Source organism: Euleptes europaea, chromosome 3 (assembly GCF_029931775.1).
Source record: "Euleptes europaea isolate rEulEur1 chromosome 3, rEulEur1.hap1, whole genome shotgun sequence".
NCBI lineage: Eukaryota > Metazoa > Chordata > Lepidosauria > Squamata > Sphaerodactylidae > Euleptes > Euleptes europaea.
The window spans coordinates 29,254,409-30,386,835 of record NC_079314.1 but is presented as its reverse complement, the minus strand read 5'-3'; the positions used below and the strand labels follow the sequence as shown (position 1 = coordinate 30,386,835).

Here is a 1,132,427-nt window from a genome sequence, read left to right as displayed (position 1 = left end):
AGACTAACAGAGGTGGCCTTCCTCAGCATAGCGACCCTGGCATTCCTTGGTGGTCTCCCATCCAATTACTAGTCAGTTCCAACCCTGCTTAGCTTCTGAGATCTGACAAGATCAGGCTAGCCTGGGGCTATCCGAGTGAGGGCAGGCATCTCTTACTCAGAGCAGCTTGGAGCTTATCTCTAGGCAGAAATAAGAGCCAAGCAGCTCTCTCTAATTAAGCTGGCAAAATTAAACAGGACTTCAAGTGGCACCTTAAAAACTAAAATCAGCATAAGCTTTCATGAGTCAGAGTTCACTTCCTTAGATGCACAAAGTGCACCTCCATTGAAAAGAAAGATTTATACTTACTGCTTTTAAAAAAAGCCCCAAAGGCAGGGCGGGAGCAGGTGGAGACAATTACTAAGTCAGGCCAAAAAATAATCAGTGCAAGAGCGGGTGAGGACCCCTACCCCCAATGGCAAAGCAAGGTTTTTAAAAAATCAAATCAGTCTTAAAGAGCTGCTGAAGTTATACTACAACTAGCATAGCTATCCGTTCAGAATTAAGTAGGCAGAGGATTTATGCAAAACTGGGCTCGCCCTAAGACCCCTTCTTCCTTTTTCCCGCCAGCCAATCTGTTATCGCAACTCTTTCCGCTTTTGAATCTGAAACTCCTTCCGAAGACCACACCCCTCCCGCTAGTCCCGCCCCTTCGCAATTCTGAACGCTGGGAGGTCGTAATTCCAGCTTTATTCTGTCCTCTCCACGGTCCGTTGCTGACGTTTACCCAATCACTACGCAAAAGCAACAGCGACCCGCCTTCCCCACCGCCGGCCAATCAAAAGGGACGGGAAGACGTGGGGGGGCCAAATTCCAACCAACGGTAAGCCGGAGAGAGTGAATGGCAGCGACAGAAGTGGGGGGAGGGGAATGTAAGAGCCCAACCGCCACTCCTCCTCACGACCCCCCCTCCCTCGCTTTCACGCCTTCGTCAACTCACCGGCGTAATTAGCGTCCGTGACTCCTGCCGCGCTTTGGCGGCCTCAGCCCCCGGGGTACCGGGGCGCCAGCCCCAGCCGGCGCGCGCTCCCGGCCGAAACGAGGGGGGCGGGGATGTGACGGACGGAGCGAACACGAAGCAGCGGTGAAACAAGATGGCGGCGGGCTGAGACTGAGACGTCGAGTAAGCCCCGCCCCCTCACTCTCCCTCCTCCTCCTCCTCATCGTCCTCTTTACGCGCCCGATTTCTTTCACGTCCCGGTCTAGGTCACTGCGCAGGCGCGAAGACGCAAGCGGTTCCCCGTTAGTAACGGAGTCTCCACGCGACATCGCGAGACTTCAGAAAAAAGCATGACTTTGGCTCTTGGGGCTTACCGTAGATGCCCCTATGGAGTCACGGGAATAGTAGTTTTCGCCTGGGCGCTAAGGGAGTTGCATTGTTAAAGCTGATTCCTTGAGAGGAGGCGTCGAAGAGGTAGCCAGGATTGTGACAGTCGCCACCCTCTTGCTAAGGCTGCAATCCTGTGATTGCCGCAAGGGATTCCACTGTAATCGTATATTTGTATTTTATTAATTTACATCGGCATCCGAGGTTGCTTACGATATCATCATAATAGTATACAAAATAAACAAAGTGAGATCAATGCAAGAACGAAAATCTGAAAAACAGTGAATTAACAAGCACCATTCCAAGCACATACAAAAGTGCAGTTATGCATGTTAGATGTCATAAAGTTTCTAAAAGCAAGGGCAACAAACTATTCTAAAATGCAAGAGTGAGCAGCACCGGAAGAATGGTATAAAAATAATCACAAGAAGTGTACAAGGGAGATAGAGTGAGTGAATGACTGTGTGTCTAAAAAAACAAGCAAACGAGAGAGAGAGAGAGAGAGAGAAACTCCAGCCAAGTGCATTGACCTGACACCAAAACTCTGAGACTCAGCATGGGGCAAATTAGAATCCAACAGGAAGCTTGACAGTAGGGTTGTCATCTTTGCCGTGGGAAAACCCTGGAAATTTGGGAGTGCAGCTGGGGAAAGGGAGAGTTTGGGAAAGAGAGCGAACTCAGCAGGGATGTGATGCCATAGACTTCACCCTCCAAAGCTACCACTTTCTCCAGGGGATCTGAGCGCTGCAGCCTGGAGGTCAGTTTGAATTCTAGGAGAACTCCAGGTGCCACCTGGAGGCTGGCAGCCCTAGTCATTAGGTTTCCATCAGCACAAAGAGCAGCTCCCTGGGGCCATTTCAGGTTACGAAAACGGTATGGGTGGTAGTGGGGGGGGGGGAGGCTTAATCTGATCAGGCCCTGTGCACCAGGGATTTGATCTATCTCTTATCAGTAACATATAAGGTCATCAGTAGTTAAGACCGCTTCTGGAAGTTAATGGGTTGGAAGGAACCCATCAGCTTTTCCTCCTTGGTCTGGCCCTTTCCCCATCCTTACTGCAGCCCCCACCCCCAGTTTTTTGTTCCTGCAAGTCTCATGATCCCTTTTTGATAGTTAAAGATTCCTCCTCTTTTCCCGTAGAAAAAATCATTGGGGTCTGATACACCCCAATGTTGTTGTTTCACACTAACAGCTGTCTAATTTAGTTCCATTAACAGCAAAAGTATCAGATCTAAGGATCCTGTTCTTGTTGTAATAAGCTTAGTGCAGTAAAAGTGTTTGACCATTCTTTGACTTCAATTGATTAACTTTTTTCTGACTGGTCAGACGCCAAATCCTGATGCGATGCCCTTTTTCATGCTGGAGAGAATGAGTGACTCATGGGGGAGGGAGAAAGCTATCTTTCAGTCTAGCTATTGAGACTACCTCCTAGATGCTGAACGAACTCTGTTAATCAAACAAGTACACTCGCTATTATTTTGTTTTAATAACTGTATTACTGAAAGGTCTATTGACCGTATAATAAAGCAGCGCCTGTTGTTGTTGTTGTCCATGCTACTGTGAACCGCAACTGTACGGCACACTGTCTGTTTCCCAGGCAACCTGACCTATCACTTCTTTCACTGGTTGCTAGCAGTCCAGTAGGCTAACACAGGTCATGACATCTTAGTAGGGTTACCGGGTCCCTGTTCACAACCAGCAGGAGGTTTTTTGGGTGGAGCTTGAGGAGGGCAAGGTTTGGGGGAGGGGAGGGACTTCATTGCCATAGAGTCCAATTGCCAAAGCAGCCATTGTCTCCAGGTGAACTGATCTCTATCAGCTGGAAGTCAGTTGTAATAGCAGGAGATCTCCAGCTAGTACCTGGATGTTGGCAACCCTGCATCTCAGCCAGTGGCAAAATAGGTTCATATAGCAAATTTTAGGTTATTCTTTTCAAGCCGTAAAAATGTTTAATAGGGATTATATTCTGCAAGTTTTATTCTTGTATGTAAATTATCTGCCTTGGTTTTCTTATAAAACCTATATATTTACAGTAATACTTGGAAGCAATGATGTCTGTCTGAGATAGTGTATATTAATAAATGAATTAGAGGAAGGACATCCATTTTACTCTTTAAAAAACCCCACTAGAGTTTTGGAATAAAGAGCTCCTTTATTACTGGTTCCTAATAAATATAATCACCCTGATATGGATGGTCCTGCCTAGCCGGATCTTGAGCTAAGCAGGATTGGACTTGGTTGGTTCTTGGATGGGAGACCACCAAGGAAGTCCAGGGTTGCTACACAGAGGCAGACAATGGCAAACCACCTCTCTTCATCTCTTGCCTTGAAAACTCAATGGGGTCACTGTAAGTTGGCTGGGGCAGCACTTTCCACCACCACCAATAAATGTTATCAGCCCATTTTTTTCTATTGCTTGGCACTTCTTCATTTCTGTGGCTGACATTTCAATTCCTCCGAAACTAAACTACTTAGGTGATCAAGAGTTTCATTCTGAACTCCACCTTTGTAAGCTCTTCATTTCCACACGAGCCTCCTTTAGGGTCCTTGCTGACTGGCACCAATGTGGAAATGTGCTTACAGATGTTGAGGGATGCACAAACCTTCTACCCATTGTATAGCCAACATCTGGTGAGCCTGCTGAATGAGCTCCCCAGTGTACTTCCAGATCAAACTGGCACTTTATTTCAAGCCAGGTGGCTTGAAAACCCTTCTGCCCCTCTTTTTGTGTTTTGTTTTTTTGAACTGTATTCTCTCTTACTCATCAAGCGATGCTCCATTTCCTACCCAAGAGCCTCTTCATCAGAAAACCAAGGCGTCATCGCTCAGAACGACCAGCTTGCAGTATGGGGGAAAAATGTCCCCTTTTGCAAATCCAGGTCTCTGTGTGCCAGCCAGGCTGGTTGCAACTTGCAGAACTGTGGTGGCACTGACGTTTTTTGTGTGCATTCTTGGCAGAATGGACCCCTGGAAGTGAAACCTGAAAGAAAATGTTTTCACCCTTCTCTCTCAGCTTCAGATGGAGCTACGTCTGCTATCCATGGCGATTCTGCTGTTTTGCCAGCCACTTCCTGGGGTGTATTTGCTGAGCCATCAACTTGTCAGCATCTTATTATTTGACCAAACAGCTCTCTTCAACAGCTTTCTGCTACATCTAACTTCAGTAATTGCACACCACATTAGAGGAGTCCGAGCTTTTCAGGAAAACCGAGTCCCTACACCCCCACAAAACACATACTAAGAAACCTTTTCTCTTCTAGAATTACCTTGTCAAACAGTATTGGCAGCTGATAAGATCTTTCTCTCCATTTATATCCCATCCTTCCTCCAAGGAATTCCAGTCAATGTACATGGACCACATCCCATTTTATCCTCACAACAACCCTGTGAAGTAGGCTGAGGGAGACTGCCCAACCCCAGTAAGCTTCAAAGTAGAGGTGGAATTTAGACTGTAAATACCTCAGACACTTCCTGTTTGCTTACACTACACCATGTGAAGTGGTTGGAAGGAAGGAAGGCAGCATGGTATTGCTAGATCTTGGAAGCTAAGCACGGTTGGTATCATAGAATCATAGAGTTGGAAGAGACCACCAGAGTCATCTAGTCCAACCCCCTGCACAATGCAGGAAATACACAACTACCTCCCTCCCCCCACACACCCAGTGACCCCTACTTCATGCCCAGAAGATGGCTAAGATGCCCTCCCTCTCATGATCTGCCTAAGGTCATAGAATCAGCATTGCTGACAGATGGCCATCTAAACTCTTCTAAAAAACCTCCTGGGAAGGAGCACTTACCACCTCCCGAGGACGCCTGTTCCACTGAGGAACCGCTCTAACTGTTAGAAAATTCTTCCTAATATCTAGACGGAAACTCTTTTGATTTAATTTCAACCCGTTAGTTCTGGTCCGACCTACTGGGGCAACAGAAAACAACTCGGCACCCTCCTCTATATGACAGCCCTTGGATGGGAGATCTCCCCTGCACATCTTCCCATACAAAGGTGATTAGTAAGCTTTCCAAAGATTGCATTTGGTGGGGGGGAGCAAACTGAAGCAGGATGAATGAAGGATTATGACACATGACTGCTCCAAAAACTGCATTGCCAGAAGGAAGCCAAGGAGGAGCAAAATCTGGTGGAAACAACCCAGTCCAGCCTTCTCTGGACTGAGGGACAAACTAGATGATACCATGTCCCCGAGTCTGCCACAGGGATGCATTGCCATTTTAAAGCCTAGATTTTTACTTTTCAAAATGCAGTGAAGCCCTACCCTTCTGGAGACTGTGGCATGGGGGGGGGGGGACGAGGGGCTCTTTCTCCCCCTCACACAATTTTCCCAAGCTGAAATGGCAGCCATTTTGGTTCTTGAAAATGTTGTGGGGGAACGCCTCCCCCCTTCCCCCCATGCTGCGGTTCCCTGCAGGGCTCCTGTGGTGTTATGAAGTAAAAACTCAGGCTCTAAACCAGAAGTGCGTCCCTATGATGGAATTGGGGATGTGAGTTTTTTAGATTGGGCCAGAAGTTCTGTTATTGGCTCTCTGTCATGTCAGCTGTCTGGGATATCTCCAGATTCCAGTGGTCAACCAGGGTTCGACCGGAGCATTGGCCCATGTCAGCAGAAAGCCCTCCATTGGTCGTTAGGAATCTACCCTGATCTATGCAAGTCTTTGTGTGTCCCCTACCCCTGCAGTGTTTTTAAGAGTTCATAAGCCAAAATTTCAGCAGGTATCAGCCAATCCATGAAAAGGGGGCCATGGAAGTTTCTCCCACCACCAAACTATGGTGGTTTCCACATAGGCTTAGGCTTGTGTGGTTTCGCCATTCCTGCTGCGGCTGCTGATACACTGCTGCAGCAATGCAGTTTGCACAGGGCAGGTTTCCTCACACTTTCCCTGCCCCAGTCCCTCAGCAGTGGCCATTCCTGGTGTATCAGGGCTTTTCTCAATTTTTTAAAATAAATTTGCAATTGAATATTGTTATATTGACAGAATAATGTGCGTATCGTGTTCTCTGAATTTCCAGCTTTCGTTACAAAAGAGTAAGTCTTTTTAAAGGAACTGCTGCGGCTGCTTCAAAGGAGGCAACTGGAAGCAAGATACTGAGCATGATCCCTTGCCGTCTCTTGGCAAGCACTCTGCTCCACCTTCCATTGTGGAGATACGCCTTTCCTTTTATATCTCCACAATGAAAGGGGCTAGAGACTTAATTGGAAAAAAAGCTTTGAATCAGAACTGAAGCCCCAAGTGAAAGCATGACCTGTGTGGGACACAAGAACAATGTTTGGGGACAGCCTCATGGACATCATGGAAGCCATGCAGTTCAGAGTCACACCAGCATGACCTCCCGAGAGGACTCATGCCTTCCATAATATAAACATCCTGCAGGTTAAGTTCCTGAAAATTAAGTGTGAATTTGGACATGCTGTACTTCACTGCATATTGTATCTTGCACAAAGGATTAAGGATTTGGGGACTTCATGGTGCTGCCGCAAGGCATGAACATTCGGGCAACAAGGGCAGGGCGGGTGGGGGGAAATCTGCAAAGGCTGCAATACCACGAAATGCCTCCAGGTGGGGGTAGAGAACAGGCATTAGCATCCTTCGAGCTGTTACCTTGCAAAAATAAGGTTCTCATGTGTTGCAAAGTCAAGCCCACTCAAAAAATGCCAGATGCAAAGCTGGGGCAGCTGCCACTGTTATTTCCCCTGCCCGCGCACACACAAAAAAATAACTGGTGTGTGACTGAACAGAGCAGCTGCTTGGAAAAGGCTTGTTAAGGTAATCTGTCCTTGCTGCAAGACCAACTAACTTTCACCGGCACCCCCCATGGAGATCTCCCCAGAACAGAGAAAGTGTTTCCTGGGTTTGTGTGTATTCGGTGCAGCACAGTTGTTTGAGAAAGGGCGAGTCAGGTCACACACAACCTGTTCCATTGCCTGTTTAACAGCTGAAGTTGTCGTTGATTGATCTACTAAATTAACCATCCTCTTTTTGGGGGGAAGAAAGGGGAGAACAGGATATACCTGCAACAGCATTCAAGACAGAGAAGCTCTTTCCGCTGGGAAAAATGTTACCTACCTCTCTGGGACGTAAGGCTTGGTTTCTAGGATGTCAGGATTGTTTTCTTTCATTCGTTTGTTCTTTTGTTCTTTTCCTTTTGCAGAAAAGGGTGATCTTTCAGGAGGAGTATAAAGTCTCCTTGTGGGGGGATCTTTTGCTGAAAAAATACCACCCCTCCTCAGCTCCAAGCAGAGTGCTTGCCAAGAGAAAGCAAGGGGTCACACTCAGCATCTTGCTTCCAGTTGCCTCCTTTGAAGCAGCCACAGCAGTTCCTTTATTATTATTATTTTATAATATAGGATACAGAAAAGAAAAAGGGAATAAAGACAGATGGGGAAGTTTTACATTTGTGCTTTGCCCGCGCCCAAGGTAACCCGACCGTCCATCTTAAGCCCACAACAAAGACCCTCATAGTAATTCTGTTTCGCAAGCCCTGGAAAGGTCACTGGAGCAATAGGCCACCTTCACCAGGAGCAAAATGGAGGAGACCCCTGCTTTTGGCCCAGCTCTATCAGGAAGAAGAGTTGGTTTTTATATGCCGACTTTCTCTACCAGTAAGGAAGAATCAAACTGGCTTACAATCACCTTCCCCTCCCCACAACAGACACCCTGTGAGGTAGGTGGGGCTGAGAGAGCTCTAACAGAGCTATGACCAGCCCAAGGTCACCCAGCTAGCTTCGTATGTAGGAGTGGGGGAACAAATCCAGTTCACCAGATTAGCATCCACCGCTCGTGTAGAGGAGTGGGGAATCAAACCCGGTTCTCCAGATTGGAATCCACTGCTCCTGTCAACCACTCTTAACCACTACACCCCGCTGGAAAGGATATACATTTAATGCCGATTCTGGATGGCCCAGGCTAGCCCAATCTCATCGGATCTCAGAATCTAAGGAGGGTGGGAGACCACCGAGGAAGGCCAGGGTTGCTTTGCAGAGGTAGGCAATGGGAAAACGGCTGTTTGCCTCATTCCTTGAACACCCTACAGGGCCACCATAAGTCAGCTGCAACTTGACAGCACTTTCCACCACTAGACATTTAAAATAAATGCTTACATACGGAATAGTCCCGCTCAAGTAGCACTTTTGCCACATGCATCACCAGCTTTTCTAGGGCTCCTGCCCAGATCACAGCTTGCTGATAAGCTCTGCGGGGCACACCCTTAAATCCTCTTAAGAAGTGTCTCCAGAGGCTAATCCAGTTAAAGTCATGCCTTGTCCTTTGCAGAAAGCCAGAATTCCCAGAGAAAGTGGCCAAGATTCAGCATCTCAGAGGGGCTAAATGTCTTAAAAGAATTATTAGAATCCAAAAGAAGGAAAAGAAGTCTCGGTCAGATGAGACTTTGCTTGGTTTTACTATTCAAAATAGGTTTTCTGCTTTTTTTAGTACCATTTTTAAAGAGAAGTCATAATCTTTTGAAGACAGGTTTTTAAATATTTAAAATCAAACAAAGCAGAAACTCACTAGAACTGAATGGAGGTTAAAGAGTTAAACATCCTCTCTGTGATGCATGGCCCTGAGGCAAACTGAGGCTTGTTAAGGTCACAGCACAGCCTAGGTAATAAATATTTCCCAGAGTGTCCACTATAAACCACAGTGCAGGTGTACTGACAAAAATGACAACAAGAGGTAGAACTCATAATGAAGGAAACAGAAGAAAAAGAGCACCTAATATATGCCAAATATATTAGGTGCTGTGGAACACAGGCAGGATGGTGCTGCTGCAGTCGTCTTGTTTGGGGGCTTCCTAGAGGCACCTGGTTGGCCACTGTGTGAACAGACTGCTGGACTTGATAGGCCTCGGTCTGATCCAGCAAGGCTTTTCTTTTTTTTTTTTTATATAGATTTTATTGGATTTTATACTAAAAATTTTCCATTGCATTAAACAACATCTATGACAATATAAAATTTCAATTCTAACCTAAAGTTGTTATAGTTCCATAACATATAATAAAGAAAAAAAAGAAAAAAAAAGAAATGGAAAATTTTGACTTCCCCTTCACCTCTATCTTCCTCTTAATAAACAGTTCATCTCGTCGTAGTTAATCTAATCTTAATAAACTATCAATATCCTGTATAAAAAAACCCATAATCTGTTAGTAAATATAATTATGCTTATTCATTATAAAAAAAACCAAAAATAATCCTCTGGGTCAGATTAGAAAATATTCTTCCATTCTTCCCAATTTTAACTCATATTCACAATAATGCATCCACGCCTCCCATTCCCCCAGAAACCGAACGTCATTTTCTTCATTTAGAATAGCTGTGAGTTTTGCCATTTCTGCCACTTCAAACATTTTAACAATCCAGTCTTTTTTTCTCAAGAATTTCTAGCCCTTTATTCCCAAAATGATGTCTTAATCTTAATTCCACTACATCATTAATAGCCATGCCACCCGTCCACACTATCAAAGCCTTTGGATCCAGCAATCATGTTTAAATCAATCCTTTAACCATGGTCTAATACTTCCTTCTGTAACTGAAATAGGCCAGTCAGGTATGGGAACAGGATTTCTTTGTTCTCTCTCATTTCCTCAGACAGGATACGTATCCAAAAATAACTCTTTCTGGGCTTCATCTCCATCGTGGCTTCAATCTGTATTCCTTGACCTGCTCTCTTCTTCCTTATATCCACACGTCGTTCCATGACTTTTTTAAATGAAAAGTCTATTTCTTGTATGTCTGATCTCTTTATTGCCGGCTGGTTGCTTTCTTGAACTTCTGTCTTCTTCTTTGTATCCTTGTATTCTTCCATGACTTTTTGGGCAGAAGAGTCCATTGCTTGTATGTCTGTATTTGTGGTCATCGTTTGAAATTTCAAGACTTTTATGTCTTCTATAACCAGATCCAACTTCTGATTGCCTACCTGTACTGATTGGTCAAGAGTCGTCATCATTGAAATCAGTTGAGCCATCTGTGTTGAAATCTGTTTTAATTGTTTAATTGTCGCCTCAGAATGTTTAGCAAGCATGTCCTGTATTTTTTTTTCCATGTTTGAATTCTGTAAAATTCCCTTTGATTTCATAGGAGCAGGGCTATGTATTAAGCCAAAAGAAGCTGGTAAAATACATGTCCACAGACAGGGCCTTTAAAGTTCTAATTAAAAGATAATAATTCAAACATCAGCCTTATAATTTTTTCGGGTTGAAAAGAGTCGAAATTGGCTCTAGAATTGCGTTTTAAAGTTTTGAAATACCAGTGAGTTTTTTTCGGTCGCTCTAGGTCGGGCTGATCAGGAAGTATACAGGAAGTTGCTAGTGCCGTGGACCTTCTACCGCCTCTTCTCGATGGTTGTTCCTTCAGGAATGATTTCCAAGTAACTCGAGTGCGACGCGTAATCGGTCCTACAACTACTTCCTGTTATTTTAGTTCCGATGATAGATAGGTTGTTATAGAGGGTCTTCCGTTCCAGGCGCTCCCTTACTGCAAACGTGGCAGGATATTCTTCGCCGGAAAATCAGGAAGAAAAATCACCCTCCCCTTCCCTTGGACCCATTGGTGATAGTTCTTGTCAATCAAAAGGTATCCTTCCGACTCTTTATTATGGTTTAGGCTGATCGGATTGATAAGGCTCCTGTCGCTAATCCCGATGGCTAACTCAGATCAAACTTTTTCAGTTCGGATTAAGGAGGAATGGGGGTCCCAGAAATATTCTTATCAGCCCCCCGTCTGTTCAAGTTTCCAGTAAGTAGACGAAGAGTTCTTTTGTACTCACTTGGGTGTCAAGAGGTGAGGTTCTTTTCTTTATGTAGTCCTTATGTTGGTATTAAGGTGGTGGAGGGTGGAGCTTGATGCCTAAGTTGCGTTTTGGCGATGTCCTTCCCTAGTGCCCTCGCAGGACCGGCGTCCAGGACTCCGAGGGGCTTAAAAAGCCCCCTCAGAGTACCTAGGAGGTCAAACCGCGTTTGCGGGCTGCAGGGAGTTCCTGCTTTCCAACCCACTTGCAAGGGTCGGATTGGGGTATCTATGTACCCCAGAAATAACGCAAACTTGGATTTCTCCCAGGACAACCTGGGGAAATGGAGTGCTCTCCCCAGCAGCACCACCGGAAGTCCCAGCAAGGCTTTTCTTATGTTCTATGTTCTTATGTTCTAAGAGTTGGTTTTTATAACCTGCTTTTCTCTAGCTTTTTAAGGCGTCTCGAAGCAGCTTGCAATCACCTTCCCCTCCTCACAACAAACACCTTGTCAGGTAGGTGGGGCTGAGAGAGAGTTCTGAGGGAACTGACTGGCAAGGTCACCCAAGGCCCAAGGTCCCCAGCAGGCTTCATAGAGACCCAGCCCAAATCGGCAACTCTGCGTCGAGTTCACCCATCCTGATAGGTAACTTTCCCAACTCCACATCCTCGCCTGCCACTGTGGGGGGGAGAAACCTGTCATGACATCCCACCATGTCCCAGTGCAAAGTGGGAGAGGAGGGGAAATTATATGTGGTTGCATTTAATTCGACCCACTGGGCTGGATCCAGGGTGAGGGGAAAGGAAAATCTGCAGTTCCCCTTGCTGTGAGCAGCAGCACATTGTGCTTTAATGTTGTATTGAACAAAACAGCAGTGTGCAGCTGGAATGCGCATCAGACGGCCTGCGTGATTTTATTTTATTTAGTTTAGAAATTGAATCTAAAGAAACGCCTTGTGGTACGTTGTGCACTCATGGAAAAATTAATGGGGGCACACCTACTTTCACTTAGCGCAACCAGACAAGGTGTAATGTCAGCGCTTCGGCTTGCTCAGGGACTGTTGCGCATGTAGAAGCGTGTGATATCCAATCTCAGGTTAGTTCCATTGAGGGGCGCACGATCCCTCCTCTGACTGTCCTCAGGATGTGTACCTGCCTCGGCAGCGTGTGACGGCAACCCAATGCTAGCTCCCATGCTTGCTTATCATGTCGTCTTGTGCTCGTGCAGTGTCAGAGAGACACCTGGTCGCCAGCGAGCGGCAGAAGAGGTTGCAGGGGCAACGGCAACTGGAGGGAAAGAGCGAGGGCGGACTCAGGGAGGTCCAGAGAAAACGTAGCCTGCCCTTAGGAAATGGCTGTTTAGCGGCCGCGCCACTCGAACTTGGAGCCTTCTGCCTCGAGTGCAGGTGCTGCCCCAGTTTCAAACCATGAAGGAAAAGTGGTAGAATTCTCATTGATGGAACCTGGCTATTAGGGTTACCCTCCGCCGGGGCTTTTTTGTTTGTTTTGTTATGGTGCTGTCTAGCACTGAGTACCTGCACCTCTTTGGGGGCTCTTCCCAGTCCTGAGGGAAGCAATCGCTGGAAATCAATGGCCATCTGTCAGCAATGCTGATTCTATGACCTTAGGCAGTTCATGAGAGGGAGGGCACCTTGGCCATCTTCTGGGCATGGAAGTCACTCGGGGTGTTGGGGGGGGGTAGTTTGGAATTTCCTGCATTGTTACAAGGGGTTGGACTAGATGACCTTGGTGGTCCCTTCCAATTCTATGATTTTTATTGGACCCATAAAATCCCAGGTGACTGGCTGCTTGAATGGCTGCAAAAGGTTCCAGGTCAGGCCTGGGCAGTTCCTAGGTTTGATTTTAACTGGCTGGTTCACTTTCCTCTAGCCTGTTTGTCTCCCTCAATCTCACTTCCGGGTTCTGAGTTCAAGCTCAGAGCCTTTGGGGTACTTCCCTTATCGCACAGTGCTTTGACCTTCTGGCAGGCTGCTTCTGGACCTACTGAACAATGCTGCCCTTGGATCCCAATAGCAGTCGGTCCAGATCCGCTTTGCCTACCTGCAAGCTGACACAGATGCCAGCTGCATCTTCTTACAGGAGCTCCCTCACCCACTCTAGGCATGGACCTCTTTGGCCCATGTTCTACCGGAACACTTCCGCCTCCTCCAAGGGTGCTTTGAAGCCAATCTTTGCAGGGATGCTTGGGCAAAAAAGTTAAGTTGGTGTGGAAAATTGACCTGGATTTTGCAGACGAGAGCCGACTGGGAAGCAATATCTTGCTCAGGCATCATTCCATGGCAACAGAGGGTACACTCCAGCAAGCAAAGGATTACACAGTGTGGATTTCTGGTCCATGCAGGAAGGGCAGAAGAGTGGTCTGGCCGGAATTCAGGGATTTGCAGTTAGGCCAGCTGTGGGGAATTAATTAATTAATCCCCGGTCACATTGTGGCCAGGATGCTCTGGCCAAAGCTGAAAGATGTCCAGCTGCACATTCCAGACACCATCCCTTCTTTTGAGCCAGAGAGTTTTAGGTTTTTTTTAACAGGACTGATCAGAACCCCCAAGAAGAAGAAGAAGAAGAAGTGTTGTTTTTTTATATATGCCGACTTTCTCTACCGCTTAAGGCAGAATCAAACCGGCTTACAATCACCTTCCCTTCCCCTCCCCACAACAGACACCCTGTGAGGTAGGTGAGGTTGAGAGCTGTGACTAGCCCAAGGTCACCCAGCTGGCTTCATATGAAGGAGTGGGGGAAACCAATCCAGTTCACCAGATTAGCCTTCGCCGCTCATGTGGAGGAGTGGGGAATCAAACCCGGTTCTCCAGATTAGACTCCACTGCTCCAAACCACTGTTCTTAACCACTACACCACGCTGGCTCTCCAAGTTAACAAACAAGTTAACTGTGCTAGTTTCACCCTCTCAAATGTTTCCAACTATCAGCTTAGATCCCACTGAGAATTTCCATGGGCATAAAGGGGGAGTGATTTTTGGTGATCCCCCACCACCCTCCCGCAGTACCCCCAAATGCCTCCTGAATGGCTGCGGGGAGGAGGGAGATGCTCTGGAACAGCTCGTAAGGGGAAATCACAAGTTTCCTGTGGGAAGGGGGAATTGGTGAAAATCCCCCCACACATCCCCATAGAAATTCCAGGCAGGATACAAGTTGGATTGCCACCTGGCCTGGAGAAAAAAAAACGTGTTCTACCCCTTTAATAGGTGAAAATGGGCAGGTGAGGCTTTTCATGGCATGGAGGCAAATAATAATAATGACAGCTTGTTGGGGGTAAAGTGTAGATGACTGAGGAAGGCAATAGCAAACCACCCCATAAACATTGTCTGCCTAGTAAACCTCGTGATGTGACTTTACCCCATGGGTCAGGAATGACCCGGTGCTTGCACAGGGGACTACCTTTACCTTTTAGGGACACGACAATTTTCTGCAGGCCTGTTGGCAACCCGAGCCACTAGCTTAGATGGCTTTATGAGGGGGTACGCAAATCAAAGGACAGATCTATCAGTGACAATTAGCCATGAGCTTACTGGACTAGGATCTGAGAAAACCCAGGTCTGAATCCCCACCCTTCCATGGATACACACTGGGTAACCTTGGGCCAGTTACACACTCTCAGCCTAACCTACCTCACAGGATCGTTGTGAGGGTCAAATGGTGAAGTGGAGAATGTTGTAAGCCACTTTGGGTCTCCACGGGGGAGAAAAACAGTATAAATGGTGCAAATAAATAAACACACCTCAGTGTTCTGAGGTCGAGAAGTTTTGAACACCAGTTCTGGCAGGGGAAGAAGAAGAAGAGTTGGTTTTTATATGCCGACTTTCTCTACCACTTAAGGGAGATTCAAACCGACTTACAATCACCTTCCCTTCCCCTCCCCACAACAGACACCCTGTGAGGTAGGTTGGGCTGAGAGAGCTCTAACAGAGCTGTAGCTTCCCCAAGGTCACCCAGCTGGCTTCGTGTGTGGGAGTGGGGAAACAAATCCAGTTCACCAGATTAGCCTCCGCCACTCAAGTAGACGAGTGGGGAATCAAACCCAGTTCTCCAGATCAGACTCCACCACTCCAAACCACTGCTCTTAACCACTACACCACGCTGGCTCTCCAACTACAGGGGTCAACTCTCTTTGCCATTGTATGAAACAGGATGGAGGACTGGTTGGACCTGGGTCTGATCCAGCAGGGTTGCTGTTACAGCCTCAGCTTCCCTTGCTGACTGGTGTAAGAGCGTGCCCGGAGGATGGAGTTTTTCTTGGCCAGTTGGCCATCCTGGTTTCTATATTAGGAAAGCAGAATAAAATGACCATTAGTTTGGAAAGGAACGGCTTGATGGATTGGAACTGTAAATTTCAGGATCTCGATCAGTGTTCTCTGCGCTTGCTACAGCAGCCAGCTGGCAACTCCAGGACACATATAATGAGCTAATTTTGTTTTCGCAAATTGTCCCACATTGAGGGTTGCCAACCAGCCGGGCAGGGGGAAAAGCCCTGCCCGTTCCATAGAATCTCAATGTCTGGAAATGGGCAGCTGAAGCTTTTCGGGCACAGAAGTCGATCCCATCACCTGGTGGATAACATTCCATGCATAAGGGACAGAGCCTTGCTCTCCAGGCCTGTTGGCAACCCTGCCACCCACCCCCACAGAACAGGGCCATTCATTTCCCAGGGGTCAAGAACCGATGTGGAGTGGCCCAGCGTTTGAACATAAGAAAGGCCCTGCTGAATCAGACCAAGGCCTATCAAGTCCAGCAGTCTGTTCACACAGTGGCCAACCAGGAGCCTCTAGTACAGGGCCGGTGCCAATCATTTTTGGGCCCAAGCTAGGCTAACTACTTGTGCCCCCCCCCCATTGCTAACCAATATTCAAAAACAGATGTCTTGTAGAAAAAAATAAAAGCACAACACTTTTTTATAAGATGTTATAATTAATTATATTCCGTAGCACTGTTGTGGTTCTTACCTTAAAATAAAAAAATATAAATTGTCAGATGCATTTTTTTCAAGAAACTAATCTGTTTAAAACTGTGCCCCTCGGGCCAGTTCTGTGCCCCTCTGAGGTCTGTGCCCTAGGCGACCGCCTAGTTCGCCTCATGGTAGCACCGGCCCTGCTCTAGGAAGCCCCCAAACAACTGCAGCAGCATTGTCCTGCCTGTGTTCCACAGCACCTAATATAATAGGCATGCTCCTCTGATCCTGGAGAGAACAGATATGCATCATGATGACTAGCATCCATGTTGACTAGTAGCCTTAAATACCCCTCTCCTCCATGAACACATCCACGCCCCTCTTAAAGCCTTCCAAGCCATCACCACATCCTGGGGCAGGGAGTTCTGCGATTGTGGAAGGGTATGGTATAGCCCGGTCTCATCAGCTCTTGGAAGCTAAGCAGGTCGGTACTTGGATGGGAGATCCCTGAGGATGGCTCTGCAGAGGAAGGTAATGGCCAGCTGCTTCTGCATGTCACTTGCCTTGAGAGCCGCTTGCTGAGCTTGCCATAAGCCAGGGGCAACTTGACAGCACATAGGAACACAGGGTTACAGCAGGGCCTCTGGGGAACTTTGTTCAGTCGCTCCTTCTTTCCTGGGATTAAAACTGTGCCCCTCCGGCCAGTTCTGTGCCCCTCTGAGGTCTGCGCCCAAGGCGGCCGCCTCGTTCGCTTAGCGGTAGCACCGGCCCTGCTGTAGGAAGCCCACAAACGAGACAACGGCAGCAGCAGTGTCCTGCCTGTGTCCCACAGCACCTAACAGAATAGGCATGCTCTTCTGAGCCTGGAGAGAAGAGGCATGCATCATGACTAGGATCCATTTTGGCTAGTAGCCATGAATAGCCTTCTCCTCCATGAACATGTCCCCTCTTCAAGCCTTCCAAGTTTGGATCCGGTCCTCCAGCCCGAGGGGCTCCCGCGCCGAGGAAAAGGGGGCGGGAGGCATGCCTTTGGGTGGGGACGGAGCGGCTTCCTCCTCTTCTGAGCTGCGGCGGCTGCCCCTTCCTCGGCGCAGCTCCCCCGCCGCCCTCGCCGCGACCGCCAGGGGGGGATGCTGAGCAGCGGCCGCTGACTTCCCCCGAGGCAGGGACCCGCCCGCTGCATCCCTCCCAGCATCTCTCCCCGGCGACCAGGGAAAGCGGCGAGAGGCAGGTGGATGCATGCAGGAGACGAGGAGGACCACCCCTTCGCCGGTGGCGGAGGAGACCGGCGGGGAGGTGAGTAGGCAGGGCTGCCTCGGGCCGGGGGGAAGGGTGCAGCTGCCCCGGAGAGGGGGAGATGCTCCTTTGGGATGCAGCATCCAAGGATGTCCCTTGGAGATGGGAGGGGCCGTGGCTCAGTGGGAGAGCATCTGCTTGGCACGCAGAAGGTCCCAGGTTCAGTCCCGGGCATCTCCAGTTAAAGGGACTAGGCAAGTAGGTGATGGGGAAGACCTCGGCCCGAGACCCTGGAGAGCCGCTGCCAGGCTGAGTAGACACTAGACAATACTGACTTTGATGGACCTAAGGTCTGATTCAGTAGAAGGCAGTTTCATGTATTCACGTGAGCTAGGTTAGCAGACCCTTGGTCTGATCTAGCAAGGCTCTTTTATGGGGCCGCGGCTCAGTGGTAGAGCATCTGATTGGCATGCAGAGGGTCCCATGTTCAGTCTCCCGCATTTCCAGTTAAAGGGACTAGGCAAGGAGGTGATGTGCAAGACCCCTGCCTGAGACCCTGGAGAGCCGCTGCCGGTCTAAGTAGACAATACTGACTTTGATGGACCGAGGGTCTGATTCGGTATAAGGCAGCTTCATGTGTGTCGTGTGAATGTGATGTCCCCTGGGAACAGTGCAGGGGTTTGCAGACTCCGGGGCGAGGTGCGAAAGGGGCCAGCCCAGCCTAGACAAACGGGGGATAGGTCAAAATTGGTTGTTGTGCTCTGGAATGGATGGGTATCTTTTACGGGGTGTTTCTTTCCAGACGCTCTTGTCTGTCATCCATTTTACAGATTTCTGTTTTCCCCCCCCCTTCAAGATGCTGAAGGGGGGCATTTCTGGCTTTTTCCTGAAGTTCTGGCAAGGCTGCCCCCCATTTTAAAAAACTGCCCCCTCTCCTGGGTCTCTGCCAAGCAGCCCAGCATGCAAAATAAACCAATAAATAGAGCAGCCCCGTTTTAAAAACTCTTCCTCTCTGCTCCTGTGTGCTCCTGTGTCTCTACAAGTAACCTAGCATTCCCCCCCTCCCCAAAAATGGAGCAGCCGAAGCTTTGACTGGCATAGAGCAAAAGTTTGGGGGATGCTCCAGCTGTCTGTGTTTCAAATTTCCATGTAAGGCAGAGGAGCAGGGCCAATTTAAAAAGGTGGCCATCTTAACCCATAGTGGCCAAATCTCAAAGGAGGATATAGCACTATTGCATTTTTTTAATGTCTACATTTCCCCATACCCTAGGGTTGCCAACCTCCAGGTAGTAGCTGGAGATCTCCTGCTGTTACAACTGATCTCCAGGCGACAAAGATCAGTTCACCTGGAGAAAATGGCTGCTTTGGCAATTGGACAATATGGCATTGAAGTCCCTCCCCAAACTCCTCCCTCCTCAGGCTCCACCCCCAAAATCTCCCACTGGTGGCTAAAAGGGACCTGACAACCCTCCCCTCCCCCAATAATCTAAGTATATATAATCATGGTATATTCAATTCCACACCATTCTAAATAACATAAGTAGGATATGTTCACTCTGCTTTTCTCATAGATAGCAGATGATCATAAGTAATTGGCTGTTAGGGTTGCCAACAGGCCTGGAGAAATGTGTCCTGCCCCTTTAGTTGAGGCACAGTGTCTGGAAATGGGCAGCTGAAACTATTATTTATTTTACTTTTTGTTTCACAAAAATTTATACCCCACTTTTCTGTCCTCACAAGGGTCACCAACACAGCTAATATGTTAAAACCTACATAATAAAATCACATTTTAAAACCAACTGAACAATAGCAACACATCGTTAAAGAAATTAAAACCAGAACTAAAAACATGCAAAGATATAACAAGAACAATTAAAACACTTAAAACAATTTTCACCCTTTTACCTCATCTGGTAAATAACATCCCATTTAGCATCTGTTAGAGGGGTAGGCCATTTTTTTCTCTCCAGGCGGTTGGCAATCCACCTTGTAAAAATTAGGGGTGTGAGCCTAATTTCAGACTGATTTTAGGAACCCACTCCCTTTTAGTCTGAAGGCTTACTTCTGAGTAATCAGGCTTAGGAGTTGGCTGTCTATGTTTTCACTATAAATGAATACCCGGAAACATGGGCATTTGCTGATTTGTTTCCTGAGTTGCCATGTTCCTTGCCACTCCTGCTCCTGTGCCTAATATAGAAGTTTGCGCTGAGCAAGTGATTGGGCTTCTCTCCATGCTGTGCCCAGCACCACCCGCTCAGGCCCAACCTCTGTTAAAAGGCCCAAGATCGGGTCAGTTGGCAAGCCTGGCCCCAATCCCGACAGTTATGACTTACGGAATGCAGTGGAGCACCTCCGTCAAGCTGTGTGGCTAACAGTGGGATGCGTGTTCCCATCTCAGACATTTATTTGCACACAAGCCCTTAATTTGAGTGTATAGCTAGGAAAGTGAAGCGAGAGATTGCAGCATTAACTTTGTCTGGATTGGGACCAATGTACCTAATACGGCCCTGGGGAAGTTCAGTCAGGGACCGGGTTGCCAGCAGGCCTGGAGAAAAAAACATCCTGTCCCTTTAATACAGGTTCATTGAATTGATTTCCAGCAGAACACCCTGGGTTGTATTCAGACTAGGGGTTTATGTTAGGTGATCTTTGATTACAGCTGCAACGTTTCGATGCTGAACGGGTGGGAATAATGGATTAAAATTTTTTCAGTTGATTAAAATAGGTGCCCCCAATATCGGAAAGCAGATTTTTTTTTAAATGCAGAAAATTAGTAGTAGATATTATGAAATACGAGTCGACATTATCGTGTGCTTTAGAAGGTGTTTTACTGAATGGCTTTGTACACCCACTTTGGGCAGCCATTGTTGAAAAGGGGATTTGAAGTTTGGTAGCTAAATAAGTCAAATTAATCTATTCTGACTTGTATCATTAATCAGCTAAGCTGCTGTTAATTGGGAGAGAGCCCTTTCTAATGCTGATAACTGCAGAGGATGCGGGATGCTTCTCCTCCATCCTTGTTAACACACACACACACCCTTCAATTGCGTTGTTGCTGCTGTTGTGTCTGCAAAGGCTTATGCCACCTTTAAAAGGCAAAGGGTATTTCAGGACTGCTCTAGGTGCCCAAGGCTGTTTCCCTTCCTGGCAGGATTGCCAGCTAACCCAGCATATAGCTGACTTGCTCTTGTGGTTCTAACAGCAGTTCCGTATCAGCAGAGAAAATGCTTTTTCATCGGGCGCTCATCTACTCTTGCGGGCTGTTCAAGCTGTTGTTAAAGGCTGAGAAACAAGGGCCCTTCTTGCCACCTCTTGTCTTATTCCTCCCCCCCCCTTCCTTTTCTGGAATTGCAACCTGAAGATTGCCAACCTCAAGGTGGGACCTAGAGATCTTCAGAATCACAACTGATCTCCAGATTATAAAGATCAGTTCCGCGGGAGAAAATTGCTGCTTTGGAGGATGGATTTGATGGCACTATGACCCACCGAGGTCCCTGCCCCTCCCCCAGCTACAAATCTTCAGGAATTTCCCAACCTGGCAGCTGGCAACCCCACGAGTCAGATCCTGTGCCTGTTTATCCTAAAAATAGCGTTGCCAATAGGTAGGGTTGTCAGCCTGAGGGTGGAGCCTGAGGAGGGCAGGGTTTGGGGAGGGGAGGGACTTCAATGCCATAGAGTCCAATCGCCACAGCTGCCATTTTCTCCAGGTGAACTGATCTCTTATCGGCTGGAGATCAGTTGTAATAGCAGATCTCCAGCTGGTACCTGGAAGTTGGCAACCTTACACATCCAGCATCTTGTTTAAATGGAGCCACCAGGTATTAGCATGCAAGCATAATGTTGGCCCAGTCTACGGCTCCCTGCTGGGTCAACATCACACAGGCGATAGTGGCTATGGGCCCAATTTCAAAAAGATTCTGGGAGCATTCCAGGTCTTTCAGTTCTGCCATCAAGTTGCCAATTGGCTGGATAGAGACAAATTCCCGTCCCTTTAACTGAGGTTTCATGAGAGGTTCTTGACAAAGTAATGTGATTTAACTTCCCCTAAAAATCTCCTCACACTGAGCCTTTATTAGAAAGAGAGGACATTTTTTTTCTCCACACCTGTTTTGCTACTCTTTGCATGAACCAGGCCTCAGCCAGTGATTCAAGAGCTGATATCAGAGAGCTGATCGCTCTCCCACAGAGGACAATGGGACTGCCACGTTCATGCTTTCAGCTGGATCTTCTGGCTTGCTTGCTTTTCCTATTCTGCATTGACACCCCCTCCTCGGGGTGGGGATAATTCACCTGCTGAATGTCTGCTTGTCGTCCAGCTGTTGTTGACACAGGAGCCCAGTTAGGAAAATGAAGTCAGCAACCGTTACTTTTTGTCTCCTTGTGTCAGCCCTGGAATATATGATATTGTGTCAGCCCCTGAGCATGTGCAGAGTGCCACCAGATACCACCACCGGTCTCCACAGATCAGGGAGCAGATCTTCCAGGTGACTTCCAAACACCCATGGCCTCCAAGGTCTGTCTTCCTGGAAATGAATCACTGGCTGAAATTTAGGGTTGCCAGCCTTCAGGTATTAGCTGGAGATCTCCTGCTCTTACAAATGATCTCCAGCCAATAGAGATCAGTTCACCTGGAGAAAATGGCTGCTTTGGCAACTGGACCTCCATGGCATTGAAGTCCCTCCCCTCCCCAAACCCGCCCTCCTCAGGCTCCACCCCAAAAACCTCCCACCGGTGGGGAAGAGGGACCTGGCAACCCTACTGAAATTCCAGTGGGATAGCCTCTGCTGACCAGCCATTTGTCTGCACCCCTCCCCTCCGCTCGGCCCCTTCATAAGTGATCAGCCAAGCAGGGGTTAACGTTTTGCCTCCAAAGGCTTCAAGCTCTCTTCCAATTAGTTTTAATAAGACCGCAGCAGTTCCTTCAGGGAAATGTGGCCAGGCTAATTGGTGGCAAGCAGAAACAGAATGCAACCCTGATAATGTGGACTGGGGGGCAGAATGCATGAGTGAAAATGAGAGGCAGCGATGCCCCCTGGCCTAGGGGAGGCAACTTCTTTCCTTAGCAGGGCTTCCATGGCTTTCAAAGTGCAGCAGGGAGAAATTCAACAGGCGAAGCACCCCTTCCCCACATCTCTGACAAAGGAATGGTGCACTTGTGGAACTTCTGTCTGCCACTCAACAAAAGACTGCTAGGCAATGTTCCCAGTGGTTAGTTTCTTTAAAAAGCAGAGCTGGAAGCCCCGTTGGCTACACACGTGGGGATGGACTGTGGTGTGGGAGAGGCTGTGGCTCAGTTTGTAGAGCATCTGCTTGGCATGCAGAAGGTCCCAGGTTCAATCCCCGGCATCTCCAGTTAAAGGGACTAGGCAAGTAGGTGATGCGAAAGACCTCTGCCTGAGACCCTGGAGAGCCGCTGCCTGTCTGAGTAGACAATACTGACTTTGATGGACCAAGGGTCTGATTCAGTAGAAGGCGGCTTCATGTGCTCCGCAGAAAGAGGAAAGCAGTCTGCCCATTCTCAGGAGCTCCCTCAGTTGCAGTCTGGATCTTCCAAAGCAGAGCTGTGGTCTGAAAAAGCATGTTAGTGCTACGACCAGATGTTTACCAGCTCAATATTTACCTGGGGCCCCATCCATAGAAGTGCTTACTTGACACAGGCAGAATAGCTGTCATTTCCCCACGGAGGGCCCCTATCTGTACAGGAGACAACGCCACACACACATCCATCTTTCAGATGCCCAGAGGACACTCAGAAAGCAAACCCAATCACTCCAGATTCATGGCACTGTTGATCTGGGTGGACCTTTGTATTACGAACAATTTCAGATTTTGATGACTTCTAGGTGGGTACATTCTTCACCCTCCCAAGAGTGTAAGGATGTGGGTGACCTTAATGGATACCGTAAAGTGCAAATTCGTGATTTTGAAAGGGATAGTGCTGGAATGAGAAGATTTTCCTTCCTAGTTTTCTTTATTTTCAAATGCATCGGGAGCCTGCATAGTAATGGTCTAAATCATTAACCGGAACAGGATGGTTGAAGGAAAGATGCTAAAACACTTCTTAGTTTTTTTGCTTCTCAGTCGAGGAGGCATTTAGAGGGATCTTTCAAGGCTGTGCTAAACAAGCAATTAGCCCTGTGCTAGATTACATCACCCGGCGCACCGAGAGTATCTTGTGGGTAGAGAGTGGTTGATTTCATTAGCGCCACGCCAGGGCCGATATTGTTTGAGTCTCTGGCTTACACACCTCTCCTCCTGAACAGGGTATCTGATGTGCCCACCACCCCCATTCCAGAGAGAAAACAGCAGTCTCAAATAGCCAGAGTGGTGGTTAGACAGTCCAAAGGGGAGGCCTGGGTTCAAATCCCCACTTGGCCAAAGGAGCTCACTGCGTGACCTGGGTAAGGTTGCCATCCTACAGGAATTCTCCCAGAATTAAAAGCGATCTCCAGACTATAGGGATCAGTTCCTCTGGAGGAAATGTGCAGCTTCAGAGGGCAGACTGTGTGGCATCACATCGCTACTGAGCTCCCTTTGCTCCTCAAACTCTGCCCTCCCCAGAGTCTGCTTCCAAATCTCCAGAAATTTCCCAAGTCAGAGTTGGCAACCCTAGACCTGGGGCTAAGTAATTCCCCCTCAGGGTTGCCAGGTCCCCTCTGGCCACCAGCGGGGGATGGGGGGTAGGGTTGCCAAATCCAGGTTGGAGAACTCCTGGACGTTCGGGGATGGAGTCTGGGGAGGACAGTGACCTCAGTGGGGTATAATGCCACAGATTCTACCCTTCAAAGCATCCATTTCCTCCAGGGGAACTGATCTCTGTAGTCTGGAGATGAGCTGTAATTCCGGGGGATCCCCAGGTCCCACTGGAGGCTGGCATTAGGGTTGCTAGGTCCCTCTTAGCCACCAGCAGGAGATTTTTGGGGTGGAGCCTGAGGAGGGCGGGGTTTGGAGAGGGAAGGGACTTCAATGCCATAGAGTTCAATTGTCAAAGCGGCCATTTTTCTCCAGGTGATCTGATCTCTATCGGCTGGAGATCAGTTGAATTAGCAGGAGATCTCCTGATACTACCTGGCAGTTGGCAACTCTAGCTGGCATCCCGACCCACAGTATAACCTACCTCGTAAGAGTTGTCACGAGAATAAAAGGGAGGCACCACATCTCTTCCCTGAGCTCCTTTGAAATGATCAGCGTGCTTCAGAGCACTTTAGAGACGAACACATGAAGCTGCCTTATACTGAATCAGACCCTTGGTCCATCAACGTCAGTATTGTCTACTCAGACCGGCAGCGGCTCTCCAGGGTCTCAGGCTGAGGTCTTTCACATCACCTACTCGCCTGGTCCCTTTAACTGGAGATGCCGGGGATTGAACCTGGGACCTTCTGCATGCAAAGCAGAGGCTCTACCACTGAGCCACGGCCCCTCCCCTTTGAAGAAGAGCAGGATCAATATGAAATTAATCAATTGCATGAGGTACCTAGAATTCAAAAAAGACCAGCCTCTTAAAGACCTTTGATTGTAATGTTGGAAATTTGGTAGGTGATGCTGACTGGCTAAACAAGCAAACAAACAAAAATCAGAAATAATCACACTGGAAGCTACCTTATACCCAGTCACGCCATTGGTCCAGCTAGCCCAGTTCGGTCTGCTCTGATTGGCAGTGTCTTCCCAGGGTCCCTGATAGAGAACAGCCTCTACTGAAACCTGCTACTCCAGAACCAATAACTCAAGAGGTGTGGAGAGCCACTGCCAGTTTGAATAGACAATACTCGCCTTGATGGACCAAGGGGCTGATTCAGTGTAAAGCAGTGTTACGTGTTTGTGTGTCTACAGCAATTTGTCTATCGTGTTTGCTTTATTCCCAGGTTTCGTTGTTAAAAAATCTATCATTGCAGAAATATAAGGAGAAAGGCAACAAAAGGGGCTAGAGATTTAATTTGTTTTTAAAAAAGAAAAGAAAGAAAGGTGGAGAATCAGAGAACCTAACAGAGAACCTAATGGACAGATTGTTATAACATTATAACAATATGATAATTGCCGAGGTTCTCCATATTCTGCTTTGCTGCAGAAAGATCATAGCAAACCTGAATGAGCACTAGGGTTGCCAACCTCCAGGTACTAGGTGGAGATCTCCTGCTGTTACGACTCATCTCCAGCCAATAGAGATCAGTGCACCTGGAGAAAATGGCCGCTTTGGCAATTGGACTCTATGGCATTGAAGTCCCTCCTCTCCCCAAACCCTGCCCTCTTCAGGATCCGCCCCCAAAACCTCCCGCCAGTTGAGTAGAGGGACCTGGCAACCCTACTGGCAACCCTAGCTTCCCCAGAGTCCTGGTTTCCCTTGAAGGGATTCTGCAAACACAGTCCCTGAAACTGAGTTTTTAAAATGTGCACAACATGATATTATTATGGCAACTCTGGTGCTCACCCTTGGCCAAACATCCTTTCCTTATTTTCCAAGGTGTTGGAGACATTTTGTGATGAGGACAGATCCCTTAAAGCACTATAAGGAGGACAGGATCGTGAATCTTTTCTCTGAGACAGTGGTAGGATTTTGTATGCGAAACAGCCGTGTACCAATTTAAACAATACAATGTGGAGATTTTTTGAAAAGGGCAGGCTTGGACAGCGTGGATTTTCCTTTGCAGTCTTGTTCTTTGTTGTCTGGAAAGGCAGCAGAGCCCTCCCATCCGGTGGCAAGAAAGGGGAGGGGGGAATGAAAGGCTACGAGGAAGTAGAAGCAGCAGTGCTCCAGCCTAATGAATGAATGAATTTGAAATGGCCTGGCTTAGGAAGCCGCTTTCAGGAAGGCACCGCCAGAAATCAAGGCAAGGTGCGCAGATCTGCATTAGAGACGGTCAGGCTCCCTGGCTCTGGTGCGGAAATGATCACAGCCTGCTGGATTATTGTGCTGCGTATCTGGAAGTCATCTGGGCGGGAGCGTCTTTGCGAGTCTCGAGCCGAAGGCCTGGTGATATTTCAAAACAGGTTGATGTCACGGGCCTGCGTCAATATGCCAGGCCTGGATCTAGCGAAGCCACAGGAGGAGGCAGGTGGGGAGAGGGGAGGAAAGCTGTGAGTGAAGGCAGACATTGTGAAGTGGGGCTGAAGGAGCCTGAACGCCCACTTGCGGCCCTGAAAACAGCAGCCCTGGATGCAATTAGGGTTGGCAGGCCCCTCTTCGCCACTGGCGGGAGGTTTTTGGGATGGAGCCTGAGGAGGGCGGGGTTTGGGGAGGGGAGGGACTTCAATGCCATAGAGTCCAATTGCCAAAGCGGCCATTTTCTCCAGGGGAACTGATCTCTATTGGCTGGAGATCAGTTGTCATAGCAGGGGATCTCCAGCTAGTACCTGGAGGTTGGCAACCCTAGCTGCAACATATGTGCCTACTTAAAATAAGAACATAAGTAGGCCCTGCTGGATCGGACTGGGGGTTAGGGAGACTAGGTTGCTTGCCAGGGTGGGCAACCTCCTGCTCCCAGGCTCCTGCTGCTGCTTGGTGGAACAGTGGGTTTTTTGGGCAAAGCCCGAAGAGGGCGGCTTTTGGGGAGGGACTTCAGTGCCATGGAGTCCAATGGCCAAAACAGCCATTTCCTCCAGAGGAACTGATCTCTGTCGGCTGGAGATCAGTTGTAATAGCAGGGGATCTCCAGCTAGAACCTGGAGGTTGGCAACCTTAACTCAGGGCCATGTGCGCCAGGGAAGCACAGAACTCCCAGCCTGTGGGTTGGATCCAGTGCAGTGTTTCCCCAGGCACAAGCTCTTCTGCTTGCACAGCATGACTTTCACAGCCTTGCCCTCCTGGGCAGCCCAAAATCCTGGTGGTGGTGGTGGTGGGGTGTCCCCTCTTCCCCAGAAGCAGGATCTCAGGAGGCATGCAAGACTTCCACAGGAGGTGGGAGCTGCAAAAGCCACATTCCACAGGTGGACGTAAGTCCTTTCGCCCACGGAAGTGTTGTACTGGATCCCACCCCATGGTTGATCCAGATTGGGTGCATCCGTGGGGGGAAAATGTATCATGTAATTAGGCCCTGAGGCGCAGAAGTCCTTTGCATCACTGACCACTGGATCTTTCTAACTGGCAATACCGGGGATTGAACTCAAGACCTTGTGCATGCAGAACAGATGCCCTGTTTATTTATTTAGAACATTTCAATGCCGCCTTTCCACCCAATCAGGGTTCCCAAGGCAGCGAACATAAAAACAATTCAAACACAGTTAAAAATATAAAATTCAATTAAAACACATACACAAACAACACCAGAAGGAGGGGCAATAACCATTATTGGGGGGGGGTGCTAGACAAAACAAAAAAGTCTTCACCTGCTGGCAAAAGACTCCGATGGAGACAAACGAATCTCCATGGGGAGGGAGTTTCAAAGGTTTGGTGCCACTACAGAGAAGGCCCTTGCTCAGGTTGCCGCCTGTCTAGCCTCAGATGGTGGGGGAAATCGAAGCAGGACCTCCAAGGATGACTGGAGTGAGTGGGTAGGTTTGTATGGGAGAAGGCGGTCGTCAAGGTATGTTGGTCCCAGGCCGTACAGGGCTTTAAAGGTTCATGCCAGCCCCTTGAATTGAGCCCAGAAGCACATTGAAAGCGTAGGTAGAACAAGATTGAAGTGATATGGTCCCTACAACACTCTGGCTGGAGTCTTCAACACCCCATCTGAGACTTCCACTAGCTCAGATAGGAAGACAGTTGGGCAGGAAGGGAGGCAGTACTCCGCTTCCAGTCTTCAAAGGCAGTCCCACATAGAGCATGGATGTTGAAGCCCCCCAAGACAACCAGCCTAGGAGTCTTCAAGAGACCACTTCCACTAGCTCAGGTAGGGAGACAGTTGGGCAGGAGGGGAGGCAGTACACCTACAGACTCCCAATCCTGTCTCGCACCCCCACCACTAGACGCACACTCTCATACCCACCAGAGTCCCAGACAGAGTATCGAGCCAGGGGGATGGAGCCCCAATAGGCTATAGCAATACTCGCCCCCCCCCTCACTAGGCCTGTCTTGATGCATCACTGGGTACCCTGGGGACCACCCTCAGGAAAGGTTAACACCTCCTCCAACCAGGTCTCTGTGATACATGCCAGGTCAGCCCTCTCATCTGGAATGAAGCCCTGGATGGCTGCCACTTTATATGTTACTGCCCTTGCATTTAAAAGCAAGGTATTAATGCCCAGCAGGATGTTGATACGGTCACCAGCATCACCCTGGCTGGAAGAAGAACAAGAAGGGGCAACAGCATGCAAATGTCTCTTGTCCCTTCCCCTTGCCTGGCCTGTTCTTTCCCACCACCATATCTCCCCCTACCCCACATTCTATTGATCTTGGCATCCCCTTCCCCATTCCGCTCCTCCAGACAGCTCCCCAGACAGCAGGTGAGACAAGACAGACCAACTTAACGAACCCACATATATATCTTATATATCTGGTCCTTTATTGATTGTGGCTGTGGGCTTGGCAAGATGCTTGAAAGGGGTCCTGGGTAACGTAAGGAAGGTATTACTTATTGCTGGAAAGCGTTTCTGTGAAGTAATAGCCCCTAAATTTCAAAGTGACCCATCTTATTTAAGTCATACAGTTCCAAGACAGCAACAGACAGAGACAGTTTGGGTTGGCCAGAGGATGATGGTAGTTTTTGTGTGGCTTCTCACTGATTTCTCGTGCATTTCTTGGAAGCCCCTCCAAGCAATAGAAGGCTTGGCACCTCTAAGTACTTTGGGGGAGGGCACCACACCTGCAACAAACCTTTCCTAGGCTAACCATTTTTCCAGGCTATCCCCACTCAAACTTGCCCCAGCCTTCCCTGCTTCCAAAAGGTAGATTTTTTTTCCCTTCAGGGAATTACCCCCCCCCCCCCCACACACACGCACACTGTCCCAGGGAGAGTCTCACTTTTGTTTGCGGTAAGCATTTTCTTCTTCAAGGCTTGCTGCCAACCTTTTGGAGTTCTCCCGAAGGGAAGATTAAGTTTTGTTGTCGATGAGGTTGCAGCGCCTTAATGAAGCTCAGGCATTTTACTTTGCAAAAGAAAAGAAAGAAAAAAGAAAGAAAGGAAAAGAAAAAAGCAGCCACAAGTCAAAGCATCACATTAAAAACACACACACACACACACCCCCTCATAAAGAGAGGAGTCAGCAACCAGAAGCCCTTGGGTCCAATACAGGCCCCCTGAGGGATACTGTCTGGTCCAGAGTTGCTAACCTCAGGGCAGAAAGACGCATTTAGGTCATTTATGCATGGGAGTTTTTTACCTGAGGTTCGTTGCTGGCCGGACCCACACTTTCCAGTTGGGAATCTCTGCACCAGCAGTCTCCAAGCTCAAATCAAGTCCCCGCCCCTTTAAATGCTGCTTTGTAATTGGCTTACTTGGCGGTGCTTACTGTGAGAAAAAATCCCCCCCAAAAAACCCAATTGCCGCATAAAAAAGCATTTTAAGAACAAAAAGCAAAAAATGGAGCAGTCTGAAAGAAAGGGGGAGGGGAGAAATCCAAGCCTCGGAGGAAGCAGGAAATATTTGACTCCCCGCCTGTTTTCACGCTGCTTTGTGATTGGCTGTGAGAGAAACCAGCTTCTGTGTCTAGTGCTTTGCCTACTGCACAGAGATTTCAGCTGGGCTGAGCTCAGGGGAGAGGGAAGAGTCGGGTTAACAGAGGAATGGGATGACCCGGACATTGTGAGGGCTGGCAGCGAGGTCATTTCTAATGGACGGGAAACTCGTACAGAACTCCAAGGAACAACCGAGTCAGACAGGGGGTGAATGTGAGTCCAAGTACCCATGCATAAAGGACCATGGAGGAAGTTTCCTTCATAGCAAAACTACTGTCCATGGGCCTGTTTCAGAGAAGGGGCTTAGCCCTCCACTCTGACTACATTGTCAAAGCTAACTTGGGTTGTAAAGGGAATGTTCAAGTCAGCATCAGCTGATGTCCAAGTCAGGCTCCATCACCCCATTACAAAGCCCCCATGTTTGCTGGGTGACAACACAAGGACTCTGCTTCACACTTTGTGTCATGCGCACAATGAGAGGTTTGTGCCTCTTTTCTGTTTGTGACCAAAGCAAGCAGGGAGAAGCAGCTGTAGCCCACACTCGCACTGTTTTTTTGGGGGGAGGTTGCATCCTCAAACAGTCCCATGGTTCCATTGTGAAACTTATATGTAATGTAATGTAATTACATTATATGTAATGTAATGTAATGTAATATGTAATGTAATTTGATTTTTTTACAATGGAGCCAATAGCGGTGTTAGGGTTGCCAACCTCCAGGTACTAGCTGGAGATCTGCTATTACAACTGATCTCCAGCCGATAGAGATCAGTTCCTTTGGAGAAAAGAGATCAGTTGGAGATCAGTTCCCTTGGAGAAAAGAGCTGCTTTGGCAATTGGACTCTATGGCATTGAAGTCCTCTCCCCAAACCCTGCCCTCCTCAGGCTCTGCCCCAAAAACCTCCCGCTGGTGGCGAAGTGGGAGCTAGCAACCCTAAGCAGTGTGCATCTTGTGGCTGTGGAAAGTGCTGTCAATCATAGAATCATAGAGTTGGAGGGGACCACCAGGGTCATCTAGTCCAACCCCCTGCACAATGCAAGAATTTCACAGCTGACCTATGGGGATCCCAGAGGGTTTTCAAGGCACGGAGGTGGTTTGCCATTGCCTGCTTATGTGCAGTGACCTCGGACTTCCTGGGCAATCTGCCATGCAAGTACTAATCAGGGCTGACCCTACTTAGCTTCCAAGATCTGACCAGTTCTGTCTGGCCTGGGCTGTCTAGGTCAGGGCAAGGCTGTTTTACCTGGAAGAATTACATTGATAGAGAACACTGGATGCAATTGATCTCTGACCTGCAGCACCATAAAGAGAAAAGGCACAATCAATACAATTCTAGCCAAATTTCAGGATGTTTGAACACATACATGAACACATGAAGCTGCCTTCTACTGAATCAGACCCTTGATCCATCAAAGTCAGTATTGTCTACTCAGACTGGCAGCGGCTCTCCAGCGTCTCAGGCTGAGGTCTTTCACATCACCTATTTGCCTAGTCCCTTTAACTGCAGATGCCAGGGATTGAACCTGGGACCTTCTGCATGCCAAGCAGATGTTGTACCACTGTGGCACAACCCCACCATAGTTTCTACACTATGGGTAAAGTGATTTAACAGGCACTCCCTCTCCCAAGGTTACACTGAGGAATGTCGCTCTGTGAGTATATAATGGGCTGTGGCTCAGTGGCAGATTCCTGGAGATTTGGGGCTGGTGCCTGTGAAGGGGCACACTTGGATTTCCCTTAGCACCTATGCTATACCATGGAGTCTGCTCTCCAGAGCTCCCATTTTTTCCTGGGGACCTGATCTCTGTAGTCTGGAGGTCAGCTGTAATCCTGGGAGAATTCCAGGCCCCACCTGGAGGTTGGCAAGCCAAGTAGCAGAGCATCTGCTTTGCATGCAGAAGGTCCCAGGTTTGATCCCCAGCACTTCCAGTTAAAGGCTCTCAGCATGTTGGCGAAAGACCTTTCTCAGCTTGCGAACAGAGAGAATAGTGGTCTACGTTTCCCAGGGTTCTTTGGGGAAAGCTATTGCAGATCAACCAGGTGGAGACCAATCTTAATTTACTGTGTAAGTGCACCCTTAAATGAACAGAACCACTGTCTTGGCAACCTTCAACCAGAGACAGCCAACGAAGCTGTTCAAACTTGCCCATCTCTTGCGTACACTTGCCGCACCTTACAAAGTTGTGTTTGGACGGAGCAGGGTGGGCAGATGGAAGGAAATGAAAAAAAAAAACTTCCATTCTTTTCAAGAATCAAATGGAGCTGCAGTAGCCAGCCAAAGAGCAAGACAGCAACCCCTTCCCCAGAGGAAATTGTACTATGAATTATTGATAGGAGTCTCACACACGCTCAGAGAAAGCCTCTCGGATTTTAAGAGCTGCATTGCAGAAGTCAGGAGTCTGTGATGGGGGATGAAGTCTGCAAACTTGATCCCGGTGACGCCATTTCCTCTGAGCATCTAGTCCCCAGCTGGGTTAAAAACGAATCCCGCTTGTTCCAGTAGCTGTCAGGTCAGACCTTACGGAAACCCCATTGCAGGAAATAATCCTCTGCTTCGGATGAGTAATTAGTAACTAGTCTTACTAGTTACAAGTTTTCCTCCTGACAGCTCCAAAATGTCGCTTGTCTCCATTGGGTGTTTGGGATGAGGACCAAGAGGGGGAAATTGACAACCACCTTGCTATGAGCTACTTGGGAAAGATGTTGCTCTAATGATCTTGAGGACTAGTGGCTGTGAGCTACCTAACCAAACAAGACTGCCCATGCCAAAGGGAAACTGGAAGGCAAAGGGGATGTATTTGTATGGATTCGTGTGAACAGCAGTTTGTTATTCTGGCAGTGTCTTCCCTGTCCATTCTGTGGCCTATTTCTAGGCACCTTTCAAAACAAAGTATTTTACTGCTGAAGTTATGGATTAGGGTTGCCAGCTACAGGTTGGGAAATACCTGAAGAAGAAGAAGAGTTGGTTTTTATATGCCGACTTTCTCTACCACTTAAGGTAGAGAAAGTCGGCATACAATCACATTCCCTTCCCCATAACAGACACCCTGTGAGGTGGGTGGGGCTGAGAGAGCTCTAAGCGAGCTGTGACTAGCCCAAGGTCACCCAGCTGGCTTCATGTGTAGAAGTGGGGAAACAAATCCAGTTCACCAGATTAGCCTCCGCTGCTCATGTGGAGGAGTGGGGAATCAAACCCGGTTCTCCAGATCAGAGTCCACTGCTCCAAACCACTGCTCTTAACCACTACACCATGCTGGCTGTCAATTTTTGGGGCAGAGCCTGAGGAGAGCGGGGTTAGGGAGGGAGGGACTTCAATGCCTTAGAGTCCAATTGCCAAAGCGGCCATTTCCCCCAGGTGAACTGATCTCTCACCTGGAGATCAGTCATAATAGCAGGAGATCTCCAGCTAGTACCTGGAGGTTGGCAACCCTAGTTATGGATGGAGTGCAGGTCTGCTGTTTGCAAGGACTGCAGCAAAAGCGTCCTGACTTAGACAGCAAGCTGTGGGGCTCTGAGTGCATGAGGGGTTTACATGGGGGGCCTTTGGGGGTCTAGCACTGCCCCCTTGCTCTCCTATCCATGCTCCACTTGTCTATTTGATATTACATGATAATTACGATCGATAATAGAATGCTTGGAAATCTCTGGTCCTCTTTCCTCACCCTTGGAAAGGCTGGCTCCCGAAAAATCCTACTTCTCAGGGCAGCAGAGAGCGCAAATTGATCACGACTGGGCTCGGGTTTTAGCAGTTTTTACCTTGGTAATTAGCTAACTGGGAGCATCACACATTTGGCATGCCTGAAAGCAGCTCAGGAGGGGGGCAGGAAAAGCTCTTCTGTGCTGCAGTCAATAAGCATCATGTTCTCCAGCAATTCTTTGCAGACCCTTTGGGTCTGATTGCTTATCGATCCAAAGGGCGGCAGCTTCCGTGCAATCTAATTTCGTCAGTTTCTGGCCTTGTTTTATCACTCTGAGCATGGCAAGTGTCACGGCTCATCTCTGATAATCCTGGAAAGTGTAGTTTGCTGAAGGCATAGAGGTGCTCTGTTTGGGATCCCTAACTCCTTTGCAGAACTGCATTTCCCACCATTCCCTAGGGGGAAAGGAACGACCAGCCATCTTGTTAAAATCCATCATTTCCATCTCGCAAAGATGTGCCAGTCCACTTTCTGTCCGTATGGGTTCCTTCATTCTCTCCTCTCTTTGTATCTTTCTGTGCTGTGATTTTGATTGTAAACTCTTTGGGAGCAGAGACCTATTCAATAGCCATTCACAGGAATGACCAAAAATTGGAAAGGCCCTTCATCTCCACCGATCAAGCCCACTCAAACAAGTCCTTCGTTTGAGACCCATGTCTTGGCAGAACCGTCCTGGCCACAGCTCTGCTACTGGACTACCCCTTGTCCCTGTAATGTAGACTGAAAAACTTCTGCAATCCCCATAGAATGTCTATTGGGGGAAAATACACCTAGGAGGAGCTGTGGAAAGAGAAAGTACATCTGGATTTAGATCCATCTCCAACATCTCTTGGGTTTCTGCTGCTGCTTGTCAGGAGCTGGCATGGTTGGGCATCTGTTGCTCAGATCATGCCCACTGCCAACTGGATGGGGCATCCAAAATAGCCATTGTAGCCTGGAACAGCAGGATGGGCTAGAAGGAAAGCAGAAGTAGGGTTGCCAACTCCAGGTTGGGAAATTCCTGGAGATTTGAGGGTGGAGCCTGGGGAGGGTGGGATTTGGGGGGAGGGTCCTCAGTGGGGTGAAATGCCACCCAAAGTAGCAGTTTTCTCCAGGGGAACTGATCACTGTTGTCTGGGGATCAATGGTAATGCTTGAAGATCTCCAGGTCCTACCTGGAGGTTGGTAACCCTAAGCAGAGGGCAGCTGTTCTTCCTTACTGCTCACCTCCCTCTGTATGGTGGATATGGGAATCGGGCCCGGAGGGCGAGGATGAGCAAGTGGGGACAGCGGGGAGGAGATGAAGGGCTCCAGTGGCTTCGTGGGGGGCCCTTTCCTGGGGCACAGGCTCCAGAAGTCACCATGCTGTCTTGGAGATGCAAGCCCCTCTGCGAAAACAGAAGCCCCAGGTGAGAGGGTGAGCAAGGGGAATGGACAGCCAGTAAGGTATAGTGGTTAGAGCACTGGAGAAGGATCTGGTTTCCAGTCCCCACTCTGCTGTGAAGCTGTCTGAATAACTTCCGGCCTGCCACTGGCTCTCAGCCTAACCAACATCACAAGGTTGTCATGAGGGTCAGATGGGGGAAGCAAGGAGAACCAAAGACAGTGGAAGGGGAAGGGTGGGATAAAAATGGGATGGAGAGAGAGACTGCAGTAGTCCAAAGTATGGAAGTCAGACGAAAGTGCCTTTCCTGAGGGTCCCCCAAGCTCAGGAGCCGCGCTTGTCTTCTTGACTACCTTTTGGTATTGGATCCACTCATGATTGGTGTCCCATCATTATTACAAGATCCCATAGCTCTGTTAAAAAGGGTCTTCTGCAATTCCATTATTCAAATGATACTGGAGCCAAGGGGGATATAGTCCCAGGGAAATGACATCCACATCTTCCCAGTGACACATCTGTTGGTCTCTGCAGTGGCACAATCTGATGTGACAATCGTAGCCGAGCAGCCTGCTGCAGGGTCTCTCTCTCCTTTCTCCCACACATCTGGAAATTTGGGATTTGCATCCCGGGCCTGTAAGAAGTTGCCGTCATTTGCATGCTTCACCGTGATTGGGCAGTAGACACTGCAAGGGACTGCAGGCCACCCAGTGAGAATGCTGTCATGCAAATTTCAGCCTCGGCTCCTGTTACTATGTCAGGAATCTGATTCAGGCAGATCAGATCAGCTCCGATCTATCCCCCCTCCCCTTGGTGATGTCAGGTGAAGGGTGGCGTCATTTTGGGTCAGGTGCAGAGGTGCATACTGATAGTTAAAACGGGTGAAATGCAGAATTTTGGTCAAAACCCTTTAGGTGAAAGAGATGCAGAATCCTAAAAGGTAAAGGTCCCCTGTGCAAGCACCGGGTCATTCCTGACCCATGGGGTGACGTCACATCCCGACGTTTCCTAGGCAGACTTTGTTTACGGGGTGGTTTGCAAGTGCCTTCCCCAGTCATCTTCCCTTTACCCCCAGCAAGCTGGGTACTCATTTGACCGACCTCAGAAGGATGGAAGGCTGAGTCGACCTCGAGCTGGCTACCTGAAACCGACTTCCGTCGGGATCGAACTCAGGTCGTTAGCAGAGCTTGGACTGCAGTACTGCAGCTTACCACTCTGCGCCACGGGGCTCCTATGCAGAATCCTACTTTGGGATATTTAGGGGAAGGAGATCATTCACCCAAACTTTACATGAATGTAAAAGTCCAGCTGGGCAGTCTCTTTCCCATAAATACCCCAAGATAGGATTCTATTCCCATTTGGTATTCTGCCTTTTCATCTGAGAGACAGAAAGAGAATGGACCGAGGATTGCATGTTTGGCCCGTACGGACAAATCTCGATAAGGACACAATCGTCACACCTCTATGGCAATGTGGTTGGTCCTAATTTAATTCGTCTGATGCTGAAGTTTTATTCTTCTCTTTAGAGAACGACTCTCAGATAGGACTGCTTCCCTTGCCTCAGGATGTCTTAGGAGACCAGGTGTGGTTCAGCATGCACGGCCAAAGGCAAGGAGCAGGGTCAGGATCGAGCCCCATGTATTGGATGCTGAGCAAGCAGCCTGAAGTGCCAGGGAGCAGAGGCACAAAGCAGAATCCCAAGCACGCAGGGCTGAAGACCAGCCTAGATGCGACAGCGTCCTCGTGTCCACCACGGGGACTCTGCTGCCCTTTTAAAATAATTTTAAAATGCTGCAATGGATAAGGCCAACAGCATGGCAGGCTGAGGCACTAGCCCCCCCCGCCCCCGTGTCTTTCCAAGTTCCAAAACAGCCATGTGTGTGTATGTGGGGGGGGGGGGCAGCCATTTTGGGAGTTGAAGCTGAAGAAGAGTTGGTTTTTGTACCCCGCTTTTCTCTGCCTTTAAGGCGGTTCAAAGTGGCTGACAATCCAAGGCGCCCTTAATCCATACATGATAACACAAAGCCATAGCGGGAACCAAATCAGCCAATCTCAAGGCAATCGATCAGAAAGCGGCATCCAGAGGTGGAAAATAACCTCCCATTTCTTCTTACCAGTACTATTGCAGCACCCCTACCAATCCCTCAATGCCAAAATGGATCCCTGTGTAAGATCTAAAGCTTCTACCTCTTCCAATGACATGAGCCACATAGAAATCAACATACGGAGATGGGAAGAGGGCACAGCTGTCCCAGTCATGCCCCCTCTGACAGGTGGCCACTGGCTCATGAGCACAGTATAAATGAGCAACACACTTTCTCCCCAGGACCAGGAACATTGGGGGGGGGCACTGCCCCCCATCACAAGGATGGCTCCTACACCTGTACACTTTGTACATGAGTGGATGCCATGCTCACCAGCTAGTGACTCTGTGGAGGTGGACGGCAAGGCCGGTGTGCTCATGCCTCCCCCTCAATGGGCACTGATTTGAAAAGGGCTGGGGAGAGGTAAGAACTGAAAACCAATGGGGTAGAGCATTTTTTGCCTTACAGACTGAGAACGTAAAAGTGAACTTAATTAAAACTTATCGATCGGTTCACTGCTGTTAAAGCTAATCTATTTTGTACGTTTTTTGCGGAATTGGGTTGGCCGCTTCCTTACTGGTACACCGTTCCAGCTTATTTTTGGCCCGTCACAGAACTGCCAAGAACCCTTCAGGACCCTAAACAAAGATTATTTGGGGGGACCCCCTACATCACCCAGGCCTACCCCCAAAATCGAAAAGCACATCCCATGACTGGCCTCACTCCATGCTTCCACCACTGCCCTGTCTGGTCAGCACTTTGGTTCCACCAGATTCCCCGGATCAGGAGGATTCTGGCTTACTGTGTCAGAGTCACATCTGGAACTGCCTGGAGTTACCTCCTCTGACAGGCAGCCCTGGGGGCACAGGGAACATAAACTGCTGCCTGCCCTGCTGGGCTCCTAGCTTGATCCCCAAGGTGCCTGGCACAGCGCCCAGGGGAGGTGTGAGAAGTAAACACGGTTGAAAAATAAGCAACATTCAAACCACCAAGGCAAACCTCCCAATCCCTAAAGGGAGTGAGCCAGCTCGTATAGTGGTTAAGAGCAGTGGACTCATAAACATTATCCATGGGATCCCACAAATCTGTTCCAGCCAGCGTGGTGTAGTGGTTAAGAGAGGTGGACTCTGATCTGGAGGACCGGGTTGGACCCCACTCCTCCACATGAGCAGCGGACGCTAATCTGGTGAACTGGGTTGGTTTCCCCACTCCTACACATGAAGCCAGCTGGGTGACCTTGGGCAAGTCACAGCTCTCTTAGAGCTCTGTCAGACCCACTTACCCAACAGGGTGTCTGTTGTGGGGAGGGGAAGGGAAGGTGATTGTAAGCTGGTTTGATTCTCCCTTAAGTGGTAGAGAAAGTCGGCATATATAAAAAACCAACTGTACTAAATCAGATCTGCTCAGCTCGTGTGGGCATGGCATGGCTTATTTCTGCTGAGCCATGCCTCGTTCAATCCCCCATTTTTCTGTGGCGGTTGGCGGATGGGCCCCAATGCCAATTTCCTGGCACACGCTGTGCAGAGACCGCTCTCTGCTCTGCCTCTCCTTCTGTTGGGAATTGGATTAGGCAACTTAATCAGGCATCGCATAGCGGTCTCACTCCTTCCTGCTCGTTGGATTAAAGCAACTACTGCCTGAGCTGTTAGCTACTTTTTGCAACATGATAATTGCTTTTGCACCGACAAGATTATTCCCCACACCCGCTGCTCTTTCTGGCTTCCTTGCATTGGGAACAGCTTTACTTTGGGGAGGGGGGAGAGACAAGGGGGTTTATGGGGTGGCATTGTGGGCTCTCTTGTCCTCTAAGGTGTAGAGACCCTTTCATTCCCCCAAAAAGGGAGGGAGCAAGGGGCTATTCACACAAGCATGGTCATAACTTCATACCTACAACCTCAAAGGCTTGACTCCTGTAACCCAATTCCATATGCTCACTAGACTCTGTCGTGACATGTGCATCTTCTTGCGCTAGCATTCCCATTTGCGCAAATGGAAGAGCTAGTGCAAGAGGACATGTGAGCCACAGCCGATGGTTTGTGTGTAGCCGTGTTGGTCTGCAGTAGAAGAGCGGGATTCGCATCTAGTAGCACCTTAAAGAGCAAACAAGATTTCCAGGGTATAAGCTTTTGAGAGTCGTCTGATGTTTCTGATGAAGGGAGATTTGACTCTCAAAATTTTTATACCCTAGAAATCTTGCTGCTGTTTAAGGTGCTACCGGATGCGAATCATGCTCCAGAGCAGAGACGAGCGCTCACAAGATCTGAGGCAAAGAGGCAAGGATAGAAACAGTCTGGACATGCTTTTTCCTGGAGTCAGCAGAGACCCAGTTTACACGTGCAACAGAAAAGGGGGCAAACTAGGTTCATGGATCTCCTGAGTTGTTGTATTGGTAAATAGCAGCTGTGGGTGGCCCTGGTTTAGATGGGGGGGGGGCTGCAGTGCAAGGAGAGGGGGGGGGTTAACCCTTCCCCCACCCACATTGTTTGATTCCCCACTCCTCCACATGAGTGGTGGAGGCTAATCTGGTGAACTGGGTCGGTTTCCCCACTCCTACGCACGAAGCCAGCTGGGTGACCTTGGGCTGGTCACACTCTCTCAGCCTCACCTCTACCTCACAGGGTGTCTGTTGTGGGGAGGGGAAGGGAAGGTGATTGTAAAGCCAGTTTGATTCTTCCTTAAGCAGTAGAGAAAGTTGGCATATAAAAACCCAACTCCTCCTCCTCCTCCTTTTCAAGTTGCTGCCCAGAACAGCCCTGGCCTCATGGCCAACCTGCATTCTGTTTATGTATTTACTTTATTCATAGCCCCCCTTCCTTGCTGAGATTCAGGGAAAGTTGCACAATGTAAAACAGTGTGGTCAAATAGCATAAGACATCCCAGCAGCAATGTGACAGGGCTTTTCATGGAGGAGAGATCTTATCAGTGGCTACTAAAGGGAGCCTCCACATTCAGAGGCAGTAAGGCTCTGAATCCCAGTACCAGGAAGCAACATCAGGGGAAGGCCTTGGCCTGTGTGTCCTGTTGTTGGCCTTCCTGAGGAATTGGTTGGCCACTGTGTGAGTCAGGGTGCTGGACCAGATGGATCACTGGCCTGATCCAGCAGGACTCTTTTTCTGTTCTTATGACTAGGATGATGAAATTGAGAAACAATGCAAACAAAGTATGAGTTGGCAGCTCTAGGGTAGCAGGAAGGGATCCTTAGCCCACTTTAGTGTTGCCAACCTCCAGGTGGTGCCTGGAGATCCCTTGCTATTACAACCGATCTCCAGCCGATAGAGATCATAGAATCATAGAGTTGGCAGGGACCACCTGGGTCATCTAGTCCAACCCCCTGCACAATGTGGGAAGTTCACAACTACCTCCCCCCCCACACCCCCAGTGACCCCTACTCCTTGCCCAGAAGATGGCACACACACACAAAAAAAACCCCCTCCAGTTCCCCTGGAGAAAATGGCCACTTTTTCTCCAGGTAATTAGACTCTATGGCATTGACGCCCCTCCCCTCTCTAAACCATGCCCTCCTCAGGCTCCACTCCCACAGTATTTCCCAGCCCAGTCCTGGTAACCCTAGCCCATTTCCTCCCCCCCCCCCCACACACACACCATGGCCCTCATTCAAATCAGGATCCCCTACAGCTGCTATTTATCAGTAAAAGCCACTTCGGAGATGGATTTGCCAGGGTCTCAAATATTTTAGTTATTTATTTGCATAATTTATACTCAGCTTACATCATTCTCCTCCCTTCCATTTTATCCTCACAACAACCCTATGAGGTAGGTTAGGCTGAGAGCATATGTCTGGCCCAAGGGCACCCTGTAATCTTCCATGGCAGAGTGGGGACTTGAAATTGCATCCCTCTGACCCTAGTCTGACTCTCTAGCCGCTACACCACACTGGCTGTAAACTAGTTTGGACCGAGGAAAGTTGGAAATGCTGGGGATTGAACCTGGAACCTTCTGCATACAAAGTAGGTGCTCTACCACTATGAGCCATGGCTATGATTCATGGGATTTGTTCAAACCGCTGAGCATTTATAGTTTGCCACAGTTTTTGGTTCCCTTGTTTGGGTTAACAATGCACAGCAGTGCATGCGCACACTGATTAAAACAGTGCTCAAAAAGAATCTCAGTGCAATTTGGTATCCTTTTTGTGCTGTGATTTCAACACTACCCACAGGCACGACCACAGTGCAAAAAGGAATCCTGATGTGATAGTTCTATTGCACCAAGATCCTTTTGTGTGTATGTAGCGTTTTAATCAATGTGCCAATGTGTTCCTGCACATCAGTAATCTGTGGGTGGGGGAGAGACAAACTCAAATGCGTGGCAAGCTGTGCACCGGCCAAAGTTCATTTGAGAAGCTTTGCTCGCCTCTAACAAATCACACTGGAGATATACTAAAGGAAGAAGAGTTGGTTTTTATATGCCGACTTCCTTTACCACTTAAGGAAGAATCAAACCAGTCTACAATCACCTTCACTTCCCCTCCCCACAACAGACACCCTTTGAGGTATGTGGGGCTGAGAGAGCTCTAAGAGAACTGTGACTAGACCAAGGTCACCCAGCTGGCTTCATGTGCAGGAGTGGGGAAACCAACCCAGTTCACCAGATTAGCCTCCGCCGTCCATGTGGAGGAGAGGGGAATCAAACCCGGTTCTCCAGATTAGAATCCACCCCCTCCAAACCACCACTCTTAACCACTACACCATGCTGGCTCTCCAGGAACATGACATTTCCATGCAGTGTCCAGTTCATATCCCTAACTGATGCAGTAGTCACGTCAAGATACACATGCATGTGTGAACCGGCCCTATGGTGGCAGGCAGATTCGGAGCAGCCTCATGTTGCAAGAGACAGGGAAAATGTTAATGGTTAGACTCAGATCCAGGAGAGAGGAATGCAGGCCTGGTACACTTGGACCCTCTAGGACTTTTCCATGAGCACTGTGAGCGTGCCACTATTTATTTATTTATTATTTCAATTTAATACCCTGATCTCCCCGGCTGAGACCGGGCTCAGAGCTCCTTACGGAGAATAATAATCCATTTATCAATAAATCCATTAAAACAACATTTAAAATAGCCCTAATATTATGTAAACCAACTATCCTAAAACTACTTAGGCACCTCTAAGTGTAAAAAGTTGCAACTAGGCGAGCAGATGGACTAAATGCAACAGCGGTGAGGGCTAGGGAGGCCAGCAATCATATATAGGAAACTGTAGCTGGCTTCAACCATAAGCCTGGCAGAATAGCTCTGTTTTACAGGCCCTGCGAAACTCTTTAAGGTCCCGCCAGGGCCCTGGTCTCACTCGAGAGGCTGTTCCACCAGGTGGGGGCCAGGTCTAGGCTTACCAGGTCTCTTCACTCCACCAGCGGGAGCTCTTCAGCAGCTCTTCACAGTCATTCCCACACAAGATTTATCAAGATAGCAGCCCGTCAGGGAGCTCCACTTTAATCCTAGGAATAGTAATATTAAGACTTTTGGTAGGTTGCACGTTTATGCATATTGTAGTTTAACATAGAGGTTCTTTTGTATTTTTGTAATTTTGTATTATTGTGTGTATATATCTTTAAATCAGGCTGATGAAGCTACTTTTGTAGTAAAAACGCTGGAAGAGCGGCTTTACCATCTGTATCTCCGTTGCCTGAAGACACATTGACATTTAAATTGACTAAAATATGACTCTATGTCTTACATGAACTTTTTTGCACTCATTATCAGCAACTCCAGCTGATTTTTTTCTTGATGTTGTTATTTCCTTGCTTTGTAACCCTTGTTGCTTAGCTTCATTTGTATATTAATTTCTTTGTAATATAGTTACAGCCTTGGCTGTTTTGCTGCCTGCTATCCATTGCCTATTGCCTCATTCAATTTTGCCCACTACTGTTTTATTTGCATCACCACCAGGCACTTGGCAACCCTAGCCAGGTCCGAAAAAGCCCTGGCCCTAGTCGAGGCGAGCCGGACATTCCTCGGGCCGGGGACCACCACAAGATTGGTATTAGTTGAATGAAGAGTCCTCTGGAGAACACTACCAGCCTCACACCTGTCTATGCTGATGAGAGGGTCAGGCCTGGTGAAAATAGCCAAAATGTACGGAGCAATGTCACCAAAATGTTGGAAATGTCAAGAAGAAGTTGGTTCTTTTCACCATATTTGGTGGCTTTGTGAAAAGGCTAAAAAAATTTGGGATATGATTTACAGAGAGGGTCAGGCCTGGTATTGGTCCCATGTCAGCAGTACCCTGGCAGTAGTGTTGCCAGGTCCCTCTTCACCACCGGCGGGAGATTTTGGGGTGGAGCCTGAGGAGGGCGGGGTTTGGGGAGGGAAGGGCCCTCAGTGCCATAGAGTCCAATAGCCAAAGCAGCCATTTCCTCCAGGGGAACTGATCTCCATTGGCAGGAGATCAGTTGTAACAGCAGGAGATCTCCAGCTAGTACCTGGAGGTTGGCAACCCTACCTGGCAGCTAGACACATGAGCTCCATAGGGTGGTCCTTCGGCACATTGGCCTCGTAGGGACAGAGAGAGATTATCCTTGCCTGGTGTTGTTTTCCTGTGACGCTAATGCCAGTGGAGATGTGGCTTAACTGGGGAAGAGAAAAGACCCTTTCCCTCTTCAACACCCTCCCCCCAATTTCGAAGGGGATAAATAATGGCAGAGGCGACACGTCACTTCTGAATTTCTTCTTATTCCTCCCTTTTCCTTCTCTCCCCCCCCCCACCCGCCCGTTTTGGCTGTGAGGAGAATTGGGTCAGTGAGGTAACCATGGCAATGCTTAAGCAAAGAGAGTCTACAATCCAGGCCCCCCACCCTCTGTTTCTCTCTTGGTCTCTTTCTCCCCAGAAACCTTTACATTACAGATTAACTAGCTTCTCATTCTGGGCCATGAGATTTGGGGTCTGAATCACTTCCATTGGGGGAGGGGGCAAAATTATACGTATCTATTTTTGGAGGGGAGATGTGTGTTTTTGGGGGGGGAGCTGGCACAGAGGGCGGTTGGGGAAACGGCTTCCTCAATCCCTTTCACATTTGGATGCAATAGGATCGTCTCTAGGTAAGGAGTCTCTTTTCTTTAGCATTGCTATTTATTTCCTTACAATGTATGAATGGGAGAGCGAGCGCAGGGGAAGGTGTGGTATCTCTTTCGGTGTCACCCTTGGCAACGATAATTCTGGGTTACAGGCATGAAAAATTAAAAGTGCAATGAGGAATTAACCCACCGACCCCCCCCCCCCCGTGTTGAATCTGTGCATCATGTTCTCCTGCCACAGCTTGTGGCGGGAAGAGAGAGAGAGAGAGAGATCTGTATGTCTTTGCATGCATCTCTGTTCAAAGAACCTCCAAGCAACCATACTATCCGTCTTCCCTTCGATATTCTCTTTGAGCTTTGTTCTCCCAAGATGAGTCGCAGCCACAATCACCAATCAGGAATGTCAGATTATTTGTTAGTGAACTTTCTTTCTTCCCCAGATGTGCAATATTGGTTTAAGCACCCTATCAGAGCTCTGAATATCTCTCTGCTTTGGGTGTCTCCCTTTCACCTCGCCCTCCCTCCCTTTTCTAGAAATAAGCCTCTAATAATTTGGGGACGGGCTATCAAGGTGCGCAGAGAGGGAACGCTTCTTCAAGAGAGCCAGGAAAGGATCTAGCCTTTTCTCGTTCACTTTCCCCCTACCCTGCCCTTTTTTGGTACCCGGCTAGAAGTGATGGGAAAGCCATCACTTGGTTTAGGGGTGCTGAGGTGAAAGAGGGGGGCCAGACGTTGCTGTGTTTTGTGCACTTTTGGTAGCCATTCAGTGGCCTTTAGCTCCTTAGGCAGGGCATCCCTCTATTTTGGTTTCCCCACGGAGCTGATGTCAGCCCCAGAGGCATAAAGAGCTTGGGGGGGGGGGTGGAAATTAAAAGTAAAAGGCTGAAGAAAAAGCAACAAATGCTTCTTTCTTGGCTCCAAAAGGCCAAAGCCCCCTCCCCCTTCGCCTCAGCATCTCCTCCATGTGCTACACTGCCAGAGATCTTATTAGTGTTGTGATATCATGATCTCATTTGTACCCACTACGGTTCGGCGCATCTCAGCAGCAGTAGCAGATAAAGAACTGGGTGGAACGGGCACCCTTTTGTACCGTCAGAGGAATCCTGAGCGGGCGCTTTGCTCTCATACAATCCCCACTGTTATTTGCCAGTGGAAGTGATCCACTTCACCCCTTAAGAACATAAGAAAGGCCATGCTGGATCAGACCAAAGCCCATCAAGTCCAAGGCCATGCTGGATCAGACCAAGGCCCATCAAGTCCAGCAGTCTGTTCACACTGGGGCCAACCAGTTGCCTCTAGGAAGCCCCCAAACAAGACAACTGCAGCAGCACCATCCTGCCTGTGTCCCACAGCACCTAATATATTTGGCATGCTCCTCTGATCCTGGAGAGAATAGGTATGCATCATGACTAGGCTCCATTTTGACTAGTAGCCATGAATACCTCTCTTCTCAATGAACATGTCCACTGCCCTCTTAAAGCCTTCCAAGTTGGCAGCCATCACCACATCCTGGGGCAGGGAGTTCCACAATTTAACTATGCGTTAACCTTCCCTGATGCACAGAGACCCCTTCTTCTGAGGCAGAGCCAATTTCATGCTGGAGTGGGCAACCCATCTGGTAGTTCAATGGTCCTCGCAGTTAGTTGCACCGGTTGGTTTGAGGTGGAGGAAGAGAGGAGATTAAACACACTGTGACTGGTAGCTAGCCAAAATACTGGAAGGAATCAATTTCAGGTCAAAGATTAGGGTTGCCACACCTCAGGGTTTGACCCAGTGCTGGGGTTTGAGCCGCTTCCTCAGCATCTCCAAGGGAAGGAAGAAAATCTCCAGAAGAGAAGGTTTTTATACGGGGGAAGGCAATGGCAAACCACCCCGTAAACATAGTCTGCCTAGTAAACGTCGGGATGTGACGTCACCCCATGGGTCTGGAATGACCTGGTGCTTGCACAGGGGACTACCTTTACCTTTAAAAAACCTTTTCTCTACTTTAAAGAGTCTCAAAGCAGCTTACAATCACATTCCCTTACCCACAACAGACACCTTGTGAGGTAGGTGGGGCTGAGAGAGTTCTGAAAGACCCGCTACTGGCTCAAAATCGCCCAGCAGGCTTCATGTGGAGGAGTGGAGAATCAAACCCGGTTCTCCAGGTTAGAGTCTGCTGCTCTTAACCACTATACCATGTAGTATCTCTGGTGCGGTGGCCACAATCAAGCGGGCAAGCTGGCTGGCTTGAGAGCTTCTGCCATTCACTGTTCCTTCCAACCCCCACCCCCCACTGTCAGTCAGGTGTCTCCACAGGCAGGTCTTGATCAGTCAGGGGCAATCCTCTGCTACTCCCAGGAATGACAAGGGTTTCAGCCATATCCCACCCGATCTGCCAATACCACCCTGGCTCCCCATAGCTGCTCCTCTGAATCTCAGGATCTGAACCTCGGGAGACCTGGAGCCCATACAGATGGAGGTCACATAACCTCTCAACCACAACTGAAAGCATTTGCAACAGCTCTTCCCAGAAAACATCTTGGGGTCCTGATCCGCAACATTTAGCAGGCGTTGAAAATGCTGCAGCTTCCCCGGCAATGGAAATCCAACCCTAGGCTAGGTGATCAAACAATTTGTGTATGGGGGGGAGGGCGTATTTTTATCTGTGAGCTGTTGCAGAGGTACAAATGGAATTCAAATCGCAGCCACTATGGCTAAAGATCCTTATATGACTTATATATGTATATAACGACATATAATTACATATAGAATTGTGATAACTTTAATCCTAGCATCTAACTAATCTAAAACACCATATACAGACACATTGTGATTGCTGTATATGGTGTTTTAGATTAGTTAGATGCTAGGATTAATGTTATCGCAATTCTATATGTAATTATATGTTAATTAATATATGCTTGAATACATGTGGTTGCAATGAATTTGGAACCTGATGTAGTTATATACATATAAGTCATATAAGGATCTTTAGCCATAGTGGCTGCGATTTGAATGCTAGTTTCACGAGTGCTGCTCGAGTTTTGTTAGTTTGAGGTACAAATGGAAGCAAGACTCTTCCAGCTGACAGGCAGGTACAGCATAGTAAGAACCCTCACTAAGGCAGGAAAGTCTTGTGAGAAAATTACCCCTACCTGGTTTAGGCACCGCAAAGCTTTGTGAGGGGGATGGATGGGTTTAATGGACTCGGGAGTAAGCCAAGCCATACAAAAAGCATCCAGTCTTTCAGAAAGATAATTGTGAGGATTCGGCCTGGCCAGACCAAGGGTATTTGCACCCTTGGTGAATGATTTTGCCACTCCCATTCTGGGAGCTGCTGCCCCTCACGCTGCCCTCACTGGGACCAGAGCTGTGGCTTTCAGTGGTGTTGCATTCCTAGGGTTGCCAACCTCTAGGTAATAGCTGGAGATCTCCTGCTATTACAAGTGATCTCCAGCCGAAAGAGATCAGTTCCCCAGGAGAAAATGGCTGCTTTGGCAATTGGACTCTATGGCATTGAAGTCCCTCCCATCTCCAAACCCTGCCCTCCTCAGGCTCTGCCCCAAAAATCTCCAGGTATTTCCCAGCCCGGAGCTGGCAACCCTATGCACTCCCCAGCAGGGGTGGATTGGGAGGCAAGATGGCTCTGGAAAAGGGGCCCACCCCTGAAGGAGGATGAGAGGGAAGGAGGAAGAGGGCCTGCCACCGTCCACTGCCGAAGGGACATGAAGGCGCCTCTTTGGGTTGCCGCTTGCCACAGCAGATCCTGATGCCATGGGCGGGCAAGGTGCCAATAGAGCTGGTTAGGGGACCCCTCTGCTCTTGGCACCCTAGGCAATTGCCTTGGTACACCTAATGGATGGCCCGGCCTTGGGATGAGGAGCAGCTCGCGTGAATCCTGTTGGGTTACTGTGATCAAACTTTTGTTGGAATGAATGTGGCTTCCTGCCACATTTTTGCCAGGCTTGGAGGCCCACCCAGGTTCCTGTGGTGTGACCCCTGCTCATCTGCAGGCCCCTTAATGGTGTAACACACACTCCCTCTTGACAAGGAACTCTGGGAATTATTCAGTGAGCAGACTTGGGAATGCTGACGAGAAAATTCTCAGTGAGCTGCAGTTGACTGAATGCTTTGTGACAGGAAGCAGCACAAATGAAAGTCGTATGAAATGACTTTAGGCATCCCTTTCAAGGCTCTGAAATCTTTCAAGGCTTGCTTCTGAGGAACTTTTTGTGCATGAAATGGCAAACTCAAGTGAGCCAACAAGTATTCACTCAGCGGTGAATAATGCGCAGCAAATTTCGGTCACATTCCCATCATCAATTTTTGTGCGTGCAATAAACCCATGGGATCCCATAAATCCGTTCCAGCCAGCGTGATGTGGTGGTTAAGAGCGGTGGACTCTGATCTGGAGGACCAGGTTTGATTCCCCCCTCTTCCACATGAGTGGCGGACGCTAATCTGGTGAAGCCAGCTAGGTGACCTTGGACTAGTCGCAGCTCTCTTAGAGCTCTCTCAGCCCCAACTACCTCACAGGGTGTCTGTTGTGGGGAGGGGAAGGGAAGGTGATTGTAAGCTGGTTTGATTCTCCCTTAAGTGGGAGAGAAAGTCGGCATATAAAAACCAACTCTTCCTCTTCCTCCTCCTCGTCCTGCAAAGGTGTTTTTTTCTGGCAGAAGGGATCCTTCTCCTGACGTGACAGAAAAGCAACTTACATCAGGGGTTGGCTCTTTTTGCCAGAGGAAAGCACCTTTGCCAACTCAGTGGATAGGGTTACCACCCACCAGGTAGTAGCTGGAGATCTCCTGCTATTACAACTGATCTCCAGCTGACAGAGATCAGTTCCCCTGGAGAAAAATGGCCGCTTTGGCCATTGGATTCTATGGCATTGAAGTCCCTCCTCTCCCCAAACCCCTCCCTCATCAGTGTCCGCCCCCAAAATCTCCCACCAGTGGCACAGAGGGACCTGGCAACCCTATCAATGGATCCACAGGATCCAACCCAACGCGTAAAGTAGCTGTGAGAACTCCCAATTAAATACACAAGAAACCTGGTTATTTCTCTCTATAGAAGAAAAAGTTCAGGGCCTCATTATTTTGACTATTACATTACTCTTTAATTTTTACCACTGTGTTAAGTATTGCTTTGGCATTTATGGTCGGCTTGGGGAAAGGCTCCCCTGCTTCGCTCGCTGCAGAGAACAGAAAAGCGAGCCTCTAACCCTCTTTGTTACCAGTGGCTGGTTAAAGCTCTTGAGAGGCAGCCAAATCTTTTATTGAAAGGTTGATGAGAGAGGTCTATTTATCTAAATTTCCTGGGGAACGGTTGATTTACAGGGCTAATTGAGGGCCAGGGTGGCATTTGCAATGATCTAAATTTGACGTATAACTCCTGTTTCAAAAGAAAACCCGGTGACTTTACAAAGAAGGTAGTTGGCTGACAGCAGAATACCCAGTGCCGTTGACATTCTGCAGGACAAAGAAAACCGACGTTCTGCACCCAAATTCAGTATCGTTCTGCACACTGAATGGGTGAAGCAAATTGAGAGATACAATGTGCTATGCAATAGAGTTGCCAACCTCCAGGTACTAGCTGGAGGTCTCCCGCTATTACAACTGATCTCCAGCCTATAGAGATCAGTTCCCCTGGAGAAAATGGGCGCTTTGGCAATTAATGGCATTGAGGTCCCTCCCCTCCCCAAACCCCACCCTCCTCAGGTTCCACCCCATAAACCTCCGGCCGGTGTCAAAGAGGGATCTGGCAACCCTAGCTATGCAAAGAACGCCAGTCCCTTCGATGTTGTGCTCTTCAGCTTAGTGGATTCATACATTTCATTAGTTCTGAAGCATAAAGTTGTAGTCAGAAAGGCTAGAAAGTTGCTTTTTTAGCAAAAGGAAAGAAAGAAATCTGATATTCTCAAGATGCCAAGTTTTTTTCCACTTGATGCAAACGTCCCCTTTTGGCCTCGAATTGCCCAGCTAGCCCCAAAGCCCATGATTAAAATCATTTCAAGGGGCACCACCTATGCCTGCTCCATCGCACTCAGGGTTGCCAATCTCAAAGTGGAGCCTGGAGATTTCCCACAATTGCAGCTGAACTCCAGAGGATGGAGATCAGTTCCCTGCTGCAGGAAGCGGCACTTTTTTTTTTTTTTGCAACATACACATAGCCATCAGAGAAGAGTGACATTTGCACTGCCTCCATCCCTGCAATGAGAACAGTAAGTACAGCCCTGCTACAGATCAGAACTTCAAGGAAACAGCAGCATGGTCCATATAACGGTGCACAAATCAAGAGCAAACACCACAGATATGCACTCTTTGGCAATGAAATTGGCATTTAGAAGAGGGAGAAGAGTTGGTTTTTACATGTCGACTTTCTCTGCCACTTAAGGGAGAATCAAACCGGCTTACAATCGCCTTCCCTTCCCCTCCCCACCCCACAACAGACACCCTGTGAGGTAGATGGGTCTGAGAGAGCTCTAAGAGAGCTGTGACTAGCCCAAGGTCACCCAGCTGGCTTCATGTGGAGGAATGGGGAAACAAATCCAGTTCACCAGATTAGCCTCCGTCGCTCGTGGTGGAGTGGGGAATCAAACCCGGTTCTCCGGATCAGAGCCCACCGCTCCAAACCACCACTCTTAACCACTACTCCACACTGTTACATGTTCATGCAAGGGGGGTGGTAAAAGGTTGGGATGGAAGACATACAGTGCAGCTGAAGCCAAGCCATTTTGACACTGGCCACTGAGTAGATGGGAGACCTCTTGGGAACTAGGGATGCCATGAACCTTGCAGAAAACAGGTTCTGCAAGTGAACCTACCACGTTCCTCAGCTCAGACCACCCATGAGCTGAGCCTCGGATGTCCTTGCCTGGCCACCATCCACCTTAAGAAGCCGCTGAGCAGCTTCGCGGCTGAGCAATAGAGGCCGTGTTTGAGTTTCATCTCCTTCTCCTCACAAGCAGCTTTTGCGTCTGATTTCCCAGTGGGCTTTTATTGCATTTGGGGTCCTTTTGTTGTTGTTGTTCAAGATCCTAATGGGGCTACTTTAAACAGGGTACCTCTTTGAAAAGGAATGGCTAAATGTTCGACACCTTGAGCACTAAAACAGGTCTCCTACCCTCCCAGCCTGGGCCTGATTAAGCCTGGGAGGGATGCCTTATATGTCACTTGATCCCCCACCCCCCCGTGAATTCTTTGTTGCAGTGGTGTAGCCCTGATAGGATCTGAGGAGAGGAGACCACTTCAGGTAGGGTGTTCTGCACACCGTTGAGAAAGGGCAGATCCAACCAACAGGTCTAGAAAGACACAAACCTTATTGAAACCCAGCTGTTTCAGTGGGGCTTGCACAGGAGAACTTCCTGGTGGATTGTGCCCCATTTTGATCAGCACCTTATGGGTCTCTCTGGTTTGCCTAACCCAGCACCCCCCACCCCCAGCCAACTTCTTGGGGTCACTCTTTCTGATGAAACGGAGTTAAATCTCAATGCACGTGCTAGGAGACGGACGTCACGTGAGCTGGTAGGAAGACGATGCACAAAATTGCTTAGGAAGAAAAAGAAAGGTCAGTGATTTTTTTGCTTCCGTCAGCTCACCAAGCCTGCAATGCACAGCTTCCAGCTCCCCCCCATCCCATCCCCCCCAATTCATCCAAGCTCCGCAGATTTTTCTGGGGTGCATCCATCTCAAGAAATGTCCCCTGCACCCCTTGTCCCTCCGAAGGCTCACTCGTATTCAATTTTTGCTGTCTTCCATCTCTAGTGGTTTCCTTGCAAAGACAAATGTTATTTCGTTTTTCCCAGGCACCACCACCAACTCCCTCTGTTCTTATGGCACCGCATTAATTATTTAGCTTCCTCGGGAAGATAGAGGCATCCATCACATGGGAGGGTTTAATTATTCATCACGAGGCAAAAGGAATAGCAAGCGAGTGATCTGGTGGGCATGTCACACCTTCCTAAGAGGTCCCAAATCACACACTGGCAGCTTGTGACCAAGCCCCAGCATGGGACACCAGGCAGAAGTATTGAGGGTGGGGAGGCACCTCACCTTTAGAATCACCTCTTCCTTGAAGTAACAAGGAGGAAACAAAGGCAAGCAGAGTATCTGATACAACCCTAAGTAATACACGCTTACAGAGACCACACAAGAGCCAGCATGGTGTAGTGGTTAACAGCAGTGGTTTGGAGTGGTGGACTCTGATCTGAAGAACCAGGTTTGATTCCCCACTCCTCCACATGAGTGGCGGAGGCTAATCTGGTGAACCGGGTTGGTTCCCCCCACTCCTTCATGTGAAGCCAGCTGGGTGACCTTGGGCTAGTCACAGCTCTCTCAACCTCACCTACCTCACAGGGTGTCTGTTGGGAGTAGGGGAAGGGAAGGTGATTGTAAGCCAGTTTGAGTCTTCCTTAGAGAAAGTCAGCATATAAAAACCAACTCTTCTTCTCCTTCTCCTCCTTCTTCTTGAAAGAGGGAAACAACAGCTCTCAAAGTGAACCATAGTCTTTTCGCAGGTCATGTCTGAAAACAATATAGCTGCCGCTAAGGTCAACACAGAAGCCATCTCTTCATCCCCTCAGTCACTCTCATGTTTTCTTTTCTCTTCCACTGCAGCCCTACCCAACTGGCCAGGAGCTTCTGAGAGCACCTCCAGAGGCCATGTTTAATGGGGAAACGAGCTCCTCTTCGGCTAGGAACGTGGTCCGGAGCTCCAGCATCAGTGGGGAGATGTACAACATTGAGAAGAGCAATGGGGGCAACCCAGACTCAGCTAGTCTCTCGTCCAACAAGAAGAGGCGATCCAGCCTCGGGGCCAAGATGGTGGCCATCGTGGGGCTGTCCCAGTGGAGCAAAAGTACAATGCAGCTCAACCATCCCGGTAAGAAGGCCCTCTTGTTCTGGGACGTCAAGGCAGGAATGGTGATTTTTACAGCCTTGGAAAATTGAGGCCTGACCTTAGGTTGCCAGGTCCCTCTTCATCACTGGCGGGAGGTTTTTGTGGTGGAGCCTGAGGAGGGCGGGGTTTGGGGAGGGGAGTCCAAATGCCAAAGCGGCCATTTTCTCCAGGTGAACTGATCTCTATTGGCTGGAAATGTTGTAATAGCAGGAGATCTCCAGCTACTACCTGAAGGTTGGCAACCTTACCCGACCTGGATAGCCAAGGCTAGCCTCGTATGGTCAGATCTTGGAGGTTAAGCAGGGTGGGCCCTGGTTAGTACTTGGATGGGAGACCACCAAGGCAGTCCAGGGTTGCTACGCAGAGGCAGGCAATGACCAAAGACCTCTGCTCATCTCTTGCCTTGACAGCTCCCGTTCATTGCCCTTCACTCACCTACCAGTGTCTTTTGCCTTTCTTCCCCTCTCCCCCCCACATGGCACATCTCACTCAATCTCGTGCCTCAGTCGTCAGATAGCTTGTGCCTCCTTGCTTTGGATTCAGCTGCTGCTTGCTGGCACCGTGCTTGCTAAGCCGTCACTTTGTGCCCAGGAGTTGGCGCACGACGGCAGTTCGCACCAGCTCCGCCACCTGCCTTTCCCCTTCCTTTTTCTTGCGAGAGCTGTGAATGAATTAGAAATCATTTAATTGGGGGGGGGGGAGAATCCCATTCTTCTCTGCCCTCTGTCTTCTACTGCCTCTCTTTCTCATCAGGATATTCTCTATTCTCCCCGGATTCAGAGGAGCATGCCTATTATATTAGGTGCTGTGGAACACAGGCAGGATAATGCTGCTGCAGTCATCTTGTTTGTGGGCTTCCTAGAGGCACCTGGTTGGCCACTGTGTGAACAGACTGCTGGACTTGATGGGCCTTGGTCTGATCCAGCATGGCTCTTCCAATGTTTTTATGATCTTATGATAGTAAGTCTCAGGCGCAAACCAGGTAGCGTCTTGGAGTCAGAGCAGAAGATGCATGCCTGTCCTTTTCTTCTCAGGGGCAGAAAATCAAGGTGTAGCCCACCAGCCAGGAACATCCATTCAGCTAGGATCCAACTGTGTAAGCCACCCATGGCCAATAGGAACAAAATGACAGCATGAAAAAAAGCCCCCCTGGCCCTTTATTGCTGACAACAAGTGGGGGGAATAGAGAATGTCTCTGGCCCTTTTCCTTAAGAAGGAGGGTGCTTTATGTGTGGGCCAGATGTTGCCTCCTTGGTTCAGGAACAACCATAGCTGCTCCTGTCTTCCAAGATTCTGAGCCAGGATGATTGACAAGCAAGATATAGCTTCATGGGAGTAAAGCTGCACAGTCCCTACATTTCCCTCCCCTCCTCTCCAGTTGTCCTTTTATTTGTAGCAAAAGGTCACTGAGCCATGAGCAGTCAGGAAGGTTGCCAGTTCTGGTGTGGGAAATTCAGGGTACATGTTCCATCAGCAAGAAGGGCAGGCCCCTGCCCTGAGGACCTCCCAATGTCCACGGGAGAAGAAAGAGTCAAAATGCAAAAATGAGAAAGATGGAAGGCAGCAGCAGCACAGGAAGCAAATGGTTACAGAGAACTAGTCTTTGCTCTGGTCTGGGATGAGAAGTAAGATGAGAGCCAGTGTGGTGTAGTGGTTAAGAGCAGCGATTTGGAGCGGTGGACTCTGATCTGGAGAACCGGGCTAGATTCCCCACTCCTCCACATGAGCGGCGGAGGCTAATCTGGTGAGCCGGGTTGGTCTCCCCACTCCTCCACATGAAGCCAGCTGGGTGACCTTGGGCTAGTCACAGTTCTTTTAGAGCTCTCTCAGCCTCACCTACCTCATAGGGTGTCTGTTGTGGAGAGGGGAAGGGAAGGTGATTGTAAGCCAGTTGGTTTCCCCATTCCTCCACACAAAGCAAGCTGGGTGACCATGGGCTAATCTGGTGAGCCGGGTTGGTCTCCCCACTCCTCCACATGAAGCCAGCTGGGTGACCTTGGGCTAGTCACAGCTCTCTTGAGAGCTCTCTCAGCCCCACCTACCTCACTAGGTGTCTGTTGTGGAGAGGGGAAGGGAAGGTGATTGTAAGCTGGTTTGATTCTTCCTTAACAGTAGAGAAAATTGGCATATAAAAACCAGCTGCTGCTGCCCCTCCTCCTCTTCTTCTTCCTCTTCTTGTCAGACTGAAGGAAAGTTGAGTTTTGAACAGGGATTTGAAGACTGAGGCACTTTGGTGCAGCTGCAGAGTGCTGCATTTAGGCTAGCAAGAATGGGGGCCTCTCAATGATTACAGCTTCAGGAACTTTGTATGTGCCTAAAATAGATATTTTCTGGGAAAGCCCAAGAAAATATGAAGCGCTCATTATAATCTTGGCATTTTCTAAAAGCCACCCCTTTGCATTATTATAGTTTTGGTCCTTGCTGCAATTTCATGGTTCAGCTGCTCTTTGAAGATAGGGAGCTTCTTTGGCACCTCGAAGACTTGCGTTTCTGAGATTTATCCAAAGGGCTGTAATTACCCCCAGAAAAGCTAAGAAAGAAAATAGCAAAGGGGGGTGTTGGAAGTGAATGGTAGAAAACATCTCTTGGTCATGATGGAACCCAGAATAAGATCCTCAAGCACAGTGGAACGTTATGGAAACATTCCAGGGCAAAAATTGGCCAGGAGACAGTTTTGATACAAATGGAACATTCTGCCCTGTGTCTTCAGGAAGTTTGAGGTGGGTGATGTTAAGAAAGGCTTATGTTAAGAAAGATGCAGGCTTATGTTAAGAAAGAGCGACAAGCCTCTTTTTGACATATAAGTAACAGTTTTGCTACACAGCCGTCACTTCTGCATTGAAAAAAGTCATGGTTCTACTCGCTTTAGTGACAATTCACCCATGTTTCTATGTGGCAGGAAGCTTTCCAGGTAGTGCTGTTAAGTCACAACCCACTTACAGCAACCCCAGCCAAGGGGTTTTTGAAGGAAGTGAGAAGCAGAGGTGGTTTGCCATTGCCTTCCTCTGCAGAGCCTTCCTTGGTGGTCTCCCATCCACATACCGACCCTGCTTAGCTTCCACAGGCTGACAAGATCGGGCTATACCATATCATTCCACACACATACCCTTCCAGGTAACACAGAGCCTGATCAACAGGAGAAGAAGAAGAGACGGTTTTTATGCCCCGCTTTTCTCTACTGAAAGGAGTCTCGAAATGGCTTCCATTCACCTTCCCCTCCCCTGCAACAGGCACCTAATGAGGTAGGTGGGGCTGAGAGTTCTGAGAGAGCTGTGACTAGCCCAAAGTCACCTGGCAGGCTGCATTTGGAGGAGTGGGGAATCTAATCTGGTTCTCCAGTTTAGAGTCTGTGGCTCATGTGGTGGAATCAAACCGGTTCTCCAGATTAGAGTCCGCCACTCTTAACCACTACACCATGTTTACTGGAGTTGTGTGTGGTTTTCTAATGGGAATTGACTCATAGACCCTGGCTAACTCAGGCAAAAGTCCCAGAGAATCCCTTCACAGTAAATCTCAGATTTGGTTTTTTGTTCTGCATTTGATGTATTTAGAGAGGGGGGTGCCCCATGCTCCTTTTTTGATCACCTCTTAATGATAATAATAGATCAAAAGGCATTGTCTGGATGCTGAAATCGTTTCTGCATACATTATCTCAGTAACCTTTTATACTAGAGCTGTAAATTAAATCACCATTCTTAGCCCCACCATTTGGGAAATTCCAAGGGAATTGTGAGGGGGAGAAACAGGAAACTATTGCTCAGGTTTATGTTTGCCAAACTCTGACTCATTACACGAAGGGGGATTTAACCCTCTTCTTATGCTGTATGAGAAAGATCAGGGAGGAGCTGAATTCTGGGGATGTGTGCCAATTTCCACCTAAGGATCACTTAAGCTGTTAGGATACCTCCCCATTTGCCATTCCAATAGTCCCTTGCAGGGGTTAATTTGGATCGGAGCAAGGTTTTTCCTTCTCTCCAACCACCTCTCCACTTTAAACTATTTACTTTGGTGGCGATGGCTCTCCCTTGCGGAAGGTCTTCAGGACAACTGGACAGCTCCTGTTTTCCTACATTGAGTACAAGGTTAGACTAGATGGCCTTTCCAACACTTAAGATTCCCTAACAGCTTAAAGGATTGTGGGGGTGGGTGGGTGGTGAGAACAGCATGTAACCCCTGGTGCCAGTTTCTCTTCTCCCAATAGGCCCAAGGCACAAAGGAAAGAGGTCCCCTGACTCCTTCTCTTCTACATAACTGCTCCTCCCTCTGCTAGGGTTACATGGCAGAAGGAAGAACTACACAGGCATCATTCTTGGTCATCTTTTTTTGTGGGGGATTCTGTTGTTAATTCAACATATATGGAGTGCCTCTACACCCTCCCGGGTTTGCAAGAAACACTCCCCTTAAGAACATAAGAACATAAGAAAGGCCCTGCTGGATCAGACCAAGGCCCATCAAGTCCAGCAGTCTGTTCACACAATGGCCAACCAGGTGCCTCTAGGAAGCCCCCAAACAAGACGACTGCGGCAACACCATCCTGCCTGTGTTCCACAGCACCTAAGATAACAGGCATGTTCCTCTGATACTAGAGAGAATAGGCATGCACAATGACTAGTATCCATTTTGACTAATAGCCATGAATACCCTTTTCCTCCATGAATATGTCCATTCCCCTCTTAAAGCCTTCCAAGTTGGCAGCCATCACCACATCCTGGGGCAGGGAGTTCCACAATTTAACTATGCGTTGTGTGAAAAAATACTTCCTTTTATCTGTTTTGAATCTGTCACCCTCCAGCTTCAACAGATGACCTCCCATTCTAGTATTATGGTAGTGAAGGGAAGGCACATAGCAAGTGCCTTGATAGAAGACACAACACTGTCTTGTCTTTCTGAGGATTGTCCTCTCCCATATTGAACAATCCCTGTTTTATTAGGCATCAGACAATAAATACCAAAGTTAATGAATAACAAAACAATAAGGTTCACGACAGGGTTTACGGGAAAGCACTCTCAGGTAAAAAGGATTAGCAGGCAAGGCAGTGAATGTTTTACAACACTACATGTGAGCTGTGACCAGTTCAAGAGGTGAACTTTGGCCAGGAGCATTTTAGAGACCCAGAATTTGGTTGTGGACCAATATTCCAATAAAGGCATGCCCAGTATCCAAAAGTGGACTTTGACCGGGAGCCTTTTAGAGGTAAGATTGCAGAGAGCGGACACAGGCAACGCCCACGTGATCTGAGCATGCCCACCAATCACACGTTGCCTGTGAGAACTTCCTACATCTCACCTTTTTCTTTTTTATATTTCGAAAGCAATTTATATGCATATGGAAGATGGTCTCTGGTCAGGTATAGGATTTTTGGAGCAGGAAAAAATAGCTGCTTGCCTTGCAGTCTTAAGGATCCTTATTTGGGGTACCAAGGACACTGCTCCCCCACTTCTCAGACCAGCTGAGAAATCTGTGAGCAGGAAGCTCAATTCTTCCCTATACCTCCGCTGTACAGCTGCGTCCGTTATGCAGCAGACAGGAGGAGCTCATACTTACCTGGGATTCTGTAAACAGAATGAAGGGGTGCACCTCGAAGCCCTCACCTGGTGTGGTAAGCAGGCTGGGATCCGGTCCCTGTTCGCAGGGCGCCAGATGAAGGGAAGGCACATAGCAAGTGCCTTGATCGAAGTCACAACGCTGTCTTGTCTTTTTGAGGATTGTCCTCTCCCATATTGAACAATCCCCATTTTATTAGGCATCAGATAATAAATACCAAAGTTAATGAAGAACAAAACAATAAGGTTCACGACAGGGTTTACGGGAAAGCACTCTCAGGTAAAAAGGATTAGCAGGCAAGGCAGTGAATGATTTACAACACTACGTGTGAGCTGTGACCAGTTCAAGAGATGAACTTTGGCCAGGAGCATTTCAGAGACCCAGAATTTGGTTGTGGACCAATAATCCAAAAAGGGCATGCCCAGTATCCAAAAGTGGACTTTGACCGGGAGCCTTTTAGAGGTAAGATTGCAGAGAGCGGTCACAGGCAACGCCCACGTGATCTGGGCATGCCCACCAATCACACGTTGCCTGTGAGAACTTTCTACATGGGAGGGGGAGAAAAACTTCTCCCTGTCCACTCTCTCCAAACCATGCATAATTTTATAGACCTCTATCATGTCACCCCTTACTGCCTTCTTTCCTGGATGGCTCTGTTTTGCTGACATGCTGGTGCACACAGAAAACGCTGCTTTGGTGTTAAAGGGAAGGATTTTGCAAATGGGGTTCAGAGGCCAAGAGAGGAAGCAGCAGCCAGGCTTAAACTTGGGCTTTCTTGACAGACAGCTGAGCCGCTGAAGAGGGGAGGGCATCTAGCTCAGTGGGCTGAGCGCATTGTTTAAATGCTTGGCTCAGGTCCAGTCCCTGCATCCTCCAGTTAAAAGGATCTCAGACTGCACAGCTGAGGAAGACCCATCCTGGGGACCTTGGAAAGGAGGTTCCAGTCTGGGCAGATGCTAATACTGGGGGCTACCAAGATCCATTCTCTGACTCAGTATCAGGCAGTTCATTTCCTTGTAGAGTCACTAGGCCACGCCATCTCCGAGTCCTCAATCCACTCTAAACCCCTTCTGTCCAGTCATGGGAGATTAAGGTCTCTCCCACTACCCAAATGCTTCAGCGCAAGAAAGCAGACCAAGGACAAATCTATACCACAGTCCATGGACAAACTATAACACAGTTTAATTATCTCAGCCAGCCTTGAGGGTCATTTATAGCCTTACCTTTCTCTTGCTTCATGACATAGCTTGCCAGAGTACAGCATAAGGGGTGTTGATGAACACATGAACACATGAAGGTGCCTTATACTGAGTCAGACCCTTGGTCCATCAAAGTCAGTACTGTCTACTCAGACCGGCAGCAGCTCTGCAGGGTCTCAGGCAGAGGTCTTCCACATCACCTACTTGCCTGGTCCCTTTAACTGGAGATGCCGGGGATTGAACCTGGGACCTTCTGAATGCCAAGCAGAGGCTCTACGACTGAGCCACGGCTAAAATACCAGAAAAGAATGAGTGTCTGAACAAAGTTTCCTAGAGACTGTGCTGTAACCCTGTGTTCCTATGTGCTGTTGAGTTGCAACTGGCTTATGGCAAGCTTAGCAAGCGGCTCTCAAGGCAAGTGACAAGCAGAGGTGACTTGCCATTACCTTCCTCTGCACAGCCTTCCTCAGTGATCTCCCATTCAAGTACCGACTCTGCTTAGGTTCCAAGAGCTGATAAGACCAGGCTATACCATACCATTCCCCAGTTGCAGAACTCCCTGCCCCAGGATGTGGTGATGGCTTGGAAGGCTTTAAGAGGGGAGTGGACGTGTTCATGGAGGAGAGGGGCATTCAAGGATACTAGTAAAGATGGATACTAGTCAAGATGCAGACCTATTCTCTCCAGGATCAGAGGAGCATACATATTATATTAGGTGCTGTAGAACACAGGTAGGACGATGCTGCTGCAGTCGTCTTGTTTGTGAGCTTCCTGGAGGCGCCTGCCTGACCACTGTGTGAACGGACTGCTGGACTTGATGGGCCTTGGTCTGATCCAGCAGGGCCTTTCTTATGTTCTTATTCTGCTGTAACCCTACACCATAACAATCTCACTGAGGAAGCCAGTAATATCAGGCATTTACACCATGGCCTAAGAGATCTACTTTCCACCCTTCTATCTTTTTAAACCATGTAACATCAGGAGGGACAAAACATCCAGGTGGGCTTGAAAGCTCGCACAGTGTTTTGTGCTAATTTCATTGGTCCAGAAGAAGGTATTTCCTGGGTTTTTTAATTTTTGTTTTGGGTGCATTAACAAAGCAAGACAGAGTCGGTATTAAACCCTGTGGCGGGTGCCCCTTGACAGCAAGGGACCTGTCTGATACATTTCAGCACCAAGGACAGAGCTGGTGGCTTTTTGCAAAATGAGTGGGTGGTGAGACTAGGGAGGGAGACCAATTTCTTCTGAGAACATTTTGGTCCATTCTGCTGTTTCACGGTGTGTTTTTTTTAATTCACTCTTTATCATAATCATTATGCATTCAGATTTTTTTGTTGCTTGTTTATTTTGGTTTCCAGGGAAACCTATTTCTGCCCTAATGGTTGTTATTTTCTGCCCAGCGGGTTGAGTTGGCTAGGGATTCACCTGATGGATACCTCTTACCAAACGTCAGGCTGATTGGAGAAAGCATCCCTATGAACACACATGAATCTGCCTTATACTGAACCAGACCCTTTGTCCATCAAAGTCAGTATTGTCTACTCAGACCGGCAGTTACTCTCCAGGGTCTCAGGCTGAGAGGTCTTTCACATCACCTACCTGCCCGTTCTCTTTAACTGGAGATTCCAGGTATTGAACCTGGGACCTTCTGCATGTCAAGTAGATGCTCTACCACTGAGCCATGGCCCCTCCCCATTCCATAGGCAGTGAAAGTTCTCACTTGCAGTGTCTTTTTTCCTCCTTTTCTGGAGTCATCAAGTGGGGAAAGAGTATGCGTGGGGTATGTGTGTCTATTTTTAAACAAAAAACAGATCTTGTAGGTAAGGGAAGCCATTCACTCCCCACCCCGCCTTCCCTTGCTGAACACTGGTGCTCACATCTGGACTCCAACCCTGGAAGTTAACTCAGCTAGGAGGAAAATGTTTTAAGCATAGCAGGGGACAGGGTTTAGTACTCCTCGCCCACAGGCTCCAGTTTTGTTTAAAAATAGACCCCCCACCCAGCCTACCCACTTGCTGTACATGCAATGGGGAAGTTAGCTTTCTCTTTTCTTTAATTCTTTAAATTCCACTTTAAAGTAATTCCAACTGCAGGCAGGTGGGGACAGACCATTTGCATGCAGGAAAGCCTGCTTTTAGATGAAATGAAAGACGACGAGAGGTCTCAGGTCCTAAACCAGCAGTTCGTTTGGGCAGAGGAAGAGGATCTGATCCTTCCTCATCCACGTGGAGGTCTCATGTCTCATCTGACCTCTGCCTTTATGTGCACACCCTCAGCAGGAGCCTCTGCTTCTGTTCCCCAAACCCCAGCAGGACCAGACTGGCCTTTCACCTTAACAGGAAGTTCCTGCTGGGCTAAGGGCAACCACAAGCCTACCTAGGCTGTTTCCCCACCGAGACGTTTTGCTCTGCTTTGGCTTCCTTACAGCAGTGCTGTTTTGGGGGGGGGGGTATCCATAAGATGTTATCCTCTATCCATCCTGTTTCAGTGTCGTCATCCCCCCGCCCCCCAGCTTTGCTGTGTTATTTTCCAGACCTGGTGTGACATGACTTTTTTGGAAAGATTGCAGTCAACGTGTTTAATTGTGAAACTCCCTGCCCCAGGATGTGGTGATGGCTGCCAACTTAGAAGGCTTTAAGAGGGGAGTGGAGATGTTCATGGAAGAGAAGGCTATTCATGGCTGCTGGATGTTGCTGCTGCAGTCGTCTTGTTTGTGTGCTTCCTAGAGGTATCTGGTTGGCCACTGTGTGAACAGACTGCTGGACTTGATGGGCCTTGGTCTGATCCAGCATGGCTTTTCTTATGTTCTTATGTCTTGGGATGCCATGTGGACAGGAAGAGGTGCATTTTTTCAGGTCCTGTCCACTTAGGTGCTATTTTCTTTATGACAGTCCCTGTGGTGGCAATTCCCGCTCCAAACCAGAGGCCTTATAGGGGCTTTAAAAATGGTAATAGCTATATCACTATAGCACTATAACATTATAAAAATTATTGTGACAATGTATACATTACCAGCTTTCTTTTTTAAAAAAGTACATTTCCAGCCATTTTAATTTCAGAGTTACAAGGAGAAAGGTACTGGCTGCACCTTTCTCCTTATAACTCTGCATACAAAAGGACCAGAGTCTTACTCTGTCAAAAATTAAAGCTGGGAAATAGTACATAATTCATTCATTCATTCATTCATTCATTCATTCATTCATTCATTCATATTCACATTTATAGTCCACCCTCATTCCCAGTCAAAATAGGCTCAGAGCGGGTTACAGCCTTTAAAACCAACAGGATCATAAAACATTAAAATATCAATATTAATACACAACAAACATGGCAATTTAAAACAAGATCGCATTAACACAGTAGTAATTGCTGTGAATCGGATAGCAGGAGAGCCCCCACATATTACAAGTGGAGGGGGAAAGGGATGGAAAGGGATGGGGAGGCCAGTAACGATGGATAGCTTAAGGTAGCTTGTGGCTGCCCTCATAGGCCTGGTGGAATAGCTCCATTTTGCAGGCCCTGTGGAATTATTTCTGGTCCTGCAGGGCCCGAATGTTACTAGGGAGGCTATTCCACCAGGCTCTATGAGCAACAACCTGCTGGTGGTCCCCAACCCAAAGCATGTGTGGTTGTCCTCAATGAGTGCCAGGGCTTTGTCGGCCCTGACTAGGGTTGCTAACCTCCAGGTACTAGCTGGAGATCTCCTGCTATTACAACTGATCTCCAGCCGATAGAGATCAGTTCACCTGGAGAAAGTGGCCGCGTTGGCCATTGGACTGTATGGCATTGAAGTCCCTCCCCTCCCCAAACTCCGCCCCAAAAACCTCCTGCCAGTGGCAAAGAGGGACCTGGCAACCCTATTTCCAAGGCAAGAGATGTTTAGAGGTTATTTGCATTGCCTGCCTCTGTGTAATGACCCTGGTATTCCTTGGTGGTCTCCCATCCAAGTACTAACCAGAGCTGACCCTGCTTAGCTTCTGAGATCTGACAAGATCAGGCTAGCCTGGGCCATCCAGGTCAGGGTGGTCCACGATGTACAAGATGCCATTGCAGCAAAATTATATTCAGTATGTAAAACGGATTCTGTTTAACCTACTTAAGGAAGCGCATATCTAATATCTGCAACAAACATACGTTCGCCCACTCAAGCAGCCACACATCCAATATGTTCGATAAGCAGATCCAATATGTTCAGGCAACATAAGACCATGAAATTTGAGCTACAGTACGTCCAGTTTACAAAAGCAACACAGAAGGAGGAGGAGGAGGAGAAAAAGAAGGAGAAGAAGAAAGTAAAAAATGGATATTAGTAAAAATGAATATTAGTCATGATACATACCTATTCTCTCCAGGATCAGAGGAGCATGACTAATATATTAGGTGCTGTGGAACACAGGCAGGATGGTGCTGCTGCAGTCGTCTTGTTTTGTGGGCTTCCTCGAGGCACCAGGTTGGGCCACTGTGTGAACAGACTGCTGGACTTGATGGGCCTTGGTCTGATCCAGCATGGCTTTTCTTACGTTCTTAAGAGTTGGTTTTTATATACCGACTTTCTCTACCACTTAAGGAAGAATCAAACTGGCTTACAATCACCTTCCCTTCCCCTCCCCACATCTGTGAGTTAGGTGGGGCTGAGAGAGCTCTAAGAGAACTGTGACTAGCCCAAGGTCACCCAGCTGGCTTCATGTGTAGGAGTGGGGAAACCAACCTGGTTCACCAGATTAGTGTCCACCACTCATGTGGAGGAATGGGGAATCAAACCTGGTTCTCCAGATCAGAGTCCACTGCTCTAAACTTCCACTTTTAACCACTACACCACACTGGCTGCCAGCCAACCTGTAGTACTACCAAACAAAGAGAAGAAGCAGGCAGGTAAGGGAAGCTAAATCCTGCACTCCCCTTATCTTACACGGGGGCTTGAAACGTTCATCTTATAGCCCTGTTAACTTCTGAGATTTGAGCCTGGCTAGGAGAAAAAAATGGCCCCAGCATTAAGAAAGAAAGGAGGAAGGTTTGGTTTCCTTCACCCATGTGCTCTGTTTTCTTTATAGAAACCTCCCCCAACCCCCATCCACCTTGAGGATCCTAGAAAAGGAGGGAGAAGTGGCTCAATTCCTGCTTCTGGGTCCAAGCAAGGATTTCTAAAGGCTTCTAGAAAACAGCAACACGCCCACCTATTCTCCCCCTCCCCAAATCTTGCAGGGAGTGTGCCTTGGGTGAGGGAACTTATCCCTGAGAATTTCATCCAAACTGGATAGAAAACAAATAAACAAAAATGGTTACAGACAGGAATTTAAGTTTCCCCATTGAAAATAAAATGAAGAGAAAAGAGAATCCAAACTCCAGTGATTATTACATGAAAGGAAGCAAACAGAAAATATGAAATGAGTGAGAAATGATCTGTGTTGATCTGGTACCCCAATGGCAGCTGTGACCCCTGAAGGATGCAGCTCTTGAGCTTAGATGTAGGTCTTCATGGGGTTGCGGGGTGACTTACACTGTGGTCCCAGTGAGCTCCCATCAAAGTACTGGCCACTCGGCATTGCTACAGCAGTGGGGACCCTGGCCATTCCTGGTGCCTCTACTGAATGTCAGGTGTTTAAGCTCCTGTGAGGCCACATGTCTGGATTATGCGGCTGCAGGTGGGAGCTAGTTTCTCCATCTAGGGAGGAATTCCTCAGGATGAGGGTACACCCACAAACCAGCCTCACATGCCTGCCCACTGGCATTCCTTTAGCTGGCAATGATTCAGGGGCAGCTGGTATTCAAGCCGTGCTCTGCGGAGATGAGTCACCACATGGCGGGACCAGGAGAGCTGCCATATCCGATCAGAACCACTGGCCGGTCTCATTCCCTGCCCACGACAGCCTTCCGCTTCAGAAGGAAAGGAAGCAGCTGCCCTTCCCACCCCCGCTCCCCGCTCCCACGATGCCCTTTGGTCCAGCACTGTGTTACAGGAGCGATGGATGTAAGCTGGTCCCCTTCTGACCTTCAAAGCGATAGACTTGCGCCCTGCAGAGAAGTCGGGCTTAGTTTCCCCACAAGTGCAAAGCCAAGCCGTCTGGCAACCATGAAAGGGAAAGACGCCAACACCATTTGGGGCCAAGAAGAAATCAGGGCTCGGTTATTCTCTAGTGAAGGGTTTCCCAATGCTTATCCGTAACCCCACAGCTGTGCCATTCTGTGTAACTGAATGCTAGGCGGCGAAGTCTCCCTTCTAGGTTTTCTATACAGCCGATGGGAAACCGCAGAGAATTCCTGAATGGGCACTTAGAGCTGCTCCTTGAGTATAGCCATCTTGGAATATACACTGTGGTATCGGGGGAAGGCTTGGGGGCGGCCGAAGGAAGTTTTATTTGACAGCGTTGCCCGCAAGGAGAACCTTCCCCATCACTGTTGTTTCTTAGATAGCAAATATAACCATTTTAATTTGACTGGGCCTTTGATTAATCAGCCAGCTGCATATTCTGTTGTTACACTGCTCTTCTGCTTCAGTTGGTTTTTTAATTGTTGCTTTGGATTTTATTGTAGAGTGTTGTTTGGTTTTTTTTTCCTTTTTGCTGTTACGATTTGAAGAAGGATGCAGTTTTGTAAGGCATTTGGTGGTCAGCTGGATTAGACTTTCCTGGTATAGATTTTGCTTCAGCACTATCCTTGTGTTCCTGCCCCTATAGTATGTCCTTGATCTGTATATTTTAGTAACAAGCAGATGTTTATGAAGATAATACACTGAGGGACAAAGTATGCTGAGGGAGAATCAGCATGGCTTCTGCAAAGGGGAGTTCTTTGAGCAGGTTTAACAAGCATGTGGTTAGGCTCTCTTACAATGACCTGCTGATTATTCAGAATTTCCACTTCTCTATGTGGGATTTGTATATTGAAGGCGATCACATCCAGCAGATTGATTTATTCAATGCATCTTTATCCTGCCTTCCTCAGGTAACTCCCAGGAGCATACATGGTTCTTCTCAACTCCACTTTATCCTCACAACAACCCTGTGAGGTAGGTTAGGCCAACTGAGAAATTACCAGCCCAAAGTCACCCAGAAAATTTCATGGCAAGCAGGGATTTGAACCCGTGTCTCCCTGATCCTAGTCCAATGTCCTGACCACAACAGCACACTGCAACTGTACTTGTAGGATGTAACTTTTTACCAATGCCAAAAAAGCTTTCTTGGGTTTTCAGGCCACGCCCTCTATGTATTAACTTGGAAAATAGTCTAAAATACCCGCTTTTGTATTAGTAGCCAAAGAGAAGTTGAAGACATCCTAAATTGTTGCCAAAGTCAGATTTTTGAAAGATGTTCTTGGGTATCTATCCTTGATTGAGTGACGCAAACAAGATCAAGCTCTGTGATCGTAACAAATACATTACTCATAGAGAATCTCTGTTTGTTTTGGCACCTTATAAGATTAGTCATTATTGTTGTTCTCTGTTGTAGAGATCATTTAATATAGCTGATGCTGTGGAGTAAATATAAATCTAATCATTTTCAGCTCTAATGCTGTTAATGTTTTCTGTCAGATATTTGGCGTTCATCTGTTTTGTCTGCTGCCAGTCATATGGCAATTTGTGATAAATCATAGACTTTGGATGCCTAAAAATGACTGACTGACTGACTGACTGACTGGGTACTTTTCATGATAGTAATTGAAGGTTTTCAGATCACCATCTAATCCTGTTTGCTAGCCAAGGATTGGTTGGATGTTAAGTAGTCAAAACTTGACCCAAAAGTGTCCCGTTCTTTCATATTGTTATAACAACAAGTCTGAGTTGAAAAATTAGCGACAGTCAGTAATATTTGAAAACCTGAAGATTGTTCTATGACTTGGAGAAGCTGGGGAGAGGGAAGGATGAGGAGAGACTGAGTCAGTAGATATGTAAGTGACAGGGATGTTTACCAATCAGCAGAGCTGCATGCTGATTTTGCCACTGAAGAGGATTGATCAGGGCTGTCTTTACAAAACATTGTTTATGCCAACCATTTTTCCAGGCTTTGGGAATGCTTTCCCTTTCACTCCATTTCTGTGTTTATTCCCCCTTTTTTATTTCTCCTGAGGGCCAGACCCAGAGACCCGGGGGTAGGAGCAAAGAGACAGCGTGTGGATGATTGGGGGTGGAGCCCACTGGTACCTGCTGGGTGAAGGGAAGGGTCCAGCGATGACTGGTGGATCCTAATGGACACTGAGGGCGGGGTAGCCCAGTGGAAAACATCTGGCCCCCTTGGCTTCGATCTCTCACCCAGTCAGTTACGCAGAAGAGCAAAGGTGTGGCTCGTTCCCACTTCCTCACAGCCGTTAAAAACCGGGAAGCCTCATCTTCCACTGACCATTCTAGCTTCAGTCTCCTTGGAGGAGGGCCTTTTGCCCTCTGTTCTTGGGGAAGGGGCCCAGGCTCAGGGGCAGAGCATCTGCTTGGCTCACAGAAAGTCCCAAGTTCAATCCCCAGCATCTCCAGTTGAAAGGACTGGGCAGTAGGTGATGTGACCTCTATCTGAAATCCTAGAGGACTGCTGCCAGTCTGCGTAGACAATACTGACCTTGATGGACCAATGGCCTGATTCAGTATAAGGCAGCTTCATGTGTTCATCCCCCCCATCTTAGCCATTCAATATTAATCACGATACTTAGCATATATATAAAAAACTTTATGTACTTTATGCATACTCTTTCGCAAATCCTTACAACATTCTTTTAAGGTAGGCCTGTAATAATGCTGAGCGCAAGAAGCATATTTTAGTTGAAACCACTTACTGAATCACAGGAGAGGTGAGAATTACACTGGCGACTTCCTGCATTCCCTGTTTAGGGTTAAGCCCTCTGCTCAGACTCAGAGGCACTCTGTTATAAAATTGAGGGGAGGATAAATTTACAGAGGGTCGATCTGAACATTCGTTTATCTGCCTGGTTATTTAATGACTGTGTTCCCCAATGTTTTAAAAATTATTTCTTGAATCTTGCAATGAAATGGTTAATGGGGGAAAAAACCTGGCATTCCAGAGGGCTGAACCTTGGAAACAAGCCACATTTCTTTGCGATTGCTGAAGGGACTAGAGAACATATTAAGGGCACATTTTTTCCTTTCATAAAAAGGTTGCATAAATACCTATGCATCATTTATCAAAATGCCCATGAGTGGCATAGGCTGGGAAGACGGGGATCAGAAGCCCAGTGTCGAGCGTGCTCCGCATGGAGCCGTTTCTCTTTCATCTGTTTTAAAGCCTCCTCAAACACCACCACCGATTCTTCTCCTGCCGGACCACGGGGGACTGCAGGGCAGGGATTGTTTCCCAATGGTTTGGTTAGTCAGACTCTCTAATGTCCCCAGGAAAGGAAAAGGTCGCTTGTAAAGAGCAGGTAGAAAGCATCTCTGAAGCACAGAGCAGAACGTCGCTTTGGTGAGTCATCAGCAGGGGAAGCGAGTCGTTCGCAACTCTCGGAGAGTTATGCACGTATGGGCCGTCGAGCCTCGACCGATTTCTGGCAACCCTAGCAAAAGGCTTTCAAGGCAAGGGAGAAGCAGGGGCGCTTTGCCATTGCCTTCTTCTGCAGCGCTTTCTTTGGTGGTCCTCCGTCCAAGTGCCGACCCTGCTTAGCTTCACAAGATCTGACAAGTTCAGACTATACCATGCCACCTTCTTTCCCCTCAAAGAGCTACAGCCTGTGATGGTGGGGGGGAGTTCCCCCACGTCTCCTGCTTCATTTTACCTCAGATAATTGAGACGCCAGAGGCTTTGTTCAGTTCAACAATAAAATGACAGAATTTGATTATACTTCACAGGGAAAGATATTGGAGGAAAAGCTAGTATTAAGGAAAGGTACAAATTGTCTAGATAAATAATGAGTTGCTCAACAAGTACAGTACAGATGTTATTTTGCTGAACTCACGTCTCCAATTCTTTAAGGCAGCTGGACTTCCGGTACAGCGCTGGGCCAAGCAAGATATCTCTCAGGATTTTCCCTGAGAGACTCCAAGATACGTTCGAATAGGGGTGAAATTAAACACCCCACCCCAGATCCAATTAGGGGACTGGGGAGCAGGATTTCCTCTGCAGCCATGAAGAGTGGTTTTTGACTCCCATATTCTCCCTCCAGGAGATATGGATGTTGTCCCACGGGCATTTGAGAGGACTACCATCGCCATGAACATTTTCTTGGCTTGAGGCTTCGACCTCCTTTATCTGTCCAATTCTTTAAGGCAGCTAAATCCCAGAACCTGCATACAGAGGTTCGGGTGTATACTCTGGTGCCTAAAACTAGGAAGTATGGAGATTCTCCTTTCCTCCTTCCTTTTTCTCTCTGTGGAATTATTTCACAGCGCTTAAAGCCATTCTCTCACAATACCTAGGCCAGGAATACCTCTTTCCTCAGAGACTATTCCTCCCCCCTGACTAAAGTGGGGACTGTTTTTCCCTCCCAAACTCTCTCTCTCTCGTCACCGTTCTGGTTTCTGGGCACACAACCCGTCACACCAGAACCCAGAGTGAAACAAAAACCCTTTTTTCCCAGCAGTTCAGAGTCCTCTCTCTTAAGCTCTGCCCACTCCCTGTATGTCCCTCTCACATACAGTCACTGACAGACATTAACCCTTGGTCCGTTACACAGCCACAGTAATGGTTGTGTTTTCAAAACTGGGGCAGAAGTATACGTGAATTCATGAAGCCTTCTTCTGCTGAGCCAGGCGGAGGCCTGAAAGAGATGATACGTTTGTGCTTGAGTTAGGTCGGGATTCTCCTGACTTTTCTCCCCAACAGCCAGATTCCAGCTGTAGGGAAATCCTTCCTCTGTGTGTAGGGTTGCCAGGTGCTTGGTGGTGGCGGGCAAACCCCCGGCAATTCGCCCTTCTGCCCGCCAACCACCTGAGGGTCGGCGGGCAAACATGCATGTGCACGTACACACCAATGACTCATGTATATAAGGCCGCCTTGCAAGGGGCCTTATATCACTCAAACTCTTAGTTTGAGTGGTAAAGGGCCACTTTACCACTCAAACTAAGAGGTATAAGGCCCCTCGCAAGGTTATCAGGCACTTACGATTATAAACCGGACCTCAGCCCCATAGCCTCCCGCCGGAAGAGAGGGGGGACCTGGCAGCCCTATCTATGTGCCACTGGTAGGATTTTCAGTCTGCAGGTGGTGGCTGGAGATCTCCCGGTATTATAACTGATCTCCAGGCGACAGAGATCAGTTCCCCTGGAGAAAATGGCTGCTTTGGAGGGTGGACCTTAGGGCATTATACCCCAATGAGGTCCCTCCACTCCCCAAACCCTGCCCTCCTCAGGCCTCACCAAGGAACCAAGCTGCTTTATCAGCCTCTGGGCTGCCCTCCTGCCAAATGTAGCGTGTTGTTTTCTGTCTTTCCAGATGGCGGCCCAAAGAAACTTCGCAGCAACATCCGCCGAAGTACAGAGACTGGGATCGCTGTGGAGATGAGAAATAGGGTGACACGGCAAGGCAGCCGGGAGTCAACCGATGGTAGTACCAACAGCAACAGCTCCGATGGCGCGTAAGAGCTGGTGATGGTTAATGCCACTTTTCTGTGTGGGGCAGATTACCCCCCCCCCACACACACACACACATCTAAGCATGGGGGGAGGGAAACAATCAGTGTGGGTTTTCCTTGGCTTAGAGATTAAAAAAAAATAGTTTCTGCTTTAGATGGCTCATGTATATTGCAAAGGCCCTAGAGGAACAGGGAGCCTTAAGGGCCCCATGCTTCCTGTCCCTTCAGTTCTGTGCACCATCCAAACCAGAATGTTTGCACCTTCCACAAAGAATGTTTCCAAAACCTCTTCCCATCACAGGGCAGTTCAGAAAGGTGGCCAAACGTGAAATGCATTTGCATCTCCTGTTCTTTCCTTTCTCTGTTGTCTCCAAAATGATACTGTGACTTGGAGTGGGAACAGAATGAAGCGGCAAGAGAGGCAGAAACAGTACCCTCTTCCTGTTTTCTGGATGAGAGCCAGCGTGGTGTAGTTGTTAAGAGCGGCGGACTCTAATCTGGAGAACCGGAGTTGATTCCCCGCTCCTCCACATGAGCGGCAGTCTAATCTGGTGAACTGGGTCAGTTTCCCCACTCCTCCACATGAAGGCTGCTGGGTGACCTTTGGCTAGTCACAGTTCTCTCTGAACTCTCTCAGCCCCACCTGCCTCACAAGGTGTCTGTTGTGGGGAGGGGAGGGGAAGGCGACTGCAAACTGCTTTGAGACTCCTTAAAGGTAGAGAAAGAGGGGTATAAAAGCCAACTCTACTTCATCATCTTCTCCAAAGGTGGGGAGCATGCTCTCACTAGGGGAGGGGGAAGTAACTTAAATTTCTTACCATTGCTGTCTTTCTGCTTTGACCTGGATGGCCCAGGCTAGCCTGACGACAGCACTGTCCACCACCACTCTCTCTCTGAGAGGCTCCAAAGCACAAGATGGAAGCTACCACTTCTGACACTTTTTAGCAGTACTTTTACTGGCTTGGGCTCATCTAGAGAGCCAGCGTGGTGTAGTGGTTAAGAGCTGTGGTTTGGAGCGGTGGACTCTGATCTGGAGAACCGAGTTTGATTCCCCACTCTTCCACATGAGCAGCGGAGGCTAAGCTGGTGAACTGGATTGGTTTCCCCACTCCTACGCACGAAGCCAGCTGGGTGACCTTGGGCTAGTCACACTCTCTCAGCCTCACCTGCCTCACAGGGTGTCTGTTGTGGAGAGGGGCTGGGAAGGTGATTGTAAGTCGGTTTGATTCTTCCTTAAGTGGTAGAGAAAATTGGCATATAAAAACCAACTCTTCTTCCTCCTCTTCCTCTTCCTCCTCCTCCATCACCACCACCACCTTTCTTGCTTCTCCTTGCTTTGGACAAAACCCAGAAGTGCGGGGGAAGACGTTTGCCCACCTTTTACAATTACTTATTTGAATGCTCCAATCATCTCTCAGACAGGACTTTTGTGCCGATGAAACTCCCTTTTCTGTTGCCTTTTTCCTTTAGGTTTATTTTCCCTACAACCCGGCTGGGAGCCGAAAGCCAGTTCAGTGACTTCTTAGATGGGCTGGGGCCAGCACAAATCGTGGGACGGCAGACATTAGCTACTCCGCCAATAGGTGAGTCTTTAAACCCTCAGTACCTATCCTCACACCCTGACCTGGATGGCCCAGGCAAGCCTGATCTCATCTCGTCAGATCTCAGAAGCTAAGCAGGGTCGGCCCTGGTTAGTACTTGGATGGGACACCACTGAGGAATACCAAAGTTGCTATGCAGAGGAAGGCAATGGGAAACCACCTCGGTTAGTCTCTTGCCCTAAAAACACTACCAGGTCTCCTTAAGTCAGCTGCGCCTTGACATTACTTTACACACACCCCTATCTTCACAGAACTCCACCATGCTACTGACATTCTGCCAAGGACAGCCCTAGCTAAGCAAGGCAAGGAACAGGGAGGTTTTATCCAGAGTTGTGGCCAAACTGGCAACAGCTAGCGCCTGTTAGTCCCCTCCCTTCATTAGTTGGGATGTGGGAATCCCAGGGTGATGTCCTCATTCTGTTCTGAAATTCGTGAACACGGGAAGCTGCCTTATTCTGATTCAGACCCTTGGTCCATCAAAATCAGTCTTGCCCACTCTAACAGCTCCCCAAGGTCTCAGGTAGAGGTCTGTCACATCACCTGCTACCTGCTCTTTTCAACTGAAGGTGCTGAGGATTGAACCTGGGACTTTCTGCATGCTGAGCAGATGCTCTACCCCTGAACCACAAGCCCTCCTCTAGTGTTTGAGTGGCTACTGTTATAGTTAAAATGGGCTTACATATATGCAAAGGACACAGATCTCTCTCCTTTGTTTTATATTTTTATAAAGAATGTTGTGAGTGTGCAAGAAAAAGTGTTTGTCCTTGTTGTGAACCCTATCAGGATTCTTACAAAGTATGTTTTTAAGAAGTTGTAGCAAATGCCCTTCAAAGACACCACAGATTGTGTCCAACCTACTTCACCTTGCTACTGCAGTCTGCTGTCTACCTCCAAATTTTGCTTGTGGGGGGTCAGCCCACCTTCAGGAACAGTATCAGGGCTAAAGTGGTGTGTGTGTCTGTGTGTTTGTGCAGTCAGAAGAGGGGATCAGCAGAAATCGCTGCCCCTCTTCTGAAGACAGAAATGCCCTTCAGTCTTTGGAACGGTGTGGTCCCCACTTTTTTGCAGTTCAGTCCTGACAGTATTTCAGTCTTCCTTTTTGTCTTCTTGCCCTGGCCTGGATGGCCCTGGCTAGCCTGATCTCATCAGAGCTTGGAAGCTAAGCATGGTTAGTACTTGTATGGGAGACCGCCAAAGAAGTCCAGGGTGGCTGCCCAGAGGCAGAAAATGGCAAACCACCTCTGGTTGTCTTTTGCCTTGAAAACCCGATGGGGCTGCCATAAGTCAGATGCAACCTGAAGATCCACCTCCAACATGTATCTTCTCTCTCCTTCTCCTCCTAATCTAAGGTGGAGTCTTTGGGGTTTAACGCATGGCCAATTTGTCTCACCTTTGTGCCTTAAAAGTAGTGAATTCCCGTGATCTAAACGCATGACTGTCAAGGGCTGCACATCGGACCCACCTTAGGCGCAAATTAAGCAAAAACAAACAAACGAAAAAAACCGGGTTAAGCAATCCCTGGTTTCTAGCGATCTTTTCGGTACTTTTTAAAATTTCGCTACATTACCGGAATGCCGGCGTGTGTGTAATCACACGACTAGCCCCGCTACTAACCTCCTTTCGTTCAAGCTCCCAGCCCCGACAAACAGCTGAGCTGCGGGTGAGCAAGGGCGGGGCAGGTGCAAGCCGAGCTGCTGGCTAGGAAGGGAAGTGACGCGATGGGGAAGGAGAGCTCCTTTTATGGACTTCCGGGGGGAGGGCAGAGGGTGGAAAGGGCGGAGCTTCTCTGGCCTGAAGAGTATAAAAGGCCAGAGGAGAGCTGTAGCCAGGGAGGAAGCAGGCTGTGACCCAGGCTGGCTGAGCATAGAGCCACCCGGGTAGCCTCCGAGGGAGAGGAAAGCTCAGACTCTCCCTCGAACTGGTCTGAGGCTGAAGAGGCGCATCAAGCCCCGACCCTCTCCAGGCCAGACGGACCCCAGCCCCGACCAGCCCTGTAGGGGGGGTGCTTCACACCATCATGCTGGTGTCCCAAGAAAAAAGGGGGGGAGAATTGGCCTTTGATTGGATAACCCCTCAGCCAATCCTTGGGCAATGACACGGCGGTCACTCCCCTACTATCCCACATTATATGGGTGGCTCAAACGCACGGGAGCCTCCAGCAGCTACATGCTTTGAACTTATAGCGGGATGGACTAGCGTCATGCATTTGACTATCCAGTCTCGGATTAAAATATTGTGAGATAAGGGAGGAGCGAACCAAGAACATTCTGCCCATGCGTTAATCCCTTTTATCGAGCGGTTTATCAGTGCATGGATTGGCCATTTCCAGTCCAATTTCTGGGGTTGCTGTGAATGTGTTTTACATAAGGAAGCGAGGGCAAGGCATTCTGTACATGCTCAGAGGCTTATGCACCTCTCTCCTCCACATTCCACCGCTGAGCCCTGGTGCACATCCTGTCTTGCCTTCACTGAGTATTATTTTGGTCCTCTTAGTGGGGAGAGGGACAGTTTCTGCTCACTCCTGCCTGTGAGGGGGGCAATTTCTTTGGCACACAGCAAGCTCTTGGTACCAAGACTCCCTCCAGGGCAGCATTCATGGTTTGAGAGTAGCTTTGTTACAAGAAGGGCTCATTTTTGTTTTTATTGCTTTGTGTGTAGGTGTGTTTCCCCCCACCCCCCTTTGTCGTTATACTAAATCTTGCTGTTCTGTGGTTTCATTGGACTGGATACTGCCGCCCCCTGCTGGTAAACAGTAGTGTTGACAGATAACTTCCCTCTTTTCTTTCACAAACGCCCAAACTAGGGATCTACACCTCCTTTCTCCCTCCTCTTTGCACATATAGCAACAGAAAATATTGTGCCTCTTCTGCTCTCTCCTGATTAAAAACAGAAATTACATTTGTTCTTGAGCTGTATTCACGGGAACTTTAAGCCCTTTCTGGGCTGTACTGTTCAAACAATAGCCACCTAGAGAAGTTCACAGACCATGTAAGCAAGAACATAGTGAAGTACAGAATTACCGTCACCTTTTTTTTCTCTGGGAGGTAAGGTTGCCAATTCTGGTTTGGGAAATTCGGGGATGGAACATGAGGAGGGCAGGGTTTAAGGAGGGGAAGGACCTCAGTGAAGTCCACCCTCCAAAGCAGCCTTTTCCCCTCCAGGGGAACTGATCTCTGTCATCTGGAGATCAGTTGTAATTCCGGGAGATCGCCAGGCCCCACCTGGAGGTTGGCAACCCGGAACAGAAACAAAACAGGTGCTGTATGAGAAGGGCCGGTGAGGGACTTATTTTGTTGAGGTTCACAGAAATAAATCGGTTTGGTGAAAGGGGTGTTTACTCAATTTCCATTCTCTGCATGGCAAGAAAGCCTGCTTCAGAAGCAGGGTTGCCATTCTCCAGGTGGTGACTGGAGATCTCCTGCTATTACAACTAATCTCTAGCCGGTAGAGGTCAGTTCATCTGGAGAAAATTGGTAATTGGACTCTATGGCATTGAAGTCCCTCCCCTCCCCAAACCCTGCCCTCTTAAGGCTCCGCCCAAAGAACCTCCAGGTATTTCGCAACCTGGAGATGGCAACACTATTCAGAAGTGACCCTATAGAGTATGGCTGCTAAATGGGTTACGACTTAACTCCATGGAGCTCTTAGTATGAAGTGGCACCTCCAGCAGCTTTGGGGGATTTTTAACCACACAAAACTCTATGAAAAGCAGGGCGCTAATTGGTGTAGTTAACCTTGCCTGAACTATGGAGGAGCCACTGCATACAAATAGCTTCCCACACAGCTACGTAGTCACATAGTACCTGGTTTTGGAAGCTCTGGGAACATCTGAAATGGGCTCTCAGACAAGATGAGTAAACCAGGGGAACCCATACCAGACCTGAGCCAGACCTGAGGTTAACCAAGTTGCCTCTGAAAGCTCAAAGCAGAGCATGAAGGCTACACTCATTGGAAGTCTAATGAATAATACTTAGCTTTCATTTATACGGAATTTTAATTCCAGAGGGGGTAGTAAGATTAAACAGGAGTCCAGCGCCACATTTTCATATCCTCAGATGCATTTTTAATGCTCAAAACTCTTCACATGGCTGACCTCAATATTCCTGACAACAACCCAGTTTTATCTTTATATTGCAGGAGGCTGGCTGAAGCAGGCAGGCAGAAAGAGAGACAGAGAACAGCCGAACGAGACGATGCAGCTAATTTGTGGTTGCTGCGGGGATTTGCGGCAAATGACATTCCCCGGGGCCATTTCAGCTCAGAAACATGGCACGGGGAGAGGCTGAAGCCTCCCCACCCCTCGCACCACAGTCCCAGTCTGAATTGGACCTCTGCTGTGGAGCATCAGGGCTGAGTTCCCCTAGGGAACTCGCAGCTGGTGTGTGACTATCACAAGTCCCTGAGGTGGCCCCAAGATAGATGTAACACCACATTTGGCTCAGCCGACAGAGAGACGCTATCCAGTGAGTTCATGATTGATTGGTTACATTTGTATGCAGCCTCTCCGGACCTGCTCAAGCCAGCGGATGACAACGAAACAAAACAGGCGATAAAGACAAACAAATCATACCATTAAAAACATACGAATAAAACAATCCAAGTGGATTAAAAATGCCAATAAAAACAGACAGTAAAAGAAAGCCAGAGCACAAAAGCTTAAAATAGGGTTGCCAGCTCCGGGTTGGGAAATACCTGGAGATTTTTGGGGTGCAGCCTAAGGAGGGCAGGGTTTGGAGAGGGGAGGGACTTTAATGCCAGAGTCCAATTGCCAAAGCAGTCATTTTCTCCAGGGGAATTGATCTCTATCGGCTGGAGATCAGTTGTAATAGCAGGAGATCTCCAGCTAGCACCTGGAGGTTGGCAACCCTAGCCCAAAATGATATTGAGCAAGCCATAAAACAGTTTAAATAAGATGAAGTCCTTAGTTGAAAAGCTTTAGTTAAAGAGAGATGTTGTAGCCTGGTGCTTAAAGGCCTGGTGAGCCTCAAGAGGACCTCCCACTTCAAGAGCTTAGCCATACATGATAAGGTAACTGGTTATGTACGGGAGGGATTCTGGCTCTGTGCTTTGCATGGAGGAAGTCCCAGGTCCAGTCCCAGGCATCTCCAGTTAAATAGGGTTGCCAGGTGCCCGCTGGTGGCGGGCAAACCCCTGGTAATTTACCCCTCTGCCCGCCGACCACCTGAGGGTTGGCAGGCAAACATGCATGTGCGCGTACATACCGCGCGCACGTCACTTCTGGTTTAGAACCGGAAGTGCCGCCTTGTGAGGGGCCTTATATCACTCAAACTCTTAGTTTGAGTGGTAAAAGGCCGCTTTACCACTCAAACGAAGAGGTATAAGGCCCCTCATGAGGCGGCACTTCCGGTTGTAAACTGGAAGTGACTCGTGTGTGTCAGCGCACACGCACGCACATTCCCGATAGCAGCCAAATAGCCTCCTGCCGGAGGAGAGGTGGGACCTGGCAACCCTACCAGTTAAAGGATCGTGTCCCGAAAGTCCTGGGAAAGGCCTTTTGCTGCCTGAGACCCTGGGGAGCAGCTGCCAGTCAAAGCAGACCATATTGAACTAGATGGTTAATAATCAGTGTTGGTATAAGGCAGTTTCACACTCTCCGATCTCTGCTGTCTGCCTTCTCCTTGGCTACCTTGAACCTACTGCCAATCAACCTCACTGGGTGACTCCAGATTTTGAGGAAATAGTTCTTCTGCTCTCATCCTCAGCCTTTTTGGGAAGCTTAAGTCTCACAACAAGTAGGGATACCAGCCTCCAGGTGGGACTTGGGGATCCCCTGGAATTACAGCTCATCTTCAGTCTACAGAGATCAGTTCCCCAGGAGAAAATGGATGCTTTGGATCGTGGACTCTATGGCATTGTACCCCACTGAGGTCCCTGTCCTCCCTAGACTCCACCTCCAAATCTCCAGCAGTTTCCCAACCTGAATCTGGCAGCCCTACACCCCTCATCTTCTGCCAGCAGCCAGGGGGGCCCTGGCAACCCTAACAACTGGTTATGTAGATCTTCACACCATTGGCCCTCTAAACCCTCTAATAGATTTCTGCCTGTACCTCTTTCAGCACTGTCATATTCTTATTAAATTTTAAATTGATTATACTTGATTGTATTTGTTTTACTTTATTGTAATTATGATGTTTTATATGATGTTAGCCGCCCTGAGGCTGGTTTGATGGGAGAGGGCAGGATACAAATAAAATGTATCATCATAATCAATAATAATAATAATAATAGCCATTTTCAGATGTTGCATCCATGTGCACCTGAAGCCGTCTCAACTACTCTTAGCCTTATTCTATATGCGCGGTCACTGTGTTATGTGAACAGGGCCAACGTGCATACTTTGCTTGTTAGTACAGGTTCATCACATGCGCCTCAACCACTGTTGCATGGATCACATGACTACGTTCCTCACATGCTTTGCTCTGGCTGCAGCACAACTCATGTCTTTTGCTGGTGGTACTTCCGCAGCTTCCTTGAAAGCCATTAATCTTGAGCCAAGGGAAGTCCTAGTGGCAGAGGAAGCTGAGCTCCTCCGCTGTTGGAGTGAAAGTGCATGTGAAATGCAGTCATTGCATCCAGGCCTATATTCCCGATGGTTCTTGTTCATACACACGGAAGCTGCAGATGCATGCAAAATCCATGTGCTGCCCCTGTTTGTGCCACATGGCAACTATGCAAATCATGAACCTTGCAGGAAGCACACCTGCATTTGCACAGCTCCTGTGGTGTGTACAGGTAACATCCAGAAAGGTCCTATGGAAGCTCCAGTATGGTATTCTGCACCTGTCCATGGAGTATCACAATGAGAGAAGGTAAGTTGCAACTTTGCACTGTTCAGGGGTCAACGATGCCCACTGTCTCCTCTTCCCTCTCCCAGGTGATGTCCACATTGGGATGATTGACAGAAACGGGCAGCTGGAGGTGGAAGTGATCGAGGCCCGCGGCCTCACTCCAAAGCTAGGCTCCAAGTCTATTCCTGGTGAGTAGCTCCATCAGAAACCTCCAGGGGAGAAGGAAGACTGGGAATCAGGTCTTAAAGTAGGGAAACTAGCAAAGAGGAGCTTGCCGCCACCCAGTGTATCACTTCTCTCATTCTGGTGCCAGATACGGAAGCATTGTAAATTTGACAGCAAACCGCTCCAGATTCCAAAGTCTGACCTTTTCTGTATCACACACCATGACGGAGTTCCAGCTTTCTACATTGCTCTGTCTGATATGGAATCCCTGCACATGGCCAGAAATTTTGGGGTGCCGTCTCATTTTGCACCATTTTGCTGGTGATTCTTCTTTAGGGTTGCCAGGCCCCTCTTTGCCACCAGCGGGAGGTTTTTGGGGCAGAGCATGAAGAGGGTGGGGTTTGGGGGAGGGGAGGGACTTCAGTGCCATAGAATCCAATCGCCAAAGCAGCCATTTTCTCCAGGTGAACTGATCTCTGTCTGCTGGAGATCAGTTGTAATAGCAGGAGATCTCCAGCTAGTACTTGGAGGTTGGCAACCTTATTCTTCTTGGACCTAACCGCTGCTCTGCATAACCTGGAGGGGCACTATAAAATGCAAACCAATTGCCCCTGAAGCTGCACACCCCAGGGACCACCTGGAGGTTGGCAACCTCACCTGGCTAGCCAGCTCTTGTCAGATCTCGTAAGCTAAGCAGGTTCGGCCCTGCTTAGTACTTGGATGGGAAATCACCAAGGCAGTCCAGGGTTGCTACACAGAGACAGGCAATGGCCAACCACTTCTGTTCGCCTCTTGCCTTGAAACCCCCATGGGGTCACCATAAATTGGTTACAACTTGATGACACTTAATTCTTATTAATAGGAACATTATGAAACATATTAGAAACAGTGGGATAAGATTGTTTTGCAAAGGCAGAAAACAATGCAACCAACATAGTATGAGAAATTCAAAAACCGGATTATAGAAATTAGAAAAGCAATGCAGTAAACACAAGAAATGAAGACAATCGATTGCCGTAAGCTACCGCCCTTCTCTTTATTAACCCATCCTCTTGAGCAGGAAAATCACATTTAACCGTGCCATCCCGCTGACTAATTTAAAATATTCAAGTATTGTTTCCCCTTTCCCCGCGAATATGCATGCATACAGGGGCCCCAGTGTCATGCATCTGCGGGACACCCTCAAACATCAGCACCAAGATTTGGCTACTATTTCTCAGCTGGTTATCCAGCAAATCTACCCAAGTGAGTGCTAGGGCCAGCGTAATGAGTGGGGAGCTCTGCTCACGCCCCTCCACCAGCAACATAGGAGGGGACTGGCATCCTTTCTTGGGCCTGCATCTAGGTTTAACAGCCTCCAGGCTCCTGGACTTACAACTGATCTCCAGGCTACAGAGATCAGATCCCAATGGCTGTTTTGGAGGGTGGACTATGTGGCACTTGACTCTGCTGAGCCCCCTTCCCTCCCCAAACCCTGCTCTTCTCAGGCTCCACCCCCAAATCTACAAGAATTTCTCAACCCAGAGTTAATAACCCTACCCATGCTACCCTAATCCCGGTTCAAACTGAAGCAGCAGCAGCATGGGCCCAGCTAGGGTTGCCAGGTCCTTCTTTGCCACCGGCAGGAGGTATTGTGGGTGGAGCCTGAGGAGGGCAGGGTTTGGGGAGGGAAGAGACTTCAATGCTATAAAATCCAATTCCCAAAGCGGTAATTTTCTCCGGGGGAACTGATCTCTGTCGGATGGAGATCAGTTGTATTAGCAGGAGATCTCTAGCTAATACCTGGAGGTGGGCAACCCTAGGCCCAGGAGGGAATAGGTTGCCAACTCTGGGTTCCGAAATACCTGGAGGTTTGAGGATGGAGCCTGGAATTTAGGGAGGGGAAGGATGTTGGTAGGGTGTAATGCAGTCCATCTTTCAAAGCAGCCATTTTCTTCAGGAGCAGTGGAATAAATGGTTCAGATAGACAGACAGACAGACAGACAGATGATAGACAGACGACAGACAGATAAACAGATAGGTAGTGATTTATATAGTCTGGAGATCAGTTGTAATTTTGGGAGACCTCCAGCCCCCACATAGTGGTTGGCAACCCTGGGGTGGGCATATCTTGTTTGGGGCAACGAAATGCCTTGGACCGGTCCTGTTGCGTCTGTAATTGGGGTCTTGCATTTCTGTCTCTCTGCCAATGCAGCCACCTATGTCAAGGTTTACCTCTTGGAAAATGGGGCCTGCCTGGCCAAGAAGAAAACAAAGACGGCCAAGAAGACCTGCGACCCCCTCTACCAGCAGGCCCTGCTCTTCGACGAGGGTCCTCAGGGCAAGGTGCTACAGGTGAATGCTTTCCTCCTCTGTAAAGGGTAAGAGGATTACCGCTGCTGCCCGTGTAGCCCGGTAGTTCTGAGGCCCGATCCAGATGGTAGAATCTTCCATCTGCCCTCCAAGCGAACTGATCCCAGGTTGCCCGTTGTGGAGGGGATGTTCTAGCAATCCAGGGCTGGGACCGTGAGCCCACCGCTGAATATCTTCTGAGGTGAAAGGCCTCTGAGTGAGGGGCTTTATAAGCCAAGAGGCAAATGGAAAGCTATAAATGTTTCACAGCTCCCCCCAAATACCATATCTTTAAAAATAATTCTGAGGGAAGAAAAGGCATTACTCAAACGTGAAGACTGATACAGAAAACTGAAGCTGTAACTGGATGCACGTTTCAGGCTGCAAGTGCGGAATATCACTTTTCATTGTTAGGGTTGCCAACCTCCAGGTAATAGCTGGAGATCTCCCGCTGTTACAACTGATCTCCAGCCGATAGAGATCAGTTCCCCTGGAGTGAATGGCCGCTTTGGCAATTAGACTCTATGGCGTTGAAGTCCCTCCCCTCCCTAAACCCTGCCCTCCTCAGGCTCCACCCTGAAAATCTCCAGGTATTTCCCTACCCGGAGCTGGCAACCCTATTCATTGTGCCTCTGTTAAGTATTCCTTGTAAACAGAAAACCAACGTGGCATCCCAAAGGCTCAGTTAGAATCACCCAATCTGCTACTTTTCTATTTGCTGGGATTTTTTTTTACTTGGGAGAGTAGTCAAAACTAGTATTCTCCCCTGGGAATTTGAATGGGTGCAGTTCATACTACACCTCATTCCATGGCATCACCAATCCTACTTTTAGCCTGGTTCACACATGCAGGGGAATTAGGCAGCTGGAAGCAATGTGCCACTTTGGACTAGGCTTGCCAACTTCCAGGTAGGGCCTGGAGAGCTCCTGATCTCCAAACTAAAGCCATCAATTCACCCTGGAGAAAATGCTGCTTTGGAGGGTGGACTCTAGGGCATTATACCTGTTGGGGTCTCCCTCCTCCCCAAACCCTGACCTCCCCAATCCCCACCCTTGAAATCTCCAGGAATTTCAAAACCTGGAGTTGGCAAAGCTACTTCAGATCTTTCCCCCTCTGGCTCAAGGTAGCATTTCTGGTAGCATAGGAAAGCAGGTATAAAGCACACTGGCCAAACCTATTAAGACATTATAAATAATTTTAAAAAGAAAACAGAAAATAAGACTATTTTTTACCGACTGTTGTTTTTACTGAGAGCCAGCATGGTGTAGTGGTTAAGAAAGGCAGATTCTAATCTGGAGAACCAGATTCGATTCCCCATCCTGCCACATGAAGCCTGCTGGGTGACCTTGGGCTAGTCACAGTTCTCAGAACTCTCTCAGCTCACATTTCGTTGCTGTCTCTTAATGAATTAAATTAGCGCAGACTAAAGAATGAAACTAGCAGCCTGATAGCACAGCCTAGCCTGATCTCATCAAATGCTTGGAAGTTAAGTAGGGTGGGCCGTGGTTAGTACTTGGATGGGAGACCACCAAGGAAGCCAGAGGCAGACAATGGCAAATGACCTCTGAACTCCGCTTGCCTTGAAACCCCATGGGGTCACTATAAGTAAGCTGTGACTTGACGGCACTTTACACACAAATTGTTTTTACTGAAGATAATATTACTGGCTTAGATCCCTTAGGATTTCTACAGGAGGAAGGAGGACGGGGTGATTTCCATCTTTTCCTGCCTCCCATAGCAGCCCCACTTATCCTGGTTCTAAGGTATGGGGGACCTCCAGGAACAGTTTGAGTGGGGATCACTGGTCTCCCATGGGAGGTGGGAAATAGATGAAAATTGCCCCCTCCCATGCCTGCGGAAATTCTAGGCAATAATTTTCTGAAGTGTTTTAAATTTTAAATCAGGTTGGGAAATTCCTTTTGGCCTTACAAGGAAGACCTTCATTCTCAGGCAGGTTCCTTTGAGACAAGACATTCCTTTAGGTGCCCTCCTAGTGGCAGACCATTTAGAGGTCAAAGCCAGAATCCTCAATTGTGCCTGGAAACAACCTAGCAACCAAGAAAGTTCTTTCATTATTGGAGTGATAGAATACCTGTGGTGTGATCAAGGAGACCACTGTATTCTGAACCATTCAAAAACCACGCTTCAAAGGCAACTTCATGTACAATGCATTTCATCAGTCAAGCCTGGATGTGATCAAAACATAGGTAATCTGTGGCCAGGTCACCTTGCAGAAATCATTGTAGTATAGAGCCAGTGAGTTGGTTAGTATCATAGATGCTCCTGAGGATTAGTCACACAGGGTCTAAAAACACAAGGGAAGGGGGGGGGGCAACAGTCTCCTCCACCATCCTTTCTTTGGCACCCTTGGCAGCCCCTCCCCTCCCCACCCCCTTCCCCTCACAGGTTCTGCTAGATGTTCAGCTCCTTCTTCTCCATTATTTAGGTAATCGTCTGGGGAGATTACGGCCGCATGGACCACAAATGCTTCATGGGAATGGCACAGATAGTTCTGGAAGAGCTGGACTTGTCCAGTGTGGTGACAGGCTGGTACAAGCTCTTCCCCACCTCCTCATTGGCAGACTCCACGATTGGACCCCTGACGCGACGTCTTTCCCAGTCGTCTCTAGAGAGTTCAACAAGTCCCTCTTGTTCTTAAGGACGGCAAGAGAGAGAAAGGGAAAGGAAGATGGAAGAAACAAAGAAAGAATGCCATTGCCTTTACCACCACTCTGGTAGCATGGTTTGTAAATATCCCATGCCTTTCCTTCTCCCACCACCCATCCTCTTCCTTCTTCTTCAAGAAGAGAAACCTGCTTCCCACGATTGTAGATGTGCCCCTTGCTCACTCTCAAGGCACGTGATGTCGGAAGAGGAAATTGCAGAATGTGGTGGGAGAGGAATTAAATGGGGAAGAAAAGGAACAAGCTCTACGGGGGAATGGAAACAACACCACCTTGCGACTGATTCCCACCTCTGAGATAGTTCCGTCACCTCAACTCAAACGGCCTTTGACGAAGAGTCATTTTTCATCTTTAACATGTTGGGGGAACACCTCCAACCCGACTCACTGAAGTTTCACTGCAAGTAGCATGATAACTCAATAGGTTTCTTTTCTGGGATCAGTATTTTATTTCTTTGAAGGGGGAGGCAGAGCTTTTCTCCGATGTTTTTTTTCCTGTTTTTGTATTTAAAAAAAAGGAAAAATTTCAACACTAAGTTTTTTTAAGGAATGTAGCATCTTCAGACATTATGTAGCCTGCCATGTGCTCACAGATCTCTCTCTTTCTGCAATATCCACGTGGACATCTTCCCTCCTGACAGGAAGTGCCCACTAGCTGCTGCTTCCTGTTTCGTTTGAGCAAGCAATTTTATTGATTACTTTTTGACATGCACGGCGTACGGGCCGGGGACAAGGAGGGAAATGGCAATTTCGCCAAAATTGTAGAGGAAAGAAACCATAAATGGTGCATTTGACACGACTGTTAAGTTTTAAACATATTTAAAGGTTTGTGTTTTGCTTTCTCACCCTTTAAGCGATTTCACTTGTGCAGCTTCTCTAACCAAGGCATCAGGCAGCTGTCTCATATGTTCTGTCATATATGTTCATATATCTTTTGCTGTCTCATATGTTCATGTGTCTCCAAGCATAATCTAGTCTCCTGCTTAAGACCCATTAAAACAAGTAGGAATTGGGCAAGGGCCTGAGCTGTGCCACCTTGCATCAGTTGGGCACACCCAACAGACGGCTGCACCACATTTGCCTGTATGTGACAGTTTCATGCTCGCATGTGCCGACTTTGGCTTGGGGCTGAACTTCCCGTCTGAGAGGCAGGATGCTGAACTGTTTGAATTTAAACAGACGGAAGGTAAAAAGTTACAAATATACCAACACAGTGCAAGTATACCGAAAGGTTAGGGCAAGGTTGACCCTACCTCTGAAAATAATCCCCCTGGGTTTACAGGGGAAGATATCTCAGTAGCTTTGCTTCGATTTCTCACAACGGTGAGAGATCTACTCAATCTACTACTCGTTTCAAATTTAATACTTTATGGCTGCAATCCTATGCATGTTTACTTAGGGTAAGCCCCACTACACACACTGGGGCTCACCTGCACGTAAACCTGCATACGATCAGGCTGATAGTTGTGTGTGCGTGCGTGTGTGTTTTTAAGTAGCAATCTGGCCCCCCAAAAGGCGAGGGCCAGTTCTTGTAGCAAAACTGAAAGTTATAGAAGCTTTTAATGAAGGTGCCTACTGAATTTTTCTGAAAATACTCAGGGGAGATATTGTTGGAAATTGTGATTTTTTTTTTTCTCAAAGGAAAAAAAAGGCTCTAAGTTGACTGTACTGTAGGAACAGTAAATGAGAAGAACCACTGGCTATTGTAGAAGCAGGATGGTTGGAGTGACTTCGGTCCGTTTGGATACTCCGTTATTAGCCCACTGCTGCTGGAATTGAGGTTATGTGTTTATTATGATACTTATGGGCATGACTACCATTTTCACAGTGTACAAAGCAGCATCACGTAGACGAGTTACGCTCTTACTTCCGCTGAGATAGTGGGGACATATTACCACCTCAAAAGGAGGACTTACTCAAAGGAAAAGGTCAAAAACTCGCAACAAAAATGAATACCCTTTGGAAAGCGGATTGTAAGGGATGATCCCTTCTGGGGACCCTGCCTCTGCCCTCAGAGACCCAGCCAGCTGCTCCACAAACCCAGTTCCATCTGCTGATGCCCCTTCTCTTTGTTTGGATTTGCCAGTTCCATGCTGTGAACGTAAGATATTGGGTCTGGAACTTCAGTAAACTATCAACGGAAGTCAAAGATGGGGCTAACTGAAGGCCTCTCGGTATTCCTCTCATGCTTCCGTCCCAGTACTGGCGCTGTTATGGATGGCATCTTACGAATGGACAGCAATAAGTGGGGTATCCAAGGCCCTCTCACACTAGCTCGCTGCTCTGTTCATATTCGAAAGCCTTCAGCAGAAGCCTGATGAACTTTTCCATGTTAGTCGAATCATTCGCTGTGTTGTCTCTGCTTCAAATGCGTGCCTGCGTCCAAGTTGCAGAAGATGACGGTCTGGCTGAAGGGGAGCTCCAGATTGTCCTCTGCTCTGCCCATGCAGTTTTGACTGTCAACCCATCTGTCATCTGATTCGCAGAAAGGAGAGCAGATCTTGGCAGAAGGGCCAGTTCCGTCCTATCGTGGAAACCATGCAAGTATTCTGCTTATTGGTTCGTTCCCTCTCCAACCCATTATGTTGTCTTATTGGGCTAATACTGGAGCTGCACAACACATTGACATTCTTCTTGAAGGTCTTTGATGATATTTTGCTGTCCTGGGCATCGCTTAGCACAAAATGTGTTTGGGATCCAAGCGGAATAGATAATTAAAAACTTCTCTGAAAACCTGGCCATTGGGTGTCCAACTTCATATTTCACTTAGATTAATGAGCAAATGATTGTTGGAAATGTATTCGTGGCAACATGGAACATCTAATGCCGGAGATGAGCCAGGCTTCCGTGAAATCGTAGGCTTTCTTGATGATGCTGATAATCTCGGAAGGACAAGAGTGGGAAGGAAGAAAACCAGACGTTTCATCGCGCATCTCATCCAAGTTTCTCTTCACTTGAAATTGCTGTTGGGCTGTGGGGGGGGGGGAAATACCCAAATAGCAAAAGGAGAAGGACCCTTCTTCATCCCACCAGCAACTGTATGTACATGGAGAAGCCAAGGCACTGGAGATTCCAAAAAGGTCAAAGGACAAAGTTATCATGCTCTGGTTGATTGGCTTGATGTCACAGTCGGCCATGGGTTGGAAACTGTCATGGGACCGCTGTACTGTGGATGGTATAGCCCACAAAGAGACAACCATGTTTAATGTGCAAGGACCAGGTATCGGCGATGTATTTCAAGCAAGGTAAAAAGGCAATGGGTCACCCCGCTGCAACATGGGAATGCGTAATCCACATATTGGAATATGGGTTTGGGATGTGTCAGCTGGCTAATAATGAAACTCCAGCAAAAGACTTATTGACTTTTCTCACCATCGTAACCCCCATATTTACTAGGGGGGGTGGGAGTTAAAAGTTAGACTGCTTCTTATCTGAAAGTTGCTCACAATCTTCAATGCGTTTGGCCTGCCTCCGAAGACCCAGTAACTATTCCTCACACCCGGGAGGTGGGGGGTGGGGTTTAAGTTTCTGTTTCTCAAATAGCACTCAGTTTCCTCCTCTGGTGGGAATTTGGCTGTTCTGAGCAGGGAACAAGGTAACAACACAATTTTGTATGTTCCCAAACTCACAAATGGAAACATGTCTTTGGACACTGGCCATTTTGTTCCACTTGTGACCTCAAGTTTTTTTTTCTATGCATGAAGCATATCATCAGCTCTTTCCTTAAGTGGTAAAAGATCTCTCTGTTGAACTATTTTCCTAAAGCTTCCGAAAAGAGAGGGGCCCCTTCCCCTGGGGGTCACAGTTTGGTCTGAAGGGGTACAGACCAAAGGACAGCAGCTGTTACATTGGCTGTGTTTTTCTGTTGAGGGATGGCACTGACACATTCTTCAGTTTGTGGTCTGTTGTTATTCCCCTCCTCTACAAAAGCACTGATGAGAAATGAATGACAAAGGACATGATAGTAAGTGAGGGGTAAGTAGGGTTGCCAAATTCCAGGTGGTAGATGGAGATCTCCTGCTGTTACAACTTATCTCCAGCTGATAAGAGATCAGTTCACCTGGAGAAAATGGCCGCTTTGCCAATTGGACTCTATGGCGTTGAAGTCCTGCTCCTCCCCAAACCCCGCCCTCCTCAGGCTCTGCCCCCAAAACCTCCCACTGGTGGCAAAGAGGGACCTGGCAACCCTAGGGGTAAGCAAGAGGGTAGCTTCTGTTTCCAGGTCAAATTTTGGTTCTTTGGCCATGATCAAACAGGAGATTCCTGTGAGTAACCCCCCAATGAATTGAAAGCCGTTAGAGAAAGATGCTGCTCCACCATGATAAGAAGTAGATGTTATCAGTAGGCCTTGTATCAATTTCACAGCTTTTTTTGGGAAGAGAACTTTTTTGTTGGTTGACGCGGGAAAGGCGTGTGTGTATTTGTTTGGATTGTGTTGTTCTTTTCAGTAGCTTGTCTGTTTGAATTTGGGGGGGGGGACGCGGGAGGGCAGGGGATTCAAAAGAGATACTTTCCTTGACTAGACATTCCAGGAAGTTGGTGGGATGGAGAATCGAGTCCTGCTCTTCTTGTAGCAAGGGCCTCGGAGCAATGCTTTTCCTGATGCTGGAGACGACGCCCTGGTCTCTCTGGACCTAGGTGCAATAGCGCGTCCCGAGGCTGAGCGGCCGGTTCGAACCTAGCCGTGAACGCCTTCGGGAATGTCAGCACTTTGATTGGTGGCCTTGATTTTGTGGAGTTTTTCCTCTAAGAAAAAAAAAGGGCTTCTCTTTTCGTGTTGTTTCAAAAAAAAACAAACCGCCGGTCACTAGAATGAAAAACCCTTCAACCTCCCCCTCAGCTTGTGTTCCCCACACCCAAGAAGCAAAGAGCCCGCCCAAACCTCTCCCTGCATAGCACATGGCTCAGTGTAAAGGGGCCACAAGCGCCTAGAAATGGAAATGGGAAGGAAGTCTACCTCTGTGTCCTCTTTCGGCCTACAGCAACGATGGAACTGGACTGCTGAGCTGGTCCCAGATTCTCTAAAACCTGATTTAGAAACTGAACTCACTGCCACTGCTTTGACAGCAGCCTCCCACTTGGAAGAAGTCAGCGGGGTGATGTTTTTGCTAGGGCTCCTTCCCTAGCTGGTATCACTGCCCACGTCTCCTAGAGCCAGCGTAGTATAGTGGTTAAGAGCTGTGGACTCTGATCTGGAGAACTGGGTTTGATTCCCCGCTCCTCCACATGAGCGGTGGAGGCTAATCTGGTGAACTGGATTTGTTTCCCCACTCCTACACACGAAGCCAGCTGGGTGACCTTGGGCTAGTCACACTCTCTCAGCCCCACCTACCTCACAGGATGTCTGTTGTGGGGGTGGGAAGGTGATTGTAAGCCGGTTTGATTCTTCCTTAAGTGGTAGAAAAAGTTGGCATATAAAAACCAACTCCTCTTCTTCTTCTAGGGAGAGCCAATACAGGCCAAGGGCAGTAACCACAATCACAAGTGTGTACTTCTGACAGACAATAATGGCTGAGATTAGGATCCTCTTTTTAGAAGCAACCCCTTTGCCACCTGGGTAACCTATAGATGGTTTGTGATCTAGAGCAGGGCTTAAGCACTAGAAATGTAGTGTGGCAATGAAAGGAGCGACATTAAAAAAAAGAAAAAGTTGGGGTCAGGAACTGATTTGCAGGTGCCTTTTTTTTGCCGTCGAGTCACAGCTGACTTATGGCAAACCCTGGTGGGGTTTTCAAGGCAAGAGGTGGTTTGCCATTGCCTGCCTCCCCATCACGACCCTAGCATTCCTTGGAGGTCTCCCATCCAAATACTTGCCAGGGCCAACCCTGCTTAGCTTCTGAGATCTGACGAGATTGGGCTAGCCTGGGGCTATACGACGGGGGAATCTTGACAAGAGCACAATGTTTTCTAAATCAGGTTTTCGAGGATTTTTTAGTCCGCCAACGTCATTCTCAAACTGCCTTCAAATCCAACCTGTAATTCCACTGTTTGCAGTCAGCTTTGCTTTAAAGGGCAGATTTACTGCAAGGTCTGAAAACAAAAGGGAAACCCATTCAACTAATTGCAAACAAGTTATGATTTAATAATCCCCCCCCCCCCCAGCCACACTGAGCACCAGAAGGGGATGGGCTCGCGATGGGCAGTGGAGAGAATGGTTACAAACGAACCAAGGGAAAAAACACACACACAGCAATTTTATACCTGCTCTCTGTAACGTTTTCTAAGTGGTGTGGTCTTTCCTAAATGTAAAACTCTTGTATTTTTTTTCTGTGGTTTATATTGCAGCAGGACTGACAGCTCGGGAGGGTTGCACACTCAGTTTTGTAAAATATTCTTGCCAGGTTTTTTCCCTCTTTCCAAAAGACAAGATGGATTTTCCAAAAAAAAAAAAAAAAATGTTAATGTTTCTCCACTTGGCTTGTTAACTGCATGTACAGTATTTGGGCAGCAAGATAATTAAAATCAGTTTCAAAAAGTGCTTTGGCTGCAAGTTGGTTTTGCAAGTGTTCCGGTCTCATAGAATCAGAGTTGGAAGGGACCACCAGGGTCATCTAGTCCAACCCTCTGCACAATGCAGGAAATTCACAACTACCTCCCACCCACACCCCCAGTGACCCCTACTCCATGCCCAGAAGATGGCCAAGGTGCCCTCCCTCTCAAGATCTGCCTAAGATCATAGAATCAGCACTGCTGACAGATGGCCATCTAGCCTCTGCTTAAAAACCTCCAGGAAAGGAGAGCTTACCACCTCCCTAGGAAGCCTGTTCCACTGAGGAACCACTCTGTTAAAAAAATTCTTCCTAATGTCTAGATGGAAACTCTTTTGATTTAATTTCAACCCGTTGGTTCTGAGCAATAGAAAACAACTTGGCACCATCCTCTAAATGACAGCCCTTCAAGTACTTGAAGATGGTTATCTCCATCTGCGGCATTTCATACAGCACAATACATGGCCCTTCTCTGTCCCTACACCTTAGGGGCATATCCTCCTCAATGAAATGTTTTGCGGTTCCCTTCTGCTGTCCTCCAGAACTCCAGGGGAAACTGCTCTGCAACCTTCTCGGTAAAGGCCAGCAGTGCAGTGGAATGCCACTATGATTCAAGAGGAAGTCATCTCTCTTGTAAAAGGCCACCTTGGTCCGAAATATTCCTCAGGGCCTGACATTTTCTCCTGACTTCACGATCGCATTGCATCGAGACTCGGAAACTCTGCCTACGTAGCTTGCCCTGCACCACTGAGCAGGCAGCGTTTCCTGCTAACAGAACCTTGGGACACGTTAGCCAAGGACTTACACGGGTTTTTAGCACTTGACAACTATATTTCTGAACACCTGAAGTCCTGGCTCTGTCTCAGCAATACTATCATCCTGTCTTAAAAGGGTAGGACATCCATCACTGTTGCACAAAGTAGTCAAGTAGCTGCAAGGTCACCACATCCATCCAGAAACCCACCTCTAGATTTCTCACAAACCCACCTCTAGATTTCTCACTATAGGTTTGCTTGGGATAAGGAGCCCTCCCACAAGAGGCGATACCCTCAAGAGGTATTCTCGGGGCAAGCAGCTATCAGAGCGAGCGTGATGTAGAGGTTAAGAATGGTGGTTTGGAGTGGTGGACTCTGATCTGGTGACCTGGATTTGTTTCCCCACTCCCACACATGAAGCCAACTGGGTGACCTTGGGCTAGTCACAGTCTCTCAGCCCCACCTACCTGACAGTAGGGCTGTGCATTTGGTAAAAACCAAACCAAAAAAATACTGAAAAAATGCCATTTCGGTAAATTTCTAGTTCGGGTTTACCAAGTCCGCAAAATCCGGGAGGTTGGCAAAGCCAAATTTGCTGTTCCCGAAAAAGCCGGATAAAAACTTGGGAATGGCTTTCCGCAGCTACAGCATTTTTGCAGGTAGAGGTCCCAAATTTTCAGGGTAGCCAGAAGGGACTCTCCTTGCAAGAACCCCCAAGTTTGGTAAAGATTGGGTCAGGGGGTCTGGAGTTAAGGGATCGCTCCCATCCTCCTCCATAGAAAAGATATAGGAAAGTGGCTGTGTTCAGATTCTTTAGTGTAAGCTTCGCAATGTATCTCAATGGAGGAGCCGGGCTTTAAACAGTGGGAAAGTTCACCCGGCTCCTCCATAGAGATACAATATATCCAGCTGCGGAAAGCCCTATAGGCTTTATTGGACCTGAATTTTTTGGGAAACCCAGAAAAAAGATGAATTCCCATATTTACCGGTATGGATAATTCGGCTTTTCAGATTTCCCCCCAAAATCGGGACCAATAAACTCTAGCCCGAATTTTAACAAAAATTTTTTTGCACAGCCCTACTTTACAGGGTGTCTGTTGTGGGGAGGGGGAAGGGAAGGTGATTGTAAGCCGGTTTGATTCTCCCTTAAGTGGTAGAGAAAGTAGGCATATAAAAACCAACTCTTCTTCTCAGTTCATTGCCTCAAAAAACAGGTCTCGGGTACAAGATTTCCTCTCTCATCCTTAGTATATCCTCCTGCTCCAAATTCCTTGTCCTCCCCAACATAGAACAGGTCCCATTCTCATGCCAATGGTTTCTACCACAACACTGAAAGGACAGGCCATTCCTGCATCTCTCATCTTCTCCGGTTCAGGCAAACTCATTCCCTACCAGCCAGTGGGTTGAGGGCACTGGAAAGCACAGGCAAAAAACTTCTGCCAGGAAGGCAGGGGTAGGTGATGCAATAAACATGCGGGCAGGTAATGCAGCATACATGCCTGCTGGCTCTCCTAAAGAACCCATTCGGTATAAACACCTGACCAACACAGCGATGGAAAACACACCCAAAAATTTAACACCTGGAGAAACCGGGTTAATGTTTCACTGCAATAGTTTTATTAAGGAATTTATATATACACAAGGTAGACAGAAGATGCCTGTTTTTTGTTTTTGTTTATGCTCACAAAGTCTTTCAAAGAGGCAGGTTGGATTCTCCCCCTCCCCTAAGTGGCTGAACGGGGAGCAAACACCGAGGGGGGAAAAGCCAGACACCCCACCCCAAGCCCTCGGTCAGCCATAGGAAGCTGGCAAATTATCTGCAGTTCTGTGTGTTTGTGATGGGGGGGGGAGGGATAACACAGGACCAAAAAAAAAAGTGCAAACAGGAAGCGTTAAGTCAATGCTTGCTGTGGGATCTTGCCCCTCAATTCATTTGGTCATGACATTTTCAAGAAAAACCCAGAGAGGGTTAAGGTAATGCGTGTGTTTAGGGGGAGGTGTACCGAGAGGAGAGAACAGGGGGGTTGTTTAAATATATCGACACCACAGGTTAGGTAAGAAGCAGCAGGTGCTTTTGGAAGGAGTGCAAATATTACCTGCTTGCACAAGCCCAGTAAGAGGACAGCAGTCGTGCTCGAGGGCCTTGTGGAACTTCCGCTAGATCCAGGGAAGAGAGAAGGTTCAGGCTCATGGAAGGCAGGACTAGCTTTGGAGAATTCCACAGGAAGAAAAAAATGGATGGAATGTGTCAGATAAAAGGCTGGGGAGGTGAGTGGGCTGGAAGAAATAGAATTTAGGGATGAGGGGAGAGAGGAAGAAGAGAAAATAAACCCAATCGACAGATGTCTGCCGTTCAGTTCTTGTAGAGGCGACTGTGACCAAATGCATAGGGGCTGGAGTCCCTTCAGCCGTCGGCGGCTCCCCCTTCCGGCCTGGTCGGTCTCGCTAAGTCCCAAGCATGTCACCCCCTCCCTCCTTATACCTCCTTCCCTCCGAGAAGCGCACATGGCCTTTGACGCTCTTTGACGAGGGGCAGGAGAGAGGCAAAGAGGGGGCCTCTGCTGCCCAGAAGAAAGGTCTGGCGGAGACCCACCAGAAAAAGAAAAACTTTTAAAAAATAATCGGGGGGGCGTTTTTTAATGCTGGAACAAAACAAAACAAAAACCATCGAAGCAGAACAAAAGAAGAAGGAGAGAGAGAGGAATGGTCCGAGTCCCAGTGTATCATTTCCACACTTGGGAGCTGAGTGTTTGGTTGGCCCCTTGGGCCCCTCCACGGCCCAGCGACTGTCCATACCCCACCATCCCATTCGTGCCGTAGAAGTTCATCCCGGCCATCTGCTGAGTCACCTAATTGGAGAGAGGACCAAGAAACGGGTCAGAAAGCAATGCGCTGCGCCCACACGAGCGTTCTGAATGAGCAGAAGTCAGATGTTTCCCCCCTCCCTCCCCCCTGGAAAGAAAAAGAATTGGCTTGCACATAGTTTGGGCAGGATTTGCTGCCAGTACCGATAAAGAGGATGCTCTCTCCGATATGCAGCCAGAAACCAGCTTTCATCAGATGGCAAATCTATGGGGGGATGTGTCCCGCAGTAGGGAGGCTCTTGCGTGCTTTCCCCATCACCACAGGACAAGCTGCTTCACCCTCCCCACCACACACACACACACGCACACACACACACTGGCTTGTGTCCCAGCAGCATAGGGACAGGGCCACTTCGGCTCAGCGTTGGGCGGCAGTGACCTGGCAAAGATCCTTCAGGTCGATTTCAGGACTTATTTTGGAGCAGAGGATGAGAAAGACGGGCATAAATTTTAGCACATACTCCTCAGCCTTTCGGACCATTAATCCTACCCCCAATTAGCCCCCCAACACAGTCCTTGCAATTCCAGTTCCTCTCTAAAAAGTTCCCCCCAATTAAAAGCAACGACAAACACAGCCGAACGCCGTTCATACCCCAAAATCGAGATTAACTGAGCACAGAAAGAGTTTTAAGTTTGCCTCCGCTAATTATAAAATTGTTTTGGCCATCTATTTATGCTACTCTGAAGGATACGTGGCAGAAAAGCAGCTTAGATTAAAACATGCTCCTACTGATAATTCGAGTGAACTGCTCAAAACTTGCAAGACGTTGGCACGGTTCTGCCGCTTCTGTAATCCCAACCACAATAACCTAACGTGGTTCTTTGGGATGGGGATGAGTTAAGATGTCCAAATTGAAGCTTTCGCATTATCTGTAGAAACAAAGAGCCTCTTCCCAAGAGGGTGGCCAGAAAAAAATTCATCCCACGGCCAGGTGTGCTTCGAAGCGTTACTGGGTTGCAGGGGGGGGGGGGAAGTAACTCTTTCACCTGAGCAATGTTCCACTGCAACTGCTGGGCAGGTTGCACGCCGTACACTGGCGGTGGGACCGGCGCCATGCCGGCCACGTACCCGGCTTGCTGCGTCGCCATCATTCCGTTGGGGACCCCTATGACGGCCGTCTGCATGCCGCCGACGTAGCCCGCCGGGATCGCCATGGGGGCCACCATGCCGGCGGTGCCCGGCTGCGGCATCATCCCAACTGGCGGTGCCATCATGCCCCCCATCATGTTGCTGGGCGCTGCCATGCCTGGAAAGCTGGTGTACGCTGCGGGGTACCCCATTTGGGCCGGGGCTATGAACACAGCTCCTGCAGAGGACAGGAAGGGAGTTAGGGCTGAAGTACAGAAGAAGTCACGGTTCACCTCCTTCAATTTTACCCTTTAAAAAAAATCTGGCTACGCACAAGCCAGGTCTCAAACTACTCCGCCATGCTCAGTGCAACCATGAAACTTGTTCTGGGTATTCAGGGGAGATGGTTAAGAAGCAGAAGAGTTGGTTTTTATATGCCGACTTTCTCTACCACTTAAGGGAGAATCAAACCGGCTTACAATCACCTTCCCTCACAACGGACACCCTTGTGAGGTAGGTGGGGCTGACAGAGCTCTAAGAGAGCTGTGACTAGCTCCAGGTCACCCAGCTGGCTTCATGTGGAGGAGTGGGGAAACCAACCCAGTTCACCAGATTCACCTCTGCTGCTCATGTGGAGGAGTGGGGAATCAAACTTGTTCCTCCAGATCAGGGTCCGCCACTCCAAACCACTGCTCTTAACCACTACGCCACGCTGGCAGTTCAAAGATGAATGGTGTTTTTGTCCACTCAACTGGGGTTTTGCATACTCCTGACCGGCCAGCCAGGAAAGGCTGGGAAAGAGTGGAATGAAGGGAGGCGGCTGGGCAGTGGGGAGGGGGAGAGAGAGACCGTAGATTAACTGAGCACCAGAGATGTCCCATCATCCTTCAGCGCCACTTGTGAAATGACACTGCTCTTCCCTTAGTGATGCAAGCAGGTTATTTTGGGACACTGCCTCAAGAACTGCATGGTCCTGAGGTGGCGCATAACAAACATTTGGAAAGTTTGAATAGGCAGCCGCGTACAACTTCAAAATCCATTTATCAACTGCACAAAGCCTGCTGGATTCGCTTTCGGGTTCTAGAAGCAGCCTTTCGAGTGTCTCCCCCCACCCCCCAGCACTATACAAGGCAAACCGTGATGAGGCTGAACCGCATCACTGCTCTGTCATCTAAGGCCCGTCAATCGAGCCTGCCAGATCACAGCTGCAGCCCTGGAACCTGGTCAAAACATGCAGAACAGTTCACAGCTTGTTTCTCCAGCGACACGGGAGGCAGCAGGAGCGAGATTTTCAAAGTCAGTAATGAGAGCTGGAGCAGTGTAGTGTCAGACTAGGATCTAGGAGACCCAGGTTTCAGTCTCCACTCCGCTGTGGAAGCCTGCAGAGGGACTTTGGGCCAGCCACACGCATTCAGCCTAATGCACTCAGCCTAATCTACCTTGCAGGGCTGTTGTTGGGATAAAATATGTCACTTTGGGACCTTAAAAGATAAAGGTAAAAGCAGTCCCCTGTGCAAGTACCGGGTCATTCCTGACCCATGGGGTGACGTCACATCCCGACGTTTACTAGGCAGACTTTGTTTACAGGGTGGTTTGCTATTGCCTTCCCCAGTCGTCTACACTTTACCCCCAGCAAGCTGGGTACTCATTTTACCGACCTCGGAAGGATGGTAGGCTGAGTCATCCTTGAGCCTGCTACCTGAAACCGACTTCCGTCGGGATCGAACTCAGGTCGTGAGCAGAGCTTTTGACTGCAGTACTGCAGCTTACCACTCTGGGACCTTACTGGGGAGAAAAGTGGAGCATAAATCAAAGCGGAGTATAAATTTAAATAAATAAAATAGGAGTTTGAAAACATCTTCGCAACGATCTACTCAGTTGGGCTGTACAAATCTTCTCCAAGACGTTGCTCGGAACACCACCGTTCGGTTACCAACTTCTTTTGCGCAGCCAGCCAATGGCAAAACTGCTCCACACATACACCCCCCTTCCTGCCCCCAGGAATTCTCATTCACAAGTTTGAGGAAGAGGCTGGTGCGAGAGAAAGGAATGGAAAGAGGAAAACGTCAGCTGTCGCTAGCTCTGCTGCCCGGGCACTGGACCACCCTTCCCCACTCTGGGTACCTTGTGTGGGCATCGGCGGGGTCTGGGAGCTGTATAAGGAGAGGATGGAGTCTTTGGAGAGCTGCTTCTTCCCCGTATCTTCCCCTTTGCTCCCAGGATCAGGGAAAAGGTTCAGGTTTTCAGGAACAGATCCCGCACAGCCAGCTGTGGGCATAGAGCCTACGACCTGATGAGAGAGAACACATGTGCCATTTCCAGACCCAAAGGGGGAGATGGACAGAGAGGCCAATGCATTTCATGCACCTCAACTAGATATTCTCCACCCCCCTTTACAATTCTCACAACCACCCTACAGGTGGGCCAGTAATTAAAGGCAACCCGCTGGCAAGAATCAGAGGCTAAGAGCCAGCTTTCTGAAGGTCACTTGCATGCCTTGCAGCTGAGATGGGAACTGAACCGGGGAAAGTGTGGTCCATCATGGGAGGGGAGGGGCTGTGGCTCAGTGGCAGAGCACCTGCTTGGCATGCAGAAGGTCCCAGGTTCAATCCCTGGCATCTCCAGTTAAAGGGACCAGGCAAGTAGGTGATGTGAAAGACCCCTGCCTGAGACCCCGGAGAGCCGCTGCCGGTCTGGACAGAGAATACCAACTTCGATGGATCAAGGGTCTGATTCAGATTAAGGCAGCTCAATGTGTTCATGTGTGGGCTTGTTCCCTTACTCTCCTTACCTCAGCCAATGCTGCTCATTCGAGTCCCACTGTGGGAACTGCAACTGCAACTGCATGCTTGCCGACAGCTTTCTGCAAACTACTTGCCTAAAGCGGCAGCATTGTAAAATTTGCCACCCTTTTTCCTTTGCATGGGAATACCCACTTCTTCACCACCTATGGAGGGGGGGAAGGCATGCATTGTGCCGGGGTAGAGCAGTGGACAGCCATGAGCAGGATGAAAATCCCAGCTCAGCCAGAGGCTGACCAGGTGGCCCTTGGCGAGTCTCTCCAACACCCCATTCAGCCCCCTAATTTGTGACGGTAGCTCTGCTCATGGGGAGGACCACAAGAGAGAAGGAGAGGAGGGTGCATGGCTGTTTTCGCCTTGGCCTTTTGTGGTACACTGCCTGAGCAACTCACTCCGACAGATGCTGATTTGTCTCCAGCTGACTGGCAGCTGAATCCAAAAGCAAGTTCACTGACAAGCAGCGAGTGAGAGAAACTGCGTTAGTCATTAAGTCGAGAGCAGCCACATGGGATCTAGGCTCTGATTGATGAGCATTCTGGAGAGCTGGAGGCAGAGAACAGGAAGGGGCTGCCTGGAAGATGTTTTACCTTTCCCCCTCTCTTAAAAAAGGTAAAGGTAGTAGTCCCCTGTGCAAGCACTGGGTCATTACTAACCCATGGGGTGTCATCACATCCCAACGTTTACTAGGCAGACTATGTTTACGGGATGATTTGCCAGTGCCTTCCCAGCAAGCTGGGTACTCATTTTACTGACCTCGGAAGGATGGAAGGCTGAGTCAACCTTGAGTCGGCTACCTGAAATCGACTTCCATCGGGATCGAACTCAGGTAGTGAGCAGAGCTTGGACTGCAGTACTGCAGCTTAGCACTCTGCGCCACGGGGCTTTCTTTTCCCTCTCTTAACAGTTAGATTTCCGAAGGGGGGGGTATGCACAAAGTGAAGTGAGGACAGTCAGCTGCTGAGGAAAATACGAACTGAAGTGAGGAAGAAGGCGGGAAGAGGCTTCACAATCCCTTCGAGCTTTCTCGGCTTATCTGCGAGCCGCTTCCACTGTCGGAGCCTGGCTACTACTTTTTACACACATCTAATGTGTGGTCAGGAGCTCTCCTGGACAGTACGCGAGCCAGTGTGGCGTACTAGTTTGGGTTTCAGACTAGGATCTAGGAGAGCCAAGTTCGAATCCCCCACTACGCCACGGGAGCTCAATGGGTGAGCTTGGGCCAGTCGCTCTCCCCCAGCCCAACCAACTTTGGAGTTGTGAGGATAAAATGGAGCAGAAAAGGACAAGGTTAACCCACTCTGGCTCCCCATTGGAAAGAAAAGCGGGATCTGAATAAATATATTGTGCTGAACTATTCATGTGTGGCCGCTTGACCATTTCACACAGGAGAGCAACCAGCAATGTCTGAACATGCCCGTGTAAACCAAAGTTCATTGCATCAATACAAGCGAGACTCGGTCATCCAGCAAATGCCTTTAGAAGCGGCGTGACAACGGTCAGCGCTGACTTCCCTCCCCGTCCATGGAGCGCCGCCTCGCCTGCCGTCTTCTCACCTTCCTTTCGGACCCCATGGAACCGAAGAGGTCCAAGTCCTTCTCTAGACAACTGGTGGATCTGCCATTGGGAAGGGTGGCCGAAACAGGAACGTCTGGGAGAGGAGAGGGAGGCGTTAGAAGAGTGGTCACGGAGCGAGGCAGCCCATGGAGTCAAGAGGTCCCAGCCCAGGAGGCAAACAGCCCACAATTTGCCAGCAGAGAAATCCCCTGTCAACCCACCACTTCCCCACTCTGTACCACAACAGTGTCATGGCCTGTGTGAATTACAACTGGTTTCCCTGGTTTTGTGTGAGATGTCCTGCTTTGGTCTTTCTTGACCAAGGGGATAGGCGCCCTGCTGCCCGACAAACACGCCACTGCCTCTTTAGGCTTGCGATACACCACCAGCAATGCTCATACGCTTCAAAAGTACACCTTCACAGCCATTGAGAGTCGAGAGGTTGCTTTTTAGGAAGGAAAAAAAAAGGGAGAGGTACTCTGGGAAAGTGGATTTTGCTTCCCAATGCTGCATTTGGGGCAAGACTGCAGAGAGAGGGAAGACTGCCAGGAATAGTCTTAAAGCACTATTCATGTGTCCCAAGGTCAATCTCTCCTTCCTTTGGGTGGGGGAAAGTCTTCAGCCTCAGCCAGCTATACTAGCAGCAGAATGGGTGTATGTGTGTGTGTGTGGGGGTACTTGAACCCCTGGGCCTTTCCCTGCCCGACGCTGACCACTGACCCTTGCCCTAAAACCCTTCTCACTTGCACAGTGCGCCAGATAGGCCCCCGGAAGCCTTCTGCCTCTGGGCTCATGTGGCGCTTCAACCCAGCTTTGCTTCAGAGGGGAGAGAGAACTGCTGTGCGCTTGTCCAATCCTGCAGCAGCATGCTCCACTGCAGAGCTCCGGCTGCAGCGGCAGCTCAGAGAAGAGCAGACCCAGGTCATTTCTGCTGCAGAGCAGAGGCAGTGAACATCCCCCCCCCCGCTCCCCCTCTCCAAAAGGATCCACCCGTGCAGCTCCCTCTTCTGATCAGCTCACTTGCAAGGGCAAGCAAAGTGCTTTGGATTTGATAAGGAGATAGCAAAAGAGCATCACTCACAGCCCCTTTGTCAAAAATCTGGTGCAAAAAAAAAAAAAAAACCTCCCAAAAGAATCTGACGCAGGGCTGCTGAGACCACGGAGTGAGTTTTGTGTGAGGCTCACGCATTCTGGTTCTCACGAGAATGCCGATCTCTTTTCAAAAGAACAGTAGCCAAGCTGACCCGTGCGAAGACAGAAGAGAACATGTTACAACTCCATCCCTCGAGGGGACACTCAGGAGAAGTGGCCACCTATGGCGCTCCTTGCACGAAGAAGAAAGAGTTGGTTTTATATGCCGACTTTCTCTACCACTTAAGGGAGACTCAAACTGGCTTACAATCACCTTCCCTTCCCCTCCCCACAACAGACACCCTTGTGAGGTAGGTGGGGCCGAGAGAGCTCTAAGAGAGCTGTGACTAGCCCAAGGTCTCCCAGCTGGCTTCATGTGTAGGAGTGGGGAAACCAACACAGTTCACCAGATTAGCCTCCACCACTCATGTGGAGGAGTGGGGAATCAAACTCGTTCCTCCAGATCAGAGTCCTCCACTCCAAACCACCGCTCTTAACCACTACACCACGCTGGCTCCCACCACAAAGGGGCTGTGCGCACCTCCGGCTGAGGTTATCGGTCAATCCGGTTGGGTTTTGCCTGCTCTGACCAGCAGTGGCTCTCTGGGACTCAAGCAGAGGAAGGTCTCTGCCCATATTCTTTCCTTGCTGACAGTGTGTGCTCTCGGGCAGAGCAGAGACCCGACGTGACCCTGGGATGGAAGTGACTGGCTGGGCCTGCAGAGAGCAAGATTGGAATCCCCACTCTTCCTTGGAAGCTTGGTGACCTTAGACCAGTCTCATTCTCTCATCCATCCTACCTCACAGCATAAAAATGAGGCAGGGAGAAATGTGTACGCCGCTCCCCCGGGCCTGTCTGAATGTCCAACTCAACGCGTACAGCCCTGCCCACATACAAGTTACTCAGCTGACCCAAATTTAACAGATTAAAGTACTCCCAGAGTGTGGTTCTCTGCCGTCGTGGTCTCACGTAGATTCTCTACCCTGGTGCGTAGACGCTCATGTGCCAAAACAGGCCCTGAGAGGCTGGCTTCCTGCTGAAAGGGGAACCGAGAGCCTCTTGCCAACGGAATGAAACATTTTGCGCAAGGTGCGCCTGGCCTCAAAGAGCTGGCTTCGGAGGTTGCGCACTGCACTTTGCTCTGCTAACCCTCGCCTGATAACCAACTTGGCCTCCCCACTGAGGTCGCCTGCAAAAAACCTTGAGCAAACTCATTTGGCACCTTGCTCTGGGAGCCCTCTTTGGCCACAACTCCTGCTTCAAACATCTGTGGGATCGTGTCCGTGCTGAGAACGGAAGAGCAGGTGTAGCACAGGGAGCTCGAGCGTCAGGATTAGGTCCAGAGGCCCTGCTCTGCCGTGGAAGCTTGCTGGGTGACCCTGGGCCAGTCACATACTCTCACCCTAACCTACCTCCCAGGGTTGTTGTGAAAACAGAACAGAGGACAGAAGAACAATAAATAAAAATAAGACTGCAGTGCAGAGCCGCCAGGGATGCTGAAGATCAGGGACCAGAAAATCTTTTTGGTGGCCCGAGCACTGGAAAAACTGAAATATGAAGATGCTAATGTGCTGACAAAATTGGTGGCGGCAGGGTGGGGGGGAGAGAGAAAGGGTTCTACTGGGCCAGACACACTTGGGGAGGGGCTGTGGCTCAGTGGTAGAGCATCTGCTTGGCAGGCAGAAAGTCCCAGGTTCAATCCCCGGCATCTCCAGTTAAAGGGACTAGGCAGGTAGGTGATGTGAAGGACCCCTGCCTGAGACCCTGGAGAGCCGCTGACAGTCTGAGTAGACAATACTGACTTTGATGGACCAGGGGTCTGATTCAGGATAAGGCAGCTTCATGTGTTCAAGCCATGGCCCAGCAGCATTCCAACATCTCAGGGATCGGCCTCAGACTCTGCTGGTGGCTGCACAGGTCTCGAAGGCAATGACAGCCCTCAGCCAGGCCTTCTCCTGCACTGCTGGCCCCAGCAGCTCAGGTAGAGAACTGGCCCTGAGAACCAAGCGAAACGGTCTGGCATGCTGCTGTCAGCACATGTGAAGGGGGACCCCCCGCCCCGCTGTAGATCATTCTGGGGAATGTTCTAGTTCAAAGCAGCCTTAAATGCTCCCAAGACTTGGTACGCCCAGCACGCAGGACCCGGAGGGCGGCAAAACAAGTGAAGCCGTGCGAATTCCGGAGTCATGTACCAGGAGTGACAGGTCCAAAGGTTAGGACAGTAGGCAACAGACCGAGAGTTGGGGACAGGAAATACAAGCCGAATGCCAGGAAGTGGACACTCAGGTGGAACAAGCCAAGGGTCACAGCCATGGAGAAATCCCTCTTCAGCACTGAGTGATCTTGTTGCCCTGCTGCTCTTTGCTGAGAGGCAGGGTGCCTGGTGCCCCCCCCCCCAACTCTCTATGCACAGGTGCTATAGCCATAGGTCCATCCAAAAAGGCAACAAGGAAATGACAGCTCCATATGGGCTCATGGTCCAGCAGGTCAGACCCTGCAATCCATTCACTGTTCTCGGGGGGTGCCACCCCCACGGTTGGCATAGGAGCAATAGCTAGGACTAGCTGTACTTACATCGCCCTTTGTAACCAAGGCATGCCTAACACCACACAAAGAGACCTCCTGACATCTAACACTGCCGGGGAAAATGGACAGTGTCATTCAGGGAAGTGTTTCTCGTACCCGGAATGAGTATCGACACTATCAGCTTAGGGGGGAACCCAAAGGCTCCTTCCTGAGCACAATCTGAAAACTGCAGACCTCAGTTTCAGAGCTGCTGGCTGATTTGGTGACGACATGCCAGGAACTCCCCAACAGCCTGTTCTTCCTTGATTTCTTATAGGTCAAGTATAGTATTTACTCAAATACAGAACTAGTCCCCCTCCCCAATATACCACCAACAAAGAGGGGGGTCATAAGAACATAAGAAAGGCCATGCTGGATCAGACCAAGGCCCATCAAGTCCAGCAGTCCGTTCACACAGTGGCCAACCAGGTGCCTCTAGGAATCCTCCAAACAAGACAACTGCAGCAGCATTGCCCTGCCTGTGTTTCACAGCACCTAATAGAACAGGCATGTTCCTCTCATCCTGGAGAGAATAGGTATGCATCATGACTAGTATCCGTTTTTACTAGTAGCCATGGATAGCCCTCTCCTCCATGGACATGTCCACTCCCCTCTTAAAGCCTTCCAAGTTGGCAGTCATCACCGCATCCTGGGGCAAGGAGTTCCACAATTTAAATACGCCATCTTACATTTGCACACAAGTAACAGTTACATCCAGTAATAACAAAAAATAGGTGTAACGTTTTTTAGGGCAGTTGTCTTACATTCCAGGTTGTCTTCCTTTTGTGCAAACATGGCACCTTCCCTCACCATTCTGGACAGATGCACCTTCTTATACACATTAATATTAGTCACACAACTGGCGCGCCTGACACAGTGCACAGAACTCCTCCCCATTCTTCGTTCCAGAAGCATTTTGGACAAAAAAAGAATTTAAAAGAAGATGCTCTTACCGAGTCCCAGCAAGTCCATGACGGGCTCGGAAGATTTGGAAGGACTTTTCCTGGAGTGGCTGTCATCTTTCTTCTGAGGCTGAGCCAAAAGAAATTAAAAAAACTTGAGCGTCGGAAGAACCTTCCACGGCTGCTCTGATGAAAGCTGCCGGTTTCAGACGTTGGGGGGATTTTTCAAGGCATCTCTGCGTTCGTGCAAAAGAGTCTGGGGTGCTTGCCTCAGATGCCATGTACTGGTCCCCGGTTTCATTTGCAAAGTGAATGTGCATAGGGGCTCTTTGTTACAAACAAGGACATGCACGTGCATGTGCAGGCTGCATATGTATTCACCATAACTTGTGAACAGGGCTACTATGATGTAGTACTGAGTTCCTGGGACTTTGTCATTCCAGACGTTAGGAGGAGGAGGAAGAGTTGGGTTTTTATACCCCAATATTCCCTACCTTTTAAAGGAGAATCAAATCATCTTACAACTGCCTTCCCTTCCTCTCCCCATAACAGGCATCTTGTAAGGTAGGTGGGGCTGAGAGAGTTCGGAGAGAACTGTGACTAGCCCAAGGTCACCCAGGAGGTTTCATGTGTAGGAGTGGAGAAACCAACCCGGCTCTCCAGATTAGAGCCTGCCACTCATGTGGCAGAGTGGAGAATCAAACCCGGTTCTCCAGATTAAGAGTCCGCCACTCATGTGGAGGAGTGGGGAAACCAACCCGGTTCACTAGATTAGAGCCTGCCACTCATGTGAAGGAATGGGGAATCAAACCTGGTTCTCCAGATTAGAGCCCACCGCTCATGTGAAGGATTGGGGAATCAAACCCGGTTCTCCAGATTAGAGTCCACCACTCCTAACCACTGACCATGCCGGAGTTCCATATCTGAATGCTCTTTCGTGTTTATAAAGAAACCCTGCATGGGACCTGGCACGTTAGGAAGAAAACACTAAAGGCACAATCCTGGGGTATCTGCTTTGCTTTCTCCTGCGTGATGCAACAGCGTCTGGCAGTGCGCATCCCTATCTGCAGACTGCCAGCTCCAGCACTTCCAGCTCACCACATACGTCTCTAGCAGTTCCTTTCTGCTAATCACAAAGGACACACTCAGCCTTCCCACATCCGGTCCGCCATCTCGACAAGGCAGCTTGTGCCAGAAATTCAGAAGAAGCTACGAGCCACGGCGAGAAGGCCCCCCCCCCTTACCATTTTCACCTTCTCAAAGACGATTGGCTCCAGTTTCCGCTCCGAGGCTGCCTCTCTTTTCCATTTGTCGTCTTTTTCTTTCTGCACACACAATCAAACTAAACGGTGAGAGGGTGCGGAAACTAGCCGGATGTCACCTTTGCCTCTGGCAAGCGGTTTTCCCGAGCTGGTGGGAAACGTCCTGTAGCAAGGCGCACACAGGCGTGGACCCAGTTGGCTTGTTCCCCTCCCCTCCCAAAGAGTCGCGGCCCTGGGGCTGTTTCAACTAAGGGGAAAACATTACCTAGAAAATAAGCCAGTGTACATTCCCTTAAAACTGGGAGGGCCTGTGGCTCTATTGGTAGAGCATCTGCTTGGCATGCAGAAGGTCCCAGGTTCAATCCCCACCACTGCCGGTTAAAGGGATCAGGTAGTGGGTAATGTGAAAGCCTTCCGAGACCTGGGAGAGCCACTGCCAAACTTACACAAATTGTGAACTCAAACATAAGGACATAAGAAAAGCCATGTTAGATCAGACCAAGGCCCATCAAGTCCAGCAGTCTGTTCACACGGTGGCCAACCAGGTGCCTCTAGGAAGCCCACAATCAAGACGGCTGCAGCAGCACCGTCTTGCCTGTGTTCCACAGAACCTAATATATTCAGCATGTCCCTCTGATCAAGGAGAGAATAGGTATGCAGCATGACTAGCATCCATTTTAACTAGTAGCCATGAATACCCCTCTCCTCCATGTCCACTCCCCTCTTGAAGCCTTCCAAGTTGGCAGCAATCACCACATCCTGGGGCAGGGAGTTCCACAATTCAACTATGCGATGGACCAATGGTCCGATGATTCAGTATAAGGCAGCTTCATTTATTCCCCAGGTCAAATATCCGCAGCTGGCAGCCATTGGCAAGAAGCCATCTCAACCAGGCTGTTACTCTATCAGTAGTTTACTACTTAACAGCCGCTTTGAAGATAACGCCAAAAGTTATGATCGAGTTAATGCCTAAATGCTCCTTTGCAATACAGACACTCTTTTTGCACTGGAACTGGGATTTCAACTCCAGTCCAATCAACCTTTATTGGCATATAACCGGAAACATAATATTACCAGTGCACAAAATTCACTGCCCATTCCTTTTCACTTTAAATACAGTTTAAACTTTGGTCCTAGTTTTGACAACTTCCATTCAGAAATCCCGCCACCTTTAAAGTGACTTCAGGAATAGAATCGTCCAATAAAAACTGGCATACAGAGGATTCTTGGCTAGATTTCATGTTATCAATTATTAGGGTAGAATTATTTTCTTACGGGGGCCATCGTGCAGATGACAATTTATGATTATATGCCGTAGCGTGTCATATTGACTCAAGCCACATACACATATTCTTTTCTTGAAGGGAAAATTTTTAAATCTACCATTTAGTACCTCCAAATGAAGGTACTCTGGCCTGTGAATGGTTTTGTTGCTGTCTCTTAATGAATTAAATTAGTGCATACTAAAGAATGAAGGCAGCCTGATAGCCCAGCCTAGCCTGATCTTGTCAAAACTTAGAAGCTAAGTAGGGTTGGCCATGGTTAGTACTTGGATGGGACACCACCCAGGAAAACGGGGGCTGCTCTGCAGAGGCAGGCAATGGCAAATTACCACTGCCCGTGTCTTGCCTTGAAACCCCCATGGTCCTGGGATCATCACAGGTTCACTGGGACTCGACAGCACACAATTATTAACCCTGACCTGTATGGCCCAGGCTAGTCTGATCTCATCAGATCTCAGGAGCTACGAGGGGTAAGCCCTGATTAGTACTTGGATGGGAGACCACCAAGGAAAGGATTGCCACGCAGAGGAAGGCAATGGCGAACCACCTCTGCCTCTTGTCTTAAATACCGTAGGGGGTTGCCATAAATTGGCTATGACTTGACAGCACTTCGCCGCCGCAGAAGAATTAAAAATTGATGGGCCAATGAACACGGCATCACTCAACAGCAGGACACACATTTCGCACGAGCAAGGTCCAATCCCTGGAAGGATCTCAGCTAACAAAAAAGGGGGGGGGGAATAAACTGCCCATGGCAACCGCTCCCCAAGACTCATCAGAGCAGAAAAACACCAGACTAGGTAGAAGGGACAATCTTGTCTCTGGATTTATGAAACTGCCTCATACATTCGTTAAGGGGGCGGGAAGAGAGGGAAACATTTCGAAACATTTAAGACCAACCCGCAAGATGTTGATGTCCAGACTTCGGTCCAGGTACTTCTTCTTTTCGTACTTGTCTCTGATGAAGCCCTCAACTGCTCTGTGTGGAAGACGGTTAAGGACAAACGAGACAGCGGAACGTGGTACAACGAGCGCACAAATTTTTCAGGGAGAAGAAGTAGAAGAGTTGGTTTTTATATGCCAACTTTCTCTACCACTTAAGGCAGACTTAAACCAGCTTACAATCACCTTCCTTTCCCCTCCCCACAACAGACACCCTGAGAGGTAGGTGGGGATGAGAGAGTGTGACTAGGCCAAGGTCACCCAGCTGGCTTCGTGTGTAGGGGTGGGGAAACAAATCCAGTTCTGCCGCTCATGTAGAGGAGTGGGGAATCAAACCTGATTCTCCAGATCAGAATCCACCGCTCCAAACCACCGCTCTTAACCACTACACCACGCTGCTCCCCACAACAGCAACAACAGAGCCTATACCTGTGTGATAGGGCTCCCACTTTGGGCTGAAATGCAGCCTTTGCTTCCACTGCCCTTGTTTGCAAGCATAGAGGGGTGCTGATACCAGGCGAGGCCAAGCTCAAAGTTAGCCACAACTAAAGAATGGGTGCATAGCTTGAGCGCATGCTGCATTGTGTACGCAACTCTCACCCGTGCCTTATGGTGGTGCAGGAATCAGGGCAGCAAACAAGATTGCAGGCCTCAAGCTATGCCACTGCTGGACCAGGACCACCACAAGCTGACCCCTGCTCAGTGGGGCAGGGTCTGGCGGAATAGGACTCCAAAGGGCTCTATGGTACTGCCACCGACTGCAGCAATTTTGTTTATTCTGCATTCGTTCAGAAGCTTTTTTAAAAACAGCGAGTTTCAAAAGGGAGAAAAGGGAAAGAGGCGAGATGGTCATTCTAGGCACAGCATGGAGAAGGAAGGAAGCGGCGGTTGAACTACAAGGACTGACTGCACAGAGGGGAGGTATTGAAGGGGGGGGGAAGCGCCCCACAATAAAGAAGATATTAAAAGCAACAGCCCAGTCTGATGCCGTGTTTAGTCAAAAGCAAATTCCACCAAGGCCAATGGGGTTGGCTTGAAGGGGCTGTGGCTCAGGTGCAGAACATCTGCTTGGTATGCAGCAGGTCCCAGGTTCAATCCCCGGCATCTCCAGTTCAAGGGACTAGGCAAGTAGGTGATGTGAAAGACCTCTGCCTGAGACCCTGAAGAACCGCTGCCGGTCTGAGTAGACAATACTGACTTCGATGGATCAAGGGTCTGATTCAGTAGAAGGCAGCTTCATGTGTGGAAGCATACACAGGATTTCACTGTGGAAAGGACCAAGGCATTGTCACAGCAGTGGAGAAAATCTATGACCCACCCCAAGGGTTTCATTGTTCTACCAGGGCAGAATTTAAGATTTCACATTATAACCTGAGAAAGAGAACTCCCAACCCTCCCCACCCCCGCTTTTAAAAGTGTATGGTTCTGCATGATTTCTTGGAACCAACCTCCCTCTGCCAGTCAAGTCTTACAGGTCCTTTTAAAACCTGAGCTAGCCTGAGGGTTGAAGCCTAGAGGTGGGCGAAAGATCAACTGGCAGACAGAAAGACCTGCCCTGCGCACAGAAACCTTCTCCCCCCAGTTTTTTGCTGGTGAACAGTACATTGTGTTTTTGTATTGTAAGCTGCTTTGGAACCCCATTGGGGATAAAAGCTGCATATAAATTCTTAAATGGATGAATAAACAAGTTACCAAGAAGGTGCCTAATGACAGGTAAAAAGATAAAGATAGTCCCCTCTGCAAGCACCGGGTCATTAACCCTGGGGTGATGTCACATCATGATGTTTACTAGGCAGACTATGTTTACGGGGTGGTTTGCCAGTGCCTTCCCCAGTCATCTTCCCTTTACCCCCAGCAAGCTCAGTATTCATTTTACTGACCTCGGAAGGATGATGGAAGGCTGAGTCAACCTTGAGCTGGCTACTTGAAACCAACTTCCGTCAGGACCGAACTCAGGCTGTGAGCACAGCTTTTGACTGCAGCACTACAGCTTACCACTCTGTGCCACGGTAGACCCCATCAAATGCAAACCCTCTGGAAAGCAGCTGCACGTATACAACGCAAAGCATTCTGTTCCGGCGCAGTTGACAGCACTCATGCAGAGATCAGCAGGGACACCCCCTCCCTCCTAGCAGAGGTCCACATCAGCACCAAAAAGCTTTGGAAAGAAAGGATGCTGGTCCATCTGAGGTCGCCTGAAGTTCTCTGGGAGGTAGGCTTCATAGAGACGATTTGCTTTGCCGTTCCCCATCTCCTGCATGCACTGGAAGAGAAGGAAACACCTGAGGCTCAATTTGGGCAAGGACTTAACCCTGGAATACGGAGGGAGGAACAGAGTAATGCCAAGTGAGCAGGTATCTAGTACAGATACTGAAAGTGGGGCTGGCTCTGTATGTGACCAGCATTAGTCAGGCTTTGAGTGCTGAGGGTTTCTAAGGATGCCCCACAGACAGGCCAAGAAAGCCAGAGGGGGATCAGAGGCCACGGGGATGTAGAAGCAGCTGGCGGTCTTCCTCCACTGTTTATTTAGCAGCTACAGGCAGAAGCTCCCTGTCCTGGACAGCCCCAGGCTAGCCTGATCTTGATAGATCTCAGAAGCTAAGCAGGGTCAGCCCTGGTTAGTATTTGGAAGGGAGATCTCCACGGACTACCAGGGTCGTGATGCGGAGGCAGGCGATGGTGCACCACCTCTGAATGTCTCTTGCCTTGAAAATCCTACAGGGTCGCCATAATTCAGCTGTCACTTGATGGCAAAAATAATAATAATGGGTAGAAGCAAAGGAAATGAGATGCTAAAGGAGACAGACTGTCTGCATCAACAACGGAGGCAGCCAGGGGCTCCTGCCTCCTTGGCCTAGGATCCCTTCCAGACTCCTTGGCTTGAATTTGGGGAAGCTTCAGAATTCACAACCCGGGGCTTGCTTTTGACGTACACTATGTCACCAGGCTGTGAGTTGACTACAAGAGGATCCCTGCAATGTCAACTCACGGAGTGTGCGGCTGTCCTCGACGAGGGCCCGGCTTTTTTGGCCCTGGCTCCAGCCTGGTGGAACAGTCTCCCAAGTAGCATCAGGGCCCTGGGGGGACCTCAGTGAGTTCTGCAGGGCCTGCAAAACAGAGCTGTTCTGCCCGGCCTTCACCTGAGGGCAGCCGCAAGTTTTCCTCCATTACTACCGTTGCTGGTTTCCCCATCCTCCCCACCAACGCCCACTGCCTGGCCAGGTTTCTCCAGTGCCTGGGATGGTACCCTTTATTAGTGCCACCTTCCTTTATTGTATTTATTGTGTTGGTGTGGAGCTTATAATTTTAAAGTATGTTTTGCAGTACGTTTCAACTGATGTTTTCCTGAATTTTAATGTTGTGACCCGCTCTGAGCCCGGCTTGCTGGGAATGAGGACGGGCCATTAATGCAATAAATAAATAAAGAAATAGGTTCTTGTAGGTTATCCGGGCTGTGTGAACGTCACACAGCCTGGATAACCTACAAGGACCAATGAACTCTGACCGTGAAAGCCTTCGAAAATAAATAAATGTTGGAGGAGGGAGGGGAGAGAGCTTCCAGATCGGAGTGCAACGTTTTCCAGAAAAAAACAACAGCACCAACATGTTCTGCCGGTGACAGAAACCCTCACAGCCTTGGGAGCATCGGAGGCAGCGAGTGCAACCAGGCCCACACCAGCTCAGCTTCGGCAATGGGACAGGTCCCCAAGCCCATTCAGGCAGCCGGGCCACCATTCTGCTGAGGTCTGCCCAGCCTCAGAATGCCTGGAGCAAAAGCCCGGAGCTTGCTCTGCCCAGATGAAGCGTGAATCTCAAAGCCTGCCTGAGCATGCTGGTCTGCATGAAAGCAACATTAAACAGTGACTCAGCAATCTACTTGTGGCCACGGTTTGACAGATCAGCAGAAAACAGCTGCGTTTTGTAACTTCCAGAGAGCAACGGCGATCCACTGTTCACCCATGTTCGGCAAAGAACATGTTTTGCAGTTAGGAAGCAGTCCGTTTATTGAAGCTTTTCTCCATTTTGCAGCCTCAGTGTCACATAGCGCATGCACCTTGCCCATTCACAACTGCCTGGCGCAGTCTATTCTGCTGATCAGCATCGTCCTGGCTCTTGTGCGGGGTTCTCCCAAGATTATCAAAACAGTTATTCTGTTAAAAGAAGGCAAGACACAAAATATCTTATGGATGCATTTATAACCCTGCAAGCCCTTCTGGAGGGAGAAGCCCATCTCCAATCCACTGATGATTTAGTTAACCCTCTCGTGAAAGGCATCTGATGATTTAGTTAACCCTCTTGTGAAAGCTGCATCCTAAGGGCATGCCATCAGGACGATGAAACTCCCACGTTCAATGCAGAAGGGAGGGACCGTGGCTCAGTGGCGGAGCATCCACTTGGCATGCAGAAGGTCCCAGGTTCAGCCCTCGGTATCTCCAGTTAAAGGGACTAGGCAAGTAGGTGATGTGAGAGACCTCTGCCTGAAACCATGGCGAGCTGCTGCTTCATGTGTTCAAGGGCAGCTTCATGTGTTCAAGGGCAACTTCTTTGGGCCAAAGGTTGGTTTTTTACTTTTTGCACAAAAGTGCATCTAAGAAAACCAAATACATTTGTGGCCACGAGTGTCACCTGCGTTGTATAAAAGCATTGGCGTGTGTGCTGCCATGTGGAGAACATGCTTGCAATGTATGCCGAACACCTGCATGGGCACGCTTAAGGTACTCTGGACGGGCAGTTCAGGCTATCGTCTGCTCCTTCCTTTCCAACCTGATTAAGGTGTCAGACTCTGTTCCCTGCGAGGTCCCCATTAGCTCCTGGCTGACAGATCACAGCATCTCAGGCTGCTTCCAGACCACTCAACTGTGCAATGAGAAAACCACTTGACAATCAGCACAGAAACTGGGTAAGGGGAAGGCTGAAGGGCCGAGGGAAAACTTCAGCCAGAGCATAAGAAAGGAGGTGCCACATATTGATTGTGGTGTGTGGCGATGGTGGGGAGAAAGAGCGCTTCTTCTGTGCAAAAGAACTACCTTGAATCCTGGAGATAAGGCAGGATATGCATCGAAATACGGACCTTTCCAGAAGTATAATATGGCCTAGTTTTTGCAAAGAGATGGCGACACTGTAAAGGCTAATTCAGTTTCTGGCTACAGGTGTGTGTCTGGGGAGACAGAAGTACACATATAACCTGCAAATAATAAACTGGGTTTCTACGTGCAGGGATTTAGGGGACGGGAGTATATGGATGAGCTTTCAACTGCATCACTCCCCCACCTACAGTAAGGAGAGGTACCCGCTAGGCCCAAGTTCCCCTCTTTAATATACCACAATGCAGGAGAGAAAGCCAACTTGAATGACCCAATACCCCCTCCCAAAAATCCTACAAGGGAGATACCTTTCTCTTCAGAGCTGTCCTCTAAGCACTCCTCGGCTACTCACCTGTATTTGCTCTTGCGTCCACTGGTCGAGATTGACTGATTTGACCCGGGATATGTGGACACCCAGGTTCCTGTGGATTCCGGCACAGCGGATGCAGATGAAAACGCCAATGTTCCATGATGCCCATCTCGGCCCTGGGAGGGGGATAAAAGGAAGCTGTCACAAATGTGCTTTGGGGCACCAGGTGGGCTGTATTGAATGACCTCCAGCCCAAAAGACACCGCGAGCCAGGCTGGAACCGGAAGAGCTTCCGTCTAAAATATGAGCTGGGTTTTTAAACTTTCACCGCTGGGGAACCTGACCATGGGAGAATGCTGGCCAACGAGAGGGAGGGGACCCATCTATCCCCGCTCTCTGCTACGTCTGCAGGCACAAAGCAGGAGGGGGGGAGGCTGGAAAACAAGGGGGCAGGCAGGAAGAGGCAGTGACTTGCTTCTTTAAGCGACTGCTCCAGAAACCTCCCCACACACAACACCCCCCCGCAACAGTTAAAACCTGAGGAAAGGCAGGATTTTTAGACCACTGGTTTAGAACAAGAGGAAGGAGTCCTTGGTAAAGTAAAAGATTTCCCTTCGTGAGAAAGTCTCTGTTGCAGAGGTGCAGAGCCACAAGCTGAAGAAACAACATGTTACCTATGACATTTTTGGCCCGGCCTTCCTTCAAAAGCTCGGGTGGTGTGTACATGCTTATTCCACACCCCCCATGCTATGTTTCTGACTATATGCCAATAAAGACTGATCGACTGATTATTCCCCCCCTGCCCGTTTTTACCAGTCAGTCCTGTGAGGTAAGTTAGGCCAGTCGCAATTTCACAGTGACCTTCTGTCAGAGTAGGGATTTGAACCAGGCTCTCCCCGGCCCTTGTGGTACATTAATTACTATACCAGCTGCCACGCTGCAGCCTTTTGGAGCTTGGCACCAGTTTGCAAGGGGCTGCCCCCGGCACTGCCGCAGCGTTGTACCCGCCTGAAGAACCCAATGAAAACAGAGCTCTCGTTTCAGAAAACACTTTACAAGCTTCCGCTCGTTTGAGCCCTCAAACTCTGCTATGAGCCCATCCAGTATTTCCTCATTTTAGCAAATGGGGAAAACAAGGGCGACTCGGCAAAAAAAGCCCCCAGCAAATGAGGCACAGCAGGAGTCTGAACTGGGCTTCTGCAGGGCCTCACACAGGGGAGCAACGGAGCTCCTCCGGCCTTAGGTGTCTCAGAGCTCGCTGCCAGAGCCTTCCATGCCAGCGGCTTGAACTCCCTCCAAAGCCTGAGAAACGTGTAGCACCAAGGCCACCCGTCGTCAGTTTTAGCAGATAAGACCTGACCGATGGTGTCTAGGAAACGTGAAATGTTTCTCCAGCCGTGAATTTGGGAAAGGCCAGCTCCCAGCACAGGTACATTTTTATTCCCCCACCACCACATTTCCCCCACAGCTCCACACATAAAGCATCAATTAAGACAGCAGTCCTAATGTGTGTGTGTGGGTCATCACATTTTCATGAAAATAATTTTTTTATGAAAAACCTTCTTCGCTCAACATGCAGCTGATGATGCAGGAGAAGAGGAAATTTCCCTAGGAATTGAAGGCAGAACAGGAAAGAATTCAATTTCATCCACAGTAAGACCTATCCGGTCTCTCTCCCACACAAGCCAGGAAATAGTATTGCGAAAGCAGAAGAGGAACGGCCATGTAAGGTCACAGGGTGTGGTTTGCTTTGCTCCTGAAACAGAACCACCTGATGCTTTGAGTGCAGCCGGCACAGACAGAAGGGTTTCCGGGCGCTCGTCTGCATGGCTCCACAGCGTGAGGGCCAACCCTCTGCTCAGGGGTCAGCCCCAAACAGCACATGAGAAAAGCCCAGGGTGCTCCAATACCCAGGCGCCCTAGAGCAGATGGCTCAAACCAGCAAAGCACACGACTTCCTTGGGAAAGCAGAACCTTCCAAGGGTCATGGGAAAAGTCCCGCCTACGGGTGGGAGAGTGAGACACCTTGGACTGGAACCTGCTCCTTTGGCAAAGTCTCTCACATTTTACCGGGGCGCGCAAAGCCCAGCCCAGACACCATCTGCAGATGCTGAAGTTCGGACACTCCTTGGGTCTCAGCTCGTACTGTCGAAGTAGGGCAGGCAAATTTTTTCATCCCGATGGATGGCCACATCTTGGTCTCTTTCAGCTTTGGGGGGCTGCCGAGTCGGATGCGAGCTCTTCCCATTTCCCGTACCTGCAACCACCAGCATCCTCTCTCACATCTGTAAACACAGCTCCATGAACCTAACGCTTTCTGAGTGTGCGGCAAGGACCCGGCCCTGTGGGACCTAGCTCACTTCTTCAGGGCCTGTAAGATAGAGATGTTCCACCAGGCCTACAGTTGAGGACAGCAACGGTCCGTAGATAAGCTGGCCTCCCTCCCCTTTTTTCCTTTCCTTTTGCCCCCTTTTTTCTGTCTCTTGTCCCTTCCCAATCCTCTTTTTCCCTTTTCCCTCTTCTTTCTCCCCCCTGCTTTGGACCCACGAACAAACCAATAAATACAGCCCTGGTTGTTCATTTTTGTGTCTCCCATCTTTGTCCCTTCTGCAATCTACATTGGACAATATTGGGGCACCATACATTTTATGGCAAGAAGGAACAAAATTCTAGAATTTTAATTGGACTGATTTCATATCAATGAAAAGAGATTTTATTATTATGGATTGTAGTATGTTGGAGGCCACCCTGAGCCTGGCTTCGTGGGGGGGCGGGGAGACAGAGTACAAACTGAATAATAAAAAATAAGAATTCACAGAGTGTTTTTACACAACGCAAAATGCTTCACTTACATCCTGCTCTACAGGGCCACCATCAATTTCAAGCACTGTGTCTCTGTAATGAAAACCCTCCTCTGGGACAATCTCAGCACCTGTCTTCTCTAACATAATAATAATAATTGTGTGCTGTCAAGTCGCAACTGATTCATGGCAACCCCAGGACCACAGGGGGTTTTCAAGGCAAGAAATTGTTTGCCGTCAGCTTCCTTTGCATAGATACCCCTGCGTTCCTTACAAGTGGTTTCCCATCCAGGTCATAACCGTGGCCAACCTGCTTAGCTACCGACCGCTGTTGAAATCGGGATAGCGAGGCCTATTCAAGCTGCTCTTTTAAAAAAATATATTTATGCGCAATTCATTACTCTGGGCTGTTTCACTTTACAACCCTCGCAGGATGCCAGCTAGGTAACTTCTGGAAGGGTAAGTCAAACAAACTAGGTAACTTCTGGAAGGGTAAGTCAAAACGTGACACTGGAAGTCCTCGGCTGAAATTCCAGAAGCATCATTTAGCTCAGTAACCAATGAGTGAGAGAGACAGAATGCATGAGCAACAAAATGACTCAGGGCCCAATTAAACAAGACGTGGGAAGATACGTGAACAATCCCAATTTTGAAAACGCATACACGCTGAAAAGCAACTTAGGGTGGCTGCCAGTTCCAGCAAAGGAACGATGTGGCGATGGGGGTGGAGAATGGAAGCTTAATCCTACTCCAAGACATTGGTCTGCTCAAAGAGTGCCCCTTAAGCTCTCTGCGGGTTAAAAAAGACACTTGGCTCTTTAAACCTATAGGTAAGACAGTGGCTTAGAAACAAGAAGGCCGAGTGTCTGCTCCCAGTCACAGCTGCTGGTACGGCTTTTGGTTAAGATACATATGCATGGTGGTTGTTCACTTGTCTGCTGCATAAAATCTGTGGCTGGAATTAGATTCCAGCTGAATGATTCCCTCTCCAAAGTGAAGCACCGAGGTGGAAGTTTATTGGGGGTGGGGAGGGGGGAAGAGCAAGAAGTGAACAATGAAGCCCGCCATTTGTCAGGGGAGGAGGAAAGTGGGGAAAGAGATGGAGGGACCCAGCAGTGAGTTTGGAAAGTAGCTAAGTTAAGGGTGTCTCTTTGGAGTTCTGAGGTGCAGTCCTACATGAATAACCCCATAAAGCTCAAGGGCACTTATTCTCAGTAGGCATATTTAAGATGGTGGCCTTCGCCACACCGGAACTGGTAATGCCACCTGCAGCTGGCAAAGTGACAAAGTGCTGGAGTTAAACATGTGCGTGTGTGTAAAGTGCCGTCAAGTCACAGCCGACTTATGGCGACCCCTTTTTTGTGGGTTTTCATGGCAAGAGACTAACAGAGGTGGTTTGCCAGTGCCTTCCTCTGCACAGTAACCCTGGTATTCCTTGGTGGTCTCCCATCCAAATATTAACCAGGGCTGACCCTGCTTAGCTTCTGAGATCTGACGAGATCAGGCTAGCCTGGGCCATCCAGGTCAGGGTGGAGTTAAACATACACAGCAGTTAAGCCAATTCTTTGGTTTAACAGAATTTGCCTGTGCCCCAGACATAGGAGATCCTTGGCTCATCCCTCCTGTAAGCAGTCGGACCCCTCCTCCCATTAAGGGGTGCCCTGGAGGCATGGGGGCCAAAGACTGGCATAAGTGCAAGATGCTGCTCCCCACAAAATGGATGCCCCTTTGAGTTTTGGGATCCATCTTGTGTGTCAAGCCTGGGCAGGAAGGTGGTTGGCCGCTGAACTTTTCCCCTGTGCTGGGCTGGACAATGGGATCAACTATTCCCCACTGTGTCACCCTAAGGCGATTTAATCAGTGTTCTGAGCAGACCATTATTTACCCTATCGGCACCCATCCCACCAATCAATCAGATAGCAAGAGAATAGCCGAGGCATTTTCTTGGGTCCTGACGACTTATCAAACCTCTCCTATCTTGTTGCTGGAACCCCGGAAAAGCAATCAATTCTTTGTCTCTGGCTTTCCTGCCAGCTTACCTCACACCGCCTCAGGACCCATTTGGGGTATAAATATTGGTTCTTTGGCCATTCATCGTGTGTGTGTTCTAGATCCGTGCACATACCCCCACTTGTGTGTAAGCCTTTCTCCTTTGCTCCTGGAAACGCTGTTTTTTTTTCTTCAACATTGCTTTCCCTGGACGTCCCTTCAAAACTGGCAACTATTACCCTTCCATGAAACCTTATCCATCTTCCTACCTTTTCTTAGCCAGCTCTTACTTGAAATATATGTACTGTTTTCATTATCTTTATTCTTTAATAAAACCTGTTTCTATTATATAACTGCCTGATCAGTTTAAGAGTTGTCACAAGGGACGATCCTCGCATACATACATAGGTATATGCTCCCAGTTACACGCATTCTCTCTCTCTGTCTCCAGCTAATTCCCCCAATTTAAGAGGAGACTGCCTGCTTCAGTTAACACTCCCACCATATCTGTAGCATGGGAATAGCAATGGCCTTTTCCAGATAAACCAAAGGATATTCAAGTTATGTTTCTCCATATACTAACAGTTGCTAGAACAAATCTTGCGAGATATTGGAAAAGCAATAAATTCCCTGATTTAAATAATTGGTTTGATAAGGTTAAAGAAACCTATGCTTTAATTAAGTTGATGTAATTTAATAACGACAAAAATACGGAAGAACTGGATGCTTGCTGGAATTTAACAATTTCAAGGATGGAAAAACACTCCAATGTGTAAATCACAGAGAGGTAGTGATGTAATAATCATGTGGATTTTAGATAAATAGAGTATTGCTTGGTTCACTGTTATGGGTATTTTAGTTATATTAGCAGCACGGTTTTAGTTTCTTTCCAAGAATTTGTGTTATGAGTATTTTAGTAATGTTATATTTCCATTTTCTTTTATTGTTATATTCTCATTTTCTCTTAATAAATTCTCTTTTTAAAAAAGGGACTAGCTATAGCCTACTTTACAAAGATTACATCAGTACTATGCTGTGCACTTTGGAGTCAAACAAGACTTGGTAGAGTAGCGGAAATATGTTTCTACAGGGATGATGCAAGGAACCAGAGGGTCATGAGTGAGAGAAAGCACGGCACCTGGCAAGATCACCTGCCCGAGAACAGGAAGAACTAGGGCAGAGGAGCACAGGCTTCAACGCACAGGGAACGGCGGCGGGGGGGGGGGGAGAAAAGGGAGAAGAACTGCAGTATAAATAAAACATTAACAACTGTCAGAACCCAAGCGACTGCCTGCCGACTCCACAGCAAGGACAGCTTAAAAAATGCATAAATGAAGCAAGCAGCGGAACTGGGAGCCTTTTTTGGCTGGCGAGTGGCATTAAAATACATGCGCATCTGGGTCGGTTGGTGGGGAAGGGAAGAATAAGGCGACATTTGACCTGTAGTTTGTGTGCAATGAAAGAGAGATCAGCTCTTGCTGGAAAGAGGATAAGAATACCTCAAAGCTCAGGAAGTTGCAGATGTTAGCTGCCCGGCCATGCAACAGCACTGAAGCCCAACGGCTCTGAGAGGCTTGTGAATGGAACCGTGTCGGCCTGTGGCCCTGATCGCCGAGGACTTCTCCACTGCGCCCAAGACACAGCGGTGGAGAAGAAAGGCCTCTTTTCCAACCAAGAACCTCCAGACTTACAAGCACCAAGGCTGCTGAAGGAGACACGAATGAACTCTTCTCCTCTCACACAAGTTCCAGCCACTCTTGAAAACACAAGGTTCCAAAAATACGCAAAATATTAGAAAGCTATTAATATTCTTTTTTAAAGCCTGCGTGTGGAGCCCATGGACATGTTGCTGAAAGTGGTCTCTCCTGCTGATGCAAGAGACCTCAAGTATCAGTGAAAGGCCTCACCCTTTGCAGAAATGGTTCCACAGGATCCAAGCCAAGGTACAAAAGCCTTCGAGTGAATCTCTTCCATCTCCAGTTATGTCAGCCACTGTGCTATGAAGTCAGACTCGCCGGTAACAAAAGAAGTCTTGATCAGATATCAAGAGCAGGTACTCACTAGATGGCCTTTCACACTATATCACTGGCCTACTTTACAGGGTTGCTCTGCGTTACCGAGACTACGGACGAGATGAGTCTCGAACTCCTAAAAATGCACCTATGTAAATGCAAAAGGATTAAATGCAATGAGATATAAATAATCTGTCAATGTAAACTAACTATTTCCCAAAAAAACTGGGTAGTAACAACCAAAGCATGTCTTCTTTGTGAGCATTTATATTTTACAATCCAAAAAACTTGGGTCAGGCAGCCTTTATGGTTTTTAGCCCTGCAGGACTTGTCTCCAAGCAGATACAGACTGAGGCAAGGGCGCTAAGCAAAATCATTTGCTTGAAAGCGGAGGCTGCAGTTCTAGGCACTACGATTTACAGATAAATCCATTTTAAGCAAGTTTCTTCGCAAATGTGCGTAAAACTATGTCAAGAGCCGGCCCAGAAGTGAGTGCTGGGTGTCACAGTGCAGTCGGGTTTCTCAATGAGGTAGAAAAAGACCGTTTGAGTGATACTGTTGTGTTTATAAACTGTGCCCTGATCTGGATGGCCCCAGGCTGGCCAATCTCATAAAAACTAAGCAGGGTTGGATGGGAGACCACCGAGGAAGTCCGGGGTTGCTACACAGAGGCAGGCAATGGCCAACCATCTTTGAACATCTCTTGCTTGGAAAACCCTTCAGGATCACCATAAACCGGCTGTGACTTGACAGCACTTTCCACCCACCATTTATAATTTAACAACATGAACGTTCAGAAACATGTGTGTGTGTGGGGAAGAATTAGGAATATTGCTGCCATTCCAATGGAATTACATCAAAAAAGGGCGGCACCCGGCTTCTCCATGCTTGGCTCCCAGGACATGACAAGATCTCTTATTCAGTTCAGAAAGGGCTAAAGCAACCAACTCCCCATGCAACTGTGATTCCTAATTCACCAATGGGGGAAGCCGCTGTTGCCTTTTTGATGATGTTGTGAACTGCTTTGAGGACTTTATGGTGAAATGTTGGATCGATACAGATACATAAAATCATTTTATGGACTCCAGGGTTCCTGGGATGACATGCTAGTTCCTGAGATTAAGAGGAAACCCACCATAAATGAAAATTCACAGTCGAGGTAAACCATTAAGTGGCTCCCCTATTTTCTCTCTTTTTTAAAAAAACACTCAAAAAAGGATACTAACTCTGGGCAGGATTCATTTTTAGGAAATTAGTAGACTCTAGCCTTTTTTGTATTAAATTCAGATTTGCTTTTAATTCAGAATTTGTTTGTTTTTATTTATTTGTAGCCAGGGAGGGGCGGGACAGAAGTCTAATAAAATAAAGAATTTATATAAGTTGTGTGACTGAATTAATTTACAACACATGCTGCCATGTTAAAAAAAATCTGACAATGTCAATATGAAAAAAAGCATGAATGACACAAACCTGTCTGGATTAGGACAGACAAGTACAAATTGAACAGTGCGGTCCCACACAATTAGGTATGATACTTTCATGAAATGTCGTTTTACTTACAAAGTCCACAATTGCAGACAACTAAATTATGCTTTGCAGCTTGGCAACACAAGCAAGAAAACTAAGTTGGCTCTGGACATCGTTTTTTAAAAAGTCATTTAAAGTGGTCCATTTTTAGAATTGAATCATCCATTTTTATCTATACTGCTCCAAGAACCGTGGAGTAGGTTAGCCCAAAAGCCAATATAAATGATCAGGCTCAAAAAGCATTTTGTACTTGCTGTCTAGAAGACTAATGATTCTTAAGGCTTCCGGACTGCATTGTAATTGACAAAGAGATTTGAGAAAATGGAATACACTGAGAGGGAAAGCTAAGAGGGAACACCTGTATAATGGTTCTGCGCTATCTTTAGGATAACTTGGTTGCAGATAATGAATAAGCAGAGGTTGACCTGTGACAACAGCTGGTTGGGGAGCAGGGAAGGGTAGAAGAGAATCACTGTTTCTAGTGCATGGGTCCCTAAAATTCTCATGTCTGTTGGCCTACTGAAGAATTCTGTCTGTGTGCAATGGAAACCCTAAGCACCATGTGTTGTGTGTGCTAAGTGCTATCAAGTCACTTCTGATTCAAGGTGACCCTATGAGTCAATGTCCTCCAAAATGTCCTATCTTTGACAGCCTTGCTCAGATCTTTCAAATTGTGGGCTGTGGCTTCCTTTATTGAGTCAATCCATCTCTTGTTGGGTCTTCCTCTTTTCCTGCTGCCCTGAACTGTTCCTAAGCACTGTAGGGTTTCAGTTTTCTTTATCCCCACTTTTCTCACCAATGGGATCCTAATGTGACTTACATCACAATTCTCCCCTCCCTATTTTACCCTCACAATAGCAACCCTGTGCGGTAGGGTAGGCTGAGAATGTGTGATTGGCCCAAGGCACCCAGCGAGCTTCCATGGCAGAACTGGGATTTGAATCTGGGTCCCAGTGGTAGAGCATCTGCTTGGCATACAGGTCCCAGGTTCAATCCCTGGCATCTCCAGTTAAAGGGACTAGGCAAGAAGGTGATGTGAAAGTCCCCTGCCTGAGACCCTGGAGAGCCACTGCCGGTCTGAGTAGACAATACTGACTTTGATGGACCGAGGGTCTGATTCAGTAGAAGGCAGCTGCATATGTTCATATGTACACTCTAACCACTACACCAGACTGGCCTTAGAGCACGTTCTAAGGCGCACACTCAGTTCATGGGGGCGGGGGCTATCCAGCACTGATTATTTCCCCATCAAAAAAATGTGCTTGAGAGCACACCCACTCTACTGGGGATGTGCATTTCTGGAAAAGAAGAGTTGGTTTTTATATGCCAGCTTTCTCTACCATTTAAGGGAGACTCAAACCGGCTTACAATCACCTTCCCTTCCCCTCCCCACAACAGACACTCTGTGATGTAGGTGGGGCCGAGAGAGTGTGACTAGCCCAAGGTTACCCAGCTGGCTTCATGTGTAGGAGTGGGGAAACCAATCCAGTTCACCAGATTAGCCTCCACCGCTCATGTGGAGGAGTGGGGACTCAAACCCGGTTCTCCAGATCAGACTCCTCCGCTCCAAATCACTGCTCTTAACCACTACACCACGCTGGCTCTCAGTAGATCAGAAGATCGGTAGAAGCAGGCAAGCTCTTTCATAGGAAGCCCATTTATCATGGCTGTTCTTCTCATTAAGCAGCCTCCGGGTTCAAACGGTATTCTGCAGAAACATTGACACAGAGCATTCTCAGTGTGCTTACCAATCAAAAACCTGCTCCTCCGACCACCTTTTTTTTTTTTGAGGAACACCATAGCAAATTATGGAAACCAGTTGTCATCAGTGTGGGTTCCAACGATTCTATCACCCATGCTTTTCAATCTTTCTGTAAATCCCTTAGGACAAATCGTTCATAGTTCTGGAGAGGGTTGTCATCAACACCCTGAAAATACTCAGTGGAATCAGCTACCTAGGGAGGTGGTGAGCTCCCCCTCACTAGCAAGCACTTGTCAGGGTTTCTCTAGGCTGATCCTGCTTTGGGCAGGGGGTTGGACTGGATGGCCCACTTCCAACTCTATGATTCTATGACAACAGCCATAGTGGGATGCTCACGAGACAAGGACAGAGCCAAGAAGGTCGAGAATGAGGCCCCTCTGGAATAACCTGGTTTTCCGAGGAATAGTGCAGCTCTGCTTATACTTCACTATCTAGCACACTTCATATTTTGAAGATGAGCAGAGGCAATAACTCAAGTTTATTAACGTTCTGCCGAAAAAGAAGTCAAACATCACCGTAATCCCAAATGCCCAGGACTATTACGGTGGTCATGTTTTCTAGGGCAAGCAGGGGGGAAAATACCAGCTGCAGTTAAGCCTTCTAGATGAACATATCCCAGGGGCATTTTGCAGCAAGAAGTCACGTAGGCTGAGCAAGACGGAGTATTACAAGGACTCTGCAACGAGGTGCATTTCCCCCCCCCCATCTTTGCCTCTTCAACTGCAAGATGAGTATTATTTATATACATCATAACTTCTTTCGCTTCTCAGGATGGCCGACGAGCCACAACGGTTGTTCTGGATTTCAAATTACTGAAACAGGAGCCAGGAAATTTTCCACCTACGGCACCAGTGAACAAACTCCCAACCCCTTACCCAGAAGATGTTCTCCTTAACATCTTCAATAGACACACAGGATCCGTAAAGCGGGAAGCATTTCTCAACTGTCCATCTGGAACGAGGAATTGTTTAGCAATAAAATGAACAAGGGTCTGGTGGCACCTTAAAGACAGATAAGAATTTACTCCAGCGTAAACCTGTGGGGATCAGAACCTCAGATGAAGGGGACTCGATAACCTGCCAAAATGTAGGCTGCAATAATATCTAGGTTTTTTTAAAAAGTACCATAAGACTCCTGTTCATTTTTGTGGCAGCAGACTAACACCTGCTTTGGGTACTCCTGCCACATGAGGCTAGATTATTGGTGGCAACCCAAGACAGGGCCTTCTTGGTCATGGCACCAAAGCTTTGGAACTCCCTCCCCAGGGAGATTCAGGAGAGGGAGGGCATCTTGGGCATCTTCTGGGCCTGGAGTAGGGGTCACTGGGTGTGTGTGCGTGGGAGGTAGTTGTGAATTTCCTGCATTGTACAGGGGGTTGGACTAGATGACCCTGGTGGTCCCTTCCAACTCTATGATTCTATGTCTCCCCCATCAGTGTCGTCTACCAGTGGGTGAAGACTTTTTTGCTTTGTTTGGCAAACCCCCAATAAACTCCCTCCCTGGTTGGGTTAACGTGTGTTTACATGTCCATATGTTTTACTGTATTGTTTTAATATTTTATACATACTTTATTTTAAATGCCCTGTTAATGTTTTAAAATGTTTTAATGTTTGCTGCCTTGGGGACCCTTATCTGGGTGGAAAGGTGGCATACAAATGCTTTAAATGAATAAATAAACAGCATGGCTGCCACCGCTCTGGAACTGTTACCAGAGTTTCCAAGCTGTGCTTCAGGGAACCCTACGGTTCTTCAGAGACAAGCTGCCTTTAAAAGAAAAGGGCCCCACCATTACAGACCATCCCCTGAAGTGTGCTGCAGGGCGCAAGCTGTTTTCATGAGGCAAGAGCAAGTCCCAACTGGTTAATATTCTGTATGAACCTAAAATCCTTCCCATGAACCGAGGTTCTGTGGCAGATACATTGATATGGAAAGTTTGAACACACATATGAACACATGAAGCTGCCTTATACTGAACCAGACACTTGGTCCATCAAAGTCAGTATTGTCTACTCAGACCAGCAGCAGCTCTCCAGGGGCTCAGGCAGAGGTCTTTTACATCACCTTCCTGCCAGGTCCCTTTAACTGGAGATGCCGGGAATTGAACCTGGGACCTTCTGCATGCCAAGCAGATGCTCTGCTACTGAGCCACGGCCCCTCTCCTTCCAAGTAGGTGAAGTATGAGAAAAAAACCCAGTGGTATTCTGTCAATCTCCAAATTCTCTACTCTTATGGAAGCTGCGCCCTAATCCATTCATCCAATCAGGATCCCCTGCATATCAGCTATCACCCCATACACACACACACACTGCAAAAGACTCTGGAACATTTCCTAGGACAAACTCACAGTTCAAATGTGGCTCTCACCTCTAGCCTAGAGAAACACAGCACTCACTACGACACTCAGTCCCTCTCCTGCAGCTGTACATTGGTAGCAGTAGACAAGTTGACCATTGGAGTCATTCATCTGCCATTCTTCTCATCCAGAAAGCACAAATGAGCTACCAAAGAACTTCCCAACATGCCCTGGAATGATCTGAAAAGTGCTATTTTAGATCTAAAACCTAACAATCCAACACTTTGCAAAAGGGATAACTGAGATTTTCCAGTATCACAGCTGTTCTGTTCATGTTTACTTCTATCATCTCTTTCGTCAAGGGAGAGTTTGCTCTCATTGTCCAATGCCGGATTGTGGAAACACCTCTTGTGCTTCCATCAGTACCTCTACACAGAAACTCCACCAAACCACAAGCATGCAAGCAGTATTCACACATGAGAAAGACATGTGGGTTTTTATGAAGGCGGTTTGACATCTCTCAAAAAGCATTTCTTCCGGCCGTCACTATGGCAACCATCCACAGTTTTTGCGTGTGTGGTTTTTTTTTTTTTTTTGTTCACTTGAAAACTGAAAAGTTCAGCATTCTACAGAAAAGCTGAAATGGTCTCGCAAATGGCAGGCTGCCTATTGCTTTCTGAACAGCGTCTGGACCCATGTCACAAATTCAAACATGTATGCACAATTTCCACCATTTGCAATGGGATGATTCAGGGCTGCCACCATTTTGTAAATGGTAAAGGCCGACAAACATCAAACAGCTTTTTTCCACCCTGTTAGGAGGAAAGGCTCAACACCGGTACTGGATCCAGCCAACTTCTGTCAGCCTATTAGAAGGGCTGCACACCCTTTCAAACTTCAGAGCTATGTGGGATAGTACTGACCTCAAGCTGACGTATTTAGAAAGTGGTCCAGCTGGGAAACTGACCAGGCAAGACTGCCAAAGGACTCACTACCCCCAACACCGTTCTCACTTTGCGCAGATCACCCAGCAAGATTAGTGGCAGAGAGAAAATTCTTTTGTTTACATGCCCCCTAAACCTGTTTTAGGTGGAGGGAACCCAGTGAGAATGGCTTGTTCAGAGCCCCAACCCCTCCAATCAAAAAAAGAGTGGGGGCCAACTCCCTAGGTCAGTGGTTCCCAACCTTTTTTTTGACCAGGGACCACTAGGACTTTTTTGTTCAATGCAGGGACCCCAAGGTTCAAAATAAAATTCTGAGAATTTGAAAATAAACTTTAATCATAACTGTTAAACATTAAACTTAGAATAATATTTGAATATATATATTTTATAATAGAGAACTTTTAATTGAAAATATTAATTTATTATGGGTTTATAACTTTGTTTCGCGGACCTTAATTTAGTTCTTGTGGACCCCTGGGGGTCCCCGGACCCCCGGTTGGGAACCAGTGCCCTAGGTGGAAGTCACCACAATAACCTGGCTTTATCATAAAAAAAACCTGTGCTCTTTTTAAGGGTTACTGCTCCAAGGTTAGATACAGAGGGTAGTCATGTTGGTCTGCAGGAGAAGACCGAGACTCAAGTCCAGTTGCTACTTAAGAGACCAACAAGATTTTCAGGGCATGAGCTTCCAAGAACCATAGCTCCCTTTGTCAGAAACTCCATTTTGACAATTAAAGCTCTGTCCACCCATTAAGTGTGACTCCGCAGCCTTTCACAGGTTTGTCCAGCACTTCTTGCAATTCTTAACATTCTGGAGAAATTAAAGTTGACTGGACCCTTCTATGCTAATTGAAGGCCTGTAAATAGCGGCTCGCCAGTTAGAACCTCACTTGACAACAAGGAAAGGAAGCTATTGTAACATATAAACACATGAAGCTTCCTTATACCAAACCAGACCCTCGGTCCATCAAAGTCAGTATTATCTACTCAGACCAGCAGCAGCTCTCCAGGGTCTCAGGTAAATGTCTTTCACATCACCTACTTGCCTAGTCCCTTTAACTGGAGATTCTGGGGATTGAACCTGGGACCTTCTATATGCCAAGCAGATGCTCTACCACTGAGCCACAGCCCCTCCCCATACATATTTGCTTGTTATAAAGGGGCTGGTTCTCAACTCCCACCCACAACCACTTTAGGCCTTTGATGTGTCACTGTTGAGTAATATCAGCTGTGGGTATCAAGCTTAGTCGAAGGATTTACAAGGCCCTGCAGCAAACTGAAGCTGTTAAATCCCCACCCCCCCAAGACCAAATATTGCATGCAACTGCTGTGCAAGTAGATACAAATGCAAGAATCAGAAATATGCTGATAGCTAGGACATGGTTCTAAACCAGGGAGGGAAGACTTTTCAGCCTAAGGGCCGCCCCTGGGACTCTGCTCACCTTTGAGATCTCCAGTTAGGTTTGATCGCTGACTTATTGGGTGTTTTATCTCACCTGCCTTGCATTCCAGGTATTTGGGACAAAGGAGGCCATATAAATATTCTGAATAAATAAATGTCATGAAGGTCCAGTTTCATAAGCTTTACACCTCCTGCCTCTTAAAGTCACTAGATTTCCCTTCCTGTTCTCATAACTTGCCATAGTATTAGCAAGAGCTCTGAGAGCTGTGACTGGCCCAAGGCCACCCAGCTGGCTTCATGTGTAGGAGTGGAGAAACCAACCTGGTTCACCAGATTAGAGTCCACCACTCATGTGGAGGAGTGGGGAATCAAAACTGTTTCTCCAGATTAGAGTCCGCCTGTCTTAACCACTACACCACGCTGGCTCTCAACAAGCCGACTGGAGCTCTGAGCACTTAACAGGGGAGGAGGGAGATAATTATGTCCTTGGAGCCACACGCAGTTTGCCGGCGCCTTCCATCCAGCCCTCAAGCTGCTTCACAGCATGGTGGGTGCAATGACCTGAAAAATAGTTTCAGAAGGTAGCTGTGCAGATCTGCAGTAGAATAGCTAGAGTTCAGTAGCCCCTTAGAGGCCAACAAGATTTTTTAGGGGTATAAATTTTTGAGAGTTAAAGCTGACGAAGGAAAGCTTATAGCCTGAAAATCTTGTTGGTCTCTTAAGGCTACTGGACTGGAATCTTCCTGGAAAACTGTTAAGCAGCCTGAGGGCCGTCACGAGAAGCAGAGTGGGTGAAGGGCTATACCTCTGACGACAGCCACTTCAAGGGCTCTGAGTTGGATCCCGGATCTTCCCGTGCCCAACTCTGAGACCTCAAATGTAATTTATGCACGGGAGGTTTTGCCTTGGATTTGCCGCTCTCTAGATGCACATTTTCCCCATCTGAATTCTCAAACCTCTGCATGGGGGCTCATTTTTGAGTTTTGAGAATGTGGATGGGGAAAATATGCATCCAGAGAGCAGCAAATCCAAGGCAAAACCTCCCGTGCATAAATGGCACAAAGCAGCTCCCAGATGTGGCCCTCAAGATCAGAGATTTACTCACCCTGGTTCAGGTCTCATCCAAGAGCATACACAAACAAGCATCTGTTCGAATCCGTTCACTTTTATTTGCATCCCAGGCAGGGTTAGAAAACGATCAGGCTTGTAGAAATCTGAAGCTGGCATCTAAGCGTTCTGAATTATTTATTCAGGTCTATGCAGGGCCAGAGCCAAAAGGCCTGGTGTTAAGTCCCAGGGAGGGGGTGGGATTAAAGCAATGCTTGTGTTTAAGAACTGGAAACATTCTTCCAGCCCAGTCCATGGGAATCATTCAATATTAAAAATGGGATGGTATAAAATATTTATATCGAACCTTTCCATAATATGTATTCCGGGCACCTCAGAATAAGAGAAGGGCTAAAGGCCGTCACATTTTGGGATAAACTGGCGAAAGTGAATTTTACAAGTATAGTTAATGAATTACAGATAAAATGTAATGTTTTTTATAATAATAATCGTATAAGATAATTTTAAATACTGTCAAAACACTTCTCCGGAAGTCTATTGGTGGTGGGACACACTGTTAAGGTGGGTGGTGGGTATTAGAGCACCGTGTATTTTACAATTTATATTATATGGTGTAATTCTGACTGTTATATAAGTGCTCTTTTTGTATTTTTGTATCTTTTATGTTTTTTGTCTGTTTTCTTTTTTATGATTTTTATAATTTGTTTTGTTTTTCTTATTATAAAAATAATAAAAAATTATATATAAAAAAAAGAATAAGAGAAGGGCAATTGCGGCGGTTAAATACCACAAGCTCTGCACCACCACAAGGTTCAAGGCAGGGTGAGGCATTCACATTTACTTGGCAATAGTGCTGAAGAGGGACACATTTCAGAGGAGGAATTCTCACAACACGCCAAGGGTGAGAAGGGGAGGGGTGGCAGAATGAGATGCCCGGAGGAACCAAAGGAGGAAGTCATAGGGGGAAACCTTAAACTGACGAGCAGGCCCAGCGGAACTCGCAATAGTGACCGTCAGCTGGAGAAGCTCCACTTTTGGGAAGAACCTGCAGCTCTTGACACCAGTGGTTCTGGATCCAAAGGAACCTGTGGGAAAGACTGGGGAGGTGCATCTGGAAGAGTAGAGGGGGGAGAGTTTGGGAGAGGGGAAAGAGTCAGATAAAGTATGTCTCCACTGTGCAATGAGTTCAGCGTTAAGGACTTCTAAACGATGAAATTATGTACATGCGTGAGACTTACGATGCCAGCTTGATAAAAGCATTCTCAGGATCTATAGTGTGCAACAGCGTTACTCCAGAACTGTAACGGCAGGTCACTCCCTAAGAATTTGGCCAGTCACTGCGCATGTGCTAACAAGGCCAATGGAAGTCACGCCACAAGCTTTGATTTTTGCATGAGAATGCCAACCAAGCAGCAGTCCTGAACACACACACACACCCTGGGATGCCCATACAGACCGTAAGGTGCTTGTGAAATATCAAAAGGAAACGTGGCAGCCAGGAGGGAAATGCCAACAGTCCCAGGAGCAACAGAGAAGAATGAGGCAGAAAAAGTAATGAGGAGGGCTTGGTAGGCCAAAAATTTGGTTGGGCATCCTGCTAAGGATAGGATTCTTGCACTGAGGCTACGATAGCCAGCCAAGGACACTGCAAAGCCAGCCAGAGACAGGACACTGTATGGCCATTAACAATAGAAGAAGAGTTGGTTTTTATATGCCGACTTTCTCTACCACTTAAGGAAGAATTAAACCAGCTTTCCCTTCCCCTCCCCATAACAGACACCCTGTGAGGTAGGTGGGGCTGAGAGACTGTGACTAGCCCAAGGTCACCCAGCTGGCTTCATGTGTAGGAGTGGGGAAACTAACCTGGTTCACCAGACTAGCATCCGACGCTCATGTGGAGGAACGGGGAATCATAGCAACTATATTGGTTAAAGACTGATTGTTCAACTGACTTCAGCTCTTCAACTCAAAAGGTTCTTATGGTGGCTCACAGAGGATAAAATACCCAAGATTTTAACTGTGACCTACTCCCCGAATCATTAGACAAAACAAAAAAAATCACCGCGACAGGCATCTAGCCCAGTTGCTGACTCCTGAAACAGTGGCAAAAAACAGAAATTAAAAGGCAAACGAATGGGATTATTCAGAGTAGTTTTAACACAACAAAATATTCAAGGAATATAAAAGGAAGGAAAGCCAGACAAACACATGATCTGGAGTTCCATGCATCAGAACACATTTATTTATTTAATTTATCCCCGCCTTTCTGCCCAATGGGGCTCATATCCAAAACGGCTCATATTGTTCTCCTCCCTTCCATTTTATAACCAGGCTGAGACACACACAGAGAGATTGTCCCAAGGTCACATAGCAAGCTCCCAGGGCAGGGATTTGAACCTGGTTCTCCCACATCCTAGTCTGAACCTTTAACTACTACACCACTCTGGCTCTCCATTTTGTGTTTTTCTTTAACTGCAAGCTGATCCTTATTTTGGAGAATGTGGCTAATAAGTTTTTGAAATTATCATAATTTTCAACCTTATCCTCCCAGCCAGCAAGAAACTCAATATATTTGTTACTGCTGAGATACTTCAGGAAGCGGAATTCTTTACTTTGTACTGAAACCTACGTTCTTCCTGGGCTGTGGAGAAATTGTGGCACAAAGCCCGGCAATTTAAGCAGCTTTATGATACAATTTCACAGTGCAACCTTTGGGCAGAAAGTCTGCACCAAATTAATATTCCAGCCCTCAAAATACAACAAAAATAAATTCAGCACGTGTGCACGCACGCACACACTCCCTCCCTTTTCAAACATGTACCAAGCAGCATGACTCAGTTTTTACCATCAGGTACTCAGAATGATAAAAGGGTAAACAATTTCATCATCTTTTTTTTGCCTTCTGTAGTCACAGGATGTTAACGCAACAGGATCTTTGGAGGAAGATAGCACAGACTGCAGCCAGTTGGAGGGATTCTTCAGATATACCTCCTTAGTAACACACAGGAAGCTAGTTCAGGCTGACGTTCTAGGCGGCTTCTGCAAAGCTTTGCGGTCAGAAACCTACACTCCCTCGACCCTCCGTTTGTCTTTCCCTCTCTCCCTCCTCCACCCCAAGCATAAATAGCTGCTATTATCTTTCAATATGCTTGTGTGCATGTGGATTTCTCACTTTGTTGACAGTGGCTTCCTTTTTGAGCTTCAACTGTAATAAGCATACCACCTTTGTCTGCGAACGATCCCTCCTTCCTGTCCACCAGCGCAACTACTAGAGAGACCAGGAACGGTTTTATTTATTTGTTAAGATTTTTATGCCACCCATTCCTGACCAGGTCAGGCTCAGAGCGGCTCACAAACACTGAGATACAGTTAAAATAACCATAATTTCCAACTGAAAGGACCAGTGGGAAGTAATTTTAAAAAATCACAGTTCTATGTCAACATAACAAATCAGTGGGTTATAGAACAAATCAAGCCTGAACTGACTCTAGAAGCTAAAATGACTAAACTGAGGCTACCGTACTTTGGTCACATTATGAGAAGACGAGAGTCACTGGAGAAGACAATCATGATAGTAAAAGTTGAGGGCAGCAGGAAAAGAGGAAGACCCAACAAGAGATGGATTGTCTCTACATAGGAAGCCACGGCCCTCAATTTGCAAGATCTGAGCAAGGCTGTCAAAGATAGGACATTTTGGAGGACATTGATTCATAAGGTTGCCAGGAGTCAGAGGCGATTTGACAGCACTTAACACACACACACACACACACACACACACACACACACGCGTCAACATTATGGCCATGTTGTGCAGCAGGCTTACCAGGAAACAAGTTCCATTGCCCACAGCGGGACTTACTTCCAAGTACTCACACCAAGCAACACAGCTGTTCCTGGGAAAATTCCGTCAATATTGAAAAGAACTTGCTTTTAATCACCCACGTTTAGGATCGGGAAGGGGAAGGCTGATGCCAGAGGACAAGATACACACAGCAATTCCCGAAAGGCAAGAGCTGTGTCGCAACTGCAGTACAGGACATTCAGCATGTAACATGTCTGGCAATGAATCGATGCTCTCTAACGCAATAGTGATGGTTTTTTTCAGCTCAGATTATTTCAGCATGCCATGCAGGTCGAAGGGAGAGTGCATCATATTTGCTTAAAATAGCTTAATTAGAGGAAGTCAAAAGGACATATAAGTGCACACCCTACATGCAGGATCCACTCACGTTACACACAACCTGAATAATTTTTTTCTTTCTTTCAGCATATGATCCTTCATCCATTTTTCACAGCTTCAGCCTATGCTCCTTCTTAGAGATACGAGCCGCTGCTTCGCCTACAGCCACCCTGGTTGCAACTTTTACTTCCAAGGTGGCTGCAGTACCCTTCGTAATGAGGCATCTGCTGCAATAAGCTTAGGCTGCCCTCATGTTTTTAAGCCATGTTGCGAACAGGACCTCCCCAATCTGGTCTCTGTCCTGTCTTTCAACTAGAAAACTATTTTAAAACAGCCTTAAGCACCAAAATTGCTGTGGACAGCAAGCAACCCCCCCCCCATGTTCCTCTGCATACTTTGAAAGTCCCCTAAATGTGCAGAAGATAATTCTTTTTCCATGGGAAGCCCTGTTTCATAGGGCCATAAAATTCGCATGATAGCAGAGGTGTGTAAGAAGATGTTTGCTACTCCACCCCATCTTTGAATGTTGTTTTGAAGGCCCCTCTAATACCCAGACATTTTGCAACGTAACCAAATACATAATCAAATATAAGCAAATACAAACAAATATTTGGACTTTAAGAAGCACTCAGAGCTTGGGAGGGTAGCTTTTCATCTAGCCATTTTATCTCCCCACCCCCTTTAAGGGGTTTTTTAGCTTAGTTTTTGTTGGACACTTTGCTCTGAGCAATTGCCACCACCAAACATTCAGGATTTCGCAAATTAAACAAGTTCCTTCAGGGCCCATATTCCATACATAGAATTTGGGTTTCCTGAAGCAGGTTCCTAACTCACACCCCTGGTTACACAAGTTTCTAGACAGAACTGGGGATGCCCCGGAGGCCATCTAACCTGACCCCCTTCCCAACAGCAGCTGTCCCACTAACCCTCCACCATGCCTGCCTAGGAGTTACTCCCCATAACCCAATTGTGATAAGGCTGGCTTTAAGGAGTAAGCACTGGGCATATTCACACAAGTGGTGTCTTACCATGTTTGAAGGCAGAACTTTGGCTTTGGAATACACCAATTGGTGGATGAGACCAAAAAGTCCTCCAATTTAGCATCCCGTTTCCAACGGATGGTCTCTGAGAAGACCATATGCTGAGCATGAAGGCAGCAGGTCACGTCCTCTCTGCCACCAGCATCTGAAGCTAAGATAACTGTCTCCAAATACAGAGGTTTCACTTAGCTATTGTGTCGTTGATAAGCCTACACACCCAGTTTCTACCACAACAGGCTCTGAGATCTAACCCTGGAAATATCACACATTTTTACTCAGAGACATTACCATCTACGGTTCTGTACTTGCAGATTTACTGTCCCTCCAAGACCCTCCATGAGTACAGAGGGTGCAAACCTGACCACAAAATATATCACAGGCAGAGAACGTATGTACTTTGGAGAGGGGGGGGGGGAGAGAACCCAATATATCCAGATTACTGAAGGATGCTAATCAAGTGGAAATTAGCCATTCCTCTTATTGGCTGAAGGATAATTCTTTCTTGAACCCAGCTACAGCAAGCAAGTGGCTATTGATTAGAAAAATCCTATCTACCAAATCAATGCCCAGGGAAATTTAGTTCAAGAACTATCTCTGCACATCTACAATCTCTTATGGTCAATTCAACTGGCCTGGAGACATTTCAATGTCAAAACAAGGCCCTGGAGATTGTTCCTTTAAAAAAAAAAATTACTCATTTCCAATGATATTTCATTAGGAGAGTCCATACTGCTTTTGTTTCCCCTCATATTCCCCCAAGCACTGTCACCCTCATGAGGCCCTATCGACAGCTCCAGTCTGACTTTCTGCCCTTTGGACTCGTAGTTTGCTTGTCAAGGTCTGTAAGCCCAACAGTTAAATGTTTATGGGCTAAATATACACATAACCCCACCCATGCAGATTTTAAACTTAAACAACATATCTGCAAACTTCCTTCCTTCAGGGACTCCTCTTTACATAAGTGTCTCTGCCAAGATATATATATGTGTGCGTGTGAACTGCCATCAACCCTTCTGACTTTGAGCAACCCTATGAATCCACAACCTCCAAAACATCCTCTTGCTAACAGTCTTGCTCAGGTCTGGCAAACTGAAGGCCGCAGCTTCCTTTATCGAGTCAATCCAACTCATGCTGGTTCTTGGAGAAAACATGAGGTTCACATGGGACACTGGATAATCCGTTCTGGACTTCACTCCCTAGGAAGGAAAACACTGCCAATGGGCTGTAGAATGCACTCAAGATTGTATGGAAAATTTGTAGGCCCGTTGAAGGCTCGCTGGGAATGATGGCAGGCTATAAATATAAGGAAATAAAGTACTGAATGGATTGTTGTGGGTCTGCTACAAAGGGCAGGGTTCAAAATATAAAAACTACAGCTGAACACGGACACCAAACAATACTTTTCTTGCACCACTACGCCTGCTTTTTTCTTTTAAATACTTTTTCACTCTCACCTGTGCTTTTAATTACCACTCTCCATTCTTCTGGACACTTCAGTAGCTTGGATGTTAATTTCTGACTGCATGGTTTATTGCTGTGTGTGTTTTTTACTGGCATGAAGCATACCACCAATACAGCTTTCTGTTTTTAACAGGATACTCAAGAAGCAGAGCGTCTGCAGGAAGGACTTTCAAGGGAGCTTTTTAGTAACAAGCTTTAGCCAAGCGGCACAAACATCAAGACTATCAATCTTGGGCTTCTCAGGGAATCCCTATGGACCTGTCACCCAACACTCAGCCATGGGGAAGGTGGCATAGGGAGGTGGAAGTCATAAGAACATAGGAAAGGCCATGCTGGATCAGACCAAGGTCCATCAAGTCCAGCAGTCTGTTCACACAGTTGCTAACCAGGTGCCTCTAGGAAGCCCACAAACAAGACAGCTGCAGCAGCATTGTCCTGCCTGCGTTCCAAAGCACCTAATATCATAGGCATGCTTCTCTGATCCTGGAGAGAATAGGTATGTATCAAGACTAGCATCCATTTTAACTAGTAGCCATGAATAGCCCTCTCCTCCACGAACATGTCCACTCCCCTCTTAAAGCCTTCCAAGTTGGCAGCCATCACCACATTCTGGGGCAGAGAGTTCCACAATTTAACTATGTGTTGTGTGAATACTTCCTTTTATCTGTTTTGAATCTCCCACAAGTCAGGGGTTATTAGCACAGAGACATCATTCAGTGAAGAAATGGAACATCCAGGTGAGGGGCCTTTTCAGGACAACAGGAAATGGACAGAATCGGCAGGCAGAGATACCATTAAGAAGCTAAGATGAAGCCTTCCTTCGTATTCTTTTTGTGAATCTCCCCATTTCTCAACACTCACCCTTTCAGAAGCAAGGAGGTATTGAATATGAGTTCTCAAAAGCTAACACAAGACAAAAGCTAACCTTGCACGTCAAGAGAGTTTTTTTTTTTTTTAAAAAAAAACTCAGCCCATACTGGATAAAAACCAGGAGTCTGTCTAGCCATGCATGCTGCCTCCAACGGGATGCCTCTTGAGAGCTCCAAAGCAGAATGAGTTAGAGGCAGTAATTTCCTGGTGCTTACTCCTGGGAACTCTTAGGCACAATGTTTCCGAAAATGGCAAGTGCATTTATCAGGGCAGGCGTCATCGCTAATAGATTGATCCTTGATGCATTTGCTAAAGTGGTCTTCACCACCTCTTGGTGGCGATGAATTTTATATATTACATGCTTTGGGGAAATTACGCTTCCCCCCTGCGCAGAGCCAACAGCCAGTTGGTTTCACTGAATGACCTGACTTCTACTATGGACAGAATATCCACGCCTCTGCTTGGAAGCTGAGCAGGATAAGCCGCCAAGGAAGACTAGGGTTGCTAGGCTGAGGAAGGCAATGGCCTTCCTCTGCACATCTGTTCCTTTGAAAAACCCATGAGGTGTAACTTCATGGGGCTGCCATAAGTTGCTTGTGACTTGACGGCACTAAATTGTTACATCACGCCCTGCACTGTTTTCTTCCTGGACTCAGAAACACAAGCAATTCTGTGCATTTGTGTTTCCAGAACTGAACGTGCATGGCTACAATCTTGTATTTTGTATCAGTCTACTGCACTACACCCTCCACCCTACGGCTATTGCCACTGGGTGTCTGAATTCACTCTACTTAAGGACAGATGGACTCACATTCTAGCTGTATCTGAAGAAGTGAGCTCATACCCTGCCAGAAATTTTGTTAGTCTTTAAAGTGCTACTGGACTCTTGCTCTTTTTTGCTGCTACAGACTAACTCGGCTACCCATCGTGATCTATCCCCGTCCCTTCCAACCTCCTTTTTTTGGCTCCCTGCTCATGATTAGGAGATGTGGGGGCCTTCGCTCACAATTATGCACCACTCTGTACCACAGCACCTGATGCAACCGCACAGTTCCCTCCAAAAAAACAGTCGGGGAGGACTCACAAATGCCAGTCCTTCTCCCGCATGGCTCAACTAACACAGTCCTCAACACAGGCACGCCTGCGAGCAACTTTTGGGCCTTGTAAGGTTGCTTTGGCCTCCATAAAAGCAAGCAGAGGCTGTCAAGGGGTTAAATATCCCACATCAAGGGAGCTTTAAGCATGTGCCTCATCTACACTGCTCAATACATGCTTTCTCACAGCAGATACTATAAACAGGTGACATAAGTCATAACACATAGTGGGTAATAGAGAAATACAAATAAGAGTGCTCTTAATTCACAGAGCTTGGTTCAGGGGCAAAGGAGGAAAGCCTGTCCAGAGCCTTTACCCCCTCTGATGGCTGGAGTATTCATTGTTAGCTGAAGGTAACCAATGGGAGCTTGGTACAGGTACCATAAAAAAACTTTTTAACCTACCAACATGCCACACAGACGACTGACATGGCACGTGTGGAGAGGTGAGCAAGTCAATTCTGCATAACTGCCCCAAGGTAGCAATGCAAAATACTCCCTACTCCCCTGAAGAACTGGAAAAGGACACATATAACAAGCTTTGAAAAACAACAGGGTGAAAGGTTGAAGCCTAAGTCCCCCATTACTCCAGGCAATTTCAAAGTTCCAGGCACACAAACCCCAACCTGAGCTTCTACTGTCTAGATAACCCACTTTGTGCAGAATTATTTTCCCAGAAGGGGAAACGGATGGCGATTTAGTGTGAGATAGGCTGTCAATCACAGCTCACCTTTTGTGTGTATGTGTTTTCAAGATGGGAGCAGACTCCAGAATTGTTGAAATGTCTCTAGCTCTACAGGGCCCTCAACTTTACAATGCTGTTTATTTATACTTGCATTTCTCAAACAGGAGGGTCAGCAAAAGTACTCCAGTGGCCACAAGCCCTTTGTGAGGCCACAGGAGTGAGTCCCACTCATTTCCATATTGATAACATGAAAACTTGTATCCCCTTTTCTAGAAATGGGGCAGAGACTCTGTCTCATGGGAAGGGGGTGGAATCTGCCAGCATGGTGTAGTGGTTAAGAGTGACGGACTCTAATCTGGTGAACCAGGTTTGATTCCCCACTCCTCCACATGCAGCCTGCTGGGTGACCTTGGGCTAGTCACAGTTCTCTCAGAACTCTCTCAGTCCCACCTACCTCACAAGGTCTCTGTTGTGGGGAGGGGAAGAAGATTGCAAGCTGCTTCAAGGCAGAGAAAATCAGGGTATAAAAACCAGCTCGTCGTCTTCTTCCTGCTTCAAAGGGCAGGAACCTATGGTTCTGCCGCCTTCCAGATGACCGCCAAACGCTAGCCATAAATATGCTGATTGGTTGCTGGAATCCAACAGCTCAACACAAGGAACTCTAACTGGCTGAGAGGCACCAAGGAAGTACAGTCCTAACATAGTCCTCACACATACTTCAGGTATAAAAGTAAACTGTGTTTCACTCTGTTGTCCAATTCAAAGGCTTTCAGCAGAGAGAGAGAGAGAGAGAGAGATGCCACTCAGCATCTGCAGCAGTAAATGCAATGGTGATTTCGAACTGAATACAGAAGTTCTGGTTTTGTGACATGCCAACCTTCTTCTATTTCTATGGGCAGCTGCTGAACTTTCCCCAGGCCCCTTCCTACCCCTGTCCAGCTGGCCACAAGCTAGAAGTTATTAATCAATAAGGAAGATTCCTTCTCAATCAAGGGGAGAGATGGGTTAAACTTGGGTCTGGGCCTTTTGAGCTGAGGCCCTTATAGAATCAGCTACTCTCTGAGATTTGACCTTGGAAAGCCACGTACAGACAATAAAAGCATCCCCCCATTAAAACGTGCTTTTAAAGGCCTCACTGAATCGTTTTGAGGATGTGACAGGACGGAATCCACAACAGGGCTTAAGGCACATGCTTTGAAAGAGGGCCACATAATATGTGCTGGCAAGAGAGGAAGGGACAGCCTATGAAAAACATTCAACCAAAATGGTGTCCTCAGGCTGCTGCTAAAGGGTGAAAACTGCTGTCTTAGATGAATCTTCCCCTAAATCGTTACTCCTAACCTGAGAATTGTGAAGTTGTCAAAAGGGCACCCTGTCCTGAGTTTGAGGAAGTTGTCTGGACGATCAACACACGCAGAAAGTAGATGTGCCTTGTAAAGAGGCCTACAAAGTAAAGCTGTTCTTGACAAGCCCAAGCAAGAGGTCATGCAGTGTACTAGAAGAGGAAAAGAGCTTCCGAGAACAGAAAGGGAAGTTAACCATCTTCTCAACCCATATAAGTAGATTAGCCTGACCAGAAGTAAAACACTAGGGGGATCTTGTATCAGCCTCCCTGATAACATTTCATACACATCTTGTAAACCACAAGTATTCTGGAAAAGGGGTGGAGGTGCACAGAATAGCAGCTTCCATCCTAGTTTTCTCATTCTGACTATTCGGTGATCCCTTTCCAAGTTGTCTGCAACAGCGAAAGCTAGAAATTTGCAGCATACCTAAACAAGAAGTTGGGACACCCAGATTAAAAAAAACACACACACACACCCCAACCTGTAAGGATATATAGAACTACATTTCAGGAGATGTATCACAAAATACATGTCAAAGTTCATCTTCCCCTTTCCCCTATTTAGACACAGACCTGCCTTATCAGCATGCAAACAGAATTTGTTTCCAATAAGCCTGCAGCACTAACACGTACAGTCAGTGCTTTCGGTGTGCCTACTTGATGATGCCATTATATAACCAACCGCATGTAGTCAAGGCACCCCCCAAGTTATTCATGATTTTCTCACACACACACACACACACACACACACACACACACACGCATATCCAACAAGTGCCAATGACAATCCAGTGACCTTTCCCCCCCATTCTCCCAGTTTGATTCCCCCCCTCCCACCATTCACCACCTGTTCAACCCCTCTTGCTTGCCTGATCCGGGAGACCCTGCACAACCACACACAGACAGAGCGGCAAGCATTTCTGACAGAAGAATCCGCAATATGTACCACTGCATAAGAGACCTTTCCTATTACCGCACACAGCCCGAAGCCCACAGCACTCTCAAGATGAAGCGGTCCGCTTGCTTCAGTAACACACAAAGGCTGGGTATTTGTTTTGGCCAAACCCCCTCCCCCAAATGTATCGGCATCCTCCTCTGCAGACACCCAGATACCCCCCTCCCTCCACTTCATCAACCCCAGCAGCAGGACTGAGAACCAAGTAACATCCCCTCCGCAACCCGTGCATTCAAAGGCACCCCATGTTACCTTTGGCCTGGCAGTCAGCACAGTATTTGTTCTCTTCTTCTAGCAGCAGACTGGCAAGCACCGCCTGATATCTGTCCACATCCCTGACCGATTTGCCCGTCATTGCAGATAAGGAATGGCTCCACAGGAATGTGAGAAATTAAAGGGGGGGAGAACACCCTTTCCTTCCTTGGCTCTGCCAAGCAGGCCCCCCTAGGCTTCCTTGCCTTACACCTCTGAAGAAGCAGCACCCTGCCCTGAAGTTTTAACTCGCACGCGACCCTGCTCTAGAGAGATTGCCACTCCCAGAGATGTAACTTCCTCCTTGCGTGAAAAGGCCTTTCCCACACATACAGTAGGGGCACATCTAACTGCCACGCTGCTTTTATCCTGCCGAGGACTTTCCCTCTATAGTCATACCTTGGAAACACGATGACACACCACACGCTACAGAGGTTTACGCCAGAAGCCTCTGGCCAGTTCCCTCTCCCTCCAGCATCTCTCCCACGCACCTCAGGGGTGAAGTCCACCCACCACCTTTGCCAAGCCACGTGGGCTTCCAGCCAGCACCCCCAACAGCCTGGCCTCACAGTACCCTCAGCACCTCCCGCCTCCCCCACAACCAGGGGCCCAAAGCACCCCCTGAAGGGTCTGATTTCCCTCCCTTCCAAGCAGACACACCAGCCAGACACCCTGAAGCTAACCCACCCGTAGTTTCCACAAGGAGCTGTCCATCCACCCCCCACTCAAGGTGACCAAAGAAGCAGGAAAAGACCAATTCAGGGCTCCTTAGAGAACCCCCCCACCACCAATAAATCCTTAAATGGGCGATCCTGGTAAAACTAAAGACCCCCCCCCCAAAAAAAAAAAAACCCCACACGGGCCTAAATAATGGCCAACCCAACCTACAGCTTCAGGAAGCTCAGACCCCTCCCCTTCACACTACCCCCCCCCCAAGCCCCCATCAAGGGCTAAGCCCACTTAGGGTATTTCCAGCCCCCTCCCCTTCAGTCTCTAGCTCTAAGGGGGGGAGGGGAGAGGCCGGAGACCTCCCTCAGCTACCGGGGGGAGGAGGGGGGGACGGAGAGAGCGCGCCGCCGTCTCCAGGTAGCAGCTGAGCCGCTGCTATGGACACAGCCGACACCTCCTGGCAGCGCGCCGCCGCTTCCTGTTTCCGGTTCCTAGAGAGAGGGAAGGAGGGCGCAGGAGAGGCGGGGCTTCCGGGCAGGCCGCGCCCCCCGCGCCGCTTGAGCTTGGCCTCTCTCTCTCTCTCTCTCCATCGATTCGTCGATGCAGCCTACCGGTGTAGCGCAGGGAGCCAATCAGAGACTCGAAGGGCAGGAGGGCGGGAGGGGATTGGATGGGACGCAGCCTAGCGTCATAAATGGGAAGGTGTGAATTGGCGATGAGTCTAGGTGGGTGAGGGGAGAAGAGAATTATAAGGGGCTTTTTTTTTGTGAATGGAGGAGATCACGTTCTTTGCATTTAAACGAGGCGGGAGTCCAGCGACGCCCCAGAGGTTAACCAATTTTATTTCGGCAGAAGCTTTCCTGAGTGAGAGCTCGCCTCAGCAGATGCATTAGAGTTAGCTTTGCCAATCTCTAGTTCATTAACGAAACAATTGATACCTGTGCTGGACAACGTTAGTTAGGAACAATAAACAGCACCGCAGCTCAACTTCAATATAAAGAATAATTTTAGTAATAATAAACAAAATAGGTTAAGTCTCAAGAAACATTGCATCACCAATGCAGAAATTCTTCAATATAAAGAATAATTTTAGTAATAATAAACAAAATAGGTTGTCTCAAGAAACCTTGCATCACCAATGCAGAAATTCTTCAATATAAAGAATAATTTTAGTAATAATAAACAACATAGGTTAAGTCTCAAGAAACCTTGCATCACCAATGCAGAAATTCTTCAATATAAAGAATAATTTTAGTAATAATAAACAAAATAGGTTAAGTCTCAAGAAACCTTGCATCACCAATGCAGAAATTCTTCAATATAAAGAATAATTTTAGTAATAATAAACAACATAGGTTAAGTCTCAAGAAACATTGCATCACCAATGCAGAAATTCTTCAATATAAAGAATAATTTTAGTAATAATAAACAACATAGGTTAAGTCTCAAGAAACATTGCATCACCAATGCAGAAATTCTTCAATATAAAGAATAATTTTAGTAATAATAAACAACATAGGTTAAGTCTCAAGAAACCTTGCATCACCAATGCAGAATTGCATCACCAATTGCATTGGTGATGCAACGTTTCTTGAGACTTAACTTATTTTGTTTATTATTACTAAAATTATTCTTTATATGGAAGATGCGGTGCTGTTTATTGTTCCTAATCTCTAGTTCATGCCTGGAGATCAGGTATTATGACAACTGATCTCCAGACTACAGAGATCAGTTTTCCTGAAGAAAATGGCTGCCTGGAAGGGTGGACCCTCTTGTATTGCACCCTGCTTGGGCTGCCAGGTCCCTCTTCGCCACTGGCGGGAGGTTTTTGGGGCGGAGCCTGAGGAGGGCGGGGTTTGGGGAGGGGAGAGACTACAATTCCATACAGTCCAATGGCCAAAGCGGCCATTTTCTCAGGGGGGAACTGATCTCTATCAGCTTGAGACATTGGACTGTTATAGCAGGAGATCTCCAGCTACTACCTGGAGGTTGGCAACCCTAGCTACAGGGGAGACTGGGGTGGGCTTGGGAAAGTTAATATAAGACACTTCCAAGGAGGGATGTAGTAGTCAGGGTTGGCAGGCCACAGTTGGCACATGTTCCTCCACCCCATTTCCTTCCATCAGCACCTTATGGTAGAATTTTTGCACCATGCTAGAACGTCCACCATGTCACTTCTGGTTTTTACCAGAAGGAGTGACATGGGTGTGATGCCAGCACATGTTGCTCCCCCCCCCGCCCAATTTCCTTGGGTGCTGGTGGGAAATGAGATGGGATGCTGGGGGCCTCCCAATAAAGTGGGAGGCCTGGCATCCCTAGGCCTCCCAGTAGTTGGCTGGCAGAGAGGCTGCTATCAGTGGGAGATGATTCCTTGGCAAATGTTGGGAGATTTAGGGGGATAGTGTCTGGAGAGGGCAGAGTTTGGGGAGAATGTGATGTCACTTTAGGGATGTCGGCTTCCAGGAACGTATTTCCTGGAAATACAGCTCATCTCCAGACTACAGAGATCAGTTCCCCTGGACAAAATGGATGCTTTGGAGGGTGGACTCTGTGTCATTGTGGCGCACTGGGGTCCCTGCCCTCCTCAGGATCCATCCCCAAATATCCTGGGGTTTCCCAACCTGGATCTGGCAGCTCTACTCCCCACCATTTCCCACCGGTGGCCAGGGGGGACCTAGCAACCCTACCTCACTTCTGGGTAATGCTGAAGGTTGCCTCTCCTAGTTTATATGGTCTTTACCATAGAGACTGGGGACATTCCTAGAATGTCACTATGTGAGGTCATTTCCCCCCCTCCTGCTTGTCATTTCCTCAGGGGCAGGAAAATGGGGCTGGGGGAGAGTAATTCTCTGCCCTGGGGTGGTAAATAGGTGGCCAAAGGGTGGGATTGACCCTGGAAGGAGCAGGCATGGATAATAATAACCTGTTTGGTTATTTCCTATTTTTGTTTAATAAGCCAGGTTTTTTTAACGTTATATGCACCCTAACCTGGATAGCCCAGGCTAGCCTGATCTTATCAGATCTCAGAAGCTAAGCAGGGTCGACCCTGGCAAGTATTTGGATGGGAGACCTCCAAGGAGTACCAGGGTCATGACGTAGAGGCAGGAAATGGCAAACCACCACGTGAAACCCCTACGGAGTCACCATACGTCAGCTATGACTTGATGGCAAAAAGGGGTCTCCAGGCATTATACCCCATTGAAGTCCCTCCAGGTATTTCCCAACCTGGAGCTGGCAACCCTACGTAGCTGGTGGGGTGCACTGATGTTACTTCTGGTGAAAACTGAGATATCATGGATGCTCTAGGATTTAGAAAAACTCTATGGTCTTGCATGCCAGTCCTCACCCCCTGGTTGCTCCCAGGGGTTGCTGGCTGTGGTGAGGGAAGGGGGGGGGAGAGGGATACCATGGGTCCACTCTACTTGGGATCCTCCTAGACCAGAGTGATGGCAGCCAGGGAAGACCTTTGACTGCTTTTGGGAGCAAGACAAAGGAGGAGCATGTGAAGGGTGGAGAATTCCCTGGAAGGGACACCGCAGCCTCGGCAAACTGGCACACAACCCTGTTTTTTGTGACTGTGGCTTAGCTGAGTGTGTGTGACTGGCCCAAGGTCACCCAGCAAGCTTCCATGGTAGAGTAAGAATCCAAACCGGGGTCTCCCAGATCCTAGTACAACACTCTAACCTCTACACACATTGCCTCTCAACATAATTAACCTATGGAATTCACTGTCACATGATGGTAGCCATAGGTTTAGACCAGCGGTTCCCAAAGTGGGCAGTACCACCCCCTGGGGGCCGGTAGGATTACCTACGGTGGCACTAAGAGGCAAGGAGGCAGCATGGGGCGCTAGAGGTGGGCCCCTTCAACTGTATTGTTGGATAGGGTGGGGGTGCTGGGGTTGAGTTTGTGGAACCAAGTGAGGGGGTGTCCCGAAAAGTTTGGGAACCACTGGTTTAGACATTCGTTGAGAGCCTACCTGGAGTCATAGTTAAAGTGCTTGACTGGGATCCAGCAGACCCAGGTTCAAATTTGCCATGAAGTTTGCTGGGTGACCTAGCTCTCTCGTCCTACCCTACCTCACAGGGTTGTTGTGAGGATAAAATGGAGGAGGAGAGAACAGTGTATGTTGACTACAGCTCTTTGAAGTCAGAGCAGGATTACAAGAAATGTACTGAAGAAATAGGTCTATCCACAACTATTAGCTAACTAAACAGAACTTCCAGGTTCAAGAGCAGTGTACCCCCAAAGACCAACTAATAGGGTGAGAAATAACGGGGAAGGGTGGTCTACCTTCATATTCTTTCGAAGGGATTTCTGGGGGGCTTGTAGTTGAAACTGAATGAACAGGGCTTTTCTTACATTTTTAAGGTAACAAAATTTCAAGTCCAACCTGCATGATGCTTAAAAAAAAGGATGTGTGAATAAGCTTTCCAGATCCAAGAGGTGCTAATTGGAGTAATTAAGAAACAACATTACAGGGAAGTGAGTATCACAGAGGCAAAGTGAGAAAAAAAACCCCATGGAGTTCCAGAAAACATATTCACTGAGTTTAAATACTGGGGCAGGGACAAATGTCATCTTCTTGTATTGTTTCCAGATGTAAATGTTGAGATAGCTCCTATACTTTAAAGAAAAATAAGATTATTATTTTTTACCAGAAACAGATGTATCAGATTAAATCCTCTCTCCTGTGCAAGACTTTGAGCTCTCGTAGGATGTGGTTGAGGCAAACCAGAGGCAATGACCTCAAATTTTCACTTGTTCCTCGTAAAACAATTCTACAATTGCAGGTAGTTTCATTAGAATGAACTGTAGATGTTGTGGACACAAATATATCAGAACCTAAACCCAAGGTAACATATTTCCCCAATCAAAAACAGGCTGAGCAAGTTTGTATTTCAAAATATCTACAATTTTTCTTTGTTTCAGGTATACATATTTCTATATACTGTTTTCTTCAGAACCCATCCCTACCATCTTATTGCAAATGGGAACCAGTCTAGAAATTCTCAAGAGAGAAATGAACAGCGTAATCCTTTGCAGAGTTACTCTAATCTAAAACCATAGAAATAAGTAGAGGGTTGCCAGCCTCCAGGTGGGACCTTGAGTTCTGAAATTACAACTGATCTCCAGATCAGTTCCCCTGGAAGAAACGGCATCTTCGGAGGGTGAACTCTGTGGTATACCACAGAGAAGGAGAAACTGAAGCCCTAGAGTGATGTCACATTCTCACTGACTTGCCTGCTTCCCTAAACTGCCCTCTCCAGGCATTTTCCAAACCTGAGTTGTCAACCCCACCTGTGGCCCAGGTACACACTTTACCAGGACTCAGAGATCTGTAGAGAAGTACAACTTGAGCTGCAAGTTTTGCTATTATATGTTTTATGACATTTCATAAATAGACTTTTTTTCCTTTCATGAGTCATGTTTGTGTGTATAGGATAGACTGAGGAAAGAGGGTGGTATTTATTATTTGTGTTACTATATTTTGCCTCTTTTTTTCCTCCAAAGAAGGAGCTCCAAAAGCCACCTATAATAGCCTCTTCTCCATTTTATATCCACAACAACCCTGTGAGGTAGTGTAGGTTGAAAGAGTGTAATTGGCCCAAGGTCACCTCCCAGGGACTCAAACTTGGGTCTCGTAGTCTGGCACTCTGCTACACCAAACTTCCTTGAGGTACATGTTTTCCCAGGCCCCAAGAAATGCCGTTTGGGGCATTTTTTTTTCTGTCTGCGTGTGTTGCGGAGCATCTTTCTCATGGCCTAAGAGGATGCCAGAGGGCTAGATGCCCGGAATAAAGGTCTCTCCGCCCGGACCATGAATCGAATCCTTTAGCAAAGTCCCTCTGGTCTCATGTGTCAGTGGGGAGGGAGAGAAGTTCCCAGCCAACTCCTTTCCTCTCTCCCACCCCCTTTCCCCCTAAATGCTGCATATTAATGACCACCCTCCCCTCTGCCTCCCTCTTTCTCTGCTCTTGTCGGATCTGCAGATTTGTTCAGTCAAGGGCTAGCTGGGTTTCCGCGGGGCTTCAGCGAGGAGGCGGAAAGCTGCCCCCGCCTCACTTTTCATCCTATAACCAGCCCAAAACCCCCACTATGGCTACAGTTTTGGGTAGCCTGAAATTCTGCTTTCTCCTCCAAACCATCTGCTTCTCGTTGGCACAGATTGTAAGTTCTTTTATTGAATATTATCCCACTGGAAAAGGGTTGGGGTTAGGAGAGGTTCACGAAAGGGTCTTACTAATCCAGAAGGGGTCGGAGGTGGGCTTCTGCATGGCTTGGGGGGGTGTCTCCTGATCTTAATGGGGGATCTAGAAATGAGAAGTAATCACTGAAAAATGTGTTGATTTAAAAAATATATCCAGAAGTTGTTTGGCAAAGTTTGATTCTTGTAGGACTGAATATTTTCAGAAATCTTTCTGGGGAGGGTCAGTTTTATCTTTCATTCTGCGGTAGGCCTGCACACTTTTGGGCGGCATGTGTACTGCTTTGAAAACTTCTCAGAAATTGGCCACTGGATTGTATGGAAATGTCAGACAAGAATCACACTATATTCTTGAAGGATATCTAAGCAAGAAATGCAACTGAGGAATTTCAGAGGCCAAAATGGGATCTCTGTGTTTCACCTGGGAGGCTGGCAAAGGGTTTCTTGCAGCAAAGCAGACCCTAATGGGGCCATTTTTCACCTGGGGAACATCTTTGGTATGAAATTAAAAGGTGCCCTTTTCTATGTTGGGGAGGGGATATTTTATTGTGATATTTGATCAGGATGTGTCCAGGAGGGACTTGTCATCTGCATATCCCCTTCTGTTTGCCATGGAAAGCAGGCAAGAATATTGGGCAGGTGGTGAAACATATATATTAAGTTTGATTTTTGGAAAAAACAAACCTTTCTAGGCAATGAGCAATAAAGAAGCTGGAAGGTTGTTTTGGGAGGGGTGAGGAGAATCCTGGGGGAAAGCCTTCCTTTTACTTCAGACTGGGAGAAAGCCCCCTGAAAGATCACAACATGTACGAGGCACAGCAACCCTCTTGGACATAGGCATGCTAGTTTGGAAAAAGCACTCAGGATCTTTAAAACAGAGAAACTTTGAGCTGCTGTTTTCTAAGGCACAAAGGTGACTATTCATTCATGTGATGCCTGCAGGAAGCCCGCTCTCCACAGTGACTGGAAAGCTGGTATTTTACACGTTTAATCCTATGGTTTTATAAATTTTTACTCCCAGAACCAAAATGTCATCTTAAAGGTAAACACAAATGGAAACAGAGCCTGTACTGTTGGATAATATGAGAGCCCTTTAGTTTCAAGACCTGCTGGAATTTGTCTCTGTTTTAAGATTGGTTGTATATGCATACATCACATGAAGGAGAAGGGATTCATGATTTGAGAGCCTTAGTAATTAAACGACGTAATGTGGCTTTAGGTAAACTGCTTCATTTTATTCCAAAGTCTCTGACGTTGTATAGGTTTACAGTCTCCTGTGGTCTGCAAAGACTACTACTTTGGACCTTATCCAAATCTGAGCACCTTGAAACTGGCATCGAGTTCTATAGGAGAGAGTTCTGCGTGCAGAATTTATCCAGGTTAATCTTCTTAGATGCAGTAACTCTCCGTAAGGTTGTGTTGCCATTCTCTGTCTGAAAACAAAAGGGTCGGAGAGGCTGAACTTCGGCTATGTCCTTTGCATTTTAAATAGTGCTTCTCACAAGTTATCTGAGTAATTCTCACAACAACCCTGTAAGGTTGGCCAGTATGATTCCTATATTGTAGGTGTAGCTGTTGAGGCAGAAAGGTAATCAAGTGAGTTTGTGGCAGAGGAGAGATTTGAACTCGGTCTCTTATCTGTTACACTAAGGAGTCAATTCCTACAACAACCCTTGAAGGTGGGCCACAATTTTTCCTTGATTGAAGATGAAGGTTGAGAGAGATTTTGAGTCACCTGGAATAACTAACAATTAACTTCTGTTTTCAAAGTAGCTTCTAGTTTAGCAGAGGGTCGTTAATGTAGGCTGGTGTAGCATGGTCTGCATATAAAACTATTCAGTTATAGGGTGGAAAAGAAAACAGATCTTCAATAGTGGACTTTTCTGGAGAATTTCAAAGGAGTTTGGGCACTCATTTAAACTGTATTAGTTTAAAGGGCTGAGAACATTTATTTCTTTTTTATCCCGCCTTTCCTGTAAGGAGCTCAGGGCAGAGTATATTGTCCTCTGCTCCTCCATTCTATCCTCACAACAACCCTGTGAGGTAGGTTAGGCTGAGAAACAGACAACTGGCCCGAGATCCTCCAGTGAGTGGATATTTGAACTTGAGTGAATTTTACCGCATTTTATTCTTGCAAGAATTCTGAGAGAGAGAGAGAGAGAGGCCAGGCGGAGACATAATTACTGTCCCAACCTCACCCAGGGAGAATTCGAAGTCTAAGCCCTTCGAAGTCTATCTATTATGTGAATTAGAAGTCTATCTATTATGTGATACTGACCCTCAGTTGCAGTGATAGCAAAAAGATTTGGCTCTCTCTTCCCAGCGCCTCGAACGCCTTATCACTCCGTGCCACTCCTGCCAGAAGCTCTCTGGGAAGGGAACTGGCAGCAACGGGGCCGAGGGTTTCAGATAGAGGCTAGCGCTGGGCCAGGTGTGTGATGCGACTTCCAGCAAAACTCAGGTTCGCCGGCCCTTGGCTTGCTGCTTTTTCCTTCCTCCGCCAGGTGACTGTGCTCCTCTTTTTGGCTCTCCCTCTAGCAAGGTCCACCAGGAGAACCCGGACCGAGGGGCCCCCCAGGTCCGCCCGGAGTACCAGGAGCTGATGGCATTGATGTAAGTACACCGCTGAGTTCTGGAACCTGAGCGGAAGGGAAGGAGGGTTTTGGGTACAAAGGAGGGCATTGTATACAGGAGGAGAGGCGCAGTGCCCGTCTTAGGGGCCTAGAGGGAGCCGGTGAGTTTACTGTATGCATTTCCACATCTGGCAGCTGTATTGCAAACTTCTCTAATATAGATACAGACTCTTGAGCAGTTCTGTTGAGCGGCCTGCAAAACATGGACATTTCTTATTACATCGGTGTATTTGTGGCGAGCACTGAGTTGCTAGTGGCCCTCAGAAGAGATGCTCGTATGTGGACTTTAAGCATTAAAGTTTCCTTAAGTGGCACGGGTGGAGGGGGCAGGGAAGGTGGGCAGAGATGAGGGGGAGGGGTGGCTGATAAGGAGGAGCATTGGTTATATGATGTCATGCTCCCATGGGCTTGAGGAGGGATGTAACCCAACCCCTTCTCTTTTTGCTTGCCCAGCCTTGGCACACCTTTGCTAAATGTGATTTTAACTAGGATGTCACAGGATAGGAGTACAAACTCAAAGCAGGATACCTGCAGTGTAAATGGGGAATGCAACATCATTTGGGTTTAATTCCCCCCCCCCAAGAGTAGGGTTGCCAGGTCCCTCTTCACCACCGGTGGGAGGTTTTTGGGGCGGAGCCTGAGGAGGGCAGGGTTTGAAGGGGAGGGACTTCAATTCCATAGAGTCCAATTGCCAAAGCGGCCATTTTCTCCAGGTGAACTGATCTCTGTAGTATGGAGAGCAGTTGTAATAGCAGGAGATCTCCATACTAGTACCTTGAGGTTGGCAACCCTACCAAAGAACTTGGCTGAATTCACCATGTGCCATTTAAAGCCCCTTTCCTACTGTAAGTTAAGTGAGCACAAGTACAAGAAAATATAGACCCGTGTTGGCGAACCTATGGCACGCGTGCCGGACTTGGCACGCCGAGCCCTCCCTGTGGGCACACGCGGGTAAGTTGAGCAGCCGTCGCGTCTGCCTTCCCTGGACTCCCCGCCACTCAGCTTAGGGGCTTTGAACAAACATTAATTGTTCAAAAGCATGCCAAATGCAAACTTTTACCTTTCAATACAAAGTTGTTTGTATCATTGAAAGCTCTGTTATTGTATTTTTCTTTTAAGGCAAAAGATGTTAATGAATGTGTTGTTTTTTCTAAACTAAAACCTCAATATTCAGGTTAAATTGCCGTGCTGGCACTTTGAGATAAATAAGTGGGTTTTGGGTTGCAGTTTGGGCACTAGGTCTCTAAAAGGTTCGCCATCACTGATATAGACAGACAGATAGATAGGCAGTACTAAATGTGCTTGTACCTTTGTTTTTGATCGCCACACAAGAAAGGTTGAATTACAGTCACATCTGAACTTTCATGTACTTTACAGTGCATGCATGATTTTGGTCCAAGTTTCTAGTCCATACGGCTACAGAAAAGAGCGTGGAAAAAATCGTGTTGGAGGAAAGCCTCCAAAGACAGGGACCCAAGAGGTACAATGGGCACGCCTTTGACTCCCTACCATGACTACCATTTGAGGGCTCTTCCCCTCCCCTCCAGTTCTCCAATACTTTCATGGCAGGTAGCCACAAGTTACTAGGGTTGCCAGGTCCCCCTTGGCAACCGGCGGGAGGTTTTAGGGGTGGAGCCTGAGGAGGGCGGGGTTTGGGGAGGGACTTCAGTGCCATAGAGTCCAACTGCCAAAGCGGCCCTTTTCTCCAGGGGAGCTGATCTCTGTCGCCTGGAGATCAGTTGTAATAGTGGGAGATCTCCAGCTAGTACCTGGAGGTTAGTAAATAACAAAGCAAAAACCTATGCTGCAATAGCAATGCTGAAGAAAAGAAGGCAGCACGGAGGCTCAAACTAAACACAGTTATTCTCTATTGTCCTACTATGAATCTAAACCACCATAGTGCAAACATATAAAGGTAAAAAGGTAAAGGTCCCCTGTGCAAGCACCGGGTCATTCCTGACCCATGGGGTGACCTCACATTCCGACGTTTACTAGGCAGACTTTGTTTACGGGGTGGTTTGCCAGGGCCTTCCCCAGTCGTCTTCCCTTTACCCCCAGCAAGCTGGTACATGTACAATATAACAAACAAACAGACTGACATAAACTAGTAGTTTATGTCAGGCTGTTTGTTTATTATATTGTATATGTTTGCACTATGATGGTTTAGATTCATAGTAGGACAATAGAGAATAATTGTGTATAGTTTGAGCCTCCGTGCTGCCTTCTTTTCTTCAGTACCTGGAGGTTGGCAACCCTACAAGTTACACAGCTCTGTGATTTCCAGAAACCAAGCATGAACGTAATTGAAGGGCAGTGGCAAATGAAGGACAAGGAAGTTTGAAATGTGGGTTGCTTGCAGTGGCTAAGCAGTAGTAATGAAAGAGGAGGAATTTGGTTGATCCATAACATCTCTCTTAGCTAATTCTGTCCTGGTTTTATGCGCTTCTTTGTGTAATTCCCCCCTCTTGTGTTGGACATGAGCAGTGACAGCAACTGAGGAAAGGCATGCGGTATAATAGCTCCTATCTACATCCAAAATCTGTTATGGATTTGCTGCGGTTTAACTTTTCCTCAAATGAATCCTGGGAATTGTCGTTGACAAGGGTTTTGAGATCCCTAGCCTCTTGGGCAGAACTACAGTTCCCAGTGTTCCCTGGGAAGCAGGAATTATTGTAAACCTCTTTTATGTATGAAGGGGTGTTACAACCTTGCAGCTTGATGTCCAATGCACATTTGTGTATGATTACATTGTATTCAGCGGGAATTTCTCCCAGGTGAGTGGGCGCTGGATTTCAGCCTATGGAGGAGAATGAGGTGAATGAGGTGAATGAGGAGAATGAGGTGAATGAGGTGAACATGCAGCAGAATGAGGTGGGAGATACCAGTTTGAACAGTTTCCCACATAAAAAGCTCCCTGCAATCAGAACATTAGTACATCAGACAGGTGCTAACTAAGATTCTCACCTGCTGCTTTGGTTTTCTATTTGCAGGGAACTTTTAAAGTAGGAATTTCATTAAAATATGCTATGCTCCACCTACACACTGAAACAATAAAATCCCTTTCACCTTTACTGCCTCATTCCACTGCATGTACAGACGAAGAGTAAGAATCATCTCTAGGGTTGCCAACCTCCCGGTGGGACCTGGTGATCTCTCAGAATTACAACTACTGTCCAGACTACAGGGATCAGTTCCCCTGGAGAACATGGCCGTTTTGGAGGGCGGAATGTATGGCATTGCATCCCCTCTGAGCTCTTTCCCCTCCCCAAAGCCCACCCTCACCAAGCTCCTCCCACAGATCTCCAGGAATTTCCCAACCTGGATTTAGCAACCCTGTGCATCACGGCTAACAAGGGACAGTTTTAAAAACAGGGTTGAAGGAAGAAAGTCTGTGCCCTTTAGAAGGAGAGAGGGAAAGCGGGGTATGGGTAGGGTTGCCAGCTCAGTGTTGGGAAATACCTGGAGATTTTGAGGATGGAGGGCAGGGTTTGGGGAGTTCAGTGGGGCTTAATGCCATAGATTCCACCTTCCAAAGTGGCCATTTTTTCCAGGTGAACTGATCTCTGTCACCTGGAGATCAGTAGTAATAGTGGGAGATTTCTAGCTACCACCTGGAGGTTGGCAACCATAGGTACAGGTTACCAGAACCCTGGCTACTGTGACACGTATCAGGAAGTCTTGTATCATGTACAAGCCCTCAGCACTGATATTATGAGGGCTAGAAACTTGCTTTTAAAATACACATGCTGGTTAATATTTCCTGAAGCTGTTTTTAAGAAGGGAGGTTGAATGTTTCAGCAGCCACTTCATAGGGATCCGGGAAACAGAAGGCACTTACTGAAATCTCCATGGACCTTTGTTTTATTAAAGCACTTTTCTTCCTTCCTCTGCAGGGTGAAAAAGGCCCCCCGGGTGCAGCAGGAAGCCCAGTGAGTATCCCAGAAGCAAAGCTCCATGTGGGAGACTTGTTTAGATTTCTTGGACCTGGTTTCGAGACTGGGTTCCTAGTCCCCAGGGTGGAATTGCACATTATGTGTCGTTCCATAATGCTTTCCCTAAGGGTTGAAAGCAGCTGTGGATGGTTGAGTGAAATAGGGTGGGGGGAGGAGAGGAAGGGGCTGTTTCATTTTTCATTTCCAGTCATTTGTCCCCCTTCTTCCCAGCTGCCTTTCTCTCCAAGTGCTAAAAGAATCAGATGTGCCTTAGAACATTGTTGGGGGGGGAGGGGGAAGAGATGTGGTTGTGCAATGATTCCAGGTGAAAACTGGAACATGCTTCCCTCCCCCCCATACCAAGCATCACTCCACTATCACATATGGGGCTTCATTCAGCCGTAATGTGAAACCATGGTTTTTTAACCATGGTTAGCTTGTGAAACCAGGATTCAGCTTGCAGAGGAATCGCTCGAACCTTGCTTTGCTTTGCCAAATGCTGGTTTCATCACTGTGAATGGGGAGGTTAGTGCTGGGAAACAAGCCAGGATGTCCACATTCACACATCCTGCAAAACCAAAGGTAAGAGTAACTGTAGTTACTAAACCGACTTCAAACCAACATGGTTTCAGATCACAGTGTGATGTCCCCTAACAAACCTTATTTAGTGCCATGGCCCATGTGTCAAAGATGGGGGTTTCCAACCCACCACGCCCTTGCAAGGACAATTTGATTCTCCTGTTTCCAAACCTGGAACCCTGGAATAAGTGTGGGTTTGGACTCCTACAAACACAGTATAACACACCAGTAAAAGCAACAGGGCTTTATTCCTCGGCCAGTGTCTTTTCTACTCTTATTTCTACAGTGTCCCCTTTACCAACTGCCCCACCCACCAATTAACTACACCTGGTTTCCCTGAAGTCCCTCCTCCAGGTTGTCCCCCTTGATCTCCATCTTGTACTCCAGAGGAGACTCCTTTCTGTCCCTGTTCTCTTCTATTCTCATCCTTGCCTTGGGTTGCCTGTTCCCCTGGACTTAACCTCCTGTTCCTTCCTTCCTTTCGTTCTGTTCCTCTTCTCTGCCTCCACTTTGTTTCCCCTGCTGTTCCTCCTGTTCTCTGCTCTTCTCCAATCCCCACCCCACCACCGAGTAGCAGACCCGCCCGGGTTCTCTTCCTCCTGAGAAGTGCCAGGAGTGGCACAAGTAGTTAAAAAGGTAGGTAAAGGTCCCCTGTGCAAGCACCGGGTCATTCCTGACTCATGGGGTGACATCACATCCCGACGTTTACTAGGCAGACTTTGTTTACGGGGTGGTTTGCCAGTGCCTTCCCCAGTCATCTTCCCTTTACCCCCAGCAAGCTGGGTACTCATTTTTCCGACCTCAGAAGGATGGAAGGCTGAGTCGACCTTGAGCCGGCTACCTGAAACCAACTTCCGTCGGGATTGAACTCAGGTCGTGAGCAGAGCTTGTACTGCAGTTTACCACTCTGTGCCATGGGGCTTATAGCAGTAGTTACCCTGGATTAATTTAACAGATTGCAAGGTCTGTGATCTTATGTGACACACATATTGTAAATTTGAATTTATAGCCAACTTTATTGCAAAGGGCAGAAATTAGCATTAGTGCTACAGCTATTTAACGTTTATTTACCACTGAATGACATACATTAGAACTCATCAGTCCCATTTAAATCCCATTAAACAGCATCAAAACATAGCAAATGTGCATAGCTTAACCCGTCTCTAAATACAGCTGTTAATCATTAATATTATGAATAACAGCATTCATAGAGCATGTTTCAAGGATTCAGAGTGCTTTGATGCACACCAGCAATGCCAGAATAGGCACAGTGGTAGTAATCCTGTGGGTCAGGATTAAGCTGCTGCTGAATCCTTATAACAGCCCTGGGGAAGAGGGATGCTGAATGAGAACGGATGGGCTGGGCCCCATCCATTGTCTGACTGTGCCTGCCCAATTCCTTTCAAAGTTGTTTTTCTCTGGATGGGGCACCTAAAGTTACTAACAGTTTTTTTTGGGGGGTGGTGGTGGTGGAACAAGCAGGTAGAAGAGTTTGGCACCTTCCTCGTCTGTTTGTGTATTTAGGTTACCTCTTCTAGCTGGGACCTGGAAATGCTCTGGAATTATAACTGATCTCCAGACTGCAGAGATCATTTCCCCTGGAGGAAGTGGCTGCGCAGCAAAGTGGACTCTGTGGTATCACATCTATGCTGTGGGTCCTCCACTCCCCAACCCCAACCTCCCCTGGGCCCACCCCCAAATCTCCAGGAATTTTCCAACCTCGAGTTGGCAACCCTATAAGAGTCATGTTACATTATAAATCCCACCCCCACCAAAATCCATCGCCCTGTATTGTAGGGATCCAACTGGATTTGGATTGAGTTGCATAGAGGTTTCAGCCTAACTGGTCCTTATAACAGCCCTATAAGGTAGGCCGTGACATGAAGGAACAACTACTGTCATAGGAACCTGCCCAACTGTTTCCTCACAGGGCCTGCTTTGTGTACCCCCTTCACACCTTTGGAAGTGCAGTGGGTGTCAGAAGTAGGGCCTTCTTTGCAACAGCCCCTCATTTATGAAAGCCTCTTCCCTGGTTCCTTTTCTTGTCATGTTCAGGGGAAAACATTTTTGCACCAGGCGTCTCCTGGCCAATTAGCTATTTTTTTTGCCCCCTTCTTTTTAACTGTGGTGTTCTTGCAGCTGTTGTGCTGTGAGGTTTGATTTGTACATTTTGTTTTCACGACGTCTCTCATTTTGCTTTTAATTGGTGTTTTATTGTATTCTAAAATTGTGGAAGGTACCTTGGGGTTGCCAAGTTCAGGATGGGAAATACCTGGAGATTTTGGGGGTGGAACCAGGGGAGGGACATCTGTGAGGTATAACGCCATAGAGTTTACCCTCCATAACAGCCGTTTGTTGGGGATTCAATGCGAGTTCCATTTCTATCAAGGCAGTTAAAGGGTTAACTTGTTTATATCAATAGTTTAGATAGTCTTAAGATGATGATGAAATAACAGATGTCAGTAGTCTATTGGCTAGCAAATAGCCATTGCAAACTTGCAGAATGTCACGGAGTTAGAATTGTCTTTATTGCCCTGTTTCTTTGTTAAGGTTGTAAAAGTTTAGGGCAGGATGGCCAGTTGCTTTTTGAATCTCACAGATGCAAGATGCCTGTTTCAGCTCTCTTGAGCTGGGACACAGACAAAGAGATTTAAGCCATAGTACCTGCTAGAATCTCTAGCAAGTTTCATAGGGAACTAGATAGAAAGATTGTTATTTGTTTTCATCCCATGTAACCTACCCTGTTTAGGAAAGTAAAGGATTTTTGTTTGATTAAGAGAAAGTCTTTGACTCTGTTTTATTGTGTGCTCTGACCTGACACTTTCTAACCACAATCACGATCCATGGGCCCTCAATATCTAACACCGTTTTCTCCCTGTCGTCTGGAGATCATTTGTAATTCCAGGAGATTTCCAGGACCCACCTGGAGGTTGGCATCCCTACTACAATACACTACAACACCTTTATTGGCATCTTGAAATAGTAAAACACGCCGTGCAGCCGGCATAAAAGAACAGGATAAAATCATCATCGTTATTCATTAAAAAGATAGTTTATCAATTGGAGTTAAAAGTTTGTGGTGCGTTTGAGCTCTCTTGAATCGAAAGATCGTTGGAGATTCTCTCAGTGAGGGCTGTAGCCAAAAAGGAGGCTACTGAAGCAGTGAGATTCCTGACCTGGTCTGCTGCTTCGAGAATCTGGCATTAAATCTAATGTTTAATGGCTAAACATTAAATGGTGAGATCCGCTGTGGAATGAGCAGTCCAATAGGATGTGATCCACCTAGTCGGGGACTCCAGCATCACAGGCAAGTAATCGGGCATTGTGTGGAGTGTGAAGAAACCTGCCATGAGTCACCGCAGATGGGAAGGCATTTAATCTGGCCAGCCCTACTTGAGAATCTTAGTCCTGTTATCATGGAGGATCTGCATCATGTTGGCAATTTGACACTTGCTATGCTTCTGGAAAGCACTCAGGTTTCCAGCACCTAGGGTTGCTAACCTCCAGGTGGGCCTGAAGATCTCCTTGAATTACTAATGATCTTCAGACTACAGAGGCTGCTTTGGAGGGTGGACTCTATAGTGTTATACCCCACTGAGGTGCCTCCCCTTCTCAAACCCCATCCACCCCAGGTTCCACCCCCAAATCTCCAGGAATTTCCAATCCAGACTTGGCAACCCTACCAATACCCCCAAAGAAAGGCAGGATCACCCCCCCCCCACTGTTACTCATTGTGCAGCTATGGTCCTCTTTCTTTCTGGATTTAATTTTCCACCTGCTTCTTCTCAATAGGGCATCAAAGGAGAACCAGGCCTTCCAGGTCCGGACGGCTCTCCGGGGAAACCTGGCATTGATGTAAGTAACAAAAGCCCTTAGTTGCAGTGGTTTGTGTGTCTTGTTGCACTCTGTTTTCATCCTGATTTCTTGGACTCTCTGCCTCACTGCTGCCTCTGAGGCCTGATCCTCACAACTGGTTTTGATACCTTTACTTCATCAGCTGCCGCCAATGGGCAGGTCTAGACCAACCACTCATAAACCGCTCTGGACTGTACCACTTTAGCAGAGTTGTCAGGTCTGCAGCATCCCTCTGCTTTGTCTACCAGCGCCTCTGACACCTCGGCAGGAGGAAATGGGGGTGTGCATAGAGTTTTTGTAAATGTCAGAGCATCTAAAGATGTCGCTTCCAGTTTCTAACGGAAGTGACGTCAGTATACTGGTTTGATGCTGGTGCATCAGGGCCCACCCCCAAGTATCTACCGAGGGTTGCCAGCTGTGGCCTGGCAACCACAGAATAGAATCATAGAGTTGGAAGGGGCTACCAGGGTCATCTAGTCCCCTGCACAATGCTGGAAATTCACAACTACCTCCCCCCCCACACACACCCAGTGACCCCTACTCCATGCCCAGAAGATGACCAAGATGCCCTCCCTCTCATGTTCTGCCTAAGGGCATAGAATCAGTATTGCTGACAGATGGCCATCTAGCCTCTGCTCAAAAACCTCCAGGGAAGGAGGTTTTTAATCTACACATTAGATTGGTGTGTGTGTGTTCATTGGGTGTGTGACTGAAGACAACTAGGCTGTCGATATAAGCACCGTTCATAAATTACAGTGAAAACATACGCAATCTGTGTACAGTGTAAACTTGATTTGTCTTTAACATGCACAGAGTAATTCTCATGTTACGTTCCACATATGTACAGCTCGACATGTGATTGAAACCTTACATTTATTCAGGTACTTGTCTCCGGTTTCATTTCTAAAGCAAACGCGTGTTGGCTTTTTCTTACAAACAGATGTACATATGTACCGGCAGGATGTACGTGCATTCACTGTAACATGTGAACAGGGCTTTAAATATCCAGAGAAAGGGGAAATGAGGTGACCCAGGTTGTAGACAGAGAAGAGCCTGACTGGGCTGGAGACCAGTTCAAACTTGAGAAAGGTCAGGTTCTGCGTTAAGAAGCAGGAAGAGTTAATGGGATTGGTGTTGGGTTTTTTTTAACATTTTTTATTATTTTTATTTTTAACACATAACAAAATACACAACACACATACTTGATACAACACTGAAACAAGACCGTATTCTGCCCTTATTTGGGGCAAGTCATGACCATCTACAGTCATCCTAGCTTCTATTGTTTTTAAAGCTTTTTACACATATTGTATAAAATATAGGTAAGCCATAGGGGGAGGGAAGGGGAAGTCTGAATATGTATTCAAAGTTATCAGTAACAGATTACATTATCTATTATCTATTACCTTATCTATTATCTGTTATATTATCTGTTGTGATATAATATTGCATATATATCATAGGCATTGTATTAAAATACCATACAACACTTAATTGTATTCCCTATATTATACTATTATGCTGTATTATCAAAGTTATAACTTTATTATTGTACTTAGTCTATTCCAGTACTACCATTACAGCAAACTAACTTAAAGTATATATATATTGGAATACTAAACAAATGTTGTGAGTTAATGGGATTCTTGTCCTACTGTGACCAAAAAACGTTTTGCTACAGACTCCCAAATTGCAGGTTTTTCTCACCTCATGGGTGCCAGTTCCCCAGTGAAAAAGCCAGTGTCTCAAATCAAATTAGCGATCGTCAAAACATTGCCGGAAGGACTGGAAATGTCCCATGGGATTCCATACTCCCTCTTTCCTTCTCCAACGCCAATTTTCTATTTAGCTGAGATGTCCTACTCGAGCGAATGAGATAATGGTTCGGCTCCTATGAACAAGAGCTGTGCACGCTTGATAGGTGCCATGGAGCACATTTATTCTTCTGCTAAAACTTCTGTTTGCGTGGGATCAGTGTTTTCCAGGGGGCCGTTGCGCAAAGAGAAGTTTTAGCAGAAGAGGAAGCATGCTCCGCAGCGGAGTCTAGGGTTGTTTATGCATGGGAGTTTTACCTGAGGTTCGTTTTTCGCTGGACCCACACGTTCCTGTTGGGAGTCTATGTACCACTAGTCTCCAAGCTCAAATCAGGAAGTATTTGAATCCCTGCCCCTTGAAACTCTGCTTCGTAATTAGCTGTAGTGAGATAAAAGTTCCCTCCCCTCCAAACCCAATTGCCACATAAAAAAGCATTTTAAGAACAAAAAACAAAAAACAGAACAATCTGAAAAGAAGGGGGGGGGGAGAAATCCAAGCCTCGTTTTAAAAAGAGCTCTGAGGAATCAGGAAGCATTTGAATCCCAGCCTCTTTACATGCTGCTTTGTAATTGGCTGTGAGAGAAACCAAGCTTCCATGTCCCGCGCTTTGCCTTATGCTTGGGGGTTTCACCCAGACTGATCTCAAGGGAGAGGGAAGAATCGGGTTAACAGAGAAACGGGAAGGTCCAGGATTTGCGAGGGCTGGCAGTGAGGTTATCACTAGTGGAGGGGAAACTCATGCATAACTCCAAGGAACAACCGAGACAGATGAGGAGGGGTTAACGTGAGTGAAAGTACCCATGCATAAACGACCTATCTGTGTGCCTTTCTGTTCATACATGTTTTCAAGAATGTGCAGAAACTCTCCCCCCCACATCCCATCAGAGATTTAACCTCTAGAGATACTGGAGGGGAGGAGAGGGATGAAATGTGAAGAAAGGTAATTCAAGCTCTTATCGTAATTTTAAAGACAAATTAGGGAGAGTATCTGAACAGTGGTAAAATATACTGGTCAACAGAGATCATTGGGTCGTATTAATCACATGATTGCCAGTTGTAAAAAAGGAATTTTTCTTTTGATTTTGCAATGAAAGCTCCACACATGCACTATTTCTCTGTCTTTTAGTATGCTATGCTCAATTTCCTAAACAATTCATTTTTTTTTTAACCTGTAGTTTCTTTGGTATCCCTTTCTCGGATTTCCACAACTTTAGCAGAGGTCATTAATTTGAGCTCTCAGCTCTGTTCGTTTTTTCATTGTCTGATTCCTCCGACAAATGCCAGGTGACATCCCTCAAGTGGACTGAATGGTAGTAACGGGCTTTTCTCTTTTTTTACAGGGCCTGACAGGAGCAAAGGGGGAACCAGGCCCTGCTGGGAGACCTGGCCCCAAAGTAAGTGGCCCTTTCCTGCTGGGATTTATCTGCAGAACTCGGGAGACCTGGAGCTGCTTGGTGCTGAGGTCATAGAATCATAGAGTTGGAAGGGACCACCAGGGTCATCTAGTCCAACCCCCTGCACAATGCAGGAAATTCACAAATACCTCCCTCCACACACACCCAGTGACCCCTACTCCATGCCCAGAAGATGCCCAAGATGCCGTCATTGTTGTAACATCAGCCCATTGCAGTCTTTGAAGCAAGGGATACAAACCCACAACTTGGGATGGAATGCTTTGGGCAGATTTCATGTGTGGATGTCCAATAAACTTATAATGATGTCAGGGATGTCAAAATTCCGGGGCCTTGTTTCTAACTGGTGGTGGTGGATTCAGCAACATTAAAACAGTATAAGGCTGGGTCTGTAAACAAAAAGAGGCAGATTTTGAGCTGTGTCCTTTGAGCCTGTTGAGGATCTGCCCCATGACGCCTATTGGCGTTCAGCCAGGTCGGCGTTCTGTGCACTCTGGCATAATGAATGCCAACCTCCAGGTGGGGCCTGGAGACCTCCCAGTATTGCTGCTGAGCTCCAGTCGACAGAGGTCAGTTCCCGTGGAGAAAATGACTGCTTTGGAGGGCGGACTCGATGGCATTATATCCCACTTTGCTCCCTCCCCCCCAAAATCCCCTGGAATTTTCCAACCCAGTGTCGGCCACCCTAATAATGAATCACCCTTTTGTTGACACAGGGCCAGACTGGACTTGTAGGTCCTCCAGGACTCCCAGTAAGTATCTTTCCATTATTAAACCTGTCTGTACAGAAAGGGCAGCATGGAGAGTGTGCCCCATTGTGCGTTTATTTGAGTGGTCAGCCTGCCGTGGTCAAGCGTGGAGTCTTCTCGGGAGGGAATCCGTTCTCCCTCTTCAAAGCAGAAGCTGCTCTGTAGAGCACTGATCGGCTGGGATCGAATGATGGCACCAACCTGTTCCCTCCCCTTCCTCCTCCGAGCCGTTTCCCAACATTTTAAGCAATCACTTTAAAAATTAAGAATAGAAAAGGAGTGGGGGCGTAAAAGGGAATTTTGCAATGTGCCCACAGGGCTTTAAAGGTAGAGAAAATAAAGGCAGGTAGCCTGTCTACGGTGGAGTGGTCAAGGCAAACTACTGAATCAATCTTTGGTTTGGCGGCTGGGATGTCTGCCAAAAGGGTAGCGGAGACCAGAGGGAAGCTGAGATCATGCTGGGGGTGGGGGGAGGAGAAAAAACACAGCTGCTCCTGCTTTTTACCTGTACAGTCGCATGAAATTTAAGGCTGCAGTTGTCAATACTTATTTGGATATAACGCCTGAGTGAAATGTGATTAGGATCGGGCTATCAATAGTTCTGGAGCTTCTCTCATTCACTGTGTTGTAATGCCAAGAGCTGGAGAGGGTGAAGGAGTCCCATTTTCGGGAAAGCAAACGCTGGGTATCAGAACTTCTCTGAGGTTTCTGTGCCTGAATTCGCTTACTCAGCTTTTGATTTTTCATCAAAGATTTATAATCCATTGAAGCGTTCTTCTCCTTTCAGGGTCCCGGGCTGTCTGGATCTCCCGTAAGTGTCCTTCAAGCTAGGATGGAGGGTGGGGGGTTACAGTGAGAGACAATGTGCTTGATTTGTGATGTGGAGTTGTGTATGTGTAAGTGTAGGAGGGCCTTGTCCGGCAGACTTGTGAGCAGGGCAGAAGGGGTCTGGTGAAAGGGCTCTTATGAACTGTGGGGTTTCACTGAGTGGGCCAAACACCTCCAGCCATGGCCTGGAGCAAGGCCATTCACAAATCTTGCCAGTTGTTCAGCGATGCGTAAACCTGAACCAAATTTGACTCTCTCGCCTGGCAGCTAGAATTAGAAAACACAAAGCCATAAGACATTCCGGCATAATGAATAGGGTTGCCAACCTCCAGGTGGGGCCTGGAGACCTCCCCGCCTTGCTGTCAGTGGATGCACTTTGCATTCTCCTAGTGCGTGTGCTAAAGGGTTGTGGGAAGGCATAGCTGCCCTTTCACCCATGCTAGTTCACCATTCACTCAAGAGTACCTGTCATCGGCCCTTCTTCGCTCGATAAGTAGCAATGCGGACATTTTCCCACAAGGAAGGCACTGCACACCACAGCACTGTTGAAATACCTTAAAGGTGACAGGTCAAACAAAACAAACACAAAATGCTGGGAAGTGAATCCTCACAACCTCAGGGTAATGAGCCACCATTTGTCCCTCCAGCCAGAGACCAAGGGACAGAGTCTCTAGCCTTATTAAAAGAAATGTTCAGGAATATACAAATATACAGATACAAGAGCAGTGAACAGCAAGGAGAAAATATTAAAATCTAAGTAGCTAACCTAAAATACTTATACAATCTGTGGTTCTGTAATCCAGATGTTACTTGATCAGACTGAGACACAGAGAACAGGCAAAGTTTCACCGTCCAAGAGCAAGTGTTCCAGCCACACATCAAAAGGTGTCCAAATTAGTAGGTGCAAAACTAGAATTATTTATCTTTCTTTATGCCAAACTGCCAGCAGTTGGCCTGAGTCTAGTTGACCAATCAAATGTGTTGCTAGCCAGGTGTCCTAACCAATCAGGTGTGTTGCTAGACATGACCAAATACTCTGCTGCTGCACATAGGCACAATTAAGCAATCCAATTTCTCCATCCAAGGTTCCCTGTGCTAATGGAATGGAATGTGGGTTGCCAATCTCCAGGTACTAGCTGGAGATCTCCCGCTATTACAGCTGATCTCCAGCCGATAAAGATCAGTTCACCTGGAGAAAATGGCTGCTTTGGCAATTGGACTCTATGGCATTGAAGTCCCTCCCCTCCCCAAACCCCACCCTCCTCAAGCTCCTCCCCAAAAACCTCCCTCCAGTGGTGAAGAGGGACCTGGCAACCCTATGTGGAGGCGAGCTTCTAGGCCTTAGTGATCTCTGTTCACCTGTGCCTAACTTCCATCGCTAATCTCTCTCTGAAACTGCAAAATCATTAAGTTCCCAGGGAGAGGCCCTCTATGATTTTACTAGCCCCAAAGCCTGAACCAAAGTTTCTGAAAAACCAAGGAAGTGCTAGGCCCAAAGCCAGTTTCTTGACACATGCGTCTGTCTCTGGAAATGAAATCAGTGTTGTGCCCAATGTATCACAATGTGTTTTCCTTTAATGTGCAATGTGAATGACTTGTCTCTGTTTCTTTTTCTAAGGGACTTCCTGGCCCAGTTGGGCTCCCTGGAGAAATTGGAGCACTGGGGCCAAAGGTGAGAGATCCATCAGACGTGGGAATATTCCATGGGTCATATTGATTTACTGAGTTCTGCTCTCAGTGTCAGTCATACATAGGCTTACCAGGTCCCTTTGCTCCACCGGCAGGAGCTCTTCAGCAGCGCGCAACGCACACGTGCAACCTGTGCATTGCGCATGTGCGATGCACCTACGTCACTTCCGGGTTTACTTGGAAGCGACGCAGACGTTCTATCAATCTCTGCCGGAACGCTATGGTTTCTATAGAGTTTCGGCGGAGGTTGCTAGAGCGTCCGCGTCACCTCCGAGTAAAACCGGAAGTGACGTGGATGTGTCGCGCATGCGCTCATTGCCCACCGGCCCTCAGGTGGTTGGTGGGCAGCCTGGTGAATTGGCAGGATTTTACCCGCCACCACTGGGCACTTGGCAACCCCAGTCATACATGAAAAGCACCCCCCCCAGCTGCTTTGAATATGAACCATTAGGTCAACTCCCCCCTTCCCCATAGTGGCTATGGAAGGAGAGTCCACATGGAGAAAGAAGTGTCTCTTTTAGTTGAATCAAATCTAGTCTACTTTTAATCCAGTTTAAAGGGAAAGCTCTGAGTTGTGCTCAGAATGAGCACGCTGTCCTGTGATTGTGCCTCCATGTGTATTATGTGCTTTCAAGTCACTTCTGACTTATGAAGCCTCTGTGAATTAATGACCTCCAAAACTTGATATCATTAATAGCCTTGCTCAGGTCTTGCTAACTGAAGGCCGTAACTTCATTTATAAAAGGGTTGTTCCCCTACAGCAGGGGTGGGGAACGTCAGGCCCGGGGGCCGTATAAGGCCCGTGAAATCATTTGGTCTGGCCCTTCGTGGATCCTGGCAGATCTCTAGCTCAGAATGATCTAATACTGGTGATCCCCCCCTCCCGCAGACAGGAATAGCCTCTATTCAAGGTGGATGTGAGTTTGTTTTGCCGAGAAAAGGAACCTTTTCCCCCCTTGCAGAAGAGTCATTAGCTATAGAGCTGCTAGGACCGACCAAGAAACTGTGTTAACCCTTTCCCACCCGGGCCGCGAAGAAACCTTGTGGCAGACACTCGGAGCCCTCTCCGGTCGTGCCTCTTGGTTAAATGTTTGACCAAATATAGCAGGCTAATTTTTAAGATGATAATTTTGTAGGGCCCACGAATGATGTTATAAATATCCAAATGGCCCTTGGCAGAAAAAAGGTTCCCCACCCCTGCCCTACAGTGTAGTATAGAATCCCCATGAGGAAATGACCTAAGGCTTCCTCAGGCCATTTATGGCTGGCTGTTTCCTCGCGATCACCCCGCTGACTTTTGGGGGGCTTTGCTTTGATTATGCTTGCCTTTTCCGACTGCCAGAGGTCTCTTTGCTCTTCCCACACATTTCTACACATTTTGCCTGCATTTTCTGGATCCGTGTTTTGCCAGCATCCAGAAAACAATGGGAAAACGCACAGAAATGCGAAGGGAGAGCGAGGAGACCTCTCTGACGGTTGGAAAATGAAAGCATAATGAAAGCAAAGCCCTGAAGTAGTTGGCAGGATGACCGCGAGGAAACAGCCAGGCATAAATGGACTCAGAGTTTCTGAATCCTCTATAGTCAGAGAGATAGGCTTGCTTCCTTACTGTCCTATTTAAAATACAAATGGGCTTGTATCTGGAATTCTAGGTATTCCCCCCACCCATTGCTAGAAGCAGTAGGCTCTGTCTCCTGGAAATGTTCATGAAGAAACTATCTATTCAGAGCTATCGTTGCCACTTCACTGCTAACTGTTGAAAGACCTTTGTGGACAGATATGTTTGTGGTTGCTGTTTTTCAGGGGGAACGTGGACCGGACGGGCCACGAGGGCCTCCGGGGGCCCCTGGGAAACCTGTAAGTTTTTTTTGTGTTCCCATTTCTGATCTTTTACCTAGAATTGAAGGATGAACTGGTAGCAGAGTTGAGAAGAATACCTGAGGGTGCAGCTAACAAGTGTAGACTACAAAGCCCCTGATGCAGTGTAACCGCAGCCATAAGAATAAGAAATTATGGAGTAATTAGAGGGAGTTTTTTCCTTACGCTTGCTGATCCACTTCCGAGACAGCTGATTGTGCATACACATTCTTTTGTCCTGCTCTGGGCTATGAGGCTTGCTTGTCACAAGGGTCTAGGCCTTCCCTCAGGCTCTTCTTTGTTTCAAATAAAATTGCAGTTCACAGCCTACTCTTCCTTGGGCTGTAAAACATGGCGGTTTCCACATGGGGGTGGGCTGGTGTCGTTTCTCTGTTGCGGGTGCTGTGGCTGATAAAGCGCAGGAGGAGTGGGGCTTCCACATGGCAGGTTTTCCCAGTCCTCCAATAGAGTCAACACCCCGGACCTACTGGGGTTTTTGCATTCTTAAAATTTGGCACTAGAATATTATTGATGTAAAATTGTAACAATATTCTGAATTCTCAGCATCAGATTAAAAAAGTAAGCCTCTATCCCCTTCCATAGCAGAGATTTAAAGGGAAAGGCATGCCTCTGCAATAGAAAGGGCTAGAGGCTTACCTTTTTGTTTAGTGGAAGCTGATAATTTAGAATATTGTTACAACAGTAGATCTTACATTTTAATAGTCATGTGTGGTCCAATCTGCGGATATCTAAATCTGCAGATTGGGGCCACATGGACACAAAATAGATTTTCCTGCAAACTTAAGGGGACACCCCAGGTTTGCAGAAAAACCTGAAAACACTGCAAAAATACATTGGGGGGTTTAACCCCCCCCCCCAATGCACCGACTTCCTCCATTGATGCGGGACTCACAGCAGCCCCTCCTCATTGCCGCCGGGTCAACCTCTCCCTCACTATTGCCGGAGCCGCTGCCAAAGCCAGGCAGCCCTCCACAGCGGCTCTGCCCACCACAGCTCCTGGCCTCCTCGCCACCAGGTCATCTCCCCCACATCCAGCCCTGCTCATTGCCTGGCCCACCTCTTTCCCAACATTGCCAGAGCCTCCAACCAAACCAGACAGTCTTCCATGGCTGCCAGGCCCTCTGTGGGTCCCAGCCTCCTCACTGCCTCCCCCTAAACATTGCTGCCAGGCTCCTGCCCCACTCCCCCATTGTTGCTGCCCCCTGCCTAGGGTTGCCAGGTCCCTCTTTGCCACTGGCGGGAGGTTTTTGGGGCAGAGCCTGAGGAGCGCGGGGTTTGGGGAGGGGAGGGACTTCAATGTGGCTTCCTTGTTTGTGGGCTTCCTAGAGGCTGATGAAGTGCAAAAAAGTTGATCAAGCTAGCAGCCCGTTTGGGAGCTCCATATTTATCCTAGGAATAGTATTATTAAGCCTTTTTTGGCTGATGAAGCTATTTTTGTAGTGAAAACGCTGGACTACATCCGGAGCCGCGTTACCATCTGCATCTCCGTCGGCTGAAGACACATTTATATGACTAGAACGTGACTCTATGTCTTACATGAACTTTTTTGCACTTCAACAGCTTTTTTTAGCTGGTCGTTTTCCTTTCTCATGTTGTTACGTTTCAGCTTTGTAACCTTGGTTGCTTAGCCTCGTTGTATAATATTTCTATTGTTATGCATTGCAATTACAGCTTTGGCTGTTTTGTCGTTTGCTACTTATTGTCTGTCGTTTGATTTATTTTTCACCTACTACTGTCTATTTGCATCAATACTTTTTACAGTAGGGTGCGTTTTTGTTTAATTAGCCTCCAGGTACTAGCTGGAGATTAGATCCTGCCATTACAACGGATCTCCAGCTGATAGAGATCAGTTCCCCTGGAGAAAATGGCCGCTTTGCCAATTGGACTAAATGGCATTGAAGCCCCTCCCCGAACCCCCCTCCTCAGGCTCTGCCCCCAAAACCTCCCGCTGGTGGCGAAGAGGGACCAGCCAACCCTACCGCTGGTGGCGAGGGGAGGAAAAGGCTACTGTGGATACAGGGTCAGGAAAAATGGCTGCCGTGTGGATGGGAAAATCCCTACAGTGCCCATCCAGTCTGCACTGTGATCGCTCCCAAAACTTCAGAGCAAAGCAGCTTTGAGAAAGATCAGAGAAAAACCAGGGAAACCTTTGGAAGTATATGAATGTACTGTGATGCTCTGGGGAAGCAAGACCCCCCCCCCCAACACACACACACACACACTTCCCAACAACTTCATACCCACAGCAGATAACCCATCTGGAAGCTACTTAAGTTATATATGGCTACTTGATTGTTCCTCTTTTCTTCTCAAGGGCCCTGTCGGGCACATCCAAGGAGTTGAAGGCAGTGCAGACTTCTTGGTAAGGAGAGCGGCGATTATATCTACTGTGACCCCTTTTCTTGTGTTACTACCTGGAAAAGGGTAGAATGCAAAGACAGCCAATACGTTTGTGATTTTGCACAGGATCTCTCTGTTGAAATTCTTGCTGTTTGCCTGAGCCTTTAACAGCAATTAAGACTGACCTGCTCTTATTTATTGGTTTGGACTTTTTGGCTGGGTTGTTTGCTTTGTTGGAGTTTTAAAAAAAATTCTTCAGAATTTTATATTGCTTTAAATTATAACTCTCCTGAAGATCTAAAACAATAGAAATGAGAGATAAATCGTAGCATCGGAAAGGTCCTTGCTGGCCATCTAGTCCATCCCCCTCTTTGATGCAGGAAATCAACCTCTGCTTGAAAGACTTCCTGCAAGGGAGAGCTCCACCATTCCTTAATTGGCATTTATCTAGAGGGGAGAGCCCTCCCTAGCTAAATGGCATGTAAGTATTTTAATTACATAAATGAATTCAGCTGTCAAAGTCTAATATGCAACAGGTAAATTTGCAGTATGCTTTGTTTCAAACAAAGTATTCTATATCAGTCTTGCGCTTTTTTAAAAAGTCGTTTCCACTGGCCAGAGCTTCAAGGACAGGGATGTAGAGAAGGGGACGTGGCTTTGTGTGCATCATAACATCATTCTGGGGAACCCAGAAGTGACATTAGGTAGCTCTAGGAATCACCAGAAACTCTACGGTAAAGCCATAGAGTTTCTGGGGATTCCTAGATCTACCTGACATCGCTTCCAGGTTTTCCCCAAAAATGATGCTGTGGCACACATTATGAGGACTTTTTAATTTTATTTCTCTCCACCACTGCTTGGAGTGGCAGTGGTCAACAAGGGCTGATGGCAGGAGGCCTCCCACCAAAGCAGGAGGTCTGGAAATCCCATTTCCTTTTTTTGGCTTTTGTTGAACAGGTGTGTTTTAAATATAAGTAGATCTCATATTTTTAAGGCTGCTCTATTAGCTCTGAAGGCCTTTTCTACACATTATGTGGCAGCGGAATCTGGGTTTGTCACTGAATGTACAATTCCCAAGGAGTTACCGCCACACCATGCTCTCTGATGAACATGCCTGCATGATAAATACGTTTCCAAGTGTGAGTTTGTTCCATTCACGCCTCCACTTCTTAGGTATACATCTAAAAACTGTGATGTATGATCCAGCGATACAAGACTGATTTGGAAAAGGTCTTACTAAAAACAAGTCCTGCTTTGTTCTCAGCTGCTATGTTGCACCTTGGTTGAAACAGATCTCTAATAATCTCTCCCCAACAGTGTCCAACCAACTGCCCCCCTGGACTTAAGGGCCCCCAAGGATTGCAGGGCTTGAAGGTAAATAAGGACTTGAATTATGTTTTCTTGGCATAGGTAAAGATAACAGTAACTTTCAAGTAGTTTACAATCCTGAAATGCCTACTTGGGACAAAGCCCCACTGGATATACCTGATTCTGAGTAGACCTGCTTAGGGTTAGTTTCTTAGAGCATCAGGAAACTGTTCAAGGATGTCTAAACAATCAATACTTTTATTCTGGCTTAAGGTTTTATTAGCTAGCATCCACTTTGTGAGATATTCTCGGATAGTTGCTCAAACCGCTTTGTTAAGAGTGCATATCTTTGTGCACCCAATTAGGTCTGGATTTGCTGTTGTGTTCTGCTGTCGAAGTTTGGGCCCAGTAGCACCTTAAAGACCAACAACATTTTCCAGGGTGTTAGCTTTCATGAGTCAAAGCTCACTGTATAATACTCCTTGAGTCTCAGTAAGAAAGGTGGGATAGAAATAACATAAATGAAATAAAATAAATTTATCAGACAAAATGAGCTTTGATGCAAGAAAGCTTATACCCTGGATAATTTTCTTGGTCTTTAAGTTATTAGTGGACTCAGGTTTTGCTCTACTACTGCAGACTATCTCGGCTACCCCCTTGAAACTATGTCCTGCTGTCTCAATCACTTAACGTCCTTATTGTTTGAGCATTCACAGAAAGGCCTGGTTCACACCGTCGCTTTCCTCAACCACAGGCCTTGTGGAACATCTCAGTCTTACAGCTTGAATCTGGCAAGCTGCTGTTTTCCAGGCTAATCTACTTTGCAGGGCTGTTGTGTGGCAAAAATACTGTTTTGAGCTCTTGGGAGGATGGGTGGGATGCAAATTCAATATATTAGGTCAGCCCAAGTGCTTATTGCACTTCTTTCTCTCACACCTAGGCCCACACAGAACCTGTGTCACTCTGTCCTTTGTGTGGCGTGCTGGACCATCCTGTATTTATGGTTCCTAGGGAACACCCCTGGAGGTCCCTTCTGTAATGATTCCTAATAGGGTTACTAATCTCCAGGTGGTGTCTGGACATCTCCTGGAATTACAATTGATCTCTAGACTACAGAGATCAGTTTCCCTGGAGATAGGGGGTTTATGAAAAAACTGTAAATCAAAAAGGGGTTTCCTAGGTTGGTAAAGTTTGGGTCCACTGGTGTAGAAATTTGAAATTGCCAGAGATCTATAGCGCCGCCACCACAGAAACCCAGCCAACTTACAGGAAACACTGAAAAAAAACTGGGATACTTAGCAGGAGGAAGAAAAAAGAAGAAAAGACTGGTTTTAATTTTGGTTGTGTCACCTGGAAGTTTGAGTCTGTACACATATTTTTCCTTCATTGATTTTCCACCCTTCTTTGCTAAATAGGGCAAGTTTGTACTTTAAGCAGAATTTGGGAGGGTTTACCAGAGAGCCTGTGGGTTAGAAGTAGAAGCCCCCTGTTAGAAGGAGAAGCCCGTGGGCCGTAGGCACCACGTTTTTCTCCCTTTCACACACACCCATTCCCTTTCCATTGACCAATTTAGGATGCATAATCTCTTTCCTCATCTGGAGTTGGTCGGAGAAGGTGGTGCTATATATCGTTTGCAGGGTATAAATATTTTATGTGAATGAACAGGTAATTTCGTGCCAGCAAATGGCTGCATTCCTTCACTGTTCCAGTGGCAAATTCAGCTGCTGTTGGTTGGAGAAGCGGCATCCTTGAGGATAAAATAATCTATGAGAGACCTGCACAACAATTGGCTTTTTTCCCCTTTTAGGGTCACAAAGGCCGCCCCGGAGTCCTGGGAGAGCCTGGCAGGCAGGGCAAGCCGGTAAGTACACACATGTTCCACTCCCAGTGTATTCCTTACTGGATCTGTGAGTTAACTCGAAGAAAAGAGTGTTACAGATAAAAGGAAGTATTTTTTCATACAACGCATAGTTAAATTGTGGAACTCCCTGCCCCACGATGTGGTGATGGCTGCCAACTTGGAAGGCTTTAAGAGGGGAGTGGACATATTCATGGAGGAAAGGGGTATTCATGGCTATTAGTTAGAATGGATACTAGTCATGCTGCATACCTATTCTCTCTAGTATCAGAGGGGCATGCCTATTATATTGGGTGCGGTGGAACACAGGCAGGATGCTTGTTTGTGGCTTCCTAGAGGCACCTGGTTGGCCACTGTGTGAACAGACTGCTGGACTTGATGGGCCTTGGTCTGATCCAGCAGGGCCTTTCTTATGTTCTTATGTTACCTGTGGAGGGCCTTTTCACACATTACAGATGAGTGAATCTGGGTTTGCCGCTGGAGGTTTACTTGGCAGGGGACTGGAGCCAGTCCTGGCTTTCTCAAGAGTTGGTACAGATGACATGCATACATGGAGAAATCTGTTCCTGCTTGTTCACCCTTTACACTTTCACAAGTGTACACCTTGTGTGTAAACCTAACAATGTAAGGCATGGATGAGCCCATAATTGAGTTCTGAGAAGTTCTGTGGTCTTCATATCAAGAACATCCTTTGCATATTTGAATGGTAGATGATGGAAATGGGAGCAGCAGAGTAAGTTTGAGATGGAGAAGGGGGAAGGGGACAAAAGTGGTAGAAGGAAAAGAAGACTTTGAAAAATAGTATAGTGCAAGACTTGACAAATCCCAGGTGCCATGGCGCCTAGAAATTTCGTTGTGGCGCCTAGTATTTTCAGCAGTCGTTTACTGTAAATGCGTCATGGTGATTCCCGGTAGAAGTTCAAAGCTCATTTAGTGGAGGGATATAGGTTAGCTCTTCGTTGTGACAACAAACAGTGCTACTTCATATTTATGTATGCACTGCAACACTTTTATTACTGCTTTAAAAAAATGACAAGAAACTGTGAAGAGTTTAGGACTGGGTTTTGTGGTAGCAATAATGAGAAAATACGGTCATTAAAATACAATGGCTGAAAAATAAGCCTGGCTCCTAAATTTATAGGGTAGCTCATAAAGCTGAAGAAAATTTGTAGCAGCCTGACATAGCGAAGCAAATGGGCAAGGAAAAAAAGAGAGGCCTGCATGACCTAAAGATGGTAGATGAAATCTAGGAGTGTTGATTTGATCTAGCTGCCATGAGTGGTTCAGACTGGATACCTTTATGTGCTGCAGGTCCCCGGTTCAATCCACACTGATTCCCATTCAAGAAGATAGTAGGCTGCATGTTTGGGAAAAGTCTCTCTGCTTGAGTCCCTGTCAGTCAGAACAGAGGACACTCCACTGCTCAGATCAATGGGCTGACTCAGAGAGCCAGTGTAGTGTAGTGGTTAAGAGCAGTGGTTTGGAGCGTTGGAGTCTGATCTGGAGAACCGGGTTTGATTCCCCACTCCTCCACATAAGCAGCGGAGGCTAATCTGGTGAACTGGATTCATTTCCCTCTCCTACACATGAAGCCAGCCAGCCTCACCTACCTCACAGGGTGTCTGTTGTAGGGAAGGGAAGGTGATTGTAAGCCCGTTTGAGTCTGCCTTAAGTGGGTGAGAAAGTCGGCATATAAAAAACCAACTCTTCTTCTAATGCTACTTATAGTGAGAGCCTGTTGGCTGAGTAGACAGGCTGTCAGGTTGCATGAAGAAGGTCCCCTGTTTGATCTTCTGCATCAACACTTAAAGGATCTCAGGTTGCAGCTGTGGGGAAAGACTCTTTCCCCATCTCAAAACCTGAGAAGCTGTAGCCAGCTGGAACACATGGTGCTGGGCTATCTGGACCAGTGGTAGGAGGCTTGTATGTTACCGGTAGGGCGAAATGTCGATTTTCTGGATTCCATTGGTCCACTACATAGTTTTAATTCAAAATCTATTTCCTGTCTTTCAAAACCAGTTTGTTGACTGACATCTTTCTTTAACTTGTCCAGGGCCCGAAGGGAAACGTTGGCTTATCTGGAGAACAGGGAATACCTGGCCCTCCCGTAACGTATTTATTTATTTCTGTTTCTTAATTTTACTCTTCCTGTTTTGCACTGTCTCTTAGTCCCCTGTTGTAAGATCTGACACAGGCTCAGTTCTTATCGCTCCCCGGTCAAATCCCTTGAACACTTCCCCTGAGTTATGGTATGGAAAAACTGAAAATGTTGGGGAAACGGGTCAGGGAGGGAGATGGACTCTGATGAAACATTTTCTCTTTCAGAATGATCAGTGAGATTACACTGCATTTGTTCATTTATTAAAACATTTATACCCCACCTTTCCTCGAGGTTCACAGCAGCTTACAATAAAAAAAAATCTAACTAAAACCAGAATAAATAAACTCCAAATCTCTCCCTCTCTGCCTACCATTCAAACCCATCTCAAAATCCCTGGCCAACAAACCAGCCTTGTAGCACCTCCTGAAGATGCAGAGAGAGGATCTGTTGGGCCAGCGTGGTGTTGTGGTTAAGAGCAGTGGACTCTAATCTGGAGAACCAGGTTTCATTCCCCACTCCTCCGCGTGAAGCCTGCTGGGTGATCTTGGGCCAGTCACAGTTCTCTTCGAACTCTCTCAGCCCCATCTACCTCACAAGATGTCTGTTGTAGGGAGAGGAAGGGAAGGCAATTGTAAGCAGCTTTGAGACTCTTTAAAAAGGTAGAGAAAATCGGGTATAAAAACCAACTCTTCTTTTTTGTTTCTTCACATCCCAGCCCCTAAGGAAAATTATCTCTTAAGGTGAAATAATCTAAGCAGAGGTATCCAGCAGAGGGATGGCGGTAGAGTTGCCAACCTCCAGATAATAGCTGGAGAACTCCTGCTGTTACAACTGATCTCCAGCCAATGGAGATCAGCTCACCTGGAGAAAATTGCAAACAAAGGAACAGTACCCAAATATTGGCTACCAAAAAGTGCTATATTACAAGAGTGAAGTTACAAAATCAGTGCAAACATGAAAAACATACAAAACACCTACATGGTACAAACAAACAAATGAATCAAACCTTGTAAGTATCTAAGCAAACAGTTAACAAGGAACGTCAATGAACGTCAATTTCAATTCATAAGGGAAATGCCCTTAGAGCAGTCCATGGAGATGTAATGCTGTTCAGTTGAAAGAAGTAGATCCAGGGTTGATATCATAGAAATCTTTGGTACGTGTTATCTAGATCAATTTGGCACGTTTTGCTTTTGGCTTCATCAGCCTGAAAATAGGTATATGCAAGACCATAAGCCAAAATTAAACAAATCACAGTAGATAACACGGACCGAAGATTTACGTCTGCATGGACTGCTCTAAGGGCATTTGCCTTATGAATTGAAAGTGACGTTCATTTACGTTCCTTGTTAACTGCTTAGATACTTACCAGGTTTGATTCGTTTGTTTGTTTGTACCATGTAAGCATTTTGTATGTTTTTCATGTTTGCACTGATTTTGTAACTTTACTCTTGTAATATAGCACTTTTTTGTAGCCAATATGTGGGTACTGTTCCTTTGTTTGCAATTACCCTACTGTACCCCGCCCGTCTCTTGTTTGGTCACCTGGAGAAAATGGCCGCTTTGGCAATTGGCCTCTATGGTGTTGAAGTCCCTCCCCTCTCCAGACCCCACCCCCTCAGGCCCCCAAAAACCTCCCGCCGGTGGCGAAGAGGAACCTCGCAACCCTAGATGGCGGAAAGGCATGACTCTGCCATCCCCTCCAGCTTTCTATGCTGAAGTCCAGGGGCAGTTTCAGAATTCTTAACAATCATAGTGGCTTAACATGGTAGCTAACTTTCAAATGATCAATGTAGGCTTTAAGTGATAAGGGAACCTCTGAAGGTGACATTTAGCAACATGGGGGTTGGCCGGGCAGGGCGGGGGGGTTCTATTTTAGCCAGTCCACGCCAGTTTGCCCCATTCCTACCAAGGCATTCTCCTCTCAGCCTCTACAAAGAACGCACTCCCAAGGGGAATTCATTAATTATTTCAGCTTTTATGAAAAGAATTAATTAACCAGCAGGAAAATTTTTTTCTAACCTGGTGACAATTTTTCTTTGCCTGAGCAACTGCTTTGGGGGTTTTTTTTTGTTTTGTTTTTTAGCTAATGTTATAAAATGGATGTCCTGAATGGGGTTGCAGGAAGGAAATACCTGCAAGAGATGATAAGTGAGTTGGAGGGGGGGTGGGAAATCTGGTGACTAATTTTGTGTGTGTGTGTGTGGGGAGAGAATAACGATTTTTTGCACTTCACCCATGGATGGATATTTTTCTAGGTGACAGCCTGGGGGGAAGTGGTTTGAACTGCTTTAGCCGCAAGATATGACTTCAACCAGCTGCAAGGTAATTAATCCAGAACTTTGTTTGCTTTTCTTCCCCAGGGTCCTCAAGGTCTCCGGGGATACCCTGGAATGGCAGGGCCTAAAGGAGAGATGGTAGGTGCACCAGGTGGAAGGGAAATGGTTAATGTTCTGCTGATGTCATCGTGATGCGCATGGATCATCCCATCACTTGGGGTGATGGCCTTTCTCCATGAGACTCATGGGCGCATGGCAGAAAATGGACCTCTCTTGTGCTTGCGCCCCAAAGGATGTGCTCCTGGTGCTGTCTTTATCAACTTGTAAGCACCAGGGAAAGTCTGTCTTGCCTTCCTTGGTTAAAGTTTTGTCTTTTGTTGTTGTGTTGGGGAGAGGCCGTGGCTCACTGGCAGAGCATCTGCTTGGTGTTCAGAAGGTCCCAGGTTCAACCCCCGGCATCTCCAGTTAAAGGGACCAGGCAAGTAGGTGATGTGAAAGACCTCTGCCTGAGACCCTGGACAGCCACTACCAGTCTGAGTAGACAATAATGACTTGGATGGACCAAGGGTCTGATTCAGTAGAAGGCAGCTTCATGTGTTTTGTTTTTAATTGTTCTTGGAATAGTGGCTTCTGTGGTTTGGGGTGTTTATTGCTGCTATGTCATGGCACTTTAAAAATTTTAATAAAGTTTTACAAGCTGGTGCAGGGAGAACAATGTGGAAACCCCCCACCCCATTCCCAGTATCTCCACCTCCAAGATTCTGTAAACTCTCAGGGGCTGGAATAGGCCCCTCTTCCCTTTTAGCCTCTTTATCTGACCGTCTGGTGCTCCAGCATTCTGTGCTTCCTGGAGCATGCTCAGTCCTTATCAGTAGGGTTGCCAACCTCCAGGTACTAGCTGGAGATCTCCTGCTATTACAACTGATCTCCAGCCGATAGAGATCACCCGGAGAAAATGGCTGCTTTAGCAACTGGACTCTATGGCATTGAAGTCCCTCCCCTCCCCAAACCCACTCTCCTCAGGCTCCACCCCCAAAACCTCCCACCGGTGGCCAAGAGGGACCTGCCAAACCTACTTATCAGGCTTTTGGGTTTTTTTTCTTTTCCCTTTTTGGTTAATTTACAGAGTCATATTACTTTTCTGTATACCTGGGAAGACCCCTGAGTGAGTAGAGACTTTGTGGGTGGCCAGGATTGCTGTTTTCATGCTTAGCCTAGGGAGAGGGGCAGTCACTTGGAGCTTAGGTATAGTGATGATATTGTTGTATATGGGTTTTGCTTTCATCAAGTCCCCATTAACATACAACAAAAGGCTCAATATAATTCAAACGGTATCAAATATATTCAAGTGACAACACGCTACACACCAAGACTGTGCAAAGAGACAACAGAACTGAACAAAAAGTGCATACTATATACAATATATACAACAATTATCATGAGTAGTCACCACCAGAAAAATATATACAGCCAAATAGCTTATAGGAAAGGATGTCCGTAAGCTCAAAGAAGTACACCCAGCTTCGTCGGTGTCTTGAAATTCCCTTAAAAGGGTAATGCCAATTGTCCGGTGGGGACCATCAAAAAGTGTTCAGAACTGGATCAAAAAGAAGGAACACAGATCCATGGTATTCAATGCGTTTCACCTAAGGCTTCATCAGTCTCAAAGAGTTTCTCTAGCTGCCCAATATACTCCAATGAGTATTTGAAAAGTTTGAAGAGAGCTCAAAAAGAGCTAAGTGAGTTTTCCAAGGCTTAGGTGAAACGCATTGAATACCATGGATCTGTGTTCCTTCTTTTTGATCCAGTTCTGAACACTTTTTGATGGTCCCCACCGGACAATTGGCATTACCCTTTCAAGGGAATTTCAAGACACCAACGAAGCCGGTTGTACTTCTTTGAGCTTACGGACATCCTTTCCTATAAGCTATTTGGCTGTATATTTTCTGGTGGTGACTGCTCATGGTAATTGTTGTATATATTGTATATAGTATGCACTTTTTGTTCAGTTCTGTTGTCTCTTTGCACAGTCTTGGTGTGTAGTGTGTTGTCACTTGCATATATTTGATATTGTTCGAATTATATTGAGCCTTTTGTTGTATGTTAATTTGAACTATTCAACACAATTGAGAGTAACTTTGTTTTGGTTCGTCAAGTCCCCGGCAGTGTTTCTGTGTGCCCCCTTCCCTGGATCCCATACCATTAATACGATCTCATGAGTCATGAAAGAAAAGGAGCAATTTCCGTCAGAGGAAAGGTGGACTCTATGGCATTATACCCCCTTGAAGTCCCTCCCCTCACCAAGCCAGGCCCTCCTCAGGCTCCACCCCCCAAATCTCCAGGTATTTCTCAACCAGGAGCTGGTAACCCTAGCTGAGCTACCTGCCCAAACTCGGCCCTCCCCAGACATCACCCCACCCCCAGTGCAGGAATTTCCCAAACTGGAGCTGGCAACTCTAAGAAGGTCCTGTGATCCTCTTAGAAGACTTTTTTTTTGGGAACGAGAGGAACCCTTTGTAATTTTTCCTGCTATGATGTTTTCTTGGCTGCTGGGTGAAGATTTTCCAGTGTGGGTCGAAGCTGCTCGGGCGGTATTTTTCCACTGGGGAAACTGTCATGGGAAGAAGGTTTAAAAGCCTCCCCCTCACAAAAACTGTCAGAGTAGAAGTTGACGTGTTTTCTCCCTCATTATCCCATCCACGGAAGATGATACTTCACGGGTCACCTTCCCAGTTGTGTATTCATATGGGTCCCTTTTGGCCGGGAAAGCATTTCGCTTCATGTCCTGTGATGCCCCGCCACAATATGGTGGTGTGAGGAACGATCTAATTGATAACTAATTTAGGTAGGTTAAATTATAATAAAGCTAAGCAAGAGGTGCTCTTGGAATACATTCTGATAACACTCACTAATTTCTCAAAGCAAAATTATAAGGTTAAATTTGACACTTGTTTGGGATTAGAAAGTGTGATACATCTACAATTTCTTCAACTACACTAGTCAATTGTCAGATCGGAAGGCAGTCCTGTACTTTTCCTGACCAGCTGAAAGCTACAGGGCTTATGAAAGCTACATAAGAGTACAGATGGTTGCCACTATATGATCATTACTCACGTGCTCTAAACCTTTCTGTTCTTTAGTGTGCAAATTAGAGGAGTGTCAAATTAATAAATTAATAATCAACATTAGAAACCTGTAGTCTTAGTTTAATTAATGATGAAATGTTTGTGTATTATACTCAAGCTTGGACAAAGTTATATATCTTTTCTTACTTCCCCTTCCCCCCTTTTTTTCTTTTTCTGTACCCCTTTATATAAAAAAAATTAAAAAAAAAGAGTACAGATGGTTAACACTGTGATGAAATTCACTGGTTTGCAACAGGGGTGGAGGTGAAAGTGCAGGCGGGAGCGATTGAAGTTGTGGGAGGGAACGCAGACATTCCTTTTGCTGCAGTGGCCTGTTCTACGGGACATTTCTCTCTCTTTATGCTGTGTTTTGTAGGGCCCCCGAGGTTATAAAGGAATGATCGGAACCATTGGAGCAGCAGGACCGCCGGTAACTCTCTTTTTCTTTATGTTTGCTTTGGTTTCGCTGTGCAAGCGGGGCAGGTTCACCCCAAGCAGCTGCTTCTGGCCCTAAATCAGCGGAGGGTAGCATGTGGAAGGAGACAATGGGTGTGGCCCTCGTTTGTCGTTGATCTATGCCGCTGCCGCTGCTTGCGTCCAAAGCTGGCCACAGAGCCTGTCTTGTAGCAAGCACAATAGGAAGCGAAATACGCTGAGCTGACCCAGTGTACAAGCTCCCCACAGCCTCATGATCAACCTTTGTGTCATCTGACATTGGATAGATGTGTGGTGTAAAGTGCCGTCGAGTCGCAGCCAACTTACGGCGACCTGGAACGTTTGACTCCATACCAAGAGACCTTCCGTGGGAGAAACTTTTGAGGATGGAGATGGAGAAAAGACAACTTTATTTAATCAAAAGTCTCTATTCGTCCACAAGCTGCCAAGTTAAATTCACCCCGCAGGGAAATTTAACGCCTAGAATCCCTGTTAACAAAGGGGTGAAACAGGGTTGCGTATGAGACCCCTTTTTTGTTTAGTCTGTTCTTAAAAGATCTTGTCCCATTTCTGCATGTCCAAGATGGGCACAGTCCGAGATTGGGGAGGGGGCACATTCCGCTGCTCTTATATGCAATTGATATGGCGCGACTCGCACACTCACAAGTAGGCTTAAAATGATTATTGCTACGATTTTTGGAGTACTTATGGCAACCCCTTATGGGGTTTTCAAGGCAAGAGGCAAACAGGTGCTTTGCCATTGCCTTCCTCTGCATAGCGACCCTGGTATTCCTTGGCGGTCTCCCAGGGCTGACCCTGCTTAGCTTCTGAGATCTGACGAGATCGGGCTGTACCATGCTGCCTTCCCTATTGGATAGGGAGAGGGATTTTTTTAAAAAAGTATCAGCCAAATGGTGGGAAGAGGAGAATGAAACCACAGAGATTCTCTTGATACCAGCAAGGCTGTTTCTTTGCTTGCAGCGGCCCAGTGAAGAGGGGGCTGACACTTTGTAGGGGGCTTGGCTGGCTTCCTGCTTCAGGGTGGCCCCTTTGCCCTGGAAAATATTTTGGGCGAGATTTCTAACAGCTCACAAACATTGACACTCAGTCACAATGTTGCCTCTTCACACTAATGTCACGTGCCAAATATAAAAATCATTTTGAGCATCTCTTGTGCAAGCAGACTTGTAGCTGAAAGGATTTTCCTAGCAATTTCTTGCTCTCTGAGTCAGACTGAAGGGACTTTTGAAGGACCGCTGCTGGATTTTTTATTGCCTGGAAATGGTTCTTTGCAACGCTTGGAGGGACTCTGTCTCATGGTCTTTTTAAACTAAAACGTTTTCCCCCTCTAGGGTGAAGAAGGCCCAAGGGGTCCCCCAGGCCAAGCTGGTGAGAAGGGAGATCTTGTAAGTAAAATGCTTCATGGAACCATTTAACTAAAATGCTTCATGGAAGCCACCTCCTAGCAGCACCCTAATTAGGGGAACGGTGTATGTGTGTGTGCACGCTACAGAACGAGCCATCTCTTCTGTGCAATTGAGCCTCCCCCACCTCAAGCCTCCACCCCCTCTTTGCCCACTGCCCGAGTCACCTGCGTCCCCTTTCCCCCCTCCCCTAGATCCAGCCCTGCATTTAAGAAATCTTTAAGAGGGAAACAGCTCCATGCTGGTGGTACCCCCTTTACAGTATTTATTCATTTTAATCCATTTTGTAACCCACCTCATCCCAGGGGCACAGAATGGTGTACAATATCAAATTCATACTGGTTGCATTGCTTAAAACCATTTTTGCCCAGTTCTTGGCTCCCCCAAAACCAATTTAAATACAATCTGCTCCCAGAAGACACCCAGATTTGAGCATTGTCAAGTCTTGACATTGAAGAAGGAGATTCCAGAGTAAAGGGTTTTCCTTTGTGGGTCCTTATTTGGCAGGCTTCAGAAGGTATTCTTGGCCAGCCTTAAAGATGTGGGGAGGGGCCACAGCTCAGTGGGAGAACATCTGCTTGGCATGCAGAAGTTCCCAGGTTCAATCCCTAGCACCTCCAGTTAAAAGGACCAGGCCATAGGTGATGTGAAAGACCTTACCCTGAAACCCTGGAGAACCGCTGCCGGTCTGAGTAGACAATACTGACTTTGATGGACCCAGGGTCTGATAACTTTTAAGGTAGCTTCATGTGTTCTAAGCCCATAAACTCAAAGTTGATGGGCTTAGAAGAGTGTAACTGTATCTAAGATGTGCTGAGAGCCAGCATGGTGTAGTGGTTAAGTGCGTTGGTTTGGATCAGTGGACTCTACTTTGGAGAACCAGGTTTAATTCCCCACTCCTCCACTTGAGCAATTAAGGCTAATCTGGTAAACTGGGTTTGATTCCTCACTCCTACACATGAAGCCAGCTGGGTGACCCTGGGCTAGTCACAGCTCTCTTAGAGCTCTCTAAGCCCCACCTACCTCACAGGGTGTCTGTTGTGGGGAGGGGAAGGGAAGGTGATTGCAAGCCAGTTTGATTCTTCCTTAAGTGGTAGAGAAAGTCAACATATAAAAATCAACTCCACTTCTTCATCATCATCAGCAGCACCTTCCATTAAACCCAGAACTCTTGCACCAGCACTGGTGCACGTGTAGCATGCGCTCCTGACACCCATTTCTGTTGCAAGGCAGGTCGCTGCATTTTGCAACAGTTGAAAGAGCCCAGCAACAATCGAAGGCAGCCCTCTGTCAGGACCATGGTGTCAGATGCACTCCTGCCAGCGTAGGGGTTTTCTGCTAAGAAGTCCTTGTTAGATTTGCCTTTGGCATGTGAACGGCATGCAGCCCTCCACAGGCTTGATAATTTATTTATTTTTGCTTCCTGCCTGGGATGGCAAAACAAAGGGAACTGCTACGCACCTGGTAGTTGCATTCATCACGCATTGTGCAGTTCTGAGATGTGCAGCTTTCCTTCATGTCTTTCCAGAAACATGTCTTGCCAGGTCCTACCTCTCCTCCAGTGGGAGACTTTTAAGGCACATCTCGGGATTGCGCGGCAATGTGTGGACGCGCTGACGCGCGTGCGTGTCACTTCCCGCCTCGCGAGAGGCCTTATGCCACTCAAACTCTTAGTTGTAAACCAGACGTGACCTGCAGCGGCGTGTACGCGCATGCACGTTTGCCCGCCGAGCAGGCAAAGGGGCAAATTGCCAGGGGTTTGCCCGCCACCACCGGGCACCTGGCAACCCTACGTGAGGGGGATATGGAAGTTCACCTGAAACAAGGCTTGGTAGGGCGGGCTACGACTCAGCGTTTAGCGATGCAGGCCTCACATTTCTGTCTGTTCCTCCCCAGCTGTGTTTGCAGCTCTCCTCTCTGATCCCTTCCCCCACATTGTGGGCATCTTCAAAGAATGCCATTCTCCCCCCCTCCACTTCATTTCGTTGGCGCCAACAGCAGTGCCCTCTACCGTGCCCATCACCTCGCTCCGCCTCCTCATTAACTTGATCATCATCAAAGCCGAGACGTGTTTTGACTTGGATGCCGTACAAATTGGATTAGAGGATTCCAGCCCCCTGCTGCTGTCGGGGAGGGAGGAGGAACTGTTGTGGCGAAACATTATAAATGGGGCTTCAGAGGTTTATATGCTTGTGTCTCTCCCCCCCCCTCCATCCCTTGAGCAGAAAGAAGCCAGACAATTGGGGGGGGGGGGGGGCAAGAGTCTTTGGATCAACCTCAGAAGTGACATTCATAATGCCTGTGATTTCTGGGTTGGATGTTTCCAAACAATCTTGTACAGCCTAAGAACGGCCTGGCTGGGTCAGACCAAACCCCCTCCAGTCTTGCGTTCTGTTTCCAGCTGTGCCAGCCAGAGGCCTCTAGAAGTTCAGAAGCAGGGCATGAAGGTAACTGCCTTCCCTTGTTTTATGTCCCTGGCTTCTGCCATTTGGAGGTACGCTGCCTGTGAACATGGAGGCTCCCTTTTAGCTATCAGGGCTTGTAGCCGTTAATGATGTCAGAGGTGCCCTGCTGGATCAGACCAGAAGTCCAGCTTCCTTTTTCACACAGCAGCCAACCATGTGCCCTGGAGGGCTAACAGGCAAGGCATGTTTATTCTCTTTTGCTGGCAATCGCTGTATCAGTAAACTGAACCATCCTTCAGTTTCTATACAGTCTGAATTCTTTCCTTTGTCCCTTAGAAGCTCCTTAATCCATTGATCTTGAGCAGCATGGTTTTGAATCTAATGTTTGGGGGATATAAGGACTGAGATAAATTTTGCCACTGCCAATGTAGCCTTGGAATCCCTACCACTTAATAAAAAAGGCACTATATCAGACACAGAGGCACTGGATTTGTGTATTAAAAGAGGAGAGAGATATCGTGCTCTAAGGTCCTCATAGAATCCTGTAGATGCCACTGGAGACTGATGGAGCCCCGCCCCCTTCCTGCCTCTACCAATCAAGAGCCATCCTTGGATTTCCATCCAATCAGATGTAGAAACCATAGCCATGTGCTGTGTTGGTACTTACTCAGTTTTTACCTTCATTCCTTTTTCGTTCCTTTCTAGGGTGCTCGTGGCATCAGAGGCCCCCAGGGAGTAATGGGACCCAAAGGGGGAAATGTAAGTATTGCCTCTTTCTGAGTTCCATTTCACAGCCCCACAGGATTCTGGCAAAAACATGTTGGGGGGGGGGTGGAGTTTGCTTGGTTTCCTGCCTGAAGAAACCCCCAAACTTTCTGAAACATGGCCAACACCCAAAAACATGATTTATCCTCTCCCCTTTCTTTTGTAGGGTCTTCCTGGGATTGATGGCAAAGACGGCACTCCGGGTATCCCTGGGTTGAAGGTAAGAAGGCATCTGCTTAAAGTACGAGAGGAAGAAGTGTGAAAAAACGTGTTCTTGCCAATTCAGCCCACGGCATCATTCAGATTTGTTTCTTGTGCAAATCTGTGCTTCCAACTGTGCAAAACCAGCATGGTGTACTGGTTAAGAGAGATGGTTTGGAGCAGTGGAGTCTGATCTGGAGAACCGGGTTTGAGTCCCCACTCCTCCACATGAGCAGCAGAAACTAATCTGGTGAACTGGATTTGTTTCCCCACTCCTATACATGAAGCCAGCTGGGTGACCTTGGGCTAGTCACAGGTCTCTTAGAGCTCTCTCAGCCCTGGGTTTCTATTGTGGGGAGGGGAAGGGAAGGTGATTGTAAGCCGCTTTGATTCTTCCTTAAGTGGTAGAGAAAGTCAGCATATAAAAAACCAACTCTTCTTCTTCTTCATGGCAACCCCAAGACAAATGTTGAGCAGAGGTTATTTTCCCTCTGCGCAGCAGCCACACTCTGCGACTGCTAGGCAACACCAAAAATATCTAGGGCCTGCTCCTGTGGGTAGGCACTAGTCCTCCAAGAGGGCTGTAGCATTCTGTCCTCCTTTGGTGGCCGTGCTGTGGCTACAAAGAGGCTTTGGTATGCTCCGTTCCTACTTTGTTGCTTGGTCAGATAGCAAGCTGGGAGCCTCATCCTTGCACGAACTTCTACAGTGATGCCTCCGTTCCACCAGGAGGTCTGAGGCTCACTTCCTGCTGACCATCCTGTACATGTTTAGGATTACAAGCCTCCAGGTGGGGCCTGGAGATTTCCTGGAATTATGCTGAGAGCCAGCATGGCGTAGTGGTTAGGAGCGGTGGACTATAATCTGGAGAACCAGGTTTGATTCCCCGCTCCTCCACAAGAGTAGCGGACTCTAATCTGGTGAACCTTCCCTTGGCACGAGGTGCTCAGAAGAGCATCTTATATCACGAGTAGGCATCTTCCACAGGAGGCAAGTGCCTCCACTGGTGGAATGGATCTGTACACCAGTGTGGTGCAGTGGTTAAGAGTGGTGGTTTGGAGCGGAGGACTCTAAGTTGGAGAACAGGATTTGATTCCCCCCTCCTCCACGTGAGCGGCGGAGGCTGATCTGGTGAACTGGATTTGTTTGAACTCCTCCACATGAAGCCAACTAGGTGAACTTGGGCCAGTCACTCTCTCTCAGCCCCACCTACCTCACAAGGTGTCTGTTGTGGGGAGGGCAAGGGAAAGTGATTCTAAGCCGGTTTGAGACTCCTGAAGGAAGAGAAAGCAGGGTATAAAAACCAACTCTCCTTCTCTCCACACCACCAAGATCAGTTCCCCTGGAGAAAATGGCTTCTTTGGAAAGTGGATTTTATGGCATTATACCGCACTGAGGTCCCTCCCCTTCCTATACCCTGCCTTCCCTAGGCTACACCCCCAAATCTCCAAGAATTTCCCAACTTGTAGTTAGCAACCCTATGCAACAGCATGCCTTTGGATTGTTAGGAAGCCTTTCCTTGCTCCATAATTTGCTGTCTTCCACTGAGTTAGAGCGGATCGTCCGTGGAACAGGCTGCCTTGAGAGGTGGTGGGCTCTTCTTCTTAGGAGGTATTTTTTAGCAGAGACTAGATGGCCATATGACAGCAATGATGAATCTGTGGACTTAGCCAGACTATGAGAGGGGGGACAGGAAGGGTTGTGTCAATGCTAGGCTCTTGTGGCCCTTTCTTACATGTCCAGGGAAATGCCAATCGCCACTTTGGGGTCAGGAAGCAATCCAGGGATCCTGGATGATTGTTTATGGCCATCTTCTGGGCGTGGAGTAGGTGTCACTGGGGGTGTGAGTGGCGGAAGGCAGTTGTGAATTTCCTTTATTGTGCAGGGGGTTGGACTAGATGACCCTGGTGGTTCTTTTTAATTCTATGATTCTGTGATTCTAACGGCTTTCCTTGTTCTGACTTGCAGGGGAGTGCCGGGCAGCCAGGCCTTCCCGGGCCACCTGGTCACCGAGGATTAGCCGTAAGTATTATGTTCTTCCCAATCAGAGCCCATCATGAAATTGTTTGCTACTTTCTATGTTTCCAAATCCATAGGGTTGCCAACCTCCAGGTACTAGCTGGAGATCTGCTATTACACCATGTGGTTTAAGTGTCAGACAAAGCCCCAGGAGACCTGAGTTCAAATCCCCACCTGCCATGAAGCTCAAAGGGTGACCTTGGTCCTGTCGGACTGCCAGTCTAATCTACCTCATAGGGTTGTGGCTATGATAAAATGGAGGCGGAGGAAACTGGCCTACATGGCTCTTAACTTCTTCAAGGAAGGGTGGGACAAAAATGTAATTGGTAAATAAAATGCCACGCAGAGCTTAACCAAGCGGTCCCTCTAGCACCGGATCCCTATCACTAGCCATTAAGTGGAGGTAAAGCATTGTCAGCCTTCTGTGAGAAGGAACGTTCATTCCAAGACTGCATCTTGCCCAAAGCCCTTCCCAAACCAGAACAGAAATAGATGGCTCATACACACAACCAATGTCTGGGACCTTCGTATACCCCCCAGAGGACATTACGTTCCACGGATACCAATCTGTTGGTGGTCCCCTGCCTTAGAAGTGTGCAGCTGTCCTCAACAAGAGCCAGGGCTTCTTTGGCCCTGGCTCCGGCCTGGTGAAACGCTCTTCCTAGAAATATCAGGGCCCTGCGGGACCTGACAGACTTCCGCAGGGCCTGCAAAACAGGGTTATTCCACCAGGCCTACAGTTGAGAGCAGCCGCGGATGCCATCACTGATGGCCTCCCTACCCCTTCCTTATCTGTATTTGTTTATTTATGAGGTAAGAGTCTGCCGGCTGTGCTCTCAGCGGGTACTGTGTTTTTAGCGCCATCCGATGTTTTAGATTATGTTTTAGACCAGGGGTGTCGAACTCATTTGTTACAAGGGCCGGATATGACACAAATGTCACTTGGTCGGGCCGGGCCATGCCTCACCAGCCCAGATCGGGACAGGGGGTGGTGGCGGCTGCCTCAGCTGGTTTGCGGGCTGGATAAGAGTTCTCAAGGGGCCGAGTCCGGCCCTCAGCCCATATGTTTGACACACCTGTTTTAGACTGTTGAGAGCTGTATAGTTTTTTTAAAAAAAAAATTTTTAGAAGTTTTATGATCTGTACGTTGATTTTAATGTTGTTACTCGCTCTGAGGGCAGGTTAGAAATTGAAATAACAAACAAACAAACAAACACAAAAATAAATAAATAATATGTGTTGGGTTTTTCCTGTTTCCCTTTAGGGTTTGCCAGGCACACCTGGAACCAAAGGTGGCCCAGGACAGAAGGTAAAACAGCCTTTTTGAGTTTAAGTATCCTGTTTCCTTTTGCCTGTAAAACATAGAGGCTGGTCGCCACAGGTATGGGACTGTTAAATGCACTGAATTGGTCCCTCTCTTTCCCCACTCCCCCACCCCTTTACAGGGTGAACCAGGAGGGCGTGGTCTGCCAGGTTCCTCTGGGCTACCTGGGAAAATGGTAAGTATAAGTGGCTCCCTTCCCTTTATTGCATTGTATTTTAACTGACATGGTCCTTTCTCAGACGTTATATTACAGTCTCTGGGAGGGGCATGGCTGTGTCTTGACTTCATATGTACGCATGCCAGGCAAGCCATTTGCCAGCTTCTGGAGGGCTTTTCCCACGCACTGGGCCCTTCTACCCATCCTTGGCTCTGGGCTGGCAGGTGAAACAGTGAGGGAAGGTGCTGGGGTGGGACTGATGTCGCACTTCTTGCTCCCGTCACGTCTGGGCAAAAACCCGAACGCTCCCTCAGCGCAGCAACCCAGATGTGACATCGACACATTGTGTGATGTCATGTCTGGCACCCGCCCCGCCCCCAAAGCTCACAGGGGTGCCAGGCGATAACCTGGTATCCCTAATTCAGACTGTGGGGATCAGTGTAGTAGCATGCTCTGCTTCAGAAGCCAGCATGGGACAGGCTGTCGTGGAAGAAATGTACAGCAGGGGTGGGCGGTGCATTGGGGCATTAAAACAGCCCAATTTGAGTGGGCGCTAACAGCTTCCTCGATTGGAAGCTACTCGGCTGCAACCAAACGAGGCAGGCTGGCCCTGCTCTCTGCCCTTGAACTTGAATTCTTGTTGTCTTTATTTAGTGACTGCAAATTAATCAATTACCAATGGATGTGAATTATAAAAAGCGGGTAGGGGATACCGTAAGTAAGAATCCCTTTTAATGCCTGCGGTGTCCTTTTTGGGCCTGCAGGAGGCAGCATTGAGCTGTGAAGTCCTCGAGTCACAAAGCACACACTGTCCCACGGCATCTCAAAGAATTAACACGTTTAATGAATTTCACACCATACATTTGTTAATCACCTCCTAGGCCACAGAGCTCTTTGTTGTTCTGGCTACTGCAGACTGACAAAGCTACTTTGTGGGGGGGGATTTGTCCCTTTACAATGAGATCTCTGCATTTCTCCCTGTAGGGTGAGCCTGGACCACGTGGGGAAGTCGGCCCTCAAGGGGTCCCTGGTGTGAAGGTCAGTCTTGAATAATCGCCTCTAAGGCCGGGGTCATGTTGATTTCCTAGGGAGGGCGCCATTTTCTTTAAAAACGGGCGCACAAATAATTCCAGCGGTTTTTTTGTAAAAGCTTCTGGGTTGAGCTGCATTTTTGCTTTCACCGCAGAGAGCACAGTCTTCCATTTCAGGGACCGGAACATGTATTGGGTGCCGCCTCCAACAGGAATGCTGACTTGAGGAATCCTTGGGACCGGGGCCTCGGGAGGGTAGAGTTTGGGCAAGGGAGGGAGCTTTGTGTGGGATGTGAAGACAATGAAGTCCACCCTCTGAAGCTGCCGTTCCCTCCAGCGGAACTGATCTCTGTCGCCTGGAGATGAGTTGAAAGTCTACGAGAACTCCAAGCCCCACCTGGAGGTTGGCAAGCCTAATTTCCTCAGCAGCACGCCCGTAAGAGCCGTTGATATAAGTGGCCCAGGAAGAGCCGGGTATCTTGACCTGCTCACCCTTCCTTTTTTGCAGGGAGATCGGGGAGAGAGGGGCCCGGTGGGTATTCCGGGGCCGCAGGGGAAAGTGGTGAGTATATGTGGATCTGGAGTTCTTTCATCCAGAGGGACCACTATTCCTTTTTCACCCTTCCCCGATCCTCATTTATTATTCTGTAGTTTCTCAACATGTTATTCTGCCTTCCCATCACCTTCCTTCTCCCTACGGTTTCCCCGGTTGACAAGAGTCCTAAAATTGGGGCTTTGCCACAGTTCTACCACATGCAGTTAGACGTCCAGCATCCAGATTCTGGGGAGAAACTTGGTCCTCTGAATATAACCGAGCCTGCAAGGCTCTCTTCCTGAAGGCCTATGTTTCCTGAACTTCTCCGAGGATGACTTTTCAGATGGCTGAGCGAAGAGAGATGACAAGACAAAGGGCATGTGCCCTCAGTATTATGAAGCACTCAAAACAATGCTGGGGAGGGACCCGAGTTCAAACCCTCCTTCTGCCCTGACACTCACTGGGTGACCGTGAGCCGGTCACTCTTTCTGCCTATCCTACCTCACAGGATCGTTGTGAGGATAAAATGGAGAAGAGGGGAAGCATGTATGCTGCCCTCTTCTCTATCCATTTGGTGCAGGGAGGCTTCCTCGCTGATCTCGTTGTCAAGCCCTCTCTTTGGTGGCTCTCACACGGAATCCCTTCCTGAAATCTCTCCGGCTGCCGGTTTGAGGCTTGCTGTGGATTTCGGTTCTACTTTGCTGAATGTTTGTAAACCATGGACAAGTGCATAGATATCCCATCACATGGTATAATCTAACATGCAACGAGCTGGCACATAACCAGTGAACAACCTTAGGGAGGCTTGCGAAGGTGATAGTTTTGAATGAATCCATCTTCGTGGTTCGCTTTCCTTGGCTTTACTTATCTGAAGGATTCCTGCCTGGGTTCCTCTTCTTCCTCAGGAGCGTTCTCTTTCTCTTTCTCAGTTCAGTTCTTTATTATTACAGTCCATGACCTGTAGGTAAATAAAGGAAACATTAATTGCAGAAAGAATAAAAGTTATATACAAATGATCTTGATAAACACAGGATAGTCCTAATAGATACCAGCTAAAACTACACATATCTTTCAACAATTTTACACTTGGACATTCTCCTGGGCAAATACTAGCGATTAAGTCATTTCAGGAACTAAAGTCTCTGCCACTCTTCAGGATTAAAGGCCCTTCTAAATTTTTCTTTCTTTTTTTTAAATATATTTTTTAGAAATTTTAAACACAAACAAACAAATAAACATAACATTCTCAATTGTTCACATACATACAGTGTAAGCAGTCTTTCGGGGAGTTCGTTTTGAATTGATCATTCATGTCGTACTGGACATTTATTTAATCAATAATCTATCTAAATCCTTTATCCATGTTTCTACTACTTTTCAGGCTATCTATCGAAGCAATACTTAATACTTGATACTTAATATAATTCATATTTCCCATTCCATACTTTACTTTTATTCTTTGTCTGCTGCACTAAACTATTTCATATACACCATAAATCTACTGCCTTAATATTGGTATTCTTTTATTTATTAATATTCCACCACCCTTCTTTACTAAGTCATTGTTTCTACTTTATATAATCAAAATAAAACACCCATTTCTTCTGAAATTCTTCCATTGTTCTGCCATTCACCAAGTTGGATAGTTTTGCCATCACTGCATATTCTGCCATTTTATCTTGCCATTTTTCCAGTTCTGGAGTTTCTTCTTGTTGCCAGTACTAGTCTCGCTGCTGTGATCCTATAGTTGAACAAGTCTCTATGATTCTTATCTATCTTTTCCGGCAGCATTCCCAACGGCATTGCTTCTGCCCTTCTCAATTTTTTCTGTGTAACTTTCTCTTTCTCCTTTTATTTGCAGGGCGCGAAAGGGGAGCAGGGCCCACCGGGAATCCCAGGCCCACAAGGTCTTCCTGGAGTCAAAGGTGACAAGGTACCATCTCACTATGATTGACCCGAATACAATGACATTCAGTGACATGAAGGGGAAAAAACCAGTATGGCTGGCAAGTCCAAGAATCTTAAAAAAAAGGAAACAAATCCGCAACTTGGACAGGTTTGCAGAAATAGGCGTCCTTTGCATAAAGATGATTAACCGTCATGAACATATGAAGCTGCCTTCTACTGAATCAGACCCTTGGTCTATCAAAGTCAGTACTGCCTACTCAGACCGGCAGCGGCTCTCCAGGGTCTCAGGCGGAGGTCTTTCACATCACCTACTTGCCTAGTCCCTTTAACTGGAGATACCAGGGATTGAACCTGGGACCTTCTGCATGCCAAGCAGAGGCTCTTCCACTGAGCCACAGCCTTACACCTCCTTCATGTAGCACTGTGTAGAAGGTACTAGTGCAGGATCAGGAAATTCAGAGGGGAGGAGAGAGGTTTGATTCATAGGGAATTAATGGCCAAAGTCAGGGTTGTATATTTTCCATTGCTCACAATATTAAAACTCTGTGCCTGAGCAATCCAGGCTATGCACCAAGTAGATATGAATACTGTCCCCTGTATAAATTATGTATGTGAGCAAAGGTCCCTGGATATTTTACGCTGCTACACTATTGTCAGATCTGGGAAGCTAAGCAGGGTCGGCCTTCGTAAGGATTTATATGGGAGACCGCAAGGAAGGTCAAGGTCACTATGCAGAGGCAGGCAATGGGAAACCACCTCTGAACATCTTTTGCCTTGAAAACCCCATGGGTCATTGTTAGTCAGTTGTGACTGATTGCAAAAAAAGAAAGAAAGAAAAAGACATACTATGGCCTTCTATGCAGGGATGTTTCCCCACGGTCATCCCCGCCGACTGCTTCGGGGCTTCCTTTTGATTATGCATGCCTTTTCCACCCGTCAGAGGTCGCCTCGCTCTCCCTGCGTGTTTTGCCCACATTTTCCAGATTCTGGCTTTGCTCACCTGCCGTTTGCTGGGCAGAAGAGCACTTCCTGGTGTTGCAGTGTGCCTGCTCCCACGGCGTTTGCACACTGGGCAGCAAATGTCGATCTTTGCGGTACTGATGACCGGGTTGTCCTTGCTATCATGGGCTTGACAAAACGGCCTTGTAGAAACGTCTGTACAATCTTGTAGTACGTTCTGCTCCTCCTAAATCACCACATCTTTTTGCTCGGTTCTCTAGGGCTTCCCAGGGAAAATTGGGTCCAAAGGGGACATTGTAAGTATCTGTACTTGTTCTTTTTAAATAACAACCCTTTTACTGCTTTCTTTTTGAAGTCAGCTTGGCTAGGGCCGTCAGAGAATTACCAGCTGCTCTGAGCACTGTTTGTCCAACCCTACCACTGTACTTTGCATTCCAGTGGCTCAGTAGGGGGCATTGCATGCTAAGCAGGTATCCACCTGATCAGCATCTGGATGAGGCCCTTGGGAGATCAGTGAAAGCTCAGAAGGAAAAGGCTGGGGTGGAGGAATTTTTGCAGATCCTAGAAGCCAGCAAGAGTTTCTATGAGCCAGATGGAGTACCATTCAGCAACCCAAGTACCAGTTGTTGGGCACAATTTTTAGACCCCATTTGTTATTGGGAACCTGGATAGGGGTGTAATGAATAATATTTTATTTATTCACTCACAATATTTCCAGGCCACCTTTCAACACATTTCCCCCCAAGGTGATTTACAATATAAATCTGAAACTATCAGGCTATACAAAATGCTGGCATTCACCTTGAAAGCCCAATGGGATCTGAGGCCAGCAGATCCGTGAATCCTTCCTCCCCTGGAACCGGCCTGTCTCTTGAAGCCCATCCCTGCTCCTGAGCTTTGGAGCCAAGCTTTGGGGCAGTGAGCTTTGGGGCCAAGTCCCTTGCCAAAATGCTTGACAGGGAGAAAGAGACTCTTCTGTAGTAGTTTAGGACAAATCTTTATGCCAGACATGTGGGAATGGAGCAGTGAGGCAGAGGAGGAAGGGGAGTCTGGCTCGATGAGGCAGACTTTTTTTTGACGTTCTCTTCTTTCCTCACAGGGAGATCCTGGTGTCGAAGGCCTGTCTGGGGAGAAGGGGGAGAAGGTAAGGGGGATTCTGCTTGCCTTGCAGATGCCAGACTGGGCCGGTGGGTTGCATTCAGTGGGTGAAAAGCACTCAGCTGAGCCAAATCCAGGGAGGTGCCGGCTCCTCGGTCCTTTTCCCTCCCCAGAACAAGCGGCTGCTCAGGTTGTGCAGAATGAAGAGAAATCTCTGGCCATTTATGCAGGGTGGATTCTGCTCCTCACTCAGTGCTGAGGAGAAAGTCAAACAAATTCCACCACCCCCACTCGCCTGCTCCTTCGTTCCTTCTTTGCACAGCTAACCTAATGTTTGCATAGATAAGCCGCGGCTGTGATTTTTCATGGTTCCTTCAGTAAATGCTTCTGTGCGGGGGCAGAGCAAATACAAAAGGTCGCGTTAAAGGGGCTCTTAAGAAATGCGAAGCAGGTATGTGCCAGCTTCGCAGTGAATCTGGAATGATGGTTCAGCATGAAGAAATTAAAAAAAAAATGCGGGGCACTTCAACCTGGAATGCGCTACTAATTACCAAGCATAAACAGCCTCTGCCATGATCTCAGTGGAGGCTGGGCAAATGCCAGGATCAGGATTCACCTGTACCATTACAATGCCCCTCCCCCAATACACAGCCATTAATTTACATAAGAACATAAGAAAGGCCATGCTGGATCAGACCAAGGCCCATCAAGTCCAGCAGTCTGTTCACACAGTGGCCAACCACTGTGCCTCTAGGAAGCCCTCAAACAAGACAACTGCAGCAGCATTGTCCTTCCTGTGTTCCACAGCACCTAATGTAATAGGCATGCTCATCTGATCCTGGAGAGAATAGGCTGGGCGGGGGAGATTAACTTGCCACTGACAACCTTAGTGTCTCAGGACTGTTGCTCTTAATTCCTCTTTGTCAGTTTTCAGTACATAAAAACATAATGGAACCCATAAAATTGCCCCTTTTCCCATCTGGAGGGCCTCCCCGTTAATGCTGTTTCTTGGGTGTACTTAATTTGAATGTTGTGGCCTTGTGTTGCCAACCTCCAGGTGGTGGCTGGAGAGCTTCAGGGAGTACAACTGTGCTCCAGACGACAGAGATCAGTTCCCCTGGAGGAAATAGCTGCTTTGGAAGGTGGACTTTAGGGCACTGCATCCCCTCTAAGCTCCCTCCTGTCCCCAGGCGCCATGCCCAAATCTTGTGGATTCCCCAGCATGGAACTGGCAACCTTAGTTGTTACCTTGGGTTTTGTTAGAGGGGCCATCTATGTTTGATCCAACAAGAGGACGAGGCATCCAAAAAAGTGGACAATGAGGGGGATTGTACACAGTTTGCCTATCCTAATTTACATTCATAGATGCAAATTTACACATTTATCATTTAAATAGAAATACAGCTCAGTATACATTTACACATGTATCATCGAAGAAGAAATAAAATGCACCCTGGTGGCAGCTTTGCCTTGAGCTAACTGTGCATGGTAGGGTTGCTAGGCCCCTCCTTGCCACCTGCGGGAGATTTTTGGGGCAGAGCCTGAGGAAGGAGAGGTTTGGGAAGGGGAGGGACTTCAATATCATAGAGTCCAGTGGCCAAAACAGCCGTTTTCTCCAGAGGAACGGATCTCTATTGGCTGGAGATCAGTTGTAATAGCAGGAGATCTCCAGCTACTACCTGGAGGTTGGCAACCCTAGTGGATGGGGAACTTCTGAAGATGCCTCCTGTTTTCCCTCTGGTCTTAAGGCTCCGCATCTTTGAGTCACCCCAAAACAACTTAGTCTAATTTGAGCTGCTGCCTACACTTGGGAGTATCCTACGGGAACTAGTGAGCAATCTTTATGAGAAGTTAATTAAGCTTAGATATCTATTTGGAAATGGGGCTGAAGAAATCTTGAAACGGCCGTCCCCCACCCATCATGCTTAATGAAGAATTCTTAACTATTTCTACAAGTACCTGATGGACTTTTAAAATATTCATCTATATACTGAGAAGATTCCACTATTTATAGACTATACTATTTATAGATTGTACTACAAGTCTTGTATATTTTGTACATATTATTTTTGTCACTTGTTGTAGTCTTGTGTACTTGTTAAGATGTTTTGAAACACAATACACACATTTTTTGTATTATTGTACTACTCTTTTCCTGTGCCAGTTTCCTAACCTTACGGTACTAGCACGGAGGTGCTTTTTTTCTTGTCTTACTACCTGGAGGTTGGCAACCCTAGTGGATGGGGAACTTCTGAAGATGCCTCCTGTTTTCCCTCTGGTCTTAAGGCTCCGCATCTTTCAGTCACCCCAGAACAACTTAGTCTAATTTGAGCAGCCATTCTTCCAGTGGCGCATAGTTAGGGGTGCCCTTATGGCTGCTCAGGAATTGAGCCTCTTCACCACCACGTCGGCTGGTTTGACTAGACAGAAGTAGATTCCAGAGCTTTCAGAAAAGAGGCCTTCAACAAAAAAAATAGGACACCTGGCCACCCTCAGTTTTGTGCCTTCTGCCACTTGCCTTTGATGCCAAAGTTTACAGGCATGGAAAAACACAGCTGGTTGGTTCAAAATAGTACAGAAAATCCAGCTCTCTCTCTCCCTCCTCCAACTTCACTAGCTTTCTCATCCACCGAGCAAGTTTCCTCACAACTCTTCAGCCTTCGGAGCTCCTTTGTCCTTCCTGTCACCTTTACCTTATTTAAAGTCCCACCCACTCCCCCCCAGCCAAACTTTAAAACTTGCCTCAGAAATGATGCACCGCTAATCAGTGCGCTGGCACCGTCCATCTGAGCAGTTAGGATGTTTGTGAACGCTCCGTGGTGCCCGAGCTGCTCCGCCAAGAGCTACCCTTGGGTCAGGCACAAATCAGGCAGCCAATGACTGATGAGAAACGTGTCCCTGTTTCTTTCTTCCTTGAGGAAGATCACGACTGTCTTGTTTCCTAGAGAAAAGTAAACATTTGTGTACATGACCCAGCCTCGAGGTATGCGCGATCCTTTCTTTTTCTTCTATTGATACAATGATGGTAGGGACGCACATAGTTTTCCCCTGGATACTCAAAAGTCTACTAACGGTGGGGCTGCTCTTAGCTTGCTTTCTGTTTTTCGTTCCTAGGGTGAATCCGGAGAGCCAGGACCCAAGGGACAGGTGATTATTTGCAAAACAGAATGTAAATATGCGCTGACTTCAGCACGGCAAGCTGGGAAGGGAACAAATCTTTATGTAAACAAAAGGCTTAATTTAATTCTTCTGATGATCTGTGAAGAAAAGCGCAATGATGTCGGGGAGGGGTTAGCGTAGAAAAACAAGTCTCTCTGAGGAATACATGAGAAATTTCTATAATGATGTGGGTAAAATTGTGCATGGAGTGAATGAATAAAACGGCAACATTTTCGCTCACGTGGACTGCAAATGCTCCACAAAAGCCGGCAGGTGAAAGGCAGTCTTGCTTTGCACAGTGATTCAGTGACCTTGGAACACATGGCTAAAAGATGTTGCAGTGGCCGCCTGCATAAACATGGCGTAGTGGTTAAGAGCGGTGGACTCTAATCTGGAGAACGGGGTTTGATTCCCCACTCCTCCACATGAAGCCTGCTGGATGACCTTGGGCCAATCTCAGTTCACTCCGAACTCTCTCAGCCCCACCTACCTCACAAGGTCTCTGTTGTGGGGAAGGGAAGGCGACTGTAAGCCGCTTTGAGACTCCTTAAAGGTAGAGAAAAGCAGGGTATAAAAACCAACTGTAGTGGTTAAGAACGTTGGGTTGGAGTGGTAGCCTCTAATCTGGAGAACTGGGTTTGATTCCCCACTCCTCCACATGAGCGGCGGATGCTAATCTGGTGATCCGGATTGGTTTCCTCACTCCTCCACATGAAGCCAGCTGGGTGACCTGGGGCTAGTCACAGCTGTCTTCAAGCTCTCTCGGCCCCACCTACCTCACAGGGTGTCTGTTGTGGGAGGTGAAAGGAAGGAGATGGTAAACCAGTTTGATTCTTCCTTAAGTGGTAGAGAAAGTTGGCATATAAAAACCTACTACTACTACTACTATCTTCTTTCTTCATTATTATTAGATGGGTATATGGAAGATAGTGTTTATTAGCCATGATAATAAAAAATGAAAACCCTTGATCACATTATGAGCTACCTTATATTGAGGATTAGTAGGGATCAATGGGTTTTAACGCTTGTGCCCCCTGTTTTTTTAAACCCTCTGTGGTACCTGCCAGGCTGTTGTAACATTGAATGTAGAGCTGGATGTATGATTGGTCGTAACCAACGGGGCAATACAGATTCTATTGTTCCAACACATAAAGGACTCTCTGAGAGGGTCTTCTCATGATGCAGTAGACCTCCGAAGCCCAAAGGGAATGCAGGATACTTGGAAAGATACCTCTTCTTACTAGCATCTCTTGTTTCACAGCAAGGTGTCCGCGGAGAGTCTGGTTTTCCTGGACCTACTGGGGACGCAGGGGCACCTGGTGTCAGAGGGTTCCCTGGACCCCCCGGCCCTCGGGGGCTTGGTGGGGAGCGTGGCGTGCCTGGAATGCCTGGGCCTCAGGGCGCCCCAGTAAGTAAATCTCATACTCTGCTCTGGTTAGACCTCAAATATTGTGTTCAGTTTGGGGCACCGCAATTTAAGAAGGTTGTAGACAAGCTGGAACGTGTCCAGAGGAGGGCAACAAAGATGATGGAGGGGTCTGGAGACCAAGTCCTATGAGGAAAGGTTGAAGGAGCTGGGTATGTTTAGCCTGAAGAGGAAAAGACTGAGAGGGGATATGATAACCATCTTCAGGTACTTGAAGGGCTGTCATATAGAGGAGGGTGCCGAGTTGTTTTCTGTTGCCCCAGAAGGTCGGACCAGAACCAGCAGGTTGAAATTAAATCAAAAGAGTTTCTGTCTAGACATTAGGAAAAAAAATTTGTAACAGAGCGGTTCCTCAGTGGAACAGGCTTCCTTGGGAGGTGGTAAGCTCTCCTTCCCTGGAGGCTTTTAAGCAGAGGCTAGATGGCCATCTGTCAGCAATGCTGATTCTATGACCTTAGGCAGATCATGAGAGGGAGGGCATCTTGGCCATCTTCTGGGCATGAAGTAGGGGTCACTGGGTGTGTGTGTGTGGGGGGGAGGTAGTTGTGTATTTCCTGCATTGTGCAGGGGGTTGGACGATGACCCTGGTGGTCTCTTTCGATTCTATAATTCTAGTCTATAAAGCTCCACTCTGTCCCAATGAAAATGGCACCTAGGGTGAGAAAACCAGTCTGCTTCGTCATCTAGAATGCTAGCAACCATCTATTAATTTCTCTAGTTTCACTCCTGTCTGGGAAACAGAGTTAGTCCTCTGTGATTCTGAGTCCACAACCATCCCTGTGGAAATGGTCAGAAGAAGGTTCAGGTTCTTCCCCGTTTCATGGGAGGGGAGATTCTTGATGCCAGTCTGAGACCCAGCTCTCCGTAGAGTCCATGCACAAAAGGAATAAAAAGGACTTCCCTTGACTGCCCTCGCCTTGCTGCTCCCACGTAGGGAGTAACTGTGATTACAGTGCCACCTTCCAAAAATACTATTCCGCAGACCAGGCAGAAAGTTCCCCTTAAAAACCACTGCTCACGTTCAACAGGGCTGGACAAAGGGCTGGTGCGGCGGGGACCTGGGTTCAAATCCTTGCTGAGCCATATAGCATCCTAGACAAGATAGGAAAAATCCCATTAGGATCAGAGCTAAGGGTCGTCTTAATGCATGGGTGCACTGGGCAGTTGCCCGGGGCCCCCCACGAGCGTAGGAGCCCCATTCTAATCTATGTATGTTGTGACTTGCCTATTTAGCATGTGCTTTGCTAAAGATAATGAACAATATTAATGTTCATTTGGGTTTGGATTAAGAATAAATACTGAAGTAGAATGTAAGAAAAGACTTGTTCATTATGGAAGCACCAATAAATATATATTTAATTTTATTGTCAAATTACATTTTTATTCCTGTGAGTGGTTTGTGCTTTGCCCAGGGGCCTATAATGCCGTTAAGACAGCACCCAAGGAGCTATTTATTTATTTATTTTCATATTTCTAGCCCGCCCTCCCCCGACCAGGCCGGGCTCAGGGCGGGTTACAACAATTAAAATTTCCAATATAACAATAAAACAGTAAAATATATAAAACCATAAACCAGAAAACAACCCAGTTAATTTAAAAGATGGACACCGTATATATGTGCTTACTGTGGCCGGTAATGGAAGAGAAGGTGGAGGAAAGGGTTAAACACTCTCCCTTCAGCAACCTTTCTGTACTCTTAGTAGCCCTAGAATTATAAAAAACAAAACCCCAAATAGAGGGTATTTTTTCTTTCTTTCCAGGACTGATAAGAACAGAGGAGTCAATTTTGAATGGTGAAACTGTGTGGGGGCAGAAGGGTTAAATTCCTTCCCCTTGTACTGTGGCCCCAGTTCAGAGTGGGTTCTTGCACATCAGCGATTCGCTTTTTTAAGAGACTGTAAGATCCCATCACAGACCACTGAAGCCTTCCCCTTTCTGACATTTTGGACATTATAAATAAGGTGACACCACCCCCTAATGGGCTGTGCCAAGTACTGCAAAAAAATAATCAAAGTTTAAGAAATGCATAAAATCAACTGGATTCTTCCATTTCCCTTCATCTTCCCAGAAGACCAAAGGTGTAACAGGGTAACAGTTCCACTCAGCACTGCAGGATGTAGACAGTAGGTCTTAGAACGAGAGGTTAGATTTTTGCCTGACCCTGTAAATTGTGGAGTGGTTTACCAGCTCGAGCCACCTTTTTGTGCGGTGCGCTGTTATTTGTCCCCACTTAAAATGCTGCAGTTTAATTCATGCGCCCATAAGCAGGGAAGAGAGAAGCCGCAAGCGAGATTCCACTCGGGGAGAAGTCCCATCCCACCCTTCTCTAACTCTGAAGGCTTACGGATGCCCCTTGGAGATGTGCCTTTTTTCCAGGAGATCTGGACGCCCGACTGTTTATGGGGCAGACAGATAGACAGATTCCCACAGCTGGCATAAGGAGCACCAACTGCCAGCTGGTTTCCCAGTCTCAGGCAAACATTTCTGACTGAAAATGCAATTTTTTTAAAAAAAGAGCAGCTGCAGATAGCCATGTTGTTTTCTTGGATTCAGCTACGCTAATTCATATGAGCCATGAAATTAGTTTCAAGTGGATAACTGCAGTAGGGAGAGCAAGATTCCAATAGCACCTTAAAGGCCAACAAGATTTCCAGGGTATCAGCTTTGAAAAGTCAGAGCTCTGATGCAGTCGCCAAAGGAAAAGAAAGCCATCTTAGATACAATAAAAGTGGTACTCTCACCGGGGACAATTCTAGCTGTAGAGCAAGAAGGTGACAAACTAGATGAAACAAGAGCTTTTAATATGTATATTTCAACATGGATCAGCTGAAGATTACTTCAATCAATATCAACGGACTGAATTCGCCCTTAAAGAGAAAGAACATTTTTCATAAAACTATCTAAATTCTCATATAATTTGTCTCCAGGAAACTCACATAAAAAGGAAATTTGGGAAAACTTCTTAAAGCAAACAAACTTGGCAACCTTTACACATCTCTGTCAGAATCAAAGAAAAGAGGACTAGCGACATATATTAATAGAAACAAGCTGGTTGGCCTTCAGAAAGTGAAGGTGAAGATGGAAGATTTCTGATTCTGTGGGTTCAAGGTTCAAATGGAATGAAATTAACAATTGCCAACATTTAAGTTCCCAATAATGCAAAAGAAATTTTTTGGGGAAATTTTTTCAATGTTTTACAAGACTTTCCACCAAGGAGAAATTGTGATTCTTGGAGATATGAATGGGGTTATGAATATACAGTTAGACTAGTCTAGGAGTGTATCTTATGAAGGGAGCTTTGATTTTCAAAAGCTCACACTCTGGAAACCTTGCTGGGCTTCACGGTGCTACTGAACTCCAATCTCAGCCATGAGGATCTTTATTTGCCTCTTTCCAGTCCTACTTGGGAAGGTGGGCAAGGTGTAGCCCGATCTGGTCGGATCTCAGAAGCTCAGCAGAGCCAGTACCCTAAATGTAGGCTGTGGTATCTGATGCAGCAGTCAGCACACTGAAAACCTTTGCTTTATTTTGAGGCGTGTGTGTTTTAAACTTAAGTTTCTAGACCTCATGAATGCCAAAAATAAGCTAAATATATTGTTTGGGAAAGCCAAGGGGGCAAATATAAAGCCCACTCTTCAGTGTTCTTGCGTATCTCTTTGTCTCTTCCTGTGCCTAGCTGAAGCAAAAAGTATTTTGGAAAATAAGTAAATCACATGCACAGTGGGTTTTAGGTAGGAAGTGGTGGTCTTTTGGGTTGCCAAGTCTGGCCTTCCCCCCCCCCCCAGTGTGCAAAGTCACAGTTATCACCACAATTCATCATTTTGCTGATCTGTCCGTTTCCAAATGACTGAGATGATCGGGCTAATTATATTGCTGCCCCGGCTATTCCCCTCTTTCCCCTGGGCCACTGAGAAGACCAGCATGGCAGGGCTAGAGGGTTGGTGGGAAGGGAGCCAGGAGCCCAGTGCTACATGTCGAAGGGCGAGGGAAGCATCCTCTATTTACTGCTATGTTTGTATCAATTTTTGGAAGCCGTTTTGGGGACTGAAAAGTGGGTAGAAATGACTAAATACAATGACAGTGATACATGAACGAGGGCCTCTCTTCTTGCCTCTTTGCAGGGCAGGGATACAGGAGATCAGCACATTATCGACGTGGTCCTGAAAATGTTGCAAGGTAGGGTCCCCAAAGACTGTTAAAAGACCAGTTGGATCAGACCAAGGGCCTTTCTTGGCTCGTGCATCGAATATGACAGAGTAGAGCTCCTTGAATCTTCTCCTTCTGTGCTCTCTGTTTAATGGTAAGGGTAGTCCCCTGTGCAAGCACCGGGTCATTCCTGACCCATGGGGTGACGTCACATCCTGAGGTTTACTAGGCAGACCATGTTTACGGGGTGGTTTCCCAGTGCCTTCCCCAGTCGTCTTCCCTTTACCTCCAGCAAGCTCGTTACCTGGAGTTTAAAGCACATTCCCATATTCTAGTGATAGTTTATATTCCCCCTGTTTAAAACAAAATGCTCTTAAGCCAGGTTTGGTGCTTGCTAGAGGATTTATTAGACAGATTGATCAACCTCTACCCTAGGGCAAAGATTCTGATGGCAGGGGACTTTAATGCTCGTATTGGGAAGAAGGATGAAATATGGCTGGCCTCAGCGGGACTCACCGAAAGCGAAGCAAAAGATTTGAGTTACTTCTATGAAAGATCCTCCAAGGGTGATAAAATTAATCCTGCGGGTTTGAAACTTCCGTCTAGCACATCCTGTTTGGCAGCGCTCAGAGAAGCTCTTGAGTGGGATGTTGGGGCAACAGCCCCCCCCCCCTCCGTTGGTCCACCCCCCAGTGCCTGAGGTTCAGAGGTGGAGTACCTCGGGAAATGGGAAGTTCCATTTAGCTTTTGTAGGTGATGGCCTTTGATGGCTTGGGGAGGGTGCACAGTCCCCTTGGAGAGCCTTCTAAGGTTCAATCAATGCATCCCACGGGATCGAGCAGAATGGTTTTCCTTGGGAATCAGGCTGCTGGTGGAGACTGCCAGGACTTCCACTCTGAGAGCCAGTGTGGTGTAGTGGTTAAGAGTGGTGAGAGCCAACGTGGTGTAGTGGTTAAGAGCAGTGAGAGCCAGCGTGGTGTAGCAGTTAAGAGGTGTGGTTTGGGACGGTGGAGTCTCATCTGGAGAACCGGGTTTGATTCCCCACTCCTCCACATGAGCGACAGAGGCTTAATCTGATGAACTGGATTTGTTTCCCCACTCCTATTCATGAAGCCAGCTGGGTGACCTTGGGGTAGTCACAGCTCTCTTAGAGCTCTCTGAGCCCCACCTATCTCACAGGCTGTCTGTTGTGGGGAGGGGAAGGGTGATTGTAAGACAGTTTGATTCTTCCTTAAGTGGTAGAGAAAGTCAGCATATAAAAACCAGCTCTTCTTCTCCTTCCATAACCAGCCTGAAAACCATCTTCCCACATGCTTAATGCTAACTTGTTAGGAGAAGGGTTCAGCCTCTCCTTCTCCCTGCTATGCTCTCTTTCTGTGCGCAGGGTGTTTGTTCATGAGGAAGCATTTGGAACATTCATGTGATTCTCTTCACCCGCAACTCTGGAGTCTCTTCCGGGCAAAACTTTACCACTTGATTTTGTTTGAACGTATAAAATGTCCCTTCACCAGTCTCCATCAACACATCTTATGGCAGGGAATTCCAGTGGTTAACTGTGTACCAGGCACAAAAAGTATTTTGTCTGTCTTGAATCTGGAAGGGTGTATGTCTTCCAACTTCTCCCTTTCTCTGCCATTCAGAGCAACTGGCTGAATTAGCTGTGAGTGCCAAAAGAGCCTCTCTGGGTGGGGCAGGTGTGATGGGACCTCCTGGACCTCCCGGCCCCCCTGGGTCTCCTGGTCACCAAGGGCCCCATGGACACACTGGCCCTCGCGGCATCCCAGGCATCATCGGGGGAGTGGGGCAGATTGGTAACACTGGACCCAAAGGTAAGCCTGCTTCCCTGTATGGAAAGCTTTCTAGACCTCTACGGAGTTCCAACGGTTCTTCCAACCTAGGGAGTCCCCCACACACACACTGGAGTCCCCTCACCCTTCTGTTATCCAGAAAGCGTGGGATGGGAATGGGAACGCAGCTACAATTTTATGTCTGGCTCAATTTAAAGTGTTGAGTTTGCTAGATTCTGTGCTGCTGCAGTTGACATACAACGGAGGAGGGGCTGTGCTAACCAGCAGTCTTGAAAATGAAGGCAAACATATTATATGTGCTCTCCTTTCTTACCAAGTGGTTCATTCATTATACTAACAAATGAACCAGCATGTTTTATTCAGATGTTTTTTTAGACGACTGTAAATTGGTAACTTACCTGTTTTACTTGTGCTGGTCATTGACTGTAATAAAATTTCTATTCTAAGTGTTGGGTTTTGCGTTTAAAGTCATTTATGGTTTGGAGGGGTGGGGGAGGTAGGGTGGCATGGTATAGCCTGATTGTGTCAGCGGTCGGTACTTGGCTGGGGGACTGCCAAGGCAGGCTCTGCAGAAGAAGGCAGTAGCAAGCCACCTCTGCTTCCTACTTGCTTTGAGAACACCTTGCTGGGGTCACTGTAAGTCAGTTGCGACTTGACAGCACTTATGTGTGTATGGTTTAGGATGGGGATCTCTCTGGGACCACTGGTTCCCTTGTGATCCTGCTGGTTACATAAAATCACTCTGGTTACCCTTTTTCAAGTGTCCTGAGAGCCAGCGTGGTGTAGTGGTTAAGAGTGATGGTTTGGAGCAGTGGACTCCGATCTGGGGAACTGTGTTTGATTCCCCACTCCTCCACATGAGCGGCGGAGGCTAATCTGGTGAACTGGATTTGTTCCCCCACTCCTAAACGTGAAGCCAGCTGGGTGACCTTGGGCTAGTCACAGCTTCCTTAGAGCTCTCTCAGCTTTTAGGTGTTGTGGGGAGGGGAAGGGAAGGTGATTGTAAGCCGGTTTGAGTCTTCCTTAAGTGGTAGAGAAAGTTGGTATATAAAAACCAACTCCTACTCCTTCTTCTTGTTAGGTGGGTGGCTGTCATAGATGGAGCCACATTTTATTGAGAAGGTACCCCAATTGCAGAACCTCTTCCCCAAGGTATTCACCAGGCAGTCTATCGACTGAATTTTAGACACCTGCTGAAACCTCTTTTATCTGCCTGAGGATTTTACTGATGGACTGGCTCCTTGCTGCTTTACACCTGTTGCTATTACTATTGATTTTGAGCTCCTGCTTTACTGCTTGATGTGTTTGCTTTCGTGAGGTTCTGTATTTACTGATTACCGGAAGCCAGCTTGGAAACAATGTCACTGGAAGCGGGGGGTGGAAATATCTGAAATAAAGCAGTAGCCAAAGCATCCTTCCTGCAGCATATTGAGTATGTAGTGGTCAAACTCTCTCTGGCTTTTCTCCCTTCCAAACTTCTAGGGAAGAGGGGTGAGAAAGGAGAGCAAGGAGAACCCGGGCGTGGACATCAAGGCATGCCAGGGCCACCAGGTATCCCAGGTAAGATTCCTGCCGCGGTGGACTAAAGTTAAAGAGGGACAGAGATGCCACAGGGTGTTTTCCTGTATGCAAACTGTGATTGTTCCTCACAGATCCCTGTTAGTCAGTGTGGTGTTGTGGTTAGGAGCAGTGGACTCTAATCTGGAGAACCAGGATTGATTCCCCACTTCTCCATGTGAGTGGCGGACTTTAATCTGGAGAACCAGGTTCAATTCCACAGTCCTCCACAAGAAGCCTGCTGGGTGATCTTGGGCCAGTCACAGTTCTGTCAGAACTCGCTCAGCCCCACCTACCTCGCAAGGTGTCTGTGGTGGGGAGAGGAGGAAGGGAAGGCGATTGTAAGCTGCTTTGAGACTCCTTAACGGTAGAGAAAAAGTGGGGTATCAAAACAACTATTCTTCTAGTCAGTTGTCTCTTGAATATTGTTGGCAAGGGCATAGCCTACTGCACTGTGGGGACATGGCCACAAACAAGAGGGGGGGTTGTATGGCACAGTGCCTGTATTATTATTATTTTGGTCAGGATGCCTCATTCAAGGGGGATCATTGCCAGAAAAGACATGGGTAGCTGTGGCCGTTCGTGAAGCCTACAGTGGTTCACCCTCTGGGCTTGAAGATCCTTAAAGGGAGCCCCAAAGAGCATGTGGCTGTCCTCAACAAGGGCAGGGCTTTTTAGTCCCTGGCCCCAGCCTGGTGGAATAGTCTTCTAGTGCTATCAGGGCCCTGCAAGACCTTAAGGGGTTCCTCAGGGCCTGTAAAACGGAGCTATTCCGCCAGGCCTACAACTGAGGGCTGCCACAAATTTATCCATCATTACTGGCCTCCCCATCCCCCCCCCCACTCTTGACATCTGTGGGGGTTTGACCTGCCGTAACCCAGTTACGCTGTGGCGTCTGAGTTGTTTTAAGGCCATCTGGTTTGCGGTTTTAATATGTGGTTTTAGATTATTATTCTATGGTTTTATGTATTTTAAAGGTTGTTGCCCGCCCTGAACCTGGCCTTGGCTGGGAATGAGGGCAGGCTATAAATTTGAATTAATCAATCAGAAATACTATCAGTCTAGTTGACATGCTGGGACTTATGAGCCAAGGATACTTGGGTATCTCTGTGTTGACTTACTGAATCAATTTATACTCCACCTTTCTCACCGAGGCTCAAGACGGACTACAGAATTGGAAAGCAATGCAGTATAAACAGTGTAATACAGGTCCCAGCTATGTGATGGGCTGTCCCTTCTTTGTTTTCCAAGGTGGTGGATCACGTGACTGGGAGCTTCTTCATCGAATCAGTTCATATTAAAATGTTCTATATGCACTGGCACAGGCTGAGATGCCAAAGAAAGGCCCCTGGCATTCCAGCTGCTATAGAACGTATATGCTGGAGATGGCACGTGGGCCCGTTGGGTGATGGTGAACTGACTCCCATCTTCCAAACATGCTGTGGCTTCCACAGGAAGTGACATCATAATGCAAGGTGCTCAAACTCTTGAAGGTGGTGGATGAAATGGCTAGAGAGAGAGCTAATCCATTCCTGAGGGCACACAAGCACAGAGGAAAAGTAGCAGCTTAAAGACTAATAACATTTCTGGCAGGGTATGAGCTTTCGTGAGGCACAGCTCACTTCTTCAGATACAGCTAGAGTGTGAGTCCATCTATCCTTAAATAGAGACGAGTGAATTAGACATACAATGGCAATGTAAATGTCAAAAAGCAAGTAAATGACATTAGCAGGCGTGATTGGAATTAGGTGTGGTGTGCAGAGGGGTAGAAGGCAAGAGAAATTAGCATTGGTAATGAGACAGGAATCCCTAATCTCTATATAATCCAGGAGAATGCATTATCTTGAGCTTCATTATTAGTTGTAAACCAGCAATCTCTCTTTCTAATCCTCTTTCTAATCTAAGCACAGAGGTCTCATCCATTTTGTTTTCCTAGGTCTCCCCGGTCACCCTGGCCAAGCCATCAACGGCAAAGACGGTGAACGAGGTCCTCCGGGCGTCTCAGGAGAACCCGGACGGCCTGGCTTACCGGGGCCTTCTGGACTTCCCGGATTCTGTGAGGCCGCCGCCTGCTTAGGTGCCTCTGCGTATGCCTCGGCCCGCTTGACTGAACCAGGCGCCGTCAAAGGACCTTCTTACTAAATCTGAGTCGAGGGAATACTCCCTCGCAAACTGAAGTCAGCGAAACCTCCACTGCTGACCTTAAAGGACCAGGGCTGTGGACCAAGGAAATGGAGAACCAACCAAAATAAATCCTCCATGGGGATGAGGATCCTCTGCCTGATTGGGCATCCACCTGTCCGTTCATTCTGCGTTGGCAAAAAGACGACACTTGGCAGCTACAAGTAGCTCAGATTGCGGGGAATGGGAATCCAATGAAAATTTTTAAACGTGTGCAGAGTTCATACCTTGGGTCGAAAGCAAGGCTGGAACCTCATCCCTTAAGAGACTGCTGTTCCTTTACAGGGATAATATACAGGGAGTCACTGACCTCTTCACGTCACCAGGAAAGGACGCCTGGATTTTACCCAATTCTGAGAGAGGAGAGAGCATTTTGGCTTTTATCTTTGGGCCGAATTCACATTATGGTACTGTAGAGTCCTCACACGACATAATTGGCTATGTTCTTGTCAGGTGGAGAGGTGTTTGTGTGAAGTAGAACCGTGTGGGGAAAAGTCCCGAATTACCACATGAAAGAAAACCTGTGAAAAGCAAGGGTTTTGTTCAATATGCTGACTTCAGATTCCCCCCCCTCCCTCGAGGGCTACTTCACACAACTGCCTTGTAGTGTGAAAATAACATAGTAAACCTGTTATGGGAAGACTTTTACTGCATGGAAAAACCATCTTATGAATTGGTCCTCGGGTAATTCATTAACTATCTCATTGATCTGCGCTCTCCTATTTCAGCCCATTTTCTAGCAAATCTATTGACATTTTCTTGTTACTTTACTTTGTGTTTGTATGGAAAGATTAATTCACCCAAACATTTTCCTGATTTTTTTTGTGTGCATTATTGTTTTGGGGATTTTTTTCCTAGCAGACAATTGGTAGTTGATTCTTTAACAGAGTACACCAGAGCCAGCCCGTCATTTCCCCAAAGCTGTAAATCTTTGTAAAATAAGGTTATTTTATAAATACTAATAATTGAAAATCAAAAATTTTTCTTCTACCAAAATAGCTACTCAAACCAGACAATAAAATGAAGAATGAATGCCAAACAACTTACCTGACATGTGCACTTCTCTGGATTTGATAGACTTATAAAAAAAATGTTTTTCTTTCGTTTGTGTGAGCTTCGATTGTTTTTCTTGGTGGGGTGGTTAATCAACCTCACAATTAATTTGGTGACTCTTGCTGCTGTTAAAGGGATTGACTGAATTACTTTCATGGTTTCCTTTTGGCTCAGAGATCATTTAGGATCTGTTGGCCACATTTTGTGGTAGAGAATAAGGAAGGCAACGAACAGTTGCAGAAGAGTTGAAATGCATCTCACTTTCCAGATTGAATCTAATTTTGTGTGTGTGTGTAGGGTGTGTGTGTGACATAGCTTTGAGAGCCAGCATGGTGTAGTGGTTAAGAGCGGTGGTTTAGAGGGGTGGACTCTGATCTGGAGAACCGGGTTTGATTCCCCACTCCTCCACATGAGCGGCGGAGGCCAATCTGGTGAACCGGGTTGGTTTCCCCACTCCTCCACACGAATCCAGCTGGGTGACCTTGGGCAAGTTACAGCTCTCTTAGAGCTCTCTTAGCCCCACCTATCTATCAAGGTGTCTGTTGTGAGGAGGGAAACGGAAGGTGATTGTAAGCCGGTTTGATTCTCCCTTAAGTGGTAGAGAAAGTCAGCATATAAAAACCAACTCTTCTTCTTCTTTGTCATTAATTCCAAAGGGTCAGCCAAAGAGTTTTGCGGCACCTCCAAGGCATTCAGATTTCTTCTGGCCAATGCTTTTGTGAACTAGAGTCACATTTGTCAGATGCACGGAATTGGAAAATAAAAAGGAAAAAAACGTTTCTTTATAATTTTAATAATATCAGACAATGAAGGGTAATGCTTAGTGAAGCGGGCGCGGATCCACAAAAGCTTCTGCCCCAATAAATTGATTAGTTTTTAAAACGCCGCAGAGCCCTCTGTTATGGAAATTGAGTCAAATTTTGAAAGCCAAGACACCAAACTCTGAAGCCTTGTGATGTTCTAATTTGAGGACTGGAAGCTTGCTCTTAAAAAAAACACACAATAATTGTAATACCTTTGAACCTGAAATTTTAAGATGTGGTTCTGGATGAAAGATGTGGTTGTGGATGAAATGGGGGAAAGAACTCCATAGAACTCTCCAAGGTCTTGAACAAGAGCTCACTCCAGGAGAAATCTCTAGCGGTTTGCAGTGCGAACTCCACGCTCTTCTTGAATTTTAAGGCTGGGTATTACACTGCAGTCAACGTACTGAGCGGCCTTTAACAAAAAGTATAACTGGCAAGGCCGTTTTGGTTAGGCAGGAAGGAGTTTTTTTGTTTCCTTTAAAATGAACAGCAGCATAAGAAAGTGTGCCTTCAAAAAAGGAAAAAAAACACACTCTATATATAAAAAAACCCCTAAAATTCTCATCTATATAAAGAACACTGCACTGTGAATCCATGCAACCATTCCCGAGTGCCACAAGGACTGGGCTCTGAAGGGAACTGGAGCCGGCACGAGGGGCGAGAAGATCTGTGGGGAAGCCATGGGTGAATACCCTGCAGGGTGCCTCCCGAGAAAGAACAGGTATATCCCAGATCCTGGGTAAGCGGGTGTCCTCTTGTGGGGGCATTGCACTTTAAGGACCATGGGAAGAAGAACAGGCTGGTGCATTTGTTGGAGCCGAGCATCACTTCCCTAGCACCAGCAGTGGGATTTGCGTAGCGGCGTGAGAGGCATCGCGGACTTTGATAGTAGTACAGTAGGAATTCATCATAGCACCATTGCTTTGCTTGTCTCTGGCAGAGTGCGTCTCTTTATCTAACGCCAGTCCAGCACTTGAATCAGTGAGAAGGCTAATGAGAAAAAGATGACTTGGACCCTGTCCCCAGCCAGGGTAGGAACTGGGGTTTACCGTTGCCAGTAGGTCCAGCCAGGCGAAGGACCACTTCTCCCTCTCGTGATTCTCAGCCCCCCTTCCCTCTTTGGGCAAAAAAGGTGGAAGTTAATTTCCAATATTCTATTTGTAAGACGAAATTTAATCAAGAAATTAAGCCGCTTGCATACTAACGAGCCTCGGCGATGCGTCTGACAAATATGAACAAAACCTCTCCTTTTCTCCCTCTCTCACCCCCCCCCCGCCCGCACTCCATCTTCTTGATTAAGGCCTTCATAAATATTCATTGTATAAATAGAAGATTGGATGCCATTAAAGCGACAGGGGAAAGAGATTGAAATCAGAGGATTTCTGCCGAAATGAAAGGCCAGGCGAGGGTCCAAGCTTCGCCCCAAATAACAATAAATCATCGCTGCGCAGACGCTAAGAAACCAACCTGTCACGGCGGCGTCATCTCCGTCTTCAGGGTAAATTGGAAGAGAGTTAGCCAAATGTTTTCAAATAAAGGCCTGCTGGTGCTTTAATTGTAATGGACTTTTGGAATGAATGCCTATGAATATTAATTTGGACAGCCGGAGAGGAGAAGACGCGGAAATATCGCCCAAGTCGAGCTTGTCCACCTGCATCCAAAGACTTCTCCGATTTAAGTGTAAATTGACCTTAATAAATTACACCTTTTGTTGTTAATTTTTCTGTATAGCACCATTAAGGTAGAAGTGTACTTTGCAAAGGAAATGTTAAGGAACCAGGGATTCTGTTAGCTAGATCAAAGCATCTTTTTCTTCATGTCAAAGAGTAGCTCACCAGAAGAGGGTGCTCCTGCCCTATCTGCAGTGTGCCTGAATGGTACCAACTAAGTGGAGAGTTAGGTGACTCAAAGCAGCCAGTGGAGATCCTCTTGGGACTCTACAGGCTCAGATCCTGGCCTTGGCTGTGCATCTCTGAAAAAAACACTGAAGTGCTGGGAGGCAGGCTGCTTCTGCTTGCCTGGGGTACTAGTAGTAGTAGTCTAGTACCTATCCCACCTCCAGGCACCCTGCCCTGGTAGCAACAGAAGCTGAGTACTTACGCTAAAGGAACTTAGTATCAAAATTTAGACACTGGGGAAAAGACGAGGGAGGAAGAGACAACCAATAGTTATCTCTTAGACTCTATCATGCTTTCTCTTGCTCCTTCTGGGTTCCCTTTCCCCCGTCTTCTGAGCTGCCTTTCTCTTCCTTGACCTTTTCCTCTTCCCATTCCTGAACAACAGGGGAAGCAGACGTGTCCCAACGTCTGAGTCCTCAGCTCCAGAGGCCAGAGAACATCGCTGCCCTGGTTTGCCAGCCCAGAAAAGAAACCTCAAATTAGCAAACTTGTGCATCAAGGGTTGCTTCCCTGGTTTGCGAACTAAAGCGTTTTCCCCCTTTCTAGCACTAGGGGGCACTGTTTGCTTTCCAAAGACAGGTTGCATTTGTATGGCTTCTATCTGCCTTTTTGGGCGTGTGTGCGCACGGGCAAAAAATAGATAAATATCAAAGCAATTGAGCTAAGGGAGCAGAAGTGAAATGGGAAGAAGGCAGTAGTTAGGGAAAGGGGGGCCTTCCTGAACGTTTGGACTATAGAATTTATGAAATTGTTACTCAAAGATTCTCAGATCTCAAGTGAATGTAAAGTTGCCAACTCTGGCTTGGAAAATACCTAGGGATAAGAAGGCAGTGCCGGAGGAGGGCAGAATTTGGAAAATGCGAAGAGTTCAGCAGGGACGTGAGGCCTCAGAGTCCACTAGGTTTGCCAACACCAGGTTGGGAAATTCTTGGAGATTAAGGCGGTGGAGCTTGGGGAGGGTGGGGTTTGGAGAGGGGATGGACCCTAGCAGGGTATAAAGCCCTAAAGTTCACCCTCCAAGGCAGCCATTTCTTCCAGGGGACCTGATAGGGATGCCAGCCCCCAGGTGAGACCTGGGGATCCCCCAGAATTACAGCTCATCTCCAGACTACAGAGACCAGTTCTTCTGGAGGAAATGGATGCTTTGGAATGTGGACTCTATGGCATTGTTCCCTGCTGAGGTCCCTGTCCTCCCCAGGCTCCATCTCCAAATCTCCAGGAGTTTCCCAGCCTGAATCTGGCATCCCCAGCTCCCCCACCCCCAAATCCCCTGCTGGTGGCCAGGGGGAACCTGGCAACCTTAGGAGCTGATGTCTTTGTATGGAAATCAGTTGTAATCTCAGGAATACTCCAGGCCCAATGTGGAGGGGTTGTGGCTCAGTGGTAGAGCTTCTGCTTAGCATGCAGAAGGTCCCAGGTTCAATCCCCGGCATCTCCAGTTAAAGGGACTAGGCAAGTAGGTGATGGGAAAGACCTCCGCCTGAGACCCTGGAGAGCCGCTGCCGATCAGAGTAGACGGTCCTGACTTTGATGGATCAAGGGTCTGGTTCAGTAGAAGGCAGCTTCATGTGTAATTCATGTGAAATTGAAAAGTTTAATACAGTCTCAGGCCAACAATAAAAAACATTTACATAATAAAAATAGTATCTATATACACCAATACATCAATAAATATATAATCAAACATTCGTAGGGGAACTATTAAAAACATAAGCGTAACTAGAACACAGTTAAAACTCATTCATTGGGTTCGACCCATGCTCGTGTAGCCATCCAAATTTGGCCATTTTAAAAGTTAGCTCGGTGTCTTTAACTGAGAGCAAGTTAGAAAGGCGAGTCGCTCTAATGCTCCCTGAGTGGTCAGCTATTACAAGGGAAATGTGTAATCTGTATGTGAATTTCCTAAATGTCTCAAAATCTAAGGCCAGTTTACAACACTAGGATCTACAAGCAGGAAATGTGGTTTTTAAAATGGTCCAACAAAATGAACGTAGGAGCTAACTGCCTAGACAAAACCAGAGATCCATATAATGCAACGTTCTATTTCTGATCTGATGAAGTGAGCATTGACTCATGAAAGTTTATATCCTGGAAGTATTGTTAGTATTATATCCTGGAAAGTATTGTTTACATCCTGGAAAGTATTGTTAGCTGTGGGACTCAGATTTTATTCTGTTTCTCAGACAGCCTTGTCAGTTGCCCCCAGGAGTTCACAAGGAGATATTGTGAGGAAGGGGTAATCGTCCCTTGTCCACAGTGCTTGGTAATCAGAGAGGCCATTGGAGATTCCATTTCCAGTTTCCGAAGCACCCGCATAGATCTGAACACCCATATCTTACTGGCCTCCTATGCCAGAGCAGTCCAGACTATCCCAATCCTGTCAGATCTCAGAAGCTAAGCAGGGTCAGCACCTGGAAGAGAGACCACCAAGGAAGACTGGGGTTGGTATGCAGAGGAAGGAAATGGCAAAAATCACCTTTGCTCATCTCTTGCCTTGAAAATCCCACAACGTAGAACTTCATGGGGTCACCATGAATCAAGTGCAACTCTATGACATACTCTGGTCGTTTATGCATGGGCGTTTTACCTGAGGTTCGTTGCTCGCTGGACCCATACTTTCCTGTTGGGAGTCTAGGCACCAGCAGTCTCCAAGCTCGAATCAGGAAGCATTTGAATCCCCGCCCCTTGAAATGCTGCTTCGTAATTGGCTGTAGTGAGAGAAAAGTTCCCTCCCCCAAAACCCAATTTCTGCATAAGAAAGCATTTTAAGCACAAAAAAACAAAAAACGGAGCAATCTGAAAGGGGGGGGGGAGAAATCCAAGCCTCTGTTTTTAAAAGCCTTTCTTCTGCTCAGAAAGAGCTCCCAGGAAGCAGGAAGTATTTGAATCCCCACCTCTGGACATCCTGCTTTATAACTGGCTGAGAGTGAAACTAAGCTTGGATGTCTCGCACTTTGCCTTTTGCACAGAGATTCCACCTGGGCTGAGCTCAGGGGAGAGGGAAGAATCGGGTTAACAGAGGAATGGGAAGTCCCAGGATTTGTGAGGGCTGGCAGCAAGGTCTTCTCTAATGGAAAGAAAACTCATGCATAACTTCAAGGAACAACCAAAGCAGACAGAGGGTGAAGGTGAGTGAAGGTACCCATGCATAAACAACCTCTATCTACCTTTGCCACACCTCGATGACGGTGCAACGGCTCTGAGCTCAGAATATTCCAAGTTCAACCCATTTAAAGGATTCAGAGAGCACGGTTAAGACCCTCCACTTCTTCTGATCTTGGAGACCCACTGTGACAGGGCTGGATTTCAGGGTGGGCCTCATCTCCCTTTTTACTTGTTAGGTTAGCAGAAAACAATATAAATATTGTAGAAAAAATAAATGAATGATAATACGAACAAGATGCCAAAAAGAGAGATTCCTCCCCCCCAGCCCTTCAGGGGCTAATCTCCGCCAGCTCGAACCAAGGAAATTAGAACTGGATTTCTTTGCAACGGCTGGAAAGGCAGCGGCTGGTAAGGACACTGCTTGAACAGATTAAGAGAGATTACATTTTAATTAAAGCAGTCTGCCCAAGTCTGGGTGTCTCTCTTCCTTTTCTTCATCAGTGATCAGCTGTGATTTGTTGGATTCGCTCCACTGACGCAGCACAAAGGGAAACACCTGTAACTTCGAATGGGTAATAGCTCCCAGGGCTCAGAAAGGCCAGGGCAGAGGACAGTCCGCGTGCCTGCCATTGCTCATGAGCTGAGATCAGCTTGTCTTTTGAGGTTGGCCGTGGCTGCTGGTCATGGCGGCCAAGATTTATTTACTTCATTCATTTATTTCGTTCGTCGTCTGCCTTTCTTGGATTGAAAAGTATATATTTTTTAAAAAATTCAATCAGACCACGTAAGACATCCAGGAACAGCTCCGTAGGACTACGATTACAGAATTATACAACAGTGCAGAAAAAAATCTAAAGCATACCATAATACAGAGAGTAGATTACTAAGATAGAAAGCAAGGCAATAAAACCAAATTTAATTCAGCACAGAGCTGAAATTTTGCACGTCGCCCCTCAAACCTTATAAAAGAGATTCAATAAGTTTCAGATCAGGGAGGGCCATCGCCTGTCTTCACTGCATTCATTTGAACCTGGCTTGAATGGAAAAGGGCAGGGTAAAAATTGAATAAAATAAAACCATAATTTTTTTATTTTATTGAAAATATGAAAATATTTGCATTCTGAACTCTCTACATAGCATTTTTTTAAACTTCATTAACAATTATGAAACTGGCAATAAATAAAACAACAAAAGCATCTAAGCAATTCAGCAAAGTGCCAGTATTGAAATGCATCAACAAATGGGCAATAGTCAAGTGTTTCAAATGGTTGAAAACATTGAACCTGAGGGGAAAAGCGCAAAAATCGGCATTAAAACAGTATTAAAATAAGTGTGTTCGATAATAACTGAAGCAAAATCAAAGGCTCAGGGGTGGGGGTGGGGGTGGGGGAGAATTGTCAAGAATATACAAGCATGCTGTATTATTTTGACAGGACAGCTGAGAAGGAGCTGTCAGTAAGAGAATAGATCCACTTAATCTTGCTGATGCAAGGTGTAGTAATGACTTGCCCCAGCAGAGTGGACTGGAGAGAACTGGATGGAACCGGTAGTATGATGCAATACCTACAGTGGCCAGGCAATTAACTATGCATGAGATATGTATATAATGAGCACAGCCTCTAGGGTTTAGTGTTGGGCTGGATATACTGACTAAGCCAGGGGCTATGCTAAATTTGTATATAGAGCATTTGAACTGCACTGTGAATAAACTAGCACTTTTGTAGAAGCAATCGTCTGGTGAAGTTTCTTGGAGCATCTGATTAAAGCCGCTGAACTCGTGATAGGGTTATGGGCCCAGCGGGAACCGCTGTACCGCAGGTGTGAGTGTGGTAGCAGCACTACAGAGTCCAAGACGTCCAGAGGCCACAGTTGCAGGAGCTGAGCCAGGAAAATGGCACAGACACAGATGTTCTTCCCGGTGGAAAAGCTCACAGGTTTCCCCAGCACCATCTAGTTGGCAACCTTAGAAAAAAAACAGAACCCCAAATCTGTGATGTTCACAAAAGCTTTCCTCTCTGGTCCCCCACAGTGGAAACAAAACGATCAAGAGGTTGGAGGAAGTCATTTGGGGGCTGTTTTGTTTCAAAGAAAGAGGACAAAGGGAGGACAATGGATCACGGGGTGGAGAAAGCAGAACAAGCGAAGGTCTTCTTTCTCCCCTAATACTAGAACTCAAGCTCACCCTTTAAAATTGGTGAGCAATTCATTTGTGGCTCTCAATGCTGCAAGACCCAGGGATTCTCCTAACACATGAAGGACAGATCTGTCTGCAGCTAAAGGCAGCTGAATGGAGCCTCCATTTTCAAAAGCAGCAAACCTCTGAATACCAATTGCTTGGAAGAGGGACCCACAGTTTTTCTTTGGAGGAAATGGCAGCTTTGGAGGGTGGAGTCTGTCATCATACTCTGCTGAGGTCTCTCCCCAGGCTCCACCCCCAAATCTCTGGGAATATCCAGACCCAGAGTTGGCAACCCTAGGCACAGGCCCAAGAGGGGGTGGGTATACCTTGCTTGAGGTCACAATGTACCTTCAACAGACCAGTACTTAAGGAGCCAGCAGAGCAGGGAGCTAGAAGTGGAGTTTCAAAGAAATAACCCAGGTATAATGGCAGGAGATCTCCTGCTACTACCTGGAGGTTACAAAAAAGGAGCCACATCTGTGTTCAGTTTGATACTATTAACTGAAGTCAACACAGACAGGCAAAGATACCAACTCTGCCTATATTGTGACAATATTTTTAACAATAGTTATTAAGACAAAATATCTCTATGTTATAACAATGGAAATTAATAGCACATCAAAGAATCTCCACACCTCTTACAGTACAACCATAACAAATAAAAGAGCTGCTTGCTCAAAATTCCATGGAGTGTATACTCCTCACAGTTCATATAATATTTCTTGTTCTTTTTCTTTTCAGGAGAGTACTCAGGAGAATCTGGAAGACGGCTTTTCTCGAGACAATTCTGTTCCGTATTTCTTCTTCAGTTCCACATCACATCTCTCCTTCATAAACCAACAACTCATTAATGTAGACTCTTTCATATCATAATCCATTCTCAATACAATAACATTAAATATTTAATTCCATTATGCTACAGTGGAGAGCCAGCGTGGTGTAGTGGTTAAGAGCAGTGGTTTGGGACGGTGGAGTCTGATCTGGAGAACCGGGTTTGATCCCCCACTCCTCCAAATGAGCAGCGGAGGCTAATCTGGTGAACTGGATTTGTTTCCCCACTCCTCCACACGAAGCCAGCTGGGTGACCTTGGGCAAGTCACTCTCTCTCAGCCTCACCTACCTCACAGGGTGTCTGTTGTGGGGAGGGGAAGGGAAGGTAATTGTAAGCCGGTTTGAGTCTCCCTTAAGTGATAGAGAAAGTCGGCATATAAAAACCAACTCTTCTTCTTCTTGTACAATAATCCTTGAATGCTAGCTATTGGGCATCAGCCGCAGTGGAAGATGATACTGGCAGAGAATCTTCCATAGACAATGGCAGTAGCCAACCCTGGTCAGTGCTGTGAGGAGAAGGCAATGGTAAACCACTTCTGATCATCTCTTACCTTGGAAACCCTATGATGTGACAATCTAAAACTAAAAAAGATACAGTGCAGGAAGACAAGGCCCCCAGGTTGGATGGCACTCAATAAGCTACTGGGGAAGAGCTGAAGGCAAGTACAAGTAGCACCATTCTTAATAACACACCTGACTACAGCTGAAAGGACATTCAGTTGTTGATGTGAATGGATGCAAAAGGAAAGTCCAAAGCTGTTTGACACATATTATAGGAACACAGAGTGTGAGAAGTATGAATCAAGGTAAACTCTAAATCTATGAGTGACTCATAGCATTCTGTGAAAACAACAATTTGATCATTGCAGCAAACATGTTTCAGGCAACCAAACAGACGACGGTATATGTGGACATCACCGGATGGCCAATAGAGAAATCAAATAGATTACATAATTAAAAGCAAAACATGGAGCAGCTCTGTTCTCTCTGATAAAACAAGACCAGGAGCTGACTGTGGTACAGGCCATGAATTTTTAATATCAAAAATTAGAACAAAGCTAAAGAAAAACACCAAAACATTAATAGTGCTAAAATACAATCTAAACAACATTCCCAAAGAGTTTAAAGACTATGTAAAGAACAGATATGCATTACTAAGTTCAAGTGAAAAATGAACCAAAAGAACTATGGGTTAAAATCAGATATATTATCAGGAAGAATGTGCAAAGACTATGCCTATAGCCCCCCCCCCCCAAATGAAAAGTCTCAATGGATGATTGCTGAAACTCTTAAAATTGTTAAAGATAGACAAGAAACCAAAGTAAAAGGTGACAAATAAAACCAGAAGTCTAAAATCAGCTTGTGTTTCATAGATTATAGCAAAGCTTTTGACTGTGGATCTTGAAAAGTTATGGTTGGTTTTAAAAGAAGCAGGTGTGCCACAACATCTGATTGTTTTTATGCACAACCTGTACTCTGGACAAGAAGTTACTGTTAGGAAAGATTATGGAGAAACAGAATGGTTTCCGATTGGCAAAGGTGTCAGACAAGGATGTATTTTATCTCCCTATCTCTTCAATGTATATGCAGAACAAATAATAAGGAAAGCTGTGTTAGATTTAAATGAAGGTGGAGTGAAAACTGGTGGAAGGGACATTAAAAATTTGAGATATACAGATGACACCACACTACTGGCAGAAAACAGTGAATTCTTGAAACGGCTACTGATGAAGGTTAAAGCAGAAAGTGCCAAAGCAGGATTACAGATGAACAACAGGAAGACAAAAGTAATGACTACTGGGGAATTACACAACTTTAAGGTTGATGATGAAGAAATGGAAATTGTTCAAGAGTTTCTATTCCTTGGCTATATCATCAACCAAAAGGGAGACTGCAGCCAAGAAATTAGGCGATTGAGACTGGAAAGGGCAGCCATGAAGGAGGTAGAAGAGATCTTAAGGGTAAGAATGTGTCACTGGCAACCAAGTTTAAGATCATTCATGCCATAGTAATCCCTATTACTATGTATGGGTGTGAAAGTTGGACAATGAAGAAAAATGACAGGAAGAAAGATTCATTTGAAATGTTGGGTTGGAAGAGTTTTACAGATACCGTGGACCACCAAAAAGACAAACAAGTGAGTTATAGATCCAATCAAGCCAGGACTCTCCCTAGTCACTAAGATGACTAAACTGAAGCAGTCATACTTTGGTCACATTATGAGAAGACAAGAGTCACTGGAAAAGGCAATAACGCCAGGAAAAGTTGAAGGCAGCAGGAAAAGACGAAGACCCAACATGAGATGGATTGATCCAGTCAGAGAAGCCACGGCCCTCGGTTTGCAAGACCTGTTAAGGATGGGATGTTTTGGAGGTCATTGATTTCATAAGGTCGCCATAAGCTGGAAGTGACTTGACAGCGCTTAACACGCACACGGACTGCCCACCCTGGTGTGAGCTCAACAGATCTCAGAGCAGGGTCCGCCCTGGTTAGTACTTGGATGGGAGACCACCAAGGAAGTCCAGGGTTGCTAATCAGAAGCAGGAAATGGCAAAACACCTTTGTTAATCTCTTGCCTTGAAAAAGCAGATAACCCTACCTAAAACCATAAGCCAGCTGTCACATGACGACACTTTCCATGGCCATAAATGAAACAGAAGCTCAAAGGGTCTGTTCCATATTTTTCTGCAGACCGCCAGGATTAGGCTTTTTTTTTTTTTTTTTTTTTTAATGTAGACAGAAAATCTTCAGATATCAAGATTCAATGCTGGGTTTTGAACTGATGGCCCTTGGGAAAAAATAGCCCTGTTGAGAAGCCTGTTAAGCAGCCCAAAAGTAGTTCACAACTGAGTATGCTTCTTTTTAAAGATGTCCTGGAGGCCACACCACAGCTGGGTTTGGCTCATCTTGTTCTCTCCGGTTGTTTATGCATGGGTACTTTCACTCATGTTCCCCCCACCCATCTGTCTCGGTTGTTCCTTGGCGTTATGCATGAGTTTTCCCTCCATTAGAGATGACCTCGTGCCCAGCCAGCACAATGTCCTGACTCTTTCCTCTCTCCTGAGCAAAGCCCGGGTGAAATCCCTGTGCAGAAGGCAAAGCGCGGGACACACAAGCTTGGGTTCGCTCACAGCCAATTACAACCCAGGGTGTTCAGAGGCGGGGACTGAGATACTTCCTGGGAGCTCTTTCTGAGCACAAGAAAGGCTTTTTAAAACCAAGGCTTGGATTTCGCCCCCTCCTTTCAAATGGCTCTGTTTTTTTTTTTTTGTTCTTAAAATGCTTGTTTATGGGGCAATTGGGGTTGGGGGGGTTTTCTCTCACTGTAAGCACTACAAGTAAGCCAATTACAAAGCACCATTTAAAGGGGCAGGACTTGATTTGAGCTTGGAGACTGCTGGTGCAGAGATTCCCAACAGGAAAGTGTGGGTCGAGCCAGCAACGAACCTCAGGTAAAATTCCCAGGCGTAAATGACCTCTGTTCTATAGCATTCATTCAGGAATGTTTTGCTGCGCGGGATTGCCATTTGCTTCCAATTTCTTTTTTAAAAATGTTATTAATCCATTCTATTCTCTCTCTGTCTCTCAAAAACCAAAGGACCTGGGATGCTGAAGGGCTCTGCAATTAAAAAGCCTGCAATTGCTAGCATTTACCAGCAAGGGTTGTCACAGGAGTGGGCACTTGGAGAAGCGCCATTCTATGCCCTCCAAGTCTGGGCATGAGCTCCAATTTGATCTGAATGGTTGTTGATGCTACAGAAGGATGCCCTTCAGGGGGGTGCCAAGCAAGCTCATTGCCTGCTCCTCCCCACACAGAACATGAAAAGCCATCCTCCTCTCCTTTTTTGGAATCGCGAAAAAGGGAAAAGCATCCCGCCGTTTCTGCAGTGGGCAGTAAGGGCACAGGGAGAGCAAATCACTTCCAAAGTGCAGTTCATGTATTCAGTAGCATTGTGAGAAAAACTGGCTGCAATTCTGGAGTGACGGTGCTTCTTGTGTGCAAATGTTCTTCCATTCGGGTTGCCAAACTCCAGGGGGGCCCTGGAGAGCTCCCAGAATTACAGTTGATCTCTAGACCCGGAGGTCAGTGTCCTTGGACAAAATGGCAGCTCTGGAGTGTGGACTCTCTAGCATTATGTCCCGCTGACCTCCCTCCCCAAACCCTGCTCTCCCCAGGCACCCCCACCAAATCTCCATGAATTTTGGAGTTGGCGACCCTGTCCTCCATAAATGGGAGGGAAGGCGGCATGGTATAGTCTGATCTTGTCAGGGCTCAGAAGCTAAGCAGGATTGGTACTTGGGTGGGCAGCCATCAAGGAAGGATCTGCAGAGGGAGGCAATGGCAAACCACCTCTGCTTCTCGCTTGCCTTGAAAGCCCGTTGCTGGGCTTGCCTTCAGTCGGTTGTGACTTGATGGCACTTCCGTATGTAGGTGTGTGTGTGTAAAGTGTGTAGGTGTGTGGAGAGCCAGCATGGTGTAGTGGTTAAGAGCAGTGGTTTGGAGTGGTGGACTCTGATCTGGAGACCCGGGTTTGATTCCCCACTCCACATGAGCGGTGGAGGCTAAACTGGTGAACCGGGTTGGTTTCCCCCCTCCTACACATGAAGCCAGCTGGGTGACCTGGGGCTAGTCACAGATCTCTTAGAGCTCTCTCAGCCCCACCTACCTCACAAAGTGTCTGTTGTGGAGAGGGGAAGGGAAGGTGATTGTAAGCCGGTTTGATTCTTCCTTAAGTGGTAGAGAAAACTGGCATATAAAAACCAACTCTTCTTCTCCTCCTCCTTCTCCTACAAGTCACAGCTGACTTATAGTGACTCCTTATGGGGTTTTCAAGGCAAGAGACTAACAGAGGTGGTTTGCCAGTGCCTTCCTCTGCATAGCAATTTGGATGTGAGAGCGATCTGGCTGCAACAGCTGTCGCCCCATTGATCGCCAGGGTTGATTCGGCTGATCTGGCTGGCTAGGCAGGTGTCCCTCCCCTCCCTCCCTCCCCGCTCCATGCGTGTCCCTTCTGAAGCTGCACGCTCGGTGGAAGAGGACGACCATCCCAGATAGAAGGAGTGTACCATTCTTCGGTCAAGGGTATATGATAGCTGCACTCCCCTGCATAGCAATTTGGTGGTCTCCCATCCAAATACTAACCGGGGCTGACCCTGCTTGGCTTCTGAGATCTGATGAGATTGGGCAATAGCATGATGCCTTCCCTCCCCTGCATGTAGGTATCCTCCATAAAGTCACTCTCTGTATGTACAAAATGAAAACCTCAGGGAGAAGGCTTCATTCCAGATTTCTCCGTGACATGCAAGCTTTCCGTGTTCAAGAAATTTCCTTTAATGCAGAGCACTCAATCTCTCCATCTGCAGTCTGGAACGGAGCAAGACCATGAAAAGCTTTATTGACCAATTCAATTGCCCGTACGAATTGACTCTGAAAGAGGGCCAGGAAAGGAAAGCCCAGAGGCCCAAAACAGCCACTGACTCCAGTGCCAGACATTTTTGCAGTAACCACTAGACTATACATTCAGGTGAAAGATAGCCAACAAGTATAAATCCAAGGGAAAAAATCAATGTACTCCATAGTATGAAGGCAGATATCTAATTTAGGATCTTACATAGAGTACTTTTAAATATATATATATTTATTCTGGCTAATTCTCTCCATAACGTCCTTTTATTAAGCCCCAGAAAACTCCCTTTTGAAAATTTAAATGACTATTAGCTGATTTTATTGCAGACAGCACACACCGCCTTCGCACCAAGTCGTCTGCTCCACTCAATTTAGGAGTGGCTTGTCTTCCCTCTCTCTTTCTATAATGAGTTAGGGGGAAAAATTAGATCCTCACATCTCAGTTGCTCAAATTGGAAATGCATTTTAAAATGACATCCTTCCTTCCTTCCTTCCACCCCTCCACACACCAGCGGTGTCTTGTATTATTCAGCTCAAATGGTCAGTGGAGCTTGCTTTCAGTCCTGGGTTCAATCTGGGAATGATTCTCAGCCTCACGGGTCAGATGCTGGGAGTGTGGTTTTCGAAAATCTTGAAGGATTAGCAAAGGGCAAGTTTTGGGGCGCCTCAGGGAACCCAGGGCCCCCTCCTCTGCTCACTCCAGAAGAAGAATTGGCTTTTATACTCTGCTTTTTCTCTACTTAAAAGTAGTCTCAAAGCAGCTTACAATCGCCTTCCCTTCTCCTACCCACAACGGACACCTTGTGAGGTAGGTGAGGCTGAGAGAGTTCTGAGAGAACGGTGACTAGCCCAAGATCACCCAACAGACTTCATGTGGAGGAGAAGGGAATCAAACCCAATTCACCGGATTAGAGTCCGCCCCTCATGTGGAGGAGTGGGGAATCAAGCCTGGATCTCCAGATCAGAGTTCACCACTCTTAACCACGACACCACGCTGGCTCTCAAGACCCTCCTCCCTCACCCTCCCTCTTTCCCACCCATCCACATACCTCCAACTTTCATGTGTGTTAGGGTTGCCAGGTCCCTCTTCACCACCGGCGGGAGGTTTTGGGGGCGGAGCCTGAGGAGGGCAAGGTTTGGGGGGGACTTCAATGCCATAGAGTCCAATTGCCAACGTGGCCATTTTCTCCAGGGGAACTGATCTCTATTGGCGGGAGATTAACGTAGTTAAAGAAAATGGTGGCACGGAGGCTCAAATATATGACACCACACTGGAATAAGGTCAAGAATAATCAAATTAATTGAAGCACAAATTCATGCAGGCAATTAAACAAACATCACCCAAGCGCTTCTTAACGTACAACATAAAGTCATCACAAAAATCATAAAGAACAGATATATCGTCAAGTTGGGAAATAAATTAAAGCATTGAGTCATGCGAGCAATACAGGTGAAAATCACCAAAGCACTTCTTGGCGTGCAACATCAAATAATACAAAACAAATAAGTCCTCAAGTTGGGCAGAAGTCTCCCGTCCAATGTAGCAAAGTCCAAATAAATAAATTAGCAAGCAAGGTCCAAAGTGTATACAACCGAAGGAGAGAAATGAAAGGGAGTACGTGTGGCTAGTTGTTGTATCACGTTTCAAAGTCTTTCTTCAGCTCCAAGTGTTTTCTAAATAAAAATAGTCATTGTCCATTAGCCCGTGGGCTTTGATAACATCACACAAAATCAATCGGTTGTTCTGGTGACCGTCAGCTGTGAAATAAACAAAAGTCATATATGTCACACATGATATTCATTGTTTTAGAAGAAGGGGATAGTGAAATAGCGCTTGGGTGATGTTTGTTTAATTGCCTGCATGAATTTGTGCTTCAATTAATTTGATTATTCTTGACCTTATTCCTGTGTGGTGTCATATATTTGAGCCTCCGTGCCACCACCTGGAGGTTAGTAATCAAACACTGGCTACAAGTACAAAATAGGAGAGTAGGAAATCAAAAGTCTGCACTTGTGTAAAGCTCAATAAAGCACATACAAAGCACTTTGTAAATTTACATCAGGTAAGTGTATATATACAACAAAATCAGGTGCACAAAAATTGACAATCCAGAATGGTAATGTCCATAATGTCCATGGACATTACCATTCTGGATTGTCAATTTTTGTGCACCTGATTTTGTTGTATATATACACTTACCTGATGTAAATTTATCGCATTATAACAAGTTCCTGCTCTGTATTTATATCCTTGGGATATTGTTTTGGTGAGGCTCCACCTCACAATATAACTGCTTGCAAAGTGCTTTGTATGTGCTTTATTGAGCTTTACACAAGTGCAGACTTTTGATTTCCTACCACCTGGAGGTTAGCAACCTTAAGTACTGGAGAATGATGAAATCTGCTTTGGGTCTCCGTTAGGGGGAAAGATGGAGTATAAATGAAGTCAAAAAAATAACTTGGGTGGCTCAGTCTGAGAAACTGCTCTGGCGAGGACCAGGGCTGCAGCCCAAAGCTTTCCGTGACAGAAGGTCTGATGCAGGGCTGCCAGCCTCCAGGCAGAGCCTGGAGTTCTCCCAGAATTACAACAGATCTTTAGACAGCTGAGTTCACCTCCCCTGGAGAACATGGCAGCTTTGGAGGGCAGACTCTGTGGTGTACCACAGATTCTAAGTGGAAATCCTTTCCCAAATTCCCCTAATCCACAGGCACTCCTCCAAATCTCCAGGAATCCCCCTGCACAGAGTCGGCCACCCTAGTTTGGAGGAAGAATTTGAAGGAAAAGAAAGAGGGGTATCACATAATTTTTTTTGGTGGGGGGAGGAGGGCAGTCAAGGTATAAGAGGCACCAAAGAAATTTCAGAGAGTCAGAGGCTTCAGGGCATCGAGTGGCAGCAGGGAAGTCTCTCTCACAGCCGCATAAACCACAAGTAGGTTTACCAACCTCCAGGTACTAGCTGGAGATCTCCTGCTATTGCAAATAATCTCCAGCCGATAGATCAGTTCACCTGGAGGAAATGGCTGCTTTGGCAATTGGACTCTATGGCATTGAAGTCCCTCCCCTCCACAAATCCCGCCCTCCTCAGGCTCTGCCCCAAAAACCTCCCACTGGTGGCAAAGAGGGACCTGGCAACCCTAGCCACAAGCAGCTCTGGCATCGATGAGGGCAGACGGAGTGGCTTTCGGGTCAGCGGTTGTGGCCTCTTGCCACTCTATGTCTTGTCGCTTCTCACGTCGGAATTGAAAGCGTGGGCAGGCTGTGGCAGAGGCTCTGGCCGCCAGCAGAAAACAATTTGGAGGTCAGGAGGAGCGAATAAGACATTCCTAGGGTTTCGAAATGCCGGGCAGGAGAGAAAGGTTAACCGTGGCAGCATGTCAATCTACCTGGGGCAGGAGATTGGCAGGAGCATCATCACGCCAGTTGAGGGAATGAAATCTCCCCAGGATCCCATAAGAGTTTTTCTTTCCTCACATCTCCTTTTCACTTTCTGGACATCCAGGCAGGGGCAACCCTCTGACGTTCCTCCGACTCTGCTTGGCAATTCTTCTCCCCGTCCCACTTTCCTGGCCTGCTGTGTTCAATCTCATCCTCCCTTCTGCTTCCTCTGTCCCCTGGGGCTTAAACCAAGACAGGGTTTAGATTTGATGGCGGGAAGAATTTTACAAGATAGTCTTTGAAATCTCTGTCCTCTTGGGGGCTGCCATCAATTGAGAGAAAGGGACCGGGGTGGGGATGGAGGGAAAAAATCAGCAAACCCTTTTTAAACATCCCACACAATTGTTTCAGGTTGGTGGTGTGCCTCGTTCACTGCAGCTCTGATAATGAACTCAGATTCCCTTGGCCAGCCATTCACCTCATTTCTCTTTTCATACTTTCCTTTGCCATTAATTGTTGTTTTTACCTCTTTGTGGGTTATACAAGCAGGTAGTTTCGAGACACTTTTCTGGAAAAGATCACCTTTGCAGGAAAAACAACCACAGCACCCTCTGTCGAATCTAATTCAGATTCATTAGTTCCTGAGAAGTAGCAGAGGATACTTGGGGATTGTCATGAAAATTAAACTTTCAGCAACATTAGGTATAATTGCACTCTTACAGTTCTTCTGAACAGAGCACAGTAAATAGTCAGGACATGTTGAGGAGGCAGACAGCAAAACAAGTCTCTCTCCCCTCTCCTTGACTTTTGGTTGCCTGGCAAAAGCTGTCCCAAAGTCACGTTGCTCAGTAGGATCAGATCAAAGATCTATCTAGTGTAGCATAGAATCATAGAGTTGGAAGGGACCACCAGGGTCATCTAGTCCAACCCCCTGCACACTGCAGGAAATTCACAACTATCTCCCGCCCCCACATCCCCAGGACCCCCTACTCCACTCCCTACTCCATGCCCAGAAGATGGCCAAGATGCCCTCCCTCTCATGAACTGCCTAAGGTCATAGAATCAGCATTGCTGACAGATGGCCATCTAACCTCTTCTTTAAAACCTCTAGGGAAGGAGAGCTTACCACCTCCCGAGGAAGCCTGTTCCACTGAGGAGCCGCTCTAACTGTTAGAAAATTCTTCCTAATGTCTAGACAGAAACTCTTTTGATTTAATTTCAACTCGTTGGTTCTGGTTTCTGGCATTTGGTTTCCGGCTTCAGCAACCAGCTGCCTCTAGACGATCACAAGGAGGACATTGAAAAATGAAGGCCACCCCCTGCTGTTTGTCCCGAACAGGTATTATTTGAAGGTAGACTTCCTCTGTTCATGGAAGTTGGATAGAGCCTTCACGATGAAGAGTCAGTAATAGAACAATCATTTTCCCATAGCTGACTTTCTGAGTGATTTTCCATAAAGCACTTCACAGCTCTGGCACTTTGACAGATTTACTCATTTGCAACACAGATGTTGCATGAAAAACAGGGTAGATAGAGATGAGGCGCCGTGAATGTTGAGGCGAACATCTTTGACAGTTGAACATACTGTGTTCAGCAGTAGCGGTCAGAGATGAGTCTCTTCGGTTCGGTGCCAAATAATCCGAACCCCCGCTGAACAGGTTTGCACTGGATTTTTGCTATACTGCACTTGTGGTGGTGGTGGTGGGGGAAATCCTGCCAATCCAAAAGATTGTCAGCCACTGATATTGCTAAATACTGCTTGGAGGTGCACAGAGCAGTAGGGTTTTTTTTTTTTAAGTTCTTATTTATGACGGATGGATGTGATTTGTGACTGATTTAACAGATAATTTAAACCATAACTTGCCAAGAGGAAGAGCAGCAAAGTAGGTGGGGGCAAAAAAGAACGGCATCAGTCTGTGTGAGAACTTGCATGCGCGGCAAGCCAATTGTGTAGTGGTGTAGTGGTTAAGAGCGGTGGACTCTAATCTGGAGAACCGGGTTTGATTTCCCCACTCCTCCACATGCAGCCTGCTGAATGACCTTGGGCTAGCCACAGTGCGCTCCGAACTCTTTCAGCCCCACCTATGTCACAAAGTTACTGTTGTGGGGGGAGGAAGGGAAGGTGATTATAAGCCGGTTTGATTCTCCTTAAAAGGTAGAGAAAATCGGCATATACAAACCAACTCTTCTTCTTCTTGATAATGTACTGGTAGGAAGGATTAGCTGATATAACTAAACAGCCTCAAATGGCTTGATGAACAAGCAGTTGTTTGACCAATCCGCTTCCTTTTCACAACCAGTAGCACTTGGGTGGGACCCTGACCGTGGCAGCAGTGACAGGATTGGGCAAGCCTGTACTCACTCTCAGCAGCCTGAACAGCCCAGGTTAGCCTGAACTCACCAGATAGGGTTGACAGCTCCGGGTTGGTAAATACCTGGATATTTTGGAGGTGGAGCCTAAGGAGGGCAGGATTTGGGGAGGGGAGGAACTTCAATGCCATAGAGTCCTATGGACAAAGCGGCCATTTTCTCCAGGTGAACTGATCTCTGTCGGCTGGAGATCAGTTGTAATAGCAGGAGATCTCCAGCCACCACCTGGAGGTTGGCAACCCTATCCCCAAAGCTTGGAAGCTAAGCAGGGTCGGGTCCTGGTTAGTACTTGGACAGGAGACCACCAAAGAAGATCAGGAGATGCAGAGGAAGGTCATGGCAAACCACCTCTGAACGTCTCTAGCCTTGAAAAATCCATGAGGGGTTGCCACAAATCAATTGCAACATGATTGCACCGTTATAATAATTATTATACCCACTGTCACCATTATAGTTAATTTGTGGATGGCTGCCAACTCAGAAGGCTTGAAGAGGGGAGTGGACATGTTCATGGAGGAGAGGGGTATTCATGGCTACTAGTTAAAATGGATACCAGTCATGATGCATACGTAATCTCTCCAGGATCAGAGGAGCATGCCTATGATATTAGGTGCATTGGAACACAGGCAGGACGATGCTGCTGCAGTCATCTTGTTTGGGGGCTTCCTAGAGGCACCTGGTTGGCCACTGTGTGAACAGACTGTTGGACTTGATGGGCCTTAGTCTGATCCAGCATGGCCTTTTCTTATGTTCTTATAATTTGAGGCCAAGCCAAGCAGCGCCTCCTGCAGTGGCTATTGGGCTCAGCTTATTCTTGGCCACCAGTATCCCTCCAGGGCAGCGACCCACCGGGGCAAATTAGAGGGCCAGTCCACTCCCTATGCAAAAGTTCAAACCCTTTATTGCTCAGTGAAAGCATCGGCAACTCCTGACCCCCGACGAGCAGCACCCTTCTCCTGTTTCATCCCCTGCAGAGAAATGACCCTGGGCGAGGGGACTCTTTAGAGCATGCGCATCCCCTCTCGGAAGAGGTCCCCCCTAACGTGTGCTTCCCTCAAGGCGAGGAAAAGGGGGAGGGTGCGGAAAGGGTGCGGAAAGCGCGGCAAAAAAAAAAGCGGCTGTCTTAATTATGGGAATCGTTCTGATTACAGCCTGCAAACACTGTTATCTTGTAATTATTGCCAAGAAACCGCCATTAGTACATGATTAAACACAAAGGCTTGTGGGCCGCCAGCTGATTGTCTGATGCCTTATGAACGTAATTAGTTTGCACAGATAGGAAGTGGCTGGGAAGAGGGGAACAGGGTTGCAAATCGGGAGGGGGCGCTGGGAGTTACTTCAAGGGGAACCAGGCGGGGGGCTCCCATATCTTCCTAACAGAGACCTCTTCCTGCCAATTAATCCGATTCCCTTTTATCTAAGGGTGAAAGATTCCTTCTTCATCTCTGCTGATGTAGACGACCCCTCGCTTGCTTGCTGTGCTCTGGGCAAGTCGGGTCAGTTCCAGGCTCCATCTAGCGCAGCTTTCTGTTTGCAACATAGGGTTGCCAACCTCCAGGTACTGTGGAGAAAACAAAGGCTCAGTGCTGTAGAAGTATTGGAGAACCAAAACAGCACAGAAACAATATATGCAATGCTTAATTTTATAAGTGAATAAAGTGCAAAAGTGACAATAAATATATACAATATAATACAACAAGATACAGGTAAGTAATATATCTCAATCCAGCATATTCAGGACTTGGAAACCTCTCAAGTCCATTCAGATGTAAGTCCAATATGTCCAGTAGTTATATAGGAAGAATATTTCCTTTGTGGGAATCAGTTGTATGTCTTTTCAGACTATATTTCAGTATGTTAAAAGTCAAGCAAACAGCCACAATGAAGGATGACAGATATTTCAGTATGCTGGAAGTCAAGCAACAGCCACAATGAAGGATGACAGGACGTGTTGTCTTGATCATAATCAATCACGTTTCGCATATGGCTTCGTCAGCTACATGTATCCAAGAGTATAACTTCAAAACACCTTAGTAGGTAGCATCTCATTAGGGACCAGCAGCAATCTCTATTCAGGCCTCCCCTTATAGCCTTCCCTTGCCGATTTTCTCCAGCATCTGGAATTCACAGGTAGGCTGTCTCCAAACCTGGAAGCTTTCTCTAGCAGCTAGGGCTAATATTTCCAATCCTCACGAATTTGTGTAACCCCCCCTCCTTTTAAAGTCATCCAATTCAGTTGCCATCCTCATTTTACGCTAGGTACCTGTGAGGAGGGTGGTGTAAATAGCTGCTCATCTCCTCCCTGCTGTCCTTGCTAGGTTTGCCAGGCCTCTTCACCACCAGCAGGAGGTTTTTGGGGCAGAGCCTGAGGAGGGCGAGGTTTGGGGAGGGGAGGGATTCAATGCCATAGAATCCAATTGCCCAAGCAGCCATTTATTTGCATCCATTTGCAATAAACGACATTGTCTCAATCATTGATATACACATATAGATTATACTTAATATCTAAATTATGTTATACTTATTGTAGTTATTACTGCTGATTCAAAATGTTAATTTCTATTCTATTTTTCCTCGATAAAAAGTAATCATGTATATTTTTGTGCATAATAAGCAGCCGGTAATATTACTAAGATAATATTTAAGATAAACCGTGGTCAATTTCTCTAAAAATAGTCATCTTTAAAGTATGTATACACATAAGTAATTTTTACTAACACGAAAAGGAGAAAAATTATGTTAGAGTTAAATGTTTGAAGATATATAGGTATACCATGGAAACCATTTCTCACTAAATTGCTCAACATTTTGTGTGTCATTGTAAGGTCTGAGTTCACCTGTTGAATCCCAATCACCAGACGTCCAGAGAGAGTCATCTAAGAAGCAGTTCATTTGGGAAGCATAAGGTATATCGCAGCAACTTACAGGAAAAGGTACGAGGACTCTAATGGGGGGGGGGGAAGTGGGCAGGTTGGAACATATACATCACAAAGGCACAGTTGGATACCAGGCCGAGCCTGGTTCCCATGATAGATTACAGTTATCACGCAAATGGAGCGCAAGCAGTCATAACAAACTTCTGAGCAACTTAACCTTGGCGCCAGCTGGGCTCCCAAGCCTGGAGCTCACAGTCGTCTAAATTCATAAAATAAGTCATTTTAGCCATATTTGCATATTCCAGCATCTTTTCTTTCCATTCATCTATTTCTGGTAGAGCCACTTGTTTCCACCTCTTTGCAAGAACAACTCTTGCAGCCGTTGTGGCATATTTAAGCAAGTCTTTATATTTTTCTGGTAAATCTAATGGTACTATGCTCAGTAGGAAAGTTTTTGGATGCAGGCTGAGTTTTAAATTAAACATTGTCTGAATCTCACCGCGGATCTTTCCCCAATACACTTGTAGTTTGGGGCACGTCCACCATACATGAAAGAAGGAGCCATCTGTTTCTCTACATTTCCAACATGCCTCTTCTTTTTTATTAATTTGTTGCATGTGTGAGATCATGTTGGGGGTGATATACCATCTATAATACATCTTGTACCAAGGCCCCCTCCTCCTGTTAAAAGGATTCATGGAAGCAAGGAAGCAAGACTGGCATCAGAGCAGTGCACTGCACCCCCAAAATGGATGCCCCTCAGAGATTGGGAACCATTATGTTTCAAGCCTGGGCAGGAAGAGATTGGCAGCTGCCCTCCCCCCCCAGAGTAGATGTGTGCCTTGCTTAACAATGGGACCGGCTAGATCCCATTGTGACCTTACGGTGATTCAATCAGTGCTTCGAGCAGACCATTACTCACCCTATCTGCACCCATCCCTCTAATCAATCAGCACTTAAGGAAACGGTCCAGGCATTCCATTGGGACTGCAACCTATCAGCCGAACGGTTAACAAACCATTAAACTTCTCCTATCCTTTCTCAAAACCCTGGAAAAACCATCAATTCTTTGTTTTCTGGCATTTCTGCCAGAATACCTCCTACCGCCTCAGGACCCATTTTTGTGTATAAAAGCAGACCCTTTGGCCCCCATTATGTGTGTGTGTGTTCTTGGATCCATCGTACACCCCCACTCTGTTCCATGGACTTCCTCTCTTCAGCTGTGTTTTCTTGGATGTCTTCTTCAGGACTGGTAAATATCACCCCCTCTCCTAAAGCTTTTCCCACTCTCCCTTATAACCTTCATTAGCTCTTGTATGCATTTATGTGTGTTTGCCACTCTGTCCTTTTCTCAAAGAAAGTTTTTCCGGTTGAACCTCAGCCTGGTTTATTAGAGCGTACCGCAGGGACAATCTCTGTAAACATTGGTCTGTCGGTCTCAGTTACCCCCTCTCACACAATCTCTTTGTCATGGGTCAGCCTGCTGAGGCTTCCTCGGGAGTAGAAGATCTGGAAAGTGCTGCCAGTGACAGGGAGGACCCAGCACAGGTGCAGGCAGATGACTGTGCTCCAGGCCTACAACCACCCAGGACACTCACCTGGGCCCAGCAGCAGTCCACCCCCACCGCTGCAGCAGCGATGCCAAAGGGGCAGACCCCCTCCTCCTCCAGCTTAGAAGTGCCAGATTACAAGCACTATGTAGAACCCTGCCAGCTGACAGCGATGAGAATGACGAGCTCCCTCAGGCAAGGACTCCTGAGTCAGAGGAACCAGCAACAGCTGGGTCCTCTTAGGATTATTTAAACAAACATAGTGTTTTTTCACTCTGTGCTACCTGTGAGGCACTTGTTGGGAAACCTTTGTGGATCATGGACTTTGGACGATTCTTTTGCACTGCATTTGCCTGCTTCTGACCCTTGGCTTTGAACTCGCTCTTGACCACGCTCCTCTGCCTCTGGCCTGGAACCTGACACTCTTGCTCAGTTTCCAAGCTGATTTCCCCAACTCTCAAGGAGACTGCCTATTTAGGGTAACAAGGCTGGGCGGGTCCCCGACCACCCAAAGCCTGACCCCGCTCCCCCGACGGAGGGGAAAAGAAAAGGACAAGCCAGCGGCTCCACAGTCTGCCCACTCCCTCAGAGATGTGGGTAGTGGCTGGCCAGCACAGCAGCAGCTGTCTTGCGCATGAACTCGTTCTCTCCCTTAGGGGGTTGTGCAACAGGAAGCTTGGTGGCCACCAAGCCCACTGGCATGCTTGCCTTTCACAGGGCAGGGGCTGCCCTTTGAAGAAGAGTTGTTTTTTATATGCCGACTTTCTCTACCACTTAAGGCAGAATCAAACTGGCTTACAATCACCTTCCCTTCCCCTACCCTCAACAGACACCCTGTGAGGTAGGTGGGGCTGAGACAGTGTGACTAGCCCAAGATCACCCAGCTGGCTGCATGTGGAGGAGTGGGGAAACCAACCCGGTCCACCAGATTAGCCTCCGCCGTTCATGTGGAGGAGTGGGGAATCAAACCTGGTTCTCCAGATCAGAGTCCACTGCTCCAAACCACCGCTCTTCACCACTACACAATGCTGGCTTGATACAGAGGTGGCCCAGGTGAGTGCTGATGGTAGAGGCAGCCTGGACTTTTGCCCAGAATCACTAAGAACACCCCTGGGCTTTGGCTCGGCTGGTTTTGGCATGGGCCTAGGAGAGGATGGCCTTGCTGCAAAACCAGACCTGGGTACTGGGGGCAAGGGGGAAGTGTTTGAGGCATACAACAGGGCAAAGGACAATATTCTTCAAACAACTTTCCCTTCCCTCCACCTTTCTCCTCCTCTTCGAAGTTTTATCCTCCAGTTTCCGAAGCCAGCAAAATTCACGGTTGCTTCCTGCACGGAGAGGCCCATCAGCCTTTCTCAAGCGCTGCCAAGTCTGACCCTTCGGTGCAACAAGGTCTCGCAAACTCATCCTGACGTTTCATTAGCCGAGCTAATTTGCGGTCCATTGCAAAAGCCACCCACTTCCAAGACGGCGGGCCCATCTGTCAAACAAAAATGCTGGGTTGGCTAAGACTCTCCCGGTCCCTAAATGTGTTACGGTTGGGTGATGTAGCCCTGGATATGCAAAGAACCAAAAAAAAAAAAAAAGGAAGAAGTTATTTCAGCTAAGATTGTTCTTGTCTTCCGGTGGAGATCTATGCAGTCAGAAGAAAATGAAGCTGTTATCTGAATCGACGCAAGCTGCTTTTCTTTAGAGCCACAGGGTTCGGCAGAAGATCAGTTGGATTAATTAGAAATCTTTCAAGGGATTGAAAAGGTGCTCCCTGATTAATTGAGCAGCTGATTTTTTTCACTGTTACCATTTTTTAATTGCGAGGGTTTTTCAAAATGGTGGTAGCGCCACTTTAAAAGAGGAGTTTCCCCTCCTCTTACAGGGCAACCATCTTCTTGAAAACAGAAAACATATGCCTTTTCCTCTTTTTTGGATTTTACTCCTAAACAAATTTTTGGATTTTACTCCTAAACAAATTAACGTAGATTTGATCAATTGACATCCATTAAAATTCAAGGAAAATTTTCTTTTAATGGGGCAAAAAGCCCTGCTTTCTTGGCACTAGGGTTGCCAGGTCCCTCTTCGCCACTGGCAGGAAGCTTTGGGGGCGGAGCCTGAGGAGGGCGGGGTTTAGGGAGGGGAGGGACTTCGATGCCATAGAGTCCAATGGCCAAAGCGGTCATTTTCTCCGGTGAACTGATCTCTATCAGCTGGAGATCAGTTGCAATAGCAGGAGATCTCCAGCTAGTACCTGGAGGTTGGCAACCCTACTTGGCACCCATCCTGGATACCTTTCAGATGGCTTTCTGTATTTCAGAGTTTTGTTGAGGAAAGCTTTGAATTTTAAAATTTGAGTAAATTTGAATTTTTAAAAAGACAACTAAAACCATTAATTGTTATCGGTTACGAATGCCAAACTTTTCTTTTTCCTGGTGGGGTCCCTATGCCTTTCATAGTAGAAATTCAACAGAAGAAACTTTTCCTGGGATGGTAAAACAATGATGGAGAAAATCTGAAGAACTGCTGCTGCTAAAGCTACAGAGGGCTAGCCAGGAAAAAAGGTAGCAGCGCTCATAGTAATTAACAAGTGCACTGCAATGTGACTCAGATTGAGGTGACAGGAGATGACATTCTAAGACTATTTCAAAAACTGAAAAAATAAATAAATCTGCAGGTCCAGATGGCATCCACCTGAGGGTTCTTCAAGAACTCAAATGTGAAATTGTTGATCTGCTAACAAGTATATGCAACTTGTCTCTAAAATCTGATTCTGTGCTGGATGACTGGAAAATAGCTAATGTTGTGTCAGGTTTTTAAAAAAGGTGTCCAGAGGGAATCCCAGAAATTACAGGCCAGTTAACCTAACATCTATAGGATTGCCAGGTCCCTCTTCATCACCAGCGGGAAGTTTTTGGGGTGGAGCCTGAGGAAAACAGAATTTGGGGATTGGAGGGACTTCAGTACCATAGAGTCCAATTGCCATTTACACCTTCTATTATGAAGATCCAGTGATTATTCATACATGTACCTGATGGACTTTTTAAAATGAGAATTCCTACAAATATATTAAGAAAACTATATTGCATTGAGACTGCATCGAACATTGATTGTATATTTTGTATATATTTGTTATAAGTGCTACTTGTGTGTATTCCCACGTGCTTGTTTTTGCATGTTTAAACACAATACAGTTGTTGTCATTTTGTACTATACTGTTCCTGTGCTATTTTCCAAACCTTGCAGTATTGGCACGGAAGTGCTTTGATTTTGGGTTACTATCTAGAGGTTGGCAGCCCTAAACATCTATCCAAGGTAGGGTTGCTAGTCTGCGCTTGGTAACTGGTGAGAGGGCTTGGGAGGAGGGCATGGGAGTGGAAACAATGCAACCGATGTAGCTGCATCACTTCTGGGTACAATGTGGAAGTCACAAAGGGTAGCTCTAGGAATCGTGGAAACTCCGTACGGTATGGCCACCTGAGCCATAGGGGGGGGTGCTGGCCTCTGGCTGTTTCTGTCCCACATTCCTGCTGCCCTGGGACTCCCTGTTGGACTTCACTGTTGATGGCCACGAGCATAGAGTTCAAAGTGGGTAGACACATTCATGGAAGAAGAGTTGGTTTTTATATGCCGACTTTCTCTACCACTTAAGGAAGAATCAAACCAGCTGACAATCACCTTCCTTCCCCACATCAGACACCCTGTGAGGTAGGTGGGTCTGAGAGAGTGTGACTAGCTGGCTTCACCCAGCTGGCTTCATGTGGAGGAGTGGGGAAACAAATCCAGTTCACCAGATTAGCGTCCGCTGCTCGTGTAGAGGGGTGGGAAGTCAGACTCTGTTCTCCCGATCAGAGTCCACCATTCCAAAGCATCGCTCTTAACCACTACATCATGCTGGCTCCACACTGGCAGAGAATGCTAAAAGCAGCTGGCAACCCTCTTCTAAACACCAAGCAGGCAGGTGGTAGTTACTACAACTGAATCCTTTTCGTTCATTCTGTAGATTCCATAGAGGTTTCTTTAGCCTGTGTGTCTGCATATCAATGTGTGTGCAATCCACATCAGGGGATTAAATACTTATAAGTCATTTTAAATTCACAATTTTCATATTTTATTCATGGTTAATTTAGCAAGCTTGGGCTAAGTTAATCTCCCAATTTCTCCCTCTTTTCCCTCCCCACAGTACTAAATTCACCCTCTCTTACATAAACCCATAGAGACATATAAGTATCTCTGAACTGGCCTTTCGTTGAGGCAACAGTGGAATGGAATTGAGGTGGCATCTTGTGACTGGGCTGAGAAATCTTGTACCTCATCCTGAATTGTGGGGGAGGTCATTGTTATTGGGGTACCTAGAGTTGCCAACTCCAGCTTGGGAAATTCCTGGAAATTTGGGAGGGGAACCTGGGGAGGGCAGGGTTTGGGGAGAGGAGGGACCTCAGTGGAATGTAATACCATAGTGTTCACTTGCCAGAGCTGCCACATTTTCCAGGGAAACTGATCTCTGTAGTCTGGAAATTAGTTTTAATTCTGGGAAATCTCCAGGTCCTACCTGGAGGTTGGCAATCCTAGCAGATCTTCTCAGGATACCAATAGATGCCCATTATAAAGCTGCTGTCTGCTGAGGCTGTCGGCATTGAAATCAGGAGCTTCATGGGCATATATTAGAAGACCTCTTCAAACGTTACGTCTCAGACATCCCAGGAGCCTGCATGCTATACATGATCCTTCCAATAGCCACAATCACCGTGTTTCCTGAAAGAGGCAACAGGTGGGTTTTGCATGCACGGACAAAAAGTCTACATCTGAAACCCTGATTTTCCAAGATTCTGATCCACATGCCCAAATCCTATATGTTGCTCCTTTCAGACAACATGGCGACCACATGTATCAGTAGGATCCATGCAGGGTTGGCAGCCTCCTAGTGTTCACAATCATATCATCTGGAAAAGGCCACAGTTAGAGCATCAAAAATAATCCTCTCTAAGCCTAGCTCCTAAGGTCCCCAGAGTAGGGTTGCCAACCTCTAGGTAATAGCAGAAGATCTGCTATTACGACTGATCTCCAGCTGATAGAGATCTGTTCACCTGGAGAAAATGGCTGCTTTGGCAATTGGATTCTATGGCATTGAAGTCTCTCTCCTCCCCAAACCCTGCCCTCCTCAGGCTCCGCCCAAAAAACCTCCCACCGGTGGTGAAGAGGGACCTGGCAACCCTATCCCAGAGACAGACAAAGAAAGGTGCTCTTAGAAAACACTAGGGAATAGGAGTTCCTGGCTACCTTTCGCATCAACCCCAAGTCTACCTCTTGATTGGTGAATAATGTCCCTCGCTCTTAGTCTTCTCAACTCCAAGGGGAAATTAGCCTGTACACTAAAAAACAAGTGGAGAGAAATGACTGACTGATGGAGAAAGGTAGTCAGGGCCTCTACGGTCTCTTTATCTCCCTTGTCTGAAGATGTCTAGAATCCTCAACAGTGAGAATTTTTCTTATCTGATTTTAACAGGAGGACTGTGATGTGTTGCCAGGCTCCCAGATTTGTGAGCTATCTGGGACTGTGTGTTACTGATCACATCAACTCTGCATCACATGGTGCCTTCTATGGGATCAGACCCTTGGTCTATTAAGGTGAGTCTTGTCTCCTCTGACATCTCTTCAGAGGCTCAAACAGAGGTCTTCTACATCACCTGCAAACTGGTGATTGTCTGGAGATGCTGGGGATTGAACCTGCAACCTTCAGCATTTAAAGCAGATGCTCTCTCCCTCCCCCCCGATCTCAGTCCCTCTACCACTGAGCCACAGCCCCTCAGAGCCCCACAGAGATCAACAGATCCCTGACAGATGTAAGAAAGCACAGGAGAATGAGTCCTACTCCTGCAAAGATCTGGGTACAAGGCCACAGAACTATTCACTGTCACCCTTATTGCTGCCCCAAATATCGGAACAACCAGACTTACGTAATGGAGCCCACTTGGTGGTTACAGTTAATCATCTTCATCTGAATTTTATGAGTCCTTGTTTTTTCTTAACATGAAACCAATGCCCCTAAAATTCCTTTGCCAAAAGCTGGAGGCCGGGGCAGGTCCACAGATCCTGCTATCCTATCGTCTTAAAATCTTGACGAGCCAGCACGGTGTAGTGTTGCGTTAGGGTCTGAAAGACCTGGATTCGAATCCTCACTCTGCCATAGAAACTTGCTGGGTGACCTTGAGCCAGTCCAACCCTCTACCTCACAGGGCTGTTGTGAGGATAAAATGCAGGAGAGGAGAATGAAGTAAGCCACTTTAGGTCACCATTGGAAGAAAGGTGGGGTATAAATGAAGTAAGTAAGTAACTGCCTATCATCGCCTATCCTACTTTGGAGAGGGTGTCTCTCACACTGTGCTCTATTTTACTTTTCTTTTCTTTTTCTTCCTTTATTTGGGGGGAGGGAGGAAAGTGCAGCACAATTCTTAATAATGTACGGGTATACAAAGTCTCTAAACAGAAAAGCCATTGATGGACGCGTGCCTTGATGGAAGTTGACGCCAAAAGCTACTGGGGCCCTGAGTACAACATGACAGGCAGTCAATTGTCCTCTGGTGTGGATATGATGACTCCCTTGGAGCAGCGTTCAGTAATTTGTCCTTTAAGAGGAGATGTCACTCCTATGGAATCGGCCGCGGTGAGGAAGACAAAGGGCTAGCGTCGGAGGTCGTGGCATGAACATCGCACCTCTTTGGAATCAAGCTGGCGCTCTGCGGTGAAGCGCTTGTTGCATGGAGGAAGCTGGCCGTAGAAGGATGCGAAATAGCCTTGCGTACCTTTCCACACTGGGCAGGGGAGAGAGACCACCTACATGTTCACACTTCAGCATAGTGCTATAAGGCTGTCCAGCCTGTCTGAGGAATGCTTCACATATGATTCCCCTCTTCAACTAGGGTTGCCAGGTCCCTCTTTGCCACCGGAGGGAGGATTTTTGGGCAAAGCCTGAAGAGGGCGGGGGCTTGGGGAGGGGAGGGATTCAATGCCATAGAGTCCAATTGCCAAAGCGGCCATTTTCTCCAGGTGAACTGATCTGTATCAGATGGAGATCAGTTGTAATAGCTGGAGATCTCTACCTATCTTCAACATAGGTAACTTATGCAGGGGTACTTTCACTCAGTTTCACCCCCTGGTCTGAATCATTTGCTCCTTGGAGATATGCATGAGTTTTCCATCCATTAGAGATTACCTCGTGTCCAACCCGTGCAATGTCCGGGTCTTCCCATTCCTCTGTTAACCCGACTCTTCCATCTTCCCTGAGCAAAGCCCGGGTGAAATCCCCATGCATAAGGCAAAGTGCAGGACACGCAAGCTTGGTTTCACTCACAGCCAATTACAAAGCAGCTTGTGCAGAGGCAGGGACTGAAATACTTCCTGCTTCCTGGGAGCTCTTTCTGAGCAGAAGAAAAGCTTTTTAAAACCGAGGGTTGGATTTCTCCCCCCTCCCTCCTTTCAGATTGCTCCTTTTTGTTGTTGTTGTTGCTCTTAAAATGCTTTTCTATGTGGCAATTGGGTTGGGGGGGATTTTCTCTCACAGTAAGCTCTACAAAGTAAGCCAATTACAAAGCCGCATTTAAAGGGGTGGGGGCTTGATTTGAGCTTGGAGACTGCTGGTGCATCGATTCCCAACAGGAAGGAAAGTGTGGGTCCAGCGAGCAACGAACCCCAGGTAAAACTCCCATGCATAAATGACCATAGTCTTCTGAAAGCAGAAACAAAACCCCCATTGCTTTATGCCTGCCAAGATTAAGTGGGACTTGAATTAGGAGTCTATCTGAGTGATTCGCCTCTAGGCAGTGAACCACTCAAGGCTGAAGACTGAAACAAGAAGGGACAATATTGGTCCTTCAATGACACCACGTGTCACCACCCTTCCAAACAGCTCCATGCTTTATCCTGATAATCTGGATACTTCCAGGTGAGGGTTGGGCAGCAGCCAGTCGGCAGTCTATCTCCAGGTTTCTCTGTCGGTCTGATGCTTCCTCCCTTTGCTAGGATTATTTAAATCCTTATTTTAGTGCCTTTTGGGAACTCTGTGAACATCCTTGGTGTTATGTAAGTACACTCAAGATGACTTTGCTATTTCCCTCCAGGTTCCTTCGTCCTTATTTTTCATTGGACCATGAACTCTAGCTGCCCAATCACAGACTTGGGGGCATGGCTCCAGGTGGCTGGGATTGGCATATAAGCTGGTTGTTGAGCATTGGCAGTTCAGTTCAGTCCGAGGTTGTTGATAAAGTGGTTGGGACCCCGTCTTGTGTATCACCCACACATATATAATACTTACTATAGAATGTGTAAGTGGATTTTTATCTCACTAAGGTTGTTGAAAAGGAGCCTCCAGAAAAAAGGATATTGGCCAGGCATGGTCCTATTACATTCCTGATATTTTATTTGGTGGGCCTTTTGTGAATGCCAAAGGGTATAACAAACTCATTGTGTTTAAGATCCCTGTGTATGGTTTTTATGCACGTCTCACATAGGAATCAACTGTATTGTGTTATTTCGTAAATCAGACCAGGGATGAAGATGAGTGGTCAAAGGGCCACTGGTCTTTTATCTGTTGATAATAGGAGTTGATAATATCTGTTGATAATAGGAGTTTTTGAACACGCTATTATTTTGTGACTTTTTGTATATTAAAGGAAATTTATTGTGTTCAGAATTACTCGATTTTAGAAAGAGCTGGTTTGTTTTCATGCATACCCCTTTTACCCCTTTTTGACTTGTCTGATTTTTGGGTTGGTTGCACTCGTAGGTTATCTCCCCCCCCCTCCTTTTTTGAGACCATCTTAAAAAAGCAAGTGTCTGTACATCTTTAAAGCTGCAGATTGCTTGTGCATTACCTTTGTTATGTTTCATTTCAATTTTTCTCATTATTGTGAGTGTACCTAGCAGCCCCTCGGCAACTTAGTAACTAAGGAAACATTTGTCTAAAAAGAAATGCTGCTTCTAATGTTTTTGCCGATGTCTTTTAATTGTCTTTGCTGTCTGTTCTTACGGGAGGTGCCAGGCTGAAAGGGCTTTCCAAATAGATGTAAATCATCGAGGGCAACAACCGAAACAAAATTAAGTCTCAGTATGGTACTGTATGGTTTCACAGCAGGGCAATGGATGCTCCTTTGGGGCTGTTTTTGATCAGAAAAATGGCATGGATGGAGGGAACTTAAAGGCCCTCTCCCTTTATCTTGTGATGGAAATCCAAATCGGGTCCTGATGCTCCTGGTAAGTGAGTTTCAAAAAACACCAGGATCTCTGTACACAAAACTCTGACCAGCTGCCTGTAACTGACTCAACTGCTGTTCCTTTCCAGAAGAAGAGTTGGTTTTTATATCCTGCTTCTCTGCTTTTAAAGAGTCTCAAAGAGTTGACTCTCTCAACCCCATCTACCTCACAAGGTGTCTGTTGTGGGGAAGGGAAGGTGATTGTAAGCTGACACCTTGTGAGGTAGACGGGGTTGAGAGAGTTCTGAGAGAACTGTGACTAGCCCAAGGTCACCCAGCAGGCTTCATGTGGAGGGGTGGGGAAACAAACCCGGTTCACCAGATTAGAGTCTGCCGCGCATGTGGAGAAGTGGGGAATCCAACCCGGTTCTCCAGATTAGAGTCCACTGCTCCTAACCACTACACCATGCTGGATACATCTACCATTGCCTTCTTCAGGTAATCCTTTGCTCTGGGTCCATCTCTGCCTCCCTCCAACACCTAAATCCCTGCCTCAGCACACCAAAGGTTCTCAGCTTGCCCGGAATAGAAAGCAACTTGGCATGCATGATTTCTGTAGCATTCTCCAGTGCGTGGTAATCAGCAGTCTTACAACCTGGAGCGCTATTTCACCTGACTGCGCCACCGTGCAAAATTGAAAGGCTTGTGGAAGAAGGGCAATGCCTCATAGTGACTTATCCATTCCCATAATGGCTGCATGAACGGCCCATAACTCACGTGCCCATTCATGCCAGTTCTTTGTGGATATTGAGAAAGACAATTGCTTTGGACTCTTAGTTGACTGATGTATTGGCAACATACTGCATCATTTGGAAAAGGGAGGGGGGTGAAAACAGGGGAAAGGACACCTTGGTCCAGAAACAGCAAAGCAGTATGGTATAAACTTCTCCCTTTTCATCACAAAAACCCTATGATGTAGGTCAGTGTTCTTCAGGTAGGCTTGCCATTTTGCCTGCTGGTAGAGGGCAGTCCCCTCCCTACTCTGCCCTCAACAATTTTAGCAGGAGGAAAAAAAGTGGCGGGGGGATGCTGACAATCTGGGAATTTCCCATAGTCTCGGTGGAATTTACAATAGCAATGAGTGGAAATTTCTAAAGCATCACCCATAAGTGATGTCACTTCTTCCTGAAACTCCACCCTCTCCAGGCACCGTTCTGAAAACCTCCTAGCACTTGCTAGTGCAGGGCTGGGGATCCAGTCTTCAGGTGGGGAGAGTGATGCAGATAGGGTTGCCAACCTCCAGGTATTTTGCACCATCAGGTAGCTTCATGGGAAGAAAGTTGATGTTTAGCAGATTCCAAGGGAGGCCCCTGTAGAGTTGCCAACCACCAGGTAGGGTAGGGTTGCCAACCTCGAGGTACTAGCTGGAGATCTCCCGCTATTACAACTGATCTCCAGTTCATAGAGATCAGTTCACCTGGAGAAAATGGCCGCTTTGGCAATTGGACTCTATGGCATTGAAGTCCCTCCGTTCCCCAAACCCCACCCCTCAGGCTCCGCCCCCAAAACCTCCTGCCGATGGTGAAGAGGGACTTGGCAACCCTAGATGCAGATGATAACTTGCATAACCGCAACCAGTGAGCCTACAGATGAATCAAGGCAAACTTGGAGTCTTAAAAACATGATCTCCTACACAAACCCCATTCACATGAACAGGAATTCCCTGGGAGCATGTGGGCTTGTGTAGGAGAACTTCCCATGGCTCACATTTTTGGTCTCTGATTCTCTTTGGATAGCTCTGCTGTATTAATTTGGCATCTGTCACCCCTATACAACGTTCTGTCCACCATAAACCTCTCTGCCGCTTCGTCCCAGGATTTTAAAACAAACAGCTTCCTACTATGCAGAGAAATGTGCAAAGAAAAGAAAATCCCCAGAAGATCTGCTACCGTTTAGAGTCATGTTGAACAGGAACAAATCAATACAACATACCGCAGAATGATATTCTCGGGTCTGCCGAAACATTTTCACCCAATTATCTGTCATATTTGAATCCGCAGGAGAACCAGGTCTGAGATGGAACCAAAATGTTTGTTTGCATGTGTTAATTACACCTCTAGATTTTCTCTTGCTTTTTTTCTTCGCCAGTTTGTATTACCAAAGTCCTCTGGCTTCAGAGAGCTTCGACTACCTGATGCAAGGGATCATCTCAGGACTTTAAACAAGCAAACAAACAAGCAAGCAAACCAAAAATACCCGCTCTGCTTATTTGGCCAGTAATACTAGAGAGTGAGGAAGTAGGTATTTCATCTGTCATTTATTAAAGTTTTTTAAGCAGCAACCTAAACTTAAAAGCAAAGGGCTTCCTCATCCATTACGGTTTATAAAAAGCCCCCAAAGCCACAAAACATTGCAGATCTTATCTCGTATTGCCTCAAATCATATTATACATCAATGGAGAAAAAGGTAAGACACGTGTTCAATGTGGTAGCTATCTCCTATGCAGATATCAATCTCTATTTAGATGAGGGCGGATGAGAGACGCCCTTGTTCTCAAAAAAATTATAGGAACCTCAAATCTGCATTATTGTGAGGTATCCTGATCTAGTGTGGTGCAGGGGCTAAGAGTGGTGGTTTGGAGCGATGGACTCTGATCTGGAGAACCGGGTTTGATTCCCCACTCCTCCACATGAGCGGCGGAGGCTAATCTGGTGAACTGGGTTGATTTCCCCACTCCTACACATGAAGCCAGCTGGGTGACCTTGGGCTAGTCACAGCTCTCTTAGAGCTCTCTCAGCCCCATCTACCTCAGAGGGTGGCTGTTGTGGGGATGGGAAAGGAAGGTGATTGTAAGCTGCTTTGAAACTCTTTAAAGGTAGAGAAGCGGGGTATACATACTAGCTCTTCTGGAAAGGAACAGCGGTTGAGTCAGTTACAGGCAGCTGGTCAGAGTTGTGGGGAGGGGAACTGAAGGTGACTGCAAGCCAGTTTGATTCTTCTTTAAGTGGTAGAGAAAGTAAGCATATAAAAAACCAACTCTTCTTCTTCTAAATTGTCGATTTTGTTTCTTTACCAAGATCCCAGAGAACCAGTGGAATTTAGTAGAATGCCTATACCCTTGCAGCTACAATTTAATAATAATAATAATTCTTTTCAGGTAAACTCTAGGGCTGATTTTGTCCACAGTTTTTAAAAGGGGAAGTGGAAGACTGTAGCCAGAGCAGCTTGGTAATGTGTCCGCATCCCCCTCCCTACAATGACTGCTGCAATGACTGCTGTAAGCCCAGCCCTGGCAACCTCTGAACAGCAGCAGCTAAGCGTGATGGGCTGGTTCCGGTAACTGCTGGCAACACAGCCGATGGTATAGCCAGGGACGCCAGACTAAGGCCAGGCTACTGATAGGTTGCCAGGGATGCAGGAAGGACTCTGTTGCCTACCAAGAAGGGTCGGATATGCCGTTCCATTTTGTGTATGATACTAAATGAATTGTGGAAACATTTGGGATGTTTTGTAAAGTGCACATTGTTCTTCATGCTTTATAATGTAATAAATTATGAAGCCTGCTGGGTGACCTTGGGCTAGTCACAGCTCTCTCAGAGGACAGCGGGGCGGGGCGGGGCTGTGGCTCAGTGGTAGAGCATCTGCTTGGCATGCAGAAGGTCCCAGGTTCGATCCCCGGCATCTCCAGTTAGAGGGACTAGGCAAGGAGGTGATGTGAAAGACCTCTGCCTGAGACCCCGGAGAGCCACTGCCCATCTGAGTAGACAATACTGACTTTGATGGACCAAGGGTCTGACTCAGTATAAGGCAGCTTCATGTGTTCATGTGTTCAACTCTCTCAGTCCCACTTACTTCACAATATGTTTGTTGTGGGGAGGAGAAGGGAAGGCGATTGTAAGCTGCTTTGGGACTCCTTAAAAGGAAGAGAAAAGTGGGGCATACAAACCAACTCTTCTTCTTCTACTACTAAATTATGCCCCCACAGTAGGGTTGCCAACTTCCAGGAAGGGTCTGGAGTTCTCCTAGAATTACAACTGATCTCCAGCTTACAGACATCAATTCCCCTGGAGAAAATGGCTCCCTTGGAGGGTGGATTCTATGGCATTATGCCCCACTGAAACCCCTCCCCAGACCCCATGCTCTCCAGGCTCCACCCCCAACTCTCCCGGAATTTCCCAACCTGGAGTTGGCAACCCTTCCCTGGAACACACAGGACACAACCATAGGAGTTGCAGGTCCTCCTCAGATCCTGCACAGGCTGTGTCCACTTTGAACTGTGACTGCAGAGCATGTGGAAAAGAGGTTTCAGCCTTCCCTGCTGCCATTTTCCTGACTTACAAGGTCCCCAAGATTGAACTATTTGACCCTCTGGGAAAACCCACATGTACATTCATGGATTTCCCCAACAGGCCAAATTAGCCCCCTCGCCTGGATTTGTATAATTCCCTTGATTTTACTGTTGTCAGCCATTTCCCTCAAGCTTGACACAATGGCAAACGGCTTCCTAAGCCCTTCTTCCTCCGTTGCCAACAGCAATAGAGGCTCTGTACAGGTTCTCAACTTGCACACCTCACCTACTCACATCGGGTTGCCAGGTCCAGGTTGGGAAATACCTGGAGATTTTGGGGGTGGAGCTTGAGAAGGGCAGGGTTTGGGGAAAGGAGGGACCTCAATGCCATAGAGTCTATCTTTCTCCCGGTGAACTGATCTCTGTCGCCCGGAGATGAGTTGTAATAGCGGGAGATCTCCAGGCCACCACCTGGAGGTTATAGAATCATCAATATCGTGCTGGAACGAAACTGTGCAAACAAAATGAAACAGCACAGTGGCCAAATAGATTAATGCGCTACACAACAGTTACAATTAACCGTGTTGTCTTAATAAGAAACTGGAAGCATGAATTCAAGCAGACTGTTGTGTAGTGCATTAATCTATTTGGCCCCAGTGCTGTTTCGTTTTGTTTGCTCACCACCTGGAGGTTGGCAACCGTGTGCTCACACCTGCATTGCAAACCCAAGCAGCTGAGATGCTTGGAGGGAAGGGAGACTCCAAAGGTGCTGTTGCTGCTCCTCGGGAAGAGCAGGAGTTAAAGAACTCTCATGCTCTCCTTGCACTGCTTTTGCTGTGCTCAAAGGGCTCTTCGCTTCCGTCTCCCTTCCTGCATTGCCTTGGCTCGGTTCTCATTATGCCTCTGTTCAAAATGAGTTGCCATCCAAAGCATTATGATGGAATCCCATCTACAGGTGGTGGATTGAGCTATAGATTTTCATCAGCCAGGGAAATCAATGCACGCACCGAACGAGCAGCTGTTTCTTCTTGTTTGACATGCTTAGCAAGCTTACCCAGTAGGGGTGGGGAACAGGCTTAATTCCCCCCTTTTGTCCTCTCCTATGTGTCTGCCTGGCAGTGAGTGAACTAAAGAGGCCATTATGGAAATAGCCCCAGATCAGACAAAAACAGATGAAAGAACCTTCTATTATCATATCTATTCTGCTATCTCCCTAAGTGACTCTGGGTGTTAAAGACTAATTCCTCCAACCATCAATCCTCCATGTCCTGGCTGTGCTTTTCAAAAACCCGTAAAGGGCCTGGGTTTGGGATTAAATAATGGGAGCTATTGTCAATAAAGGGGAAGCTTGTTAGCATCTGGCAGACCTATTGATGGCGGCTTAGAGAGCTGCCATCTGCTGAAATCCACCCAGAAGAGGGTTGTACAGACAATTAGTTGCCTCCAATTAATCATTCCGGTTGCCAGCAATGGGTTGGGAAACACCTGGAATTTGGGGGGGGGTGGAGCTTGAGGAAGACGGGGTTTGGAGAGGGGAGGGACTTCAGTGGGGCTGCAATGGCGAGGGAATACCTTTCGGAGCCCTACAAGTTTCTTATGTTCTTAACACTATCCTGACAAAATTAAAATTAAGCACTTATGAGTTGCAGTCCACAAGTCTGCTGAACTACTGGGCCTAGGGTTGCCAGCCTCCAGGTACTAGCTGGAGAGCTCCTGCTATTACAACTGATCTCCAGCCAATAGAGATCAGTTCACCTGGAGAAAATGGCTGCTTTGGCAATTGGACTCTATGGCATTGAAGTCCCTCCCCTCCCCAAACCCCGCCCTCCTCAGGCTCTGCCCCAAAAACCTCCCGCCGGTGGCAACCCTAACTGGGCCATGAAGGAGTCGGTCTGGCTGGACCTCTCTTTAGTGACCCAGAAGCTCCTCTCTTGCCCTCCGACGGGCATCCAGAGTGAGCACTTTTTTTCCCACCGGGGCGACATCCTCAGCCTATATTGCTCATTCCTGGAAGCTTGCCTCTGTTCAACTTCCCAGTTCTCTGGACTTTGGGGGTGACTGAGGTGAGCACATGCTTGTGCCTGCATCCCCTCGGGGTCTGTCTTGGGAAGTTTGGGTGAAACTCTCTTCCCATAATAAAAAGTCAAAATTAGAAAGAAGTGGCAGGTCAGATTTCCAATTTGATTGGCGGTCCCCCTCTCCAACCCCTAATGCCACCCCGAACCCGCCAACATGCACACCGAAGCCTCCATTGACCCATAGTGGCCGTGCAGCACAGGGGAATGTTGAAGGTGGTTCTCGGCTCACTCAGCCCCTTGGACGTGCACCCCAAACCAACTTTGCATGTTGAGACTAATGCAGCGGCACCAAAACTGTTCTGCTTCTCTTCAGAGATGAAAGGGACACAGTAAGATAGGGGCTAGCATTTTCAACGTGACACAGCAGAAGCCAACGGAGAGGCTACAACAATAATGAAGCTATTTAAGTGTTTTCCCCTAACTTTCTTCTTTGCAGGGGTGGAAGGTGGGAAGAGGAGAGCCAGTGATGATGAAAGGCTGCCGCAGCCCCAAAATTTCCACCTCATGGGCTGTGATGGTTTGCGAGACTGCAGAGAGAGGAGGATCTGGGTGCATAAGGAACCCCCTCCCTCTCACTTTCTGAGGCCTTCCTTCCAAGGGAAAATTGTGGGTCTGTATCTTTGTCGCATGCCTGGTTGTTGGGTTTTGCCCCGTGTGTGGCTTGGCACTACATCTGGGCTGGCAGCAGTGCCCCCAGACCTCCAGCTACCTGGCATTGTGTGGCTGGATATGTGTTTTTGTTGGGCGTGTGCCACCAGAGCGTGCCTGGGATCTGGTGTTTGGCCTCCTCCCTGTGCGTAGTGTAGGGCTGTGGTTTCGTATGGGATGGCAAAAGTGCACCCACTTTTGATTTTCTTGTGGTGTTTTGTGTTTCAGGTTTTTTTTGTAAAGAGTCTCGGCTCTATTAGACTTCTCTGTGCGGTTTGTTGTGCTGCTGGACTGAGTTGTTGTCTGGTTGTGCAGGGCTTGCGTGAGCTCTTGGGGAGGGAGGCATCGGCCTGTGGTTACTCACAGGCCTCTCCGCTTTTCCACTAGAACTTTCTCATCATTAGTGTCTATTGGGCCCATGTAAAGCAATAGACCTGTCATTCCATTGCTTTGCCTGGGCCCATTGAAACCCATGATGAGAAAGTTGGCTTGGCAATTCCCAGCACAAAATCATCATTGTGAAATAGGGCCACTGCAGTCTATGGTGATTTTTTTAAAGCTCCTGTGGGGGCATTTTTGGAGGTAGACTTCCCAAATTTCCAGGATAGCTTCAAGGGACACTCCTTGCACAGACCCCGAAGTTTGGTGAAGATTGGGTCAAGGGGGTCTAATTTTATGGGCCCCCAAAGGGGCAGCCCCCATTCTCCATAGGAAAACATTGTGAAGTTTGCCATACAACAAACATTCTGATGTGAAATGATAAATAAGCTTTGTACTTCTGAGGTTCATCAAGAGGCACTACAATAAAATCATTGCTGAAAATACTAGACACCACAATGCAGTTTCTGGGTGCCGTGCTGCCCTGGCGTTTGGATTTATCTAGAACACCTCCAAAACCTGTTGAACCAGACAAGAGAGTGACAAAATAAATTTGTATATGCACTGACAGGAAAAAAAATGCTTTTACTTCTTCTTATGCATCTCTAAAAACATTTTCTAATGCATCTCAGCGTAAGTGGGGTTGCATTTGACTCCCCCTGGAATGACCAATGATATTCCCCTCGTGTTAGATATCCAAACAACTAAGGCTGTTTTATTCCCCTGCTCCCTTTTATGCCTCATTGACGGCTTTTAGACTTTGCTTTTCCAGGAAGCGTGAAGGGAAGGGTTAAAACAAAAGGAACAATCAATCTTCATTTTTGCAGCTACTTATCATTTTAATAGCCACTGGTGCATTAAGTTTTTTAAAAAAGTCTTTTTCAGTAAATGACTTGCAGAATCTAAAAGACTGGAGCCTGGAGGGGAGGTATGGCTTGCAATGATCATTTTCGGCAAAGGGTCATTTACATGATTGATTGGTTTTCTTTCCTTGTATTTTCAATTCACATCCAGCCACATAATTAAAAAACAGACTAATAGAAGCTAATATCAACCCAATCCTGCAAAATTCAATCAACATCATACAATAAAACCAACTAAAGATACATAATGACAGCCAGTCCCTCCTCTCCTGACCCACCAGTAATTTATTCTTTATACTCTGCTTTTCTCCCAACGGGAACCAAAAGCTGCTTACAAGATTGGTCTCCCCTGCTATGTTGTATCCCCACAACAACCCTCTAAGGTAGGTTAGGCTGAGAGAGAGAGTGACTGAAGAAGAAGAGTTGATTTTTATATTTGCCGACTTTCTCTACCACTTAAGGAAAAAACAAACTGGCTTACAATCACCTTCCCTTCCCCTCCCCACAACAAACACCCTGTGAGGTAGACGGGGCTGAGAGAGTGTGACTAGCCCAAGATCACCCAGCTGGCTTCATGTGTAGGAGTGGGGAAACAAATCCAGTTCACCAGATTAGCCTCCGCCGCTCATGTGGAGGAGTGGGGAATCAAACCCGGTTCTTCAGATCAGAGTCCACTGTTCCAAACCACCGCTCTTAACCACTACACCACGCTGGCTCCCACCACTGGCCACTTCTGTAGTGGAGTGGAGACTTATACCTGGTTCTTTCAGATCCTCGTCTAACAGTGCAATCGACTTTGGGGTCCGAAAGTGCTGAGCAGATAGTGTGACCCCGGCGCTGGCGTAAATGCCACATGTGCCAGTTTAAGGGGCTTTTACACCAGTGCTGGGGTACTTACACTGGTGCTGTGGAGTGGCACAGCAGCACCACGCATGGGCGCCGGTGCAGCCATGTGTGGCAGTGCACGCCAGTGCACCTCTGGCTCAGGGGCTTGCACCAAAGGGGGCATGCCCAGGGGCAGGGCTGGCATTAGTCAGCTCCGTGAGCCCTTTCAGCACGGGACCAGCCACATTTGCTGGCGTGAAGTTACACGGGCAAAAATGTAGGTACTGTAGGGCGGGGTGTGTGGAAATTAATTCAATCCCTTCTGTGAGGCAATATCCCAGTACTCACTTGGTGCAGGATATTCCACCTGTTTCAAGTAGCAGAGTTCAAAACAGCCAATATTGTAAATGTGGAGGAATACGAGCAGCACACGTATTAAAATAGAAGAAAACTGTTTTTAATAAATGTTTATAAAGTCTTTTAAAATAAACAACATTTTCCTTTAGAGGTTTCTATAACATTTACCCCATCTTAACTGAAACAATGTTACATCTTGAGAGAGAGTGAGGCAGAGAATGACAGTTGGCAGCGTCAGTTGGTTATAAGTAACTGTCACCAGAAGGGAGAGGCTGATTCTAGAGGAGCACAGAACCCTCTGCATATCAAATTAGGCTCCAGCATTTAATCTAACAGGTACAGCCCATGAAGCTGCATACAGCGGTTCCATGGAGGTTGGCGGAGCGTGCCTGTCAGGTTGCTGCCCCCAGCACAGCAAGCTGCTTAGGAGGTGGCTCGGCTGTGTCATGATTGTGCCATCCCCAGCCGTGGCACAGCTATCCCCCCCCCCCCGGATTGCACAGTAACTCTTTAACATCACGCTCAGTAAAGGGATGCCTGAAAAAAAAAGGAGGCCTTAGGTTATCACCATTACAGAACTTTCGAATGTGGCTTGAATGTGGCCTCGCCTTTAAGAGAAGTCTGATGGTGGTGGAAAGTACCATCAAGTCAGAGCCAACTTATGGCGATCCCGTAGGGTTTTCAAGGCAAGCGACAAACAGTGGTTTGCCATTGCCTGCCTCTGTGCCACAACCCTTGACTTCCTTGGTCGCCTTCCATCCAACCAGGGCCGACCCTGCTTAGCTTCTGAGATCTGACAAGGCTGGGCTCGCCAGGGCTGCAGTCTGGTTCAACCAGCCATTTAGAACGGGTAAAGTTTGTCTGGCAACTCCAGCATGTCAGTCTCCTGGCATCACTGCCATGTCTGAGTGCCCATGCATGCCTCGGGATCGGTCATTGAACCTATCTTTGTATATTGCACATGAATAGTTGCCATTGGAGGCTAGTTAGCCCTGTGTGCTTGGACTGTTTTTCCCCTCCCCTGTTTTTTCGGTCAGAGTTCTTTGTATATAGACCTTGTCCCGCTGTGCTTGTTTGCACTACCTTACTTATTGTATATCTTATCACACTGTTTGTGAAGTACTCTTTGTTTGTTTGTTATAAATGTGACATTGTTTGATTATTTTGTGATTATTGGCCGCGTACTGATTTTTCAAGCAGTCTCCAGTTGAAGGCACAAGAGCAAGGCTGCAATAGGATGGTGGAAACCATTGTTCTCCTCCCGTTACCTGCTCCATCACCCAGCTAAATCTGTAGGCAGCAAATTATGGAGGAAGGTTGACAATCTAGGTGCTGTCTACCCATTGACTTTAACAGCTGCCTGCGGTGCAGAAATTTTGTACATGAAGCTTCCTGTTATGTAGCAAACCGTGGATGCATCAAGGCATGAAAGGAGAGTCCATTTGTGCAAAGGAATAGTGGGGATGACTGGGATTTCTTTAACATTTCCATAACTGTCTTGCACAAGGCGGTCTTTTTATTTTGCACTGCCTTTGGAATTGGCAAACGATCATCGCAAGCTAGAATTTGACATAGCCATCCAACACTCTTCCTTCTCCTACTCAACAGACCATAACTCCTAATTTATGGCTTCTGCTCCAATGGCAGGTTTATAGCAATCTTCCTCTGGCACCCTCCAATTTGTATATTTTGCTCCCTGTGAATGTTCATGAAGTCCATTGTATCTAGTGTTGCCAATCTCCAGGTACTAGCTGGAGAGCTCCTGCTATTACAACTGATCTCCAGCCGATAGAGATCAGTTCCCCTGGAGAAAATGGCCACTTTGGCAATTGGACTCAATGGCATTGAAGTCCCTCCCCTCCCCAAACCTCGCTCTCCTCAGGCTCCGCCCCAGAAATCTCCAGCCGATAGCGAAGAGGGACCTGGCAACCCTAACTACCGTATTTTTCTGTTTATAAGACACCCCCCGTGTATAAGACGCCCATATTTCCCCATGTATAAGACACCCCCAAAGCGGGCGGGGAAGAGAGCGGGGACCATTGGAAGGCTAGACACCGGCCAGCCAGGGCGACTGGGCAATTCCCTGTCCGCTCTCTTCCCCACCCATCAGCTGACGGGCAGGGAAGACAGCGGGGGTGTCGGAAAACCAGTCGCCAGCCAGCTAGGGCGACTGGGCTCTTCCCCGCCTGCTCTCTTCCCCGCCCAATTTTTTTCTAAATTTTTAAAGAAAAAAACATTGTCTTATACACGGAAAAATATGGTATATCCCCTGTCCTCTCTTGTTTTTTGAGATTTTGTGACAGCCTTCACCCTCTCCTCCATGACAGCATTCATACCTTTCACAAAACACCCTTCATGTCAGGATGGTATTGTGTTTTTTAGTTGGGGTTGTTTGTAACTCTTCACCTCCTGTAGTTTTGGGGAGTGACCGAAGTAGGTGGAGTTCCTTGGTTTGGGTGTTGGTTGTGCTCTGAGACAATGAAATATCTATTTATTTATTTACTTCATTTATGCCCCACCTTTCCTCCCAATGGGGACTAGAATTGCCAGGTCCCACTGACCACCAGTGGTGGATGGATGGGGGATAGGGTTGCCAGGTCCCAGGGAGGTTTTGGGGGCGGAGCCTGAGGAGGGCGTGGTTTGGAAAGGGGAGGGACTTCAATGCCATAGAGTCCAATTGCCAAAGCGGCCATTTTCTCCCAGCGAACTAATCTCTTTCAGCTGGAGATCTCCAGCTAGTACCTGGAGGATGGCAGCTCTAACCGGAGGGGGGGTAGGGTTGTCAGATCCAGGTTGGGAAACCCCTGGAAATTTGGAAATGGAGCCTGGGGAGGAGAGGGACCTCAGTGGAGTACATTGCTATAAGAGTCCACCCTCCAAAGCATCCATTTTCTCCAGACAAATTGATCTCTGTAGTCTGGAGATTAACTGTAATTCCGGGGGATCCCCAGCTAGTACCTGGAGGCTGGCATCCCTAGAAATACATAGAATCCAATCTACCTAGAATGCTAACTTGAAAACTGGTCCGATGGGAGAGGGTGTTGACAGCTGTTGTGGATAGGTTCAGGTTGATCTTTCTGAGGGATGCTGCTGACAGGGATTTTCAAGGTTATGAAAGCTGCCACTTGTAAATTGGTTCCTCGTCCCTTGTGGCTTGTAAGATCTTGCCCGGCGGAGACAGTTGGAGCTCTGCTCACTAAAATAGCGAACTGATCCATACATTTTCCTTGCCCTTAACATACATACTGTTTTCGGAGAGGCCCACTCCATCTATGGAAGATTCAAATAACTACAGGCTAGTTTCAGACTTGCCAGTTCAGGAGAAACAAATGGAACGGCAAGTGGGTGAGTTTGGAGCAAGAGCTGACATTCATTGCCATAGTCTACAGATGGAGAGGGGCAGTGAGCACAATTGTAAGCACACCTACTCAGATGCAAGTCCAGTTTTATTCAATGGGGCTTACTCCCAGGAAGGTGTTCTTAGCAGTGCACCCAATGTTTCCTTGCTGATGACCACTTCTGATACAGTGGGCTGCCATGGTTACCAGGCCTCTGTCAGGGTGGGAAATGCCCTACCCCCTGCTCCCATTGCCTGCCACTGCTCTGAGCAGCAACAGGAGAATTTTTTAAAAAAACCATAGAGTCCGGTGATTCCTAGAGTTACCTATGTCACTTCTGGGGTTGTTGTTTTTTTAGCAGAAATAACACTGCAGCTGGTGTTGCTGCCACCCCATATCCCTGACACAACCCTCCTGCCAGTTGCCAGTCAATCCTATGGGCTTCTCTACTTTGTTAAATGATCAGGAGAATGAGATGGGTGTGACCAGGAGAGGGAGATGGGTGTGACAACTTCCAAGAGACTGAGACTGGCAACTGTGCCAACAGACCTACTGGGGTGGGGAGGCGGCTCACCTGTGACATCATGATGGCACTGCCAATGTAGTAACATCACTTCTGGTAGTTTAATCATAGAGTTTTGGCCGAATGCTGGAGTCCTGCCCAATGCAATGATGCCACATCTGGGACTCATGAGAAGTGACGGTGTGGTTTTGGCCCAACATCAATCGACAACCCCCCCCCCCCAATTTCACCCAGCATTTCCTCTACTGATTAGTTGAGCAGCAGCAGAGGGGAGAACCAGTGGAAGGATGGGAGGTCTCCTGCCAAAGCGGGAGACCAGCCTCCCTAGTGACAAGTAGGGTTGCCAGCTCCTGGAGATTTGGGGGCAGCAGCTGTGGGGCAGAGTTTGAGGGCGGGAGCTCAGTGGGGATGGGATCCTACTGTAACTCTTCCAACTATGTAGAGGGAAAAAATCTGGGTGGCCAACAATCTGGAGGGGAAAAATATCCTGTCCCCTTAATACAGTGATGCTATTTACCAGGTGATGTTATTTGCCTCCCAGCCATTGGAAAGCTTCAACTACTCAAATCCACATATGCCCCTATTAAAGGGGCAGTCGTTTTTTCTCCAGGCTGTTGGCATCCCTAATGTCATACCATAAGGTCTGCCTTCTGAAGCTGCCGTTTCCTCCAGCGGAACTGATCTCTGTAGCCTGGAGATCCGTTGTGATTCTGGGAGAACTCCAGGGCCCTCCTGTAGGTTGGCAAACCTAGCGACAGGAGTGGCATTCAGAGGGTTTCTGTCATGTGGGATCTTTGGGACGCAATTCAGTTATTGTTGAAAAAGGTGACTCAGCTCCCTGGGAGTTTACAAGACCGGGCCCCAAGGGTCCGTCTTATCCAGAATGTTTACTATTAGGGTTGCCAGCTCCAGGTTGGAAAATACTTGGAGATTTTGGGGGTGGAGCCTGAGGAGGGCAGGGTTTGGGGAGAGACTTCAATGCCATAGAATCCTATTGCCAGCATGGTGTATTGGTTAAGAGCGGGGGTTTGGAGCAGTGGACTCTAACCTGGAAAACCGAGTTTGATTCCCATCTCCTCCAAGTGAGCAATGGATGCTAATCTGGTGAACCAGCTTGGTTTCCCCACTCCTACACACGAAACTAGCTGGGTGACTTTGTGCTAGTCACAGTTTGCCCCGAACTCTCTCAGTCCCACCTACCTCACAGGGTGTCTGTTGTGGGGAGGGGAAGGGGATTGTAAGCCGGTTTGATTTTTCCTTAAGTAGTAGAGAAAGTTGGCATATAAAAACCAACTCTTCTTATTCTTCATCAGTGTGGCCATTTTCTCAAGGGGAGCTGATCTCTGTTGCCTGGAGATCAGTTGTAACAGCGGGAGATCTCCAGCCACCACCTGGAGGTTGTAGAAAAAATAGTGGCACTGGTGACTAAATGGATACAACAATCAAAACTGCATATATACAGTAATATCATAAAGCAATTATATCCCAACACACTACACACTATGAATAACTATATGTATATTAAAAAATCTTTGCAGAATTATATAGTCAGCGTGCATATGTATTGCAATACGCATAAGAGCATCCAAACCAATTCATAAATGCACATGGACAAATCATCTCAAAATCATCAATAAGACATCATGGAGACATCCAAAGCAAATAGTTGTCGCCCAATCGTTTGAAGAAATTTGTCTTTGAAATGGGAGTTTTACTAGATTCCCCTCTTGCCATTCGCTGAACTATTTGCTTTTCAGGTATTTATCAGAAAATCAGTGGAGGGGTACTGATCTACTCTGCTGTTAAGCAGATTGTATATGATGGTTCTGGTTAGGTCAAGAGGGACGTTAGTATACAAGGATACAACGTCAACTGTAGCTAGCATGCAGTTAGTAGGGATGTCTAAGTTCTCTATGTACCTAGTCCCTCCCCTCCCCAAACCCCACCCTCCTCAGGCTCCAACCCAAAAACCTCCCGTCGGTGGCGAAGAAAGACCTGGCAACCCTAGTCCCAAGCCATGTAGGGCTTTAAAGGACAAAACCAACTCCTTGAATTGAGCTTGGGAGTGGATCAGTAGCCAGTGTAATTGCTGTAGTATTGGGGCCACGTGCTTCTGATAGCTGACCCCAACTAGCAGTCTAGCCACAGCATTTGGCACTAGCAGCAGCTTACAAACACTCTTCAAGGGTAGCCCCAAGTAGCATGCATTGCAGTAGTCCAGTCTAGATATAGCTAAGGCATGGGTCACTGGTTAGAACTGGCTGGACCAGGAACAAATGCTGCTGAAACACCAGCCGAAGCTGGGAAAAGCATTCTGAAACACACAGCCACCTGATTTTCTAAACTGTCTGCTGTGTCAAGGAGCTCTCCCAAACTGTGAGCCTGGCTTTTCAAGGAGAGTCTACCCCCTCCCAGACAGGGAGAGCTCTCAAGTCCCTGATCTGCCTTTCTACTAACCCAGAGAACATTTGTTTTGTCAGGATTACGTTTCAACTTGTTCACCTTCATCCATCCCATGACTTCCTGGTCCTAATCCAGCATTCTAGCCCATTGTATCCTGCTTGCTCCATTTCATGGCATGCGGTGTGGGAATTGGATTGGCATGCCTGTAACCTGACGAATCAGGCTCCTTCTCACTCTGCTTGCTGTCCCTGAGCGCCAGACAAATTTGCCCCTCCTGTTGTAGATCCAACTCTTCTTCACTTAGGGATGCACATGGAATATCCATGAGTTTTAAGTTTCTCATTGAGTCAATCTCGGGTAATTACTGTTTTGGTGTACTTCGGGCACGCTATTACCAAGTTCAAGCTGTCTAGCTGGCGTGGAAGGACCATAAACATACTGTGGGGGGTGCTTCATGTTCCTTTTTTGACAGAGCAACATGTGGAACATTCCCTCTTTGAGATGGTTCAGTAATCAAGGTGTCCTGGACAACATGAGTGCCAAATTTCAGGGTTTGAGGCGGCATGGTACAGGTGCGGTATTTAGTCTCAAATCACCCCTCCCCTCTTTCTTAGCTGAGATTCTGGAAGAGATTCATAAATGGATTATCTCAGTGAGTTTTTTTAAAGGTAAATTGCCACTGGGTGTGAAGTTTGCTCAGGGCAATATTGCTAGGGGAGGGGGCTTAACCCTCCCAGGTCCCTCTTTGCCAACGGCGGGAGGTTTTTGGGGAGGATCCTGAGGAAGGTGGGGTTTGTGAAGGGAAGGGACTTCAATTCCATAGAGTGCAACTGCCAAAGCATCCATTTTCTCCAGGGGAACTGATCTCTATTGGCTGGAGGTCAGTTGTAATAGCAGGAGAGTGCCTGCCACCACCTGGAGGTTGGCAACCCTACCCCAACCCCTTCCAAAACTCGGAGAGGTATTACATTCCAAAAGCTGCAAAGGAACTCCCAGCTATCAAGAGACTGTCTCCTTGTCATTGGCTCCCTGTGAGTAAATGGCAACCATTCACCATAGACCTGGAGTGTTACCAGCCATCGGGCTAACCAAGGATGGTCTTTCAGCATCTGGGATGATATTTTGCACTAAGCTTTTGCACACTTAGGGAAGTCAGTTCACATATCCATAGGGTTGCCAGGTCCCTCTTCACCACCAGTAGGAGGTTTTTGGGATGGAGCCTGAGGAGGGCGGGGTTTGGGGGGAGGGACTTCAATGCCATAGAGTCCAGTTGCCAAAGCAGCCATTTTCTCCAGTTGAACTGATCTCCATCAGCTAGAGATCAGTTGTAATAGTAGATCTCCAGCTAGTATCTGGAGGTTGGCAACCCTACATATCCAACTGCTACTTATCCAAGACTGGCTCATACCTGAAATGTACATCACTTGATTTCTTGGTTGTACATTTGACCAGCAGCTAAATGTATGTTCCCAATTCCACCACAAAGCATAAGGTTACCAGCTCCAGGTTGGGAAATACCTGGAGATTTTGGGGGGTGGAGCCTGAGGAGGGCAGGGTTTGGAGAGGGGAGGGACTTCAATGCCATAGAGTCCAATAGCCAAAGCAGCCATTTTCTCCAGGGGAATTGATCTCTGTCGCCTGGAGATCAGTTGTAATAGCAGATCTCCAGCCATCACCTGGAGGTTGGCAATCCTAGCAACGCATCATGCTTGAAGTAATATGAATTGCCCTGTCTGATGTTTGATCTGGCAGGTCCTGATGCCTGGGTGAGTCTTGTCTGTAAATGAAAAAAGGGATCCCCCCCAGTTGGAAATGCCTTCTCCCCATGCCTTTGCTGTGCCTTTAAACACTTTAGAAAACATGCACGGCCAATGGCATCGTCTATGAACATCCTTTTATGCTAGTTTGCTTATATAAGCATGACACGCAATGCTGATGCATTACCGGTTCTATTTCTCTTGACCGCTCATTGTACATTTGTCTAAAAGATCATTCCAGCAACATATAATTTGGTGCTTGGAGGAATGATGTGTAAGGGGGATGTTTTGCCAGCCCCCAAGTTTTCCTGTGCACATCTGCACAACAAATTATATATTCCCGGCCGTATACAGGGTGCTATTAAGGTGTTCTTACCATTTCATCTGACGCAGAAGCAGATCTGCTGTTTTGTTGGAAGATGGGTTACCTCAGTTACCATTTCTTTCCTCCCTTAAATTGTGAGTTTGGCACACAGAAAGAGCTGACAGCTCGATTGGTTTTGATTTATTTCTGTACAACCCTGGAATAAGTATTATAGCAGGGAACTGGCATTATACACCTCCCAAGAAATGGGCCTATGACCCATGAGCACCTATTCGGAAAAAAACCTTCCATTTTTCAGTTAAATTGTGGTAACAACCTTCAATTTTAAAAGATGAGTTTCTGGCCCTCATTGTCTTACAGATGCATTTGAAAATCAAATTATGTCCAGGGAGAGAGGAGAGCAGAGGAAGGGAGAAAAGAGTAAACAGGTCTTCATACTAAATGGCCTCCCGACACTGAGGACTAGTAAACCGCAGCCGGACAATCTGGGTTGAAAGATTGATTTAGTATATTTTTATCCTGCTTTTGTTCCCAATGGGGACCCAAAGCGGTTTACAAAACAAAATCTTTAAAAAATAAATTTATGTAAAACCCAGTATTGAAAAAACCCTCCAAAAAGTAGAAAAGATATTCCGGTAGGGCTTGATATCAGACCACATCAAGCCCATATTTCAGTAAAATTCAAATGGGGCTTTGAGCAAGACATTCCCCTCAGCATGACAATAGGGAAGCAGCTCGAATACTCCTAAGGCGCTTCCTAACATAACAAAAGAGAAACAGCCCAAATAGGAGTTAAGTGAATTAGTCCTTCCTCCACCCAAAAATGCAAGCGATGTCTCAATGATTAGCTATGATAAAACACCCTTAATGCGCGGAAGGATCAAGTTGGCAATCGCCCCTGAGTTAAACCACCACTCAAACAAACAGCAATAATAACAAACCTTTAAAAAACATACATTAAAAATGTAAAGGTAAAGTTCCCCTGTGCAAGCACCGGGTCATTCCTGACTCATGGGGTGACGTCACATCCCGACGTTTTCTAGGCAGACTTTGTTTACGGGGTGGTTTGCCAGTGCCTTCCCCAATCATCTTCCCTCTACCCCCAGCAAGCTGGGTACTTGTTTGACCAACCTCGGAAGGATGGAAGGCTGAGTCAGCCGGCTATCTGAAACCTACTTCTGTTGGGATCGAACTCAGGTCGTGAGCAGAGCTTGGACTGCAGTACTGCAGCTTACCATTCTGTGCCATGGGACTCTTAAAACATACATAGAAACAATATAATAAACAGATTGATACATAAAGTTGAATCAGATTATTGACAGAGGGCTTAGCATTTAACACTTTTTCCAATTTATCTTACAATTACAGTTTAGAGGAATTCATTGATGGCATTAGGTTTTTTTTTTTTTAAAAAACCTATATATTTTGGACTTAACCCCTTTCCATAATCATAGGAAGGGCTTAGATAGAAGCTGAGTACCTTTTTGATTTGTGTATGAAATAAAATCATGCCACATTTCATAGAGATCTGACATTTTAGCTTTATCTTTGACTACTCTAAGTTGATGTGACAATTTTTCTGCCATAGCTATTTGCCACAGTTCGGAACACCAAGAATGTAGCCTTAAATGTTCTGCGGTTTCCCAACATTTTGCTATTAACCTATGGGCTGCCATCACCATAAACACTATTAATCCCTTGGATGCTGCTTTAGCATTGTTCCCCCCAGATTGTCAACAGAGCCAATGCCAGTGTAGCATGGATGTCTTGATGCGTAATATTTGTCATTTCTAGAAACATTTTTCCCAAAATTGTGACTGTACAGGGCATGGCCACCACATATGGATATATTTGCCTTGCTGGTTGCAGTTTCTCCAACATTTTGTGTTATTTGTATTGCTTATTCTTGCAACACCGGAGTAATATATCATTGGTGTAGTAGTCTCAAAGAATTCTCCCTTAGGACTGCTGATATAGTTTACTCTGGTTTCTCTTCAGATCGTAGAAATCTTTCACTTTCTACTATTTACCCCTGTTCCTAATCTAGGGTTGCCAGGTCTCTTTTCGCCACCAGCGGGAGGTTTTTGGGGTGGAGCCTGACAAGGGTGGGGTTTGTGGAAGGGAGGGACTTCAATGCAATAGATTCCAATTGCCAAAGCGGCCATTTTTCTCCCGGAGATCTGATCTCTCTTGGCTGGAGATCAGTTGTATTAGCAGGAGATCTGCAGCTACTACCTGGAAGTTAGCAAACCTAATCACACATTTAGGACTAAAGGCTTGGGTGCAATGAGGGAACTCCGAATACACAAGGGAGGCAAGAGAAGATTTGTTTTCCGTTTCTCCACAATATCAGGATGTATGGACCAGTGACAGCTCTTTGTATCTGATACTTAGGTATTTATGTCCAAGAGAGAGAGAGAGAGAGAATGAATGAAACATGTTTTATAAGCTGATTTTTTTTTTTTACGAGTGACGTTTCTCCTGATGTGCTCACTGTACATAGCTCTCTTGGCAGCTATTTCCAAGAGCTCTTAATCAATATGTGATTTATGCCACTTCGGTACAAAAAGAATCGAAAGCAGGCTGGTTCAGGAATCAGATCATGTCTAGGGCTGTTTCACCCCACCTGCGAGAAGCTATAGGATAATCTCCTACAGCCCTGGAGGTTGCGGCAGCTGCGCAGTTCCTACTGAAACCAGAACACAGAATGAACTTTCCCCAAATAAATTATGTAGTTGGTGGCATTTTCCATTCTAAAAAAAAATAGTGCAGATTTCCCTACCAAGGGAACATGTTCAAGTCAGAGGAGAGGACCACCCAAAGAGAAAGCCAGTGGGAGAAGAAAGGGGGAGGTAAAGGACATTTTCCTAGACCTACAACTAAACTAGAGTTGCCAGCTCTGGCTTGGGAAATTCTTAGAAATCTGGGGATGGAACCTGGTGAGAGCAGAGTTTGGGGAGGGGAAAGACCTCAGCAGGGTGCTATAATGCCATAGAGTCCACCCTCCAAAGCAGTAATTTCCTCCAGGGGAACTGATCGCTGTTGTCTGGCGTCCTTGAGCATTTAGAAAGGATGGATCTGATCACTAAGAGCCAGCACGGGTTTCTCAAGAATAAGTCATGTCAGACTAATCTTATCTCCTTTTTTGAGAAAGTTACTACCTTGCTGGATTAGGGGAATGCTGTAGACATAGTTTATCTAGATTTCAGGAAGGCTTTTGATAAGGTTCCACATAGTATTCTAGTTGACAAATTGGGAAAATGTGGGTTAGATCCTATTATTGTTAGATGGATCTGCAACTGGTTGACAGATCGTACCCAAAGAGTGCTAGTTAATGGTTCCTCGTCCACTTGGAGAGAAGTGACTAGTGGAGTTCCTCATGGATCTGTGCTGGGCCCTGTGTTGTTCAACCTCTTTATAAATGATTTGGATGAAGGAATAGAGGGGATGCTTATTAAATTTGCAGATGATACTAAAATTGGGAGGGGTAGCAAATACGGTGGAAGACAGAGCCAAGATGCAGGATGATCTTGACAGGCTGGAGAAATGGGCTAGAACTAATAAAATGCACTTCAACAAAGACAAATGTAAAGTTCTGCATTTAGGTAGGAAAAATCAAATGCATAATTATAGGATGGGGGAGACTTGTTTGAGCAGTAGTGTGTGTGAAAAGGATCTTGGGGTCTTAGTAGACCAAACACTGAACATGAATCAGCAGTGTGATGCTGTAACTAAAAAGGCAAACACAGTCTTGGGCTGCATCAACAGAAATATAGTGTCCAGATCACGCGAAGTGATGGTATCGCTTTACTCTGCTCTGGTTAGACCTCAACTAGAATACTGTGTTCAGTTTTGGGCACCACAATTTAAGAAAGATGTAGACAAGCTGGAACGTGTCCAGAGAAGGGCAACAAAGATGGTGAGGGGTCTGGAGACCAAGTCCTATGAGGAAAGGTTGAAGGAGCTGGGTATGTTTAGCCTGAAGAGGAGAAGACTGAGAAGGGATATGATAACCATGTTCAAGTACTTGAAGTGCTGTTATATAGAGGAGGGTGCCAAGTTGTTTTCGTTGCTCAAGAAGGTCGGACCAGAACCAACAGGTTGAAATTAAATCAAAAGAGTTTCCGTTTAGACATTAGGAAGAATTTTCTAACAGTTAGAGCGGTTCCTCAGTGGAACAGGATTCCTGGGGAGGTGGTAAGCTCTCCTTCCCTGGAGGTTTTTAAGAAGAGGTTAGATGGCCATCTGTCAGCAATGCTGATTCTGTGACCTTAGGCAGATGATGAGAGGGAGGGCATCTTGGCCATCTTCTGGTCACTAGGGGTGTGGAGGGGGGAGGTAGTTGTGAATTTCCTGCATTGTGCAGGGGGTTGGACTTGATGGCCCTGGTGGTCCCTTCCAACTCTATGATTCTATGGAGTGCTGCTGTAATTCTGGGAGATCTCTAGGCCCCATCTGGAGGTTGGCAACCCAAAAATAAGCTACAGAAATAGAATCCACAGGGTAGTATCATAGGCCCAACCTGTGAACTCTATCACAGTCATATGTGATTTCTGTGTTCTGCTCTATCTCCAGGGTTCCCAACCGCCAGGTATTAGCTGGAGATCTCCTGCTATTACAACTGATCTCCAGCCGATAGAGATCAGTTCACCTGGAGAAAATGGCCGCTTTGGTAATTGGACTCTGTGGCTTTGAAGTCCCTCCCCTCCCCAAACCCCACCTACCTCAGGCTCTGCCCCAAAAACCTCCTGCCGGTGGTGAAGAGGGACCTGACATCCCTATCTATCTCCCCAAGCATTGTTCCTACTCTGGACTGCACATATACCCTTTCTGGCTAGAGCTGGTCTGAGATCTAAATTGGTGGGGTTGCCAGCTCAAGACTGGGAAATACCTGGAGAGTTTTGGGGTGGAGCCTAGGGTTGCCAACCTCCAGGTACCAGCTGGAGATCTCCTGCTATTACAACTGATCTCCAGCTGATAGAGCTCAGTTCACCTGGACAAAATGGCCTTCTTGGCAATTGGACTCTATGGCATTGAAGTCCCTCCCCTCCCCAAACCCCACCCTCTTCAGGCTCCACCCCAAAAATCTCCCGTCATTGGCAAAGAGGGACCTGGCAACCCTAGCGGAGCCTGAGGAGGGCAGGGTTTGGGGAGGGACTTCAATGCCATAGAATCCAAATGCCAAAGCGGCCATGTTCTCTAGGTGAACTGATCTCTATTGGCTGGAAATCAGTTGTAATAGCAGGAGATCTGCTGCTAGTACCTGGAGGTTGGCAACCCTGAAATGCGGCATTTTGGGCTGGACACATTCTCACTTTGAACAGGTAACACCTTGTGAAGTACATTGCAGTAATTCAATTTACAAGTGCTCTGATTCATCTAATGCATTAATCAGGAAGGAGAGACTGTAATTTGGAGAAGGTTCCCTCAGCGCCAGTGTTCGGCTTAACCTCGGCTTGCTTCCAAGGGACCCATTCCTGAGCAAATGAGGCCACGCCTCCCAGAGCATTGAAGCGCTTTGGAAAAGACTCTGCAAAGTTGTTTACGTCCCAGAGGGACAATCTGAAGTAATCTCATCCCCAAAACTCTTTCAGCAGCTGTGGCTTTGTGCGCCATCTCAATCCCTGGCGGAGTCTCTCTCCTTTCCAGAAACCCACAGTCCATGGAAATATAATAAATACCCAAGGACTCACTTATCACACACCTGTTCAATTATAATTTTGCAGCTGGAAAAAAAAGGAAGCATCACCGACCACCTGCCTCACGGCCCTGCAACTTTTGAAACATCCTTTGGGAGAGAAAGTCTCTGGGGAAAAAAGATAGAAATCAAAAACTCCTCATGCTTTTGCACAGAATACAAGGCCGATGTCTCAAACAGGGTTGGGGGGGTGTAATGCAAAGAGGGGGCCTGGTACAAACTAAACAAAAGAACTCTGTGGCACTTTAAAGACTAACAAATTCTGAGTTGCCAAGCACCTGCTTGGAACCCTGGGAGACTCTGGGGGGGGGCATGGGGGAACAGACATTGTGCAATGCATGCTGACTCTTTTGGGTGATGTCACCATGTTGAGTGACCTTCTAGGAATCCCACCAACTTCTACCATTCTTACCATAGAGATTAGGGGGATTCCCAAAGTGTCACATGATGTTGTACTCTGTGCAATGTCTCCCCAACCATTCCCTCCTTGCTGCTTCGCTGAATATAGGTAGGTTGCCAACCTCCAGGTACTAGCGGCAGATCTCCTGCTATTTCAACTCATCTCCAGCCGATAGAGATCAGTTCCCCTGGAGAAAAATAGCCGCTTTGGCAATTGGAATCTATGGCATTGAAGTCCCTCCCCTCCCCAAACCCCGCCCTTCTCAGGCTCCACACCAAAAACCTCCCGCCGGTGGTGAAGAGGGACCTGGCAACCCTAAGTATAGGAAGGGGACGGAGCACAGTCAGGAGGTTGTCTGCTATAAGCGAACAACTGGCCAGCCTAACCAGAGCCCAGTTCATCAGGTGCAGGAAGTGTGTCATCCTGCTGCCAGTGACATTTATACCCCCATCTACAAATAGCAAAGGGAGTGAGTAATTGCAAAAAGAAGGCAGGAGTAAAGTTGCCAACCGCCAGGTGGGGCCTGGAGATCTCCTGGAATGTCAGCTGATCTCCAGACTACAAAGATCAGTTCCCCTGGAGAAAAGGGTTGCTTTGGAGGGTGGACTGCAGGGTATTATACCCTGCTAATAGGGTTGCCAACCTCCAGGTACTAGCTGGAGATCTCCGGCTACTAAAACTGATCTCCAGCCAATAGAGATCAATTCATCTGGAGAAAATGGCTGCTTTGGCAATTGAAGTCCCTCCCCTCCCCAAACCCCACCCTCCTCAGGCTCCACCCCAAAAACCTCCAACCGGTGGTGAAGAGGGACCTGGCAACCCTACCTGCTAAGGTCCCTCTCCAGCTCCACCCCCAAATCTCCAGGAATTTCCCAACCTGAAGATGGCAACCCTAGGAAGAAGGCCTAATTTCCTGAGGTAGGGTTAGTTACATTACACTGCAGAGTACAAGAGAAAACTAGATTCATTCAAGAGCTGCTGGTGTGCCAAGCAAATGACCCCTTAGGATCAAAACTTCTGTCTGTCCTAGCCTTTCCGTCATAGCTCCATCTGTTCCCCCTTTGAATTCACCTTCAAAGGCCTTGCTAATGTTGTAAGTAAAGGCCCTTGTGCTGTCTTTTAGTCTCAGACTTCAGAGGGGGATTATAGAGAGAAAGGGATGGATAGGTCAAGACTCTGAACATCCATCCTTTCTACTGCTCTGATGCTATCCCTTTGATTTGTGGATTGCTACTCTCAGGGAATCTTCCTTCCTTCCAGTCTTCTCTCTACAGTCTTCTCCATCTTGGCACCATGAGTAAGGTTGCCAGATACCAGGTAATGGCGGACAATTGCCCCCCATTTAAGGGGGCTGGTGGGTAGAAGCAGGCCAGCTGAAGGGGTGTGTGTGATTAATGTCACTTTGGTTTTACCCGGGAAGTGATGGGGATGCTCTAGCACATTCCTCCAAAAACTCAATGGAAACCATAGAGTTTTTGGAGGAGCATCCCTGTCACTTCTGTGTTTACCCCGGAGGTGATGTTATTTCACCAATCACCCCCCCAACCATAGCTCCTGCCAGTGGCGAAGGGGGACCTGGCAACTTTAACCATGAGGGTAGGACATGGCTCCTGTATCTAGATTAGGGTTGCCAGGTTGCTTGAAAGCGTGTGTGCATGCGCGCGCGCCCCAATGCACATGCGTCACTTCTGGTTTAGAACCAGAAGTGCTGCCTCGCAAGGGGGCTTATACCTTTACGTTTGAGTGCTGAAGCGGCCCTTTACCACTCAAACTAAGAGGTATTAGGCCCCTTGCGATGCGGAACTTCCGGTTCTAAACCAGAAGCGACACATGTGCTATGCATGCGCACGTGCACATTTGCCTGCCGACCCTCAGGTGTTCAAATTGCCGGGGGTTTGCCCGCCACCAGTGGGCACCTGGCAACCCTAATCTACATCCATCTTAGTTAGTTAGACCAGATTAGAATCCTGCCTCTTCTCTATCCTGTCTAGAATGGAGTTCCTTACAATAAATAGCATTGCCAACCACCAGGTACTAGCTGGAGATCTCCTGCTTAGGGCTGTTGAAAACAAAAAATTCGGTTTAATTCAGTTTTGGGTTTAAATGGCCTTTTTTATTCGGGAAAACCTGAATGCCGAATTCCCCTATACCAGTATAGGTGGGAATTCGGCTTTAAATTCGGGATTCCCGAATAATTTGGCCATTTAAACACATTAAATGCATTTCGCAGCTTTTTGCTGCTGCTATGTGGGCATATTTGCAGGTAGAGGTCCCAAAGTTTCAGGGTAGCTAGAAGGGACTCTCCTTGCAAGAACCCCCAAGTTTGGTAAAGATTGGGTGGGGGGGTCCGGAGTTATGGTGTCTGGAAGGGGTCACCCCCATCCTCCTCCATTCAAATGCATTAGCAAAGTGGCTGTGTTCAGACTTTTTAATGTGATGTTTGCAATGTATCTGAAAGCTGGGCTTTAAACGGTGGGTGAGTTCACCCCACACCTCCATAGAGACAAAGTGTATCAGATTGTATCTCTATGAAGGCACTGGGCGAACTTTCCCACCCACCGTTTAAAGCCCAGCTTCTCCATTCAGATTCATTGGTAAGATCATATTAAAGAGTCTGCCAATACATTTGAATGGAGGAGGATGGAGGTTACCCCTTCCAGACCACATAACTCTGGACCCCCTGACCCAATCTTTACCAGTCTTGGGGATTCTTGCAAGGAGAGTCCCTTCTAGCTACCCTGAAAATTTGGGATCTCTACCTGTAAAAATGCCCCTGCAGGAGCTGCAGTAAGCCGGATATTCGGGAATGGCAAATTCAGCTTTGCCAACCTCCTGGATTTTGTGGACTTGGTAAACCCAAACTAGAAATTTACCGTATTTGCATTAATTCAGTATTTTTCCGGTTTGGTTTTTACCGCATCAACAGCCCTACTCCTGCTATTAGAACTGAACTCCAGCCGATAGAGATCAGTTCAGCTGGAGAAAATGGCTGCTTTGGCAATTGGAGTTTATGGCATTGAAGTCCCTCTCCTCCCCAAACCCTGCCCTCCTCAGGCTCTGCCCCGAAACCTCCCATTGGTGGCAAAGAGAGACCTGGCATCCCTAACAAGAAAGGAGTCATATCAGTTTTGCAAAGATAAAGAGGCTCCGTGTGTAACGTTTGTGTCTTAACAGCACACACACACCATATGGACTCTGCTGCATTATGTGCCTTGAGCACTCTGGTAACCTAATGTTCCTTCAGCAACAAGGTGTCCCTCTGACCCACACCAATGCTTCCTGTTTATTGGGACTTTATCCTGTTATGGCATAGCAATTATGATATACTTCCATTTGTAAAAGCTGACAAATTTGAGATGGTTTTCTAGACACCAGCTGTTCCCAGAAGGGGAAATATGGTTTATGACATCATCATTATTTATTTATTTTATCAATCTTCTACCACACCCTCCCCAGCCAAGGCCGGGCTCAGGGAAGCTTACACCATATGATAAAAATAAAGTTAGTATAAAACCCCTTTAAATAGGGTTGCCAACCTCCAGGTACTAGCTGGACATCTCCTGCTATTACAAATGATCTCCAGCCGATGGAGATCATTTCCCCTGAGAAAAATGGCCACTTTGGCAATTGGACTGTATGGCATTAAAGTCCCTCCCCTCCCCAAACCCTGCCCTCCTCAGGCTCTGCCCCCAAAACCTCCCACCAGTGGTGAAGAGGGATCTGACAACCCTACTGTAAAAACATATCCTAGCTACAGTTGCCAACTCTGGGTAGGCAAACTCCTGGAGATTTGGAAGTGAAGTCTGGGTAGGGTGGAGTCTAGGGAGGGGAGGGGCCTTAGCAGGGTATAGCGCCATAGTGTCCACCCTCCGAGACTGCCGTTTTCTGCAGGGGTTAATCTCTGTGGTTTGGAGATCAGTCATAATTTGAGAACTGCAGGCTCCACCTAGAGGTTGGCAACCCTAATCCTAGCCCTATCCCCTTCTCACTACATTGCAGCCCCCCAGATCTCTCCTTCATTATCAGTAAATCAGGGGGGTTTTTTTGGGGGGGGAAAGCTATTTTAACTGTCAAATTAACATACAAATATAAAAATGAAAGGACCGCCCCACGTCTCAGCTAGAGTGACATAAATATGGAAGAGGAAAAAATAACAGAGCATTAATGCTAATTGAAACAGTGCGGCTTCCACTTATGCAATCTGAATATGCATCAATTGAACTGGGAATTAATAGAACTTTCCCTTTTCATACAAAACCCTGCTTTCCATCTCCCCCACCTGTACCAGCCCTAACACTGGCAAAATGTTTTAATTTGGGGAGTAAGTGCCTGATTGGGAAATGAAAATTAACCCCTATGTCCCCCAGTATGCCACACATTAAACCTTTTCCAATTTGTGCGAACAGTGCCTCTAGGCACTGCAACAATGAGCCAACAGATTGACTTGTGAGATTGTTCAACAGAACATTTAAAAAAAGAGAGAGAGAAAAACAGGCTGTCATTGAACCTTGCTGTCAAGAACCTTACAGGTGCGCTGTTTATCCTAGGCCAGCTTAACCTAGCGGTTCCTTCAGGAAACCATGTCAGTTAATTGTGTCTGAACAACCAGTTTGAATCCTGTGGGCGATGTCTGGCCTTTATTTTTGGAGAGCCAGCGTGGTATAGTGATTAAGAGCAGTGGTTTGGAGTGGTGGACTCTGATCTGGAGAACCGGGTTCGATTCCCCACTCCTCCACATGAGCGGCGGACACTAATCTGGTGAACCTGGTTGGTTTCCCCGCTCCTCCACATGAAGCCAGCTGGGCGACCTTGGGCTACTCACAGCTCTCTTAGAGCTCCCTCAGCCCCTCCTATCTCCCAGGGTGTCTGTTGTGGGGAGGGGAAGGGAAGGTGATCGTAAGCCGGTTTGATTCTTCCTTAAGTGGCAGAGAAAGTCGGCATATAAAAACCAACTCTTCTTCTGCTGCTGCTCAGGCTTAAGCATAGCATTGATCCTAATGCAAGACTTATTTTCCGTGGAGGTACACCTGGACAGATACATGGTCTGCATGCAAAATTCACATTGACGTTACAGGAAAGTCAGAGACTGGATTCCCAATGCTGTCTTAATCACAATTTATCCACTCTCTGCCATATATTGTAATGGTCCCTGACTAGGGTGGCAAACTCCAGGTTGGGAAATTCCTGGAGATTTGGGGGGTGGGGCCAGGAGAGGGCAGGGTTTCAGGAAGAAGAAACCAAAGCAGCTGTTTGCTCCAGGGGAACTGATCTCTATAATTTAGAGATCAGTTGTAATTCTGGGAGATCTCCAGTCCCCACCTGGAGCTTGGAAACCATATCTTTTACACAGCCACACTATATTAAATCTGATCACATATGCAATTGAACTACAAAAAAAAAAAATCATGGGGGGATATAGATGAGGACCATTCCTCGTTCCCCCCCTCCGGGTCCCCCCCCCTCTGGGTGCCACATCAAAATGCCACATCTTCATGCTGTTTTAAACAACAGAAGGGAACAAAGAGCCTTGACCTGGGTGACCATCCCCTTCCCCAGTATTGTGGCCCTGCTTCCCCTAGAGGTGTTTTCTGCAGTTGAATTCTGCACTGGGGGTCTAATAATGGATTCCCAGCCCATTGCTATCAAAAATATTCTTGTTCAAATAAATCACTGGTACTTTGTGGGTTTTAGGGTTGTCTTTTAAAAATAGGGTTGCCAGGTCCCTTTTCGCCCCCAACAGGAGGAATTTGGGGCAGAGCCTGAGGAGGACAGGGTTTGGGGAGGGATTCAATGCCATAGAGTCCAATGGCCAAAGTGGCCATTTTCTCCAGGTGAACTGATCTCTATTGGCTGGAGATCAGTTGTAATAGCAGGAGATCTCCAGCTAGTACCTGGAGGTTGGCAACCCTATTTAAAAATGTATGCACTGAACTGCAGTCCATTTGGCCAAGGGGTGAGGGTGTCAGGCTATGATCTGGGTGAGCCACATTCGAATTTTCACTCTGACATGGAAGCTCACTGGGTGACCTTGGGCCAGTCATCCTCTGAGCCTCATCTACCTACTTGTTGTGGGAATGAAATGGAGGAGGGGAGAGCCATATAGGCGAGCTTGAAGGGCTCAGCTACACATTACCCTGTTTATGGGTCTCCCCCAGGTTCTGCCAACCAAATTTGAGCTGGGAGTTCTGTGCAGGAACTTAATTCCCAGGAGCATGGGGACCTCATTCAGACTGAGGCCATGGTGTATGGGGAGAGGGGGCTTAACCTCTCCCCACAACTTTTGCCCTGCTGGGAAACCTATGTGTAGACCTTCCCTACACAAATTCCCTGACAGATCACATACGTTTCCCCAGTGGGACAAACAGTGGCTTCCCAAGGTCATTTCTGGTTGGGAAAATGGCCTGGAATGGCTTAAGCCCCCTCTCTTCTGTTGCCAGTCTAGATCCCCAAAATAATGACAGCTCTTGGGGGTCGAACCCGTGAAAAACAGCTTCATGTGCATTGTGACATCACTTCCGGAGAAAACCTGAAAGTGACTTCGCAGCCACAATGCATGGTGGCTGAAATGGCACGTCCAGGTTTTTGCAAGACGTGTCATCGTGACACATGCAGTGCTTGGAGAAGAGCAGTAGGAGGGCAATGGTGAAAGGGAAATAATGCCCTCAGAAGCCAGATAAATGGCATCCCTTCTCCCTGGATGCTGTAGCCGTGATTGGCTGGTTTTACCAGAGAGTTTCTGGCAATTCCTAGAACTGCCCTATGTTGCTTCCAGTTTTCCCCGTAAGCGATGTTGCTTGTCCCCCATTTCCCCACCCCCAGTCCTCTTGTTGGTTGGCAGGCTCAGTCTGGCAACCTGACATTAAGAATATAATAAATAGTAAATTCCAATAGCCAGAAACCAAAATTCCACACAGTCCAAGTTCTACAGGCCCAATGGAGCTTTAGGGTTTGTGCTTCTCACAGGGCATGAAGCTTAAACAAACTATTCTTGAAATTGAGAGACCTTTCATCCAAAGCAATTTGTGATATGGTTGAAGAGTTTGCTGCTGAAAGGAAAAAAAGCCAAAAGTCTTCTGGGAATTTAAAATATTATATTTTCCATCTTTCTCCCTCTTATTAAAAATAGACATGTGTCTTATTAAAAATGGACATTTTTTTGGGGGGTGTAGTATTTAATTTCAAATAAAAAACGAGGACATTAAACATGTATAAAGTTTCAGTTGCAGTATTTGTTTATGCGCTTATGAGGTTTACAGCGTGCTTTTCAACATAAAGCAGGTTTACAACCCAGAATATAAACATGCAAATGATAAAAATAAAAACCAGAATTGCTGTATAAAGGAGGAGAGGACTCACTTGGCCTCTTGCCTAAGGTCCAAACAACACAATCCAATTGGACATGATAAATTTGGAAAACCCACCCGGACTAGCATTTTCTACAGCCACACAGCAGGTGCAGGGAGCTTATTGCCAAGTGCATTTCAGACTTTCTTCTAAATAGGGTTGCCAGGTCCCTCTTTGCCACCAGCGGGAGGTTTTTGGGGCGGAGTGTGAAGAGGGCGGGGTTTGGGGAGGGGAGGGACTTTAATGCCATAGAGTCCAATTGCCAAAGCTGCCATTTTCTCCAGGTGAACTGATCTCTGTTGGCTGGAGATCAGTTGTAATAGCAGGAGATCTCCAGCTAATACCTGGTGGTTGGCAACTCTACTTCCAAACCCCCTTAAAAGTGCTTGTGGGGACTTAGCTGTATTCAGACTTGCAACCTAGAATTGTGTCCTGAATGTGCATACCGAATTCCTTCTTGGTTTCAAGAGAGATGTCATGTTGCTAGCCAGCAAACCGACCCTGAACGCCCCACTGCCAGGTTAAAAAGGCCTCATTCTGTTCAGCCGGCTACCATATTTTTGGGGCTCTTTGCCTTTAAATATCTGATGGGTCTTGTGACCCATTCGGCATCTGCTCTTTCTCATGATTTTGTCAGATGGCCTCCCATGACCCTGAGGCTTGAGTGCTCAATTTAAAAAAATTGCTGGAGAAATTATCACCGGCTGCTAAAGGAGATGGAACGTATTGAGCTGGGTTTCTAAAAGCATCAGTTGGCAGGGTTCAAATGGCTTCCTTAGAGGCGTCGAAGTACTTGTCAGGATCTGAAGTGTAGGTCATAATTAAGATTTAAGCACCTTTGCATGGGGGGGTGGGGAGAGGGAAGCTGATTAAAAAAAAAAGAACAAGCAATGCTTCGATGAACAAAATGGAGTTGAAAAGCACTAATTAAATTAAGGGGTCAAAGAGAACATATTTAATCTTGATGTGTTCTACTCCACAGAGGACCCCTGGAATTCTTTTGGAGGACTGCGCGGGCTTGCACAGGGGTCCTCTTGACTTGTCATGACCTTCCTTCAAGTAGGTGCAGAATAAAACAGCGAAAATGGCGTGGTTGAAACTGTTCCTCAAGTCCTGTGAACCCCCACGCTTGGGGGTCAAGGGAAGTTGTGGGTGAAGCAGAAACAAATTTGCTACTAGGAGCCCTTTTCAGAATTTCAGCTGATGGCAATGGATGCTTGAGCTGGCGCGTTGTTGAGCAGGGCCTGAGGTCTTGGGTTCAAATCCCCCTGCTTGGCCATGAAGCGTATCTGTGACCATAACCATTGAGGGTGAGAGAGTCACTGGGAATGTCTCAGTAGCTGCTTTTTAAACCCTGTGGATAGTTACAAAGGGTGGACTCACAGGGACTTGTGGAGAATAGAGATAATCCTATAACTTCCCCTAGCCCTGATTTGTTTCCAGGGGAGAGGAATCCCACTCCTTGCATTTACTGCCCCCCCTCACTTTGTCCTTCGCATCAGAAAACATCATATATTCCAAACTTGACCCAGAGTAGGGTTGCCAGCCTCCAGGTACTAGCTGGAGATCTCCTGCTATTATGACTGATCTCCAGCCGATAGAGATTAGTTCACCTGGAGAAAGTGGCCGCTTTGGCAATTGGAGTCTATGGCATTGAAGTCCCTCCCCTCCCCAACCCCTGCCCTCCTCAGGCTCTGCCCCCAAAGCCTCCCACAGGTGGCGAAGAGGGACCTGGCAACCCTAGGTTGTTGTCAGGATAAAATGGAGTAGAGGAGAATGATGCCAGCTCCTTTGGGTCCCCAATGATCAAAAAGGCGGAGTATAAATTAAATTAATAACAATAACAATAATAATAGTTGTTGTTGTTAAAATTCCCAATGATGGGTCATAATGACTTCATTCAGTTCTCTATTTGCCTTTTCTGGGTAATTCCAGAATTATTCACATATTCTTAGGCTGTTCTCCTCTAACATATAGTCATAGTGGATATCTGCAGAGCCTTCGGGATGGATTAGTAAGTCCTCTTCTGTCTTCCGCAGATTGGCTGTGTCCGTCCAGTTCTACAGAGAATTTCTCTGTTTTGAGAACTGAGCTGTATGCAGTTTGCCCTCAGTTTGCTATTTCCTCCGTTCATCGGTTTTGGTTTTTGCCCTTGGGATAAGCCATTGTAGCACAAGCAGTCATGTGCATTAAAGTTGCACTGTTCTCTTTTCCCTTTGAGCATGGGCTCGTGCACATGATCGCCCCATCAGTTCCTCAGCCACTTCCATTTTTTGCCATATCGTCCCATTGACCGTCTTGCTAGGGCTCGCCTACGTTCCCGTTTGATGCCCTCTTTGGATTGCTGGTCCAATGTTTTCCAAAGACATGTGTCAAAGCACCCCCCTCCCTTGAGTCAGTTTCATAGGGTTATCAGGGCAGATGATGCAAACGGACTGGGAGAAGTTGGTACACTTGCAAGGTGTCGGCAGCGATGGAGGGGAGATGATGCTTAACTCAGACCAACAGAGCGTACTGCCTCCCCATCGCATCATGTTAGCATTAACACTTCTGGGGAAGGACAAAATAAGCCAAGTGACATCAACGCTTTTCAAGTTACCTTGTTTTTCTCTGATGGGCAGCCTCTGCCTTCTGCGCCCACCTCCTTTTCTTGTCTCTAGCCGCCGCCTGTTCCCGCAAGGAAGGCACACTCTCAAGGGCCTCTTTGGAAAAGCATCTGCCCGTTCGTAGAACCCCAAGCAGGTGTTTCAACCTGGAGAGGTCCAAAAAGGGAGTAACTGGGAGAGCAGAGGAACAGGGGAGATTGACTCAAGAGCTGTTTGGAATGCGCTCGGCAACCCAGATGGTGTTTATCAATTAGGACTTATCCCAAGCCCAGTTTACGCTACAGAATTTTAATAACTTGATTTGATGCACTTTTTCAAGCAAGACTGGGGGGAAAAAATTCTGAACATGTCTAGGAATGGGAAATGGAGCCAGAAGGATTAGTGCTAATCTTAATTGATTTATCAGAACTGGGGGTCTTTGGCATATGGTGTGATACCGCCTAAGGTGGTCCCTGGTTCAAATCTCCAGCCAGCCAAAGAACTCCAAAAGTGTTTTGGGTCAAGCTGTGACTCCTCAGGCTAACTTACTGCTTAGAGTTGAATTGGACGTTACAAGAAACACTTTTAAGTATGTGATTTTAAACAATGTTATTGTGTTTTATTTTCCCTTTCCCCTGCCTTTTCAGGTGTTTGATTTTTGGCACTCAAGCTATTCATAGAAGCAGCTTATCACTCACTTGATCCTCCTGATATGCACTCTCACCATTTTGTGAATGGGCCAATGCGTGAATTTTTCATGTGTAGACAAGCTTTGGTACGCTTGAATGTTTTCACTCAATAATTTGGAGTTCCCTTTGCTTGTGTGGAAAGTATAAATTCCTGGAAAATTCACACGTCAGCCTGCTGACACAAAGTGGTGGTTGCATGTATTGCCATAGAGTCCAGTTGCCAAAACAGCCATTTTCTCCAGGAGAACTGATCTCTATCGGCTGGAGATCAGTTGTAATAGCAGGAGATCTCCAGCTAGTACCCACAGGTTGGCAACCCTAAGTGAAGCAAATGCTTTGCCTGCAGGAGATCCTGAGTTTTTTCACAGACATACACACACATGTGCGCGTGCGCACATTCTTCCCTGTCCTAAAGGCAGGACCATTTCTTAAGCATCTTTTTCAAAGGTAGCTGATATCTGAAGCTATTTAAGAGTCCTTTACAAATGCAGCCATTTTTGCCTCCTTGAGTTGGTGCTTCCTTCTCTGGGAAATAACAGCAACTCTGTACCTTTTGACCAGAGGGCAGTTTTTGCTTCATTGCAGATTCAAGGCAGAACAGGAAAGAGAGAGAGAGAGAGAGAGAGAGAGAGAAAGCCACCCAACTGACATCAAGAAGGTGTGATTTTTATTTTGCACAGCTTGCTGCTTCAGCCTCTTCCAAGTGTGCTTAAAGTGGGCCTCCAGGGGACGGTGGCTAGCAACACGGCATGTGACCTGGAGGCCAGTTTGGTCCGGTGACATTCTGTATACCCAAAACACTGAGGTGAGATCGCCACAGCCATGCCCGGCTTGTAAATTTTCCAAGCGCACTGCATCAAAATGCTGCCTCTCTGCAGCAGGCAAAGATCTCTGTCTTGCACAGAGATTCGATGATTTCTGAACTAAGGGTGTGTGCATCAATGCTGCGGTTCAAGCCACTGCTGTCTCGAACCCATGCCCCATTGGAGCAAAGGTGGTCTGGGGCCTACCCTCAATTCAAATTGGATCCATATTGGTCTCAATCAGCACACCCTCCTGGCCACTTTCCACCATCAGGCAGCTTCATGGGAAGAAAGTCGATGTTTAGCAGATTCCAAGGGAGGCCCCTGTAGAGCTGCCAACCGCCAGGTGGGGTAGTGTTGCCAACCTCCAGGTTCTAGCTGGAGGTCTGCATGAGGATAAAATGGCAGAGGGGAGAATGATGCAAGCCCCATTGCAGAGAAAAGTGGGGTACAAAGGAAGTAAATAAATAAATAAATGCAAAATAAATTACAATGAACTTAAAAATGACAAAATAATAGAAATCTAAACCATTAATAAGCAAATCACCACGAAACACTGGAACATAACACCAAAAGCTACAGTTGGAAAAACCAAGTGGATATTTCAGGCTAAATGCTGCATGAAACAGAACTACCTTTGGGTGCAATACTAAGATGAGTTTCCTGGGAGCAAGCCCCATTGAAAAAAATGGGGCTTACTTCTGAGTAGACCTGCTAATGATTGCTCTCTTTGCCTGTTTGAGACCTAGGGTCTCAGCGATTTCCCTTGGGGTGGGATTTCCATACTTATGGTCGCCACTGTTGAATAAAATGTGATTCAGACTGGGGAATTCATGGCAGATTATGTTGCATTTTCTATGATGCCTCCACTTCTGCTAAGGGAAAACCCCTGCCTCTGGAATGCGACAGGCTGTGTCTATGACTGTGATGCTATCTGTGCAATGTTAGCATCATTTGCAACGTGGTGATTTTAGAAGAGCATCAACAACAAATTAAATGGGCGCTTACAGAAAAGCTCAAAGTCAAATTTTATGAAGAGTTTATAAATAACTTGCTGTCACCCTCTCACTAGCAAAGATGCTAGACTACTAACAGCGCAATCCTATGCAGACTTACTCCAGTCTGAGCCTTTTGAAATGCATGTGCTTAGACTGGAGTAACTCTCCTTAGGATTGTACTGTAAGCTATAAAAATTGAATTACGGCACCAATATGCCTTTTTGCAGTTTTACTGGCTGCTAGTAAGACTAATAAAACAGAATGCCAGATTAAAAATGGTACACGGCAGTTGAAAGAGTTGGAGCAGATCATTGTGGCTTGAGAAATATTTGTAAGGGGAAGGAAGATGGTCACCTAGACATGGAAGAAATACTTCCTCACCAAATATCTAAAAACACTTCACAGTATGGATGATGGAACCCTGACCTAAATTGTCCAGGCTAGTCTTATCTTGTCAGGTCTCAGAAGCCCAGAAGGGTCGACCTCCAGTTAGTACTTGCATGGGAGACCGCCAAGGAAGTCCAGGGTTGCTACTCAGAGGCAGGCAATGGCAAACCACCTCTGTTCATTTCTTGCCTTGAAAACCCTACGAGGTTGCCGTAAACTGGCTTCAACTTGATGGTACTTTCCACCATCACAGATGAAGGACTATGACTATTCCCTGGCAAAACAGTATTTGCAAATATACAAGAGATGATCCCTGAAATTACATCCTAATATAATTATTTACTCACCAATTGCTCAGACAGCTACTGTTGGATAATTACATGAATGAATTATACACTGTATTATATTTTATTTTTCTGTATGATTTTGACAGTATTTAAGAACATTTGGCAATTGACATTCAATAGCAGTCAGTATCTTGACAGTATTGGGAAATGGGCATGCAATGGTATGTAGCAGGTAACAACTCACATTTGGTGTCAGTCAAAATGACCACATCAACCAGTCTAAAAACATTTGAGAGAGCTCAGAGGCCAAATTCCACCTTCAAAATGCAGTTGCAGATTTCCCTTACAATTTTTCAAATGCCAAGCCTGGAGAAGTCAGCAGACTTCAACCTCTTTTGTGGTGTAGGGAGTATTCATTTCGGTACCCTATTACTGTTAAGAATTACCATTATTATAGAAGATGGGATTGTTAATACAGACTGCAGGATGGAGTCAAAAAATTCACAAGATCGAATTTCATTAATGTGAAGGATTGTGCCAAGGAGATTGCTGTAGTGGTGGATCTCCTGCCTCCTCGGGCAAAAAGACAAGTGGTTTTGCACAAGAGTAAGCCAGTGACCTTTTTTCTTTTTTAAAAAAGCACTTGGGGAGTTAAACAATCTTCTCGCACCAAGGGAGAGAGAAACAGACAAAAGCTGGTTTATGAACTTAGCTTAGTCATACATCACTGTCAATAGCAATCTGCACCAGGCCACCGACTTCTCAGAGACCTTTTCCTGGCTGGATGGGGCTGTGTCTCCCCCTGCCCATATATTACTGGTGCCTGCCAAGGGAGGGAGGGGTGGCATTTTGCAGAAGCAAGTGTACCCATCTCTTTCCATGGCACATACTTGATGCTCGAGGCGGGGTGTATCCCATTTTTCTTTCTTTGGCGCATTCCTTTACTTTCAAAGGTCTGCCTCCCTGTTTGAAATAGGCATCCAGGTGAGTGCAAGTCATTCAAAGTCATGGCATTTGTGTGTGTGTGGGGGGGGGAATCAAATTGCAGCCACTGAAGAGGTATAAAGAGACTGGGGAAAATCACTTCCGAATGTTAGCCCAAGAAACATGATACAAAGCTTGATTTACAATACCTCAAAAGAATTCTCATGACATCTATGGTGGTTAACAATAGGGGTGTGCAAAAAAATTTTGGGGTAATTTTCAGGTTCGGGTTTATTGGGCTCGTTTTTTTTCAGGAAAACTGAAATAAGCTGAATACCCATACTGGTACCGTATTTTTCGCTCCATAAGATGCACTTTTTTCCTCCTCAAAAGTGAGGGGAAATGTCCGTGCGTCTTATGGAGCGAATGCCGGCTGGGCATGTGCGCGTTGGGATGGCGCGAGCCGGCGTTCCCCTCCCCAAGGGCCAGCTGGGAGGCGGACAGGGCCACACAGAGCGAGCCGGCGCACGTGCCCAGCCAGCTCTGTGCGGCCCCGGCCTCCTCCCAGCTGGCCGTTGGGGCGGGGAACGCCTGCTTGCGCCGTCCTGACGCGCACGCGCCCAGCCGGCTCTGTGCACCCTGCCCGCCTCCCAGCTGGTGGGGTGTACAGAGCTGGCTGGGCGCGTGCGCGTCAGGACGGCGCAAGCCGGCGTTCCCCGCCCCGACGGCCAGCTGGGAGGCGGGCGGGGCCGCACAGAGCCAGCTGGGCGCTTGCGCCGGCTTGTTCTGTGCGGCCCCGCCCGCCTCCCAGCTGGCCGTTGGGGCGGGGAACGCCGGCTCGCACCGTCCCGACGGGCACGCGCCCAGCCGGCATTCGCTCCATAAGACAAGTTTTTAGAGGAGGAAAACAAGATTTTTTTCTTGTTTTCCTCCTCTAAAAACTAGGTGCGTCTTATGGAAAGGTGCGTCCTATGGAGCGAAAAATACAGTAAATATGGGCATTCAGTTTATTTTCGGGTTTCCTGAAAAAATGTAGCCCTGGGGGGTGTCATTTTTTGAGGTAGAGCCCCCAAATTCACAGCGTAGCTTGAAGGGACTCTCCTTGCATGACCCCCAATGTTTGGTGAAGATTGGGTCAGGGGATCCAATATTATTTAGTCCGGCAGAGGTCACCTCCCTCCTCCATAGAGAAATATTATGAAGTTTGCAATGATTCTCTATGGGGGGTGGGGGTGACCCATTCTGGACCCCATAAAATCAGTACAGTTTCCCCCCCAGCCCGGGTAAATTTGATCCTGGCTGAAACGGGGAATAAAGTGGGTTAAGGGATGTATACTGAATCAGACCTTTCCCCTGCTGTCTCAGGGACCATGCGTTTTTGGACTGTGTCTCTCTCTTGCTTATACTAAAAAAAAAACCATGCACACTTATTAGACTTCTGCATGGTTATAGATTTTGCAATTCACAAAACTGCAGGCACTAATCAGCAGTTCAAAACCCCAGCAAGCATTTCATTAACTGCTTCCCTGAACTTGGCTTTTATGGAAGGCATTGCATGGATTTCCCTCCCTCCCCCCCCAATCCTTAACTAAGAGGCTGGGTGCGTCTGTCTGCCCTCCTTCTGTCGTCATGAGAGCATCTCTTTGTAAGCGTTTCAATCAAGGGCTGGTGCCTGGGCAGAGTGTATCGATCCCAACTGTCGGCTAGTTGCCGATGGGCATAAACTCTGTCTTGGCTTGGCAGTCAATTATTATGGCAGACGCCTTTAAGGAGTCCCGTTCGAAGAGGCCGATCAATAGGCCCAGCTGAGCCAACAGCAGCTCCCCTTAACTGGCACTGCTACAGCAGAGCAGCTACTGATATGAAGGGTCTGGGCCCTGACGGGAATATCAGGGGATTTGAACTGAAGACCCCGTGGTGTGGTGCTCTACTGACCCATGTGTAGGGTTGCCAGGTCCCTCTTCGCCACTGGCGCAAGGTTTTTTGGGCGGAACCTGAGGAGGGTGGGGTTTGGCGAGAGGGATGTCCATACCATAGAGTCCAATTGCCAAAGCGGCCATTTTCTCCAGGTGAACTGATCTCTATCGGCTGGAGATTAGTTGTAATAGCAGGAGATCTCCAGCTAGTACCTGGAGGTTGGCAAGCCTACTCCTTCTGCTACTAATTTACACTTTTCTTAGAGTGATTTTTCCTACTGATGTGACAGAGGTGTAGACTCCTCAGTTTCCAAGAGGGAGCCCAGGACTGAGTCTGTCCTGGACCCATTCTTAGTTAACTATATGGAATTATTTCAATATGAAATTATTTGTATTTCCAAAAACCACCTGCCTTCAACAATTAATCACGTGGGTTAAACCCCCCCCCACTCATAATAGTCTGAATCTCAATCAAAGAAACAGGACTCTGTAAGGTGAGGGGAACGATGTCATGAACTCTTTCACTGCGAGAATTAGAGTAAATATTTCATTGGTGAATTAAATGAGATACTTCCTCCCTGTCTCTCTTTTCCTTACACCTCTACCTTATGAAGTAAGTTAGGCTGACAGTATGGGACCGGCCCAACCAGCACAATCATCTAAAATGGCAAGTTCTTGCATAAACTCTGGCAGTTTCTATTTGCTGAGTGCGGAGGGGCTGTGTGGCTCAGTGGCAGAGCATCTGCTCAACATGCAGAAGATCCCAAGGTCAGTCCCCAGCGGCTCCAGTTTAAATGCATCAGCTACTGGTGATGTGAAGAGCCAGAGTGTTTGGCGTGTTGGACTAGGATCTACGAGACCTTGGTTCGAAGCCCCACTCTGCCATGGAAGCTTGTGGGTGATCTTGGGCCAGTTATACATTCTCAGCCTGACCTACCTCACAGGGTTGTTGTGAGGGTAAAATGGAGGAGAGGATAAATTATGTAAGCCAGGGGTTTCCACCGTGGTGCCCATGGGCATCATGTCACCCACTGACACCTCTCCTGGCAGCTGCCAAGTGTTTTTAGAAAGTGGTGGGGCCAGCCACTGGAGATTTGATTGGCAGTGGAGATTTTTTTTAAACATTGCTTTGGCAGTAGCTGCCACCACAGCACAAGGGTCTTCGCTGTGTGACTGAAGGTAAGCCACGGCAGCCATTTTGTGGTTAGCTTCACCTCCTGTGGCAGCCACTTTGTGGCAGCCATTTATTTTTTTTGCTTGCACCCACCAAATTGTGTCAGAATTCCAAATGTGCCCATAGGCTCAAAAAGGTCGATGTAAACCATGTTGGGGTATACATGGAGTGAAAATGTGAAAGGTATTCACCTGTGACCTTGGAGAGCCACTGTCAGTCAGAGTACGCAAGACTGACCTTGATGGACTGTTGGCCTGACTTGGTTTAAGGCTAGGGTGGCCAACCTCTAGGTACTAGCTGGAGATCTCCCGCTCGATCTCCAGCCGATCGAGATCAGTTCACCTGGAGGAAATGGCTGCTTTGGCCATCAGACTCCATGGCATTGAAGGCCCTCTCCTCCCCAAACCCCGCTCTCCTCTGGCTCTGGCCCAAATACCTCCCGCCGGTGGCAAAGAGGGACCTGGTAACCAGATATAAAGCAGCTTTATGTGTTCATGCGAGTCACTCTCTTCCACTGCTGCCTGGGGCTAGGGCTGTCAATTCGGTTCGGCCCGAACTGAAAATCAGCCGAATTTCCCCTGATTCGGTGTTTTTTAGTTCGGGAGGAACCGAACTCAAAACTGACGGGCAACCGGGGGGGCCGAATTCAGCAAGTTCGGGAGTTCGCGAATAAATTCGGCAAATTCGGCCGTTAGTAAGCAGCATAACTGTCAGTAAGCAGCATTCTCCTCCCCCGGCCAATCGGTGGGCAAGCTGGGTCTTCTTCTGGCCAATCAGTCAGGATTGAGTACTGGAGGAATCAGCTGATGTGCGGCCCGGCCAGGGAGAGAGAGAGAGAGAGCGAAATCCTCGTGTGTGTGTGTGGGGGTGCTTGTGCACATTCGCTCCTTTCTGTGGCTGCAGGGGGCGTATTTTTTGGGGTACAGACACAAAACTTTCACTGGAGCTTCAGATGAAGCTTCTTAAGGTACCCCCCAAGTTTTGTAAACATTGGGTCAGGGGGTCCCGAGATATGGGCTCCCCCCTTTTTCTTTCCATGGCTGCAGGGGGTGCATTTTTGGGGGTACAGATCCCAAACTTTGAGCGGAGTTTCAGACCAGTGTTCTTAAGATACCCCCCAAGTTTTGTGAACATTGGGTCAGGGGGTCCCGAGATATGGGCTTTCCCCTTTCCCCTTTCCCCTTTCCCCTTTTCCCTATTGGGATGAATGGATCAGATCCTGTGCATCTTCTCCAGAGCAAAACGTTCCGTGCCTAATTGGAATCATCTTGGATTACAAGTCCTCTCTTCAGCCCCTCTTGATGGAACAGAAGACAGCCACAGTAAGACCCCTTTGGGGGCTTTAATCTATAATTTTTCTCCTGTGTATGTGTGTGTGTGGGGGGGAAAGCAGAGTCTGTGTGTGTGTGGGGAGGGAGCAGTTTCTGTGGGTGGGGGGGAAGCCAAAGGGGGCTTTCGTCGGTTCTGCCTGGGGTGTGTGTTCCCCCTCGAGTCTCTCGCTCCCTGGTCTGAGGGGGGAGGTTTCAGTTGTGTGTTGCAAAGGTGTTGTTTAACAAGGTTGTGTTTGCAGTTGTTTTGCTAATTTCTCCGCTGTTGTCGGGGCTGGGAGCTTTGTGCATGGGCGGCAAGCTCTGCTGAGAGATGCACATTAAGGGTGGGGGGACCCCTTTCAGGGCCCATATCTCAGCCCCCCCCTGACCCAATCTTTACAAAACTTGGGGAGTCTTTCAATAAACGTCCTTTGAAGCTCTGCCAAAAGTTTGGGACCTCTAACCCCAAAAATGCCCCCCCAGAGCCGCGGAAAGGCGCAATTGTGTTTTAATGGCTTTATTCGGCTGAATTTTTTCCCGAACTTTGAATTCCCGCCGAATTGAACGGATCCGAAGTGGGGGAGTTCGGACTTCGGCACGTACCGAACCCACAAGGGCCAAATTCGTCCGAATCCGAACTGTACCGAATTTTTTTTTTTGACAGCCCTACCTGGGGCTCTACTAAGCTAGGTGGTGCAATAACGGAGTGAAAGTTTCCAAAGTTTCCAAACATGACCATGTTAATTTTTCAGATGAGATGATATTAATGAATGGGGCAGAGTTTCCGATTTTGAGGAACAAATCTCCCAGTGGACATCCCTACTAAAAAATAGTTGTCAGGCCAGGTTTCTATGCTGGGGGGGAGGAGCAACAGGCTTCTTTATGGATTGGCCGTGGCCTTTCTGTCTATCTTTGCCGAGTGACCAAGTCTGACATGCTATCACTCCCGTCCGAAGACTGGTTGAGGGAATCTTCCCCCAAACGCAGGATGCTCCGGCTAAAGTTTTATGGTGTGTCAAAATCTGGGGAGTTAGGATTTTTCTTGCCCGTGTGCACTTAGTCACCAGTTCTCTTTAGGGCCAGGACTGGAAGAGAGTTATTCTCCTCGCAGGCTGGGCTCCGGGCTGCTCAATCATTCCTTGCCAAGAAGGAGCAGACGCAGAGCCGTGATCCTCGGAGAAAGATCATCAATACTGTACTAGTAATATAACCTTCAGCTTTCTCTAAGCCTCCAGTCAATCACCTGTGAGTGAAACCCATTTATCCAGCGAAGCAAAAAGCGGGAGGGGGCAGGGCAAGGGGGGGATTGTGATTTCTTATTAACTTCCAGAACTCTTCATGTCTTCCGTTATGCAATGTTCAGTTTTTCAGCTGAGCCTGCTCTGCATTTTTTACCTTTGCCTTTAATGCTAAATGGTCACCCACAGGCCGGCGCCTGATTAGGGTTGCCAGTTCCGGGTTGGGAAATACCTGGAGATTTTGGGGGCGGAGCCTGAGGAGGGCAGGGTTTGGAGAGGGGAGGGACTTCAATGTCATCGAGTCCAATTGCCAAAGCCTCCATTTTCTCCAGGGGAACTGATCTCTTGTCACCTGTAGATTAGTTGTAATAGCGGGAGATCTCCAGCCACCATCTGGAGGTTGGCAACCCTGTGCATGATTCTTTTGGCAGCCCAGGAAAATCCCACTACTTCCACCCCCAGTTGCAAGTGTCCAGCTGATGCAAGTGTCCAGCTGATGTCATTTGGGCATCTGACTTCTCACCCTTAAAAGTGCTTTGGCTCAGTGGTAGAGTATCTGCTTGGAATGCAGAAGCTCAATCCTGGTTCAATCCCTCTCATCTCCAGTTAAAGATCAGATAGTACACATGAACACATGAAGCTGCCTTATACTGAATCAGACCCTCGTTCCATCAGAGTCAGTATTGTCTACTCAGACTGGCAGTGGCTCTCCAGGGTCTCAAGCAGAGATCTTTCCCATCACCTACTTGCCTAGTCCCTTTAAGTGGAGATACCAAGGTTGGAACCTGGGACCTTCTGCATGCCAAGCAGATGTTCTACAAACTAGCAAGGGATGCAAAAGACCTCTCCCTGATGTCCTGGAGAGCCTCAGCCAGTCTGGGTAGACAGTACTGACTTTGATGGACCAAGGGTCTGATTCAGGATAAAGCAGCTTCATGTGTGTTCACCCAGCTGCTAACAGGGCTCACCCCAAACCCCTCAGTGTCCAGGAGAAGAATTAGAACAGGGGTGGGGAACGTCAGGCCCGGGGGCCGTATAAGGCCCATAAAGTCATTTGGTCTGGCCCTTCATGGGAACTGGCAGATCTCTAGCTCAGAAGGATCTAAGACTGGCGATCCGCCCCCTCCCGCAGACAGGCATAGCCTCTGTTCAAGGCGGATGTGAGTTTGTTTTGCCAAGAAAAGGAACCTTATTTCCCCCTTGCAGAAGAGTCGTTAGCTATGGAGCTGCTAGGAACGCCCAAGAAACTGTGTTAACCCTTTCCCACCTGGGCTGTGGAGAAACGTATTCCCTCTGTACTACAAGAGGGCCGGGGGCAGAAGTGGTGACAATGGAGGGGTTAAAGGGGGCAGGGCCAGAATGCACGGGGGGGGGGGGAGTTCTTAGCCAGTGTGTCCTCATTTCATCCCTGCAGGCAGAGGTAGCAGGAGCCGGCTGTAGAATCCGGCCCCGACCATGCGGAGCAGGAGCACCTCCAGCGTGTGGCTGGACGGCTATGCCCGGCTGGTGCAACAGACCATCCTGTGCCACCAGGTGGATGAGTGCACCACCGGTTGGATGCCTGCCTGCTTCCCCACGCCAGGGGGGTCATCTGGGCAGCTGCCTTCTTGGGGCTTGGTCGGTACCACCTCTCCCTTCTCGTTCTTTCCCTTCTAAGTCCTGCAAAAGATGCGTAGAGAGGGAAAGTGCCGGATTGGGACGTTACTGGACCGGGCTCCTTCACCTACAAGCCCTGAGCGGCTTGTCGCTCACTCCGTCTTGTGTTCGCTGCCCTGCCTGAATCTCTTGGGCCCAGCTGTGGACAGCAGAGCTTAAAAGCAAGCAGCTCTACGTGGCAGACACTCGGAAACGTCTCCGGTCGTACCTCTTGGCTAAATGTTTGACCAAATATAGCAGGCTAATTTTTAAGTTGATAATTTTGTATGGCCCACGAATGATGCTATAAATATCCAAATGGCCCTTGGCAGAAAAAAGGTTCCCCACCCCTGAATTAGAAGATGCTTCCTCTGTAGAGAGAGGAATACGTATCTGGGTAATCGACCAGCAAACCTCTGTGGGACTACATCCTCTTTTTTCCCTTTTAAAACGTAGCAGTCGAGAGACAGCTAACTTTGATGGACTTTGATGATATATTCAAAACAACAGTTAAGATCGACCAGGAAAAGCAAACAATAAAATAGGAGCAATTAAAAACAGCCGCAGCAAAACAGTGTTGAAAACACAACAAATATAAATCAGAGAGCAGTGAAGAAAAAGAACGCTGGCTCCAAATGATCTTGCCGTCATCTCTGCTGTTTTGTGACCCACAACTGTTTGAAGAACCAGGGAACTACATGGGTGGTGATGTGCAGAAGGAAGCACTGGCAAGCAAGCGTTTCCCCCACCCTGGTCTTTTTCCCATCACAGAGGTGGACCAGGGCTTCAGTAGAGCTGCCAGCCAATCCAGTCAGACACTACCTTGGAGCCAGTTGGATCCACCAGTCTTCGAGGGTGGAGTTTTTTCTTCTTCAAATAACTCTTCCACTCATGCAGAGGTTTTGGTATCCACCACGGCTAACCGTGTTTGGGAGGGAAGGCAGCCTGGTACAGCCCGATCTCGTCCGATCTTGGAAGCTAAGCAGGGTCAGTACTTGGAAGGGGGACCTCCAAGGAAGACTCTGCAGAAGAAGGCAATGGCAAACCACCCCTGCTTCTCACTTGCCTTGAAAGCCCCTTGCTTGGTCTCCGTAAGTCAGTTGTGACCTGACGGCACTTTACATGCATGGCTAACCACCACAGCTCATGAAGAAAGAGTTATTTCAGTCTTCAGCAGCTGGGCACCTCTTCCTTTACTGACAAGAAACACAGGTCAAGCGCATGTTCTACCGCACAAGTCTGGGGCCAGGTCGGACCACTAAAAATAATGTCCCTTTAACGTTTGCAGAAGGTTAGGAGTTTGGAGTCCAGGTCTCCCCATAGGAAATAATTGGCCTTTAAAATGTAAAGGTTGCATGTGCCACCCAACAGCTGTTCACTGGTGTGCTTCATAAGAACGTATGCCCTGCTTGATCAGACCAGTGGTCCATCTAGTCCAGCATCCTGTTTCACACAGAAGCCAACCAGATGCCCTGGAGGGCCAAACAAACAGGGCACAGAGCTCGAGCCCCTTCCCTGCTTGCTGCAGCCTCCTAGCATCGGCTTTCAAAGGTTTGCTGCCTCTGTATATGAAGGCTCCCTTTGGGCACCATGGCTGGTAGCCATGGATGGATCTCTCCTCCTTGAATCTAATCCCCCTTTAAAGCTAGCTATGCTTGTGATCACTACTTCCACCAGCAGTGATTCCCACAGCTTTCTCTTCCTTGCTTCCTCCCTGCTCCTTTCTCTCCCAAATTCTGAAACACTCCTGAAATTTTCGGAGATATATTCATTGATCCTGAAATTTCAGGAGGTTTTTTTGGTGTCGTTTTGGATATCTCCAAGCAGACTCGAAACAGCTAATTTCAGATTTAAATGTTGGTTCGGCTGTATCCAAATGCACATCCCCCTATTTAATAAGGTTGCCAACCTCCAGGTACTAGCTGGAGATCTCCTGCTATTACAACTGATCTCCAGCCAATAGAGATCAGTTCCCCTGGAGAAAATGGCCGCTTTGGCCATTGGACTCTATGGCATTAAAGTCCCTCCCCTCCCCAAATCCTGCCCTCCTCAGGCTCTGCCCCAAAAACCTCCCCCTGGTGGGGAAGAGGGACCTGGTAACCCTACTATTTAAACATATACTTCTAGAATCTGAGTCGCAATACTTGAAACAGGGTAAGCACTGAAGCCCCAGTCACATTCTAGCCAGCTTGGTATAGTGGTTAGGAGCAGTGGACTCTAATCTGGAGAACCGGGTTTGATTCCCCACTCCTCCACAAAAGTGGCGGACTCTAATGTGGTGAACCGGGTTGGTTTCTCCACTCCTGCACATGAAGCCAGCTGGGTGACCTTGGGCTAGTCACAGTCTCTCAGCCCCACCTACCTCACAGGGTGTCTGTTGTGGGAGGGGAAGGGAAGGTGCTTGTAAGCTGGTTTGAGTCTCCTTAAAAAGTAGAGAAAACCGGGGTATAAAACCAACCCCTCCTCTTCCTCCTCCTCTTCTCCTTCTCCTCCTCCTCCTTGCAGTTTAAGCCCTTGCAGAAACCTGTCCATCTTCGTGGCATCTGCGGCTCGCACACGGTGTGTGTGTGTAAAAGGATTCTCCATCTTCCCTTCCCCCCATGAACATCCTGCCAAGTTACGTTTGCATTCAATTTTTCTGCTTTGTGCCCATGTATCCTCAGCCCCAACTGCCTCGTAATTTCCCTTTGGCATCTGGAAAATTACCAAGGGTCACCCGGGGAGCCCAGCTCACATTTCAGAGAGAGGCCTCGACTAGGCAGGCAGGTGTCCTGGAGGAGAGATGTATTTTAGAGTGACTTGGTGCAATCGGAGTCTCAGCAGGGGTAGGCGAGAACCAGCGGGGGGCAGCGAAGGACAGTGATGCGGTGTGTGCCTTGCCCTCCAAATGCACAATGCCTCATCTCTCCCCCACCCCATGCCATTAGCAGACAAATGTCATTCCTGAGGAAAACCCAACAGCTTCAATCCATCACCTGCTTTGACTCGGGTTTGTAATAAATTGGATTGGAAAAAGGGCCTGCATAGACCCTTCTGTACCAATTCAGGAATCCTGGCTGGCACCCGTCAGGTTTTGGGAGATGCGTTGGGGAGGGGGCAGAGGAGAACATGCTTTTTCCTGTGTCAGAAACGTTGGGGAGAGCCATTTGCCAGTGGTAGACGGACAAACTGCCGGTTGGAGGGTGGTGTAGGGGTTAGCGTGTTGGACTGGGATCGGAGAGACTCCGATTCGAATCCCCGCTCTGCCCTGGAAACTCGTTTGGGCCAGTACGACTTTGGGCCGGCCACTCTCTCTCAGCCTAGGCTACCTCACAGGGTTGTTGTGAAGAGAAAATGGAAACGAAATGCTGCATCTGCAACACTCTAGGAATTTCTTTATTCCTTTTGCATAGAGATTCGGGACATTCCTAGAGAATTGCGCAACTCAGTGACGTCACTTCCAAGTCTTCAGAAGTGATTTCATGCAACACTCCTCTTTTTTCTGTGCCCTGCCCCCAAATGCTCCTGGGATTGCCAGGCTGAGGCAGTCTCCCTGCTGGCAAGAAGTCCTATTGCCCACTGCTGCTTGGAATAGGGTTGCCAACCTCCAGGTTGCTTGCCGACTCTCCGTGAGCTTGTGCGCAGGCTGCGTTTGGTTGCCTGCCCTGCCTGGCCCCGTGCCTTGTTGCAGACTTTGGACTCTGGCGGCTATTAGGTTGCATCTTGGTTTTCAGGTGTCTTGTCCTTGTGCTTTATTGTATCACATTTGTATTTGATTATATGTATTGTGTAATTTGTATATTATACTGAATATTTTGAGCCTAGTGCTGTGGTTTTTGCTTGGTGCTTCCCACATCAGCACTTATCTTTCTTTTGTTGGTAACCTCCAGGAACTAACTGGAGATCTCCTGCTATTACAGCTGATCTCCAGCCAATAGAGATCAGTTCACCTGGAGAAAATGGCCACTTTGGCAATTGGACTCTATGGCATTGAAGTCCCTCCCCTCCACTTGACCTCCTCAGACTCTGCCCCAAAAAACGGCTGCCGGTAGCGAAGAGTGACCTGGCAACCCTAGCTAGGAATGGCAGTGAGAGAAAAATGAAATAAAAAACAGTGATGTCACTGACATAACTGAAAGTGACTTAGGGTAGCTCTAGGAATCACCAGAATGTCTGTGGTAAAACCCTAGTCACTTCCAGTTTTTATCTGGAAGTGACATTGTGATGTCACTGACATCACATGCACGACCCCTTGTCCCCGCTCTCAGCCCTCCCGCCACTTGCCAGGCTTAGCCTGGAGACCCTACCTCAACTACTGCCATGGTCCTTGATCTGAAGTGCCCCTTCCCCTCTCCACAGCTTCTTTTATGGTCAAAATAGGTTGGAGAGATCCAGGCCCACATCTTCAGTGAGTAGCTTGGTCCTTGGTAAGAAACAGGATCCTCAGAAGAAGCTAAAATCATGAAACTTCTGTGCAAGCAGAAGAAGAGTTGGTTTTTGTATATCAACTTTCTCTACCACTTAAGGAAGAATCAAACCGGCTTACAATCGCCTCCCCACAACAGGTGGGGCTGAGAGAGTGTGACTAGGGGTAGGTGGGGCTGAGAGAGTGTGACTAGCCCAAGGTCACCCAGCTGGCTTCAGGTGGAGGAGTGGGGAAACAAATCCAGTTCACCAGATTAGCCTCCGACGCTCATATGGAGGAGTGGGGAATCAAACCCGGTTCTCCAGATCAGAATCAACTGGGCCGAATCACCCCTCTTAACCGCTACATCACGCGGGCTCTGCAAGGCAGACACCTGCTATAAAGATAACAGCAGAGCTAAATATGGGGAAATAAATGGGAAGGGATGCGTCAGACAGCAGCACTGGATGGGGAAACAAAAGGATGACTGAATTATCCTCAACGCCCTCCCTGTCTGAGAAGGGCACTGGGGAGGGGAAAATGGGATCCGGCAAAGTGAGCTTTGAAAGCAAGCCGTTTGATGGGCAGGGAAGCAAAGGTCTCTGGGTAACTTTGCATATCTAATTGGTCTCAGTTCAGGGTCCAGCCGTCAAAAGCCTGCGCCCGTCTTGCTTTTTAATGAGACATTTTCATACTTTAACACTTCATTACGTCCACAGCCAAGGAAATTCGAGGCCAATTTTAAAATGCATATGTCAGGCCACCCTCTGCTCTCGCCCCCTCACCTGAGGGTTACCAGGCATCCGAATGAGGGTTGCTGGCCATCTCCCCAGGAAACAGACTTAGAAAAGCAGAACCCACGAGTGGGGTCTGTGGAGAACGTACACCACCCTGTCCCGTCACCCGCGGAGGGTTATGCAAATACCACCTGTACAGAAGCCCAGTTAGCGTCTGTCTCAGCCTATCCTTAGCCTAGATGGGCAATCCAAATGATGGATGATTTCTGCCTGAACCTTTAAATACTTGTAGATTGGTTTATTATAAATAGCTGGCTGGAGGTGACACTTTGACACACTGTAGGGGGTAAGAAACGCCCAGGGGACACAAAGGCTGAGGAGCCAGGTGGGACAGAGATGCGGAGTTGGGTTTTTGGGACTTGCAGTCCAAAAGGAAACATTTTGATGGCTCGGTTGCTTTCTAACTTGATGTCTATCTCAACTTTCTGCAAATGAGATCTTGTTCCCCATCTTCATACCAACAGCATTCCTATCAGGTAGGTTTCGGTAGAAGAGAGTGTGTGACTGAATCAAGGTCACCCACTGAGATTAAAGGCAGAGCAAGAATTTTAAATCCAGGCCTCTCCCAACACTCTAACCACTACACCACACTGCAGGGTTACCAAGCTGAGCCTGGCAACTGTCAGGAACAGGGGTGGGGTTTGGGGAGGGGAGGGACTTCAATGCCATAGAGTCCAATGTCCAAAGTGGCCATTTTTTCCAGGTGTACTGATCTCTATCGGCTGGAGATCAGTTGTAATAGCAGGAGATCTCTAGCTACTACCTGGAGGTTGGCAACCCTATTCCGAGCAGCAGTGGGCAGTAGGGCTTCTTGCCAGCAGGCAATCTTCTTGCCTGAGCCTAGCAATCCCAGGAGCATTTGGGGAAATGGCACAGAAAGGAGAAGTGTTGCATGAAACCACTTCTGAAGACTTGGAAGTGACGTCACTGAGTTGTGCAATTCTCTAGGAATTTCCCGAATCTAAAGGAATAAAGAAATTCCTAGAGTGTTGCAGATGCAGCAACCAGAAGTGACATCACCGTTCTTGTGGTGTCATTTCTCCTGCTCCTGTTGGAGCAATTCAGGCATATGAGCCTCACCTGTAGCCTTAAGTGGTATAGTTTAGAAGAAATTCTGGAGTTATCTCTTGAGGGAAGTCTCAGAAGGGGTTGAATGGAACAAACTGAAGGAATAAACTTTTTTTGGGCATCCCTTGGATCAGAATTCCCCCTGAGCTCCAAGGCACAGCCAGGCCCCACCACTAAGCTACTTAGTGCAATTCCTGCCAAGCTCTATTAGCTCCCCCCATTTCCCCAGTTTCTTTTGATTGAGGCTCCATCCTTCAGCTGCTAGGCTTCATCCCCTGAGACAGAGATGGGGCACTTGCCAACCCTGCCCATCCAACTACGGGTTGATCCAGCTAATATTTATTTACTTCATTTATAGCGCCTGTCTCCATGTGTGTGTGTGTGTGTGTGTGTGTGTGTTAAGTGATGTCAAGTCACTTCCGACTCATGGCAACCCTATGAATCAATATCCACCAAAACGTCCTATCCTTAACAGCCTTGCTCAGATCTTGCAAACTGAGTGCCGTGGCTTCCTTTATACAGTCAATCCATCTCTTGTTGGGTCTTCCTCTTTTCCTCCTGCCTTCCCCTTTTCCTAGCATGTCTGTCTTTTCCAGTGACTTTTGTCTTCTCATAATGTGACCAAAGTACGACAGCCTCAGTTTAGACATTTTAGCTTCTAGGGTCAGTTCAGGCTTGATTTGATCTATAACCCACTGATTTTTTTGGCAGTCCACGGTATCCATAACACTCTCCTCCAACACCACATTTCAAAGGAGTCTACTTTCTGTCCAGCTTTCACACCCATACATAGTAAAAGGGAATACGATGGCATGAATTAACTTGATCTTGGTTGCCAGTGACACATCCTTACACTTCAGAATCTTTTCTAGCTCCTTCATGGCTTCCCGTCCCAATCTCAATCTCCTGATTTCTTGGCTGCAGTCTCCCTTTTGGTTGATGATGGAGCCAAGGAATAGAAAGCCTTGAACAATTTCAGTTTCCTCATTGCCAGTCTTAAAGTTGAGTAATTCTCCTGTAGGGGACCCATAGTTCTCTTCTCCTCCATTTTATCCTCACAACAACTGCCCTGTGAGGTTGGTTAGGTTGAAAGTGTGTGACTGGCCCAACACTACCCATCAAGATTCCATGGCAGAGCAGAGTTTTGAACCTAGGTGGTCCTAGATTCTAGTCCCACACTCTAAGCACTACACATCACTGTGGTATTGCCTCCCAGTTTCCCATTGTCCTCATTGTTCCATTTGGTCAGGGTTCAGAAATGGGACCGTGCTTTCTGGCAATGGCGATGCTTTTTAGATTCCCCACCTCCTCTGAGTAAGTATTCTTCCCTTACTGTGTTGTCACTGCCTGCCCATATGTTCACAGATGGACATAGAATGGGGGGGGGGTTTGCTGGAGGTTTAAGCAGAATCTTCCAGCACTGTTCCTTTATTGTTTTGGAAATTATGTCTGTGTTTTATTTTCACTCTTCCTAAATTCTAGCTTAAAGAGAATTCTGGCTGGCTCCTTTTAGACCAATTGAAGGTGTGGGATAGGTTTCAAAGACAGCCCTCATAAAACTCATCACAGCAAAGTTACCTAAGAGGCTCACTTACTTAATCTTGTGTGCAGAATGTTTGTGAACATTCCATATCATCCATTTTTGTAATGAATTCTAGGATCAGAATGTGGACTTCCTGAGTCTGAAATCTGGATTTTCATGTATGCAGAGCTTTGAAAAACCACCGCAAATGGCAAGGGAGGCATTGTTTTTGGAACGGTACGTTGGGCCATTAGTTCCCCTGCTCCCCCTCCCCAGAATAGATTTTGTGTATAGATTGATCCTTTCTATTGTTAATGGAAAAATAAATGAAAGGGGCCATCTCCTGGCTTGTGGGTTTCTTAATGCTCTGCTTCCCCGGCAGAAGAATGGCACATTGGATTTTAGGAAGCACAATAAAATGTGCTGTGAAATGTTTCCTTGTAAATATTCGATACGGTTGAACAGGTGAAGAGAACTGAAGGCTCCGCATTGAGTCTCCTGATGAGAAATGCATTCACGGCTGTTAGACTGAGGGATGGGGTGGTCCTGGCCCTTTTGCCTCTCCAATGAGGCATGCAATTTGATTGGCAGGGCTGGTAAGTATCCAAACAGTGGCGAGGGGGAGAAGCCTTTAAAAGTGAGCTTGGCCTCTCCAACGCAAGCCTTGCCCACGTGCTGCCAACCCATCCACTTCCTAGGGTTGCCAGGTCTCTCTTTGCCACCAGCAGAAGGTTTTTGGGGTGGAGCCTGAGGAGGGTGGGGTTTGGGGAAGGGAGGGACTTCAGTGCCACTGAGTCCGATTGCCAAAGCAGCCATTTCCACCAGGGGAACTATCTCTATCTGCTGGAGATCAGTTGTAATAGCAGGAGATTGTACCTGGAGGTTGGCAACCCTACCACTTTCCCATGGGGCCTCATGGTATTAGCGGGTCACATTGGGGCTGAGCAGGAATGTTTGGGTTCCTGATGGGGGACCATTTTCACCTACTTCCTGATGTTTCAGGGTATGCCATAATTAGGCCTTGTCTTTGACTGCTTAGGCCATAAATAGTTTGGCAGGAATAGGGCAGGTTGCTCAGGATAGTTAGGGATAATTAGTACACATCCTGAGGCATCAGGCACAGTGGAAGGACATTCCCCTTACATCTAAGGTTGCCATCCTCCAGGTACTAGCCGAAGATCTCCTGCTATTACAACTGGTCTCCAACCAATAGAGATCAGATCACCTGGAGAAAAGTGGCCGCTTTGGCAATTGGACTCTATGGCACTGAAGTCCCTCCCCTCCCCAAACCCCACCCTCCTCAGGCTCCTCCTCAAAAATCTCCCTCCAGTGGCAAAGAGGGACCTGGCAACCCTACGAACAGCCCTTCATTTGTTCTACAGAGGGGTGGATTGTGCGTTAGGTTGCTAACCTTCAGGTGGGACCTGGAGATCTTCCAGAATTGCAGAAATCAGTTCCCCTGCAGAAAATGGCTGCCTTGGAGGGTGAACTCCTATAGCATTATACCCTGCTGAAGTTCTTCCCCAGGCCCCACCCCCAAAACCACTGCCAAACCCTAGTCCTACCAGATAGGATGTGGGGAAAACCAATCATGGAAAATTCAGCTTCTCCTTCTTTCAGCTTCACAGTAACCGCTTGGGGTTGCATGGGGTTCCTGGCATGTGCCATTTTAAATAAGTGGCATTATTTCCTTCTTGTCCGGTTTTCCTGATCTAGGGGCTGTTTCCAGGTGCTGTGAACTCCATGTGGGGAAAAGTAGACAGGACATTTAAATTTACTCTCCCTCACAGGTATTAACAGTTTCAGTTGATGGTGGAGGGGCTGATATAAGAGAAATGGTGTTGCATATAAGGTTGTCAACAATCTGGAGGGGGGGGGAAGTCTTGCCCCTTGCCAGCGTGGTGTAGTGGTTAAGAGCAGTGGACTGTAATCTGGAGAACCGGGTTTGATTCCCCATCCCCACTCCTCCACATAAAGCCTGCTGGGTGACCTTGGGCTAGTCACAGTTCTCTCTGAACTCTCTTAGCCCCACCTACCTCACAAAAGGTAGCTGGTTAAAACAAAAACAGACTGTGAAGAGCTCCAAAAGGATCTCTCCAAACTAGAGGAGTGGACGTTAAAATGGCAAATGCAATTCAGTGTGAGCAAGTGTAAAGTGATGTATATTGGGGCAAAAAATCCCAACTTCACATATACACTGATGTGATCTGTGCTGGCCATGGCAGACCAAGAAAAGGATCTTGGAGTGGTAGTGGATAGCTCAATGAAGATGTCAACCCAGTGTGCGGCTGCTGTGAAAAAGGCAAATTTCATGCTGGCCATAATTAAAGGAATAGGGAATAAAACTGCTGCTATCACACTGGTCTGATCCATTAGGCCTCCTCTTATCTTCTTATGTCCTCCTTCACAAGATCATTCCCGTTTTCATTTGTGAAATGGTGCAGGCTGTGCAGAGCTCATCCACTTCACTCAAGGCCATGTACGTGGTTTTCCCTTCACAATTTTACCCTTGCAACAACCGGTGAGATAGGTTAGGCTGAGAGATTGTGTCTGGGCCAGAATCACCCAGCAAGCTTCATGTGCAAGTGGGGCTTTGAATTAGGGTTGCCAGGACCCCCCTGGCTCCCAGTGGGGGTGGGGAGTGGGTAAGGTTGCCATCTCCAGGTTTGGAAACTCCTGGAGATTTGGAGATGGGGCCTCGGGAGAACAAAGGACTCAGTGAGGTAAAATGTCAGAGAGTCCACCCTTCAAACCATCCATTTGGAGTGATGGACTCTGATCTGGAGAACCGGGTTTGATTCCCCACTCCTCCACATGAGTGGCGGAGGCTAATCTGGTGAACTGGATTTGTTTCCCCACTCCTACATACAAAGCCAGCTGGGTGACCTTGGGCAAGTCGCACTCTCTATGCCTCACCTACCTCACAGGGTGTCTGTTGTGGGGAGGGGAAGGGAAGTTGATTGTAAGCCGGTTTGAGCCTCCCTTAAGTGGCAGAGAAAGTTGGCATATAAAACCAACTCTTCTTCTTCTTCTTCTTCTCCTCCTCCTCCTCCTCCTCTTCCTCTCCAGGGTAACTGATCTCTGTAGTCTGGAGATGAGCTGGAATTTTAGGAGATCCCTAGGCCCTACCTGTAGGCTGGCATCGCTACTCTGAACTGAGGCACCCCAGATCTAACCACTACACCAAACTGACTGTTGCCTGTAATGCAATTAATAGTTGTGTGCCATCAGTTTGCAACCAACTCATGGCAACCCCTCATGGGTAGGTTTGCCAGCTCTGGGTTGGGAAATACCGTACCTAGAGATTTTGGGGGTGGAGCCTGTGGAGGGTGGGGTTTGGGAGGGGAGGGTCTTCAATGGCATGATAGAGTCCACCTTCCAAAGTGGCCATTTTCTCCAGGTGGACTGATCTTTGTTGCTTGGAGTGCAGTTGTAATAGCGGGAAATCTCCAGCCAACACCTGGAGGTTGGCAACCCTAGTTCAGACTCATCTTTCCCTCTCTCCATCTTTTTTTGGGGGGGAGGGGGTCACAAAGTGGAAGTTAATAAACCCGGCTACCTTTTATCGCACAATTCCAAATGGAGATTGCAGATCCTTCTGCTTGTAAAACCAAGTCAAGAAATATTATTACCACAGGCAAGTGAGTTATTTAGAGCTCTGATTCAATTAACTTCTCTCTCACTTACCAGGTAGAAGGTGTAAAAATACTTTCCCTTGGCATTAACAAGACAAGTGAAAATGGAATTTTACAAGTGCAATTTGGACAAGAAAGAGAGCTGAGAATTGTGCAGGGTGTTTTGTATTGTATTCTTCAGAAATGCAAGGGTTAAAAAACACATCGACTAGGTCATAAATTTGTTGGAGTTCACATGTTCCGCCATTTTCTTTAGGGGAACTGATCTCTGTCATCAGGAGATCAGATGTAATTATAGGAGATCTCCAGGCCCAAAATGGAGGTTGGCAACCCTACTGTCATCCAGCATCATTTTTGTAACCTGAACTGGCTTCAAGGTCTTGTTGTGGATACCTGTGTGTACCCTATCAATTCACATGGATCCCCCAATGGGACAAATAGCCATTTCAAGTTGGGAAAATGGGTGGGGAGGCATAAGCCATAAGAACATAAGAAAAGCCATGCTGGATCAGACCAAGGTCCATAAAGTCCAGCAGTCTGTTCACACAGTGGCCAGGTGCCTCTAGGAAGCCCACAAACAAGACGACTGCAGCAGCACCATCCTGCCTGTGTTCCACAGCACCTAATATAATAGACATGCTCCTCTGATCCTGGAGAGAATAGGTTTGCATCATGACTAGTATCCATGGATAGCCTTATCCTCCATGAACATGTCCACTCCCCTCTTAGCATGGTGTAGTGGTTAAGAGTGGTGGTTTGGAGTGGAGGATTCTGATCTGGAGAACCAGGTTTGATTCCCTACTCCTCCCCATGAGCGGCGGATGCTAATCTGGTTTACTGGATTTGTTTCCCCACTCCTACACATGCAGCCAGCTGGGTGACCTTGGGCTAGTCTCAGCTCTCTCAGCCCTACCTACCTCCCAGGGTGTCTGTTGTGGGGAGAGGAAGGGAAGGTGATTGTAAGCCGGTCTGATTCTTCCTTTAAGTGGTAGAGAAAGTCGGCATATAAAAACCAACTCTCCTCCTCCTCCTCCTCCTCCTTCTTGTTCTTCTTGTCTTCCAAGTTGGCAGCCATCACCACATACTGGATCAGGCAGTTACACAATTTAACTAAGCCCTTTCTCCCTGTGCATTATAGCCTTGATCCAAACTGGCCTCCTTCTACCTAGAAATTGGATTCCCAGCAGGGTAACTCCCAAGGGCATGCCTGGTCACACAGAAACAACAAGTACCAAAGGAAAGCGTAAAATGGACTTAGGCACTATATAATCCAACCTGTAGTTGTCATAACTGAATCCTTGGACAAGCCACGGTGACGAAGAGCTATTTCCTTGATTCTGTCTCCTCACTATTGAGCCCTGGGCAGACCCTGTGCTGGGAAAGAGGACATTTCAGATCATTTCCTGTCAGCCAGGCACTAGCCTCAGGCCTGATTCTGGGGTAGGGTTGCCAGGTCCCTCTTAACCACTGGTGGAAGGTTTTTGGGGTGGAGCCTGAGGAAGGCGGGGTTTGAGGAGGGGACTTCAATGCCATAGAGTCCAATTGCCAAAGTGACCATTTTCTCCAGGTGAACTGATCTCTATTGGCAGGAGATCAGTTGTAATAGTGGGAGATCTCCAGCTACTACTTGGAGGTTGGCAACCCTATTCTGGGGACTGGTTGTGGGCTTGCCCCCTGAGGCTGAGTCCCGCCAGCATGCTCCCTGCCACCAGAGTACCATAGTGACCAAAATCCTGAGTTGTCATAAATGAATCTGGAAACTTGCTCTCCTCTGCCATGAACATACTGGATGGCCATAAGCAACCTCCTACCTCTGGCTTCAGCTCCCCGTCTGTACTGTGGGGGTAATGATCTATTTTGGAAGGCGATTGTAAATAAAGATGAGAGAGCGCATGCAATACATACTGCTCAGTGCCATAGGAGACTGAACCTTCAGCCAGGTTGGAAAACACCGCAGCGATGGGAGCTGATTTATATTCAACTCTGATGATAACCTGGATTATACCAAGGAAACAACATGGTTTGCGAAAGGACTTGCTTTTGATTTTTCAGCGAATGCTGTTTCTCTCCCCCTCCCCGCCCCGCTGCCTTCAATTATGCATGCATCTCTTTTTGGTAGCCAGCATATTTTGCATAATGTGTATTTTGTACCAATTGTTTCCTTTTGGACACGAATATGTTGAATGTTTGTCTGCGTGGCGCCTGACAGGGTCGTACCAATGGAACGGTATGTACCGCCAAGGAAGAAACAAAGAAAGAAGCTGCCTTGCTTAAGTACATCTAATCTTGCCTTCCATGTTCCCCATTAAGCATGGGAGGGAGGGGAGAAAATGTATTCCTAGGGAACTATTGGTCTTCCACTGAATCCAGCATAATTTTTTGTTGTTGTTTGTCTCCTTTTAGTAAATGTTTGGGGACAATGAATACCAAGTAACAAAGGCTTACATTTTCACTGCAATCCATTGCAAGGACAGCTTTTTTCCCCTGGTGGTTAAATGCAAATTGTTTGCTCTGACTTTGTTATCCCCAAAAAAGTTCACACAAAAAAAATGCTGGCAGAATCCCTTTGCTCTGAATTGTAAAACATGAAGCAACTATTTTGGTGCAATTTGCAGATAGAGGTTTAATATGGAATCCTGGTTCAATAGGTAAGGCTAAGGTGGAGATCAGTAAATCTTGGGTGGAGCCTGTTCTGGAATATTATGGTGGCATCTAGAGGAGAAAAGTGGGATATAAATGAAACAAACAAATAGATAAATCACTTGTGGAGCCAGGGCAGAATCTTTTAAACTCACAACCAGAAGTTTGTTTTTCTGACCCTTGGAGAGGGGCTGTGGCTCAGTAGCAGAGCATCTTCTTGGCATCCCAGAAAACCCCAGGTTCAATACCCAGCATCTGCAGTTAAAAAGATGTGAGAGAACTTAACCTGAGACCTTGGCGAGCTGTTGCCAGTCTGAGGAGACAGCACTAACCAGTATGGGGGGGCGATGGTTTGATTCATGGGTGACCACAATACTAGATGTATCATAGTTTTACTTATGAGCAAAGGAAAACTGGTCTGAAGCCAGGGGTTTTATAATCCACAAAATTTCTGCAGTCCAAGCTCTGCAACCCCTTCATCAGGAAGTAATAGAAGAAGAGGAGTTTGTTTTTAAACCTTGCTTTTCTCTACCTTAAGGAGTCTCAAAGTGGCTTACAATCACCTCCTCCCCCCACCCACAACAGGCAACTTGTGAGGTAGGTTGGGTTGAGAGAGTTCTGAGAGAACTGAGACTAGCCCAAGGTCACCCAGCAGGCTTCATGTGGGGGAGCGAGGAATCAAACCTGGTTCTCCAAATTAGAGTCCGCCGCTCAACCACTACACTTGGGGATGCCAGCCTCCAGGTGGGACCTGGGGATCCCCCGGAATTACAGCCCATCACCAGACTAGATATCATTTCCTCTGGAGAAAATGGATGCTTTAGAGCAGTGGTGGGGAACCTTTTTTCTGCCAAGGGCCATTTGGATATTTATAGCATCATTCGTGGGCCATACAAAATTATCAACATAAAAATTAGCCTGCTATATTTGGTCAAACATTTAGCCAAGAGGTACGACCAGAGACGGCTCCGAGTATCTGACACGTAGAGCAACTCGCTTTTGAGCTCTGCTGTCCACAGCTAGGCCCAAGAGATTCAGGCAGGGCAGCAAACACAAGACGGAGTGAGCGACAAGCCGCTCGGGGCTTGTAGGCGAAGGAGCCCGGTCCAGTAACATCCCAATCCGGCACTTTCCCTCTCTACGCATCTTTTGCAGGACTTAGAAGGGAAAGAACGAGAAGGGAGAGGTGGTACCGACCAAACCCCAAGAAGGCAGCTGCCCAGATGACCCCCCTGGCGTGGGGAAGCAGGCAGGCATCCAACCGGTGGTGTACTCATCCACCTGGTGGCACAGGATGGTTGCACCAGCCAAGTGTAGCCATCCAGCCGCACGCCAGAGTTGCTCCTGCTCTGCATGGCTGGGGCCAGATTCTACAGCCGCCTCCTGCTACCTCTGCCCACAGGGATGAAATGAGGACACACTGGCTAAGAACTCACACCCCCCCATGCATTCTGGCCCTGCCCCCTTTAACCCCTCCATTGTCACCACTTCTGCCCCCAGCCCTCTTGTAGTACAGAGGGAATACGTTTCTCCACGGCCCAGGTGGGAAAGGGTTAACACAGTTTCCTGGGCGGTCCTAGCAACTCCATAGCTAATGACTCTTCTGCAAGGGGGAAAAAAGGTTCCTTTTCTTGGCAAAACAAACTCACATCTGCCTTGAACAGAGGCTATTCCTGTCTGCGGGAGGGAGGGGGCAGATCGCCAGTCTTAGATCCTTCTGAGCTAGAGATCTGCCAGGACCCATGAAGGGCCAGACCAAATGACTTTATGGGCCTTATACGGCCTTATTCCCCACCCCTGCTTTAGAGGGTAGACTCTATGGAATTGTACCCCTCTAAGGTCCCTCTCCTCTACCCCAAATCTCCAGGAGTTTCCTAACCTGGAGCTGGCAACCTTACAACCAGTGGAAGATGGTGGGGATCAGTCAAAAAACGGTTTCATACAATGCCTCAATGTTACTTGCAGGCATGTACCCAGAAGTGATGTCATCATGTCATGCAAGTGATATCATCATGTCCCTCCTCCTTTTTTGCTCCTGCTGCTCATTCAAACAGTGGTGTGGGCCAGAGATCAGCAGTGGGAAATTAGCCTAGTTGTAATCCATCCCATAATCAGAAATTTTATAGCGAGGAGGCATAAATAGAGTTGCCAGCATAAAAATGGGGATTATGAGGGCAGTACCTGGGGAGGCTTGAATTTGGGGAGAATGGGATGGATCTTCCAGGTAATCCTCTAGGAATTTCCTTTATTTTCTGTGGTTGATAGAGACTGGGAAATTCCTTGAGTGTCACTATGGAACCCATTTTCCAGCCATTTTTTCTCCCACGCCTCAATTTTTCGAGGGTCGGGGATTGGGACCGAGTGGGGCTTTAGCAGTTGTGGACAGACATGAGTATAGTGAGGGGAGACTTGTATTAAGCTCCCCACAACTAAATGAGACCACAAATGTTTGTGAGTTTATGTGTGTGGATCTTTGGGAGCTGGATTCAAGCCCCCAGTTTTCCTAACTTAAGCATGAAACCCTTTGGAACTTTTCCCCTTAACCCTCATTAGATTGCCTTTATACCCTCTTCTTGGACATCTGGAATGTTGTAATCCCAGATTTCTTTGGGGAAATTGAATCTTGCAAGCACCTGGTGATTCTGAACTACCATCTGGGACACTGTTTAGAAGCAATTCTAAAAGCCGCTGTCTGAATTTCGTGCAGTCTTGTAAAAAGAGAGACATTGACTGGGAGGCCCGTTTAGATCGGTTACGCGTCTGATCTTCTGCTCCAAATAAAAAATCTAAATTGCTCTAGAATCTTGTAAGATACTTCAGAAGAAGCCTTCTTGTTGAAGGGGAAAAGCTCCGCCATTAGTGGAATGGGTCTGCAGTAGCCAATGCCCAACATTTTGTTGCATTACTCGTGAAAAACTTCCTGTTCCAAGGCAGGATTTTACCTTTCAGGCATTTTCCCTTACAAATCTCCCCATTGCATCCAAAGACCCTGTAATTAGGGTTGCCAGGTCCATCTTCGCCACTGGCAGGTGGTTTTTTGGGTAGAGCCTGAGGTGGGCAGGGTTTGGGAGCAGAGGGACTTCAATGCCATGGAGTCCAATTGCCAAAGCGGCCATTTTTCTCCAGGAGAACTGATCTCTAGCAGCCGGAGATCAGTTGTAATAGCAGGAGATATCCAGCTAGCACCTGGAGGTTGGCAACCCTACCTGTAATTCCTGCATGTTCTTTGGAGGAGTTTTTGTCAGAAAAGTTTGTGGGCTGGTGCCTCCAACACAGCATTTCAGATGGTTGTCAAATTGCCTGTTTTAGAAAACTTGTGTTCTCCCTTGAGAAGACAGAAAGTTGCCTCTCCTCTGAAGCGCTCCAGTTCTCCACCACCTGAAAACCAAGTGGCCTCATTATTATTATCTTCATCTGCTGAACTGGAGCCGGCTTGTCAGCACAATGCACATGGGTAATTGAAGTTCTGGGTTCCCATAGCAGAAAGCAGTCGCTCCTCATTAAAATGGGATTATCTGAATGGGGGTGGGTTTTCTGCCTCCCCTATGTTGAAAGGGTGAAGGAATAAAAAACGAAGGGATGGTAGATCATTGCCTGCAATCCAGTGGGTGAACACAAAAACTGGATCTATAAACAGAATATCTGAGTCGTGTTGTGCGTGTTTAAAGTTTTCTGGAACTGTTTACATATGCAAATAAATTCATGGAGGATAAGCTGATCAATGGCAACTAATCGTAATGGAGACATAGTTCTTCCATATTCAAGGGGTAGCATTCATCAAAATATCAGAAACATTAGTAACTAATAAGGAAGGCCTGTTGACTTAATGTTTTGCTTGTGGGCTTCTGAGATGTGTCTGGCTGGATACTGTTTAAAATTGGTTGACTACTTGACGGACTTTGGAGGGAAGGCAGCTTGGTATAGAAGAAGAAGAGTTGGTTTTTATATGTCGACTTTCTGTACCACTTAAGGGAGACTCAAACCGGCTTACAATCACCTTCCCTTCCCCTTCCCACAACAGACCCCCTGTGAGGTAGGTGGGGCTGAGAGAGCTCTAACAGAGCTGTAACTTGCCCAAGGTCACCCAGCTGGCTTCGTGTGTAGGAGTGGGGAAACAAATCCAGTTCACCAGATTAGCCTCCGCTGCTCACGTGGAGGAGTGGGGAATCAAACCCGGTTCTCCAGATCAGACTCCACCACTCCAAACCACCACTCTTAACCACTACAGCATGCTGGCTCTCATATAGCCCATGTCAGATCTCGGAAACTAAGTAGGGTCAGTACTTGGAAGGGAGACCACCAAGGAAGACTTTGCAGTGGAAGGCAATTTCAAACCACCTTTGCTTCTCACTTGCTTTGAAAGCCCCTTGCTGGGATTGTCTTAAATTAGTTGCAGCTTGACATCACATACGTACTTGATGGACATTTGTTCTTGTGAAGCAGGGGCTCTTTTTACATATATTCCCCATGGTTGTTCTTCTCACATTTCCCCTTTGCTTTCAGGAGGGGAAAGAAATCACAACCAGGCAAGGAGATTTTTTTTGTCATTGGACTAGCTTGGGGATGCAGCTTTTTACCTTTCACAGAATTCTTCATCGGGTACCGTTCTGTATAATTTAAAAACCTGCATGCTCACCAATCCATAAAAGAAAGTTGTGCCTTGTCTTCCATATCTTTATTCTCTAAACTGACACCGGCAGAACCGATTAAGTGCCCTGCCATGGTTCCTGCATCAATGTATTCATACATTGGGGAAATGTATTCAGATGAAGAGGTAAAACTCATACTGGACTAGATGTACCACTGTGTTTAAAAGGTTTTTGGAGATGAGCTCAAAGGAGTGAGGCAATGTGGGTGGCCCCCCTGGTTGGTAGCAATTTCTAGACTAAAAATTACCCCCAAGCTTCAGAGAGAATGGAGGGGGGGAGAGAAATAGATTCTACAGAAAATAGATTTATGTTGGGGGACTTTTAGCACCAGCGGCAACTGTGATCACCAGCAGATTTCTCCTCCCCAACAAAGACTTTCCTCTTTTCATCTTTTATATTAGGTCCATTCCAAGAGCTGACATATAGAATAAACAGCCCTGAGCTAGACCAGAGATGTGTCAGACAAAAACTTGCAATATCTAAGCTTCCTGCCACCTCCTCTGATTAAGGGACAACCCTGCTGACGTGAGCCGCACGCTTTATTTCTCCCACTATTATACCTGGAAGAGTTTGCTTGTAGAGAATAAGACGGTTGGAATTACCCGTCCTCAGAGAACACTCCCTACCCCCATGTTCCTATGTGAATGAGTAGATCTCCTACATCTCGAGCGTTAGGATGATTGAATCGCCCCCGGTGCCGACACACAACAGACCCCTCCCCCCAGATTAGAAGGAGACAAGAGGGGGCCATGAAACTTTCAGACATGGAGCCAAGCTAGATGAGATGCCATCCCTGGGTTTGCTGCCAGGGATGTGCCTCCATTTGGAGAGCCAGAGTGGCGAAGTGGTTAAGAGCGGTGGTTTGGAGTGGTGGACTCTGATCTGGAGAACCGGGTTCAATCCCCCACTCCTCCACATGAGCGGCGGAGGCTAATCTGGTGAACTAGATTTGTTTCCCCACTCCTACACACAAAGCCAGCTGGGTGACCTTGGGCCAGTCACAGCTCTCAGTCCCACCTACCTCACAGGATGTCTGTTGTGGGGAGGGAAAGGGAAGGTGACTGTAAGCCGGGTTGATTCTTCCTTAAGTGGTAAAGTTGGCAAATAAAAACCAACTCTACTTCCATTTTGTAGAGTCCTGGAATGCCTTTTACGAGTGCCGTAAGGGGCTGATTCTTGTTGATACCGGCATGGCACAGGGAGAGGAAGGGTTCCTGTCTTTCCCCTCTGCCATTTTTCCAACCAGAAACAGTGGCCCCAGCAGAGCTCTTGAAAGGATTTTCAGGACTCTGCAAAACAGAGGTGCATCCCCTGAGTGGACTTGGAAACAGCATCTTGTCTAGTCGGGCCCACAGAGGCAGTCCCCTCCATGAATGGGCCAGAGCTATGAAAAACTGAGACACTGTATATAGTTCTGGTCACCACACCTAAAAAAGGATATTACAGAGCTTGAGAAGGTGTAGAAAAGGGCAACCAAAATGATTAGGGGACTAGAGCAACTGTCCTATGGGGAGCGGTTAAGACGCTTAGGGCTGTTTAGCTTGGAAAGAAGGCAGCTAAGGGGAGACATGATAGAGGTCTATAAAATTATGCATGGTTTGGAGACAGTGGACAGGGAGAAGTTTTTCTCCCTCTCCCATAATACTAGAATGGGAGGTCATCTGTTGAAGCTGGAGGGTGAGAGATTCAAAACAGATAAAAGGAAGTATTTTTCCACACATCACATAGTTAAATTGTGGAACTCCCTGCCCCAGGATGATGGTTGCCAACTTGAAAGGCTTTAAGAGGGGAGTGGACATAGTCATGGAGGAAAGGGGTATTCATGGCTATTAGTTAAAATGGATACTAGTTATGCTGCATACCTATTCTCTCGAGGGTCAGAGGAGCATGCCTATTATATTAGGTGCTTTGGTGCTGCTGCAGTAGTCTTGTTTGTGGGCTTCCTAGAAGCACCTGGTTGGCCACTGTGTGAACAGACTGCTGGACTTGATGGGTCTTGGTCTGATCCAGCAGGGCCTTTCTTATGTTCCTATGTTCTTAGCAATGTGCACATACCATATGCAATGGCCACGATCCCTCACGAGTCAAACCTCTGATCTGTCTATCTCTAAAGGTTGTCGAACAGCTTCACAGCTGTGCAGCAGCTAATGGTGGAGTTTCATTTTCTTGGGGGGGGGAGGGTTATTCCCTTGCCTTGTGGAGGATTTTATATCTAATGGGAGGAGTGATCAGGGCCTCCAAGCACAGGGGTACCTCAGCCGTTCTTGCCTCACTGGCATGGCAGAAAAGAAAGCGATTATGTCAAATGCGCTTGAATCAGATTTGCCTAAATGATGAGATCACAGAGGGCAAGTGAGAGCGTGGGAGAGTGAGGGTATTTTAATCCAAATTGTGACCTTTCCCCCCCTCCAAAGGAGTGCTGAAATTCAATGAAAAGGGGACAATGCTTTTTTATGTAGAGACTGTTTTTATAAAACAGCAGAGAGCTGATTATTTTTTATTTTAAATACAACCTAGCCTTTGTTTCGAAGGAGCTGATGTACACTGATGCCTTTGTACAACTGCAATCAATAAGGTGGGGAATGCAAGGAGATGAAGGGCGCGGACCACAAGGGACCTCATTAGTTTTTATGACAATAATAACTCATGGTGCAGACCTGGCTCTCTTTAATAAAAAGAAAGCTTTGTATCCGAGATAATTCTTTCTCTCTTAAAAACCTAGAGACAGAAAAGGTGGCGCTTAGAGGATAATGTGCTAAGCAAAGGCCTTGCTAGTTTTGGAACAGAATATGGAGACGGTTTTAAAGGGAAGAGATGCTTTACCTTATCTACCTAGACAGAAGGAAGGAGTCAAGGCCCCTAAAGTCCTCGAAAAGAGGACCTCTTAGGGCTGCTTTGGAAGGTGGATCCTGTGACATCATACCCCACCAAGGTCCCTTCCGCTTCACTCCCAAATCTCCAGGAATTTCCCAATCCAGAGTTGGCAGCCCTATGAGACGACACCTCCCCAACATACCAAGCCTTGAATATTTGGTTTTGCTTAGCTCTAGTCTGATAAGAGCGGTAGTTTGGAACAGGGGTCAAGAGCGGTGGTTTGGAGTGGTGGACTTTGATCTGGAGAACCGGGTTTGATTCCCCCCCTCTACACATGAAGCCAGCTGGGTGAGCTTGGGCTAGTCAGCTCTCTCAGCCCCACCTGCCTCCCAGGGTGTCTGTTGTGGGGAGGGGAAGGGAAGGTGATTGTAAGCCGGTTTGATTCTTCCTTAAATGGAAGCTACTTGGAACGTCAGGGGTGTGGCCGCAGCAATGGGGGGTGGCACTTATATATCATATCATATCATCCTTTATTGGCCATGGGGGGTGGCACTTGTTTTTTGCCGCTCTGTGGTGGCCTATGGGTTGCACCGCCTTTTTTCTTGGTGACACTTTACGCCTCTGTCGGGGGGCATTCCTGGGCTTAAAGGCATTAGGGGGCAGACTGACTCCAGTCATGCCCCAAGACCCGCCCACAATGGCGCCCTGAGTTGCAGTGGCAAGCGTAAGGGTCAGTCGGCTCCCTAACCCCACCTACCCCAGATTGAGTTGTGAGATTCAGAACATTAACTTCATGATTTACATTAAGACCACAGCCCTTCTTGGGTCAGGCACATGCCACACAGTTTTGTGGGGGGAAATTAGTCCATACTAGGCTGGGCATTACTGGCAGAAAATAGCGAAGACTTGATACAGCTACTGCTGTAAGTTAAAGGAGAAAGTGCCAAAGCACGACTGCAGCTGGTCATCAAGAAGAGAAAAGTAATGACTACAGGAGAATTACTCAACTTTAAGGTTGACAAGGAGGAAATTGAAATTGTTCGAGACTTTCTATTCCTTGGCTCCATCATCAACCAAAAGGGAGATGGCAGCCAAAAATCAGAGGGTGATTGAGGCTGGGAAGGGCAGCCATGAAGGTGGTAGAAAAGATTCTTAAGTGTATGGATGTGTCACTGGCAATCAAAATCAAGTTAATTCATGCCATAGTATTCCCTGATATTATGTATGGGTGTGAAAGCAGGACAGTGAAGAAAGCTGACTGGAAGAAAGTAGATTCCTTTGAAATGTGGTGTTGGATGAGAGTGTTATGAATACCGTGGACTGCCAAAAAAACAAATCTGTGGGTTCTAGATCAAATCAAGCCTGAACTGACCCTAGAAGCTAAAATGACTAAACTGAGGCTATCATACTTTGGTCACATTATGAGAAGACAAGAGTCACTGGAAAAGACAACCATGCTAGGAAAAGTTGAAGGCAGCAGGAAAAGAGGAAGACCCAACAAGAGATGGATTGGCTCCATAAAGGAAGCCCCGGCCCTCAATTTGCAATACCTGAGCAAGGCTGTTAGCTATAGGACATTTTGGAGGACATTGATTCATAGCGTCACCGTGAGTCGGAAGCGACTTGATGGCACTTAACACACACAGGCTGGGCATTGATGCAGCCACAGTGATGCCCACAATTCTGTATATGTGTGTGCGTGTATTTTTATATGTAGTGAAAAATCTGCCCTGATCTAGACATTCAGCAGAACGAAGTGACGGACTGGACTGTGCCACTTCAGTCTTCAGAAGAGGGATAACATTTTTGTTTCCAAATTCCCTTACAGTAATAATGCCTTGTAAGTTTAAAAGTCGCACAACATGTGAAGGGCTAGGTTAGAACCTTTCTTCCTGACATGCTCAGTTTTTAATTACCGACAGTTTTTACCTGGCAGAGTACTAGGAATATTATTTATTTGTCTTCTGTCTATCCATCATCTTCATGTATACCCCAACTTTCTCCTCAATGTGGACCCAAAACAGCTTACATTGTTTTCCTGTCCTCCATTTTTTCCTCATTGCAACCGTGTGAGGTGGGTTAGGCAGAGAGTTTGTGACTGGCCTGAGATCACTCAGAATGGGGGTTTGAACCCCAATCTCTCAGATCCTAGTCTAACCACTCTAACCACTGCACCGTAGCAGCTCTCCCCACCTGCAGTCTTACATGGTATGTTTATTATTTTCCCCAAAGTCAATAAAGGCTGGAGACAGATCCCCAAAGAGCTGAAGAGGATAAGAAGGAGGCCTGATTTCCTATCATGTGTATACTCACGAGGGTATGAAAAGAGCCCTGCTGGATGGGAACCAAGGCCCATCTAGACCACCGTTCCATTTCCTGCGGCAACCAGCCAGATGCTTCTGGGAAGTTTACAAAGCAGGGAGATAAACAGCAGCCCTCCCCTGTCGGTTGGGATGTGGTATTCAGAGAAACACGGAGCTTCCATTAAGCTATCATGGCTAATAGCCATTGATGGAATACCCTCCACTGCAAATGTATCTGATCTCTTTTAAAAGCCTTCTAATCTAATGCTTGTCACTATATTTTGAGGCAACGCGTTCCATAAGTTAATCATGAAGAAATGCTTCCCTTCCTTTTCCTCCCTCCCCCCCGTCTCAAGCCAATCAATTTCTCACTGGTAAACAGCTTTTGCAAGACTTTGTAGTGTTTCAAAAACCTGTTTGACTACAGAGAGAAGGGACAAAGTGCATGATTGTGTATCTTGAAGGCAAGAGTGACTCTGTTATTTCCCTTCATGGAAATATAGATATTCTGCTATAAAGGTACTGCTGCTGCTGAAAACAGCAGTCATGTGTCTGGCTCCATAATGTTTAGCTGAATGTAACCACCCCTCTCCAATTTCCCCATGTCTTACCCACATCAGTGGCTGCTGCTTGGCAAGGGGAGGAAATGTGGATGTCTGTGATGGTCATGTTTAACTTGGTGAAGAAAAGGGGGAGAAAAAACTGGACACGCACCTTCTGTTTTGCTGGCAACTGTGCGTTCAGTTGAACATCTAATTTTCCATGTTCATTTCTACAAGCTTTATTCTCAGCTCTTTTTCTACTAGACAAACACCCAGCTGCATGACTCCTCCCTGATCCATCAGCATACACTCCAGAACTTTTTCTGACCAAAAGGAAGGAAAGAAAACTTACTGACGACATAAGGGAGGGAGGGAAGAAGAAGAAGAAGAATCTGACATTAAAAACCACAACACTCAAAATCCTGTGGGAGAAAAGAATCATCATCATCATCATCATCAAACTGGCTTACAATCACCTTCCCTTCCCCTCCCCACAACAGGCACCCAGTGAGGTAGGTGGGGCTGAGAGAGCTCTAAGGGAACTGTGACTTGCCCAAGGTCACCCAGCTGGCTTCATGCGTAGGAGTGGGGAAACAAATCCAGTTAGCCAGATTAGCCTCCGCTGCTCATGTGGAGGAGTGGGGAATCAAACCCAGTTCTCCAGATCAGAGTCCACCGCTCCAAACCACTGCTCTTAACCACTACATGACGCTGGGAGACAAGGGACAGGATTAAAAAAAAAAGGAAATCATAGCAAACAGGAAAGACGAAGAAAAGAAAAAAAATGACAGAGAACATTATTTCCCCGTTTCTCCCCCTCTGCTCTCATCTGGGTAAGAAACCCCCTAAGGCCTAGCTCTTCATTGAACCCTTTGTGCATGTAATGAGCTGTCCATGGTGCTAGATCTTTTAGCACTGCTCTGAGCGGGGAGGCAGAAACAACGAGAAACAAAGCAGGCGCTTGAGGTTCCTGCGGCACTTAATATTTACGGCCCAGTGGCGGTGCCTGCTCCCAGACTCCTGCATTCATGAGGTTTTTGCAACCCCGGTGCCCCCATTAAAGAGCCCAGGTAGCAGGAAAGCCTTCCCGTGTCAATATGCCATAATTCCTCGGAGAAGTCCAGTCAGCATCTTTTAATTAAAGAGCCATCTGGAACAGACGATGGCCTCCGCTGAGCACAGAGGCACTGCCGCACAACAAATAAGTCTGCAAAACCAAAACAACCCCCCCCAAAAAAAACAGATCATGTTGTTAATCCAGTTCAACAGTAAGACCGAGACACGTTTCTGAGTTTCCCGTCACGTTGCGGCTGTCGCAAAGCAAAATGAGCAGGAGAGAGAAAGTTTTTCAGGATGTTATCGGAAAGGTCCTCCCGCCCTCCTGTGCGTGGGTGCAGCTGGATCAACAATAGCGTCCAAACATGGTGGAATCCATGGGAATGTGGTGTACCAGCTAGAAGACTGGAGAGTTCGCGTGGCAAGGGGGATAGAGTTTTGGACTAGGATTTGGGAGTTCGGGTTCGAATCCCTGCTCTGCCATTACAGTTCACTGGGTGACCTTAGGCCAGACACATGCTCTCAGCCTAAGCCCCCTCACAGGGTTGACATTATGAGAATAAAATGGAGGCGGGGAGAACGATATTTGTTGTAAGCTCCTTGAAGTCCCACCTGGGGAGAAAAACGGGGCGTAAATACAGAAAATCACCGGGTTGGTGAGGTTGACGGCGGAGATCCCGGTTTGTGGGTTTAGTCTGTTTCATTCTGCTGGTAATCTTGATTGATTGTTTTATTTTGTATTTTATTGTATTTTGTGCGTTTTCCTTTTGATCTGCCTTGAGGGATTATACCGAAAAGCAGGATAAACAATTTAAATAATGATAATAATGTTAACGTATTTGTTTTTGTTACTAAAGGCTTTCCCGCAAAATTGGATCCAGCGTTTAACTGCTCATATCTTCTGTTATTTCAATTCCTTTTGCCTGTAGAATTTTAGAATATGTTTTAAGGGTGTTTTTTTTAAAATATATATGTGTGTGTGTATATATATATATATATATATATATATATATATATATATATATATATATATATATATATATATAAAAGTTTTATTTGTACATCCCTACAGGATATTTTTTTATGAAAAGAATGGAAAAGCAACAAATACATTCATAAATAACACTAGTGATCATGTGGCCCTTGTCATGTAACTTTATCTATATATCTAATACTGTGGTGTGCCTTCTGCCTGTGGATACTTAAATCTGCAGATAGGGCACACACTCACCCCAAATACATGTTTCTTCAAACTTGGGGTACTCCCCAAGTTTGCGGGTAAATCTGAAATTAAAAAAAAAACCTGGGGATTTTAAATCCCCTGATTTTTTTTTTAAAAAAAACATTGTCTGTGCATGTGCAGACAACATAAAAACTTACTTCCTTGCCAGCCTGGGAGCAGCAGCAGCAACCATTGGGGAGGAGGGAGGAGCTGCAGAGGGCCCAGCTACAGAGGGGGGAAATTCATCCCCCCAAACAAGAGGTTTGTCTGCACCTGCCTTGTTGGGGGAGGGAAACTGCCAGGAGACTCGCCGCTGTTGGCGTGTATAGGAGGAGAACAGGAGGGGGGGATAGGGTTGCCAGGTCCCCCTTCTCAATCGGTGGGAGGTTTTAGGTAGTGGGGCTGGGGCAGCACACCCATGATGACATTGCTTCCAGGTTTACCCCCGGAAGCACCACATCACCGTGGCCGCTTTGGCCCTCAAACTGCCCACCTGGTAACCCTAGGGGGGATGCTGCTGAACAGGCGGCCAGGAAAGTCACCACTGCTATTCATTTGCATGGAGAGCGGAAACTGAGGGAAGCTGCTATGGGGCCAGGTGGCTGAAAGAGTTATCGCCGCCACTGATGAGCGTGTGTGTGTGTGTGGGGAGGTAGGCTTGCCAACCTCCAGGTACTAGCTGGAGATCTCCTGCTATTATAACTGATCTGCAGCTGATAGAGATCAGTTCACCTGAAGGAAATGCTCGCTTTGGCAATTGAACTCTATGGCGTTGAAGTCCCTCCCCTCCCCAAACCCCGCCCTCCTCAGGCTCCGCCCCTTAAAACCTCCCACTGGTGGCGAGGAGGGACCTGGCAACCCTAGTGGGGAGGCTGATGGGCAGGCAAGAGAGTCGCCGCCACCATTGTCACTGTGGTGGAAGAAGCTGCTGGGTGGGCTTTGGGGGGGTAAGATAAAGATAAAGAAGGGGGATTGGCTTGGGGGGAAAGAGAAAGAAGGAGAAATTGCCTTGGGGTGAGAGCAAGAGAAAGATGGAGGGGTGGACTTGGGGGGGGGAGAAAGAAAGAAGAGGGTTTGGCTTGGGGGGAGAGAAAGATAAAGAAGGGGAGGGGAGAAGGAATCAAAGGCAGGGAAATGCCCCCGCCCCGCAGGTTTCTTCCGGGTCCCCACTTGTTATTGTATGATATGTATGCAGATTATAAGAATTTCTGCTTATATTTTTTGTATGTTCTGCACTGACATACTGTGCCCCCTTGTGTACCTGCAGCACCCCACTTACCCCCAGTTTCTGGCTACAATACTAGGTGGCCATATGTGGTGAATATCTGGTCCACCTAGAGCAGGTTTCCCCAACATTGTGCCTGTGGATGCCATGGCAATCACCAGTGCTTCCCTTGGAGCCCACCAGTGTGGTGTAGTGGTTAAGCCCTACCCCAGTGGCTACGCCCTGGTATACCACTAACAAGAGAGAGCCTTGGAGTTCACAGCACAGTTTGGATGGAGAGCTTGGAGACAGAAATAGTTGAGTAATAGTTGGAGAGCCAGCGTGGGGTAGCGGTTAAGGGCGGTGGTTTGGAGCGGTGGACTCTGATCTGGAGAACCGGGTTTGATTCCCCACTCCTCCACGTGAGCGGCGGAGGCTATTCTGGTGAACCGGATTGGTTTCCCCACTCCACAAAGCCATCTGGGTAACCTTGGGCTAGTCACACTCTCTCAGCCCCACTCTCTCACCCAACGGGTGTCTGTTGTGGGGAGGGGAAGGGAAGGGAAGGTGATTGTAAGCTGCTTTGATTCTTCCTTAAGTGGTAGAGAAAGTCAGCATATAAAAACCAACTCCTCCTCCTCCTCTTCTTCTTCTTCCAGAAGTGGGTGGAGCCATTGTAAGGCAGGGCTTGTTATGGCTGCCCTTATTAAAACGAAAGGGGTTTCCATGGGGGGATGAGGAGGACTGGGCTTTCCTTAGTCAGCGTGTGTTTCCATTCCCCCTTCAAGATCTCCTTCTTCTCCAGAGGTATGAAGAGGGAGGTGTTCCATTTGGCCCCACCTCCTGAGACAGCCCTGTTGGAGTGATGCTCGCCACCCCAACCCCAAATTCCAGAAGTGCCCACAGGCTCAAAAAGGCTGGGGACTCCCGACCTAGAGAGACAAGCATTGTACGTACAAAGCTTGCCCTGTTCAGAGTCAGACCTCAGCGCCATTTAGCCCTGATTTTTTCAGGGGAAGGCACTTTGTCGAAGCCCTGGCTGTGCCGTGACAAGCTCATATACGTACCCACCGGTCAGCAAAGCAAGAGGCAATTAAGGTAGTGGTGTACCACAGGTCACTGCTGCTGACACTAATTTGCTTCCATCACCCCCCCCCCCACTTCATGGCAATTCGTTAGGGGGCCATCAAAGCCCTTCTTGCTTTGCCCTTTTCTTCCAAGAGCCCAAAGGCTGCGCTGGCCTTTGCTCTTCCGCACTTAATTAGCGGCATCAACCCACAAGGGAAGGGTGGCTCCTTGCCCCTTGCTGTGTCAATGGAAGATGCTTCAGAGACATTTGGGGGAGTGAGGACAGAGTGTGGCAGGCCCAGCAGATGCCCTGGAAGGAATGCCAACAGGTAGGTGAGGGCTGCGTACAGCTGGTTCCATTAAAGGCCTAACAAGGAGAGAACGGAGGGGGAAGTGCCAGGAAGGAAGCAAGGTTTCTGGGGCATTCTCTGGCTCTGTGTAATCAAATCTACAACCTTAGATGGAACTTCCAGGAAATGGCCTTCTGTCCTACTAGTGGGCAGTCAGTAGCAGTAACTAGCCAGCGTGGTGTAGTGGCTAGGAGCGGTAGACTCTAATCTGGAGAACTGGGTTTGATTCCCCACTGCTTCACATGAGCGGCGGACTCTAATTTGATGAATCGGGTTGGTTTCCCCACTCCTACCCATGAAGCCCTCTGGGTGACCTTGGGCTAGTCACAATTCTCTCTGAGCTCTCTCAGCCTCACCTACCTCACTGAGTGTCTGTTGTGGGGAGGGGAAGGGAAGGTGATCATAAGCCAGTTTGATTCTCCCTTAAGTGGTAGAGAAAGTCGGCATATAAAAACCAACTCTTCTTCTTCATCATCTTTTCTTTTAAAAGTCACAGATGAGGAATGCTAAGCATGTGCAAAGTGCTACTGAGGAAGGATGTAGCCATAGTCATATTTAAAATTGGAAGGATTGCCACAACATTTTAAAAATTTGTTATTCATATCCTGCTTTTCTCCCTGATTGGGCCCCCAAAGTGGCTTACATCCTTCTCCTCTCCTCCATTTTAGCCTCACAACTGTTGGAAAATCTGCCCTTCCTAACGGTGTCACTTGCCTACACATTAAGAGGGGGGTCTGACCACAGAGAGTCAGATAGATAGGCAGGACTCGGGAGGTATCTGTAGTTACACCTCACCCTCATTTCCTGTCCCCTTTGATGTTTAGAGATGTATTGTCAAGGAAACTCCCCCCCCCCTCTCTCTTTCCCTTTGCCCATCATCCAAGCAAGACCTAGAGCCGGGCACTCCGCACGTCCAGGCCTTCCCACCCCAAGATGGAGTGGAAAGCAGATACCCTTTTATACCTAGAGAATTAGCAAGGTAGATCAGGATAGGGGACCCTTGTTTGTCCTTTCCTATCCAATGTGTATTTCAACAATAAATGTACTTTAGTTTGATTAGAGCACACGACTGATGCTCCTTTTTATTTTCACACACGCACGCATGGGTATGCTTCTGCTGAATGCTAAGCTTGAAGCACTCTGCTAAATACAGGAATATCTCCACGACAGATATTCCAACAACAACCACCCTGTGAGGTAGGTGAGGGAAAGAGATTGTGATAGGACCAGTGTCACCCAGTGGGCTTTCAGGCCTGAACAAGGATTCGAATCTCCCATTTTACAAACTAAAACACAATATGCTTTTATTCCTTGCTAATGGCACAGTGGTATCTGGATTGCTGCATAGGAATATGATTGGCCTACTATGCAGCCAGGGCATGGCTACTGTCAGCAGCATATGTTTCACATTCTTGCTCTTCTGGCATGGCACCCTGTATGAATTACTTTAACTGGAAAGGAACCCAAAACGTTGCTGCAGTGGCTGTGGAACAAGTGAGACTTGGTCTATGCATTAGAATCTAATGATTAAATCCTATCTGTGTCTCATAGTCCCATGAGATTTTTTTTTTTTAAATGTTTCCAATCTCATTAAAGCTCAGGGAGTCAGCTCTTTTAAGTCATCTCTCAGTAGGACAAGAGAGAGGGACTTCATCCCAATGCAGACTTTGGGGAATAAGCAGCAGAGATGTGGATAGAAGCCTGCGCTGTAACATAAGATGTTGATGCTCACTTTTTTCCACTCCCAAAGGACTCGCAAGACCTCCCGGGAGTAGCTTGCACAAGCCGTTGATGAAGTATGTAGAATAGAAAAGGGGGAGTCTGTCTGGAGTTGAACTTAATATGTTTAGCCTGGGAAAAAGAGTTCATTCCCTCCCCCACCCCCCCGCCGCCCCATTTCTCCATAAGTTCCCTTTCTGTTGAGTTGGTAGCAGTTTTCATGAATCAGCTGAAGCGCCACTGGAAAGGACTCGGCCTCTAATGTATTTTTTATGACTTAGTGGTGCTGCTTGGCTATTCAGATGTTTCTGCAAGTCCCCCAGAGTAGTTCCAAGCATTCTGGAGAAACAGAGTACAAGCCGTTCTGGAGAACAGAGTAGTCACTAGAGCCTGTTGTGGTGTAATAGTTACAGTGTCGGAATGGGAGACACAGGTTCGAATGCCCACCCTGCCATGGCACCAGTCACACTGACCCAGCTTCACCTACCTCGCAGGGTTGTTGTGAGGATAAAATGGAGGGAGAGAGAAAAACGATGTAAGCTGCTTTGAGTCCCCTTTAGGGAAAAAGGTGGGGTATAAGTGAAGTAAGTTAATTAATAAATACAAAGCCTTGCTCTAATTTTTTACATCTGGCAAAACTCTCTTTTTGTAAATATTTTAACAACCTTCTTGGACATGAGTGAACAAAACCACACTTTTAAGTGCTTCTGGCAAACTGATTTTATTTTCATGTTATTTTTTTTAAAATGAAAAGGCATTCCTGATCATTAGTTTGCGCTACTACTTGGAAAAAGGTGGCTCAGATCTATTTGGCAATGCAGTGTTTCAGTATTATTTAGTCTTTGATGTCTTTGAAAAAGGTAGTTGATAAAAACTCAAGTGTCTTTTCAAATACCTTATTTTGAAGTATTTGTACGTTGCCAACTTAAATTGCTAGGGAGAGAAAGTAAATTATACAATTGCTTTTGAATTTTGAGCTAATTTGTCGTCGTTGTCCCCCCCCCCCCCGTTTATTTTGGATACCGGTAACTTTTTATGCCATTGTTATTGCAATAAAAATTAACACCTAAAAATGTTCTGCTGGATGGAGCCAGAAGCCAGGCATCCTAGTTCAAACAGTGGCCCACCAGAAGTCCTGGAGGGCCAGCAAGCAGGGCGTAGAGGCCAAGACCTTCCCATGATGTTGCCTCCTGGCACTGGTACTCAGAGGTTGGACATGGAGGGTCCCTTTGATCACCGTGGCTAGCAGCCGTTGATGGACCTCTCCTCTATGAATCTGTCTAATCCTCCTTTAAAGCCACTTATTCTTGTGGCCGCCACGACGTCCACTCAACAAAAGCAGAACCGTAGAGCTGACAAGCAAAAACACTGCCCCTCCACATTCTGTTCTGTGGCCACGACAATATATAAATTGCCAATTGCCAATGCGTGGTGTCGTGGTTAAGAGCAGTGGTTTGGAGTGGTGATCTGGAGAACCAGGTTTGATTCCCCACTCCTCCACATGAGCGGCAGAGGCTAATCTGGTGAACTGGATTTGTTTCCCCACTCCTACCCATGAAGCCAGCTGAGCGACCTTGGGCAAGTCACCCTCTCTCCGCCCCATCTGCCTCCCAGGGTGTCTGTGGTGGGGAGGGGAAGGGAAGGTGATTGTAAGCTGGTTTGATTCTGCCTTAAGTGGTAGAGAAAACCAACTCTTCTTCTTCTTACTTTCTTTAAATGTGGCGACGGTTCTAGTTGTTACTGATTCCTTTCCAAAAGCGATGTATGCCAGTCATTTCAGCATCGGTGTGTGCCAGTGGGTGAATTAGCCCCCTGTGCAGAAAACGTTTCTCTCTCCTGGGTCTGTTAGGTGCCTTTCTTCTGCTATGCCCCGTGCCCCCTGAGAGCCTGGGGGATAGATTCTCTTCTTTAATGAGTTTATCTAACTGGGAACAAGCACTGTACAAGGTGTGACAATACTTTGTGACTTAGCTGTTCGTTAAAAAAAAAATCCCCACAAAACAACATCCCATACACATTCCCTGCTGAGACCACTGAGTGCCAATTATGTAACAAGAGCCATTACCCGCTCCCTCGGGTGATATACTGTCAGGCTTGAAGGAGAGGAGAGCTGGGCAACTGAGAGCTGGGGGGAAAGTATTACTTTTTGCCTGCCTGGAATCTCTTCCTTGTGGGGATGCTTGTTACCAGGCAGGCTGAAATCAATCCTCATATTGGAAAAAAGCAGGCAGTATCTTACCTTAAAGAGCTTTCCTCCAGAGCTTCCTCCAACTTGTGGTTCTTCTGTTGGAGGAAGGCCCACTTCTGTTGGTGGAAATCTCCTTAGGCACGAGGAAGGCTTCATGTTTTGCTCAGCGGAGGAGGAAGGTGAGAAAATGGGGACTCTTCAGTGTTAGAATAGTCAATGTTTGGTGTACAAAGAGGAGGAGGAGAAGAAGAAGAAGAAGAGTGGTTTTTATACGCCTACTTTCTCTACCACTTAAGGGAGACTCAAACCGGCTTACAATCACATTCCCTTCCCCTCCCCACAACAGACACCCTGTGAGGGAGGTGGGGCTGAGAGAAAATGACTAGCCCAAGGTCACCCAGCTGGCTTCATGTGTAGGAGTGGGGAAACCAACCCAGCTCACCAGATTAGCCTTTGCCGCTCATGTGGAAGAGTGGGGAATCAAACCCGGTTCTCCAGATCAGACACCACCGCTCCAAACCACCACTCTTAACCACTACACCATGCTGGCTCTCCGAAGACTCTGCACCACGCTGCTGAAGGCTGCAGGGGGCAATGAGCGGGCAGTTGATAGGACAGTGAAGTTAGGACCCTCTCTCCTTTTAAGTGTCATTCCTTGTCTCTCTCCACATTGCCACTCTTAGGGCATTATCCTCCTTCTTCTCAGAAGTCAGTCTCTCTCTCAGCTAGTTATGTAGTTAGGAGACTATCTCTGCCTCTGCTCTTTACTATCAAGTATGGTAGTTCCTTAATGAACATTTGTCTACACTTTAATCAGGTTGTACACCTTTGTTAATCACTCTGCCAACAGTCAAGTCAGTTGCGTGTTGTAAGCAACAAAATGGTGACTTGGTCAGCTCCTTAAATCTGGAAGCCTTCCACCCTGATATTGGTGGTGGTGGAAAGTGCCTTCAAGTCACACTGACTTATGTTGACCCAGTAGGGTTTTCAAGGCAAGAGATGAACAGAGGTGGTTTGCTTTTGCCCGCCACAAGATCCAGCTAGCTGAGGCCATCCAGGCCTGGGCATGCATATATATAGAATCATAGAGTTGGAAGGAACCACCAGGGTCATCTAGTCCAACCCCCTGCACAATGCAGGAAATTTACAACCACCCTCCCCCACACCCCCAGTGACCCCCCCTACATGCCCAGAAGATGACCAAGATGCCCTCCCTCTCATCATCTGCTTAAGGTTATAGAATCAGCATTGCTGACAGATGGCCATCTAGCCTCTTCTTAAAAACCTCCAGGGAAGGAGAACTTACCACCTCCTGAGGAAGCCTGTTCCATTGAGGAACTGCTCTAACTGTTAGAAAATTCTTCCTAATGTCTAGACAGAAACTCTTTTGATTTAATTTCAACCCGTTCGTTCTGGTCCGACCCTCTGGGGCAACAGAAAACAACTCGGCACCCTCCTCTATGTGACAGCCCTTCAAGTACTTGAAGACATGTGTGTGTGTGTGTGTGTGTGTGTGTGTGTGTGTAAATTAATGCATGTTGCAAGAATGGCGTAAATCTCCAGAGCTCCTTTCTCACAGGGAAACTGACTTTTAAAAATATGGCACCCCAAATTTTGACTGTTCTGGAAACTAGGGAACATGAAATAATGTTAAGATGTTCTGATGGACGATTGTTCGCAGTGCTAATCAGACATCTCAGTCCACCAACTAAGAGAAGGAAGAGAAGCTGGAACACTGAAAAACATGAGTTTTTGCTGTATTCTTTTTTTAAAAATGTACAGAACATGAAGGAATTGTTACTCTTGCCTTTTCTTTTTCTCTCTGCATTTCTGATTCCTGCCAGGTAAGTGTGTCAATCAACTGCTGGGTGTCTCGCTGTTCTCCACCGTACCAAATCCCAACCTTCAAGTGGTTCAAGGTCTGAACAGTGTGTGAAGCTGTACTTTTCCTCTGCCTTCCCTCACTGATTCCAGGCTTGTTTATTCCTAGTTCAGGCTTGGGGAAGGGAGGGTGGGGAAGGAGAAGGAGAGAAATGTTTTAGCTTCTTGCCTCTTGCAAATAAGACACAGAAAATTAGCGGGGGGTGGGGTGGGGAACAGAGCTCTCTTCAAATCAAGTTTAGCGAAGGAGAAGCCAGTCAGATGAACTGCGAGAACAATGCGTGTTCTTTTTAATGGAATTGCTGGCAGATTTTTGATCCAGCTTTTTTTTTCTTTAAAAATAAAAAATGATAAGAAAGAAAGAAACTGGAAAGAAACAGCCTCTGGGTATATGAGATCTCTAATGTAGCACCAGGTACCATTTCAGTCTTGCAGAGAAACAAAGAGATTTCAGCACTGGGGGTGGGGGGTGAAAAGCAAAATTCAAAGCAAGGATCCAAAAACTTGGTCCATTTAGGACTGAATTAAAAAACTGTGGCATGCATCTCATCGTTCATGGACTTCCCCAGACAGGACTTTCCCACCCCCAGTCTCCGATGCAGACCTCCAAACCCACTGAAGGAAATTTTGTTTCTGTAGGTCAGCATACCCATAGGAACAGCATAGGGGGCAAAGTGGGTATCTTCAGTGGAAAGGAGGAGGAGGAGGAGAAGAGTTGGTTTTTATGCACTGACTTTCTCTACCACTTAAGGGAAAATCCAGTTTACAATCCGGTTTACACTCACCTTCTCTCCCCCTCCCCACAACAGGTAGGTGAGGCTGAGAGCGTTCAGAGAAAACTGTGACTAGCCCAAGGTCACCCAGAAGGCTTCATGTGTAGGAGTGGGGAAACCAACGTGGTTCACTGACTGCAGCAATGCTCACCCCCCCTTACTTTCCATCTCTTGGTTTTGAGATGTCAGCAGATATTGCCCCCACATACTTTCAAGTCTCTCTTGACTTTTTGTGTTTTTAAAGCTGAGATACTCAATACACCAGGTTGTGAATATGTGTCCTGTGATCGCAGAAAACAAACAAGGCCCCGTCCATAACTTTATAGGTTCAAAGAGAGCTTGGGATGCCCGCTCTCTTTTCCTTCCCCACGTCAAAAGTCGGGAGACAAATTCTCCATTGGAAGAGGTATCATGATCCAATGTGTATCAACCCAACAAAAATTCAACACCCCTGGCACTTGGAGAAATGGAGAGATAATGAGGGACCAGAAATTAGGTGAGGGAAATCTCTTTTTCAGAAAGTCTGTTCTCTTTTCCTTCCCCTCATCAAAAGTCAGGAGACAAAATCTCCGTTGGAAGCGGTATCATGATCCAATGTGTATCAACACAACAAAAATTCAGCACCCCTGGCACTTGGAGAAACGGAGAGATAATGAGGGACCAGAAATGAGGTGAGGGAAATCTCTTTTTCAGAAAGGCAACAGCTGGTTTTACGGGGCTGATGATGGTCTGGATCTTGACCCTTGCCCTGGTGAATTCCCCAAGGCTTTGAGTGACTCCTATTAGCTTTCACCGAGGCACTAATGATGACAAATGGCCCTCCGCAACAAGCACATCCCTTCAACAGCTGCCCGCTTCTCTTGGCCTGCTGCCTGCAGACCAGAACCAACAGCTGAAAAAAAAAAGGACAGATAGAAAATGCCACAAGGCTGCCTGCCCTTGAAATGCCCTCTGAGGAGTGAGAGCTGGGAGCAGATGTTTCCGGCATTGGGCCTTCAGATGGAATATCGCACAGGGCATATGCCAAGCTCTTCTCCACTGAAACCATCCGAGGTCAAATTGGACTTGATTGTGCCCAAGCTTTAAAACAAGTGAGGGCAGAAATGGTGGGGAGGGAATAGAAATTTTGCTTGAACTTAGAGAACTTGGAGACCTGGACCTGAGTGAAAATTAATGGTCTTTCGGTAGCATGAGAACTTGGGGGGGGGGGGGATTGAATGTGATTTGATCTCTTTCCCCCCTTTGACCTGACAAAATCAGTAGAGAAAATGGTGTACTGGCTTTTGTAAAGCTGTGGCCTTTTTCCCCTTTGGACAATACAGTTTGCATTTCTTACAATGACTTACATTGTTTTATTCATGGAGAACAGGTCTATCAGTGACTCCTAGCCATGGTGACTAAAGGTGACCTCCACATTCGGAGGCAGCAAACCTCTGAATGCCAGTGGCAGGAGGCAACATCAAGGGAAGGCCTCAGCCTCCGTGTCCCTTTTGTTCACCCTCCAGAGGAACTGGTTGGCCACTGTGTGAGACAGGATGCTGGACTAAATGGACCACTGACCTGATCTTGCAGGGCCTGTTTCATGTTCTTATTGCATTGTTTCCTAAACTTGTCATCTAATTTTATTCCACTGTTGATCTTATGTCTCACTCTGTTCTATTAGAGCCAGCGTGGTGTAGCGGTCAGGAGCGGTGGGTTTGATTCCCCACTCCTCCACATGCGCAGCGGATGCTAATCTGGTGAGCTGGGTTGGTTTCCCCACTCCTACACACGAAGCCAGCGGGGTGACCTTGGGCTAGTCACAGTTCTCTTTGAGCTCTCTCAGCCTCACCTACCTCACAGGGTGTCTGTTGTGCGGAGAGGAAAGGAAGGCGATTGTAGGCCAGTTTGATTCTTCCTTAAAGAAGAAAATCAGCATATAAAAACCAACTCTTCTTCTTCTATTACATTGTTTTAAAATGTTGTGATCCTCTTTTGTCTCAGCAAGAAAAGTGGACCACAAATAAAGTAAATAGCACCAGCATGGATGCTTACATTTCAGTTTGCTTAACCAGTTCAATCTTTAAAAGTGTGAGGAGGACTCTTGCCCTCTTATCAGCAATGAGGGGTGTAAGTAAAACTCAATTTCTTTGAACAAAGAACTTCTTAGTTTCTGTATCAGACAGCCAGAATGTGAATTCCCCAACTCCTCCGATATACAGGTGCCAAGTGGATCAGCATGGTGATGCACTTATTTTGTTATTTATTATTTACCTCATTGGTACCCTGCCTTTTCTCCTCAATGGGGACCAAAAGGGGCTTACATCATTCTCCTCTCCTCCATTTTATCCTCACAACAGGTAGGTTGAGAGTGTGTGATGATCTACTTCAGCAGGCATCTTCAAGGCAATGTGATCAGCAGATCTCTGTGCAGTGACTGAGGGAGTTTGAACAAGGTATGTTTTGACTGGCGACGCGTGTTCACGGTGGAGCTCTCAGCATGTCTAGTCACATGGTACATGATTCAATGTGAGTCCTTCATCGTGCGCCTAGGGTAAGTGTCAAGGTGCTTCCGGGGAGGGAGCAAAAGATATCACACAATTGACCATAGTTCTTTTTTTGCGGGGGGTGGGGGGAACATAAAAAGAAGGGAAACCCTCTTTGTGTTCTGTGCCGTCACTTATGACTTATGGCAACCCTATGAATTAATGAACTGACCCTAGAAGCTAAAATGACTAAACTGAGGCTATCATGTTTTGGTCACATTATGAGAAGGCAAGAGTCACTGGAAAAGACAATCATGCTAGGAAAAGTTGAGGCCAGCAGGAAAAGAGGAAGACCCAACAAGAGATGGATTGACTCAATCAAGGAAGCCACAGTCCTCAGTTTGCAAGATCTGAGCAAGGCTGTCAAAGAGAGGACATTTTGGAGGGCTTTGATTCATTGGGTCACCATGAGTCGGAAGCGACTTGACGGCACTTAACACACACATGAATTAATGAGCTATAAAATATCCTATCATTAATTGCCTTGCTGAGGTCTTTCAAATGGAAGGCCTTGGCTTCCTCTATCGAGTCGATCCATCTCATCTTGTGTTAGGTCTTTCTCCTGTCTTCCACTTTTCCTAGCATTACGTTCTTTTACAGTGAGTCTTGTCTTCTCATGATGACACCAAAGTACAATAGCCTCAGTTTAGTCGTTTTAGTGTCTAGGGACAGTTCAGGCTTGATTCGATCTAGAAAACTCTGGCACAGCTTTAATTCTGGTCATCAGCTTGCTTTTCTTGCTGATAATCTGGGGACAGTGTCAGCAAGATGGGAATCACTGAAGGAGACACCCTGTTAGCATAGTTTGTCACTAGCCATTAAAAGCGAGTTCTCCAGATATGCCCTGGATTTGGCCTTGCCGCCCAAACAAGCTAGACCAGTCAACCCTAAAAAGCTGACATGAAAGGCATTGTAAACAACAGATTGTAACAGAAAACAAGATAAATAATACATCAGGAGCAGGAAGGGGGCCAGCTCAATAATTCAAGTGTGTGGACACAAGGAACACATTATGGAAAGTGAGGGGTCAGTATGAGGCCACCAGTGATGGGTGTTGGAAGAAAGAGTGGATGAAAGCGGCAAGAAGGAGAGCGCTTGCCCTCCAAATCACCTTATCGGCGTCCGATGGATCCTCGCCATTTGTTGTAGCTTGTTCAACAAGCCGTCGTTGTGATTTGGCCAACTCGTCTTCCATCATTAGTGGAGGGCAGAAAGTCAGCAATTCTTGGACAGCAGCTTTTTGGCCCTTTCGTCTGGTTTTTCAGACATACACTGGAATCAAACACTCAGCGAGCCAAGTTGTCTCCAGACTCAGAGCTGGTATGGAAACATGGTGCTCAGGCAGTCCAAATTCTGCACCAAGAAAAACAGCAATGTTTATAATATTAAGACAATATGTGTAATTTTGTTTATTGCCTAATGCAATTCCGTATAATCTTTTCCGGATCTGCACGTAAACATATGTGAGGATTCTGTCCACAATTAGAGTATTTCTCACAATCACCAGCAAACTTTTGGTAGACAAATAGAATGGGCGAGGAAAGGGAAAACCTTTTCACATGGCTGGAGTCAAGTCTTGGGGAGGACAAAGGAGCTATCCAAGGTTATGAAACCTAACCTCTGGAAGCCACTTCATTTTTTCAGCCATCTGAGATTTTAACACACCTTACACATGCACTTTCAAGCTCCCCCCCCCCCAGCTATGAAGACAAGAATCTTTAAAGTAAAACCTGAAATGATCAGGAAACTGAATTCCATAGCCTGTACATTCAGCAGAGCTTTTTCATCCCCATGGGATCACAGCAAATGCTTAGCTCTGGCTATAATATGTGGCGCTGGAATGTCTAGTTGGTTATGAGTTGCTGAACATGGGCCTTGTACTCTATGCTGGCTTCTATATTTGTCAGAGCCTCTTAATTGCTATTCCTCATAATCCCATTCTGAGGAAGAAGAAGAGTTGGTTTTTATACCCCATTTTTCTCTACTGTAAGGAGTCTCAAAGCGGCTTACAATCGCCTTTCCTTCTCTCCCCCCAAGAGGCACTTTGTGAGGTAGGTGGGGCTGAGAGAGTTCTGAGAGAACTGTAACTGGCCCAAGGTCACCCAGCTGGCTCAATGTGGAGGAGTGGGGAATCAAACCTGGATCACCAGATTAGAGTCTGCCACTCTTAACCACCACACCACTCCGTCTCTCAATTATCTGTACAGTGCAGATAATATGTGAATGTGGGACAGCCCATAAGATCCCTATTTATATGCCAGCTTGCCATGCTTTCATGTGACTCTTGTAAGGTAGGCAGGTTCTGAACAATATTCATATTGTGGGCCCCACCAGACGCTTCACATTACCCTTTGAAGGGATCTGTATCGGCTCCAACACTACGGGTGAAACAAAGGATATTGACTGTGCACTTGAGGCAAGTCAAGTCCGTGAACGGATTAGTTTACCCCGTGCCAAAAGGGTTCTAAACATATATTATCGAACTTATATAAGCATGCTGTGGGACCTATTTTGCATACTGTATATATTTGTAAACAATAGTTTGTGAAAGCTTGGTTCAGTACCACTTGTCCTTTTGTGTATACTTTTTGCATGCTCTTAGTTAGTTAGGTATTTCCTATTATCTTGTCACTTCTATGTTAATACAACTTGTGTTTGCTATAAAACATATTTGTGTGCTGTTATTTTGATTGAGTATCTCTCAGTAGAGCACCTGGTGATTGTTATTTTGGTTTGTTGCCTTATTCACTCCAGAATTCATGGCAGTGTCTTAGTCCCTCACTGAATGTCAGTGGAAGATACATTCATACAATCAAGTACAGCTTACTAGAGTTGACTTTTTGAGATGCCTACTTGAGTTTTCTTCTTGGTTGGCTCATGCATGCTGAACGTTTCTTGTGAATGTTCCAATATATGTTCCCTGAACACCAGTGGGTTCAAATTGAGCTCTTTAAACCTATTGGCTAGACTCTGTCTGAGTATGGTGAAGCCCAAATACTTGAAAAAAATTACTGTCAAAATAATAGCCATCAATGGCTTAATCTAACTAGCTATGGTACCTCTGTGGAGCGGTTCCATCATGGTGCAGTGGTTAAGAGCCAGCGTGGTGTAGTGGTTAAGAGCGGTGGACTCTAATCTGGAGAACCGTGTTTGATTCCCCACTCCTCCACATGAGTGGCAGACTCTAATCTGGTGAACCGGTTTGGTTTCCCCACTCCTGCACATGAAGCCAGCTGGGTGACCTTGGCCTAGTCACCTCTTAGAGCTCTCTCAGCCCCACCTTCCTCACAGGGTATCTGTTGTGGGGAGGGGAAGGGAAGGTGATTGTAAGCCAGTTTCATTCTTCCTTAAGTGGTAGAGAAAGTCTGCAAATAAAAACCAACTCTTCTTCTTCTTCTAGATCAGGGGTTCACAGGTCAATTCACAGTGGATTGGGGTGACGTCCTACTTTAGTCATGGCTCACTTTGGTATAGCAACATATCTTGCATGAAGATATCTAGATCTAAGTCCAGTGGTACCTTAGGGACCAACAAGATTTGGGGAGGGGGAGCTTTCAAGAGTCAAAGCTCCTTTGTGTGCATGAGGATAGTTTCTGGTGGGTAGCAGTGTTGGTCTGAAGTAGAAGAGCAAGATTTGAGACCAGCAGCACCTTAAAGACCAACAAAGGCCATCTGTTAAGTTGAACTGGAAATAATGCTTTAAATCAATTTTTAAAAATCTGATATTTATATTGTAATGTACTGTAAATTGCTGTTGGAAGCCACCCAGAGCCTGGCCTGGTTGGGGGAGGGCGGGGTATAAATGGAATACATGCATGCATGCATGCATGCATACATACATACATACATACATACATACATACATACATACATACATACATACATACAAAGATTTCCAGGAGCTTTGACTTTTGAAATGGAGCAACCCTGGAAATCTTTTTATACCAATGCGTGTACCAATGTGTGTATACCCTGGAAATCTTTTTGGTCTTGAAAGTGCTACTGGACTCGAATTTTGCTCATCATATCTTGAGTTCCTGCCTGCGAAAACATTCATGATTTGTCTTTGTCTGCCGATGGTGGTTGTCAGAGGTCCACATAGTAGCAAACCATTTGTTGTCCGAATGACACTAGTATCTGCTTTTGGGCAGCCAGAATTGCTCATTTCTGGTGATTGTGAGAAATGTCCTGGTTGGGGCAGAGTCCCCAGGCATGTGTATCTGTATGTTTAAAGAACATCATCCACTCTTCATGCTTTCATTGTGGAAAACATCTGTTGGAGCTTTATTTGAGATCATTATCAGAGATATTGGAACTTCAAGATGCAATTTAAACTCCATGTCAATGGGCTGTCAGTTATTCCTCTTCCTCCTGTTTCCCCCAAAGTCCAGCATCTTGGCTAGCTTGCCTTAGAAATCCCAAGACTCAGTCTAAACGCATTAATTCTCTTTCCTTCCTCTGAACATATGCTGCAATCTGATTGTGTCCACATAAATCTCTTTGTCAAACGTTAACAGTTCCTTTCAGTTCCATTCTTGTGTACCAGTGAGGCAGCTGTCTCTTCATATTCCATGCCACATCGCTCAGTGATACTGGTCCAAGGGTGAGGCAGCCAATGGTTTCCAACCATCATTGATGTATTTATTGGCAGGCATTGCTGTGAAGGTGGAGGTAGAATTTTATCTGTATTTTATCTGTTTTGTTAGCAATTTTTGATATGCAAGGGTTTAGGTTTTGGAAATGTAGCATAGAAATGTAATATGATATTTTCTGGTCAATGCAATAAATTTTGATGATGATGATGAGGATGAGGATGATGGTGATGTCAGAGTTTGTTTTGTAGCGTTGATGGGCAGCTGACAGAAACCTTGTGGCCTCACCCCTCCCATCATTGCCTTTGTTTGTTGTAACACTGTACTCTGTGTCCCCCGCAATGAGAAACGGCTGCTTTGATTGCACCCCCTCTGCTCTCTTAAAACATATTGCACATCTCCAGCCGCCGAATTAACACCCACCTCCTTCCTCCAGCTTGGACCTGCATTCTGGCACGTTGTAAATGCAAGCACCCACAGAGGACCGAATCCAGGAATTTATGGCATAGACGGATATAAAACTGGGATAGGAAAACAAAGGGCGGGGGGGGGGGACGACACAACTCATGTATCCTCCCCCGCTTTGAGGCCGTTCCATCAGTCTGTATCTGCAGAAGACTCTTGGCAGAGGCCGCTGACGATCCCCTCGCGATCCAGGCGGACTTTTCTGTTGCATCAGCAATTTCTCACTGTCAGTTGAGCCTAAGTGAATCTTTGTTTGGAGGATACCATGGGGTGCCGTTAAGGCGCTCGAAGATTCATTAATTTCCCCCTCTTCTCTCCCAGCATCCCTTGCACTGCATGCTCCCTCTTTTTCCAAGACCGAGACCAGATCCCATTAAACTGATGAGCCGGATAGGTTTTTTAAAATTATCACATTACTCGGCTTGCTTTTATAAAGCCCAATTAGGGGCTGGATCTGCCCCTCCCCCTTCCCTGCATAATTCTGGCATAACGTCCAACAAATCAGAAATGGCTGGAGGCAAACGGGTTTAATGGCCTAGGAGGACTTGTTTGATTTGCAAGACTGGAAAAGTCTATTCCCAGTGGGATTAACTAAACCCAAGATCCTTCCCTAGGCATTACATAAGAACATAAGAAAAGCCATGCTAGATCAGACCAAAGCCCATCAAGTCCAGCAGTCTGTTCACACAGTGGCCAACCAGGTGCTTCTAGGAAGCCCACAAACAAGACAACTGTAGCAGCATTGTCCTGCCTGTGTCCCATAGCACCTAATATAATAGGAATGCTCCTCTGATCCTAGAGAGAATAGGTATGCATCATGACTAATATCCATTTTGACTAGCAGCCATGGATAGCCCTCTCCTCCATGAACATGTCCACTCCCCTCTTAAAGCCTTCCAAGTTGCCAGCCATCACCACATCCTGGAGCAGGGAGTTCCACAATTCAACAATGTGTTGTGTGAAGAAATACCTCCTTTTATCAGTTTTGAATCTCTCACCCTCCAGCTTCAGCAGATGACCCCGCATTCTAGTATTATGAGAGAGGAAGAAAAGCTTTTCCCCAGATTGACCTGGATGTTATCACTGTGGACATGGGAGCCTGGAAAGGCAGTTGTGCAAATGTTGGCAGCTCTCTATTTTTCACACGCCATATGGCAGCAGTTCGAGTTCAGCCCTGCAGATGAGCTCGTGCAAGATGTTTGACCTTGATCTAGCAGCTTAGTTCTTGCAAGCGTATCCTCATAAAGGTTGCATGGACAGCCCATCCCTTCTTAGAGATTTTCTCATTGATAAATATTATCCCTTCTGTTTCTGCAACAATCTCTTCCCTTTGCAGTAATCAGCCAAATGTGTAAATTTCAGGAAACAATTTGAGCTCATTAACTAAACTTTAGACCCTAATACAGTAGGGTTGCCAACTATCCACTGCAAGGGGGTAATCCGAAACCACCACACTCACCTTCCCACCACTGTTCAACTGCAGAAAACCAAGTCCCTGACCCTGTGGTGTCATTTCTAGTTGGAAAGTTGGAAGTAATGCCACAGCCTACCACATTGCTCTAGGAAAGGGGTGTCAAACATAAGGCCCACAGGCTGGATCCTGGATCCCTTGAGAGCTCTCATCCAGCCTGTGAGCCAGCCAAGGCAGTCTCTCTTTCTCTCTCTCTCTCTCTCTCTCTCTCTCTCTCTCTCTCTCTCTCTCTCTCTCTCTCTCTCTCTCTCTCTCTCTCTCTCTGTCTCTCATACACACACACACACTCGATTTGGGCTGGCAAGGCCTGGCCTGGCCTGAGCAAGTAACATTTATGTCCTATCCGGCCCTCATAACAATTGAGTCTGACACCCCTGCTCTAGGACTTCCACCAATCTCTGTGGTTTTTACCATAGAGATTTGTGTAATTCCCCCAGTGCTACATTTGGCTGTGAGGTCACTTCTGGGTTTTTACCCGGAAATTATACCACAGTGTGGGCAACTCCATTTTCCCAGGGCTCTGACCATGGAAAGCTCCTGAGAGTTGCCAGTGAGTACACAAGAACACACATGAATACATGAAGCTGTCTTATACTGAATCCATCAAAGTCAGTATTGTCTACTCAGACCAGCAGTGGCTCTCAGGCAGGGGTCTTTCACATCACCTACTTGCCTAGTCCCTTTAACTGGAGATGCCGAGGATTGAACCTGGGACCTTCTGCATGCCGGTCAGATGCTCTACCACTGAGCTACAGCCCTTCCCCTAGCAACACTACAGTCCAGCAACATTTTGTTGTGACTAGTCTGTGTCCCACTGGATCAAGTTGCCGAGTAGTTACTAATGCAGTTCCCAGGCCAATGCATACTTACCCCGAATTAAACCCCACTGCATTCAAGGGAGCAGCTACCTTAGCTGCTACTATTTTTGGATGAATTAGGGTCATAGCCGATTCAGAGCTAGAAGCCAATTTTAAGTGGAGGGGGGGGGGGAAGGTAATTGGTGCTCCTGCTGGCTGTAGATACCCTAAGTGGTTTTTGAGTCTATTTTGGTCCTGGTGGCTTAGGGAATGGAATAGATTTAAAGAAGGAAATGAAAGATTGTTTATAATATTGCAAGGTATTTTGCTCTTCAGATATTTCATGCTCTGGTACAATAACACATCAGGACAGAAATATCCCCCCATGTTCTCTATGCTCAATCTCACTGATGATGTTGGCCTCCACAAACTGATTGATTAGAAGTTTCATTGATTAATCCATTAATTATTGTGGCCTCAGCCAAAGAGAAATAGAAGAAAGGTTTTAAAAATGGGTGTCTGAATAATTTTGGGATCTGTTGAGTTAATTGGGTTTCTAGATGGGCCTTGCTCTCTATATTCTAAAATTCAGTGCCAAATTTTCACGCCCATGTTGCCGTATCAAAGCAGGGGCAGAGTGACTCATGGATTTCTAACATCTGCTAAAGGCTGGGAGTCCAGTGCCAGGATCAAACGCTGTTCTTGGGCTCTAAGGAATGCACAGAGATCAAAGCATTTTCCTTGGTTGGCCCATAGATCAAAGAGTCTCTTTTCTCCTTTAAAGCCATCTATAACACATATGTGGATACCAAAGCCACAGTTCCTGGCTCTCTGATATGGACTCAAGGCCAGGTCCAACAGGCAGGGTCACAACCATGTTTGTTTGTTTGTTTGTTTGTTTCCTTTTTGCGCAGGAGAGAGGCAGGGTCACGGCTGTGTTCTTTTCTTTTTACACAAGAGAGATTTGCCCAGACAAGGGTGGGATCCCTGAATGCATTACCTGTGTGTTGGATGCTCTCCCTCTTCTAAAATAGCTACTCTGCTCATGGAGACTGCATACGACAGGATTTGTGCCAGGTGACTGGAACTTTTCCTTGGCTGGTAAGGAGTTTCATAGACTTAGGGGGGGTGCTATGGGGCCAGGAAAGTCCTGCCTTCTAGTGGTTGCCAGGTCCCTCTTCACCACCTCAAGTGCAAACGCTGAGAGATAAAAGGACCCAAAAAATCAACCAGAGGAAAAATGCAAGAGCAGAGCTACACCCGTTTCCAGGACATGATCCAGCTGAGCATTTTTAAAATGCCCCACTGCTCTCAGTGTGGATATTAAATTAGTTGAGCATTTGTCTCCCTTCGCACTCAGTGGGACTTTCACTTGGGTGGGATCATGCCAGCTGCATGTTTGTGTTTTGTAACCCTTGCAATGAAAGGGGGCAGCTGTCCCCCCGCCCCAGAGCCCCTTCTACGGTTGGCTTCCACGTCATTCAATTCTGCACATTTCCCCCTGAAACTTTTGGTGTGTGTGTGTGTTGTGTGTGTTTTAATTTGGGTTTTTTTCATTCACTCCCATCCTCTCCCCCCCAACCACCCAAAGCTGCTGGAGCTTATCAGGAGATGAAAGATTTGAAGGGCATGCATAATTAATAGCCCGGCGATATTTGAATAATTTAATTTCGCCACCGCAGCCGCATTCTCCAGGTACGGGGCTTAATTTTGCAATTAGACGTTACAAGCAGAAGCCGCCACATCGCATGTGATTAAGACTCAAGTGGGCGGAGGGGGAAAGGGACATTGCTGGAGCCGAGGGAGGGGGAAGGGAGAGAAGCAGCAGCGAGAAGCAGAAAAAGGAGGCATGGTCAAGGGTAAAAAAATCTAGGGTGAGTTGGGGCAGAAAGGGTTATTTCCTTGCATCTGTGCTCTAAGATCATGGCAGTCTGTAGCAACACAATTAAGCCAGAGTCCAGGGGCAACAACCTCAACCTTGCCTGTCCCTTGAACAGCTAGTAAGAGATTTCCGGGAGGGAATCTGTTTGTTCTATCTTTTGATAACAGGTAGGTGAATTAGGGTTGCCAGGTCCCTCTTCCCCACTGGTGGGAGGTTTTGGGGGCAGAGCCTGAGGAGGGTGGGGTTTGGGGAGGGGAGGGACTTCAATGCCAAGGAGGCCAAAGGCCAAAGCAGCCAATGTCTCCAGGTGAACTGATCTCTATCGGCTGGAGATCAGTTGTAATAGCAGGAGATCTCCAGCTACTACAATCAGCAATAGATATGTGTTAGCATCAGCAGAATACCTTTCATTCCTGGAAACAAACAAACAAAGAAGGGCTTTTTCGTTCGCTTGAAGCTCTGCCCTACCTTCGGCGATTCTAAAAGCCAGATCCAAAAGGTTACCTAGATCAGAATGGGGGTGTCCCTGGTGAAGTTGAGTTATTGCGCACCTTTTCTTCAGATGCTTTTTCTACGAGGAAGCAAGATTTAAGCTATTTTCCCCTCTCCTCAATCTAACGAAGGACAGCTCTGAGGAAGGGAGGCTAAGGAATCAGCCCAGACGATGAAACAAGCAGCTAAATTCTGAGCTGCAGTATACACTTCTTGGCCTTTTGGCTAAGATCAAGTGTAATATACAAAATCCGCCAGACAAAGCCAGGGCTTTGCAATCTAACCTGAAATGGAAAATGTTATATTAATCTGAGGTTTTTAGCTAATAGTAATTTGTTTAATTTCTTTAAGAATTATTTATCCCATAGTTTTAGATATTGTATCTTTTAATTCTAACTTGTAATTGATATGAATATTTTAATGGCTTTGCCGTATCGATAATAAATCTGAATCTGATAACAGGTAGGGTTGTCAGGTCCCTCTTTGCCACCGGCAGGAGGTTTTTGGGGTGGAGCCTTAAGAGGGTGGAGTTTGGGGAGGGGAGGGACTTCAATGCCATAGAGTCCAATTGCCAAAGCGGCCATATTCGCCAGGTAAACTGATTTCTATTGGCTGGCGATCATTGGTAATAGCAGGAGATCTCCAGCTAGTACCTGGAGGTTGGCAACCCTAATAACAGGGGAAGCGAAACACTTGAAAAGGGGTTCTCGCTGGATTGCTACCAGCCCCTCCTCTGATGTGCTAAGGGATTTATGTGAGGACCCCTGGGATAAATCTTCTAGCAGTGGATGGTTTGGTGACCCAAATGGTGGAACAAGGTTTGTCAATATACCCCAAAGCTAAACCCTCGTAAACAGTAACCTTGATAACTGAAAGAATTTGCTTGGTATGGTCATTTGGAATAGGTTTGTAAAAGGTCTCATCCTAAGTTGTCTCTTAACTTCCTGCGTACAAGCCCTAGTATCCTGGATCACTTGTCTCTTAACTACCTGTATATAAGCCCTAGTATCCTGAATCACAATTTTCTCTCACAGTAAGAACTACAAGTAAGCCAATTACAAAGCAGCATTTCAAGGGGCGGGGACTTGATTTGAGCTTGGAGACTGCTGGTGCAGAGATTCCCAACAGGAAAGTGTGGGTCCAGCGAGCAACAAACCTCAGGTAAAACTCCCAGGCATAAATAACCTCAATTTTTTGAGGGAAGCTCAGAGAAAGGGAGTGGGCAGAGCTCAGGAACTCTCTCTGTTCTGAAAAAATTAGGAGACTCTGATTTTGGTAACCTGCATGTTCAGTAGCTGTGTTTGACTCTGGGAACCTGAGGGTTCAGGTTTGCCTAAGCTGGTATAAAACAAATCCTGTGGAGTGACAGGCAGAAATTGGGAGGAAAGGGGAGCCTTTCTCACTGGAAGGGAATAGACTCTGGGAAGGATATATTCCAGATACAGGGCATTGTTTAGGGATTACTGCCACAAAAGTGGGGTATATCTATAGTGAGAACTAGAATAGAGATTTGAGGAGAAATCTCCATACTTCTGTGTTTGTCTGGGGAAGAGAGATTGTATGGTCTCCAACTTCCCTGATAGCTAGGCAGCAGAGTCTGAGTAGAAACATCTATAAGAATTTCTGGGAACTGAACTTAATTTGTGAACTGAATTTAAGAACTGTAATTCTGTACCATCTAAGATCTATGCCTTCTCTGAAGTGAAACATAAAATTAGCTCTGGTTCTATGCTTAACGACAGTTTTCCCTCCAAATCCATCCCTTGAACAGTGTTTAATAAATCTGTTTCTTGGTTGTTAACTTGAAAAAGCCTCTGGTGTCTCATTTCTTCTGAAATAAAATAAGTAAAGGGGAGTAAGGAGAAAAAACTAAAACTCCCAATGCAACATTCTGGCAAACAAGCAAGCTCACTCCCCCTCAGTACCAACGTAAGAGGGATCGTGATAGTACTCTTGCTGCTGCCCCAATTGAGTGACCTGGGTGGTGGCACTAAAACTATAAAGGCACAGCTGTCCTTTTTTGCTCATGGACATATGAAGCAGACTTACAGCCTTCTGGTCCAGCTAGTTCGTTGTGGTCTGCTTTGACTGGCAGCAGTTCTCCACTTTCTCAAGCTAGGAAGTTCCCCCCCCCCCCCAAACCTGCTGCATTGAGATTCTTTATCTTCAGGGCATGGGCCAGGAACCTTCTGCATGCAAAGCAGATGTTCTACCACTGAACTCAGATGTTCTTTCTCATGAGGAACAGGTCCATCAAGGAAGCAGGCCATCTTCCCAGCCCGGTAGTGGCTGTACCATCCTGGTTGCCTTTCCGACCCATTGACCTCTTTCTCTCATTCTGTCTCTCTGCTGCTCTACTTCCTGAAAGAGAAGCCTATTGGAACATAAGAACTTAAGAAAGGCCACGCTGGATCAGACCAAGGTCCATCAAGACCAGCACACAGTGGCCAACCAGGTGCCTCTAGGAAGCCCACAAACAAGACAACTGCAGCAGCACCATCCTGCCTGTGTTCCAAAGTACCTAATAGAATAGGCATGCTCCTTTGATCCTGGAGAGAATACTCTGCTGGAGAACACAGAAGATCAGAAGTCTGCTCAGTCCGTCTCCTGCTCCAGTTTCTCAATTGCACCCTTCTTATTCTGCATTGCAAACAGGCTCTTGAATGCTCATTTCCAGCAGTCTTCTCGGGCCCTCCATGGCTTTGTAGGTGTCAACCCGCGTTAACACCCGTAATTGCAGGGAGCCGCGAGGAAGCGGTGGCTGCCTTGCCAGCCCCAATTACCAATTCCCTCCTCAGAATGGGAGATCGAACAAGTACCGGCGGCGGAACTTGTCAGCTGCAATTTTGCTCCCGTCAGCATTGTTATTAGCAACCTTGGTGGAGGGCATCTTCTCAATGCCACTGCATTCCTTCTTCTTCTGCTTCTTCGGGTTCATGTATACAACAACAGACTCTCTGATAAGAAGTGGCTATGGAAGGAGAGAGAAAGAGAGCAAAATATGACCTCCTGCACTCTGAAAGCTCTCGTGCAAATAGTTAACAGGCAGAGAGGAATGATAGTGCCTCCCCGCCACCCAAGAGAGTCAAAGATGGTAAGAGGAAGGTGTTGCTGCCTGCCATGTGCCTATGCCAGTGTGGTGTAGTGGCTAAGAGCGGTGGTTTGGAGCGGTGGAGTCTGATCGGGAGAACCGGGTTTGATTCCCCCGCTCCTCCACATGAGCGGCGGAGGCTAATCTGGTGAACTGGGTTGGTTTCCCCACTCCCATATTTGAAGCCAGCTGGGTGACCTTGGGCTAGTCACAGCTCTCTTAGTTCACCAGATTAGCCTCCGCCACTCATGTGGAGGGAGTGGGGAATCAAACCCGGTTCTCCCGATCAGAGTCCACAGCTCCAAACCACCGCTCTTAACCACTACACCACGCCTTATAATATCAGTGTTTTAATTAATTCCCCCCTCCCCAGCCTTGTGTCTGCCTTATACATTTTTGTATGGCCCACAATTCGGTTCCTGGCCTGGTTTTGGAATTGCTTTTATGGCAATGCAGGCTAGTCTTCCACTGAGCTGGCCAGGGTGCCATGCTTGAGTTGACACATCCCGTGGGGAAGAGGGTTGGATGAGACCTACGAATCTAGCTTTGGAGGCCTCCGTCTGGTCCCTTGTGGCTGCTTTATCTCCTCCAGAGCTCAGCCCATGCAAACAGAAGCATTAAAGAAAGGCACAGCTTTGGCTTTATCATGCAGATGCAGGCGGCTCCTCTGCTGTTTCCTTCTCAAGCTGGTGCCTGCAGCTGCACCTGGGATATAGCCTCTTCAAAAGGGCGAAATCCCTACTCACGGTAACTCAATCCAGATTTCGTGAAAGAGCAGAAACCTCTGCTAAACAAAGGCAGGGAGTGGTGGTCATATTGTTACCAAAATTGCTCTTTGGATGGGGAATTAGCTCGGTAACTATGTATTTATTAAGCCAGGATCGCCCTATGTCTACGAGGGTTTTTCTCAGTGACTCCCCAAATAAAGACAGACTCAGGAATTCCAAATTAAAAGGTGTTTATATATATATTCATTCATTCAATGTTAGAAGTAACACACATACAAGAAACTAGGAATAAAGATAAAGGAGGTAAGCTAGAGACATTGAGGGAGTTATTAATTAGGATACTTTACCAATCTCTAGAAGTGGAGATGTTCCAACATCCGTGGCATAGAGGTAGACAGAATACAGCGGGGGGGAGGGAGGGAGGGGTGTATGGAACTTAACACACGAGGGAGACAGGGCAGAGAGTGAAGGGGGAAGATCTGCCCTGAGCCTTGTTGGGTAGGGCAAAATATACCCTTCTCTGTGAGGGGGGGGGGAGTTGAGATTCTCCAGATGGCTCCTTTCAACAACAAAAAGAGATCAAGAAGACTTCAGGGTCAGAGATAGGGTGAGGTGGCAATTTGTGTACTAAGCTGGCATCCTTGATTTATACGTCCTGAGATGGTCCTTCTCCGGAGGTTGTAAATCTTCACATTCCAGGGAGGCGGCAGGGGGAATCCTTTAATGTAGATAGCTGAGGATGTTTTTCCCAAGATACACAGGAGGGGGGGGGAATATGCAGAGAAGGGCTACGTGATGCTCTCGCCTTGCAATAATGGCTTCTCTTTGGCTCAGGCTTTTGGATCAAGAGGCAATCAGGGATCATGACAATTGTTCTGCTGGTTCTGCAGAGGTGATCCGGCCTCCTGTCCCTGGAAAGTCTGGCTTGTACAAAGCTGGGGAGAGCTAGCCCAGAGCAGCAGGCTATTAAGGTGCAGGCAGCAATGTTTCAAACAGTTCAGTGAGTCTCTGTTATAGGTGCCATCTCCAGGGCTGGAGCTTTTAGGTATCAATATGTTTTGCAAGGTTAAAAGATTATCCGTGACCATAGAGACAGCAGATGCAATTAGACAGTTTAGGTAATGCCATGGAACTTAAAACTTGTTGATGGAATGTAAAACATAGGTTTTAAGGTGCCTACGTAGGTTTACAAAACCAAAACAAAAAAGTTTGATCCTATGATACCTTTCGCAGGAAACTTGACTCGCTCTCACTTCTGAGTAGTTAAGAAGAAGAAGAAGAGTTGGGTTTTATATGCTGACTTTACCACTTAAGGGAGACGCAAACCGGCTTACATCACCTTCCCTCCCCCTCCCCACAACAGACACCCTGTGAGGTGGGTGAGGCTGAGAGGGCTGTGACTTGCCCAAGGTCACCCAGCTGGCTTCATGCGTAGGAGTGGGGAAACAAATCCAATTCACCAGATGAGCCTCCGCAGCTCATGTGGAGGAGTGGGGAGTCAAACCCGGTTCTCCAGATCAGACATCACCCCTCCAAACCACCGCTCTTAACCACTACACCACACTGGCTCTCACTGGTTTACATTGATGGTGCGGTGGTTGAGCTTGGTAGGGGTCACGTACGCTTGGTTTTTATTCAGGATTCTGCTCACTTGATTCAATATAAAGTTTGGATTCTTTAATGCATTGGAGTCATTCATGTAGGCAGGTGATGTTTACATGGGTTTTAATGAAAAACACATTCCCTCCTTTAATTCCCCCCCCCCAAAACCAACTTGGATGAAATCTCAGGGATGGTAACCCTCACCCATAAGACTCTCCCTCTCAAATAGCAAGGGCATGCAGGATGGGATATCCCCAACGTAACATCTGGGAAAGGCTGTAGGGTTGCTACCATGTTGGCTGATAATCCCTTTATTAGATGTCTCTGGTTGGCTGATGATTTCCCAATGGGTGCTTATTGTTCAGAGACAGTCCCTTGTTGGTGCTATTAAGCACCCATTGGAGCTTGGAGGAAGCTCCCTTACAGCTGAAGGACAGGAGAAGGCATGAGTGTATGCAAGGAAAGAAGAACATCTGCAACTGCTGATTAAAACAAACTTAATCAGGTCAACTGAAAACCTTTTTTGTGCCTAGATTGATTGCTAAAGAAAGAGAGAATAATGGCATGGCAGAATTCCTTCTGGGTGAGAAGGGGAGACACAATTTGCAGTAATATACACTGGTACCTGGAGTAGCGGAAAATATCCTTTTAAGCCCAATTGATTTCTTTTTCTCATTTTCGATATAGAGAGAAATGAAAACTATCCAGGATAATGCTGGATTGTTCACACCAAACAGAAAGGGCTTCAGATAAAGGAACATTTTTTTCAATGATAAAAAAAGATGGCTAAAAAAGCAGACATTTTAAAAATTGCGAAACAGACATCACACTAACATAAAAGAATCATTCAGTTTGAAATTTGGAAAAAACAACAACTTTGGGAGGGAGGAAACATGGCTTTTTGAACTTTCAAGAGCCAAAATTTTTCAAGCTCCTTTGTGTCTTCTTTCTTCACTCAGTGAGATGGGTTGCCAACAACCTGGAGAAAAAATATCTTGCCTCTTTAGCAGAGGTTTGATGTGTGGAAATGGGCAGTTGAAGCATTTTCATGGAACATCACCTGGTAAATACCAATTTATGGGGCAAGATTTTTTAAAAATTCAGTTTGCTTGCAACCCTATAATGAGATATGGCGCTGAAAGCTTAGCAGTGTGGGACTCTCATACTTGAGGGACTGCTTCTCCCATTACGTCCCCCCAAGGATACTTCGTTCTAGTTCTCAACATTTACTGGAAGTCCCTGGCCTGAGAGCAGTCCAATTATCAGGGCCAGGGCCTTTTCAGTCGTGGCCCCTGCCTGGTGGAACTCTCTGCCCGAGGAAACCAGGGCCTTATGGGGTCTGGCCCAGTTCCCTAGGGCCTGCAAGATGGAGATGTTCCCAAGGGTCTGCAAGATGGAGATGTTCCGCCAGGCACATGGTTGAGGACTTTCAGCTGCTCTGTTACATCCACCGTTCATCAGGCAGAGCCCCCCCCCTATATGTTCCCCTCAGCCCCCCTCCCCACTTACTTTGTGGAGGGTCTGCTATTCTCAGGCGTCAGCTCTGCTGGGAGATTGGGCGCCATCTTATTATTTGTGTTTTATGGATTTTAATCTATTTTAATTTTTTTTCCTGTTTTTAAACATATATTTGATTGGTCGTTATCTGCCCCAAGCCCCGCTGTTGTGGAGGCCGGATTTAAATCGAAAGTATATAAATCTAAGATATATAAATCTAAGATATATTTTACTTCGCTTCATCTGCATCCTGTTTTCTTATTTAAATATACCAAACTGATTCCTGTTAGTGATTTATATGTGAACATCCATCCATGCACAATCAGCTTCTCTATTCCAAGGATACAATCATCTAAGAGAGTAGGGTTGCCAGGTCCCTCTTTGGCACCAGCGGGAGGTTTTTGGGGCGGAGCCTTAAGAGGGCGGGGTTTGGGGAGGGGAGGGACTTCAATGCCATAGAGTCCAATTGCCAAAGCAGCCATTTTCTCCAGGTGAACTGATCTCTATCGGCTGGAGATCAATTGTAATAGCAGGATATCTCCAGCTAGTACCTGGAGGTTGACAACCCTATAAGAGAGACTGAGTCCATCTCTCTCCTCATCCTATCACTGTGCTTGAGTGTTAATTCATTTAGTTTGGGGAAAAGGGGGAAACTAATTTACATTTTGCAAAGTAGACAATACTTTGAGCAGGGGAAATGGAACACAGCAAAACTCACCTGTGGGTCTCTTGGCCTCAGGAGAGATATCAACCCTTCCCCACCTTACACAAAATATCAGCAAAGCCAAGTCTCTTACCACAAAGATGAAAAGCATGTGGCAAGCTCTGGTGTGTGTGTGTGTGTGTGTGTGTGTGTGTGTGTGTGTGTGTGTGATAAGGCCTCTGGGTTTATGCCTCCCCCCCTCTCCTTATGTCACACTGCTATCAACAGCTAGGCATTTGCCCATTTTTCCTATCAGGCTAATATCAGATAACCACAATGCCTCTGGCAAAGCATGCCCCTGCTTATACAGAACGTACATCTTCCTTAAGTCAGTGTCCCAGCAGTTTGATAGGATGCATCATGTGTATTGCTAAGTAAAGAAATGCTAAGCAGAGATACCACTCTATGGCATGAAGGTGGGCTAATTGTTCTGGTCTGGAGCATCTGTCAAGGAATGTATCTGCAGAGTCTCTCTCTGTCTCTCTCTCTCTCTCTCTCTCTCTCTCTCTCCTGCCTGCCCTCTCCCACTGTGACCGACCTGGGGAAACGGAAGGCAGTTACTGCAGCTGCCAGCAATCCCATTTTGCATGAGGGCAACGAAAGTGATGAGAGCTACCTAATGGAGCTGGGCCTGAAATGAAATTGCACTTCTATCCATTCAGAAGGTTATAACAGTGCTCCCCATGCAGGCTCGCTTCACCCACGGTAACTTCTAGTATCTTCCCAGCCGTCTCCTAAATACTATGATGGGCACAGTGGTAGGTGTTGATTTATAAAATGTCTGTGGTCAGTTCAACCTTCCCCTACCATAGAACTGGCCAAGTAAGGAAATACCCCTGGTCACATTTAAGTATAGGGTTGCCAGGTCCCTCTTCACCACTGGCAGGAGGTTTTTTGGGGTGGTTCCTGAGGAGGGTGGGGTTTGGGGAGGGGAGGGGCTTCAATGCCATAGAGTCCAATTGCCAAAGCAGCCATTTTCTCCAGGTGATCTGATCTCTGCTGGAGATCAGTCATAAGAGCAGGAGATCTCCAGCTAGTACCTGGAGGTTTACCTATTTAAGTGCGTAAGTGCTGTCAAGTTGTAGCTGACTTATGGTGACCCCAAGCAAGGGGCTCACAAGGCAAATGAGAAGCAGAAGGTCAGTCCCTTCCTCTGCAGAGCCTTCCTTAGTGGTCCCCTTCCAAATACTGGCCCTAAATACTTAGCTTCCGAGATCTGATGAGATTGGGCTATACCAAGCTGCCTTCCCTCTGGTAGCATTTTGTGGGCACCAAAAGTTGCTTCAGCTTATTCCAATTCAGATTTATAGGTGAGAAAGGGCCTTCAAAGGTTGCTATCATGGGTTTATACCAGGAAACACTATTTGATATTCAGAATGTTTTCAAGAAAGGGCCACACTCCCCTAGCACTGAATTATATAAATGGCTGGTGACATCTATATTTCTCTTTGGAAACAAAAGCAAGATGTCATGGCATCCCTTACGTCAGTGGTTCTCAACCTTTTTCGAGTCGCAATCCCCTTTTACAATTGCCAAGTAACCTGCGACCCTCGTCACATTTGCATAAATTTGCATAAATTTGCATAAATGACATTTTCATTAGGATAAAGAAAACACATTTGTTTTTTTGGCAGTCCAGGGTATCCATATATATAATTACTTTAAATTTTAAAGTTTAAAACAAACAAGCAAACAGTACTACCACCTGTTGCGCAGCTGCTGTGACTCTGTGGTGCGGCAACCTTTCCTGGCACGGAGGAAAGAGTGCCTCTGAGCATGTACTGAGTTCCTTGTCCTCCCCTCTCTCCCCAAAAACTCTTCCAAGCAGGTCGGGGCTCTTGCGAGGAAACCCCCTCTCTTGTGACTGGGACACTGCTTGTGCACAGAACTGCAGTTATCCCACAAAGCGGAGCTCCGTTTAATCACCTCACGAGAGCGAAGGGCCAGGAAAGAGCCGAGGGCCGCTTATCCCGCTTGGACTTTTCGTGCCTTTTTCTCCCCTCCTCCAGTCACTGCTCCTCCTGCGCCTCACCAAACCTGCGCGCTCGAGGGGGAAATCCCGAACTGCACCTCAACTCTCTCCCCCTTGGCCTTGCTAGAGCGGAACTGATAACTCAGGGCAGAAAAGCAAAGCCACGCTACAGACATGCGCACTTGGATTCCAGGCTGAAGCTCCCGCCCCACCCGAGCGCGGCTAAAAGTAAAAACAATGTGGCTGTAGCGGCCTCAAGGGGGGCCGCCCTCTTCTCCTCCGAGACCTGAACTGGCCGAGCCAGAGGAGCTTCCTCGGCCTCCCACACATCCTGCCGCATCATCCACCTGGCGCAGGTGCGACCACGCCCAGGGCTGGCCCGCCCACCTCTCAGCTGGGCAGCGGGGCTACAGCTGGTGTGCGGCGGCACACCGCTGTATCTCTGCAGCCCGGCTCCTTCTGGCGGTCGGCCAGTTCCTCACCTCTCTGCTTGGGGTCTTCCCTGCCCTCGCAGACAGATCAGGGTTACAGGGCGTCTGGGTTAGTCCTGGACAGCCCGGGATGGGGGCTGTCCCAGGACAGTGGCAGCGACCCCCAGAAAACACTTCGGACCCCCTTGGGGGTCCCGACCGACCCCCAGGTTGAGAACCACTGCCTTACATTAACAGGGCACTCATGTCCAAAACAGCTGGGGACAATAGGAACAAAGGCTGGTGATGTTTCATGGGTTCCCTCTTCGCTGTGGTACACTAAAACATTGCTTGGGTGGCTTGGCCCAGTGACAATACCAGCTCCAGGATTCGGGGCAAGGTGCCTTTGGAGACCCTCTTGATTTTGGAAGGAGCAGGGCATGCACCTGAGAATATGCTCCCATTGCCTGATGGGATTAGACTCAACTATCTGGGTACTCATGTAAAGTGAGACCAGTGGTGCTGTGGGCTGAGCCCTACACCTCACCAGCTTCTAGAGGGAACACATTAACACATGAAGCTGCCTTACACTGAATCAGACCCTCGGTCTATCAAAGTCAGTATTGTCTACTCAGACCGGCAGCAGTTCTCCAGGGTCTCAGGCAGAGGTCTTTCACATCACCTACTTGCCTGGTCCCTTTTAACTGGAGATGCCAAGGATTGAACCCGGGACCTTCTGCATGCCAAGCAGATGCTCTACCAGTGAGCTACGGCCCTAAGTGTTTCTGTTTGAGAGTGTTTCTGTTTGGGAGGAAAGGATGCTTTCATGTAGCAAAAGCTTTGCTTTTTTCTTGCTGTAATGAGCGGAATGATGTGACAGATCTTATTAACGACAAGAAAGAGAAAGGCAAACTAGTTCCTACGATAAGAAGGGAAAATACGTTTTGAAGATGTGGTAAAAGGCCAGAAGAGGAGACGGGGCAGTCTCGTCATTTGGCTATCAAGTCGTAAACAATGAAGACGTCCAATTTTTTTTTTAATGCAACCATTTAAGAAGCAAAAATTAAGCCGGGGAAGGAAGCTCAAGAAGCATCTTTTTTAATTGGAACAATTAACAGCAAACGCTTCCCTTGCATAAATACTCAACTCTGTTCCAGAGACAGGGAGAGCGGGAGTTGGAGGGCTGGAATGTGTAGGATACCCCGGGAGTTAATCACTAATTTTCAAAGAGCTAGTATAAATTGCTGTTAATTAGCTCAGTAAATGCTTGCTGTGGGCTGCTAAATTGGAACCTGTTCAAAAGGGCGAGACTGGCAATCGAGGAAGGGATCAGCACCAACCACTGTTCGGCTTTTGCCTGCATTTTCAAGGGGTGTGTGGCAGAAACAGGCGGGTCTGTGTCACAACTAGGGTTGCCAGCTCCGGGTTGGGAAATACCTGGAGATTTCTGGAGCAGAGCCTGAGGAGGACGGGGTTTGGGGAGGGGAGGGACTTCAATGCCATAAAGTCCAATGTCCAAAGCGGCCATTTTCTCCAGGGAAACTGATCTTTATTGGCTGGAGATCAGTTGCAATAGAGGGAGCTCTCCAGCTAGTACCTGGAGGTTGGCAACCCTAGTTACAATGGATGCTGTGAACTAGGGACGTGTTTCTGGAAAGGTGGGTGCTCAGGTTGGTCCTCCTTTGGGTTTGGGGTGTTTTCTTCTTCTAGTGTTGGGAGACCCTCCATCTAGACTAGGTCTGTGCTTAGGGTTGCCAACCTCCAGGCACTTGCTGGAGATCTCCTGCTATTACAACTGATCTCCAGTTGACAGAGATCAGTTCACCTGGAGAAAATGGCTGCTTTGGCAATTGGACTCTATGGCATTGAAGTCCCTCCCCTCCCCAAACCCTGTCCTAATCAGGCTACGCCCCCAAACCTTCCTGCTGGTGGCAAAGAGGGATCTGGCAACCCTATCTGTGCTGCCCTGCTTGTGACCCCACCTAGGCCATCACAGCCCACCGGGGGCTCAATGAACCATTCCCCCCTCCCCTTGCCTTGGGTAGAGATCTATTGAACATCAAATGACAGGGTAGGGTTTCCAGGTCCCCCTCTCCACTGGAGGGAAGTTTTTGGGGCAGAGCGCGAGGAGGGCTGGGTTTGTGGAGGGGAAGGACTTCAATGCCATAGAGTCCAATTGCCAAAGTGGCCATTTCCTCCAGGGGAACTGATCTCTATCGGCTGGTGATCAGTTGTAATAGCAGGAGAGCTCCAGCTATTACCTGGAGGTTGGCAACCTCACGATGGGGATTAATGAAGCAGGACCTGTGATCTAAAAGGGGAAGGTAGGTGGTGAGAGCCAATGTGGTTTAGTGGTTGGAGTGTTGGACTAGGATCTGGGAGATTCAGGGTTGAATCCCCAATCTGCCATGGAAGCTTGCTGGATGTCCTGGGGCCAACCACACACTCCCTGCCTAACCTGCCTCCCAGGCTGTTGCAAGGATAAAATGGAAAAGGGGGAGAATGTTGTAAGCTACTTTGAGGAGAAAAGTGGTGTATAAATGATGTAATTAAATAAAGTAAAATCTTTAAAGGAAAAGGTGGGTTACCTCTTCTGTCCACTCGTTCTAAACAGCTTTGATGCAAAGCAGAAAACAAAGATCTTTGTAAATCCTTTCTTTTGAGAGGAATTGAACACATGAACATACGAGGCTGCCTTATTCTGAATCAGACCCTTGGGCCATCAAAGTCTGCATTGTCTACTCAGACTGGCAGCGGCTCTCCAGGGTCTCAGGCAGAGGTCTTTCACATCACCTACCTGCCTAGTCCCTTTAACTGGAGATGCCGGGGATTGAACCTGGGACCTTCTGCATGCCAAGCAGATGCTCTGCCACTGAGCCACGGCCCCTCCCCATGGAAGGGGAGAAATAAAAGCCATGTAAAAAAAGCAATGCAAAAATTTATATTTTATTTTAATTCAAAAATTTAAAATAGCTTTCAAATTCAGTAAAGTATGCCGAGACACAAATGAGAAGCCTCATATACAGATAAAGGATAACTTAAAATTGTATATATAGCAGACAAGCCGGTTTTATGTGTAGAATACATATTTACAATCAGTTTTCTTAATTTTTCCCCTTTTTAAAAAAAATCAAAACCATATTTATACATTTTATTACATTTACAAAAAAAAGCTGAATCTTCCACTGCCGTTTACTACAATGAATTTTTTTTTACATTGTGTCTTTCCCCCACACTGTACAAACCTTTGTTTCATAAAAATATATCTCTGTACAAAAGGGTGTTTTTTTTTTGTTTTTGTTTTTTTTTTCTTGGTAAACTGTAACGCAAGTCCAATGGGCACTGAAAATGAGATGTTTTGTCCAGCTCTCCAAAAAGGAGGGGGGAGACATCAAAATATCCTTTTCCCTCCTTCCCTCAGTTAATAAGGGAACAGGAATTTTGAAAAGAACTGACCACCTAGTTGGGGAAATAAGTCACAGCCCAAGAAGAAGCATGGGCATTACAACCTTATACCAGCCCTCCTCACTTTGTAGTGATTTTCAAACTTTTTACCTCCAGGGGACTCTTTCCATACCACCTACTTTGCCAAAGCAACCCCCTACGCGTTGCAAAATGTTGAAGAGTCTTCGAAGATGCCAGGACTTATTTTATTATGGAACCTTTTGAGGGTGAGGAACCCCGCGTTTCTGCAGAACAGTTTGAAAATCACTGGTCTACTGCATTATTTAAGAAAGATGAAGAATGCACCGCTGCTGATGGAAACCTCGGCCGCCCAAGAGAAAGCAGGATTCTGTTCAATCATTCAAAACGTGGAGGTCTGTACAAACAAAGCTTTTGACCGAGCCGGTTCTACTGGGTCCCAAAGAGGAAGCCTGCCAAGACCAAAGCAAGCAACGTGGCAATGGTGGTGAATGAATCAAAGTTCCTTCAAGAACTTCGGCGTGCTAGCTCTGGAATACGGCTGCGAAGGACTGGGAACAGCTCAGACCAGCTGATGCACTGGCCTGCTGGTACCGATGGGAGAATCTCCTCTAGGTCAGCCCCAGCCCCACTTCAGAAGCAGATTTGGGGTTGTAGCACGCTGCTTCCATCCAAGCTGGTTTTAAGCTGCTTTGTATGTCGAAATTAGTCTCCCCCCCTGCCGTTTCAAACAGAGAACTGCAAGTTTTCTTCAAAATGGTAACAGTGGGTCTTTTTGCTCTGCCCACTGCCCAAGAAATAAAATGGCAGCCAACCCCCCAACCCCCCTCCGCGTTATTGAGTCACAGAGGCTGCTGGAAATAGACCCTCTCCCCAACGTTCACTGTACTTGAAAAACAAAGTAGTAACCATGCTACTCCTCCAGAACCCCACAATGACTGCTTGTGTCTCCCAGCACTAATTTAACAAAAATAGCACCTTGATAAGCTGACGTAAGTAGGGGGGCACGCCCAGCTGTAGTTATAGAAGGAAACCAGGGGCAAAGTGCAAACACATTCTTCCTACCTAAATTCCTTCCCCGTGGACACGGTAGAGAAAGGTGGCGAAAGGCAATTTGCATCTCAAACCAACCAGTCTGGAAACTTAAGTCCACCGCTGCAGAAATCAATGAACACAAAACCGAAGGATAAGGCATGAAAGCAATTTTTTTCTGGCCCAGTTTCCTGAATGTCCACTTGGGCATTAAGGCACCAAACAGTGGGACATTTCCCGACCCCCATTTTTCCTTGCCATGATATGGATCAAATGGCCCCTCTCAGCCCAACGTTCCCTTCCGAGTTTCAAGAACAAACCAAACAACAGACTCTTGGAAATCAAGAGTCCTTTACTGGGATAGGCTGGAGGGAATGCAAATCACCTTTCCGGGCATAAGAAAATGCTGTATTTGCACTTGAGAAGGCAAGCATGGGCTTTGGATTTCCTCTGGGATTCTGGGAGTCCTCATATCAAGGCTAATGAAAGCTCCCGAAGGGCCTGACCCTTTCAAGTGTAGAGTGCATAAGGAGCACAGTCTCTCCCTCTCCCAAATCCTGGTACTGGCTTCACATCTGATACAGCAATGACCTAAGCAATGTCTGATACAGTCCTAACCAAAGTTAACACCCTTCTAAGTCTGCTCAGGTTAGAAGCTTGCTACTGCCTTCCTTGGAGCAGAGAGTTGAAGGAGACAGGCCTGCAGGCGGTATTTGCATTATGCACGGGTCCCAATCCAGAAATCACCAGACAAAATGGCTGTAACACCATAGAGTTTGCAAGTGACAGTGGTAATGCAGGGTACAATCTAGTTAACCGATTGTAAGTGCCCCCAATTTCAACAGCACTTCTCGAGATTGATATGACTTAAGGGAGTTTACTTTGGTTTGATTTGCTATACTTTCAATTTGTTTAAGCAGATGTACTTAATGCAGTCCACAGAGCATGTGATTCTTCACTCCCTGTTCTATGCAGATGCCAAATTAATAGACAAATTGCCAACACAAATAGAAGGTATATATAGGTTTTTTTTGGGGGGGGGCTAGTTCACATGAACGGCATATGAGGCACTCAAATAGTCTGGGCTTAAAGTCCAGAATGGGAAAACTCACGACTCAAACTCACGACTCAAAGCTCCTTCAGCCTCCCTGCATGTAGAAAACTAGACACCAGGGAGATTTCTAGCATATGCTTTTCAATTATTGGTTATTTTCTATTTGCAGAGATGTGTACGTGTGAGAGTGCATTCAACAGTCACCCCCCCCCCCAAAAAACAAAGTTCAGTCCAGAACTGTTTTACCACCTTCTGTCACATAAACAATGCCTTCAACCTCAAGGTTAGACTCTTGCACTCCAAGCAGGCCAAATTGGTGAGTGGCGGCAGGAACGTCTGCTAATCTCTGACCCTTGGCTGACTATCTAGATATCCTGCGCTACAGATTTCCCCATTACATATTAAGTCCCAAGATCAATGCTTTTTTTAGGTAAAAAAAAGAAAAAAGTGCCAGTACTCAAATATAAGTTTGCACCAATTTCTACTGATCTCTTTTCCCCTCCACCCCAATTCCTATGCAGATCTTCACTAGGCTGTTTCTGAGAGTCTGCTCTCTCTTTCTCTGGCTGAGTGGGGTGGGTCAGTGGGAGAACTCTCCAAAAAGGTGCTGGTACTCAGTACCGGTGAGTACCATCACAGAAAAACAGCCTTGCCTAGGATGTACTTTAAACATTGAAAACAATTAGCATTGCATGATGCAATACCGCAGCACGCCATCCGGGCATTTATAATCATTTGGGATATATTCTGTTTCCAGTGGGAAAATATATGAACAGCCAGCACCCGGTAACTTGTGAAACGGACTCTTGGAAGAAATCAACGTTAATAAAAGATGGGACATGTTTGCAAAAAATGACAGTTACTTGTTCAACCCAGGCTACCTATGCAATATTAAATTAAGTATCTTGCAACAGTGGACTTGGATTTGGGATTAGTCATTGGGTTTTGGTTTGGGCTTAGCCTCTGCTGTTATGGCGCCTGGAGTTGGCTGGATTATATTTGCAGTGATAAAGGGGTACTGCTAAATCCTACATGTGGAAGGAGCAGCCACTTATATCAACTCCACTCATCCACAAAACAGAGGGGCATAGAGTGCCTAATTTCATTATCAAAAGGAGCTCTGCAGGTGAGGGGTGCTGAGTCCCTTGGCCTTTTTTGCAGGGACGTTTCCCCATGGTCACCCCCTCCGACTGCTTTGGGGCTTCCTTTTGATTATGCATGGCTTTTTGGCTCATCAGAGGTCGCCTCGCTCTCCCTACGCATTTTGCCCCTGTTTTCCAGATGCTGTTTTAGCCAAAATCTGGAAAACGTGGGCAAAATGCGCGGGGAAAGCGAGGTGACCTCTGACGGGCAGAAAAGGCATGCCTAATCAAAAGGAAGCCCTGAAGCAGTCGGCGGGGGTGACCGCAAGGAAATGTCCCTGCATAAAAGGCCCTTGGCTGGATGCTCCCATTCAACTCTGAGTGAGGCATGCTGGGAGAAAAGTGACTGGGGCAAATGAGCCATGGTGGTGGTTGGGAGATGGATGGGGGGGAGATAAGGGGGGGACCAGGGGCACACTGGCCCATTAAGTAACTGGGAAAGTTTCTGAGGGGCTGCTGCCCTGGGGGGGGGGGCAGTGGTGGCCAAGAGGAAGTGGAGCCACGTGGCCCTTGCAGTCCTGTAGGGGGACGCTTAGCTCAGTTTTCTGCTTTTTCAAAGAGAAAAGACACATCCTTCTAAAAAGGACTCCACCCAATTAAAATGGGAACAGAGTAGGGCAGCCTAGTTTGGATTAGCAAAATTGAGAGGAAGTTGAAGAGTCTTCCTTCCCTGCATGGCTTTGAAGTAAACTGAAGGTGCACCTGCCTGCAGTTCATGGACAGGCGAGAAGAAGGAGGAGGAGGAGGAGTTGGTTTTAATACCCCACTTTTATCTGCCATAAGGAATCTCAAAGCGACTTTCAATCACCTTCCCTTCCTCTCCCTACAACAGGCACCTTGTGAGGCAGGTGGGGCTGAGAGAATTCTGGGAGAACTGTGACTAGCCCAAGGTCACCCAGCAGGTTTCATGTGGAGGAGTAGGGAATCAAACCTGGTTCTCCAGATTAGAATCTGCTGCTCTTAATCTCTACACCATGTTGGCTCTCCAGCATTATCTTTGTCTTCCCTGTCTGACGTGTTAGGTACAGAATTCTGAGGGGAATAAAATCCCCGACTAAGAGAGAGTCCTGCTAATCAAAATGCTGAAGGAGAAAAGAACAGATGGATTTACGTTCAGTAAGAGTCAAATTGCACATGATGCTGGCGCTCCCTGAGTGATTTTCTTTTAAAAAGCAGGTGAATGGGTCCCCAGTATGGATTGGTACTATGGTGCAGGTTTGTGTGTATTTAAGTTTTCTTCCCCTGTCTCCAATGGCCCTGAAGATCTTCTATTTTCCATGCTAGTCCTGATCAGGACTAGCATAAGGACCTGCATGTTTATGATGGGCCTGCACTAAAAAAATAAAAGATAATTTTAATTCTTTATCAAACTGTTGGATAGGGCATGATTATCGTTTTCATTTAATAATGGAAGTATTATTATTGTATTGTAAAGCTGCATTGGGGGGAAATATTCTGCTTTAATTCATACCAGATATCTTCCCCTTATGTCCTACGGTAATAACCATGCCCTTTCTGAAATTACAAAATGAGATTAAAATGATAATTTTTGAAGTGCCCGCATGTCCCCTCCTCCAGGAAACACGAGAGCGGACTGAGAGAGAGAAGCGAGCCCCAGATGGTCCGTGGCACATCTGCCCTCGGAAGTATAAAGGGCCATTAAAGGGCCATTTCCAGTGGGTGGTAGATCTGACCTCCGGAGTCTAGGTCTACCACCCATTCAAACAGTGACTCTTTAAACAGCATTTAAAGGGCCAGTGCACGGCAGACCGGCTGGAGCATGCTCCCTCCTCTCTGCAGGCAGGCTGCAGAACAGAGAGGTCTCCTGACACAATTCTGGAGATTCCTGATATTTATCAAAAGTGAAATATCGGAATTTGAAATTATGAAGAGTGTGTTCGCACGATCACATATTGCCCATCTAACCCAATACTACAGTTATCAGGCTAGCAATACTTGATTGCACGCACCCCTAACATTGAATCCAGTGGAGCATGAGCTGCTGTAAGCAGGATCTGGATAATTTTATCATAGGATGTATATTTTATATTTTATGCTGGCCTTTGGCTGTAATAAAGATGAATGACTCCGGTGGAGCAAACAGCAGCACCGTGGATTAATCCTGGGTCATGGAAACAGTGTGGTGGGGAAGGCTTAACTCCCCCTCCCGTCTCCAGTCCCAAATCAAATAGGGGCCCCACTTGCCTGCTTTTTGAAAGGGGGGGAAAATGCTTGAGAACTCACTCCCAGAACTCCCAGAGCCACCCCTGATTTGTTCCTAAATAGAGGATAGGGAAGGGGCGATGGGATTCTAGCACACTCCGAACCAAATCTAGACTAATGTGGTTTCGAGTGGCAGGTGCAACTGCCTTTGCATGGAAGGTGGTGGGCTCTGCCACCCCTTTGTCACACCGATCAGGTTGCACCATGGGAGCACGGTAGCCCCCCCCCCCCACTAAGATTGGTCTGCTTACTAGTGTAGCCAAAGGCTCTTTCTGGATTTCACAAGAAGGGCAGGGCTGCTGTCACTTGCTGGTCTCTTTGTTACACCTCCCAACCCAATGTCTTCTTTGTAAGGTCCAGGAAAACCCAAGAGCCCCTGCGGTGTAGGGGTTAGAGTGTTGGATCTTGAAGAACTAGGTTTGAATTTCCACATTGAAGAAGAAGAGTTGGTTTTTATATGCCGGCTTTCTCTACCACTTAAGGGATACTCTAACCAGCTTGCAATCACTTCCCCTTCCCCTCCCCACAACAGACACCCTGTGAGGTAGGTGGGGCTGAGAGTGTGTGACTGGCCCAAGGTCACCCATCTGGCTTCATGTGTAGGAGTGGGGAAACAAATCCCGTTCACCAGATTAGCCTCCGCCGCTCATGTGGAGGAGTGGGGAATCAAACCCGGTTCTTCAGATCAGACTCCATCGCTCCAAACCACCGCTCTTAATCACTAGACCACAGTTGCTGGGTGACCTTGGGCCAATCACACATACGCAGCCTAACCTACCCCATAGCACTGTTGTGCAGATAACATGGAGGAGAATTACGTACGTCTCCTTGAGTCCCCTTTGTGGAGACAGGTGGGGTATAAAATGAAGTAAATAAATAAAAGAAAGCAAGAAACCTATGATGTGTCACCATAGTGATGTGTGTTGCTCTTCACTGGACCCTTGGCTGTCAGATGTGCAAATGCACAATAAGATGATCTTCTATCATGCACCGTGTTCCCCTATGCATTAGTGGCCTCCTATGCTTTGCGTGCAGTAGGCCTGGAATGGTCAAACGAAAAAAGGACTTCAGCAAGCAGAGCTTGGATACTGATAAGCACCTGCCGCTGGGCTAAACAAACCTATCATCTGAGCTAGTCGAAGGCTGAGCTCCAGGCAGCAGCTTGGATACAACAGCATTTCCGTGGCTGGAAGGATTCCCACCGGCAAAGCATGGCCGTCTCACCCCGATTCTCGCTGAAGCCCCAAACGTTCCTGAAAAGCTGCTCCACGATAGAGACAGTCGTGCTCCACAAGCAAAAATCCTTCTACCCTCAGAAATGTTTTTTTTTTTTTTTTGGCTTCGACCCCACGAGAAAACCTTGCAGTTTACTATTAGCATCGAAGTCATCATCCAGGTAGTAGATCATGCTCCTGCCCTTATGGCAAGAGATGAGCATCAGTGGCTTACTGGCTTGCCTTGACAGGGCAACTGTGCTCTCCAGCATTCAAATGAGGGGAGCACAGAGCTCAAAATTTAACGAAGGGTGGCGTGGGAAGGTTTGTGATGGGATCGGATGGGAGCATCCTGGCTGGTTATTTTTCCCAGTTTTAAGTGCAAATGTTTGAATGGTCTATGAGAGCTCCTGTTGGGATTGTACAGAATGGCACACTGTCTCTGGGGTAAAACAATCAAAAATAAGTGGCGCAGGGCATGGGTGATGCCACAGACATTACCTAACAGGTGATTGTGAGCCTCGTGCAGCCACATTTTAGAGGGCATTCCAAAGTTACATGAAGCTGCCTTCTACTGAACCAGACCCTTGGTCCATCAAAGCCATTATTGTCTACTCAGACCGGCAGCGGCTCTCCAGGGTCTCAGGCTAGGGGTCTTTCACATCACCCACTTGCCCAGTCCCTTTAACTAGAGGTGTCAGGGATTGAACTTGGGACCTTCCGCATGCCAAGCAGATGCTCTACCAACTGAACCACAGCCCCTCCCCTAAACAAAATGTACTACTTGAACACATGAAGCTGCCTTATACCTTGGTCCATCAAAGTCTATATTGTCTACTCAGACCGGCAGCGGCTCTCCAGGGTCTCAGGCAGGGGTCTTTCACATCACCTACCTGCCTAGTCCCTTTAATTGGAGATGCTGGGGATTGGACCTGTGACCTTCTACATGCCAAGCCGATGCTCTACAAACTGAGCCATGGCCCCTCCCCAAAAGAAGTGCTTGGCAGGGGTGTGGAAGGGAAGAGGAGAGGGAAAGAAATGTCATGTTCCTCAAATTACAAAAGATGACAATTTGAGGGTAGGCAAAGCATAACTGGCTCACAATAAATGCATGAATTGGGTTCCCTGCAACAGCCATGGAAAAAAACCCAACCCCGTCTGTTCCATATGTCAGGGAACAAGCCGCCGGAAAAGCCCTTCCTTTCTAGCCAAAGCTAGCAAGGAAAATGCAGCAATGGCAGCAGCTGTTTAAAAAGGCAGGGTTTGAACCGGTTTAACACATAAGACCCGAACCAAAAAAAAAAAAAAAAATGCAGTAGACAGTAAGGTAATAAAAGGGAAGTCTGTTTACAACGCCAAATGAGAGGATGGTTAGAACTGGGGGAGAGGAGGGTCAGATTTTGCAGGAACCTCAGATTTTTGCGGTAGGGTATTTCGCGTGAAATACACAGGTATGATTAGGTGGCCGGGGGTGGGGGGGAGAGAATAAACAGAAACAAAACAACCATTTCTCCTTGTGTTAAAACCTGCCATTTCAGTTCAAAATGATTTTGTCCCAAGCTCTCTGCATCCACGAGGCCTTCTCTCAGACACGATGGACTGGCGGGCTCTTGCAGGTCCATCCCATAGTCCCATAAGCAGGGGGCGAATACCATTCGGCTTCTCCACGTCACCAGGAGATGTTCACCAGAAGGCGATAATCAGCCACAAGTTAGCAGCGGGACAGACTCCGATCTCTCTGCATGAGTCAGAGAGCGCTGAAGCTGGCCAGGATCGGCTGGGAAACAGCTCAGAGGCGGAGAAGCATGGAGGGGGTCAGCTTCTGCTCCCCCTCGCCCTCCCCATGTGGGCAGGAGGGGACGCTTTGGTTGACTTGATTATCAGCTGCAGAGCAGGACAGATCGGCAATGAAGATGCAGAGCAGTGACGGATAGAAAGACAGTCTCTCTCCCTCTTTCTCTGGATCAGCGCCAAGGCACCACGTCAATGCCGCAGCCCCACCATTTTGGGGAGCGATGATCATGGGCAAACATGAACCAGAAGGACCTCTGGGGGCTGGTGAGGCTCCCGTTCCTGGAGAATGCTGTAGAGGAAAGGAGGGGGAGAGAAATATGGTTGACATGAGGAACGAACTTTGGTGCAACAAGTCTTTACATGCTATTATCTTCTGATCTTGCTGACAATAAGAATGGATCACATTATTCATAGAATCATAGAGTTGGAAGGGGCCATACAGGCACTCTAGTCCAACCCCCTGCTCAGTGCAGGATCAACCTAGAACATTCCTGACAAATGTTTGTCCAGCCTCTGCTTAAAGACTGCCAGTGAGAGGGAGGGGCTGTGGCTCAGTGGAAAAGCATCTGCTTGGGCTGCAGAAGGTCCCAGGTTCAATCCCCAGCATCTCCAGTGAAAGGGACTAGGCAGGTAAGTGATGTGAAAGACCCCTGCCTGAGACCCTGGAGAGCCACTACCGGTCTGAGTAGACAATACTGACTTTGATGGACCAAGGGTCTGGTTCAGTATAAGGCAGCTTTGTGTGTTCATGTGTTCCCTACGTAGCTGATTTCACTGTCGAACAACTCTTACTGTAAAAAATTGTTTTCCTAATATCCAGCTGGTACCTTTCCTCCTGCAATTTAAACCCATTATTGTGGGGACTGCAGCTATCACATGCCAGCCTGGCCATCTAAATCTTTCAATGTGCTAGCTAACTGAGGGAGATGGGGGATCATACTTGGACAATAGAAAGTATTTTTTCCACTTCTGGAAAGAAGGATAGTTTTGATGTTCAGTTTGTTAGATACCCCCAATGGACTTCTGTAGCCCCTCAAGTGGATTTCCCAGGATTAAGATCAAGAGATTTGTACAAACAGAAGAAGAAGAAGAGTTGGTTTTTATATGCTGACTTTCTCTACCACTTAAGGGAGACTCAAACTGGCTTACAATCACTGTTGGAAGCCGCCCTGAGTCTGTCTCGGGATGGGAAAGGACTGGGTATAAATTGAATAAAATAAATTGAATAAAATAAAATAATAACACTAAGTTGGGGTAAGCTTAGTATGCGGGGCAGCTGAAAGGCCTGGGCACGGCCAGCAGAGTCAGACTTACTGCGCAAGATTGCAAGTGCTATACTGCGGTGCAGACGGTGCTGACTGTAAACTCTGCCTCGTTGGCCATGATGTCTGTCGGCTGCAAGTTGCGGTCATACATCGGGTTTTCAAATGTGCCTCGGACATTGGTGTTTTCATGGCCAGCGTAGCCATTGAATGGCACCTTCGGTCTCCTCCTGTAGGAAACGAGACCGAATAACAGAGTCAGAGACGGTCGCTTGGCCTTTTCGTGTAGGTGTGAAATGGCCCACCAAACCCTCTGTCCCCATCTCCTCAGCCACCCCTTGCCAGGACACTGTTTATCATCACATGCGCGTGGACAGTGCCAAGAATTGCCACACCTCACCTCCCTTCTTCGATGAGTTCAACAGACAATTCAGGGCTTGGTGAATACTGCTCAGTACCAAAGGCATTCCTTCCCAACCCATCCCACCATACACCGAATGATGGGGCAGTTGCAGGAACGGCCCTTCGTTCGTTTCCTTCTCAGAGTACATCCCAATGGCTCTACCTTTCCCAGCATTTTGACAAGCCACCCAGTCCCTTAAAATCCCTTCTGTGATCACTCTTCCCTCTCCCATTACAAAGGCCTCCAGCACACAGAACCTTCAGAGCATCCCTTAAATGATGCTTGAAAACCTCAGTTCTTTCTTCTGCTTGCAATGATGCTGCGTGATGCCAAACTAGGCATGACAGTGAGACCCATATCTCTTTCCTCTGATTTTGTTCTTTATTGAAAAGTAGTCTCAGAGACTGTAATCAACAGTGTAAAGCAGTCTGGAGGGTGTGTGTGTCACGGTTTAAACCTTCCTCTCCTTGGAAGTTCGTCCATGCACATTGCATCCTGAAAGCTACTTCCTCACTCAGGAGGACCAAAGGGGCTTGGGGAGGGTTTCAAGCGGTACGTTGAAAGGAGGGTGAGAAGGTTAAGCAGGCTCTTCCTCACTCTAACTCCAGTTCAGGCCGGCAGCCGGTTGAAGCTGCTTTGGGCTCGAAAAAACATGGAAAAGAACAAGATCACAATGGGTAGCTGTGTTAGTCTGTCACTAATGGTAGAAAAGAGCAAGAGTCCAGTAGCACCTTAAAGACTGACAAAATTTCTTGCAGGGTGCAAGCTTTTGTAAGCCACAGCTCACTTCTTCAGATACCTGTATCTGAAGAAGTGAGCTGTGGCTCACGAAAGTTCATACCCTGCAAGGAATTTTGTCAGTCTTTAAGGTGCTACTGAACTCTTGCTCTTTTCTAATGGAAAAGAAAGTAACGCAGAAACCGCCTTCCCATTTCTCGCCTCCCTGGCTTCGCTCCTGCTAAGGGCTCACCTGTGTTTGTAGAGATACAGCACAAACCCTGCAATAATCAGGGCAATGAAAGGCACGAGGATAGCAGCTGCCACTGAACTGCTGTTGGATGCAAAGGGATGCCCCATCGACTCAGGATCGTGATCAATTCTGCTGTCTGGAAGGGAAAGCGGCATTAGGCGATATCTGGAGGAGGACGCTGGGGGCCCTCGGCATGTGTTTGCCGCATAGGAATGCAAAGGATAATTACAGCGCCTGAGTGCCTTATTAGGGGAGAAGGGTAGCATGTAAATTAACTGAAATATCGCTTTGCCATTTACCAAGGACAGGAATTAATGCAACAGAAGCCTGTTGTCAAAATCTAATTGCACAAAAAAATGGAAACAATGACTTCAGGCTGAAAGCAAGACCTGTTAGCTTACCTAGCCTCTGGAGGCCGAACTGTCCAAAGCCTTTGCCGTGCACAAATCCCTGGTAGACAAACGTCCCACTCGATGACTCAGGGGTGACCTGCATTGGGGTAGGACCAACAGATTGCATAACTGGAAGTTTCTGACTGTATATAGAGAGGGGCTTTTAGTGCAGAGTGGTTGAATTTCCTACGAGAGAGGTCTACCCAATAAAAACAACAAAAACTATGAAAACCTGCTTAAGATGATAAAAACCTAAAGCACAGAGAAAAGATCAAAGCCCTTGTGCAGAATAATAAGGCGCTAAAGGTCTGGACAAAAAGGAACATTGAGAAAGGAGAGACTTAATGCGGAGGAGGGGGCATGACCATCTTGGTGAGCCATAAGTAGAGTTACCCATGGAAAGACCATGCTCTGAATCCTGGAAGATCTCACATTCTTCATGGAAGGAAGCTAGAACAAGGTCTACACAATCATTATTAACACGTTTACCTGAACAACAACCAAAACTATACTTTACCAACCTGATTTGGATGTTGACTAGATCCCAAAGAAATAAACAAACAAATAAAAACCCTGGACAATTTCATTGAACATGAAGCTAGCTTCAAAACAAACAAACCCCCCTCCCAAAGCTGTACTCCATTATTTCTTTTTGACAGTACAGGAATGGAACAGCAGCAAAAATTGATAGGCAGGAAAATGATAAAAGATTAAAAAACATACACTATTCCCCTCCCCCACCCAATTTCATCCTATATTCTTATTTGACCTTCCCATTCAATGCAGCTGAGGATAAAAATGCCCCCAATGCTCTTAGAATATATGCTACAGTTTACAACAACATTACAAGTGGAGGGAGGGGTGGCATGAAACACAACAGGGCTGTTGACATCATTATGTGTAAAGGGCCATCAAGTCGCAGCCCACTTACGGCAACCCAGTAGGGCTTTCAACGCAAGAAACGAACAGAAGTGGTCTGCCATTGCCTTCCTCTGTATAGCGACCCTGGACTTCCTTGGTGGTCTCCCATCCAAGTACTAGCCAGGGCCGACTTTGCTTAGCTTCTGAGATCTGACAAGAACAGGATAGCCTGGGGCTATCCAGGTCAGGGCATTGACCTCATTAAGGTTGAGGCACACATGGGGCGAAAATGCATGGTCACTTTATCCTCCTTTAATCCCTGTTTTAGCCAGGATCGAACGCACATTAGGCGAAACACATGCGTTCGATCCAGGCTGAATCCTGGCTGAAACAGGGATTAAAGGAGGATAAAGCAACCATGCGTTTTCGCCCATGGAGTGTGGAGTTGCAGGACATTAAACATTTTATCACTTTTCCCCTGTTACTTTCCAAAATCCATTTGACCCCACTTTTCAGTCAAAGTTAGGTTGGTCGTCCGTTCTCCTTACCTTGTGTTGCAACTGCTCCTTCTTCTACTTCCCCCCATTTTTTTTCCAACCCCCCTCGGCATTTTTTGCCATTTTAGGCAAACTTTGCAAACAGAAAGCATGGCTGAGCCTACAGCACAGGCCGATTGGCCGGTTTGCGCTCGTACTTACACGTCCGTCTAAGGCCCATTTATCGTTCATTAACGTCTCTGCCGGCCCCGTTATCTGGTACGCCTGGAGGAGGAGGTGCATTTCGTCCTTTTTGTATATCCCTGAAAAGAAAACACGGTGGCAAAAAGGCACACCACAGCCTGAGAATTCAGCATCCCACTACCTCTGGGCAGGCTTTGGTCTTGCATTTGACTCCAGTGGGGCCTTGCTGGAATGCATCTGCACGTCACTGATTGAGTCCACGGGTGACACCCAAAATGACTGAGGATGCTGACAATCCCAAGATGAATGCAAAGAGCTCCAAAAGGATATTTCTAAACATGATCATGATCTACTCAAGGAGATCATGAGAGGGAGGGCAGGAAGGGTTGCGTCAGTGCTTGGCTCTAGTGGCCCTTTCTTACATGCCCAGGGAAATGCCGATTGCCACTATGGGGTCAGGAAAGCAATTTTCCTCCAGGTCAGATTGGCCAGGGACCCTGGAAGCTTTTTTTGCCATCTTCTGGGCATGGAGCAGGGGTCACTGGGGATGTGGGATGGAGGGAGTTGTGAATTTCCTGCATTGTGCAGGGGGTTGGACCCTGGAGGTCCCTTCCAACTCTATGATTCTCTAATTCTATGAGAGCGAGTGAGCACCAAAACGGCAAAGGAGGGTTAATACAAGAAATAGCCAAATCATGCAACTCTGGGCTAGGATATCCCTGAGGACAGGAACAGTGATAGGGCCCGGCCCCAGGAACTGACCTCAGTCTGACACTGACCAACAAGTTTGCTTTGCCTTTTGGCAAGATTATTTATTTACTTCATTTATACCTTGCCATTCTCCCCATAATGGCTTCCATCGCTCTCTTCTCCATTTTATCCTGACAACAGCCATGCGAGGTAGGTTAGGCTGATAGTGTGTGACTGGCCCAAGGTCACCCAACAAGCTTCTATAGCAGAGTGGGGATTCCGATCTGGGACTTCCATATCCTAGTCCTACCCTCTAGACCAGGGGTGTTGAACTCATTTGTTACGAGGGCCGGATACGAGGGCATAAATGTTGCTTGGTCAGGCCGGGCCATGCCTCGCCAGCCCAGATCGAGACTGGAAGAGGTGGCTGCCTCTGCTGGCTTAAGGGCCGGAAAAGAGCTCTCAAGGGGCCGGATCCAGCCCATGGGCCTTATGTTTGACACCTCTGCTCTAGACACTACCCCAAAATGGCTCTCAAGACCTCTTGGTATGTGAATCTGCACTCTCTCTTCCAATCTTCTCAGGAGAAGCAGTATTGATCACTGAAATGTGATCTTCCAGCAGGAATTCCACACCACAGTGAAAAGGAGAAAAGAGAGAGAGTCCAGTATCACCTTAAAGGCTAACACAATTTCTGGTAGCTTTCATGACTCACTTCTTCAGATACCACACTGAAAAGGAGGCAGTAATCTCTCCATCCCAGCAGATTGTTCACCGTACTGACTGAGCATCAGTTGTACACTACGGACACTCTTCCCTGCTGTGCTTGAGAAGGTAGCCAACTGACTCCATCCCCACTACAAGCTGGATTCACTGAAACCTGGCAGGCCAGCGACTTTACCTGACACTTGCAACTCCACACCACTGTGGTCTATTAGGGTGGCGTTGACCTTGCTGGTCACTGGGTCAAAGCTGGTGACGGACAGCATAGCCGGCTGCTTCTTGCCCATGTATTCGTAAGAACCTTTCCAAAATGAGTTCTTTGCAAAGACATCTGCAGGAACTAAAGAAAAACAGAACGGGGAGAAAAGGGAGTTGTTAGAAGATGGGAAGTCCATAGGGAACAAGAGAACTGAACCTTGGTTTATACACTGTCAGGATTTACCTACAGCTAGTGCTTTATTGGTGTTATACTCGCTAAAGCAATCATGGTGCCTTTTGTAGTCAGCTCTTACCTCTCTCCTTGGGATCTGGCATTGAAACTTGATATTACTGCAGGTTAAAAATGAATGGCCTGACCTGGATGGCCCAGACTAGCTCAATCTTATCAGATCTTGGTAGCTAAGCAGGGTCAGCCCTGGTGAGTACTTGGATGGGAGACCACCAAGGGAGTCCAGGGTTGCTACACAGAGGCAGGCAATGGCAAATCACCTCTGTTCATCTCTTGCCTTGAAAACCCTATGGGGTCGCCATAAGTCATCTTTGACTTGACAACATTTTCCACCACCCAAGATGGATGGGACTTTTATCATGATGTGATTCTCTAAATTTGGCATTGATGTTAATAAAGGAAAGCTGTACCTGACAGCTTTGGGAGAGGAAGGTCCCGAGCAGTGCCTGCTGGTCTGCCGCTGGGTCGGATATCCGCTGGAAAAAGACAAGCAAAGGAAAAAGAGAGTTAATGTTCAAGCACTGGGATATATAATACTATCGTAGCACATTGGAATGTAAGAAGTCCGCTCGATGTAAGAAGAAAACACCTTCCTCCCCATGCAAAGCCAAAGTCGGGGGCTTTCTTGGTGGAGGCTTGTGAAATCATGAGAGGACTAGAGAGAGGGGATAAAGAGAAGGATTCCTCCCTCTGTCATAATACTAGGGGAAGACTGGCAGCGCATTCAGGATGGAGAAAAGGAAGTCCTTCTCCATTTAGCATATAGATTAAGGTAAGAAATCCACAGCCTTGGACGCTAGCTTAGGGGCTTTAAAAGAAGAAGGTAAGGTCTGTAGGTGGCTGTCAGCCATGATGGCTAAATGGAAACTCCATGTCCAGTGGCTGTGTGTGTGTGTTGTGCCGTCAAGTCGCTTCCGACTCATGGCGACCCTATGAATGAAAGTCCTCCAAAATGTCCTATCTTTGACAGCCTTGTTCATGTCTTGCAAATTGAGGGCTGTGGCTTCCTTTATTGAGTCAATCCATCTCTTATTGGGTCTTCCTCTTTTCCTGCTGCCCTCAACTTTTCCTAGCATGACTGTCTTTTCCAGTGACTCTTGTCGTCTCATGATGTGACCAAAATACGATAGCCTCAGTTTAGTCGTTTTCGCTTCTAGGGTCAGTTCAGGCTTGATTTGATCTATAATCCACTGATTTGGGTTATAACCAGTCGCAGTAGCCCTTTGAATACTAGGTGTTGGGGGCCAGCAACAGCAGAGAGCTGTTTTCTTCATGTCTTGCTTGCAGGCTCCCAGGCTCCCAAAGAGGCATGTGTCTGGCCTCTGTTGAAGGCAGAATGCTGGTTGAGATGAACCTTGGGGTCCGGTTCTGTCAAGACAGTTCTTGCATTATTAAGTGGTGGGAAGTGCTGTCAAGTTGCAGCTGATTTCACAGAATCATAGACTTGGAAGGGACCTTCTAGACCTTCTAGTCCAACCCCCTGATGAATGCAGGATCAGGCTAGAACAACGCTGTCCAGCAACTGGTTAAAGACTGCCACTGAGGGGGAGCTCACCCCTTGTTAACCGATTCCACTGTTTAACAACACTTACTGTAAAAAATGTTTTTCCTAATATCTAGCTGGTACCTTTCCACCCACAATTTAAACCCATTCTTGTGATTCCTATCCTCTGCTGTCAACAGGAACAGCTCCCTGCTCTCCTCCAAGTGACAGCCCTTCAAATACAGAGCAACCATATCCCCCCTCAACCTCCTCTTCTCCAGACTAAACATTCCCAACTCCCTCAGCCTTGGTCTCCAGCCCCCTGATCATCCTCGTCGCTCTCCTCTACACCCGCTCCATTCTGCCCCCATCTTTTTTGAAGTGGGCCTCCAGAACTGCACACAATACTCCAGGCGTGGCCTGACCAATGCAGTGTGCAGTGGAACTTTGACATATTGGTTGTTATGCCTCTGTTGATACACCCCAAGACTCTTACGGTGACCCTTCGTGGTGTTTTCAAGGCAAGAGACTTACAGAGGTGGTCTGCCACTGCCAGCCTCTGCATAACAACTCTAGACTCCCTTGGTGGCCTCCCATCCAAATACTAACCAGGGCCAACCCTGCTTAGTGTCTGAGATTTCACAAGATCAAGCTAGCCTGGGCCATCCAGGCCATGGCTAATGTTACTATGGGGTAGTGAAAAAAAATCAACTGCCTGGAGTCCTTAGGATAATGCAAGGCATGAATGTAAATGGGGAGGGGGGGAATAATTACCAAAACACTTGCATGGAGAACCTTATCTCAGTGCACTTACCAAGGCAAACAGGTGGCTTCCCCGTCCAGCTGCCGTCAGCTTTGCAGGTCCTGTGCTCTGATCCTCCAGTGAGATAAAAGCCACTCTGGCAAGAGTAAATCAATGTGTAGCCCAGGGAAGGCACATCCATGGCATCCACGTTGGCGTGGGTCGGCATCTCTGGCTCTTTGCAGTTGTGAGCTGGAACAGTTAGGACAAGAGCATTCTGAATCACCGGGGTAACTCTAACCTACTTGAAACTGGGCCTTAACACAGTCATAAAAATCAAGGTCCCTGCATGAAGGAGGGAGAGAGGGGCACCCAAATTCCCCACACCAGAGAAGCCCTGGTTGCCCGGATTCAGTTGCTGCCTGCAGAGAGCTCTGCCACGCCTGAACTTGGGCTGATCTCATCTGCACACCACCGCCACTGCTGTAGATGGCCAGAAGAGGGTATTGAAGCTACCAGCCCAACAGGGGACGGGGAGAGGAGGTATCATGTGACTCAAGGGGCCAATGAGGCTCCACCTATTCATATAAAGTTGTGGACTTAGGCTCCGCAGCTCCTTATTCTGGGCAGTTTGTTGGCTTGTGTACAGAATAACCTGTTCTCAGACCTATTGCCTCCTGCTTCTTGTCTGGCTCACATCTGCTTGCCTTCCATCTGCCCGCCTGATACTCTACACACAAGAAATTGAAGAAGCAAGAGGCAGCCTGGACGAGCTGCTTCCTCACACACCAGAATCTGTTGTTGTTGTTTTTTTGTGTTTGTATTGCGAGAAACCCCATGAAAGCAAGCAGAAACACTGCCCTTAAAAGCAGAGACTCACGGATACAATCAGGCTGCACTCCGCTCCATGTCAAGTTCGGGAGACACGTTCTGGTGGTGGATCCCTGCAGCAGATATCCTTTTAGACACCGGAAGAAAACGACACTCCCAACCTGTCAGAAGGGGAAAAGAAGAAATCGGTACATTTTATAACAAATGAAAAACAAAACAAAACTGAAACATCCTTGTTTGTTTTCATTTGTTTTGAAGCACGCAGAAATTGCAATGAAAATGAATGAATCCCATTAGTTTTTCTTTTTATGGGAAACTAGCGGTACCCGGCCACGTGTTGCTATGGCCCAGTCTGGTGAAATGGAAAAGAAAGAAAAGAGAAAGCGCACGTTTCTAATATGTTTAATTTCACAATGCTTGTGGGTATACAATATTTTCTGTTGTTCCATTGTCTGTGCAGATATAGAGATTGTCTGGTTTGCCGACTCTAGAACACGCAACATATAATTGTCCATGTGAGAAGCACTCCGTGTCTAGATCTAAACCGCACAATTCAAAAGATTGCCCCTGAGCTTTGTTGATGGTGATTGCAAACGCCAATCGAATTGGGAATTGCAATCTCTTAAATTGAAATGGCATATCCGTTGGAATCATAGCAATGCGAGGAATGAGGACATCTTCACCTTTGAAAGGCCCTGTCAAGATGGTTGCTTCTACGACGTTGCTCATGAATTTTTTTACTGCAAGCCGCTTGCCATTGCAAAGCTTTGGCTGGTTGATATATCGCAACATGATAATTGGCACGCCGATTTTCAATTGCAGTACTTGCGGTGGCATCCCTGGCAGATTGAGTGAATTCAAAAATTCTGTTGAATAATTAACCGCTTCATCTGCTTCCACAACAGTGACGACGGACTTGTATGTGACTGCCTCGCTTTGAATGTGAGACTGAATAATATTGTTAAGTTCGTAGACGTCTTTGTTCTTGGCCGCAAGAATACCTCGTTCACTCAGCCAATCGTGATTTTTATAATTGGTTTGAATATTGGGAAATACTTTTTCAACCAATTTATGTTTTGACGTCACTAAATTGCTGAAGTTATGAGGCAATGAAATTCATCCTGAGGTCAGATCAACCGGTACCTTTCCGTTCCCAATTTCCAGCAATTGATGTGAGAAGATCTCAGCTGATCGATCGTTTTGCAGCTGGACACGCACATTTGTAGTTAATTTTAATGTCTTTACATGTCGCCACAAAGTAGAGTATTTCAGGCAAGCATTTATTTCGTCCGCTGGTGTCGATCGAGGAATTACAGGACCACGGTTACAAGACCACGGTTACACAGCCCGGATAACCTACAAGAACCAATTACAGGTAATGTTTGCCTGAAATCTCCTGCAAGCAATATTAATGCGTTCCCAAATGGTCTGATGTTTCCACGCAAATCTTGCAATGATCGATTAAGAGCCTCGAGCAATTTCTTGTGCGCCATTGTGCATTCATCCCAAACAATAAGTTTGCATTTCTGCAATACTTTTCCCATGCCGGATGCTTTGGAAATGTTGCACGTGGGAGTTTCAATGAATTGCACGTTCAATGGGAATTTCAAAGCGGAATGAGCAGTTCTTCCACCTGGTAGCAATGTTGCAGCTATTCTGGACAACGCAAGAGCTAAGGCTATGTCATTTTGGGATCGCGTTGCTGCCAGAATCAGTCTAATTAGGAACGTTTTACCAGTTCCTCTTGGTACATCTAAGAAGATAGCGTGTGTTGCTTTGACGTCCAACAGATGGGGCTGTTTTTACCTGTCACAGGTGTGACATCTATATAATATAGGTATATAAAAACACGCGCGTATTCGAATACAACGTTGTGTCAAAATTTCAAAGCAATCGGTGAAGAACTTTCGGAGATTTAAGATTTTGAACAAACGAACATTTACATTTTTATTTTTATATAAAAATATATAGATATAGATAGAAGATGTGTTTCTAAACTGCATATCCTCCCCCATCCAACCTGTTTGTACAGAACCCTTGCAAATATTTCCCCACATTAAATAATTATCGGATAAGTAGATTTCTAGATATTATGGCATCATTTTTTAATATTCAAAGGCCTTTATTTTAATTTCTGCTACATGAGGGGCCCTTTTCTCCTAACCCTCTGAAACTTGAGAGGGAAAATTCCCCAGGGTGAGCCAGGCAAACCTCAGAATTTTATCCTAACTAAATGGAAAACCAGCTGAAGCCAGAAGGGTGTGCTTGCGTTTAATTGCCTGCCAAACTCCTCTATTGTAGGCATGATCCTTTCAGTGAAAATTTCATCACCACTGTATGCAAAAACACAAGAAACTGGCTTTCCATTATGGCCTATGGCAGTAAAAACAAAAGTACCGGTAACAATGAAAACAATAAGGATTCATTATGAATGAAATGAAAGGCATTTTTTTTAAAAAAGAAATCTTTGCACTTCCCTGTGGGAATCCAGCAACTGAATCTTTTCAGAGGTAAGTATCTGCCCACCTTAATACCCAACCTGCAAGATGGAACCCACGGATTTGTTCCCCTTTTCCTAGATTAACAAGTGTAAACATGGCACAGGGTGGGTAATGTACAAAGTTCCAAAAAGTAAAAAGTAAGTGACTGCAAGCGCAGTTTGAAGGGTAGAAGTCACTGATCAGCATCTTCTGATTTTTTAAAATCTGTCCTTCTGTCAAACACCACCCATTCTCTCTTCACTGTCCTATCACAGCCCTCTTAACAGACAGAGCTTCCTAGAATCACCACTGGCTGAATTTCAGGTTTAACAAAGGAACCCAGAATTAATACCCCAAGACCAGGATTAAGGGTGACATATTAGCTACTTTGCAGGGGGTAAAGAGGTCAATGTTTTGCTCAAATGCCCACAAAATATACTATTAATCTCCTCCTATGATCTCTTTTCGTCAAGTAAGATTATTTTTTTTGGGGTAGGGATGAATGACTTCCAAATGGAATATGACTCGGTGGGATCCACAAACTGAATTAAGGCTAAGATACACATTGGGAACTCAAGGAGGATTTGGTAATCCAGTTCCCATGAAAATGAATTTGAAACACAGGCCTCGCAAACCCTCTTGGATCCATTGCTTTGATGGCGTGTGGTGTATAATATATATGTAGCCACGGAGCTCCTCTGTGCAAAGTGAAGCCTGGAGGCTTCTGTACGACCTTATTGCTATAGGTGGATGTTCAATTGATGCCCTCCTACTGGGGTTAAGGCTATAATCAGTGGGCAAGGTGAGCTTTGAGAAAACATGTGGACGGATGTTCAGTTTTGAGCAGTTGGCATGGTCGTTCCAGTAGCGTGACTCTGATTTAGCAATACACATGTCCGTTCCCAGTTGCGGCCCTCTTCCACCTATTAGTACCAACTGCTCCTGCAGGCTAAGTGCTGGAACTGTGCGCTTTGACCACCCTAAAGAGATGCTTCAGAGCATGGCCATGTGGGTCGGCAGTAGAAGAGGTAGATTTCAAGTCCAGAAGCACCTCAACGACCAACAAGATTTTCAGGGTGTGAGCTTTCCATTGATGAAGGGAAACTTTGACTATTGAATGCTCATACCCCAAATATCTTGTTGGTCGCTAAGGTACTACTGGGCTCAGATCTAGATCCCCCAAGAGATGTGCTTTACTAAAAACAAAACAAAAAAAACCCTGAAGTGCTGATTAATAGTGAATCTCTGATTATCATTGACAAGCGCTTTTCTCGGTCTGCCTTTCAGTCTTCAGGTGGGCACGTCTCTCTTTGGAATTCTCATGGGATCCATGTTTCTTCATGTATCCCATGAGAATTCCAAATTACATATTTACCCCTCATTTAGGGGGTTGGCAACTGTCCCACATTTCTGCATTGCGAAAATGCATACTGGTCGATTCTTGAAAAGAGCTCAGGCATTCGTCTCACAGTACAGTTTGCCTGTTTATGAACCTTTGCCGCCCTCTCCCTTGGAGTCGTCACAGGAGAAGGAGGCACCGTCTCTTGCGACGCCTTTGAGGGGAAATATGTCTCCGCTCATTTTTGCTTGGAGCTGGGGCCCTGAGCAGGAACAGCCTCTGCTGGGCCGCTTTTCAGAGATCCTCAGAACCTTAACCTTCCCCATGAGCTTTGGGATAAAAGCTCACAGAGGAGGGAAGGTGTGGGTAATTTGGTCCCTTTGATTCAAGTCTGTACATGTGCATTCTCTGCTGCGGCCCCCGCATTGTGGAATGGAGTGCCTGAGGAGGTCCAGGGGGCTCCCACACTTCTATCAGAATGCAGAATGTGCAAAACTCGATTGTTCAGGAAGACATTTCTATAAAAGGAACAGAGTAGTAGCCTATTCCTCTAGTTACTGTATGCTCTTATTGCATTAGTTTCTCCTTTCGAAATTCCATTCTTTCTTTCTTTTCTTTTTTTGCACTGTTTATGACATATCATCTCTGATTTTTTTGGTCTTGTTCCTAATTTTTGTCATCCTAGTTTTACTGCATTTTCCATTGGATGTCTCGTGCAATCCGACTGCATTGCCTTACACTGCGTAATCTGACTTGGGTCTCAGTGAAAAATGCAGGCTATAAAGAAGAAGAAAAAGAAGAAGAGTTGGTTTTTATATGACGACTTTCTCTACCACTTAAGGAAGAATCAACTGGCTTACAATCACCTTCCCTTCCCCTCCCCACAACAAACACCATGTGAGGTAGGTGGGGCTGAGAGAGTTCTAAGAGAGCTGTGACTAGCCCAAGGTCACCCAGCTGGCCTTATGTGTAGGAGTGGGGAAACCAACCAGGTTCACCAGGTTAGCATCCGCCGCTCATGTGGAAGAGTGGGGAATCAAACCTGGTTCTCCAGATTAAAATCCACCACTCCAAACCACTGCTCTTAACCACTACACCACGCTGGCTCTCTGGTAAGTAAGTAAATGAATAGTCCCAACTTGCTCATCACTCCATATGTCTATGAGATCCAGGATGTATCCGTGCTATGTCATACCCGCTAGGCTCATTTAGAAAACATAAAGGGGTCCAACTAGCAGAGAAGAATTTGCTCTGCAGTGATGTACATATTATTTATTATTATAAACAACACTTCTACCTCTACCTTTTGGTACATTTGTACAGCCGAGGAACCTTGCAATATTTATATATTTGTAATGTTTTTGTCCCCCCCCCCCCCCCGTTCAGGGTCCCCAACGAGGCGAACAGTAAAAACATTAAAACAAAATTTAAAATGAAGGCGCAAGCTGGAAGGACTCAAAAAAGGCAGCCATGGCCTTCACTTTGCCAGACCTGAGCAAGGCTGTTAACGATAGGACGTTTTGGAGATCATTAATTTACAGGGTTGCCATAAGTCGAAAACAACTCGACAGCACATAATGCACACATAAAAGATCAAAACAATTCAACGAAACACAAACACATAAATGGGAATGAAGGCCACTGGGGGAACATGAAACAAAATGGAAAAGTCTTCACCCGCCGGCAGAGGACAGGAATAGAGGGGACAAACGAAGCTCTCTGGGGAGGGGATTTCATAATTTCCATACATTATGTTAATACAATGAACAGTGAGAACTTTTAAATGCAACTTCTAATAAAAAAATAACTAGATTTCGGGAAAAAGGAATGTGTTGCACTCAGTCAGGACGTAATGATGAATATGAAGACATAGAAATAAGCTGTAGCATGGGAGACTTGATCTTATATATATATATATATATATATATATATATATATATATATATATATATATATATATATATATATATATATATATAATTTTACATTACTAAGACTGTAAGTAATTCTGCTTTTTTTTAGTTGTTGTTATTGTCATTGGTTTTTTTCTAATAAATTAAAAAATAAATAACTAGATTTGTGGCAGAAGGGCATGCTGCTGTACCCATGCCAAGCAAAAAAAATGCTGGGGGTCCAAGTAGGTGAAAACGGTACCTGCGAAAGAGGAGAAAATGCACAGAGAAAGCTCTAGGTGGGCAGGCGATACAGAGGAAGTGGGGCTTGCTGTCTGAAGCTAGCCCTGTTCACATGTTACAGGGAGCACGCGTACAACCTGCATGGACATTGGTACTCCTGTTTGTAAGAAAGAGCCGATGAGCTTTCACTTTAGAAATGAAATTGGGAACCAGTACCTGGATAATTTTGGGATTTAAGCCAGACACTCAGCTGGTACTGGCATTGAATGTAACATGAGGATTAGGCATTGAATGTAAAATGAGAATTTCTCAACACACACATAACAAAAAAACCAAGTGTACGCTGTACATGGATCGTACGTCCATTCTTGTACCTATGAACACATGAAATTGCCTTATACTGAATCAGATCCCTGGTCCAGCAAAGTCAGTATTGTCTACTCAGACCGGCAGCAGCTCTCCAGGGTCTCAGGCTGAGGTCTTTCACATCACCTCCTTGCATAGAGCATTTAACTGGAGATGCCGGGGATTGAACCTGGGACCTTCTGTGTGCCAAGCAGATGCTCTACCACTGAGCCATGGCCCCTCCCCTAAATAACTTGTAACTTGTGAACAGGGCTGCTATCTCCCCAGGGTCGGCTGATAATGGCTATCTGTAGCAAAACTGTAGCCAACTCACAAAAAAGAGCCCACGAGATGGACTTTTGTGAGCTGGGCCTGAGACAGGTGTTCTGTTTTGCAAATGGAGGGTGTGCATAGTAGCATCCTTGAGGCTCACATGGATACATGAAGCTGCCTTGCACTGAATCAAGCCCTCAGTCCATCAAGGTCAGTATTGTCTACTCAAACTGGCAGCAGCTCTCCAGCATCTCAGGTGGAGGTCTTTCACATCCCTCACCCTTTTAGTTGGAGAGGCTGGGGATTGAACCTGGGACCTTCTGCATGCCAAGCATGTGCTCTACTGCTGAGCCACGGCCCCTCCCCTTAAGATCACATAAAGCTGCCTTATTCTGAGTCAAGCTATTGGTCTATTGAGGTTGGTATTGTCTACCTTGACTGGCAGCTCCTCCCCAGGGGCTCAGGCAGATGTCTTTCACACCACCTACTACCTGATCCTTTTAACTGGAGACACCATGGATTGAACCAGGGAACTTCTGCATGCCAAGCAGAGGATCCATCACTGAATCCCAGTTCTTCCATTCCCTTAGCAAGAACACATGACGCTGCCTTATACTGACTCAGACCATTGCTCAATCAAGGTCAGTACTGTCTACTCAGACTGACCGTGCCTCTCCAGCATCTCCAGCCAAGGTCTTTCCCCTCACCTCCTGCCTGGTCCTTTTAACAGAAGATACCAGGGATAGAACTTGGGACCTTCTGCGTTTGAAGTGGATGCTCTGCCACTGAGCCGTGGCCCCTCCCCATGGTGTGGTCTTTATGCGCCCAAAGAGAAGCAAAGTGTGCATTTTGGATGCTAATTCACAGGAAGTAGCCTTGCTGGGGGGGGGGCAGATGGGGTGTACGGGGGAGGCTGCAAAGGCTGATGTTCTGATACTATTGGAGACCAACAGTATCCTTTCCGCATGCCTCTTATCTGCAAAGAAACATACATATACATATATAGATACATATACAGACACAGGGTCTGTTGTGGGGAGGGGACGGGAAGGATTGTAAGCCAGTTTGATTCTGCCTTAAGTGGTAGAGAAAGTGGTAGAGAAAGTCAGCATATAAAAACCATCTCTTCCTCTTCTTCTTTGGGGAACACACCCTTCCAAGAGGGAGGAGCTCCAGAGTAGCTATGAAAGATGGAATGCAACGCATGATCTAACAACTTCTAGACAGTTCCTACGGAGGGAACAACATGGAATGATTGTTTATATGGCCTAGTCATGGGAGTCATCCTATGTCTGGGAAACTTCACTTGAAATTGGGCCCTGGAAGATTGTGAGTCAGGTGGATTGACAGATATTAACGTGTTCAACACTAGCTAATGAAGACAGCTTAGAAAGAGAGGAGGGGGAAAGATAAGCTAAAAATTGGATGATGATAAAACTGATTACCTGGTAGCCTTGGGAATTGTTTTGGGTCCCAAAAAGGGGCACGCCGGGGTCCACACACGTTGTAAGAGTTGCATCTAAAAGGAAGAACAGAGGAATGTGGTTAAAGATGGAAGAACGAAGGAAAGTTGAGCATTTGGGGGGGGATAGCTTGCACAGGAGCCCATGTTGGACATGAGGGGACACCCCTACTCACAATTCAAACTTCTGGCCACAGTGCTGCACAAGCTCTCCAAGGCTGGAATCCAAATTGTGGATACAGGAATAGGAATCTTTGCAAGAAGATCTGCCAGCGTCATCCTAAGCAGGTCTACTCAGAGTCCTACTCAAGTATGTTCAATGGGATTTACCCCTGCACTGTGTCAGCTGGAATTTCTTTCTCCTGAAATAACTTTGTCTTTTGTATGGGTTTTGTAGATTAAACGACGGTGGGGGGAGGTGGGTGACAACATGCTCACTGACCCACATTGGAGCAGTCCCCCCCCCCAGTCCCCGGGCCCTTACCGATGCAACTGGGCTGCGTTCCGCTCCACGTGCCATCGGACTGGCAGAACCTCCTAGGGGAGCCCACCAGCACCAGTGGGGGGATGCAGGAATACGAGACGGAGGAGCGGTAGGTAAAGCCCCTCTCTTCACGCCTTCCTTGAGCTGGGATTCCTGGATCGCCGCAGAAAACAGCTGCAAGAGGGCAATGAAGCTTTGAATGAAGGCTGACACGATTACCAGTAAAAAATCTCCTGACCCAAATTTCAGCCCTGCCTACATACGTCAGTGCCGTCAGGTCACAACTGACTTCTGGTGACTCCAGCAAGGGGATTTCAAGGTGGTTTGCCATGGCCTTTCTCTACAGTCTTCCTCGGCGGTTCCCCATCCAAGTATTGACCCTGCTTAGCTTCTGAGATCTGAGGAGATCTGGCTACACCAGTCGCCTTCCCTCCCCAGCAATGTTTACAGCTGTGTTTTTTCAAAGGGGGGGGGATCCTGCTGCTGGCAGGAGAGGTATGTCTTTAGATGCACTTCTGTCTTGTTGTCAATTACTGCTTAATTAATTTCTACCTTCTCCCCATCTCCTGGCAGACAGGTTGAGGGAGAACAGATGGCAAGCTTTCTCCCATGCTGGCTTAAATTTAAAACGGCTCTTTGGTTGCACAATGGCAAACCACTGACTTAACACACACACCCAGTTCATTATACAATAGGTAAGGTGAAAAGCACAGAATGCAGAAAGCTACATTTTTTGGACATCATTTGAAAGTTGTTGAATGAGAACTGGACGCAGCCTTGGTTCAAGATCATGGCCAACAACGCTCCTCTTTCTTTTCTCTCAACGAACTGAGAACCCCTAAGCTTGTTTAATCACACACAGTTGCCTTCGGTGAGGGATTGTGCAATCTAAGACTCCTTCAAACACTTCCCAGGCACTGAGCAAGGGATCTGCAAACAGAGCTGAGATCTTCTTCTGCTGTCTAAATGAGAGAGGAGTTTGGGAAAGGGCTCAGTAAACACTACCAAGTATTTCTCCCTAATAGAAGATCAAAGAGGATGGGCAGTTAAGGCTGGAGGATTTGGATTTGGGGTGCCCTGGGACAAGAAACACGTAACCAGCAAGGAATGGATAAGAACGGGGGACCCAAAATGACGGAGGCTTTTAAAGTGCCCTCAGTATTTACCCAGACCTTTCTCTCCCCATTCTGCTGTTCACTGATTCTCGGTCCCTGTCTAGCACTGAGGAAGTGGACACCTTTTCTCCACACTTGTCAGGGGAAGGGGCGGGATCTCCATCTTTGTGCTGGGTTCAAGTCAAAATGGCGGCATAATCAATTCAGCAGGCCACTCCATTGGTGCGGCCATTTGCCTAACACAAATGATCTCTGGCACCGACCGTAATGGGTAGAGTAAAATTTGTCCCTCCTCCCCTACTCTCATTTTTGTTTGTGGCACAACGGGTGGTGGTGGGGGTTGTCTGCTTACGAAAACACTGCGGGATTTCTCCAGTCCAGCTTCCATTTCCTTCGCAAGTCAGCACAGCAGGCAGGGAAAGCTGATATCCTTCTAGGCAGGCATAGCTGATGCTGGAGCCCCAGGTGAAATCTGAACCCACAACTTTGCCGTTGGGCACCGACTGGGGAGGTTTGCAGATGATAGCTAGGCACAGAACAAACGGCAGACTCAGTACCCGGTAACAACCACAAGGAGCGGGATTCAGCGGTTTTACACCAAAAATTTCACTCTGGAACTCCAAATGGGGTCACACATCTGGAATGGATTTACACAAGATACTTTGGGAATGTGATAGGACGAGTTCAGTGCCATTCTAGGCAGAATCGCATTCTTGGAAGTCCACTGAGGTCTATAGATATAGAAGGGCATCCCTCTGCTTAGGATGGTACCACGAGCATGGCGGGACCTCTGCACATGCTCTGAGGACTCCAGTTTGACGAGAGGCAGGGACAATCCCTTTGCCAAGCCAGATGAGGGGAGGCCTAGCATGGTCCTAATTCATCTGCTGTCAAATCCTTGTCCCCTGTGAACACGACAGAAGGCTCCAGGCAGAGATAGTTTGGCTGAAGGACATCCCAACTTCTAAGACTTTTCCAGAATGGGTCAAGAACCTGCCCCAAAGCAGCAAATTCTGGGCTCACTACAGCAATGTTTCCATCCCAGCTGGAAACCATGGTTCCGGGTTGGGGAAATAGTGGTCTTAGTAATACTGTATTAGTATTACTTAGTAATACTGTAGCCTTGTCCAAACATTCATTCATTCATTCATTCATTCATTCATTCATTCATTCATTCATTCATTCATTCCCTGCTTTCCCCTCCAATGGGGCCCCAAAGTGGCTCACAATATCATTCTCCCTTCTTCCATTTTATTCCACAGCACAAACAACCCTGTGAGGTAGGCTGGGATGAGAATGAGTGGCCCGAGTCCACCCAGTGAGCTACATAGGAGACTACATGGAGGGCTCAAACCTGGGTCTTCCAGAGATGGATGACCCGACGACTGTGCGAGCCACGTCCCTTCAGAAGTATGACACACAATGAGTTCCCTCCATGATGGCCCATTTACACATGTGGATCACTGCTTGGTGCTGCAGACATCCAGTGATGACAATGCATGTGTGAACCAGCAAAGATACCCAACGGACGGCCAGTTAAATGTTTCGGGATTACAGTGCAGGCTGTGATCACAATGCATTCCTACTTGGAAATAAATATGTTCCATTGAAATCAATGGAGCTGATTTCCGAGGAGTCTGAGACAGTGCTAGCTCAGGCAAAGGATATCCTTTCCTTTATCCCTTAGAAGCTCCTTGATCCATTGATCTTGAGCAGCATAATTTTAGATTTAACGTTTGAGGGATATAAAGACTGAAATAAACCTTGCCACTGACAATGTAGCCTTGGTATCCCTGCCACTTAATTAGAAAAGGCATTATGTCAGACACAGAGGCATTAGATTTATATGTTAAAAGAGGAGAGATATAACATGTTCTAAGTTCCTCATAAAAGCGGCATTCCAAGAGGGCATGAGCTAATGAATCAATCGAGTCAGAAGAGCAAGGACAGGTCCTGTCTGGGTATGGTATATTCAAAATTCTGCCTTGCATGACCATAGAGGGGTTAGCATTCAGTCTAGCTAAACAGAAGATTCTAGAAAGACGAGGAGTTGTCAAATAATAAGTATAAGCGGGCAAACTGCGTGGTGGTGGTATTCAAGGCAAAGGATACAAAAATTGAAAAAGAATGTAAATCTGGCTGATCGTTGTCTAAGCACACCTCGCCCTTTCGGTGCAGCGAAGCATTAGCGTTTGCCAACATGCCTTCCAAGTCAAATGCCAGTTCTAGGAGAGCAAGACACTCCTGGAGATGGATTATAAGCCCTTCCTTTGCAAATCTGTAAACTGAAAAGTGTCTCTGCCTGTGCCGGTGACTTCAGAGACAAGCTTATCTCTGCCAGGGAAATGCAAAGATTAGCTGTATCAATTGTGGAGAGGTTCCCCCCCCTTTTTAAAATCTGTTTTGCTGTAGGCTGATGGCTATGACACCTAGCCTGCATCGGGCTGGCACCTGTTTCTTTCTCCTTTTGAGCAACGTGATTCACAAGTTACCAAAAACTAGAGTTTGTTGTGCCAGGAACGAGTCTTGGAAAATCCCAGGGCTTGCATTCTCTCCCCCTCCCTTCGCTCCTTATGTTTGGCTCGAAAATTAAATCACAATTTAATTCCGGGTTTCGCAGCAAGAGAACAATACACCATCCTTTAAATAAACTGGAGTCTTGAGGCACCTTAACAATAAACTATCATTTGCTGCAAAAAACATAAATGATTCATTTCAGATGTGCACAAGGGAAGGGGAGATGGGCACATGAGCTTGACAATTTCCAAGGCTCATCCCCGTAACGGAAATGCATGTTTTGTTGCTACATGTGAACAGTGCCATCTATTGGATCAGAATTAAGCCAGAATGATGTTTCTCTCATTCCTGCCATGAGGGTGGAATGGGTCATAAATCTCTGTAGTTGTCACTCGCCAGCCATCACAACCCATTGATGCTTTAGTCATTGGGGAAGAATTTTCAATCATTAGCTAAAATAAAGCCTAGAGAAACTCTGATATAGACATACCTCGTTTTATTGCCCTGCATGATATTGCGCTTCACAGATATTGCATTTTCAAGCAAATCTATCGGTGCCATTTTCCCAACAGCATGTGCTCACTTTCTGTTTCTGTGTCACATGTAATTCTTGCAACATTTCAAACTTTTTCATTATTATTACAGTACATTTTTTAGACATGTACTCTTGCACACTTAATAGACTACAGTACAGTGTAAATATAACTTCTATGTGCACTGGGAAACCCAAAAAATCATGGAACTTGCTCTACTGTGATATTTGCTTTCTTGGGTCTGGAACCGAACCTGAAATATCTCTGAGCTATGCATGCATTAAAAATAATAATAACACAAACAATTATCACTACAGGTTGTAGCCCATGAGGAATAAAGAATTGGAAATTCCCTGTCCCAGGTAGTGTGACATGAGTGAACTTCTGGCACAGATGAGCCGCTTCCTAGCCCTGAAGTTTAGCAGTCTAAAACAACAGCACAGTCACACTATAGCATGATTTACTGAGGTGTGGTAAGCAAGGATTCCACGAATTTCTCAGCTAACCTGTTTGGCATTCAGACTCGCCCTGTTTGACACTCTTGATTTGACTGTGAGCAGATCAAGGATATGTCCCAATTGAATCGAGCAGTGTGAACAGCTGCTCAACAAGCTTGCCGCTGTCTGTTGGTCAGCTTGACTCGCAGCTGATCGGCAGATTCTGTTCTCTCCCCCCCACCTCGTCGAACAAAACAGCTACACAGTGAAGTTTCAAAAAGGGGGAGGAGAAAGAGTTCCTTTCTCTTCCTTCCCCTCCAAACTAGGTGGGGACAGGAGCAATGCTTTTGGTCTCTGTGCTACAAAAGGCAAAGAAAGAGCACATTTCTCTTCCCTCCCACCCATGGGAACAAGAAGCCAAGCTTTTAATGTCAGCATTGCAAAAGGGAGAGGAGAAAGAGCTTTCTTTCCTTTTCTCTACAGCCCCAACCCGACAGCGCGGTGAGCAGTTAAGTCAAACTCACCCTTGCAGACCGGCTTCGTGTTGTTCCAGGTCCGGTCTTTCGTGCAGGTCAGTGCAGCGGCCCTGTCTGACTCCATGGTATAGCCAGGCATACATTGGAAGACAACAGTCTTATTGTAAGTGAAGTCGCTGCCCAGGCGAATGCCATTGGCTGGCACACCAGGATCTCCACAGTTTATCACTGTGGTGGAAAAGAGAGAGAGAGAGAGAGAGGGAGGGAGAGAGAGAGAGAGAGAGAGAGAGAGAGGCTAAAGACAGCATTTCTCAGAAGCAAAGCTGCAAAGCTCAACTTGTATAGCAAGCTGGAGCATTTTTTCTTATAATTTTTTTTATTTTGATAATATAAAATAAAACAAACAAATAATAAAAAACAGAAAAAACAAAAGAGTACATACAAAATATTTTAACTACATAGTATACGAAAAGATTACACAATTTAAAGTACCCTTAAAACCCACCACCCACCTAAAACAGTGACCCATCACCAGACTTCCGGAGAAGTGTCTTAACAGTTTATGAAGTTATTCATAACAGTAATGTAAAGATATAAACATTTATCTCTATAACTCATTAACTAAAACAGTAAAATTCATTTTTGCCAGTTTGTCCCAATATGCGACGGCCTTCGCCCATGTTATTTTAAATTCTTCCATGTCTTTTCCATGTAGGAAATCAGTTAACTTGGCCATCCGCATATACATCCATAGTTTCTCTCTCCAGTCAATGATTGAAGGTTTATTATTTGCTTCCAGGTTTTAGCTATTATGATTCTTGCTGCTGCAAAACTATATTGGCATATGACTCAATTACATTTATCCATTTTACTTTGAGGAATCCCCAATAAACCAAAAGCCAAAACTTTTTTTAATTTATGGAGCATTTTTTCTTAAAAAATAAGTGTATCAGCGCATCATCTGATTAAATATATGCTATCATGGGCCAACAGTGCCTTTCTACTGTCTACACTGGACCAATGTGTTGATCCTTACATCAGAGAATGAACAAACTGAAATTTCACAGAAGAAACTGCAATACTTGAAAACCAGTCGACGATCATTTTAATCTTCCTGGACATACTGTTGCAGACCTGAAAGTCACTTTTCTACAGAAAACTTCAAAAGGAGTATACAACATGAAAGTGCTGAATTAGAACTCATCAAAAAACGCCTTCCGTCATCCTGGTTTAAATCAAGATTTGGAATTCCTCACTTATAATTCCTAATAAACCAAGAGAACCCTCATTTTAATTACTTCAATATACAGTTTTTAACATTGCAGCATACTACGACCCTTTACAGATGTTAGACAATTTTCTCATGCTTCAAACTGCCTCTTTCTTAATGAGTTTATTTACACTATGTTATTGTACGTTTATCTTCACTGCATGCGAGACTCTCCCATTATCCATTAAACCACTCAAGTGGTTCCAAATTCCCACACAGAGAATCTAACCTCATTTATAATCATAGGCCTCTCTCTGCTCAACTCCTCCCTTTCCCCTCCCTTTCTGTAATTTCCTGTAAAATCGAGGTAAAGGGGTTCATTTCTCCTATTGTATCTGAAGAAGTAAGCTCTGTCTCACCTCTCATTGGGTTACTCACCTGTACAGTCTGGAGCAGTTCCAGTCCAAGTTCCATTAACAGTACAATGCCTACTGAGCACACCTGTCGAGTAATATCCCTCCCGACATTTGTATATAATGGACTTGGAGAACTCCAGGCCATCATAAGATACCACTCTTGCGTTGCTGGGGGTCCCTGGGTTTCCGCAAGATATAACTGCAACAAATACATTAACACATACAATAAAGGCTGAACAAGAAGTGCAAAAAGTTATAATGATTACCCACATGTTACTTGCAAAGAAGAGCCCAATTGAAGAAGCGTTTGGGTTAACATAGTGGGCTGCTTGTACCAAGCCAGACCACTGACCCATCTAATCCAGTACTACTCGGAGTGGCAGTGGTTCTCCAGTGTATCGGACATTGGTCTTTCCCAGTCCTGATACAAGAGACAGCAGGGACTGAACCCAGGACCTCTTCCATGCAAAACGTCCCCCCCCCACATTACTGGTGGTCCATCTAGCTCAGTGGTCGTTTATGAACTCAGCACGGGTGAAATCTCCATGCATAATGCAATGCGCGGGACACCCAAGCTTGGTTTCTATCACAGAAAGCATGCAGCCAACTACAAAGCAGTGTGTAAAAAGGTGGGGATTCAAATGCTTCTTGCTTCCTCGGAGCTCTTTCTTAAAGGCTTTTTTAAAACAAAGTTTGAATTCCCACCCCCCGCCCTTTCAGATTGCTCCATTTTTTGTTTTTTCTTCTTAAAATGCTTTTTTTATTTGACAATTGAGTTTTGGGGGGTTTATCTCATGGTAAGCTCTATAAAGTAAGCCAATTACAAAGCAGCATTTAAAAAGGCAGGGACTTTTTGAGCTTGGAGACTGCTGGTGCATAGATTCCCAACAGGAAGGTGTGGGTCCAGCGAGCAACGAACCTCAGGTAAACCTAGGGCTGTTGATTCAGAAAAATACCGGATAAATGCAAATTTGGTAAAATTCAGGTTCGGGTTTACTGAGTCCGCAAAATCCAGGAGGTTGGCAAAGCTGAATTTGCCATTCCTCAAAAAGCCAGATACATTGTATCTCTATGGAGGCACGGGGTGAACTTTCCCACTGTTTAAAGCCCGGCTTCTCCATTGAGATGCATTGCAAAGATCACACTAAAGCATCTGAACACAGCCACTTTGTCTATGCATTTCAATGGAGGAGGATGGGGCGACCCCTTCCAGATCCCATAACTCCGGACCCCCTGATCCAATCTTTACCAAACTTGGGGGTTCTTGCAAGGAAAGTCCCTTCTAGGGCTGTCAATTCGGTTCGACCCGAACTGAAAATCAGCCGAATTTCCCTTGATTCGGCGGTTTTTAGTTCGGGAGGAACCGAACTCAAAACTGGCAGGCAACCGGGGGGGCCGAATTCAGCGAGTTCGGGAGTTCGCGAATAAATTCGGCCAATTCGGGGCCGTCAGTAAGCAGCATAACCTTCAGTAAGCAGCATTCTCCTCCCCCGGCCAATCGGTGGCCAAGCTGGGTCTTCTTCTGGCCAATCAGTCAGGATTGAGTACTGGAGGAATCAGCTGATGTGCGGCCGGCCGGGGAAAGAGAGAGAGAGAGGGAAATCCTCATGTGTGTGTGAGGGGGTGCTTGTGCACATTCGCTCCTTTCCGTGGCTGCAGGGGGCGCATTTTTTGGGGTACCGACCCCAAACTTTCAGGGGATATTCAGACAGGTTTTCTTAAGAGACCACCCAAGTTTTGTAAACATTGGGTCAGGGGGTCCCGAGATATGGGCTCCCCCCCTTTTTCTTTCCATGGCTGCAGAGGGCGCATTTTTGGGTGTGCCGACCCCAAACTTTCAGCGGAGCATCAGACAAGGCTTCTTAAGATACCCCCCAAGTTTTGTAAACATTGGGTCAGGGGGTTCCGAGATATGGGCTCCACCCCTTTTTCCTCTCCCCCCTTTTCCATTTTCATGGCTGCAGGGGGCGCTTTTTTGGGGGTTCAGCCCCCAAACCTTTATCATAGCTTCAGAGAATCCCTCTTAAGAGACCACCCAAGTTTTGTAAAGATGGGTTCAGTGGGGGCTGAAATATCGGCTCCCCCCCTTTTCTCTTTCCGTGGCTGCAGGGGGCGCATTTTTGGGTGTGCCGACCCCAGACTTTCAGCGGAGCTTCAGTCAAGGCTTTTTAAGAGACCACCCAAGTTTTGTAAACATTGGGTCAGGGCCCCCCGAGATATGGGCTTTCCCCTTTTCCCTATTGGGATGAATGGATCACCCTCGAGAGATGCATACATATGGATCTTATATTGGATACAAATGGAATCATATAGGATTACCCAGCCTCCCAGCCCCTCCTGCTGGAACAGAAGACAGCCACAGTAAGACCCCTTTGGGGGCTTTAATCTATAATTTTTCTTTTCTGTGTGTGTGTGGGGGGGAAAGCAGAGTCTGTGTGTGTGTGTGGGGGGAGGGAGCAGTTTCTGTGGGTGGGTGGGGGGAGCCAAAGGGGGCTTTTGCCGGTTCTGCCTGGGGTGTGTGTTCCCCCTCCAGTCTCTCTCTCCCTGGTTTGAGGGGGGGCTTCATTTTTATTCTTCAGGTTTTTCCTCATTCATAAGATCAGTTAGGTTATTTTGATGCTTGCTCAAAACTGGTTTTCAAATGGTGACTTAAAGAATGCATTTGCCTGGTCCCAAGTCCAATGCAAAAGGAGAAATTCCACCCCCTCCTGCTCATTATGCATAGCTAGCTGCCTCTGTCCCTTTCCATGGTTTGCAAACTCCCAGGTGTCAGGTGTTGCTTTGCACTGTTGCAAAGGTGTTGCATTGCGTGCTTGTGTTGCTTTGCAGTTGTATTGTTTTGCAAAATTCTTCACACCTGCCCCGCCCTTTGCATGTTTGCAAAGGTGTTGCTTTTCAGTTGTGTTGCTTTGCAAAGTTCTTAGCACCTGCCCCGCCCTTGCTCTCATCAGCTGTTTGTCGGGCCGGGAGCTTTGTGCATGGGCGGCAAGCTCTGCTGAGATACACATTAAGGGTGGGGGGGGACCCCTTTCAGGGCCCATATCTCAGCCCCCCCTGACCCAATCTTTACAAAACTCGGGGAATCTTTCAATATACGTCCTTTGAAGCTCTGCTGAAAGTTTGGGACCCCTAAGCCCAAAAATGCCCCCCCAGAGCCGCGGAAAGGCGCGGTTGTGTTTTTAATGGCTTTATTCGGCCGAATTTTTTTTCCGAACTTTGAATTCCCGCCGAATTGAACGGATCCGAAGTGGGGGAGTTCGGACTTCAGCACGTACCGAACCCACAAGGGCCAAATTCGGCCGAATCCGAACTGTACCGAATTTTTTTTTTTTTGACAGCCCTAGTCCCTTCTAGCTACCCTGAAAATTTGGGACCTCTACCTGCAAAAATGCCCCCCAGGAGCCGTGAAAAGCCGTGAAATGGGTTTAATGGGTTTAAATGGCCAAATTTTTTGGGAATCCTGAATTTAAAGCCAAATTCCTAGCTTTACTGGTATAGGAAATTCGGCATTCGGGTTTTCCCGGGGGGAAAAGGCCAATAAACCCCGGACCCGAATTTTCCCGAATTTTTTCCCCAACAGCCCTAGGTAAAAAACCCCATGCATAAATGACCTGTAGTCTTTGCTATAAACAGAAGATTGTCCCCCAATCGGAGAACCTGTTTTTAAACCAAAGATGCTGGAGACTGGACATGAGACAAGCAAAGTGTGTGAAACTACACCTGCCCAAAGAATGGAACTGCTATAGAATGATTCAGAAAAAAATCAAACAGTTGGGAGGAAATATTATTTCAGAATGGGAGCTGTCCTATATAGCTTTTGTTTTATTACCAAAATATCTTTACAATATCCCCCTTATACAGAGTTCCCTTTCAGTAAGCATACTGAGCTCCTTCAGTCTTCCCCTGCACACTCTTTTAGACTCTGTATCACCTGTGTCACCTGAACAGCTTCTCAACTAACCTTTTTTGTCAAATTGTCATCTTCCTCCTCGACCAGAGCGAGGGGATGCTACAGATCCTCCTAACAGCTCTACTTCTATACTGGAAAGGATGACTTTAAAAATCCTGCTTCTTTCCATGGAAAAATTGCACAGTTACCTCCTCCAGAAGAGGTGGCTGGTCCTTTTATGAGAAACCCCACTCCTAAGAAGGGTCTGGAGGAACGTTCTTCTTTATCTCCACGGATACTTAAGGAGATTTAAAGAGAGGCTGTGTTACTACAGGAGTCTTCTGAATGAAGGTGTGCGTTTTAGGGAAGAATCCATACCTCTGTGGCACAGCACCTGCTTTGCCTGAAGCCCCAGAGATAGGGTTGCCAGCTCCGGGTTGAGAAATACCTGGAGTTTTTAGGGGCAGAGCTTGAGGAGGGTGGGGTTAGGGGAGGGGAGGTACTTCAATGCCATAGAGTCCAATTGCCAAACTGGCCATTTTCTCCAGGTTAATTGATCTCTATCGGCTGGAGATCAGTTGTAATAGCGGGAGATCTCCAGCTACTACCTGGAGGATGGCAACCCTACCCAGAGAGCCACTGCCAGTCAGAATAGATGATCATCATCTAGTTTGACTTCCTTTTAGGTAGCTTCGTAGAGCTCAGGAGACCCATAAACAGGAGGGGTTTGTGCCGGTTTGGTGGTACACACCCCTCCCTTTTATTCTTCATCAATACTGAATACAAGGTCCAAAATCATGGCCTTTACAAGCTGCGACAACCTATTTGCTGAAATCTAGCTCTGGGACATGACAAGGCTGAAAGCTTCTAGCGTCCTCCGAAGTCCTTGCTTCGGAGCTGGCAATTACGCACACTATTTAAATTAAACAGCATCGTACATTTCATTTCAAAAGCGAAGTGGAGGGGAACGACGGCAAACATCTCGACAAACCCGTTAAGTGTAAATGTACCTTTTGCCGTTCATATCTTAACGCGGGACTAGAACAATGTTTGCCAATTAAAATTAAAAAAGCAGCGGCATTAATTTAAAATGAGATAAGGGCCGCCTGCATTCGGCGTAGCCCTGTCTTTTGTCGCATTCAAGTGGCTTGATTTTAAACAAAAGCCTCATTTGGAAATCCAATCAGGGGCATGAAATGTAACTGGAGGCGACAATAAAAACAGCAACGGCAGCTACGGGGAACCGCTCCTGAAAAATCTCTTGATATCTTTTGCTTTCCACTCCTGTCCCTACAGCCTCGTTCAGTCTTTGGCTTGGGAACAGGGCTAAGAAAAGCTCTGGACTTTTTGTTCCTCTTTAAAAAAAAAAATCCTTTCCATTTTAAAACACATTGGAAATTAAAGCTAAACGAAGCCTGACATCTCGGCACGGAAAGCGGGCCTTGGATATGAGGCGGCCAGAGCGGCATAAAACAGAGACGCAAACACAGCAAAGTTTTTTCGCGCACGCCGATTAATTAACTCGCTTCATTTCAAACCATTTGTGGCCTTTGAAATATTGTTTAGGATTTTTTTTAAAGCGTTCTCCTCTGCAAATGTCTATGATTATGGAAAACAGCAGTTCATAAGTCCCGAAGAGAATAAGCTCCTTTGCCATGTGATGTAGAATGAGGTGGGCAGAAGCACGTTCCAGCTGCGTCCCACTGCATGGCATCTCTGATGTGGGTCTAGAGGAGCCCTCCTCGAGGATGCCGCATACTCCCCGCCTGCCAACAGCCCAGTTAAGAGGGAAGAGTAATCCACAGGCCACCCGAGGGAGCCCTTACATGTTACAAAGGCCCTTTTAACAGCAAGCAAGGACTTTGAAACCGACACTGAACAGGAGTTTTGTGTCTCCCTGTCTCACATGAACCCTTTTATTACTGGTTCTCAACCAGGGGTCCATGGACCCCCAGGGGTCCGCGAGAACTAAATTAAGGTCCGCAAAACAAAGTTCTAAACCCATAATAAATTAATATTTTCAATTAAAAGTTCTCTATTATAATATATATATATATTCAAATATTATTCTAAGTTTAATGTTTAACTAACAGTTATGATTAAAGTTTATTTTCAAATTCTCAGAATTTTTATTTTGAACCTTGGGGTCCCTGCACCAAACAAAAAAGTCCTAGTGGTCCCTGGTCAAAAAAAGGTTGGGAACCACTGCTTTTATCCTCGCAACCGAGGTTCTGCACAGGCAGAACTGAGGAGTGCCTTCCCCTCCACGCTGTGCCCTCCTCCTTAAAGCATCCCATGGAGCTAGGGTTGCCAATCTCCAGGTACTAGCTGGAGTTCTCCTGCTATTACAATTGATCTCCCGCTGACTTTCTGGAGCAACAGAAAACAACTCAGCACCATCCTCTATATGACAGCCCTTCAAGTACTTGAAGATGGTTATCATATCACCTCTCAGTCTTCTCCTCTTCAGGCTAAACATACCCAACTCCTTCAACCTTTGCTCTTAGGACTTGGTCTCCAGACCCCTCACCATTTTTCCCACCTCTGGGCACGTTCCAGCTTGTCTACATCTTTCTTAAATTGCGGCACCCAAAACTGAACACAATACTCTAGGTGAGGTCTAACCAGAGCACAATACTTTAGGTGAGGTCTAACTTCACATGATCTGGACACTATACGTCTGTTGATACAGCCCAAGATCGCATTTGCCTTTTTAGCTACCGCATCACACTGCTGGCTCATGTTCAGTGTTTGGTCTACTAAGACCCCAAGATCCCCTGGAGAAAATGGCTGCTGTGGAGGGTGGGCTATATGGCATTATACCTCGCTGAGGTTCCTGCCCTCCCTAAACCCCACCCTCCCCAGACTCCACTCCTAAAATCTCCAGGTATTTTCCAACTCAGAGCTGGCAACCCTATATTACTAATGCATCTTGCACATAAGTTTGCAGTGGGGCGCTTTATGGAGACGAAAACAGCTGAGAGCAGGGATGAATGGATGACTCCTAGTTTGTTCTCTTAACATCTGCCCTGCGTTCACCACCCCAATTTAAGTGGGAGGATTTCTAAAATTCATTTCAGAACTGCCACAGTCAGAATCCATAGGTCTCTCAGGCACACCACAGCGCGTCCATGTGTCAATCACATCAGCATCAATGGAGGGCTCCATTCTGTACTAGGATTTCATTGAGACACACCTTTGGAAAAACATGTCTTTTGATGCACTCGTTTTTAGTCGCCAGCTTGGTGTAGTGGTTGACAATGGTGGTTTGGAGTGGTGGAGTCTGATCTGGAAAACTGGGTTTGATTTCCCACTCCTCCACATGAGCCGTGGAGGCTAATCTGGTGAACCGGGTTGGTTTCCCCATTCCTACACACAAAGCCAGCTGGGTGACCTTGGGCCAGTCACACTCTCTCAGCCTCACCTCCCTCACAGGGTGTCTGTTGTGGGGAGGGGAAGAGAAGGTGATTGTAAGCCGGTTTGATTCTTCCTTAAGTGGTAGAGAAAATTGGCATATAAAAACCAACTCTTCCTCTTGCACAGAAGTTTCATGATTTTAGCTTCTTCTGAGGGTCCTGTTTCTTTCCAAGGACCAAACTATTCACTGACGATATGGGCCTGGATCTTTCCAACCTTTTTTGACCATATAAAAACCAACTACTCCTCCTCCTCCTCCTCCGTCCTCTTCCTCTTCTTCCTGCTTTGCTTAACCTCAAGGGCAGTGGGAGAGTAATTTGCATTTTGTGCCGCAGCGGCGGAATGTTGTGGGCTGGCCTCGTCTTCTAGGTACCTGCCCAATTCTCTGCCATAAACAATTCCATCCCATCTCGGATCTCTGTTTTACATCCCAGATGCAGCCCGTAAAGAGGTGTTATGAGGTCCTCAATCAAATTCTGAAGCTCGGAGTTGCTTACTGCGGTCCAGTCCCAGGCCATGGAAGAGATGATTCGCTGGGTTTTTCCCAACGATATCATTCTGCAATTCAAGTTTGATTGCCAGTCCTCTGAATACTTTCCCTTCTCTCCTTGTCCTGAATACAAATCAAAGGCACCCACGAACGACAGATCTCTGTGAATTACTTTCTTTTTCCCTGATCAGTGAGTGCCTAACATTAAAGGATCTGCATTAGGGGCATAATATTCCTATTATTCATAAAGCTGTGATTAAAAGCTTGCCTGGGATTCTGTATTCCTGGTCGCTTTTGAACTTGACAAGTTATTTATCCTGGGATTAATACACATAACCCCTCCCTATCGCCAGCGAGGGGAGAAAAAAAAGAAAAGAAAAGATGGAAGATTTTTGAAATAAAATGAAGCCTTTCAGACTCCAGTATATTAATAAATGGGACACAGCATCCTTTCCATCATTGGCTGCATCAATTCAGAATAAATTTCCAACTCATTTGCAAAGCTTTCTGAGAGGGAGAGACAAGCTCGCTTGGGTCTCTTTGCGTGCCATTTCCCTGCCTCTCTCTGGCTTTTTTGCGCTTCCACTGATTGATATTTAAATACTTTTAGAATAGCAAGAGTCGGGGGGAAAGTTTGCCTGAGGTTTATCACGCTGCATTACCTGGGATTCTTCTGCTTTTTCACATTACCGCTGCCCCAGACAAGGAATTAATTATAATGCACACTGATGTTTATGAGGGTTTTGATATAAAATTTAATGTAAACCAGTCTGGCCTGAGAATGTTTTTTGCGAAACTCAAAAGCTTCTTTCTACTCCATTACCTCCTAATGTTTATTTAGGAAAATGTTTATGCCACCTCTCCAGGAGCCTGCTGGTGGCAACTTAAAGAATAATAAAAACAAAACGTTGAAAATATATTAATTAAAACCCAGTATTAAAAAAAACCCAACCCAGAATAAAAACAGAGACCATACAAATGGACCACTGGCAGCTTAAAATAAGAGCTTCCAGACTACAGTATTGTTAAACAATCAACCTCTGAATTAAAAGCCCGGCTGAACAGAAACGTTTTGGCCTGGCACCTAAAAGAAAGCAATGTAGGTACTAGGCAAGCCTCAAGGGGAAGGGCATTCCCTAAGCAAGGTGCCACTCCTGAAAAAGCCCTGCCTCTGGATGCCACCTGCCTCACCTCTGAAGGTGGGGACAGAGAGAGCAGGGCATATCAGGCAGGATGGACAATATGGGACAAAGTGGCTATAAAAGAAGGAACTTTTGTCAGATGGCCATCAGAAGTCTTGTGGAATAGGGCTGTCAATTCGGTTCGGCCCGAACTGAAAATCAGCCGAATTTCCCCTGATTCGGTGGTTTTTAGTTCGGGAGGAACCGAACTCAAAACTGACGGGCAACCGGGGGGCCCGAATTCAGCGAGTTCGGGAGTTCGCGAATAAATTCGGCAAATTCGGCCGTCAGTAAGCAGCATAACCGTCAGTAAGCGGCATTCTCCTCCCCCGGCCAATCGGTGGGCAAGCTGGGTCTTCTTCTGGCCAATCAGTCAGGATTGAGTACTGGAGGAATCAGCTGATGTGCGGCCCGGCCAGGGAGAGAGAGAGAGAGAGCGAAATCCTCGTGTGTGTGTGTGGGGTGCTTGTGCACATTCGCTCCTTTCTGTGGCTGCAGGGGGCGTATTTTTTGGGGTACAGACACAAAACTTTCACTGGAGCTTCATATGAAGCTTCTTAAGGTACCCCCCAAGTTTTGTAAACTTTGGGTCAGGGGGTCCCGAGATATGGGCTCCCCCCCTTTTTCTTTCCATGGCTGCAGGGGGCGCATTTTTGGGGGTACAGATCCCAAACTTTGAGCGGAGTTTCAGACCAGTGTTCTTAAGATACCCCCCAAGTTTTGTGAAGATTGGGTCAGGGGGTCTCGAGATATGGGCTCTCCCCCTTTTCCCTCCCCCCTTTTTCCATTTATGTGGCTGCAGGGGGCGCTTTTTTGGGGATATAGCCCCCAAACCTTTAGCATAGCTTCAGTGAATTATTCTTAAGATACTACCCAAGTTTTGAAAAGATGGGGTTCAGTGGGGGCAGAAATATCGCCTCCCCCCTTTTCTCTTTCCATGGCTGCAGGGGGCGCATTTTTGGGGGTGCAGATCCCAAACTTTGAGCAGAGTTTCAGACCAGTGTTCTTAAGATACCCCCCAAGTTTTGTGAACATTGGGTCAGGGGGTCCCGAGATATGGGCTCCCCCTTTTTCTTTCCATGGCTGCAGGGGGCGCATTTTTGGGGGTACAGATCCCAAACTTTGAGCGGAGTTTCAGACCAGTGTTCTTAAGATACCCCCCAAGTTTTGTAAACATTGGGTCAGGGGGTCTCGAGATATGGGCTCTCCCCCTTTTCCCTCCCCCCCCTTTCCATTTATGTGGCTGCAGGGGGCGCTTTTTTGGGGATATAGCCCCCAAACTTTTAGCATAGCTTCAGTGAATTATTCTTAAGATACTACCCAAGTTTTGTAAAGATGGGTTCAGTGGGGGCAGAAATATCGCCTCCCCCCCTTTCCATGGCTGCAGGGGGTGCATTTTTGGGGGTGCAGATCCCAAACTTTGAGCGGAGTTTCAGACCAGTGTTCTTAAGATACCCCCCAAGTTTTGTGAACATTGGGTCAGGGGGTCCCGAGATATGGGCTTTCCCCTTTCCCCTTTTCCCTATTGGGATGAATGGATCCGATCCTGTGCATCTTCTCCAGAGCAAAATGTTCCGTGCCTAATTGGAATCATCTTGGATTATTTACAAGTCCTCTCTTCAGCCCCTCTTGATGGAACAGAAGACAGCCACAGTAAGACCCCTTTGGGGGCTTTAATCTATAATTTTTCTCCTGTGTATGTGTGTGTGTGGGGGGGAAAGCAGAGTCTGTGTGTGTGTGGGGAGGGAGCAGTTTCTGTGGGTGGGGGGGAAGCCAAAGGGGGCTTTCATCGGTTCTGCCTGGGGTGTGTGTTCCCCCTCGAGTCTCCCTGGTTTGAGGGGGGAGGTTTCAGTTGTGTGTTGCAAAGGTGTTGTTTAACAAGGTTGTGTTTGCAGTTGTTTTGCTAATTTCTCAGTTGTTGTCGGGGCTGGGAGCTTTGTGCGTGGGCGGCAAGCTCTGCTGAGAGATGCACATTAAGGGTGGGGGGACCCCTTTCAGGGCCCATATCTCAGCCCCCCCTGACCCAATCTTTACAAAACTTGGGGAGTCTTTCAATAAACGTCCTTTGAAGCTCTGCCAAAAGTTTGGGACCTCTAACCCCAAAAATGCCCCCCCAGAGCCGCAGAAAGGCGCGATTGTGTTTTTAATGGCTTTATTCGGCCGAATTTTTTTTCCGAACTTTGAATTCCCGCCGAATTGAACGGATCCGAAGTGGGGGAGTTCGGACCTCGGCACGTACCGAACCCACAAGGGCCAAATTCGGCCGAATCCGAACTGTACCGAATTGTTTTTTTTGTTGACAGCCCTATTGTGGAATGGGGTTGAATCTGATGAGCAGTGGGGCGGGGGAGGGGAAGCCGAATCAATTGCAAAGCCCTGCCCAGCCGGATCTTGCAATCATCCCTAATGATTATTTTGCCCCAATCTGGTCCTACGCTCGGTGGGGGGGAACCTCTAGAGCCATACCCACCTTCACATTCTGGCTGTGTGCCGCTCCAAGACCCGTTGGCCTGACAAACGCGTTGCAGTGACCCTCGGAGCATGTAGCCTGGCTCGCAGCTGAACCAGACGGTGCTCTCTGCCCCTAAGTCATTGCCACCGTGCCGGATGCCGTGGGAAGGGATTCCCGGGTCGCCGCACAATCCTTGGATGCTCCCTGCCAGAGGAAAAGCAAAAACACTGTCAGACACTCAAAGAGGTTGCCTACCTTTCATATCTTTGCCCACACTTCAAGGGGCACAAGTGTAGCATGCACAGAGCACAGCAACACCCTCACACGACCAAGATTACACTGGGCACCGCCAAACATGGCTGGCCCCCATTTGTTTTTGCTGATGGGGAAAAGGCTGCTCCCACATAGCTGTAAGATTGGGCAGAGACTGATGGATTTCCCAAAGTCAAACTGAGAACCAAGGGGTGTGTATTGGAAGAAGGAGAAGAAGAAGGCTAAGGAGGAGGAGGAGTTGGTTTTCATACGCTGACTTTCTCTACCACTTAAGGAAGAAACAAACCAGCTTACATTCACCTTCCCTTCCCCTCCCCACAACAGACACCCTGTGAGGTAGGGGGTGTTGAGAAAGCTATGACTAGCCCAAAGTCACCCAGCTGGCTTTATGTGGAGGAGCGGGGAAACAAATCCAGTTCAGCAGATTAGCCTCCACTGCTCATGTGGAGGAGGGGGGAATCAAACCTGGTTCTCCAGATCAGAGTCCACCGCTCCAAACCACCGCTCTTAACCACTACCCCACGCTGGCTCTCCAACTATTACTCAACTATTTCTGTCTCCAAGCTCTCCATCCAAACTGTGCTGTGAACTCCAAGGCTCTCTCTCGTTAGTGGTATACCAGGGCGTAGCCACTGGGGTAGGGCTTTGAGCCACAATGGAACAGAAAGGTTTCTGGCATACCACCAACTTGAACAGTTTTCCCCTCCAATCAGATTAGCTACCCATTGCAACATATGTGTAGAGAGGGCCTCTCACTACTCAGGAAGAAGTTCAGAAATTGTGGAACTCCCTGCCCCAGGATGTGGTGATGGCTGCCAACTTGGAAGGCTTTAAGAGGGGAGTGGACATGTTCATGGAGGAAAGAGGTATTCATGGATACTAGTCAAAATGGATACTAGTCATGATGCATATACCTATTCTCTCCAGGACCAGAGGAGCATGCCTGTTATCTTGGGTACCGTGTAACACAGGCAGGACAATGCTGCTGCAGTCGTCTTGTTTGTGGGCTTCCTAGAGGCACCTGGTTGGCCACTGTGTGAACAGACTGCTGGACTTGATGGACCTTGGTCTGATCCAGCAGGGCCTCTCTTATGTTCTTAAAACTTAAGGGGTCCCCAGCAGGTAAAGGACCAGGTGTCACAGAGTAGGCATGATCAAGCCGGCTGCAGTCAGGAAGGAGCAAATAAAAGGGAGAAGAAGAAGACAGCCCAAGTGGTATTGAGGTTAGAGTGTTGGACTAGGACCCGGGAGACCCAGGTTCAAATCCTGGCTCTGCCATGGAAGCTCATCAGGGGGTGGGTGGGAGGACCTTGGGCCAGTCACCCTCTCTCAGCCTAACCTACTTCTCAGGGTTGTTAGGAGGATAAAATGGAGGAGAGAATGATGGAAGCTGCTTTGAGCCCCCTCTGGGGAGAAAGGCAGAGAATAAATGAAGTACGTAAATACTGAAATTACACCCAGAGTAGAGAAGGGAGGGAGGGACCCGGAGCAGAGGAATGTCTGCAGCAATCAACCGATCAATAATTTATTACGGTCATAGACGAGCAGAATAAAACATATGTTAATAGAGTGGTTATAAGAATATATATATACACACACACACACACACAATCTTCCATTAAAATGCATATAAAATAGCAAATGCATGTCAATGAATCAACAGTGTATCTTAGCAGACACAGGCAGTTGCACAAAATCTGGCAACTCTATCCGAAGTTTCAGATTCAAGGTCTGCAAGAAGAAAGGAGGTATGCGATTCTTCCGATCTTCCCAGAATTTTTGGGAGGATGGGTGTAGCATGTCTGCAGCAGACGGAGAGAACTGATGTTGAAGAACGGGCTGTTCTGTGTAGTTTTGCAATGATTTTTCCTAACCCTGTTTTAACAGAACGCGGCCATAGGAATTGGTGATTTAGAGGGGGAGACAGGACCTATTTAATCTTTCCTCTTTCTTTGTTTTCCAGCCAAACATTGTCTCCCCCAAGCTGTTTCTACCCCTACTGGGGAAAATTGATACTCCTACTGGGGAAAATTTATTTCCCCCCCTCCAGGCCAATTAAAAACAACATCTTGAGAGTAGTGAGGAATTGCAGGAAAATGAAGATAAAGTAAAATAGCCCCTCTCCCCCACTGTGGTCTTTAAATACCCCATCCCCAACAGCTGCATTTTGAAAAACAGCAACCGTGGGAAAAATAATCATGTAGTGTGTCAGCCAGAGGAGGAAAAAAGGATGCAAAACTCATCAGGGGAGAACGGGGCTGATTCAATATATTTTGTTGCCTAACCAAGATATGCCCATGCCCTCCTGGGACCAGCGTGGTGTAGTGGTTAAGAGCGGTGGTTTGGAGCGGTGGACTCTGATCTAGGGAACCGGGTTAGTTTCCCCACTCCTCCACATGAGCGGCGGAGGCTAATCTGGTGAACTGGATTTGTTTCCCCACTCTTACACATGAAGTCGTCGTCTTCTTCTTCTTCTTCCCCACCCCCTGTGGCCAGATGGGGCACAAATGTGGAATGGGGTCAGCAGTGGTGCAGGCTCAGCTGTGGATGGGGATCCTCTCCTCAGCCACTGATTGCTGGGACTCAGCAGAGCCCTCAAGGAGCTTTGGTGCTCTCCATTTCGTGCTGTCCCAAGGGGTCGCTGGGTTGCTTGACCGGAGGACTGGCTCTGGAGTTGAGTCACAATAGAACTCCCACGAGAAGGGAAAGAGGTGAGAGCCAGCGTGGTGTAGTGGTTAAGAGAGGTGGACTCTAATCTGGTGAATTGGGTTGGTTTCCCCACTCCTACCCAAGAAGCCAGCTGGATGTGGACCAGCAACAGCTGATTCCTCTTAGGCTTATTTAAGCAGATGCTTCTATCCAGGCTGATATAGGAACAACTTGTTTACTACCCTGTGTTGGTCCTTTGATCATTCCTGAGACTCTTGTGGCCTTGTGGTTGGAACAGACTTTGACTTGGAATTTGGACTTCCCTTTGATACTGACACTAGGGATCCAGACCTAGAACAGCCCAATATTGACCCTTGGACAGCTATCTGAGTACGCTATCCGCTTCTGGCCCTTGGGTCTGCTAGCACTCAGGACAAGCTTTTGGTGCTGCCCGCATCCTCTGCAACCCCTTTCTGTCTTGAGGAATGCAAAATGGAAGCAAACAGAAACGTTGGCATGGTCACAGAGCTGAGTTGGATGCCCAGTGACATGCTTTGCACATGTGATTTGGCACCATGGAATAACGGAGAAGCCACATCAATAGGTAGCGCATCAAGAGTGAACATGCCCCTCCCCGAGAGCTGTGGGTAAAATCCTGGCCAGATGTGGACCTAGGCAGCGAGAGAAACAGCTGCCGCCATTCGGGCATCTTTCGGTTGGGTGGCCGGCCGACTTCTGCCTCCTTCCGACGAAAATCACAAGGCACTTCAAAGCCACCTGTTGCCCTCGCAGAAACGGCGTGGTTGGCTTGGTGAGGGATCCAGTGGAGAAAGAGACGCTCTGCTGAGCCGGCGAGTCATTTGTTCCCAGACTTCGAGAGATGCGATGCAGTCAAGGAGGCCATCTTGAAGGGATGCTTCGGTGGCTTGCCTGGCACCCGCTCCTCTCCTCACGCCGGCGCCATCTGTTCTGGGCTCGCTCCACTAACCGGATTGATAAACACCCTTGGTCCCCAAACCAAGAAGCAAGTCCCGCTTTTTTGAGAACTGTAACGCCTCATCCTCTCCCACTCTTTTTAATTAGTCCTGGTGTGTCCTCTTACATAAAGCACCTCTTGTACCATTGAGCAAGTCCCTCCCCTGAAGCCTTGCCATGCTTGTTTCCCAGGCTAACACCTACTGAACACTTTTAAGTTACACAAAAAGAAGTACTTGCGTACAAGGAGAACGCCCTCTTTGATGGGAATCAGATAATTTAAAAGGTGATCTGAAGACCGTCTCTCCCCTCACCCCATCCTAGCTCCTGGCTGAAAGGCAATGTCTCCCATTGTTCTCACACTCCAGACCGCAGCACACAGGAGCAGAGAGATTATTACAGGAGAAGGCATTCAAGCTATTCTTCACCCACAGTCTGAAGAGGCCCGAGCCCAGAAACACTCATCAAGTGAAGTTGCTGATTGCTCCTTTCAAGCTGTAATCACGGCACGCTCCACTACCCCTGAACTATGGGGGCAGGGGGAAAGGGGGGAGGGGGACACACCATCTTTCTAGTACGCATCACATGAATAAACATATCCCACTTGAACCAAATAGAGTCCTTTGCTCCCACAGTTCTAGGAAGACCCGCTCCAGTATTTTACACTGCTTAAGTCTGCTTTATGTGGCGAACATAAAAGAAGGAAAAGGAGAAGAAGAGGAGGAGGAGGAGGAGGAGGAGGAGGAGGAAGAGGAGTAGGGCTCCCAACCTCCAGGTAGTAGCTGAAGATCTCCTGCTATTGCAACTGATCTCCAGACTACAGAGATCAGTTCACCTGGAGAAAATGGCCGCTTTGGCAATTGGACTCCAAGGCATTGAAGTCCCTCCCCTCCCCAAACCCTGCCCTCCTCAGCCTCCCCCCCAAAAACCTCCCGCCGGTGGTGAAGAGGGACCTCACAAGAGGAGTTGGGTTTTTACCCCACTTTTTCTCTACCTTTAGAAGTCAAAGGGTCTTACAATCCCTTCCCCTCCCCACAACAGACACTTTGTGAGGGAGGTGGGGCTGAGAGAGTTTGGAGAGAACTGTGACTAGCCCAAGGTCACCCAGCAGGCTTCTTGTGGAGGAGCGGGGAATCAAACCTGCTTCTCCAGATTAGAGTCTGCTGATCTTAATCACTACACCACGCTGGCTCTTGGAGTGCCCTGGAGGATTAAACCAAAGTTCCATCTAATTCTGTGTGTTCTTTTCAACAATGCGCTATATGCCTTGGAAGGTTCTCAAGGGAGCATTAACGTGATGGCCAGTGGTTATGTTTTTGACACTTCCATCTGCTTCTCAGAGATGTTCTCTTTCTGAACATGGAAGAGAACATTCTATTGGGATGGGCTTTCTGGGGCTGGGCTTCTCTTCAGGCAAGTGCCTCTGGAAAGCTGACAAGCAACACGTGAATGCATCAGCCTTTCCGTGTTGTTTAAGCCCAGCATCAATGTAGCGGTCTGGGATCTGGGAGACCCTGGTTCAAATCCCCACTCAGCCATGGAAGTGTGCTGGGTGACCTTGGGCCAGTCACATGCTCTTAGCCTAACCTACTTTACAGGGTTGTTATGAAGATAAAATGGAGGAACCGAGAACATTGTAAGCCACTTTGGGAATAAATAAATAAATATGCTTTGAACACGGCCACATGGTGGACACCATAATACATGGAAAAAATGTCTGACTGAATGCATAGAATGGATACTAGCAAACTCTACTGCACGCTTACATAATATGTACCTTCCCTTTCACATGCAACCCTAGCCTCAATCATGGTGCCAATCTTTCCCACCTGAGCAATGAGGCAGAGAGCCACTCCAGCGCCCATCAAGCTGACACATGCGCGTGGAATTGCCGATCAAGCTTCTCCCTTCCAGGCAACTGTAGCGCACCACAGAACCAACTGTATACACATCCCCTGAGATCTGGGCATAGGGCGGGGATCCAGGGTGGCCGCACGAAACCACTGAAACAAGGGGGGAAACACTGTTATTGCTCAACCTTACCGCAAAAACTTTCAGAGAAAGAACAGAAAAAATGTTGCTGATGGAATTGGTTGGTTGAGGCCTCCCTGTCCTCCCCACCAGCCCACAGAATAATCTTGGGGTCAGTTCACATCAACTTTTCCTATGCACCGATCTCAGCTCAAGCTGCATTTCTCAGAGGATTTTTGCATCTTTGCTTGTAGATGACACCTCAAATTGTCCTGGGAAATTTCCCCTTGATGGTTTGGAAACCAGATATGGCAAACTTCAATGCGAATTTACATTTGGCAGCTCACTGGATTGCCTCCAAGTATCAAACTCTATTGAATATGTCAACTTACACTGACTCTGCCCAGTGATTTGATGTGATTTGGCCCTCCTAGAGATGAGCAGAAATGTGTTGATGGGCCACGTGATTTCAGACTGCAGGCGCTTGTGCAGGAATATCTGAAATGCGCTCTCTCTCTCTATAGCCATCAAGTCACAGCTGATTTATGGCAGCCCTGTAGAGTTTTCAAGGCAAGAGGCCTTCAGAGGTGGGTCGCCATCGCCTGCCTCTGTGTCATGACCCTCGAAGACCTTGGAGGTTGCCCATCCAAATTCTAACCAGGGCCAACCCTGCTTAGCTTCTGAGATCTGATGAGATTGGGGAGGGGCTGTGGCTCAGTGGTAGAGCATCTGCTTGGCACGCAGAAGGTCCCAGGTTCAATCCCTGGCATCTCCAGTTAAAGGGACTAGGCAAGTAGGTGATGTGAAAGACCTCTGCCTGAGACCTGCAGAGCCGCTGCCGGTCTGAGTAGACAATACTGACTTTGATGGACCGAGGGTCTGATTCAGTAGAAGGCAGCTTCATGTGTTCATATGAGATCAGGCTAGCCTTGGGCTATCCAGGTGAACTAGGAATGCATGGAACCCTGGTGAAAATTTTTGTATATTTATTTCCTAAGGACCTCTTGCCCAAACAAGAACTACCACATGCGTCTCAGTTCTTTCTGAACAGTTTGGGTAAAACAAGAAGAACAGAACGTCTACATGTGGCAAAAGGACCACAGTTATGGCTCCAATTATGAAGCTGCTCTCATGGGCATGGAACTTTCCGACCTGGACTCTCAGGCAACCACCTAATAAAAGGTGGCAAAGCATTAAGTGAGAAGCCTGCCTGTGTGCTTGCGATCCTGTACTCTGCCTGGTTGTGTGAACCCATCGACACTCTGACTCTTTGTTAGGTGACTCATCCTTGATGGAATTAACTGAGACAGGTTGTAGGTCTGAAGCTTTGTGTATGCTTTTTAAGTGCATCTCACCATTTCATTCTGTCCATTAGAGAGAAAAGTGATTGACTACTGAAAAAGAACCGGAGGGCCATCAGATCTAATTTTACCCGAAAGGTTCCGAACACAAAGGGAAATCTTAGCAATGGAGGCTCTTTCTTCCACACCACACTCTTTGATAGCTACTAAAAATGTTCCCACTGACAACAGAATGGAATATCCAGAATGTATGCCACTGTAACAAAGAACTGATCGGACAAACATGTTTGCATATATGGGCAATTTTATCTCTCTCTATATATATATTTAAAAATGGTCTTGGCACTGAGCTGTGAGCGGCACCATGCCAAGATTTCCAAAGAGGTGCTCTGAAGTACAGTGGCAAGTAACGTAATAACCGATCCTCCAGGAATTTACACCTAAGCTGAAAACGCGGAGCGGCAACAGTGCTTTTAAAGATTAACAATTCCTGGCATGCCAGATTCCACTTGCAATTCACTGCTCTTAGCAGGCTTTTTACTGGAAACTGCTGTGACTTAGCAGTAATAACTCCCGGTACCCCTTCCCGCAAAGGTAAGATCAATAGCCTCCCCACTTCTTCAATACACTGCTGGAGCCCATGAGTTAGAAGCAGGAATTTGTCTTCTACCTGTAAAGTTCTTGCTAAGGTCCGCTAAGCATTCACCACAAATGCCCCTCCTTCTAACCAAAGACCAAATAGTCTTCTGAGAAGGTTTCCTCTGGGAAAAGAGGCTGGTCAAATACCTAGTCTGTACCTGAGAAGCAGCGTAAAAGGTAAAGGTAGTCCCCTGTGCAAGCACCGGGTCATTCCTGACCCATGGGGTGATGTCACATCCTGACGTTTACTAGGCAGACTATGTTTACGGGGGTTATTTTCCAGTACCTTCCCCACTCATCTACACTTTACCCCCAGCAAGCTGGGTACTCCTTTTACTGACCTCAGAAGGATGGAAGGCTGAGTCAACCTTGAGCCGGCTACCTGAAACCGACTCCCATCAGGATCGAACTCAGGTTGTGAGCAGAGCTTTTGACTGCAGTACTGCAGCTTTACCACTCTGCGCCACACAGTGAGGGACCCAAAATATTCTCCAAAGTAACTTAGCAAAACACATACATGAGAAAAAAGAGTGAGAGAGCAGGACGGACGTCTCCAGATTTCTCCATCTCAATACTGAGCTTGATGGCCCAAAGGTCTGATGCAGTATAAGGCAGGTTCGTGTGACCATGTATCCATACCCAGTTGTGCTTATCTTTAGCAAGGATCATGTTTTCTATTTCCTGACTTACAGCCCATCCCTGAAACCTGCAGCAGCTGGGAATGGCATGGCCATGGCACTGCCATGGCATCTCCCAAAGGTTTCATGGCCACTGCAGGGGAAAAAAGGCTTTTAAAGACAGAAAAATGGAAATGGGGGAAAGGCCCCATTGCAAACAGTGACGCTGCACCACTGTTTCGTTAGGGGGTGTTCCCAGCGTGAAAGGAGTTAGGAAGCTGCCTAATGGCAGCTCCACCCCCTGGAACACCTCCCGGGATGCCGGTGTGGGGACTTGCACCAGAAGAATGGCGGAGGCCGCGTTGGAGTCCAAACACTGCGCTGCTGCCACAGTCCAGGGGTCCAGTGTAAGTGCCCCAATGCTGGAATCCATGCCAGTTTGCATGGCACAAGTGGCATGGATGCCGGGGTAGGGGTCACGCTGGCTCCTAAAAGCACTCGCCCCTCCCTTCAGGAATGCACTATAAATTGCTAATTCCAGTTGGTGATGCTCCACCTCTGGGTAGTTTACATGAAATACTCCTAGGCACGGAAGTTGAATAAAACCCTGAATCAGAAGACTCTGTGGTTGACGATACATGGTGAACGTCCTTCCTGGGCCACTGAGGTGCCACCACCTCAGCCCTTCTGTCCAAATGCAATCAGAGGAAGGCATACAAAGAAATCTTGGCCAAATATGCAATACATGGAATCTATCGCCGTTGTTGAACATCTCTGAATGAAACTATACCTTGACCACATCTGCTCAGCTTTTTAAACCAATAAGCTTGAACTGAAGGTTAAATTGGGATTCCGAATCTTTCTAGTTTTGCATTTTCACCTGAATAAATTTGGCATTATTTGGGTCCGCTTTGTTGCTCCCCCTTTTATTGCTGCCTTTTCAACGATGGTAAAAAAAAAAGACCTGGAAAAAATCTGGTGTTTTTTTCCATTTGGCATGTTGATATGCACACCCCTACCAGTGAGCAATTTATCTCATGGCCACCAGCAAAGAAAATTATGGATGTGATATACTTGGGCAAATCCCTGAATCTCAAATTGTTTCTTCTGGAATGGTTTTTTAGGGCATTTATGAAAGTTTCTTCTCACTGAGAAAGACCTGTGATTTCCACCACCCCTTTTTCCTAAAATCTATGGCCATCATTTGCCCAGTAGAAACTTCATGAAAGACTTCTTATACAATGTGGTTTTATTAGAGAAGCACGTTTTGTCTTTGATCCTTAAAATCTAAGCAGTAGTGCAGAATTCCTTCCACACAAGTTCAAGTGGAGAAGTCAGAACTGCCATTCATTAGATCAAGAACAGCCATTCATTAGAGAAAGTTTGAGATCACAAGTTTTCAGGCATCTGCACTTTCCAGTGGGGTTCTGGTGTTTGACAGCTGTGGAGAACACCCCTTTTTTGGAATCCTCCTTGATTTTCTATTCTTATCAATTGTGTCTGCATAGCAGGGAGCAGAGTAAAGATAGTGGCATCTGTCTGTCTTGGATGGCAGCTGTTACTTTGGCAAACTCATCTTAGTAACTGTCACTAATTTGGCTCCCAAAAAAGAGTAGCAGTATTTCCCCTTCTCTAAAACTTGGCCCACATTTTCAAACCTGGATTCTAAAGTTTTCTTTCCCGTACTGATTTTTAAATAGCAACTTTTTTGATGTCTTGCTTTACATCAGATCAAAGATATGAGAGTCTGGATTTCTCAGAAGTGTCCACTGCAAGCCAGGACTCTTTCCTAGAAAAACCTTTTTCCAAGTGCCAAGAAGCAAGATCACAAAGAAACATATATGCTGACCATGTGACTGAATCATACTTGTACTTTAGGATGGACCATCTCTCAAAAGACAGCACATTGGACATCCCACAGGGCTCTTCCTCTCGATCTTGGTAAAGCCTAGTTAATAATAACACTCATAACTTATATAGCTAGATTATTCCTAAGATAAAGTAGAACAATAGAGTTGGAAGGGACCTCCAGGGTCATCTAGTCCAACCCCCTGCACAATGCAGGAAATTCAAAAGTACCTCCCCCACACACACCACCAGGGACCCTTACTCCATGCCTAGAAGATGATAAAAAACCCTCCAGGATCCCTGGCCAATTTGGCCTGGAGGAAAATTACTTCTTGACCCCTAAGTGGTGATCGGCACTACCATGGACATGTAAGAAGGAGCCACAAGACTCAATCATTGACACAACGCTTCCTGCCCTCCCTCTCATGATATGCCTAAGTTCACAGAATCAGCATTGGTATCAGATGGCTATCTAGCTTCTGCGTAAAAATCTCCAAAGAAGGAAAGCTCACCACCTCCTGAGGAAGCCTGTTCCTCTGAGCAAACACTCTGTCAGAAAGTTCTTCCTAATGTTTAGCTGAAAATTCTTTTGATTTAATTTCAACCTATTGGTTCTGGTCTGACTTTCTTGGGCAACAGAAAACAACTCCATACCATCTTCTATATGACAGCCCTTCAAGTACTTGAAGATGGTTATCATATCACCTCTCAGTTGCCTCCTCTATAGGCTAAACATACCAAGCTCCTTCAATCTTTCCTCATAGGTCTCCAGACCCCTCATCGTCTTTGTTGCCTTTCCCTGGACACGTTCCAGTTTATGTACAACCTTCTTAAATTGTGGTGCCTAAAACTCAACACAATACTCTAGGTGAGGTCTAACCAGAACAGAGTAGTGATACCATCACTTCATGTGATCTGTTGATTTTGCCATTTTAGCTACCACATCACACTACTGACTCATGTTCAGTGTATAGTCTACTAAGACACCTAGATCCTTTTTGCACATACTATTGCCAATACAAGTCTCCCCTTGTGCATATAATTATGCATTTGATTTTTCCTACCCAAATACAGAACTTTGCATTTATCTTTGTTGAAATTCATTTTATTAGTTTTAGCCCAGTTTTCCAGCCTGACAAGATCATCCTGCATCCTGGCTCTGTCTTCTACCATATTTGCTACCACTCCGAGTGTAGTATCACCTGCACTTTGTGAAGCACGTTGAACAATCGCAGTAGCCTCAGAAGGTAGGAGTTATTATCCCCACTCTGAAGACATGGAGGCTGTGGATGAAAACACAGTGGTCTGCCTAGCACACCTAGACTTTCCATCCATTTCTTATGGCCTGAACATATATTTATCTAGTGTGAGGGTGGTTGAAGTCACCCATTATTACAACATTTGTTCCCTGATTTCTTTCTCCATCTTTTTTATTACAACCCACTTTTAGAAAACTGTTGAAAAACAAGTCACAAATGCTTTAATCACTCTCAGACATCTGTTCAGGGAAGCCACAGAATATCCTCAACACTAAGATAGGCCTGAGATTTTCATTCATAGTGATTCTGTGGAGGTGTTTCTTCTTCTGAGGTTTTCTTGTTTATTGAACTCTATACCCTCTCTTTGGCATACAGAGTAATATTACATTCAAGTACACCCTGCCCTGCCTTTCTATGGAATGTATGTTTAGAGTTAACTATATCCCTTGGACTCTTTCTGTTCTACCAAGTTTCTGATATCCCCTGTATTTTTAGTGCCAAGCATTTTAATTTCCTCATGTTTGCATGGAGGCTTCTAGCATTGGGTTATAAATGCCCATATCAAGTATTCTTCTCCAGATGCCCTTTTTATGCTCTGATCTCTTATGACCCTTTCTATAGGTGTCATTTGTCTGTGAATTGCTATGCAAAGTTCTCCTGTATCCCTTGCCTTGAGGACCTGAAGCATTTCCACCACCATCCCTTAGGAATTACTCGTCCTGAAGCAGATGCCTCTAACGCCTGTTATTTTAGGGGGTTAAAGGTAAAGGTCCCCTGTGCAAGCACCGGGTCATTCCTGACCCATGGGGAGACGTCACATCCCGACGTTTTCTAGGCAGACTTTGTTTGCGGGGTGGTTTGCCAGTGCCTTCCCCAGTCATCTTCCCTTTACCCCCAGCAAGCTGGGTACTCATTTGACCGACCTTGGAATGATGGAAGGCTGAGTCAACCTTGAGCCGGCTACCTGAAACCAACTTCCGTCGAGATCGAACTCAGGTCGTGAGCAGAGCTTTTGACTGCAGTACTGCAGCTTAACACTCTGTGCCACGGGGCTCCAGGTCAGGGCATTTTAGGGGGTTAGCTGTGTTAAAAAGCTAGACTTGAGTCCAGTAGCCATTTACAGACTAACAAGATTTCCAGGGTATAAACTTTCGAGAGTTAAATATTTGACAATGGGAGCTTTGTATCTCAAAAGTCTATATCCTGGAAATCTTGTTGGTCTTTAAGGTGCCACTTGTCCCAAATCTAGCTCTCAGCTCCTGTTGTTGGCTTTCCCCAGAAAGTTAGTTGAAGGCCTATCCTCAGCCTGAGTATACCAGTTTATCATCTAGGAATGAATGCTTTTTAAGGGATTATTTCCCCCGAATCACTACAACACCGTCCTCTTTCTTTAACACTGAAGCTGTCAATGTGAGAGTAGGACCTCTTTACTATGTCCCTGAAGGTCTCATCTACACCTCTCTGCTTCTCGCAGATATTCCGGGACTCCTATGATGGCTGCAAGGTACCCCATAAAGCTGTTCCCAGAGGGTCAGGTCCAAATGCACACCTAAAACTTCTACCCTTCAGGCAGTCAGATATATGGAAAACTGAGTAGCTTCCCCTACCTCTGCTAGCTCTCAAGCTTCCTAATTCTCTTGTTTGGTTTTTAAGTACAATCTTACGCTATGAGAATTAGATGAAGGTTGTTTTGAATTCACTGCCTTGAGGGAAACAGCACTGCTTCTCTGGCTTCCTTGCTTCCAAAATATGCTCAAGGTAGCTCTGGCACAATTCCAGAGCAACATTTCTCCCTATGCAGTTATCCATGTCTGAGACAGAAACCCCATGAGAAATGTTGTCTCACCTGATCAACATTCTTAGAGCGTCCCTTTAAAATCCTCACCAATTACTCCCCCCACACGATAAACATCTGAATTTGCCATGAAATTTTGTAATGGGCAATCTCATTTCAGACATTCCCATATTTGAACACATGAAGCAGCCTTATACTGAATCAGACCCTTGGTCCATCAAAGTCAGTCTTGTCTACTCAGACCGGCAGCAGCTCTCCGGGGTCTCAGGCAGAAGTCCTTCACATCACCTACTTGCCCAGTCCCTTTAACTGGAGATGCCGAGGATTGAACCTGGGACCTTCTGTAAGCCAAGCAGGAGCTCTCCCACTGAGCCACGGCCCCTCCACTACAACATGGAGAAGTTTTTTTCAGTAACTGCAGACCACCAACAGGACATTTTCTTCCGATGAAGGCAGAAGAAACAAACATGCCACGTCTTGGCTACCAACCTGCATTATTGTTTTTGTTTTGGATCCCAGGTAGGGATGAATGGAAATCCTGAGAAATTTTGCAGTGGTACCAAAATTCTTTTCACTTCCGTTGAAATTCCTCAGATATTTTTGCTCAAGCAGCAACCTCCAAATCTGCCTCAGAATTTGGGTTTAGGCAAAATTGGCAAGTCACTTTAGACTGAAAAAACAACTGTGCTTTAACTTGGCTTGTCCCAATATTTATTTCCCATCCTCACAAATAGCCATGTGGGGTTCACTTGTCAATTTCCCGTTATTTGTACACTGTGGTAAGGTGGCATGCTGGAAACACAGGAAAAAACAAAGGTGCCCGGGGGGTGGGGAATTGTATGTGTGTCTTTTTAAAGTTGCTTAGCGTGAAGGGAGGAGGAAGAGGAACAAAATGCAACTAAAAAAAATTATTTTGAAGAAGGGTGAGACTTTGGAACAGCTCAGATTAATCAATGGAGCGACACAAAAGCTGTTTGGGCTCCCCTGCGGTTGGATATAAGTGGGTGTCATTAAAAAAAATCATTGGCAAATGGTTGGTGCAACCAGTGTCTATCCTAGGAGGCATTCCACCGGTCACAGGAAAATGGTCTAGTCTACGTCTGCCTCTTTTCCACCACAATCACATTCACTGGTCCCTTGTGGAGCTTTTATACATATTCATCCCCCTTCCCTTGTTAATACTGGTCAGTCCATCTTTTTTTTCCCTTTGGGCAAATAAAAACTCTCTAGATCCATCTCAGACTAGAGGAGAGATAGTGGAGTTAAGAAATGATGAGCAAGTGGGATCTTTATATTCACAACAAGCTTTACAGTTAGATTGACTACACTCTAGCGTAGATCACGGAAGTACTTTAAAACCCCATAGAAATAGTATCCTGGAATGTGGCAGATCGGTCACGTTGTTTGTCATCTAGTGTGGATGTGCCTTTCTTTCGTAGAAAATTTGATGTTGTAATCATTCAGGAGACATGGACCGCAAATGATTTAAAGTTGGATGGATATTCCTCTTACAAACTGGATGCCGTGCCTGGGAGAGGTCCGGGGAGGTTGAAGGGAGGGTTGGGCATTTTGATCTCAACCTCCCTAAGGGTACAATGCCATCTTAAAGTTCCATTGTCACACCTGGTTATGGCGTTATTGGTAGTATGGGAAGAGGGTAGCATGATTATTATCACTGGTTAGCCCTGATTCTTTGGTGCTGCTGAGGTTTGTCTACATCTGTTTTCTGGGCTGGTTTCAGCAGGTAGAAAGCACAAGTTTGGGGGCCCTCGGCAGTGCCACAGAAATACCTCGTGCATTCCTTGCTTAGGCGCCCGACGAAAAGTCGCCCAAGAAAACATCCTCATATGTAGAAGCCTGGCCCTGAGGGCGAAGAGTCCGGAAGCTCCCTTGAAGACGAGAAAATTGGACGGGGACTGTGGGCACACAGGGAGGCAGAAGCCCCCCTTCCTTTCTCTGTCTATCCCTTTGTTTGTTATTTCTGCTCGCCTTATCTCTCTGCTTTACTGTTCGAATGTCCCAAGGGACTGCTAGCAGAAGGAGCAGGGTCCGCTAGAGATAAAGGCAGTGTTGGTCAACAACGGATGGATGGGGAAAGTGGGCCGGGACCCTACAATCCCCTCCAGCTTTCTCTGCCTGTCTCTGGCAGAACTCTCAGTTTTACGAAGTTATTTTTTCATGCACGTAATACATGACCAGGCTTTCGTAACTGTCATGGATAAGAGTCCTCATCTAGGAACCAGCAAAATAGCTGGCTGGGGCCAAAGTATAATTGAAGCAGAGAATGCCTTTGGGGAGGAGCAAAGGAAGTGGATTCCTGCCGAGGGAAATTGAGTAAGCTAACAAGCACATTTAACCTAAAATAAACCTGTTCTTAAAAGACTATTTCCTCATGGAGATTAAATCGAAATGATCTACATTTCTGTTTTTCTAGAGCAGTTTCATCTCTGCTTATTTCCTGTTTTAAACTTTTGCTAGCCTGAAATAAGGCAGGGACCCAGTGAATGCAGTATCAGTTTAAGAAGAGTCTCACTGGTATAAGGATTCCAAAGCAATGATTTTTTTAAAAAGGGATACAATTTTCACAGGCTCAGGTTGCATTCTTGTGCTCAGGGTGGTTCCCCTTCAGAGCTTCCATCCCTCATATCTACTAACTGGTGCTCCGTTTGGGTTCCTGGGACCCCCAACTATTATTCTGGGTTTTAATCAAGTTTCTAGCCTTCGTGGAGAATGGGTTGAAAACATATAGGTGCCCAACGTTTTGGTGGACTCCCCCTCTTTCTTGATGTATCCCAATCTTTCCTGCTCCTGCCATGTGTTATCCCTAATCTTATATTTTATATAGGGTTGTGCATATCAATATCCCCGAACCGAAAATTTGGGAACTCTTCCTCCAAAAATGCCCCCAAAGGAGCTTAATTCCCCCCACATAGACTATAATGGGACCAAATTTTTCCAGTAAACCCGGAAATAAGCCAAATATGAATATTTACCGGTACGGGTATTCGGCTTATTTCAGGTTTACCGAAAAAAACTGGGCCCAATAAACCCGAACCTGAAATGTACTGATTTTTTTTTTTTGCACAACCCTAGCTTTATACAAACTCAATATACTGAGATCAGAGCAGTCCAATAGAGCAAGCTTCCAATTTGCTTTGGGAGTTTCATTCTAAGCACAATATTGAAGCATCCTTGGATGGGATTTGGGTATATTTTGGTGCAACCCTACACCAAATTACACTCTTCGAAGCCCATTGTCTTCAAGGGACTCAGGAGGGTGTAACTCCGTTTATGACCGCATTGTTTGTGTAGAATACGAACTACCTCACCTTCATATAATCTGGAAAGTAACAGGAGGAGTCATCTATTTTTTTTTTTTTTTTTTTTGCAAAACCACATCTGTGTTGGGGACAATGAACCCCTAAAGTAAACGGAAGGACTTACAAAGACACTGTGGGAGGGGCCGGTCCCAAGTGCCGTCCCCCTGACAGGTGAGCACATGGGTACCCAGTAAGTAATATCCATGGTTGCACAGATAAGTGACCGTTGTTCCAAAGCTGTATCTGTGAGGCCCGCTTGGTTGCACTTGTCGGATGCTGTTTTCCAGGTGCCCGGGGTCAGTACAATTAACAACTGCAAGCAAATGACAGAAACATAAGAATAATAATAAAAGAAACCAGAGGGTATAACAGGGGAAAAAGATTCCTTTCCTATAAATGCTCGGCGTTCGTTCCAGTATTGGCCGGAACACTAATTCCACTGCAAGTTCCACTACTGCAGTCCTTTGCAACTAAGATTCTCCTGTGTGTACAAGCACGTCCAGTTGCAAATGACTGCTGTAGCGCAGCAACAAAGCAATATTTGGTGCTGTGTGGATGCAGCCATGAAGTTGAATACACCATTCAGACATCAGGTACAGGGGTTTCACTTCTGCATTGAAATAGGGTAGGGGTCTCCAACCTGGTACTCATGGGTGTCATCATGGCACCTGCCAACACCTTTTCTGGCACTTTTTAAAAAGAAAGTGGGTGGGATCGGGTGGCGCTTTTGCCAAGGGGGACTTCTGATTGGCTGTGCAGATTAAAAAACATTATGTTGGCAGCAGCTGCCACCAATGCACAGGGATCTTAATAACGTGGCTGCTAGCTATGTGTAAGCGAGAAAATATTTCTATACAATAAATTCATTTTAAAAGGCACCCCGTTAAGCAGATCTTTGATTAGAGAGGTATTATTAGAGCTATGCATAACTTGAGTCGCTGACATTTTGTGGGTGCCTCTGCCTCTTGGGTAGGGTTGCCAACCTCCAGGTACTAGCTGGAGATCTCCTGCTATTACAACTGATCTCCAGCCGATAGAGATCAATTTCCCTGGACAAAATGGCCTCTTTGGCCGATGGACTCTATGACATTGAAGTCCCTCCCCTCCCAAACCCTGCCCTCCTCAGGCTCCGCCCCCCAAATTCCCACTGGTGGTGAAGAGAAACCTGGCAACCCTACTCCTGTGGCAGCCATTTTGTGGTTGCACCCACCACCCTGTGTTAGAATTCCAACGGTGCCCACAGGCTCAAACAGATTGGAGACCCCTTAGTAGAAGGTATAAAACACTTGGCTAGGTGTGTGTGGGGGAGTTATTCCAGGGTTGAAGCCTCATTTCATCTTGACAAGAATAAAGTGTTGAGAAGTGGGGGTATTTGTCAGGGATGTGGAAGAAAGACAGTGTGGGAGGGACGGGGAGGGGGGGGGAGTGCCAGAGATGGAGGTGGGCAGAAGGAAGGGAATTCGAGAAGTGAATTTGAACTATGATGTTAAAGCCCCGGCAGCTTGAAGAACCAAAAGCTGTTCTGGGCTCCCCAGAGGCAACCAAATGTCTAGCTCCTTTTCTACTTTGGCTCGATGCGCAAGATGAATTTATATTTTTCTTCACACCTTTTATTTGTTCCTTAACCCAGATGCTGACCAACGACCCTCAAAAAGGCTGATAAAAACATTTCAGCAACAATCCCAACCTCGACAGAATATCAGTAAAATCTATCGACAGACTTATTTTAAAAAACGAAACAGATCAATCAGCAACTTGTAACTGCATGCAAAGGCCTAGCAAATTGAAAATAAATAAATAAAAGTATTAAATGGTTTCCTGGAAGTCGCCAAGGAGAGAGGGCCGTGTGGACATCTGAGAGGGAGCAGCGCTATGGCCAAACAGACCTGGAGCCTATCCATGTGGTGATGGCTGGCTAATGGCACACATGGGGAGCACCACCTGAAGTAGCAAAAGGGCTGATGCACAGTGCACCCTGAGTACATCAAGCTGGCCTGTGAACCATTACAAGATTTGTGCATTAGGGGGGAAAGAAGAAGAAGGAGGAGAAGGAGGAGGAAAAGGAGAAGATGGAGAAGAAGAAGGAGGAGGAGGAGGAAAAATGGGAGGAGAAGGAAAAATGGGAGGAGCCTAAAGAGGCCAGGGTGGCTCCATAAACAGCTTTTAAAGAGTTGAGAAATAAAAAAGACTCATTTAGGAAGTGGAAGGAGGGCCTTTAACCAAAGAAGAATATAAGCAAATAACTAGTGCTTGTAGGGAGAGTGTTAGGAAAGCTAAAGCTCAGAATGAACTTAGGCTAGCGAGAGATGCTAAACGCAACAAAAAAAGGTTCTTTTCCTATGTACAGAGTAAGAGTAAGAACAAGGACAAGATAAGCCCATTGCGTGGACCGGAAAGTGAAATTGTAACAGGAGATGAAGAGAGGGCAGAACTCCTCAATTCCTACTTTCCCTCAGTTTTTTCTTGTGAGGGAAGTGGTGCTCAACATGGCATAAACAGAACATGTGATGAGGGAAGGGATTTGCAGCCTAGAATTGGCGTTGGGGTAGTGCACAAACACCTGGTTTCTTTAAATGAAACAAAATCCTCTGGGCCAGAAGAACTGCACCCAAGGGTACTCAAAGAACTTGCAGATGTAATTTTGGAACCTCTGTCCATTATTTTTGAAAAATCTTGGCAAACAGGTGAGGTGCCAGAAGATTGGAGCCAGGCAAATGTTGTCCCCATCTTCAAGAAGGGGAAAAAGGAGGATCCAGGTAACTACCGACCCATCAGCTTGACTTGTATACCAGGAAAAGTGTTCGAACAAATAATCAAACAGTCTATCCTTGAGCATTTAGAAAGGATGGATCTGATCACTAAGAGCCAGCATGGGTTTCTCAAGAATAAGTCATGTCAGACTAATCTTATCTCCTTTTTTGAGAAAGTTACTACCTTGATGGATCAGGGGAATGCTGTAGACATAGTTTATCTAGATTTCAGTAAGGCTTTTGATAAGGTTCCACATAGTATTCTAGTTGACAAATTGGGAAAATGTGGGTTAGATCCTATTATTGTTAGATGGATCTGCAACTGGTTGACAGATCGTACCCAAAGAGTGCTAGTTAATGGTTCCTCGTCCACTTGGAGAGAAGTGACTAGTGGAGTTCCTCAGTGATCTGTGCTGGGCCCTGTGTTGTTCAACATCTTTATAAATGATTTGGATGAAGGAATAGAGGGGATGCTTATTAAATTTGCAGATGATACTAAATTGGGAGGGGTAGCAAATACGGTAGAAGACAGAGCCAAGATGCAGGATGATCTTGACAGGCTGGGGAAATGGGCTAGAACTAATAACATACACTTCAACAAAGACAAATGTAAAGTTCTGCATTTAAGTAGGAAAAATCAAATGCATAATTATAGGATGGGGGAGACTTGTTTGAGCAGTAGTGTGTGTGAAAAGGATCTTGGGGTCTTAGTAGACCAAACACTGAACATGAGTCAGCAGTGTGATGCTGTAACTAAAAAGGCAAACGCAGTCTTGGGCTGCATCAACAGAAATATAGTGTCCAGATCACGCAAAGTGATGGTATCGCTTTACTCTGCTCTGGTTAGACCTCAACTAGAGTACTGTGTTCAGTTTTGGGCACCACAATTTAAGAAAGATGTAGACAAGCTGGAACGTGACCAGAGAAGGGCAACAAAGGTGGTGAGGGGTCTGGAGACCAAGTCCTATGAGGAAAGGTTGAAGGAGCTGGGTATGTTTAACCTGAAGAGGAGTAGACTGAGAAGGGATATGATAACCATGTTCAAGTACTTGAAGGGCTGTCATATAGAAGAGGTTGCCGAGTTGTTTTCTGTTGCTCAAGGTCGGTCCAGAACCAATGGGTTGAAATTAAATCAAAAGAGTTTCCGTCTAGACATTAGGAAGAATTTTCTAACAGTTAGAGCGGTTCCTCAGTGGAACAGGCTTCCTGGGGAGGTGGTAAGCTCTCCTTCCCTGGAGGTTTTTAAGAAGAGGTTAGATAGCCATCTGTCAGCAATGCTGATTCTGTGACCTTAGGCAGATGATGAGAGGAAGGGCATCTTGGCCATCTTCTGGTCACTAGGGGTGTGGAGGGGGGAGGTAGTTGTGAATTTCCTGCATTATGCAGGGGGTTGGACTTGATGGCCCTGGTGGTCCCTTCCAACTCTATGATTCTATGAGGAGGAGAAGGAGGAGGAAAACGAGAAGATGGAGAAAAAGAAGGAGAAGAAGGAGGAGGAGGAGAAGAAGGAGGAGGAGGAGGAGGAAGAGGAGGAGTTGGTTTTTATATGCTGACTTTCTCTACCACTTAAGGAAGAATCAAACTGGCTTACAATCATCTTCCCTTCCCCTTCCCCCACAACAGACACCCTGTGAGGTAGTTGGGGCTGAGAGAGCTGGGACTAGCCCAAGGTCACCCAGCTGGCTTCATGTGTAGGAGTGGGGAAACCAACCCGGTTCACCGGGATTAGCATCCGCCGCTCACGTGGAGGAGTGGGGAATCAAACCTGGTTCTCCAGATCAGAGTCCGCCACTCCAAACCACCGCTATCAACCACTACACCACGCTGGATCTTGTTGGGATGCTAGGAAGCAGTCCCTTCCCTTTCCTGAGCTACTCTTTATTTCTGCCAGCGCGTAACAAGTAAGCTTTTTTAAATGACCACATTAATATGCATTTATGGAGAGGCCATATCCGTTTTCTCTTGATTGATCATTCTTTCGAATTGCTAGCAAATCTGTGGCTGAAAGGAAGACGGAGCGGCATTTCTCCCATGGCTTCTGCCTTGCACTTAAGGTGAAGTGTCCTCCTCCTTGGCATTATCATTTCAATTTTCTTGCCTGCGGGCTCCTGCGCCCTTTCCAGCACAACAGGAAAGAGTTGGAAGGGATACAGGTCTCCCTTTCTTTCTCTGCAAATGAAAGGAAAGAGGCAGGCTAGCCCAGACTGCCGAGTCGAGTAGGCGGGGTCGCCCAAACGCCTGCTCCGTCCAGGTCTCATATAGCATTAAAAAAAGGGGGGCAGAGAGGACAACTTACTGCGACAGACGGGCAAGGCATTGCTCCACTGGCCATTTGCCAGGCACTGAGACCTGGACGCCCCTTCTAGGTGGTACCCAGTGTTGCATACAAACTTGGCCACGTCGTTCAGGTTGAACTGGTTGCCCTGTGTCAGGCCATTCGTCGGGTTGCCTGGATGACCGCAGGTTATGGCTGCAGTGAGAAAGCCGAAATGTTACCACCGTTTTGCATGTAGAAGGTCCCAGTTTCATCCCCCCCACATCTCCAGTTCAAGAATCTCAGCAGTAGTTATGGGCCAAGGCCTTTTTCATCCAGAAACTTTGGAGAGGTGGATCCAACCATCCCCCAAGGAGACTTTCTCTGGCCCAAGGATCTTTCCTCCAATAGAAGAGTTACTTAATTTGGAGGAAGGCTCCTCAGATTGGAGTAAGGCTTCAAACTTGTGCTAAAAGAAAAGGTAGGGTATAAATATTTTAGTAAATAAACAGACTTTTGTTCAGTGGTCTGGTATGACAGGAGTACGATCCACTCCAATATTAGGCTAGGCAGACAAATGGCCTCATGCAGTACAAGGCATTTTTGTATGTGCATTGATGTTAGACTCCTGAAAACATGCTCACCCACATTTTTATGGTGACTACCCTTCAAGTCATGGTGGGTTAGATCTTGCAATTCTGTTTTTTTTTATTCATCCATTCCCCACTTTTCTCCCCAATGGGGGCTCAAGCTAGCTTCAAACATTGGCTTAGATTCCACAGAGTATTTCCTGAAATGCTCTCTGAAATCTTGTTCCTGGTGAACAACCACCCTTTGAGGTAGGGCTGACAGTATGTGTGACAGGCCCAAGGTCACCCAGCAAGCGTCCATGGCAGAGTGGGGTTTTGAACCTGGGTCTACCCAGATACTAGTCCAAAATGCGGGCTGTGTTGGCATCATCATTAGTTGGCATAACCATGTGGCATCACCGTTAGTGGAACAGACCCATAGGATCTAGAGCCATCCCTTCCCCATTTCGTTCTCATTAGAGAACACTCCTTATTAGCACAGCCCTTATACACCCACTAAATGAACAGGTGTTTTCACACATGCTGAAATAATGCACTTTCAATGCACTTTGCAGCTGGATTTTACTATGTGAAATGGCAAAATCCACTTGAAAACGGTCACTAAAGTGCATTGAAAGTGGTTAGAAAGTGCATTATTCAGCACGTGTGGAAGCGCCTGGAATGCTGTGCCCTCAAGAACACATTATGCAATAAGATGGAGGGCAAGTATACCCAAACTATGGTTTTATTGTTTTTGTTTTTGTTTAAACTTGGTGATCTTAGCTTAAACCTGATACTGGGCAGTATAAGTAACATTTCTAGCTCTCTACCACATCTCCAGTTTAGGCTGTAAGCATCTCTTTAAAAAGTGCTAGAAGCGTGGCATTTTGAGAAACTGACACAAACACTATGCAGACTTCAGAATTCAGCCACGTTAGCTGCTGATAATATAATTCTACTGTAAACGATACGAAAGGTAAAAGGAGGTAAAGGGAGAGAAGGGGGGGAACCCTTAACTGCATTTGTGATCATACTTTTCAAATGCAATGTAAATCTTCTTGCATGATCTGGTGGTGTTTGTTTTCGAAGATACTGCTTACAGACTGAGATGTTCTAGCTAGTGAGTTTACTTCTGCGTCGATATATCCGAGGGCTGAACTAACATTATGTTTTTAGACGAGCTAGGTCCGAACCCAACGTATCTTCCCTGAAGTCACGCAGCAACTATGGGGAGAGGCATTTTCAAAGTCCCCAGAAGCCCTGATTGGGCTCAGGACAACAGCACAGGGTTGAGAGTGGTTCCTTCTCTCCCCCCCAATGCTGCCCTGGCCATTTTCCTGAGTCAACGTGGCCAGGAGGGAGTAATTTTCCCCCTACATACAGCTCCAAAGAAAGGCCTATTAATATCTCTCCCGTTTTTTTTTAAGCTCGTGAAAATGGCATGAGAATAGGAAGGAGTCCTCCCACCCCTTGTGCTGTCATCCTGAGTACAATGGGGCTCTTGGGGACTTTGATAATGCCTTTCCCCATAGTTGCTCTGTGACTGTGGGGAAAGACTCAGTTTGTTTAAAAGTGTAACATGTAGTTTGTCCCTGACTTTCTGTCCCCTTCGGATGGGACCCCCCACACACACACACTCACTCACACTGCTTTGTCTCAACCCATTTCTGCCCTGAACACCGACAAGAATCCCTGTCTTAGCCGTGTATCATGCCCTGCAAAAACTACTGCGACTCTTTAATAAAGACAGCAACATACTTACGCACACAGACAGGAGTCTTTCCAGACCAATGATGGTCTTGCTGGCAGATCCGGACGGACATCCCGATGAGTCGGAAGCCTGGATTGCACTGGTAGACCACACTACCCCGGTAGTTGAAATTCTCACCATTGATCTGGCCGTTGACGATGGGGCCTGGCTCGCCACAGTGACCCGCTGGAGACAGATCAAACCAGAAAATCCCATCAGGCACATCAGCTGAACTTTCCAGAGCAGAATAATACCCTCTGTTGCTATGGCTGCTGGTGACAGAAAGTGCTATCAAGTCACAGCCAACTTATGGCGACCCCGTAGGGCTTTTAAGGCAAGAGACATTCAGAGATGGTTTGCCATTGTGTGCTTCTGCATAGCGACCCTGGACTTTCTTGGTGGTCTCCCATCCCTGCTTAGCTTCCAAGATCTGATGAGACCGGGGCAGCCTGAGCCATCCAGGTGAGAGGATCCTATGTCTAACAAGCCTCAATTCGAGGCAGAGCTAGATGTACTCCATCCTACAAAAAAATACAAGTTCTGTTCTGCACCTGGGAAGACCAAACCCCACACCACAAACAGCTGCCTAAGCTGAAAAAATCCTCCAATCGAATTGACCGAATCTGCGTGTTTCCCTTTCTTTTCCATATTGTGTTCTTCAGTTTCTTTACTATTGTGCATAATTCCTTTTGGCTTCGTTGGGTCTAGAGAGATGCAGGGAACAATCTGTGGTGTGTGAAGTCCCACTTCCTGCTATTGGAAATTTTGTTCAGAAAGACTTCGGGTTTCTCAAGGTTTCTGCAGGCATGGCCCGTTCACTTCCAAGCTTTTTTCTGTAGCTGTTAGACTCGACATTTGCTTTAATGAACATTAAAACTGATAATGCTCTGAATGCTTCCAGTCCCAATACTATATTCTTGAGGAGGACTTTGGAGAGGTGGCATAAAAATCTCCTAAATAAACTAAACTCTGCACTACTGCAGAATAGTACCTTAGAAACAGCCCTGCATTTAGGGATATTCAAGTAAGTGCTTGTTTCATTTATGAAAATATGTATTTAAAATATGTTTCTCTTTTTTCCAGCTACCAATTGCCATACTTGAGGCCAGACAAAGAACAGGCAGGCATTGTGCTTAGACCTCCCTGAGAACTTACTCCCAGAACACTTTTACATTATATTTTAATCAATAACTGTATTGTTTTTAAAGCCGCTTCAGGGACCGATCTTGGTTTTCAAAGACGGCAAAACTGAAAACATACACCCAGAGGAAGGTAGAAAAAGATAGAAGATTCATTAGGGGGTTCCACATTATTTCTAATCCCATTTATTAAGATCTTCTGGGGCTTTCCTCAGCTGACTAAGAAACGAAAGAAAATGGCAAGATGTTAACTAGTAGTTTATGAAACAAAAGGTAGCATTTGTCGACCGAAGAAAAGTATAATCTTCAGGGCTTTTCCATACAGAGGTTTTTTCCATCAGTTTTGGCCCCATACTACTTCGGTTTATCGTCTGATAAAATAAACTGATTCCACAACTGTAAAAATGCAGAGATGTGCAGAAGAACCCTGCCCAAACCAAGTCCAACGCTTGTGGATTGACTCCCCAAAAAAAGCAGGAGAAACTCGAGCATGCGTAAAAGGTCTCAGCTGAAAACCCCCAGAACCAAAACAGCCTTATACAAATGTGCTCATTACTCACAGACCCCTCCAACTAATTAAAACTAGCCTCTAATGATTAGCCAACTGAAGTTTGTATTGCTTAACCTCCTGATCCAAGCTCGTTGTACCATAGAAATGTGATTGACCAGGGAAGGCAGGTGTTGAACAAGTCCACTTGATTGGCCTGCAAAAGGCCCAAAATATCGCCCAAATACCCACCTAGGCATTTCACTTCCAGCCCGCTCCAGAGGCCGTTGGCCATGCACTCCCGCACTCGTGACCCCACCAACGTGTAACCGGTATTGCATGAGAAGATGGCGGTAGCCCCATAAACGCTCAAGGTCCCAATCTTGTTTCCATTGGGTGGGACAGGTATTTCTCCACAGGAGATGACTGCAAGAATAGAGAAATCATCTTAGGAGGTTTGGTGGGAGAGGGGAAAGAAATCTGAGGCAAACAGTCCAAACAAACCATCCTCATGAAGCAATAATGGTAAGCTTGCTACCACAGAAGGATTGCCTTAATTCAGGCCTGAATAAGAAGCAACACACCAAGCCGAATGCAGACCGCCACTGCAATTAGAAGCAACACAGCAAGCTGAATGCAGACCGCCAATGCAATTACCAACTCTGTGATGGGAAATTCCTGGAGATTTGGGGATGCAGCCTGAGGAAGGCAGGGTTTAGGGAGTGGAGGGCCTCAGTGGGGTATAACGCCATGCAGTCCGCCTTCCAAAACAGAAATTTTCTCCAAGGGAACAGATCTCTGTCATCTGGGGCTCAGTTGTAATTCCGGGAGATCTCCAGGCCCCATCTGGAGGTTGGCAACCCTAATTGCCACCCACATTTGCTTGGGAGGAACACAGAGCTCCATACAGCGATGGGGCTCGGTCCTCTGAACACTGCAAAAATAATAACACAGTTGACCCCCTCACCGTTCTCCAATTGGTGATTTTACTTATTCATGGTCTACGATTTGGTCACATGCGCTGGTCTTCAGCCTGTTTTCACCCCCACCATGCAGTCAATCATAATCATTACATTGTTAAATGTTGTGGGGATTTCCCCCCCTTTGCTACAGAGAGGGAAGGAGACCCCTGGCTTCTAGTATTTTATTGGATTTCACGAGTTGGTGTGCATCTTGCTATGAAACAATTTATAACTAAACATTAGTTTGTCCGACTCAGAAGGTGTGTATGTTGGGGGGGGGGGTGTTCAATGGCTTTGCCAGCCTCAGAACCGGTGTAGCTTTCCTGATCCATCCAGAGCCTGAAATGCTAAAAGTTGCCCACTAACTCATCCAGTGACCCAAAAACGGGGAGGCGAGAACAATCAGGTGGAAAATGTTCTCATGAAAGGGAATTAGGGCTCTTTCCTCTAACACCTTTCATAAATGCCAAGTTTTTTAAAAAAAACAGTTTTATCAGGGATTACAAAAGAGAGGTCACAGTTTTGCCCTTGTTAACGCAATATTAGGGTTGCCAGGTCCCTCTTCGCCACCGGTGACAGGTTTTGGGGGTGGAGACTGAGAAAGGTGGGGTATGGGGAGCAGCCATTTTCTCCAGGGGAACTGATCTCTATCGGCAGGGGATCTCCAGCTAGTACCTGGAGGTTGGCAACCCTACTCGGTGTGTATGAGACAGACTAAAGCCCCTGGTTTGTTTTTAAAGCAGTTCTTCAGAGGCCTGAGCCAGGGTGAATTTAGCAAACACTTTCAGCAACAATTTTGATGCTGGTGATCTCTTGTGGAAGAAGAACAAAAGTAGCGGACTGATTATTCTGCAGAGGCTTCATTTGCCCTCACGTGACTGGTCCAGAAAGCCCTGCTTGCATCTAAAGTAGAGTTAATGATGTCAGCATGTACTCAAATAGGATTGGCTGCGTAGTATTGTGATTAACACACACCGAAAGGCCAAATTTGGTATACGCCCTGTGTTCTTACTCGGCCTTCCAGTCTAATTTGGGAACTTTCTAAAATCAGCTCAGAATTGCACATGTACAATTTCCTGTGAGTGTCATTTTTTTAAAAAGACCAACACACACAGCAAAGATGCACGTTTAAATGTTGTGCAAAAATATATATTTAAAAAGTGATCACGCAACTGCCTTGACATGCAATGATTTAAAACACATGCATGCGTATTCCTGTGCACTCGTAACCAGAAGAAAAGGAAAACAAAAAAATAAACCCCAAGCAAACTGAAATCTGTGGTACGCCGAACGTGCACAGCAATCGGAACAGAAGCCTAGGAATAAAAAATGAAAGCCTAGCAGATGGCTAATTCAACCAGCGTCATTCTGCAAACGAAATCGGGTATATTCAGAATCCTAAAATCTGGGATAAAATTCTGGGCATTGCGTTTAGCCAATAACAACTTACTGGTGGTCTCTGGCCCCAAAACTATCTGGTTGCCCTCGACCACGGCCAGAGCCTTTTCAGCTCTGGCTCCAGTAGGTTGCCAACCTCCAAGTACTGGAGAAGAAAAAGGCACCTCTATACTAATGCCAAATATGTTAGGAAAACAGTACAGGGGCAACAGTCATGTACAAAAGGTGCAATTTATATAAGCTACATTATGTGATGTACTTTGCTGACATCTTTTTGTAACCTGATTTATGCTTACCCTAAATGGGATGGTATCAAGTTTGTGTATGACAGCACACTTTTTGGAAGCAATATTTGAAGGACTGAAGAAGGATTCCATATTATTGTGAATCTGAAACGGCCGTATACTATGGAAGATTGTGGCTTCTTATGACATTTTGTACACAGAAACTCCTATGGAAGATTGTGGCTTCTTATGACATTTTGTACACAGAAACTGGATTGCTACTGTTACTCTGTTGAGACTCCTGAAAATTACTGTGGCTCCTTGCTGTATATATTGTACATATTGATTGTTAGTTTGTTGTGTGGTTACCTTGTTGAGTACAATATTGTACATGTTTTCACTTCAGTAGCTTATATAAATTGCACCTTTTGTACATGACTGTTGCCCCTGTACTGTTTTCCTAACCTTCAAGTACTAGCTGGAGATCTCCTGCTATTACAACTGATCTCCAGCCGAAAGAGGTCAGTTCACCTGGAGAAAATGACTGCTTTGGCAATTGGACTCCAAAGCCTAGAGTCCAATTGCCAAAGCAGTCAAAGTCCCTTCCCTCCCCAAACCCCACCCTCCTCCCCAAACCCCACCCTGCCGGTGGTGAAGAGGGACCTGGCAACCCTAGGCTGGTGGAACTCTCTATCAAATGAGACCCAGGGCCTGTAGGATCTGCTCAGTTCCGCAGGGCCTACAAGACCAAGATGTTCCTCCAGGCCTATGGCTGAGGACAGCGACGGCTCCACGCTAGCTGGCCTCCCTGCCCTGCCCTGCTTCTTATCTCCTCCCTTTCCCTGTATTCCCTCCCTTTCCCATTCCTTCCTCTCCCTCCTCTTCTTCTTTTGTTGTTCTCCCATTATTTAGGGGCAGCCGCTTGAATTTTTTAATGTACCATTGGAAATTATTTTAAATGTTGATTTTATGCTGTTAACGTATTTATTTAAATTGTATTTTATTGGTTGTTAGCCACCTTGAGCCTGGCCTTGGTTGGGAAAGGCAGGGTTAAAGCCTAAATACTACTACTACTACTAATCCAGATAGAGAAAATTTCAAACAAACCTAAGCACACTATGGTAAGGTCGCCAACCTCCAGGTACTAGCTGGAGACCTCCTGCCATTGCAACTGATCTCCAGCCGATAGAGATCAGTTCGCCTGGAGAAAATGGCCGCTTTGGCAATTGGACTCTATGGCAGTGAAGTCTCTCCCCTCCCCAAACCCCACCCTCTTCAGGCCTCGCCCCAGAAACCTCCTGCCAGTTGCCAAGAGGGACTTGGCAACCATACACTATGCAACCGACTCATGGCAACCCCTTTTTGGGGTTTTCATGGCAAGAGACTAACAGAGGTGGTTTGCCAGTGCCTTCCTCTGCACAGCAACCCTGGATTTCCTTGGTGGTCTCCCATCCCAATACTAACCAGGGCTGACCCTGCTTAGCTTCTGAGATCTGACGAGATCAGGCTAGCCTGGGCCATCCAGGTCAGGGTACACTATGGGTACATGTGTCTAAATGAAGGGAAATGCAAGTGAGTCCTTGACACCAGAGCATTATTTGGCCATGTGCATTTTCACCTAACGTTCAAGTAGAGTGACTTTCACACACTTGTTTCCCACATTCACCAACTTTGCAACGCCAGATGTTACAGATCTGGTTACCGCCTCCACTTCCCAGGCACACAGACCCGGGCTTGCCTCCGCGGCCTCCCTCTCCTTGCTTGGCCAAGAGGGCAGATCCCAGCTTACTTCTGCAGGTGGGCATGGGCTCTCTTATGCTCCACTTCCCATTGGCCTGGCACTGGATGACGCGGTGCCCCATGTAATAGTAGCCAGGGTCGCAGATCAGAATGAGCTGGGCATTGTATTGATACTGCGTCTCGTAGATCAGCCTCCACCTGCCGTGCTCCACTGCAATGCTGCTGACATCGGGACAGCCGACCGCTGAACACCAGCAACGCCAAAACAAGGAAACAAAAAAATGAACGCATTATTTGTAAGGTCAAGGCAAACAGAGTCATATTCTCAAACTTTTGAAGAAGAAGAAGAGTTGGTATTTATATGCAGACTTTCTCTACCTTTTAAGGAGAATCAAACCAGCTTACAATCACCTTCCCTTCCCCTCCCCACAACAGACACCTTGTGAGGCAGGTGGGGCTGAGAGGGTTCAGAGAGAACTGTGACTAGCCTGAGATCACCCAGCTGGCTTCATGTGTAGGAATGGGGAAACCAACCCGGTTCTCCACAGCAAGGGAGCAAACAGCAGGGAAGCCGATGTCTACATTAGTTCTGATAGCTAAAATGGAACCTCCATAGACAGGAGCAAAATACCCCTGAACAGATGTCAGAAAAGTTACCACTCGACTTGGGAGTCCCAGCTTCAGTAGTTTGTACCACTTAAGGAAGAATCAAACTGGCATACAATCACCTTCCTCTCCCCACAACAGACACCCTGTGAGGTAGGTGGGGCTGAGAGAGTTCTGAGGGAACTGTGACTAGCCCAAGGTCACCCAGCTGGCTTCATGTGGAGGAGCAGGGAAACCAAACCGGTTCACCAGATTAGCCTCCGCCGCTCATGTGGAGGAGTGGGGAATCAAACCCGGTTCTCCAGATTAGAGTCCACCGCTCCAAACCACCGCTCTAAATCACTACACCACGCTGGCTACCCTTACATTCTAGACACTGGGGGAACCAACGGAAAAGGGGGTGAGCTTCCTAGAGATGAATGGCTGTCCTGTGGTAGACGTGGTCTGAGCCAACAGAGCTCTTATGTTGTTAAACAACTCTGTGGTGTTTATTTGAATAAACAGGCCACACCCTCGCCCTATGAAGGAGCAGGAGTCCACCGCGGTCGGGGCCACTCACCCACGCACTGGAGAGGGTTGTTTCCATTACTCCACTGCCCGTTCGGCAAGCACTCCACACTGGAATCTCCCATGGTTGGAAGGTGGAAGCCATAATTACACTGGTAAAAAGCCTGGGTGCCCACTGTGTACTCCTTTCCAAAAACGACACCATTTTTGGGAGCTTGAGGAACTCCACAGGAGATAGCTGGGAAGGAAATAATGAAACACATCATCATTTGCACCTGGCACAAAGTCTTCCTATCCAGATTCTCATTGGTTTGATCTCTAAATCAGCCCACCTCACTTTCCCAGAAAACTTCCCAGCCAACAGACACAAGTGTCTGTCCGATGTTTCCTCCCAAAGAGGTTGGAATTTCATCTACCAGAGATGAAGAGGAAATGCAACTGCCTTAGGAGGCAGAGGACATTTCAGAAATTCAATCCTCCTTGCCCCTTGGCAACTCTTTCCACTCCCTCGATCTTAGGACCTGGTTGTTGTCAATTTACCGCTGAGCACTTACAAAGTTTGTGAACATGCTATGACATCACAGCAGCTCTTCTCAATAACTGAAGTCAGACCTTCAGTGGCAGCTTAGACTGCCAGGCTTCTGTGACATCAGAGCAGATAAGCCGCTAGAATGAAGTTTATCTTCTGTGTGAAAACGAGACCTCTATTTTCACAAGGTAACAAAAAGGCCCAAGAGGGATGGGTCAGCAGCATAGATCCGCAGAACACTCTCCCAGAATCCTCTGCATGTTGCAGGATAGCCTACTTGTGTGGAAAAGTTTACTTGAATGCCGAAAGTGTGAAAGCTGCTGGTTAAGACTACGGTTTTTGTGGGAAAGCGGACCTCATTCCAAAGCACACATAAGAAATCCCTTTCAGGGGATCAAGAATCCGAATTTAGCAGCCATTGCAAAGAAAGAGAAACCCAGATTCTTCCGTAACGGTGAAATTTGGAATGAGATACTGGTCAGTGAGAAGTATCTGAGAGGGCTGGAGACAGGCAGTGCTATTGTAAGCAGAGTTACACTGTCATAAATCCATGGGTTTAAGACCTTCTGAGTCAGGGATGTAAAACTCAATTGTTACGAGGGCCAGATATGAGATAAATGTCACTTGGTCGGGCCTGGTCATACCTCGCTGGCCCAGACTGAGAGTGGCGGGAGGAGAGGCTGCCTCGACTGACTCTTGGGCCGGATAAGAGCTCTCAAAGGGCCAGATCCGGCCCACGGGCCTTATATTTGACACCCTTGTCTACGTGAATGGACTCAGAAGGGTGTAACTCTGCTTAGGGTTGCAGTGTAAGGCTCTTAAGGATCAAGGACAAAGGGCAAACAGGTGTAACAGAACAGGCCCAACGCACAACTCAGAAGTCCAGATGGGATTCATGTCAGAGAAGACAACGTTTGGGAAAGGGTAATAGATAGGAACAAAAGAAGGTGCTGGGAAGGATTCTCGCAAGAGAAGCCGAAGAATTCATACTCCGAGGGTCTTTATTCCTTCGGAGGGCTTTCGGCTCAGAAAGAAACAAAGTTGCAGCAGGCGAAAAAGGGTCCTGCGTAAACGGATGTGGCCGACTGGCGTTGAGTGACATCAGTCGCATCCTGGCTTTGCGGCGATAATTGCGTGCATGTCATCTGTGCAAGTTAAGGAGTTCAGCAAATCCTCCAGCAGGGCCAGGTGTCTAGACGGAGAGTTGCGATGAATACCAATTTTCACCCAGCATCCGCAAGTGGAACGAGAGGCGTCTGTGAATCCTCTCACCTCTTCCGGCTCCCGTTCTGTAATCTCTTTTAAGCTTTCGGCATTATCGCAACAAAATAACCAGAAGAGCCTGCTGCACAGCTCCCCCAAGCAGCCTGCCATCCTGTAAGATCACATTTCTGTCTGATCCCTAAGGACTCTGGCTCACAGTTCCTTTTTTTGGGGGGGGGGGGTCATCAGTGCATCCTGTCCCAGAAAGCCACTCCATGCTTATGCTGAACAGCGTGTGTTACTCCTCTGGCTATTCAGGCAACAGGTAGAGGAATGGCCTGCTCTGTCCAGTTCATGCAGAAGCAACACTAGTATATATCCAGGCCAAGGGGAGCAACATCTGAATTAGGGACACTTGAACAGCCAGGGATACTGGCTGGAATCCTGCTCTTTAGTTAGGAGCAGGGAACAAATTTTTCACCAGGCAGTTCAACTGTTCTCATGCAGCTCAAGCCTGTTTGTCTCATTATTTCTCCCGTATTCAAACAGCACAATACAATGCAATTGGCAGTATTTCACACATGTGCATTCTCACACAGTGCAATTGCAGTCCTAACTTCTCCCCTATTCCACAGATCTGTCATAACTGCTTGCTGGCTCTTTTTTTTTTTTTTTAGTAGAGGATGAATGGCACCTTCCTTCAAAATCTTCAGAAAATCCCCCATAGTAAAGGGGGATAAGCATTGATAATTCTCATTCATTCACCTTCACCTTGCAAGACTGTCAGCCAGGATGGTCAAGGGTCCAGAGCTGTTAATGGTAGCCTTCAGAGCACCCAGGATCCTGTCAACATTGTTTTGAGGATACCAAGCTGAAAGCATCCATGGAAAAAGGACCAGACAGTGCTTCAGACACCTCTATGACCTCACCTCTTCCCATCCGAGTTGGAGCGAATCCAAGAGATTTTATCACAGCTAACAGTCCGTTTCCAGCATGCTACTCTTGAAGTTGCCAGATCACCATATATAAATGAGCTGGATGCAATTCAGTTGACGCAACAGAAGTAGAAAAATATTTCTTCTTTGCCACTATTACCATCACCGCATGGACTTTCTAGTGTCCTCTATAGTGTGCTTTGTCAGAAATAGTCCAAGTTCTCGACCGGTGGTGCCCAGATATCTTCCAGTTTCCTACTAAGGGGAAGAGGAGGACATTGGAGAGCAACCATGTCTATTGTCCCAAAGAGCCTAGCATTGCATGCTTCTATGAAGGCACAAAACAGAGTTCCTGCTTATTCCCACTGGGAATGTAAAGGTAAAGGTCCCCTGTGCAAGCACCAGGTCATTCCTGACCCATGGGGTGGCGTCACATCCCAACGTTTACTAGGCAGACTTTGTTTGTGGGGTGGTTTGCCAGTGCCTTCCCCAGTCATCTTCCATTAACCTCAGCAAGCTGGGTACTCATTTTACCAACCTCAGAAGGATGGAAGGCTGAGTCAACCTTGAGCCGGCTACCTGAAACCAACTTCCGTTGGGATCAAACTCAGATAGTGAGCAGAGCTTTTGACTGCAGTACTTCAGCTTACCACTCTGCGCCACAGGGCTCTTTCAACTGGGAATGAGGGCGGGCTATAAATGTGAAGAAACAAACAAGCAGTTCATAATATCTCCCAAAGCACTCTGGAATCTGGGCCCACTAGTCTCTGAGGACAAATCATTTTAATCAGCCTGTGGCTCCTGGAAGGAGGCAGGGTTGTGTCTCTAACCCCCTCTTCAGACGACCAGATAACTGCTCAGTACAGAAGGAAGTACTTCTTTCCTCAATGAGAGATTACATTTTGAAATTTGCTGCGAGTGGACACAGTGATGGCCACCAGCATAGATGGCTAGAGAAGAGGATTAGACAGATCCACGGAGAAGAGGTCCAGCAGTGGCCCCTAGCTGTGATAACCAAAGGGAATGTCCAAATTCAGAAGAAGCAAGCCTCTGAATACCAGTGCTCGGAGGCAATGTCAGGGGAAGGCTTCAGCCCCTGTGCCCTGCTTGTTGGGGCAACTGGTTGTCCACTGTGTGAAGCAGAATCCTGGAATAGATGGACCACTGGTCTGATCCAGCAAGGTCCTTCTTATGTTCTTAGTTTAGGATACAAGCTTTTGCATGCATTGGGCTCATAACAGCCTGGGACAGGAGCATAGCTTGTTAAACTGGCCTCTGCATGGATGCTGTAATTCCCCAGAAAAAAAATCGATCTAGAGATGTCCAATATCAGGTTGAAGACCACTTCCACCAGCACAGACAGAGTACCTACTTGTAGGCTAGGCGGACACTATACCAGCAGGATATCTAACTTGTAATCCAACATAAGGAACACACAATCGAGGTTGGCAATTGTCTGCAGAAATGATGTCCTCTTTCATTTTCATGTAATTGGTTATTTGCTCCATAACTGATATTCCACATTTTAATTAACCACATTTTAACATCTGGCATGCTGGCTTGCGCCTATCTTCCTGAAGTCGCCTCCAATTGGAAAAGTTCCATTAATCCTGTGTCAATACCGGGCTTAGCGAGTCTGAATGCAGGCCTGCCCGGACCAGCTGTAGTTCATCGCAACGTTCATTACGCCACTGCAGAAGGCCAACCAGCTTCAGTACACCTCACTGGTAGCACAGATGATCAGGCAAAAAAAAAAAAAAAAAAAAAATGGCCGCAGCTACAAGCTACTGGATTTAGCAACTGGTCCCGCACAAAAGGAAAAGGCACCTCCTGTGCCCTTCTGAATCAAAACAACATCCCGGCATGCTGAATTTGGCACCTTCCAGCAGAATATGGCATAACTAAGTTGTTATTTACAGGGCTCAACACAGTGCGATGCAACTCAGTTTGGTAATATATTCTCCATCTGCTCCACAGTACCCAGTCGGGATCATTGCTCTCCAGGAGTGATGGAAGAGAGGATGAAAACACATGCCCTCTTCATGGGGAAAGATGAGTCAATATTTGCCTTTCAAAGAAATTCATCCAGAGCTTACAGTCTTCGACAGAGAGAAAGCTGCCCGGGTGGTGACATTTATGAATTGGTGCGTGTAAGAAGGAATATAGCAAAGAACCGGAATCGCCAACAAGGCGCTTACAAATGGCAAAAGAAAAGGAAGTTGTCATTGTTCAACATGACATTGGCAGAAGCAGGAGGAACTGGATTCTGCAATTCTTGGCCTTAATAGATGCCTTAGTGAGCACACACGACTGGGAGTACTAAAGCTGAGTAATGTTTTTTTCCATTACCAGCCCTCCCCACCACCAGCTTCCTCCTCCTACGTGTTTGGAAGGAGGGAGGGCTAAAAGGAGACAGGGAGAGTTGGCAGAGAATACCACAGGGCTTGATTTGAAGAAGGCCTGAATGGAAATGATTTGAGTTTAGAAGAGTTTTCCCGTTTCTAATCCTAATTTCCAACCGAAATGAAACCTGGAGGTGGGAAGTGCCATCAAGTCACAGCCGACTTATGATGACCCTGTAGGGTTTTCAAGGCAAGAGATGTTCAGAGGTGGTTTGCCATTGCCTGCCTCTGCGTAGGAGCCCTGGACTTCCTTTGTGACCTTCCATCCAAGTACTAACCAGTGCCAATCCTGCTTAGCTTCTGAGACCAGATAATATCAGGCTAGCCTGAGTAGGGTTGCGAGCTCTGGGTTGGGAAATACATGGAGATTTTGGGGGTGGAGCCTGAAGAGGGCGCGGTTTGGAGAGGGGAGAGGACTTCAATGCCATGGAGTCCAATTGCCAAAGCGGCCACTTCTTCTTCTGCTGCTGCTGCTGCCACCACTGCCAAAGCAGCCATTTTATCCAGGGTAACTGATCTCTATCAGCTGGAGATCAGTTGTAATAGCAGGAGATCTCCAGCCACCACCTGGAGGTTGGCAACCCTAAGCTTGGGCCATCCAGGTCAGGGCTAAATGAAACCTAAGGGAGCTGCAATGAAATGTGTGTGTGTGTGTGTAAAGTGCCAACAAGTTGCAGCCGACTTATGGAGACCCCTTATGAGGTTTTCAAGGCAAGAGACTAACAGAGGTGGTTTGATAGTGCCTTCCTCTGCATAGCAACCCTGGACTTCCTTGGTGATCTCCCATCCAAATGCTAACCAGGGCTGACCCTGCTTGGCTTCCGAGATCTGACAGGATCAGGCTACCCTGGGACATCCAGGTCAGGGCATAATGAAACATAAGCAAGTTGAAATGAAATCTAAGGGAGTTGTAGCCATACGCTCCTGGTCTTCTTTTATAATTCTTGCTTCTTTCTTTTCTCCTGTTTCAAACGAAGGCTTGGATTTTGAGAGTGGGGAGGTGCTGGATAACTTGGTTTTGATCCTTTTCTTGCAGCTGACTACTGCATACACACATTATCACCTAACTAGATGAGGTGTTTACATGTGCAGGCGTATGCTGCAATCTGAATCTTGTTCCTTGCTTTGCTAGTAGGAACACTAAGATATACAATGCTGCAGGCAGAAGTTATAAACAAACCTCATGTTGAAGATTATAAAGTCATGTCTAGTCTGCTGAACAACAAAAAAAAGTATGTCTTCTGCTGCCAGCGGTAAGTGTTGTGAGAATTCCAGTTAAGGGCTAGCTTTCACACATACATAGTTATCACTTGACGTCAAGTGGTGACCTGAATGTGTAGATAACCCGTCTCCAATCTAACACCACAGACAGAATTTTCACAAAGTTTAACATGTCGTTTTCCAATGAAGGGAGGCCACAAATTCAGCCATGAGTCATCCAATCTTGATCAAACAGAGCTGCCAGGCAGGGGGAGATGAAAGGTGGACAAAAATCCAGGGGCTCATGAAACTGGGCAGGGCACTCTTTTCATTCCACTGAGATTACTCCAACTCATGTTCTTAATTATATTTTGGTCCAAAATCCAAGATTCTGGCCTTTGTATTCTCTCTTCTGGAACTTTCTTCCACCTTCGTTACAGTTGACTCACTCACTCCTTCTGAGCTCTTGACTTTTTGGGTAGTATTTTGTCACAGTTTCCATCATACCTCTCTCACTGTGCCTTTCAAGTTTCTTCCAGTGGTTTGATTTCTTCATCTTTCCCCCTACTGCAGGAGCTTCTAAGGGATCAGCATTACGCCCCTCTCCTTTCTACTCTAGTCCAATCTCGTCAGACCTTGGAAGTTAAGCAGGGTCAGTTCTAGTTAGTACCTGGATGGGAGATTATTAAGGAAATCCAGGGTTGCTATGCAGAGGCTGGCAATGGCAAACCACCTCTGTTAGTCTCTTGTCTTGAAAACCCTATGGGATTGCCACAAGCTGGCTGTGACTTGATAGCACCTCCTTCCTTCCTTCCTTCCTTCCTTCCTTCCTTCCTTCCTTCCTTCCTTCCTTCCTCTTGGTATTCTCCTACTTGGACCCATTTTCTGTTCATTTGGTCTTCAATACTGCCTTAATGATCTACAGCTATATTGCTCTTTTGCCCCAAGGCCCGCTGTTTGCACTGCTCTCCCTTTCTCTCCTTGGATGAATGTCTATTTTCTTAAACTTAACCAAGCAAACTGTATTGTCCTCTTGCTTCTCAGTTTTTTTAGCATCATTTTCTTTACTTCTTGATAACATGGCTGTTTATTCTTCTTCTCAAGTTCAGAGTGTTGGAATCCTTTTTGATTCTTACTTTTTTGTGTGTGCTAACACTAGTGACATTTCAAGTTGAGATCATATTACTCCTTCGTCCCATTTCCTTCCTTACTTTACAGATCTTGGACTTTCTGTTGTCCTCTCTAAATAAACAGCAAGTGCCATGCAATGGTTAGAGAGTTGGACTGGTGGAGAAAGTGCTGTTGAGTCGCAGCAGACTTGTAAAGACCCCGTATGGTTTTCAAGGCAAGAGATTAACAGAGGTTGTACGCCTTTGCATAATGACCCTGGACTTCCTTGGCAGTCTCCCATTCAAGTACTAACCAGGTCTGACCCTGCTTAGCTTCCAAGATCTGACAAGATCATGCTAGCCTGGGCCATCCAGGTGAAGAAGTGCTGGACAAGGACCAAGGAGATTTGAGTTTCTATCCCCTCTTAGCCATGAAATTTACTGGGCAACCTTGGACCAAGATATTCTCTCTCTCAGCTAGGGTGGCCAGGTACCTCTTCACAACCGGTGGGAGGTTTTTGGGGTGGAGCCTAAGGAAGGCGGGGTTTGGGGAAGACTTCAATGCCATAGAGCCCAATTGCCAACGCGGCCATTTTCTCCAGTTGGACTGATCTCTATAGGCTGGAGGTCAGTTGGAATAGCAGGAGATCTCCAGCTAGTACCTGGAGGTTGGCAACCCTAGTCTCAGCCCAACCTATCTCATGACTGTTGTGAGGATAAGGCAGAGAAGGTAAGAGCTATGCACATCATCCTGAGTTCCTTGGAAGAAGGGATAAAAACCGTGACAGATATATATCTTCTTTTTGTTACCCCTTGGGCTCTTTCCAGATACCAATCATGTAACTGAACCAAAGGTTACCAATGCCATTTATATATTATATTTGTTCCCCGTTGCCCACATGTCTAAGGGGCTGAAGGGAGCATCAATGGAGTTTTCCGCATTTTATCCTCCTACAAAAACTCTGTGAGACAGGTTAGGCTGAGAGTGTGCAGCTGGGGTACAACCGGTGAGCTTCATGGGCAAGCAGGGACGAGACCTGGGGTCTCCTTCAGTAGTCTATCACACCCCACTGGCACATTCATTGCCAGCTTGCACATCCAGGTACAGCGTATCTTGCAGATGGGACCATAATATCTGCAAACCTGTTGCCTCTCAAGGACATGTATTTACACTTGAAAACCTTTCCCCATAGAAGACCTTTCCTCCTCTTTTTTAAATCATCCCTCCCAGAACCATCAACTTTTTATTATTTTAACCTAACTTTGATTTTTATTCAGAGCTGATATTGTATCGAAATAAAATTGGATTGATTGATTGATGTATTTACACCTGCAATTCTGCTGTTGTCACACTGGAAGCTGCCATTCCCTAGCAATAATACAAACCATTGCGGTGCGTGACAGCACAACCCTTTGCAATTGGCGTCGTGCAATAAAAGAGATGCACGCTCTCTGAAACGGCATCAAACCCACCAACTGTGTTCCAAGTAGAGAAAAGAGTTTCCAGAAAAATCTAGAGAGGTTTCGGTAAATACCCCCCCCCCCAAAAAAAAACCAGATCACCGGCAGCAGTATCAACAGTTCTGATGGAAATGCCCAAAATGTTAATTTCCCCTCTCTGGTTCCTTTCCTGTGTTATCTGGCTACCGGCGTGCTCTCTGCAGCTGTAAGAGAGAGTCTGCTGGAACACCCCCTCGCCCTGAAAAGCCACTAGCTTCACTGACTGGTATTTAAACATTCTTTTTATAGCCACCCAGGAGTTAGAGTTATTCAATGGAATGCGGCCTTTCGGGGCGGCCAGCTCTTCGGGGACAGCGGAATGGTAATTGCTATGCATTATCACTCGACTGCCCTGGGTTCCAGCAGCCTTTTTCAAAAAACCAGCCCGCTCCATTTCAGAAGACGCTGGTAATTAATTCCTGCTTTCGCAGGTAGAGAGATGCGCTCGCACCAGTGGGTTTAATGCATGGCTCCCAGCGGGATTTGAGAGTTACAGTTGCCACGACAACCCCAGGCTACTGCCGACAGGATTGGACCACCTGATTCGGCTGCTCCAGTCAAAGAGCTGCTTTTATCGCACTTTGGTTAGATTCCGGTCTCTCAATGAGAGGGGGAAACTGTTAGAAACATTTGCGCAACTTGGCAAGCATTTCGTTACCAAAAAAAAATAAAAAAAATAATGACAAAAGTTCTGAGATTCAGGCGGTGAGAGAATGATAAGGTACAGAAACTTGTTTATGACAAGGGATTGTCCTGGTTGTATCAAAACTCTCCTAAGCACCCCTTGAAATTCCACGGAGACAGTTTCGTAGTCACGTTTTAATTCCACTAAGGAGGCAAAACTAAGAATGTTTGGACTTTTCAACCTCTCTGAAGAGATTCCACTAGGCTTTCTGAAATACTTGTGCCTCCTCTCCAAAAGGTTCAACAACCCCACACCCCAAATTTGTGTCATATGATGCTTTCACTGGAGGCAGTTCTGTGAGATCCTGTGACAGCCATGAGAAATGCTGTTACTTTTTCTATCTTTTTTTTTTTTAAGTTTCTGGTTCTCATGGTTACAGAGATATTTTTGAAAATGGGAATGGTGAAAAGCAGCCAAGCAGCAGAAACGCAAGTTAATTGCTTTAGTTGAAATGCTGGGGACAAAAGATGTGTTTTGAATGCATCACTGGCCACACGAGAATACTAGTTACAGATCTCTCTCCTTACGACAATTTAATGCCTTCCCCATAGCTGCCCACTCACAGCCTCTAGGACAAAGTAAAAAGATGTAAATCCTAATAAATAAAATTATTATGAACACATGAAGCTTGCTTGACCTTGACATTGGTCTGTCAAGGTCAGTTTTCTCTACTCTGATCGGCAGCGGCTCTCCAGGATCTTAGGTGGAGGTCTTTCACATCACCTGCTGCCTGGTCCCTTTAATGGGAGATGCAAAGGATTGAACCTGGGACCTTCTGCATGCAAAGCAGATGCTCTGCCACTAAGCTATGTCCCCTACCTGCACCCCTATGCCTTCAATGTCATAGTTTTAACTTGAAAGAATGCATATTGGTATAGGTTTTGGTATAGACTTTCCTTTTCAGCTGAAGTTATATTGTTAAGCTACATAGCTATGATTCCGAAAGGTGAAAGTAATCTAATTTCTCGTATGTTAATAGCTGCTAGATTAGTATTTGCACATCATTGGAAATCTGATTTAAGCCCCACAGTCAATGAGTGGATCTTGAAATGCAAGGAAGCCTTTCTCCTAATCATTCTGACTAATTTAAAAAGAGGATATGATGTGTTGCAACAACAACAAAAATTGGCAAATGTTTCTTGTAAAAAACTTCATAATGTATAACTTTATAATGTTGATATAATGGATTATTTAGTCTATAATAAACTGTTTTGTTATGTGAAAAAAAAGAAAAGAAAAAAAGAATGCATATTCTTCACTTTTCCCCAGCTCCACTACTGTTCTCTCTTTCCCCCACCCACCGCAACTGTCTGCTTTGTCTCAACATTTTCAGGATAAACTCCTTGAGGCAAGAACCCATTTCCTTGCAAGATGCCGTAAAGGGACACCTTGTATGCCGATCGAGTGCTAATAACAACAATTTGATTCTGCCCACCTTGGCACAGTGGGATGGCTTCATTCCAGTGGAAGTAGCCTTGTGGGTATCTCACACAGGTGGCGATGCTGCTGCCGACGAGACGGTAGCCGGGGTCGCAACCGAACCGGATGGTGCTTCCTGGCTGCAGGCCAGTGTGGCTGAGGATGGAGCCGTGGAAAGGAGGTGGAGGGAGGCTGCAGTAGGGGGCTAGACGGAGGAGGAAAGGTACATGCTCAGAATTATGAAACCAAGTTCGAAAAGTATGAGGGTACGCTGACACATTCTTGCTCACATTCATCCTGCATTTTCCTCCACCTTGTGCAATGTTGAAAATGAGATAGCACCTTTCGGTACATGTGCCCAGCTCCTGGACCCATCTGATGGGCTACATAGAAAATACCCTGGGTAGATAGAGATGCATGTGCGTACAGCCCAAATGCATGAAGGCACAATCTGTGTGATCTGCAACATTTCCACTGTGAAGAGAATGGATCATGTATTCCAAATGTGATACCCAATGTGTGAAGTCATGTATACTAGGGTGGTGATCACAGAATCATAAAATCATAGAGTTGGAAGGGGCCATACAGGCCATCGAGTCCAACCCCCTGCTCAATGCAGGATCAGCCTAGACTCCTAGAGCATCCCTGACAAGTGTTCATCCAGCTGCTGCTTGAAGATTGCCAGTAAGGGGCAGCTCACCACCTCCCAAGGTGAGCTGCTGAACAACTTAGTGTACTGTTCCACTGCTGAACAATTTACTGTAATTCCCCCACCCCTAATATCCAGTCAGTACTTTTCCACCCATAATTTAAACCACTTATTGCAAGTCCTATCCTCTGTTGCCATCAGGAACAGCTCCTTGCCCTCCTCTAAGTTAAACCCCTTCAAATACTTAAAGAGAGCAATCATGTCCTCCCTCAACCGCCTCTTCTCCAGACTGAACATTCCCATGTTCCTCAGTCTTTCCTCATCAGGCTTGGTCTCCAGACCCCTGATCATCCTCATCACTCTCCTCTTTACCTGCTCCATTCTATCCACATTCTTTTTGATATGAGGCCTCCAGAACTGCACACAATACTCCAGGTGCAGCCTGACCAATGCAGTATAAAGTGGGACTATGACATCTTGCGATTTGGATGTTAAGCCTCTTTTGATACACCCCAAGTTCGCATTAGCCTTTTTTGCCGCTGCATTACACTGGCTGCTCATATTTAGCTTACAGTCCACCTGCATCCCAAGATCTTGTTCACACACAATGCTACCCAGAAGTATATCCTCCATCCAGTATGCATGTTTCTCAATTTTGTCACTCGGATGCAGAACTCTGCACTTATCCTTGCTGAATTGCATCTTATTCACATTCGCCCACTTTTCTAGTGTGTTCAGATCTTGTTGAATTCTATCTCTATCTTCTGGTGTGTTTCCTGCTCCTCCCAATTTGGTGTCATCTGCAAATTTAATGAGTAGTCCCTCCACCCCCCTCATCCAGATAATTTATTAAAATAGTGAAACGTACTGGGCCCAGAACCAATGGAGCTGTCAGGTGTCATTCTTATCTCCCCACTGAATTCAGGCACTGTGTCCAGGGCTCCAGTCTTTCCCCTTTCTCAAATCTCACCTCTTCATGGAAAGATTTGGCTTAACCAGTGTGGTGTAGTGGTTAGAGTGTCAGGCTAGGATATGGTAGGCCCAGGTTTGAATCGCCTTGGAAACTTGCTGGGTACCCTTGGGCCAGTCACACTTTCTGCCTAACCCACCTCACAGGCTTGTTGTAAGGATAAAACGGAGAAGAGGAGAATGCCATAAGCCGTGGCTCAGTGGTAGAGCATCTGCTTGGCATGCAGAAGGCCCCAGGTTCAACCCCCAGCATCTCTACTAGGCAAGTAGGTGATGTGAAAGACCTCTGCCTGAGACCCTGGAGAGCCGCTGCCGGTCTGAGTAGGCAATACTGACTTTGATGGACCAAGGGTCTGATTCAGTATAAGGCAGCTTCAGGTGTTCACTTTGGATCCCCACTGGGGAGAAATGCGGGATACAAATGAAGCAAAATAAATAAATATATTCTTTTTTTCCCTTCAAGATATTTTATTAATTTTTTAACAAGAAAAGGAAAATAAACATATTCTTATACACCTGAAAGCACTTGGTCATATATTCCCACATTCCTTCAGTCTCTCCTTTTCCACACCACCCTAATTTTTCCTCTCTCCTTGTTGACATTTAGACTGTGAGTGCCTTGGGGCAGGGACCAGTCGTCTTTGCTTGTTTTATGCTTAGAAAAGCCACAAACATTGCTGGTTCTACACACATCCACTGGGTTGATCACAATAATGCCCTCGGTTTGGCTACTTTAAATGCTTTGCCATCCTTACTGCTTGTCTTTCAGGCTTGTTTAACACATCCAAATTTATTCCTCTCCTTCCCTTCCATCAACAACAAAAAAAGAAAGATCCCCAGGTAACTTGCAGAAAGCAATCAAAGACAATTAAAAGCTGTTCACGCTATTAAAGCCATGCAATTCAAGCCACCAATAACTCAGAAAGCCATTACGGAGAGCATGGAGATATCTGGCAACCGTTTGGGCAACTAAATTAGTTTGGAAAGCATGTTGTTGCAAATTACTGTGGTGCTGGGATGACTATCAAACACCTTCTGCACGCTGTATGCAACGAACCAAAGAAGTCCAAAGTCTGCAACAAGACCACAAATTAAGTCAGACAAGTGGAACAGAGGGAGGGAATGGCATGGAAATGCCAGAGAGGTGGAATGAAGACACTGAGAGTGACTACAAATATGATGGGCAGCCCATTCCTGAGCCTTTCGGCGGCTGGGGACGGCGTGGCCAACGGTGGCACCTCCAAAGCTGTTTCCAGGCTGCGGAAAAGGGTTAAAAAAGCCTTTTAAATTTATTTTGTTTGAAAATGGGAGAATTTGGCCCCATTGAAAACAGCGAGGCTACGCCAGCAAAAAGCTGGCACAGCAACTCTGTTTGACAGATAAATTTTAAGCGCGATGTTTGTTTTATAATATTGTCGTATTTATTGTCTGCTCCCCCAGGAACTTGAGGTCGAAGGGTGACTCAGAAATCTTTTAGATAAATGACTAAATGTTCATATAATTAATTAATAAAAGAAATCATGTATGCATAATGATTATTTTTTTTTAAAAAATATGTATTATTTCTTCCTAAACTTGGTGACGTTCCCTGAGTCTTTCCTTTCTTTTCGCCCTCTCTCCTGTTCTTTTCTGAGATCAGCCTCTGTACCAGAGGACTGGAGAATGGCCAATGTAACACCCATTTATAAAAAAGGTTCCAGGGGGGACCCAGGAAATTACAGGCCAGTTAGCTTAACGTCTGTTCCAGGTAAATTAGTGGAAAGCATTATTAAAGATAGAATTGTCAAGCATATAGAAGGGCAAGGTCTGCTGGGCAAAACCCAAAATGGCTTCTGAAAGGGTAGGTCCTGTCTCACTAACCTATTAGTGTTTTTTGAAAGAGTCAATAAGCATGTGGACAGGAATGAGCCTGTGGATATTGTGTATTTGGATTTCCAAAAAGCTTTTGACAAAGTCCCCCACCAAAGACTGCTAAGCAAACTTCATAGTCATGGGATAAGAGGACAAGTTTGAGAGCTGGCTGAAAAATAGGAAGCAGAGAGTAGGACTCAATGGTCAGTTCTTACAATGGTGGGATGTGAGCAGTGGGGTGCCTCAGGGATCTGTGTTGGGACTGGTGCTTTTCAACCTGTTCATCAATGACCTGGAGTTGGGGTTAAACAGTGAAGTAGCCAAGTTTGCAGATGACACCAAATTATTTAGGGTGGTTAAAACAAAATCGGACCGTGAAGAGCTCCAGAAGGATCTCTGCATACTGGAAGAATGGGCATTAAAATGGCAAATGAGATTCAATGTGAGTAAGTGTAAAGTGATGCATATTGGGGCAAAAAATCCCAACTTCACATATACACTGATGGGATCTGTGCTGGCAGCGACAGACCAAGAAAGGGATCTTGGGGTGGTAGTGGATAGCTCAATGAAGATGTCAACCCAGTGTGCGGCTGCTGTAAAAAAGGCAAATTCCATGCTGGCCATAATTAGATGAGGAATAGAGAATAAAACTGCTGATATATCATACTGCCTTTGTACAAATCTACGGTGAGACCACACTTGGAATACTATGTACAGTTCTGGTCACCACACCTAAAAAAGGATATTACAGAGCTTGAGAAGGTGCAGAAAAGAGCAACCAAAATGATTAGGGGACTAGAGCAACTGTCCTATGGGGAGTGGTTAAGATGCTTAGGGCTGTTTAGCTTGGAAAGAAGGCGGCTGAGGGGAGACATGATAGAGGTCTATAAAATTATGCGTGGTTTGGAGAGAGCAGACAGGGAGAAGTTTTTCTCTCTCTCCCATAATACTAGAACACGGGGTCATCTGCTAAAGCTGGAGGGTGAGAGATTCAAAACAGATAAAAGGAAGTATTTTTTCACACAACGCATAGTGAAATTGTGGAACTCCCTGCCCCAGGATGTGGTGATGGCTGCCAGCTTGGAGGGTTTTAAGAGGGGAGTGGACATATTCATGGAGGAGAGGGGTATTCATGGCTATTAGTTAGAATGGATACTAGTCATGCTGCATACCTATTCTCTCTAGTATCAGAGGAACATGCCTATTATTTTGGGTGCGGTGGAACACAGGCAGGATGGTGCTGCTGCACTCGTCTTGTTTGTGGCTTTCTAGAGGCACCTGGTTGGCCACTGTGTGAACAGACTGCTGGACTTGATGGGCCTTGGTCTGATCCAGCAGGGCCTTTCTTATGTTCTTATGAGATTGCCTGGAGGGCTAGATGACAGTCAGGAAATAAAAAGGAAACTCACAAACAACCTTAAAGGAACAAAGCCACCAATGTTCATACAGAAACGAAACAGAACATAATTTCTGCCAATTAAATATTAATTTCACCCATTTGCCGAATAACAGCATTAACTTATTTATGACACATTTATATGTGTCCCTGTCCCAAGTTTGATTGCTTTTCATTAAGTAATTACAATTTGCTATGTTCCAACAGCGGGTTGTTTAATCTTAAGAAACTCTTTTGCCAAACATTCTGTAATTGCTTTTATACAGACGGAGTAATTAAAGTTCATATGAAACCAAGACCACTGAAAATAATAATGGGAAAAAATGGCTACTATTCCTCTTCTGGGAAGGATTTTTTTTTTAAACAAAAATGCTGTTTCCCACAGGACAGAAGTGGCAGAAATGAAAAGAAATTGCTCAGACAGTATTCTCAGCTTGCTAATGAAATATAGCCACAGAACACCACTATAATGTTACACAATGACAGTGTGCTGTCACATGAATACGCTTTCTACTGAACCAGACCCTTGGTCCATCAAAGTCAGTATTGCCTACTCAGACCGGCAGCAGCTCTCCAGGGTGTCAGGCGGAGGTCTTTCACATCACCTACTTGCCTAGTCCCTTTATCTGGAGATACCGGGGGTTGAACCTGGGACCTTCTGCATGCCAAACAGATGCTCTACCACCTGAGCTATGGCCCTTCCCCTGTCTGTGGAACTGCCTCTCTGGAAACGTCTGTTGGTCTTCAGAATGGCAGGGCAAGACCACGGGTGCTTGGAAACAGCTTTCTCCAGTTTCAACAGAAGGTCAGTGGCTTCCGATTCCTCTCCAGGGACAATTCAAAGTGGTCGGTTCTGATCTTCAAAGCAGCCTGGGATCTTAAGATCTGAAGGACTGCCCCCTCCCATATGAACCTGCCCAATGGCCAGGATCAGATTCAGAGATTCAGCTCTGGATGCCCTCATCTTCAGGTGCAAGATGGGTAGCTACCATACACAGGGCCTTTTTCCGGTGGTGGCACCATCTCTTTAGGACTCACTCCTTACACACAGTTGTCTAGCAACTGCTCCTCTGGGCTTTAGGTCTCAGGCAAAGATGTTCTCGTTTTCCCAGGTGAGCACTGCTTTGCTTTCTATGTGGAAGAACACATCCTCACCTTAAAAGTAATCTTTGCATGGCTCTATCCCTGAGGTGTAGCAAACTGGTAATTCCCCTCCCAACCATGGAATCCCACAGACATTTTAGCTGTGGACTTAATGACTGTCATGTTATTGTTTATTTATTCAAAACATTTGTATCCAACTTCTCCAAAACTTGGGGCGGCTCATTTATAAAATCAGAAACAACACAGAGCCATAACATCCTCTTCGCGTTCAGAGGCCTTCCAGAAGAAGAATAAAGTTTGGTTGTCTGTAAAGTGATGGTAATACTTTTTTCAAAATCTAGCTATGCAGATTTGGACCATCAGCGAAAAGTCACGCATGAGACTGGTTGGATATTCCCTAAACAAGCACACCTCTGGATACTCACGAAATTTATTGTCACCACTAACCCTTTTAATAACAAACTTGATGTTTGAGTGCCTATCAGGAGAGTACTAAAAAAGAAGCCGTTTACAGAAAAGGTAGAGATTCCTGCATACTGGGAGAACTTCCCCGGTGCACAAAAAAAACAAAAACAAAAAACTGCTCCATCAGAAAAAACAACCTAGTGAACACCAAGTATTTGTGCGCTCTTCTAAAATGTTCGTTTTAATTTCATGTCTATATCTTAGAAAGGGCATGATTATACCACTACCGCAAAATTTCAGGAGTACTGATATTGTTTCGGGAATCCATTCCAGGTAATATCACCTAATGGTAGACCTGGCATCCAAACTTGGTCTGTGTCTGTGTAAAGTCCTGTCAAGTCACAGCCAACTTACGGCAACCCAGTAGGGTTTTCAAGGCGAGAGACTAACAGAGGTGGTTTGCCATTGCCTGCCTCTGCATAGCGACCCTGGTATTCCTGGTCTCCTATCCAAGCCCTAGCCAGGACCAACCCTGATTAGCTTCTGAGATCTGATGAGATCGAGCTAGCCTGGACCATCCAGGTCACGGCTAGGGTCAAGATGCCAGGTCCTCTCCAAAGCTAAAATAACCAGGGGAGAAATCCTGAAATGTTGAGATATAATTTCAGGAGTACACCTCTTGAAGTTTTGGATATCACCGAGCCGAAACAAACAGCAAATTCTGGGTATAATTGTAACTCAGAAATGTCTGAATGCACATCATTACTCTCTCCAAGATGGAACACTGAGAGCAGTTGAGCACTAGACTGGGGAACAGGGGTGTGTGAATGCAGAAATCTCCTTGGTTTCGGTTTAAAAGCCCATTACATGTTGGAGGGAGACATCCGGGTCAGGGAACATTTACAAATTATTCATCTGCCAAGTGATTTCTTATGAACCTGCAATGCCGATCTGTCATATTTTTCATAATCTGAAAGATTTCCCTCCACAAGAGATCATAGCCATATGCAAAGGGAGCAGCTGCATCTAGAAAATCTGATCCTAAACTGGGTTTGGGGTTAAATCATTGTGGCTTTTTATGTATGTTTAGCCATATGGTTGTCAGGTCCCTCTTCACCACCAGTGGGAGGTTTTTGGGACAGAGCCTGAGGAGGGTGGGGTTTGGGGAGGGGAGGGACTTCAATGCCGTAGAGTCCAATTGCCAAAGCGGCCATTTTCTCCAGGTGAACTGATCTCTATCAGCTGGAGATCAGTTGTAATAGCATGAGATCTGAAGCTAGTACCTGGAGGTTGGCAACCCTATTTCGCTAGCATCCAAAAACATGGGGAAAACACGTGGAAATGCGTAGGGTGAGCTAGGCCACCTCTGATGGTCAGAAAATGCATGCATAAAACAAAGCCCTGAAATAGCGTGTGTGGGGGGAGGGTGATTGCGAGAAAAACACCCATGCATAAAAGGCCTCTGTTTTAAAATCCTGATTCAATAATGTTTTGTGGTTTTACATCTGTTGTAGATTAGAATGGCCTAGTCACACTGATGGGGAATATGCTTAGTTACTTTTTTTAAAAATAGGGGGGTGGACCTCACGCAAACTAACGGAAAAGAGTAAAAGCAAGAGCCATAAGCCTGAAAAAAGTGTTGTTTGGCTTGGTTACACAAGAGGGGAGGAAAAAAGGGAAGAGAGCTGAAGAAAACCGATGGGTTATTTTTGCATGCAAGAAATGGGAGCTGAAAGAATTCTATTAATAGATTTATACCAGGAAAAAAATGTATCAGTGAATAAATTTCTCAGCTCATCTCTCACAGCTTCATGCATCAGTCCCGGCCCTTTTCCCTTCCCCATGCTGTTTACTAACCTGAGTAGCGAATCCTGAAGCCCTTTCGGCTGTAGGTATGGTCAGACGACCAGTGGAGGTAGACTCTATTCCCAGTGCTGGTTGCCGTGAGAGGGGCTGAATAGTTTCCACTCAGGGACATCAGCAGCGGACTGTGGCCCGAAGGACCTGTAGGAAACAGCAGCACCCAACACTAAGCTCCATGCCGGGTCAAACACAAGGTCCATCTAACCAAATCATTCAATTTCCCAATGGCAAGATCATAGAATCATAGAGTTGGAAGATACCACCAGGGTCATCTGGTCCAACCCCCTGCACAATGCAGGAAATTCTGAACTACCTCCGCCCCACACCCCCAGTGACCCCTACTCCATGCCCAGAAGATGGCCAAGATGCCCTTTCTCTCATCATCTGCTTAAGGTCACAGAATCAGCATTGCTGACAGATGGCCACATAGCCTCTGCTTAAAAACCTCCAGGGAAGGAGAGCTCACCACCTCCTGAGGAAGCCTGTTCCACTGAGGAACCGCTCTAACTGCTAGAAAATTCTTCCTGACGTCTAGACGGAAACTCTTTTGATTTAATTTCAACCCGTTGGTTCTGGTCTGACCTTCTGGGGCAACAGAAAACAACTTGGCACCCTCCTCTATATGACAGCCCTTCAAGTACTTGAAGATGGTACTTGAAAGATGAGCAGAATGCCAACAGACCACCTGCCTGAGCATCTGGTAGAGATAAACAATGCCTGAATACAGAGGCTCCATTTAGCTGTCACATCTGGTGATCAATGACTTCCACGGATATTCTAAGACCCCGTTCAAAGCCATCATAGCTGCAGGCCACCGCGTGGGGTGGTGATGGATTCACAAGTTCATGATACGCCTTGTGAGGGACATCCTCCTTTCCTTCACCTTGAGTTTCCTGCCAAATTAACTTCAGTGACCCCATACGAGAATATAACAAGGAGGAAAAAATGGTTCCATCTACTCTCTTGAGATTATTCATCATGCTGTAAACCAGGGGTTGCCAACATGGCGCCTGTGGGTGTCATGATGCCCGCCGACACCTTTTCTGGTGCTCACCAAGTGTTTTTTAGGAAGTGAGCGGTTCCAGGTAGGGCTTTTGTCCAGCAAGGCTTCTGATTGACGATTGCAGATTTAAAAAAAAAATGTTGCCTTGGCAGCAGCTGCCACCACCACAGCACAAGGATCTGCACTGTGTCACTGAAGTTCAGCTATGGCAATCATTTTGTGGCTGGCTCCGCCTCCTCTGGCAGACGTTTTGTGGCAGCCATTTTATTGCTGCACCCACCATGCCACGTCAAAAATTCCAAATGTGGCCAAAGGCTCAAAAAGGTTGGAGACACCTGTTCGGAATAATTGATTTTTTTGGCTAATAGAAATTTAAACAGTTTATAGAACTCAACCGGCCAACGGCGCTCTGAAATCATACGGGTGACTCACCATCGAAGATTCCAAACTCATCATACTGCTTCTCGCTCAGGAAATACTCGATGGAGAGGGTGATGTTGTAGTCGGGTTCCACTCTGATCACCCAGGAGCAAGTCTGAAAGTGGAGGTAGCTTCCTGGGGCGGCTGGGCTCACGATCACTCCCCAGGAGTCTGTCAGGACCTTGTTCATCGGGCACTGGGCTGAAAGCACAGAAGAGACCGAGACTCTGTTGGCTCCGGCACGAGATAGCAATGATTAACTCCTTAAGGTAGGGTCCCCAACGTGGCACCCGCTGACACTTTTCCTCATGCCGGCCACTTTCAGAAAGTGGCCAGGGACAGGTGGGGGTTTTTGCCCAGCAGGGCTTCTGACTGGTCATTGGAGATTTGATTGGCTGTGAAGGTTTTTTAAGAGAGAGTAGAGTTTTAAGAGTAGAGGCAGAAGGACCTTCACTTTGTTACTGTGTGTGCATGCGAGAAAACGATTTTTAAACGATAAGTCCATTTTTTTAAAAAGGCATCCTTTTAACAAGAGCTTTTGCATGAAATGCTGAAGAGTTACTATTAGAATTATGCACGATCTCACAATAACATCTTGAACTTGAAGGGGTGGCCCCCTGTATGGCTCTCACAATATAATTGTATTTTGAGCGCCATCTTGTTGTTTTGGGTTTTTTTAAGGTATTTTATTGTTGATTATATTGTGCCAATTACTACTGTATTCTTTTTAATGATGTTACCCTGTCCTGAGCCGGCTTGCTGGGGAGGGCAGGTTACAAATTCAATAAATAAATAAATAAACAAACGATGTTTTGTGGTTGGCTCTACCTCTTGAGGCAGCCAATTTGTGGTTGCATCCACCACCCAGCAACAGAGTTCCAAAGGTCCCTGCAGGCCCAACAAGGTTGAGGAGCCTTGCCTTGAGGGGTTCGCTCTGACCCAGATTTCAAAGGCTGCTTCATCCCTCACTCAATTCTCCAACATCAACCATGTGTGCTCTTAGCTCTACCACCCATGGCGCTTTAATGTTCAGGCTCAAGGGCACGGCCTGCCCTTTTTAGCAGCTGGTTTCCAAATCTGAAAAGCCCCTTTCAGAAGCTCATCAAAGCTTGAGAATCTTTTTGGAAGTGGAAGAGCACCGGATTGCGGTGCTTGAGGAGACCAAAGGTCCATGTGGTCAGAGAGATGCATACAAATGCTCAGCAGCTGCTCACTCCGACACAGTCTGCCTCTGACCACAGAGGAGACCTTTCAATTCAGACGGGCTTTCTCGGGTTGGGTCAGGCCAATGGGTTAGCGTGTTATTTCGGCGCTCGCTTTGCTTTAAAGCCTCACAAATGGAGCTTTAATTAAAATTTCTCATTTTTGTTTTCGTGTAATTGCTACCTTCCCCAAGCATTCAGGAAAGGGCTAGCTATAAATTGAAATCAATAAATGAAGGTTACCGGGTCTGCTTGTTTGCGTGAATATGTAATGGCCCTTAATATCCCACCTGAATGTAATTAAAGTGTTACAAACACAGACCCATCAAAATTCACAGGCGTGTGTACGCTTGTTCGTAATTAGGGATGATTTGAAAGGGGAGGGGAAGGTGCACCCCCCCCCCAAAGCACGATAACATAGCTTCATAACAGAGCCAAATCTGACTGGTTACAGAGCATCGTAAGGTCACAATACAGTCGAATCTGACTGGCAACACGGTGTCATCATATGTGTGTTAAGCGCCGTCAAGTCGCTTCCAACTCATGGCCACCCTATGAATCAACGTCCTCCAAAACGTCCTATCTTTAACAGCCTTGCTCAGGTCTTGCAAATTGAGGGCTGTGGCTTCCTTTATTGAGCCAATCCATCTCTTGTTGGGTCTTCCTCTTTTCCTGCTGCTGCCTTCAACTTTTCCTAACATGATTATCTTTTCCAGTGACTCTTGTCTTCTCATAATGTGACCAAAGTACGACAGCCTCAGTTTAGTCATTTTAGCTTCCAGGGTCAGTTCAGGCTTGATTTGATCTATAACCCACTGATTTGTTGTTGTTTTTTGGCAGTCCACAGTATCCGTAACACTCTCCTCCAACCCCACATGTCAAAGGAATCTACTTTCTTCCTATCAGCTTTCTTCATTGTCCATCATATAGCCACACAAAAACTTCCATCACCCAGTAGGGGAAGGCCGTCTCATTCACTATGATCCTTCATAGTGAAGTAGAAAGAATCCCTAACGCAATGGGAAAACGACAACAACAGACCACAGGAACAGCCACTGCAAGCAGGTATGAAAAAGGTGAAATGTTCAGAGGTATTTTCTTCCCCGGTGCAATTTTTGTGCCTCAAAAGTGCACAATTTCCATCCTAAAACAGCATAACATTTTGCACAACCCTATCTGTATTACCATCTCTGTAGCAATTCTCCATTCTCGTGCCCCCACCCGGTTCACACAAATCTCTCCAAGTGGACATCCTCTTCACAATTACACCATCGACATTCACATCCGTCATTCTGATACACACCCAACCCTCAAATCTCATCATTCGACTGAAGGGTTGTTAGCTTGGGAAAATCTGCTGGAGAAGAAAGCCCTACAAACACCGCCCTGTCGAATGGGACACTGGTAAACAAGGAAATCTCTAAAGCCAGCAATGGCTAAAAGTCAGAGATTTGCTAAAATCACACTAAGGGTCCCTAGAGTCTACTACCATCGGGTGTCCATAGTCATGAAAGAGCAAACTATTGCCAGTTTTTCTTAGTATTCATACAGACCCAGCCTCTAAAGATACTGTTTCCATTCCTAGCTATCATTGCTGACAGCCACGGGTGGATCCTATCAAAACCACTTGTGAGGGCAACCAGCTTTTTGCTGGCTACCATTTCTGTCACCTTCCAGTGCATGCCTGCACTAGAGCTCGAAGGAGCCCAAAGCCTCCTACCTTCGCATGTCGGGGGAGGACCTTCGAACTGGAGGTGGGTACCGAGCCTGCACGTCAGGATTTCATTTCCAACCAGGGTGTAGCCAGGAAGACATCGGTACCGAATTATGTCACCTGGAGAAGAGCATACAGATGAGGTTCAAAAGGGAGAAAGGGAGAAAACTCAGATGAGGCTCACATTAGGGAGACATATCACGATGGGTAGCCGTGTGAGCCTGTCACTAGCTGTAGAAAAGAGGAGGAGCCCAGTAGCACCTTAAAGACTAACGAAATTTCTGGCAGGGTTATGAGCTTTCATCAGCCACAGCTCACTTGAGCTGTGACTCAGGAAAGCTCATACCCTGCCAGAAATTTCATTAGTTTTTAAGGTGCTACTGGACTCCTCCTCTTATCCACTATTAGGGAGACATGCATGCAAACACTACAAGAGCCATGTGTTCTTTGCTCCCCCTTGAATTCCACAACCATCTGGAATGTCTCCCTGGTCCTCTATGTTAGCCTAGATCTATTCCTCTTTGCTTCCCCCCACCACCACCACCTCGGGCAGATGGAGTCCTCCCCGTTACAGCTCTGGCCTATCTAGCCAGCAGCAGCTTTATAGGGTCTCAGGCAGAAAAAGTGATCATGGTTCACTAGAACAGCATCTGCTTGGTATGAAGAAGAAGAAGAGTTGACTTTTAAATGCCGACTCTCTCTACCACTTAAGGAAGAATCAAGCCAGCTTAAAATCACCTTCCCTTCCCCTCCCCACAACAGACACCCTGTGAGGTAGGTGGGGCTGAGAGAGTTCGGAGAGAGCTGTGACTAGCCCAAGGTCACCCAGCTGGCTTCATGAGGAGTAGGGAAACCAACCCGGTTCTCCAGATTAGAGTCTACCGCTCCAAACCACCACTCTTAACCACTACACCATGCTGGCTCTCAATGCAGAAGGTCCCAGGTTCAATCCTCAGCATCTCCAGATAGAAGGATCAGGTAGTAGGGGATGTGAAAGAGCGTGGAGAGCTACTGCCAGCCCAAGTACAAAATACTGACTTTGATGGACCAATGTTCTGACTCACTATAAGGCAGTTCATGTGTGCTCCTTTAATAGATGACAGAGACTGAATCTGGAACCTTCTGCATCCAAAGCGCATGCTCTCTGTCAATGAGCTGGGACCCTTTGCATTGCTTCTCCCACCCTTTATATTCCAAACTCTACAGCTGCTGGAAAGGTGGAGCTCCATCCCTTAAGGCTTGACTAAAAACACACAGAGGAAAGAAACAGCAAAGTCCTGATGCAGCAGAATGGTTTGAACAGAGATCTTTTGTGTGTGTGCGAAATACTGAACTGTGATAAAAAAAAATAAACACCTCTGTGCAAGCAGACAGATAGTACAGCAGGGAATGGGATTGGCCATAAGCTCTCAACCTTCTGTGCTAATTTCAGAGAAGGTTGATCCCCCCCCCCTCCCAACAGGGCAGCATTTAAAAGTAGTAGCTCCTCTCTGTGTCATCTGAAACAGTAATTTAACCACATCATTCTGCTGCTTATGTGAATGAATTCTAAGCAGCTCCAAGCCTGTGTACGGACTGCACTCCAGTTCCCAGTGACCTGTGTATTTTCCAAGGTAATCCACACTGTGTCTGTCAAAAGGACACAACCTGGGGCCAGGCCCTTTGTACAGGACCATCCAGAGGAGAGTTCGATATCATTTATGAAAAACACAGTACGGTTGTTTATGCATGGGAGTTTCACCTGAGGTTCACTGCTGGCTGGACCCACACTTTCCGGTTGGGAATCTATGCACCAGCAGTCTCCAAACTCAAATCAAGTCCCCGCCCTTTAAATGCTGCTTTGTAAGGCTTACTTTATAGAGCTCACTGTGAGAGAAAATCCCCCCAAAAAACTAATTGCTGAATAAAAAACATTTTAAGAAGAAAAATAAAAAAACGGAGCAGTCTGAAAGGGGGGAGGAAGAAATCCAAGCCTCTGTTTTAAAAGCCTTTCTTCTGCTCAGAAACAGCTCCAAGGAAGCAGGAAGCATTTGAATCCCCGCCTCTTTACTGCTTTGTAATTGGGTGCATGCTTTCTGTGATAGAAACCAAGCTTGGGTGTCCCGTGCTTTGCCTTATGAATGGGGATTTCAAGCGGGCTGAGCTCAGGGGAGAGGGAAGAATCGGGTTAACAGATGAACAGGAAGTCCCAGGATTTGTGAGGGCTGGCAGAGAGGTCATCTCTAATGGATGGAAAACTCATGCATAACTCCAAAGAACAACCGAGACAGACAGGGGGCGAACGTGAGTGAAAGTACCCACGCTTAAACGACCTACATCTACAAGCTAAGCATCTAAGCTCTTCCCTCATTTTCCTCATCCATATTCAAAAATTATAGGCAGGGATGCGTCTTTAAAAAACAAAACTGTTGTATGGCCCTAAGCACAATTTTAGCAACAGCTCTGTGAGTCTCCTCTCAAAAACAAAAAACAAAACCCAAGCCTTCCAGGATTCCTTTGGTTGGGTATCATGGCACATCAATGAAGTACTGGTATGTCCGGGAAACATGCCCTGTAGGGGACATGCTGCAGTGAGGGGGGTGGAGGGGGGGAAAACAAGGGGAAGAGACCTAATTAGAAACGGAAGGGAATGTTTGGCAGCAGAGTATTTTGCAAAGGAGAGCATGCTGCTGGTACCTATGTTGAAGTCCTCGTTTTCGGTGATGATTTCGGCATTGGAAACCATGGTTGGAGGCTGACATCTTGAAAGCTGGTAGGCTGAGAAGGGGATGAACAACACATGTCTAAGCATGCACATGTACAGTCAAGATCCATGCAAGGCATCTGAGCATTTAAAAATAAGCAGGGAAGCTGTAATCAACATTTGGGGAGACACCGCTTTTTCCATAGGCATCCCCTGCAGGCCTAAAGTTCTGTACACAGGGTTGCCATTTAAACTCTCAATTTTTTGGTGTTAATTTGCCTGCTCCAGCCTGTGTTGTGTTGATTATTCTGCTGAAGACAGAGGATGCAGGTTTTTTAAATAAATTATGGGCATTGCTTCGGTGGCTCATTATTTTTTTTTCTTGTGTACCTCTTTGGGTGCTCTTCTTTGGCAGAAACCACAGCTTATAAATGCCGAAATAAATAAGTAAATACAGTACAGGCCCAGATCCCACCAGAGAAAAGTTGCTGTGTGCCAGATAACATCGTATTATCAACAATTACATATAATAACTTTATTGTAATACATCTAATTTAGCGAAATGTCGGTCTTGAACCCTAGAACTTTTGATACAAACCATAGAAATGGATGGCAAAAACTCCTCCGTTGGCTGTGTCACTGTAGAATTTCAGGAGGACTTGGTTGGAAGAGCTCTGGGTTGCTTTCTTTGCTGAATTTCCCGTAAAAACCCCCAGCTGTGGAGCTGTTTGCTGAGGCCCATCCCTAAATGGAAGAAAAGGAAAGACTGTGATCTAACAGGGAGTCTGGTGGATCAGACAGTTGGACAAGACAAAGGAAATGTGGCACATGTACATAAGAACATAAGAAAAGCCATGCTGGATCAGACCAAGGCCCATCAAGTCCAGCAGTCTGTTAACAAACTGGCCAACCAGGTGCCTCTAGGAAGCCCACAAACAAGACGACTGCAGCAGCATTATCCTGCCTGTGTTCCACAGCACCTAATATAGTAGTCATGCTCCTCTGATCCTGGAGAAAGTAGGTATGCATCATGACAAGTATCCATTTTGACTAGTAGCCATGGATAGTCCTCTCCTCCATGAATCTGCCCACTCCCCTCTTAAAGCCTTCCAAGTTGGCAGCCATCACCACATCCTGGGCCAGGGAGTTCCACAATTTAACTATGCGTTGTGTGAAGAAAGACCTCTTTTTATCTGTTTTGAATACACACATGAACACATGAAGCTGCCTTATACTGAACGAGACTCTCGGTCCATCAAAGTCAGTACTGTCTACTCTGACCGGCAGTGGCTCTCCAGGGTCTTAGGCAGAGGTCTTTCACATCACCTACCTGCCTAGTCCCTTTAACTGGAGATGCCAGGGATTGAACCTGGGACCTTCCACATGCCAAGCAGATGCTCTACCACTGAGCCACAGCCTCTCCCCTCTCTCACCCTCCAGCTTCAGCAGATGACCCTGTGTTCTGGTATTAAGAGAGAGGTTCTCCCTGTCCACTCTCTCCATAACACTCATAATTTTAAAGACCTCTATCATGTACCTGAGATAAGAGCCCAGAATACTCCTAGCCTTTTTCTAACAGTTAGAGCAGTTCCTCGGTGGAACAGGCTTCCCTGGGAGGTGGTAAGCTCTCCTTCCCTGGAGGTTTTTAAGAAGAGGCTAGATGGCCATCTGTCAGCAATGTTGATTCTATGACCTTAGGCAGATCGTGAGAGGGAGGGCACCTCGGACATCTTCTGGGCATGGAGTAGGGGGTCACTGGGTGTGTGTGTGTGTGGGAGAGGTAGTTGTGAATTTCCTGCATTGTGCAGGGGGTTGGAAGATGCCCCTGGTGGTCCCTTCCAACTCTATGATTCTATAATTCTTGTGACGCTTGAGATGCCTACATTTTGCCTCGAAGCTCCCAGTTCTGCAGTGTTCAGTCAATCTGGGCAACTTGCCACTGAGGGAATCCTCAAGGCTTGGTCCTCTTGCTTGCTCTTGACCTGAATGTCTGTCACATCCTAGCATCACTGTCCTCACATTCCCCATAAACTTTGCAAAGTATTTCTTCTGTACAATTCTCTTCATATAATAAAATAAATCCAGCACAAATCCAATTCTTGGGGGGAGCAGGACGTTTGATAGTTTCAGTCAATTATGTTGAATTTTATTCTTTGCTTTCTGCCTTCGGTTTCTGCAGCAGAATTGTCCAAATTGCTCCTTAGCCTTATCATTGCAGCACTGTTTCGGTTCATTGGACTGATTCCTGCTCACTGAATTGTTTTAATCCAGTTTTATGGTGCTGAATTCTCTGATTTATTGACTTCGTTGACCATACATTTAAAGATTTTACTGGTTTTAATGTATTATAATGTATCATAGTAGCAGCCTGAATAGCCCTGACTAGCCCAAGCTTGTCAGAACCTGGAAACTAAGCAAGATCTGCCATAGTTAGTACTTGGATAAGAGACCACCAAGGAAATCCAGGATTTTGATGCAGAGGCAGGCAATGGCAAACCACCTCTGTTCATCTCTTGTCTTGAAAACCCCATGAAGGGACATCATAAGCTGCCTGGAGCATTTGAGTTTGGAGAAGCAACACACAAATACCATAAAATAAATAAATGGCTTCATGAGTTCGTTTGTTATCAAAATTTTAATTTCCATTGGCCTCACATTTGCTGCTGTTACCTCTCCAAAAATGGCCCAACCAGCTGGTCTCTTTTGGGCCTGCAGACTATCCATTGGCAGAAGAGCATGATGTACACTTGAAAAAAAAATCGTCTTGTGTAGGTCCAAACTAAGCTACTGTGTTCTGGGGTAAGCACATGATTTGGACAAACACATATAGGATTTTGTGATGTACATATAACAATATGTAACATCAAGTCGCTACTGACTTGGCGACCCCTCATGGGGTTTTCAAGGCAAGAGATGAGCTTAGGTGGTTTGCCATTGCCTTCCTCTGCACAGTAACCCAGGTTTTCCATGGTGGTCTTTCATCTAAGTACTAGCGTGTTATAGTGGTTAAGAGTGGTGGACTCTAATCTAGAGAACCGGGATTGATTCCCCACTCCTCCAAATGAGTGGCGGACTCTAGATTTGTTTCCCCTCTCCTCCACATGAAGCCTGCTGGGTGACCTTGGGCTAGTCACAGTTCTTTCAGAACTGTCTCAGCCCCACCTACCTCACAAGGTGTCTGTTGTGGGGAGGAGAAGGGAAGGCAATTATAAGCTGCTTTAAGACTCCTTAAAGGCAGAGAAAAAGCAGGGGTGTAAAAACCAACTCTTCTTCTTCTACTAACAATGGCTACCCCTGCTTAGCTTCCAAGCTCTGATGCTCTTGGGCTAGTCTGGGCTATTCCTTATGTCAAAATAACATTAACATATAGATGGTTGGTGGGCTAGAGGTGGAACTACCTGGTGGGTGAGGGCAGATTATTTATTATATTTATTTTATTATTTTCAATTTATATCCTGCTCTCCCCAGCCGAAGTTCCCCTTAAGTAGCCTGTAGGCTTGTTCTAAACAGCCCCTTATGACAGCAAACCACATGAACATTAGGAAGAATTTTCTAACAGTTAGAGCGGTTCCTCAGTGGAACAGGCTTCCTTGGGAGGTGGTAAGCTCTCCTTCCCTGGAGGTTTTTAAGCAGAGGCTAGATGGCCATCTGTCAGCAATACTGATTCTATGACCTTAGGCAGATCATGAGAGGGAGGGCATCTTGGCCATCTTCTGGGCATGGAATAGGGGTCACTGGTGTGTGTGTGTGTGGGGGGGAGGTAGTTGTGAATTTCCTGCAATGTGCAGGAGGTTGGACTAAATGACCCTGGTGGTCCCTTCCAACTCTATGATTCTATGAACCAGATGTCAGATTACATGCATATCAGGCTGAAGTTGTCAAAGCAGGCCTTCTGCACCACTACCCTGCACAAGAGCCGTGCTGAGATCCTCCATACCCTTCCACCCACCATCTCCTCACCCCCCGGGCAATTGTTTGGGCCCAGCTGGCGGTTCTCTCAACCCACCCAGTCCCACTTACCAGGCAGTGATGAAGTCATTGTACGGCTCGGTTTGCAGCAGAGTGAAGTTGAGGAAAATGCCGTACCCGACCGACACAGTGAGCAGCCACAAGCACTCCTGGGAATTGGGATACTGATTGGGAAAGCCGGGGGAGTAGATGGTGCCATTGTGTAGAGTGATGTTTCCTCCGCAGGGGACTATGCGCAATTGACAGAAAAAAGAAAGGGGAATTTGATCAATCAAGTCTGAACTGGGCCGACGTCAGCCTTGTGTGGTCTACTACTTGTGGCCTGCTGGTCTGAGTTAAATTTAGCAAGAAAGAGTGCGTATTCAGGATGTCTCCATAGTTAAGGCAGAACTAATTCGTGCTTAGTGAACCTGACTCTGCACTCTTGCATAGGGATGCAAGAAAGGGTATTCCTGGAATATACCAAGAAACTCCCAGACCTTCTTTGCAGGTGGCTCTACCACCAACTCCATTTTAATGATTGTTTGCTTCCCGAAGCTTCCAAGCTGGCTCTTCTCAGAGTTCCAAAGTGGTGCACAACACAGGAAATAAAAAACAATAGTCATAAACAATACTATCACTTACATCACTATTACCCAAACGATAAAGCAGCAGCAAAGCAACAAGGAAAACAACCATAGAGACTAAACTGAAGTATGAAAGGGCTATGGAAGAGGAAAGAGCTTTCACTTCCTTGTGAAACCTCTGTAAAGATGGTGCCGGGTAGATTACCTAAGGAAGGACGTTCAAGAGCTCTGGAGCAACCAGCAAGAAGGATCTGGCACATGGGAAAGTTAGTCTGCCTAGGCTAAAATTTGTAGTAGGGGCTCTCCGGCTAATCTTCTATGTAGGTATGTATGGAAGGAGATGCTCCTTCAGAGATCCAGGATCCACATTGTTAAGGTCTTTATGGGCTAAAACCAGCACTATGAATTGGTGATGTTTTTCCACACCGACATTATGCCAGCTTAACAATTCAACCTTTGGTGGCATTTTGCAGCAACTGAATTTTCTGAGTCACCTTCATGGACTGCTCATTGCCATTCCAGCAGTACCCAGTGTTGGTTTCACTGGCGCCATTTCCTGACTTTCTATATGATGTCCAAAATTCAATATCTCCACCGCCAGGGAGACTTCCATATTTCTTTGCATGGGGAGTTGTGAAGGTTCAATTTCAGAAATGATAGAGAAGAACAGGAAGATAAGGTGCAAGGCCCTTGAACTTTCTGCCTATCCCCTTGCCCAAACTTGCCCAAACTTCCCAGGGCCCAAATCAGCTGGAGGGCCCCTGCAGCCAGCGCAGCGCCGGATTTATGTATAAGCTAAACAAGCTATAGCTTAGGACCCCACTCTCTTGGGGGCCCCCAAAAAATTTAAAGGGAAAAAAAACTGGATGTACATTTCCAAAATATAAGATAAAAAGCAAATAAAATAAAACCTACATACAGCAACAGTGTTTTGTGTTGTGTAGGCTTCTATGATATAAGCAATGGGCCCCGCCCACTAGCCTGCTCCCTAAAATATCACTGGTTTGCTCATTTCTATATATAGGGTGACTACATTCTGCAAGGACTGGTTGCATGGTATATATTCAACACAAAAAACAGTGACAATTTGTTGACAAAGGACAGCTGGACATATAAAGGGCCCCATTACCTTCAATAGCTTAGGGCCTCATCAAACCTAAATCCGGCCCTGAGCCAGCATAATGGTTAGGTCTTGCAAGGGACACTGAGAGATGGAGACCAAACTCCCCTCTATGCATGACACATTCAATCACTGTTAGGGTTGCCAACCTCTAGGTCAGGGATGGGGAACGTCAGGCCCGGGGGCCATATAAGGCCCGTGAAATCATTTGGTCTGGCCCTTCATGGGTCCTGGTAGATCTCTAGCTCAGAAGGATGCTGCCCTACCTAAATCTCTTGGGCCCAGCTGGGGACAGCTAGAGCTCAAAAGCGAGTTGCTCTATGTGGCAGACACTCAGAGCTGTCTTCAGGCATGCCTCTTGGCTAAATGTTTGACCAAATATAGCAGACTAGTTTTTAAGTTGACAATTTTGTATGGCCCGCAAATGATGTTATAAACATCCAAATGGCCCTTGGCAGAAAAAAGGTTCCCCACCCCTGCTCTAGGTACTAGCTGGAGATCTCCTGCTATTACAACTGATATTACAACAGTCAATAGAGATCATTTCCCCTGGAGAAAATGGCCACTCTGGCAATTGGACTCTATGGCATTGAAGTCCCTCCCCTCCCAAATCCTCAGGCTCTGCCCCCAAAACCTCCTGCCGATGGCGAATAGGGAGCTGGCAACCCTAGTAATGGTGCATTCATGGTACGTTTCATTTTTTTTGTTCTCATGCAGTTCTGCCCTGCAGCCACTAGGGGTGCAGGGAAGGCAGAGCACAGTAAACAGGAGTTGTCCTGACCCTGCTGGCTGGGCCTTTCTGCAAGGTCCATTAGGAAGCTGAGGGTAACAGCCAGCCAAGTGATTTGTTTTGTTGTGATATTTGATTTGGGTCAAATCCATATGGGGGGCCCCAGGTATGGAATCTTTGACTGGGGGCCCATGGTGGCTCTCAGCAGCCCAACCAATGCGGGGTGCACAGCCCTAGGCACGGCCCAAGGGATGGGCAGCTGAGTACCCAACCACTCCTCTGCCTGAAGACCAGCTAGGACCAAGGGCCTGGTATGGTCCCACAATAGGATTCTGGGGAATGCACAGTGGTTCACCCAGGGCACTAATCGGACATGTAGTGGGAGATAGTTGTGAATTTCCTGCATTGTGCGGGGGGTTGGACTAGATGACCCTGGTGGTCCCTTCCAACTCTATGATTGTATGATTCTATGTCGGAGCTCATGTGATTGGAGAGCGAGCCCTAGGACACATCCCGTGGAGGCTGCACACTGCAAGGGAAGATAGGTAGAGGGGGAGCCGTTTCTGGGGAAGCTCGTCCATCACCACTAATCTTCTTGAGGCGGCGAGCACTGTCCGAGGAACCCCAAGAGCACTGTTCTAAAACCGCTGATAGACAACGGCCCATTCATCAAAAGATCATCAAAAAGAACTCCGCGCTTCCAAGACAAAAAAAAGTCTGCGGCGTTCCAGAATCAAGGCGGCTGCCCGAGCAGGAAAGATGAAAAGGGCGTGCTGACTACTCTTCCCCAGCCTATGGTTGTAAAGGCTGTCTCTCAGCGAAGGGAGCAGCGTGGGGCGAGTCATTAAACTTACTCCAGCGCAGCAAGGTGGATGTTAAAGACGCAAGGCCAGGACGTGATCAAAGGCCCGCTCCTTCTACCTTATTTACTCCGCTGCCAGCCTTGTCATAAATTTTTGACTCTGAGAGCTGTTTGAATACGGAAAGGCGAAAAACTTATTGAAGACAGTAAAACATCTTTCTGATCATGCTAACAGGGGGGAGGGAAGGCTTGGGGGGGGGAAAAAAGGAGAGCAAGACCATAAAGCGAAGGCTGTCTGTCCAGGGGCCGGCAGTCATCTCTCAGACCACACAAATCACTGGGAAAGTGATGAGGTGTTTTAAATAACCGCCAGGAGATGGGCCAGAAGTGGCAACTAGTGGGAAAGCAAATTACTGAGGTGTGTGACAAGGAAGGGAGAAATAACAGAGAGGTCCAATTAACTCCACGGTGTGTGCAAGGGAGGTTTTGCAGCTTTCTCTCAACCCACCCAGTCCGACTTACCAGGCAGTGATGGAGTGGGATCTAGGCAGGAGCGGAATGGCCATTATAGACACCGGGGCTTTTCTTGGTGGGCCAATGCCCACCCCCCACCTGGGCTGAGCCAGCCTAGTGGAACTGTAGAAGGGCTGTGCCCGGCCTGGCCTGGCCTGGCACTAGGGTTGCCAGCTCCGGGTTGGGAAATACCTGAAGATTTTGGGGTTGGGGCCTGCAGATGGAGGGGTTTGGGGCGGGGAGGGACTTCAATGCCATAGAGTCCAATTGCCAAAGCACCCATTTTCTCCAGGGGAACTGATCTCTGCCATCTGGAGATCAGTTGTAATAGCGGGAGATCTCCAGCCACCACCTGGAGGTTGGCAACCCTACCTCACACAGCGAGCGGGGTGCTTGTGCCCATCACTCTGCACAGGCCAGCTGCCTCTCCCTTCAACCTTTGGGCAGGAGGAGCTGGTAGGGTTGCCAGGTCCCTCATCACCACCAGTGGGAGGTTTTTTGGGTGAAGCCTGAGGAGGGCGGGGTTTGGGGAGGGGTGGGACTTCAATGCCATAGACTCCAATTGTCAAAGCGGCCATTTTCTCCAGGTGAACTGATCTCTATCGGCTGGAGATCAGATGTAATAGCAGGAGATCTCCTGCCACCACCTGGAGGTTACCACAAAAAGTCACAGCACAATGGCCACAAAACAACAAGTCACTCGGTACTGGATGCCAACAATTTATGATGCAACAATAATGTCACAGCTATAACTGTTACTATCACTCTACCTAACTGTACCTAAAACATACAAAATATATATACAATCAATATACAAAAGACTGGACAATGTCGAAAGGTGAAAACAAGGTGATGCACAAAAATGCGGTGTTGCTGTCGAAAGTCCCAAACAGGGCTGCAGGCGTAACTTCCCTTTGCGCCGCCGCTGCTGAGTGAAATTTAAAGGGACAGTGCCCTTCGATGGAAAGTCTTTATGCGACTTAAGGCATCTGAAGGTAGTACACAGTCCGATATCAACTGGAATTTAAGCGATGCAAAATAGGGAGGATCCAATAAACCTATTTTGATGATTACGTCTTCAGTTGCATTTTAAACATCAAAATGGACCTTTATAGTGTTAAACACACCAAATATTTATAGGGAATTCATTTCCAGTCATATTTTTACTTCTATGAATTGTGTTATCTTGTGTTAAACAGAGGAATACTTTGATCTCCTTCCAACTAGGCTAGATAGCTCTGTTTTGTGGCCACTATGCTGTGACTTTTTGTAGTAACTACTTTTATAGCACAAATCTTGTATTTGTTTTACCACCTGGAGGTTGGCAACCCTAGGGGCTGGAGCGGGAGGGGCAGGAGCGGGAGGCATGCAGACTGTTTTTGGGAAGCAGACTGCCTCTCCCTCCTTTGCGAGGGTGGGACCAGGGAAGGCTAGCAGATGGGCCGTTTCCCAGGGTCATTTTTTTCCCTTCCCAGTCCACCCCTGGGTCTAGGAGTTGCAACTTTTTTGCCTTTTCTACCAGAACAGGATTCTGGAGCCCCACCCTCCACCCCCCTCTGGAAAAAGCTACGCTTCTCCCTGAAAGTCATTCCAGATGAGTAGCTGTGTTAGTCTGCAGCAGCAAAATCAAACCGGCGTGCCAGGGCATAAGACTAACAACATTAATTCCAGGGTAAGCCTTCATGAGTCAGTGCTTGCTACATAAGATGCATGGGAATGTATGACCATTAAGCAGATACATTTATTTGCACATTTCTCTATCTGCCTAATGGATGTGCTATTCGGGCATCCAATGCAGTCACCTCTGACTCATGCTGAAATTAATTTTGTTTAAGGTGCTGCTGGACTTTTCAATTTCCTGAGAAAATGATGGAGGACAAAAGCTCTCTCTCTCACAGGTCATTTATGCCTGGGAGTTTTACCTGAGGTTCGCTGCTGGCTGGACCCACACTTTCCGGTTGGGAATCTCTGCACCAGCAGTTTCCAAATGCAAATCAAGTCCCCGCCCTTTTAAAAGCTGCTTTGTAATTGGCTTACTTTGCAGTGCTTACTGTGAGAGAAAATCCCCCCCAAAAAACCCCAACCGCTGTATAAAAAAGCATTTTAAGAACAAAAAACAAAAACTGGAGCAATCTGAAAGGAAGGGGGGGGGAATCCAAGCCTCGGTTTTAAAAGGCCTTTCTTTTGCTCAGAAGGAGCCCCCAGGAAGCAGGAAGCATTTCAATCCCCGCCTCTTTACATGCTGCTTTGTGATTGGCTGTGAGAGAAAGCAAGCTTCTGGGTCCAGTGCTTTGCCTTCTGCACGGAGGCTTCGGCCGGGCTGAGCTCAGGGGAGAGGGAAGAGTCGGGTTAACAGGGGAATGGGAAGACCCAGACATTGCGAGGGCTGGCAGCGAGGTAATTTCTAATAGACGGAAAACTCATGCAGAACTCCAAAGAGCAACCGAGTCAGACAGGGGGCGAACGTGAGTCCAAGTACCCATGCATAAATGACCACGTACACACCATTCCTCCATGCCTACTACCCCTCTGGTATCACATTTAATCTAATCACGCCTGCTGATGTCATTTACCTGCTATTAACATTTGCACACTATTGCCATTGGGAGTCTGAATTTACTCACATTCTAGCTGTATCTGAAGAAGTGAGCTGTGGCTCACGAAAGCTCATACCCTGCCAGAAATTTTGTTAGTCTTTCAGGTGCTACTGGACTCTTGATATTTTCTACTGCTACAGACAGATTAACATGGCTACCCATCGTGATCTATACACACCATATCAGCATTTAAAGGTACACTGGGTGGGTGGGGCATGAAGAAAGAACCCAAACCTCGCTTTAAGCTGACATTAAACAATGGACCTATATATTGGTTAAACTGATTTATGAATGAATGATAGATGTCTAGATCTTAAAATAACACACACTGCCAGAAATCATGCTTGGGTGCAAGGATCTGTCTTTTTTCCCTTTCTTACCCTCTGTCCACTCTTCCAAAAGGCGACTCAATAAAGCCATACCTTCACACCTAGGCAAGGGATGTTCCCAGTTTCTATTGGTTCCATGTTGACAGGTCAAGACCGGATGGCCAATCAGCTGGTAGCCAGGAAGGCACTCGAAGGAGATGGACTGGCCCACGCTGTAACCAGCTCCTCTCACGATTCCGTTAGCAAAGGGTTCCGGGTCAGGGCACTCTTGGAGTTCATAGGCTGGAAACAAAAAAGAGGCAGGAATTATGTCAATATTATCCTTCCTCAAAGCTTGGGAGCATCCTCTGTGAACATCCTCTGCCCCTGGTTCCCACTTCTTTTGGGCGCAGCCAAGTAAGAGATGTTACTTTTTTCCCCTTTGTCTGTTCAATGGAGTGGAGCATATTCTTTTAGCACGGTTGCCTTTGGACTCTTTTTGGGTCTGGAGGAGTCTGGGATTCATCGTCTTTAAGGACACACCTATGTGGCAAAGTCAGGCTGGGGTTCTCCCTTCCCCTCCCAAACACTGGGGAGGCATGAGCATGAAATTCTTCTGGGGGGGATTTTATGCAACTGATTGCTTTCCTGATTGAAACCCAATCCAAAAAGGATTAGCACTTTTGGGGTGTTTTAATTAAGTTTGCCAGGTCCTTCTTTGCCACCGGCGGGAGGTTTTTTGGGCGGAGCCTGAGGAGCGTGGGGTTTGGGGAGGGGAGGGATTTCAATGCTATATAGTCCAATGGCCAAAGCGGCCATTTTCTCCAGGTGAACTGATCTCTATCGGCTGGAGATCAGTTGTAATAGCAGGAGATCTCCAGCTATTACCTAGAAGTTGGCAACCCTAGTTTTAATACCCCCCTCCCCCCCAGCTTTTTCTTGGTGTCTGCACAGGCCGTGAACATGGGGGACAAGTCCCACAGATTTTCTCTGAAGTCCCATAGCCCCATATCTGTAACCCAAAATTCAATGATACCTGGAAAAACACAACCATGGGTTGCAAAATACACGAACAAAAAAGATAACGGAAACAAATCCTTTCACAACTACCCCTTTGTGCTCTATAAATATTTTTTTTCACTTTTAAAACTACAAATAGCTAATGTTGAAAGGGTTTCTACTCTTTTTTTGTTTCTATGATGCTGAAGAGCATAATTGTGCACTTCTGTAACATAAAAATAGGCCATAACAAATAGAGCCCCCTTCAATATTTAAAGGGGTTTCTATCATTTTTTATTGCTTATTCCATTTGGCAGGAGTGCCCAATTATGCTTTTTTTGAACTACAGAAACAAAACCCCTTCAAAATTAGCCCTTGGCAGGCCAAAGATACTATGCTTTTTAAATAAAAAAATGGCAAACAGAACCAGTGTTGAAGGGATGTGTTATTTTTTTTTGTTTTGTTTAGTTGCTGCAACAAAAGTATTCATCTTTTCCAGGATCTCTGATTCTTAAGCTTGCAGATGCACTCAGTAACTCATGGAATTTAAATCCCTCTTTTGACACACATACTCCCTCCTGGGTTTGTGGGCCTCTTCAAAGACACCAGGAAAACAGGGAGGAGCAGTCTCCTTTTAACCCTCACATTCTACTCCCATGAAATTTGATGGGAAATCATCAAACTGAAACCCCTGGATGAAAGGAAGAATGAATGCTAACAGGGACAGAGCTGAAGGAATCCTCTCAGCCCTAAGTGAGGATCCTGGAACTACACTGAGAAAGATATAGGGCCCCAGGTCTCCTTTCCTTATTGTACCTTCCTCTGGGGAAAAAGGAAGCTCAGTGGAAGATAATCTGGGGATGAAAAGTTAATATTGCGAATGCTTCTGTTGTAACAGTGCCCCAGTGGGTGTGTTATGTGCCACCAGGTAAAGGTAGTCTGCTGTGCAAGCACCGGGTCATTCCTGACCCATGGGGCGATCACATCCTGACGTTTACTAGGCAGACTATTTTTTATGGGCTGGTTTGCCACTGCCTTTCCCACTCATCTACACTTTACCCCCCAGGGAGCTGGGTACTCATTTTGCTGACCATGGAAGGCTGAGTCAACCTTGAGCTGGCTACCTGAAACCGACTTCCGCCGGGATCGAACTCAGGTTGTGAGCAGAGCTTTTGACTGCAGTACTGCGGCTTACCACTCTGCGCCACGGGGAAGCAAGTCACTTTCAATTTATGATGACTATATGAATTAATGACGTCCAAAACATTCTATCATTGACATCCTTGCTCAGGTCTTGCAAACTGAAGGCTGCACCTTCCTTTATTGAGTCAATCCATCTCATGTTGGGTCTTTCTCTTTTCCTACTCCCTTCAGTTTTTCCTAGCATTATTTTCTTTTCCAATGAGTCTTTTGGTAGTGGGACTTTTTGTTTTGCCTGGAAATTCTACCCTAAACATCACAAATTGCTCTTCTTTTCTTTCTAGTCATTCCTTAGAATTAACCCTTTCCATTAATCTTTTGGCTTCACTTGACCCGTGTGAAACCAGACACCGAAATATCATTTCTTCTCTCTCCTGCCACTTTTGAAATAAATATATATCGAACAGCCAGCTTGTTGGAGAGTTCTGGGGAACTTGAAAGCTCACCGATGGTTTTGTGATAGAATGATTAGTCTTAATAAAAAAGCTATTACAAAATGCTTGTTTGGGGAATTTTTCTACACAGCAACCTTACAAGCCAAGCGGCAATATGAGTCACAAGATTCATTCCCATTCATCCCCCTCTTCCCTTTATTTAATGAAAATATTTCTATCCTGCGTTCCGCCCAAACAACTCCCAATGGCAACAATAACAAAGCCATTCAATATAACTAGTCAATTAAAAAAGAGAAGTCAGCAGATTTCACACCACAGCAAGATAAGGACAAAAACCAGTGAATTAACTAAGCAGCTAATCCACTGCTTAACAGGATGCCTTTTCAAATGAGCATATTCTTTCAAAATATTTTCTTGCATACACACAGCTAACCTTCAGTCACACAGTGAAGATCCTTGTGCTGTGGCAGCTTCTGCCACTGAAGCAACGTTTTTAAAAATCTGCACAGCCAGTCAGACCACCAATGGCCAATCAGAAGCCCTTCTGGGCAAAAGTACACCTTCTATGCCCACTTTCTAAAAACACATGGTGGGTGCCAGGAAAGGTGTCAGCGGGCACCATGCCACCCTCAGGCATGACACTGGGGACCCCTTATGAAGACTATCTCAGCTTAGGGACATGTTTCCTGTGTTTATGTTGATCTACGCCAGGCCTTTTGGTGGTTCTGGAGAAAGATAATCACCACATTTTTCTTTCTCTACACTTGGAACTAAAATGAGGTCTCCAGGCTGCACGTCAGGTTGAATTCTCTCCAGGATCAGATTAACATGCCTATTATATTAGATGCTTTGGAATGCAGGCAGGACAATGCTGCTGCAGTTGTCTTATTTGTGGGCTTCCTGGAGGCACCTGGTTGGCCACTGTGTGAACAGACTGCTGGACTTGATGGACCTTGGTCTGATCCAGCATGGCCTTCCTTATGTTCTAATTCTAAGGTTGAACTCACCCAGAAAATTCACTGTGAATTATCTCGCCTGTATCAGTAGGGTGAAGAGCGCTGGGCACGTTAGAATCATGGCCTGAGACATCTCTTGCACACCTCTCTTTTTATTTTGTAACATCCAGCTTGAGAAAGTGTTTTGGAGAACTCAAAAGCTTACCCAGCATTTTGTGTCATTGTAGCTGGCCCTAATAAAAAGTATAATGCGGATTGTGGTTTGTTTTTGGATTTGGGACCAGTTGTAAACAGCTTTCGTTAGGATTAAGGCAGGCTTTTGTGTGACCCCTTGACAATCTTTTATAGGGCATATCCTCAAGGCATTATTTCCAAACATATCCCATGTTCAGAGCCCAGGGATGGGATGGTTGCACCATCTGTGGTTCACTCAGCCGCCTCCTACTTACCTTGGTATTCTATCTTAAAGCCAGGCTTGTTCTGTGAGTGGTCGCTGTGGAAACAGACTGTGGTTTCATGTGATGTGGAGAGGAGGGAACCCGGGAGGTCCGTCCCACTGAACCTGCTGATAACGTTGCTGGTGTCGTAAGGCCCGTTACGGATTTCCACAAAGTCATGATTGGGCTCCGTGGAAAAGTTCAAGAATTGGATGTGAGCACCTGCATGGGTTTTGGGAGTGTGGGGGGGGGGGGAGAGTCAAGTCAAGTCAAAAAATGAGGCTGGGTTTACATGGACAATCCCCACCCGCACATGTAAAGTAGGACTTCCATAATTTCTGGTAGCAGTCCCACCCCTTTAAAAATAAACACCTGAAGCACACTTGATCTTTACGCCCCAAAATGTTTATTTTGAGAGTGTGAAAGAGAAAGTAAGTACCAGAACACCCTAGACCTGAGAAGGGATTCCTAGACAGCACATAGCAGTTCAGAGGCCTGGATGCAGCTCAGAGGTTCCCAAACTTTTTGAGTCATGGAGCACTTTTCAGGAGAGAAATTCATCACGAAGCACTAATTTTCACCTAGCACCTATATACTAAACCGAATGACAGTAGTATTTTTCTTTCCAATCTCTTCATGGAGCACTTGGAGATGCTTCGCGGAGCACCAAATGCTCCACAGAGCACAGTTTGGGAGCCTCTGGGCTACAGAGTAGGGTAATGCTACATCTGTCCTGTCCAGACCTAACTGCAGCTTCAGAAGAGCAATGAATGGTTGGAAAAGACACAGGAGGAAAGGGCTAAATCCCCTTTCCTCCAGACACCTTGCCCCCCTCATCGAAACAGCCAGCTAATGTGGTTCTTAAAACACTAACACATACACACTCAAGAGATCCTAATGACAGATCTCTTACATCACTTTTGGGTGTACCTTCAGGGTTGGTGTACGCATGCAATAGTATTGAGGGTGGGGGGAGAGATGTAGCTAGTAGTTTCCCAAGGTGGTAAAATGGAATTGACCATTTTAGACTGCAGGTGGAGGATCACATTTTTAATGTTCTCCTAGGGGAAAAATTCTCTCTGCAGCTAGAAAGCTAACAATGCAGGGAATGGGATGGGTTAGAATCCTTCTTGCTTCACTTTTTAAAAAACTTACAAGGGTTTAAAGATGAGGAAGGGAACACTCGAAAGTAAAAAAAAAGAAGACTACTCTGCCACGTCAAAATTCCGCCACCTCATTCTCCTGTCCATGCAGATGGGCATGAACTGGTCCAGCCTGGGTCAGACTAACAAAAGTATTTATGCAGAGATTTAGTCATTCGCAACTGTTTATCTTGCAATGGAGAGGGCATTCTCTTACCAAACCCCACTGGAAGGGATATCCGCCACGTGCAGTCGCTGTTGCTAGGGTAATTTCCTGGGAAGCCAGGGCTCAGAATCACCCCTTCCATCTCTTCCATCGTCCCACCACACTGAGCTGTTAAGACAGAAAGGAACTGCGTGTCAAAATAAAAATAAAAATCGACCATGACCTTGTTTGTAGTTTACCCTGAGACAATGGACGAGTGACCAGTTACCATTAGAGCCAGGGTGGTGAAGTGGTTAAGAGCGGTGGTTTGGAGAGGTGGACTCTAATCTGGAGAACTGGGTTTGATTACCTACTCCTCCGCATGGGCGGCGGACGCTAATCTGGTGAACTGGATTGGTTTCCCTACTCCTACACAGGAAGGCAGCTGGGTGACCTTGGGCTAGACACAGCTCTCTTAGGGTTCTCTTAGCCCCACCTACCTCACAGGGTGTCTGTTGTGGGGAGGGGAAGGGAAGGTGATTGTAAGCTAGTTTGATTCTTCCTCGAGTGATAGAGAAAGTCAGCATGTAAAAACCAACTCCTCTTCTTCTTCTGCTCTACTAAAAATTAACAGCCAGCATATTTATAGAACAAAGTTTCAGAAAATATCAGAACGGATGCCTGAATGATGTCAGTTTAGCTACTTCTCAGGTTTGCTTCTGACTGAATCAACTTGGCTCAATCACTCCTTGCGTAAATGTGTGAATGCGCATCTATTTCCATGGAGCCATCACAAAATGCCTTTTTAAAATAAAAAATAAATAAGCAAATAAATAGCCGGTAAAAAAACCAATTCTCTTTAAAGCAAACCAAGTCAAAACAGTATATAAGAATTCAGATTTAAATCCCAAGGGGCAGTGAAACCTTGAAACCTGCAGTGGTACATTCTACACATACTGTAAAATGTGGTGGTAGAGAAGGCCGCTCTATTTCTGAATGGAGGGGTGTGTTTATGGAGGGGAGGATTACATTTTTAAAAACGAAGAGGGGAAAACTTGAAGTGAATCAAAAACCAGAGCAGCAAGGAACCTCCTTACTCATATGTTAGTTGCCCCCTCCCCCACAACTTGCAGGGACTTATTTTAAAATATGGGGCACAGAGTCCACCTCATTATTTTATTAATTGGGGCTATATTCTATGCCCACTTCAGAGACTGCAATGTGAGTAAAAGCCTGGCAGAAGGAAAACTACAGCAGAGGAGGCATTTTTCTCTCTCTCCCAAGCCCAGAGCTCCCAGCTCTTAGTTATACTAATGGCTCTGGCCAAAGTTAAGAACAAAAGGTTTAACATCTAATACCTTGTTGGAATGTCATATCACAAGGGGACAGAGACTGGGAAGGTCAGAGAGTATTTTATTCCACTTAAGGCAGGGAGGTTAGAACTGACCCCATAGGGGGATTGTCTACAGTATTACCTCATTCCTCTGCATATACAGATCTGGGCTGCACTACATTGAATGGCAAGGTAGAATTCTGGACTGTGCACCTATACCACTTCTGACTACAGCCGCCGGAGGGCTACACTCACCCTGAGAAGCCTTTTGCTAAGAAGCTCGGAATCTGATAATCAAGTGCATCTGGGATAGAAGTTTAACAAAGACATGTCCCATTTCTGTAAGCTGCACACCTGCAGGAAGCTTTGTGTGTGCACGCGGGGAGGGGTTCAAATATGGCACACATACTTACATTTGCATTCTGAAGGGCTACATCCAGGATTCTATTGCGTCATTCGGCGTAATGAACATAATAGCTCTAATCATATATTTGTCACTCCATTTATGAGCGTGCGGACGCGGTAATAAGGCACTTCCAAGCGTTGCGGCTCGGTTAATGGTTTGGCATTTGCCCTCCAAAAACGGTTCATAAAAATTGTGAGCACTTCCAGCTTTTCCAGAGGAAACCAAGCACATTACCAGTCACATCTCATGTGGTTACACACTAGTCTAAACCCATAGATTTCAATGGTTTTAGACTGGAGTAACTCTGCCTATGGAAGAGCCCCGTGGTGCAGAGTGGTGAGCTGCAGTACTGCAGTCAAAAGCTCTGCTCACGACCTGAGTTTGATCCCGATGGGAGTCAGTTTCAGGTAGCCAGCTCAAGGTTGACTCAGCCTTCCATCCTTCCAAGGTGGGTAAAATGAGTACCCAGCTTGCTGGGGGTCAAGTGTAGATGACTGGGGAAGGCAATGGCAAACCACCCCGTAAACATCGTCTGCCTAGTAAACGTTGGGATGTGACGTCACCCCATGGGTCAGGAATGACCTGGTGCTTGCACACAAAGCCAGCTGGGTGACCTTGGGCTTGTCACAGCTCTCTTAGAGCTCTCTCAGCCCCACCTACCTCACAGGGTGTCTGTTGTGGAGAGGGGAAGGTGATTGTAAGCCCGTTTGATTCTCCCTTAAGCGGTAGAGAAAGTCGGCATATAAAAACCAACTCCTCCAACTCCTCCTTTACCTTTACCTAACTCTGCCCCATTTTCTCTTTGGAATCCTTCTGGTCGTTAAATGTGCTGATGCCCAATAGGACCACCACCACCCCGCCTTCAGAGGTGGTCCACAAATTGTATAAGATTCACCTCCAAAGGCGGCGTCTGGATGTGAGAAAATCTTCTCCTATTGGACCATCCACCGAGAGCCCGGGGAGCATATCTCCCCTCCAAAATGGTCTTGCCTGGTTCTTACCCAGTTGTCTCCTCCTCCAGCCTTGTGTTGGCCCCCTATCTGTCTCAGCAACCTGGTATACCATGAGGTGTATAGGGTCAAGGCTAACAAGGGAAGCAGGGCACTGCTGGGCAAAGCTGAACCAGGGCTCTGGACTCCCATCTTTGTGTTCTGTGTAAAGCCTTGGGCGCTGTCAGAAAGCGATGGGTCGTTTGCATTTCCCTGACCTCGAGGTGTGAAGGGCTAAGAACAATAGGGAGTAAATAGCCTTCCTCGCACACTCAATGAAGCGCTCTGAGCAGACACTTGGAACTGATAAGAAAAAACATATCATCCCATCAGCAATCAGGGGCTGTTCAGAGAACACTGATGAGCCCTTTTGCATATCTGAACCACCCTCCAGCCTCATCTAACATGCACAGGAGATTAAGCCAGCCATCTCCTATCCACTCCCTCCCTTCCTGGGAAAACCTCCCAAACATCTAAAATTCTATACTAAAGTCATCACCGGTACCCAATCTGGCAAGCCCAGGTATTCTTCCACATTGACAAACCTCATGCCCCTTCATATTCTAATATTTCAGCCATCAGAGGAGTAATTAACTCTTTTGAAGAAGAAGAAGAAGAAGAGTTGGTTTTTATATGCCGACTTTTTGTACCACATAAGGGAGACTCAAACCGGCTTACAATCACCTTCCCCTCTCCACAACAGACACCCTGTGAGGTTGGTGGGGCTGAGAGTGTGTGACTGGCCTAAGGTCGCCCAGCTGGCTTCGTGTGTAGGAGTGGGGAAACAAATCCAGTTCACCAGATTAGCCTCCGCCGCTTATGTGGAGGAGTGGGGAATCAAACCTGGTTTTCCAGATCAGAAACCACATGAAGCTGCCTTATACTGAATCAGACCCTTGGTCCATCAAAGTCAGTATAATCTACTCGGACTGGCAGCAGCTCTCCAAGATCTCAGGCAGGGGTCTTTCACACCAACTTGCCTAGTCCCTTTAACTGGAGATGCTGGGGATTGAACCTGGGACCTTCTGCATGCCAAGCAGGTGCTCTACCATTGATCCACAGCCACTCCCTGGCAAGTCCATTGTTTTTGCCAGTTATTTCATGCAGCCTCAGGGATCATTTTTGCTATAAGTATTGGGCCCCCTTGACATTTACGTTGTGTGTGAGTTTCTTGGATCCGACACCCACCCCTTACGTCCGTGTAAAGTCCTTTTATTTCTGAGAGACACTGGTTCGTTTCTCTGCCTCTCAGCTCTGCTATCATTTGGACGTCACATTTCCTCTGGATTGGTAAATATCACCCTCAACCCTCATATCTAGGGTTGCCAGGTCTCTCTTCACCACCGGTGGGAGGTTTTTTGGGCGGAGCCTGAGGAGGGCGAGGTTTGGGGAGGGACTTCAAGGCCATAGAGTCCAATTATCAAAGTGGCCATTTTCTCCAGGTGAACTCATCTCTATCGGCTGGAAATCAGTTGTCATAGCAGGAGATCTCCAGCTAGTACCTGGAGGTTGGCAACCGTACTCATATCCTTGTGTCCAACCCCTCCTCCCTGTTATTTCTTAGGCTCTCATGTGAATCGGGTGCGTGATTTTTGCTGTGTGTGTGTGTTTCAAACTATTTTAAAATAAAAATCCATTTAATTTGGAAACCAATGCTTCTTTATTTAAGAGTTTTCCAAAAGGGCCTCATCACTGTAAAAGCTGCTATAAAAGATCCTCTACTCCAGCTTCTTGCAAGTTTAAGTCTTCCGTGCTAATTCTTCCAACTAAAACGGAGACTGCCTAATTGGGGTAACATTTGGGGCACTACTGTGTGTCTCTGCCTGCATAGACCATGGCCGGCCTGCTTTTTCAATCGACACAGATACCAGCAGTGCAAATTCCCTTCTATTTAACAGCTCATTATATGGATTTTTTTCTGCTGACTATGTTACTCCTTAACGCCCTAGTCCCTACCCTACCCCCTTGATGTCTACTTAAATGGACCCCTCCTCAATTATTTAAAAAGGAAACATCCAAATTGAAAGAAAGAAGGGGAAAAAACTGGTTGAACATGTCTTGCAAGGGGACTCTGGAAAGAGGAGGGGGGAAATCTACTGTTACATGAACACATGAAGCTGCCCTGTATTGAGTTAGATCATTGGTCCTTTGAGGTTAGTATTGTCAGTATTGTATACTCAGACTGGCAGCGGTTCTGCAGGTTTCACATCACTTACTATCCAATCCTTTTAGCTGGTGATGCCAGGGATTGAACCTGGCATGTTCTCCATGGAACACTAGGTTTTCTTACGGGGCCCATGGAAGACAGCTTGAAAGACTTCTGAATTAAAAACTCAACCTGTTCTGCACTCTACTGCAGCTCTACTGAATGGGGAGGAGGAGGAGGAGAAGAAGAGTTGGTTTTTATATGCCCACTTCCTCTACCACTTAAGGAAGAATCAAACCAGCTTACAATCACCTTCCCTTCCCCTCCCCACAACAGACACCCTATGAGGTAAGTGGGGCTGAGAGAGCTCTAAGAGAGCTGTGACTAGCCCAAGGTCACCCAGCTGGCTCCATGTGTAGGAGTGGGGAAACCAATCCGGTTCACCAGATTAGCGTCTGCCGCTCATGTGGAGGAGTGGGGAATCAAACCCGGTTCTCCAGATCAGAGTCCACCACTCCAAACCACCACTCTTAACCACTACACCATGCTAGAGTGAAGAGAAAGGCAGAGCTCAGTTTAGCAGTTAGGCAGACATTGATTTACAGTCTTAAAGCTTCAGGAAGGGGCTTCAGGTGCCTTGAAAAAAACGTAACTCATTCATTACGTTCCAAGCGATGAATGCAGAAACACAGCTTGTCAGTAAACGTATCCTGTCTAACACAGTTCTGCATCTCTCTGTGGCCTTTAGTTATTTACTCATTCTAATTTCTTGTTTTATCCTCACATCAACCCTGTGAGATAGGTTAAGCGGAGAGTGCACAACTAGCCCAAAGCGAGCTTCCATGGCAGAGTGGGGATTTTGAAGCTGGCTCTCCCAGATCCTTGTCCGACACTCGTTCAAACACCAATATTCAGCTTTGAAATGGAGTTCTGAGTCTGCAGTCATCACTGTTTGCTCCAGAAAGCAGCTGCAGGATTGGTTCGGCTATTTTAATTATATCTTAATCACCACAGGGCAGAATTATCTGCTTGTCCAGATAGCTCTGATTTTTGAGGACTGGGTCATCTGACTCATACAATCTCCAATACGAAACAAGGGCATACTTCTTGTTATAAGGGCAGGGTTATCCTGGGCACAGTAGCCAGACTCTGGATCTGGAAATGAACATTTATCATTCATCCATCATTCATCTGGCTCTTTAAATAAAGGGACTCTACCATTTTTTCCCCTCACTCTTTTCACTGCCAGTGAGGAGGCAGCTGCCCAATCAGAATTTCGGGCAACTGCTCCAATTCAGCCTTGGGTAGATTTTAATAATGAACAACGATAGTATCCTACCAATACAGAGTGGAGGAGGATAGTTCCAACGCCGGACAGTCCCTGGCATGCAGGAAATGTGAGAATGTCCCTGGAGAAAGAAATGAGATCATTAGTGGGTGGGAGATGCATAACAAACTGAAAAGAGACTTAATGGGGGAAAGTGAGAGAACTTCTGTGTCAAAATTTAACAGAAGTTAAATTTGCACCAGGGAACCCCCAAAGCTTGTATATATTCACGTATTCCCCCTATGTATGCAATTCTTCGATATCTGTGGGACTCCCTAGGCCATCAGCCCTTCCCCAACAAGTTTCTCGACAAGAGCTGGGAGGATTTCCCCCCTTACCTGTTCCTTTATGGGTCCCTGGTTTTGCTCTGCCCTAAATATCACCCCACTTGAATAGCAACCGAAGCTCAATGGTGTTAAGTACCTGGAGTGCATAACCTGGTTCACACTGAAAGGACACAACATCATTCACCAAGTATCTCTCCCCGATCTTCAAGCCATTGCTGGGGACGGTGGGTTCTGGGCAGCTGGACAATCCAACGGCTGCAAAAGAGCATCAAGCAAAGAAGGCATTGACATGAGTGCGTGGGGCTGCAGGCAAACATTGTGGCATCTGTGGATGCTGGGCGGTAAGAACAGTCAGACTCAGAATCATAGAGTTGGAAGGGGCAATACAGGCCATCTAGTCCAATCCCTTTCTCAATGCAGGATCAGCCTAGAGCAGGGGTGGGGAACGTCAGGCCCGGGGGCAGTTTAAGGCCTGCGAAATCATTTAGACTGGCCCTTCGTGGGTCCTGGCAGATCTCTAGCTCAGAAGGATCTAAGACTGGCAATCCACCCCTTCCTGTGGACAGGAATAGCTTCTATTCAAGGCGGATATGAGTTTGTTTTGCCGAGAAAAGGAACCTTTTCCCCCATTGCACAAGAGTAGTTAGCTATGGAGTTGCTAGGACCTCCCAAGAAACTGTATTAATCCTTTCCCACCTGGGTCATGGAGAAACATATTCCCTCTGTACTACAAGAGGGCTGGGGGTGGAAGTGGCGACAATGGAGGGTTAAAGGGGGCAGGGCCAGAATGCGTGGGCGGGGGGGGGGGAGTTCTTAGCCAGTGTTTCTTCATTTCATCCCTGCAGGCAGAGGTAGCAGGAGCCGGCTGTAGAATCCAGCCCCGACCATGCAGAGCAGGAGCAACTCTGGCGTGCGGCTGGACGGCTACGCCTGGTGCGTAGCCATTCCACCAGGTGGGCGAGTGCGCCACTGGTTGGATACCTGCCTGCTTGCCTGTGCCGGGGGGTGTTATCTGGGGCAGCTGCCTGCTTGGGGCTTGGTCAGCTAATGTTTAAGTTGATAATTTTGTATGGCCCGTGAATGATGTGTAAATATCCAAATGGCCCTTGGCGGGAAAAAGGTTCCCCACCCCTGGCCTAGAGCATCCCTGACAAGTGTTCATACAGCCGCTGCTTGAAGACTGCCAAGGAGGGGGAGCTAACTCGCTGATGAAGTTTTCAGCATGTGTTTCTGTTATATAGAATGCTGGAGCCTAATTTGATTGACAGCGGGTTCTGTGCTCCTTTAGAATCAGCCCCTCCGGGCACTTTTTATCATTGCTGGTGGACATGTAAATCGGTCCAGAAATTTTGGAAGAAAATACATAAGAACATAGAAGGCATTCTCGACCATAAGATAATATACGATCCCAAACTATATCTACTGAATAAAACCCCAGATAGCATTGACAAGGACCAACAAGGGGCGAAAACGCATGGTCGCTTTATCCTCCTTTAATCCCTGCTTCAGCCAGGATTCAGCCAGGACTGAATGCATGCGTTTCACCTAATGTGCATTCGATCCTGGCTAAAACAGGGATTAAAGGAGGATAAAGCGACCATGCGTTTTCGCCCAAGATATGTTAAAATATTTAGTTACAGCTGCAAGGATAGTTTTAGCATCGTTATGGAAAACAAATAAAATACCGCAAATCGAGACCTGGATTGGTAAAGCATACGAATATATTACAATGGCACAACTAACCGAAACACTACAGAAAGAGACTCAAAACCAAAATAGAGACAAATGGAAATCCTTCTATGAATACACTAAAAGAAAAAAATGACAACGAAACCTTATAAGACACAGCAGATTCATACTTGAGATTGAACACAACAAATTTATAAGTTAATGAATTATGACACCTTATAAGGGGGCGGGACTGGATATATTAATGCTGTATAATATCTGTATAATTATATATCTATATATACTTTTCCCCCCTTTCTCCCTACCCTTCTTTCCTTCTGTATCCCATTTATTATTAAAAATCAATAAAAATATTTGTTAAAAAAAAATAGAATCAGCCCCTCCCTTCTAGTGGCAGTTACTTGTAACCAACGCTGTTAACTGTCATTCACTCAGATTCTGATTTCTGTCAGAAGTTCTCACTCTTAAGTCTCACTCTGTGTTCGCTCTCTGCCTCACACTCTATGAAGAAGTAACAATGTTTCAGTTAATATGAGTAGAAAAGGGCAAGAGTCCAGTAGCACCTTACAGACTAACAAAAAATATTTTCTGGTAGGGTGTGAGCTTTCGTGAGCCACAGCTCACTTCTTCAGAGACAGCTAGAAATGTGACTTCTAGCTGTCTCTGAAGAAGTGAGCTGTGGCTCACGAAAGCTCACACCCTACCAGAAAATATTTTTTGTTAGTCTTTAAGGTGCTACTGGACTCTTGCCCTTTTCTACTAAAGTGAGCTGAAGAAGTGAGCTATGGCTCACGAAAGCTCACACCCTACCAGAAAATATTTTTTGTTAGTCTTTAAGGTGCTACTGGACTCTTGCCCTTTTCTACTACTGCAGACAGACTAACACGGCGACCCACTGTCAGTTAATATGAGAAAAGTAGTAGAAACCTCTTAAGAAAACGTTGTTTATTTACCGTATATACTCGTGTATAAGCCGAGTTTCTCAGCCTAAGAAAAAGGCTGAAAAATCCCAACTTGGCTTATACAGGGGTCAATACGGTAATTGGGCGGTTTCTCCCGCCAGCCAGCTGATTCCCCCCCACCCCCCCAGCGCGCTCCCGCCGGGCAGCTGATTCCCCCCACCCACCCCCACCGCGCCTTCTGCTGTGCGGCGTCAGCGGCGGTTTCTCCCCCCCCACCCCCCCCACCTCACCCGGGCTGGTCCTCCCGCTCTACAGCTGATCTGCGGGCCTCCTCCGGGCCTCTTCCCCAAATGCGGCCGCCATTTTAGAGCGCCGATTCGCCGCCTCTCCGAGTGAGTAGGGGGTTCAGGGGCTCTTCCCCCTCCCCCCTTGGATGGCACTGGGGTCGGGGTGGGTTGGGAGGGCCCGGGAGGCCGGCGGGAGGGCAACCCGGGGCAGGGGCGAGATCGTCCCTGCGCCCTAAAATGGTGGCCTCCATTTTAGAGCGCAGCATTACCGGTAAAGGGAATTTCTTATTGACCCTCGGCTTATACGCGGGTCAATAAGAAATTCCCTTTTCTGGCCTCAAATTTGGGGGGTCGGCTTATACTCGGGTCGGCTTATACTCGAGTATATACGGTATTTAAAGGACTTTATAAACTTTTATTAAATACAGTTTTCTTCAATTTAATATGTGTGCTGTTCATATTCCTCCACATAGCTTTTGGCTGTTTTGAACTCTGCTGCTTTATACAGGTGGAATATCCTTCACCAAGTGAGCGCTGAGATATTGCCCCGCATAAGGGATTGGAATAATTTCCATTCCCCCTCCCCTTACAGTTTCTCTCACTCAGCTGCCACATCGGACTCAAAACAGCAGCCACTCTCAGCGGACTGCCTGATGGTGCACTGACTTTTCCCTGCCGCAGGTCCCTTGAGTTTTGTTTCTAAGGGGTCTGATCTGGGCCTTGCGGCTGGGAAAGGGCTCAGAGCTGCAGCATCTCAGGCCTGAGGCATGTCAAGCGCAGACTCCGCTTGCGTGCCACCATCCGGAAAACTGCAGGGCACTCTTAAAAGGGACAGGCGTCCCGGCCCCTAAGACGGCTTCTGATAAGATAAAAATGAGCGTGTCCACCATGAGCACAGATGGAATGAAGACGACTCTCTTCGGCTGTCTTGAAAAACAAGAACTGGAATCGTAACCAGTCATTGGCAAACACGTGGTGAATCAAGGCCTCCAAAGCCGACAGCTGAGCTCTTTGTCTTTTGGGCAGCTGGTCTTATGCAAAATCCCAATTCCTCCTCTGTCCCTGCCAGGGCTCCTGAAAGCAACCGGCTTCTTCCATGGGAGCTGAACTTTGAAAGAGGACGCCTCTTCACTTGGAAGCGATGCTTCTCCTTTTACACTCAAAAAGCAAGTTTGGGGAAATGCCAGCCTCTTCCACATAGCCCGTTTGAACAGAACAGCGTTGACTTGGGTGGTGCAGACTTAGGAAGCTGTCACACTGAGACTGGCCACGCCACCCCCGCCCCCGGCCAATATTCTTTACTCTGGCTGGCAGAGGAGATCTAAAGTATCCTGGTACCAGCATGGGTATAGGGTAACTTTCTGCTGCATTCTGGCTCAAAAACTGGGGTGAAATAAATGATGGGCTGGGACAGAATATTGGTCGGAAAGTGGCTGAAATGGTACCTCTCATCTTCTGCTTCAAGGCCCACAAGAGAGACACTGCCAGTACAAAATATTACGTTTCTTTTACCCCTTGCTCAAACGAAATAAAATGGGACACTTCTGTTCATCCCTAAAGGCTTGGCTACCACCAACGAGGGATGGCCGGGAAGTTCAAAGCAGAATGATGAATGTGGGAATGAGCATAGAGACAGAACTGGTCGAGCCACTTGGTTCCCCTTGGTTCCCAGTTTGGTTCAGGAGATCCTCTGATCTCCGTCTGATCCACCTGCTGGGCAGGTCCATTCCTGCTGCTGGAAGCAAAAAAGGTCCAACTAGGGGTCCCTTGGTGAGTGCTATGATTGGTGGTCATTCGAAAAGACAATAATGCTAGAAATTAAACATAGGTCGGTTATGCATGGGTAACTTCACTCACGTTTGCCCCCCAGTCTGTCTTGGTTGTTCCTTACAGTTACGCATGAGTTTTCCCTCCATTAGAGATTACCTCACTGCCAGCCCTCACAAATCCTGGGACTGCCCATACCTCTATTAACCCGATTCTTCCACCTCCCCATAGCTCAGACCACTTGAAATCCCCATGCATAAGGCAAAGTGCTGGACAAGGAAGCTTGGGGGAGGGATGTTTCTTTCACAAAAAGAACTACAGACAATTACAAAGTGTGCCAAGAGGCGGGGATTCAAATGCTTCTTGCTTCCTGGGAGTTCTTTTCGAGCAGAAGAAAGGCATTTAGAAATGAGGCTTGGGTTTCTCCCCCCCCCCAATTCCTTTTAGGGAGCTCCGCTTTGTTTTTGGTTTTTAAATTCCTTTTTTAAGCAGCACTTGGGTTTCGGGGGGACTTCTAAGCACTACAGCCAATTACAAAGTGGCATTTCAAGGGGCGAGGACTCACAAGCTTCTTGTTTTGAGCTTGGAGACTGCTGGTGCATAGCTTCACAAGAGGAAAGGGTGGGTCCAGCAAGCAACAAACCTCAGGTAAAACTTCCATGCGTAAGCGACCATAGTAGGAAAAGAGGAAGAACCAACATGAGATGGACTGACTCAAATATAGGAAGCCACAGCTCTCAGTTTGCAAGTCCTCGGCAAGGCTGTCAATGACAGGACACTTTGGAGGTCGCTAATTCATAGGATCGCCCTTAAGTCGGAAGCAACTTGAAAGTACATAATACACACGATTGGGGGTACATTCAGGAAACTTGATAGCACAAAAGCATCACATGTTCATGTATTGGAGACTGAACCTTGGACTTAATGCATGCAAATATGTGCCGAACCACTCTGAGCTACGGGTGCAGAGAGAGACCGCTAACCACTTTAGAGGGGATTTTAACTGGGAGAAGCCTGCATCTGTGGCAGCAGTGAAGGTAGGGTTGCCAGCCTCCAGGTACTAGCTGGAGATCTCCTGCTATTACAACTGATCTCCAGCCGATAGAGATCAGTTCCCCTGGAGAAAGTGGCCGTTTTGGCAATTGGACTCTATGGCACTGAAGTCCCTCCCCTCTACAAATCCCGCCCTCCTCAGGCTCTGCCCCCAAAACCTCCCGTCAGTCATGAAGAGGGACCTGGCAACCCTAACTGCAGGCAGGGGAAAAGACGTACTGAAGCAAACCTACATAAACAGAAAAGAGGCCTGGGACTCCGATCGTGTGACCATGGAAAGCATGCCTAACAAAAACAGACAAGGTGCTCCCGGGCATGAAGAGTGCCCATGTGCACAGAAGCAGCACCGGGCTACTGAGTTTCATTCCGTAAACCAACAGCAACTTTCTGTGAAAATGACCTCGTCTGGTGGATTCCCTCCGGGGGTTGGCACTTGTTCTTCACATCTCAGCTGCTATGAGTGGCATGAGAGGCGCGACACAGCTGCCTGGGTGACGTGAGCCAGGCTTCTGGCTGTGAAGGCTGCAGCGGGCTTCGCATCTCACTGATCAATGATTCAGTGGCTAAGAAACTGGTGAGAGTGCTTGCGGTATTGCAGCATCCATGCACCTGATGATTTTGAGGCTATTTGTGCCCAGCAAACAGCACAAAAGTACCTTGTCCTGATTAGCATTTCCCCATCTAAGTCCCCCCCCTTTAATATTAATACCTGAAAAGACTGTTCTGGCAGCAACGTCCCTTCAAAGGCCAACACAGCAATCCCAATAAACTCATTCTCAGGCATAAAAAACATGCTCAAGAAATAAAGCCCTTAATGAATTAAAGGCTCTTGTCAGCTCAAAAAACACACTCATGGAGAAAGCTCCCAGTTTGCCTCTGCTTTACTCCTTGTGTCTCTGGGAAGCTTCTGCTGGAGGTATCTAGTGTTCTTATCAAAAGTACACCCACCAGATCAGTTGTGTGTGTAAAGTCCTGTCAAGTCACAGCAGACTTATGGCAACCCAGTAGGGTTTCCAAGGCAAGAGACTAACAGAGGTGGTTTGCTATTGCCTGCCTCTGCATAGCGACCCTGGACTTCTTTGGTGGCCTCCCATCCAAGTGCTAACCAGGGCCGACCCTACTTAGCTTCTGAGATCTGATGAGATCAGGCTAGCCTGGGCCATCCAGGTCAGGGCCGCAGATCAGTTAGTCGCTCAGAAACAGTGAGAGAGGATGATTGTTACTCCTTCCATCTTTCAGGCAGAAATGGGCCTCCCACTTCCATTCAGAAAATTTGGCCCTCAGCTCCTGGCAGCCTGATAAATTCTAGGCCACAGTCCCTAAGAAGCCCTTTATCCTGACAAGTGTCTTTTTCACCTTTATAAATGCTGTTTTCCCATTAAAAGGGAGATTCCTTGCTCAAATCAACATCTATCAACTGCCAACAGGCACCCCATTTTTTTATACCTCTCTATGTGCTCAGCGGGAGGGAAGGTGGCATAGTGTAGCCCGATCTCAGAAGCTAAGCTGGGTCAGTACTTGGAAGGTACATTCTAGCTGTATCTGAAGAAGTGAGCTGTGGCTCACAAAAGCTCATACCCTGCCAGAAATTTTGTTAGTCTTTAAGGTGCTACTGGACTCCTGCTCTTTTCTAGTGCTAGAATCTTTGGATGTGATTCACACTGGAAAAGAAATCCTGGGGCTGTCCAAGTTCACATCCCTGCACACCAGATCCTCACGTGGTAGCCGCAACAGAATACACACAACACTGATAACAGAACCTTTGTGAAACAGATCCTGCCTGCGACAACCCAGCCTGGGCAATGTGCATGCGCCAAGAAGAACCTCCTGGTCCAGTGGTCCATCAAGTCCAACATCATGTTTCACACATCAGCTAACCAGCTGGCCTGGAGGGACAAAAAACAGGCCACAAAGGCAGAGATCTCCCCCAATGTTGACTCCTAGCACTGGTATTCCGAGACGGACTGCCTCTGAATGAGGATGTTCTATTTAGTCACCATGGCTAGTAGCCACTGACGGACCTCTGCTCCCCAAATCTGTAACTCCTTTTTTAAAGCCACAAGTGTTCTTACTTTTGTACTCCAGGTGAAATCCTGCGGCAGAGACGCTGATGTCAGAGTAGAAATGCAAATACAGCTGGTTGGAGGTGCTGTTGAGCAGGGCCGGGACAGTTGCTCCTAGGAGACAAATACCAAGAGGCAAAGGTTGCAGCCTTCCCCTCCCTCTCCCCCATGAATAGAATGAAGTCAATGGGTTGGATCAATTTTTGGCTAAAAGGAGACACTTATATCAGTGGAGCACAACTGTCCTGCCTCCCCGCCCCTTTCCATAACAGCCCACTGTTCTCCCTGAAATTCTGCTCTGTGGGGTGACTGGAGGCCCGCAGGAATGGTACGAGGGGCAAATCAAGGGTCTGCAGCAGGAAGGAGGAATTGAACATAAGAAAAGCCATGCTGGATCAGACCAAGGTCCATCAAGTCCAGCAGTCTGTTCACAGAATGGCCAACCAGGTGCCTCTAGGTAGCCCCCAAACAAGCAGCATTGTCCTGCCTGTGTTCCAATGCACCTAATATCATAGGCATGCTCCTCTGATCCTGGAGAGAATAGGTCTGCATCATGACTAGTATCCATTTGGACTAGTAGCCATGAATAGCCCTCTCCTCCATGAACATGTCCACTCCCCTCTTAAAGCCTTCCAAGTTGGCAGCCATCACCACATCCTGGGGCAGGGAGTTCCACCATTTAACTATGCGTTGTGTGAAGAAATACTTCCTTTTATCTGTTTTGAATCTCTCACCCTCCAGCTTCAGCAGATGACCCCCTGTTCCAGCATTATGAGAAAGGGAGAAAAGCTTCGGAAATTGGTGGAAATTATACCTCCCCTTCCGTTAGTGGAAAATTTAGCCCAGATCCAACCCACACACTAGATTGGGAAGGGCCGTGTGTCTGCTCTTGTTCATCATTCTCCCATTTTTTGTTTAAGATCATGGTATTTGGGGCTTGGTCAGATCTGTCCAACATTGATGGGAAACCTCCAACTCCCCATGTGCTCTTGAGAAGCCCACGCTAAGGTCCAGAATCTTCACTGGTTTGTTATTTAACCATTTTTTTTTAAAAAAAGAGATTAATTTCAAACATCCAGCAGATTCTACTCGATTGATCGGTTTTAAGCGTACAAAATAACGAACCAGGTTCAAGAAGGTGGGGGTTCTCTCATCGCTGTTTTGCACGCCCCCTCCTTTCCCGCTCCCTTTTAAGATCCGGAGGGCAACTCCTGCCTGATATTAAGATGCGTCTGAGAACGCCGTCCCAGAACACGAACAGCCCGGCTTGCTGTTTGATCAGGCTCTAATGAGGCTGGCAGAAGAAGGCTCGGGAAGGCTTTCTCCAAAGAACAGAGACACATTTCATTACATCAAGCTTTCTTTGGTTGGACTAATGGATCGAGAGCAGGATTTGGAGATGAGAAGGCCTGAAAAAGAGGGGTGAGCGAGAGCCACGGGGGAGCCTCGGCCCCTGTTCTCCCATGTTTACTGCATGTTAAAAATGATGGGGAGGTGCGTGGGTCTGAAAGAGTGAGGCAAAATCAGCCCCGGAGGAAAGAGCGAATAGCTCCAGAGAGCTTTCATGTGAAGCTCCCATTGCGTTTTAAAAACTGTGAATGGATGCCATCTCTCAGTAGGCATCAGTCACTGAAGAAGAAGAAGAAGAGTTGGTATTTATATGCCGACTTTCTCTACCACTTAAGAGAGACTCAAACCGGCTTACAATCATCTTCCCTTCCCCTCCCCACAACAGACACCCTGTGAGGTAGTTACGGCTGAGAGAGCTCTAACAGAGCTGTAACTTGCCCAAGGTCACCCAGCTGGCTTCATGTGTAGGAGTGGGGAAACAAATCCAGTTCACCAGATAAGCCTCCGCCACTCATGAGGAGGAGTGGGGAATTAAACCCGGTTCTCCAGATCAGAGTCCACTGCTCCAAACCACTGCTCTTAACCACTACACCATGCTTGCAAGGGGAACCACCCACAGATGTTCCGAGAGGATAGAGTGGCAGGGCTGGATCCAACCAGTATTTCTACTGGTGGAAAAGGAAATGGGGAATCCCCTTTGGCCTCCAAAAAGTTTACGCCGGGGATCACAAGACTGGCTTAAACAAAAGCCGCGTTGGGACCGCCTGGAACTTCAAGCCTAGTGATTGTTGCATTGACCCCACTCACCCCCTTACCTGCAAACGCAGCATCTTCCATGTGTTATAGGAACAGAAGCATTACCTGTAATGCGTCTGCCTCCTGACTTACCAGAGAAGCTGCCCAACATGGTGGCTGTGTTGTCCCCACCGTCAAACACTTCCAAGGAATCCCAGTTCTGTTCTGTGACGAAACTGATCACCTGAATCTGGGATGGAGAACCGGGAAAAAGAAGGAAACCTGTGTCACTAATAAGATTTTCATTCATTTATGTTAGCTTGGGGAGACAAAATTCCCAGGGTCCAAGTCAGCTGGAGGGCCCCTGAAGCCAGGGTCATGCTGCAGTAACAGAATGCATTTATCCCCCCCCCCCACAGCCACTGGGGGAACAGGAAAGGCAGAGCACAGTCAATAGGGGTTGTTCCAGCAGACTAAAAGAGGAGGACTCTAGCCTCTCTTCCCAGTGGTGTTAAGAGGTCTGTTTTTGGGTATGCTGCAGTTCTGTCAATAGAGTTGGTACCGCTCTAAATCAAAGCTCATGTGTCGCATGCTCCTTCAGGGGTAAGAAGAGGAGTTGGTTTTTATATGCCGACTTTCTCTGCCACTTAAGGCAGAATCAAACCGTCTTACAATCACCTTCCCTTCCCATCCCCACAACAGACACCCTGTGAGGTAGGTGAGGCTGAGAGAGCGTGACTCGCCCAAGGTCACCCAGCTGGCTTCGTGTGTTAGAGCGGGGAAACAAATCCAGTTCACCAGATTAGCATCCACATCTCCAAACCACCACTCTTAACCACTACACCACACTGGTTACAGGAGGAAGATTCACTTCTCATTTTATTGATTTAGATCCTGCTTTTCTCCCTGGTTGGGTGACCCAAAGAGTCTTTTCACGGTGTTTCCCCCCTTCCATTCAACAACCGTGTGAGGATAGGTTAGGCCGAGAGTTGCTGGTGTGCCCAGGGTCACCTGGCAGGCTTCCATGGCTGAGTGTGGGATTTGAACCTGGTTGTCTCAGGTCCTGGTCTGACACTGTAAGCGCTCTAAGCCTTCTTTATTCTGTTACCTATGCCTCGAGAACAGACCCTCCATTAATTCCTCCCCATTCTCGCCCATGAGGTCACAAATCCATCTGCAACTGCGCCTGACTTCTCCTCTGCTGAACGCAATGGAGGAAAAAAGAGGTGCGTGTTGGAAGAAAATATCATAAACCATTATCGGTGGCATTATAACTTGTTTTCCTGCTTGATTTATCTCGAATAACAACTTTGTAGGGACTTTAAAGAAGAAGGAAAAAAAGAGACTCGAGCCTTCAAGTCCGTAGCGCTGAAATGCTAATGACCCCAGTGGAACCTCTCCTGATCACGCTGGCCCTGTGAGCCCCTGCATAATTATTCCGTAGTGAAGATTTACGATATTAGAAAGCCAGAGAGTTGCTTTCATTCTCCCCCCCCTCCATCCCCACCCGTGAGCTTCCTCTTTTTGTAAAGGCATAAACATTCGGAGGTTCTAATTCTAGGGTGATGTGCAGGATTCAGGAGAGACCAGCATGTATTTACTGTCAGGGATATAAATTAATTCGCCCAGGAAAGAGCTGCCTCTGGAATGAATAATTCATATTAGAAGCGTTCACTACTGCGTTGATTACATAAAATTCTCATCGGCCTGACACCGCTGCAAAGAACACTTTAATTCCCATCGTCTCCTCTGATTTGCCGTTGCTTAACCTTGACCTGTAGAGCAAAATGGGGTAAATGGATGCCTACAGGGCTGGCAGTTGATGGACCGTGACCCCAATCCAGACCTCCACTCCAGCTTGGTCGCCAACCCAGCTTGGTCTTGGTTTGCTTATTTATGATATGCCCTGCCTTTTAGCAAGAGCTATCAAGGTGGGTGACCATGAAACCAACAATAAATAATAAATAGCAATAGTAAGAGTCCCAGTCACATCTGGCTGCTACCACTGGGCTACACGTAGAATAATACTGGGCTACACGTAACTTGGTCTGATCCAGGAAGAAGAAGGAGAAGAGTTGGTTTTTATATTCCGACTTTCTCTACCACTTAAGGAAGAATCAGACTGGCTTACAATCACCTTCCCCTCCCCACAACAAACACCCTGTGAGGTAGGTGGAGCTGAGAGCTCTAAGAGAGCTGTGACTAGCCCAAGATCACCCAGCTGGCTTTATGTGTAGGAGTGGGGAAACCAACCCGGTTCACCAGATTAGCCTCCGCCGCTCATGTGGAAGAGGGAGGAATCAAACCCAGTTCTCCAGATCAGAGTCCACCGCTCCAAACCACCACTCTTAACCATTACACCAGGGCTGGGGAACGTCAGGCCCGGGGGCCGTATAAGGCCTGCGAAGTCATTTGGTCTGGCCCTTCATGGGTCCTGGCAGATCTCTAGCTCAGAAGGATTTAAGACTGGTGATCCGCCCCCTCCCGCGGACAGGAATAGCCTCTATCCAAGGCAGATGTGAGTTTGTTTTGCCAAGAAAAGGAACCTTTCCCCCCCTTGCAGAAGAGTTGTTAGCTATGTAGCTGCTAGGACCGCCCAAGAAACTGAGTTAACCCTTTCCCACCCGGACCATGGAGAAACGTATTCCCTCTGTACTACAAGAGGGCTGGGAGCAGAAGTGGCGAATGGCTGCCGAATAATGTTATAAATATCCAAATGGCCCTTGGCGGAAAAAAGGTTCCTCACCCCTGCACTACACCATGCTGGCTCCCAAGCTTTATTCATTGTCAGGTTTGCAAACTTCCTCCTTTTGAGGAGCCCTTTGACTTGCCCAGAGAGGAAGCCTTGTTTGTGTAGCAGAGGATTCTGGGGCACATTCTAGGGCTTCATTCAAGCCAGCTAGAGCATCAACCGCCCTGTGAACATATGAAGCTGCCCGTTTTTGAATCAGACCGTTGGTCAACCAAGGTCAGTCTTGTCCACTCTGATGGGCAGTGGCTCTCCAGGGTCTCAGGTGGAGGTGTTTCACATCAACTAGTGGTGGTAGAAAGTGCCATCAAGTCACAGCCAACTATGGTGACCCATAGGAGTTTCAAGGCAAGAGATGAATAGAGGCGGTTTGCCATTGCCTGTCTCTGTATAGCAGCCCTGGACTTCCTTGGGGGTCTCCTGTTCAAGTACTAACCAGGGTCGACCCTGCTTAGCTTCCAAGATCTGATGAGAGCAGGCTAGCCTGGACCATTCAAGTTAGGGTGAATCTCCTTCTAGATTGTTTTTTTCACTGGGGTTACTGAAGAGTGAACCTGGCCCTTTTGGGTGCAAGTCTGATCCCCTATCACTGAGCCAGGTTCCCTTCCCAAACCTGTGGCTACATGTTGCTGGTGGAAGGCAGGGGGTCAGCTATATCTCAGGAGAGGTCCTCAGCCTTTACTTAGGATCCCACCACAAAACCCCTGATAAGCCTGTAGGGGCATTTATGCATGAGAGGTTTTGCCTTGGATTTGCCGCTCTCTAGATGGACATTTCCCCCATCATAATAACATAAGAGCCCTGGTGTGGATGGCCCAGGCTAGCCTGATCTCGTCAGATCTCAGAAGCTAAGCAAGGTCAGCCCTGGTTAGTATTGGGATGGAAGACCACCAAGGAATACCAGGGTTGCTGTGCAGAGGAAGGCACTGGCAAACCACCTCTGTAACTCTCTTGCCATGAAAACCCCAAAAAAGGGGTCGCCATAAGTCGGCTACAACTTGGCACTTTACACACACACAATAACATAAGAAAAGCCATGCTAGATCAGACCAAGGCCCATCAAAGCCAGCAGTCTGTTCACACAGCAGCCAACCAGGTGCCTCTAGGAAGCCCACAAACAAGACAACTGCAGCAGCATTGTCCTGCCTGTGTTCCACAGCACCTAATATAACAGGCATGCTCGTCTGATCCTGGAGAGAATAGGTTTGCATCATGACTAGTATCCATTTTAACTAGTAGCCATGAATAGCCCTCTCCTCCATGAACATGTCCACTCCCTCTTAAAGCCTTCCAAGTTGGTACCCATCACCACATCCTGGGGCAGGGAGTTCCACAATTTAACTATCCAAATTCTCAAAACTCAAAAATAAGCCCCCATGCAGAGTTTTGAGAATTCAGATGGGAAAAATGTCCATCTGGAGAGCAGCAAATCCAAGGCAAAACCTCCCATGCATAAATGGCATAGGAAACCTTAGAGTCCACCAAAGCTTAGTCTGAAAATTATTGGCTGGAGCGGGAGGAGGGGGGGTGGATTTCTGTTTTCTGAATGTTTTCCTTACTTCTTCACCTTTTTTTAACCTCATTGTGCATGTGTTAGAAATCTGTTAGCGGCTTTGCATCAAGGGAGCTCTCACTCAGGCGGTGCGCTCTAAACAAAAGCAGGGACGAAGTGTCTTAATAGCAGAGTGGCGCTTCCCCCAAACACACACACAAATGAATGAATTATCGCTTTTTGGAATTTGCAAGCACCAAGTGCTTTGCAGCAACACCTCAACAGTTTAACAGTCTTGTTCCGCTAAAGTGTGGTTCTTCCCCCACCCTTTTTGTCATGCCTGGAGGAATTATCAACAACCATGCAAATAAGTCAGACGAAATCCAGGGCAGAATTAACTATTTACGAAAGAACAACAAAACCCGTGTAACAAAATGAATCTGTTAATTAGCTTTAGCACCCAAGGAAAGACTCGGCAGTTGCCCATTTGGAAGCCGCGAGAAGCGGGTTCTAATTGTTTCTCTCCTGCTTGCCTGCCTGCTGAAGCAGAGCCATTATCAGCTAGGAAAAAAGTGAGCAAGCCCTGGGCTGCGCAAATTCAAGACCTCCCTGAGCCTTTTGAATTTGGCCTGAGCCCGCTGGGTTACCTGGGACTGTGTGTGCTCAAGCACCCGAGCCCTCGTCAGTCACAGTAAGCAAAGAAAAGAAAGAGTGTTTAACATCAACCCCCGTGACTGGCAGACAGTATGAAGCCTCTGGATTGGCCAGGCCTGGAATAAACAGGGTTGCCAGGTCCCCCCTTGCCATTGGCGGGAGCTTTGGGGGGGGGGCGATTTGCAAGAGCACAGCGCGCATGCAATAATGTCCCTTCCGGGATAAACCCAGAAGTGACAGGGATGCTCTAGCATGTCCCTAAAAAACTCTATGGAAACCATAGTTTTTAGAGGAATGTGCTAGAGCGTCCCCGTCGATTCTGGGTTTTCTTCTAGGGTTGCCAAGTCCCTCTTCACCATCGGTGGGAGGATTTTGGGGCGGAGCCTAAGGAGGGCGGGGTTTGGGGAGGGACTTCAAGGCCATAGTCCAATGGCCAAAGCAGCCATTTTCTCCAGGTGAACTGATCTCTATCGGCTGGAGATCAGTTATAATAGCAGGAGATCTCCAGCTACTACCTGGAGGTTGGCAAGCCTAGTTTTACTTCAGAAGGGATGTTATTGAGCCACTCTTTAGCTGGCCTGTTCCCCCCGCTGGCCAGCTGAGGGGCGGCGGGCAGACCTGTTAATTGCCCTTGTTTCGCCAACAGAGCTATGCCTTCTGACCATGGCGCTTCCCCACATGCTCTTGTGCCCTTCACCCTGACTCCAGTTCAGGCCTCAGCTATGGCTCCAGCAAGTGGAAGGCAGGGGCTGGGGGAACAGGCTGCCCAAATTTTGTGGCCTGCCCATCTTCCTTCCATTTAATGGCTAATAACAATGCAAAGCGGGAGGAAGGGGAGAGGTAGGTAGGCAGGGGAGTTTTGGAATTCACAAAACGGCATGGAGATGGGAGGGCCAAAATGCCCACCCCACCCCAATGCTGGGAAAATTCTGTCAGATACTGTGCACTAGCAGCAGATCAGACCTCAGGCCAGGATATCTATATCCAAATAACATGATGTACTCCAAACATGGAGTTTTCGGGGGAATGGGACCGGGATGGGTGTCACTGGGTACCAGTATCAACTCTAGGGTTGCCGACCTCCAGGTACTAGCTGGAGATCTCCTGCTATTGCAGCTGATCTCCAGCCGATAGAAATTAGTTCAACAGGAGAAAATGGCCGCTTTGGCCATTGGGCTCTATGGCATTGAAGCTCCTCCCCTCCCCAAACCCCACCCTTCTCAGGCTCTGCCCCAAAAACCTCCCGCCGGTGGCGAAGAACGACCTGGCAACCCTATTCAGCTCTGCATCTGACATCTAAGCACAGTGCAGACTACAACCAGGACTTTACACCCTGTCCTAGCATCTTTCTTTTCCTAGTTTTTATTTCATTTATTTTTTATTCCACAATCTAGCCTGAAGGACAGTTCTGGAGAAAGCTTGCACACAGGTATGTATCATTGGGTTGGTTCTAATAAAAAAGTATTATGTGGATAGCGTTCTGGATTTTAAGGAAAATCACAAACTGCAGGGATGTTCGGCTGTTAACTTTGTTATGCAATCTGCCCCACCCAAAGGGGCAGAGCACTGTTAGGGTGAAGGTAGGGCAACAGACCGGAAGTCCAGTGGCACCTGAAAAACTAACACCTTTTATTCCAGCCTGAGCTTTCATAAGTCAGAGCTCACTCCTTCAGATGCATATTGGAAGGCAGGCAATTTTTACATATAAGCAAAATTAATGGGGTGGCGAGATCAGGAGTTGCGGCAGAGAGAGGTTTGATGTAAATCCCATCATAAATCTTTCAGGTATGATTCTCTGTGTAAGGGGCTGGATAATGGATGTGGTTGCTACGCGAAAAGGATAAAGAGAGAGGTCGGGGTACCAGCCTCTTGTGTTTTTTGTTTTCGCCGTTTAGGGTAGTTTGCCATTGCCTGCCTCCGCGTCATGCCCCTGGTATTCCTTGGAGGTCTCCCGTCCAAACACTAGCCAGGGATAGGGCTCAGAGTGTGTGACTAGACCAAAGTCACCCAGCAAGCTTCTATGGCGTGAGTAGAGATTTAGACTTGGCTTTCCCAGGTCCTAGTCTGACACCTTAACCATTACACCATGCTGGCTCTCTCTCGTGGAGTACAGATAAGCAAAGTGATTTTTTTTTAAAAAAGATAAACAACGATAAATCAAGGAAGAAGGAAGTCTAAAGCAGGACAACAGATGATCAGTCAAGACAGAGGATTCCAAGAAGAATCGAACCAGGATAGAAATGAGTTTTCTAAGAGGAAAAGGCGTATCTTCCCCCCAAAAGAATTTTTACCTGTATTCCAGCTCCTTCGGGGACAGTTATTTTCCACACGCAGTTGAGGCTGTTTAAGTAGGGCTCAGGAAAACCAGGGGACAAGATGGTGCCTTTCCGCTCAGTTAAATTTCCACCACAGGGCACTGGAAGGAATAAGCGAGAGACCCCGGCACGTCAACTGCATGCACAGCAGAAGCCTAACTGCCCTCCTGGGCTAACTGCCGGCCTTCCATCAAAAGGACTGAGAGGTGATATGATAGCCATCTTCAAATACTTCAAGGGCTGTCATATAGAGGATGGTGTGGAGTTGTTTTCTGTTGCCCCAGAAGGTCGGACCAGAACCAGTGGGTTGAAACTGAATCAAAAGAGTTTTGGCTAAACATTAGGAAGAACCTGACAGAGCGGTTCCTCAGTGGAACAGGCTTCCTCGGTGGTGGTGGGCTCTCCTTCTTTGGAGGTTTTTAAGCAGAGGTTAGATGGCCGTCTGACAGCAATGCTGATTCTGTGAACTTAGGCAGATCATGAGAGGGAAGGCAGGAAAGGTTGCCTTGTGGCTCTTTCATGCCCAGGGAAATGCTGATCACCACTTTGGGATCAGGAAGCAATTTTCCTCAAGGCCAGATTGGCCAGGGATCCTGGAGGGGTTTTTTGTTTGCCATCTTCTGGGCATGGAGTAGGGGTCACTGGGAGTGTGTGTGTGGGGGGAAGCAGGGGGTTGGACTAGATGGCCCTGGAGGTCCCTTCCAATTCTATGTTTCTATGATTCTACGAAAAGTGTTTCTACAGCCACTGTTTGGAATTACTCTCTATTCCCTCCCCAACATACCCTTTAAAAAAAGGAGGATCTTGTTACAACTGGTAACCCTAGGCAGCACTGAGCTTTGATCTTCACTGGAAATATTTGTATCGTACCCCTGCCTTTGACTCCTGGGCACATTTCTTACAACAGTTCAAAGCCACAGATCTCCTGACACTTTTGGGGATGGGCCCAGAGGACGCATCTCTGTTGCCCTGGCAACTGGCCTGATGCTCCCTGCTTTGCTACTCTTTACGAGCAGCTCCATCACCGACTATTGGGTACTAAGACTCTCTGATTCAGCGCCTGTCACACAAAGTTACACCTGTCTCATTAAGGAAGAAAGTCAGAGGTATATCTTGTAGAAAGCAACACAGAGAGGACCGAGAACTTTTGCTTTCAAGGGCTTGTGTGAACACTGCCCACTCCCTTTGCATTGCGTTTAGAAGGTGCATTTGGACCTTGTCTAGTCAACTGCATGAGAAAGAATCGGGGAGAACTGTATCAGGGGAACTGCAGAATAAAAGGAAATTTGCACTGCTCTTTTGGGTCTGTGAAGCCTTCCAATCAGTCAGGCAGGGCGACCACCACCCAGCCCAGTGCACCCGCCAATGTTCACACTGGCCTGGGTAACAGAACAGTATCTTCTCTGTGTAACATGATACAAGTTATTGCTCCACCTCCAGCCCTCAGCCCCCACACACTTCCAGGCCTGGGTTCAGATACGGCCACCCGCAGCCCCAGCCTGGCCAGGTACATACCCACGCAGGTAGGCACGGAGGAGTTCCACTGGGCGAGGGCTCCGGGCATGGTCAGGCACTCGATGCTGCGGGACCCCTGGAGGGTATAACCGGCGCTGCACTCGAACCGGATCACAGCCCCAACGGAGAAATCGCTGCCTACCCGCCTCCCGTACCGGGGCTCCGGCACAGAGCTGCATTGCGTGGCGCTGGTCCGAGGAACCGCTTCAAAAAAACACAGAAGGGGGGGAACATTATGGAACAGAATCAGTGGCCTGGGAGAGGCAAACCCTGGGTGCATGTAGAGCTCATGCTCTTGAATGCTGGGAGTGTAGCCTTTCTTGGGGGGTGGGGGTTATATCAGGAGGCAGGTGCAAAATTTCGGACCAAATTTCCCCACACAGCATTATTTGTTGGCATTATATCTACAGTGTCTCCAGGAAAACTCAGGCAAATGAGCTATGTGGAATAACCTTGTCCTCCTTTCTTGGAACAAATCCACACAGAACAGAAGACACAGACCAGATTCAACCAGTTATTATTTATTTACTTCATTCGTACCCCGCCTTTCTCACCAACGGCAACCCAAGCTGACTTATATTGTTCTCTCCTCCATTTTTATCCTCACAACAACCCTGTGAGATAGGCTAGGCTGAGAGTATGTGACTGGCCCAAGGTCACCCAGCAAGCTTCCACGGCAGAGTGGGGATTCCAACCACTACTCCATGCTGGCTAGGAAAATGGGATGGGTTGAGGTTGGATGAATTTTTGGGACGGCCACAGAATTGTCTGAAAATTGGGGCCTGCCTGTTCGGCAAGTACACTTGCCTCCAGTCTAGATAGCCAACACCACTTTGCAGATAAAGAAAGACCAGAGGTCTGGATTTGTAAAATCTGAAAAATCTGGAGAGGCTTTGTTGGCAAATCATTTTTTTTTAACCAGAGCCACGTTTTTATTTATTTTTAGTGTGCCTTTCTCACTGGGACTCAAGGAGGATTACACAGTGTGAGTCAACACAGTAAACAGGATGGGCCCTCCAATAAGCAATGTAATGAGAAGAGCCACTTGATTGACTGCCCTGACCTGCATGGCCCAGGCTAGCTTGATCTTGTTCAGTCTTGGAAACTAAGCAGAGTCAGCCTTGGTTAATGTTTGGTTGGGAGACTAGAAAGGAAGTTTAGGGTTGCTAAGCAGAGGCAGGGAATGGCAAACCACTTTGGGTTGGCTGTTGCCTTGAAAATCCTGCAGGGTCGCCATCAGTTGGTTGTGACTTGATGGCACTCTCCTCCACGACCCTACTGACTCCCTGCAAAACACACAAGGCTCGTTAACCCCAGTGCCGGCAGAGAAGCTTGGGCAGTTCTCCCCTTAGCCACGGAGCCTGTCATGCATCACATGCTGGAGCCGGCAAGCAAAGTGAGAAGGGGGCTCCAGCATGTGATGAAGTGAGAAGTGAGAAGGGGGCACACAATCCTGCTAGAGGAGCACCATGAAGAAAAGGGAGGATCGGGAGTCCTGCTGGGAGACAGATGGGAAGACTCACTTGGGTCGCTCACTGTGGGTCAGTGGTAGAGCATCTGCTTGACATGCAGAAGGTCCCAGGTTCAATCCCTGACATCTCCAGTTAAAGGGACTAAGCAAGGAGGTGATGTGAAAGACCTCTGCCTGAGATCCGGAGAGCCGCTGCTGTTCTGAGTAGACAATGCTGACTTTGATGGACCAATGGTCTGGTTCAGTAGAAGGCAGCTTCATGTGTTCACTCTGGGGGCCTCCCTTTGGCCGCCAGTTGCCCACCCCTACAACAAGGGCAGGAAATCCTTGAAGCAGGATGCAACCTGGCCATAGAAGATGCTGTCAAAGCACCCTTCTCCAAAGACTGCAAGAGCAAAAGCCATCTACCATCCCCTGTGTGTAACTAGCCATCAAAGAAAGCTAGTGGGTATCTGATTCAGGCTTTGGAGGGGGGGGGGTCAGACTTCTGGAGGAATTTGTTTCTTTTTGCCTTTCCTCTCCCTGCAGCAATCAGTAAAGATTGTGCATGGCCCAGGGGGTTGCAATTAGCATTCCGGAGGGAAGGAGGCAATTTTTTATTTGACTTCATCAAGGCCTTTGATTCGGTTAAATCATTAACAATTGCTATCAAAATCTTCCCCCATAATTAAAGCAGAGAGTCAGCTGAAAGATTCTCTGATTAGGACAAAATAAAAAATCAGTCAGAAGGAAGCAGGCCTGGGTCTTCCAGTGGAGGCTCTTGGCTGCAACAAAGCTGGATGGCTCAAGGGTTTCCAGGGGTTCTCCAAAACTAGGAGCCCTTTCTGGAGAAGGAACAGCCCATGCCTCACCACGCTTCCCTGACCGAGATTAAACATAAACACCGGAATGGCCATTAATTAGGGACTCTAAAGTAAGCCTTTGAAAAACACCCCAGGGAAAGATTGTTTTTAAAAAGAATAACAATGTCAAGAATGATCTAAAAGCGCTGAGTTTTGACTGGTAAAATGAGAGGCATTTAGACTGGAAGCCACAAGGGCACACTGCGTATGCATATGTGTGTACCCGCACAGGCAGATAAAGGTCAAGTGCGCTGCTGAGTCACAACTGACTCACAAGTCTTTTATGCATGGCTGTTTTCTTCGCTGTCACCCCTCCGTTGACTTTGGGTCATTGTTTGGATTATGTACGCCGTTTCCAACCATCAGAGGTCGCCTGGCTCTCCCCCTGCGTTTCCCCACATTTTCAAATTTGAGATAAAATAGGTCCCCCAAAACATGGGCAAGAGCCCCGTGGCGCAGAGTGGTAAAGCTGCAGTACTGCGGCCCAAACTCTGCTCACGACCTGAGTTCGATCCCAACGGAAGTTGGTTTCAGGTAGCGGGCTCAAGGTTGACTCAGCCTTCCATCCTTTCGAGGTGGGTAAAATGCACCTACCTTGGTAGACAAAATGGAAACCTTTGGCAGTGGCTTGGCCTTTGGCACTGAACTTGATCAGGATTTGGTTGGTGGTGGCCAGGGGCAACGATTCGCCTACGAAGTAGGACACAACAGCATTAAAATCCCCTTCCCCAAAGAAACCAAATAAATAATTTCTTACCTTAAAAAAAAGCAAAAAAGAAGAAGCAAAGATCAGTGGGGTAGTAATTCTAGATCAAAAGGCTATGCATACATTTAAGAAGAAAAAGAGTTAGTTTTTGAACATATGAAGCTGCCTTATATTGAATCAGACCCTTGGTCCATCAAAGTCAGCATTGTCTACTCAGACAGGCAGTGGCTCTCCAGGGTCTCAAGCAGAGGTCTTTCACATCATCTACTTGCCTAGTCCCTTTAACTGGAGATGCCTGGGATTGAACCTGGGATTTTCTGCATGCCAAGCAGATGCTCTACCACTGAACCACAGCACCTCCCCATTTTATATGCCGACTTCCTCTACCTTTTAAGGAGAATCGAACCAGCTTACAATCTCCTTCCCTTCCTCTCCCCACAAGACACCTTGCGAGGTAGGTGGGGCTGAGAGAGTTCGGAGAAAGCTGTGACTAGCCCAAGGTCATCCAGCAGTCTTCATGTGAGGGAGTGGGGGATCAAACCTGGTTTTCCAGATTAGAGTCCACTGTTCTTAACCACTACACCATGCTAGCGTCAAGAGCCTAGTGTTAGGGAAGGGCCCATGGATCAGAGGGAGAATATCTGCTTTGTATGCAGAAGGTTCCTGGTTCAATCCTCAGCATCTCCAGTTAAAAGAATCAGGTAGGAGGTGATGTGAAGGGCTTCCACCCGAAACCCTGGGGAGCCACTGCCCGTCAGAGTAGACAAGACTGACCATCTAGATTCATGGTCTGACTCAGCAGAAGGCAGCTTCATGTGTGTATTCCATGTACTCAAGGATCACAACCACAGACTTGTGCAAAGCCCTGGCCCTACTTCATCTCCTGGCAGGATTTAATACCTGGCAGAACATCCATGCTCACTGCCTGGCTAGCATTTGCCACAACTCCTGATGACAGGGAACATAGAGATTTGCAATGTGTTGCATGGGAGTCTTTCCTTGTCTCTCTCTCTCTTTTTAAAGTATCCAAAGCATTTCATGAGCCCAGGAATTGGGCATCTCAGGCCTGGAAAACCACAGCAACACAGGGGAAAAAAGAGAAACTCCATCAAAACTAGCCCTTAGTCTGTCAACAACCTTTAAAAAAATACTCTCCTCAAACCAGCAGTTTATGCATGGGTACCTTTACTCACGTTCACTCCTGGTCTGTCTTGGTTGTTCCTTGGAGTTATGCATGATTTTTTTGTCCAATAGAGATAACCATGCTGCCAGCCCTCACAAATCCTGGGACTTCCCATTCTTCTATAAACATGATTCTTGCCTCTCCCCTGAGCTTAGCCAGGGTGAAATCCCTGTGCATAAGGCAAAGCGTGGGACATGCAAGCTTGGTTTCTCTCACAGCCAATTACAAAGCAGCGTGTAAAGAGGTGGGGATTCAGATGCTTCCTGCTTCCTCTGAGCTCTGAGCAGAAGAAAGACTTTTTAAAACCGAGACTTGGATTTCTCCCCTCCCTTCATTTCAGATTGCTCCGTTTTTTGTTTTTGTTCTTAAAATGCTTTTTTATACTGCCATTGGGTTTCGGGGGGGGGGGGGGCTTTTCTGTCACAGTAAACACTACAATGTAGCCAATTACAAAGCAGCATTAAAAGGAGTGGGGACTTGGTTTGAGCTTGGAGACTGAAGGTGCATAGATTCCCAACAGGAAAGTGTGGGTCCAGCCAGCAACGAACCTCAGGTAAAACTCCCATGTGTAAATTACCAAATAGAAGCTTTCCAGCACAGAACAGGTTACTTTTCAAGGGGATCCTTGTTTGCATTGCAAAAGAGTGCAATTAGGGCTCAAGTGAAGGAGGAACTGACACAGAGGAAGCAAGGAAGCATCTCCTCCATCAGGTCCACAACCACAATGTCCACTTTGATCAGACTTTTGGAGAGCTGCTTCATCTTACCTGTATGAGAACCAGAGAGAGAGCTGAGGAGTCGGGAATGCTGATTGGGGCCATCGTGTACTTCAATGATATCATGCAGAGCCGTCTGGAAGAAGGCAAACTGGCCAAAGACCACTGTTGATGAAAGACGCCAAGGGAGGAAAAAAAACGCGGTTGAAGAGAAAGGTTGAAGGACAGCAATTCAGCACAGCTGGCTAAATCCAAGCATCAAAGCTAAGAAATATCCCCAGTGATCACTGGCTATTGTTAAGCAGACATATGATCATAATAAATTAGCATTTATTCAGGGAGTTCAATGTGCTTCACATATCCATTATCATTCTAATTCATGCATGAATCTTGCAGGAAAAGGTCGGTATTACTATCCCTTCCCTGCAAACAAGGGGTTGATGCAGAGAAAGAGTAGGAGAATTCAGAGGGATGGATCTCATGAAGTGTTTTCATATGCACAACAGTCTCAGGGCAAAAGGAAGTGCTAAAATTTCTCTTCATTGTGTTGTCTGCTTGGCGCTAAACGCAAACAATTGTATCTCCAGTGTGAGAAGGTACTTCTTCTGATACAATTTCAAAACCAAACTAAAGAAAATCACATAAACCATCCATTGTACGTTTCATTGCTCGGTATGCAGATTGTTTTGTTAACAAAATTTATTAAGAGCATTACGGTGGTGCTGCAGCCCCTTGCTTGCGCAAGAGGCACGGCACTAAGCGCATTGTCCTTTCCGCTCCCCCTATTGCTAAATCCCACCTCTTGAATTCACCTAACGAGGCAACATGTCAACTAGGGATATTCGGATACATCGTTGGATATTGTGCTACTGTGCCGCTTAAGCCATCATTCACCAACTTGATTTTTCTGTGGAAACAAGCCAGAATATCCCGTTGCGGTAGTTAAACAACAGCACAACACCTAACAGTGTGTGGATGCGGCCCTGGTACTTTGTCCACTATACAACACTAGCACTGATTTGAAAGTTGGCTGAACTATACCCTCCCAAGCACGAACAGCAAATGCTAAGCATAGTGTGGTTCAACCTAACACAGCTTCTTGAGGAGGAGCTGTGGGCTAGTGGTACAGTGTTTGCCAATTTAATCCTGGCATCTCCAGATAAGGGAGGGGGGGAGGCAGCATAGTATAGCCTGATCTCGGAAGCTAAGCAGGGTCAGCCCTGGTTAGTACTTGTATGGGAGACCACCAAAGAATACCAGAGTTGCTAGGCAGAGGAAGGCCCTGGCAAACCACCTCTGTTAGTCTCCTGCCTTGAGAACCCCATAAGGGGTCGCCGTAAGTTGGCTGCGACTTGTCAACACTTTACACGCACACACATCTCCTGGTAAAAAGCATCTTAGGCAGGAAGGACAAGAAAGCCCCTTACCGTTTAGCTGGTTGATACTAGTATGCACACCTTGTATGGAAGGCTAACGCAGCCAGAAAAGAACAAGCAGAAAGTATTCCACAGCAGTGGGCTCTTTAATTTTATAAATTTTATAGAATATATTGGGCACAGAGTCAAAATGGAATACATCCCTACATACCTGGGTTGTTATAATTCTGCTTTACTACTGTTATACATGTTGTATATTATGTATTGGTGTGCATTATAAGTGATGTTGTTAGACCACTGATGAAGGCCAGGGGGCCGAAACATGTTTGGATTGTGGTTTTAGTTTATCAACCTGTATTAGTTGCCATTTGTACTTTCTTTTAATATAACATTTTAATGTTTTAATACAGATATCAGCGCTTTAAAATAAATATATTTCTATACATAATTGAGTCTTTTTTCACCCAACCTTTGGGTACCCAACTCTATAAGCTAGACAGCGTTGGCAGCCTAATCCAGTGCTCCGCATATTCCTATATAATTAAAACAGGCCTTGACAAATTTCCTTTGGCTCTTGGAGCCAACCCAGGAATTTGGGGGCCAGACTCATTTTTCAGCCTTCAGGGCTGTTTTGTATTTTAATGACCATATTTTCCAATCACTACTACAAAACCTAATCCTAAACTCATCACAGTTTCTTGTAATTTTATTAAAGCAATGACAGAAGCATTGTACAGTGTGTACATGAACAGTGTCAAGTCACAACTGACTTATGGCGACCCCAGCAAGGGGCTTTCAAGGCAAGTGAGAATTAGAGGTGGTTTGCCTTTGCTGTCATCTACAGAGTTTTCTACAGAAAATTTCCCCATCCAATTGCCGACCCTGCTTCTGAAATCTGATGAGATTGGACTATACCATGCCACCTTCCCTCCCCCAAAATGTAGCAGTATATAAATAACTATGGAGTAAACCTGGTTGTCATCAACACAATAAAAAGCTCTAACCTTAATCAAATTTGACCCTGATTTCTCATAACTTCATTACTGCTTTAAAAAGCTCGACAATTGAATTTCAGAGCCAGTACAGAAAGCAGCCAGTTAAGAAATGAATTCATCTACCACTGAATGCAGTACTGTTAACATATAAACAAGCAATGACAAGACCTTCATGCACATGCATTTTTGCGCTCTACAATAAAAAAAAGCCCATTCTGATGTGAAATGACAAATAAACTTTAAACCTCTACTGAGGATCACTGAGAGACAATACTGAAAATACACAGTGCCATAATTTTTTTTTAGGTGCCATGGCAACCAGGCATCTGAGATTTGTTGAGCCCTGAATAATAATAAAAATACATGGGCCAAAGTAGGATAGCACAAAAGGGGAAAGGGTCTAGAGCTCTGTATACTCTCCAATCACCCAGACCTTTTAAAAAAAATTGTTCCTAAGTCAAAACAGACTCCTCTCTCGCTACTGGCGACAGGACATGAGCCAAACTGGTGGGTGTTTGAGAATCTCTATGATTTGCATGTAATCGTAGGTGTGGCTAAGTGGTAGAGCATCTGCTTGGCATGCAGAAGGTCCCAGGTTCAATCCTTGGCATCTCCAGTTAAAGGGACTAGGCAAGAAGATGATGTGAAAGACCTCTGCTTGAGACCATGGAGAGCTGCTACCAGTCTGAGTAGATGATACTGACTTTGATGGACCAAGGGTCTGATTCAGTATAAGGCAGCTTCATGTGTTCATGTGAAAGAGCCCCTCACTTGCAGGTTTCATTTGTACAGCAAAATTTGCTTCTGGATCGTAGGCCGATGCCTGGACAGCAGATATGGTCGCCAACCTCCAGGTGGCAGCTGGAGATCTCCTGCTACTACAACTGATCTCCAGCCGATAGAGATCAGTTCCCCTGGAGAAAATGGCCGCTTTGGCAATTGGACTCTATGGCATTGAAGTCCCTCCCCTCCCCAAACCCCTCCCTTTTCAGGCTCCACCCCCAAAATCTCCAGGTATTTCCCAACCCAGAGCTGGCAACTCTAACAGCAGAGCATCCGCTAAGAATTACCCAACCAGAATAGCATTGCTCACCACTAGTTCTACCAAACCAAACCTTTGAGTCAGTTGCTCTGCGGCAGCGCTTGTGCAGATTGTGCCCAGAAGCAGAGCTCCAAGTTCATTTTTTTAAATTATCACTTTCATTGTAAATGCATCTGGGTGACACGCAGAATTTTTCCTCTCTAACAAACAACAAGAAGGTCATTAGAGTATTTTTTCAAAAGAGCTGCCTTCTGAACGTTTGTGGTTATTTATGTATCTTTACATATCCTTTTTTTTCAAAGCACAACAACAGCTTTCTGCCTCGAAACCCTGAGGCTCAAATTCTTGTTGTCACCAGTTTTGAGGGCTTTTTTTTTTCCTTGCAAGATTTATTTGCAGCTTGTAAATGCCCCGTTTATGGGTCCCTCGCTAGGAAATGTCAACACTAAAGCCAGCAGAGATGTTTTCTGAACTTTGCAAAATCAGTTGTCTTGCTGGAACGCCATGAGGGGGCTCTGCCTGTACTGGGGCAAGCCCCCAAATAAATCCTTCCTGGGGCAAGCCCCCAAGGTTGCCTCTTGGTGGCCCTCAGAATTTTGTGCCCAGTTTAAGAAGATACGGGTTTGGGCGAATCAACAGGAAGCGCAAAGTTCTCATCTATTGTTGCAACAGCTGGATTTGTGAAATACAAACCAGCTTCTACTTAGGGGACCCTTGTGAAATTCCTGCCTCCCTAGATCAAGATCCTGTGAAGATATGTCCAGAAATCCATTGGGAGGGTGCCCATCACCTATCAGTGACATGGAATTTGCCACTTGCCATCAGAGAGCTACTAAGAGGAGCTATAAGCAATATCTGTTGTATAGCCTAAAGACAAATGTGCCCTTTTTCAGCTTCACAATGGCAACCAAGGAGTCTATGAACACTTCTGAGAATGGGCACCCCCCCCCAAAAAAAAAAAAAAGATATACCCTATCCTGTCTCTGGAAGCCTTGCTGGGGCATTAGCCGTATACTAGGACTGACCAAGACATAGATTTTTTAAAATTCCCTCCTAATTGAATTTATATATGTCAATCATACCTGTAGCAATGCTGGATGTAATATTACTTTTGTATTTTTTAATATGTCCAGAACTGCATCCAGTGTCTCAGATTTGTATTTGTGGGGCTATGCTGTTGGAGCACAAACATTTATTGATCTAAATTTGTATAAACTTGTAGAGAAGCAGCTGGCTCCTCTGCCCCGTCCACCCACCCACCCCGCTTCCATGCCTGGAACCCTGTCCAAGATGGTTTTTCTTTCCCCTTCAAGTTCCATCTTTTGGGCTTTAGTCCACATCCAATGAAACTAAACCTAAGTATCGCTAACTAGACTGTTCACACTTTCTTCCCCAATTTACACTCACTCCCCCCCCCCAGCCCCTTCTTCCCTCCTCTCTGGTGCTATGTCAAACGTCAAGTGCTATGCTCAATGATGGCACCAAATGTACATAAGTGTCATCAAATCTCAACTGATGCAGTGACCCCAGCAAGGGGCTTTCAAGGCAGAGGAGGTTTGCCATTGCCTACCTCTACAGAGCCTTCCTTGTGTTGGAAGAGTTGTATTGTCTAGAAGACCCAGCAGGGGGCGGGCAAGTGGTCAGCTAGTTAGGGTTGTAAGGTTAGAGACCTTTCCACCCTTTTTTCCACACCTCTTGTCTGTCCTTAGACTGGTACTCTTAGGGGACAATTTACTCCTCCTTCTCGGAAGTCATTCTACACTTTCCCTCCCTCCTTAGCTAGATAGACAGCTAGAGGCTCTGTCTTTCAGCATTCCTATCCTAAAGATAGGACATTTTGGAGGACTTTCATTCATAGGGTCGCCATGAGTCGGAAGCAACTTGACGGCACTTAACTTAACACACACACACACACATCCTAAAATGTAGTTTCCTCAATAAAGGCAACTTTATCTTTAATCAATGAGTCTGACCCTTCTCTGCGTACTTAGCATACTCTGCCAACACCTTGGTGGTTTCATGTCCAAGTACTGACCCTGCTTAGTTTCTGAGACCTGATGAGATCAGGCTACAACATACCGCTTTCCTTCCCGATGGCACTGTACACATGATTAAAAATTAAAAATGACTTACGATACACTCATCATATACTATGGGAAAACGTGGATACAGCTTAGGAAAGCTGTCCCTGGTGAAACAGCCAACCCCAGATGTAGCCACGTATGATCTTTGATGGAGCAGCATGCTCTGTGGTATTGCAATAGGGCATGTCTCTTTCATCAGCTATTGTCTACATGATTATTACTACCCAGGGGAAACAGTGTTGTGTCAAGAGACCTCTCCGGAGTTGGCCGAGGATAGCTGCTCCCTGTCACTTCATCCCTGGAAGGTGTAAACCTCACCAAAATTAAAAAGTGCATTATAGAGCTTGATTGTAACAGCACTACTTTTTGTGCTCGCCGCGTTTGTTCATCTCAGTTTTTCAGAATACTACCACCACGCGGTTTGCCCGCTTATACTTGTTATTTGACAACTCCTCGTCTTTCTAGAGCCTTCTGTTTAGCTAGACTGAATGCTGACCCCTCTAGGGTTATGCAGGGCAGAATTCTGAATATACCATACCAAGCCGGGACCTGTCCTTGCTCTTCTGGCTCTATTGATTCATTAGCTCATGCCCTCTTGGAACGCCGCTTTTATGAGGAACTCCGATCACGTTATATCTCTCCCCTTTTAACATATGAATCTAATGCCTCTGTGTCTGACATAATGCCTTTTTTATTAAGAGACAGGGATCCCAAGGCTACATTGTCAGTGGCAAGATTTATTTCAGTCTTTATATCCCTCAAACATTAGATTCACGCTGCTCAAGATCAATGGATCAAGGCGCTTCTAAGGGATAAAGGAAAGGAAGGTGTAAACCACCAATTTGCTTTGGGATCCCGGAGTCTCTTGGAAGCTTGCTGGGATTCCACAGCAAAGAAGATCGGCAAGGGATATCCTTCCCTGAATAAGGCAGCTAGCCTGCGCAGCCGCAGAGAAACTTAGAGCACTATTCTAAGATGTGTCCACAGTTCACATGCATTTTAACGGAATGTGGCATTTAAACAGTCCACGTGCATTTAAATTTAGTGTGGCATTTAAACTGAGCACATGAACGAAAGCAGACTCCAGATCCCCTGGTGGTGCGCAAAGGCTCCTTACCAAACATATGAGTAAGGGAAAGCTTCCGTAATGGTGGAACGTGTGAAAAACAATGAGACAAACAAACTCGATGACAAGGGATTTCAATTGATATAACCTGTTAATCGCAATATACAGCATAATTACTCTTCAATGAGCCTTCTTAATGTAAGTTTAAAGGCCATTCTGACAGGCAGTTTTATATCTTCTATCTGACTGGAAGCCTCATACCACTACCTCCTTAGCTGTCACGAGGCTCTGAGGATTGATTGTCAATATCTTTGGATAATTTCCTTCCCCCACCATTCTTTTAACATCATGATTGTTCATTTGTGTGATTTCTTGATGTTGTGTGGTCGGCTTATGCAATTTGTAAACTGATAAAGGTTTTTGATTTGATTGATAAGAGCATATTTGATAAGAGGCCAAACAGTGTTTATGCAGCAATTCTGCAGAAGGGCGGAATGCAATATAGGGTACAGAATTCAACTTCCCGAGACTGTCTGCTTTTGTTTTCTTTTAAAAAGCAAGTTGCTAGCTTTTATGGTTAGGGAGATATTCTGGAAATGGTGACAGCATTTCCTGCTGGTAGAAGCCAGACAAGAAAGCTCTGAATAGGATCTCCAGTAGCAGGGGATGCTCTTCAAAGCTCTGCCATCTCCCCGCTCCCCATAGGTAATGCCTTTATTAATGAAAGGTCTGTTGATCATGTAATAATCTCTCCTTCCTGCCCAATATTTATTTTTAAAATGTTTTTGCATGTGTATTTCAGTTCTGGTTTTAACTGTTTTAATTATGTGTTTGTAGCTGGTTATAATGGTTTTTAAGATGTGATTTCATTATGTATGTTTTAAATTTGCTGGCCACTTTGATGGCCCTTATGAGGGCAGAAAGGTTGGGGGGTATAAATGTTATTAAACGAAATAAAAATGTAATAAATTTGATACACAATTATGCAAAATGGCGGGAGGGGAAATTATATTCTTAATATGTATTTGTATACAGGTTGCAGAATGAAGTATTTTCAGGGCATAATTTGATACACAATTTTGATTTAAAAAAAATTATAGCATTTATATAGGGCTGAGTAGTAAAAGAACTTAAATTAACCTTGTAATAGTAATGACAGTCTGGCAAAGCAGGCCACTTTTACTATCCCCCACATTATAGGTGAAGGAGTTAAGGGTGTGAAAGTGTGGTTTTCCTAAGGCTACCTTGTGAATACACAGCTGAGGTGACATTCGAACTAGCAACGTCCCAAACTGCAGCTCCTTTTCCTGGCTCCTCTCGCTACTTTAGTGAAGAGGAAAACCAGGGCCCCGTTTAACAAGTGGATGAGTGGCATCTGCTGCCATAAACCTGTCAACTCTTGTCTATAAATCTATTCTGGGAAAGCAAAGCTCCATTCAGCAGGGTGAAGCAGCCTGTCTCACAGGGGTATTCTTCACGGAGATTTGCTGCTGTTTCAACGCTGATTTGCGTCGGAGTCAAATTTTGGTTATTCACTGGAGATCCGTATTTTCCCCCACTGAGCAAAATAAGCCGCGTTAAAAGAGAGGCAATCCAAACCACTTTTGAGACGATCTTTCCTGTGGACACGTGTTTTGTTGCTCGGATGAAAAAAATGTTTGCTTTGCTCCCCGGGACGTCTCCTTTCTCCTCCCCCAAGAAAGGTGATTGGCTGGGGGAGTTTCGCGCTCGGACAAGAATACCGCCCCTTTTGCTGCCTGCCTGCCTAGAATCCTGGCACTTCTCTCCCTCCGTCCCCACACGCCTTCCCCGCCCCTCGCCCGGGATGGGCCTTGGAGCTGGGCCCACACCTCCAAGCCCAGGGGGACGTCGGAAGGACGGCTCCAGGGGGAGACCGGCGGGGCCACGCCATGTGCTCCTCGTGTGCTGGGGGTGGTGGTGGTGGCAGCTCAGTCTAGGGCAGCTGGACCCGTGGGGGGGATGTTCAAGGGAAGGGGCTGTTGGCCCCTCTACCCCAGTGGGGAGGGGGGATTTTTGAGAATTCGGATGGGAAAAATGTGCATCCTGAGAGCGGAAAACCCAAGGCAAAACTCCCTCCCATCACTCTTCTGAAGAGTGGCGGCCAGACTGCTCTTATCTCCCTCCTCTCTCTCGATGCACTGTGGCCGGATCATGGCCGGCGTGCAATCCAGGGGCCTTCTTTCCTCTCCCCCCCCTCGCCATGCACACTGGCTGGATCGGGGCTGGTGCGCAAGCTAGGAGCCCTCCTGTCTCTCACGATGCAATGTGGCCGGATCATGGCCGGCGCGCAATCCAGGGGCCTTCTTTCCTTCCCCCCCTCCCCCCCGCCATGCACACTTTCAGCTAAACACTTCTCTGGGCACATCGATTCCCTGCCCCCCCAATCCTGTCTAAAGGGCAATGGGTTCCACACTTATAGAAAATAGAGGGAAGCTTTGAGGAAAGCGCTGCCTTGCCCCCCCTCCCAATTTGGAATCTGACTGTTCCAAAAGCAGAACAGAGCGAGGGTAGAAGAAAAATGGAGACCAGAGGGACTGGTGCTTGTTTTTTGCGCTGGGGCTGGTGAACCGCACGAGGTAATCTGCTGGGCGGAGTTGGGGTGGAGCTGGGGGCAGGCATAAACAATGAGCCTGTTGGAAGGGGAGGCCTCCTGCAAAAGGGACAGACCAAACCGTTGTCAAATACAGCGTACTTTGTTCCCATGAAAAACCAAAACTACAGATAATTGACGGGGATAAATCGGGGCCATGAAAAAAAACATTTAAATCTTGTTTTTTTTTAGTCCGTGGCAAAACAGAAGCAAAATCTACCGTGAAAAATGCCCCACATAGCAGATTCTGGGGTACCATTAAAAAAAAAAGCTAATTGACAACTATCCAGTTCTAATAATCCCACCATCACATGGGGCACCATTTGGATGTTCTGCCTCAGGCACCGAAAGTGTCTTGGGCTGTCCCTGCTGAGCATAAACAGAGCAATCGAGACCCAGCTAGAGATTGGGGGTTCATGACCACCCAGGATATACCGTAGTCCTTGGGTACCACGATGAAATACAGGCACACTTGTCCACTGGTGTAATTCCGGGGATAGTTTGGAGACAGGACAACGCCATCCGATCCCGTGTACTGGCCACCACATGGTGCTGAAATAGATTAAACCAGGCTGTCAAGTTACTAGTCCTCCAGCCCTTCCCTTTCTCCTTTCCCTCAGCTTTACTTCTGAAGATGCCCAGGTGAGTCTTGTTAATTCAACGCACAGCAAGCAAAGGGCACACTGCTAATTCTCATTAAGGACATTCTGAATCCACCCTAAGCAAAGACTGTGCCTGATACATATTTCATTATGAACACTGTGCCGTCGACTGGATGTCATAAATGGGATATACCTTAATGTGCGATTTTTCATGACTGCTCAATTGATCTCACAACCTGGAACAGTGTAAAAGATGGCTTGGAATATCTGGGTTGTTGGCCCATCAAGGGGGCTTGGACAATTGCCTCTTGACCTGTTCGCCTCCTATTACCCTACGATTCTAGATGTGCTACAGTTCTGGCACTGCAGAAGCTGCTCTGTGCTGGAACTCCAGTGACACTCAAGGATGCTTCTTAAAGGCAGAGGTCCACCTGCCGCTCACCTGTACAGGTAGGCCGTGGTTTGTTCCATACGGGTTTCCCATCTCCTCCCATGATGCACGTCAGGGTGGACACCCCCTCGATCAAGTAGCCGCTGTCGCAGTAGTATGTGATAGTTGAGCCTAGCTTCAGCTCTGCCCCAGCCCGGGTGCCATTCTTAATTAAGCCAGGGTCAAAGCAGGATTCTCTGGGGTTTTCTGCAAGAAGAAAGACCCAGGAGGTTAATTGCTTACCACCAGTCCTGGTTCTCCTTTGTCATGCTGAGTAACCACGGTCCAGAGGAACCTCTCAGACAGAAAAGAGGCCATCGGGTTAGCTGAGCTAACAAAGAAATGGAGCTTTTGCAAAGAACGGTGATTATGAGAACAGTGAAGAGACAAGATAAGCAATCTGCTTTCATTAGCTGACTATGGATTATCTGTACCAATGGTATTTATAATCAATACAATGACCATAAGAATGCAACTTGATGAGGACATTAATTCAAAACAACAAAAAGGACGGCGCTGAAGAGGTCCTGTTTGGGCATCAGAAACAGGAGGCCTGCACAAGATGGGTTGGGATAGCTGAGTCTAGGAGCCCCGTGGCGCAGAGTGTTAAGCTGCAGTACTACAGTCAAAAGCGTTGCTCACGACCTGAGTTCGATCCCGACAGAAGTCGGTTTCAGGTAGCCAGCTCAAGGTTGACTCAGCCTTCCATCCTTCCGAGGTCGGTGAAATGAGTGCCCAGCTTGCTGGGGGTAAAGGGGAGATGACTGGGGAAGGCACTGGCAAACCACCCCGCAAACAAAGGCTGCCTTGGAAACGTCGGGATGTGACGTCACCCCATGGGTCAGGAATGACCTGGTGCTTGCACAGGGGACCTTTACCTTTAGGAGCAGTGGGGTCAGAACCGAACCTGAACCATGGGCTGAGAAATCTGCCCCAGTATTTGAAGGGCAGCATCAGGCCCTCAAGCTCATGAGGGGCGATGAAGGGATCTTTTCTCAAGAATCTGTGGGTTGGGATTAGCTGAGTCTAGGAGCGGTGGGGTCAGGACGAAATCTGAGCCATGGGCTAAGAAATCTGCCCCAGAGTTTGAAGGGCAGCCACAGGCCCTCAAGCTCATGAGGGGTGGTGATGGGATCTTTTCTCAAGAACCACCTGCGGGTCCAGGTTGGAGTCTTGAATATGACAATCAGGAGCCAGACTTGGGCTCTGAAGCAGAAGATGTGCCCGGAGGGGCTCTCTGTGCCAGGCACCCTCTCCAGCTCCCCAGAACTTCACCACCAACAAGGAGGAGGAAGAAGAAGAGTTGTTTTTTATATGCCAACTTTCTCTACCACTTAAGGAAGAATCAAACCGGCTTACAATCACCTTCCTTTCCCCTCCCCACAACAGACACCCTGTGAGGTAGGTGAGGCTGAAAGAGTGTGACTAGCCCAAGGTCACCCAACTGGCTTCATGTGTAGGAGTGGAGAAACAAATCCAGTTCACCAATTAGTGACTGCCGCTCATGTGGAGGAGTGGGGAATCAAACCCGGTTCCCCAGATCAGACTCCACTGCTCCAAACCACTGCTCTTAACCACTGCACCACGATAGCAAAGCAGAAATGTTCCTCATTTGGCAGCCGGTTTAAGAAGGCCAATCTTCCCTTTGTGGCCTGCCAGAGTTGAGGCTTACTTGCGACCATTATCAAGATACCAACTTTTGGGAAAAGAATAAATTCTGATGGCTTTCACAACCTCAGTTGGAAACTACCAATATCTCCATATCACAGCCTAGATCTCCAATGAAGTTCCAGACCTCAGCCAGTTTTTAGGGTTGCTAACTTTTTACCCAGCCACTGCATCTCTGCCTCAGATGGCACTCGGATTTGCAAAAGCTGGCGGGCAACTACGTTTTCGTTCATGTTGTGAAAAGCTTCGCCGACCAATTTCTGCCCATCAAGCTGCTGTTAAAAGCCCAGGAGCAGCCTAGGTCAAATCCTTCTCCTGCCCCTAGTCAACTGCAGCGCTGTTTGATAGAACTTCCTCCTCTTGGAATGATTTTGCTCTGCTTCCAACCTTAGCCCTGTACAGTCCCACTACCTGCCGTGTGCTCAGATTATGGTAAAATGTTCCTGGATTCATGGAAGGAGCATCATCCTAGGGTGGCCAACACGCCTTCGGGTGCATCCTCACTATCACATAAAATGGATTATCATTAACCTTTAGCACGTTACCCTATGTTGTCCCAGAGACAACTTATTGCAAAGATAGTTTCAGGCAAGTAGCTGTGTTGATTTGCAGTAGAAGAGCAAGGTTTGAGTCCAGTAGCACCTTACAGGCTAACAAGATCTCCAGTATATAAGCTTTTGAGAGTCAAAGCTGGTATCAGACAAAGGGAGCTTTGACTCTTGAAAGCTTATACCCTGGAAATCTTGTCGCTTTTGAAGGTGCTACTGGACTAGAACCCTGTGGCACAGAGTGGTAAGCTGCAGTAATGCAGTCAAAGCTCTGCTCATGACCTGAGTTCGATCCCAACGGAAGTTGGTTTCAGGTAGCCACCCGGTGAGCACAAGGACAGATCTGGGAATGGGGCAGGAGTATTAAGAGGCTGTGTGAGACACATGAAATTCTGCCAACTGCACTGTATCGTACACATACATGAAAAGTAACCCAATGAATAGGTTCAAGCTGCTTATGAACGCCCATCCAAAAACGGGCTCCCCGCTTGCAACCAGCAAGCGGAACGTGTCCTGGACTGGCTGCTGTTCTAGCATCCCTACTGCAGATGTAGGGATTCGTCAAGACATATGAAGTGACCATATGCCGTGTCAGACCATTAGCCTGGGGCCGCACAATGTTTTTGCAAGAACTTGTGCCTGCTGGAAAATACTGGGAAACACTGCATGGGCAGTAGAAAAGAAATAAAGCACGACGGGCAGGCAAGGATGCGTATTTATGAAAAAGGGATACCTAAGTCGGTGGTGCACCAGAAAATATTCTACTGTATTGTGGCTCAAAAACAAACAAAAAAATAATCGAGAGGTTGAAATCAGAAACCCATCAATCTTCACTTGATCTGTCTGCTGCCGAACCCCTGCTCTGAGCAGTGTGTGTGGGGGAATTAAAACCCCTCCCCCCAAAAAACCCCAAAATGATATTGACTGCAATGTCACGTCACTTCTACAAAAAAAAAAAAAAAAAATCCAAACTAAAATAGAAGTAACATAGGGTAGCTCTAGGAATTGCCACAAACTCTATGGATAGCTCTTGACAACAGCACTACAGGCAATTCCTAGAGCTACCTTTGTCACTTCTGATTTTTTTACCAGAAGAAGCATGGCACTGCAGCTGGTGCCATGCCCCCATATCCCCACCCACAGCCTTCTCACTGATGGAAACCCTAGCTGGACAGGGCCAAGCAACAAAGTGGGGGGGGGGGAAGAGAAAAGATGGAGCAATATTGAAGGTTGTGGGACTGGCCAGGTCTGCTAGTTCATACTGTAAATTTGATAGCACAAAGATACCGCTGTGCTCCATTGGAAGAGAGGAGTAACCAGCAGGAAGACATAATAACAAAGAGGCAGCTTGTTCTGACCACTCCTCCTTCCAAAATCACGTTGGAACAAAAATGGCGCAGTTGCCACTAAACGTCCAGTGTGGATCAGGAGCTGCCATGGACTAGTGGTAGAAGTACTCAAGACCAACACTCTGTCAAGGCCAGTTGGCTCGGCCTGGCAGCAACTCACCAGGGTCTTTCACATCATCCAGTCCGTTTCACCGGACACGCTGGGGATTGAACCTGAGACCTTCTGCAGCCAAAGCAGATGCTCTGCCACTAAGCCATGGCCCCCTACATTGGGAAGGGGGGGTGGAGAGGATCTTTTGCAGCAAAGTGTTTCCTCGACGCTAGGCAGCAAAAGCGGCCCAGCATATACCAGAGCTCAGAAACCACTCGTAAGCAAAAACAAGAAAAAGTGGCAGCATTGCCTTTTGTGGGTGAAAGATTCACTGCTAAGGAATAGATGACCAGCCCTTTTCCCCCTGCACAAAAGACACCGACAGGCTTCCGGTGACCATTTCTCTTCTTTTTCTTGTTATTGTGAAGAGTTGGGCTGCCTTTCATGTAAGATGCAGCCTGACACTTGGCCTCCCGCCCGGCTGTCAGACAGCTGTACTCTTGATCTCTGGCTCCATCCTTCCTCTGAGAGGGGCGAAAACATAAAATGAAATAAAACTGTGCTGCCCAGTCCTCCTTCTCTCCTTCTGAGGCCGTTAGGAGACTCTGTCTTGACCATTCTTCTCACTGTTCTTGTGCATTCTTGTCGTTTTATTTTTTTCCTGGGGATCTTTCTTGCTGTTTGTTTCCCTTCAACTGTCTCAAAACCATCCTAGAGAACATAAGACTGCGCCTTCTGGAACATTTTCTCTGCTTTACACTTGCTCCTGTCCATTTGTTTCATTTTGCAGTATATCAGCTTCACCGTCTTTTCTGTATCTCATGTAACTGGAGCTGCCACCGAAATTTTGCTGAACGTGAAATCAGCAGAAAGTTGGGTGGGGGGAGGGTTCTGAGAGGCACTTGGGGTAGCCCAAAGTATTGGGGAGGTGGTAGAAGATCCAAAGCTCCCTAGTCCTACTTCTGTACATTTCCCCTTCAGTCCAGTAACATTCAGCACAAAATGTTGCATGTTGGTTGGAAAGGAAGAGACAAAATGTGGAACTCCCTGCCCCAGGATGTGGTGATTTTTGCCAACTTGGAAGGCTTTAAGAGGGGAGTGGACATGTTCAAGGAGGAGAGGGCTATCCATGGCTACTAGTCAAAATGAATGCTAGTCACGATGCATACCTATTCTCTCTAGGATCAGAGGAGCATGCCTATTATCTTAAGTGCTGTGGCAGGACAATGCTGCTGCAGTCGTCTTGTTTGAGGGCTTCCTAAAGGCACCAGGTTGATCACTGTGTGAACAGACTGCTGGACTTGATGGGCCTTGGTCTGATTCAGCATGGCTTTTCTTATGTTCTTGAGGCGATTTCTGATTCAGTGTGTGTGGAGGGTGGAGGGTAAGTGGAGGACCACTATTTCAGAGGTCCTGCACATAAGTAGCGCATGGTACTGGAACAGTTGAGTTTATGTACATGAAACAAGAGTTAAATTTGAAACAGCCATATTGATGGGGACTTGGAGATTATGCGCTACAGTTAAATCAACAGAAGTCAGGAAATCCCCTTCATGTACCACATCAGCAGGAGGCCTAATTAATTTAGAAGTTTCCTGGAGCAACAAGTCTCCATTCTGAATTTACTCGTCAGATCCTGGATGGTTCTCCATTCTTTTGGGAAACGGTTAAAAATATGGATGTTGCACAGTGGTACTTTGAGTGATGGCTCCAATGTCTGCTAAGCAGCAGATGGCGTTGAGGGTTCAGAGGAGTATTTCAGCTGATTTTGCTTCTGGTGATTGTGGAAAACCATATCTGGAAATGGAACCGAGCTCCAAATAACCCTTTAGAATTATACCCGTCAGAGATGCCTCCTGTACTAATTGGTTGCAGGATAAGGACTTCTGGGCCTGGCTTGGGTACAGGCCATGGATGTAGGGGGGGGGGCGTGTGGTGTAGTGGTTGAGAGCGGTGGACTCTAATCTGGAGAACCGAGTTTGATTCCCCACTCCTCCACACGAGCGGCAGATGCTAATCTGGAGAACCGGGTTTGTTTTTCCCACTCCTCCACACGAAGCCAGCTGGGTGACCTTGGGCTAGTCACAGCTCTCTTAGAGCTCTCTCAGCCCCACCTGCCTCACAGGGTGTCTGTTGTGGGGAGGGGAAGGGAAGGTGATTGTAAGCTGGTTTGATTCTTCCTTAAGTGGTAAGAGAAAGTCGGCATATGGCTCTTCTTCTATGGCTGCAGCCTTCCTTCTACTGACATGGTACCATTTGGAGTTTGCTTATCTCCTTATTTTCTGTGAGGTCTGAAAAGCAAGAAAGGAGGAGATGTAGGCTTTCCTACAGTCTGAGGTGCACAGTGTCCAGTGGAGTTGGTGACTTTGCTGTTCCCTTCGACTTTGTGCGGTTCTGCAGGGATGAATCAGAAGACTTATTTTCCAGCGATCCTCTTGACCAAGAAAGGCAGAAAAAGGCTTCCATCATTGGTCTCTACTTCTTTGATTGGTTTGTCAACCAGTTTCTTGCCATGGAAAGGACTGGTGACAGACAGTTTTAGACTTTTCAATTTGCCAGCCACAAACCAATGTTTTAAATTACATGTTTCTGTGGGCGAAACCAGCCCTTCCCTCTAAGGTAGTTAAGAAGGAGAGACATGAGCAAAGAAAGAGGTAGGAGCTATGAGGAGAGGTGAGAAAATTATCTACTCCTGAACTTGGTGCCCAAGGGCTGGTAGGAACCACGCTTCCAGTTAGGTGGCAGCACCAAAAATGGGGCAAAGTACTCCTTTTCTAAAGGGATGTAAACTTTGCTTCAGCCTTCCTTCTGGAGAAAATGAAAGCTAACCCACTCCATGCCTGCCGGTGCTCTTACATCCTGAACAAGAAGAATACGCCCTTTCATCTGCATTCAATCTACAGCCAATCGATTTCACGGAATGACCCCGGTTCTAATATTTATCAGAGGGAGAAAAATGTCTGCTTATCTACACTTTTCAGACTATTCATAACATTATAAACCCCTATCACAATCTTCCCTTTAGTCACCTTTTGTCCCCTGAACTACAAAGCCCCCAAACACTTTAGCTTTCCCTTGCTGGGATGGGGTTCTAACCTCTTGATCATCTTAGCTGCCCTCTGCTTTTAGTGACTCACCAGGGTTAACTGGGAGCAACAGCTAATACCTTAAAAACTTATTACTCCCACACTTCCAGTTCAGCGGATCAGGAGCCTAACCTTCTCGCCCATCACCACTATTCCATATACCTTTGTATCAAGGAGCTGAGTGAAAAGTCTGTACTTTGTACTGTGCGCAGAGAGAGAGGGAAAGCAGTGGCAACAAAGCCAAAATAGCACCGTCCCTTTCCCAAGATCCCTCACCTCCTGCCAGTGTGAAAGCTGGCACTTTAAGCGCCCTTGCCCCCTGAACCAATTTAATGTGAAAAGCTGAGGCTGTTTGAAATTCACCTGGCATATTGTAGCCCCAGGCGTGAAAGCTGATTTCAGCCTCAAAGAGGATGATAATCTGTGTTTCGGTGGTGGGGAAGGGAGCTGCTTTTGAGTGTTTCTCGGCTTGCTTCTGGAGAAGTGTTCAAAAAAAACCTGTGATCAGGAAACAGCTGACGGTTCCCCCCCATGACCCATTATTTGGGGAAACAGAAAGAGCCCCTGACTGTTACAAGGACTATTGCGTTGACCCCACATAGCATGGCCTGCAGAAAGCAAAGCCTGGCGGAGGTGGGGGGGGGGGTCACCTTGGAATTGCACATGAAAGCGGCACAACCAACAAGCCCGTGGAGGCGGGGGGGGGGCTTTGTCTTTAAGTTCTCTCTCCCTCTCTCTGCCTTTCTGGCTCCCTTTGCCTTTCCTCGCTTCTTCCAATTCAGTTTTCTGCAGCATCTCAAAACTCAAGACTCGCAGGCTTCCTTTTTTTTTCATGCGTGGGGAAGTTAATGAGCAACGTGAAAGCCTCATTCTTTGCTCCCAGCAGTAGCGCTCCGCGAAAGCAACGCAGGCGTGATTAACTCCGTAGGTGTGTTTAGGAGAGAGACAGAAAGAAAACACACGCACACACACACGCCCTACAGCCCACACAACAGCACTGACTGAATCAGGACACCCTTCGTTAAAGGCAGCGCAGCCAGCAAAAGAGGAGCACGGGGAGGAATCTGAAGGCCTTCTTCTTAATTCTTAAAGGGATCCTCTATTTTTAATTGGCTGGATGTGAATAATTGATCTGTTTTCCTTTTTTGTCTAATTACTTTATTGCTAAATCTGAGTACCCAGCTTTCTGGGAGTAAAGTGTAGACGACTGGGGAAGACAATGGCAAAGTACCCCGTAAACCAGGGGTGGGGAACGTCAGGCCCGGGGGCCGTTTAAGGCCTGCAAAATCATTTGGTCTGGCCCTTCATGGGTCCTGGCGGATCTCTAGCTCAGAAGGATCTAAGACTGGTGATCTGCCCCCTCCCACGGACAGGAATAGCCTCTATTCAAGGCGGATGTGAGTTGGTTTTGCTGAGAAAAGGAACCCTTTTCCCCCCTTGCAGAAGAGTCATTAGCCTTGGAGCTGCTAGGACCACCCAAGGAACTGTTTTAACCCTTTCCTACCCGGGCCGTGGAGAAACGTATTCCCTCTGTACTACAAGAGGGCTGGGGGTGGAAGTGGCAACAATGGAGGGGTTAAAGGGGCAGGGCCAGAATGAGCGGGGTGGGAGTTCTTAGCCAGTGTGTCCTATTTCATCCCTGCAGGCGGAGGTAACAGGAGCCAGCTGTAGAATCCGGCCCCGACCATGCGGAGCAGGAGCAACTCCGGCGTGTAGCTGGACGGCTATGCCCGGCTGGTGCAACAGACCATCCTGTGCCACCAGTTGGGCGAGTGCGCCACCGGTTGGATGCCTGCCTGCTTGCCCGCACCCGGGGGGGGGTCATCTGGGGTAGCTGCCTGCTTGGGCTTGGTCGGCTAATTTTTAAGTTGATAATTTTGTATGGTCTGCGAATGATGTTATAAATATCCAAATGGCCCTTGGTGGAAAAAAGGTTCCCCACCCCTGCCGTAAACACAGTCTGCCTAGTAAACGTTGTGATGTGACATCGCCCCATGGGTCAGTATTGACCTGGTGCTTGCACAGGAGACTGCCGTTACCTTTTTAAGTCTGGAAATGGGGTCTAAGAAAAGGAAAATGACAATCCTATTTTAATATCCTATTTTATTTGTGTTTTAATATCTTGGATTAAAAACCTAGGGTTTCTTGACGAAGACAACCTGGGATAAAAACCCCTGAACTCACTCAGACCTTGATTTTCATGTGCACGGGGTTTTCATGTGCACGGGGGTTAAAGAGAGCCAGCCACGCCTGGCAGGATTAGGGGTTCCTGATTGGCCTCTCTTTCAGGGTTATTATTACCTTAGATGGGTGGACCTCACAGTTGGTCGATTATGCCTACAGCATTGGATCCAGACTAAACAGGCAGTTTCCACCAGCTTCCCCTCCCTGCTGCAGAGCCCCTCTTGTCATTCCTCAGGGTCTCCCGTCCCCCAGGAGAAGATTTCATGAAGATCAATAAAGCAGCAGAGGGAAGAGGGAGGCCGGAAAGCTCCATCCTGCTGCTGGAAACTTTAGTCAGGATCCAACCCATAATGATCTGGGAATAATGCGCAGTTAAGCTTCTCAGGGAAGAGACCTGGAGAAAAGAAACTGCCACTTCAGAAAACTTGCCATTAATGTATGGTGACAGCTGCAGACCAAGATGACTTCAAAAGGGAGTTGGACAGATTGAGGGGATGTGTTTGACTAGGATGACTCCATTAAACCTCCATGTTCAGAGGCAGTGTATCTCTGAAAACCAGTTGTGCATGGGGAGGGGGGGAGCAGGGAAGGCCTGCTGATATCTGCTGGTAAACTCTCAGAAGAATCTGGGTGTTCATTATGGGACTAGAAGGATCCCCTTTCTGATTCAGAAGGGCTCTTCTTATGTTTTTGGCAACGAACTCACATATAAGCATATGAACACATGAAGCTGCCTTATACCAAATCAGACCCTTGGTCCGTCAAAGTCAGTATTGGTTCTTGTAGGTTATCCGGGCTGTGTGACCGTGGCCTTGGTATTTTCTTTCCTCACTTTTCGCCAGCAGCTGTGGCAGGCATCTTCAGAGGAGTAACACTGAAGGACAGTGTTACTCCTCTGAAGATGCCTGCCACAGCTGCTGGCGAAACGTCAGGAAAGAAAATACCAAGACCACGGTCACACAGCCTGGATAACCTACAAGAACCAATGAACTCTGACCGTGAAAGCCTTCAACAAAGTCTATATTGTCTACTCAGACCAGCAGCAGCTCTCCAGGGTTTCAGGCTGAGGTCTTTCACATCACCTACTCGCCTGGTCCCTTTAACTGGAAATGCCAGGGATTGAAATTGGGACCTTCTGCATGCCAAGCAGATGCTCTACCACTGAGCCACGGCCCCCGCCCCTATTTATTTATTTATTTATTTATTTGTTTATTGCATTTCTATCCCACCCTCATTCCCAGCAAGCCGGGCTCAGAGCAGGTCACAACAGGATAAAAACATGTTAGGCAAGCTACCCTGTCAATCTCACTTCCCTCCCCCTTGCATCTACAACATACAGGTAACAACAACGTAATAACAAACCTACCTAACAGGTTTGTCGGAGGCAGGATTTGCACAGGGCGGGGGTCTCAGAGCTTGATCCTTTAGCCATTTTTATTCCACTAGCTCTCAGCTGTAACTAACTGCATCAAGGCCTGACTGGGGACCAGAGATCCTTGTTAATTTCCCCCTTTGCATGAACTAGCATTGAGAGAGGAAGATAAGGCAGAGAGCAATACATTCCCCTTTTCAAAACCTGACACCTGTGCTTTCTGCAGAGCGGGCCGACAAGCACCCTGCCTCCTTCCCTTTGGAGAGAGCTGGCCCTGCACTGAAGAGATGTTTAATCCTACTGCAAGGCGAGAGGGCTGCACCTGGTTAACCCTCTGACGTCCTCAAGTGCTCTGGAGGTTGAAAAGCCCAGTTGGGGTGGAAAATGGCAGGCCCTGCTCTGATAGGTGAAGGGGACGGCCAGGGAAGGGATTATTCAAATAACAGAGCAGGGGTGGAAGAGGAGACAGGCTGAAAAGCATTACCCATCCTATTTCCCTCTTACCCGTACAGATCTTCTATGCAGCGCATCCGCTTAGGAAATTATGGGTGGTCCCCCCCACTCACATCTACTTCTCTGCCCCTTTGAAAACCTAATCTGGCCTTGATTTTCAGCTACACTGCAAAAATGCGTAATACACAAAAGAACTGCTTTGAAAATGAACAGTAATTTGCAGAGTTTTTATCAGCTCAGGGAAGAAGAAGAAGAAGAGGAGGAGGAGGAGTAGTTGGTTTTTATATACTGACTTTACTATTTAAGGAAGAATCAAACCGGCTTACAAGAAGATCCCAACTTCACCTTCCCCTCCCCACAACAGACACCCTGTGAGGCAGGTGGGGCTGAGAGAGCTCTAAGAGAGTTGTGACTAGCCCAAGGTAACCCAGATGGCTTCATGTGTAGGAGTGGTGTCGGCTGCTCATGTGGAGGAGTGGGGAATCAAACCCTGTTCTCCAGATCATCGTCCACCGCTCCAAACCACCGCTGTTAATCACTACGCCACCCTGGCTCTCTGGGACTGATTTTGGGGGAAGGGTTTGGAGCCAGATTAGACACTTCAGTAGGCTTCCTTCAAAGAACACATTGCGCTGTCATTCATGAGGACTGAGGGCCAAAGATCGTTGTTTTAGTTCGTACATCCTACTAAGGCACGTGACTCTCTCCCTGTGACTTCAATGATCAGTTGGACCCTGGGAGAATCTCTCTCTTACCCTCAACCCTGATGCATATCTCTCCTCCCTCTCTCCCCACATTATTTTCACTCCCGCTTCTCTATCCTCTTCTTTCCTGATAAACTTGCTGTTTGTAGGGAGTCTTCACCATCACTCAGATAGCGTAAAATAGATGTTTGCTGTCCTGCTGCATTAAGCGAGCCTACAGCCTGCAGCCAAAGGAAGGACGGGAGAGAAATTGGATAGATGGATCTAGTGCAAACACAACAAAGATATCTTCTGGAATTTAACACACACCTGTGTAATGGATGACAAATCCCGTGTTGCTGACAGAGGCATCGCTCCGGAAGGCCAGGAAGAGGCTGTTGCTGCTGCTCTCAATTCTCTCAGGCAACTGGGTGTCATAGAAACTCCCTATCAGGGAGCTGAGTGAATTCGGTCCATCATAGATGTGCAAAAAATCATACCCTGGCTCCAAATTGAAGCTAAGGGGGGAAAAGGGGGCAGGGGGGGAAGGGAAAGAAAACCAGCATTAGATTGACTTCTTATAATAAGGTATTAGCTGCCCTTCTGCCAAAGTTAGATGCTCCTACAAAGGGACTGGAGGAGCACAACTATAATGTTAAAAAGGACAGATCAAAACAATGAAAACGATATTCAATCAATAGATATGTTGATTCAAAAGTTAAGTACCTAGGAGGAAAACATACCAATTATCTTGTAATTCGGAATTATTGTAAGGAAAGGAATATTTTCCCCATCAGCCAGTGTCAGGAGGTAAATACACGTTCCTGACGTATATTTCTCTTCCATAAGGTGAATACCAGGATAGAAACATATTTATTTGCTTCATTTATACCCCAGTAGGGGCCAAAAGTAGCTTTCAATATACTCCCCGTCTCCATTTTATTCTCACAACATCCCTTTGAGGTAGGGAAGGTTGAGAGGGTGTGACTGGCCCAAGGTCACCTGGAAAGCTTCCATGGCAGAGTGGGGACTCGAACCTGGGTCTCCCAGATCCTAGTCCGACTCTCTAACCATTGTACTGTATTGCCTCTTACCAGAAATGGCTACACTACATGCCCCTCACCACTCTCACTTGTGCAAATTGAGGCAGGGGGTAGGGAGCAGGGCAGCAACAGCAGATGTTTCATGAATGGGGGTATTTCTGGTGCTGACTAGCATTTGATTAATAATGCACCAAAAGAAAACAAAAGCTATCTGTATCCCACTTTGGTGGACCTGCAGCATACAACTGCATGGGCACAAACCTTTTATGGCAAATTGGTACCCCTAAAAAGAGCATCCTACTACTAGGATAGGGTGGGATATAAATCTAACAAATAATAATAAAAGCATCTTTGTTAGTCAGGGCCAAACTGCACGTGACAGATGCTGCCGCCATTTTGAAGGGATTTAAAAATGCCTCAGAGGACTGGCAGGATGCCCATGCCCCACAAAGAAGCTGAGATAATTTTGAAGCTCTAAACAAGGGGGGAAAGAGCCCCGTGGCGCAGAGTGGTAAGCTGCAGTACTGCAGTCCAAGCTCTGCTCACGACCTGAGTTCGATCCCAACGGAAGTCGGTTTCAGGTAGCAGGCTCAAGGTTGACTCAGCCTTCCATCCTTCCGAGGTCGGTGAAATGAGTACCCAGCTTGATGGGGATAAAGGGAAGATGACTGGGGAAGGCACTGGCAAACCACCCTGTAAAACAAAAGTCTGCCTAGTAAACGTCAGGATGTGGCATCACCCCATGGGTCAGGAATGACCCGGTGCTTGCACAGGGGACCTTTACTTTTTTTTAAAAAAGGGGGGGACATTTGGACATGGAGAATTTTTCTAGCATCCTTAGGATTTTGCCCACTTCTGGCATGCAGTTCTTACATAGATTGAAATTTCCCTCAGAAACAACAGAAAGAGAACCGAGGTGGTTTCCGCAGAGACAGCTACAGCCTACTAATGTCCCTGAATCATGATCAATCTTTCCTACAAGTAGAAAAGAAACAGGAACACTCACGTGTGGAACACCAAAGCAATGACATAGTCGGGCGACACAGTCAGCTTCCAGTCACACTCCTTTCCTGGGGGGTACGGCTCTGGGTAACTTGGTGACAGGATCACCCCTGAAGGCCCTGTCAGGATGCCCCCACAGGGTGCTAAAAGAAAAAAAAAGAAATCAGAAAAAGAAATCCACGTGGCTGAGCTTTCAGGATCTCTTGTCAGGAACATCTCTACGGGACGTATTTCAGAGAGGTGATGGGCTTTGGAGAACTTAAAATGGAAGAAACCAAAAATCACACACCTTGTTCCATCCATAAAATGCAAAGTGCAGGCCAGCGTAGCCTCAGTTTTCTTCAGGTCTGTGCCAGGAAGGGAGAAGGGATTATAAAGAAGAGATGGGCCCCTCACAAAACACCTCCTTTAACTACCGAGCGAATTCCAAAACGGGGAGCAAGGTCTTGAATATAAAAATCAAGTGAAGACTGAAGGGTTAACACCCCCCTCCCTTCCCTGCATGCCCCCGAGGCAAATTAAGGCTAGATGTGCCTGCAATTGGAACAAAGTATGAGATCTTTGTGTTGAATACTTGAGTATTTTCTAGTGGCCTTAAATGATTTGTAGCACCAGGGCCACAGTGGACAGGAGGTTGAGAGATCTGTGAATAGATTTCCTGAGTATTTTTTACTGATAAATAGCAGTTGTCCTTGAGCTGGGGGCCATGGTGTGGGGGAATGGGGTTTAATGGCCTCTCTCTGCTCTGTTTGCCCAAACTCAAATGAACTCCTAGAAATCTATTTGCCCCCTTGGGGAAATCAAGCTGGTTTTGCCAGTATCCATTTCTCCCCCAACAATGCTTGAAAACCAGAAGCAAACTTGGCTGGGGGGAGAAAACACCCTTGAAACTGCATAATCCGGAACACATTTCTGCCAATCTAATGTCTGGTTCTGCCCTAGCAGAACAGCTACAAACCTTTGTCCATTCTGGGTGTAAGGATGATGTGCTAAACAGTTGCCAGTCACTCAAAAACAAATTAAAAGCTGCCCCTCCAAGCCACCCACCATTCTGAGTAAATATTGGCACTACCATTAAAAGGAAAGAAAAAGAGTTGGTTTTTATATGCCGACTTTCTCTACCACAAGGAAGAATCAAACCGGCTTACAATCACTTCCCCTCCCCACAGCAGACACCCTGTGAGGTAGGTGTGGCTGAGAGAGTATGACTAGCCCAAGGTCATCCAGCTGGCTTCATGGGTAGGAGAGGGGAAACAAATCCAGTTCATCAGATTAGCCTCCGTTGCTCATGTGGAAGAGTGGGGAATCAAACCCGGTTCTCCAGATCGGAGTCCCAACACTCCAAACCACTGCTCTTAACCACTACACCCCGCTGGGATGAGAATTGGGGGGGCAAGCGGAAACCCTTCCTGACTTACCTTTAAATCAGTTTTAGAAAGGAAAGTAATTAATTTCTCTAGCTCGGGCTAACATTTGATAAATACAAATGAAGTACAAGGAGAGAACGCAGACAGCTAACATTTAATTAGCCATTAATTTAACATTTATTGCTTTGGTGTGCTTGAAATGATAATTTTTATATGCTTTGGGCGCACACACATATACCTGTGCGCGTGCCTGTGTGTGTAACTGGTGCTTCTACTTATTATTTATTTAAATTATTTCTGCCCAGCCCCTCCAAAATCTTGTTCGAGGTGGCAAAGAAATCCTTAAAAACGATAAATACAAAATTGAACAATAACCTTAATTCAAACAATTTAAAAAGCTTCAAAAACGCTCGAGATTCTCAGCATTAAACTATATCTGCAATAAAGTCACTAAACAATAAATCAGCTGCATAAAAAATAATTCACAACACAAGGCAGGTCGCATAAAATATCTGAGTATTGCAGCATCATTAGACTACCAAACAGGTGGGAAACATTTATAGTGAAAACCCTAGGTGAAAAGAGGTTTTCACCTGATGCCCAAAAGTCACAAACGTAGCTGACAGATGAGCTTCTAGGGGGATGGCATTCTGCAGCTGGGGGGAGGGGTCACCACAGAGAAAGCCCTATCCACAATCGTTCAGCATGGTGGTGATATGATCTTTGTTCTCCACCCCTGAGAGCAATCTGGCTGCTGTGTTTTAAATCAATTCATGTTTCACGACAGTCTTCAGAGGCTGCCCCCTGTAGCACACAGTGCAGTACTCTAACCTGGATGTGATCAGAGCCTGGATCACCGATGGCCAACTCACACTTTTCAAGGAATGGCTGTTGCTGGAATATCACCTGAAGCTTATAAAAGATGCTACGTGCCATGGAGGAGATCTGAGCCTCGTTCCACACATGCTGGATAATGCATTTTCAATCCACTTTCAATGCACTTTAGCGACAGTTTGCAAGTTGATTTTGCTGTTCCGCACAGTAAAATCCAGCTTCAAAATGCATTGAAACCTGATAGAAAGTGCATTATTCGGCATGTGCGGAAGTGTAAAGTGCAACCCCTTCCAGGACAAGATGACTCCTCAGTTCCTTTAACATTGATCAACAGTACCTCAGTCTTGTCTGGACAGAGCTTCAGATTATTGGCCCTCATTCATCCCATCACACTCTCCAAGCATTTTCAGGACCTCTGCAGACCCACCTGACTCAGATGTTTGGTAGAATCAGAGCTGGGTGACAACTGCATAGCGGTGGCACCTGACTGAAGTCCTGGACAATTTACCCCAGCAGTTTCATTTAGGTGTTGAATGGCATGGGGGACCAGCATGGAACCTTGTGGGACCCCTCTGGGAAATTATTTCATTGAGCCTCAAGGACAATATCAGATACTTTCTTGTTCAGAACCTCGTATATGCTGGGTGCGTGTGTGTGTGTTGGGGACGGGGATAAAAGCCAAGGCACCAGGTCTTCCCTGTTACCTCACAAAGTCCTGCACAAATCTCTGAGGCCATTTTTGCAGGGTCGATTGTACTCCTCGCTCAATGCTGATTTTTGAAAATCCAACCTTTCAAATGACTATTCACGGTCCCAATGCAAGAGGGGAAAGTCAAACAAATTCCACCCCCCACTCGCCTGCTCCTTCGCTCTTCATTTGCATAGCCATTAACAATAGTAGTTTGCATAGCTAAGCTGCGGCTGGGATTCTGCAAGCTTCCTTCAGTGAATGCTTTGATGCAGGGGTGGAGCAAATAGAAAAGGTCGCGTTAAAGGGGCTCTTAAGAAATGTGATGCAGATATGCGCCGGCTTCGCAGTGTCGGCTGGAATGATGGTTCAGTGTGAAGAAATAAAAAAAATATGCAGGGCACTTCAACCTGGAATGCGCTGCTAATTACCAAGCATAAACGGCCAGTAAGTATTGCCCCTCATTATACCCCTCCTTTGACCATCTGTCTGAAGCAGAGGCACACCAGCCAAGGTCCCACTGGCAAGACAACAAAATTGCTCAAATATTCCGTTGTAGAAACAGCACCTTCTTTCGAGATACACTATCCTGGACAGCCCCCTGCAGTCCCCTATCTGCAACACGAAATCCCACAAGGCAGGTCACTGCAACTTGCAGAATGCCCATGGGGCCTTCCTTTATTTAACCTGACCTACAAGCCAAGTGGAAAGAGCCACGGTGAAAAGAGAGCACAGCGTCGCTCCCCTCGCCCCCATCTTTTAATGGACAGTTTTCATCCAGAGCCCTCCTAAGGCTGCTCAAGAGCTTTGCTTCCCATCTTCACAGTCCTGCCCCATACCAAGATGTCTACCAGAAGCTGTGTAATCCCCCTTGGTCTTAGCTTCTTGAGAACTGTCTTCCTCTAGAAGGCACCAGCAACTGTTGTTCTTACCCGTCTGCAGGGGGACCGTTAGAAGGTTTTGCTCAACCTGTCTCAGCAGATCAGATTGAGAGAGGTGGTCATGAAGAACATAAGCAATGATCAGCACTTTGAATTGAACCTGGGAATTAATTAGCAAGCAGTGAAACAAGTGTGGGACAGGTGATATGCCTGTTCTGGCTAGCTCCTGGTAGCAATCAAGAAGGGCTTGATTATCGTTCTTGGCATTCAGTGAATCAAGTGGAGGTTCTTACCTATACAGGTGGGGGGATCCGGCTGCCAGAAAAACCTGTTCTCAATCTGCACGCAGCTGATCTTGGCATCCCCTTGCAGGGCGTATCCGGGGTCACACTGGAAGACGATGGAGTCGCCTGCTTCTTTGCTGTCGCCGCTACGGCTCCCGTTCTGCGGGACCCCAGGGTCATTGCAGGAGGTGGCAGTGGACACTAGAGAAGCAGCCGGATGAAAGAAAAGTGAACAACATGGCCGGGATGTGACGCATCTTAGCAGAGTCAGTATGGCCTGGATCCTGCCAAAAACCTTCATTGACTGTAGGGTTTCTGCCAGTGGAGCATGATGTTCTTACCTTCCCCGCTCCTCCTGAAGCCCAAAACGTGCTCTGAAATGCTGGTCCCAGGGACTAGGCCCCCTTAGAACAGCATGAAGGGGATGTAGAGATTTGCCATGGGAGGTGCGAATCAGCAAATAGAGGATCCACCTGTGAAAATTCTCTGTGGGAATCAACCTTTTGTCAAGGACAGCCAGCGTGGTGTAATGATTAAGAGCGGTTGACTCCTGGCACTATTCAGAGGTTTACTGTCTCTGAAAGCAGAGGCTCCCTTTACTCACTATGGCTCACCGCCACTGACTGGGGACTGATTTTGCTGACTTTCTGATATACAATGTACTCTGTAAATACTTAGAGGCACTTTCTCCATTCTGTTCCAGCACTGAAAATCTGGCATTGAAAATAAGCTTTCTGAGGTCAGCACGCACACACAAAACAAGAGCATGTGCACTCACAAACACATGAGAATACATCCACAGGGGCACGCATTCAAACACATGCCAGCCTTGACTTCACAGACAATATCTGTTACTCCAGCAGGGAAAAGCTACAGGGGACGGCAAGTTCAAGCATGCGCCACGGTGCGCAAACTGATATACGTTCACACAGATTCATGTTTACTTAATAAGCTTGGCATCTGCTAATCTTACATGGCATTTTCTTTTGTCAAACATATGCTCTAAAATAAGCTCAACTGTTAGTAGATTTCTTCTCTGGTGAGGGACAGAGAGGAATTTTGCCTCAAGCTTTACGAGGAACTGGCTGGGCCTGACCTTTTCACAGAAGGAACACAAGAACCTCTGGAAATATTCTGTGGCGTTAAGTAAAAGATTGCCCTTGTACATTTCAGTGCCCAGGGCTTTATAAAACAAGAGACAAAATCCCACTTAAGGGGATGGGGGGAGAAGAGAAAATATTAGGAACACATAAGCCTGAAATGCAGGCACCCATTTTTTTTAATGTAGCATTTTCAAAAGGTGTTTTCAGGAACTAGGGTTCCCCCCCTCCCAAGCTTACCAGGGTTCCCTCAATGGGAAGATCAACAACCTCCATGAAACATGGTTTGCCTGTCAAATTAGGCTTGCCAATTTCCAGGTACTAGCTGGAGATCTCCTGCTATTACAATGGATCTCCAGCCAATCAAGATCAGTTCACCTGGAGAAAATGGCCGCTTTGCCAATTGGACTCTATGGCATTGAAGTCCCTCCTCTCCCCAAACCCTCCTCAGGCTCTGCACCAAAAACCTCCCGCCGGAGGCGAAGAGGGACCTGGCAACCCTAGCCAACATCAATAAACCTCTGAATGGTCAGTGTAATTGATGATACAATGCTCAAATGTGTAGGGGGTGTATTCTAGGAAGCACTTTGCACTCAAGTTGGGTAACAGTGAAGCCCAAGAGGCCTGGCTTAGCTTCTATATCTTACAATACCCCCATTATTAGGGTTGCCAGCCTCCAGGTACTAGCCGGAGATCTCCTGCTATTACAAGTGATCTCCAGCCAATAGAGATCAGTTCACCTGGAGAAAATGACCGCTTTGCCCATTGGACTCTGTGGCATTGAAGTTCCTCCCCTCCCCAAACCCCGCCCTCCTCAGGCTCCACCCCAAAACCTCCTGCAGGTGGCAAAGAGGGACCTGGCAACCCTATCCATTGTCCTCCCCTTTTTTGGCAGTCCTGCTCATTAACAGTATTTTTGTAAGTCTTACCTGAAAACTGAATGGCAAAGCCTTGTTTGCTGGTGAAGAAGTCAGTGCTGAACTGGAGGACCACTGAGTTGAACGTGCTGTGTACATCACTGGGCAAGACAGAGCCGCTTGCTTCCTTTAGGAGGATCCCTTTCTCCACTGGCCCATCCCAGATCCTCAAAACATCATGGAATTCCTCTGTATGGAAAACCATGAAATGGAGCCTGTATGGTGGGAGAACAGATACAGTAAGGGGTATATCTGCACTCCAAGCTTATATGGGTTTTGTAAGGGTTCTAAGCTAAACTGAGGCTATCGTAGTTGGCTCACATTGTGAGAAGACGAGTCACTGGAAAAGACTATCATGCTAGGAAAAGTTGAAGGCAGCAGGAAAAGAGATGGACCCAACAAGAGATGGATTGACTCTATAAAGGAAGCCACGGCCCTCAATTTGCAAGACCTGAGCAAGGCTGTTAATGATCGGATGTTTTGGAGGACAAAGGGTCGCCATGAGTGGGAAGCGACTTGACGGCACTTAACACACACACACACACACACACACACACACACACACACACACACACACAAGGGTTCTAACTGCTATGGCTTCTGCCAAAGAATCCCGGGAAAAACAGAGTTTCACTTACCTGTAACTGTTGTTCATCTGATGGATCTTCTATGCAGTAACACATTGGGACTGCGCAGGCACAGGCCAGCCATGGATAAGATTTGTCAGCTTCTAGCAAAATCTAAGAGAGTGCTCCCCCTCTCCTTGGGGCATGCAATCTCCCTGCCCACCGGTCACATGTCCCAAGGGAGAGGGAGCACTCTTCCCTCCAGTTCTCTTTCTGCCGCCACGGAGAGAGAACGTGTTAGCTTTGTCTCTAGCCATGGAGCCCAAGAAAGCTCCACTTTTCAAGAAACGTACCTCCTGTGGTACCAAGATGGCGAAGAGTGATCCTCACCTTGAATGCCTCCTTTGTTTGGGGGAAGGCCATATTCCTGCAACTTGTAAAAGTTGCTCCAAACTCACCAACAAGGCCTTGAGGGTTCGGTCGACTCGCCTACTCTCTCATCTTTATAAGGAGTCTCTTCGGCCACGAGGTCAATCTTCGCCCACGTCCGTGGCTGGCCTGTGCCTGCGCAGTCCCAACGTGGGACTGCATAGAAGCCATGCAGATGAACTGCAGTTTCAGGAGGATGCTGAGAACTCACAGACCTCTAGCACATGCCCAGGTTTGAATCCCCACTTGGCCATGGGAGCTCGCTAGGTGTCCTTGGGCCAGCAGCTACACATGCTCAGCCTAACCTACCTCACAGGGTTGCTGTGAGGATACAGCGGAGGAGGGCAGAACAATGTAAAGGGAGGGGCCATGGCTCAGTGGTAGACCATCTACTTGGCATGCAGAAGGTCCCAGGTTCAATCCTTGGCATCTCCACTTAAAGGGACTAGGCAAGTAGGTGATGTGAAAGACCTCTGCCTGAGATCCTGGAGAGCTGCTGCTGATCAGAGTAGACAATAGTGACTTTGATGGACCAAGGGTCTGATTCAGTATAAGGCAGCTTCATGTGTTCAAGGTCCTTTGGGTTTCAATTAGGGGGGGGGGGAAGCAGGGTATAAACAAAGTAAATGAACAAATAAATTATTCCTAGGATTTCCTTGCAAAAGGAAACATCTGCTAAATCAGTGCAAACCACAAGTATATTAATTTAGAAAATATATATACTATATTTTCTAAATATATATTTAGAAAATATATATACTATGCTTCTCCAAAAACCTGCTTGAGGGAGCTCATACAGTAAAAAAAACCAATATCATAAAATCATAGAACAATGTAAGGATTGGTTCTTGTAGGTTATCCGGGCTGTGTGACCGTGATCTTGATATTTTCTTTCCTGACGTTTCGCCAGCAGCTGTCCTGAAAACCTCCAGACTAACAAAGACTACAGTCCACAATAGCCATGCGGATTAGCTTTGGATTTCACACATTAACAGATCACTTCAGGATACAATAGTTCCATATTAACGTACCACACCCTCATTAGCACATTATCTTGATACTTACAGGACAATGATTAGCACATTACCTTTGATACTTTTTGCAGGACAATGATTCAGCTCAAACCCAACCCCTTTCTGACGATATATTACTCTTCCTACACACTTGACACTGAGAGACACTGTCCTTCAGTGTTACTCCTCTGAAGATGCCTGCCACAGCTGCTGGCGAAACATCAGGAAAGAAAATACCAAGACCACAGTCACACAGCCCGGATAACCTACAAGAACCAATGAACTCTGACCGTGAAAGCCTTCAACAATGTAAGGATTATCAGTCACAAAAAAAATCATAAAAACAGCATTACGCAACAGTCAGTAGCCTAAACTGACCTTCATAAATCAGTCTTCATGCTAGAAGCAATCCATAATAAGGGCTAAGAAAGGTAGAACCCCTCAGGTAAAAGCCTGGGGCCTAAATGACAGCAAGGGTGACCCCAGAAAAGCCTGAAAGGGGAGGGAATTGCCAAGGTGAGGTGCCACCACTCAAAAATCCCTGCCTTTGGTTGCCACCCGACACATCTCTTCATATAGGGGCACAGAAAGAGGATCTTAACAGGCAGGCTGAAAGTATGGGAGATTCACGCTACAAAATGGTTCCTTTTTTTCATGTCATGACCGAAAGTGCGCTTTATAGTTATGGAAAATGAGATATTTGCTATGAAAAAGGCCGAATAACTGTCATGGGACAAACCAACTTAACTGTAAAAGAACCCTCTGGTTCAAGCGATAAATACATGGAAGGCGGACTGCGAGGAGGAAAGCAGGAAGCTTCTAAAAAAAGGCCTTTGAGGTGGAATTGAATTACTCTCCAGCTTTCTTTCCCCTTTGTTAGGTGGCAGCAGCCGTGCAAAGTTTTTAATATTTTACTTCCCTCTCCAAGATAATGGGTACTATGGCAATGCGTTATATATATGCCAGATGACTGCATGATGATTAATTGACTGCTTTTTCATTAAGCCCTCACATCTTCAACTATTTATTGAATATGCCTGGTATGTTTGCATTAGTGTAAAAATTTGTACTGGAGGTATAATAAATGATTAAACTGGGGAGGGGAGACAGGAGCAATTGTCTGCTTGAAGAAGGAGGATTCATAGCGGAGGCTGGGATATCGCTGTGGACTCTGAAAGTTGGTTTTCCCTGGGCGCAGGTATTTCAGATCCAAAATTGCATAATCTCTTCCAAAATTTCAGTGAAGAAACAAACTAATCTCCAGGAAGACAAACCGCAATTATCTTCAACTTTATTTTCATATATCAGGATGAGACATGAATTGCCCTAGAGGCCCGCCCCCACCCCCCGCATCCATTAGTTTGGATGTTCAGACTATCAATAATTCCTGCACTGTAAAACTGAAATTAAGCAATCTTTTTTTAAAAATTGGCCAATTCAATTAAAGCATATTTTTCATAAACTAGGGTTGCCATCCTCCAGGTAGATTTCCCGCTATTACATCTGATCTCCAGGCAATAGAGATCAGTTTACCTGGAGAAAATGGCCACTTTGGAAGGTGGACTATGGAATTATATCCCATTGAAGTCCCTCCCCTCCCCAAACCCTGCCCTCCTTAGGCTCCATCTCCAAAATCTCCAGGTATTTCCCAACCCAGAGCTGGCAACCCTATTCATAAACAGATCCTAGGACACACCAACAGAAAACTCGGGCTTTCAAATCCATTCATTCTCTCTAAATTGTGCTAACCTCTCAACTCACCAGACTTGCTTTTCGTTTTAGCAAGAACGCACACTTATTGTTCCATTGCACATACTCAGTCCCACCCACGCAATTCACATTGAGCAATATAGAATAGCAACCACCCACTGGTCCTCTGCACACAATTGTTAATGCAGATTCAAATCCTGGGTACATGCAAAAGTATGAATGAGGTAAAGAGGAAGAAATTCCACTCTCCAGAGCTCCTTCAGAAGAGGGCTCGCCAGCATCAGGAGAAAGAAAGCTGCCAACAGAAAGAAGTCAGGCTGCAGGCAGCATCCCATGTGGTACTACATCACTTCCAATAAAAACCCAGAAGAGACATAGGGGGGCTCTAGGAACTGCCACAAACAGAGCTACCTTATGTCACTTCTGGGTTTTTACCACAAGTGACATAGTACAGCAGCCGGCATCACAGCCCCCACGTGTCCCCACCCATAATCCTCCTGCTGATTAACAGGCCCTGCCTGGCAACCCCAAGCCAGGAAAGCTGGAGGAGAGTCTGTGACTCTGGCTGGAGCCTCTAGCCACTGCACACTGACTGTTTGGGGTCTCAAAAAAGTGGGTGTCAGCTGCAATAGAGCTGCCAACTCTGGTTTGGGAAATTCCTGGATATTTGGGGGTGGAGCTTGGGGTTTGGGGAGGGGAGGGACCTCAGTGGGGATGTGATGACATAGAATTCACCCTCCAAAGCAGCCATTTTTTCCAGGGGAACTGACCTCTGTAGCAGGGATTGCCAACCTCCAAGTGGTGGCTGGAGATCTCTACAAGGGAAAGCCTGTACCAGGCAATGTGTTCTGTTAGCCTCTTATAGTTATGGATGCCAACGTTCCCAAAGTTTCCATGTGTGGGCAGAATATATCTGCCTGATGCTATGCTCTATTCTTGAGCATAGCACCTCATGAACCTATGAATGTTTATACATATGAAAGAATATATGTTTTCCCATAAATGAAGTTTATAGGCACTTCAGGAGCCTGAGGAGGGCAGGGTGTGGGGAGGGGAGGGACTTCAATGCCATAGAGTTCAATGGCCAAAGCGGTCATTTTCTCCAGATGAACGGCTCTCTATCGGCTTGAGATCAGTAGAAATAGCAGGAGATCTCCAGCTACTACCTGGAGGTTGGCTCAGAAACCATTATCCATGTATTAACAAATACTAAACACACATATATATTATCACAAAAACATTTCTACGCTTCTAATTCAACACAAATGCCCAAGACTAATAGTCCAAACACCATATGTACCATATATACTATCTCTACTCAGAAAAATAGTTCCAAAAGCACAATGCTCAAGTCCTCTTTCAAGGTGTGGTGGTATTTTTTTTAACAATAAAACCCATTTCAACCAGTATTTAATGTGTGAGGAATATAAATTAAAATGGCAGAGACTGCAGCTGAAAGGAGTGGAGGAAGAGAAATGCCCGCATTTCTCATTGCCTGCAGGGGGATAAACAAGGCTCTGTACCAAGCTTTTACAACACTTTGATAGAAGTCATCGCTTTCTTTCATAATGAAACAATTTTCTAAGGCAACAAACAGGACAAATGTGGGGACAGGCAGGGAACTGAGGGAACTGCCCTCTCGGAGCTCTTTCTGAGCAAAAGAAAGGCCTTTTAAAGCTTGGATTTCTCTCCCCCCCCCCCGCTTTTCTTTCAGATTGCTCTGTTTTTTGTTCTTAAAATGCTTTTGTATGTGGCAATTGGGTTGGGGGGGCTTTTCTCTCACAGTAAGCTCTACAAAGTAAGCCTATTACAAAGCAGCATTTAAAGGGGCGGGACTTAATTTGAGTTTGGAGACTGCTGGTGCATAGATTCCAACAGGAAAGTGTGGGTCCAGCCAACAACGAACTTCAAGTAAAACTTCCATGCATAAACAACCTTAATGTCTGCCATTGGGCTCTAGTCAACCATACATTTGGGCTCAGCGAATTTTCAGAAAATTACCAATGCCAAAAGCCTTCTTGACACTTGGCAGGCACTGTTCCAAGAAAGGGTGCATCATAAATATGCATCATTTGTTTTAACGCAGGGGTGTCAAACTCAATTGCTACGAGGGCCGGATACGATATAAATGTCACTTGGTCGGACCAGCCGAGATTGAGAGTGGGAAGGAGGCGGCTGCTTCGGCTGGCCACATAAGAGCTCTCAAGGGGCCAAATTTGGCCCTCGGGCCTTATGTTTGATAACCCTGTTTTAACAAATCAGCTCACTCTAAAAACGTCCAGCTACACTGTTTTTCCAGTACAGCAACATGCCACGATCAAGCTAAGAAACAAAAAAACTCACACAGCCTCAGTGATTACAACTAGCTCCCTAGACACCAATTAATCAGCTAAAATTTCAGTTGATTAATTTACTAATTAAAGCTTGCAGCCTTATTTTTAAACTTCTTTTGCTTAAGCAGAATTGTGATCACTGCTATGTGACCACAAGTTGTACCAATCCGGTTAGTCATACTGGGCTGAGTAATTTGGCTGGTCTTGCCAGAGAGGTTTTTTGGCACAGAAATTTTGACTTATTTGATTTTTGTGGAGGTTAAATGGCCCTGTGCTAGGGCATCTAGGGGTGCTCCTGCTCATGGCCCAATATGGCATATATCATCTAGGCTGGCCTAGAAAGATGGATATCTCTGTTTTTGGAGAAGTAGGAATGTTACTGACTACTATGCTGTTTCAAGAAGAAAATTCCACCTTCTCACGTAAGTTATCCCTGCTTTGTATTTACTCACAGCTTCCCCCATATTAACAAAATTCAGTAGAATGATTACAGCTAAGCAATTAAATCAGGATAGTTTTCTGCATAAAGTCAAATCTAGTAATCAGCCTTCTCGAAATTTTTAACCGAACTGTAAAAAACCAGTTGAAAATAACTTAAAACCCTTAATGGAGATCATAAAGTCAGACTAGTAATTATGGTCTACTTTAATTTGGAGTGTGTGTGTGTGTCACAGTAATGCTATCAAGACTTTGCCAAAACTGAACTTCTAATTATGTAATGTGTCCATTTTTCTATCCAATGAAGTGTCAAAACAAGGGTTTAAAAGAGAGAGAGAGAGATTGAAAACTTTTTCTGAGAAAACAAGAAGCCCAGAGATAAGTTCAGAGCTGCTCAGGATACACGGGGAAACAGAAACACTGAGGAACCCTCATTGTTACTCTGCAGATAAATGGATGCAGTTATCTCATTTAAAAGATGAGGAAGAAGATATTACGAAGAAGATCACTTCATTATGAATTCTTTGTCAATGCCCTGATACAAGCAGAGCACGAAGCTTCTAGCTCCCCCATTGGTATCAGTGGGACTTTAAACCTGATCTGTATCTGGGACACTTCCAAGTCTGCGGGAGAAGTACTGCATAACACAATGTAAGCATCTGATAACCGATGACACTGTAATTTCAAAAGCTGAAGTCGATATATAAAAAGTGGACAAAAGTTCCTTGTGTTCCAATATTTTCAAGCAAGGATAAGTATATATATATATTTCTAACTCAGATAAGGAACAAGAACATTTGGCGGAAGGTGACATAAACGTAAGAACTGAATTGTCTGCAGTGATTAATCCAGCCCCCACCCAGCAAAAATTATCATGTTGTTGGAGAGCTGGGTGCCTGACCTTACCTGATAGGGCAGGCCTGCAACGCCAGGACCCTTTGCTCCACCAATGACGTCCCTGACTGTGCTCCTACCATGGTCACTGTTGCAGAGGCGGCCCTGCCGCTTAGCCAAGCAGGGCAGACCATTGCCCTGGCAACTGGCCAGTGAGACCTCGGAAGAGCACTGGAAGGAAGAATTGGCCTTATTGCCAGGGATGCTGAGGGGTGGCCCAGAAGGCCCTCCTCGGGGGTCTCATAATCAAGAAGTGTGAAAGCCTACAAGGGCCAATTGAGCCCTTGCCAGGCAGGGCCAAGGAGGTCTCCTGGTGCTTGAGCCCAGCCCATGGAGTGAGACTGGAGTGGCTGTGGACAGAGATAAGCAGCAGTGTATGGAGGAGGATGAAGAAGAGTTGGTTTTTATATGCCGACTTTCTCTAGCACTTAAGGAAGAATCAGACCGGCTGACAATCATCTTCCCTTCCCCTCCCCATAACAGACACCCTGTGAGGTGGGTGGGGCTGAGAGAGCTGTGACTAGCCCAAGGCCACCCAGCTGGCTTCATGTGTAGGAGTGGAGAAACCAACTCAGTTCACCAGATTAGTGTCCGCCGCTCATGTGGAAGAGTGGGGAATCAAAACCGGTTCTCCAGATCAGAGTCCACCACTCCAAACCATTGCTCTTAACCACTACACCAATGATGCAACCCCTCCTTTCCATGAGTGAGTCCTAGGGGAGCATACACTGATGTACACGGACCACGGGCCTCCCAGGCACTTACATCTTATCCGAACTGGAAGGTAGAAGACAGAAACCTTGCACTGATAAATGGCAAAAGCTTCTGCGACAAAATATTGGGCCAGAGGTTTGAGAATATTGATATTTTAAGAAATCTCCATCAGCCTACCCATGATGGAGAACTGTTTTAAGACGACAGTAGAATTTCAACCTCAGGAAAAATCACCAAGATGTATAAAAAGACACCTCAGATTCTTGTTGGTTTTGCCATGAATGTAGGGCTGATTTCCTCCATGTGTGGCGGAAACATATTAGAACTAAACAAATTTGGATAATGTTGGCCAATATAACCTGTGAAGGACTAAACATAGATATATATTTGCATCCAGAATTCCTCCTTTGAACTATATGGTAAAGGTAACTAGATGATTTCAAAAAATTAGTACTGAATGGGATGACAGCAATGGCATCAGTATTTGTGTGACACTGGAAACTCAAGACTCTCCAATAAAAATAGGTCTTGTTAATTAAATTCTGGGTAAGGAAAATGAACAGCATATCAAAATCTAAAAATATGAAAAAATTAATGAGAATTGGTCTCCTTTGATGATTTATAAATTGAAGGAATTTTCTACGGTCTATATAGCAACTTTATCTAAGAATATTCAGTCTGTGCTCCTGGTTTAATTTGTTGTCATCTATTGTTCGTTACATGTAATCATGATATTAATGGTTTGTCATTTGTATAAACGTTCAAATAATAAAATGCCACTGAAAGGGACACCTAATTTTGTGAGTGTGTGTCCACTGAACGTACGTGGAGGCATAAGAGACAGACTAATCGGGACCACCAGCACAGAATGCTGGCAAAGCAAACAGATTCACATCTGGAAACAAAAAAAAGAGCATACTGATACGTCCCAAATAGGGGGATGGTGGTACCTGCAACACACAGTCATTTGCTGATTTCTAACTCTTACCTGGATGGCCCAGGATGGCCCAATCTCATCAGATCTTGGAAGCTAAGCAGGGTTGGCCCCGGTAAACATTTGGATGGGAGACCACCAAGGAATCCCAGGGTCGCTACGCAGAGGAAAAGGTAAAGGTCCCCTGTGAAAGAACCGGGTCATGTCCCGACGTTTACTAGGCAGACTTTGTTTACAGGGTGGTTTGCCAGTGCCTTCCCCAGTCATCTTCCCTTTACCCCCAGCAAGCTGGGTACTCATTTTACCAACCTCGGAAGGATGGAAGGCTTAGTCAACCTTGAGCCAGCTACCTGAACCCGACTTCCGTCAGGATCGAACTCAGGTCGTGAGCAGAGCTTGGACTGCAGTACTGCAGCTTATCACTCTCCGTCACAGGGCAGAGGAAGGCAATGGCAAACCACCTCTGTAAGTCTCTTGCCTTGAAATCAGCTGTGACTTGACGACACTTTACACACACACACACACACACACAGCTCTGGGGTCCCATGCAATTACCCTATTGTGCATCCAGCTTCCGCCTCAATTCTCCAAACACAGTTGAGGTTGTGATCGTATGGCGTTGGGTAGCCCGGAGACAAGATCCTTCCTGAAGACTCGCCTTTGATGGTGCCTCCACATTCGGCTGGAAGAAACAACAGAAACATTAAGTGTGTGGATTTGTGTGAGTCTAAACACCCAACAATTCCTCTGCTTCTCTCCCATTGGGGGCAGGGGGAAAGAATTCTCTTGGGTTTTCTAAAGTTGGGTTTCTTTAAAGTAATTTATGTTCCTCCGAATTATATGCATACAGTAGCTGAACAAGAGAGGGGTGAGAGTAAGTTGGTACAGTCCTGGGAAGAAAACGACTGAAGCGGAACCTCCAATCTACTGCTTTGAGCCTCTCACCTGAGAAACGGTCACCTCTGGGAAAGAGGCAGAAAGGGTAAGTAAAGTGAATTGTACAGTCCATTTTACAGCTTGGTGGTGGAAAGTGCTGCCAAGTCACAGCTGATTTACGGCGACCCTGTAGGGTTTTCTAGGCAAGAGATGTTCAGAGATGGTTTGCCATTGCCTGCCTCCGCATGGGCTGAGGGAGTTCTGAGAGAACTGTGACTGGCCCAAGGTCACCCAGCAGGCTTCATGTGGAGGAGTGGGGAATCAAATCTGGTTCTCTGGATTAGAGTCTGCTGCTTTTAACCACTACCCCATGCTGACTCTCGTTTTACAGCTTAACAAAATGTTATTACAATTCTAATGGAAGTATGAATTTAATCTTTTCTGTAGGTTCTTGGAACTCGATCCCTCAGGCTGTTTCTCATACCCGACGTTAACAGGGGGCTCAAGGGATGAGGGGTTACATTGAGTGTAAAAAGACACAAGGAGATGATTATAGAGATGGACATGCAGAGAAGCATTCCTGATGACTGCCTTGTAATAGGAATAGACTTTCCCATTATCCCTGGAAAAGCTGTGCAAAATCTGAGCCAGAGGGTTTTCTGGCAGCACTGCTCAACATGATTTTTTAAAAACCTTTTCCAGGGATAATGGGAAAGTATATCTCTATTACAAGGCAGCCGTCAGGAACAGGTTGTGGGTCCCAATGTTGCTTGAAGCCTTGCAAGTGCATCATCTCTGGCTCAGATTTTGCACAGCTTTTCAAGCAAAATTGGGACCCATAACCTGTTTTTGTTCAGCCTCTACAACCCATTCCAGTTGTAGCTCTTGGCCATCCATCCGGCACAGAATACAGTGTAGGACTATGCTATGGCAGAAGAGTCTCATATTCCTGCCCTGACCAGCCTCAGCTGTTCATTGTCTTGGCTACCCTTACATCTGTGGTCTTCAGCCTTTCCAGAGCTCAGGCCCATTTCTTTTGCTACTGGGGGAAGGGCCAGCCCCTCCCAGCAGGCAACAGATCAACCGGTTTCCCAAACCAAACTAGAAATCAAGGGGAATGTAGTCGCTCTAGTACTTGGTTGGGAGACTACCAAGGAAGTCCAAGTTCGTTAGCTGAGAAAGGCAACAGCAAACCACCTCTGTATGTCTCTTGCCTTGAAAACCGTATGAGGTTGCCATAAGTTGGCTGTGACTTTCCACCACCAATATTCTGATTTTGATGCTCCTTCCCACTCTAAGTAACCAAACCCATCTCTGAACCTTAAAGATCTCCATATCCACTTGGTTTGGCCACCACCAGAAGGTGTCTCTAACTGGTGGTAGCCAAACCAAGTGGGTATGGACTCTGGTGCCCCAAGAGTTTTGGTTTTTGAGCCACAACACAGCAGAAAGCTTGCTGATGCACCACCAACTTAAGCAGTTACCCAACGTCTATTCCTGTGAAAACACCTTGGAATGTGCAGTGTTAGAATGCCAAAGACAGGGGAACAGAACCTGAATATGGATGGGGGGGAGAAAGTGCACTGTAAATATCTTCCTCCTCCCCCCTTTTTTGCCATCAACTCACAGTTGACAGGGTTTTCAAGGCAAGAGATGTTCAGAGGTGGTTTGCCATTGCCTGCCTCCACATCACAACCTTGGTATTCCTTGGAGGTTTCCCATCCAATTACTAGCCAGGGTCAGGGCTGAAGGTGTGTGACTGGCTCAAGGTCACCCAGCAAGCTTCCATGGCATGAGTGGGGATTTCAACCTGGGTTTCCCAGATCTTAATCCAACCACAGTGGTGCTCTCTCTCTCTCTCTCTCTCTCGACACACACACACACGCACATACTTAGTGTTACAATGAAACATTTACAAAGTTGAATTACAATAAATATTGAATGAAAACAGTAACAAGGTTTGCTTTATTGAATAGAATGTATCTAAATGTTTATTTAAATGTTTATTTTTACATATAATTATTCAAATTCCACTTCAGCATGAATCCCTCTTGTCACGTGGAAGATATCCAATTGATAGTTTAATTCTCTCCAGGTTTGCTCAAGCATGCTTGTACCTACTGTTGCAACCACATCAGTGATCTTCTGTTGTGCTTCCTTTATTGTGTTTACCTTCCTTTGGTAGGCAGTGTCCTTGATATATCCCCCAAAAGGAAGTCTAGTAGGGTGATGACAGGAGAGCGCGGGATTGAACCTCTCCTACTGATCCAGTGACCTGGAACTGTTGCATTAAGGTAAACTCGAATTTCCCTTCCCCAATGTGGTGTAGCACCATCTCCCACAACATGAGGCTTCTCAGAGCCCCAGAACACACAACAAAATTGCTGTAATAAACTTTCTGAGTTGCTGTACCAAATGCAAAAAACTGTGTTACCCTATGTGACCCCATTTGGAAGCTGCACATATTCAAAGTTGTAAAGGTTTCTTAAGAAGATAGGTAGATTTGAGTCCAGTAGCACCTTAGAGAGCAGCAAGATTTTCAGCATGTAGGATTTCGAGAGTCAATACCCCCTTTGTCAGATATGAGCTGGAATAGAGATCTCTGAGTTCTTATATCCTAGTCAGAAAGTGGGAGGGGTGTTTCATAGAAGGAACTCAGGATGCAGAGGAACAATGCACAGTGTAATCAGCTAGATACAGAGCAGAGGGGAAATTATTGGGAACAAAAAATTAGCATCTGTGGTGAGATAACAATCCTGTGTCACTATTCATTGTTCTGAAACTGTGAATTAACTCCAGTTTGGCAATCTTGTGTTGTAATCTCTCCTTGAAACGTCTCTGTTTCAAGACTGCTACTCTTAGGTCAGCAATGGAATGACATGGAATATTGAGAGCCAGCATGGTGTAGTGGTTTGGAGCAGGTGGTCTCTTATCTCGAGAACTGGGTTTGATTCCCCACTCCTCCACATGAGCGGCGGTCACTAAACTGGTGAACCGGGTTGGTTTATCCACTCCTACACATGGAGCCAACTGGGTGGCCTTCTGCTAGTCACAGCTCTCTTCTTAGAGCTCTCTCAGCCCCACCTACCTCACAAGGTGTTTGTTGTGGGGAGGGGAAGGTTGATTCTTCCTTAAATGGTAGAGAAAGTCGGCATATAAAAACCAACTCTTCTTCTTCTTCGTTCTCCCACAGGATTTTGAGTATTGTGGTTTTTAATGTCAGATTTATGTCTGTTTATTCTTATCTTGAGTACCCAAGATTGGGTGGGAAGAAAGACATACATAAATAATGAAAATATATAATTTATTAGAAGTACTATGTAAAGATTACAATTATTTAAAAACGTTAAAATAGCACAATGGCATTTGTGTTATTTTAATGTTTTAAAGTCACTAGAAAAGACAGTCATGCTAGGAAAAGTTGTGGGCAGCAGGAAAAGAGGAAGACCCAACAATAGATGGACTGACTGACTTTACATAGGGCTTGTAATAAATTATAATATTTTCATTATTTATTTATTTATTTATTTCTTCCAACCCAACCTTGGGTACCCAACCAACTTCTGTTTTCTAGGTTGGGTTATATTCCCCTCGTTTTTCTTCATTTATTCTTATGTCCATTTATTCTTTTTCGTAGGGACTGACCTGTTTGCCCAACACAGAGAGTGGAAGGGCATTGCATAGCGTTTGCATCCTGATTTGTTGCTGGCCCTTCTCCCAGAGACCGTATCCGTGATGATAAGGGCATTATTGTGGGTGAAAAGTTGTTTAAGGCTAGGAAGCTGACTGCGGGCAAGAAAAGGTTTGAGAGACAAACATCGAAGTCCAGCATAGGTTGTTAATGATGGGTTGAACCAGTTTGAGCTGACAGCTGTATGTGACCACTGGTAGTGTTCTGTTGTTGTTTCGCTAGTTCTGCTGTTGTTTCGCTTGTTCTGTTGTTGTTTCACTTGTTCAGTTGTTGTTTCACTTGTTGCTGTTTCACTTAAGTTTATATATATATATATATATATATTCTATTTCTTTCTTATTCCCCCTCCTGGTCAAAATTCTGCACACTTAGCTGGAAACCAAAGGACGGATTATCTCGTGTGGGCAATTGTAGCCAAACACTTAAAGCAAGCACAAGGAAAAGAGGGCTTGATTTGTATCTTCCCTGCGTACTAAAAAAGACAGACAACCCATGCTCCTATTGATTGTCTAGTTAACCGGAAGGTTATTGTAAAAGAGCAGCGGAGGAACCTTAAATGGAAACAATAGCAATTAAAATTACTATTGCGGTTAAAACTGGGCTGGGGGGAGCACGAGTAAGTAAATCTTCTGGAACGGTCCTGCTCTGTTGATTGATTCCCCCTTCTGGAGCCAGAGGTCCCATCTGACTGCGCTTGGCTCACATGTTGCAGCCTTCAGAATCAGCACCAGAGTGGGGTGGGGGGTGGGGAAGTGTCTCTGTGCAGATGAACACATGAAGCTGCCTCATACTGAATCAGACCATCAAGGTCCATCAAAGTCAGTTTTATCCACTCAGACTGGCAGCGGCTCTCCAGGGTCTCAGGCAGAGGTCTTTCACATCACCTGCCTGCCTAGTCCCTTTAACTGGAGATGCCGGGGATTGAACCTGGGACCTTCTGCATGGCAAGCAGAGGCTCTACCACTGAGCAGAGCCCCTCCCAGATGGCGTTTTCTGCTGGGGAAGCTGGAGTCAGAAGTGCAACCAGAAAATCCTGTTATGCTAAAATGGCAAGATAGCAAGCTAATCTTGAACATGCATGCAGCCAAGGTAGCAAGCCAATCCCAAAGATTCATGCTGCCAGCATAGCAGAAGCCTCATGTTCCCAGCCAACCAATGACCAGTGTCTCTTTGGTATCTGAAGAAAAACCGGAGGCTTAGGCACGCTCACACATTCTGAGAGTGCTTCACTAGGATATGCCCAGGTCTCACTCAAGGGGTTTCCTGGTTCAAGACTCAGGCTCCCCGACAAAAAAAAATGCGATGTGCCCCTTAATGTAGAACAACTCCCTCCTCGAAGTTACACAAAAAATGTTTTTATGATTGGATGTGTCTGTAACTAGTATACAAATGTAAGACAACCCCTTCTTCTTTCTTTTTCTTTTTGATGGCATACTTGGGAAAAAGTAGTCTTGCATTTGCACGTGAACACTTGAAGCTGCCTTATACTGAATCAGACCCTTGGTCCATCAAAGTCAGTACTGTCTACTCAGACTGGCCGCAGCTCTCCAGGGTCTCAGGTAGAGGTCTTTCTCATCACCTACTTGGTGGTGGTGGTGGTGTGGCTCTAAACCCCGGTGTTAACTGATTGAACAAATTAACACGCTCATTTGCCTTATACTGAATCAGACCCTTGGTCCATCAAAGTCAGTATTGTCTACTCAGACTGGCAGCGGCTCTCCAGGGTCTCAGGCTGAAGTCTTTCACATCACTTACTTGCCTAGTCCCTTGAACTGGAGATGCCGGGAATTGAACCTGGGACCTTCTGCATGCCAAGCAGATGCTCTACCACTGAGTAAATATAGTAGCTACTGATTTGATATCAAGGAAAACTAACATGAAAATTAGTCGCAAAGTTCCCGACATCCAGGACCTGTTATCTCTAGGACCACCTTGTCCTTCACAGAGGACAAGCTTGCTTGTCTAAATCAACTGGTCCACCAATTGAATTCTGCATGGGATCCTTCTCGGACCATGCTAGAAGTTAATAACACAGCGGGGCAACCAGGCAAAAGGGGAGGAGTCATACCTACGCAGATGGGTAGCGGCTGATCCCAGGCACGGCGTTCCCCGGTCAAGCAGACCAGCGCACGGCTCCCTCGTAGCGTGTAGCCAAGGTCACAGTTGAAAGAGACTGAACTCCCTGCAAAATGGCCCTCGTCACGGACTTTGTACCCAAACTGGGGGACGCCAGGATCCTCACACTTGATCAGCTCGAAACCTAAAAGGAAAGCAGAAGCAAAGGGGGAAGTTGTAATATCCGAGGTTCAACCTAATATTTGCCACGGTGCCCGCCAAGTTCCTAGGTGGGATTCCAACAAGCTCAAGTTCACCACTGTTATATTTTGTTTGTGTTTTTTAAATTATTTTTTCTGGTTGGGAGTTGCAATTCAAAACATTTTTTATGTTGTTGTCCTTAAAATGCTTTTTAATGTGGCAATTGTGTTTTGGGGGGGATTTTCTCTCACAGTAAGCACTACAAGTAAGCCAATTACAAAGCAGCATTTAAAGGGGCGGGGCCTTGATTTGAGCTTGGAGACTGCTGGTGCATAGATTCCTAACAGGAAAGTGTGGGTCCAGCTAGCAACGAACCTCAGGTAAAACTCCCATGCATAAACGACCTCAGTATGGCATACTGACTCACATTCTGAATTTTTCTTTTTAAAATATTTATTTATTGAAAGTCTACTGGGCAGGGAAGGAGGTATATGAAAGATTTTGTGGGATCATTTTTTTTTTAAAGGAAAAGGAAGTCTTAAGAAATTGATCAGTTAAACTATACGTAAGAACAATAACTAGATTTTTGGTCAGTGTGAAAAATGGAACAAAAAGATACAGCAGTAAATGTAGCTAACTGCAGAAGAATAAATGCACTGATCATTTTTCAATGAAGCAATTAACAAACGGTAGATTCACATGAACTGAGGGAAATGAATGAAAGGAAATCCACTTAATAGTTGAAAAGCGGCTTGAATACTCTCTTCCTTAGTTCTCAAGAAGAAAAGAAATTGAGATCAAGCATTGTTTAAAAGAAAGAAAGAAAAAGAAAAAGACTTGGCGAGTTAGTCTGTGCATTTTGGCTCCAACCATTCTTTCCGCATGGAAGCTGTAAGTGACTTCCGCTTACTATTCAGCCATTCCACCATTGTTGCAAATAGGCTAAGGAGAAGTTCCTTGAGGCACTAGGGATATGGCCATACATCACAAACTCACCATAACTTCAGGTGGCTGTGTGGGCCTGCAGTAGACACCAGACAAAGGGAGCTTTAACTCTTTAAAGCTTATACTATGGAAATCTTGTTGGTCTTTAAGGTACTTGAATCTTACACTGTAACTTGGTTCACAAAGTGAATGAAACTAAAATGCTTCTGTTCCCTCTCCTCATCCCTTCACATGTTGCACTGAGATTGAAGACTTCCTTGTTTAGTGATTCCCAAAGCTGAGACAGCTTCCAGGTACCATGTGGGCCCAAAGGAAAATGCTGAAACTACAAGTCTCGTCGTAACACCTTTTATTATTGTCCTGGGATGGCGGAGCATCAATCCGCTGCCCGGGAGTCACTACCACCACCCCTACTCACCTGGGCAGGTGGCGCGCCGGTTCACAGCTCCCCCAGGAGCAACGAGAACCCTGGGGGAAGGACAGCGGCAGAAGAAGAAAGGCGGAGTGGACGCCCTTGCCACAGCTGCCCATGCCACCATCACCCTCCAGCCAGGGGCATATAAGCTGGTGGGTTCCGAGGTCGAGTTGCCTGCCAGCGGTTGTGAGGGACTGACAAGCAACCCTGGCGGCTACAGAGGGGGAAGGCAATTCTGACTCCCCCTCTGACTAGTCTGAGGCCAAGGAGGCCCCGCTCAGCCAAACTGGCAGGGGAAAAAGGGGCTTGGAGACAAAGTAGGGTTGCCAGGTCCCTCTTCACTACCGGCGGGAGGTTTTTGGGGCGGAGCCTGAGGAGGGCGGGGTTTGGGGAGGGACTTCCATGCCATAGAGTCCAATTGCCAAAGCGGCCATTTTCTCCAGGTGAACTGATCTCTATTGACTGGAGATCAGCTGTAATAGCAGGGAATCTCCAGCTAGTACCTGGAGGTTGGCAACCTTAAGACAAAGGTGAGTAGGGTGCGGCCTCAGTTATTCTCCAGAAGAGAACTCAACCCTTCTTTTGTGTCATTTTGATTTGCCTTAAAAAAAAAAAAAAAGGCATCGCACAGCTTTCATTTTGAGATTAGTGAATCTTGGAGCACAACTCCATGCAGGAGGAAAAAGGGGGGGAAGGAAGAGGGAGGTTGCAAGAACAGCCCGGCTCTTCTACTCGTGTCTGAACAAAGCCAGTCTTGGAACTTACTAGAAAACTGCAGTTCGAAGCCTTGACTGGTGCTGTTGCCATCCGAGATGAATTCGAGCCACATGGTGCTGGAAGTGCTGTTGATGCTGAGGCCCAACAGCTCCCCGCGGGTGAAGGAGCCCAGCAAGCGGGCAGAGTTGTTGTTGCCATCGTAGATCTGGAAAAGAGGGAAGAAATGTATGTGTGGATGCCCCCCTCTTCTTGCCTTAGGCCAAGAAGGTCCTTCCAAGGTACCTCCTTCTGGCCAATGGGAACAGATGAGTTTTGTCTCTTTCTGTGTCTTCCTTGCTTATGCTACTGATGGTCCTTATATAGGGGTTGCCAACCTCCAGGGACTAGCTGGAGATCTCCTGCTATTACAACCGATCTCCAGCTGACAGAGATCAGTTCCCCTGGAGAAAATGGCCGCTTTGGCAATTGGACTCTATGGCCTTGAATCCCCTCCCCTCCCCAAACCCCACCCTCCTCAGGCTCCGCCCCAAAAGCCTGCCGCCGGTGGCAAAGAGGGACCTGGCAACCCTACCCTTATACATACACTGTCAGAGAGGCTGGACTGTTTCCCCCAAGTAATTAATAATAATTATGTGCTGCCAAGTGGCAACTCCCTTATGGCAACCTCCGGACCATGGGGCTTTCAAGGCAAAAGAGGAGCAGAGGTGGTTTGCCAGGGCCTTCCTCTGCACAGTAACCCTGGACTTCCTTGGTGGTCTCCCATCGAAATACTAACCATGGCAGACCCTGCTTAGCTTCCATGCTCTGATGAGACCAAGCTAGTCAGGGGTATCTCCAAACACAGCTTTGCTTTTTCCCCACAGGAGTTGTCTGCTGGTCCCTTGGCCCTGTCACAGCTGACGGCCCCAATGGGCTCCACTCACCACGTTAAACGGTCAAGCAGCCCATTGGTGTCTAGGTCTATTCAGATAGGAACAGCCTTGATTCTCATTGGCTGGCTTGTCACTGGGATCAAGGAACAAACTTACCACCTTTACTTTCACCCATAGGTGAATGCTTGTCCATTTGCTCCTGTGGAAATAGTTATGCAAGGCATTTGGGAACAACAGGGCAATTGCTGGCCTTAGGATTGCCAGGTACCCCCTGGCAACCAGTGGGTGGTGAGGGGGAACTTACTAGTGTAGTGCCCAAATATATAAGAGATAGTATAAAACAATACTATATGCACACATATATAAAAATGTAGATGTTTGGGAAAGTTGGCATCCACAACTATAAGATGCCAACAGCTTACACTTGCTTGCCTGGTACGGCAATGCTCTCCCCTGAAGTCATCTATCTTGGCTATGTCCTGCGTGAAGGCACCCGCCGCCTCCACACATCCCGTGTCCAGGCTGTCCTCAATCTGCCCGAGCCCCAGAATGTGAAAGAAGTCAGATCTTTCTTGGGTGTAGTAGGCTATGCACACTTATAGATCCCCAACTTCTCAGTCTTGGCACAGCCCCTCTATAATCTCATAAAACTTGACCAAGCATGGGAATGGACACAAGTTCACCATGAAGCTTGGGATTCTCTTCGCTCAGCTCTTCTTCGAGCCATTGCAATGGCTCTCCCTGATCCTCAAAGACCATTTCTCCTGTTTGTTACTGAAAGTGCAGGATGTGGGACTTCTTGCCCAATGCCTCGCGTCCATCCCTCTCCCAGTCGCATCCCTCTCCAAGCGTCTTGATCCGGTTGCCCAAGGTTGGCCCGTGTGTGTGCGTGCAGTAACTGCGACTGCCCTTTTGGTCGAAGAGGCTCAGAAAATCACCTTGGGTGGGTCTTTAGAAGTCCATTGCCCCCACTCAGTGCGAACCCTCCTGGATCAAAAAGCCCCACTTTGGGCTACATCTAACCGTGTCACCAAATACATGGCTCTTCTTCTTGAACAAGAAGGTGTTTCCTTTACCCGCTCTGAGCGCTTGAACCCAGCCACCCTCTTTCCAGTGCCTTCGATCCGACCGCTCCTGTTCCTGAACCCCCCCATGATTGCATGGACATTTTACAGGCTACTTGGGGAGGGGCGCCAAGAACTCCACTGTGACCCTCTCCCACACAGCGACCTTGTCTTATGGACTGATGGCTCCTCCTTCGTCTTAAACGGGACACGCCACACTGGCTTTGCAATTGTAGATGCTTCCTTTCAACCACTTTTCCTGTCTGCCCTGCCCCCGCAATGTTCAGCCCAAGCTGCTGAATTGCTTGCCCTCATTCAAGCTTGCCGGCTAGCGCAGGAAAAGTCAGTAACCATCTATCTGGACAGTCGGTATGCCTTCCTAGCAGCCCATTCCCACGCCGCCCTTTGGCGCGAGAGAGGCTTCCATGGCTCTGATGGAAAGCCCCTGAAAATGAAGTCCCTGCTTGAGGAACTTATGGATGTCCTTTGGCGGCCCTCCTCCCTTGTTGTCATACACTGCCCTGGCCACCAGGCTGACAGCTCTGAAGTGTCCCAGGGGAATCTTGCTGCTGATTATTGGCCTTTCTCCCCCCTCCTGACCCTCTCTGCCCGCTCATTTTTGTCGACCCGTGCGAAGACCACCCGATCCTATACAGCAGTCAGGATGCATTAGAAAAGGGTGGGGGAAGATGGGTGAAGGGATGGTGGGCTGTGGGAGATCGCGTCCAGCTACCATCTGAAGGTCTCTTTACCGTTGTTCAGAGAGCACACAAGGCAAGTCACATGGGAATAAAAGCCCTGACAGCCTGGCTTCAATCCCGCTGCTGCAACCAAGGATTCCGAGCCATGGCACAGCGAGTGGTTGCCAACTGCCCAAAATGTTTGCGAACTAATCCAAAACCTCCCATTCCCCGGGGACCCCCAACAAGGCTCAGAACAGCTAAGTACCCAGGAGAAGCCTGGCAAGTCGATTTTGCAGAGATGCCCCAGCGTGGCAGAAAGAAACATCTCTTAGTGTTTGTAGATCTTTTCTCTGGATGGCCGGAAGCGATCCCCATCACCAGTCAACAAGCGAAGGAAGTTGTTGCCGCCCTGGTGGACGTTATTGTGCCTAGTCTCCCTAGGGGGTTAGAAAGCAACAATGGCTGCCATTTTCTATCAGCTGTCACGCAAGCGGTCAGCTCCTTTTTGGGCATTAAATGGTCTTTACACTGTGGCTATCGCCCGCACGCATCGGGCAAGGTTATGAATCGTATGAATCATACTCTGAAAACGCACATTTCTTGCCTTTGCCATGAAACTTCTCTCCCCTGGACTAAGGTCCTGTCTCTTGCCCTGACATGCACTCGGAGTGCCCCAGGGTCCACACTAGGGTTATCCCCTTTCGAAATCCTATATGGCAGACCCTTCGCCGCTTCTGTGTGTCAAGAGACATATGAGGGGGAATGTAATTTGACTTTATATCTGCAAAAGCTGTCCCAGGTTTTGTCTTCTATTCATAAACAGGTTTCTGATGCCCTCCCTCTGCAACCTGATCGCCCCCCGTGTGCAGCTGTTGGATCGTGGGTGCTGATCAAAGAACTTTGCCCGACTCCAGAGCAGCCCAGGTGGTCAACCCCGAAACAGGTCCTCCTGACTACCTCGACGGCGGTTAAGGTGGAAAGGATCAAGTCTTGGATTAATTGTTCCCGGGTGAAATCTGTTCCTGATCCTGACAGCAACTGGCAAGCTGAACAGCTCAGTCCCCTACGTCTGAAGATTGGCCGGAGGCTCCAGGACTCTCTCAAATGAACTGGATTTATGAACTGGTGGGATTTTTGATTGGATGTTCTTTAGTTTTAATTTTTTTTTGTTTTCAGAAAAAGCGCCCGTGTGGTGTCTGTTCTTTTACTGGTCAGTGTTCTGAATGCGCTATAACTCACCATGAGAATTTTGAATGCCCTGGGAGGTCCACTATCTCCCCAACTTATAATTCCTTAAAGCCTCCAGGCACTGTCTTTTGCCTGTATCCATAGCATACCTTCAACCTGTCATCAGTGCCATGAGTTTATAAAGCAAGGTGGCTATTCATATAAAGCTTTTCGTTTTTTCCCCAGGGTTAACACTACTTGCCTCCAAGCCCCCATTAAAACTTGTACGGAGGTGGGAAAAAATTATATACTGGCTCCAAACCTTGGCCATTCTACTGGGCGGTGGGGTGGAGTTTCTTGCCCCCGGACTGCTTGGGTCTGTGCCTCCCAAATAATTCAGCAAGACGCAAAAGGTAATAAGGCAAACCTTCCTCTCCTGACCCCTAAAGCTTTTGCAAAAGTCTTGCTGCCCCCTCCCCATCCTGAAGTCATTCCCACTCCAAAGGGTCCACTGGTTTATCCCTCTTTATATCGGGAGCTCGAAAAGGCAGTCCGCCTCCCTGACCCTGCCCGGAATTTGTGTGTTGACTTGGGAGAAAGAATTGCCTCAGTTTTAAATGTGACTAATTGCTGGGTCTGTGTGTGGGGGGGATGCTTATGAGCGAAGAGTGGCCATGGGACACTACTGAAGTTTCCTCAGCTTCCCTGGCCGAATGGAATCACTCCCTCTCCTTTCACCCCGCAGCCAGACCCCAGCTTTGGATGCTGCGTGCTTCTGTCATTGGAAGTGTGTGTGTGTCCCGACGTAAATCTGTTAAGTTCACTCATCCTATGGGAGACACTCTTTGTACTTCTACCCTCATAGCAAATGACAGCCACTCTTCCTAGTGGCCCCAAAAGCCAAAGATCTTTTTCTCAGCAACGAAGAGTGGTGAAAAATGTTTTCCTGTTAACAATTCTCGGGTGTTTAATTGTTTAGGGAGCAACCCTTTTCAGGCATTCTCCTTTCTATGGCCGCTTTGGGGATGGCCCTTCAATCTCTCCCTCTCCTGGGTTGCCCCTGATGGCTTCTTTTGGTTGTGTGGCAACTCTGCCTATTCCCAACTACAACAAGATTGGGCTGGCACCTGTGCGTTTGGCACTATCAGCCCTCGTTTCTTTTTATTGCCCCCTACTGATGGAAATTCACTGGGAATCCCTGTATATGATGATCTCAAACGGGACAAAAGGTCTATTAACATAGGTGGGTCTCCGTGGGGTGATGAATGGCCCCCTCAGAGTATTATTGAATATTATGACCCCGCCTCCTGGGCAAATGATGGCACGTACGGCTACAGGGCCCCTATCTATATGCTCAACCGTATTATTCGTCTTCAAGCCGTTCTAGAAATTATCACCAACCAGACCGCTATTGCCCTTGAGTTGCTCGCTCATCAGCAAACTCAAATGCAAGCCACTATTTATCGGAATCACCTTTCCTTGGATTATTTGCTGGCAGAAGAAGGAGGCGTCTGTGGTAAATTTAATTTCACAAACTGCTGCCTCCAAATAGATGACAGCGGGGAAGCAATCCTTAACATTGCTTCAAATATCCACAAAGTCGCTCATGTCCCTGTCCAATCCTGGAAAAGTGCCTGGGACTCATCCTGGTGGGAAAATCTCTTGGGAGGGGCTTGGTGGAAGAAAATGTTATTCTTCCTCGCTTGTGCCTTTGCTGGGATAATCTTCTTGCCCTGCTGTATCCCTTGTTTAATGCAACTCATTCACTCTGCTCTTGAAGGGTCACACATGATTGCCATGCCCATTAATAAGCCCTCTCCCGGGATGGCAGGAAAAGTAGGGTTATTCAACAAAGAACTCATTCAACTTTTAGACACATGAACTCATTTTTATTTTTGCTATTACTTTGAAAGAATTCAAAGGTAAAAGAAAAAGGGGGAAATGTAGTGCCCAAATATATAAGGGCTAGTATAAAACTATACTATATGCACACATATATACACATGTAGATGTTTGGGAACGTTGGCATCTACAACTATAAGATGCCAACAGCTTACACTTGCTTGCCTGGTACAGCCTCTCACACTAATAAGAGGGCGTGCTTGATTTAGAGCACCTGCAGGATCCGTTATCTATCCTTAGGAATTTAGTTTCAGTTCCTGGTTAGAGATCAGACACTCCTGTGTTACGCCTTCAGACTACGCTAATAGGCTATGCTAATTAACGAGTAGTAGAGACCTAATGTGTATTGGTTCTTTTGTAATACGAAATATTTCCTTGTAAGGCAAGTGCCTTCCCCTGATCCTAAGGTATAAAGGATCAATCCTTTGCTTTGTTCTCTTGTGGGTTACCCTGCGTTTTGACTTGTGGGCAGCCCACCCAGCTCTGCTTATTTGGCTAAATAAAAGATCTGTTACTCTTAACCTCCTCCTTGTTATCTTTTATTGAATGCTATAAGATAACGGGGTACTTCACTAGGAGCAAACAGAGGCCTAGGCTGCCATCAGGGGTAATGCAGTGATGTCACTTCTGCTGCACACAGGAAGTGACATTATCACATTGCCAGTGATGTGGGGACACTCTGGTATTTGGGCAAAAACTCTATGATAGAAGTCGTTTTTACCATAGAATTTTGCCCAAATATCAGAACGTCACTGCACTGCAATGACGTCACTTCTGGAGTACACTGGAAGTGATGTTGCTATGTTGTTGTCAAAGCAGGCCTAGGCCTCCTTTTGCAGCTCGTAAGTCCCCTGCAGGCCAACTGACTGGTGCCAGGGTTAGAGGCCCCACAGCAGGGGATCCCCTGACCCCAGTGAGGGCCTGGCAAGCCTAGCTGGCCTATCCCTACTGACCAGTTATCTACCCTATTGTTATAGGGTAGATTGTTATCTACCCTATTAGCCACCAAAATATTTTTGAACAATGAACTAAAATGTCAATTTCTTTTGAATGATTTGACTCCTGAAATAACACTTCTTGTAGAAGTGCTTAAGATTAAAACTGCTGTTAATTAGTATATTTTGTAATACCATAACTCATATCAAACTTTACTAAATTCTTCCAATTTGTAGGGTGCTCTATCTGTATTTTGTTTAGAATTATGTTAAAAGCTTTGTAATTATGCCAATAAAGGTTTGTGTATGTGTATGTATGTGACCAATGTATGCGTAGTAGGGTTGCCAACTGCCAAGTAGTAGCAGGAGATCTCCTGCTAATTCAACTGATCTCCAGCCAATAGAGATCAGTTCACCTGGAGAAAAACGGCCACTTTGGCAATTGAACTCTATGGCATTGAAGACCCTCCCCTCCCCAAACCCCGCCCTCTTCAGGCTCCGCCCCCAAAATCTCCCACCGGTTGCGAAGAGGGACCTGGGAACCCTAATGCTTAGGCATATCTTGGTGTGCAGAATGAAACAGGGGTCTTTGCAATTTTCAAGCCCTCTCTTTACAACCCTACCCCTCCCACTGAAATTACAGACATTTTGCTAGTCACATTGGTATCCCCAGGTGAGGATCTTGCTCCGACCATACTCCTGCAGGGGGCTTGCTTATCATTTTTGATGACAGAGAATTCTGTGTTACTCAAAAGCTTATCACGTCCATAAAATTCCAAACAAAACAAAAAGCCAAAACAAAACGGATGAATGTTGACTGGAGTGGTCCTGCAGTCCCCAGATATTGCTATGGGGATCTTCACATTAGGTTAGATCCCTGGTTTTTCATCTGATGGATTGTAATTCGCAACTGCGTTGTCCCTGACTTACGGTGGGTTGTTATCACTGGCACAGCCTCTTGTCCCCCTAAATATTTATTTTAAAAGGCCCAGAAAGGCGGGGGGAAGACACTGATTAGGAGAAAGATGGGCAGATTCAGTATAATTTTTTTAAAAAAATTCTGGAATCCCATGTTCCAAGTTGTGGCTACAGGTATTCCCCCTACAGTAGAATGGCCCAGGATGGTCTCCAAGAAGAGAAGAAACGGCTCTAGAGACCAACACCATTTGTGACACAGAAACTAAATCAACAGCCATGAACATTAAATCATGCCTGAAAAAGTGGGAATGCTGTCCTAAAAGGTGGCTACTCTGATATGTCTTATATCCTATTATTATGCTCAGCAAAGTCGGGAGCTTTCCTCCAGCCTAAGGAACCTTCCTTCTGACTAGAAGAGCCACTGAAGCTGGAAGAGGGAGGCCGTTGGGTGGTGGAAAGTGCCATCAAGTCGCAGCTGACCTAGGGCTACCCTGTAGGGTTTTCAAGGCAAGAGATGAGCAGAGGAGGTTTGTCATTGCCTGCCTCCTGGACCCAGCGGCCTCCCATCCAAATACTGACCAGGGCCGACCCAGCTTAGCTTCCGAGACCGGACAAGACCTGCCCAGGTTAGGGCAGGAGGCTCTTTAGGGCAGAGGAAATATTCAAACTCTGCTGAGCGGGATAGTAGGATGCAAGCCACTATTCCCCCCCCCCAACTATTTAATTAAATCAATATGTATCTATAGAGATGCTTTGTGAGAGTGTTTCCTTTGGCACTGTTTTAAGAATATCTGCACCACCAGCACTGAGCAAATCTATTTGCAACCAATGAACCTCACCCTGACTGTGACTTTCCACTTGGTGAGGCTGCAAACTCCACTTGGGATTAAACAAATTGGATTTGAGATGATTTTTCCATCAGGCTGTTAGTTTAACCTGTCTGTAAATCTCTCACCAGATGAGCAGTTATTATTACCTTGAGGATGTCCTTGGCCTCCAGGTTGAAAGAGCGGGCTTTCAGCTGGATTCCTTTTCCTGGCTGCGTCTGGATGGAGTAGATACATTCATGGTTGTTGTTGTAGTTGAGGGGGTAGTTTGGGGACAACAGGACACCTTGAGTGCCAGTTACGGAAGAGCCACATTCCGCTACGGAGAGAAACAGAGCAGTTGGATTTTAACATCTACAGGATGCGCACTTGGTACATAGCATGTGCACTTGGTACAGCGTACAGCATGAGCACACATCTTGGTTTTATCCTGTAATCTGTGTTTGGATATGAAGAAACATTGGACAGATGTGCACGTGCGTACATACACACAGAGTCTTGAATCCGCATGAACACATGAAGCTGCCTTCTACTGAATCAGACCCTTGGTCCATCAAAGTCAGTATTGTCTACTCAGACCGGCAGCGGCTCTCCAGGGTCTCAGGCAGAGGCCTTTCACATCACCTACTCGCCTAGTCCCTTCAACTGGAGATGCCGGGGATTGAACCTGGGACCTTCTGCATGCCAAGCAGATGCTCTACCACTGAGCCATAGCCCCTCCCCAACATGCAGTGTGTGCCAAAATTCAATGAATTGTAGAAAAGCAGCACGGCAGGATGATTAGGACTCTGAGGTGCTCCAAGAATTCCAACACTTCCACTGGCTACAGTCAACACAAGAACACAAGTAGAGGGTGCTGTATCAGACCAGTGGTCCACCTAATCCAGCATCGTGTCTCTCACAGCAACCAACCATTTTGTGGTGGAGGGCCAACCAACAGGACATACAGGCCAAGGCCTTCCCCAGTGCTGCCTTCCAGCACTGGTATTCAGTGCACATGAACACATAAAGAGCTGCCTTATACTGAATCAGGCCCTCGGTCCATCAAAGTCAGTATTGTCTACTCAGACCAGCAGCGTCTCTCCAGGGTCTCAGGCAGAGGTCTTTCACATCACCTACTTGCCTAGTCCCTTTAGCTGGAGATGCCAGGGATTGAACCTGGGACTCTCTGCATGCCAAGCTGATGCTCTACCACTCAGCCACGGCCCCTCCGGTGGTTTGCTACTGCTGACTATGGAGGGTCCCTTTGTCTCTTTTTAAAGCCAGCTATGCTAGTGACCATCACTATGCCCACTGGCAGTGAATTCCAAAGTTTAATTACTTATTGAGTGAAGCAGAATTTCTTTTTGTCTGTCCTGAACATTGGCTGCCCCCAAGAAACCTATAGTCAGTCCAAGACCTTGTCGTCTGATCCATTTGTGACCCAGATTATTGTTTGGGGTCATCACTTGGACTGAAATATCCATCCAGTAGGGTTGCCAACCTCCAGGTACTAGTTGGAGATCTCCTGCTATTACAACTGCTCTCCAGCCATTTCCCAGCCCTGAGCTGGCAACCCTACCATCCAGTCATGTGCCCTTGCTCTATGGCAAAAGGTGGGGTAACTGGCCCTTAAAGTAGCCCCAGCCTTCCAGACCTCAGGGTCAAATTAAAGAAATTTATCCCAAGGAAAAGGTCCTTTTCAGAGCTGCTCATCTTCTAGGAGGGCTTATTGCCAATATCAGTTTTTGTCTCTCAAAATGAAACAGAGAAGGCAGGAAAGTGAACACATGACGCTTCCGTATACTGAATTCGGCTGTTCGGCATCCAGAAAATGCAGGGGAAATGTGGGGAGAAAGCAAAGTGACTTCTAAAGGTCAGGAAGAAGAAGAGTTGGTTTTTATATGCCGACTTTCTCTACCACTTAAGGGAGACTCAAACCGGCTTACAATCACCTTCTCTTCCCTTCCCCACAACAGACTCCCTGTGAGGTGGGTGAGGCTGAGAGAGTGTGACTGCCCCAAGGTCACCCAGCTGGCTTCGTGTGTAGGAGTGGGGAAACAAATCCAGTTCAACAGATTAGCCTCCACCACTCATGTGGAGGAGTGGGGAATCAAACCCAGTTCTCCAGATCAGAGTCCACCACTCCAAACCACCACTCTTAACCACTATACCATGCTGGCAGGAAAGATGTGCATAATGAAAATGAAGCCCTGAAGTAGTCGGCGGAGGGGTGACTGCCACTGAAACAACCTGTGCATAAAACGCCTCGCTGTGACTTACGTCACTTACTGCCTGCACCTTCTACCTGGAGATGCCGGGGATTGAACCTGGGACCTTCTGCATGCCAAGCAGTTACTCTACCATTGAGCCACAGCCCCTCCTGAAAGTGTCCAGGGAACCCTGAAGTGAAGGCACTGAAGCTCAAGTGGGGGGGGGGGGAGTCTTGTAATAACCAAGTTACATACTTGCCTTTCCCGAAGTTTTTATGTACACACCCCAAACTTCCAAAAAAATGTTCAGGCTTAGCTGTGAAATCTCACCTGGCACCACTGTCTCCTGTCATCACGCCTGCCCCTCCCACTTACTTGGCTCAACTAGATGGTATGTGTGACACGAGTTGGACTGGGGGGGTCCCTGAACCAACTCGTCACACTTAATGGGGCTAGATTCAGATCACAAGTGCAGTGGGGAAGAAGGACCTCACCACGTGGAGCTCCACAGCCGGGCAGATGGGGCATGCCCGCAGAAGTTTCAGCTTGGGAAAACGTATCATCTAGTTGAGCCACCCCTGCTAGGAGAACAGCTTAGTAAGAGCAGGTGAAACATTGAATACAAGAAAGCCAGGGCCTTCTAAATTTCATTTCAATCCCACTTTCCTCCCTGCGCTGCATCACCTCAACACGACACAACGCACCTCATTTGAGGGCAACAACAAAACCCCCACAACCCCGCACAGGGTCAGCCATTTTGCCCATTGAACATACAGTAGATCACCCAAGCAAAATTAAAGCACGTGACCACCTACCAACACACCTTGGCAGAGGGGAACTCCACACACGCCGTCGGCCGCCCAGGCAGGTAATACGCGAGACGCCCTCTAGCCGGTACCCAGGGAAGCAGGAGAAGGTCAGGACGTCCCCCACGCCAAACTGGAGGCCCTTCCGGATGCTGTAGGCTGGGACCTCCGGCTCATCACAAGGTTCTAAGTCATACTCTGGCAGACAGACATGCGCCATAACGTTACCAAACAGACCAAGATCCCTGGTTTGCTTTTCTTCCACCCTTAGGCCTAGCTGATGTGGGAAACCTGGTTCTTCAGTCCGTAACCAGATCAAACTGCAAGCACAGCCCCAAATGTCCCTGCATGTAGAAAACAAAATGTTCTCTTCCTGATATGATAGCTTTTTTTAAGGTAAAGGAGATTGTCTTGGTATGGAAGTGTTTTCAACAGATGAGAACAGGTGGCCTGTGCTACGCACTGGGAAGAATACTGGTACTTTCCCTTTCTTTTTTGGCCCATGCCACAGATGCTGCAATGCGAAGCGGCTTTATCTGGCTCCTAAGAGGCCCTGCCAATTTTAAATCAAGGTATGGTAAAAAAAAAAAAAAAAAAAAAAGACTTCGCACAGAGCTTCACTTGTTAGGGGCCAGTAACAATTAATTTAACTGTTACTGCATTCCATGAAGGCAGACAGAATGAGATGCTCCAGGTCTGTCTGCAGCAGATGTTCACGTCACAAAAATCTTTGACAACAGCACAACAGAGTTTCAAAGGGAGACTGCAGTGTGAAAATGCCAAATTGGAATTCATTAGTGAATCTTACTGTCTTAAAACTCAGGTTTAACATAGATCAGAAGAGGCCGACTCACTACGAGGGGTTGGATCCTACCAGCTTTGCCACTGGTGAAAGCGGGAGGGGGGTTCTCTTTTGAACACTGGAAAGGCTATGCTAGGGACCCATGTGGACAAAAGCAAAGAGGGTCGAGGACTACAATGGAGAATACACTAGTCCGCATGCTATGACAATTAATCCCCAGTGGGGGACATCACATCTACTCTGACGTCATCCTTTATTCACTTGATTGGACCGGGTATTCATTTGGTTGGGCCTTTTCCTCAATTGTGCTCTGCGTGGAAGTATGACACAGTTTCTGTTGTCTCTTGCATTGGTTGCCTTAAATTTGCAACAAAAAGGGGGGGGGGTCTCTCTGTAACCACCTGCATATTTAGACCACTGCTGCATGCATCTCACAATGTGGTTCTCAACCATGAAAGACTCTACGATTCTATGAAAGCTTGTGGCAAGGAGGGGTGAGCAACAGACTAATGCAACCGCTTCTATGTTTCCCCCCAATAAAGGAATAACCAGCCCTACCTGAAAAGGTGATGTTAAAGCCTTCATACGAAATAGAAAAGTCCGAGATGAAACGAATTTGAGCAGAGAAGTTCCCGAAGAGGCCAGCGCTGAAAGTGGTGGGCAGGCGGGAGCCGGTGAGCTGTTTCAGTGGCTGGCTGAAGCTTCCGTTTTCCGTGATCAGCAAGTAATCGTGGCCGCTTTCCAAATGGAAGGTATGGAAAGTGAAGAACACACCTGTGGGGCAATGTGAAGGCAGGAGAGATGTGCCAGATGGAAGACACAGAACTCGAACAGATGACGGGAAGATCGTGCACCTTGGCCCATTCATAAAAACAAAATTTAATGCTCCTGCAGCCTCAGGTTTTCTTGGTGTGGTGCGGGGAAGGGAGACAGGCTTTAACCCTTCAAAGTCCTCTTAAGTTTGCTATTGGAAACTGGCTCTTCTGATCTCCCTAATATCATTTTTAAAGAAGATGTGTCCTTTAAAAACACAAGCTCCCCTTGAAATTGGTAATGACAAAGCAGAGAAGTCTGGTTTCAATTAGCAAAACAGAGTGGAGGTTGGAGAGTTAACCCCCCTCCCTTCCCCGCAAAGTCCCGAGGCAAACTGAGGCTGCGTGAACTTGCAATTTGCATTGAATTAACATACCAAGACAGGTGATCTTTGTCTACTCTGTTTAAGTGCTTGAAAAGAACAGCAGCATGAGTAAGAAACCGCCTTACACTGCTACGCCTACAATCACTCTGCACAAGCTTCGAAGCTACACAAAACTCTTCCCCTGGTGTAAAAACTAGCTTTTGCCTTCTGAAAGGATTACAGAGAGCACAGTGGGGACGCTAAGGGATTATGCAAATTCACTTATTTTGCATAATGTGACTTTTTAAAAAAAGCTATTTTGCATGATTTAGTTTAGACATTGGGGATAAACCACACAGGGCACTGAAGCCTTGTCCCCAAATCACCGGAAACATCATCCTGGCAGGCAGGATTGTAGCAGACGTTGCCCATGCCCTCTCAAGCATCTCTTTGCACTCACTGGGGCAAAATCCTGCTTCCTTTTAATGAGATGTTGAATTACCCTGTGAGCATGTCCGACCCTCCTATGGAATCACTGCCCACACAGGGCCCCGGCTTCAACCCCTACTAAATTCCAAGTCCACCGAAGAGAGCATGGTTAGAAACCTGAGAAGGCATGGTTAGAAACCTGTGGAGACACTTAAATTGCGCCAGTGCTTTTGAGGGTCTGGCTGCACATCTCTTTCTGGAAATCCCCACAAAAAAGATCTCCTGCCTTCTCTCCAGGATCGGAGGAGCATGCCTGTTGTATTGGGTGCTTTGGAAGCAGGACAATGCAGCTGCAATCGTCTTGCTTGCGGGCTTCCCAGAGGCACCTGGTTGGCCACTGTGTGAACTGACTGCTGAACTTGATGGGCCTTGGTCTGATCCAGCATGGCCTTTCTTATGTTCTTATGCCTTGAAACAAACTACTTTGTGGCTGAGGAACAGGAGTCAAGGCACTTTAGCTAACACAGCTGGAGGTGGAAAGTGCTGTCAAATCACAGTCATAGGGTTTCCAAGGTCAAGGGTTGCTCAGAGATAGTTTGCCACTCCCTGCCACTGCACAGCAACCCTGGATTTTCTTGGCGGTCTCCCATCCAAGTACTAACCAGGGCTGACACTGCTTAGCTTTCGTGCTCTGATGAGATCGGACTAGCCTGGGCCATCCAGGGCAGGACAGAGCCAGCAGTACTGTATCACAAATGTTGCTGTAGCAAAGGAAGACTTGAGGCTTAAAATACTCCTGCAAAAGGTGGTGATGCAAGCCAGCCCCTGCAGGGGCAGGCTACCAGTTTTTAAAGATGCTGCAACCTGATCATGGTGGTAAGCACTTCGACAGGATTGGGGTGGTTCAGGGCTTTTTGAAGGGTGGGCTGGGGAAAGACCTCAGATGTTGCAGTGGGCTCTGGGGTGGAAGGGTTCAGTATTCAAACCACTTACAAGCATACCTCGTTTTATTGCACTTTGATTTATTGTGCTCTGCAGATATTGCATTTTCGAGCAAATCTATCGGCGCCAGTTTCCCAACAGCATGTGCACACTTCGTGCCTCTGTGTCACATTTTTGGAAATTCTCGCAATATTTCAAACTTTTTCGTTATTATAACAATACATTCTGTTTTAGACATAATGCTATTGCACATTTAATATACTACAGTATAGTGTAAATGTAACTTTTACATGCATTGCAAAATTTGGGCTTTATTGCGGTGGCCTGGAGCCGAACCCTCAATATCTCCGAGGTATGCCTGTACAACCATCCTGCAAGTTTGGTCCTTACTGTTAGCCCCATATCGTACATGGGGGTTGAGGCAGAGGAGATTGGGGCTTGCCTAAGTAGTGATTTGACAGCAGAGGTAAGGTTCGAACTCAGAACTTCCTGATTTGTCTTTGCCAGTCTGCTGCACCAGCTCAAACCATACAGCTAAATGTTTCATAACGAATGCAATGCTCTCCATTAAAAGGTTCAGTTGTATACCTTTAACTGGCATGCCCAGATGAGTGTGGTTGTTATGGGTAAACACAGTGTAAAGGAAAGACACTTTATACTTCCTTTCAGTGCGAGGAGGCCAGACTGAAAACCGGCTGGAAGGCTGAATCGTAATAAATCCTGGCTGCTTGCTTTGTATTTCTTTTTTGCAAAACTGGGGCCAGGAAGAGGAATCGGTCATGTTGATTTTGAATGATCTAATCTCTCAGCAAATATACCGGAATTTGTTTTATTCTTCCTGAATCGTCGTAATATTTTAGAAACAGATTCATTCTCAAACTGTAATTTTATACCTCATTAGTCCACAATGTAGATATGTTTTCTTGGCAACACAGGGAATAAATTGAAAGTGCAAAGAGGGAAAAAAAAATCACAGTCGGAGGGAGGAAGAACCCTGTTATCACTAATGTGCTAAAATGTAAGTAAAACCCACAAGCTAAACAGAAACTATTCATTTGTTTCCAGCAAAAAAATAAATCAATAGCATAAAAGAGCCCTTCCTTCATCAGCATTCCTTGAGAAAAATCCTCCCATTAATTTACATTGCCTTGTTTGGGTTTGAGTCAATAGATGTCACCTGCCCTTGGTGATGTCACTACAGTGTCTCATCTGATTGGCTATGGAGCACTGTGACATCACCACATTTATTTATTACCTTGGCCCCTCTGTCCCTTGCAACTGGAATCCCAAGAGGTTGTAGGTACTTATGTACTTCATTTATACCTTGTCTTACTCCCCAATGGGGATTGTTCTCTCCTCCGTTTCATCCTTACAACAACCCTGTGAGGTACGTTAAGCTAGCAAGTGTGTGACTGGCCTGAGGTCACCCAGCAAGCTTCCATGATACAGTGGAGATGTGAACCTGGCTCAGGCAAGTTTGCTGCCTGCAAGAGAGTCTTTGAAGCTCCCTGCCCTCTGTGTCTTTGCCTAGCCCTTGCCAAACCATCCAAGGCCTCAATTCTAAATACGCATGGTAGCACAGAGGCCACGGGACAGAGCTAAGCCCCTGGATGAAGGAACTATGTGGGCCAACTACATGCCTCCTTCCCCGATGATGGTCAATGAATGATGCATACACTGTATGCATCATTCATGCAACAGAGAGACACTGTCCTTCAGTGTTACTCCTCTGAAGATGCCTGCCACAGCTGCTGGCGAAACGTCAGGAAAGAAAAAACCAAGACCACGGTCACACAGCCCGGATAACCTACAAGAAACAATGATGCATACGTTCAGCTGGGTTTCCCCAATAGGCTAAACAGAGACTCTCTCCACCTCAGACTGTCTCAGGGTGGGAAAATGGCATGGGGATAGGTTTACTGGGTGAGCGGTAGAGCATCTGCTTGGCATGCAGAAGGTCCCAGATTCAATCCCCGGCATCTCCAGTTAAAAGGACTAGGCAAGTAGGTGATGTGAAAGACCTCTGCCTGAGACCCTGGAGAGACGCTGCCGGTCTGAGGAGACAATACTGACTTTGATGGACCGAGGGTCTGATTCAGTAGAATGCAGCTTCATGTGTTCATATGTTCACAGTGGCAGTTCAGACAGGACACTGAACAAATGAAAATCTGCAACTCATGTCGGATGTTGACACGGGGCAGAGACACCCCCCCAGACCCAATCTGTGTATGGTTTAATGTGTGAATAAGCCATATATAGCCAGCGTGGTGTAGTGGTTAAGAGCATTGGTTTGGAGCAGTGGACTCTAATCTGGAGAACAGGGTTTGATTCTCCACTCCTCCACATGGGTGGCGAACACTAATCTGGTGAGCTTGCTTTGTTTACCCACTCCTCCACATGAAGCCAGCTTGGGCTAGTCACAACACTCTTAAGAGCTCTCTCAGCCCCACCTACCTCACAGGGTGACTGTTGTGGGGAGGGGAAGGGAAAGTGATTGTAAGCCGGTTTGATTCTTCCTTAAATGGTAGAGAAAGCTGGCATATAAAACCCCCAACTCTTCTTCTTCAGCTCTTCTTATATCGTATATGTAACGCTAGATATACTATGTGTGAAGAAAGAGCACGGCAATTATCATGCTGGTACGAGCCCAACAGTCCTTCTTCGTCTCTCTTCCATCTTCCAACGGCAGTTTTTTGATACAAGGATTGGGTTGTTTTTACGATCAGTGCCTTGAGAACAGTGTGATTAAAGGAATGTTTGGCAGCAAGAGGGGGGAGAGGAGGCTGCCGACTGCAAAGTGCCCGTGTGCACAAAGCCCAGCCTTGGCACTTTGATGGCACAAGATTTTAAAAGGCCAGCAACTTAATTCCAACAGATAACACAGAGGCCCTGAGCTTAGCTTTAGCTTGGTGAAGAAGCAGGAACGTTCACTTTCAATGAAGGGCATCGGTCGGATCTGCGAAAGTGGATCAGAGGTTCTGAGATCCTTGATATGCGAATGAGTGCAGGGTTTTTGTTTTGTTTTGTTTTGTTTTGTTCCGCACACTCTGCCCCTGCTCCGGGACACTGCGGGAGATCAACACTCTCTGACTGCTTGTGCAAGTCATGGAGTAAATGGTAAGCAAGCATTTTTAAAAGCCTCCAGAGGACTGTGGCGTAAAAAGCGAGATTGTAGCCCTACGAGATGGGGCGGTGGGGAGATCGGCATGACATTCACTCACCCATTCTGTGGCACTGTCATGAACAGCCAGCCTCAGATGACGAGAAATTCAAAGAACACCCGTAAACCTTTACATAGAGTTATACTAGGAAATTCAGGACTTGGGTGATAGAGATCGTGGCTTCAAGCTTAGACTGGTTTACTTTCTGGGCCTGTGGGTAGGGTTGCCAGACTCAACCTGGGACATGAGGGTGGGTGAATGCTTACTTTACTTTAATGATACTGTTCATATGGCCAATTTGGCCTGCCCGCGGCGCCACGTCACTTCTGGTCCACGCCCGGAAGCGCCTCATCGCAAGGGGCCATTTACCACTTGTGAGGGGCCCCTTGTGATGCGGCCCTTCTGGGTGTAAACCGGAAATGATGTGTTCGCGTTGGCGTGGCTGCGCAAGCGATCTAGCCTCACCTCTGCCCCAAAAGCCTCCCGCCGGAGGAGAGGTGGGACCTGGCAAGCCTAGCCCTGAACAATGTCACACTGAGGTGGTGAGTCAATGCAATGTCAGTGATGTTGCAACATCACTCCCGGGCACAACCTGGAAGTGACAGGGGTATTTCTTCGAATTGCTGGAAACTCTATTGTTGCTTTTTAAAGAAAACTTCTCCCGCCACCATTCTGAGCTTGCCAGCAGGAGCTTGCTATAGCCTGGCAGACCAACCTGTGGGGTCCTCAGACCTTAGCGAGGCAAAAGGGAATTAAGATGTGGAGATACCAGCTCAAAGCCTCTGGACTGGCTATGGACACAAGGAGCTTAAAATGCTGCTGAGTAAGACTGGATTAAAACGCTACTGATTAAAAAACCAACGATATCAAAGAAAGTCACTGTGGCCAGCAGATGCCTCTCTGGATGCTCCCAAGCAGGACATGAAGGAAACAGCTTTCCCTTGCTGTGTGCCCCCTACCTTCGGTGTTCAAAGTTATGCTTCCTCTGCACACAGAGGATCCAGGGCAAATACTATGGCTACAGCCATAAGTGAGCTGATACATTTGTCTGTCCTACGAGGTTAAAACACTAAGGGCTGTTTAGCTTGGAAAAGAAGGCGGTTAAGGGGAGACATGATAGAGGTCTATAAAACTATGCATGGTATGGAGAGAGAGGACAGGGAGAAGCTTTCCCCCCTCTCTCATAATACTAGAAAGCAGGGTCATCAGCTGAAGCTGGAGGGTGAGAGGTTCAAAACTGATAAAAGGAAGTATTTCTTCACACAACACATAGTTCAATTGTGGAACTCCCTGCCCCAGGATGGGGTGATGGCTGCCAACTTGGAAGGCTTTAAGAGGGGAGTGGACATGTTCATGGAGGAGAGGCGTATTCATGGCTACTAGTAAAAATGGATACTAGTCATGATGCATACCTATTCTCTCCAGGATCAGGCCTAGTATATGAGGTGCTTTGGAACACAGGCAGGATGGTGCTGCTGCAGTCGTCTTGTTTGTGGGCTTCCTAGAGGCGCCTGGTTGGCCACTGTGTGAACAGACTGCTGGACTTGATGGACCTTGGTCTGATCCAGCATGGCCTTTGTTATGTTCTTATGTTTAAATCGCCTTGTAAAGCCATCTAAGAACGTCTCCAGTGTCATGGCTCGGATCCCACACAGACTCTGTGCGGGTGGAAGGGGGAAGGGAAATTTTTGCCAGTCCCCCGCCCTTTGCTTTAGGTCTTCGTCTCCCCTCCTCCAAGTTATTCCTGGGGGTCCCCTGCCCTACAGGACCATAATTGTTGTGCTTCAGTGGGAGATGAGAAAGCTGCAGTCAGCAAAAGGAAATCCCTTCCATCCAGAGGAGCAGAGCCACTATCTTGCAGTGGTGAATATTGCTGAAGCATTGTGGGCTGGGTGAAGGAGGCCTCATGCTCGTCCTAACCACCAGATAGCTTACAGCAACTATCTCCACATCCCTTACTCTTGATAATCATTCATTCTGACCCTATAAGATTAGCCTAAAAGGGGTTTCCACCCCTTCTCAAAATGTAGAACAGGTGTCCTGAAATCCGGCTGCCCCATTTCCTTAGTACGGTGTTCGCCAACATTGCTCGCGTAGGGTGGCAAAAGCTGCTCTTTGATCTTCAGGGAAGGAAACGGCATGAGTCGCGTATTTTTGGGAATGCATCGGGCCGCTCTGTGTGTTGCGCTTTAAGCTTAGCAATGGGATAATGGGAGGCCTCTCATCAGAAGAGAGAATCCGGGGCGGAGTGGATTATTGAAGAGTGGATTGCTCCTGCTCCGTGGGATAGCTTGCGCTGCGTGCGACACCTCCACTAATGCACCGCGCTTTTCAGCGACTGGTTTATCCGCCTCAATACAATCGGCATCATGGAACTGATTGATGGAGGCTCCCGTTGTGCTGGTATCTAGCGAGGCTAGAAGAGCCGAGACACTGGAGGCAGCTCAAAAAAAATTAATGCGCACTTATGTTTCTCTCTCTGTTCCTTTGTTTCTAAAAACCCTGGTTGTTTTGTAGCAGCCATTCTGCAAATCCAGCTTTGGTAAAAAGCAATCTGAGTGGAGAGAGAAAACGAGGGTGATGTCGGCCTTTGGATGGACCTGGGAAAACAGATGGGGATAGGGGCGAGGCCTTCCAGGGAAGGTGGCAGAAAATGTATACCGGAGCTCAGTGGGTGTAGAGAAAAGGTGAGTGTGGGGTGGGTGGGGCATAGGGGACATCCTCAAGAGGGCTAAAGGTGAAAAGAGGCTCCTGGAGAAAGCTGGAGAATGCTTGCTTGACCGAACGAGTATGTAACTGCGAAGGACAGGAGACTGTCTTGCCCCTGAAGGGAGGAACAACCACTCCTAGGAGGCCCTAGGAGTAGTAGAAGAAGAAGAGTTGGTTTTTATATGCTGACTTTCTCTACCACTTAAGGCAGAATCAAACCGGCTTACAATCACCTTTCCTTCCCCTCCCCACAACAGATACCTTGTGAGGTAGGTGGGGCTGAGAGAGCTCTAAGAGAGCTGTGACTAGCCCAAGGTCACCCAGCTGGCTTCGTGTGTAGGAGTGGGGAAAACCAACCCGGTTCTCCAGATCAGAGTCCACCGCTCCAAACCCTCCAAACCACCGCTCTTAACCACTACACCACGTTCACCTTTCGGGAGGGCGATGGAAGGGAAGCACAAGAAGGGGTTAGTTCAGATCTGCCTCAGGCAGGAAGCAGTGGAAACTCAGGTCTGGCTCGGAGGATAGACAGTGTGAGAGGTAGCATTGCCTGGTGGTGTAGCAAAGTGGCTAAGCTCTATCTCTAGGACAGAATAGAGTACCCCATTTATCGGGCCTGTCTCTGGTGATGAGCAGACCTTGTGCCATTTAGTCTGTCTCTACACCAGTGTCGTGTAGTGGTTAAGAGCGGTGGCTTGGAGTGGTGGACTCTGATCTGGAGAACCGGGTTTCATTCCCCACTCCTCCACATGAGCGGCACAGGCTAATCTGATGAACTGGATTTGTTTCCCTTCTCCTCCACATGAAGCCAGCTGGGTGACCTTGGGCTAGCCACAGCTCTCTCAGCCCCACCTACCTCACAGTGTGTCTGTTGTGGGGATGGGGAGGTGATTGTAAGCTGGTTTGATTTTTCCTTAAGTGGTAGAGAAAGTCAGCATATAAAAACCAACTCTTCTTCATCTTCTTGGGAAAGGGCAGGCTGGTGTGGGTGGAATTCTGAGTGCAGATGAGAGGATCCAGCCTAGAGGCGAATCAGTGATAGCCTGTTTGTGTCAGAAAGTGTTAAAAGAAAATAATAGCTACTCTCTCTAAAGCCGTAACTGATCTAACTCTAAGTGCCTCAGCCAGGTTTCTCCTTTGTCAGCCTGGAGACCTGTGCTGCTGTTCCATTCCTTGAAACTATCTTGTAAATAAATAAATCTTCTTTCTTGCTTCTGTTCTAATCCTGCCTCAGTGATCTCGTTAAACTACTTGCACACTACATATATTTACCTCACAGCAGCAAACCCAAAGCCTATACTCACGCTACCTTTAGGACACCTGGTAACTGAGGGCAAGTTTCTAGGTTAAAACACCCCTAGATCCCAGAAAACCTTAGGAGGCGGTGTGTGCCCCCTCAGCAGGGAAAATAGGCTCGTCATAGTAACCTGCATAAAAAGTCTTCACACTCTTGTGTTACAGCCAAGTGTTACCAAGAAACAGATCCCTAACAAGGCAGGAACAATCTTTTTTTTTTTTTTAAATGTGTCATGGGGGTCATTAGGGAGAGGGGGGGGAAAGAAAAGCACTGCATAGGTTGCCAGCAGACCTGGAGGAAAATGTTGTGTCCCTTTAACCCAGGCTCAGTGTGTAGAAATGGGCAGCTGAAGCTTTTCAAGGCATGGAGGTAAATCATACCTGGTAAATAGCATCCCATTAAGCTCTATTAAAGGAAAAGGACCTTTTGTCCTCTAGGTAACCGACAGCCCTAGAAGGGGGATACAGATTTCTAAGGCCTGGCCCTTATTGCTAGGGATCGTGAAGAAGGCTGCCCCCCCCCCCCCGTGAGACCTTGTGTTACCCCTCGCCCACCATAATATTGAGCATTCTCGATATTACATATGTGTGGTGTATGAAATCATTCATCAGAAGTTTTATTTTGCGATTTCTAGCCCACCCTCCCTGGCCAAAGCCAGAAGTTCATTTCCCAACAGCCCACTGTATCCAAGAACGACCAAGAAACAGAGTCTTGGATGGCAATGGGGCAGGGCTATGCAGATAGAGTCACCCTTGAGTCTCGATGTGCTCCCACACCTACCTGCCCATCTGGTTGAGTTCTTCACTGGAGTTCTTCCACGGAATATATTGCATCTGGTGGGCTTTTCTCTGTTTTTCCTCATGGTGAGGTTGGGTTTTTGTACTGTGTTTCTATGTGATTACTCTGGGGAAGCTTGCCGCTTAACATTGTTTATGTTTATTCTTTCGGAAGGTATGCAAATGAGTGCAACTTTTTTGTTCCTCGCACTCTGCCCTGCCCCAGGAGACTGTGGGAGATCGACTCTGACTGCTTCTGCAAGTCATGGAGTAAAGGGTAAGCAAGCATTTGAAAGCCTCCAGAGGACAGTGGCGCAAAAAGCGAGATTGCCACCCTACGAGTTGGGGGGGGGGGGAGATCGACATGACATTCAGTCACCCATTCAGTGGCACTGTCATGAAACAGATAGCCTCAGACGATGAGAAATTCAAAGAACACCAGCAAACCTTTACATAGAGTTATACCATGAAATTAAGCCTTGGGTGATTGAGATCCTGACTCCAGGCCTCGAGTGGTTTACTTTCTGGGCCTGTGGGTACAGTTGTCAGGTTCAACCTGGGACATGAGGATGGGTGAATGCAATGTCAGTGATGTTGCAACATCACTTCTGGGCACAACCTGGAAGTGACAGGGGTAGTTCTAGGAACTGCTGGAATCTCTATCGTTGTTTTTTAAAGAAAAGTCCTCCCACCACCTTTCTGAGCTTGCCAGAAAGCATGACGCATGCAAGCACGACACATGCGTTACCTTTTCCATGAGATGCCTCTATGACCCAAGTGCAGTTTAAATTGTTAGGGTAGAAATCGGGAAAGCCTGGTGATAATACTGTGCCACTGGATCCACGGATGTAGCCTCCACAAAGAGCTGAAAACCAGAAAAAGGGAGAGGAACATAAGAATCTACAGTCCTCAGACTCAGAGTCTGAGATTCTTCCTTCAGAAGAATGAACAGTTGCTTAGTAAAGGGGAAAAATGCTTTCTGAATAGGTGCGTTTGTGTTTTGTTTGCTTCTGGTGTGATTCAGTGGTGGTGGAAAGTGCCGTCAAGTTGCTGTCAAGTGCTGTCAAGTTGCAGACTTATGGTGACCCCATATGTTTTTCAAGGCAAGAGATGAACAGAGGTGGTTTGCCATTGCTTGACACTGCACAGCAACTCTGGATTTCCTTGGTGGTCTTCCATCCAAGTACTAACCAGGGTTGACCCTGCATAACTTCCAAGATCTGATGAGACCAGGCTAGCGTGGCCTATCCTGATTCACTGAATTATTAAAAAAAGAAAAGAACTCCCTGCTCCAGGATGTGGTGATGGCTGCCAACTTGGAAGGCTTTAAGAGGGGAGGGGGACATGTTCATGGAGGAGAGGGCTATCCAGGGCTACTAGTCAAAATGGATACTAATCATGATGCATACCTATTCTCTCCAGGGTCAGAGGAGCATGCCTATTATATTAGGTGCTTTGGAACACAGGCAGGATAATGCTGCTGCAGTTGTCTTGTTTGTGGGCTTCCTAGAGGAACCTGGTTGGGCCGCTGTGTGAACAGACTGCTGGGCTTGATGGACCTCGGTCTGATCCAGCATGGCCTTTCTTATGTTCTTAAGATTTACAGCAACATTCAAGGGTGTGGGGGGATGCCCCACAGTAGTGGTGGCCAAAGGCCACTGAGATGGTTCACACAAGAAAATCATCTCTTGTCCTGATTCCACCTTGGCTCTATCCTCAGTTTAGTTTTGTGTGTTTCAAGACTTTTGTCCAACCAACCTGACCCCTTAAGGTGTGTAACATATTACAACATGCTATAATGCCACAATTTTGCAGTCAATATTTTTTTGCACGCAATGACTCTGTCCATCACTTGTACACATTCCATGGCTGTTGAACACTGGAAACATTACTGACAGCCCATTCCTGAGCTGACGGCGTACGGGGACGGCGGGGAAGAGGTGCACCAGCGCCTCTTCCTAAGCCGATTCCCGTACGCCGTAAAACAAAACAAAAAAAGCCATTTCGCGGCTTTTTCTTGTTTTACTGGGGCCTTTCGGCCCATAGGGAACAGTGAGGCTGCACCTGCTAAAAAGCAGGCGCAGCACCGCCATTCCCGACGCCGGTGTAACCGGCCAAAAGGGGATAGGAAGCCGCCTAACTGGTGGCTCTTCCCCCCGCCCCCCGGAACGCCCCCCTGCACTGGCGCGGCCTCTCTATGCCGTGGCCTGCCCCATGGAGAGGCCGTGCCGGAGGAGGGGTGAGGCAAGGTCCTGCGGCGTTTGGCCGCCGGCGGGACTGGCCTCGCTGCCAGCGTAAGTGCGTGTAATCATGGTTTTACATGCACTTACGCTGTTGGCAGGGTCACGCCTCCTCCTAAGGAGTTTCAGCCCCCCCCCTCAGGAATGCACAGTAACAGTGAAATCCTAAACAGAATTACCACGCCTATGTTCACTGACTTCAACGGCCTTAGACTTTGAGTAACTTTGCATAGGATTGCACTGTAACATACCCACAGCAAGATGTACCCTTCTGAGTTACACAAAACTGCTAGTCCTGATCCCTTGTCTTCACGATTGGGCTCTCCATCAATGTGGTACTTTTCCAACTAGCCCACGATTATTTATTCTCCCTCACATGCCTGGTTTGCAGTGAAATGCCAAAACGAAGCACACAATTCCCTGAGCAGACATGTCCCAATGGAAGTTCCAGTCTTAACTGAACAGTTGAGTGAAGAAAGAACAAGGGAGTATGGGAGTAAGCAATGAAGGAAACAGCAAGAGTGGAGAGAAAAATACGGCGGAGAAATCCACTCAGGAGACAGACAGCACGGTGTGAGGGATGGATGGATGAGATTTATGAGGTATACAATTTTATTACAGGTTTTTTTTTTATTATTCCAGTTCTCCGTCCTTACCCTCACAGCTGGGAAGAGGCCTGCTCCACTGAAAATTTGGTTCACATTCCAGGGCTTCACTGTCACTCAGAGTGTAGCCTGGGTCACAGCTGAAGGTTACCAGGGCCCCCACGTAGAAATCATTCCCATGCCGTAGCCCATTGACGGGAATCCCAGGGTCCAGGCAGTGATCCGACTGAAGCTTTACCGCTGCAAACAACACAGAAGTACAGGTGTACCATTCATGACCTACAATCCTGAATACGTACGTTGGCGTTGAAAACTTGGGTACTTTTTTGGTAGTCTAGTTCAAAGAGCAAAGGGTACATTAGACCGCTGCAAAATAAACAGGCAGAAGAGATTGTTTTGAAAAGCATTTCATTATAGCCTTGCACCATGGTCTAGATCAGGGGTCCCCAACCTTTTTGAGCCTGCAGGCACATTTGGAACTCTGACACAGCACGATCGGTGCAGCAACATAATTGCTGCCACACAATGGCCGCCTAGGGTTGCCAGGTCCCTCTTCACTACCGGTGGGAGGGTTTTGGGGCAGAGCCTGAGGAGGGTGGGGTTTGGAGAGGGGAGGGACTTCAATGCTATAGAGTCCAATTGCCAAAAGCGGCCATTTTCTCCTGGGGAAACGATCTCTATCGGCTGGAGATCAGTTGTAATAGCGGGAGATCTCCAGCTAGTACCTGGAGGTTGGCAACCCTGTGGCCGCTGCAGGAGGTAGAACCAGCCACAAAATGATTGCCACAGCTTAATTTTAGTAACACAGTATGGATCTTGGTTTTTTGTTGGCTGCTGCTGCCAAAGCAGCATATAAAAAAAATCTGCACAGCCAATCAAATATCCAATAGTCAATCAGAAGCCTTGCTGGGCAAAAGCCTTATCTGGCTCCGACTACTTTCTAAAAACACTTGGCGGGCACAAGAAAAGGTGCTGGCTGGCACCATGGCACCCATGGGTACCATTTTGTGGACCCCTGGCCTAGATACGTAGAAATCGCCAAAGCTGTTCCTAGAATCCTTTGTCAACCATTGTTAAGAGTATCAACACTCACAAGCTTGCTAACAACATAATTCGTCTACACCCAGCTGCCAAAGGGCTTTGAGAGATTTCTTTATGGTGCTGGCAAAGGGATCGTTGCCTGCATTTCCTCACTTACTTTCATAACGGATCTGAAAGCCAAGATCGGAGTGGCTTTTATCAGTGGTGAAGAGGAGATAGAGGAAGTTGCTGGTGCTAATGAGGAACTGGGGGACCTGAGTCCCGTCATAGACCCCGATCAACGGTGACGAATAGGACTTGCCGTCACGCACTTCCAACGTGTCATAATTCACCTCCGTTTTAAATCTGAAATGGGTTGAGGAAAATGTATTTAAAAATAGCACATCTACCTTCTGTACCAGGTAAATATCAGGACTATGACAGACTCAAGCCCACAACCTTCATTAACTAACTCTCAACCAATAAAAAAAGATAAATGTAGAAAGTTAACGTTTGGACCACTAAACCTTCACCATAAGCTACCTGAAGTTTTGCCAAGTATTTATTAAAGCAAAACCATGCTATTTTTGGTCAAAATCTATTTTGAGGGAGTCAAAAACGGTCACCTGTCAAATGTAATTTTTATGGGATATCCTGGCTGAGCTTCTATGACCCATGCACAGTTCAAAGAGTCTTTGTAGAAACCCGGCCAGCCTGGAGACAGGATCATTCCACTTGGAGAGGTCAGATGGCCACCACATGGAGCTGGCAGTTTTGGGAAGAGAGAGAGAGAGAGAGAGAGAGAACACACAAGAGTGTTATGCCAAAAGATCAGTGCCCAAAAAAACCCACACAAAACTCCCCCAACAACGTAGGCTTCTTTCATTCACACAACACATTAACAGAAGAATTTTTTACTTTACAGTCTCTCCCAGTATATCCCCTGGCTCAGTCTATCCAGATATTTTGGTTGTCTCTAGCCAGTACGTATTCTATTGCTGTCCAGACCCAGGCTTTTCCAGTTACCACCCCTCTGTTCTGGAATGACCTCCCAGGGGAGTTGAGGCAGGTGTCTATCTTGCTTACCTGTAGGCAGGTCACAAGACTATATTGCACAGGAGAGCATCAGGCAGTTTATCTCTTTGACTCTCCTAGTGTTATGGTCCTGCTTGTCATTTATGGTTTAAAGACATTTTTAGGATATTTTTTAAAATCATATTTAATGAGTATGTTGTTATTTGCCTTGGGTTCCAGCAGTGCTGGAAGAAAGATGGGTGAATGAATGAAAATTTTATTGTATATAGCAATTGGCCATCACAGTTTATTAAAACAAATAAATAATAATACAAATACAATGGATTTGCAAGTAAAATATTAAATAGAAAATGCAATATACTAAAACATTTCAATTTAAAAGATAGGTAGCTGCTCCTTCCGAAACCATGTTGGACCTTATTTTCTTTGCTGCAAGAGCAAACAAAGAAACTCTATGTGATGCGTATGCATCAAAATCAGATAGCAGAAATATAATTTTCTCTGCATCCTAGTGTGTATTGATACTGGATAATATTCCAGCCAAAAATTTAGCCCTGGGGCCTACATACAACGGGCAAAAAAGGATGTAGTGAGGCAAGACTTCCAGAGCTGAGGATCCACAAATACACATACATTGATCCCTTGGTTTCTGAGAGTAGCGCCCGATCAATAAAACTGTTGGCATAGTTTGGAACCGTAATGATGTGAAGGATGCTTTAAGATTGTAATTTGCGATACTGGCTAAATAGGGAGTTCTAAAGTGGTCATTTTTAATTAACTTGTACCACGGTGCTGCTTTTGATTTTAAAATTAATGACTGATCAGTGCACCGGCTTTAAATAACCATCTCTAAACTGGAAAGATGGGTGCATACATGTTTTAAACAAACAAATATTTATTACAACCTAGGAGGTTTCTCTTACATTGATTTACTACCATGTCAACGTCCAAACATTAATCTGCAGGACCCAAGGCGCTAGGAGGTAGACTAGATTATCACTGGAGTTCAACCACACTTTCAACAGGGTTGATTTTTCAGCCCAAACTATTGCATTATGGCCAGAAGATACATTTCCATACAGTTCCGGGTGTCCTATCAAAAGCTTTGACCACTGATCAGTATTTAAGAAGACAAAAAAACCAACCAAACAAAAAAGCCCCTGCCAATCTTGAGACTCCTGATGAAACTGGTTATAAAGAACGCAGGCTTTGTTGGATCCAGACTAAATTGATTCCACTGGTTACTCCTTCCTCCTGGAGACCCCCCATATCATCCTTCAGGGGCCCCCATCCCCCAAGAGCAGCATTGTTTGGAGATCAGTGGGTGGGGGGAGGCAGGAAAGTTCCTTACTGCCACTGGAAAATTTGGTCTTAATCCAACCCACAACGCCTTTTAAATTTAGAACTTCCACATCACTGTTGGGCCTTGAACTTGTTACAGTTTTTGAAGGAATATTGGATCGGGGTTCCTGTTGAGGAGAATTTATTCTCCTATGAAAGTAGCCCTAGTAGCCCAAACTAGCCTCCTCTTATCAGAGTTTTAAAGCTAAGCAGTGTCAATTGCAGTAAGTGCTTGGATGGGAGACCACCAAGGAAGGCCTAGGTTGTTATGCAGAGGTAAGCAACGGCAAACTAGTTCTGTTCATCTCTTACCTTGAAAACCCCATGAGGGGGTCACCATGTTGGTTGTGACTTGACGGCACTTAATTATTTATTCTTTAATAAAGAAAATGGGGACGTGGAATGGTAATAGTATAGCCCAATCTTGTCAGTTCTTGGAAGCTAAGCAGGGTCGATACTTGGATGGGATACCACCAAGGAAGACTCTGCAGAGGAAGGCAACGGCAAACCACCTCTGCTTAATTGTCTCGAAAACCCTGTGGGGTTGCCAAAGACAGCTTTGTCTTGATGGTACTTAACACACAAAGACAAAACAGAAAATACTGAAGATGGCATTTCCTCCTGAAAATGTTAAACATCTCATCAATTCACACGAAACACTCCCCCCCCTTCCTTCAGGACCCTCAAAAGTTATTATGGAAACTTTGCAATATGTATTTATTCGGAGTCAGAAATCTTAGCTTTTTTTTAAAAAAGAAAAGATGTCTTTACCATGCACACATGTGCATATATTCTGACTATGAAGAGACAAGACATTGAATATTGTAATTAAAAGCCAGAAATCTGATTTGTTTTTTAAAGTTTTAACGGCTATCGTGCCTTCTTGTGTGTGAATGCTCATGAGTTTATCTACTGGTTATGCATGGGCAACAAAGACACCAGAAATTGCAAGCCTTAAGGGGAGTAATATTGTGTGCTTATCAGCCCTGATTAGGGTTGCCAACCTCCAGGTACTAGCTGGAGATCTCCTGCTATTACAACTGATCTCCATCCGATAGCGATCAGTTCACCTGAAGAAAATGGCCGCTTTGGCCATTGGACTTTATGGCACTGAAGTCCCTCCCCTCCCCAAACCTCGCAACCCTAGCCCTGATGCACTCAGTCATGCCAGGGAAATGTACTGTGTCTAGAACCTCTGAGTCCAGCGGCTTGCAACGAATGCACAGGGCTCTGCCACAGGCCACTGTTGCTGTAACTTCAGCCTACAAAAGGAAACTCCACCTTTGCCACTAACACAAAGCAATGTGAGGTTGTGACGGGTCAGGCTTTGGCCTGATGAGCGGTAATCTCTTATTGAGGGACTTCTGAAACCCTAGCTGAGACTTTTCACTATAATGTTTCTTGAAACCTGATTGACGTCTTGCATAATTGTTCCTGAGGGAGCAGAAGGAAACAACACAAATTTGCTCTGAATTTTGTGCCTCAGCCAGAGTAGTGTAGTGGTGTACTGGTTAAGAGCGGTGGTTTGGAGCGGTGGACTCTGATCTGCAGAACCGGGTTTGATTCCCCCCCCCTCCTCCACATGAGCGGTACAGGCTAACCTGGTGAACTGGATTTGTTTCCCCACTCCTACACACAAAGCTAGTTGGGTGACCTTAGGCTGGTCACACTCTCTCAGCCCCACCTACCTCACAGGGTGTCTGTTGTGGGGAGGGGAAGGCAAGGGGATTGTAAGCTGGTTTGATTCTTCCTTAAGTGGTAGAGAAAGTTGGCATATAAAAACCAACTCTTCTTTTTCTTCTAGTGTAATGGTTTGAGGGTCAGACTAGGATCTGGGAGACCCAGGTTTGAATTCCCACCCTGCCATGGAAGGATGCTGGATGATCTTGAACCAATCACACTGTCTCACACTGTCTCAGCCTGTCCTACCTGACAGGGTTCTTGTGAGGATAAAATGCAGAAGGAAAGAACGTTGTAAACCACTTAAGAGTTTACAGAGAAAATCAATATATAAATAAATAGAATAAAATTAGATGATGAGCTATGGATTTGCAGATCATCTCTAAGACATTTCATGGGTTTCATTGAAGCATTTTTGGCTTCTTCTAGGCCATTTATGCTTGGTAATTAGCATCGCGTTCCAGGCGGAAGTGCCCCGCATATTTTTTTTTAGTTTTTCACACTGAACTGTCACTCAGGAAGTTACTGCGAAGTCGGCACAAACCTATTTCACATTTCTTAAGCGCCCCTTTGACGCGACCTTTTGTGTTTGCTCTGCCCCCACGCTGAATAATCCCCTCAAGGAACCATGCAAAAGACAGCCGTGCGTTAGTGGCTAATGGAAGGAACGAAGGAGCAGGCAAGTGTGGGTGGGGGTGGAATTTATCCTTTTGTGTTGGGACTAGGGTTGCCAAGTGCCTGGTGGTGGCAGGTAAAATCCCACCACCTGATGGCCGGCGGGCACTCCGTGCACACGCTCGTTTACTCGAAAGTGACATGGACACTCTGGCAATCTTGGAGAAAACTGTATGGAAACCACAGAGTTTTAGCCAAGATCGCTAGAGCGCCCGCGTCGCGCGGAGTGACCGCATCCCGTGCCACAGCTCCAGAAAGCTCCCGCTGGTGGAGCTACGGGGCTTGGCAAGCTTGTTGGGACCGTGAACAGGCATTTTAAAGGTCACATTTTTAAAAAGAGCTTTGAGCGAGCATAAAAATTGACCTTGCACAAATGGCCCTAGACTTTCCCAGATGATTTGACTCCAGAAATGCCCCTCCATTCATTTCAACTTTTTCCCCCATTAAATTTTTATCATCGACTCTTTCCCATTTCTCCTTTGTGTCCCAAGCAACTCGCTAGGCCTGTTCTACTTTTTTTAAATGTCAAACAGCACTCTAAATATTCTAGACAGACTTCCCCCTTCCCTTATTTAATTAAAAAGGGAAGCTAATTAGGACTCCTATTTAATTGAGCTCTCACTGGAGGGCAAGTCAAAGACAAGCCAGGAAGATGGGCGATAAAGGAGTACATGTTAATAGTAGCAGGGTTATCAAAGCTTCCCAAAGATGAAAAGCAGGGTTTTTTGGTAAAAATAATAATAATGATATTATTTATTTATTTCTTCCCCAGTGCTTGAAAGGAAAGCGAGATGTATAAGCAAAATTAAACCATTACAATTACAAAAAGACAAGGAAGGAAGGAAGGAAGGAAGGAAGGAAGGAAGGAAGGAAGGAAGGAAGGAAGGAAGGAAGGAAGGAAGGAAGGAAGGAAGGAAAACAGCAAACTGTCACCAATGAAGAAAATATCCTGCAGTTCCTATTATTGAATAAGAACTGCCTGAAGAGAAAAGAAACCCCTTGTAAGCAAGCCCAGCCCAGGCAAGGCAGCTGAGCAAGGAAACAGGCAAGGCTTGGTTGAACAGCTTGGTATGTAGCTAGGGTTGCCAGATCCCTCTCTGCCACCCGCGGGAGGTTTTTTGGGCAGAGCCTGAGGAGGGCGGGGCTTGGGGAGGAACTTCAATGCCATAGAGTCCAAAGCCAAAGCAGCCATTTTCTCCAGGGGAACTGATCTCTGTCGGCTGGAGATCAGTTGTAAGAGCAGGAGATCTCCAGCTAGTACCTGGAAGTTGGCAACCCTATGTGTAGCCAAGACATAGGACTAGGTGAGACCTCCAGGTGAGAGCCCACTCTCCACAGCAGCCATTTCCTCCAGGGGAACTGATCTCTTTAGTGTGGAGATCAGTTGTAATTTTGGGAGATCTCCAGGAGGTTGGCAACGCTACACGGGCGCCTTACTATTTTCTCCTCCACTCAATAGGAACAGGCCTATTATTAGACAGTCCGACTCAAGGGAGCAGATTTTGGGATCCCACAAAGGGCCAGCTAATAATCTCATTATATTGTTAGATGATTTTTTTTCACCAACATGAGGGGTTCAACAACAAAAAAAAAAAGGCCCAACGCAGAAGGGATTAAAAACCCACTCTTCCCCGCCCTTGTGATAGCATTATTTGCATTAAAGACACTGGCATTAAAGACACTGACAGCCAATTAACAGAATTACTTTTCAAGACTTCATCCCATCTGTAATGCAAGGATACTGGCTCGCTGGCATCACTTTCAGAGAACAGAAAGCCAGCAGAAGCCTTTTTTAAAATTCCTAACGACTTCCTTTCATTTCACTTTCTGTTTCCCTCCACACACAAAAAACTTGAAAGCTCTCGGAGTGGCTTTGGGGGGGGGGGAAATAACCCACAATCTGTTCTATCAGAGGCTTAATTCGCTGCCACTTTAACTTCGCTCCCTCTTTCGTCTGGCTCAGTCCGAAGCGTATGATGCAGAGCGACAGAAGACAAGACATCAAACTCCAGTACGCTGGAACCCGGGCGTTTCAGATATGTTACAAGGCAACAGTGCAGCTGCAGGCTCATCCCTCGAGCAAATTCTTGTAAGAGCAGTTACCTATGCTCTTCCGAACAGACAGGATCCAAAATCGTCCCGATGATTCCTTTTATGGAATAAGTGAGCACTGGCATGAATGGCACGTTTTTGAGCAGCACACACCGCTTCCTCGAAGTGTCTGAATAGGGTTGCCAACCTCCAGGTACTAGCTGGAGATCTCCTGCTATTACAACTGATCGCCAGCCGGACGAGATCAGTTCACCAGGAGAAAATGGCCTCTTTGGCCATTGGACTCTATGGCATTGAAGTCCCTCCCTTCCCCAAACCCCGCCCTCCTCAGGCTCCGCCCCAAAAACCTCCCGCGGGTGGCGAAGAGGGATCTGGCAACCCTATGTCTGAAACAGCCAGCACTCTTCCATACATAACCAGAGCAGCAGCAATGGCTACCAATAGGGTTTCCAGCTCTGGGGAGGGAAATACCTGGAGATTTTTGGGGTGGAGCCTCAGGAGGATGGGGTTTGGCGAGGAAGGAACTTCAGTGCCATAGCAGCCAGGGAACTGATCTCTATCAGCTGGAGATCAGTTGTAATAGCGGGAGATCTTCAGCTAGTACCTGGAGGTTGGCAACCCTAGCTACCAACTTTGGGTTCAAAATTCCTGGAGATTTCAGGGGTGGGTCCTGAGGAGGGTGGGGTTTGTGGGAGGGGAGGGACCTCTTCTCCCCACGCCAAAATTTCAAGCTGAAAAGAGCTCCCTCCGATCTTTAAGATGACACTTCTGTGTGACCGCAAGGAACACGAGTTTGATTCTCAGCAGTAATTTGCCACTGTTTACCCTGAGATGCTTGACAGCAAGTACAAACATTTAAGAGGAAATCCAAACTAGATGTTTCCATGGACACAAGGACTTCTGCCAACACAGCGCAGTTCTCCCCCTCCCCCCTGCTGAGGCAGCCCAATCCCCCACCCCCAGAATCCTGTTCCAGCGGAAATGTTTAGTCTGGATCCAGCCCGTAGGGAGGAGAGTGGTACTAGTTCTGTCCCCTGAGCAGAAAAGGTGGGTGGAGAAGAAAGAGTCCATGAGAAAGAGTCCTTAACTTAGTGCAAAAGATGAAACAAAACACTACATTTCACATGGCTCTGGGCACAGACAGAAAAGAACAGGAGGAGTTTACTCACTTACTGACGCAGCAAGGCAAAGAATGCACAGACACAGAGCTGTGCTGCAATGTTTCAGAGGTAGAACATACACGCTGCAAGCAGGAGGTTCCAGCTATCTCTGCTTAAGAAGGGTACTAAAAGACCACTCTCAGCCCGAAACATTGGGGAGGTTTTATTGGTAGAAGTAGGGGTATTCATGGCTGTTAGTTAGAATGGATACTAGTCATGCTGCATACCTATTCTCTCTAGTATCAGAGGAGCATGCCTATTATTTCGGGTGCATTGGAACACAGGCAGGATGGCGCTGCTGCAGTCGTCTTGTTAGTGGCTTCCTAGAGGCACCTGGTTGGCCACTGTGTGAACAGACTGCTGGACTTGATGGGCCTTGGTCTGATCCAGCAGGGCCTTTCTTATGTTCTTAAGTAGACAGGACCAGACTACATAGACCCACAGGGGCCTGGAGACCAAGCCTTATGAGGAAAGGCTGAGGGAGCTGGGAACTGAAACCTTTAAAATTTAGAATTGGATGAAGGTTACTCATCCCATTCCATGTGCGTTCCATTCTGCACCCTTCGGATGGTCCACTGTGGATTTCTAGGACCTTCATGTGCCCAGATACCCACACAATGCACATTTCATTATATATTGTATATGTTTTTGGTCCATGCTGGTGTCCGTACTTCCATAATGATTATATAATTAAATCTGAATCCAACGTGTAACCCCCCTCCAACAAATGCGAGACAACAAAGTATATACAAAAACACACACACACACACTTATAAAATTCCATGCCAAAACATGAACTAATTGGACGAGAATGGTGTTTTCTGGGAAGAGTTCCTGTCAGAAGTGATTTGGATGTATTGCCACAAAGCAAGAGAACTTTCCCACTGAAGGAAAACAAGAGGAGCTGTGGTTCAGTGGTAAGCATCTGCTTATGCTTTGGGACTCTGTGAAATAAATAAATAACCAATAAATAAAGTTGTGCACGCAGTCTCAGGTTCAGTCCCCAGCATCTCCAATTAAACTGGTTCAGGTAGTAGGTGATATGAAAGACTACATGAGAACCTGGAATACAGCTGCCTGTGTGAGCAGACAAGACTGATCTTGAACAGACCAAGGATTGGATTCAGCATAATAAGACGTAACAGCATGAACCCAACGGAGAATGGAGGGAATGGGTCGGACTACAGAGATAAGAATGGCTGGGAATTTTTAACTCTTTATAATTAGGGACTCACTTATACTCATTCCGATTCTGGATTCTTAATTGCCAAATTAAGAACAGGCTCAGCACATCGACACCTATTATTTTCTTTCTCAATGAACATCTAGGCTAGGTGAAGCTTCTTGTGAATTTTACTTCCGTTTTCATTTGTGACTAATTAGACTGCCAGACAGCGGAAAGGGCCAGCTTCTTAGTTTTTGCTCACCAGAAAAATTTTCTCTGTGGTTCCAAATTCAGTATGCAGAAGCATTTGTTGGTGCTCTGGATTTCTATACTTTCTGGAGAGTCATCCAATTCCGTAGTGTCAAATTTGTATTTGGGTACATATGGAAAGATCAGTGTCAACATTTACATTTATAGCTTGATTGAAAAGGGTCAGCTCTATATAAGACGGTGTTTTGTTTATGTTATCTGATTTGTCTATTATGGTTATTGGCATGAAACTGAAATAAACTGAACTGAACTGATTTTGCAATTGTTTCACATTTTACTGCTAACTGAATCCTCACTTCTAATATTCTGAAAACTAGTAGATTGAATATAGGTCTCACCAGTTGTCATTCTTGTTCCTGTTTCAGAATCCTCCTTGGCTTCTCACTTTGTCTCAGAAGATAAACTCTTTGGGAATTGTGAAAGCTTGTCTTACTTATTTGCTCTCCCTTATCCCCTTATTCCAAGCTTATTCTTCACCTTTAACAACGTCTACTGACCTAGCAGTTGGAGATGCCAGGGATCGAACTGGGAACATTCTGCATGCCAAGCTTGTGCTCCGTCATTGAGCGGTAGCCCTTCCCCCCCTCTTCCTTTCCACAACAAAGATGATGACGAGTCAACTTGGCAGATTACCTTCACATCTCAGCACAGCATTGTCCCAGACCACGTTGCCTTCCTTCAAGACACAGGTAACAGTTTCTGAGCCGTATGTCCTTATGAATCCCTCGTCACACAGGAAAGACACCGAGCTCCCGAGCTGAAGACTGCTGCCAAACCGTTTCCCATTGACGGGCACACCCGGATCAGGGCACTCGTTGTGCCTGAAAGCTGGAGGAAAGTGAAAGATGGTCAATGTACGAAAGCAGTTTCCTTAAAACCCAACACTTAGAGATGAAATCATTTCTTCCCTTCCGTTTCTTCCTTGTTCAGAACTTTCACTAGGTCCTGTGATCCATCTCCCGAATCTTGGTTTAACTAGGAGGCTGTCTAAAAGTAATTTCAGAAACGGAGCGAGCACAATTTAGCACAGCTTTCTGTTGCTTCGGTGTTACCCCTACCGACACTGCCGAAGGAACTGGAACCTGTGGTGGATTGCACATGCGCAGCATTCTGTGTCCCATTTGGAAATGGCAGAAAAAAGAAGGAACAATGGAGAATTCCATTTTGGGAAACCATGGCAGATAGGGTTGCCAACCTCCAGGTACTAGCTGGAGATGTCCCGCTGTTGCAACTGATCTCCAGCCGATAGTGATCAAATTCACCTGGAGAAAATGGCCGCTTTGGCAATTGAACTCTACGGCATTGAAGTCCCTCTTCTCACCAAACTCTGCCCTCCCCAGGCTCTGCTCCAAAAACCAAAGAGGGACCTGGCAACCCTAATGCCAGATGATATGTTGCTCTAACATCCAGGAAGGAATTCAAATGAAGAGAATTTCTGAAGCATTCCGACACTAACAGCTTTTTATTTCTCTCTCGTAACAGCTGCCTCCCCTCCAAAAATCACTTTTGGGGGGGATGTTTCACCCAAGCAGGACCCCAAATCCAGCTTGAAATTTAGGGGGGATGTGGAAGGATTCTTTCAAAGTTGGCAACTTGTACAGACAATGTTGTAATTAACTGCCCGCTGACAACAGAACACCAAGTGGTGGTGAGAGGCAGAGGATAACTTTGGTCCATTGCCCTGCATCAACATTTTCAGTGATTCCCAGGTAGGCTTTTTGTACACTCTGCCCAGAAATGGTAGCACTACTTATTTTGCCTAGGTAACTTCTTAGACTGAGGTACCAAAAGCTGGACAATACCTATTTGGTTAAAAAACTAACCAGTCAGTGGAGATCCTGTTATTTTTCACATATCACAGACTACAGGCATACCTTGTTTTATTGTGCTCTGCAGATATTGCACTTTCAAGCCAGTCTATTGGCGCCATTTTTCCAACAGCATGTGCTCACTTTGTGTCTCTGTGTCACATTTTGGTAATTCTCACAATATTTCAAACTTTTTCATTATTATTACAGAACATTTTAGACATAATGCTTAGGGTTGCCAGGTCCCTCTTTGCCACTGGCAGGAGGTTTTGGGGGCGGATCTTGAGGAGGACGGGGTTTGGAGAGGGGAGGGACTTCAATGCCGTAGAGTCCCATTGCCAAAGCAGCCATTTTCTCCAGGTGAAGTGAACTCGATTGGCTGGAGATCAGTTGTAATAGCAGGAGATATCCAGCTAGTACCTCGTGGTTGGCAACCCTAATAATGCTATTGCACACTTAGACTACAGTATAGTGTAAACATAACTTTTATATGCACCGGGAAACCAAAAAAAGTCATGTGACTCACTTTATTGCGATATCTGCTTTATTGCAGTGGTCTGGAACTTAACCCGCAATATCTCCAAGGTATGTTTGTATTGTGCTTCTGTTAATGCATTCCCAAAGCAGCTTTTTTTGGTCAAATTTACAACTGCATTGCTGACTAATGCCCAGGTTGCAATTAGATATAACCCCTCAATCCATTTTGTGGCCCAGAATAAACCCTGCTCTCCCAACCCAGTGAACAAATTCCACATCCATACTCTTGTACACCGGGCTTTAAGCCAGCGGCAAAAAAAACCCCCACAGGTTAGCCAGTTTTGATGAACCTGTCCCCTAATCCAGCACGGCAAATTATTTTTAATAATAGCTGGTTTGTAGTCGCCAACCAGAAATACCATTAATTTTGCAGACCTGTGTTAACCACTGTTACAACAAAGGTCGTTCATCACTCCTGCCAAGCCAATGTAATCGTGTTCCTTAGAAAATTACAGGAGAGAGGGTGAGAACAAACTGCTGAAGGTAGTCGCCATTTGCGCACACTACAGAAGGCTCAGATTTAGAAGGATCCCCCAAAAAATCTTCACTCATTTTGTTCCAAGTCATTAAGTCGAGAATTCTTTCTTTTTCCACAATAAACTATCCCAAGGGTGAATCCCCAGGGGCTCAGCATGTGTACAGTCCACAGCATGTTAGTTCAAACCAGAATATTGGCAGGCACTTAATGGGGACGCAGTAGATGTTTTGGGTTTTGGTATATTCATGGATACAGAGAAACATCCCAAGCAACAGGTTTCCAAATAGTTACGCGTTGGTCTTCCAACACCCCAAAAAGGGCACAGAAAAAAAAGCATCATTGTACCAGCAATATTGTACCAGATGTTCAGCATTAAGCCAATTGAACTGAATATGTAGAATGTGTAATTGTCCGTCACTTTGTGAAACAGCCGGGCACAGTGTAGAGAAACAAGCTGTTCCACATTTTAATGCCGGTGGTGGTGGCAACAGGGGTGGGGGGTGGGGAGGATGAGCAAAAGCATCCAGGCTTCTGTACCAGTATGCCATTCAAAAGTTTGAATGAACAAATATATACATTTTTGTGAAGAGCATTTTGTATCAGAAGGGTGTCGTTTCTAGGGAAAGGTCAGCTCCCACACCTAGGGTTGCCAGATCCCTCTTCATCATCAGTGGCAGGTTTCTTGGGTGGAGCCTAAGGATGGCAGGGTTTGGGCAGGGGAGGGACTTCAATGCCATAGAGTCCAGTTGCCAAAGTGGCCATTTTCTCCAGGGGAACTGATCTCTATCGGCAGGAGATCAGTTGTAATAGCAGGAGATCGCCAGCTAGTACCTGGAGGTTGGCAACCCTAGCTGGAGCCAAGGACATGGGAGAAAGTGGTGGGCATGCCTGTCATCCCCTTCTGGAGCCAGGGAGTCACCAACTGGGGGAAAGACAAACCCCTGAAGCAGGGAAGTGCTGCTGGGGCTCAGCTTGCTCCTACTGTACAAACTTTTTCTTGCCTACACACTTGCAGGTAGATGTTGCGAGGTTTTTTTTGGGGGGTACGCAGGTCAAAACAGGGTAATTCCAGAATTCAACAATGACACATTACCTGACCTGAAGTATTCAAAAACTGTGGTCAAAACAGAGCATTTCATTATTAGGATTGCCACCCTCTAGTTGGTGGCTGGAGATCTCCTGCTATTACAAGTGATCTCCAGCCAATAGAAAATCAGTTCCACTGGAGAAAATGGCAGCTTTGCAATTGGACTCTATGGCTAGGGTTGCCAGGTCCCTCTTCGCCACTGGCGGGAGGTTTTTAGGGTTGAGCCTGAGGAGGGTGGGGTTTGGGGAGGGGAGGGACTTCAATGCCATAGGGTCCAATTGCCAAAATGGCCATTTTCTCCAGGTGAACTGATCTCAATCGACTGGAGATCAGTTGTAATAGCAGGAGATCTCCAGCTAGTAGCTGGAGGTTGGCAACCCTATCTTCGGCTTTGAAGTCTCTCTCCTCCCCCAACCCCGCCCTCCTCAGACTCCACCCCCAAAACCTCCAGGTATTTTCCAACAGAGCTGGCACCCATATTCACGATCAATCCGTGCAACGGGTAACAACCCAGAGGTCTGGGGCTTTCCCCCAGTCAGTGCAAGGAGCCTTCCTTTGGCTTTGTGAGTCTTTTCCATCAAGGAAATATTTCTTATGCTGGGGGGAAGTGCCGCCATTTGCATAATGCATCCACGGGATCTCACCCAATAAATGTTTCTGCCCACTTACTGGTAAATGTGATATTGAAACCTCGCTTCTCTGTAGAATGGTCAGTCTGGAATTCCAGCCTGGCGACGTGGCCACTGCTGGTCAGAGAAGAAGGCAGCTGGCCTCCCGAGAACGTCCCCAGGACAGGCGACTCTGCGGTCCCGCCGTCTTTAACCGCTAAGAAGTCAAACTGAGGCTCCACGTCGAAATCGTTAAACGCCAAGTGGATCCGGCTTTCGGGCTTGGCGATGATCAGCCAGATGCAATGCAAGCTGCTGCCGTATTCCTCGGGATAATTCGGCGACAGAACAATTCCAGAGGGGGTGGTGAAGTTGAAGAAGCAGGAAACTGCAAGGAGAAGGGGCGGGGGGAAAGGGAATGTCAGTGGAAGGGCATTTGGATCCATCTGTGTTTCCTATTGGTTGACATATTTTTAAAAAATCCTAGGCTGAGAGAAATTCATACAAATACATGACCTCTCCGCTTCACAAAGGCGAAGTAAAGACAGAGAAAATGGACATCTGGTCACTGTTTGAAGCCTATCAATATTCTAGAAGTAAAAAAATTTAAAGTTAACATGCTCACACATTTGTCATTTGTGGCCAGAGGTCTGAAGCAACATATCTGGGTTATGTGTGAGAGGTTCAGTTGAATTCCCATCCTTTCACAGCATACACAAACACACACACACACACACACGCAACAGGCTTTCCCGGGGTGGATTTTGGCATGGCAAAAAGAAAAAACCTTCTATGCAAGTTTGTCTACATGGAAGATTTGCCTCCAGATAAGCAGATATGGGAGTTTTAGTGAACGACAAAAGAACAAATTCTTTTTAAAGAAAAAAATTCTGCAGTTGTGCCCCAAAGGACGTTCCACATTATTATACGTGGTCGGTTGGACTAGTAAAAAAAAAGACCATGGCCAACTATCTTCTGCAGGGATATTTGCAAAGGTCCTTTCAATTATTTTTTACACTTGTCAGGTATTACGGCACGCTTGGCTCTGGTTGAACCCAATTTGTTACGCTTTTCCAGGAAGTGGGATGGAAGAGGAGGTTTCCAAGTATGCAGAGGGAGAACTTACATATGCTGGAAATACCCACACACAATTACACTTTGGGAAAATTCACCATGGAAACAACATTGTATAAATGAACCCCCAACCCCAGACTGGTGGTAGGGGGTGCGTTCAAACCAGGATAGCTACTTATGAGGGACCCTCACACTAGAATCACTATTTATGAGGGACCCTCAAACTCACTGGCCATTTATTCATGGAAGGTATTGCATTGGATTTACCACTCTTTAGATGCACTTTTCCCCCATCCATATTCTCAAAACTCAACAGTGCAGAGTTTTGAGAATTCAGATGGGGGAAATGTGCATCTATAGAGTGACAAATCCAATGCAAAACCTTTCATGAATAAATGGCCACTGTCACTTCAGATAATATACTACAACAAGGTCTGCCATCTTGCCCATTTCAGCAGTGGCTTTGATGCCAAGGTAAGAAAGGAAGGCAAACACACACACACACACACACACACACACACACACACACACACACCGGAAATTGCTTGGCAGAAAAGGTTGGTCATCCATTCTGTGGGCTCTCATATTGCCATGATGGAGAAGATGACTCCGTTAAATTGTAAATTGTGACCTTTTAATGTGTTTTTATACTTGTTGTTTGATTTATATTATTTTATCGTGTTTTCATTATTGTTTTATTTATATCATAAGAGGCCTTGAGTTTCGCAAGGGAGAAAGGTGTCTAATAAATGTTTCAAATAAATAAATAAAATGGATAAGCCACTCAGTAGCCTTCCTGAAAGCTGGCGGGGGGGGGGGGGGATACTGGGCCAAGTACTGCCATAAAACCATAATCCTATTAGCTGAGGGGGGAACGTAGCCTCTCAAGAGTTTATGCTGATCACTGGTGATATCCAGTTGCTTTGCTACACACTTTAGCCAGGTGAAGCAGGCCCCCCACACTTCAGTCATTCTGCAAACTGTAAAACAAAGTTGTTCAGAAGGCCATGTTTACAAACAAAATATAATGGAATGTATAACGGAATGGCGCTTTTATAAAGGGAGCAGGATAACAGTCCTGTCTACATTTTATTGTATGTATTATATTGCAGTTATAGCATGAATTCTACCTTTGTAATTTCACTACTTGCATTGTTTATGGCAGTGGTCCCCAAATAGGGTTGCCCACCTCCAGGTACTGTGGGATGTGTAAGATTATATTTACATCCAACAGTACTAGCTGGAGATCTCCTGCTATTACAACTGATCTCCAGCCGATAGAGATCCGTTCACCTGGGGAAAATGGCCGCTTTGGCCATTGGACTCTATGGCACGTAAGTCCCTCCCCTCCCCAAACCCTGCCCTCCTCAGGCTCCGTCCCCCAAACCTCCCACCTGTGGCGAAGAGGGACCTGGCAACCCTATCACCACCAACATCTTTCCTGGTGCCTGGCAAGTGTTTTTAGAAAGTGGGTGGGGCCCGGTGAGGCTACTGGCCATTGGAGATTTGATTGACTAAGCAGGTTTTTTAAAATGCAGTTTTGGCCGCAGCTGCCTCCACAGTACAAGGATTTTCCGGTTTGACTGAAAGTAAGCTGCAGCAGTAGGGTTGCCAGGTCCCTCTTTGCCACCAGCGGGAGGTTTTTGGGGTGGAGCCTGCAGAGGGCAGGGTTTGGGGAGGGACTTCAATGCCATAGAGTCCAATGGCTAAAGCGGCCATTTTCTCCAGGGGAACTCATCTCTGTCGGCTGGAGATCAGTTGTAATAGTGGAAGATCGCCAGCTAATATCTGGAGGTTGGCAACCCTAAGCAGCAGCCATGTTGTGGCTGCATCTGCCTCCTGTGGCAGCCGTTTTGTGGTGGCGGCCACCACGCTGTGTCCAAATTCCAAAAGTGCCCACAGGCTCAAAAAGGTTGGGAACTCCTGGTTTATGACATATCATGTATGATGCTTGTGTGCGTGTACATTTTTTGTGATCCCAGTCCTATTCTATTGTTTGTTGGATGCCTCAGACTATTTGACTGCATAGCAAACCTTGAGTCTCAGTGACCAAGGTCAGCCACAAATGGCAGCTTCATGGGGGGTGGGGTGGGGTAATTTAATGCTAGTTTTTCAGCTCAGCTGACGTTTCGCCATTAGGGTTGCCAGGTCCCTCTTCGCCACCAGTGAGAGGTTTTTGGGGCAGAGCCTAAGGAGGGCGGGATCTGGGGAGAGGAGGGACTTTTTCCAAAATGCCAAAGCAGCCACTTTCTCCAGGTGAACTAATCTCTATCAGCTGGAGATCAGTTATAATAGCAGGAGATTTTATGCTGTTACCTGGAGGTTGGCAACCCGATTCACCATAGTGGAGCCCACTTCCTTACTGTTCCAGAAACATAGGTGTGTTAGTCTATTTGGCTGGGGCCAACCACGAGACTCTTTCAGAGGTAGGGCCAACGCACACATTTTGGCAGAGCCGCATGGCTCTCAACTCTAGGAAAGTGACTTTCACCACGGCACAGTAAGGGCATGGCTTGTGTCTCAGCCTGGCCTCCACAGGAAGGTCTGGTCCTGAGGCTGTTGCTAACAAGGGCTGAATTTGGAACCGACTGAGTTTTCGTTCAACGGCGATCAACGGTAGGGTTGCCAGTGGTAGCACTGCCGGTAGAGAGCCAGCGTGGTGTAGTGGTTAAGAGTGGTGGTTTGGAGCAATGGAGTCTGATCTGGAGAACCGGGTTTGATTCCCCACTCCTCCACATGAGCAGCGGAGGCTCATCTGGTGAACTGGATTTGTTTCCCCACTCCTCCGCACGAAGCCAGCGGGGTGACCTTGGGCAAGTCATGCTCTCTCAGCCACACCTACCTCACAGGGTGTCTGTTGTGGGGTGGGGAAGGGAAAGTGATTGTAAGCCGGTTTGATTCTGCCTTAAGTGGTAGGGAAAGTTGGAATATAAAAACCAACTCTTCTTCTTCTTCTCGCCAGCTCTGGGTTGGGAAATACCTGGAGATTTTTGGGGTAGAGCCTGAGGAGGGTGGGGAGGGACTTCAATGCCATAGAGTCCAATTGCCAAAGCGGCCAGTTTCTCCAGGTGAACTGATCTCTATCGGCTGGAGATCAGTTTTAATAGCTGGAGATTTCCACCTAGTACCTGGAGGTGGGCAACCCTAATCAAAGGTCACCTGGTCTCTGCTGAGTTAAGTACTGGGTTGCCAGATGCCATATGACCAAGAAAAAGCAAGAAAAGCGAGGCTAGCTCCTGATGGAAGGGGGAAAAAAACTGGACCAAGCAGATTCAAAGAGGGAGAGAATACGTCTTGAAGCCGCTAAGGCGCTCCATTTCTCCCATATTTTCTAAATTAGCAAGTAGTACCCACAAGACCCTCCCCTGGGCCACATTCACAGCTCCTCTGCGGAAGCCACTGCAGGCACAGCACACTTCCATTATAATACAAAGGCAGTAAGCCGTAGATTACAATTCTCTCTCACGCACACATATACACAGTGGGTCCACTACTACCACTAATAATAAAAAAAAATCAATACGGAAATAATTGCAAAGGAACAAATGTATACAATGCTTATGTTAAATTTACAGTCTAAAGAGTCAAATACAGAAATCACAAGTAGTACTAAATGGCATAATAATGCAGCAAAATTACCACCATTCCCCCAACCCTCAAATAACAACTATGGAACACATCAAGCAGCAAAGAGGAGATCAGAAAATCCAAAGAGACCAGAAATCTACCCGGTACAATCAAGAAGCCATTTTGGAGAGACAAGCAGAGAGTCTGCTTTGAACAACTCTTCTTTTTTCTTTTTTTGGCACATAAGCAAAAAAATTCTTCTCAACAAAGCAGCAGCAAACAACCCATTCCTAATGGGAAATAGAATGGGACTGGGACAGATTGAACTGTTGCCCCTTTACATGCTAATGGAGGAAACATTATCTGGAACAACTCTACATGGTACTTGATACCATTAACGCCTCCAGATGGCTAAGTTCTCCATCCCAACCCTCTCCACATACATACATACCCCACCATCCGTATAGATCATTCAGCATAGGTCTCAAATTTGGAAAATACTGATATTCACATACGAGTAGTGACCATCCCCTTTTGTAAGGGCCAACTCGCACGTTACAACATCCATGTGGTGGACATAGGGCCACCATGTGGATTTGGAGGCTAGATATGTGCCTGGAGTTCCATGTTGGGAACCCACATGAACACACGAAGCCGCCTTATTCTGAATCAGACCCTTGGTCTATCGAAGTCAGTATTGTCTACTCAGACAGGCAGCGGCTCTCCAGGGTCTCAGGCAGAGGTCTTGCACATCACCTACTTGCCTAGCCCCCTTTAACTGGAGATGCCGGGGATTGAACCTGGGACCTTCTGCATGCCAAGCAGATGCTCTACCACTGAGCCATGGGCCCTCATGGCACACAAGAAGAGGGGGCTTCAGTCTCTCCCTCCCGTGCCTTTTTCCCAAGTAGAAATGGCCCTGGGTTGTCACTGTTTGCACCATCAGAGAAACGTACAGGTAGCCATCAGTACGAGCAAGTTTCCTCAAAAGGGAAACAGTGCTGGGGCTGCTTCTGGTTGGGAAAATGACATGGGAGAGGGGGAGCTGTTGTACCCACACACTGTGGTACAACTCCCAATCAGGGCTGTATGTGCCTGGAAACTGAGTTCGGGGGACCCCCAGAACACATTCGCACAAAGTCCACTTGGGGTACACGTAGGGTTGCTGGGTTCCTCTTCACCACCGGCGGGAGGTGTGGGGGCAGGGTTTGGGGAGGGGAGGGACTTCAATGCCATAGAGTCCAATTGCCAAAGCGGCCAATTTCTCCAGGGGAACTGACCTCTATCGGCTGGAGATCAGTTGTAATAGCAGGAGATCTCCAGCTAGTACCTGGAAGTTGGCAACCCTACGTACACGTGGACTTCATAACAAGTGAATCAGCTCTAGCCGTTCAAAAGTTCAGCAATGAATGCTGACAGTCACGGAATGCTATCATGATCATTTACTGGATTGGGTCCAAGTGGTGGGGAAAGGCATATGTCTGTTTTCAGCCATCTGCAGAAATCATCTGGGGTTGTAAGCATTCACACTGCGAATTCAGCGCACGCTATCGATGTGACATAGCAAAGATGGGACGCCAAGTCTATTTCAAGCAGAGGGGCACGCTCAACCGGCGCAGACCAGTCTCCACTCACGCATAGGCACCGTAAACATACTAAGGAGTAACCGTTCCCCACCCCACCCTGGGTCAGTGGCTCGAGCTAATTAGGTGCAAAGCCAGATGGTGGGAAAGAAGAGGCAATTAGGCAAAATATTTAAAGCACAACAGTGAATTCAGAGCCTCCTTTTGGCTTGTCTGGAGGGAGCCTTTGCCTTATTTTAGCTGACAGGGTCCATTTGCTTTCAACAGCAAAGATGCTACCTAATTGGTATCCTGCCTCCTGTTTATCGAACGCACCCCAGACACAAAGGTCTGCAGACACACTCCCGGCCTCCCCCTACCCAATTTGACTTCCGCGTTTCACCTCCCGCCTCCACGTCCTCCCCACATTCACCTCCCCCCTGACATGTGTGCCCCTTTCTTGGTAATTGATGGTCAGAAGGAATCACTCAGCTGATTGTTTTGTCAACAGTCTGTGCAGAAGTTTTAAGTATTATTATTATGCATGACGTTGTTTGTCTGCCCACCCCAAATTGTCATCATGTCCTCCTTTCCTTCTCTAAGCCCCAATGGCCTTGGATTCAGAGAGGGCAGAAATGGCTGGATGCAGCTTTAAACCATTTACAGAAGCTGAGAGCAGAGAGAATGAGGAAGGCTCTTTTTTATTTTTTTGAGCTGGAAAAAAATACTGTGGCAATGGAATAGGTCTTTGGTGAGAGTGGAAAAAGTAAAACACACACACACACACACACACATTCTGGCTGGACACCCCCAAATTAACCAAGAAGCAGATATCACAAGTTCTAAATATGAAGATGCTGAGCATGGTCCCTCTTACAAAAAGGTAAAGGAAGTCCCCTGTGAAAGCACCGGGTCATTCTTGACCCATGCGGTGACGTCACATCCCGACGTTTACTAGGCAGACTTTGTTTATGAGGTTGTTTGCCGTTGCCTTCCCCAGTCATCTTCCCTTTACCCCCAGCAAGCTGGGTACTTATTTTACCGACCTTGGAAGGATGGAAGGCTGAGTCAACCTTGAGCCATCTACCTGAACCCGACTTCCGTCAGAATCGAACTCAGGTCGTGAGCAGAACTTTTGACTGCAGTATTGCAGCTTACCACTCTGCGCCTACAGGGCTCTCATACAAGGGGGCATCAAAATGCTTAGGGTAAAGTTCCACAGTGCCTGGGAACTTGAAACTTGGTATGCATGCAGGCAAGGACAACCAGGTTATTAAAAATAAAGCTGGAACAATTATCTCTCTCTTACCACACAGAACTTTAAATGTACAACTAGAAGATTGAACAGCTGTAAAACCCATTGATGCAGGTAACATGAATGAATGATTTTATTATTACGGCGATAGCCAGATAAACTACAAACCTTATCAGTTAAAATCAATTACAATTGATGCAAGTAACATAGATACATGCCCATTTAGTGTACCTTCCCATCTGCATCATTAGACACTGAACTGCCACCCTACCTTTTAGAGTTATGTCCATCTCAGAATATTCCATATTGGCCTACCCATTCCAGAGATTTGTGGATCAATGCAGTATTAAGGAAGATAGACTTCAATTTTTCAAATGCGACGTTCCAACAACATTCCATGCAAACAATGAAAAAGAGGATTAGGAATGGTATGCACACCTATCAGCAAGCATACTTGTCCTCTCCACCAATGCCCAGGCCTCCAAGAAGAAGAAGAGTTGGTTTTTATACCCTGCTTTTCTCTACTTTAAGGAGTCTCAAAGCGGCTTACAATTGCATTCCCTTCCTCTCCCCAGAACAGGCGCCTTGTGAGGTAGGTGGAGGAGCGGGGAATCAAGCCCGGTTCTCCACATTAGAGTCCACTGCTCTTAACCACTACACCACACTGGCTTTCAAAGTAACAGGTCAAGTGCTACTTTTGTCTTTAGGCATAAGTTGAAGGCATGGCACAACCCTCTTTTATAGAAGAGAGTGATAAAAGCACCTCCATGTGTAGATATTTGCCCCCAAAGCAATCATAGAGACAACAATACAAGGTGAAGCTTGATCGCTTTTCTTTCCCCAGCAGAAGACAGAAACAGAGCACTGATCTCCTGTTTATTCAAAACACTCCTGAAGTCACAGATCTGGCAGTGAATTTCAGCCATGCTTGTCTCTGTGGTTCCTTGCCACGTGCATCTTTCTGCTCTTCCCCCTCTCAGGCTTCTTACAGATCCTTACCTATGGCCTTCCCCTCTTTCCTCTGGACCATCAACTCTTCTCCCTGTAAGGTCTTCCTGCTTTCCCTGCCTCCCTCTATGGTGACAGCAGCTCCATCAATGGCAGCTAGAGCCCCTGTAGTCTGCCCTTCCCCCTATGACATGAGGGACATTCAGACATTCAATGCCAAAGGTTGCACTACCAACAGAACATCTCTCGGGTCATACAAAATAGATGCATCTCCAGACACACAAAAAGAACCAATGGTTGAAGATACGAAGAACTCAATTCATGAGACTCTGACTGACCACCAAAGACTTTAGGCAGGACCTCAGTGCCCCTCAGCGCAAAGCTGAGGTGCTTCACAAAGGTCAGCGAGGATCAGCATATAGATAGGAGCTCAGAAGTCAGGGGAACTGTCTCCATCTCAAAGAAAATCCACAATGTAGCTTTGGTGCAGTGTGCTTTAGTAATGATTTTGTGGCGCCGTCTCTGTCCAGGCCAGTAAATGAGGGCCCAGTACTTCAAGATGAAAAGTGGTACTTCAAGATGAAAGGTGATGAGATAGATGCCTTGAAGATAGGGTTGGCAAACTTCCAAGTGGTGGCTGGAGATCTCCTGTTATTTCCAGGTGACCGAGATCAGTTCACCAGGAGCAAATGGCCACTTTGGAAGGTGGATACTATTGCATTATATCCCATTGGAGCCCCCCTCTAAATCCTCCCCCCATCTAAATCCTACCTTCCCCAGGCTCCACCCCCAAAATCTCGTTATTTCCCAACCCAAGAGCTGGCAACTTGGCTTGAAGATGATATGTATATCCTAAAAGCCACCTCTCCGTATGGATTTCTTTGGCTGTGAGAAGACGATACTAGAATTTGTCTGTTCTCCATTCCCTTCAGTTCTGCATGACAAATGTTCCCAAGCATGGATCCTAAGAAGCACAGAGGTGCGCTGGAGGAAGGGAACTTGCCCACCTCTCCCTTCTCAGTGCAAAATTCTTTGCCCCCTCCCCCAAATCAGGCTATTTTGTGTCAGTGGAACTAAACAAAGAGCGTGGCCCAATTGGGAATCTACTCCAAGAAGTTGGCAAAAATCACCTTCTCCCTCTTTCTGCAAATGGCAAACTGTTCTGTCAGAGCAGATGCTGCCACGCCGGTGGAACCGCATCATAAGAATCCAATCTCTGGTTTCCAAGTATGCAGGGAGCACACTTACGCATCTCCCCACTTGCCCTCTACACGGACACTCATCTGCTTTCGTCCTAGAAATGGGCCCTGTGCAATTTCTCGCACCTTCTCTGCGGCAGGTGGCTTATTGTTCAGGCAAGCAGTACATGTAACTCAGTTTAAGAGGATTTGGTATAAGCTGCAGGGGGTTAATCTACACATTGCTCTTGAAGTTTGCTCTTGAAGTCCAAGGTAGAATCCACAATACCTTTTAAAAAATCTTTCCAGCACTCAGCAGATATGCCAGCATCTACTTTTCAACAACCAGATTTGATATTTGGAAGGAACAACAAGTGAAGCCAGGCCCTTTTTAGACTCTCCCCCCCAAAAAAATTTTTCACACTGGGGTGGATCCAACCATCCTCCAGCGAGCCTTCCTCCAGCCTAGGGAGACTTCCTCCAACTTAAGTGGTCCTTTCTGGCTGAGACCCAGCGTGGTGTAGTGGTTAAGAGCGGTGGTTTGGAGCGATGGACTCTGATCTGGAGAACCGGGTTTGATTCCCCACTTTTCCACATGAGTGGTGGAGGTTAATCTGGTGAACTGGGTTTGTTTCCCCACTTCTACACAAGAAGCCAGCTGGGTGACCTTGGGCAAGTTACAGTTCCATTAAGAGCTCTCTCAGCCCCACCTACTTCACAGGGTTTCTGTTGAGGGTAGGGGAAGGGATGGTGATCGTAAGCCGATTTGAGCCTCCCTTAAGTGGTAGAGAAAGTCAGCATATAATAACCAACTCTTCTTCTTCTTCTTCTTCTTCTTCTTCTTCTTCTTCAGTAGAAGAGCCACTTAAGTTGGAGGAAAACTCCTTAGAATGGAGGAAGGATAGGTGCAGGTCCTGCCTGTAATTCTTTACTTCTGGGTTCTCTCGTAGGGAAATGAGATGCAAATTACATTGTTGCACAAACAGTTTTCGTATAGAATTTTTTTTTCTTTTGCAAAATGCAAGGCAATTTTTAGGAGGGGGGGGGGCGGAAGCACCAGAGAGGAATGGGCTGAGGTTACAAGGAAAAGAGGTACGAAGCTCCTCTCTCTTCACTGATGGAAGTTTCAGGTTTCATTGCTTCATTTTGCAAAAAAAGCAAACAAACAAAAAGTTGGCGGGGGGGTGGTGGGGGAGACTGCATGCAGCCAAGCCTTTTGTCCAGTTTGGGCCCGAGTTCTAAGATATTCAGCTGTCCCTGCTGAGAAGGAAATTTAGAAAATATCATAGGGGAGGAGTGAAGAAGTTGCGCTAATGAGCCGATGATAAAAGGCATTTGCTTCACGTGTTTCTAAACGGCCACGGTTTTTAATAAAAGGGCTGATTGCAAAGGAGCATCTGCTGCTCACCCAGGAACCTGGAAATGTCACAGCGGAGGTAGTTCCCAAGCACTTTTTCCCAAGCTGAAGAGATAAGCACGCATGACAGCGGGACCTGGGGGTCCTTGGAAAACGGTTCCAGCGTATCGCTTTGGAACATATGTGCTCAAGAGGTCTTTAAAAGGAGACGTCCTCAGAAGCTAGGTGTTATGAATACAGCTCATTTCCCCCATTCCACAGAGAATAAAAAAACACATGTTTTGGATAAGCCACCTGAACAGGTACTTGATCCCCTCCCCTCCCCCTCTTGTTCTCTCTCTCTCTCTCTCTCTCTCTCTCATACACACACACACACCCACACACACACACACACACAGTGGTTTAACTGCAATCTGTTGCACAGGATCCAATATTCATTTCTAATACTGTCTATACTGTCTGTGGTTTTGAATGGGGGACACAATGGGCAAATTAAATGTTACTGTTAATGAAATGCCCGTTGTTTGCTCTACACACACACACAGAGCTTACCATTCGTCTGCTGGTGGGCCAGCCCTCCTGCCCCTGCTCCCAGGACCAGCTGGATAAAGATCCACGGGCAAAGAATGGCACTGTGCGATGCCCGAAGTCACATTTGCCCCAAAATCCACTTGTGATGTCAGCGCATCAGGTGATGCTCTTGCCAGCTAAGCAATCTCCAGTTTTTGGGGGATAGCCAGAGCTTACCTGGCGAGCTCAGCTTATGTCACATACAGGTTTTTGGAAGGATGTGATGCCACACGTGAAATTTCCACCCAGTACGCTGGCCCTAAAACTCCTGGGGATGCCAGCCAGCAGCCTGGCATCCCTTACACACACTAGTGCGTGCACGCACACACACACACACTTTGGTCCCTAAACACGTGATGCCAAAGCGTAGGAAAGTGGAAATAGTTGCAGGAACAAGAGAACAGGTTCCACACATACTGCATAAGAGGAGGTTGAAGCGAGCTCGAGCATATGTCCATCCAGCAGAAAACAACTGCTAGTTGAGGTACAAGTATCCAGGTTCTTCTGCTACAACATATGCCAAACCCTTTACCAAAACAACGAAGGAAATGTTTTGCCTCCGATCACAACTAATTTCTCCAAATTGCCATTCTAGGCTTCCATTAGACGTTGCGCGCCGTAGGCAGGGGAAAAGTCAAAAAGGAAAGTAATGACCAATTGACAGGTTAATTTGGAGCTAAATGTAAAACTCCTCAGAGTTAACAGGAAATTATATGGTGACTCTGGAAATGCTGCTAGGAGAAAGCCATTGATCACAGTTTGAATTCTTATCTTATAATCCTGAATGTACACGTGGGGCGGTGCGGACAAATGGCTAACCATTCATAAAGCAGCCCATTTGCAGTGGGGAGCGGGGATCATTCAGCAGGTATAATAAGGCAATATGAGATTAACAAGAAAGAGTAATTACTGCTGAGGGTTGCAAAATTAATGTGCAGGGAAGAAGCCATTTAAGAGCACAGGAGGGCCTCCAAGGAGGATTAGCAGATACGCTGAACTTCCAAAGGGGAAGAAAACTTTTGCGGCCGATCAACCGGATTGTTATTTCTAACGCAGAACTGAGCATAACAGTTCCAAAACTAACTAAAATACTTTCACGTGGTATTATTTAAACCAGGGGTGGGGAACGTCAGGGCTGGGGGCCATTCAAGGCCCACAAAATCATTTGGTCTGGCCCTTTGGGGGTCCTGGCAGATCTCTAGCTCAGAAGGATCTCAGAATGGCGATCCGCCCCCTCCCGCGAACAGGAATAGCCTCTATTCAAGGTGGATGTGAGTTTGTTTTGCTGAGAAAAGGAACCTTTCCCCCCCTTGCAGAAGAGTCGTTAGCTATGGAGCTGCTAGGACCACCAAGAAACTGTGTTAACCCTTTCCCACCCGGGCCGTGGAGAAACATATTCCTTCTGTGCTACAAGAGGGCTGAGGGCAGAAGTGGCAACAATGGGGGCAGGGCCAAAATACATGGGTGGGCGGGTTCTTAGCCAGTGTGTCATCATTTCACCCCTGCAGGCGGAGGTAGCAGGAGCCGGCTGTAGAGTCCAGCCGACCATGCGGAGCAGGAGCAACTCCGGCGTGTGACTAGACGGCTAATTTTTAAGTTGATAATTTTGTATGGCCTGCGAATGATGTTATAAATATCCAAATGGCCCTTGGCAGAAAAAAGGTTCCCCACCCCTGATTTAAACAGAAACTATCCTGCTGAGTCGCGCAGGCGATTATCACCATTTCAATTGCAAGCAAAATGCTAGACTGACGACTACATACAGATACAAGATGGCTGATGGTTACAACTTGCAAGGAGGACAGGATGTCAGAAAATGGGGGTTGTTTCTGGTACAAATGGTATGGCCTGGGCTCTAGGTACCCCTACAGACAGTACTGCCAAAACACAGGATATGGCTATGATCACATAGTTCAGTTTGTGATTGTAGATACTGGACAGCATTCAGTGAAATCTCCAACTGGTTGAAAGCAGTTCCCAACCCTTTATCCCCTTCTGTTTCCTCCATCCTTGTGATGAAATGCCAAATCATTCAAAAACTGGAGTTCAGCAAATTCATCCAATCTGAAACAATACCACTCATTGGGGGAAATCATTGCAAGAACAAGATGTGGCCGGAACTTCAAAATTGCCATTGTTCTTCTACAGTCTTATATATTTTCAGTTCTACAGTTGAAAACAGTAAATACGGGTTTTGCTATATGATCCCCCCAACACACAGAATGACAAAATACTCCATTTAGGGAGCTAGAGTATTGCTGGCCACTGAACGATCCATGCATATGTTGGAAATGATTCATGAATGATAAGAAAGAACGTAGGAACAAAATGGCTACATTTTGGCTAGCTCCTCTAACAGAGAACTAAACCAGGGAAAGGAGATACCTTTAATTTTATACATCCCAATGCAACATATGCTCAAATGTTGGCTATCCATTGCAAAGCCATCGACGAAGCCAACGTAGGCGATACTCAACCAGGAGACCTGATCATCAACTATCAAAATACCAGCCTTGTACTTTGTGCAATGAACGTCGGGGCCAAGAAAGCAACCAGTGGATCGTTTCTCTGCATCACCACAATAACAGGAGGAAGCTCTACAACTTGTTTTTAAGGTTCCATTGCAGACTTTTGCCATCCGACTAGCTTCCGCTTGAACTTCATCCAAGTTCACCATGTGTTCCCCCATGCTTATTTATCAAATTTCTAACGGATCCTCATGGTGGCTTATATAAAAATAAAATAAACAGGGCCATTAACGCCAAAGACAACAATATCATTAAATCAACAAACATAAACCACAAAATAAAAGATACAACAGATGGAAAATAAACAGATTAAAAGCATTTGCCCATCCAGCCCACTAAAGCACTGTGGAATAAAACAGGCTTGCCTCGCTGTTTAACTGTGAGAAGAGTGCCTCCCTGGGGAGGAAGGGCTATAAAGATGGTGCTGGTTCTTTCCTTTGCTGATTCCTTCTCCCACCAGAAGCAAAGCTACTTTATGGCTCTAATTCAACAAAAACATTGTATGATGCTGGCTTACAAGAACAACTATCCTGATACATGTATCCCTTAGAACTGACATGTTCAGAAGGAGCCCCAGTTTAATAGTCAGCTCTCTGCATAAACCATTGTGAAAACCATGGGGTTGGATCCCTGGGGTCTGTTCCACTAGTGGTGGTGCTTTTCTCCAGCGCAAGGTGCCTTCCTTTGAGCCTCTTGCACTAGACGAAAGTGGCTCCAACATCAGAACAGATCCACAGTATCCAACCCTTTGCTGGTTATCACAAGTGCAGGGTGGGGGGGAGAATGAAAACCTTTTGCTGGTTATCACAATGGCAGTCTTGAGTTTCAAATGGAGAAATTTGTGTGGGACCTCAATAAATGCTATTTCTCAAGGATACAAATATCTCATTTTTGGGAGCCACAGGAGAAGACCATATTATCAGCTGTGGATTATCAGCTAGATAATATTACGGCCTTCCTATGTCTTCTTTATTTCCTTCCATCGCGATAAAACCCACTGGCTTACAAAAACAGTTTAGCCAGTCAAATAGTTTCCTGTAGTGCACCAGATCAATGAATGCTCACAAACACTTTCCAACCTCCATCTAGGAGAGGGTAGTCAGGAACGCATATGGGAGAGAAAGATTGCCGGAGCCAGATTGCAAAGAATGGTGACATCATGTTTTTAGAAGACAGGGAAGTGAGGACATAACACTCCCTCATATTAAGGTAGAGAAGGACCCATTAAAGCTATTTCCCCAGGATCAAGTCCTCCAAGAGAAAATCTGGGTTCCCCAAGGCTTGTCTGCTCACAAGAGAATGTGATTCAAAGGACCCTTTGTAGCATTGAACAAAATCCCAGTTGCTCCTCGGTTGTTTCTGACACTGGAAGGGATCTCTTTGGTCATGCACGGCAGTTGTTTAGGATGAGTGGATGTGGGGACAACATAGCCCTGACTCAATATGCTAAGCCAAGCAACTTGGCCATAACTGTGGATCAGATTTCTGGCCCGCAACCCAGCCAATTGAATTCCATATCCTCTAATAATGAAACCAAGAAGAGACTTGGTGCATTTAATGCCTACAGCTGGAATTTTGTGAAAAGGTCTGAAAGAGTGGAATTAGTAAGGGATGGCCCCCTCCTCTGAGAGTTGCACACTGTTCTTGACCATCACATTCAAGATTTTCAAACAGCCACTGTGTGTCCAGTGGCCTTTTTCATTACAAAGTTACACCCACTTTTTAAATGTTTAAATTGTCTCTCCTGTGTTTTTATCTAGTTGATGGACTGTTATATTGTTTTTGTGTGTTTTTTTAAATTTAGCCACCTTGAGTCCAAGGAGATATGGTATGATCTAAATATTTCAAATAATCTTGCCCACCACCAACCTTTCCAACGGCACAATGAGTTTCCATCAACATACTTTACTCATTGTGAAGTATTATCTGCCCTATCCTCACTTCCCTCGGCCCACTTTCCAGTACAATGGATGACATGCCTAGATAGACCAGGGTTGCCAACCTCCAGGTACTAGTTGGAGATCTCCTGTTATTACAACTGATCTCCAGCCGATAGAGATCAGTTCCCCTGGAGAAAATGGCTGCTTTGGCCACTGGACTTTATGGCATTGAAGTCCCTCCCCAAACCCCACCCTTTTCAGGCTCCGCCCCCAAAACCTCCTGCTGGTGGTGAAGAGGGACCTGGCAACCCTAACCTAGACCCATAAGAGGGACATGGCATGGTACAGTATCCCTTCTCTCCCTTACATCATGTGCTGTCATTGGGATGGATCCTACCCCATCCCACCAATCAACTGAGAAAGTTAGTAATTAATTTGAATATTTATATCCCACCTTTCCTTTCAGCTCAATTTGAACCTTCCTCAAATTTAAGGAGACTTCCTCCAAATTAAGTGGTCATCCATTGGAGGATGGTTGTATCCACCCTATTGACTGCTGGGCGCACAGTGTAATACCTGCACACATTGTGTTCATGTACGCATGATGAGGAAGATACTAAGAGTTACCAGGCCAGTGGCCATTTCATGTGTTTTTGCTACATGCTATTTAGCCTACAGATTCTACTCTCACAAGAATAGCCCCCAAGCAACGTGAATCATATGGCAAACAGCAATAAAATGAAACTTGAAGGCCGTAGTCCACCAAACAGGGAAATACACCCCAATCATCCAACTGTTTAAATCTAAAGACTACATTTCAAACGGAGAACAGCTGTTCCTCACATTAAATGCCACTTCAAACTATATTCACAAGCTCAAACAAATGCAAAACCTGACAGCAGCAACACAAAGACTCTGAAAAATATAAAGGGATTTTCAGCGACACTGCTGGAGACAGACACACAATTGTCTCCAATTAACGCATAGTCATGGTTGTCATGTGATAAATGCAACTCCTCTGCTTTCAAGAGATAGCTGTCCTCTGTGGCTTGTCTACCCATGCCTCACATTGAGGCAGCAGAATGCAGAGGTGGTTGAATGGGCTGCACCATTTCAGACGGAAGGTGGATTCAGATCTTGAATGTGTCACCTTGCAAAAAAAAAAAAAAAAAGGAAAGCAAACAACAAAACTCCCTGCAGACACAAAACGAATACAGCAAAGAGCTTTAGCCTACAATGCTAGTCTTTTAACTGCAGGGAGTTTTAACACAGAGGAGGATATATATGATTCCCATATGCTGTCTAAAGTGGAATAGCATGACGGTGCTCTTCTCTTCCGCTTTTAAGTCCTTCAAACCCGACCATCCCCATAAGGGTTGGTTTTGAAAGGGTTTCTGTTATTTTTTCCCCCATTGTTGATTTTATGGTTTGTTATGATTGTATGCTGACAATTGGAAGGATCTGCTCAGCCCTAATCCAGGCAGCCCTTCTGCAGTGTTTGAATAAAGGCACATCGGTATTGTAAAGGGGAGGGGGAGAAGACACAAAGGAGCTAAAGGAACTGGAAGCATGAACGACCCGTGGATGTTGGCATTTGCGCCCCATACACATGGAGACATTTACAACTGTCTTGCCAAACCTGGGGGGTGAGTCCTGGGCCCCTGGAGAAGACTGGAGGCCACCCAGAGAAGATTTCAAGAGCTTCAGGGTCCTGGACAGCCCTCTGGGCTATCAAGTGATGGGACCTCTCTCTTGGCCTTAGTTGCAGGCTTGAGAGGGAGATATCCTTCAGGTTCCTAATCCTAATCAGCAATTTCCAATAAAGGCCCAGGCTAGGAAGGGTACATTTCCGCCTCAGCCCCTAAAGGCCTGATTAACAGCTCCTCTGCAGTACTGCTGGGGCAAAGCCCCATGACCCATTCCAAAGCCATGCAGACATCTGAAAGGCTAAACACAAGTATGACATGCATGGCGCATACATCCTGTTCCCCATGCACAGGCATGCCCTTATGTGCATGCCAAACAATTAACATTTTCGTTACCCGCCTTCTCCCAACATCTCCATCTATTCTGACACATTATTACATACCATTACTGAGTTCTACCAACAGACCTACAGATAGGGTTGCCAACCTCTGGATGGTGGCTGGAGATCTCCCGCTATTACAACTGATCTCCAGGCGACAGAAATCAATTCCCCTGGAGAAAATGGCTGCTTTGGCAATTGGACTCCATGGCATGGATGTCCCTCCCCTCTCCAAACCCTGCCCTCAGACTCCGCCCCCCAAATCTCCAGGTATTTCCCAACCTGGAGCTGGCAACCCTACCTACAGATAACCTGTAGGAACGACAATATGGTGTTCTAATGTAGCTGTATGGCATGTCATTTTCCGTTGGACAGAATCAAAATGGCTGCTTCCTCCATGAATGAATTCAGAACATTTTGCTGCAGCTCCTAATCAGAGGTTTGCGCAGCCTTGCTTCAGAGCCAATTTTTGAATTGCCAGAAAATATCCCAGGATTCCCTGGACTCCCCCCACTGATGTACCTAGACAGGAACATTCTAAAGAGTAAAAAGAATAGTAGAGCTAAAAAAATAGTAGTTTACAGGCTCAATAATTTCAGGGAAGTAATTCCATAATGGTTTGGCATACTGCTGGATCCAATCCAATGAGTGTAACATGTAGCTAGACTCAGTAGATAGTTCAATCATTTGGCAGTCGCCAAGTAATTTCCTATGGTGGTGGGGAATTATTACACTCACAACCCTCTGGGGGTCATCTAGGTGTATAAAATGGCTTCTGTACATGGCGACAATAAACATGGCGGCTGTAACTTGCACGACCATGGTGGCTACAGTCTGCATAGATAGGCATCACAATGAATACCTCTGCATGATTCCGCATTGGGTTGCAAACCAACGACTATATGGTGGTGTTTGGGGGCTTCCTAGAGGCACCTGGTTGGCCACTGTGTGAACAGACTGCTAGACCTGATGGGCCTTGGTCTGATCCAGCATGGCTTTTTCTTATATTCTTATGGTGGAAACTGCTGTCAAGTCACAGCCAATTTATGGAGACCTCATAGGGTTTCCCAAGGCAATGTGGCTTCCTTGGTGGTCTCCCATCTAAGTACCAACCAGGGCTGATCCTGCTTAGCTTCCAAGATCTGATAAGGTCAGGATAGACTGGGCCATCCAACAACAATATGAGCTCCGACAAATAATTGTGCAGGGGCTGCTGAGAACTAAACAAATTTGGGCAGACATGCAACAAGCATGTTCAATCCTGCCTGTCAAAAATAAAACACAGAAGAACTGCGAGTTTTCCCCACATCATTCTCAAAGACCCTACACAGTGACCTATTGCCCAGGTATACAATCTGGATCATGGTCTTTATCAGTCCCCAGAAATACCTCGCGGCGGTCCCTTCTCTCTGACTTACAAACACAGACTGGTTTCTGAGAGGACCACTGGCTACTCTTTTGACAAGTGATTGTTTTCTGTCCTTTCAGTTCAAATGCAGGCTGGCATTCGAATGTCAATGTGTCCCCGTGGCGAAACGTCGACCCTTCTCTCTTGCCGTAGGCAGGGACTCCCGGATCTCCGCAACCGCCCTGGTCAATTTCTGAAAGAAACAAAAAGAAAGAGACAAGAACAGATGTGGAGGAAGGGACAAAAGAAAACTGGCCTGCCATTCTTATAGTATGGTCAGGAAGGAATAATACACTTCCTTCCTGAGTGTTTTTACATTCATAATGCTAGGAACTTTCTCAAATGCCTTAAAAAATGATAAAAAGTGTGTGTTCTTTTTTATTATTTCCATGATAATTCCTGTCAACCTCACAGAGCATCCGCAAGGAAGAATCTCGACATGACTCTCTCAGCCCCCATCATCTGTCTTTGTGAAGGATGGTGAAACCCCAGTTCAACCGCTTGCCGCGGGAGGCTCCCTTTCCAGGAATGGGTGGGGGGAATGTGTGCCAGGGAGGAAGTGGCTCTGTGCCTCATGTAGCCAATCTTGTGCGGGCATCAAGAACGTTCAATTTAAAAGGAAGTATGTGTACGCAGCAGGTTGGCTACCACGTTGCCCTCCCTGGTTAAAAAACAAACAAACAAAACCCTATAGACTTCCAGATTTTAGCTCACACTAATATACGGTTGCCAACCTCCAGGTAATAGATGGAGATCTCCTATTACAACTAATCTCCAGCCGATAGAGATCAGTTCACCTGGAGAAAATGGCTGCCTTGGCAATTGGACTCTATGGCATTGAAATCCCTCCCCTCCTCAAACCACACCCTCCTCAGGCTCCGCCCCCAAAACCTCCTGCCGATGGTGAAGAAGGACCTGGCAACCCTACACTAATACCAAAGGTAGGAAACTGGTTCTGGAACAGGGCTGATCTAACTGCTGTTTAGAATGTAAGCAGGGTTGCCAGCTCCGGGTTGGGAAATATCTGGAGGTTTTTGGGGCAGAGACTGAGGAGAGCGGGGATTGGGGAGGGACTTCAATGCCATAGAGTCCAAATGCCAAAGTGGCCATTTTCTCCAGGGGAACTGATCTCTATTGGCTGGAGATTAGTTGTACTAGTGGGAGATCTCACGCTAGTTCCTGGAGGTTGGTGACCCTAAATGTAAGAAGCCTAGGGGCATCAACAGTCCTGTAACCAGCTACCTTGTTTTTATGATGCAGCACAAATGGGGGGGGGGGGGATAAGTCTGACTGTGGCATTCTCATCCAACTGCACTACTCTCCCTCCCCCCTTACTTTCTAAGATGTGTACAACTACTTCCTGCTGCAAATACTAAAAGGGGTACTTTCCCTGGTTAAATGTTTAAAAAACCACATTTTCATCAAATGTTCCCAGCTCATATGATTCTACGCAGCTTCTTAACCACCCCATTCTTTATGCATGCAAAGGTTGGGGGGAGAGAGAGACTTTCATGTTCACCTTAAAGGAATCCAGATATTCAGTCTGAGATGTGTTAACACTTCCTGGGCAATATTACACTAGGGGAATGGGATGTACATTTCATTTTATGGACACAGCCATCTGCATCAACCTGTCTAAAAAAAGCTACTTCGCTAACAAAACATTTGGAGGCTCAGAGACTTCTGGATCATGAAAATCAGTAGGGCAGGGAGAGCAGACAGAATGTGAAACTGAGTTGAGTTTCCCCGGGCCGTACGTAACAGGAATTATGAAGACAGGAGAGAGGCAATCTTGCCTCGATTTTTCCACTTAAACAAATGGCTATGTGAATTGGCCTGAAAGGATGTCTCTCTCTCTGTTGATCAAGCTGCTCCCTCTTCCTCCCGTGCCCCTGAAAAATGCTCAAGAAATCCTCTCCCAACATAGTTCGTAAACTATCTCAACCTCCACCTACCTACACTGGGCCAATACCACCCAACTTTCCTTTACACCACGGCTCGCTGCCAGCCCAGCCCAGTTGCTCTTCTTTGCCCTGTCTATCGAATGCAAAAGGGGCCGTCTCAAACACCAGCTTTCCTGGCCAGCACCTCACACACTGTCGATGCTAAAGAAAACGTCTAACAGGAGCAGCAGCGGGGAAAAGATTAATCAAGGAGTCTGTTGTGTTGCAGGACTGGGATGGGAAACTGGGGAAGGAGGGGTGGGGGTGGGGACAGACATTGGTCACCGCAGAACTGAAACCGAGAGCTGTACAGGGCATTTTTCAAACCGAGATGACAGCATCTTTTTCATTTTTCTGCCCATATATACAGCCAGAGAGAGATTAACATAACAACATTTGGAATCCACGAATACCATATGTGAGCAATTCCCCCCCACCCATTATCTGCTTACACGCCATTTCATTTCTAAAGGATTCTGCTCTTCCCGTTGCTAATAGCACCAGGATGCTCCCCCTTCAACGCCTTCTTCAGCGCTCTGGTGCTATTAATCTATGTTGCTTTCTTCTCATCTACCATTATATCCGGCTTTCTTTTCATCGTCATCCTCTCCCTCTCTTAAAGTTCTTGGCAGTTCAGTTTCTGACGCCAAACTGGAAACTTCTTTTGTGACACTTTACAGAGAAGATTACATAAACCAAGATTTGCATTAATCCATCCAATATGTTGATGCAGGTCGGACAGCGCCGGGATTCTCTGCTAAACTGTCTCCGACAAAATAAAGCTCTGACAAAGATTGGCTTTTCGCCGCCCAATAAGGTACCGCAAAAAGGGGAGAGACAGGAAACATTTGCCTCTTTCTCTCTCTGGCCTCTGAAGGTTTTTACCACGTGAAGGCCTGAAGAAAAAAGATTGATGTTTTCTGGTGACCCCCCCACACCATTAAACAAAAACACTTATGGCAGAAAGATACTATTAAACACAATGAAATTACTAGCAGGAACAAAGATCGAATAGGTTTTCACCCTTTGTATCTTCAAGGTATCATTAATGCATGTGCTGAGGAAACAGTGATGTACTGCAGAGGATTATGGGATTAACAGGGCATAGGTAGGGTTGCCAAGTGCCAGGTGGTGGCGGGCAAACCCCCGCCAATCCACCTGGCTGCCCGTCGACCAGCTGAAGGTCGGCGGGCAACGCATGCACACGCGCCTGCCAACTGCACCACGTCACTTCCAGTTGTAAACCGGAAGCGCCACATCACAACAGCCGTTTACCACTCAAACTCTCAGTTTGAGTGGTAAAGGCCCCTTTGTGATGCAGCACTTCTGGTTGTAAACCGGAAGTGATGCGATTACGTTGGCGCAGCCATGCACCCACATGATCTTTCCCTACCTCTGGCCCAAAAACCTCCCGCCAGAGGAGAGGGAGGACCTGGCAACCCTAGGCATAGGCCACATTCACAGAGGGCTCCGTGGGCCTGTTGGGATTCATTGTTGACCCCTACAGGATTGACTGTGCAACCTAGAACATACCCAACAATCCCCTTTGTGGCTGCAAACTACAGGGAGAGATTAGCCATCGGGCACAAGTTCTGGGGATGCTTTGTCTCTCATTGCAGAACCCCAAAAAAACCCAGCTGGAAAGCATGATTCTAGGCAAAAAACAATTCACAAGGTTCTCCCTCCCGCCCATACTTCATGCATTATGGCATCTACCGTGGGAAGTAAATTCGCCTTTCAAACCGCGGAAAGAGAGTGTGTCAAAACAACTCTTAATAGCTTTATGTAACATACAGGAAATAAATGCAGTTGTCTACAAATTCAGAGATGAATTTCATTACAGCAGATAGGATTTCCCATCTGGCTGTGGCTATTAATAGCTGCGCTTCTTAAAAATAGCTCTGTTGCATTTCTTGAAACTTTTTTTTCTCATTCTCAAAAACAAAAACCACAACCCAGCTCTCATCACTAGCCCTTCTTGCACCCCCCCCCCCCGTCGGAAAACCCATCAACACCATGATGATAACAGCAACCGCCTAGAAATTAGCCCAGATGTGTCAAGATTTGTTTTCCAGCTGCAGTGTAACCGGGTCCAGGGCCCTGGCAGTTCTGGTCAAAGGTTCTTAAGGCAGAAAGGCTGGGAAAGACTTCCAACGGAGACCCCAGAGAACTGCCACCAGTTAGAGGAACCTGGACTGGGTCTGGATTAGTAAAAGGCAGCTGCGCATGCTCCTAAGCAAAGTCTTGTATGAGAGCTTTTGGCATGGTAGAAACACAAAAGAAGATGTTAATGGCATGTTCAGCTTTAAGTATGCATCCTTGAAACTCTGGGCTAGAGAAGAACTTGAATTGCAGGTAGAGATTAATGCAGTTGGAAAACCATCACCCAAATTCCTGCAGGATCCTACTCACGTCAGCCCCCTCCCTAGAGCTGCCAGTCTGAGCCTGGCAACCAGTGGGAAAGTTAGGGGCAGGGTGTGGCAGGGGTGTGCAACACTGATGATGTTGCTACATCACTTCTGGGTTTTCCCTAGAAGTGACGTAAGGTACTGCTAGAAACCACCAGGAACTCTTTGGTAAGACTACAGAGTTTCTGACAATTCCTAGAGCTACCCTGGGTCACTGACAGGTTTCCTCCAAAAGTGATGCAGCACCGTCGGTGATGTTGCTGTGTGTGGTTTTTTTTAAAAAAATATCTTGCTATTGCTCAGAGCAATGTGGGCTGCCAGCAGGAGACCTCTCAGCATAGAAGGAGGCCTACCACTCCCTGTAAAATACAACACATAAGCCAAACCCCAGTTTGCCACAGACTGGCACCGGATTCAGTGGCACACTTAAATTATTTTTGACTGTGGACTGAATGCTCTGGGGATCAGGTTGCCAACCTCCAGGTACTAGCTGGAGATCTCCCGCTATTACAACTGATCTCCAGCTGATAGAGATCAGTTCCCCTGGAGAAATTGGCTGCTTTGGTCATTGGACTATGGCATTGCAGTCCCTCCCCTCCCCAAACCCCACTTCCTCAGGCTCCGCCCCAGAAACCTCCCACAGGGGATGAATAGGGACCTGGCAACCCTATATGGGGAGCTGCCTTCATCATTAATGGCTGGCATTCTGAGAGCTACAGTTCACACAATGCAGAGGGTGAAAGGAAGAACAAAGAGCTGAGTTGTGCAGAGCCCCGTGGCGCAGAGTGGGAAGCTGCAGTACTGCAGTCCAAGCTCTGCTCACAACCTGAGTTCGATCCCGGCAGAAGTCGGTTTCAGGTAGCTGGCTCAAGGTCGACTCAGCCTTCCATCCTTCCGAGGTCGGTCCAATGAGTATAACCCAGCTTGCTGGGGATAAAGGGAAGACGACTGCGGAAGGCACTGGCAAACCACCCAGTAAACAAAGTCTGCCTAGTAAACGTCGGGATGTGACATCACCCCATGGGTCAGGAATGACCCGGGGCTTGCACAGGGGACCTTTACCGTTACCTTTTACCTACTGTTACTGGCTAGCGGGGGGTGACTGTTGAGCCAGGTGCCCAGGTCGTTTAGCCAGAAGTCCATCCCTGACATCGCCACTGCTGGGAGCCTGCGAAGGATATTGTGCCTCTACTGCCAGCCTAATGGATTTCAAACCCTTAAAGAATGAAAACACTCACACAACAGCATCTTACTTTCAGCTCTGTGCACTCATCCATTTTGCAAACTACATGCAGAAATGGTACCCTTCCCTCCTGCTGCTACCTCCCTGGAGGGCTTAAAACGAAGGCCTAGTTAAGTCTGAACACTGCAGTATCTAAGCTGTTTAACCTGGCAGTCTAACCGTCGCAAGTGCCATTGGGCAGGCCTGTGCCGCTGTAGGGCTGGCACTTGAGTATCAGCTGCCTGGTACTAATCCATAGCGGGAAGAGACTGAAAGACTCATAAGCATATGGTGAGAAACGGCAGTCAAAGACAGTGAAGGCAGGCTGGGAGCAGGGAATGGATGCTTGTGAACTGCAGAAGGTCAGTACCAGAGGTTGGCAGGGCCAGGCATTGAATGGGGGCCACTGATCGAAAAAAAAAGAGGGTTCTGATCCCAACTTCTAGGAGGGCCCAGTAAGGCTAGAGACAGGAAGGACTAGTCATGACGCATACCTATTCTCTCCAGGATCAGAGGAGCATGCCTATTACATTAGGTGCTGTGGAACACAGGCAGGACAATGCTGCTGCAGTTGTCTTGTTTTTGGGCTTCCTAGAGGCACTTGGTTGGCCACTGTGGAAACAGACAGCTGGACTTGATGGCCCTGGGTCTGATCCGGCATGGCCTTTTTCATGGCTTGTTTTTATGGCTTGTTGCATTCAAGAAGGGAGAAAGTGAGCAGTTCAAGACTCAACTATAGCAGTAAAGGGACTTCTGGGCTATTCTCTTTGTCCCCATATGCCACTCCAAATCAGCTGTACATCTGGTAGGGTTGCCAACCTCCAGGTACTACCTAGAGATCTCCTGCTATTACAATTGATCTCCAGCCGATAAAAAAGTAAAGGTCCCCTGTGCAAGCACCGGGTCATTCCTGACCCATGGGGTGACATCACATCTCAGCGTTTACTAGGCAGACTTTGTTTACAGGGTGGTTTGCCAGTGCCTTCCCCAGTCATCTTCCCTTTACCCCCACTAAGCTGGGTACTCATTTTACCGACTTCGGAAGGATAGAAGGCTGAGTCAACCTTGAGCCAGCTACCTGAACCCAACTTCCGTTGGGATCGAACTCAGGTCGTGAGCAGAACTGTTATCCAGGCGAGAGATCAGTTAATCTGGAGAAAATAACCCCTTTGGCAATTGGACTCCATGGCATTGAAGTCTCTCCCCTCCCAAAACCCGCCCTCCTCAAGCTCTGCCCCAAAAATCTCCAGGGATTTCCCAATCTGGGGCTGGAAACCCTAGGTTTGCTTGTCATGGAAAGTGCCCTGGTTCTCCAAGTCCAAATAATTAATGGATAGGGTTGCCAAATCCAGGTTAGGAAATTCCTAGATAACTGGGGGTAGAGCCTGGGGGTGGGTGGGGTTTGGGGAAGGGAAGACTTCAACAATGTATGATGCCATAGAATCCACCTTCCAAAGCAGCCATTTTCTCCAGGGGAACTGATCTCTGTGATCTGGAGATCACTTGTAATTCCAGAAGATCTCCAGGTCCCACCACCCCGTAAACATAGTCTGCCTAGTCTGCTTGCACAGGTGGCTACCTTTACCTTTTAGTGCATATAAAAGTTATGTTTATACTATACTGTAGTCTATTAAGTGTGCACTAGCATTATGTCTAAAAAAATGGACGGTAATAGTAACAAAAATGTTTGAAATATTGCGAGGATTACCAAAATGTGACACAGAGACACGAAAGTGTGCACATGCTGTCGGGAAAATGGTGCCAACAGAGTTGTTCAAAAACGCAATATCTGCGAAGTGCCATAAAACGAAGCACAATAAAACTAGGCATGCCTGTACTGCTTGGGGAATGGGAAAAGTTTAGCAAACACAACGTCCAGATGGCTGGGGCAGATGTCAATTGGCAACTTGAAATCTTGCCCCCTTTTCAGATTTCACTCCATTAAGCTTCGAAGTCGTTAAGAGGGGTCAACTGCAGCCAGTCAGGAGGAGCGATGGAAAGCGAGGGGAGGGGGGAAGTATAGGGAGAGGAGTACATTAAAAATAAACATCCCTTGAATATTCGGCAAACATCCATTACAAAGGTCAGCGAACTCATAAAGCTGCTTCAGCGGAGAGGCGAAGAGAAGAAAAAGGAAACATATAGCACTCGGAGAAAACAATTTGTTCTGACCTATTTCTTTTGAAAGGTACACATGGAGAGCATCCGCTACAGCAGAAGACCCTGCAGGTACGTGCATCCTGACACCTGATTAAGGACACCATCCTGTTTGCTATGCCTGCTGCAAGAAAGCCACCAAATCGTAGAAGGAGACAGGGGAAGTGTGCAAACAGGATACATCTAGGGTTGCCAGGTCCCACTTCGCCACCGGTGGGAGGTTTTGGGGCAGAGCCTAAGGAGGGCGGGGTTTGGGGAGGGGAGGGACTTCAATGCCATAGAGTCCAATGGCCAAACCGGCCATTTTCTCCAGGGGAACTGATCTCTAATGGCTGGAGATCAGTTGTAACAGCAAGAGATCTCCAGCTAGTATCCGGTGGTTGGCAGCCCTAGATACATTTGAATTGGCTCGGATTCAGATGCTGGATGCGCATAGCATGCTTAGATCTGAAACCCATCTATGGCTGGGATTGCAAATGATCTACCCCTCCCCACCCACTGCATGCCTGAGTTAACAGGCATCCTAGGACCAGTTCTAAAAGGCCTACATTGGCAACTTCTGTTTCCAGACTGAATTCCAGCATTCAAAGGATTTTGACCTCTGGGGCCTACATGGACCAAACCTTGCCTCTCTGAAGAACCAACTTCTCCCTTATGCTCAGACTCTTCCCTGCATTATGACCACTTCTAACACCCCTCCCTCACTATGGTAAGCATGGTCCATCTCATCAGCCGTGTCCCAGTGGGGAACTTTACCCACCATCTTTCTTTCTGGCCTTTATACATCAAGTGCCAAATCTTTTTTCCCAGCGAGCTTTTAATTAATTATCTTTGGCGATGGAATGCTAATTTTTCAAATCCTTGCCATTATTTATTCAGGTGATTCTCGTGTGTTTATATGGCGAGTCTTTATTGGTTTTCTTTCTTATTCTGCTTCAATTCTCTATTTTACTGTGAGGTGATCCAGAAAAGTGATTGGTACCTAAGTATGTGGTCAGCCCTGGTTAGTATTTGGATGGGAGACCACCAAGGAATACCAGGGTTGCTGTGCAGAGGAAGGAACTGGCAAACCACCTCTGTTACTCTCTTGCCATGAAAACCCCAAAAGGGGTCGCCATAAGTTGGCTGCGACTTGAAGGCACTTTACATACACACCTAAGTATCCTTAAAGAATCTCCCGAAACTTTCCAGGTTGCCATCAGTTCCCTTGAAGCTACAAGAACCACATTAAGGTATATTGACATGCATTGGTAGATTTCTGGTGTATCTCTCAACAGCCGGCATTATCCTTTTGCTGTCAGGAACATTCTGATTTTAAAAAACAGCAACATGGGTATTGTTACCCTTGCCCTAAATAGCAAAAGAAACAGGTTTACTGGCTGGGATGCTGCCTATATATCTTTTGCAGCTTCATCCCCCAGAGATAAAGCTTCAAATGGCTCCGGCTCGCTTATATTCTTATTTCTTAAAGAACTTCCAAGAACAGCTGTAGCATAAAGCGGGAAGCTTGGCTTCTGTGTTTCCTTCAGTGCTCTTTAAAACGCTGAAGGGGGGGGGGTTGATTGTTTTTTTACAAGAGTCAATTCATCTAGTGGGAAAAAGAAAGAGGGCAAGAGATACAAACAAAAGGCATCTTCCTAAGTCTTAGAGGCCAAGAACATAAGGAGAGGAAAGGCAGCTAAACAACACAGGAGCCAATTAAAGAAAGGCGCCTAATAAAGGGTAACATTCAAGGGGAGAGACAAGGGAAATGTTTGAGGGAGAACTACTGTGGGGATGTCACAGCCTGTCCAAAGGTGTGTTTTGGCACAGCTGGTGGAGAGTGAGATAGGAGGGGCCTAAGTCTACAGCTTATGGAGCAAAGACAAATCTGCTATAATGGGAAGAAAGGAATCCGTGCAAAAACAGATCAACCAGCCATGAAGAGTGAGGGCACGGGAAGAGGGCCAGGGTGGTAGAAGTGGAAAAAGTGGTGGACCTGGGATGAAAATCCTGACCCACAAATCTCACTAGGAGACCTTGGAACAATGTCTAATCCAGGGTTCCCCTACATGGCACCCATGGGTGCCATGGTGCCTACAGGCACTTCCCTAGGTGTTTATTGTGTGCTTCAGGAAAGTAGGCTGGGCCATTGTGAAGGCAGAACCAGTGACTGGCTGCCTGCATACAAATACTTTTCACTTGGATCTTCCTACCACTCACTGGAGAAGGATCCAGGATCCTATAAACAGGACCTATAGCTCAGCTGTGAGGTGACGAGGGCTATGGAGTACCTCTGCAGTGGAGCACCTTTTACCCCCCTTGACGGTCTCTTTGAGTTTTTCTCAGAAAAGCGTAAGCTACCACTACACAGGCAAACTTCAACCACCAGACTACTATGTTGCATTAAGAAAACAACAAGGCTGAAGAAGCCATCATCGGTGAAAGCATCTATTACCTGGAAGACGTTTCCATTCTACTATAAGTGCCAGCTTGGTCTCCGTTTGAAACACCTGCAGCACATAGCCAGTGGATATAAAAGTCTGATTTCCCACTTGGACTCTTGGAAAATCTGTAGGAATTCTTTCTACTTTCAGGACCAGCTCTTACAAAGACTGAAATTATACTGGAAAGTCTTTAAGTCTCAAAGAGAAACATTAGACATAGATTTGTTGTATATATTGTTTTCTGACTTGTCTTTTGATATTTTTGTATAATGTTCTCTTGTTTGACTGTCGCTCACCTATAGATATTGCTTGCACCACGTTTTGTATTGACTTTTGAATATATGTATAGAATATATTTTTGAATATATGTATAGCATATCCTTTTGAATATATGTATAGAACTGAGCCTTGTGTGGATTGTTTTTGCATAGCCTATTAGCATCGCACTGTGAATTGTTTTGAAGTACCTGGAGGTTGGCAACCCTCTATTCCCCGTACCCCTCCATCTGGTGTATGTATGTATGCTTGGCTCCACCTCCTGTGTCAACCATTTTGTGGTCGGCTCCGCCTCCTGTGCCAGCCATTTTGTAGTGGTGCCTCGAACCCTGCCTCAAAATACAAAATGTGCTGCAGGATCCAAAAAAAAAAAAAAAATTGGGGACACCTACTCTAACCCTTCAGGGTAAGCAACTTTACAGGGATTGCTGGGAGGTGAAAAATGGCACTGCTCCCCTAGCACAGTGCCTCAAGCTCTTTGGAAGGATCTATACTGGATGATCAAGAATAAAACAAAGATATTCCCTAAACTGGAGGAAAAGACCTCTGTCTGGCAAAGGGACGTGTGCTTTTAGGGTGCCGTGAGTCCACAGAAACTCATAATCCCAGACATCTGTGTCTTAGATAATGCTTTGGCTTTACCTCGCCACAGGATAGAAGAACGTGGGAGGAGGGAGACGTTAACACACACACGCACAGAGCCAACCTTTCCTCGGGGGCCAGGTTCTTCAAATCTATTATTTATCCAATTACATTTCAATATGAAAATTCAGCCCCACTAAAGACTTTAATTAGGGGATTAAATAAGAAACTCGGCAACTGTAATGAAGTCCAGCCGAGAGGGCCGATTTTAACGGATTACGGAAGGGGGAGTCAAGCTGACAGACGCCTCTCCCCTGCTCCTACCACCGTGCTTTCTTCCCCTCCTGACACCCACCTCTACTACATTGGCAGTAGGTATTCAGGTACATTAAAAAAAAAAACCTCCTGAGAGGTTGCACTCAAGGAGACTCGGAAAGCCAAGATACCCAACTACCTAGGTGGGGTTTGGTGAAAAGAATTCTGCCAGTTTTACCGTCACGCTGTTTGCTTCCTCTAAAATCTGACATCCGCTTCCTCTGAAAAGAGGCGTTCGAATTCCTTTTGCAAGTCTGCTTCGGGCAAAGCTCAGTGGCAACTTAACAATAGACACCCCTGCTCCTGAGATGGGGAGAGGGGGTCAGAGTCCTGGACCATGGGGATAACCCAAAGCAGAACAAGTAATAAACCTGTCACATCCAGAAACATGAGGGTAGAACTGGCCAAATGTGGACTGAAGCATGTTTGTGAGGTCAAACTGGAGGAAGTAAATGAGTTTCTATTGCAATGGTTCTTCACTACAATGCTTCTCTGCAGCGACCTGCCATGTGGAATGGCCTCTCTGAGGAGGTTCCCACACTCTTGGTGTTTTACAAGCTATGTAAGAATACTTCAGGAGGGCACTTTTATGCCGGAAATAAGGCTATCGTTGTAAACAGACTGGCCCAGGGAAATGCACTGTGTTTCTGTTGATACAATACCATGCTCTGCGTTGCTTAACATGTCACATTAAATATTTATGCTGTGTTCAGATGACAGCTGCGTTTCAAAATTCTGCAATTCTTAGTCCCATTACATTGCTTATTAGATGCATCATCATGTTTATTGTTTCATTATTATTAATTAGTTATTTGTTTACATTATGTATAGTGCACTGATTTGACATGGTGCAACCCTCCTTGAGTCTCTGTGAGAGAGACTATAAATAACATGAACAAACAAACAAATAGTATAGCTCTCCTAGAGCTCACAGTTCCAGATTTTAATATGGACCCATTTAACTCACGGCAAATTTATTTATTTAGACATTTATACTCCACTCCCCCCCCAGTGGGCTTATGTCATTCTCTCCTCCTCCAATTGACCCCCACAACCACACCCTCATGAGGTAGGTTAGGCCGAGCATGAGTGACTTGCCCAAGGTCACCCAGCCAACTTCCATGGCAGAGCAGAGATTAGAACCTGGGTATCCCAGATCCTAATCCAACACTTTACCCACTACACACACAGCCTTTTGAGGGAGATGGGTCTTGGAGATCTATACACCTCCAGCAAGACTAAAGCCCTCAAACAGTTTAAAGGTTAAGAGCAGCGGACTCTAATCTGGAGAAGTGGGTTCGAATTCCCCACTCCTCCACATGAAGCCTGCTGGGTGACCCTGGGCCAGTCACAATTCTCTCAGAACTCTCTCAGCCCATGCAAGGCAGGCAATAGCAAACCACCTCTGAACGTCTCTCGCCTCGAAAACCCTACGGGGTCACCGTAAATCAGCTGTGACTTGAGGGCACTGGGAAAAACATTCCAAGCTCCTTGCTTGCCTGCATCTAGCCCCAGTGAGTTTTCCATGGTCCTGAAAACTTTGAGATCTCTGCCTTTCTTTGATGTTTAACCCAGGGATGTCCCGTGGCACAGAGTGGTAAGCTACAGTACTGCAGTCCAAGCTCTGCTCACAACCTGAGTTTGATCCTGACGGAAGTCAGTTTCAGGTAGCCGGCTCAGCCTTCCAGCCTTGCGAGGTCAGTAAAAGGAGTACCCAGCTTGCTGGGGGTAAAGGGAAGATGACTGGGGAAGGCCCTGGCAAACCACCCCGCAAACAAAGTCTGCCTAGTAAACGTCGGGATGTGACATCACCCCATGGGTCAGGAATGACCCGGTGCTTGCACAGGGGACCTTTACCCAGCCTAGATCATGATACACTGGCCATTTATGCATGAGAGGTTTTGCCTTGGATTTGCCTCTCTCTGGATGCACATTTTCCCCATCCGAATTCTCAAAACTCTGTATGCGGGCGTATTGTTGAGTTTTGAGAATTTGGATGGGGAAAATGTGCATCTAGAGAACAGAAAATCCAAGGCAAAACCTCCCATGCATAAATGGCCATTATTGCACTGTGGAATGGAGAGGTTTCCCTGGATTCCAATGTCACTGTGTCCATGTTTGAACTCCTAAATGTGTCACAAGGAGACTTTTCCTTCCTGTCATAAGATGGAGGCACTGTCTTTGGAGTTCATTTTATTTATTTAATTACAAAATGTATATTCCACCTTTCTGTCTCCACCAAGGGCCACCAAGGCAGCTAACAAATTAAAACATACATAATAAAATGACGTTTTACAACTAAATTCAGTCCCCATGTTATGAAATCCAATATCAACCTTTCTCTGAAGAAAACCTTTCCCAAGATGTGGTAAATATGCATTTCAAATTGAGAGAAAAAAGAAAACTCACTATGCAAAATAAGATAGGGGAAAATACCTCATGGTGATTGAACCAACATCAGACACAAGCAGGGCAAAGGGACTCATTGTACAAGGATCCGTATTTAATACCAATTAGCCATGGTTGCAATATGAAACTGCTCTACTGTCAATGTGACCACAGATTCACATGACATGCATCAGACTTCAGGTTACTGAAGAAGGTTGGTTTTAATATGCCGGTTTTCTCTATCTTTTAAGGAGAATCAAACTGGCTTACAATCTCCTTCCCTTCCTCTCCTTATAACAGATACCTTGTAAGGTAGGTGAGGCTGAGAGAGCTCTAAGAGAACTGTGTCAACCCAAGATCACCCAGCTGGCTTCATGTGATGGAGTGGGGAAACCAACCTGGTCCACCAGATTAGAGTCCGCTGCTTATGTGGAGGAGTGGGGAATCAAACTTGGTTCTCCGGGTTAGGGTTCACCGTGCTTAACCACTACACCACGCTGAAAGGCACCTTGCTTCAAGCTGAAAGGAACCGTCATTCCAGCCGTCACTGCGAAGCCGGCGCATACCTGCTTTGCATTACTTAGGAGCCCCTTTAATGCGACCTTTTGTGTTTGCTCCGCCCCCACATCGAAACATTTCCAGAAAGAAGCATGCAGAATCACAGCTGCAGCTTAGCTATGCAAGCAACCATTACTAATGGCTATGCAAACAAAGGAGAAGGCGAGTGGTGTGTGTGTGTGGAATTTGTTTGACTTCTCCTCTTACATCGGGACCATGAATAGTCATTTTAAAGGCCACATTTAAAAAAGCAACTTTGAGCGAGCATCAAAATCGACCCTGCATAAATGGCCTAGGATATGACAGACAGCAGCAAGAGACACAGACGAAAGAAAGAAAGAAAGAAAGAAAGAAAGAAAGAAAGAAAGAAAGAAAGAAAGAAAGAGAAAGAAAGAAAGAAAGAAAGAAAGAAAGAAAGAAAGAAAGAAAGAAAGAAAGAAAGAAAGAAAGAAAGAAAGAAAGAAAGAAAGAAAGAAAGAAAGAAAGAAAGAAAGAAAGAAAAGGATAGTTGCTGGCTCTTAGAAACTGCTGTGAGTTTGTCTCTGGGCTCTGAGTGAATAGAATCTATTACATGCAAATTGAGGAACTGTCTAATTTGGAAAGCTGATTGGCATGTTCCTAAGTGTATAAATGCAAAATGCACAAGAGTCCACATCTTTCATTCTTTGGGATGGGTTTTCTGAATAATTGAGTATATCTATATCCAAATGAAGTCAAAGTCCAGAGGGGCATCTATGTTAGTCCTCTGTATCCAAAACAACAAAGTCTTGTGCCACCTTACAGACTAAGAAATTTTATTGTGCCAGAAGCTTTTATGAGTTTCTGCAGTCATTTCATTGGGTGCATGAAATATTACATTAAGTTGGAAACAGGGAAGGCGTTATTACAAAACCCATTTTCTTGGGACAGGATGCAGAGATGAAAACATGATTCATTCAGAAGAGTAAACTCGCCATTTAGAGTACATGATGATGACATACAGCTGGGATGGACTGGCAAAATTGTATGAATCTGAATAGTGGACATACACTTGGAAAGAGGAACAATAACTTTTTGTTGCAAACTAACCATCCCAATCCCTATCCTGGATAGCCCCAGGCTAGCCTGATCTCGCCAGATCTCAGAAGCTAAGCCCTGGTTAGTATTTGGATAAGCAACCTCCAAGGAACACCAGGGTCATGATGTCTCTTGCTTTGAACCCTATGGGTTCACCATAACTCAGATGTGACTTGACAGCACAAAAACAAAGCAAAAAACAAACAACCCCCCACCCCAAATCACTATTGAACTCATGAATGCCAACATGGCAGCTTCATTGGAGCCTCCCTTCGAAGCTTTTTTGCTGAAGTATTCAGGATATGATCTATTGATTGATTTACTGGGGAGGGATTGTGGCTCAGTGATAGAGCCTCTGCTTGGAATGCAGAAGGTCCCAGGTTCAATCCCCGGCATCTCCAGTTAAAGGGGCAAGGAGGTGATGTGAAAGACCCCTGCCTGAGACCTTGGAGAGCCGCTGCTGGTCTGAGTAGGCAGTACTGACTTTGATGGACCAAGGGTCTGATTCAGTATAAGGCAGCTTCCTGTGTATCTTACTATACCATTTTCCCCTACTGCTCAAAGAAGTTTACAATAAAATGACGTCAAGGTCTCAAGTCAAGAGGATACTGAGATGGGAGTCAGCAGGACCTTCACATCTGCCCAACCTTACCAAGGCTAACCTGAGTAAGGGGCAATGAAGAATTCTCCCTCTCTGGCATGGGATAGGGATTAAGCTCCTGATCTTTTCATCCCTCTGGATGCCAGTGGTCAGTGCTGGTGCTGAACCTGTTTCCTCCTCCCTGCCAGCTTGTATCTGGGCATGCATTTGATTCTTTCCTATCTTAATATTAGGAATTAGACTAGGAATTTCATTTTCTACTCTGGCACTCTACCATTTCATTATGCTCCAAGATGGAATGCAGGCTCCATGATATAGCTATTTCAAACGTACTACATAAGCCGATCTCCTCCTCGCCTCTCTCCTCCCACCTTAACTTTATACAGCTCCATTAGCTGTGATTTCCTTCAGACAAGCTGGCCGTAAAGCTGCATCTGAAATCTGTGAGTACGCCGCACATAATTTCCTCATCTACCTGGCAGCCCGTTAATTGCTGTCTTCCTTTACACATTCCTCATTTTATGCTCCAGCTCTGAGCCCTCACAAGATGGAATGGCTCCCCCACCACCCTCTCTGCTCCTACAGCTGGCTCAATTAGTGAGAAGCTACCCCCCCCCCCAAGTGAGGTCTCCTAGCAAGATGCATGATGCGCTCTGTGTTTCGCCACTCACCACCAGTGCTGAGTCGAAACGGAGGGGGAGGGTGCATCTGGGTGAATAATTTTGCCTCCCACACAAGCCCTGGGAATATGTTCCTTCTTTCCTGCTCCGTTCAGGGTGAAGGCAATAAGAATGCTTCCGGGTATGGGCTGCCAAGAGGCGGGAAACACCATTGAGGGTGGAGGGGCAGGTCATCCCACATGGCCCGGAGACATACAAGTCATGTGATTTCCATTCATATTATTTCTTGGTCTGGAATGCGTGGTGGAAAAACAAGGCTGAGCGGGAACCTTTCACACTCACCCCAGGGGTTCTTGGCACTCCCGCTCCCATAAAATCCACCACCACCACCACCCAATTTCAATATTTTTCACATGCCTGCCCAGGCTAGCCTGATCTTGCCAGATCCTGGAATCTACACAGGGGTGGTCCTGGTTAGTACTTGGACGGGAGACCACCAAGGAAGTCTAGGGTTGCTACACAGAGGCAGAATGGCAAACCACCTCTGAATGTTTCTTGCCTTGAAAACCCTACAGGGGTAGCTGTAAGTCAGCTGTAATTTGACGACAAAAGGAGAGGGTATTTGCAGAGGGCGGATATCAAGGGTAAGAGCAAATGCCTCCAATTGGCCAGTGTCATTGGGCTGAAACTCCCTGGCCCTAATCCATTCACATCCTGTTAACTAGCTAGAACAGAATGCCAATGGGAGGGGGGGTACACACCGTTTGACGCATATTTACTTCCACTGAAAATACTCTGTGTCCAAATGCAGTTTTCCAAGACTATTTACTACGTGCAAGTAAAGTCAGATCAGGCCAAAACCTTTCCTGCACATCTCAAGTAGGCCACGAGTCTGCTGATACATCATGGCAAAGGTGGGAGCGCTGGCCCTTTTGTTGTGGCATTTGGGAATACGGTTCCTCTTTCCTGCTCAGTTCAGGGCGAGGGCAATCGGAGGGCTTCCAGTAATGCCATCAATATAACCTCCTCTGATGGGTTACACAATTCTGTGATGTCTTCCTGTGCACGTCATGATCTCCAGTTGGCTTGGATCATGCAGAGGAGAAGTCCATTTGAAGGGGAAGGGAGGTCAGAATAGGGGCAAACACCCATGGAAAATGTATGGAATTGAGACAGGCAGGCAGGCTGTTTTTCATGAGTGTTTTCACACCTCTTGAAACACCAACTTTTGCAGCAAACAAACTGCACCTCATGCACTGCTAATTCACACACAAATACTGCCCCCCCCAAAAAAAGGGAGCTGTGGAGGCAGCTCTGGGTGTGATTTACATGGTCTTAAACCAACAAACAAAACTTACCATGAGACAAGAATTCCAAACCAATCCACCATCTGCAGCCTTGAAAATGAACCCAGGACAACTTTTGCTGGCCCACCAGCTCATACAAACTTGGGTGCTTGGGCGGCCCAACTCTTCTAATTGACAAAAAGGTCCTTTTCTGGTCACCTGGAGGTGAATTCCTGTTCCCCATAGACAGTCAGCTATCTGCTGGTTGCCGGGCGGCTGTTTGCGTGCCCGTGTGTTCATCATTCTTAGAAACACAACCTCACGCACAAAAAGATAGGGTTGCCAAGTCCCTCTTCGCCACCAGCGGGAGGTTTTTGGGGCGGAGCCTGAGGAGGGCAGGGTTTGGGGAGGGGAGGGACTTCAAAGTTATAGAGTCCAATTGCCAAAGCGGCCATTTTCTCCAGGTGAAGTGATCTCTATTGGCTGGAAGTCAGTTGTAACAGCAGGAGATCTCCAGCCAGTACCTGGTGGTTGGCAAACCTACTAAAAGAACATCACACATGGGCCTCTCTTCAGATTTGGGCTTTTGCCTAGTTCTTAGGGGAACTCTATACTTGAATGACTCGCAGCCAAGAGGCAAACTATACATTGCGGCAGGCACAAAGCAGCCTCCTAAAATCCCTGGAAAACACTCCTCTGAAGACACGATCAGCAACTTACATTAGTTAACATGTCCAAGGGTTGCGTGAAGCACTGGTTGAAAGGAGCTGAAAAAGGACAAGCACTTCAAAAAAACTTCCAACACCTGATTGACCAGATGTGACAAACAGGACAGAGGAAATGCATTTGCATACCCCTAAATTAGTGTAGGCGACACAGACCAGTAGGCGGAGCCTCTGCTTTGCCTGCAGAAGGGCCCAGATTCAACCCCCATCATCTCCAGTGACAAGATCATGGGAAAGGATGTTATGAAAGATACTTTTCCCTCCTGAGACCCCCGCAAATTGCTGCCAAGACAGACAATCAGGGATATGACTTAGTATAAGGTAGCTACAAATTGTGCCACAGGTAACAATGTCTACATTAGAACACTTTCCACTCTCTTAAAAACAAACTAAGTATTGCCAGTCTCTTCAGCTTAACTGGCCATTGGAAAGGTCATCTCCCTCTAGGGTAGCCAGCTCCAGGTTGAGAAATATCTGGAGGTTTGTGGGGCGGAGCCTGAGGAGGGCGGGGTTTGGGGAGGGGAGGGACAGCAATGCCATAGAGTCCACTTGCCAAAGCGGCTGTTTTCTCCAGGGAAACTGATCTCTATCGGCTGGAGATGAGTTGTTATAGCAGGAGATGTCCAGCTACCACCTGGAGGTTGGCAACCCATCCTAACGCAAGTGACTGTGCATGGATCTTGCAGGGTGGTTACTCCAGACAGACAGAGATGGAGTGACTGTGTGAGTGACTCATGACTGGCCACCACTGGAATACCTTACAACTTTAAGATTGGAGAAGGGGAGAACCATGTATACAGCTCTGAGGTCCTTGGGGGGATATATAAATAGAACAGCTAGACAGACAGAATGGTACTGGGTCAAGTTTGTATAACTTGTCAGCATTAATATTCAAAGTGAACAGCAAAGGAAGAGAAACTAGAATCTTTTTTAAAAAATCACAAGCTTGTGCCCCTACTATTATAAGAAACACATCGTACAAAATGTTGACTCGTACTGCAAAACTGGGGAAGAGAGAAGATTTTTCACAATCCCTTGGAAGCTGTTCTTCTTGGGGTTTCCGTTACGCTAAGGGACATTTTGACATAGTTAAATCCAACATCCTTCGCGCTTGCGTATATACTAGAAAAACTTGCTTGCCTTTCTATGCATACCAGCTATTCCAATCTTGTTACCCAGTGGGTTTCAAAATGTGTCCAAGGGGTCTCTCACAAACTAATCAGAGGTTGTCAGTGACAAGATCAGAAGGGATAGATTTTGGGTTTCCCGCAGACAGTTTGCTAGGGTTGTCAACCTCCAGGTACTTGTGCTGAAAAATGGCCGCTTTGGGAATTGGATTCTCTGGCACTGAAGTCCCCTCCTCCCCAAACTCTGCCCTCCTCAGGTTCCACTCCAAAAATCTCCAGGTATTTCCCACCGTGGAACTGGAAACCCTACAGTTTGCCCAGTGCTTGCAAGACACCTCTGCAATGCACAGCCTCTGCAAGACAGCCTCTGCAAGACACAGCCACAGAGGGGTGTTGGGCGCTTCCTAGGGCACATCACCCCTGTATGCAGGGCAGCTGTGAGACCCTCACTCCCTCTCATTAGATAAATGATGAAAGATTTCTCAGAAAGCAGAAAGGATGAAAAAAACATGGATCTGTCCTGCTAACTGCCCTGAACCAATAAAAAGGAAAGAACAAAACACAAGTCCAGTAGCACTTTTTTTTTTGCCGTCAAGTCTCAGCTCACTTGTGGCGACCCCGTCGAGTTTTCAAGGCAAGAGACATTCAGAGCTGGTTTGCCATTGCCTGCCTTCGCGTCATGACCCTGGTATTCCTTGGAGGTCTCCCACCCAAATACTAGCCAGGGTCAGGGCCGAGAGAGTGTGTCTAGCCCAAGGTCACCCAGCAAGCTACCATGGCACAAGTGGGGATTCAAACCTGGGTTTCCCAGGTCCTAGTCCGACAACTTAACCACTACACCACGCTGGTAGTGCCTTAGAGACCAACAATTTTTTCCATCCTGATGAATTAACAACCTCCAAAACATCCTATCATTAAAAGCCTTGATAAGATCTTGCAAACTGAATGCCGTAGCTTGCTTTATGGAGGCCATCCCTCTCTTGCTGGGTCTCCCTCTGTCCCTACTGCCTTCAAAGTTTCCTAGCATTATTGCCTTTTCCTAACATTATGGAAAAATTGTTAGGCTCTAAGGTGCTATTTTTTTTGTTGTTCTGCCACCCCAGGCTACCCACCTGAAACTAAGAAAAAAGGTAAAAGTAAAGGTCCCCTGTACAAGCACCGGGTCATTCTTGACCCATGGGGTGATGTCACATCCCGAAGTTTTCTAGGCAGACTTTGTTTACAGGGTGGTTTGCCAGTGCCTTCCCCAGTCATCTCCGCTTTACCCCCAGCATGCTGGGTACTCATTTTACTGACCTCGGAAGGATGGAAGGCTGAGTCAACCTTGAGCCGGCTACCTGAAACCGACTTGCGTCGGGATCGAACTCAGGTTGTAAGCAAAGCTTTGGACTGCATTACTGCAGCTTACCACTCTGCGCCACGGGGCTCCTGAAACTAAGAAGAGTACGCTAAATTGTTTGTTTGTTTATTGTTGTTACAGTCATAGACCAGCTAAATAACATTGCTATCTGGTTGCACCATTCTATGCAATGCTCATAACCCTTAGTGTGAAACTGAAAATAAAAGAACATAAATGAATGAATAAATAAATAAACTTGATTACCTTCGTACGTTGCTTTGAAGCCAAGTAAGTTCCTGACACTGTCTGTCTGGAAAAGAAGCCACATCTGATGTTGGGTGCTGACAATGAGATCTGGGACTGATGTACCTGTTAAACTGTCAAGAAAGAAAAAAACAAAAACAAAGGGATAATAACAATTACTAAGAGCTGGCACTGAAATTTGGATTAAAGCAAAAAAAGGTTGAGGGACTGGTAGGAGCTTCGGTAAAAGTAGCAAAATGAGAAGGAGGGGCGCTAAGATGGACTATCAGCTAGAAAAGTAAAGGACGGACTGGTCCTGTGGGTTACGTCTTAGCTTCCTATGAGCCAGGAGACAGAATCTGAGGAAATAATTTGGTCTGACCGGTACATTTTTCCAAGTACAGCTGATAGCAGTGGGCAGAGATAAACTCAGCAGCACCATGTTCACCTGCTGCAAATGCGTAACCTGGACGTCCAACGCATGTGCAGTAGGGGCACCAACTTGTTTGCTTGGCCCCAGCACAGTTTTTCACATGGTGCTGCAGAAGAGGTTGGAGAGTACGCAGGTGTGGTTTCTCCACCGTCGCCCTCCCCACGCACTGTCTCTGTTGAGCCAGGAGAGGCAGTGGGGGGTGGCAGCAAATCACCATGGTGGCAGCAGTGGTGAAGATGGTTCTCACAACTCCTTCTGTGTATGGTTCCTCCTCCGGATTTGCCCAGGACCTGCCCTCTGGTCCTGCCCACACACCAGAATTTATTAAAGAAAAAGCTCCCAACCTTAGGGCTCACCTGTCTCACAAACAATGCCTTGGTCTGGGGAGCCAGCTCAGGTTTTACCTGTTATATATCATCTGTTTTAATCCCCCCCCCTTTAATGTTCAGATAAATAATGGTTCAGGCAAACCACCCTCGTAATCTTTGGTATGACAAGACAAAAGCAAATCAGAACTCCTAAATAGTATTTTTTTTATGTTTTCTTGCTGCAGTATGATATGGATGGCATTGCCAGAGATCAGGTCAACTTGGAGGTCTGTCATTTTTGGGCTGTTCAGACCATGTGTTTTGTAGTCACAGGACCACTGAATCTTACTGCTGTCAAGTTGCCATTTCCAGAGCTGCTTTGGAACAATCCAGGCAAGCCAACCCTATCCACGCGTCACCCCAGGTACGGTGTATTGACATTATACCAAGAAAGCACATAAAAGCCACCTACTCTTTCCTGTATTGATAGTTCAAGAACGTTGTAACTCTACAACTGCACTAAACCCCCTTTGGTTGTAAGGTTTATTAACGAAACCCAAAGAACACAACTGCAGTCAAGGAAATAAAAGTGTGAACGTTGGTCCAAGCAACTACCACTTTCCTAGCTAACACAATGGGCAGGCAGAGCATAGCCAATAGACAATCCAGGGCCAAACGTGGTTGACCGAGTGAGAGATCAAAGCCCCTCTCTGCTCTCACACCTGAAGGGACAGTCTTGACCTGGCGACTGGCCTGATTCATCGTGTAGCTATTCACCCAGGAAAATCCACTTGTGAATTATGGTTAGCTTGCCGCAATAGCACCATACCCAACAAGATATGGACACTGCCACCAACAATGAATCAGAGCTATTTCACACTGCCACAAAGTTAGGGTAGCCTTATTCCATTTCCCCAAATCAAGGCAGCTTATTTTGCATATTCTGCAAATTATTTGCTAATTATGCAAAGCAAGGACCTCAACATTTGCTTTGTCGACTAGCTGCTGTATGTCTTGGCAACCACTACAAAAAGTTGGAAAAGGATCAGAAGAAAAAAATTTTTTGGATGTGATCACTTGCTTGTACCACACTTTGCTCATGAATTCTGTTCAGCAGAGCTCACTGGAGAAGCATGTGACTTCCTTCACTGGCTAAAACAAGGGAAGGCGGGAGCAGGCTTGTTCCTCAAGAAATGTTTGGGAAAAACATGGCCTCTGTGTAGTGTGAACATGAATGGCCTCATATCTATATATTTAAGGGCTGGAGACTTGCTTAAAAGAAAAAAGGTAATCCAGGCACAGAGTGGTAAACTGCAGTACTGCAGTCAAAAACTCTGCTTATGACCTGAGTTCGATCCCGATGGAAGTCAGTTTCAGGTAGCTGGCTCAAGGTTGACTCAGCCTTCCATCCTCCCGAGATCAGTAAAATGAGTACCCAGCTTGCTCGGCGTAAAGTGTAGGAGACTGGGGAAGGCAATGGCAAACCACTCCATAAACACAGTCTGCCTAATAAACATCAGGATGTGACATCACTCCATGGGTCAGTAATGACAGGGTGCTTGTACAGGGGACTACCTTCACCCGGCCAGCTAAACCCCCTGATGGGCTCTGGGTGGCTGACAATCACAAAGCCAGGGCAATCAGATCATACAGCAATCTTAACCTTGAGACGGTCACGACATCATTGAATAGCTGATAAGATGGAGGAGGGAACAGCCGGTTGTGCTACTTCAACTCCTTGGATATCAATGCAATCGATTAGTTAAAAAACGATTGCCAGAGGAATTCCTCCCCTGAAGGACTCCAACTGCAGCCACTGATTAGGGCCAAATGGGTAAGGACCCAAATTCAAATGAAAGTGTAAAAAATACACAAGGGAACTGGAATGCAGGGAAGTCGCAGTGGGTAGGAGTGGGTAAAAGTGGCATCCACACCTCTGCACTGATTTTTCAAACTGTTAGGTAGAACCAGGAGAACAGATCCACTTCTGATTCGTGGCATGGATCAGAATGAAGTCTGAGTATCGCAGGAGCTAAACTGATGGTAGCTCTTCTTTTGGAGACGTTTAGCGAAGTCGTTTTATATTTCCTTAATGAAGAGCTTGAAATGCACTGTGACCTACACACTGGACTCAAGTATTTCAAGTAAGTCAGGATGGAACCTGGATGCCCTGATCTCATCAGATCTCAGAAGCTAAGCAGGGTCAGCCTGAGTTAGTATTTGGATGGGAGGCCAATAAAGAGAAGAACAAGAAGAAGAGTTGTTTTTATATCACACTTTATTTTTATTGTTATTACGGGCATTGCCCAGAAAATACCCCACTTTTTCTCTAACTGTAAGGAGTCTCAGTGGCTTATAATGACCATCCCTTCCCCTCCCCACAACAGACAGCTTGTGAGGTAGGTGGGGCTGAGACTGCTCTGACAGAACTGTGACTAGCCCAAGGTCACCCAGCAGGGTTCATGTGTAGGATTGGGGAAACCAACCCGGTTCACCAGATTAGAGTCCGCCACTCATGTGGAGGAGTGGGGAATCAATCCCAGTTCTCCAGATTAGAGTCCATCGCTCTTAACCACTACACCATGCTGGTTTTCCCGAAGGTCTAAGGGTTGCTAAGCAGAGGCAGGGAATTGCAAACCACCCGTTTGTCTTTTGCCTTGAAAACCCCATGGCTTAGCAATTTGATGGCAATTTCCATCATTTCCCCCCTTCTGCTGCCAGTATTATTATTTTTTATTATTTCGTTTTCCTCCTTTTTTGTAGTGCTGCCTTTCTGGTGTGTTTGATACAATCGCATCCTGCCAGATGTCAAGAGCATGGCTGAGTACTTGGGATTTGCAATATTCAACATAGGCACGGACAAAGGGGTTTTATACATAATAACAATCTCAGTGGATCATCCTACTGCTGCTGCTGATTCAGCACTGTGGCAACGAGGCCTTTAGAGTGGGTTTCCTTGTACTTCCCCTGCCCCAGCCATTCCTACCCCCAGCACCAAAAAGGGTCTTTCTGTTGTTGTTGTTGTTAAAAAAAGGTAATTAACGTTTCAGCATTAGGGTTGCCAATGTCATTGAAGTCCCTCCCCTCCCCAAACGCCGCCCTCCTCAGGCTCCACCCCCAAAATCTTGCGCCGGTGGTGAAAAGAGACCTGGAAACCCTATAAACTGTTTTTACCCCCCCTCCCAAGACTCCACACAGTAGGGTTGCAAGGTCCCTCTTTGCCACCGGCAGCAGGATTTGGGGGCAGAGCCTGAGGGGGGCGGGGTTTGGGGGAGGGGAGGGACTTCATTGCCACAGAGTCCAATAGCCAAAGCGGCCCTTTTCTCCAGAGGAACTGATCTCTATTGGCTGGAGATCAGTTGTAATAGCAGGAGATCGCCAGCTAGTACCTGGAGGTTGGCAACCCTAACGTGATGGTGAGGATGAACAGTAGAAGGGACTGGTTTGCCTTAGCAGCAAAGAAAATAAGATCTAAGGTTTCCGAAGGAGTTATTAATTGAGTTCTGGTATTGTTTTATCAAAATTAATTATTTTAACGTTGTTTATATTATTGTAGCCCTGACCTGGATGTCCCAGGCTAGCCTGATCTCGTCAGATCTCAGACGCTAAGCAGGGTCAGCCCTGGTTAGTATTTGGATGGGAGACCACCAAGGAAGTCCAGGGTTGCTGTGCAGAGGAAGGCACTGGCAAACCACCTCTGTTAGTCTCTTGCCTTGAAAACCCAGTAAGGGGTCGTCGTAAGTCGGCTGTGACTTGACGGCAGTTTACACACACACACACATATTATTGTAATTGCATTTTAAGGTTGTTTATATTATTGCAATTCCATTTTTACAGCCTGAGTTTTTTATTATGTATATTTATGTTATAATGTGTTATATTTGCTGATGGTGTTTTGCAGTGGCCTATGGCCCTATACAAATAAATTTATTCAGGTAAGCATAAGGGACTGAGGCAAGGAGAAGAGGGCAACATCTCCTGCTGATTTTAACAGAGAGGTGAGAGGAGAAAGAATAATAAGTGGTGTTCAGAATTAGAGTTCAGGATGTTTCAGCTCCCACAAGGCTTTACTGAAGGTGGGGCCCACCACAAGAACTATCCTTTCCAGTTCCTTGGAAATAATAATGTCCAAAACACAGCTGTTCTCAGAGGCGCTTGCCACCCTCCCGGAATGATCTGGATTTCAAATTTGACAAATAATAATAATAATAATTCTTTAAAAAAAAATCAGGGATCATTGCCATATGAAAAGGCTCCATGCTTTTCATGGGGATTATGTTTTCTGCAGATGCGCCTGGGAATCTGACTGGTGACACAGCCCAACGTTTCTCAAAGCCACATGACCCCTCTGTGGGAATTACACGTGAGCCTTGGCACAACCGGGGCAAACACAACAGCAGCACGAAGCGTGGGACCATGCTAATCCCTCCTATTCCACAGGAACGGCTGGTCTTGATATACCCAAGCAGCTATTTTGCATAAGCAATTTTACGGAAAGCATCTGGATTCCCAGGGAGCATCTTGTTCTACAGAAATGCATTAATTTTTAAAGCGAAACTTATCTTCTGTTTTAGCACCCTTCTCTTTTTTTCCTGACAATTTCCCTGGTTTAAAGGGCAGGATAATTAAATAAACACAATTCCCGTGAAAGATAAGCTCGAGGAAAGAACGCCAGCCCTAGCAACTACAGTTGGCAGGGTGTGGAAACTGTTTTCTTACAAATCCCTGGAATTGTAATTCCCAAGAACCCCTGGATAGAGGGGAATGTTGTTGTGCATGTGTCTGTTGTAAAGTCATGTGTCTGTTGTAAAGTCATGTGTCTTTTGTAAAGTCAAAGAGGACCGCAAGATGGACCTGCAGTTCAGGAAAGGAAAATGTCCAGTACTGTAATAATCCCAGCCTTTCGGTGTGTTTAATTAAAACACCTCCTTTTCAAAGGGTGTCTATCTTGAAGCCTCCAAGTTACAGAAGCACTTCATTTAGCCAAATTAAATCCCCATGGGTCTCAAAAGGAATTTTGCTGGCACAGGGTCTCCTGAAGAGCAAGGGTTTCTTGTTAATCTCTCGCAGGCAGGCAATCTCTTTCTTGCTTTCTCTCCCAGGCATGCTGAGCGCTTCGTCTTAACATCTAATGCATCCATCTGTCCATCCATCTTCAAATAAAGACCGTGTCTGGTTACTACTTTGGGTCGAGAGGGAAATTCGTAACGGAATTAGCCTCCCCCATAATTCAGTCTTGGCATAATCTAATGTACTTGTTTTCCCAGGCAGTTGGGTTTAATGTGGTTTGAATGATCGCTTATTATATGCATTTGCAGCCTCAAGGTCATCCCGAGCGTCTGTTTGGACTGGAAAGCATTAGGGGGTTACCTTCCCCCTTTGCCAATGGCTCCCAATCCTCTGGAAGAGCCAGGAGGAATTCAACCATGTGGGCTGAGCAAAGAGCAACCTGTCCTAAGAATTTTTTTAAGCTGTATTCTTCTAATCTTTCAAATGTAGCTTTGTTGTAACTGAGGTGTTCTCCCTCCTCCACACTGTAGAACCTGGGCTGCTTCTTATTGATCTGTGTTATCATAAAGCCTATCAAATCACATGATCAAGCAGAAAGAGCTAAGTGCAAAGCCTTCAAAACAAGATCACTAGACAAACTTAGATCGGGGGGGGGGGGAGTCTATCCCAGCCTCAAAAATGGTCACTTGGGGCAGATGGATGGACATTGCTGACAGAACATGATGTAGAATCATAGAATCATAGAGTTGGAAGGGACCACCAGGATCATCTAGTCCAAACCCCTGCACAATGCAGGAAATTTACAACTACCTCCCCCACACACCCCCAGTGACCCCTACTCCATGCCCAGAAGATGGCCAAGATGCCCTCCCTCTCATGATCTGCCTAAGGTCATAGAATCAGCATTGCTGACAGATGGCCATCTAGCCTCTTCTTAACAACCTCCAGGGAAGGAGAGCTCACCACCTCCCGAGGAAGCCTGTTCCACTGAGGAACTGCTCTGTTAGAAAATTCTTCTTAATGTCTAGATAGAAACTCTGTCATGATGCCATCCCTTTCCCTCCCTTGTGAGTGGAACCACATGAGCACAAAGGGAAGGGGTAAGGTAACTTAACCGGATGATGTCATGACATACTTTTTTTCACCCATGGGTTACACCTGGATTGTGAAGGCCAGTGATGCCAAAACATCCCTTCACAATGTATAATTCTGGCCTCTGGAGCACCCCCCCACACACACACCCTAGGTCTTGCTAAAGCAGGGGTGGGGAATGTCAGGCCCGGGGGCCCTTCATGGGTCCTAGAAGATCTCTAGCTCAGAAGGATCTAAGACTGGCAATCTGTCCCCTCCCACGGACAGAAATAGCCTCTATTCAAGGCGGATGTGAGTTTGTTTTGCTGAGAAAAGGAACCTTTTTTCCCCCTTGCAGAAGAGTTATTAACTATGGAGGTGCTAGGACTGCCCAAGAAACTGTGTTAACCCTTTCCCACCCGGGCCATGGAGTAACGTATTCCCTATGTACTACAAGAGGGCTGGGGGTGGAAGTGGTGACAATGGAGGGGTTAAAGGGGGCAGGGCCAGAATGTGTGTGGGGGGTGAGTTCTTAGCCAGTATGTCCTCATTTCACCCCTGCAGGCAGAGGTAGCAGGAGCCGACTGTAGAATCTGGCTCCAACCATGCGGAGCAGGAGCAACTCTGGCGTATGGCTGGATGGCTACACCTGGCTGGTGCAACAGACCATCCTGTGCCACCAGGTGGGCGAGTGCGCCACTGGTTGGATGCCTGCCCACTTGCCCGCGCGGGGGGTGTCATCTGGGGCAGCTGCCTGCTTGGGGCTTGGTCGGCTAATTTTTAAGTTGATAATTTTGTATGGCCCCCGAATGATGTTATAAATATCCAAATGGCCCTTGGCGTAAAAAAGGTTCCCCACCCCTGTGCTAAAGGATGCTTTACTGGTGAAAACTGTCAGGGATGCTCTAGACTGATCCTGCATTGAGCAGGGCCTCTATGATCTAGGCCAGTGGTTCCCAACCTTTTTTTGACCAGGGACCACAAGGACTTTTTTGTTCAGTGCAGGGACCCCAAGGTTCAAAATAAAAATTCCGAGAATTTTGAAAATAAACTTTAATCATAACTGTTAGTTAAACATTAAGCTTAGAATAATATTTAAATATATATTTTATAATAGAGAACTTTTAATTGAAAATATTAATTTATTATGGGTTTATAACTTTGTTTCGTGGACCTTAATTTAGCTCTCACAGACCCCTGGGGGTCCACGGACCCCTGGTTGGGAACCAGTGCTCTAGGCTGATCCTGCACTGACTAGATGGCCTGTATGGCCCCTTCCAACTCTATGATTCTATAAATCCATGCTGCTGCTCTATAGCTGCCGCCGTAGTTGATCTGCATCGAGGCGCATCTGTAACAATCCTTGACCCAAACAATTCACTAGGGTCAGACAGGCCCCTCCAGTTTTGTTATGTGGGAGTTTTGCACACACAAAGTGCCAAGTTTTTTGTTCCATTTCAGAGATTCTCTGTGGGTTCCTTGGGCTTCTTTCATACAGGCTCTTTGGCTTCTGAAGGCAAACATATTTTTTTAAAAAAGGTTTCACACATCTGAAGGTTAAAAGGCTGTCCTGCCCTCAGTTAAGGAAGCCTTAATACAGGTATTCCAAAACCTGTTCTGATCTCATTTGTTGCTGTTGTTACACTTTATCCTTAAGGTGTACAAGGCCTTTTTTTTTTTCCAATCCATTTGCCTTCTGAAGCAAAAGCAGGTTAAAGAGCTGGTATTTTGCTACTCATTAGGTTAGGAAAGCTCTAACCTGGATGGCCCAGGCTAGCCCAGCCTCAGCAGATCTCAGAAGCTAAGCAAAGTCGGCCCTGGTTAGTACTTGGATGGCAGACCATCAAGGAAGTCCAGGGTTGCCTTGCAAAGGTAGGCAATAGCAAACCATCTCTACTCCTCTCTTGCCTTTAAAACACTACGGAGGTACCATAAGTCAACTGAGACTTGATGGCAAAAAAAAAAAAAAAAACGTTAGGAAAAACATTAAAGACTTCTCTCCCCACTGAAGCAAAGCTTCCAGTCCTCACCTAATGGATACAGTTCAAGAGAGAGAGACCATAGCTGGCAGACTGCATAGTGCTTTTTCCTGGAATGGAACTAGTGCATGCTCAAGAAGAAGAGTTGCTTTTTATATGCCAACTTTCTCTACCACTTAAGGGAGACTCAAACTGGCTTACAATCACCTTCCTTTCCCTTCCCCACAACAGACAGCCTGTGAGGTAGGTGGGGCTGAGAGAACTGTGACTGGCCTAAGGTCAACCCAGCTGGCTTCATGTGTAGGAGTTGGGAAACAAATCCAGTTCACCAGATGGGCCTCCGCCGCTCATGTGGAGGAGTGGGGAATCAAACCTGGTTCTCCAGATCAGACTCCACCGCTCCAAACCCCCGCTCTTAACCACTACACCATGCTGCCTCTCAAGAATTGTCTTAAGTTTGTTTGTGCATAGATAGCATCTCAGTGTGTGAGATAAAGTTCTGTGTAAACGAAGGAGGAAATCTTCAATTCTGCAGTTTGACAAAAGTCACTGACATAAGAGAGACATTGTCCTGGCTACTGAACGTGGAAACAAGCCTTTCCGTTTCTCCTCACGTGCATATTCATTTGCACTAAAATAATGTCTTAAAAGCCTTGCAATATAATTCTGTGCTTGCTCTAAAATTCCACTGTGCTCAACAGAGGTTCCTCCCAGGGGAAGTAAACCCCGTGAATTCAGTGAAACTTAAATCCTAGGATTAGGCTGTTACTAAAAAGCATCTTCCCCCACACCCGAAGAGAAATGATAAACTTTTATCTAATGCACAGCAACACAATCGTATGCATACAAACAAAAAATGATATTTTGTCTTTTATGAAGGAAACATGAAAAAGCATTTACATTTTAAAAAATCCTGAATGCAGCTTGTTTCTGTCTCCGTACTCTTTAAATAACTTATTTATCCATGATAATTTATTTGTAGAAAGCAGGAAAAAAGAGCTTCAGCCACCATCTATGCTCTGCCAAAGTGTAAACGATGTATGTAGGGAAAATAATGCACAATGTGTTGTCTCTGACACATAGACATTGGTTTTGATGGTAGAAGAGGAACAATACAAAGCAAACCAATGAAAGGCGACATCTAGAGCTTAAAGAAAGCAATCCTAACAAAAAAAAAATGCTAATAGCAATGGGTTCAGATGTGCTTAATAAGGAATGTGTGGGTTTGCCCCCTAAGGAAGATTTTTTTGTGTGCTGACAAGTGACAGTTGACTTATAGAGACCCTGTGGGGTTTTCAAGGCAAGAGACATTCGGAGGTGGTTTGCCATTGCCTGCCTCTGCGTCATGACCCTGGTGTTCCTTGGAGGTCGCCCATCCAAATACTACCCAGGGCCGACCGTGCTTAGCTTCTGAGATCTGACGAGACCAGGCTAGCCTGGGGGTATCCAGATCAGGGCCTAAGGGAGATAGCAAGTGACAAAAAAGAAAGTACAAGAAAGTATATTAAAAATAGGGGTGTGTTGTAAACCACAAATTAAAAACACCACCAGAATATACAATATGAAAAAGTGGCATGCATACAACTATAAACAATATTCAATTTACCAATAACAAGTGTAAAAAATGCACAGACAATGGGCAGTATAAATGTATAAATATATAATACATCAAAAAGGAGTTAAAAATCGTGACAGACTGCCAGCCAAACTCTTCATCAGACCATTCCCGTGTTGTCCTGCCTATTCGGATCGTTTACTATTTTCAAACAAGCCACTAGATCAAAAGAGGAGCCAAAAAAAGATCTCTCATTCAGCCTGTTTAAGATGCAAAGTTACATCAGCTGGCTGACTTGTAGCTTACAATACACTCCTGTTTTTTATATGCCTTCTTGTACTTTTGTGTATTATTTTTGCATTCCTTGAGTTTTTTCTTGTTTTCTCAGAAAACCAGCCACAACTGCGTAGTGTCCTTCTTGCATGTGATTTGCTCCACGGTAACGTTCGGATAGCCCAGGCTAGCTTGATCTCGTCAGGTGTCAGAAGTGAAGTACTTGGATGGGGGACCACCAATGAACTCCAAGGTCGCTACGTAGAGGCAAGCAATGGCAAACCACCACTGTTTGTCTCTTGCCTTGAAAACCTTATGGGGTTTCCCATCAGTCAGCTGTGACTTGACGGCGCTTTCTACCACCAACATTTGGGTTGCATACAACAAGAACAAGGAGGCAATGTATTACTGGGAATCCGATGTATACTGTAACTACAAACTCCTTAATACTGATCACGTTTTTTAAAAGTGAACTGCATACACATTCCCATTCTGGTTTGTTCCAAGGAGAATGTTGATCGGAGAGACATTTGGCAGCATCCCTAGTATTTGCTAGCACAATAGATCAAAGAACCAGGCTACCCGGCAGGTTTGCATTCTGACTGCTCAACAGTTCTCAGCCATGCCCATGATGCCTGCATAGTTCTGTCCCTCTGTCTTCCTTCAAGGGTTCCTCAAAACCCACCTTTCCTGCAAAACCTTGCCCCCGACCCCTGAAACAAAGCCTTAAGGATGTACAACAGCATCTGGTCAATTCCCTTCTTTGTCTCACTGTGTCTCCTCCACTTCCAGCTATGTGTTCCTCTTTGTTGCTCCTTTCTCAAAACCTCCGACTGCACTCCCCATCGCCAACGTTTACATTGTCCCGGGGTGTTCATTCTTCTCTCTTTCTGCACATATACTCCACAATAACAACTTGCATTCCATTTCTGAACTTTGCACGCCATCTGACTTTCATTAGTGCTGGTGCAAAGTCTTATAATGGGGGGGGGCGGGTGGGTTCAAAATGGTGAACTCAGGAGTATGACCCCAGCTCATTAGGAGCCGAGCCCAATCCAAGTTTGTGCCTGGTTCGTAATGAGCTCGACTGACTCAGCCCCAGACCTCCGGTTAAGAAGAAGAAGCAGAAGAGTTGGTTTTTATACCTTGCTTTTCTCTACCTTGTGTGTGTGTGTGTGTGTGTGTTAAGTGCCATCAAGTCGTTTCCGACTCATGGCAACCCTATGAATCAATGTCCTCCAAAATGCCCTATCCTTAACAGCCTTGCTCAGATCTTGCAAGTTGAGGGCCGTGGCTTCCTTTATAGAATCAATCTATCTCTTGTTGGGTCTTCCTATTTTCCTGCTGCCTTGAACTTCTCCTAGCATGATTGTCTTTTCCAGTGACTCTTCTCTTCTCATAATATGTCCAAAGTACGACAGCCTCAGTTTAGTCATTTTAGCTTCTAGGGTCAGTTCAGGCTTGATTTGATCTAAAACCCACTGATTAGTTTTTTTCGCGGTCCAGGGTATCCGTAACACTCTCCTCCAACACCACATTTCAAAGGAGTTTACTTTCTTCCTGTCAGCTTTCTTCATTGTCCAGCTCTCACACCCATACATAGTAATAGGGAATACAATGGCATGAATTAACCTGATATTGGTTGACACATCCTTACACTTCAGAATCTTTTCTAGCTCCTTCACAACTGCCCTTCCCAGTCTCAATCTCCTTCTGATTTCTTGGCTGCAGTCTCCCTTTTGGTTGATGATGGTTTGGTTTCTCTACCTTAAGGAGTCTCAAAGCGGCTCACAATCACAATCCCTTCCTCTCCCCACAACAGACACCTTGTGAGCTAGGTGGTGCTGAGAGTGTCAGGAGAGAACTGTGACTGGCCCAAGGTCACCCAGCAGGCTTCATGCGGAGGAGTGGGGAATCAAACCCGGTTTACCAGATTAGAGTCCACGACTCTTAACCACTACACCATGCTGGCTCTCACCCAAACCTACCCACACAAAAGTAGCGAAGGAGGGTGAGGCATCACATCTGCAGTGGCCTTAGTCCTAAGGGATCCACTACTAACAGCAACTGTTGCCTTTGATTTTTTTATTCTTCCTGGCTCAACAGCCTGAGCCAAGAAGAACTGCAAGTGATATTCTGGGGCTTTCCTATGGCAATTGATGCTTCCAGGTATGTGCCCCCATTTTAAACTCCAACGTGACCAATGGATCACTCCTATTTTAACGAAATCACCTGCCACCGTTAACAGGCGATAAAATAGTCCCCTTTTTGCTGGTGGATAGAGATCCAAGTATAACACCGACAGTGATGAAGTATCTCTCCACCATATTTTCCTTAAAGAAATAGGGGGGAAAAAACCCTCCCCATTAACTGCTCAAGACCTGTGGGTCATGGGAGCTTGAAAAGAAAGGAAGCTTCCAGGTATGTTCAGGAATCTCCACTGCTGCTGGGATGTCTACAAGCTTAAGGATGAGGTCTCCTGTGTTGCCGGGCCTTGGTCAAAAGCGGGAAAGCACATCGCTAAGCGTGACGGCGCAGTTCCTCAAAGTATCTTAAGTTGTAATGAGTCCCCGTCTCTTCTCTTGCAAAGCCTTTTACATACAGGATCACTCCCCTGTATGTTCCACGGGGTTTTCAAGACGGCGATGCTCCGCCAGGCACGTGGTTGAGGACTTTCGGCTGCTCTATTACATCCACCAGTCACCGGGCAGACCCCCCCCCTTCTATATACCCCCCTCAGTCTCACTCCCCACTTACTTTGCAGATGGTCTGTTAGTCTCAGGAGTCACTTCTGCTGGGAGCTTTATGGCACCATTATTGTTATTTATTGTTTGATAGAGTTTGAGTTTTCGTAACCATTCTTGGTGTTAACTGTATATATGACTTGTAGTTACCCGCACTGAGCCCCGTTGTAGTGGGGGAGGTGGGATATAAATAGGGTTGCCAGGTCCCTCTTCGCCACCGGCGGGATGTTTTTGGGGTGGAGACTGAGGAGGGCGGGGCTTGGGGAGGGAGTTCAATGCCATAGAGTCCAATTGCCCTAGCAGCCATTTTCTCCAGGTGAACTGATCCCTATTGGGTGGAGATCAGTTGTAATAGCGGGGGATCTCCAGCTACTACCTGGAGGTTGGCTACCCTAGATATAAATCCAAATGTAAATAAATAAATAAAAGATTCTAAGCCAAAATCCAGCCTCGCACATATGCTTGTTTGTTCACACAACTTTGCCATGACATGCAAAAAAGGAAGAACCCTACAGATTGTGTACAGGAAACCAGGGACAAGAGAGTTTCTCCTCCTCATCAATACAGTAAGACTTGATTCAAGCAAAGTGGGAGACAGCTGTTTAGAAGCAGAAGAAAACGAGGTACAGACATTTTATATATAAATAAAATAAGAGTGAACTGCCCCCTTTTTTTCTCTGTATGGCAGGTCTTCCTGGTGGCCACCCCCTCTCACAGCTCCCCTAATCCCAAGTGTACAGACAGTGCAATGTACATTTCCATGTCACAGCCTAATACCAAGCAGGCGCCACATCACATTCATTGCACAAGTTAGAGCCTGATATAACAGATAGCAAAAGATGGCACAGAACCAGCAGCCGCTGGGAATCACTGGCTAAGGGTCACCAGAGAGCTGACGCCATGGCTCAGTGCTTCAGGGGGACCAGTGATGGAATGCCAAGGCAGGAGGGAAGGCATGCTCTGCCTGCACCCCCCCAATTATTTACACTTTTCTATCAGGCCCAAGGGAACGAACTCTTCCATTTAGGCCGGCGACCATTTATCATATACTACAAGTCTCTGATCTTAGTACCTCTCTCCCAAAGGAATGGCTATTTAAATAGCCTCCAGTTCCTCTTTCCGTGCCAACAAATTATTCTCTGTACAGAAAGTCAGCTTATGCATGCTGCCAAGATGTCCGAGCGGCATGCAGGGAATAAGGTATATGCATACGGTACGACCCGCATGCGCCGCCGTCGAAAGCGTGACCTACTTACACGTAAAGCACGCTCTTCTGGTCGCCAACTTGCCCTCCGTCTCCCACGGTCAGCGTGTCGTATCCTCTCTCCAAGTCAAATTCTTCGAAGGTGAGCTTGATGACCTAGCGAAGACATATAGAATTAGCACGAAAGGGAGAATTGCCTGAAATGTCAGGGAGGAACCAGATGAATGGGAGAACTGGACACAGGGAGCAAATGCTAGTGTGGAGTGCTGAGCTTGGGAGGTTACACACCCCTATACATTTCACATCCCGAGTCGACATTATCTGGGTGGCACGGACCAAACCAGTCCCTTGCATAAAGTTCTATCGCATAAAGTTGCTGTGAATATGGACAGACGTGCCCTGAATTCGGTGCTATAGGAAGCAATCAATGGCAATCACTGCTCAGGAAGACAACTTGATTCAATTTCCCCAAAATATACACAAGCTACACATGCCACCTCAACCAGCAATATTGGGCTCCACCCTAACATTCCACATTCCATTGTTAAATTGTGGAACACCCTGCCCCAGGATGTGGTGATGGCTGCCAACTTGGAAGGCTTTAAGAGGGGAGTAGACATATTCATGGAAGATAGGACATATTCATGGATAGGACATATTCATGGCTATTAGTCAAAATGAATACTAGTCATAATAGGACATATTCATGGCTACTAGTCAAAATGAATGCTAGTCACGATGCATACCTATTCTCTCTAGTATCCGAGGAGCATGTTTATTATACTAGGTGCTGTGGAAGGCAGGATAATGCTGCTACAGTCATCTTGCTTGTGGGCTTCGTAGAGGCACCTGGTTGGCCACTGTGTAAACAGATGGCTGGACTTGATGGACCTTGGTCTGATCCAGTATGGCTTTTCTTATGTTCACACCCATAGCCCAGTGAGCAAAGTGGCCTCTGTGGTGTCAGCAGGGCCCACTTGGCTTGGACCGAGTCTGCAGTGACTACGGCAAAGGGTGACCGCTGGGCGAGCCTACAACCCGTTGTCACAGCCCAGGTTCAAGTTCAGCATTCCCTGCAATTCTGGCAATGCTGCAGAGACCCCATGGCCCAGCTTGACCCTAGCCACCAGGGGCCTTCTGGGGCGGCAGCCCAGCAGGAGTATTCCCAGGAAGTAAAAGAGCCAGTCTGCCCTCGTCAGTCATCGAGGATAACTGCCAGCTCAGCATCTTCTTTCTGTTACAAAAGATGAAGCAACTGCTTTACCTAATGTACTTAAAAGAAGCATCATCAGAACAAGTGTGTTCAGGTGTACCTCTGCATGCTTGTGGATGACTGCAGTTGGAAGGAAATGAGACCCTGCTTTTTTGTTCTTAACGTTATACCCTACCATGGAGCCATAGGGGGAACCTTAACTTACTTAAATTGACGAAGGACTCACTCATTTTGATAATCAGGAGTCTAGTGGCACCTTGAAGATATATTCCCAGAATAAGACGACAGTCTAGGGCAGCAGATCCAGATCTCTTGAAACGAGCTCCAAACTATGGAACCTTCAGCTGCAATAATATTTTGCTGATCTTTAAGTTGACACTAGACTCCTGTTTGTTTTCCCTGAGACAGATGAAGGCAGCCACTGCTCTGGAGTCATTCCAATGACGCTTGGCACAGAAGACTTTCCCAGTGGATTGTGCCTCCAATTAATCAGTGGGAGGCAACGATGCCATCTGGAACTTTTGCCTTGGGTACCAAGATGTCTTGAGGTAGCCCTAGAATGAGACCATCCTTAAGATGACCAGAGGTGTGTTGCTGGAATTAATCAAAGATCACATCAAGGGAAGACAGGCACTTGTGATGATGACACTAGGCTATTAAGAAGAAGAAGAAAAGATGACGACAACAACTTTGATATAGTTAACTGAATACGGACTATCAAAGATGGTGCTATATTAATCCATTTTATTGGCTTAGGAGACCACAAGTTACTTGGCATGCATCCTTTGTCAAACAGTTTCTGTGCTTGTCTCAGGCCTTAGATTGTAGAAAGTCACAATACTCCTTCAAGGTTGGTCAGAATGAAACCTCACTGGTTACTGCTGCCTATTGAAGAAGCCCTTTTGGAATTTAGGTAAGGGCGAGAAAGGAAGGATAATTTTACAAATAACTGGAAAGCCACTGTTTTTGGGGAAAATATAAGATCTGGCCAAAGTATTTTAAATGATATTCTTCTCCATTGACTTATTCTACGTATTTTAATGGAAATAAACTGCGATGCAGGCGAGGGAAGATGGTATGGTATATCCCGATCTTGTCAGATCGCAGAAGCTAAGGAGTGTCGTTACTTGGATGGGAGACCACCAAGGAAAGCCCTGCAGGGGAAGGCAACGACAAACCACCTCCCCTTCCCACTTGCCTTGAAAGCCCCTTGCTTGGGTCGCTGTGAGTTGTGACTCGACGGCACTTACATACATAAACTGTGATGCAGACATCGTTCACTGCTTACTTGTGTCTTCATTCTTTCTTGCATCTGTGACTCAAGTTGTGATGTAAATATCAACCGCGATATTGCTCTGTTTGCTTTAATGATAACCAGTGCAATAGATATTTGGGAACAATAACAAAAAAAAAGCCTTTGGGTAGAACAGAGGAGTTCATGTCAGGAACACCGGGCATCTGCTAGTGTTAGGTTGTAGGCTTCCTGCTCCTTTATCTTTCTTACGTCTTTAAGTGAACAGAACACCGCTACTATAGCTAAAGAACATATTTCTCTCTCTAAAAAACAGGCTATATTTGAAAGTGCCTCCAAAAGTGGAAGACCCCCCAACAGGCTGGATACCCACCAATGTCTTGGGATCATCCAGGTCTCCAGCAGGATGAGACCTCTGCGTTGGTGTGGTGGGTCACTCTGGGTTGCAGAGGAGGGAAACTTCTGACTGTTCTGACAGGAAACGCCTGACAGTTCAGCTCACTTCTTGCTCACCTGTAGTGATCAGTAGGGTTGCCAACCTCCAGGTACTAGATGGAGATCTCCTGCTCTTATAAGTGATCTCCAGCCGATAGAGATCAATTCCCCTGGAGAAAATGGCCGCTTTGGCAATTGAACTCTATGGCATTGAAGTCCCCTCCCCTCTCCAAACCCCACCCTCCTTAGGCTCTGCCGCTGGTGGTGAAGAAGAACCTGGCAACCCTAGTGATCAGCTGTTTGGCTGTTTGCAACCTGTGCTTGTATATTCGCAGAAACAGGCTGCTTGCAGCCGTCAGCGGCCGACTCCCAGTTGAATTGGCTTCTGATCCCCTGCTGGGCAAATTTTGCTCTGCACCCAGCAAAGTTTTTTTACTGGGAGGAGGCGGTTAGGAGCCAAGTCCAAGCCAATCGGCTGGAAGTCGAGTTGTTCTGATCTCCCATCATGGAGACTTTGCTTCCTTCAGACTGCAGAGATGCAGAATTTACTTGTGGGGGGGAGGTGTGATCTGAAGCCCAGCTAATTTCTCCTTCTCTTCTCCCCACCTGAAGCTGATGGCTCGGGCTTCAGAGAAAAAGACAGGAAGCAGCTCCGTCTCTTCTTTCTTTTTGCAACGCAAAGGTCAGAAGCACTGCATCTGACCCTGCCCAGCTTGGAAAAGGGGAGAAGAGAAGCAAGTAGGGTTGCTGGGTCCCTCTTTGCCACCGGTGAGAGGTTTTTGGGGTGGAGCCTGAGTAGAGCGTTGTTCCGGGGGGAGGGGAGGGACTTCAATGCCATAGAATCCAATGGCCAAAGCGGCCATTTTCTCCAGGTGAACTGACCTCTATCGGCTGGAGATCAGTTGTAATAACAGGATATCTCCAGCTAGTACCTGGAGGTTGGCAACTCTACAAGCAAGCAATGCAGACATTAAATATGTTGCTTCTGTCCTCCTGCAGCATTAGCTTCTGTCACGGGCAGCTGCAAACATAGTGTCCGGCAGCTAGCTGTTGGAATTGCATGATGCAATCTGAACATATCCCCAATCGACTCACTTGTGTCGAACAAGGTAAGTTAGTCTGTGGAACAGATCCACCGAAAAATCTGTGGCACCCCTATGAGTGGAGACGGGGCCCAATAGGATTGCCAAGTTCCTCTTCTCATCCGGCGGGAGGCTTTCGTGTTTAAGCGGAAAGTTTAGTACCGGAAGTGCCGCCTCGCAAAGGGCCTTTACCTCTTAGTTTGAGTGGTAAAGGGGCCGTTGCGAGGCAGAACTTCCGGTTCTAAACCGTAAGTGCCGCACGAGGTATGCACACGCGCATGCACGTTTGCCCACTGACCCTCAGGTGGTCGGCGGGCAGAGTGGGCAATTGCTGGGGGTTTCCCCACCACCAGCGGGCACCTGGCAACCCTAGGGCCCAAGCATCATTTCTCTGCAGCCAGTACAAACATCTACCACATTAGCCCACTCTAGGGCTGCCAATCTCCAGGTACTAGCTGGAGATCTCCTGCTCTTACAAATGATCTCCAGCCAATAGAGATCAGTTCCCCTGGAGAAAATGGCCACTTTGGCAATTGGACTCTATGGCATTGAAGCCCCTCCCTTCCCCAAACCCCACCCTTCTCAGGCTCCGCCCCAAAACCTCCCGCTGGTGGCAAAGAGGGACCTGGCAACCCTAGGTTAAGAGCGGTGGTTTGGAGCGGTGGACTCTAATCTGGAGAACCAGGTTTAATTCCCCACTCCTCCTAGGGTTGCCAACCCCCAGGTAATAACTGGAGATCTCCTGCTATTACAACTGATCTCCAGACTATAGAGATCAGTTCACTGGGAGAAAATGGCTGCTTTGGTCATTGGACTCTATGACATTGAAGTCCCTCCCCTCCCCAAACCCCGCCCTCCTCAGGCTCCGCCCCAGAAACCTCCCACCGGTGGTGAAGAAGGATCTGGCAACCTCTCCCTCACACACACTTCTGTTTTCTTTCTGAAATATCGTTCTTGGGCCCAAAGCAGAGGAGGAATCCTGGCATACATCCCCATCAAAGCAGCCTTAAAAAAACCTTCCAATGTTTCCTCCAGCTGCCTTCTTTTCTGACAAAAAGGTTCTGTGTTGACACAACAACGGAAACGCACAAAAAGCATTGGCACCGCACAAGTAATTGCCTATTAATTGAAACCAGCGAACACATATCGTGCGGCACATTTAATAAACCACACTAGTCATTTAACCTCAGCCGCCAAATGAAAGACTTGTTTCCTAAATGAAGATAAAGGAGTTTATATTTATTCATAAGCTGTGTGTGTGTGTAGGAGGGAGTGTAAGTAGCACCATGTATCTATCTCAAAATCAAATCTTGTTCAAACATGGCTTTGTCCTGTACCTTTACCTGTATCTTATTGCTATTTCCATCCAAGGTGTATAAAGTCTGAGGTGCTTACTACAACTATGTATCCACCTGTGCTAAAAGTATTGTTAAAAACCATGTAATGATAAAATAATGTAATTAATCCAAAGAACAAAGGGTTGTTAAGTGGCACACATCATTAGTTAAAGCAGTCATTCAAGTAAACTGCATTTTAACGAGTCTGACCCTAATTAAACAGCTAATTACATTTTAGTACACTGTAGACCATAACCTTGTTGCATAGGAACAAGCTTCCGGAGCGCAAGATTTATATATTCTTTCCTTCTCCCCTCCCACAACCTCCCCCTTGACCTAGATTTTTTTTTTTTTACTTTTAGTTAAAGATTGAAATTATTTAATGAGTCATTAAATAACAAGAGACCTTCTGGCAAATATAGATAAATGAATAGCATTCTTTTTTTTGGTTTTTTTTTAAAAGTCATAGAAAACAGACCGCAAAGGCAAAGCTTTTAATGAGATCTGCGGGTAAATTAAGTGAAATGGGTGATGACAGGTTTAGAAAAGTCAGCCGACTGCTCATCTGGGAGAGGGAAGGATCACCTCCCGGTGAGCGAGCATGGGAAAATCACAAATGTTTTTCCCCCTCCCCTGTTTAGGCCAGTTGACTAAACTATTAAAGGTAATAAAACATTTTGGGCGACTAACTTGTAAGGCTGAACTGTGCTAAACTTCACACAGCTGAGAAGCTTGATCCCAAAGGATTTTTTTTTTTTAATGTACGATCTCATGAAGCAGTCTTCGTGACTTGATGGACTTCTCTTGGTGTGTAAGTGTGCAAGAATTTGAACTTTGTCCGGTGAGATCTGCTTTACCCCCAAAAAACATTCAATCATGTACTTTTAACTACTCAAATATTTCAAAGCATCTACATTCAAGTCATATTAGGCAAAGTGAGAAATTATTTTGTACCCCCTGATCTCCATCAAGAAGAAGAAGAGCAAGAAGAAAAAGAAGAAGAAGAATTGGTTTTTATATGCTGACTTTCTCTACCACTTAAGGAAGAATCAAACCTGCTTACAATCACCTTCCCTTCCCCTCCCCACAACAAACACCCTGTGAGGTAGGTGGGGCTGAGAGTGACTAGCCCAAGGTCACCCAGCTGGCTTTGAGTGTAGGAGTGGGGAAACAAATCCAGTTCACTAGATTAGCCTCCGCCGCTCATGTGGAGGAGTGGGGAATCAAACCCGGTTCTCCAGATCAGAGACCGCCAAGGAAGACTGGGGTTGCTATGCAGAGGAAGGCAATGGCAAATCACCTCTGCTCCCCTCTTGCCTTGAAAACCCCATGGGTGTCATCATAAGTCAGTTGTGACTTTATGATTAATTGACAATTATGATAATTAATTGATAATTATGTTAACGATGATGATACTAATAATAGAGAAAGGACAGAAGGTTCAGCAGCCTAATAGGCAGGAGTGCTATATTGCTATGCAGAGTTCTAAGGAAGAAATGGGCAACAATTCTAACTTCACCTTTCTGGGGAAGGATTCGGGATTCTTGCCTGCTCATGTTCGGCTCCTCTCCCCACCGACCCACACACTCGTTTCCCGGCACACTGTAATATCTTCAAGCAACACATTTCTGCAATCTCTGCAGATTCTAGCGAGAGCAGACAAATGCTAAAAGCAATTGATTTGTTTTCCACTTGTTTCTCTCCTTGCTTGCTCTTTTCCTCCTCCTCTCATCTGTCTGAGAAGAGAAGGAGCCCAAGGGAACCCAAGGAACATTCTCAGCCATTTAAACACCGGGAAGGACATCAGGCTGCAGTCGAGGAACAACTTCTCGCATTAACAGAACAAGCTGAGCAGTAACAAATGGGCGCAGCTGCGCTCGTCCAAAATCCATCAATGCAGTTTTTCGCCAATCATCTCATTCGCGGAAACAAGGACAGCAGTGATAGTCAGGAGGGGGGTGCACGGAAAACACTGTGAGAGTATTATCCCATGCTGCCGCTAGGCATTGCCGCAGCAAAGGAGTCCCCGCAAAAGGCCTACCTGCATCCCTCCATACTCACTGCAGGGATGCAGCCGTCCAAACGATACTAGGGTTGCCAACCTCCAGGTACTAGCTGGAGATCTCCCGTTATTACAAGTGATCTCCAGTCGATAGAGACCCGTTCCCCTGGAGAAAATGGCCGCTTTGGCCATTGGGTTCTATGGCATTGAAGTCCCGCCCCTCCCCAAACCCTGCCCTCCTCAGGCTCCGTCCCCAAAACCTCCTGCTGGTGGTGAGAGAAACATGGCAACCCTAAACATGGCAACCCTAAACATGGCAACCCTAAACAATACCCATAGTTTTTCTGACCTTCCAATGGGCCCAAGCACCCTTGCCTGGAAAAGCCAAAATGATAACACCCCCCTGAATCGGAGACAGAAGAATATTTCCTTTTTGTACTTGCTCCCCCGGAGTTAGGTGGGGCTGGTGGGGGGGGGGGAGAAAAAAGACTGTACCTTTGCCTGATCATTTTGAATGAGAAGAAACAATTTTTATGTAGCTGCCTTATGAAGCTGCCTTATACTGAACCAGACCATTGGTCCATCAGGGTCAGTACTGTCTACTCAGACTAGCAGTGTGTCTCCAGGGTCTCAAGCAGAGGTCTTTCATATCACCCACTACCGGATTCTTTCTTTTTAAACTGGAGGCACCGGGAATCGAATCTGGGGCTTCTATGTGCCAAGCAGATGTACTGCCACTGAGCCACGGCCTTCAAACATTCAATGTCCCACCAGCAGTGTGAAACTGGGCAGCTCTATCATTAGGGTTGCCAACCTCCAGGTGGTTAGCAAACATAAGACAGCAACAACTGCAAACAACTACAAACAATACTTATTTATGCTTCACAGAGCAAAGCAAGATACAAACAGTATCTAATACAGTTATGGACAATGTCCAAAAGTCAATACATGACCACAAGCGAAGACACTAAAATCCTAGGATAGTAGCTAGGAAGGTTTCCTTCTCTCCAAGAGGTAAGGTGATGAAACAATGCCAATGCTACAGAATTCCGGTTTTCTTTCTGTTTCGGCTTCAGATGATAGCCTTCCTCAGGGGCCACTATATAAACAAAGTTATGCAGTACAACCTTCCTAGCTACTATCCTAGGATTTTAGTGTCTTCGCTTGTGGTCATGTATTGACTTTTGGACATTGTCCATAACTGTATTAGATACTGTTTGTATCTTGCTTTGCTCTGTGAAGCATAAATAAGTATTGTTTGTAGTTGTTTGCAATTGTTGCTGTCTTATGTTTGCTAATTATCTTTCAGCATGCTAACTTTAGTTTACCAAACCTCCAGGTGGTGGCTGGAGATCTTCTGGGATTACAATTTATCTCCAGGTGACAGAGATCAGGCCACCTGGAGAAAAAGGCCAATTTGGAAAGTGGGCTCTATGGCATTATTCCCCATTGAAGTCCCTCTACTCACCAAAACCTGCCCTCCTCCGGCTCCACTCCCCAAATCTCCATTTCCCAACCTGCAGCTGGAAATCCTATCTATAATGTGTGTGGTCGCCGATGGCATATTTTCCCTTACAGAGGAAGTCAAATGGATTTCTAAGCATAACTCTTCTAATCTTCCAGGTCACCATCACCCATCTACTTCAGGTGTGCCAGAAACTCCCCCGATCCCATCTACCTTTCATTACTTGATTTACTGCAAACAGTAAAAGTGTGTCTACACAAATAAGGATGGGCCCATGTGGCTTCTACAGACCAGAGGACATACTTCCAACCAGTCTTTATGCCAAATCCGGTTAAACAATTACTGATTTCAGTCACCAAACATAGTTTTTGCACCAATAATATGCTGACTGCTCTAAAAATAAATATGGAGGAAACACAGCCAGGTCTCTGAGTTCTGTGCCAAAAAAAATAAAAATTCTGGGCGAAAAGCTGAATTCTGCAACCTGCCAGGCAAACTTTGTTTACTGTGCATAATTTATTCTGCATTTTCTAAACTCTTTAACATAATTTTTTCTGTGTCTTCCAATAATAGGGAAGGACAAGGATTACAGAGGCTCTGGAGTCCCCCTCCCCCCAAAAAAAACAACTTACTAGAAATTTTGTTCAGCAATATCTCTGACTTTGGAGACTACAAAGTGCCAGGAGGGTGCAATATTTCCTCCCACCCCCGGATCTATGGAACCCTTTTGAAGAATTTTGTTCATGTTATCTTTCTTGGCTTCCCTCAACAATCCTCACAATGTTTTCTCCAAGCAGAAACCCACCCACCCCCAATCCATCTCAAAGTTTCGCTCTACGATAAAGGTATTGATACCGCTATGGATTTCCAGCAGACCCCTTCTGAGATATTTGATGAGTTGAGCAAGCAGTTCCCAACCCCCCCAGAAGACTATTTGCAATCTCTGCTCCAAATGGCCAGCAAGTTCTGCAAATACTCCAAGAATAAATACTAGCACATTGCCCGAGCAACCACGTAACGAGCCTCGGTGGCTATTCTGTGTAGCTTCACTCCCCCCTCTCTCCATGGTATGAGACCAATTCTTGGTGGATCCCACCCCTTATCTCAGCATCACATTATCAGCTTTTTGATTTCATTTCCTGTTTGTGACAGCATTTCCTGTCTTGACCCACCCTTTCTGCTCCGTTGCTACGTTTTAGCCACCCTGTCTGGAACATCATCTCCTCGTACACTGTCATCTAATGGGGTCCTCTGATCCAGTATGAATCCACTGGCAGCTCCTTATAAAGGCTCTCTGCAGTTATTTGTGGGTCCAGCTTCCCAAAGAGCCAACCACTGCCTGGATCCCACAAAAACAGACCACGTTCAGCCCCAGGTTCATGAATCTGTAAGACTTACCTTGGCTGGGTTGACCGCTGTTATCACCCACACACAGTAGGCGTTGTTATCGTACTGAACTGGATAGTTGGGAGATGTGATAACGCCACTGGGGCCTCGGAGGTACGTGTCGCACATTCTAGCTGTAGGGGGAGGGAAGGGGGAAAAAAGACAGGACCATGTGTGGGGGAAATTTTTGCAGTTCTGGGTACCCTTCAATTGGGGACAAAGACTGGATTCCTTCCACCGAACAAGTCACGGAAGCTTTCTGTGGGATCCAACCCTGTGCCTGTATGGCAAGTGGACCACCAGGGTGAGCACAGCCCAACAGTCACCCGGGGACTAAGGAAACTTCATGCTTTTGCAGTCCCACCTGGGACCCCACCCATAGGTGGATACTAGTCATGATGCATACCTATTCTCTCCAGGATCAGAGGAGCATGCCTATTGTATTAGGTGCTGTGGAAAACAGGCAGGACTATGCTGCTGCAGGTGTCTCGTTTGTGGGCTTCCTAGAGGCACCTGGTTGGCCATTGTGTGAACAGACTGCTGGACTTGAACCTTGGTCTGGCCCAGCATGGCTTTTCTTATGTTCTTATGTCTGGATTTTATGCACTTGATGAGACTCAATAGGCTGCCATAGGCTTGTCAGGGCTTAGGGTTGCCAACCTCCAGGTACTAGCTGGAGATCTCCTGCTATTACAACTGATTTCCAGCCGATAGAGATCAGTTCACCTGGAGAAAATGGCCGGTTTGGCAACTGGACTCTATGGCATTGAAGTCCCTCCCCTCCCCAAACCCTGCCCTCCTCAGGCTCTGCCACAAAAAACCTCCCACCAGTGGTGAAGAGGGACCTGGCAACCCTATCAGGGCTGGACCCCCATTCCCTTCCTAACAAAGAGCAGGTTTGCACAGCCGTATCCCAACAGAAAGCAGCAGCAGCACCCCTATGGCTCAGCAGTCCTCTAGTTGGGACTCTTGAAAATGGAGCTAAGAAGGGGGTAGTTGTCCAGCAGCTGGCTGCAATCTGTGGGTAGTGGACTCCATTAGGGTCAGCAAGGCACAAACTGTGAATGCCAGGCTAGTTGAATGCCTTAAGGCCAGATCAAACCACATCTAGATTTTGCACCAGGTACAGTAAGGCCACAAGCAAGGGTTGCCAACCTCCAGGTACTAGCTGGAGATCTCCCGCTATTACAACTGATCTCCAGCCGACAGAGATAAGTTCACCTGGAGAAAATGGCTGCTTGGGGAATTGGGCTCTATGGCATTGAAGTCCCTCCCATCCCCAAACCCTGCCCTCCTCAGGTTCCACCCAAAAAACCTCCCGCTGGTGGAGAGTGGGGGGACCTGGCAACCCTACCACAAGCAGAGGGGCAGGAGATGAAAATGGTGCCCTGGCAGGTTTCAACAGGTTTAAGGGAAAGGAAGCAAGCAAAACAAAGCGGAACCAGAAGCGGATCAACAAGCCAAAGTGGTACTTTTTAGAAAAACTGAGTCATGCAAAGTTTCTAGAGGTGAGACATTTATTTTTGCATAATTTTTGGACACCCCCCCCCCCAAAAAAAATATCTTCTCAGATCAGCAGGAGGCTTCTTGGGACAGAGAAAAATGATGCCATTACTAGAATGGATAACAGGATACAACCCAACATTTCCAAATAGTCAAATATTATTTTTTTCCAATTTGATTTTTTTAAAATGTCAGGCGGCTACATGGTGAAGAGTTAACATCAACTGATTATTTAATCAATAGTTTTCTAAAACCTCGGACTCCACAATGAAAAGCGCTAGAACGTGAGAAGCATTTCTACTCATGTGAGTCAAATGGAAATAAAAGTCAACCTCACTAGTATTTGAAGGGCCTACAAAGATGTGCCAGATGCCAGAATCAGAGGAGCATGCCTATTATCTTAGGTGCTGTGGAACACAGGCAGGATGGTGCTGCCGCAGACATCTTATTTGGGGGCTTCCTAGAGGCACCTGGTTGGCCACTGTGTGAGCAGACTGCTGGACTTGATGGGCCTTGGTCTGATCCAGCAGGGCCTTTCTTATGATCTTATGCCAAACTGCATGCAGTTCTGCACTCACGGACCTCTAGGAGTGACTTGGCACAGGTTGGGTGCCTGGCTAGAAACCTCAGGATGCAACCCACTTCCTACAAACGGAGGGTGTCTAGAGCACAGGCCCTGGCCTAGCTGGTCTGTGGAGGCATCGGCTAAATTGCAAACTCTGTTCTCGTGTATGGCTTCCCTGCAGCGAGAGAAGGAGGTTGCAGCTTCCTTTACCCGCCCTTAACCTGGAGGCTAAATCAAGCACAACATGGTGAGTATTTAACAGAGGGAGGCTGCGTCCAGTCTGATTCCTCCATGGATTCTGGAAGGATGGGAAATGGCAGCCCTTCTGAAGAGCATTTCCAAGGAAAGCAAAGAAGAAAAAGAAAAGATAGTGCTTAAGAAGAAGAGGAGACGCAAAACAAACTCCCTTCCATTGGAGTTTGGTCTCTGCAATCAACGTCAGAGTCCCAGCTTGGCAATTTTATTAATCAATAAATAATGCCTCTCATTTGTGTAGAACTTTTGTGGTTCAGAGTGCTTCATGTGCATTGCCACAGTAATCCTTCCAACAGCCCTGTAAGGGAGGCCAGATGGGGAGAATGAAGGTAAGAGTAGCCCTCTACACACAACCCCTCCATTCATTGACTGGACACGTGAAGAGAAAGAGCACTTTGTGCATTGAGTCCATGAGCGGAGGGGTCGTGTGTAGAGGGCTAGAGACTGGACTTAAACCGCCTAGTGTGAAATCTACAACTCTGTAAGTGAGGTGCCAAGCATTAGTCTTGGAGACAACATCTCTGGAATTTCCTTCCGATGGTTTTCAGGGCCCGTAACCTGCCAAATTCTATTTGGTCTCCCTCATTATACTGTCTTCCCTATTGCCCCAACTAGACAGCTTCTGCTGTGTATAAGCTAAACTATCCTGGACATCGTGATCATATTTTATGGTACAGCACTCCAGCAGGGGAAATAAAAGGGCCAGCTTTGCTCACAGACTCACCATCTGAAAGAAACTGAAATTACTGAAGAAGAGCATGAGACGAGAAGGGAATGCAGGAGAAGAGAGAGAGCCCGAGAGAAGAGGCAGGTCAGCCATTTTTTTACAGTCATATGGATGTGTCCATATGCCAGGAAGTTGCACCAAAGAAAAGGAAGTGGCATAAAGCAGAAATCTAATGAGTAGAGGGACGTCCGTAAAACAGAGGGAACATGAAGAGACAGAGCAAGAGAGAGTGTAAGGGAGGCACAGATGTTTCAAACAAATGCTACTGAGAGAGTGGAGCTGATGAAGTGGGGAAATATGACCTATGACAAAATTGAGAGATGGGAACAGTCAGGCAGGTGGTGGAGAAGGAAACTGGCACACACAGCCGTATTCAGCTGTCACAAGGGTGGCTTTGGTTTCCAGAGCGAAGAGCTGTCAAACCCAGTCCCGAAAATGGGAAGGCGGGGGTTCAAGCCCAAAACGTCAAAGACGCTGGGAGAATGCTTAAGTTGGTGGCGTGCCAGAAAACAAAACAAAATCAACTTTCTGCTACACTGCGACTCAAATACACAAACAACATGTAGCTCTTTAGGAGTAGTGTCGGCATCCACACATATTATCTCGGCTACCACTGATGAAAGACGGCAGGATGCAGACTGTGGGATCGAGGATAGAAATACTAGAAGAACACATGCTCCTATGCTTTCCAGTTTCATCTGAAGAATCCATCCGTCTTTGCCTTCTCTCCCTACTGGGTGGGGCCAACCCTGGCCACATGAGAAAAGCATAAAAGGTGGCACAATGTGATAGGTGAGGGCCAATCATGCTATGTTCTGGTGTCTGCGGTAAACAAGCTAGTGCAAGAGCACAACTGGCAATACACCTCTGTAGAAGGCAAGAAGAAGAAGAAGAAGAAGAAGAAGAAGAGTTGTTTCTTACATGCCAACTTTCTCTACCACTTAAGGGAGACTCAAACCGGCTTACAATCACCTTCCCCTCTCCTACCCACAACAGACACCCTGCGAGGTGGGTGGGGCTGAGAGAACGTGACTTGCCCGAGGTCACCCAGCTGGCTTCGTGTGGAGGAGTGGGGAAACAAATCCAGTTCACCAGATTAGCCTCCGCCGCTCATGTGGAGGAGTGGGGAATCAAACTCGGTTCTCCAGATCAGACTCCACCGCTCCAAACCACTACACCACACTGGATGCAGTCAGGGAGTCCACTTGGTTGCTCAGACCGGGGGTCTGGAAATTCTTATGAGCATCAGGGTGAACCACAAGATCCTCTCCATTCTATCATCTGCGGAGCTAGATGGTCTTCCAGGAGTTCCCTCTTCTGGACAGTGCTGGGTGGTTTGTGCAGCACAAGTTGAATTCCCACCTGACAGCCTGGAATTCCGAAATTCACAGTCTGCTGCAGGCTTGAACGTTGATAGGGGTGAACGGGAAACATAAGTGACTTCTGGTTCCTGAACTCTGGGAGATGGAAGGGAGGGGTGATGTCCAAATCAGATTCCAGAATCTCTAGCCACAAGTGAGGCACATGTGTTCCCAACTCGGTAACAACTTGTATACCTCTCCAGAGTCTCTCTGACATCGCTGTAGACGTACAAGTCAGACACAAGAAGCTATGCATGTCTGAAGCTGCTCCTGAAGAGATTCTTCTCTCAACCTCATTAGGAACAAACGTCCCTGACTTGTAACACCATGACCTTTCAGACACCATTCCTGCCCTAGGTAGAAAAGCCAGATATGGTGCTCTACTGCTCACAAAAATATAACTTTATGCTGAACAAATGGTTCTGATAAGAGGACTCCAGGCAGGCTCGCCTTTCAGCACAAGGGGTGGGAGAACTGACTCTCACTGACACCCCCCATCACAGAATCATGCAATGAAAGAAGAAGAGTTGGTTTTTATATGCCGACTTTCTCTACCACTTAAGGAAGAATCAAACCGGCTTACAATCACCTTCCCTTCCCCTCCCCACAACAGATACCCTGTGAGATAGGTGGAGCTGAGAGAGTTCTAAGAGAGCTGTGACTAGCCCAAGGTCACCCAGCTGGCTTCCCGTGTAGGAGTGAGGAAACAAATCTAGTTCACCAGATTAACCTCCGCTGCTCATGTGGAGAAGCAAGGAATCAAATCTGGTTCTCCAGATTAGAGTCCACCGCTCCAAACCACTGCACTTAACCACTACACCACATTGGCACAAGAAAGGTCTAATGGTCACTTAGTTGGCCAATCTGTCTCAACGGTGTACCACTTCAAACTGCAGATGGGGACTCATGGGATAGAAAGTTTTTCCGTGCAAAACAATTCCCACCACACAGAAGGCTGGTTTGACAGGCAGAAAGCTAGATAAAAAAACCTTTCCTCCTTAATATTCTAGTTTTCTAAAGAGAGAGGATTCTTTACACAGAGCTGTCCCCATTGCACTGATACTGTCCAGACACAGGTTTCCCACCTCAACGAGAGCACAAGAAATAATGTTCAACTCTACTACCTAGTGGTAGGCAACAAAACTGAATATTTGGGGGAGGAGGAATTCAACCAGTTCTTACCTGAATAGGTAGGAACTCATCCGTACTAGACTTTGGGGAATGTATGTGTGTGTGTGTGTGTGTGGGGGGGTGTTATTCTCTGATTTTTTGACAGCATCAGAGTAGAAGCAACAGCTGAAAAAGGACATCCAGTGAATGCTAGGGTGAAATCTCACACAAGGCTAAGTCTGGTTATGTATTTTTTGCAGACACACAGCGATTATATCTATACAGTAGTCATGGTGAATTAAACAGCACCTTGCAGAAGAACCCTGAGGGCTAGTAACTTAACGGCTAAACATCCTTGTTGTACCAAAAAAAGGCCATGTCTTTGAATCGTTAAAGGATTTTTAGAAAATTATTCAAAATGAAAACTTGCACAAGGACACAATTGTATAAATACGATTTTTTTAAAAAAAGAGAAAGAAATAAAGGTGTGTAACTAACCTCCTAGTTTTCCTTTTTTTAAAAAAGAGAACTAATAAAATTGATTAATAGCATCGTAACAACACTGGCAAGTCCTCCTTTATTTCAAATGAAAGGCCACTATAAATTTAATTTACAGAGTTGCATATTTATGCCAAATGTCCTCTTAAACTGATTTAATTCTTTCCATCCCAGCGTCAAGGAATTAGCTGGATTCCAGCTGCCTGGCGGACCGAGTGCCTAATAAACTTCGCAAAAAGGGGAGGGAGCAGAATGGCAGGGGTGGCTTTAAGACCCATGGCAGTGAGAAGGGGAAACAAAAAGAATCAGGGGCCACTTTGGTGCTCAAGACTATCGATCAATGCCACAGCAGGTAGAGAAGCCGGTTGTCCAAAACTCCTCTGTGGCAAACACGCTTCCTCCTTTGCCCTCCTCCATAGACATGGTCCTCCTGAAAACCTAGAGGGAGATGTTGGGGCAGTGGGGTGTTAAGCCCTGTGGAGAGCCAGTGTGGTGTGTGGTTAAGAGCGGTGGTTTGGAGCGGTGGACTCTGATTTGGAGAACCAGGTTTGATTCCCCACTCCTCCATCTGAGAGTTGGAGGCTAATCTGGTGAACTGGATTTGTTTCCCTGCTCCTACACATGAAACCAGCTGGGTGACCTTGGGCCAGTCACACTCTCTCAGCCTCATCTACCTCACTGAGTGTCTGTTGTGTGTGTGTGTGTGGGGGAAGGGAAGGTGATTGTAAGCCGGTTTGATTCTCCCTTAAGTGGTAGACAAAGTCGGCATATAAAAACCAACTCTTCTTCTTCTTCTACCGACTTCATGGCTATTTTTGCTATGGTTGCTCATTCTGCAGCATCTTCCACTGGGCCATTAAGAAGACTATCACTATGATGACACGCAACACTTTAAAATAAAGGCGACCCAAGGTGGATAACTGCCCAGAGACCCCTCAACACTAAACAGCCCCCAACATATTGGAACACATTTCCTAGGCTAGTGGACAGACAAGATGGCACACATCTGATCTTACACTTTTCCCCTTCAAAGCCACAGCTTACAGAGTTAAACAGGAAATCCACTTGCTTAATCTAGTGAAGCGGCTTTCAAATGTTTAATTAATTTATTATCATTAAACAAATACAAAACAATACATTGAACAAGACAAACAGAGGTGGTTTGCCATTGCCTGCCTCTCCATAGCAACCCCAGCTTTCCTTGGTGGTCTCCCATCAAAGTACTAACGAGGGCTGATCATGCTTAGCTTCCAAGATATGACGAGATGAGGCTAGCTTGGGCCATCCATATTACTGTGTCAATATTGTGTCAATCGAGTATTGTGTCAATATGCCATGACTTGGATCCTGTGATCATGTTCCACAGGCGCTTAGCTCTGTCACAGCACCGCTCACTTCCCCCTTGTGCTAGCACTTCCATTTGCATGAGGCTTCTTGATCGTGTGTGAACAGAAGCACCTGTGGCAGAGGAAGCAAGCTGCGCGGTGGCCAGAGTGAAGCACATGAGGAATGCAGTCATAAAGTCCAAGCTTATGTGTTTAAACGTGCTACGCTGACCGACTGAAAGGTGTTTTTTTGCAGGGGGTGCAATAGGAGGGCCCCAAGGTGATGTTTTGTTCTGGGTTACTTCTCTGTGGCCCTTACCTGGATGGCCCAGACTAGCCATCCCTGGAGGTTTTAAAGAAGAAATTAGCTGGCCATCTGTCAGCAATGCTGATTCTGTGACCTTAGGCAGATCATGAGAGGGAGGGCATCTTGGCCATCTTCTGGGCATGGAGTAGGGGTCATTGGGTGTGTGTGTGTGTGGGGGGGGAAGTAGTTCTGAATTCCCTGCATTGTGCAGGGGGTTGGACTAGATGACCCTGGTGGTCCCTTCCAACTCTATGATTCTATGATTTTAGTCCGATCTCATCAAATCTTGGAAGTTAAGCAGGGTGAGCCCTGGTTAATATTTGGATGAGGACCATCAAGGAAGTCCAGGGTTGCTATGCAGGGGCAGGTTATGGCAAACCACCTCTGAACATTCTCTTGCCTCGAAAACTCTACCAGGTGGCCATACGTCAGCTGTGACTTGACGGCACTTTCCACCACCACCGCTCTGCAGCTTGCATTCAAGTTTGTTCTTCAAAAGTACTTTTAACCACTGAACACCTCTGCTTTCCTAGTCAGCTGCCAATGATACCAATGTCTTTTGTTTTTTTGTTTTTACCCAAGGATAATGGACTATGGAGACCACCCTCTTGGTCCTACTGAATCTTGGATGGCACCACAAACCCCTCCCACACTGATCCTGTGACTACTTACAAGCAGAACTGGGGTGGGTGGGGGGGAAGCAAGCACCAGGACACCCAGAAACTGGTCATAAGCCCTGTAGCACCTGTCTAAGACCAAGGCAGACGTTTGACTCTGGCAGCGCTGAGGCACATGAAGAGATAAAAGGGGAGCTTTCATCACCCCTAGCAACTGGCTGCACCTCTTGGGGGGGTGCCATTTTGGAAAAAAAGGAAAGGAAAGAAAAAGAAAGATGAGCTCAGGTGTATAAACAAAGAGAAGCAATTACATGAACTTCTGTCCTCTTGTAGGCTACGGGGTGTTACTGAATTAATGGGCAACCAAGGAGCTCAGCAAGGAGGTTATTGGATGCTCTCCTGAAAAGGGACCCCGAAGGGGCGAGCCTGATACAGTTCACAGCATCACAATTTCCCCCTTTTTCCTTGCTTATAATGAACCCCCAAGAAGGTGGGAATTGAAACTAATTTCCTGCCCGATCTGGAGCTCTGAGCACCATTCTGTTCCTCGCCTCACCTCTGCACACCGGCCTCTGGTCGCTCCAAGCGGCTATCATATCGCTCAGCTTCTTACAGGTGATGCTTTTAGAGCCCTGCAAATCGTAGCCTTCGTTGCATGTGAACTGGACGCTGGATCCTAACCTGCAAGACAGAACGGATCCCTTGCAAATCTGGGTCCACTCCACGCAAAGAACTAACGGCAAGTGTTCGTTTTGCAAACTGGCAATTTATTTTCATTTATTTTGACTTGCTGATCACCTCCCCCCCTTGGATCGATGAAAAACAAACAAACACAAATCGACAGAGCAGTAACTCTTAACTAGATTCTTCAGCAAATTGCTCCAGCCTCTTTTGAGAATTCTCAAGTCTGAAAAGACCAGCCAACCAGCTAGATCTTACAACACTTGCAGAACGCACACAAGCTCAGAGTTGGTGAGCCTGCAGTGGCAGAGAGTTCCATATTCAGCAGGGGGAGTGAGCCACGGGGAATGCCTCTTTTTGTGCTTTGCTTTACTGAACCTGACCCAAAGACAGCAACATGAAGGAGGTAGTTAGTTTCAAAGTTCCACTGGGTGTCAGCCACAAAGGGATCTGTGGGTTAAAAACTGAGCCCAGAAAAGAACAGGGCATCAGGGCAGACATGGGAAAACATCCAGCGACACCCAGAGAGGGTGCCAAGCCATAGGAGAAAATAGATTCCTTAGAATATGGATGGAAATTACTTAAATTGCATAGTCACGCTTTATGATTCTATGGTTTAAAAAGCCATTCTGTTTTTATTGAGGACTGCTTTAATTGTATGTTGACTTGAAAGCCGGTCGGCTAAATTATGGAATATAAATTTATCCTCCCCCCCCCCTGCCAAAAGAAGCAAACATACATGTACATTTTTATGGATAGCTAAACATGCAGATAATTTGCACCCTTGAAAAATCTAAGCTGTGGAAATGTTAAGTTGCTTTAAGTTGCTAACCCAAAACCATTTAAAAAAATAAATAGCACCATGGTGGTTATATGTTGTATTTCTAACTTGTAGCGTGCGCGGTTCAATCAATGGACTTATCCAGATTATCCTCTAGGCATTTCTAAAGAGCATTTTTACCCAATTTGAACAGCGGACTAAATCCACTCCATCAATAAAGTCTCTCTCAACAATATAAAAGCAACAGTTCACAACATCCAAAACATTTTTGGCTCAATAGGGGGAGGTAGAGGCTTAGGGGCAGACCTGGGTAGAAGATATCACCAGCTGAGCGGGTATAGGTCTGGTGAGTTTCTAGGTGGGAGACTTCCTGGGGACCTTATGTATACCAGAAAAGTTGCAAGGAAGAAAAGAAGGATACAAATGAAAGAAGCAAATACAAAATTTCCAGTCTAGGGCCTGGGAGAATGGCAGTTAGCATAATTAGTCCAGATGTGTGACTTGCTATGAGACAGCTTCACATGTTCTGTATTTCACAAAGTTTGGGCTGTTAGGGACTGAAAACATCACCAAGGAACATATTCCCTGCCTCTGTCGCTCACTGAACTCCCCCCCCCCCCCGTTTCCAATTTCAAGAGAGATAGTCTGGAGTGAATATCGGAACAAATTTTAGTGAGCAAAGCGAATATTAAATATTAGTCTGCCCCTCTGACATACTTGAACACAAACTTCATCTGCTTCCTTTAAGCAAAAGGGAAAACATGCCCATGAGAGGACGGCTGGAAGCTCTCATGACATCAGAAACACCACAGCTGGGCTGATTCACACTTGTGTGTCTCTCTCAGGACACAAGGATGACTCACTGCCCAATGTGTGAACTGACTGCACAGGGGAGGGGACATTCTGTTGAGGTGACACCAAAGCTTTGTTTGTAGCAGTTCATTTCACACACGTGAGGCTCCACTTAACGGGGAACCAGCCTGGTGGGTCTGCACCTGGGTGGACCAGGGGAAATAAGTTATATAGTCATTATCCAGCCGATAAAAGAAAGCAGATGAGAGACCCAAGGGGACTTCCTCCTTCAACTGTAGAGTTTATTCATATTAGCAGAATTTCTAGAGCGCGTCTCCTCCATGTGGAGTAGCACTTCAGCTCCAAGGCAGCTGAAGGAGAGAGTAGGGTGTATTCTAAAAGGTTCCTGCATTTTGAGGGAGTATAATTTTCAGTTCCTGTGGGGCAACAGCAAACCCCAACAGGGGTGGATGGTGCCTTATGTAGCTGGAGGGAGCAGCCCAGAATATATCCCAGAATCCTCATGGACACAAAAAGGATACTTGGCAAGCAGACAAAATCAATGCAGAACGAAGGAGATCCCGGAGAAGAGGAAGTCTGAGGAAGGTGCTGACTCAAGGAAAGGGAGGATACATGTAAACATTGTTCTAAGGCATCCCCATGCAATGAAGACTGCAGTATCGGTCAATGGTGGGTCAGCATCAGGTGAAATACCTCACTCATGGGCACTGGAAACGTTACTTTAAAAAAAAGTAGGTTGGTCCTGGGCCACATCTTCACCTTCAGATGTTGATGCTGCCATGGAAGGAAAGGACGGTGACAAGCTGGTGCAAACTCCAACACTGGCACCATTCCACAGAAAATGCCAAGATACAAGGCGTATCACATGGGATGGTCACACTTCCGGCTTTCAGCCAACCTACAGATTCATGCCATAGAGGATGGAAGACATGTCCCAATCCTAAGCACATTGATTTGGAAGTCATCTCAGTTTAGATCGACAGGACATACCTTCCGAAGTAAATGAGACTGTCATGTGGCAACAATCATCAAATGTCTGGAAAAGGGGCAGTGGACTTAATTGCAAATATGGCATCTCATCCCAATATGAAATGGCACATATTATTATGGCAGCGTCATTATCTCACCAGGCCAAAACTCACACCTACTTGGAAGGCTTTAAGAGGAGAGTGGACATGTTCATGGAGGATAGGGGTATTCATGGCTACTAGTCAAAATGGATACTAGTCATGATGCATACCTATTATCTCCAGGATCAGAAGAACATGCCTATTATATTAGGTGCATTGGAACATAGGCAGGATAATGCTGCTGCAGTCGTCTTGTTTGTGGGCTTCCTAGAGGCACCTGGTTGGCCACTGTGTGAACAGACTGCTGGACTTGATGGACCTTGGTCTGATCCAGCATGGCTTTTCTTATGTTCTTATGTTCTACTTCAGGAAGGGGATGTAGCTCAATGGCAGAGCATCTGCTTTGTATACAGCAGATCCCTGGGTCAATCCCTAGCATCTCTAGTTAAAAGGACTTCAAGGAACAACTGGATGAATGTTGGATCTTTCCTTCCTTGAGAGCCTGGAGATCTACAACCAGTCGGAGTAAGCAGGACTGAGATATAGAAGTTTGGACCTTCAGAGTGGATATGAGAGACATCATTGTGGGGAGATAACAAAAGAAACTTGATATCAAATGGGTACCAGGGATCTGTTAAAAATAGGCAACTTTCCTTCAGAAATAAAATCCAGCCAGAGGATGAGGCAATGTCAACCAGGCCTATTGAGAATCAGTGTAATGCAGATGGTAGCATGCAGCCTAAGGAAAGGGGAGACCTGAATTCAAATTTCAACCATGCCATGCAATTCACATTGTGGCCTTGGACCAGTCATGCTCCCTCAGTCTAAACTACCTCACAGGGTTGTAGTAGGGATAAGATGGAAGAGGGGTGTATGGCACCTGAACTCCTCAGAGGAAGGGGGGGGATTAGAAAAGAAAAAGCTAACAAATACATTTACTTTGACCTCAGAAGACCGAGCAGAAAGAGAGGTAGGGGGAAAGGAGGAGGCGAAGGAGAAGGAGGGAAAAAACAACACACTATGAGGGGGAGAGGGAATAAAAAACGACTTCTTACCGGAAATCATTGCCTATCCTTTTGCCTCTGTCTGGAATCCCAGGGTCCGGACACATGTTATGCCCCTGGGACACACCAACCTGTGTTACTACAAAGCAAAGAAAACAGCACATACAGAGATAGAATAGAACACAGAAGCTTTTTTAAGAACAACAACATCAACTGTCTTGGTGTTGGAGAATGTAGAGAGAAAATGGGTAAATTACAAGTTGGAAATGCATTTGGCTTGTGTGTACATATATATATTTAATGCCTTCTTCAGGAGTCTGGGTAAAGGATCGCATACCAGCTCCGTTTAGCGAGCACCACTATCCCCACCAGCAACACAGTTCCTGTCCCCTCAACCCACCCCACCCCACTTTGTGCCACAACGGAAGCAGACGGTTAAGTGCATTGTTGTGTTTCTCACACACACACACACACACACACACACAAAATTGCCCAAATTAAAGGGCGCACTTTGCAAGCCGGCTATTTTAAAAGGACACCCGTGGAGCGATCCTGAATATTTATAAAACTCAACCTCACCTGGCGAATGCTCATGACAGACACAACTAAATTTAAAAATAAAATAAAAGTTGTATAATGTGATACCGAAAGTGTGCGGGGAGATGGAAAGAATAGGAGAGAAGGCAGCTGGGCGGTTTCAAAGGTGGTAATTTAGACGGAATGTGGAAAACCCGGAGCCACCCCTCCCTAGCAAAGTCACCAGTTCCACGACTGAACCCCACAGCCCTCCCCCCCGCCACTTAGCCCCCCAGCACGAACTTATGAAATAAACATTAACAGCGGCATGGCTCCAACCGGAATGAAATGAGATCTGGAAGAAACTGGTTGGTCTCAAGTGTGGAAGAAAAAAAGTAAAACCCAGCCTCCCCAAACAGAGCCGTCCCCGCTGTATAAATCTCATGCGGAAGAAACAGCAGCGACCAAGAAGACTCCCCCCACCCCCGCTTTTCCCGCCATGAACACTGTTGAAAATGACGCACCTCAATTTTGTCATGTTGAACCAAGTGGGGTAAAGGTTGGGGGAGGGAAATGTGAAAAGTTCTTAGCGATGAATGCGAAAGCAAGAGAGTATGGAGTACGACGAGCGTCCCTCGTTCCCACCGGGTCTCGGCTTACTAAACGAATACACGTTATCCGCACAGAATCAATTGCGCTTCAGTATCTACCCGTGTTAGAACAGAACCTTGGAGACACCGATGGCGCTGGGATGAAATGCAAGGTTCACCTGGTGACGGGTGGATCAGAGCTGGTTCACACATCATGCAAGGACATGCTCAGATTGGCCACTGAGTGTGCAGTGCCCCTGGGGAGCTGTAGGGAATCCTGCCCCCCCGGCTAACATATTTTACATGTGTTTTCAAATGCAGGTGTTTGTCGAATTCACAACAGTTTGAAGTGTGAAACATTTTAGGTGTACGCTCAAGAAACATAATGTGTGAAGCACCTCTCATACACTTGCTTTGGGCAGGGCACATGTTCGAGCAATATTACATCATTCCTCCTTGCACCTGCCCACTTTTTAAACATGTACGATGCACAACCGTTAGGCAGAAATATACTTTTAAAAAAGATCTTGACAACTCAATGCCATCTTTCAGACATTATGTAATGTACAGACGGTGGCACTCCTCTTAAAACAGTTACTCTAAAGTTATTTTTGCTCCTCTTCCAGCTCCCTCCCCCATAGACCCCCACAGCTACCCACACACATATTCCAGTTTTGCAGGCAAAGATCCACCTCCATCCTGGAATGCTGAAAGAGGTCATCCATCCACCCCATCTGTAGATCAACTCATGCATCATGGCTTTCCGGAAATACACTATCCTTGCGAGCAAGTTGTATAGATGTAAAAATCCCACAATCTATTTCCATGTGTACATGCCACAGGAAATGCGCCAGGAGTTAATGCATGGCCATTATAGCCTCCTCATCCACATGCACTACTTCTAACATGGCGGTGGACAAATCTCACATACTGAAGATTAACATCATGCTGCTACTTCGCATAGACACATATCGCTGAGCACAAAAAAACACTGGGTTGGATCCTATCAGCTGGGGAAAGGGAGAGGATGTACTTGTTAAACCACTGAAAAGACTATGCTGGGACCCATGGGACCCACAGGGAGAAAAGTCATAGGCATCAGGGGCAGCCGTGAAGAGGGAGTTGGGCAAGATCAACAAGAAAAGGTGGCAGGATCCGCCCCACTGTCAAACCATAACAATGTACAAAGCAAGTTCTAAAACTAATCCAAAACATGGGGAATTCCCATTGATGGCCAAATTAACGCAATTGGTTAATACGAAATCAACAGATGAATTTGTGTTGAAATGGCAGCCTTTTTATGATTACCATTTAGGCGGCAAATAAACAATTCAATAAGGTCAAAGCCAGTTTATAAGAGAATTCATAGAGATATACACTTAATAGAAGCCATGGTATTAGCTTTTTGTAAGTCTAGCTGATGTGGAGGCTTAGAGACTGAAATATACTTTCTCTCTTTTTTTTAAAAAATAAGATGTTGTAATGTTCAGGATGAATGATAGAATATCTGGTATCATCTTTCTTTTTTCCCTTTCAAATTTTAACTATGTGGAAGCTTGGAGAATGATATATCGTCTATTTTATTTTTCCCCTCCCCTCTTTTTTTCCTTTCTGTATCCTTCTTATATAAAATAAAAATAAAAAAACCTCACCAAAACAAAACAAAACATGGGGAATTCCTCTAGCACTTCTTAATAGGTTCTTCTGAATGGGCCATGCCTGGGGACTTTCCTGGCGTGATGTAAACAGAGGTCACTGTTTGGAAGTGCCTTCCCCATCTTTTCCTCCTTTCTCTCTCTTTTTTTCAGTCTGCCCAAACATGGCTCTGTTCACAACCAATCAATTGCAGTTTCTCTGTTTGCTGTGATAACTTGAGCTACCAAAAGGCCAGCCGACACCACATCAAACCTCCCTCCTTCCCACAAGCAGCATTAACAAAAGACTATGCATTGATCCCTTCGTGTGTGTGTGTGTGTGTGTGTGTGTGTTGATATATTGCAAGAAAGGGCAAGAAGGTTGTTTCCAGAGACACGAACAAGTGGTTTTATTGTCCAGGGAAGCAGGATTTTTAGTCAACACACCCAAGAAGCTAAATCGTAAAGTTACTTTTGGCCCACAATTTCTCGGTGGTTTTTAAAAATCTGACGGCTTCTACAACAAAGCACTCTAAAAACTCAAAGGGACAAGACAGCTAATTTGCAGAGGAAATTTATACCAGGAGTTTGAATAATTCGTTGAAAAGCGATTTGAAGGCCTCCTGTACACATTTTTTTCTGCTGATGCAAGACCAGTGGTGTTATGTTCTATCAGTACAGCACTATATGTGTGATTGATTCAGCTGCACTAGCCAAACAGGGGCAACACCGTTGCTCCATAGGCAGATATTGGAACATTTTGTCTAAAATAGCAGAAGGTAGGGTGTCAAAGCGGGCTCTGGAAAAGGCTCATCTATATTTGGCGTAAGTAATATTCGATAAATAGGGGGCTGCAGCATTTCTTGACCATGGTTTTAGTGCATTATAAAGCTTTGGCAGTAAAGGCAGCTCGATTTGACTTTCAACATCCGAGAGCCGCTTATGTTCTATCAGGATTATTTACACCAGTGGTTCCCAAATATTTCGGGCCACCGCCCCTTGGTTCCACAAACTCAACCCCAGCGCCCCCTACCCTATCCTATCAAAAGCATTATTCAAAATAGGGGGTTGCATGACTTACTAAAGAAGATAATAACCATACAATTTCAAAACAGTAACAATTAATTGCTCATCTACTCAAAATCAAAGAAAAACTTTTTTAGTTGAAATGTATTCAACAAAACTGATGAACTTGATCCAGTGGTACCAGCTCTTCAAAGTCTGGAAAACAATTCTGATAGTTTCCATCAGATTTGCCAGCATGGTGCCATAGCTTGATCTATTGTAAATTAGCGAACAACACAGTTGAAGGGGCCTACCTCTAGCGCCCCCTGCTGCCCCCTTGCCTCTTAGTGCCCCCTAGGTAATACCACTGCCCTCCAGGGGGTGGTACTGCCCACTTTGGGAACCACTGGTCTACACAATCAGGCATGGAAAAACTCTGTGGGCTGGGTCCTATGACTTCCTTCCATCAAACTGGATCCTAATGCATTCTTAGATAGGTAATTACTTTTCCTGATGGGGAAAAGTTTCCTGTGATGGAAAAATATCTTTCTTTGTTGAAGGCGGCTTTTTTTTTTCCTATTGGAAGAATGTTTTGTGGGAAAGTTCCATAGGATCAAACCCAGTGTCTGGGGTCCAAAGAGCCTGTTGGTGAGACCCAGCACCCGGACTGTCAGACAGGAACTCCTCTGATGGCGACCTCGGTCATGATGAAAGGTCCCCAAGGACAATGAACCTGCTGGACGGGCCTAGTTCTCTGAGGAAGAAAACCTTACCACGTCCCAAACCTTGGGAGGGAAAATTCAGACCTTTCTTTCATGTGAAGCATCTGAAACAGTCCACCTGTTGGCCAAGGTCATTTATGCATGGGTACTTGAACTCACGTTCGCCCGCCTGTCTGACTTGGTTGTTCCTTGGAGTTCTGCACATGTTTTCGGTCCATTAGAAATGACCTCGCTGCCAGCTCTCACAATGTCCGGGTCTTCCCATTCCTCTGTTAACCCGACTCTTCCATCTGCCCTGAGCTCAGCCCAGCTGAAATCTCCGTGCAGAAGGCAAAGCTCAGGCCACAGGAAGATTGGCATCTCTCACAGCCAATCACAAAGGAGTTTGTAAAGAGGCGGGGATTCAAACACTTTGTGCTTCCTTGGGGCTCTTTCTGAGCAAAAGAAAGGCTTTTTAAAACCGAGACTTGGATTTCTCTACCCCCTCTTCTTTCAGATTGCTCCATTTTTTTGTTTTTTTGTTCTTAAAATGCTTTTTTATGCAGCAATTGGGTGTTGGGGTGGGGAATCTTCTCTCACAGTGAGCACTGCGAAGTAAGCTAATTACAAAGCAGCATTTAAATGGGCGGGCCTTGATTTGAGTTTGGAGACTGCTGGGACAGAGATTCCCAACTGGAAAGTGTGGGTCCAGCCAGCAACGAACCTCAGGTAAAATTCCCATGCATAAATTACCCAAATCTGTTCCTTGCTCCATGGACCCCTTGCTGCCTGCATCAATTTACTATCTCTGCCTTGTCTGTTTCTGAGCAAGCACTGCCCCTTTAAATTCCCTGAAATTTCCAGGGGTTCTGGCAGCCATCCCGTCCTACTTGGGGAAATAAATATGCATTTGCACTTGGGATTCTCTTGGGTCATCTGCTTTCCTTAGGAGCTCTCCAAGTCCTGTAGAATCTGATCCTGACACAATTACTCCTGAATTTGAACTGCTGCTTCTAGCTTCCATTGTCGGAGGGCTGCTGCTAGATGTCCTCAAAGTCAAAGCACAGCTGGTACTAGAGATGCTTGGTAAGGTTTTTAGATATCTGCCACCCATACCACAAACTCTTCTCCACTTCAAAAAGGATTGTCATACAGAGAGGGAAGGCTGTGTCTGAGAAACGGAAGGTGAAAGCTTCCTTGAGCACATGAAACCGATTGCATGGATCTCCTGATGCTGGTTAATGCAAGTTGTCAGAGGTGGAAGAAATCATTGGGGGTGGGGGGGGAGGTTAAGCAAAATCCTCCTAGATCTTTTTTTCTCAATTCATGTTCTCCTAATATTTTAAAGCATCTATGGATGTTGATGGATTTACAGGGTTTTATGAAAAATGGGGGGAAGTGTGTCAAAATCCTGAATTTGGCAAAGTGCATCAAAGCACTGGATTTGGCCAATTTTTTGCTAAAATTATTTTTTACATCAATCAAAACACAATTGTTTAAGCATCCCTCAAAGCTAAATTTGAGAAGCAGAATTGGAGAAGGGGAATCAGAAGGTCTATTCTGTATGCTGAAATGTCATCACCTTCCAAAATGCACACAACATTCCAAGAAGTCTTGATGAGGACAAGAAAAGCACAGTCTCTTCTTAGTTTTCGCTGACTGAAAGTAATACACTGTGGCTGACCTTGTGCGACAGATCCGTTGGAGGAAGAAAGGTCCCAGCAGAGACCACCCCACTTCAATTTAGGGCAGGGTAGCATAGGCCATCCCCACACTATCCCATGGACCAAAGACAGCGAACACACCAGCAACACACAATCTACGGTACAATTCACGTCTGAAATAGAGTTGGCCAACGGGCAAGTTCAGAACCTCACTTAACCCAGAGCCTCTCAGGGTTTGTCACTTTTTTCGACGATAGAACTCAGTCCTCAAACATGTGGATTTAAACAATAATGAGGGGACATGTTGCTTCCACTTGCAAGGGACACACCCAGATCATAGCCAGAACACCCGATGACTTCTTCTCTTCCTGTCCTTCGACAGTCGAGACCCAGAAGGGAGGGGGACCAGAACATAACCATTTCAGGAGGAGTCTGTTCCCTGGCAGCAAAGTTCTTGAGGGAGGAGGAAACAGCTGCAGAGACAATGGAACCCTGTAAAGCCAGAGACCATAATGCCCAACACTCACTCATTCTACACTTGGATCCAGCCTACAGTGGGGAAAGAGTGATAGAAGATGTCACACTTAGCTGCAAGGTGTGCTCGTCCTGAACAGACACACACATAAGCTTTGGCAGAATTAAGTCCCCTAGTATCCAACTGTAAGGGCCTTCTGCAGAGACATTTGTTATCAGTGGCTAGTTTAGGATGGGAACCTTCACTGCCCCTTTATCTGGGTTTCCCACTAGCTCAGCCTCAAGTACGTGCTATACTAGAGTAAGAATCTCACACAGCCTGTTAAATCGTGGTATTAAATCACAACAGTGGTGAGACCACCAAAACGATTTTGCGCAGCACTGCTGGACACCAAATCAGGCGCAGGAAACCAAGAGGGAAGAGTACCCCATAAGTCCTTTGGGAGAGGAGAAACCCAGGGACATGCAATATACACAGAAAACATGGCATTTCCCCACTGTTTTCATACAGCATCCTCAACTCCAATACATGCAGGATGTTGGAGCGTTGGGTGTCCTCCTAGACAACTGTTTAGTTACACTGGTGATTTGATTTCTACTCTATCAATGCCCCCCCCCCCAAATAAAAAACTGCATGGGAGGATCATGGAGTATTTCACATCTCCTTTCTTGACCATCTGTACATACTTAGAAACATCAGTTTGACACCTCGAGACTTCTGGTTTGACCAGGACAGGGCCCATGAAGCCACATGCACACACAAGAATCTGACGTGACAGGCACATTTGTAGGAAGGGCCCATACAAGTTTTCAGTCTTGCAAACCTGTTAAGAATCACACAACTTTGGGATCCCTGATGGTATTGGGGGGGGCAATAAAATATATCCAACATGTGAAACCTTGTCCCTTTCTGAAGTGTACATCATGGTGTTATTTGAGATGATCTTACACTGAAGAAACAGGCTTTCCAACACAGACTGCCACGTGGTGTCCAAAATGCAGCTTCGCCCAGCCCAAATCTCCCTCCTTCCCACTCATAGTCAACCTCTTGAAAGAGCTCCCATTTCCACTTACATGAAATGAGCAACACATAACAAATCGCTTTGGAACAGATGGGGCGCTGGCAGGATCTCCAACCAAGGCAGTTTGTCTCTGGCCTAGAAAATTAACTTGCCCATCTTAGGCAACATTCTTCACTTCGAGAATCTCTCTTGCAGTCTTTGAAGGTATTCAGGGGAACTCTCAATGGCCGAATGTTCACATTTTGCACTTGATCTTCCACCCTATCTAATGCCAGAATTGAGCAAAAAGGCAAACTGCATTCCAAAGACCAAGGAGCCATGCCTTTCTTTTTCTGTTCGCTCTCTTTCTCAGAAAGGAATGCCTGACAAAATATGTCCCAACCTGTCCACATTTTCCAAGACTACCGAACCACACAAATGGAATAAATCACTTTCTCTTTCCTACAAAGGCATTAAACTTTTTTCCAGCTCTGGCATGCAAACAAAGTGGTGGGTCCCCTCTGCAGGAAGTGTGTCCTGATCCAACGTCACTCCAGCATCCTCTACAATGACGATCCCCCACCTGGTGCCCACGGGTACCATGTTGCCCACCAACGTATTTCCTGGTGCCCACTTCCCTTTGCATCAGAGAAAAGAGCCAATACTTGCTCTCAGGGGAGAAGAAGGTACTTCAGGAGAGCCCAGAAAAGAGCCAGTCCTTGCTCTCTTTTATCTCAGGGGAGCAGAAGGTACTTCAGGGGAGCCCAGGAGGCATCACCTTTCTGCAGGGTGCCCCCATTTTGAAATAGCTGCCTACATCCGTAAGAAGATGCTTGGCTTGGAACGTTCCAATATTTTGTGATAAGACCCTGCCACCCATGGTAGCCACTACCTGTTCTCAGAATTCCTAAAGCACCAAAGAGTCAAGTAGGTTGTGGACCTCTGCAGCCCCTGCAAAGACTATTCACCCTGTGAGATTTTGCCTCTAGTCTACGGAACAGAAAAACAGGCAGATGTTCCAGAACGGCATGACGAGCCAGAGAGTAGGCCCGACTCCTCACCAGGGGCCAGGGGCCCTGTTTTCCGAGCCCCTTCTTCCTGGCTGTGCCACCCTTGGGCATCTATGCCACCAACTGGCACCCGCTTGCCACCGCATCCGCACCCTGATGCAAAAATCTAGCTTGGTTCCTGCTCCAACAGTTCTTGTACAACTCTAGGGCAGAACTGCTGACCAAAGGCAGGACTGCTTACCAAATGCTGCGAAGGAACACCCCAGGATACCAACTAGGCCCAACCTAGATGTATCTCTAACAAAGGTAGGCAGGAAAAAAAACACACCAAAACATAAGGAACAAGTACAAATATGATGAAAAGTTCTAACTGTCTCCCCCTGCTGCCTTTTCATTTTAGCCAATAGTTCTTTCCTTAGGAAGATTTCCAGCAGATAGACACAGTAAAATTCAATAACCGGGAAAGGGAGAAAGTAGAGATCTTATTTCAGATTGTTACTGGAGTTACTGCGGCTTCTTTGTTGCCAGCTTTTCCGCGGCCGGTCCGAGCCCTCTTACACTGGTGCTAGACAAATACATTTAGTTATCAGAAACGTGTTTGCATCTTGATGACTCCACAGACGGTGTGAAAAAGGCCCAGATACTGCGTCGCCTAAAGCCTTTGTGTTTTGACAACGGCAAAGGATCGCTAATGTTGAATACATTGTGCGGCCTTCCCTTTGTCTCCCCACACCACACCACACCCCGCCCTGGCTCCCAGTCTTTACAGAGTTAGTACGGGTTTGCATACAGAGCACTGGAAGGAGGAAGTGAGGTAGTAATGCAGGGTAGGTAGAGGAAACAAGCACTGAAACTCTGAAAAAAGAGTGTCAAAGTTCCAGAGACTGATCTAAATTCGTAATGAAATGTTCAAGGCGCTAGGTCTCGCTGAGTGAGCAGCTGCGGGCGAAACTTACACACAGATGTCTTCTGGTTTGTGTCTTTGCTTGGCATCAGTTTCACTCCTCGGGACTTCATCTCCATCTGCTTTTTGACTGGAAAGGGAAGGCAAGAAAACAGAGATTAGTAAGGAAGAGCCCCCCCCCCCCATGAAATCTCTTTGATGAGCCATGTTAAATCTTTGGAAACGGGATGTGTCTGGGGAGTAAGAACAGAAGAAAGGCCATGCTGGATCAGACCAAGGTCCATCAAGTCCAGCAGCCACAAGGTGCCTCTAGGAAGCCCACAAACAAGACGACTGCAGCAGCATTGTCCTGCCTGTGTTCCACAGCACCTAAGATAATAGGCATACTCCTCTGATCCTGGAGAGAATAGGTATGCATCATGACTAGTACCCATTTTGACTAGTAGCCATGAGTACCTCTCTCCTCCATGAACATGTCCACTCCCCTCTTAAAGCTTTCCAAGTTGGCAGCCGTTACCACATCCTTGGACAAGGAGTTCCGCAATTTAACTATGTGTTGTGTGAAGAATCCAGTTCACAAGCCCAGAAACGCATATGCATGGGTACAATTCTGCCCCAGCTATGCCCTTCAAGTTTTTGAGTCCTGACTCATCCCCATTCTGCCTGAGACAAATGTACATGCACAACAGAGTGACTTTGGCTTGCATGCTCCTTCCCCTGCCTGTTCCGTTACATCAGAACTTGGCATCCTATCGAGAAAACCAGTTTCTCCCCAAATCAGAACTGGAAACCATGAATTGAGTGAACCATGAATTGTGAATCTGTTTTGCCCTGGACCAAGAAGTCGGAGGGGAATGGGAGATAGGAGACAGAGGTGCAACCTCAATAGCCAAACTACTGCTTGGCAGGGCCAAATGAACCAGGACACAGCAATAGAATTGGATTTAATATCTATAAAGTATTCATTCATCGGGATGCATCAGGACTCAAAAGCTGCAAGGGCATAGCTGGGGCAGAATTATACCCGTGCATATGCGTTCCTGGGCTTGTGAACTGGATGAGGGCGAAAAAGTACTGGCTGGATATTAGGAATTTTTTTTTTACAGTAAGAGTTGTTCAGCAATGGAATCAGCTACCTAGGGAGGTGGTGAGCTCTCCCTCACTGGCAGTCTTTAAGCAGAGGCTGGAAAAACACTTGTCAGGGATGTTCGAGGCTGATCCTGCATTGAGCAGGGGGTTGGACTAGATGGCCTGCATGGCCCCCTTCCAACTCTATGATTCTATAGCAGGCCAGGCTTGAAACCAAATATAGCCGAAGCTCCAAAACTCCACAAAAGCTCAGTCTGACCTGGGATGTATATATGCATGGCTCCTACTTAGCTCATGGGTCATGTAATCCATTCCTAAGACCTCCCTTGTGGTCTGCTATCTCTAGAGGCTGAGGGCCGAAGAAGACACTGGGCTGATTCCAACCAAAGCTTCTGTTGGTGAGAAAGAAAGAAGGGGACCCCTCGGACCACCCAAAATGCCATGCTGGGGAATCACAGCATCCGTGTATACAAAACAAAACAAAACACCCAAGTGGAATTGGAGGTCTTTAGTAAGGAGAGGGATTGGGAGAGATAGGGTGGAAAAGCTGGCTGGATCCAACTCAGGAGATGTGCTGTCTATGAACAACCTCCACATGCTTTCTTACTGGAAAAGGTAAAATAGGAAGTAATTGTGAAGAGCACAAATCATGGAGTGCATCCTTTCCTTTCCCTGTTTTACCACTCAGAATCATACAAAACCCATGCTGGAAAATATACAAGGCCCCTGCATTTTTGAGCTACAGAAAAAAACAAACAAAACACAACTTCGGGAGAATGATTTAGAACAAGCTGCAGAAAGGAAAACGACTCTCAAACTTCTTTTTTCCCAATTGCAGCTTCTGACACAGCTATTTTTTCTTTCAGTTAGAAAACAGATCTTCCCTGTTCACACGTCTCCTGCATAAAGTCTAGCCTGGCTCTCACTTTTGTGTATTTTGCCACTATCGAGCATCGATCGTCCAACATAAACCACCATTTCTTTTTTAAAGTAAAAGAGAAATTGTCTCAAACGAACAAGGGGATGGCTTCTTGGAAACTTATATTTTAAAACACTCAACATATAAACGCGGAGCTTCTCATGTCTAGCCAAATGGGTTTTGCCAAGCTCACGGGATTAGAAGCCCCTGGCATTTCCCTAATCAGGGAGGAAATTATAACATTAATCTTTATAAATAAATTTTATTTGCAGCTAGTATGTCAGGTAAAACAGGTAAAGCAAACATTAATCTTTACTTGTCTGCTATTTTTCTTTTTTTCTTTTTTCTTTTACAAAAAAGGCACGACTCATCCAGGTGTGTTTTAACAGCAAAGTGTCGATTGTGATTCTCATTCTTTTCTTTTCATTTTTTTAACTTAGCAACAACTAAATTACAGGGCAATTGCTCAAGTGAACATTATGACTAAACTGGTATAGGGATTACATTCTGATGGTGAGTCATAAGCATATACCCCATGAGCTACAAGCATAATCCATAGAAGTGTACGCAACTGAGCTGACATGGTGCCTTTCTCTCTTCCTAATCTTAGCCTGGGGTTACTCTGCCAATCCCTGGAATATTCCAGGCAAATCAGAGAGACGCATGGGCAAGCAGCTAGCAACAGCTCTACCGTGCTTCTGTCCAGAAAATGCTGTCTTTGAATTCATGCCCCTCCCTTTCCTTATAATCTCTGCACCCGATCCTTGTAGCTAGGCTGGGCATTTCAAATCTCCAGGCACCAGAGCCAATTCCAGGCACCAGAATAATGCCTCAAGACAACAAAGCATCTTGAAAGTTACCAGCCCTGCATTTAAGGCTCTCTGGGTTCTATATCAAATCAAGAATTCTAGGGGATTCTCCCGTGAAGCTACCATGGCTAAACTGAGGCTGTCGTACTTCGGTCACATCATGAGAAGACATGCTCACTGGAAAAGACAATAATGGCAGGAAAAGTTGAAGGCAGTAGAAAAGAGGAAGACCCAACAGGAGATGGGTTGACTCAATTAAGGCATCCACGGCCTTCAGTTTGCAACACCGGAGCAAGGCTGTCAATGAGAGGATATTCTAGAGGTCATTGGGGGGGGGCAACATCCAGGTGGGGCCCAGAGACCCTCTGGAACTGCAACTGATCTCCAGATGATAGAGATCAGTTCCCCTGAAGAAAATAGTTACTTTGCAGGATAGGCTCAGTGGTAGTCTCTCTGCTTGGCATGCAGAAGGTCCCAGGTTCAATCCCCAGCATCTCCAGTTAAAGGGACCAGGCAGGTAGGTGATATGACTAGACATCCGCCTGAGATCCTGGAGAGCCGCTGCTGGTCTGAGTAGACAATACTGACTTTGATGGACCCAAGGGTTTGATTCAGTATAAGGCAGCTTCATGCGTTCATGTGTTCATGTGGCATTATACCACACTGAGGGCCCTCCCCTCCTGAAACTCCACTCTCTTCAGGGTCCACCCCCAAATCTCCAGGAACTTTCCAACGTGGAGTTGGCATCGCTAGAGGTCATTAATTCATAAGACTGCAATAAGTCAGAACACATGAACACATGAAGCTGCCTTATACTGAATCGGACCCTTGCTCCATCAAAGTCAGTATTGTCTGCTCAGACCGGCAGCAGCTTTCCAGGGTCTCAGGCAGAGGTCTTTCGCATCACCTACTTGCCTAGTCCGTTTTTACTAGCGATGCCAGGGATTGAACCTGGGACCTTCTGCATGCCAAGCAGATGCTCTACCACTGAGCCACAGCACGTAACACATATACTGAGGCACCCAAGAAAACAAGCAAACCAGAGGCAGATTTGTGTCACTTGACATTTAAAAACAAACGAACTTTAGCCAACTTTTAAAATAGTCAAATTAAAGCTATTTGTGTTAGGGAATCAATCTGATGCCTGTTTCCATTTAAACATATTCCCAGATGTCACATTCTACCAGTGACCAAGGATGAAATTATCAGAGACTGCACCCAAAGGATCCTCCCTCACAAATGTCAGACAGAAATGAGAACCCACTGAGCTACAATGGGGGAGGGGCTGCATCCAAGCCACTGCCTCCTTCTAGCCTGTCTTGCAACATGCGCAAAGTCTTTGCACTGGATTAAAAGAAGCCACCCCAGAAACAAAACAACTCAACTCACAGGGACCATGCTTCTATAGAACCAGAAAGTCCTTGCAAAGCCAAACCACAACGATTGGAAGAAAGTGGAAAAGTTCTGCAAAGGAATGCCTGATCCTGTCTGGCAGGAAGGTGTGTTAACTGTTCTGGTTGGATGGCATCCTTGTCAAGAACTAGGGTTGCCAACCTCCAGGTAGTAGCTGGAGATCTCCTGCTATTTCAGCTGACCTCCAGCCGATAGAGATCAGTTCCCCTGGAGAAAATGGCCGCTTTGGCAATTGGACTCTATGGCAATGATGTCCCTCCTCTCTCCAAACCCAGCCCTCCTCAGGCTCCGCCCCCAAAACCTCCCGGCGGTTGCGAAGGGGGGCCTGGCAACCCTATCAAAAACTGCCTTTGCTTTCACCGCCATATTCTTGAAATCTCTATCAGTATGCTTGTGCACCTCTTAGAAAGCTGCTTTGAAACAGACAATAATTTAGACTCTTCTTGAGAGTCAATGGTCTATGTGAGAGGCCTTGCTAGCCATGATGCATGCCTCCGTCACTTCTTTTAACCACATTTTGCTGGCAACACTTCCAAAACCTGCAAAATCAGACTCATCAAGGCATGAAACTGTGAGGAAAGGAATTGCATGTATACACAGTCTCAGGGAGTTCCAAAGGTAGGGCAAAAAGAGGTCTTGAGAGGAGGGGAGGGAGAAGCCTTGTGGATTTCTGAAAGGCCTTCCAAGGAACAAAGATTCTAGGAGAGAATGTTAGCCAACACAGAATTGCAAATACCTTGGTACTGAGCACTGAAGCCCTTTTGCCGGTGGTTTCCATCTGACGTAAAGTGAAGTCGAAGCCAGTTTTTGCTGCTGATTACAGGGGCAGGAAGGTTGGCTCCTGTAAACCTGCAAAAAAAAAATGCAGTGAAAATCAAGGGCTTGGTTTCTGGTTTTTTGAAAGAAAGGGTTTTGTGTGTGTGTGCGTGTCTGTGTGTGGTCATTTTCCAGGGACATTGGGCTCAAGTGGAGCACCAAGTGGAGCACCAAGAATCCTCAGCAGCAAAGGATCACCACAGATGTTTAAGTGGTGCTCTGACCCATGAATATAATATCACGTTTTCAACCAATTAACAGCAACCATCCATGCTTTCAACAAGATTTATTGGCCTTCCGCTTGTGCCTTAAAAGCAAACCAACATCAAGAAATTCGGCAAATAAGCTTTTCTCAGTATAATCATTACTAATTATTTTATAGTCTTTTCTGCTTCAAACCACACAAAAGGGAGTGCATCATAAAAGAAAGTAAAAATATACAATGGTTAAGAAATCAATAGAAATATATTATTTTGTTTAGTAAATCTTTTTATCCGGCCCTTCCTCCATTTTGTCCTCACAACATCCCTCTGAGGTAGGGTAGGCTGAGAGAGAGCAATTAGCTCAAGGTCACCCAGCGAGCTTCATGGCACAGTGGAGATTTAAGCCCAGGTTTCACCCATGCAAGTTCAACTCTTTAACTACTGCACAATATGAAATAAAAACCATAATATATAAAGCAACATATGATCATAGCATGCAACTGAAGCCTAGGAAAAACAGGAATAAGAAATTCGGAGGAATTGTGAAAATTCTATTATGGTAAGATGTTATGATGGTTTCTTTTTGACCTGCACTGCAACAGTGATTCCTAGAAAGGGTTTTTCCTAGAAGTGACGTCAGGCTGAAGATGATTTTTTTTGTCCCACACCACTCCCAGTGGGAGGTATCCCACTAGGGTTGCCAGGTCCCTCTTCACCACCAGTGGGAGGTTTTGGGGGCAGAGCCTGAGGAGGGTGGTGTTTGGGGAAGGGAGGGACTTTGATGTCATAGAGTCCAATTGCCAAAGCGGCCGTTTTCTCCAGGTGAACTGTATCGGCTGGAGTTCAGTTGGAATAGCAGGAGACCTCCAACTAATACCTGGAGGTTGGCAACCCTATCTCCCACTGCAGTGGAAGACATGGCAATGCTGTGACAGTCTGAAACAGCCATAACCTACACCCCCAATCTAAAAGGGGCAACATCGGAACCACAAGGCTACAGATGCTGAGAGTACTGTAAAAACACGGGACGTTCCAACACATTTAATAATAGGAACTTTACTCAAGCGTCCAGGACACGACTGCCGTTGGATATTATCTCAACTGATTTTGTAGCTTGTGTTAGAAATTGTCGTTTCACTATTACATGATATGATTGTTAATATCATGATAACCTCTTAGCTTATATAAATTATAAGCACTGGTTTCAACGCAACAATCGTTGTTAATTTGATTGGGCTAAACAATTGCTGGTTTTGTTCCCACATAACCTAGGTCCAGGCAGACGACTCAGTGAGAAAGAGGCCTATGGGTCCAAGGACAGTCACACTAAGGCCAGTAAATATATAAACTTTTCAGAGACTTTTCTTGCTCTCTTCTCTATCTGTGAAGGTCATACTCTTTTGGAGGGGGTGTATAGGACCATTAATATTTCTATCATCCCCACTCCCCTCTACAAGTTAACCATGCTTCCAATTTCACCCTACAGTCTGTCTGAATGCTTCTTCAATTAGGAGAATCCTTACACTTCACATTTTCTAAACGGGTTAGTTATTTTGACAGATTGCCCATATATGTAGTATTTAAGAATTTTTTGAAAAGGGTTTTCAGGGCAGTGCCTTAGGGTTGCCAGGTCCAAGCTGGGAAATATCTGGATTCCTCCTCCGCTTTGGGCCCAAGAACGTTATTTGAGGGAGAGGGCTAGGGTTGCCAGATCCCTCTTTGCCACTAGTGGGAGGTTTTTTGGGCGGAGCCTGAGAAGGGCGGGGTTTGGGGAGGGGAGGGACTTCAATGCCATAGAGTCCAATTGCCAAAGTGGCCATTTTCTCCAGGTGATCTCTATCGGCTGGAAGTCAGTTGTAATAGCGAGAGATCTCCAGGTAGTACCTGAAGGTTGGCAATCCAACAGTTCTCCATCCTCACATCTATGCTCACCCAACTGTCTTTCACTCTTTCCTGATACCCCACAACGACCACCTCTGCTCTTGTGACAGGAAGGGAGGATCATGCAAATGATGCACAGGGGCAGGCCAAACAGGAGGAGAAGAAGAGTTGGTTTTTATATGCCGACTTTCTCTACCACTTAAGGAAAAATCAAACCGGCTTACAATCACCTTCCCTTCCCCTCCCCACAACAGACACTCTGTGCGGTAGGTGAGGCTGAGAGAATGTGACTTGCCCAAGGTCAACCAGCTGGCTTCGCGTGTAGGAGCGGAGAAACAAATCCAGTTCACCAGATTAGTGTCCGCTGCTCATGTGGAGGAGTGGGGAATCAAACCCGGTTCTCCGGATCAGAGTCCACCGCTCCAAACCACCACTCTTAACCACCACACCACGCTGGCTCTCAGGAGGAGATGTTATGCCAGGAGAGGAGAGGAGAATTACAAGGGGTTGTTTTTGACCAATAATGCTCCCTCAGGGCACAACTACACCAAACCTTTATACTGGTTTCAAACTGATTTTACTGTCACTGAGTCTTCTCCCATCATTGAGTCTCCCCCTTATCGGTATTTTTTTTGTTGGGGGGGGTGCATTTAAAGGGCATTTAAATGGTGGCATTTAAAGGGCATCAAAAAGCAGGTCCTGAATCATGTCTCATTTTTCTGGCATGACCTGGTCTACTTCAGCCCCACCGCCTAGACTAGTGGGGAATCCCCTATCCCCTCCCTTTCCCCCTCACTTACCAGATAGCCACCACCCCCAGCCTCCATGTGGGTCACAGAGGTGGCCACCGCCGCCGCTGGACTCAAGGTAAGTGAGGGGAGGGGGATAAAATTCGGATTCGGGCCTAATGGATCCCATTTGGGGAGGGGAAATCCTGGATACTCCCTATATGGGGGGGGTCAAAAATATCCGGGATTCCCCCCAAAAATTCAGGTCTGTTCGATCTGAATTTTACCAGTGTTTTATTTTTATTTTTTTGTACACCCCTAGTCTCCAGACCAGGAGTTCCCAACCTTTTTGAGCCCATGAGCACCTTTGGGATTCTGATACAGTAGGATGGGACCAGTCACAAAATGACTGCTGCAGGAGGTGGATCCAGCCACAAAATGGCTGCCACCGCTTACCTTTAGTCACACAGTGAAGATCCTTGTGCTGTGGTGGCAGCTGCAGTCCAAGCAACATTTTTTTAAAAAAATATATATATATGCAGAGCCAATCAAATCTCAAATGGTCAATCAGAAGCCTTGCTGAGTAAAAGCCCCACCTGGGCCCCACATACTTTCTAAAAATACCCGGTGGGTGACAGAAAAGGTGTTGGTGGGTGCCATGGTGCCTATGGGCACCAATTGGGGACCGCTGCTGTGATGAATGGAAGAGGGGGGCAAGAGATGCTAAGACAGTTATGGTGATGGAAAAGGACCCTGGCATCTCTGTGGCTGGAAAGAGGGGGGAATGGTGGTCTTCCCAGTCAGAGCGCATCCTTTCTCAACTGACAGGAAAACATGTTAGCCTTTTGATGAGTTAACACCTCTTGGCTGGAGGATCCAGATCTGTTTGGGTTGAGCCCCGAGACCTAGCACCCAGATTGCCTAAGGGCCTTGGAGAACACATGGGGTAGGGTCTGAAAAAGAGAGTTGTTCATTGTCTGGATTAGTTGGGTTTTGGAGTTCCTCAAGGAAGATGTCTCTCCTGTTTTTTTTTTCTTTTTCTTTTTTGTGGGGGTTTTTGCCATGAAGAATGATAGAGTGGGATGATGCTAAAGATGGTTGCAGAAGGACCAGGGATGGGGGCATCGTGCAATTAACAAAGACCAGATACACCATGAATTGTAAATACCTACTTAGTAACTATCCCTTTATTTTGCTTAGTGCACCTAGATCTGTTCTTTTAGTATCCAGAGTTTGTGCCTTGTAGAAATAAAGTTGTTTAATTACAGAGAGCCATGTGTTGGCTACTGGGCCTGCTGCAGTGATAAAACCCTGTGGAGTTGGCCTCGGGCGGCCCACGAGACAGAGGAGGGCTGAATTTTACCCAAGGTGGTGGCAGCGACAGTAAAAGGGAGGGCAAGACAGTGGCTACTCTGGCCCCTCACTGTCGAACATGACAACTGCTTTAGACCTTTCACAGAGCTAGAATGCCCACAACCCAGCAGTGAGGAGCAACATCAATTAAAACAGGCTACCCACAGGTTAACATTTATAGCAGAGACGTAATTTCAAGCCAACCCTGAATACAGGAATCAAACTCTTTAACGGTGCAACTGTTTTTTTCCTCTTCATCGAGCAAGAAACTCTCTTCAGAGGAGGACACAGAACATCAGCCAAACATTCACAACGGATAGTTTGGGAACCTTGAATTGGCAGGGGAAATCTCCATACGACATGGACGATCCCTTTAGAACCCAATTAAATAAGAAAACCACCCCCAAACATATTCAGTGCTATGCTATGGCTTTTAAAAACTGTTATTAAAAAGCAGGCAATAATTAGCAACAAAAATTAATAACGATAGAGAAACCCTTGGTTAAAGTCATCATATACTCCACCAGAAACAAACGTTTACCTAATACTCATGGGCGCCCTTGGAAATTGGGGTATATCAGAGCAAAATTAACACCCTTAACTAGAACAGAGCAAACAACATTAACATGATAAGAGCCATTACGGAATCCAATTACTTTTAACAAAGTCCATTTCAGACATTTTATTAGAAGCAGTGTCATATTAGTTCCAGGGCTATTGGTATTCTATGACCAACACTGCTTGGCAAGAATGAACAGATTATTGTTGTTATTTTTTTTTGTTAAGCCAACAATGAGAACACATATGTTCCGCCCTAAAGAAATACTAGACGGATTTCGCAGATAGGAAGAGAAGGCTCCATTCTTCCTAGCTGGTATCAGTAAGCCCAAATTGGACATGACAGAGTGCTTCTTTCAAGCCCGGTTCCTTCCCTTAAGCTTAGCTCCTGGCCCTGTCAACGGAAAACCGGTGCTGGCACCTGCTGCCACTCTTTGGTGGCAGCTAGCGCTGTTATGGGGAGTGGAATTTCTTTTTCTGAAATCTACTTATTTTACACCTAGCCATTAGGGTTGCCAACTTCCAGGTAAAAGTTGGAGATGTCCCGCTATTACAACTGACCTCCAGCCGATAGAGATCGGTTCACCTGGAGAAAATGGCCGCTTTGGCCATTGGACTCTATGGCATTGAAGTCCCTCCCCTCCTCAAACCCCGCCCTCCTCAGGTTCTGCCCCAGAAACCTCCCGCCAGTGGTGAAGAGGGACCGGGCAAGCCTAATAGCCATTGATCCCTCTTATTCTTGTTTACTCTTCCCAAGGAAGAATTTCTTTTTAATTTCTCTTCATAGTTTTCTGTTACACCACATGGTGGTACTCTATGCATCCTTTTGTAACTTCAGCCCTCGTAGGTTTTTTTTTAAAATGTTAAACACAGCAGGATGGTGCTCTAGCAGGGGGGTAGAAAGGTTTGGGAAAACACTGCCTGAACATCTGCACAGTGAAATTCTGAAATTCTGCAGAACCTTCCTTCCTGCTCCTCCTCTGTTTGAATTTCTCTTCTGATCAAAATGCAATTGATTCAAAACAGACTACAAATTCTTAAAAAGAGGAAAAAGCACCGATTGTTGGTTTTCAGGGAGAAATAAAGTGGAATAAAGAATACTTCTCTTAACCACACTAGAGGCAGCAGACTTCCAACTCCTGCTGGTTTAGAGGAAAGGCATTTTTTTAAAAAAAATATTACTACCCAGGGAGGGGATGTCTCTCCCATACGGAAAAACCTGGTCCATCAGCCTCCCAGACTTGTTCTGTGCCTATTAAAAAGGTGATAACCTTCTCCCAGTTAGTGTAGTAAGACATAAGAGCTGCCAAGCCTGGCCTGTTAACCAATGGGAGACTAGATAGGGTGGGGACATGGAGGGGTGGCCATTAGCGATAGTGTGACCTCACATCCAAGAATACCTAGAAGTGACATCATGGCGCCTCTCTAGGAATTGGTGGATATTCTGTTGGCAATTCCTAGAGAGGTGTGATAGTTTTTTCTGGGAAAGATACCACACTGTAACCAACAGTGATTTTCTTTGTTTGCAGGACAATGATTCAGCTCAAACCCACCCCTTTCTGACTATATATTACTCTTCCTACACACTTGACACTGAGAGACACTGTCCTTCAGTGTTACTCCTCTGAAGATGCCTGCCACAGCTGCGGGCGAAACGTCGGGAAAGAAAATACCAAGACCACAGTCACACAGCCCGGATAACCTACAAGAACCAAGTGATTTTCTTGTTTCTTCTTCTCCTGCCAGTTGGAGTGCCAGTGGGCACATGGCAACCCTATCAGACATTCTGGAATGCAACTGCTTGTAAACTCCTTCCTGTCTATGCTGGAACATCTGCTGCGATTGTTAGGAACTATGGGTCCGCAGCAAAATAAAATATTTTTTCAAGATTCAGATATTAGACCCAATTTTTTTTTTGGGGGGGGGGGATTTCCCCAAAAAGCCAAATCATACCAGTATGGGGTTTTTCAGCTCCCCCCGCCCCAAGTTTCTGAAAAGATTGGCTCCATTGTACCCTGTGGGAAATCTTTCCAAGACTCTTTTTTTTTTTTTTTAAGGCAGAGGCAGCAAATCCTCAGCATAGCTGCTAGTGATACTTCTTACAAGAACTCCTGGGTTTGGTAAATATTGGGTCAGGGGGTCTAATGTTGTTGGCCCCAAATGGAGGACAAAATGGGGGCCAGTAAAATTGGACCCCCTGACCTAATCTTTACTAAACTCGGGGGGGGGGGGTCTTTTAAGGAGAGTCACCAGCAGCTTCGGTGCAAATTTGCTGCCTCTACCTTAAAAAACAGCCTCCCTGAGCCCCACAAAGATGCCCCATAGACTACAATGGAGGCATTAAATGCCTCACAAATGGGCAGAAGCATTTTTCTCTGCTTCCGTAGGCACCCTTTAACAGTAACTGTGGCAATCCCAAAAAAGCCGAAAAGCCAAATTTTGTTGGCTTTGGCTTTTTCAGCTCTGTTAAAGAACACCTTTTTCAGCTGGAAAAAGCTGTAAAAAAGCTGAAAAGGCTTTTTCAGCCTTTTTTCGGTTCGGCAGAAGTTGAATGCACACCCCTAATTGGAACTTGGTTCACAGTCCTCCATAAAAATGCATCAGGGAATGGGGGGGGGGAGAACTGGGACACACTTTTGGAATGAGCAAATCAGCACTTGCAATTGGAGGATCAGGATTCAGTTGCTTGGGCTGCAAAGCTTTCCTAAGTTTGCAGGGTTGAAGAGGGAAACCTCAAAGCATCCCTGGCTCATGAAGGAAAATGGAGCTTGGGAGGGCAAAGGACATGCTTTGCATACAGTAGATCCCAAGTTCAGCCTCTGGCATTTCCAGTTAAAAGGGTCTCCAAGCAGCAAAATGAGGAAACCTCTGTCTGTCTGTCTGTCTGTCTGTCTGTCTGTGTCTCCGTGTCTGAAACTGTGGAGAGTCTGTGTCACTCTAAAGCAACCATACTCAGCTCAGACAGACCAACAGTTTGGCTTGGTTTAAGGCAGTCTTTTTTGTTCACTGAAGGTTTGATTCACATCCCCTTTACTGGCAAAGGAGGGAGGAGGAGTAAAGATTTAATAGGATCCAACCCTGTGACTTAGGTGGCAATACCTCCAGGTACTAGCTGGAGATCTCCCGCTATTCCAACTGACCTCCAGCCAATACAGATCAGTTCACCTGGAGAAAATGGCCACTTTGGCCATTGGACTCTATGACACTGAAGACCCTCCCCTCCTCAAACCTCGCCCTCATCAGGCTCCGCCCCAAAAACCTCCCGCCATTGGCGAAGAGGGTCCTGGCAACCCTAGATGGCACAGCCTAACTTCTTGAATTTTGTTTTAAAAGATCACAGTTTGCACATGACGATCAATGAGCCCTTCAAGTCTTCTTTGGCCCTCATTTGGCCTGGGAGCTCAAAACCACAGCAGTGCTGCTAGTCTAGAGTTCCAGAACTAACTACTTCCTTCCATTCTCAATAGCGTCACATTGCCCACAATGTCTTGAGGTCTGGGATCGACTCTGGGGGTTTGTTGCCATTCCTTCCCCATGACCAATCCCAACCTCAATTATCCAGAGTGGCCCCGGGGGAGTTGGAGAAAAATGGCCGCTTTGGCAATTGGACTCTATGGCATTGAAGTTCCTCCCCAAACCCTGCCCTCCTCAGGCTCTGCCCGAAAAATCTTCTGCCGGTAGTGAAGAGGGACCTGGCAACCCTAAGGGGAGGAAACAACTAACTGGAATTGGCTGGGGGATACAAATGTGATACTGAATGTGACAGAAAGGATACGGGTACTCCAGCTGTATGTACTTTATGAATGGAGTCCGTTTCCGACCCGAACAAGCATAGACTGAGAGTAAGGAAGAAAAACTTTATGCCACCTCTCACTCCTAGACTTCAGCACTTCACCTGTCTGAAGGGAGGCCTTGAGGGCTCTTCCTTAGGTCTGTACAGAGCAGCGCAACTAACCAGCATTTGGTCATGTGAATGGAAAACCTTTTAGTCAAAACACGCTAGCATGAACTAAGGCCTTTAATCAACAGGAACACTGAGGCAGCCAGATCCTTGACGTTCAACTCTGTACCTCGCTTAATGTCTGAGAGGTATGATTAGTAAGAACACAAGTAGAACCCTGCTGGATCAGACTAGTGGTCCATGGCTGCAAATAGACTGCCCAGATACAGTAGGAAAGAGAAAGGTCAGCAAAAATGGTCGGCTTAGCCATAACAGCTTCCTGCCTGCCTTTCCTCCCAGAAACCTGGGTCATGAAATGGACCCCAAGATTGGGGCAGCAGCACAATTTACAGACACATTTCCCAAAGCCATCATTTCATCTGTCTCTTTTTAAGAAGTGGGGGTGGGGAAGAAGCACCAAATATATATATATATTTTCCTTTCCCTAGATTTAACAGCCGTTGGCTATCCATCTTCACACTTTAAAAAGGGGAAATGGAATTTAATTTTTCCTAGATACTATAGAGAGAAAAGTTGACCCATCTCTCCCGCAATTGACCGATCTATTTGACAGCAGATAATGCAATATCCTTGGTTCTCGTAGGTTATCTGGGCTGTGTAACCGTGGTCTAGGTATTTTCTTTCCTGACGTTTCGCCAGCAGCTGTGGCCGGCCACAGCTGCTGGCGAAACGTCAGGAAAGAAAATACCAAGACCATGGTTACACAGCCCGGATAACCTACGAGAACCAATGAACTCTGACTGTGAAAGCCTTCAACAATGCAGTATCCGTTTCTCAGAAAGTGTCTTTAGCTGTTTATCCAGGGAGTGATATATTTATTTTGTGCAATATTATTTTGTGGACATGCTAAAACAACTTGGGCTAGGGAGTCTATGTTTGATCCGGACAAAATGGGCATTTTCGTTCTTCTGCAGTAATTTTATTGTTTCGCCCTCCAATTCACGTCACAGTGCAAGATGCTTTGGAGAAGTCAGTTTTTCCCCCCTCCCCCAACTCGAAACCCTGCATTGCATTGATTTCCCCCCTCCACTGGAAGTGATTCTGTCACATATACGGGGCTTCATTAATGGGATCTGGCTCAAGAGGATAAGAATAATATCAGGGTTTTTTGTATCTGTTTTTTAAGAAGCTTGCCTGTTAATTAGTCTAATTGCTTAGAAAGCCATATTCAGCAGACATAAATCTGTGTCGATCTGAGAACCCCACTCCAAACTGCTGGGGGAGAAATTAATACAGGACACATAAGGAATAATTCTGGTCGTAGCCACTGTCTGTTGATCTGTGCTGAAAATTACATACATTGACTTCTGAAAAACAGCAACAACACGCACACAGCTTGTGATTAGGCACCGGATATATCTGCATTATATTTTATGCTTTATGCTGGGGCGTTCAACAGCATGGGTTGAACCGAGTGCAAAATTTCCACTTGCGCTAAAGCTCTAGAGCAAGTGGAAATGAAAGAAAAATACTATAATCCCTGCTTGTGCGAAGTCAATCGTATTGCATCCCCACTTGCGTCTCCACTTGTGCAAAGATCTTGTGAAACCAATTTCTGGGAGGAAATCGCTGGGTGTTGCATAAATCCCGCACAAATGTATCTGTGCTACGTCCATTTCTGCTTGTGCATTGCTGGATCCAAACCAACCTTTTTGAGGCACAATTCAAAATAGTTGGTTGCTGTTTATTTTATTTATTTTTCCTAATTCCTTATTGACAGGAATGTTCCTCAGAGCATGCTTTCTGATCTAAGTTGCCCATGTTGGGGATATATCTTCATATCCTTTTCACCTACTTTCCATTGGTGCACCTCTTTTTTTTTTTTTTTTTTAAGGAGCACGTATTTGGCTAGTATTTTATGGAAGTATCAATTCTGATACATATTAAATAAATATGATACGGAAATGTAAGGAGGATAAGAATAGAATAATGTATGTAACAAAATTACAGAGCATATACAGAACACAATGAGCATTACTCACCCAGCCCAAATTTATTTATTATACAGTCTGTGAACTTGCTTTTGGACACAAGAACCCTGTGGGAGGGGTCCAAGATACCTGGAGCACCACCACCACAGGTTGACCCAGCTGCTAGCAATAATTAGAATAACAGTACATTAGAAAAATACACCTTTCTGAAGGGAGACTTGATGTAGTATCACTGTAGGACAGACTTGCATGACTGGGGACCTACAAATGCTGTATATCAGCTGTGCATGGAGGTCCACCAGGGACTCAACAGTCCTTCTGGGATTGCAACATCAGTCAAACACACGAGGGGAAAAAATAACAATTCATAGCTGCTGTGCCATTTTTGCTTTGCTAGGTCCCAATTGTGTCGGTCGTCTCTAGATTGTTCTGAAAACCTTAGGGGGTAGCAATTAGGGTTGCCAGGCCTTCCGGTGGGAGGCCTCCCACCGATCATCTCTGTTGCCCACCACTGCTCGGAGTCTTTCCCTGTGTCCATCTCTCACCTTTGTTATAGGTTAACGTATCAGTACAATTAAAAGAGGTGTCTTGATCCAATAGATAGATAGACAGACAGACAGACAGACAGACAGACAGACAGACTGACTGACTGACTGACTGACTGACTGACAGACAGTGTTAGGATCAGGCGTCTGTCCCTAGCATCCCATAAGCAAACTCTTCCAGAAAGGTAGATCTGAAGCAGTAAGACTTTATTAGGAGCCAAAAGACAGATTAAAGAACTGACTACCCTCAGGTAGGTAAGGCTGGTAATGTCAGAACACAGGCAAGTTACATGCTTAAGACACTACGGACTGAAAAGGTAAACATTGCTAGGCAACCCCGAGATAAGCAGTTCCCAGGAAGACAGACTAAACATTACCGCAGCTGCAGAAAACAGGATGAGCGAAAGTGTACACAGACGTTCACAGGCATGAGAACCAAGGACTTGACGTGTATCCAGAACCTGGTCTAACTCATGTCAAGAGCCTTTACTCCAGCTAAAAGGCAAAGGCCTGACAGATAGATTCAAACAGACTGAGGTTGTCTCAGTTATAGTGTCCATCTCTGCCCCTTGTTATAGGTTAACGTTATCAGTACAATTAAAAAGGTGTCTTGATCCAATGGGGGGGGGGAGAGAGAGAGAGAGGGAGAGAGAGTCAAACAGACTGAGGTTGTCTCAATCGTTGTGACCATCTCTCCTCTTTGTTATAGGTTAATGTATCAGTACAATTAAAAAAAAGGTGTCTTGATCCAATAGATGATAGATGATAGACAGGCAGAGTCAAACAGATTGAGGTTGCCTCAATTGCAGTGGGTTGGGGAAAGCTGCTTGGCTTCTGTCTCTAAACCCTGCCCATTTGGCCTGCCTGATTCCTAAAGCTGCACTTTTAATATTAATTGGATCATAAATACTTTGCATGTGCTCACACTGCCACATGGGAACTACACATTAAGGGAGTAAGTTCTGAGCATGATGAACGATTCCAACAGGAATGCCAGCAACTGCACGTAAATTGATAGCATGCGCCAACACCTGGCCAGCCACCATGCTGATGCTCACCACTATGCAGACCCAAAAAATATATTTTGTTGGTCTCTAAGGTGCTACTGGACTCGGAAAACTACTCTGCCATTTTGAATTGTGAGCACATCATGAGTGTGATCTGACAAGGTGCCAGGTTGGGCAGAAAACGGGAATGGAGCACAAGCCGAGTTGGCCTTTTGGCTTCTTGTTCTATGAACATCAAAGTCACCCCTAAGAGAGGCTGGATAGTAGTTCACGCAGAGGTCCCACTCCATCTGTTCTGGATTGATATACTTGTCAGAGCTGCTTTCCACAACTTTGGGACATGCAACCCAAACACAATGGATGTGTTCGGCTTCTTCTGATTGCGAGAAAAGAAGTCTGGCATGAAAGCCCACGTGTCCACGCAGACCTCGACCATCAATTTCACAGATAGGCAAGTAGCAGCCGTAACCAGACTGCTGGCTCAGCAAGCAAATAATTTAAAGGAATGCTTTTTATGGTTCTGTCGGCGGATGACTACTAATGCCTTCCCCCACGAGAAGGTTAGACTGTCCTAAGGGCTAAAATAATTGGTATGAAGCTTTAATGATAACAAGTTATTTCATTACAGATCTGGACAAACAGAATGGAAGCAGCTGCTTAGCTCAAGCGCCTGTCTAGGTGGGGGGATCTATTTTTCCTGCCTTATTTCACAACATATTGATAATTCTATAATGGGACAGGACAGTGAATGCCCCAGGTGCACACTGGTATTCAGTCACAAGACGCAAGGAGCTCTTGACACTATGGGTTTCTTTTCTTCACTGTTGGAAATGGGATAGGATGTCACTGCAGTATGCATCTCTTTGCTCTCTCCTAATGGAGAAAGGCATCATCGTGTGCACCAAATAAACTTGGTAGGCACAAGAAACATCCCAAAAGAAGCCCAGTCCTAGGTCCCAACTAGATGAGATGGTGTTCTCAAGTTCAAAGTCAATTAAATTATCTTTGATAACAAAAGATATAGAGGCTCAACCTAAATTGGGACCACGGTGCAGGGGGGGGGGGAAGAGCGGTTCCTGTCCCCTCCCAGGGCCATTTTCAAGAGCCCAAACAGTCTGATTTTATATATTGGGGGAAAGGGGAGATGTTACAAAGAGAGGCCAATGGGAAACAAAATCAAACTGAAAGAGTACTCCATTCACACACAGTGGGTGTGAGATATTCCAAACTAACAGCAGCAAAGCAAAATGCACAACAAGTCTAAAAGAGGATGAGATGATATAGTCAAACAAATTTTCATTGGTTAAGGGTAGGATACCCAGCTTGCTGGGGGTAAAGGGAAGCTGACTGGGGAAGGCACTGGCAAACCACCCCGTAAACAGTCTGCCTAGTAAACGTCGGGATGTGACGTCACCCCATGGGTCAGGAATGACCCGGTACTTGCACAGGGGACCTTTACCTTTACCTTTTTTAAGGGTGGGATATGCAAGATCTTAGCTCCCATAATGAGCTAAGGATCCAAGGTCCCTATCAAGGTACTGGGAGGAGGGTAACATTGTCAATACTGATGTGAAGCAAACAATGAAATGCATCAAGAAGAAGAAGAGTTGGTTTTTATATGCCGATTTTCTCTACCACTTAAGGGAGACTCAAACCGGCTTACAATCACCTTCCCTTCCCCTCCCTACAACAGACACCCTGTGAGGTAGGTGAAGCTGAGAGAATGTGACTTGCCCAAGGTCACCCAGCTGGCTTTGTGTGTAGGAGTGGGGAAACAAATCCAGTTCACCAGATTAGCCTCCTCCGCTCATATGGAGGAGTGGGGAATCAAATAATGTAGGTCATTGCACTTGGTAGAGCCTCACAGGTGCTTCCTCCCCCACACACCCCCTCTCTCCAGCATGCAGCTCTCTTCGGAAGCTGGGGGGCAGAGAGTACCTCTCGCCTTCTCTTGTCTCCAGTAGCATGCCATCACCCCTGGGTCAGTTAAATTGCCCCTCTCATCTGGTGTCACCCAGAAGTCCAAAACCTAAGGGGAATCGTACAATAGAACTGTCAAACAGCCATCGCCGTGGGCAAGGAAATGAGCAAGACTCCTTAGTTAAACAACTCTATTAACCAGAAAGCCCAAATTCATTGATAACTACAAGACAGATCTAGGTACAGCTAAGCAAAATGTAAAAAAAGAACACAAAAGGAAGGTTCCTGGCTGGTTAACTTACAATCCTTGAACATCTGGTCCAGCCTCAGAGGGAGGCTGGCTGCTGCATCCCACCCCCCAGGGCCATACCTGGAAACAAAATCCTCCTGCAAGCAACATCTTCATTGCTCACATCAGACCCTCCTCAGTCCAACATCCCATCTCTCCTTTCTGATCTCCCAACAACTCTCCCAATCCCCAACTCTCAAAGAAAGGAACCCCTTCCCTTTTCTGGACCCCCTCCCATGTGGGCTCATAGGGCATCAGCCAATCTGGGTGCCAGGTCCTTGAGCTCAAGCCCACCAGAACCAGGGCAGCCAACTGAGAGGTGTTAACACAGCAGAGAGATGGCATATTTTCCCCTTGGGGAGTAAATGACCCACACTATCCGGTAAAGTATATATTTTCCATATTCTCCCAGTCTTTGTGATGCCGCCAACTGCCTTCCAGAGTGGTGCAGTGGTTAAGAGGGGGCGGACTCTAATCTGGAGAACTGGGTTCGATTCCCCACTCCTCCACATAAAGCCTGCTGGGTGACCTTGGGCTAGTCACAGTTTTCTCAGAACTCTCTCAGCCCCACCTTCCTCACAAGGTGTCTGTTGTGGGGAGGGGAAGGTGATTGTAGGCCTCAAGGTAGAGAAAAGCAGGATACAAAAACCTACTCTTCTTCTTCTTCCATCTCTACAGCTGTCTTGACCATCTACCCCTCATCCACAACAGATCATTAGGAATTGTGTGTATCATCTGTCTGCTTCAGTCCTCAGCTCACTTACCAGGGAGTTTGTCCCACTGATCTCAGAGGGATTTACCTGTGACTACATGTGTGCAGGAATATACTCGTAGCCTGGAGGATGAATCCCACAATCTCATTGTCCAAGCCATTCCTAAACCCAATAAATTGGGCCCTTCAAGGATTTGTGTTTTGGACTTGAACATTTTAGACTGCTTTCTCTTGCAGTTCCTGTCTTCCAAACACTCCCACTATCCTCCCTGCCCTTCATATTTTTCCCTCCTCTCCCACAAGGCTTAATTTAGAATGAATATTGAACCTCCACAAGTGAATAATGATTATTGATTTTTATTTTAATCTTAATAGCCAGTAAGTCATCCAAACCCTTGCAACTTTCCAATTAGCATGTCGCTATCTGCAGGAAGTGGAATATGTAGCCAGATGATTCATGCTTCCAAATGAAGCCAGAACACACACACCCCAACGCACACATACATACCTCATCCAAACCAGGAGTGAGGTATTGCATAAGCAGAAAAGCAACTTGGGAGCAGGAAGGAGTGAAGGGAGAGGGAACCTTTAGACATTTTCCTTTTGCTATCCAGATGACCTGGATGGCCCTGGCTAGCCTGATCACATCATGGAAGCCAGCCAGGGACAGCTCTGGTTAGTACTTGGATGGGAGACCACCAAGAAAGCCCAGGGTTGCTACACAGAAGAAAGCAATGGCAAACCACCTCTGATCATCTCTTGCCTTGGAAACCCTATGGGGTTGTAGGGTTGCCAACCTCCAGGTACTAGCTGAAGATCTCCTGCTATTACAACTGATCTCCAGCTGATAGAGATAATCTCACCTGGAGAAATGGCCGCTTTGGCAACTGGACTCTATGGCACTGAACTCCCTTCCCTCCCCAAACCCTGCCTTCCTCAGATTCCACCCCAAAAATTTCCCACTGGTAATGAAGAGAGATCTTGAAACCATATGGGGTTGCCATAAGTTGGCTGGGACTTGACGACAATCTCCACCACCATCCAGACGGATTCAATGAACAACCAGGGAGGGTTGGCTCTAAGCAGGGTTTGAGTCTCACTCACCTGTGTGTGGGCCTTGGGCAACTCACAGTTTCTTGAGGCTGAAGCTGGAAAAATTGGCACCAGGCATAGTGGGAGCCCAGTGGATCACGCACTAATGCCTTTCCATTTGTATCACTAGTCAAAGGAGGGGCGTACAGGAGACCTAAACTGGAGTAAGAGACCAGAACACTTGGCTCTGGGGATGAAGTGACTCTCCTAAGAGCTGATCCTGCAATGTGGGCCAGAAGGGAGCTCAAAGATATCCCACACCCTGGCAAGGTTAGCAGCCTATAGTGGAGGGAAACTGCCCTGCTGTTTCCCTGCCCGCTCACCCTCCAACCATGGCTCACTTTGCTCCAGTTTCTTGGCCCTTCCTAAGTCAAAAGAGAATGGCCCTTTGCCAAGGTGGTGATCAGGGGATCATCCAAACAAGCTTTCTTTTTGCGTATTTGCCTTTGGTGGGATTTGCATGGTAATTTCCTTGAGACGTAATACAACGTGCTTGCTTACAGTGCTCATCCATTTAGCATGTGAATAGAACTCCCCTCCTCCTTTTTAATACAGGAAGTGGGTATTGGGACTTTTCTGAACTTTGCACATGCTCGCGGCTGCTCAGCAAAGCTTTCCTCAATACAAAACAAAGGTTAACCATTGCCTGTAGTTCTCCCTGTTGCTAGTTTGTGCAGCTCTCTGGTAGAGTCCTGAGGCTTAGATGGAAGTCACGGTCCATTGCCCTTGTTCTGGGGAGCAAAGTCTATAGTAGTTTATGCATGGGTATTTTCACTCACGTTTGCCCCCGGTCTGTCTCGGTTGTTCCTTGGAGTTATGCATGAGTTTTCCCTCCATTAGAGATGATCTCACTGCCAGCCCTCACAAATCCTGGGACTTCCCAGCCCTCTATTAACCCAATTCTTCCCTCTCCCCTGAGTTCAGCCTGGGTGAAATCCCCATGCATAAGGTAAAGCTCGGGATATGGAAGCTTGGTTTCTCTCACAGCCAATTACAAAGCAGCAAGAAAAGAGGCGGGGATTCAGATGCTTCCAGTTCTTTCTGAGCAGAAGAAAGTATTTTAAAAACCGAGGCTTGGATTTCTCCCCCACTCCTCCTTTCAGATTGCTCCTTTTCGTTTTTTGTTCTTAAAATGCTTTTTTATGCGGCAACTGGTTTTTTTTGGGGGGGGGGATTTGCTCTCACAGTAAGCCAATTACAAAGCAGCATTTAAAGGGGCGGGGACTTGGTTTGAGCTTGGAGACTGCTGGTGCATAGATTCCCAACAGGAAAGTGTGAGTCCAGACTTCTGGGACATGATTTATAACGAACTGAGATTAATACTACAAAAGAATATATCCAAAACACCAGAAATGATGTTATTGAGTATGATTCCAGACGACTTAGCAACACAAAGAACCTTTTTGATATATGCCACAACAGCTGCGAGACTGCTTTATGCAGCGAAATGGAAAGGGCTAGAAACTCCAGAGAAAAAAGACTGGATTGTTAAAATGTTTGAAGTGGCAGAAATGGCAAAACTCACAGCTATTCTAAATGAAGAAAATGACGTTCGGTTTTTGGGGGAATGGGGGGCGTGGATGCATTATTGTGAATATGAGTTAAAATTGGGAAGAATGGAAGAATATTTTCTAATCTGATCCAGAGGATTATTTTTGATTTTTTTTATATTGAATAAGCATAATTATATTTACTAACAGATTATGGTTTTTTATATATGGTATTGATATTTTATCAAGATTAGATTACCTATGACGGGAGGAACTTTTTATTAAGAGGCAGATAGAGGTGATGGGGAAGTCAAAAAATTTTCCATTTCTTTTTTTCTTTTTTCTTTTCTCTTTTTTATTATATGATATGGAATTATAACAACTTTAGGTTAGAATTGAAATTCGATATTGTTATAGATGTTGTTTAATGCAATGGAAAATTTCTATCATAAAACCCAATAAAATTTATATATACAGGAAAGTGTGAGTCCAGTGAGCAATGAACCTCAGGGAAAACTCCCATGCATAAATGACCAATGTTATTGTAACATTAGAACGAGCGGGTCAGGGCGCGTGGCCTTCAGAGGCAATGAGAGAGTAAAAAATAATCCAGATTTTTGCCTTAAAAAAGGTTTTTTAAAAATGTTGAAAGCAAAGTGTATCCTTTGTACGTTTCCAGAAACATGATTAATTCTCAAGAGAGTAACTGACGTGCATATCCCGCCCAGAAGCTGCAAAGTTTTTAAATATGAAAATTGTATCATGAAATAAACCCACTACAGGATGTTTCTTCCTCGTGCTTTGGGTAGGCAAAAGAGAAATCATTTAACAGACACCTCCTTATTACATATTACTGTATTAAACTCTCTCTTTTTTTTTGCCCCTTAACCTTTTCCTCCAGACTTCTAGTCTAATTATCTTGAGAGGTGAAAAGAGGGCTCTTAATTTGAGAACACATTATTTGAGGCCATCCCCTTTAATAAAGCATGTGGCGAGGACCCCCCCCCCCGATCTTATTTTGCCAGCAGGGCGAGAGCATTCCCACCAGGGCTGGACTTCTGCGAGGGGGGAAAAATTAGGTCAAGATGTTTTTCAAGATTAAAAGCCACAGGAGAAAGGAGGAGAAACGCTTTGCTGAATTTGCTCATCCGGTTTCTAAACCACCACTGATGACACCAAAGTTCCTCTGATACATGCTGGGGGGATTTGAGAAGTGAAAGGCTTGCCTGTCTCCAGGATTCAGGTTGCCATCTATTAACAATCCACCTTGTTTACATCGGTAGGGAATCCCATGGTGTTAGGGTCTCATTTACGGTTTATGCTTTACTCCAGATCAAAGGCTCTTCCCCATCCCATCCTGGGATGCATATCCCCCCATCAGTATTTTATTTAAATTGCTTATTTTTATTTTGCGTCTTATAGCCCTCTCTCCCCGGCCAAGGCCAGTCTCAGGGTGGGTAACATCATTTAAAATACATCAATAATGATAAGCAATAAAATTAACAATAACTTTTAAGTTAACACAATAAAATCCCAATTGAAGTAATCCTCAACTCACAAACTCAAGATGGCACCTAAATTATACTTATATTCCTGTTTGCCTGAGACATAGGGTTGCCAACCTCAAGGCACTTGCTGGAGATCTCCCACTATTACAACTGATCTCCTCCAGCCAATAGAGATCACTTCACCTGGAGAAATTGGACTTTGGCAATTGGACTCCATGGCATTGAAGTCCCTCCCCTCCCCAAACCACACCCTCCTCAGGCTCCGCCCAAAAAACCTCCCGCCAGTAGCGAGGAGGGACCTGGCAACCCTACTGAGACAAGTGGCAGGTTGCCCCCTCATTATAATATACCACATAACATAAAAATGGGGAGGGGGATAGGGAGTCCAGCAAGATGATCTCCGCGGCTGCCCTCAACTGTAGGCCTGGCAGAATAACTCTGTCTTGCAGACCCTCTGTCTTGCAGACCCGCAGGGCCCTGACGTCCCTAGACAGAGCATCCGCCAGGCCGGAGCCAGGGCCAAAAAGGCGCCAATGTTATTTACTTCATTTATACCCTGCCTTTTTCCCCAACGGGGACGCAAAGCAGCTTACAACATCATTCTCCTCTCCTCCATTTTACTTTCCCAACAACCATATGAGGCAGGTTAGGCTGAGAGTTTGTGACTGCCCCCAAGGTCACCAAGTTCGCTTCCACGAAAGAGTGGGAATTTGAACTAGCCTGACGCTCTAACCACTATACCACACTGGCTCTCCCGTGCCTTCACATCTGCAAGCAACTCTTTGCATACATTCCCCTTTACATTAAATAAATGGTCATCTGCATTCACCCTTTTAACATGACTAGAACTGTTCCTCCAAGGTAGACACAACAGGTATCTGAAATGGAAGTATGGGAACTTGAAGACAAGCACTCTGGGTTAACCAAGCTACTAGAAAATGCATGCAGGAATGGATAAAGGTCTGATATTTCAAGCTGCAGACTAACTACCCATGAGCAAATCAGCTCCATTGACAGGATCACAGCTTGGATTGTACCTAGATTTTTTGGGCTTAAGGGGGCAATTTTTGCTGACATCTCTCCTCCCATGGGAGACTTCTGATTCACCATCTAAACTATTCCTGAAGGTCCCTCACCTTAGAAGAATTTCAGAGTGTGTTTTGGGCTGTTGCAGGAGGGAGGAATTGGTAAAAACCATACCCTCTCTCCTCCTTGAAGAAGAAAAATGTGCCATCAAGTCATAACTGACTCATGGCAACCCCATCCAAGGGGCATCCAAGGCAAGAGCCAGGCAGAGGTGGTTTGCCAATGCCCTCTTCTGCATAGCAAACCCAGCCTTCCCTGGTGGGATCCTATTCAAGTACTAACAGCGGCCAACCCTGCTTAGCTCCCAAACTCTGATGACCTCAGGTTGAGTTGGGCTATTCAGGCTCTCCTTGTGCCTGTAGAAACCTAGGCAGGATTCCAAGACCACGTTCATACCCAGTGATATATGCAGAATGAGGGACTGAAGCCTTGTTTGTTTCCCCTTAATTATTAAGCATTTTTGCATGTGTTGAGGGTTGTTGGAATAAATAATTTGTGAGTATGTCCATAATTATAAGGGCATTCACAGCATGTGCAGAAAAAAGTGCCGGAAGGGGGAAAACATCTTTTTTTTTACTGCTATTACTCAGCCAACACCAATTTTTAAATTCTGCCAAGGTATATTTTACTTACATCTCTTATTTTTTTATGTATGAATTTATTTGTATCCAGCCTTTCTGTACAAAAGAACGCTTGAGGAGGCTAACAATTATGAAACGTATTATAATGCAGACATAAATGTAAGGTATTAATTAGCAAACCAGTACCAGCTTACAAGTTTGTTCATTTTACAGGCAGACTGCTAGGGGGTAAGGCTGAGACAGTAGAAAAGCTCAGCCTATATAGGGCAAGGGGTCTCCCCAGGCAAGTAGCTTCACTTCCAGGTTGCAGCTCCTTCCTTTCAAAGGCATCAGCAGTCATGGGGTGGGGCCAAGCAGATGGAAAAGCTCTGAATAGATAGATCTCTTGGCCATAAAAGACCCTTACTGAGCAATCCTGAAAGGGGGGGCAAGGTGGTTTGGAGGTGGCATGACCCCTGTGGCTGTGTTAAGTACCATTAGTGCCGTTCTGATAGGCACTTAAGCCACCGCAGGGACAAATATGCTGCCGTCGAGGAGCAGCGCGGCAGTGAAAGCCACAAGCACCGGCACAGTCTCTGACAGTGTTTCGCCGGCGCAAGGGCTCGCACCGAAACCAAAGGGGGCATTCCAGGGGGCGGGGCTGACTTTAGTCAGCTCCCTAAGCCCTCTCTCCCCAGGAACACCCTCTTTTGCCAATGCAATATGCGCCAACAAAAAGGGAGGTGAATAGTGATGCCAACCTCCAGGTGGTAGCTGGAGATCTCCCGCTATTACAACTGGTTTCCAGCCAATAGAGATTGGCTCACCTGGAGAAAATGGCCGCTTTGGCAATTGGACTCTATGGCATTGAAGTCCCTCCCCTTCCCAAACCCTGCCCTCCTCAGGCTCCACTCCAAAAATCTTTAGGTATTTCCCTGGAAACCCTAGAGGTGCAGCCCCGTGAAACTGAATGGGGCAGTTTGACGAGGATTTCGAGTAAATACCTTTTCCCCTTTCATTTTTGAGCCAGCGAGCCTCTCAGGAGGTAGCGCAGCGGCACTGTCTCCGGGTGTCCCACAACTATCCCCCCTTTAGGATTGCTCTGCCCAGATTGCTAACAACAGGACCAAAAATGTACAATACTATACACTTAAAGAAAAATAATTGAAAATGTTCATCCGTTTAAAAAACAAAAACAAAAAAACACAAGTGATCTAAGACAACATGCGCCATCCCATAACCAATCAGTGCAGGTCAAAGCACCCCAGAATAGAAATGTCTTTAAATTAGCCCCAGAGGACTATGGGAATAGTGGCACATTCACCTCCCAGGGAAGTGAATTCCAGGTTTGGAAAGCATCAGAGATAGGGTTGCCAGGTCCTCCTCTTCCACCGGCGGAGGATGAAGGATGGGTAGGGTTGCCAGCTCTGGGTTAGGAAATACCTGGCGATTTTTGGGGCGGAGCCTAAGGAGGGTGGGATCTGGGGAGGGGAGGGACTTCAATGCCATAGAATCCATCTTCCATAGCGGCCATTTTCTCCAGGTGGGCTGATCTCTATCAGCTGAAGAACAGTTCTAATGCCAGGAGATGTCCAGATAGTACCTGGAGGTTGGGAGCCCTAGGGATGCCAGATCCGGATTGGGAAACTCTTGGAGATTTAGGAATGGAGCCTGGGGAGGACAGGGACCTCAGTGGGGTACAATGCCACACAGTCCACCCTTCAAAGCATCCATTTCCTACAGGGGAACTGATCTCTGTAGTCTAGAGATTTGTAATTCCGGGGGATCCTAGATCCCACCTGGAGGCTGCCATCCCTAATCAGAGATGAGGCATGTCCTGATATTTTCTTAACATGGTAACAGTGAAGATGGAACTGGTCAAATACGGAAGGCAAGTATGGAGCCAACCACATCCTCTGCAAATGATGTGCGTGAAACTATCTGGGATTGTCTTGTCGGTGTAGAAACTTCCCCGACGATAACAACCTCTGCATCGGGACTGAACAGACAATCTCTTAGTGGAGTGAATTTCCAAAGCACATCAAACAAATTCTACCGACTGAGGCTCACCAGTGGCAATTTATGGCAGCTGAGGAGAAGGGCCAAAGTTTCTAAGACAGCCATGTCTTGTTCTTCGAGCGAGGCCAGCCTCGAAAGACATTTGTAGGAGCAAAGGGCCCTGCTGGAGGTGACCCCTGATGATACTGATCATTAGTATGACCACGTTTTTGGTTGCGTTCCCATGAAAGATGCAAAGATTTGTGCAGAATGACAAGCCTCAGCCTGGGCTGTCAGGTTTAATTACTGTCTGCTCTCACATTATATTTGGAAGCTTTAAAAAAAAAATCCAATCTTGTTTTTCTTATTGCAAAAGATTTACATTGACATCCTTAATTTGCTTTTTCTAAAAAAAAATGAAATGAAAGAAGAAAGCGAACCATTTTAGTTACTTCAGCTCATTTTTCAGCACACCACCTCAAAGAGTTGCTGTTCCATCAAATACAGTCACCCACACAATAAAGTTAATTTAAACTTACTAATGGTAGATCTGTCTACTGTGTTTTGTAAAGCCCTCTACTGAACAGAAGCCCTCTTCTGCACCGCCAATATGACACACACACACATGAACACATGAAGCTGCCTTCTACTGAATCAGATCCTCGGTCCATCAAAGTCAGTATTGTCTACTCAGACCGGCAGCGGCTCTCCAGGGTCTCAGGCGGAGGTCTTTCACATCACCTACTTGCCTAGTCCCTTTAACTGGAGATGCCGGGGATTGAACCTGGGACCTTCTGCATGCCAAGCAGACGCTCTACAAACTGAGCTACAGCCCCCTGAGAGAGCTTAACAACAATGACTTCCAACTTCAAATTGGGGCCTGGAGTTAGGGTTGCCAAGTGCCAGGTGGCGGCGGGCAAACCCCTGCCAATCCACCTGGCTGCCTGTCGACCAGCTGAAGATTGGCAGGCAACGGGTGCACATGGGCTTACCCACAGTTCCACATCACTTCTGGTTTACACCCGGAAGCGCCGCATCACAAGGGGCCGTTTACCATTCAAACTCCCAGTTTTGAGTGGTAAAAGGGTCCTTGCGATGCGGCACTTCCGTGTGTAAACCAGAAGTGACGTGATCGCGTCAGCGTGGCCGCGCGTACTCACAATCTTACTCACCTCTGCCCCAAAAACCTCCCGCCGGAAGAGAGGGGGATCTGGTAAGCCTACCTGGAGTTCTCCTGGAATTACAAATAAGTGATAAAAGCACACTCCAGATTCCCAGACCTGACTCACTTTCCCAGCAGCCACACAGAAGCTCTGGGGAATGTAATTTTAAAAATAGTTGGGAGCACGATCAGGCTCAGAACTGCTGTGTGTGGTGGTTCCCAATGGCCATTTTGGATCAGGAAACAGCACAGAGTGTAAATAAACGCATGAAAGTACTTATAATATTTCCGGTTAAAAGTACATTGTGTAGCAAATTCAGTTAAGTTATTAATATTTCACACTTGTGTGTTATCAATTTGTATCTTTTTAGGTGTATTATGTTTTCTATCCTATATTTTCTATATTTTGGTTCAGTTTCTAGTATTAAATAATAATAAAAAATAAGAATTTAAACTAGGAAAACAATGCATTGGGGAGGAACCCCCATAATGCAGTTCTGAGAGGAATCAGGCTCCCTCCAGTTTTTAAAACAACATTCCCCGCAGCTGCTGTGAGGTAACAGGAAAAGTGAATCAGGTCCAGAAGATTTCCTAATTCGACTCTTTAAAATGTGTCACATCTAGTTTGGCCCTGAGAAAGGCCATTGCCAGAGAACTGGGTGAGCCACTTGCAACTGAGATGATACTGAAAGACAGACTGGCCGCCTTATTCATTTTAAGGCTGTTTCTCGTGTTCCTTATGGATAAGAGAAGCTGTGCATAGCATGGATCTGATGAGGCAGCAAAGTCTCAGTTCTTGTAATCTTCAAGACAAACAATAAGCATTTCCCCCCAATATATCCAGAGCAGGAAGCCAGCTAGAACAGCAACTGGGCCTTTGGATGACCAAGAAATAATGGGATTGCTAAAGGAAGATGGAGAGATGGCAGAGAAACAATGGATTTATTCTGTTTTCGCTGTGGAAAGTCCCAGCCACTATTTTCAGGAAAGGAGTCTGAAAAGCTGAGTCAAATTGAGGTGGCGTTTGAGACCTATTGGGGAAATTGAAAAGCTGTAAGCCTCCAGGTCCTGAAGGCATACACCCAAGAGTTGTTAGAGAACTCAGATGTGAGATTGTTGATTTACTAACCCATATATAAAACTTATCACTAAATTCAGCCACGGGTACCAGAAGAATGGAGAGTACCAAATGTTACACTGGCTTTTTTTTTAACAAGGGGTCCAGAGGGGATCCAGGAAAGTACAGGGCAGTTAGCCTAACATCTGTCTCAGGCAAATTAGTAGAAACTGTAATCAAAGATAAAATGATTAGGCACATGGAGGAACAAAGCCTGCAGAGAGAAATGGCTTCAGCAAAGGGAAGCCCTGCCTCACAACCTTTTGGCATTCTTTGAGAAAGTGAACAAGCATGTAGACAACGGTGACCCTGTAGACATTATAGGACTTTCAAAAGGTTTTTGACAAGGTACCTCATCAAAGACTCCTGAGTAAACTCAGCAGTCATGAGATAAGAGGATGGGTTCTCTTAGGGATTACAAATCGGTTAAATGACAGGAAACAAAGAGCAGGAATAAAAGGACAGTTCTCACAATGCAGGGAAGTAAACAGTGGGGTCCCGTAAGGATTGGTGCAGGGGCCAGTACTATTTAATTTGTTCATAAATGATCTAGAAGTACAGGAGAGCAGTGCAGTGGCCAAGTTTACAGATGACACAGAATTTTTCAGGGTGGTGAAAACCAAGGATAGTTGTGAAGAGGCTCCAGGAGGATCTCCGCAAATTGGGTGAGTGGGCGACAAGGTGGCAAATGTAGTTCAGTGTTGGTAAGTATTCGGTGATGCACATTGGAACAACTCCCCCCCCCCCAACTTCAAGTCTATACTAATGAGGTCTGAACTGAATGAGACTGAGAGGGGAAAAGATCTTGGGGTCATAGCAGTCAGCTCAGTGAAAATATCAACCCTGTGTGCTGCAGCAGTGAAAAGGCAAACTCTGTGTTGGGGATTATTAGCAAAGGGATTCAAAAGAAATCGGCCAATATTACAAGACCACGGCAGGGCCGTAGCTGTAGGGGGGGTGAGGACAGCAGCCCCTGCCCCTGTGGCATGCAGAGATGGAGGCAGAACTGCCTCTTCTACAGGAGTGGGCCGGGTAGGAGGGGCAGTTCTGCCACCCTGTCTGCATGCCATGGGGGTGGCGGGTGCCCTCCCCCCGCCTCTAGTTACGGCCCTGGGTCCCTGAATAAATCTATGGTGTACAGAGTGGATAAGCATCATTTTTTAAAATCAGATATATATCGAATTTTTAAATTTAAATTGGATTCTGCTTAATAAAATGCTTTTGGAGGAAAAAACCCCCATCTAAATAGGTTTTCTATTTAAGATACATTATAGCCAAAATGTTTTTCATCGTGAAATAAGGATTAATTTTAATTATGTAGTATGAGACTGTATATTTATGAAATATTTTTAATGTAACTGGATTCCATTAATTCATTCCCAGTGTCATGTTCCCAATGTCATGTTCTCCCAGATGTTTCTGTATGATTATTTTGGGTAATTTTTCTATCTAGAAGATACCATCACAGATGCTTGGTTTTGCAGTTCTCAAAACTGTGAATTTGTGTCTGCAGAGATAACATGCCTCTTCTTAACAGCAAAAAAAAGTTTTGAAATAAATATACGGAGTTGAGGAGACCTATTGTTCCTCTACAAAATCTACATACACAGAATCAACCCTTTACCTCTTTAGTGCTAACTTCCAAGAAGTTCAACAAATAGAAGATTGTTTGGGGTGAAATAGGTCCGAATAAAAAGTTGATGTTAAGAGCTAGGTATGAGGAGGGAGGAGCAAGCAGTACAAATAAAAGTGAAATGCCGAAAGCCCCTAGAAACTGAATTTTTTCACACAATGCATAGTTAAATTGTGGAATTCCCTGCCCTAGGAAGTGGTGATGGCTGCCAGCTTGGAGGGTTTTAAGAGGGGAGTGGACATATTCATAAAGGAGAGGGGTATTCATGGCTATTAGTTAGAATGGATGCTAGTCATGCTGCATACCTATTCTCTCTAGTATCAGAAGAGCATGCCTATTATTTTGGGTGCGGTGGAACACAGGCCGGATGCTGCTGCAGTCGTCTTGTTTGTGGCTTCCTAGAGGCACCTGGTTGGCCACTGTGTGAACAGACTGCTGGACTTGATGGAACTTGGTCTGATCCAGCAAGGCCTTTCTTATGTTCTTAACTAGTCAATCCATCCATCCATCCATCCATCCATTTATTACGGTCATTTGACCAGCATTATAAAAGTACAGAAATGCATGTAATCAGCCTACTAACAAAGACAAGACAGATTTGAGGACAAACCATAAGAACACCATCAAAATAGAACTGAACTAGTGCTGGGAATGCCCCTGGGGCTGCTGCCTTAGGCACCGTCGGGCGCTTCCGCGCCGTTCTGGCACTGGCATGGCGGTTGTGCCGCTGCTCCTGGGACAGCGCTCGCCGCTGCCCCATTTCACTGGCCTAACTCTTCTTCCGCCAGCGCCCGTGCCAGTTTAGAAGGCACAAGTGGCGCTGGCACTGGTGCCAGCCCTTCTCCACCTCCTAAGCCCATTCAGCCCCCAGCCTCAGGAGTGGGCTCCTTGTCTTGATGGGTGTAGCAACGTGCACAACAATGATCCTGTTGTATGTGCTTGCATAACAACAGAAGAAGGGAATGCCTTGAAACAGTTGAGAGCCAGCATGGTGTCATGGTTAAGAGCAGTGGTTTGGAGTGGTGGAGTCTGATCTGGAGAACTGGGTTTGATTCCCCACTCCTCCATGTGAACGGCGGACGCTAATCTGGTGAACCAGGTTGGTATCCCCACACCTCCACATGAAGCCAGCTGGGTGACCTTGGGCTAGTCACAGCTCTCTTAGTGCTCTCTCAGCCTCACCCACCTCACAGGGTGTCTGTTGTGGGGAGAGGAAGGGAAGGTGATTGTAAGCCAATTTGATTGTTCCTTAAGTGGTAGAGAAAGTCGGCATATAAAAACCAACTTCTTCTTCATCATCAGCAAATGTACTCACAGCGAAATTCTTACAAGAAGTAGAACCAAAAGCTGTAATAAAATGTGAACAAAAATTCAAATGTCTAATAGGCATCTTGTTTACAGACAGTGCTGCAAATGTATCCAAGATGAGAAGAAGTTTAGAAGAGAATGAAGAGAATACCAAGAATATGGTTGCAGTGCTCATTTGATGCGCCTCCTAGACAAAGACTTCAGGGTTCCAGAAATAAGGATTTACGTTGTTGAAATCAGTAAATACTTCTATAACACTCATTTTGCAGCAGCTGCTCTGAAAAGAATGGGTGGAACCAAGCTAACTCTCTCACAGGATATTAGATGGAATTCTGCAGTGGACTATTTTGAGCAGTATATCAAGAATAGGCTTATTCTGACGAGTTTGTGAACAAAATCGAGAGAAAAATAGATGGCATGGTCACAGCCCAAATCCTCAACATTGGGCTTAAGAGAAATGTTGAATATATGCTGAGCATCCTGAAACCCATTTCTGAAGCTTTAAACAAAATAAAGAAAAATAGCAGTTGACGCTGTTGAAATTGGAAAGGGAACTGAGAGAGCACTTGAAAACAGAACTATGCCATGACAGATTTAAACAACAAGCATTTAAAAAAAACACAATGACTTTCAGCTCATTTTCTTGCAAATATTGTCAGTGTCTGGTACTAGGGTACTAGGGTCAGACCTTAAGTGCGGAAGAAGAAGAGTTAGCTATGACATGGGTATACAGCAATCATCCATGGAAGAGCCAGCATGGTGTAGTGGTAAAGAGTGGTGGTTTGGAGTGGTGGAGTCCGATCTGGAGAACCAGGTTTGATTCCCCACTCCTCCACATGAGTGGCGGAGGCTAATCTGGTGAACTGGGTTGGTTTCCCCACTCCTACACACGAAGCCAGCTGGGTGACCTTGGGCTAGTCACAGCTCTCATAGAGCTCTCTCAGTCCCACCTACCTCCCAGGGTATCTGTTGTGGGGAGGTGAAGGGAAGGTGACTGTAAGCCGGTTTGAGTCTCCCTTAAGTGGGAGAGCAAGTTGGCATATAAAAACCAACTCTTCTTCATCCATCCGTAATGCTGACTATAATAAACTTCAGAGCTAAGGGGAAGCCATTCAAGAAATATCTGTTTGCTGATGATGTTTTAAAGAAAGTCACATCAGGGAACTAGTGGAAGTCACTAAAGCACTTGGATTTAGATACCGTTGAAATAATGATTTCACTTTTAACAGCAGTAGCTTCTTCTGCTGGTGTAGAAATATTATTATCTTCCTTTGGACGCGTTCATTCTAAATTGAGAAATCGTTTGGGACCTGATAAAGCAGGAAAGCTTGTTTTTCTTTTCCATATAATGAACAAACAAGAAAATGAAGATGAAGAAAGGAAAAGTTGTGGAACTCCCTGCCCCAGGATGAGGTGATGGCTGCCAACTTGGAAGGCTTTAAGAGGGGAGGGGACATGTTCACGGATGAGAGGGCTATTCGCGGCTACTAGTCAAAATGGATGCTAGTCATGAAGGATACCTATTCTCTCCAGGATCAGAGGAGCATGCCAATTATATTAGGACTGGAGCTTTGGGACACCGGCAGGTCAGTGCTGCTGCAGTTGTCTCGTTTGGGGGCTTCCTAGAGACACCTGGTTGGCCACTGTGTGAACAGACTGCTGGACTTGATGGACCTTGGTTTGATCCAGCATGGTCTTTCTTATGTTCTTATATTCTTAAGATGAGCGAGCTGCAGAAGGCAGTATTTCAGGTTTTTCATGTGGACCTGGCTGATGTAGTTATTCTAAGTTTTTTTTAAGATACATTAGTTAACAAACATGGATTTAAACAAATACAAGAATACATACACTACACAATGTTATTTTCGTTAAATAAAACCATTTAAATGGTTATTGTTATTGTTAATGATTATTTTTTCTCCTTCCAATAAAGTACAGCAGAAACGTTGTACAAATGTGAATGATTAACCTATTAAACTGGAGACAGTATACCTTTGAATGATTTCATAATTATAAATTTCAAATGGTAAATAACCAAACAATCATTAATTTTCTGATATAATTGCAAAGCTAACCCGAAAAAGTTATTATTCTAGAAATGAAACCTTCATCTGGATTGTAAATATTAAGGTTATAATAACCAGCAAAAATGAGCCCTTATGTAGAAAACCATGATTACTGACTAGTGATGTAAATCATGTTTTAAATCAAATCCACCTTGATGGTGTAGCCTCATTTGGAATACTGTGTGCAGTTCTGGTCACCGTATCTCAAAAACGATATTGCAGAGCTGGAAGAAGTACAGAAAAGGACAACCAAGAATAATTTGCTGGTTGGAACACCTTCCCTATGAAGAAAGACTGAAGAGTCTGGGACTTTTCAGTTTACAGAAGAGATCATGTCCCCTCTTTGACATAATAGAAGTTTTTTAAAATTATGCACGGGGTAGAGAGAGTTGACAAAAAAAACTTTTTCTCCCTCTCCCAAAATACTGGAACTCAAGGGCATCCCATGAAGCTGATGAGCAGTAGATTCAGGATAGACAAACGGAAACACTTCTTCACACAACGAGTGATTAAAATGTGGAATTTGCTGCCAGAGGATATAAGTGATGGCCACTGCTTTAAAAGAGGATTAGGCAGATTCATGGAGGTGAGGTCTATCAGTGGCCACTACCCATGGTGACTGAAGGAAACCTCCACATTCAGAGGCAGTAAACTTCTGAATACCAGTACCAGAAGGCAACATCAGCCGAGGGCCTCGGCCTTTATGCCCTGTGGTTGGACCACCAGAGGAAATGGTGGGCCACTGTGTGAGACATGATGGTGGCCTAGATGGACCACTGGTCTGATCCAGCAGGGTTCGTATGTTCTTAATTTATTGGGGGAGGGGGGATACTGGGAGCTCTGGAAACAAAACACACATTTAAGCCTTGGATTTGGACTTGTTTTTGGTAACATGAATGTGGGACAATCTCCTCATGTCCATCTCCTATCTGACACCTGATTCCTTTCTTCCTTTTTCCCAAACAAATGACCTCCTCCCCCCGGCTTAGTACTAGGCTTGCCAACCTCCTTGTATTAGCTGGAGATCTCCTGCTATTACAACTGATCTCCAGCTGATAGGGATCAGTTCAGCTGGAGAAAATGGCCACTTTGGCAATTGGACTCTATGGCATTGAAGTCCCTCCCCTCCCCAAACCCCACCCTCCTCAGGCTCCACCCTGAAAACCTCCCACTGGTGGCGAAGAGGGACCTGGCAACCCTACTTAGTACTATCTTTTTAACAGAGCTGAATGTGGAACCTGACATTCTGGATATAATTCCTTTCATCTTGCAGTTTTACATTTTTTTAGGGGGAAGGAGAGAGATTAACAACTGCACCTTAAGTTTTATTGATGAATTTCAAGACCATAAAGTTAAAAGTAGGCTTCATTCAAATTCGGTCATTTTATATTTGCTGGGTTTGGGGTGTGTGTGTGTGAATGAATGAATGAATGAAAAACCTTTAATGGCATAAGTAATATTACCATTGTTACAGAAGGTACATAAAATATGCAGTCATTAAGATACAAACATAGGCCAGTAAATTCCAAACGTAGAAATTACAAACTTTGGGCTTTTGAACTTTCATCACATCCACTAGAAAATTGGCAACATCTGCAGTAACCTCCGGATCGGAATCATTTAATAAAAATTGACATTTTGCTTGGGTAAATAGGTGATATTTGGAAAGAAGCCAATTTTTTAACCATTTCCTACGGGGTGTTTCATATAGAGGGCAGACCAACAGAATATGATCAATTGAGTTCAGGGAACAGGTATCACAGGGACAAGTCCTTTCCTGTGTGTGTTTAACTGTGCTAGAGCAAGAACGGCATTTCTTACGCTTACATTTAAACTTGGTAAAACAGTTCAGAATCTGAACATTTTCATTTAAAAAAAAAAAGCTTCTTTTTTTGACTTTGAAATATACATTGGGGATATGTCAAGATCTTCTTATACTACTTGCTTTTCCTCAGGAGGAGACCACAAAGGTTGGGGGAGGCCAGTCCATTGTACCAGGAGGTGAAATTTCTAAAGCCCCCCTATACACACTGAAGCCTGTCAATAAAGTTGGTGACAGAAAGCTCAACAGGAAACTGGGGAGGGGTCACCATCAAACAAACAGAGCTGCAGAAGTTTCCATACTAGGCAGAAATCAGGCCTAATGGTGTCTGCTTTCAGGTAAAAATCTTCACCGATCCAAAGGATGGATCAATCCTTCCAAGAATGGCAACTAGGGTTGCCAGGTCCCTCTTCGCAACAGGCAGGGTTTTTTTTGGGGGGGGGGTGGAGCCTGACGAGGACGGGGTTTGGGGAGAGGAGGGACCTCAATGCCATAGAGTCCAATTGCCAAAGTAGCCATTTTCTCTATGTGAACTGATCTCTATCAGCTGTAGATCAGTTGTAACAGCAGGAGATCTCCAGCCACTACCTGGAAGTTGAAATATATATACACAGCACAAAGGCTCAAAAAGTACACCAATCTTCAATTTACTATTATTCAAGAATAATTTAAAGAAAAAAATATACATGCATTCCCAAAGGGAAAAATGGGTAAGAAAAAAAGGCACTAAATTCACGCCTAGATGCACAATATGCTAGTAAAGTTAACAAATCATCTAAATAAAGGCAGACTGACCGTCTAGAAAGAAATTAAACATAAACATAGCCAGACAATAGGGTTCTGGTACTATAGAGCATCACTAGCCTCCACACTGGTTCTGAGAAAAAAATATAGAGAGAGCATACATGCAAACAGTAAAGAAACCCGGGCGCAGCTGGTAAATCATAGGCTATAAAAGCCGTACCTTTGCATACAGGTACAAGTATGAAGGTGAGTCAGTACCTGGAGTTTGGCAACCCTAAAGGCAACTGAAGCTCAGTACAACCATTTTGGGTGGCTTTTGCCAGTTTCTTTGGAACAAATGGTATTAGGTTAAGCGGGCACAGAGAACCGCTCTGATCAATCCTTAATGCAAGTCAAATAAAATAAAATAAAATTTATTAATACAGTCAATGACCAGATAAAAAGATACAACATAAACCTAAACCTAAAAATTACAAATTACAGTATACGAATGGAGTTTGTATAAACATCACATAACTTGACATAACCCCCTTAATATTTTAAAATAGTAGAGTCATTCAGTTAATCTTATCATAACAGGGTATGGTGTATTTTGATAGCTGCAGCACAAAATTTGGCGGTGAGAAGTGAGAACTGTGGTTTTTCATCTGTTGGGAGCATCTTGGCCAACAATACGTCAGGTTGGCCAGGGAAATTGTTAAGCAGAGGAGAGATAAACCTTGTGCGGACTTCCTGATAGAACGAACAGCGGATCAGAACGTGTTCTGAAGTTTCAATATCCCCTGAACCACAAGGGCAAAGCCTCTCTACCATAGGAGCCTTCTTATATCTTCCTTCTAATACCGCCCATGGTAAGACCCGGCACCTGGCGAGGGTGAAAGCTTTCCTATGATTGATAAGGTCTACGTGAGAAAGGTAAGCTGCAGGGGAGACTATGCAAGGGTACTTTCACTCATGTTCGCCCCCGGTCTGAATCAGTTGTTCATTGGAGCATGAGTTCTCCGTCCATTAGAGATGACCTCGTGCCCAGCCCTCGCAATGTCCGGGTTTTCCCATTCCTCTGTTAATCCGACTCCTCCGTCTTCCCTGAGCAAAGCCTGGGTGAAATCCCGAAGCATAAGGCAAAGTGCGGGGCACTCAAACTTGGTTTCACTCACAGCCAATTACAAAGCAGCATGGACAAAGGAGGGGATTCAAATGCTTCCAGCTTCCTCTGAGCTCTTTCTGACCAAAACAAAAGCTTTTTAAAACCGAGGCTTGGATTTCTCCCCCCCCACACACACACACTCCTTTTCTTTCAAATTGCTCCATTGTTGTTAACATATTTTTTTATGCAGCAACTGGGTTGGGGGGAGGAATTTTCTCTCACAGTAAGCACTACAAGTAAGCCAATTGCAAAGCAGCATTTAAAGGGACAGGGACTTGATTTGAGTTTGGAGACTGCTGGTGCAGAGATTCCCAACAGGAAAGTGTGGGTCCAGCGAGCAACGAACCTCAGGTAAAACTCCCATGCATAAACAGCCTATGTAGCTAGATTCAATCCTTAATGCAAAACAGAAGACGGTGATTGCAGTACACACAAACACAAAAGAAAGCAAGAAGTAGAAGGTTTCTCTCCTAGTGTTCTTCCCAACTTTAAGCCTTTCGGCATCACCTGTGACCATGATTCAACCTGGCCCTTTGGCAGCTTACTCTGTTACTGAACAATCATCCTGACAGTTATAAAATTGGCTTCATGTTCTACCTTCCGTTAGCACGAAGAAGAAGTCTCTCCCTTTCGTTCTGGTATATCCCCACACGGTGTTATAGTTACGATGTCCAACTTCATCATCTCTTACATTGATCTTCCGAGAAGGCCTGCTTCTCAAAGCATTTTGAGAACTGCCTGTTTTGGAATTCCTTTCCAAACCTATTGATCATTTTCTTGCTTGCAAAGGGAAGTTTTTTTATCCATCCCTGGGCTCTGGTGGGCTTTAGAAATTAAGTCTGCCTTAAAAATAAAGGGCGTCTTCAATCACGCCATATCACACCCCAAACCTCTCAAAATAGACCATTTGGAAGAAACACCCCCCCCCCAAAAAAAAACAGCTCACCTAAGATTGTTGAATTTTGTATTGGAGAGAGGTCATGGCTTGGTTGCAGAACAACTGCATTGCATGCCTGTACTCAATAGTTAACAGGATCAGGCAGTTAACTGCATGAAAGACCTCCAACCTGAGATCCAGGAGAGCTGCTGCCAGCCAGAGTAGACAATTCCAAGCGTGACAGACCACCAGTCTGACTCAGCGGCCTCTACCACACCATTCGGCTCAGCAAAGTTTGAAGCCTTCATGCAATGCAAGTAGCTCTTTGGAAAAGCCACTTAGGTGGGAGGAAAGCTTCAAACTCTGCTGAGCGAAATGGTGGTGGGACACATCTGGTACAGTGGTGATGTTGGTGTAGAGGGGGGAGAACCTGCCCCTGGTAACATCTGTTCTTTAAAGACAAGACAGGTCAGCCACAATTCACAATATGTCAATATTCATGGTGATTGATCATCCAGACGGGCAGCGAAATTAACATGGGTAGCATAATTCCCGTTGTAACAGTGTCAGAGCTGGCAATCTGGAAGCACAGCTATAGGAAAATGGCTATCCATACGTAAGCAAACTGAAGGTCACGAACCAAAGCTGATGGATAAGTGGGTACTGCAAGCAGCAACGGACAGCCTGACTTCATTTATGTTGGTCAGCCAAAGAAGCCAGGCCAGAACGAGCCTTATAGGACCAAGTGAATTCTCACCGGCCCCTACAATACTGCCTTCTGGCCAGTTATAGTGGTGGCACCCAAGTACCATGGAATGAAGGTCAGTAGCCACAAAGACGTCAACAATGATGCCTTTGAAATCATCCTCTACTGGATTTCTCTATAGATTTGTGAGATTCTATATTACTAGGAAACACTGATGGCAGCAGAACTCATATAATGTTGGAATCCACGGTTCTTCTGAAGTGACTGTTCATAATGCACACATTAAAAATAAACAAAAACAAAAGGAAATAATAGTGTTGTAACCACCTTGGGGAAGGTGTAAAGGTTAGAGCGCAGGACTAGGATCTAGGAGACTCCAGGTTCAAATCCTTGTTCTGCTATGGAAGCTTGCTGGGTGATCTTGGGCCAGTCACACGCTCTCCTCCTTACCTACCTCGCAGAGCTGTTGTGGTAAGGAAAAGGGGGAAATGGTTGTTGTGACCAGCTTTGGGTTGGGTCCCCAATGTGGAGAAAAACAGGGTATAAATGTCTAAATAAATAAATAAATGACAGCGCATGTGTACTCTGGAGCAACATAGCAATAAAACAAAGTAAGAACCTTCAAAACTAACGCACGGTCCAAAATTTCTCTCTCTCTCTCTCTCTCTCTCTCCCACTCACACACACACACACACACACACACACACACACACACTTTTAAAATGCTGAACTTTCCTTTTGCTTTTATACAATTGTGTGACCAAAAAACAAAACAAAAATAAAGATGAGGATTTTATAAATATTTTTTTATGTTTTTATAAATAAATCATAACAAAGAAATAAAGCACCTGAGTGATGCTGTACTTCAGTGGAAAGTAAGGGGAAAAAAACAACAAGATATCTTTTTCTTGCCAAGAAGACTCCTGAGGTTTCATTGGGGCCAGAGACCCCAGTTCAAGACCCACCACATTTTTCGAACTCTCAGGCCAGAATGTTTTTTAACGCACTTCCCAGTTCTGCGGCATTACCTCTGTACTGAATGTCTGGAATCTCCACAAGATAACTCCGCATAAGACATCAGTCTCATAGGAGCCAATATTTTTTTTAAAAAAAAATGGTTAACTTGCCAAGAAAAAAAAAAAAGATCCTTAATTATAATTATCCGCTGTTCAAAGCCCAGCTTCAGTGGGAATATTCATTAGACATTTCCATACGCTTCTCTGCCACTCCCTCCCTTCCCTTGCACGCATACACAAATTGTGTGTGTCCCGCTCCCCGAGTTTAATAAGGCATCCTCTCTCCGGGCTCCCAGTGGGCCTGGGGAACTGGGTTGGGGGAGAGAATCAAGAAGTCGGCAGCCAAGATGCCAGGGATTGTGGAAGTTAAACCCGCAAAGGGGAAAGAGACTCCTGGCTTACAGTGCAATCCTGAAGGGGGATAGTTAGGGAGCCCCCAGGGATAGCATAGCCATGCCTCCTCCTAAGCAGCTTGCAGAAACGCAGAGGGAATTAAAAATTAACCCCCCCCGCCACAAGACCCGTGAAACTCCTCTATTGGGTTTCACAGTTTGGCAGGCCCAAGTTCACGCCTGCAAAAGGGGACGTTCCCAGGGCAAAAGGGATTTGAGAGCCAACTAAACTCTGCTCTGCCTCAGGAAGGCCCTGGTACACCCCTTTCGGTGCCAGTACAGGCCCTCACACTGGGGAAACGCTGCCAGGGAGGCTGCACCGGCGCCCAAGCCTCGCGCTGCCGTGCTGCTCCCCAGAGCCAGCGTATGTTGCCCACTTACCTGGCGCAAGTCGCATTACCTAGGGATGCCAGGTCCCTGTTCGCCTCCGGCGGGAGGTTTCTGAGGGGGAAGCCTGAGGAGGGGAGGGACTTCGATGCCATATAGAGTCCAATTGCCAAAGCGGTCATTTTCTCCAGGGGAACAAATCTCTATCGGCTGGAGATCAGTTGTAATAGCAGGAGATTAGTTTTATTGTGTATTTTTACTATCAATCCAGCATTTTATTAACCTTGTATTTCCTTTTATTATGTATCTGTGGTATCCTTGCCATGTTTGTAATGGCCTATGGCTAAATGCAAATAAAACTATTCATTCACTTGCAATAGCAGGCGATCTCCCGCTACTCCCTGGAGGCTGGCAACCCTAGCACTAACATCGGCAGAGGGGTCCTGCCGGCTCCAAAGGCCATTCGCCCCCACCCTTGAGGATTGCTCTGCCTGTTGCACACATGGAAAAAGAAAACAACAACAACTAGGGTTGCCAGGTCCCTCTTTGCCACCGGTGGGAGGTTTGGGGGGCGGAGCCTGAGGAGGGTGGGGCTGGGGGAGGGGAGGGACGTCCATGCCATAGAGTCCAGTGGCCAAAGTGGCCATTTTCTCCAGGGCACTATGCACCCGCATAGTGCCGCTAGCTCTTCGGATAAATGCTGCATTTACTGCGTCTATAACAGTTTGTCTGGAGGTGTATCCCCTCTGACTCTCTCTCTGAGTTATATACCGGTACTACTGGTGAATCATTGTCGCTGTTTCATCCCTCATTTTGTTTTTGTTTTTTTGTGTGTGCCCCATTTGAGCATATGTGTGTGACTTCCTAGAGTTGTCACTCTCCAGGGTTCTGCTCCTTTTCCAGGGTCTCTAGAAGTAAAATTTCGGCGCTGCGGATGCATCGTTTTCAGCCTCAATGCATATGCATGAACACTAAGGTATCCTGGAACCGTTTCACACACTGCAGCCAGTGTTTGAACAGTTGGGCAGACTATTTTAGGATTCAACAAAATATGGCTTTCATCAAGCTACCCAAGATCATCTTGGTTGTAAAATCAGCAGAAGGTAGGCTTTTGAACAGCAAAAGAATGCAGCACCAAGAAAGCAAGGAATACCCTTCGGCGTTTTGCATTCGACCCAGTCCACACACATGTGCAACAGAGTCCAAGCGCATGCACACATGGTTACAGAAACTGAAGGAAGATAGCCTAAATATAGATGTAAATGGCTTTTTAAAAAAGATGTCCCAAAATCTTTCTCAGAAGGCAAAATATCCCCCCAACCTGATAACTACTTCTTACCAACAACAATGGACCACTCAACAGAAAGAGAAGCTGGAGAGTAGACCATCAAACAGACCCAGATGCCAACTCTGTCCTAGGGTTGCCAACCTCCAGGTGAGGCTTGGAGTTCTCCCAGAATTATAATGATCTCTAGACTACGGCTCCCTTGGAGACGAGAGCAGCTTTGGAAGGCTGACTCTATGGCACTACATGCCTCCAAATCCACCCTCCGCAGGCTCTGCCTCCAAATCTCCAGGAATTTCCCAACCCAGAGTTGGCAGTTCTACTCTATGATCACGTTTGCTCAGGCAATTTCATTTTACAATTTAATGACGTCAACCCCCGCCCCATCGAGAGCTCATCCTCCAGAGTGGGGGATGCAGACGCAATCACCCACCTGAATTGCCCTTCTGCTGTTGACATGAGACACAAAACAAAAGCAACAATACCTCTGTACTACTCAAAGCACCGATTAAGAAAAAAAAGTACAGGTTGCCAAGCATATGATAAACTCACCACAATTGTATTACTTACACACTATAAACCCAATTCTTACATACAATACAAAATATAACAAAGAGTGAAAACTCAGCAAAACATAGGATAGTTATTGAATGAACAGTCCATTTATAGTCCATGAAAGAGTCTTCCAAAGCAAAGTGTAACTTAGATGTTCAAAACAATTCCAATTCAAGACAACCTCCATATATATTCCAACTGTTGGAATGACTTGAAGATGGGAATGTGAAATTTGTCCTACCCATTATTATACTATAAGCAATAATTCACCGTTGTGTACACAGCACGCTGGGGAAGGCTCCATGAAAACGGCAATTGTTTCTAGATCACCGTCTGTGCAGTGGACTTGTGGTGTGTGGATATTTACCATTATATATGGAGGTCGTCTTGAATTGGAAGTAACCATCGTTGTTTTGAACATCTAAGTTACACTTTGCTATGGAAGACTCTTTCACGGACTATATGTGGACTGTTCATTCGATAACTATCCTATGTTTTGCTGAGTTTTCATTCTTTATTTAACAAAGACTTGGGATTCCTCATCCATTATAGGTGTTAACTAATTTTGAAAGTCAGACTCTTATCATCAAGTCCTGCTATTGTGAATGTCCTCTGTACTTGAGAGCCAGCCAGCATGGCGTAGTGGTCAAGAGTGGCAGATTCTAATCTGGAGAACCAGGTTTAATTCCCCACTCTTCCACATGAGCGGCGGACACTAATCTGGTGAACCAGGTTGGTTTCCCCACTCCTACACATGAAGCCTGCTGGGTGACCCTTGGCTAGTCTCAGTTCTCTCAGAACTCTCTCTGGCCCAGCTACCTCACAAGGTGTCTGTTGTGCGGAGGGGAAAGGAAGGTGATTGTAAGCTGCTTTGAGACTCCTTAAAGGTAGAGAATACCGGCCTATATAAACCAACTCCTCCTCCTCCTCCTCCTCCTCCTCCTCTTCTTCTTCTCCATTACATTTGAATTTTACATAATTATGTCTCACCCTGTACTTCCTGAATTTTATGTCCCTTTGACCTCGATCATTACATTTCTTTCCTTCGTAAGCCCTCATGTGCATGCACGTGTGTGTTGTGTGCTTAGAGAGGACTCACTTCATGCACCCAGTAGTGGGATCTGCGCCACAAAAGTTAATGACAGAACGAACAGTCCCCAGTCTTTAAGGTAGGGAGTGAAGGCAGCACAGTATAGCCCACACTCACCAGATCTCGGAAGCTAAGCAGGGTATTTGGAAGGGAGACCACCAAGGAAGGCTCTGCAGAGGAAAACAACAGCAAACCACTTCTGCTTCTTACCAGCCTTGAATGCACCTTGCTGGGGTCGCCATAAGTTGGCTGGGACTTGACGGCACTTTACGTACACAGTCTTAAAGGTGCAACAAGACACCTATTTTTACCAGGAACATCTACTGGAAATTCTGGGCTTCCCAAGAATAGTGATCATGTTAAGCAAATTGGGAGCCTTCAGTTGTACCAGAGCTACTAAACCCTGCCTGTTTGATGCCTTGTATAATTCCCAAATCAGCGTCAGCAAAAACAGTAATCACAGAGATAAATATATGCCCCCTTCATTCTTAATAAGCAACTTCTAAGCTCCAGCAAGAACCTTCAAGCGGCTTTTTATGACTTCAGGCAGGTAGCGGGAAGGAAGAATTAAATTGCCCTCCAAGGTCATCCTGCCAGGTTCTCGGTAAATGAGGCCTCCCCAAGGATTCATAAAACTGAAATATTTGTGTATATTAAAGTACTAAAATGAGGGAGATCAACTATTACAAAACATCTGAGGAAGAATTATGAAAGACAGGGAATTCAGAACCTAGGCTGGGATTCTTGAGAAGCCAACAGTGACTCGATGGCATGAAAGGAGAAGGGGCAGAATCCAGAATGAGTCCAATGCACGTATGTTGAAGACATCTGCAAAACCTCTCTCAAAAGTCAAAAGGAACACTGATCGGACAGGGAGAAATAATTTAAGATTGACCAAACAGGAACAACTGGAGAACATTACATATCTGATTCTGAGCTGGGACCACAGCAGGAGGACTGTTAAATCCACACACTGGGGTCAGATCAGAATAAGGGGATATTTGTACAAACCTGGGTCAGCCCCGAGGTTTGCAGAAAGTAATTAAAAAAAAAAAACTTTAAAATGTGGGTGGAAAAACTGAGAACCCTCAATGCTATGTTGAGATATCTCATCTGCCAACTTCAGGAAGCAAAAGGTGGGGGTGGCAGCTGCTGCCCTAAGGATGCCAACTTCCAGGTGGTGGCTGGAGATCTCCAGCTATTACAACTGATCTTCAGGCAACAGAGGTTAGTCCACCTGGAGAAAATGGCTGCTTCGGAAGGTGGACTCTATGACATTATGCTCTACTGAAGTCCTTCCCTTCCCAAATCCCGCCCTCCTCAGGCTCCATCCGCAAAATCTCCAGGTATTTCCCAACCTGGAGCTGGGAACCCTAGCCTGCATGAACCAGACTAGTGGCAGCAGCACTGACAGCATGGGGTGGTAGTGCCAAAAGAAGAGAGGCAGCTGCTATGGGGTGGTAGTGCCGAAAGAAGAGAGGCAGCTGCCACGCCCACTCGCCACATGAGCCACTCAGGTGGAAGAGGGGGCGCTGCAGGTGGGCAGTGGAGGGGGGAGGAGTGAGAACTGCACCTACCATGCCAACCAGGCACGTGGAGGCACAAGTGCTGCAGGTGAGTGGACTGGCGGGCAAGTCAGTGACCTGAGGAGGGAGAGAATTCCCCCATGAGTCTTACAGGTCTCCTGCTTGTATATGCCCAGAAGTCAAACGAGCACATCTTTATGGTTGCTTTGCAAACGATAGTTCAAGCAAAACCATCAACACTTGGTTCCAAGAAAACACAATTGCGATCAGAACACCAGGATATTAATTTCCTGATTCATTTGTTTTAGTCTTTTGTAGAGAGAACATAGAGCTTGTGTATGATATCTGATTATATATATATTTTTAAAAAAGCAAGAAAGGTGTTGTTGTTGTTTTTAAAAAAACTGTTAATAAAATTCTGGTGGTGGAAAACAATCAAAGATAAGATCAGACCCATAGTCTACCTACCCCCAAAACAGCCAGATGTAACTAAGATGACTCAAGCATTTTCTGATCTGATAATTTTTTTTAAGTGCATTTCAAGTGTTCATTGTTTTGCAAATATGACCTCATCCATCACCCACAACTACCCTTTAAGTTAGGGCCAACATTCATCCTCCTATTGAAGACGGTGGGGCTGAGATAGTGCTGCCAACCTCCAGGTGAGGCCTGGAGTTCTCTCGGAACTACAACTGATCTCCATACTACCCAGATGGGTTCCTCTGGAGAAAACGGCAGCTTCAGAGGGTGAACTCTTTGGCATCAGGTCCCCACTGAACTTCCTCTCCTCCTCAAACTCCACCCTCCCCAAGGATGCACCCCCAAGCTCCAGGAATTCCCCAACCCAGAGCTGGCAACCCTAGGCTGAGAAAACAATTGCTTCAATAAGGACAACCAGTGAGTTTGAAGCACTAGTGGGGCTTGAACCTGGGTCTTCCCTGTCCACACACTCAGCCACCTACAATATACCAGCTCAAAAGAGCATGGAAAATATTGCTCTTGCATAGTGGGTTGGATCTAGCCTTGCTAGAAAATGGAAGGCCTGCTAGAAGGCCTGGAAGAAAATGGCTTGCCCCTTTAATAGAGGCCTAATGTATGGAAATGGGATTGCTTTTCATGGTATGGAGGCAGAAAACTCCCCTCTATTGATCCATTCCACAAAAAAGGGCTGTGGCACATGAAGCCTGCCTTGATGCAAGGGTCCTTTAAGTCAGGGAAGGATCCTTGCCCAGAGTAAAGCGCTGCCATTCATGAAAGTGATCCATGGGATCCAACCCAGTGTTTAGGGTTGCCAACCTTCAGGTACTAGATGGAGATCTCCTGCTGTTACAACTGATCTCCAGCTGATAGAGATCAGTTCCCCTGGAGAAAATGGCTACTTTGACCATTGGACTCTATCGCATTGAATTCCCTCCCCTCCCCAAACCCCACCCTCCTCAGGTTCCGCCCCCCAAAACCTCCCTCTGGTGGCAAAGAGGGACTGGGCAACCCTACCAGTGTTTCAGACACTGAGGATAAAGGAGGCTTGGTGCTAATACATCATACTACACAATCCAACTTCCTTCTCGGATTTGGAGAACATCTCTGCCAGCTGTAACAGCTGAATTTTCCCTCTTTGTTTTCAGGTATAAATAAGGTTTCCAACTTGGGAAATACCTGGAGATTTTGGGGGTGGAGCCTGAGGAGGGCAGGGTTTGGGGAGTGGAGGGACCTCAACCAAGTATAACACCATAGAGTACACCCTGCAAAGCATCCATTTTCTCCTGGGGAACAGTTCTTGGTCAGCTGGAGATCTATTGTAATAGTGGGAGATCTCCAGGTGCTACCTGGAGATTGGCAACCCTAGGTATAAACCTGGGCCGTGGCTAGAGCCACAAATCCTTGGGCATGAGCCAGAGGGTCTTTGCTCTTAGCCCGTGGCTCATTGCTTTCTGGCTTGGCACAACTTGGAGCAACTGGATCCAGGACTGGCTCAAGCTATACGTGATTATTTTTGTTTGATTGATTGACTTTGGCAGCCTGGGCAGCCTGGCTTAACCTAAGCACGTTGAAGCTTGAGAAATTAAGCAGAGCCAGGCATGGTTAATGCTTGTATGGGAGATGACCAAGGATGTCTAGGGTTGCCACGCAGAGGAAGGCAACGGCAGACCACCTCTGCTCCTCTCTTGGATTGGGGTCTCCATGAGATGGTTGTAACTCGATGGCACACTCTTCCCTTCTTCTTCTATTTACTCCCCCCCACCTCATTGTAAGCCATTTTGGTCTCTTCCTAGAGAAAAAAGGGGGAATAAGTATTTGAGCCTGTAAGTATTTACTGTTGTGCCGCTTCTTCAAATGAGCAGTGTTCAGTTATTGGGAGGGAAATAAACTGTTTGCACCTAGTTAAATTTCCAAAGGTTGTCACTAAAGGGAGACAAATAGCTGGAGAAACTGTACATAAACCAAGCTAAGCCTCCAGGCAGAGAGAAGGACAGGGGACCAAAGGCGTTTGGCTGCTTTCCAAAGCTGCATGCACAGTGAAAGAACTGGAATGGCCCACTGAAAAATGATGAGGCTCGAGACCGTGAGGTGAGTCAATGACCCAGATATCCTTCTCCTGCACCACGTCCTCCTCCTCCTCATTTCCTCCATCAAGGCTTCTTCTCTATATATTTTTTTTTTTGGGGGGGGGGGTAAACAGTCTGTTTAAGGGAATGTATCTGAGAGGATCTTTTATACCTTCTTGCACCCTGCACTCCTGTAAAGGGGCACATTAATAATGCTGCTTTATTAGGTAAAAGAAAGTAGGTAGAAGAAAGATGCCGGCAGGTTAGGGTTGCCAACCTCCAGGTACTAGCTGGAGATCTCCTGCTATTACAAGTGATCTCCAGGCGATAGAGATCAGTTCACCTAGAGAAAATGGCCACTTTGGCAATTGGACTCTATGGCATTGAAGTCCCTCCCCTCCCCAAAACCCGCCCTCCTCAGGCTCCACCCCAAAAACCTCCCACCAGTGATGAAGAGGGACCTGGAAACCCTACGTCAGGTGGAATGATGGCAAAAAATAGAAAGCAGTGAATGGATAGATAATGCGGGGAAAACCGATGAGGTTGGGGACGAAGAGGGAGATAATTCTTTTGCTTCATCTTGGCGGCTGCGTGGAGATCCAAGCCGTCCTGCAAGCCCTGCCCAGCCCCAGAGCCAAAATGCAAGCTTTAGACCGTGCAATACCTCCCTGCCAACACACCCTTTCCAAGGGACCCAGGAGTCCTGCCTTATAGCCCCTCTTGCTCCAGTGACACCCTGGACACTGCCCTTTCCTCCCAGGAGCCCGTGCTCTCCTTCTCACTCTCTTTCCCCCCTAGGGTTGCCAACCTCCAGGTACTAGCTGGAGTTCTCCATCTATTACAACTGTTCTCCGGTCAATAGAGATCAGTTCCCCTGGAGAAAATGGCTGCTATGGCATTGAAGTCCCTCCCCTCTCAAAACCCCATCCTCCTCAAGCTCCACCCCAAAAACCTCCTGCCGGTGGCAAAGAGGGACCTGGCAACCCTATTCTCCCCTAATGCTCTACTCTCTGCAACCTTCAGCTGCTCTTCTCAGGTGAATCAATGCCCCAGATATCCTACTCCTGCGCCCACCTCCTCCACCCCACCATTTCCTCCATCAAGGCTCCTTCTCCAGTTTTTTTTTTTGCTCAGTCTGTTTAGGGGAATGTATCCGAGAGGATCTTTTATACCTCCCTGCACCCTGCACTCCTGTAAAGGGGCACATTAATAATGCTGCTTTATTAGGGTGATTCATACCCGGAAAAGCAGGCAACAGCAAGCAAAATTAGCAATGCCACGACCAAGAAGAATGTTTATGAAGCCACGAAGATACAGTAATGATGATGGTGAGGAAGCAGGAGGCAAGGTGGAGAGGTCCCTACGGTAATTTCTGCAACAGCTACGGGGATGTAATATATAGCTTGGTTTGAGGGAACTCCTTTATAACCCAGTGGATTCCTCGGCCAGCTAGACGTTGTGCATTCTTAGGTTGTTTCTTAACATAAAATCCCGCTGCATTTTTTTTAGGGTTCTTTGCAAACTGTCAAATTATTAAATCCGACAAAGCTGTGATGTATATCATGGCGGATTTTCCTTACAGAGGGTGCATGCCCTTTAGGGACTACGTAGCACAAAAGCAACACCAAGTTGTGCCTGGTGAAATTTGAGGCCAGGGCAGATTCCCCGGTGAGCTGGCTGTACACGGGCCACTGAAATCTGCTCCTAATGACATTGCCAGAGAAGCCACCAAGGGCGGAGCCAGACAGAACACAACATAGCAGTCTAGCCTTGAGATTTTGTAAGATCGACGGAACATACACCAAGGAAGACTGACTTCTAAGGATGTTAACAGATGTTATATCATCTGTTCTCAAGCCATTTATAAATGTGCTGATTTATCCGGCTGCTCTTCTAGGCAGTTCTGTCTACACTAGGGTTGCCAGGTCCCGGTTTGGGGAAGGACTTCAATGCCATAGAGGTCCAATTGCCATTTTCTCCAGGTGAACTGATCTTTAATGGCTGGAGATCAGTTGTAATAGCAGATCTCCAGCTAGTACCTGGAGGTTGGCAACCCTAAAGGATAAAGCATATAAATACCGCAACTAAATAATGTGAGGGAAAGGGATGACTTGTGTGTGTGTGTGAGCGCGCATACGCGCGCAAACTTGCTGTGAGCGTTTGCAGAAATCTCTATCCCTCCCGGAATGGATTTTATTGATCCATACAGGTAGACAAACTTGGCTGGCAGATATATGATGGTGTGCTGGCAAAACGTCATTCCTATTTTAAATAACCTCCCACTTCCATAAAGAACTCAGCACCAAAGAAGTCACTCCAAGACAGAACTGCACCAAAATGTCAGGTCATGCGATGGCACTACCCATAAGCCCTATTCACAGGTTACAGTGAACACACATATAATCTGTGTACTATGTACACTTGATTCTTCTTTATACATGTGTTGAGTAATTCTCACATTACATGCTATGCATGTACAGATATGTGTGTGACTGAAGCCCCACATTTACCCAGGTACTGGTCCCTGGTTTCATTTGTAAAGTGAACGTGCATTGACAAACAGGTGTATGTGTGCACATGCAGTTGTACATGTGTTCACTGTAGCATGTGAACAGGGCTACACACAAAAAGCCACAGGTTTCTTTTCCCAAAGTGCCAAGAAGGTCCTATGTCCCCTGACCAATATGTACAATCCCATATTGGTTATTTATACTGCCCATGCTTTGCCAACAAGCATCAAATCCCACAGGAATTCTAAAAGAGAGTCAATTTCCTCGGATGGATATTGCAACAACAGATAATTCATCTGCAGGACTGTTCAGCCTAGTTTGGAGAAGATCATCACATGGCTTTAAAAATATCATAAATGAGACAGTAATTTCAGGCTACTTCTTGGCACATGCTAGCCCAGAGATTCAACCCCATAATTAAACAATACCACATGTTGGCAATGAGAATACTACTCTTGAAAGAGTATTGGTCTGCTATAGCTGTTGACTCCAGATTCATTCATAAACCAGGTTATTTTGTTCAGCTACATGGTCCTGAACTCCCAAATTAGACATCAAACTATTCAGTTATCTTTACTATTCTGACCTCTTTCAGTAATATAATACAGCCATTAAAACACTTACAGCACACGTACATGTTTGGTTATCCAAATTCTTTCATTGTCCAACTCCAGTCAAACATCAATTTGTTTCAGCAATAATACCATGCCATCACCCGTGATCATGAACAGTTCACAGTTCAAGAACAGAAGCTACGTGACATTTTTTATTAAAGCCAACCAAAACAGCATAACTCACTGTACAAGCTTTTGACTTCTGAAGAACTTAGGGTTGCCAGCTCCAGGCTGGGAAATTCCTTGAGATTGGGAGGGGGGTGGAGCCCGAGGAAGGGAGGGTTTGGGGGAGGGACCTCAGCAGGGAGATTTCAAGGCAGGAGGTGAACAGAAGTGCTTTACCATTGCCTCCCTCTGTGTAGCAACTGTGGTCTTCCTTGGCAGTCTCCCATACTAACTAGGGCCGACTGTGCTTGGCTTCCAAAATCTGATGAGATTGAGAAGAAAGAGAAGGAGAAGGAGAAGAAGAGTTGGTTTTTATACGCCGACTTTCTCTACCACTTAAGGGAGACTCAAACCGGCTTACAATCACCTTCCTTTCCCCACAACACACACCCTGTGAGGTAGGTGGGGCTGAGAGAGCTCTAACAGAGCTGTAACTTGGCCAAGGTCACCCAGCTGGCTTCGTGTGTAGGAGTGGGGAAACCAAACCGGTTCGCCAGATTAGCCTCCGCCGCTCGTGTGGAGGAGTGGGGAATCAAATCCAGTTCTCCAGATCAGACTCTACTGCTCCAAACCACCACTCTTAACCACTGTACCAAGCTGGTGTAGCTTGCGTCATCTAGGGCAGGGCAACAGACATAAAGAAAGGACGACATTCTGACAACCAACACGTCTTAAACTTCTTTTTGACAACTGAAACCCAAAGATTTAAAGACACACATTTGATAACCCAGGACTCCTGCGGCAATGTGAGACCACTTTTGCTAGACTAACTGGTTTGCCCCCATTTTCAGCAACAAGAGCTGACCCAGTGTTGGGACAGAGCCTGCCACGGCCTTTCCTCCCGCTTCCAACTCCTTGCCCCTGACGGCAGCGATAAAGAGGCTCCGTTCTGCCCAGAGAGAGATCCTGGTGCTTATAAGATCATGATCATTTTTTTTTTTTTAGCCCTGTTGATGAATAATTGGAGCAGAAGAATGCGAAACAAGCTCAGGCCCTAACACCTCAGTGAATTATTTAGGGCAAAAAAAAAAAGTTCTTTATTCAGAGACCAACGCAACAAAATGGGTTCTTGTTGACAAGAGCACTCAGCAAAATCAGAGTAAATAAACCATCTTGTCGTCTAGGGTCAGGAATGTATCCTGCTCCCTGAGATGTCGACGATAATGTATTCACTTTTAGGTGCCAGAACACGGAGTAGGTACAAGATGTTTTGTTTTGTTTTTGCTGAAAATGAGTGAAGGCACATTAAGCCATTCCTTTCAAGCCTGCTGAGAGAAGCATCCAACATTTGCCAGACCCCTTCAGAAAGGTTAGCTCTAGAGGCCTCAGCTCAGCTCAGGATCAGCAAAACTACCTTCTCTTTCTTTTTGTTGGAGGGAGGAGGGACATATGGTTCCATATAACCTCGATTAAGTGGTTTCCAAAGCCCACAATCACATGATGAGCATAATTAATTAACAAGGTTGTCCGATACTTTGTAGCGTTCAGTACAAAGATACCTCTGGGTGTAAGGTTGCCAACCTCTAGGTCAGTGGTTCTCAACCTTTTTCGAGTCGCGACCCCCTTTTACAATTGCCAAGTAACCTGTGACCCTAGTCACATTTGCATAAATTTGCATAAATTTGCATAAATGACATTTTCAATAGGATAAAGAAAACACATTTGTTTTTTTTGGGCAGTCCAGGGTATCCATATATATAATTACTTTAAATTTTAAAGTTTAAAACAAACAAGCAAACGGTACTACCACCTGTTGAGCAGAGGCTGTGACTGTGTGGCGCGGCAACCTTTCCTGGCACAGAGGAAAGAGTGCCTCTGAGCATGCACTGCGTTCCTTGTCCTCCCCTCTCTCCCCAAAAACTCTTCCAAGCAGGCTGGGGCTCTCGCAAGGAAACCCCCTCTCTTGTGACTGGGACACTGCTTGTGCACAGAACTGCAGTTATCCCTCAAAGCGGAGCTCCGTTTAATCACCTCACGAGAGCGAAGGGCCAGGAAAGAGCCGAGGGCCTCTTATCCCGCTCGGACTTTTCGTGCCCTTTTCTCCCCTCCGCTAGTCACCCCTCCTTCTGCGCCTCACCGAACCTGCGTGCTCGAGGGGGAAATCCCGAACTGCGCATGGACCTCGACTCTCTCCCCTTTGGCCTTGCCAGATGACTCAGGGCAGAGCGGAACTGATGACTCAGGGCAGAAAAGCAAAGCCACGCTACAGACATGCGCACTTGGATTCCAGGCTGAAGCTCCCGCCCCACCCGAGCACGGCTAAAAGTAAAAACAATGTGGCTGTAGCGGCCTCAAGGGGGACCGCCCTCTTCTCCTCCAAGACCTGAACTGGCCGAGCCAGGGGAGCTTCCTCGGCCTCCCACACATCCTGCCGCATCATCCGCCCGGCGCAGGTGCGACCGCGCCCAGGGCTGGCCCGCCCGCCTCTCAGCTGGGCAGTGGGGCTACAGCTGGTGTGCGGCGGCACGCCAGCACGTCTCTGCAGCCCGGCTCCTTCTGGCTGTCGGTAGGCCAGTTCCCCACCTCTCTGCTTGGGGTCTTCCCTGCCCTCGCAGATGGATCAGGGTTACAGAGCATCTGGGTTAGTCCTGGACAGCCCAGGATGAGGGCTGTCCCAGGACAGTGGTGGCGACACCCCAGAAAACACTTCGTGACCCCCTTGGGGGTCCTGACCCCCAGATTGAGAACCACTGCTCTAGGTAGTAACAGAAGATCTCCTGCTATCTCCAGCCGATAGAGATCAGTTCCCCTGGAAAAAATGACCGCTTTGGCAATTGAACTCTATGGCATTGAAGTCCCTTCCCTCTCAAACCCCATCCTCCTCAGGCTCCACCCAAACAACCTCCCGCTGGTGGCAAAGAGGGACCCGGCAACCCTATCTGCGTGAGACAACCCTAGAGCAATTACTTTCACTCCAAGTACCACACAAATGAACTGTTGGTAAGTCATCTCAAGCCACTCTGAGACCCAGTTCTCACAGTTCTGGAGAACACTGGAGGAATCCCCCCCCCCGCCAACTTCATTCACGTCTCTTCACACACTCAGAGTACAAAGATAGGGTCCGAGGTCCCCACCCCACATCCTGCAAAACATTCACATGTCACTAGCAGGTTCTTCTAAATTCCTGTGCGTGCAGAGTGCCTAATATAGATCCACACCAAGGCACACATGGAGAAGGGGTTCAGTGTCTTCCTCCATTTTCCTGACCTGAAACTAGATGGGCCACTGGTCTGAGGCAGCAGGCCCTACTTATGCTCTTATGCTCTTTCTCATTGCCACAGTTTCTTGAGCACTCCTCTGCAAGTCCTGGGCAATATACCTCATGGGATGCCTGATATCCTAATATGAACCCACAATCCTGATGGTTTTTTTACTCTCTCTCTCTCTCTCTCAGGAGAGCCAGCATGGTGAAGTGGTTAAGAGCGGTGGTTTGGAGTAGTGGACTCTGATCTGGAGAACCGGGTTTGATTCCCCACTTCTCCACATGAGCGGTGGAAGCTAATCTGGTGAACTGGATTTGTTTCCCCACTCCTACACATGAAGCCAGCTGGATGACCTTGGGTTAGTCACACTCTCTCAGTCCCACCCACCTCACAGGATGTCTGTTGTGCGGAGGGGAAGGGAAGGTGATTGTAAGCCGGTTTGATTCTTCCTTAAGTGGTGGAGAAAGTTGGCATATAGAAACAAACTCTTCTTCTTCTTCTCCCCCCCCCCGTGTCTTTCTGTGTGTGTTTAATTGTACTTGAACTTTTAAATATTGTCAGCCGCCCTGAGTACTCAGCAGAAGATCAAGACTTGCACCAACTAAAGAAATGTGTGGCTCACTCGACAGCTCAGCCACTTCATTACCACGTCTTGACAGCTGGGGCTAGCCCAGTATGAATTACCTTTCATTATCGTTATGAATGATGGTCATTAATTAAAGAAAAGTTAACAGCGATGTTTAGCCAACCTTGTTGAGTGTCCTTTTGTTAATGTCAGACTTTTTTTGTCTTGTTTTGTTTCCTGGAGTTTTGCTTTTCCAGGAGCTGCATGAGAGGGGGCATCCCAAAGGGTCCAGTGCAGAGCTTTTCCTTTTTTTGTGCCGTCAAGTCACAGCTGACTTATAGCAACCCCATAGGGTCCCCCCCCCCCCGCCCGGTAGAGAAAGCTGGTTTTTATATGCCTACTTTCTCTACCACTTAAGGCAGAATCAAACTGGCTTACAATCACCTTTCCCTTCCCCTCCCCACAACAGACACTCTGTGAGGTAGGTGGGGCTGAGAGAGCTGTGACTAGCCCAAGGTCACCCAGCTGGCTTCATGTGTAGGAGTGGGGAAACAAATCCGGTTTGCCAGATTGGCGTCCACCGCTCATGTGGAGGAGCGGGGAATCAAACCCGGTTCTCCAGATCAGAGTCCACCACTCCAAACCACTGCTCTTAACCACTACACCACGCAGGAAGGGATTCGCGAACATCTGGGGCACTCCTGAAGATGTTATCAGGAATGCCAGGTGGCTTCCAGGGTCTGCAATTCAGCTGGGGGGGGGGGGAGAAAGTTATTTCTCCACTTCTCAGGAAAGAAAATATCTCAGCAATTATGCCTAAGGACATTTACACACTATTTCCCCATAAGACCGTATTTACTGACGGATAATCTCTTCGTTTCCATCCCTTTATGGAGATCTTTTTGTCAGAACTTGTTTATCCTGTTCCATGGTACTTAAAATTTGGAAGGAAAAATCAAACAAACACAGCTAGTACAATCTGCCTCCAATTCCTACTGTCTGTAATTTCTGGTTGGTCAACCTCTTACTTTTTTTGGGAGGGGTCATCAAGTTGCAGCCAACTTATGAGAACCCCACAGAATAGGGTTTTCGAGGTAAGAGATGGTCAGATGGCCTCTACATAGCAACCCTGGTCTTCCTTCGTGGTCTCCCATCCCAGGCCGACCAGGCTTGGTGTCTGAGATCTGATGACGTTGAGCTAGCTTGGACTATCCAGATCAGGACAACCTACTACTTGCCTATTCTTAAATCTGTTTTGGGTTCCCAGAGATTGTAGCATTGCAAAGAAATGATCCTAAGATTAAGCAGCCCACTGCCTTGTGAAACCGACTGAAGGTTACCTAACCAAGGCAAAAAAGAGAGTTGAAAACAGGGATGCCGAGTGACTGCTGCTCACATCCTGGCTAGACATCAGATGATCTCCCTGAACTTGAAAGCTTCAGAATCTTTCTTCATCCCTAGGTGTAGAAACCCTAACTCGAATAGCTTAGGGTCCCTCTTCGCCACTGGCAGGAGGTTTTGGGGGTGGAGCCTGAGGAGGGTGGGGTTTGGGGAGAGGAGGGACTTTAATGTCATAGACTCCAATTGCCAAAACAGCCATTTTCACTGGGTCAACATCTCTATCGGCTGGAGATCAGTTGTAATAGCAGGAGATCTCCAGCTAGTACCTGGAGGTTAGCAACCCTACAGATAGCCCAGGATAGCCCAATCTCAACAGATGTCAGAAATGAAGCAGGGTCGATCCTAGTTAGTACTTGGATGGGAGTCCAAGGAAGTCTAGGGTTGCTATACAGAGGCAGGCAATTAGGGCTGTTGAAAATTTTTTTGGGTACAATTCGGATCCGGCAAAATCCAGCCCGTTTTGATCCGGGAAATGCCGAAGTCCGAACTCCCCCGCTTCGGTTCTGTGGAATCCGGCACGATATTTGAGTTTGGGGGGAAATTTCGGCTGAATAAAGCCATAAAAAACACATTTGCGCCTTTCCGCGGCTCCGGGGGGGTATTTTTGGGGTTTGAAGTCCCAAACTTTCAGCGTAGCTTGAGGGGGCCCTTCTTGCAAGAACCCCCCAAGTTCTGTGAAGATTGGATCAGGGCCCCCCGAGATATGGGGCCTGGAAGGGGTCCTCCCCTCCTTAATGTGCATCTTTATTCCGTTAAAAACACATTCGTGCCTTTCCGCGGCTCCGGGGGGGGGCATGTTTGAAGGTAGACGTCCCAAACATTCAGCGTAGCTTGAGGTGACCCTTCTTGCAAGAACCCCCAAGTTTTGTGAAGATTGGATCAGGGGCCCCCGAGATATGCGGTCCCCCTCATTCACCCCCTGGAATGATTGTGAGCAGGTACGATCCTGTGCATCTAGAGAGCGGCAAATCCAAGGCAAAACCTCCCGTGCATAAATGGAATCATATTGGATTACTCCTGAGAAGACATCCACAGTAAGACCCATTTTGGGGCTTTTCTCTATAATTTGTTTGCTGTGTGTGTGTGTGTGTGGGGGGGGAAGCAGAGTCTGAGTGTGTATGTGGGGGGGAGCAGTTTCTGTGGGTGGGGGGAGCCAAAGGGGGCTTTCGCCGCTCGCCTCTGCGGGAGTGTGTGTTCTGCTTTTAAAGTTTTAAAGTGTAAAGTTGAGTCTGTGCGGCGGCTAGCGAGTCTCTCTCCGCTCGGCCGCGCCTCCTCCTCTTTGGTTTTTTTTTCCCATTTGGGGTTGAGCTGCGCAGTACTGGTTTGAGGGGGGGCTTTGCCCGTTCTGCCTGGGTGTGTGTGTGCCCGCTAGCGTCTCTCTTTCTCCCTGGTTTGAGGGTGAGGGGCTTCAGTTGTGTGTCCTCAGGTTTTCCCTCATTCATAAGATCGGTTAGGTCTATTGATGCTTGCTCAAAACTGGTTTTCAAATTGTGACTTAAACAATGCATTTGCCCGGTCCCGAGTCCGATGCAAAAGGGGAAATTCCCTTTACCACCCCCACCTGCTCCTTATGCATAGCCTCTGTCCCTTTCCATGCTTTGCAAACTCCCAAGGTCGCGTCACGTGTTGCTTTGCATGGTTTTGCAAACTCCGAGCCCAAACGGTCTATTTCTATTCATTCCACTGGGTGGATGGGGGGGACCGCATATCTCGCCCCCCCGATCCAATCTTCACAAAACCTGGGGGTTCTTGCAAGAAGGGTCACCTCAAGCTACGCTGAAAGTTTGGGACGTCTACCTTCAAACATGCCCCCCCCCGGGAGCCACGGAAAGGACCGAATGTGTTTTTAAAGGAATAAAGATGCACATTAAGGAGGGGGGAACCCTTCCAGGCCCCATATCTCGCCCCCCCGATCCAATCTTAACAAAACTTGGGGGTTCTTGCAAGAAGGGCCCCCTCAAGCTATGCTGAAAGTTTGGGACCTCAAACCCCAAAAATGCCCCCCCCCGGAGCCGCAGAAAGGAACGAATGTGTTTTTAATGGAATAAAGATGCAAATTAAGGGGGGGACCCTTTCCGGGCCCCATATCTTGCCCCCGCCTGATCCAATCTTAACAAAACTTGGGGGTTCTTTCAAGAAGTGTCACCTCTAGATACGCTGAAAGGTTGGGACCTCTACCTTCAAACATGCCCCCCTGGAGCCGCGGAAATTTGGGGGAAATTCGGCTGTTTTTCGGTTCGGGACGAACTGAATCGACAGCCCTACAGGCAATGACACACCACCTCTAAACATCTCTTGCTTTGAAAACCATAAGGAGTCACCCTAAGACAGCTGCAACTTGACGACGACAACAACAAAAGGTGTAAATAACAGGCTGCCACAACTCTTGTCCGGGAGGACAATGAATAGGAAAGAGCTGAAGAATCTCTCTTATAAAAAGGACCAAGAGATATTTATTCTGTACAGAAATAAGAGGCCAGATTCCTGAAGAAGATAAGGCTGAGTTTTTAAGTTAACGCTGCAAACACGACCAAAAAATGCAGACAGAAGTGCATTAAGGCACTGAGGTTTCCACACATCAGAACACAAAGCAAGCTCAATGCACCGCACTTCTGTTATCGGGCAGGGCCAGTCATTTTTAAATTACAGTTCCCTATAACCCACTATCAGATAACTCTGTGTTCCATTTTGCTGTGGTGTTACTGACTTATCATGTACGACAGGCGAAACAAAAAAGAAGCAGTCCAAACGCTGACATTTTTACTAGCAAGGGATAGCTTGTCAAGGGCTAAGCCAAGTATGAAATGCCATTCCCGAGATGGGAAGGAAATGGGGAAAAGATGTGGACTTGACCATAAGACATCAAGATGCAACTTGTGGAGAGGACAGCATGAGGAGAGACACGGCACTGTCAAACTGATATAAATGTTGCCCACCTACCAAGCAAGCAGCTTTGTTGGACACGAGGGATGGAAGGTGAGGAAATGGTGATGAGAACTCCCCCTATTAAGCATCTATAGCCATGCTTACATAGAGTCAGAAGGGAACACCAGGGTCATCTAGTCCAACCCCCTGTACAATGTAGGAAATTCACAATTACCTCCCCCTCACTCCCCCAGTGACCCCTACTCCATGCCCCCAAAATGGCCAAGATGCCCTCCCTCTGATCATCTGCTTAAGGTAATAGAATCAGCATTGCTGACAGATGACCATCTAGCCTCTGCTTAAAAACCTCCAGGGAAGGAGAGCTCATCACCACCCGAGGAAGACTGTTCCACTGAGGAACTGCTCTAACTGCTAGAAAGTTCTTCCTAATGTTTAGACGGAAACTCTTTTGATTTAATTTCAACCCTTTGGTTCTGGTCCGACCTTCTTGGGCAACAGAAAACAACTCAGCACCATCCTCTATATGACAGTCCTTCAAGTACTTGAAGATGGTTATCATATCACCCCTCAGTCTTCTCTTCTCCAGGCTAAATATACCCAGCTCCTTCAACCTTGCCTCATAGGACTTGGTCTCCAGACCCCTCACCATCTTTGTTGCCCTCCTCTGGACACGTTCCAGCTTGTCTACATCCTTCTTAAATTGTGGTGCCCCAAACTGAACACAATACTCTAGGTGAGGTCTAATCAAAAGGGAAACAATCTACACTACACACTATAGGATGAAGTATTTCATCCCTGTCCAGAAGAACAAAAACATTTCAAGGTGGGACAAACATGTTGGCTTGACGAAAGTGACAGCCCTCAAAACAAGCCTGTGTCAAAAAAAGGTATAAAGGATGGAGAAGGGGAGATTATTCATCAATATAATCTCAACACAATGCAAAAATGAAGCATTTTTTAGTTCCATTGATCGCAAGTGGGCTTAAATTCAAACCCACGTTAGAGATAAGTGGACCTCCGTTGGCAGAATCTTTATATATGGTTTTAAAAATCTATCTCCTGTAATGTAGACATGTTTTGTTTACGTTTCAAATTATAAGCCACCTTTTAGCCTCTAAATTCCTCATTGTGTCTTACAATAACAACAAAAAAAAACCATTTATACCCAGTAATTTCCTTCTAAAATTGTAGGAGATACCTTAATATCGACCTAAGCCTGTCCTCACAATGCCAGGCAGAATTAAAACAAACAAAGATTCAATATCTTCCCCAATCTTCGGAGGCTGCAATCATATGAACGCTTACCTGTGAGCAGCAAACCCACTGAAAAAGTGGGGCTTAATTCTGATTCAACATGCACAACATTTATTCATATTAATCCAGCCAAGCTGGCCTGACACATCTCAACAGGGACAGCTTTAAATGCTCTAATTCTACTAGCCGCTAACTTTACCTCCGAAGGTGGCAGTAGATTGTTGAATTCTATGAGATCCCCACTTGAAATTACACACACACAAGCACGCACACATCCTTCAAGGCATCCGTTTGGGTCTGAGAATAACATTTATTAGTTTGCTGTCTTTTCACTCTATTTCTGGCATGAGGGCAGGTCGTTGTTGCGAAAGACTGGTCAAACAGACAAGAACAGGCAGTCCAAGATGTGAAAAGTTCAAGACAGTTGAGAGAACAAACTGAGTGATAAACAAGCCCATGGGGGGGAAAAAGAGTCTTCTAAGGGACACTGATAGATGGAGACCAAACTCCCCTCTACACATGACATTTCTGCACATTTAGTCAGGGTTAGGGTTGCCAAGCTCCAGGTACTAGCTGGAGATCTCCTGCTATGATAACTGATCTCCAGCTGATAGAGATCAGTTCACCTGGAGAAAATGGGCACTTTGGCCATTGGACTCCATGGCATTGAAGTCCCCCCCCAAACCCCGCCCTTTTCAGGCTCCTCCCCAAAAACCTCCCGCCAATGGTGAAAAACCTCCCGCCAACTGGCAACCCTATCTTCACCCGACAGAGATCAGTTCCCCTGGAGAAAATGGCCGCTTTGGCCATTGGACTCTATGGCATTGAAGTCCCTCCCCTCCCCCAAACCCCACCCTCCTCAGGCTCCACCCCAAAAACCTCCCGCCGGTGGCGAAGAGGGACTTGGCAACCCTTGTTAACGTGCATAGAGGGAAGGTGACCGCAAGTGTACTGGTGATGTCTCCACGTGGTCACTTGCTCATGAGAACACACTAGTCACTTTCTCTCTCTAGGTTAAGGTGGGAGGGCTGTGGGCAGGGCCATGGGGGGGGGGGCTACAGCATCCAGTTAAAAAACCCAGAAGTGACACAGGATGTGTCTCTGTGTTAAGTGCCGTCAAGTCGCCTCCGACTCATGCCGACCCTATGAATCAGTGTCCTCCAAAATGTCCTATCTTTGACAGCCTTGCTCAGATCTTGCAAACTGAGGGCTGTGGCTTTCTTTTATTGAGTCAATCCATCTCTTGTTGGGTCTTCCTCTTTTCCTGCTGCCCTCAACTTTTCCTAGCATGACTGTCTTTTCCTGTGACTCTTGCCTTCTCATAATGTGACCAAAATATGATAGCCTCAGTTTAGTCATTTTAGCTTCTAGGGTCAGTTCACGCTTGATTTGATCTATAACCCACAGGATACCTCTATGAATTGCCAAAAACCATAGTGTTTCAATCGATTCCTAGAGCTACACATTGTAACTTCTGATAAGAACTTCCATTAACAAAAGAGTCTGAGTTTTAAAAAATTTAAAAATCTCCCACCACTGGTCCAAGTGGTGGCGGGCAATGAGACTTAGGGGCAGGGGATCCCCCGTCCCCACCAGGGGCTTGGCAGTCCTGCTCTCAGTATAATTCATCAACATGGAAGAGAATAAAAACCAAAGCAACCAACATTGTTTTAATTCTCGAAGCCAGGCTGAAACGGATACTGACAATCCATTTCCACCAACAGAATAGGCGTGGGTGATTTCTGCACATTCTCCCCTCCCATTGTGGACCCATTTCCGCAGCCATGCTATACCTGAGGTTTCACTGCCTATCCAGGATTGCAACTTTGGGAGATGCAGCAAGCTTTATTGTTGGCCACTAGAGAACAGAGTCTCATTTCCCACGCGTGTGCCCTTGCCATTTTGGTTTTCAACGTGTAAGGAGTTGTTTGCGCTGGGTATGAATCTATACGAATGGGGCCAACCAGCCACATGGAACGTTTTGCACACAATAAACTGGAACTGTCCAGAAAGAGGACTGGTGGAAAGTGACATCAAGTCATAGCCAACTTATGGCGACCCCTTAAGACTTTTCAAGACAAGAGGTGAACAGAGGTGGTTTGCCATTGCCCGCCTCTGCGTAGCAACCCCAGCCTTCCTTGGTGGTCTCCCATCCAAGTACTAACCAGGGCTGATCTTGCTTGGCTTCTGAGATCTGTCAAGATCAGGATAGCTTCCCTGACATCTCATTTTCCTTGAGGAAGGATTTATTTTGGGGTGTGTAGGAACATTCCCCCCCCCCAAAATGAAGCAATGCAATCCTGTAAAGGTTTGCTACCTCATCTTGGTTGAACATGAGTTAAGCTTCAGGCATTGCCTCCCTTCGTAATATTCCAGTCATCGGCCTCTTTCCAAGTACAGGTTGCCCCTTTGGCTCGATTATTTACTTAAACTTGGGGACCCAGGAAAGTGCTCCGCTCAGATGTGATTAACAACCACATCTCCAAAGCCATTTTATATGCGACCTCAATCAAGTGGCTGTTATTTGTTCTCCAAAGTGGTCGCTCAAAACGCTCTTGTGGTTCGGAGGGAAAGTCAGGAAAGGGCTTTGACAAAACGGGAAAATAGGCTAAATCAAGAGTTGAAGAAATAGGGGGGTGGGTGGGACACAGAGGTTCAGAAGCTCCCTTGAATTCTGAGAAATAAAGACTTTCCACAAAGTCTTTGACGCTGAATTAGAAAGATAATTTACAACACCCGGAAGGCCCTGCAATCACATTATTTTGCTCTCTCGGAGGAATCAAAGAGGCTCATTATTATTCTTGAAAAGAGGAAAATAAGCAGAGCACCAACAAGGAAGAAAGGCGATACAAAAAGAAAGCCATAAATTTCCAGCAAACAAGAATGACAAATGTGAACTGAGCGCAACGTTCCCACCGAACTGGCTGGGGGGTTTATTAAATGTTTATTTTCAACTGTGAGGTCATTGCTAAAAGCCACCCACGGTATGAGTGAACCATAGATCATCAGGTGCTTTTCTGCTTGGTTTCATAAACCCCGGAACTGAGGAGAAGCAAACAGCTGGGTCCTGGCTCGATAAAAGATGCTCTCTCGCAAAGGAGCTTGGATGAGAGAGATGCCGGCGGAATTTGCCCAAAGCAATTTTTTTTTTTGGGGGGGGGTCCTTCTTAAGCAAAACCAGCGAAGGATTTTGAAGGCAGTCCAAAGAGTTGACAAGACTGCTGTTTTCTAGAAATGTCTAGGCTTACGTCCATTCGGTTGTCAATTATAGACGAGGCAAAATCAGAAGTGAATTTGGCAGTTTCTCATCAGGCAAATCCAGGACCGATTCCACATTTTCCGACCCAGCTGTTCTAACCTGAAACCCCCCGTTTCGATTTCACTTTCTCTCCTACGGGAATCAACCTCACAATTCTTTCTTTTGTGCGTGTCATTTTTCTGCTTCGTTGCTTCCAGAGGCAGGACACACATTTTACACTGTTTGTGTGTCCGAGTACCATAAAGGCCATGCACACTTTATACAACAGACACAATTTGCACTTACAGTGAGGGGTGTCCGGCAATGGCCTGCCATCCCTGAGAGCTTAGGGAGAAGGGCAAAGGGCAGAAACGATATTAGTCACTCTAGAAAAACTATGGTATTGCCATTTCTCCTGCTAGCCGAAAAGTAAGAGTGTGGGAGTCTCTCCCAGGGAGACTGCCTACCTGAAGAGGGCACTTGACAAGCCTGCTTACGGTTTAAATGAATCTACAAGACAACAATGACACAACCAGCATAAGAAACAAATATATCTAATTCTGAACCTGGCCCCTATGCAGATCAAACAATCCAGAGAATGAGGCCAGGTACAGATTGTAGGTATTTCTCTACAGGCCTGGGCATCCTACCAGAGTTGCAGAAAAATACAGAAAAGTAAAAAAGAAAAAAGCTTTTTTAAAAATTAAAAGAACAAGATCTTGTGATGCTACATCGCAAGATTTGGCCGCCGTTTTGAGGGAGGCAGGAGAGGGGAAAGGAGCTGAAAGCACTGCAGCTGAACAAGAGGGGCAGTCAGGCGGGGGGAGGAGGCTGAGAGAGCTCTAAGAGAGATGTGACTAACCCAAGGTCACCCAGCTGGCTTCATGTGGAGGAGTGGGGAAACCAATCCGGTTCTCCAGATTAGAGTCCACCGCTCCTAGCCACTGCTCTTAACCACTACACCATACTGAAGGATGGGCAGGCAGAAGGAGGAGCGAAGCCACTGTTATCCTCCCCACCCCCAGCTATGAACCAGGTGGGCAGAGATGTTGCATGAGGGCAGGCAAGAGGATCAGGACCCACTGCCACCAAGCAGAGGGGAATGGACGGCATCTCCCTGCTGCGAGTATGTAATGCTGCAAAACGGGACATCTGCTCATCTCTCGAACAATATCTGATGGAATAAGGGGGACCAAATGACTTTTGTAAGACTAGCAAAATTCCTCAGGGAAGTACTTGAAGGGCTGTCATATAGAGGATGCTGCCGAGTTGTTTTCTGTTGCCCCGGAAGGTCGGACCAGAACCAATGGGTTGAAATTAGATCAAAAGAGTTTCCATCAAAAAATTGGGAAGAATTTTCTAACAGTTAGAGCGGCACCTCAGTGGAACAGGCTTCCTCAGGAGGTGGTGAGCTCTCCTTCCCTGGAGGTTTTAAAGCAGAGGCTAGATGGCCATCTGTCAGCAATGCTGATTCTATGACCTTAGGCAGATCATGAGTGGGAGGGCATCTTGGCCATTTTGGGGGCATGGAGTAGGGGTCACTGGGGGAGTGGGGGGGAGATAGTTGGGAATTTCCTACATTGTGCAGGGGGTTGGACTAGATGACACTGGTGGTCCCTTCCAGCTCTATGATTCTAAGTTGCCCACCCCCCAGAGAGGCTGACATCGAGGTTACTTAGGTGACAATGGCATAAGCCGACTCTGTCAGAGAGAAACATGAAAGCAATGACAGAAGCCTTCATGTCAGCAGATAGGTGGGCGATGAATACTCTGACTGATGTTCTCTCTTAATAAGGAGACCTAAAAGTCACTGCCCCCTGCGAGTAGGAAGACAACTCCTTTCTGGTGCCAGGCTGACTCCCACTGCTAGCCAATTTCTGCTCCAAAATAAATGAAAAAGTCAAGTTTCAAACTTTGGAGGATTCAGCACATCATACTGTTAATGCCAAGGTTGAATAAACTGTAGGAAGTTTTCCAGTTTTTCCTGACAACAAAAAAATGCAACTTTTAAAAGCTGGACTTTGCTTTCTTGTTTGTTTTGTTTCTTTGTTTCAAAGCCTCTATCCAAATTCTTCAATCGTAAATGAATGAAATTATCCCATTTAAAAATATATATATATATACACCAAGTACGAAGCACGCTGCAAACCTTTGAGTCATCCACACAACGTGTTTTTCCACAGCTTAGTTCATATCCATAATGAACCGCTTCACCTGTCGTACAGCAATAAACCGAGTTTGTACCAACAAGGAGAGCCAGCGTGGTGTAGTGGCTAAGAGCGGTGGTTTGGAGTGGCGGAGGCTAATCTGGTAAACTGGATTTGTTTCCCCACTCCTACACACGAAGCCAGCTGGGTGACCTTGGGCTAGTTACACTCTCTCGGCCCCACCTACCTCACAGGGTGTCTGTTGTAGGGAGGGGAAGGGAAGGTGATCGTAAGCCCGTTTGAGTCTGCCTTAAGTGGTAGAGAAAGTCAGCGTATAAAAACCAACTCTTCTTCTTCTGTCAGTCGCAGCTCCCTGACATCGTATGAACCACTTGTTTGGAAAGGTGTTTGCTCTATTCACAAAATACATTTTAAAATGTACACATAAGACCTCTTAAGTGGTACACGGCATTCTTTTAACAGCCCTAACACACATGCCATAGGAGTAGCGGTTACTGCCAGATCCACAGATGGGGTTTGCCTCTCACCACCGCAGCTCAAAATACAACATAATTCTAAGTAACATGTGCTGTTTCCACATTGAGATTCTGCTTCACATAGCCTTCCTTACTGTAGTGGTTTTTTTTCCAAAGGAACATCCATATGGTGTCAGCCTCTATTTACCCAGCTTCTATACTCCGTTATTTTGTTTCCCTCTTTCGGTTACCTGGCTCAGCACGATCTTTTCAGAAAGGTCATTGTCAGAGTGCCTTTTGACATTGTGTGTCCAGGATGGTCGGCATCTTTGCAGACCCTACCCACAACAGTGCCTTTTTCCTTGCCTCAGCCACCACACTTACTAATCCTCACCACCAGGGGACATTTTTAAAAATAAATTGAGAATTGGTGGGTCACTATAGCATTATAGCAACGCAATGATGTACTGCTTAGATCCATTAGTTCCCAGCTTTCATTTAAAACAACAAACAAAAAGTCTCTAGCTCTTTTTGTTGCTGAATTATAAAGGGAAAGGTCCAGGCTGCACATATAACAACAACCCAAATGGCTAGAGAATCATTTAAAAAGATAGCTGAAAACTAGTAGATTTAAGGTAACCAGAAAAAAACGGCTTTTTTCCGTGTGGGGTTTTTCCGTGTGGGCTTTTTTCTGTGTGGGCTTTTTTCCATGTGGGTTTTTTTCTTGTGTGCATTTATGACCGTGGTTTTTTTCCTGTGGGCAATTTTCTTGTGGGCTTTTTTCTTGTGGGCTTTTTTCATAGAACCTAGATTTAACAATATATTGTTATAATGGCATAACACTACAGTGATTTAGAAATTTCTGATTTTGTTTTAAAAGCTGTCTAGTGGGAACAGAAATGTTGGCTGCTTGGGGCTGAGGCCTGGTAAGTGTGGGGGAAAGTTTCCATGTGGGCACTCCATTGCCACTGCAAATCCCTCTGCGTTCACACCGTTCACACCAGCAACCACAGCTGCGTAAAGAATGGTCTCCGTGTGAAGGCAGCCATGACTGATAAACCAAAAGGTATACAGTGTTGCAAACTGAGAAAAGGCTTTCCCCACAAAGCTGAATCTGGTCACTGCTTTTTTGCCCTGCGAAAGGGCTTTACAATTACTCTTGCATCTAGCGGCGGTGGAAAGTGCTGTCAAGTTGCAGCCAGCCAGCTTATGGCAACCCTGTAGGGTTTTCAAAGCAAGAGTCATTCAGAGGTGTTTCCATTGCCCGCCTCTGCGGAGCAACCCTAGACTTCCTTGGTGGTTTCCCATCCAAGTACTAACCAGGGCTGACCCTGCTTAGCTTCCTAGATCTGATGAGATCTGGCTAGCCTGGGCTATCTAGGTCATGACAATGTTGCCCCTACCAGTATTTTCTCATAGGCCATTTATGCTTGGTAATTATCAGTGCGTTCCAGGCTGAAGTGCCCCGCATATTTTTTTTGAGTTTTTCACGCTGAACCATCATTCAGGAAGTGATTGCGAAGCCAGAGCATACCTACTTCGCATTTCTTAAGAGCCCCTTTAACACGACCTTTTGTGTTTGTTCTGCCCCCGCACCAAAGCTTTTTACGGAAGGAACCATGAAAAATCACAAATGTGGTTTAGCTATGCAAACGACCATGAAAAATCACAAATGTGGTTTAGCTATGCAAACGACCATTTCCAAAGGCTATGCAAACGAAGGAGCGAAGGAGCAGGTGAGTGGGGTGTGTGAATTTCTCCTTTTGCACCGGGCCGTGAATAGGCATTTTAAAGGCCGCATTTTAAAAAAAGTGCTTTGAGCGAGCATCAAAATTGACCCTGCATAAATGGCCATAGATTAAACTGAGAGAGTGGTTTCCCCCCTACCCTCAAAGTCATTCAACAAGCAACATGGCTGTGCAGAAATCTGAGCGTGTGCCTCGAGCAGAATTCTAGTAATAGCCATCATGTCATTCTGGCCCCCAATGAGGTTCACTACTTTTTATTTTCAGACATCATCATTACCCCAAATGCACCAAACAAAAGTCATGCCAGGAAACCCTGTGTGTGGGGAGATGTATCTCCCCCCCACCCAGTTTTTCAGGGTGCACTCATAAGCATCCTTGTAAGTCTATTAAAGTCAACTGGCAAAGAAGGACATTGCTGTTTAGGATTGTACTGTAAATTCCATTAAACAGAAAAAAAGAAATAAACTGAAATGGGGGGGTTGGGTTGCTAGTTGTGTTCTCTGGTGAACTTGCAGAACCTTATTACATTTTCATTTACTAAAATGTAATTAATGAAGGCCTTTAAGCCCTCAGAACCTTTCAAATTAATGAAAAGTCCACCCAAGTAAATTAGAGTTGTAGCCCAAGCGCTGGAGATTTAAATTACAGTAGTTAGTCTGACAGCAACCAAGAAATAGCTGTCACATACAATTATTTTTAGGGCTGCCACTAAACTATTCTCACATTATGGGCAAGCGCTGTTCAGTGGCTAACAGTAAGAGTTCATTTTTTATCATGCCCACAAACCGAAACAAAAAACATGTAAGGACTTCTAGAGTTCTCCTATGGTGAAATGCGAGAAGAATTTACATGGTGTCCAGGCGTATATATTTCCTGCCAGACTTTCAGATGCACCAACATACTGCAGGATAGAAATCTGATTCATATCTACCCCTACTAGGGTTGCCAACCTCCAGATACTAGCTGGAGATCTCCTGCTATTACAACTGATCTCCAGCCGATAGAGATCAGTTCACCTGGAGAAAATGGCTGCTTTGGCAATTGGACTCTATGGCATTGAAGTCCCTCCCCAAACCCCGCCCTTCTCAGGCTCCGCCCCAAAAACCTCCCGCCGATGACAAAGAGGAGTCCAGAAAAGAGTGAGTTTGCAAAGAGAGACCTGGCAACCCTAACTCCTACCAATCCCAGTTGACAGCCAGCATTGTGTAGTGGTCAGACTAGGATCTGTGAGATCCAGGTCCAACTCCCCAAGCTGCCATAGAAGCTTGCTGAGTGATCCTGGACCTCTCGTTCTCTCTCTCTGAGACTAAACTACACTCACACGGTTAGGGTTGTCAGCTCTGGATTGGGAAATACCTGGACATTTTGGGAGTGGAGCCTGGAGAAGGCGGGGTTTGGGGAGGGGGGGACCTCACCAGGGTATAATGCCATACAGTCCATCCTCCGAAGCAGCCATTTTCTCCGGGAGAACTGATCTGGGTCATCTGGAGATCAGTTGAAATAGCAGGAGATCTCCTGGTATCACCTGGAGGTACAGTTGACATGAGGATAAAAAACAATGGAGAGGAGGACAATGTCATGAGCTGCTTTAGGTCCCCATTGGGGAGAAACGCTAGGTCTGCCAACCTCCAGGCAAGGCCTGGAGTTCTCTGGGAATTGCAAATGATCTCCAGACTACAAAGATTAGTTCCTGGAGGAAGGAGCAGATGCTGAGGGTGGAGTCTATGGCATTACATCCACACTGAGCTCTCTCACGAGGCAGAAGAAGAAGAGTTGGTTTTTATATGCCGACTTTCTCTCCCACTTCAGGAAGAATCAAACCTGCTTATAATCACCTTCCCTTCCCCTCCTCACAACAGACACCCTGGGAGGTAGGTGGGGCTGAGAGAGTTCTGAGAGAACTGTGACTAGCCCAAGGTCATCCAGTAGGCTTCATGTGAGGAGTGGGGAAGCCACTCCCAGTTCTCTGCTGCACATGTAGAGGAGTGGGGAATCAAACCTGGTTCTCCAGATCAGAGTCCACCACTCTTAACCACTACACCATGCTGGCTCTCCCCCAAAAAGCTCCAGGAGTTTCCCAAACACACTTGCCAAGCCTAAAAAAAACCCTGAAGTATAAATAACTAAATAAATCAATAAGCCTCAGTCCTCAAATGCTTCCCCCATGTGTCTGTGAGAATAACAAGCAACAGCCTACTCCTACCACACCTAGAATTCTTGCTATTTCTTTGGCAGCCATCTACTAAGCCTTTACCAAAGATAAAATCAGAGAATATCCCTGCACAGCCATACAATCTAAGTCAGACGTGTATAAAAGGTAACAGGGAAAGAAACAAGCTGTCATTTGCTGTGCTACTGGGGGGGGGGGGGCATCAGACATAGAAACTAAACCTTGGTTCATGAGTGACCAATGGATTCCCACCCTTTCAAATGATGAAGGATCAGATATCTCCCCCAACCCATCATTTTGCACGTAACTAAGCTCATGAGGCAACTTCTCCACAAAGTCCAACAGAGATAGTTATGTTTCGAGACACCAACAAAGCAATCAACTTGAGGAACCAAAGGCTCTTTCTCCTAGACATTTCTTTTTTACAAGCCCTTCAAAACTTCAAGAGACACACGGACTCTTCAATTCCCCTCAGGAGGCTATTTCAAAACCCTGGAGCAGCCATACGAAAATTTCACGAACAGAAGGCAGCCAAATGTACCCTGTGGGGGGGGGGGGGCAGGACAACCAAAATCCATTGCTGCTTTGAACTATGTGGCCATATGGGCTCATACTGACATAAATGGTCCTGTCCAATTTAAACAAGAACAGCCCTGCTGGTATCAGACCAGCGGTCCATTTAGCCCAGCATCTTGTCTCACACAATCGACAACGAATTACCTATGGAGGGCCAACAACTGGGCATAGAGGGAAAGGACTTCTCCTGATGTTGCCTCCTGGCACTGGTATTCAGTGGTTTACTGCCTCTGTATATGGAAATTCCTTTTAGTCACCATGGCTAGTGGCCACTGATGGACCTATTTATATATTACCCCGGTGGTTGGGATGGTGTCCATGGTTCTCCACCTTCTCGTTTTGCATCACAACAATCCTGTGAGGTAGAGGTTAGGCCGAAAGAAAACGACCAGCCCAAAATGAGCTTAAAGGCTGACTGGGGTTTCAACATGGATCTCAGATTCCAGTCACTACACTGTGATCCCAGCCAACTGGGGCTCATGTTGTGAACATGACCAAGGTCACAAACCCTGTGCAGAAGCAGAGCGGGAAGTCCTGGTCGTGAATGAGCAGGAAGACCGCAGTTGTGGCTTGAATCTGTGGCAATGGAGCTGTGCCGCCAGGAAAAGACAACACTGACCTTTTCCTGTAAATCACACTGCAGCAGCGGCCCACAGCCTTCACAGTAAGATACCGGGTCTCTAGCCACCCCACACAATGTGGCAAACAATTTCACCACTTTGCCTTTCCCCTCTCTGATCATCTGCCAAAGGGGGGGCATTGGAAATGAAAAGTCCCACATCCGTGAAAAGCTCCACGAACCTGCCCAACCACTATGGTCATGCACCAAAGCCCTGCTTCAGGTCCCCCCCCCTTCTGAAATGTCCCCAAGGAGATTTGTCTGTCCCTTTCTTTGGTTGTCTTCCGCCAGTGAGTGAAGACTTTTTTTGTTTTGTTTGGCATTCCTTCAGTGATCCCTCCTTCCTAACCAATGCTTAAATAGCTGTTTTAATGTTTTGTATGTATTTGAAATCTGTTTTTACTTGTTTGAATGATGTTTGTTGGGGGTTGATTCTAATGGTTTTAAAACGTGGTCTTATTATGTATGTTTGTTTTAAATTGATAGCTGCCTTGGTGACCCTTGTAAGGGGAGAAAGGTGGCGTACACATTTTGTAAAAAGAACAATGTGATGGCTATATCCTAGGTGCAACACAGTGATTACAGTCCACACAAGGACAGTTGATTGTGCAAACAAGAGTATCTTTAGTCCTTGAATGCCCCATCCCAGGGAAGGCAACAGCAGGGAAAGGTCCACAGGGAGATAGAGGTGTTTCTCCTGAGATGAAACCAAGGAGGACTGGGTACCTATTCCGGCTAAGGAGACATAGCCTTTCTTGATTACCAAAGTTGTGACTAGACACATGCTTCCTGGTGGCCACTTGCTTCTTTCCCTGAAGCCAATCTGGCTGTCTTTAACTCACTGGTGAGGGAGATGCTTCAGAAAAAACTCAGGAGGTTATCTATCACCTTTGACCACAGGGAAGCACCCATTTGGAAACAGCTGCCTTCATCCCTGGAGGATGCTTGGCTTGGAAGCTACTACCATTTTATGGAACCTCCCAATGCTTTGCAGTTGGTCCCATGCCCCACGGTGGTCATTTTGTTGAGATATACCCCCTACTTGTTCTCAAAACTCCAGGAGTTCCCACAAGCTTGGGGACCCCTGACCTATGCGGTTTGCATCACTCATACGTTGACACATTCCTGTTTGCAAGTAGGACACCATATTAACCAATAAGCGTGAAGTATGCAAATTAAGAAAACCTTGTTCCCATTGGTTGACTTGGAAGTTGAAGGCACAATCACTCTTGCTTACGAAATAATGCAAAGAAATCAATAAATGCCCCAAGCTGGCTTGACTTGTCAGTCCACTTTTGAAAGGCGGGAGGGCTGTACGAACAGGCAGAGCCCTCCCAACATGACCATCCTCATGCATTAACACCCCCTTTGGACTTGGTCTGATGTACAATGCCAAGAATCAAGCAAAGACATCTCTCCTTACACCATCTTTGTAAACATCTTCAAGGAGAAAACACAAAGGGTTGAGCTGTGCTGGGCAGTTGGAAAGGTCCTGGGACCAGTAGAGGGACCTAGCCCCAAAACGGAAACAGAAAAATGAAGAAATGGCCAGGAGGGGGAACAAATGCTGCTCAAAGAAGAGGAGGACCTCTTCTCGCCTCCGACGAGCGCCAAGATCCCGTTGCAGGAGACAAAGAAGAAAACGACCAAAGAGGAGAAAACAATGCCGGCCCAAAAAACACAAGCCGTTACCTGCTTTCTTCCTCTTCATGGAAGACCACCGCCCTCAACTCAGGTGCGAGCACCCAAACTGGACCGTAGTCCAGATGGCCAAAAAGCTTGGGGAAGCATGGCGCCGACAGCCGTGTGCCGAAAAAGAAAGGTACATCAAGAAAGCAGCCCAATTACGCAACAGACACAGTAAAATCAAGAGAACAATTTGCAGGAAGAAACCGAAGAGAAAAAAGAAAAAGAGGAGAATAAAGAAAAACCACTGTAGGAAACTCCTCGACGAACTAGAATGCTTGGTTTGCTGTTGATGTTGTGAAGCCACCTGAAGACGGTTCCTCATTTGGTACAGCCTATGCCGCTGCTAATGTTTGAGTAAAACGAAGTGCAGATTTGTGCCTAACATAGTTGTTTGGGTTTATTTGGAGGGTGTGTGTGTGTGGGGGGAAGCAGTAATATCTGAATTGGGGAGAAATGGGTTTCCCTTTGCTCATTGTACAAGATGATCTAGAGTAGCTGTAGGGTAAAAGGTCAGTAGGCACCCCAAATTCCCAGAACAGTGCCTCCCTTCCCACATGGAAACAGCCAATTTTTTGATGTAGATTCTTGCCAAAAGGGGATTCGAGCCATGAGTTCACCCATACCGTCAATTTCTACATTCGCTAAGGTGCTGGTAAGGTTCTATGGTTATGGTGGAAACCGCCGTCAAGTTACAGCCAACTTATAAGACTCGGTAGCATTTTCAAGGCAAGAGACGAACTCAGTTGTTTTGTCATTTCTTGTCTCTGCATAGCAACCCTGGACTTCCTTGGTGGTCTCCCATCCAAGCACTAACCAGGGCCAACTCTGTTTAACTTCCAAGATCTGATGAGATCAGGCTAGCCAGGGCCATCCAAGTCACGGTTGCCAACTCTCATTTAAGGATTGCATGAAATATGCCTTTTACCAGGTGTAACTTCTATTGTTCCAGCACTACATGATAAGGGAAAATCTGGTGAAACAGTCTTTCATGCAGCTTGCAGGATGACAGGGACCTCCTTAAGGTCTAGCCTTTGCAACTTCCAGAACACCCACAGGGCGCAAATGAGTGTGTCTCCTGGACTGCATTTTAGTGAGTTGTTTGATACTGTAGAGCAGTGGTTCCCAAAACCTTTTTGGGCCACTACCCCCTTGGTTCCACAAACTCAACCCCAACGCCCCCTACCCTAACCAACAACACAGTTGAAGGGGCCCGCCTCTAGCATCCGCTGCTGCCCCCTTTCCTCTTAAAGTCCCCCTAGGTAATCCCACTGACCCCCAGGGGGTGGTACTGCCCACTTTGGGAACCACCGCTGTAGAGTAAACTTTTGGGAAGAGATCTGCTGTATCTTATTTATTTATTATTTATTTATTTCCTCACATTTATATCCCACCCTCATTCCGGGCAAGCGGGTCACAACATTTCATATAGAAACGTAGATTAAAACATATTTAAAATCAGCTTCCCAGCAATTAATAAAACAAGATGGCAACAGTGAAATACAAGAAATAGAGCCACTGAAAAAAACCAGGCCAGGTAGTAACCTCCAATCTAAGTTGGGGAGAGAGGATGGGGAGGCCAGCAATGATGGTATTGGAAAAAACTTGCGGCTGCCCTCACTCGTAAGCCTGGCGGAACAGCTCCGTTTTACAGGGCCTGCGGAACTCATTTAGGTCCGCCAGGGCCCTGATGTTATTAGGGAGGCTGTTCCAGCAGGCTGGGGCCAAGATCGAAAAAGCCTTGGCCCTTGTCGAGGACAGCCACACACTCCTGTTAACATCCACTGGTTTGTTTCATAACGTCTGACACAGGAATGTTGACATCAATGACAGGCAACATGGTGCAGTGGTTGTACTCAGACCAAGGAAAGCAGTGGTTGGGAATCCTCCCTTGCCATACAACATACTGGCTGACCTTGCACCATTCACCTTCTCAGCCTATATTACTTCACAGGGTTGTTGTGAGGCTTAAATGAAGGAGGAGAGATCCACGTATGCTATTTTTAGCTCCTTGTAAGAAGGGGGGAAATGCAACAAACATATATACATAATTATTTAGCTCCTGTGTAACCCTTTAATTCACACTGCTAGCCACCTCAACCTGTGGGAAAAGAAGGGCAGAACATTTTGAATTAAAAAAAAATCCTAAATTCTCATAATTCAAGGGGTTGGTTGCATCAGGAGGATGACCAAGAGTGTCTTCATAATCTGATAAAAGGCAAAAATTATTCTTTAATTCATTTTTTTTTCAAGAGTCAAGGTTCAGTTTATTGCATATGGCCAAAGGCCATTACAAGAGTTAAACATGAAAAAATATAAATCATTGATAAAAGTTACATTTTAGTGATAAATTAAAATTCAAGGAACTCATCAGAACTTATCAGAACTAGAACTTATCAGAAAATTGAACAAAGAACATTGCTAAAAGTTTGACATTCAAGGCAATCTGGAATTTAAATTACATAAAATAAACATCGAAACCACTCAGAACTTGGGAGTCAAAGCTGTGAAATAAAAGAAACCCTAGTACTGAAATCCCAAGCACATTACAATTTTTGGTCCCAATCTTTAAGCGACTGCCTAGATAAGGTTCACATTTGTGGATAGGGGATCCCACTTCACATCAACCTCTTGTGAATAGAATTTACGGTTCAGTTCTGTTACGTTTTAGTACTTTGGCCAACCTGACCTGGATTTTCTTTGCGGCTAAAGCGAAGAGGGCGACTTTATCAGAGACGACTGGCTCCAAATCTGCAAGGAGAAACAAGATTTTCTCCAACCCAGTACACTGGACCAGACTGGCCAGAATTGTCTCTAAAAACGTTTGCCTTGGTGCAAAGTATAGTGGGCAAACCAGCTAATAATAGCCCAGATCTTCTGGCTCTGAACTGCCGCAAATGCGTAGACGCTGAGCGACTGGTCATTGAGTATAGTGCCCTTCAAGAATTAATTTTTTTGAAGTCCAACTGTAATTTTTTTTTAAAAAAAACTATTTAAAATGAAATATGCAAACATAGAGGACCATTCAGATGTCACGAACAAGCCTCTGTTTGCCCAGGCCAGACATGAACTCCGCTTCTTATGTTCCTTCCCACCTTCTCCACTCACATGCGGAGCGCAACTGAAGGCTCACTTGTCACAAAAGACATGAGGTCAACTCCACTGTGATGTCTGAATGCAGGGGAAAACTGGACAGCCTCAAAAATGTTTCCTCCTACAAAGCGGGACCCTAAACCACAGATTGTGGGGAGGAAGCCCATACCAATGTCCTAGGGCACCTCCGTTTAGAGGATTCTGCATTCTGATTTGCAGAATTTGATTCAAGGCTTTGGAACCAAGGAGATCTCAGCAAGCAAAGGCAGCACAGAGCCAACATGCTGAATTTTGTGCCCATTACGAACAGACACATGATTGCGATGTCCGAAGGCTGCCGCAATGTCTTAAAAGTGAACCTCTGATCCTCTTCAGAACTCATGAAAGGCTGATTTTCATTATGAAGAGACCTGCAGGGAAAACATCATTTCCTGGCATCATATAGTAAGTACAATACACAGACGGTATTAGTTGCTTTTGGTAGATGATCTCTGTTTGCAGCCGCATAAAAGAAAGTTATCTCTTCCTATTATGCTGGATGTTTTTTGCGGCTTTTGATACAGAAGACCACTTGATGTTGCTGAGATGCCCTCAGACTAAACTTGGGTTTTTAAAAGTGCTGAGTTAGAATGGTTCCAGGGGATGGGCACACTCTCTCAGCCTAGGGTTGCCAGCCCTCTGCGGGCAATCCTCAGGAATGTTTCAGGGGTGAAGCCTAGAGAGGGGCAGCATACCTGATACCACGATTCAGAGGTTTACTGCCTCTGTATATGAAAGCTCTCTTTAGTCACCATGGCTAGTGGCCACTGATGGACCTATTTAGGCTGGCCCAGGCTAGCCTGATCTCATCAGATCTCAGAAGCTAAGCAGGGTCAGCCCTGGTTAGTATTTGGATGGGAGACCACCAAGGAAGTCCAGGGTTGCTGTGCAGAGGAAGGCACTGGCAAGCCACCCCTGTTAGACTCTTGCCATGAAAACCCCAAAAGGGGGTCGCCATATGTCGGCTGCGACTTGACGGCACTTTACACACACACACACAAGGAGGCTGGGATGGTGTCCACGGTTCTCCACCTTCTTGTTTTGTATTCACAACAATCCTGTGAGGTAGAGGTTAAGCCGAAAGAAATGGACCAACCCAAAAGTCAGCTGCCGAGCTTAAGAGCTGATTGGGGATTTCAACTTGGATCTCCAGTCACTACAATATGATCCCAGTCAATTGGGGTTCATGCTGTGAACCTGACAAGGTCACAAACCCTATGCGGAATCAGAGCAGGAAGCCCTGGTCGGGAATGACCAGGAAGACCACAGTTGTGGCTTGAATGCATGGCAATGGAGCTGTGCTGTCTGGAAAAGACAAGAACGATATTTTATTGTAAATCACACTGCAGCCTTCGCAGTAAGATACCGGGTTTCTAGTCACCCCACACAATGCGGCAAACAATTTCATCACTTTGCCTCTCCCCTCTCTGATCAACTGCCAAAAGGGGGGCATTTCATCACTGTAAATGAAAAGCCCCACAACCACGAAAAGCTCCATGAATGTCTCCACACCCAGTATTCCACCCAAGCTCTTCACTCTCTCATGAACCTGCCCAACCACTATGGTCATGTTTGAAGGCCCTGATTCAGGTGCTCCCCCTTCTGAAATTATGTGAGTGGCAACCTGGGAGAGGGCCTTCTCAGTCATGGCACCAAAACTCTGGAACTCTCTCCCCAAGATCTGTGGTGTAGTGGTTAAGAGTGGTGGTTTGGAGTGGTGGACTCTGATCTGGAGAACCGGGTTTGATTCCCCACTCCTTCACATGAGCGGCGGAGGCTAATCTGGTGAACTGGATTTGTTTCCCCACTCCTCCACACAAAGCCAGCTGGGTGACCTTGGGCAAGACACAGCTCTGTCAAAGCTCTCTCAGCCCCACCTACCTCACAGGGTGTCTGCTGTGGGGAGGGGAAGGGAAGGTGATTGTAAGCCGGTTTGAGTCTCCCTTAAGTGGTCGAGAAAGTTGGCATATAAAAACCAACTCTTCTTTCTTCTTCTTCTGACAGTGAGTGAAGACTTTTTTGTTTTGTTTGGCATTCCGGGAGATGCTAGAACGTTTCTGTGCTGCTCAGTGCTGCTATCATTTGGACGTCACATTTTTTGAAATAGGGAAATATTGCCCTCAACCCCTCATATCCTTGTGTCCAACCCCTCTTCCCATTTATTTCTTAGGCTCTTGTGTGTATCAGGTGTGTGATTTTTGCTGTGTGTGCTTTTCAAATTATTGTCAATAAAACCCCTTAAAATTATACGACCCTTCTTTATTTAAGAGTTTTTCCACTGGCGTGCTCATCTCTGTAAAAGCTGGTAAAAAGATCCTGTACCCCAACCCTCTCCCTAAGCTAAGTCTCCAAACATTTAATTCCCCCAAGGAAAACGGATACTGTCTAATTGGGGTAACATTGTTTGTTGACTGCCAAATGGTGCCTAAACACGTGCTTTCTGGTGGACACTTTCTTCTTTCCCTGAAGCCAATCTTTTTTTCTAACTCACTGGTGCAGAAGATGCTTCAGAAAACACTCAGGAGGTATCTATCACCTTTGACCACAGGGGGGTACCCATTTGTAAACAGCTGGCTTCATCCATGGAGGATGCTTGGCTTGGAAGCTACTACCGTTTTGTGGAACCTCCCAATGCTTTGCAGTTGGTCCCATCTCCCATGGTGGTCATTCTGTTGAGATATACCCCCTACTTGTTCTCAAAACTCCAGGAGTTCCCACAGTTTCCACAAGCTTGGGGATTCCTGACCTGTGTGGTTTCCATCACTTATAAGTTGACAAATTCTTGTTGGCAACTGGGACACTATATTAACCAATAAGCCTGAAGTATGCAAATTAAGACAACTTGTCCTTGTTCCCATTGGTTGTCTTGGAAGTTGAAGGCACAATCACTCTTGCTTATGAAATAATGCAAAGAAATTTTAAAAATGCTCCAAGCTGGCTTGACTTGACAGTCCACTTCTGAAAGGCAGGAGGGCTGTACGAACAGGCAGAGCCCTCCCAACATGACCATCCTCGTGCATTAAGGTCCCCTTTGGACTTGGTCTGGTGTACAATGCCAAGAATCAAGCAATGACATCTCTCCTTACACCATCTTTGTAAACATCTTCAAGGAGCAAACACAAAGGGTTGAGCTGCGCTGGGCGGCTGGAAAAGTCCTTGGACCAGTGGAGGAACCTAGCCCCAAAACAGAAACAAAAACATGAAGGTATGGCCAGAGGGGGCAAAAAACGAGGATCCCGTTGCAGTGGACAGGGAAGAAAACCATCAAAGAGCAGGAAACAACGCCGGTCCACAAAACGGAAGACATTACCTGCTTTCTTCCTCTTCATGGGAGACCACCGCCCTCAGCTCAAGAGTGAGCACCCAAACTGGACCATAATTGATGAGGCCATAAATCTTGGGAAGGCATGGCACAAACAGCCAAGTGCCGACAAAGAAATGTACATCAAGAAGGCGGGTGGACCAGCGAAGGGACATTCCCTTCAAACAAAAAAGAAAAGATGAAGAAACAGCCAGAGGGTGCAACAACCGCTGCTCAAAGAAGAGGAGGACCTCTTCTCACCTCCAACCAGGGTCGACAGAATAAGTTGCAGCAACAAACAGAAGAGAGAGAAAAGGAAAAGAGATTAAACAAAAGTCACTGTAGGAAACTCCTCGACGAGCTAGAAGGCTTGGCTTGCTGTTGATGCAAAGCCACCTGAAGACGGTTCCTCATTTGGTACAGCCTAAGCTGCTGTTAATGCTTGAGTAAAACGAAGTGCAGATTTGTGCCTGGCATAGTTGTTTGGTTTTATTTGGAGTATGTGTGTGTGTGTGGGAGGGGGACTGGGTTTCCCTTTGCTCAGTGTACAAGATGAACTAGAGTAGCTGTAGGGTAAAAGGTCAGTAGGCACCCCAAATTCCCAGAACAATGCCTCCCTTCCCACATGGAAACAGCCAATTTTTTGATGTAGATTTTTGCCAAAAGGGGATTCGAGCCATGAGTTCACCCATACCATCAATTTCTACATTCGATAAGGTGCTGTTAAGCTTCTATGGTTATGGTGGAAACTGCCATTATAGAGACCCAGTTGGGCTTTTAAGGCCAGAGATGAACAAAGGTGCTTTGTCATTGCTTGCCTCTGTGTAGCAACCCTGGACTTCCTTGGTGGTCTCTCATCCAAGTACTAACCAGGGCCAACCCTGCTTAGCTTCCAAGATCTTACAAGATCAGGCTAGCCAGGGCTAGCCAGGTCAGGGTTGCCGACTCTCATTTAAGGATTGCATGAAGTAAACTTTTTATCAGGTGTAACTTCTGTTGTTCCAGCACTATGTGATCCAGCATGGGGAGTGAAGTGCAGAAGTCATAGGCATTTCACTGCATTAGGCAACCTGATCAGCCTGGTAAGAAATCAGAAGGAGACTAAGGTCAATTATTCACTCAAAGAATTTCTGCTCTCTTGAGGTGGAGCAAAAAAAAACCCGAACTGAAAAGGTTATTCATGGACATGAATCTAATACATAAAGCCCGATGTAGCTTGGATTACTCATGAGAAAAAGGCAGCAGCATTTGACAGCGGTTGTGTCTGCCCCTGGCGTTTCAGCCCTTCCCCTGCCGACAAGCTCACTGTTGATGCCCACCCCCACCTCTGTCACAACTCCACCCATCGCAGCTCCGTAAAGAGGAGGCATCCAAAGGAGAGGGGGAAGGAGAAGTCCTATCGAGCTCCAAACCGCTTGACACCACTTTCATGTAACCAAATGCATGGGGAGTTCTGCCTTGGATTTGACGCTCTCTGGATGCACGTTTTCCCCATCCGAATTCTCAAAACTCAACAATAAGCCCCCAATGCAGAGTTTTGAGAATTTGGATGGGGAAAATGTGCATCTAGAGAGAGCGGCAAATCCAAGGCAAAACCTGCCCTGCGTAAACGGCCCTGTCTCCCTTTCTGCTCTACTCGGCATGGTTTCCCCCCACCCCTTTCAGCTTTGGATTCGTTTTCCCGTTGACTTCTGTTTTCTGCCTCTGTCCGCTTTCCTTGTTTCTCTTTTAGTTCCCCCCCCCTCACTTTTTGATGGTGTGTGCTGACTTGTTGCTTCGTCCCCCTTTGGAATAGTTCTTTTCACTTCTCCCCTCCAGTGATTTAAGCTCACGCCTTTTTTTTCTTCACCTCCCTCTTCGTTTCTCCCTTATTTTTGCTTTCTTCATTAGGGCAGCAGCCAAAGCGCCCAGGGCCATTTATGCATGGGAGGTTTTGCCTTGGGTTTGCAACTCTTTCGATGCACATTATCCCCTCCAAATTCTCAAAACTCAACACTAAGCTCCTATTCAGAGTTTTGAGAATTTGGATGGGGAAAATGTGATCTAAAGAGTGGCAAACCCAAGGCAAAACCTCCCATGCATAAATGGCCAAACACTCTCCCTTCCCTTCGCAGCATACCCCCCCCCCCCCAATACACACACAGGATCGCACCGGCAGGGAAAGCATGCGTAGGATGGAAACAATGGAGGGAAACAAACAGGGAGGGAAAGCCGGTGGGGCACCCGGTGAGCAGCGGCTCAAAAAACCAGGCATCTTGATGGAAACTACCGCGGGGGTGGGGGCAGCCCCATTGGGGGTGACGGCTGCAGAGCAGCCAGCGAAGGGCCATCTCTGGCCGGAAGAGTTCTGTGGAGGTGGAATGGCGGCCTGTGATACTTGTCGGAGCGCAAAACTCCCCTTGTCCAATCACCGTTCGCGTGGGTGGGGAGTCATGGGAAAGGGAGGGGACATTTGCCTGTATGGGCGGGTAGAAGAAATCCGAAGCCAGGGAGTTTTTCATGGAGCTCCCATAATGGAAAACAAAGATAGCGTCAACAGAGGTTTGAGATGCTTCGGGGATGCTGCGACTTTTTAGCCCAAATCCGCAGCAGCCGTGAAAAATCAAAAATTAGCTGCGATGCAACACAGCTTGGAAGCCGCGACAAACAGCAGTGAATAAATGACCTGAGACTGGGAAGGGCAGTCATGAAGGAACTAGAAAAGATTCTTAAGTGTAAGGTGGTGTCGCTGGTGACCAAGATCAAGTTAATTCATGCCATAGTATTCCCCATTAATGTATGGCTGTGGAAGCTGCACAATGAAGAAAGCAGATTCATTTGAAGTGTGGTATTGGAGGAGAGTTTTATGGATACTGTGGCCCTCCAAAAAGACATAAATGGGTCCTAGATCAAATCAAGCCTGAACTGTCTCTAGAAGCTAAAATGACCAAACTGAGGCAAAAAAGCTCCCCACCACCACCACCAATTGCCATTTCCAGGCAGTAGCAGAAAGAGTCTGGTTGTCCACCTGTGACCCAACACATGTCAGACATATTGTGTAGGTAAACCATGAAGCAGAACAGGCCACTGGAACGGAAAATGACTTTCTGTCAATTTCAATAAATCTATAAAAAGTCTGTCAAGGCTGCAGGTTGTAAAAGAGACTCGCCTTGAGGTTGTAGATTTGGAATTAAGGGCATGAAGTTATCTAAAAATTAGAAATTCACTGTACGTGCTTTGTTCTAGCAACAATATGAAGTCAAATATATGACTGTATTATGTACTGCATAAAAGTTGTATAAAAGCTCCATCCTGTTTCTAAATTAGTATGTTCCGATGGTTCTAGCAGCCTATCCGCATGCATTTTTACTTACTAAGTATCCTAAATAATGAATGGGTAATTTTGATTTAAATCTGTTACTTCAGTCAGCCTTTTTCTCCCCCTACAGTGACTTAAATTGCCTTGATTTAAGCCGAACTCGCTTTGTGTCATAAGAACACAGTTTTACACATGTCCCTGCTGCTCCGGCACCAGCTGACAATCCTGCAGAGAAACAGAGAATCTCATGTTGTCAGGACAAATTCCACCAGATGTGATGCAAGGGAAGGAGCGGGAGTCCCAGATGCATCACTGCCATTTGCAGAGGCAACTGCGGGTTTAGGACGGCGTCTGATCTGGGCCTTAGAACGCCTCGAGAAAAATCAAGGGGATGGAAGCCTGAGATAGGAAGATTCTAATAATTATCAGCTGGCAGCAGCAGACTCACAAGCGACTTCTTCTCTGGTAGTTAACAGCTTCCTTATTACCAACGCAGGCTGGATAAAGCAGGAGAAATTCATTCCACAGACAATTCCACGGAGACTGCAGTGTTACACCAGAGAACAACACTCTCTGCCAGAAAGATTATATCATTTTGCTCTTCAGAGATCTATATAAATTTCTACTAATATACCAGAAGTTGCACATGATGATGGATTATTACAGTTGGGATTTAAGGGGGGAAATAATTAAGAGGACAATGGTATGAACAGGGTAACGTGGCATGAGTGCATTTCAGCATGATTGATGGCTCTTCTCGGCAACTGATTCTCACCTGAATATCAGAACGGGTTGTAATTCAGGATGCAATTTCTGTATATTTAAATTGGCACACATCTACAGAACATTTCCCAACTTTGAAAAGAATTAAGTAGGGCCCTGTTCAACTGCGTCTAAATGTACACATTGGAGACCCCAGTTGTACTTGAGCTAGTGAACTGAAATGACTAATCTCCACTCTCCTCAAGGATGTGAGGGCGATTGGGCTGTGACATCTGTCACCCCATTGATCACCAGGGTTGATTTGGCTGATCTGGCTGGCTAGGCGGGTGTCCCCTCCTTCCCTCACCGCTCCATGTGCATTCCTCCCGAAGATGTACATTTGGTGGAAGAGGACAACCATTCAAGATAGGAGTGTACCATTCTTCGATCATGGGTAGAATCTCCACTCTTTATTAGTAAAGTATGCTAGTACAGAGGCAGAAGGATCTTATTGGAGAAAGCTGTTGTACTACCTAGAAGATCTTATCACTGAAGACCACCATCACTAACTTCCAGATCTTACTCCGGTGCTCAATCTCTATGCTCCTTGGGTAGACTGCTTGCCTTCCACAATGAAATCCTACTTCAGAACATTTCTCCTTTTTCCTTCCTATCTTTCAGTCCCCTGATTGTCGCCCCCACCACCAAGAGTTTGACACCATCTGTTCTTCATGCCAAGTGACTGAATTTAGAGATGGGTCATGATTTTTGCCTTGGCCATGGAGAGAAGGGGAGAGAAAAATCTCAGAAGTGATGACAGTTTGCCATTGCACATGCCACTGTCATGCTGGGCAAAAACAGAAAAAGAAAATTTGGTCTTTGACTTGGTGGGAAAATGAGTTTAACAGAGTGGGAACGATCGCCCTAATGAGACACTATCAGCATGACAGTCTCCATCCATTAAAACCTATTTCTAGCTCTACTCCAGAAGGGTAACTACTCGGACTATTTTTATGGCCTATTTGTGGTTGCTAAAAATATTTAAGGGTAAATTTAAATCTATATTTAAAATGTGCAATGTACTTTCCAAACACGGAGATTTTTGCACCCAAAGCAAACTAATCAATTAAGTGTGTCCCCCACCCCCAGTTGTGTGGCTCCCAAGTACCAGATGCCTCGATATGCAAGCAAAACTTGCTTGCCAGTTTCCATCAGTTTAATTACAGACATTTTCACACTCCATTGCAGGGTCCCTCGGAGGCTTAGCAGGGGCTCCTCAATGAGAAGATGAGTGATAGTGGCTAACGGCCCAACGACAGCTTGCTTACCACTGCTGACCCCCTTCTGCAGTGCGCAGCCACAAGAGAGGACTAAGGGTATTCTAATTTGCAACTCAGTTCATTCAGTGTGACAGTGAGGCCACATGAGCCTTGGCGAGTGTTTCCCAAGAACTGCATTTGCTCACTGAAGCATGCCACCATTGGAGTACCTGGAGGACTTGGGGGAAGGCTTGGACCATCGTCTCCCCTTTGCCACCACAGAGAAGAACAGAGCTGGAAGCAGATGCCACCTCAAACGAGGCTAGGGAAAGCCCACCATCAGACACAAACATCCAGAGGATTGTGCTGAGTTGTTTTCTGTTGCCCCAGAAGGTCGGACTACAACCAACGGGTTGAAATTAAATCAAAAGAGTTTCCGTCTAGACATTAGGAAGAAGTTAAAGCAGTTCCTCAGGGGAACAGACTTCCTTGGGAGGTGGTAAGTTCTTCTTCCCTGGAGGATTTTAAGCAGCGGCTAGATGGCTATCTGTCAGCAATGCTGATTCTATTACCTTAGGCAGATCATGAGAGGGAGGGCATCTTGGCCATCTTCTGGGCATGCAGTAGGGGTCACTGGGGGTGTTGGGGGGGAGGTAGTTGTGAATTTCCTACATTGTGCAGGAGGTTGGACTAGATGGCCCTGGTGGTCCCTTCCAATTCTATGATTCTATTCTATGATTTTGTGAATCTGCCACAGCCTTTCCATGGAGTGGGATTGTGATGGAGTATTTGCTTTGTATGCTGAAGGCCCCAGATTCAGTCCCTGGAATCTCTACTTCAAGGATCAGATGACAGGTGATAAGAAATCTGCCTGAGATCCTGGAGAGCTGCTGTTAGTCTGAATAGACAATACTGACCTTGATTGACCAGTGTTCTGATTCAGTATACAGAAGCTTAATGTGGGAAGATATTTTCTTTCCCTTTGCCCACTGATAATTTACCCATAAGTTTACTCAGTGGGGCACAGAGGGAATTCCCTAAGGCCGTTGGGAAAACAATTCAGGTGGAAAGGTCTAAGCCCCCTCTCCCTGAGCACTGTGGTCCCAATGTGAATTGGGCCCTCGCACGTGTGCAAACTGAAGTCACTTCACTCTCTCTCCCCGCCTTTCCCCATTTTTGCAGCATCCAAAAAACGCGGGGAGAAAGCAAAGTGGCTTCTAAAGGTTGGGAAAGACGTGCATAACAAAAATGACACCCCAAAATAGTCGGGGTGTGTGTGTGATCACCATGGTAACAACTCATGCATAAAAGGCCTCTCAGAGGAAACCGAGGCTGGGAATTCTGCATTTCCCTTTTTCCACCCTAGAATATTCCTAAGGGAGGAGCTCATTTTCATATTCAATTCATATCAGGCTCTCTGTGCTCATCAAAGAACCTGGATCTCAGCCATCGTCTAAATTTTGCAGACATTACAGCCGCCAGACAATTAAAAAAAAAGTTAGTCTTGCATTTGTAGACCCTGAATTTCCTGCCCTCCTGGAACAATCAAGGCTCATCACTCATGCGCATCCCCTTTAGCATGAAAAGCTGCTCCGCGTGCTTTTCATATACTCCGAACTAATGATAATGACATTATAATAGATCTTGTAATATCATTTTTATACAGCTTAATGCAGCTTTTGTTACCGTTGCTAAGAGGCAAGAGCTGAGTAAAGAGAATACCTTTTAAGTTTTGCCGAAGAAAATCAGTAGCAATGCCACTTTCAATTTAGTGAGACACACTAAATGGATTAATTTGGATCACTGGCAGATATATGGGGAGGGGGTAGCAAAGGCTTCTGTTTTGATACCAAGTCACTGCTAAGACAGCTCAGGAATCCAGCTTCCAGACATAGAATCAGGGAATCATAGAGCTGGAAGGGGCCATACAGGCCATCTAGTCCAACCTCCTGTGTAATGCAGGATCAGCCTAGAGCATCCCTGACAAGTGCTTGTCCAGCCTCTGCTTAAAGACTGCCAGTGAGGGGGAGCTCACCACCTCCCTAGGTAGCTGATTCCGCTGTCGAATATCCTCAAAGCTTGATCCAGACAAGACCAGGGTGGTCGATAATGGATCCAGCAGGAGGATTAAGCAGACAATCTAGGTGGGGTTGAACACATGAACCTGCCATATACTGAACCAGACCCTTTGTCCATCAAAGTCAGTACTGTCTACTCTGACCAGCAGTGGCTCTCCAGGGTCTCAGGCAGAGGTCTTTCACATCACCTCCTTGCCTAGTCCCTTTAACTGGAGATGCAGGGGATTGAACCTGGGACCTTCTGCATGCCAAGCAGATGTGATACAAACTGAGCCACGGTTGCAGGTTTCCAGCCTGGGGGTACTTCTGAATCTGTGTTTATAGATGGAGCCTCAGCCCTCCACTGTTTATGTAGCACCTTTTACCAAATTCAAACCGTCTGCCAGCAGTGAGCCTTCCCTGAGAGGTGAGATTTGGCCATGCTCTGATCACAATCAGGTTATTTCTTAATTTATTTAAAACATTTATATCCTACCTGATCTCCTCAGACTCAAGGCAGCTCACAATGCAACACCAGGTTCCAAGAACACAACACATAACAGTCCAGTTAACAAGGTTAAAAAAAATACCCAGATTAAAACACATCAAAATTTTAAAATGAGGAGAATTACAAGACACAGATAATTAAAACCACACAGTTAAAACACACAGAATAAAGGCCCCTAAGGTTTTAAAGCAACAGACACCTAGTGACCTCTCCCCACAACAGACATCTTGTGCGGTAGGTGGGGCTGAGAGAGCTCTAAGAGAACTGTGACTAGCCAAAGGTGACCCAACAGACTTCATGTGGAGGAGTGGGGAAACAAATCCGGTTCTCCAGATTAGAGTGCCACTCATGTGGAGAAGTGGGGAATCAAACCCGGCTCTCCAGATTAGAGTCCGCCGCTCTTAACCACTATGCTTACAATCGCCTTCTCTTCCTCTCTCCACAAGAGACACCTTGTGAGGTAGGTAGGGCTGAGAGAGTTCTGAGAGAACTGTGACTAGCCCAAGGTCAGCCAGCAGGCTTCATGTGGAGGAGTGGGGAATCAAACCCGGTTCTCCAGATCAGTCCTCCACTCTTAACCACTACACCATGCTGGCTCTGAGGAGAATAGGTTAGATTACTGTAATACACTTTGCTTAGGGCTCTCTGAAAATGGTGTGGGAACTTGTTTTATTTTTTTATTCTTGTTATCATTTTATTTCACTGTCTGAAAGCTCTTTAAAACATATTAAATGGAAAAGTGCTTAGCTGAACAATGCTTTAAAAAAAAGGAAGCTCCTGATGTGTAAACCATAAGAAGACTTTTGGGAGGAGAACAAGCTCAGAGCAGCTTTTGATGCAGTGTTTTGAAGAGGCCAAAACGGGATGGAGCTCACCTCTGAAGGCAAGGGCAGAAAAGTCAAGTTCTCCTTTGGGAGAGGGAATTTAAGCACCATTTCATTGGCTACAGGATATTCCAAAGTTATTTCTGTATTGGTGAAACAACCATTTCTATTCCTATTCATGAGACACACGTCCCTGAATAGCTTACAACATTCAAATCAATCTGTGAAAAACATCAATTAAAATGTACCAAAAACACACAACACAATTAAACAGGAAACACATTAAGGAAACAAGAGATTTGTGACACCTAATTCATATAGCGTCCGACCATAATTCCCTCCTTGCATCCTATTCTCTCTAGTATCAGAGGAGCATATCTATTATTTTGGGTGTGGTGGAACACAGGCAGGATGGTGCTGCTGCAGTCGTCTTGTTTGTGGCTTCCTGGAGGCACCTGGTTGGCCACTGTGTGAACAGACTGCTGGACTTGATGGGCCTTGGTCTGATCCAGCAGGGCCTTCCTTATGTTCTTATGTTCAGGTACCCACCCTCACTACTAACCCATACTCACCCACACTTGGGAGAGGAGCCATGGCTTCAACGGAATAGCCTTTGCTTGACCTACAAAAGGTCCCAGGCTCAGTCTCAGGCATCTCCAGCTAAACGTTATCTGACAGCGGGCCATTTGGAAGTCCTCTACCTGAGATCTTGGAGAGCTGCTGCCAATCTGAGTAGACAATACTGACTGTGATGGACCAGTGATCTGATTCGCTATAAGGCAGTTTCATGTGTGTGTTCACCCACCCAATAGACCATCCTGCTCCAACATGAGTAGAAGGAGTGACGTGTCATGTCATACTTTGTACCACAGAAAGTAGGGAAAGAGGGAGGTGGGGCAGCATACTACAAACTAGGGTTACCAGGTCCCTCTTCGCCACCAGCGGGGTTTTTTGGGGGGTAAAGCCTGAAGAGGGCAAGGAACAACCAATTCAGACCGGAGGCGAACATGAGTGAAAGTACCCATGCATAAACGACCTAAGAGGACTTGATCCCTAAGACCAAAGGAACACACTGACTATCTCAAGTCCCTTAGTAGATCTTTATCTAAGTTGACCAGCCACAGGAGAAGAAGACGGAGAGTCCCGCTCAAACCACTGGCATAGATGATTGAGGCAGGGTTTGTTTGGCTCTACAATTCTATGACCTATACTTCACAGTGGGTAGCCGTGTTAGTCTGTCTGCAGTAGTAGAAAAGGGCAAGAGTCCAGTAGCACCTTAAAGACTAACAAAAATATTTTCTGGTAGGGTATGAGCTTTCGTGAGCCACAGCTCACTTCTTCAGACTTCATTCTAGCTGTATCTGAAGAAGTGAGCTGTGGCTCACGAAAGCTCATACTCTACAAGAAAATATTTTTGTTAGTCTTTAAGGTGCTACTGGACTCTTGCCCTTTTGTAAGCTTAAGACTAATTCCCTAGGAACTTTCCCATCAGAAACTGAGTTTTAATGACTGGAGCTGAGCAACTGCTACTTTGGGAGTTCAGAATCCCCCCCCCCCCTAAACACACACACCAATGAGCTTAAAATTTGGGCTGGCAATCTTCACTGGGTAAATGTTCTAAAACCGCCATCAAATTCCACCTAGAGTAACATTTCAAGGCAAACCTGAAGCTTTTTTCTTCTCTCCCTCAGGCAAGGGGAAGAAATGAAGTTTTGATAAGCTGCGGCATTTCTCAAAGGGACTTTATCTGTCGTCATCGCACTATGTTCCCTTTGGCATGAACCGCAGCAGTAAGGATTTCTTCAGCACTGCTTAACTTGCATACCACAGCGCTCATAACAGTGGTCCCTGCTTGTATGTTTCCGGAATCCTTCCTGGGCACCCCCATAAATAATTATGCCTCCAGATTTGAAATCTGCATGCATTTTTATTTCAGGAACGATCCATTAGGAGGCGCTGACATGCACCTGTAATCCTGATCACATGAAGCTGCAGTTATATCATTGGTTTGAGCATATCTCAGGCAGAGACACTTCAAACGTTCTGCTACCCTTTCCTATCATTTAAGCAGAGATGCCAGGGATGCATAGGAACGCCTAATTTAACGCATAGTTAAATTGTGGAACTCCCTGCCCTGGATGTGGTGATGGCTGCCAACTTGGAAGGCTTTAAGAGGGGAGTGGGCAGGTTCATGGAGGAGAGGGCTACCCATGGCTACTAGTCAAAATGGATACCAGTCATGATGCATGCCTATTCTCTCCAGTGTCAAAAGAGCATGCCAAATATATTAGGTGCTGTGAAACACAGGCAGGGCAATGCTGCTGCAGGCATCTTGTTTGTGGGCTTCCTAGAGGCGCCTGGTTGGCCACTGTGTGAACAGACTGCTGGACTTGATGGGCCTTGGTCTGATCCAGCAGGGCTTTTCTTATGTTCTTATGTACCATCAAGCACATGAACACATGAAGCTGCCTTATACTGAACCAGACCCTTGGTCCATCAAAATCAGTATTGTTTACTTAGACCGGCAGCAGCTCTCCAGGGTCTCAGGCAGGGGCCTTTCACATCACCTACTCGCCCAGTCCCTTTAACTGGAGATGCTGGGGGATTGAACCTGGGACCTTCTGCATGCCAAGCAGAAGCTCTACCACTGAGCCACAAGCCCTCCCCATGTACCCTCCCGTGAAAGGTCGTTCCACTCCCCAATATGTGGATCAAAGAAATATCAATGTGAGTGTCCATGGGGGGAGGGAATCCAATAAACAGAAAGACTGGGGAAAACCTATCAGCCTCCTAAGGCCAAAACAAACTTTCCTCTGGAGCCATCTCCCCACCTCACTTTGCACACCCACAAAACACACAGGTCGTTAGATCAGGGACGGTGCTTCAATACCAATCTTTCCCAGCAGTGTATCCAGACTCCTTGATGAGGCTGTAGTCGTTGACAAGGTAATGTGTTTTTGGAACCTGCACACAGAGGTCTCGCTCTCTCCCACCCCCCCCATATCCGAAGGTCAATAAACATCCCTTGAGCAAAGACGAACACGATTAAGATTCCCTAAGCTGATATATTACGTTTTAGACAAAAGGTTTATGATTAACCTGTGCAAAGCCAGTTTTCAACCGGGAAACAACAAGGGCAATAAAACCGAGCTGCCTAAATTTATTGTACGGAGAGAAAGTGTATTACCGTGGGGGGGGGGGGAGCTACTTTCAGCCAGTCTTAAAGCCCCCCTGCCACTTTCCTAATAGAGGTTATTTGTAGCCGTAACCATTCCAACCCACAGAGTTATGACAGTGTCAGCACTTTTTATTATAAATGTCTTTCATCTCTGTGTCCTGAAGCCACCGCAGACAAGACGTTTAGAGAAGAGGGCCAGCCAAAGCACCCCTTGGACAAACAACCCAAGCAGCCTGAGGTTTTTGCTCCAAACTATCACCCAAGACCTCTCTACCTTGAGGGGTTTGAAAAACTCATGAGGAAGGGGTTCAACTTTAAGGTTGACAATGAGGAAATTGAAATTGTTCAAGTCTTTCTGTTCCTTGGCTCCATCGTCAACCAAAAGGAAGACTTGCAGCCAAGAAATCAGAAGGAGATTGAGACTGGGAAGGGCAGCCATGAAGGAGCTGGAAAAGATTCTTAAGTGTAAGGATGTGTCACTGGCCACCAAGATGAAGTTAATTCATGCCATCGTATTCCCTATTACTATGTATGGGTGTGAGAGCTGGACCATGAAGAAAGCTGATAGGAAGAAAGTAGATTCCTTTGAAATGTGGTGTTGGAGGAGAGTGTTACGGATACCCTGGACCTCCCAAAAAAGAAAAAGAAAAAAACCAGTGGGTTATAGATCAAATCAAGCCTGAACTGACCCTAGAAGTTAAAATGACTAAACTGAGGTTATTGTACTTTGATCACATTGTGAGAAGACAAGAGTCACTGGAAAAGACAATCATGCTAGGAAAAGTGGAAGGCAGCAGGAGAAGAGGAAGACCCAACAAGAAATGGATGGACTCAATCAAGGAAGCCCCGGCCCTCAATTTGCAAGATCTGAGCAAGGCTATTAACTATAGGACGTTTTGGAGGACATTGATTCATAGGGTCGCCATGAGTCGGAAGCAACTTGATGGCACTTAACACACACTCACACACACACACACACACACACACAGGCAGCTGGGGGTGGAGGAGAGAGAAAAGGAAGCAGAAGTCAGCCAGCAGGCTCTGGTGGAAAACAGACAGAACTAAGCCAATTAGCTTCAATTACTTCTAGCCCCTTTCAAACTGCCCTTATAATCCGGATGAGCCGCGGGTTGCTAACGGGTTTTTTGTGTCAATTCATACACAACTGGTTTCGCTCCCAGCTGCTAATGATTTTTTTTTTTACCTGTTCAGACAAGGCGCTTGCATCTCATCGACATTGTGAGGCTCTGCTGCTTTTTATTAAAACTCCGTTCTCCTGTTTTCAGTTCTTCTTTGCACTTCTGAATCGCTCCAGTGTGCTGTTTGAATGGTCTGGAGCACTTCCGAAAGGATCCCTGTTGTTTTCCTGCTTTTTTTGGTGTGGTGTGTTCTTTTTTGGATTTTTTAAAAACGTTCTACGATTTGCACTCTAGTGTTATAGTGCTATAGAGCTATAACAGCACCATTGACATGCCTGTTGCTGTAGCCAGAAAAGGAGGAGGAGGAGAAGGAGATGAAAGAGGAGGAGGAGAGTTGGTTTTTATGTTCCGACTTTCTCTACCACTTAAGGAAGAATCAAAACGGCTTACAATCACCTTTCCTTCCTCTCCCCTCAACAGACACCCTGTGAGGTAGGTGGAACTGAGAGAGCTCTAAGAGCTGTGACTAGCCCAAGGTCACCCAGTTGGCTTCACATGTAGGAGTGGGGAAACCAATCCGGTTCATCAGATTAGCATCCCCTGCTCATGTGGAGGAGTGGGGAATCAAAGCCAGTTCTCCAGATCAGAATCTACCGCTCCAAACCACTGCTCTTAACCACTACACCAACACACTGCCAAAAAAGGCAGGAAAACAATAGCAGCACAGTTTGAACTGCTCAGAGTGCTTAAGAGATGGCTCATAGATGGACTGAACTGAGCTGTATGAATGCCCATCTCCATATCGCTTTACTTGGGAATGGGCCAACAACTGATGACATCTGGTTTAGAATGGTAATCTCAAAGGGGTCTCTGTCTCCAAAGCCTAAATACAGTGAAAAATCAGCCCATGTCACCCACCCTCAAACCCTGCATAAGACATTATCAACTGAGTTCCACCCAAAAAATTGCAACTGTGGTGTAACTGCAGGTCCTTGTGATGGCCACAAGTTAGAAGTCACATTTTGTTTGTCCCACAGTGTGGCTGGCTGAGATGAGTGGGGCAAGTACAACTAATAAACCTCTTTTGCCAACTTGGAAGGCTTTAAGAGGGGAGGGGAAATGTTCATGGAGGAGAGGGGTATTCATGGCTACTAGTCAAAATGGATACTACTAGTCATGATGCAGACCTATTCTCTCCAGGATCAGAGGAGCATGCCTATTATATTAGGTGTTGTGGAACACAGGCAGGACAATGCTGCTGCCATCTTGTTTGTGGGCTTCCTAGAGGCACCTGGCTGGCCACTGTGTGAACAGACTGCTGGACTTGATGGACCTTGGTCTGATCCAACATGGCCTTTCTGATGTTCTTATGTTCTCTCCCCCTTCTTGAATAAGGAGACCAGAATGATCCAGCTTGAGTCGGACAATTGGTTTCTCTTTCCAGTGCTGTATGCCCTGGTTAGCAGCAGCTCTTTGCCAGCTGCTCTTTGCCAGCTCTTCTGTTTGAAGCCCTTCAGATGGAGGTGTTGGGGACTGAACCCGGGATTTCCATCACGTGAAGTACTGGCTTTGCTGCTGAACTGCTGCCCGACTTGCAACAGCACACAGATCCTCCAGCTTCATCTCTTTCGTTTCCCTGGAACTACATTGCAGAGTCCATCTGGTCTCCTTGGAACTTGGGAAAACACTTTGCCCAGAATGCATGTCTGTCCACAGACTTTTGGAAGCCAGTTTGATGTGGTTTGTTTTCTTAAAAAGCATGAGCAAACGTTCTGGGAGTCTCAGCAGCCATGGGATCCAGACCAGATTTATTTATTTATTTATTCCCTTCAAGCAATTTGATACAGTCCTTTGACCAATTACCCCTGTACGACAGGCACACCGAGCGGCGTTAACAAAACAGCTTTCCACAATGCGGAAACATGCGTAATATGTTAATCGGTTTAATAGCGGCACTACTTATAAGCCATTCTGTAGCTCCCAGCTGCGATTACTGCTCTGCCGCAGTCAAATGTTCGAGAAAATGGCAAAAATTAGCCACAGTGCAGATGAACTTTTCCCCCTTCTTTCAATCAATAAAAGGCCATTAAAAATCCTCTCTGAGTTCGAGCTGAGTGTTTACTGCAAGAGATTCAACGCACTCATGCTGCAATTGTCGGCAGCGTATTAGAGATATTCCCCATCACACTGCACGTCACTCTATAACTACACGTTTGGTGGTAGAAGAGAGCGGGGCTGTTGGGTGGGTGTCATTTCAACACAAAAAGATACCAGTGGCATTGTTTTTGGCTTTCCCCAACCAGTCAAGCATAAACCCTCAAGCGCTGTGACCAGATGCATTTCCAAAAAGGCTAGTTGGAGAGGAGAGGACAGGCCAAATTCCCTGTGACATAGGATTTGCCTTGCTGTAACAGATCAAAATGCTGGGCTAGGTGGATTTTGATTCCAAGAATGGCCAGTCAATTTTCTCCAGGATTTCAGGAGCTGGGCTCAAAGAGGCTGATCTTCCTCTGTGGCTCATCCCCAACACCCAACAGTCAGAGGTATCCTGCAGCTGTACCTGGAGGTTCCATTAGCTACCAAAACTTGTGGCTTCTGAAAGTCCTTGCTTGTGTTGCCTGTCAACCACAGAGCCTCTTTCGAGCTAACTAGCTGCATTGTTCAAAGTCTCTCCTTAGTTCCTTCGTTTGCATAGAATTAGCAATGGTCGTTTGCATAGCTAAACCAGTGGCTGTGATTTTTCATGGTATGCTTCAATGCGGGGGCGGAGAAAATACAAAAGGTTGCGTTAAAGGGGCTCTTAAGAAATGCAAAGCAGGTATATATGTATATATGCGGGGCACTTCAGCCTGGAACGCACTGCTAATTACCAAGCATAAATGGTCTCAGATTCTCACAATAACTATTCCAATTGAACATGCAAAGCTGCCTTATACAGAGTTTTCCCATTGGAGCTCAGACAGAGGTCTCCCAATACTGTTACCAAATATCTTTGAAAACTAGAGAACATATCTTTGAAAACTAGAGATGCAAAAGGGTAGAATGCTGGATTTTCTCCATGTACAACATGGGTTCCACCACTCAGTTGTACCATTCCTATAAAATAAATGGCTTTTTAAAATAAAAAATGGATCCCACTGTATTGTAGCACTAATGAAGCCCAGACAAGATAACTGAAGTGGGAAGGTAGGGATCCAAATCCTGACAATGGACTTATTGCTACTTTCACGCACCCACCAATTTTGCAGGCACTGTTTTTCCTAACTTCAAATGGGAATATATGAAACTTGTGAAGTTACCTTATATGACAGCCAGTGTAGTGTAGTGTAGTGGTTAGAGTGTCGACTAGGATCTGGGAGAGACCCAGGTTCCAATCCTCGCTCTGCCGTGGAAGCTTAACAAGTTACTTTGGTCCAGTTGCTCTCTTCCAGCCTAACTTACCCCACAAGGTTGTTGTGAGGATAAAATGGAAGATGGGAGAATGACATGGTATAAATAAAGTAAATAAATAAATACTATGCCATTCTTCTGTTCCAGATAAATCAGTACTATCTACTCTGATTGGCATTAGCTTTCTAACATGGCAAGCAAAGTAAGGTCTTTTTTTAAAAAAATGGCTGCCACTCAAGATCCTTTTTCCTTAGAGATGTCAAGGACCAAATCGGGCTCCGATCCTCACGCTGCAGTGATATTCAGGAAATCATATCTGTGGTCAAGGGTGGGTTGGGAATATTTTAATAAGTTGGCATGGAAATCAAAACGGCCAGTGCTAATTCCCCATCAGTATGCAAAAACCTCATCAAGACTTAATAACTTCTGGGAATGTGGTTGCTGACACTGAAAACTGAGATGGAATGACCTAGGGATTTCATTATAAGATCTTTGTGTGTGGGGGGGGGGGGGGGCGCTTCTGAAAATCCAGAAATTCATTCAAAAAATTAGGAGGGTGAAAATGCTAAAAGTTAATTGATTGCTGGCATACACACCCTGTCAAGCAAGCAGACGCATAATCTATTCTATTGTCCCCTTAGACTTAATTATCCCAAATTTGCAAAGAATGACACCAATAAAGCTGTGTTAAGCATTAACAAATCTTCTCTTTGCTTGCTTCAAAACCAAGTGTTAATTGCAAGCCTTCAAGGTTTGTAGAAATATTCCAGGGTGGCGTTAATTTGTATGATGGCTTTATTTCCTCCCCCCCCCCTTTTTTGGCACGCCTACGGACTGGCCCAGAAGAAAAGGCGAACGTGCAGCCCCTATGCTCAAAAAAGCTCACTTTTTTTAGAAAAGGGAATGACAGAGCAATGGGGCACACTGGCAGGCCTTTGAACTGAACTTGTTTCCTTAAAGAGTTTGCCCTTTGTGGGAAAATTCCCTCAGGTTGCTAACAGCCACAACCCAAACAAGTAAATCATTTGTATGCACACAAACTCGTTTTAATTAGAGAAGCCCAAGGGAGGAAGGGGGAAACACAGCCTATATCAGAATACCACCTGAGCTCGATCTAGAGTTTGTTCCTCTCGCCTTCCCTCCTGTTTTGCCTAGAGCCTGTGTCTCATTGTAATTAAAAGCAATTAATATAAATTGAAAGTTGAGTTTGTAAAGCTCCTAGGATGGACAGTAAAACCTCGGTTGAGTCTCTTAGCAAATATTAATTGAATCCTTTGCCATTACGAAAATGAGGCTCCCTTGAGGCTCCCTGGGACACATAGCAATCGCTGCCAACTTCAACGGTTATCTCTGAGTCTTTTAATAGCTGCTGGCAACTACAGAACTTCCAACAAGAAGTGCCTTGAGGTCTCCAACCTGGGCAAAGTCATCAGGGCTTGCAGTATAAACCCCCCTGGTCTGTATCCCAATAGCCCTTTGCAGTGAGCCACCCAAGGATGCAGAAGGCAGAAGAGACAGTACTATTCCTGTCGCTTTGCAGCAAGCCTTAGAGTCAGTGTGGTGTAGTGGTTACGAGTGGTGGTTTGGAGCGGTGGACTCTGATCTGGAGAACCGGGTTTGATTCCCCACTCCTCCACGTGAGCGGTGGACTCTAATCTGGTGAACTGGGTTGGTTTCCCCACTCCTACACAGCTGAGTGACCTTGGGCTAGTCACAGCTCTCTTAGAGCTCTCTCAGCCCTGTCTACCTCACAGGGTGTCTTTTGTGGGGAGGGAACGTGATTGTAAGCCAGTTTGATTCTTCCTTAAGTGATAGAGAAAGTCGGCATATAAAAACCAACTCCTCTTCTTCTTTTTCTTATCCCCAAGATGGTCCACTGGTTGAAGCAGCGGTTTGCCGGCCGGACCATCTGAACGAGCACTTGGGGCAGCATGACAAAAAGAGTGCCAATACATCGAAGGGGCCCAACTTACTCAGAACTATTCTTGACATGGGAGAAGACTGGCATCCCCTCCCAGGCCCACACTGCCGCAAGATGGGTTGAAACCAAGGGGTGGTCCCGGTTAGTAGCAAGACAGACCCCCATACGGAGATGGCATAACTTGCTTGGGGCAACAAAATACCTTGAACCAAGGCAGATTGGTTCTCCCTGATCTGGCCTGGCTATCAACGCTCCCAGGTCAAGGTAGGGTGTTTTGCCTGGACAAATGTCTAACTTCAGCCTTAGCTGCCTGACTCGCTAACTCATTACCCTTGACATCAAGCCTGCTTTATTTCCTCACCTGCCTTCAGCTCCTTTCCAATAACTGCTTCGGCTTTGATGCTGGCCAGCGAATGGTCTTTGGTGAGCCCCTTCCTTATGCAATGGAGATGGCCGTTTGGGTGACAGTGGTCGGTTAATCATGGGTACTTTCACTCAAGTTCGGCCCCAGTCTGTCTCGGTTGTTCCTTGGAGTTATGCATGAGTTTTCCCTCCATTAGAGATGACCTCGCTGCCAGTCCTCACAAATCCTGGGACTTCCCGTCCCTCTATTAACCCGATTTTTCCATCTCCCCTGAGCTCAGCCAGGGTGAAATCCCCCTGCATAAGGCAAAATGGAAGCTTGGGGGAGGGACGTTTCTCTCACAGAAAGTACTACAGCCAATTACAAAGAGTTTCAAGAGGCGGGGATTCAAATGCTACCTGCTTCCTGGGAATTTATTCTGAGCAGAAGAAAGGCATTCAGAAACGAGGCTTGGGCTTCTCCACCCCTCCCATTCCTTTTAGGGAGCTCCGTTTTGTTTTTGGTTCTTAAGATGCTTTTGGACCAGGCACTTGGGTTTCGGTGGGGGGGGGGGGAGAGAGAGACTTCTAAGCACCACAGCAAATTACAAAGTGGCATTTCAAGGGGCGGAGACTCACAAGCTTCTTGTTTTGAGCTTGAAGACTGCAGGTGCAGAGCTTCACAAGAAGGGTGGGTCCAGCGAGCAACAAACCTCAGGTAAAACTCCCATGCATAAGCGACCAGTGGCTCCTGACCATGCAGGTACAAACGGCCTACCTGTGGCCCAGGGCTGACTATGGCACAACGACCCCATGAATCTACAGCAAAGCAGGAAGTTCAATGAAGGGCTAGAATTAAATTGCGGATCACGGTGGGAGAAAGATGAGTCAGGGCCCGTCTTATCAACTGTCCTCCTGCCTCTGATTCATCCCTTGGACATGTAACCAAATCAGAGGCTGAGACGAGATGAAAAGGATCCTCTCCCAGGACAACTGATGGCATGAAAAATAAACCATTAGAGAGCCAAGCAGCACATAGCTTGAGAAGAGACGCATTCTTCGACTCTCAAAGACCCTGAGTGGTGTGGACACTCTTTTGAGCTCCTCTCTCTCTCTTTTTGTTTCTCTCTCTCTGTCTCTTTGCATCACTCCAGGCCAGGGACTTAAATGGTAGACGCACAAAGCACATATCCCAATCATTTCTCCTCCACCCCAGACACTCAGTCTCTCCACAGTTGGGCTGACGCATCAGCATCCCACGGCATTGCTCACTGATTAACACACACTTGTGCATGGCTCTTTTGATGTAGTAAAAGCATGCACCACAATTAAGTGCTGAGCCCCAACAAGGTGGCCAATTTCCACCATTCACTGGGCGAGCGGGTCTGACTCACTGGCTCTCCTCATCCAAGGTGTTTAGCAGTGTGTTTCATCTGCCCCCTGGTCATGGTCAAATAGCCACTCTGCCCTCCAGCTCTTTACACAGCAGTTTATAATAAAGTAGCATGCAAGAGAATTTTATTCAGAAGCATTTCTGGAAAACATACAGTCATGCCCCTGTGTGCATTAAGTGGCCTCAAGTCACTTCCGACTCATGGCGACCCTATGAATCAATGTCCTCCAAAACGTCCGATAGTTAACAGCCTTGCTCAGGTCTTGCAAACTGAGGGCGGTGGCTTCCTTTACAGAGTCAATCCATTTCTTGTTGGGTCTTTTCCTGCTGGCCTCGACTTTTCCTAGCATGATTCTCTTTTCCAGGTGACTCTTGTCTTCTCATAATGTGACCAAAGTACGATAGCCTCTGTTTAGTCATTTTAGCTTCTAGGGTCAGTTCAGGCTTGATTTGATCGAGAACCCACTGGTTTGTTTTTTTGGAGGTCCAGGGTATCCGTAACACTCTCCTCCAACACCACGTTTCAAAGGAATTTACTTTCTTCATATCAGCTTTCTTCATTGTCCAGCTTTCACACCCATACATAGTAATAGGGAATACAATGGCATGAATTAACTTGATCTTGATGGCCAGTGACACATCCTTACACTTAAGAATCTTTTCCAGCTCCTTCATGGCTGCCCTTCCCAGTCTCAATCTCCTTCTGATTTTTTGGCTGTAAGTCTCCCTTTTGGTTGATGATGGAGCCAAGGAATAGAAAGTCTTGAACAATTTCAATTTCCTCATTGTCAACCTTAAAGTTGAGTAATTCTCCTGTAGTCATGCCCCTAACGTCAAATGGTGGGACACAGTAGTTGACACAATAAACTATGCTTTGGACCCACGCCCCTCAGTATTGAAATCTCACCTGTGCCACAAACTGATTTTGGTAGCTTTACAGTGACAAGAGGCGGTCACCCTTGTATAAATCAACCTGACAGGTCAAGCAGTTAAACATCAGTATTTGATCAAATCATAACACTTGATGCAATACATTGCTTCCTGGTATCTCAGGTATCTGTGAAAAAAGTTACATAGAAACTTCCGGGTCCCAGGTTTGGGACAGAGGGATTGATTCACCCAGGTGAAAACCCGGAGTCCATGACATACAGTGCAATCCTAAAAAGAGTTATTCCAGTCTAAGCCCATAGATTTCAGTGGGCTTAGACTGGAGTAACTCGGCACAGACAAGCCACTCTCTCTTTCACCCCCCCCCCGATTTTTACAATGGGTATTAGTGGCACAGGACTACCTTACTGAGTGGTTGTTAAGTATTAGAACAAGATAATGGTCATGTTTTGAACACTGAAATCCCTAGAAACATGCTAATTTAGTTCTATTCTAAAATGGCAAAATATTGTTTTGGGAAAGATACATAATATGGGGTGCTTCAGATATTTGTAATTCCACCCCCTTCTAGTGGTTGCCAGGTCCCTCTTTGCCACCAGCGGGAGGTTTCTGGGGCGGAGCCTGAGATGGGCGGGGTTTGGGGAGGGGAGGGACTTCAATGCTATAGAGTCCAATGGTCAAAGCGGCCATTTTCTCCAGGTGAACTGATCTCTGTCAGCTGGAGATCAGTTGTAATAGCAGGAGATCTCCTGCAAGTACCTGGAAGCTGGCAACCCTAACCCCCGCTCCCTGCAAGGCAAAAGCTGCAAAGCTGTCATTGTAGGCATGTATTTGTAAGATATTATTTTCAGTGAATTTGTACCTCCCAAAGGGTACAGATTGAATTAAGCCATTTATGCATGCAATATATGATTTAATAGTCCGTATGTTTATATTTTTATTTTAATCTCCGTGGTTGATTGGTGTGAGATGCTTTGAGTCACCCCCGTGTGGGGGGAAAGTTGGATATTTTAAAATAAAATAAGACACAAACTTCTTCCATATACTTAGGTCTCTATTATACTGCTGCTGAATGTGAAAAGGAGCACACAATGAAGTCTACTGGAGGACACCCTGCAGCTGTGATATTCAATTATTATTATGTCGATCTGTAATGAAAAACTAGCATCAATCTAGACATTAAAAACCCAGTGAAAGGCATCTGACACCTCTTCTCCATGGGGAGCCACAGAAACAAGCTGACCTAGACTATGCTGACCTTGACAGATCCAAAGCCTGGCTCTGTATAATGCAGCTCCCCGTACATGATCAACCCTGTGAGACACAGATGAACAGAAGCCGGTATGGTATTGATGTGGGCAACGGAAGTAGATAAGTCAGAAGTGATTTCCCCCTACAGTGCAAATATTGAATTAAAACTGCACAGGATAAGCGTACTGGCTTCGAGTCTGGGCCACGAGTCAGAAGTCCACCATCCGAAGGCCACCTCCAGTTGCCTTTAGGCAAGCCACCCTCTCTCAGACTCAACTTGCCAAATGCAATACAAGGGTGAGAGATTCAAAACTGTTACAAGGAAGTATTTCTTCACACAACGCATAGTTAAATGGTGGAACTCCCTGCCCTGGGATGTGGTGATGGCGGCCAACTTGGAAGGCTTTAAGAGGGGAGTGGACATTCATGGAGGAGTAGGGTATTCATGGCTACTAGTTAAAATGGATACTAGTCATGATGCATACCTATTCTCTCCAGGATCAGAGGAGCATGCCTATTATATTAGGTGCTTTGCAACACAGGCAGGATGGTGCTGCTGCAGTCGTCTTGTTTGTGGGCTTCCTAGAGGCACCTGGTTGGCCACTGTGTGAACAGACTGCTGGATTTGATGGGCCTTGGTCTGATCCAGCATGGCTTTTCTTATGTTCTTAGTACAGGGACAATAAGACCTTACAGGGTCATTGCAAGGATTACAGTGCAATCATTTTGCTTTTGAGGCAGCTTGGAAACGGGGTTATCTAAGGACTGTCTTCTCCTGTACTGCCCCACCAGCCAACTGAGAACATCACCAACCCTGCTAGTAGGGTTGCCAACTTCCAGATGGGAGCTGGAGATCTCCTGGAATTACAACTGATCTCCATACTACACAGATGAGTTATCCTCGGGAAAAGGTTGCTCTGGAGGACAGACTCTAACAGTGCAATCCTACCAGGGGGTGGGGGTGAAAGGGCTGTGGAGGCGGCGTAACCCCAGTGCTGGCGTAAGTGGCACTTGCACCATCCAAATGGGCACTGACACTGGCATAGGGCCACTTATGCCAGCACCGGGGTGTGGCGCAGCAAAGCCATGCATGGGCACTGGTGCAGCTGCAGCGTATCTGCAGTGCGATGGTTCATGCTGGTACCAAAGGGGGTGTACCCCAGGAGCAGGGCTGACTTTAGTTAGCTCCATAAGCCCTATCACCCCGGGAACGCCCCCTTTTGTGGGTGTGCACTCACACCAGCAAAAATGGTGGTGTAGCCCATGATCCTGCATACAGCAGTTTCACAGGCTTTGCGGGGAAATTTCCTGTGCAGCTTGCTTGCCTCAGCGCAGCAAACTGCTAAGGAGGCAGCGTGGCGGCGCTGTGGCTGTGCCATTCCCGGCCGTGGCAAAACTACCCTCACCACCATTACACCCCGCTGAGTTCTCTCCCATTCCCAAATCACCAGGAATTTCCAAACTCAGAATTGGCAACCCTACCTGCCAACAGACCTTTCACTTGCAGAAATGATACTGGGGTAAAGGCAAGCCTTTCATCTTGGAGATCACCTGGTATATCCCTTATTCACCTTTGGGTGGTAATTGTTCTGTCCCCTAGGCCTCTCAATAACCTTTATACCCACTTCCAGGATTTTAATCTTCAGTTCTCCCAGGCTTTTGGATAACTTTTTATACCCAAAAAGGGCAAGAGTCCAGTAGCACCTTAAAGACTAACAAAAATATTTTCTGGTAGGGTATGAGCTTTCGTGAGCCACAGCTCACTTCTTCAGATATCTCCTATCTACGGCCTGCCCTATATGCTTCTAAAATGTTTACGCTGATCGTTTTTTCTGGCTATTGTTTTACTGCTAAGAATTTTATCGCTGAGCGTTAATTAATTGTTTTTAACGCAAAGGGTTTTCTTTTGCCGTGGCTAGCCGCCTTCAGCAAGATACGTTTTTTTGGTCGTTGATTTGGAGAGGGAGGGGAGAAATGTTTTAAATAAATAAAAAACACGAAGGCCTTATTAACCTGCCCGACCCGGCTGAAACACCCTGCCTGCTATTTATCCGGCTGGTTTCTTTTGTCGGGCGGCAGGCCGGGGCAGAAAACAACGGGGAGGGAAGAGAACTAATTAGCTGGTGTTGGCAGGGCTTCATGTGCCTTCCAAGTGCCATTAAGTTCTAAGTGTTATTAATATGCGGCTCTTCCTCCTTTTGCTTGCATTACTTTTATCCTTGGCCCAGCTGCTTTCCTATTAACTCTTCACTCTCTTCCGAGCAGTTTTCTAATAAAAAAAAAGGGGAGGGGGGGGAAGAGTTGCAACCGATGATTTAAAACCCCATCAAGCCGAGCTTCTGCATAAATTACTGGCCGGGTAGGAAATCGCTCTGTCGCCACCTCTTGCTTTAAGAACTGTAACTTTTGTACGAGGGAGGCCGCCCCAAAGCTATGGTGTGCTGTACAAAACAGCCAAATGGGGGGCATGTTAACTGATATTAAGGAAAGCTGGTAGGAGACTTTGTCCTCTGCCAAGATTTATATGGCCATGCCTGCCTACTGAACCTGGAAAGAACACAAAAACACTTGAAGCTGCCTTCTACTGAACCAGACCCTTGGTCCATCAAAGTCAGTATTGTCTACTCAGACCGGCAGCGGCTCTCCAGGGTCTCAGGCAGAGGTCTTTCACATCACCTTCTTGCCTAGATCCCTTTAACTGGAGATACCAGGGTTTGAACCTGGGACCTTCTGCATGCCAAGCAAATGCTCTGCCACTGAGCCACGGCCCCTCCCCAAAGAAAGGTATCCACTTCTGTGTTTGTCAAATAATAGGAAGGGCAGGGGGAGAGACAGATTGAGCCGGAGGGGATCTTGCAAAGGGAAAGGGGTGGATGGCTGCGTTCTTAACCCTTTCCCACAAAATACACATATACAACCCTTCTTGTAATGGGGTTTCTTTCTGAACACAGGCAGAAAAGCAGCTAGAAGGGGAGGATTATCAAGGTGGTGCGAGTAGGGTTGCCAACCTCCAGGTACTAGCCGGAGAACTCCCGCTATTACAACTGATCTCCAGCTGATAGTGATCAGTTCACCTGGAGAAAATGGCCACTTGGGCCATTGGACTCTATGGCATTGAAGTCCCTCCCCTCCCCAAACCCCGCCTTCCTCAGGCTCTGCTCCAAAAACCTCCTGCCAGTGGCGAAGAGGGACCTGGCAACCCTAGGTGAAAGTAACAGCACCCCCACCTGCCACATTATCGGCATATGCCCTTGCTGCTACATACATCTTCAAAGGGCAAATATGGGTCTGCCCCATGTGTGGGGTTATCCTGGTGCCATGAAAACATTCACTGTACTGAACACACCAGGATTCTGTACTGGCTGACTGAAAACATACACCCTGGGTACCTATGCTGACAGAGCAGAACCATTTTTAAATGTGTGTGTGTGTGTGTGTGTGTTTATTGATTTATTTATACTGCAAAATATGCCCCAAATGGTTTACAACTTTGCTCTCCCCTCTTCCAATCGATCCTCACAACACGCATCCTGCGAGGTAGGCTAGGCAAAGAGCGTGCGACTGGACAAAGGTCATCCATGAAGTTTCCATGGCCAAGTGAGGATTCGAACCTGGGTCTCCCAGACTCTAGTCTGACACTCTAGAGCTTAAGCACCGCTCCACACTGACATGACTTGGGCAGTAAAGCCAAAGCGGCCATTTTCTCCAGGGGAACGGATCTCTATCAGCTGGAGATCAGTCGTAATAGCAGGAGATCTCCAGCTAGTACCTGGAGGTTGGCAACCTTACAAGGACGGTGGGAGTGCACACACCCCAAGTGTCGACACGATGAAGGGAAAAGAAGGCTTTCAGGCAACACAACACACCCAATACCGCACACGTATACATGTACACATCCCATGCTGATGTAGCTGGTCTCCCTGCAAATCCCTCTTTTGCTCAGGACGGGGTGATGCAACACGAGCTGAATCCTAAGAGGACTGATCCTCAGGAGGGGCTGGAATCATAATAGCTAATCAGTACCATGCATGGGATTTGGCGCGCCCTGACCAAGTTATTTACTGCTACTGCAAGCAGTTCTCGGGACGTCAGGGTGACCTTCCCAAATGCAAATCCACTTGGGGCTATTGAGCGGTTCAGCCCAGACTTGCTTCGCAGGTGTTGATAAGAAAAGAAAACACATAGAAACACCAAGCCTGTAAAAACGTTCAGTGCCACACTCCGCAGCAGTCACCCCCCTCACTGCAAACATGCCTTGACATTCTCCGCTTCCTCTGGAGCTTTTTTTAATTTTATTTATTTGTTTGTTGCATTTATATCCTGCCCTTTCTCGGCAAGCCAGGCTCAGAGCGGGTCACAGCATAATAATAAAATAGCAATTAAAACATGCATTAAAACGTAATTTTAAATCCCGTACTTCATATTACAATAAAAAAAGCTAGCATTTAATTCTAAATCACGGACACTAGGCAGACCTGGTTGGCAGTGGACCTCCACCCCCCAAAACCAGGGTTTGGGGAGGGGAGGGACTTCAATGCCATAGAGTCCAATTGCCCAAGCGGCCATTTTCTCCAGGGGAACTGATCTCTTATCGGCTGGAGATCAGGGGTAACTGCAGGAGATCTCCAGCTACTGCCTGGAGGCTGGCAACCTTAGGGGCGTGCCAGGAGAGGCGGTCCTGTAGGTACGAGGGTCCCAGACCGTGTAAGGCTTTAAAAGTCAAAACCAGCACCCTGAACCTGATCCGATGCTCCAGCTGGAGCCAGTGCAATTGTTTCAGCACTGGAGTTAGGTGCTCTTGCAGCGAGGCCCCCGAAAGGAGCCTCGCCGCAGCATTTTGCACCAGCTGGAGCCTCCTGATCAGTCCCAAGGGCAGCCCTGCCTAGAGCGAGGCACAGTAGCTTGAAATATTTTGAGTCTCTGCAAGAATGGAAATCCGTAACAGATTCTCCCCTGATAGATGCTGGTTGCCAAAGAGAAAGCCCTAGGGGTTTGGGATAAGGGCTGGTTTATGCAGTCCTCCTGGGAGGCAGCCTGTTTCCCAAGGTCCCGCTCCCGGGACTGCAGGCAGCAAGGCTGGCCTCGGGCCTTTGTCACTGCGACAGTTTTGCAAAAAAAGGAAAAGATTTTGCTGGGGACGCTAAAGAGAGGCCAGCAATGAAACCTGGGTGTCTGTATGGAGAGTGCGAAGAAATTGAGATGACAAGAGTTTCTTCTCTGTTTATTTGGAAAATATATATGCTGCCTCTCCAGAGATCTGCTCTGGAGTTTTCACAGGCAACCTCAGAAAAAGCACCCTTGCAGCCCTACTGATGATATCTGAGCAAACTGTGGATGTTAATGGGAGACAGACTGTTGGGAGAAAAATCAGTTACACATTGTGCACACAATATACTCCAACTGTTACAAGAGCTTTTTACCGGTCAGGGTACGCGAGTTTGTTTCCTGTCCCCTCCACTTTTTTTGCCTTTTGGGTGACGTGTATGTGAATTGTCACTTTACAGTGTTCTGCTCCCTCCCCAGAGTCTCCAGACATTAGTATCATAACCAAATGCATCCACTCTCTAATGAGCATGCGGATGAACACAGGCACATGAACACTTAGGCATCATGCAGTGCACAGCCTGCTATTACATACCATACTCTGCAGCTGCTCAGTACGTGTTTAACTGCTGGTGATCTATTTTAGGGAAGAAGAAGAAGAAGAAGAAGAAGAAGAAGAAGAAGAAGAAGAAGAAGAAGAAGAAGAAGAAGAAGAAGAAGAAGAAGAAGAAGAAGAAGAAGAAGAAGAAGAAGAAGAAGAAGAAGAAGAGGAGGAGGAGGAGGAGGAGGAGGAGGAGGAGGAGGAGGAGGAGGAGGAGGAGGAGGAGGAGGAATTTTTTATATCCCGACTTTCTCTACCACTTAAGGGAGACTCAAACCAGCTTACAATCACCTTCCCCTCTCCTCCCCACAACTGACACCTGTGAGGTAGGTAGGGCTGAGAGCTCTAAGAGAGCTGTGACTAAGCCCAAGGTCACCCAGCTTGCTTCATGTGTAGGAGTGGGGAAACAAATCTAGTTCACCAGATTAGCATCCACTGCTCATGTGGAGGAGTGGGGAATCAAACCCGGTTCTCCAGATCAGAATCCGCCACTCCAAACCACCACTCTTAACCACTACACCATGCTGGCTCTCATCTCTTGCCATAGAATCATAGAGTTGGAAGGGGCCATAGAAGCCATCTAGCCCAACATCCTGCTCAATGCAGGATCATCATTACAAACCCCCTTCTGATTTTTAAATCAGCAGAGGTCAGGCTGCTGTCGAGAAAATGAACACAGAGCATACGGAAGACAGAGAAGGGTCTTCAGCGATTCATAATAGCAGGGCAAGGGGAAACTAAAAGGTGATATTCATTATGAGAATAGGGATACCACAAACACATCCCTGTTTTGGGCAGATGTGGGAATTCATACTCCATGCTGAGAAAGAAGAACAACTACCAGATGAAGCAGATTCACATAATCTTCTGCTGCCAGTAAAGTAAAGTATGCTGCCAGTGTAAATAACAGCGTATTTGATGAGGCAGATCAGCATCCTGATCAGACAGCCAGTTTGGGAATATTATCACAGAAAGGAAAAGGGGACAGACAATGCACAGTTATGGACCCAATCTACAGTAATCTATTTACACAGACTTCTGCCTTCTTGAACAGGGAACAGGTTGTACACTTAAGCCAAGACATATTAATTGTATCTGCGGTACAAAAATAAAATAGCTGATCTTTCAGATAAGTGGCGATGGCTGCAGAAATAAAAGGGGTGGTTTTGTCCAAGCCTGGAATAGCTGCTGACAACCGTTGCTCCGCCCGCTTGAAGAAGAAGAGTTGGCTTTTATATGCTGACTTTCTCTACCACTTAAGGGAGACTCAAACCGGCTTACAATCACCTTCTCTTCCCCTCCCCACAACAGACACCCTGTGAGGTAGGTGGGGCTGAGAGAGCTCTAAGAGAGCTGTGACTAGCCCAACGTCACCCAGCTGGCTTCATGTGTAAGAGTGGGGAAACAAATCCAGTTCACCAGATTAGCCTCTGCCACTCATGTGGAGGAATCAAACCCAGTTTCCAGATCAACTCCACTGATCCAAACCACCACTCTTAACCTCTACACCACGCTGGAAGGAAAGGGGTGCAAATCAGGGCGCCAGGCTCTCATGAGGACTAGACCCCTGACTTCAGAGAAACACCCACAAAGCAGTACAGATCCTCGGGATAAAAGCTACTAGAGCACCAGCAGATGGGAAAGAATACATGTACACCAACATGGTATGTGTGTCTACCTGCCCCACTCGCCTCCAGTTCACAATGCTCAGACACCAAGACAAAAACCTACACAATTTCTCCTTTAACTTGATACTCATTTCAGCCCAGATTAAATTGGGGAAGCCCGCGTATCATTGATTCAACAGAAAAACAGATTGACGATTTAAGCACCAGATGCCGAAGCGTGTTCACACTGAGGGCTAGAAGCTGATCCCTCTTCAAGAGAGGACAGCTGAACATCACTGCAAACTGAAGGACCAATGGTTGCTTATTATATAGATGCCAGGATCTTTTAGCTGTGGCATAGTGACTTCCAAGGAGACCCATAAAACCACACAGGAACACATTCCTTCCACTCTGCTTTTGCAACCGTAGGTAAGCTTTTTCTCAGACACTCCCTCCCTTCGGCTGCCCTTCGGCCGTGTCTAAATGCCTTGAAAGATAATGTACCACAACCCTTAAACACACTAACACCCATCTTGCCTGGAGATTCTCTCTCCTCTTCCTCCCCCTCCCCTTGAAGTAGACTTTTTTTTTAAAAAAATTGAGTTTTATATTGAGAAAACCAACAGGAACTTACCCATATTATTATAATTGATGCAATTAATTACATGTATGTTTGTTTGTTTTTTAAAAATGAATTTTAATATGCAAGGAATCCTTGCTATAAGAGCTAATTTTAATCTTTTCATTATCTAGGAGACAATTCAGCAGAAGAGCTTTTTAAAAAATCAGCAGGGGGAAAGAAAGAAGAGTGGAATAATTATTCAGGTGTGTCTGGGTGCTGTACAATGCAATCCTATGAGAATTACACCCTTCTAAGCGCACTGACTTCAGTGGACTTCCAGAAGGGCACAACTCCGCTTAGGGCAGCATTGTCAGTGGCCATATCCCTCAAGCAGGGGCTCTTCCACCACCTCAGTTGGACAACCAGCAGCTTGCTAATCCTTGAGCCCCGTGCACAGGGTTGCCAGCTCTGAGTTGAGAAATACCTGGAGAGTTTGGGGGTGGAGCCTGGAGAGGGTGGGCTCTTTGGAGGGGAGGGACCCCAGGAGTATAATGCCATACAGTCCACCCTCCAGAGTAGCCATTTTCTCCAGGGGAACTGATCTTGGTTGTTGGGACATCAACTGCAATAGCAGGAGATCTCCAGGTGCCACCTGGAGGTTAAATCAAAAGAATTTCTTGCACAGATGGTGATCTAGAACCACAACCCTTTCATGGAACCTTCTTCAGTGTGCTGAGTAACACTTTGCAACCTGGAGGATGGCAACCTTACTCATATATGCCCCAGCTCCTGTTTCTCCTGAGGACACCCTGAGCACGGATACAGAGGCTGCTAGATAGTCCTATGCAAAGTACAGAAGGGCCCTAACCCTGTGTCTGAAGCAGTGTGTGCAAGAAAGAGTTCTGATTGGTGCCCCTGAAAAACTTCATGCTAGAAAAAACCCTGCTGCAAGCTAGACTGTAGGGCAGGGTTACCATCAGATGTGTCCCTGAAGCTCACCCCCATCCATGTAACGCTTCTCCCATTAACAAGACCAAAAAAGAAGGACATTAGACATGGAAGCAGATCGAGTGGGTTTGAATGGCCTCAACTAGTTTTACAACATTTCATTTGGCTGTTTTCCACGGGCATTTTATCTTTACAAACAGCTAGAGGACCAACCAAATGCTCAGCCGTGCAGGGATTTAAACATCACAGGAAACAAAGGTTGCCAGGTCCCTCTTCGCCACTGGCAGGAGGTTTTTGGGGCGGAGCCTGAGGAGGGTGGGGTTTGGGGAGGGGAGGGACTTCAATGCCATAGGGTCCAATGGCCAAAGCGGCCATTTTCTCCAGGTGAGCTGATCTCTATCGGCTGGAGATCAGTTGTACTAGCAGGAGATCTCCAGCTAGTACCTGGAGGTTACTCAAAAGGGACACCACTGTGTAAGTACAGAATGTAAGGAAGCAAACACAGGAGCGAAAGTATATCACAAAGTGCTAAATATAATATGATACAAGCTACATAACATAAAAAACAGGACCAATGACGGTGCAACTATATATCTGTCCTCATAGCTATAAATAGCCAAGTATTTATAGCTATGAGTACCTGGAGGTTGGCAACCCTAGAAAGCAGTAATTTATTAACCCTGGAACAAAGTTGCTTACCCTGGGTGAATTGCTGGGATACACCAGTGCACTAAAACCCATACACCCCACATCTGAAAATCTGGAATAACTCTTAGAACACAGAAGGTCCATTTCTACATTCTCAGGGACAGCTCGAATCTCCAGAGAACGGGGAATTAAACCCACACACACAAAGAGCTGGCTCAGTAATGAAGTTGGTTTAATGTAGTAAAGGTATGGAACAAACAGTACTAAGATGAAAAAGGGTCATTGATCAGGGGGACCAAGGAAAGAACATCCCTCCTCCGATGGAGAATGACCCTTGGACTTTTCAGAAAAGTGCACTGAGTTAATAATGCAATGAATGCAGGCAAACATAGAAAGGGAGAAATGTTCTTTTTCTCTTTAACCACATACTGCTTAAAATCTGGCAGGGCCACAAAGAGCCATATGACTTTCCTTTGAGGTCCAGATGCAACCAATCGGCAATCAGTTGGCCACCCTTTTCTTAGAGCATTCTGACATTAACACGTTCCAGCACCGTGAGCAATGACCATTAAAGTTCAAAAAGTAACATCTTGACAATGGAACTCACGGCCAGTTTGGAAGACTCTCCAGATGGCTTTTGGGGGGGGGGGGGTCAAATGGAGCATGGTCGACAGCAATATCTTCTCAGCTTGTCTTTGTTCTTCTTCATAGTCCTGAGAAGCTTCCCCTCATCTTTCTAACCAGGGGTGTCGAACTCAATTGTTATGAGGGCTGGATATGTTATAAATGTCACTTGATTGGGCCGGGCCATGCCACGCCAGCCCAGACTGGGAGTACGGGGGTGGCTGCCTCGGCTGGCTCATGGGCTGGATAAAAGCTTTCAAGCGGCCGGATCGAGCCCGCAAGCTGTATGTTTGACACCCTTGCCCTAGACCCATTGATCCTTTCCTTTCATATACCCCTAAGGACATAACTGGGGGTGGAAAGTGTCATCAAGTGGCAGCCTACATATGGAGACCCAGTAGGGTTTTCAAAACAAGAGACGGACACAGGTCCTTCACCACTGCCCGCCTCTGCATACCAAATCTGGGTTTTCTTGATGGTTTCCCAAGTACTAACCAAGGCTGACCCTGTTTAGGATCCTAAATCTGATTATATCGGGCTAGCCAGGACCATCCAGGTTAGGGCTAGACATAACTACACATTATATTTTCCATGCACTCAGTCTAGGTTTGCTCCAGGCCCTGATGATCGAATATGTGATGCGAGTTTCATGCTTGCTACTCAAGTTCCAGATGAACAGGAACCAAATTTGTTTTGGGACTGCAGCAGACGGGGAGAGTATTCTTAGACTTCCCCCCAGCACCATTTTCTCAATTTGGAGCTGAGCTGGCAGCCGCTATGTTTCCTGATGGGTACTGATGGCTGCACGTGTACTGCAATGTAACAAGAAGGCAATTAACAGAAACATTCTCTGTCTCTTTCCTCCAATAAGGCAATCAGGGGCTTCCCAGGACCACTGGAGGACAGGAAAATTGCACGGGGAGGAAGGGGCTTGTGTACACTCTCCCCATATGTATGCTTAGGGTTGCCAAGTCCCTCTTCACCACCGGCAGAGCCTGAGGAGGACGGGGTTTGGGGAGGGGAGGGACTTCAATGCCATAGAGTCCAATGGCCAAGGCAGCCATTTTCTCCAGGTGAACTGATCTCTATCGGCTGGACATCAGTTGTAATAGAGGGAGATCTCCTGCTACTACCTGGAGGTTGGCAATCCTATGTATGCTCCTACTGAGAACTGGGCCTCAGCCACCTGGGGAGTGAGTTTCAGGTGCAGAAATCACAGCGCACATCTGATTGTCGGGACCCAAGAGTGGACCAGGACGAGACACAAGGAAAATATAATAATAATAATAATTTATTATAAGGTTTATGACCGCAGTCTTGGACCAAGGGAGAAGGAAAAGAAGGGAAGAGGACAAGGAAAATATAACATGTGGTCTTGGCTTTTACCAGCCTCCCTGAGCTGGATTCTCCACCGCCTGCTTCTGGATCTGTGACCTTTTCTTTGCTCTTTCAAGCCACAAGGCTTAGATCACCACCGTCCAACTACCCCCCCCCCCAACCCATTAAGGTAAAGGTAAAGGTCCCCTGTGCAATCACCGGGTCATTCCTGACCCACGGGGTGATGTCACATCCCGACGTTTAATCGGCAGACTTTGTTTACGGGGGTGGTTTGCCAGTGCCTTCCCCAGTCGTCTACACTTTACCCCCCTGCAAGCTGGGTACTCATTTTACCGACCTCAGAAGGATGGAAGGCTGAATCGACCTTGAGCCAGCTACCTCAAACCAACTTCTCTCGGGATCGAACTCAGGTCGTGAGCAGAGCTTGGACTGCAGTACTGCAGCTTGCCACTCTGCGCCACGGGGCTCATTCCATTACAATCAATAAAAAGTCAGGAGCACATCTTTGCAACACTACGCATCAGGACTCTAAGGAAATTCTGCTTTTAAGCATATCAGTAGACTACTGGCTGTGCACTTAGACCTGCAGCTTCTCTTCCCCAAACCTACAGAGATGCCTGTGGACACCGATAGCCACCTCCTCCTGGGTCTAACACTCGCCAGAGATTATTTCAGAAATCTGGATGTTACCTTTGCAGGGCTCTCCTTCTCTTAGCTAGCGTTCTTTCACGGGTTGCCAATGCTCTCTAAGGAAAGAGAATTAAAACCACACACGCACGCACGGCCTGCTAGAGCTCTCCGCAAATGGACAAGAGCATAGGGAAGGGAAGACTGACATAATTCCCAACGAAGTCTGACATTCAAGGAGATCTTACAGGGGCACCCATCATAAGGGAGTAAGTAAAGCCATTACTGTTAAAGGGGGATGTCAAATGGCAGCAAACTCTCCACTGAATAGTCAGTAAGAGCCCGGTTGTGAACAGGGACGAGGGTGGGATAAAAATCCAATGGGTAAGTATGTAAGTAAGTACAAAACACCCACAGCATTATGTTTCAAAACAACTCGCACATCTGAGGCATTTTTCTGCTGTGTTCTTTCTCGCCATCATGGTAATCCTGGGAGTTAACGGGGAAAAATCCATTTTAAAGATGGAGAAACTGAGGCAGAGAAAAGCACAGGTAGACTCTAGTTGTAAACCTTCTGGGAGCTGAGCTGGAGCCCTGCTTCGGGGACCACCAGAGCCATTTGGGCCTTTTTTTGAACCCGATCATCCTCTTTATGCTGTGAGTGGACTTTCTATTCCTTGGCTCCATCAACAACCAAAAGGGAGACTGCAGCCAAGAAATCAGAAGGAGACTGAGACTGGGAAGGGCAGCCGTGAAGGAGCTAGAAAAGATACTGAAGTGTAAAGATGTGTCACTGGCAACCAGGATCAAGTTAATTCATGCCATCGTCTTCCCTATTTCTATGTATGGGTGTGAATGCTGGAGAATGAAGAAAGCTGATAGGAAGAAAGTAGATTCCTTTGGAATGTGGTGTTGGAGGAGAGGGTTACGGATACCGTAGATTGACAAAAACAAACAAACAAAGATCAAATCAAGATCAAATCAAGCCTGAACTGACCCTAGAAGCTAAAATGACTTTTTGCCACCAGCAGGAGGTTTTTGGGGCAGAGCCTGAGGAGGATGGGATTTGGGGAGGGACTTCAATGCCACAGAGTCCAATGGCCAAAACGGCCATTTTCTCCAGGGGAAATGATCTCTGTTGGCTGGAGATCAGTTGTAATAGCAGGAGATCTCCAGCTGGTACCTGGAGGCTGGAGAAAGAAAGGCTCAGTGCTGTATGGATAATGGAAGGAATCCAGACAGCACTCACACAATATATATTAAAGTGCTAATTTATAAAAAGTGAAAGTAGGTGCAAAAGTGAACAATATATACGACAAGATAACAATAAGATACACATATGAATATATAAATAACAGTCCAGCAGAAGAACAGATTCAATATATAAACATCCTGAAAATCAGGTAAGTGAGTGTCTATTCCTGAATACCCTGTGTGACAGGTAAGTCAGTCTTAATAATCAAATATAGACTTCTCTATGTTTGTAGACTGCTGGAAAGCGATGTCCCAGGCGAGAGCCACGGAGGGAAGATGTCAGGACGTGTTGTCTAGATCCAAATCACGTTTCGCTCATGGCTTCATCAGCTATATGTATCATGCCTGCAGCCTGCCAGCTCAAGGACTCCAGTTGGACCTGACACCTTGCAACATGCAGTGTCTCCAGAGGCCGTCTGCAGCAGACAGACCTGTTTTCTTCTCTGCTGCAGTGGCCTTGGCGAGGCCTCTGGAGACACTGCATGTTGCAAGGTGTCAGGTCCAACTGGAGTCCTTGAGCAGGCAGGCTGCAGGCATGATACATATAGCTGATGAAGCCATGAGCGAAACATGATTTGGATCTAGACAACACGTCCTGACATCTTCTCTCCGTGGCTCTCGCCTGGGACATCGCTTTCCAGCAGTCTACAAACATAGAGAAGTCTATATTTGATTATTAAGACTGACTTACCTGTCACACAGGATATTCAGGAATAGACACTCACTTACCTGATTTTCAGGTACCTGGAGGCTGGCAACCCTACTCCGACTCCAGCTAGCTGATCTCTATGGAATGTTGATCCTGGGGGATAGGGGACCCTGAGGAATGACGCAAGGGGGGATCTGCAGCGGAAAGGAGGGATCGGCGGAAACTGCCAATTTAATCCAGATCGAACCCAACATTTCTAGAGGTGCTCACGAAAACAGCCAGTTCCATGCAACTGCAAGGAATAGCAGAGTGCATCTCTCGGATCAATCAGCACGGCCAGATCAATGCTTCAAAATGCCTTGTGGCCTACCCAGTGTGCAAAACCCCACAGAAACGCCACAGACACTGGCGAAACGTCCTGTGAAATCTGGAGCATCAGAACCTGGCCGACGTGCCAACTGCGAGGCCAACAAAGCGGCGCTGTTCAGACGACGCAGCGCCTCTCCTCTTTCCTCGGGAACATCCATCTCACCTTGTTAGCCAGGCATCACCTCGCGAGGAGATTTAGGGCCCCCTGCTGCGTGATAAGGGCGCTTGGATAATAAGCTGCCCTCCGCCAGAATTTATTCTTTTTCAGGAGATCTAGCCGCGCCAGGAAAAGTCAACCATCTGAAAACGGCGGAATAAATTCCTCAAGCCAGTCAGCGCGCCCAGGCTGGGAGGGGAGGGAGAGCGGGCTCAAGGACGAAGGGGTCTCCTAATTCACTGCCCGCTTGTCAAGTCGAACTTCGGAAGGCGGGAGAGAGGAAAAACACAAACCTATTAAAAGTGGTGCAATAAGTACAATGGACCAGGTCCAAACACTTTCTAATCTAAAAAAAAAGTCCCGCTCTGTGCTGTGGCAGAGAGATGATTGGGATAAGGTGTTCCTTTTGTTTCACCTCATCCGCCACGCAATTCTTGGCCTCCGAAACACATTTAATTAAATGTTTAGTGAGCAGCTTTTTTCCCGAGGCCAGATCACTCTGCCTTTGCCCCCAGTTCTTGCTTCCAGGTTTCCAGAAAGGAGGCTTTGTGTATGGGGAAAAAACGTCTGACCTTGTTGTACTTAGGAAAAACAAAATCTCCTTTTTCTTTCTCGTTTCAGATGAAGGTTTCTCATGGGAAACCATAACTGATTTTATTTTTTGGGAGGGGCAAACCAACCAACAAAAACTAAGCATAACCACTACAAGCATACCTCGGCGATATTGCGGTTCCGGTTCCAGAACACCGAAATAAGACAAAAATACAATAAAGCGATTCACACAAAATGTTTGGTTTAACAGTGCATATAAAAGTTATCTTTACGTAGGGTTGCCAGGTCCCTCTTCGCCACCAAAGTTTTGGGAGCACAGCCTGAGAAGGTTGGGGTTTGAGGATGGGGGGGACTTCAATGCCATAGAGTCCAATTGTCAAAGCGGCCATTTTCTCTAGGGGGACCAATCTCTATTGGCTGGAGATCAGTCGTAATAGCAGATCTCCAGCTACTACCTGGAGGCTGGCAGCCCTATGATTATACTATATTGTAGTCCATTAAGTGTGCAATAGCATTATGTCTTTAAAAAAAAACCCAATGTACTGTAATAAAAATGAAAAAAGTTTGAAATATTGCGAGAATTACCAAAATGTGAGACAGAGTCAGTAAGTGATCACATGCTGTTGGGAAAATGGTGCCAATAGACTTACTTGAAAACGCAATATCTGCAAAGCACAATAAAGCAAAACACAATAAAACAAGGTATACCTGTATTTTAGGACAGATCACAGTCCAAGTGGGTTATCACCTTGTCTAAATGGGAAGGTGCCATTGGGAAAAAGGTGCCCCAGTGGGACAATTTCATGGTCTTTTGGAGTGTCTGCACCCCAGGAAACATGCACAGGACCGAACTGGAGGGAAACCTATTTCAAATCAAATTTATGCATTAGCCTGCATAGGTTTTTGAATTTTTTTAAAAAAAATATTATAATGGATAGACATGTCTGGGGAATCTAACATGGTTTGTGAAAAGGGCCAGAGTTTTGTTTCCCCACACACGTCTGAAACTCAGCTGGCACAGATGGAGATGAATAAGGAATGAGGCCAGTGAGATTGCGCCTGAAAATTAATGGCACGTCTCCGCCATTTTAGCCCAAACACACATGGGAAATGACAAATCCTCCTTCCCCTAATGAATTAGCATGCCATGGAAATTAGAGGGGTATTCAGGGTTGGTCTTTAATTGTGGAAAAAGATACACATTAGCATTCTGACATCCAAAAAGGACTTTAATACAATAGCTTGATGAATGAAACTCCCTTATAAAGCCAATTTACTTCCTTCTCCCAATCAAAGTAAAGCTGCAGGGGCCCAATGCAACCATACAGCTAGTATATACTGAAGAAAATTTGTGACAACCCCCCACCCCCCGCGTAGGGGGATCACTGACAAACAGGAGCCATTCAAGTTATGTGTCCCCCCCCAGGGTTGCCAAGGGTTCTGAACTTCTGAAGAGAGCCAGTGTGATGTGGTGGTTAAGAGCGGTGGCTTGGAGCAGTGGACTCTGATCTGGAAAATTGGGTTTGATTCCCCATTCTTCCACATGAGTGGCGGAGGCTAATTTGGTGAACTGGATTTGTTTCCCCATTCCTACACACAAAGCCAGCTGGGTGACCTTGGACAAGTTACAGTTCTATTAAGAGCTCTCTCAGCCCCACCTACCTCACAGGGTGTCTGTTGTGGGGAGGGGACGGGAAGGTGATTGTAAGCCGGTTTGAGTCTCCCTTAAGTGGTAGAGAAAGTCGGCATATAAAAACCAGCTCCTCCTCCTCCGCTTCTTCTTCTTTCATAATTACAACTGATCCCCAGACTACCGTGATCCATTCCCCTGGAGGAAATGGCAACTTCAGAGAGCGGACTACAGCATCACACCCCTGCTGAGCTCTCTCTAGGGTTGCCAACTGCCAGGTACTAGCAGGAAATGGTTTGGAGAGAGTGGACAGGGAGAGGTTTCACGGGTTCATCTGCTAAAGCTGGAGGGGGAGAGATTCAAAACAGATAAAAAGAAGTATTTTTTCACACAACACATAGTTAAATTGTGGAACTCCCTGCCCCAGGATGTGGTGATGGCTGCCAGCTTGGAGGGCTTTAAGAGGGGAGTGGACATATTCATGGAGGAGAGGGGTATTCATGGCTGTTAGTTAGCATGGATATTAGTAATGCTGCATACCTATTCTCTCTAGTATCAGAGGAGCATGCCTATTATTTTGGGTGTGGTGGAGCACAGGCAGGATAGTGCTGCTGCAGTCGTCTTGTTTGTGGCTTCCTGAAGGCACCTGGTTGGCCACTGTGTGAACAGACTGCTGGACTTGATGGGCCTTGGTCTGATCCAGCAGGACCTTTCTTATGTTCTTATGAGATCTCCTGCTAATACAACTGATCTCCAGCCGCTAGAGATCAGATCACCTGGAGAAAAATGGTTGCTTTGGCAATTGGACTCTATGGCATTGAAGTCCCTCCCCTCCCCAAACCCCGCCCTCCTCAGGCTCCGCCCCAAAAATCTCCCGCAGGTGGCAAAGAGGGACCTGGCAACCCTAGCTCTCTCCCCTCCCCAAACTCCACCCACCCCTGGCTCCACTTCCAGATCTCCAAGAATTTCCCAACCCAGAGTTGGCAACCCGACCTCCCCCACTCCAAGGAAGGAAGGGCTGTGTTAGATGCTTCAAAAAGAAAAGTCAGTAGGGCTCCAAGCCTTGATGTGCTTGCACCCCCGTCCTGCCCAACACAAACACAATGTGGCATTTCCATTCCCCCTGCCCTGAAGGAAAAATTGGGCCGGTGCAAACTGCCTTGGATTTCATATTGCTCAGGGACAAGGAACAGATTTGCCACCGACATGCTTCTACGCAGACCCTTTTCTCAGAATGCGCTAAGTAGTCCTAAATTTGGAAGACACATTATTTACTACTGAGAACCTTTAAGAAAGGGCATGGCTCCTCTGCACATCACAGCTGCTTCTGGGCTCATTTTAAACAGCATTTGTGCGGGGGTGTTTGTGTTTGTACAAACTGAACTGCTAGGACTGCTTTATCATGGAGGACAGTGTCACAGGGAGAAGGAGAGGTTCAAAGCCTTCCCCTCCCCCTTCCATTTTCTCACTGCAAACAGTCACCCCCGCCCGCCCCCAAAACACCTGCTCTCACCTCTTTTCCCGAAAACTTACAGATACTTTTTCCCCAAGCAGGAGTGAAAGTGTGGGAGGGGAGCTTTTTCAGAAGAGAAAACGGCAGGGGAGGAAAGGGCATATGTAGGGTTGCCAGGTCCCTCTTCGCCACCGGTTAAAGGCTTTTGGGGCGGAGCCTGAGAAGGATGGGGTTTGGGGGATGGGGAGGACCTCAGTGCCATAGAGTCCAATGGCCAAAGCTGCCATTTTCTCCAGGTGAACTGATCTGTGTCGGATGGAGATCAGTTGTAATAGCAGGACATCTCCAGCTAGTAGCTGGGGGTTGGCAACCCTAGGTATATGGCTATGAGTGGGCACACTGATTTTTGCTGGAAATGGGCCTCTGCAGAGAGACGCCAGTAGCCACTTTCTTGTTTTCCTAGTTCCTTCCACTCTTCCTTTCTCTCCCCACCCTCATCTTTAAATTAGCAAAAGTGCCAAACAGGGGCAATCTTTTCCATTTAATTAGCTTCCACGATCATTTATTTTGGTCTAACATGCTGGCTTTCCCTCTCTTCGTTTTCTCTGACTCGTCCCCTCCAGGAGCACGTCCACAAGGAACGCTGGATTCATCAGCACCACAACGGCTGGCTTTCTGTGCAGAGTAAGCCATGCTGAAGTCTCCTGATTTCAGTGGACTTGGGCATGCCTAACTGCGTCAGAATCTAGCCCCTAGGGAGGCAAAACGTCCAGCTTCCCGAGTCGACAATTTCATCGTTGCGGCTGCCTCGCTGTTCATCTTTTAGCACGATTTCCATCCAAGTTCTCTTTCCGTCTCTCTCTCTCTTCCCCCCGCCCCGAGTTACATTTGCATATCCTGCCGAGAATTTCTTTTTTAGCCTGCAGGTAAAAAAGTATTTTTGGAAGCCAGGGTACAGTTGTCAGGATGGGGGTGGAGAACGAGCAGACGGGAATTTTTAAATGTGTTTTTCCCCTCTCCTGTTTCGTATTCCGATTGCCGTACTCCGCGCCTTGTAGCCGTTCCACCAGTCCGCGGAGTTGGAGATTGCAAAAACTAAGCAAGAAACCGGTTAAATTAAAATTTAAGTGAGAAAATTACCGTGAGCCATGCCATCCCCCTTATCTCATTCCCTTCCCTGTGTGTGTGTGTGTGTGTGTGTGTGTTTTAATTGAAAGTACCGATGTTACCTTGGGACTAGCACTGCCAGCCTGGATACTTGTTCCTGTCCTCTGAAAATGCCTGCTCAACTCGTACATTCGTAAATAAAACAGACACTTATAAGCCTCCACTGTTCTCTTCTGCATGGGAGAATCTGTAACCCAACAACACACAGCTGTGAGTGGAAACCACTTGTGGAAGGGGGGACATGAATAATAAGCTCACTGGTTTTTGGGGGGACCAGTGGGTTAGTTCTAGAGCTACTTTAATGGCAATAGGTCTAGAAGACCAAGAGAAGAGAAGATACTGAGATGACACAAACCCTGTGACACTGCACCACACCACTGCACGGCACAACCCATGCCAATGGCAGGGCAGTGAACATAAGAAGAGCCTTGCTGGATCAGACCAGCAGTCACACAATCACATGAAGCCGCCTTCTACTGAATCAGACCCTTGGTCCATCAAAGCCACTATTGTCTACTCAGACTGGCAGCAGCTCTCCAAGGGTCTCAGGCAGAGGGGTCTTTCACATCACTTACTTACCTAGTCCCTTTAACTGGAGATGCTGGGGATCAAACCTGGGACCTTCTGCATGCCAAGCAGATGCTCTACCACTGGGCCACAGCCCCTCCACCTAGTCCAGCATCCTGTATCACACAGTAGACAACCAGTTGCCCTGGAGGGCCAGCAAGTGGGGCATAGAGGCCAAGGCCTTCCCCCCTGATGTTGCCTCCTGGCACTGGCATTTAGAGGCTGACGGCCTCTGAACACAAAGGTTCCATTTAATTCCCATGGCCAGTAACCACCGAGGGAGCTCTCCCCCATGAATCTGCCTAATCCCCTTTTAAAGCCAGCTATGCCATCCAGGGTTGCTATGCAGAGGAAGGTGATGGCAAGCCACCTCTGTTCATCTCCTGCCTTGAGAATCCTACAGGGTCATCATAAGTCAGCTGTGACTTGATGGCCCTTTCCACCACCAGCGTGGTGTAGTGGAGAGTCACTGCAGTGTAGTGGTTAAGAGCGGTGTTTTGGAGCGGTGGACTCTAATCTGGAGAACTGGGTTTGATTCCTCACTCCTCCACAAGAGCGGTGGACGCTAATCTGTTGAACCGGGTTGGTTTCCCCACCCCTACACACGAAGCCAGCTGGGTGGCCTTGGGCTAGTCACGGCTCTCTCAGCCCCACCTACCTCACAGGGTGTCTGTTGTAAGGAGGGGAAGATGATTGTAAACTGGTTTGATTCTCCCTTAAGTGGTAGAGAAAGTTGGCACATAAAAACCAACTCTTCTTCTTCTTCTTCTTCTTCAGGTTCTCTTCCTTATCCATCTTTTTTCTAGACTGAAAAGTTCCAAACTCTCCAGACTGTCCTCATAGAAAAGGTGCTTGAACCTCATGATCATCTTGGTTGCCATTTCCTGTACTTTTCCAAGATCATGACAACATTCAACAGCATAACTCTACGTATGTACATGGCCTGGTGGCAAAATGTCAATGGATTGGCAGCAAACAGCTTTCCTTAACCTTCTGAGGTGTTTCCTTTTAAGAAGTAGGGACCAAGAGACCAAAGAAATATTCGGATCCTGGGCAAGAGAAGCTTCAAGAGGATCAACTTTGATCAGCTCGTTAAAAAAAAAAAGGATGCAAAAACTGGAGCATTTTTTAAGGCTCCAAAAAGTAGGTTGAATATTCATGGGAAACACCCTCTGCTATCTGGCAGGTTGAATTAATCATATTAATGCATGGGGGAAAATAAGATTAGTCAGGAAACGGTATATAAAATCTAATCATGTTTTATTGAATGAAACTAAGTGGAAGAGGTGAAAGGGCCCCCTTCGCTGCAATCTGTTACGCAATCTCTCTTTTAACTGCCTGGCTGCTGGAAGGGTGCGAGGATGAAGGGTCGTTGCAGGGGGCAGAGATGGGGAAGGGGTCCAAGGTCCAATCTGCAAAAAAGACTGCACCATCCAGTCACCCGGAAATCAAGGAACAAGGCCATGGAGAGAATTTAATCAAAGTGAGGATGGGCTTCTTTCCAAGAGAGACAGCTGAAAGCAGGCAAGAAACAGGCCACTTTCTGCTGGCAAAGTGGTTTTGACACTTGGCCCAAAATGAGGACGTGATGGAGCATGTGTGTTCACAACACTCGTGGGGCACGTGACACATTGTGGTAGCTTTACTGCCTGCAACGATCATCTTTAGAGCTCCTGATTCAGATGCCCCAGCCTTCTGAGGGTAGGCAGGTAGCAATCAGGGAAGGGCCTTCTTAGTCCTGGCACCAAACTCTGGAATTCTCTCCGCAGGGAAAGTCATCTGTCCCCTTCTGCGGCTATCTTCCACCAGTGGGTGAAGACTTTTTTGGGTTTCATTTGGTGTTTCCTCTGTGATCCTTCCTTCCTGCCCAATGTTATATTGTCTTTAATATTTTTTATATGTAGTTTAGCTCTGGTTTTAATTGTTTTGACAATGTGGGGAGTGGCTGGTTTTAATGGTTTCGAAAATGTGATTTTATTGTGTATGTTTTTAATCTGTTAGCTGCTTTGGTGGCCCTTGCGGAAAGGAAGGGTTATACATTTTGCAAAACAAATAAATAAGCTGCGCAACATAGCATAACATTTAAGGACTTTCAGGTCATAAATTTGCAGGAATATCACAAACTGAGATCACACACACACACGTATATCGTGCACATTATCAAACCTAAATGATCTGGAATCATAGCTAAGCAGCAAAGGGGCCAAATTTGCAGATGACATCAAATTATTTAGGATAATAAGATCGAAGTAGATTTCAAAGAGGATCTTTCCAAACTGGATGAGCAGACACATGACAAATGAGGTTCAATATCCTAACCACACGTACACTGATGGGATCTGGTGGAGAATAAACGGGACAAAAATCTTTGGATTCTAGCAGAAAGCCAATGTGAATGGTGGCGGGCAGCCCAGTCCTGAGGGGGGGGGCAGATTTGTGGCAAAGAAAGGCTTTTGAAAAACTAAAAATAGAGAAAAAGGGAGAAATCTCCCATTGCCTCCAACAGGGCTGCACCACCAAAAAAGGTGGTCAGCACCACCACAGCGCGAGGGGGCATTCCTGGGGCGAAAGGGGTGAGGAAGATGCCTAAAGGCAGCTCCTCCCCCAGGAATGCCCTAGGAACACCGCACACACAGCGTGGCTGCACTGGCAGTGGGGGGTGGCACAAGGAGCATCAGCCATATCTCCCCAGCACCAGGGACAGCACCCACCAGACGGACACCAGCAAATCTCATGAGGCTTTAGGACGGGCATAGGAAGCATGTGCGACTGGTACAGGCTAGCATACAAGGCTGGCTAACTGCCACAGGGCGAATGAGGAAGTCGGAAGGTGGGACCAACAGGGAGCAAATTGAACGCCCTTTCCTCTCAGCGCTGTTGAGCGCACCACTTTGCCTTCCCAGATCCCTGAATTTGGGCTGTTTTGTATCATTTTGGCTGGCCCTGATAAAAGGTATTACATGGATTTTGTTAAGACAGCTGGCAGGGAAGCAAAAAAAACCCACACGGAACTGCAATCGGCTCACCGCCCTGCCCGTAGCTAGTTTAATGTCAGCCTGCAATCTGAAGAATATGGATGTTAAGCATTGAAGGGGCTGGAGGTACCCCCAGGCATCCATCGCACGCTCGCTCTGCAGGAAGAAAAAGGAAACCGGAATGGGAAGATAACAGCTTTTCAGAAGCTGATGACAGGACCAGAGATCTTCCTTAGCCTCTCCGCCGTGATCCTTGTTGAACTTCATTCTCTGTTGTCTCAGGCACACAAAAACTTCCTTCTTACACATGCAAAAACGTTTCAAAAATAAGAGCTGAAACAAGGAAAGGGAGCGGGAGGGAGGGACATTTCAACTTCACCAGGCAGCAAAATCAAACATCTACCTGACGCGATCAATCGTTCGGGGATTTTCCCAGCGCTGCACTGCACTATATTACCAAGAAGCAACCGTATAACGCTGTTCGAGTATTCAAGGTATTTCGCGTAAGCGAAAGTAGGTCAGTACCACTGTACTCCTATGGGAAGGAGGCGAGACTGAACACAGGCCTCGCAGTTGGCCTTGGAGAACTCAGCCTGCTCACCAGCACCCAGCGGCGGCTAATGAAGGGGCTGCTGCAAAAGCAGCTACAACAGCCATGGGTAGAGCGTAGAATCATAGAGTTGGAAGGGACCACCAGGGTCATCTAGTCCAACCCCCTGCACAATGCAGGGAATTCACAACTACCTCCCCCCCACACACCCCCAGTGACCCCTACTCCATGCCCAGAAGATGGCCAAGATGCCCTCCCTCTCATCATCTGCCTAAGGTCATAGAATCAGCATTGCTGGCAGATGGCCATCTAGCCTCTTCTTAAAAACCTCCAGGGAAGGAGAGCTCACCACCTCCCGAGGAAGCCTGTTCCACTGAGGAACCGCTCTAACTGTTAGAAAATTCTTTCTAATGTCTAGACGGTCATGAGGTTCTCCCTGCCCCGCTACATAAAAGATTCCTTCCTATCCTTTATCCCTTAGAAGCTCCTTGATCCATTGATCTTGAGCAGCGTAAATCTAATGTTTGAGGGATATAAGGACTGAAATAAATCTTGCCACTAACAATGTAGCCTTGGAATCCCTGTCACTTAATAAAAAAGGCATTATGTCACACACCGAGGCATTAGATGTATATGTTAATAGAGGAATAAAAGATTCCAGGCAATTACTACTCACAGGAACATGCTGCCAAGGCCTCATCTCTCTTTGGCTTGGACTCTTCCTGAAGTCACCAAAACCATTACTACCCTTTGCAGGAACCAGACCTGACACAGGCAAATGTTTCATCTCCAAAAGCTGCCCTCCAACGACTATTGATGAGCGCCTGGCCTAATTCTCCAGTTTGCTTTTTCCCCTTCTTTTTGGTCCGGTCAACACTCAGACAATCCTTCCGCTTTGTGACCAGCTCTCCTATCTGCTCGCAGCGCTCGGAAGGAAAGGAGTGAACAATGGAGGGGATTAGAGTTCTTCTGGAAGGCTTTTTTTTTTTTTTTTTTTGCCAGAGGATAATTCCTGCCTGGGAAAGAAGGAACTTAAAAATAGTACAGCCGCTGCCCTGGGAGTCCGGGAAATAATCACTCGTTTTCGAGACTAATTGTGCGCTTGTATTTAAAGATACAGCGGTGCTTACCGAATTGGCTTCCACAAACTTAATGAAATGATAATTGACATTTAAATGGAGAATTAGTACGTATATTATATATAGCTCCTACTCTTTAATCTTGTCTAGTTTTCTGAGGCTCTGGGGGAGGCAAAGGCACTTGAATAGTTCAGGGTGGGACAAAGGAACCACCTGTTTTCAGTGAGCAAAACAAAAGGTTTTAACAGCTCATCTGTAGAACCTCAGAAGGAGAGAATATTGCAAGCCACTCTGGAATAAAAGTGGGGTATAAGTGAAGTAAATAAAACAAACAACCCTTTTGCTAGGCTTGTTAAACAGTGGGTCAGTTTTGATGCTCGGTCAAAGCTCTTTTTCTAAATGTGACCTTTAAAATGCCTATTCACAGTCCCGATACAAAAGGAGAAATTCCACCCCCCCACTCGCCTCTTCCTTCGCTCCTTCGTTTGCATAGGCATTGGCAATGGTCGTTTGCATAGCCAAGCCGCGTTTGTGATTCTTCATGGTTCTTTCAGTTGCTTCGGTGCAGGGGCAGAGCAAATACAAAAGGTTACGTTAAAGGGGCTCTTAAGAAATGCAAAACAGGTATGCACCGGCTTCACTGTCACTTCCCAAATGACGGTTCAGTGTGAAAAATTAAAAAAAAATGCAAGGCAATTCAGTCTGGAACGCGCTGCTAATTACCAAGCATAAATGGCCAGTGACACCCTACCCCCCCCCCAAAAAAAACCCAAATGCCCTTCAGGTTATACAGTACAAAGACTGGTCAAATGAAAAGATGCTGGCACACAGCACCAGCAAGATAACTATTTGCCAAACTGTCCGGCACGCAAGTGAAAGGGCTGGCAAGCTCCTGCAGCTATGAGGTGGGCTGGTGGGGGATCAGGCACATCGACAGAGACCAGATTCTTAGGATAAGAGTGCACAAAAGATCTGGGCATTTTATAGCAGGGGGTAGTGCTGGACTGGCACACTGGAAGTCCCTAGTGCCCAGAATCAAAAGGAACCTGGGTTACGGTCCAAGCGACACACTCCAGCTTGCTGCAGTTTCATCCCCTAAGCAATGACACCTCAGGATAAGCAGGACACCCCTGCTTGCCCACAGAACTCTCATCTGTATCCCCACATGGTCCGGGCAGAAACTATCCAAACAGATCAGAGCCTCTTAGACCAGTGATGGCGAACCTTTTAGAGACCGAGTGCCCAAACTGCAACCCAAAACCCACTTATTTATCGCAAAGTGCCAACACGGCAATTTAACCTGAACACTGAGGTTTTAGTCTCCAGCCACCACCTGGAGGTTGGCAGCCCTAGTAGAGGAAGGGAAGGGGGAGGGATGGAGAAAGGAAGGAACTGGGAAAGGAAGGAAGAAAGAAAGGGGAGAGGGACAGAGAAAGAAAGAAAGAAAGAAAGAAAGAAAGAAAGAAAGAAAGAAAGAAAGAAAGAAAGAAAGAAAGAAAGAAAGAAAGAAAGAGAAAGAGAGAGAGAGAGGGAGGGAGGGGGAAGGAAGGAAGGAAGGAAGGAAGGAAGGAAGGAAGGAACTGGAAAAGGAAAGAGAAGGAAGGAACTGGGGAAGAAAGGGTTAAAGGAAGGAAGTGTTAAAGGAAGGAAGAAAGTGGGGGAGGGACAGAGAAAGAAAGAGGAAGGAAGGAATTGGGAAAGGAAAGAGAAGGAAGGAACTGGGGAAGAAAGGATGAAAGGGAGGAAGGATGGAAGAAAGAAAGAGTGGGGGAAGGGACAGGGAGAAAGAAAGAGGAAGGAAGGAACTGGGAAAGGAAAGAGAAGGAATGAGGTGGGGAAGAAAGGATGAAAGGGAGGAAGGAAGAAAGAAGAGGGGGAGAGGGGGAGGACGGTGGGAGACGGCAGGCCTTTCTCTGGCGGACACGCGGCTGTTGAGGAGCCGCCTGGCCCTCCACGAGCGCCCTGAGAAGGAGGAGGCGGTGGGCGAAAACGGCCAGGGGAGAGGCACCTGAGGAGGAGGACGATGGCGGCGGCAGCCTGGAGCTAGACTTCTGGGAGCCGCCTGAGGGGGACGAGGAGGAGGAAGGCGGCAAGGAGGAGCTGCTGCTGGAGCCTGGAGGAGGAGGCCCGGCCTCGTTGCTGCTGGCCTCCCCGCCGCCTGTCAGCTGTTGCGGGGCAAGAGGGGGGGGGAAGAGGAAGAAGCCAGCCAACCGCATGTGTGCGAGGCAGGAAGCCTTCAGCCCTGCTGATGTGCCGATGCACGCACGGGGTGGGTGGGGAGGTGCTGTGTTGGCGCTCTTCCCTGCCGCCCCCTTGCAGAAAAAAAGTTACAACCTGCCCTTTGTAGTGCTTAGTCAGGGAGCGCTCGGCGAGGGGGGCTGGGGGGAGGGGGCTGGCGACTTTTTCGTGACTCTCCCTGCTGGTCGGAGTTGCTCTACCCGTTCCCCCTTCTCCTCCTCCTCCTCTTCTTCCTCTCCCTTCGCGCGCCTCGGCGCCGGAGCCTTTGGCACGGAGTCGCCTCCCATGCCACCGGATTTACAATGGAGCGGCGCCGAGGTGGAGATGGGCGGGGCAGAGCTGGAAAGGCCTGTGGCTAGGAGGAACAGCTGAGCTGCGGCCGCAGCTCAGCTGAGAGAGGGAGGGACGAGGAACAGCTGAGCCGCGGCCGCAGCTCAGCTGAGAGAGGGAGGGGCGAGGAACAGCTGAGCCGCGGCTGCAGCTCAGCTGAGAGAGAGGGGCACAGACGACCTGGGAGGCCTTTTGGACCCCACCCGCGCGTGCCGGCAGAGAGGGCTACGCGTGCCGGAGTCACCAACACGGATCTAGACAGTGGGAAGGAAAAGAACCTCACGTGCCCATTCTGCATAGAGACAGAAAATGACAACCCAGCAGTAATGCTGACCCGCTACCCCTCCGCAGCTTTTTCAGTCCAGCAAAGTTTCAAAGGGACATGATGGCAAATAAGCTTCCACTGGCATCCTAAATATGAAGAAGTGCCATTCTTGCTTTTCAAAAGTTTCAAAGCCTTTTGAAAAGCCAAGTGTTTTTGGGGTCCCTCCTGTTTCACTCCCGGGGGAAAGCGAGTATGGGTGCAACAATCCCGCTAAAAATCAAAGAGCCGTGGAAGTGATTATCCAGCACTTTCCAAAGAGGTAGCAGGGGTATTACTATTTTGAACTGTGCAAGAGTGAAAGTGCTTCTTGCCTCTTCAAATAGAAGCCATGGAGATAGAAATGCTTTCAGGAAGATTCAAGCTGAGACTCCATATCAGCAGAGGATCTGAGATCAAGGACATCTTGCATTATCTTTTCAGATGTTTCGATTTATGAGCAGACTCGTAAAGAGGATTTACTGCATTAGACTCGCGATTGGCCATCAAGATATAAACTTATTTATGCTTTGAATGGAGAAAACGTTTCAATTACTATCAAGGTAGGGTGGCTTTCCTCCCGCTCCAAAAGCCAGATTTCAATTGATTTCAGCACGCACAGCAAATGGTAAGAGGATAGATGTAGTTTCAGGATGGCTTCTTTCTATTTTTAAATCCTGATTGCATTTGAGATTGGTTCTTGTATTTTATCAGTTTTATAGATTATATTCCCAGCTTGCTTTAACAATTGTGAAATTTTATTTTAAATGGTTTTTGGTATGAGTTATTAGTTTGAACGTATAATTACTTACCTGCTAAGTGGTATAAATCACAGTGGATAAAAATCAATGCTTTGTTTATATTAAAGCAAAAACTGGATCTTTTTGGCTATAAAAAAAAGCCTCTCATAAAAAAATAACCTGGTTAAAATTAAATCTGAATGTAATCATGCTAAACTAACAGTGATAATCTCTTGAAAATGACACTATATCAAACACATTAAAAGTTTTTCTATGTGAAGAACGAACTGTGGGAAAATAGTTTGAGGACCAGCAATATAACCATGGCACAATAGATCTTACATTATGGGTTACATACTCTGAGCTTTCCCACTCAATACCATTGAGTTCCATAGTTGCCAGTTTATGCCAGAAAGAGTTTTGGGGGTGGTGACATGGGGGAACCATGTCATCTGCATCATGACATCACTTCCAGGAAGACCCAATAGAGATGTTCGGTAGATCTAGGAATTGCCGAACATGCTGTAGAAAAACCACAGAGTATCTGGAGATTCTTAGAGCTACCAGACTCCACTTCCATTTTCCCCTAGAAGTGATGTCGTGGTATGGATGATGTTGATTTTTTTAATTATTATTTTTCATGCCACCACTCAGAACGGTGCCAGGCAACAAGGACAGCTGGTGGGAGGCCTCCATACCCAGTTTCCCTATTCACTGCATCCCCTCTTGACTTTTGTCAATGTGAATCTCCCAGGCCGCACCATAGGCTATTTTTCAACGGTCAAAAGGGAGCCCTCCTCTCATTCACCAATAGAAAAGTTAGTACGATCCAACCCTATGACTTAGGATTGTCAACAACAATTTGGGAAATTCTTGGAAATCTGGGGGTGGAGCTTTGGGAGGGTAGACTTTGGGAAGGGCAGGGAGCTCAGCAGGGATGTAATTCCATAGGGACCACACTCCGAAGATGCCATTTCCTCCAGGGAAAACTGATCTCTGTAGTCTGGAGATCAGTTGTAATTCTTATTTATTTATTAATATTTTAGATTTATCCCTCCCCCGCCCCCACACACCCACACACACACTACAGCAGGTCTTGGGGAAGGTAACAACATGTCAAGTAAACATTTAAAAACAGAAATGGTTAAAATAGATTAAAACTCCTAACCATAATACAAATAATAAAGATGGCACCTTAAGCTCCCAGCAGAACTGACTCCCAAGAATAACAGACCCTCCACAAAGAAAGTGGGGCGGGAAACTGAGGGGAGCATATAGAAGAGGGGGGCTCTGGCTGGTGGATGTAACAGAGCAGCTGAAAGTCCTCAACCATGTGCCTGGCAGAACATGTCCATCTTGCAGGCCATGTAGACCTGGGCCAGATCCCGCAGGGCCCTGGTCTCAGAAAATTCCACCAGGCAGGGGCCATGGTTGAAAAGGCCCTGGCCGAGGACAATCGGACTGCTCTTGGGCCAGGGACTTCCAAGTAGATTTTGAGATCTAGAAGGAGAGGCAGTCCCGCAGGTATGAGGGTCCCAGACCATTAAGGGATTTAAAGTAGGGTTGCCTACCTCCAGGTACTAGCTGGAGATCTCCTGCTATTACAACTGATCTCCAGCCGATAGAGATCGGTTCACCTGGAGAAAATGACCACTTTGGCAATTGCACTCAATGGCATTGAAGTCCCTCCCCTCCCCAAACCCCGCCCTCCTCAGTCTCCGCCCCAAAACCTCTCGCCGGTGGCAAAGAGGGACCTGGCAACCCTACTTTAAAGGTTAAAACCAACATAGGATGGAAAACTCCAGAGATCTTGCCTGCCCTGGGTTTTGAAGCCTATGCCATACAACTCCAGACCCCACATGGAGTCTGACAATCCTACTATGACATTATTATTATAATTGGATGCATCTTGCAAACTATCACAGGATCTGAGATCCATGCCATGACTTCCAAGAGACTCCAAGTTCTACATGAGGACCATCCACTGTTTTTTTTTCTTTCCCCAGTAGGAAACTTTACATTTATGTTCCAGTAGGTTATCCGGGCTGTGTGACCATGGTCTTGGTATTTTCTTTCCTGACGTTTCGCCCGCAGCTGTGGCAGGCATCTTCAGAGGAGTAATACTGAAGGACAGTGTCTCTCAGTATCAAGTGTGTAGGAAGAGTAATATATAGTCAGAAAGGGGTTGGGTTTGCGCTGAATCATTGTCCTGCAAAAAGTATCAAAGGTAATGTGCTAATCATTGTCCTGTAAGTATCAAAATAATGTGCTAATGAGGGTGTGCTATGTTAATATGGAACCATTGTATCCTGATCTGTTAATGTGTGAAATCCAAAATAACATACTACACCCTCATTAGCACATTATCTTGATACTTACAGGACAATGATTAGCACATTACCTTTGATACTTTTTGCAGGACAATGATTCAGCTCAAACCCAACCCCTTTCTGACTATATATTACTCTTCCTACACACTTGACACTGAGAGACACTGTCCTTCAGTGTTACTCCTCTGAAGATGCCTGCCACAGCTGCTGGCGAAAACGTCAGGAAAGAAAATACCAAGACCACGGTCACACAGACGGATAACCTACAAGAACCAATGAACTCTGACCGTGAAAGCCTTCGACAATATGTTCCAGTAGTTAAATAAAAGTCAAGCTGATAAGGGGCTTAGATCTACTAGTTTTAAAAGGTTTAAGGGTAGCCTGGGGAACACAAGGGACAGTTACAAAAGTGAAAAACTGCCTGTAACATTTAAAGCTGTTTAATAAAATTTGTGTCATTTATTTCTAGCTAATAATTGTAATTTAATGCAGCAAAGCTATCCATTAAATAAAGTGTAGTCTGTTACATTTCCTAAAATTAGTGAAAAAATATCAAGCTGTTATTTATTTATACAAATTATACCATCTATCACTCTGCCTTGGTATAAATTATTATTATTGTTTTGCTAGCTATGTTTTAAGGCTGAAGTCTGCAACTTGGTCTTCTAGTACTAAAACCAAAAGCTGATCATCACTATTAAAGAAGACAATGTTCGGTTGTAAAGGAATAATTAATGACGGTAAAGAAGACATTCATATTCTGGGGAACAGAACAGTTGTAAAAAAATATCATTTAACCATCAAGACTTCTTTTTCTTCCCCTACGTTCCCTGAAAAGCTCTATGTGTAATGACAATTGCCCAAAAGTTATAAAAATTAATTAAAATATATTACAGTTTAAACTTCCATATCCATCATCCCAATATCTAAGAACACTTTGCCTTAAGACACAGTGGGTTCTGGCACTTTGACTTTATTGCTTGCATTGACAGCTTTTTGATGGAAAAGGCAATCAATTAATAAATAATCCTTATTTTAAGTCATTTAAATCATTCCAGGTTAACTCAGTTCCAGGCAAAAAGCTGAGCCAATAATTTCTCCAGGCTTACAAGCCATGGCTAGTGTCTAACTAAAATGTTAATAATAATTAAGTGCTGTTAAGTCACACGGGTGGTTTGCCACTGCCTGCCTCTGCTGAGTATCTCTATTCAAGTGTCTTCCTAGATTTGACTAAAGGACTCTAAACCTCCTGCTGATGGCAAAGAGAGACCTGGCAACCCTACTTCCAGGACAGGCTTGCTTACCGATTTCAGCAAACAGGTGACTTTGTAGGCCACAAGGTGCCTTTAACCTTCTTCTGCCTCCGTTTTGCCTTGCCCCACTGCTCCTAACTTGAACAAAGCTGGCTGTATCCAAGGCAGAATGTTGGAGGGAAGCGGGTTTGATACCCATCTGCATCTTTGCGTTCCCATGCTGGCGGAGAAATGGGTAAAAACCGCTTCTGACAGATAAGTCAACCGAGCAGAAAAATACGACACTCTTGTTGTTGTTGTTGTTTTTTTTTTGGTATCCTCCTACAAAACCAGTTCACCCCGCTCCCTATGAGAGCAAACACAATTAGAGCAGGCCCAATGAACTGGAATGTTGCTGACATCTTCCTACCAGGCGAGAAAGCTGTCATTCCTAATTGGCTAGATGGCTTTCATCCTCTCTCACCGCTCCACTCCTTGGGTTTCCCCATCTCGATCACAATTTCATTTCTCACGTTTCAGGAAAACAGGAGGGCCCCAAATCCCGCCAGATCCAGCCATTAAAGGGGGATGTGGAAAGAGCAATTTCATTGCCAGGCGTCCCACGCTCACTCAATCACTGCTGAACTGCCTGATAACACAGCTGTATGGTACCAGTGTATCATTTCTGGACTGGAGGTAGGTGAGCGCCAACAGCCAATCAAGGATATCAAAGACAGAATCAAACCAACCAATGGATGTCTCAGCACAAGGTCCCATAAGGTTCCCAGGTGGCCCTGGCAACCGGCGGGTGGGGTGGGGGGAATTACTAGCTGCAAAGGGAGGCCGGCACCGACATGCCAATGTCACTTCCGGAAATGACGTCACCATGTCGCCAGCAATCGGGGATGCGCTACCAGTTGGGAAGAAACTCTATGGTAGAAGCCATTTTTACTTGGCGATCAGGAAGCCTAAGGAGCCAGTATAGTCCCAAAGGATCTTCTAAATTGTGTTGCTGCTGCAGTCCGAGCTATCTAATCCTGCTTGGCCTCCTGCTATTGGACCCTTGCCTACAAGCCACTAGACGGGAGAACAACTAGATTTCCCTGAGGACTAGACACTTGAGCAGGGCTATCATGCAAACAGGCAACACGGTCTCCTTATTGCTGCCCCCATTCTTCCATTTCACCCCATCGCACATGAATGCTTGCATCACATCCTATGTAAATTGGCCACGTGGGTAGCTTGTTTGTGTGCATGCAGTTCTGGACCTGATTACAGCTGTTATTAACACTTACTAAATATTTGAGTCATAATGCTTTATTTGGCCTCGAGTCTATCTGGCATGTTACTAATAATTAAAACCAGAGATTCTTGTTCTTGTTTTTTTTTTTAAATAAAGGAAATTAAAAGGAGAGAGGCAGAATGATTTCTAGCAATATTCTGTTACTGAATCATGAACATATTTTAAAAGAAAACACTAGATTGCACACATACCCCATCCCCACAGGCAAAAATTACTTCTAAAAAGCAGAGGGGAAAATGAATCTTTGAATTTAATTACCGACCTCCGGGTATTCTATAGCGGCGTTCAAAAGCAAAATTTAAAAGGTCTTTTACAAACATGCTTTTGGGACTGAAAAGTTTGTTTCTCGACAATATACAAAGTTGTTACTCTAAAACAAGAGGGGCTTTTAAGGTGACAGATGGCCAGGGGTGACCCTCAGGCTAACACCCGAAAGCAAAAGCTTAGCCCATCATTAAAGAATTCTGGTATGCCAAGGAAGGAGAGCGGAATCTGAGGGTATGTGGATTTTCTGGATGGCCCTCTACTCCCCTATCTGCAGACACCAAAGGAAAAGACTTGTAAGTGTAACAGGGAAGTCAAGGAAAGACCAAGTCAGTTTAGAGCATGAGGGGTAAAATCCACATGGCACTTGCACACGTGTTAATTAACATGGGCACAATTAGGGTTGCCAACCTCCAGGTACTAGCTGGAGATCTCCTGCTATTACAACTGATCTCCAGCCGATAGAGATCAGATCGCCTGGAGATAGGGTTGCCAAGTTGCAAACTAGGGCTACAAACCCCCTACCTGGCTGCATGCCAACCAGCTGAGGGTCAGAGGGCAACGCGTGCACGTGCACCTACCCACAGCGCCACGTCACTTCCGGTTAACACCCGGGGCCGTTTACCACTCAGTTTGATGCGGCCCTTCTGGTTGTAAATGCATGAGAAGGGGCCATTTACCACTCAAACTGGGAGTTTGAGTGGTAAACAGCCCCTTGCGATGTGTTTATACCCGGAAGTGCTACATTGCAACGGGACTTGTGTGGTAAAGGCCCCTTGTGATGCGGCACTTCCAGGTGTAAACTGGAAGTGACGTGATCGTGTCGATCTTGCCTCACCTCCACCCCAAAAACCTCCTGCCGGAGGAGAGGGGGGACCTAGCAAGCCTACCTGGAGAAAATGGACGCTTTGGCCATTGGACTTTATGGCACTGAAGACCCTCCCCTCCCCAAACTCAACCCTCCTCAGGCTCCACCCCAAAAACCTCCCGGCGGTGTCAAAGGGGGATCTGGCAACCCTAATGTCCACTGAGCTCCATGGCAGAATGGGGATTGGAACCCAAGTCTCCCCAGTCTTAATCCAAGGCTGTAACCACCTTGCACTATGCTGGCGACAAGACAGAGGGAATCTGCGGCAATCAGGGTTGCCAACTCTGGCTTGGGAAATCTCTGGAGATTTTGGGGGGCAGGGAGCCTGTGGAGGGTGGAGTTTGGGGAGGGGAGGGAGCTTGGCAGGGATGTGATGGCATAAAGTCCACCCACCACAGCAGCCATTTCCTCCAGGGGAACTGGTCCCTGTAGTCTGGAGGGTATTTGTAATTCCAGGAGTAGTTCAGGCCCTGCCTGGAGGTTGGCAACCCACCTACTCCAGGGACAAGCAGAAGTGCGTTAGGTTGGATCCAAGCCATTTCATCCCCCCCCCTGTATTACCCATAAATCTTTCTTTAGGGGGGAAGAAAACGTTAAAGTAGGCTTTGTTTGGCAGTGTCTCATCTCACCCCCAGCCCTACTTCTTTTCAATGCAAGAGTCAATTAGTGCAATTAATCCCTGCTGGTTTAGTTGGGTGTGATGTTGTTCCCCTCAAATTAGGCCCCATAAAATATACATTGGAGTGCCTGGGAGAATGGAGTATGGCGGTTCCCCAGCAATTCCACTTGGGAAGACCCCTGGGGCTTATCTTGGCATTATGAACAGGGTTGCCAGCTCCAGGTTGGGAAATACCTGGAGATTTTTGGGGTGGAGCCTGAGGGGGGCAGGGTTTGGAGGAGGGATGCCATGGAGTCCAACTGCCAAAGCGGCCATTCTCTCCAGGTGAACTGACCTCTATCAGCTGGAGATCAGTTGTAATAGCAGGAGATTGCCAGCCACCACCTGGAGGTCGGCAACCCTAGTTATGAATTGTCCCTGATCTATATGATCTATTCACAAGTTACACGTATGCCTTTTTTCACCCACTTCCATCCATTCAATGCATAAGGGCATCGTGGAGAATGTTCCAGCCCCATAAAATGTCAGCGTGCCTTGGGGTAATGCACCTTCCCCACATGGGACGCAGAACTTTTTAATGTGACTTTTGGTTTACGCGTGAATGTTTATTTATGGATAATGCCCCACTACAAAAATCTGTTGGCCGCAGAAGGAGACAGATGGATAGAAGGAGTGGGCCATACTCAGAGCTAAAACAGGAAAGCAGAATCCATGTTTAATGTATGTGTGGTTGTGCTTTGCCATTTCTGACATCAGGTGAGCGATTGAAGGTTTGACTGTGGCCATACATAAAAAAAAAAATCCTGCCCATGCAAAAGTTCACGTTTTGCAGGAAAGACTAGCCCAGAACATTTAAACGAGGGATTTATAGGAGCACTTCCTGGTGGATTGTGCCTAGGGTTGCCAGGTCCCTCTTCTTTTTGGGGCAGAGCCGGAGGAAGATGGGGTTTGGGGAGGGGAGGGACTTTGATGCCATAGAGTCCAATTGCCAAAGTGGCCATTTTCTCCTGATGAACTGATCTCTATTGGCTGGAGATCAGTGGTAATAGCAGGAGATCTCCAGCTAGTACCTGGAAGTAGGCAGCCCTAGTGGACACTCTTGGGCCAGTCATCCGCTCTCAGCCTACCCTACCTCACAGAGTGGGTGTGAGGATAAAAATAGGTAAGAGAGAACAATGTATGCAACCCTTTGTAGGAAGTGAGTGTGCGTGAAGTGCCGGCAAGTCACAGCTGACTTATGGCGATCCCGTTAGGTTTTTCAAGGCAAGAGAGGTTTGGAGGTAGTTTGCCATAGCCTGCCTCCACGTGGGCTGAGAGAGTTCTAAGAGAACAGTGATTGGCCCAAGGTCACCCAGCAGGCTTCACGTGGAGGAGTAAGGAATTGGACCCGGTTCTTAAGGTTAGAGTCCACCGCTCTTAACCACTACTCCATGCTGGCTCTCCTTTTGTAGGAAGGGCAGGACAACCTATATCATATCATATCATATTATATCTCATATATCTCATATATTTTTATCCCGCCCTTCCTACAAAAGGAGAGCCAGCGTGGCATAGATTAGATTAGAGAGACAGACAGGAAGCTCTCTATGCCACATCACACATTCTGCAGCCCTCACCCCCCAATCTATCTGGTACATTTTTATCACATCTTTCTTCCCAGGAGCTCACAGGATTCTCCCTTCCCCTTTTAAAACTCGGGTCTCACTAGCGACTAGACTGTTTACAAGACGGGGGAAAGGGGGAAAGGGCATTCTTTGTAAACTCCAAATTGTTTGAGGAAGGGGAAAAGGAAGCCGGTGAGTGACATAATTAAAGATACGGCTGGGCATAAAATTAAAAGGTAATGCATTTACAATGGACGTGTCGCTGTGGCATATAACAGCACATTCAAATCGCTAATTTTACCCTTGCTCGACAAATTATTTGGGGGCAAATACCATGCCAAAAAACTATTAATCTGCAATAGCTGCCATTTAATGTGTTCCCAATTGTTTAACGTTCCCAGGGCTTCTGAGAAAATTAGATGTTGCTGTTTTCAATGCCAAAGTGGTTTTTATTAGCATGCATTAATATTTCAGGGTGCTATTATTTTCCTCCGAGGCTGGCTAACTTACAAAGCTGTGTGAAGCCTTCTGAGTCACTTGTCTGGGTGAAGTGCAAGGCAGCCCGTGTGCTTCCAGGAAGGCACAGGGAACTGAACTTCTGTCAAAGGTCCTTGTACCCAATTTGCGACCCCAACCTTCAACATGTCTTGAACTTAGGGAGGTGAGATAATCAGGCAGGCTTCCCAACCCCTTAAGGGTAGACCAGCAGAGAAGCTGTGCAAAGAAAATCAGCCCACTTTTTGCAAAATCTTCCTTCAGGCTACCAGACATGGAAACAGTCCACTGGGAGAGAGCACATTCATCTACCCCCGCCTTTCATATTCATGTCCTACCCACCCACCCCTTTCATATTCAGGTCAGGCCATCAATTTGGAGAGGGTTTGGAGAGGGGAGGGACTTCAATGCCATAGAGTCCAATTGCCAAAGCAGCCATTTTCTCTAGGAGACCTGATCTTTTATCGGCTGAATATCAGTTGTAATAGCAGGGGATCTCCAGCTAGTACCTGGAGGTTGGCAACCCTACTCAGAACTCTTTGTCAAGCCAGATGTTACAAAATAAAAAGAGGGGGAAAGCAGATTTTTGCAGGTTGTCATGGTCTTAAGACCCTCTCACAACGGGAAGCAGTGTCATTTCTGGCAGGCACCGGATGATGCCCGCCCTTTTTTATGCCCGAGAATGATTTACCATGAAAATAAAGAGCAACAAAACTGTGATTAAAAGGGTAAATTTATTGATTTGGCTGTAAGCAGATGGAGCCTGCGTTATTTTAAGACATTGGCATGAATGATGTGGTGTATCTTTTATTCACCCGGTCTCTCTCTCCCTCTCTCTCCCCCCTGACACAGTAGGTGGAAGGGGGGGACGACAAATGTGAATCACTCCACTGGCATTGTGTAATAAAGGCCTTAAGTTTTCATAGGGGTTGCAATTCTACCCGAGACGCAAGGCCCTGGAGTCTTGCAACTGCAGCCGTCTCGACAGAAAACTTGATCGTTTCCAACAGGGAAGGCTGCTGGTGTGCTTGCACAGAGGAAATTAAGCCCCCAACTACACATTTATGAGGAACATGTGGCTATTATCCCCCGCCCCATGGGAGCCCATCTCCTTCCCATTAATACTTGGTTAAAGCCAACCAGACTTTCCTCTCACCGGTTCCACTCACATGAACACATGAAGCTGCCTTCTACTGCCTTGGTCCATCAAAGTCAGTATTGTCTTCTCAGACTGGCAGGGGCTCTCCAGGGTCTCAGGCAGAGGTCTTTCACATCACCTACTTGCCTAGTCCCCTTAACTGGAGATGCTGGGTATTGAACCTGGGACCTTCTGCATGCCAAACAGATGCTCTACTGCTGAGCCACAACCCCTCTGCTCTGCTCCCTGGGGTACCCTGACTGAAAACATTTGAGTTCTTGCACAAGAACCATCGGCATTGCCTTCTACATTTCCCATATACTAGATCCTGCAATCCATCAGCAGAAGATGCAGATGGGTACAGATCCTCCACTCCTTCCCTCATTGATTCCCAGGGTCATGGGACCCATGAGGCATCACATCCAGGCAGGTCTGTGACCTACCACGGGAGGAGGGAAGGAGGTGAAGTTGCCTATCTTGCCTTTTCCATCAGCAGATCTCTGCAAGGATATTACTCCACACAGGCCCTGTGACATGAGGAAAGATCCCCAACAGTTGTGTTAGTGGACTGCTGGACCCAACACCCTGCCTCTGGAATAGCACCACTCCAACATTCATTGTTCATGGCCTCTTTCACTGCTGCTGATATATCTCAGTCTGGCCCACTGGGGCATGCATGCTTCTTGAGTGGAACAAGTAACAGCAACAGGACGGTGACAAACTCATGAGGACAACCGGAGAAGGGGCTTGATTTGGCTGCAGCCCTGTGTGTGTGTGTGTAAAGTGCCGTCAAGTCGCAGCTGACTTATGGCGACCCCTTTTGAGGTTTTCATGGCAAGAGACTAACAGAGGTGGTTTGCCAGTGCCTTCTTCTGCACAGCAACCCTGGTATTCCTTGGTGGTCTCCCATCCAAATACTAACCAGTCTGCAGCCCTAGTTTGGTGGAAAGTGTTGTCAAAGACGCAGCCGACTTGTGGCAACTCCATAGGGTTTTCAAGGCAAGAGACCAGCAGAGGCGGTTAAGATGTCTAAGGGAGGAGAAGATGGTGGTGGAAAGGGCCGTCCAGTCACAGCTGACTGAAGGCAACCCCATAGGGTTTTCAAGGCAACAGGCCAGCAAAGGTGATTTGCCAATGCCTGCCTCTGCATGGCAACCCTGGCCTTCCTTGGTGGTCTCCCATCCAAGTACTAACCAGGGCTGACATGCATTTTCCTGCATTGTGCAGGGAGTTGGACTTGATGACCCTGGTGGTCCCTTCCAACTCTATGATTCTATGCTCAGTTTCAAAGATCTGACTAGCCCCGGTCATCCAAATTAGGGCTGAGCCCTAGTTTAGAACATATTTAACTTTAGCAAGTTCTCCACAACTCCCAATGCTGTCAAAGACCAATATTCTTTTTTTTTTCTTTTTTTTTGCAATCATCACGTTTAAGGATTTGGAGTGGGGGGACATAAGGTTACGGACTGTTACATCAAGGACTTTAAATTTTAGTTAACCAGCCCTGTGCTATGAAAATCATTAAGAAGGGGACACATATCAAAGGCAGGAACCCCTTGCTGTAAAGCATAACCAAGCTATCAAAAATATGCAGAGATTTCTCATTACTGCACCCTTTTAAAAAAGTTCTTAATAACGGCAGTAACTGCTGCAAACGCTGGTCGTGAAATCTCCCCTTTCAACTGTAAAACTTCACCTGTGGCTGTCACCCTGTGGCTTAATTTCACATTTAAGAGCAAAGATGCACACCAGTGCTGGAAAGCAGGAAAACTCTGCATTGTGGCTGGCTTCAAAAACTTCAAGAAAAAAAGCCAGCAACGATCTAAAGGCCTTAGGCCTCCTTAACTGAAGGCATCAACTCCCACATTCAACCGGCAACAATCTCATTCAAATCAGGAGAACAAATGGATTTAAGCATTCTCAGTGGCTTCCCCAAAGCTCTAAAATTTTCTTCCTCTAGAAAATCACCAAGACCAGAGCATGTGAATTTTCCAGAAGCATGGACAGTTCTTTTAAAATCTGAACTAGCTTTTAGCATCCAGACAGAGGGCAGAATCTGTTGCCCACCCTAAGCCCTTGGGATAGGGTTGTCAGCTCCAGGTTGGGAAATACCTGGAGATTTTGGGAGTGGAGCCTGAGGATGGCGAGGTTTGGGGAGGGGAGGGACTTCAATGTCATAGAGTCCAATTGCCAAAGCAGCCATTTTCTCCAGGGAACTGGAGATCAATTGTAATAGCAGGAGATCACCAGCCACCACCTGGAGGTTGGCAACCCTACCTTGGGATGATGCAGATTTCACATCTAGCTGCAATTACTTTCCTACATTGCTGCCAGCTTAACGGGTTTGGCAGACATTCTTGACAAAGATCCCATTAGGAGGAAGGAGAGGCTACACAATCAGACCAGTACCTCGGCTGCTATTATACTGTTTTTTAGGAGATAAGATAAATTACTGCTATAGCAGACAAATAAATACTAGAATACCTTCTTGGACAGCTCTATCCTCTGACAACAGTTAAGGAACTTTACCACATGCATAAATTATTTCTTTTCCTCAGAAAGACACCATAAACATTCACTGTGTTTGCAAGAAAATCCACATTACAAATTTATATCAGTTTTACAACAATGTAAATGATATGACTTCTCCCAAAGAATCGTAGAAATTGAAGTATGGTGAGAGTGCTGATAATTCAAGATTACTTTGGCTCACAACCTGCCCACGGGTGATGAGTAGGGGGTTGATCTTTTAGTGACCTGTTCAGTTGCATCTGGGCTATTTCAGACACTTCCAATTTGCACAATTACTCTGCTTTCTCACATGGTTATTCTGCTTTCTTGAAGCTCCTCACCACCCATCTGCCACTGCCATTCCAAATTTTACAAGGTACATAGTAAAAAACATAATCAGTTTGAGATTTCTGAGCTAAGACTTACTACTTAGATGTCTGTGCATCTTTGGCATCTGCCCACAATCTCAGCTAATCCTGCTCTCGATTCTTGAAAGCACTTCTTATACCGGTGCTGCTCATTGCAGAAGACCAAAAGATATGCAATGCAAAATAGCCAAAGATGGTCATTAAAGGATATACCCAGCAGCACAGGCACAAAGAGAGGGAAAACTGCAAGCACTCCCATTCTTGACAACAAAAGTCCATCAATATAATGACCCAACCATGACCTTGAACAATACTGCCTCTCTTCCACTAAATTAAATGATGTAGTTCTTGAACGGGACAAAATCAAGGGCAAGCTGCAATAACCCGGCCCTATAACAGAAGTAGCTAGTGTGCCGGTTCAAAGCTACTCAGCATGCTATTAAGCTCGAGATGAATTTCACCAGGGAACACTGAAGTGATCCAATCAGCAACTCATCTCACATGTAATCGAAAGAGCCTGAGCAGGTTAAGTTCACCTGGACATCATGTTTGTGTCTCAGCATGTCGATTTGAGATCTTCCATTCCCCCCTCCCCAAAAGTGATCATTCCCAGGGGAAGAGTAAATGACGGCATACTACGGATAAACATGACAATTACTCCTGTGTTTCTCCAGCAATCATCCCCATTTTGCATACATAGACAACCATCCATGAAGTCACCCCACTTCTGTATTTTGTACGATCATTTCAAAACTTTCAGTTTCAGTCTGCCTCTCAGAGAGCTTCGCACATAAACTCTGCAGGCTGAAAGAAGTACAGGTAGTTAACACAGGTATTGAGCAATTTTCTTTGGCTCCAGGCACTGCCCAAAAATGGAGGACAGTTTTGTATTTTAACGACCACATTTTCGAAGCACGGTGACCACAAAACCGAACCTTCAACTCTTCACAATCTCTTGTCATTTTATTTAAGTCATGAGAAAAGCATTGTTGTGTATAAATAAATATGGGGGTGACCTTGGTTGCCACCAAAACAAAAGCCTAACCTTTAACGCGAAACAAACATGTCTCCAGTTTCTCATAATTTCCCCCTGGCTTTAAAAAGCTCCATTTAACTGAATGTTAGAGCAGTGCGGAAAGCAACTGGCTAAGAAATGAACTCATCTTCCACCACTAGGTGGTGTGAAGTTAACATATAATCAAGTCATAACAACTTCCTGCGTCCAATGAAACTTCTAAGCGCCATGGCACCCCGGCACCTGGGATTGACACCCTGAGTTAACCTACAATTATGTAAGGAAGCGTAACAGCTGTCTTACCATAGTGATGACCCCTCCGTTCCCGTAACTTCTAAAAAATCATATCCGTCTTCCAGTTGAAAATCCATAAACACCAAAGCGATGGTGTCCCCAGGCTCTGCTAGAATGGTCCATGTGCAATCAGCGTTGTTGTTATACTCCGAAGGATAATGGGGAGTTGAAATAATTCCACTCTGCCCCCGAAGGGTCCCACCGCATGCATCGTCAGCTGGAAAGGCAAACACAAAAGCAAGCTAGGGGTGTTTTGCTATGTTCACTTGTTCCTTAGGCGAGTGTTAGACAGCCCAACTGGGAAGAAGAAGAAGAGTCGGTTTTCATAAACAGACACCCTGTGAGGTAGGAGAGGCTGAGAGAGAGTGACTTGCCAAGGTCACTCCTTCATGTGGAGGAGTGGGGAAACAAATCCAGTTCACCAGATTAGCCTCCACCGCTCATGTGGAGGAGTGGGGAATCAAAACCGGTTTTCCAGATCAGAGTCCACCGCTCTAAACCACCGCTCTTAACCACTACAACATGCTGGAAGCTTTTTATAGGAGTATGGGAGTATCACCTGGCCAGTTCTGGCCATTTGTCACTAAGATGTATCCTTGCTGTTCTGTATCTAGTTGCTCTGGACAGAAATGGGTCAGAGCAAACCACAACAAGAGGTCACTCAAGATCTGGACTGAAGAGCTGTTTGAATTAATATGGTGAGCAACTTCATTTTCTCCCTAAACTGTTTTGGCAGCAGATTGTGTGTGTATATGTTACATGTAGGGTTGCCAGGTCCCTCTTCGCCACTGGCGGGAGGTTTGGGGGGCAGAGCCTGAGGAGGGAGGGGTTTAGGGAGGGGAAGGACTTCAATGCCCTAGAGTCCAATTGCCAAAGTGGCCATTTTCTCCAAGTGATCTGATCTCTATCGGCTGAAGATCAGTTGTAACGGCAGGAGATTTCGAGCTGGTATCTGGAGGCTGACAACCCTAGTTACATGTTATCAAGTCATTTCTGACTTACAGCAATCCTGTGAATTAATGACCTCCAAAACATCCTATCATTAACAGCCTTGCCCAGATTTTGCAAACTGAAGGCCGTGGGTTCCTTTACTGAGTCAGCCCATCTCATGCAGATTGTGCGTGTGCGCGTGCATGTGTGTAAAGTGCTTTCAGAGTTGCAGCCGACTTCTGGTGACCTCAGCAAGGGGCTTTCCAGGCAAGTGGAAGGCAGAGGTGGTCTGCCATTGCCTTCCTCTGCAGAGTCTTCCTTGGAGGTCTCTCTTCCAAGTACTGACCCTGCTCAGCTTCTGAGATCTGATGAGATTGGGCTATACCATGCTGCCTCCCCTCCCCCACATATTGTGTAGGTGATACAACATATGATAGATTTTATAGATTTTGAGGTTCAAAGCGCTTGTTCCGTTTCTGGATAAGGGTTATCAGAAAACGAGGAATTGGACTGATCTCGAACAAATCAACAATCCACTGAAGTCAAGACAAGGTCCCCATGAACAATGGATTCAGGACACAGGGAACAGCGAGAGGGGAACATGTTTTACCGTGAATGTGGCTTATTATTAAATAATATTTCCAAAAAGCTTTCAAACACTGTAATCCTGAAGATTTCCCACAGCATGCACTACCATCAAGAACTATTATAATCAGTAGAATTGAGGGAGAATTTATCCAGAGAGGAAATAGTGGGATAAATGTATACTATTTCTAGAATGAATTCTGCACTAAATAGTTGTGATTCCTTCCTAAGTGGAGCGAACCTCTGAAAACGGAACAGTTCCTTTGTTTTTGTTTTCAAGTTATAGCTGGGATCTTCTCTGAACCAGTGTGGGCAGTGGGGGGGGGGGGCTGAGCCACTATTCAATATCAATATCAATATCAAAACCTTTAATGGCATAAAAAAAGCAGATTAGGATAATACAGTACTTATCGAGTTCAGTATAATACAGTAGTAAAATTCATTGCAAACACCCAAGTAACACATACAATTGGCAAAGCTATTACTTGTCAATACAAAGATCCATAGTTAAAATTTTTGCCAAATATTCGGCGACTGCTTCAGTCGAGTTGGGGCACTTATCAGCTAATAAGAGTTGGGTAGACCTCTTCGCTGGGCCAGGAAAATTCATAGTAATTGGGTCTATGAAATGATTTCTTAGACTAGAAAAAAACGGGCAAAGCAGTAAAATATGAGTTATGGAATCAGGTTCGAGAAGACAGAATTTGCATAGTCTATCTTTGAACGGGATATTATGGAATCTCCTGGAGAGAGAGATTCCATAATATTCTATAATTTTGGGAATGAGCACTTCGAAAGAGGAGCAACTGAGATTTCATATTCTGAATAAAGAAATGACTTTTCCGTTCTTATTGCTTCCTTTTTAAAAATAATTTGTTTTTTGTTTTTTAAATACATGGGGATACAGAAAAAAGAAAACAGGGAAAATACTTTAGGGGGAAGAACATAAATAACAACAAGTCTGTGACCAAGCTTCTGTGTTTTGATATCAATATACCTTGGCGCCCTGAAATTTCAACAACCGCCCATTAATTTGCCATATTTCCAATATATATATATATATATATATATATATATATACACACACACATACACACACACACACACACACACACACATATTGAGGTTCAAAGTGCTTGTTCCGTTTCTGGATAAGTGTTATCAGAAACCTCTAATATATATATATAAACATTGACTGATATTAAGAAATCAAATACTTAACTACTGAATACTATAACTGCTAAACTGATTTTGTCTATTATTCTCTGTTATAACAAATACCTATTTGAGTAATACCTATTATGTGGTGTTATTATCTTATATAAGTCATATGTATATTTTCTATGTTGGTTAGACTTACAGCGCTTATTGTTTCCTTTTTGTAAGGTTAGAGCAGTGCTTAATGCACCCAAATGAATCCAAATATGTAGACTCCTCAGTTGAAAGGCACAACAGAAATTTCTCAAAGTGAAACGGATTCCTTAAATACAATTAATTTCCAAAGAGAGAAGTGTCAGAACTCAAGGCAGCCAGGAACCCATGGCATGTGGCAAATAAAAAAGATGGCGGGTTAAGCTGGGGATGGGCCAGTGGGCAGAGCTTCGGGTGGTCCTCTGAGCCCCACTAATTCTACAAGCCCTGGGTGTCCTGATGGCACACACCAAGATCTCTCAAAGAACTAAAATGCAAAATTGCTGATGCCTAACTGAAATAATAGAGACCCGTGGTGCAGAGTGGGAAGCTGCAGTACTGCAGTCTAAAGCTCTGCTCACGACCTGAGTTCGATCCTGAAGGAAGTCGGTTTCAGGTCGCCGGCTCAATGTTGACTCAGCCTTTCAAGGTCGGTAAAATGAATACCCAGTTTGCTGCTGGGGGTAAAGCGTGGATGACTGGGGAAGGCAATGGCAAACCACCCTATAAAACACAGTCTGTCTAGTAAATGTCGGGATGTGACATCACCCCATGGGTCAGGAACGACCCGGTGCTTACACAGGGGACTACCTTTACCTAACTGAAACACTGCAATTTCTCACTACAATCAGCCTCCTTACTTTGTGTGTGTGTGTATGTCATCAAGTTGCAGCTGACTTACAGTGACCCCGTAGGATTTCCAAGGCAAGAGGCAGGCAGAGATGGGTTGCCATCACCTGCCACTGCCTAACCTTCACCTGCCAGTGACCCTGGTTTTCGTTGGTGGTCTCCCAACCAAGTGCTAACCAGGGCTTCAGTACCAAAAGGGTTAAGGGATAGGCTCCCCGCCCCCCACAGGCTACTAACCATGAAATAGATTGTTGGATTGTGGTGGACACTTCATGTCAATCAAGCATGCAGGTGGCGGGGGACGAAGACAACACACAAATTCCACGCTAGGAATTATTACAAAAAAGAGTCTTAAAAAAAAAAAAAAACCCTACCAGCACCATAATGTATTTGGGATAGTATATCATTCTGGTTAGCCCCACCTCAGAAAAAAAATACCATAGGATAAGGAAAGACACAGAAAAGGGCCATCCAAACAATCTACAGATTGGCACACATTACCTCTGAGGAAAGGCTAAAGATTCTGGGACTTTTTAGTTTTGAGAAAAGCCAACGAGAGGGCACGTTTAACAGAGATTTATGGAATTATGCATGATGTATAAAAGAGGGAGGGATCTTTCTCTCCCTCTCTCATAACAGAAGAACTTAGGGTCACCTAACTAAAAAATATCAGCAATAGATTCCGAACAGGCAAAAGGAAGTACTTCATTGCACAACGGGTAATTAATTTCAAGAATTTGCTGCTTTAAAATGCGGTTATGGCCACTGGCTCAAATAGCTTTAAAAGGAGATTAAACAGATTAATGGAGGACAGGGTCTATCGAAGCCTATTAACTAGGATGGTTAAAACTGAACCAACAGGTTCAGAGGTAGAATGAGACTGATGGCATAGGCTAGGGGCAATAGACGGGGAGGGCTTAGGGCTAATGCCTTTGTACCCTGCCCATAAGCTTCCTAGAAGAAGACGGTTGGCCACTATGGGAACCCGGATTCTGGACTGGATAGACCACTGCTCTGATCCACAAGTGTTCTTGTTATACTTTGGTACAACATCAGCTGCTTCTGGGAGTAAAAACTAACCTTATATCTTCTCTTCCCCCCTCCCTTTCTGTTTTTGCTTTCTGCAGGAAGCATCTGGAACTCCTACTTTATGTCGATTTGGTAATTATATTATACTAGGCATTCAGTTTATTCTCTGGAATGCATTATTATCCCAGGTTGAAATCCATTATCAGCCAGAAGCTCACCGGGAAGCTACAGGTCACCTTGTTCTCTATAACTCTCATTTGCAAAACCGGCGACTAACAATAACAGTTGTGATAAAGTCTCAACAGTAATGGGATAAAGTCTCAAATGCACTTGTATGCCGTCAAACCGCAACACCACCACCATCAATGACAAACAAACAGGGATGCTCGATTTTGGAGCAGAATCTCTGCAGAACCAGTAAGGAGACAGCAATACAGATAATGGATTTAAAATTGCTGAATTTTGTACACTTTCGTATTTATAAATGTTTTGCATCATTCTGATGATTTGCATTAGAACATAAGAAAAGCCATGCTGGATCAGACCAAGGCCCATCAAGTCCAGCAGTCTGTTCACACAGTGGCCAACTAGGTACCTCCAGGAAGCCCCCAAACAAGACGAGTTCAGCAGCATCCAACCAGGTGTTTCACAGCACCTAATATATTCGGCATGCTCCTCTGATCGTGGAGAGAAGAGGGATGCATCATGACTAGTATCCATTTTTACTAGTAGCCATGAATACTCCCCTCTTCCATGAACATGGCCACTCCCCTCTTAAAGCCTTCTAAGTTGACAACCATCACCACATCCTGGGGCAGGGAGTTCCACAATTTAATTACGCGTTGTGTAAAGAAATATTTCCTTTTATCAGTTTTGAATCTCTCACCCTCCAGATTCAGCAGATGACCCCACATTCTAGCATTATGAGAGAGGGAGAAAAGCTTCTCCCTGTCCACTCTCTCCAACCGTGCATAATTTTATAGACCTCTATCATATCTCCCCTTAACCGCCTTCTTTCCAGGCTAAACAGGCCTAAGTGTTTGATAGACTGACTTATCACCTTGAAATCCTCCTCTTTCCCCTTTGAAATTAACAGTTCAAAGAAAACCACAAATGAACACCATTGTCTTTAGATTCTTCTCTCTCCCCCACCTACCTCTGTGTTTCAAAAGCATAATAATAGCAATCACAAAGTATACCTTTCAGGGAACATCATCAGTGAGACAGAGCAATTGGATCTCTGTCTTTTGTGCATGGAGCTGATGGCGGAACACCTCCGCCCTCCCCAGTTCTATGACTACCAAGAATTACACTGCTTTTCAAGGTCTTTCGGGTCATCTTTTTTGCTGTACCATGCATATTCCCCAAGGCGTGCTTACAAGTGATTTGTTCAGCCTGATTTTAAGTACCAAGAAGAACATAACTGCCATCACATCCCCTGGGATTGCTGAACCACAGGACCGTTCGTCTCCGTGCCTGCAAGATGCTGTCTGAGTCTTGTCCTCTCTCACATACGTTTTCCCTGAGGTGGGCAAACCAATTTGGAAGTTCCAGCAAGAACCTTAGTTATGGATGTAAAGGACCGTGATAAGTGTTGCTCGTCTTATTGAAACTCTTTCGGCAGCCTTCCACACTCCTCAGCCTCTCAGCCTAAAGAGAAGCCCTCCAAATCTTGCTTCAAATTTTAATGTAGGTGTGATACAACAACAACCTATTTGTTTTATTTATTTACTGCATTTATATCCCACTTTTCACCTCAATGGGGACCCAAACCGGTTTACGACGTTTTCCCTTTACCTTAGCAGCCTTGTGATGTAGATTAGGCTGGGTGTGTATGACTGGTTCAGGTCACCTTGCATGCTTCCATGGCAGAGTGGGAATTCGAACCTGGGTCTCCCAGATCCTAGCCTGACATTCTAACCGCTACATCTTGAACACATGAAGCCGCCTTATACTGAACCAGACCCTTGGTTCATCAAAGTCAGAATTGTCTACTCAGACCAGCAGTGGCTCTCCAGGGTCTCAGGCTGAGAGGTCTTTCATATCACATACTTGCCTAGTCCCTTTAACTGGAGATGCCAGGGATTGAACCTGGGACCTTCCGCATGCCAAGCAGATGCTCTACCACTGAGCCACGGCCCCTTCCCTTGCTGGCTCTCAGATTCACAGGTTTTGTTTCTTAAACTTAATGTGGCAGTTGTTGGCTGTGACCCTTGCCTGTTTTCATTGTGCAAATTATTTCCCCTATTTCCAGATCTTTATTCCCTCAGAAATTTACTTGGAAGGAAGACAGGTTCTGCAAGAAGGAATTCAAATATTAATTCCAAATTTTGGGCAACTTTCAACTCCTTTAATTTATTTACATCTCTTCCCCATCTGTGTTTCAGATATAAACATTCAGAGTGATAAAACACTACAAAATATATTTTTTTTGTTTTGATCACATATGTGATTGCATCAAGATTCTTTTTGTGCCATATATTCCCTAGTGCACATGTGAGAATCTACACATTGATAAAACATCACACCGACTCTTTACACGTCTATGCACAAACTCAGCAAAATCATTGCAAATACATGCATTGGTAAAATATGCAGGAGGAGAGGAAATGAATTTAAGGAACTGAAAGTTGTGGGAAACCGCACATGCACAATGCTGCATGCAAAATTCAGAAATAAAACACGAAACAGTGAAAAAAATCCTAATGTCTCAATCCCACTATAAAACAAGGCCAGCTAATCTGGACCTCTAAAACACAGACACTCAGCTGAAGGTACAGGCAGAGTATCCCTTATCCGGACGTCCCATACGCGGACTGATCTGAAAACCGGACCCTTTGAGCAGGCATGCAGGCAGATCCGTGCTGCCTGCTTTCAATGTTTCCTCTCACCTAAAAAAATAAAATACAGTGTAGGTGGAGACTGACAGCCTGCCATTGTTAGTTTGTTTGTTGTCTTTCTTGTTTAACAGCTGATATTGGTATTCTGGTGAGACAGTTACCAAGATCAAGTTAATTCATGCCATCGTATTCTCTATTACTATGTATGGGTGTGAAAGCTGGATAATGAAGAAAGCTGATAGGAAGGAAGTAGATTCCTTTGAAATGTGGTGTTGGCGGAGAGTGTTACGGATACCGTGGACTGCCAAAAAAACAAATCCGTGGGTTATAGATCAAATCAAGCCTGAACTGACCCTCGAAGCTAAAATGACTAAACTGAGGCGATCGTATTTTGGTCAGATTATGAGAAGAGAAGAGTCACTGGAAAAGACAATCATGCTAGGAAAAGTTGAAGGCAGCAGGAAAAGAGGAAGACCCAACAAGAGATGGATTGACTCAATAAAGGAAGCTACAGCCCTCAGTTTGCAAGATCTGAGCAAGGCTGTCAAACAGAGGACATTTTGGAAGACATTGATTCACAGGGTCGCCATGAGCCGGAAGCGACTTGACGGCACTTAACACACACACACACAGTTACACTTTTGCTTTCTAATGGTTCAATGTACATAGAATTATTTTAAAAGTATTGTTTGAAATTACATTCAGGCTATGTGTATATAAAACATTAATGAATTTGGGTCCCGTCCCCAAGATCTCATTATGTATATGCAAAAATTCGAAGGAAAGATCCGAAACGCGGACCACTTCTGGTCCCAAGCAGTCTGGATAAGGGACACTCAACCTGCACATTCAGAAGCACCCCTACTTGTGAGCTTTCGTGGAAATGGTGCATTCTAGACACCGGGTTTCTGCATGAACAAAGTCTTCATGTGCTCATCTGCAACCTGTGGCTGTAAAACCAAATGTTGTTCCATATGGAACCAGCATGGTGTAGTGGTTAAGAGCTGTGGTTTGGAGCAGTAGGTGGAAGCCAGCAGGGTGACCTTGGGCTAGTCACAGCTCTCTTAGCTCTCTCTCAGCCCCACCTTCCTCACAGGATGTCTGTTATGGGGAGGGGAAGGGAAGGTGATTGAAAGCCGGTTTGATTCTTCCTTAAGTGGTAGAGAAAGTTGGCATATAAAAACCAACTCTTCTTCTTCTCCTTCTCCTCCTCCTCCTCTGTTTGCAGCATTTTATTGGCATTCTTCCTGGCTTTGGAGTACGAGGGTACAACACAACCTGCACAGGTGTGGTTGGTTTCTGTACAATTCATTGTGTAACGTTCTTTAAAAGATCCTGGACCAGTCATGGAGTTGGACTGAATTTTTGTCGCTGCTGGTTATTTGTTCATCTAATGATATTTCAGGGAGGGATTATAAACTGCTTGGCATCTACAGTAGGAAGAAGAGCGGGTTATAAATATTTAAATATGTAACTGAAGAGAGAAAAAAGTAGTGTGGAAAAGAAGTAGCTCCCGTTTGTGTGGGAGACTTAGCTTGCCTTTCTTCTCATCACAAGTTTGGCTGGTGAGGAGGCAAACTCTGCCTGTAGTGGTGTGTGTGTGTGTGTAAAGTGCCGTCAAGTCGCAGCAGACTTATGGCGACCCTTTTTTGGGGGTTTTCATGGCAAGAGACTCACAGAGGTGGTTTGCCAGTGCCTTCCTCTGCACAGCAACCCTGGTATTCCTTGGTGGTCTCCCATCCAAATACTAACCAGGGCTGACCCTGCTTAGCTTCTGAGATCTGACGAGATCAGGCTAGCCTGGGCCATCCTTTGGGCCTCTAGTGGTAGTGGGGGTAACCAACCTAGTAACCAACCTAGAACAGAGCCAAGAACTGGCCTGGGAAAATGGCTGCTAGTCGCAGTAATTAAAAAAAAAGCCCCTCTTACGTTGTACCCTTCTCATTTTGGCCACTGGCCATAAAAATGCCATGCACTCAGAAAGAAAACTACTCAGTGAGCAGTGTGCAACCCAAAAGTATGGAACTGGGGTCAGATCAACAGATTCATGTGTAGGAGTGGGGAAACCAATCCAGTTCACCAGATTAGCCTCCACCGCTCATGTGGAGCAGTGGGGAATCAAACCCACTTCTCCAGATTAGAGTCCACCGCTCCAAACCACTACACCATGCTGGCAAGGGAGATATTGCAGCCCCCTCCTCTAGTCATAGTGGGATGGGACCATTAGAGATGGTAAAGGAGCTAGATCCGAGTCCAGCAGCACCTTAGAGACCAACAAGATTTTCAGGGTATAAGCTTTCGAGAGCCAAAGCTTCCTTCATCTGACGGTAAAGACGCCCGAGTAGCGTTTCGCCTCAGTTGCACGGAAACACGGCTTGAAGCTCGACTCGAGACCACATTACCAGAATGCAAGGGAGGGGGACACCCCACACACAATCCAAAATAAATAAATTACAGGTTGGCAGAAGAACAGCTGACAGCATGTGCTGTTAGGGAACAGGGCTGGATCCGCCACTTGCCATAGGTTATCTTCCAGTACAAGCAGCCTCGATTAATGCAAAGCTATTAGAGCAAACGAGAGTAGGAGGATCGAGCAAAGGAAAACATGGGTAGGAAGATAAAGGGAAACCAAGAATTAATTTGACTCGTATAGTGGCAGCGTGTCACTGGTGCATGTTCAAGTGCCGTCAAAAAACACCGCGCTATTTATGGAGAAGGTGCAGCGAAAGCCTGTTAACTTTGCAACGCACCTTACAGAATGCCATTTCGGATGCGTTAGTCAAGGGGCTCTCTCCGGCTTTAGAGCGTGAGCACCTATTTATTTCAAGTGGGTCTGAAACCCTAGGATAAGAAGGTTATTTTTAAGAACTTTCAAGCTGAAACTGCAGCCTTCTTCACTTGGCAAGATGTGGTGGTTGTTGAGTCAAATCAAGCAACCGGGGACTGCAGGTCACGAAATCATGCCAGACACAAAACTGCTATTTAACATACTCTACATATTTTAAGGCAAAAAAGCAGAATTTCCAAGGATCGATCTACATGATGCAGATTATTCATGTTCATTGGGGACAACTCAAGGACTTTCTATCAGATGCGTGGTGGTAGTTTTCTGCTCACAACCATGGCACATGGGAAGAAATTATTTTAGGCAGCCCCTCTGCCCCATGGAGTCCATTGTGAAAATTGCATGTAACCACATAAGTATCAGGATTTTTGACGAAGAAGAAGAAGAAGAAGAAGGAGAGAGGTTTTTATAAGCCGACTTTCTCTACCACTTAAGGAAGAATCAGGCTTACAATCACCTTCCCTCCCCTTCCCCACAACAGACACCCTGTGAGGTAGGTGGGGCTGAGGGAGCTCTAAGAGCTGTGACTGGCCCAAGGTCACCCAGCTGGCTTCATGTGTAGGAGTGGGGAAACCAAACCAATTCACCAAATTAGCCTCCGCCGCTCATGCGGAGGAGTGGAGAATCAAACCTGGTTCTCCAGATCCGAGTCCACCGCTCCAATCCACTGCTCGTAACCACTACACCACACTGGCTCTCAACTCCACAAGGCGGTTTGAGGATGAAAATATGGCGCGGGGAGGGGGAAGGCGAGCTGCTTCTCCTCTTCCCACTTGCTATGGTCCCAACTTGAAAAGGGCCAGTGCAAGTCTCCCATTTCGGTCCTTAGACAAAGTCTTTGTGTTGTTTCCAACAAACATGAGGACTTCATAATGGGTATACGGGCCCTAAGACTATTGACATCACTCTCTGTGGCTGTTCCCACCTATTATGGCTAGGGTTGCCAGGTTTCCCCCCCCCCCCCGGCTCTGGCGGGAGGCTTTTGGGGTGGAGAGAAGGCAGGGATTGCATGTGTGTGGCCGCACTGAAGCGATCACATCACTGGGAGTTTGAGTGGTAAAAGGCCCATTGCAATGCGGCTCTTCCGGGTGTAAACCAGAAGTGATGCAATTGCGTCACTGTGGCTGCACATGCATGCGATCCCTGCTTCCAAGAAGGGCACTGGACTGGCAGGCAATTGCCCTCCAATCTAAGCAACCTGGCAACCCTAATTATGGCACGTAAATTATTTGATCTGATGCCCTTTGTAAGCTAGGCTATGATGCCACAGTGTACGCGTTGACTGGGTCCCACCTACCCACAACAGCAGTCGCTTGCTTGTTTTTTAGCCCAAGCCAAAGGTTCAGGATGGATAACAAAAGCAAACACAGCGAAAGAGAGAGCAGGACAAAGTAACAATTAGGTTCATGGAAATACCCCCCACCTTCCCTTGATATAAACCCTCAGTCCAAAAGACCAGCCAAAGCAAGTAGTTGTGCTTCCGAATGATACCCAGGTTTGAAATTTGGTCAGCCTAAAGCAGGGAGAGGTTACGGAAGAGACCTTCCAAGTCGGAAATCAAAATGAGATGCAATGGGAGGCGTCGTTGTTGAAGTACGCTAGAGCCTAAGCCATTTTAGTCTTGGCAGGTTATAAAAAAGCACCCTGAATTATTAACATAAGTCAAACTATGGCAGAGCAAGCAACCATTGCCCTTCCATGATGAAAGGACAAAAACAACTTCTGCTCACACCATCTCAGAGTTAACCACTATACCACACTGGCTTTAAGAGGGGAGTGGACATGTTCATGGAGGAGAGGGCTATTCATGGCTACTAGTCAAAATGGATACAAGTCGTGATGCATACCTATTCTCTCCAGGATCAGAGGAGCATGCCTATTATATTGGGTGCTGTGGAACACAGGCAGGATAATGCTGCTGCCATCGTCTTGTTTGGGGGCTTCCTAGAGGCGCCTGGTTGGCCACTGTGTGAACAGACTGCTGGACTTGATGGGCCTTGATCTGATCCAACATGGCCTTCCTTATGTTCTTATGTCCTTAATGTGATCGTTAAGAATGAGAATGGAGGCCAGTGGGAATGGAGGCCAGTGGGGATAGCATCCAGGGGAAGAGAAGGTGATTGTAAGCTGGTTTTATTCTCCCTTAAGTGGCAGAGAAAGTCGGCATATAAAAACCAACTCTTCTTCTTCATCATCCTCTTCTTCCTAGCCATGAAGATGCCGGGGCCATGTTCTATCATTGTAACTGTCAAGGCATTCCCACTCAGCCCCTCATCTCACCACAGTCCCGTGTAAACAGAATACATTTATCAGTAATCTTTGGTGCAAAACAGGACTTCCACTGTCTTAGAGGGTAAGACAGCAAGTGCCTTTGCACTCCTGTAAAGCTCTTAAGAGCCAGCGTGGTGTAGTGGTTAAGAGTGGTTTGAGGCTAATCTGGTGAACTGGATTTGTTTCCCCACTCCTACTCATGAAGCCAGCTGGGTGGCCTTGGGCTAGTCACACTCTCTCAGCCCCACCCACCTCACACGGTGTCTGTTGTGGGGAGAGGAAGGAAAGATGATTGTAAGCCGGTTTGATTTTGCCTTTAAGTGGTAGAGAAAGTCGGCATAGAAAAACCAACTCTTCTTCTTCTTCCCTCCATGTAGAATTGGAGCACAAGGACTCAAGAAGATCCTTACCAGCCCACCCACCTGCTAATTCCTCCTATCAGCTGATCCATGGTTTATAGATGAAAAGCTCATCTGTTAAAGAAAAAGGCCCATTAAAGGGCTGATTTGAGAGATGCTCTAAGCTCTTCCCCATGCATGGACTGGCTGGGGGCACAGCTCCATTTCCCCTTTAAGTCAGAGCAAAGGAGGGATTTTTTCCTTTGCCCTGGCTTAAAAGGGAAAGCCCTGGGAGCCCCATTAATTGTCCTTACAAGGAGCACAATGTCTTGTGAAGGCTCCTTATAAAAGCAGAGTTAGCTGTGTTCCACCTGGGGAAATCTCCCTGTGTTGAAGCTGGCATGTAATCCTCTACGGAAATCATTCCACAACATTCCTTCAGAGGGAAATTACTACATCAGAACCCGCACTAAATCAGCACCAACCAGCTGGCCTCCCCTCCCCGCCCCCCGGAAAAAAACCATCCCTTTTGTTCGCGGAACTTTAATTAAACAATCCTTTTAAAATATGAACAGCTTCCAACGCCAAATAATAACCGTTTGTTAACATTCCCCCTAATTTGGTGAGGAGGGTTTTAAGTTATTGTTGTGACATTTCGAAACACCCACATACAACCCTGGATTTAAAACGCAGACAAATGCACACACATTTGGGGCACAGCGCGCTCCACGCAACTGTTCTGAGTTATAATAGGCCAGGACATTTTTAATGAGATAATGCATATTTGATACGCTCAAAAAGCAGCATTACAAATGTTCTCAACTTCTTCCCCTGGCTTACTGAATCTGCGCTCAACTGCCAAGCGGAGCCATAAACCCATCAGCTTCACTTACATTCAGCAAACAAACTAGGCGAGGCTTGTTTGTTTAGCAGGCACGGTCTCTGTGGCTGGAAAAGAGAGTGGTAGGGGTCTTCCCTCCCCACCCCCGCAGAAGCTTACCCACCTCTGTGGCACAGAGTGGTAAGCTGCAGTACTGCAAGATCTGCTCACAACCTGAGTTCGATCCCGACGAAAGTCGCTTTCAGGTAGCCGGCTCAAGGTTGACTCTGCCTTCCATCCTTCCGAAGTCGGTAAAATGAGTATCTATCTTGCTGGGGGTAAAGCGTAGATGACTGGGGAAGGCAATGGCCAACCAAACATAGTCTGCCTAGTAAACGTCGGGATGTGACGTCACCCCATGGGTCAGTAACGACTCGGTGCTTGCACAGGGGACCACCTTTACCTTTAGGGGTCTTTTCCCCCCCGCAGAGAGCTGGAAAAGGTATGATGAAGCCACTGCTTCCAGTCAGAGGCATGAGACTACAGAGGACTTGAATTACAGGACCTTGTGGAATGGAGCTAAAGCCCAAATCCGTGAGCCACTGCAGCTCTTTGAGGAGCAAACAGCTCCTGAAATCCAAGTAACTCTGTAACCGCTTTGAATTCTTTCACCATCATTTACCCTGGCTCATTTTTTGCCCCTTGATTCTCCCGACATCCAGACCTTTACAGAGGTTATTATCTTATTGACTGGGAGCCTGCCAATCATATGAAATGGGAGCACATGTGACCTGAAATCTTCCCATGTGTACGGTCGCCATGTTGCACAAACAGGGACAATGTACATATTTACCCATGCATGTACATCCATGGTATGCGCAAACCGACTAGAGGATTTTTCATGGTTCGTGTTCACACATACCAAGGCAGTACATGCATGGTAAACACATGCACTCACCCTGTTCACACAACATGGTGACTTGCCCTATCAGGGGGACTGCAGGTAGCGCATGCTCCCGTTATGTGCAGTTGTATTATCTGAAATGGACTCTAGCTTCTATGCCGCACCCCATAAATACAGTCTCACTAGTAAACGTCAGGATGTTGACATCACTGGGTGACCTTGGGCTAGTCACACTCTCTCAGCCCCACCTACCTCACGGGGTGGGGAGGGGAAGGGAAGGTGATTGTAAGCCGGTTTGATCCTGCCTTAAGTGGTGGAGAAAGTTGGCTCATAAAAAACCAACTCTTCTTCTAATTCTCCTCCTCCCACCCACCTGGCCAAGAAAAATGTGCAAGAAGGCAATTTTGCTGATGGCCATGCAACTGTGAAAGATTCACCAAAGCTTTGGCATTTTGTTCATTTATTTAATTTATTTATTATTACCCTTATATCCTGCCCTCCCCGGCAAGGCCGGGCTCAGGGCAGCTGACATCGTAATCAACATTATAAATACAATAAGATGCAATAAAGAGCAATAAGATAACACTAAAATGATTCCAATCATTTTATGGAGGGAGGGGCCCCATAGCTTTGGGGGCAATGCAAGTGCGGGGGCCCTGGGATTTGCTTTCATTCAGTGGCATTTTATACAAAGGGATTTTTACGAATGTAAAATATACAGAATACCATACTAAACAAACAAACACACAGAGCAACACCCAGGGCTTCTCATAAAACACAAAAAGAACAATTAAACCACAACCAAATAATATGAAATGGGAAATGGCGGTGCTGCAGCGTTTGCTGTTTCCAGGGTTCCTGTTTTGGCTCCAGCCCACTTTAGCCTATAAAGAGATGGATTTTATAAGCAGTTTAAATTGGATGTTATTTATTTTATTTGTCTGAAGACACCTGGCTTTGCATTCGAAATGGTTTTAACACGGCCACAAAAATGCACGTTTCAGGAAGCCGGATTCCAATTGCCTAAGCAAATGTTTCTTTCCCCGGCTCTTTTCCTCAGAAAGATGATCAATCTGTTTGAAAGGTTAGGATTCTGCATTTAATAGCCCGAGAGAGCCCGAAAAGGCCCTTAGAGGAGGTTGGGAGACGATAACGGCAATATATTCCAAGACATTAGCCATTTCGGAGCATGCTCCAAGGATGTTAACGATTTTGGTTTGGGTATATTTGCCTCCCCCCGAATGGGCCAATTCTTCTTCCCAGACACAGAGCAATGAAAATAATGTATCTGACTTAAATGTTTTTTTTTTGAACTCTGAGTTTGATTATCGGCTGTTTAGTAGAGAAAGTACTCCTAGAACTTAGAGAAATCATCCATGATGATTCCAGCATGGCAGCCCTGTCAGTCTGTTAGGGTTGCCAGGTCCCTCTTCACCACCGGCGGGAGGTAATGACCTATGGTCTTCTACAATAAATTTGACTTGACTTAGAATGGCGCTCTAACTACTATACAACACTGCCTCCTTTTGGAGTAGGGCATGATCTCCCATGGCCTGCAAGAGCTAGTGTAGGCATTAGCTATTCTCCTGAATTGGCCAATACAGGTCAGCAGATCTAGGCGACTTTCTTTCATTTCTAAATCTTGAACCTGGGACCTTCAGCATGCCAAACAGATGCTGTACCACTGAGCCACGGCCCCTTCCCAGAGTGTTCCCTGCCGAGTATTCCCTGCCTAGGGGCAGCAAAACGCCAACCTGTTCCTGCCCAATCAGTGCAAAAAGCGAGGCTCCCTGCCCCAAACTCTTGGGCTGTGGTCAGCAGATCAATCCTCTCTCATTTTCGGCAGACTGCCAGCCTTGATGTATCCTTGCCAAGGAGGCTGTGCAACCAGGAGGCTTTTAGTGCCTTGTTGAAGAGCAGAGCTGCAGAATCAACTGCGGCATAAGGGAGCTTTTGAACCATTTGTCGGAAACCGGCAACGCCTGTGAAAACATCCCTCCTAAAAAACACATTCGCTGTCTTCCTGTTCATAGCAAAACCCGTTTCAGCAAGGTCTCCCAACTGGGGCTCATTAGAGCTGGATGCAAGGCAAGATAGCCTGCTCTTTTCACAACAACCAAACTGAAATGAGGCATCTATCTGCATTGAAGAAGAAGAGGAAGAGGAAGAAGAAGAGTTGGTTTTTATAACCCCCCTTTTCTCTACTGAAAGGAGTCTCAAAGTGGCTTACAATCTCCTTCCTTTCCCCTCCCCACAACAAACACCTTGTGAGGTAGGTGGGGCTGAGAGTGTTCTGGGAGAAATGTGACTAGCCCAAGGCTTCATGTAGAGGAGTGGGGAGTCAAACCCAGTTGAACACATGAAGACGTGAAGCTGCCTTATACCGAATCAGACCCTTGGTCCATCAAAGTCAGTATGGTCTACTCAGACCGGCAGCGGCTCTCCAGGATCTCAGGCAGAGGTCTTTTACATCACCTTTTGCTTGTCTATTCCCTTTAACTGGAGATGCCAGGGATTGAACCTGGGACCTTCTGCATGCCAAGCAGATGCTCTACCACTGAGCTACAGCTCTTCTCCAGATTCGAGTCTGCCGCTTTTAACCACTACATCATGCTGGCTCTCATTACTTCATTTATAGCTTGCCTTTCATGCAGAGACTCATGATAGATTACAAATTATATATACAGTATATTTTAAAAAAACAGAGGTCACCTGAAAGACCCCGCTGAAAATACCTGGTGGTGGTTGCAGCGAGGATAGAGAGGCTGGGCCAGATCTGCAGCAACGTTGCTAATTTATGCTACTAATAGCATCCCATGTAAATGAGAAGACTGTTCCAGACTCACTCTCCGGAAGGCATGATGGATGGTTACGGGCGAGCTATTGACTTGTCTAGACCTCTTAACAAGCGATTAACCGTTTATTTGGATATCCATTATTCTTTGGCTTAACAATCCCTACCCTTTCTGTCAATGGAGTAATCCTTTACGGCAGCAGTTCTGAAACTTTTCTGGCGTCATGGAACGCTTCTACCACCAGAATTAAAGCAAGCCTCCTACATTTGATGCAGAGCCCCTGTGAACTGCAGAGAACATGAGCCATACTCTAGGTGTACACTTGATTCAAATGGAAGGGTCCAATCATGACATACCTGGTTTCCTGACTCTTCACATTCCCTGAGTGGCACTACAGGCTCTCTCTGGATTTCTTTGTGTGTGTGTCTGTGTGTTAAGTGCCGTCAAGTCGCTTCCGACTCATGGCGACCCTATGAATCAATGTCCTCCAAAATGTCCTATCCTTAACAGCCTTGCTCAGATCTTGCAAATTGAGGGCCATGGCTACCTTTATAGAGTCAATCCATCTCTTGTTGGGTCTTCCTCTTGTCCTGCTGCCCTCAACTTTTCCTAGCATGATTGTCTTTTCCAGTGACTCTTGTCTTCTCATAATGTAACCAAAGTCCGATAGCCTCATTATAGTCATTTTAGCTTCAAGGGTCAGTTCAGGCTGGATTTGATCTATAACCCACTGATTTGTTTTATTTTTTGGCAGTCCACAATATCCATAACACTCTCCTCCAACACCACATTTCAAAGAAATCTACTTTCTCCTAGCAGCTTTCTTTGTTGTCCAGCTTTCACATCCATACATTGTAGTAGGGAATACGATGGCATGAATTAACTTAATCTTGGTTGCCAGCGACTTCTCTGTAGAGGACCTGATTCCGCTGGTTATCATGTAATATGCAAGCATAGGGAAGTCCCACTCCAAAGAGGATGCATTCTCCCCAAAAGCTACGTATGAGCGAGCCCTGGAACAATTTGTATTTTTCAGCTCTGTTGTCTGTAACAGACTGGCTCTTCTAATTTTGTTTCTTCAGTGCACCTGCTCTCCGTGGTGCACCAATGTGTCATTTGTGTGGGTTGACCTATGTGGCAAGGAGGTGGTTTAGTGAGTATCCTTCCAGTTCTACAACTGTTCGTATTTTGTGGTGATACCAGGTTGGCTGAGGACAAGGTAGTTTAGATCAACAGCACAAAGGTAACTGAAACAATCCAAGCGGGGGGGGGGGAGGGAAGGATAACTAGTTCACCGTGGAAAACAGTCTTAAGAACACAAATCCAGAGCTGGTTGTACAGGGACGTGATCCTAATTTCCAGAACGGGATGAGTATTCTTTGGCCAATTCCGCCTCTAATGGGCTGCAGGTGGTGGTGCATAATTGATGTTCCCATTGCCACCAAGAGTGGTTTTGTAACTGCAGACCAAATTGCCGATGTTTACCAAGATGTGTAAGAAACTAGCTAGAATAAAAACAAGACAATTCTCCCCCACAGTCGACAGATCCTTCTTCAACTTTGCAAACATTTTTTTTTTACAAAAAAAATAAAAGTACGAAAGCTAAAGATAACACGGGAGGTTTGATGCCTCCCTACGACCACAGTCAGAGTTCAAGGTGCAGCTAGAAGATTCCAGCTAAGACAAAGAATCCAAGGAATTTTGATGGCAATTAAATAGTTCTGACAAGTGAATTTCATGGTGTTGCTATATAGTACCAACCATGGGCTGTCACTGAATTTAACCAAAACCTAAATTTATAATTTAATTTAATTTATTGAATGCATTTATACCTTGCCTCTCTCCTCAATGGGGATCCAAAGTGGCTTACGTCATTTTCCCTCCTTCATTCCCCGCCCCCCTTGCAACAACCCTGTGAAGCAGGTTAGGCTGGGAGAACGTGCCTGGCCCAAGGTCACCCAACGAGCTTCCATGAGGGGATTCGAACCTGGGTCTCCCAGAGACTAGTCCAACACTTTTAACCAGTACACCACACTGGCTCCTGCTTTTGGAATATATATGTACAAAGTAAAGAAAAGCATTAAGGTTTTTTAAAGAAAAGTGAAATTCGTCAGCAAGGACCATTTCCCAACTAACAGAGGCCTACAAAGCCAATGCATCCCACACTGTGAGGAGGCCTGTCAAGTAAACTCATCAGGACAGAAGAGTTGGGGGCCTATTAACTTGAGAGACAAATCAAGTGACAGGGTCCATAGTGGCCTGCTGAAGGCTAAAAGCGCCCTGCTAAGTTATGTTTCCCCTTCATTATAACATGTCATGCAAGTGTTTATCCCAAGACGGACACATGAACTGTCTTCAATCGTCAAAAGGACTGAGGGCCTACGGTTGCCCACTCGTGTGGAAAAATCCTGGAGATTTGGGGTAGGGTTGCCAGCCTCCAGGTGGTGGCTCGAGATCTCCCGTTATTGAAACTGATCTCCAGGTGATACAAATCAGTTCCCCTGGAGAAAATGGTTGCTTTGGCAATTGGACTCTATGGCATTAAAGTCCCTCCTCTCTCCAAACCCTGCAGGAGAAGGCCACTTCCTACCTGGAGCTAGGTAACCCAAAAGGAGGGAAGTCATCACTGAAGTCCCTCCCCTCCCCAAACCCCACCCTCCTCAGCTCCACCCCAAAATCTCCAGGTTTTTCCCAAACTAGAGCTGGCAACCCTATTTGGGGGGTAGAGCCTGGGGAAAGTGGAGTTTGGGGAGGGAGCTCACCATAGGGTTGCCAACCTCCAGGTACTCAGTACAGGAGCTTATAAGAATAAGCACTTATAAGCACTTATAAGAATACTTATAAGTGCAAACAAATATTTTTATGCTACCGTGTCTAATACAGCGCACTTCATAAATATACAAAAAGAACCATTCATACAGTTGTAACACACATACACAAAATCATCTCTAGGATGGTGGTGAATGGAAAAAGTTCAATAAAAAGGTGCAGTCTCTCTCAAGATATGCTCAACAGTCTTCAGTATTCATCCCATGCAGGTAAGTAGAGGTAATAAATATTAATTCAGGAGGAATAACTTCATGGAGGATACGGCCGTTTCAAATTCTTGACAATTTGAATTCTTCATCAGTCCTTCAAGCATTTTCCTCTTATATTGCACATCTTGATAATAAATTACAAAGTGCTGGATATAGTTCAATTCCCACGAAGGGTAACATTCACAAGTGTTGGCTACACTGAATACTGAAGACTGTTGAGCATATCTTGAGAGAGACTGCACCTTTTTATTGAACTTTTTCCATTCACCACCATCCTAGAGATGATTTTGTGTATGTGTGTTACAACTGTATGAATGGTTCTTTTTGTATATTTATGAAGTGCGTATTGTATTAGACACGGTAGCATAAAAATATTTGTTTGCACTTATAAGTATTCTTCGCTCCTGTACTGAATTTCTTATCCTTTGATACTAGTACAGTGGTGTCTATTTTCTCCTCCTAACCTCCAGGTACTAGCTGGAGATCTCCTGCTATTACAACTGATCTCCAGCCAATACAGATCAATTCCCCTGGAGAAAATGGCCGCTTTGGCAATTGGACTCCTCTGGCATTGAAGTCCATCCCCTCCCCAAACCCTGCCCTCCTCAAGCTCTGCCCAAAAAACCTCCTGCTGGTAGCAAAGAGGGACCTGGCAACCCTACCTGAGACCCGACTACAGCTTGCAGCAAGACATTTGAAAACTGCTGTCCTATCCGCCCCCCATTCCCTTTAACATTATTTTACTCATGTCAATCATGCCCATTTTTATATTGGATAGCTGGAGGAAGCAAAGCGAAAGTGCTGGAACCCCAGGGTAGCCGAGATTCCAAACAGAGGCTTCACAGCATTCTGGTCTTTCGCATCTTGCCACGGTGATCCATTGTTAGGCATGCTGGGAGCATTCATTTCTCATCCACTCCGCAAAAGGCAACCATCCCAGACAGACAAATAGCAGTGCCCTGCCATTCTAATAATAGAAAGCCGTCGCCGTCATGACGAGGCATGACATCTGTTTGCAAATGTTGGCTCTGGGGCATGTGTGCATGTAAAGCAATCGCGAGGGTTTTATGCCTCGAAATAAAATGTGTCATCTTGCCTGGCGGACGTCAATAAATTTGTGGGAAAGGCCTCCGTTGAGCTCGGTTACAACAGCTGCTCTGCGGGATGGCTGCAGAACTGCGTTGGCCAACTCTGATTGCTATCCCTGCCAGAACTCCAACGCAACAGTTTTCCTTGGGAAATTCAGGACTAGAACATGCAGCAAGTTCTGTGCATAGTCTGTGCATAGTCTTCGAAGATGTATGGGTGTGGGCTCAGGTTGCACATCATTACCAAGCTCTTTTAGAGTTGTCAGCTCCAGGATGGGAAATTCCTGGGGATTTGAGGGTGAATCCTGGGGAGGGTGGGGTTTGAGGAGTGAAGGTACTCCAGTGGGATATAATGCCATGAGGTCCACCCTCCAAATCAGCCATTTTCTCCAGGGGAACAGATCTCTGCTGTCTGGAGCTCAGTTGTAATTTTGAGAGTTCTCCAGGTCAGGGAGGGGCTGTGGCTCAGTGGCAGAGCATCTGCTTGGCATGCAGAAGGTCCCAGGTTCAATCCCTGGCATCTCCAGTTAAAGGGGCTAGGCAAGTAGGTGATGTGAAAGACCTCTGCCTGAGATCCTGGAGAGCCACTGCTGGTCAGAGTAGACAATACTGACTCTGATGGACCAAGGGTCTGATTCAATATAAGGCAGCTTCATGTGTTCATGTATTCACCTAATGCAGGGCTCACATAAAAAAATGGGCCCACAGCAACAGATCCAAGCACAATGACAGAGAACTCAGTTAAACATCCTTATGCTGTTGAAAATATCCAATCTGGACAGATAACATCACATTTGGCTATAACACATGGTGGCCAACAGACCTGGAGAAAACTGTCCTGGCCCTTTTAATAGAGGCCTCAGGTGTGGAAATGGGCAGCTGAAGATTTTCATGGTGTGGAGGTAAATAGCATCAGCTGGTAAAGAACATTAAGACTCCATTAAAGGGAAGGTGGCATGGTATAGCCCGATCTTGTCAGGTCTCGGAAGCTAAGCAAGGTCAGTACTTGGATGGGAGACCACCAAGGAAGATCATGCAAAGGAAAGCAATGGCAAACCACCTCTGCTTCTCACTTGACTCGAAGTCGGTTGCACTTATGTACATACATAAAGGGAGAGGACATTTTTCTCCCGGCAGAATGTAACCCTACTACAGGATGGTATCGCGGAAGGTGAGGGAGGCAAAGGAGAGCAAAAGTAATTTTGTACCTAATGATATACAATGTGTGTGTAAAGTGCCGTCAAGTCACAGCCGACTTATGGCGACCCCTTTTTGGGGTTTTCATGGCAAGAGACTAACAGAGGTGGTTTGCCAGTGCCTTCCTCTGCATAGCAACCCTGGACTTCCTTGGTGGTCTCCCATCCAAGTACTAACCAGGGCTGACCCTGCTTAGCTTCTGAGATCTGATGAGATCAGGTAGCCTGGGACATCCAGGTCAGGGCAATGATATACAATACCCATCTGAAAATCTGCCAAAGTGGATCACCCAAAGATAGACTAATTTCTGCAAACCTGAGGGAATCCCCAGGTTTGCAGAAAAAAAAATATTAAAATGAAAAGGGGGAAGGGTGAAAGAAAAAGTATGCCGAGATCTCGTAAAATCTCAGCCGCCATTTCAGGTTTCCTAGGTAACCTAAGGCAACCTAAAACCTGACAGAACAGAAGGAAACAGAAACAGCAGGGGGATAATGGAGGAAAAGTAGAGAAAGTGTCAGTGGGGAGGGAGGATTGGGGGGCGATAAGGATGGGGGGAGGGCAGGAGCCAGAAAGGTGGGAAATTGGACCAGAGCAGGGGGGTGGCAAACAGGAGAGAGGAGGCGGAACCAGATTAGAGGGAGGGAGGTGAAGTGAGGGGGCTACAAGATACCCCCTCTCTACAATTTCTCCTGGACCCCCCTCTAGTTTAACCAAAGAGGCAAACATTTTTAGAAGCAGTATGCCGTGGGTCAGCCTGCCGGCACTCCCTCAGATGAAGAGGAACTAGAGGGAGACGGCAGGGTGAGAACAGAGGCTGTGGCTCAGTGGTAGAGCATCAGCTTGGCATGCAGAAGGTCCCAGGTTCAATCCCCGGCATCTCCAGTTAAAGGGACTAGGCAAGGAGGTGATGTCAAAGACCTCTGCCCGAGACCGTGGAGAGCCGCTGCCGGTCTGAGTAGACAATACTGACTTGGATGGACCGAGGGTCCAATTCAGTATAAGGCAGCTTCATGTGTTCATGTGACAGAAGACAGTGAAAGGAATGAAGAGCAGGAAGTCTCACTCGGTCTTTAGCCGGGCAGCTCAGGAGAATCAGCTGTGTCTGGGGTTCAGCCACAGGTGGCCTTGCCTGGAGGGTTGCCGAGACCACTCGAGCAGAGACGCCGGAAGATCAGGGCAACGATAGAAAGCTGTCGGAAAAGTGCAAGGCTACAGGCTTCGCATAGAGCACTCAGCGATGACGCAACTGGGAATGCCTGAATGCCTAATGAGCAACAGCTGGACTGCATTAAGATAGGGCCTATTTAGGCAGGCAACAAGTTCAGCGCTGTGTGGGAGCAAGTTGTCCGTTTGTAGCCACCTTGTGTCTCTGTTATCCTCTGGACTCCTGCTACCCTGATCTCGGAACTGACCCTGACCTCGAATTCGGAACATCCCTCTGCTTAGGAATTGGATTGAACAGCATGGTACCTGACCTCGGACTGGTTTCCAGATTATGCTACCTGCCTCTGGCCCTTATATCTGCCAGCATTCCGGACAAAGTACTAAAAAAAAATACTCCGAAGGGGTGGTATTTTTCAACATCACCAAAAATGTTATCCCAAACCAGCAAATATTGTCAGTTCAGTTCAACCTAAGATTGGTCTCTACTAGGGCAGCGTTTCCCCCCGCCCCCCATTGTGGTAGGGGGAAAAATGACCCAGGACTGAGCACAAAGATGAAATGATTATTTCCCACAGCCGAATTGAAAAATAAGGTTTCTCAACGGAAGCACCAACTCAGCATGAAGTGCCGCTAAGCAGTCAAAGATGGATGACACTAACTTAAGAGGAGAAAAACGAAGGAGGCGGAACAGTCTAGTAACAATCCAGCTGCATCCACACCTCATATTCAGGGCACCAGGAACACAAGCGGGCAACGACAGATAAGCGCAAGATAAAAACAAGTCAGCCACATACATCATGGCTGAGCGGCTCGCTGTGGGGAACGCCGAGAACATACATCTCCGGGCATACCATATTTGTTCAATTTAAATGCAAGATTTATACTCCGGTTCGGGATCACTAATTGATTAGACAATCAGAGAGTCGATAAAAGAATCAGTACAAGATACTCAGCTGAAGGATGCGGAGGTTACTTGCTGGATGTGATGCATGGGAGGAACACTCAACCCTCCTTCAGATATTACGGAGAAATATACATGCCAGCTCACTTGCTAGTCCCATGAGGGGTATGTACCAAAAGGGAATTAGAAATATTTCCTACGCATTCACAAAAGAAAACAGCATGGGCAGGGCCATGTATATGCCAGAAGGCATGAGGAAAGTGCAGATTCCAGCATTCCAGAAAGTTTTCATTTTTCTTTTAGAAACTCAAGGCTCTAGCCCTCATGGTTTCAAAGATCTGGCTGAAAGTGCGTGAGACGCTTTTGCTGAAATCTAATACCAGAGAGGTAGGTGAATAAGATTTCTCATAGTTGAGAGGACGGTTTCTACATCTCCCCTTCCACTCCCCACGCCTAGTAGAATCAGAATGAATTATGTAAAACAGTAAAAGTGCATAATCAAATACACACAATTTCTCAATATATTGTATTCAGTCAAATGCAAGACTAGGGTTGTTGTTTTTCAAGGTATGTTATCAAAAAAAGGGAAGGCAACTTAAATTTACATACAAGTTACAGTTATGTCCAGTAAGAAGTTCCTGATTCATGGTCAATTTCCTTTCTAGTAAATACTATACCTCTGCAGTACACATAATTCACCTTCCACTGGTATAGAATCCAGATTGTCTGGACACAATTTTAATGTTTTTTTATTCAAACCCAAACACCCCCCGCCCAAATAAATTAAGGTGATGATATCAGGCAACTCTGCCCTGACCCAGATAGCCCAGGATAGCCCCATCTTGTCTGATCTTGGAAGCTAAGCAGGGTTGGCCCTGGTTATTATTTGGATGAGAGACCACCAAGGAACTCCAGGGTCACTATGCAGAGTCAGGCAATGGCAAACCATCTCTGAACATCTCTTGCCCTGAAAACCCTACGGGGTTGCCATACGTTGGTTGCAACTAGACAGTAAAAAAATAAACAGAACAAAATAAAGCAGGGAACCCGTTTTTCCCAGCTCCATTTTGGATCCCCTCTAACAGCTGCAGAAAACCTGCAGAATGTCTCCCGTTTCATTTTGAGCTGAGACCGAGGGATGAACGGACAATAAGAGGAAGAAATGCACAGCTACCTCGACAGGAGGGCAGAGGGAAGTCCCAGGAGGCGGTGTTTTCCGAACTTGCATGGCAAGTGAGTAGTGCGTGGCCCTCCAGGAAGAAGCCCGGGTTGCAGCTGTAACGCACTTTGTCGCCCACGCTGAACATCGTCCCCTGCTGGATTCCATTCTGGAGCCTTCCCGGATTTCCACACGTGTGACTCGGTAGAACTGCCAGGAGAAAGAAATCACATTCAATTACAGGCCCAAAGTGTCCCATTGCCAGTAACGACTTGCCCTCAGAAACTAGCACTGTAACTCATTACCTCCACAGCCAAACCCATTTAAGGTTGCCAACTCCAGTTTGAAAAATCCCTGGAGATTTGGGGACAGACCCAGGGTAGGGGGGAGTTTAGGGACTGAAGGGAGCTCAGTAGGGATGTAACCCAATGGAAGGAGGAGGAGGAGGAGAAGGAGGACAAGAAGAAGGAGAAGAAGGAGGAGGAGGAAGAAGGAGAAGACGGGCAAGAAGAAGGAGAAGGAGAAGAAGGAGGAGAAGGAGGAGGAGAAGAAGAAGGAGGAGGAGAAGAGGAGGAGGAGGAAGAGTTGGTTTTTATATGCCGACTTTCTCTACCACTAAAGGAAGTATCAATCCGGCTTACAATCGCCTTCCCTTCCCCTCCCCACAACAGACACCCTGTGAGATAGGTGGAGTCACCCAGCTAGCCTTATGTGTAGGAGTGGGGAAACCAACCCGGTTCACCAGCTTAATGTCCACCGCTCATGTGGAGGAGCGGAGAATCAAACCCAGTTCTCCAGATCAGAGTCCACCGCTCCAAACCACTATACTACACTGGCTCTGGAGCCCACAAGCTGCCATTTCCTCCAGGGGAGCTGATCTCTGTAGACAGTAGACATCAGTTCCAGGAGATCTCCAGGCACCACCTGCAAACTAGTAACCCTAAACCACGCCTCATTCTCCAAAGGACCCCTCCACTTTCCCCTGCCCACTCCCTTCACCCCCCTCTCCAGTCATTCTGCCACCCACTTCATCCTTCACAACACTGCAACATAACACATGATGGCTGCTTCTCTCTCAGGCAGGGGAGAGAGTGCAAGAGTGTCTTTTTCCGGGTAACTAGAAACCTGGCATAACTGTGACTGCTTCCACACACATGGCAGCAGGAAATTCCTAATGTAGAAGGGAACTTTCAGACAATGTCATACGTAATGTGCTCACGATTCACCTGGGTTCCCTTTTCCCCCCTTTTACTTTTGAGGAAACATAAACCTCCTTTTCTCCAAAGTAAACAGGAGGCTGCAGGGTGGCTGCCGGTAGTGTCCATTTTGGACGTCTGCTCACAGCCACCCCAGGGATGGGGCAGGGCTAAACCGTTGCCTTCAAAATGGTGGAGCTTTTCCTTCCTTTTCAGCCCTTTAAAGAGATTTCTTTACAAGCCGTGCTTTAGCACAACAGTGCAGCTGGAGAAAAGGAAGGTGGAAAAAGCCTTTAAGGGGTTTATAGGGAAGCTTTAAAGGGGCCTAAGCGATACATAGAAGCAGAAAGAACAAGCAGTGCAGGAAAGGGATCTGTGGACACCGTTCCTGGTAGGGTTGCCAACTCCAGGTTGGGAACTTCCTGGAGATTCAAGGGTGGAGCCTGGGGAGGGCAGGAATTTGGGGAGGCAAGAGACCTCCATTGGATATAATGCCATACAGTCCACCTTCCAAAGTAGCCATTTTATCCAGGAGAACTGATCTCTGTCATCTGGAGTTCAGTTATAATTCTGGGAGATGTCCAGGCCATACCTGGAGGTTGGCAACCCTAATTTCCAGCCATTCCTGCTCTTGCCACAAGGGTCGGAAGGGTGGTTTTGCACCCATATTTGAAAGCACCCTACCTCTCCTTACCTGCCTTCTGGCAGAAGCATTACACTGGGTACCCAGCGTCCCAAGCCATGCCCTGGGCAGGCAACTCCCTTAAAAGATCAGGTTTGTTATCTGAAGGTTCTCCTAGATCTCTGTTTGCTGCTGGATCCTTGAGACAGGAGCATCTTCCACTACCTGGCTTGAGATCCAACTGTGGACCTCTTTCTCCAACAAGGATCCTGCCTCAGTCACCCATGCTTCCGAAAATTCAAAGACTGGTTACTTCAGCGCAGTCACAAGACAACTTGCCAAAAGTCCACAGTGGAGAAGAAGAGTTGGTTTTTATATGCAGACTTTCTCTACCACTTAAGGAAGAATCACCTTCCGTTCCCCTCCCCACAACAGACACCCTGTGAGGTAGGTGAGGCTGAGAGAGCTCTAACAGAGCTGTGACTAGTCCAAGGTCACCCAGCTGGATTCACGTGGAAGAGTGGGGAAACCAACCCAGTTCACCAGATTAGCATCCGCCGCTCATGTGGAGGAGTGGGGAATCAAACCCATTTCTCCAGATTAGAGTCCACCACTCCAAGCCATTGCTCTTAACCACTACACTAAGCTGGAGGAATGGAGATCCAACACCTTCTCCTTGAACTGGCCTGCCTGTGCATCTAGTTCCTGGCCAGGGCATTCATCTCAAAAACTCAAGTGTACGAAGCGGCCCTGAAGGATGATCACTACTCATTCCGGGAAAACAGACACACCCCATTAAGCATCTTTTAATAGCCCCAACCTTCAAGCCTGCCCGGACACCTGTACTAAGGCAGATAATATGTGCTCAGGATTAGAGGCAAGCTTCTTCCCGCTCTCCAAGGACAAGTGGATTTTAAGCTCCCAAATGAGACCAGCCCAAAACCCATGCTTCATTTTCTGCATTGACACTCTGAAGCTCAATTTAGTTATATTGCTGGCATCTTTAAAAAAAAAAAATTGGATCCACTCCTTCTGTTGAACCCTTTTTTGGGGGAAATTAATGACTGGTGCTTCACTCCCAGCCAAAAACAATCATTTTTAAAAAGACACTTTCTAACACTCGTTGCTCTTTACTTAATGAACTGTTAAGGGAAGACGCAGGTCAAAACTGTCTGTGTCTTCACGTCATATTTGGAAAGCCGGGATCTCATTTACAAATTCTGCCTCATTTGCCCCGCTAGTTAATGTCGCGTTATGTTTCTAGGCAACGTGCACAGACTGAGGGCTTCGGTGCACATTTACAACCAGCTAACGCCTAACTACAACGTGAATTGGCTACAGCCAGGAAAAGAGCGCCGATCCTGCAACTCCAGAGCCAGAGTCTGAGCAGGGGCAAGAGATAAGCCTTGAGTGTAACAGGAAGAAACCAGAGCAAAAGGCCCTGATCCTAATATTCACCCCTAACCTGGACAAACCAGAAGCCGCATGCTGCCTACCAAACACAGGAGCCATTGGTGAATGCCCTTGTTCCCTTCAGTGTTTGATGAGTAGTGATGCCAGGTCCCTCTCTGCCACCAGCGGGAGGTTTTTGGGGTGGAGCCTGAGGAGGGCGAGGTTTGGGGAGGGGAGGGACTTCAATGCCATAGAGTCCAATGGCCAAAGCGGCTATTTTCTCCAGGGGAAATGATCTCTATCAGCTGGAGATGAGATGTAATAGCAGGAGATCTCCAGCTAGTACCTGGAGGTTGGCAACCCTATTGATGAGGGTCATGATGCCTGTGTGCATGTAAGGTTGGATTAGGCCTGCCAAGCCCCCAGTTGGGGTGGGGAATCCTCTGCCCTGAGCTCCCGTTGCCCACCACTGTTCTAAGCAATGGCAGGGGGGATTTAAAAAACAACAACTCACCAGCATCACAAGGGCAACAGACACACCCCATTAAACATATTTTAATAGCCCCAGCCTTCAAGTTGTCATTTCTAGGAAAAACCCAGAAGAAATAATGGCAGCTCTAGGAGCTGTGGTAAAATCACAGCATCCTGTCGTAAAATCACAGCATTTCCAGCCATTTCTAGAGCTATGCTTGTGACACAGCCCCTCCCCACCACGTCCCCACCCCCAGCGCTAGGTTGAATCCATCCAGCTTTATCACTTAGTCTCACCTAATTCTTCTCCTCCCTTCATCCCTCACCCCACATGACTTGGCCATGCAGATCCCTTGATTCCCATCATGGCCTTTTGGGTGATCAAAGGTAACCAAGTTTGCAGAAGACACCAAATTCGTAAGGGTGGTTAAAACAAAACTGGACTGTGAAGAGCTCCAAAAGGATCTCTTCAAACTGGAGGGATGGGCATTAAAATGGCAAATGAGATGCAATGTGAGCAAGTGTAAAGTGATGCATATTGGGGCAAAAAAAAATCCCAACTTCACTTATACACTGATGGGATCTGTGCTGGCAGTGACAGACCAAGAAAGGGATCTTGGGATGGTAGTGAATAGCTCGATGAAGGCGTCAACCCAGTGTGTGGCTGCTGTGAAAAAGTCAAATTCCATGCTGGTCATAATTAGACAAGGAATAGAGAATAAAATTGCTGTTATCATACTCTGTGTGTGTGTGTGTGTGTGTGTGTGTGTGTAAAGTGCCGTCAAGTTGCAGCCGACTTATGGCGACCCCTTTTTGGGGTTTTCATGGCAAGAGACTAACAGAGGTGGTTTGCCAGTGCCTTCCTCTGCACAGCATTCCTTGGTGGTCTCCCATCCAAATACTAACCAGGGCTGACCCTGCTTAGCTTCTGAGATCTGACAAGGTAAGGCTAGCCTGGGCCATCCAGGTCAGGGCGCTATCATACTGCCCTTGTACAAATCTTTTGCGAGATCACACTTGGAATACTGTGTACAGTTCTGGTCACCACACCTTAAAAAGAATATTGCAGACCTTGAGAAGGTGCAGGAAAGAGCACTGGCAAAATGATCAGGGGACTAGAGCAACTGCCCTATGAGGAGCAGTCAAAATGCTTAGGGCTGTTTAGCTTGGAAAGAAGGGGAGACATATTCATGGAGGAGAGGGATATTCATGGCTGCTAGTCATGAATATCTGTTGTGGGAAGAGGAAGGTGATTTTAAGCCAGTTTGAGACTCCTTAAAGGTAGGGAAAATTGGGGTATAAAAACCAGCTCTTCTTCTAAATGGACTGGGTAGAACCTGATACAGAAGTCCCGGTTATTGTTCAGAGAGGTGTCTGAAGTCTACATTGGATGGGGACTCCTCTTTGAGCAAGGGAACTTTTGTGCATTTATTTAAAATGGCCACACTCCACTAGTGACCTGTCCTGTAATACCCAGTGTGGCAAAGCAGATACAATGCTGCGTATCCTGTGGGCCAAGTCTACTCACATGATTGGCCCCACAAAAATGGAAGTGGTTGACTTTCCTTGCAGTATAGCGTTGCGGAAAGAAAACTTGATTGCATCCAAACAGTTATTTCCACTTGCACAAGACTACCAGTGTTGACAGTGAAAGGCTATTTATTTATACCATCGATAACTTCGGTGGTACGTGACTTAAAAATGGAAACAGAATTGTGTGACATGACAAGCGCTACCAATTGCGCAAGAAGCATTGGACGAGCCGTGCTCCTGCTTGCACCCTGAACAGAACAGCACCGACTGGCACTTGTCCTCAACGCATTCTACTGCTCAATATATGCCAATACTTGGACTTGCGTCGAGGTGATCCGAGTTCAAATCTCTGGCAAGCAGCACAAACAGGGCAGTTACCACGACAAAATGGGCTGACACTAGCATACGCACAAACTGGGTAGATGTGGTGGGTAGAGGGAGAGATAGAACAAATACAAGCAGCGCCTTGGATGACATCCAAGGGAACGAGACCAGTTAGTTTCATGTTTCTCCCTCTCCTTCTCTCATAACTCCACATTTTCAATGACTGTACGCCTCTGGGCCAAGGAACAGTATATTTTCATGTTTTACAATGCTCTGTAAATCACACCCCTGAGCTCCAGGGATACAGCAGGGTATAAATCTAAATACATAAACATTCTACCCCAAACCTCCCCTGAACTAATATTATTGCTCACGTTCGCCTGATTGTCAAAGCAATCATTTTTTTTCTCCTCTACTGCTACCAAGATTAAGGCATCTGTATTATTTATTATATTGGATGCTGCACAGCGTAATAATGCAAGACCTTTGCTCCATCCGTTTGCAAATTCCTATGTAGGATGCTCCCCCTCCCCGCCCGTCTCCATAAAAGCATTCCATCAACCAAGCCCCACAAATGCACGCACACACACACAACTGTATGAAGATGAAGGCAGGCAAAAGACAGAGATAGATTCATAAAAGCCTTGTTTATCGGCTTGCAAATAAAACCCGATCCTTGCCTGATGCATTAAATTAATGGGTGTAAAAAAGAAAAATAGCTTTGGGTGTTGTCAAAGGATTTGTTGGACGTTCAAAAACAAGGAGAAATAGTGTAGATGTGCCTAGTTGCTTAGCAGTATATCCCAAGGAAATTTATCACGATTGCGATTTTTTTTAATTGACCATTTCCAATGATAAAGCCACAAACAGAGGAAGGAGGAAAAAACAGACAATAGCTGCGTCCTCATGGCAAGGATTCTCCATTTTGCACAGAATTTATCATCTATTAAAATATACAAGAAAGTAAGAACATCTAGATCAGAAGAAGAGTTGGTTTTTATAAGCCAACTTTCTCTACCAGAGAATCAAACCAGCTTACAATCACCTTCCCCTCCCCACAACAGACAAATTATGAGGTAGGTGGGGCTGAGACAGCTGTGACTAGCCCAAGGTCACCCAGCTGGCTTCAGGTGTAGGAATGAGGAAACCAACCTGGTTCACCAGATTAGCCTCCGCTGTTCATGTGGAAGAGCGGGGAATCAAAATTGGTTCTCCAGATTACAGTCCACCACCGCTCTTAACCACTATACCACGCTGGCTCCCCAACATCCTTTTTTACACAGTGGCCAACCAACTGCAATGGAGAACCAACACAGGGCCTTCCCCTGATGTTGCTACCTGACACTGGGATTCAGAGGTTTGCTGCTTTTGGCTGTGGAGGTTCCCTTTAGTCACCACGGCTAGGATCTCTCCTCCATAAATCTGTCTAATTCCCTTTTAAAGCCATCTATGCCTGTGGCCATCACTACGTCCACCGGCAGCGAATTGCACAACTTACTGCCACCAGGTGTTCCAATTTCACCAGGTGTCTCGGTACCGTGGGAGACCACCAGTCGGCGTATATTTCTTGATCTCTTGTAACACAAAAACCAAGAGCACACAGAAGTTCGTAAAATCACGGAGGACAAATGCGGGAATATTTTCTTCCTCATTTATAATACTAAAACATAAACTAACAGAATTACCCAAGGGAGTTACTAGTGGTAGGTTCAGGGTTGGGGGAGGGGAGTAAGAAGAGTCACCAAATTCATGCTGGAAGATGAATTAATCAATGGCCATTAGCCGTGAAAGTTAAAATGGAACCTCCAAGTTCAGAGGCAGTGCACCTCCAAATACCAACTGCTGCGGGCAAACAACAGGGAATGCCGACTGGCTTCTCACCCAGCATGCAAGTCACCAGAGGCTGGCTATTGGTTGGAAAGACAACGCTAGACGGAATTGACGTTGGCTGGATCCAACAAGACAGCTTTTCTATTCTTACCAGGATGCTAAATCCAAACCCCGTGGGGGTGGGGAGTAGAACCTGGTTCTTAGTTCTGAAGAATTTATTTTAAGATCCCATAAATAGAGGGTTGCCAACCTCCAGGCACTAGCTGGAGATCTCCTGCTATTACAACTGATCTACAGCTGATAGAGATCGGTTCCCCTGGAGAAAATGGCCGCTTCGGCAATTGGACTCTATGACATTGAAGTCCCTCCCCACCCTCCTTAGGCTCTGCCCCAAAAACCTCCGGCCGGTGGCGAAGAGGAACCTGGCAACCCTAAATAAATATCAATTAGGTTAGGGGAGGGGATCTTAAGGCCTATCACCTCTCATATTTAAAAAAAAATGGGCAAGAGGATCTAAATAAATCTGAGTCAAAAATAATCTCTGCTCTAAATGCCAAGGCTGCAACCACTCTGTACATGCCCAGAGTACTTCCCGAAGAGAATAATCTGGGCATGTGCTGAGTGCTTCAACGTCATCATTTTTATTTACTTCATTTATAGCCACCTTGCCTTTCTCACTGAGACTCCAGGTGGATGACAAATTTTGAAACAATCCGACAGCAGAGAACTCCAATTAACAGTGCAACAGGACTAGGAGCGGCTCACATACCTACCTGGCATTAGGAGATGAATTTCTAGGTTGGAAGGAGTAATTTGCAGACAACTGTAATTCTAGAATCTCCCGTCTCAGCCATCAAAACACCCATTAACAGCTATCGCTCCCACCCCTGGCTTTCCCAACACAGTTCCTAACCCTATCCCCCAGCCTTTATGTTGTACATCATCTCTTAACAGCTGAATTGTTGAAGAGCTCAGAAAGGGATTATAAGCAAATCACTTTATCCTGAAAACCTGATGGTATGAAATACTACAGCCTTTAAAAATACCCAAAGCACGTTGTTGTTGTTTTTGTTGGTTGTTTTTTACATTTCAGGTGTTTTAACATTGGACTCCCTGTGACTTCGTCGCTCTGTACTCCTGTACGAAGGCAAACATTTCCCCCCAACGCACCACATTTTTTAAAAAATGAAGCAATCACCACAAAACGCAAAATAAAGTTCTCAAAGGAAATGTACCTTTTACCCATTAAATAGATTTTAATTAAATAGATAACTAGCTCTTATAACCAAATCGATTTCACAAATTGATTATATATCATTAGCTACAACTGATAAAACATACCTTTAAAAAAAACACACAGATTGAATAAAACATCGCTGAATGACATTATCTAGTTCCACACTGATCCCCCATCCTACCTCCTTACCCCGCTCTAATGAAACCGGAGTTTAATTTGTGTAGGAACTAAGAATTATTTCTAATTTACTACATTATTCCCCGTTCCTTCAACTAGAGGGTTCTTGTCTCACTGGATGTCACATTATCACTAATGAGGTTGTGGTATTATGCCTATCATGTGCAAAAGAATTCTTTAGTCATATAAAGCTATATTGGACAGAGATGTAAACAAAAAAAAATCACGTAGTAGGCCACCCTGCGTGAACGTTTGGGCACTTGGGACTTGAAATCCAGTTAAATTTAAAATTAATAAGTAAACTTTCAGCTTATCAGTCAGCGTGGTGTAGTGGTTAAGAGCAGTGGAGAACCGGGTTTGATTCCCCACTCCTCCACATGAGAGGTGGACGCTAATCTGGTGAACCGGGTTGGTTTCTCCACTCCTGCACATGAAGCCAGCTGGGTGACCTTGGGCTAGTCACATTTCTCTCTGAACTCTCTCAGTCCCACCTACCTCACAAGGTGTCTGTTGTGGGGAGAAGAAGGGTTGCCAGTTTCTGGCAATTCCTAGAACTACCCCTGTCACTTCCAGGTTTCCCCTGTAAGTAATGTCACCATGCTTGCAACAGCAACCCCAACATGTCCTCTCCCCCAACTGTTCAGCTACATTCTGTGAACATAGGAAGAGCCCTGATGGATCAGCCCTGATGGATCAGCATCCTGTTTCACACAGTGGCCAAAAAGTTGCCCTAGAGGGTCAAACAAACCAGGCATAGTTGCCAAGGCCCGCTCCTGGCACCTAGCACTGCCATTCAGAGGTTTACTGCCTCTAAATATGGAGGTTCCCTTTAGTCACCATGGCTAGTAGCCATGGATAGACTGTCCCTCCACGAATCTGTCTAGTCAGCCACGCTTGTGGCCATTACTGCCTTCACTGGTAGTGAATTTCACAGTTTAATTACTCGTTAAGTAAAGAAGTACAGTGTGGTGTAGTGGTTAAGAGCGGTGGTTTGGAGCGGTGGATTCTGATCTGGAGAACGGGGTTTGATTCCCCACTCCTCCACATGAGTGGAGGAGGCTAATTTATGACTGCCAGCCAATGTGATCAGCAGGTCCCACCCTATGACATCACCAGTCCCCACCCTATGGATCTAAGGGTCTGACAAACTGGGAACCGGGAAACCCGACCTCCCAACCATCACTATCAACCCGGGTACTCTTATGCCACCTTGCCCCAAAATAATGTTGGCTATGAATCTGCCTAGGGGTCAACATTCCTGATAGTTTGGGTCACAAACACTCACTGCCCCCTTCTGCAGAACAGACGAAGGGCTGCTTCTTCCTCCCATTTCTCACGCGGTTGCATATTGCTCGAACAAGCATGATTTCAGGCAATTTTCAGCTGGAGAAAGCCATCTTTTGCTTACTGCCCACTCTGATTAAATGTCTTCCCCAGTTCTCCTTCAGATCAATCTATGGTCTTATTCTCTCCGCCCCCCCAACCACACACATTTCCCCCCATACAGCTTGCATATTGAATAAGCAGGCTGAATGCGACTATTGCCCTATTTACATGGGTAAAAGAAACAATTTTATTGCCTGAATTATCTCCTGGCAGTCCATGACAGCTATATTTTAATAATATTGTGGCTCTAACCTTGAAGCCTTATCAAGAAGAGAGCCATCTTCAGTCTTTAGGAAATGAAGCTTCCGTATTAGCTCCTCCGAGGCCAGGTGAACTACGCGAGGAGGGAAAGCTTCCTCAGATGCATATTTATTTATTGCAATACTGAACCTGTCCTCCCCCAAGGCCTCAGGGCCAAGCAACACTAAAAGTGACAATACAGGTAAACTAAGAAAATAAAACAACAGCTGCAATATACAATTACTGAAAAGGGGCATCTGCTTAAAATTGCCCTCTCTGTGTGGACACCTCAAGTCTTCCCTCTGCGCAGAGGGGAGGGTCACTTGCCTGTCCTTTTTCATTCCCTTCGGTCTACACAGCCACATGGAAATACCCCACGGGGCGACGCAAGTCAACAGAAATATAAAAACCCTGTTTGGCGAAAATTTAGTCCGCATCCAAAAATTATTTCCCACTACATTACATCTATAAATGAATCGCAGTGAAATTACTTCAGGCTTAAAGAAGAAGGCAGACCATCGGCATGGCATTATTGGTGGGGGCAGCAATGGCCCGCAGCCTGAGGCAGAAGTCTTTCCCAGACTCTAAAACTGGGTTACACGAATCCATCAGAAGCATGAGGGATGCCTGCATCTAGGACATGTGGCAGGGGAGAGGGGTATATACAGATAACCGGGGTGGGGAGAGAGAACAGCCCTCAAATGAGGGGGGGAGAGCAGCATTTGCATGTGATAATTTATATTCATACCCTGACAATGGATGGCCAAGGCTAGTCCAATCTCATTGCATTTCAGAAGCTACGCAGGGTCGGTCCTGGTTAGTATTTGGGAGACTACCAAGGAAGTCCAGGGTTGCTACCCAGAGGCAGGTAATGCAAAACCACCTCTAAACATCTCTGCCTTGAAAACCCTATGAGGTCCCCATGAGTCAGTTGCAACTTGATGGTATTTCCCACCAACAATTAACATTCATAGATGCCAATTTATACATCCTTACCTTCAATTAAAGATAAATTCAGTTCAATGCCAGCTCTGTCTACTGTCTAGGCACTAACTGCAGATGGGGAACTTTTCAAAACACTCCATTATTATGGCTCCTCATCTCTGAGTCATCCCAAAAGAGCTCGGTCTAATTTCTGCAAGGCAGGTAGTAAGTGATACCCTTGTGAGAACAGAGCCTCCACAGCCATGTCAGCTGGTTTGACAGGACAGAATCCAGATCTTTCGGAATAGAGCCAGTGTGATGTTAGAGCCAGCGTGGTGAAGTGATTAAGAGCTGTGGTTTGGAGCTGTGAAGTCTGAGCTAGAGAACCGCGTTTGATTCCCCACTCCTGCACATGAACAGCGGATGCTAATCTGGTGAACTGGATTTGTTTTCCCAATCCTACACACAAAGCCAGCTGGGTGATCTTGGGCAAGTCACACTATCTCAGCCCCACCTACCTCATAGGCTGTCTGTTGCAGGGAGGGGAAGGGAAGGTGATTGTAAGCCGGTTCGAGTCTCCCTTAAATGGTAGAGAAAGTCGGCATATAAAAACCAACTCTTCTTCTTCTTCTTCAAAAATGAGGACAGCCTCTGGAATAGAAGTCATCTGGCCACCCTATGGTGGGGGAAACTGGAAATGTATGCATCACACAATTGTTACCCTAAGTAGACAGTCTCCACTTCAGTTGGAGGAATTAGCCGGAGACAGAGAGCAAGAAGGGGTAACTGGGATCGATAACCTATGTATACCAGGATAGTCCAGATGAGAACTCTTAAGTGAGCAGGTGGTTGTATAATTAAAATATGGTTTTATTGGCCAGGGATGAGGGTGGGATAATGATGATGATGATGAATAAAAATAGTAAAACAAGAAATATATATCAACCAATGAACATATACACACAAGAGCTAACTAAGAGAAAATGGAGGAAGTTGCCTAAGTTTTCAGGGATGGTGATAGTTACCAGTCTTGAAGGGACATCCAGGGAAAGAAGCACCGAAGGGGAAAATGACCAGTGTTTCCAGGAGCAAAAGGAAGAACCCACAACATGTGGGGGTGGGGGTATGGATCTAAGACACACGCACACACTATGAATGGCCAAAGGACCAATATGGGTACCCCAAAATGGGTCCCTGGGGTGGTATGAGGTAAGCTGGTAGGAAAGGCAGAAACAAAGAATTGATTGCTTTTCTGGTGTTCCAACTAAAAGGTAGGAGAGGCTTGATGAGTCGTCAGGATCCAGGAGAATGCCTGTACTAATCTCCCGAATGCTGAGTGATTGCTGGGATGGGTTCAGATAGGGTAAGTAATGGTCTGCTCGGAGCGCTGATTAAATCACCTTAGGGTGACACAATGGGGATTAGCTAGCCTCATTGTCCTGCCAGGCACACCTTAGGGCTGGGGGAAAAGTTCAGTGGCCAACCGCCTTCCTGCCCAGGCTTGACACACGAGATGGATCTCAAAACCTCTGAAAGGCATCCATTCTGTGTGGAGAAGTCTTGCTCTTAATCCAGTCTTTGGTCCCCGTGCCTTCATGGCACCCCCTAGTGGGAGGAGGGGTCTGACTGCTTACACTGTGGGGCAAATCCTTCCTTTCCAAAAATGGTCACTTGTACATATGCTTTTCACCAGCTCCTTCTAACATGCAAAGTGGCTGGATGAGTCTTCAACTAGAGCAGTGGTCGGCAAACCGCGGCTCGTGAGCCACATGCGGCTCTCTGGCCCCTTGAGTAAGGCTCTGCCCGTCTGGGTGGCACTGGTTCGCTCCTCCCTGGCCTCCACCCCACAGCCACTTATTATAGCCGTCCGTCCTCATCCCACCATCCTTTCCCCTCCTAGGCTCCACCCCCCGAGCCCACATAAGGGCGAGAGGCTTGCATCAGCCTCCTCCACCCTCCCAGTCTGGTTGCTCCAATCTCCCCGGCCCCGCCCCGGGCGCGCCTGCATGGCCGCGTATCAGCTGGTTGTCGGGGCTTTGAAGAGGCCGCAGTAGAACGCCGTGCACCAGCTGGTTCTCTCCTGGCTCTCAGGTGGCTGCGTGGTTGCTGGCCAGGCTGTCTTCGGGGGTTCTGCTCTTCCCCCCACTGGAGATCCTGCTGGGAAAGGGTAGGTGGTAGCTGGTGGCCCCCTCCAGTCCTCGGCGGGGTTGTCCCACCCTTTCTGCCGCACCTGCTGTGGCGTATCCCTCCTCCTCCCCCCTTTCCCTCCCCTCACAGCGCGGACAGGTTTTGAACATGGCGCTCGAGGGCCTGCAGTGCCAAGGCGGGCGGCGGCAGCCAATCAGCGGGCAGGATTTTTCGAGCTGGTTTTGGCTGGCGGAGGAGGCGGAGGCACTGAGGAGGGGCGGACGGGAGGACGGGAGGACAGCAGGCCAGCCGGGGGGGGGGGAGGAAGGAAGGGGCCCAGGCGGCGGCAGCGAGGAGGAGGCCGAGAGGAGAGCGCGGGAGGCCGAGGCGTCCGGGATGCGCCAGGGTGGCCGCCGAGACATCAGTGGGGGTCAGGGGAGGCCACGGGGCCTGGGGGGGAAGCCATGTTTGATTCATTCTCCGCCAGCTCCGGTGGGGAGGATGCTTTTATTTATTTAGTTAGTTTTAATCAGTGTACCTATAGTTTAATTAAGACTTAAAACTTTAATTAAAGTTTATTAAGTCAATAAACAGTGTACCTACCTATACAGTTTAAGAAATTTGGCTCTCAAAAGAAATCTCAATCGTTGTACTGTTGATATTTGGCTCTGTTGACTAATGAGTTTGCCGACCACTGAACTAGAGGGATCAGGCACAGAAACAAAGATCTTGCACAAGCGAAGCACGAGCACATGATGCTACCATTAAACTACAGCCTCTCTTCCAAAATCTACCATCTTTAAAACACTTAACTCTTACAAGCTTTTGTTGGCAGATGGGGAAATAAATTCTTTCTCTCCCATCTCAGCCTATAATTCTTTGCTAAGTAAGGCTGCGGCTGTTTGGGGGCCTTTTATCTAGCTTTTCACATGATGTGTTTCAGTTCAGAAGCAAAGTTTTTTAACCTTCAGAATAAGTGTCCAGTGAGCTTTAAAGAAGAGGAAATAAATGGTATCTCTCTCTCTTTTTTTCATTTCATTTTATCCCCTTTTTATGTCATGATTCATTCCTAGTATGGCCAAGAAAGATAAAGCTAAATGGAAACTATTTTCTCCCTCTTCTCTTATTTCTTTGTTCACTAAAAAACAGCCAGAGAGATACTTTCTCCCCATCTTCAACAGTAATAGACTTAGATGTTCCATCATCCATCTTATTTGCAGATGTAGTTTTCAGAGGATTTTACGTGTGCAAATTCACTTTTTCAATTTCCCACTTCTGAGAGCTGTTGGCACATGAGAAGGAACCGAGGAGGCACCACCATTCATTTTCAATGCACCCACCAACAGGCATGTGCATTCAGATATATCTGGTCCACATATACATCCAGATATATTCGGGTCTCTGGATAGTACCTGGGATTTTTCAGGATCCCAGAAAATGGGTCCTGAAAAGTCCCAGAAATATTCTGAAGTAACTGGGAATATCAGGAGCCAGTATTATAAGGCTCCCAGGACTGGTTTTTCCTTATTTTTCTGTGTGTCAGTATTTTCCATTGGCTTGGTATCAGCTTACCGTGTTGGTTTGACTTTGATTCTGTTCTTTGAAATTGGTTTTGTTGGTCTTGCAATATTGGCTGTTACTGCACTTGTATTCCCAGAGATGTATTAAGAGTTTGAAAACGTTATAAAAAATACTGTTTGCGCTTTATTTGGCCCCTTTAGCTGTGAAGACGTCTTCCAACCATTTATAAGCCGTGGTATCCAAAAACCCTTTTAAAGCGATGTTTTTTACAACATTTTCAAACTCTTAATACATCGTTGGGAATACAAAGTGCGGTAATCCCCATTGTGTTCTTTGCATGGGTTGATTTGTATTGGGTTTGTGGTAGATTCTCTGGTTCAATATTGCTGTCAATTCTCAGGTTGCACATTGGTTTAGCATCTCTGATTTTACATTAGTTGGTCTTGCAATATATTTGGTCTGGCTTGGATGATTCTCTGATTTGACATTTTGTTTGATTCTTAGGTTTTACATCTGTTGGGTTAGGCTTTCCATATTGTCCTGTCCTTCCTCTAGGATTGACTCCTCATTGGTTCTTTGGGCTTGTTGGTTCTGTCTGCTTTGGAAGGCTTTTGGCTAGGGATTGTTTTACTTGATATTGTGTCTTTATCCTTTGCCCTGGAGAAAGCATATCATTTCCCTCTCCCTCCCCCCGAAAACCATGGAGAATAGCTAGGAGCTAGGGACACCTTGTCCACAGAATTGGATCTCTTGGTCCAATTCACTGAAATTTGGAGCTTATTTAAAGAACAGGCACCAGCAGCTCCACTGTAATTTTGGTGCACTTTTCTCAGCAAACAGACCCCCCAGCCCTCCAGACAAATTCCCAATAGGGAATAATGGAGCCGAATAATATCAGAATCCCCCCCAAAAAATCCAGGTTTGGTATTTGGAACTTGGATAACTGGGAATACTTTTTTTTTTTTACTCCCTGATATACGGATCCAAAAAAATTGATCCCCCCCCCCCGAGGTGTACATCCCTACCCACCAAGCCTCGGTATCCAGTGAAAGTCCTGTCACTGCCTTCTCCATTAAGTGAGTGTAGCAACAGAAGACAAATTATTCCCCTGTTTCTTCAGCAACAGTCAAGGAAACAATTCCCTTCCCAGAGGTCCTTCATACTTTATTAAATCTCCTCTTAAGAAAAGAGCCTGAACATCTGGTAATAAGGGGACCCAGCATTCTCTGGATAATATACAATCTCACACAATTATATTAATGCAACTACTAATTACTTTGACTCCGATCTCCTCCGCTCCTACTCAAGAAACCCAGCTCAGGCTTGATTTTAATCATGATACTAGCAAGGCAAAGAGGCACTGTGAGACCTTGCATGAGATCAGGGTTTCATTTAAATTGTGCTGCAAATAGGTAGGGTTGCCAGGAAAATCTTAGGTTAAGCGTGATACCCTGTGAGGGTTGTAGACTGGTAGGAAATCAAATTGTGCGGTTGGAATTGTGATGGGCCCTGACCTGGATAGCCAGGTTAGCCAGATCTCATCAGATCTCAGAAGCTAAGCAGGGTCGACCCTGGCAAGTATTTGGAAGGGGGACCTCCAAGAAATACCAGGGTTGTGACGCAGAGGCAGGCAATGGCAAACCACCTCTGAATGGTCTCTTGCCTTGAAAACCTCACCAGGGGTTGGTGTTAGATGGGGGGATAAGTAAAATATAACTTGATGGATTTGTATTTTTGTATTTTAAATTAATGCACAATTGTAAACTGTGGACAATTTAATCAAGTATTCTTAGAATGGCAATGCTGTAATAAAAATCTGTTCTGTTCTGATGTGACTCGCCAGCAAAAAATAAATTAAAAAATTGTGATGGACAGCCTCTGGTTCTGGCCTTCGGGCATCCCAGTAAATCCTTGTCTACAAAGGGAGTAGGCTGATACTAAGCAGCATCAGCCAATGAGAGGCTGGGGAACCTCTGGGCAGGGAGGAGACATAAGAAGAAGAGTTGGTTTTTATATGCCGACTTTCTCTACCACTTTAGGGAGACTCAAACTGGCTTACAATCACCTGCCCTTTCCCTCCCCACAACAGACACCTTGTGAGGTAGGTGGGGCTGAGAGCTCTAAGGTCACCCAGCTGGCTTCATGTGTAGGAGTGGGGAAACCAATCCAGTTCACCAGATTAGCCTCCGCCGCTCATGTGGAGGAGTGGGGAATCAAACCCAATTATCCAGATCAGAGTCCACCGCTCCAAACCACCACTCTTAACCACTACACCATGCTGGCATGGTGGAAGGATAGTCTGTAATCACCCCAGATAGGGCTTGGGGAAGCAGAGACACAGGGGAAAAAACTGCCAGGAGATTGGATAGGTAGTTAGGCTTCACCCACTGAAGAAAAAGAACTCAGACATCTATAGTATAGGGTGCATAGGGCTCAGGATCCGATAAAGTGGCAGGAACAGAGCAGATATCCTGTGTTACCTTAGGGGAACTTGGGAGGGGAGTGAGGGAAATATCCCAGGAGACAAGCTAACGCTATTTCAATAGGGTGAGATTCTTGGGTGTGAGGAGGAGTTCCAAATGAAAACCATCCTTTCTCCCAGTCTGACAGAAACACCCTGTAAGTTCAGTAAAGCTGCGGGTGTGTGAAATTGTAACTGCCTCAAAGCAGAATTTGGATGTCCCTTGCTGTGAACAACCAATAACTCGTTATTTTCTTTGCCTTACCCACCAAACCACTAAGCCCTTCTAAAAAAGAGACAATACACTTTTTGTGGTTGTTGTGAAAAGAAGGTGTTGATGCGAATCGCTCCCGGAGAAGGGGAGGGGGCAAGTAGTAGAAATCACCTCAGATTCCTATACTACCTCCCCAGGCTTCTTTTGTCATCGCTGCACATGCTGCAGAGTGGTAAGCTGCTGTACTGCAGTCCAAGCTCTGCTCACGACCTGAGTTCAATCCCGAAGGAAGTCGGTTTTGGGTAGCTGGCTCAAGGTTGACTCATAAGAACATAAGAAAGGCCATGCTGGATCAGACCAAGGCCCATCAAGTCCAGCAGTCCGTTCACACAGTGGCCAACCAGGTGCCTCTAGGAAGTCCACAAACAAGACGACTGTGGCAGCATTGTCCTGCCTGTGTTCCAAAACACCTAATATAATAGGCATGCTCCTCTGATACTGGAGAGACCTTCCATCCTTCTGAGGTCGGTAAAATGAGTACCCAGCTTGCTTGGGAATAAAGCGTAGATGACTGGAAAAGGCAACGGCAAACCACCCCATAAAGAAAGTCTCCCTAGTGAACGTCGGGATGTGATGTCACCCCATGGGTCAATAATGACCTGGTGCTTGCACAGGGGACTACCTTTACCTTTTAATTCAGCACAGTTATTGGTTAAAATGGCCTTATTGACTACTTGCAACCCTTGCAATAACTAAAATAAACCCAATCAATGCTACTGAAAGGTGTGATGGGGGAGTAGAGAAAACACCTGACCATCCCAGTAATACTATATTTTGTCTTTTTATAATGATCTCGTGCATCAAATCCTTCACTCTTATGAACGTTAATTATTCCAGTGTTCTACCTTACATCGGTGGTCATCTCTGGCATTTTCCACTTTCTGGAATACAACATTAAGAAGAATTCTATGAATTCCATTAATTTCATTAGTATATTTGTATCCCATTCTTCCTCCTAGCAGCTCAGGAAAAATACCCAGGGTGGGATCCAGACTAAATTTTCCACTAAAGAAACATACTTTATTTCCACTAAAGGAAGGAGAGCAAGCATAGTGTAGTGGTTAAGAGCAGTGGTTTGGAATGGTGGACTCTGATCTGGAGAACCGGGTTTGATCCCCCACTCCTCCACATGAGCAGCGGAGGCTAATCTGGTGATTTGTTTCCCCACTCCTACATACGAAGCCAGCTGGGTGACCTTGGGCTAGACACAGCTCTCTCAGCCCCACCTACCTCACAGGGTGTCTGTTGTGGGTGGGGAAGGGGATTGTAAGCCGGTTTGATTCTTCCTTAAGTGGTAGAGAAAGTCGGCATATAAAAACCAACTCCTTCTTCTTCTACTTCCATCAGTCCAACAGGACAATCCCGCCTCCCTGCCTCCCAGTACAATCCATGGATCTCCCTGAAATGCTGCTTCTGGGGGAACAGGGGACCTTCAAGGATGGTATGAAAGGCAAATCAGGGAGCAGGGGGGTCTGTAGCAGAAAGGGGAAATTGGCTGAAATGACACCTCCACTTCTGTTAGCAGAAATTTAACCTGGATCCAACCCACCGTTCTTCCCTCCAATTTATCTTCACAACAACCCCATGAGTTAGGTTGGGAGGGATTGACTGGCCCAAGATCATCCAGCAAGCTTCCATAGCAGAATAGGGATTTGAACACAGGTCTCCCAGTTCCTAGTCCTATAGTCTAACCAGTATACTATGCTGTGCTGTCTCTCCGTTAGAATAACCAACCTCTAGGCTGCCCTGACCTGGACAGCCGAAGCTAGCTTGATCTCATCAGATCCAGGATGCTAAGCAGGGTTGGACCTGGTTAGTACTTGGATGGGAAACAACTAAAGGTTGCTACACAGAGGCTGGCAATGGCCAACTACCTCTGAATTCCCCTTGCCCTAATAATCCTATGGGGGGTCACCATAAGTTATCCGTGACTTGACAGCAAAATAAATAAAAATAACCCAGCCTCCAATAAAAATAAATATGTTCTGAAGTTTGTTTTTGACTAGCAGGTACCCCAAAAATGGTCCTGAAATTGTCTTTTCAGCACGGAGAATGAACCACCACCTCAACAATGCATGTGGAAATCACTGAGAGAATGTTTCTCCTTCTGCAGATCCTCAGGGATTTTGTTATTGTTCCCGGATATATCTACCCAGTGTATAGATCCACATCACTTTGGCTCACATTCAGAAAAACACTTAAGCGTGTGTCGCTTCGTCAGCCGGCTTTTCAAGTAAATTTGCTGAATCGGGACTTGCTTTATAATTTCAATACGTTTGTTGCTTAAAATTTGTTCTCTGATTACTGGGAATAAACACAGTGACGATTGTGGCGCTCCTTACAAGAGAGATGAGAGAAATTATATTGGGGCATCTTGTCCAGAACTATGAACCTTGCTGCCCCCAGGAAGTCGCTGCAGGATCTGCTGGTGTGGCCTAGTTGTTAGAGAGTTGGACTCTGACCTGAGACAACCAAATTTGAATCCCTCATTTAACCATGGAAGCCTGCCAGATGATCTTGGGCCCGTCACAACCTCTCAACCTAACCCACCCTCACAAGGTTGTTGTTGGGAAGGTTAAACGGAAGGGGGATGTGAAAAGATATGAATTAAAAAAAAAACTTGTTAAAACTCTCAATGCCATGATGAAATGTCACATGCTCTGTAGGGGCTCTGTCCTGTAGTTGAAAGATTTCCAAGGTACGTTTCCCCCCATCCTAAAAAATAAAAAGGTGAGAGACTTGGGAGCTTTCGCACATGCTAAATAATGCACTTTCAATCTACTTTCAATGCACTTTATCGTTTGCAAGTGGATTTTGCCATTTCACACAGTAAAATCCAGCTGCAAAGTGGATTGAAAGTGGATTGAAAGTGGATTATTTGGCATGTGTGAAAGTGCATTACTTTAAATAAAACAAAAGCTGAAAAGTCAGAGAGAAGAAGAAGAGTTGGCTTTTATATGCCGACTTTCTCTACCACATAAGGATGTATTGGCACGTGATTGGTCAGTCGACCGTATTAATAAATTTGAATTTACCACATAAGGAAGAATCAAACCGGCTTACAATCACCTTCCCTCCCCCTCGCCACAACAGACACCCTGTGAGGTAGGTGAGGCTGGGAGAGCTCTAAGAGAACTGTGACTTGCCCAATGTCACCCTGCAGGCCTCATGTGTATCAATGAGAAAACCAACCTGGTTCACCGGATTAGAGTCCACCACTCATGTGGGGGATTGAGGAATCAAACCCAGTTCTCCAGATCAGAGTCCACTGCTCCAAACAACCACTCATAACCACGCTGGCTCAAGACGGTTTGGAAAACGTGGGGGGTGGAAGGAACCAGAGGAGAACAATTGGAAGACAATATGGTGAGGATACTCTGAAAAACCGCAGTCCAGTTTGAGTACCGGGGCAGAGAAAATGCTCTTAATATCAGCCTCTCTTGAACCACAGAGAAGCATATCAAAAGTCTAGGGAGGATTTTGAAAGGAAAAAGGGGGGGGCATATGACACTTTCCTAAGCTGGTGAAACTCCTTACACCTCTCTCAAATTTGGTCCAATGTTTTGCCCAAAAAAGGAACCTTCTAATCCAGCTGTCATTTAGGCAGAATTCAGTAGCAAGTGCAGAATTAGTCCTTTCCCCTTTCAGGCATTCAACTAGTCTTGTCAAAGTTCATTTAGTTCCCCTCTAAGTTCCTCAGATACTCTGCTGGACATGAAACCTCCAAATTCCCCCCCCCCCCCGCAAACTTCTACTTCCGAAAACTGTACAACAAAGCTCAGGTTACAATGATTTAGGGCCAATTGTAAATGTCGAGCATGTGAACAGCTGTAGAGGTGACCAAGCATCGGGTTCCTGGATTCTACCTATCAAACATGGCCAGAACATCTTCGACCTCGATGTGCCAGCCAGGAAACAAACAACCAATATTAATAATAGTAATTAAAAAAAACAAGAGCGACTCTCTCTAAAGTTGAAATCTGAAATGATTTCAACTAAACACTGGGTGCCAGTATTGATCTACACTACAATATGCTTGGTTCTAAGGCAAGGTTTGTGTCGCTGGTCAAGAAAATACTCAGAAACCTTCCAACTTTTAAGGAGTCAGGGAAGTTTGCCTTCGCACTGACCTTCCCTAGCTACTGCCCGGCTAAGAAGAACAAAACATTCTGCCAAGACCGTGGTTGGGAACATTCATCAAAGTGAGTGAAAATATAATTTGCTATGTGGATTTGCTTTTCTTTCTCTCTCTCTCTCACACACACACTGAATGGGAACGATGCTCGGTCAAGAGGAGAAAGTATCTGTGGGGGGGAGGAGGAGGAGAGGCAGGATTGGTGGAAGACATTTTGGTGCTCACGGTGAAAACCAAGCAGCTGGATAGCCCAGCCTAGCCTAGTCTCATCGGGGCTTGGGAGCTAAGCAGGGTCGGCCATATTTAGTACTTGGGTGGGAGACCACCAAGAAAGAAGAAGAAGAAGAGTTAGTTTTTATATGCCAACTTTCTCTACCAGTTAAGGGAGACTCAAACGGGCTTACAATCACCTTCCCTTCCCTTTCCCACAACAGACACCCTGTGAGGTGGGTGGGGCTGAGAGAGTGTGACTAGCCCAAGGTCACCCAGCTACCTTTGTGTGTAGGAGTGGGGAAACAAATCCAGTTTCACCAGATTAGTCTCTGCCGCTCATGTGGAGGAGTGGGGAATCAAACCCGGTTCTCCAGATCAGACTCCACCGCTCCAAACCACCGCTCTTAACCACTACACCACCGCTCTTAACCACTACACCGCAGTTGCTGTGCCGGGGAAGGAAACTGCAAAATATCACTAGCTTTGCAAACCCCATAGTCCTCAGGTCACTATGAGTTGGCTGTGACTTGACAGAACACTGTTATGATCACTATGGGGAATCCCACTAGCATCTCCTTCCCTCTAATTAATACATGACAATGCTGGCTGGGAAAGTCCCCCGCCCCCAATATCCCTTTGCCCAGTCAATCAGCATGGTGTAGTGGTTAAGAGCGGTGGTTTGGCGCAGAGGAGTCTGATCTGCAGAACCAGGTTTGATTCCCCACTCCTCCACATGAGCGGCGGACGCTAATCTGGTAAACGGGATTTGTTTCCCCGCTCCTACAAATGAAGCAATCAGTGGGAATCAATGCTGCCTGGTGCTTCTGCAATCCAATGGGTACATTTTCCAATCCAGTAGCATATACAGCCCACACGGTGCTTTCATTTTTCAGGGCACAATTCGGCCTCCCTTGTGATTGGCAGCATTAGGAATCAGTGAGTCTGTAAGCTGTATCCACAGACATAGAGTCTCCTTATCATGGAGAATCATAGACTCACAGAGTTGGAAGGGACCTCCAGGGTCATTTACTCCAACCCCCTGCACAATGCAGGAAATTTACAACTACCTCCACACACACACACACACACACACACACATACACACACACACACACACACACACACACAGTGACCTATACTCCATGCCCAAAAGATAGGGAAAAACTCTCCAGGATCCCTGGCCAATCTGGCCTGGAGGAAAATTGCTTCCTGACCCCAAAGTGGCAATCGGCATTACCCTGGGCATGTAAGAAAGGGCTACGAGAGCCAAGGACTGACACAACCCTTTCTGCCCTCCCTCTCATAAACTGCCTAAATTCACAGAATCAGCAGTGTTGTCAGATGGCCTCTGACAAGTTTTAAGTCTCTGCTTAAAAACTTCCAAAGAAGGAGAGCCCATCACCTCCTGAGGAAGCCTGTTCCACTGAGCTACCACTCTAATTGTCAGGAAGTTCTTCCTAATATTTAGTTGAAAACTCTCTTTCATTTAATTTCCACCCATTGTTTCTGGTCCGACCTTCTGGGGCAACAGAAAACAACTGTGCACGATCCTCTATATGACAGCCCTTCAAGTACTTGAAGATGGTTATCATATCACCTCTCAGTCGTCTCCTTTCCAGGCTAAGCATACCCAGCTCCTTTAACCTTTCCTCAAAAGACTTGGTCTCCAGACCCCTCACCATCTTCGCTCCCCGCCTTTGAACATGTTCCAGCTTGTCTACATCCTTCTTAAATTGTGGTGCCCCAAAATTGAACACAATACTCTTGGTGAGGTCTAGCCAGAGCAGAGTAAAGTGATATCATCACTTCGCGTGATCTGGACACTATAACTTATGTTGATACAGCCCAAGATCACATTTGCCTTTTTAGCTACCGCATCACAGTGCTGATTCATGTTCAGTATATAGTCTACTAAGACCCCAAGATCCTTTTTAAACATAGTATTGCCTACTAGTACTAAGTATGGTCCTTATCAATTATCGACAGTGTAGAGTAGCAGTTAAGAGTGTCAGATAAGCTCTGAGAGGTTTGAATCTCCACTCTGCCATGGAAACCTGTTGGCTGACCTTCAGCCAGTGACACGCTCTTGGCCTAACCTACCTCACAGGGTTGTTGTGAGAATAAGATGGAGAAGAGAATGATGTAAGCTGCTTTGGGTCCTCATTGGGGAGAAAGGCGGGGTATAAATAATGTAAGTAAATAAATTTGGGTCTAACACACACACACCAAATGCATATTAAGTCATTTACCTAGGAATACTCAGTGTATACATTATAGGCACAATCCAGCAAACAGTAAGCACCAGTTGCGGAAATAAACATATATTTGCCACTTAAAGAAAAGGTAAAAATGGAACTGAGCTCATCGGTAGAGCATCTGCTTGGCATGCAGAAGGTCCCAGGTTCAATCCCCGGCATCTCCAGTTAAAGGGACTAGGCAAGTAGGTGATGTGAAAGACCCCTGCCTGAGACCCTGGAAAGCAGCTGCCGGTCTGAGTAGACAATACTGACTTCGATGGACCAAGGGTCTGATTCAGTATAAGGCAGCTTCATGTGTTCATGTGAACTCTGAAGTGCGCAAATCTGGCTAAAATCATGGCATGTTGGCATGTGGTATAGATTTCCCCAAAGTGGGAACATTATGCTATCTCCAAACTGGGGGCTTTTGCACATCCTACTTGTCTGAAGGGGGCTGTGATCATATATTCTCAGTAGTGCACAGGTGACCACACTGACAAAGAACCCTCTACGCATCTGACATCTCAACGCCATGACGCCACGCTGCACCAGACAGTGTGCGTGCGCCACAGGAGAAGGCGAGGGCCGGCCCCTTCCCTGGCAGCCGAAGGCTCATTAATAAGGCGCTCCAGAAATGCTGAGCTCATAGTTCAAGGAAGCTTACGCTACCAGGCAAAAGGCCACATAAATTTCCCCTCAACGGGGCCGCCGGCCCATCGTACTGTTGTAATGATTATGGCGTTTCCTCTCAAAGGCCGGGAGATTGATGACACAACCCGCGGTCATAAACGATCATCAAAACGGGAGGGAAAGGAGTCCGAGAAGAAATCCTATTACGCTGCACTGCAAACAAAGCTAAAAAGCGCATAATTGTGCCATAAACACAGGCCGGGGTTTTTTTTTTTTTTTCCAGCATCTCATTCAAGGGATTATTCACAGGAGCCTGCAGTACCAAAGTGATCAGATGCAAAGGTCTGCATGGGGAAAGAGGTGGGTGGCAAGCTCCATGGACTCCAGGGCTCGAACTAGGACCATTCCTGGAACGAAGCTAAGATCAAGCCTACAGAGCTGCTTAGCATGAGAACTAATTGGGATTTTCTGGCCTCTAAGCCCCCTACAGGCCGGGGAGGGTATAGAGCGTATGCAAGAGCCAGCGTGGCGTAGTGGTGAAGAGCGGTGGTTTGGCGTGGTGGACTCTGATCTGGAGAACCGGGTTCGATTCCCCACTCCTCCACATGAGCGGCGGAGGCTAATCTGGTGAACCAGGTTGGTTTCCCCACTCCTCCACACAAAGCCAGCTGGGGGACCTTGGGCTAGTCTCAGCTCTCTTAGAGCAGCCATTGAACGGTTGTGCCTACCTCCCTGAGTCAGAATCCCAAAGGTGCCTGCAACGTCAAAAAGGTTGGGGATCCCCTTTGTAAAGACTGTTAAAAAGGCCTGGATAGGATGCTAGAGATCACAAGTCTCCAAAAGGGCCACTTCTCATTCATCCCTGACGCAAAAGATTGCACCCATCACACACATGCATTTGAAATAGCATCAGTGGACACATCAGATCCCCCACCGCATTATGCAGCACCAAGTGGCTTGCTATGTCAAAAATATACCCATTATCACCCATCATCACCCACCCTGAGGGCTAGTTTGCAGGACGCCACTTAATTGCACCTGTAGGATTTGAAAGGCAAATGGAGCAAGGGAGGGGCTGCTTACACCCTCCTACCATTCCTTGGCAACCTGTATTTTTTTAACATGCAGATCCCAGAGCAGAATACCCAGCAGCCCCCACATACCACTCACCAACCCCCAACAGCCAAAGATTAAAAAAAAAGTTAAAAGAACAGAATTTTGCAGAGCACAAAAGGCCTCGCTGGTATCACTGGCCTCAAAGTGTTAAGATGGAATTGAAAGATCACAAAATGTCACAGGAAAAGGGTAAGGGTGGAATCCCCCCCCCCTTTTTTTGGCTTCAAATGCTATTTTAGATTACTCTGAACAAACAGCCCGGCCCACCTCGACCCAAGGGCTTGGGGAGAAGAGCAGCCAAACACATCTCCTCCCCCCCCCCCAAAAAAAATATCCACACAAGGGACTGCAAAGGTTTCCAGGACAATCCATATCCAGAAAGGCTGGGTCATGGCCAGGACCTATGTTGTTGATCACCTGGGCCTTTGCTATTAGCCTCATGGCCTTTGACTTGCCCCCCTTTTTGAAAGACAACAGCCGGGCTTCTGTTAAATTTGTCTCTTGTCGTCCTCCTTGTACACAGTTGAGTACACAGTTGTACACAGTTGAGGCCAGCGATGCACAAGCATCATGCATGGGCGCTGGTGCAGCCATGGCGGAAACACACCTTTGGCACAGGGGCTCGTGCTGGTGCCAAAGGAGGCATCCCCAGGGGCAGGGGCAGCTTTAGTCAGCTCCCTGAGCCCTTTTGCCCTGGGAATGCCTCCTTTGGAAGGTGCAGGCTTACACCAGCAAAAAGGGTGGTGCAGCCCATGAAACTGCTTATAGCAGTTCCACGGGGGTTGCAGGGACACTCCTTTTTGGCTTGCTGGCCATGGCTGCGCCGTCCCCAGCCACTGCTCAACTACCCTCCCTTAGATCCAGCGTGGTGCAGTGGTTAAGAGCGGTGGTTTGGAGCGGTGGACTCTGATCTGGAGGACCGGGTTCGATTCCCCACTCCTCCACATGAGCAGAGGAGGCTAATCTGCTGAACTGGATTTGTTTCCCCACTCCTAAGACAGCTGGGTGACCTTGGGGCCAGCCACACTCTCTCAGCCCCACCTACCTCACAGGGTGTCTGTTGTGGGGAGGGGAAGGGAAGGTGATTGTAAGCCGGTTTGAGTCTCCCTTAAGTAGTAGAGAAAGTCAGCATATAAAAACCAAAGAGGGACCTGACAACCTGAGCATCCTTCCACACCAACGGGGTATTGGAAAAAATAAAACCACACAGAGCTGTTCGTTGCAACAGAAAAGAAATGCAGGAAAGAAGGAGGGACAGCAAGCGTATTTTATGAGCATTGCCATGGAAACAGAACATGCATTTTCACGTGAAGAACTTGGAGAAGGAATGATGTGCACGGGCAAGACGGAACAACACAGTTGAAGTTGAACCTGGAACGGAACAGAGCTCATTAACACTTCTCCACCCTTTCTTTAACTCTGTCATTTCTCCTCAGGTCTCCTCTGAGGAGGGCTTACATGGCACATCCCACAGCAGGGGCCAGCAATGCTCTGTGGACATCTCCCCCTCTCTCCCCTAGAGTTTGCAGCCATCCCCTCAAAAAAACAACTGGCGACTGGCTGAGGACAGACTAAATGAAATGCTTCTTCACATAACACGGAGCTACCCTTTGGAACTCATGGCCACAAGATACAGTGAATTTTCCCTGCTCCTCTGCTCCTGGGTTTCGTGCTGGTCAGCATTGTCCTAGTTTTAGTCTCTCATGAGTTGCTTCAATGCTGCTTTTGTGATGTTTCTTAGTTTAATAATATCTTGTTCTTACTCATGGTTTCATTATGTTTTAATTATGGGGGTTCTAAAAATATATGTTCTATATCCTGGAAATCACACTGAAAGCCTGTTTTAGGTTTCGGATAAAAGAAGAAGAAGAAGAAGAGTTGGCTTTTATATGCCAACTTTCTCTACCACTGAAGGGAGACTCAAACTGGCTTACAATCACCTTCCCTTCCCCTCCCCACAACAGACACCCTGTGAGGTAGGTGGGGATGAGAGTGTGTGACTAGCCCAAGGTCATCCAGATGGCTTCATGTGGAGGTGTTACCAAACGGGTCGCCTACTCCCGGACTGGTCATGGAACCCGCCAACAGTCTACGTGTGCGCCCTGTTCCAGCCGCACGCCTGTCCTAAACGCTACAGGGAAGGCTAGCACGCATGCCAGTGAAACTGACGCAACCGCTCCTGTGTACCGAGCCGCCAGCAGCTGAGCAACAGAGGCCAGGTCACCCCTCTCCAGTGAACCAGAGGGACTCCATTTTTCCTGAGCCACTCCGTTCCAGCAAGAAGCCATGTCAGAGAAAGGGCAGAGGCATGTAGGCTGCATCCTCGCACCCCCCCCCTTGCAACATCGAACTGCTTAAGCTAAGCCATTCAGAGACGTTAAGATAACAATGGCTCGCTCTGCCAGCTATGCGAGATCACGATCTCTGGACATTATTATGATTGCGCCTTTTGTTTTAGGATCGTTAAGCCCATCAGCAAGGATCCCCCAGTTTCTCCCGGGTTGCACAAGCCACTGGAATAAGAATAGCTTTCCAAATTCCAATGTACACACCCCGGTAGCCGGACATTAAGTCCTTTGTCACCTTTTTGTCACCTGGGAACCTGGAAGGGGTAATCCTATCACCCCGCCCCCAGCGAAACAGTATATCTGGAGTAGCCCACTCCCATAATGTTACCTTAGGTCTTTCCTGGCATCTTTGCTGTTACTCTGCTGGTTTAGGTTTTGCGCAGCCTGACCACGCTCCCTCACGCCTCACTGGCCGAGCCCACGGGAACCCCTAGCCCTCGCCTTTGCTCTTATTTCCTGCTATCTTAGTCTACTGGAACCTGGACAACTCATCTAGAAAAGGTGCAGTATTTCCTAACCAACGATCTCCTGCCACGTTGGCATCCATCCTTACTCTACTACTTTTTATTTCTTAGAATCTCTGTATGTTTGTGTTGCACCACTGAATGCTTGAAACGACATAAACTCTCTTAATTCGGATTCCTTGTCTCTGTCGTCATTTTAAAAGTCACAGAATACCGGCTGTGGTATACAAAGGTTGCTCCCGCTTTATAAATATTGTAGTTTCCGATTGCTTGCTAATTTCCCCATTTAAGGAGCAATTCAGGTAACAGAGGAGTGGGGAAACCAAACCAGTTCACCAACTTAGCGTCCGCCGCTCTTGTGGACGAGTGGGGAATCAAGCCTGGTTCTCCAGATCAGACTCCGACGCTCCAAACCACTGCTCTTAACCACTACACCACGCTGGTTCTCAACTTGTTTAAATAAATACAATTGACCTTGTGGAGGCATTTGGCTGCCGTTGGTAAAACAACACTGGCCTGCGTGAACTCTTACTCAGATCCATCAAGTTCTTGCCTTGTATCCATCCCACCAAACTTTTACCCACTGTCAATTATATTTTTGTGTGCCATCATTCCTCCAAAGCGCTTGAGGTGGCTTGCATAGCTCTCCCATACCCATTTATCCTCACAAGAACCCTGCAAGGAAGGTGAGGCGGAGAGCATCTGACTAGTCCAAGGTTTCCCAAGGACATTTGTGGTTGAGTGGGGATTCAAAGCTGGGTGTCCCCTGATCCTAGTCCAACACTTAAACCAAATCACATGCCGGACCTTTACTGCTCGTAACTGTGACTCTCAGAGGAGAAGAAGCTGGAGAGGGCTTGTTTGTGGGCTTCCTAGAGGCACCTGGTTGGCCACTGTGTGAGCAGACTGCTGGACTTGGTGGGCCTTGGTCTGATCCAGCATGGCTTTTCTTATGTTTTTATGAGAGCCAGCATGGTGTAGTGGTTAAGAGAGGCAGCCTCTGATCTGGAGAACTGGGTTCGATTCCCCACTCCTCCACATGAAGCCTACTGGGTAGGATTGCCAACCTCCAGATGGTGGAACAACACATTTTCCTTCAACCTCCAGATGGTGGCTGGAGATCTCCTGCTATTATAACTGATCTCCAGGCAATAGAAATCAGTTCCCCTGGAGAAAATGGCCGCTTTGGCAGTTGGACTCTATGGAATTGAAGCCCCTCCCCTCTCCAAACCCTCCCCTCCTCAGGCTCCACAACCTAAATCTGCAACATTTCCCAATCTGGAGCTGACAACCGTACTGCTGGGTGACCTTGGGCTAGTCACAGTTTTCAGAACTCTCTCAGCCCCACCTACCTCACATAGTGTCTGTTGCGGGGAAGGGGAGGAGATTGCAAGCTGCTTTGAGACTCCTTAAGGTAGAGAAAAGCAGGGTATAAAAACCAACTCTTCTTCTTCTCTGCCTCCCCTTGCCGCCATTTTGCATCTTCAAACTGCCCCTTGGAGCCAACTTCAGAACATCACTGATGTGGCTACACATAACGGTTGAAATGGAGCCAACTGTAGTTCCACAGGACAAACTGATGATGCAGAAACAGTGCCGGGGGAAGGGGGGGGAGCAGCAGCGCTGAAGCTGCTACTTCCCATACACCGCAGTAGAGAGCAGAAAAGACCAGCGTGCTTCTGGGGTGGGGTGGAGTGTGTGTGCAAAAAAACTGCCATTGCACGCCTCGTTCAACATCCTTGTGGAGGACATGAAGGCTTTGCAACGTGTAGGCTGGAGTTCCACGTGGCTAGAGCAGGCATAATTCCAGTTTGCAGACATGTATAAGAAAGATTCTGCATACATCATGCAACTCCAAATACATGCCTCATAAGCAAAAGAGCAGCACCAAAGCTGATACCTTAAAGGTAGGGTCTTGCCTCAAAATAAAAAAAGGAAAAAAAATCCATTAATACTTCAGCTAAGATAACTCAAGACCTGAGTTCGATCCCGACGGAAGTCGGTTTCAGGTAGCCGGCTCAAGGTTGACTCAGCCTTCCAGCCTTCGGAGGTCGGTAAAATGAGTATCCGGCTTGCTGGGGGTAAAGGGAAGACGACTGGGGAAGGCGATGGCAAACCACTCAGTAAACATGGTCTGCCTAGTAAACGTCGGGATGTGACATCACCCCATGGGTCAGGAATGACCGGTGCTTGCACAGGGGACCTTTACCTTTAAGATACGCTGTAGTCCCAGAATAGTCATGTGCTCATTATTGGTTTAGGGATGGGGAGAAAAGTCCCTTGTTTAATTACTTTTTACATCTATTTATTTGTGAAGACTTTTTGTTCTCCAATTGCTACCCTCCATTTTGTCGATTTGATTGTGACATCCACACAAATTGTAAGCTGTACACTCAGAATAAAGCTATAAGCTATTAATATAGTATTAACCCATGCAATGTGTTTTTTTCTCCTATATATGCATATATACACACAAAATATAATGCCAATTTACTGAAGCACTAATGCAGAAATATATATATCATTTCATGGGGAAAATTCAGTGTAAGGAAAAAGAAACGGGAATGAAAATATATGGACCATGCATTGAATGCAGTGAAATGTGAACAGTGGTTTTTATGTTGAAACAGGTCATTTTTGCATGAGTACTTGGACTCATGTTCACCTCCTGCCTGCCTGACTCAGTTGTTCCTTGGAGTTATGCATGAATTTTCCACCCATTAGAGATGACCTTGCTGCCAGCCCTCACAATGTCCAGGTCTTCCCATTCCTTTGTTAACCTGACTCTTCCCGCTTCCCTGAGTTCAGCCCGGCTGAAAACTTTGTGCAGAAGGCAAAGCACTGGACACAGAAGCTTGTTTTCTCTCACAGCCAATCACAAAATGGTGTGTACAGAGGCAGGGATTCAAATGTTTCCTGCTTCCTCAGGGCTGTTTCTGAGCAAAAGAAAGACTATCTAAAACCGAGGCTTGGATTTCTTCCCCCTCTCTTCCTTTCAGATTGCTCCGTTTTTTGTTTTTTGTTCTTAAAATGCTTTTTAATGCGGCAATTGGGTTTTTTTGGGGGGGGGTTCTCTCACAGTGAGCACTGCAAAGTCAGCCAATTGCAAAGCAGCATTTAAAGGGGTGGGACTTGATTTGAGCTTGGAGAATGCTGGTGCAGAGATTCCCAACAGGAAAGTGTGGGTCCAGCGAGCAACAAACCTCAGGTAAAACTCCCATGCATAAATGACCAGAGATAGGGTTGCCTGCTCCAGGTAGGAAATACCTGGAGATTTTAGGGTGGGGTGGAGCCTGAGGAGGGAGGGATTTGGGGAGCGGAGGGAAATCAGTGGGGTATAATGCCATAGAATCCACCTTCCACAATGGCCATTTTCTCCAAGGGAACTGATCTCTATCATCTGAGGATAATTTGTAATGCCATGAGATTTCCAGGCTCCTCTTGGAGGCTAGCAACCCTATTTGGGAACACTGCCTTTTAATAGTCAGAACATGTGTTATGATCACCCTTTCTTTTATTCTAGTTCAAACACGAAGAAAAACCCAATACGCTAAAAGGAAAAGGTAAAGAATCTCGCAGGTCATCAAAGATGAAGGGACATGCGTTCCTGCAAATTTAGCACCTCGTTTGCCTTAGACTTCTTATTTTGGGTTTGTTCATCTAACCACAGGTATGAAGGACACTGCACTGCAGCAAGGGATGTGTGAAGCCCCCCTTGTGGAGGGGGGGATCGCTCTGGTCTTATGGAAATGCTTTCGGCATCTCTCGAACCTCCTCAGGCAAAACATCTGAGGCAAACTCACCAAACCCGCTTCCAATTTTGGCTCGAGGCACAATTTCAGTGGCAAGTCTAATTATAATGTAAGAACATGTTGTTATTCAACATGTCACTGTGTTAAGACAAGATGCAAGCGGCGGTAAGGTTTGCCTGAGTCATCTGGAGCTATAAACACCTATCTCCGTGCATCTGCCCTCTGCATGAAGCATCCTGCAAATCCAGATTGGGCAGGGTAAATCTGGGGAAAGGGGGAGCATTGAAGCAGATGGTCTTTCACTCCCTTCTGAAGCAGGTCACAACTAAAAAAGGAACGCTGAAGCGTATCTATCTGGCCAGAACCACGCTGGCATACTCTTTCTCAATGCGGTACCCTATTTAGACGACCCGTTAACTCCCCTGATGGAATGGCATTTAGTCTAGCCAACAGAAATAATCTTCTGTGTCGCAGGATTGTCAGAAAATCAAAAATACATCAGGAGACATTGTGGCAAGTTTAGACCTGGGTATAGAGGTGAGCATACTCTACGTGCCCTTATTGTAGTACTTTCGAAATCCAGTTTTTGCAAGCAGCTCAGGACTGAAGGAAGAGCTGCCGATGACCTACGATCCTTTAGGACCGAAAGAGAGATTCCTAAAAACTGGATATAAAGTTCAACAAGTTTACTCCCCGAGGTCTGGTAGGAGTCAGCTTGAAGTAGGTGTAAATATCCATTCACCTCCATGGAGAAATAAATCTTGACCCAGAATCTAAAGAGTGGCATACTTGGCACCGACCAGACCCTGGGTATTTCCAACGTGGCTGCCACTCTGTGGAATGGGCTCTCTGAAGAGGTGAGGGGGGGGCTTGATGGGGGTCTTTAGGAGGCACTGGCAGGGGGGCTGTTTGTTTGCCAAGGCTTTTGATGAGCCATGACTAGCAGGTTTTGGGGCGGGGGGGAGGTATTTGAGATTAATTATTTTATTTTGTTATTAACCTGCAACGTTTCAATTATTACGGTAAGCTGCCTTGAGCCAAGAGGAAAGATGTGGCCAAAAAAAAATATTGTAACAAATAAATAAATGAAGTCTGAATGCAGGCACCCACAAACACAGTTTCTAAAGCTCAGGTTAATCCCAGTTTAGAATCCTGGTTTGCAGGAAAGAAACAAACTCTTATTTGTATTATTATTATTTGCCCTGCGCCTGCATTCAAACACCACGGGGAACCAGAGCTTGATTCGACACTTCCAATCCCGCAAGCCTTTAACTGTATGCATGCACCAAGGGTGGAGCAACAGAACAAGCTGCGTTCAAGCCTGTCCCAGACAAAGGCAGGTTTGCAGAGATCTCTGACGGCACCCTGAACATTGGTATCCAATCCATTCAATTACTGTGTTTGTCCCACGAAGACAAATCACGCTGCAGACAAACATGGTACGAGCTCCGTGCTCGAGGAGAATGCTCAACGGCTGTAAGATTTCATACTCTGAATGCAAGATTATAAGAAGAGTCCTGCTGGCTAGGGTTTCCAGGTCCCTCTTTGCCACCGGCGGGAGGTTTTGGGGGCTGAGCTTGAGGAGGGCGGGGTTTGGGGAGGGACTTCAATGCTATAGAGCCCAATTGCCAAAGCAGCCGTTTTCTCCAGGGGAACTGATCTCTATCGGCTGGAGATCAGCTGTAATAGTAGGTCTCCAGCCATCACCGGGAGGTTGGCAACCCTAGATTTTGTTGTGAGGATTACAGAGAAGGGAAACCATGTAAGGTACCCTTTTTTCTTTTCTTTTTTTGGAATTTTTTTTTTTATTTTTATATGGTATATGGGGTTTTCATTGCAAGAGACTAACAGAGGTGGTTTGCCAGTGCCTTCCTCTGCACTGCCTTCCTCTGCACCCTGGTATTCCTTGGAGGAAGGGTGGGATAAAAACTAGATGGGTAGCTGGTATTCTGATGAGGGAAAATGCAATGAGGAAAGTGTAAAACACACACGCAAATGCAAATCCAAGCACAGCACATGCCCACTAACGAAATCACTTCCAAAATTACCCTAGAATTAGGTAAAATTAATTTTCTTCCCACTGGATATTTTTGCAAGCTCCGTCTGATTTCATAGGAAGAAAAAATGTGTGGGAGAAATTTGATAATAGTGAGATCCAGATTACACTGAAGAAGAAAGATTCAATTTGCATGAAATCTCCTGACAGAGAATTTAGACAGCAAAATGGCCTAATGGAAGAAGTCAGACATTAAGGTTTGCCCAGTTTGATAGTTTGTTCGTTTTTCTATGGTGGGGTACAAGTTGGGAGTTGACAATAATAAAGCACATTTGTATCACAACTATCCAACGATCACCCCTGGCAAGATTTTGCATGGTTTTATAGCAATCCAAAACTTGCATGGCCTGTTTAACCAAGAGTGACAGAAAAAACTAAAGACATGACATGATAACCATCTTCAAGTACTTGAAGGGCTGTCATATAGAGGAGGGTGCCAAGTTGTTTTCTGTTGCCCCAGAAGGTCGGACCAGAACCAACGGGTTGAAATTAGATCAAAACCGTTTCCGTCTAGACATTAGGAAGAACTTTCTAACAGAGTGGCAGCTCAGTGGAACAGGCTTCCTCGGGAGGTGGTGAGCTCTCCTTCCCTGGAGGTTTTTAAGCAGAGGCTTGACGTACATCTGTCAGCAATGCTGTTTCGATAGGCAGACGATGAGAGGGAGGGCATCTTGGCCATCTTCTGGGCATGGAGTAGGGGTCACTGGGGGTGTGGGGGAGGTAGTTGTGAATTTCCGGCATTGTGCAGGGGGTTGGAAGATGACCCTGGTGGTCCCTTCCAATTCTATGATTCTATCATTCTATGACATTAGAATGTATAGGGCATAGAAGAAGGTAGACAGTACTCCACTGGTGGAAAATGGCCAATGTATGGTGGATGACCAAGTATCTGCTGTGCGGGTGTGTAAAGTGCCGTCAAGTCACAGCCAACTTATGGCGACCCCTTTTTGGGGTTTTCATGGCAAGAGACTAACAGAGGTGGTTTGCCAGTGCCTTCCTCTGCACAGCAACCCTGGTATTCCTTGGTGGTCTCCCATCCAAATACTAACCAGGGCTGACCCTGCTTAGCTTTTGAGATCTGACAAGATCAGGCTAGCCTGGGCCATCCAGGTCAGGGCAAGTATCTGCTAGAGGGTCTCAAAAAATAAAAACAGAAGGAAGCAAATCTTAGCCTGATCTAAAAAGTCACTTTTTATAGGGATGGCATCAAAAAATCATATTCCTTTTTAGAGCAATGTTTACCGGTCTGTGGGTCTCGACCCAAAAGTGGGTCGCACAGCCTCTGAATGTGGGTCCCAGGCTTTTGCCATTTTGCTGATTTGCGCAGACCCTTTTGTTGTTGGTGGTGTTGTTTTTAAATGGGTCACCACACCGAATACATTTGGACTTGTGGGGCATCATACCAAAAAGGTTGTGAGCCACTGCCTAAGAATCAGCTACAGTGGAATCAGATGTCCAGGGAGGTGGTGAGCTCTCCCTCACTGGCAATCTTTAAGTAGAGGCTGGACAAGCACTTGTCAGGGATGCTCTAGTCTAGGCTGATTCCATGATAATGCAGATCTCAGTGGTTTCCAATACTCACCATTAATTAAAAAAACGGAAAGTGTTGCATCTGGTGGTCCAACCCCACCCCAGCTTGGATTTTTAATACACCCAGAGGAGGTGGCTCTCCAAAACAAAGCAGATCCAAAAAAAAAAAAATCATGCCAACTGGCCCACTAACCTCACCCCAACCCACCAGCCAGCTGCTTGCCTGTGTACGTGCCCCCGTGCTGCACCCAGACAAGATGTGCATGAAAAGACGAGAGAAGAGCCAACGCCTTCACATAAACCATCCCTCAAAAAGGCACCCTCATCTTAAATCAAGAAGCCAGCACCAGCTTATATGCAAGAGGAAAGTGGAGAATGACGCTTGATGTGCTTCTCTGCTCTCTCGCTCTCTCTTTCCCTCCTTTTCAATTTTGATGGACATTCCTCCAGGGCAAGAGCTGTAGCCTAAGGCCAATCTCTCAGCAATATATCTCCATGACGTTTCCCAAACGCCAGCTGCTGAACTGTGGAGTCCCTGCTCAGATGTCATTTCAGTTCAGTGGCAATACCCAACGGGTTGTCACCAAAGCTGTTTTGTGAAATCTGAGATTCAACTGGAAGTTCAGTATCCGATCCAGGGGCTCAGCCCGAATATCTGCTCTGGTTCAGAGTTTCTTCTTTTGGTGCTAATGCATGGCTAAGATATCACTGGTTTGTCCCTCTCATGTCTCCTACTTTTCTATCCCGAGATAAAAAAAACTGAACCCATAGTGAACTCTGCGCTGCATTCTTTATTTACTTTTGGGACAAAACTGGGATTGGAAAACCAGGCACCAGAAGTGGGTTGGACCCGCAGGCGGGAGACGACCATGCGTTACGACAATGGAGATTCGCTACATTCACGGAAGAATCGCAAGACAAAACAGCCATGTGTTCTCTCTCTCTCTCTTTCTCTCTCTCTCTCTTCCTTCCTTCCTTCCTTCCTTCCTTCCTTCCTTCCTTCCTTCCTTCCTTCCTTCCACAACCCACCTTTCTCCCCAGTAAGAACTCAAGGCAGCTTACATCGTTCTCCTCTCCTCCATTTTATCCTCACAACAACCCTGCGAGGCAGGTTAGGCTGAGAAGGTGGGGTTGGCCCAAAGTCACCTAGTGAGATTCCATGCCACAAGTTTGGATTCAACCCTAGGTCTGCCAGATATAGTCCAGCAATATAGTCCAGCACTCTTAACCACTCCACCACACTGGCTCTCAGCATCTGGCCTAGTTCTTCTTCAAACAGCTTAAACTTAATCCACGGAACTCACAGCCACCACATTTCACGATCGCCATGGCCGTAAATATCTCCAACAATAAACACACAGAGTCTGCTAATGGTGATTCACTATAGCAGCCCAAAGCACAAGTTCCAGCGAATGGACTTTCTAACAAGCGCAAGGAAAAATGGCTTGTTGTTATGGTGTTGTGTTATGATTCGCACTGATTTACCTGTGAACTGCTTTGGGCAGATCTCTAGAAAGGTGGCATTTCATAAATAAATGTTAACAATTCCCACGCTGTCTCTAATACAAAAATAAACACATAAATAAATTCCAAGGTATCCTAACCATTTTTTATGGAATATATAAGTAATGACAAAGCCAAGAAACTGAAAAGGGCTTTAGTTATGTAGGGTATCCAAGACTGATTCATCAAATATTCAGTTTGTTACAACTTGCTCTTGCCAGGGCTCAAGGGTAAGAGTATCTGCTTGGCATGTAGACATTCCCAAGTTCCATCTCCAGGTGAAAAGATCAGGTAGAAGGTGATGTGAAAGATGGTGAGGGGTCTGGAGACAAAGTCTTATGAGGCAAGGTTGAAGGAGCTGGGTATGTTTAGCCTGAAGAGGAGAAGACTGAGAGGGGATATGATAACCATCTTCAAGTACTTGAAGGGCTGTCACATAGAGGAGGGCGCCGAGTTGTTTTCTGTTGCCCCAGAAGGTCGGAGCAGAACCAATGGGTTAAAATTAAATCAAAAGAGTTTCTGTCTAGACATTAGGAAGAATTTTCTAACAGAGTGCTTCCTCAGTGGAACAGGCTTCTCTGGGAGGTCGTAAGCTCTCCTTCCCTGGAAGTTTTTAAACAGAGGCTAGATGGCCATCTGTCAGCAATGCTGATTCTATGGCCTTAGGCAGATCATGAGAGGGAGGGCACTTTGGCCATCTTCTGGGCATGGAGTAGGGGTCACTGGGTGTGTGTGTGGGGAAGGTAGTTCGGAATTTCCTGCATTGTGCAGGGGGTTGGACTAGATGACCCTGGTGGTCCCTTCCAACTCTATGATTCTATGATTCCATCTATGGCCCCCAGGGAGCCACTGCCAGACTGAGTAGGCAGTTACCTGGGCGAATCAAAACGGTCTTACTCTTAGAAGGCAGCTTCGTATGTTGGAACTGTTTTATAATCTAATGTTTATGAGCAGGGTCCCAGCTCATACTAAAGCATCTATTTTGCACACAGAAGGTCCCAGCTTCAGTCCCTGCCATCTTCATCAAAAAGGATCAGGTAGCAGGTGATGTGAAAGACCTCCACCTGAGACCCTGGAGGGCTGTTGCCAGTCAGAGGAGACAAGACTGACCTTGATGGACCACGGGCCTGATTCAGGATTAAGCAGCTTCGTGTGTGTGTTGTGTTCACACAGATTAATTCAGGATCATGTTATATAAGCCATGCAGACCCATAATAAAGCTGAGGCGCTTTGGGGAGTTTGCTCTTTCTATTTGGGGAGGTGTACCCCGTGGCACAGAGTGGTAAGCTGCAGTACTGCAGTCCAAGCGCTGCTCATGACCTGAGTTCAATCCCAACTGAAGTTGGTTTCAGGTAGCCGGCTCAAGGCTGACTCAGCCTTCCATCCTTCCGAGGTCGGTACAATGAGTACCTAGTTTGCTGGGGGGGGGGGGGAAGGGAAGATGACTGGGGAAGGCACTGGCAAACCACCCTGTAAACAAAGTCTGCCTAGGAAACGCTGGGTTGTGACGTCACCCCATGGGTCAGAAATGACCCGGTGCTTGCACAGGGGACCTTGACCTTTTTTTTAACCCTTCACACTGCAGATCAAAAGCTATCGGGGATAAGAGTCAGCCTAGCTTTCTCCCTGACACATTAGTTTTCCACAAGCAAGGAATAATTTTTTCTCCCCCTGAGGAATGCACTCAAACATGCAATCCAACATACAGAATATGAAAACAGAAAATAGCCAGAGGCAAGTTTCATCATTTGATTCTGCTGATTGTGTAAACCCATCTTGAATTAATCTGGGTGCAAAGGAAATTTAACGGTCCTGGAGGTTGATAAATTCCTGAGTAGGGGTATGAGGAAGGGGAACATTTGCTTCACAGTTTTGCTCAGGGCTTCACTGTTTTGAATTCTTATGACTATGATCCTTCACTGTTTAATTTTCAAGCTAGAACAGAACTTCCCACAGGGGAAGACGGTAGTTTCTATGCCTTTATCGAGATGTGATTTCTGTAATTTTCATGCAAATAACCAGAATAATGAGCCAATTGTTTTGTGGGGCTGACACAGCCATGAAAGAGCATCTGTGAGGTAACCGCTAGCAGTAAACACACACAACTTGCATACTTGTGGATTTAGTTTCACAGACATAAATTGGAATTTACAAACAAAACCCAAAAATAACTTTTGCAGCACATACCACAGAGATTGAAATCTGTGCGCTTTGGAGAGGTGTCAAGGGTTAAGCAGTGATGCTATACATTAAGAAGAAGACTTGGTTTTTACATGCCAACTTTCTCTATCACTGAAGGGACAACCAAACCAGCTTACAACCACCTTCCCTCCCCCTCCCCACAACAGACACCCTGTGAGGTAGGTGGGGCTGAGAGAGCTCTAAGATAGCTGTGACTTGCCCAAGGTCACCCAGCTGGCCATGGGGAGGAGTGGGGAAACCAACCCGGTTCACCAGATTAGCGTCCGCCACTCATGTGGAGGAGCAGGGAATCAAACCCAGTGGTACAACTGGAAGACAGGCAGGAAATTCATGGACAAAAATATCTGCTTTACAAGATAAAAAAGCATACGAACAGCCAACTGAGGAGGAACAGATTTCCTGAGTAGGCAAAGTAGCAGTTTTCAAAGTAGCAAGGATTTTGAATGCGGTTTGAGCTGCAGGCATCTTCTGGTGGAAGAGTATGGTGTTTTAACGTACTGTGATTTTTCCCCCCATTTAGAATGGTAATCTACCTTGAGCATCAAGGGAAAGGTAAGATATAGTTATTTATTAAAACATTTAAATCAGGGGTCCCCAACATGATGCCCATGGGCACCCTGGCACCCACAAGACCTTTCCTGGTGCCCACCAAGTGTTTTTAGAAAGTGGGTGGGGCCAACTGGAGCTCCTGCCCAGCAGGGATTCTGATTGCTTTGTTTCAGCAGCAGTCGCCACCACCCAAACAAAGAAACCCCAGCACACTTGTGTGGACTTGAACACATGAAGCTGCCTTATACTGAATCAGACCCTAGGTCCATCAAAGTCAGTATTGTCTACTCGGACCGGCGGCTCTCCAGGTCCCAGGCTGAAGTCTTTCACACCCTCTAACAGGCGATGTCAGGTATTGAACCTGGGACTTTCTGTGTGCCAAGAAGATGCTCTACCATCCCCTGCCCCATGTCTCCCCCAATTCCCGAAGGAGTAGAGCAGCACAAAATACAATACTGGCAGATCTCATAGGGTTGCCAGGTCCCTCTTCATCACCGGCAGGAGGTTTTTTGCTGAGAGAAATGGATAGCTCCATTCTACCAGTCATCAGCAGAGTGTTTTTTTTTTTTTTAATATTACTCCTCATGTCCTCTGCACTTGGTTGGTTGGTCAGTCGGTCGGTCGGTCGGTCGGTCTCTCTCTCTCTCTCTCTCTCTCTCTCTCTCTCTCTGGGGTAGCGGCACATTCTGGCAGTGGCTATTTTGTGGCTGGCTCTGTTCTGTATCTAAAGCACTGCAAGGCAACGTGTGTCTGTGCGCGAGAGCATGTCTGCAATTTTATCTTTACCAGCATTAAAACATAAGCAAAATACATTTGCTGTTCCCAAAGGCAAAAAGGGAGACAGAGAGATAGAAATAATCGGGATCTTTTGTGTTAAACAAAGGATAGAACTGTTTAACCAACAGTGGCAGGAAAAATGTAATAATCAACAAAAGAAAAATAAACACAATTTTTTAAATAAATATTTTCCTTATCTTCTCTGATTTCTGAGCCCCGGGACAACAATCTTCTGAAATACTTCTGCCCCTTCCTTTCCCCTTTATTAAAAAATTCAGCTGGATAAATTCAGTGCTACATCTATGATGCAATTCTACAGCCGAAGCATAGGATAAGGACAGAATATGGTACCGGCTGTCAGAAATCTGCTTCCTGAGAAGCTCAGGTTTCACTTGTAAAAAAAGAAGAAGCAGCAACAGCAAACTTCTAGTCTTTATGACTGCAAACATATACTTGAATAATGTTGACAACACCTGGTGAAATCTCAGAGACAGGAAGGGTAACAATAAAGGGTTGATTCACATGCTTGTTCTGAAGTCCCTATGTCTGTTGCAAGGACTTTCTCTCCAATATGCACCTGGAGTTCTCCACTGGGAACGTAATTCCCAGGTGCAGAGGGGCCCGATTCAGACCAAGGTCGTTTATGCATGGGTACTTTCACTCACGTTCGCCCCCGGTCTGTCTCGGTTGTTCCTTGGAGTTATGCATGACTTTTCCATCCATTAGAGATGACCTCGCTGCCAGCCCTCACAAATCCCAGACATTCCCGTTCCTCTGCTAACCCAATTCTTCCCTCTCCCATGAGTTCAGCCTGGGTGAAATCTCTATGCAGAAGGCAAAGCACGGGACACAGAAGCTTGGTTTCTCACACAGCCAATTACAAAGCAGCGTGTAAAGAGGTGGGGATTCAAATGCTTCCTGCTTTCTCGGAGCTCTTTATGAGCAGAAGAAAGTCTTTTTAAAACTGATGCTTGGATTTCATCCCACCCCTCCTTTCAGATTGCTCCGTTTTTGGTTCTTAAAATGCTTTTTTATGCGGCAATAGGGTTTTGGGGGGATTTTCTCTCACAAGAAATACAAAAGAACAACAGAAAATGAAGAACAAGAGGTCTGTTCCACAAGATCCAAGAAATCAAAGGGAAATTTAAAGCATGGTTAGGTATGCTGAAAGATCAACAAGGAAATACATTAACTGAATAGGACACGATAAAGAAAAGATGGGAACATTACATTGAAGAACAATATAGAAGAGTTAAAAGGATGAGAGAAAAATAACATGCAGTTTTAGAAAGTGAAGCTGCACTCAAAGCAACTGGGAGAAACAAATCACCGGGATTAGATTGGATATCAATAGAGCTATTCCAAGCCACAGAAACTGAGTCCATCGAAATCTTAACAAGAATATTCCAATATGGAAAACAAAACAATGGCCCACAGTTTGGAAATGCTCTATCTACATTCCAATTCCAAAAAAGGAGATGTCAAAGATTGCAGCAACTACCAGAACATCATATTAATTCCTAATGCGAGTGAAGTGATGCTTAAAATATTACATCAAAGACTGTTACAATATATGGAATGAGAAATGCCAGATGTTCAAGCTGGATTCAGAAAAGGAAATGGCACTAGAGAACATGCTGCAAATTTATGTTGATGACTGGAGCATATAACAGAATTTCAGAAGAAAATCAGCTCACTTTTCATAGATTACAGCAAAGCATTTGACTGTGTGGATCATGAAAAGGTATGGTTGATTTTCAAAGAAATGGGTGTGCCACAACATCTGATAGTTTTGATGTGCAACTTGTCCTCTGGACCAAAGACTAATGTTAGGACAGAACATGGAGAAACAAAATGGTTTCCAATTCACAAAGGTGTCAGACAAGGATGTATTGGAGATAAAATACATCCTTGTCTGACACCTGTATAGATCGAAGAGACATGATCTATATGCAGAACATATCATAAGGAAAGCTGGATTGGATTTAGATGAATTGGTGGAAGGAACATCAACAGTTTGAGACATGCCGATGACATCATAATACTGGCAGAAAATAGTAATGACATGAAATGACTACCAAAGCAGGTTAAAGCAAAAAGTGCCAAAGCAGGACTATAGCTGAACATCAAGAAGACTGAAGTAATGACTGCTGGGGAATTCTACAACTTTAAGGCTGACGATGAAGAAATGGAAATTGTTCAAGATTTTCTATTCTTTGACTTCATCATCATGCAACCAAGAAATCAAAAGAAAATTGAGAATGAGAAGGGCAGCCATGAAGGAGCTAGAAAAGGTGCTTAAGGGTTAGGATGTGTCACTGGTGACCAAGAGGAAGTTAATTCATGCCCTAGTATTCCCCATTATTATGTACGGGTGTGAAAGTTGGACAATGAACAAAGCTGACAGGAAGAAAGTAGATTAATTGGAAATGTGGTGTTGGAGGAGAGTTTTACAGATATCACAAACAGCCAAAAAGACAAATAAGTGGGTTCTAGATCAAATCAAACCTGAACTTTCCCTAGAAACTAAAATTACTTAATTGAGGCTGTCATACTTTGGTCCCATTATGAGAAGGCAAGAGTCACTGGAAAAGAATAATGCTAAGAAAAGTTGAAGGCTGCAGGAAAAGAAAACCCAACAAGAGATGCTGACTCAATCAAGGAAGCCATGGCCTTCAGTTTGCAAGACCTGAGTGAGGGTGTTAACTATAGGACGAATTGGAGGCCATTAATGCACGGATGTGCATTTCCTCTAAGTTGTGAACAGGCCTCTTCTAACATGTGAATGCTCTGCATCCTCTTTGCTTCCCCCCGCCCCCATTAAACAGTGCAGAGTAAATTGTGCGAAATAAGAGCAGTTAAGAAAATAGCTAACCTTTCCTCATCCAGAGATACAAAGCAAAATGTGCAAGTACTATTCAGCCCTTTTACTAGGGTTGCCAGGTCCCTCTTTGCCACCGGCAGGAGATTTTTGAGGCAGAGCCTGAGGAGGGCGGGGTTTGGAGAGGCGAGGGACTTCAATGCCATAGAATCAATGGCCAAAGCAGCCATTTTCTCCAGAGGAACTGATCTCTATCGGCTGGAGATCAGTTGTAATAGCAGGAGATCTCCAGCTAGTACCTGGAGGGTGGCAACTCTACCTATTACTCTGTGAGAAACACTACTCCCACCTTCTCTTGCTCTAGCCCAGGGGTCCCCGATCTTTGGAAGCAACCACAAAATGGCTGCAGAAGATCCTTGTGCTGTGGTGGCAGCTGTTGCTGAGGCAACTTTTTTAAAACCTTCACAGCCAATCAGAAGCCCTGCTGGGGAAAAGCCCCAACTTGCCCTGCCCTCTTTCTAAAAGCACTTGGCAGGTGCCAGGAAACATGTCGGGGGCGTCATGTTTGGGGACCCCTTTCCACGCCCATGAAACAAGCCACAGCTTGCTTCCTTTCTCCCTTGCCAGCTTGGCTAGAGTATACAGCAAGGGTATACTTTTTGTGGTACGTGCCAGAAGCAAACACAAAGCAGCTTGATGCCACGCAATAATGAAGGAGCTTGATCGGCAGACTTGGCAAACGACTTTGCATAATTAAACTTCCCAGATTTGGGGGGAATATGGTGACTCTGCGTTCACGGCTAGCCGGCTGTGTTCAGCCTCAGCAGACCTCAGGCACATCTAGTCACAAAACATTTCTCTGTACATAATTTTTAAAAAATATAGACCCAAAATGCCGCATAGACAAGTCTGCTATAGAGGCACTTGGATAGTACCTGAATTCCAATAATTATGCTATAGCTCCTGTATGAAGGGGGGTGACTACGGTTGCCGGGTCCCTCTTCGCCACCAGAGGGAGGTTTTTGGGGCAGAGCCTGAGGAGGGCAGGGTTTGAGGAGGAGAAGGACTTCAATGCCATAGAGTCCAATTGCCAAAGTGGCCATTTTCTCCAGGTGAACTGATCTCTGTTGGCTGGAGATCAGTTGTAATAGCAGGAGATCTCCAGCTAGTACCTGCAGGTTGGCAACCCTAAGGGTGACCTTGTCAAGCACACGCCCAAGATCCACTGTTAAGTCACTGCCAATCACATGTGGACGTTGGGGGGAAGGAGAGGAAAGTAAACAAGAAACTCCATGTTGGGAAACTCCATTGCCAACATGCTCGTCTCTGCATTTGTAGTAGTGACAAAGAAAGAAAAGGGTATAATCCGGGGAACAGAACTCTGGAGGAGCCATGGCTCAATGGCAGAACATCTGCTTGGCATGCAGAAGGTCCCGGGATCAATACCCAGCATCTCCAGTTAAAAAGGACTACGTAGTAGGTAACGTGAGAGACCTCTGCCTGAGATGCTGGAGAGCTGCTGCCAGTCTGAGTAGACAATGGTTACCTCGATAGACCGTATCAGGGAGCTTCAGTATCAGGGAGCTTCGTGTTACACTCTCACTCTGTTATTCTTGAACTCTAAAATGCAGGAGGGGGATTCTGGAAGCAATTCTACTTGAGAAACAGGTAAGTTAAGCTAAAATGACTAAACTGGGGCTATTGTATTGGTTCAGCTGTGGCAGGCATCTTCAGAGGAGTAACACTGAAGGACAGTGTCTCCTGGCAAAACGTCAGGAAAGAAAAAACCAAGACCATGGTCACACAGCCCGGATAATCTACAAGAACCAATGAACGCTGACCGTGAAAGCCTTCGACAATATTTGGGGCTATTGTACTTTGGTCACATCATGAGGACAAGACAAGTATCACTGGAAAAGACAATGATATTAGGAAAAGTGAAGGCAGTGGGGAAAGAGGAAGACCCAACATGAGATGGATTGACTCAATCAAGGAAGCCACGGCCTTCAGTCTGCAAGTCCTGAGCAAGGCTGTTAACAACAGGATGTTCTGGAGGTTATTAACTCATAAGGTCAGCATAAGTTGGAAGTGACTTGATGGCTAGGGTTGCCAGGTCCCTTTTCGCCTCCAGCTGGAGGTTTTTGGAGCGGAGCCTGAGGAGGGCTTGGTTTGGGGAGGGACTTCAATGCCATACAGTCCAACTTCCAAAGCGGCCATTTTCTCCAGCTGAACTGATCTCTATCGGTTGGAGACCAGTTGTAATAGCTGGAGATCTCCAGCTAGTACCTGGAGGTTGACAACCCTATTGATGGCACATAAAACGTACACACAAGTTATGCCTAAACTGTTAAAGAGATATCTTAAGTGTTCACTCTTGCTTTGAAGATTTCAAAATCATAACCAGTGGTCTCTGGAAATTCTAGACAAAACAAAAAAAATTAAACCACACAGATCGGAAACTGTCCACCCTTCCCCCTAAGATGCATGCACAATTTAATGCAGGGGACTAGTCCAGTCTGTTGGGCCTTCGTGTCGTCATGTATGAACTGAAAATGCAGCGCAGAACGAGCCCAACATGATCCTGCAGTTTCCCTTCATGCGGGGTGATCAGTTCCTAAGCAATCCGAAGTGTATTCACTTTGCACGCATGAACGTACATGAGGATGCCTTATACTGAATCAGACCCCTGGTCCATCAAAGTCAGTATTGTCTACTCAGACCGGCAGCGGCTCTCCGGGGTCTCAGGCAGAGGTCTTTCACATCACCTACTTGCCTAGTCCTTTTAACTGGAGATGCTGGGGATTGAACCTGGGACCTTCTGCATGCCAAGCAGATGCTCTACAAACTGAGCCACAGAGTCCACTTTCACTCATTTTCCCACTGAGGAACCCCCAGACAAGCTCCCCAAGTCCCCAGGCTTTTCTGGAGCACCATCTCAAAGCCACCAGACTACACAAACCTTCCAGGAACTCACAGACATGTTTTCCCCACATAGTTTTCAGCTAGCTGCTGAAATAGCCCTAAATAGATTTGTTCAAACTTCGTGTTCCGTGGCATCAATGCCCAGAAATATTTGCAGAGCTCCGCCGCCTCTTAGGTGCCAAGTAAAAATGAACATTTGGTGGACGATGATGTTGCTGCTTTAAGTGACATTTTTTAAAAATGCTGATTTGGATCTTCTTTGTTTTTTTAACTACTGTGAGCTGCCCTTGGAGGCCTGAAAGTAGAAAAACAGAGTGTTTTCCCACACAGGGACAATTTTCCATTCTGCTGTTATTGCGGCTGCAAACGCAGAAGTCCTCAAAAAGGCAATGGAGCTTCTACACGGGGCCGTTCCCTACTGTATCCACTCACACCAGCTATTTCCCATCGAGAATGTGCTGGGCCTGCTTTTTTAAAATAAACATTAGTAGCTATATCGCCATAACGCTATAGCAATATTTATTTTATTTTATTCAATTTATACCCCACCCTTTCCCAACCAAGTTGGGCTCAGGGCAGCTTCCAACAGTTAGTATATATAATAAAGGTAAAGGTCCCCTGTGCAAGCACCGGGTCATTCCTGACCCATGGGGTGATGTCACATCCCGACGTTTCCTAGGGTGGTTTACGGGTTGGTTTGCCAGTGCCTTCCCTAGTCATCTTCCCTTTATCCCCAGCAAGCTGGGTACTCATTTCACCGACCTTGGAAGGATGGAAGGCTGAGTCGACCTTGAGCCGGCTACCTGAAACCAACTTCCGTCGGGATCGAACTCAGGTCGTGAGCAGAGCTTGGACTGCAGTACTGCAGCTTACCACTCTGCGCCATGGGGCTCTGAAGTATATATAGTACAATACAATATAATAAAACATAAGTTAAAATAATTTCAAAAATGCTAAATGATGCTTCAGATGTCTATCTGACAGGGGGAGCTGCTGATCAGCATAGAAAGTTCTCACACATTCCAAAATGAAAGGAACTCTTCACCATGCTGGTCAAGCAATAGATCCAGAATTATGTAGCTACTACAGATTTTTTTACAATGCTAGCAAAGAGTCTGCAGGTCATGATGGGGGTGGCACTAGTCATGAGTGGAAAAGTGCAGAAATCCACCACTTCCTGTCCACACTTTCTGCAAATCCTCTCTGGGTACAACTGTACCAAAGAAAGTTTAGGGAAATTCACTGTGGCACCGAGAAAACCCAGAAAGTGGACCACCATACAAAGACGGCATGCAGCAGGCCATAAAAGAACTGTCCCAGTTGATACATTTATTTATTTACTTCATTTATACCGCAAGCTTTCTTCCCGACTGGGACCTGAAGTGGCTTGCATCGTTCTCCTCTCCTCCATTTTATCATCACAACCACCACCGGCCTGGTGGAACAGTCTTCCAAGTAAGATCAGGGCCCCGCGGGACCGAAATGAGTTCCGCAGGGCCTGGAAAACAGAACTGTCCCGCCAGGCCTACAACTGAGGACTGCCGCGAGTCTATCCATTACCATCGTTTGTCTAATGAAATGATGACATCTAAAGTGCTTGTGCCAAAGCAACAAAGATATTTGCAACAATAAAGAAGAAGAATCATCGTACTAACATCAGCATGATGTCTTGATCTTTGATTCTGAAAAAGAAGATTTGCTTGTGGACTATTTGCTTGTGGACTTTTATCCCCGTCCTCCCCCCAACTAGGGCTGTCGATTTGGTTTGGCCCGAACTGAAAAACAGCCGAATTTCCCCTGATTCGGCGGTTTTTAGTTCAGGACGAACCGAACTCAAAAATGGCGGGAAACCGGGGGAGTCGAATTCAGCGAGATCGGGAGTTCACGAATAAATCCGGCAAATTCGGGGCCGTCAGTAAGCAGCATTCTCCTCCCCCGGCCAATCGGTGGCCAAGCTGGGTCTTCTTCTGGCCAATCAGTCAGGATTGAGTACTGAAGGAATCAGCTGCTGCGCGGCCGGGCCGGGGGGAGAGAGAGTGAGAGAAATCCTCGTGTGTGTGTGTGGGGGGTGCTTGTGCACATTCGCTCCTTTCCGTGGCTGCAGGGGGCGCATTTTTGGGGGTACAAACCCCAAACTTTCAGCAGAGATTCAGACAAGCCTTCTTAAGAGACCACCCAAGTTTTGTAAACATTGGCTTAGGGGGTCCTGGGATATGGGCTCCCCCCTTTTCTCTTTCCGTGGCTGCAGGGGGCGCATTTTGGGGGTACAGACCCCAAACTTTCAGCAGAGCTTTAGACGAGCCTTCTTAAGAGACCCCCCAAGTTTTGTAGACTTTGGGTCAGGGGGTCCCGAGATATGGGCTCCACCCCTTTTCCCTCCCCCCTTTTCCATTTCCGTGGCTGCAGGGGGCGCTTTTTGGGGGTGCAGCCCCCAAACTTTCAGCAGAGATTCAGACAAGCCTTCTTAAGAGACCCCCCAAGTTTTGTAAAGATGGGTTCAGTGGGGACAGAAATATCGGCTCCCCCCCTTTTCTCTTTCCGTGGCTGCAGGGGGTGCATTGTTGGGGGTACAGACCCCAAACTTTCAGCAGAGCTTCAGACAATCCTTCTTAAGAGACCCCCCCCCAAGTTTTGTAAACATTGGGTCAGGGGACCCCGAGATATGGGCTTTCCCCTTTTCCCTTTTCCCTATTGGGATGAATGGATCACTCGATCCTGTATGCATCTCCAGAGCAAAACGTCCCGTGCTTAAATGGAATCGTCTTGGATTACCCAGTCCTCCTCCCAGCCCCTCTTGATGGAACAGAAGACAGCCACAGTAAGACCCCTTTGGGGGCTTTAATCTATACTTTTTCTCGTGTGTGTGTGTGGGGCGGAAAGCAGAGTCTGTGTGTGTGTGGGGAGGGAGCAGTTTCTGTGGGTGGGGGGGAAGCCAAAGGGGGCTTTCACCCGTTCTGCCTGGGGGTGTGTGTGCCCCCTCGAGTCTCTCTCTCCCTGGTTTGAGGGGGGGCTTCAGTTGTATGTCCTCAGGTTTTCCCTCATTCATACGATGGTTAGGTCTTTTTTGATGCTTGCTAAAACTGGTTTTCAAATGGTGACTTAAAGAATGCATTTTCCTGGTCCCGAGTCCCATGCAAAAGGGGAAATTCCACCCCCTCCTGCTCATTATGCATAGCTAGCTGCCTCTGTCCCTTTCCATGGTTTTCAAATTCCCAGGTGTCAGGTGTTGCTTTGCATGTTTGCAAAGGTGTTGCTTTGCAATTGTGATGCTTTGCAAACTTCTTAGCACCTGCCCCGCCCTTTGCATGTTTGCAGTTGTGTTGCTTTGCAGTTGTGTTGCTTTGCAGTTGTGTTGCTTTGCAAACTTCTTTGCACCTGCCCCGCCCTTGCTCTCATCAGCTGTTTGTCGGGGCTGGGAGCTTTGTGCGTGGGCATCAAGCTCTGCTCAGAGATGCACATTAAGGGTGGGGGAACCCCTTTCGGGGCCCATATCTCAGCCCCCCCTGACCCAATCTTTACAAAACTTAGGGGGTCTGGCAAGAAGGGTCCTTTGAAGCTCCGCTGAAAGTTTGGGACCTCTACCCCAAAAAATGCCCCCCCCAGAGCCGCGGAAAGGCGCAGTTGTGTTTTTAATGGCTTTATTCGGCCTGATTTTTTCCCCGAACTTTGAATTCCCGCTGAATTGCACGGACCCGAAGTGGGGGAGTTCGGACTTCGGCATATCCCGAATCTAAACGGGCCGAATTCAGCCGAATCCGAACTATACCGAATTTTTTTTAATTCAACAGCCCTACCCCCAACTTGGTTCGGGGGTCCACTGCTAGCCAGGTCTGTCTAGTACCGGTGACTCGGAATCAAATGTCATCTTATTTTACTGTATTATATGAAGTAGGGATTTTTAAAGTATAGTGTAAAGTATGTTTTAATTGATGTTTTATGATTGCGCTGTGACCCGCTCTGAGCCCGGCTTGCTGGGAATGAGGGCGGGATATAAACGCAATAAATAAGAAAATAAACCCTGTGAGGTAGGCTAGGCCGAGAATGTGTGATTGGCGCAAGCTTTCATGGCAGAATGGGGATCCGAACCTGAGTTTTCCAGATTCTAGCTTGACACTTTACCGTACCGTAACCACTACACCATGCTGGCAGTTGATGGAGGGGGCATGAAGGAAAACCCCCACGAGGAAGCTACCAGGATATAAATGTTATCAATAAGCAAATGCCTTCCCTTGCTCACAAGCCAATCAGTTCCTTGGGGTGCATTTCTGGATCAACCGAGGGAAAATTATTACACATCAAATCAACCGCTGTTCTATTTGAAGTGAAAAATTAAACGTAGACCTTCAACCAGCCCACTGGAACAGGCTGGCAATCAGCCTCTGGCTCGGGAGGTGTTCAAGTGTGAGTAGAAACATCCATCTGAAACACAGCCTGTGGGGCAGGGGGGAAGGAAGCAACCCATTCCCTTCTCCCTCCACCCCAATTCCTTTGGCCCCATCTTTATCTTAAACGGCTGACAGCTAATCGTCCTGCAATTCTTAATCAAAATATTGTTCAAGGTGAGAATACAATATAATCAGACAGACACAGATAAACATGTGGTGCACGAACCCACTTCTGGAAGCAGAGATTACGTTAATTAAAGTCATTTAATTTGAATTAAGATGGATTCACTCTGCAGTCACCCTCACTAGTCACGCCACCATCTTCCAACTTGATTCAAGCGGTACACACCGCAGATTCTCACCCAAATGCTCACGGTCCTATCATCACTCCCACCCTTAGTTCAGCCAGAAGTGTGGCTTTCATCCCTTTCTGAGTTTCTACAATGAATGTTCCATGCGCAAATAGCCATAAGCATCATGGATCTTCCCTCGCAATACCCTTGTGTTCCCCAACCCCCACTCTCCAGTCCCTTTTGATTTCTCGTTTTCTTTGTTTGCCTGACTTCTCTTGATGTCCATTGGCTGGGGTGTTCTGACATCACAGTAGGTCTTTGAAGGCATGGAAATCATAGATCCTCTAAATTGCCCATTGGCTTGGATTGTTTAAGAATGGGCCAACTTCTTGGGCCTACCTTCTGACACCATGGCAGATTTTTTGTTTTGTTTTCCCATCTAGTCAAAGCCGACTTATGGTGCCCCACGGGTTTTTCAAGGGAAGAGATGACCAGAGGTGGTTTGTCATTGCCTGTCTCTGTGTAGCAACCCTGGACTTCTTTGATTACCTCTCATCCAAGTAATAACAAGGGCCAACTCTGCTTAGCGTATGAGATCTGGCAAGATCGAGCTAGCCTGGCCCAAGGTCACCCAGCTGACTTTGTGTGTAGGAGTGGGAAAACAAATCCAGTTCACCAGATTAGCCTCCGCTGCTCATATGAAGGAGTGGGGAATCAAAAGCCGGTTCTCCAGATCAGACTCCACCGCTCCAAACCACCGCTCTTAACCACTACACCATGCTTGGGGCTGAGGGGAGGGGCTCAGCTGATTCTACATCTAAATAGAAACACCAGCAGTTCTGCAAAAATCTGCTCCTGATTCTGATGGCTCAGCTCCATTGATGAGATGTAACTGGGAAACTAACATATGGAGGATATTTTTTAAAAAACCCTAAACCAAATTAAAATTATAATGAGGGGAGCAGCTGTATAGCATTTGGGAGGGAGGATAGTCCAAAGATCTGAAATGTCATCAGAGGAAGCTCTCTTTCCCTTTGGCAGCCTCCACAACTTACACCTGTTTGTTCCTCGTGTGAGCACAAAGTCTGCTCAGTTACTGATGAAGGACGGTGGGCCCTTCAACCAAACGGGCTTGGCACTGAAATTTCCACTAGTTAGTAGCCAGCATTTGCTCATTAATAGCCAATATTCGGGGTGTGTGTGTGTGTGTTTAAAAGCAGTGGGGTTGTCTGTTCTGTCAAAACCAAACACAGTTAATGACTGTGACCTCCAAATAGATCCCCAAGGCGAACAGGAGGAAGTCATTTGCAAAAGACAAGGAAAATAATATTCTGGTGGGAAATGAACCGATTGAGAACAAACCTGTATCTTGCAAAGCTCAGAGCTCAGGTACATTGTCTCCATGGGCCGGCTCACAAGAACGGACACCATCAGATCTTAAAGGATGGTTTTGATTCCTCAGGCTGTGGTGGGAATGGAGAAGAGCAAGGGACATCTTAAAAATCCCCCCCCCTTGCTGAAGAAGCAAGCCACATTTCAGGCGGCACTTGGACAATTCGGCCCAAAAACCAGCGGCCAATCTTTTCTGCAGCACGAGCAGTTACTTCAGGGCCACCAAAGACATTCCTGGCTAAGGACATGGATTTCTGGGGAAATGCAGCTTCACACAATCACAGCCATAGCGGATGAAGGAAGCAGGCTGAGTTGCTATTTGAAAAGGTTGGCTACTGCAGAGGATTTTTGCTGAGTACAGGAAGGGGGGTTTCCCCAATTTCCCCTTCACGCCGCTGTTGGAGGTCCCCTGTCCTCCAGTAGCAGCATTACTAGAGACATTTTGGGCTGCAGAGGGTAGGGGGAAGGCACAGAAGTCATACTAATGGAAATCCTTCAATTGGTGGAAATTTCATCAAGAACCCCAGTGGCCAACAGGCGGAGGGGCCCTATACTGAATCAAGCCTTTGGTCTTACAAAGGCCAGTCTTGTCACCTTTGAGTGGCTCTTCAGGGTCTCAGGTCGTTCACATCATCTGATCCTTAACTGGAGATGCTGGGGATCGAACCTGGGACTTTCTGCATGCCAAGCAGATCCTCTATCTAGGGTTGCCAGGTGCCCTGTGGTGGTGGGCAAACCCCTAGCAATTGGACCCTCTGCCTGCCGACCACCTGAGGGAGAAGAGGAGGTTGAGGGGGGACATGATTGCTCTCTTTAAGTATTTGAAGGGCTGTCATTTAGAGGAGGGCAGGGAGCTGTTCTTTTTGGCAGCAGAGGATAGGACTTGCAATAATGGGTTTAAATTGCAGGCAGAGAGGTATGGGCTGTATATTAGGAAAAGATTTTTTACAGTAAGAGCTGTTTGACAGTGGAATCAGCTACCTGGGGAGGTGGTGAGCTCCCCCTCACTGCAGTCTTTAAGCAGAGGCTGGACAAGCACATGCCAGGGATGCTCTAGGCCAGGGGTCCTCAAACTTTTTAAACAGGGGGCCAGTTCACTGTCTCTCAAACACTGTTGGGGGCCGGACTGTTTCGGGGGAGGAGGAGGCGGCGCGAGGGGGCTCTCCGGAAAAGCATCCTCCTTACAAGCCCGGGCATTCCCCCTGTAGTGGTTAAGAGTGGTGGTTGGGAGCAGGGACTCTAGAGAACCGGGTTTGATTCCCCACTCCTCCACGTGAGAAGCGGAGGCTAATCTGGTGAACCTGGTTGGTTTCCCCACCCCTACTCACGAAGCCAGCTGGCTGACCTTGGGCAAGTTACAGCTCTGTTAGCACTCTCTCAGCCCCACCTGCCTCACAGGGAGTCTGTTGTGGGAGGGTATGGGAAGGGGATTGTAAGGCAATTTGAGTCTCCCTTTAGTGGTAGAGAAAGTTGGCATGTAAAAACCAAGGCCATTTATTCATGGAAGGGTTTGCCTTGGATTTGCCGCTCTCCAGGTGCACATTTTCCCCATCCGAATTCTCCAAACTCTCCCCTGGGGTGGGGGTGGGGGTAATTTACTTTTGAGTTCTGAGAATTCGGATGGGGAAAATGTGCATCTGGAGAGCGGCAAATCCAAGGCAAAACCTCCTGTGCATAAATGGCCACAAGTCTTTTTCTTCTCCCTGGAGATATGCCCAGCCCCCCTCCAAGGGGCCCCTACAATTACCTCCAGGCCACAAGGATACCCCCAGGAGGAGACAGAGCCCCGAGCCGTGAGAACGCTGCCAACTGTGGCCAAAACAGGAACGCCAGGACAGGAAGGGGGCGACTGGGCGGCATGCGAGGCAGCAAGACGCCTCGCGCACCCCGGAAAGGAGGTTTTGGGCCTGGGAGGGGGAAGGGGGCGACCGGGCGGCACGCGAAGCAGCAAGATGCCTTGTGTGCCCAGGAAAGAGGTTTTGGGCTGGAGAGGGAGCAGGGAAGGGGGCGACTGGGGCGGGAGGGAGGCTTCCAGTTGTGCGTACACAGCCAGGAAGCCCAGAAAAGCTCTGGGGAGGGGGGCAAAGGGGGACTGGCTTCCTTGGTCCCCGGGCCGGACAAAAGCCCTCCGGGGGCCGGATCCGGCCCTCGGGCCTTAGTTTGAGGACCCCTGCTCTAGGCTGACCCTGCATTGAGCAGGGGGTTGGACTAGATGGCCTGTATGCCCCCTTCCAACTCTATGATTCTATAACCTCCAGGTACCAGCTAGAGAACTCCCGCTATTACAACTGATCTCCAGCCAGTAGAGATCAGTTCACCTGGAGAAAATGGCCACTTTTGCAATTGGACTCAATGGCATTGAAGACCCTCCCCTCCCCAAACCCCACCCTCCTTAGGCTCCGCCCCAGAAACCTCCCACCGGTGGCAAAGAGGGACCTGGCAACCCTACTCATTTCCAGTTATCTTATTTTCGAGACTGATGGGCAAGCCGGCCCTAAGTGGGCTGGCGAGTGAGTAAGGAATGGTACACATGAAGCTACCTTATACTGAATGAGACCTTGGTCCACCAAAGTCAGTATTGTCTACTCAGACCGGCAGCGGCTCTCCAGGGTCTCAGGCGGAGGTCTTTCATGTCACCTACTTGCCTAGTCCCTTCAACTGGAGATGCCGGGGGTTGAACCTGGGACCTTCTGCATGCCAAGTAGATGCTCTACCGCTGAGCCACGGCCCCTCCCCAAATGGTAGAACGGAGAAGAAAGCACATGCGCCCACACACCCTCGTTCCTGTCTTCTGTCTGAACCGGCTGACCTTGTTGCTGACCACCAATCTCGATTAATGAAACGGTTTTCCGTTTTGCTCCAATGAACGGCCCTGTTCTCCCTCTCTCTCACCTCTCCTGCAGCTGCCGCATGCTTTGAAGCGCTAACAAAGGAACGGGCCCGCTGTGTTTTGTTCCTAGAGACAAAGAGGTGTTGGCTAGGAGAGGGGGGGGCATTTTTTCCTCCCGCTTATCTCTGCCGTTATGTCCTGTGCGGCGGGTAATATGGTCAGCGTAGCATCCCATTTCAATGAACAGTCAAGCAGATGCTGAGGCTTTCCCCCCTCCCCTTCCCTCCCCCATTACAACTCCAGATTAAAACAACTCCCGGGGGGCCTTTGGGACTCACAGCCAAGTCCCCTCCGCATGTATTTCTTCTTCTTCTTCTTCTTGTAGTTTGTTAAACGGTACAAAAAAGATTTTTTATTACTTAAATGAGCTCCCAGCTAGTGTGGTTTAATATACTTACTAATTGATTTTTAAGGCTGGGAAAGCAGTGAAGTTTAATATCGTTTGCAGAGTCAGCTAGAAGACGACAGGAAAGAGTTGCTCGCAGACATGAGGCGCCCATTTCCTCGGAGTGCAAGTGTCGGGCAGCCAGACGCGGGGTGTATTTGTTTATTTAAAATACCCATTTTCTTCTTTTCCGTATGCTCCAGGTGGCTAATATCTTCCAAAGCACCGTAAAAACCAAATACCGAAAGCTTACTGGTGTGGAGATGGAGAGATGTAAGCTGCCCTGTTCGCAAGTTACAGTGAGTCCTGTACGATCCCTGGATATAGTGTACACTCAATTTTTACTTTATAATTGCATTGAGTAATTCTCATGTTACATTCAACCCATGTACAGCTCAACGTGTGATTGAAACCACACATTTATCCAGGGTCTTGTCCCTGATTTCATTTGTAAAGAGCACACATGTTGGCTCTTTCTTAAGAACAGCTGTATGAATGTACGTGCAGAAGGTACGTATGTCCACTGTAACATGTGAACAGGGCTAGAGGCTAGGGTTGCCAGCTTCTAGGTAGGGCCTGGAGATCTCCTCCAATTACAGCCGATCTCCCAACTACAGAGGTCAGTTCCCATGGAGAAAATGGCTGCTTTGGTGAGGGACCCTATGACATTATACTTTACTGAAGTCCTAGGGTTGCCAGCTCCGGGTTGGGAAATACCTGGAGATTTTTTGGGGGGGGGCTGAGGAGGGCAGAGTTTGTGGAGGGAAGGGACTTCAGTGAAGTATAATGCCATAAAGCCCACCTTCCAAAGAGCCAGCGTGGCGTAGTGGTTAAGAGCGGTGGTTTGGAGTGGTGGACTCTGATCTGGAGAACCGGGTTTGATTCCCCACTCCTCCACATGAGAGACGGAGGCTAATCTGGTGAGCCGGGTTGCTTTCCCCGCTCCTGCACACGAAGCCAGTTGGGTGACCTTGGGCTGGTCACACTCTCTCAGCCCCACCCACCTCCCAGGGTGCCTGTTGTGGGGAGGGGAAGGGAAGCTGATTGTAAGCCGGTTTGAGTCTCCCTTAGGTGGTAGAGAAAGTTGGCATATAAAAACCAACTCTTCTCCTCCTCCTGTCTCCCCAGCAATCGCTTCAGCAGAGACCTTGATGGGTATTTGAGACAGCGGGACCCTGCAGGATACTTGACCTTGTCACATCCTCTCATTACCTATGGCACAGCCGTGTTTCTTCCCTTATTGGAGCTGATTACAGCCCTGTTCATCAGCGGGGGGGGGGGGGGGCTCACACCTCCCCGCTGCCCACGTCAGCCGGAGATGCTGCCATATAATCGCCAACGGGTGAGTGGCGTCCCGTCAGCCATGAATCATATCGATGGGAAGGAAATGCGACCCGGCTGAGAAGCATCCCGGTCTCACCGCTGCTGGGAGAAGATGACTCTCTCCCCCCCACATCATGTACCCAGCCTGGATTATTTCATCGTCTTCATCTCTCCGCAGGTTTGCTGGCCCTCCCTTGGAAGCGATGACTCTCTGACCCCCGCTTCGTCTACAGTGCTTCTTAGGCCCATCGATGGCACCCGGCGTAAATCTTCAAAGCATTCATCATCCTTTTTACCAAAGCGATGGGAAATAAAAATGACTCGCCGTCACTGCGCCGGCGTGGCCATGAAATATAGCCACTTGCTAAAGAATGCTGTCTATTCTAAATGCTGGGGGGGGGGAGAGAAGTAAACTATACGCTTGTTCGGTGATGCGCGGTTCTTGTTTTTAATGCTGGGGAGGGGGAAAACAGCACACAGTTATTTGGCAAGTTAAGTTTAAAACCCAGAAGTAGAATAAGTTGAGAAATGGGCCCCCCTTAAGAATGTTTGGGAAGCGCTGTCTTCCACGCGTGCCACTGTGTGGTATAGTGGTTAAAGGAGTAATACACAGCGGCTTGGAAGTCATGTGCGTGGTGTAGTGGTTAAGAGTGGTGGTTTGGAGCGGTGGAGTCTGATCTGGAGAACCGGGTTTGATTCCCCCCACAAGAACAGTGGATGCTAATCTGGAGAACCGGATTTGTTTCCCCTCTCCTACACATGAGCGGCGGAGGCTAATCTGGTGAACCCGGTTAGTTTCCCCACTCCTACACACAAAGCCAGCTGGGTGACCTTGGGCTAGTCACACTCTCTCAGCCCCATCTACCTCACAGGGTGTCTGTTGTGGGGAGGGGAAGGGAAGGTGATTGGAAGCCGATTTGAGTCTCCCTTAAGTGGTAGAGAAAGTCGGCATATAAAAACCAACTTCTCCTCCTCCTCCTCCTCCTGCTTCTTCTGCACCTAATAGGGTTACCAGGTCCCTCTTCGCTACCGGCAGGTTAGGGGGTGGAGCCTGAGGAGGACAGGGTTTGGGGAGGGGAGACTCAATGCCATAGAGTCCAATTGCCAAAGCGGCCATTTTCTCCAGGCAAACTGATCTCTATCGGCTGGAGATCAGTTGTAATAGCAGGAGATCTCATCTCCTGACAATACCTGGATGTTGGCAACCCTAGCACCTACCCATGTTTTAGAAAAGTGGGCAAGGTCCTTGCCTGGTGAGGCTTCCATCCCCACCTGGAAATAGCCACTGTCAGAGGAATGGGTAAGCTGCGATCCTCCCTGCAGGCCTGATGCCAAGGATGGAAGTAAACATGGCTATTTTGGCTGATGCTATCTGTAAATGTGGCTCCCCTTGAGCCTCAGACTGGATAACACTGGGTTAGAGTGTAGGACTAGGATCTGAAAGACCCAGGTTCAAATCCCTACTCTGCCCCAACCAGCTTGCTAGATAACCTTGGGCTGTCACACACTTCCAGCCTAACCTACCTCACAGGGCTGTTGTGAGGATAAAATGGAAGAGAGGATGCTCTGGGATCCCTATTGAGGTAAAAATGATGTAAAATAGATACATAAATATAAAATAGGTGGGGGGGGGTTTTGGCAATAAGGGAGGGGAAAGAAGGGAACAGACGAAGTTGTCAGCTGAAACAAAGGAGTACAACTTGCTGTGGGGAAGAAATGCCACATATTAAGCACTGGTGTGATTTAAAGACCCCGAGTTTCTCCAGCACCAATTCTAGGGCTTGCAAACCTCTTGCTGACCTACTTGCCAATATGTGAATATCCAAACCTGGTAAATTTAGAATTTTTCTCCCCTGGAGAAAATAAGCCATCATTCAAGGAAAACTAGCAAAACAAATGTGGGCATTATTCTGATATGTCAGATTCCCCAGCTTGCATTGCCACATTCATTTTTTTTAAATTCCATAACGTAGCCAGTGTAATCCTGAGTGGCAGGGCTGCTCACACGGGACGGATTTCAGCCCCCAGTGCACAAGCCAGGCGTGCTCTTTGCACAATTAACATGCATGTCCTTAGGTGTTCTGACTGATCGGGAACTTCCAAATCCACCTCCGCTTTTGCCTGAGATGAAATCTGCTGGCAGCTCTCCCTTGACAGATTATTCTGGAGCAATGTCAGGACGCAGCAACCGCAGAAACCGAGACCGCGCAGCATGCAAGCACGTGTAGCCCTGCCCCAGCTGTTGCCAAGTTAAAGGTCGCAAAACTAGCAGAGGGGAAGCCGTGGTTCTGTCGGTGTGCTCCTGCCTAATCTTATGATACCTCTTTCCTTCCAACTGTTTTGCTCTTGAAACCAAAACGTGACACTCGATGCTCTTGACAACTTTTGCTTGGCTGATTATTTGGTAATATTCAGTAGCTAGCCATGTAAATGCTATAACTCAGCAGTTGAAATGGGCAGCCGCAGAGTCAGACAGCTCTGCGAAATTCTGCTGCCCTGCATACCACGTGGCACGCAAGTTAGGACAGAGCATAAAGAAGTGGGGAGGAATACCGGTAATCTGGCTGCAACTGTCCTCGGGAATGAAGCTGGACGCACTCAGCCAATTCTGTCCCAAGCCACCTGATGGTCTAAATTCAGCCCTCTTACAGCTGCAGATTAGAGGCAGGAATGGAAAAATCCAATCCCAGTTTCTGCTTGTTTACTAGGACTGCCAGGCATTCTGTTATGGTGGGACACAGGGTTGCCGACCTCCAGGTATTAGCTGGAGATCGCCTGCTATTACAACTGATCTCCAGCCGACAGAGAACAGTTCACCTGGAGAAAATGGCCGCTTTGGCAATTGGACTCTATGGCATTGCAGTCCCTCCCCTCCCCAAACCCTGCCCTCATCAGGCTCTGCCCCAAAAACCTCCCGCCAGTAGCGTAGAGGGACCTGGCAATCCTAGTAGGACATCACCTGCTGGCAGCCTCATTTTCCCAACACATCTAAATGGTGGTGAGAGAAAAAATTACAGTTGACAAAACACACAGGCAGAAGAAACAAAATGTACAGCAGCAAGGAAATACAATCAAAATTAGCAAAAGGTTTATCTGCAGAGGGGCTAAACACATAAAACAAGGGTAAATGAGGATTAGCTCCACTGGGGTAAATTTAGAACAAGAAAATTACCCACCCACCCACCCCCCAAAAAAAACCAGATTAAGAAAGCCCTGAGGACTGGAATGTTATTTATGTGGATTTAAATTACTCTAAGCATGGATGCAGCAGCAAGGGAGTTCTTGGGGTTAAGAACGGCCACCTCTTAAATAACCAAAGTTAGAAGTCTATTTGCATTTCTTATGTATTCATGAAACGTTTCTCAAAGTTTACAATGCCAAGAATTTCCAGAACAGATCTCAGCTGTGCTGAAGACCTTCATTTCAGACAATGGCCCCAAAGTGGAGAAACTTCCCTTGAAGGGTTAGTGGCATGGAACAAGAGCACTAGATGGACATCAGACAAAGGGAGGGGTACGTTCTGATACCACGGAAAAATTACAGAAGACAAAAATCAGAGACCATATTCAACTGCTCAAGAATATCAAATTTCATTCAAACACACAAAACTAGACCAGAGGTCCTCAACTTTTACAAGCCTGCAGGGCTGTGGCTCAGTGGTCGAGCATCTGCTTGGCATGCAGAAGGTCCCAGGTTCAATCCCCGGCATCTCCAGTTAAAGGGACTAGGCAGGTAGGTGATGTGAAAGACCTCTGCCTGAGACCCTGGAGGGCAGCTGCCGGTCTGAGTAGACAGTACTGACATCGATGGACCAAGGGTCTGATTCAGTATAAGGCAGCTTCATGTGTTTATGTGTGTTCACCTTTGGAATTAGGACACAGGGTGGTGGGAACAACCACAAAATTGGCTGCCGCAAGAGGTGGGGCCAACCACACAAATAGATGATTAATAGGCCTTTGCTGGGGGCGGGGGAGAAATCACTTCCAGTAGATGATCCAGCTAGTTACATACAAGTTTTAAATCCTTCCTGTTTGTGGTAAGGTGACTGATTTGTGTAGAGCAACTTGAGGTATTCCTGGATGACCTATCTGGCCTTGACCGCCTTCGTTCTGGCTTTAGACTGGCTCAGGGATCAAGACAGCCTTGGTTGCTCTGGTGGACAATCTCCATTTTTAGACCAATGGGGGAAATACCTCTACGGAAATACCTCTGCCACATGTGGTAATTGATTATGCCATTTTCTTGGGTCACCTAAAACAGTGGTCGGCAAACCGCGGCTTGCGAGACGCATGAGGCTCTTTGGCACCTTGAGTGCGGCTCTTGAGTGCGGGCTCCCGAGCCACTCCGCTCCTGCCCCGGCGCAGGGCAGCTTCTCGCCTCTCCGCCTGGCTGGGCGCCTCTCGCCGCGTCTGGGCTCCTCCCACCGCCGGGACCCACCCGCACCCGGGCTGCACGTGGTGGGAGGCTCCAGAGCCCTCTCGCCCGCTCCCCGTGCGTTCCAGTGGAGTGCGGGCCGGCGGAAGGCCGCGGCACTCTCCCATCGACTCGGCCTCGTCCCAAGCCGCACCAGGTATGCAGCGCCGCGTGGCGGAGGCGGGCAGCGGGGCTTCCCTTGCGAGCGCGTGCTGTCCCGGCCGCAGCCCCCGCCCCTCCCTCCTGTGAAGCTGCTGGGCGCATTTGCCCAGCAGGAAGCGCCGTCCACGTGCTCGGGGACTCAGGGCGCTTCCCCAGGCGCTGCCGCCCGCGGCGATCGCCCGCTCCCCTTTGCTGAGCTCCTGGCTGGACGAGACCGAGGCCCCCTCCCCGCCCTTCTCACCCGGCTCTCTCTCTCTCCCCCCCCCACCTCCAGCCCCTGCCCCTCCTCTAGCCCCTCTGCCTAGTTCAGGGCCGGGCGAAGCTCGCGGCGGCAAAAGGAGAGTCCGGGGAAGGGAGCCGCCCGCACGCGCCTCTCCCTCTCTGCCCGAGCCGGCCCTGCTGCCTCCCCCTCGCCCTCCTTTCTTCCCTCCCTCCCCGGCAGCGGCTGCAGAAGTAGCGGCTGTGCTGGGAAGCGTCGACAAAGAGCTGCCCGGGCTAGGCAGGCGAGGAGCCGGGGCTGAAGGGGGCATCCGAGCGGCAGCTGGGCGAAGAAAGGGGGCAGGGGAGAGAGGAACACGCGCGGGTGGGGGGCAGCGGCGCGAGAGAGCCGAAAGGGGGACTTGCGGTGGCAGGATGCATGCGACCCGTCCGCTGCCGAAGTCTGGGCAGATGTCTCCCCTCCGCTCGCGACGTCAATGCATTGCATTGACTCAAGAGTTGTGAGAACCAGATAGCCGCTATCTGGTTCTCACAATTCTTGAGTCAATACTTGTGTGTTAAAGAGGAAGCAGGACATAATGAGAACCATTTCAAAGGTACCTTTTTATTTTTCCATGTTCCGAACAAGGTTACTGCCATGCAGTTTGCATAGCTTGAACTTGCCCTTAAATGGCTATGAGGTGTGGGGACACTGAAGGAAACAAGAGGTTAGCCAGGGTCAGATTAAGGCATGCTGGATTAAGATACCCATGACCCAAGTTAAAATACTCCATAGCATTATCCCCCCAAATGGTAATTTCGTCTTTTTAGTCATTTTTTTGTATTTACAGGCCCTCAAAATCTGCCACCCCAAACTATAGCTCACTTAATTTACATGTAAATCTGATGAAATCAAAACATGGAGCCCAAGGGTACTACACAAAGCCTTCTGTGGATTACATGTGTATGTTTACTGCATGCATGTATTTCAGGTTCAGATCAAAATGGGTGCATAAACACTCTGTACGTACACACCGTGTAGCACAAAGCTGCTTCTAAAAATGGCACCCTCACGTTGACTCCAATAACAAGTAAGACTGTTTCCCCTTTATTTTCCATGTTTCCCTAACCCCTGAATTGGCGGGGGCGTGTTGCACCAGAATAAAAGACTCAGGCGCTAATGGATACCTTACTTACAATTTAATTTTTATCAATAAATAAGATCATTATTAAGTATGATATCAAGTTTTATTCAGTGTACCTATAGTTTAATTAAGACTTAAAACTTTAATTAAAGTTTATTAAGTTAATAAACAGTGTACCTACCTATATAGTTTAAGTTTAAGAAATTTGGCTCTCAAAAGAAATCTCAATTGTTGTACTGTTGATATTTGGCTCTGTTGACCAATGAGTTTGCCGACCACTGACCTAGAACATCAGGAATGGCCCTACGCCAACTTCAGTCCATGTTTGAAGGACAGAAGGCTGAGTCAGCATCCCAGGAGTTGCCATATCAGGTGCCCAATGGCTGTGTTCTCTCCCCTAAGCTATGTAACAGTTATGTAAGATCAATTAAAGATACCTTCTCTTGCTCTGGAGTCCCATGTCCTCATTATGCTGAAGACATCCCCTCTCCTTCTCTCTCTAAGCCTGTCTCTGTTCTCAAAAAAATCACAGCAGTTTTGGCCAAGTCATAAAAAATAATACTCATATGCACTCTAAGTGTGTATATATTAAATTGGAAAATAAGAAAATCACCTGGTAAAGCATCAACACCTAAGCAGAAAAGACGCGAAACAGGATTATTACCGGATACCTGTCTACTCTTCATTCTTCGTCTCTTCTACGTTCTTCAGTCCCCTTCGTTTGAAGACTTACGTCAATTCACCTGGATTTTGGACTACTGAGAGTGCATCAATGGTTATTATTTTCACAAGAACTTTATTGCGGCAATTATTAAGTTTAGAATACAAGACTGTGAATTTGACACCTTTCGATTGTTATATTGTATTTGAAGACATTTCTGCTTATGTGCTGATGCTGTACCAGGTGATTTTCTTATTTTCCAGTTTAATACATACACACTTAGAGTGCATATGAGTATCATTTTTTTATAACTTTTGGCTGTAGTTGCTGTTTTTTTTTTTTTTTGTATATCTTGTAGATTTGCAGCACAAGTTGTTTCTTTAACGTCTCTGTTCTCAGACAGTGCTTGAATGCCAGGATCAAGTGGCTAAGACAGAACAATCTAAAACGAATCCAGGTGTTGTATATCCCAGATGGGTCATCATACTAGTTGGTAGCTGAAAAATAAAACAGGGGTCCAATGGCACATTAAACTTAAAGGATAACAAAATTTACTGCAGTATAAACTTTTGTGAGTCAAAGAACACTTGATCAGATGTTGTAAGAAATGGCAGCTGATAAGGCTGAGGCTGGCAGGGACTGCTTTGTCAGGTTTGGTTGGGCTATCGCTTGTATTAGCAGATTCTGTCAAGAGCCTGGAAATACTCCTGGATCCAGATTTGCCAATGGAGAAGCAGGCCAGTTAGTGCTAGGGTTGCCAACCTCCAGGTAATACCTGGAGATCTCTTGCTATTACAACTGATCCCCAACTGATAGAGATCAGTTCACCTGGAGAAAATGGCTGCTTTGGCAATTGAACTCTATGGCACTGAAGTCCCTCCCCTCCCCAAACCCCACCCTCCTCAGGTTCCACCCCAAAAACCTCCTGCCTTTTGAATAATGCATGGGGATTTCACCCGGGCTAAGCTCAGGAGAGAGGGAAGAATCGGGTTAATCGAGGAACGGGAAGTCCCAGGATTTGTGAGGGCTGGCAGCGAGGTCATCTCTAATTGAGGGAAAACTCATGCATGACTCCAAGGAATAACTGACATAGACCGGGGGCAAACGTGAGTGAAAGGACCTTTGTGATCCTTTTTCCTGGAAATGTCAGGGACTGAGCCTGGGACCTCCTGCATGCAAAGCAGATGCTCTATCACTGCCCCTCAAGGCACTCCCTGGGACCCACATGTCCAGGTAACTGCCTCTCCCTATGTAAACCTGTATGATCACCCCACACTTCTCAGCTAGGTCTGCTTTCCAACCCTTCTTTGAGGGACGTTGGTTCAGCTACAGCAGGGGCAGACCTATCTGCTGAAATGGACGAGGGCCGCACAGTCTTTTCTTTCTTTTAGCAAGGTTTGTAAAGCACAGCTCTTCTGAAGGGCTCTTTTTTGCCAGTTTTATTGATATTAGCTCTCTGATGGTTGTTTAAATGGCCGTTTTTAGATTGTATGTGGTTTTATGGCATCCTGTGTGAGATTATTGTCGGAAAGGGCTTTGAATTGTAAAGAAGGGTTGGTACAGAAATGCTTCCAACAAAAAATACAAATGCTTAGCATTTATTTAACACTTTGAAATGTTCAGAACGCTTTGCATACATTATTCTGTGGCAATCCTTACAACAACTCTGCATGTTGGATCAGTGACCTGACAGCAGACAGCAAAGATATAGAGATACATACACACACATCCAGCAAAAGCCCATTTAACTGTGTGTTAATTTCATGAGATTTCCGCGTGCCAAGCCCCACCAACACCCCACAAAATTGCCATACAGCAGCTAGGGTTCCTTTTGCACCAAGGGAACACCCTCCCTATGCCCCCCATGGCCATACAGCTGATAAGCAGCTGGCTTAGGTGACCTCTCTTCATCAAGAGATACCTCAAGGCACTCCTCAAGTTTTCCTGCCCATCGCATTTCCCGCCCCTGCCTCCAAAAATATATACCGGTATTTATTTTAAAACTTCTTCTAAAAGCAACCTGTTTTCAAACAAATAACCCTAACTCTGGTGTGAGTGCCTGCCAGCAAGCGGCCCATAAAAAATACACCAAGCCAAGTTTCAAGCCCCCTTCCAGTGTGAGGAGCTGTTGAACACATTAAGCTGCCTTATACTGAATCAGACCCTTGGTCCATCAAAGTCAGTACTGTCTACTCAGACCGGCAGCAGCTCTCCAGAGTCACAGGCAAAGGTCTTTCACATCACCTACTTGCCAAGTCCCTTTATCTGGAGATGCTGGGGATGGAACCTGGGACCTTCTGCATGCCAAGCAGATGCTTTACAGACTGAGCCACGGCCCCGCCCTTATGTTCTCCAACGTAAGTGGCTCTTCCGCCAATGCAACTGCCTAGCCAGTCTAAGGGTGGAGACATGCGGGCATCACTGTCTCCATATTGCACAAGGAAAGGTGAAGCAGACACAACACCAGCTACCTTCATGCCAAAGGTGAGATTCAAACCGGGAACCCCGCCCAGATATTAGGCAAAGTCTAAAAGAGTCTTACCCTGACCTGGATAGCCCAGGCTAGTCCAATCGCATTCGATATTGGAAGCAAAGCGGCATCAGCCCTGGTTAATATTTAGATGCAAGACCACCAAGGAATATCAGGGTCACTACACAGAGGCAGGAAATGGCAAACCACCTTGAACATTTCTTGCCTTGAAAACCCTATATGGGGTCACCTAAGTCAACTGAGTCGGAAGCGACTTGACGCCATGAGTCGGAAGCGACTTGACAGCACTTAACACACACACACACACACACAAGTCAACTGTGGCTTGAGAGCAAAATATATATATATATCTCCCTATCATGGTCTTTGTCATGTTGTGGGCCAAGACTAGCCATTGTTTCACCCCCTCTTTCAGTCGCAACCACCTGGGTAGAATCCAGTTCCTCCTCTCTCTCACATGGTCACCTGCAGCCAACCTCACAGGGGTATCGATCAGCAGCATGCCAAGGAGCCAGGACGGTGGGTAAGGACTTGGGCAGACTCCGTCAAGTTAAACAAAACTTCATTTCTACAAGGCACTAGCTCAGGCTATTGCAAAGGACAGGATCTAAACACACTAAGGGAAAATAATCAAAAAGACAGGCGCTAACTGAAGGACTTACAATCCGGGTTGCATCTGATTTGGGCAGTTGCAGAATGCCGCCGCCCTGGTGCATCTCTTAAGCATCATTCCTCTCGGTCATCCTTTATGACAAAACTCCTGCTCTAAGGAGTTGCCAGCAAGGAGTCCCCTCCAAGAGCTCGAACTAAGCGCGAACCAAGAAGGAGCCCCAAACAAAGGAACATCCCCCCTTTTCAGACCACACCCCACATGTGCTCTGGGTCTTCAACCAATCTGGGTGCTAAGCCTTGGGACCCCAGCCCACCATGCAACCTCCAGTCAAGAGGTGTTAACACATCAACAGGCTGTTATCCCTTCCCAGCTAGAAAGGATGCTCTGTACCCAGCAAAGAGTACCTTATCCTCTTTCTTCTAGCCATGAAGATGCCTGGGCCATGTTCTATCACTGTAACTGTCAAGGCATCCCCGCCCAGCCCCTCATCTCACCACAGTCCCGTGTAAACAGAATACATTTGTCAGTAATCTTTGGTGTGAAACAGGAGTTCCATTGTCTTAGAGGGTAAGAGGTACCTTTGCACTCCTATAAAGTTCTTGAGAGCCAGCATGGTGTAGTGGTTAAGAGTGGTTTGAAGCAGTGGACTCTGATCTGGAGAACTGGGTTTGATTCCCCACTCCTCCACATGTGAAGCGGAGGCTAATCTGGTGAACTGGATTTGTTTCCCCACTCCTACTCATGAAGCCAGCTGGGTGACCTTGGGCTAGTCACACACTCTCAACCCCACCTACCTCACAGGGTGTCTGTTGTGGGGAGGGGAAGGGAAGGTGATTGTAAGCCGGTTTGACTCTTCAGTAAGTGGTAGAGAAAGTCGGCATATAAAAACCAACTCCTACTCCTACTCCTCCTTCTTTATGAGAATGTCTTCACCTGCTCCATAACATCAGGGAGCCTTTTCTGCCACATTCCAAAGCAACCTTTACCCAACTACCATGGAGATTCAGCACACTGGGAAAAATTCTGGGGAACACACTTTGCCACACATTATCACCCTATTTGATTTTGTAAGTATGTCCTGGAATTCACACCAAACACTCCCTGGTATTTGCTTAAAGTAGGGCACAGATATATCGGGGTTGAGATTTGCTTTTCACTTCTCAGCCCTGATCCAAACTCTGCATTTCCTATGATATTTTACAAATGCCGAACTGTGCTTACCTTACCTGTGTGACAAGGAAGGACACGTTAATTTATTCATCAAATATACAGTGCTGATCTTAAATTCTTCAACCTGCTTACCACCATCAGGACACCCACACAGGATACCTAATGCCACACAACAAAGACGGTTTCCCCCTTCCCCCAGGGGTCTGAAAGCTGGAACCAGAAGTCAGCATGCAGAAGGCTGAAATATGATTAAAGTTTTATTAAACCCAGTCATTGTTTTATAGTTAGATGCTTCTTCATTTGCTTGATGAGAAAGAACACATCTGACCAGAATTGAGTTACATTTATCTCCCCCAGCACACACAAAAACGAACACACACTTATTTCTCATCCCCTCCATGTTAACAACAAGACAGCCGTGTATACTTTATACTGTATAATTTATACACCGAGAGGCAGCGGTGTATAAATTATAATGCAATTCTGTCATGCACACAATATTAATATGCTCTTTGTTTTAAAAAAATACCCAGCCTGCACTCATGATGAACTGTAGCTGGTATTAACCAGGATGTGGTGCGGAATTCATACTGATTTCCCACTTACTGAAAAACACTCACTCAATTTATTTTAAATGTCATCTCACTATGTATTCATCAGGTATGCTGTAGTGGAGACTGTAATTAATTGCACATCGTACCTATGCGACTAGCATACGTAATCCCACAGAAGGGGGCCGGCAGTATTTCAGCCCCTTTCCATGAGCACAGTCACCCGGCAAAAACTGACAAACCATCCGCACTCCTATGAAGACCTCAAAAGAATTTCTTCACCCACCTAAGAAAAATTTGGGACTCACTGCTAGACTCACCCCCAACCTGAATATCAGGGAAACTTTCTTTACTGTGTTTGACAAGCAAACCTCAGACAGCTGCCGTGGAGGCTCAGCACATGCAAAGGATTCTAGGAAATCCTCTAGGTCACACACTATCAGCTTGTTGGAATGGTGACTATGTCCAGGAACCAGCACCAAACACTCCCACGTACCAGCATCAGGGGAGGGGATGCAGCTCAAAGCACATGATTCACATTCACAAGGTCCCCAGGTTCAAACCCTGTTATCTCCAGGGGAAGGACCTTGGCCACATCCTCCTCTATCTGAACACAAGAATATAAACATATAAGAAGAGCCCTTCTGGATCAGAGCAGTGGTCCATCTAGTCCAGCATCCTGTTTCACACAGTGGCCAACCACTTGCCCTGGAGGGCCAACAAACAGGGCACAGAGGCCAAGGCCTTCTCCAGACATTACCTTCTAGCACTGGTTTAGAGGTTTGGATGAGGAGACTGCCTTTAGTCACCAAGGCTAGTAGCCATTGATGGACCTGCCCTCTAGGAATCTAATTCCCTCTTCAGCCAACTATGTCCCTCCCCTGATACAGGCCAGTTAGCCTAACGTCTGTTCCAGGTAAATTGAGGGAAAGCACTATTAAAGATAGAATTGTCAAGCATATAGAAGGGCAAGCCTTGCTGAGCAAAACCCAACCTGACTTCTTTAAAGGTAGGTCTTGTCTCACTCACCTTTTAGAGTTTTTTGAAAGTGTCAATAAACATGAGGACAGGGATAAACCTGTGGACATTGTGTATTTGGATTTCCAAAAGGCTTCTGACAAAGTCCCCCACCAAAGACTGCTAAGCAAACTTCATAGTCATGGGATAAGAGGACAAGGTGCTTACATACCATCAAATTTTTTGACAAGTGCAAGATGAGCAACTGAGAAAGCCTACTACGGTTGCCAGGTTCCCCCCCTCCCGATCGGCGGGAGGATTTAGGGGGTGGGGCTGGGTGCGTGCGTGGGCGCGAACACGCAATGACGGCACTTCCGGTTTTACTTCCAGAAGCGCCACATCGCTGCAGCTGATTTAGTGCAAAAGCAGTTGCAGCGGTGCAGTGCTTCCGAAAGTAAAACTGGAAGTGTCATCATCCTGTGCGTGCACACATGCAACCAGGGCTCTGGAACGGCTGGGTGGATTGGCGGGCAGTTGTCCGCTAATACCACTAGGGTTGCCAACCTCCAGTTACTAGCTGAGATCTCCCGCTATTACAACTGATCTCCAGGCGATAGAGATCAGTTCACCTGGAGAAAATGGCCACTTTGGCAAGTGGACTCTATGGCATTGAAGTCATATGGCATTGAAGTCACTCCCCAAACCCCACCCTCCTCAGGCTCTGCCCCATAAACCTCCCACCATTGGCAAAGAGGGACCTGGCAACCCTAAATACCGCCCAACTGGTAACCCTAAGGCCAACACAAACCAACTCCAGAACAACTACTTAAGCCCTATGTTCTCCATGATGCTGGCCCACCAAACAGGCAGACAATCTTGGTACAGGGCAACAGTCAAGTTAAACCATCAATCTGAGTCGCTGCCATTTAATCAGGATCTCTTGCAAAGAAAGGCTCAATAGTAAGGGACATGCTCCCCACCCCCAATTTCTGACAGATATAACCAGGACTGCAAGCTGCTGTTCCACCAAAACGCCAGATACAGATTTCATCTTCCCAAGGAACGAGTTTGTATTTAAAACCGAAAAGCAATTCCGTAACCTTCACCCTTGTAACAGAGAAGATATGCATCAAAGTGTGCTGAGATCTTAAGACTCCAGCAGGCTGGCTGAGTGAGATTCCCGCTCATTGGGGACGAGACTTTATCACCCTGCATAGCAAATTGGTGCCTCTGACAAATACCAGGAGCAGAATAAATTATGCAAATTATCTAAATTGCAGACTAAAATATGCAAAAACTACTACCTGTATAAATTATTAACCTGCATAATGTATACAGGTCCCTGAATTCTGCTGCTGGTGAAAAATTGAGGTTACCTCGGTGGAAAATCTCTATTTTTAAAAAAAGTATATGGCCCCAGATACACCTTGTCCGCTGTAGATTTTATTGTAAAATACTGTTCCAAGAAAAATACAGACACTGCAGAGAAAAGGCCTTTGTTTGTATTGCCAAAAAAACCCTTGGCTGTAATTCTACTTATTATTATAAATGATAAAACAATTTATATCTGGTGCTCGGGGTAACTAGGAGACAGATTGCCATGATAGCTCTGCAGGGATAGCTCTTTACCTGCTCGGGGTGTGTAATGAGCCAGGCCTGCTCAAAAGAGGGGGCTTTCACACAGGAACCAAAGCAGCAGCAATTTTCACAGAGAGCTTGGTGTTGGACCAAAAGCAAAATACCTGCAGAAAACTCACACTCTGAGCCAGAGCTCCGAAAAATATCCCAGGTGGCGAGGATTTTCAAACAGCAAGTCAAAAACAATAAAGGGCAGTAACGGAAACTGCGAGGGGGACAGGAGAGACTCAAAGGATGCCTGTGTAAAATAAACAGATTAAAGAAACGTCTACCATCAGCTGGAAGATGCTAAAAGCAATTTGGGAAGCAAACAACAATGGCGAGAAAGGGGGGAGGATACATTTGGGGCGCAATTAAGGGCAGCAAAAGGGGAGGAAGGCAAAAGAGAGCTATGGGGCTCAATCTAGCAGGCAACTCTCCTAGGAGGCCTTTCAGAAATCAGCAGTCTTATTTGGCTCAAACAAGACTTGCGCTGGAGAACATCCTCATGGATGGTAGTCTATACTGCAAGCAGTGGAAGGGAGGGGCCACATGCAGATTTTTCTACTTGGACACCAAAATGTTGCAAGCCCTTGACAAAATCGTTCATTAGGATAGCACAGAACATGACGGCCCCAAGTTGTGATCCATTGTCCACTGCAGAGATTGCCATTGGTGGCAGAACAAGTACTGGCGTGGTGAGGTCACATGACAGAGCAAGGTCTCTATTGTGTTATATGTGAAAGAAGGAGAGAACTTGAAGGGGACGCCCATGACCTTCGCCAAGGGTAGTGGCTTCTCTTCGCAGCTTTTTCAAGTGTAGCAATAAAAGCAGCTTTAAATATTGCCCCAGCAAAAGCCAGTCACGAGAATATGAGGGCCTGGGCCTGAATAGTCTGGGGAAGTCTTCAGATGGGAAGGTCTCTGTTAGGAATGAAGGACAAACTTTGGGTTGAATCTGACCGAAACGTTCTGCTAATGGGGAGGAGGCGGGAGGAAAATGTTTTAAAACCTGGCAACATCACACGGAGCACTACGCCACTTCAGGGAAAACCCTGGAAGTAATTTTTTTTATTTAGCGATTTCTAGCCTACCAGCAACATTAAAACTTTTAACAATAAACCCAATTAAAATAAATCCAAAGATGGTGCAACAATCCAGACATATTGGCCAGACAAAGAGGCAGGCATCCCCTCAAGTCAGTCTTATATACACATAGGAGGAGGGGGGAGGAGGGAGGCCAGCACCAAGTCAGTATTTTCATTGATCTGTCAGCCACAACCCCAAGATAATTTTCATACCTGTTTGGTTGCACCTGTTCAGTCTCCATCAGTGTATGGAGACTGATATATTTACATTATTTAAAGTCTGCCTGTCTCATGAACACATGAAGCTGCCTTATACTGAATCAGACCCTTGGCCCATCAAAGTCAGTACTGTCTACTCAGGCCAGCAGCGGCTCTCCAGGGTCTCAGGCAGAGGTCTTTCACATCACCTACCTGCCTAGTCCCTTTAACTGGAGACGCCGGGGATTGAACCTGGGACCTTCTGCATGCCAAGCAGAGGCTCTACCACTGAGCCACAACCCCTCCCCTCATGGAGACACAAGGAAGATTACACAATGGTCTCCAGAACCATCACTATGGTTTTATTACAGTGTTTCTGGTGATTCCTAGAGCTGCCCTACAGCACTTCCAGATTTTTACCAGAAGTGACGTAGCACTGCAGTCAGAGTCGCAGCCCCTCACGGCCCTGCCTACACCCCTCCCATCGGTTGCTGGGGCCTGTATGGCCACCCTAAGAGCAGCACATCTGGGGCCATTCTGGCTAAAATGTAAGTGGGAAGGTGAGGACAGCCGACTCCACTAAAGAGAGTCCCTTTCGACAGCAGAGATTTGCCCCAGGGCCCGAGCCATTCAGTTTCCTCTCAAGGTTGCCTTTTTGTCCCAGTACAGCAATCAACTCACCACCCCAAGCAAAGTAACTAAAAGACAAGATAAAAGACAAACAAGCAATACCTGGCGCGTTTTCATTTGGAAGGCAGTATCGACCCCACTGTGAGCAAGCAGGTTCGAAACAGTAGCTCGAGAGCCAAATGAGTTCCTAGGAAGACGGCCGGTACTTAAAAAAGGATTATCTTAAGAATGGCGGAAGAACAACACGGAAAAACAAAGCCAGAGTCTGTCCACATGCACAGTCAACGTATCTTGCTGTGCACTTTACAGAAAGGACATGTTTATTGGAAAGCTTTATATTGTTTAAAAATAAAATAAAAAATAAATAAAGAAGAAAGGACATTAAAGGTTTCAGCAACAAAACAGAATTTGATGCTTCCAAAAAAAAAAAAAACACCCCAAAGCCCAAGGATGTTAATTTCAAGCACAGAGACTGTTCTCAAATAAGCAGTGTTCCAGAATGTATAACAGCACTTCGGGAAGCGAGCCTACCTTCGTAGTTTGCCTGGAAACCTTGAGCACTGACCGCATAATCGCTCACAAGCCACAAGGACAGCACCATCCCAGTACTCACGATGGGAGGAGGCAACTGGAAACCGGTTAACCTGGAAAACAGTCAGAAACAGACAGGTTGTTTATGCATGGTGGGAGTTTTACCTGAGGGTTGTTGCTCGCTGGACCCACACTTTCCTGTTGGGAATCTCTGCACCAGCAGTTGCCAAGCTCAAACCAAGTCCCCGCCCCTTTAAATGCTGCTTTGTAATTGGCTTACTTGTAGGGCTTACTGTGAGAGAAAATCCCCCCCCAACCCAATCGCCACATAAAAAAAGCATTTTAAGAACCACCACCCCAACAACAAATGGAGCAATCTGAAAGGGGGGGGGAGAAATCCAACCCTCGGTTTAAAAAAGCTTTTCTTCTGCTCAGAAAGAGCTCTGACGAAGCAGGAAGAATTTGACTCCCCGCCTCTGGACATGCTGCTTTGTAATTGGCTGTGAGCGAAACCAAGCTTGCGTGCTTCGCACTTTGCCTTCTGCATGGGGATTTCACCCGGGCTTTGCTCAGGGGAGAAGGAAGAGTCAGTTTAACAGAGGAATGGGAAGACCCAGACATTGCGAGGGCTGGGCGCGAGGTCATCTCTAATGGATAAAAAACTCATGCAGAACTCCAAGGAACAACCAATTCAGACCGGGGCCAACGAGAGTGAAAGTACCCATGCATAAATGACCAGGGTCTTCTAAACTGAGGAAGATGCTAAGATTCTGCAAGATCCTCCAAGGCCACTGCCTACCAGGAAGTACAGACGGACGGGACCAGAGGTCTGATGCAGCTTCTTATGTTCATACATACTGATTAAAAAGTAATGCCCTTCATTTACATCTTAGTTGCCAACGCAGCAACACTTGGGTTCAGCTTGAAAGGGCTGACTGTGTTATATCAATTAAGAATAATTCTTGGTGACATTTTGAAGCCTCTCTCTTTCTCTCTGAACTACCTTTCTTCCTTAGCTAGATGGCAATTGTTAATTTTATTAACAAGCTTTTTTTTTTTTTTTGTTCAGCAATAATTTCTGAACTAACATTACAATCCCAGGTATTAATTCCCAGCTGTTCTACTGACACAGCCGGGAAACGGCTAATGTACGTTTCTGACGAACAATTACAGTTTTATCTTCTAATCCGACTGCCTCTCACCTGTCTAAGGCAATTTACAAAATAGATTTAAACATGGATTTTAATTTGAAGGCAGGGGAAAAAAATTCTTTTTCTTCCCCTCTTGGTTTTCATCAGCTTAAGATATAAAACACTAGTATGTAAAAGCTCTCCGCTGTAACCCAGCCCATATTTTTTGAACTCCGCAGTCAGCCAAAGAACTCACAACCACGAAGATTCAAACCGGATTTAAAGCAGGTTTTGAAGAATCAAATCAGCGGTAGGCCTCTGTTCTGATGTGCAATTGCTTGTGCCTTTCTACAAATTCAAACAACTTTATTCCCCTTTATCTTCTTTGTCTAGTTTAAAACTTTAATCCTGTTTTTCCCATACCTAGGCACAGATTTTTTTCTTCATTATTTCTGAATTAAAATGTGCGACACCACATCTCTCTCATCGGCAAAGGGAGATAGATATTTCCCACTAACCTTCTGTAACAATGGACACGCATTGTTCTTGCAACTGAGGCATAGCCCAGCTACTACTGCCTTCTGGGGCCTGCCCTTAAGGTTCAAACAAAAGATATTGAAAATTATGGATCTTGCTCTGTCCATAAAATGTAAAGTGCAGGGTTGTGTTGCCTCAATTTGCCTCAAGGCCATGCAGGGTAGGGGTTCAACTTCCTTTAAAGTTTTTGCCACTCCCCACTCTGCAAGTAGAATTTTAAAGGAGAAAAAGGCATCATTTAAAAAAAATCACATTTCCCCGTTTAAAATGCGAACCACAAAACAGGGAGCCTTGTTCCAGTTAGCTAAAACCATCTGTAGAAGTGGCCGAAAGCTCCTAATGAAATAAATGTTGTTAGTCTTTAAGTGGAGTGGGCCCCGTGGCGCAGAGTGGTAAGCTGCAGTACTGCAGTCCAAGCTCTGCTCATGACCTGAGTTCGATCCCAACGGAAGTCGGTTTCTGGTAGCTGGTTCAAGGTTGACTCAGCCTTCTATCCTTCCGAGGTTGGTAAAATGAGTGCCCAGCTTGCTGGGAGTAAAGTGTATGACTGGGGAAGCAAATGGCAAACCATGCCCTAAACACAGTCTACCTAGCAAATGTCGGGATGTGACGTCAGCGCATGGGTCAGGAACGACCCGGTGCTTGCACAGGGGACTACCTTTATGTTTAGTCTTTAAGGGGCCACTGGACCTTTTTTATAAAAAATTTTTTGGAAGGGTTAAAATGCCCTCTTACCTTTCTTGCAAATGGAGGCTGTGCAAATCTGCAGTTTTTATTTTAGAGCAGTGGTTCCCAACCTTTTTTTGACCAGGGACCACTAGGACATTTTTGTTCGGTGCAGGGACCCCAAGGTTCAAAATAAAAATTCCGAGAATTTGAAAATAAACTTTAATCATAACTGTTAGTTAAACATTAAACTTAGAATAATATTTGAATATATATATTTTATATTAGAGAACTTTTAATTAAAAATATTAATTTATTATGGGTTTATAACTTTGTTTCGCGGACCTTAATTTAGTTCTCGCGGACCCCTGGGGGTCCATGGACCCCTGGTTGGGAACCAGTGTTTTAGAGAGAGACGAAGAGGCACGATTTTCATTCTGTCTGCTGGTGGTAGAAAGTGCCACCAAGGCACAGCTGACTTATGGAGACCCTGTAGGGTTGTCAAGGCAAGAGAGGGTCGGAGGTGGTTTGCCATTGCCTGCCTCTACATGGGCTGAGAGAGCACTGAAAGAACTGTGACTGGCCCACGATCACCCAGCAGGCTTCATGTGGAGGAGCAGGGATTCAAACTCGGTTCTCTAGTTTAGAGTCGAGTTTAGACTCTTAACCACTATGCCACACTGGCTCCCTTCAGTCTGTCTACTGGAACCCTACAGGGTTTTGATATTTCCTCCATAGCCATCAATGTACCATATTGTATTCTGTCTCAGGGAAGCCCAAAATGTCCTTAACTCTCTCCCTTGGGATGATCTCCCTGCCTAAGTGACTAACAGTGCAATTCTGTGCAGAGTTAATTAATTGAAATTAACTCTGCACAGGACTGCACTGTAAGAGTGGGGAAAGAGAGAGCACCTACACTGCTTGGGATTAGGGTTGCCAGGTCCCTCTTCGCCACTGGCGGGAGGTTTTGGGGGCGGAGCCTGAGGAGAGCGGGGTTTGGGGAGGGGCTTCAATGCTATAGAGACCAATTGCCAAAGTGGCCATTTTCTCCAGATGAACTGATCTCTAGCGACTGGAGATCAGGTGAAATAGAAGGAGATCTCCAGCTAGTACCTGGTGGTTGGCAACCCTACTTGGGATTCTTCAGTTCAGATTACTTCTTTTTCAAGGCACTCTTCAGCCCAGCCCATAGTACTCAAGTAGGCCCCAGTGCAGAAACTGGGTACTATGGGGTCTGCTGAATATATGTAATATGATTGAACATGGGGAGGGTCTCAGCTCACTCACACTCCAAATTTTTCCATAGAATCATAGAGTTGGGAGGGACTACCAAAGTCATCTAGTCCAAACCCCTGCACAATGCAGGAAATTCACAACTACCTCCACACCCCCAGCAACACCTACTCCATGCCCAGAAGATGGCCAAGATGCCCTCCCTCTCATCATCTGCTTAAGGTCATAGAATCAGCATTGCTGATAGATGGCCATCTAACCTCTTCTTAAAAACCTCCAGGGAAGGAAAGTTTACCAGCTCTCAAGGAAGCCTGTTCCACTAAGGAACAGAAACTCTTTTGATTTATTGGTTCTTGTAGGTTATCCGGGCTGTGTAACCGTGGTCTTGGAATTTTCTTTCCTGACGTTTCGCCAGCAACTGTGGCAGGCATCTTCAGAGTAGTAACACTGAAGGACAGTGTCTCTCAGTGTCAAGGGTGTAGGAAGAGTAATATATAGTCAGAAAGGGGTTGGGTTTGAGCTGAGTATTGTCCTGCAAAAGTATTGTCCTGTAAGTATCAAGATAATGTGCTAATGAGGGTATGGTATGTTAATATGGAACCATTGTATCCTGAAGTGATCTGTTAATGTGTGTAATCCAAAGCTAATCTGTATGGCTATTGTTGAATGTTGTCTTTGTCTGGAGGTTTTTCAGGGCAGGAAGCCAAGCCTTATTCATTCTTAAACTCTCCTCTTTTCTGTTAAAGTTGTGCTGATGTTTATGAATTTCAATGGCTTCTCTGTGCAATCTGACAAAATAGTTGGTAGAATTGTCCAGTCTTTCAGTGTCTTGGAATAAGACCCTGTGTCCTGTTTGTGTCAGTCCATGTTCAGCCACTGCTGATTTCTCAGGTTGGCCAAGTCTGCAGTATCTTTCATGTTCTTTTATCCTTGTTTGTATGCTGCGTTTTGTGGTCCCGATGTAAACTTCTCCACAGCTGCAAGGTATACGATATACTCCTGCAGAGGTGAGGGGGTCTCTTTTGTCTTTTGCTGATCGTAGCATTTGTTGTATTTTCTTGGTGGGTTTAAACACTGTTTGTAGGTTATGTTTTTTCAAAAGTTTCTCCATCCTATCAGTGACTCCTTTAATAAATGGCAAGAATACCTTTCCTATGGGAGACTGTTTTTCTTGAGTTTTCTGATTTTTGTTTGGTTTAATGGCCCTTCTGATTTCATTCTTGGAGTAGCCGTTTGCTAGCAGTGCGTGATTTAGATGATTAGTTTCTTCCTTGAGAAACTGTGGTTCACAGATCCGTCTTGCACGGTCTATTAATGTTTTGATTATTCCTCTTTTCTGTCGGGGGTGGTGGTTGGAGTTTTTGTGTAAGTAGCGATCTGTGTGAGTTGGTTTCCGGTAGACCTTGTGACCTAACTGAAGGTTTGATTTACGGATGACAAGGGTATCAAGAAATGGGAGTTTACCCTCAATTTCCTTTTCCATGGTAAACTGAATGTTTGGATGGATATTATTAAGATGGTTTAGAAAGTCCATTAATTTTTCTTCACCATGGCTCCAAATGGTAAATGTATCATCTACGAACCTGAACCAGACTGTAGGTTTGTAAGGTGCTGATTCTAATGCTGTCTTTTCAAAATATTCCATGTAAAAGTTTGCTATTACTGGACTGAGTGGACTTCCCATAGCTACTCCATCAATCTGTTCATAAAATTCTTGATCCCATAGGAAATACAACAAATGCTACGATCAGCAAAAGACAAAAGAGACCCCCTCACCTCTGCAGGAGTATATCGTATACCTTGCAGCTGTGGAGAAGTTTACATCGGGACCACAAAACGCAGCATACAAACAAGGATAAAAGAACATGAAAGATACTGCAGACTTGGCCAACCTGAGAAATCAGCAGTGGCTGAACATGGACTGACACAAACAGGACACAGGGTCTTATTCCAAGACACTGAAAGACTGGACAATTCTACCAACTATTTTGTCAGATTGCACAGAGAAGCCATTGAAATTCATAAACATCAGCACAACTTTAACAGAAAAGAGGAGAGTTTAAGAATGAATAAGGCTTGGCTTCCTGCCCTGAAAAACCTCCAGACAAAGACAACATTCAACAATAGCCATACAGATTAGCTTTGGATTACACACATTAACAGATCACTTCAGGATACAATGGTTCCATATTAACATACCATACCCTCATTAGCACATTATCTTGATACTTACAGGACAATACTTTTGCAGGACAATACTCAGCTCAAACCCAACCCCTTTCTGACTATATATTACTCTTCCTACACCCTTGACACTGAGAGACACTGTCCTTCAGTGTTACTACTCTGAAGATGCCTGCCACAGTTGCTGGCGAAACGTCAGGAAAGAAAATTCCAAGACCACGGTTACACAGCCCGGATAACCTACAAGAACCAATGAACTCTGACCGTGAAAGCCTTCGACAATCTTTTGATTTAATTTCAACCCGTTGGTTCTGGTCTGACTTTCTGGGGCAACAGAAAACAACTTGGCACCATCCTCTATATGACAGCCCTTCAAGTACTTGAAGATAGTTATCATATCCCCTCTCAGTCTTCTCCTCTTCAGGCTAAACATACCTAGCTCCTTCAACCTTTCCTCATAGGACTTGGTCTCCAGACCCCTCATCATCATTTTCTTGAAGATCCTGCCTATGGAATATTTCTATATGTTGGAACTGAACAGAGCCACCAAAGAACAGCAGCAGCTGAGCTAGTGAGTGGGAAACAACATGGCAGGGAAAGTGCATCATTCAAAATGTGAAGTGATGCACACTGGTTTTAAAAAATCCTAAATTCACACACACATACAATGGAGGGGAAGACCCTGAGAGTTCAGCCATGAGGTGCAGTGCAAAACAAGTTTTCCCCATGTGGTTATAATCTGTTATTTTTAAACTGATGGGCAAAAGATGGGTAAACTAATCTCCCTGCCACCACCAATAACAGCAGAGAGGGTGTAGTTTCGATTTGTAGGGTTGCCAGGTCCCTCTTCACCACCGGCGGGAGGTTTTTGGGGCAGAGCCTGAGGAGGGTGGGATTTGGCGGAGAGGAGGGACTTCAATGCCATAGAGTCCATTTGCCAAAGCGACCATTTTCTCTAGGTGAACTGATCTCTATCAGCTGGAGATCAGTTGTAAGAGCAGGAGAGCTCCAGCTAGTACCTGCAGGTTGGAAACCCTATTGATTTGTGAAACCATGTGGGAATGCTGGGGTTGAATTCCTTCTCCCCTTCCCATGCAGGCTTCATCCGAATTGGGTTTCTGCCCAGCGATCATTTCCCTTTAAACAACCAGCTGTGACTTCCATCCTGTTTGAACCAAAAGTCAAGGCTCTTCTGGATCTGGGCCAGGAATGCACCTCATTTGGTGAGACTAGACACCACGCTCACTAGGGAAAGTCTTTAACTAGAGATGTACCCTAGGCAACAGCTAATACCAAAAAGGCTGTCTAAGGGAAAACAGGGTGAAAGGCAGATATAAGCTCAAATATAAAAGGAGGTGGAACAACAAATCATGAGCACAGAATGAGGAAGGCAGAGAGGACTCAGCAGCCAGTGAAAGTTTTGGACTAAGGCTGAGACAATTCTTCGCTACCAGAATTTCTGTGCCTTGATAAAGTGAACTATAACATGCTATGTGCGGGGCTGTCCTTGAACACAACTTGGAAGCTTCCAAGTGCAGATTCTTGCCTTCTTGTAGGGCGTCGCTACTTCGTATGTATTTGATTTGTTTCAAAGCAGCTGCACTAGTTACCTGTTTGTTTCCAGGTTCAATTCAAAGTGCTGGTCCTTACCCTTAAAGCTCTTCATGACCTGGAACCAAGCATAGCCGAAGGACCAACTCTCCTTGTACCAACTGCATATCCCTTAACAGTTTCTCTTCTTGATTTCCTTGTTCTGCCTCTATCTGCTTCCTGGGCCTTTTCAATTACTTTCTCTGTACTGGGGAATGGACTTCCACAGACTGTCCTCAAGGCACCATCTCTGAAGGACTTCCATAAGGTTTGCTATGGAAATTTACTCCTTACCTAGGGCATCGCCTAAATTCATTTTCAGCTTTGCAAGGACTGCCACCTTCTACCCTCTGCCCTTTAACAAAATGGTGTACGTTTGGTACTAGAGATACATTTGATCAACAAGTTTTTATATATTTTTCAATGGAGGCTGCCATTTTTCCTTCATCACCTCAGAAATCTCAACAGCAGTTAAAAACAACAACAGTTACACCCAGATCACCTAAACTGATTCAGTCTTGCAACAAAGGTCTTCATTCTACAAGATGCATGCTAAAGGTTTTTTTTCTATCATGGCCCAAAGCATATTTCCCACACCCCACCCTAACTTGCTCGTAGTTTTAGGGTACTGAACAGCCAACCTGATGAAAAGTTCTGGAGAACTCAAAAGCATACACACAATTTTCTAATGCTTAAACAGGTAAATGTAGTCCCCTGAGCAAGCACCAGGTCATTACCGACCCATGGGGGCATGTCACATCACAACGTTTACTAGGCACACTATGTTTATGGGTTGGTTTGCCATTGCCTTCCCCGGTTGTCTACACTTTTACCCCCAGTGAGCTGGGTACTCATTTTACCGACCTCGGAAGGATGGAAGGCTGAGTCAACCTTGAGCCGGCTACCTGAAACCGACTTCTGTTGGGATCAAACTCAGATCGTGAGTGGAGCTTCGACTGCAGTACTGCATCCTACCACTCTGCGCCACTGAGCTCTTTTATCATATTTAGAGGGGTCCTAATTCAAGGTTATCGAAAGCTATTTGGCAGGGGGTTCTCTTTAGACCCACACAGGCTACCAAGCAATTTCTTTTGAATCAGGTGTTGTGCACAATTCCACTTTCGAACAAGAAAACACACCGGAATTTCAGGAGCATTGATGAACAAAATCAGTAACAGCACTTCAGAGCCGCAGGAATGAAACCCTGCAGGTCTTGGTGGTTTCTAAAACATGTTTTGCCCTGCCCTGACCTTTAGGGCTCAATTGGATGACATATTAAACCACATGACGACAAGGCAACCTGGGGATCTGAAAGATGTCGAAGGTTATTAAACAGCACAGATCCCACCGATTTACAATAGCGCCAGGGGACCTGCTTCTTCTCTCCACTCGTGAAAAATTAAAACCTAACGATTAGAAGTACAATTCTTTCAAACCCCATCGGAAACGTGTAAATAATGTGCCAACAGACCCCTGCCTGAACAAAGAGATCTGACACTCCATGCTTCAGCAGCTTTTAAGAAACAACCTCGAGTCATTAGCCACCGAATCCTTACAGTATCTAAATACAATAACGGCGGATGCATTAGTTACCAGCCTTTCAGCGATAACAGGGGAAAAAATCCCTCCACCCAACCCCGGCAATAGTGGCCATCAGCAGAACGAGCCCCCATAACCATTGAGCCTGGCTTCATAAAACAATCTGGTGCATTTTATGGTGTCTGGGTGCCATCTTTAGACGGGGTGGGGGTGGGTGGGTGGAGCTATGGATAGCATTAACAGGTAGGGGAGACGTGAAATGGATTCAGATGTAAAATCCCAACCGCTTTGCAAGATCCAAGAGTCAGCAATTGCTCAAAATGAGGCATAGTCTCTTGATGGGGAGATCCCCCCCCCCGATGGGGAGATTCCCCCCACTGCATCCGTGACTGCCCATTGCAATCCAGCTCTGCTCGCCATTACTTTTTTCTGACCTTGCTTGTGTGCCTGATGTGCAGAAATTTGGCAAACAATGCTTTTCGTTTTCCTGGCACGAAGGCAAAAAGTGGGGGGATGCTTCACCAGCTGAATTTCTGGGTGCCAGGTCATTTCTACGGGCACAAGAGCAGGAGAAGAAGAAGAAGAGGAGTAGGAGTAGGAGTAGGTTTTTATATGCTGACTTTCTCTACCACTTAAGGCAGAATCAAACCAGCTTACAATCACCTTACCTTCCCCTCCCCACAACAGATACCCTGTGACGTAGGCAGGGCTGAGAGAGCATGACTAGCCCAAGGTCACCCAGCTGGCTTCATGTGTAGGAGTGGGGAAACAAATCCAGTTCACCAGATTAGCTTCCGCCGCTCATGTGGAGGAGTGGGGACTCAAACTAGGTTCTCCAGATCAGAGTCCACCGCTCCAAACCACCGCTGAACACAGTACTCTAGGTGATGTCTAACCAGAGCAGAGTAAAGTGATACCATCACTTCGCGTAATCTGGACACTATACTTCTGTTGGTGCAGGCCAAGATCACATTTGCCTTTTGAGCTACCGCATCACACTGCTGACTCATGTTCAGTATTTGGTCTACTAAGACCCCAAGATCCTTTTCACACACACTACTGCTAAGACAAGTCTCCGCCATCCTATAATTATGCATTTGATTTTTCCTACCTAAATGCAGAACTGGTTAGTACTTGGATGGGAGACTATCAAGGAAGTCCAGGGTTGCTATGCAGAGGCAGGCAATGGCAAACCGCCTCTGTTAGTTTCTTGCCTTGAAAACCCTATGGGTAATTTGGCTGCAACTTGATGACACTTTCCACCACCAACCAACCTGATCCTGCATTCAGCAGGGTTTGCATCCAGATTGAATCACTATGACGTACTCTATGTAGGGATGCTTTTGTAAAGGGCTTGCAAAGTTCGGATGGTACAGAGCACAACAGATAAAATACTGGTGTCAAATCATACACGTCCGGCATAGCGCAGTGGTTGGAGCATCAGGCTATGATCTGGGAGTCCCAAGTTCAAATCCCCACTCTGGCATGGAAGCTTGCTGGGTGGCCTCAGGCCAGTTGCACATTCTCAGCCAAACGTACCTCACATGGTTCTTGTGATGATAAAACAGAGAAAAGGAGAATGTTGCAACCCACATTGTGTCACCATTGAGAAGGGAAGAATAAATGAAATTAATTAATTAATTAAATACACCGCTTTGTTGCCTGATTGCCTGTTTTTCAGCACTGATTATGACCTTGGTTTTGGGGGCACAATATTAGGTATGCCTGGACAAGATCTCCAGTAGCAAAGTGAAGCAATGAGGTGTCAAGAGTCTCATGAGTGTGTTTTTCCCCTAGACAACTCCTAATACAATTTTACATCATTTATATCCCATCTTTGAGACCTACAATGAAAATGTAAGATAAACATAGTTTTAAAAGAAGAGTTGGTTTTTATATGCCGACTTTCTCTACCACTTAAGGAAGAATCAAACCAGCTTACAATCACCTTCCCTTCCCCTCCCCACAACAGACACCCTGTGAGGTAGGTGGGGCTGAGAGAGCTCTAAGAGAGCTGTGACTATTCCAAGACCACCCAGCTGGCTTCATGTGTAGGAGTGGGGAAACCAACTTGGTTCACCAGATTAGCCTCCGCTGCTCATGTGGAGGAGTGGGGAATCAAACCCGGTTCCCCAGATCAGAGTCCAGCGCTCCAAACCACTGCTCTTAACCACTACACCACGCTGGTTCTCCATCCTCACCCCACAAAGAACCATGAAACAATTCTTGCTGTTCGTGAAATGTGGACAATGGAAAATTCAGGACTCATTGCCAGGGTTAACTGAGATGCTACAAGGCTCTGGAAAATGTAGCTGTCGATACAGCACCCTGGAGGAACTGCACTCCCATGAATCCATGGCACTTGGACATTCCCTCCCCCTGCAGATATCAGGTAAAAGGGTGAATGGAAGGGATGCAGGAGCTGAACACATACATGGACACTTGAAGCTGCCTTATACCCAATCAGACCATTGGTCTATCAAAGTCAGTCTTGTCTACCCTGACTGGCAGTGTTTCTCCAAGTATCTTGGGTTGAGGTCTTCCACATCATCCACTATCTAATCCTGTTACCTGGAAATGTTGGGGTTGAACCAAGGACCTTCTGCATGCAAAGCAGGGGCTCCACCACTAAGCCACAGCTTCAGCCCTAAGTTCTTTGGTTTGGAATACAACCTAAGCCAGACAAGAATTCTTGGGTAGCAATTCTTGCCTTCAGCTGGAGAAAAGTCCTATAAACTACTGACGTTCATACTCTGAAACTTGGTGGCAATTGAGACCTTCAGTGACATTTGATTTTCAGCCCCCAGATATATGTATAGCATGGGGAGAGGCTCAGTAGTATATCTGCTTTGCATTTCGAAGGTCCCAAATTCAATCCACAGCTCTCCTCTGGGACAGCCATTGCTGATCTGAGTAGATAATATTGATCTTAATAGACCGACACCCTGATTCAGTATAAGGCAGTTTCAGGGTTTCATATATACGATCAATGCACAGTCGCAATGGCAGGTTTTAAATGGAATAATAGGGGGAAACCAATTAATCACACAGCCACTCACGAAAAGTGACGCACATGTTCTTGCACTTCAAGGAAGATACACATTCTTGTCAATAAAGCAGGTTTCTTAGTAATGTCAATGCCCTGACGCATTGAAAAGAGTCTTCAACGCCCACATGCTTCACATCCTCTGACAAGAGCGCTGTGCAGCAGAATCGCCTGCCAATGGAGAGGCAAGACGGCTACCATTAGCAAAGACTCGCCTGCCATCAAGCCTGGTACATTCCACAAGGGAATAACTGCACCCCATGCACCCAACACCACACAAGCCAAAAAGCTGACCACATGTTGCCAACATACTGGGATGCCAACAGCTCTGCAGCCAATAGGAAGAAATAGATTTTAACCACCATCACCCAGAGATTATGGCAGTCACTTTACCTTGCCAGCATGGTGTAGTGGTTAACAGCGGTAGTTTGGAGCGGTGGACTCTAATCTGGAAAACTGGGTTTGATTCCCCACTCCTCCACATGAGCGGTGGACACTAATCTGGTGAACTGGGTTGGTTTCCCCACTCCTCCACATGAAGCCAGCTGGGTGACCTTGGTCTAGTCACAGCTCTCTTAGAGCTCACTCAGCCCCACCTACCTCACAGGGTGTCTGTTGTGGGGAGCGGAAGGGGAGGTGATTGTAAGCCGGTTTGATTCTTCCTTAAGTGGGAAGAGAAAGTTGGCATATAAAAACCAACCCTTCGTCTCCTTCTTCTCGCTCTCCCTTGGTCCCACAAGAGGTTGCCAGAAGAAGCTGCCTCTGGACTGCTGTCCATTGTACCTGTGCGCCACTAACACTTTGGGCCAGAAGCAGTTGCTGATTCAATAACTTTCAGATCACACAAGCCAGTAATGGAGTTTTCATCTGGCCCTATAAAGCTTCCAACTGTATATTGAGCACACTCTCAGAAATATAAAGGTCTCTGATGAAGGGACCTTTGACTCTGAAAAGCTTATACCCTATGATGATCAGCAGGGATATCAGGTCACCTCACACTAGCCATCTTGGAAGGTCCCTGGCCATTTCTGCTACCTTGTTACACTACAGGTCACCAACCATTTCCTTAAGGACAGCTAGTTCTAGTTGGTGGGAAATATATTTTTTATTACTTTATCACTGGTTGGGAAGGAGAGTCAGCCAGGTGTGTCAATCACAAGCTACAATATGGGAGCCGGCAAACTACCAGTAACTCACAACCAATGGGTTGGCAACCCTGTTCTAGGCATTCTCTGTGATCCGTTGCAGTATCATGTTTTGCACTATTGGAATGATATACAAATCTTCAGCAAGAGGAGGAGCCATACAGTTGCCACCCAAGTGCTCCTGAAAGGGAATTCAAAAGGATTTTGGTGGATTTTGTCACGCCCCAGAAATGTAAGGGGCTTTGAAGCGCACTAGGGAGTGCCTGGGATCCTGACAGCTGCTTGTTTTCTCAAGGAAGAGAGCCATAAAATGCACCAAGGTCAGTGAGCAGAGATACCCACTTGCTTGGAGAGATAACCATTGGCTCTACCTGCCAGGGAGGGCAAGATGGACAGTTATTGTAAAAAACGATCTGGGTATTGAGATGTATGGGACATGAGCCTTAGGATGATTGGGAGATCGGGGTCCACCTTCTAATGTGGGGTAGAATTCCCTGAATCTGGATTGGGTAAGAGGCATCCTACCAGCAAAGGCAGGAAGTGATAAAAGTTTGGTAACATCCGTTCGTCTATGTTCAAATGCTGCAAGTCAGATTCCCCTGCATGGAGCAGATGTGGTCAGGATTTGCATTTGCTCCACAGGTCTTCCAGGAAGGGATTGCAGAGGTAACTCTTCTGTACTGTTAAGTTTAGCTTTATGTTATATTTTTACTATTCTTTTCCTTAGATCTGTAACCAGTAGGCTTGATAGTATTTTCTCTGTCTTGTACTCTAGCTTAATTTGTAGCAATGAGGTTTTCCTGTTTGAGAGTACAGACTGTGATTCGACGTTTTCCTTGGCACTTTAATCACTTGCTCACCCAGGCATGCACAGGAGAAGGGCTGAAGTAACTAGGAAACTCTGCCCTTTGCACATGCTCAGAGGCAGCCTTTACTAGCGTCCCCCCAAGTCACTGGTAACATGGAAGGATGGATTTTAACTTGAGAGGGGGAGAGTTCATACAGCCAAAACAGAACAGTATTCTGTCATGTTACAAAACGTGGCACATTCCCTCCATTTACCCCATACATCTTAAACACTGATAGGAAAATTAAATATAGTGTGCATTACATTTTTTTCCTCCCGAGTGCGTTTCTCATCACCATCTCCTCCAGCAATTAAACAAAAAAACCCTGTTATTGCTACTGGTGACTGACCCACCCTCCATTAAAGAAAGGGGGGGGGAGCTGAAGAACTCTCTCCAAACTTTTCTAGCTTCCTCTAATGGAAAGCCAGTAGAACGCACCATTTAACCTGGCATTAAATTACTCTACCTCATAGTCCAGTGAGTTTTCCCGCACCCAATTTAAAAGCCACCTATTAATGAGAATTTCCCCATCAAATTAGCTGCGCTCCTGCTTTTAACCATATGCAGCTAATATGATATGGAAGCTTGTGGAAGGGGGGTGGGGGGGATGGTATTCAGACTCATGCATTGTTACCTTTTCCAGGAAAAGAGAGCGTAAGGTAATACTCACTGGGGGGGGGGAGAGGGGACAGAAGCATAAAGCATATTGAATGTTATGAAACATTTAATATCCAACTATTAATTAAGCAGTCGACCTCTTAAAGTTCACTCAATAACCCAGGCTAACCAGAGAGCCTTTTCATGAATTAACTGTTCTTCGTATGAAGAATTAATAACATTTTCAGTCTTCATTAATTTGCTGTTCTCGTTTCACTATCAATGAACTGTGTAGTACAGAATTAGGTAGGTGCTGAACGTTTCACTGTTTTCCAGTTTATCCAGAGGCGTTGGGTATTCTCAATCTGTAAGCGACCTTAGGCCTTCTCTAGAAGGGAAAAGCCAGAAGTTTACAACCACCATTTCCCCTTATGGTTGCTTTGGAGTCATCCTCATCCTTTCTCAAGAGATCCCAGCCAACCAAGAATCACAGATAGAATAGGTGTCTCTAAACAGCCAATTAGAAAAAGAAGAAGAGTTGGTTTTTTTATGCTGACTTTCTTTACCTTTTTTTAAAGAGAATCAAAGTGGCTTACAATCCCCTTTCTCTCCCCACAACAGACACCTTGTGAGGAAGGTGAGGCTGAGAGAGTTGAGATAGCTGTGACTAGCCCAAGGTCACCCAGCTGGCTTCATGTGCAGGAGTGGGGAAACCAACCCGGCTCACCAGATTAGAGTCTGCCGCTCATGTGGAGGAGTGAGGAATCAAACCAGGTTCTCCAGATTAGAGTCCGCCGCTCTTAACCATTACACCACGCTGGCTTGAGTACATTACAACACTAGGGTAGCCAACCTCCAGGTGAGGCGTGGAGATCTCTCAGAATTTCAATGGATCTCCAGATGACAGAGGTCAGAAAATGGCTGCTTTCGAGTGTGGACTCTATGGCATTATATCCTATTGCTGTCCCTGCCCTCCCCCCTCCTCCCTCCCCAGACTCCACCCCCAAAGTCTCCAGGAATTTCCCAACTGGGAGTTGGCAATCCTATCCAGCACTCTTGAGGCAGAGACACATGTGACGGTCCATCATAAGGCAATGAGACCTAAGAAGTCCATCCAAAGAGTGTGTGGGTATGTGTGACAGAAATAAGAATGCAGGCACACAAGCAGATCTTGAAACTGGCAAGACTGGAAGAGAAGCATGCAGAAAGGAAGGAAGAGAAAGTACAGGCGGGCTGGCAGGCAAACACCTCAGAAGGAAAGCCTGGAGAATCTTGCTCAAGCTAGACAAGAGGGAGACTGTTGCAGAGTCAAAAGTCCAGGGCTGATGTGGAAATAGAAAGAGCCCATGAACTTCCTGGAAGTAGAGCCATGTTGGAATCAGTGAACATAATATGCTGACCTTCCCTCTGCTCTGAAGCCTCAGGTGGGTCACCACAAGGGCAAGGCTGGCTCAAGTTTTTTGGCCACCCTGAACAAATTAAAATTCTGCTCCCCCCATCCTGCATATCATCATATGCTAAGAAGCACGACAACAGCACAATGAACTCTCTTCTTCGCCTGGACAACTGCCGTTTGTACCATGTTTGGGTAACATCCAACAGAAGGGTCGATCTCCTCTGGGATTGATGATCTCATAATCATCACCAAACATTACTCTTGAGTTCTTCTGTTTTCAGTTTGGATAGCCAATTTCCCTTCTTTTGTGGTAAATGTGGAGATCCTCTTGTTGTGGGCTGCGTTGAAGTCCACCAGGTTATCTAACTCTGCCTCCTCTTCGGGTAGGCCAAGCATTTCCTTGAGCTCATTGTCAAGTTAAATCTGTTGTGGCTTGTGAGGTACTAAACAAATGAGGTCCAAATTGTGATAAGTGTGCTGTTGAGATCTATACGAAAAACCCTCTTCAGATGTTTCTGGTGGACCAAGGCAGCATGGACCCAGGAACAGGAATGGTGAAGTCACACAGGTCAAGGAGACAGTATTTCTTCTTGTCAATTATCCATTTCTCAATAACTTTGTCTTCTTTGACTACATCCGGTTGCGACTCAGGTGGAGGTTTCCTGCCCACCTTGGACAACCAGAGAGCAGGAGATTCCCGCCGCCACTAGCACAGTTCATACTTGCCACGATCTTGTGACACAATTTAAAAGAACTCTCAGGAACTGACTGGGATACTATCTTATAATTTTCAATACCTGTTGCTTCTTTACTTCCTCTTTGCAAATCTCTATGCCTTGGGCAGCCAATTGAGAGGAAAGGGTGTTTAACTGCATCCCCTAGATATCAACCCAGCCGATGAAGGGCCTCTAACATCTCCTCCAATGATGTAGTCAACAGCTTTCACCAAGACATTCACACATCTGTGACCCAGGAATTCTGGTTTTTAGGAAGCAGACACCAGCACAAAGGCCAGTAGACTCATGGTTCAAGTCTAGTTGGTGCCGACACTGAGTCCCAATTCCTTGTTACCCCCATTCATTGACTCTTTTCACTATAATGCCTTAAAGTGTTACTCCTTTTTATCTGAACCTTTAGATTGAGATAAAATCAGCTGTTATATGAAACAATACACTTTAATTCCCATTATTCTAAGCACATATATCCCAGTTGCTTTCCCCAATGTGATGCACCCCAGGCCCGTTCCAACATCTGATTTCACATAAAGTTCAGGTAGTGAGATAGTAGAGAAAGACAGAAAGCACATATATGTTAATTCTGGATTTTTCCTGGAATGCATCTAGCATCTTACCCACCTACGGTCCATGTGTTCTGTCTTTGTAGATCAGTTCAACAAAACCATCCACTGTATTCCCCATTTGGGGCCTCTCTTTCATGGAAGTGTTATTAATTCACTTCAGTTTGCATCATGAGCATGTCACAGTGTCTATATTTGATGCAAAACAACATCTAAGCTTCTCCAAAATTAAAATTTGATGCAACTAGCAAACCTGGAAAAAAAATCTGCATTCGTTTCAGCTATCAGCCCCATGCACATGAATGAAGTTAACGGAAAGGCCCTGATTGTATGTTCCAAATGCTTCCCATTCTATCATGGTCTTGCATTTTTGCCTACCGTATATACAACCACTCTAATAAAAAAAAAGCAGTAGGAGGTTAGGAAATGCCTCTCCCCAGCTGATACAAGAAGTGGCTGACTATTCACAAGTCTTTTATGCATGGCTATTTCACTCGCCATCACCCCTCCGACGACTTCGGGTCTTTGTGTTGATTATGTCAGAGGTTGCCTCGCTCTCCCCGTGCATAAAAGACCACAGATGCCCTCCTCAAGAATGTAGCAGGAAACATATCCAAAAGGAAACTTCCAAATGTGCTGGAAAGGTATCGTATCCGTGTGGTTTCTGTCTACCTTCGATTTCTCGACAGTTGGCAGCTGTTCTGTGGCGTCACCTCTTTCGTAGCAATCCTCACAACCAACATTCCACTGGGCCAGGGCAAGAAAGCATGGAGCTCAGTGTCACAACGGTGAACATGCAGAATTAGCAAACATAAAAGCCTCCATGCTAAGTGATAGTGACATCGGAATTTGGCGTAGTGTTCAGGTGCCTTCAGGCCTTGGAAATTTCAAACCTCCTGCCTTAAACCCATGAATGACTAGCCTTTATTTTACCAAATTTGCAACAGAAGAGAAGAAGGAGAAGGAGGAGGAGAAGGAGGAGGAGGAGGAGGCGGAGTTGGGTTTTTATATGCTGATTTTCTCTACCTTTTAAGGAGAATCAAACCGGCTTACAATCTCCTTCCCTTCCTCTCCCCACAACAGACACCTTGTGAGGTAGGTGAGCCTGAGAGAACTCTAAGAGAACTGTGGCTAGCCCAAGGTCACCCAGCAGGCTTGATGTGTAGGAGTGGGGAAACCAACCCAGTTCACTAGATTAGCATCCACTGCTCATGTGGAGGAGTGGGGAAACCAACCCGGTTCACCAGATTAGAGTCCACCGCTCTTAACCACTACACCACGCTGGCTCTTGAGCCCATAGTTTCACTCAAGAACATCAACAGTCTCCCCATGCCTCAGTGTGGCTTTGCCTCCAGTCTCCTGAGCCACAGGGCAGGCTGCAGTGCCACTCTGAGTCTGTACCATGCAGCTAAGCTCCCACGAGATTTATGGCTCCTGTCCAGGTGGGTCCACCAATGCCAACTGCCTGTGTTGTCAAGCTAAAGACCAGCCCCAAATGATTTGGTTTTTATATGCCGACTTTCTCTTAGCACTTAAGGAAGAATCAAACCAGCTTACAATCACCTTCCCTTCCCCTCCCCACAACAGACACCCTGTGAGGTAGGTGGGGCTGAGAGAGCTGTGACTAGCCCAAGGTCACCCAGTAGGCTTCATGTGTAGGAGTGGGGAAACAAATCCAGTTCACCAGATTAGCCTCCGCCACTCATGTGGAGGAGTGGGGAATCAAACCCGGTTCTCCAGATCAGAGTCCACCGCTCCAAACCACCGCTCTTAACCACTACACCACGCTGGCTCCCTACATTGTCAAGTGTAAGAACTTAAGGGGCCCTCAATGCCACTGGCATCACCCCGCCACATTTTGTCGAAGTATTAATGATTTTCTATAAAATCCAGACAGAATTGACATTCGTTGGGCGGGGGGGGGGGGGAATGAGGCCCCAGGGCATCTGCTGGGTGGGGAATATGGCCTTGAATTTGATTAAACCTAGGTTGTTGTCTCTGCAGCACTTACTCATCTCCACACAGGATTGGATCCAGGGGAGGAGTCCACAGATGAAGTTGGCGGAGTGTCTCTTTCCCTACTTTCTTCTCCAAGCAAACTCCTCTCTTGACGATCGGGACCCAAGCAAAATGTGCAATGGGATGGGGCACTGCTGGGGGGGGGGTGTCTGGCAAAGTTGCCTCTTCTGTTTGAGCATGGTATCAGCAGCAAAGGCAGAAACACAATTTTCCATTATTCCCCCGCATTGCCATACAGCCCCGTACTGCATTTTGCTTGTGAGGCTCTTCCACCCTTCAGAGGAGTTTCTGGTTTTCCTTTTTTTCGAGCATTTTATTAAATTTATTGTTAACAAAATTACAATAAACAAAATAAAGAAAAAGGGGAAAATGAAAATAAAACCACACAGAGACAAAAAGATACTTCCGTTTTCGTTTGTATCAAATATAAATTTAATGAGGAAATTACAACCTGTTCTCTAGCTACATATACAAAATTATTTTTTAAATTATTCTTAAAACTAAAAAATCAAACTTTTCTCTATCATACCTACATTCTTATTCTTCTACTCTTCAAACCCACAAATCGTCAATTCATTCTTTTCCGTATTACGCAAAAAGTCCATAAACAGTTTCCAATTTTCCACAAACTTAGATACGTTATTTTCTCTGATCAAAGCAGTCAGTTTGGCAATTTCTGCTCATTCTAACATCTTGACAAGCCATTCTTCTATTGTAGGTATATATCAATGTTTCCATTTTTGCACATATAATATTCTTGCAGCTGAAATCATATATAAGAGCAAACATCCATATTTTTTTTCCCCAACTGACTATCCATAAACCCCAAAAGATACATTTCTGGTTTTCCTTCAGAGGAGTTTCAAGACAAATGGACGGAGGAAAGTCCCACTTGCCAACTGCTTTTGCAATCTCCCCCAATGGATCCGACCCAGATATTTCATTTTAAAGGTGATACTGCCTCACCCCATCTCCTCCCCAGTGGCTCCTCTATCATTGCAACAACAGCTCTGCCCCCTTCTCTAATGCAAGGTGAAGACAACATGGTTAATGGCCAGTGAGAGCTTAGCGGTGGTCAATATCGTTTCCGCCATGGAAGAATGTGTGTGCTATGCTCGGGTCTTGCAAACTGAAGGCCGTGGCCTCCTTTACTGGGTCAGTCCATCTCATGTTGTGTCTTCCTCTTTTCTTACTGCCTGCAACTTTTCAAGAATACCTCCTTTCCAAAGAAGCCCTTCAAAGAATGGGCAAAAGTTCTCGCCAGAAGTCCCAAGATCTCACTTTGCCGTGTTTCCTCCTGCCGTCAGTTCCCCTTTTTGTCCCCGGGATGTTACCTGAAATTTCCAACACTACAAGCTGTTACAATGAGATTTGTTGGAGTGACATTATTTTATATTGGCATAATAATAATTGATATCTTAAACAACCTCATCAGTCAGCAAAGAAAATTAACTCAGTCCGGAAGGCGAGGGAAATTCTACCATGCCGCCCTCGCTGGAAACATTTAAAGGCCAGCGCTGTCTGCCAGGCTGTGCTCGGCGGAGCAGCGTTGATGGGTGTCCTTTAAGTTTGTGTTCCTGCAAGGCAGAAGTGGTGCTCAGGGCCACAAAAAGGCTCCACCAACTTAAAATTATATTGTTATGACATACAAAGGCAGAGCCTCCATGTAAGATTTGGAAACCCATTTGTCTTTGCTTAATGGCATTCATTCCATGTCACCATGATTAGGTTAATGCCTCTGGTTTGTTTGTCCCTCCAACAGCAAATTAGAGGAAAGCACCAGACATTTAAGAAGACGATGACGAAGAAGAAGAGTTGGTTTTTACATACCGACTTTCTCTAGCTTTTAAGGAGAACCAAAGTGGCTTACAATCTCCTTCCCTTCCTCTCCCCACAACAGACACCTGGGGGGGGGGGGAGAAGGTTGGTTGGTTTTTATATGCTGACTTTCTCTACCACTTTAGGAAGAATCAAACTGGCTTACAATCACCTTCCTTTCCCCTCCCCACAACAGACACCCTGTGAGGTAGGTGGGGCTGTGAGAGGGCAAAAACGCATGGTTGCTTCATCCTCCTTTAATCCCTGTTTTAGCCAGGATCGAACGCACATTAGGCAAAACGCATGCATTCGATCCAGGCTGAATTAAAGGAGGATAAAGCGACCATGCGTTTTTACCCAGAGTGTGACTAGCCCAAGTTCACCCAGCTGGAGGAGTGGGGAAACCAACCCAGTTCACCAGATAAGCCTCTGCAGCTCATATGGAGGAGTGGGGAATCAAACCCGGTTCTCTAGATCAGACTCCACCGCTCCAAAACACCGCTCTTAATCATTACACCACACTGGCTTACAAACTCCTTCCCTTCCACTCCCCTCAACAGACACCTTGTGAGATAGGTGGGGCTGAGAGAGTTCAGAGAGAACTGTGACTGGCCCAAGGTCACCCAGCAGGCTTCATGTCTAGGAGTGAGGAAAAAATACCTTTGCAAGGGTTAGGACACATTAACAAAGCAGGAGTCCATGGACAGCAACCAGTTTTCCAAGGGCATTTGGAAAAGGGAGTAGAAAGGAGCAGATGATACCTGCAACACACACGCTCAGAGGCTGGTTTTGTTACTACAGATGCCGCCCTCTCTGTATTTTTACTCTGGATTCAAAAATCATGGGACAAGGCAGCATCCCTCTGAGGCCCAGATCTGGATTTAATGTCCACTATTCTAACTGCAAAAGGGCAGCCATGAAGGAGCTAGAAAATATTTTGAAGTGTAAGGATGTGTCACTGGCCACCAAGACTAGATTAATTCATGCCATCGTATTCCCTGTTACTATGTATGGGTGTGAAAGCTGGACAGTGAAGAAAGATGATAGGAAGAAAATAGATTCCTTTGAAACGTGGTGTTGGAGGAGAGTGTTACGGATTCCGTGGACTGCCAAAAAAACAAATCAGTGGGTTTCAGATCAAATCAAGCCTGAACTGACCCTAGAAGCTAAAATGACTAAACTGAGGCTATCGTATTTTGGTCATGTCATGAGACGACAAGAGTCGCTGGAAAAGACAGTCATGCTAGGAAAAGTTGAGGGCAGAAGGAATAGAGGAAGACCCAACAAGAGATGGATTGACTCAATCAAGGAAGCCACAGCCTTCAGTTTGCAAGATCTGAGCAAGGCTGTCAAAGATAGGACATTTTGGAGGACTTTCATTCATAGGGTCACCATGAGTCGGAAGCGACTTGACGGCACTTCACACACACACACACACACACACACACACACACACACACACACACACACACACACACACATTCTAACTACTCCAGCAGTCTCTCACAAGATGAACATGACTCGACAGCTTGATGCGGCTGCCAGAAATGGCTGGTGCGATTTTAGGCTGTCTTGCTGAAGGGGAAATCTGATAATGAGGCCTAAGACATATTCATAACCCATAATGCTTTGTGTGAACCAAATAATATATCCACGACCGTCTCTAAAATAGTCTGTAACAATCCTTATAAGGATATCCTTGTTGGAACAAAGATGAAAACATTTCTGGGAAATGTACTTGGCAGAAGCAAGTGCTTCTAGTGACCCTGCTAGAGGGTCAGCCTGACATCTAGTTCTAAACACTCTTAATCATGACTTTGGGAAGAGTTAAGGATTCCATGATGATGAGCTCCCTGCCTTGGAGTAGAGGGAACTAAATTTAAATCCGCTTGGGATCTGTTCCTCTCCTTCCCACCTATAGGTGTATGTGTGCTTTATATGTTAACTGTGATGTCTTTCTTGGAGATGCATTGTTCCTTTATTAAGGCTATTATGCCTAGACTTCAGAATTCTCTGATTCCGTTCTTAAAATCATGTTCAGCCTGGAGAATCCCACGACATGGCTATATGCACAGTACCCATGTCATTAGAAGTGCAGTCAGACCTCATCTGGAGAATAGTTTTGAGTGCCACAATTTGTGCCACAATTTGTCTTTGCCTTTCTTACAGTGGAAAGGGTTCGAGAGAGAACAACAAAGACAGTCAGGCATCTGGAAAACAAGTTCTACAAAGAAAGGTTGAAGGGGCTGGGCATGTTTACCCAGGGGACAGAAGACAGAGCAGGGAGAGGATTGTACTCTTCAAACATTTGAAAGGATATTACCCAGAATAGTGCAAAGACTTTTAAGTATTGCTCCAGAGTGCTAGATCTAATGGGCTTAAATTACAGGATTTCAGCTGAACCGTAGGGGAAACTTCCCAATGAGAAAAAAGATTTAACAACAGAAACAGATTTAACAACAGAACCAATTCCTTAAGTAGTAGAGAAAGTCGATATATAATAACCAACTCTTCTTCTTCATGCTGCCTTGATTGTATTCCATTCTTGTATTACTTCTTGGGTTTCCTTCTGATCATTTCCCTTAAATTTTTGACCAAAAGGTACTGGTTCCCATAATCACAACAATGGTTACATAGACAGCCTAACTTCACCATTAGAACTCTTTTAAATCAATTTGCCATGAGAATCATTATAACAGATCTGAAAGATCTGATTTCCAGGGCAAATTCTGTAGTACCACAAGTGGATGATTACCCTGAGCCCACCTTCTGTTCAACTCTTTCCTGTTCCTAAAATAGAAGGGGATTTGGGCAGCTTTATGCACCAACTCTTTCCCAAGCTAACCCAGGATTTAAGAATAGGGGTGCTTGTTCAAATGAACGGACTAGTGATATGTTAACAATAGATATCGACAGTTCTTAAAAGGGTAAAAAATCCACAGAACCTTCACTGTGCCAAGAAGATCTGAGTAGGGGTGTGTATTTGAGTAAAACCACACAGAAAATATATATGAATACGTGAATTTAGACCTATTGCTCTATTGAATTGTGACTATAATATTTTTATGACAATTATGGCAAACAGATTAAAAAACATTCTACAAGAAATAATAAGTGATGAACAAACAGGATTCCTTCCTAAAAGATATCTGAATGAGAATATCCATTATCTTATGAATCTTTTAGAGATTGGAAATAAAGACATAAGTAAAAAAATAGCATTTTTCTTTTTCGATTTTAAAAAAGCATTTGATAATGTAAATATGAAATATATTGACCAAGTGATTATGAAGTTTGAACTGGGAAGCAAATTTTTGAATATACTTAAAGCTATATATAAAAATCAGATAACCAACTTGATAATTAATGGTGAAAAATTATAAGGAGCTTAATTATAAGGAGAGGTACAAGACAGGGTTGTCCCTTGTCTCCCCTTTTGTTTATTCTAGCTTTAGAATGCTTGAATATTCAAATTAGAAATAGCAATAAAATTACAGGAGTGAAGGTAGGGGGGTATACCTATAAATACAGAGCTTATGCAGACGATTTATTACTATTTACTGAGAATCCAGTTGATGATTATAAATATATTGAACAAGCTTTACAAGATTTTGGCCATATTTCAGGTCTTCAAATAAACAACAAAAAGTCTAAGATTATGGAAATTAATCTCAGTAATAAAGAAAAACAAAAACTATCTCAATTATCAAACTTAGACATAGTTTAAAAAATTAGATATCTTGGAATTTGGTTCACAAAGCACAATACAGACTTATTTAAAAATAATTATATTATAAATAGAATCAAAGAAGACTTAAGTTCTTGGAACAACCTTAAGATTTCTCTTATGGGGAAGATTTCAGTTGTAAAAATGAATATTCTCCCTAAATTTCTATTTTTATTTCAAACTATTCCAATACCGATAGAGTCTATTTTAAAACATGGACTAAGATGTTATTAAGATTTGTATGGGGAAATAAGAAAGCAAGAATAAAATATTTGAACTTAATCGATGATAAATCTAGAGGAGGTTTAAATTTTCCAGACTTAAATCTTTATTATGAAGCAGCTTGCCTGACATGGGCAAGAGAATGGATCACTCTAAAAAAAATAAAAAGCTACTTAACTTAGAGGGAAAAGGGAAAAGCTTTGGTTGGCATGCATATCTTTTCGATAATAAAATTTTAGCTGACAATTTTTTTAAAAAGCATTTTATTAGAAAAAGTTTATTTAAAATTTGGGATAAGTACAAATTAAATTTCAAAAATAAAATACCACTCTGGACTGATCCTATAGATAGGATAAATAGATTAAATATATATCCTGCTTCATATAACCTGAAATATAGAGACATACTTTATGTACACAATAAAGAAATTATCTTAAAACCCAGAGAAGATATAATCTGTTGCAGCAAAGATTGGTATTTATACAGACAATTTCAGGAATTATTCAAATCAGATTCAAAAAGGGGCATTAATCCTCAAAAATCATGGTTAGAAAAAGAAATAATTGAAAAAGAAGACAAATTTCTATCAAAATTCTATACATTTCTTCTTATGTTAGCGACAGAGCAGGAAGTAGTAAAAGATACCATGGTGAAATGGGCCCAAGCTATAGGACAGCAGATAAATATGTCTCAGTGGGAAAAAAGCTGGAATCAAACACAAAAATTCACTCCCTGTATAAGTCTAAAAGAAAATTACTACAAAATGTTTTATAGGTGGCATTATTTGCCAAGAAGACTATACAGGTTTAATAATAGGACTCCATCACACTGCTGGAAATGCAGAAAGAAAGAAGCAAACTATATACACATGTGGTGGGAGTGTAAAAAAGCTAAAAAGTTTTGGTCAATGATTAGTCAAGAATTAAGTGAGATGCTAAAAATTAATATTAAAGAGTATTCCTTTATGTCTTTTGAATATTATTGATAAAGCAATATATGCTGACAATATAGTCTTTCTTATGTATGCTACAACAGCAGCAAGAATAACTTTTGCTCAGAAATGGAAGAACAGCAAGGTTCCCAAGAAGGAAGATTGGATCTTTAAACTTTTGGATTACAAAGAGTCCGCTAGATTGACTCATCTTTACGAGGATAAAAGCTTGGATAAATATGACTCAACATGGATGCCATTTCAAAATTATATCAACTTAAAATATGGTTTGAAAATATGATTGGACTACACAAATTTATGAGTCTTAAGACAAATTTTATTTAGGTATTGGTTTATTACGACAGTTTTTTCTATTCACAATTGTTTTAATATAGAGTAATTCATAAAATGCGTGATATAATCGAGGCAGAGGAATATCAACCACAATAAGCTTGGGAAGTCAAAGTAAATTGAGAAGATACGACTATTCTTTGTATAGTTTGAAAGTCTCAGTAAAGAAATTTTGACATTGTTTGATTTTGGATCTCAATTGTAACAGGAGTTGTGCATCCCTGTTGGCTGTTCACCAAAACGTTGTCAAGCCTTCTGTTGCCCATTCCACGGCTCGCCTGTCCCCATATAGTTATTCTGAGCTTTATTAATTTATTTAAAAAACCCAGTGCAAAGCCAGTGAGGGAGAGAGAACACACTCATCACTCGCACAGTGGGAAAAAAAGCCAGTCAACTCAACATATTGGAATGATTTATGACCAAAATCAGGCCTCTTTTATTTTCAAGTCAAGCTGCAAATAGATCTATAAACAAACACCTTCAGTCACAGCTATGTCGCAAAGAAAAACGCAACCAGCCATATTCTTGTACCGTCTCTTGTCTATACCACAAGGGATAATTGTGAGTCGAGGCTGTTGCGAATCTGAGCCAAGTCATTAGTGTTTCATCCCATGCCACTTTACTATCTGTCTTGAGCATATTCCCCAAAAGAAGACATAAAGGCCTTCCTTCCACCATGGAGTGCTTTTGGGATCAGTACCACACAGGAGGAAGGCGCACAGAAGAATCCTGTTATGGCCGAACTGGTTGTGTAATTGAATAGAGCTTTAACTCTTTCATGAAAAAAAAGTCCACTTGTACAAGCAGAATGTAGAACTTCTCATGAGAAGCTGCAGAAAGGGGGGGGGAGGATAGGAAGTAGGGTTATCAACCTTCAGGTAACAGCTGGGGATCTCCTGCTATTACAACTGATCTCCAGCTGATAGTGATCAGTTCACCTGGAGAAAATGGCCACTTTGGCAATTGGACTCTATGGCATTGAAGTCCCTCACCTCTCCAAACCCTGCCCTCCTCAGGCTCTGCCCCTAAAAATCCCCACCGGTAAGAAAGAGGGACCTGGCAACCCTAAGAGAAAGTCACACTCCATAGATGGAAGTTCCTTCCATCTGCAGAAATTACCTGTGGATCCATCCCCATGGTTTCACATTATATCTAATCTGAGCCATAACGTGAAGGTAAAATGCAGTCCTTATCTTTACACACTGGCCAGAACAGCAATACAAACACAAGGGAAAAAAATAAAACTTCAGACTTTAGTCAACCAGGCTTGCCACATCTCCCACCCCCCAGCGTCCCTTTCTACTGCTGCTCACCTGGGTGGCAGGAGAAAAACAGACAGAGAAATGCAGCCATTGAAGTCACTGGGGGGTGCATGGTTACTTCATTTCCAGTCGCCCCGTAAGTGATGCCATCATCGTACCAGTGACATCACTATGTCACCAGCAAGGCTCCACCAGACTGAGTGAATCTTCCCCTTGCTCCCAACCTCATGCTCGCAACTCTTCAGCCAACACTCTGTGCCAAACAAACTCTGAACCTTGTGGCATGCCCTTATCTTTAAGACTCCTTCTCCAGTTTCCAGTAGGATTCTCTTCTTCATCCTTTCCACATATGTTAAAGATCCAAATCATTACCACTTAAGCCCAAGCTCAAAGACTGAACTCAAGAGCTTGAGTATTAACCCTGCAGATAATGGTCCTTTCCCGATTTTTTTTCCTCCTTGACTCTCTATGCGCCAAAAGCCACACATCAGCCTCCAAATGCTTTCGTGCTTGCCAGACTGACACAATAAACACTGCATTAGCCACATAACTAAGGCCTCTTAAGGCAGTCACACACTTCAGACCAGATGGATCTGTGCATTCCATTTAAGTATATCTCAAGGGAACCCTAGTTAGACAAGAAACACTTACAGCAAGCATCTAAAGTCTCCAGCTAACAGAAGGCACTTCAGTCGGCAGAGCAGAACTTTCCTGCCACCAACCACAGTCCACTGATCTCCACTGATCTCTAACAGTTAGAGCAGTCCCTCAGTGGAACAGGCTTCCTCGGGAGGTGGTGAACGCTCCTTCCCTGGAGGTTTTGAAGCAGAGGCTAGATGGCCATCTGTCAGCAGTGCTGATTCTATGACCTTAACCAGATGATGAGAGGGAGGGCATCTTGGCCATCTTCTGGGCATGGAGTAGGGGTCACTGGGTGTGTGTGTGTGGGGGGGAGGTAGTTGTGAATTTCCTACATTGTGCAGGGGGTTGGACTAGATGATCCTGGTGGTCCCTTCCAGCTCTATGATTCTATGAAATGCTGCTCTGGATGAATGGGGACCCTCAAGAATGGTATGGAGGCAAATTGGGGGGGTCTGCAGCAAGACAGGAAAATTGGTGGAAGTTACCCCTTCCCTTCTAACAGCAGAAATTTTAGTCTGGATCCCACCCAAGGCCTGCGCATCTCTGCTGTCTCGAAATATTACAAACCTCGACAAATCACATTTTCATGTTGTATATCCAAGGGAGCAGAAAAACATGCGCCGCCTCTGATGTTTATTTCATTCCTACCAACGCTGGGTTGGTGACTTTCCTCACATCTTCTCAAAGGTCGAAGGCAGATGTAAACAAAGATTTTAGCAGAGAGAACACATCAGAAGCCCCAACCGGCAAACCAAGATCTCTGAAAGCGTTGTAAAAACTTCAAAACAAGTCTGGCACAAACGATCCCATTTCCTGTTCCCTTGTGGACTGATATCCAATTCTCAATAATATACTGGGTCAGAATATTACTTAGATGGTAAGGGAGTGCATTTTAGAAGTTCAAACATTTATGTTCTTACGCCGCATAGGACAGAACATTTATTGTATATTCTTAGCTGCAAAGCAGATTTTTGGAAAGCCTTCTTCTTCTTTTTTTAAAGATCCTTTAGCAGACAACCTGCTTGCAGCTGCATTCTGCAAACATTCTGGGATGGTACCTTGCCCAACATTTGTACCCCAACCAAGTCAACCTGAGCAGCTCTGATCATGATGTTAACATAAACAAATCCACAACAGCTTATGAAGAGCTGTATTTACAAGTTAAATTAAATTAAATGGCTGGAAAAGCCGAGAGAAATGCAATTAAGCAAAGGAACACGCTCTCCTTCTCATCACCACATAATAAACAGAAATTAAAATTAAAATGAATATAGTGTCAATGCCTTGAAAGACAGGAGGGTTTAAAAAAAATTCCCACTGGTTCTGTACACGTTGCTTAATACTTGCCATGCCGAGGGTAGGTAGAAGAGATCGCAATGAAAAGGAGTTGATAAGAAATTTGCCATGATTCAATCTGGACTGTGCTTAGCCACATCAGAACACTGGCTTCACATATACACCCCTTGTGCATGACTTAGTTGTAATAGCAGGAGATCTCCAGCTAGTACCTGGAGGTTGGTAGCCCTACTCTCAGTCACCCAGTGAGCTTCATGGAGGAATGCTGCTTTAAACCTGATTTCACCACCGAAAACTCTAGTTAAGGCTAGCAATGCAAAAAGCCTTAGTTGTTTTTTTTGTTTTTTTTAAGTGCGTGTCTGGCTATTTCCCTTTCTGTCCGCTTCTCGCAGCAACAAAAATATCAATCTGAACAAAATTTTGACAAGTGGGTCCATCTAGTCAGACTGACAGAATGGTTAATTATGTTTCTAGCCAGAAGAATATGCGCCGCGCAATCAATAATGTCAAAAGAGAATATTACTGCCTACAGGCCATTCCTGCAAATGGTTCACTTTCCTCCCAATCTCACTCTCTCGCCATTTCTTTATGGAACTATTTCATTTATGGACGGTTTTGTTGTTGTTGTTAAATCATTTTCATCAACAATTTGAAGCCGTTTGGGGTAAATGACAGTTTAAGGTGTCTTTAAAAAAATATATATATACGACTCATGGGTCACGGTAGTCTCCCCCCTCCTTCTTTGCCTTGTTTCTTCTTAATCGCTTTGTAATAGTTGCTTTTATTTCCCAATCTTCAAAACACTGTTACTTTTTTTATTTCTCTGAAGTACCATCCTTTTTTCTTTCTTTTTTTGGTGTGTGCTTTCAAATGTGGATTGGTGGTGGTGGTGGTGAAAGACTGGGTTTAGAAAAGGGGGAAGTTACCCCTGGTAAAACAAGTAAGTTAATAGATGAACAACTTCACTTGCCCCCACTCTTTCTTCCCACCACGGCCCAAGAGGCAAGGACAGGTGGGGGAACTTTCCCTGGGAGACTGCCCATCCAAAGCAGGCTCTTGGTAAGCCTAACACACACACACACACACCACAGTCCTCTTGGTACTTCACATTTTCTCCAGCATCCTCGTGGAGGAGGAGGAGGAAGAGCTGGTTTTTATATGCCACTTTTCTCTACCAATGAAGGAAGAATCAAACCGGCTTACAATCACCTTCCCTCCCCCTCCCCAAAACAGACACCCTGGGAGGTAGGTGGGGCTGAGAGAGATCTAAGAGAGCTGTGACTAGCTCAAGGCCACCCAGCTGGCTTCTTACTTTACTTTAATGATACTGTTCATATGGCCAATTCGGCCCTGAACAATGTCACACTGAGACCAAAATTAAAAGGAACAAAAAAAGGAACAAAAAGAGGAACTATCTAAATAACCCATAAGGAAATTAATATTTTTTAATCTTAATTGACTGGGAAAGAAATTTGGCGACTACCAATGTAGTATTAGAATCCACCCAGTATTAAAATCCACCCAGCTGGCTTCGTGTGGAGGAGTGGGGAAACCAACCCGGTTCACCAGATTAGCCTCCACCGCTCATGTGGAGGAGTGGGGGAATCAAACCCGGTTCTCCAGATCAGACTCCACTGCTCCAAACCACCACTCTTAACCACTACACCACGCTGGCTCTCTTTGTAACGTGCAGTACTTTGTAACTTTCAGATGGAGCCCCAGAGCCAAACAAGAGGTTGTGTGTGACGTGAATCGGGACACAGGTGATCGACCCAACTCACTGTCACATGCATGTGAACAGGGGAATTTACATTTATATGAAAGTTGTATGTGACATGAGGGTTCAGGAAGAGACTTCAAAATCAGGAAATGGTTTCCAAGCTCCTCCCAGTTTTCTGTCTGCCTGTGTTTATAACGTGTGCCTATAACGGTATGCGTGCATTTATCTGTGAGCACATGCCTGAGCTTTATCCATGCAGATCCCTGATTACTTTCCCCCCCCCCTTGTGGAATAAAACTGACGGTTCTGTGTATATCTCCATGGGCAAAAACGCACGGTCGCTTTATCCTCCTTTAATCCCTGTTTTAGCCAGGATCGAACCCACATTAGGCGAAACGCATGCGTTTGATCCTGGCTGAATCCTGGCTGAAACAGGGATTAAAGGAAGATAAAGTGACCGTGCGTTTTCGCCCCATGTGTGGTTTAGCGCACAGCCATTTGGGATGTCGTGGCAGAGGTTATTTATAGGCACTTCGCCTTTGTGCATGCGCTCTCTCGCATGTAACACACTCCAGACATTGTTTGCAGCAAGTTATGTATACAACTGTGCCTGTTACCCCGGGAATTTACATTAAAAATGCTCCCTTCTGCCCTGGGCAGCTGTGAGGGGGGAGGAGGAGCTTCCAACTTCACTCATGTACAATTTTTGCCAGCGGACACAACCATGGGAGAACCTGAAGCCAGAAAAAAAAGGGGGAAACAGGACCCCCGTGGCCATTTCCACTGGCAAAAACAGCATGGGAGGGAGGCTGGAAGTCCTTCCTCCCCGATCACCAGAACCCCAGTTCTTACATGCCAGAGTGAGTTGGGATGGGCCTCAAGGACAAGCCTGGCAGAAGCGTGGATATTTACAAACTCACCAGAAGGAAGCAAATCAGCAGCACAGCAGAGTACAGAGGAAGCAGACAAGACTGGACTTTGTCTTTTTTAGGAGCTGTCAGCAATGGTCAGCTCCAGACCGATGGATTTCACACCAAGCATGGTGTAGAGGTTAAGAGCGGTGGTTCGGAGCAGTGGACTATGACGTGGAGAACCGGGTTTGATTCCCCACTTCTCCACATGAGCGCTGGGCACTACTCTGGTGAACTGGATTTGTTTCCCCACTCCTACACATGAAGACTGCTGGGTGACCTTGGGCTAGTCACAGCTCTCTTAGAGCTCTCTCAGCCTCACTTACCTCACCCTGCTGTGGGAAGGGGGGAAGGGAAGGAGATTGTAAGCCGATTTGATTCTTCCTTAAGTGGTAGAGAAAGTCGGCATGTGAAAACCAACTCTTCTTCTTCAAGCTAGAAAAATATGAAAACGGACAGAAGGGGGTGGCAGGGCACCCCCCCAGTTCACAATTTAGCAGCTGTTCTCTAGCAATAGCCTGTGCTGAAGGAGTTCTATCAGACTGGTAAGCGCTTGCCTGTCAGAGGTCAAGGAGCACGAAGCATTTACATGGAAACAGAAACGTTCACGCATTGCAAAAGACCTTTGCCTCCTCAGCCACACAACAGTGTACATATGAGGGTTGGGGGGTCCAGCCGTGTGTAAGCAGAAAGGAAAATGTCCTTAGCGTATTTTCCACTAGTAAGTGTAATAATGCAGAGGCTGCGGCAACACGCTGGGCCTTAATATAATTTTTAATGAAATAATGTGCATCTGGAGGGGGAAAAAAAGAATGTACAACAGATGGTTTACATGATTTTATTTAATTCTCTTTTGAAACGGTATTGGAAGAAATACATTGTGGTATGTTTTATGCATGCAGAAAAGACAGCGGGGATACAATTGCTTTCATTTAACATAAGAATCCTGCCAGGAGTAATTTCAGCACATGAGCACATGAACCTGCCTTATACTGAATCAGACCCTTGGCCCATCAAAGTCAGCACTGCCTACTCAGACCGGCAGCGGCTCTCCAGGGTCTCAGGTTGAGGTCTTTCACATCACCTCCTTGCCTAGTCCCTTTAACTGGAGATGCCAGGGATTGAACCTGGGATCTTCTGCATGCCAAGCAGAGGCTCCAGGACTGAGCCATGGCCCCTTCTGCTTGCACAAGGACTGTTGTACATGCGGAAATCTTCCCTGGGATCCGATCCTCGATTTCCCATCTTCGCTACAAATAACACAACTCCTTCCACCTCTGTGCGCTGATCCCTCGCACTCTTTTGATGACTTAACAATTATCTTCTCTCTGTACCTACTCACAGAGCTTCTGATGTCACCTGCCCACTGTAAGAAGTTCAGGACTGCAAAGAAAAGGCGTTTCAATAGCGAAGTTCCTGTCAAAGAAGCTCTAACAAGGTGCAACGAAACGCTAAACCAAAACAGGTGTTGTTGAAAATAATAATACTTACAACCATACCATCCTCCCTGAAATATGGCGAGTCTCTGTGATTCACAGGCAGCGGGGCGATTAGAAATAAAAATTGAGAAATATGTGTTTACTCACTTTCCAGCCTTGACGGGGGGCGGGGGGAAGCACACAGCCCATTAGCTAGAGATACGGGATTAAGACTACAGAATCCCATCTAGCTGTGATGAACAGCAGCTGATGGCCAAAATAAATATGGATCGACAGCACAAATCTACACAGCAAATGAGAATTTTGCCAGCTATTACAGGCTCGCTCCATAAATATGTGACTGGCGTGGGAGTAGCTCCTTTCTGCCACCCTGCACGTGGGCTGTGGAAGAAAGAGACAGGAGGAATGCAGGAATGTTATCTCTTGCATGCTTTCCTCTTTGTTTTCCTTAAATTCTTTGTCTCCCAAGCCCTATTCCCCACTTCCAGACGAGGTGGAAATAGGGTTGCCAACCTCCAGGAACTAGCTGGTGATTTCCTGCTATTACATCTAAATCCCAGCTGACAGAGATCAGTTCCCCTGGAGAAAATGGCCACTTTGGCAATTGGACTCTATGGCATTGAAGTCCCTCCCCACCCCAAACCCAGCCCTCCTCAGGCTCCACCCCAAAAACCTCCCGCCAATGGTGAAGAGGGACCTGGCAACCCTAGGTGGAAGGCAACCAGAGACAGGGCATTTTCAGTGGTGGCGCCTTGCCATCCACTTGAGGCTCCTCTGGCAACTATCTTACTCTCTTTGAGGCACCAGGCCAAACTCTTTCTCTTTACCCATGTTTCATCTTTTAAAACTGTTTTGATTGTCTGCTTCGAGCCTGAGACCTGTTTCATGAGTGTCTTTTAAAGCTGTTCTATTCTCTGACTGTTGTTGTTTTTTTAATACTGCCTTTGGGCTTTAATTCTGGATTTTAAAACTGCTAATGACTATTATGATTTGTGATGATTTTATTAACTTTTGCTTTGCAAGCCAAATACAGCAGGTTCTCTGGAGAGAATGCACAGCATTTAAAAAACAAAACATGTATTGTTTATACAACTTCATCAGTATAAACACCACTTGGGAGGATATCAATGGCAGAAGACCCAAGCATCTTACCACCTCCATTTAGTTGGGGGTGGGGAGATAATACAGGGAGGCGGAGAAAAAAGAGAGCACGGTATGGGGTGGGTGGGGTGGGGAGCAATTACATCCATTCAAGATTTATTTTGGCTGAGAACAGAGAATAAGAGACTTCCCAGGATTCAAGGTGGGAATCTGAGCCCGCATAATACCAAGTGGAAGACTGAAGACCACACCCGCAAGACCATACCATCACTCTACAAGGTGGCACTTGCTCATATGGGGGTAAGATCCTGGGAAATCCATCCCACAGAGAGAATTCATCCCACAGGGAGAAGCCCTTTCCCCAGCACAAGAAGGTACACTAATCCTAAAATTAGTGGCGTGAAGTTTGATATAATTGAAGTCAACATCTTCTTATCCTCACGGTGTAGATATTATCTGCTCTTTGATAAATGCTGGGTCAGATCCTGGGAAATCCATCCCGCAGGGAGAAGCCCTTTCCCCCGCACAAGGATTCCCTGATACAAAGGCGCTCGACTCTTTGCTCCAGTGGAAAGTGCCACCATTTGCAGAACAGAGCCGCAGGATCAAACCCACCACTGAGTCCTTGTGACTGTCCAACAGTAAAACCTTCCCAATTAGGCCTTAGGTGCCTCTGACAGCTGAAGAAATGATATCCCACGCTATCCCAATGCCCTTCTGTGTTTCCATTGCCACCCGTCAACCTGTGCTGTGGACTCTCGAGGTTCATAGAATCATACAATCATAGAGTTGGAAGGGACCACCAGGGTCATCTAGTCCAACCCTCTGCACAATGCAGGAAATTCTAAACTACCTCCCCTCCACACACACCCCAGTGACCCATACTTCATGTCCAGAAGATGTCCAAGATGCCCTCCCTCTCCTGATCTGCCTAAGGTCATAGAATCAGCATTGCTGACAGATTGCCATCTAGCCGTTGCTTAAAAACCTCCAGAAGGAGAGCTTACCACCTCCCCAAGAAGCCTATTCCACTGATGAACCACTCTAACTGTTAGAAAATTCTTCCTAATGACTAGACAGAAACTCTCTTGATTTAATTTCAACCCGTTGGTTCTCGTCTGACCTTCTGGACCTGGTTCTCTCTCAGCTTCCCACAGTGGTCTGTCACCTACACTGGACCGACTCGCACCTGAGTTCCTCTGCCTTATGCCTAACCCCCCCCCCTTCTCCCTACTGCAAGTCCTCTTGATAACTTGCTCAGAATATCTTAGTTGGTGGTAGAGAAATCCCGGAAACGGGAGCCCGCATCAGTGTGCATGTGGGGGCTTCCAAGGGGCAGAGCTGACGATAGTCAGCTTCCTAACCCCTTTCGCCCCGGGAACCCCCTCTCGAGCAGTGCCACCCTTTTTGGTAGCATAGCTTCGCTGTTTGCTATGGGGGCATTTTACGTTTTAAATTTTTGTAACAGCTTTTATTAAGAGCCCCGTGGCGCAGAGTGGTAAGCTGCGGTACTGCCGTCCAAGCTCTGCTCACGACCTGAGTTCGATCCCGAGGGAAATCGGTTTTAGGTAGCCGGCTCGAGGTTGACTCAGCCTTCCATCCTTCCGAGGTCTGTCAATTGAGTACCCAGTTTGCTGGGGGTAAAGGGAAGAGGACTGGGGAAGGCACTGGCAAACCACCCCGTAAAACAAAAGTATGCCTAGTAAACGTCAGCATGTGACGTCACCCCATGGGTCAGGAATGACCCGGTGCTTGCACAGGGGACTTTTACCTTTACCTTTTTAACAGCTTTTATTATCTATTCGGTGGCCGGGAAGCCTCTAAGGAGGCAGGGGGGCTGTGCTGCTCTCCACCACCATGGATTTACCCCCCCCTTTCAGGAATGGGCTGCCCAGTTCTCTTATTTCGAAACCTCTTACACCAAGCCTGTAATTATTTGTCAGATACGCAGAAGTCACCTTTTCCTAGACGTTTAACTAGACAGAGAAAACACGGATGGAGATAAACAACAGAGGTGTATTTGACAGAAAAATGAAGTATTTAATAGGGTAAATATTATATGTGGGTGGCTTCAATACGTAACGTAAGACAGGCTCTCAACTTCACTCCCGATGGTTATAAACGTTTCCCCGATAAGAGTAACAACTTTTTTTGGCTGAGCCTCAAGTACAGTAATTAAACCCTGAAGGGAGACTTGCTCCCCCTTCCTCCAGACAGGTTACTTCAGTGGGTCCAAGGCTGTTCTTTTCCCACACACAGCCCCTTTCCGCAGAACCTATGCACACATTAGGAATGACAGGTCCGCAACAGGATGCTTATTTGCCACGCTTAAAATAAGCTTTCTTCCCTAAGCCAGCCCCCCAACCCTAACTAAAAGGCTAAGAAAAGCCTCGCTAAGCTGATACTCCTTTTCAGAGCCAGACAATCCCTGTCCAAAGGAAAAGATTTTTTCTTCTTCAACCCACTTAAACTGAGGCTGGCTCACCCCCTCACCCAATTGACTTCCATGGGCTCGGACTGGCTAACAATCACTTGGATTTGCATGACTTCCACCCCCACCCCAATAATCTTTCCTATATTGCAGTGGTTCCCAACCGGGGGTCCGTGGACCCCCAGGGGTCCGCGAGAACTAAATTAAGGTCCGCAAAACAAAGTTATAAACCCATAATAAATTAATATTTTCAATTAAAAGTTCTCTATTATAAAAATATATATTCAAATATTATTCTAAGTTTAATGTTTAACTAACAGTTATGATTAAAGTTTATTTTCAAATTCTCAGAATTTTTATTTTGAACCTTGGGGTCCCTGCACCGAACAAAATAGTCCTAGTGGTCCCTGGTCAAAGAAAGGTTGGGAACCACTGCTATATTGGCTCAGAGCACACCATACATGTATGTCCAGTCAAGTCGCTTCCGACTTGTGGCGACCCTATGAATCAATGGGGGTTACCGCACTTTGTATTCCCAGCAATGTATTAAGAGTTTGAAAACGTTATAAAAAATACTGTTCGCACTTTGTTTGGCCCCTTTAGCTGTGAAGACGTCTTCCAATCATTTATAAGCCGTGGTATCCGAAAACCCTTTTAAAGTGATGTTTTTTATAACATTTTCAAACTCTTAATACATCGCTGGGAATACAAGTGCGGTAACCCTCATTGACTTCCAAAACGTCCTCTCTTTAACACCCTTGCTCTGGTCTTGCAAACTGAGCATTGTAGCTTCCTTGATTGAGTCTATCCATCTCATGCTGGGTCTTCCTCTTTTCCTGCTGCCTTCAACTTTTCCTAAGTCTTTTCCAGTGACTCTTGTCTTCTCATAATGTGACCAAAGTATGATAGCCTCAGTTTAGTCATTTTAGCTTTTAGGGAGAGTTCAGGCTTGATTGGATCTAGAACAGGCTTGTCCAACCCACGGCCCCTGGGCCACATGCGGCCCAGGACAGCTATGAATGCGGCCCAACACAAAATCATAAACTTACTTAAAACATTATGTTAGTGTTATGTTAGTGTATTTTATGTGTGGCCCAAAACAATTCTTCTTCCAGTGTGGTCCAGGGAAGCCAAAAGATTGGACACCCCTGATCTAGGACATAAGAACATAAGAAAAGCCATGCTGGATCAGACCAAAGCCCATTGAGTCCAGAAGTCTGTTCACACAGTGGCCAACCAGGTGCCTCTAGGAAGCCCGCAAACAAGACAACTGCAGCAGCATCCTGCCTATGTTCCACACAACTTAATATAATAGGCATGTTCCTCTGATACTAGAGAGAGTAGGTATGCATCATGACTAGTATTCATTTTGACTAGTAGCCATGGATCACCCTCTCCTCCATGAATATGTCCACTCCCTTCTTAAAGCCTTCCAAGTTGGCAGCCATCACCACATCCTGGGGCAGGGAGTTCCACAATTTAACTATGGATAGTGTGAAGAACATACTGATTTGTTTTTTTGGCGGTCCACAGTATCTGTAAAGCTCTCCTCCAACATCACATTTTAAAGGAATCACCTGTATGTAGGAGGGCATAATCCTGACTCTGGGCCAATTCATATGTATCCCAACAGCATAAGAGATGCTCCCATCCAAGTTCCTCCCATGCTTCTCTATGCAACACCCATGTGAATGGGGCCAGTATGACTAGGTTTCTAGCCTTAGGAGCAATGTTTCCAAACGCCCCAAGGGAACAGTTCCAATTAATAGCAGCTTTGTTATTTTTATCCAGAGCTGAGCCAAAGAAATTAAAGGCAAACCTGAGCCAAAGACTAAGAAGACGTCCAGCTCGTATGAAGAAATATCGCTTTTGAGCCACCAGAGGACTACCATTACTGGTCAACGGGCCAAGGCTGACAGATCATTTCTTGTAGACTTGGCCTAGAAATGTACTCCTTATGTTGATGAAGGCAGCAGAGGTCGCTTTGACAAGAGTGTTTTCCACCTCTGCGCAGAGATGCTGCATAGAACTGTACACAGCATATTAATGGGAAGATGGGGTGCTCTCCGCTGCACCATACCCACCAATTTCTAGGGCAAAATTGCATGATCTCAAAGAAGTGAGTCTGGGAGCACATTACTGAATGCCAATGGATGCCAGTGTTGATTGATAACACCCATCTTTAAGGCTAAGGCGGTTTACAAGGTTTCAAAAGGCTTATCCACCAACTGGATATTCTGTCACTCGAAAACTAACTTTAAACATGTCTATATGCTGTTCCCCATGTAACATTAACCACATTCAAGTCGTCCCCCCACCAAAAAAGGAAGCCTCATGGGTGGGGGGATGAAACCATACCACGAACGCAATGCAGTTCCCAGGCATTGTCTGTGGAACCTCAACTACTGCTGGTGAAAGTCAGGTCTGTGTGTTGGACTATGAACTGGGAGACAAGGGTTCAAATCCAATTAAGCTAGTCAGTCACACTAGAATCACAGAGTTGGAAGGGGCCATACAGGCCATCTAGTCCAACCCCCTGCTTAATGCAGGATCAGCCTAGAGCCGTGTTGGCGAACCTATGGCACGAGTGTCGCCGCCGGCACGCTGAGCCCTCTCTGTGGGCACGCGTGGACCCGTCGCCTCTGCCTAGGGCTGTGCCGTGTTGCCATGGTGAGGGCGCTGAGGGTGGTGCTCCTTCTCCCCAAGCCCATGCTCCCCAAGCCTGTGCTGGCGCCCTCCCTCTCCTTGCACCAGGGGCAAGCCCCTCCCTCTCTCGCAGCTGAGCTGCGTCCGCAGTTCAGCTGTTTGTCGGGCGCCCTGCCCATCTTCAGTTTGGACCGGGAGGCTGTGGCTGAGCACCTTGCCACACACACCCCTCTCAGCTGGGCTGCAGGGCAGCTCAGCTGTTTGTCGGGGCCCCGCCCGTCTTCAGTTTGAAGAAAGTTCTTTCTTCTTAAGTGCAACCACTGTGGCCAAAAAACGAGCCACATTCGATGTTACCAAATCATTGTTTAAATCGCCAAGCAAAAATGGCAACACCCAGGCGTGTGAAGGGAGGTTCAAGCTAGTAAGAATTGGAGCAATAAAAACCTCTGTCCTGAGACCAGCAAGGACAACAGAGCATCAAGTGGTCCAAAGTTTCAATTTCGCCCGTATTGCATAAGCAGAGACAATCTGGGTAAGGTATCCCACTAAATCAGGGGCAGGATTTAAATGTATGTAGCATAGATAATGGTCGACAGGTTTTCCTTACTGCCCAGAGAAAGAAGAAGAACAAGAAGAGTTGGATTTTATATGCCGACTTTCTCTCCCATTTAAGAAAGAATCAAACCGGCTTACAATCACCTTCCCTTCCCCTCCCCAAAACAGACACCCTGTGAGGTAGGTGGGGCTGAGAGAGCTGTGACTAGCCCCAAAGTCACCCATGTGTAGGAATGGGGAAACAAATCCAGTTAACCAGATTAGCCTCCGCCGCTCATGTGGAGGAGTGGGAACTCAAACCCGGTTCTCCAGATCAGAGTCCACCACTCCAAACCACCGCTCTTAACCACTACACCTGCCACGCACACACATCCTGTCTAACAGCAAAAGGCCCAGTTATGCCACACTGCACTGGGCATGCGGAGTGCATGCGCAAAGAACTAACAGGAGCTGCAGTGTTAAATGGCAGCGCATGCACACGATGCATTGTTCCTCTGCGTTAGAGGCACGGCAGTCACAGTGGAAATATTAAGTGCAAGCCTCAGGGCAGAAAGAAGCTTTATGAGGAACTAGGGGCTGCCACTGGAAAAAAAATAGCATGGGAGGGGGTCAAGCACTCCTCTTACGGTGGCCAACCTCCAGGTGGTGGCTGAAGATCTCCCGCTATTACAACTGATCTCCAGGCAACAGAGATCAGTTCCCCGGGAGAAAATGGCTGCTTTGGCAATTGGACTCTATGGCAATGGAGCCCCTCACCTCTCCAAACCCCGCCCTCCTCAGGCTCCACCCCCAAAATCTCCAGTGATTTTCCAAGCCGGAGCTGGCAACCCTCGGTTCACAGGATGAGGCCGAAAAGGCATTTCCTTCAACCACTGAAATTGTTTCCTGTGCGGAAAGGCAGAGAGATTTAATGCTCCCCTCTCCACATGCCGCATTCCAGTTCTGAAGATGCTTCTCCCAGAAGCCCTCGCCTTCCCTTCCCCCCACCCCAGAGGACCCAGCAGGAGTAATGAATTAAAGTCAATGGGTGCGGAAGATTTGTCAATTTTCCATTTGATATCTCTTGCAATCGCGCTCTACAATTTCATTGTATCTTCAATGATCTACTCAGATTGTATCTCCTTTCCTCAGCAGTCATTAATTTTGATAAAAGGGAAATATAGCGGCTAAGGAGGCGCCTTGCTGGGGGGGGGGGGAGAACTTTGAAGGTCACGCCTGAGAAGTATTTGTTATTAAACTGAAGTTGAGCGAGTCTCTCTTTTCTCCCCCAAGCATGCGTACGCTGATGTATCACAAACACAGAGGCACTTTTCGGGGTGCCAGGACTTCCCCCAAACAGAATCACAAGCTCACACATGAAACTGCCTCATACTGGATCAGACCCTTCGTCCATCAAAGTCAGTATTGTCTACTCAGACCGGCAGTGGCTCTCCAGGGTTTCAGGTGGAGGTCTAGTCACATCACCTACTTGCCTAGTACCTTTAACTGGAGATGCCGGGGATGGAACCTGGGACCTTCTGCATGCCAAGTGGATGCTCTGCCACTGAGCCACGGCCCCTCCACCCTCTCCATTAAAAGTTCTATTTCCCCCCAACAGGTACAGCCACAATATCAGCATGGACTGAGCGCATCGTCACCCCTTTGCACACACTCATTTTCTTCCTACGCAAAAAAGCAGGCACAAGGTCTCCCTCTGCAACATCAGTGTGGCATCCCAAAGCCAAGAGAAGGATCCTCTGCTTGTGCATTAAAGCTAGGGTTGCCAGGTCCCTCTTTGCTACCGGCGGGAGGTTTCTGGGTCGGAGCCTGAGGAGGGCAGGGTTTGGGGAGGGGAGGGACTTCAACGCCATAGAGTCCAATTGCCAAAGCGGCCATTTTCCCCAGGTGAACTGATCTCTGTTGGCTGGAGATCAGTAGTAATAGCAGATCTTCAGCTGGTACCTGGAGGTTGGCAACCCTAATTAAAGCCCCCTTGTAGCATTCCAGAGAAGACAGGTTCGCATCTTGGCCCTCTTTTCCCTACTGGGGCTTTAAGCGTGGGGAGAGGGGAACATCTGCAATTGAGAAAAGCGGCACAAGGGAAACAGTTTGTCGCCCCACTCCTCAGTTCATACTCCCCACCACACACACATGTACTCACAGTGATTTTTGCAGCTAAATCACACATTTCGGCCCTGGGTTCAAAGTAGGGTTACCAACTTTCAGGTAGTAGATGGAGATCTCCCGCTATTACAACTGATCTCCAGCTGATAGAGATCAGTTCACCTGGAGAAAAATGGCTGCTTTGGCAATTGGACTCTATGAAGTCCCTCCCCGCCCTCCTTAAACTCTGCCCCCAAAACCTCCTGCCAGTTGCAAAGAGGGACCTGGCAACCCTAGTTCAAAGGGAATTACACCAGGAGGGATGCCACCACAGAACCTTCCTCTTCCATTTCCCCAATCTTACCTCCTCGTAGACAGCGGTAGCAGGGAAGTCTCCTCTCCGTTACTTTATCTCCCCAGCCCTTTTCACAATCATCAATCCTAGCCTCAAGGACTAGTATGGGAATAGTTCTACAGGGATCCCTGCTCAGTACGGGCTCATTTTGATGATGAGGGGTAGGGCAGGAAGGGAGGGAGAGAAACAAGAGAAGAAACCTCACTGCCCACACCTGAGCCCATCAGGCCCTATACAGCTATTTATCCTTATTTCTTTGAATAGCTTCCCCCTTATCTCAGAGTATTTTCAAAGTAATATCATGTCCACATCCTAACAGGTACACAAAACCCAACACAACTGCCTACCTTCCCACATTGGTTACTGAGTCCAGTTCAAGGCATTGGTGCCATGTAGGGTTGCCAGCTCCAGGTTGGGAAATACCTGGAGATTTTTGGGGCGGGACCTGAAGAGGGCGGGGTTTGGGGAGGGACTTCAATGCCATAGAGTCCAATTGCCAATGTGGCCATTTTCTCCAGGGGAACTGATCTCTGTCACCTGAAGATCAGTTGTAATAGCACAAGATCTCTGGCCACCACCTCGAGGCTGGCTACCCTTACTGCCATGTCTCTTAAGAACCCCAGCTCTTACTGTTTTCAGACAGATCTTATGGTTGGCAAAGACCTGCTGAACAAAAATCTCAAAAGCCGCATGCATGACTCGATCTGGTTTCCAGGGGTTAGGAATAAGGGCACCATGCCTGTGAAATGGATTGCCCACCTCACCGTTATTAACAAGCCTGGAATAAATTAAATACAATTTTAAAATGCAGAGTAAAACAAGTGCCATTATGCAAATATGCTCCGTTTGTATAATTCATATGGGTTGTCAAACTCACCTTTGTTTGGTGAAGGGTCTGGATTGCCTGGATGGATAATTTAAATTTTTTTCTAGTCCTGGAGTCACCCAGCCTAGGTTACAGGCTTCCATTTCTGTCCCTGTTTTAAAAAAACAATTTTCTTCTCCTTTTCCATCTTGAATTACTATTTTTCTCATTTAATGGGCTCTTTCACACTTTCTCATTAGCCATACTAATTGAAGGTCAAAATTAACTTATCAGGTTAAAAACATTTTTTAAAAAATCATTTTTTAGGACAGAACAGAGACAGAACAAAGACATATTTAAAGGGGAAAAACTGGTCTGAATGGCATCTCATTTTAAGCAACATGATATCTTAATTTTATATATATATATATATATATATATATATATATATATATATATATATATATATATATATATATATATATATATATATATATATATAAACAGTCATAGCAATTTGTGAAACCTGCTCGCGGCAAGTACTTGGGGTCAGCGATAGCAAGACGCTTCCTAGCGAAATGGAGAAGACCGATGCTAAAAATACTTTCTATTCATACCATCATTCTCTGGTGCAGACCTTAGAGCGCTCTGTGACACCTTCAGTCTAGAGGCAGGGGGGAGGCATGTGCTGCTACTGATATGGGGAGGGGGATGCAGCTGCTGAAGGCTAAACACCCCCTTTCCAAGACTGGCATCTTCCAGCACATGGTAAGCTAAAGATCTGAACGGTTCAGAAAGGAGAGATGTCTGCACACCTGAAAAGAATAATTAGCTCTTCCAATAGGGTTGCCAACATCCAGGTGGTGGCTGGAGATCTCCCACTATTACAACCGATCTCCAGGCATCAATAAGGTTGCCAGCCTCCAGGTACTAGCCGGAGATTTCCTGCTATTACAACTGATCTCCAACCGATAGAGTTCAGTTCACCTGGAGAAAATGGCCGCTTTGGCAATTGTACTCTATGACATTGAAGTCCTTCCCCTCCCCAAACCCCGCCCTCCTCAGGCTCCACTCCAAAAACCTCCCGCTGGTGACGAAGAGGGACCTAGCAACCCTAGGCATCAGAGATCAGTTCATCTGGAGAAAATGGCTGCTTTGGAAGGTGGACTCTGTGGCATTATATCCCATTGAAGTCCCTCCCATCCCCAAACCTTATCCTTTTCAGGCTCCACCCCCAAAATCTCCAGGTATTTCTCAACCCGGAGTGGGCAACTCTAGCTTTCCAACCGTCTGGAATTTTACAGGCCCTACCAGGAAAACTGTTTGCCACCCCATAATCAATATTAGACTGGAAATTCTGTCTTCGGCCTGCCCTTCACTCCACTTGGTCCTCCTCTTGGCCCAGCTTCACCCAAGGAACATCTTAGCTTTCTTAAAATTAAGCCAGTAATGTTGGGGACAGTTTACAGTGCCATCCTGAACAGAGTTACACCCTTCGAAGCCCATGGGTTTAAAAGGGTGGATGGCCCAGGCTAACCTGATCTTACCAGCTCTGGGAAGCGCAGCAGGGTCATCCCTGGTCAGTATTTGGATGGGAGACCACCAAGAAAGCCCAGGGTCACTATACCCAGGCAGGAAATGGCAAACCACCTGTGGCTCAGTGGTAGACCCTCTGCTTAGCATGCAGAAGGTCCCAGGTTCAATCCCTGGCATTTCCAGTTAAAGGGACCAGGCAAGTAGGTGATGTGAAAGACATCTGCCTGAGACCCTGGAGAGCCGCTGCTGGTCTGAGTAGACAATACTGACTCTGATGGACCCAGGGTCTGATTCAGAATAAGGCAGCTTCATGTGTTCATGTGTCTATTCATCTCTTGCCTTGAAAACTCCACAGGGTTGCCATAAGTCAGCTACGAACTTAATGGCAATTTCCACACCAACTCTGCTTAAGACTGCACTGTTAGTTATTTTTCTCTAGGAAAGGACTGGACACTTGCTGGAAAGGAAATAGGATAATAAGCAATACCCAGTAGTAATGTCCTAATGGAGCTGGGGCTGCATGAAGGAGATTTCCGGTCAAGGAGAAAATTCATTTCCCTTATACATCTTGCGTTAGCAACCAGGCTAACCTGGACGATAGCTTGGTAAGAATCAAAGTGGAATTCTGCTCACAACCTGAGTTCCTGAAAGGAAATACATAAAAGAAAGTCCAAGCAATATTTATTTACAAGCCACTAAAACAAACCAGGGTATAAAATCCAGCATCAAGCAACATTTAGCAACAAAAATTATGCCTGTAAAAAAGCCTCAATAGATGTTTTGGCTTGGCACCTAAAGGACACTACGGTAGATGTCAGGTGAGCCTCAAGACGCAGTGCATCCCAAAGGCAAGGAGCCACCACTGAAAAAGCCCTGTCTCTAATCACCCCTCCCCTTACTTCTACAGGAGAGGGAAAAGGGAGCAGGGCTTGGGAAGAGGATCTTAACTATCAGGCTGAACACTATGTAAGTTTGATCAAAGGTCAGAACAACAAAGGTCCCTTATGCATGGGTACTTGGACTCACATTCTCCCCCTGACTTGGTTGTTCCTCAGAGTTCTGCATGAGTTTCCCTCCACATGAGCGGCGGAGGCTAATCTGGTGAACTGGATGTGTTTCCCCACTCGTACACGAAGCCAGATGGGTGACTTGGGGCAAGTCACACTCTCTCCGCCCCACCTACTTCACAGGGTGTCTGTTGTGGGTAGGGGAAGGGAAGGTGATTGCAAGCCGATTTGAGTCTGCCTTAAATGGTAGAGAAAGTTGGCATATAAAAACCAACTCTTCTTCTTCTTCTCTTCCTTTCCCTTGTCTGACCCTTCCCTCAACTCAATGGTATCTACATTTCACAGCTAAGCACTTCAACCTTCACATACCTGCCGTTTAATCTCTCTCTGTCTCTCTCTCTCATTTTTCCTCTCCTCCCCCTTCTAACCAACAAACTGAACTCTGGCTTACCAGCGATATCTGACCAATACAATACATGCATACCTATCTTACCATGGTTGGCCGTATTCACATCTCCCACTTTCTGGCCCGATGCAAAATCCCCAGCCTCTCGCCTGTGCAGAAATGCACAGATCCACCTCCCTTAGACTGGCCTTGATCGCCCTGCCTGTCTCCTGCCTGATGCAGGAGTGAGAGTTATGTATAAATATTCAGAACCTCCCTACAGTGATATGACAGGACCTCTGACAATCTGACCTTTCTCAGGTGAATATATCTGCAAGCAAAACAGAGCGTAGTTTATTACATTCCGCAGCAGGCAAAATTAATGCAACATGACAAAAAAATAAACTTCCCACGTCCCTCCAGCACAGCAAGGTCTTGTCTTTCAGAAAGGCTGATGCAGAGATTCAGAGCTTTCTTGAATACAGCTACTTCGGCTATTCTGCATAGGCTGCAAGAAAGGGAGTCAAGTAACAAGGTGATCCAGGGCACAGGAAGAGTTAGCTTTAGCCAGAGAGGCAAGGGAAACTCTAGGTTAGAGGGGAAACCCCTGAATGCAGTCTATATAGGCCAGATCTGGGCCTTGAGGCTGACACCCAAGAGGTTTACTATTAACTGGCCTTTCCCTTTAAACGGTAGAGCAAAACTAGGAATCCCAAACCCTAGCCTAGTTTGTGTTATAAGGGGCTGTGGCTCAGAGGAATTCAGAAGGTACCAGGTTCAATTCCCAGAATCTCCTGTTAAAAGGATCAGGTAGTAGGTTGTATGAAAGACATCTACCCAAGACCCTGGAGAGGAGCTGCCAAATGGAGTAGACAATACTGACCCTGAAAACCTGATAGATATACGGACCCCACATGAGGCAGCTTCACATGTTAATGTGACCCTTCAGAGGGTGACCTTTCTAAGGATGATCTCCAGTTTGCCTGAAGTAGTCTCCCCTTTCCTGAATCTGCCAGACAAACAGCAAGAGGAGGAGGAGGAGAAGAGTTGGTTTTTATATGCCGACTTTCTCTACCACTTGAGGAAGAATCAAACCAGCTTACAATCACCTTCCCTTCCCCTCCCCACAAGAGACACCCTGTGAGATAGGTGGGCTGAGAGAGTGTGACTAGCCCCACGTCACCCAGCTGGCTTCGTGTGTAGGAGTGGGGAAACAGATTAGCCTCTGCCACTCATGTGGAGGAGTGGGGAATCAAACCCAGCTCTCCAGATCAGAGTTCACTGCTCCAATCCACCGCTCTTAACCACTACTCTGGCAAGCACTCCAAGAAGGCAATTTACCAAATTCCCAATGTAGAGGTGCTGGTCAAACCTGACTGAAGAGCACCTAGTCCTATTCTCTCCAAACCCTCATCCAAAGACTACTCAAACAGGTATTTCGGGATGATCTTTAAATCGGCTCCCTAGCTGCTGCAGTCGTCTTGTTTGTGGGCTTCCTGGTTGGCCACTGTGTGAACAGACTGCTGGACTTGATGGGCCTTGGTCTGATCCAGCAGGGCCTTTCTTATGTCCTTTAAGAACTGCGACCTCACCAACCAAGCCCGGCAATCTCATGATAAACGTCTTCTGTAAAAAATAATAAACATAATGCTAATAATAAAAACTATTTCTTTCATCAGCTTAAAATGCAGCCAGAAGAAGCTGAGCGGCGGAAGCAGTTCAAGACACTCGTTCTCCCAATGCCAACAGCGCTCATTCGCAGATCTGAGGAGGACATTTCTCTATTAACAAATGATGTATGGTCCTGGCACCGGGCTCAGCGGCCGCCATTAAGCAGCCAGCGATTGCCAACAGACGCTCCCTGAATAATGTATAAGAGACTCCGCTGTTTCCCCTAATCTTACAGTAACACTGTGAGCAAATGTGCTCCCCCTCGATGTTAGGTTCCATAATCAGAACACGGCCTATCAAAACAGTCTCCTCTGTTCCCCCATCTTGATTTACGCAGTGCCATATTTATTTACACGTCATTCACACTCACAACCTTCCAAAGTACAACGAGCAGCCAACATATGGCTGCCAAGCGGGGTCTCCCAGTCGGGCTTCTTACAGAGCTACACCTGCTTCTCATCTCTTCGGCAGACCTGCGGCACAGCATCTCTGATCGTTCCCTGCGCCACCCTGGCGTGCTGGAGGAAGAGAGGGCAACACAGCTGGTCCAGGCGAGGCAGAAGGCACAGACACGAACAACAAAAAGAAGGGAAACCCCACAAGCCATGATGACTCATTCCGGCTTGTCGAGCTGCGCCTACCTGCTCACCTGAGGCGAGTAAGAATCTTGCCAGGGCAACCAGGCAGCTTTGACAACTTAATGGAAGATGTTTCTTTCCATTATTTTAGACCAGGAGTTAGCAGAAGGTCACTGGGGATTAACCGGTCACTCTTCAAGCAACCAAAAGTCACTCTCTGCCCCTTCTCCACTGCTACTGTCATTGCTTTTTTTAATCCCTTCTCCTTAAAGCTACCCAAACAGTGTAATTTCTCTTTTTCTTTTGTGCAAAGAAGAAGGAAAGGCAAACATGCACATTTGCTCTGGACAGGAAATTGACAGCATCAGCACCCTTGCCCATCAACCTTTCTACCTCCTCCATCATGCATGCATACAGGCACCCTTGCTCTAGACCACTGGTTCCCAACCAGGGGTCTGTGGACCCCCAGGGGTCCGCGAGAACTAAATTAAGGTCCGCGAAACAAAGTTATAAACCCATAATAAATTAATATTTTCAATTAAAAGTTCTCTATTATAAAAATATATATTCAAATAATATTCTAAGCTTAATGTTTAACTAACAGTTATGGTTAAAGTTTATTTTCAAATTCTCAGAATTTTTATTTTGAACCTTGGGGTCCCTGCACCGAACAAAAAAGTCCTAGTGGTCCCTGATCAAAAAATGGTTGGGAACCACTGCTCTAGACGGAGAGACAGCATGGTAGTGACTCGTTCCCCCTGCATCAAAGTGGCTTGTCTTTTCTAAGCCAGCGTGGTGTAGTGGGTAAGAGCAGTGGTTAGGAGCGGTGGACTCTAATCTGGAGAACCACTAGCAAAGTACACACTCAATCAAAGCAGCTGTGAGAGATTGTGATTCAAACTCAGCCTTGCTTGGAGCCAGCCAACCACAGCAGAAGCTCTCCCCCCCCACCCCAGTTCAGTAGCCTGCGAGATTCAAGTCAGAGATTCACCACCAGCAGGAAGGTGAACTGCCCCATCCCCAACACACACACACATCCAGAAAGCCAACCGGGAAGGCAAACAAGGCAACTCTTCAATAGCAAACCAAGTAACTTATCAGTAAGTAACCACTTGCAAAGAGTGACTTTAACCAGGAAAAAAGAGCTGAGCTCAAACACCACAGCCCACAAGTTTCCTGGAAGCCCCCCCCCCAAAAAAAAAACTCTGTAGCCTGAGCGATTCAAGCCAGAGATTTACCACCAGCAAGAAGCCAGTGGCTCCCCACCCCCAACACAGTCAGAAACAGGAATCAAGTTTAGAAGAAAAGCCCCAAGTAAAATAAACTGATAGGCAAACTGCTGGATGTCTTCTCCTCCTCCAGGTAGCAGGGCAGGCAGGAAATAATCCAATGGATGTAGCAGCAGCAGACACAGGTCAGCTCAGGATCGGCAGCAGCAGCAAGCAAAATCCAAAGCGCATGGACTCGGAGTATATAGCCCTTTTGGCCAGCTCACAGAATTTCAAATGGGAGAATCCCTTCTCTGATTGGCCAAAAGACCCAGCTCTGGCCACCTATTGGCCACCGGGACTGCTCCATGCTGAGTTTGGGTGTCTCCCCGAAGGCAAGGTAGGTTGCCCTCGAGGAGAGCTTTGTCCTCAAAAGGTGGAAGCCGGAAAGCCGAATTTATTTGGCTTTAAGCCGAAGCAGCTAAATTAGGCTTTGGGGTTTTTGCTTCTGCAAATCTCGAACCGGATAAAGCCGAATCAGCGTTTATTCGGCTTTTTCCTGGTTCGGGATTTGCCGAATCGAAAGCCCTAATTATAGGGACCGGGGAGGGGGGACATCCTCAGGCTGGGTTGGCATGTTTGGTGGTCAACCTCTCTTGATGCTAAGGTTTTAGAAATTGATTGCCAGTCACCCTTGGCTTTACGTAATGATCAATGCTCTGCCCTTTGTATTTATTTCTATTTATGTCACTCCTGCCAAATCAAAACAAGCTCTCTTTTCTAACTGGTCAAATTTACACTGTCAACTTGAAGGACTTTTTGCAAAGTTCCCTAGAGCGAAGTTTTCCCTAGGGGGGGATTTTAATGCCAGCGTAGGCCTCTCGGATGAGACTCTCCTTGGTAAAATTCCAGATTTATCTGTTGACTATGGGGCACGGAAGCAAGTACAATATTTTGGGGACTTTTCTAGATTTATTCGGAAGGCTCATAGCCTCACCACGTCAGATAACAATTTACTTTTGAAAAAAAACCTCTGTATCAAAATGGGTTGAGCAGAGGAGCCCAGAGTGGAATACTTTTATTAGGGTTCTCGTCTCTTCTTCATATTAAAACCGTATACTATTGCTCCTCGTACATATTAACAGTCCTATCCTATGCAGTGTTACTCCAGTCTATGCCCACTGAAACTAGTTGTCTTAGACTAGAATAACTCTGTATAGCATTGCACTGTAAGAATCCTACAATAAAATCAGAACAATAAAACTAGAATGAATGTAAACCAGAGTCATGCCCATCTAAAATTGCAGAAAGCCATTCCAGACCCGCCAAGAAGCCCAAGTGAACCAGCAACGCTTGAACTAATAAGTAACAACTTCACAGTCTACCTTCAAATCAGCCAAAGGGTAGACCTGGCAGACCACCTTAACGAATGTGTCCCATAGTTATGGGGAAGCCACCAAGAAGGCCCTGCTTCTTTTAAACACTCATCTCACTGCTGAGAACTGGGGCACTAAGTTGGTCTGGCAGGGTTATTTAGCCCCAACAAGATACCCTTCCTTACCTCTACCTTCTTGGAGAAGGACAGTTTCTCTCTTCAAGTCACGTTGCTGAGTTCGGGAGCCAGCAGAAGCTCTTCTCAAAATAGCAGTGTAATGAGAAAAACTTCCCTTTGCATCTACATCAGGGTCCCCAGCTCCTACTAAAGTATTTCCTGGCACCCACCAAGTATTTTTTAGAAAGCGAGTGGGGGCTTTTACTCAGCAGGGCTTCTAACTGGCCACTGGAGATCCAGTTGGCTGTGCAGATTATAACACTGTTTCAGTGGTAGCTGCCTGAACAGTGTTGGGTTTATTCTCTCTTACTCCTCTTTCCCTGTTTTAATTACCCTTCTTTCCCCCTGCACTTGGGCTTCCTCTATATGATTTGCTCTACCTTCCGTGGTAGCCAGTTTATGGTTGCGCCCAGAATGGTTGCGTCAGAATTCCAAAGGTGCCCACAGGCTTGAAAAGTTCGGGGACCCTGGGTCTACATGTTCTCTGGCACACTAGGGCGATAGGAGGGGTATAGCAACCCCCCCCCCAAACAAAGCAATCCATCTCTATGTTTCTTCTACAAAACATGAAAGAGAGCCTGTGGAAAGCTTCCAGGACAAAATTCCAAAAACCGTCTGGTCGACAAAGAACTGAGTAAGGAGCTCCTACTCCATCTCCTTGGGTAGTCACACACAAATACATGAAGCTGCCTTATACTGGATCTGACCCTTGGTCCATCCAAGTCAGTATTGTCTACTCAGACCGGCAGCAGCTCAGGTAGAGGTCTTTCACGTCACCTACTTGCCTAGTACCTTTAACTGGAAATGCCAGGGATTGAACTTGGGACCTTCGGCATGCCAAGCAGATGCTCTGCCACTGAGCCACTCCCTATTCAAGGTTCGCAGCACAATCGGCTAGAGGAGCAAAATCTCTTTCGGCTGTAGGAGCTTCGAAACAGAATTCTGTGCATGCTCAAATTCCAACGGGTTGTTGCACATAAAGAACACACCTTTCTTCCACCAGATCTGTAAGAAACTTTAGCGCAAGAATCTGAACACCATGCACCTGCAAAGACACCCTCCCCCCTGAGCTATACAGTCCAAAGCAGACATGCTTGAACACCAGTGGGACTTACTTTCAAGTAAGCATTCACTGTGTGTGTGTGTGTGTGTGTGTAAAGTGCCGTCAAGTCGCAGCCGACTTATGGCGACCCCTTTTGGGGTTTTCATGGCAAGAGACTAACAGAGGTGGTTTGCCAGTGCCTTCCTCTAAGCATTCACTGTAATGACCTAAAAATAGGCATCAAATATTTTGTGGGATGAAAGGCTGAACAGTACACCCTTACCCCAATAACACATTGGGATTTTGGATCAATACAATTCAGGCACAGCTCTTACGGCATTCCTTGCAAGTCACTCTCTTGGGGAGGGTACTCAAGCCAATGGGAAAAGAACCTGGCCTAGGGAAAGGGGAACTGTATTAAGTCTGAAAACAATCCCAGAAAAAAAAAATAGCAGCTAAATTAAAAAAAAAACAGGCAGGAGAAACTGGGGGGCTGGGGCAGGGAGAGAAATTCATTTGTGCGCAACAAAGACCCAACTTCATTTTTAACATGGAAACCAGGATCAGAAAACCACAACTTTGAAGACAGGAAGGTCAGATGAGACTAAAATTGCTGAGCAGAAAGGGAAGGACATTTATGCAAGCCTTTCTGCCCCCCAACATGAAACCAGCTCTTTTTCCGTTCAGTTTTTCGTGCCCCTTGGGAAATGCCATTAAGTGAGTCTCCAGTCAACAAAACACGGTTGCATTAAGATGCCTGCCCCAACGAATATCCCACGGAAACTAATACAGTAACAGCACACACACATATACATACACACACGTGTATATATATATACACACACACACACACACACAATGAGGGAAAAAAGTATTTGATCCCCTGCTGAATTTGCCCGTTTGCCCTCTGACGAAGAAATGACCAGTCCATAATTTTAATAGTAGGTCTATTGTAGCTGTGACAGAATAACAACAGGAAAAAACCCAGAAACCCAGAAGACAAAAGTCAGAGATTGATGTGCATTATAATGAGTGAAATAAGTATTTGATCCCTTTGCAAAAGATGACTTAGTACTTGGTGGCAAAACCCTTGTTGGCAATTACAGAGGTCAGACGTTTCAGGTAGGTGGCCACCAGGTTTGCACACATCTCAGGAGGTATTTTGTCCCACTCCTCTTTGCAGATCCTCTCCAAGTCAGTAAGATTTCGAGGCTGATGTGTAGCTACTCGAACCTTCAGCTCCCTCCACAGATTTTCGATGGGATTAAGGTCTGGAGACTGACTAGGCCACTCCAGGACCTTAATGTGCTTCTTCCTGAGCCACTCCTTTGTTGCCTTGGCCGTGTGTTTTGGGTCATTGTCATGCTGGAATACCCATCCTCGACCCATTTTCAATTCCCTGGCTGAGGGAAGGAGGTGCTCACCCAAGATTTGACGATACATGGTCCCGTCCATCGTCCCTTCGATGAGGTTAAGGTGTCCTGTCCCCTTAGCAGAAAAACACCCCCAAAGCATAATATGTCCCCCTCCATGTTTGACGGTGGGGATGGTGTTCTTGGGGTCGTAGGCAGCATTCCTCCTCCTCCAAGTTGAGTTGATGCCAAAGAGCTCGTTTTTGGTCTCATCTGACCACAACACTTTCACCCAGTTCTCCTCTGGGTCATTCAGATGTGCATTGGCAAACTGCAGACGGGCCTGTACATGTGCTGACTTGAGCAAGGGGACCTTGCGGGCTCTGCAAGATCTCAGTCCTTCACGGCGTAGTGTGTTACCAACTGTTTTCATGGTTATGGTCCCAGCTGCCCTGAGATCATTGACAAGTTCCCCCCGTGTAGTTCTGGGCTGCTTCATCACAGTTCTCATGATCATTGCAACTCCACGAGATGAGATCTTGCATGGAGCCCCAGACCGAGGGAGGTTGACAGTTAGGGTTGTCACCTTCTCACCAAGCTGCTTGGCAATAGTCTTGTAGCCCAGTCCAGCCTTGTGCAGGTCTACAATCTTGTCCCTGACATCCTTGGACAGCTCTTTGGTCTCGGTCATGGTGGCTAGTTTGGAATCTGATGGATTGATTGCTTCTGTCTACAGCAGAATCCTAACCCTAACCCTAATCTGGCTGGTTGATAGGGGATCAAATACTTATTTCACTCATTATAATGCACATCTGACTTTTGTCTTCTGGGTTTCTGGGGGTTTTCCTGTCTCTCACAGCTACAATAAACCTACCATTAAAATTATGGACTGGTCATTTCTTCGTCAGAGGGCAAACGGGCAAATTTAGCAGGGGATCAAATACTTTTTTCCCTCACTGTATGGGATTTGTTTAATTTACAGAACATGCTGGGGTTGCCGTGGAAACAGGAAAGAGTCCCCCCCTGCTCCCCCATAAGCCACAGCAGACCCAGGGAACAAGAAAATGGAAGGTCAAAGTTATTAATGGCCCTCAAAATGGCAACTTGAGCAGCAAAAACTGTACCACACAATTCAATGCATCTTTTGCCCACCGCTCAGTCGCCCCAGATGTTTACCCCCTCATGGTGTCTGATCTTGCAGACATGCATCTGGAGGCCAATCGGGGGAGAAAGTCGCTGGGGTAGCATTCTGGGCAAAGAACAACAGCAAAAAACAGCTGCCAGTTAAAAGATTAAGAACCCTTCCCTCCTTTGCTCCACGGCTGTAAATCGCAATCTTCCTAGGCTCCTTTTCAATTTTTCTGAAGATCTTCATTATACCCGTGTGCCTGCGACGTGCAACTTGCCCTCTGACACAGTAGCCCTGTCCAGATAGCCTCCCTGGGTTTTTTTACAATGCATGAAGAGGAAGAGGTAGCACAACCAGGATGCCCCTCTACCTCCGTGCAAGGGTGTCTGCATGGTGACAATGTGTGGAGGAAGTGTCTGCACATATGCTCCCTGCCTGTGATCAGCAATGTTTAGAAAGAAGAGGAGGAGGAAGAAGAAAAGAGGAGGAAGAGGAGGAAGAAGAAGAAGAGGAGGAAGAAGAGGAGGAGGGGGAGGAGAAGTTGGTGTTTATACCCAGATTTTTCTCTACCTCTACTAGACTCAAACGGTCTTACAATCACCTTCCCTTCCTCTCCCCACAACAGACACCTTGTGAGGTAGGTGAGACCGAGAGAGTTCAATGAGAACTGTGACTAGCCCAAGGTCACCCAGCAGGCTTCATGTGTTGGAGTGGGGAAACCACCCCGTTCACCAGATTAGAGTCCACCCCTCACGTGGAGGAGTGGGGCATCAAACCCAGTTCTCCAGATTAGAGTCCACCGCTCCTAACCACTACACCGCGCTGGCTCTCAGTAGTGTCGTTGACCACAGGGAGGTGGCGTATGCATGGACACTTCACCTGACAGTACGCACCGTACTCACAAGCCAATGATCATTGCGTGCAGGGTGGGCCAAAGCGTTTGGGTACAATTTCCCTCCCTGCAGGTTCAGTCAATGTGTGGGGAGAGGGGATTGTCTGTACAAGGTGATCCCCAATATGGGGCTCTTGGGCTCCATGGTGCTCGATTTCCTAATGCCCACTTGCTTCTTTAGCAAAGAACCAATCATGGCCTTCTTCCAACTCACTGTAGCAGGAGGTCTTTCAGAAGACTCTAGATACATCGTCTTTGGGACTCCACCATTTTGTAATTTTCCTCATGGCTAGGGTTGCCAGGTCCCTCTTTGCCACCGGCAGGAGGTTTTTTGGGCAGAGCCTGAGGAGGGTGGGGTTTGGAGAGGGGAGGGACTTCAATGCCATAGAGTCCAATGGCCAAAGCGGCCTTTTTCTCCAGGTGAACTGATCTCTATCGGCTGGAGATCAGTTGTAATAGCAGGAGATCTCCAGCTAGCACCTGGAGGTTGGCAACCCTACTCATGGCAGCCAACACGCTCTCCCAAAATTCCAAAAGTGTCCATAGGCACAGCAAGGTTGGAGACCCCTGGCTGTTGCACGTATGGGCCCTGCTGTACGTTCACTTCCCGGAACATCCCGCCCCCCAGCCTCCCTCCCCCTGGTGTTTTCTGGCCAGGAGGCTGGCGGCGTGAGCTTTGATAAATGATGTACAGTCATCCATCTCAGAGACTAGCACTTAGATGATGAATGGAGTACATTCGGAAAGCAGAAAGAGAAGGGGGGGGCACACAAAATTGATAGCTTTGGAAAGAAATGAAAATTCTCTTTTGGGGAGCCACAGCAGAAAAAAAGAAAGTTTAATGAGGAAAAGGTTGCTCTGAAAAATACTAAACAAACCAAGATTGAAAAGCTGATTAGGCCCAGGGCAGTGAGAGCCACTTTATATGTATGTATATATCTATATATCTATATAGATAGATAGATATTCCTGCCAAAAGTAAAAATAGAGGGAGTATCTGTGTTGCAACCTTAAATCTTTTTATCAGGAGCAAGATCGCACTGAACGCAGCAAAACGTACTTCTGACTTTTAAAAAAGCTATAAAAGGTGACAGAGGAAGACTTTTTTTAAAAGCTTAAGGAATCAGAAGGAATATTTCACGTTTGCAGCCGGGATGTGAAGTCGGTTCCATAAATCCTGGTTTGGAGGTTCACACTAAACTACAGTTACCAGCTTCAAGTGTCTCAAGAAAGGGCTGGCAGCAGAACATTCATAAATGGAGGAGACGAAGGAACACCTGTAATACATTCTCAATCCACCGAAGGATTGCATCAATTTCGCCAAACCCCTCCTTATGGGTGAGCTGAGATTTGAACTTCCTAGCTTGTTCTTAGTAACTAGATGGCTTCTTTTTTCTCCGCACCAGCTTAATAGAGGGGCATGTTTACAGGGAAAGCCGCTTCTTCCCCATCTCTCCATTTTAATTTCTCAGCCCCATCTGATTTTTATTTTATTCCATTTGGTTTTGAATTATTCCCTCCGTGCGTGGAGTTTATAAGAAAAGACACATATGAACAGATGAAGTTCAGGTAAGAGGCCTTCCACATCACCTACTACTACCTGATTCTTTTAAAGTGGAGATGAACCTGAGGCCTTCTGCATGCAACGCAGATACTCAGCCATAGCCATTTCATAGCCAGCGTGGAGTAGTGGTTAAGAGCTGTGGTTTGGAGCAGGGGACTCTGATCTAGAGAACCGGGTTTGATTCCCCACTCATCCACATGAGCAGCGGACACTAATCTGGTAAACTGGGTTGGTTTCCCCACTCCTACACATGAAGCCAGCTGGGTGACCTTGGGCTTGTCACAATTCTATTAAGAGCTCTCTCAGCCCCACCTATCTCACAGGGTGTCTGCTGTGGGGAGGGGAAGGGAAGGTGATTGTAAGCCGGTTTGATTCTGCCTTAAGTGGTAGAGAGTCGGCATATAAAAACCAACTCTTCTTCCCTCATTCAGGCATCCTCAATGGCTACACCAAAACTGTTCTTCTAACTGGCGTAAGGAATGGGAGAGGATCATCCATTGGCTGGAACTGACCCACTCTTCCCATTGACTCCCAACCACTAGCAGTGGGCTGTTCACTCCCAGGAATCACACAAGAGTCCCATCCACATATTACGCTCACTTCTGATACAACCAGACTTTATAACTGTGTAAGGAAGACGTATCCCTATGAAAAAGTTAAGTTCATGCTTTCTTTGGGTGGGTTGACATGGAACCCTTATCTGTGCCCAGAGGATACTACTACCATTGCTAATAGCTGATTTAACAGAACAATGAAAGGATGATATGTTGGGGGGGTGGGGAGCTTTGCAAGATAAGAGTGCATGATATGGGGTCATTGAAAGTCCATAAACTGTCTTTTTGATGCCACCTTTTCCTACAATCCACCCTCTTCCATGAACAGGAGACATGGATATTTGTGTCCTTCAAGAGAACACAAAATTGATGCGCTCACCGAAAAACACACGCAGGACCACTTGAGACAAGCAAAAAGAACATTTCTGCTTTCCCACCTGCCAAGTAACCCCCTGCCTCCTACATAATGAAGTTGCATAAACCTCATCATCTTCAGACACACAGGGCATTATTTATTTATCCACCCAACACAACTCTGTTCATCTCTCACACCACCAGAGCAAATAATTTCCACTGTATTGTCGAGCAAATTATTTCCACTGTCTTTTCTGATTCTTTAACCCAGATTCTTCCAGCTGAGTTCACCATGATAGACAAAGGTTGTGGGACTTGTTCTCAAGTCACACAGGAGAGCAAACGCCTTCCTGTACACATGCACCACAGGAGAGCTTGCAGAGTACTTCAAGGCCAGAGGACACCATTAGAGGGGTCCAAATCTGACCCCTGTGTACAAAAAAAAATGACACAGAAGAAATTCAGCCAGTTAATTTGTGCCTTGCAACTCTGCCCTCCATTGTCTCTGGCAATTCTGGCCCCATAGCACTGGGAAATGTTAATTCTCTTGAGTTTCATGGCAGTGCAAGTCGGGTCAGGGGCTCCTGGCCCGATGGGTGTTACAAGCATTGTCTAGTTTGGCTCTCTGTTCTTCAGGAAACACAAACTCCCAGCCTCTACAAACACACATTATGCAGGCAGCAATCTTTCCCACTTATTGGACCAGACTTCTTGTTATAAATGATACCAGGCACTGAACCCAAGACTCCCTGCATACCAAAGATGAGATTTGCCCCGTGTTTTACCAATCATATGCCAACATGAACATGAACATGAGTCAGCAGTGTGATGCGGTAGCTAAAAAGGCAAATGCGATCTTGGGCTGTATCAACAGAAGTATAGTGTCCAAATAACGCAAAGTGATGGTATCGCTTTACTCTGCTCTGGTTAGACCTCACATAGAGTACTGTGTACAGTTTTGGGCACTGCAATTTAAGAGGGATGTAGACAAGCTGGAACATGTCCAGAGGAGGGCAACAAAGATGGTGAAGGGTCTGGAGGCCAAGTTCTATGAGGAAAGGTTGAAGGAACTAGGTATGTTTAGCCTGAAGAGGAGAAGACTGAGAGGGGATATGATAACCATCTTCAAGTACTTGAAGGGCTGTCGTATAGAGGAGGGTGCCGAGTTGTTTTCTGTTGCCCCAGAAGGTCGGACCAGAACCAGCAGGTTGAACTTAAATCAAAAGAGTTTCCATCTAGACATTAGGAAGAATTTTCTAACAGTTAAAGTGGTTCCTCAGTGGAACAGGCTTCCTTGGGAGGGGGTAAGCTCTCCTTCCCTGGAGGTTTTTAAGCAGAGGTTATATGGCCATCTGTCACCAGTGCTGATTCTAAGACCTTAGGCAGATCATGAGAGGGAGGACACCTTGGCCATCTTCTGGGCATGGAGTAGGGGTCACAGGCTGTGTGTAGCAGTTGGTTGTGAGTTTCCTGCATTGTGCAGGGGGTTGGACTGGATGACCCTGGTGGTCCCTTCCAGCTCTATGATTCTATATATGTATTATACTGTTTTACTGCATTTCCCCCCTAATTTTGAAATCATTATTACTGCGTTATTTGTTGCATGCATTCTACTTTTACCACGTTGTTTTCTAACTCCGTAATCCGCCTTGAGTCTCAGTAAGAAAGGCAGACTATTAATGAAGTAAATAATAAACAGAAACATTTAGAACAGGCGGTGTAAAAGAAGCCAAATCCAGTAATTTGACTGTTGTGTTAGTGGAACGGCTTTGCATATAGCCTGATGTGACGGATGAGGGGTCAATCTGCAGCAAGAGCTGACAGACCAAGAGTGGGCAGAGGAGGCAGACAGCTGACACTCTGAGCTCTGAGAGACAGAAAAGCATTCAAAGCTTGGGACCCAGCCTGGGTAGAAGGCTGTGAAAGTAGTAGAAGCTTGGGACCCAGCCTGAGAGGAGGCTGTGATAGATTGGAAGCTTGGTAGCGAGACTGAGCGGAAGCCAGACTGTACTCTGTGAACCTGAGGGGTTCTGTTAAAGCCGAAGCTATTGACACACACAACCTGTGGGAGTGGCAGGAGTGAGAACTGGGTTAGAGAGGGCCCATTCTCAGGTCACAAAGGGGAATTAGTCTCTGAGGTAGAGCTATTCCGGTAGCAGGGAGGCGTGGAGGATTACAGCCACTGAGGTGGGGTAGTCAGAGAGAGCTAGGCTGGGGACAGAGTCCGAGAGTCTGCGTCTGAATAATAGTTCTGAGGGATAGACCTAAGCTTGAAACGGAATCTGAGTAAGCTTGAAACTAAGAACGAAAGGAACTCGAGTGAAGAAAACATCTAATCTGTTTCTCTGAAGTAATCTTGCGTATATAAATCTGACTCTGAGTTTTCCATCCAAATTCTGCTCTTTTCTTCAAAAAATCTCTGTGAGTTCTGTTCAATAAACGTCTCTGTTTAAGTTAAAAAGCCTCTTGTCTCCTATTTCTCACTGAGGTAAATACTGGTGTGGGACTGGAGGAGAAGGAAAATAATCTCCTCATGAATACACGCAGGCCAACGCTTTTCCCTCAGCATATACAGCCGGGCTGAGAGAGTGGGATACTGAAGTGGTTGAAAGGGGGGTGCGTCATACCTGACATTGCTAACTATAGCATAACTATAGTAGAACAGGCAATCAGAGAGGAACAAGGAACTAAGCGCAGTGCTAGAAACCCTGTTCAGCCTATTTGGTCATGCACATTGGCCAGGGCCGAATTGGCCATATGAACAGTACCAGGTTCATCTAGTCCAACTCCCTGCACAATGCAGGAAATTCACAACTACCTCCCACCCCCACCCCCAGTGCCCCCTACTCCATGCCCAGAAGATGGCCAAGATGCCCTCCCTCTCATCATCTACTTAAGGTCATAGAATCAGCATTGCTGACAGATGGCCATCTAACCTCTTCTTAAAAACCTCCAGGGAAGGAGAGCTTATCACCTCCCAAGGAAGCCTGTTCCACTGAAGAACCACTCTAACTGTTAGAAAATTCTTCCTAATGTCTAGACCGAAACTCTTTTGATTTAATTTCAACCTGCTGGTTCTGGTCCGACCTTCTGGGGCAACAGAAAACAACTTGGCACCCTCCTCTATATGACAGCCCTTCAAGTACTTGAAGATGGTTATCATATCCCCTCTCAGTCTTCTCCTCCTCAGGCTAAACATACCCAGCTCCTTCAACCTTTCCTCATAGGACTTGGCCTCCAGATCCCTCACCTTTATGACCTTTATGATAAAAGGCCCACTTTAGATAGTTAAAAGTAAATACTACCAGATTTCATGCAAATAATTTCAAACGTTCTCCTTGGTTGTATCAATCACACAGTAATGGGGACAAATCTTCAAAAGATTCAAAAGGGGTTAAACAATCTCTAGGGTTTCCAGAAATTGCCAAGTAGTGGTTTACCATCCCCAAAAAAGGGAAAGTCTTGCCTTTTTTAGGACCTTCCTCTCCAAACCTTGTTTCTCGATTACCAACTTCTAAATTAACTTCTCCAGATGTCTCAAGCAGCAACTCAGAGCCGATAAACACTGTGACACCAAATACTTTTAAGCAATACTTTCGAGGCCTTATCAAGCCCATGAAATCCAGACAGTTGAGATAACTTCACCAAAAGAAATAGCCTCAGCTTTTATTGCAACACAAAACCCTCATAAATGTTTTAATCCAACCAACAGACATCTCAGAATGATTACTAACACTGCCACGCTCAGGGAAAAGATGCTAAAAACAAATGGAACAGAAAAAAAGTCATAGACAGACTCATGTCCATACCTCGTTCTTAGATTTCCCTGCAGCGGCAATCCATCGTAGACAGATAAAACGTCGAAATCTTCCTCTAAAGCGAACGATTGGAATACAAGCTGCACCCTGTTCTGCTCCTCGGCGGTGATTGTCCATGTACAATTGGCATAATTTGGATAACCGTACGGAAATCCGGGACTCTGCACTGTCCCGTTTGGACCTTGTAAAATGTAACTGCAGTTCTGGGCTAGGAGAGAAAAGGGGGAAAAATAGAATGCACAATTGAAATTCTCTTTGTAACTGCAGGTTTGCAGCTGGACAACCGCAATGGTATCCAAGTTGTTTGTGACTAGATGCCTTAGGGCAGTGGTCGGCAAACTCATTAGTCAACAGAGCCAAATATCAACAGTACAACGATTGAGATTTCTTTTGAGAGCCAAATTTCTTCAACTTAAACTATATAGATAGGTACACTGTTTATTAACTTAATAAGCTTTAATTAAAGTTTTAAGTCTTAATTAAACTATAGGTACACTGAATAAAACTTGATATCATACTTAATAATGTTCTTATTTATTGATAAAAATTAAATTGTAAGTAAGGTATCCATAAAATTAAATCATGACAATGACTGACAAACACTTCATGTGAATAATGGCCTTGCATCTCCCCGACCCCCATGTTAGATGCTTGGAGCCCGAAGGATTTGGACGAGTTCTGTATTTGGGGCATCAAATAACTGCTATAAATACTTCCATACTCTCTCCCCCCTCCCTTCCCCCAAATGTGCATTTTTTCCCTCCAAAATACCCACAGCCCTGAAATTTTCCAGATGCGTTGCATCCCTGATTCCGGAAAAGGGAGCAGAGAGAGAGAGAGAGAGAATGTGCAGGGAGCATTGAAAAGATCTACAGGGGACCACCCTGTAGAGAGTAACTCAAGATGTGATCTTCTAGTTGTGTGATCTCTCGGCAGCCGCCCTGGCGCATCCTGGCCGCCTTGGCCTCCTGTGCTCGCCTCTCGGCCTCCTGCTCCTCCTCCTCCTCGCCGCCGCCTGGGCTCCTTCCTTCCTTCCGTGTGGCTGCGCTTCGCAGTGAATGGGCTGTGATCCCATTCGGAACTTGGAGACCACTGGCTAGGTAGGCTTCTCTGATGAATTGTCTAATGGATGTGCTGATAGACTGTCAGGACATGCAAAGTCCCTTGTTGGGTGCAGAAGGTTTCACTTCTGAGATAAGCAACACTTCACTAATAGCCTCAAAGGGCCAAGTATTATAGTGCAGCCAAAGTACAGGAGTTCACCGGATAAGACAGTAGCTTAGATGCATCTCCAAGAACATATTAAATCATACAGTAGTTCATGGACTGTCAGATAACACACCTGGCTAATTGGACAAAAGGTATGCCAAGATGACACCAAGATGAACATCTCTCATGTGTTATCTCATTCTAGGGAAGATGAAAAAGGTATTTGTTTATCACAGGTATAAAAGTTGGCATGAGAAGATAGAGTTGAAGTCATCCAAAATCCAATGTCAATTAAGCTAAAGCCCAGAATTAATTGTGTGAGATCATGGGCATAAGGTAACCAAAAGAGGGTGGACTAGACAAAAAACCCACGAAAAGTATAAAAACATGTTTGTACTGCATGCTTTTTTTGAAGAGTTGTAGTTGGCTGTCATAAGGCAGAGCTCTACCTGCTAGCAAAATAAAGTTACCTCTTGCTTCTAAAAGAAACAACTTGAGTCGTCCCCGTTCTTGGTGGGTCTCTGCCAGTGAGCGGGGTCTGGCATTTATGTCCAACAATATCACTGTTACCAGCAGACTCTGACCCAGAAATAGCTAGATGTGTTGCAAAATATCTGGCAACAGTAGTTTCTTTAAAGTTACGTTAAAATGATTTTATTGCTGATTATATACAAATTGGATGGGTCTACGTATTTATTTTCTTATGTGCTAACTGGAGGGTATTATCTATTTTATTGTTTGTATTTGTAATATTATAATAATTAAAGTCTGTTAAGATTTTATCACGTTTTAACGTTGTCTGATCTTTTGTGTATTCTTCGTGCTCAAGCTCTTTGGTCATATGAGCTTAATAATAAAGGAAAGGAAATTAAATCATGGATGAGTGTGTGACATCTCTGCTAAGCCTGCGATTCTGGTTTCTCGCACATGCCAATGGTTGAACGTTTGTTGTTTTAAAATGCAGCAGCCTTTTGATTTCCTTTTGCTTGAGGCCTCTTTTCCAACACACACCAGGCAGCTGCACACTCCATATATATATATATATATATATATATATATATATATATATATATATATATATATATATATATATATGTGTGTGTGTGTGTGTGTGTGTGTGTGTGTGTGTGTGTGTGTGTGTGTGTGTGTGTGTTTCGTTCTCCAAGGAACGAAACTCAACAGGAGCGTTCATTAGAGCCAGTTATAATTTGATTGACCTACGCTGGCACAAAGAAAAAAAATAATAAAGTTATTTTTCTTTAAAAGAAACCCACAGAACTTCAAAGCATCCCCGCTTTGCAAAAGATGCGTGTGTTTGGCTGCATTCCCCCCAACCTGATTGCAGGCGTTTATGCCTCCATAGATCTCCGGCTACCATATTTATCCCAAGACGAGAGTCCGTCTGTGGTGGGATTATGAAAATTACCATATTTATTAGGATGGCTCCAGAGGGACAGTACAAAACTGAGTCATGCAGTTAAGTCACTTCAGCAAAGGGAAATTACAGTGCCTTTTACAATGCGAGAATACCAAGGTGACCTGCATATAAATAGCTTGTGAGCTGTGATTGCAGTAAGAGGGTATCCTTATTTTGCTCAGTATTCTGCCTTCTAACAATGCCCGGCTACAAGCCGTGAAAAGTTCATAAACAGGTCACGATGGCATTACCTGTCGCTTTTTTGTCAGACATATACCATCTCTGCAAGAGGCAGCAATTCCAGGCACCCATCTCATCCTTTCCCAAAGCTTTCTAATGCTCCTGGTCATCACAAGATCAGCCAGTTCCACAGATTCATTACATGTTGGACGAAACAACGTGCATTTATTTTTACATAAATAGTCCACATCTCTTTTCATCAAACATCACATCAGGGCATAAAGTCATACGCATATCATGTGTGTGTGTGTGTGTGTGTAAAGTGCCTTCAAGTCGCAGCCGACTTATGGCGACCCCTTTTGGGGTTTTCATGGCAAGAGACTAACATATCATACCGATTTAAAAACCAGGCATGTAAGATGCTATAAACCCCGACTAAAACACACACAACAGTAAGCTGTTTTATAAAAACAGTCGTAGCAAATTATAACTACCACCTCACCTCTCCAAAGCCAACTCGGCAAGTAGGTTTTTACAAGGACCTCAAAAGTAGCACCTCTGGGAAAGAAATCCCGTAGGAAAGGGGCTACCACACCAAAGGTCCTTTTCCTGGAGGTTGTCAGCCCAGCCTCCAAAGGCATGGACAACACCGTAAACAGGGGTCCCTGCCTCCAAGTGGGGTCTAGAGACCTCCTGGAATAACAAACAATCTCCACACTACAGCCAGCATGGTGGAGTGGTTAAGAGCGGTGGACTCTCACCTGAAGAACCGGGTTCGATTCCCCACTCCTCCACAAGAAGCCTGCTGGGCGACCCTGGGCCAGTCACAGTTCTCACAGAACTCTCTCAGCCCACGTGGAGGCCGGAGATGGCAGAACACCTCCGAACCTCTCTTGCCAGGGAAACCCTACAGGGTCGTCGTAAGTCAGCTGTGACTTGACAGCACTTTGCACCACCACCACCGTTCCAGACTACAGAGATCAGTTCCCTGGAAAAAAATGCCTGTTTGGAGGGGGAAATCTATGACATTATACCCTGCTGAAGTCCTTCTGCTCCCCAAGCCCCACCCCCCAAATCTCCAGGAATTTCCCATCCCAGATGTGGCAACCCTAAACCCTTATCAGCAGTTATCGCTGCACCAATATCTTGAGTTGTGGCCAATGGCCTTCGAACAAGCCCTGTGCTTGGGAGATTTTGTTTTACACAGAGGGCTGATTTTCAGGATCTTTTAAGCTTCTCTTGTATGCCTACCTGGTTCTACAACAAACAGTCTATAAAAAATTTCAGTCTCTTCCTCAGGGCTTTAACTTGATCCACAGCACACAGGCCTGAAAATCTGCTGCTAGGCGTGGAAACTGTGAAGCAATGCAGGCAGCAGGCTCCCAATCACGTGCAGAGAGCTTTCCCCCTCTCTTCTACTAGCTGGGCTGAATGTAGCACGCTTCCAACTCAGGCAGACATGAGCTACATGAGTACTTTTCATTTTGGCAATTAAGCATTGATTCTTTCTGACAGAAGAAAATAAGAGCTCAGCAACTGGTAGCTAGAGGTATATTTTCGCTTCTGCCTCTCGGGGCTAGCAACCGCTGATAGACTGCATCTATAAAGCAGAGTTTTCATTCAGACCCGTTGCTGCTTTAGGCCATCCTGACATTTTCTTTACTGTTTAAATTAAAAGGGCAATGCAAATGCCGCGCCAAGACAACTGTTTTTTTTTTTGTGACAACGTGGTATGATCAAGGAGACAGGCAAGGAATGGTGCGGCAGGCAGATTTGCTGCCAGATTCCCCCCCCCCACTGGTGGTACATTTGCATGCTCTCGGAGTGGTAGAGAGGCAGCGTGGCGTAGTGGTTAAGAGCAGTGGTTTGGAGTGGTGGACTCTGATCTGGCGAACCGGGCTTGACTCCACATGAGCAGCGGAGGCTAATCTGGTGAACTGGATTTGTTTCCCCACTCTTACGCATGAAGCCAGCTGGGTGACCTTGGGCTAGTCACAGCTCTCTCAGCCCCACCTACCTCACAGGGTGTCTGTTGTGGGGAGGGGGAGGGAAGGAGATTGTAAGCCGGTTTGACTCGTCCTTAAGTGGTAAAGTCAGTATATAAAAACCAACTCTTCTTCTTCTTCTAGATGGCAGACTTTTGCAGGAAACCAGAAGAGTTTCAAAAACAATGAGAGAATTTAGGGAACTAATGCCATCTAAAGAAAGCCTCCATGGTAACAAAAGGGAGCCTCCATGTCAAACACAGTAAACCTCCAATAACTGGTGCTAAGAGGAAACACCAGGGGAAAGGTCTTGGCCTCTGTGCCCCATTTACTGGCTGTCCACTGTGTGAAACAGGATGCTGGACTCAGGGTTGCCAGGTCCTCCCTGGCCACCAGTGGGGGATGAGGGGTAGGGTTGCCAGATTCTGGTCTGAAACGCATGGAGGTTTGAGGATGGAGCCTGGGTAGGACAGGGACCTCAGCGAGGTACAATGCCATAGAGTCCACCCTCCAAAGTATCCATTTTCTCCAGGGGAACTGATCTCTGTAGTCTGGAGATGGGGTGTAATTTCAGGGGATCCCACCTGGAGGCTGGCATCCCTAGCTGGACTAGATGGTCCACTGATCTGATCTGGTCCAGCAGGGCACCTCTGATGGACATAGGAAAATCAAGAAGAAGAAGAAGAAGGAGGAGGAGAAGGAGAAGAAGAAGGAGAAGGAGAAGGAGGAAGAGGAGAGTTAGTTTTAATATGCCGACTTTCTTTACCACTTAAGGGAGAATCAAACCAGCTTACAATCACCTTCCCCTACCCACAACAGACACCCTGTAAGGTATGTGGGACTGAGAGAGCTGTGACCAGCCCAAGGTCACCCAGCAGGGTTCATGTGTAGGAGTGGGGAAACAAATCCAGTTCACCAGATTAGCCTCCGCCACTCATGTGGAGGAGTGGGGAATCAAACCCGGTTCTCCAGATCAGAGTCCACCGCTCCAAACCACCACTCTTAACCACTACACCACGCTGGCTCTCATGGAACAAGAGAATAGCGGGGAGGGAAATTTTCACTCCACCTTAAATCTCACAGGCTTTTCAGTGGCAACTGGAGGACTGCTTCCAAGGAGACAATTTTTTCTGCTCAAATATCACTTCAGGCAAATAGTGTGTTCTTAAGCAACACAACAGCCCAAGCTCTTTTCCTACACAGAAGTGATGGATGTGTTGGAAAAGTGCCACGGCTGCAGAGGCCCTGAGGCATGGGCCAGCTCGGGGTTTACCTCCACACACCTCGCCGACGGACCGACGAGCCCCAGCCACAATTCCCCACCTCCCCTGTCAAACTGCATCCCCATCCCCATCCCGAAGAGAGCCGCGAGAACAAATGGGGAGGAGGGAGAAGGAGGAGGGGGAAACCCCCCCACAGAGGAAGCCGTTTGACTTCACAGCACGCTTTTAATTTCAGTCACCAAGAAATGTCAGGACAAGGCGGAGAGAGTAGCAATTTAGAAAGACCACTTCGCCAGAGGAGCTCCTCGGAAGTCTGTCAAGACCCCGGCAATGGCGCTAACTGGGCACTCTCAAGGCTGAAGGGCTGAGGTGCGCACACAAACACAAATAGCAAACAACTGAACACCTGCACACACCGTTTTCTCAGGGATTTGGTCATGGATTCCCCACACTGGAAATAACTTCACAGAGTTCCTGCAACTCTGTTTTGGCTGGCTGTCAAGGGGAAATAAAAATGGCCTCTCAGTCCAAACTACCTCACAGGGTTATTATTATTATTATTATTATTATTATTATTATTATTATTAGAGAGGTGGACTCTGATCTGGAGAGCCGGGTTTGATTCCCCACTCTTCCACATGAGCAGTGAAGGCTAATCTGGTAAACTGGATTTGTTCCCCCACTCCTACACATGAAGCCAGCTGGGTGACCTTGGGCCAGTCACGCTCTCTCAGCCCCACTTACCTTACAAGGTGTATGTTGTGGGGAGGGGAAGGGAAGGGGATTGTAAGCTGGTTTGAGACTCCCTTAAGTGGTAGAGGATGTCGGCATATAAAAGCCAATTCTTCTTCTTATCAGGATAAAATGGAGAGACACACACACACCTTGGGATGCAAATAAATTAAGGGCAAAGTTAGGGACAAACCACATGGTACTTTTTAAAACTTCTGCATGTGCAGCACCACAACAGGGCAAAAAGCACCCCAAAGAGCCATTTCAGCTCAGAAGAAAAAAGCACGAGGGGAAGGGGAAGGCAGAGATTTGTAAGCACTGGGTGTGTTGAGTTGGCAGCATCCAGAAAAAAGAGTATGTCTGTGGGGCTCTGTTGGCAGCACACTCAGGGAACCATTTCCCATGGTCATTCATAGTGTATGTAGGTTTTTTTTTTTTAATGCAGACAACAAAATTAATGCAAACAAAAAGCAGGAAACCCCATCCCGTGCAACACAAAAACAAAACCACACATTGCAACATTGTTTCTGAAATTTCCAATAGCCAAGGCAAGCCTTAAGAACTTAAGAGCGTAAAAAAAGCCATGCTAGATCAGAACAAGGTCCATCAAGTCCAGCAGTCTGCAGTCCATCAAGTCCAGCAGTTAGCCACACAGCGGCCAACCAGGTGCCTCTAGGAAACCCACAAACAAGATGACACACAAACAACCCTTCCCCACCATCAATTCAACCTGGAAGCAAGCTTCCTTCTTTTGATGGCCCAAAGACTTTGCTTATACAGTCTGGATGATTCATGCATACACTTATTTATTTATATCCCATGTTTCTTCCCCAGGTGGCACATGAAGCAGCTTAGAACATTCTCTTTTTTTCCTCACAGCAATCATCCTGTGAGGTAGGTTAGGCTAAGGATAGGTGACAGGCCCAGCAGCTCCCAGTAAACTTCTATGGAAGAAGTGGGTATTTGAACCCAGGACTCCCAGGATCCTATGACAAATAAGAAGAACAGTTGGTTTTTATATGCCGACTTTCTCTACCACTTAAGGGAGACTCAAACTGGCTCACAATCACCTTCCCTAAGAGAGCTGTGACTTGCCCAAGGTCACCCAGCTGGCTTCATGTGTAGGAGAGGGGAAACCAACCTGGTTCACCACATTAGCGTCCGGCGCTCATGTGGAAGGAGTGGGGGAATCGAACCCGGTTCGTGGGAGGATTGGCGGAATCGAACCCGGTTCTCCAGATTAGAGTCCACCACTCCAAACCACGCTCTTAACCACTACACCACACTGGTTCTCAACTCACCACTTTCAAGGAGCTCTCCTGTACTGCAAGCCATGGCACCCCCCATCCCACTCATGCATGAAAGGAAGCCAGCTCCGGATCACTCATGCATACCCAGAGCAAGCAGTCTCCTTTGAGGATGGATGATCTGCTCTCTTCGACAAATGACCCAAATGTAGCAGGGTCCCCAATTGATACTGCTTAGAAAGAGGCTAGGCCCGAGAATGAATCATGCAGATATGCAGCGGGAAGCCTCCTCGGTGGATGAGTATTTGGGCTTCATGGGAGCCTTTAATAAATATATTTCTAGACAAGGCACATGTAGGGTTGCCTGGTCCCTCTTCGCCACCGGCGGGAGATTTGGGGGCAGAACCAGAGGAGGGCAGGGCTTGGGGCGGGGAGTGACTTCAATGCCATAGAGTCCAATGGCCAAAGCGGCCATTTTCCCCAGGGGAACTGATCTCTATCGGCTGGAGATCTCCAGTTAGTACCTGGAGGTTAGCAACCTTAGGCACATGTAATTGAATTTTTCATGTTTGTTCCTGCCCCTCCCCTCCCTTGTCTGCTTTCTCCATGGCAAGAATGTAGACTGAACTCCTTGGGAGGGGCTAGCCTGGAACTCTGTAAAACCTAAGCCCTGACCTGCATGGCCCAGCCTAGATCAATCTCCTCAGATCTCAGAAGCTAAGTAGGGTCAGGAGGAAGAGGAAGAAGAAAAGTTGGTTTTTATATGCCGACTTTCTCTTCCACTTAAGGAAGAATCAAACTAGCTTGCAATCACCTTTCCTTCCCCTTTCCACAACAGACACCCTGAGAGGTAGGTAGGGCTGAAGGAGCTCTGAGAGGGCTGTGACCAGCCCAAGGTCATCCAGCTGGCTTCATGTGTAGGAGTGGGGAAACCAACCCGTTCACCAGATTAGCGTCCGCCGCTTATGTGGAGGAGTGGGGAATCAAATCCAGTTCTCCGGATCAGAGTCCACCACTCCAAACCACCACTCTTAACCACTACGCCACGCTGGCTTAGAGGGGAGACCACCAAGGAAGTTCAGGGACACTACGCAGAGACAGGCAATGGCAAAGCCCCTGTGTTCGTCTCTTGCCTTGAAAACCCTACAGGGTTGTCGTAAGTCAGCTGCAACTTAACGACACTTTCCACCACCAAAACCCAAGTACATTCACAGCTCTGTATAATGCAATGGATGAACAAATTGCCCCACTGCAAACTTGCATGCCCCTACACATAGCTTGGGAATTCGTGCCTCACACGCATCACAAAAACCAGAGACAGACCAGGTCGAAGGCAAACGGTGCAGTGCAAAACAAGAAAAGAGGAAGGGAAAAATGAACAAAACAAAGAGCCACATACATTTCCAATCAATCTACTAAAATAATTCTGCATTCATGATCCTGGCTAAGAAGCACTTTGCAGATGGATGTGTCCAAAAGAAGAATTGCTTACTGCAGAGGGAAAAAAGGGGGAGGAATCAGATTTCCCCCAAAGCTGACAACCTAGAAGGCAATATATTCTTCATCAACGATAATAGGCAGGAGCTTGGATTATATTGGACGGTGATGAGACCCGTCAGAAGGCTTGGGGGAAAGATGAAGGAGCCATGAGAGGCTTCATTCACACTAAATAATCTAGTTTGGGTTGGCACGTGTTCAGTCTGAGCTTGATCATCCATCCTAGATTTAAAATTCCGCATTTGGGAAGGAGGGATGGGGGGGAGACACCGCTGAGGTTCATCGCAGTTCTCTTGGCTTCTCTTGCCAGCAGCCTTTGTTAAATACTGAAAGGAGTTTATGTTTCAGCAAATCCCCCCCCACCCCGCCAGCGACTCGGAGTCCTAGGGGCTGCGCTCGCGATGCAGCTCTCACCCTCCTGCGGTTCCTCCCCACACCTCTTTGTGTTCTTCCCCTCCCTCCCCCTGCAAATGTTTTTAGAGTTCAGAGGATACAGAAACACCTTGGACCTTGGGGGGGGGGATTCAGCCATTCCTTTGGAGAGTTGAGAGGAGCAACCGGTGCGCTTCGGCACATCTGGAGGGAGAGGTGGGAAGGAGGAAGCGGCACAGTTGCCTGGCAACTCAACAACACCTTCCTCATAAGCAGCTGAGGGTTGCCAGCTCTGGGTTGAGAAATACCTGGAGACTTTTGGGGTGGAGCCTGAGGAGGGTGGGGTTTGGGGAGGGGAGGTGCTTCAATGCCATAGAGTCCAATGGCCAAAGCGGCCATTTTCTCCAGGTGAACTGATCTCAATCGGCTGGAGATCAGTTGTAATAGCAGGAGATCTCCAGCTAGTACCTAGAGGTTGGCAACCCTAGTTCAGTACAACCCATGTGGTGGCAAAGGTTGCATCCTCTGTCCCTCCAAATTAAGCAGGACAGAGCAAGGACAGGACAGCCAAGAGACCCTCATACAGGAAGGACTGTCTCTCCCCAGTGCCAGCTGTGGTCTTCCGGTGGCCGCCTTCTAAGTGTTCCCCACTTAAGATGGCCTGATGTCATGGACTAGACTATGGGCTCCTCATCAGACGAAGAGGTCGAGGACTTGGATGAGGGGGAGGCTGACAGCTTGACTCTACCACAGAAGGAGACTGTTGAGACACCTCCAGGAACCTGTTAGATGTGCCACAAGAGCCCGTCAGCTGTCTTGCCAGCGTGATGAACCAGCGTGGTGTAATGGAGAGCCAGCATGGTGTAGTGGTTAAGAGCAGTGGTTTGGAGTGGGGGACTCTGATCTGGAGAACTGGGTTTGATTCCCCACTCCTCCATATGAGCGGCAGAGGCTAATCTGGTGAACTGGATTTGTTTCCTCACTCCCACGCATGAAGCCAGCTGGGTGACCTAAGGTTAGTCACACTCTCTCAGCCTCACCTACCTCACAGGGTGTCTGTGGTGGGGAGGGGAAGGGAAGTTGATTGTAAGCCAGTTTGATTCTCCCTTAAGTGGTAGAAAAAGTCGGCAGTTGGTAGAGAAAGTTGGTAGAGAAACTCCTCCTTCTTCTTCTTACCCTGGGATACTGCCCTAACCCTGAACTCTCCACCCCAGAGCCTACTGCAGCATCTGAGGTCTCTCCCCAAGTGACCCCTCAAGCTTCATAAAGCTCTTTATCACCCAAACCTGTCGGAGTACTTACCGACATAACCAGACGCAGCACCTTTAAGAACTAGTAGCCTGCTCCTGGAAGGGTGGGACATGTATCGCCACCTCTTTGCAGTAGTTCTTAAGGCCTCAGTTCCCCCTCAAACTTTGCTGGAACATCCATGATTCAATATTGCTGGCTCCAGCTGCAGTACCTGACTCCTGACACCTCAGCCTTGAGCAGAGCACCTACCTGGTGTCTACTAGACCCTGTTCCTTTCCTATAGTGGATAGGGCTGGCATCAGCATACATTGAGATGGGGCAGCTGCCCAGGCCCACAGGACTTCTGACAGGACCAACTGCTGCCATTCTCTTCATCCCTTACAGCCCCATGGCTCCCCTGCCACCCACCAGCCTTCCCCCCCCCCACAGTGGAGTAGTGGTTAAGAGCAGTGGTTTGGAGCAGTTGACTCTGATCTGGAGAACTGGGTTGGTTTCCCCACTCCTCCACACGAAGCCAGCTGGGTGACCTTGGGCTAATCACAGCTCTGTCAGACCTACCCGCTTCACAGGGTGTCTGCTGTGGGGAGGGGAAGGGGATTGTAAGCCGGTTTGATTCTTCCTTAAGCAGTAGAGAAAGTCGGCATATAAAAACCAGCTCTTCTTCTCCCCCACCGTCTCACTTGCTGTCGGTTCATCACCCACACTACTGGCTATATGTGTCCCCCAGCCCCACCAGGGAAGGACATGCAAGCAACGCAGGGCAGCAGGGGTGCTCACGGTGGCTACAGCAGTAGCAGTCCCTGCGACGCGCACTGCCAGTACCATTGTAGCAAGGGTGTGCTGTCAGTGCCGATGGCTGTGCAGGTGAAGGATGCACAGCAGGGTGGGGTGACCTGCAGGTGGGTGGACACGTAAGGGAAGTACAAGCCAGGGGTCTGGTGGTGGGCAGAGGATGAGAGGGACCCCCAGGCAGAGAGTGCTTTGGAACTCGCCCTGACAATGGCTCCCAAAGAAGGGGAAAGGACAGTGTTGCCAGCTCCGGGTTGGGAAATACCTGGAGATTAGGCGGTGGGGCCTGAGGAGGGCTGGGTTTGGGGAGGGGAGGGACTTCAGTGCCATATAATCCAATTACCAAAGCGGCCATTTTCTCCAGGTGAACTGGTCTCTATCAGCTGGAGATCAGTTATAATAGCAGAAGATCTCTAGCCACCACCTGGAGGTTTTGCAACCCTAGGAGGGGAGCACTATCTTTAGAAGTTTTTAGGAGGTGTTGTAAACCCATTTTATTTGCAAGATTTTTAAAGGGGGTTTAAAACTCCAAGTATTTTCATGGGCTTGGGGTTCACTTTATTTCGTATGTTTTGAATCCTAGCAGTGTAGGCCATCTTGAGCCTTGAGGAAAGGCTGGGTGTAGTATCAAGGAAATTTGAGCAAGACTCTTTGGCTGGGGTGCAATACCACACAGGCCTTCTGGCCTATTGGTAAGTCGCTTCCAGGCATGTGTGCGCAATACCCTCTTTTGGCCAGAGCAGGGTGGTAGCACACAAGATGTGTTCTCATTCAACTAGCTCCTGTGCCCAAGTTCAAGACGCCTTGTGAGTTTGAGCCTCAGGACAACTAGGAAAGGGTAACATGTTCTCAAACACAAAACAAGCATCGACTGTAAGGTCAAACTTTAAAGGGAGACATGGGGAAAGGGGAAATGAGGAACGAGCAGAGAAAGACCACCTGTTTCTCAGGAACATCTCATGATATCCTCCCTCCAAGGCAAGTGTTGGAGGTGGTCGTCCCCCAGGATAATGGGGTCAACTGTCAAGAAACCGGTCTTTTAATGCAGTTTCTTGTTCTATTCAAACAATGGTTCAGGCTGAGGCCTAGCAAAGATGGAAGCTTCTTTTACTGAAACTCAGCAAGCTGTTGATATTGCAGAACCTTAGTATAAGGGGGGGGGGGGCTGAGAACCATGTTCACACCATGGAGTGTAATCAGCACCAAGGACAGGGGCTGGGAGAGATCACACCATCTAATTAATGCCTGAGATCATCTAGTGGGAGAGACACCTTGGTGAAGGGGCAGAGGGTCCGGTCATGATGAGAGCCAGCATGGTGTAGTGGTTAAGAGCTGTGGTTTGGAGCGGGGGACACTGATCTGGAGATCCGGGTTTGATTCCCCACTCCTCCACATGAGCGGAGGAGGCTAATCTGGTGAACCAAGTCAGTTTCCCCACTCCTACACATGAATCCAGCTGGGTGACGGGCTAGCCACAGCTCTTTCAGCCCCACCTACCTCACAGGGTGTCTGTTGTGGGGAAGGGAAGGGAAGGTGATTGTAAGCCAGTTTGAGTCTCCCTTAAGTGGTAGAGAAAGTCGGCATATAAAAACCAACTTTTCTTCTTCCTCCTCTGACCCTAGGTCACATGGCCAGCAACTGGTTTCATTGGTCAAGTGACATCACTGACCATATATTTGATTGGCTAACCGGGAACAGGTCAATGCACGTCTTTGAGCACAAAGCTTAGCTCCTTTATTCTAGTTTTGTCAATCCTTCTTGCATGGTCCTCGCTTCCTGCTTCGTCCTGAACTCCCAGTTAGAGTGATAAAAGGCCCCTTGCGATGTGGCACTTCCAGGTATAAACCAGAAATGACGTGATTGTGTCGGCGTGGCAGCGCACATGCGATCCCTGCCTCAGCTCTGCCCCCAAAACCTCCCGCCGGAGGAGAGGGGGGACCTGGCAACCCTAATCATACGCTCAAGCTAACTGCACGATCCCACCAGCCCACTGTGTTGTCGATGCAATCGCACATGGAGCAGCCTCCAGAGAGGAGTAAGGGAGAGGTGAAATAAGGAACACGGGTTCCTTCCCCCCCCAATGGGTATTTAGCCAGATTCCTGAGTAGGATCCAGTGCAAAAAATCTCTGGCCACTGTAGACAAGCCTACGTACTCTTGGCAAACTGAGGCAGAGAAGAAGCCTGGGATTGCTGGTTAATACTATATGAAGCAAAGTCCTCTTTGTATTGGTGACTAAAAAGGAGATCACACACACCCCAATATGAAGTGTGTGTACGTGAACAGTACAGCAGCCACGTTTGCCCTTCTCAGCAACTCCTACCAAAGTATCCTGTGAATATCTCCGCAGCGAATTAAATCTGACTGGGAATGCCCTTGTAAGAAATTCTATGAAGCAGGACTTTATTTGAGGCATTTACAGTCTAGGCGGAACCCAATGCCACCATAAATCCAGCGTGTCCCAGCACCGTCCCTGCAAATCGTCTCAGAGCCGCCCGATCAAGCTAAATCATCGTCACAGCGGATGCCAGCAAAACACTAGGGCAGACAGAACCAATGTGATTGCGAAATGCAATTTCCTGGAGCAGCAGGGACATTTGGCTAGCGGGGCAGGCAGCAGACCCTGGGGGCGGGGAGACACAGAGTGAGAGAGATTCTCTTTGCCTGGATGTCAGGTCAGAGAGTTAGGAAGAGACTAAAAGTCTATCAAGCCCAATACTCCAGACCATCAACCCAAGCTGTGGATGAATTTATACAATGCAGACCCAGCAAAACATACACAAAGACTCAATCCCCAATCTATGAGACAAGGACGCACACACATAATAATAACTAATAGCCTACATCAACTCCAGCAAAACATTCTTTGAGAATGCAAATATAGTAATTGGGCAGGCACTAAGGGAAGAAGAAGAAGGAGAAGAAGGAGAAGGGGGAAGGGGAGGGGAGGGGGAGGAGGGGGAGGAGGGGGAGAGTCGGTTATTCTATGCCAACTTTCTCTACCACTTAAGGGAGACTCAAAGCGGCTTACAATCACCCTCCCCACAATAGACACCCTGTGAGGTAGGTGGGGCTGAGACAGTGTGACTAGCCCAAGGTCACCCAGTGGCTTCATGTGGAAAAGTAGGGAAACAAATCCAGTTCAGCAGATTAGCCTCCGCCGCTCATGTGGAGGAGTGGGGAATCAAACCGGTTCTCCAGATCAGAGTCCACTGCTCCAAACCACTGCTCTTAACCACTACACCACCCAAGAACCATTCAATGCCTCTGTACTTAGTTCTCACAACTGCATTGAAACAGGGGCAGCCTTCCCAAGAATCTATCTCAGACTGGATCCCAAATTATTCAGGGTCTGCTTTCATTCGTGCTGGATCCCTATCAGTCTATGAAGCAATCCTTTGGTCCAGGCACCTGGCAACAGCGTTCACCATCACTGCCAGGATTTAGAAACTGAGATTTCTGAACAGTAAACAGGGCTCCGTTCACAAAAAACAGAAAATGCTTTGCAGGAGAGGATGGAGACAATTTTTTTTGTAAAAATAAAATAAAATGCAGATATATTTAAAATTAAAAAGAACCAAGATTCTCCAGGCCACAGATGGTCATTCAATTGCACTGCACAGGGGTCCACAAAAATTGGCTGGCCTTAGTTGGCAGCCCACTCTTGTTCTTGACACCAGCCCTATCCTCCCCTGAGGGGGAAAGGGCAGAATCTCATCGCTGCTGTATTGCTGAGCTTGGAGAGCCTCCATATCCCAGTGCAGCTGTAAGGATGAGCACCACCCTCCTCAACTCCCAAGCTTTCAAGAGATGCCAAAGGCTCCTTCCTTGTCATTCTCAGCTTCACGATGGGGTGTCCAAGATTAGAAAATATGTAGACCCTTGGGCATTCTTCAAAAGATGCCAACTGTGGAACAGCACATTCGGCTGCAGCAGGATCTTGAGAAGAAGAAGAAGAAGAGTTGGTTTTTATATGCCTACTTTCTCTCCACTTAAGGGAGACTCAAACCGGCTTACAATCACCTTCCCTTCCCCTCCCCACAACAGACACCCTGTGAGGTAGGTAGAGCTGAGAGAGCTCTAACAGAGCTGTGACTTGCCCAAGGTCACCCAGCTGGCTTCATGTGTAGGAGTGGGGAAACCAATCCAGTTCATCAGATTAGCCTCCGCTGCTCATGTGGAGGCATATGCCTCGTTTGTCCAAGGGAACTGGTGCATAAGATGCCCTGAGATTATGCAACCGCAGTCACAAATTCTGAGATCTCAATTCTGCTTGCCGCAACTTGGTTATTCCGGGTGCAATTTTGGTTTCTGAGGCATCAGCAGTATCAGTAACTCTGTGTTATGCCTAGGCTTGACTCAAACACACCATACGGCCAGGGATGACCCCTTCAAGCTGAAGCTCTTTCCCGACTGCATTGTACCAAACCTTTCAGCTTTCTGTTGCTCTCTCTACTGAGCTTACCGTCTCATAGCAGAAGCCTTCCGGGTAATGAATAATGCAGGGCAATTCCATTTGCTATAACTTTTAATCAAAATTCAACGGCATGGAGAACGGTGCACCAAGGGGAAAGCGGATGTCATTCCGGCTGTTCAATGCTTGCTTATATCTTAAAGAAAACACATGTAAAATTGTCCAGCTGCATGCTTGAGCTGTAAGCCAGGAACTTCTGGCCCCATCGCCTAAGGCCATCCGCATCAAAGATTTGTCCTTTGGGTAATGGGGTCACGTACCGAGGGGACCAGATGTAGCTACACCACAGACTCAAACCAGTTAACATCTGTTCTCTCCTCCCAAGGGAACACTGGGAAACGTTCTGTGAGGGGGAGAGGGCTACAAACCTGTTAACAGAGACCTTGACTCCTCTGCCAGCTACAATTCTCCAGATTCTTTGGAGAAAGCCATAGAAAGGAAGCTGGTATCAAACTAGCATAAAAACACCTTCCATAATCCAAGTACGGCTGGTCATAAACCCCAGGAAACGCAACCAGGAATCAGGCAGTCTACCCACACAGTACGTTGTAAGTTACACAGCCAAAACAAGACCCAGTGCTGAAGAGAACATAAGAAAGGCCCTGTTGGATCAGACCAAGGTCCATCAAGTCCAGCAGTCTGTCCACACAGCAGCCAACCAGTTTCCTCTAGGAAGTCCATAAACAAGAAGTGAACTGGTTCTTGTAGGTTATCCGGGCTGTGTAACCGTGGTCTTGGAATTTTCTTTCCTGACGTTTCGCCAGCAACTGTGGCAGGCATCTTCAGAGTAGTAACACTGAAGGACAGTGTCTCTCAGTGTCAAGGGTGTAGGAAGATCTACACTCTTCCTACACCCTTGACACTGAGAGACACTGTCCTTCAGTGTTACTACTCTGAAGATGCCTGCCACAGTTGCTGGCGAAACGTCAGAAAAGAAAATTCCAAGACCACGGTTACACAGCCCGGATAACCTACAAGAACCAATGAACTCTGACCGTGAAAGCCTTCGACAAGAAGTGAACTTTTCAATAGTTTGCAGGTAATTCCAGAAGGTGGCAAAACCTGAGCTGCCCTCGATAGGAAGAGGCTGAAGCTATAGAGTAGCAGCTGAAGACCTCATCCTTGTCACGTGCACACATTGGATAAGCCCAGGTGTTTTCGAGATCAGGCCTTATTGTTTTAAGGCCCAGACGCAACTTCCTGGATCTGACCAAAGACTCTACTCCAGGATTCCCCACAGTAGGTAGCCACATGACTGGACCGGGGTTGACCACAGCAATTCTCCACTGCTGTTTGAATCAGATCAACATCTGAACATATATGAAGCTTCCTTATACTGAATCAGACCCTTGGTCCATCAAAGTCAGTATTGTCTACTCAGACTGGCAGTGGCTCTCCGGGGTCTCAGGCAGAGGTCTTTCCCATCACCTACTTGCCTAGTCCCTTTAACTGGAGATGCCAGGGATTGAACCTGGGACCTTCTGCATGCCAAGCAGAGGCTCTACCACTGAACCACAGCCCCTCCCCTGAACATCTGAACATCATCACTCCATTTTTGCTATCCCATTGTACATATGTACATCATCTACACCCACCTTTCTCCCCAACGGGAACCCAAAGCAACTTACATCATTCTCCTCTCATTCATTGTATCCTTACTCAACCCTGTGAGATGGGTTAGAGCAGGGGTGTCAAACATGTGGCCCGCGGGCTGGATCCGGCCCCAAGAGAGCTTTTATCTGACCCGTGAGCACAGTCAGCCAGCCCCCACTCCCCACAACTTTCTGGGCTGAGCAAGGCCGCTCCGGCCTTACTTGCCTTCACACCAAATCCCCCTGTTCATTCTGGGCTGAGTGGACGGCAGCGCCCTGTGAGCCCAGCCACCTACCCTCTCTGTCCCTCTTTGTCGTTCTCTACTTCTCTCTCCCTCTCTCATTCCCTTTCTTTTCCTTTCTTTCTTTTTATCCCTGTTTCTTTCTCTCTCCCTCTTTCTCTCTCTCTCTTTCCTTCTCTCTTTCTCTCTCCCTCATTCTCTCTTATCTGTTTCTTTCTGTCCCTTCTTTCTTCCTCCCCCTCTCTTTCTTTCTCCCTGTCTTTCTGGACTGGGGGAGGACTGCAGCCTTGCCAGCCAAGGCAGCCACCCACCCCCCAATCCAGATCTGGGCTGGTGATCCCCCTGCGAACTCGCCACCCAAGGCAATCACCCCCCCACAGTTTAAAATATTTTTTTTAAAAAAAAATCGATGCAAGGGACTTTATAGAAGACACATGCAAAGCCAATTAATGATATTATTTTTTTACCTTTTTAAACTTTAAATACAAACATAACAATAACACTGTTAAATAAAAGAAAATACTGTAAGAATGTTGTTGTAAACTTGTTTGTGTTTTAAGTCAAAAAATATATCATTAATTGACTTTGCCTGTGTCTTCTATAAAGTTCGTATCTCCAGTACCTGGCATTAAATTTAAATTATTTATTTGTTTGGTACACATAGTCGGCCCGGCCCGACCAAGTGACATTTATGTTATATCCGGCCCTCCTATCAAATGAGTTTGACACTCCTGGATTAGAGGGCGTATAACTGGCCCAACAAGTTTCCGTGGCAGAGCAGGGTTAGTATCCGAGTCTTTCAGATCCTACTTCAATACTCTAACCACACTGGCTCTGCAGCTGTTAAGAAAACCTCTCTGCCATTGATCGGTCTACCATGGGTTACTTTTTAAAGCCATCTCAACCAGTGGCCACGACGACTGCTCTATCAAAGAAAGCCTCAGCCGGTCTTGGCTCCAGCTGACTGAACAACTGCTCCTCCCGTCCAGCATGCCATAAACGTGCTTTCACTTTGTGAAAAGGGTCTGAATATTTCCAGTAGAGCCAAGCTCAAGGTAACCATGCTGTAAAGTTTACTCCATAGTCACTGTTCAAAAGAAGGGTCAAGAGACGAGAAGGAAATCTGAGTTCACAGCCCAGGATGCTAGCCACAAAAGCGCATGCTATCCTCACCAACCAAGAACAAACTCTTCCACTGTGTTGGCCTTCCATCCCCTATCTTGCAAGTTGACTTAGGTTGTTTATGCATGGGAGTTTTACCTGAGGTTTGTTGCTCACTGGACCCACACTTTCCTGTTGGGAATCTATGCACCAGCAATCTCCAAGCTCAAATCAACTCCCCACCCCTTTAAATGCTGCTTTGTAATTGGCTTACTTTGTAGAGCTTACTGTGAGAGAAAAGCCCTCACCCCTTGAAACCCAATTGCTGCATAAAAAAGCATTTTAAGAACAAAAAACAAAACAAAAAACAGAGCTATCTGAAAGGAAGGCTGGGGAGAAATCCAAGCCTCAGATTTAAAACGCCTTTTTCCAAAGAAACAGGAAGCATTTGAATCCCTGCCTCTTTACATGCTACTTTGTAATTGGCTGTAATAGAAACCAAGCTTCTGTGTCCCCCGCTTTGCTTTATGCATGGGGTTTTCAAGTGGGCTGAACTCAGGAGAGAGGGAAGAATCGGGTTAACAGAGGAAGTCCTCGGAAGACTCCGGTTAACAGAGGAAGTCCAAGGATTTGTGAGGGCTGGCAGCGAGGTCATCTCTAATGGACGGAAAAACTCATGCATAACTCCAAGGAACAACCAAGACAGACAGGGGGTGAGAGTGAGTGAAAGTACCCATGCATAAACAACTTTAGAAATCACAAAGCATCCCCAAATTCACTGAGGTCCGCATGCCCATGAAAACTCATCTCATCTTGTATTTTTTCAAAAACAAACTCTAGATTCAGGAAGGTTTCTGTTTGGTTTCAATGGCATCATCCACGCTATCGCACAACCAAAGTCCACAATTAGCCATCTCCAGGTTCGGCATGCCAGCTCTCGTTTTAGTACAACAAATAATTGACCAAGCTTGTAATGTTTTCGCTGTCAATAGTTCCACGACGAGTTCAGGTGCCCGGCGTTTTCGATCACGCCAACGAGTACCAACGGCCACTTCTTTGTCGGGAAGCAAATTCCTCAGCCAAGGCTGCCTGCTACGAAATGTACCCGAGTTACTCGGAAGCAGCCAGAAACTCATCAGTAATTTCATTATCCTATGGAGTCTCCTCCCACCCTTCTATTAAACTGGCCTATTCTCAGGCACACAAACAAGCGCATAAATTGACCCAAACGTCGCCAGACAAAAGAAGCAGCGTTTCCCGAAAGATGGCTCTCCAAAAGAGTCTTTTAATAGCCGCACATTTTTTTGTGTGTGTCATTGCCGTTGCTATTTCAAACTGCTCAGATTTCCACTCTCTCCGGCAACAGAAACAAGAGGTCTCAAAATGTCAAGAGAATACAAAGGACAGTAGTCATTGCAATGTGCCACCAGGCTGCTGAATTGTAGCACCTGCTGGCACACAGACACCTCTCTTTCTCTCTCTCCCCCTTCTGTTTAGAAGGAAAAACAGAAAATAAATGGACAGGGGGGGCTGGCATAAGCAAGTGCCTCCATTCCCCAGATGACGGTTTCTGAAGGGAAAAAGTAAAGCAACAAAGCTCAGAGCGCCGTTCTTCTCATGTAATCTATTTGCAGAGGGCCAATTGTTGTCCTGCACAGCAGCCCACGCCCGGCGTTTCCGCACAAGTCACCGATCTGAGCTCGCATCCTAATCAGATGTCCAGCCCAGCTCAACAAATCATATAGCGACATAACAGGAGGCCTCTTCCATACTTGCACCCTGAGAGAGTTTACGAGGTCATATTGTGGAGTGACAGCAGATTCGCCCACCCCGAGCAAAGGGCAATGGGAAAGATCAACTAGAAACTCATGCAGAGACATGGTTTTTATACCCCGATTTTCTCTACCTTTAAGAAGAATCGAACCAGCTTACAATCAGCTTCCCTTCCCCTCCCCACAACAGGCACCTTGTGAGGTAAATGGGGTTGAGAGAGTTCTGAGAGAACTGTGACAAGCCCAAGGTCACCCAGCTGGCCTCATGTATAGGAGTGGGGAATCACACCTGGTTCTCCAGATCAGAGTCTGCTGCTCTTGTGGAGGAGTGAGGAATCAAACCCGGTTCTCCAGATAAGAGTCCACCGCTCCAAACCACGACAGCACGCTGCCTCTCTGGAGCAGGCAGCCTCCTCTGTATGGGAGCACTTTGGGCCTCTGATTATTTAATTCCTCTCTCTCACGGGACACTAGGGACCCAGCCTGGGAACTGTAAAGCCACAGAGAGGGAGAGAATGCTGCATGCATGGTTTTAAGCATGCATTCCTGCTTCCCTTATGCTGAGTGTGCAGCTGCCAAATCCCACTCCTTTAAAAAAAATACTTTTAATGGACAATCAACAATAGATGTATGCATAAACTAAAAACAGATAGTCCCATAATAACATATAATACTTTACAGCTCTACATCAGTAACTCCTTCTCACTTAACCAAAACTATATCTTATTACAAAATGGACATTTCTATTCTTTGAATTGTTCTTGTCCATAAGAGGTCTACACTATTAATATAATATATATATTTTTGGTAAGCAGTTAACTTCACTAAAATATAGACCTCTTTTATTTTTGATATCCAATCATGCATCTTAGGGGTAGCTTTCTGCTTCCACTGCTTAGCAAAGACCATTCTGGCTGCAGTTATCATATGTAAAGCAACTCCCACTCCTTAAGTGCTCCAGGCAACAGTTTCAAGCCAAAGATGGCCTCTTCATTTGCAGGTCTTCTGGTATATGCCTCAGGCTTCCCTGGACCCTAAGATGGCCAAGGGAGATCACTCTACAGAGCTTCAGCAAAAGAAAAGGACGTAATCCATAACTCCGCTGCTGGGCCAATCTGCTGAGCCCCTTTGCAAGCACCCAGCAAAGGACAAACTAGAAGCCCACCCAGCACAACTGGAGTCCACAGCTCCAAGCCAAAGCTCTGTCCTAGGCGCCACTGGGGGTGTAGGGCCGAACTATACATTCCGGTTTTTCACGTGTTCCCCGCAACCACGCAGCAGCTAGAGGGAATCGCTTTTAAAAATAAAAGAAAGCCCAAAAGGGCTTGGAACGCTGCTGCAGGGGGAAGAACAGCTGCTGCCCACCCCCTAGGCATTACCCCCCCCCAAAAAAAACAGCGTGCGGGGGGGGGAGTCATTTCTTCTTTTTTGCTGCTCCACTTGCACAGAATACTCCATGTGGAGCAGCAAAAATGGAGAAAGCTCTCCCCCTCCAGCTCTGTTTCCACACACAAAATCGGCGGTATGTGTGTGTGTGGGGGGGGGGGAGCAGGATATCTTCCCTCCCCCTATGACGGTGTTCTGAGCCTTTGTGGGTGGGTGTTAAGCGCATTCAAGTTGCTTCTGACTCATGGCAACCCTATGAATCAATGTCCTCCGAAACATCCTATCTTTGACAGCCTTGCTCAGGTCTTGCAAATTGAGGGCTGTGGCTTCCTTTATAGAGTCAATTCATCTCTTGTTGGGTCTTCCTCTTTTCCTGCTGCCCTCAACTTTTCCTAAGATTATCGTCTTTTCCAGTGACTCTTGTCTTCTCATAATGTGACCAAAGTACGATAGCCTCTGTTTAGTCATTTTAGCTTCCAGGGTCAGTTCAGGCTTGATTTGCTCTATAACCCGCTGATTTGTTTTTTCGGCAGTCCACGGTATCCGTAACACTCTCCTCCAACATTGCATTTCAAAGGAATCTTTAGGAAATCTGAGCCTTTAGTTGTCAAAATCACCCCGCTTCGGTTTCTTGGCACCCAGCGATGCTCAGATCCCCACAGGAGTGAATGTCCATCACACCTCTGGAGGAGCAAACCAAGACATTGCAGAAAATACCCTCTCCCTGCAAACCCTGTATAAGGAATTAAGTACACTACGGTGGAACCCTTCCAGTGAGGATTCTCTGTAGCTTTCATCACCAGTGGTGGACTGGGCCAGGGTGTCACACAACACACATGAAGCTGCCTTATATTGAATCAGACCATCAAGGTCCATCAAAGTTAGTATTGTCTACTCTGACCGGTAGCAGCTCTCCAGGGTCTCAGGCAGAGGTCTTTCCCATCACTTACTGGCCCAGTCCCTTTAACTGGAGATGCTGGGGATTGAACCTGGGGCCTTTTGCATGCCAAGCAGAGGCTCTATCACTGAGCCCCAGTCCCTCCACAAGGCTCTCCAGGGTCTCAGGCAGAGGTCTTTCCCATCACTTACTGGCCTAGTCCCTTTAACTGGAGAACCTGGGGCCTTTTGCACGCCAAGCAGAGGCTCTCCCACTAAGCCACAGCTTCCCCCTCACTTGCCTGGTGGCAGGTGGGCCCTGTGGGCCCCCTTAAAACATTAGACAATATGTTAAAAACGTTAATGATCTTTTAGTAGCTTCAAAATATAATAGAAGTTCCAGTATCATTACTGTATGCAACTAAAATTTACGTTGCATTACTATTTTAATAGATGTGATATAGGCTCAGATCTTTACTATTGTGACTGCGCAGTGAAGCTTAGCTGGGAATCCCAGCCTGGGATTTATTTATTTTATTTCTTACAAAAATGAAATGATAGCCTTATAGTTGTGGGTGGCCCCCTTTGTCTCCTGGCAACCAATATTTTTAGACCCAGTCGCCCACTGTTCGTCACCACTGCACAGACAGGCATCCGCATTGGGAATGGAGCTTCTACACGGGGGTGTGTGTGTGTTTCTGTGCCCTTTCCTGCTGCCGGCCTCCAGATCATTAATTTTTTTCTTATTATTACTCATTTAAAACATTTCTATGCCACTGTCCCACCCAAATAGGGTCCCCAAGAAGGAATTTTCCCTGCCATACCACCAGAGGGCAGCAGTGGCTGTTATAGTGTTATAGGAGTTTTAAAAACTCCAAAAGGCTTCTGGTGGGAAAAAAAAGAAAGAAAATGGCAGCTGTATGGGGCTAATGGCATTGATGTGGGTATGACGTTTGAAAAGGCATGCTTTCCTGCCCAGACGTGGGGAGTGGCAGTGGCTCAGTGGTAGAGCGTCTGCTTGCCATGCAGAAGGTCCCAGGTTCGATCCAGCTGAAAGGATCAAATAGTAGGTGATGTGAAAGACCTCTACCTGAGACCTGAGACCCTGCCATTCTGAGTAGACAATACCAACTTTGATGGACCGGTGCTCTGATTCAACATAAGGCAGGTCATGTGATACCTTACTTGGCCTGCAATTCTTTCCCAAAAGATCAGAGTAAGCAGGTTTCATAGAATCATAGAGTTGGAAGGGACCACCAGGGTCATCTAGTCCAACCCCCTGCTCAATGCAGGAAATTCACAACTACCTCCCCCCCACACATCCCTAGTGCCCCCTACTCCATGCCCAAAAGATGGCCAGGATGCCCTCCCTCTCATGAACTGCCTAAGGTCATAGAATCAGCATTGCTGACAGATGACCATCTAACCTCTTTTTAAAAACCTCCAGGGAAGGAGCACTTACCTCTGTGTGGAAGCATACTTGGTCAGTAATCTTTGCAATGGGCTTGTATGTAAACAGCTTGGAACCTTTAGGGGGATCCAATCTCTGTAGTCTAGAGATGAGCTACAATTCCAGGGGATAACCAGGTCCCATCTGGAGGCTGGCATCCCTACATGATGGCTGTTAGCCATGACAGGGAAGTGAAACCTTCATGTTTAGCAGCGGTGTACTTGTGACACGCAGTTGCTGCAGGGCAAGGAACCCTTAGGGAAAGAGCTGTTCTGACAAAACCTAATTTTTTCCTCTCCTTGGTAACTCAAGTAGTCCTCCTCTCACAGATTCAGCCCAGATCACGTGGAATGAATTTGGATCAGGGCCCTGGGCACATGCACTACTGCACACTGGTTCTGCTTTTTACAACTGACTTTTGGTATCGGATTCAGAAGTCTTTTGACTTGTGTAGGGAAAGGATACTGCTTAGCTGGTACGGCGCATGTCTTCCGCACAGCAAGTCCCAGGTTTCAATCCCAGCATCTCCATTTGACGGAAGCAGCAGGTATTGGCAAAGGACACTAATTTGCCCCAGACTATGGTGAGCCTGTGACAGGGTAGACAATATTGAGACGGAACGCCCCAATGCTCCAGCTCTTCTCTAAGGCAGTTTCATAGGCCTGTGCTTGGTTTCCTGGAGTGTGGTGTAGTGGTTAAGAGCAGTGGTTTGGAGTGGTGGTCTCTAATCTGGAAAATCTGTTTGATTCCCCACTCCTCCGCATGACTGGTGGATGCTAATCTGGTGAACCGGGTTGGTTTCCCAACTCCTCCACATGAAGCCAGCTGGGTGACCTTGGGCTAGTCACAGCTCTCTTAGAGCTCTCTCAGCTTCACCTACCTCACAGGGTGTCTATTGTAGGGAGGGGAAGGTAAGGGGATTGTAAGCCGGTTTGATTCTTCCTTAAGTGGTAGAGAAAATCGGCATATAAAAACCAACTCCTCCTCCTCCTCTTCTTCTAAAAAGACCCATACATGAACACAATGCTTTGGCATCCATGTTTTATGTTTGCATAAAAGAAACTCCAGGAGATTTTAGATCATCATCAGTATGCTGAAGGACAAAGAAGTGTGAAAAAAGAGGAGAGATACGCACACGTATGCACGTGTACACGCGCACGCGGCATAGCAATTATCGCTGCTGTCAAGCTGAGAGGACCGGAGTTTGGTTCCTTTCTGTGCCCGGCACAGCCGCATTTGAAAACGGCCTTTTTCTCCCGTCCCCACAAAACAAGGGGAGAAGGAAGACTTACAGACTCGATGCTAAGTGCCAAGCAGAATCCCAAGGACTTTGCCCTGGTTACGAGGGCAAAGGCCAAAGCTCAGCTGGATCTCTCCCCATATTTACAGAGGGGAACTCTTGGCAAAAGCACCGCTAAGGAGTTTTGCTACTGCAAAGAAATCAAGTATGTGTGTGTGGGGGGGGGGGGCGGATAAGGCTAGTCTGTTTTCTATGTCCTTAAACATGGCTGGTAGGAGCCCCGTGGCGCAGAGTGGTAAGCTGAAGTACTGCAGTCCAAGCTCTGCTCACGACCTGAGTTCAATCCCAATGGGAGTCAGTATCAATAGCCGGCTCAGGGTTGACTCAGCCTTTCATCCGTCCAAGGTTGGGTAAAGGGAAGATGACTGGGGAAGGCACTGGCAAACCACCTCGTAAACACAGGCTGCCTAGTAAACGTCGGGATGTGACGTCACCCCATGGGTCAGGAATGACCCGGTGCTTGCACAGGGGACCTTTACCTTTACCTTTTTAAACATAGCTGGTGTCTGAAAAACAATGTTTCATTTGGTAGCTCAGCATCTATGCAGGCAAGTTTGGCATCACAAGCTCTCTAGGAATGAATGAGAGCTTTTTAAAGCTTCCAGTCCTTATGGTTACAGGGCTACACTAAACGATACACAATGGTAGAGTTTGCAGAACTTCTCTTGTGACCTTGTCCAGAATTTCTCACTCCAGAGGAGTAGCTGTGCAGGGGTAGCCCCTTCCTCCCCTTCTGCAGCTTTCTTAAAATGAGGCAAATCATTTTTTTTCTTTCCATTGCATCTGAGGAAGTAAGCTCAGTCTCACAGGTGCTCATGCGGGAATAAATGGTGTCAGAATTTCTAAGCCTTGCATATCTCTGACAATTAGGGTTGCCAACCTCCTGGTGGTGACTGGAGACCTTCCGCTATTACAACTGATCTCCAGGTGACAGAGATCAGTTCACTTGGGGGAAATGGCCGCTTTGGCAACTGGACTCTATGGCACTGAAGTCCCTCCCCTTCACAAACCCCGCCCTCCTCAGGCTCCACCCTAAAATTCTCCCGCCGGTGGCGAAGAGGGACCTGGCAACCCTACTGACAATACTCCATATTGTAGACTCACTGACATACTTCTATAATATCCACTGCCCCCTGATACGTACACTCCCTCTTCTCCACAGATCTTCCTTTCCTCCCATCCTCAGTACTGGAAAAGATCAAACTATTATGCTGTGAATACTGGAATTAATTAATGGGGTTTTTTGAGGGGGGGGAGGGCTAAAAGAATCCTTTCTTTACTATTATTAACGTTACCAATTGGAATTAATTTCTGTTTATGTAGCTTCCCGTTTGACTGTTTACTGTTTCTGTTACGTTCCTCCTTCACACTTTTAAATTTCTCTTGCCACTGGGAACATCAGAAGAGAGGGCGGTAAATAAAGTTGATAAATACATCATGCAAATTGAGCAAGCATATGCAAAATGAAACTTGCATGCATTTAATGAGCGTGGGTAAAATACTTTGAATTCAGAATTCCAGTCCCTCTCTGCGGAATTAACAGTTGTCTTCAGCAGTGTGCGGCTGATAAGCCAACCAACAGAAAACTCTTCAAGCTACCAGGCTAGAATAGGCTGCCCATAAGCTCCATGTTGGTTTTGAGGTCCAACCAGGCAATACACTGGGAGTTCAATATAAGGAGCTCTCAGCGTTTTTTTGAAAGTCACTTAGCGTTCACATGGTGGCCCAAATTGGATTAGAACCATGGAGATTTAAGCTTCCCACGCCGTTTTCCTGGTCTTCAATGGTCCCAGGGACCCACCATTTACCCTGGAAAAACCTGTGTGTACTGGGGGTAGGGTTGCCAACCTCCAGGTGGTCAAACAAGAAATGTGGATAGCAAAACTATCACTGTATTGCAAAGGTGCAGCAAAAATAAACAAACAAACAAGCGAGACTAAGCAACCGAGGTTACAAAGCGAAGATTGCCAAACCATAGGCAAATGCTAATAATTATACAAAAGTTCATGTGAAGCATATAGTTGCATTCTGGTCAGTTTCGAGTTCTTCAGGCAACGGATAGGTGGTAACGCGGCTCCGGAAGTATTCCAGCGCTTTTGCTACACGAAGTAGCTTCATCAGCCTGATACAAAATTATATGCATAAGAATACACTTACTCCTTCATACAGTTCCCCTGGAGAAAATGGCCCCTTTGGCATTTGGACTCTACGCCATTGAAGGCCCTCCCCTCCCCAAACCCCGCCCTCCTCAGGCTGCACCCCAAAAACCTCCCGCTGGTGGTGAAGAGGGACCTGGCAACCCTAACTGGGGGAGGGGGGGAGGGAGAGCATACCGCATGCAAACATTTCATGCCACGCAAACAGCACCGGTATTAGACTAATCGATAGAAGTCAAGCAAGCAATCATATCAAATATTTATCTTTATTCCTTATATATTGTATTACACAAACACGCCTGACATTCCATCACATTTCTGATTGACCAAGAAACAAAAACCCGGATAGGGCTATGCAAACAGATGCAGGTTTGACTCCAAGAGAAAAACCTCACCGGGGCAGGTTTAGCTACCACTGCAGTAGGGCCCTTTACTTTCTCTGATGTAAGAGGAAGATTACAGTTTTGGGGCCTAACTAAACATTATATTGTCCTGAGGAAAGGTTCAATGATGTGTGCCAGAGGTCTGTGCTTCCCAGGCACACACTGGCCCCATTTGGGCAAGGACCATGGTGAGCAAAGAGAGGGGGCTTTGATCTCCCCCCCCCCGTATCATTTTCCCAACCTGGCACTGTCCCAGGGTGCCATTTGCCCCCCCCCCCCTACATGGCCTGCAGTCATTAGCAACTTGCTACTGCCGATGTCCCTTCTAAGGTTGAACTGCAAGTGACATCAATCACATAGGGGCAACACTCTACCATTCAACCACAGCTCTATGGCTAAACCATGGGAGTTTTGTGAAAACGCTAGAGCACCACCCCTACATGATGACATCACTTGGCAACCCTACATACAAACCAGACATATTATCACGGCTACGTTTTCGCCTCATCCTTCCCCCAAAGACGTCGACATTCATTGTTCACCACTTCCTCATTTTATGCTCACGACCATCCTGACAGGTAGATGAGGCTGAGAGAGAAGAACTGGCCCAAATTCAACCTCTGCTTCATGGCAGAGGAAGGATTTGAACACAGATCTTCCTAGAGTAAACCCAACACTATAACCACTACACTATACCACACCAAATGACACCAGCATCAGCCCAACTAGAGAGGGGAATCTGGCAGCCTAGGTTGCCAAAATTCAAGAGGTGTCTCCCTCAACTGTACAAATGACTTAGAGACCGTTTCAGTGAGACATGGCAGAGACAGATTGTTATACAAGTAGGATCTCAGTTAAAACTTTAGCTGAATTCAGCTGTTGCAATAAACTGTGGTTTGTACAAACACCGGTTAGTCAGCCTGCTATAAGTAACAAATCCTTATTATATATAAACCCAATTCCTTTGCTTCTTGCCTCTCTCCCACCTCCCAGCAGGATGGAAAATCCTCCCTCTATTCCCATCTCTGTGCTCAGACAGCCATGAGGACCGATTCTACTAAACAAACTGGTTTGTAAATTGCGACATCGCAGCAAACCACGATTAATGGTTAGCAAATCAGCAACAAATACCAATTTGAAATCGTGATTTGGTACCAGTCAATAAGCCTCAGGTTGTCAGACTAGGGGAGGGGCTGTCAGGGGAGGGAACGTAACTCAGTGGAACAGCCTCTGCTTTGTATGCGGAAGGGCCCAAGTTCAAGCCCTGGAAATTCCAGTTAAAAGGACCATGCAGTAGGTGATGGGAAAGACCTCTGCCCGAGGATCCTGGAGAACAGCTGCCAGTCTGAGTAGACAATACCGACCTTGATGGGCCAATGATATGATTCAGTGTAAGACACCTTCATGTGTGCGACAGCCTAAAGTCACACATTACAGCTAACCAGGAGTTAACTAAACCAAGGTTTTACGTACTACAGGTTGAGTATCCCTTATCCGAAATGCTTGAGAACAGAAGTGTTTTGGATTTCGGATCATTTCCGATTTTGGAATATTTGCATATACATAATATCTTGGGGATGGGACCAGTCTAAACACAAAATTCATTTATGTTTTATACACACCTTATACATATAGCCTGATAATTGTATATAATACCTTTAATCATAATTTTGTAAGTGAAACAAAGTTTGTGTACACTGAACCATCAGAAAGTAAAGGTGTCACTATCTCAGCCACCCACCACAGTGTAGACAATAAGCACGGAAAAGATATATCACAGCCTAAGGAGGCTTTTCCCCTTGGGGACGCTGAATAAACTGTTGTGCACCTGCGTTTTGACTGCGACCCATCACATGAGGTCAGGTGGCGGCATGTTGCCGCTCAAAAAGTTTTGGATTTAGGATCATTTCAGATTTCAGATAAGGAATACTCAACCTGTATCTGATTGTAGCCTGTAGGTTATGGAGGAGAGAGTTCTCCCACCATGTATCCATCACTTTTGGGCCTACCCCACTTCATACATTCCAGAGCCATGGCTCAGGAAGGGGCTGCGGCTCAGTGGCAGAGCATCTGCTTGGCATGCAGAAGGTCCCAGGTTCAATCCCCGGCATCTCCAGTTGAAGGGACCAGGCAAGTAGGTGATGTGAAAGACCTCTGCCTGAGACCCTGGCGAGCTGCTGCCAGTCTGAGTAGACCATACTGACTTTGATGGACCAAGGGTCTGATTCAGTAGAAGGCAGCTTCATGTGTTAATGTGCTCAACCGGGTTCGACTCCCCACTCCTCTACATGACGCCTTGGGCTAGTCACAGTTCTCTCAGAACTCTCTCATCTCCGCCTACCTCACAAGGTCTTTTCAGCGGAGTCTTTCAGGTGACCTCTGATTTTTTAAAAAAATATATAATTTGCAATCTATCATGAGTCTCTGCATGAAAGGCAAGATATAAATAAAGTAAGGAGAGCCAATATAGTGTAGTGGTTAAGAACGGCGAACTCTAATCTGGAGAAGGGCCATAGCTCAGTGGTAGAGCATCTGCTTGGCATGCAGGCAGTCCCAGGTTCAATCCCCGGCATCTCTAGTTAAAGGGACTAGGCAAGTAGGGGATGTGAAAGACCTCGGCCTGAGACCCTGGAGAGCCGCTGCCAGTTTGAATAGATAATACTGGCTTTGATGGACCAAGGGTCTGACTCAGTAGAAGGCAGCCTCATGTGTTCATGTGTGTTCATGCATGACCCAGGTGAAAACTTCTATTTTTAAATACTTCAATTTCCCAACGGAAGTCTTTTCTCCCAAGTGACAATACAGCCGCACTCGAGAGCGCTAAAGGTTTCGCTGTTAAGCAACAGAAGTCTTCGCAGGAGGTCTGCGTCTGCAGGCTAGTCTGGGGTCCCTCGCTCCGACCTGTCGGCGGAGGGAGAGCCTCGGAAAGCTTTCTGCAAGGAAGGCTGAAGGATCAAGGCGTGAGAAACAAGCCTCTGAACACCTCCGCGAAGGAAGCCCGCGTATCTTCCGCTGCAAATTGCCATTCTAACCGGCTCCTTGACAGCCAGCCCGGCTCGGCCCCTACCCTCGGATTCTTGGCCGTGATGCCTGTGACGTTGCTAGGCACAGTTGCTAGGCAAAATGCACACAGGAAATCGCCCAGCCACCGTTCCCTCCCAGCCGGGCTTTTGGAATCAAATAAATAAATAAAGCACAACTGCCCAGTGGTTAAAGACAAAGCTTTCGAAGGGGAAAGAACAAGGGGGGTGGGCGGGACTGGACTAACCGATGACCAGGGGCCCAAAGACCCCTCGCAAACTCTGGTCTTGCGTTCGAGGGGGTCGCCACTCGAGCCTGCGGCCTCCTCGTCTCTGCGGCGTCAAAAAAAAAATCATCAGTATCCAGAAAACACAAGCTGCAGTCAGTTACGCCACAGGACATGAAGCTTGCGTGGAAAGGGAGGAGAGGGCAGCAGCCCCGGCAGGCTTTATACAGCCGGAGGGCAAGGGGAACGAGACCCAAGAGTTCTCGGCCCGAAGACTTCGGACAGTGGTACAAAGCGTTGCAGGAGCAGAGCCAGCCAAGTAGATCCCGCCCCATCACGGACAAGAGATGGAAAAAGCTCAGTGCAAGTTAATTCACACCATAGCATTCCCCATTACGAGGTACGGGTGGGAAAGCTGGACGATGAAGAAAGCTGACAGGAAGAGAATCGAGTCCTTTGAAATGTGATGCTGGAGGAGAGGTTTACGGGTACCATGGACCCCCGAGGTAACAGCCCTGTGGCGCAGCATGGTAAGCTGCATTACTACAGTCCAAGCTCTGCTCACGACCTGAGTTCAATCCCGACGGAAGTCACTTTCAGGTAGCCGGCTCAAGGTTGACTCAGCCTTCCATCCTTCCGAGGTCGGTCAAATGAGTACCCAGCTTGCTGGGGGTAAAGTGTAGATGACTGGGGAAGGCAATGGCAAACCACCCCGTAAACATAGTCTGCCTAGTAAACGTCGGGATGTGACATCACCCTGATCCGGTGCTTGCACAGGGGACTACCTTTACCTTTATGGACCGCCAAAAACACATATAAGTGGGTTCTTGGTCAAATCAAGCCTGAACTCTCCCTAGAAGCTAAAATTACTTAACTGGGGCTATCATACTTTGGTCACCACCATATCCAACCACTCAGCTGAGCAAAGCTCAGCTGAGAAAAGCCTTCCTTAGGATGGTGGTGGAAAGTCCCAGCCAACGTATGGCAACCCCGTAGGGTTTTTCAAGGCAAGAGACAAACAGAAGTGGTTTCATATTGCCTTGAAAAACCCTACGGGGTTGCCATACGTTGGCTGGGACTTTCCACCACCATCCTAAGGAAGGCTTTTCTCAGCTGAGCTTTGCTCAGCTGAGTGGTTGGATATGGTCCTATGATTCCCAGGAGCTTGTGAAAACAGATAAGATTCAGGGTGGGGGGCAGGGAAGTAATACTAGATAGTTTCATAGACGGGGCGATATAAGATGAGAAAACAAACAACAAGGAAGGAAAAGTACCTACATTTCACAAAGGCCTGCAAAGAAACTCCTTTTGAGATAGTCCAAAGCACTTTTTCACAGCTCCAATAATATTTTTTTTTGCCTGCATACCTTATAATGGGAACCTATCAAGCTGGACCATTCTGGGGGCAATGTCCCTCTAACTTTGCCATCCAGACCCATCCTTCCTAACTGCATACAACTGAACCCCAAGTAGAAATAACCTAGTGAGACAAATCCTTCAGAAGAGTTAGAAAACCCAAAACCACACAATGTGGGCAGAGGTCAAGAGCCGCTTAACTGGTTTAACCTAATATTTAACCTTTACAAACCTATTTGGCTGTCCAGTTTGATGGAATGCCTGGACTTTTGTTTGAAATTACACGCAGGTTTTCCTACAGACTGCACAAAAATGCTGGAAGGGAAGGATCTGATCCAGTCTGTAACTTGCAGACAGGGGCACAAGGATACTGGTGGCATGAGTCCCAGCGGAGCTGTCTCAGGGGGAAATACTGAAACACATCTCACAGTAGACCCCAGAAGGAAGACAAAGGTCTTTTATGCATAGCTGTTTCACTCGCCGTCACCCCTCCGAAGACTTCGGGTCTTTGTGTTGATTATGCATGCTGCTTCCAACTGTCAGAGGTCGCCTCGTTCTCCCCCTGCGTTTCCCCACGTTTTGCCCGAGTTTTGAGGGACCTGTTTCATCTCAAATTTGAAAACATGGCTAAAATGTGGGGACATGCAGGGGGAGGGCAAGGCAACCTCTCACTGTCGGAAATGGCATGCATAATCAACACAGACCCAAAGTCATCGGAGGGGTGATGGCATGCGATACAGCCATGCATAAAAGACCAAACAAAGAGGCGAGAAAGCATGGCAGAAACTCTTGGATAGCACCAAGAAAGCAACATCAGATTGTGGCTCTTTCCAAGGCAAAAACTCAGGCCTGACGCAGGTGGATTTATCACAAAGGCAGAACCCACAGGCTTCCCAAGTAAATGGAGCTGAACTGAAGCCTTGGAGTTTAATACCACTATTTCAGCTTTCTCGCCTGAATGGCTCAAACACTCAAAGGAGCAGCAACACAGAGATCAGGAAGCCTCCAGTTCTAAAATCCATTATTCTAGATACTAAGCACTCCTAATGCAGACACCTCTTGCTCCTAGGGTTGCCAACCTCCAGGTACTAGCTGGAGATCTCCTGCTATTACAACTGATCTCCAGCCGATAGAGATCAGTTCCCCTGGAGAAAATGGCTGCTTTGGCAATTGGACTCTATGGCATTGAAGTCCCTCCCCTCCCCAAACCCTGCCCTCCTCAGTCTCCGCCCCAAAAACCTCCAGCCGGGACCTGGCAATCCTAGTTGCTCCCCTCTTTATTTAGGTTTGTCATATCCAATGGCCTTTCCTGAATATTTAAAATATCTAACTATACCACAATATAGAAGAGAGTTAATGTTAGCCAGATTAGACACGATACCTTCTCAGGTAATGGATGGTTGCTTTAAGAAGCTTCCTGACTCAAACAGGGTATGTTTGTGTCAGTCGGGGCAATTTGATACATTGGAGCATTGTCTTTTGGAATGTGTGTATCACTCCAATATAAGAGAATTATGGATTTTGCCGCTTCTTCAAGGGAGGACAAATATACCTACTGGAGAGAAACTGATAGTGTTTCTAGCAGGCTTTAAACACAAGGCCACTTTTGCTGTTGCAAAGTTCCCCCCCCAAAAAAAAAATTATAGTAAAATATAATAATATGAATAAATAAAAGAGTCCGAGTCTGGAGATGGGCTATTAGGATTGTCTTTAATTTTCTCAGTGTGATACTGCTCAAGGCCATTGGGTCGAATGAGTAGTTTCATTTAAGTAGAGATTCATACACCAGGGCCAAGCCCTTTGCCTCACAGTTGAGGCTTCGTGCTCTAGCCGTAACACTGGGCAAGCGTCAATCACATAGATCACCCCCATCACCCCCCATCAGTCGCTTCCAGTCAGGGTGCAATGCTGATCTGGGAATCGCTGGGACGGAAAGCGGCAAGGAAATCCACACAGCCACCAGAGAACTGATGCAGCCATCTCTTATCCACCTCAGCATCAACTAATTTCTGCACATTTTTTCTTGCCCTCTTTCCAGCACACCTTCCTTTGGCATTTTCTTCAGTTTCTCATTGATCATTCTTCCCGTCCTTAAAATGCAGACCATTCTCATGAAATTTCCTTTAAGTTCCATATCTTCCTACCTCCTGAATAGATGCCTGATGTCCCTCAAGTGGAGAGTGTTCCTCTCGCACAACCACATGGGCGATACAACGAAGTGGCACATACACTGATCACAATTCCACAGGACCTCACACTGGGAATCTTCAAAACTGAAAACCTAAGACCCCAAGCCCAGCCTGCACAAGTGGATGACTCACCAAGCTGAACGCATCCTGTCGGGCCACATATTGTGGTTTTGGTAGGCCATCATACACATTTTGTGGAAGATCCTCAGGCCCATTCATACCGTATTCCTGCAGGCCTTTGTACGTGGTTTTTACTTCTGCCACGCCGTCATCATATTCCTCACACTGTTATATTGTAATTGTTATGTTTCGCAGGGAATACGGTTGTTTGGCTATTGGGAGACACCAAGACTTGCAGATTTCGCCATTCATAGTGATCCCAGGAATGGATCCCTTGCAAATGACAAGGGTATTCCATACCAGAGACTGAAGAGGCAGTTACCTGCATCTCCATTACGAACTCACTGAGTGAGCATATCAACTAGCATGGAGTCATACACCCCCTCCACCACTACCTCTTTCTTTTACAAAGACCCTGTAGATAGGTCTTCCTCACTTTATGGGAACAGGAGCTAATGACCCCAGTAGGGAGCAGGAAAAAATCCCTCCCCCCAGAAGATTGCCAAATGAACTGGGGCAGGGATAAGACTTACAGATCTATATGGCTATTATTTATTTAGATATGTATACCCCATTTTGTCCCCCAAAGTAACTTACATGGTTCTCAACTTCTCCATTTTATCCTCACAACAATCCTGTGAGGTAGGTTGGGCTGAGTGTGTGTGATGGACCAAAGGTCATCCAGCAGGCTTCCATGGCCACACCAGGACCCAAACCTGGGTGTCCCAGATCCTACTCTGACCCACCAAATATTACACCACATTGGTTCTCACTGTACTGTTTGATGAACTCCTGTAGTTTCCCTTGAAACCACACACAAGGCTAGAGCACAGAGTTTTCACATGGGCTGGGGAGGGGCTGAAGCTCAGAGGTAGAGCATCTGCTTGGCAGGCAGAAGGTCACAGGTTCAATCCCTGGCATCTCCAGTTGAAAGTATCAGGTAATAGGCTATGTCTAAGTGCTCTGCATGAGACCCTGGAGAGCTGCTGCCAGTCTGAGTAGACAATACTCCTGGTGGACCAATGGTCTATTTCAATATATGGCAGCTTCATTTGTGACCGTGTGAATGTTTTAGAAGAGAATCAACCTCACAATCCAAGCTTGGTTTCACTGCTTTTACCACACTTGCACTGTTCTTGACTATTTAAAAGTTTTATCCCAGCATGTTACTGTTTGGTTATTGATGGTTTATTGCTGCTGTTTTAATTGGTTATTGCTTGATACCATCTTAACTGTAAATCTTGCTTGTTGTTTTCCAACTCAGAAGCTTAGAGGCAAGCGTAACAGTTTTAAAATAAATGCTTCCCACTCAATTAGGTTACATTCCACAGACCTGTTCTGCTAGCAGTCACTTTACACCTAATAAATGGAGACCTCCTGTGCTTGGCGTCAGTCTTCCACATCATCTGCTACCTGATCCTGTTCAATGGCGATGCCAGGGATTGAACCTGGGACTTTCTGCATGCCAAGCAGACACTCTACCACTGAACTGTGACCCCTCCCCATAAGAAGCTGCCTTATACTGACTCAGACCCATGGTCCATCAAGGTCAGTATTGTCTATTCAAGCTGGCAATGGCTCTCCAGAGTCTCAGGTCAAAGTATTCCACATCACCTACTACCTGATCCTTTTAAGTGGAGATACCAAGAATTGAACCTTCTGCCTGCAAAGCAGAGGCTCTGCCACCACTGAGCCACAGCCCCTCCCCAGCTGACAATGCTCTTTGGTGATATTTTTAGTGGTTGTGATGAAACCATGCTGTTCTTAAAACATACTTTAAACATGTTTATGGATTGTTCTTTTATATATCCAACCATGGTTGAATATTATACTGTCGTTTGCAATCTTGGGTTGGAGTCAGAAAGGCAGCGTATATTCTAAATAGATGAAAAATAAACAACTGTGTCCTATCCCAATAGCAAGCAGCCAGATGATTCCAGAAGCTTCCTTACAGGCTAGCTAGCCTATCTGGAAGTTTCCTGGAGGCACCAGGCTAATTGCTGTTGGAACAGATTCCGGGAGACCCAAAGATTCAACAAGGCAGTTCTTATTTACCTGTTACTCAGGAGTACACTGCACAGAGACTCCTCTGATATACCATGGCTGGCACCAAAACAGACTGAAAACTGCATGTGAAAAACTCCTTGCAAGTAGAAAACTAGCACAACTGGGAGTATGCTGGACTAGAATCTCTCCTCTAGCACTGTTGTGTTCTGTTTTAACAACAGAGAGGTTTGTCTTTTTTAAGTGGGGAGAGGGGGACATTAAAAAAAGGCTTTCCTCTTCTGCATCTTGAACTGGTACAAGGTCCTACCTCCTCATTCAGGGTCCTACCCCCTCATCCTGCTCCCTTGGTAAATCGGGCTTGTATAAGCAGTGTCCACAGGTCCTTTTGATAACGTGTGTGTGAAGTGCCAACAAGTTGCAGCTAACATATGGCAACCCAGAAGAGTTTTCAAGGCAAGAGATTAACAGAGGTGGTTCGCCATTGCCTTCCTCTGCATAGCTACCCTAGCGTTCCTTGGTGGTCTCCCTTCCAAGTACTAGCCAGGACCAACCCTGCTTAACTTCTGAGATCTGACAAGATCAGGCTAGCCTGGGCCATTTAAGTCAGGGCCCTTGTGATAACACGTTGCACAAATTACCACAGGCTCCCAAACAGCCACTCATTTGCCAGGGCTCAGTAGCAGAGCATCTGCTCGGCATGCTGAAGGTCCCAGGCTCAATCCCCAGATTGGGTAGGGGGTTATGTGAAAGACCTTGACCAGAGACCCTGGAGAGCCACTGCCAGTCTGAGTAGAGAACACTGACCTCGATAGATTCATGGTCTGATTTAGTATAAGGTAGCTTCAAATGTTCATGTGTGTTCACTTCATCAGCAAATAGTAGCAAGCAAGGAGTGGTCAGCTAGATAAGCTAGGAAGCTCCTGTAATCTCAACGAAAATAACAGGGGTCTTCTCAATAAGCTCTCAGTGTGCCTTATTGGTATAGTGGTCAGGGTGCTGGACCAGGATTTGGGAGACCTAGATTCAAATATCTGTCAAGGAAGCTGGCTGGGTGATCTTTGGCTAGTAACTCACTCTAAACCTAACCTACCTCACCAGGTTGTTGTTGTAAGGATAAAACGGAGGAGAAGAGAATCACGTAAGTCACTTTAGGTCCCAACGGGAGGAAAGCAGAGTATAAATAATATCTAAATAAATAAATATATGGGTAACGTAAGAACATGTGGGCAAGAAGGCGAATAAAAGCATTCATGAGCGAGCAGAAACTTCTGCAGATCAATTTGCAAGGCTGAGGTCTTTACGTATCACGCCTGCCCGACACTTACTGCAAATCTTCTCGGGTGACCCCAAGTTCTAGTACCGAGAGAGGAAAAATGCTTCTCAGTCTTGCTTCACATCATTTATAATTTGATAAAAACCCATAGCTTCACAGACTCGGTCTGGTTTGTGACAGCCGCTACACTTATTTAAACCTTTGTCTACATAATCTTCCTGGCAGTGGCTCTGTCTCTCCAGCTGCTAGAAGGTCTCCTCTATGCTATCCTTCATTTTCAAAGCTGAGCAAAGTCATTTTCTTGAACAGGCCAGTTGGAAGAACTTTGCTGATGACTGTCATTTTACATTCCTCTGTTTAAAAACAAGCTGTATTTACTACCCATTTTCTTAACAGGTCCAGGCTGATACATCATCCCCCCCCCCCCCCCGTGGTTTCCATCAATGGATAATTAAGATGCTCGGAGCTAATTTTAGGGACGTGGGGGAGGAATCTACCTTTTCTCCAGCATACAGCCGTATGACAGACTTCAGGTGTGAGTACAGTTTCTGGAGACTGGGGCTTTCCACTAGTCAAATGTTTCTTTTAAATTCAACTTTTTAATGAAAAACTGTAAGGAAAATATTTTTTTTAATCTTCATAAAACCCGGAAAGCACAAATCAAAGAGGGGAAAATGCATAAGAGCTGATTCTATCTTGAAAACTCTCATTCCAAAAACCATTAAAATCCCTGCTTGTTTCTATAGCTGCATCCACACTGGATGTGGCTTTCTTTCCCCTTCTGGATTGGCTCCTCTGTAAAGGAAAACCCAGTTGGGAACGACAGCTGTCGCGTAACAATAGCAGGGATATCAATTTTGTTTAATAAAGCATCTGTTTAAACAACTCAACATTTTTATCGTTTGAACGTTAACAAGCTCATAATCCATCCAGCCCCCATACACATTATCAGCTCTGCTACCGAGTTTGGTTAAACTATATTAACACATTATCATGCTCCTGTGTCAATCTGGTCAGCAGATGATTAACTGTAAGGCCTGCATTGGAAAACACACATTCTACAAGCACAGACAACGCATAATTGCCAACTGCAATTGACAGTTTCCCGAGCCTTGGAAAAAACCTTTAAATGTTCATAGCAATATAATCTGATACAGTAAATGAATTCTTGCCCAGGCTAGCTTGATCTTGAGAGATCGCATAAAGGAGGGTCAGTACTGGTTAGTACTTGGATGGGATGCCACCAATGAAATCCAGGGTTGCTACACAGAAGTAGGTAATGGCAAACCACCCTCTGTTCACCTATTGCCTGAAAAACTCTACAGGGTCATGACATAAGTCAGCTGCAATCTGACAGCACTTTCCACCACCGCCCAAATGAATTCTTATCAATTAAAGTTTGGCATCCTTAAACAGTAACTTTTCTAAATTATCCAACGATGTATGGATGCTGTGTCTATATGAGCTCATTTGCCGAAGAGGTCCTTTCCAAATTGGTTCACGCTAGCCAATAGAGATCAGTTCACCTGGAGAAAATGGCCACTTTGGCAATTGGACTCTATGGCATTGAAGTCCCTCCTCTCCCCAAATCCTGCCCTCTTCAGGCTCCGTCCCCAAAACCTCCTGCCGTTGGTGAAGAGGGACCTGGCAACCCTAGTTGCTGGAGATCAGTTGTAATAGCAGGAGATCTCCAGCTAGTTCCTGGAGGTTGGCAACTCTAATGTTAACTATGACACAAAAGCAGCATCTCACGTTCTCTCAAATCATCCTGTTTCGGGAGATGAAAGAATTCAGGAAGTGGAGGCAGGAAAGAACTCTCTCCCCACGAGAACCTGGAGAGACACAACCAATCCGAAGAGACCGCACAGAGCTAGATTACCAATTGTCCACACCTTCACAGGCCCAAAACAACCAAAACGCATCAATCCCTTGAATGCTCCTGCCTGTAGCTGTAGCATTTTTCCTTTTGCCTAATGGGCCATTTGCTTAAGGTGCAGAGGGCAGAAAATAGCACCCACTCAAGAATAAGAATTGATAATAAAGGGTTAATCGGGGAACGTGAACAAGTATTAATGAGTGAAGATGAAAACCAGAAACAGCAAAGAGGGAAGAAGAAAATGTAATCACAGACAGTGGCCCTGAGAAACCTCAGCACCACTTAAACTGTCCCCACCAGACAGCCTGTTACTGCAATCACCTTTTAGATTGGGGGAAAAATCACCACAAATCAAGTCTGAAAAAGAGAAAGGAAGGCAATGGGGAAAACACTGGAATGAAGAGTTGGCAGTACTGTGATCTGCATTCTCCACTAAAACTGGGTGAAGGAATGGTGATGATTCCAGACTGAGTAGCTTGTGTGGAAGCAACCTGGGTTAGATAGAGGATTGGAAGCCCCATGTCAGCCAATCTCTTTAACCTCCCGCCTGAAGAAAGGAGTCTGCACATGCCCAGCTGGAACAAAATAAGCTAAGCTTCTCAAATGCAATCTTTCTAAACAACCCCAGAATTCCATGACATTTGGCTTTGGCATGAGGGAATTCAAATGTTAGGCTGCAAATTCATTTCAGCTTTATTGAACGTCAGATCCTTTTTAACAGCCTTTACCATTTAAGGGGCAACTTTGGGAAAAAATCTCCCTGGATTCCTCTAAGTAATGCTGCTTTATTGTCACCATTCTGCAAAATGGTACTTGACTTTTACACAAACAGCCCTCGTTGCGCCTCGCTACCAGATGTCCATCGGCGGCAGCAAAGGCAGCTCTGCACAAACCAATGTAATAGATCTGCCTTAGCAAAAATATGCACTGTATTCTGACAGACTTGCCAGTTTCAGAAGTGTTTCTTCTCAGGAAATAAAGATTCTGGTGTAAGGATGTGCCACTGGCCACCAAGATTAAGCTAATTCATGCCATCATATTCCCTATTACTATGTATGGGTGTGAAAGCTGGACATTGAAGAAAGCTGATAGGAAAAAAGTAGATTCCTTCGAAATGTGGTGTTGGAGGGGAGTGTTACGGATACCGTGGACTGCCAAAAAACAAATCAGTGGGTTATAGATCAAATCAGGCCTGGACTGACCTTAGAAGCTAAAATGACTAAACTGAGGCTATCGTATTTTGGTCACATTATGAGAAGACAAGAGTCATTAGAAAAGACAGTCATGCTAGGAAAAGTTGAGGGCAGCAGGAAAAGAGGAAGACCCAACAAGAGATGGATCGACTCAATAAAGGAAACCACAGCCTTCAATTTGCAAGATCTGAGCAAGGCTGTCCAAGATAGGACATTTTGGAGGACACTGATTCATAAGGTCACCGTGAGTCGGAAGTGACTTGACGGCACTTAACACACACACACAGAGCAGAGGGTCCCCAATCTTGTCACCCCGTGGACACTTTTGGAATTTTGAGAATGAGGAGTAGGCGCCACCTCAAAATGGGTGCCCTGGGTGCTGGGCCAATCACGAAACGTCGGGAGGTCGCAAGCCAAGCATCTTCCTCCAGCGAAGGCAGCCATTTCAAACTGAATGGGGGAGTTCCATGCTGACACAAACATGCAACCTCCTGCTCCAAGGAGGTAGAAGAAACCCAAGATTGGCTCTTTGCTTTGGGGAAGAGATACTTTGTCGAAGAACGGAATGGGCACCAAGGAGTTGGTTGGCAGCCATCATGGTAACCACCGATGTGGATGGGTCAATGAACTGGTTGTTTTCATTATCAGGTGGGTAGCCACGTTGGTCTGCAGTAGAAAAGCAAGATTCGAGTCCAGCAGCACCTTAAAGACCACCAAGATTTCCAGGGTATAAGCTGTCTGGAGGCTCGTGAATCTCGGTCACAGGAACCCAGTGTGACGCAGAAGGACCTTGGGGCATATTTTCCAGGACAACTTCAGTTCTTGTCGAAACCAGGTCAGGACTGGTAGACCTGACCCCATCTTATCCTAGAGCATTCTCCTAGGCAATACCCGTGCCAAATTCTGCAAGAACCGAACAGCTCTGATGGCACATGAATTGCTGGATAATAGCACGGTGACCCAAAATGAGTTAAACCTTTCTGTTCATTTTTAAACGCCCAAAACTGGACGAGCTCTGTTATCACAGAACGCTGTCCAAAGAAGCAGCGGCAATTCTGCTTACGCTAACTTTAGTAAGTTCAGGGACAAGGTCTTCTAAATCAGGTTTGTTTAGAAGACAGAAACATCATAGAGTTCTATAAGACAGCAGTCCAGTTATAATTCTCCCTCTCCAAGATATTGCTGTTAGTGCTCTAACTCCACACCAAATGTATGAGCACAACGCCGGGCACAGACTTCCAGCACCGAATCTTGGTTTTATCTTAGTCTTACCTTTTCACAAGCAAATTTCTAGCCCTTATGGTTCAAAAGATCTGCTAGAAAGTGTGAAATACCTGGAGAAATCTCAGAAGCCAGAGGGATAACTAATACTTCCAAATAGTCAGGAGATGAAATTGGAGCCCTTTGCTCCTTTTCCATATTTCATGAAAGCAGAATTATGCTAAACAATGCAAAATTGGCAGGTCTGAATTCACCTTTGATGTGTAAAAACCTGGTTATCTGGTTGCAAGATCTTTTTCCCCCCAAGAACACACAGGTTTCAATACATAAGGTTTGCATTTTCAGAAGTTCCTCAGGGTGCAATCCTAAACCATTTAGATTCCAGTCCCTTCGTGCATGGTTCCGCTGCACACAGCCAAAGCTGGAAGTGGGTCGGTATCTTCTGCAGTGCATAGGAAACAGCCACTTACCTTCCGTAAGTATTCATTAACGCATGCATGAATGCATCCTCTTGGGAAAAGATTGCATCTGTCAAAAGCATGTTATGAAAGAAGAGAGGGGCTGTGGCTCAGTGGTAGAGCATCTGCTTGGCATGCAGAAGGCCCCAGGTTCAATCCCTGGCATCTCCAGTTAAAGGGACTAGGCAAGTAGGTGATGTGAAAGACCTCTACCTGAGACCCTGGAGAGCCGCTGCTGGTCTGAGTAGACAGTACTGACTTTGATGGACCGAGGGTCTCATTCTGTATAAGGCAGCTTCATATGGTTCTTGTAGGCTATCCGGGCTGTGTGACCGTGGTCTTGGTATTTTCTTTCTTGACGTTTCGCCAGCAGCTGTGGCAGGCATCTTCAGAGGAGTAACACTGAAGGACAGTGTCTCTCAGTGTCAAGTGTGTAGGAAGAGTAATATATAGTCAGAAGGGGGTTGGGTTTGAGCTGAATCATTGTCCTGCAAAGTATTAAAGGTAATGTGCTAATCATTGTCCTGTAAGTATCAAGATAATGTGCTAATGAGGGTGTGGTATGTTAATGTGGAACCACTGTATCCTGAAGTGATCTGTTAACATGTGGAATCCAAAGCTAATCCGCATGGCTATTGTGGACTGTAGTCTTTGTTAGTCTGGAGGTTTTCAGGACAGGAAGCCAAGCCTTACTCATTCTTAAACTCTCTTCTTTTCTGTTAAAGTTGTGCTCTGAATTTCATGTTTATGAATTTCAATGGCTTCTCTGTGCAATCTGACAAAATAGTTGGTAGAATTGTCCAGTCTTTCAGTGTCTTGGAATAAGACCCTGTGTCCTGTTTGGGTCAGCCCATGTTCAGCCACTGCTGATTTCTCAGGTTGGCCCAGTCTGCAGTATCTTTCATGTTCTTTTATCCTTGTTTGTATGCTGCGTTGTGTGGTCCCGATGTAAACCTGTCCACATCTGCAAGGTATACAATACACTCCTGCAGAGGTGAGGGGGTCTCTTTTGTCTTTTGCTGATCATAGCATTTGTTGTATTTTCTTGGTGGTTTTAAACACTGTTTGTAGGTTATGTTTTTTCAAAAGTTTCTCCATCCTATCAGTGACTCCTTTAATAAATGGGAAGAATACCTTTCCTATGGGAGACTGTTTTTCCTGAGTTTTGTGATTTTTGTTTGGTTTAATGGCCCTTCTGATTTCATTTCTGGAATAGCCGTTTGCTAGCAGTGCATGATTTAGATGATTAATTTCTTCCTTGAGAAACTGTGGTTCACAGATCCATCTTGCACGGTCCATTAATGTTTTGATTATTCCTCTTTTCTGTCGGGGATGATGGTTGGAGTTTTTGTGTAAGAAGCGATCTGTGTGAGTTGGTTTCCGGTAGACCTTGTGACCTAACTGAAAGTTTGTTTTACGGATGACAAGGGTATCAAGAAATGGGAGTTTACCGACTTCCTGTAGAGCGTTTGGTCCGAGCGCCATTGTTTCCTGGGGGCTCCCAGGAGACACCAAGAGTCGTTTAGATTTGGAGTGCAAAAAGCACTCCAACTTGGTCCTAAATAGTGGATCGGGAAGCAGGAAATTCCCCTGCAGCCTTCAAGAGCGGTTTGGACTCCCATATTCTCTGAGAGAGCTTTTATTAAGCCTCTCTTAGACTTGGAAGTTGTCCCCGCCGGCACATAGGGGCCACCATTGCCACGGACGACTCTTTGGATTATAGGCTTTGACCTCCTCTATACATTAACATCAAAAAATCTATGAAAAGAACAAGAAGCCTCACCTTTGGAAGTCAGAGTGAATAAAAAGACACTTTTTGCCTTTATCTTGATTGAGAAGACCTGAATGACGATACAAACACCTACGAAAACCGGCGACTCCCTGCCCAGCGTAACGAGACTTTTAAAATAAACAAATGCCATTAAATGAACTGACTAAGACCTTATCAACTTGATCAGTGAGTAGACGCAATAAAAGGGACTTTTGAATGACTTTACAACTACCAATTAAATGCTTTGAGGGGAGGGAGGGAGACAAACACCTCCCCCCCCCCTTCCGGCTTTCTTTGATTCAATGTCCAGCCACGTCACCTCTTAAGACTGGAAGATAATAAGAAGGGCTTTGTTACCATCGAAAAGACAGGGCAGATTGGAAGACTTGAAGTGAATCTCCCCGGTGTAACCATCAAATCGTTCCTACCACTTAACTACCGAGAGGAGACGACGCAGGGTCTATGATACTGCAGTTTCCTGTCTACTTTCTTTTCTTTATCTGTGCTGCTTTGAAGCGTAATTGAGGATATCTTGAAAATTACAAAGCCTGCTTCTATATAAGAATACAAGCAGATATGTCAAACAAGAGGATGGAAGAGATGTTACTCAAACAAATGGACATGTTTGCAGTGCAACAAGATTTAGTCTTTGAAAAACAACAAGCGCTCTCACATCAAGTATTTCAACTAGCTGAGGTGATGAATATCCTATTTAAATCAATTAATGGAAAACTGGACACAATTATTGAGGAGATCCACGATATGAAGACCCAAGATATGACAACAATTATGTCAATGGAAAAAAATGACAATGAATTAGAACAATTTATTTTTAAAGAGGTAGCTGCAAGTGACCAGCTGGCAATGAGAGAGAGCAACATGAGAGAACTCAATACCTCTACAATCTACTTGTCTGAGTTACTGCTGACAGGAGGAACATTATTATCCCAAGAAAACACTTCCTGGCAGCCAGCGATGGAGGGAGACATGACAAAGGATTTTACCAAGAAGCTGCTGGAAATTTTAACAAGAAGCCAATGGATACAATCACTGGGATCTTTTTTTACATTTTCAGAGGCCAGAATTGCAGCTACTATATTGAAAAACGGGGGGTGGGGATTGGGAAATAAAGAAGGACTGGCAGATCCCCTCCCAAAACAAGATAATGGCTAAAATGATGCTTATTTTTGGGGTGTAAGGGAGACACGGTGGATTTACTTTGATGAATTTCTAATGGGAAAATTTGTTTATGTATTGATCTAATCCCTTTATTATAGAATAATAGAATGTTATATAGAGACAATGATGATAATATTATAACTAGGTAGGACTTGAAATTGCTTATAGAAGTAGTATAGATGGCTTAAAGCAAGTCTGTATGAGAGAAAATAAGGATTAGAAATTAATTTGAAATGCAAAAGTGTTAACCAGTAGAATTAGTGACTGAAGAAGATGCGGGGAAGTCACATATAGTAGATAGCATTGAATATTATAGATAATATATTCTCAGTAATAGCAATGAATTTTTTGTTACAAGCAGTTACAACTGAATATATTGTTGAGATATGTTTATTTTTGTTGAATTGTAGAAAATAATAAAAATAATTAAAAAAAAAAGAAATGGGAGTTTACCCTCAATTTCTTTTTCCATGGTAAACTGAATGTTTGGATGGATATTATTGAGATGGTTTAGAAAGTACATTAATTTTTCTTCACCTTGGCTCCAAATAGTAAATGTATCATCCACGAACCTGAACCAGACTATACCGGACAGCTTCATATGTTTAACTTTTCTGTTCAGAGTTTCCATTCAGTTCATGGACAGACATTTTGGGCTTTTCACAAACACCCGACAGGCAGAAATCATCTTCTTCCAAAAAGGGCAAATATTGTGGTGACTTCTGTCTGGTACGCACAGAGGCTGTGCCCACAAAATTGAGAGCAACACAATTTCCACTGGTTGCCCCCCACCCCCGCAAGTCAGGGGGCAGGAAGAAGGGCATCGCAGGGTGACTGACTGCCACTGTGTTGGCGGCTCCATGTACCGCATACACTTGCCTTTACCCTCAACGGTAGACTCGCCAATTAAACATCCCATTTCAATCTGCATCCTTCCACATGACGGGGAGCAGATAACACCAAATGTACCTTGAAGAGCAGTAGAGAAACTCTGCTCAATCGACCAGTACTCCCACAGTAGTGGCAAAAAAGGCAGTTAAAGCACACTAATGAGATTCCTTTAATCAATGGGATTTTCCCCATTTCACATTAAATGCCATTGGATAAGTGCACTGCAGCAGTACACAGCAAGAATTGTGTGTGTGTGTGTGAGAGTACATATACCCCAATCTCATACTGTACCATGTTTATCACAAGCAGAAATCATTGATCTCCATAACTGCGTTTCAATTCCACACACACAAAAAGGAGTTGTTTTTTAAAAGCAGACCATAAATAGGCAATATTGCAGGGATTGCCACATTTGGTTAATCTCGTTCTTCCTTTGTGAGGAAGAGGAGGAAGAGAAAGAAGAGGAGGAGGAGGAGGAGGAAGAGTTGGTTTTTATATGCCAACTTTCTCTACCACTTAAGGCAGAATCAAACTGGCTTACAGTCACCTTCCCTTTCCCTCCCCACCACAGACACCCTTGTGAGGTAGGTGAGGCTGAGAGCATGTGACTAGCCCAAGGTCACCCAGCTGGCTTCTTGTGTAGGAGTGGGGAAACCAACCCAGTTCAGTAGATTAGTGTCCGTCGCTCATGTGGGAGGAGTGGGGAATCGAACCCGGTTCTCCAGATCAGAGTCCACCGCTTCAAACCACCACACCAAACTGGCTTAGCCACTACACACACACACACAAACACACCATAAAAGCAGCACACACCCTAAAGAACCACATACTCCTCCTTCCTAGTTTCTTTCCGTGCTGCAAAGTTTCAGTTCTAGGCAGTTCCCACATTACACCAACTAGAACCTTTGCGAAATCTTGCACCGATTAACAGCCATTCTCCCAGCAAGCCACCCCCCTCTCCAAACACCACAGCAAATCTCACAAAACAACAGGGCCCAGTACGGAGCAGTTCACACCAGGAGAGGACAGAGAGAGTTCAGAGGGAACAAAGCAAAACGCAGCAGGTTTCTTTTGGTTGCAGTTGCTGCTCTCATTACATCAGTTCAAAGAGGGATGCTCTTTTTAAACCACGGCTTTTGACATGGGGAGCCACACATTCAAACATGCGCTTTCATCCCCGGCAGAGCAGTGGTGTGCCGTCGTGGCACAGCAGTAAATCCATTTTAGTTATTTACACTGACTAGCCAAACAGAAGTTGGCTTGGAGAAGAATGGAGAGTTCTAGTCTGCATAAGGCAGTAAGAACGGCCTTTCCGGATCGCACTAATGGCCCATCTAGTTCAGCATCCTTCCTATCTCACAAAACGCATATCCCTCCCACTGTAAATGGTTGATGAGCAGACATGTGTCAAGTATTGCCAACCTCAAGAAGAAGAGGAGTTGGTTTTTATAGGCCAACTTTCTCTGCCACTTAAGGGAGAATCAAACCAGCTTACAATCACCTTCCCTCCCCACAACAGACATCCTGTGAGGTAGATGGGGCTGAGAGAGTGTGACTATCCCAAGGTCACCCAGCCGGCTTCATGCGTAGGAGTGGGAAACAAATCCAGTTCACCAGATTAGTCTCCGCTGCTCATGTGGAGGGAGTGGGGAATCAAACCCGGTTCTCCAGATCAGAGTCCACCACTCCAAACCACCACTGTTATCCACTACACTATGCTGGCTCAAGGCTCAAGATGGGGCCTGGAGATCCCCTGAAACCCCAGCCGATTCCCAGACTATTGAGATCAGTTCCCCTGGAGGAAATGGCCCTTTCAGAGTGTGGGCTCTATGGCATTATACTCTGCTGAGGTCTCTCCCCTTCCCAAACCCTGCCCTTCACAGGTTCATATGAACATATATGAAGCTGCCTTCTACTGAATCAGACCCTTGGTCCATCAAAGTCAGTACTGTCTACTCAGACCGGCAGTGGCTCTCCAGGGTCTCAGGCAGAGGTCGTTCACATCACCTACTTGCCCAGTCCCTTTAACTGGAGATGCCCGGGATTGAACTTGGGACCTTCTGCATGCCAAGCAGATGCTCTACCACTGAGCCACAACCCCCAAATCTCCAGGAATTTCCCAATCCGGGGATGGCAGCCCTACAATATGTTTAAATAAACACGAATTCCCTCATTGCTTCTAATTTGATGAATAATGAAACTTCCACAACAAATGATTTGGAGCAACGTTGTACTGAGCCAGCTTATCGACGTGAAAGGCTGTGAAATTGACTGTAGAGGTTCAGTACTGTTGCTACAGCCTTCTACATGAAGCTGCCTTATACCTAGCCAGACCCGTGTATCAAGGCCAGAATCTCAGGCCTGTTAAACTGGAGATTCCAGGGATTGAACTTGGGACCTTCTGCGAGCCAAGCAGATGCTCTGCTACTGGGCCACAGCCCCATTTGTGCCAGCAGCTTCGTTCCCACCTTATCCCCAAGGCTCAAGCCATGTCCCCAGACCGTTTCTATCCTGGCAACCCCTTAGTGAACTGTCAGGCCTTTCGACAGCCACCAGAGCCCATGATAATTTTGTTCTACTTATTGTAAGGCAGTGATGCTCATTGGCTCAGGAGTCATGCGTGGCTTTTTGACGTGCCACTTACAGTTCTTCTGAGCAGTTCCCAACACAGCACATGCCCCCATGTTAGGGTTGCCAACCTCCAGTTACTAGCTGGAGATCTCCTGCTATTACAACTGATCTCCAGACGATCTAGTTCAGTTCACCTGGAGAAAATGGCTGCTTTGGCAATTGGACTCTATGGCACTGAAGTCCCTTCAGCGTGGTGTAGCCACGTGGTATAGTGGTTAAGAGCGGTGGACTCTGATCTGGAGATCCGGGTTTGATTCCCCACTCCTCCACATGAGCGGAGGAGGCTAATCTGGCGAACTGGATTTGTTTCCCCACTCTTACACAGGAAGCCAGCTGGGTGACCTTGGGCTAGTCACACTCATTCAGCCCTACCTACCTCAAAGGGTGCCTGTTGTGGGGAGGGAAAGGGAAGGTGATTGCAAGCCGGTTTGATTCCCCCTTAAGTGGTAGAGGAAGTCGGCATATAAAAACCAACTCTTCTTCTTCTTCTTCTCCCCTCCCGAAACGCCGTCCTCCTCAAGCTCCGCCCAAAAAACCTCCCGCCGGTGGCAAAGAGGGACCTGGCAACCCTACCCCATGTTTCAAGAAAGTGGGCAAGACCCTTGCCCATGGGGCTTGAGGCTGGCAGCTGGCTCCCACCTTGAAACAGCCACTGCCAGAGGAAGAGGCAAGATGCGAGCCTTCCTAAGGTGGAGGCCCCATGCGAGGGATGGAAGCAAATGTGACACTTTCGGCTGATGGTCATTACAAACAAGGCTTTCCGCGAGTACCATCGTCATAAGGCGCGAGGGACAAAAACCGACATGACAGAGATCATGAATCGCGATCAGTAAACGACACGCTCAGGTGCGACTTGGTTTGTGGCTGCACCAGAAAGGGGAGGGGAATTTAACCCCCCCCCCGACTCTGATAAGCTTCGCTGCTCAAAACTGGCTCCCTTTAACGGTTATTAGCAGCATTTAAAGATGTGTCCTTTTAAATCCTGCCATTTCCCTTCAAAACACTAACACTGCAGAAAGGCCAGTTTCTTTTGGTGAAAAACCAGCAGGGGTTATAGGCTTAAAACCCCCATTTTCCATTCCTCTGTACACCACCCCCACCCACCCACCCCCCAACCAAACTGCAGCAGTATACACGGGCAATTTACCTTTTACATACTAAGGGAGATTCAAGTGGGGAAAAAAAACTGTATTGAATCAATCATCTGCATCTGATTAATAAATATGACTTAAGAAACCTATTCAGTTGTGAGCTTGATAGCCCTCTTTCCAAGGTCTCAAAAAATGGTGATTCCGATTGTTAGGAAGGAAAGCCCTTCTTAATCCGTCAGTAATCCGTCAACTAAAGCTTCAGCTGGTTCATCTACCAACGCAACTTTTAGCCCTAGTTACACGGGTCTTTGAAGACTTCCTATTAAATTAACACCTCTTTTTCTATGAGTCTTACATACTTCACTGCCCCGGCAACCTGTGGTATATATAACCTGAAATCTATTTTGCACAGTTAACCTGGATTAAGCATACTCCATTTGTACGTCACAAATAGCAGCCTTGGAGCTTTCCCTGAACCCCCCCACCCCATTTTTAAATATCTAGCCCAGTAAAGAATTCTGCAAATTTACTTACTCGGTTGTGATATTCTGGTTGGTCTGCAGCTATTAGAATTATAGAATTGGAATGGTCCACCAGGGTCATCTAGTCCAACCCCCTGCACAATTCAGGAAATCCACACACACCCTGTGACCCCTACTCTATGCCCAGAAGATGGCCAAGATGTCCTCCCTCTCATTATCTGCTTAAGGTCATAGAATCAGCATTGCTGACAGATGGCCATCTAACTTCTTCTTAAAACCTCCAGGGAAGGAGAGCTGACCACCACCTGAGGAAGCCTGCTCCACTGAGGAACCACTCTGTTAGAAAAATTCTTCCTAATGTCTAGATGGAAACTCTTCACCATTGAGCGAGCGTGTGAGTAAAGTGCCATCAGGCCAAAAACCCTCAGGGGTTTTCAACGCAAGACAGGAACAGAATTGGTTTGCTGTTTCCTGCCTCTGTGTAGTAACCCTGGACTTCCTTGGTTGTCTCCCATCGAAGTACTAAGACCGACCCTACTTACCTTCCACAGTGTGACAAGATTAGGCACCTGCAGTATGCTGCCAATTTGATGCCTCTACATTAAAAAAAGTTCCCCCCACACTAGAAAAATTCCCCATAGGCTATGAGCTTATTTTTTCCCGATTCCGGGGTGGGGGGGGAGGAGCCATACCGGTATGGGAATTTGCATATACTCAGGAATCCCAAAAACGTTCGGCTCCAATATAACCAAATCCAAATTTTACCCAAAAAATTTTTATGCACACCCCTAGCCTGGGGAGCTTCCAGAATTACAGCTCATCTCCAGAGTACATGGATCAGTTTTCCTGGAGAAAAGGGATGCTTTGGAGGGTGGACTCTTTGGCATTGTACCCCGCTGAGGTCCCTCCGCAAACCCTGCCCTCCCCAGGCTCCACCCCCAAAATATCCAGGTATTTCCCAACCCAGAGCTGGCAACCCTGGCCTTAGGCCCAGGATCATGACACAAGGTAACTTATCTTAAATTCTTCTGCGTTAACAATAAAGCAGTACGAAAATACTAGGAATTATTACATTTTTGGTAAATCTGCATGGATACTTCACTGACACTTTACATCATCCAGGGCTCAACTTGATCGCCGGGAGTCAGCCTGTCACAGAATACAGCACCAATCTGTTGAGCTTGGAACATATTAGGGAATCCCAGCAAAAGAGGAAGCTGAACAAATCAAGGTTTTTAAGTGCCTTGTAACTATTCTTACCTATGTACGGGAGTTCGTTAAAACCACTGAACTAGAATATAGGGGGGGGGGAATTCCAGTTGAATATGCAGGATTAATAAGGTCGTCTCTGCTTTTATTACCGGAGTTGCAATGCACCTCCTAAGATACCTGGGAGGGAGGGAGATCAGCAGGCACTGTTTGCCAAATGGTTCGGGTCTTCCCATTTAAAGGAGGGAGGCAAACATGTATTGGACCCAGCCAATACAGGGGAGAAAGGGATGTGGACAAGAGAAACAGGGAGGCAGGCAAGTGGAAGGCTGCCTACAGCTTCCTTCCTTCTTCCCATCCAGCATACCTCACTTTCCCATTCCCCATTATTGCTGAATGACCGGCTGTCCCCGGGAAGCCAAGGAGAAGGAGATCAAGGAATCAGCACAGTTGCTAGGCAATGTCCTCACACACTCTCTTAACCGCTTCCATGCAATTAAAAAAAAATGGTAGGACCGCCGCTGAAGGAAGGAGACCCCAAGGGACTCCCTAGTACAGTGTTACCCTCTGACGATGCACCGGAGACTGACTTATGGTAACTCATAGAATCATAGTTGGAAGGGGCCATACAGGCCATCTAGTCCAACCCCCTGCTCAATGCAGCGTCAGCCTAAAGCATCCCTGACAAATGTTTGTCCAGATGCTGCTTAAAGACTGCCAGTGAGGGGGAGCTCGCCACCTCCCTAGGCAGTTGATTCAGCTGTTGAACAACTCTTACTGTAAAAAACCTTTTCCCCGATATCCAGGAAAAAGCCCATAATTTAAACCCATTATTTCGAGTCCTGTCCTCTGCTGCCAACAGGAACAGCTCCCTGCCCTCCTCTAAGTGACAGCCCTCCAAATATTTAAAGAGAGCAATCATGTCCCCCCCAACTTCCTCTTTTCCAGACTGAACACTCCCAAATCCCTCAGCCTTTCCTCGTAGGACTTGGTCTCCCCCCTCCCCCCCCCAAAAAAAATATCCAGCTCACAAGAGCTGCACAACTAGGGTTGCCAGCTCCAGGTTGGGAAATACCTGGAGATTTTTTTTGGGGGGGGGGTGGTTTGGAGAGGGGAGGGACTTCAATGCCATAGAGTCCAAAGCAGCCATTTTCTCCAGGGGAACTGATCTCTGTCGCCTGGAGATCAGTTGTCATAGCGGGAGATCTCCAGCCACCACCTAGAGGTTGGCAACCCTATGCACAACATCAGTGCTGTCAATTCATGGCTCCATCATGGCTCCAGGGTTGCCAGCCTCCAGGTCGGGCCTAAAGATCATCAAGAATTACAATTGATTATTACATAGATTAGTTCTCCTGGAGAAAATGGCTGCTTTGGAGGGTGGACTCTATGGGATTAGCTGCTTTGGGTTCCCAATCAGAAAGAAAAACAGGATATATATATATGTGTGTGATAATACCCATCTGAGGTTCCTCCCCTCCCCAACCCTGTTCTCCCCAGGCTCCACCCCCAAAATCTCCAGGAATTTCCCAACCTGGAGTCAGCAACCCTAGCTGTAACTGCCCACGGCTTGCGGGGTGCACCCTTGGGGGTTGGGGTGGGGCAGCTAGAGGTAGAGTGTAAGAACAGCAATTTCCCCTGAATACAGAGGATGTGCATCTATAAATACATGACCTCGAAAACAGCAAGAATGCCTCACAGTTAAAAAGTGACCTGAATATTGTACAACTGAAAAACAAAATCAAATAATTGTAACTGTTTTTTTATTTTCAAAGAGATCACCCCATTCATAAAACAGGGGTCCAGGGGCACATCTTAAAGTTGTTAGACCCCCTGCGACAGTTCAGAGCCCTGGGACGCAGCACCCCCCTAGGGTTCCCTACTTCCAGGTAGTGGCTGGAGATCTCCTGGGATTACAACTGATCTCCAGGCAGCAGAGACCAGCTCACCTGGAGAAAAAGGCCACTTTGGAAGGTGGACTCTATGGCATTATACTTTATTGAATTCTCGCCCCCTCCCCAAACTCCACCCTCCTTGGGCTCCACCCCTAAAATCTCCAGGTATTTTCCAACCCGAACTGGCAACCCTACAGCCTCCAGCATTCTTTTTCCTGGACCAGTCTTAGTTAAACCTCAGTTACGGAAAGGAGAGGGGTTCTAGCTCACCCTTGACCTTCTCTCTCTTGAGACAGCCACCTCTCCCTGAGCTGGGTTACCAGCCCCGGGTTGGGAAATACCTGGAAATTCTGAGGATGGAGCCTGAGGAGGGCGGGGTTTGAGGAGGGTCTTCCATGGGGTACAATGCTATAGAGTCCATTCCTCCAGGTGAACTGATCTGTCACCTGGAGATTGGTTGTAATAGCAAGCCATCTCCAGCCACCACCTGGAGGCTGGCAACCCTCCCTGAGCATCATGGGAGCAGTCTGCCCTTTCCTCCTTGGCCTTCCCTGGGCAGATCTAATACAGGACTACCAGGGGTTGGCTGAACCTTAGGGTTGGCAATCTCCAGGTACTAGCTGGAGATCTCCTGCTATTACAACTGATCTCTGGCCGATAGAGATCAGTTCACCTGGAGAGGATGGCCGCTTTGGCAACTGGACTCTATGGCATTGAAGTCCCTCCCCTCCTCAAACCCCGCCCTCCTCAGGCTCTGCCCCAAATCCCTCCAGCAGATGGTGAAGAGGGACCTGGCAATCCTACTGACCCTGGACTCCCCCAATGCCCTCTCTTCAGAGCCCATGGACTCTGAAGGGAGTGAAGGGATTCTGGGCCAATGGCCTCCCTGGCTGGGCCCTCCCTTCTCTTGCCATGACATGAGGTTTTAAAAAGATGCTCTGCCTGCCTGCTCAGACCCCAGCTGCTGCCGGGCTCCTCCTCTGGCATGTGCCCAGATGAAGCCTTGGGTGTGAGCTACACCTCCCTTCTGAGGCATGTGCCAGGCCTGCCAGGCTCTGAGGCCACTGCTGGTGCATTTCTGAGCGTGGTCTTGTTCTTGATCCTTTCCCCACAACCTTTGGTTGGGCCACCTGCCTCAAACGTACCTGGGCAATGCCATTCCCTGTTGGAGTCTCTTCTGGAGCAGGTGACTGCCACAGGGCCTGTGGCTCAGTGGAATAACATCTGCTCTGCACGCAGAAGGTCCTAGGTTCAATCCCTGGCATCTTCAGTTAAAAGAATCAGGCAATAGGTGATGGGAAAGACCTCTACCTGAGACCTTGGAGAGCAGCTACTTCTGCCAGTCAGAGTAGACAATCCTGACCTTGACAGACCAATGATCCAGACGCAGCACAAGGCAGCATATGTTTAAAGGGGAGGGGGTGTGGCTCAGTGGTAGAGCCTCTGCTTGGCGTGCAGAAGGTCCCAGGTTCATTCCCCGGTATCTCCAGTTAAAGGGACTAGGCAAGTAGGTGACATGAAAGACCTCTCTGCCTGAGACCCTGGAGAGTTGCTGCCGGTCTGAGTAGACAATACTGACTTTGACGGACCAAGGGTCTGATTCAGTATAAGGCAGCTTCATGTGCACGTGTCTAACAACATTTCTTCCAGCACAAGCTCTTTTCAAAGTCAAAGCATACCAGCGGATGAACATAACCATTAAATCGATGCTTTTTATACACACAAAAGAAAGGTAGGGGCATTAGGTATATCCTGCTAACAGACCTACACCCCAATGCATTTATTGAAGTAAGAGTTGACTCACAAACACGTATGTTGGAATCAATTCTGTTAGACTTTACAGCACCTGTTTTATTTTGCTGCTCCAGATTCTATCCACCTAGAATTGTGATTTTAAGTGTCTAAATAGCCTAGTTTACAATGTAATCTGAACTTAATACAAGCACGTGAAGTCTATGCTTACAATCTTTGTCAACCCTCGTCAACCCTCTATCAAACGCATTACATTAAAACCTGCTTTTCTGCGTGAAAAGAGCCACAGCGAATAACAGAGCTGACTTCTGAGGTCAACCATTTTAAAAGGACACCATTTTATCATCACAATGTACCTTTGAGTAGGACAGGCTGAAAGGAAATGACTGGCTCAAAGCCACCCCACCAGATGTATCTTCACAGCTGTGCAAGGATCTGAACCCAGGTTTCCTCAATCCAAGGTCAACAATCTATCCGCCACACAAGCACTTTTTGCAAAACAGTGTCCCAAAAGATCTTGGGGGATCCCTAGAAGTTCACCAGGAAGTTTCAATGACAAGATCAGCTTCTCTGAAAAAACATCTTGATCATCAATACTGATCTTCCACATGATGTGTAGTTATAGTAGTCCTGATCACAAGTTACAATGAACATGTGTATCCTGCATGTGCATGCGTATATCTGCTGGTACAATGGAGCCAACGCATGTTCACTTTACGGATGCTATTGGAAAGGAGAAAGATGGCCCACCATGGAGCCTCTGGGGTGCATGAAGCCTCAGGCATAGAAGGAAGCTCTTTTTCTGAGGAGTCTTCTTCTCAGGTGAGGGCTGGACTGCAGGAGGTCTTGGGCATTGTGCTTTAGGTAAAGATGGATAGCTCTTGGGCTTGACTACTCTACATGGGGCTGCCCTTGAAGGTACTGTGGAAACTGCAATTGGTTCAAAATGCTGCAGCTCGTTTTCATCAGGAGTAAGTCATTGAGGTAGTATCATTCCAATTCTGAGATCCTTACACTGGCTTCCTACATGTTTCTGGGTTCAATTCAAGGTGCTGGTGCTTATCGTTAAAGCCCCCACCCCCTCATGACCTGGGATCCACATAGAAGGACTAGGTCTCCCTGAATATACCTGTACAGCAGCTCCAGTCATCCCAGCTGTCTTGGTGTTTTGTTGGTTTTAATTGTAGATGCTGTTTTATTCTTTTAAATTTGTCATCATCAACCCTCTCAAGTTTGATTTTGGGGGGAGAAAGTTGGGCTAATAAACATTTGAAACAAATATGTTTCCAACAGCAGCCCAAAAAGCAGCCCGAAAACTCTAGAGAAGACATTTTCCAAGCAGCATAGAAACAAAATGTAAGACAGATGACATGGAATCTCCTCCCTTGGAGGTTTTCAAGAAAAAGCCACAAAATCACTTTAGATTTGAGAAGAGAACCTCAGAACTGATCCCCTGTGATTCCTGCAGCCCCACCTCCTTCATCTGCATAGCCACATCTAGAAATCCACTTTTAGTTGCACTAGAGCAGTGGTTCCCAAACTTTTCGGGCCACCGCCCCTTTGGTTCCACAAACTCAACCCCACGCCCCCTACCCTATCCTATTTAAAACATTATTCAAAATAGGGGGTTGCATGACTCACTAAAGAAGATAATAACAATTAAATTTCAAAACAGTAACAATTAATTGCACATATATTCAAAATCAAATTAAAACCTTTTAGTTGAAATTTATTCAACAAAACTGATGAACTTGATCCAGTGGTACCAGCTCTTCAAAGTCTGGAAATTTTTTTTGATAGTTTCCACCAAATTTGCCAGCATGGTGCCATAGCTTGATCTATTGTAAATTAGTGAACAACACAGTTGAAGGGGCCCACCTCTAGCGGCTCCCCTGCTGCCCTCTTGCCTCTTAGTGCCCCCCTAGGTAATCCCACCGCCCCCCAGGGGGTGGTACTGCCCACTTTGGGAACCACTGCACTAGAGTGTGACGAACAGACTGCAAGAACTTGTCTTCATTTATATAGGAATTCCTCCCCAGAGACTGCCAAATACCGAGGATCACATCTCAAATTCTATTAACTGTGCCTATTAACTGTTTAACAGTTAATTCTATTAACTGTTTTCACAATCCGGCTCGACACGTGGTGGCAGCGAGGCCCTCATCCCTTCTGCACCATTTCAGACAACTTTAATCGAGGAGAGCGTACTGCAAAACACACACACACACACAGAGAAAAACACACTCAAATAGCCCAGTGATGCTCTCAACACTGAACCAACTTGGCAGCGAACGGGCAGGACCGAGATCCATGGCAGACTGCCTGTATCATGCTCCATGCACCCGCTTTGATGCATGTCTCCTTCTGACAGAACTCCAAGACGACTGGAAGGCAGCCACGTCTTCCCTCCTTCCTTCCCTCAAGCAGCGATGCCGCAGAATAGCTCAGCTAGCAAAGAGACCGTCAACTGTTCTGAGTTTGCATGGATAACCCAACTCGGGACCAGATCAGAAGCGCTTGCAAATGAATCTGACTCCCAGAAGAAACAAAGATCAAAATCTGAAATTCTGACACCTTTACCTGTCAAGGTAAGTTGTCATCGTCGTACCCCCAATTAAAATTTAAAATAACAATAATAATCAAGACACTTGCAATAATGGCTTGACCATCAATACCAAATCCCAGCTATGGAACAAGGACTCCTTCACCTTAACATGAAGATATCAAATTGTTTTGAGACATTAATATATCTAACTGTTTACTGCCAGAGTATTTTATGTACAGTACTTGGCAGATGGTCATCTGTCCTTTGCTTACAGACTTCCAGTGAAAAAGAATCCACAACCTTCTAAGGCAGGGTGTTCCATTATTGAACAGCTCTTATCATTAGGACACTTCTCCTAATATTTAGCCAAAATCTGCTTCAGTATAATTTCCATAAATTGTCCTCCGTAGCAAGGGAGAACAATTCTGTTACGTTTTCTATATGACGGCCGTTTAGATATATGAAGGCAGCGATTGTGCACCTCTTTGATCTTCCACACTAAACGTGTCCAACTCTTTCGAGCTTTCCTCTGGTTTCCAGACCCCTCACCATCCTGGTCACACTTGTCTGAATGCACTCTAGTCTGTCAACATACTTATAAAAATGCAGGGCCCAGAACCGGACGCAGTACTCCAGGTGAGGCCTGGCCAACACAGATCAGAATGGAACTGTTACTTCCTACGGCCTGGACAAGAGGCACCTGTTAACACAGCCCATGACGACATTTGCTTTTTTAGCAGCCGCATCACACCGCTGGCTCATGTTCAACTGGTGATCAGCTAACGCTGCAATCCTTTCAACCTTTATATACCACTGACACGCCAGTAATGTTGAGAAATGCATACACTGGCTTGGAAAAAATTCAGCACGAGAGCACACCGTGGGGTTGAAAATAAAGATTCATGTGTTCAATTTTCACAAGGGAGACGCAAAATAGAAATGAGTATTTTTGAGCTGGACCAGCCAAGATGAGAAATTCAACAGTGTTCCTACAATAGTTAGGCTAACAATGACAGTGTTTTTTTTTTAATTAAACCATAAAACCGGCATTAAAACCAGTGCAGCAACAAGTTATTAGACTACTATTAGAAGTAAAATCAAAGATTCAGAAATGGGAGGGGGAGGCAACACAAGAATCACGTCTATGTGAACAGCTTTTTAATTTTATTTAAAATACTTGGATCCCATTCTCTCATTAAAATATTCTCCAGGTCCCTAACAGTATTCAGCTAGAACAATGAAAAATACTTTATGTTCTTGCTGGATGTGGAAATTGAATTGAACTGAATTTTAACAGATTCTGTGCCAAGCAAATGCTAGTGAGGAGGGAGTTGTGGAGTCAAGGTGCCCCAGCAGAGAAGGCTGTGCCCCTGATAAGCCACCCACCTTACCCCAGAAAGTGGAGGGCACATATTACTGGGCATCAGTAGATTAACCTGGCCACTTGCTTCAAATACTTGGCCTTCTGATTCACCTACTTGTAGCACATAATACCCACCCCAAAAAAAAACAAGTTCTTGCTCTCTTTTTCTTCAGGGATCAGTAACCAGAGGGCTTCGGGGCAATCGGTCAGAAGTACGATCTAATAAGCAGTTGCCAATCCAGAGGACAAAGGTTTGTGATACTTTGAGGGGAGAGGGTATGAACCTCAGCCTTCCACTCTGTTCTCAAAATAAGTCTCTAAGATTGCTTTAGGGCAGGGGTCCCCAACCTTTTCGAGCCTGCAGGCACCTTCGGCATTCTGATACAGAGTGGTGGGCACAGCCACAAAACGGCTGCCATATAGGGTTAAAATTACAAATATGCAAATTTTAATAAGGTGCACATGTAGATTAAAAGCATAACACTCCTAGTAAAGGCAAAAACTTACACATTCAGTATATACAAACATAAACAACTGCGATGTACAATCTTTCTTGGACCAACAGGAGATCCAAATCGGACCAAATGCGTTTCGGCCTGGATAGGCCTTTCTCAGCGGTCAGTATAAAATTATAACTTATCACACATCCTAATATTATGTGTGTGTGTGTTAAGTGCCGTCAAGTAGCTTCCGACTCCTGGCGACCCTATGAATGAAAGTCCTCCAAAATGTCCTATCTTTGACAGCGTTGCTCAGATCCTGCAAACTGAAGGCTGTGGCTTCCTTTATTGAGTCAATCCATCTCTTGTTGGGTCTTCCTCTTTTCCTGCTGCCCTCAACTTTTCCTAGCATGACGGTCTTTTCCAGTGACTCTTGTCGTCTCATGACGTGACCAAAATATGACAGCCTCAGTTTAGTCATTTTAGCTTCTATTCTATTATAATCATAACATAATGGGCAGTAAGAAATATCTAAAAGCCCTTCTAGTACAGTGAAGCTCCCTGTGAATTTCTTTATTCTTATACATTAAAACCTGGCTTCACTGTCTCACCTTCTGGTGTATGCTGGGTTCTTAAGGACGTGGATGCATCAAGCAGTGTATTAGGTCAAATATAGGGTTGCCATACCCCCCACTTTGGGCTCCCTCCCCTTGGCGCCATTCAGCTGGCCAGTAATGGTCTTACCAGCATGAAACTGATGCCTAACCCCCACGTCATCGCAGCTGATGCTCTGATATTTGGGCAAAAACCCGACGATTAAAACGCCTTCCACCCTAGAGTTCTGGCCCAAATACCGGAGCACCCCTACGTCATCAGCATCGTGACGTCACTTCCAGTGCACACCAGAAATGACATTGCCACTGGTAAGTTCCCCCCACCCCCTCCAACCGGCAACCCTATTGCAACAGGGCCTGGCAACCCTATTGCAACAGGAGGTGGCGCCATCTACAAAAGGGTTGCCCCAGCTTACCTTCGGTGACACAGTGAAGATCCTTGTGCCGTGGTGGCAGATGCCGCCAGAGCAACATTTTAAAAAACCTGCACAGCCAATCAGATCTCCACTGGCCAATCTGAAGCCCTGCTGGGCAAAAGCTTCATCTGGCCCTGCCCACTTTATAAAAACACGTGGCAGGCATCAGAAAAAGGCACCATGCTCAGGACCCTTTTCTTAGGGCTTCAAGGATTGGCACAACTAGGTGCAGCTGAGTCGAATCCATCCCGATACAGCGTCCTCATGGGGAGGCAAACTAGTCATCATATACAATGATGGGAAATCCTATTCCCCTCCGGTCCAATGTGATTTCTTTCTTTTTTCTCTCTCGCTTGTCAGTGGTATATAAATACCGTAAAAGACCGAACTTCATCAAAACACCAGCAGCAACAAAGTGCAGAACCGAAAGAAATGAAGAAAGAGCACATTCATGCATCTTCAGGCTCCGCCCCAAAAACCTCCTGCTGGTGGCAAAGAGGGATTTGGCAACCCTACAAACAGACACCCTGATACAAGATGGAGATAGATCCAGACATTTTCTCCAGATTGTCCTGCATGCTCCTCACCATAAAACGTGAACCCTTGATTCAAGGATCCCATGGTCATTTGAATGTAAATACTGAATTTGCTTATGTCCATATAGTCCCACAGTGAGGGGGGGGGGGGAAACCTAGTTCATTAAAAAAAATATTAACTACTGATTATCTGGCACACTGAAGGCCTGTCAAGAGGGGTTTCGTCAATTTTGGGGCATGCCTCCACTTACGTCCAGGCCATTCAACACTTTAAAGATTTGACACCAAGCAGAAAAAGTCCCTGAATATCAGGGTCTCTTTTCCCCACTTCTATCATCTTTTACTTCAAATTTAATCACCAAGGGTGTAAATAATTTGCTTCACATAATGGATGGAGCATGTGACTACCCAACTCTCACATCCATTACATGAACACCAAAAGCAGCATTTTATTGGCATCATCTGTGGGGTTGCCAGGTCTCTTTTTGCCACTGGCAGGATGTTTTTGGGGTGGAGCCTGAAGAGGGCAGAGTTTGGGGAGGGGAGGGACTTCAATGCCATAGAGTCCAATTGCCGAAGAGGCCATTTTCTCCAGGTAAACTGATCTCTATCGGATGGAGATCAGTTGTAACAGCAGGAGATCACCAGCTGTGTGTGTGTAAAGTGCCGTCAAGTCACTAGTACCTGAAAAATGGGAACCCTAATCATCTGCAGAATCAAAAATGATGATACTTCAAAGCCAGAAGCCCTGTTTCACATGTGAACACATATTCAATCCATATAAAGTGTATACATGATTGTTTTAAATACATTTGTTGGGTAATTCTCGTGTTACATTCAATGCATGTACAGCTGAATGTGTGATACAAACTGCACATTTCTCCAGGTACTGTTCCCTGGTTTCAGTTGCAAATAGGGTTGCCAGATCCCTCTTTGCCACCGGTGGGAGGTTTTTGGAACAGAGCCAGAGGAGGGCAGGGTTCGGGGAGGGACTTCAATGCCGTAGAGTCTAACTGCTGAAACAGCCATCTTCTCCAGGTGAACTGGTTTATATTGGCTGGAGATCAGTTGTAATAGCAGGAGATCTCCAGCTAGTACCTGGAGGTTCACTGTAACATGTAAATAGGGCCTCTTGTCTATGGGGAACACAACAGGGCCCCAAGGAGATCCAAGACAAGCATACCTTCTAGGAACTCCTAGAGGTGTTATCCAAGGCATGGTGTGGGGTCTCACTCTTTTTTAATTGTGCCACAGGCTGCATCCTATTCACTATGAAACTAAAACCCACCCATATGTCTGATACATTTTAGGAAAGCTAAGAGATACGGAATTCCGAAAATGACCTTTATATGTAGCTAGCAAAATACCTACAAGGAGGGAGTAAATTCAGTTTTAAATGTTTTCATGACTGCAATTCTCTTCAGCGTTCTATTTCTGGGCCAACAAGTGCAGCATATCTTTTTTTTAAAAAAATAAAACAATAATGATGAATAGAAGGCAAAGAATCCTCAGAGGTACAGTGCATCTCTATGGCCCTGGAAGCGGATACAGATTCACAACATCTACCACTTCAGTTGCATAGCACCACCAATTTGTTGGTCAAAGCAGATCATGACAGAAGGCTGGGAACAGGCATTTGAAACACCTGCTGAGGTGTTTCCTGCCCCCCTCTTACTCCTTCCCCAAATGTTCTCAAAAAGGCAGAAGTGCACAAAGGCTTCACAAAGTTGGACATCCCGGACACAAACAAAGATGTACAGCACAAGACCAGGTCCTGGCCCGCTGGCTCTAAAGAGAGAAGCGTTAGTTCCCCAAGAAGCTGAAGGTAGGAAAAACTGCCCAAAGACAGTGGCGGCAGCACATACATCATCACCAAACCGTTCATTTTAGGACCAATTTACAGATATTATTTGGAGAGACTATCCCCTCGATTTTAGAAAGGAGCTAGCATGTTACAGATTTACGGTGCTGAACTAGAATCTGTGTAGGGTTGCCAGGTCCCTCTTCGCCACCGGCGGCAGGTTTTTGGGGTGGAGCCTGAGGAGGGTGGGGTTTGGGGAGGGGCTTCAATGCCATAGAGTCCAATTGCCAAAGCGGCCACTTTCTCCAGGTGAACGGATCTCTATCGGCTGGAGATCAGTTGTAATAGCAGGAGATCTCTAGCTACTATCTGGAGGGTGGCAACCCTATTAGAATGGCATACCAAGATGTGGGAGACCAGGGTTCAAATCCCCACTATGAAGCTCACTGGGTGACCTTGGATCAGTCCCATTCTCTCAGCATAGCCTACCTCACAGGGTTGTTCTGAGGGCTATACAGTGATAAGCTGTTCAGTGTTTAGGACTGATAAAGAAAAGAAGCTACTTGGCTCTTTAAGATCTATAAGCGAAGTCGAAATGGAACTGTGGATATGAAGAGCTAAGTTGGAGTTGATATTTGTAAGGTTTGGGGTTAATGGTTAGATAAGTTACTAGCACCATTTGTGAATGCATTTTGTATGTTGGAATTTTGTGAAATGTTAAAATGTGTAGATTTATAGCTGATTAAAGTCCTGTTTTTTTAGAAATATTTACCTTAGATTAGAGCCACAGTTGCGGTTTGCTTTTGATAGTCAACTACCTGGAGGTTGGCAACCCTAGATCTGTGACACCTGCATTCAGATGCTCCTGCTATGAAGCTCACTGGGTGATCTTTGGCTAGTTAATAGTCATAGCCAATCCTACCTCACAGGGTGGTTGTGAGTATACAAAGAAGAGACAATGGTATACGCCCCTCTAAGTCCCTCGGAGAAAGGGGGGGGGAGATAAGAATAAACAAGGTAAACAATCCCAATCCCTAAAGCCTGGTTTATTTTCTGTCTGCAGTAGGCGTCTCACACACACATTACAGATAGCCACAGGATGTTCTGTTGCATTTATAACAAAATTCTAGTGGCACCTTAAAGACTCACAACATTTATATCAATATGAGCTTTCGTGAGTCAGAGCTGACTTTTCCAGATAAACTTGTCTCGTGTTTCTCCCAGAAAAGATGGAGGATGGTGGATTTGTTGATGGCTTCCAAAACGTTTCCAAAGAGGTCGAAAAGGTGATGTGGAAGAGCTGTTCATGGCAGTCCTACACAACAACTGAATGCAGCCTACAAACTCTGGCCTTCCAGTTTTAAACAAGAGAACCAGGGGGGTGACACAAATGAAATAACTGGTCTTGGACCGGGGAGAACTGTGTTCAGATCCCCCCTCAGCCATGAAGCTCAAAGGGTGACCATAGAGCATCCGTGAGATAAAAGTAACCTCCATACTCCTCAGACTAATGATAGACCTTAACATACACACTTCTGTTGTCCCAGATAGGCAGCAAAAACAGAAATTTTGGTGGCACGGGCTGAGGTAGGTCACGAGTGGAACAGCTTGAATTATAGTCCCTGAAGTGAGAAAAAAGAACCACGTCAAACTCGAACTGGCGCCAACGTGATAGGGTTCTAGGGCCAGGGGTGTTGTTCCTTCTAGAGGAAACGTCTGAGGGATATTGAAGGAAGCCAGAAAAAGTGTTGACAAGGCTACCCAAACCTCTCAAGATGGGGAAGGTGTCTCCACAAATCCTTAGTTTAAACCGCAGGAAAAGTACATTTGAGTCTAATATTAGGAATACTCTCAACACCCACTGATTTCAAGGAGATTTAAAACCACTTTTTCTTTGGATGGAGTGATGTCAGAAGCAACTCAGCAAAAGAGCATGAAGCTTAGGGAGGAAGGAGACAAGAGAGATGTTGGGAGCTTACCATAAATATGTGTCTTAGCACCCAAAACTGGGTTCAATAACCAACCCTGTCGCCAGTCTTTTTCAAGAATACTTTGCCTACAGCATTTCTTTCTTACAAGGCACTTTATTGTGAAATGCCCCAGTGCAACAGAACCATTGTGGGAAACTGCCTACAATCACCTCTTCCTTCTTCGGCAGGAAAAGCCCTTTTAAGTGATAGTGAATTTGGTTGCTAACGCCGCACGCAGGGATCTCATTGTTGCTCATGATTTCCTCCAAGACAACAACATCTGTACAGATGTTGGCAGCAATCTGTTAACCCCCCTTCTTTAAATCCTCCTCGTTTAAGGTACTCTGTCAAGCAACAAGAGTTACTGGCAAGTTTCAGCAATCGGATGCAAGGAAGACTAGGGAAGGTGGGCGGCTATATGGTATACATCTGGATGCACATATTTAATACAGGCTATAACTACTCCCCAGCAATTTTTTTCCTGCACAGTTGTACTGCCACTCTTTGGGCACTGCGGGTTATTACTTCCTGTGCTGCACCTTTTTTCCAAGGAAAGAAATGGGCTGGAGCGGGCACTGTATAGACAACGTGGAACCCACCACCAAAGATCCATTTTTCGATCCACCACAAAACAGCAACCTTTCATTAACTGTTCATCATTACACCACAACCTATTTGAAAAAAACCTACAAACTGGAAACAACAGCATTCATGCAGCCAACGGGGCATACAATGATCCCAGTGTCATTTTTAATTGGGCACTAGTTACTTGCTCTGGAAAAGGAAGGTCTAAGAATTTAACTTCCTGTCTAAGACTAAGGTGTGTGGGGGGGGAAACAGATAACTGGGTTCAGTAAACAGGGACACAGACGAATACAGCTGATGCAGAGAAGGGGGAAAGGTTTGGGGGAAGAACGAAAGACTCCCAAACCCCATCAAAATCAAGACTGTATCGGAGTGAGAACGAAGAGATACGGAGTAGCCATCAGGGGCCAACATCTGAAATTGCTGTCCACTTCAAAACCAGGATCAATGTTTAGTGCCCGTTGGGTAGGCGAGGAGAGGAGATAATCCTTCGACCACTTTCGACTCTGGCCCTGTGTCCCACTTGTAGGATGACCATGCATAAAGTCTCTAAAGGTTCCACGAGGCAGGAAAGGGTATGCAGTGAGTCAAAAGGAATATTTTATCCCTAATCAGTTCATTGACTCTCTCTCTCTCTCTCCCCCCTCCCTCTCCATCCTTGGAAGGGTTTCCAAGAGATGCCCTTGAACAAACAGCCAATTGTCAGCCAGAGACCTCTTGGAGAGAATCTCCCGTGATGAGAGACAACAGACTTGCATTTCAATTGGAACCACAAAGTTGACAGATCATATACCTATATTAATTCGCTTTTTTAAAAGAGAGAAACGGAAGGAAGACCCCCCCCCCCAATGCTTGTGGGAAATCTGCCAAAAAGATACAGCAAGGAAGAAACTATATTCTTAAAGCTCTACGAAACACCCTTCCAGGGGAAAGGAGCACCCTCATAACCCCCCCCCCCCGACCTTGCTGGAATGACACTCCAGTAAGAAATGAAACTTCAGCAATAGATTAGTTCTTTGCTTGGACTCTACTGCAAGGGTGTATTGGAGGCTTACTAAGGAAACAACCTTCCTGTTTAACCTAGCGGGGTCCCTTTTCCAAAAGCAGGTGGGCTATGTTACCATCCAAATGCTGGGGGCAAATCCTCGATCCTGCTCTCTTTAACATGGGCAGGGGAAGGTGCGTGCATCATTCATACAGTGTTTCTATAGGAATGCAACATCTACAGAGGAAACATGTCCAAGATACCTAGGGAATGGGTGGGGGGGAGATCCATCAGAATACTTATTTCCCCAACCTTGCCGAGTTCACACCCTGGCTCCCCAGAAAGGCAGCCAAACGATTTTTTCCCCCCAAGAGGCAGAGTTGCCCCCATCTTTTCCTGTCCTTCAAAACAATAGACAACCCCCCCCCCTTTTGATACGTGTTGATCTAACTCCCCATCCTTGGAAAAAACTTTAACATCATGCTTAAAAAAAAAAATTGGAACGAGAAGGCTCTCCTTACAGGGGGAGACCCCAACAGACCCGACCCTACACACCCACCCAAGTTGGGGGGAAATGCAAAATAACCGGAGGAGGGTCTCCCAGCGGGGTGGGGGGACCCCCATCCAAGGGGCCAACCATGCCCATGCCATCGAGACCCGAAACTTAACCAGCCTCCCGCGACTTCCACTTACCGGCGGCTGATGTGGCCAGAACCCCCACCGACAGCAGAAGAATCCGGCTCCAGGAGCTCACCTCCACCGTCATGAGAGCAAAAATCCCCAATTTCCCCCAATTCCGTTTAAAGCTGCAGCGGCATGCCGGCTTGTCCCAGCCAAAAGAGGGTTGCATGTCAAAGAGGGGCTGGGGGGGTTGATTTGCTTGGAGGAGGAGGAGGAGGAGGAAGGGAGGGGAAGGAGGGGGGAGAGGGAGAGAGAGGGAGCGGTGGATGATTGGTTTGGGGTTTTTTTTTAACCCCCCCCTCCTTTGCTTAGTGGGATAATCTACAATGGGAGGGAAAGCAGGTTGCCTTTTTAAAAATGAAACGAGGCGGCGGGGGGGGGATAGCTGCTATTTAATGTCTTCATAGAGATATCATTTGAATTTTTTTATATGTTTTGCTCTGGGAACAAGAAATGCAAAGATCTCTCCCCCCCCCCTTTTTTTTTTTAGCTGCTGCAGCCGGGCTAAACCAAGTCGCGCCGGAGCTTGGGGAGAAAGGAAAACTGGTTCCGTCTCTCCTTTCCCCCCTTCTCTCCCAGCAGATTTTTGGTCTAAATGTTGCCTATTTTGGCTCGAGCTTTTCGAGGATTAACAGCGGAAACTCCCAAGGGGGTCATACGTTTAAATTTCAGGTGATTAATCATTGCTGCATCCCTGGGGTTTTTTTTTTAATGGCACCCCTTCTCCCCCCTCCTTTTACTAAATACTGGGGGGTGGTGGAGGGCTGTTCCATGCTAGGTTAATTCACCGCCTGTACCTTCCTGATCCTGCAAAAAAACAAACCTTCCATTCCAATGCATATATATATAAAACCTTTGCAAATCTCTCTCTCTCACACACACACACACAGAGCACCGCCTTAAAAGAAAAAAAAAAAGATCTCGTTGTCTTTTTCTTTTTGCCATCTTTTCTGATGAACAATTCACAGATCTTGGAGGAAAATCGACAAGGCTCAATCCACAGGCGGAGAAACTAGCAAGAATGACCCCCCCTTTTTTTTTGCTAGAAGGGAAAGGGGGGGGGGTTTGCCTGCAATTGTGAGCAATCTGCAGGGCATTGCCAAGCAAACGCTACAGAGCCGGCTAGGGATCGCGGGGCGCTTCTCCCTTGCAAGCAGAGAAAACGGCTAGGAGCCTTTTGGCGATTGGGTCGAGGGGCTTCGGGTGGGACAAGCGTCGGGGGGTGGCCGGTTTATAATCCTTCACCAACACCCTTCCCCATCGGTAGTTTTCACATGCACGTTGCGGGCTTGGCTGCTACCGGCCTTTTGCCCAAGAAGTGGAGAGTGAGAAAGCTTTGCCGGGGGGGGGGGGTGCAGTGGGGTTGCTTTTGAAATATCTCCTTCCAGCATGATTCCCTCGTGCACGCAATGCAAAAAAAGGGGGGAGGTTTGCAATATCATTTAAATAAGCCCACCACATTGGGAGGCTTCGCTGGGTTTTGGCGACGATGCGCAAGGCGGGGGCTGGAAAGGATCGCGCGGGGAACGCAACCTCACCCCCCCCCCCAGCCCCGGCGCTAGATTCTGGGTCCTTTCCAAGAGCATCTCCCAGACACAGCTTTTTGCATTGACCCTTCTGATGCCTCCCCCAAAATAACGGGGGGCGGCGGCTCTAACATCACCCTTAGAGTATATCTGTCGTTCGTTATTGCAAGACGCAGGCGGGGGTGGGGGGAAACAGGGACATAATGTAGCAAGTTGGGGAGGGGGTGTAGAAAGAAATCGTAATAGTTCCAGGATGTAAAGGGGGGGGAACGCACGAGGGAAACCGGCATGAGCGTCAGAGAGCCAGGAAACCCCCGAGCCTGAATTCTCTCCCCCCCCCTCCCCCGCGCGCCGCATCCATACGATGCACCAACGCCAGACGAGGGCCGCAGGTTTGCTGGAGAAATCGGGGTCGGGGGGCTGCGGGCCTGTGCGCTTGGAGAAGGCAGTCGCCGTGCAATCAAGAGCGATTACTTCCGAGTAAACCCACAGCGGCTGCGGCTGTGTCTCTGGCAGGCGTGCCAAACCAGGTGCATCGATACAGCTTCCCCCACCCTTTCCCTACATGCACAGGCTCTCTTTTCTTGCAGGGGAAAAGTGCCAAGAGGAGAGAGGAAAATGCTCTTCTCGAGGAGTTGCTGGCTTCTGGTTTCTCAGGTGACCTATGGAACAGGGCCTTGGTTCCCACACATTCCCACACCCTGTCTCCTGGCCTAGTACTTTCCTCTTTTTTGCATGATCTTGGACACACTCCTTTCTTTTTTTTGTGCTGGATTTGCAGAAGGGGAAAGTCACAAACTTATGCATGCTTACTTAGAAGACCTGTTCTAAGCATACATACCACAAGTCGCGGCTGGTTCCCCAGCTGAGCCACTGGGTACTGATGCCCCATGGGCACCTAGCAATCCATGGCACAAGCAGGGTTGCCAGGTCTGTCTTCGCTACCAGCGGGAGGTTTTGGGGGTGGACCCTGAGGAGGGCGGGGTTTGGGGAGGGGAGGGACTTCAATGCCATAGATTCCAATTGCCAAAGTGACCATTTTCTCCAGGGGAACTGATCTCTGTCGGCTGGAGGTCAGTTTTAATAGCAGGAGTTCTCCAGCTGGTACCTGGAGGTTGGCAACCCTAGGCACAAGAGGGGGTGGGCATCTCCTACCATTGCCAACGCTGGCTTGGGGATTTCCTGGAGATTTGTGGGAGGTGACAAAAAAAGAAAAGAAAAGGGAGAAGGAAAGACCCAACCTGAAACCAAAGCTGGGTACCCAAAGGTTGGGTGGAAAAACACTCAATTATGTATAGAAATATATTTATTTTAAGGTGCCGATATCTATATTAAAATCATTTAAAAAGAAAGCATATTAAAGGCATATTAAATGAAAGCACAAATGGCAACTAATACAGGTTGATAAACTAAAACCACATTCCAAACGTGTTTCGGCCCTCTGGCCTTCATCTGTGGTCTAATAACATCACTTATAACGCACACCGATACATATTATATGTATAACAGCATTAGAGCAAAATAATAACAACAACCCAGGTATGTACGTAGGGATGTATTCCAATTAGATACTGTGCCCAATATATTCTATAACATTTATAAAATTAAAAGAGCCCACTGCTGTGGAATACTTTCTGCTTGTTCATTTCTGGGCTGCGTTGGCCTTCCATACAAGGTGGGCATACCAGTATCAACCAGCTAAACCAGGGGTGGGGAACGTCAGGCCCGGAGGCCATATAAGGCCCGCAAAATCATTTGGTCTGGCCCTAAATGGGTCCTGGCAGATTTCTAGTTCAGAAGGATGCTGCCCTGCCTGAATCTCTTGGGCCCAGCTGGGGACAGTAGAGCGCAAAAGCGAGTCGCTCTATTTGGCAGACACTCAGAGCCGTCTCCGGTTGTGCCTCTTGGCTAAATGTCTGACCAAATATAGTAGGCTAATTTTTAATTTTAATTTTGTATGGCCACCAAATTAGGGCTATTGATTCAGTTCATCCCGAACCGAAAAACAGCCGAATTTCCCCCGATTCGGCTGTTTTTCGGTTCGGGACGAACCGAACTCAAAAAAGGCGGGAAATGGGGGAGCCGAATTCGCCGACTTCGGGGGTTCGACAAATAAATTCAGCAGATTCCCTCCCCCACGCCTTCATGGGGCTTCCATGGAGGCACGCGGGGGGGCTTTAAACAGGTCTCCCCTCTCGGCGGGGAGGCGCAGATCTGTTCCACCCCCCCTTTAAACAGGTCTGCGCCTCCCAGCTGGGAGGCGCAGATCTGTTTAAAGGGCCCCTGCGCAGAAAGCGCAGAGGGGCTTGACAAGCCCCCGCCCCCCTTCCCGGGAGTCCCGGGAAGGGGGCGGGGGGTCTTTAAACCCCTGTGTGCTGCCTGCGCAGAGAGGGCAGAGGGGCTTGTTTAAAGGGTCCCCTGAGCACCTTCACGGGACTCCTGGAAAGGCGTGCGGGGGGCCCTTTAAACAGATCTGTGCCTCCCGGCCGGGAGGCACATATCTGTTACACCCCCCTTTAAACACCCCCCCCGTTCCACCACCCCCTTTAAACAGATCTGTGCCTCCCAGCTGGGAGGCACAGACCTGTTTAAAGGGCCCCCCGCGCACCTTCAGGGAGCCACCTGAAGGCCGGGAGGTGCAGATCTGTCCCACCCCCCTTTAAACAGATAGGGCCCCCCGCGCACCTTTAGGGAGCCCCCTGAAGGCGCACAGGGGCCCCCCCTTTAAAGGGCCCCCTGCGTGCCTTCAGGGAAGCCCCCTGAAGGAGCGCGGGGGGGCCGAATTTTCCCCCCGAACTCCGGATCTCGCCCAAATTTCAGGGATCCGAAGTGGGGAAGTTCGGACTTCGGCACGGCCTGAATCAAAACGGGCCGAATTTTGCTGAATCCGAATTCAACCGAATTTTTTTTTTCAACAGCCCTACCCCAAATGATGTTATAAATATCCAAATAGCCCTTGGCAGAAAAAAGTTCCCCACCCCTGAGCTAAACGGTCACCGTTTCCCCCACTGATCTCTAGTCTGGAGGTAAGTTGTCATTCTGGGAGATGTGCAGGCCCCACCTGGAGGTTGGCAACCCCAGCTAAGGCCAAGCCAAACCCTGGTCTTGGACCTAGCCAGGAGCAACAGAGGCCCAGATGGGGACAGGTGTCCCTTTCTGGGTGTGACAACCCCTTGAACCAGCCCTAAAGAGAGTCCCACTGAACTCTCAACCAACCCTGTGAGGCAAGCTAGGCTGAGAGAAAGTGACTGGCCCAAGGTCACCCAACAAGCTTCCATTTTATCCTCACAACAACAGCCCTGTGAGATAGGTTAGGCCGAGAGAGAGAGTGCTTGGCCCAAGATCATCCAGAAAGCTTCCATGGCAGGCAAAGGATTAGAAGCTAGAGTCTCCCAGATCCTAATCTGACGCTCTAACTACTATCCCATGCTGTTTTTATACATCTCTGATATATGCTATGAGGTAGATTAGTCTGACAACTTGAGAGTGGCCAAAGGTCTCCTCCCAGCTTAATGGCAGAGTGGGGATTCAAACCTGGATCTCCTCCATCCCAGGTCCAACACTATGACTGCCACACAATGCTAGCCATCCTCGATGAATTTGCCTGAAAACAGAAGAAGAGTTGGTTTTTATATGCCGACTTTCTCTACCACTTAAGGAAGAATCAAACCGGCTTATAATCACCTTCCCTTCCCCTCCCCACAACAGACACCCTGTGAGGTAGGTGGGGCTGAGAGAGCTGTGGCTAGCGCAAGGTCACCCACCTGGCTTTGTGTGCAGGAGAGGGGAAACAAATCCAGTTCATCAGATTAGCGTCCGCCGCTCATGTGGAGGAGTGGGGACTCAAACCCGGTTCTCCAGATCAGAGTCCACCGCTCCCAACCACTGCTCTTAATCACTAGAACCACAATTTTTTTGTGGATCTACATTGCTACCGACTATCTCTGTCCTAATCTTATTATTTTTAAAGTCATCGAAGCAAGGGTTTTTTGGACTCTGGGCTAAGGATAGCCGTTCTCCTCAAATCTCCTGTGGCGGTTGCTCTATTCAGAGTTTGTTGCTGTAAAAAAATGGTGCTGCCCACAGTAGTTACAACTGAAAATTAAGGTAACTGTTGAAGCTGCTGCTTGAAAAATGTGGAGCTGACTCAGGGCCAACATTTCTACAAGGCTGAGGAATATAACGTCACTGCCTGTTAGCAGTAGCAATCGGGAGCTCATGTTCTTCATAAAGGGCAATATTTGGCCAAATGTAGAAGGCCAATAGCTGAATGGCAAACGGCTCGTGAGCCAATGTTTTTAGAGGCTCAGAGAATGAGACTTTTTTTTATCCAGGAGGTACAAGGTGCCCTGACCTGGATGGCCCAGGCTAGCCTGATCTTGTCAGATCTCAGAAGCTAAGCAGGGTCAGACCTGGTTAATATTTGGATGGGAGACCACCAAGGAATACCAGGGTTGCTGTGCAGAGGAAGGCACTGGCAAACCACCTCTGTTAGTCTCTTGCCATGAAAACCCCAAAAGGGGTTGCCATAAGTCGGCTGCGACTTGACGGCACTTAACACACACACACACACACGAGGTGCCAGTGCTGACCTGGACGGCCCAGGCTAGCACCATCTTGGAAGATCTTGGAAGCTAAGCAGGGTTGGCCCTGGTTGCTACTTTGATGGGAGACCACCAGGAAAGTCCAAGGTCACTCCCTAGAGCTAGGCAATGGCAGACCACCTCTGTTTGTCTCTTGCCTTGAAAACCCAACGGGGTTGCCATGAGTCAGCCGCAGCTTGACAGCGCTTTCCTTCACCACCAGGTTCCAATCCCACCTCCATAAAACTAACTCAGTAGCTTTCTCTCTTCCCAGCTGTCTGCAACATGGGGTGTGTGTGAAGATACTGGTTTATCTTACAGGGCTGTTGTGAGGATTACAAAATCAGATGTTTCAAGCCCTCTGAACCCTAAACCCCAATAGCACTGCATCAATAGTAAGGATTGTGATTATTTCCATTTTTCAGGTTGCATTCAGAAGAACATAAGAAAGGCCCTGCTGGATCAGACCAAGGCCCACCAAAGCCAGCAAACTGTTCACACAGTGGCCAACCAGGGGCCTCTAGGAAGCCCACAAACAAGATGGCTGCAGCAGCATTGTCCTGCCTGTGTTCCACAGCACCTAATATATTCAGCATGCTCCTCTGATCCTGGAGTGAATAAATATGCATCAGGACTAGTATCCATTTTTACTAGTAGCCATGAATACCCCTTTCCTCCATGAACATGTCCACTCCCCTCTTAAATCCTTCCAAGTTGGCAGCCATCACCACATCCTGGGGCAGGGAGTTCCACAATTTAACTATGCATTGTGTGAAGAAATACTTCCTTTTATCTGTTTTGAATCTCTCACCCTCCAGTTTCAGCAGATGACCTCGCGTTCTGGTATTATGAGAGAGGGAGAAAAGCTTCTCCCTGTCCACTCTCTCCATCCTGTACACACTTACACGGGAGTAAGCCTCATTGGGCATGGCTGGATTTACTTCTGAGGAGACCCGTGTCAGCTAGATACCAGAGACATCTAAGGCAGCTTCATAAAACATGTTAAAATACATTTTTTTTAAATGTACGGAGGCTGAGTATGCAATTGTGTAACTTGTCTCCTGTTCATTTTATATTTCCAATGTTAATTGATATTACAAATTCAGAGGCACCGTCTGGGACTGCCATTCTCTGTTTAGGCAGGAAGTGCTAGGAGCCAACATTTGTGAGAACAGGAAACGGAGGTGGGGTTGCCAACAGGCCTGGAGAAAAATGTCCTGTTCATTTAAGGTGTGGAAAGGAGTAGCTGAAGCATTCCATGGTACGATGGCAGATCACATCACCTGGCAAAGAACATCCTATTAAGCCTCCATTAAAGGGACAGGACTTTTTTAAAAAAAATCCAGGCCAGTTGGCAACTCTACTAACTCCATGTTACACCAGCTATGGGTTTGTCCCATGTCCAGCCAAACCAGATGTGGGCTGACAGCTCTGTCAAAACGTCCACTCTCAGGCAGGTGGAAGCCCAGTTCAAAGTGGGGTCATGCCCCACAGGGAGAGGGGGGAGTTAATCCTCCCCCCACACCCTTTCCCCAACCTGAAATGGCCCCTGGAGCCACTGTTCCCCACGGTGGGGAAACTCACATATAGCCCGTAGCTATATCCCGTAACTCACATATAGCCCGTAACTGATCTCTATCCACATGTTTCCGCAATGGGCACATAGCAGCACCCCAGGTTACATTTGACAGTATTCCTCCAACTGAAGGGAGCCTCGACATGGAGACTGTTATATATGTGTGGACGTTGCACGAGGCCGCAGACGGAGTCCCAACGCAACTGCTTTATTAACTAGAAGTGATTTCAAGAGTAACTCTGGAACTCTAACTAAACCCTCGCAACACCCTGGCTTATATGCTCACCCAACCACCCGGAGCCCCGCCCGCCCCCCCCCAAGCCTGCAACTGGCCAGTAGTGGTCAATTGTCCCAATGGGAGCTCAGGAGCAAGCCAAGTCCATGATTGGGCGGCTGTAGACCACTGTCCGATAGGAACGCACAGGCAAGGAGTCTTGGGGTAGACTCCAAGCTCAACATGAGCCTTGCTCTTTGCTCCATACATAACAGAGGCCAGCAGGAGTTTCAGGGTGTGGGCTATGGAGAGCTGAGGCTGCCTTTGTCAGACACGGTCTGCTAAGGAGAGTCGAGGGCTAGTGCCCTGTGGCTCTGGTTGGGTTCTGAGGTGCTACTGGACTCAAGCATTCTTGACAACATCCCTCCCATCTTCCGACTAGGATAAAAGGACCTCGATCTCCATTTCTACTCTACTGCGGTTGACAAAGGGAACTTTGGGGGTGGAGACTGAGGAGGGCGGGATTTGGGGAGGGACTTCGGTGTCATAGAGTCCAAAGGCCAAAGTGGCCATTTCCTCCCGGGGAACTGATCTCTATTGGCTGGAGATCAGTTGTAATAGCGGGAGATCTCCAGCTAGTATCTGGAGGTTGGCAACCCTAGGTGTTACTGGACTCAAATTGAACTGTTCTAGTGCAGACCAACATGGCTATACCCTCTGAAAGGAAGAACTCCCAGTGCGTGACTGATTTGACCGGAAACTGGGAAGACCTGTAAATAGTGTAATGTGTAATTTGGCCCTGTGCACTTTTCCCGGCCTCTCTCTTTCTGTCTCTCTCTAGCCTAAACCACTTTCACTTACTCAGATTCTTCCATTGTGCCAAGAAAGACCAAAGCCTTGCCAGGGTGGCTTTGTGAATCTGTTTTACACTGTTCTATCCAAGGGGTGTTCAGCTTATGGCTCAGGCTCCTCATGGCTCAGGCTCCTCAATAGGGTTGCCAACCTCCAGGTACTAGCTGGAGATCTCCTGCCATTACAACTGATCTCCAGCCGATAGAGATCAAACCACCCAGAGAAAATGGCCACTTTGGCAATTGGACTCTATGGCGTTGTCCCTCCCCTCCCCAAACCCCTCCCTCCTCAGGCTCCACCCCAAAACCTCCCGCTGGTGGCAAAGAGGGACCTGGCCACCCGATTCTCTTGGACTTCAGTCCACTGCCCTGGACTTGGCCCCAGTGTGGTCACATACCTCTGTGACTCGGATCCTATGACAACGTTCACCTTGCGTTTCTCTCTGGCCACTGCAGAGACTTTCCTCCGCTGCGGCGCTCACTTCCTCTGCCCTTGCACTTGCGCAAGATCAATGTTTTTCAAGGAGCCCTTATGTATGCAGAAGTGCTAGTGGTGAAGGGAAGCAATCGCTGCAGAGTTGGAAGGCCTCTGCAGTGGCCAGAGAGAAGCCTGAGAATGATGTGATAGAAGCCTGGGTCTCTTCTTCCTGTCACATGTCAGGGTTGCAGCTCAGTGGGTCTGGAAAAGCTGGAGACCACCAGGCTGTCCTAGTCTTCGAACCAATGATATTGTTCAGAGTTAGGGTTGCCAACCTCCAGGTGGTGGCTGGAGATTTCCCGCTATTACAACTGATCTCCAGCCAACAGAGATCAGCTCCCCTGGAGAAAATGTTCTTATGTTCTTAAAATGGCCACTTTGGCAATTGGACTCTTTGGCATTGAAGTCCCTCCCCAAACCCCTCCCTTCTCAGGCTCCACCCCAAAAACCTCCCGTCGGTGGCAAAGAGGGACCTGGCAACCCTATTCAGAGTGCAGCCGGCCGCTCACCAAAAAAAGAGAACCGAGGTAGGACGGGAAAAAGATCGGGTTTCTTCCCTACTGTACAAGTTCATCTGCCCTCCTAGCGATCACTGAAGAAGGGTGCCCCTGCCTTGAAAATGCATTTTGCAAAAGGTATAAACTATCTCAGCGAATGATCTAATGCATTGCTTGGGCTGAATTCCTTGCTTGCGGAAGCATAAACACATTCACCTGCTACACAGTGACAATGAGGAAAAAATGAACATTCGCTGGTTGTGTGTGTGGAGCCTACAGATCTTCCTGCTGAGTTATCCCTTTGACTGCGGTGGGGTTGTTCCATAATTGCTGAAGAGACTTCCAAAGACTTAGCCTGCTTATTTCTGTGTAGTACAAAGCTTCCTGTGGTCCTCCACAGCGAATCTTGCTATTAACAGCATGAGAGCAAATCGGGGTTTTCCACTGTCAGAGTTGTCACTTGGTTTTTGTTTTTCCCTACCCTTGCTCCTGTGCCTTAAGAATCAGCTGGGTCCATAGACATTCAGTGTGGGAAATTATTCCTGGCCTGGAGCTATATGGTATGAAAAAGATTCCCCAGCTGCATTTCTGTGGGCCAGGATGCTCTTAAAGCCCTTAGAACCGGGCTGGAAATAAAATTGGTGACCAGGACTGGTCCCTGTGCTCTGGTCCCAGACTGACTGGAAGTTGAGGGTGCTGAGTTGACTCAGCAGCCAGGGAAAGGCATTCTGCACATGTTCAAGGGGCTTATTATTTCGCCTGCTGATATCTGGCAGAGGAAATCAGTCCGAGGTCTGAACCCAACGTTAATGACGTCTTGGTTTCTTGAGGGCCTTCCATCATCATTTGGCTCCCTACATTGACTCAACTGATCTGGCCACATGGCTCCATGCTACTATAAACTCAAAGCTAGACTACTGTCATGCACACTACATGGGTCTACCCTTGAAGTCAATTTAGAAACACTTGTTGGTGCAGCCAATATAGGATAGTGTTGGGCTAGGATATCGGAGACCCAGGCCTGAATCCCCACTCTATCATGGAAGCTTGCTGGGTGACCTTGGGCCAGTCACACACACTCAGCCTAACCTACCTCATAGGGTTGTTGGGAGGTTAAAATGGAGGCGAGGAGAACGATATAAGCCTCTTTGGGTCCCCACTGGGAAGAAAGGCAGGAGATAAATAAAGTGAACAAATAAATACAGGAAGCTGCAGCTCGGTTAATACCAGGAGCTAGATGGATTATGCAAAATAGACCCATTCTGCAGCCACTCCCACTGGTTAGGGTTGCCAGTTCTGAGTTGGGAAATACCTGGAGATTTTTGGGGCAGAGCCTGAGGAGGGTAGGGTTTGGGGAGGGAAGGGACTTCAATGCTGCAGAGTCCAATAGCTAATGTGGCCATTTTCTCCAGGGGAACTGATCTCTGTCGGCTGGAGATCAGTTGTAACAGCGGGAGATCTCCAGCTAGAACCTGGAGGTTGGCAACCCTAGTTATGGAGTTCAGTTCAAATTACTCGTGCTTACTACATTAGCCCTTCATGGCCTTAGACCAAAACGATCATGTACTGTACTTGATCATGGGAGGAAACTTAACAGAGAGATTTCTACTCTACAGATCCCCTGGTGAAGCAGCATGAAAAACACATAGGGATCTGTAACTATAAGTATATCATATTTTCCCATGGCACCTTCTCTTCCTGGTCTCTGCATTGGTGCATCCTTCTTCCTCTGCTGCTTGCTTGGACCAACATACCTCCAGGGCCGCCTCTCTTGCCATGTGTGTGTTACGTGCAAATGGGTAAGTAAGATTGGCAAATGGCCACACGTGTGCCTTATCAGTTGTGACTCCCACCTTGTGGAACGGCCTGCCTGAGGACACCAGGAAGACGTCCATGCTTCTATCACTATGCAGAATGTGCAAAACAGTAATGTTCGGGAGGGTATTTTTTTATTAAGGGATTAGAACTGTAGCATAATAGAACAGTTCACGAGGACAGTTTTATAATGAAATAAGTCTGCAGGCTATTGCAATGTTTGTCTTGCATTTACTGCATTTTCCTCTACATCTGTAATCCCCTTTTTGCACTGTTTATGACAAATCATGCCTTAGACAGTTTTGTGTTTGCATTGTTTTCTAATTCTGTAATCCTTGTTGTATTGCATCATTTATTGGATGTTTTATGCTGCTTGAGTACATTTTAAAAAATATTTTGTAATGCGCCTCAAATCTTTGGGAGAAAGGTGGGCTATAAATAAAGCAAGTAAATTAATAATGTCTTTTACAATAGTTATTGTGTTCCCTACCCTGACTTAGATGGCCCAGGCTATCCTGATCTCGTCAGATCTCAGAAGCTACGTAGGGTTGGTCCTGGCTAGTACTTGGATGATGAAGAAGAAGAGCTGGTTTTTATATGCCAGCTTTCTCTACCACTTAAGGGAGAATCAAACCAGCTTACAATCACCTTCCCTTCCCTTCTTCACAACAGACATTCTGTGAGGTAGGTGGGGCTAAGCGAGTGTGACTAGCCCATGGTCACCCAGGTGGCTTCATGTGGAGGAGTGGGGAAACAAATCCAGTTCACCAGAATAGCGTCCGCCACTCATGTGGAGGAGTGGGGAATCAAACCCGATTCTCCATATCTGAGTCCACCACTCCAAACCACAGCTCTTAACCACTATACCATGCTGGATGGGAGATTACCAAGGAATACTAGGGTTACTATGCAGAGGCAGGCAATGGCAAACCACCTCTGTTAGTCTCTTGCCTTGAAAACCCTACTGGGTTGCCATAAGTCAGCTGTGACTTGATGGCACTTTACACAATTGCCTTCTCTGTGAAAAGTTAAAAACCTTTCATGGCTTCTCTGTACGCCAAAACTACCCCCCACCCAAAAAAAACCGTATCAATGAAATTAGCTAGAAATAATGCTTTCAACATTGCTTTCATGTATATTGTGTATGAATGATGTAAAAATGCATGACAGAAGTGAATTAAAGCAGGAAATTTACCAAAGAAAATAGGCAGGATGAAAATGGTCTTCCCAAACACCCGTGAAAATTAAGAGAAACAAGAAATGCACATTTGTACATCTCTAGCTAGCATATATTCTAAATAATGGTTTTGGATTATAGTTGGAGGGTTGGGGGAGGGGTTAACACATTGGTAGGGACTCCTTTTTTTGCCAAGATACTTTTAAAAACCCACTTCATCCTTTTCAAAGATTGCAGAAGAAACAGGTGCTCTGCACTGCCACCTACAGTCAAATGACAAAACACCAGCAAATAAAGTGAAGGAATGGACTCGCTGAGCAATATTGCTCCGAACCAGGAAGCCTAGGGCAGGAGGTAGCTAATAGGTTTTAGGGGGGTTCAGAGAATTGAAGGTGGGGTCAGATAGGAATTGATGCTCATATGCTTCCCCCACTTTCTGGGGTGTTTTTTTTTTTTTTTTGTATTAAAACCAAGTGTCCTGTGGCACCTTAAGGAATAATACATTTATTTTGACACCTTTGTCAAATGTGAATGAATAATTATGATTTATTGTGCTTGTCGAATGAAAATGAATTACTATTACTGAAAAACAGCAAAGAGTCTTGATGAACTTAGAGCGATAAAGGCTTTTGTGGACAGGAGCTCATTTTTAGGGCTACTTCTGAAATTACCTCTCCAAAGAGGAACCCAATGTTTTAGCAATCCTTCCTCCATTCTTATGTCATATGATATATATTATTTTATATCATGTTATATTTCCACATTTTGCCCTGAGCTCTTATCTGCAATTTTTTCAAATTCTGATCTTTCTACGAGCAGCCTACCTGCTTCTCACCTCCTACGTAGTCTTCAGAACAACCCTGTGAGGTAGGCTATGCTGAGAGAGTGGGACTGATCCAAGGTCACCCAGTGAGCTTCATAGTGGGGATTTGAACCCTGGTCTCCCACATCCTGGTATGCCATTCTAATAGGGTTGCCAACCTCCAGGTACTAGCTGGAGATCTCCTGCTATTACAACTGATCTCCAGCAGATAGAGATCAGTTCCCCTGGAGATTCTATGGCATTGAAGTCCCTCCCCTCCCCAAACCATGCCCTCCTCAGGCTCTGCCCCAAAAACCTCCCGCCGGTGGCGAAGAGGGACCTGGCAACCCTACATTCTAACCACTACATCACACCAGCCCCCCGGCTTTCAGTTCCGTGGTTTCTTTCTCCTTCCTCTGTATTACGTGCATATCGATAAAGCACAGAAAGTGCAGTTGGGAGCTGAGTACAGTAACAGATTATTTTTTGTGCCCATGCTGTTCTTACCCATCCTTAAGAGCACTTGTGTGCATTAGTAAAACACCATAAGCCAGAAGCACAAGCACATCAGTGGCTTCCCCCTCCCACATGCATATTGTATTGCCCATGTGTATGCACTCATTAGTAACATAGAAGGAGAATACGGATAAAAATGGAATGGAAAGCTTCAGTGTACTGCGTACACTTCAGATCTGGAATTAAGTGTAGAAATGCTCTGAGTTTAACCAGAATGATGGAAGATCGAAACTCAGTGCGGAACAACCTTCTGGAGCAATAAAGAAATGGAACAAGACGCTCATCCTTAGCCTGTTTGGTCAGATGTAATTTGTCCACAGCGCTCTCGTCCACAAAAGCTCCTGCCACAATAACTCTGTTCATCTGTAAGATATCGCTAAACTCACTGTGGCTTCTGCTAGTGCAGCCTTAACCAAAATCGGAGTTTCCCTCCATTCCCTGTAAATCTTCGCACACGCTGAATAATGCACTTTAGCAATCCTTTGCAAAGTGGATATTACCATCTCACACAGTAAAACCCAGTTTCACAGTGGATTGAAAGTGCATTATTCAGCATGTGCGAAAGCACCGGATTCAAAGCACCATCCAAATCGTTCTGCCTAGGGACTATTTTTTTAAAAAAATTGCCAAGGGTTTTTACATGAGAGTATTAAAAAGCTAACACCACAAGGCATCTGAAGTGATATCTAAAGTTGCCAACCTCCAGGTGGGGCCTAGAAATCAGTGAACTACAGAGATGTTTCCCTGAAGAAAATGGCTGCTTCAGTGGGTAGACTCTATGGCTAGGATTGCCAACTGCCAGGTAGTAGCAGGAGATTACCTGCTAATTCAACTGATCTCCAGCCAATAGAGATCAGATCACCTGGAGAAAAATGGCCGCTTTGGCAATTGGACTCTATGGCATTGAAGTCCCTCCCCTCCCCAAACCCCGCCCTCCTCAGGCTCCACCCAAAAAACCTCCCGCTGGTGGCGAAGAGGGACCTGGCAGCCCTATCTATGGCGTTATACCCTGCTGAGGCTCCTCCCCAAACCCCAACCTCCCCAAATCTCCTGGAATTTCCAAGCCTGGAGCTGGCAATCCTAGTGCCGCTTCAGACTCTACTGCTTCTAGGCCTGCATTAAGAGCATAAGAACGTAAGAAGAGGCCTGCTGGATCAAACCAGTGGTCTATCTAGACCAGCATCCTGTCTCATACAGTGACCAGCAATTTCCTCTGGAGGTCCCACAACAGGGCACAGAGGCTGAGCCCTTCCCCTGATGCCACCTCCTGGCACTGGTATTCAGAGCTTTACTGCCTCTGAACGTGGGGTTCCCTTGAGTCACCGTGGCTAGTAGTCACTCATTGAGCCTTCCACGAATCTGCGGAAAACCCCTTTGCGAACTCTGGACTCCTTTTTAACCACTGGTGTAACATTTGCTACTCTCCAGTCTTTTGGTACAGTGGCTGAATTTAGTGGTAAGTTACATATATGGGTTAGTAGACCAAATACCTCACATTTAAGTTCCCTAAGAACTCATCGGTGTATGCACCAAGCAGTGGAGACTTGTCAATTTTTTATTTCCCCAATAGAACAGACAGCCCATTCCTGAAATTTGGGCCGAAAAGCCTTAGGAGGCCGACGCCGGCCTCTGCCGGCACAGGGGCCCACACCACTGGCACCCAGAAGGCGCACGCCAGCGTGAGTGGCCCCAGCCCTGGCATGCAGGCCCGGTCACCGCCGCAGCAGTGCTGGGGCCGGATGCTGCCGCAGCCTTCCAATGGCCTCCGGCCGCTGGCACAGGCTGCAATGGCGAGCTGGGAGGCATGACGGGAGCCGGGAGGCATGACGGGAGGTGAGCCGGGAGGCGTAACGGCGCCCTGGGGCATTCCAATGCCGGCTGGGGGGCATTGGAATTTTTTATTTTCTTGAGATACGCCAGCTTTTTGCTGGCATATCTCCCATGCAACCCTATGAGGGTTGTACGTTTTTTTTTGCTCCGGGTAGAGGTTTCAGCTGTGCCAAAACCTCCTTAGGAGGCAACACCGTTGGGTGCAGGCATTCCTTTCAGGAATGTGCTGAGAATCTCTCATCACCTCAATTTGACTCGGTTCTTCAGACTCCCTTCCTAAAAATAGTGGCTCTGGCATAGGTACATGCCCGATACTTCCCACAGTGAACACATCAGCACAAAATTCATTGAACTTCTCTGCCATCTCCGTTTTCCTGTAGCAATCCCTTTATCCCTTGGTCATCCAAGAGCCCAACTGCTTCTCTGGCTGATTTCCTGCTCCAGATAATGTTTAAAGAAATGTTTGTTGGTCTTGATGATTTTCGCAACCTACTCCTCAAATTCTCTTTTTGCATGCCTAATTATTAACTTACAGATCTTTTGCCAGAGCCTGTGGTCCCTTCTGTTCATTGAGGCAGACCTTCCACTTTTTAAAAGAAGCCTCTTTACTTTTTAGAGCTTCCTTGAGTCTGTTTCAGGTAGCTGGCTCAACGTTGACTCAGCTTTACATCCTTACGAGGTCGGTAGTACCCAGTAATGACCCAGGGCTTGGCCAGGGGATTTTACCTTTACCTTTCTCTTTTGACTTACATTGTTAACCATGCAGGCATTCTTTTAGAATCAGCAGCTTTTGTAACCTGGGGAATACATTCTATCTGGGTGTCAATTAGTGTGGTTTTAAATAGATTCCAAGCATCCTGAAGAGATATTACTCTGTGTTTTCGCCTTTCAGCATCCTTTTAACTATTCCCCTCATTTTTGTCAAGTTCCCTCTTTTGAAATCAAATGTTACAGTTTTTGGACTTCAGGGGTAACTTTCCGTTAACATGAATGCTGAACTTCATAGCATTGTGGTCACCGTTCCCCACTGGTTCAGCAACCTCTGCGTCTCTCACCAGGTCTTCAGCCCAGCTCAGAACCAAGTCCAAGATCACTACCTCTCTAGTTGGCTCTGTGACCAACTCTTCAAGTGTACAGTCATTTATGATGTCTAGGAATCTAATTTCTACAGCATGACTCGAGCACGTGTTTACCTAGTCAATGTGAGGGTAGTTGAAGTCTCCCAGTATCATAACGCTATCTGCTTTATTCGCCTCCCTTATTTACTTTTCCATGTCAAGACCAGCCTAAAGAGTTTGATCAGGCAAGCGATAGTACACCCCCACTTTGAAGTAGCCATTAGGGCCCAATATTTCCACCCATATAACTTCTGTTGGGGAGTTAATTCCCCTGACGTGTTCTGACTTATTTGACTGCACGCCCCCTTTAATGTACAACACAACACCTCCTCCAACTCGTCCTTCCCTTTCCTGCCTATAGAACCTATACCCAGGATTGACTGCACCCCATAGATTTTCCCCATTCCACCATGTTTCTGCAAGATCTACTATATTTAACAGCTATCACCTTCTCTAAATACCGATGAGTTTTCTGTAGAGCTTGGTTTAATGCCTTTCCATCAGCCCTGCTTAGAGGAAGATTCCAACGCTGGCCTATGGAGGCACAGCTATGCCCCTGCAGTGCAAACGCAATTGAGTCAATTGTTCATATTTTACTGAACTGTGAATTTTATAGGGATTTCAGAAATCACCTAATCTCGCCTCTGCTGTTCAGGTTCCCAGGATACACTAGCCACTCCAGTCAGGATAGTGTTTTGATGGTGAATTTTCTGCTTGAAGACAAGAATCCCACCATCTCATATAGAGTGGCAAAGTTTTGCTGTATTGCTACCAGAATACGGAGATCGTTGTTGCAATGTGAAACAGCTCGCTAATTATACTATTGTACAATCGTACTATTGTGATTGCTTTTGTTATTGTTGCGCTGGTCAATGACTGTATTTAATAAATCTTATATCTACTATATCTAAATTGTCATTGAGCACCAAGCACTCCAGCTGGTTTGGCTTCTAGCATTGGCATATAGACACTTATGATGTGTTTCCGTTTCCAGCAACCCTCACCTCCCTTGGCCCCATTGTTGCCACACATGGCCCTGCTTCGCCATCCTGCCCTCACTCTCAAGTTCTGTTGTGTTCCCATCGATATTACCTTGAATGTTTAGGCAATCATCCCTTTGGACTCACTTGTCTCGAACCGAAGGCTCTCCAGCTCCTGGAGGCTTTGCCCCTGCCACCTTTTGGATATTAATCAGCAGCAGCCTAATCTCATTTTGGTTCAAGTAAAGCCTGCCTCTTTTGTACAGGTTCACGTATGAACACATGAAGAACACACATGAAGCTGCCTTCTAGAACCAGACCCTTGGTCCATCAAAGTCAATATTGTCTACTCAGACCGGCAGCGGCTCTCCAGGGTCTCAGGCAGAGGTCTTTCACATCACCTACTTGCCTAGTCCCTTTAACTGGAGATGCTGGGGATTGAACCTGGGACCTTCTGCATGCCAAGCAGATGCTCTACCACTGAGCCACAGCCCCTCCCTGGTTCAGCTTGTCCCAGAAAGTTCTCCACTGCCTAACAAATCTAAACCCTTCCTCCTGGCACCACTTTCTCATCCATGCATTGAAACCCCTGATCTGTGCCTGTCCAGCTGGTCCTGCATGAAGAACCGGTAGCACTTCTGAGAATGCTACCTCTGAGGTCCTGGCCTTTAACTTTCTGCCTAGCAACCTAAATTTTTCCTCCAGGACCACACGACAACATTTCCCAATGTCATTGGTGCCAACGTGTACCATGTCTACTGACTCCTCTCCAAAACTATTTGTTTACCTTGAAACACTAGTATCAGTGTCTCTTTCTTCTCCTCCCTCTGTCAAATGATACAATGTTCATTCCTTGGAGTTAGGATCTGACCCCAATGCTCTGTAAAGCATCACAGTCAGATGATGGTGCTATATGAATAAAAATGCATGGGCCTTTTTTCTGGTTGGGCAAGGGATAGAATCATAGAGTTGGAAGGGACCACCAGGGTCATCTAGTCCAACCTCCTGCACAATGCAGGAAATTCACAATTACCTTCCCCCCACAACCCCAGCGACCCCTACTTCATACCCAGAAGATGGCCAAAATGCCCTCCCTCTCATGAGCTGCCTAAGGTCATAGAATCAGCATTGCTGATAGATGGCCATTTAGCCTCTGCTTAAAAACCTCCAGGGAAGGAGAGCCTACCACCTCCTGAGGAAGCCTGTTCCACTGAGGAACCGCTTTAACTGTTAGAAAGTTCTTCCTAACATCTAGATGGAAACTCTTTTGATTTTATTTCAACCTGTTGGTTCTAGTCTGACCTTCTGGGGCAACAGAAAACAACTCAGCACCCTCCTCTATATGCCAGCCCTTCAAGTACTTGCAGATGGTTATCATATCCCCTCTCAGTCTTCTCTTCAGGCTAAACATACCCAGCTCCTTCAACCTTTCCTCATAGGACTTGGTCTCCAGACCCCTCACCATCTTTGTTGCCCTCCTCTGGACACGTTCCATCTTTCTTAAATTGCGGTGCCCTGAACTGAACATAGTACTCTAGGTGAGGTCTAACCAGAGGAGAGTAAAGCTATACCATCACTTTGCATGATCTGGACACGATACTTCTGTAGCTCTGTATCTTACGCACAAGAGCCAGAAAAAGAAAAAAATCCTTCTGATGGCAGCACCGTCCTAGCCAATTTACTCCAGAGAGCTAGGGCTGCCAACTCTGGGTTGGGAAATTCTTGGTGATTTAGAGGTGGTGGAACCTGGGGAGGATGGAGTTTGGAGAGGGGAGAGACCTCAGTGGGATATCATGCTATAAAGTCCGCCCTCCAAGGCTGCTATTTTCCCCCAGGGGAACAGATCTCTGTTGTCTGGTGGTCACTTGAAATCCCTGGGTATCTCCAGGCCCCACATGGAGCTTGGCAACCCTACAGCAGCCTGTTTCATTTGGAGACAGAAAAATCACGTCCTTGAACTACGTTTCCTATGCTGTTCAGTCATCCTCAGCAAAAGCAACGTCTCTCCCTCCTTCCCTTCCTTCCTCTTCTCCTGGATTTTTGGGATTCGCTATAGCTCTGTACCGCTGTTATCTTTCTTCTGACTCTGATCTGGAGACCCGCGTTTGATTCCCCACTCCTCCACATGAGCAGCGGAGGCTAATCTGGAGAACCGGGTTTGATTCCCCACTCCTCCACATGAAGCCAGCTGCGTGACCTTGGGCTAGTCACAGTTCTCTCTGAACTCTCTCAGTCCCACCTACCTCATAGGGTGTCTGTTGTGGGGAGGGGAAGGGAAGGGGATTGTAAGCTGGGTTGAGTCTTCCTTAACTGGTAGAGAAAGTCGGCATATAAAAACCAACTCTTCTGAGTCACCATGCCACGAGGGTTCTATGGTTACTTGGCTACCAGGGTTCGTTGCCATCCATTCCATTCTAGGCTTTAAAAACACACACACACACACACACACCACAATAAACTGCGATATACCCATACAAAAGAGTGTGAACAGTTCTCCTGTTATTTCTGACGTTCTCCTCCAGTTCCTTGCCAGTGCGTAAGGCAGAATGCTGACGAGCAGAAGTGGTCTTCAGTGTTCAACAGCCAACACCAAAGGCCCTTTCCCGTTGGGTCCTTTCCCAAGACACATCTGGATCCATCACAACACTCCCCTTGACAGCTTGGATAAGGCCTGTCATGAGATCTGGAAAAGAGTCCAAGGCCTCCCTGAGGAACTCCAGCCGAGGTCCTCTTCGCCACTTCTTCAACTCAGCTGTCATGCCATCCCACCTTCAGAGACTCTCACAGAAGACAACAGTAGTACCAGTGGCAGCTCTCAAAAGGAGTGAGTCTTCTTAAAGAAATGTTTTATTTTCTAAATATATTTATTGTCTGATCTGGAGAAACGGGTTTGATTCCCCACTCCTCCACATGAGCGGCGGACGCTAATCTGGTGAACCGGGTTGGCTTCCCCACTCCTGCTCATGAAACCAGCTGGGTGACCTTGGGCTAGTCACAGCTCTCCTAGAGCTCTCTCAGCCCCACCTACCTCACAGGGTGTCTGCTGTGGGGAGGGGAAGGGAAGATGATTGTAAGCCAGTTTGATTTATCCTTAAGTGGTAGAGAAAGTTGGCATATAACAACCAACTCTTCTTCTTCTTCTTCTTCTTCTTCTTTTTAAAACTGGCTGCTCCCCAATTTTAGAACTTTTGCCCTCCAAAAGTACAAAAAAAACAGCCCAACCCAAAGGATCTTCCAGAACAGATGGGGCCAAGGAACGGTTTACAGTTTGTAACCCCAGGCTTAAGTCTGCTTTGGCCCTCTAACTAGTTTATGAGGAAGCTTTGATACATGAATGGAGGAGTAACGTCATGAATAGATGGTTTCTTTTTTTCCATATAAAAATTATCTCCCTGTGATATTCACCTTCATCTGCAATTTCAGAAGCAGCTACCAGCACGTAGTGAGTCCCCTCCGTAGTTTCTGCATTGAAACGAATTAAAATATTTACAGGAGGAAAGGGGGGTGGGGTGGAGAAGAGCATTCAAAAGAAGAAAATCACAACACAAAAGGTGGTGGCTGGAAACATCTGCTCTTCAGAAATCCTGGATTTGGCAGGAAGAAGTTTTAACAAAACCTCCGGTGATCGGGAAATGTTGAGAAGGAGGGTAGAAAAGGAAGAGAGAAAATGAAAGAAGGTCAGATTTCATATAAAAATAGGCAGCATTTTCTCGTATGCCGCTGAAGTAGGAAGATTATGGGAAATTTTCCAAACAGTAATTAATTAGCGGCAACTAGCAGCTGTACAAGTGTTGCTGGTCTATTATTTTTATTTTATGTTACTTTATACCACTGCCTTTCTCTCCAAAGAGTACCCACCGCAGCTTACATTGCTCTCCTCCTCTCCATTTTATCCCCACAACGACCCTGTGAGGTAGTCAAGGCTGAGAGAGTGTGTGATTCGCCCAGGGTCACTCTGCAAGCTTCCATGGCAGAATGGGGACTCAAATCTAGGGTCTCCTAGATCTTAGCTTGACGCTGTAACCACTATACCACACTGTCTCTCATGTGGTCCAGAGACATGGGTAGCTGTGAAACTTTCATTGTTGTACTTGTATTTTGAAAATGTATACACATCTTTGTAATGAGGCCAGACATGAACCTGGAAGTGAAGCTAAGAGTAATGTACATAAGGGTTGCCAACAGGCCTGGAGAAGAATGTCTTGCCGCTTTAATAGAGGCATAATGTATGGAAACAGGCAGGTGACACTTTTCATGGCACAGAGGTCAAAAGCATCATCTGGTAAATAATGTCCCAGTTAGGGTTGCCAACCTCCAGGTAGTAGCTGGAGATCTCCTGCTATTACAACTGATCTCCAGCCGATAGAGATCTGTTCACCTGGAGAAAATGACCACTTTGGCAATTGCACTCAATGGCATTGAAGTCCCTCCCCTCACCAAACCCCGCCTTCTCTGGCTCTGCCCCAAAAATCTCCAGGTATTTCCCAACCCGGAACTGGCAACCCTAGTCCCAGTAAGCCTCTATTAAAGGGCAGGACATATTTTCCTCCCAGGCATTTGGTGACCGTATATGGGAATATAGAGCTGCCTTTCCAACCCAAAATGCAATGCCCTGTTCATGCTCCCACACACACACATAATGCACAGGATCCCATTATGTGAATTTGGGCTAGCACTTTCTAATTGGCTGAGAACGGAGAAGTCCACTTTGATGAGGTAGCACCCCACAAAAAAAGATGAATTTTGTAGGTTGGGGGTGCTGTGCTCCAGGTATCAAATGTTTGGAAAACATGTTTCGACCATCAAAATAAGAGGAGGATAATGCATGGGGCCAAAAGGGATTCCTGGTGTTGAATGGCGTCACTCAACCTTAACATAATGAAAAATAATGTTGACATGGAATATGAAGGAGCGCTAGCATATTTCTAATTCTCATCCCTCTGTGGTCGCAAAACAAAACAAAACAGAAAATCAGACCAGGAAAGGGATTCTTTGGTGTTTGTTCAAATGATTCCAGAGCCCTTTCGGATTGCGCTTGGTGCATCTGATTTGCATAAGTCAATATGTTAAAATAATTAAAGGCCGCCGGATCAAGCAAAAGGGCACGAGGTATAATCTTGGTCCCAAATGTTATTGCGGATGACAAATTAAACAGGCCCTTTCTAGCTGTGGCAGGTGAGCGTGGACCGAGATTCTAAATGGGGGGGGAGCGCCCAGAAAAACTTGCCGGGGGTGGGGGGGTGGTTACACATCGAAGGTATCTACAAGGGATGCTTTGGCTGACAAAGTCAGAACAGAAGACGATACAGCAAGAAAAATCCTCTTCACTTTGCTTACTGAGATTTAATCGGATGCCTTAGCGGAAACCAGCAGGAAACCCTCCCTTCACACACATGCTTTGTCACCCCCTATTTTCTCTCCCACTTCAGACATTGTCCCTGGGATTCGGATTGCTTGCGGTTGCCAACCTCCAGGTGAGGCATGGAGCTCTCCAGACTACAGAGATCAATCAATAACTTTAATACAGTCCAAGACCAGCAGATAAATATATATATACATAGTAACAGGATAACGACGATATACACCAATAAATATTTGATAAAAATAGTCACTCACTCATGGGGGAGCCATTAAGAACATGATTTTAAAATATGATACATAATTGCAGTCAATATAAATAAAAGTCACACATCCCTTAAATTCAACCCAGGCTCGCCTAGTCTTCATGGCTCGCCATCCAAATTTGGCCACTTTAAAGGTTAGCTCCATGTTCTTATCTGAGAGCATGTTAGAAAGACTACAGACATCAGTTCCCCTGGAGGAAATGGCTGCTTTATAGGGTGGGCTCTGTGGCATTATACTCCACTGAGATCCCTCCCCAAACCCCACCCTCCCTAGGCGCCACCCCCAAGTCTCCAAGAATTTCTGAATCCGGAGTTGCCCTCTCCAGCTTGGGAAACGCCTGGGGTTTTAGGGGTGCTGCCTGGGGAAAGTGGAGTTCGGAGAGCTGACAGAGCTCAGTGGAGATGTTTCTCTTAGACTCTCCAGTATACCAAAAACTCTGCCCTTCAGAGCTGCCGTTTCCTCTAGGGAAGCTGAGCTCCATAGTCTAGAGATCAGTTGTTATTCCAGTAGTATTCCACACCCCACCTGGAAGTTGGTACCTGAGATAGAAGGTGAAATGTCTCAAGTTTTGTTTTGTTTTGCAATTTTGAGGTGTGGGGGGGAAATAGCTAGCTTACAGAATTCATATTAAGATGTAGAACCATATTAAGGTGGAGAATCAAGATGTAGATGCCTCGATTGCTTCTCTCATAACAGAGTTTTCTAAGGCTGAATACATTATCAAGAATCAGGGGGTTGCCTCTGAATGTGGGGGTCCCGTATCAAGTCCCCCCACCCAAGCCAGCATGGTGTAGTGGTTAAGAGAGGTGGTTTGGTGCACCGGGTTTGATTCCTCACTCCTCCACATGAGTGGCGGAGGCTAATCTGGTGAACTGGATTTCTTTCCCTACTCCTCCATATGAAGCCAGCTGGGTGACTTTGGGCTAGTCACAGCTCTCTTAGAGCTCTCTCAGCCCCACCTACCTCACAGGGTGTCTGTTGTGGGGAGGGGAAGGGAAGGTGATTGTAAGCCGGTCTGATTCTTCCTTAAGTGGTAGAGAAAGCCAGCATATAAAAACCAACTCTTCTTCTTCTGTGACACATGCAATTTAACCTGAGTCATGATGATATCATAACTCGGCATGAAATCATAACTTCACCTTCAATTTCCCTTGAAATTCTCCCAAGCAGGAACCTCCAAATTCCCTTTGAATTTCCTCAGAGGGGATACATAAAGCATTCTAAAGTCCACCCTCCAAAGCAGCTATTTCCTCCAGGGGAACTGAAGTTTGTAGTCTTGAGGGCAGTTGTAATTCCAGGAGTTCCCCAGGCCCCTCTTGGGGGCTGGGCAACCTTAGCTGAGCAGAACATTTGACAATGTCACCAAGACATTTTGAGGCGGGTGACAGAGGTCCTTGGTCCCCAGCCCTTCTCATTGCTGGCCAGAAAGTATATCTTTAAACTCTCAAACCATTTGTGATGTGTATACGTGTGGTGGGGAATCACTGGATTATCTATTTGTCTCAAGAAGCACCCAAGTCTCAGGAATGGTTTGAATGAAAGGGATTGCAAGATTTGTTCAATTTACAGAATAATAAAGACGGCTCTAATTACACAGTGATGCCGTAATTGGAGATAATTAAGTAATATGCGGTTTACTAAGAGATTTGGCACGATATTTATATGTATAGATAAGTTCGTATGTACTGCATGTTTATCACACCAGCTGTTCTGTCCTTGGAGCTTATAACAAACAAAGGAGAGAAGAAAACCACAAGTCAGCTCTTTGTGGTGCTTGGTAACAAGCGAGGAAACTCGAAAAAGTTCTTCTCGGAGTTGCCAGATGGCTCTGCGTTAAGACTTCTGCGGAGTCTTAACGGGATATTTTCTGGGGCTTCCCACAAGGCGGACAAGCAAGTCCATCACCTTGGTCAGGAGCCCTTGGTCTGCCCTTTCTTGGGGCAGGCACCTCGTCTCATTCTCATGCGTCATTCTTTGGGTGAAGCACACTCCTGTTCTGATTGCCACATCTTCCTAGCTGGGTACAAGTCCAATTGAAACTGTGGGCCAGGATTGGGGCACCTGTCCTGGGTCACACTATTGGAAGGGTGCAAAATTACTGCCCAAAATTAAGCAAGTGATTAGCCCTTTTCAGCTGTTATGAATGAGTATGTGCCATCCCTAGGGTTGCCAGGTCCCTCTTTGCCACTGGTGGGAGGTTTTTGGGGTGGCGCCTGAGGAAAGCAGGGTTTGGGGAAGGGGAATTCAATACCATAGAGTCCAATTGCCCAAGTGGCCATTTCCTCCAGGTGAACTGATTTCTATTGGCTGGAGATCAGTTGTAATAGCGGGAGATCTTCAACTAGTTCCTAGAGGTTGGCAACCCAATCTATCCCCAATCCTCCTGATTTATATATTTGCTTCATTTGTATCCTGCCTTTCTTCCCAATGGATACCCAAAGCAGCATTACACCATTCTCCTCTCTGCCCTCCATACTATCCTCACAACCACCTTGTGGAGAAGGCTAGGCTGAGAATGTGAGACTAGCCAAAGGTCACTGAGAGAGCCTCCGTGACAGAGTGGAGACTTGAATCTGGGTCTCCCAGATTCCAGTCCAACATTCTTGCAGCGCATTCCTGAGCCTCCAGGGCGAAAGCCCTTAGGAGGCCAGGAAGGTGCCGTGCTGGTGTCTGGGCCCCCCGTGCCGGCATCTGGGCAGCCAACGCTGGCATAAGTGGCCCATACACCGGCGGGAAAGCCCGTACGCTGGTTGCAGGCTGCAGCAGCCCGGGACGTCGACGGAGCCTTCCACCGGTGTCCAAACACTGGCAAGGGCCACGCCAGTGTCCCAGGAGGCGTTCTCCGGGCGTAACGGTGGAGTATCTCCCATGCAACCCTCATAGGGTTGCACTGATTTTTTGCGCTGGGAGGAGGTTTTGGCGGGGCCGAAACCTCCTTTGGCGGCAATGCAGCCGCGTTGCCTCCTAAGCCTGGCGCAGGCATTCCGCTCAGGAACTCACTATTAGTGTTGCCCCACAGTGGCCATGTTGTCCCAAAGGAACTAGTACAGAGAATGTGTACACTCTACATCACCCATTGATTTTTATCTGGGTTATGGATCATGTACATCGAAGTTGCTTTTTTGGACAACATGATGAGCGCATACGTTGGAAGGTTCTGTGCTTGGCTTTCTGGTGTGCATGGACTGTAATGTCTGGAAAGGGCATTTATTAAGGGCAGTTAGTAAAGTATGTTAAAATGCCTTATTATTTTCAGTAAGAATAATTTAACAGGGGTGGCCTGTATCCTACCACCCAGTTCGCAAAGTCTGAAGCTTCCTTCTACTCTAGCCTTCCTTCAACTTAAGAAGTTTTCGGAAGGACCTGCTGTTCATGTATATACCAAAAGAGCAAAGGTGTCATGCCTTCTGTGTCGCTATGCCAGTATACTGAAAGCAGACTGGTGAGGCAGCAAGGGAGATAATCCCAACATGGTTCTCACCCGTGGCTTGTTCCTGACTAAGGTATACCAACGGGTGCTTGGTTTGTGTTTCCTGTCTCCAACACTCTTGGCCTGCTGCCCATGGCCATATCTTTGACACTGGTGAGATCATACCTGTGCCCCCACTTCCTGTCGCATGATTCTGATGTCACACATTTGTCAGTGTGGTGTGAGAGCCAGCGTGGTGTAGTGGTTAAGAGCGGTGGCTTGGAGCAGTGTACTCTGATCTGGAGAACCCGGTTTGATTCCCCACTCCTCCACATGAGCGACGGAGGCTAATCTGGTGAACTGGATTTGTTTCCCCACTCCTCCACATGAAGCCAGCTGGGGGACCTTGGGGTAGCCACACTCTCTCAGCTCCACCTACCTCACAAGGTGTCTGTTTGGGGGAGGGGGAGGGAAGGTGATTGTAAGCCAGTTTGATTCTTCCTTAAGGGGTAGAAAAAGACGGCATATAAAAACCAACTCTCCTCCTCCTCCTCCTCCTCCACCACCACCTCCACCACCTCCTTCTCCTCAAAAGGTTTCATCATAATGCCTGAGTGTGAAAGGTGTCTCCCAGATCTGGAAAGGCTGAAAACCTGTATAGCCATGCTCCTTTTGGTGTGGGCCTCTCTTTATGGATGATGGGTCATTTCTCTCTTTCCTGCAGATCTTTGGAGACCAGCATTGGCAAAGATGAAATTTCCCTGCTGGTTGAGCAAGAATATTTGAGCCTCACCCAAGAGAATGCAACCGAGCTAGAGGCACAGAGGTCGGAAGATGACAAGGCAACTCCTGTTCCTTCAGTTCAAGCTCCATCCAATAATCATCTTAGCACACTTTCTGATGGAGACCAGGCATTAGAGGAGAGGGAAGCGGTGCAAAATGTCTACAGAGCACTCACTGGAAACAAAAGAGAGATGAAACTGAGGTCCATCTGTGATGTCCAGCTGTCCACAAAGTCCACTGTCACTGGCATCCTGCTGCCCGCAAAATATATCTACAAGAGTGCCAAAAATGCAGATGGCATGAACAGTAACATGATGGGTTCCAACACTCAGATTGCCAAGCTCCTGGCACAGTTCCCGCTGAAACGGGCGGAGGCAGCCAAAGCTCTGGACAACAAGATGGTGGCCGAAGAAACCAAGCTGATCAAAGACCTCCTGCAAAACAACATGCTTGGGTCTGCCCCCCACAAAGACAGCTTTGCGAGGCCGGCGCCGATAATGATGGTGGCCGAGAGTCAAGGAACTGGGCAGAAGAAGCAGCTCCCAGTGTTTGCCAAGATCTGCTCAAAAACTGAGCCTGAACTGATTGCCGAAGGGTTCTGTCCAAACAATGGTAAGGGTTCTGGGATAGCCCGGGATTGTCATCAAGGAACAAGCGGGCTGGTTTCAAACCAAGAGCCAATTAAGAGAAGCCCTGGGCTCAAGAGTGTGTACTTCTTGCCACCTGAGCAACCCAGAGGGTACCTGCTCATACTTCAAATATAGAAAAGGAATGCATATCCTTCCATGGCTAGAGATGAGTTCTCCTGGGAGGGTCACCTTGAGTGAGGGGGTGTCATGGTCAGGCTATAGTTAGCTAAGCTTGAGTTGCAGAGCACATGGTTGGGGAGTTCTTGTAGCCAGTGACTCGAGGTTCGAGATGTCATTCAGGAAGGGCCTGTCCAAAGTCCAAGCCAGGGCCAGTTCTTGGGCCAAACGACATGTTTGGGAAGCTCATGATGAACAGGTGAGATGACACAGGGGTTCAGCTCATGCTTGGCCATCAGTGGCATGGAAGGCAACTGGTATTCTCTCCTGTGTGACCACTGAGCAAACTTAGCTTGGACCCATTTAGTGGCATCATGGGAGATGGTATGCAATAATTTCCCCCAGTAGGTTCCTCTGTATCTTACCAGGTTTTGCTCCTTGATTTGCCAAGTTCCACCTCTCGAATCTCAGAGTCTGTCCTTCGAAAGACCTGGCCACCATATGCAGAGCCCATCATCTGGGAAAACATGAATAACCACAGTTTGAACTTTTCACAGCAACTTCAGCAGCCATGGACAAGAACAACTTAAAGTACAGTGGGAACGTTTTCACCCCACGATTTCCAACGACCTCGACAACTACCACATTGAAACAGCCAATGTGGCTTAGCCTGAATTACCCTCCGCCTCCCATTTTCCCAAACCACTCAAGCTTCCAGCAGTACCAGGTAATGTTGTCAGACTGAACAAAGGCTGGGGAGAAATCTCCAGCCTTGAGGGAGGGTCTTTGCAGAGCCGGGAGGTAGAGATCACTGTGGGGTTGTAGTGACTCGCAGTTAGAAACACAGAACATCTTGCCGTTGACTGAAGAGGTGGCAAAATCTGGGAGATGGGGGGTGGGGTTTGCTGGTGGTATAGAGAGCCAGCATGGTGTGGTACCTAGATGGTCATACTGTCCCATTCTGTATGTGGACAACCGGGGAAAGGAATCTCCAATGAGGACCCAAGATTCAGAGAAGCTGGAGCTGATCCTCCAGGGAGAAGCAGAAGCTGGATAGCAGGGAGCTGTCCAGGAACACCACAAACTAGGTTGGAGAGCTGTTGAATCTGTAAAGGCTAGTGGTCATCTGAAGAGATTGACCCCAGGTCATCCAGCAAGCTTCCATGGTAGAGTGGGGATCGAACCTGGTTTTCCCATATCCTAGTCTGACAATATAACCAGTATACCAACCTGACTCTCATATTGTTGGGTATTTGATTGGACGTTGTGGATCTGTCCCATGAGCAGAGGCTCTTTCTACTAGCAGAAGGAGGCTTCCCTTGATGCAAGATACTCAGAGGTTCAAGGTTATGGTGCTGCCCTTTAAAGCCCTTAATGGTCTGGGACCATCGTACCTGCCGGACCGACTCCTCAGAGAATGTTACGTTCAACTGGGAACAACTCGCTGGTGGTCCCTGGCCCAAAGAGTATCCAGCTGCCCTCAACGAGAGCCAGAGCCTTCTCAGCTCTGGCCCTGGCCTGATGGAACTCTCTCTCCAATGAGACTAGGGTCCTGCAAGACTTGATGCAATTTCGCAGGGCCTGCAAGACTGAGATGTTCTGCCAGGCCAGCCAATGGTTGAGGGCAACGATGGTTTCCATCTCTGCTGGCCTCCCTCCCTCCCCTTGTCAAACCCCCACTTTTTAATTATTGTTTAGATGTACCTATTCCTAATCCTTATCCCTTCCTTTATTCCTCCCCTTGGTCACCTCTGCTATGATAATAATTAAGGGCACCTCTAGAATTTTAATAGATGCTGAGAATTTTTAACTGTAACTTATTATGTTTTAATTATTGCAATATCATCTTCTGGCCTGAGCCGCGAATATCATCTGCTGGCCTCCCTATTTTCCCCCTCCTGTTATCTTATTGATGACCACTGAGGGGTCACCTGCTGTAAATCCAGCAACATGAGTAGTGTTCAGGCGCCATCTGTAATTCTGCAATTTTTAAGTTTTAAAGTTTTAAATTGGGATTTTATTGTTTTAAATTCAGATTTTGTGGTTAATTTTATTATGGATGTATTAATGTATCTTTTTATGATGTTACCTGCCCTGAGCCGGCTTTGGCTGGGGAGGGCGGGCTACAAATCACAAAATAAATAAAATAAATAAAAACGTTGTGAGCTGCCCCGAGCCCAGCTTGCCAGGGAGGGGCAGGGTAGAAACCAAATAAATAAAAATTGGGTCAGGGGAAGGCTCCTTCTGCCAGCGAAAAGCGCCTCTGCTTGTAGAACTGACTCACGGAAGGCAACCCTTAAGAGAAGGCCTCCAAACACCCGGAAGCGCCTGTTTATTAAATTGTAAGTTGTCTCACTTTTTCATTCAATTATCTTCGAAAAAGCACATCCTGAGCTTCGGGTAATATGCCAATTGGTATAAATATGAATCATCCATTAATCGATCGGTCAGCTGAAGGGAAAGGTTGAATTACCCGTCAAGTTAAGACAGGAAGGCAAGGCTGTCAGAATGACAGCTTTGAATCGGAATACAGATCTCTCCCTGCGTGGGGTTCCGGGGGTAGGTTTTGAAGACAGGGGTAGTAGCAGTAAGAGATCCAGACCCTCTGCATTCAACTCCTGCCTTGTGCATTTTTTTCGTAACAGAGTTTGTATCAGCAAAGAGCACGGATCCCGTACCAGCAGACGTTACACCCTCAGCTGGGGTGCTACTCAAGACAGGTATTTTACACTTTTTGCCATTCTTCTCTGGTACGGAGAGAGAGAACTGGAATTCGGCAGAGGACATGCGTGTTCCTGGACTCTATGGCATTGAAGTCCCTCCCCTCCCCAAACACTGTCCTCCCCAGGCTCTGCCCCAAAAACCTCCTGCCAGTGGAGAAGAGGGACCTGGCAACCCTATCTAGTAGGGTTGCCATCCTCCAGGTGGGGCCTGGAGATTTCCCAGAATTACCACTGATCTCCAGACTACAGAGATCAGTTCCCTGGAGAAAACGGCTGTTTTAGAGCATGGTCTCTAAGGCATCATACTCCGCTGAGATCCCTCCCCTCTCCAGACACCCCAAAATCACCAGAAATTTCCCAATCCCGACTTGTGTCAATCTAGGGTTGCAATCTAGGGCTGCCAACCTCCAGGTACTAGCTAGAGATCTGCTATTAAAACTGATCTCCAGCTGATAAGAGATCAGTTCCCCTGGAGAAAATGGCCACTTTGGCCATTGGTCTCTATGGCATTGAAGTCCCTCCCCTCCCCAAACCCTGCCCTCCTCCACCTCTGCCCCCAAAACCTTCCGCCAGTGGCAAAGAGGGACCTGGCAATTCTATGTCAGTCTGTGCCCTCTTTCACGCTCCAGCTATCGTTGACTGTCAGCCATGTCCTTTTCTTGAACCCAGACAGCACCTTGTGTGTCGTCAACCCAGAAGAAGCATTTAGGAGCATTTGTAGTAAATACACTCAGAATTACGAGAGGCGATAAGCCGCAGCCAGACACCATATCCTTCTTCTGGTTCTGCATGAGCTTAGACAGATGAGCTTTCAAAGGGAACTCGCACCGTCAGCCCTGCTCAATGAAATCAGAATTTCTCTTTTGAGTTCATTCAAGACAGATGGGGGAATAGAATGGATCAGGGCTGGCTCCAGGCTTGGGGGGGGGGGGAGGGCACTGGCAAATAGTGCCCGGGTTCCACCTCTTGTCCAGGTTGGGCTCCGCTTTCGTGTTCTTGTCAAAGCATCTTCTCTCATCGGGAGACTCGATGAGCTCCACACAAGCTTCGACTTGACTTACCTCAACTACAAGCGAACTTTCCAGTCTCCAGCGCCACTTTTGCTGTTAACTGGTGGTGAACAAATATTGTGGAGAGACGACTTCTTTCATTTTTCAGTGTGTTATCAATGTACATTTCTGTACTGCACAGGTACAGTGGGGACTTGTTTAGGATTTAGGAGATAGGTATAGATAGGTATGCCCTGACCTGGATGGCCAAGGCTACCCTGATCTCGTCAGATCTCAGAAGCTAAGCAGGGTCAACCCTGGTTAGTATTTGGATGGGAGACCACCAAGGAATGCTGTGCAGAGGAAGGCACTGGCAAACCACCTCTGTTAGTCTCTTGCCATGAAAACCCCAAAAGGGGTCGCCATAAGTCGGCTGTGACTTGACGGCACTTTATACACACATAGATAGGTCTAGGTACTATTAGCAATATTGTATGTGTCAATTTCAATACTTTAGAATAGGCTAATAAAATTTTTGGATCAAGTTGAGCCTATATGCTGTTGTTTTGGTTGAAAACCTCCAGGTGCTAGCTGGAAATCTCCTGCTATTACAACTGATCTCCAGCTGATAGAGATCAGTTCACCTGGAGAAAATGGCCGCTTTGGCAATTGGACTCTATGGCATTGAAGTCCCTCCCCTCCCCAAACCCTCCCCTCCTCAGGCTCCACTCCAAAAACGTCCTGCCAGTGGCGAAGAGGGACCTGGCAACCGTAGTTGCCAACCTCAAGGTGATGGCTTGAGATTTCCTGCTATTACAATGGATCTCCTGGCAACAGAGATCAGTTCCCCTGGAGAAAATGCCTTCTTTGGAAAGTGGATTTTATGGCCTTGTAACCCCGTTAAAGTCCCTCCCCTCCTCCAACCCCACCCTCCTCAGGCTCCACCCCCAAAACCTCTGGGTATTTCCCAACCGGGAGCTGGCAACCCTACCAGCCCCCTATCATGCTTCCCTTTCCACCTGCTGCTGACCCAATATACCTGTGTGTCCTTCCCCCAGGGCCCCATGAGCCCTCTCATCACCTGCACACACAGATGCTTGCACTGCCCACATGCCCAGTCTCTGACAATGCTGGGCAGTGTGTGCAGCTAGGAAGGCAGAGTGCACTCAAGCAAGCAGGCGGGGGAAAGGAGAGTGGGCAACAGGGGAGGTGCATGGTCAGTGGCAGTGGGCTGGGGTTGCCAGGTCCCTCTTCGCCACAGGCGGGAGGTTTTAGGGGTGGATCCATAGGAAGGTGGATTGAGTCTGGCACTTCATGTAGGGGCTGTGGCTCAGAGGTAGAGCATTTGTTCGACGTGCAGAAGGTCCCAGGTTCAATCCCTGGCATCTCCAGTTAAAATGATCAGGAGAGCTGCTGCCAGTCTGAGTAGACAATACTGACCTAGGTGGGCCAATGGTCTGATTCAGTATCAGGAAGTTGCATGCCTTAGCATCTTCATGTGTTCTGTTATTCAACCACATCCCCTCCTCATCCTGATGTGGCTTTGTTAAGCAAAGAGTTCCTTCCTCAAAGTAACTGTTCTCCCTGTGCCATAGGTTGCTCCTTACAATCCCCAGCAAATCTTCCGCTCGCCTTATACACCTGTGCTCAGCTACATCCCACTGGTTCAACCCGGTTATTCTTACCAGCAGAGGAACCCGGCCAAACTGTCCAACAGCATCCGTGATCCTCCGGCCATGGCAGGCGATGGGCCACAATTTTCCTTTTCTCCTTCTTATGGGTGAGTATGTGAAGTAGTGGCTGTGTGTATCCCAGTAAGGGCTGAAAAGCTGTTTCAGTTTGCATAGGGTGATAAAGGTGTACCCACTAATAGTTTTTTTTCCCCTTGAAGCTAAAAGTAGAGTCAATGAAGGGGTGCAAGCTTGATTTTTCTCCCTCATGGATTTGACTGAAGCCAATTGACTTACTGTAACTTTGTTTAGGATTGGCGAGCCTCTGTTGGTGTGATCTGTAATGTTGGACACTTTACTACTCCCCTCTGGCCCCTTGATCATTTATGAACACGTTGATGTTCATAAATCTTCAAAGTTCCAGAGAGCCAGCGTTGTATAGTGGTTAAGAGCGGTGGTTTGGAGCAGTGGAGTCTGATCAGAACCAGGTTTGATTCCCCACTCCTCCACATGAGCGGCGGAGGCTAATCTGGTGAACTGGATTTGTTTCCCCACTCCTACACATGATGTCAGCTGGATGACCATGGGCTAGTCACAGCTCTCTCAGCCTCACCTACCTCACAGGGTGTCTGTCGTGGGGAGGGGAAGGGAAGGTCATTGTAAGCCAGTTTGATTCTTCCTTAAGTGGTAGAGAAAGTCAGCATATAAAAGCCAACTCTTCTTCTTCTTCCTCCTCCTCTTCCTCTTCTTTGTTGAACTGCACCTCCCTGGGTGGCATTTTGGTCATTATTTAACACGACAATCTGTTTATTTTATTCTCAGGTTTACGACTACTACTGCTGGACCTGTGAGGACCAACCCTTATTTCTCTTCCAATGGAGGCGGCAACAGTTTTTAACAGTTTTTAACAGTTACTTATTTGAAAGATATAGATCTTTGGAGGACCGTGAGAAACGCTTGGAGTTTTTGTAAGGACTTGCATTTGAAAAAAAAAGTAAGGACTTGCATTTGAAAAAAAAATTGCCCTGAAGTTAAAGAATCATTCTCCAAATGAGTCTATGTAATTTCAGAGCAAGGAGGACCAATTAGTTGGCAATTCTTTTCACAGAGCGCAATTTACCTGAAACGTTATGAAAGGCTCAGCTCCTTGTTTAAAAAGTTATCATTTTTTATTTTGGGGATAGAGAGGGAGAAAGAAACATTTTTTAAAAAGTTTTATTTATGACCAATACCTGTGCTGCATAAAATTGAATTTTGCTATAATAAAGATGGCTGATAGAGAAAGTTCACAGCTGGAAATTTCTGGAAGTGATAACTCTTGTTGGGTATTCAGAAGTGAGTTTAATTCAGTGGCTGGGTGACACGTCGCGGAGGGTGATATGCTGTATCTTTGAAACCCATCCCTCATCTTTGGGAGAAAAAAGATCACCGTGCTTCGGCATACATGCAGAGAGGGGGAAAATAACTATCTGTACTTTTCACTTTGCTGCTGCATTCCAAGTTCCTGGCAGAACCCCTGATGACCATAAGTCTTCAACTGAGAATATGAGTTGTGTCAGATTCGGGCTACGTCCGCGTGGGGTGTGTGAAAAGGTGCTCCTGCTGTGGAAACGGCAGGGAGTGGTATGGAAATGGGCAGAGAGAAGAAGAAGAAGAAGAGCTGGTTTTTATATGCCGACTTTCTCTACCACTTAAGGAAGACTCAAACTGGATTACAATCACCTTCCCTCCCCCTCCCCGCAACAGACACCCTGTGAGGGAGGTGGGGCTGAGAGAGCTCTAAGAGAGCTGTGACTGGCCCAAGGTCACTCAGCTGGCTTTATGTGTAGGAGTGGGGAAACAAATCCAATTCACCAGATTAGCGTCTGCTGCTCATGTGGAGGAGTAGGAAATCAAACCCGGTTCTCCAGTTTGGAGTCCGCTGCTCCAAACCACCGCTCTTAACCACTACACCATGCTGGAGAGGGGGTTCCCCATGCCACATTCCTGGGCCACTTGCTTCTGATGCTGTGGTGGTTGGAGATTCCAAGCAGAATTTCCCCCCACAGCCACCCTGCATTGCCTTGTTTAAACTGGATCAAAGGAAGTTCTTCTTTGATTAACCCCTTTCTTTCTTAAACAGGGAAACCCCAGAAGCCCCACAAGTGATGCTCGGAATAAGCGCAATGTCTATTGGAAACTCCCCCCCCCAAAAAAAAACCAAGCTCTTTGTCCAGGGGAAAAACTCTCTGTGGAAGCCGGTCCAGTCTTTGTGTTATTATCTGGGTTTGGAATGAAATGCAGGGAAATCAGCTGCATCTACCATGGATGCTTTTTGAGATGCTGCCTGATCCCTATAAAGGTTTTTGGGTCAGGTGGGCTTGCTGGAGGTCTGCTCATTGAGGATCACTCTGATGAGCTTCTGAGGGCCTCCAAGGGTCCTCAGATCATGGCCTGAAAGTAGGGTTGCCAACCTCCAGGTGGTGGCTGGAGATCTCCTGCTATTACAACTGATTTCCATGTGTTAGAGATCAGTTCCAGTGGAGAAAATGGCTGCTTTGGCCATTGGACTCAGTTCAGTTCAGTTCTCTTTTGCTGGCAATTGCTGTATGAATAAACTGAACTGAACTGACTCTATGGAATTGAAGTCCCTCCCCTCTCCAAACCCCACCCGCCTCAGGCTCCACCCCCAAAATCTCCAGGTAATTTCCAACCCTGAGCTGGCAAACCTACCTGAAAGCCCGTGGCATAGGTCAGTAATAGTGAAGTTTGAACAGCCCATTGTGGTGTGGAGTTTATGATGGATCGCCAGGTTGGTTTTTTTGCTTCTCAGTACTGGGGAAGAGCCACCCTGCTAACCACGTTGCTCCAAGATTCTTAACACAATTAAGGTAATGAGATAACGTAATCATCAAGTCAAATTACATTTTCCCCCTCCCCTCTTCTGCTTTAGCAAAAGGCTGTTGACAAAGTAGGAACCTGATTCGTTATTGAATTACTTGTACCACAAAGGAGTTCATTACGTTAGAGTATCCAATAAAAACTCTCATCTGTCAATCGGCAGGGCAGAAGAAAAAGCACTTAGAGGAAAAAGGGCTTCTCTTTTTTTTTAAATTTCCCTTCTGTGATCATATGAGTTGCTGGCAACCAGTCATGTGATGTTGGGGTTCATGTCTTCCACAAGTAAGGTGAACGGTAAAGGTGAACTGCAGACCTTAAATAGGCGTATTTTAATATGTGATCAATTAGACAATCAATAGACACAAGCCAATTCATACTTTAACTAGCGTTGCCAACCTCCAGGTGGTGGCTGGAGAGCTCCCGTTATTACAGCTGATCTCCAGGTGACAGAGTTCAGGTTACCTGGAAAAAATGGCCGCTTTGGAAGGTGGGCTCTATGTAGGGTTGCCAATCTCTCGGTGGTGGTAGGAGATCTCCCACTATTACAACTGATCTCCAGGCAAAAGAAATTCCCTTGGAGAAAACGGCCACTTTGGCAATTGGATTCTGTGGCATTGAGGTCCATCCCCTCTCCAAACCCCACCTTCCTCAGATGCCACCCCCCCCCCCAATCTCCAGGTATTTCCCAACCTGGAGCTGGAAAAACTAAATTTAACTCAGCAACACTAACACTGATACTTTAAAAGGCTACCCTAACTCTATGGCATTATACCCCTTTGAAGTCCCTCCCCTCCCCAAATCTCGCCCTCTCCAGCCTCCAAATCTCCAGGTATTTCCCACCCAGAGCTGGAAACCCTAACTTTAGCTCAGCAACACTAACATTAATACTTTAAAAGCAACAAAAAGACTGTCTTGAGCAGACCCGTTTTAAGATGCTTTGTATTAAGGGTGTATCTCAATATGCCTGTGATTTCTATACCTAAAGAGAAGCAAAGATTCAGCACATTTACAGCATCTGGAAGACAGGTAGAGATGTTGTTTTCTTTTTTAAAAATAAAATGCTTCTCTGCACTTCTTTTAAGGAGCTCTTGTGATATTTTATCTTGAGGGTTTTTAACATTGCGGTTATTTACTGGGGCTTTTAAAAAAGATATAGCGTTACCCTGAGTGCTGTGAGTTGTCCAGAGGGGCCAGTGGGCTGTAAATTTAATGCAGGAAATTAATGTATATGCTTAAATTTACAAATATTCAAAGCAATATTTCAAATTGCACCCCTTTTGTGAAGTTCACTGAGGAAAACCATCAGCGAAAGGATCTGTGAAATGTGGCAAACGGCAATTCTTTTCTGGCAGTTGCCGTGGGTGAACGAGTGAATCAGTGCGCCACCTCCCCTCCGTGCTTTCCTCACTGCGTAGCTATTTACCCCGAAGTCTGCTGTTGTACTCCTTTTCCTCCTGAGTATGCCATCCTCCGACCGATAGCGTTTGTGTCACATCCTGCGCTATGTTTTGAGAACCACGTCCCCAACCTCTAACTGGCTATAACTGGGGGTGGGGGGGAAGATGTGACTGGAGCCGTTTGCAAAGGGGCTCTGCTCTTGCCCTTAGGGAGGGGCTGTGGCTCCTTGGCAGAGCATCGGCTTTGATGCAGGAGATATGCCCGGTGGAACAGCTCCTACGGGCCCTGCAGAGCTAAACTAGATGTTAGGGCCCAGGAGAGGCTGAATGAGCTCGCCACATCACCAGTCCTCAAGGCCCAAATGATTCTCCTGTCTCTTCAGACAATCCTAACTTTGGTTTCTTTGGTTATCCCAGTCCTGCTGGGGTGGGATTATAGCTGCATGGCTTTTCACTACATTGGAAGCCTTGCCCATTTCACCTTCCTGTCCAACTGTTAAAGCCAAACATTCTTCTAGGGCTAGAAGTGATAGGGTCGCCAGGTCCCTCTTCGCCACCGGTGGGAGATTTTTGGGGCGGAGCTTGAGGAGGGCGGGGTTTGGGGAGGGGAGGGACTTCAATGCCATAGAGTTCAATTGCCAAAGCGGCCATTTTTCTCCAGGTGATCTGATCTCTATCGGCTGGAGATCAGTTGAATTAGCAGGAGATCTCCTGCTACTACCTGGCCGTTGGCAACCCTAGATGTAGAGTATCTCTAGGAATAGGTAAAACCATAGAGTTTCCAGCAATTCCTAGACATACCCTACGACACTTCTGGGTTTTCCCCAGAAGTGACGTAATGGCACACAGGATATCACCCCCCCATTGCTGCCCCAAACCTCCCGCTGGTTGCCTGGAAACCCAATGTTCTTCTGTAGTAACTGTATTGACGTGGTCTCAAGCAGCTACCTGTGAGATGTAGTTGTGCCAGATTAGTTCAGAGCACAATGAATGCCACCAACTTCAGAAGCAGAAAAGCAGAACATACATTCTGAAGAGTTTGATAGCCCAACAACATTAGGGTTGCCAGGTCCCCACTTACCTTTGGTGGGAGGTTCCACTGGGCGGGGCTGGGTGGAGGGAGTCCAGCGCACTCCCGACACCACTTCCGGTTTCCTAGCCCTGCTGAGTGCGTGCTCGGAGCGCACACAGAGCAGGGCTGGGAAGAAAGCTCCAGCCCTCCTTTGCACTCTACAAGCCCGATTGGGCTTGCAGAGTGCAAAGGGAGCGTGGAGCCTTCAAAGCCCTGCTGTGCGCAAGCTAGAAGCGCGCGCACAGCACGGCAGCGAGAAACACTCCAGTCCTCCTTTGCACTCTACAAGCCCAATGCACAGCGTTTCCAGTTCCCCCCTCACCTTCAACAGGAGGTTTCCGCGCGCGCGCACCAATGCAGCACGTCCGGTTGGAAACTGGAAGTGCTGCGTCGGCGCACACGTGCACGATTGCCCGCCAATCCTCAGCTGGTTGGCTGGCAGAGGGGCAAATTACTGGGGGTTTGCCCACCACCAGCGGGCACCTGGCAACCCTATACATAATGCAAGCGAGCCAGTAAATGGTGAATGGGCGTCACCAGCAGCTACTTGGCCAGCTTCCATTCTGAATGCCTCAAATGCTAACAATGATGTACATTTGGAATGGTGAGAAAATCATTGCGGCAATCATGTGAAGTGTCTGACACAAAATGGACATTTATTTACTTTATATATAGTCCACCTTTCTCACTGAGACTCAAGGTGGTTTACAAAATATAAAAACATCAAGAAGCATTGTATAAGACATGTCACACCATAAACAATACAAAAACTCATTTATGAAAATTAGAAAACAGTGCAATAAAATCCAGACAATACATGCAAAAAGCAATGCAATAAACTATAGCCCTATTCCCTTTATAAAAGCACCCTTGTGAACGCTGTACATTGACATTGTGAATGTTGTGTATGTATATAGTTAGGGGATATACAGGGGAACGTAGAAGCTTGAGTCTTGGGCGAAGGCTCCAAAGCCCTGCTCATGCGATTGGCCAAAACCAGCGTGCGCCATTGGCCCTAAGCCGGCATGCGCCATTGGTACCCTGGGGTTGTTTCCCCCTATCACGGATCAGGGGGGGAGTGGCTGCGGTGAGTAGGGGATGTGAAAAGACCTCTGCCTGAGGCCCTGGAGAGCCGCTGCCGGTCTGGGTAGACAATACTGACTTCGATGGACTGAGGGTCTGATTCAGTAGAAGGCAACTTCATGTGACCATGTGGCTACAACTTGACGACCCTTGCCACCAGCGATGGAGTGCATAGTTATGGGCCTTGGAAAGCCTACATGTGACTCTTAAGGTGGCTGACATGGTTTCAGATATGTTGTCCATATCCATCATTCTTCTATTCTAGCATACAGGCGTCCAGATCTCCCTCCCGAAGGTGTACATTTCCCGTACTTGTGGTTTTTGCAAGGGCATCATTTAACCCTCCCGGGGCAAGCCAGCTGTTCTAGCAATTATCCAGCAATGTTCCTAGACAATCCATTCCACTTTGGCTAGCACACGGTGGACGAAGGAGGAAGGAGAAGGGTGGGCTTGATTGAACTTGCTATTAATCAGCCGAGAGGCTTATTATTCCTGTGATGTCACGAGATGCCACGGCTGAAACCCAAGCCGTTCATTAAATTACTGCGACGCCAGGAAAAATAGATAGCTTTAATAAGCCATTTCTGCCTATCTGGTAAATTTCTTTACATAACGTGGCGAGGGTAGAAATGGGAGGGGGGAAGGTAACATGCTGCATAAAAATTGCATTTTAGAGGAAAAGTTGGAATGGATGAGGCAGAGTCTAATAGCTGGAGTCTGTCTTCCAGCCTCCCTCCTCCTTTTGAATCTCATTTACTGCTACATATGACTTAACGAGAGATTTAGTGAAATTTTCAAGGATGGGGCAACCCAGATGGGAACCAAGGGAGCCTTTGTCTTAAGCCAGTGACGTTCAAAGCGTGGGCCAACATGGCGTAGTGGTTAAGAGCGGTGGTTTGGAGCGGTGGACTCTGATCTGGAGAACCGGGTTCGATTCCCCACTCCTCCACACGAGCGGCGGAGGCTAATCTGGTGAACTGGATTTCTTTCCCCACTCCTACGCATGAAGCCAGCCGGGTGACCTTGGGCTAGGCACAGCTCTCTTAGAGCTCTGTCAGCCCCACCTACCTCACAAGGTGTCTGTTGTGGGGAGGGGAAGGGAAGGTGATCGTAAGCTGGTTTGCTTCTGCCTTAAGCAGTAGAGAAAGTCGGAACATAAAAACCAACTCTTCTTCGTCTTCTTCCTCCTCCTCCAACCCACTGGCCAATGAACCACTGGGCCTGTCTACCATGTTACTCCTACATGCTGCAGAGAATTTTGGGTCATATTCTAGGGTGAACCCAGTTCACATAGGTCCCAGGTCAGATCTGCTGGACCTTGCCATAGCCTGCAGCAAACTGTGGAGACGCCCATGATGATACAGCTTTGTATCACAGAGGCAAAGATGGGTGGGCTGCCTTTTGCAGAAAAGCTCAGGGTGGGTAACAGTGATAAAACCAGCCAATAGGCACAATAACATTAATTAAAACTCTAAAAACAATAATTAAAACAGTCTTAAATGATCATTTGAAACAACAGATGACGCCAAGATGGTCGTCGCTAACTATAATAGCCATATAACCCCCAGGTCATTTATCAACCAAGATAATATGGCGGGTGGTGGTGGTAGGGGAGGCCAGCTTAGATGACCTCAATTTCTCTTAGAGCAGGGGGGTCAGCAACTGTTTTATAATTAAAGAGCCAAACAGCTTTAATTTTCAGAGCAAGGGATCAACAAGGAGCCAGTGTAGGAAAGTCCGTTCACGTAACAGAAAAAATATATAAGTTAACCTTACTGATAACTGACACAGGACTTAACAATCCATGAAGTTTCTGCAGCCCAAACACTGGTTGTTGTGAGCCCTTTGATAGGAAGTGGCACATACACGTTCTTGTAATAAGTCCTAAATACTGAGCTGGATCCAGGGGAAAGGATTTCCATCAGCAGAATGGGATTTCCTCACCTCTCTCATCTCATGGCCGCCCAAAGGGCTCTCCAAACTGCTGCAGCTGGGATGGAGCCCCCCGCCCCCACCTCCAGAATAGCATGAATTTGTTGAGGAAAGCAAGGCTCAGACTTACCTACAAGCCCAGTTTTCTGGCATGCGCTGGGGAGGGTTGGGAGCTGGCACAAGGTTCAGGGGCTTGTCCAGTGAGGCGGGGGCTCAGCTGGGCAGCCAGCATGCTGCCACAAAACGGCTGCTGGTGGGGAAGCTGGAGAAGGAGCCACAGCATTTCTACCTCCAGCTGGAACTTTTCCTGCCCTGCTGCATGCCTTCCTGACCCACCCTATTTTTCAAATGGACCAATCAGGCCCTGGCTCAATAGGGGCGGGGCCGGCCGGCTCAGACCTGCGCTTTTGCACTCGGCTCCTCCAGCTAGGTATTTAAGAAGCCGTTCCCCTCGCCCAGCTGAGTCTGCTTCCTAATTTGTCCCGACCTCCCTCCCTCCCTCTACTTGGGCTGTTTGGTTGTTCTGTCAACTTTGTGTTAATTCATCACAACTTTTGGCGGTTTTGACATGGGGCTGGATCCATTTTGGGGGGAAAGGCGGCCTGCGTGCTCCCTTTTCCCCATTCTGGGGACCCCAATAAGGGGTTTTGGGGGAGGCCTGGAATAGGGACATGCCCAGTCGAGGGCTGTCAGGATGGGACATGCCCAGTCGGGGGCTGCCTAGGTGGTGGCCTACAGCCAAGTGGCAGGGGACCACACAGCAGGCTTCCGCCCAAGTGGGCCTCACATACTGCCATCTCAGGCTGCTCCCAGCAGGCAGGAGCCTGCCGGATTACCACCCAGTTCCAGCTACACTAATTTCCCATTGGAACTAGGCTTGCCACCCTCCAGGTCAAGGTGGGGAACATCAGGCCCGGGGGCCGTTTAATGCCCGCAAAATCATTTGGTCTGGCCCTTCATGGGTCCTGGCAGATCTCTAGCTCAGAAGGATCTAAGACTGGTGATCCGCCTCCTCCCGCGGACAGGAATAGCCTCTATTCAAGGCAGATGTGAGTTTGTTTTGCCAAGAAAAGGAACCTTTTCCCCCCTTGCAGAAGAGTCGTTAGCTATGGAGCTGCTAGGACTGCCCAAGAAACTATGTTAACCCTTTCCCACCCGGGCCATTGAGAAACGTATTCCCTCTGTACTACAAGAGGGCTGGGGGAGGAAGTGGCGACAATGGAGGGGTTAAAGGGGGCAGGGCCATGTTCTTAGCCAGTGTGTCCTCATTTCACCCCTGCAAGTGGAGGTAGCAGGAGCCAGCTGTAGAATCCGGCCCCGACCATACGAAGCAGGAGCAACTCCAGTGTGCAGCTGGACGGCTATGCCCGGCTGGTGCAAAATACCATCCTGTGTCACCAGGTGGGCAAGTGCGCCACCGGTTGGATGCCTGCCTGCTTGCTCACGAAGAGGGGTCATCTGGGGCAGCTGCCTGCTTGGGGCTTGGTCGGCTAATTTTTAAGTTGATAATTTTGTATGGCCCGCAAATGATGCTATAAATATCCAAATGGCCCTTGGCGGAAAAAAGGTTCCCCACCCCTGCTCCAGGTGGTAAAAATAAGAAGTAAGCAAAAGCGTAGCACTGTGACTAAACCCAGCACGTATAAATATTACATTTTGTAGTAACAACTTTATAGTTATGCAATGGTTGCACAAGTTAGCAACCTTTAGAAGAATAGTCTGCAATAATACATTGTTATAGTAAATTCACTATTTGTGGATTCTTGGATGTGTAATGAGATATATACCTTGAAACCTGTAATACTTACCTTGTTTAGCCATAGTGCTACAGTCTTTATACTTTGGGACACTTACCTGGGTTTAGCCACAGTGCTACGCTTTTGCTTCCATCTTCCAGGTAGTGGCTGGAGATCTCCTGGAATTACCACCCTTCTTCAGGCAACAGAAATCAGTTCACCTGCAGTGGGGCCTGAAGTTGTCCCAGAATAATAATAATCTCCAGACTGCAGAGATCATTTCCCCTGATGGGAATGGTAACTTTGGAGTTAGGACTGCCATCTTCCAGGTGGGGCCTGGAGAGCTCCTGGAATTATACCCCATTTCCAGACAACAGAGATCACCCCCCTGGAGAAAATAGATGCTTTGGAGGGTGGACTTTATGGCATTAAACCCTGCCCTCTCCAAGCTCCACCCCTAATCACCAGGATATTCCCAACCCTGTCCTACCATATGGTCTAGGAGAAATGGATGTCCTAGTGTAGGGTTGCCAGCTCTGGGATGGGAAATACCTGGAGATTTGGGGTGGAGCCTGGGGAGGGCAGGGTTTAGAGAGGGGAGGGACTCAGCGGGATATAATGCCCTAGAGTTTACCCTCCAAAGCAGCCATTTTCTCCAGGGGAACTGATCTTGGTTGCCTGGATTTCAATTATAATAGCAGGAGATCTCCAGGTGCCACCTGGCAACCCTATTGTAGGGTGGCAACCCTATCCTAGGGTGATATCACACTCCCAATGAATTTTTCTCCCCTCCCCCAGCTCCACCCTCTCCAGACACTACTAGGGTTGCCAGGTCCCTCTTTGCCAATGGCGGGAGGTTTTTGGGGCAGAGCCTGAGGAGGGCAGGGCTTGGGGAGGAGAGAGACTTCAATGCCATAGAGTCCAATTGCCAAAGTGGCCATTTTCTCCAGGTGAACTGACCTCTATTGGCTGGAGATCAGCTGTAATAGCAGGAGATCACCAGCTAGTACCTGGAGGTTGGCAACCCTAGACACTACCCCCCACCCAATTTCCTAAGCCAGGAACAGTCTTTCGTTCTCATCACTCTTCCAAGGCCGAAAGCTCCCTTCTTTATGCGTTGCTAAACCAGACGCTAAGTTTCTTGCTGTGAGTTCTTTTTGACTCTTAGAGGCACTTTGCAGATTAACCTCTTAACACTTGATCGTGCCGTGATAGACGCAGGTAATGAGCATATTGTGCTGTTAACAGGCCTCAGGGACCGAAACTGCGTACATACCAAGGAGGTATTTATCAATCTGTGTGTGTAATTGCTCTTCTTAGGGTGGGAGGGGGGAGAGGGGCTGTCAACGGGTCTGAGTGGCTAAATCCATCTTTCTGATGGAAGCAAAGGAGAGAATCTGTCATTAGGGAATGCTGGTGGTTAGAGAAGAGCAAAGGATGCTCTGGAATGGCACCTGAAGCGTTGATATGGAAATCTAATTCCATCTGCATATTCATCCTTTTAAAAAAAATGAACATGTCTGTGAGTTAATCTTCCCAAGATGTTTATGCAAAGAGGCCTCATCAGAAATTAAGTGTCTCATTGAATTGGTACTCAACACTCACCTCCTGAGGGGGGTGGGAGGGGAGGAAGCATCCAGTGGAGATGACCCGCCAGCAGATCTCTAGCACTTTGCAAGTTATTGGATTTGGAAGAGGAAGTCAAATCAGCATTTATTTCAGTTTGGCTCGGGATGACCCAATGAGAATGGATTGCGATCCGGTTCAAGCCATCCCCCTCAGCAATAAACAGTATTTCAGCATCTAAATCAGACTGGAGGAAACAGAATGTTTTATAGCCTGTGTGTGTGTGTGTGTGTGTGTGTGTGAGAGAGAGAGAGAGAGAGAGAGAGAGAGAGAGAGAGAGCGCAGATGGAGGAGATATGTAAATTAAAAATGGCCCTTTGGATTTTGAACAATCTTCGGCTCACAACCTGTGTTCGATCCCGACGGAAGTTGGTTTCAGGTAGCCGGCTCAAGGTTGACTCAGCCTTCCATCCTTCCGAGGTCGGTGACATTAATACCCAGCTTGCTGCTGGGGGTAAAGGGAAGATGACTGGGGAAAGCACTGGCAAACCATCCCGTAAACAAGGTCTGCCTAGTAAACGTCGGTATGTGACGTCACCCCATGGGTCAGGAATGACCCGGTGCTTGCACAGGGGACCTTTACCTATAATGCAATAATACGATATTTTAAAAATGTTGGTGGGTGAGTGGATATTCAATACCCCCCCCCATTTTGGTCTTACAATAGCCCTTTGAGGTAGGTTGGTCTGAGAGCGAGTGACTGGTCCAGAACCACCCAGGAAGCTTAGTGATTGATTGGGAATTTGAACTCAGGTCTCTCCCCCATCATGTGCTAGTCAGATACTAATCACAACATTCGCTCAAGGTCATGTAAGATCACCCCATTGCAGTAAGCTGCATCTCACAGCTGGAAATGAACCAGACTTGCTTAAATGGCAGGTATGTTTTTAAATTTCTGGAATAATTCATAGCAACTGAAAATAAAACCATTTCCAATAATTACAAGGAATGTCAGCAGATTTTGGTTACAGACAATCAGTTGAATAAAACTCTCTGAGTCAGATACTAAACAAAGGCTGTGTGTGTATCCAGTTCATTTGAAGTACACCTAAGAGGGTCTATTGTTATTTTCAAATGTTGCTAGGCATACCATAGTTTTACAGGCTGGTGGATTGAATTCCAAATAAATTCAGTTTGGGAACTTAAAATCTGGTGGCCTAGTCACCTGTGGCAAGTCCGAATTGCTGATAGGCAATCAGGCAAGGAAGCTTCACAAAATCCTCCCTCCTGCATTAGCCTGCAAGGGACTAACAGATTAAGAAATCCAAGTGAGCTTTGGAAAAACAAAGCCGTGGACAATTACATTTTTGTGGGCTTGCTGGCAAGTCTGTTCTACAGCACTGCTGTTCTCATTTGGGCAGGAGGCTGGGTGTCTTGACACTAAATAACAGACCTGTAGGAATGTATTTGCTTTGGGGGCTACTCGGAGGAGGGTGGGAGAGATTGCCGGCCCCTTGATTTGATTAGAAAGGGTTGCATTTTGATATTCTCCATTCCATCAATGCCTCCGCACCATCCATCAGTGTCACATACAGATAGGAGTCCGAAGGCAATCATTCCGACCCATCAGCCTTCTCCTAGACTGGAAGAGATGAACTCCAATGATTTGCTGTCAAGGTCTTGGCAATCTCTGTGACTGGAAAGAAGTAGCCTGGATTGATAAGCATGAAAGACCCTCCCTCCCCATGTGGGATCCTGGCCACTTAGGCCTTTTATAGATTTGTTTGCTGTTGGCAACTTCAACCACATCTTTCAGAAGCAGGAAAAACTGGGGGCAGGAAGGAAAGGGGAGAAAACTGCAAGAGAGCTGACAAAGCCAGAATTCAACCCATGGGTCGGGACCCTTTAGAACAGTGATTTCCAAAGTGGGCAGTACCACCCCCAGGTGGGATTACCTAGGGGGGCACTAAGAGGCCAGGGGGCACTAGAGGTGGGCCCCTTCAACTGTGTTGTTGGATAGGGTGCTGGGGTTGAGTTTGTGGAACCAAGGGGGCGGTGGCCTGGTAAGTTTGGGAACAACTGCTTTAAAAGAAGATTTGGTTTTTATACCCCAATTTTCTCTACCTTTAAGGAGACTCAAAGCAGCTTACAAACCTGCTTTAGGAGGGTTGTAGTATGCTTTACATTGGCCCATCTATAATGGGCAACCCCCTGCCCTTGGCCCCAATTCCCTGTGCTACGAAACTGAGGAACGGGAGAAAAAAATGACCTGAAAATGTCCTCCATTGTGACTCTCTAGAAAATTCCCCATGTCTCTATGCCTGTGTTGGCGAACCAATGGCACGTGTGCAGCAGCCGGCACGCTGAGCCCTCTCTGTGGGCACACGCGGGCCCGTCGCAGCCGTGGTGAGGGCGCTGAGGGCGGTGCTCCTTCTCCCCAAGCCCATGCTCCCCAAGCCTGCGCTGGCACCCTCCCTCTCTCAACTGAGCTGGCCATAGAATCCACCCTCCAAAGCAGTCATTTCCTCCAGGGGAGCTGATCTCTGTAGTCCGGAGATCAATTGTAATAGCAGGATATCTCCAGGCCCCACCTGGAGGTTGGCAACCCCAGCACCATGATTACAACATAACCTTCAGAAAAACACACACTCCCGCAGAAGCGAGTGGGCACACCCCCCTCGGCAGAACGGGCAAGCCCCCCCCTCAAACCAGTATGGCTCGGCTCAACCCCAAACAGGAAAAAAAACAAGGAGGAGGCGGCGCGGGTGCCGAGCGGAGAAAGACTCGCTAGCCGCCGCACAGACTCAACTTTAAACTTAAAACTTTAAAAGCAGAACACACACTCCCGCAGAGGCGAGCGGGCACTCCCCCCCTCGGCAGAACAGGCGAAAGCCCCCTTTGGCTCCCCCCCACACAGACTCTGCTCCCCCCCCACACACAGGAGAAAAGGTATAGAGAAAAAAACCCCAAATCAAACTGTGTGGATGTCTTCCAGCAGGAGCACGGAGGAGAAGTAAATCCAATCCTATTCCGGTAAGCACCAGCAGCTCGGCCCAGTCAGGAATCGGATCTCTCAGCAGCACCGCCACCAAATTGGAAGGCAATGAATACAGTCGGGACGGGAGGGGAGGAACGGGAGTTTTTAGACTCTTCTCCTGGCCATTTCAAAAGTGAGAATCCCTGCTCTGATTGGCCAGGATAAGACCCAGCTTGGCCACCATTGGCCGCAGGAGAATGCTGCTTACTAACTTGACGGTTATGCTACTGATTCTGAGCCCCCAAATTTGCTGAATGTATTCGGCGCCCCCGAACTCGCCAAATTCGGCTCGTCGTTTTCCCGCCTTTTTTAAAATTTGGTTCCGAACTGAAAACCGCCGAATCGGAGGAATTGACAGCCCTAGCTTTTTATTTATTTTTTGTTGCTAGGATCTATATGAGAACATAGTTGGAACCTTGGTTTGTTGCAGGCCTTGATACTGTTAAGCAGTTTATCATTGTGGGTGAGAAGTTGTTTTAAATTAGCAGGCTGTCAGTGAGGCTTACAAACCCTTCTGTTAGAGTGGATTGTGTTGTATATCTGAGCAATATACCTTTTAAAAGCATAATTTTCATGTATTTCAAGGTACTCTGGAGTTATGGGATTAGGAGAAAACAATGATTTGTTGTAGCTGCTGCTACCCACTTAGAGTCTATCATGGATCCTGTACCTCTCCCAAGGGAGGATTTTAATCCCCAGTGGATTTGCCTATTTATTTCACCGAGTCATTTCCCTGAGCAGATAGTCAGTATCTGCTACCACTGTAGTGTAACCTGAATTCTACCACCTCCCCTAAATATATACTGTGTGTCATTTTAATTCTAATGGGTTTATTCCTCCCATCCATAATGGAAGGGAGGTGATTAGAGAACACTGCCGAGGAGAACACTCCAAATAAAAGATGCTTAGGATATCCTGGCTCCTGAATATTATGCTTCGTAATAAGATTAATGTAGTGGAGTCTGAATAGCCAGGGACAGAGGCAGCAAGTAGGTGGCTGTCAGTAACTTCAGATGCAAGGATCGCCATGAAAATAGTGGACATGTTTAACTCATGTTGGGTGAGTATCCGGGTAACACTAAATAGAAAAGAGGCAAAGGAAGACCTCAGAATGTTAGAAGAGCATTGGTGCCCAGCACCAGAGGTCAACCACAAGGATTCAAAGAAAAAGGGTTTTACAAAAAAATTATTTATTTATTACATTTCTACCCCGCTCTCCCCAACCCGGAGAGCGGCTTACACAGTCTAAAACTGTGTATAAAATGTATGAAAAGTGAAATACAAGATTAAATTTGTGTCACAATATGGCAGACAATTCCTTGATACATCAGTATTCAATGTGTGAAAATACTTAACAACTATTTACAAAGCCACCCATCAAAAATTGCATTCAGAGTAAGTGATGATTCTTAGCAAATATGAACCGAGTCACAAAGAAAAATTACAAACAGCAGAATTACAAAAGACAGGAATGCCGGCTGATATTTCCTGTTTCGATTCCTTCATCAGTCCACATGGCCTGTAACAATTGAAACCAAAATTTTCCAGCAGAATCACAAGTTCACAAGGTTGGAAGAGACCACAAGGGCCATCCAACCCCCTGCCATGCAGGATCCCACAATCAAAGCACTCCTGACAGAAGGCCATCCAGCCTCTGTTGAAGAACATCCAAAGATGGGGACTCCTCCACCCTCCGAGGCAGCACATTCCACCGTTGAACAGCCCTCACCGTCAGAAAGTTCTTCCTAATGTTTAGGTGGAATCACTTTTCTCTTAGTTTAAATCCATTACTCCGTGTCCTAGTCTCTGGAGCCTGCCTGTAGCGGAGATTCTTGGTCCTAGCTTGGTTGTCTGGGATTTCATCCTTCTAGGATCAGCTTCATTGTTAAATTGTGGAACTCCCTGCCACAGGATGTGGTGATGGCTGCTAACTTGGAAGGCTTTAAGAGGGGAGTGGATATGTTTATGGAGGAGAGAGGTATTCATGGCTACTAGTTAAAATGGATACTAGTCATCATGCATACCTATTATCTCCAGGATCAGAGGAGCATGCCTATTATATTAGATGCTGTGGAACACAGGCAGGATAATGCTGCTGCAGTTGTCTTGTTTGTGGGCTTCTTAGAGGCACCTGGTTGGCCTCTGTGTGAACAGACTGCTGGACCTGATAGGCCTGGGTCTGATCCAGTATGACTTTTCTTATGTTCTTATGTTCATCCCTCTTTCTGGGGACAAGCTCCAGCCTTTGGCCCCAGGGCTGAATCCTGCTGAATATTTATTTGGCTTTTTCGGGAATCGCCTATTTGGCTTCGGGGAGATCCCTAGGTTCTGGCATTTGGTAAATCCAAAGCCCGAAAATTACTGAAACAGATATACCCTATTCAGTATAAGGCAGCTTCATGTATTCATGTATCAAGTGTGAATCAGAATGATGGTTTGGACCATGGTCTTGGCTGCTAACTGCCTGGAGAAAAAAAGCCCCGTCCCTTTAAGAGAGGGTTAATGGAATGTTATTTACCAGGTGATATTATTTACCTCCATGTCACGAAAAGCTTCAGCTGCCCATTGACATATGAAAGGGACAGGACATTTTTTCTCCAGGCTGTTGACAACCCTAAAGATTGGGTTTGGTAAACTAACCATTATTTTACAACCAGCTATCAAGACCAATCTCATCACAATTTTATCTTTCACTAACTGTACTGAAAGGAAAACGATTTTTAAACTTGAAGAATTCAACGGTCTGACTCCAGTGCTTGCAGTCTTCAATGTCATCTACATTAATGAATATATGAAATGATATTTTTTTCTTTTAAGCCACACACACACACACAAACCCATTCAGTTTTGTTACAACAAACTTACATGGCTACCCCTCTGGACTTTTACCTTTTGACTTTTTTTTTGTCCTGTCAAACACGCTGGTCAAGAGAGGCGATGGGGAATGGAAGATCGAAGGAAAATAGAGTTGATCACTTTAAAAAAAATGGGGCCCCTGCCACTATGCCCTTCACCCACAACTTCATCTGCAGATGGTAACAGATGTTAATGTTTACTTCAAGCTTCACCTGTTGATTTCTGCAGATCACATAGCTCTTACAGACACAGGAGCCGACCGGATGGCTTTGCTGGTCAGGTGGCAACCCTAAAGGGAAGCTAATGTACAGCAATCTGTGCACTACCCCCCGCCCCACTGTCTCAAATCTTCCTCCCAAACAAAACGAGGACACTTGGAGAGCAAAAGCCTAGCCTGAGTCCAAATATTGGCTGTTGCGTCGTGTTTTCCTTTCTTGCTAAGTGATCTATAGGAAGAAGGGATGTTATTAATGTTTTGCTGTATATTTTGTGTCTTGCGTTACCCATCTGTGCTTCAATGTCACTTTGACACAGACACAGATACCAACGGTTTTTATTGTCTGATTTTACGAATGGCTCTATTAACTCTGGTAGCTGGGGTCTATAAATAGCACTCCCCTATCAGTGAGCTATTTTTCCCCCCTTCCTGGTCTGTTACCATGGCAGGCCTTCCTCTTGAGAGGTTGTCAGTTATCAGCTCGTGGAGCATGGATCTGATTGAGAAGAGCTATAAACCTGTTTGGCATCAGGGGCTTGGGCCTTCTTTTATCTCCCCCTTTGAGCAACCCTTTTCAAATGTGACAGTAGGGTTGCCTGAAAGATAGGGTTGCTTGAAACAGGGAATGCATTGCCTCAAAAAAAAAAAAAGTCATGAAAAAAGAGCATACCTTGGCCTGCTCCTGTGCATTTAAGGCCTCTTGATCAGCAGAAACCAACAGTAGGGTTGCCACGTCCCCCTTGGCCTCCGGCGGTAGCTTTGTGGGGCCAGGGCTGAGGTTGGCAATTTGTGCCGCACCGTGATGACACATGTCCAGGTGTCCTGCGGTGTGCCTTGTCCCAGCAGTCCCAGGAAAGCCACCAGAAGGCTCAGGGGAAAGCCCCCAACATGCAGGAGAGCCCCGCAGCATGCATCCCGCTTAGGGTTGCCAGCTCCAGGTTGGGAAATGCCTGGAGATTTGGGGGGCAGAGCCTGAGGAGGGTGAGGTTTGGAGAGGGGAGGGACTTCAATGCCAGAGAGTCCAATTGCCAAAGCGGCCATTTTCTCCAGGGGAACTGATTTATATCGGCTGGAGTCCAGTTGTAATAGCAGGAGATCTCCAGTTAGTATCTGGAAATTGGCAACCCTAGTCCTGCCTGGGCCCCAAGCCCCCAGCAGCACACTCACCCCAGCAGTAGCCCGCTGCGGCAGCGAAGAAGACGACTGCCGGGAAACCGAGGGCCTGGCGACGGGCATGAAGACAGCCCGGATAACCTACAAGAACCAATGTATCAAAAATGCTTTACCAACACACACACATTCTAGCACTGCTTCCTTTGGCTGTCCTTGTCCTCTTTGCCACCGGTGGGAGATTTTTGGGGGGCAGAGCCTGAGGACAGCGGGGTTTGGGGAGGGGCGGGACTTCAATGCCATAGAGTCCAATTGCTGACGCAGCCATTTTCTCCAGGTGAACTGCTTTCTATCGGCTGGAGATCAGTTGTAATAGCAGGAGATCTCCAGCTAGTACCTGGAAGTTGGCAACCCTACCGTGTCCCTTTCCTCCATTTGCCAAACCCGCTCAATAGAAAATAATTCTCAGGAAAGAGAAGCTTTATGCAGTTGTTTCAAGCCTGCTGGGAAAGGATATAGCTGGGGAGTGGAGTGACTGGCATCCCTGGCATTTCAGCTTTGTCTGACTCCTTAGGCTGAGTGCGTTTATATAATATGTGGTCATTTTATTGCACTGTGTACATTTTATACATTTATTTAAATGTCTTCTGGCCGTCCTGGGGATCTGCATTAGAATGGAAGGGCAGGACAGGAAACTTTTTAATGAAGAGTCATAATAAAGCAACTTCAAGGCACCTCCATACATGTCCTGGGTGGGCCAGCAATCCCCAGCCCAACCCAGGACTCCCCGATGCCCCGGCACCTACCTGGCGGTCCAGGGTGGGGGCGGCCGACGCTGGGGAGAGGAGACAGGCCCCCGCCCCATCTCCAGCCCAGGTGGCGGGCGGTAGAGCCCGGAAGGGATGGGGCTACAGAGCTGGAGGAAGGGCGAACCCGGGGGACGGGTGGGTAAGCCCGAGCCCTCTTTATGGCCTCAGGGGAGGGCACAAGGGGATGGGTCCACTCGAGGCTGAGGCGGACCAAGGGCGGAGGGAAGGGATAAAAGCCAGGGTGAGCGGAGGCCGAGGAGGAGAACTGACGCAGTGGCCGACCATTGGATGTGTGTAAACACCAGGAGTCAAGCTGGCTACAACCAACGGGGAGGACAGCTCGGACTCCCCGTCGGACTGGTCTGAGGCCGAGGAAGCTCTCCTGGAGCGATAGGGAGCGGGGCACACCGGCTTGAAACCGCCCCCCGCCAAGGCCCCGCCCCACAATACACTACAATTACCAGATATCTTGGCATGGTGGCATGGAAAGCATAAAAATTAAAATTAGTTTTGAATGGCTAAAATGTTAGATGCATTCCATAACTCCTGAAGAAAAGGGCTGCTCACATCATAAGAACACAAGAAAGGCCCTGCTGGATCAGACCAAGGCCCAACAAGTCCAGCAGTCTGTTCACACAGGGGCCAACCAGGTGCCTCTAGAAAGCCCACAAACAAGACTGCAGCAGTACCGTCCTGCCTGTGTCCCACAGCACCTGATACAATAGACATGCTCCTCTGATGCTGGAGAGTAATTCAGAATTTGCAAACACCTTTGTCCCATTTTCATCTCCCCCCCCCTCACCCTTCCAACCCTTCCAGTTTAATAACCTGCCATATACTTTTGCAAACACATTAGACTTCTATCACTCGTCTTTCTCTGCATGCCCCCAGACAGACTCCAATATTAACTTAAGCAATCAATTTCGTTCAGATAGGGGCTGCGGATTTGCACTGATAAATGTTTAAACAAGGCCTAAATTATTAAGTGGGGAAATGTTAGGTCTTTCTCACATTGTGGAGGAGGATGCGGTTGGGAGAGGCTGGAAAGAGAGATGTACATGGCTTTTTATATTTTCCGAAAGGGATAGTTTTCCACCAGCTAGAGTTGCCAACCTCCAGGTAGTAGCTGGGGATCTCCTGCTATTACAACTGATCTCCGGCTAATAGAGATCAGTTCCCCTGGAGAAAATGGCCACTTTGGCAATTGAACTCTATGGCATTGAAGTCCCTCCCCTTCCCAAACCCCGCCCTTTTAAAGATCCACCCCAAAAAACCTCCCGCTGGTGGCAAAGAGAGCCCTGGCAACCCTACCCCTCGCCCCAAGAGAAGCATTTTGGAGACATCCGTTGTCTGTAGTGGATGGGGAATGCAGAAAAGCTCTGTCCTATTAACAAAAGTTCCCACCATCAGTGAATACTGTTGAATACTGAATCCAGCCCTCTGAGTTGATGGAAGGGGCAGGATTAGAACTGATCCACAGATATTTACTTTATTCCACATTTTAAGCCACCTCTTATATCTGGGGATTTTCAATATGGGGTGGCAGTGGCTACTGAACTGAGCCCAGGCCTGTATTTCATGTTGCCAAAAGAATGCCACACAAAAGGTATTTCTTTGTTTTAAGAAACTGGAGTGCATCATAAGTTAAAGTGCATCATCTGTGCTTCCATTGAACTAGCCAGGGGTCCCCAACAGGGTGCCTGTAAGCACCCCTGTTAGGGTTGCCAACCTCCAGGTAGTAGATGGAGATCTCCTGCTATTATCACTGATCTCCAGCCGATAGAGATCAGTTCCCCTGGAGAAAATAGCTGCTTTGGCAATTGGAGTCTATGGCATTGCAGTCCCTCCCCTCCCCAAACACCGCCCTCCTCAGGCTCCACCCCAAAAACCTCCAGCCGGTGGCAAAGAGGGGCCTGGTAACCGTAGCCCTGGTGCCCTCTGACCCCTTTCCTGTTGCCCACCAAGTGTTTTTAGGTGGGGCTTTTGGAGATCCTATTAGCTGTGCAGATCTTGAGGAGCTGTTGCTTTGGCAGCAGCTCCCACTACAGCTTAAGGGTCTTCGCCACATTACTGAAGGTAAGCTGCGAATATGCAAAGAAGAAGGAAGAAATGAAAAGAAAAAAGATTTTTGAAACAAGATGTTAACTTTAAAAGGCAACTTCTTAAACAGAGCTTGTGCCTTAAATGTTGAAGAGTTACTGTCAGAGTAATGGCTCACTCCCAGAAATTTTGTGGCTGGCTCAATCTCCCGTGGCAGCCATTTAGTGGTGGCCCCCATCAGTCTGTGTTTGAATTTCAAATAGGGTTGCCAGGTCCCTCTTCACTACTGGCGGGAGGTTTTTGGGGCAGAGCCTGAGGAAGGTGGGGTTTGGGGAGGGGAGGGTCTTCAATGCCAAAGAGTCCAATTGCAGCCATTTTCTCCAGGTGAACTGATCTCTATCAGCTGGAGATCAGTTGTAATAGCAGGAGATCTCTAGCTAGTACCAGGAGGTTGGCAACCCTAATTCCAAAGGAGCTGGCAGGTTCAAAAAGGCTGGGGACCCCTGGACTCACACCTGACGTGTAAATTAAAGTCTTTCATCTGCTAGGTAGACCCTAGATATCTCCTGGAATTGCTAGTGATCTTCAGGTTACAGACATGAGTTCCCCTAGAGGAAATAGTAGCATTGGAGGGCAGACTTTATGGCATGACACCCCCTTGAGCTCCCTCCCTTCCCTAAACTCTGCCTGTCTCTGGGCACTGCCCTGAAATCTCCAGGAATTCCCTAAGCTGGAGTTGCAACCCTACCTGTGGCTCTCAGTTCAAATCCCAAACATCTGCACAAAACGATCATGCGTCTCTGCAGAAGCAGAGGCAGGATGGGGTGACGGTCGGCTGGTCATGATTACCAGCGAGTTTGCTACAACAAACACCTTACAATATTTTAAACTGTGAATAAGGGCTTACTCATCCACGGAATGAAATGGATGTTGCTATGGCATGGAAAACATGCATTGCATGGAAATCAAGCAACTGATGAGAGATGCGAAGGGGGGGAAAAAACCCTCACTGTTTATTCATTCAGCCCGCCCCACTTGGAAGCGCTGTTTATTTACCTTCGCGATGCACAAAATCTCTTCTAGAAAAATGTGTCTGTGCAAATACCAGAAATGACACTATTTTTTTTTTTTTAAGGAGGGGGAAACATTTTGCTCCCTTTCTCGGCTCTGTGGGCAAAAGCCCGCAGGTGACGACGGAGGAAAGTCTCGCCCGTGCAGTTAATAGCTTCTTTTGCCAGGGAGGGAAACAAATTAGAACATTTGTCTCAGTGCGGAGAGCGCCATTCCAGACAGCGTCTATTCAAAACAATTGCCTCTTTTCAGAGTGCTTGGTTCTTCGGCGGTTGCGATGGAGGAGACGGGAAGGAGGATTCGTCTGCAACTTCCCCTCTAAATGGACCACAGGAAACATCCAGCAATGGGGTCAGAGCTCGGGGGTAGTCCGAATTGGGGCCATACCTGGAACTGGGCATGGAATGAGATGGTTCTTCAGCCCAGGGTCCCTGCCATCAGCTGCTGTATCCAGGGGGAGGGCTGTAGCCAGAAAGGATGGAGTAAGGGTGGGAGGTTTTGGGGGGCGGAGCCTGAGGAGGGCAGGGTTTGGGGAGGGGAGGGACTTCAATGCCATAGAGTCCAGTTGCCCACGCAGCCGTTTTCTCCAGGGGAACTGATCTCTGTTGGCTGGAGTTCAGTGGTAATAGCCGGAGATCTCCAGCTAGTACCTTGAGGTTGGCAACCCTAAGTAAGGGTAGAAGACCAGACTCCTAGTAGTTATACCAGGTGGGCCAATCCAGGGGCTTCATTCTGCTGGCCAGTCACAGAGGCTAATGCTGCACATACCCCTTGGCTCTTCCGCATTTGAAGAGTGCCCTGAGCCGTGCAGAAGTTGATGGGCAATTGATTCTGAGTGGACAAAAAAAGTACTTCTTTACTCAAGTAATTAAATTGTGAAATTCAGTGCCGGTGGACACAGTGACGGCCACTAGCACAGACATCTTTAAAGGGACATGAGACGGATTGATGGAGGAGACACCCATCAATAGCTACTAGTCAGGGTGACTAAAGCGAACCTTCACATCCAGAGGCAGTAAGCCTTTGAATACCAGAGCTGGAAGGCAATCATACAGGAAGGCTCCATGCCCTATTGATTGGCCACTTGTTGGCCACTATTAGAAATAGGATGCTGGACTAGATGGACCACTGCTCTGATCCAGCAGGCCTCTTCTTATGTTCTATGGCTCTTAGTCCCAGTTAGCTAACTAGCTCTCCAATCCTATGAACCCTTTCCTGGTTTATGGTTGCCAGGTCCCTCTTCGCCCCCAGCAGGAAGTTTTTGGGGCGGAGCCTGAGGAGGGTGGGGTTTGGGGAGGGGAGGGACTTCAATGTCATAGAGTCCAATTGGCAAAATGGCTGTTTTCTCCAGGTGACCTGATCTCTTATCGGCTGGAGATGAGTTGTAATAGCAGGAGATCTTCAGCTAGTACCTGGAGGTTGGCAACCCTATCCTGGGTGTAAGCCCCATTGAGTAAAATGTGACTTGCTTCTGTGTAGACCTCCTTAGGATTGTTCTCTAGATGAGGTCTCTGTCTCCAAACATGGAGCCCCTCCATGTATGAGCCCCTCCAACAATGCCATGAAGCCAGAACGTGAGACAAACGTAGTGGTAAAATGTAACTACCAATTAAGTGAATTTATTTAACTCTTCCCCCCCAGATGTCATTTTAAGTCTGTTTGTGTACGAGACAGAGGTCATGTCTGGATTCAACTCAATTTTCAATAATATTTCAGAATAAGGTCTGCCTCCAGCCAGGTGTGAAGATGATGAGCGCCGGAGAAACATCCAGTAGTCTTAATCCACTGCATATACCATCTATGTTCCATAAAGGGTGGGGAGGGGGGCACCCCAACAACTCCATATTCATAACTCATGGTATAAGTGCCATGCATTACTAAAGGAATAAATTAATATTTATGGATAACTAAACAATTGATTCTTTCGTTGGCACAGAAACATTTTACTTTGAAATACCGAATCTCGTTTAGATGGAATTTCATTTTCACTTTAAATGATATATAATATTCATTATTCAGTGTAGTTGAATTCCTCCTCCTCCTCCCCCCCCCAATACTTTTTCTTCTTTTTTGCCTCGAATAAATCTCCAGGGAAGAAAAATCAAGATTTGAGCGAGTAACAGACAGCGAGCAGAGAAAATTGAATGTGAGGAGGGGAAAGCGTTGTGCATTAAGGCGGAGGACGGTCCAAGCTGCTTTCCACAGGAGGCAGAGAGACTACCTTTTCTTTCAGGACTAAATATTGAGGGTATTTGAATATTGTTACGGTTGCTGCACTTCTCGAAGTGCTGAGAAGTGTCAGGAGATTTGTGCTTCCCAGGTTCGGTTTCCTTCACCTGTTTACTTAGTACATTTTTATCCTGCCCTTTCTCTAAGGAGTTTTGGGTGGTGTGTGTTTGTCTCCCCCTCCTCCACTAAGCCTAACAACCACCCTGTGAGGGAGCTTAGGCCAAGAGAGAATGTGACTGGGCCAAGGTCATCCAATCAGCTTTATGGTAGAGTGGAGATTTGAACCCAGTTCTCCTAGATCCTAGTCCAGCGGCCTAACCACTTCATCAAGCCTCTGATGAGTATGAGAAAGCTTTTGATGCTCATATTGTCTCTGTAGGACTTTTCTATATTAATAGACATACAGGTGGAGTCTGAATAGGCTTGCCAACTGCCTGGCTGGGGCAGGCAAAAGTTCGTCAATCCACCAGGCTGCCCGCTGGCCGGGCCCCCCCATGATTGGTGCGCATGTTACCCACGCATCATGCTGACATAACTTCTGGGTTTACCCAGAAGGGACGGGAATGCTCTAGCAATTGCCTCCAAAACGATAGCATTTGGGAGGCAATTGATAGAGCGTCTGTGTTGCTTCCGGGTAAACCTGGAAGCGACATCGGCATGTTGCACTGGTTGCGTGTGCCCTGATTGCGGCCTCCAGCCATGCCACCCCAAAACGTCCGCCAGTGGCGAGGAGCAACCCGGTAACCCTAAGCCTAACTGCCTGATCCATCACTTGTGGATCTGCCCGGTGTCTGCTGTGGGTCCTGTCCACAAAACATTCATTGGGAAATCTGTGTTGAAATTAGGGTTGGCAATTCCGGGCTGTGAAATTCCTGGAGATTTGGGGGTTTGAGGAAGAGAAGGGCTGCAGCAGGGCATAATGCCATAGAGTCCACCCTCCAAAGCAGCCAGTTTACCCAGGGGAACTGAAACCGCCCTACAGGGACATTGTTCCTAGTCCCGACACCTGGAACCCTGAGCAACCTCCCCCAAACTGGCAAAGCTGCCAAACCACTTCTCAATGCATTCCAAGGTGATTCCTGTTTACACAGTAACCAAACCAGATATAATACAAAGATGTTTCATTTCTAAAAGTTAAAAAAGCAAAAGAATTTAAATTCCAGTACATTCTCCGTTAGGTCCAAGAGCGACAAAAATAACAAAACTATCTCATTACATAACCCATAGCATACCTGCAGTGCAGATGGTAAATCATCTGTGAGCAATAGGATAGTAGTGAGCAGAAGAATAGTCCAAATTATGGCACAACACAGCATACCAGCTTAAGCATCAGGTACAGATAGGGTTGCCATATGCCTGGCTATTAACCAGGCTGTTCGCCTCCCCTCAGCTGGTCGACAGGCAGAAGCAGGCCAGCTGAGGGAAGGCAGCAATCCATGCAAATGCAGCACACATGGCACAATGACGTAGACATAGCAACGGGGATGCTCTAGCACCCCCCCCCCCCATCCATGGTTTCCATAGAGTTTTGGGATGAATGCAGCTGGCCCCAGCCCCTGCACAAAGCGCCCATTGGTGGCATGGGGGGACCTTGCAACCCTAGGTACTGGTAGGTACAAAGCTAAAATAGGAGAGGGGAAGAAAAAGAGTGACAGCCCAACTGAGCCCCTATACCCAATTATAAGTTTTGGCCTATAGCATCAGATGATGCACTTCAACCAATGAGATCCTTTCCCCTTAGGAATCTTCCTACAACAAAACACTTGCACCTAGTTCTTCTCTCCCCTCCCCCTCCTTTTACCACAGCCGGGCCTGGTTTTCAAAAATGACTCCTAATTAATATGTTCCACCCCACACACCTTGGGAAATTAAGGACCTACGATCTCGAAGCCAAGTGTACCTGTTCCACCAAACTGGGCCTTCTAATAACCTCAAGGTGGAAAGAGGATAAAAATTGCATCACAGGAACTGATCTCTGTAGTGTGGAGATCCATTGTGATTCCAGAACACCAAGTCCCACCTGGAGACTGGCAACCTTAGTTGAAATGAGTTTCCCAGGTGCATGGGAGAGCAACTCAGATCAGAGAGAAAGAGGGCTTAAACCTTCCCCCAGAACCATTTCTAGACACACAACTGCATGTTTCCCCATGCCATCCGTGGCACAAGAGAAGGCTGGGATCTAGGGTTGCCAACCTCCAGGTACTAGCTGGAGACCTCCTGCTATTACAACAGATCTCCAGCCAATATAGATCTGGAGAAAATGGCTGCTTTGGCAATTGGACACTATGGCAATGAAGTCCTTCCCCTCCCCAAACCCCGCCCTCCTCAGGTTCCGCCCCAAAAATCTCCCACCGTTGGTGAAGAGGTACCTGGCAACCCCACTGGGATCCCTTCTTGGGCCCGCAAGAGCTACTTTTGGATCAGGCCTGCACAGATCCCAGAGTTGATAGGTCTACCTTAGGGTTGCCAGGTCACCCTTCTCCATCAGCGGGAGGTTTTAGGGGGTAGGGCTGGGGCGATGGCATGTGCATGGCCGCGCATGCACAATCACCACTCTGGAACAACCGAGTGGATTGGCGGGCAATTGCTCGCCAAAACCACCCACCTGGCAACTCTAATCTACCTTGCTTGGGGCAACACAGTACTTTTACCCGCCTTGAGTTCCAGGTTTATACATCAAATTCCCAGATAGGCATATACTAACAGAGGCTACACCTAACCTCTGGAGCCTCTGTCCACTGAAGATTTGTTCAAGTTCAACCTGAGCAGAGATGCAGGGGGTTGCTGAGTTCTGCAGCAGCTATGTAGCCTCTGTAAGCCTTAAGCAGTTCCTGAATCCAGAAGTAAAGCTTTCTCTGAGTTCTAAAAAAATCTATTCAAACCACCAAAGGCACATGCATTTCAAAGGAAAAGTATAGAGTTATCGAGAACCACCCTACAATGTTTTGTCCTATTTCTGCCAGGTCAGGGAGATGATATTGTGCGTTTCACCTCCCCTCTGTAAGTGGTCACACAAAGGGGATGGGGAAAGGGGAAAGAAAACCCTGCTGAAATGTAAAATGCTCAAAGTTGTGTTTGAATGGAGCCATTAAACAGCATAGCAAAAGTGCTGTTAACTGGATTCAGAGTACATGAAAGCATCTTATTTGTAAATTGGAGGGAAAGGCGAGAGAGAAAAATTGGGCACTATTGTGTAAGAATAGGGAGGATTCTAATTTTTTATTTTATTTTTGCAAGGGGGAAAATATTCTTGGTCTGCAAGGGCATGTTCATTAAGCAGGAAACTGCTGCTTTAGGGCCAAATACATACTCGGGGCCAGGAAGCTGAGAACTGCAAAACATCTGAAAGTGGACAGCCAGTGTGGTGTAGTGGTTAAGAGCGGTGGCTTAGAACAGTGGACACTGATCAGGAGAACCGGGTTCAATTCCCCACTCCTCCACATGAGCAGCGGAGGCTAATCTGGTGACCTGGAATTGTTTCCTCACTCCTCCACATGAAGCCAGCTGGGTGACCTTGGGCTAGTCACACTCTCTTAGCCTCACCTACTTCACAGGGTGTCTGTTGTGGGGAGGGGAAGGGAAAGTGATTGTAAGCCGATTTGATTCTCTCTTAAGTGAGAAAGTCGGCATATAAAAACCAACTCCTTCTTCTTCCTCTTCTTCCTCTTCCTCTTAAAGAAAGAAGGAGTGCTTGCCAATCTTTTTAAAAATCCTCTCATAGTTGCTTTCCACCTACTGGTGTTTTCCTAGATGCAGGGTTATTGCCTTGGGGGCAAAGAATGGAAGCAGGGGAAGGATCCTACACCTTTCTCCCACTGCCTCCTCATTACAAGAACTGATAAAAATCCATATGGCAATCATTGATAAAAGTTACATTTTGGTAACAAATTAAAACTCTAGACTTATTCCTCCCTCCCAGTCACAAATCAAATGAGCTGGTCCTAAATAAGTGCTGTGTTTAAACTGAGCATAACCCTTAGCAAAATTAATGGCTGCTAGTCTGCTTGGTTCAGCAGCATTTTTGCACACATATTGCTCGAACCTGATGCAAACCTGTTTAGTGGGTGGTTGAATTGTTTGGTACAAACAAAACAGACTGGGTTGTCAGCTTGGCGATTTCAACTTTGGACCTGTTCGCTGCAAAATTTGAGAGATCCCTAAGCAGTGATGCTGAAAGGAATTCTCTTAATTCCTCTTTACCCAATTTTTTCCAGAAATCCAACCATATATTTATTTCCTTGTTTGAGGAACCTGAAGTCTGTTTCAAATCAGTTCAGTTTTGATCAAAATAGGAATTCAAAGAGAGGAGGGGCAGGAAGGGACGTTCTGCAATATTTCAGAATTTCACCCTGCAGGTTCTCAGAGGCAGGCAGTATCTTCCCAAAACATCCTACCCTCCTGCTGGAGCGCCTCGTGGTGTGTAACATCAAACAAACACAAAAGACCCTGGAATGGCTGAAGATACAAAAGGTGCAATAGAGAAATTTAAGACAAATCCTTCTTTTGAAAGAGAAAAAGAGAATAAGAGGAATCAATGTGTGTGTTAAGTGCCATCAAGTCGCTTATGACTCATGGCGACCCTATGAATCAATGTCCTCCAAAATGTCCTATCTTTGACAGCCTTGCTCAGGTCTTGCAAATTGAGGGTTGTGGCTTCCTTTATTGACCCAATCCATCTCTTGTTGGGTCTTCCTCTTTTCCTGCTGCCTTCAACTTTTTCCTAGCATTATTGTCTTTTCCAGAATTCCAGTGACTCTTGTCTTCTCATAATGTGACCAAATACGACAGCCTCAGTTTAGATTTTAGCTTCTAAGGTCAGTTCAGGCTTGATTTGATCTATAACCCACTGCTTTGTTTTTTTGGCAGTCCACGGTATTTGTAACACTCTCCTCCAACACAACATTTCGAAGGAATCTACTTCCTTGCTATCAGCTTTGTTCAGGAATCAAAGGCTATATGTAAAAAAAGAAAAGACAAGAATTTTAGGAAAAATATTTCTGTGCCCCATAACAACTCTGTCCCTAAGTGCTACCAATTTCACATATTAGATCAACGAGCCACAAACAGGTGGTGTGTCTACACAGCAGAACCAGTTTGCCTTTGCCTTTGATTCTCTAGACCAGCCCAAGATCCAGGAGTCAACCTTATTTGATGCAGCGACGTTTTCACAACATGTTCAGCAATTAATCCTCCCCGCTACAAAACGTGTTCGGCGTCGGACCGCAAATGGCAGCGCCGTCTCTTCCACCCAGATTGGATGTACAGCCTTCAATTAGAGGAGCGAGCTCCTATTTTGACTTTGGCAGCTGTTAAGACAGAGCGATGCTTTGAATTCCAAATTAAAGCTGCAAAAAAGGTCAAAGACTACAGATACCTGAACATTTACATAATTCAAACAGCTCATCACCAGTTGCCTTGATATCCTCTCCTCCCCCCACCTCCCCTGTTGTGTTAAAAGCCATTTACCTGGCAGTGATGACTTTGGGAAACAGGACTTTCGCTGGGGAACGTTCTTGGGCTCGACCTTGTTTCAATGCTGTTAATTACCAACTGTCATTAATCAACGATGTATGTCTACCCAAAATAAGAAAAAAGGAAAAGGGCTGATAGTTGTGGGAATCAACCTTCCCCTGCAATCACTGGAATAAACATCAGGCCTTTGCCTCCAAGCCGGGCTTGCTCATTTATGCCCCACCTGCCAGACTTCATAAATATGACTATGCAGAATATTCTCGGTTTCTGATTCTGGGATTCGAAAGAGTGGTTTCAGTGAAGTAGATTTTCCCTAACACACTGTGCTAGGGTTGCCAGGTCCCCCCTGGCCCAGGATGGAGGTAGGGTGGCCAGATCCAGGTTGAGTTGGGTTGCCAACCTCCAGGTAGTAGCTGGAGATCTCCTGCTATTACAGCACATCTCCAGCCGATAGAGATCAGTTCCCCTGGAGAAAATGGCCACTTTGGCAATGGGACTCTGTGGCATTGAAGTCCCTCCCCTCCCCAAACCCCTCCCTCCTCAGGCTTCGCCCAAAAAACCTCCTGTCGGTGGTGAAGAGGGACCTGGCAACCCTAAGGTTGAGGAAGTCCTGGAGACTTGGGGATGGAGCCTGGGGAGGACAGGAACCTCAGTGGGGCACACTGACATGCAGTCCACCCTTCAGAGCATCCATTTTCTCCAAGAGAACTGATCGATGTAGTCTGGAGATGAGCTGTAATCCAGGGGGATGCCCAGGTTCCACCTGGAGGCTGGAAGTTTTAATAAAGGTAAAGGTTCCCTGTGCAAGCACCGGGTCATTCCTGACCCATGGGGTGACGTCACATCCCAACGTTTCCCAGGCAGACTTTGTTTTACGGGGTGGTTTGCCAGTGCCTTCCCCAGTCATCTTCCCTTTACCCCCAGAAAGCTGGGTACTCATTTTACTGACCTCGGAAGGATGGAAGGCTGAGTCAACCTTGAGCCTGAAACCAACTTCCGTCGGGATCGAACTCAGGTTGTGAGCAGAGCTTGGACTGCAGTACTGCAGCTTACCACTCTGCGCCATGGGGCTCTTGGAGGTTTTAATATTCGTCTTTAATTAAATCTGAAAGAAGCTGAAAAGGCCTTTTGGGGGTTTATTTTTGGTTTGAGTTTATCGATATGCACAACCCTAGAGACCACCAAGGAACACACTGCAGAGGAAGGCAACGGCAAACAAACTCTGCTTCTCACTTGCCTTGAAAGCCCCTTGCTGGGGTCACTATAATTTGGTTGCAACTTGATGGCACGTACGTATTTACCTAGGGAACGTCCTCACATCCCTAAATATGAGGGGAAGCTACTGTTCCCCGGTTCTTCTCCTTCCCTGTTGATGCATATCACTTGCTCCTGAGTAACCAATTTAAGTTCCCTAGGCTGCCTCATTAACTTCACTGTCTTCCCAATGCTCTTTCTTCACTATTATCCAACCTGAATTTTGCCTTTTTGTTGTTTAGAGATAAGCATATTTTTTTCAGCATGATGGAGCAGGGCTGGCTTTGGCTTTCTGTTCTAGAATTTGGAAACCCCTCAGGTGTCTGCCCTGGATCTGTCTGTCTGCCTGGGATGGTTCTGCATTCTGGTCTTGCAATCACTAATATTGATTTCTACAGGTCTTTCCCGTATGAAAACTATTTTAAAAATGGTAGCTGTTACGTTCTCCCAGAAATCCTCTCAATGTTATGCGGTAATAGGATTATCCATACAATCCTACCAAGTGCGACATTGCAGTTTATCCTTTGTGAGGGCCTGCAAGGTCACGGTGGCATTACAACATCCCAAAAGGATGCTTTCGAGATGTGAGGGACAAATGACTAGGGAGGGGAAACACTCAGAACTGACAATGTGAACGGCCTCTATGAAAATCTACCCCAGCAGAAGGCAATGTTTTTGTCCAAGCCACCACGGAGAGGAGCCGTGTCTCAGTGGTACAGTATCTGCTTGGCATTCTGAAGGTCTCAGGTTCAATCCCCGGCATCTCCAGTTAAAGGAACCAGGCAAGCAGGTGATGTGAAAGACCTCCGCCTGAGACCCTGGAGAGATGCTGCCGGTCTGAGTAAACAAAAACAACACTGACTTTGATGGACCAAGGGTCTGATTCGGTAGAAGTCAGCTTCATGTGTTCATGTGTTCAAAAAATATGCACCATTTACCTGTGAAGAGAGGATGGGCCATTGCTCAGAGGTAGAGCATCTGCTGGGCATTAGGAGTGCGCGTATCAGTTCACCAAAAGGAAAAAAACCCTGACAAATACCTTTTCGGTATTTTTCGGGGGGGGGGTTGTTGTTGTTTACCAACATGAAATTTAGTGGCAATAAAGAGAGATGAAAAAGCAGATCCCTAATAATGCCATTTTTTTGACATTATTTGGGGCGAACGTTCCAGCTGACCAAGACCCTGCTGGCCCTGGCGAAGCTGAGCGCCTCGTCCTTCGACGACATCATGAAGACTCTGGGCAAACACTTCGCTCCACAGCCCACCCAGATGGCCCAAAGCCTGGAATTCCACTTGTGTGACTAGGATCCCGGAGAGTCCATCGCAGAGTACCTCACGTCGCTGCCCCAGATCGCGAGGTTCTGTGCATTCAAGGACCTCGATAGGACCCTGCGGGACCAGCTCACCTTCACCCTCCGCAATGAGAAGGTCCGCCGCATCGTGGCCAAGAAGGAAATGAATCTGGCCACAGCTGTCGAGGAGGCCACCGCAGCCGAGACTGCAGCCAGGGGCGACCACCGCCACGACCGCGCTGCCGCAGCCCCGCCCCATGAAGCGGCCCCCATCCATTTTGGGGACGCCAGCGACGGCGACTCCGCGGACGAGGCCCACAAGATGTCCGCCAGGGCGCCCAAGCCACAGGACCCGGCGTTGAGGGCCTGCGCCAGCTGCGGCGACCCCCATGACCACCGCACTTGCCGGTTCCGCGATGCCCGTTGCAAGGCGTGCGGTCGATCCGGCCACATCGCCAAGGTCTGCCGCTCGTCGAGGAGGCTGCATCGCCAGGAGAAGAAGGATGGCGCTGCCCGACCGGTCCATGCTCTCTCCAAGAACGATGACTACGAGTCCCCATGCCGGGGCCACCGCGACCGCCACCGCGTCCACACCCTCGCCTTGCACAAGGTCCACGGCGTCAACAAGCTCTCTACCACCGTTTACATCGAGGGGACCCCCTGCGTGATGGAAGTGGATTCTGGGTCCGCCCTCTCCATCATTTCCGAGGACACCTTCTGGCAACCGAGGGTGAGATTGATCCAGTCCAACGGCCCCCATCCCGGTGCCGCACCATTCCCTGCGGAACCGCTCGTGGCCGAGCTACCTCCAAGACTTTGTGTGCTCCTAGTGTACCGCTAGGATCGCTCGGACTTAGCGGGGAGGGGTGTTGTGAATGTATTTAGTAGGGTAGTAAGCAAGGGGAGGTTTAGGAGCTTGAGTTCCGCATGAAGGATCCTAAACCCTGCTCGCCCTATTGGCTAAGCAAATGGATCCTATTGGCCCTAAGTCAGCATGTTCCATTGGTCACCGAGAGGGTATTCCCCCCTATCACGGATCGGGGGGGGGAGTGGCCGCAGGTGGCCAGGGGGGCATATAAGCAGGGCACGTTCAGTGTGTAAGTTAGTCCTGTACTGAAATCAAATAGAGCTGTGTTGTTGAACTCCGTCTCTGATCTCGTGAATCCTTCCCACGCGGACTTAACAGGATTGATGTCAGATCCACCCTTGCTGGGCTTCTCTGGACCCTGGAGAAGCCGTGGGGGGCGGATCTGACACCAATCAAGCCTACGCTGCTTCTCTGGATGCCGGGGTCCAGAGAAGCCCAGCTTGGGGGGGGGGGTCTGACAGAAATCCAGCCCCCGCTGCTTCTCTGGAGACCAGAGAACCAGCTGGGAGTGGATTGCTTTTAGATCTGCCTTGCTGGCCTTTTCTGGGGTTTGGAGAAGGCCGGGGGTGCAGATCTAAAAGATTTGGGGGGGTATTTTTTGGCTTTGGGTTTATTAAATTTCTGGAAAATCTGAGTTTTCCTAATATTTCTGGGTTTGATGAACCCAAAGCCAAAAAATACCCATCCAAATTGCTGCATAGCCCTACTCGGCATGCGGAAGGTCTGAGGTTCAATACCCAGCATCTCTAATTAAAAGAGTCAGGTAGCACCAAAAAGACAAAAAAGTGGGTTTCAGATCAAATCAAACCCTAATTGTCCCTAGAAGCTAAAATGACTAAACTGAGGCTACCGTACTTTGAGAAGAATAGATTCACTGGAAAAGACAATAACGCTAGGAAAGTTGAAGGCAGCAGGAAAAGAGGAAGACCCAACAAGACATGGATTCACTCTATGAAGGAAGCCACAGCCCTCAGTTTGCAAGACCTGAGCAAGGCTGTTAAGGATAGGACATTTTGGAGGACATTGATTCATAGGATCGCCATGAGTCAGAAGCAACTTGACGGCATTTAACACACACAACAGGTGATGTGGAAGACCTCTACCTGAGACCCTGGAGAGCCACTGAGAGCCCCAGTAGACAAGACTGAGTGTGATGGACCAAGATGGACCAATAAGGCTGCTTCATATGTACATATGTAAGAAGTCAGTGTGCAGGAAAACAAAATGGGTGGGGAAGAAGGTTCTACTTGGCCAGACATGCTTGGAGCAAGCCAAGCCCCGGTGTCAGTGTCACCCTCTCAGGGACTTACTTTGGACTTGGAGCAAAGGGATGGAAGATGACAACCTCTGATCATTGAAAAATCTGACCCTTCTTTGCTAGGTTTAACTGTAAACTAAGTTTAGTGCAGGAGGGAAGGCTGCATGATATTGTCTGATCTTGTCAGATCTTGGAAGCTAATGAGGGTCAATACTTGATGGGAGACTACCAAAGAAGGTTCTGCAAAGGAAGGCATTGGCAAACCACCTCTGCTTCTCACTTGCCTTGAAAGACCATTGCTGGGATCAACATAAGTCAGCTGTGACTTGACTGCACTTTTCACACTCAAGGAGAGAGAATGCCTGGGATGTGAAATGGTGAGGTATAGCCTGATTTGGACACTGTGTGAACAGACTGCTGGACTTGGTCTGATCCAGCATGGCTTTTCTTATGTTCTTATGTTTTCATCAGATCTCAGAAGCTAAGCAGTGTCAGTACTTGGATGGAAGACCACCAAGGAAGCCTCTGCAGAGGAAGGCAGCGGCAAACCACCTCTGCTTCTCTCTTGCCTTGAAAGTCCCTTGTTGGAGTCACCATAAGTCGGTTGCAACTTGACGACATTTAGGTACGTAGGTTTAGTGCTCAGATTACTGTGGGACAATTTAGAATGCTGTGAGCACAACCAGAAACTGTGCATGATTTACATCAATTTCCTGGAATGTATTCAGAGCTCAGAATCTGGGTTCAAGAAGGAGGAGGGAGTGATTAGGAAAGAGGCATATGGATTTCCCCCCTATGGAGATCAAATATAGCTTGTGTGCATGAATAATCATGAAACCCCTTTTACTGATGAAGCTTAAATGACTCCTAAATATATCTGTTAGCATCTCTATTAGTTCCCTGCCTGCCAAAGACACAGTTTTGAGGGTTTCCCCCACCCTCTGACAGTGTTGAGAGTTACATACCAAACACCTGCACAGGGAAGAATTTGTAAAAGCACATAAAATAAATAACTTAGAAATAGCATTTCACCTTTCTCTGCCAACAAGGTAGGGTGCTTGAGCCTTGCCTTTGGTGATGAAAATGTCTGCCTGATGTTGATACACAGAAACAAGTGTAAACAAGAAAGAAATAAAATTCCATTCAAAGTTTGGTTAAGGGGTCTCAGATCATGCCATAGTAATCCTCCCCAATGTGTTGCTTCAGGGATTGAGATTTCTAGCAAGGTCCAGTCTCCAGTGCTTAAGAAGTGTCAGGGCAGAGGGGGTGGCATTCAGGAAAAAAATAATAGAAACACAGAGTTGGAAGGGTCCTCTAGGATCATTTAGTCCAACCCCCTGCCCAATGCAGGAAATTCACAACTACCTCCCCCACACACCCCCAGTGACACCCCCCCACTCCATGCCCAGAAGATGGCCAGAAGATGGCCAAAAAAATCCCTCCAAGATCCCTGGATAATCTGGCCTGGAGGAAATTGGCTCCTGACCCTAAAGTGGAGATTGGCATTTCCCTTAGTGTGTAAGAAAGGGCCACAAGAGCCAAGCACTGACACAACCCTTCCTGCCCTTCCTCTCATGATCTGCCTAAGTTCAAAGAATCAGCATTGCTGTCAGATGGCCATCTAGCCTCTTAAAAACCTCCAGGGAAGGAGAGCCCATCACTTCCCGAGGAAACCTGTTCCACTGAGGAACTGCTTTAACTGTCAGGAAGTTGTTCCTAACGTTTAGCTGAAAACTCTTTTGATTAAATTTTCTGGTCTGGTCTGACCTTCTGGGGCAACAGAAAATAACTCCACACCATCCTCTACATGTCAGTCCTTCAAGTACTTGAAGATGGTACTTCAAGTACTTCAAGTATCTTGCCACCTCTCAGTCGTCTCCTCTCCAGGCTAAATATAAGTCATCTGTCAGCTAGTGGACCAGCCAGTCAGGAAGCACAGAGAAGTCACCTTCATGACAAGATGACTAGCTTGCGGGAAAGCAGAAGATCTTGGGCTGTATGTACCAAGTAGTGACATGGTATCGGCTCTCTGAGATCACCTGATTCCCAGAACCAAGAGAATTCTGGTCTGTGGTATTAATATTCTAACTGGAGCTGCCTACATATCCCTCCTCTGACTTGCAGGCTGATGGTATCAGATGTAGATGTTACAATGAGAATTTAGGAAGATCCTCCAGGTTCTCCAAAGAACTGATCCCAGCTGCTTGTGAAGGAAATGAATAGGTTTTATTTATATGTATACAGCTTGGGCCAAGAAGCCCTAACTGTAGAAGAAGAAGAAGAGTTGGTTTTTATATGCTGACTTTCTCTACCACTTAAGGGAGACTCAAATCGGCTTACAATCACCTTCCCTTCTCCTCCCCACAACAGACACCCTGTGAGGTAGGTGGGGCTGAGAGAGCTCTATGAGAGCTGTAACTTGCCCAAGGTCACCCAGCTGACTTCGTGTGTAGGAGTGGGGAAACCAACCCAGTTCACCCGATTAGCCTCCTCCGCTGATGTGGAAGAGTGGGGAATCAAACCTGGTTCTCCAGATCAGACTCCACCACTCCAAACCACTGCTCTTAACCACTACACCACGCTGGCGCTTTGTAGCAGCCATATTAACAACAACGACACAGCTTCGCCCCAGACACTACCAGGAGGCAAATGGCCTCTCTTCCAAACATTGTTTGTCATCAAGTCACAGCTGACTTATGGTGACCCCGTAGGGTTTTAAAGGCACGAGACTTACAGAGGTGGTTTGCCAATGCCTTCCTCTGCATAGCGACCTTGGAATTCCTTGGTGGTCTCCCATCCAAATGCTTATCAGATCCGACCCTGCTTGGCTTCTGGGATCTGATGAGATAGGGCTTGCCTGGCCCATCCAGGTTAGGGCTTCCAAACATTAACTCCTTCTTAATGGTAGCCTTCTGTGTAACTCTTTATCGTACTGATCACAGGGACAGGATCAGATTTCAAATTTGTCTGGTACAACTCTAATACCGCTGTTAGGTTTCATTCCTCTCTTGAAACAACCGAATCTGTAAGTTTTTATTTGCGCACCGCTTGCTCCGCCATGCCAATTTTTACCACTAGCATCATTTTTTGAGGTTATTTTTTTGGTACCCATTGCATATAAATAGCACATAATATATAAATGACATCTTAGTGCTGTAGAAGCTGCAGAAAAATAATAATAGTAATGAGGTATGCTGGAACCAATTACCGTAAAAACATCCAAGATAAAAAAGAAACAAAAACAGCGATATCAGCTCCATTATAATTACTAGAGGGTTTATGTCTCCCAAAGCAAATTATTGTCCTGATCCAAATGGCTAATTCACATTGGTGTGTGACACAGTACTCTGATCTGGGTTAGTGTGCATGAAGAAACCATGTGAGTAAGGCCAAAAATGACATCATTGGGAAGGAACAACATAATTGGCCCTGCCCATATTGCTCATCCATCCATTCATCCATCCATCCATCCATCCATTCATCCATCCATTCATTCATTCATTCATTCATTCATTCATTCATTCATTCATTCAGCAAAATGTGTATACCTCTCCAGAGACCTGTTCAAGGCAGCTTGGAACTCAGAACAAGATAAAATCATAAAATCATTATAATTAATACACCCTTGAAAATCCAGGCAATAAAAACCAGAGTATAAAAGTCCACAAAACCCCAAGGCATGAAACGGCATTAAAACCCCAAACATAAAAAATTTAGCAGCCTAAATTATCCTCACTAACAGCCTTCAGGCTACAATCAGAGCGTAAAAACAGCTACAGAGATCAGGTGCCTAGTTAAAAAGTCTGAGTGAAAAGAAATGTTTTGGCCTGGTGCCTAAATGAGAGGAGGTGTCAGGTAAGTAGGGTTGCCAGGTCCCTCTTCGCCACCGGCAGGAGGTTTTTGGGGCAGAGCCTGAGGAGGGCAGGGTTTGGGCAGGGGAGGGACTTCAATGCCATAGAGTCCAATTGCCAAATCGACCTTTTTATCTAGGTGAACTGATCTCTATCAGCTGGAGATCAGTTGTAATAGCGGGAGATGGCCAACTGGAGGTTGGCAACCCTATAAATATATGCGCCGTCCCATTCACACACCATGGTGATGCTGCATATCAGGAGGTTCATGAAGCTGCGGTCATGCCCAGCTGGGGGGCTCCTGATACATGCAGCTGTAACATCTGAAAAAGGATGATTGTGTTAGCTGAATTGTGGAGGTGTTTGGTTTTCTTAACAGAAAACCATATCGCATCTGAAAGCTTCCAAAAGTGCTCCAAGGGAGTTAAGACGTGAGGAGCGCCTGCCTTCACTGATAGTTTCATAGTCCCCGAAGACAAGTGCTCAGTTCCTTAGAACGTTTTCTTCTGATTATTATTTTTAGGTGTATATAAAATACAGAGCACCAGGACTGCAGGCAGTTCTGCCTCGCCGGCCTGTCACCAAGTTCTTTCCAGTGATCGATGTGGTCGGGACAGCTCCCTTCCAAGGGTTTCTGTGTGTTTTCCGAGAGGGTATTGCGCTGGTGAGGTATTTCAAACACTGGAATGAGATGTGTTGCCACCGCACTTGACAAGAGGAGGCCCAGCCCAGAAAGGCAAGAGGCACAGAAAGACCGGGGTGGGTGGTGGGTGGGAAGAGATGTGCTTTAACTCTTTGGCCATTTATGCAGGGTCGATTCTGATGCTTGCTCAAAGCTCCTTTTTAAAAATCCGACCTTTAAAAGGACTATTCAAGGTCCTGATGCAAGAGGAGAAAGTCAAACAAATTCCACCCCCCCACTCGCCAACTCCTTCGTTCCTTCGTTTGCATAGCCATTAACAATCGCGTTTGCATAGCTTAGCCTTGGCTGTGATTCTTTATGTGAATGCTTTGAGGCAGGGGCAGAGCAAATACAAAAGGTCGCGTTAAAGGGGGTCTTAAGAAATGCAAAGCAGGTATGTTCCGGCTTCCCAGTGATGTCTGAAATGATGGTTCAGCGTGAAGAAATAAAAAAAAAATGCTGGGCACTTCAGCCTGCAACGGGCTGCTAATTACCATGCATAAATGGCCTTTGGGAAAATGGGAAGATGAAACCAGGCTTGAGTCTGATGAATAAAGCCAGAATTCATGGGTGAGTGGGGGGCTTATTTTTACAGTGTGTTCCAGACACTGCCAACTGCACTAGGGTAGCAACCTTGTCCAAACTAGGGTTGCCAGTTCTGGGTTGGGAAATACCTGGATATTTTGGGGGCAGAGCCTGAAGAGGGCAGGGTTTGGGGAGGGGAGGGACTTCAATGCCATAGAGTCCAATTGCCAAAGCGGCCATTTTCCCCAGGTGAACTGATCTCTGTTGGCTGGAGATCAGTTGTAATAGCAGGAGATCTTCAGCTAGTACCTGGAGGTTGGCAACCCTAGTCCAAACTGAGATATTAATCTAGTGGTACAAGTAAACAGGTACAGCCAGTTATGGAATACAGAATGTTCTAAATCATTAAAAAAAATGTTGAACTGTGTTCCCATGGTGTTGTCAAAGGAGAGGTGGGTGGCGCTAAATTTGTACGGTAGAAAGACTGAGGCCCAGGTAAGAGCTCTTTATTAATGTGAGTGTAGAGGATAGCCCTACAATTCGAGGCCAGCAAGAGACTCACAGATGGGGTTGCCGAACGCCAGGTGGGCATGGAGATCTCCCTGAATTTCAAGTGATCTCCAGACCTACAGAGGTTAGATCTTTTGGAGAAAATGGCAGCCCCAGAATGTGGACTCTATGGCAACACATCCCCACAGAGCTCTCTAGACTTTGCCTCCCCAGGCGGTGCCCCCAAATCTCCAGGAATTTCCCAAGACGGAGTTGTAGGGTTGCCAGGTCCCTCTTCACCACCAGCGGGAGGTTTTTGGGGCAGAGCCTGAGGAGGGCGGGGTTTGGGGAGGGGAGGGACTTCAGTGCTATAGAGTCCAACTGCCAAAGTGGCCATTTTCTCCAGGGAAACTGATCTCTATTGGCTGGAGATCAGTTGTAATACCAGGAGGGCTCCAGCTGCGACTTGGAGGTTGGCAACCCTATGGAGTTGGCAACCCTACTCATAGACCACAACCTATATAGAGGAGAAAAGGGACTCACAGACCACGATCCTGTGCATATCTTTTTTATGACAGCCACCAAAATCATTGGAAGTACTTGTACTCATTAATCCTTGGAAGCATTGGGAAAGGAAAATAAAATCTCACATCCCCCAAAAGAAGATTCACTATCCTGACATGAGAACAGAAGTGACAACCGGACTGAGAAGCATCATAACAGACAAGTGCCAGAGGCAGGTAGGAGTGATATGGAAAACAGCTTGGCAGAGGTTGACTTGTAGAGGCCCAGAGAGCACAGAGTGCATGACTCATGCATCAAACACAGCTAGAGGAAATGCAACTAAAGCAGTGAAGACTCTCTTGGGTTGGTGGAGTTTCTTAAGAGGATAGCGGAGAACCAGCAAACAGAATACAGTGACAGCAAGGAACAGGGATGACACGGGTCAGCCCAGTCTCATAAGAACATCCGAAAGGCCATGCTGGATCAGACCAAGGCCCATCAAGTCCAGCAGTCTGTTCACACAGTGGCCAACCTGGTGCCTCCAGGAAGCCCACAAACAAGACGACTGCAGCAGCATGCTGCCTGTATTCCAATGCACCCAGTTCTCTCTCCCAACCCTGCCTTCCTCAGGCTCAGCCCAAAAAACCTCCCGCCATTGGCACAGAGGGACCTGGTAACCCTAGTGATAGCTGGGGGAGAGTTGATCTTGGGATTGTCACTTCCTTCCAGCAGTAGAATCACAAAATTATGCTGTCCAGACCCCAACTTTACAGGGCACTGGGACTAATCTGGTGGTGAACTCAGGGGCAACTTGTTCCAAATCATGAAATTGTCCTCATCCTCTTAAAAATGCTGTTGTGAACTCACTGCACAATTTAAAAGAAAAAGAAATAGAATTTGATCAGATGCCTCAAATGGTCCTCCGTCAAGTTGGGATGGTGACTTATGTTCCTCCAACCCATGAGCAGAAAAAAAAAAGACATCTCTTGTAAAATAGGATTTTCAAGTGCTGAGTCAATTTCTCTTGTGTGTTTTTTTCCCTGGTACATTTTTCAAAATGATTTATGGCGGAGCACAAGAACCGCACATGAAAATTAAGGACTCTTTCATGCTGAACTGTCACGTTTTGGAGCTAGTCTCTTGGAAGGTGAATCTGGCAAGAAAAAAAAAACCCTAACACATTCCACTATTGGCTGTGGAGCTGTTGATCTTGATAAAGCCTGCCAGAAACTAGAGTCCATATGGGTATGGCTCTCAACCTCTTGACTTCAAAACAAGGGAGAAAAACTCTCTTTATGAAGGACATTCAGGGACAACCTCAGAAACAGGGAAAATCTAATGCCAGGGACAGCCAACGCTACATAAGGACAACAATAAAACACTACGGTCCTTTCCAAAGTCCTGAGGTTCTTTGGGGGAAACTGGAGGAAATGTCTGTTCCTATTTATTTATTTATTGAGGAAATGTTTATGCCACCTCTCCAGTGGCCTGATTAAAGTGGCTTGCAAGTCAAAAGTACACCATAAAATCAGCATAAATATTCAATATAAATACAAACCATTCCCAACAAGCCAGAGACAGCAGAAAAACAACAGGAAAGTAGCCATAAAACAGAGCTCAGGCCAGAAGCAGATTATAAAACAGTCAAGAAGATTTTTTTTTAAATCCCCTTCATTAAAAGCCAAGCTAAAAAGAAATGTTTGGACCTGGTCCCTAAAACAAGTACCAGGGGAGGCACCAGGTGAACTCCAAGGGGGAGGGGGTTCTGAAGGTGAGGTGCTGGCACTGAAAATGCCCTGTCCCTAGTCACCTTTCCTACAAAAAATGCAAGTTTGCGTGAATAAGAATTTGAGCTCTATGGGACTTCCTGGAGATGGAGCAGCTGCTTCCCTTTTCTACCATCATTTTATGCATACACGTACCATTTAAATTTGGGGTGGAGCAGCCATAGATGGTGAGCGTGGTGACAATAATGCCTCTCTGGCCCTTCATACTCCCTCCGCTTCTCACACATGATCACACACGAAGTTGCCTTCTACTGAATCAGGGCCAACCAGCCCATTCCTCACCTTTCGGCGGCCGGGGACTGCATGGCTGAGGTGCTGCCATGACACCTCCCAAGCCTTTTACAGGCTTTTTTTGGGGAGGTAAAAATGGGGTTTTTCGCCCCATAGAGAACAGCGTTCCAGGCCAAATGGGGACAGGAAGCTGCCTACAGGCAGCTCTGCCCCCTGGCATGCCCTGGAACCCCCCCTGGGATGCCAGCATGCCCCCCCAAATGCCGGCGTGGGGATTTGCACCAGTGGGATGATGGTGGAAGGCTCAGCCGGAGTCCCTGGACAGACTGGCATCTGGGCCTCCCCACTGGCGTTGGGGCCCCTCATGGGGGTGTAAGTAGCCTGGGCGCCGGCGCAGCGGGCCCCAATGCTGGTGCAGTCCCTTCCTTGCCTCCTGAGGACTTTAATCCTCGGAGGTCAGGAATGAGCTGATAGTCCATAAAGGTCAGTATTGTTAACTCAGACTGGCAGCAGCTCTCCAGAGTCTCAGGTGGGGGTCTCTCATATCACCTGGTCCTTTTAACGGGAGATGCCAGGAATTGAAACTGGGACCTTCTGCATGCAAAGCAGAGGCTCTTCCACTGACCAACAGCTCCTCCCTTTGTTTCCTGATGCCATTGAAGACTTCCTGTATGTGAGTTTGGACTTGAAGAGGTAATGGGGCAGAGACTGGAAGTGACTCAGACTGCATCTCTGACCTTAATTAAACCTCTGTGTGCTTATCCTGATGTTATCTGAAAACACAGTATATGGCCAAAGGGAAAAAAATGCACATATAGAGTTTCATGCTCCCTGTATCCAAAGCTGTGAGAAATCCAAGTGTTCTGTGTTGTTGTTTTTTGACAAGAAAGAGCGGGAGAAGTATCCCTGTTCACAGGTGACAGTGAACACGCATGCAATGTAGCCCTGTTCACAAGTCATAGTGAAAGTATGTATAGTACGTGTACAGAGTACACTTGATTGTTCTTTATACATGCATTGAGTAATTCTCACATTATATTCAGCACACATACAGTTGTATGCATGATTGAAACTCCACATTTATTTGTAAATAGCTCCACAGTTTCATTTGTAAAGGGAACACATATGGGCTCTTTCTTTTACACAGATAAGTGCATCTACATGCAGGAGGTACATGTGTGCATTTTAACTTGTGAACAAGTTTACACAGATATGTGCATCTACATGCAGGAGGTACATGTGTGCATTTTAACTTGTGAACAAGGACTAGTATCTTGGTGAGTACAGACTTATTTATAAACACGGAGGACCATCTATAGAAGAGCTGAACATGACTGCTGACGCACATTTGACAGTGTCTGATATCTGACCGGTAACGATACTTGGAAAGAGCAAAACACAATACAGAATCCTGAGCAGCTGAACGTATAGGTCCCATCCAGATTGCTTTCTCAGTTTTATCATTGCTCGTGTCACGTTGTGGATACAGAGTGGGGACATGTCACAAATCCGCTGAAAGCTGCCAGCAAACTCTGCACCACTGAGGGCTCGATACAAAATCCAGAACTGAAAGGCAGAAGAGTGGAGGAATCCTAGGGCGTCGGTTCCGAATCAGTGAACAAAATGAGCCGGTTTGGAATGCTAAAGTCTGGGGAGAAGAAAATGTTGATGGGGGGGAGGATGTTTCAGAAGCCTCCCTGGATAGACGGTGTGCTAGGCTCTTTAGTATTTGGCCATAGTCGCAGAGACATTTCACACCTGACACCTGCCAACTAGATTTTGAAATTCCAATCCCTGCTGTTTCAGCCCCAAATCCCAATTTCAACTCCGCTGCTCTCCTGCAAACTGAAACCATAATTCGTCATTTTTCATGACATATTCCGTGTCCTTGCATGGCAGGTTGTTCCACAGTGCCCAGGCAGCTGAGGAGAATGCCATGCTCTGGCTGTGGCAGATTTCATTGCTCTACATGAGGGAACACGTAATGATGGGCAGAGTCACCTCACAGGTTTGTATAGAGCGAAAAAGAGACACGTTCTTTCGGATAGGAGAGTCCCAGGCTGTGAAGGGCTTTAAAGCCAGCTCTTTGAACTAGGTGGCAACAATCAGGCTGCTACATTTTGAACCAACTGAAGCATCTGCATTGCCTTTAAGGGCAGACCCATGAAAAGGACTTTACAACAGTCTAGTCAATAGCATGGATTAGTGTGGCCAGACTGTCCAAGAATATAAAACAGAACCGCTTCTGGTGATGGATAGGGCTTGAAAAAAGAACTCAGTGCTTGGGTTGCCAGTTGGGGGTCTGCATTTGGCTGTGCCTTAGTGGTAGAGCCTCTACTTGGCATGAAGAAGCTCCCAGGTTCAATCCCAGGCATCTCCAATTAAAGGGACTAGGCAAGTAGGTGATGTGAAAGACCTCTGCCTGAAACCCTGGAGAGCCGCTGCCGGTCTGATCAGACAATACTGACTTTGATGGACCTTGATGGTCTGATTTAGTATAAGGCAGCTTCATGTGTTCATGTGTTTGGCTAAAGCCGAACTGAAAGAACCCTGAAAAATACTTTACTGGTATTTTTCAAGGGAGGGGGGGTTACCAAAAAATGGCGGCAATATAAAGGAGCCAAAAACGAAATCCCAAATAATGCCGAATTTTTTGATGTTATTTGGGGCTGCTTTGGCCCCGCCACCATTTTTTTCAATCCCTCTTCCCCTCCCTCCCTTCCTCAATCCCTCGCTGGCCTGTTGGCTGAGTCTTTGGTGCCGCCACCTCTGAAGTCTACATTCCAAGCCCAGCACTCAGTTCTGTGTTGCCGCCTCCAAAATCCATGTGGACTTCGGAGGAGGGAGCCCAGCATTCAGCTCTGTGCCACGTATTTTTTGGGTTTTAATAAACCCCAACATTTCTGAATATCTAGGAAAAACCGATATTGTAATTTGGCTTTTTTGAAATTTTCTGGGTCTATTAAACCCGGACCCAAAAATACAACAACAACAACAAAAATGGTGCACAGCCCTATTGCCAGTTGCCAGCCTCAGGGTGGGGTCTGCAGATCTCCCAGAATTACAACTGATCTCCATACAATAATGACTTCTCCTGGAGAAAATGATTGCTTTGTAGGGTGGACTCTATGGCATTATGGCAAGGTCCTTCATCTCCCCAAACCCTGCCCTCTCCAGGCTCCACCCCCAGATCTCTAGGAATTTTCCATCCCAAGGTTGGCAATTCGAATTCAGCCATCATACTCGCTTGTTTTTTCCAGCAAGTCGGTTGGGCCCAATAGGACTTCCAGACCAGTTAATAATAGACTGGCCAACTAACCCACAGCATCTGGGCATTTCAAGTGCAGACGTAATGTATTCTGGAGGCTTGATTAAAATGGTGGGAGACAGTTGATGACATCCCTTGACTACCATGACTGATACTTTTGTGGCACTATTTCTTTGTTGCAATCCTGTTTCATTGTTTATCAGATCTCGTACTACTGTCCCCTTCACCACCAGCGGGAGATTTTTGGGGTGGAGCCTGAGAAGGGCGGAGTTTGGGGAGGGGAGGGACTTCAATGCCATAGAGTCCAATTGCCAAAACGGCCATCTTCTCCAGGGGAACTGATCTCTATTGGCTGGAGATCTCTTCTAATAGCAGGAGATGTCCAGATAGTACCTGGAGGTTGGCAACCCTATCTAGCATGCTATTTGATTCCATTGTTCTACACTGTGTAATCTGCCTTCAGTCTCTGTGAGAAAGGTGGCACATAAAGTAAATAAATAAATATCCCACTCAACAACTGTTGACAATATCATCTAATGGTCTTAACATAAATATTTTCAGATCTTCACTGGCTGCCCATTTGTTTCTAGGCCCAGTTCAAAGTGCTGCTTTTCTAAATGGCTTGGGGCCAGGGTACCTGAAGTCTCCTATTACTATCCAGCCCGCCAGTTAAGATCTGCCTCTCTCTTACCCTGCTCTCTATGCCCTCACCTTTGGAGGTGAGGCAGGTGGCTACTAGAGTCAGGGCCTTTTCTGTGGTGGCCCCTCACCTCTGGAATGCTCTTTCCCTTGAGGCTCACCTGGCACCTATGCTACTCTCTTTTAGGTGCCTGGCCAAATTGTTTTTAATTACCCAGGCCTTCAATTGTTTCTAATTACTCAGGCCTATCATTTCACAGTGTGGTTCTAGCCTGAAAACTGTTAAGTTTAATTTAAACTGTTCTGTGTTTTTAGAAGAAGAAGAAGAGTTTGTTTTTATATGCTGACTTTCTCTACCACTTAAGCAGAATCAAACCGGTTTACAATCACCTTCCCTTCCCCTCCCCACCACAGAAACCCTGTGAGGTAGGTGGGGCTGAGAGAGCTGTGACTAGCCCAAGGTCACCCAGCTGGCTTCGTGTGTAGGAGTGGGGAAACCAACCCAGTTCACCAGATTAGCCTCCACCACTTATGTAGAGGAGTGGGGAATCAAACCCGGTTCTCCAGATCAGAGTCCACCACTCCAAACCACTGCTCTTAACCACTACACCATGCTATGCACTGGCTGGGCACCAAATCTTGTGGAACCCCACAGGACAAACCCCCCCCCCAAGTAGTGTATACAAAGCCTTCGACAACAACCCTCAGCACCTGGTCAGATAAAAAAGACTGGAATAATTTAAGTGGTTTCCATTTCAGTCCTGCTCCATTTTCAGCCATATTTCATGGTAGATTATATGAAAAGCAGTGGGCAGGTCTAATAGCACAAGAAAGGAGACCTTTCTTTTGTCAACCTATAACCAGAGACCATCTATGGGACCAACGCCGCCTTTTTGCCATCACCAGGTCCGAAGCCTGATTGAAAAGGGTCAAAGGCAGACAAGCCATTCGGAAAACTGTCTCCACATGCCTAATTATTTTCCTTGCAAAAGGCAGCTTGAAAACTGGCCTTTCGTCGGTCCCAAACTCCACGTTTACTGCCCTTCTGTCAAGGCGGACTTCCTAACTCACAACTGGGGCTGTTATACTGATTTCCATGTCCCTGAAAAGAGAGGTTCTTAAAAAAAAATACCCGGGACAAGATGGCAATCGGCACCCCTTATTAACTGTGTTGGAAAACTTGTATGCTGGGACATACTGTACCGACTGGTGCGTTGCAGTGGAAGATCCGAAGCAAATTATGCGGGTTGACAATGATAATGTTATCAGTTGATACAAATTAATATCCATGTAGTTCAGACGGAGACGGATAACGGCTGCTACAGAAAACTCCTGCAGTTAACAATGTGTGACTGTGAAGGTTACCGAATTGCACTGAATTCATTTCAGACTTATACCATTTTAATCCTTACCGAGGTTCCAAAGCATGTACCGCTTCCCCCCCTCCTCTTTTCCTTTTGTCAAAATGAGGCACGAAGCCGAGCAGAGAATAGTCCGTCTATCAGGATTCATAACCTAACTCAGATCTTTTAGCCTCTCCTGAATGAGAGAGGGGGGGAAATTAGAAAGTCTAATCCTAGGCTTGTTTAAAGATCTAGTGAACTCGGAGATACCAGCAGCTGAACCTGTGCTGAGAGTTTAACGGAGCCTGTCAAAACGGCAAAGGCCCGGAGCTGACCAAACGTGTTGGAGAAGGCTTTTAATGTATTTTCAGCATTAAACTATCAATGATGCCCTTGCTCTTTTCCCAAAGCCTCTGACTTCCTACATATTCCTTGAATGTCAGAACGTTTGCTATGCTTTTAAACAGCTGAACAGAGGCACGATTCCCACCTTGGCTATTTAATCCTCTTCTCTAAAATGACAGTCATTTGTTATACCTGCCTTGGAAATGAGATCGATTCTTTTTTAATAGCCCACATAATGAATCTAGTGGCCCACTGTGATTAGAGCTTCAATTTCTATTTAAGACCCACTCCCACAGTGTTTGCTGAA

At 46.7% G+C, this 1,132,427-nt stretch overlaps 5 protein-coding genes and 1 non-coding gene across 7 annotated transcripts; 4 read left to right on the top strand and 2 right to left on the bottom strand.

Moving 5' to 3' along the window:
* Positions 1–52,586: 52,586 nt before the first annotated feature.
* On the top strand, positions 52,587–84,806 carry RIMS3 (regulating synaptic membrane exocytosis 3). The gene is made up of 6 exons (XM_056847270.1): positions 52,587–52,845; positions 70,971–71,112; positions 72,580–72,692; positions 79,606–79,707; positions 81,879–82,018; positions 84,462–84,806. Exons 1-6 carry the CDS (start codon positions 52,626–52,628, stop codon positions 84,672–84,674), a joined length of 930 nt encoding a protein of 309 aa, XP_056703248.1. The 5' UTR covers positions 52,587–52,625; the 3' UTR covers positions 84,675–84,806.
* A 9,858-nt stretch (positions 84,807–94,664) lies between these two features.
* SMAP2 (small ArfGAP2) lies at positions 94,665–141,534 on the bottom strand. 2 transcript variants are annotated; one of them, XM_056846870.1, is made up of 10 exons: positions 141,390–141,534; positions 113,752–113,885; positions 110,493–110,578; positions 108,274–108,352; positions 106,073–106,153; positions 104,880–104,958; positions 100,229–100,323; positions 97,999–98,164; positions 95,793–96,112; positions 94,665–94,790 (listed from the first exon to the last, which is right to left on the bottom strand). In XM_056846870.1, exons 1-10 carry the CDS (start codon positions 141,490–141,492, stop codon positions 94,665–94,667), a joined length of 1,269 nt encoding a protein of 422 aa, XP_056702848.1. In that variant the 5' UTR covers positions 141,493–141,534. The 2 variants fall into 2 exon arrangements, with proteins under 2 accessions (XP_056702848.1, XP_056702847.1); XM_056846869.1 differs by having other exon boundaries at positions 95,793–96,109.
* A 6,576-nt stretch (positions 141,535–148,110) lies between these two features.
* On the top strand, positions 148,111–209,147 carry COL9A2 (collagen type IX alpha 2 chain). Its single transcript, XM_056846434.1, has 32 exons — positions 148,111–148,229; positions 150,805–150,879; positions 154,793–154,828; positions 159,203–159,265; positions 162,421–162,474; positions 163,209–163,244; positions 164,029–164,052; positions 165,688–165,741; positions 167,562–167,615; positions 169,951–169,998; positions 171,294–171,350; positions 173,092–173,145; positions 175,196–175,249; positions 177,607–177,660; positions 181,024–181,077; positions 182,435–182,488; positions 185,617–185,670; positions 185,843–185,896; positions 187,846–187,899; positions 189,161–189,205; positions 189,342–189,395; positions 190,362–190,415; positions 190,917–190,970; positions 192,805–192,876; positions 194,072–194,107; positions 194,911–194,955; positions 198,024–198,056; positions 199,330–199,476; positions 203,616–203,670; positions 205,281–205,469; positions 206,931–207,008; positions 208,942–209,147. The coding sequence occupies exons 1-32, from the start codon at positions 148,158–148,160 to the stop codon at positions 209,145–209,147; spliced, it is 2,073 nt and encodes a 690-aa protein (XP_056702412.1). The 5' UTR covers positions 148,111–148,157.
* A 5,162-nt stretch (positions 209,148–214,309) lies between these two features.
* TRNAA-AGC (transfer RNA alanine (anticodon AGC)) lies at positions 214,310–214,381 on the top strand. The gene has a single exon. It is a non-coding gene; the product is annotated as a tRNA-Ala (tRNA).
* A 144,573-nt stretch (positions 214,382–358,954) lies between these two features.
* CSMD2 (CUB and Sushi multiple domains 2) lies at positions 358,955–1,049,509 on the bottom strand. Its single transcript, XM_056846155.1, has 71 exons — positions 1,049,382–1,049,509; positions 980,951–981,167; positions 918,797–918,909; positions 844,749–844,943; positions 818,799–819,006; positions 678,678–678,790; positions 673,764–673,841; positions 664,264–664,351; positions 660,420–660,544; positions 651,608–651,729; positions 641,476–641,579; positions 626,868–626,980; positions 605,585–605,767; positions 586,283–586,609; positions 582,337–582,531; positions 572,952–573,090; positions 572,504–572,691; positions 571,357–571,545; positions 569,209–569,325; positions 558,588–558,803; positions 557,237–557,425; positions 554,379–554,548; positions 545,910–546,066; positions 543,597–543,788; positions 537,517–537,643; positions 527,943–528,145; positions 525,923–526,114; positions 521,864–522,002; positions 520,145–520,332; positions 508,393–508,587; positions 507,784–507,900; positions 498,226–498,339; positions 496,164–496,259; positions 493,257–493,460; positions 491,718–491,842; positions 484,685–484,781; positions 482,456–482,560; positions 474,822–474,940; positions 474,411–474,480; positions 468,270–468,386; positions 466,923–467,132; positions 463,038–463,226; positions 456,339–456,516; positions 452,917–453,062; positions 452,312–452,392; positions 449,642–449,755; positions 446,732–446,920; positions 445,291–445,437; positions 437,076–437,264; positions 426,130–426,315; positions 425,014–425,208; positions 420,893–421,066; positions 419,027–419,200; positions 416,738–416,911; positions 411,816–412,004; positions 400,771–400,944; positions 395,063–395,248; positions 383,638–383,814; positions 382,038–382,217; positions 378,379–378,552; positions 376,912–377,085; positions 376,411–376,484; positions 368,443–368,554; positions 367,635–367,814; positions 365,748–365,813; positions 365,068–365,229; positions 363,495–363,595; positions 361,945–362,032; positions 361,544–361,679; positions 360,223–360,400; positions 358,955–359,197 (listed from the first exon to the last, which is right to left on the bottom strand). The coding sequence occupies exons 1-70, from the start codon at positions 1,049,452–1,049,454 to the stop codon at positions 360,241–360,243; spliced, it is 10,698 nt and encodes a 3,565-aa protein (XP_056702133.1). The 5' UTR covers positions 1,049,455–1,049,509; the 3' UTR covers positions 358,955–359,197; positions 360,223–360,240.
* Positions 1,049,510–1,069,878: 20,369 nt separating this feature from the next.
* C3H1orf94 (chromosome 3 C1orf94 homolog) lies at positions 1,069,879–1,084,175 on the top strand. The gene is made up of 6 exons (XM_056847568.1): positions 1,069,879–1,070,156; positions 1,077,091–1,077,761; positions 1,078,453–1,078,622; positions 1,080,541–1,080,615; positions 1,083,203–1,083,387; positions 1,084,100–1,084,175. The coding sequence occupies exons 1-6, from the start codon at positions 1,069,879–1,069,881 to the stop codon at positions 1,084,173–1,084,175; spliced, it is 1,455 nt and encodes a 484-aa protein (XP_056703546.1).
* The last annotated feature ends 48,252 nt before the right edge of the window (positions 1,084,176–1,132,427 follow it).

Bases quoted from the DNA above. Each gene is read 5' to 3' on its own strand.
- RIMS3 (XM_056847270.1), top strand. From the start codon at position 52,626: ATGTTTAATGGGGAAACGAGCTCCTCTTCGGCTAGGAACGTGGTCCGG. The intron at 71,113-72,579 runs GTAAGAGCTGGT...TTTTTCCTTTAG, and splicing joins AGCAACAGCTCCGATGGCGC to GTTTATTTTCCCTACAACCC. The intron at 82,019-84,461 runs GTGAATGCTTTC...TCCATTATTTAG, and splicing joins CTCAGGGCAAGGTGCTACAG to GTAATCGTCTGGGGAGATTA.
- SMAP2 (XM_056846870.1), bottom strand. From the start codon at position 141,492: ATGACGGGCAAATCGGTCAGGGATGTGGACAGATATCAGGCGGTGCTT. The intron at 108,353-110,492 runs GCATCCTTTCTT...TCTTCCACACAG, and splicing joins AGGCGACCTCAGATGGACCA to AGCAGTTGAGGGCTTCATCA. The intron at 106,154-108,273 runs GTTGGTCTTAAA...TTGTGTGTGCAG, and splicing joins TGGACATCAACATCTTGCGG to AAAGAAAAAGACGACAAATG.
- COL9A2 (XM_056846434.1), top strand. From the start codon at position 148,158: ATGGCTACAGTTTTGGGTAGCCTGAAATTCTGCTTTCTCCTCCAAACC. The intron at 173,146-175,195 runs GTAAGTACACAC...TAACTTGTCCAG, and splicing joins CTGGCAGGCAGGGCAAGCCG to GGCCCGAAGGGAAACGTTGG. The intron at 198,057-199,329 runs GTGATTATTTGC...CTTGTTTCACAG, and splicing joins AGCCAGGACCCAAGGGACAG to CAAGGTGTCCGCGGAGAGTC.
- CSMD2 (XM_056846155.1), bottom strand. From the start codon at position 1,049,454: ATGACGGTGGAGGTGAGCTCCTGGAGCCGGATTCTTCTGCTGTCGGTG. The intron at 569,326-571,356 runs GTAAGGACGGAG...TCTGGTTTTCAG, and splicing joins GCCTCTTCCCAGCTGTGAGG to CTCTTTGTGGAGGCTACATC. The intron at 378,553-382,037 runs GTGAGTTTGACT...TTCTGTGCCTAG, and splicing joins CACGAAGCCGGTCTGCAAGG to CTATCATCTGCAAACCTCCC.
- C3H1orf94 (XM_056847568.1), top strand. From the start codon at position 1,069,879: ATGCTGACGAGCAGAAGTGGTCTTCAGTGTTCAACAGCCAACACCAAA. The intron at 1,078,623-1,080,540 runs GTAATGTTGTCA...TTTTCGTAACAG, and splicing joins CAAGCTTCCAGCAGTACCAG to AGTTTGTATCAGCAAAGAGC. The intron at 1,080,616-1,083,202 runs GTATTTTACACT...CCTGTGCCATAG, and splicing joins TGGGGTGCTACTCAAGACAG to GTTGCTCCTTACAATCCCCA.